This window comes from Mesoplodon bidens (genome assembly GCF_964165515.1).
Source record: "Mesoplodon bidens genome assembly, contig: HAP1_SCAFFOLD_96, whole genome shotgun sequence".
NCBI lineage: Eukaryota > Metazoa > Chordata > Mammalia > Artiodactyla > Ziphiidae > Mesoplodon > Mesoplodon bidens.
Window position 1 is genome coordinate 700,999 of NW_027671845.1, and position 1,123,471 is coordinate 1,824,469.

Genomic DNA, 1,123,471 nt, shown 5'->3' on the forward strand with positions numbered 1-1,123,471 from the left:
GATGCGATCAGCTGCTTTCCCATTGCATGGAATCTGAGAAAGATCAATGAAATGATTGGCTTCTGCCATCACCTTCACTCGGAAGTTTGTGCCATCATGTGGGCTCAGGCCATAACAGAATATCTCAAATTTATCAGGATTGTGCATGCCTGGAATAGACTGCATAAGATGAGAAGTAGGATGATTCCCAAAGTCAGAACTCACGTATCCTACACGCAGTCGACCATCACTGAGCTTCAGGTCTTTTGGATGTTCATACGGTGGTTTATGAAGGACACTTATATTAGCCAAGCAGAGGTTCCCATGCCTCTCAGCAATAGCCTTCCTGAAGCCATGAGAAAGAGGATAGAGCATACTATGATGAGGCTGCACAGAAGGCAACCTATTCCTCTCCAACTGGTCAGCCACAATGCTGACCAACTTCTTCATTCGCTCATCATAGTCTGTCCAATCACAGACAACCTGCAGGCAATGAGCCAAATTACAATAAGCGTCAGGAAAGTCAGGTTGAAGCTTCAGAACAGTGCGATAAGAAGCAATTGCTTCTGGAATATTCCCTGAATCGTGGTGAATGGAAGCCAGATTGCTGTGGGCATCCGCAAATGCAGGGCTGATCTGAACGGCACGAGTATAACACTGCAAGGCTCCCTGAACATCCTGCATCTCCCGTAGGGTGTTTCCCATATTGCAGTAGGCATCAGCAAAGGTAGGACTGATTCGAATAGCCTCCTTATAATGCATCAGAGCTTCGTGCAGTTTTCCCTGCTGCTTCAATACACTTGCTAAATTTGAATGGGCATCAGCAAAGTCTGGGCAGAGCTCTAATGCTTTACGATACAAGCGAACTGCCTCTTCACTGTTTCCCTGTTCTCCTTTGATATTGGCTAGGTTATTCAGAGAGTCTGCATGGGTGGGACACAGCCGGAGAGCTGTATGATAACAATCTTCTGCTTCAGCAACACTGCCCTTCTCTTTGAGTGCGTTTCCTAGGTTGCAGTAAGCATCAGGGAAATGTGGTTGCAATTCAATAGCTCGCCTGTAGGTGTCTATTGCCAGATCCATCAGGCCTTGCTCATAGTATACACAAGCCAGGTTGCCATGTACCACTGCATGATTTGGACTCAAGCTTAGGGCACAAAGGTAAGCTGCCACAGCTCTGTCAAAAATCCGTGCCTCATTGAAGACATTTCCTAAATTGATATAAGCATCCAGAAAATTGGGGTCAAGGGTGACAGCCTTTTCAAAGTGATGAATTGCAAGCCAAATCTCCCCTTGTGCATTGAAAACACAGCCAAGATTACTCCAAGCTACTGCAAAGTTCGGTTGCGTCTCAATTGCTTTCAAATAACATGCCTTGGCTTCTTCTAAGCCACCCAGGGCTTTGAGCAGGTTCCCCAGGTCACTGCGAACACAGTACAAATAAGGATTGTACTGAAGAGCAGAGACGTAAGCTTGTACTGCCCCTTCCATGTCGCCTGCTGCTACCAATGCGGCTGCCAGGTTAATATAACCATCGATGAAATCTGGTTTGAGACGCAATGCATGCCGGTAATGCTCAGTTGCTTCCTGCAACTGCCCTCTTTCCTTGTACACATTCCCCAAATTCGAATAGGCTTCTGCCAGAAGAGGGTTCTGTTTAATTGCCAGAGTACTAAAGTGGGCAGATCTGTCCAGCCTTCGACACTGGAAGTGTATAGATGAAAGTAATAAAAGTACACCAGTATTGCCTGGCTCTTGTCTCCAGAGCTGCATGCAGTGTCTCTCAGCTGTCTCAAAATCTCCTGCCTGATATTCTCGATGTGCCAACTCAGCTAACCCTTGGAAGGAAAGCATACATTTCGTTGGTTCTGTGCTGTCGGCCATGTTGCCCACGGAAGACGCCATCTGGAGCTTCTGGAGAGAGTGAAAAAAGGGGGTAATCGAGTCCCGCTGCCGCCACTACTGGCAAGAATGTTTCTAGAGGTAGCAAACACGAGCGCAGCAGCCGTACCACTGCTTTGGCAGGCTTAAGCGGCGGCAACGGTTACAGGCACCGAACCTTAGGAACTCTGGTTGGCCATCTACCTCTCATGCTCTTGAAATCTTAATTCTTAACCCTGCCCTCTTCCACCATTTTTCTGCTAATCAGGGAATAAAAATTACCTATCCATTTGCCTTACAAGAAATCAAAAGTCAGTAGTCCAAACACTTTTTAAAATATTGTTTTCTGTCCAGTTGGAAATGAGATACATGATTGACTTTTCTTCATCATTCATATAGTCAACGTGGAAAACATTAGGGCCATGAATTTCAATACAGTAAGATGAGAAAATTTTAAATTGGCCTTCCCAAACCACTAATAAGTAACCGATGTTGTATATGATGCTAAAATCTTAGAGACTGAGTTTGATATTTTAAAAGTTCTGAAAACATTAGCTAATTTCTCCTCATCAAATTTCTCATGACTCAAACCTGAGTGTTACTTTTTAAAAGATAAATTTATTTATTTTTATTTATTTATTTTTATTTTGGCTGCATTGGGTCTTCAGTGCTGCGTGCAGGCTTTCTCTAGTTGAGGTGAGCGGGGGCTACTCTTTGTTGTGGTGCCGGGGCTTCTCATCACAGTAGCTTCTATTGTTGTTCCACAACTCTATGGGTTCCTTTTTAGGTCCTACGAAGAACCCTAGAAATTAGTTCATGTAATTATAGGTTTTTGCAAAATTGTCAAAAGTGAGATATTTTAACTTCCATCTGGTAAGACCAGCGTCTATTTCTTTGCCAATTTTCCTTCTATCATAGTCCGCTATGTTGGATCATATTGGATTGGTCACAGGCTTTTTTGAAACCTGGCTAAGGAGATGTTTTAAGTGAGGCTATTATGTGATTTTCAGACACCACCATATGTAATTGACTATATAATATCCCATTACAGGAATAACTTCCAGTACTCTTACTGACTACTCTACTGACTTAACTAGCACAAGACACAGAAACTTAAGGACAAAAACCACCTTACAATATAGCCATGTCTTGCACTTCACAGCTCTCAAAGCATGTGCATTTGAAGAAGAAAAAAAGAACTGAAAAGTATAAAACCAGAAGTTATTCTGTGGAAAATTATTTCAATCATCAGGCATGTGAAAGATAAGTCAAAGATTCAGTTTTCTTCAATGCTTAGTCAAAACGGACATTTCCTTCTGTCAAGAATATACTCCAGGGCTTCCCTGGTGGTGCAGTGGTTGAGAGTCTGCCTGCCGATGCAGGGGACACGGGTTCGTGCCCCGGTCCGGGAAGATCCCAAATGCCGTGTAGCGGCTAGGCCCGTGAGCCATGGCCACTGATCCTGCATGTCCGGAGCCTGTGCCCCGCAACGGGGAGAGGCCACAACAGTGAGAGGCCAGCATACCGCAACACAAAAAACCAATAAACTCCAGGGGCTTCCCTGATGGCACAGTGGTTAGGAAGCCACCTGCCAATGCAGGGGACACGGGTTCGAGCCCTGGTCCGGGAAGATCCCACATGCCACGGAGCAACTAAGACCGTGTGCCACAACTATGGAGCCTGTGCTCTAGAGCCCGTGAGCCACAACTACTGAGCCTGCGAGCCACAACTACTGAAGCTTGCGTGCCTAGAGCCCGTGCTCTGCAACAAGAGAAGCCACTGCAATAAGAAGCCTGCACACCGCAACAAAGAGTATCCCCCAGTCGCTGCAACTAGAGAAAGCCTGCGCACAGCAACGAAGACACAACACAGTCAAAAATAAATAAATAAATAAATAAATAAAAGAATATAGCCCATCAATAATGTGTGTAATGGAATGGTGTGAATGAGTATTTTATCAGAATTCCTGTAATGCACAATCCTATAGCAGTACTGAAATCAGTAATGCATTTATAATAGTAAATAGTTATGAGGAAGTAATCCATAGAGGTTTTCTCAAAGTTAACAATGAAAATTAATGTGACATTATCAATAATAAATTGTGACGCTGAAATAAACTTTTCTAAACTATTAATAACTAAAAGCAAACTCTAATCAACCATGTTAAAAGAAATCTATGTCTATAAACTACAAAGTTTATTTCTGAAAATTTTATTTCTAAAACACATAAACTGTCATATGAGGAGGCAGTTAAAGAATATATAGCTACAAGAGTGGGGAAAAAGTTTTATAGAGACACATCTGGCAGTAGTGAATTTTCAAATGTCATTTTTCTAGATTTTGTGACACCTATAGTATTGATATTTGAAAGCATTTAAAAAATTGTAATTTGAAGATTTGCTACTTCCAGGTAGAGTAAAATATTTGGAAGCAAAACAACATTTCCACGGAGAAAAATTTTAAAAGCCAAATAAAATAGTCAGCATTCAATCAAAAAGTTCTAGACATACCAAGAGATAGAATCATTTGACTAAAATTCTAAGAAAGGAACAGATAATACAAAAATATTTATATAAGATATTGTGTATCTTTATCAGGAAAAGTCTTTATCAAGAAAAGACTTTAAAATCATCAGAATTAATATTATATTTTATTTATTTGTATATTTTATTTATATATTTATATAAAGGACTTAAAGATAAAGCCCTAGTTAAGGCAGTGACAAAAGCAGTAGCAGTGGGAGTGAAAAGAAATGGTTATATTCAAGGATATTTTGTCAGTAAAAGTCCAAGATCAAATGTCTGACTGCATACATGGGATGGATAGACGGAGTGGGAAAAATCAAAGTTAACTATAGAGGTTCTAGTGAAGATGGGGTTGCCATCACCCAACCCAAGGGGTTGCAATCATCCCCAAGGTCTAGGAGACTCAAAGGGAAGGTCATGGTCGAGGAAAAGTTAATTGCTGGGAAAATAAGACTCCCAGTCTCTCCATCTCCTTATACTAGTTTTTTTTTTTTAACATCTTTATTGGAGTATAATTGCTTTACAATGCTGTGTTAGTTTCTGCTTTATAACAAAGTAAATCAGTTATACATATACATATGTCCCAATATCTCTTCCCTCTTGGATCTCCCTCCCTCCCACCCTCCCTATCTCACCCCTCTAGGTGGTCACAAAGCACAGAGCTGATCTCCCTGTGCTATGCGGCTGCTTCCCACTAGTTATCTATTCCTTACACCAGTTTTGTTTTTCCACTCATATACGTAGCAGCATTTCATTCAAGGGGAAAGCCATTGATCTGACTGGTCAAATTAAACACCATAGTTCAAGGCACATTTACAGTGGTTAGTTCCTCCACAATTTAGAAAGTAACATTCACAATTTCCCTCTTCCTACACCGTGGAACACATTGGCCATTCCTCCAAAGTTTCCACTCCATAGAGTGGACCAGAGTTGACATTAGCCCAGAACTGAGAGCTTGGCATGAGATGGTGTCAACCCCTCCTAGAGCTCTGGCATAAGTTATGACCCAACCCAGCTCCACAGAGAGCTCTGCATGGAATCTTGTCTCAGCCATAATAATGTGATTCTGCTTTTCATTTGGTTTTCTTCTTTGCTTAACTTTCTCTGGCCACTCTGACAAACAAAATTTCAGGCATTCCTGGGCCACTCACTAACTTTATTCTGTCTAATGATATCCAGATTCCCAAGAAAATTACTAACAATAAAGGGGGAAATTTGGAACATGGTGAGTTTTAGGTGCCTGAAAATACAGGTAACTGAATCCAGTTAAGTAGCAAATTATTTGGGTATCAAATATGCCAGTAGAAGAGCAGACTAAGCTCAATTTAATGTACTCTTATTGGAGACACATGTAAATTCTGGGTCAACTTTGAAAAAGTTAAAAGCACATAGCTGAGATTAAAAGAAAGAAAGGAACACCTGCATGTTTCAGAAAGTAACAGAGAAATTAAATCCAGAGAAATAAGAGCAGACTGATGTGTATGGGTTCCGTTCCTTAGTATAGGCCTTATGTAAATAGGGGCTGGAGCTAGAAATCTAACATTACCTTGAGGCCAGGAATTTAGACTCAGGATGGAACAATATTGAGAAGTTAGTACAGATATCCTACAGAAATTTCATGAGGAACTGCTTAGTCCATTAAGAGGGCCAAGGGAGGTGGTGAGGAAGACTGATATCTCTTGAAAACCTTCAGGTACAGAAAACATCAACACCTCTGAAAAGTAGGCCTGTCCTTCCCAGAGTTGTGATGGCCAGGTTGTCACTAACCTGGAAGGCCCTGTAGGAATCAGAAACTGCAAGGAGAGTAATTCAAAGAAAAACAGATGCAGGATGGGTGTGGCAATAAATCCTAGGACCCTATCAGAAACAAAATTAAAACCACTCTAGAGGGAAATTTTAACAAACCAGAGCAGAGAGTATCCTAACCAGAATAGAATAATAATTCTGAAGAAGTTACTTTAGTTATTTACGTAATATTCAATGCATTTCCATGGCCAGGCCCTTTTGAAGAATTCGAAAACATATACAAACAATTCATTTACATCTTATATATCCCACCATCCAGAGCAAAATTCACTTAAGAACTGTACTGGTGGAAATTGGGCGGCACTATGGAGAAAATAAAACGGTGTTTGCCATCAAAAAACACGAAGGTAAGAAAGATAATGTCTAATTTTTTAATTATCCTGTGGTTTCTTGAAATCTTTTGGAAACCCAAAATAGAGAAACCTAGGAGGAAATGAAGATTTAAATATTTAGAGATTTATCAACTCATCTCTAAAAGCTTTATTAATCTCTTATTTTAATAACATTCCTGAGAGGTATAAATGTGTCCAGTGATAGGGTTGAATAAGCCTGAGAGAATTTCATTTGTTTACTATTCTTGGTCAGCTCTTAAGACCTTTCAGGAGCATCTTGATTTTCATGGCCTCATCCAACAAAAAGCAGGATATTTTACAGAAAGTCCTGGTCCACTTTTTGGCTTGCTTTTGTGTTTATGTTTTTGGTTTTTTCACATTGGGCGGTACATTAGGCTACTTATTGCATACTCCCTCATTCATGCATGCATTTATTCAAACAATATTTACTGAGTTGAGACATTTAATTAACACTCAATAAATGATGTTTACATGAATGAATGCGCTTTTTATCAAAGTAAGTGTAAGTACTGAGAAAAATTACAGAATGTATGATCCCAGCCCCACAAAAGCTTATAACTGTGTTGAGGATGCTGATGAAATAACTAATATATCATATTATCATAATATATCATATTGGACAGTTTCTAAGTTCAAAAATTAGTTTTTATAGATAATCAGAGCATAAGGAGGACAAAGAAGGGACAGTTCATTATGGGTTGAATCTATCAATAAATGTATATTTCAGATGAGATTTGAGATTGACCTTAAAGAAGAGGACTTAGATATATGAACAGAGAACAAAAAAGGCATGGTGATAGCATGTGCATAGATAGTGTGGCCGATATTTATGTTCTTCATTAAAGATAGTCAGAGATAACCCAAATGTAACTGTTTCCATGGGTCCATTCTCAGTATCCAAACAAAACGGCAAATCCTATCTTAGTAAAACTAATGAAAAACACAGTCTTTAACAAAGAGATTGTGAAGGAAAGGGAGAGAGAAAGGCTTGCATCCCACACCACACAACAAAACTTATTGAATTCTTTGTTTAATTTTCTCCCTCTGAAAATTTCCTCTCCCTCTCTCTGTACGTTTCTCTTCTCCCACATCTGGCCACACTCTACCAGCCATCTTTCCAGATCTTTCCAGAACTCTCCATCCTAGTTTCATTAGGCCACAATTTAAACATCTCACAGGTCTCCAGGATACCTCCCCATCACTTATTCCACAAAGACAAACAAAGGACACTTCTCAGGATCACGTTTCTTTGAAGGAAGAGGTCATGAGGAGTGATTATAAATAATATAAGGTGGAGAACAGTGACTTAAAATACCATTTTTCAGCTTAGAATGTGAATACAGGGAACTTTGGGAAACTAGGAAATCTAGAAAGGATTCATTGATAATTATTTATGTTCAATGAATAAAATAAAATGTAATAATACAGCTAAACTCTGACAGATTAACTTTTTCAGAAGTTGCTTTCACACACCTTCACTATTGGGATGATTGATAAACACACCTTTCCTTCTTTACTTTCTTCTTTCTTTGCAGATACTGGCACCAAACTTTCAAACAATAAGAACCTTCCCATAAGTCCCTTGCCAGGAAGATTAAGGTATAACAATCCAAACAAATTTTTGAAGAAGATAACTGGTTGAAAGCATAAGAAAAGAGCTGGGGGGCTTCCCTGGTGGCGCAGTGTTTGAGAGTCCGCCTGCCGATGCAGGGGACGCGGGTTCGGGCCCCGGTCCGGGAAGATCCCACATGCCGCGGAGCGGCTGGGCCCGTGAGCCATGGCCGCTCAGCCTGCGCGTCCGGAGCCTGTGCTCCGCAATGGGAGAGGCCACAACAGTGAGAGGCCCGCATACCGCAAAAAAAAAAAAAAAAAAAAAAGAAAAGAGCTGGGTTTCTCTTATTCAACAGTCACATAATGAGTAATGTGGGAATTGGTTTAAAAAGTCTCTCTGCATGAAGGGCTAAGGTTAAGATTAGAACTTCTGAGGCCAGAAGAGCAAAATGACTACAACAATCCACATATTTTCAAGAGCCGCCCTTTGGATGTGAGGGATTCATTTTTCCCACTACTTTTTCAGCAACCCAACTGGTGTCTTTATTAAACGACCTAAGAGAATACAATGTGGCCAAGAAGGCTTAGATTTCCTTAGCCCCAAGTCAGATATTCTCCAGTGATTGTCCACTCTAATTAAAAAGAGAGATTTACAAAAGGAAACTGGATACAACTGAGTGTACCTTAATTTCAACCCTTTACCTGAGTTATTTGTTTTGCTTTCAATTCTCCGCTGAACTGCCTACATTAATATATTTTTAAGAACATTTCCTTAAGTTGAAGTATTCATTCAGTATATTCATTTACTATAATTTAGAAAAGTCAAATGATCTAGGCAAATTCATTTCTATATTGCCACAGCAGTGTATTGTGAACTAAATGACACCTGGCAGTTCTTTACTCAGATACTAACTCAATTAGAAGGCAGAACAAGGATACCTACCCTTTCCCATAAGGAAAGGTCACTTAGCCTCTGTAGCTGTCTTAGGTCTCTCATCATCACAGTAACAAATTGAACACTAAAAACCATATGATCATCTCAAGAGATGCAGAAAAAGCTTTTGAAAAAAATTCAATATCCATTCATGGTAAAAACTCTCCAGAAAGTGGGCATAGAGGGAACATACCTCAACATAATAAAGGCCATATATGACAAGCCCATAGCTAACATACTCAATGGTGAAAAGCTGAAAGCATTTCCCCTAAGATCCAGAACAAGACAAGGATGCCCACTCTCACCACTTTTATTGAAGGTAGTTTTGGAAGTCCTAGCCACAGCAATCAGGCAAGAAAGTAAATAAATAAAAGGACTCCAAAATGGAAAGGAAAAAGTAAAACTGTCACTGTTTGCAGATGGCATGATACATAGAATATCTGAAAGACACCATCAAAAAATTATTAGAGCTCAAAAATGAACTTGGTAAATTTGCAGGATACAAAATTTATATATAGAAATCTATTGTATTTCTATACACTAACAGTGAACTATCAGAAGGAGAAATTAAGGAAACAATCCCATTTACAATCGCGTAAAAAAGAATAAAATACATAAGAATAAATCTGCCTAAGGAGGTAAAAGACCTGTACCCAGGGAACTATACGACACTGATACAAGAAATTAAAGATGACACAAACAGCTGGAAAGATATACCACGGTCACGGATTGGAAGAATTAATATTGTTAAAATGACCATCATACCCAAGGAAATCTACAGATTCAATGCAGTCTGTATCAACATATCAAGGGCATTTTCCACAGACCTAGAACAAATAATTTTAAACTTTGTATGGAAACACAAAAGATCCTGAATAGTTAAAACAGTCTTGAGAAAGAAGAACACAACTGGAGGAATCATGCTCCCTGGCTTCAGACTGTGCTACAAACCTACAGTAATCAAAACAGTGTGGTACTGGCACAAAACATCGATTACTGGAACAGAATACAGAGCCCAGAAAGAAACCCATGCACTTATGGTCAATGAGTCTATGAAAAAGGAGGCAAGAATATGCAATGGAGAAATGTCTGGGCTTCCTTAGGGATGGTTTCATCAATTAATTTGTTTTCTTAAATGGACCATACTTTTCCATGTCTTTGTATACCTTGTGATTTTTTTGGTTGAAAATTTGTCTTTCAAATATTATAATGTAGTATCTATGGAAATCAGATTCTCCCACTTTCCCAGGGTTTTCTGGGCTTTTGATTGTTGAAGGCTGTAGTAGTCTGTTTGTTTAGGGACCTTTCCAAACTATTTTTGCAATGACTGTTTTCCTTATTGTATGTACGCACTGAAGTCTCTGTTCCTTTAGTTCATGTTTAGCTAATGTTTTGACAGAGATTTCCTTGAATTCCTGCAACTAAAACAAACAAAAACAAATATACACAAGCACATCCACATGCACACTCAAAACCACACACCTCTGCCCATTGTGCAGATTGATGGATCACTCCTTCAACATTTAGCTGACCTGCATTGAGTTCAGGGCTCAACCCATGGTCAAAGCTTAGAGACTCCTCTGGTGTTTTCAGAACATGCATCTTATCCTGAGTATGCATGTGGCTTTCTGAATTTCTCTGGGCACATGTGTACTTTTTGTAGGTTCTAATTTCCCAAAGAATCTCCCCCAACTTTGGCTCCTGCATCTTCTGTGGTCTAGTGTATTTCAATACACAGTCTTCTGCCCCAGCCATCTGTGCTTTGTTAGTTCACCTTGCACTTTTTTTGAGCAATGACCGCTGCTTTTCCAGACTGTGTTCCAAGTTAGCTAAGACAGAGATAAGCATCTTGTGTCAGTCCTTCAGGTAGCTCCCAGACAGGTTAGAACAGATACACATGATAATCTGACAGTACGGTCTCTTCTGCTCCCTCCTGAAGCAGGATTGAGGGTCCCATACTAGGAATGGTCTGCTGCTACTTTCAGACTATCACTGCATTAAGACTCCACCACTTTAAGACCATCACTACACTAACAGTGGATGGGGCAAGGGCAGGTAAAAATGCCACAAAGCTTTCCTGCCATTTTCAAATTGCCTCTTCCCTGGTTCAGTATGTGTTTGGTTGCTATAAATCTTTGGCTGATTTCAGGACTAAGAGAAACTCAAAGAACCCCACAGCAAGAAACAGTACAATCAAACTCTCAGAAGCCAAAAGACACAGAAAGAATCTTTTCTCCCAAAGGAGAAAGAAAAAAGAAATTTGTTACAAAGCAGGGATCCTCAGAAAGATTAGAGCTAATTTCCTATATGAAACCACGGAAGCAAGAGGCCAGACATATTTAAAGTGCTGAAAGAAAAAAAATTGTCCACCAAGAATTCTATATTTGGCCAAACTGGTTTCAAAACTTAGGGAGAAATTAACGCATTCCCAGATGAACAAAGGCTGAGGGCGTTTATTTTACAGCTTCCTACCACTGCCCTAGGAGAAATGCTAAATTGAACCTTCAGGTTGAAATGAAAGGACACTAGACAGCAACTCGAAGCTGTAGAAAGAAATAGAAATCTCCAGTAAAGATAAATACATGGGCAAATACTAAAGCCAGTATTGTGTTATTGGCTTGTAACTCTACTTTTTATTTCTTACATGATTGAAAAAACAAATGCATAAAATAATCATAAATCCATGTTTTTGGGCTCACAAAGTATAAAGGTGTAATTTGTGACAACAATAATGTAAAGAGGAGGAATGGAACTGTAGAGGAACAGAGTTTCTGTGTGCTACTGAAGTTGGTTTCAATTGAAATTATATTGTTTTAACTTTAGAATGGTAAATGGAATCTTCTTGAGAACCACAAAGAAAATATCAATAGACTATATGCAAAAAGAAATGAAAAGGGAATCAAGAGTTCACCACAAGAAAATCGGCTAAGCACAGAAGTCAGTAATGGAGTAAATCAGGGGCAAAAAATGCATAAGACATACAGAAAACAAGCAGGAAACAGACAGAATTAAGTTCTTCCTCATCAGTAAGTTTTGAAAAAGTAAGTGGATTAAGCTCTCCAAGAAAAAGATAAACATTGGCAGAATGGACTTTAAAAACAACCATAATCCAAGTATATGCTGTCCACAAAAAACTCACTTGATTTCAAAAGACACAAGTTACTTGAAAGTTAAAGCATAGAATAAAATATCCCATGCAAATAGTAACAAAAAAGAAGGAAAGAGAGACAGAAAAAGAAAGGAAGGAAGGAAGGAAGGAAGGAAGGAAGATAGATCTGGGATGGCTATGTTACTATCACACAAAATAAACTTTAAATCAAAAACTATCACAAGAGGAAAAGGAGGCCACTATATGTTGATAACAAGTTCAATCTATCAAGAAGATATAACAACTATAAACATATATGTACCAAACAACCCCCAAATATGTGAAGCAAACATTGACAGAATTGAAGGAAGAAATAGATAGTTCTAAAATAATAGGTGGAGATCAATAGCTTGCTTTCAATAATGGAAAACACATCTAGACAGAAGATCAGTAGAGAGGTAGGGGGACTGAATAACACATTTAATCAACGAAACCTAACAGCCATATATAGATCACTCCACTCAACAACAGCAGAATACACATTTTTCTCAAGTACACATGGAACATTCTCCGGGAAAGACCATATGTTAGGCCACAATACAAGTACCAATACATTTTTTTTTTTTTTTTTTTTTTGTGCGGTACGCGGGCCTCTCACCGCTGTGGCCTCTCCCGTTGCAGAGCACAGGCTCCGGACGCGCAGGCTCCGGACGCGCAGGCTCAGCAGCCATGGCTCACGGGCCCAGCCGCTCCGCGGCATATGGAATCCTCCCGGACCGGGGCACGAACCCGCATCCCCTGCATCGGCAGGCGGACTCTCAACCACTGCACCACCAGGGCGGCCTCCAATACATTTTTAAGAAATTGAAATCATACAAAGTATCTTCTTTAGCCACAGTGAAATGAAGGTAGAAATCAATAACAGAACCATTGATAGCCATTTCCCATCATGCCTGCCACACATGATATAAAGCAATGAAGGGAAAAACATAATTTACCATTTAGAAAAGTGGGAAAGAGGACATACCATTGACACAGAGTGTGTGCTGTTTTCCGTTGTCAGGGATAGAAATAAATTAGCATCATTTATTCATTAGTGTGTTAATTTCTTGGTCAATCATTGGGCAGCCAGTGTTTCTGCCTGATGGGAAGATTTCCTATACTCAGTGTTGAGTGGAGCCAACCTTGAAAGGGACATTTTAAAGGATTATACTGTGATGGGCTTCGCAGCACCCTTCCTCCTATGCCAGTATTTAGGTTGGGGTATTTCCATGGAGTGTGTAAAATCGTAGGCCCCAGTTCACCAGAATTTAGTTTGACTCGTTTTGTTAATACATTCCCTCAGTACTTTGTCTTTTGTAACCTTTTGCATTTACTTCATTCTTTATTATCACTGCAAAACAACTTTGTTTCCTGTTCAGATGCCAAAAAGTGGATATCAATACTTCCTGAGTTTTACACATCACAGATCAGTTTTGGATATCAGGGACAGAGACAACAGCTATTTCCAATGACTCTGAGACATACTTTGAACATGTGATTAAAATGTTGAGTGTTGAAATGTGTGTCGAGCTCATTATAGTTGCTCTAAAAGGATCAAACTGCAAAGATTTAAAAATCTTTACCTTTGAATAGTTTTCCTGTGCTGTCCTTTTGTGTCAGACTGTTAATGTGCAGTCTGGCACCTTCAAATAATGTGGCTTTGTAACCAATTATTTACATGTTGTTTTATCCACAGAGAATGTTTTTTTAAAAATAAATTTATTATTTATTTTTGGCTGTGTTGGGTCTTTGTTGCTGCACACAGGCTGTCTCTAGTTGGGGTGAGCGGGGGCTACTCTTCGTTGTGGTGTGCGGGCTCCTCATTGCTGTGGCATCTCTTGTTGCGGAGCATGGGCTCTAGGCGCTGGGGCTTCAGTAGTTTTGGCACACGGGCTTCAGTAGTTGTGGCTCATGGGCCCTAGAGCACAGGCTCAGTAGTTGTGGCACACGGGCTTAGTTGCTCCGTGGCATGTGGGATCTTCCCGGACTAGGGCTCGAACCCATGTCCCCTGCACTGGCAGGCGGATTCCCAACCACTGTGCCACCAGGGAAGTCCCCACACAGAGAATCTTAAGGTCAAAACATACAACTCGATTAACTACACTTCCTCCTGTTCACATTTCCCTCATCTTTTCTTCATCTTCTGTCTATGTATCCTTGGCCCTGTTTATATTAAGTGCTTTTGCAGTTATATTTGATTGTCTGTATTCCGGTGAGTTACCACAATGCTTTATGAGACATGCTAGGATATAAATGCATTTAAGTAATATATATATATGTGTAGTTTGCTTGAGTGCAGTGTTTTTTGTTTTCTGTACTGAATTCATTAGCATGGGTCGGTATAAACTTTAGCATAGGTTGATATGTAATTTGTAAACTCATAAAGTCTTAAAGGTGAGGAAATAAGTCTTTTAAATTTAATTATTTATTGTAAAGAGCAGAATAGCATACATAAACAGGTGCCTAATGAAAACTTGTATTCTAATTTGGAACTCTCATGAACACCTATTTTTTTGTTCTTCTAAGGGTATGATAGTAGGCCATTTGATTATTTTTATTTTTATGGCTTTAACTTTAGAACAATGAAATATTCATACATTTTAAAAAGTATTTTTCTTTATTTCATGGGGGTGGGATACTGGAGAAGTGAAAGGTCAAACACCTATTGAGGAATCCATACTTGTCTATATAGTGTGTACTTTTATTTCAATAACTGATTTAAAATTCCTAAAAGGATGCTATAATAAGTTATTATGCCATTTTACAGACTGAATCAAGTGAATTTCAGGGAGGTATGAAACTTGCCTAAGGCCATCCAGCTGCCAAGTGGTAGAAGTGAGAATTAAATCCAGGTATACCTATCGCCAAAGTTTCTGCTCATCTCTTTACATCATCCACTTTTAATAGCCAATGTTTTTCTGCTTACAAATATGACTGAGGTTTCCAGACAGTCAACATTGCTTTTTAATAAGATAGAAAAGTTATTGTTGCTTCTCTAAAGACATATTCCTTTTCCATTAAGTGACTTTAGTTGTTCAGATAATACTTCCAGACAGTAGTCATCATACAGTTGGAGACTAAGAACAGAACTCAGGGATGTGTCTAGCAGTCAGTAAAGACCAACTGGGCTCACTGATGATACTTACGGTCATTTCCTCTAGACTAACATAATGTTATTAATAAGACCCTAATAATTCACAGTACTGCCCTTGCCTGATTGTTTGTTCTTCTCCCTCTATCACTCTCTCTTTCCCCATATTATTATTATTTTTGACAATTTTTGGTGAATTAAATTCAGGGATTAGTATTCAGGAGCGCTAGTCACAAAAGCAGAGAATCTTAGCTCACACCAAAGGAAGAAAATAGAGAAACAGTATAAATTATATGAATACACACATTTCACACATGTACCAACTATATGTTGCACTTCTCCAAAATCTATTCGGTATCTGCACATTTATTGTATGTTAGCAGTAAGACTAGAAATGAGCGTAATGCTCTGTTTACAAGATACAGAAAACAGACCCAAATATGAAAATTACTAGCAATGAGAATGGGGAAGAAAGACTACAACAAGGAATGTAGATGATATTTTTGTTTCTTAGCTGTGATGCCAAATATTGAACTTTCAACTTGAGACAAGGAGGCCATAAAAAGTTGTATTAGTTTCCTAGAGCTGCCATGACAAAGTACCAGAGACTGAGGAGGTTAAACAACAGAAATTTACTCACTCACTAAGTAAGTAAATTTACTTACTCAGTGTAGAGGCTAGAAATCTGAGATAAGGCGTCAACAGGATTGATTTCTTCTGAGGTATCTCTTCTTGGTTTGTAGATGCCATGTTTTCCTTTTGTCTTCACATGGTCTTCTCTCTGTGCATGTCTGTGTCCTAATATTTTCTTTTTATAAGGACACCAGTCATATTGAATTAGAGCCCACCCATTTGACCTCATTTGACCTCAGTTACCTATTTAAGGGCCTTATCTCCAAATACAGTCAGATTAGGAGGTATTGGTGGTTAAGACTTCCACATATTAACATGAGCAGGACACAGTTCAGGTGATAATAGAAGATAAGAGTAATTTAAGCAAGTAAGTAACTATTGTTTACAGTGAGTTGCTTAAGGATATGAATTTACACAAGACAAACAAGAAGAAATTACATAACACTGTGTGTTACACAAAGATATTAAATTAATCATCTTAACATCCTGTGAGATGGGCATTAAATTAGACTAAGCAAGAGTAAGCAACTTATCCAGAATTGTATAGTTGGTACTTTCCAGAATTTAAACCAGGTATTTTTCCAGTTCCATTCTACGTTATATATTCATTTCATTATTTGAAATGAATTTTGAGTCCTCATTTTGCTTAGTTTCTGAAGTTATATGGGGATAGAATGGAGTTGGATATTTTCAGTGACATTCACACATGGGGAAGGAAATTGAGTCCAGAAGCTTCAGCAATGTTTCTATGGAGAATGCTAACAACAGAACCAGAAACACCGTTATCCTTTTGGTTCAGTGATCTTTCCTAAAGCACTACAAGAATCAATTTTAAGAAGCCCAGTGTTTTCCAAACTTTCACCAATGGGCTCTGTAGGGTCCTCTAACAATATCTAAGAGACTAACTAGCTTCACATTCCAAGCCACTTAAGACAAGGAGTTCTGATTGTTCTCTGTGAGGAAATCAAGTGACAATCATAGCTGGTAATTTAGGGTAGTTTCTTCAGGGCCCAGGCAAAACCTAATACACAAGTAATAATCATTGTTAAGTGCATCTCTGACAAGGATTCATCAAGTAGCAAAGAGGTCTATAAATTGGGAGAAATTATGATCAAAGACAAACCTAGACCACAGTTATTTAATTAATGCTCAATTATTTATGAGTTTAACTTTGGTTAACCTCATTTTCCTTCTTCTAGACAATTTCCAATTCATCTCCACAAAGAGACCAGAATACTTACCTTCCAAAACAAGATTTATTGTGTTCCTTTAATTCAAAGCATACAGTGACTTCTACATTCACTCCACCAAGTTTTGCTAGGAGAGAAAAGGAGACATTATATTTTGTCTTGAATTACATATGCCACCATACTTGACTTAGCCCATCCTACTGGAAGCACTTTGACGCAGATTCTACAGTGTTGTCTTACATCCTCTACGGAATCAAGCCAAGGGAATCACACATAGTTACAGCTGGAAAAACGTTTGTTCTGGGTTGATACTTTTAGCCTTTACCACCAAGACTTTATCACCAAGATCTATCTTTACAGCCTCTAAACAGGAGACCTTCTTGCCTTCCATTTTCATATTGACAAGGAAGGTAAAGGGAAGAACTGAGAAGTACCCAAAGTCAGCTAGCAGCCAGCACAGATAAATCATCTGTGGAGATATTGTTTCTTTCAAAAGATATAAACATGAGAGGAAGTCCTAGTGTTTGAAACAATTGTGCATAATAAAATTCCATGAAAACCTAGAAATCCAGATGCAGATCAGTAACATATTGGCTAAATAAGCTGTTATGTTCATGCAATGGACAAGTGTACAGACATTAAGAAGAACGAGATACTCATTTCTATGAGAATCTCTTTTCACTGAACTCATCAGTGCTGCAAAAACAATGTTACATAATACTTTTTCTTTAACATTATATCAGGCATCCTCATCTTGTCCTGCATTTATTGCCAGTGTTACTAAAGTTTATCATTTACCTCTTTCTCTTTTAGACATATAATTTCTTCTTATTTTGGAAGCATTCATCAATCCCTATTTTACTCTTTCTTCTAAATTACAAATGAATATTGAACTTTAGAAACTATCTTTTGGGGGCTATTTCAAGTGATTGTATAGTTTGGCTCTCCTTGGACCTTGTTATATGGTAAATTATATTTTGTTATTTTATATATGCTATTTATTATATTTCGTATTATGTTTACTAATTACATTTATTATATTATAATTACATTATAATTAAGGTAGCATTTTGTTTTAGATAGACAAAACAACCAGTGGAATAGGAAGCATCTTAAAATTAAATGCAAGAGCATAAGGGAATTGAGATTAAAATAAAATTCACATTTTGGATCAGTAGCAAAAATTATTCAACAGAAGTGGGAAAATATGGCTATCATTACTAAATTCTAGATACAGCAACTAGTTAAAAGTTAAAAAAATAATGAAACTGTAAAAGTATCAGAAACCTGGGAGACATGAAATAAAGTATTCATGAGGAATACCTTTCTAAGATACAAAGAAAAAAGGATACATTTAATTATATAAGAATTAAAATTTGCCTCATGGCAAAATGCACTACAAAGGTCAGAAAACAAGCAAAAGAAATTGGGAAATATATTAAGAAATGGATATGCTTTCTTTACAACTTTTGAGAGAAGCACATGTTTCTTTTTCCTTTAACCTGTTATGGGGGTATTCATCTATAATGTAAGTGCATGGTTCCTTTCCTTTAACCTGTAATGTGAGATTTAATCCATATGGTAAGTGCATGGTTCCTTTCCTTTCATCTGTAATGTGAGTGTGAACATGTGGCACTGTTCCCAAGCACAGACTTTGGATGTTCCTGTACTGGTCCCATCACTGACCATCCACAAAAACTTATAAATGTTGCTTCACTTTCCTGGGGGTTAGAGTCTTAGCTACGAAATGGAAGCAAAATAGAACTTTCCCACAGGGATGATAGAAGGTTTAAAGGAGTAAATATGTAAGTGCCTTAGCACAGTGCCTAGTACAAGAGAGATCAATATAAGTACTTATCAATTTTTTAAAGAGACAGATGAAAGAAATAAAATGTGGTAATTTCAATCTATTGATATATATTCTTGACTTTAAACTACCTTTTCATTCATTGGATGACCTAACTTGCTCATGCTTTTTCTTACTCTAGTGAACTTGGGTAGCTAATATCATAGTTTAAAATTTTTGCTTTTATATTTACAAGGAAATTTGACCTGTAAATTTCTTTTTCCTTACAGTCCTAATCTATTTTCAGTATTAGGATTATATAGACTTCATAAGATGAATAAAGGAGCATTCTTCCGTCGCTTTCTCTAGAAGTTTTTCTTTGTTAATATTAACGTTACCTGTTTAATAGAAGTTCGATAGAATACACCTCCCAAATGATCTGGCTGGGTCTGGTATTTTCTTGGTGAAAGATTGTAAACTATTGACATAATTCCTTTACTGGTGAAAGAACTCCAGCTATAGATTTCCTCTTGTGTCAGTTTTGGTAAACTTTAGGAGCTAGGAAATTGTCCACTTTACAGAAATGTTCAAATTTACTGGCGTTTTATATATTCTCTGTTTGTACTCTCTGCTATAACATTGTCCTGATTCTTTCTGTATATTATTTACTTATGTTTTTGTTTTGCTTAATCAAAGTGTGTTTTTTAAATCTTTTCAAAGAATATTCCTTTGACTTACTAAATCACCTCAATTTTATACTTTTTTCTGTTTTATTAAGTTCTGCTCATGTATTTATTATCTATTTTTCTATGTTCTCAGGGTTTATTGTTTTACTCTTCTGATATCAATTAAAACACTTGATTATTAATTTTTAGAAATCTTTTTAGTTATAAATAGTTGAACTTTTTGAAGATTCCAGCTTAGTTGTAAGTATCTAAGGGTCAGCTCGTCCACATTGTTGCTAGCCTAAGGCTTAGTTCACCCTATCGCAATGTATATATTGACATTTTTTACCCTCGACTTTCTGTGTTTTGCTACTTCTCACTTTTCTTTGGAGAGAAGCCCTTTGAAATACCCTTAACTTATTTTACAGCCAATAAGTCGTTAAAATAATGTGTATTTTTTAAAGATAGATCTACTTATATAATTAGGCAGAAAATCTGATCTGCCATATTTTTAAAAACAGCATAAATTCACTCTTCTCCATGATTAATCTGCTGTATTACACGACCTTCGAGTTTTTAGCTTTATCAATGACATGTACTTGAAAAATGTTTTAAAGATCCTACCCAGTCTTTTAAAACATCCTTGTTCCTTGTTTCAGTTCTAGTTTTATGTATATTTTCTGCCTTGCACCTGATTATTCCAACATCTGATGGATGGCCTTGGGAATCTAATTCTGGTATTGATTGCTTTTTGCTGATTCTCTTCACTTCTAGCTGATTTCTTCATTATTGTGTAAATTTAGATCATGAGCTCATGTTTAGCTAAACTTTATCTGTGGGAATGCTATAGGCCTGTGTTGAAGGTCTACCTCTCCAGAAAGGGTTTAGTTTTGTGTTTGGAATACCACCGATTTGGGAGCATTTTAAGTTAATTTCTTAGCTTCTGTTTGCAAGAACGCACATAAATTGGCAACCCAAACACTGGGAACACAGATCTGGGGTTCAGAATTCTGAAGATTTCCTACCTGTTTCCTACCCAGAGCAGAGGCCAAGAGAATTTGGTCTTAGTCTCCCTTTGCCAGCAGATATTTTTTCTCCTGGCACACCCTTTCATTGAAGGTGAAGCTAGGGATAGATAGGTTTAGTTCTAACTTCCCATCTAGTAGGAATGGAGTCTTACCTCCTGCCTCTCATGTGGTCATGGTCATTTAAAAACAAGTTTCTATGTCAGGTGTGTCATTAAACTAAGGCATCCAGACAGAGGCCTATTTTTATGGCCTATGAGCTATGAATAATTTACACATTTTAACTGGTAACGTTTTAAACGGTTACCTAAGTACCTAAATAATATCCTCAATTTTGCCTCTTTGGTCTACAAAGCCTAAAATATTTGCCACTTGGCTCCATAAAAACAGGATTTCCAGCTTCTGTTCTAAGCTATCAAGATCTTCAATCCACTCCTAATATAGCTATAACTCTCACGCATGTACCACCCTTCTTCCATGGGTCCTGGAAATTTCTACTGCATACTTCAAAAATCAACCACGCACTTAAAAATAAGTTGTGTACATTTAACCTAGCATACCTAACCCTTTTCCTTTAGGAGAGTTTTTCAAGTAATCTTGCCCACCGTATTCTTTAGAGCTTCATTAATAATGGCAAAAAATTAAAACAACTTAACATTCAACAAATGGGAATTGTTCATAACAATTATAGAAGCACATACAGTAGAAAACTATACACTCTTATTGAAACAGTGAGACATAACTAGTTTTATTCTTAGAGAACTATGTTTATTTAGGTCCCTTTTGTTTAAATAAGTATATTTCTGTGTATGTATGTATATAGTCATGTATTTATATACACATACATTATTTGTATGATCTAGTTATATAAACATATGAAATACATACCTATACACATACCTTTGATTTATATTTGTATACATACACAGGAATATAATTATATATATTATATAGTTATACACATTGAACTGAAAACTGGTAGTATACATATATATAGTGTATAAATGTGTGTCTATGTGCATGTGTAGAAAAGCAGGTTGAGAGATATGGAAGCATGAGTTAGACAGGGTTCACGACTGTAAAAGTAGTTATGTGTAGGTAGTGAGGTTAAGGCCTATTTGATTGAAAATATTGCATATTTTTACATCAATTGTTATGATGAACAGATTCCTATGTAAATAAAATTATAAGTAGCTATACATACTTGAATGTGTAATGTATAATTAAAATATATATAGTTTCATAGATGTATTATATTTATATTACATAATATAATTGTCTTATACTAGTACATTATGTATTGTGTTATATAGAATATATTAACTATAGTGTATTATATCAGATAATAATAATTATATATTTATAATATATATATATAAATATATATATTTATAATTTATATATTATGATATAATTGTTTTATAATCAATATTACAGGATATATCATATTAATATTATGAACATATTAACCATATAAATACATTTCATTACTCATATATTTTGTATATAATATATGCTAGGCAAAAATATATATTAATATAATACATAATTGTTATACATTAATATAAATATTAGTATATTACATTTATATATCAATATAATATTTAATATTGGTATATTATAGTTAATATATACATAACTAATGCTCTGCTACAAGTAGAATAAGACCAGGAGTATGGCCAAAGCAAATTCTAAAAATATTAGATTACTTCTATTCATTTATATGTTATTTTCCTGGAATCTGCATCTGGCTATTAGAGAGGACACACAGCAAAATCAACACAAAGTGCCCAGGAGGACATTGGATCCTTTATTTATCGGAGCCTCAAAGGAAACACAGTGCTATCCAGTCCCCCATCAAAGAGCCAAGAGCAAACCTTGAAGCACCCAGTAAAAGCCCATTGAAACAAAAAAGCTTTCCCACTTAAACTGGAAAAAGTTAAGTTCCCAAGAGACCCCCTACATCAACCACCAAAGCTCATTTGGCAGTAAAAGCAATAACGTTCACCAAACAAGAAACCCAAAACAATAGTTGTTTTAGCACAAACACAAAAAAGCAGCTAATTAGTGTCTCTCCCGTTTGAAAGAAGGGGGTGGGAAGTGGGCAGAAGACCTGATAGGAAAGATAAAAAGCAAAGGAAAAGGAAAATAAAAGTTTCCAGTTTGACACTCAAGCTGTCTTCTGCATCCATTTTGTCAAGACCACCAAGTCAATGTGGAGGCTTTTTCCTCCTTCCCTTTTCTTTTCATGAGACTGATCACAACCAGCACTGCAGAGTCCATCGAATTAAGGAATGCTGTTGCCTACATGTGTGAATGAGCTGTGAGTAAAGTACTGAAGTAGAGGACACCTAAAGTGAAACGTCTTCATGAATGTCCATGTGGCTGAGCAGGAAGTTAACCTTTCATAGATGTGCTAAAGAAGAAGAGTTGGCTTTTATTTTATTGACTTTTCCCTGGACTCTGTTGAATGACTATCATCTACAAGTTCAGGCTACTTTTTGCTGAGGATTAATGCACTGGGAGAGCTGAGAGAAAACTGAACAGTAGAGCGGTCTTTTTCTTGACCAGTTCACCTTACTTTCCCAAACTCTAAGTCTTTCCCTAATTCTTTCTCCTTTTTAGTGTAGTAAAATGAACAGAACACAAAATTCACCATTTTGATCATTTTACAATTCAGTGGAATTTAGTACTGTCACAATGTTGTGCAACTATCACCGCTGTCCAGCTGCAAAACATTTTCATCCCCCCAAGAGGAAACCTACACCCATTTTAAGGACTCATTCCCTATTTCCCTCTGTTCCAAACCCCTGGCAACCACTAATGTATAATATTTGCCGTGTGTATGGATGTGCCACTGCTGGACATTTCGTAGAAATGGAACCATACCATATGTAGCGTTTCGTGCCTGATGATAAGTTGTGCAGTGGTAGGAAAAACTAAAATGCGATGTAGTGTATGATGTATGTTTTACTGAAGTGGCTTGGTCAGATTATAATGATTTATGATAGAAATCACGTAAAGCAAGCATCACAATTCTCCAGGAATGTTCTGAAGAATGCTGATGTTAATTATGAATATGTGAATCCCAAATCTTTCATTTGTATTGACCTTATCTCATTAATTCTTCTCCCAACACTGCCATAACTAGAGTTGAGTTCTAAAACTTACCTTCCTCTTTCCCCATAGAAATTGTCCCACAATTTCAAAAAGTTCTCAAAGGTGAAAAAGTGCACACGACGTTTATCACATTTGCAAATGCCGATGGAAATGCTAAGCTAACACTGTCCAAAATGCAATATTCTTCTGTGAGAGCACCCAACTTTAAACAAATACACATATTCTAAATACAGCTTAGATCTGTGACATGTTTTGGTCACTGAAGTATGAGCAGACATGATGGCCTTAAATGAGCAGAAGAGGCCTTAAATGGGCTTGTGCGGTTGGGCTCACCTATGTTTCAGTGAACTTTTAGAGAAGACAGGGCCTGGGAGCTGCGGCCTCACAGTTGGGCTCCAGACGAAGAGGTGTGTGACAGACCTCAAACTGACCCAAAACACGGAGCAAAACTAGCCATCTAGAGGTCTAAAAGAGAGCCACTGAAGCTAGCCCACAGGTCCAAGAAAAATAAATTCTTGTTTATGTAACTGAGTTTGGGGTGATTTGTTCCAAAGCATTATCACAGCAAGAGCTGACTAACACAACATCCTCCAAATCATTGTTATGTAAATGGATGCCACCATGCCTACATTTAAGGCAACTGTGTCCTCAAATTGTGAGAAATCTTGAACCCTTGGTGCCTCTCCAACACAATGTACATGGCTAAATTTCCACAAATAAGTTCACTAATATACCACAAAGATCTCCCTAAACTTGTATTAAATGTAATGCAAAGTTCTTTCTTTTCATTTTCTGCTTCTACATAGTTAAAATGCTGTTTATCAATGGAAAACGGTTCTTGCCGTTTGGCTTCTGTCGTTAGAGTCCTCTGAACTCTTTGGCTTTTCAGCTCCTAGGCTGTAACATTTCAATCAGCAAATGCCCCAAGGAGAAAAGCTGCACCAAATGTGAAGCTTGCGTCTGTGTTTCCCTTCTCTCCAGAACTTGGCCCACATGTCTTGGTGTCTCTCTAACACTCAGACACCAGCGAACAGAAGTTCTCCTACTCTATCCAGCTTCTCTAACATTTCTTTAGACGTCGCCTGATCTTATGTTATTATTCAACTATCATCTCAATTAACCCTAGGAAGAAAATCTACCATTTTTAGAGAAAACGGAACCCTGGTACACCGTTGGTAGGAATGTCAACTGGTGCAGCCACTGTGGACAACAGTATGGAGGGTTCTCAAAAACTAAAACTAGAACTACCATATGACCTCGCAACTCCACTCCTGGGTATAAATCCAAAAAGAACAAAAACATGTGTTTTCAAAAACATGTATTTGAAAAGATACATGCACCCCAATGTTCGGAGCATCAGTATTTACAATTACCAAGATATGGAAGCAACCTAAGTCTCATCAAGTGATGAATGGATAAAGAAGATGTGGTACATATAACCAATGGCATACTACTCAGCCTTAAAAAAGAAAGAAATGTTGCCATTTGCGGCAACATAGATGGACTTGGAGGGCATTGTGGTAAGTGAAATAAGTCAAACAAAAACAAACACTGTAGGATATCACCTATATATGGAATCTAAAAAATACAGCAATCTACCGAATATAACAAAAAAGAAGGGGAGTCACAGATATAGAGAACAAACTAATGGTTGCCAGTGCGGAGGGGGAGGAGGGGGCAATACGGGGTGGGGAAGTGAGAGATGTCAACTACTGGGTGTACGATAGGCTCAAAGATGTATTGTACAACACAGGGAATATAGCCAATATTTTGTAATAACTGTAAATGTAAAGTATCCTTTAAAAAGTATACAAAATTTTTTACAACAGAAATCATACTGAAAATTGGAAACAATTTAAATGTCCATCAACAGGAAAATGCACATATAAATTATTGCATTTCCCTACATGGGAATCCTACATAGTGAGGAAACTACATGAACTAGACAGATCTTTACGTGTCAGCATGGATGAACCTAGCAAAGATAACACTAAAAAAAGCAAGTAAGAAGAGAAAACATAGTAGAATACTATATGAGGTTTAAGAATACTTAAAAATGTAGCCTAAATAGAAAGACATCCATGCAGTGATGGAGACCAAGTTCAGAAGAGTGGTCACCCAGGGTCAGCTGGGGAGTGGCTGTGTTTGGGAAAGTGGTCACAGCAGGCTCTTCAACAGGAATGGTAATGTTGCACTTCACACGCTGGCTGGAGGACAGAGGAGTGTCTGCAATGTTATAATGTGAGCACGCTGCATGTGAAAGCCATTGCTGACCACATCTAGGGGATCTGATACGCGGGAGCTGGTAGTGGGTGGAGGCATCCAGAAGGTGGTGGTAGAAGAGGAACGTTGTATGCATAACGCCTAAGGCCTGACCAGAGGACGACCACTGTTCTAGAAACTGGACACAAATCCAACTTCTACGGCCAATGTTAAAAGACAAACTGAGGCATGTTTAAAAGAAGACTTTACGTGAGCAAAAATAGATTCAATTCAGGCACCGCCAAAGCGGAAGTGGTGAGGAGCACTCCAGCCACAGGAGCTGCAGAGATTTTTAGTTTCAAAGGGCAGAAGCAAAGCAAGGAAATGACTGACTTGCTATCGCTTTAAAGCCTAGTTGGTGGTTTCTGACTAGTTGTCCTCAGCGCTGTGCGTCACCCTGAGGCGCTGACAGGCTTAGATTTCGGTTGCTTTACGTAGGCGGCCGAATCACTAGAGCCACCGCAGGCTAACGGCCTCCTTGCAGGGTTCATTTACTAACACCAATTGTCTGAGTCCTTACTCTTACTCGGCCACTTCACTTCCTACGCCTCAGTTTCTCTTCTGTAAAGTGGATATTCAGTAGTAAATTCTCTGTGGAGTTGTCAGTACAAAACAAAGTGATTATTAGTAACCACGATCATGTCCTGAATGCATGGAACACGTCACCATTTGCCAAGTACCGTGTCAAGTTAGCAGAAACTACGGAAATTAAGAGCTCTCCGCATAAATTCACACACCCGTGCACCAGGTAAGGGACCACAGGCAGACGTTCACTCAGCCTTTCGTGTGTCCCTCACAGAATACACGCTCTCTCCTGGGCGGGGGGAGCACAGACACTTACGGGAGTTTACTTTTCAAATGCGTTGATACAACCAGGTCTCACTTTTGTTTGGATGAGTCAGCAAACGCTTTTTGGAAGCCCCAAAGTCTCCACACCTCCAACGTTTCGCGCTGCCTTAGTCTCAGAGCTCAAGCCCCTACTCTTCAGGCCGCGTCACCATGGGAGACAGGGCTGCATGCGGACGCGACGCACGGCGAGCGTGCTGACGTCCTCGAGCCCCGCCCCCACGGTCCCGCCCGCTGACTTATAAACGGCAGCCCCGCGGCGTGGAGGGCGTAGGTGCGTGCGCCAACACCAGGCCGTGCGGGGTCTCCGGAGCGCGGCATGGGGGGGTTGGCGTAGCTGGGGCCCGTGGCCCTATGTCTTCTGGCTGCGACGCCGGTCCTGCGCACGCTGCGGGGCCGCAGCCGCCGGGCGGTGGGCGCCCGAGGGGCCGGGAGGCGAGCCGGGGCCCCCAGGCGGGTGTGGGCATCATGTCCGCAGCCAGCGTCCCCGAGGCCGCGCTCGGGCCATGATCCCTTGGTGAAGCTGCGCCGGGACGGCGTGGCCGATATCTTTCCGCGCTCTGAGGACCTGTGCGCGCTGCAGGACTCGGTGCCTCTGCCCTCCGTGCGCGCTTCCCTACAGGAGGGCCTGCTGGACTTAAGGCCGACCGCCTCCGCGGGGTGCACTGGGCGCCGCTCCTGAGCACCCGCTGCCCCTGATCTGTATCCAGAGCTTCTTCCAGCCACGGCGTGTCGAGACAGGTTTGTACTTCCCGCTTCCAGGGCCCCTCGTGTGGGCGCTGAGAAGCGGGGTTTTAAATGGTGCAAGGTGGAGGGTGGGCACTAGAACCAGTGCCCAGTGACCGGGTGTGCGTGCACTAGACAGGGCGTGTGGCCTAGGACTCCTGCCGGCTCGGTGACCCCGGCCGAGTGCCTTAAGGCTTCAAGGTCTCAGTGTTCTCATCTGTAGCGTGGGCTTAACAGGACCCAGTCTCTCTGGCGGTTACAAGGATGCACTGTGTTAATGCTTCTAGACTCTACAAAGTAGAACACTTAGCACAGTTTGGAGCATCGTTAATTGTTGCACAGAGGTTACCTGGTCTGTTGAATGACTTTGCCTGGTACACACCAAAGCGATTAGGAAATGGATATATCCCAGCTTCATTTCCTTTCCATTAAAACAGGGCTCAGGAAAGAAAAAATCTGTTTTTCAGTAGTCGTATCATATAGTGGAAAGAGCACTGGTGTGAAGGCAGCCTAGGGTTTGAATTCCAGGGCTTATGCTGTCTGTGGCCTGGGCAGGTTTCTTTTGCACTACAATCCCCACACTTGTAAAATGACATTAATAACCACTCTTTCTGTGGGTTCTTAGAATGAATTAAGCAGGTTATGTGTGTAAAGTAGCCTGGCACTTGAATGAGTTGTCAGAACCAAGGGCTGCTGGAGAGGATGCTTCTGCCCTAGGTAATCTTCCCTTCTACTGGGCAGCAAGTAAACACAAGCACAGTAGTCAGTGCTCTGGAAGAAGTGAGTTCTGGTGCTATAGAGCACAGAATCTCTTTTTTCTTTAATTTTTATTTTATATTGGAGGTTAGTTGATGTACAATATTGTGTTAGTTTCAGGTGTACAGTAAAGTGATTCCGTTATACATGTATCCATTCCTTTTCAGATTCTTTTCCCGTACAGTTTGTTCCAGGCTATGGAGTAGAGTTCCCTGTGCTGTGCAGTAGGTCCTTGTTGATGATCTATTTGATATAGAGTCGTGTGTCTATGTTAATGCCAAAGTCCTAATGTATCCCCCCCCCACCTTTCCCCTTTGCAGAGCACAGAATCTTGGAAGGGAAAGTTCAGGGTAGGCTTCTTGGAGGAGGTGCCATCCTTTCTAAGGATATGTAGAAGCTACTGGGGTGGCAGGAGGGAGCAGTGTGTGTCAAAGTTTCAGAAATATAAGAAATATGGCAAAACTAAGGTATAGGACTGGAACTCAGGGTTTGGGAAAGAAATGAGAGTTGATACTGGAAACCTAGTGGGGCCCAACAGAACGGGGCCTTGTTTGTCCTGTCAGAAGTTTAGATGTTTATCCTGAAGGCTGTGGGAAACCCTAAAGAACAGTGAGATGGACTTCTGGTTTAGAGACTTACCCGGACCTCCATGTGCAAGGCACTTGATTGGGTGCAGGGTGAATTGTAATCTAAGGTTCCCACTTAAGTTATAAAAGGTTGGACTGGATTTTGCAGATCTGAGAGAGAATGGGTGGGGCCTGGTGACCAGTTAGAAAAGGGAGGGCAGCAAGCGTGGGTGACAGTTTACAGCTGCATCTTTTTGAGAGATACAGAGCACCGTAGGAAGGTATTGGGGGTGGGGAGAGGATTTTAGTTCATCTTCAGTGCTTTAGAGGGGCCTGGTAGACAGGTCTGGGCCCAAGGTTCAGATCTGGGCTTTTGGGGAGGAGAGGTGTTTGAAGGCGTGGGAGAGACTTAGGTTACCCACAAGAAGATCCAAAGAATCATAGGTCTGAGGGATTTTTTTTTTTTTTTTTTTTTTTTTTTTGCTGTACGCGGGCCTCTCACTGCTGTGGCCTCCCCCGTTGCGGAGCACAGGCTCCGGACACACACACAGGCTCCGCGGCCATGGCTCGCGGGCCCAGCCGCTCCGCGGCACGCGGGACCCTCCGGGACCGGGGCACGAACCCGTGTCCCCTGCATCGGCAGGCGGACTCTCAACCACTGCGCCACCAGGGAAGCCCGGTCTGAGAGATTTTTAAGTGGGTATATTTGAGGATGTTTATAAGCTGTGAGAAAGTAGCCAGCAGAGGAAGGGTGTAAAGATCTAGGACAGGAAATGATTGTTCATTTGATTTTGAAAAGCTGAATACTTATCGTGTGCCTGGCCCTTTTCTAGGATCTGGGGTTCACACCATCTGTTATCTCTTCTGCAAGGATAGTTCAACTCCTCCCCTGGTGAAGAGAAGTCAGATTATTCTTTGCGTCCCATTCAGGTATAAGAACTGTTCTGTACCTCTGAAGGGACTTTACTTAACCAGAGTAATAAGTTAGAAATCAAAAGAAATTAGAGCTGGAAGGGACCTTAAAGGCCACTGTACTTAATTTTGCCTGATATTTGACATTGAATGTAAGAAAAATTTATTGTAGAGCCCATTCTCTTCAGAGTTCCTTCACTGAACTTTCTTTATGTCTTGCATCCAGTGGGTCTATCTTGTAAATTTTGGCCTCCTCCTAAATTTGCTTCTTCATCCATATTACATTTTGCCCAGGCTATGGCAGAAACTCCTGGGTGGTTTCACGGCCCCTGGTCTCAGTTCCTCTAAGTTCATCTGCCTACTCGGGTTGAGTGATCTTCTAACATGACAAGATATGCCTAAAATAATGCTGCTAATGGCTTGCCCACACAGAGTTAGTGCATACTAGCCGCCCAGCGTGTGCTCTGCACAGAGGCCTGTAGTCTGAACTGTGCTTTGCCAAGCCTCCTGGGGCTCTTTGGCCTTGAGGAAGGGGAGCTTTTTGTGATCACTCCCTTTATCTAATTGGTCCTTCAGCAGCGGGGCGCCTTTTTCTAATCAGCGGAGGCACCCTTACTCAGCCAGTGGTAGCCCCAGGCCTCATCACCTGTGGGATACAAGCCATGCTCTCTCCCAGGCTTGCTTGGGCCAACATCTCTATTTTTATTTCTGTCTCTTCTCACACTTGGACCCCTGGTCTTTAGTCATCCCCACCTGCAGTATTTACAGTGCCCAGCAGGTGTCAGGCTTGAGTGTCTTTGCACAGGTGCTCCCTGTGCAGTTAATGCACCTCCTACTCCACCTCTGCATAGCCTCATCTTTCTAGACTGTACTTCAGGGTTATCATGAAGCCGTCACTTAGATATAACTTTTGGCCTCCATAGGCACTTCTGTGCTTAAAGGTTATAGTTCTTTATCTCATGTGATTGAAATTTTGAGTTTATAGATCTTCCTCCTTAATGAGGCTTTAAGGACAGGAGTCATTTCTAATCCTTAGCACAGAGCAGATGCTTTTCAAAGGTGATAAAATGTATGGTTTAAATGACTCATTTTACAATAATTTTGCTGTAGCTTCCGATAGAAATAAAGTTTCCAGATGTTGTGTTCCTGCAATAAGAAATAAAGATGTGACCTTCCAGCTGTGTAAAGCCCATCAATGCTGTGTAAGTGCATCGGATGCGCTAAGGAACGTGGAGCCAAGTGGGCTAGTTGTGAGAGAGAGAGACTTAACTATGTTAACAAAGGTAAGCCTTCATTGTGTCCTGCCAACATTTGATAGTTACTTTTGGGCAAACTAAAGCAATAAAATTTTAAACTGTTCCTCCCCATTAAAGGGATTGAATATTTGGCCACTTTGGTGCACCTGTGTCTTGTGAATTGTCCAGTTGGAGATGGAGGTTTAGAAAGTGAGTTTCAGTCTTGTTTAAGTCTCTTCCCATCAGACTGGTCTCGTGATTTCCTACACACCATGTTACTTCCTGTCTACCTTTCCTTGGTGTTGTTCATGCCTGGATTGTCTCCTGTACCTGCTCAAACCTTGGTCCATTCTCATTTGTACCATGGAAGTTTGTCATGCCGGATACTGTCAGAACTCATTTTACTTAAGTTTGTGTTAAGGTGCAAAGCACACGTTTTGTATATTATCTGTTTTTTGTGTTTGTGTATATTTTTATGGTTTCTCTTCAAGAAATATTATGAGTAGGGAAATAACAAGATGTAAAGAGCAAAAAAGTCATCATTCTCTTTTAAGTTGTTAGAACATCTACCTGCAATCATACTGCACTGTGGTATGTGTTAAAATAGGAAATTTATGTCATGTCCCGTAGGAGCAGGAAAGTCAGTGGTGTTAGTGAGGGTGTGTCATGGAAGTAATCACTAAGCAGGTGACTGCTGGTTGGGGTCCTGAAACATTAGTGTGCCTTCCCTGTGTCCAGTAGTGGTCTGGAGAGGTCAGGAAGCCTGCCTTTCAATTTGAGGGAACAGAGGGTTTGAGGTCCTCTCTGTTCTATTGCTCTAGTACACTGCATAGCAGCTCATAAAATACTGTGTTTATAGTTGATATTTAAATCGCTGATTGATCATCAAGATTGGGATGTATCATTGGAAATGAAAATAGGAAGAGTCTTATGCTTTTTAGGTTTTTCCTTTTTTCCCGATGTCTCAGAAGGCTCTTTGACGGGGGACTTTTTATTCTCCCATACAATTCCATGAATACTTATACCCTGGCACTTATTTTAATGTCATTTTCAATTTATAAATGTCTCTGAAACACATACTGTAAACTATTTGAGGGTAATGACCATGGCCATCGATGACACATCTTAAATGTGCATCGTGTTAATGTTTGAGTGTCAGGTGGTCTACCATCAGTGCTTCCTTCTTTCACCCAGTTTTCTTCCTCATTTCCTTCTCCAAATTTGTCTCATTTTTCTACTCTCCCTTTTGCTTCTCTATTCTTGCTTTCTCTTTCCCATTGCATGTGTCATTCTTCTTTTTCTTCTTCTTCTTCTCCTTCTGACTTCATTATTATGGCCAACCGAAACCTTTTCCAGGATTGTCTCTATCTTCCTTTCCTCTTCATTGCCATCCACAAACTCTTAGAGAATATTCTTGCTTGACTCCCTTACTTCCTAGCATACCCATGTACTTCCTGGTCACTTTAGAACATTGAAAAGGGTTGGAATTTTTAAAAATAGGTAATTATAATCAGTCTTCTTTCACCTCTGGCATAAGACTCTTCTTCCTCAATCTGACCATTCTTAAATCTAGAAGTACTCCAGCTCATTGGTCTCCCTTACCCCCATGTTTAGGCCAAAGAACTTGTGAAACCTTAGCCCTGTTTAATACTTGAATTTATCAAAACATAAGAGGGCTAATTCTGCCTAAGGGCACCAAAGAAGAATAAAGATGCCACAAATAAATGTTTAGTCCAGATTTATAATGGACCCTTAAGTGCCTAGTTGAGTGCTAACCGTTAACTCACTTGAACACCAGGGAGGTCATGACACAAACTAACATGTTAATTGTAAAGACACTTCACTTCACCATTCCTCAATGTAGCTGATAAACTGCATCCAGTTAGCTTAAATAACATGAATGATGAATTTCCCTGTGTATATAAATTGGGAGTTTCTAAAGTTTTCTTTTTCCCTTTGTACAACTACTGACTGGCACCTCGCTTGGTCAGTGCAATAGGAAATGATGACTAAGAAACACATTGTCTCAATATCAGTGGACATAATGTCCTAGTAGTCTATAAAAATCTCAAAATTCTTAATCTAAAAGGTAGGTCTGCCAATCTTATATCCTTTTCCTTTGTTAATATAAGTATCCAATCTATGAAGGTCTCAGTTTCCTTACTTAGAATATGAGGTGGATAGATTGGCTAATATCTAGGGACCTTTCCAATTTTAATATTCCCTAGTTATAAGGGCTGAGCCAAATACAATGGCTCCCTTAATCATTAACCTCGCTCATGATGAAAGTTATCAGCAAGTTCTACTTGTAAGAGATCAAACATTCATATCCATGTATATTGTAGCACATTGACTTTTACAGAACTCCAAGTAACACAACATAGTTACATTCATAGACTTAAGGTCACCGTGGTATACTTTACAATTTTTCTTTTCCCTAGGAAGGAAATGTAGATCCCTAGGAAGGGATTTCTTTCTCTGCCTTTCAGTAATGTAAGCCTTTTATTATCTCTTGGATCCTAAAAATGGGTAGGGTTTTGGCAGGTGGAGCTTAGGACAGACATTCCAGGTGACAGGGACAACAGGAGAAAGGGCAGAAGGAAGAATGGATTTTCAGAAAGAGTTGATATCTTACATGATGAGAGCAGCGTTTCACAATCTCTGTCCTGCAGAACACTGGTTTTAGATGATGTTAATGTAGTTACAAGACAGAAGCATTTGGGAAGAGCTGTACTCTACATCCCGACATGAAATTCAAGTTTCACTTTGTTTCATTACATACTCTGAAAAGTTTTGGAGGAAGGAATTGATTTATTTTTGTTTAATTCAGTCTTACTCACAGTTACTTGACAAACCTATATTCAGCTGATGGGACTGTATTTTGTGAAAGGCCAATCGGAGAAATGGTGAGATGGAGCTTAGGCTATTTCTCTGTTGGGACAGGCATGTGATTATTTTTCTTATAATTCTTTACTGTTTGTCCTAACAACTGTTACTTTGCAGGCGTCAGGTTTTTTTTGTTTTTTTTTTACATCTTTATTGGAGTATAATTGCTTTACAGTGTTGTGTTAGTTTCTGCTGTGTAACAAAGTGAATCAGCTATATGCATACATATATCCCCAGGATTCAGTTTTAAGCCCTCTGTTTTTATCTGAGTTATTGGGACTCTTAGAAAGCTCAACAATCCTGGAGTCTTCATCTGTGATGTAGTTTCCAGAAGCTCCTGGCACTTACCACTATTTCCTCTTGATTCTTTTCCTCCGACTTCAGACTTCTTACAATTACGAGCTGATGGTTTTCTCAGCCTCTAGTGTCAAAACCAGCTACCTCACTCATCTTCATTGTCTCAGTTACAAGGTGCAATATTTCCCGTGTTTATATGCGTCAAAATAGAAGTCAGGGATTGATACATAGCATATGCGTAATAAAAATTGTATTTCTTTTTTTCTTTGTTCAAAGGTATCCAAACACTGGCCAAGTTCTTAAATTGAAAGTAGAGTGATCTAACTTATTCAGCTCATCCAACCATCAAAGTTGAATATTTGTCTTTTTTCTTACACATATTTCTTGTATTCCAATTGTGACATTCTAGAGCACAGTGAGTACATTTATAACTTATTACTGCATTACTACCTTGGCTATTCCTTGATCAAAATTTACTTCATACAACTGACAGCCTAATTAACCTACTAGAGTCTTTTTTTTAATGTACGCATATATTAAAAAAACTCTAGTAGGTTAACTGCATTGCTAATAACTGAATTTTTACACCTCTATGCACCCATGTATCCAACACCAGATCAAGATATTATAAAATATTTCTAACACCCTACACGGTTCTCTGTTACTTCTTTCTGTTCCATACTCTCCCAGGGCAACACCTAAGCTGACCTCTATCACCATATATGACATACGTGGAAACACACAGTGTGTATTCTTTGGTATCTGGCCTCTGGTTACATATCATTATATCAGTAGTTTATTCTTTTATTGTGTTTTCCTGATTTTTTTAAACCTAGACATTCATACAGTGTCAAAGTACCACTGAGTTCTTCATATTATTATGCTGATCTCCATCTTCAGGGGCTTTCTACAGTCTTCCATGTGTCTTTGCACCTACTTTCTCTTCCGTCTAATTATGTTTCATTTAACCAACCTCAGCCAGCCTTCCCCCATATTCCCCAACACGTAGCACTCCTGTATTCAGCTTTTTTTTTTTTTGTCCCCTATTCCATAAGCCCTTTGTGCCATTCCTGACACTGTGCCTGTTCCCTGCCCGGAAGGCCTGTTCCCTACCCTCTATATACTTGTTCAAGACTCAGTTTAAATGCTACCTGTTCTGAGAAGTCTTCTCAGAAGAAGCCAGTACTTTTTGGAGTCCTTCTTTAATGAAATCCCATAGCAAGTGTAATCTGTCCTCCCTGATCTGGTAATTAATTATCCATTGTTCCTATCATATAGTGTTTGTTTTCCTTGTGTGCTGTTATTATTTATTGAAGCAGATTACAGTGACTTGAACCAGGAACTGGGTCATTTTCCTCTTCATTTTAGTGCAAGTTTCTGTGATAAACTCTTTTTCCCTCACTTCCCATTCACCCTCAGCAGTTGTTAAACATGAAGTACAAGTGAAACTTATTGGTTAACAGGTTTTTGTGGTCCTTGGTTCTGGTCCCTAGGTCTAAGCTGCACTTCTGTAGTGCTAATTTGACTGATTTCTTATTGTCACATAACTCAGGCATTAACTAAATCCTTACAAATTTAGCTACATATAAGATAGTATTAAAAAAACCCAGTGGATATCAAAAGTTTTGGCCTGGAGGAGAGTGTTGTATGAGTCCTAGTTTGGTGGGGCTCACACTTAATGATCGAGCCTTCCAATATTCCACTGTAAGTAAGAAAGAGGTATGCAAATATATGGTTAATATTTAGCAGTGTTGATAAAAAGAAGAGAGAAAGGGACGACAGATACTTTGAGGGCCTTTTGGAATTCATGAACAATTATGATTGGATGGGGAAAAAGAAGAACCGAGGGCTAACCTCCCACAAGTGAAGTCAGGAAAGAGAGAAGGGCTCATCTGGTATGCAGGTAGAGAGGTTTGACCTACAGAATCTTAGAAAACCTCAACAATCTGAGCAGCGTTTGCAAGAGGCAAACTAAAGGGCTAACAGAAGTCTGCAAAAGTCTCACACAAAGAACTCTGGCATGGTGTTCATCATCTAGCTAATCCTAACATGCAGACATTTATGAGAGTAAAGTCAGGTCTTTACCAGAGTGGGTTTCTTATTTGGGCAACTGGGTCAAATGAAGAAAGGCAGGTGTAGGCTGCCAGAGTAATAAATAAGGAGAGGAAAAACAAAAAGAATGAGACATATCATTCATCAGTGATTTCCCCCCAGTATTCTTAGCCTCCAGCTTATCTCCATCTTACTGCTAACACAGGAACTAGACCGAACAGTGAGGTAAAAGGTCTCTACAGAAACTGAGGTAATATAGAAAATAAAAAAATAAAACATAACATTGTCAATTTTCTTCCTAGGGGTAATTGAGATGGTAGTTCAATAATAACATAAGGTCAGGTGAAGTCTAAAGAAATTTTAGAAAAGCTGGATAGAGTAAGAAAACATCTGTTCGCTGCCATCTGAATGTTAGAGAGACACCAAGACGTGGGCCAAGTTGTGGAGAGAAGGGAAACACATACACAAGCTTGACATTTGGTGCAGCTTTTCTCCTTTGGGCCTTTGCTGATTCAAATCTTACAGCCTACGAACTGAAAAGCCAAGGAGTTCAAAAGACTCTAACCACAGAAGCCAATGGGCAACAGCTCAAGCTAAAGGCAACAACTAATGGATTGACAAGCTAAGTGTATCTTTAGTCTTACAGGGCTGCGGGAGCCATTACATTTAAAGCCTAACAAATACAAGGGTAGTTGGGAATAGGGAGAATCCAAACTTTCACATGGTAATCCCAAAGGGCAACACCCGTAGAGGAAGGACAAGACAGGAATAGACCAACCTTCACACAGACTGAAAAACGGCTTTGAATGAGCTCAAACGGAGAATGGACTAAGGTTACCAGTCCCTATAGTAACTGTCTGCCATGGGCCAAAGTAAATCTTTTCAAGAGAAAGATAACAACATCCAGAATGTGGAGGTATCTTTATAGTTTCCTAAAATAAGTTAAGCCCAATTTTAGTATAAAAAATAATTGGACATAACCAGGAAAAAGACTAAATGATCAAAAGTTCAAAAAAAGAAAGAAAGAAAAAAGACAACATAAATAGACATAGGAGGACAAGAGTTAGCAGGCCTTGGTTAAAAAAAAAGCAACAAAACTACTATGGTTAAACAAAGAAAATAGGCACATGGCAAATAAGCATATGAAAAGATGCTACACATTCCATGTCATCAGTGAATTTTGAATTAGAACGATAATGAGATACCACTACACACCTATTTAAATGGCTAAAATCCCCAAACTGAAATACCGAAGTTGGTGATGATGCAGAACAATTGGAATTCTCATTTGTGGCTAGCGGGATACTTGGCAGTTTCTGACAAAATAAATGTAGTTTTACCATACAGTGATCTAGTAATCCTGCTCTTTTGTATTTACCCATAGGAACTGAAAAGTTCTGAAAAGTTATGAAAGTAAGAGCCTTTACAGTGAGAAAATTCTATGATTCTATGGTTTTTCAACTCATTAATTTGTGTAGTTCATCCATTTTACTCATTGTATACACTTAAGTATATTGTTCCTTGAAATGGCCATTCAAAGTTGTTTCCTGTGCCACACACTATGAATGTTAGGGTTGGTCCTGTGTAAATCTTACCCCCATTGATTTAGTATTATCCCTAAACAAGCAACTTTCTTCCATAAGGAAACAAAAAAGAGGTTCAGAAATGTCCAAACTAAGTTTTTATAAAACTGTGTTATCAAATCTTATTTATCAAAAAACTTCAAACATAGCAGTATGAGTTCCCATATACCCTTTACTCAGCTTCCCCAAATGTTAACATTTTCTATTACTAGAGTATAATTATTGAAAGCAGAAAGTTTACATTGTCACAATGCTACTAATGATTTATAGACTCGTATTCAAATATTGCCTATTGTCTTGCGGTCCAGATTCAAATCTAGGATCCCTTATTGCATTTGCTTGTCATATCTCCCCATTCTTCTCTAATCTAGGATAGTTCCTCAGTCTTTTTTTGTCTGTTATGACCTTGAACTAATGGAAAATCTTAGCCAGTCATTTTGTAGAATTTTTCTCAAATAGGGTTTGTTTGATATTTTCTCATGGTTAGACTGAGGATATGTATTTCTTGACAAGAACACTTCAGGAGAGATATTATGCCATTTTCAGTACATATTAGAGGTACAAACAAATCTGTATGTCTCACTACTGGGGATGCTAACTTTGATGACTTAGTTATAATGATAGCTGCAAAATCACTGTTTTTCCCTTTGTAATTATTTGAGATTGTTCAAATATTCTGCTTCTTGTTTAATTTTCCCATACTAATTTTAGCATCCATCAATAATTTTTGACTCCACCCATTACTGTGGTGTTTGATGATTGTTCATTTTCTATCCCCATCATTCCCTCTACATTTATTAACTATAATTTGAGTATAAGAAAGAGCTGTTCTTCTCCTTCATTTATGTATTTATCTGGTTATTTGTTCATATATATACATACATCAGTGTGAACTTGTGGATAATTATTTTATTCTACGGGTTAAAATTTATTACTATCATTAATTGTTTTGTTTCTCAAAGTGTTCCATATTTGGTCACTGGTACTCCTTCCAGCTGTCTCCTATATTTTTCCTACATGGCCATACAATTGTTGGAGTAATATCTTACTTTCTGACACCACAAAGTGCTCCAGACCCATCTTTTACTTTCCTCTGTCTCAGCCTTGAATCAGTCATTTCTCCATGGAGTTCTTGTTCCTTGCATTAATAATGGTATTCAGAAACCAGAATCTTGGTATGAGGTGGATTTATCACTATCCAAGCTACCTCATTGTGTTTTCAGCAGAGAGAGCTAAAAATATATATACGAATACATAAAAATATACAAGTATCTCTATTTTCATATTATCTATCTGGGTGTGTGTGTATATACACACACGTGTGCACGCACACACATTATCATCTGTCTATCTACATATATATATAACTTCAAATTGATATATGAATTCAAATGGATACCTTGATTCCAATCCAACAGCACAGGGTTTATTCTAGCCTCCCTTACCCTTTCCTTATTTGTCACTCTTTAACAATTAGAAACCTGATTCTCATTATTTGCAGTCTATTCATTTGCTCAATTCTGGAATACACATAAAATATTTAAAAATCATTAACCTGTACACGTGTGAAAAATAAATTTACTAACAAGTTCAATATTTGTGTACATTTCTTTTTGTCTTTAGCTTTTCAGTATATATTGTGCATGGTTAATCACAGTATATTAAAATACTGTTTTCCAAAGTTACTTAGGTTAGCTCTTTCCCACCTCCTTCAGTGTGTTTTTTTTTCTTCTGCAGTGTGAGAAAATCTAGTACTTTGTGTTCAACTCAGACTACCAAACCAGAAGTTCTAGCAGAAAAGGTGATAATCCATATGTGCAATAAGATCCCCAGGTGATTCTTTTCATTGGAGAAATATGAGGAACACTGCTTGACGTCTCTACAACTAAGATGTCTAAAATGAAACTTCAATGATTCCTTCTTCCAAACTTTTCCATCCTGCAAATCTTTTCTTCCTCAGTGAATGGTGCCATGATTCACACAAAAAGTAACTCCATGCAAAAACCTGGGAATGATCCTCAGTTCCTTCCTTTTGTTCACTTTCTGCATAGACTGCATCATTAGGTCCTCTGGAATCTCATCTCTCTCTCTCTCATCACATATATAATGTTTCTCTTCATCTTCATTGCCACCGTCTTAGCCACTACCATTTCTCCTTTGCTCTACTTGAACAGCCTAGTATCTACACAACTATCTTTTCATTTAATTGCTTTCTCTTGCATCTAAGATAAAGTCAAAATCCTTAGCCTTATAGATTCTGGTCTTGCCTTTTCTTGTAAGTTGTATTTTCATACTTATAAGTACAGGCACACTCTCACACACACACACACGTATAGTTGGTATTGTTAGTTTAGGTTTTGTTTGCCCTCCCATCCTAGCATGAGAAAATTAAGAAACAAAGTCAAACCAAAAAAAACACTTTAAAAATAAATTTGAATAATATCCTTTCCCTCCAGAACATTTCTCTAAAGCAGTATTATCATTAATGGCAGTACAGACCAGAATTTTTTCCCTTAGACATAAAGGCATGGTGAAGAAGTCTCATTAAAAACTGGAATCTAAGCTTTCAATGTCAAATTCTGTCCCTAATTTTCTGCAGTAAGCCATAATGATTAAAGTATAGGAATCTGAATCAGAGGTCTGGTTTAGTATAATCTTTTTTGTAATAAGCTTTGTACCTTAGACAAGTCATTTATCTCTCCGTTCCTTAATTTCTTCATTTATAAACGGAGATGTTAAGAGTATTGATATTCAAGGCTAATGAAAAAAGAATGCATCTAAGTACTGTATCAAACACTTTAAAAAGTAACCAGTTCAGGTTCTCTGCCCATTTTTAAATTGGAATATCTGGGGTTTTTTGATATTAAATTGTATGATTTCTTTAGATAATTTGGATATTAACTCCTTATCAGATATATCATTTGAAAAAATCTTTCATTCAGTAAGTTACCTTTTCATTTTGTGATGGTTTTCTCCTCTCTGCAAAAGCTTTTCAGTTTGATATAATGACACTTGTTTAATTTTACTTCTGTTGGCCATGCCTGAGGAGATAGACCCCCAAAAAATATTGCTAAGATCGATGTCAATGTATTTTTCCTAGGGGTTTTATGGTTTCAGGTCTTAAATGTGAGTCTTTAATCCATTTTAAATTTATTTTTATATATGGTATAAGGAAATATTTCAGTTTCACTCTTTTGCAGGTAGTTGTCCAATTTTCCTAACACCATTTATTGTCTTTATTTCATTGTATGTTCTTGCCTCCTTTGTTGTAGATTAATTGATCACATAACTGTGGGTTCATTTCTGGGCTCTCTATTCCACTGACCTATGTGTCTGTTGTTATGCTAATACCATACTGTTTTGATTACTATAGCTTTGTAGTATAGTCTGAGATCAGTGCATGTCATACCACCAGGTTTGTTTTTCTTTCTCAATATAGCTTTGGTTATTGGAGGTTTTTTGTTTGTTTGGATGATTCTATACAAATTTTAGGATTATTCTAATTCTGTGAAAAATACCATTGGTATTTTGATAGGGGTTACATTGCTTTGGGAATACATACAAATGACCAAAAGACACATGAAAAGATGCTCAATATCACTAATCATCTGGGAAATGCAAATCAAAACCACAGTGAGATATCACCTTACACCTGTCAGAATGGCCATCATCCAAAAGGGAACCCTTGTGCACTGTTAGTGGGAATGTAAATTGGTGCAGCCACTATGGAAAACAGTACAGAGGTTCCCCCAAATGTTAAAAATAGAATTACCATATGATCCAACAATTCAACTTCTGAGTATCTATCCAAAGAAAACAAAGACACTAATAAGAAAGGATGTATGCACCCCTCTGTTCATTGGAGCATTACTTATACTAGCCAAGATATGGAAGAAACTAGTGTCCATAAATAGATGAATGGATAAAGAAGATGTGGTGTATATATACACACATATATAATGAAATATTACTTAGTCCTAAAAAAGAATGAAATATCTTCACTTGCAACAACATGGATTGACCTAGAGTACTAGGTGTGCTAAGTGAAATAAGTCAGACAGAGAAGAACAAATACTGTATGATTTCACTTATATGTGAAATCTAAAAAAGAAAACAAAAGAGAAACAAACTTGTAGATACAGAGAACAAACTGGTGATTACTAGAGGGGAAGGGGGATGGGGACTGAGAGAAATAGGTGAAGGGGATTAAGTGGTACAAATTTCCAGTTATAAAATAAATGTCTTGGGGATGCAATCTACTGCATAAGGAATATAGTCAATAATACTGTAATAATTTTGTATGGTGATATATGGTTACTAGACTTATCATGGTGACCAATTCAAATGTATTTAGATGTTGGATCAGTATGTTGAACACTTGAAACTAACATAATATTGTATGTCAACTCTACTTCAATAAAAAAGTGACCAGTTAACATTAATTGGTATTATAATTACATTTTCTCTTCATAAAGGCACATTTTATTGATTTTTTCATTATAAAGTATAAAAGTACCTTTTACTTTCAAGATGAGTTCTAAGATTACTTGTTAATGTTAATATGGTAATTTAAAATACGTCTAGATATAATTTAATTTTAATTGCCTAACACAAATATGTCTGATATTCACCATTATGAGTTCAAACCTTTTAGTAAAGATGTCAAATGAGTCACCAAAACATTTTTGTTTATTGCCTCTCATTGAACCCTAAATGCTAACAAGACTTTTTGTTGGAATGAGGGATCAAAGTTTTATACTCTTTAAGAACTAATGCCATAGCTGTTTTATTTTTATAAATAAAGCTCTTTCTGTTTACTTTGTAGTGTACAATTTTTGACTGGCCTGGAAAGAGAAAAATTATTCTTTGGGCTGACAAAAATGATAAAGAGGCTCATTGCTGATGAAGGGAAGAAGACAAAGAAGAATAGAGAAAGAAGGATTAGTTCCTCTTTCAAAAGGGAGTAAGATACTAGAGCTTTCTGCAGGGAAACTGAAGCACACCTTTCTTTCTGAGATTTGAAAGGAAGAGATGCCCTACATTTAAATATCTAGAGTATATCTTCCATTTAAAAATGAACCTAGCTATCTTTCTGTTTTTGTGCCACTACCATACTGTCTTGATTACTATAGCTTTGTAGTATAGTCTGAAGTCAGGGAGCCTGATTTCTCCAGCTCCGTTTTTCGTTCTCAAGATTGCTTTGGCTATTCGGGGTCTTTTGTGTTTCCATACAGATTGTGAAATTTTTTGTTCTAGTTCTGTGAAAAATGCCAGTGGTAGTTTGATAGGGATTGCATTGAATCTGTAGATTGCTTTGGGTAGTAGAGTCATTTTCACAATGTTGATTCTTCCAATCCAAGAACATGGTACATCTCTCCATCTATTTGTATCATCTTTAATTTCTTTCATCAGTGTCTTATAATTTTCTGCATACAGGTCTTTTGTCTCCTTAGGTAGGTTTATTCCTAGATATTTTATTCTTTTTGTTGCAATGGTAAATGGGAGTGTTTCCTTGATTTCACTTTCAGATTTTTCATCATTAGTATATAGGAATGCCAGAGATTTCTTTGCATTAATTTTGTATCCTGCAACTTTACCAAATTCATTGATTAACTCTAGTAGTTTTCTGGTAGCATCTTTAGGATTCTCTATGCATAGTATCATGTCATCTGCAAACAGTGACAGCTTTACTTCTTCTTTTCCAATTTGGATTCCTTTTATTTCCTTTTCTTCTCTGATTGCTGTGGCTATAACTTCCAAAACTATGTTGAATAAGAGTGGTGAGAGTGGGCAACCTTGTCTTGTTCCTGATCTTAGTGGAAATGATTTCAGTTTTTCACCATTGAGGACGATGCTGGCTGTGGGTTTGTCATATATGGCCTTTATTATGTTGAGGAAAGTTCCCTCCATGCCTACTTTCTGCAGGGTTTTTATCATAAATGGGTGTTGAATTTTGTCGAAAGCTTTCTCTGCATCTATTGAGATGATCATATGGTTTTTCTCCTTCAGTTTGTTAATATGGTGTATCACGTTGATTGATTTGCGTATATTGAAGAATCCTTGCATTCCTGGAATAAACCCCACTTGATCATGGTGTATGATCCTTTTAATGTGCTGTTGGATTCTGTTTGCTAGTATTTTGTTGAGGATTTTTGCATCTGTGTTCATCAGTGATATTGGCCTGTAGTTTTCTTTCTTTGTGACATCCTTGTCTGGTTTTGGTATCAAGGTGATGGTGGCCTCGTAGAATGAGTTTGGGAGTGTTCCTCCCTCTGCTATATTTTGGAAGAGTTTCAGAAGGATAGGTGTTAGCTCTTCTCTAAATGCTTGATAGAATTCGCCTGTGAAGCCATCTGGTCCCGGGCTTTTGTTTGTTGGAAGATTTTTTATCACAGTTTCAATTTCAGTGCTTGTGATTGGTCTGTTCATATTTTCTATTTCTTCCTGATTCAGTCTTGGCAGGTTGTGCATTTCTAAGAATTTGTCCATTTCTTCCAGGTTGTCCATTTTATTGGCATAGAGTTGCTTATAGTAATCTCTCCTGATCTTTTGTATTTCTGCAGTGTCAGTTGTTACTTCTCCTTTTTCATTTCTAATTCTATTGATTTGAGTCTTCTCCCTTTTTTTCTTGATGAGTCTGGCTAATGGTTTATCAATTTTGTTTATCTTCTCAAAGAACCAGCTTTTAGTTTTATTGATCTTTGCTATCGTTTCCTTCATTTCTTTTTCATTTATTTCTGATCTGATTTTTATGATTTCTTTCCTTCTGCTAACTTTGGGATGTTTTTGTTCTTCTTTCTCTAATTGCTTTAGGTGCAAGGTTAGGTTGTTTATTCGAGATGTTTCCTGTTTCTTAAGGTAGGATTGTATTGCTATAAACTTCCCTCTTAGAACTGCTTTTGCTGCATCCCATAAGTTTTGGGTCGTAGTGTCTCCATTGTCATTTGTTTCTAGGTATTTTTAAATTTCCTCTTTGATTTCTTCAGTGATCACTTCGTTATTGAGTAGTGTATTCTTTAGCCTCCATGTGTTTGTATTTTTTTACAGCTCTTTTCCTGTAATTGATGTCTAGTCTCATAGCATTGTGGTCGGAAAAGATACTTGATACAATTTCAATTCAAACAAAATTTTTTTTTAGCTAAGTAGTATTCCATTGTATATATATATATCACATCTTCCTTACCCATTCATCTCTTAATAAACACTTAGCTTGCTTCCATATGTTGTCAATTGTAAATAATGCTGCCATGAACATTAGGGTGCATATATCTTTTCAAATTAATGTTTTTTGGTTTTATTTTTTTCGATATATATCCAGGAATGAAAATGCTGTGTCATATGGTAGTTCTAATTTTTTTTACAAGTTTATTGGAGTACAGTTGATTCACAATGGCGTATTAGTTTCTGCTTTATAACAAAGCGAATCAGTTATACATATACACCTGTTCCCATATCCCCTCCCTCTTGTGTCTCCCTCCCTCCCACCCTGGACCCCTCTTTACTGCTTCCCAGCAGGTGCACTGTCCTCTCCCTGCTGGACTCTCCCTCTCCCTCCCATTCCTCTTCCACGGCCTGGTGGGAGAGTGGGGAGAGGGACAAGGAAACTTAGGGGAAGCAGCAACGTTTCAGCCTTATAAGAGTGAGATAATGGCTTCCGTGGTGGTGCAGTGGTTGAGAGTCCACCTGCCGATGCAGGGGACACGGGTTGGTACCCCGGTTCGGGAAGATCCCACATGCCGCGGAGTGGCTGGGCCCATGAGCCATGGCCGCTGAGCCTGCGCGTCCGGAGCCTGTGCTCCGCAACGGGAGAGGCCACAACCGTGAGAGGCCCGCGTACCCCCCCCAAAAAAAATAAATAAAGAGTGAGATAAGTATGTAAAAAAAGATCCCAGGTACATCGACTCAGTGGATTAAAAAGTTACGTTAAAACACGCAATTTGGCAAAGCTCTTTGGCTGAATGTTTACTGACACTGCGTTCAGAATTCTGTACTGGGGGAGTACATGTCCGCTCCCCTCAGGCACCTTTGAGTCCAAGAGCCATTCGGAGAAGCTAAAATCATAGAAAACTACAGGTGCTCACGCACCCTTCAAAGGGTGTCTACAAACACACACACACACACACACACACACACACACAAAGGGCACCTTTGGATGTCACAAAGTCCATGGATTATCCAAAGCCTGCCCCTTGATTCCAGTTAAGAAGTTCTAGTCTACTTATCAAAATCTTGAGAATGTGGTATCACTGTTGACCCAGAGATTTCACTACCTGAATAAAAATGTCACATGTACAAAATACTAAATGGAAAAAACTCCAGTTCAACACAGATTATTTTTCTGAATAAAAATGTCACATGCACAAAAAGACTAAATGGAAAAACTTCCAATTCCAGACAGGTTATTTTTCTATGAGGGTAGGAAGTATATGGTAGCCGAGATGCAGAGAAGAAAATAGCCAACTCAGGGTCATGCAGTGTCACTGGAAGCTTCTTCTGAACCTCCCAACTCGTACTTCCACTCCTCCCCTTGGGGTCTGAGTCTTGCTTTTTTTCTTGGGTTTCCCTGGTGGCACAGTGGTCAAGAATCCGCCTGCCGATGCAGGGGACACAGGTTCGAGCCCTGGTCCGGGAAGATCCCACATACCGCGGAGCACCTAACGCCCGTGCGCCACAACTACTGAGCCTGCAAGCCATAACTCCTCAGCCCGCGAGCCACAACTACTGAGCCCACGCGCCTAGGGCCCATGCTCTGCCGCAAAGAGAAGCCACCTCAATGAGAAGCCTGCACACTGCACCGAAGAGTAGCCCCCGCTCGCCGCGACTAGAGAAAGCCTGCGCCCAGCAACGAAGACCCAACGCAGCCGAAAATAAGTAAAACAAAAATCTTAAGGAAGGAAAACAAGAATTCTCATTGTTGTGCAACCATCCCGACCATCCATCTCCAGAATGTTTTCATCCTGTCCAAGTGAAACTCTGTCCCCATTAAACACTGACTCCCCACCCCCCTCCCAGCCCCTGACACCCACCACTCCACTTTCTGTCTCTATGAATTTGACCCATCTGGGGACCTCACAGAAGTGGAATCATGTAACATTTGTCCATTTGTATCTGACTTATCCACTTAGCTTAATGTCTTCGCGTGTCATCTGTGTGGTAGCCTGTGTCAAAATTTCCTTCCTAGACCCCAAAGCCAGTGTGGACAGTACACAGTGAGTGAGAAGGAAATAAAACCGTGGGTCTGAAGAAGTTCAGATGTTTGCCAAGTGCAGTGGGAAAGCAGTGAATGAGAGGTGTCCTGATCCAGTTTGCACTGAAAGAGGAACAATTGATTTTGGCTGCTGCATAAATGGATGGGGTGGGGATTCAGTAAGAGTGGAAGTCGGGAGACCCAGATAAGGTTAGGAATTTGGCGTGGCAGTCCAGGAAGACGATGTCTGAGAAGATGGAGAGAAGTAAACAGGTTCTCTATATTTGGAGGGAGAATCAGCAGGGCTCATCGGGGGATCAGATTGCGGGGAGGTAGCGGGGCGCTATTCTGTTTACTCTGTGTGCACGTGTGTGCTTATGCCTCTACTGCTGAGACTTAATTGTTTCTACAAAGAAACACTAACCTTTCCTCTTAAAAGTGGAATTGTTACATTTTCACTGTTCATACAAAGAAATGTCAATCTTTGAAAAATACATAAATGGTCTTTGTATCAATTAGAAACTTTCCTTCCTGTTTGTGGGTGAATAATATCTGTTGTGTGAATATACACACTACATTTTCTTGATCCATTCATCTGTCAGTGAACACTTGGTTTGTTTCCACAGTTTGGCTCTGAATCTTGCTTTTGAATTATTGTTTGGACTTTGATGAGAAGTATCTCTGTTGTTCAGGATGTGCCCAGAGGTTTATTCTGTCTTCTGATCACTTCCATATTTCTAATTAGCCCAAGCAATGCATACGTAGAGTCAAATCAGTTCATCCAAGGTGCAGGGACTGAGTGTCTCTTTGGTTTGCACTCGTGGACTTTCTGAGATGTTCTAGGTCTCAGAGGCCGTGCAAAGAGTGTCTGAGGTCCTCCAGAGCTGCCACAGCCTGGCTCTCCTCAGGGTCTGCACTGCTGGGAAAAGCACTGCTGCTTGAGGACCTGTGTCCCTCTGCTGTAGACGTTGCATTGTTAGGAGGCAAATGAATTCAGATTTGCGTTCATCATGCTTTCAACCATCACAGCTGATTGGGTCCTTGTATAACAAAACAGAAGTTCACTCTCCCTCTTGGCTAACAGGCTTTCAAATATTAGAAGGTTGGTATTCTGTCCCCATGAAAATTTCTCTTGTATACTGTGAAATACCCTGATTGCTTTATCTAGTCTTCAGATCTGGATTTGCATAATCCCACCCCACCGCACCTTGTCCAAATGTGCAACAGTCGGGTGGGACCCATCTTAAGATGTGTTGGTATGTTGTCCAAAAATGGCGTAAACAGCCCAGATTGAATGTGATGTTGTAAGTGAGCAGGACCTTGTGGGGCCTTCCTGGGACGGATTCTCCCCATGTCTTCTGCCTGCTTCTTGTCTTTAGAAAATTTTAGCCTCCTAGCCTTCCGTGAGTTGGAAACAAACAATTTAATCAGAGAAGGGAGAAAGTGCCAAAAGAAAGGAAAAGAGTCCCAAAAGACCCAATAATACTAGTGTAGCCGTTAAACAAAGTCAAGGACCTTTAGTTCCTCCTCAAGGGCTGTAGATACTGTTCTGAGCCACGTCCTTGGAGCTGTTTTGCAGAGACTGAAGCCCCCAGCAGGGGGGAGGAAGGTAACTGCATGCTGCCCACAAGCACGTAGACCCCAGAGCAGCTGGAACCAGCCGGTTGATGATGTTGACCTCAGATTACCTCACCACCAACCAATCGGAAGAATGTCCACAAGCTGACCACACACCCCTCAACCTCCTCTCCCTCACCCCACTCGTTTGTAATTCACTTTCAACATTTTTTAAATTTTATATTGGGAGTATAGTTGATTTACAGTGTTGTGTTAGTTTCCGGTGTACAGCAAAGTGATTCAGTTATATGGACACAGATATCTATTCTTTTTCAGATTGTTTTCCCATTTAGGTTATTACCGAATTTTGCTTTTTTTTCGTGGTGCTGTGTGGCTTGTAGGATCTCAGTTCCCTGACCAGGGATTGAACCCGGGCCACGGCCGTGAAAGACCAGAATCCTAACCTCTGGGCCACCAGGGAACTCCCTAGGTTAATACAGAATATTGAGTAGAGATCCCTGTGCTCTACAGGAGGTCCTTGTTGATTTCCTGTTTTATATATACTTGTGTGCATATGTTAGCCCCAACCTCCTGATCTATCCCTCTCCCCCACCTTTTCCCTTTGGTAAACATAAGTTTTTTTTCTATGTCTGTGAGTCTGTTTCCGTTTTGTTCAGAAGTTCATTCGTATCACTGTTTTAGATTCCACACAGGAGTGATAGCGTATGGTATTTGTCTTTGTCTGACGTCCTTCACTTAGTCTGATAATCTCTAGGTCCATCCATGTTGCTGCACATGGCATAATCTCATTCTTTTTTATGGCTGAGTAGTATTCCATCACACATATGTACCACATCTTCCCTATCCATTCCTCTGTCGATGGACATTTAAGTTGCTTCCATGTCTTGGCTATTGTAAATCGTACTGCTATACATATTGGGGTGCGTGTGTCTTCTTGAATTATGGTTTTCTCTGGGTATATGCCCAGGAGTGGGATTGCTGGGTCCTACGGTAGCTCTAGCTTCAGTGTTTTGAGGAACCTCCACACTGTTCTGCATAGCGGCAGCCCCAGTGTACATTCCCACCAACAGCCTCACCCCATCTGTAAACACCTTTCCCTGAAAGCCACGGGGGAGTGGGGGCCTTCTGAGCCCTAGATACCTGGACCCCTTGCTTGTTGCCCTGCCGTAAACGCGGCACTTTCCTTCACCGTGACCCGTGTCCGTAGATGGGCTTTAGTGCGTGCGGGCGAGTGGACCCAAGTGTGGTTCCGTAACAGCGTGTTTGGAGATCAGCAGAACTGTCGCCTCTCCTCCTCTCTCTTCCTCCTGCGGATGCAGTTTAATACAACAACGGCTGTAGCTCTAGTGCAGAAATACCAGTGGGGTGAAGCAGAAGGGCTTTGTCAATACAAGCCTCTGGGCATGAGAGTCCCGTGGAGAAAATATTCCAACACAGATGCCTGGACCCAGCCTCACAGATTCTAATTCCACAGCACTGAGCCAGGGCCTAATTTTAACCTTCTCAATGGACATGCTTCTGATGTGGAAATGACTGGGTGGGATGTGCCACCCAGGCTGGTGCAGTAGGGGGTCTTCAAGGCATCGTTGAATGCAATAAGCAGGAGGGAGGTGAACCGTGACCTGGATTTCAACCAGGCAGCCTCTGGCAGGGCTGTGGCCGGGCCATGGGTCCACAGCTGAGCAGACGTCTGTGTCAGCCTGCAGTCCTCCTGCCAACGGGTCCGTGACAAGCCGTCCAGCGGCCTGGTGCTGCTGCGGATGAGCAGCCCTGGGATCGGAGTTCAGCCCAGGCACCTACCTGCTACATACATAGTGCATGTGCTTGTGAGGAAACCGCCCTCTCCACCAGGAAGCCTGGAGCACATCCTCCCGTACAGCCCTCAGAGGGGACCAACCCTGCTGACACCTTGATCTCAGACTTGCAGCCTGCGTAAATGTCGGACAGTGCATTTGTGTTGCTTAAGCCCGCCAGTGTGTCGTATTTTGTGACGCAGCCCAAGTAAACTGCTACGACCTGTATTTTGAATAAGAAGGAATTCACATGAGACGGTCACTTTCCTGCTTCCCCTGCCTTTATTTTTTAATTTTTATTTGTAAAAAATTATTTATCTCTCTTAGGCTGCATCGTGTCTAATTGCAGCACGCGGGCTTAATTGCCCCGTGGCGTGTGGGATCTTAGCTCCCGGACCAGTGTTCCCAGGCTTTGAACCCACGTACCCTGTATTAGAAGGCGGATTCTTTACCACTGGAACACCAGGGAAGTCCCTCCCCTGCCTTTAAATTAAGACGTGTCGCTGAGCTTCAAAGAAGAGCCTGTCCTTTTCTGTTAGATTACAAACTTGAGTTTTCTTCTTAAACAGTGCGTTTCCTGGTTGTGGTAGATGTGTTAGTGTTGAAAAAAATGGTTGAGAGACTTTAAGAGGAAAATGATTTTACAAATCCTGAAGATGGGTGCCAGTTATCTTGATAAAATTGGTATGTTAAGAGACCCAAAATAAACAGGAGAAAACACAGGCAACTACTTAGGAAATGCAGGATGGGAAAGGCTTCTTCAAGTACAGTGTCCAAGCTGATGAAAAGTATGAAGTGAAAGTGAAAGATTTGAACACAAAATATCTTTTTAAGTGTCTGTATAACAGAATGTGAGAGTAAAAAGTTAAGTTAAAAAGAGAAAGAACAGGGATTGACAGATACACACTTTTATATGTAAAATAGATAAACAGTAAGGACCTACTGTATAGCCCAGGGAACTATGTTCAATATCTTGTAATAACCCATAATGGAAAAAAGAACCTGAAAAAGAATACATATATTCTTACATAAATACATGTAACTGAGTCACTTTGCTGTACACCTGAAATATTGTAAACGAAGTATACTTCAATAAAAATAGATAAGTGACAAAGTAGGGAAAATATCTGTATTTAATAGAAATGCAGATACAAAAAGAGAAAGCTTTATATTGTAAATCTCCATATATATGAAGAGATCTTAATGAAAGCAAACTAAAAGGTGGCCATTGCTGCTTCTGGTCAAGGTGAAATCGCAGGGTCCAGGTTTACCCTCCTAGCTTCAACAACTTTAAAAAGGGGGAAATGTATGAAATGACAGTTTTTCGCCTTTTGGAGAGAGGGGTGAGTCGTGAGAGACATCAGCTCACTGCTGGACATCCTGTTCATTGGGATGACTCTGTACTTCTTATTCCCTTTTTTAGAGCATTTCCTCAAGACAGCTTGTAATAGAAAGACTTCCAGAGAGTGTCCAGGGCAGGGGGCTGGGGAGCCCAGCATGTCTCTGGGCTGGAGGGATAGAGTGAGGTGTGGAGGTGGGCACAGCAGCTGGGGTTCACAGGCCACCCCAGTCTTCTGCTGAGACACGGTCAGTGCACGTGGGTGAGGTGAGAACTGGAGGCCTGGTGGCGTGCTCATGGGCGCACTGCCCTTCCAAGGCGCTTCCCAGCAAGGTACTCCGTGTAACTGATGTCCTTACGTGGTGAACTTGGAAAATGCGAGAAATGCGCCCTGGAGGTTTGCCAGGCTCAGGCTCAGAGGAGGTGTGGTCGCTGTCGTTCCCACACAAGCAGCATTTCATCGGTGAGAATTCAGGCAGAGGCCAGAGTCAGCAGCAGCAAGAACTGGAAAAGACCATTCGTGGCTCTAAGCAGCCACTTCCAAGAGCAGTTTTGGAGAAGCACACATTTTGTGCAGGATTCATTTAATGTGGCAGTTCAGCTGGGGAAATCAGGAATGGGTTAGGTGCTTATTCATTTGCATGAATCATCACTTCTTATTTCCGTTTTTAGAGGATTTCCTCAAGACGCTTGTAATAGAAATACTTCCTCTGTCCCTTTCGTAAGTATCTAAATCTTTTTAAAAGCTAAATCAGTCTCTTGCCAGCATTACAACCCAGGAATGTTTATGTTAAGGACCTGAGAGCTATCTTCTTTATCTCTCTGTCACCAGGGGAGTTTAGGCTAGGTGTTAGGCACTTTCCTCTGAGCTATAAGTACGTGCTTGTCCTAGAGATAGGAGAAGTTGTCTTTCTCCTTTGGATAAAGGGTATTAACTAGCATGGACAACCACCGAGATGACCAGGTGAATTTAGGATGTACTCTGAAAGAATGTATGCCATTTTTATGGTGGTGTCAAGTCTATTCCCATGAGGCAAGTTCCCGTTTATCTTGAGAACCTGTATGCAACAGATTTTATCTGCTGAGCTATAAAAAAAAAAAGGTGAGGTTGATTTCATTTGCACAAACATTAGTGGTTCACCTGTGGGTGCACAGCACAGTCTGGTTTAATGGTTATTCAACAGTAAAACCGTTTTCTTTCTCTCTACATTTGTGGAGAGGATTTTCTCGGTTGGCGAGAGATTTTTTATTTTTATTTTGTGTGTTCGTTAATTAATTAATTAATGAGACTGTGCTGCACAGCATGCGGGATCTTAGTTCCCCAACCAGGAGTCAAACACGTGCCCCCTGCAGTGGAAACTAGGAGTCTTCACCACTGGACCACCAGGGAAGTCCATGGAGATTTTATTTTTACCTTTTCCCCTAGCAGCTTTTAAGGAACAGTTGGCCAAGACACAGTATTTCACCCCCAGTGATAAATAGTGATAAATCATTACCCTTCTGATTCCATTTTTGAAAAATGATATTTTTACCTAACATAAACAGTATCCTCTTTAAGAGGTAAGAGCCCAGGTATCTGTTTTCTGTTTTCGGTTTGTGTGTACGTTCTGATTTTCGTACAGTTTTTAATGCGTTGGTTGTGTAATCTAAACAGCTACAGTTTCTATTTTCTTTTCCTTCCGTGGGCAATATTAGTTTGTGTCATGGCTGGGCATTTATTGTATTCTAGGATTTGAATGAAAGTTGTAGCGTTTCAGTTAAGCGAACATGATACCCTCCTTCCCCTCTCCTGGTGGTGGGGGAATCTCAGATGTAACCCGAAATGTCCCAGGGCCGGGAAAGGACCAGGGAGCCTGGAGACCATCACACAGCCCCCACTTGAGGCCACACCTTTCCTTGATCCCTAACAGGAGTGAAGACAAATGGGCAATGGAGTCCCTGGTCCAGGCGGCACACCCTCGCAGCACAGCAGCACTTGAGCGCCAGATGAGAAGGAGACATTTCATACGCTCACTATCTTGACGGCACGGAGACTTCTGGGAGGCTTCTGGAGTCCGGGTACTTGTCTCGTGCTCCTGGCGGGCTTTGGCAGGCGGACTTCGGGCGTCCGCCTGCGCAGGTGCGCCTCATGATTTGTGCGTGTTGGCGCACGCGCACCGTCGCCGCCCCGCCCTCGCTTCCTGTGCGTGCCCAGGTCGTCGCTGGCCGTCGTTCCCCCGTCTTGGCCTCTTGCGGGCGAGCATTTCGGGGGCCTGCGGGGCGGTACGCTGTCCGGGACGGCCGGCAGCCCGCGGGAGCGGGCTGTGTGGGCGAGGGTTCGCGTGGGCCGGGCGGAGGCTGGAACTGTGACCTCCGAGCTCGACCGCGGAGCCCGCGTTTGGGCCGGAGTGGCCGGGCGGCCGGCAGCGGTGCAGTGCCCGACCATGTGCAGCGCGGGGCCAAGCGAGGTCCCGGGAGGGACGTGGGCCCAGAGCCGGCTTCTCTGGCCCAGTGGTCTCGGGAGGCGGAGCGGAGGGACCCCGAGAGAGGAGCGCGCCCGAGGAGCAGCCCCCGGACCGGAGCCTCGGGAGCCCGGGGCCGGTGAGCGAGTCCCGACGGGGTAGGTGTTGCGTCTGCAGGCCTGTAGTTGGTTGTGGAGCCTGCGGCCCTTGAAGAGCAGGGCTTGGGGTAGTCCGCCCCGGGCCCCGCGGTAGAGCCACCTGGAGGGTTTGACCGCTTCCCGGAGGTGGAGGGGCCGGGCTGGAGGACAGGGCTGGCTGCTCCGGATGGGGCTCCCCTGGGACTTGTGAGCTCCGGGTGTCCTGGGGGAGCAGGGTCCACAGGCTCGGCCGGGACGTGCCGCGTCTTCCCCTCCGTCCAACCCCGATCCTCCTCCTCGTCCTCCCCCTCCTGTCGCCGTCTCGGCATCTCGCACGTGTGTCTCAAGGCGCGTCAGCACCTTGGTTGTCTAATGTAAGCGTCCGCCGCCCCCCTGGGTTGTGCCCTGTGGAGTCGCCCAGTGTAATCGGTGCAGGATGAGTCTGCAGGGCTTCTGTCCTGCTGCCTCGGGTGAGGAAGGAAGCGATGGGGCCTGAGAAGGGAGATGACTTGTCCTAGACCCTCACCGGGTGTGCACGTGGGGTCGCTCACAGGACTCCAAACTCCTAGGGCAGGTGTTCTGTCCACTTAAAGTCAGCTTTAATAAAAGATGTTTTCGAGCGTCGCACTTAAGTTTGTAAAGTTTGTACAAATCATTGCAAGACTGAAACGCACCTGAGTGTGTCCCTTTATTCTGGGTATCCTGTGGATGTTCTGACCTAAGTTGTTAACAGACTGAGAAGAGATAAACTATAAGCGTTTTTTAATTTCATATTTAATGACGGAGGTTTATTTTAATAGGATTCAATGTACACTCGGTACGGAAAAATAAAGTATCCCCTCAGGTACCAGAGTCACGTGGGAGTTACAGACCTGAGGGTGGTTGCTCCCTCCTTATTCTCACAGGCCCTTCTGAAGGTGACAGGACGGGTCTCCCACAGGTGTCTCTTGTGGAGCGCGGGGCGGGTGCTCGTGCACCCCGAGCCGCTTCAGTCGTAGCTTCACTGCCTGCGTTTTCCTTCTCGAGGTCCGCCTCCACTGTCACAGTCCTGCACGTTGTTCCAAGAGCAGCGGAAAATGAGTCAGCCTCTGGTGAGTTTTGCTGTTTACGTATTTACCTGCTGCTGTTCTTTTGTGATAACACCTTGGGAGGCGCATAGTTCAAAAGTTAAAATGGGAAAGTAGGAGTAGGTAAAAGATGTGGTTAGACAAAGTGTAGAGGAGCAGGTCAGCACCAAGTGTTTCTGGCAAGTTCTACGTGTAGATCCCAGGATCCTCTTAGAGCCACAGTACAAGCCTCGTGTTCTTGACATTTGTGGCAGAACACCATCCCTTGCTTGACTTATATGGTCCTGCCAAATCACTTTTGTTCTGGAGCGTTAAAAGGTTTCCCTGAGGATCCCGCTGTAGGCCGCGAGCCTTCCTGAGAGACAGCCCCTAACGTGTTGACGTTGGTGCCTTCCTTGTGCTTCCTGTAAGCCGAGAGCGTGCTGTCCAGGGAGCACTCAGTGCATATAAGTTGTCTGTTCAGTAGAACACCGTTGTCACATAGGTACATTGTTTTCAGTGCTCAGTCGAGGGATGCAATGAGGATCATCTGGAAGAACAGCCTTGTCACCCTTCCAGTAAATTGCGCTCTTTGTCTCTTACAATCTCAGAGGGTCGCGTTACACACCATGCAGTGAGGTCTCTGGCAAAGATTCTTGTTTCCCAGCTGAATTGTATCGTGCAGCCTGCGGTCTTGGTTCTGCCCCTCCACGGAACCTGATCCGGTTGAGGTGACCTGGCATCCAGCATACAAAGCAGTGGAGGTTTGCCAGTCGTCACCTCAGACCACTGTCGCCTTGCCATCCGCAGAGTCTGCTGTGTTGGTTTCTGTGACAGATCTCTCCTTGCTGTCTTCCTGACTGACTCTGTCTTCCGCCCTCTGTGTGTGTTGTCGTTTCACCCTTGGTCCATGACTCTCCACCCCGTCTGATCTCACCCTCTGGTGCTTTTCACCTCCAGCTCTGTCAGGTCTCCCACCTGGACCAGACAGATGCCTCTGTCCAGCCACTTGCCAGCATCTCTATGGAGTTTGTCCAAAGGGCACCTCGGATGACTAGATCCAGTAGATCCAGAAATGATTATTTACAGCTCCCCTGCCCCTTGCCTTGTCCTGTTGTCTCTGGCGGCTCATCGTTGCATCATCCAGCCTGTCACCTGCCCAGAAAAATGAGTTCATTCTAAAGTCCTTCTCCATCCTCTGTTACCACGTTGTAGTGTGAGGCTTGTTAATGTCGTATTCTGAATGGTTTTTATTCGTTCTCCTTCATCCCATACTTGCTACCATTAAAACAGCTTATCTGTTCATTTCTGTAGTTACAGAAACTTCTTTTCTGTGCCGCTACCTCTTTCCTCCAGCAGCTCAAGTGTATTCTCCACGCTGAGTATTTCTCCTAAAATATTAATCACAGCGTTTTGTCTGCATGTGGGAAGCACTTTAGAGGTTCCCTGGGTGACTGGACAAACGAGGTTGCCGTTCCGCGGAGCCATTAACCATCGAGCCCAGCACTGGGGGGAGGTCCTAACTCGCCGATGATGCGTTTGGATGGATCTGTGGGGTAAAATCCTGATCGGAGAGGCTTAGGAGAGAGGAGTGGGAGAACTGGGTTTGTTCTGGTCCCAACTTTTTCAAGACATTTTGCTGTGACGGGGAAAATAGCAACTGGACAGTAGCTGGGGTAGGAGCTGAGGTCCGGGGAGGATGTTTTGTTGTGTTGTGTTGTGTTGTGATGGGAGAAATAACAGTGGGAATGATCCAGTAGATGCGTGTGGGGGAGGGGAGAGCTGCTGCCCGTGCTCCTGGAGTGGGGAGGGGATGGCAGAGCTGGGTTGCAGGTGGGGAAGCCCTCCGATGGCTTCTGTGTTCTCGGGGAAGCAGCTCCTCAGCTGAGGGTGAGGGTGAGGTTGGGGGGTTGAGGGGAGAGCAGAGCTCTGGGGCCCAGCTCCATCGTGACCATCAGCACACACAGTGCATCCAGCTGGGAAGACTGTACTTGCCTTCCCTGCCTGAAAAGCCATCTCCTTTCTTAAATGTGGGAGTAATTACTCTTTGGGGAGCCTATGTAATTACACGGGTGCTGCTCAGCTCAAAGCGAATTGAGTGCCAGTTCTGGCCACGGACATTTTCTGCTCTGCTGATGGAAGGGTCCCCAGAGGAAGTGTCCTGCTTGCCTGGCTCTTGGCCTCGAGGACCCTTCACACCATCTAGTGTTGTGTGTTTTATGTTTGACATAAGCATCAAATGTCTTCAGTTTCTGCATGTGATCTTAAGAAGCAATTCTCTGCTTCCAGGAGCTTCTGTGCTCCTCGGGAAAGGCACTTCACAGATGTAATTACAGGAGAGGACGGGAATCCTGCCCGTCGATACATAGGGAACTCCAGAGTGCTGACAAAGCAGAGCCTGCTTTCATTTATTTATTTATTTATTCATTTATTCATTTAAATTTTTTATTTGTTTACTATTTAACTTATTCAGTTTCAGCTGCGTTGGGTCTCTGTTGCTGCGCGCGGGCTTTGTTCTCTAATTGCGGTGAGCGGGGGCTACTCTTCGTGGCAGTGTGCGGGCTTCTCATTGCGGTGGCTTCTCTTATTGTGGAGCACAGCTTCTAGGCATGCGGGCTTCAGTAGTTGCGGGTCGTGGGCTCAGTAGTTGTGGCACGCAGGCTCTAGAGTGCAGGCTCAGTAGTTGTGGTGCACGGGCTTAGTTGCTCCGCAGCATGTGGCATCTTCCCGGACCAGTGTTCGAACCCGTGTGCCCACCATTGGCAGGCGGATTGTTAACCAGTGTGCGACCAGGGAAGTCCCAGAGCCTGGTTTTAAATGCATTGTCAGAGCACGTGGCTCAGTGACTCGGGGAAGGGGGACGGCCCTCAAGTGCCCAGGACTTGGGTAGCTGCAGAGGTTGGCGAGGCTCTCAGAGCAGCGTGAGGTGGACTGGATGAGGCTCCTGAGGTGCTGGTAAGGACCTCCTTCCTTAGGATGTGGGCCTCCCGTCAGGAAGAGCGGGACGTGAAGGCAGGCAGACCCTGAGTTTGACTGAAGAGCCTCCCTTCTGTGCTGGTTTTGGTTTCTTCCTGTGGAGAAACTGAAACCTTGTAATTGGGACAGTGAGTCATCTGATCAAAAGATGTCATGTGTCTAGACTGTGGACGGCATGAAACGCGGGGTGGGGTGCGGTGGGTCAAGTCAGGGGGACTCTGGGCTCCAGCGCGATGCCCGACAGGAAGGGGCGAGGCCGCGGCGTGTTCCCGCTCATCCTAGGCCCCGGTAAGCAGTATGGACGTTCCCTCGGGGTTTTTCTGAATCGTGAATGAGGTTGAGAGTATTGTCACGTGCTTAGAAGCCGTTTCTTCTTTTTAATTGGTGGACAGTCTTTAGCGCAGCTTTAGGGTTACAGGAGACTCAGAATCGAGCAGACAGCGCTTTCCTATACCCGTCCCTCTGGGTTCCCCACCTTGGTAACTCTGGCCTGTGTGGCGCGTCATCTCAGTGATGGATCGGCATTGACACCTAATTCTCCCCTGGAGTCTGTAGTTTATATTAAGGCTCACTCTCTGTGTCCTACTGTTCAGGTTTGGACAGGTGTGATGACCTGCAGCCACCACTGCAGTGCCACCCAGAACCATTTCACTGCCCGAAACATCCCTGGGGGCCACCTGTTCACCCGCCCAGTGCCCCCAGGCCCCCGACAGCTGCTGGTCTTGTTACTGTCTGTGTATTTTTGCCCTTTCGAGAATGTCACGTAGTTGGAGTCCTTCATTCTGTGGTCTTTTCAGACTGGTGTCTTTATGTTTTTGTATGAAGGGCCTGTTCATGTCCACTGCCCGTCTTACTGCCCCAATGCTTTCCTGTGGTTTTTTTTTTTTTTTTCTGTGCGCGCGCCTCTCACTGTTGTCTCCTCTCCTGCTTCGGAGCTCAGGCTCCGGACGTGCAGGCTCAGCAGCCATGGCTCAAGGGCCCAGCCGATCCGCGGCATGTGGGATCCTCCCGGTCCGGGGCACGAACCTGTGTCCCCTGCATCGTTTGGCACTGGAAGGCTTCCAGAAGCCTCCCCCTTCCATTGCAGCTGAGGAAGCAGCTCCTCAGCTGAAGGTGTGGGTGAGGTTGGGGGTTTGAGAATAGGCAGTTGGAAGAACTCCTCAGTCTGGAAGACACGATGTGGGAGGGAATCTGAGTAGCTCATGTAACGTGTGTATAGATTATTCACTAAATCTTGAGTTAGCTCTTAAGATTGAGAAGCATCAGCATTAGGGAATAATAAGCGAGCTGTCCTCCACATCCTAAGACACGGTACCAACTGAGACTATAAATCTGCAGGTCCAGATTCATTCACAGATGGTAGGCTGATGGGAAGCTGTTAGCCAGAGTTAGGGGGTTAGGGAGCAAATCCCCAACTTAGATTCTGTAGAGGGTAACAACCTGCCTCTCTCATGCAGGGGGAGATGGAATTCTCAGCTCAATGCCTCAGGACTCCAGTCCATTTTCATGGCTGTTGTAATCTGTTTCTGAAGTGGTCTTTTCTACAACATTGAAAAAAGTGACTGCATTATCCTGAACATTTTTATCAAGTAACAAATCAGCTGATATAAATGCATAAAGTTGGCTGAAAGCAGGCCAGGATTTCAAAGCCCCTTCGGCATGTCTAGGTTGGGCACACGTCATGGAGCCTAAGAGTTTATTTAGATGGGTATCTTAAAAAGCTGCGACTAAAAGTGACCATGAAATCATCAAACTTTTAAGTTTGAAAAAGGCTCATTCTTTTTCATATGTAAAAAATCATTAACTGAGTCATTAAAAGAGCTTTTTAAAAAGCCTCCTGTCAAGAGAGTGACAGATACAGAACTTTAAACCCATGCCTCTGGGGCCAGTGCTCTTTCTGTCATAAAATGTTTCTCCCTAACATTTGATGAATCAAAACACACACACACACACACACAATGTTAAGACCCAGTGTTCACTCTTCAACTTGCTTTCAACCATATGGAAACTTTATGGATTGAGTCTTTCAGATATTATTTCAGAGCAGATAAGCCAAACGCTATTTCTCTCACCTGGCTCCAAGCACTGTTTAGTCTTCTCCAACTGGGTGTAATTATTCACTAGGGATCTCACCTATTGTTCCACACTCAAACTTGTGATGGCCATGCTGTGGACTCCATTGTCTTGAGAGGAAAGTTTACACACCAAAACATTTGGGTGGGTGAAAGGAACACAGGAGAGGAGACTAGAGGAAAGGTATCGGTAAATATGTAGTGAGTTGTTGCTCTTCTACCTTGATTATGCCTGAATGGCTATTTTTATTAACATGAGCTTGTGCTACATGCTTGATGCATGACACACGCAGACTCCCTTAACTTAGAACATAATTGTGGCACATGTATCTCCAGCTACAAATATAGATACCAAAGAGCCTAAGGAGCTCTGAGAGTCACATACCTTCATTTATGTTTTTTGACTTTTTCTTTTTTTGTGAGAATTGAATAGAAATAAAAGCTAAAAAGTATCCCTTATTCACCTAGCAATTTCTTCTCATCTTCCTTTTCTCAGGTAACATCTCTAGGAATCCTCCCATACCCAGGAAAAGATAGTTTCTCCTGCTCTTTACAATCAAAACCCCCTGGGCAACCCTTTCTCATACCTTTTATAGTAGGGTGTTGAATTGTGGATTTACTTGTCTGAATCTTCTTGAACCTGTGAGAAATTGAGTGCAGGGGCTGAATCTTCCAACAGTGTATCTTCCAGTGCCAAGCATGAAAGAGTCAACTAACATGTAGCTTTAAAAAAAAAGTATCTTGTACATATTGTAAGTGTTCAATACATTTGTACATCAAATACATGAAATAATCAAGGCTGAGAAATATGATAGGAAAAAATTAATATTAAGGAGGATTTATAAATGAGTAGAAAGGGGATTTTAGGGAAGAAATCATGATTTAAGATTATTGGTTTTTTTGAACCTGGTATATGTTGCGGATTGCTATAGAAGAAAAGGCAGTTCAGTACTTTGAAAATGTGTGAAGTCTATATTCATTAGTTCATCAGCTAAAATAAGGTGGTATGCCCATAGCTGCTCATCTTTCAAAAATTTTCATAAATGTCAACTTGTTGAAAATATTTTTGAAACTAATTTTTCTTTACCTTTTAAATTCTCTTGGAATTAAACATGGTGATTTACCACTAAGACCTTCAAGATGTATTAATTTATTTAGGCCACCATAATAAATTTGAGAGAGTCTTTGTACAGAGATGCATTTTAAAAAACACAGTTAATCACCCAAAAGTAATTTATAAAGGAATTCAAATTTTAACCATTACTCATAAAAAAAGGTGAAAAAAGGAATTAAATTCATAAAAAGTTGAACATTCTTAAATCTTCATCCCCCTACTCAATTTTCTTGTAGTTCACAGTGCTGCAGAATTCCTAATGCAGAAATCCTCAATTATATCCAGCACTTTTTGGCTTTTCCCTTTTCTTTACAAACCCTCCATTATTTTCTTTTTCTTTTTTTTAAATATCTTTTTTGGAGTATAATTGCTTTACAGTGGTGTGTTAGTTTCTGCTGTATAACAGAGTGAATCAGCTATATGTATACATATATCCCCATATCCCCTCCCTCTTGCGTCTCCCTCCCACCCTCCCTATCCCAGCCCTCCAGGCTGTCACCAAGCACCGAGCTGATCTCCCTGTGCTATGCGGCCGCTTCCCACTAGCTCTCTATTATTCTGTATTTGGTAGTGTATACATGTCCATGCTACTCTCTCACAGCGTCCCAGCCTAACCTTCCCCCTTCCTTGTGTCTTCAAGTCCATTCTCCACATCTGTGTGTTTATTCCTGTCCTGCTCCTTGGTTTATCGGAACCTTTCTCTTTTTTTTTAGATTCCATATATATGTGTTAGCATACAGTATTTGTTTTTCTCTTTCTGACTTCCTTCACTCTGTATGACAGACTCTAGGTCCATCCACCTCACTACAAATAACTCAGTTTCGTTTCTTTCTATGGCTGAGTAATATTCCATTGTATATATGTGCCACACCTTCTGTATCCATTCATCTGTTGATGGACATTTAGGTTGCTTCCATGTCCTGGCTATTGTAAATACAGCTGCAATGAACATTGTGGTCCATGACTCTTTTTGAATTATGGCTTTCTCAGTGTATATGCCCAGTAGTGAGATTGCTGGGTCGTATGGTAGTTCTCTTTTTTAGTTTTTTAAGGAACCTCCATACTGTTCTCCATAGTGGCTATACCAATTTACAGTCCCACCAACAGTGTAGGAGGGTTCCCTTTTCTCCACACCCTCTCCAGCATTTATTGTCTGTAGATTTTTTGATGATGGCCATTCTGACCGGTGTGAGGTGATACCTCATTGTAGCTTTGATTTGCATTTCTCTAATGATTAGTGATGCTGAGCATCGTTTCATGTGTTTGTTGGCAATCTGTATGTCTTCTTTGGAGAAATGTCTATTTAGGCCTTACGCCCATTTTTGGATTAGTTTGTTGTTTTTTTGATATTGAGCTGTGTGAGCTGCTTGCAAATTTTAGAGATTAATCCTTTGTTAGTTGCTTCATTTGCACATATTTTCTCCCATTCTGAGGGTTGTTTTTTCGTCTTGTTTATGGTTTCCATTGCTGTGCAAAAGCCCCATAGCAGTATTGTGAGTGTCACTGAAGCAGACTTGGGTCCACTTATCCACGTGCAATAAACCCAATCTACTGACACTGGGTTGTGGTGAAATAAAGTGCCGTGTTTTATTGTAAGGCACCATACAAAGAGTCCGGGACAGCTAGTACTCAAAAAGCCTCATTTTCCTGATGGGTTTCAGCAAAGTGTTTTTAAAGGCAAGGTGAGGGAGGGGAGTCCCAGGGTATGTGATCAGCTTGTGCACAGTTCTCTGTTTGGTTGATGGTGAGGTTTCAGGACAGTGTCACAGGGGTTAACGTCATCAATTCTTTGGCTCCAGTAGGCCTGGGGGCTATGTGCTCATGGTCATTAAGTAGTTAACCTTCCATTTGGTGGGAGTTTTAGCATCTGTAAAGCAGGTAATGTGCATCAAATACTGTTATCTATGTACTTCAGAGAGGAGCTAAAGTAGAGGATATGGGGGAGGGGTCTATCCTAGGAAGGCCCCATAGGGTCCTCCTCTGTTATATGAGCCCTGATGTTCTTTCCAAAATCCTCTTAAAGTTGAAGACAGAGAGATTGGGTTTCCATTTTTTTGCTACCAAAAGCATCCTAACTTATACACTTGGCATAAAAATACTCTACTAATTTGGTACCTGCTCAGAGGTCTTGCTCAGGGCTGTACACAACTCCAGCTTGTGTCATTCACATTGACATTATTATGAATGGTACCCACTGGAGTTGTGCAGTCCCCAACTTTCATAGTTGTAAAAGGCTGTGCTGCTTTGTATCTGCTCATCTTTCCAGCTCCCCTTCAGTTGTCTTACATATGTGAGCTACAGTTGAGTCAGTTCCAACTACTTTTGCTCTCCAGAGGAACCATGGTATTACTTGGGGTTTTTTTTTTTTTTTTTTTTGCTGTATGCGGGCCTCTCACTGTTGTGGCCTCTCCCGTTGCAGAGCACAGGCTCCGGACACGTAGGCTCAGCAGCCATGGCTCACAGGCCCAGCCGCTCCGCAGCATGTGGGATCTTCCTGGACCGGGGCACGAACCCGTGTCCCCTGCATCGGCAGGCGGACTCTCAATCACTGCGCCACCAGGGAAGCCCTACTTGGGGTTTTTCTGATCACTTTGTTCCCAATGCCAAATACAGATTCTTCACAGTTTGTTCATCTGACAGAGTCGTGTTTCGTCTTTGATGGTCTTCTCAGATATCACCTTTACTCTAAAACTTTTCTGGTCACATCATTTTCCTGCCATAGACCCTAGGCACTCATAGTAAATGACTTTATCAAATGTAAACATAGCACTTTGTGTACATTTCTATCAATGCATCTCATGATGGTTTTATGTTAGTCTTCTGTACTGACCTATGTGCTTTTTGAGCAAACAGATTTTTCAAATTGTGGCCTAGTAGAGGAAACCCTAGCACACAGCAGATGCTTAAAGGACTCTCTTTGTGGACTGTTTAATGTATTCATTAACACTCATAATTCACTGAATGAACCAAATCATTTAATATTTACAGTTTTCCACAGCAAGATCTTTTTCGACCCACCGCCTAGAGTAATGAAAATAAAAACAAAAATAAATAAATGGGACCTAATGAAACTTAGAAGCTTTTGCACAGCAAAGGAAACCATAAACAAAATGAAAAGACAACCCTCAGAATGGGAGAAAATATTTTCAAACAAAGCAACTGACAAGGGATTAATCTCCAAAATACAGAAACAGCTCATTCAGCTCAATATCAAAAAGACAAACAACCCAATCAAAAAATGGGTGGAAGACCTAAATAGACATTTCTCCAAAGAAGACATACAGGTGGCCAACAAACACATGAAAAGATGCTCAACATCACTAATCATTAGAGAAATGCAAATCAAAATGACAGTGAAGTATCACCTCATACCAGTCAGAATGGCCATCATCAAAAAATCTACAGACAATAAATGCTGGAGAGGGTGTGGAGAAAAGGGTACCCTCCAACACTGTTGGTGGAACTGTAAATTGGTACAGCCACTATGGAGAACAGTATGGAGATTCCTTAAAAAACTAAAGATAGAGCTACCATATGACCTAGCAATCCCACTCCTAGGCATATATCCAAAGAAAACCATAATTCGAAAGGATGAATGCACCCCAATGTTCACTGCAGCACTATTTATAATAGCCAGCACGTGGAAGGAACCTAAATGTCCATCAACAGAAGAATGGATAAAGAAGATGTGGTACATATATACAATGGAATATTCCTCAGCCATAAAAAGGAATGAAATAGTGCCATTTGCAGAGATGTGGTTGGAGCTAGAGATTGTCATACAGAGTGAAGTAAGTCAGACAGAGAAAGACAAATATTGTACAGTACCATTTATGTGTGGAATCTAGAAAAATGGTAGAGATGAACTTACTTGCAAAGCAGAAATAGAGTCACAGATGTAGAGAACAACCTTACGGTTACCAAGGGGGGAAGGGGTGGGTGGGATGAATTGGGAGATTGGGACTGACATATATCACTACTATGTATAAAATAGGTAACTAATGAGAACCTACTGTATATCACAGGGAACTCTACTCAGTGCTCTGTGGTGACCTAAATGGGAAGGAAATCTAAAAAAGAGCAGATATATGTATATGTATGACTGATTCACTTTGCTGTACAGCAAGAAACTAACACAACATTGTAAAAGAACTATACTCCAATAAAAATCAAATAAAAATTTTAGAGTTTTTAATCTCCCATTATCACATATATCCAGATGCAGCAATATTTACTTCTTCTATCAGTTGCCAATGTCAACTAAAAAAACCCAAACAATAGCAGCATAGTAAGGAGATACTTTACTCAAAAGGGTAAGTGTAAGGAGGGGCCTATTGCAATTGGGGGAGGAGAACTATTGCATTAGGGAGAATGCTGTGACCCTAAGATCTGCAAGCCTCTCAGTGGTTAATCAAAAGGGGTTTTTCTTCTCTTGAGAGGAAGTAACAAGGGTATTAAGGGTAGGGTGTGGGCAAATGGGATAAAAGAGTAGCTTGAGTGGATGGTAGATCAGAGAATATTTTACCCTGAGGTGAGCCTGTTCTTAGGAGAGATTATCTGTTGACTCAGTCTGACAGTGAGTCCGAGTTCTGGAGCCTGGAGGAAGGAGTGAAACTTTACAGTTTGATTAATAAGCAGTTTGTTCCAATTGATTAGTAGGAATAAACACTTCAGATGATAATTTATGAGACAAAAAAATGGCAATTTGGAATATCTTTGTCTGGCATTGCCATAGGTAAACAAGAGGCGGCATCTGTGGTGGTTCTTAGGAATAAGCTGTTTTCCACAACACAAAGGGCAGAGGGATATCTTAACTTTTGCTGTTTTCCAGGATTCGAGGGCTCAGGTAAAATTCCACATTGTCACTAATAATAGTTTGCAGTATCGAAGGACACAATTAGACTATATAAAACTTTATTTTCTCTTCCAGTGGTCATCACACAGCCAAGCAAATGTATCCACTTGTTAAATTTAATTACCTTTTATCTTAGAGAGTTCCCCCAAATTAAATAGGTCGGAAATTTTTATAAAGAATCAAATATTGCTTTCCTGTCTGAAAAGTGTGGACTGAGTATCAGAGACTTATCAGATTCCTTTCAAGCTAAAGTCACCTTCATTCACTTGATAAGACTGTAGAGGGCACAGTTGGACTGAAACAAAGCTTGAGTGAAAGAGTGTGAGAACTTCATTACACCCAGCTAATACCCACCTGTGTGCTGTCAGTGATTCATATCTGCCTTTCAGAGCAAAGGTCTTTTAAAAAGTCTTTTTGAAAGAGGGTTTTCTTATTTGTCACTTTACTTTCTTTTTAATTAATCCTGACAACATTTCATGTGAGAAAGTGTGTTTGAAGAGATAGAATTATAAATGAGTCCAGCATTATTGTTATAGTCCCTGGATTAAAATGTTACTGTAAGCTAAGGCAAGGAAGTCAAAGATAGTAGATTAAGAGAAAACTGCTGGGGAAATGAGCAAGCATTATTAAAAACAAGTGACAGGTTTGTATTACTCTATTGGAAGGAGCATATAGTAGTGGAAAGACTAAGGAATTAGTTGAGCTATCCGTAAGCTATTTGAAGCACAGCTTTTCCAAAGCTAAGTAAAGTTTTGTCTAATCATCAGCTAATTTGTGGTTTCAAAATCCTGTAGTGTTCTTGATGCAGTTACCACCAAAATGAAGCATGCCCTTCTTCCTAATGGTCTACTCCTCCCCTTCCTTGTACTATATGTGCAAAACAAATGACATATACGAACTCTTTATGTTCTCTTTTCACCCTGCTTTCATTCCACATTGCACCAAGATTTCATTTTCCACATCAGTAATGGCTTTATAATTTCCAAATTCAAAGGTTTTTCTTCTGTCTCATTTACCTTAAAATCTCAATTGCCTTTGATTTTTTGCTCCTCACAGATGACTCTTATCTTTTTGCTGTAATTGTGTTGACTATGTACTACCTGTTACTCTTTTCACATATTTAGCAAATCAGTTTGTTAGTTTGAGTGCTTCTTTTTGATTTTTCCCATTCCATTATTTTGGGAATTCACCATACTTCTGTATTTTGTGTGCTGGTTCTCCTCTATCAGACTATTGATTGAATTTTATGTTTCCAGCTAAAACCTGCCATTGGATTGGCTGTTACCTCAGTGGGAAATGGCTAGGGTATCCATGTAATGTACTCTCACTAAAGCCCCAACTTTGTATTGCTAATTGCCTTCTAAATATTCATAAATGGATGTCTTGCTATTCCTTGAAAGATAGCTATTCAAAATCATTTTTCTCTCCAAACCTAGTCCCTCTTTCTGATTTTCTCATTCTTCTATCTCTGCCATAGCCCTTAGATAGAAAAAAATTTGACTGTTTTTTGAACTAACACTCTGTAGGCTCCTTGCTATCCTCCTAGGCCAGGTCTTTGGGCCAAGGTAACTAGTGTCTGGATCCATTAGAAAGTCCAAGGGGGCAGAATTTTCTTTATGCTTTGTTCATTAATGTAGCCTAATCACAAAGGATGATAAGTAGCTCAATTAATATTCATTAATAAATGAATGAGCCCAAATACCCAAAGTTAGGTTCTCCTATTATTTATTTTACATTAATTACCAGATGAATATTTTTAATACCACTTTTGTATTGCTGCTTTTCTGATCAGAAACTTCATTGAGTCTATTTTGTCTCTTTTTTTCTGACTTTTAAGATTGTCCATTTTTCTATTCTAAGGAGGTCCTAAGAAAGTGAATTAATGTTGTGGGTAAGAGTGAACGTACTGGAGTTAAACAGCCTGAGTTTGATTATTGTTCTTTCATTTACTAACTGGGACAGGTATTTAATTTTTCTGTGCCTCGGTTTCTACGTCTTTAAAATTGAGATAATGATCACTGGATTGATGTTAGGATGAAATAAGTTAGTGTGTCTTAAGCACTCAAACAGTGCCTGGTATTTAATGAATGCTCAATATGCATTATTATTATTATTATTATTAACCTCTACATTTGAAAAGCGTCTGTACAGTCAGTGACATCCAGATGTTTAATAGAACATATCCCATCTTTCAAACAAAATTTTACATGTAATCCCAATAACTTTATGAAATACAAAATAAGTGTGGCTTTGATTATTTGTACCCTCCGCTCTTTCATAAACTCATAAATGTCCTTGACAAAATCCCCAAACTCCAAGAACTACAATTTAAAAACCCCTGGTCTCAGTAACTTTTTTTCTTTTTTTTTAATATTTATTTTTTTGGCTGCACTGGGTCTTAGTTGTGGCATGCAGACTTCTTAGTTGTGGCATGCGGAATCTTAGTTGCAGAATGTGGACTCTTAGTTGCAGCATGCATGCGGGATCTAGTTCCCTGACCAGGGATCAAACCCGGGCCCCCTGCATTGGGAGCACAGGGTCTTACCCACTGGACCACCAGAGAAGTCCCTGGTCTCAGCAACTTTTGATGTAAGTATTTACTGATTGACTAAGTCATGTTGAAAACCATTAGATTGTAGAAAGAGCAGGCATTTTAATAATATATCTATTATATTGCCTGTCTCAAGTGAGGGTATTGTAAGACAAGGAAGTTACATTTGAAAATATTATGTAACACAGACAATTTATGTCTATTTTAGTAAATTTAGATCAAAGGAATAAACTTTTTTTATAATAAATGAGGGGTAAGTTTGAATTACAAATCATACTTAAGGAATCAAAGTGTTGTGTTATTATAATTGTCATATATAGAATAAATTATTTGCCCTTTGAGCATTTGGAGATGACTTAAAACATTATTTGTTTCTGAACTAAACCTAAAAGATGTAAAAAGCATTTTCTAAATGATAATATTGATATTAACACTACTTATCCTTTTACTTTCAACTCTGTAAGCTTAGTAAAACTTCAGTCTTTATTGATATCCCCATATCTAAAAGATATTTATCTCTACTGCTTAACTGGAAATTTTTGAGAAAAAATTAATTGATGTTATTAAAAGAAAGGTGTCATCTAAAATTATACTGTCTTATTCTTAGAAAGAATTTGCTGAGTGATCCAATGAACATCTGACTAAGAGTCATGTACTCTTAAAGGGGTTGAGAACAGGTTCATGAGATATTTGAGTCCCTTCATTTTACAAATGAGAAAAATATGAGCCTGCTTAGCTAAGGAATTTACCAAAGATAGATGATTGCATATTAAATATTAAGAAGTATTAAAATCTCTGTTCTCAATCCAGTACTCTTTCCACCATTTGGAAAATTAATCATACAGTCTCAAACATCAAAATATTTTTTCCTGTATCCAAAAGAGAACAGAATGTCATGTTTTAGAATCCAGATGTCATATCAACTTAAAAAGCAACATAAAAAACAATTGTAAAGTAAAACTTTGGATTAAGCAGATGATGACTGCTTGATTGGTAGTGGCTTATACTGGAATATAAAGTAAATCAGTAAGCAGAAATACTGCAGTCATCTGTTTTTCTGAATGTCAATCAACAGAGAGCTGTTCTAAGAAGGATTGAGAAATAGCAAAAGGCTGGTCTTTCTCCAATCTGTGGTTGTCTTTATTGAACTCATTTTCTTTTTTCCTTGCCCTTTTTGGTGCCTCTTATCTCTGTTCTCTCCTTCTCCTACCAAAACTTCTTCTAGGAAACTTGTATCAAACTTGTACTGAAATGTAAATGGCTTACAAGCCTTAAGGTGCTGCCTCTCCCAGGGAAGTGTGAGGAGTGAGATTTAAGAGGGGCAAAGAGGGCCTCCCTGGTGGCGCGGTGGTTGAAAGTCCGCCTGCCGATGCAGGGGATACGGGTTCGTGCCCCGATCTGGGAGGATCCCATATGCCGCGGAGCGCCTGGGCCCGTGAGCCATGGCCGCTGGGCCTGCGCGTCCGGAGCCTGTGCTCCGCAACGGGAGAGGCCACAACAGTGAGAGGCCCGTATACCGCAAAAAAAAAAAAAAAAAAAAAAGAGGGGCAAAGAAAGGTAAAGTTATAGAATGTATATCTAAATATGAAATTTTAAGCATCAATGAGGAAGAGAGTAGCAGTTTTAAATTGTAGGAGGACACACTTCCCAGTGATTTTAAAACCATTGTTAATCTCCCCAAAGAAATAAAAACCAAACAGACAAACAAATATGCAACAAATATAACAGCCAAACACAAAAACAAAAATAAAAAACCCCAGATTAATGGGACTTGACTATGTTGAAACTGAGATTAATATGTGGAGTATTGATTTCTCTAATAAGTTGAGTCCCTCAGTCCATGAACATGGTATATCCCTTTATCTAGGTATTCTTTAATTTTTCTCAGTACTGCTTCATAATTTTGCATATAGAAGTCTTCGTATCTCTCATTAGATTTATTTTTATGTGTTTCACTTTTTAGATATTACCATCAAGAGCATCATTTTCTGAATATCCTATTTGCTGTTGGTCTGTACAAATACAATTGATTTTTAAAACTATTGACCTTGGATTCAGCAACCTTGTTAAATTATCTTATTCAAATGGCTTACCTGTAGAATTTGTTTCAAATACCATAAGGATTAAAAGATCAATTCTCTAAAACAATGTAATAAATCTAAGATTTCCTACAAACAGTAATGTTTTTAAAAATTCATACAGCAAAACTTGACAGGAAAAGAAGAATAAATATGTAAATCCACAATCATCGTGGGAGATTTTAACACAACTCCCTCAGTAGTAGGTAGAACAACCAGCCAAAAGTCCATGGAAGATTTTTAACACAAATATCAAACTTGATCAATTTGAAATATATAAAACGCTCTATGCAACAATGATGGAAATCACACTTTTCACAAGTATATATAGACTATATTACAAAATTACTTATATGGTTGTACATAAAGCAAGTCTCAACATATTTCAAAGACTGAAATACAATAAAATATGCTTTCTGACCATTGAGATGTTGAGTTAGAAATCAGTAACAAAAATTATTTTAAAATAGATCCAAATGTTCAGGAATTAAGCATTTTAATAATCCACAAAGAAGAAATCACAATTAGCATAAGAAAAGCAAAATTTTAGCTATACTCCCATGGTTTATTACATATGTGTGTACTCTAACACCATCACAGTTTCCCCCACAAGCATATGCACTAACAGAGTTTGTATCCTATCTATCTAGTTTCCTTTAGGGTCTGATAAGGCCAGTTGAAGATGCTTACTAAATGCTAATTGGGTGTATCGGCAGAACTCTTGGTTTTAAGCAACATGATATGACTTAGATAACTTTAAGAAAATGAATTTATTACAGTGATACAGAGTAGCTCACAGAATGGTTTGGAGAGTCAGAGAACCATGGGTCTAAACTATCAGCCAGGAGAAATGTCTAAACTTATTTCATGGTCTGATGTGGTGAAGGCGAGATTGCCGCTACTGCTGGATTACTTGATTACTCTGCAGATTGTAATGCTGAGCTCACAAACACAGAATTTAGATGCTGCTGGAAAGAGGGTATTGCTTCCACTAGGGTTCTTTTGTGTGACCAGTATAGACTCTACAATTACTGTTTTCCACTCACTCACTGGCAGCTTTTAATTGCAAATCTGGGGCATATGCATCCAACTGATAGAATTCCGTTTTTGTGCTAATGCCCTAGTTTCAAAGGAGGCTGAGAAAACAAGTACTTGAGATGTTTAGCTTCTATGGTGAAAGGTGGATTTGCCTCATAAAGGGGGAGATTCCTAAATCATAGGGAATGGACAAGGTTCATGCAATTTATCTATGACTTTCAGGCAGACATGGGTCTTGCCAAGACACTTTGGATAGTCTATTTACTGATCTGTAGGTTCTCTGAGCATGATGTCATTAAAATAGAGTATAAGTGTGATGTCAGAAGGTCAAGGTCTCTATGAACTAAGCTGTGATGTAGAATGAAAAAGTTGAGACAATACAGTGAAATTAATACTGCTGCCTTGTGATTTGCAAGCAAATTGTTCTGATGTTCTCAGCTTTTTAGAGTAAAGGAATAAAAGCATGTGCCTAATCAATAACTATTGATTACTTAGAAAGCAAAGCAGGTCCCTTAGAACCTTACTGATTTGTTCTAGTGAAGAGACCACATATAGAACAACGGCCTCAATTTGCTGTCTCTAGCTGATCAAATTTATAACAATCTTCTGTTTTACTCCTGAATACTCTGACTTCTACACTAGACAAATTGAAATTTTAAAAGGGAATATGATAGAAATCACCAACCCTGAATTTGTAAAATCTTCAGTAGTGAAACTAATCACTGTGATTCTCTTAGGGATTTAATCATGCTTTTGACATATTATTATAATAAATAGAGGAAGCTCTTGGGGCTTTTATTGAGCTCTTCCTAATAAAAATATTATTCCCTGAGACATGCAGCCAAGATGGTGATTCTGCTTGTGGCTGAGTGTACTACTTTAATGATATACTAAGAAACTAGTGAAATATTTATGGAATTTTGGGGCATCCTAGTAGTCCTACTGGGAGGCAGACTTAAGTCAAACTGCCATTTATCATTTCATCTTCATGTCTCCACCCTGACTAGTGGAGAATAGCGGTATCGAAGGTACCAAGAATCAATACAGGGAAGGGTAAAGAGGTTGGGATGGGAAAAATTGACTTCCATTTTCTAGGTAACTCTTCTTGGCTAAGTCATTACATGTCTCCAATCATGGCGAAAAAAATGTTACTATATATCGTAAAATTGACTTCTCTTTAGAAAGATGGCAAGTGAGGGTTGGAGAGTCCTTTCTTTATTGGAATCTACCATTATATCCTCATCCCACTACAAAGAAGTCCAGTTCTTTTTCAGTCAGTGCCCCATTCCAAGATGCCAATTAAACTCTCATAATAAAGCAGTCATCAGAATTAAATGTTTAGTGTTATTCTATCTCAACCTGTGGATGCAAGAAGTAAGACTTTTATCACATTCACAGAAAGTTAATGATATTTGGCATTATCTTGAGCTGGGAATTTAAGACTGGAATATTACATTCTTATTACATTGGTTTATCCTGTTGTCTTTATTTTTAATTTATTTTATTAATTTATGAAAAGAAATTTTATTGTGGTAAGAAACCAATATGTGATCTACTCTCACATTTTTAAGTGTATAATACAGCCCCTGGCAACTATCATTCTATTCTTTGTTTCTGCGAGTTTGACTATTTTAGATATCTCATGTAAGTGGAATCATGCAGTATTTGTTCTTCTGTGACTGGCATATTTCACTTAGCATAACATCTTCAGATATATCTATGTTACTGCACATGGCAGATTTTCCTTCTTTTTTAAGGCTGGACAATATTCTATTGTATGTATATATCACATTTTAAAAATGTATTCATCCATCAATGGATATTTACGTTTTGTCCATATCTTGGCTATCATGAATAATGCTACAGTGAGCATGGTAGTGCAGAAATATCTTTTAGATCTTGATTTCAAATCTTTAGACTATCTACAGAGAAGTGGCATTGCTGGGTCACGTGATAATTCTATTTTCAAGGTTTTTAAGACCCTCCATACTATTTCATAGCAACTGTACCATTTTACATTCTTACCAACAGTACCCAGTAGTTCCAATTTCTCCACATCCTTACCAATACTTTATTTATTTTTATAATAGCCATCCTAACAGGTTCAGGATGATACCTCATTGTGTGTTTTCTTTTGTTATTTTGGTCTGTGCTGTGTGGCATGTGGGATCTTAGTTCCCTGACCAGGGATTGAACCTGCACCCTCAGCAGTGAAAGCACAGAGTCTTAACCACTGGACCACCAGGGAATTCCCTCATTGTGGTTTTGATTTACATTTTCCTGATGGTTAGTGATGTTGAGCACCTTTTCATATATCTGTTGACCATTTATATATCTTCTTTGGAAAAATGTCTGTTCAAGCCCATCATTGCCCATTTTTAAATTGGGTTATTTGGGGGTTTTTTTGCTATTAAGTCATAGGAGTTTCTTATAAATTTTGAATATTAAGCCCTTATCTGATACAGGGTTTGCAAGTATTTTCTTCTCTTCCATAGGCTGCCTTTTCATTTTGTTGATTGTTTCCTTTGCTGTTCAGAAGGTTTTTAGTTTGATGTAGTTCTACTTGCCCATTTTTGCTTTGTTGCCTGTGCTTTTGGTGTCATATAGTTAGGACATCATTGCCAAAATTAGTGTCAAGGATCTTTTCCCCTATGTTTTCTTCTAGGAGTTTTACAGTTTCAGATCTTATGTTTAAGTCTTTAATCCATTTAGAGTTGATTTTTGTGTATGATACAAGAGTCCAGTTTCATTCTTTTGCATGTGGATATCCAATTTCACCAACACCATTTGTCAGTTCTGAGAAAGAACAAAGTTGGAGGCATAAGAGTTTCTGATTTCAAAAACTATATTACAAACCTACAGTACTCAAAACAGCATGGTACTGGCAAAAAGACAGACGAATGGAACAGAATAGAGAGACTAGAAATAAACATATGCATATACAGCCAACTGATCTTTGACAAAGGAGCAAAGAATACAATTGGGAAAGGATGCTCTCCCAGTGCCCTTAGAAGTAACCATGACACCCTACAGATTTGGAATATTCAGGGCCTCCATACTTTTTTAAAAGATAAATTTATTTATTTATTTTTGGCTCCATGGGGTCTTCGTTGCTGTGCACGGGCTTTCTCTAGTTGTGGTGAGTGAGGGCTACTCTTCATTGCAGTGTGCGGGCTTCTCATTGCGGTGGCTTCTCTTGTTGCAGAGCACAGGCTCTAGGCTCATAGGCTTCAGTAGTTGTGGCACACAGGCTCAGTAGTTGTGGCTCGTGGGCTTAGTTGCTTCCCGGACCAGGGCTCGAACCCGTGTGCCTTGCACTGTCAGGTGGATTCCTAACCACTGCACCACCAGGGAAGTCCCAGGACCTTCATCCTTTTACATGTGAGTTACTACTTGGTTTTCCCTAGTCAGGTCACTAGTAGGCTTTAAGTTCCAGGAGACTCTAAGGTTAATTTTTCTCAATTTGTTTCTTATTGCCAACTAGGGATTTACTGTCTTCAGTGTCAACCAGGCTAGATAACTGATGGCAGTTTCCCCTATATCCTCAATGATCTGTTGTCTCTGATCTCTCCTGGTATCAATTTTTATGTTAGAGCAATAGATGACTTACTCTGGGTTAATTAAGTAGAAAATAAACTACTAAAAAGATATTGGACAGTTTATGGAATCTCTAAATAAAAGATTCAAGAACCAGCATTGGTGTTTGGAAGTTTAAACTTATGCCTAGGAATCATGCTGTAGAATTGGTCCAGGGAACAACCTAGTGCAAGAGTCACTGGGCAGAGACACTTCAGCTAGAACTACAAAGATCAATGATAGGGGATGCTAAATACAGTAATATGAATCACTGATACATTTGTTCTGGATACTGAAAACTGTGTGTGCTTTCCACTTCCAGAATATATTCTAAGCAGTCTTTTCTTCTTGTCAGTAGCTTCTAGTCCAGTCTCCAGAATGGATATAACTGATTGTCAGAGCTAAGGTCATATGCTAGCCTATGGCTTTAAAGGTTACTCAGAGATTAAGTAGCTGGCATTTTCAATCTCAATAACGAGAGACAGATTCTTCCTCATAAGATGGGGATTTCCATAACTTATATATGGGTTCATACACTGGACAAAAACGAAGAGTAGAACTCTCCATTAGAGTTTATTCATGAATAAATACCACATAAGTCATAATTTTCTTTACAATAATATTTTGGAAACAAGAGTAAGGAAGTTTTATATATATATATATATATATATATATATACACACACACACACACATATATACACACACACACACATACACATATATGTATATATGGGTGTGTGTGTTTATAAATTCTGATTTTATATAAAGTAGGCCTTTGTTTTTTACTGTGACTGTTCTGAATGCAGAATGGGGATTCTTTTAGTTACAAAGAGGAAAATGAAAACTTTTTTCTGAACTAAACTACATGAAATGTGAACATGAAGATTAACATCGTCTCTGAGGCAGGTACCTCAAAATTATACTCCTTCTCAATCAATGTTATTGTCAGTTCTTAGCTTTATTAATTATTAAAGGAAAATATATATCCAAGACATTACTGCAAATAAATATTTTAGAATATGTCTGGCTTTTCCTGTACAGTGAAAACATTTTTATAATATGAAATGTAAGAACAGATATTTTTCCAACGTAAGTTCTCATTGCACATTCTCACATACTATAACCATATGTAATTACTGTTAAGTGAAAAGCCTGTATTAGATGAGTAAATTGTTAGAGCCAGTGGTAAGAAAATTATTATATATATATTTTTAGCACAGTATTTAAATTTTATATTTAAGAAACTTTTGAGGGACTTTTCATCTAGCTAGTAAGTGAGTTAATTAAAAACAGAGGAACGTTGTGAAGAGTGACACCATGGTGTTTTTAGAATCAGAGGGGTATGAATTCAAATTATTCAATGATAATTTTTGAGATCTTACCACAGCCAGGTACATGGCTTTTACATTTTCTCTAGGAATTTCATTTTCATCATCTAAACAATAGATATAAAACATTTAACTAATGAAGTTTTTGAGAGCAGAACAAATCTTCAAGGCAAGACACAAAAAGGTGAAAACCTTTCCAAGTAACTTGACTATGTTCCAGAGCAAAACTCAATAATATTTATAGAAATACAAAAATATTCATCACTACTACAAGGCAAAATTAATAAGTTATGGCATCCAACCAAAGATTACCAGGCATACAAAGGGTCAGGGAAAGATGAGCTATAATAAGAATAATCACTTGAGAGTGACCCAAAACTGGCACAGATGTTAGAATGAGAAGATAAGGAAGTCAAAATAGCTTTTATAATTGTACCACCCATGTTAAAAAAAGTTATGTCGAAATATAGAAGATATAAAAAAGAACCCAATTTAACTTCTAGAGATGAAAGCTACAGTTATTGAGATCAAAACAAAGCAAACAAATCATTTGATAGGTTTTGTGTGTTTGAAAGTTTGTTGTTTGAAAATTTGTTTCATTTGTTCTACCAGTCAGACCTGGTAGAAGAAACAGTGTTTCTGGGTAAGAGATGATAAAAATACCAGTCCTCCAGTTAGTTCACTGTCACTCTCAGAGAGCTTAAAAGAGAACTCAGTGTGGTCGAACAGTAGCCCAGAGAATAAGTTGGAGGGGGTTATTGCTGGAAGTGACAAAAGTAAGACATGGCTTCCACTTTGGGGTGTCTTCTGTTGTAAAAGAGGCAAGAATGAGGATGAACCATAAACTCTTCCCATGCTGAAGCCACAGAGTGAACCCATCCCATGTTATTAGAGGCCACTGATACCAGAGGCAGAAGACCAGGATCATAACTGCTAATGGGCAGCTAATTGTGCTTGTAGTCAGAGGAGGGTCTCCCTCTTTTCCCCTTTTTCTTTTTAATTCTAAACTCAGGGTTATAATTAAACAAAACAGGAATTTAGAGAAGAGCATGTGGGAAGCTTTTTGGCTATTTGGAGTTGTTGCTTTGAACAAATATCCCCCCAATAAAAATAATAACATAATAATAGTAGTACATGAAATGTCCATATATTTACTTAAATGAATTCTTTAAAATTAGATGTAGTTTTTGGTCTAGACTGCAAAAGCATTAAATTTCCCTTGTAGCAGTTACTGAAAAAAAATTAAACATTTAAATTTTTTTACTTCATCAAGATTGAATTTCTCAATCAAACCACATATGATTAACCTGGTTTTCCAATGTATCTTTTATAACAGACATATAATCTGATAATAAACATGGCATTGTTTTCTGAATTATTATTATTATTATTTTTTTTAAACATTTATTTCATCTGAAATTATTTAGAGCATGTTATAAAATTTAATTGAATTTCATTGTTGTCTCCAAATAGCCAGTTGCTCACACGTGTTGTAAAATGGTACATTTACTATACATTGACATAAAAACTAAATTAAGTTTGTCTCAGAACACTTTTTTTTTTCCTCATTCTCATATTTTTTTATTATTATTATTTTTTAATTAGTTTCTGCTTTATAACAAAGTGAATCAGTCATACATATACATCTGTTCCCACATCCCTTCCCTCATGCATCTCCCTCCCTCCCACCCTCCCCATCCCACCCCTCCAGGCGGTCACAAAGCACCGAGCTGATCTCCCTGTGCTCTGCGGCTGCTTCCCACTATCTATCTACCTTACGTTTGGTAGTGTATATATGTCCATGCCTCTCTTTTGCTTTGTCACAGCTTACCCTTCCCCCTCCCCATATCCTCAAGTCCATTCTCAAGTAGGTCTGTGTCTTTATTCCCGTTTTGCCCCTAGGTTCTTCATGACTTTTTTTTTTTAATTCCGTATATATGTGTTAGCATACGGTATTTGTCTTTCTCTTTCTGACTTACTTCACTCTGTATGACAGACTCTAGGTCTATCCACCTCATTACAAATAGCTCAGTTTCATTTCTTTTTATGGCTGAGTAATATTCCATTGTATATATGTGCCACATCTTCTTTATCCATTCATCCGATGATGGACACTTAGGTTGTTTCCAGCTCCGGGCTATTGTGAATAGAGCTGCAATGAACATTTTGGTACATGTCTCTTTTGGAATTATGGTTTGCTCAGGGTATATGCCTAGTAGTGGGATTGCTGGGTCATATGGTGGTTCTATTTTTAGTTTTTTAAGGAACATCCATACTGTTCTCCATAGTGGCTGTACCAATTCACATTCCCACCAGCAGTGCAAGAGTGTTCCCTTTTCTCCACACCCTCTCCAGCATTTATTGTTTCTAGATTTCTTGATGATGGCCATTCTGACTGGTGTGAGATGATAGCTCATTGTAGTTTTGATTTGCATTTCTCTAATGATCAATGATGTTGAGCATTCTTTCATGTGTTTGTTGGCAGTCTGTATATCTTCTTTGGAGAAATGCCTATTTAAGTCTTCTGCCCATTTTTGGATTGGGTTGTTTGTTTTTTTGCTATTGAGCTGCATGAGCTGTTTATAAATTTTGGAGATTAATCCTTTGTCAGTTGCTTCATTTGCAAATATTTTCTCCCATTCTGAGGGTTGTCTTTTGGTCTTGTTTATGGTTTCCTTTGCTGTGCAAAAGCTTTGAAGTTTCATTAGGTCCCATTTGTTTATCTTTGTTTTTATTTCCATTTCTCTAGGAGGTGGGTCCAAAAGGATCTTGCTGTGATTTATGTCATAGAGTGTTCTACCTATGTTTTCCTCTAAGAGTTTGATAGTTTCTGGCCTTACATTTAAGTCTTTAATCCATTTTGAGCTTATTTTTGTGTATGGTGTTAGGGAATGATCTAATCTCAAACTTTTACATGTCCCTGTCCAGTTTTCCCAGCACCACTTATTGAAGAGGCTGTCCTTTCTCCACTGTACATTCCTGCCTCCTTTATCAAAGATAAGTTGGCCATATGTGCGTGGGTTTATCTCTGGGCTTTCTATCCTGATCCACTGATCTATCTTTCTGTTTTTATGCCAGTACCACACTGTCTTGATTACTGTAGCTTTGTAGTATAGTCTGAAGTCAGGGAGCCTGATTCCTCCAGCTCCGTTTTTCGTTCTCAAGATTGCTTTGGCTATTCGGGGTCTTTTGCTTTTCCAAACAAATTTTGAAATTTTTTGTTCTAGTTCTGTGAAAAATGCCAGTGGTAGTTTGATAGGGATTGCATTGAATCTGTAGATTGCTTTGGGTAGTAGAGTCATTTTCACAATATTGATTCTTCCAATCCAGGAGCATGGTATATCTCTCCATCTATTTGTATCATCTTTAATTTCTTTCATCAGTGTCTTATAATTTTCGGCATACAGGTCTTTTGTCTCCTTAGGTAGGTTTATTCCTAGATATTTTATTCTTTTTGTTGCAGTGGTAAATGGGAGTGTTTTCTTGATTTCATTTTCAGATTTTTCATCATTAGTGTACAGGAATGCCAGAGATTTCTGTACATTAATTTTGTATCCTGCTACTTTACCAAATTCATTGATTAGCTCTAGTAGTTTTCTGGTAGCATCTTTAGGATTCTCTATGTATAGTATCATGTCATCTGCAAACAGTGACAGCTTTACTTCTTCTTTTCCAATTTGGATTCCTTTTATTTCCTTTTCTTCTCTGATTGCTGTGGCTAAAACTTCCAAAACTATGTTGAATAAGAGTGGTGAGAGTGGGCAGCCTTGTCTTGTTCCTGATCTTAGTGGAAATGGTTTCAGTTTTTCACCATTGAGGACAATGTTGGCTGTGGGTTTGTCATATATAGCCTTTAATATGTTGAGGAAAGTTCCCTCTATGCCTACTTTCTGCAGGGTTTTTATCATAAATGGGTGTTGAATTTTGTCGAAAGCTTTCTCTGCATCTATTGAGATGATCATATGGTTTTTCTCCTTCAACTTGTTAATATGATGTATCACATTGATTGATTTGCGTATATTGAAGAATCCTTGCATTCCTGGAATAAACCCCACTTGATCATGGTGTATGATCCTTTTAATGTGCTGTTGGATTCTGTTTGCTAGTATTTTGTTGAGGATTTTTGCATCTATGTTCATCAGTGATATTGGCCTGTAGTTTTCTTTCTTTGTGACATCCTTGCCTGGTTTTGGTATCAAGGTGATGGTGGCCTCGTAGAATGAGTTTGGGAGTGTTCCTTCCTCTGATATTGTTTGGAAGAGTTTGAGAAGGATGGGTGTTAGCTCTTCTCTAAATGTTTGATAGAATTCACCTGTGAAGCCATCTGGTCCTGGGCTTTTGTTTGATGGAAGATTTTTAATCACAGTTTCAATTTCAGTACTTGTGATTGGTCTATTCATATTTTCTATTTCTTCCTGAGTCAGTCTTGGCAGGTTGTGCATTTCTAAGAATTTGTCCATCTCTTCCAGGTTGTCCATTTTATGGGCATAGAGTTGCTTGTAGTAATCTCTCATGATCTTTTGTATTTCTGCAGTGTCAGTTGTTACTTCTCCTTTTTCATTTCTAATTCTATTGATTTGAGTCTTCTCCCTTCTTTTCTTGATGAGTCTGGCTAATGGTTTATCAATTTTGTTTATCTTCTCAAAGAACCAGCTTTTAGTTTTATTGATCTTTGCTATCGTTTCCTTCATTTCTTTTTCATTTATTTCTGATCTGATTTTTATGATTTCTTTCCTTCTGCTAACTTTGGGATGTTTTTGTTCTTCTTTCTCTAATTGCTTTAGGTGCAAGGTTAGGTTGTTTATTCGAGATGTTTCCTGTTTCTTAAGGTGGGATTGTATTGCTATAAACTTCCCTCTTAGAACTGCTTTTGCTGCATCCCATAGGTTTTGGGTCGTCGTGTCTCCATTGTCATTTGTTTCTAGGTATTTTTTAATTTCCTCTTTGATTTCTTCAGTGATCACTTCGTTATTAAGTAGTGTATTGTTTAGCCTCCATGTGTTTGTATTTTTTACAGCTCTTTTCCTGTAATTGATATCTAGTCTCATAGCATTGTGGTCAGAAAAGATACTTGATACAATTTCAATTTTCTTAAATTTACCAAGGCTTGATTTGTGACCCAAGATATGATCTATCCTGGAGAATGTTCCATGAGCACTTGAGAAAAATGTGTATTCTGTTGTTTTTGGATGGAATGTCCTATAAATATCAATTAAGTCCATCTTGTTTAATGTATCATTTAAAGCTTGTGTTTCCTTATTTATTTTCATTTTGGAAGATCTGTCCATTGGTGAAAGTGGGGTGTTAAAGTCCCCTACTATGATTGTGTTACTGTCGATTTCTCCTTTTATGGCTGTTAGTATTTGCCTTATGTATTGAGGTGCTCCTATGTTTGGTGCATAAATATTTACAATTGTTATATCTTCTTCTTGGATCAATCCCTTGATCATTATGTAGTGTCCTTCTTTGTCTCTTCTAGTAGTCCTTATTTTAAAGTCTATTTTGTCTGATATGAGAATTGCTACTCCAGCTTTCTTTTGGTTTCCATTTGCATGGAATATCTTTTTCCATCCCCTTACTTTCAGTCTGTATGTGTCTCTAGGTCTGAAGTGGGTCTCTTGTAGACAGCATATATATGGGTCTTGTTTTTGTATCCATTCAGCCAATCTGTGTCTTTTGGTGGGAGCATTTAGTCCATTTACATTTAAGGTAATTATCGATATGTATGTTCCTATTCCCATTTTCTTAATTGTTTTGGGTTCGTTATTGTAAGTCTTTTCCTTCTGTTGTGTTTCTTGCCTAGAGAAGTTCCTTTAGCATTTGTTGTAAAGCTGGTTTGGTGGTGCTGAACTCTCTCAGCTTTTGCTTGTCTGTAAACGTTTTAATTTCTCCATCAAATCTGAATGAGATCCTTGCTGGGTAGAGGAATCTTGGTTGCAGGTTTTTCTCCTTCATCACTTTAATTATGTCCTGCCACTCCCTTCTGGCTTGTAGAGTTTCTGCTGAGAGATCAGCTGTTATCCTGATGGGGATTCCCTTGTGTGTTATTTGTTGTTTTTGCCTTGCTGCTTTTAATATGATTTCTTTGTGTTTAATTTTTGACAGTTTGATTAATATGTGTCTTGGCATATTTCTCCTTGGATTTATTCTGTATGGGACTCTCTGTGCTTCCTGGACTTGATTAACTATTTCCTTTCCCATATTAGGGAAGTTTTCAACTATAATCTCTTCAAATATTTTCTCAGTCCCTTTCTTTTTCTCTTCTTCTTCTGGAACTCCTATAATTCGAATGTTGGTGCGTTTAATGTTGTCCCAGAGGTCTCTGAGACTGTCCTCTATTCTTTTCATTCTTTTTTCTTTATTTTGCTCCGCAGCAGTTATTTCCACTATTTTATCTTCCACCTCACTTATCCGTTCTTCTGCCTCAGTTATTCTGCTATTGATCCCATCTAGAGTATTTTTTTTTTTTTTTTTTTTTCTTTTTGCGGTATGCGGGCCTCTCACTGTTGTGGCCTCTCCCGTTGCGGAGCACAGGCTCCGGACGCGCAGGCCCAGTGGCCATGGCTCACGGGCCCAGCCGCTCCGCGGCATATGGGATCCTCCCAGACCGGGGCACGAACCCGTATCCCCTGCATCGGCAGGCGGACTCTCAACCACTGCGCCACCAGGGAGGCCCTAGAGTATTTTTTATTTCATGTATTGTGTTTTTAATCGATGCTTGATTCATCTTTAGTTCTTCTAGGTCCTTGTTAACTGTTTCTTGCATTTTGTCTATTCTATTTCCAAGATTTTGGATCTGGGAAATAGAATCTTGGATCATCTTTACCATCATTTTTCTGAATTCTTTTTCAGGTAGACTGCCTATTACCTCTTCATTTGTTAGGTCTGGTGGGTTTTTATCTTGTTCCTTCTCCTGCTGTGTGTTTTTCTGTCTTCTCATTTTGCTTATGTTACTGTGTTTGGGGTCTCCTTTTTGCAGGCTGCAGGTTCGTAGTTCCCGTTGTTTTTGGTGTCTGTCCCCAGTGGCTAAGGTTGGTTTAGTGGGTTGTGTAGGCTTCCTGGTGGAAGGTACTAGTGCCTGTGTTCTGGTGAATGAGGCTGGATCTTGTTTTTCTGGTGGGCAGGTCCACGTCTGGTGGTGTGTTTTGGGGTGTCTGCGGACTTTTTATGATTTTAGGCCACCTCTCTGCTAATGGGTGGCGTTGTGTTCCTGTCTTGCTAGTTGTTTGGCATAGGGTGTCCAGCACTGTAGCTTGCTGGTCGTTGAGTGAAGCTGGGTGCTGGTGTTGAGATGGAGATCTCTGGAAGCTTTTCGCCGTTTGATATTATGTGGAGCTGGGAGGTCTCTTGTGGACCAGTGTCCTGAAGTTGGCTCTCCCACCTCAGAGGCACAGCACTGACTCCTGGCTTCTCAATTTGGGATGATTTGTTGTCTATTCATGTATTCCACAGATGCAGGGTACATCAAGTTGATTGTGGAGCTTTAATCCGCTGCTTCTGAGGCTGCTGGGAGAGGTTTCCCTTTCTCTTCTTTGTTCTCACAGCTCCTGGGTCTCAGCTTTGGATTTGGCCCCGCCTCTGCGTGTAGGTCGCCGGAGGGCGTCTGTTCTTCGCTCAGACAGGACAGGGTTAAAGGAGCAGCCTCTTCGGGGACTCTGGCTCACTCAGGCCGGGCGGGAGGGAGGGGCACGGAGTGAGGGGCGAGCCTGCAGCGGCAGAGTTCAGCGTGACGTTGCACCAGCCCGAGGCGCGCCGTGCGTTCTCCCAGGGAAGCCGCCCCTGGATCCCGGGACCCCGGCAGTGGCGGGCTGCACAGGCTCCCGGAAGGGCGGTGTGGACAGTGACCTGCGCTCGCACACAGGCTTCTTGGCGGCGGCAGCAGCAGCCCCAGCGTCCCACGCCCGTCACTGGGCTCCGCGCTTTCAGTCGTGACTCGCGCCCGTCTGTGGAGCCCTTTCAAGCAGCGCTCTTAATCCCCTCTCCTCGCGCACCAGGAAACCAAGAGGGAAGAAAAAGTCTCTTGCCTCTTCGGCAGCTCCAGAGTTTTCCCGGACTCCCTGCCGGCTAGCTGTGGCACATTAGCCCCCTTCAGGCTGAGTTCTCGCCGCCAGCCCCAGTCCTCTCTCTGTGCTCTGACCGAAGCCCGAGCCTCAGCTTTCAGCGCCGCCCGCCCTGGTGGGCGAGCAGACAAGCCTCTCGGGCTGGTGAGTGCCGCTCGGCACCGATCCTCTGTGCGGGAATCTCTCTGCTTTGCCCTACCCAGGTATGTGGGGAGTTTCTTGCCTTTTGGGAGGTCTGGGGTCTTCTGCCAGCATTCAGTAGGTGTTCTGTAGGAGTTGTTCCACGTGTAGCTGCATTTCTGGTGTATCCGTGGGGAGGAAGGTGATCTCCACGTCTTACTCTTCCGCCATCTTACCCGGAAGTCCTCCTGAATTATTTTTAATGACATACATGATAGAACATGAGAGGATCTTGGCCCATTTAGCAACCCCCATACTTTTATTTTAATGGAACATATAGTTTAGGTAGAAAATATAGCCTAGTGGATTTAAAAAAAATTATCTTTGGAAATGAAAAATAATGGAACTGAAAGATTATGTAAATTAGAGACTATAAGGATTTGATTTATTTGAAGTACAGAGTCCTTAAATTGTGCTTCTGGTTAATAAACTGGCTTTAGACATTGGACAAAGGTCTGTAATTTCTTCTACTACAGTCTGGTATTTCAAGAGCTACCAAGAAAACACTGCTGAATGGCTTTAGGTCTCAGAAGTTAAGACACAAGAGAAGTCAGATATCACCACTATGGTGGTAAATTCCCTCTATGCAAAACAATTTTAAAAAATTCCACTTCTCTCATTAGAATACCACAGTGCAGAACTTGCGTGGTGGCGCAGTGGTTAAGAATCCGCCTGCCAAGGCAGGGGACATGGGTGCGAGCCCTGGTCCAGGAAGATCCCACATGCCCAGAGCAACTAAGCCAGTGTGCCATAACTACTGAGCCTTCATGGCACAACTACTGAAGCCCACGTGTCTAGAGCCCGTGCTCCACAACAAGCGAAGACACCGCAATGAAGAGTAACCCCCACTCGCCGCCACTAGAGAAAGCCCACGCGCAGCAATGAAGACCCAACGCAGCCAAAAATAAATAAAAATTAATTAATTAAAGAAGAAAAAAAGAATACCACAGTGCAATGTCATCATCTCCTCAAGAAAAAGTGCCATATAATTCTGTTCTCTGTCTTCAGTGTTATGCAGTAAGACAAGATTTGTTTTCTCCAAGTCCCCCTTCCCTTTTTTTGGTCATTTCCCCCTCCTAGAAGAGAGCCTTAGCTTAGATGAGAAAATAAAGTTTCTATTATCATAACACCAAATAAAGGCTATCAACATTTGCAAGGGAAATTTTGATTGTAGATGTTTAACTGAAAGATTAAAACGTATTTCCGTAGGACCTTCAAGGTACCTGACCTCTCCCACAGCGTATCTTGCTGAGAAGATGAAAGGAGCCTATTGACTGCTAATCAAGCCTTGCAGAGTAAGAAGAAAGCTGAAAAACCAAGGTCATGGTGAAGAGGAGAAAAGTTAGGGAGAACCTACAGAGATGCAGCTTTAAGCTGAAACCTGTATAGACTTTAAATGGAAAAGAGGAAAACACTATCCGTGCTCTCCACTGTTCTCTATGTGTTTTGTATCATAAAGTAGGCTTTTCTTCTAGTAACAGACCCACTTTCATGCTTTTCCAGATATTCAAGTCTACATAAATAAGGATTTATATACTTGTGGTCTTGTCTGAGATTACTGTACTGTGACATAACATATGGCTGTGCCTCCATCTAAGACTACCATAGAAATGAGCCAAGAAATACTCCACCGTTTATCTAAACTACCAGATTGTTGCTGAGGAAGGGGAGTGCTCACAGCTTTTGTAAATTGATGTAATGAATACTCTTTCAGCAGGGGAGTAACTTGAGAAAAGTAGTAATCTTGGCCTGGAAGCACTGGCGGAGAGAATGCATGGTTTAACATGAATGCCTAGGTTAATGCTTTCTTGTGAGTTTATTAGTTTCCCATAGGAAAATTTCACAAGCTGTTATCAGGCTATGAAGAGAGGGAAGAAGTCTGGGGAAGGTCATATGTGTGTCTGCATCATCCAAAATGGATGATAGAAGGGAAATTAGATTGTTTATGAAGATGGAGGAAAAGTCCCTGAATGATATGGCAATATTGATGGGGGCAATGCAGTTGATACAGTATTTGGCTCCAGCTACATTTGAAACAGGGCTTGAAACTAGTGAAATGACAGCCAGTAGGTACGTGAGAAGAAAAATGCATTATTTAGGAATTCATGATTCTCTGCCATTCTCAAATAATTCATTGAATAATTAATTGAGAGGATGGGTAAGGGAAATTGATTAAGCTTTAGAGAAACTGATATAAATTATTTAGTGGACAGTGTATGTTATGATTGATTTAAGAGATTTTCAAGGGTAATTTTGACTTTACTCCCTTAAACAATATTTTCCACTGATTTTAGCACCTAATCAAATATCAGAGTAATATTTGACTCCAATTTATGGACAGATTTGAATATACAAAATCTTAAGTAACCTAAGAATGGAAGGCAAGTTTAAAGAGAAGTTATAAGGTATGAATACAAATTTTTCCTCTCAATAAGCAGTGCAAAAGGAGAACTACAGCTGTAGAACCCTAGAGTTTGTAGAGCTTTTCAGTGTGATTGAGCCATCAGAGATCAATGTTTTATGGTACCATAGTAGGAAATCCTATATTATGATATCGTAGTATCGAAGTTAGTAATCTTATTCAATTGTGATGGTATTTTAAAAGACTAAGAAAATTAGGATGTGTGTGTGTTTGTACTAAAGGAAGTTGAAGAAGAAACTATTAATCATTAATTTACTGTATCCCAAATTCAGAATTCAGAAGTTGGCATGGTATAGATTCAGGAATTTTTTTGTCTGTGTTAGATTTAAGGAAGGAGTGAATATTATTTGATACCCATAGGAAGACTAAACCTAAAGAGAATATAAATACTTTTTTCTAGGGAGATTTTTTTTCCTTTGAAAAAATGCTTCAGGGTAACACTAGAGTCTAAACTCTTTGGGGACAGTGGCTATTGGTGAGAGTATTTGGAAGTGTAGGTATAGTTAAATAATAAACTTGATTCTTGGAGTTAAGGACTCTGAAAAAGCAAGAAAAGTTACTTCTCTAAGGGCAGGATCACCTTAAGGAAGTTAATTTGAAAATGTCATTTAACAGGTGTGAGTTTTGACACACTTCAGTGAATATGTGCACCATGTTGTTCATTGACAAGGGGAAAAAGAATTACTATGTCATTAACAAGACCACTTCTTACCAATCTGAAAGAACTAAAGGTATTTGGAGAGTTCAGATGGTATTATAATTGATTCATCCAAGATTACTCCTAGAGTGAAATAAGTGGATTGGCACTCAGCATCTATTTGATGTATAGTCATTTCCCTTTATTCGAGGTTTCATTTTCTACTGTTTCAGTTACCCACGGTCAACCGAAGTCCAAAAATATTAAATAGAAACTTCCAGAAATAAACAATTCATAAATTTCTGAGTAGCGTGATGAAATCTTGTATCATTCATCCACCCACCGGGGTATGGACCATCCCTTTGTCTGGTGTATCTCACCCCTTAGTCACTTAGTAGCCATCTTGGTTATAGAACTGACTCTCAGTATCACAGTGCTTGTGTCCAAGTCACCCTTATTTTACTTAATAATGGCCCCAAAGCAAAAGAGGAGTGATGCTGGCAATTTGGATATGCCAAAGAGAAGCTGTAAAGTAGTGTCTTTAGGTGAAAAGGTGAAAGTTCTTGGTTTAATAAGGAAAGAAAAAATCATTTGCTGAGGTTGCTAAGATCTATGGTAAGAATGAATCTTCTGTATGTGAAATTGTGAAGAAGGAAAAATAAATTCATGCTAGTTTTGCGGTCACACCTCAAATTGCAAAAGTTATGGCCACAGTGCATGATAAGTGCTTAGTTAAGATGGAAAAGGCATGAAATTTGTACAATAAGATATTTTGAGAGAGGAAGGGACCACATTCAGATAACTTTTATTATAGTATATTGCTATAATTTTTACATTTTATTATTAGTTATTGTTAACCTCTTACTGTGCCTATCTTATAAATTTTATCATAGGTATGTAAGTACAGGAAAAAAACACAGTATATGTAGGATTCGGTGCTATCTGCTGTTTCATGCAACCACTGGGGTCTTGGAATGTATACCCTGAGGATAAGGGGGCTACTGCATTTTCTAGTATACCTTCCTAAGGCAGAGGTTAGAAGTTAAGAAAAAAAAATCCCAAACCCTCTTTCAGCTTGGGATCTTTATGTAAAAGAAATTCCACAAACTCAGTGCATTTATGTGAGACTTGGAATTTGAAAATAAGGAAAGGCAGTTATCCTGGTGCTTTAGCTTTTGTGGCCAGCAAGCATCGCTGTGGAGACATAAGTATTCATCTGTAGCATCATTCCTGTGTACTTAACTCCCTAGGTAGTAAGCACAATAGCTGTTTCTCTTTGTGAGTTTAGATGGAAAATCTATAGACTCTATGTACATTTAATGAAAATTATGAAGCAGTAACAATTGTTACAATCACACGGGTCAAGAAATGGAACATTGGCAACAACCAAGAATCCCCTCCATGCCTTGCATCATCACAAAACCCTCCCATAGCACAAACAATAACCACTTACCTAACTTTTATGTTAACCCATTCATTGTTTTTCTTTGTAGATTGATTACTTATGTGCACATTCCTGTAATACTGTTGATAGATATTTGTGTTGTTTTCTATTTATGGCTGTCATGAACAATGCTGAACAAGATACATGTTTATATATGTATCCTAGTAGACAGGAGAACACGTTTCTCTAGGGAGTGAACTACTGGGTTACAGGGAAGTTTCAGGAATGAGATGCTGAGTCACAGAGAAAATATGTCCTTAAACCACAAGATAATGACAAGTGGTCAAATCAACTTACACTTCCAACAGTGGTGGTGACTCATATTTAAATTCCTTGACGTTAGTTGTTATCATTTATTTTAATATTTCCTATCTAATCTGTGTGTAGTGGTACCTCATTATGGTGTGAATTTTAGTTTTCATGATTACTATTGAAAATATAAATATTTTACAGTTTTAAATATAGTTATTGGCTTTTGGGATTTGCTGTTTTTTGAAGGGTCTATTGAATTTTTGGCCTACTTTTCTATTGGGTTATTTGCCTTTTTATTCTTGCTTTTAAGAGTTTATTTCATTTTTTAGTTGAAGTATAGTTGATTTACAATATTATATTACTTTCAGATGTAGAACATAGTGATTCAATATTTTTATAGATTATACTCCATTTAAAGTTATTATAAAATATTGGCCATATTTCCTGAACTGTAAATATATCTTTGTAGCTGATTTATTTTACACATTTTATACCTCTTTATCCCCTACCCCTATCTTGCCCCTTCCTCCTTCTCTTTCCCCACTGGTAACCACTAGTCTGTTCTCTGTAACTGTGAGTCGATTTCAGTTTTGTTATAGTCATTCATTTTATTTTTTAGATTCCACATATAAATGATAACATACAGTATTTGTCTTTCTCTGTCTGACTTATTTCACTAATCATAATACCCTCCATGTCCATCCATGTTGTTGCAAATGGCAGGATTTCTTTCTTTTTCATGGCTGAGTAATATTTCTCTCTGTGTGTGTGTGTGTGTGTGTGTGCGTGCGTGTGTGTGTATCATACCACATGTTATTTATTCATTTGGCTGTTAGCAGGCACTTAGGTTTCTTCCATATCTTGGCTATTGTAAATAATGTACATAATGCTGCTGTGAACATTGGGTGCATTCATCTTTTTGGATTAGTATTTTCGTTTTCTTTGGATATATACCCAGGAGTGGAATTGCTGGATCTTATGGTAGTTCTAATTTTAGTTTTTGAGAAACCTTCACACTGTTTTCCATAGTGGCTGCACCAATTCATATTCCTACCAACAGTGTACTAGGGTTCCCTTTTCTCCACATCCTTGCCAACATTTGTTGTTTGTAGTCTTTTTGATGATAGCCATTCTGACAGGTATGAAGTGATACCTCATTGTGGTTTTGATTTGTATTTCTTTGTTGATTAGTGATGTGCATCTTTTCATGTGCCTATTGGCCACCTCTATGTATTCTTTGGAAACATGTCTATTCAGGTCTTCTGCCCATTTTTAATTGTTTTTTTAATATTGAGTTTTATGCGATGTTCATGTATTTTAGATATTAACTTCTTATAGGTCATATCATTTGCAAATATTTTCTGCCCTTTAGTAGGTTGTCTTTTCATGTTGTCAGTGGTTTCCTTTTCAGTGCAAAAGCTTTAAAGTTTATTTAGGTCCCATTTGTTTATTTTTTCTTTGGTTTCCTTTGTCTTAGGAGACAGATCCAAAATAATATTGCTATTATTTATGTCAGAGTGTTTTGCCTATGTTTTCTTCAAGGAGTTTTATGGTTTCTGATCTTGTATTTAGGTCTTTAATCCATTTTGAATTTATTTTTGTATATGATGTGAGAAAGTGTTCTAATTTAATTGTTTCACAAGTAGCTGTCCAGTTTTCCCAGCACCACTTATTGAAGAGACCTTTTTCCTATTGAACATTCTTGCCTCCTTTGTCTTAGATTAATTGACCATAAGTGTATATAGGTTTATTTCTGGTCTCTCTATTCTGTTCCATATGTCTGTTTTGGTGTCAGTACCATACTGTTTTGTTTACTGTAGGTCTGTACTAGAGTCTGAAGTCAGGGCGTGAGATACCTCCAGCTTTATTCTTTTTAAGTTCTTTTCATATTTTGAATAGTAGTCTCTCTATTGGTTTTATATGTTGCAATGATCTTTTCAGGTCTGTGGCATGACCTCTCTTTTAACTATCTTTGTGTTTTCTTTTGTTGGAAAATATTTCTTAATTTAATGTGGGTAAATACATCAATCTTTTCCTTTAAAGCTTATACTTTTTTCCATCTTTCTACTTTGTGGCTTAAAGATAGCCTCCTATATTGTCTTTTAAAATATATTTGGTACCATTTCACATGTAGGTCATTAACCCATCTGGAAATAATTTTGTTTACAATATGATACAATTTTAATTATTTTTTCTTTATGGATACCCTAGTGCTCAGCATTTTTTAATCGAAAAGTTTGTTATGTCTTTGTTGAGGTGCTGTGATACCTCTGTTATACAGAGGTGCCATATGTATGTGTGTGTGTGTGTGTGTGTGTACATATATATACATATGATTTTGTTTTAACAATATATGTTTTGGTTTGTTTTTCTGTGTCTCTATTAAGTCTTCTTTTGGTTCATTTGTTTGTCTCTATATCAAAACTGCACCCTCTTTGTTACTAGAGCTTTATAAGAACACTAAATATTCAGTAGAACAAGTTTTCCCACATTTATATTATTCTTCAAGTGTGTGGTGGGCTTTTGTAATCCGTATAAATTTTTAAAGAAGTTTTTCAGGTCCAAAACAAAATCTTTGGCATTTTCACTTAGATTTTTCTTACCCTATAACTTAATTTTTAGAGACTTAACATCTTTTCACTATTAAGATATCCAACTTATAAACACAAAATATATCTCTATTCATTTCTGATTTCTTCAAGGTCTTTGAAAAACTATTATAATGTTGTCTGTAAAGGCTTTGTATATCTTATTGGATTTATTGCTACTTCAGCTTTTTGGTGCTATCTAAAAGGACTTCTTTCTTTTTACTATCACTTTCTGTTTGATGCTATTATATAAAAACACAATTTATTTTTATTGATTTTTATCTAGAAATCTTAAGAAGCTCTCTTACAAATCCTAGCAATTTCCTGTACATTATTTTGTATTTTCTCTGTACACAACAATATCATATCTAAATAGAACAAGTTGTGTGTTTTCTTTTCTAATCCTTAGACATTTTAGTTCTTTTTCTTGACTTTCTCCACTGGCTAAACTCTCAAGTACAATACTGAATAGAGTGGCGACAGGGGGCATCCTTGTCTTCTTCCTGATCTTTAAATCTTTAATCATCTCACCTGTATCTATAATGTTACTCTATGGTAGATAGCTAATTTTCATTTAAGAAAGTTTCTGTTTCTAGTTTGATAAGATTAGCTGCAGGTTTTTGTAAAATCATACATGACTGCTGAAATTATAAGAAACTTTGGATTTAATTTTTTGTATCTTTAATTTTATTAATTTTGTTATGTAAAATAATTTTGGTTATCTGTCATGAAATTAGCTTTTTATGTTGGACTCAGTTTGCTTATATTATATTTATCATCTGTTTTCCTGGGTAAGGTCACCTCTAATTATCCTTTCTTATACTGTCCTTTCCTGTCTTGAAATGAAGAAAATATTAAAAAGTAGTTGAATAGTGTTCCCTCTTTCTATTCTCAAAGAGTTTGTGTACTACTGGAATTCTTCCTTTCTTTAGAACACACTAGTGAAAAATCTTGGATTTCAGCTTTCTTCATGGTGAGAGTAGTGAGTGCTGATTCAGTGTCTGTAATGTATAAATGTATGTATAAATTTCTATTTCTGTTTGAATCTATTTTGATATTATATTTTTCTAGGGGACTGTGATTTTTATAAAATTTAAAATTTATTTGAAAACACTTTGTTCATTTTTTCCTTTGTAAAGTCTGTAACATGTATGTGATATATGACCCTTTTACCTTTCTGATATTGGCTTCTTGTCCTTTCTATCTTTTTTTTTCTTTTTTGGTCTTGAGAAGACTCTCAAGTAGATAGCCATTTTTATTAGTATTTTCAAAGAGCCAAATGTTAGCTTTTGAATTTGTATTGTTTATTTTCTATGTCATTAATTTCTGCTCTTGCATTTATTATTTACTTCTTCCACTTTCTTTGGGTATGTCTCTTGAAGATAGCACATAGTTACATGTAATTTTATACAATCTGACACGTATTTTCTTTTCATTGGGAGCAGCCAATCCATTTGCATTAAATGTAGTTACTAATTTGGTTTAAATCTTCCTTTTTTTCCTACTTGTCTAAATTCTTTCATATTTTTCTTCTGGAATCGTGAAATATTTATAGCAGTCTACTTTGACTCTATTAAGTTTGAAACTGTAAGCTCTATTTTATTATTTAATGACAATTTCTGTCAGAATTTACTAAATATTTATAAAAATATTTTTATTTTTATAAATATTTTTATAACAAACCTTTCTGGGAACCTGTAAATCAGTACTTGTAATCTGTGTCACACACACACACACACACACATATTTGAAAGGAAACTTATTAGAAATTAATTAAGTTTGCAACATAAGAATTAAATAGATTGTGCCATAGAAGAAGAGATAATAAAACAAGTAGGACAAACAGAAAACAAACTATAGAGGGTATCAATGATCTCCAATTTGTAGGAGGACTCACACTTCACACTATTTAAAACAATAGTAGTAGGACAGTAAAATGGCGTCACTCAATTGAAAACCATCTAAGCAGTTCCTCCAACAATTAAACATGAAATTACCATATGACCCAGCAATTCTACTCCTAGATGTATACCCAAGAGAAATGAAAACATATGTTCACACCAATTAAACAAGAATGTTTATAGCAACATTTTTCATAGTAGCAAACAAGTGGAAACAGCCAAAATGTCCATCAACTGATAAATGGATGAACAGAATTGGTATGTCCATACAATGAAATATTACTTCGCTATAAAAAGGAATGAAATACCGATGCATGCTATCACCTAGATGAACCTTCAAAATATTATGCTAAGTAAAAAAGTCAGTCACAAAAGACCTTATATTGTATGATTCTCTTTCTATGAAATGTCCAGAATAGTGAAATCTACAGAGACAGAAGATAGATTAGTGGTTGCTTAGAGCTTGTGGGAAGTAGGGTGGGAATATAGGGAGGTGATGCCTAAAGAATATTAGATTTGTTTTTTTAAGTGATAAAAATGTTCAAAATTGACTGTAATGATGGTTGCACTTATATGTGAATATACTCAAAATCACTGAAATATATAAATAGGTGAATGCTATGTTATGTGAATTATATGTCAGTAAAAAATGGGACCTAAATAGACAATAGAGAGGATCAGTAAACTTCAATTTTGTTTCTTTGAAAATATAAAGAATGGTATTTTTATATGTTCATAGAAGAGGAAGGCACAAACAAAACTATGAAAGAATAGGAGTTTTACTTATATATATTTGGAGTTTTACTAATTATAGGAATAAAGTAAAGAGTATTATGCCATTAATATGAAAATTTATAAAAACTTGAATTAAAAAATAAAATTAGCAAAATTGTCTTAAGAGGAAATAGAGAAACATAGTATACTAACAACTTTGACATGAATAGGATAGTCTGGTCAAATGTCTAGAAATCAGCAAACAAAAACACCAGGACCAGACATTTTAAAAGTGCTTTGCAAATCCTTCAGGGATCAAATTAACTTTTATCTTATATAAAATTTTTCAGAGAGTGAAACAAGAGGGTATACTCACTTTTTCAATGTACAATAGCCAAACCAAAATAAATAAATAAATAAAATATACAACACATCCATTTATAGAGATCAATAAAACTATTCCAAATAAAATATTAACACAAGATTAATTTATATGTACAGAAGCAAAAGCCAGTGGAAAATGTATTTGAAAACAAAAAAAGAGGTGGAAAATGTCTGCATACAAAATACAAGAAAATCTGTAATCTCTGAACTTGCTGGATACAAGACTGACGTACAAAAACCAATAAGAATTTAAAATATTAGCAACAACCAGTAAGAAAATGTACTATTAGTAAATACTATTCCATTAATACTTTTACTATTAAGTAAAAATATCATTCACAATAAAATAATAAATATCAGGTATTTGAGAATAAATATAATAACGTGAGTCAAATATTCATGGAGAAAATGATGCTTTCTTAAAGGACGTAAAAAATTAAATGGAACACTTTGTAATATTCTTTGAAAACATGAATCAATATCTTATAATTGACCATGCCACTAACTTGTGTATGCATTGCTATTACAATGAAAATTGCAATAGATATTTTCATAAGCCATGACAAGCTAAATCTAAAGTTTATATGGGAGAGAAGTGTATTAGGCAGAGTTCTCCAGAGAAACAGAAGCAGAGCCAATAGGAGATGTGTATGTGCAAAAAATCTGCAGGGCAGGGCAACAGGCTGGAGACCCAGGGAAGAGCTGATATTGCAGTGTGAGTCCAAAGGCAGTCTGCTGGCAGAATTCCCTCTTTTTGAGGGGACGTCAGTCTTTTTTCTATTAAGACATTCAACTGATTGGGTGAAATGTTAATCTCATCTAAAAAAATGCTTCACACAAATATCATGAATAATGTTTGACCAAATGTCTGGTTACCGTGTCTTAGCCAAGGTGACCATTACGTATAAGTAGGGAGTTGAAAGTAGCCAAAAAATTTTGAAGAAGATATGAAAACATTAAGAAACATGAAGAAAGGGCAACCTATGCTACCTGATATAAACATTTAAAGTCATATTAATTAAAACAGTGTGGTACTGGCACAGCAAAGGTATAGACAAACAAAATTGAACAGAATATAGGGCCCAGGAACACAGATAGATTAAAAAAGAGACTAATGTGGTAACATTACAGATTTGTGGAGAAAGGATGAACCTTTTAATAAATGGTGTTGAGATGATTGGAAATTCATATGGACAAAGGATTAGACCCCTATCTTAAAGAAATGAGAAAATAAATTCCAGTTCAAATCAAAAATTAAATATGAAAGAAAAAACATGAATACTTTAGGAGCAAAATATGGATATAGCTTTATGAAGTCAGGTTAGGGAAAGGTTTCTTAAACACAACATTTAAAGAATCACAAAGTATGAAGAAAAGCTGAACAGATTATATGACATTCATATTGAAACATTTCCACAGCAGTATAGACAAATGGACAAATAAAAACACAAAAGAATAAATCTGGGTGGCCACGAAACTTATAAAAGAAAGGTCAGCCTCTCTATCATTAAGGAAATTCTTATTTATCTACATTAGAAGCTAGGTGCATTGGAATCTTAATGTAGTGCTGTTTATAATAAGGTGGATGTTACCTAAATTCCCTTCTTAAAGGTAATTGATAAATAAATTACGGTTTGTTCTCAAAAGTAATATTATACAATAGGTAAATTGAATGAAATGTTTTTGTGTGTATTAACATGGGTGGATCATAATAACATAATGTGAATTTAAAAAATAAATTGCAGTTACAAAAAGAGTATGTAGGTTTACAAATATATGAACTGAAGGGATGGGTGTGTGTGTGTGTTTGTGTGTGTATGTGAGAGATAGAGCGAGAGACAGTGTGTACATGAGTTTTTGTGTGTGTTAAATAAGAATATATATGTAGTCAGATATGGCAACATGAACATAGAAGATTCACATACCTTTTGGATAGAGATCTCTCTAATGATTGGGGATGATCTGAAGCGAAATGCAGGAATCAGATCTTTGGAAATACCCGTCAGGCTCCACGTGAAGTTTTGAAAAATTTACCACTTTAAGTAAACATTTTCTTCTCTGAGTCTGTTAAGATTTATTGCAAGTTCGATCTAATGAGCTGTATAGTAGAATGAAGTTTTCAAAGTATGCTTGGTGAGGGATAGATTTCAGATCATTGATTGTTCCCCTAAAGACTAAGGCTATTTGGTGAGGAGGCTCCAAAACAAGGATTTTGTCGATATATAAATCTGTTTTCTTGAAGAGCTAATTATTTGTAGTTATGGCAGTATAATTTATTGAAGCTTTAATTTGTGTTTGTTTTCCCCAATAACTCTATGACCACCACTTCAAGATGGTAGTCAACCTTTGCTGTTAATTACTTCAGGGGAGATTTGTGTTAGGGTGAAAAGCTGGTGTTTCCTGGAATTGACCGATTTTCCTTTGTTCTTTGAAAAGCACAAATACTTTGAAAGAATAATGTTAGGTGAGAGAGAGAGAGAGGAAACAGAGGAGAGCCATTGAGACTCCAAAGGAAGAGGGATAGATGTCCCCGAGGCTGGAGAGAGGGACATATCTTCATGTAGCAGAAAACTTAAACATTCACTATGGCAATGTGAAAATAGGGCATGTCTCCAGAGGTACAGAAAGATTTCAGAAACAGTGGTTATGCACTTCATGCAAGTAATATGGGTTCAGGCACCAACTTTCCTGTTATTCCAGTTTATCAGTGAAGCAGTAGAGTCAGCAGATTTAAAGCCACCATGAAAGTTCAACAAGATGTATCTTTTGTTTAAGGCCCAAATACAGAGCCTCTACCACACTTTCTAGGGTTATTTTAAGCCTCTAGAATGTTCATGTGACCTAACAAAAGAAATGGATTCTTGAATGATGACAAATGGTAGTTTCTTCTTTGCCTGATGGGATGAGGGCTTACATTATTATTAAATTTGACATAAAAGAAGTGAATGAGCCTCTTCTTTTTTTTTTTTTAAGATGTTGGGGGTAGGAGTTTAGTAATTTATTTATTTATTTTTGCTGTGTTAGGTCTTCGTTTCTGTGCAAGGGCTTTCTCTAGTTGTGGCAAGCGGGGGCCACTCTTCATCGCGGTGCGCGGGCCTCTCACTATCGCGGCCTCTCGTTGCGGAGCACAGGCTCCAGATGCGCAGGCTCAGTAGATGTGGCTCACGGGCGTAGTTGCTCCGCGGCATGTGGGATCCTCCCAGACCAGGGCTCGAACCCGTGTCCCCTGCATTAGTAGGCAGATTCTCAACCACTGCACCACCAGGGAAGCCCGAGCCTCTTCTTGACCAAACACTTGAAATTCACTTTAATGAGAATACCAATATGGTGTTGTAGAATAACAAAATCTCATGCAAGAAGGGAGCCTAGTGATCACTCCATCCAGCCTACCATTTTGTAAATAAGGAACCTGAAATTGATCAAATGTGGACAACTTGCCCGAACTTAATATTCTGGTAATTAATCAAGCTGCGATTCAAACTCAGGTCTTTTGATTCCAGGTCTAGTTTATTTTTCCCATTACATTAGGCTTTGTTTAAATAGATACAATTTTAAAAGTACATGATACCTTTACTCACTGTGGGACAGTATTCCAACATGAAGGTTTTATTTCTATTTGCCTTTCCTTGAACCTAGGACAGTTGAGGAACACACACACACACACACACACACACACTCTTAAATCTTCATTGCTTGGACTATCAATCCATTGGTATTTTAGCGTTTCCTTCAGAGATATGATGCATCCTAAGAAGCTATATTTTCAAATAGCATATTTCAGATGAATTATCTAAATGTGTGGGGGTTAGTTCCTGAAAATCTATTTCTCAGTTAATTGCTAGTTAATGTTTTTCTATTTTTACCACCTTAATCTGCTGTCCCTTACCTGGACTCTTAAAAAGGGCCTTCTAAAGTTTCTTCTTGAATCCTTGTTTACTTGTCTATAGGAAACTCCCCATAGATAATCTTTTTTTTTTTTTTTTTGTGGTACACGGGCCTCTCACTGCTGTGGCCTCTCCCGTTGCGGAGCACAGGCTCCGGATGCGCAGGCTCAGCGGCCATGGCTCGCGGGCCCAGCCGCTCCGCGGCATGTGGGATCTTCCCGGACCGGGACACGAACCCGTGTCCCCTGCATCGGCAGGCGGACTCTCAACCACTGTGCCACCAGGGAAGCCCTCCCCCCATAGATAATCTTTAAAAATTAAATTAGATCATTTTTCTCCCATGTTTAAGCCTCCAAACCCAACTCTGCATTGCACTATCCTATTGTAATTGAATAAAATCAATATTTCTCACCATTGACTAAAAAGCTTACATGATATGGCATCTCCCAAATACTCCTTTGTTTGGTCTGCTATGACAAAAATACCATAGACGGTCTTTTTCTGTCTTATATCACTTATATATGGAATCTAAAAAAGCCAAAGTCATAAAAGCAAAGAGTAGAATGGTGGTTTCCAGGGGCTGGGGGTGGGGAAATTGGAAAAATGTTGGTCAAATGATATAAACTTGCAACTGGTATTGATAGATAAATAAGCCGTGGGGATTTAATGCACAACATAGTGATTACAGTCAACAATACTGTACTATAAACTTCAACGTTGCTAAGAGACTAGATCATAATTATTCTCACCACAAAAAAAGAAATGATAATTGTGTGACATGATAGAGGTGTTAGCTAATGGTACTGGTGGTAATCATACTGCAATATACAAATGTACCAAACCAACAAGTGTACACCTTGCACTTACATAATGTTACATTTCAACTATATCTCAATAAAAAATACTATAGGCTGGGTGGCTTAAACACAAATATTTGTTTCTTATAATTCTGAAGTAGTATTTCCCCCAAATACTACTTCACTATTGAGTTGTAAGATCATCTTACATATCCTGGATGCCAGTCTATGTTATGTATATATCTATATCTATATCTATATCTCATGAATATTTTCTCCAATCTGTGGCTTGCCCTTTCATTTTCTAATGGTGTCTTTAAAAGTGCAGAAATTTAAAATTTTAATGTAGTTATAATTTTTTTTATAATTATCCAAATGCTATTTTTAAAATTCAGAGGTAACATGGTTTTAATTATAAATTGAAAAGCAGATAGTATAGGTATGTGATTTTGTATCTCATGCAGAATTTGGCAGTCTGGTAGCTTGTGAATATTTTCTATTTGTACTATTATTGCATGTATGAATTTATTTACAATAAATATACTTATGTGATACATAGAGAATATTTAAATTGTCAGGATTTGCTATTTCCCCATAACCTTTCTCCTGTCAATACTCTGAAGACTTGAAATGTTTACTTTCTTAATTGGTACAAGGCCTTTGTTGAGGTGGGGGGTGGACGGGAGAGAGATATAAAGAATGTAAAGAATACAAATAATAGCCCAGGCTATTCTCTATGAGGAAGAATGAAAGAGGGCAAAGGGGTAAGAAGGATAGGGAACAATAAAGGAAGGGTGAGGACAGGAGAGAAGAGGTAAAAGGAAAGAGCAGTCACTATCAGGAATGGGATTTAGGAAAGGGAGTGTGTAACAAATCTTTCGGAATCCTAGCTGTGTGCTGCCTGCATCTTTAAAACAAATCAACATGATCTTCAGTGCTTTCTGGAGGTTGGTTTCTGTTTGTGTGCATTATCATACTTAGGCTGTGATATATTTGACATCCTAAATTTTCATGGAGTTTATTTCCCACTCTTTGACATCTATGTATCTTACTGACACAACTTGAGTACCTCCTACTTTTTCTCATGTCCAATCACCATAAACTCATCAATACAAGGGACTATCATAATGCTTTTGTGATATCCAGATGACTAATCTCCCTATGGACTATAATATTATAGACATCGGGAGACTTGGCATAGCACTCAAGTAAGACAAAGTTTGAGTGTACTTCTGTCTCTGTCAGATAGAAGTGAACTGCTCCGTTACCTTTGCTGTTTGATGTGGAGACAACTATTCGCCAGATCAATAGCTGTGTATCAGGAGTTAGAGATGTTTTGATTTGTTCCAGAAAAAAAAGGCCCATAAAATCCAGCAGCTTTGATTAGAATTAGTACCTCATTATCTTATGATAATCAACAATCATTGTCCATGACTTATTTGCCTTTTTTACAGGCCAAACAGATTATTTAAATGGGGCGGGTGATGGAGATTCCCATCTGCATGGTTATTTTAGTCTCTGCAAATTCCCCAGATATGTGCTATTGCTATTTTTTGGTATCGTTTTCATGTAGGGACAGTTCCAGGAGTTTCCACTTGGCCCTTCCTATGTATTTTTTTCCAGTTGTGGCAAAATATGCATGACATAAAAGTGACCATCTTAACCATGTGTAGGTGTACCATTTAGTGGCATTAAGTACATTCACGTTGTTGTGCAACCATCATTACCATTCATCTCCAGGACTTTTTTCATCTTCCCAAACTGAAACTCTGTACCCATTAAACAACACCTCTCCATTCATCACTGCACCCAGACCCTGGCAATCACCATTCTATTATCTGTCTATATAAATTTGACTACTCTAGTACCTCATATGACTGGAATCACAGTATTTGTGTTTTCGGTTCTGGCTTATTTCATTTAGCATAATGTCTTCAAAGTTCATCCGTATCGTAGTGTGTGTCAGAATTTTTTACCTTTTTAGGGTCATTAATATTCCATTGTATGTATATACTACATTTTGTTTATCCATTCCTCTGTTGATGGACATTTAGGTTGTTTCCATCTTTTGGCTATTGTGAATAATGCTGCTAAGAAGGTGAAATTACAAACATCTGTTCAAGTCCCTGCTTTTAATTCCTTTGGATATATACTCTGAAGTCGAATAGCTAGATCGTATGGTAGTTCTGTTTAATTTTTTGAGGAACTGCAATGTAGAAGGGTTCAGATTTCTACACATCCATGCGAATACTTGTTCTTTATTATTGTTTTTAATAATAGCTATCCTAATGGATGTCAGGCAGTAGCCGTTCTTAATAGCACTGACCTTGGTTGAGAGTTCTGTCATTTTCCAAGTATGTGTATTGCAAAAATACATTCAGATATGGGGAAATATAGTGTAGGTCACTGCACAAGATTTCTAGTGAGGTGAACTTGTGTCAAAATTCCAATTATCACATGGCTTCCATAAGCCCTATTATGACCTGAAGACCACAGTGATGTTTTGGAACCTCAGGTGTGTAAATTTATCTTAATAATCTCTGAAAAATTCTGAGTTTTCCACTTTTCTTTCTAAACATTCCCCCTGGAAAATTGTAAACCCCTTTGAGGTAGACCTGGAGGAAAAAAATAATCACACTCTATACTTTTGACAGTGTTGCAGCAAAGTTGCTGAAGCTGTTTAGCCACCTGATCTCTGGTTTAGGTCTGGGCGAGGCTGTAATTTTCATTCCTGGAAAATCAATGCAGGTTTCTGCTCATTGTGCTTGAATTTTATTTTCATTTATACAGTTCAAGCCTGCTCATCAATGTAATTCCCAGTGTAAATGTGATTAATCTGTTACTGCTGGAAGTCACTTTGGGTCAAAATACTGCCACTCTGCCCTGCTGACCTTTATGATAATTGCACTCACCTTGTTTCTCATGTTAAATGCTACCACTTAACCTCTGCTACTTTGTAACCCAATGTTCCTGTTAAAAAGCACGGGGGCCATTTCATTGGTGCTATCCCACATTGTCATCTTTAGCCCACAGAAGACAGATGCCACAGAGGTTTAAAAGGATGCTTGTATTTCTCTCATCAAAGAATGTCTTAATGTCTTGAAGAAGAATGTTATCGGTGACCTCTGAGGGGGCATAACTATGGGATAGTTGAGTGGGTTTTACATAATTAATCCACTCCAACATTCTCATTTTAAGTACATGGATTCCTTTGTCTACATTCTGTCAGATAAATTATGGCATCTTGCCCTCTTTGAATGTTGCTGACTATTGAATCTATGTTTCAGTCAGCCAAACAAGCCAACGATTAGAGCCAATTCCATCAGCTAGAGCTAATACTTTGAATCTCAGGTAACGTCTTTATAATAAATTCAACCCCTTGCAACTTTATATTCGATCTTTCTCAGTCTAACACTTATAAAATATATGCCAGGGCTTCCCTGGTGGCACAGTGGTTGAGAGTCCACCTGCCAATGCAGGGGACACGGGTTCGTGCCCCGGTCCAGGAGGATCCCACATGCCGCGGAGTGGCTGGGCCCGTGAGCCATGGCCACTGAGCCTGCGCGTCCGGAGCCTGTGCTCCACAACGGGAGAGGCCACAACAGTGAGAGGCCCGCGTACCGCAAAAAAAACAAACAAAAAACCCAAAAAAAACATATGCCACACACACATTCTACAGGTTTCTGCTGATACACATTAGCAGGATATAGCATTTCTTTTGATGTATATGCTAACTCCTACCAGGGTAGACATTATACTTGCCTACTGGGGCCTGGTAGAATCTGACTGTAGTTATTAGGATGCAATAAGTGCTGATTGGGTGGGTCTTGAGAAAAGTAGAAATTTCCTTGAAAACTAACCTATTTAGATGAGGTCTTTAGAGATATGTTAAGTAAGGGAAGGTTAGTTTCCTCAAATGGGGAGGAAGAAGGGTGGCTTCCTTTGGCAAGGAAACCACAGGAAGATTTGGGTTAAAAATTTTCATATGAATCTGAGTCTGCCTACCTGCACTTATCCTAAATACTCAATATATCCTTATCTTAATACCCAACTCTTCCTGATCAATGTCCTGATATTAATCTGTGAGGCTTAGCACAGATGTACGTTGAACTTGCATTTTAATTCTGCAACCCACACTTTTAGATTTGAAACTTGATCCTCAGCCATGTCTGCTGTGTGGCTCTAAGACATGAGAAAATTTTAAGGCCCTCAGTGTGGCTCTCTGTGTCTTCCCGTGCCTCGATCTGAGAGCTTAAACACCTAACACCTTTTAACATTAAGTGTAAACATTTTCATTTTGTAAGCTCTCTGGTGCTATAAGAAGCAGCTAATGGTCCCCATGGTGCTTGTAGGTATTACTGCTGTAATAGACAAAATCCGCTGCCGCTTGAGATGTAAAAGTATTGTCTTCAACTGGCAATATGTTCAAAGCAAATATTGCTGGTAATTTATTTATTGCTTCCACTACTCGGAAGAAGCACTTGTCTTTGCATTGGCAATGGAGTCACTATTACATTCAAGCTCAAAACCTTATTCCAGAGTCCCATCTTGAGCATCTTTTTCCTGGGATTACTCATGCAGGACAGGAAATCTGCTTCAGGAAGTTTAGAAAGTAGATTTTAATAAAAGGAGCTTGTTTCAAAAGTTATAAAAGCTGGAGTCAAATGAAATAGGAAGGCAACCTAGAGTTTGGAAAGACTGAATCCCCTAAGCAGAACTGGAATGAATGTAGAGACTGCTGGTGGGTGCTGGGAACATGGAGGGAGAAGCCCTTGAGCAGGAATTGGACGCATGAGGGAGACGAAGCCTCAGTTGTATGTACAACTCAAAGAAAGAGGGCATTCTGGGTTCTCCCCTATCCCCTTCCTCCAAACTCTCACCAGTCCTTCCTTTACTCAAAATTAATTGGAAGCTAGTTGTCAGTGAATCCTGGGAAACCGAGTTTTCAGGAGTCAGTCCTCTAAAATAAAAATCAGAGCTGGAAAAAGAGAAATAGTCTTTAAAAATTATTCACACAAATATGCCATCCCTTTACAATAACTTCTCACATTCCAGTTCACTTGTTCAAATACCCCACCACTATGATAGTACTTTGACGCAAGTCTGTTTACTCCCTTGCTTTCTCCTGATACTGCCTTTGTATCTCCCCTTACTCTCTTACATTCCGATGTCCATTATCTACTAGTGTGTTTGTCCCTACCCCTGTTCCAGTGTCTTTTAATTATGCTGGATCAACCCAAACCATTGCTTTCTCTTTTCTTGATCTCCAGCTTTCAGAGTCTTCCCAAGTAAAGTGTATAATAGTTTAGATTGTTTCCTTTATAAATCCATGATCACTAACCTAAAAGGTCCTTTAATATTGCCCTTTAATTCTGCTACATTAATCTGGACCCATCATTTCCCACTCTTTACACTTTGTTCTCTCTTTCTGCACTATTCTTTTTTTTTTTTAATCTTTATTGGAGTATAATTGCGTTACAATGTTGTGTTAGTTTCTGCTGTATAACAAAGTGATTCAGCTATTGCACTATTCTTAAATGGCATGTCCCCACCATTTGCTATAATATCAGGAGATAATCTCTTTTAATTCACAGAAAAGAAAAGAAAAAACATTAGGAGAACTTTCCTGTTAATTAACATAATAGAGTTACTACATCTGCTGCCATCTTTATCTCCTTTGGTAATTTAACAGAACAGAAGCTCTATTCCTACTAAACCCAATTCCCTTACTCCTGATTTGGATTGCATCACCTTGCACTCTCTAAGGATCCTTATTTTGTTCAATACCTTCTCTAATCTGGGTCTTTTCCACTATCTTTTTTAAACATTCTAAAATCTTCCAAATTGGGAAAAATAATAAAGAAGAGTAAAGCAAAAAAGAAAAGCAAAACCAAACTCACCTTTCTCCACCTGACTTCTGTTACTAATTACCACACTATCTCTTCTTCAAAGGCACAGTTTTTAAAATAATTCTTGAAAATGTTTTTCTATATCTTGGCAATTGTGAATAATGCTTCAATGAACATGAGAGTGCAATCTTTTTGAGATCCTGATTTCAGTTCTCTTATACATATATATACACACACACACACATATATATATACATATATATATACATATATCCATTCAGAAGTGGGATTGCTAAATCATATGATAGTTCTATTTTTAATTTTTCGAGAAGCCTCCATACTGTTTTCCATAGTGACTATATACCATTTTGTATTCCCACCAACAGTGTACAAGAGATCCAATTTCTCCATATTCTCCCCAGTACTTGTTACCTTTATATTTTTGAAACTAAGCATCCTAACAGGTGTGAGGTGATATCTCTTTGTGATTTTGATTTGCATTGCCCTGATGATTAGCGATGCTGAGTACCTTTTCATGTACATTTTGGCCGTTCATATGTGTTCTTTGGAAAATGTATATTCAAGTTCTTTGCCCATTTCTTGATGGAGTTATTTGGTTTATTTGCTACTTAGTTGTGGGAATTCCTTATAAATTTTGGATATTTACCCCTTACCAGATATATGATTTACAAATATTTTCTCCCATTCCATTGGTTACCTTTCCATTCTGTTGGTTGTTTCCTTTGCTGTGCAGGAGCTTTTTATTTTGATGTAGTTCTACTTGTCTATTTTTGCTTCTGTGGTCTGTGCTTTTGGTGTCATAGCCAATAAATCATTGCCAAGATCAGTGTCAAGAAGCTTTTCCCAAAATGTTCATCAACAGATGAATGGTTCAAAGCATGTAGTATATATTTACAATGGAATATTTTCAACTTTAAAAGAAGAAGGGGGTTCTACCATTGTGGCAACAGGGATGAACCTGGAGGACAATACGCTAAGTAAATAAGCCAGTCACAGAAGGACAAATACTGCATGATTCCATTTATATGAGGTATCTAAAATAATCAGACTCATGGAAGCAGAGAATAGAATGTTGGTTGCCAGGGGATGGGGAAAGGGAGAAATGGGGAGCTGTCGTTCAACAGGTATGAATTTTCAGTTATACAAGATGAATAAATTTGAGAAATCTGCTGTACAAATAGTGTCTATAGTTAACAATAGTGTTAAGCACTTAAAATTAGTTAAGAGGGTCAATTTCATGTGAAGTGTTCTTACCACACACAGAAAAAATGGGACACAAGGAAGCTTTTGGAGGGGACAGATATGTCTATTACCTTGATTGTGTTAATTGTCTCATGGGTTTATGCATATGTCCAAACTCATCAAATAGTATACATTAAGCATGTGCCATTTTTTGTGCATCAGTTATACCTCCATAAAGCTGTTTAAAAATGTTTATCTATATTTGATATCTTCATTTTATGACTTCCTTCTCATGCTTCAACCCACTCCCAATAGAATCCATCTTTTATTACTCCAATAAAAAGGTACTTCATAAACTATTTCCAAATCCATGGATGCGATGTGAAAATTTTATCTCCTAGTTACTTGACCTGTAAGTAGGATTTGCTTCTGTCTTTGAGACTTGATTTTCCTTGACCCAAAAACTCCTCTGGTTTTCTTCTCATCTCTGCGGCAGTTCATTCTCTATCTTCTTTGCAGGTACGTACCCTTCTCCTCAGACATTAAATGTTGAAATTCTTCAAAATTCAGTTTTAGGCCATTATGTCCTCTCACTCTGGAACTCATAATATGATTTCACAGAAACACACAGCTTCAGTTACCAACTCCATCAAGTTTGGACATTTGTGTACCTGAGACCTCTAATCTGAATTCTGTAAATCCAGTTGCCTAATTAACATCTAAATCTGTTCATTTAAAATATACATAAAGCTAAATACTCATGGTCTCCCTAAACTGCCGAATCTCTCCTCCTTCATTTTCATTTGTCTTAGTGTGTAGTGACACCATTCGCCCAGTTGTATAAACCAGGCACCTAACAATAATCCTTGAGTTCAACCTCTCGCATCAGCCACTATATCCTATCCATTATCAATCTTATCCATTTTACCTCCTAGATACTTCCTTAATCTATCTAATGTCCTCTATCTACTCATCGTTGTAAGTGGTAAATTAATGCATGAATATATATTTCCCTGATTGCTTTGCTTGGTACCTATAGTTTTTATGGCAGAAAAATTTATATTAAAAAAAAATCCGTTCATCTTCCGTGTATCTTCCCTTCTGTTCCTCCATCCTTCTGTCCCCATTTCAAGCAAGTATACAGGACTCCCTAGAAACCTCTTCCTCAGGAAATATGCCATTTCTAAGCCTCAAGGTGTGAAGGAGGAGATTACAAGGCAGTTGGAGGATTAAAAGCCAGTGAGTACAACAAGCACTGCCTGACACTACCTTGTTACTGGATAGAGCCTTGGAGCTGCACCAACTCATTAGAGGGATGTAGTTGAGAGAGATATAGGGAAGGCATGTAATAGGCATGAGGTATCTATCTCATCAAATATTTCAGCATCCCAAACATTATAGAGGAGCATTTATAAATGGGACATAAAGGTACAGGTGTCCCGGTCTCAGAAGACCAGAAGGACCTCCACAACACTTTCATGTTACAGGGTTTTTATACCACTTTGGTTGTATAAGGTACCTCTAATAATGGCTGAGTCTAAATTCTCTACTTGCTCAGTTATTTAAAGAATTAAATTCATTTAAATCAAGTAAAGAAACAGTAGGTTTATAGCAGCTCATAACTGCTTACTTTTAAAAAAAATTTATTTATTATTTTTGGCTCTGTGTTGGGTCTTCGTTGCTGCACGCGAGCTTTCTCTAGTTGCGGAGAGTGGGGGCTACTCTTTGTTGCAGTGTGCGGGCTTCTCATCACGGTGGCTTCTCGTTGCGGAGCATGGGCTCTAGGTGCGCGGGCTTCAGTAGTTGTGGCGCATGGGCTCTAGAGCGCAGGCTCAATAGTTGTGGCACACGGACTCTAGAGCGCAGGCTCAGTAGTTGCAGCACATGGGCTTAGTTGCTCCGCGGCATGTGGGATCTTCGGGAACCAGGGCTGGAACCCGTGTCCCCTGCATTGGCAGGTGGATTCTTAACCACTGCGCCACCAGGGAAGCCCCTTAACTGCTTACTTTATGTAGAAAAGCTGTCACCAATATATGGCAAGAAGTTTGCTTGTATAATTTACACTAACTGGTATAATACACCTTTTACAAGAAAACTGAACAAGAATGAACTAGGGAGCAAAACATTTTTATCCTTTGAGCCATTCTGTTTTTAAGGGTTCTTGTAAGCTCTGATGTTTTATCTCTGAGAGAAAGAAAAAAAATTTTTTTAATTGGAAATTTAGAGATTTTTTTTTAAAACTTAAAATGGAAGATCTTGGTAGTAATTGAGTGTATAGTATTGTGTCATATGTTTTATCATTCATTTTATAGAACTAATTGCCCATGTGTTCCTATAATAGGGGAGGAAAAAATAACGGTTTTAGTCCCAGTATAGATATTGCGTGATAAAAGGAGAATGATGACCATCTCCATTTCCAAAGGGAGAACAGGAATTCAAAACATGCTATGCCATAAATCGTTTAATTCAGCATTTTAAAATATTTTGAGCATTTTGAACTCAATGTTTTGTAACTTCTAAAAAAGTATAATGTATATACATAATTTCCACACATTTAAAATGACTTGTTAAATTGTTAAGACCTGACTTCTTTCTCAAAATTAAGGTATGCTAGTCGGACCTGAGAATAGCCTCCAGAGGGCGACCAAGTTTCATCCCTGCAAACAACTGCATCAAAATTTAACATTGCTTCCAACAAAGCAAGGACTTTCTAAAGTTAAAATTTGAAAAGCCAGTGATAATAGTTAATCCTTGAAAAAATACCATGACCCAAAGTCTGAATAGCTCTGCAAATATTGGTTGTTTCAGAAGGAGACCACCTCTAATTTGATGGTTTAGTAGAGCAAGGGCCTTTGAATCTAGACAAATCTCACAAAGCTACTAGATCAGCAAAACTTGTCATCAGTTCACGCATGCTCTGATTTTCCTGCTCACTGAAGTCTACCTCTTCTAAGCACCTTGTATTAGCAGGGTTTGGCTCTTGCATTTCCACAGACGTAAGGCCTTAAATTCAAGGGTCAGCTCTACAAATGGTTGATATATTACTTTGTAAATAGAGTTTCATCTATGGAATGGGATAAATATCTTCCTTATGTCTCATTGTTTTGTGAGTATTAAATTAGATAAATATATGAAAACACTTGACACAATGACTGGTAGGTAAGCTTACTTTCTGCCCATTTCTTTTGCCCTCCCTTTTTTTCTCCTTAAATTGAGAAAGATAGGATCTTATTATGTCATTCACTTCAATGTTTTAGTGCTATATCACTCTTCCATTACTTTTCCCCAAAGTATATTTTTTAAAATCTCACAGAAATAAAGTAGTGATTAGTTTAAATAATTGATATTTCTCAATCCCTAGACAGAAGTATATCTAATAAAAGTAGGTTTGTTAATCCTTGACTGATAATGACAAGAAAATAAAGAAGTATTTCTAATTGGGCAATCCATCCAATTGGCTCTCACCATGTACCAATGGATTATTTTTTTCTACTTATTTCATCTTTATTAAAGCTACAACACAGAGAACATTAGTTGAGTTTACTTTGTAACTGCCCTTTCTCATTATTCCTGACCTGTATCTAACTAGCAGACAGTTACCTTTGATTCTTTTGAGAAAGTTCCTAAAGCATTGCTTTTCTTTATAAAATAACCTTCCTGAAGATAATGCTAATTTTAACTACTGATCAAGATGGCCTTAATGTGTCCCTCAGTTTGGCTAAACTTCAGACAGGATTTTTCTTTACCATAGGCCCCTAACCTCCCTTTTCTGAAAACATTTACTTTAAGAAGCTTGAAATTATAAATTCTTTCTCTGCCCCTTTGAGATGTAAATTTTCTCCTAGTCACTTGATAATTTTCCAACCCAGAAATGTCTTTCTCAAGGACCTGGGAGTCAGCTCTTTGAAATATAACCTTCAAGAAAGGTATTGCCCCTAGTTCCCAGTCTCTGTGGGGAGTATAGGAGCCTAACTTTGATAAGAGCCAAAGCAAACAGAGATGGTCTAATTATATTGACCAACCTCTTCCCCAGCATCCTCTACTATTTTTCCTACAGCTCATCCTGGCATCTAAAAACTTCCATGCCTTTTGTTTCAGCAGAACGGAGTTCAGTCTCTCTCCCCTATTACAGAATCATCTTGAGTAAAGTACTCCTTGCCTGTTTAACCATCCGGTGCAATTTTTCTTTGACATCACTCCATCGCATACTCCAAACTGCCTACCACTTTCAGATTAATCTTATAAAACTTTGTGTATGTGCTGCTGAAGTGAGCACAATCTTTATAGAACTTTGAATCACTCCCTATTTCCTGTGGCATGAAGCCCACCATTCAAACTTCTCCACAGTCTTATACCTTCCAAACTCATTAGTGTTATCTCCCAATTCCTGAATTCTCTCCTCCAATAATATTAGTACATTTTCTTCCTAAACGTGGCTAACATTTCCCCATTTTGAGATTTCATGTGTCTTCTAATTTTTTTAATATTTGGAAATTTTATTAGACTGTATTTGCCCATAACAAATAAAATAGAAATTGTTTCAAGTCTTTGCAAATAAATTTAATACAGGGTATTAAGAACACCAGTGATGAAACTTCTGAGAAGTAAAGAAGGGCCACCTAGATAATGGAGTGATTAGTAGGAATAGGAATTTACTTGTACCCCTATGCTGGAAAGGCAAAGTTAAGGAGAGGGTTGTAAAGGCGTCCAGGGCCAGGTTAAATGATCATCAATGTCAGACCATACCAGTTCTGTCTCATTGGAGTTGGAGCCGTGGAAGTTACACAGTTGCTGCTGGAGAATCTTCACAAAGTAGAGGAAGAAAGGGAGAAATCTCATAGCTTATCCCTAAACTCCCATATACCATCAGTTGCTTCTCTTTGGCTGCGCCTGATCAGAAGTAAGCTGCCTGTATGAGTCTGCTATCATGTGATAGAAAACAGATTCAAGAAGGAACAATGACTAAATTCAAGAAAAAGCAGTCCCAAACTAGTATTTTTGCTTGAATGTTGTGCAACAGTCTGTTTTCTTTATTTTTTCTAACTTTATTGAGATGTAATTGACATATAGCATTGTGTAAGTTTAAGGTGTACAACCTGTTGGTATGTTACATGTTGTGAAATGATTACCACAGCGGAGCTAGTTAACACACCTCCGTTACCTCGCATAAATACTATTTTTTTTGGTGAGAACATTTAAGATCTCTCTTAGCAACTTTCAAGTATATAATACAGTTCTGTTAACTGCAATCACCATGCTGTAGATTAGATTCCCAGAAATTCATGTGCTAACTGGATATTTTACCCTTTGGTCAACATCTCCCCATTTCCCCCAACCCCAACCCCTAGCAACAACCATTCTATTGTCTGTTTCTCTGCGTTTGGCTGTTTTAGAGTCTACAATTTAGTTACATCATACAGTATTTATTTTTCTCTCTCTGACTTATTTCACTCATCATAATGCCCCAAGGATCCATAAATGTTGTTACAAGTGGCAGGATTTTCTTCTTTTTCATGGCTGAATAATATTCCATCTATGTACCTACCACATCTTCTATATCCATTTATCCATGTATGGACACTTTGGTTGTTTCCATCTCTCGGCAATTGTGAATAATGCTGCAATGAACGTGCGAGTGCAGATATCTCTTTGAAATAGTGATTTCATTTTCTTTGGACATATATATACCCAAAGCAGGATTGCTAATGTATGGTAGTTTTCTTTTTAATTTTTTGAGGAGACTCCATATTGTTTACCATAGCGGCTGTACCAATTTACATTCCCACCAACAGTGCACAAGGGTTTCCTTTTCTGCATCCTTGTCAACATTTGTTACCTCTTAGTCTCTTTGAGGTGATATCTCGTTGTAGTTTTGATTTGCATTTCCCTGGTGGTTAGTGATGTAGAGCATCTTTTCATGAACCTGTTGGTGATCTGGATGTCTTCATTGGAAAATTTTTTATTCAGTTCTTCTGCCCAAGTTTTAATTGAATTGTTTGAAAATCTATATCTATCTATATCTATATATAGATATAGATATAGATATAGCCATTGTATGAGTTCCTTATATATTTTGGATATTAACACCTTATCACGTACATGATTTGCAAATATTTTCTCCCATTCTGTAGCTTGCCCTTTCATTTTGTTGATTGTTTATTTTTCTGTGTAGAAGCTTTTTAGGTTGATGTTATATAACAAGTTGTATAACAAGTTGTATTTCTCTTGGTGATTTTAAGATTCCCTTGTTATCTTTAACGTTGACATTTTAATTTTAATATTTCTTGGTATGGATCTCTTTAGGTTGATCTGCTTTGGAGCTCTCTGGGCTTCCTGTATCTGGATGTCTGTTTCCTTCCCCAGGTTAGGAAAAGTTTTCAGATATTATTTCTACAAATGTTTTCTGCCCCCTTTTCTCTTCTCCTTCTGGAGTTCCTATAAGGTGAATTTTATTCCATTTGATGTGCCATAAATCCCTTAAGCTATATTCATTATTTTCATTCTTTTTTCTTCCTTATTCTCTGATTGGATGAGTTCCTCTGACCTGTCTTTGAGTTCACCTATTCTTTCTTGTGCTTCATCTACTGTATTTCTAAGTTCAGTTATTGCATTCTCCAGTTCCGTGACTTCTATTTGGAACTTTCTTATATCTTCTATTTCTTCATTGAAGTTCTCACTGTTTTCATCCATTTTCCTTCTGAGTTCAGTGAGCATTTTTATGACCATAACTTTGAACTCTTTATCAAGTAAATTGCTTATGTTCATTTCATTAAGATTTTTTTCCTGAGGTTTTATTTTGTTCTTTTTTTGGAGTATAGTCCTCCCTTTCTTCATTTTGCTTGACTCTCTGTGTTGGTTTCTATGCATTAAGTGAAATAGCCACATCTCCCAGTCTTGAAGAGCTGTGTGACAGATGAACCTTGTCATTTAACCCCGTCTACTCTTGGTTGCCTCTCAAACCTTTGTGATTGTCTAAGCAGTTTATTTTTAATAGACCTGGCACACCATCCCAGCAGTTGAGGGTGTGCCAAGACAAATGAGCAACCCAAAGTGGAGGATCTCAGGCAGCACCTAGATTCAGGTTGATAGGAAGCCAGAAAACTTGGTAACAGCTTTTAAAGAATGCAAATGTATTTAGTCTTGTGAGATTGCAAGTGGAAGCCCTGCTGCGCCCCAGAAGCAAGCAATCTGAAGGTGTTCCCTGGGGAGCAGTCACAAGAAAACAGTGCTTCAGATAAGTGTACAAGCTCCATTCTGGGAGATACCAGTGAACTGTAGTAAGGCAGAGTGAGGGTGGAGAGATGGCACCCCCAGCCTACCTTCCCCGAGAGCACATCCATAGCCTCTAGATGTGTGCTGAACCTGAAGCCTGCTCTTAAGTCTTGTCCCTACTAGCAAATAGGCCTTTTTCATGTAAAGGCTGGGGCTGTGTCTCAGTCTGATGTGTAGTGGTACATCCTGGGGGTGGTATCCTGCCAAGAACTGTCTCTCCAATTGTTACAGTCCCATGGGACCCAGAAAAGAAATCCCTCCTGGCCTCCAGAGCCAGGTGATCAAGGAGCATCCCCTGAGTGGAGGCCACAAAAATGGGATCTCCTGTCTTGGAGATTCTGGCTCTCTGGAGCACATCAGAAGGAAAGTGTGAAGATGATGCTTACTGGCTGAGTGAGGCGGTGGGAAGAGTGCAAAGATGACACCATTTGAATAAAGGGAAAGAGGGAAAAGAAAAAAAGAAAAGAAGAAAAAAAAATATATATATATATAGCAAGACAGAGGAAGAGCAGGGAAGAAGGAGCCAGCTGGCTGGAGCACAAAGGTGTCACCTGCAGGAAAGGAAAAAGGGGAAAAAAGATGGCACCTTTCAGTTTTATCAAGGCAGAGAGAGAGCAGGAAGATGGCACCCGCCAGCCTCTGTCCCTGGGGAGTATTCCAGCAGGCCCCTGTTCCTCAGATTAATGCTTTAAAATTGGGAAGTGAGTCCCTTTCACAAAAAGTCAGAGTGCTTTTCAAAGGGCTGCTTCTACACTTGGCCCTGGGACAGGTGAGTCTGTGCACAGGCCCTTTAAGAGCTGTTCCTCAGTTCACCACAGCCCTGTGGGTCTCATGGGATGTGGCTTGTTGGTCTTCAAAGTCAGATGTTTTGAGGGTGTATCTCTCAGGTGCCAGCCTTAAAATTTGGAGTGCCCAATGTGGGGTCCATACCCTTCACCTCTCAGGAAGAAGCTCCAGGTTTTGAGTTCCTTCCTAATTGTGTGTCTCCACACCAAGGATGGGGTTTATGGCAAAATTGTGTCTCAGCCTTTCCGACCTGTTTTGATGTGGTTTCCCTCTGGTTTTCCTGATGTGAAGGGGTTGCTCCACCATCTTTTAGTTTTCTTCAGAGGAAATTTTTCCATATGTAGCTGTAGCTTTGGTGTGTTTGTGGGAGGAGGTGGGTTCGGGATCTTCCTATGTTGCCATCTTGAACTGGAACCTATTTAATATGATTTAAATTTTGGTTTTCAGTCGTTCAGTTTGTTACTAGTATATGGAAATCTGATCAATGTTGTGTATTAATGTGTATGTATTGATTTTATATTCTGAGATCCTGCTAAAGCAAGCTATTATAATTTATTATGAGTCTACTTATACATTCCTTGGAATTTTCTATGTAGACAATTATGTCATCTGTAAAGAATGACAGTTATATTTCTTCTTTTCTAATATGTATGCCTCTTTTTTCCTTTTCTTGCTATACTACACTAACTAGAATCTAAAGTACTATGTTGAAAACTAAGATAAGAGTGGACATTCTAACCTTGTTTTCGAACTCGGAAAAGCATTCATTCTTTCACCATTTCATGTGATGTTAGAAGTAGGTTTTTTGATGTTCTTTATTAGGTTGAGGTAGTGACCTTCTAATCCTAGTTGTCTGAGCATTTTTAATATGAATGGGCGTTGAATCTCGTTAAGTGCCTGTTCTGTATTAATTGGTGTAACAGTACGTGTTTCGTCTTTAGACTCAATCTGGTAGATTACATTGATGATTTTTTACCATTGAACAAGGCTTGCATCCCTGGAATAAATTCCACTTGGTCATAGTCTGTTATTCATGTGGATTCTGATGGTAGGTATTCTTGTGGATTTCTTCTAGTAGGGTAAATTCTGGTTCCCCCAAAACGTCCGTGTTTAACCCCTCCTATGACAATATGTGAACGTTACCTTGTATGGAAAAATGGACTTTGCAGCTGTGACTAAGTAAAAAATCTTGAGATGAAGAGATTATCCTAAATTTTCTGGGTGGGCTATATATAAACACAAAGAGCTGTATAGGAGGGACACAGGAAGAGTCAGAGTTGGAGAGACCATGTGATGAGGGAAGCAGAGATTAAAGTGATGCACTTTGAAGATGGAAGAAGGGACTAATTCCAAGGAATGCAGGCAGCCTCTAGAAGACAGAAAGGGAGAGGAAACAGATTCTCCTGTAGGGCTTCAAAAGGAACAAGCCCTGAGACACCTTGCCTAATATCAGACTACTAAGCTGCAAAAACTTTCTTTCACAAAGGGTCAAGGAGGGCTGGGAGCACATATGTGCTGCCCACCTGGACAGAGGGGGACCTGTGAGGCTGACCTACAGATTCTGTGGAGGTGGAGAGACATGAGCCCCTTTCTTCTCCAAGCTCTTTGCAGGGTCCAGCAGAGAGTCATGCCACCTGTGGAAGCCTGCGGCCCCAGTTTTGCATGCTGGTGGTGTAGGGGTCATGTTCAGGGAATCTCTGTTGTCCTAACACCTGCCTGGGTCCTGGGGAAGGAATCAGAAGTCAGAAGCAGGAGAAGAGCCTTTGGCCAGCAGGGAAGGGGGGGTGAGGCCCAGGGCAGGTCCATAAAAGATCAGAGCATCTCAGTGCTTTAGGAGGAAGGGGCTTCAGAGGTGGGCCAGCACAGGCTGTGACAGAGGCTAAGCGGACTGGGAGGGGAGGCACTTCTGGGAGACAGCGGGGGTCTACTCCCTGCCCCTCATTGTTTGCTCGTCTCACTCTAATGAGGGGGTCATTTCCCCTGCTCTGATGATTCGAAGCCTCTGCCGACACCCACAGGACGGTGACTGAGGCCTCCACACTCCTCAGCATGGATCCCAGCTCCCACTCAGATCTGGGGCCACAGACACCTCTCCCACCCCCTGCCGCCCCTGTGAGCAAGCTGTTCTTGTGAAACGTGGTCATAGTTTGTTAGGAGGACCTGTTTCCTATGGGGATACAAACCAGTGTTGATACCAGTACACACACACGTCCAGCCATGGGTGCAAAGGGAAGGGACAGTAGCTCTGGGGTGTCTCTGCAGACCCGGAGGCCCCGGACGCCAGTCCCCACGGCCACAGCCACATGGGTCCTCCTCCCTCAGTTGAACGAGATGCTGCTGCACAGAGATCCCACAAGTTCCACAAAGGGGCCCGACTGTCCTTTCCCTTATACACACCTTTAACGGGTGCCCCATGAATCTCCCCACACCCATTCCCCTTGTTGCATCCTCATTGGGATGAAGAGGTAGCTGCCTCCACCACTCTCCACATTGCAATAATCCCAGTGGAACTAGAGGATGCTCCCGCTACGATGAGGCAGACAGTCCCGTCCCCATGGCCAAGACTTTTCGTCTCTGGTCAGGCCACCCACAGAGGAAACCCTGGATGAGCGGAGGGTCATCCCAGCGCCGTCGTCTGGCCACATGAGGAAAGCAGAGAGAAGCTCCATAATGACAAGGGCCGTCTCCAGGCTCCATCCTAGAAACTGGTGAGTGTCCAGAGGGCTGAAAGGCACAAGAGCAGCTCTGCCTCCCCAGAAGGTTCAGGGATGCAGAAGACGGTACAGATGCCCCAGAAGGGCCCTAGCCAAGCAGGCGTTAGAGAAGGGGCTGATGAGGGGGTCCCTGGGGAAAGTGAGAGCTGTGCGTTCCCAGGGGCAGCCTGAGGAGTCCTTGTCTATGTGGAGGAAAGGTGTGGCCACCTGTAGACCCAGAGCTCCTGTGACCTCCCTCATCCTTCCTTCCTCTCAGGATCGCTCTCTGTGGAGCAGCTCAACACCAACAAGATGACAGTGGCCTGAGAGCATTTCCCACGAAAACGATCTTGGTTCACAATTTACATACATCACTCCAAAGGTCCTCCTCCCACACCCACCTCCCCCACCTCCCTAACCCCCCCACAATCCCGCTCCCCCTCCCCACCCTGGTGGTCCTGCCCCGCTCCCTTCCCCCCACATCATCCAGGATCAGCACTGGGAGGAGGAGGAGGAGCCCCTAGGCTCCCCAGGGGGCTGCCCTGGGGCCTCGCCCTGGAGGGCCGGCCCAGCTGAACCCTACTGGCTGCAGTGCTTCTTCCTCCTCTTCCCACGCTTCTTTGTGTCAAACGGGTCACGCTTTCTCTTTCTCAGCTGTGAGGGGCGAGCCAGCCCCAGAGCCAAGGCTGGCCTCCCAGAGACGCCGAGGCCAGCCCCGGGGATGGGCAGCTTCTCAGCAGCGGTTGGGCGTCCACACAGAGCCCGCTTCCTCGACTTGGGAGCGGCTGGTGGAGCTGGGCTGAGGCCTCTTCTCTGAGAGGAGGGGGACTGGGGAGCACTCTGGGCCCCCCAACCTCCAGAGGAAGCCAGGGCTGAGACATGCGCAGGACTGAGGGACATCCCGAAAGGCACCAGTATATGCTGAGAGTCTATGATGAAGACGCTTTGGAGCACCTCCTCGTTCTCACTGGACCCGTCCCTGGGCACTCGGGCCTCCCGAAGAGGAGAGGCCTTTCTGAGAACAGACGCATCCCTGGATCTCAGTAGAGGGCCGGTGCGCCTTTGACCCTGGGGAGGGGAGAGCCGTACGGGCCGGAATATAGAGAACTCCTGACGTCCTCCAGAGGGAACAAAGACTTTGGGCCTGCACAGGGCAGTGTCTGTTTGCATGAGCCTATGAAGAGCCTGAGAATCAATCTCTGGTGGGCAGGCTTCATCACTGACCCCTAGATGGGGGTCTTGGTCGTGCCTCTGGGCACCTTGGCTGGCGTCGGACTCAGAAGGACTTGAGGCCATTCCGGGTGCACTGTGACTCGGGGCTGCCCGCACACCGTCGTCCTCTTTCAAGGCCAGGAGTCGTTTCTGCACCAGCTGGTAGGAGGGAGGAGGACAGTGACGGCTCCACACACACGTGTGAGAGGAGGAGCACTGGGCAGTGGGACAATGGCCCTGTGGGGGAGGAGGGGACGGGCGACCCCAGGACTCGAATCCAAATACAGACACTGTGGCAGTCCTGCCATCCTCCTGCAACTGATTCCCAGCTTTGTGACCTTCCCTCCCCTCCCGGCTCCCTATCCTCTCCTTCCTTTCACCCTGCACTGCACCCACCCCAGAACGGGCCCTTCCCCATGCCAGGTGTCCCAGGCAGGGGAGGGATGGACAGCGCTATGTGGCCCTCCTGTTCTGGGGACCTATCTCTCCCCTATTCACTGGGGTCCCTCCGTGCCCTGGTCTTCCTGGGTGTCCCTTGTGTCCCCTGTTCTACCGGGGATCCCTCCCTCCTCTGGCTCCCCTGGGTCATCTGGGTTCCCCTGTCCCCTGGATCACCTGGGGTCCCCCTCCCGTGGGGTCCCCTGGCTCCCTGAGTGTCCCTCTCCCTCCCCTGTCTCACTTCTTCGGGGGTGAGCCCTTCCTCCTGCTCCAGCTCCTTCTCTAGGGCCAAGAGATCCAGCTGTGGGTCTGGGGAAAGCAAATCTGCCAGGAATCCAGGGTGAATGACTGCCTCCACCTAGAACAGAAGAAGAGGCTGTGAGCATCCTTGGCCAGGAGTGGCCTGTGAGACAAGAAGGCCAGGAGGGAAAGTGAAAAGCAGAGACCCACCCCACTGTCCTCCACAAGGCGGGGATGGTCAGCGCGCGCGCGCACACACACACACACACACATGCAAACATGCACATACACAGTCACACACAAAAGAGCACATATACAGAGGCACAAACACAGACACAAAGGCATACACACAGATAGACACAAACATATACACACAAACATCTGCGTAAACCTCCCCTAACACCAGGCTCAGGAACAAGGAGCTGAGCTTAAGTCCCAACGGCCTGAGCAGAACCCAGATCTTGGGTGCTGAGAGTTCCATGCCCTGGCATCTTGCAGACCCCAGTCTCCAGGCCTAGCCTACTTTGGTGACAAAGTCCTCCTGGGAACACAGCTTGTCGATGTAGCTTAAGAGATCCGGGTCCGAGTAGGTGCTGTCCTCTTCCTGCTGCAGCTCATTTCCGTCCTCTCCCCGTTCTGCATCTGAGTCGCCTGTGGCTGAGTGGACGGGCCCCACCAGCGCCTCCATGATGTCCATATACTCCCTCACAGCCTCAGGTGGAATCTCCTCGGGTGCCTTGGGCTCCGGGGGTCGCTGGGACCCGTGTGGCTTCGGGCGGGAGGGCGGGGCCCTGGGGCCGGACATCCTGGGAGCACAGGCTGCGGCAGAGCAGGAGGAAGGGAAGGAAGGTGAGGGGCTCCCGGTCCACCTCCTGACCACCGAGCGCACGCTGGTGAGGGCACTGTTGGGGGACATTGATGTGGGTGTGGGGGGGTCAGGACCACCTGAAGCTTCATGCACAGTTGGAGGGGGGAGGTAAGGGGGCATCTAAGAGAGTCACATGTAAGGAAGTGGGGAACCTCCAATTTTCCAGGGGTGTCCCCATCAAGCCCACTTCTTAGGCAGACTTTGTGTGCAGCCCTTTGACAGGGAGGCGTGAGAGAAGTTACAAAATTGACCAAGTCAATAATACCCCGTAGTGACAAAGGGCATCTGAGACCCCACCCCCCACCCCCCGCCTCGGTGGCTATTTTGCTTGAAAGACCAATGCCCCTGTCTTGAAGGAAGATGATCCACATGGGAACAGTGGCCAACCCTGGGCCCCTGTTACCTGTGCGTTCAACTCCAGTGGGAACCTGGGTGGCTGGCTGAAGGCCCACTTTCGGGGCTGGGGGCCCCCGAGGATCCAGCTTCGGTGGGGCTGGAGGAGGCAGGCCCTACGCGCACTGCATCCACTGCAACTGCTGTACCTGCATCTCCTCCTCGGCCTCAAATTGCATGAACCTGGGGGGTGACGGAGGCACAGGCCACCCTGAGAAAATGGCCTGGGTTCTGGAGCCCAACAAAGGCAGCCAAGAATGAGGGATTGGGAGAGGATGTGCCTTGGGGCTGACAAGGCCCTGTGAGGTGCTGTCCACAGCAGAGAGCTGCTCCTGGAACTGATACAAGATCTGGGACCCTTCCTGCCTCACCAGCACTGGAGAGCATTCAACAGCATAGAGCCAGGTCGCTGCACTGAAACAGGTCAACGGGACACGTGGCTGACCCAGGGGGCACCCTCCTCATGCCCCCCATCCAGAGCCACATGAAGGGCTGACAGCCAGAGGCTGGAACAGGCATGTGTTCCCCACAGGGGTCCTTGCCCAAATCCAGGACCCTGGGTTGGGACTGAGAGTTCTGGAACGTAGACCTGGAGACAGGGCTCAGGAGAGGCTGGACGATGTGGATGCTGAGCTTAGAGGACAGGCCTTCCTTTCCTCTGAGAGGTGCTTGTTTGTTTGGTTTTGTTTCTTAAACCAAGGGGATTACCGTGGAGCAAACACTGGAAGGGCCAGAGACCCTTGGGCTGATGACAGCTGGCTTCCCCAGCCTCTTGAGGGCTGCCAGGGTACCCACTCAGGCCACTTTTCGTGAGGAGAGGGGGTCCCAAATCTATGTCAGTGGCCGCCAGCCAGCCACCACTAAGGAAGCAGCAGGCTGGCGGGTGGAGCTCTTTCCCCAGCCCAGCCCATATGGCCGGAGTTGGACCCCTACTGGACTCACAGCTTCACCCTGCCCCGTCCTGAGACCTTCATGTCAGGGCACGGGTAGGTCAAACTCAGGGGAGGGCAGAGCTCGTGGTGGAGGAAGGACAGAAGACCCAAACTGTTAAGGTGAGGGAGGGGTTTCTGGAGGACTGTAGGGCCTCTGGGCTGCGGGCCCCCTGTTCCGAGCGACAGCCCTTCTCCTTTGTCCTCTCTGATGAGCACCCCCACGGCCAGACCCTGCCCTCACCCACTCGCCTCACCCCCCACGCAGCCCCTGGGCCCAGGACGCTGACTCACTTTTGCGCCATCTCGTAGTAGATCATCCGGTCAGAGTTGCTAATGTGCTGCCATTCCTGCACGGCCCTGCACAGTCCCTCCTCCAGTGTCATGGTGGGCTTCAGGCGGGCCAGGGATCGAAGCGCTGGGCTGTAAGCACTCGGGGTCAGTCTCTGTGCCCAGCCCAGCCCCCACCTGCCTGACCCCACCCACCAATGTGGACCACACATCACTCAACACAGCATGACTGAGCAACAGGAGAGTGAGAGGCAGGTGTCTGGGAGAGCAGAGACAAGCCTTCCCGGCTACGGCTGTCACCGCCTCACACTCACTCGAGGATGACCATCCACTCCCAGGCTAGAGCTGGGACACTGTGCCTTGGGGAGCTCTTTTCCTCTTCAAGGCTGCCTTTTCATAATAAAAATCACCATCATCAATGAGGCGTGGCATGTGCCAGGCAATCTGCTCACACTTCATAGATTAGCCCAAGGAGTCTTCTGCACGGTCCTCTGAAGGTGAAGTGTGATTGTCCCCTTTTTACGAGGGACCGCAGGTTTAGGATGGAAATGCCTGCCAGGCTCACAACTCTAGTGGGAGAGAGCCCATGCCCTTAGGAGAGCTCTACCATCACCCTGTTCCTAGTGGAATTCTCCACATCAACAAAGTCGAGGCGTGCATGAAGCGCTCTCCTGGGCCCCGCGCTCCTCCCCCTTCTCCGAAGTGACCTCCCCCGGCCACGTACACTCAAGTGCTGTATGAAAGGAGACGTCAGCACAGGAGAGTGTGGCATCCACTCCTTGGCTCCTCAACTTACACCACGACCCTCTCTGACTGCAAGTCTTCAGGCCGTATTAGCAGGAGAATCATGGAAGAGCAAGCTGGCTAGACTTACAGGGGGGTGGGGTCAGTTGAGATAAGGCACATTTCAGTCATGATGTCATGGACTGGCAGGCTCGCCCGTATGACCGACAGTGTGCCTTCTCGTGGCGTGGACATCACCCTCACACCTCGCTTCCAGTATCCCTAGAAACCTAACCTGCGAGTCCATCCCCAGTTCCTCTTTATCTAAGAGCTCCGATAAGCTCATGACCCCCTGAGCGTTCATGACCCCCTGAGCGTTCACTCACATGAGAAAGCAGGAAAGAGCTTCTGCATCAGGACTCTGGGGAAGGTGTCTCCAGGCCAGTGGCTTGAGGCGCTGCCACCGTCGGAAGTTACTGTACACGCTCTGGTGGTTAGAGCAGTCCTCCTGCGAGGCATAGGGCTGGTTGGTGTCCAGGCTGCCCTCCCTGGAAGTGCCATGTGGCCATGGCCCAGAGTTCACTGGGCGAATGTTAGGGGCCATCTGGGCAGCTGGTGGTGGAGCTTGAGGAGGAAAGCCTGGGGTCCAGCCTCCCTTGCCAGCCTGAGTAACTCCAACAGCTGGAGCAGTCACAATGGTCTCCATCGCAGGGGTTGCTAAGAATATGGGTGCAGGACATGCAGCACTCCCGCTGAGGGCCCCTGGAGCGCTCCAGTTGAGGGGGCCCTGAGGAACAATAAAGGTCTGAGTCTGGGGGGCCTGCACTGGCCTCCCTTGTGACCTGACTTGGACAGTGAAGTTGCAAGCCCCAGGGGCACTGGGGCCACAGCCACCATTAGCCACCAAAGGCATCCTGGGGAAAGCTGGCAGCCGCAGGCTGCTGCCGGGAGGGAATGCGGGGGTGATGAGAGGTGGCAGGTGCTGCTCCCAGGGTGGCCAGTGCTGGGCGCCAGGAATGGGTGGAGGAAAGGACACTGCCGTGAAAGTAGACAAGGAGGCACCGGGGTTCATGGGGACATCCGTTGCCAGCACTGCAGATGCTGTTGAGGCAAAGGAAAGGAGTGAATGGAGGAGGAGAATGGGCAAGTGGGACTGAGGCTTTCTGCGGCATCAGAGTGTAAATCTCCACAGATGAGAGACTCTTGGACAAGGGAAACTGCAGCGTGCAAATGTCTTCAAGTGATTTTCATGCCCTGACCTCCAGTTGAGAATTATTCCACTGGTGACCCCACGCCCATCCACCAAGCTCCCTGACCCCTGCCTGCCGAGAAGAAATTGCCTCAGCAAGCACTCACTTGGAGAGCCTCCCTAAGGCACACCCTGGCACCTAAGCCTCACAGGCTGTCTCCCAAGACCTGGAGCTGTGTGGACATCCGCTCTGTGAGAAATGCCCCTCAGCCGGCGTACTAGCAGGTGGGGCCTTCTGCAAGGTAAGTTCTAGGCCCCCAAAGGCCCTTTGTGGACAGGCACTGTGTAAAATATTAGGGCCCCACCTCCTCCTCAGTCCTCCTTTTCCTGATGCTCAGTATAAATCCCCTCTTTCTTTCCTAGCCTCACAAAACAAAACAAAATGCTGGAAAATATCTCTAATGGAATCCTGATACAAACCCATGACACTGGCCCAGAAAGCACCTGCATCTCCGAACAACCCACAGCAGATACGTAATGTGGGCCAGGTCCTGCCACCCCTTCCCCAGTGCCCAGAGTCACTGTCATCAGTCAGGAGTTCTGTTCCTAGGGGCTTGGCGTGGTCTGAGAAGTAGGCGCGTATCCCTTAGATTCTGTCATTTCACAGCCAGTGATGGCTGCAGAGGATTAAACAAGGGCCAGGGAATTGTCATGTTACATTGGTCGTGGGAGTATAGACTGCCTGTGGTCCTTCCCCTTCCAGCTCCCAATAATGGAGAGACAATCTGAGATGCAGGCATAAGCCAGATGCCATGGCGATCAAGTTGTCTGAAACACATCCCTGTTCAGGAGAACAAGGTACACAGCACGGTGCACCTAACTCACCAGAACAGATGTCATAGGACGTTTAATAGTAACATAGAAGATCATCTTCCTGATCCTGGGCTACACTCCTTCCCCCTTTAAAAGAGGAAGCAGCCTTCATAGACATTCCACCCGAAACAACCCCACTCCACATCTGTTCCCTGTCCGTGAAGGAGTGACATGAAATAGGAACAAACTCTTCCTCTCAAGGCAGCCTGAGGGTCCACCATGAGATACTGGACAAGATGAAGTAGGTCTGAAGTACTGCCATTCCACAAAAGGAAGAACAATTAAGAGCAACTCAGGAACCTGAGCCCTCTCTTGGCTGAAGTTACACGTAACGGTTGCCCATCCCCTGTTGAATCCAAGGCAACAGTTACCTGAACTGACAAGTGAGCTCTGGGCTGGGAGGAGTGGACGAGGTGTGGGCTGCGGCAGTTAGAGTAACCCCCTGCCTAGCTCTCGGAGAGGACACTTCACTGCAGGTGTGGCCACACACAGCCCCATTGAATAGTTTTCTCACCAAGACCATCTCTCCCCACGGCCCCCTGAGATACAGTATGCTCCTGTTCAAATCCCTTTGCAAGATGTGGTGAGGCAAGCTTCAGGTGCCTCAGGAACACAATACAGCTCTAGGCTTTCCTCATGACCCTCCCTGTGTCACCACCAGGACATCACACACATCCTTACACACACGTTTCAAAGTGGCTTGTCTCCCTTCTAGAAAGAATCAGACTGTCTGCTGCCATCCTTTCTCCATAGCCAGGGCACTTCCTCTGGATCCACCTCCAACGACCCCTCCTCCCCAGGGCAGTCTCAGGTTTCTTCAGGCTCCCCAGTCTCCCCAGGTGAAATGTCCTTGTGCGTCCAGTGCTCTCTTCTCCCTCTACTTCAGTCCAACTAGGTGCCCACAGTTAAGTGTAACGTGTGAACCTGAAGGATGTGAGGATGGCAGGGTCTCTGAGAACACACCCCCAGCCTATAGGCTTACCTCCTATTGAAGCCATCCTGCAGGCTTGGGCACGAACTACTGCTGCCTGGTAGCCGCAATGAGAAAAGTCAAGACCAGGAGCCAGAGAGCGACCTGCTTCAGCAAACGCTCGGGATCCAAGTCAACGAGGGACACGTTTGAAAGTAAACCGGAAAATGCGGGCTGAACCGTTCTGCGGTGGGGGAGGGGCAGAGGGCACGTGGGTCGGGGTGGCGTGCGCTGGGGGGACATTCCACGAGGGCTCTGGCAGGTAGGCAAGAACCGGAAGTTCCTTCCACCTCCCACAGTGGCAACACAATTGGCGTGTGCCTCTTTAGGCAGTTTATAAACTGTTGTTTTGATTCACGGCACCGAGGTTGAGCATGACAGTCCCTTCCTTTCACGTCTTTATCCATCAACCTAGGTTTTTTTTGTTTGTTTGTTTGTTTGTTTTGCGGTACGCGGGCCTCTCACTGTTGTGGCCTCTCCCGTTGCGGAGCACAGGCTCCGGGCGCGCAGGCTCAGCGGCCATGGCTCACGGTCCCTGCTGCTCCGCGGCACGTGGGATCTTCCCAGACCGGGGCACGAACCCGTGTTCCCTGCATTGGCAGGAGGACTCTCAACCACTGCGCCACCAGGGAAGCCCTGGAGGTTTTATAATGAAGGAAAACTTAAATGATTTGCAACCAATAACTTCATACTAGAGGAATGGTGAGGCAAAATATTGTACCCAGGCACTCGAGAAAGGCAGGCTTCCTTGTTGCTTCCTCCCTTTGTTCAGTCATTCAACCAATTATTTACAAGATTCTCACTCATAATTCTGATACAGTATTTGAAGGACTCTTCTCAAGGCCACTGATACAAAAATTGCACTGTGCAAAAATTAGCCAGTCCCAATTCTGCAATCACCTTTGTAATACTTCAAAATCCTACACCCCACAGACAGAGATAATCAAATTAGCCCAAATGTAACTTGGGAAGACCAGTCACAGAAGGGAGTATCTAAAAGTCCTTTGGATCATGATCTCTGACTATTCCTGCACAGAAGGTGGGGGCGGGCATTGACTACTGAGAAAAAACATCTCTGGACATGCATCACAAGCCTCAGAAGACAGTTCATCTTCCACTCAATCACGAAACATTAAAGAAACGAAGAGATACCATGTTTGTGTCTTGTGGAGTTTTCAAGTCTGCACTTGGAGGCGCTTAGTGCTGTTACATGTGAGGGGTCTTCAGAGGCATCCTGTTGAGTGAGAAATGCTCTAATCTTGCATTTGACCAGAAGGCGGATCTGATGATTGCAGTTTCTTTGGGAAGTATTACAAAGTCAGGTCAGTAAGTTGATCCCGCTACTATTTTTGTTGTTGTTGTTGTTGTTTTATTGTCAACTGAAATTCTGCAAGATATTATAAAAAAGGAGGAAGGGAAAATAAAATTGTTCCCATACTACCTGTTGAAATTGGCCCAGATTGTCAACTCTTTCTCAAAATTATTTTTTAAAAAAACCCCAAAACCGTACAAAGGAAACACCTGTGAACACGGAGAAAAAATATTCTAGTAGAGTAAATGCGTTGGAAAAACTCTAGGAACGGAGTCAGGAGACAGTATCTTAAGAGTGTTTCCCAGGTCTGAAATTCTTTGCTAGCATTGTTCTTTAACGGAAACTTCAGGTGTGCTAGGAAAAAGGACCTACTGTTTTTTGAAAGGCATTAACAAGAACCAAGGAACGGCAGTCCAAAGGGCATGAAAGTACTTGCCCCAATTTGAGGCCACTGTGCTTACAGCGGAGCTCTCCAGAACTCTTTGTAGCTAAGTGCATGGGTTTCACGAGTGCAATATAAAACTCACGAGTGCACATTTCACAAGAGCTGGTTTTAAGAAGAGACCGTCACGAAGGTTCCCAGCGAGGAGCGTCGCCAGAGAAGTTCCGCAGCTTGCCCGACCCTCCATTTCTGTCCTCTCCTGCAGAGACCTCCTAGGCCCGCGCACCCCGCACCTGCACGCCCGCGCACGCCTGTGCACGCCCACTGGGGCGGGGCTCTCGGGCACGGCGGACCGCCGTCCTCCAACAGCTCCCGGCGTCTGCTGGGGCAGTTTGCTCCGGAAGACAGGAGCGCATGCGCGAGCGCGGAGGGTGGGGCCCCAATGGCTGTCCGGCGGGGGAGGGGCCTGTCATGGCGGCCTGTAGAGTCAATTCTAGGAATCCTGAGGTAAGGGGTACGGGGACTTTTCACCCCTCAGGTGTCACCGCTCTGCACTGTTGTTCACCCTGTGGGTTATTTGTGCCCTTGTCCATGTAAGGAGACTCCCCACAATGTGGATTCACGCCCCCATAGAGCTCGATTCCCTTGAGATGTTTACCCCAGGATTATCGGCACCACTGGGGAGCCGGCTGCATGAAGGGTTCAGTGATTGCGGGGCCTACAGTGGGGGCTAAATAGTGTGTGCGAGCTATTAAACAGGTGCCGTTCTAGTCTGCACGTTGTGAAGAGTACAAAAGCTAGAGGGAAAGTTCTTGCGAGTTGAAAACCCTCATCTGGTTCCGAAGGTGTAGCTCAGGTGATTGGAAAATGAGTGAAGATGGAAGGAACACACTCATCGTTTCACTAGTGTCTTCCTTCTTATCATAAAAACATCAGTCAACACTTAGGTTCAAACTGCATTCTTTTGTCGGTGATGCGAGCAACTTTGCTGAATGTGGTAATAAACATGTATTTGTAGTCTGGTGTCAAATCATGATTGATTTGCAAGCATAGATGGGGTCTGTACATACTTAATTGGTTGGTGGGAATCTGATAGGTAGTCAAATGTGTGGGTTGGTTTTGTCCGTGGGTATTTGTGTTTGAAGGGAGGTCATGCCTGTGTCTTTGTGAGAGTGTGTAAGAGTGAGTGTTGTATTTGGAGGGTGTTGAGATGTGACGCAGGCATACTCAAGGAGTTGGTGGTTAGGTGTTTGTAATTTGGTGTTTGGGGAATATGTTTACATGTGTTTTTTTCACCCCTGAATTTGGGGATTTGTGTGTGTGTAATGGTGGATTTGGAAGGATTATCTGCATATGCGTAAGGGCCATGTCAGGAAAAGTAGTGGTGTATATTACTTTGGGTGTCCAGTCTGTTAATTTTGTATATTTGGGGAATGTAGGCTGATCATTTGTGTATTCAGGGCATGTTGTATGGTTATGGGGTGTTTGTGGGTGTGCATTTTCAGGAGCTGTGTATGTATATTTGGATGTGTAGAGGGCAAGTCTGTGACTATTTTATGGGGCTGGTGGATGTTGAATGTGTAGGTATGTTGTGTTTGTATGATCCTGTATTCTGCAAGATGGCAGAGTTCATTCTGTGTGAGAGGTTGGGAATATGGGGTTATGTATACGCCAGTAGTGTGGTACTGTATGTGTATTTGGAACAAAGGGCATATAGGGTGACATTATTGCCTATTTGTAGTGTACTGGGTAATTGTGGTTCTATTTGGGACTTGTGGAGAGTTGTGTGTTAAATGAGTTTGTGTGTGTATTCAAGGGGCATGGCCACTTGGAGGAATATTTGCTGAGGCTGTGCATTTGTAATTTTCAGTAGGAGCCTCTTAGGCTTATGTATTTGGGGAAGTGAGTATATGTGTATCTGATAGAGAGGTGGGGTTCTATGTTTCTACAGGGAAGATGAACAATTGCATTTGTATGTATTAGAAATATGTGATACGGGTATTTGTTAGTACTTGCATATGTGTGAGCTGGCTCCTGATAGCTAGGGATAATTTGATATATGGAAGTTGTTTCATAAATGGTTTGCTGGAGATATTTCCATGTATCTTACTTGTGTATTCTAATCCGTGTGCGTGTCCATCATCAGGTGCATGCATTATCAGAGTTTGTTCATAAGGTATGGAGTTGTTAGGAGTATTCAAAGTGTATTTCTTTGGAGAACGCTAGGGTGTTTATACATGTGTTTGGTAGGAGTAAGAGGTGGTCTGTCTATATATTCAGGGTGAGGGTAGAAACATATATATATACACACACACACATATACAGTTTGTATGTTGGAGTAGTGGTGGGGAGCTTGTATTCTGGAGAGGTAGCATAATGTATAGTGTTTGGGAGGGGATCCATATGTTCAGGGGTTAGGAATATTTGCATGTGTGTGTCCATAGGTGTGTGAGAATTGTGTATGTATATTAGTAAGACTGCAGAGGTTGTCGGTGTTTTTCTGTTTTGAGTGTGTTTGAGCATTTGGGGTGTATACTCATGAGTAGTTTGTGGATGTGTGTATTTGTGATTTGTGGGTGTAGCAGGAGGCTTCGAGTCCTCTATGTGTCTATTTCAAAATGTAATGCCTGAAGAATTTAGTGGTGTTGCTTGTATGTGTGTTCTCAGTATTAGTGAGGTGGACTTATATGGACAGTTGACCCTTGAACAACATGGGTTTGAACCACACGGGTCCACTTATAGTGGATTTCTTTTTCAGTAACTACTACAGGACTACTACAGGATCCATGGATGCAGAGCCACTGCATGGAGGGTTGGCGCCCTAACCCCCAAGCTGTTCAAGGGTCAGCTGTATTTGATCAGTATAGATTATTTGTGTCTGTGTGTGTGTTTGAGTTCCTGGGGCTTCTGGGGTATGTATTCTGTGGGACGTGAGAGTTTAGTTTGTGTGTTTGGAAACCAGTAGGCTGTGTGGGTTCTGTGTGTGTGCAGGAGTCCTGCAGTCTATGTATTTTAGGGCCGTGGGATTGCATATGGGTCTTTTTTTGGGTTGCACATGAGACAGTTGTGTACTTGGTGACCCTGTGTGCTTAGGTACTCAGTGTGTACATCTGGATGGCATATTGGTTGCACATGTTTGTTTTCAGGCCCATGTTGTGTGTGTATATATAGTTGTGAGAGTGGAATGTGAATATTCAGGGTGAGTAAGGTTTCATCTGTAAAAATTTAGGTAGTAAGAGGTGGTCTGTTTGTGTATTTATTCAGGGTGAGGGTGTGTGTTCAGGAGATATATATATATATATATATATATATATATATATATATGTACAAACACAAATGTGTATGTGGTGTCCTTTTGGTTATATATCTGTGGTGGGAGTTGAGAGTTCTCCTTGGGGTGTAAGTGGATTCTGTGCACATATTCACAGGAAAAGTTATGGGATGTGCTGGAACTGGTTCATACTGTCTTGGGAGAGTCAATGGTGCATATCTCTTCCCAGCTGTGTGTTTAGTGATGTCAGGTGGGTAGCTTGAAATTGGTCCTGCTGGGAATATTTATACCATGTAGATACCATAAGTGAAGTCTTTCCCGCCTTTCTCGGAGAGCTTTTTATCAAGCACTTAGCAGCGTACCACTGATGTGCGTGTTTGGATTGTGTATGTGTGAAGCAAGAATATTTGGGCATCGGTGGGTACGTATGGGACCCTCATGTGAATTGTAAGTGGGGCATCTGGGGCTATGGGCCCTTGTATATGTGCATTGACCCTGGTAATTGTGAATCATTGCATTGCTCCTATCAGGTTGGTCTGTTCTTTAGGGCCAGAGAATCCCCATAAATGTTGTTGATTCCCAGTAGAAATCATGCAGATGGATACAGGCGTGTCTGTACCTTAGGCAGGTGGACACTTCTTCAGCATTTGTGTGGTCCTAGCATCTGGGTCCCTAGAAGGGGGCGCCTGGCGGACAGATGGCCATGCAGAGCAGAACCTTCACAGGTGTGTTGTTGGCATGACAGGCAGCAATCAGAAAGTCATGGGGCTTCCTGGATAGGAGATCAGATGACCAAGGGCTCTCCCAGGAAAACCCCCTGAGAATCAGTTGGACAGCTACAGGCGTTCCTGGCTCTTCTGTGGCACAGCGGACGTGCAAGGACACCCTCCACATGGGGTCCAGAGCCATGTGTCCCTGAGCCCAACTGCCCCAGGGTGGTGGGAACTGTTGCATATCAGGCTGGTCAACTGTATCACTAGGTCTCAACCAACCTGTCTCATGGAAACCTAAGTCCTCACGGATAGGCAGGACCTCTAGGGATCACTGAGCTGACAAGGACAGAGGTAGGGAGGCTTTGTCACTGAGGGAGAGTTGGGGACTGAGACCTGGAGAGCCTGGGGAGTCCCACTCTGAGGAGATGTGGCTCTGATGTTCCCAAACCCTTTAGACATGTTCTCTGTTCTTTTCTGAAGGCTCAAGATGCTTCTAGCAGTGAGAAGCTTATCTCAGTTTCATGTTTCTCTGATAGCATGAACTGACGGTTTTATTCACTCTTCCACATCGAGCTGCAAACCCATCAGAGGGAACCATGTGATCGTTGTAGCCACCAGCTGACCCCACAGCCACCTTGTGCCTGCCTTGGACCCACCCAAGCATTTCTGAGCCTTCTTTATGGTGAGTCTTGTGGCCTTTTCTCCCTCATTGTGACTCCTCCTGCCAATAAAACATGCTGTGAATGTTAACAAAAGGAAAGCTGCACTAGAATTGGAGTCTGGAAGGCCCGTAGAGGGAGCTCTCATGCCGTGCCACTCATCATCAATTACCCCAACAGGAAGAGGTCATTTACTGACCCCAAAGAGGAAGTGCAACCACTTTACTACCCCAGCTGGAGGAGGGAAGACTTCCTTCCTGGCCAGCAACAAGAAATAGAAAATAGAAATAGCTAATAGAAAATTCCGCAGTTTAGCCAATGAGACGCCGTTGTCACCTGAAGTTTTACTTTCCTCCAGTGAACTTTCATTTTTTCCCTTGATGATGACTTTCTTTCCTTGTCCCACCCTCCTTACTATACAAGTCTTCTGGGACTTCCCTGGTGGTCCAGCAGCCAAGACTCCACGCTTCCAATGCACGGGGCATGGGTTCGATCCCTGGTCGGGGAACTAAGATTTCCACATGCCATGTGGCATGGCCAAAAAAAAAGAAAGCCTTCCATGTTGTGTAACCCGTTGGAGTATCTCCCTTTCTATCAGATGAGATGCTGCCTGATTCATGAATCGTTTAATAAGGCCAATTTATTCAAAATTCAAAGTAAATCTTCCAATTTACTCCGTTAAATTTTGTTTTTTAATACATTGGGGGCATGCAGAGGTGGCCACTAACAGTTTAATATGTATCCCTCCAGAAATGTTCTGTATAAAAATATGTATGTGCACTTTTCTAAAATTCACTCTTATGATTGCTACTGCTAACAAGATGATTTTATGATTAAATGCTTATCTTTTTAAAAAGAAAAAGGTAAATATATTGGTGGCAGTGATGGGATCTGAAGCAAATTTCTGATAAGATTTGGGACAAGGAGGAACAGGTGTGGTGCCCACAACTCCTTTGAGTTCACTGTCTTTCTTGCCATTCCTGAAGGTTGTTGGTAAGCTCCTCTTGGTTTGAGCTCCATTCTCTTTGCGTTTGTGCTCCCAATCTAACTGGCTTTCCTTTACAGGGCAGGTCAGTTTGGCTGGTAGAGGATTCTCCTTGAGGCCAAACCCCTAGCCTTTCAGATGGAAATTCCCAGGACACAGTAACATCTCTTGGTTATTGCCAGTATATTTTTTGAGTGGTAAACCATAGCCCCTAATTTTGTTCCCTGGATTCCACACTGGGCACTGCTGACAGTGTAGTCTGCACTTGCCCATCTGTTTGGAATCAGCCCCCAGTTTCCATGCTTGGAGCTGTTGGTGGTGGCTATAGTTCTCCATTTTGTTTGGAATCAGTTTGCAGTCCCCCTTCCTTGGGATTTGCCGTTTGGATCTTTTTCCTCAGTCCAAGGATCCCTGGGAATCGGTGGTGGTGCATACCAGGCCTTCTTTTGTCCAGGACATAGTAACATCTCTTTGTTACTGCTGATATATTAAGGCACAGGTTTTTTGTGTGTTCTTTTGGGTTGACAAAGGCTAGCTAAGGAAATGAGATCCTTTATCGCCCAAGAGTTGAGAATGCCAGCTTCTGGCACACCTGCTTATTTTATATTTAAGAACTATGGTCCTGGAGGTTGTAGATATTTAGAAAGATGGAAAAATTATACTAATATTGATGTAGAATTACAGTGGTCATTGTGGGGCATGTTCCAGTGAGACAAGATTGTACATTTAAGGAAAACACTAGAGAGCAAGGGTTCACAGATTGCACAGGGAGAATGAGATGCCTGCTTTACTTGGTATGTAAAAGTTTACAGACAGTTTCAAGATTCCAAAATAGCTTCGTTTAGAGACTTAGAACAAAAAGCTAATGAAAAATTAAAGGGACAAAAGGTACCTGAGACAAAAGACCGTAGGACGGATGTGACTGCAGACGCACCTCCTACTGTCCCCCCCTTTCCGTTCTCACCCGAGGACTCTTGTGTTACTCATTTCCTGTCTGAAATACTTCTCTATTCCAAAACGAATATTTAACAATTGCCATTTAAAGTAAAACTACCTGAGGTTGCAGGTGAGCCCCCTCAGGTGTCCTTTACCCCTTGGTCAAAGACTGAACTGAGAGCTGTAGTCAAAGAATTCTCTAAACCTTGGAGGAACCCCCAACATTTTTTAAAGAACTTAGAGTCACTGTCAGGGCGTATGTCCCCAAACTGCTAGATCTTTATCCACTTGTACACATGTTGGTAGGACTGGGGGAAGCCCCAGAATGGATGTGGGAAGCAAAATGACATAATCCCTAGGATGATATTCAAGATCCTCAACCTAAAAAGGCTTGCAGAATAACAACTAACCTTTTATAAGCTATTCCTAAAATCTTCCCTGCTCACACTTGGTCTATTATTAATTGGCCTAATGATTGCTCTATTATTCACTCATACAAACAAAAGAGGGGTGAATCTGTGGAAGACTTTAGAGCCAGTTTGGAAGCTCTCTTTTTACAGCAGTTGGCGTTCCAAGGAATAAAAAGGCCACTCAGCCTGCTTTAACTGCCCTCTTTGTAAGTGGATTATCTTCTGAGATGAGTGGATTGATAAAAGGGCAGAAAAGAGGGTGGGAGGCTATAGGCCTGACTGAACTCGTGACTATAGCTGAGCATTTTGAAAGGACCTTGGAGCAAGACCACAAACAGAAATCCACCAAGCTCATAGCCTTACAGTTACAACAGCTCTAAGGCAAGGGACACAAAATGACACCTGGGCCTCCCCCATTACAACCTCCTAGGGGTCCATGATCAATTTGATGACCCAAAGTTGATGTTTCATTTGTAATCAGTGAGGACACTGGAAAAAGAGGTGTCCTCAAAGGTCCTATGCAAACTCTTCACAAATGCTCTGATATCTGTCTCAAAGGGAGGGCCCCCCGTGACCCTCTCCCCTAGTTGGCAGAACTCCAGAGGTTCTCTGGTAAACTATTAGCAGCAATGACCTTAAACAGCCCAGAGGAAAATATAATGAAAAACGGCCAAATTTTAGTTGATACTGGAGCTATGCTTTCTACTTGAAACCCCACTCTCATATTTTACTTTGAAATCTACATTAAACTCTAACCCTAACTGTAAACATAATTACCTAACCCTTTAACACCCTACCCCTAGCCCTAACCAGAGCTGTGCTTTCTACTCTAAATCCCACCCTCAAAGAACAACAGGTGCCTCTGAGTAAAGAGGATGTTTCCATAGTGGGAGTACCTAATACAGTTCAGAGAGAATTTTTATCTCAACCAAGATTCCTTTCTGCTATGCAGTATAGCCCCAGTTAATCTATTCAGTAGAGATCTCTTTTCTAACTTCAAAGGGCCAGTACATTTTGCCTCCAGTGGAGATCTCACCTTAAAATTTCCTGATCAACGTGAACCTGATCAGTTATGTTCCTTACAATCTGTCCTGGACCTAAAAGCGGAAGTTCAACAAAAGTTCCCTAATTGGATGGAGATGCCTGCAAATTTGGGGGCTACTTCTGACAGTGTTAACATCAGAAGAATAAAAAAATGCAAACCTACAAAGATTCAGATAGACGTAGCTAAACCTCTCCCTAGGTTTCCTCAACAGCTATTAAAGCCTGCGGTCATACAAGGTCCCATAGCTATTGTAGAAGACCTAATTGCCCAGGAGGTAATCATTCGTGTACTCGTCCCTGCAGCATGCCAATCTTGCCTGGTTGGAAACCTGGCAGGATGGCGATTTGTCCAGGACTTGGGAGCTGTTAATAAAAATAGTTTTTCCCTGTTTTCCTGTTGTTCCAAACCTAGCCACCCTTGTGTCACAAGCTTGAACTGACTTGAAATGGTTTACAGTTGGAGACCTTTGTTCACCTTTCTTCAGCATCCCGGAGACCCAACAGCCAATATCTACATGGCTTTACTTGGAACAATCAACAATATACCTGCACTTTTATGCCTCAAGGGTTCACTGGGACTCCTTCTTTTTTCCTCCCAAGTACTTCACCAAGATTTAAGTACCCTCTAGTTCCCTGAGAAATCAGCCTTTTTACCATATGGAGATAACCTCCTGCGGTACTCAGCTACTGTAAAGATTCCATAAGGCATTCATAAAAGATTCCATTTATTTGCTGCAACAGTTAGCTGAGAAAGAACAAAGGAAAAATTACAATTATCCGTAGACGCTGTTCATTACCTAGGACGTAATCTAAGCACTGAAGGAATTCAGCTATCTCCAGAGAGAATTAGGCTGATACAGGAACTTCCTAGACTCACAACTAAGTGCTAGCATTGTGGATTTCTAGGTTTAGCTGGTTATTGCAAGCTCTAGGTTCCAAATTTTTCTGTTACCTCTTCCACTCTGTGAACTTATTAAAGATTTAGTTCCTGAATCCTTTGCTTGGGAAGATAAACACAAGCAGGTTTTTATAAGGCTAAAACAAGCACTGCAAGAACTGCCTGCCTTAGGGTTACCCAAATGATCAGGTTCAGGTTGATCCGGAAACTTTTTTTTTTTTTTTTTTTTTGCGGTACGCGGGCCTCTCACTGTTGTGGCCTCTCCCGTTGCGGAGCACAGGCTCCGGACACGCAGGCTCAGCGGCCACGGCTCACGGGCCCAGCCGCTCTGCGGCATGTGGGATCTTCCCGGATCGGGGCATGAACCCGTGTCCCCTGCATCGGCAGGCAGACTCTCAACCACTGCGCCACCAGGGAAGCCCCAGGTCTGTGTCTTTATTCCTGTCTTATCTCTAGGTTCTTCATCACATTTTTTTTCTTAAATTCTATATATATGTGTTAGCATACGGTATTTGTCTTTCTCTTTCTGACTTACTTCACTCTGTATGACAGACTCTAGGTCCATCCACCTCACTACAAATAACTCAATTTCATTTCTTTTTATGGCTGAGTAATATTCCATTGTATATATGTGCCACATCTTCTTTTTCCATTCATCTGATGATAGACACTTAGCTTGTTTCCATCTCCGGGCTATTGTAAATAGAGCTGCAGTGAACATTTTGGTACATCACTCTTTTTGAATTATGGTTTTCTCAGGGTATATACCCAGTAATGGGATTGCTGGGTCATATGGTAGTTCTATTTGTAGTTTTTTAAGGAACCTCCATATTGTTCTCCATAGTGGCTGTACCAATTCACATTCCCACCAGCAGTGCAAGAGTGTTCCCTTTTCTCCACACCCTCTCCAGCATTTATTGTTTCTAGATTTCTTAATGATGGCCATTCTGACTGGTGTGAGATGATATCTCATTGTAGTTTTGAGTTGCATTTCTCTAATGATTAATGATGTTGAGCATTCTTTCATGTGTTTGTTGGCAGTCTGTATATCTTCTGTGGAGAAATGTCTATTTAGGTCTTCTGCCCATTTTTGGATTGGGTTGTTTGTTTTTTTGTTATTGAGCTGCATGAGCTGCTTATACATTTGGGAGATTAATCCTTTGTCCGTTGCTTCATTTGCAAATATTTTCTCCCATTCTGTGGGTTGTCTTTTGGTCTTGTTTATGGTTTCCTTTGCTGTGCAAAAGCTTTGAAGTTTCATTAGGTCCCATTTGTTTATTTTTGTTTTGATTTCCATTTCTCTAGGAGGTGGGTCAAAAAGGATCTTGCTGTGATTTATGTCATGGAGTGTTCTGCCTATGTTTTCCTCTAAGAGTTTGATAGTTTCTGGCCTTACATTTAGATCTTTAATCCATTTTGAGCTTACTATTATGTATGGTGTTAGGGAGGGATCGAATCTCATACTTTTACATGTCCCTGTCCAGTTTTCCCAGCACCACTTATTGAAGAGGCTGTCCTTTCTCCACTGTACATTCCTGCCTCCTTTATCAAAGATAAGGTGACCATATGTGTGTGGGTTTATCTCTGGGCTTTCTATCCTGTTCCATTGATCTATCTTTCTGTTTTTCTGCCAGTACCATACTGTCTTGATTACTGTAGCTTTGTAGTATAGTCTGAAGTCAGGGAGCCTGATTCCTCCAGCTCCGTTTTACGTTCTCAAGATTGCCTTGGCTATTCGGGGTCTTTTGTGTTTCCATACAAATTGTGATATTTGTTGCTCTAGTTCTGTGAAAAATGCCAGTGGTAGTTTGATAGGGATTGCATTGAATCTGTAGATTGCTTTGGGTAGTAGAGTCATTTTCACAATGTTGATTCTTGCCATCCAAGAACATGGTATATCTCTCCATCTATTTGTATCATCTTTAATTTCTTTCATCAGTGTCTTATAATTTTCTGCATACAGATCTTTTGTCTCCTCAGGTAGGTTTATTCCTAGAAATTTTATTCTTTTTGTTGCAGTGGTAAATGGGAGTGTTTTCTTGATTTCACTTTCAGATTTTTCATCATTAGTGTATAGGAATGCCAGAGATTTCTGTGCATTAATTTTGTATCCTGCTACTTTACCAAATTCATTGATTAGCTCTAGTAGTTTTCTGGTAGCATCTTTAGGATTCTCTATGTATAGTATCATGTCATCTGCAAACAGTAACAGCTTTACTTCTTCTTTTCCGATTTGGATTCCTTTTATTTCCTTTTCTTCTCTGATTACTGTGGCTAAAACTTTCAAAACTATGTTGAATTAGATTGGTGAGAGTGGGCAACCTTGTTTTGTTCCTGATCTTATTGGAAATGCTTTCAGTTTTTCACCATTGAGGACGATGTTGGCTGTGGGTTTGTCATATATGGCCTTTATTATGTTAAGGAAAGTTCCCTCTATGCCTACTTTCTGCAGGGTTTTTATCATAAATGGTTGTTGAATTTTGTTAAAAGCTTTCTCTGCATCTATTGAGATGATCATATGGTTTTTCTCCTTCCATTTGTTAATATGGTATATCACGTTGATTGATTTGCGTATATTGAAGAATGCTTGCATTCCTGGAATAAACCCCACTTGATCATGGTGTATGATCCTTTTAATGTGCTATTGGATTCTGTTTGCTAGTATTTTGTTGAGGATTTTTGCATCTATGTTCATCAGTGTTATTGGCCTGTAGTTTTCTTTCTTTGTGACATCCTTGTCTGGTTTTGGTGTCAGGGTGATGGTGGCCTTGTAGTATGAGTTTGGGAGTGTTCCTCCTTCTGCTATATTTTGGAAGAGTTTGAGAAGGATAGGTGTTAGCTCTTCTCTAAATGTTTGATAGAATTCACCTGTGAAGCCATCTGGTCCTGGGTTTTTGTTTGTTGGAAGATTTTTAATCACAGTTTCAATTTCAGTGCTTGTGATTGGTCTGTTCATATTTTCTATTTCTTCCTGATTCAGTCTTGGCAGGTTGTGCATTTCTAAGAATTTGTCCATTTCTTCCAGGTTGTCCATTTTATTGGCATAGAGTTGCTTGTAGTAATCTCTCCTGATCTTTTGTATTTCTGCAGTGTCAGTGGTTACTTTTCCTTTTTCATTTCTAATTCTATTGATTTGAGTCTTCTCCCTTTTTTTCTTGATGGGTCTGGCTAATGGTTTATCAATTTTGTTTATCTTCTCAAAGAACCAGCTTTTAGTTTTATTGATCTTTGCTATCGTTTCCTTCATTTCTTTTTCATTTATTTCTGATCTGATTTTTATGATTTCTTTCCTTCTGCTAACTTTGGGTTTTTTTTGTTGTTCTTCTTCTTCTTTCTCTAATTGCTTTAGGTGCAAGTTTAGGTTGTTTATTCGACATGTTTCCTGTTTCTTAAGGTAGGATTGTATTGCTATAAACTTCCCTCTTAGAACTGCTTTTGCTGCCTCTCCTAGGTTTTGGGTTGTGGTGTCTCCATTGTCATTTGTTTCTAGGTATTTTTTGATTTCCTCTTTGATTTCTTCAATGATCACTTCATTATTAAGTAGTGTATTGTTTAGCCTCCATGTGTTTGTATTTTTTTTTTTTTTTTTTTTTTTTTTTTTTTTTTTTTTTTGCTGTACGCGGGCCTCTCACTGCTGTGTCCTCTCCCGTTGCGGAGCACAGGCTCCGGACACACAGGCTCCGCGGCCATGGCTCGCGGGCCCAGCCACTCCGCGGCATGTGGGATCTTCCGGGATAGGGGCACGAACCCGTGTCCCCTGCATCGGCAGGCGGACTCTCAACCACTGCGCCACCAGGGAAGCCCTGTTTGTATTTTTTACAGATCTTTTCCTGTAATTGATATCTAGTCTCATAGCGTTGTGGTCAGAAAAGATACTTGATACAATTTCAATTTTCTTACATTTACCAAGGCTTGATTTGTGACCCAAGATATGATCTATCCTGGAGAATGTTCCATGAGCACTTGAGAAAAATGTGTATTCTGTTGTTTTTGGATGGAATGTCCTATAAATATCAATTAAGTCCATCTTGTTTAATGTATCATTTAAAGCTTGTGTTTCCTTATTTATTTTCATTTTGGATGATCTGTCCATTAGTGAAAGTGGGGTGTTAAAGTTCCCTACTATGAATGTGCTACTGTCGATTTCCCCTTTTATGGCTATTAGTATTTGCCTTATGTATTGAGGTGCTCCTATGTTGGGTGCCTAAATATTTACAATTGTTATATCTCCTTCTTGGATCGATCCCTTGATCATTAGGTAGTGTCCTTCTTTGTGTCTTCTAATAGTCTTTATTTTAAAGTCTATTTTGACTGATATGAGAACTGCTACTCCAGCTTTCTTTTGATTTCGATTTGCATGGAATATCTTTTTCCATCCCCTTACTTTCAGTCTGTATGTGTCTCTAGGTCTGAAGTGGGTCTCTTGTAGACATCATATATATGGGTCTTGTTTTTGTATCCATTCAGCCAATCTGTGTCTTTTGGTGGGAGCATTTAGTCCATTTACATTTAAGGTAATTATCGATATGTGTGTTCCTATTCCCATTTTCTTAATTGTTTTGGGTTCGTTATTGTAGTTCTTTTCCTTCTCTTGTGTTTCTTGCCTAGAGAAATTCCTTTAGCATTTGTTGTAAAGCTGGTTTGGTGGTGCTGAACCCTCTCAGCTTTTGCTTGTCTGTAAAGGTTTTAATTTCTCCATCAAATCTGAATGAGCTCCTTGCTGGGTAGAGTAATCTTGGTTGTAGGTTTTTCTCCTTCATCATTTTAAATATGTCCTGCCAGTCCCCTCTTGCTTGCAGAGTTTCTGCTGAAAGATCAGCTGTTAACGTTGTGGGGATTCCCTTGTGTGTTATTTGTTGTTTTTCCCTTGCTGCTTTTAATAGGTTTTCTTTGTATTTAATTTTTGACAGTTTGATTAATATGTGTCTTGACGTGTTTCTCCTTGGATTTTTCCTGTATGGGACGCTCTGTGCTTCCTGGACTTGATTAACTATTTCCTTTCCCATATTAGGGAAGTTTTCAACTATAATCTCTTCAAATATTTTCTCAGTCCCTTTCTTTTTCTCTTCTTCTTCTGGAACCCCTATAATTCGAATGTTGGTGCGTTTAGTGTTGTCCCAGGGGTCTCTGAGACTGTCCTCAGTTCTTTTCATTCTTTTTTCTTTCTTCTGCTCTGCAGTAGTTATTTCCACTATTTTATCTTCCAGGTCACTTATCCGTTCTTCTGCCTCAGTTATTCTGCTATTGATCCAATCTAGAGTATTTTTCATTTCACTTATTGTGTTGTTCAAAAAGAGGAAAAGAGGAGAAAATCATAAATCTTGCTCTCAAAGTCCACCTCATAAATCTTGCTCTCAAAGTCCACCTCCTCAAGTTGGGATGATTCCTTGTCTATTCATGTATTCCACAGATGCAGGATACAAGTTGATTGTGGAGCTTTAATCCGCTGCTTCTGAGGCTGCTGGGAGGGATTTTCCTTTCTCTTCTTTCTTCGCACAGCTCCCGGGGCTCAGCTTTGGATTTGGCCCCGCCTCTGCATGTAGGTCGCCGGAGGGCATCTGTTCTTCGCTCAGACAGGATGGGGTTAAAGGAACAGCTGCTTCGGGGACTCTGACTCACTCAGGCCTGGGGGAGGGAGGGGTACGGAGTGCGGGGCGAGCCTGCGGCGGCAGAGGCCGGCGTGATGTTGCACCAGCCCGAGGTGTGCCGTGCACTCTCCCGGGGAAGCTGTCCCTGGATCCCGGGACCCCGGCAGTGGCGGGCTGCACAGCCTCCCCGGAAAGGGAGTGTGGACAGTGACCTGCGCTCGCACACAGGCCTCTTGGCGGTGGCAGCAGCAGCCCCAGCATCCCACGCCCGCCTCTGGGGTCCGCGCTTTTAGCCGCGGCTCGCGCCCGTCTCTGGAGCTCCTTTAAGCAGCGCTCTTAATCCCCTCTCCTCGTGCACCAGGAAACAAAGAGGGAAGAAAAAGTCTCTTGCCTCTTCGGCAGGTCCAGACTTTTTCCCGGACTCCCTCCCGGCCAGCCGTGGTGCACTTACCCCTTCAGGCTGTGTTCAGGCTGCCAACCCCAGTCCTCTCCCTGTGCTCCCGACAGAAACCTGAAACCCGAGCCTCAGCTCACAGCCCCGCCCGCGCCGGTGGCCGAGCAGACAAGCCTCCGGCTGCTGAGTGCCGATCGGCACCCATCCTCTGTGCGGGAATCTCTCCGCTTTGCCCTCCGCACCCCTGTTGCTGTGCTCTCCTCCGCTACTCCCAAGCTTTCCCCCTCTGCCACCTGCAGTCTCTGCCCTTGAAGGGGCTTCCTAGTGTGTGGAAACCTTTCCTGCCTCACAGCTCCCTCCCACTGGTGCAGGTCCCGTCTCTATCCTTTTGTCTCTGTTTATTCTTTTTTCTTTTGCCCTACCCAGAGTGCATGGGGAGTTTCTTGCCTTTTGGGGGGTCTGAGGTCTTCTGCCAGCGTTCAGAATGTGGTCTGTAGGAGCTGTTCCACGTGTAGATGAATTTCTGGTGTATCTGTGGGGAGGAAGGTGATCTCCGTGTCTTACTCTTCCGCCATCTTCCCCCAGGCCCCTAAGGAGTTTTATTAGCAACTAATCAAGATGTTTTTTCACAAGGCTCCCGATTAGCTGTTGGTATACTAAGAGTGAATCAGAGTTAGCGTAGTTTCTGATTTCTTTACATTGTCTATGTGGATGATCATATTTTTACTGCTGGGGGTGGCGGTGGTGGGGAGTGAGGGAATGTTGCTTTCCTGCTCCTGATGTTTCAGTCCTGTCAAGAGAGCTCGTAGGGTCCTATCAGCGCTGCTTCTTTACTGACTCTGCCCCAGGGTGATCAAGTGACATATAGAAAGCTTGAAAAGAATTAAGTGAGCATGCTTGTCTTGACTAATTCTGTTCTCTCCCTTGAGAGTGTGAGTGTCTTCTGTTTCTCTCATTCTGTGTATCACTAGTTAGTAAATCTGCCCAATTCTGCGGTTCAGTTATGTGATCATTTCATTCAAACTGGATTCTCAAGCCAGGGTTATCAAGAGTAACAGGAATATTCGGCCCTCCATCTTTTCTCTTTTATCTTATTTCCTAATTTATTCCAAACCAAATGGAATTAAGGCATTGTACTTGCTGAAAGGTAATTAGAAGTTCCTGACACTTGGTGCATTACCTGGGAACACTGAGAAATAAAAAGAAAGGAGCAGACATTTTGGAGAGGAAAATGTCCATGTGGAAAATCTTTTGTTACTGCCAAGGAAGGTAGTCTACTGCCTTGGTCTTTAATGTATGGTGGGATGTTGAAACCTTTGACTGTTTGAAAATATTTAGGTTTGTGCAGTAAACTGCTGAAGCTTAGAAAACGTTTAATGCATGCTGTATAAATGTGCCGTGCTTGCTGGGAGACTAAAAAACTTGGAGGCTGAACACAATAGAAATTTACGATCTCACAGTTGTAGAGGCCAGAAGTGTGCTGTCAAGGTGTCATCAAGGCTGCTCTCCCTACTGATGCTCTAGGGAAGATTCTATCCCTTGCCTCTTTCAGCTTCTGGTGGTTGCCAGCTTCCTTGGCTTGAGGCCACGTCACTCAGTTTTGGTCTGTGTCTTCACATCACCCCCTTTCTGTGTCTGTATCTTCTCTTTTGTGTGTCTCAAATATCCCTCTGCCCTTCTTGTATATTAAGGACAATTGTCATTCTATTTAGGACCCATCCAGCTAATATAGGATGGAAATCCCATCTCAAGATCCTTAATGACGTTTGCAAAACCCTTTTTTTTTTCAAATGAGCTAACAGTCAAGGCTTAGGACATGGATATATCCTTTTGGGGGCCACCATCCAACCCACTACACCAGCCATAAGATACTTTGATTTTGGCTGATGGCTGCAGCTTATGGTGTGGGAGAGTGGCTGTTTCTTTCGAGCCACTTAAGTAAAGGTCTGATATAAAGAAAAGGGGCATTAGGGAGTTGCAGGTGACTGAGCAATACCTGGAGCGGAATGAATAAGGCACCTGGAGGGTCTTTAGTATACAGAGACCTTTACCTGGCACTTGACTTGAGAGTGTGCAGGAGTTTACAGGGCAGGAAAGTCTCAGGCAGCCGTCCACCTTGCCTTACTCTTCAGGTACAGTTTTTCCCAAGCAGGCTTGACTGAGACAAAGACTCAATTATAAGGAAAACATGTTTTATAGAACTTGTCGGCACTGACACATATGGTCTACCGTAGGCTCAAGTGACGCCCTTCACATGTGGACCCAAGCTGACACTGGATTTGTCAATTATATTGGAGAAAGAAATGTTGTCCTAAAGGCAGCCGCCTTTGGTCTATGTAGTTCCATAGCAGGAGGCAGTGAAAATGGCCATGGCGGCATAGGACTGTCAAATCTACGCCTCAGACCTGGAGGTGTAATGTCACTCGACAGAACCCATAAACAGTTCAGTACTGCAGTGTAAACAACAAGGTCATCAAAGAGGAAGGATAACGCAAGAGTCCATGTGTGACAGATGCTCAGGGCTGTGCACTGCACATGGCAAATTCATAGTGACAAATCAATGTCAAGCTAAAAGTTTCCTCCTGGTTCGAAGTTCGCAGGTCAGAAATTTCAGTTAAATGGCATAGACTAATGGACATTCTAGTGAGGCTAAAACCAAAGAGACTTTATCTTTCTCTCAAATGCCATTGAGTTTCCGCTATGTTCTTTGATCAAAGTCTTGACTGGATTCCGGGAACAAAAATGTGCCTAGTTTCACTCTTCTAAGAGTGGGGGATTGGCTTGCTTTTGAGATTGTTTTTAAATTTTGGGGATAGTGCTGTAAAATCAAATTGTATCTTAGTAACTCTTTAGACTCTTTAAAAGCATGGTTCATGAGAGGGTTGATAAACTGATAAAACAGCCAAGGCCCTGAGAGACCCACACCCGTGTCAGTGACAGAAGTCCAAACTACAGATACTGAAGGAGCCCTCAGTCCCATTCAGGCAATGAAAGCCCTGTCACTGAGAATGAACCAAATGTACATTTGGGAGTATTGTTTATGGACATTTAGGACTTTGGATTTTTAACCCACAGTAACAAGGAAACTTGATTTCAAAATTGGGATTTAATACTTTGGAACCTTAATTCATAAGAGCGTGTCATGTGTGCCCTTTTAATTTGTCTGTGAAGAATTTGATACTGGCAAAGGTGTACTTACAAATTTGCAACATTTCTATGATTTCTGAATTGTATTACTGGATGCTTTTATGTATTTAATCTTAGTTTGTCATTTGACCTCATCAAATGTCTATGGTTAGCTATGTTGTGGATGGCTGGTAGAACAAAAAGTTGTTTCTGATCATTGTATATGAGTAGCCTTGGAGTTCATTTGAATTAATGCAATTTCTCACCCATATCAGAGACTTCTGGGATGAAACTCTAAGGCATCCACCAGCAGTTCCTGGAGGCCACTCAAACGAGTAGCCCCATAAAAGTGTGAGCAGGGCTGTCCTGATAAAGGTCTATTCTTTCCTGAAGGGAGAGCCATATTCCATTAACTATAGGCTTAAAAGCATCGTTGAGTGGGTTAAGAGATTGAAAACACCAGGGGAGCATTAGTGACAGTTTCCCTTCTCATTCTTACGGGTACCAGCATGTGAAGGGAATTTGATTAGTGTAACTTTTAACCTCCCTGCTCTTATGTTCACTGACACTGGCTAGGTGAGGTGACCTACCTGACGGGCAAAGTTGGGAAGAATAACTGGCCATGCTTTGCTAAGCTCTTCTTTCCTTCCTCTTGGGAGTGAGTCTGGTGATAGAGAGACAGAAGTTCTCTGCTCCACTGTGGACATGCCCCTCTCACCTGGCTTTGCCTGGAACCAACTTGCTGCAACAAAGTGGGTAAGTCTGGATAACTCTAGAATTCAGTTGACAGACTCACTTGGCTATGTCATGAAGCCCCATTTTCCAACATGGGCTCTAACAGTAACAAGTGACATAATGTGTGGGCTCCAGTGCAAAATGAAAATATAGTGCCTCTTGTTCAAACTGCAAAGAAAAAGTCTTGTTGAAAGTATTTGCACTGGGGTGCATAGTGTCCTCCCCAAATTCATGTTCACCTGGAACCTGTGAATGTGCCCAAGTAAATTATTTTTTCAGATAGAATTGAGATAAGATGACATCATACTAGATTAGGATGAGTCCTAAATGGGTTCTGTGGGTTGTTCTCTCTTCTCTTTTTCATACATGTCATCTTTTTCAGCAGACTGTTTGGCTAATATTGGGAAGTAACACGAGTAAGAAAGGATATGATAAGATTCCTTGGACATTCTTGTTTCTTAAAAAACAACACTTTCTTTCTGTGTTAGAAGTAAGTTCAGATTCAAATGGAAAGCATGGCCTCCACATCTGTTAACACCTTCACTTAGTCTTGGATGTGACCAGTAGCACAGAATTCTGGTGGAACACAGCAAGACTCCAAATGGGTACCAAATAAGCATGTCATTGAAAGCACACCATAAGCAGGGTGAAAACTAGATGTGAATGGGGCAGCAGGAATGGTGGCAGACACACATATTGCACACGTCTCCTCTGCTCATGCGTATATTTTATTGTCCCATAAACTTTACTTACAGAACGTAAGTTCAAAGATAAAATCATTAAGAATATTAAGACAGCAATATCAGAGCATGAAACCAAGCAAGTGTGGGGCCCTTCTGAGCATGGTTCATCTGGGACTTGATAAACTGGTAAAAACAGCCAAGGCTGTGAGATACCCACACCATGTCAGTGACAGGAGCCCAAGCTACAGATATTGAAGGGGCCCTCAATACCACTCAGGCACTGAAAGCCCTGTCACTGAGAATGAACCAAAATATAAATTTAGGAGGATAATTTATGGAGACTTAGGACTGGATTTTTAACCCACAATAACAAGAAAACTTCATTTCAAAAGAAAGTGTGAGGTCTTCAAGTTTGCTTTCGTTATTGAGGGTCCTTTGTGGTTACATATCAATTTTGGAGTGGTTTCTTCTATTTCTGCAAAAACAGGGGATTTTGATAGGCATTGCATTAAATCTGTAGATAGCTTTGTGTAACATGGACATTTTAACAATAGTTCATGAACATGGGATGTCTTTCCATTTATTTATGTCTTCCTTAATTTCTCTCAATACTGCTGTAGTTTTCAGTGTACAAGTGTTTCATGTCTTTGGTTAAGCTTATTGCTAAGTATTTTATCCTTTTAGATGGTATTGTAAATGGAATTGTTCTCCTAATTTCTTTTTCAGATTGTTCATTGTTAATGTACAGAAATGCAAGTGATGTGTGTATGTTGATTTCATATTCTGCAAACAAACTTTGCTAAGTTTATTCTAATACATTTTTTGTTCTAATAATTTTTTGTGAAATATTTAGCACTTTCTACATCTTTTTCAATAGTTTCCCTTTCAGCCTAAATGTATCCTTAAATCTAGGGGCCATTTTGACCTCCATCTTAGGCTTTCATCTTATTTCTCAACTTATTCAGTCTTAGTTATTGAGTGTTCTCCTTATTGTTTGCCACTTTGGAGAATCCAACAAAATGTTCTACTCAAGGTGAGACGTCTTTTCTCTTCCGCCTCTGAACCTGAATATCACTTATTACTTACTTCATTCTCTTAGCACTTAGCATTCGAAGTTTCACGGGTGATCTTTCTTAAAGGAGGCCAATATGCTCACCGAATTCAAGACCTCTGGTGAGTTGTGTTAAGTGTATAGGAATCATATTAACTTGTTGGCTGTTAGCACCCCTGGAAACATTTCTAAAGTGGCCTTTGACATTGATATTCAGGTATATTGAGCACCACATTAAAGAGTTTAACAGAATAAGAGTAGGCTGGTCTTTCCTAAAGCAGAGTTTATTCAAGGGTGACCTTTTCGTAACCTGCATCAGGCTCATCCGCATTGAGTCATTGAGTGCCCTCAACCCCCCTAAACTGTAAACTTTTTTTTTTCTTTTTCTTTTTTGTGGTACGCGGGCCTCTCACTGTTGTGGCCTCTCCTGTTGCGGAGCACAGGCTCCAGATGCGCAGCAGAGATTCCAGACATGCAGGCTCAGCGGCCATGGCTCGCGGGCCCAGCCGCTCCGCGGCATGTGGGATCCTCCCGGACCAGGGCACAAACCCGTGTCCCCTGCATCAGCAGGCGGACTCTCAACCACTGTGCCACCAGGGAAGCCCCTGTAAACTTCTTATACACAAAAATTATGTTTTATAGCTCTTGTTCCCCTTCCCTATACCTAAACATACCTGGAATAGAAGGTGCCTCTACGAACAGGTGTTGCTTTAGTTTAAACTACATTAAGTACATGTATATGTTCATTTCCCTCTGGGAAAGGAGGCTACTTTCCACAGGATAAAAATATCAAGCCTTTAAACTTCCTTGAACCCATAGATATATAAATAGTTGCATAACTATCCTCCCTCTATACAACTCTAAGATGATCATATCAAAGTATGGTCATTAATTGTTTTTAATTGCAAACAGATAATAAGCAAAGTGTAAGGAATTTCTTCCACCAAAGTAAAGGCCAAAGTTCAAAAAGTCAAATTAATATGGGATTTGTTACTATTCTAAATAGCAAAGAACACTGACAAGAAATAGCACAGTGCTGGTTGCTATTATCATCTTTTCATTTTCCATTACTGTTGTTTATATTATCTTCATGGGATTTCACTGAAATTATCAAGGTTTTTTAATAGTCACTAAAAAACAAAATGCCTTGAAATGCCAATACAAAGAAAAATGAGTCAGAACATGAAAAAGTGTTTTAGACAAGTTGACGACATATATTCTTTGCTCATTTCTCTTTTTGAGACAACTTCCATCTTCTTCACACCCACATGTACAATACACTGAATAAAATACAACCCCATCACTCGATGGTGATAAGAAAAGGAAAGATAAGCCGGTTCCAGAAAATCCCTCTATTCCTAGTATCTTGTTGCATCTGGCAAAAAAGAGCATTTTGAAATCTTCTCTAAAGTTTTGTATTTTATTTTATAATAATTTACTTATTTATCTCAATGTAAATATTAAAAACGCATAAGAAATATGTTAACATTCGGCATTTGACTATTCTTATCTACTTCCTTAATGTTTCCTTTGCCTCCTATGATGATCTTTTGGGATAGACAGCACATACCACTCTCATACTCCCCAGACTCTACAGCCCCATACACATGCAAAATAGCTTGTGTGGGGATGTGTTAACATACACTTGGTTGAGGCAGGAAGGCTGTAGAGTACATCGTTTTTACACCTCAACATTTTAAGAGTTTTTGGAAAGTAACCCTAGTTTGAGTGCAAGTTCCATCGATTTATCAAATGCATTTCAGGTATATCTAGGTATGTCCAGTCATATGGTAAGGCTATATTACTGGGAGACTATTTACATGAGCAAGTGAAAAGAAATCAGTGAAAGAATATATTATAACCAAGAGTCAGATATAATAGGTCAATCAAATAGAATGTAGATCCCAGGAACATATCCACACATATAAGGACAATTGATTTTTCAACAGAGGTGCAAAGCCAATTTTGAGGAGAAAGGATAGTCTTCTTGACAAATGGTGCTGGAAGCATGTAGTACATGGATATAGTGCCTAGTTCACCATATGCAAAAGTATGACCTTTGATCCCTACTTCACACCATATAAAGAATTAACTAAATGTAGATCAAAACATAAATCTCTAAAACTTGGACACAATCTTTTTGACCTTGGGGTAAGCAAAGATTTCCTAGAGATGACACCAAAAACAAGATCCATAAAAGAAAAAAAGTAATAAATTGGGTTTCATCTTTGGAAGCCATTATTAATAAAAGAAAAGCCACAGGTTGGAAGAAAATATTTACAAATTATACACCTGAAAAGACTTGTGCCTCTAACACGTAGAGAACTCTCAAAACTCAGTAATTAGAAAAAAAATTTTAAATTAACAATATGGGTAAGAATATTTAAAAAGAGATCCTGCCAAGGAGGTGTACGGATGCAAATAAGCACATGACGTTGCTCAATGTAATCCATTATTAGCTCTATGGAAATGAACGCCCCAGGAGATACCACTACACACCTACTGAATGGCTAAAATTAGAAAAGTCCAACCACACCGAGTACTGGTGAGGCAGTGTAGGAACTGCGCGGCTTTTACATGCTAGTGGGAGGGCAAGAGTGCAGTCACTTCAGTCCGCAGTTTGGCCGTTTCTTCATAAGTTGAACGTACACCTACCGTATGACCCAGCCTTTCTGCACCCGGATATTTACGCAAGAAAAAGGAAAGCATATGTGCACACAAAGACTTGTACATGGATCATCATAGCATCTTTATTTCTAATAGACAGAATTGAAACAACCTCGAGCACCCATCAACAAGAGAATGAATAAATATACTGTGGTATACCCATACAGTGAAACACTATTCAGCAAAACAAAGTGATAAACTATTGACACCCACCAAAACATGAATTACTCTCCAAATAATTACATTGAGTGAAAGAAGCCAGATAAAAGAGTCCTCAGTGTGTGAATCCCTTTATCTAAATTTCTAGAAAAATGCAAACACGTCTCTAATGAAAGAAAGCATATGAGTGCTCACTTGGGGATGTGGAGGGCTGGAATGTGAGGGGAAAAAAGGGGCTTTATGAATGAGGCATAAACACTTGCAAGTGATGGATATGTTCCTTTTCTTGATTGTGTTGGCAGTTCCATGGGTATATGCATATTTCAGAATTTAAATTGTGTTTTTAAGTATGTGCAGTGTACTGTGTCCATTCTATTTAACAGAGCCATTAAAAAAAGACTAAGAACAGACGTTTGTCTCAACGAATAAATGTAACAAAGAACAGAAAAGTCAACTACAGTATGATCTCTGTCAGTTGAATTTTCCTGTAGTTTATTTCCTCAAAAAATATATCCCAGTTCTTAAAAGAGGTGGGACTCTTAATAAATGGTTAAAAAAACCCAGCAAAGCCATCAGCAGGGTGAGCTCCGGCTACTTTTCAATTGTGAGACACTAGGTGCACAGTGCAGACATGCTAGGGTGTTTGTTCTTCCTGCCCAATATCTTAGAGAGGATATGAAACACCCCCGTTAAATGCCTGCAAGTGATGCCCAGAGTGGAGTTTGGAGAATGATGGCTGTGATCTTTAATATGGTTGTGCCTTTGTAAAGAATCTCACTCAGAATTTCCAGGGTAATTTTGGAGTCCATTTTTTTTGTGTTTTTTGGATGATATATATGTAACTCACCTGAAGAATATACCCACGTAGACTTGAAGTTAGGGACCAGCTGGTGTAAATCTGTGTGGTTATCTCCTGACCTAACCTTTTAGCTTCTTTTTGCTCCTTGATTGTAGTTAAGCTTCATCTTGCCTCAGGGACTTTGTATTCGCTGTTCCCATGTTTTGGAAATATTATTTCCAGAAAAATTTTCCATAACTGATTCCTTTCTATTCTTTGGCACTCATCTCTTAAAAGATATTTTTTCCTTGATTGTCCTACTAGCCTAACTCAGTCCCAATTTAACAGATTACCTTACTTCTTTCACAGAATAATAATCAAACCAAATATTATCTTTGGTGTCTCTTTGTATTTAGATGAACTTCTTCCCAAAGAACTCAAGCCCCCCAGTGACAGAGGTTGTTACCTTTCTTATCCCTTATTCTGGGTCTTAGAACTGTGTCTGGCATGTAGTAATCACTCGAGGTCTGTTGACTGTGTAAAGAATATGTGAGTAGATGAACAGATTTGGAGTTATTTGAGGTCGCTCTTAAAGATGGCTCGTGTTGGTGATTAAATTAAAGTTGTAGGTTTTAGAGTTGGAAGTGATCTTGCTGAGTCTCACAGTTAGGGCAAAACTCTCCCTACTGTAGCATCCCTGACAGATGATCAAGTCTGAGCTTGAATAACTGTATATGAAAGACCCTAACCAGGGCACCCTCCTAGCTCTGCCAGGTCAGATAGAATTTTGGACTATTCTCTTTCTCTCTCTTGTAGACAGCCACTGTCATTTGGTAAGCCATAAGCCTTCCATTGCTTTGACTGTGGTTAGTGTGTTTGCTGGATTTCTAAAATATATTTTTAGTGTTTACTTGTTTAGATTGAAAAGATTGGGCTATATTTTTAAAAGTTGATCCCACCATTTTGGAAGGCCTTTTAAGTTGTGATATTGCATGCAAGAGCGCTAATGGAATTCTGGACTCCATATTTTCGTTTTTACCTTTTTTTTTTTCTCAGACTTTGAACTAACAATGGCTAAGAATGAGAGGCACTCAGACCCGAATATTTTTTCCCTTGTCAGGCACAGGGAATATGGGAAAGAATGAAATTGGGAAATTGTTTTGCTCCTCTTCCTTTCCTCCTTTTTGGTCAGTTACCTTAGTCATCCACCTCACTTTGTATTTCTAGCCTGGCTTCAGAAGACCTGAATTTGATGAACTACACACTGATGGAGTAGTAGATTGCTAGAAGGAATGGCGGCTTCACAGAATTATTTTCAAGAAGGATGGTCCAGCCAATTTCCTCACTTCCATTGTGAAAGGAGTTCCCTATTCCTAAGAAAATGGACCTATGTCCGACTGACACAGAAGATGGAGATTTATCCCAGTGCATGTATATATGTATATCTATTAAATTTATGTATATATATATAATGCCTAATGGAAACATCTCAGATGTTCTCTTTGGTATTTTTCTTTAATTTTACTTATAAAATTGTGACCATTTTTTAACTCAAAAGAGGAGAACCTTAAAAATTAATTAAGAAGACATCCTCAGTAGTCTAAGGTTCAGAGTGACTTGGCAGAGAAAATTGCTGAATGGTTAGATAATAGTGCTGGTATGCTTGGCTATTGTAACACTTTACATTTGAGTTTCTCTTCCTTGAAATTACAAGAACTATATGACTCAAGAGAAAGATTGATAATTAGGAATATTGTGCTTGCTTTATTTTATTTATTATTTTTGTTGTTGTTGCGGTACGCGGGCCTCTCACTGCTGCGGCCTCTCCCGTTGCGGAGCACAGGCTCCGGACGCGCGGGCCCAGCCGCTCCGCAGCATGTGGGATCCTCCCGGACCGGGGCACGAACCCGTGTCCCCTGCATCGGCAGCTGGACTCCCAACCACTGTGCCACCAGGGAAGCCCCTCTGCTTGCTTTTTATATAGCGTATTGAAGAACATTTTAATTATTTGGAGGTCATAGGAAGGAACCTTCATGATCTAAGTTTTGAACAAGTAGTGTTGCAACACAAAGCTATGACTTAAAAAGGAAATTTGAAATGACCTATTTCTTTTGGCATCTCAATCCAGATATCTGTCAGTAAAATGAGTCACTTTTCAGTCAAATGGGTGGTCAGCAATATAATTTTTTATTGGGAAGCTGAAAGACACCATTGCCAAGCAGAGCACCTGCAGTGTTCACATCTATATTTGAGCATCTTTCGTTTTACCAAGGGGTGCAAGTGAAGAGAAGGCAGGCAGAGAAATGCACTTGAATAAAGCTTTTCAAGATGGATAGAACAGAGAGCATTCCCAGAGGCGGGTCAAGTTCAACCCAAGAACAACTCTCTCAGTGCTTTCACAACTAGGTAAAATACAAGACCAGTAGTAACTCAGCTCTCAAATCAGTGGTGAAATCCAGCGGAAGGTTGTTAATATTGATATGGTTAACATACATCAAATAGGATTACTGAATTTTCTGAATCCAACTGAACTCCCAGGATTGTTTGGTTTCAAAGGCTGTTGGGCTCAAGACGCATTTGGTTTTAAATAATCCTTCCTAAAATGTTCAGCTTTCAGTCTAATATGATTGAAACCCAGCTTGAGTGTGTCTTATAATACACTGGACAGGAAAGACTATGGGCATTGAATTATTCAAAACATGGCAGGCGAAGGAGTGATATGTGGGGAGGATGTGATCATAGAAATGAGTGAGACTTGATATGTCTTGTTATCTCATTTGATTTACCTGTTAGAACTCTTCCAAATATTAGAGGAAAGAAATCAATATCAATTTTCACCTGTCACGTTCCACACTTCAATGATGAATGAATGTCAAATTTGACCACAGTTTTCTGTACCACCTGCTCTGAAATAATATTTCTGGGCCTTTATTAAAAATGTAAAATTGTCATTGAATTTCCAAATATGATTCTGCAGTGGCTAATTCAGCTTGTTTTATTAGTAAGCAAGTTCTGATGAGTAATACTAATTTAATAAGCCTGCATGTGAGGTTAAAGTGTCAACTGTTCCTGCCGAAGGTGATGAGATATGACTGTGACGTGGTGGTAGGACACTCACCTTCCTGAACGAACCCTGCGAGCACACAGTTCTTGGGAGAAACCAGTACAAATCTGATATCATTTTGCATGTCTCCTGTAGCAGTAGAATGCACACACATACAAACATGATCATGGGTGAAAAAACACACATGCGCACCTTAGAGGCTTACATTAATTTCTGAATATAGTTCTCCGGAAAGAAAAAGCTTCACTGATGATTTGTATTTTTATAGTTTATTGTTTTATCCATACTAAAACACTTCATGAAATCACTTCCTGTTTTGTTGTCCATGGAATCCTTTCCATTTTGAGATGCTAAATATAAATCGAAATAATGATTATAGTCCTTGGCCATGAAAGACTAAGTTACAGAGAACCCGGTGACTGGAGGTCAGAGCTGCCACAGAATTATTCTCTGCTCCAGAGACCATCAGAATATCACTGTGTACCCACTTAAGGATAGAATGCTGCTATTGAGAAACGAGCTCTCTTTTATTTCTACTAAAAGGAGAGAACAGTAGGGGACCTTGGCTGCGAGAGTGTATGAGACTTTCTCTGTTTTGTACAATAAGCCAAAAACAATACATGAAATAGCCACACGCCTTTTGTCTTTTGTACCCAGCTCCTTCCTGTATTGCTCCTGATCCATTACACTTAAATCAACAAGAGTTGCTTGAACATTTTGACAGTTATGTTCCCCATACCCTGAAGCATTTTTAAAGGGTTACTGAGATAAAGCTATTTCAAAAATACTCCCTCCAAATTTTTTCAGGGTGGCATCAATGAAAGTAACTTAGAGGAAGAAAACTTGAGTTCCTAGCCTACCACTCTAAGGCCAGGCAAGCATAAACCTTCATAGCAAAACCTAAGTTTGCTCCCAGTTGAGAATTTGGTTTCCACGGTCTTATATAAAAAGTATATGGAGACTTTAATTCCCTATAAGCCCTTTCCAAAGAGTGAATACAGTTCATCATTCGTAAGAGATGATGGAAGTTACAATTTTGTTGAATAGATGGAATATATATTACATATAATATACATATTTATTTTATATATATATATATATAATATATATAAAGTTACTATTCAGAGTCCTAAAACGTGGATTTTTCTTACTTACCAAGAATGAACAGTAACTTGATCTCTAAACAATAAAGCACCTGGTCATAACAGAATCATAACAAATATTTGATATCAGAATGAATTCACTGTTCAGGTGTAAAGAGGGAATAGCTTCAGTTTTCCTCTTTTGTGCACCCCATTATTGCATCCTGGACAGAGGGGATTTTCTTGATTTTAATCTAAAGGGGAAATGGTCACTTTTGTTGAGATGGAAATTGACCACCTCAGTAGGCAGAGGCACTGTTTTTATTTGGCTGAATTCATGTTTCTAGTGATAATTCAAGGTGTAATAGGGTTTTCTCAGCCACTCCAAAATCTGAAAATGATAAGCATCTCACCAGAGTTTCAGGATGGCCCATTACCTATTCTGTGGAAAGGATATTCAAAACACCATGCTTCATCAATGTCTTCTTTGACTTATTAATGAATGGACAACTACTGAGTTAAGACAGTGTCTTATCCTTGCTTCAAAAAAATAAAAACAAAAAACCCCCACAAACACAAAAAAACTGTTAACAATGAAAACTTTTTATGCCAGGCCTTAGTATGGCCTGACTTGGAAATTTAGTTTCAGAGGCTTTTGTGAATATACCAAGGAAAGAGGACCTAGGTGTATCTTATTCCCACAGGCCGCCAATAAATATTTGCTTAACGGACAAAATATGAATATATAGTGTAGGAGAGAACCTGACAGATGCTTCACATTATTGAGTGATAGCAATGCCCAAACTCATCTGTGATCAAACACTATGAAAGTATCCTCCTAATGATAAACTTATTAAAAATAAGAAGTGAAAATTCAATTATGCAGATACTTTCAGTGTCAGCTCTGATATGCAAAAAGCATGGAAGTTGTCACTGTATCTTGTCCTTACAGGATAATGCTGTACAAAATGAAAATCAGTGACTTTTCTCAGACGTGATTAATAAAACATGTAACTATGAAAGAATTTTCGAACGGTAATTATGTATGTGTATATATGTGTCTCTGAAAAATCTTTGTCAAAGAAAACTGAGGCTATCAGTATAAACTTCTTTAACTTCTATCTCTTCTTACCTTTATTTCCTCCCAAACTTACCAGTATCCATCCAGCTCGAAGGATACAAGTGATTTTTATATACTGTGCAAGGTTTTTTTCTTATTCATATGTCCGTGTTTCCCCAATTCTCTAAATTATTATCTACATCTTCAGGATCTCCTTTATTGGTTCCTTCATTTCAACATGTAAAATAGAAGTCCTTCTCATTCTAAAAAATTCTTTTTTGCTCATCATTTTCTCTTTTCATCCACACTCCTTGAGAGAAGCCTCTTCCCACTGTCCTCACTAGCCCCGCCTGGCCCCGACAGGCAGCCCTACACCCTCAGTTTATTGCCATCTGGCCTTTTGTCCACCACTTCCCTGCACTGCTCTCAGGTCACTGGGGACCTAACTGCCCAAATCCAATGGACACTCACAGTCTCTGAAGGACGACGCTGGCATCTCCTTCCTCCTTCTTGAATCTCTGTCACCTCTCTCCTTCCCAGAATTCTTTCTCTGCTTATCACTTAAACGTTGTCAGGACTCACAATTCTCTGAAATCTCATCCATTTTCATGATTTTAATGACTGCTGATATGTGCTGAGGACATTCAAATTTTTATCTTTCCATGTCTTCACGTGCATGTCCAGTTATCTACCAGTTTGTCTTCTGAATTCTACAGGTGCTTCAAAATTCTACATGTCCAGAACTAAAGTCTTTTCCCCACTTCAGTTCTTTATCCCCTATTTCCAAACTCAATGATACCACCACCCAACCTTAGTCACACAGATGGGGGTTCAGCCTCCGCCTCCTACTTCTTCCTTACTTCCCAAGGTCAAGTCTTGCTGGTAATTTCCTAAATACAATTAGAACTTATTTCCTCCCTTCATCTATACCTTATTTCAGACCCCTTTCTTCTTGCTATTACCTGGTCTAGAAGTTACGAAATTGCTCTTCGGTGGAACCAGTTGTTAGACATTCTATTAAAAAAGGACTCTAGGGTCAAATAGCTTTGAGGATGGCTGTGTACCATACGCCTGCTGTGACGATCCAGAATGAACATTAGCCTACAGCAGCCCCGAGAAGCTGTACAGTAAAGAAACCTGATTAACTCTACTTAAGCCAGGTTCTCCCTTCTGCCGGCCTATAAACCTTTCAGTAGGGATAGGAGAGGAGGTGGCAGCGTGAAAATCCCACTTGAAAATATAAAGCACTGCTCCTCAGAAGAGTGGGGCATAATTATCTCCAGGCTTCTTCAGATTCCTCATCCATACTGACGTCAGTGGTCTAAAATGCCACCTGAACTTGTCCTTTCCATTCTTAGCTATTTTCTGAGGAAACCAGCTCCACGCACATGGATGCTTAAGACCTGCTCTCCTCCTCCTCGCTGCCTCCTTTAGGGGCACTTGCCGCTGCCTGGGGACACTGCACTGATCCTCCAGAGCCTGTGCCTGTGGCTCTGTAACACACCCCTCGCACACTCACGGCTCTGGACTTCCGCTGTCCACTCTGCCTTGAGTATCCTTGCCTTTCACCAGCTGACTCACCAGTTTCTCACGAGTCCTTTAAGACTTAGCTTAGGGACTGCCTCTTTTGATGACTTTTCTTTGCCTCACGGCTCCCCCTCTTCTTCCACACTGACTAAACGCCCTGAATATGCCCGTCACAGCATGTCACGTTCAGGATGAGACATCTGCTGTGCGTCTTCCCCTCTGACTCCACTGCTAAAGGGCCAACACTACATCTTGCTCATTGTTTCACTCCTCTAACACTCAACCCATGACTAATGAACTAACTAGTACTGTAGTAGCCCTCTTAGTAACAATCAGGCAGGACCTTCTACAAGAAATCTGACACTCCAGCTTTTCTCTGATCTCACCTTTCACTCTGATTGAACTAAAGACTTATCTGTACATGTTTTACCAGGGAGACATAATTTAATCCAGAGATGTCATCACATACTCTTACATACTCTGCCATTTAAAAATTCTGCTCACGATGGGGGAAGGAGACAGGTGTGCTTTCTGACAGCCCCACTGTTTTTGCACTTCTAGTGGTCACTGGCTTCTCTCAGTGCCTTCCTTAAACCCTTCTTCTCTTAACAAGGAAACAGGATAACAAAGTAATTAAGAGCCTGGTTACAGCCTATGTGTGAACAGAAACATAACCAAGGACATAGAGAATAGACTGGCGGTTGCCAAGGAGGAGGGGGTGGGAGAGGGTTGGATTGGGAGTTTGGGATTAGCAGATGCAAACTGGTGTATATACAGGATGGATAAACAAAAAGGTCCTACGTGGGACTTCCCTGGTGGTGCAGTGGTTAAGAATACGCCTGCCAATGCAGGGGACATGGGTTCAAGCCCTGGTCCGGGAAGATCCCACATGCCAGAGAGCAACTAAGCCGGATGTCACAACTACTGAAGTCCAGGCACCTAGAGCCCGTGCTCTGCAACAAGAGAAGCCACCACAATGAGAAGCATGTGCACCTCAACTAGAGGAAGCCCGCGTGCAGCAACAAAGGCCAAACACAGCCAAAAATACATACATACATGCATTTATTTTTAAAAAGTGCATGTATTTAAAAAAAACCCAAAAAGTTCCTACTGTAGAGCACAGGGAACTATATTCTATATCCTGTGATAAACCGTAATGGAAAAGAATATGAAAAAGAATGTACATAAATGTGTAACTGAGTCACTTTCCTGTACAGCAGTAATTAACACAACACTGTAATTCAAGTGTATGTCAATAAAAAATAAAATTTAAAAAAATTGCCAGAAAAATAGTCACATAAGGGGAACTTCCCTGGTGGTCCAGTGGTTAAGACTTTGCCTTCCAATGGAGGGGGTGAGGGTTCAATCCCTGGTTGGGGAGCTAAGATCCCACATGCCTTGAGGCCAAAAAACCAAAATATAAAACAGAAGCAATACTGTAACAAATGCAATAAACACTTTAAAAATGGTTGACATCAGAAAAAATCTTTAAAGAAAAAATTCACATAAATCAGAAACAAATGAAAGATAATAAAGTCCATACATTAAAAAAAAAAAAGAGCATGGGTTCGGGTCACATTGCAACTTCCCACTTACTTATAGCTGTGTAATTCTGGGCAACTCACATAATGTCTCCTCAGACTGTTCATCTATAAAATGGGGATGGTAAGAGTTCCCTACCTCAGAGCGTTGCTGTAATCCATAAACACGGTTAAGTGCCTTGGTAAATGTTTGAGGCTCTCTGGTTATTATGAATTAAAATATGTCAATGGCTTCTGGCCGTGTGATTTATAATAGTTTGATGTTTAACCAAATGGTAAAACTATTCCATTTATTATTCCCATCTCTTTTTAACCCTTAGCCTGCTTTGTTGTTTATGTTTTCTGCCACCACAGAGTGCTAGTTCCAGGAGAGTAAAGGCTTTATTTTGTTCACTGCTGAAAGCAACAGCACCCAGAAAAGTACTGTACATATGAAGCCCTCAGTAAACACTAGCTGAATGAATGGTGCAAAGTGTTACAAGGAAAAGTACACCCAAACTTTCATTATAATAAAAAAGTATAGATAAAAAAATCTTTCTCTAATGGCTTCCAGTCAAGTAACTGAAAACACCATATGCTATAATAAAAACATAAGAAATTTATGAAAATTTGAAGGCAAAAACATAATTTTAAAAGATTTAGACCTATGTTAGGCGTGATAGAGTATGGATGCTTTCTTGAAATTCACAATCAGATCCAAGAGTATCACTTTCAGACTGTTCTAGTACACTGAGTTTACTTTTAGTTGTCTTTGATGAAACAGTCATTATTCTACTCTCTTTCTTAACAAAAATGTGTTTTTTCGAAGACTCACTTTTAATTGGTTTATTAACCAAAGAATTATTTTGCCCAATTCCTTTGCTTTTCTGCTTTACAGGTGAGTCAGAGCAGGAATGCAGGTCCTTCCCAGGTTGTTTCTTAGCAGAGTAGTTTTTGGTCTATTCACCTGCTTTGCTCATTTTCTCTGAAGAAGACCTGCTATTTCTAGATAATTCTTCTTCTTTTTTTTTTGACTTCCAGTTGCAGAAATGACGTCTGCTGAAGGAGAACATGTTCTAGCAATGAAATTTTCAAAAGACTCCTGCCGCTGCTCTGTGACTGGGACCCCCAGGTTGTCTTTGGAAGTTTCTAAGGCCTCCTGAGTAGACGCTGGGACACGGAAGGAGTCGAGAGGCAAAGGAATCCTAGCATCACCTGTAATTTTCGGAAAGTGGAGGGGAAGACAAAAGACAAGACAAAAATTCAGTGATGAACAAAGCCAACCATTAAAAAGTAGAGTTCAGGGCTTCCCTGGTAGCGCAGTGGTTGAGAGTCCGCCTGCCGATGCAGGGGACGCGGGTTCGTGCCCCGGTCCGGGAAGATCCCACATGCTTCGAAGCGGCTGGGCCCGTGGGCCATGGCCGCTGAGCCTGTGCGTCCGGAGCCTGTGCTCCGCAACGGGAGAGGCCACAGCAGTGAGAGGCCCACATACCGCAAAAAAAAAAAAAAAAAAAAAAAGTAGAGTTCAAAACTTCAATGTTACTCTGTAATCTTATTATTAACACAGTCAATTGATTAATCAGAAGATTTCAGAGCCAGTTTTTTTTGTAATTATATCTTGCCAAGTGATTCTCAGCTTAACCTAGCTATATCCAAGGCTATGTCCGCTACGTTTTCAGACTTTGGTGATTGGGGTGGTTATTACCCATTTCCTTTCCCTCACTAAAAATAAAACCCTATTCTGTAGGATAATTAATGTCTTTTCTATCCTCCAGGCACATGTAAACCGTATATAGTTTGTGACCAGACTGTGTTCTCAAGCTGTCAGTTCCCAAGACCACTCTGAGATGGGCTGATGGGGGCTCCAAGTGAGGCTGGAGGAAAAGCTGACAGGTTTTCCCCTCCCATTCCCATAACCAGGTGATTCACTCTAATATGTTACCTATTAGCTATGTCTGGACTACTTATTTTAGAAATTATATCAGTCCGTGTACCTTCATTAGTGTTCCTTCATTGTAAGCTGACTGCATACAAATAGAAACCTAGATAAAATATGAACAGAATAGACATTTATACAATTTAAAATCTGGAATATTTTCTCTAATGTCTTCTTGCTTCATTAAGGATAGTTTGCTTTAACTCATAAATTTTCTCAAGAACTTCCAGTCTCCTTATTTACAAAAGTACAGTATCATGAAATGGGCACACATTTACTAATCTCAGATTTGGAAAGGACTCCAGAGTCTTCTAGCTCCCGAGCATGTGAATTATTAGAGACTGATCATTATTGTTTTCTCCCTGACTTGGTCATTTCCTTTTTGCTAATCACTCTTAGAATCATTAAGTGCTGTTCTGTCCATTTACTTGGCTATTTTGCATTTGTTATGGGGCACCCTGTTTTGATTCTGATTTTCCTTCTTCAAGTGCCTTCTTTTCTTCTTTAGGTGGACTACTAACAGGAGAATTCATGGGGGGACAACCTAGTAAATGAAAATCTGACTGATCTATACCAGCCATTGTGGCCAACTGCCCAAGCCTAGACGAGAGGAGGAAAGGAGAAAAGACAAAGGTTATTATAATCACAGAAGAGCAGTTTAGATTTCCCCAGACCTACAATCATGAAATACTTCTAAAATCTTTTTTTTTTTTTTTTTTTTTTTTGCGGTACGCGGGCCTCTCACTCCTGTGGCCTCTCCCGTTGTGGAGCACAGGCTCTGGACGCGCAGGCTCAGCGGCCATGGCTCACGGGCCCAGCCGCTCCGCGCCATGCGGGATCCTCCCAGACCGGGGCACGAACCTGTAGCCCCTGCATCGGCAGGCGGACTCTCAACCGCTCCGCCACCAGGGAAGCCCTACTTCTAAAATCTTAAAAGCCAACATCCTACTCCAGACTACAAGCCTCTCTCTCCCCCAAATCCTCAGCCCTTTCCAGATTCATCCTCTAGGAGACATCCCACTGTCTCACTAGAAGCTTCAATATGTACCATGCACCCTGTCCACTTCCTGTCACACCTCCATTCCCACACTTGTTTACCACCTTTCCTTCAGTTTCCAAGAACGTGTTTGTTCCTTCCTTCCCAACACCAACACCAATTCATTCACTGACAAAACACCACTCCATCAACTATCAATCTCCAATTCCCTCTTTCAGCAAAATTGCTCCCGGTTGAGAACCACTGACCTATATCTCCCCTGAAGATTAATAATCATTTTTATGTCTAAGGCAAAGATAACTTTAATTCAAACTTATCAAACAAGCAAAAGAAGTGAAAGATAGGAAAATTCTTATGCATTCCCGAATATTTTCAATGAAAACTGCCTTTAATTTAGTCTTTACAAAACAACTATACCTACTAATTACTCTGTCTACAGGTTACTCTTTTATAATGGGCTCCCCACTCTACCAAAGCAGGCTTCCCTATTTGCATTTCTTAAAAAATTTAATTCCTCATTTTAAAACGTCAACTATATTACCTATAATTACACTAAATTTGGCTAAATATAGCCACGTAAGTGATGAAAATTGCTCCAGTTCCTCAGCAAACTACCATTAGAGTCGCAAAGAGAAGAAGGCCATGAAGAGAAATGAACTAACCCAGCATCTTTAAGGAGAACCAGGAAAGCATGGAACTTCTGAAAAGAATTCTCAGTGCTGCCCCAAACACCTTCATCATCCAGGATCATGCTTGTCAAGGAGTGGGCATGAAGGGCTTCAGACAAAGAGAAAGTTGTGTTTCTTAACTGGGCATTTTCATGTTCCAGCTATACAAGAAGACTGAAAACGTCTGACATGATTTTTTCTCATTGTCATCAAAAGTAGTCTTGCCTTGGGCTTCCCTGGTGGCGCAGTGGTTGCGAGTCCGCCTGCCGATGCAGGGGACATGGGTTCGTGCCCCAGTCCGGGAAGATCCCACATGCTGCGTAGCGGCTGGGCCCGTGAGCCATGGCCGCTGAGCCTGTGCGTCCAGAGCCTGTGCTCCGCAACGGGAGAGGCCACAACAGTGAGAGGCTCACATACCGCAAAAAAAAACCCAAAAAACAAAAAACAAACAAACAAAAAGTAGTCTTGCCTAGTTTCAAGGAACAAAACTAAAACACTCAAAATGTAATTAATTTATAATTAATGTAACCCTCTGCCAGTAAAGACAGAGACCATATCACATAATAACCAAAACCCACAGGCACCCAACAAAGTTTCCTATATAACACTTAGGTGGTATATAAATAAACCAAAGTTACTGTTTTATTAATGATCTTTCACAAAAGATCACATTTCTAACTGGTTCAATTCATAATGGAGCCTCATTCCACATTAGAAAATGACCTGCTTTAAGTTTCCCTTAAATTAGAAAGTGAATTATAGAATCTGATTTGAACAAAACATATTACAACTCTGCTGAATGTTAAGAATTAACTTTAGTGAGTAAAATATCTAATGCTTACGTTTAAAAGTCCTAAATCATACCCAACCCAATTTATTAAATGTACGATCACCAATATTTTCTTTGGCTTCTTCAACATATTCACCCCCGTGCACTCTTCCCCTTCCGCTCAGCATCTACGCACTTAAAACCCCCTGTAAGCTCAACTCTCGTATTTCTCAGAAAGGCCGTTAATGTTCATGATGCCCCTTTTGCCTTACATGAGCAGGTGCTCAACATTTATTGAATGAGTGTCTGCCAATCCAATGGATGCACTTTCAAAAAGTCCTCCCTACACTCACCCTGTGATAAATTATATTTAGATAGAACTTTTTAGATTATGCCCTGCTTTCATGCACATTACCTAATGTAATTCTCATAGTGTATATTTTTATCTTTCATTGCATTCTTAGAAGTTTTCCAATATCTTAAATTTATTTAAATGATTCACTTTCCTACTTCATTGCCAGGAGAGTCTCATCATGTCTTTTATGTTACTGTATATACAATACATGCACAGAAAGTGCCTTCTTGAATCAAAGAATCATGAACAGGAAATAAGCTAATGTCATATAAAAGCACACACACACACACACACACATACACACAACGCGCTTTTCACATCTTTAAAAACATGCTTTCTGGAATATAGATCATATGATCACTAAATACCAGTAAATGCAAAAGTCCATATGATACCACCAATTTGCAACATATTACAGTTTTAAAGCTTACAAAATATGTGTATATGGCTTAAAATCAAATCAAAATAAAACCAAAACACTCTCAAAAGCAGATGAAACGTGTTTACCTCACTGACTCGTCTATCAGCCTTCAGTCTTATTACTCTTTCCTCCTTTAACTGCTTTAGGCACTCCTCCAGGGTTTCCTAAACAAACAGAGTCAATATTATAACTAATTCATAGTATAATATCCAAAAGCCTTTCCAGCTATTGGTCTCATCAGGATTTATGGGCAGAGCCAGAAGTGAACTCAGAGTTTAGTCTGCTACTGGTCATATCATACCATGCCAGTGAAATGAATGATCAAAATCTATCCAATTTGCCAAGATTTATTTAAATTCCACTCTTTCCAACATAAATTTGTGGCAGCCCACCATAAAAGGCATATGCATATAACATAGTAAGTCAGAAATAAGAAGTTACGACCAAGAAAGAAAAATTCTATTTTTATTTGTGGGTCTCTTTATAGCAGGAAGTCCTATTAACGAACCTGCTTAGCATACCTGAATTGCATAATTGCAGATTCAAAAGCATGTTTTAAAAAAGTAATCACTTTTAAAGCAATTTACAGTCAAGCACTGTTCCTGGAGTTCCCTGGGTATTAAATAATCGAATCATCAAAACCCTAAGAGGGGGCTTCCCTACTGGCACAGTGGTTAAGAATCCGCCTGCCAGTGCAGGGGACACGGGTTCGAGCCCTAGTCCAGGAAGAACCCACATGCCGCAGAGCAACTAAGTCTGTGCATCATGACTACTGAGCCTACGCTCTAGAACCCACGTGCCACAACTACTGAAGCCTGCGCGCCTAGAGCCTGTGCTCCGCAATAAGAGAAGCCACCGCACCGCAACAAAGAGTAGCCCCCCGCTCGACGCAACTGGAGAAAGCTGGCGAGCAGCAACGAAAACCCAACGCAGCCAAAAATAAATTTATAAAACAACCCTACGAGGAAAGAACCATCACTAACTCCATGTTATTTTACAGATGAGGGAAACAGAGGCAGAGAAGTAGAGTAAGTAGAGCAGCACAGCCAAGGTCACACCACTAAGTAGCAGAGCCACACTGTGGACTCGGGAAGCTGGCTGCCATTCCTGCTCACGGAGGTGGTAGTCTTCCCTTCACCAAGGTCACTGAAATAAAATGAACACTGATAAACTATCTTAGGAGTTTTAGGAACTAAGACACTTCGGTCCTTGAAGTGGGGACACTGCTTGCAATAGGCAGAATTCTGACAGAGCCCCCAAGACTACCACTTACTGAAGTACACAAACCTTCCACTTATCCAATCAAACTCTAAGTGTAGGTGCTGTAGTGAAGGGATTTTGCACATGGAATTAAGGTTCAAAATCAGTTGATCTTTTAAGATAGGGAGATTATTTTAGGTGGATGTGGCCTACTCAGGCACCCCATAAAAAGGACCTGAACTCTTCCTGAATTGAAGTACAAAAGGCACAAGAGGGAGACTCTCCATTGCTGGCTCTGAAGAAGTCCAATGCTGCGGCAGGGAATGCAAGCGAGGCCTCTAGGAGTTGAAACTCTCCCCCGACTGACAGCCAGCAAGGAAATGGGGACCTCTGTCCTGCAACTGCAGAATCTGAATTATGCCAACAAGCCAGAAGAAGCCTGTAGGCATTCTTTCCCAGAGCCTCTGGACGCTAACACAGCCAGACTGACATCTTGATTTCAGCTCTGTGGCCCACACAAACTATGGTGAACATCCAACGTTTGGGGCTCAATATCTTACACTTAAATTTCACGTGCTTTAACACTCTCAGGAGGGAACCCACATGTTTCCGTGTGTATCTGAGCAGGAAGCCCAGTCACGCTGTGCCTGGACTTCTGACCTACAGAACTCTGAGCTAGTCAAACAGGTATTGTTTTCAGTCAGTAAGAGTGTAGTAAAAGAATATTCTACTCAACCTCCAGGTTCGTGAACAAAATAAATGATTGTCATTGTTTTAGGCCACTGTTTTGGGGTGGTTTCTTATGCAGTGATAAACAATCATAATACCTATACTTATGAAAACAGTAAGGTATATTTATACATGTTAACTGCTTTGAACAATCACTTAAAGAATGAGGAACTCTATTACCTGCCATCATTGGGAGAGGAGCTGGTATCACTGTCTGGACAGTAGCTTTTGGTACCTAACAACAATCCTACATCAGGAGTTTACCCTAAGGAAATCAAAGATGTGGGCAAAGATTTATCTACCAACATGATGTCATAAGATTGTTGATAACCAAACCCTAGAAGAAAGCTAAGAGCCTCCGAATTGGGACTGGTTTAAATAAAAACAGCTCATCGTCTGTAGGAATGCGCTATGAAGCCACTAAGAATGACAAGAGGTCTCAACCAGAGTTCATGAATGGGCTTCAGGAGTGCTACATTCAAAATATATCTGTGCGTTTTTCCTGGGAGATGATGCATAAGCTTAATCAAATTCTCTGATGTAGAAGAGTAGTTAGTGACATGGCAAAATATTTCGGATACTTTTTTAAGACAAAAGAGCAGATTAGGTGTGTGTACATGCAGAGGTGGCTTTTATTTCCTTCAAGAAGTTGTTCATTGTTTTCAAACATTTGCTCAATGAACATATATTTTTATATTCAGAACATGTTTAAAAAATTGAGAGTCTAAGAACTTCAAATTCTTTAATGTTTCATTACCAAAGCCAGTCAAGTTTTCAATGGGGAAAAAGGGAAAAAAATTGCAAAATTCCTCTACTTTTAATATAATGGTTTAATCAATCTTCTAAAACTGATTTCAAAGAAATTATAAACAAATAAACAAACAAACAAAAAACCCTCAGCACGGTCAGAGGAAGGTAGACTAAAATTCCTGACTGGTTCTAAATAGCACATCAAAGTGCAATTACATGCAACAGTTTCTCCCTCTAATGGAGGGAATTAGAACACAGTGTTCAATTTTTGTGAAAAAGTGTACCCTCCTCCTACAAAGTATTCAGAATTCATGTCCCTTACATGGACATATGGAACCAAAAAAGTTAGAAAGTAAAATTGCTTGATATTCTATTACTTAAGTAAGACTAATGATAAGGCTTTGGAATAATTTTCCTTCCTGCCATCTGCTCTCCATTCCACCCTTCTGTACACTGGCTAGGGTGATTTTTCTGGGACAAAGCTCCCATCATATTGGATATCAAATTTTATGTTCAACTTTTCTCCATTTAACATTGAAATCAATCATTTCTCCTATAATCAGGGGATTCATAACCTTGATTTTTTTGTGTGGGCTACAAAATATTCCACTGAGTGGGTTTACTGGTTAACCATTTTACACATTTAAATTCTTTCCAACTTTTCAGTATTATCAGACAAAATAACCGTTTTTATGCATGAAGGCTTTTTTCCATATTGAGAATAACATTCTTACAATAAATCCATAAAAATGAGTTTGAGATCAAAGCAAATGAACATTTTTAAGGCTCTGAGGTACCTATCTCCAGACTTCTTTCCAAAAGATTTCTGAGATTTTACACTGCCATCAGCGATGTATCACTTGGTATATAACCTCTACTGTAACTGTTGGCTTACTTCCTCACTTAGAGTGCAAGTTATTTGAAGATAGGGGGTGTATTTTATTAAGGTTTATCCCCAGCACCTGTGCCTAGCACAACGTAGACGGTCAATAAATAATTGCTTAATAAGGAGAATCCCTGCCACACACATACATATAAGATGTACGTGTGTGAAAGACAGACTGTGTGTTTTTCTCTAACTGGATAGATGAAAACTTGTCATCTTTAATGTGCAATTTTTTTGCTTATAATTAGTCATTAAATTTCTCTTTTAGATTATATTGTAAATATTCAGATTCTCTGAGGCAAATGGGCCTGGCACTACCCATTAGCTACATAACCTTGGACAAGTTGTATAACTCTAGGCCTCAACTTCCTCATCTATAAAATGGAGATAAGCTCCCATATTACAGAGCTCTTGTGAGAATTACATGAGTTAAAACACATATAAAATTAGAAGAGTGCTTGGTACATAGAATATGTGCAATTAATGCTGAATGAATGAACATGCGAATGCAAACAGTAGTGAAGGGCTTCAAATGAAACGGTCTCATCCCACTCCCACATCCAGCACTCAAGAAGCGACCGATTCTTTATGCAGTTTTTAATTGTAAAATACGATATGTGTACTGAGAAGTGCACAGAACAAAACTGTCAATGTGACAAAGAAAAAGAGAATACTTACATAAGCACTACTCGAAGCTGAAAGTATTGATACTTGTCAGCATCGCAAAAACCCCCCATATCCTTTTCTCATCACAAGCTCCTTCCCTCTTCCCGGTTAAACACCAACCTCACTTCTTGACAGTCATTTCCTTTAACCTGCATGCATCCCTAACAAAAGAGTTTAGTTGTGTCAACATCTAACTTTATGTACAGGATCATAGTATATGAAGTCTTTTCTATCTTATTTCTTTCTCTCAACATTGGTTTAAAAAATTCATCCACATTGCTGCCTGTAGCTCTAGTTCATTCAATTTTATTGCTGGATAGTTTTCCCACTGTACAAATACACATCATTTATTTAATTTTTGACTCTTAATGGACATTTGGTTTGTTTTCAGTTTGTGCTAATGCAAGTCATGGACAGGAATCCTGCTGTACCCATTATTCTGGTGCATTTACATAGGGCAGGGGTGAGGGCTGCTGACTACACCTCGTTCCATACTGTGCCAGTGTCACTGCCCTTGTGCAGGGTGACCACATACCCCAAGGCGCCTTGGGGTGTTCCAGTTTATACCTGTTGTCCTGTTGTCTAATGTTACAGCATTAGAGTGCCTCCTTTATATACCTTCAGTTGACGGAGAGGGCTAAATGCTTTCCAAAGTAGTTGTGTCGATTTATACTCCAGTATAAACAGGGTAGAAGATTCCCATAGTACTTCAGGTCTACAATACCTGATACTACCAGACTTTTTATTTATGTATTTGTCAATCTGATTGACATGTAGTTTCCTTGGTTTTGACTCACTTTTCACTTATTACTTCATGAAGTCGTACACTTTTCTGTGTTTACTGGCTGTATGGATTTCCTTTTTTACGAGGTTTACGTCAAATATTGTTATTTTTTATTATTTTATTATTATTATTTACTTTTGGCTGTATTGGGTCTTCGTTGCTGCGTGCAGGTTTTCTCTAGTTGCGGCGAGCGGGGGCTACTCTTCATTGCGGTGGCTTCTCTTGTTATGAAGCACAGGATCTAGGCGCGCAGGCTTCAGTAGTTGTGGCACATGGGCTCAGTAGTTGTGGCTCACGGGCTCTAGAGCACAGGCTCCGTAGTTGTGGTGCATGGGCTTCGCTGCTCCGTGGCATGTGGGATCTTCCCGGACCAGGGCTCGAACCCGTGTCCCTTGCCTTGGGAGGCAGTTTCTTAACCACTGCGCCATCAGGGAGGTCCAACTATTGTTATTTTGAATTCTTCTCCATTTCCAAGTAATACTCTTCCATGACTATTTTCTCACTAAATTGGAGGCATTATCTGTTCACTTTCTAACTTATGTCCACACTGCTCAGTAAAGTTATGTCATGAGGTATTCCACTGCTCATGATCTCTTTGACTTGTAGTGATATACTTAAAAACCTACATTGTTGATCAACTAGAAACTCTCTCAACGTCACGCTTTGTAAAATGAGGACATTCATACCATCTTCCCTTTTTTCTACCTCCTGTCTACCTTCCAAACCTAGCTGTTACGTTGTCAAAGTTGAAATTTATATTCTGTTCTATGTGCAGTTAAGTCTTCTGTTACTTGAGAGTCAGTACGGAGTAAGGTTTAAGAGAACAGGCAGAGAGCCTAAACTCAAAGCCTCGATCCAACCTTAAATTAGGTACAGCCTGGGCAAGTTCCTTCCCTGACTTAGCTTCCTGCTCTCAAAAGTGGGAATGATATTAGCACCAACCTCATAAGGCTATTCAGAGAATTAAATGAGTTAATATATGCAAAAACACTTAGAGCCTAATATATACTAAGTACATACTAGTACACAATACATTTCAGTACATACCAAGTTAATACTAATACATACTAAGTATAGTTTACTTTAGTTATTTGTGATTACATGCAAGTTGACAATAAAAGCTGCAAACCAAGACAGTATTGCCATTATTACAATGAAATTAATATTGCCCACTGCAGATGTACTGTGTCTCTGTGTATAGACTATACCTCGTTCCATACTGTGCCAGTGTCACTGCCCTTTTGCAGGGTGACCACATACCCCAAGCCACCTTGGGCTGTTCCAGTTTATACCTGTTGTCCTGATGTTACAGCATTAGAGTGCCTCCTTACACTGTTGAAGTGTAAGGAGTTTGGACAAGTTCTGGTTTGGACAACCAATTAGATAGGTGGTTATTACCCCTGTGTGTCACTGAAAAGGGGGACATCTATAGTGTCAAGTTAAAGTGGATTCTTCCCTTCCTCACCAATAGTAGGTTAAAAATCAACCATAGTTCAGTGTGCTTCAGCTTTATGTCCGTATAGCCTTTTCTCCTCTGGAGTTCAAGTTCCTTCTCCTCTTCCTCTCCCTCCTCCCTTCCAACAGTGCCTAACACCTAGTAAGTACAATATGCCTCAAGGTGTTTCTAAGCTCTCAATCACACAATCAATAGAAGCCTCTCCACTCTAGACTAGCTGCAATCTGCACTGAATCCCCTATTACCTTCCTTCTTGGTTTATTGCCTCATTTTGCTGGATTATGTCTATAAATAGCTTAAGGTGTAGCACAGGAGGTCAATTTTTCAAATTTCTTTCTGTACAAAATATCTTCTTCAGCCTCCACGTATGACTGATAGTTCGGCTGGATACAAACCCCTAGGGTGAAAATTATGTGCCTGAAAAACTTTGGAGGTATCTTTCTAATGCCTTCCAGGATCCACGGTGCTCATGACAAGTATGATAAAGTCAGATTTTAACCTTTTTTTTTAGGTGACCAGTATTTTTCTCTCTGGAATGGATGTATCCTCTCAGTATTTTATTCTATTTTAATTTAGTTTTTCGGTATTTGAAAGTTTCACAATGAAGGGTGCCTAGGTATGAGTCTATTCTTGCTCATCTTGCATAACTATTTTCAATCTGAGGCCTGATGTCTACTTTCAGCTGTGGGGAATTTTGTTGCCCTTTGACAGTTTCCCTCCATTGTTTTTCTGGGTCTGGACTTTCTAATAGTAACATGTGGGATCTCCCAGATGCAGCCTCTCTAACATATTTCTATCACATTTTCCATTGTGTCTTTCTTTTTTATATACTGAGAAATTTTTAAAATTCCTACTGAATTTATTTCAGCAACCATATTTGCATTTCCAGGAGACCTCTCTTGCTTTCTGACCATTCTCCTTTTCATTAATACCCTAGTCTTATTTTATAGTTGCTAGCTCTTTTTAAACCTCTCTCAGGATACTAATTAGGGTTTTTTCTTAAATTATTCTGTTCCCTAAATTGTCCCTGGTCCTACTAGGATATGTTTGCACTCTTTCCCCCTCTCTCATATTGTAAGCTTTACTCAACTAACAGGCAAATGACAGTTATTTTCTATTTAAGAATGAGCGCAGAAAGCTCCCTGAAGTCAACGATTGATTGGCTTCTTATGCAGGAAGAAGCGGGGAGTAACTGTAACAGGATCTCCCCCAAACACAATTTTCGAGGGTGTAAAAACTCACAGTAGCTGCCCCAGTTCTCACCAGTTTCACTGTTTTCAAAATGAAATCATCTCATTTCAGGAGGGTGAGGGCGGGGCTGGGAGTCCACTCCTCCAAACACATCCCTTCAATGAGCTCCCCTATTGGTCACACTTTTAACTAACTCCACCCTCTCTCCTACATGCGCACCTGAGCATGGGGCTACTTTTTCAGGTGGGGTCAGAATCCTCCTCAGTTGCACGTGGTCCCTGTGCATATTCTAGGTGATGCTTTTCCTCTGTTTTACTGCTTCAGTTTCACACTCTTCCACCTGTCTTCTGTCTTTCAAAACTATGTTGAAATCTCTTGTTTGTTGTGGGCATATATACTTAAACACTTTGATACCATCATTGTAGTGTCTTGTCAAAACAGAGAAGAGCTAAAAGGGTTCTCAGTGTATTCTGAATCTGCTATTCTGTGGTCCCAGTGTTTAAACTTCTTGGACTTCCCCAGTGTCTTTTACTGCTTTTACAAATACAATCTCGTGGTCTATTTGTGAAGGAAATGAATACACCACATCTAAAATAACAAGGAATGCGGGTTAGATGCTCTAGGGTCATGTCATACTCTGCCATTTACTAATAAACCACTTACGTTCTACAAATTGTAGGTGCTCATTTATAAAACGAAAGGGAGTAACTCCACTTGAACTATAGATTTCTCCTACTCTAACATTTCATAATTTTCTAAGTTCTTTTCTTAAAAGTTCTCTATATTATCATTAATTTTAATTAAAAAATAAAAATCTAACTTTCTCTTTTGAAAATCAAAGAGTAATTCCCATAGTCCTACAATAATGGGATAATCAGTTCTGAAACCTGTCAAGTGTCATGTTTCATATGAAGAGAAAGTCATATTAAATAATTTTTAAAAATTAAACATGGACTTTGTAGCACAAAGACAAGGTCCCCCACAAATGGTGTTCCTTTATTTACTAGAAATGTTCAGCTCTGCATTAAAGTTGAAATAAAATAAATATATTAATTTTGAGCTGCAAAAATTTCTTATAAAAATCAATTTTTCTTTTCTGCCCATACAAACAAAAGTATGGAATGACATTAGAGGTCAGGTTTATTTGGTAATAGAATGTAGCTTCTTGATATTTTTGATTTTAGGAAAGGAGAATATCAACATCAAAACGTTTTTCAACTTTACTTTTATTTAAAATGAGGCCATGGGCCTCCCTGGTGGCGCAGTGGTTGAGAGTCCGCCTGCCGATGCAGGGGATACGGGTTCGTGCCCCGGTCTGGGAGGATCCCATATGCCGCGGAGCGGCTGGGCCCGTGAGCCATGGCCGCTGGGCCTGCGCATCCGGAGCCTGTGCTCCGCAACGGGAGAGGCCACAACAGTGAGAGGCCCGCATACCGCAAAAAGAAAAAAAAAAAAATAAAATGAGGCCATATTTTCCTCTTATAAAAAGAGAGTTCAACTAGAACTGTCCATTTTCTCATCTGTAAAACAAGAGCACTGAATCAGCTGACTGTATTCATTCAGAACTCAATTTCCTTATCTTATGATCACTAAGCTTCTCCCTAAATCTAATATACTAAGTTTCTAAGGAAAGGAAAATATATTACTAACGACATGTTTTGATTTTAGTTTCTTAGAGTTCAAATGTCCGCCATTCACCTTGGTCTAAGCTTAAGGAACCATTCAAGGGGATACAATGCAGGTGGGAGGAGAAAACAGAACCCTCACACAAGCTGTGCTGTGTTGCAATCAGCCTTCCGTTTGAAAAATAATCTTCTCTATAGCTTTAAAGTGATAACTTTGTACCTGCAATGCTTCTTGTTTCAAATAGATTTTCTCTGGCTCCTCCTGAACACGTTCTGAGGAGTCGTCGACCTCTTCGATTTCTGAGGAGGAAGGACTCTCTACTGTCACAGTCACAGGAAATTCTGATGGACCTGAGTGTCACAGGAAGATAGGAAACCATAGAGTTGTTACACTAAAGTGCAAAGAAAGAAGACAAGATTGTATAAAAGACAACACAAGCCAGATACCAAATATCCAAATATTAGAGGACATTTAACAAAAGTGATCTGAGGTATCATTCTTTATAAATGTCTCTCACTGCTCTTTAGTGTAAAACAGGCAATGACTAAGTAAAAGTACAGTAACTTATTTTTGCTATGTTACTGTACAAACCTCTGTTGTACGTGGTTAGGATTAGTAATGGGAATTGCCCATATTATTTTATTACGTTTCTTTCACAGAAGCCAAGTGAAGATCCAAGGTAAACATTTTTTCTCAGATCAACTTTATACTGCAAATGAAAAATTTATTCTTCACCATCAGACAAAAACAGTCTGGAAGAAAATGTAGTTTTTCAGAGGAAAATACATCAGTAAAGGGACTGATGAATAATCCGGAAGTCAACATATCTAAGCTGTGAATAATAGACATTAGAATTTAAAAAAATAAATCACATACACATACACAACTAAAACTGACCCATCAAAAATTTCATCTTCTCACCACCCTTAAGCCAAAACTAGGGCAACAATTCTCCCAGCAAGCTTCACTGCCACTGCAATGTTGTTCAATAGGACATTTCCAAACATTTAAAAACTGACCTGGCCACAACCCCATAAAAGTCTACAGATCATAAAGAACTGTGCTGGGATTATATAACCACACAGAAGACAAGTCACTAGGACATCATTTTGACAACAAGCAGCAAACCCTGCAGCATAGGAAAACCCTAACAGGAGAACGAGGTGCACACCCCTCTCTCTGGGAATGCAAGGCCAGGACTGACACCCAAGATGCTCTTCTCTCAACCTCAGCAGTGGTGCCTTTCACAGAGCAACTATGCAGTCTCCCAAGACCACTGGGAAGGAGAATCTGATACTGACAGTATTCGCTTGCCACGAGGCCATAAGCGAGGGAATGTGTGTGGCCTTGGTGAGAGAGCAGAGGTTTGGGAGATGTTGCTTTATATTGGCTTTCAGATCAGGAATTTGTACATATAGCCCGCAAACAACGTTTCTTGAAAACATGTGAACATTCTTGAGTATGACAGCTCCATGTGAGGGGTCAGAAATGGCAGTCAAGTTCGTTTCACTGGGTAACAGCTGATTTGCGGGCTGGAAAACAGGATTCCTTGTTTACAGACATCACCACAAGGCTGCCCGTTGTGTGCCAAATCCACACAACTACACAGTTGCATTGGGAGAGCGACCAAACATGTTTTACATGGATTTATTTCAGAGAGGGAAATGCTTCTTGGAAGGCTCTGTCAGTTTAAAAAGCAAGAAGAATGACCATCCACCTTTCCCAATTCAAGCCCTATATATCATAAATATGATAGCTACACACCACCAACTGATTACGTACATCACGAGCTTTGATGAATGGAAAGCCCCTAAAAAGATAGCAACAAAACGAAGTTAGATCTTCATGTAAATACACCACCAGTTAAACTCAGTTAATACAACTATTTAGTAGTATGAACAGTATCCATACAGAATTGTGTATAAAAATAAATAAGCTCAAAACAAGGACCTGGAGGGCTCTGCTACGGAGAAAACAGAACAGAATTCAGCCTACTGGCTTGGTAATCACTCTCTGAACTGCTGAGAGGCCCCTTCAGCTCCTATGTTCAGGATGGTTGAGATTTCAGTCTCTCTTCTTTAAATGGTGATATTAATCGTTCTCTAATTTACCACCCTGTGTGAGGAGGATGGACCTGCGATTAAGTGTCTCAGGAAGAAGACAGGAAACCACAGAGCTGTGAAACTCAAGTGCAAACACTGGGGATTCAACACTATAGTTTATGCAACAGCAATTCACATTACCATTTGCAAAAAAGTAGTCGGTTGTCCAGTGGGGATTAGAAACATCCATTTAACATGAGCAACTGAACAGATATTTTACACAGGAACTACTTCAAGTACTATTTAAAATCAATTCTCTTTGTTTTCTTAAGCAATTGTTAATCCCCAATTTCCTGATTACTACCAAGTAAGTCACCTGAAGATCATCTAGAGCCATCTATTTCACTTAGCAAGCCTAAAGCTATAATTCAACCATTTTATTTACTGTTCTGTGACAAAAATTACTATGAACAGCTATCCCCTGGATAAGAAATCAGGTAATGCTGGTTTGACTCACTAAATCTGATTTACTGAGTTAATAAGCCAGTTGATTTAGAAGAGGTCTAATGCATATTTTTCATCCATTCTGCATTAAACAATTTCCCATGGCTAAAATGTCTTTTTTCCCATTCGTACGTATCCAAATTCCTACTTCTGTGCTGTAGGGCTTCGCTCAACTACACCTGCCTTTAATGACACTTTCCTCACATGCACAATTGGTGATCATTTTAGTCTCCTCAAGACTCCCATGGAGTTACCTCTGTTGTGACACTTGAGAAACAACTTGAAACTCCCAATTACTTTTAATTTTTCTTCCTTAGAGGGCTCATTAGGCAGAAGCCATGTGTGAGTTACCTGTTTTCCTCTACACAAAGCACCAGAGACCACCCACATAATACAAGTTCCAAAATAAAGAACTCTAAATGACTGAAAAAGACAGGGAATGCAAACAGGTTACCTGTTGCTTTTTGCACTTTCTGCAGGACACAATGGCCGGAAACCAGACACTCCAGGTGGTAGCGCTTCAGGAGGGTAACGTTCTTTACCAGCAGAGTGTTTCCTTCCATTACTTACAGGCTTCTTTGCGGCCAAGACTACGTTTGACAAAGCATGAAAACAAGGAATCAAGATGCACCAAAGGTCTACAGAGCAACTGTCACACGTGCACACGTCGAAAGGAATCAAAAAGGCACTTGACAATGATGCCAAGCCCATTAAAAAGAGGATCGGTTTTGTACAAAGGTTTTCCATAAGCCAGCATTTAAAAAAAATATAAGTTCTCTACAGTAACAAGTTATTTTAACTAAAACAAAAGTATTGAGATGTGCAGAAATGCAAAAATAAAGTTAAAAAAAAATCCCAAAGTATGATACATTTTATGTATCATGCAGAAACACTCAAGTTTCCTGAATCTTAGAACACCTTTGGCATTTCTGAATCTCAAGGACACAGAAACACAGATACACCCATGACTTCTGCCCAACAGAATCTTCAGAAGTAGACCAAAAGTTAAATTTAAGATGAATTTTTCTATGGAAAAACAATACAAGTTATAAGGCTGCAAGTTGCTGGGGGGTAGGTGAGTCAATTTTACCCTCCTATAAGCCTGTCAACCTTCACTGCTCCTTTGATTTCATATAGAAAACACAAAAAAACAAATGAAACCCACTGGATGAAAGAGTGAAATGTGGAGAATTACCCTATATTTCAGTAGTAAAAAGGCAAGTATCTTTATATGAAACATTTGGTTGCAAAAACTAGACCTACGTGTTAATATTTTACTTAGAACAAGCCATATATTAAAATTCACATTTAAATATTTAATTTGAATTTACTGAAAACAAACATCATAGGTTAAAATGGTTATATTTATCCTTCAAAGCTACTGTATTTTATGTTATTTTATTTATTTATTTTAATAGATCTTGATTGGAGTATAATTGCTTCACAATTCTGTGTTAGTTTCTGTTACATAACAAAGCGAATCAGCCATATGCATACACATGTCCCCATATCCCACCCTCTTGAGCCTCCCTCCCACCCTCCCTATCCCACCCCTCTAGGTCATCGCAAAGCACCAAGCTGATCTCCCTGTGCTATGCTGCTGCTTTCTACTATATTTTAGCAGCATTAGGATGCAGGGTAAAATGGAGTGTATTCGGTAATATAGGACAAATATTTCATAGAGTGTAGCTTATTGATAATCACCACACGATCCTCTGTGATTTACAAGCCTCTTAAAAATATATAGGAGGGCTTCCCTGGTGGCGCAGTGGTTGAGAGTCCACCTGCCGATGCAGGGGACACGGGTTCGTGCCCCGGTCCGGGAAGATCCCACATGCTGCGGAGCGACTGGGCCCGTGAGCCATGGCCGCTGAGCCTGTGCTCCGCAATGGAAGAGGCCACAAAAGTGAGAGGCCCGCATACCACACACGCACGCACACACACAATATATATATATATATATATATATATATATATATATATATATATATATATATATATATATATGTATGTATTAAAATTTTTTAAAATTACACTTTTCTTGTTAGGAGATTAAAAAATTTCTAATAAAAGTTCCCATCTTTTATTACGCATACATAAGTACAATATAAATGGGACACAATTCACACCATTATTTCACCCCTATACTCACCTGGATCTAGGTATATACCCAGATACTGATTTGGCTTACCTCTATGTCTCCAAATAACTGAGGCAAATACAAAAAAAAGCCCAAGAAATAAAATTACTCTTAAAAGAGCTCAATGAGCTTGTATACTTCAGTTACATTTCCACTTTGTTTAATCATGCTTACTAAAAAAAAATGTTTAACTGTTCTCATTCCATGATGCCCTATTATTCTGTACTAATTTTACAGAATTCCTAATATGTTTTACATATACATGTTTTATTTATATATCTTTCCATTTCTAATATCATAGCAAAAGTCAATGTAGCTATTTTAAGAATGCTTTACATAGGATATACATTTTTAATAATAATATCTAATTAGTGTGATATCACAAATCTTAACTTCTTTGAATGTACTATTTGATTATTAAAATATCACTCTCCTGAAATAACAATTGGCAGACGATCATAAGCTTTTTTTAGCTTCAGAAACACTCTTAACAACTTATTTAATACACTATTGTCCAAGCAAGTTGATTAATAGAAAATCAAAAACATACAATTTGAAGTAGAAAAAAAAAAGCTGTATTTATGAAGATGTTTACAATAGTTTATTTTAGGTTATTTCCAATTTTTCACCAATTTAAAAACTTGACCAACTCAATGAAACCTTGTGAATGCAATGTTAAAAAGTATAACTATGAATCACAGAATTGAAATTTAGTATGAAAAGATAAGAATGGCAAATTATATTGAAGCTATGTGGAACTATGTTTATAGACAGCAGGAAGAGAAAATTAAAATGTAAATATTGCTTGATAGGATAATGGGATTAGAGGTGGTCTCTTAAATTTTTCTTTTTTATGCTAATACAATACCTTTATAAAACCCAACAATCTTCAAACAACACATTTTTAAAAAATTGTGGTAAGCTACACAAAACAGAAAATTTATAATTTTAACCATTTTAAAGTGGACCGTTCAGTGATATGAAGTCAACAAATTTTTAAAACTTTCAGAGGGCACCTGAATAAAAGATGTGTTGTCCACTGGTGATTTTAATGTATCTGGTATATAACTAAAGTCACCACAAAACTCTTTCTGGGAAATTGGCAGATCATAAACATAAAAAATTTATTTTGCTTTTTATTAAACCTTATTGTTTTGCTGTTTCAAAATTCAAATTTACTCACAAGAAAGAGTCAGTTTCATATCAGATTTGGTTTCACAAATGCTGCTCCTGCTATTCATTCTTATTACCAAAAAAAAAGACTATTTGTGACTAACGATAATATGTTACAGAAAATAAAAAGTTAAAAGGTTTTCAATCTGCATATCTGGGAACCTAAATTAAAGCATCACACAACATTTTCAAAAACAGAAAAGCCATTTGATTTGACTAAAATCTTAGTTTTAAGATGGCAGAAAGTACCTTGATAATTTTAAGAAAGAAAGAAAACCAAGCCATTAAAGAGAAATTCTTCCGAGAGAACTGAAACATGTTATATACCTCTGACTTGGCACTCCTTCCATCTGGAGAACTTGTTTGGTAACTGTTTTCATCACAGAATGATCTAAAGTAAAATGAATTGAAATTAGAGTAATTATTTTCCAATGAGTGGCTATTTCCATTTAAAACCAAAAGCCAACTAATTATTGCTTTTCCCAGACATTTAAATATGAAATCTACATTATATAATTATACACTTATTTCCCCCTTTGTGTATTCTAATTTCTTCCTCAGAAACCTAAGATGCCATCTTGCAGACTGCCCACAGTGGCTACTATTTTGGCAGCAGCAAAGGTCAACTTGAAACATTTTGCATCTAAAGTGGCTTTGGATACCTTTGGATACAAAGTACAGTCTGAGCACCGTCCAGATGCTTAGATACCTAAAGAGCATCTAAGATATCAAACCAGGGCATCCAAGATAACAAACCAAGTCCTGATATTCCCTCAAAAGCTGCTCCTCCCATCAACCCCCTTCTTCTAAGAGATACTACCCAGTTGCACACATAATCATCAACGACTTGTCTCCTTGTTACTATTTCCTTCATACCTCACATCTATCTGCAGGTCTTGAGAGCTACACCCTCAAAACACAACCTGAATTCAACCACTTTTCACTTGCTGCAAACTTCCAACCTAACCTAGGCCATAAACATCTCTTATTTGGAGCACTGTGATAGTCTCCTAACTGGTCTCTCTGTTCCTCTTCTTTTTTTTTTTTTTTTTTGCGGTACGCGGGCCTCTCACAGTTGTGGCCTCTCCCCTTGCGGAGCACAGGCTCCGGACACGCAGGCTCAGCGGCCATGGCTCACGGGCCCAGTCGCTCCGCGGCATGTGGGATCTTTCCGGAACGGGGCACGAACCCGTGTCCCCTGCATCGGCAGGCGGATTCTCAACCACTGCACCACCAGGGAAACCCCCTGTTCCTCATCTTTATCCTCCCAAGTCCCTTCTCTATACCAGGTCACCTTATTCAGATACGATTTGGATCATGCCTTTTTCCAGTTCAAACCCCTCTACTCATTTAGAATAATCCACATCTTTACTCTGGCCTTCAAGACTTTACAAGAGCAGACCCCTGGCTAGCTCCTTGACCTCATGTCATACCACACTCTTCTTCACCCGGTACTCTGCCCAGATTGGCCTCCTTGCTTTTCCTTAAATACTCCACCCACCTACATGCCTACATACTCATTGCCTCCTTGTCCTGGAATGTGCTTACTCCACATCTTCCATGGCTTGCTCCTCTCTTCATTCAGGTCTCCGTTCAAATGCCACTTCTCCAGTGAAGCTGTCCCCTAACAAACCTATCCAATGGAGTCCTACCTGCTCTCCCTCACTCTCCTTACATTAAGATAGCTTTGCACTTCCTACTCTCTAAAGTTATATGACTTATCTGTTTACTCATTTCTATCTGATCTCCTTCACTAGAATGTAAGCTCCATGAGGGCAAGACTTTTGTCTGTCTGGTTCACTGCTTTATCCCTAGTCCCTAAACCCGTCTCTGGCACACAGAAGATGATTACAAAATTACTTGTGAATCTGACAAATGAATAAAGTACTCCTGGCAAGAATTCAGAGGCTGCACAGGAAAGAAATAATGCTCTTGGTGGAAGCAGGCTTAGTATCTAGGTTCACCTCTATTCAGAGTAGAGATAAGAAAAATTGACAAGTATAATTAACTTTAATTAGTATATTAGCTGCTAAAAACATAAGGGAAGTGCAACACTAGAAAAGTACAGTTGAAGCTTGAACAACATGGGTTTGAACCTCACGGGTCCACTGACACACGCATAGTTTTCAATACATATGTACTATCATCCTACATGATCCAAGGTTGGTTGAATCCACAGATGTGGAACCACTGACTATAAACTTATACCCAGATCTTCAACTGCATAGGGGTCGACACCCCTAAGCCCACGTTGTTCAAAGGCCAACTGTATATGATGAGGAAAGTTAAACACATTAAGTTTTAAAAAACTGTTAATATCTGAACAAATTCTTTTTGTTTTGCTATGTGTTTATCAATTTAAAAAAAGTGACCACGTACCAACAAGCAGATTTTTTCTTATATCCAGAACGAGCAGAGTTCTGTTGGTTTCAAGGGCCTTTAGTAAAGCCTTTGCTCCTTCACTGGTGAGGCCGCACTGCTGCAGGTCAAGTGCTTTCGATGAAAGAGAAGAGGTCACTTGCTAACTCTACAGATTTAACATATAGACAACTCTCATTTTCTCACGTGTGGAAGAGTCCTGCACAAGACAAGTCATGGCAGGTTTGTAATTTTGGCTATTTAAAAAAACAGAAACATATACGCACACACATAATGCATAATCCAATTTAAAAACCTCTTCTTGGATGTGCAATGATAACCCTGGCTTTAGTACCAATAAATCAGACTACATATTTTACAATTACAGAACTGAAGAATAACTGTATATAACCTATGAGCAAAAAGCATCACAAAATGAATCTCAGTTCATAATTAGCAAGGGCAGCAGGGGCATGTAAACCTCACAAGCAAAACCTGGTGGAGCTCAGAAATGCACTGCATTCTTTTGATCATGATCTTCAGCTCCAAATCACACTTGAAACTAGTTCAAAGGGGAAAACAAAATAGAAGAAATGTAATAACTGTTAGTTTTAGAGGAAAAAAAGACAAGTCTAAGAGGATACAAATAATAAAAACTTTCAACAATGTGTGAATAGAGAATACATACTAAAAACCTATCATGAAAGTATGATGGTCAAGAACCCTCGCAGTAAAAGGTCAGACAAAAACCAGAAAAACTGATCATGAATTCTAGTAGTTCTGGGGCTGAACAACCTACTCATTTAAACCAAAGGGATCATCACTAAAGCACAGGGATTAAAAAATATTACAGGAAAGGAAACTATCATGAGTCTTTTGTTTAAGTGTTGTGTGGACCATCACATTAAAATAACTGGAGTCTTTCAACACCCCCATGACACACAGAAATAGCAAGTCAGACATACGGATCTGACAGGATATGATACAACCCTTACAAACTCTCACTACAGAAGAATGGACACAGGGTATAATTAACCAAATAGCCAAATTAATACAAACAGCCAGTAAACCTCACCAGTCAATCAGATGAATACAAAATAAAACAAAATGTGGTTATTGTCCTATCAGATGAAGCCAAGATTCTGTAAGAAAAGCCTTTAAATAATGTCTATACACTTTGGATCCAACAACTCTCTTTCTAAGAATTTAACCAGAAGAAATAGTCAGAGATATAGGTAAGGATATATATCAGAGTACTATTTGTAACTGAAAAACTGGACAAAGCTTATATACAAGAATGGATAAGCTATGTGCACTGTGGCATATTCATATAATGGAATACTGAACAATCACAAAAAATGATGCAGGAGATGCAAATTTACTGACTTGCTAAAATGCTCATACTAAATTATTTGAAAAAAGTTATAAAATATGGAGTAATCCCACTTGCATAGAAAATGGAGAGGTACTCATTTTTGTAGTTTTACATTTTTTTACAAGTGCTACAGGCCAGTGTTTGTGAGAGGCAGGCTTCACATCTACTGTTGGGGTGGACTACAAATTGGCATAGCCTATCTGGTTGGTAATTTGGCCATGTGTATCAAATGTCTTAAAAATAGGTCACACTTAGTCATTCCACTTGTAGTACCTTATTCTACAGAAGTAATCCCGATGGACACAGAGATGTATATACAACGTATACACATTGTTTCTGACAGGGAAAAGCAAACGAACTGTCTAAATAGAATTGCAAAGAATTGATTAAACTATGGGACATCAATACGACACAATACTACATGATACATCATTAAGTGAAAAAAGCAGGCATATGAAATAGCAAGTATACTACAATTCTATTTTTGTAATCCCTAAGTGTACATATATATTTGTAGAAAAAAAAAGACTGAAAGTATATACGCCAAAATGAACAGTGATTATATCTGGGTATTAAAATTATAGGTTCTCTTGTTACTCTGTATTTTCTGTAAAGGATATATGCAACTCTTAGAGAAAGTTGAAAAGCAAAATAAAAGCTATCAGTAAAATGAGGCTTTAAAAAATCCTATCACAATAGTATCATGCCAAAAGCTAAGCATATTTTGTATTAAAAATTCAACATTTTCAATTTTAGAATTTCCCTCTAAGCCATAAATCCTCACTAAGAGATTCTGCCAAAGCACTTGCACCCAGGTCACCAATGAGCGGGTTGCAGTTCAGAGTGATGCGCCTCAAACCAGCCATGCAGTCAAGATCACGTCTCCTGGAATGAAGACTCTCAGCCCAGGTTTCTTCATGCCTTCTGGTAGTCGGATACTTCAAAGATTTAATGGGATGAAAGTAAGATGCTTGAATAAGGAAACAGCGTGTGCCTGAGTATGGCTTATTATGTCAGAGATTTACACACACACACAGATCAAGCATATATGCCAGGAGCATCAACCTGAGAAATTCAACAGTCACTTCTGGTTTACGAGTCCAGTGACCCAGATACTGCTCGGTCAGTGATTAGATTCTAGCCACTGCATTTCCTGTTTCTGAACACTTACGTAAAGTTGGACAACTCAATTACAGTCTATGAATTATTTTCCTTATCTTCTAAGTCAGGGAATTGGTTCTAAATTCTATCTTTGCTGAGGCCCTATATTTCATCATCCTGTCCTCCAATGGCCTCCAAACACCTGACTGGGCAAACCATAAGAAAACTTTTTAATATGCATCTTATTTATTAACAAATTATATACACAAAGTTCCATACATAGAATTTATGTACATGATAAACTACACAGATTTTTTAAAAATAATACAAAGGTAAAAATGTTCTAATATTTTCTTTTCCTAACTCCTAAGGCATTATTTTATTTTACTTATTTTTTTATAAAGATTTATTTATTTATTTGCTTGTTTGTTTGTTTGGCTGTGCCGGGTCTTTAGTTGCAGCATGCCGGATCTTTTAGTTGTGGCATGTGGGCTCTTAGTTATGGCAGGCACGTGGGATCTAGTTCCTTGAGCAGGGATCGAACCCAAGCCCCCTACATTGGGAGCACATAGTGTTAACTGCTGGACCGCCAGGGAAGTCTCAAGCATTATTTAAAAAACTATATTTACAAAATGTATCTCACATGCTACCTAGGGTGTGCACACAAGCTTTAGAGGCCTGGACTATGCAGAGCCAGTTTGATGTGCCTTGGGAAAATAATGGTTTGACATTTAAGCAAAAGTACTGTCTTGAAGACATTCAATTCTTTATATTCATAAAGTAAATTTTGGTAACAGGGAACACTGACTGTCAATGAAAAAAGTCTTATTACATTCCAGAAAAAGTAAAAGACTCAAACTGCCTTTGTTACTCTAAAAGGAAAATCATTAGTGTCATTTTTCTATTAACAATAACTTATTAAAGCTCCAAGCAGAAACACAGCAATCACTTACACAGCGCTTAGTATGTGCAAGGCACTATTTATACAAATAAGTGCATTTAAACCTCATAAGGAGGCATAGAGGTTAAGTGATTTGCCCATGGTCACTAGCTATCAAATGGGAGAAAGGGAATTTGAACCTAGTCCATTTGGCTTCCGCACCCAAGTTCCTGACTGTTTTCTACCTCAGGGGTCAATGCACTTGCCCTGTATAGGCTCAAAGAAGTTTTCAATTTTTAAAATCTAAATTTAAACATTTCCAGATTTGTGGGCTATACAGTTTCTGTTGCAACTACTCTGCCCCACTGGTGTAGGGTGAAAGGAGCCACAACTACCATGTAAACAACGGGTGCGACTATGTTCCAGAAAAACTTCCCTTACAAAGCCAGGCGACGGGCTGGATCTGGCCCACCAGCCAGAGTCTACCTATCCCTGATCTGCACCATCAAACTATTAAAAAGCCTTCATGTCAAATTATTAACTAACTTTAGGCCTAAATACAGTCATTATAACCACTGTAAAGTTGTTAAGGCATTATTTTAAAAACTGTATTTACAAATTGCTGATGTACTGACTTTTATTAGTTTAAAAACTACAACAGCTAATAAACAGTTGATTCATTTAAGTCTTGAAGACTAGAATGGCATAGTTTCTTCACAGTATTACAATAAATGTTTTCAGTAAAAAAACATACATAAAAGTATTATTAGGTATTATATATTAAATCTCTTATTTCTAAAATTAAGTGGATTATCTTTACTAAATGGTAGAATCCCAAACTGAAAACTGGTCATATTCTTTCAGCAAAATGAAAGCTGCGCTCACATGTATCAAAAGACAAAAATTAGGGCTTCCCTGGTGGCGCAGTGGTTGAGAGTCCGCCTGCCAATGCAGGGGACATGGGTTCGTGCCCCGGTTCGGGAAGATCCCACATGCCGCGGAGCGGCTAGGCCCGTGAGCCATGGCCGCTGAGCCTGCGCGTCCAGAGCCTGTGCTCCGCAATGGGAGAGGCCACAACAGTACCACACACACACAAAAAAAGACAAAAATTAACTGCCCTCTGTATCAATATATTAATGTGTTTCAATCACATATGTTTTCATGAAAGTTTAAACATAAAATCACCTTTAAGATCTAGGCCATGTGATCTGCTCCATGCCATGTCAGAATACACCCCGTGACGTTTACTTAACTTGTCTTAAGTGTGATAGAATTCTTTATACCTTGACAAATAACTAAAAGGAAACAAAAAAAAACCCCACACACAATAAGATGAAGAGCCTATACATTTGTCAATCTTGACTTATTTGCTTTTCTTGAGTCAGTTGGAGGTTTATAGCCACATTCTCAAAATCATTAACTACAATCTTCCCAAACAGGTAATTGATGAACAGATGCATTCTAAAACTTGTCAGTAACAAAGTGCTATTCCACTTTACAGCAACAGTTTAATTCTATTTAGATACTAAAACTGAATACACTGAATACTGCAAACTTTATTCCCAACCACTCAGCAAAGTACTACATACCTTTTCAGATATAGGAAAAAAAAGAAAAAAAAGAAAAAGCATACGATTCTTCCTATTTTCATTTCCAAAGATACATCCCAATCTTAATGATCAATCAGCGATTTAAACGTCAACTATAAACCCAGTATACTGCTGCTATGCAGTGTACTAGAGCAATAGAAGAGAGAGGACCTGAAACTCTCTGTTCCCTCAAATTCAAAGGCAGGCTTCCTGACCCCTCCAGACCACTACTGGACACAGGGAAGGCACACTAATGTTTCAGGACCCCAAACAACAGTCACCTGCTTTGTGATTACTTCCATGACACACCCTCACCAACACCAGAGTTTGCTGCTCCTACGGGACGTTACATGTATTTACTATTTTAACACATACCACAGTGCATCATAATTATGATTGCAGATAGATGTTCTAACAATTGAAAGAGAATGATGACTTTTTTGCTCTTTACATCTTGCTATTTCCCTTCCCATAATATTTCTTGAAGCGAAACCGTAAAATATAGACAAACACAAAAAACAGAAAATATACAAAAGGTGTGCTTTGCACCTTAACGCAAACTTAAGTAAAATTAGTTCTGACAGTATCCAGCATGACAAACTTCCATGGTACAAATGAGAATGGACCAAGGTTTGAGCAGGTACAGGAGACAATCCAGGCATGAACAACACCAAGGAAAGGTAGACAGGAAGTAACATGGTGTGTAGGAAATCACGAGACCAGTCTGATGGGAAGAGACTTAAACAAGACTGAAACTCACTTTCTAAACCTCCATCTCCAGTTGGACAATTCGCAGGACACAGGTGCACCAAAGTGGCCAATTTATTCAATCCCTTTAATATGGAGGAAGAGTTTAAAATTTTACTGGTTTAATTTGCCCCAAAAGCAACTCTCAACAGTTATGGCCTCTGTCGTCGGAGCTTTGTATGAAATTAAGTCAAAGTGTGGAGCTCCTTTGCCTTTTTTTTTTCTCCTTAAAAAAGAAAAGAAACAATTGTTCCGAGTAAAAACAAACATATTCCAAAGCATGTGTACATTGAAGAGTAAAGAAACTTTATTAACAACTTCATAAAAACTGACTTAAAAGTTTAAAAAGAAAAAAACATGTTTTGAAGTCCTTCCGACTGGAGTCGTGTCTCATAGTGTCCTTTCTTTACAGAAATAGTCGTATTAGGACACATATGCACAAGGATTAACACCATGAAACACTGTACACGGCGGGCCCCGGCGAGCTCACCAGGCGTCGTCTGAGTCCAGGTCTCTGGGGAGGATCCACTCCACGGATGAGCCCAGCAGAGTCTGAAGCTCGTTCGTGAACTCCACCACATCTAAGAGCTCCTTACTTTCCGGATTAAAGGACTCCAGGTCTTTGGGGCAAGAGAATAAGAGACTTGCTGACACTTGCCGGTAGAACTCGGCCTCCGCGATGGTGACAATTTCCACATTTGGAAAATTGCAGCGGAATATGCAGGAGGACATTTGCAGTTTCTTGAGCAGGTCTGAGAGCAACAGCCAGTTACGAGGCCTACACCAGAGAAAGGACAGTGGTTTGAGTTTCCGGCAAAATGAGAGGCGCTCCCAACTATGAACTACCCGTCTCCTGGCGGTGAAAGGGCCTGCTCCTTCCACTTTGATTACCCCACCCCCACCCCACTTCTCACTGTCCTTAGAAGATCTACTTCTTCTTTTTCTTTTTTAATTTTATTTATTTATTTATTTTTGGCTGCATTGGGCCTGTTGCTGTGCACGGGCTTTCTCTAGTTGTGGCTCGCGGGCTCTAGAGCGCAGGCTCATTAGCTGTGGCGCACGGTCTTAGTTGCTCCGTGGCATGTGGGATCTTCCCGGACCAGGGCTCGAACCTGTGTCCCCTGAACTGGCAGGCGGATTCTTAACCACTGTGCCACCAGGGAAGCCCGGAAGATCTACTTCTAGCGGGGGAACTCTGGACTCATGTGCATGTGTTAAGAGACCACCTAGGGCGGATCAGCCAACTTAGACAAAAGCAGGAGCAGCGCCCCTGAACCAGCCTCGTTGCAGGCCACCCCAGTGCTGCCTTGGCTCTGGCCACAACTCAGGTCACCCCTCTCCAAGTAAGTGCACCCCATTCTAGTCACTGGGGAAAACCAGTCTGTATGCCAACCCAAGAGAGATGGCAAACACCTCTTTGACCTCTCCACTCCTCTGGCCCTCACGGAGAGAGCATGAGAAACACTCGAGGTCACCTGGCTTTCCTTGCCTTTCCCACACCTCCAACCCGCCCCTCAATGCTGCCGGGAGTGAGGCTTTTTCGAGAAGGGAGGTGGTACAATCCTTTCTGATACCCTGCCACGCTTTATCATCTCTATCCCGAATACAATGTCACCACAAAGGCAGACACGGTCCCAGCCTCAGAGTCCAAGGAGGATGCTACTCCTTAAGCACCGGGGTCAACACACAGCAGAGCAAGGTCTCCTGATGTGTTCACTCCGAAGGGTTGGTCATGGGGCACAGTGGCCCGACTGTGGGGACAAGACTCGATCTAAGCAAATCTGAAGACACATAAGATCCCAGGTGCCACATACGGCTTTCTCTAATCTTATACGAGAAGAGGGTACACATCAGTATTGTCCCGTGGACCTCACGCGCCTTGGAAGGCCCCTATGGTAGCCGTTTGGGGAGGATCCCTTCCCCAAGAGTTTACTGACTGAAACTGTGCAATTGCAGTCGCTGACTCCCGTGTCCTTTGGGCTCTAGGGGTGTGTTCCAATGAGGGCAGTTGGCTGGGGAGCCCTCCCACCCCCCAAACTTTTCTGGAAAAGTTCCACTGCATTATGTGAGGTCGGTGGACACTTGGTGAGGAATTCACTCACCCCCCAACCCATCCACCCTCATCTGCTGAAGGGGATTTCTAACTCCTGCCACCCCACAGAGCAGCTGGGCTGGCTCTCGACCACACGCTGGCCACGCTCACCCCTGAGCGACGGACACCTGGACGTTATAACACGGCAAAACGGGGTCTTCGGAAAATTCAAACTCCAATAGGTTACCATAGGCCTCGTTGCTGTCATCCTGGTCCTCCGGTCCTGGGGGATTTGCTAAAACATCGTAACCACTTTCATCATCTGGTTCTAACCGGGGGGGCAAACAAGAGAGAGGTCAGTAAGCTGGAGCAAGATTCCAGCTGTTCTCCAAAAAGGACCCTGGAAAAATTCTTTCCCAAGCAAGTCCTGCTCACAGCACCACCACCACCCCTACCCCCACCCCCACAAGCCCAACTGAAACGAACAAGGCTGCTCACCACACACACAGCTGCCAGAGAACTCCAAAGAGCAACCAGGGCTACCGTCGTCAGGAGCCTGCAGGTTATTTCAACAGTCTGGAGAGAGAGGGGGAGAGAGAGAGAGAGAAACATGATAACGCCTGCTGGTAAGAGGCAAATGCTGCTGGAGTTCGGGAACATCTCACGCTGGGGCTGGTGTCACCTCCTGACAAGTCCCACTGCACACGCCTCCAGGTATCTGACTGAAACCTCCCCACGCGTCCACCCGCCTTCCTGAGGGACTGCCCGCCTCACCGCCCCAGCCTGCCAAACAAAAGCTAGCCTGGCTAGCTAAGAGTTTTCCAGCCCCCCACCTCGCAAAACTCAAAATATGTATCTCTTCTTTGACAGACTAACATTGGGCCGCTTTTCCCAGTAAAGGGTCACTTAGAGTAAATGGGGGGTGGGGGTAGGGGGAACCCAGGTGAAAGGCTGTGAAGTCACCGTCTAGATGCTTGAACAAGACCGTGTCTTGACCTCTGCCGTACCTGTTAAGAACTTCTCCAGAAGTTCGCTGTGGTTCACTTTCTTGATGGTTCTACCTGAGTACGTAGCCAGGGTAGGATCAGCACCGTAGGAGAGGAGCAAGCGGACAATTTCGAGATGATCATTCTTGACAGCATCGTGGAGAGGCCTAGGAGAGGTGCGGGGGATTACACCTGTGCACGCGACGCTTGCTTCTAAGGACACGGGGCAAAATCGAGCGTGTGCGGCCAAGCCTCGTAGGCGCGCTATTTCACCAAGGAGGTGAGTGTACGGTCGCTGCGACAAATTACTCTGTTATTTCAACACATAACCCTTTACGGGACAGGTGAAGGGACCATCTCAGGTCTAATTCTTCAATGCAAATCTCTCTTAATGCATGGCCCAAGGAAGAACTCAGGCCACGATAAAAACGTTTCCAATGAACTTAAATAGTGACAGACTGTATGAAGGTAACATACGGCGGGGTGGGGGGAAGAAGCCCATCATCACGGAAGCAGATACGACAAGCCATTGTTATACCATTACAAACAAAACCCAAAAAGTGCAGTTTGTCAAAGAAACTAGGGGCAAAGTGGAACCTCTCCTGAAACCAATTTGGAGATGAGTGATCAACCCTCTCGCCCAGAAGCAGTCGACAGGCAGGGCGAGTTCTCAGGAGGATACAGAGTCCTCCTGCCCGTGTCCGCTGGGGTCAGGAACACTGTCCGCAGTCCCATCCAGAAAGGATGCGATTTGGAAACCATGAACCACCAAATACCTTACGGTTTTGCTAATGTTATGACCGTCAGGAAAGCCCCAGTGCCCTGCCTCGTGGTGGCATCCCAGGTCCAACCAGGAAGATGCTTGGGCTGACTCACACCTGGGCCTCTGGCCAATAAACCGAGGTCAAGGACAGAGTGGGGGCCAGGCCCAGGGATGTGGGTGGACACGGCAGGTCCTATCAAGCCAGTTGCCACTGGACCTGTCTGTACTCCTGCAACTTTCAACTCACATATATGTTAAGGATTGAGATTCAACAGACGCTGGTGGAGAGTCCAGGGTCTTAAAAGAGAACACCCCTGATTATTCATGCAGGCTCAACATTTTCAGGGACTTCTGTCCATAAGAGTGTCACAGACTTTTAAAGTTCTATGTAAATTTGCCAGAAAGATCTGTCCGATTCCATTCTAGAGGACTCCACCATCAGTGTGCTTACATGGCACTCACTCTCCATCTTTCCTTCTGGGGTTCCCCGCACACCCTGAGAACCACTGCCTATGCCCCAGCAGGGCCAGGCCAAGAGCAAGACCACCACTGACCCGGTTCCATCCTGGGCACTGCAGTTGACATCGGCTCCATATTCAAGGAGGTGTCGTACGATGTTGAGCCAACCTCTTGCACAAGCCTCGTGCAGGGCACAGTAACCCGCGTTGTCGCGGTGGTTCACATCACAAATCTTGTTCTCCAGGCAGTACAAGACCGCTTCCTACGGGGAGAGGAGAGGAGAAGAGAGGAGATACCATCAGACAACCATACAGTGAACCTTGTAAGGGTGACCTCCCCATAGCTTGGCGGTGCCCACTTTCAAAGGCATACATCCTTGGGGCCAAAAGCCCACCATGGCGCGGGCAGGCGGCAGGCACCCTGGTGGTGGGCAAGAGTGCGTGAGAAGGGCTTGGAGATGCAGACAGTGTTGTCTAAGGCTCTGCTGCACCAGTGGCCTGGCCATGGGCAAGTTACCCTTGAACTTCTCCAAGCTTCCACAGGGCTGCTGAGAGGACGCATTCGGATAGCGATGAAAGCCCTCAGCCCAGGGGCCGACGTGACCAGTACAGAGGTGTCACGGCTGCGAACATCTTAGATGACACATTGCCAAGCACAGACCATTCTCACTTGATGGGTCTGTTCAGTCAGTGGCAGTGGACGATAACACAAGTTTAGATCAAAGTATGGATGACCAACACTTAAAGAGAGCTTAAATCAGCCGGAGAACATTCCCCAGCTTAGAGAAGCAGGGACACCCAGGTCAGCTACATCCTTGCGCCCCCTGTTAAGACCCCAAATAAGAACCTGGGCCTCAGATGCTCTTGTCTGTATGTTAAGTGGAGTTAAAGAGAAGCTCTCTCCATCCATCCTCGAGGAATGACACAAAATGCCTCCAATAACCCCACCCTCTATTTTGCCTCCCTCCACCCTCTCGAGTAAATATGAAAATTTTAGACTGATTCTGCCCCAAGTTAATGACAGGAACCTGATACACCACAGGCTGCAACCTCCACATTTCAAGAATCAAATAAAACGTTCACCCCCACCTCCGGAGATGCTCTGTGTCAACACTGTGCATTAGAATCACTGTTATTAACCTTATTTCTTTGGCTTGTTAAAATATTAATATGAACCACTCCCAGTAAGCAGAGCAGGAATTTATTCAATGTTTTATTACCTTAAGAAAGTTTTCAGACACATCGAAAGCATTTGCCACCAGAAAACACGTTATACTGTTTATACTGGGTAAGTCGTGCCCAGCAGAGAGCCGTCAGGTTCTGAGAGCTGGGAGTAGGCAGAACGTGCATGTGGCCCAACACATGGTCTGCTGGGTAAGGGGGGATGGGATGGGGTCAGAACAGGCCTCCTTGTGACATCTCTCAGGTAACTCATCTGTTAAACCTAAAACGGGGATCATTCTAGCCGCCCATAAGTGCGAGATGGGTTCTGTAAAACCTTTTATGCCCTTTGGAGGACACGCCAATCAAAGGTGACCACTCACTTGGGAGTGAACTAGAATGTTCCATTTGCTTACCACGTGAACCCAATGGGGCATGCTGGTAAACCTGGCCATCGGTGCCCTGTTACTTCAGGTCACTGCAGCAGCTCCCTTCCAAAACAAGAGGAGGAAGAGAAAAGGCACGCCCACGAATGCGTTTCTCCGTTTACATCCCAACCTGCCAGAAAGCCCACAATCCTCTGGGCTCCCAGGCCACCTGCCCCGAGCCCTGGTATCCAGGATACCGCATGAAGCTGCTGCTCTTTTAGCAGGCCCTTACTAGCCAGACTTGAGTGGACGGCTGCAAGCTAATGAGTTGTGTGCCCCAGCCAGGGAGAGGCCCTGTCACGTGGCTCTGGGATCAGGTCTGAACGCCACCAACTGCTGTGCACACATCAATTTACTCAACCCAGGGTTTATTTGCTGTGACAATCATGGCCTTCACCTGGAAACCTTCATCACTACTAGGGCAGATTCAAGGGTACCTAGAAATGAAAGGCCGTCCAAGCTGATGGGTAAGTCAACTCTCTTCTCCTGGAAGATGGCAGCAAAGGCAGCAGTAGCCCCACGGCCAGGTCAGACTTTTTGCCACGGGCTGTCCTAACTCAACCACGTTGATCCCACTATTTACACAGTGCTTCTCATTTCCCCAGATGAGGACGTCTTCTGTCACCCACAGTAACCCAGGAGCTACCAGGAAAGGAAGGTAGTACTATCCTCATTCAACACTTGGAAACTGAGGCCCAGAGATATTAAACCCCAAGTTCAATTAACATGAAGTACTAGACCTATAACTCAGGTCTTTGGTACCTGGTTAGCTGGGAAGATTCAAAAGGCCCAAGAGGGCCCCAGTTAGAGGGATGCAATCCAGCTGTGACGAGCACCCCACAGGCCTTCTCTGTTGGGGGTCAAGTGGGCTAACTACACTCTCCTAGCTAGGAGGGTGATGGCCTCTAAATGGATGGCAACCATCGCCACCAACACTTTCTCTAACTGAAAGGTGAAGAGGCGGGGCGAGTCTGTCGACGCAACACATTCCTTGGTCTATTTTCTCCGCTAGAAATAAACGGGAGTGTCTGAAGGGCAGCCCAGCCATTCCCGAGCAAAGTCAAACTGCTTTTGTCGGACAGCTCTCTGTTCAGCGGCTATAAGCCGAATGCCGTTACCCACAAAATGTAACCATAAAGGCCATAACCCCGACGTTATGAGTTAATTAAATGCCTCATTAACTTTTTAAAAAACATGACTTATTCAGTTCATAGAAAATTTAACCATCACCGCTAAAGGCACAAGCATGTGGTTGCACACTAGCGTTTTAGCCTAAGAAATAGAAGCCTTTTTCCCAGGAGGGAAAGGTTTGAGGTCTTTGGCCATGCAAGTGATCTATTTAACGCGGATCTGAAGCCAGAGTGTGTTTCTAAACTTCCAGAACCACATTATCATGACAGAAAGCTCAGACAGCCTTTATACTGCACATGGTATCTTTGGCTAAGCAGAAGAAAATAACCAAGAATGCTGAAGACAAAACTTCAGGAAAACCCTCCCAAACCACACCCTTATCTGCTTAAGCAAACTGTCCTTCAATTTGAAAAGGTTGAAGCTGCCACATCTCCCAACTGGGCCATCATCCCAACATTTAAAATTCTGCCCAGAGAAATCCCAGAAATTTCTGCCCAGAGAAATCAAAGTTGAAAGCGTTCATCTACTTGTCACAATGTTCAGCATCAACACTGGTGATCTGTGGAATCTACATATTGAAATTTACATTTGAAGAAAAAAACAAATCCGACCTTAAACATTCCCAAGGTTTCCTGTGCAATCAAAGGCCAGGTAGCCTAAAAAAGGATGGATCAAGTGCCCCTTGGTCCAGGCCTCAGAGCCACCAAACCAAAATGGAAACTATCTTAGAGGACCAACGAGGGTCTTTTGACGTCTCTGGTCCCAAAGGGAGGCTGCTGGAAATGATGCCAAGTTCACAGGTGGGGCTCGGAGCCCCGCCCTCCACGGTGGGTGCAGCAGCACCCTGCCCCCCCATCTCCAGCATTTGCTGGAAGCGGGAGTCTACTTTCTCAACCCTAACCCAAAAGTTGGGGTTAGGGGTCTCCCCCCCACCTCCAGCGTTTGCTGGAAGCAAGGAGACTATTTTCTCAACCACGGGGGGTCTAGCTTAACACTATGTGCAACATCTGCTCTGTCCTCCTAGGCGCCCGCTCTCAGCTCTTGGGAAACCAACTGGGTGCTCCTTGGACTTCACCTGCAAGTAACTGCGCTAATTACCAGAAAGTGCTCTCTAGCTAATGGAGAGGTCTCCAAGAGACGTGTAGATATAAACAACAGCACATTCAACCCACAACAACAACAAAAAACACCCCCAAACTAAGCATAGCCCTAGTGCTTCCAACTTCCCACCCACAGTCATGCCTTAGGGCCAAGGCAGGCACACTTCCAAGGGCTCACGGCACTATGGACCGGGGTGGGGGGACACGACGGGAGACGGGGGACAGGGGCACAGAGCTGGCTGAGGGTGTGGGCGCCAGGGCTCCGGGCCAGCCTGGGTCCTGCCACCCCAGTGCTCAGCCACACCTCCACGCTCAGCCTGCTGCACCGCGTTTTACTGTCACCATTCAACTCCCAGAGGGCTGATGCCAGCACAGAAAAATGCCTTTGCCCTGTGGGCTATTACATCACAATTGCTACTGACAAGTATGGTGGGGGAACTGCACAGGGCAGAGAGAGTCATCTCTCTCACAGAGGTTTTGAACTGTCAAAAGGGCAATTCCAGTGTGAGCCAGTCTTGCTGAGGAGCGTGGTGGGCTGTGGAGCACTGCTGGATTGCTACCTGTACGGGTATCAGCTAACCCCTCTGAGGCTCAGTTTCCTCATCCGAGAGTGGGCTAGTACGCGTTACTCCCAAGTGAAGGTGTTAACAGGGTGAAAGGAGTTACTACAGATCACACGGGCTTAGGCAGATATCAGCTATCTTTCTATGTTGCTCTAGCAATAGACGCCATCACTGTCATCAGCCGTGCTGGGTTGGGATACAGCAGTGTGGACAGGGAGTTTTGTGCAAGGCTCAACCCCTGCTCCCCGCCCATCAACCCTCGGCTCCCGTGCCCTCTCAGAAAGAGACTGCTCAGGTCTGCCCCACTTCCACCCCTACTCTGCACAGACACTTCCCACCCGCTACCCCACAGGGGCATCACTCTGCCCCAAACAGCACAAGTTAGTAGAGCTAATAACTACTCTCCTACTCTCCTTCTTGCTATTCAGAATCCAAAAGGGCTCATTAAAATTCCCCTGGTCGCCAAGCCCTGGGTTAGGTCAGATTTTATATCAGAGATAAGTGAGCCAGACTGGCCGAAGCAGCCTGCCTGCCTGAACGGGAACGGAACATCAGAGAGGCCTGCCTTTCTTTTCACACCACGACTGAACAAGCCACCAAAGAGCCCGCAGTGTGAGCGGGGCCAACGCAAACACCCTGCTGGAACACCCAGCCCAGCCCGCCACGTGGAGGGGGCTGGGCTCTGAGACACGCCCCCCATCCCCAGCCAGTGTGTCCCCCACCCAAGGAGCAGCAGCCAGCGGATCCTGATCCGGGGCACCCACAAGGATGCTCACCTTGTAGCCAAGCCGGGAGGCCTGCTGTAGGAGGGTCTCACCTGCGTTCATATTGACAATAAGTCTCCGCGCTTCCGGTGGCATCGGGCGGGACTGGGTGGTCTCTGGAGGGGAGCTTGACCATGTCAGCTGCGAGGCGTGGGAAGCTGGTAACAATTGCTGCAAACGGTCCAAGGGCTTCTGGTCCTGCTTGGCCGGCGAAAGATCATAGTCGGAACTGGGCTCAGGCCGCTTGCAAAATCTCCGGACGGTCACCTATCACGAAACCAGGCAGCGCACACACTTCAGGTTGTCCTTCCACCACCCGCCTGGTTCGCCTCCTCCCTGAGTTACAAACCTGAGTGGAGGAAAGCACTTTTCCTCCTCTCTGTATGGGGGAGGCGGGGCGCGAGGAAGGGGTTGCATTTTTACTCGCTGGAAACTTCACCGCCACCCAGGAGACAGGTCCCCTAGGAAGGGGCAGGGACGTTTTGGGGGGAGGGGTTCAGGAAAAGGAAAGCTTTGTCCCCAGAAGCAGAGAAGTAGGCAGGCGGGATGTGCCTGCACGGGCCCGGGGGGCGGGGGAGAGCCAGGGGCAAGAGGTACCTTGCCATCCGCATTGTCCACCTAGGAGTCCCCTGGCAGCGGCAAGCCCCGCCTGGGCTCCTGAGGGATCAAATGCTTGGTTTTGCACGGTCGCTTCCCGGATGGTTTCTCGCTGTTGTCGGTGTATTGCTGCGGCAGGGGCCAACGCTGCCGATCCATTTCTTCGTCCATGCACAGCACATCTGTCAGGGGGAGAAGCAGCGGGCGTTACACAGTTGTAGCCGGTGAGGAAAGAAAAGCCCATTGTTAGCACTGATCGTTGGAGCAGCTTCAGTTTTTAAAGATATACCAATTATGTTTTCAAAGCACTAATATTTTAATCATCCCACATTCAACCGGCAAATAGGCTAACCCACGAAACGCCAAATGGCAAGTCGCTTCAAAGGGCCGCAAGACAGGGCAGAAGCCAGCCCTTCGTGCGCTCCCGTCCCCACCCGTGGGGGGCCTGGGTGCTCGGGACAGGGCGACTGGGGACAGCCTGAGGCTGGAATGAGGGCACTGACAAGCGCCCGGGGTCACCCAAGACTTCCCTTCCTGCCCAGCCGCGGGCTGGGTGATGAGGAGCAGCCCAGGAAGTCGAGCTCCCGCCTCACTGTCCATTCCATAAGGAAGTGTGCAGGCTGAAAGGACCTCATGAAGAAAACTCCCCGCTCGCCACACGCTACTCTTGTCAACTTGGATGGCGCTCAGGTCCCCTCCAGGGCCGTTTCCCACAGAGGGCGGGTGATCCACCCTCCAGGAGCGCCCCCCGCCCCGTGCGTACCTTGTTCATTGTCACTGCATTTAAGGGACTCCTCCAACCAGCTGCTGTTGCTTTTGGCCTCTGCCCTTTTCCTGCCAGGTTTCTCTTCGGAGATGTTATTGCCCTGGGGGGTGACCGCAGGCTGAACCGCCTGGGTCACTTCCTTCCTGCCCTGCCGGCCAGGTTTGCTCTCTGCTCCCGCCGTCCTCTAAGGTGCAGCAAGCGGCGCTGCTTTCTCGGATGGAGCCCTGTTAATTCAATGCACACCTCAGGTTGGTCAGCTCACTATAATGTGGCTCTTCTAAGTGGTTAGAGGAACTGTTTGTCATTTCCCTCTCAGGCCAGTCAGCTAATGGAGAAATAACTACAAATTAATGAAGAAGCCCCCCAGGGCGGGGGGGGGGAACAAACTGTCTTACACATCACTAACAGGGGTGGGGGAGGGGAGGGGTGTGGTCACTGTGTTGGCTGGAACTTGTCACCAAGTCTCGGGAGGGGGCCTATTTGCCTTTGGCCACCTTTGGGCTCCAGCCCCGCCACCTGGCTTTGGGGGGGTGGGGGGTGGGATGTGGTTGGGGGGTGGGGAGGTGTGAGTGGCTCCCCCCAGGGATCCAGGGTGGGACTGGAACTTTCCACTGCTCCGCTCCAGGACTTCCGTAGGGTGCCCTGCGGGCCCGAAGCCAAACCGAGCTCACCTTTGGAGACCCGTCTCCGCTTGGCTTTCAGCAGAGAGTCCTCCGGGAGCACAGTGGTCTCAGTGTGGTTCCTATCGCCAGAGACCTTGCGCTTTCTGTTCAGCCGGAGGGTGGGGCTGCGTGACGCGTCCGGGGCCGCCTGGTCGGCGGGGGACTCTCTGGGGGGCTCCGTGTCCATGTCCTCAGGAAGATCACTGTCTTCTGGGGCTTCAAAGCGGTCAGGTTTGCTTCCATCAAAACACTCCCCTAGGGGAGGGGAGACAACCCGGAAAGGAGGGAACAAAGGTCACCAGGAGCAGGCAGGACCCCCACGCCCAAGGCAATCTGCTACCAACAGACCACCCCCCTTTGGAGACCAGGGGCCTCACACGCCGGAAGCACAAAACCCTCAGAAAGACGTCCCAAAGGAAGGACAGCTGAACACAACCAGCAAAGAAAGCAGAAAATGAGGCGCGTAGCCCACTCACAATCCATCCTTCAAGGGTCAAGGTGAGGCATCTACACCATCCGTCTATAGGCATGTGAGATCACTCCCTAACTGCTTAACTCTCCAAGGTGGCTTACTTTTAAAGGGGGGGTGAGTGACCTCACAGTAAGATCCAACCAATCAGGGCAGAGCTACAAGGGGGGGTGAGTGACCTCACAGTAAGATCCAACCAATCAGGGCAGAGCTACAAATGACTATGGAAACAGCTGCTAGTCAACAAAAAAGGCTGATGTCATCAAGAGACCAAATAGCCCCCAACTGCCATCTGCACAGACATAGCACCAATGTTCACTTGGGTCAGCAGGGGCGAGGGTGAAGAAAAAGGGTAGGGAAAGAATGGTGGGAGGCTGGGAAGCTGGGGAGACCAAGGCAAGAGGAGCCTGGCAAAGGGAAAGGAAAGGCTTCCTGGTGCACACACAAGGGTCAAGGGCAATTTCAAAGAACTCAACCAGATTGCTACAAGTCCTTCTGTCCTCTTTCCACACCCGTGGGGGGAAAAGCATTTCACTGCCATCGAGGGGCTGCTCCTATTTCCTGTCTAGGAAGAAGGCCCTCAGTGACACCAGTCACCCACCTGGCACGTCTCCACGCCTTCCTTCCCAGGCAACAAGCATCTAAGGACATTTCAAAGACAAGACTCCAACCCCCTTCATGGGGAGTGGGGGGTGGGGGGGTGGCGGGCAGGGCTGAACTGCTCACACCCCAGCTCCGCCTGTGTTGCTCCTGCCCCCCTGCTCAATCTAGCATCCACTTGGGGCTTTTCCTCCAATCACCCCAGCCTAACATCTCTCCTCACTTTTGCTCTAGCCAAAGAAACAGTTCAACTGCTTTGCTAGTCACATTGTTTCTAACACACAAATAATTCCATAATGATCACTGTGCTGTTAAAGAGTTCCCCGAAGATGACCCTGTGTCCATCACCGGCCGGGGGTGGGGGTGGGTGTATGAGTTTGGTATTTCGTTAACACCTGAGCTAAGCTCCCACAGCCCGTTTTTCTAGATGAAATCATGGACACACCCCTCACATGCTGCTCGCATTCCTCCTCCTCTCCCTAGACCACTTCAAGTATCACTCCCACCTCGGCCCAGCCGGCTGGTCCCCTGATCAGCCTCTCTTGGGGGGCATTCCCAGCATTTAATGGCAGCCAGTTGTGGGGATGAACCTCACCCTGGCCTGGGCTAGCCTGACCTGTGTTCTCAATGGTGGAACACACTTAGCTTTTCTCCAAGGGTATCCCAAGGTGGGAGAGATCCCCATCTACTCTTGCCGGAATGGTGGAATCACCACAACCGCGAGGGTCTCCTGTCGTGGCAGCAGGAGAAACCCCAAACTCCTGGCCTGTGCTTACAGGTGATGCAGCCCAGGCTACCGCAGGCCCGGTGAAGACGGCGTGCTGCAACTCTCACTCGGGCTGCTCTGTGACCCTCTTAAACAGTCGGGCAGGAATGGCGCCGCTTTACAACTTGGCCCCCTTCACTTGTAAAGTGGGAATGTTATTGCTAGCCTCCCTCCAGGGTGGGCTTCATAATCACGGGCCGGGCTTAGCACAGAGAAAGGCTGGAAAAATCCCTTTAACCAAAAGATGCCAAGACTTTCAGACCAGCCTGAATCTCAGGCCTGAAATGTAGGAAATTTTAAGAGGTGAGCCCTGCTGGTTACACCATTGGACTTCTCTGGTCCAATCAGCCTTCCCTAAAAGCTCCGTGGGAGGGGATCCATGGAGGAATGGAAGGGCTACCTTAAGAACCCCCATGTCCAATTTGAAAGTTTCTTTTCCCAAACTAGGTCCATCTACCCTTCCCCCAACCCCGGAGCCTTTTATGGCAAAGATCTCAATTCCCCTCAGCTAAGGCCCCCCAAGACCTTACGCTAGTGTGACCTTACCCAGGCCAGTAATAACCCTGAAGGACGCCCACCCCGACTGCCCAAGATACCCATGGCCACCAGCTATGGGGTAGAGGCTCCGTGTCACTTGGAGCTTCTCAAAGACTGTTCTAACCACGACCCACAGGAGGGTGACCCTTGAGGGCAAAGGAGGTGGGGAGATAAATAGATACACGGGGATCCTAACCATCAGGCTTTGCCATCATTGCTACTTTTGGCCCTTCTAAAAGTGGGAAGCCATGTGCCCTTGGTCACCCAGTCTAAGCAAGATGTGCACATGGTCCCTGCAGCATGGTCCTATGACTCACAGCACATATATCCCAAATTCATTATGGTTGTACCATAGCATCACCTCACAGAAGCATCACCACAGCAACATTTACAAGTCACTGTGGCAACAAAGCACCCTCACCACTGTTGAGCCATGCCCAGTGAGGCCTAAACAAGGTGAGGGTTCTGAGTCGCTGCAAGGCTCCCCAGGATTAAAATCCCCTTCTCTGTAGCTTAAGTATAATAGCACCTCCAGTCAGGGCTAACCTTGTTCAAAGTTACACCCGCTACAGAAGGAGTGCAGGGGATCTCTGTTCCAAAGTAGTTTACAAACATGCAGGTGCTCAGCTGGAAGAGTTCCCTGAGCAAAGAAGTTTCATGAAGCCCCTTGACTGAGGCTTCCTGCAGCTCCTGGCCAGGCACTGCCACTGAGCAGGTCCTAGGCCTGTCCCAGCCAAGTGCTTGGCAAGGGAGATGGTTACTCCAAGTTTGAGAAGGAAGGGACCAATGCCTCCTTGCCCCGCCCCATCTTCAAATGCCACTGAGGGTTCCTAGTGATGAACTTCCAAGTCTGAGGAACCTCCCAACTCATTTGGTGAACTTCCAAAATAAAAATTTCACTCAGCCACCCATGTGATCATAAAGAATAAATGAGTATCTCAGCCACTGTGTTTTCAAGTTAATTTCTTTTTTAAACAAGCCCCTAGCAACAAGATGCACCCGCACCAGGACAACCAGGGCCGCACAAACAGCACCCACCACCTTGGAAGCTCCTGGGCCCTCCATGGGTAGGGGCTGCCTCAGAAGGGGGAAGGCATCTTGAAGGCATCCTGGACCCTCTCTGGGACCCCTGCCCGCCCCAAATCCCCGCCCCAGCTCCCATGTGCTCACAGCTCGGCTCTCGGCCACACCGACACCCATGAGAAGGACCTGAGCCCATATCAGCTCAAGACATGATGGCCCAAGAACAAGAAGGCCCGTTCATATCCAGCTGAATGGAATGAACACCTGCTGGGCCTTGGACATGGAGGCCGCAGTAAGAACAGTGGCCCCTTCAGGTGACTCTCCAATAAAAGGAATCAGGGCTCCTCAGAGAAATGACTGATTCTAGGACTGGGGCAGGAAATACACAAAATGAGCCTGGAGCACCTTGTGGTACCAGAAAGTCAGGAAGTGTTAAACACACACACAAACATGCATGCTAAACACATATACACACAGATACACAGACACACACAAACTCACACACCCCAAAGGGAGTATGTCAAAGGAGCACAGGCGCCAAAAGCAAAAGCTCCCAATGGCCAAAGCTGGAACAATTCAAACAACAAAATAAAGTAGTATTGGATTATAACCCAAAGGATAAAATAGATATCCACGAGTCTATACTGATATAAATAAATATCAATAATTGAATAAATTAATATTTGGGGGGAAATAGACAACGCTGCGTGGAAGAATTCCAAATACTTTATGTACATACTCTGTCCTCAAGGAGGTGGATCATAACTCTCCACTCTTTGGGTCTGTGCTTCACATAGTGACTTCCTTCCAACAAGTGTAGTGTGGAAGGGGTGGAGGAGTGACTTTTCAGTGGAGAAATCTGAGACACGACCTCAGCCAGGTTATCAAGGTCAACATCAACAGTCAAATCATGTTGATAGCATGTACCCTTGATAAGATGTTATAAAAAAGGCACTTTATCTGGTTGTCCTCCCAATAAACCATAATCCCAGTCTTACCATGAGAAAAGCATTGGACAGTTTACATTAGTGAGGTATGCTACAAAACACTTGATCACTGCTCCTCAAAACCGTCAAAGTTGGGGCTTCCCTGGTGGCGCAGTGGTTGAGAGTCCACCTGCCAATGCAGGGGACACGGGTTCGAGCACTGGCCTGGGAAGATCCCACATGCCAGGGAGCAACTAAGCCCGTGAGCCACAACTACTGAGCCCATGTGCTGCAACTACGGAGGCCCAGGCGCCTACAGCCCGTGCTCCACAGCGAGAGAGGCCACTTCAATCAGAGGCCGGTGCACTGCAACGAAGAGTAACCCCCGCTCTCCGCAACTAGAGAAAGCCCGCGCGCAGCAACGAACACCCAACACAGCCAAAAATAAATAAATAAATAAATAAATAAATAAATAAATAAATAAAAAACTGTCAAGGTTATCAAAAACAAGAAAAGCCTGAGAAACTACCACAGCCCAGAGGAGCCTAAGGGGGCTTGATAACTAAATGTAATGTGGTGTCCTGGATGGAAGCCTGAAATGGAATTAAGGACACTAGGCAAAAGCCAAGGGAATCTGAATAAAGTACAGACTCTGGTTAATATTATTGTATTAATATTGGCTCATTAATTGTAAAAAAGGTACCACACTAGTGTACGGTGTCAATAATAGAGGAAATTGGGAATGAGATATATAAGAACTCTGTATTATCCCCTTAATTTTTCTGTATATCTAAAACCATTCTAAAATAGATATAGTCTATTAGATAAAAGAAAAAAGGTAATGATGATTTGATTGTGACATCAGAGTAGTGATACTTTGAGATATCTATAAAACTGCCTTAGGAAATTGTCTGTGATATCTGCTGGGGATATAGTCACAGGTACTCTTAATATTATTGTGGTTTGTTGTCTGCATTTAGATTTAAAGGACATGCTAAATACTAAATTGCAGTTAGAGGTTAGTGAAATTAAAGATGTAATATTCCCATCCAGATTCCACATACACTTTGATACATATTAAGAATCCCCTGCTCTTTGGTGAGGTCTAATTTTATGAAAGTGAAACACAGAGAGATGAATTAGGTTGTTCCAGCTTTTAAAAAGCCCGCATTCTAGGGTCAAGAATTCTTACTGAGCCTTGTTGAAACTGTTTGCTACACTACCTCCTAATTTTGGAACTGCTAAACAGAGAGTTGGGAAGGCTTCCTAGAGTAAAAGTACTGCCTTGGCCTTGTGCAATTATACTGTTTAGGTTGCTGGACAAATCCAAGGATAAAACTGGCCTGGACCTAGTGATGGGCAATTCCAAAAGCAAGCTGAATGTGAGAAGTTCACTCACAGAGAACCCTAGTGTCAAAGAGCCTCTCTACTTGGGAATGGCTCAACACTGGGAAAATAAACCCTGGTTCAGCTGTAAAGAGAGCACATCCTTGGCCTTTTTTCCCCCTTAAATCCGGAAACTGATGATCTGGTCAGCTTAGGAGAGGGACAGAGGGAAGGAGGGAGGGAGGAAGATGAAAGAGAGAGAGAGAAACCTGTTAATAGCTGGTGCCAATTTAAAGAGAGAAGGAAAGGGCTTATTATATACGTATATGCTAATATGATTCTTAAAGCCAATTCTGATCAATCCTTCGGGAAAGAAAGAGATGCAGCCATCTGTTAATGTGGCTTCAGCTTCTTTGTTTTCAAATGTTACAGCTGTCACCAGACCAGCCATTCCACTTGGGGCGAGGCCAGGGGGTTAGAGGGGGAACATCTGTCCACTAAGGACACCACTAAACAGCAACCAAATCTTGGGGCGACCCCTCTCTCTTTCCTCGAGTGCTTTCGCTAGCCGGTCCTACTTCCCCACTCCTTTGGGAGTTTCCTGTTTCATTACGTAGGCAAGAGGGCGAGAGGTCCCAGCTTTCCTAATTGTGAGTGGTTTGGCTGGGTGTGTACGTGCGAGTAACTGTGTGTGTGTAAGGGGGGAAGTGGAGCTCGCTACAAGGGGCTTAGAAAAACTAGTCGCCAATTTAAAATATTTTCGGAGTGTTTGAATGATATCTTAAGAGCTAATCCCACTCAAATTCAGCGAAATGAACAATACAGATAAGGAAGATGAAGAGGGTGGAAAACCCACACAGCGGAATGGAGCCGTCCATGCCGCGGGAGTGACAGGGGAGCGCTCAGAGGAAAGGCGCTCTGCAGGGAAAGTCACTCTGGCTCTTCTCTCTCGGTCCACCAGCCGGCGATGCTTCTTCTGTAAAAGCATTCCTAGAAAATAACCCTACAACCGGGAAGGGTAGCGATCGTTGAGCGCAGTTTCCAGGAGCCGGTGCCCGCAGCCGGGAGAGGCCCCTCTCCCCCCGCGGCTGGTGCGGAATGTGGCGATCCGGCCAGGGGCGGGGGATGACTTCCGGCGGCCGGAGCTCAGCGCCGGGAGCAGCTGCTGCAGCTGGCAGGTGGGGTGGGGGCCGGCCGAGTTGACCACACACAGACCCGGCGCGGCGGCACTGCGGCCCCGGGGCAGCCGGCGCCGGGGACATGCGCTGATTCGATCCCTCCGGAGAAGGTAAGCAGCCCGGCTATTATTAGCCTCGGCCACACTGCGCGGTGCTTTCTGCTTGGTTAGTAATGGGGTTTGTAATACAGAGGGAAGAAGGGGAATATCCCTGCCGCCTTCTGCAATGGGAAAAGGAGCAACAACTGAAATTGAAATGTTAATCAGCCAAGTGCTTGAGATTATTGGAGGAGCGGTGTTACTGGGCAAACAAAGAAGGCGGTCAGCCTCTGTAATCTTAAGATAATCAACCATTGCTGTGCTACACTCGCTTAGATATTGAAGAGGATTCCGAATGTAAAATAATTTGAGTTGCACTTTTACGTTGCTACCTTCAACCTTCGCTTGGTTAATTTGTGGTTTGCGAGCAGCAGGTTCTTGTCAGCAGCCTGGAGAAGTAATCGGAAATCTTCCTTCTCCTTTTGCGTTCCTCAGCCTCCTCCCTTTCCAGTTATCAGAATGGGTCTGCACATTTCAACGTCAAACATCCACTTCAATACTGAACCTTTAGAAAGAATCTCAAATTAGAGGAGAAATTTACCTCCTGGAGTTCAGCTTGGGTTGAGCAGCACTTGTCCCCACTTCTCCCTTCATTTACCATCTTCTCTTGTCAATCATTTCATTGATCCCCCCCCCCGGGGATGCTGTGCTCATTAACAAACCAGCTCTTGTTAGCTCCTGTCCACCACCTGTGTTCCGTGACTGATTTTTCAAGGACCCAGAAAGGGCATTGCCTTATACCACGTTTGGACTGTTATCTGTGTCCTTCCCCAAAATGCATGGCATGAAAAATCCTTTAAGCCCAGTACCAATATGGTTTCCGATAACTCCCTTCATTGTAGTCACTGCAGCTACCAGATGGGTTTCAAGGACAGCAGAATCTATTGGGGTGTGAGAAAGAGGGCTCTACCTACATATTTTGTGCATAAGAATAGGTGGAAGTAGAAATGCAAATGTCAGTCTATCCCGTTTTTCTTGAAGGTTTTTTAGTCCAGCTAGGTTGTGAGACACCTAGCTGGGTAGGGTATGGGGCAAGTCCTCCTGCAAAAGCAAGCAGTGTGTTTGTCCTAGGATTCCCCCAATAACCTCAAAAGAGTTTCCAGAGAGACTTTTCCCACAGGCAGTCAGAAAGCCAGGGGAGGTGGCCAAGGTAAACCTCAGGTTATTTGGGCATCCTCAAGTTAGTCTCCCCTTTTAGGGGTTCTGACCTAGGATTTCCCCACAAACGCTTTGCTCCTGAGCTCAAGTACGCATTCTTGTTGCTCACCTAGGGATGTACAATTGAATGATATTCTGTGAAATGGTGAAGATTGCTATGGTGGGGATTGCAAATGTGCCACTTCACCAACAGAGAACAGTTGTAATAAGCCAGACTGTGTGGTGTCTGTGTGCCAATATTCCATTTAAAAAGAGATTTGTTATCTTTAAATCTGAAATTAAAGAGACAGTTTGACTCAAAAGGCCATGGATTTTATTTTAAGAAATTAAAATAGGAGATCAATAAAAAAGAGGGCCAGGGTTTATAGCTAAACTTCTTACTTTTTTTTTTTTTTTTTTTTTGCGGTACACGGGCCTCTCACTGTTGTGGCCTCTCCCGTTGCGGAGCACAGGCTCCGGACGCACAGGCTCAGCGGCCATGGCTCACGGGCCCAGTCGCTCCGCGGCATGTGGGATTTCCCCGGACTGGGGCACGAACCCGTGTCCCCTGCATCGGCAGACGGACTCTCAACCACTGCGCCACCAGGGAAGCCCAGATCTTCATTTTTTTTAAGGTCAGTTATTGGAGTTTTATTACTTTCCTTTGGTGGTGTCATATTTGCCTAATTTTTGTGATCCTTGATTCCTTACATTGGTATCTGCATATGTGAATAATTGGGCTCTTCCTCCAGACTTTACTGGGTATTATATTCAGTAGTAGTAGTACATGGGGCTATGAATTAGTTTCCTGGCAGAGAATCAGAGCTTGTATAGGACCTGGCTCCGGACAGGACCCAGAGCCTGTATAGTTCATTGTTTGGGAACCCAAATCAGGCCAGAGTGTGCACTTAATTCCCTGGTCAGGTGAGGGCACTGGTTTTGCCCTGCAGATGGTGGAGGCTGTGTTGTCTGTTGAAGTGCCACTGTATCTAGGGCTGTTTAATGGGCGTACATCTTCCCATGTTCTCTGGTTAGGTTCCCCAGTTGGACATGCTGAAGGCTGTATTCAGTGATGAGTAGGGCTATGAATTAGATTTCCTGCCTGGGTGCAGCAGGAGAAGCAGCTCTAAAGCCAGTAAAGCTCTTTGTTGTCTTAACTCAAGCTGATCCATACTCCACGTTCTGTGGCTGAACAAGGCCACTGGCTTGGCTTTGCAGACTATCAGCTCTGCCTATACCCTTCTCTAGGTTTGAGCACTGCTGGGCCGCACAGTTTCTAGGAGTTGTCACCAATCCTTCTAGTCAGATGGGCCAGGAAGACACTCTCCACAGCAGATGGGATGGGACTAGTCCCAGTTCCTTTGCCTGGGTGGCATGAGGAGGGGCCGCCCCAGGCTACTCTTAATTTCTCAAACAGGCTCCCCAGTTGGGAGGAGCTGGGAGCTCCTCTCAGCCTTGGATATGAATTAATCTCCGTGCCTGTGCATGGTACCGGATCCCTCCACACTTGATACTGGCTCTGCTTTGTACCAGAGCCAGTGATGAGCTCTGGCTGCCTGCCTCTTGGCTGGAGCACGACTGGGCCAAATAGCTTCCAGGATTTATTGCCAGCCCTTTTGGTCAGATGGCCAGAAGACACTGTCCACAGTGGGTGGGCTGTGACTCTGCTCTTTCCCTGGGTATGGTCAAACCAGGTTCAAGGGCCAGATGCGTATCAGGTGGATCTGTACCCTGAGTTCCCTGGTTGTAGTGCCCCGCCAACCTGGCTCTGTAGATAAGCAAAGATGCCCGTTGTGATCCCTACTTGGGCACTGCAGGTATGAATTCCATCTGTCACAATCCATGTGCTGGCTGTTGCATGCCCCTTCCCCCTTCATCACAGTCCAACTTTTAGTGGTCAAACCCTGCAGATTCCCCTGCAATCCCAGTGGAGCAGATTAGAGCAGTGGCTCCCACAAAGCAACCCCAATGCTAGTGGTGGTGCTTGCTGTCCCCCGGTTCTCTTCTCCTACTGGAGGAACCAGAGGTTCACGGGAGACCTCACCCATGGTGCTCCACTGGCCTGGGGGAGGGGCTGTGTGGTCAACATGTAGCTCCTTCTCTCACCCTTCTAATGCAGTCTGTCTTGGTCTCTGTGGTGCACGGGGGTGCTTCAGCCTCACCTCCATGTTCTAGGATTCTCTCAAATAGTGTCCTGTTGCCAAATAATTGTTAGTTGTTCCTCCTGTGGGGGACGCGGAGCCAGGAATGACCTTGGTGATGTCACCCCACTCTGGGCTTACTTTGACAATATGTGTGTCCTTTATAGCCCAGACATTTCTGGTACTTGAAATGAGGTTCTCCTTTTATTGTTCTCCCTGCTTTAGGACCTAAAATGGGAGCTCTTCCTTAGCACTGGCACAAAGGCTGCTGAGATGACTAGGAAGCAAGTGCCAAGGAGGATAGTGAATCAAAGAACCTTGATTCATGGAAAAGGAATCCCAGAAGGAGCTCTAAACATTACACACTCCAAAGGATTTATTCAGGGTTTTCCAATCGAAATCATTTTTACAAAAAAGAAACAGTTCTCAGACTTCGAGTAGTATACTGCCAAGTATGTGGAAGAACATTGCCAGCAGTTGAGTGGTGTGGTCTGCTTTGAAATATATTCAGTTTTCTTAGGATGGACATATGTCTACTTCAAAGTTACTATTTCTTTCTAGTAATGCTGTCTACAGTAATATATTTGCTTTTGCCAAGTTAAGAAAACAATGACATCCCTCCCAGGTTCTAAAACAATTACCAGCATAAAAATACATTAAAATTTTTCGCTGATACTTAAGGAAACCAGTACTAGCTAGCATTCCTACTGATGCTAGTATTCAAAGAGAGGCGTGACAAAACCATTAATCTGGAAAACACCGGGTTGGAAAGATGGAGAGAAAGAACTCAAGAGGACTACTTAAGCTGTTGCTTTCTTTACATGTCCCCAAATATGATAATAACCATGTAAGCTCCTAAAATAAGTGCAATTTTATGCAAACTTCATAGTATGCCTAGTAGGAGGTAAATTTTTACTTTACTTTATAGTATATTTTTATTTTGGTAAAATGTCCCATAATGTAAAATTTACCATTTTAACCATTTTTAAGTGTATCATTTATTGGTATTAAGTACATTCACAATGTTGAGCAACCATTACCATTATCCATTTTAAGACCTTTCTTATTATCCCAAACAGAAACTGTACGCACTAAACAATAACCCCTTATTTCTCCCCTCCCCTTAGCCTCTGGTTAACTCTATTCTATTTTCTGGGTTTATAATTTGCCTATTCTAACTACCTCATATAAGTGGAATCATACAATAGTTGTCCTTTTGTGTCTGGCTTCTTTCACTTAACATAATGTTTTCAAAGTTTATGCATGTTATAGCACGTAGCAGCATTTCATTCCTTTTTAAAGCCATACAATGTATAGTGATTTTTAGTTGCAAAACACTTTTAGTACATTGTGTTTCTATTATATTAATGATATCTAGCATATATCACTACCATATTGCCTTTAGTAGATGCCCAGTAATGTGTACTATGAGTGAGCCATAATTTCATTCAGTCAAAACCCATTGATAAACATTTATTAAGTTCCAAACAGTTTTATGATTTCAAGAAATGTGGTAATGGACATAGAGGTTCATGTCTTTATGTACTGGAGCCTTTACTTTTGGTGGAAGAATTCTTGGAGTGGCATGGAATGGTATTTTGGGGTCAGAGATTATGCAGAAACATTTATAATTTGAATACATACATTGACTATAAAAACCATCAACTTCTTCAACAGATAATATTCCTGTATTTTATGTAACCATTTATGACTATGTTAAAAATGAATGCAAGTAATATAAGGGAATCCACTTAATGTGATTTGAGCAAGGAAACATTCTCACTTTTTTCATTTCTAGTTCATGGAAGAAAATTCCTATACACAAGTATTGAAATATTTTAAGTCTCTGGATCACACATTTCATCATTTCAAAAATATTACAGAGTACATCACGGATGTCAGTCAAGTCTTGTAACAACAGTGTAGAAAACTAGTAACATTTATAGCTAGTTTTTTTTTAAGCTTCAGCAATGGATCAATTCTCTCCAGCCTAATCTGTAATTTTAATTAGATTAATTTTTAAAATAAAACAGATTAATTTTTAATTTAAAAGTATTTTTAGTTCATATTTATGTACCTGCATTATGGTAAATCTTTTATTTGGTTGTATTTTTTCTTAGTTTCTCTTTAGAGTATCTTTTAAAATTTATTTTTAAACAGAATAATTAAAGCCCAAAGATGAGAATGTCTCACTTAAGCTAAACTAAAGAATGTTGGAATAGCTGAAGTATGAACACAATTGGCACAACTTTTCACTACCCTCCTTAGAAGAAGACTGTTTTGATTTGCATGGTCCAAGAAAGGAGAAACAGATAACTTGCTGGGGATTGCATCCTGCTTTACTTAAATTAGACATTAACAGGCTAAAAGGGCAAGGATGAAGCAACATGTTTCTAACATATTTTTGAAAAGCTACTTAAAGGTGAAGGGTGGCAAGCACACAGACAGACACACCCTAGACATTTCACTACAGTATTTTAAGGTATGCCTTTTCTTTGGTTGATAGGGATGGAGGGACCTATGAATGAACATTTCTCCTATTTACTTTTGTCTTTATTGCTGTCTCATCAAACCCTCATTAAAAAACAGACATAAAACAAATAAGCATTCTGACTTTTGCCGAATAAGCAACAACAAGCTCACATCTTAAACAATGGACTGCAATGGCTATGAGACTGAGGATCCTTGGTCACTGCAACAGTAGCAGCAACACAACCTGCTTTGTTCCTTCTGTTGTATACTGCAGGATCTGAGTATATATAGAGAAGTCAGTGATACCTTTAGTGCCATTTCTTACACTCCTCTCCATGATCTTTCACACTCAGGTTCTCTGGTCATCTCACTGTAGTGAAAAACCACCAGGATGCTAATACCCTCTATCCATTCACACAACTTAATGCTTCTGACACTTGCAGAAATAATGTTGAATCTGAATTGGTGGTACCCAATAAGAGTCACTAAGAATAATCCGTCAGACTCACCAAATCCAAATTCAGATTTAAAGGCCATCAAATTTTAAAGATAACGAAGATTTTAAGATTTCAATATTTGTTATATATGGTCATATGTAAAAATTTAGAAAAGTAAAATTACATGTATAGGTTTTTAATTATAAGCTATATTCACTGGAGAACTAATGCATTTTTAAAAGAATTCATTCTGAAAAGATTACATTACCACTTTTTTTAAACCACTACCCTCAAAAATAAATTGTGACAAATCATTGTTCACCCAAGTTTATGTCTCATCTCAAGGAAGTGAGTTGTTCTTGGGGAAATTGCTTTCATCTAATTTGTGCTTTTCTGCAGTGGATCAAGCTGAAATGAAATGGGGCTGATAGTCTTAACTATTATTACGCGCCCACATTTACCAAAATTACCTAGTGATCAGTACCGAAGAGTTTTATAATAAATAAATATGTATGTACTGAGAGTCTCCACTGATAAAAGTTAGTTGAGACATGGCTGGTGATCCCGTAGAAGAGATACCTAGCTTATATTTCTTACATCATCTCCCTAGGAGAAAGCAATCCAGGATTGCAAAGCAAGGCATGAGACAGTAGCATTTGGTGTCTTCTATAACTGTTTAGAGTTCTAGGGAGCTCATTGGTATTATATATTATGGTAAGCACTCAAATGTAAACTGTGACTTGAAAATAGTAAAATATCAAGACCGGAAAAATTCCTGCAACTTAAATGGTCAGTTTGGTATTTGGCTTTATTATAGGCATTTGCAAGATATTTATTAAACAACCAAATGAACCAATACCAGTTAATTTTGAAAACTGCCTTCCTAATACAGAAGAATTGGTATTCTACACAAGTTCCTTGTGACTATTTTTGTAGGTGTGGTGGGAATGAATTATGGATGGCACTACCCTTTCTCCTGTTTCTTGTCTGAGGTTTTGGTAAGGTGCAAGTTAGAGGTGATGGACCTTAAAGTTTGAGCAGTTCAAGACACGGAACCAGTAAGTCAGAAAGAGAAAGACAAATACCGTATGCTAACACATATATATGGAATCTAAGAAAAAAAAATGTCATGAAGAACTTAGGGGTAAGACGGGAATAAAGACACAGACCTACTAGAGAATGGCCTTGAGGATATGGAGAGGGAGAAGGGTAAGCTGTGACAAAGTGAGAGAGTGGCATGTACATATATACCAAACGTAAAATAGATAGCTAGTGGGAAGCAGCCGCATAGCACAGGGAGATCAGCTCAGTGCTTTGTGACCACCTAGAGGGGTGGGATAGGGAGGGTGGGAGGGAGGGAGATGCAAGAGGGAAGAGATATGGGAACATATGTATAACTGATTCATTTTGTTATAAAGCAGAAACTAACACACCATTGTAAAGCAATTGTATTCCAACAAAGATGAAAAAAAAAACAGTGAGTAGAATTCGAATAAGTACTAGTAGATATAAAAATAATAAAAAAGAAATTTTGGCAATAAAATAAATAAATAAATAAACACACTCAACCAAGCACAGTCCATTTTCCCAGGACAAGAAAACATATGACATTCTTCTTCTTTTTTTTGGTTTTTGTTTTGTTTTGTTTGCAGTACGCGGGCCTTTCACTGTTGTGGCCTCTCCCGTTGTGGAGCACAGGCTCCGGACTCGCAGGCCCAGCGGCCATGGCTCACGGGCCCAGCCGCTCCGTGGCACGTGGGATCCTCCCGTACCGGGGCACGAACCCATATCCCCTGCATTGGCAGGCGGACCCTCAACCACTGGCGCCACCAGGGAAGCCCCCCATTACTCTTCTTTTTTCAACCACAGTGGATTTGAACTTTTAGAAAATTGAAAATGCAAGATACAGATTTTATTTTTTTTAAGTAATTTATTTATTTATTTATTTCTGGTGGTGTTGGTTCTTCGTTGCTGTGCATGGGCTTTGTCTAGTTGTGGGGAGCGGGGGCTACTCTTCATTGCGGCGCGGGCTTCACATTGCGGTGGCTTCTCTTGTTGCAGAGCACGGGCTCTAGGGCACACCGGCTTCAGTAGTTGCGACGCACGGTCTCAGTAGTTGTGGCTTGCGGGCTCTAGAGCACAGGGTCAGTAGTTGTGGCGCATGGGCTTAGTTGCTTTGCGGCATGTGGGATCTTCCCAGACCAGGGTTCGAACCCATGTCTCCTGCATTGGCAGGTAGACTCTTAACCACTGCGCCACCAGGGAAGCCCAAGATACAGATTTTCATAAGAAAATATTAGTCAGCAGTTCTCTTATCTCTGTGTCTTTTTCTATCTCATTGATTGTGAAGAATACACTCATAGAGAAAGCAAAATCTACATCAATTGAAAATTTTTTCCACCTGCATGCATGTTATAGTGGATGTGTAACATCTTCACAGGGTTTGTGAAATCACTATTTCACCACAAAAATTAGATATGACCCTAAAATGATCTGACACTAATTAGTCCATTGAATAAGGGGAGGAGGATTGGCATCTTGGTCATTGTTTAGAAGAAAAAAAAAATCATTAACCTGTTAGGCAAAATACTTGTCTTTAAAATATCCCTTAATAAATATAATAGAAAATGAAATAAAATGGCAGTACAGTGTTATGAAAGGAACGCAATTGGGTTGATCTCAAAGTGAGTATAAAAATCAATGTTTTTTGTTTAGTTTGTTAATAATTTTATTCTTAGAGCTCTCAGGCAGCTAGCTTTTGGTCATTTTTAAGATCAATCAAAAAGTCTAAACATTATTTTTAAGGTATGCAGCTCACAAGGCCCTCCTCCCCTCCTTTCTCTCTTTCTTTTAATCTTTTAGTTTATTTTGGGGAGTTTTGGCTACCATTTATGTTCTAATCATGTTTTTCAGGAAGTGAATTTGAACTTTGAACCTCACCTAGTTTGAATCCTACCTCTATTGTTTTCTATCTCTATGACTTAGGGTAAGTTACTTAACCACTGTGAATTGTTTCTGGATATTTAAAACAGGAAAATCACAGGGTTGTTGCAAAGATTAAAGAAGATAACATAAAAGGGAACTTATTGCAGTGTTTGAGACATAGTAAGGGTTAGTAAACATTTCCAGTTTTTATCTTTCTAATTCTCGTGAGCAGTTTACAATGAGATCTCATTACCACAGATTTTCCCTAAAATTATGAACCTTTTCCTACCCCTCTCCATTTTAAAGCAAACCTTGAAATGACTGAACCTCATAGGAAGATGTCTCAATGCAGGTAATCCCAGTAGCAGGAGAGGTTGAAGCTACCACAATGCAAAGTTGTCAGGCTCTGACCTGGCAGTAGCTGTGGGAATTAGTCTTAGCTTCTATTTTTAACTCTGCCAGGAGTTGATTGGATGACCTGGGAAAACTCACGTGGCATCTTATTTTCTTTCTGAATTTCTTTCTGCATCTTATTTTCTTTCTGAATTGTACCATTTGTCTAATCACTCTTTTCACTGACTCATTATCAGAGATGATATCAAGGTTGTTGAATAAGGGTGTTGATTTCAGAAGTAATGTTATAGAAAATGGGAATTGTTCCCTTTCTTAAAAGCAATAGTTGACAATTTTATTTTTTTCTGATACAGTATTGAAGTTCCTGGGAGAGGGCAACTTTAATTTATAAAGATTTGTTAACATTCACTTCCTCTAACAAAAGCCGTTAAAGGTAATACTACTAATTATCTGCCTTGTACCCCAATCTTTTTTTTTAAATATGTAACTGTTGAAGTTTTTTAATGTTAATCAATATCATTAAGTTGTCCAAAAAGGAAAATTAATCTGTTACTCCATTGTACATCATATACAAAGGAATCTTCTTGGTATATATCTTTCTATTTGACTGAATCTCAATGAATTTAGAGAGTACATGTAAGAATTTTAATATTCAGAGTCTTATTCATAAAAGTGCACTACTGAGTAGATTCAATCACTAGCAACACCTTTAAACTGAAATCAAAAATAGAGCCTCAATTAACGTGAAAACTTTAGTACCAGAAACACCTGCCTATAAAAACTGCACTGTTAGTACACAGACGAGCTTTAGTATGATAACAATTTTGTTGGGCTTGAAAAGCACATAATTTTACATTTTTTTCTTATTTGACTTTTTATCATTATGTGGACCATTTAGGTCTAAGGAAACAAGTACAAAAACTGCCTAAAGCCTTCCATTTAATATGTAAGCCATAGTTGTCCACAAGAGAGAATTTTGTGGTGATCAACAACTCTAGCCAAATCGGCAATAATTTATTTCAGTTGGTAGAGTCTAATCATGTGTACCTAACTATGTTCTTTTAAGTAAAAAGTGTAAAACCTTTTTAGTAGTAAGTTTGTCCTGAATTTCCAAGTCAATATTTTTAATCCCTGTTTGAATACTGAATTCATTAGCTATTCACCAAAGGCTTGAGGCATAGATTTTGGGCATAGTCTGCTTCTAAGAAGAGATGTAGCAAACAGTCTAAATTCCTGTTTGAAATATACATGTGCATACACGTATACACATATATTATACAAAAATTTATAGACAGACATTCCCCGAATTACAATGGTTCGACTTAGCGAGTTTTCAACTTTACCATGGTGTGAAAGTGATACTCGTTTAGTAGAAACTATAGTTTGAATTTTTTCATTTTTTCAAAGTCTACTTTGAATTTAGAGTAGAAACTATACTTTTCCCAGACTACTGATATGCAGCATGATGTTCTCTTGTGATGCTGGGCAGCAGCAGCAAGCCACTCCTCCCACTCAGCGACTCGATCACAACTGACACACTTACAACCGTTCTGGTTTTCACCTTCAGTACAGTATTCAATAAAACAAATGAGATATTCAACAGATTATTATAAAATAGGCTTTGTGTTAGATGATTTTGCCCAACTTTAGGCTAATGTGAGTGTTCTGAGCCCATTTAAGGTAGACTAGGCTAAACTATGACGGTTGGTAGATTGGGTGTACTATAAGCATTTACAATTTATGATATTTTCAATTGATGATGGGTTTATCAGGATGCAATGCCATAGTAAGTTCAGGAAGATGTGTGTTTTATGTGTATTATATATATTAATTATATTATCCAATTATGTGTATAAATATATATATGCATGTATATATGTCTGCTTTCATGAACATTTGCCTTCTATTTCAAATATTTGATTATATTTTTTATTTTTTTATTTGGTTATATTTAAAATAAAGAGACAAGTTCTTGGAGAAGCATTTGAAGAATCTTTGTTTCCAGAGTCAAGTTTTGCAAAGAAAACTTATTTTTTCACTAGCTGTTTATTTTTCAATAGTTAAAAAAATATTTTAAAATTTCAAAGTGATTCTTTAATATATGAATACGAATATGTATTTACTTCAGGTGCTATATATGTTATTTATACATATGTGTATTTATATATATTTAAATGTTTTTAAACCTGATCTTACTGGGTTATGTCTACTATCCAATTATGTGAGAATAGTGATATTGTTGCCTTTCAGCTTGGAACATGCTTCTGTTTCATTTGATTATATTTTATCCATTAAGTGCTCTGGCCTTCCATTAGCTCTTTTGCTTTGAGGAATACATTTTATAGTGCATTAGAAATATTCTTCTATTTTTCATGCCATAATTTTCCAGTGTCTCACAAAATCGTAATTTGGAATGTTCTGACTTGAATAGTGTTTCAGAATAGAGACTTGCCCCTTTTGGAATCATCAGATCTGTTGGTTAGGTACAGTATTTCTTATTTTTTCTGTTGGGGAAAGGGAGGAAGGAAACTGCACTATGGAATGTTCCAGTTTTTTTTTTTTTTTTCTTACGCTTATACCAAAAAATGCACTCTTCTAGTAAAACTAGAAACATGAGAGTGGCAGTTACATAGTTCCAAATTAGGACAACCTAATATACTGTAATTTTTTCAAGTAAGAGAATAACCCAGGTAGTATACTATTAACTAGATTTTTAAAAATAGCCATTTGTTGATTAATAATTCTCTCCTTTTTCCATTCTTAGTTTCATAACATTTTTACACAAAGGTTTATATTAACAAATGCCATCAGTTGTATTGTTGGTTTCCTCCTGCTTTCTGATTAGTTCTATAATTTAAAAATGCTTAAAGTCCAGACTTCTCAACTAGAAAACGTAAGCACAGTAAAAGCAGTGTTTTTAAAATTAATTCTGGAATATATTTCTCTTGATGGTAAAGACATATAAGATTACAGATGTGTATGTTTGGATGCTTTATAAATAAAAGTAATGTGATTAATAATAATAATCATGTATTAATTTATACTACCGGAAATTCCCTCTAAATACTTTCTAGGACACAAACATTTATGACATTTCTATGTTGTTCTCATTTTATTATTTTAATGAAATATTATACAGGTAGTATTTCATAAAAACATTGCATCAATTGTAGTACAAGTTTAGGAATTTTAATTTGGTATGTAAATATACTAACTTCTGTTGAAATTGCTATAGCTTAGGGTCAAAATTAATTTGAAGGTTATTACTGTTATTATTCTGGTTTTTATTAGCTGCTGTCTCAAGTTAATTATAAAGACAAAAATATCCCTGGCTTCGAGTTTCTGCACTATTAATGACATACCGAGATGTCTCTTGGGTATCAGTAAATGATATATTTTAGAGCATAACTTACTAAATGACTTGCCAGTTGGCAGACCACCTTTGACAATAAAATATATTTGATAGTCTACCTTTGCAAATTCATTGTACCACACAGATGTGATCTTGGTAATTGACATATGACTATTAAGCTTCAATCATTCTCCATAATATTCCTATTACCAATTATTAACAGAATAAAGGGGAGATAACAATTCTATAGTATTTATTCAGATTTTTATTTAAAGTCAAGTATAATCTGTATTTCTATAGTGCTTTTTTAATCTAACACCTCACTTAAGTAGAAGGAAGTGTTCTAGAGGTTTGTTATTAGCTTTTAAATGAAGTAATCTTTAACTATCTTTTATTTAAAAATACTAAAAAAAAGTTTCATGGTCTTTAATTAAATATAAATATTGGAATTGTCTATGAAACTTTTGAAATGGTCAATCACATAAAAACATAGGGATATCCTTTAAAGCAGGGGTCCCCAACCCCCTGGCTGTGTTAGGAACTGGGCCGCACAGCAGGAGGTGGGCGGCGGGCGAGCGAGCGAAGTTTCATCTGCTGCTCCCCATGGCTCGCCATCGCTCCCATTACAGCTTGAACCAACTATCCTCCCCCGCCCACCCTGTTGGTGGAAAAATTGTCTTCCACGAAACCGGTCCCTAGCTCCAAAACAGTTGGGGATCACTGCTTTAAAGCATATGAATTTCTAATATATTTATTTAGGTTATATATGCTGAACTTTTTTTTACATAATAGCTCATAGGTAACCTTCACTATTAAGTATTTTATGATGCTTAGAATCGGAAACAATACAGAAACTAACAAATTAAAATTGTTTTTTGTAAAATGTCAAGTGAGAAGAGAAGAATGTTAAATAATAAATATAGCATATTCACAACTTGGTTTTGAATATCACACACATAGAGAAAAAAGACCCAAAGAAAATTTAAAAATTATTTATCAATGGTTAACTCAAGAAATAAGAGAGTCAGGGTGACCTTTACTTCCTCCCGTTCTCATTCTGTATTTCCAAATTCATTGCAATACATATGTATTACTTTTAGAACCGTTTAAGAAGAAATGTCCCAGTTTGGATAATTTTTTTTTAGCATCTAAACATTGCCGAGTATTGTTAAAATGTTCAGTTTTTATGTAGCTTTCTGGAAGATCTAGCTGGCCATAAAAAACTGAATATATTAGCGGAGGGGGAGTTTTCCCTCATCTTGAAATAATAATGATAAATAATATTTTTAAAGCATTAAATAATTTTCAAAGCACTTTGATGTACATTTTCTCCTCAGACCATCCTAACTCTCTAGAGTTGGTAGAAAAAGGATTATACTCATTTTGCCCAGGGTGGGGGTTGGAGGGTGGGAATTGAAATTCATGAAGTTTAGCAAATTGCCCATTTAAGCCGTACACAGTTATTAAGTGGCAGGGCCAGAATTCTAACCTGTTTCATGCCATGGCCAATCTAGTGCTTTCCTCTATGCTCTAGGAACTGGACATATTTAAGACGTAAGCACAGAAATGGAAATAGGTCTGAATCTTGCTCTAGTTGCAAATTTGCCTATAGACCTCACTGGAGCCTGAACCAGGAAAATCTATTTGAATTTCTTTCTTCAACCCAAAGAAATGGCCATGTTAAATAATTCCTAGGTTTAATTTAAAAAAATCTATACTGTCTGTTTTTTCACCATATTCCAGTTTGTGTATCTTGTGTCTATCAACTTCTCCAAAGAACCATGCTTCCTACCTAAAGGATTGCATTGCTTAATAAGCAAACATTGACAATTCTGATGCTAACCTGAATTAAATAATATACCAATCATTTATGAGATCCGCCTTAGTATTTTTACACTCCTGAAATATCATCTCTATAACCTGCTTTTTAAAATAGTCTGACACCTACCAAGTACTCTTTCACTTCCTACAAGAAATCAAGAAAAAGAAAGCATTTGTGTTTTTAATTTTAGTGAAGGGTTCTTGATTTAAGACTTAGTCATTTAGTGTCATTTGAATTTCAAGTGTGCCTCAAGTACTTGAGGTTCTCTCTGTATGACTTCTCCATAGTTTCCACATATATATCATCATTAATTTCATCTTTCACTTGGGATTAGCACAAGAAAAGTTTTATTTACTACTATTTCTTAGTTTTCTTCATTTCAAATATTCAGTGCCTTGTCAAAAATAATATTATAGTCTTATACTGTTCATTGATAACAGATAATAACAAGAAATTGTGATTCTGGTTTTCAGTTAAAAAAACAAAACGAGAAACTAAAGAAATAATTACTATAACAATGTTTTTCTCCATTTAGCTAATCAGATATTCACATCAGTGAGTGTTAGATTTTGAGACTATGAATCCCAATACTAAATGTTTTATATATTCAGAGAAGTGAAAAATAATAATTATTATGCTTCCTCTGTGCTAAATACTATTTAAAAACCAGTTGGAATCCCCCCTCACAACAATCCGAAGAGGTAGGTACTGTTTGCACCTATTTTACAGCCAGACAAACTGAGGCACAGAATGATTAAATTATTCATGGTCACACAGCTAGTAAGGCACAGATACAGTATTTAAAATCAAGTCTGTTTTTGTGAGAGTCCACATTCCCAAGCCCTGTAATGAAAGCGTGTGATCCCTACTCTTTGCTATATACCCATTTCCTTGCTTTGTGGAAAGAAAGGGAGTGAGGGAAGAGGAGGGAAAGGGAGGGAGGGAAAGAGGAAAAGCAGGCGGAATGGAGGGAGGCAGGAGAATTGTCAAAATTCTGCCAGCTTGTTGATACTGTGTGTTATTTCTTATAATAAGGTTGAAATTAAGGACTTGTAGAGATTTACATAGAATAAATAATTTTAAATTTCCTTAAGGGAAGTCTCTGGTAATATTATCAGATGGTGACAGCAAGTGAATTTCTGTTTAATTCTATTCCTAATTAAAATGCTACGGCAGGCTCGTATTTGGAACAAACACAGCTCTGGTAATTCTCATAGTAATAATTCTACATTTTCTTAAATTTGTTATCATTTTTTTCACCCTCAACACTCTCAGCTTATTTAATTTTAGTACCTACTCTTTTTCAAAAGTCCATAAATTTTAGTTAGGCTTAAATCATAGGAAACTTGAAGAAAGTTTAGAGCTTGTAACAGAAGGAAACCACCCCCTTCCCACCCCGAGCCCAGCTCTGTCCATTTCTATCAGAGCTACTCCACCAAGAATGGAGGAATTATTCTAATTGGTCAGATTTAGGACACATTCTATTACATAGGGTGACTGTGTTTGTTTAGAGGTACACAGCAACAGTTGCACATTTCTTCTTGTCCGTTGCCTGGTCCTGTGAAAGCAGGTAAGTGGAGTGAAGATCCTCAAAACCTAGACCTCAGTCTCTTGTTTCTGTTCCATTCCGTTCCACCAGGGTGAGCTTAATCCAGCAGAAGAGTGAGCTCTTCTGTGTTTCGCCGGATGGTTCCATGCAGATGAGTCAAGTTCCATTTTGAGCCTGGAAAATCTTGCATGCTCTCTCATCAACTTCTTCCTTTTCTGAGTGTGTCCTCAGAAAATGGTACCATGCCCCCAGTAAGCCTTTACCACAGCTCTGACTCAGGGTTATTAGGAAGTAATTCCAAATCTCAGACATGTTCTGTATTTTAATCAACAGATAATTTGTACTTATAGTTAACATTTTCTCTGGATTATTCACGTGTTCTTATGCAGTTGGAACCTATTTCTGTCTTCACGTGCTTAAAGCTAGGATGAGTATGGATTTTAATCAAGATAATTTAGAAATTTTATGAAGTGTTTCTTATGTGGCAGGCACTGTTCTAGGTACTGGTGATAGAGTGTTAAACAGAGTGGTTACAATCCACACTCTAAGCAAGGGTACTTAACATGAAAATTCCAATAGGAAAGATGTACAGAAATCATACGCAAAAAACAAGAGTCAGTTTAATATGCATGGTTGGCATCTTGGGGATACAAGAAATCTAACACAAGGAGTTTTACAAGACTGATGATATTATAGTCACTTCAGTTGAACTTTGTTTTATTTAAAACAAGCACCTTTTTTTCAAACCAAGTAAAAAAATGGACAGTAATTGTGCAACTTTATAGCTCCTTATTTAGTAAAGAGAGGGTGCTTTGACTTGTGATATGAGGCAATTTCAGTATTTTGATAAACTAACCTTCAGCATTTTAGAAATTAAGCTTTTTCATTGATGGAAATTCTAATATTTGCCCATCAGTTTTTATTTCATGCCTCCGAAATTAGATTAAATTTTCCAATTTTAAGTGGAAAACTGGCATATTATCTGTTGACACTACAGTTCCAAGTTTTATCCTAAGAAAAGGTGGGTGAGAGGAATCCCCAGCTCAAAATCCTATCCAATTTTGAATTCTGAAAGTCTTTTTTTTGATTGATTAGTAGATGTTGGTATCACATTATTTGCAATGACAAAGGACATTGTCAAGTTGTTATTAGCATTCATTGCAGCATCGGCTTCTGAGAATGTAGTAGTTTTTTTGTTTTCTGTGGTTTTTTTTGCGGTACGCGAGCCTCTCACTGTTGTGGCCCCTCCCGTTGCGGAGCACAGGCTCCGGACGCGCAGGCCCAGCGGCCATGGCTCACGGGCCCAACCACTCGGCGGCACGTGGGATCCTCCCGTACCGGGGCACGAACCCGCGTCCCCTGCATCGACAGGCGGACTCTCAACCACTGTGCCACCAGGGAAGCCCTGTAGTAGTGTCTTTTAAACCACGTTTTCTCCTCTTGATCCATGACTCCAACTCTAAAAATATCTTGACTCATTCCTACATCATACATTCAAGAAATAATTACTGGGGCTTCCCTGGTGGCGCAGTGGTTGAGAATCTGCCTGCTAATGCAGGGGACACGGGTTCGAGCCCTGGTCTGGGAAGACCCCACGTGCCACGGAGCAACTGGGTCCGTGAGCCACAGCTACTGAGCCTGCGCGTCTGGAGCCTGTGCTCCGCAACAAGAGAGGCCGTGATAGTGAGAGGCCCGCGCATCGCGATGAAGAGTGGCCCCCGCTTGCCACAATTAGAGAAAGCCCTCCCACAGAAACGAAGACCCAACACAGCAAAAATAAATAAATTAATTAATAAAAAAAAAAAAAGAAATAATTACTGATCGCATATACTATTCCACATACCAGGCTGGTCACTAGGGAGTCAAAATGACTAAGGCACAGGCTTGGCTGTCAAGGAGACCCCAATGTAGTGAACCTTTGCTTCTTTCTCTTCAAGTGGCATTGATCCTGTGTAATCAGAAGTCATAGGGAATTAAGTAGCATTCATATTGTAATTAAATGTAGATTGAGCCAGATGATTTTCCAAAATCAGGGTTAATCAGAGATAGGGCAAGAGTGTTCTTTGGGATTTTTCCTTGATGAGCATTGTTAACTATCCTTGAGATGCAATAATAGAAGTCAGTGAGTAATTTATCAATTTGGTTTCCTATGGGAACCAAGATGAAGGACGTTTTCTCCTTTAGTGATTGACTTTCTACAGAGATAGCAAAGGCACTTCAACTTTCCCAGACAAGCAATCACCAGTAAACAGCAGTGATGGTAGATGTGGGTTATTTACTACCATGGGGTTGAGAATATTAGTGAGCTGCATTTTGACCACTTGTCAAACATTTTGACATCTTGGAACAGAAAGTGTTATTTAAATATAAAAAGCATTTTCTGATGAATTGCTGTTAGTCATCCCTATGAGGAAATGACCTATTAAGTAATAGATGGGGAATAAGATTGATTTCTGCTAAAGAGTGCTTAAAGTAGCTACATGTTTCAATTTGTGGGGTTTTTTCAACCATTTGTGAGTTACCACAGTAAAAACCCCCTATAAAAAGCTCTCTGAATTTACTTTCCAGCATTCTTTCCTGGGCTTTCTCTCTCTTTCCCCCTCTCCCTCTCTCTCAGATCAGAAGGAGAGCAAGGGGTCTCAAGCTTTAGCGAGAGTCAGAAGGCTTGTCAAAACAATGATTTCCGTAGCCTCAGCTGGGAATTTGCATTTCTAACAAGTTTCTAGGAGAAACTTCTGCTGCTGTTAAATATTTGATGAACCACTGCTCAAGTAAAAGGAATGGGAATTTAGGAAGTAGAAAGATGGAGAGCTATGAAAAGCTGAAGTCAGCCTCTGATCTTCTTCACCAAGCTGCCCAAGCTATTGGGAAGATAATCACTACTGCCCCAGGGAAGCGTATTGAAAGTCACACCAATTAGAATGGGCATCATCAGAAAATCTACAAGCAACAAATGCTGGAGAGGGTGTGGAGAAAAGGGAATCCTCTTGCACTGTTGGTGGGAATGTAAATTGATACAACCACTATGGAGAACAATATGGAGGTTCCTTAAAAAACTAAAAATAGAACTACCATAGGACCCAGCAATCCCACTACTGCTGGCACATACCCAGAGAAAACCATAATTCAAAAAGACACATGCACCCCAATGTTCATTGCAGCACTATTTACAATAGCCAGGTCATGGAAGCAACCTAAATGCCCATTGACAGACGAATGGATAAAAAAGACGTAGTACATATATAAAATGGAATGAACTTGGGTCATTTGTAGAGATGTGGATGGACCTAGAGACTGTCATACAGAGTGAAGTAAGTCAGAAAGAGAAAAACAAATATCGTAAATTAACACATATATGTAGAATCTAGAAAAATGGTACAGATGAACCAGTTTGCAAGGCAGAAATAGAGACATAGATGTAGAGAAAAAACGTATGGACACCACGGGGGGAAAGCGGGGCAAGGGTGGTGGTGGTGGGATGAATTGGGAGATTGGGATTGACATGTATACACTAATATGTATCAAATAGATAACTAATAAGAACTTGCTGTATAAATAAATAAATTTAATTTAATTTAAAAAATAATAATTGGCCTTCCTCTGAGTAAGTGATTGGCCGAGGGCATCATGTAGAATACTCTTGACTGTCCTACTCTTAAGCCCAGGTTTGCTGTGAATGAGCCATTTAACTTCTCTTTACCCCAGTCTTTCTCAGATTCAAAATAGTAATGGTAATTTCCCTTCCCTCTTGTTAAAAAACAAGACAAAACAAAAACTATGCAAATCCTGATGGTGCTTTTCCTTTGTGGAAAGTTCTTTGGATTTATCCATCTATTACTCTGATGTAGTAAAGAAGAAATTTAGCAAAATTTCTCTCTGTCCATAAAGATTTTAGGCTTTTAAGCTTATTAACTCTTTAGCAAAAACTACCAAATGCCTATTCTCCACTGCCTGGGCCTAGACATTTCCTTGATTCTGTCTAAGAGGTGGGGAGCCACAAGGGAACAAGTACTTAAAGAGACTCTAAAAAGCCCTATCTTTTCTGCACCCGCTTCGCCACCACCAGCTCTCCAGTTTATCCACTGCTCTTCTCACTCTTGCCACACCAGGAACACCAGTCTCTTAGTTTGTACTTTCAACACTCAACGTTCTCCCATCCAAAGGCCCTTGCATTTACGATTTCATCTTCTGGAAATGTTCTAGAAAAGTAATCCATACACATATAAATAGAATATGATACTAGAGGTTATGATAATAGATAGGATATGACTACCTTCAAGTCTCTGGTCAAATGTCACCACATCAGTGAGACCTTGATCATCCTATAAAAAACAGCTGTTGTGCATCCCCATGCAGGTGCACACATTAACCTACACATGCTCCCTTCCATCTCTGATATCGTTTTCTCCATATGTTTGTTCCCGTCTGCCAAACAATATATCAATATTTTGGTATTGGTTTATTTTCGGTCTCTTCCCTAGGTAGAATGCAAATTCTGTGCAGGTAGAGTCATGATTTTTTTCACTGCAGAACCTACAACAATCATTGGCACATAAGAGTCACTCAGTAAATATTTCTAGAGTGAAAAAAAGAAAGGTGATATATCCTGACCTTAGATTATCCACTGCAAATTTTGGTATCTTTTGCATTACTTGCTCAAATGATCTTATACTCCAGTCATACGTACCTATTGGCAGTTCTTTAGGACCACCATTGCTCTGTATGCCCTCGTGTCTTTTTAAAAATTTTGTTTTATTTTTTAACATCTTTATTGGAGTATAATTGCTTTACAATGGTGTGTTAGTTTCTGCTTTATAACAAAGTGAATCAGCCATACATATACATATATCCCCATATCTCTTCCCTCTTGCGTCTCCCTCCCACCCTCCTTATCCCACTCCTCTAGGTGGTCACAGGACATATATACACTCACTACCAAATGTGAAATAGATAGCTAGTGGGAAGCAGCCGCATAGCACAGGGAGATCAGCTCTGTGGTTTGTGCCCTCTTGCTTTTTAAATCTTGCTGTAGCCTCTGCCTAGGCTGTTCATTTCTGAAACTTTTTTGTTGTCTTTCACACTTCTACATTTCCTTCAAAACACAAATCAGGTGTCCTGTTCTTCAAAAATATTTCGTGATAAACTTGTTCTTTCTCTGTGTCCTCCTTCCCACCCTGGCACCCTGTCCTGGCACTTATGTACTCATTATGTTATACTATTCTGTCCAGTTGAAACTCCTTCCAGCTTTACCAGAGACCACTTGAAAGCAGGGACTGCTTCTGACATCAAAAGCACAATGCGCCAATGCCTGGCATATGACAGCTACTCATAAATGATCAATAAATGAACAACAATCCACCTTATTCTTTTTCTTATCATAAGAAGCTACTCTTCCATGCTTTAAACTTCTAAAATTGCCCTGAGGGATATAATAGTAATGAGTGTTCCTGAAAATCAAGAGAATGGGCACTGATGATAAGTAGCTTGAAGGTCAGCCAAGTGAAAAGTGGAATAGCTCTCAAACAAGGAAGAGGAGTGAGGCATTCAAGCTCCTTTAGGAGTAGCAAGTAGCAGTGATGCTGGTGTTCACACTGCCATGAAGAAAACCACTGCCACGTGAAGCTCCTAACACGAGTAAATATGTAGTATCTCTGAGGTATGTGATAGTATGTGAGAGTAGATCATGACAGAACTCTTCAGCAACCTTGTTTCTGGATTTTACCTCCTCCAGCATCACTTGGTGTATGCTGAGGTAATGCTCAAATTTTACTAGGTAATTAGTCTAGGAATTATTCCTCTAGGGTAGAAAGATGCGATCTTACTCCAGTCGCGTTGCTATAACAAAATACCACCAACCGGGTAGATGATAACAACAGCAATTACTGCTCACAGTTCTGGAGGCTGGGAAGTCCAAGACTGAGGTGCTAGCTTGTTCGCCTTCTGGTGAGGACCTTCTTCCCGGTTCATAAGCTGACACCACCTCCCTGTGTCCTCACCTGGTAGAAAGGGCAGGGGATCTCTCTGGAGCCTCTTATAAGGCATTAATTTCATTCATGATGGTTCCACTGTTACGACTCAAGCACTTCCCAAAGGTCCACCTACTAATACTATCACATTGGGCATTAGGGTTTCAACATAGGAATTCAATGTATAAAACATTGAGACCATAGCAGATACTTGGGAGTCGAAGCTTGTTCTAAACTTTATAGCTGGGAAGACTCTGTGAAGCTAGTATGTGTGGCTGAGTCATGCATGTTTGAAGATGATAAAAGACCCATCCCAGCAGAAAAATCCTACACACAACTGAGAAACCACTGGGCATTGTGAATGAGTGTATGCCTTGGCAGAAAGATGTTACAGCTGTTCCTCCTCACATCTGTGAGTGAATTATGCATGATATTGCAAGAGGACTTTTTAAATATGAGCAATTTGGAGCAAAAATGACAGAAAAGAGAAGTGCAAAGAAACAAGGTGAGTGAGTATTGAAAGGCAGAAGTGGTATATCGGTAGGCCTGGAAATCAACTGTCAGTAATTTAAATTGATTAAATGTAGCATCGAAAATGTACAAGAAAAGGTTGAGGGGATCAAATTAACAGGCAAAAGAAACAATTTTCTCAACAGTAACATTTTTGCTGTATCAAAGTGAAAGCAATCCGTAAGAGATTGAGAAAATGAGTATATTTTCTCATTCCTTTGTCATGTGACAAATCATTCCTTTGTCACATGACTAGATCTAAGGTGAAAATTAGAACTTTATCTCAATATAAGGAGGCAGTCATTCTTAGGAAATAACATTTAAATTGAACAAGTAAAAGGAGATCAGAGGCATGAACCAAGAGATAAGAACTTGTCTCACTTATTCGTAAACCATGGGGCCCAACTGTCGAACAATAATCAGTATCGAGGCTGCAGAGAACAAAGTTTTATTTGGGGTCTTGATAATTGCAATCCTGGAGACACAGATTCAGGTAAAACCCAGAGATGCTCTGTGGAAGAGAAAGAGTCAGGAACTTATAAAGATAAAAGGTACAAGGTTGTTAAAGCTGTCTGTCAGGGATTATGATTGACTGTGACGCAGGAAAGGAAATATTTGTCCTTAAGGGATTCTCTGTCACAAGTTATTTTAGGGTAAGAGTCCGGTAAGTATCTTGAGTTTCTGGAACGTGGACAGATGCTCTGGATGCCTGTGTCAAAGCAATAGGTAGTCAAAGTTCAGATTCCATCTCGGCTGAGATGTGCCTAAGTCACACTTCCTCAGTGGCTTCCTCAGAGGCTCCATGTGAGAGAGCTCTCCCTACCAGTAATGACTCCATTTCTATTTTCCTTTCACACAACTTACCTTCACTCCTCAGATGTGTTGGGAACTGATAAGCATATTCTCACCATAGTACTTGTTGTCGCTCACTTGCATTAAAGTGGACCATAGCCAACATGAATAACTGATTATTGAGTTTTGTTGTATTTTTCTCAAATTCAGAGTTATTTATTTTAAAGCATCAGTAAGCAAACTATGGCCTAAAGGTGAAATCTATTCTTGAGCTAAGAATGGTTATTACATTTTGAAAAGGTTGTAAGAAAAGAACAAGAAAAAAGGAAAAAAAGAAAGAATATGTGTTACAGACCTATGTAGCTCATAAAGACAAAAATATTTATTACCTGGAGGGCTTAAATTTAAGGGGATAAAGTTGATATTCACATTCATTATATATATATGTGAATATAATAAATATATTATGAATAACAACTGAATATAATAAATGTATATAATGAATGCGAAGGTTTATATATACACAGTTAAGTATAAGAGAACAATTTTGTCTTACACATTGTAGGATTTCATGCCCTAAAGGGTGGATTTCTCGATAAGAGAAAGAGAAGATATATATTTACCAGTTCATAGTTTATTGAGGACAAGAAGGAAGAGGATTGAGGCAAGTTCACTTCATTTTTGCAATGACAACATTACAGAGGAAAATGAAGTAAAAAATGTGAAACAGAAGGCTGATTGTGGAAGATGCATGAAGGGAATGAATAAGGCAATGAAAGGGGATAAACTACTTTGAGAGCTCTGATGCCAGGAGGAAAGTGGCAAGTAGTCATGTATGTCCCTGCAGGTATTTGTAGGTTGTCTTCCACTCTGAGATTTCTCTGCTGCTGACCCTCCCCTAAACAAGTGTCAGAGAGGATTGGAGCTCTGTCTTCACAGCGCTTGCTGACTTTTCAAGAGAAACATTGTACAGATAGACCCACAGACATACTGAAATAGATATCCACAGCTCTGCTGGATGTGTAGTATTTAGCTTCTTCAGTCTGTGTGTGAAACACTTCTAACCTGTTTCCCCTACTCCAGTGCCCACAGGGCCACCAGTTTTCAACCTGTTTTCTCTGTCCTGTTAAACACACCTCTTTTTCTAGCAGCTGAATAGGAGGGAGGACCCCCGTTTCAGTTGTTATCTTCCTCAAAACTGTTCATTCTAAACGAATTCTCACATTTCCCTTCAGAATCTATCTACCATCTCCCTCTATGTCCAAACTCCTCCTGATAGACAAATTTATTGAGCGCTTAAATGTATACCAATTACCGTTTGTCAGTGGCATTTAACCCTCACAAATATTATCCACATTACACAGTTAAATACTGAGACTTAGAGAAAGTTAGAAACTTGCCAAAAGTTGCAAACTTAACAAGTGACATGTCTAGGATTCAGGCACAAAAGATTTGAGCCCAGAGGCCATGCTCTTAACCATGAAGTTAAACCCTCTAGGAAGAAGTTAACACCTGTTCAAGGGAAATGGAGGGTCCATACTAGCTCCCTTATTTATACCAGCCGCCAGAGGGGAAAGTTTAACAGAAAAGTGCTCCCATTTAATTTTTCTATTTCTTTAACCACTGAATTAAACAATAACACATCCTCCTTAAAGGTCATCTCTCTTTGATTCAAGCTTTCTGATTATTTCAGAAACTTCAGTGAATAGTTTATATCTTCATAATTTTTTTCTTTAATTTCAGAACTTTGTGAGAAGGATAATGCTATTTTCTTTTAAGAGATTAGATAATTTTGTAATTTTCTATGCTAAAAAGTATACTTACAGTATATATAAAATTCGATGTATTTAACGTGTACTTTTGTTAAAGCATTGTAAAATAACAACTGAATTGTACTCAAATAAATACATCGTTTTCCTCAACATTGACTTAATGTGCACTATAGTTCATATTTTTTTCTGATTAGTTCAGAATTATCAAATTAGAGAATTATCATTTTGAGACTGGTTTTTACTAACTCTAACTTCCATGTTCCTAATGAATAAACTAAGCTTTATTTATCCTTAATATTTTCTGACCTCTTCACTTCAATTGAAATCTGGATTGTTTCAAATGATTCCCCTACCATCTCCACCACAAATTTACCTTTCTCTTTCTCTAGTATAAGAAGAGCCAGACTGCTTCTTACATTTATGCCACTTTCTGATTATTATTCTATGATTTCTGCATTCCCCTAATTTTAGCTTACTGTTAGGAAGTAAAGTTGGCCCTCTCTCTATGCAAACCACTCCTGTATCCTCCAGAACCAGTGCCCACTTCTACTTTCCTGAACGAGGTCAACTACAGTTCACCAAGCTTACCATTTTTAAATTTTAATTAATTAAGTAAAATAAATTAATTTTATTGAAGTATAGTTGATTTACAGTGTGTTCGTTTTAGGTGTACAGCAAAGTGATTCAGTTATACATATACATATATCTATTCTTTGTCAGATTCTTTGCTCATATAGGTTCTCATAGACCAAGCTTACCAATTTTATAGTTTCATTGCCTGCCTGCATCTATGCCATGACCTCATTTCTCATTCACGTCTCAAAATTACACTTTCCGAACTCTACTGCAACAACGATCAGTGGTCTAATGAACTTGTATAAGATGACCAGAAGTTGACGTGTTGTAAGCATGACTCATATAAAAGTCCAACTGCTGTCTGTTCTGCAAGTGAATATATGTTTAATACTAAAAGTTTCACCATGGTAGTGTGAGTCTTTCCAAAATGTATTACATTCCTATTATATGCCAAGCACTGGCTTACTCTTTGATTTCATTTTTCCCCCAATTTTGTTTTCCAAACACAGAATGACAACTTGGTGAAAAAAACCCTGCGGCATATACCAAATACCAAGATGTGCATCCTCTGCCCATCCTCATTTCTGTATTCCCACTCATCCCATCGTAATTAGATTCTGCCACTTTTCTCCTGAGCCCTATAATAGTCTCATGTCTACTCACTTCCCATCTCTTCCCCGTCTTTTAATCTCAAATACAGTTCATACATACAGAACGTCACCTGAATGATGTTCATAACTGATGGCTGCTTGCTTTCTTAAGAATGCTTAAAAGATGCAGTGTTGGAAGAGAAAGCTGTCACCACCTGCTGACTTGTGCCCAAAGTCTCCGAGGCTGAAACTTCTGCTTTCATAAATGGGGAGGCCCAGCACAGAAGTGAAATGAAGAAGTGCCATAAAAGAACTTATGAGCCTTTTAAAGACTTCCCAGGAGATATACACACACACATACATGTACACAAGATGTTCAGTGTGATTTCAGAGAAATTCTCAGAGACCTCATATGTCTCGAACACTGGGTAAGACCTCTGCTTCCAGATGTTCTAAAATTTACTCTTGAATAATGCAACCCAGAGAGCGGTGTACTTGGACCAAATTACTTATATCCCTTATAGTATTATTTCTGGCAAATTACCGCATCTGCTTTTGGCTTGCATAACAGACAATTGCAAGAATTTCTTTTCTATCTATTGGTAGAGGTCCTCTTCCATGACATCCTTTATACAAAGACTATATAAATGCACATAATGTCTTACATATTATTTCATAGGTTTAAGAGATACTTGGTGTCCAATGTAGAATAACATGGACTATGGGCTAACAATGTTCTCTAAAGAATAAAGTAGTTCTTTGTAAACTAGACTGTTTATATATTTCATACACACTCTGTTTCCCAGTTATTCTCTCTTATCACTTAATAAATTCTTTTGATGTCTTTTCTATATCATTTGTACTAAAGTGAAACAAAGCGAGATGTTTTTGATTGCTCCATACCTGGACAAAAGTGTTAGAATGGAAGCCTAGAGGCTGCTATGGTGGTAGCAGTCATAATGAAAATGAGAGAACCCCTAAATGGATGTGGTTTTCCTGCTTCAATTACCTGGAGATTGTTTTCCAGTGCTGACACCAGGATGTTCTGAATTTTGCTTTAGTGAAAGGAATTAGTGTTTCCTCTACAGTTTTAATTATAATTTTGTTTCCTCTAAAATTGCTATGTAATTTCATTGACCATTGAGTTAATACAAAGTGAACTCCTTGGCCTGGCCCTCCAGGCACTCCAACTGTTCTAACCTATCCCTGCTGCTCCATCACCTCCCCTTCTCCTACACATGGGCCTGTGCTGCCATCAAACTGCACAAACCTCTCTTCTCTCAAGTGCTGGGGAGTTTTCTAATCTCTGTCACTTTTCATTCTGCTGATTATGTCAGGAATTGGATTTTCTTAGATGTGATGCATATTAAATCTACTTTACATGTATAACATGTTTATATAGTTAATAAATTTGACAAAAATTATTAAGTGATACCTAATGATGACTACGTTACAAAATCATATATATATATGCCTTTTCATATATATCCATGTCTTTCAACACTAACCTCACCCTCTACATTCTCATAATACTTAAAATATGCTTGCCTTATGTTTTCCAGGCCATTGCATGTGGTGCTCTCTTTGCCTGGAGTTCTCTCCTTCCTCCGTTCTTCTACTTGCCACCACTTCCCCATGTAATGACCCGATTTGGAGAAGACTTGTTTCTGCCCCTCTTATGGGTTCCCTTAGTACCCTATTCCAAGTTCTATTAATTCAGACTGCATTGTAACTCCCTGTTCATTGTCTTCATCATTGTGTCCCCAATGCGTATACAGCACCTAAGGTTTGGAAAGTACTCAAATAAATGAAAGTTGGTGACATTGAAATACATGTATAACTGGTTTAGAAGAGTTAAATGATCATTGTTATTGAAAGTCATAAAGATACTTACGCCTTTGACCCAGTAATCCAGGAGTCAAAAATTCACATGCTTTCAGGGTCAAGCAAGTAATCTAAATGTGCCATGTTGGCCTGGGGGGGAAGGCAAGAGGAATACAGGTTACTGTACTTGCCTCACCTAAACACATTCAGATTTACACTTTTATAAATACTGTCGATACAAGCCAAACAACCATAACCCCTGTCTCATTCAAAGAAACAATTCTATAGAGGAAAAAAATATTCATAATAATGTTATTTGTGAATCTATCTGTAATAAGGAAAAAATGAAGACAAATGGCTAGTAATAGGAATCTGATTAAATTAAATATAGATTGTATCCATTAAATATCATATATTCTTTAACATTAAAATAATCCCCCAGGGCTTCCCTGGTGGCGCAGTGGTTGAGAGTCCGTCTGCCGATGCAGGGGACACGGGTTCGTGCCCCGGTCCGGGAAGATCCCACATGCCATGGAGCGGCTGGGCCCGTGAGCCATGGCCGCTGAGCCTGCGCGTCCGGAGCCTGTGCTCCACAACGGGAGAGGCCACAACACGGAGAGGCCCGCGTACTGAAATAAATAAATAAATAAATAAATAAAATAATCCCACAATTGTAATATATGAAAAATGCTTTAGTTATTGCAAATAGTGAAGGAATAACACAAAACCCTGTGTTTGCTGTAATTGCAACCATGTAAAAATGTACATCCTTGTTTAAAAAAAAGGATTAATCAAAATGAAGATAACTATGTTAAGGTGCTCAAAATAGAAATGATTTTTGTAAAGTGCAGCATTTAATAATGCCGTCATTTTTCCAATCCCAGTCTCTGGAGAAAACTTTGGCAATATCTCTTGGAGACTTAGAAGATGATACCTAGCAAGCAGAACCAGGTTACTTTGGGTAAAAGCTGAAGAATATGAATTGTGGGCTGAGCTACAAATAACATTGTCATAGCAACCTCCAAAGATTTCATAGAAAAGGCATGACTTGGATTTCTCTTTTTTTTTTTTTTTAAGGAAAATGACTAACAAGATCCCTTTTGAAACAGTTCTGATACAGTGAGGGATAAGATACAATAAGTTTGATAAAGAGTTTTGTTGAGAACTTGGGATAAACTGGCATAACCTTGAGATCAGAAGTGAGACTCCCGGTGGGCGGTGCGACAGTCGCTGGAGGGCAGCGGAGGCGGGTTCGTGTTTCCCGGGCCGAACCGGGCTCTGGGGGGCGCGGGGCCTGGCCCGGGAGCGCGGCCCGTCCTGTCCTCGCCATGAGGGCGCAGTAGGCGCCAGTGTCCGGGAAGGTTTTCATTCAGCGAGACTACAGCAGTGGCACCCGCTGCCAGTTCCAGACCAAGTTCCCCGCGGAGCTGGAGAACCGGATTGATAGGCAACAATTTGAAGAAACAGTTCGAACTCTGAATAACCTTTATGCCGAAGCAGAGAAGCTCGGGGGCCAGTCCTATCTTGAAGGCTGCCTGGCTTGTCTCACAGCGTACACCATCTTCTTGTGCATGGAAACTCACTACGAGAAGGTTCTGAAGAAAGTCTCCAAATACATTCAAGAGCAGAATGAGAAGATCTATGCTCCCCAAGGCCTCCTCCTGACAGATCCCATCGAGAGAGGACTTCGAGTTATTGAAATTACTATTTATGAAGACAGAGGCATGAGCAGTGGAAGATAAACCGTAGGATTAAAGGCCCACCTCCAGCTGGGACCCTCATCTGTCCACCGGCTGACCGCAGAGTGTCCCCCACCTCCTCTCCAGAGCATCATTCCTTCGTATCTGCTGCCAGAGCCACGGTGCCATTCACTCCAAGGACTGACTTTGTAAAATTCCACACCTGGAGTGACCTCTAGTCGCTCAGCATCCACTTTGTGTCTCCAAATTGTGTAGGACTCTGTAATCTTTTGATTAGTTTTTGAGAACACGCAATGAAGCATTTCACTTTTTTTATTCAAAGCCATTAATAAAATATGCAGTTGGTCAGCCCAAAAAAAAAAAAAAAAAAAAAAAAAAAGAAGTGAGACTCCCTAGTGTAGCCTTAGCACATTATTTTGTGTGTGTGTATTGATTAGTTTTCAGTGACGTAACACTTATGTGATGCCAATCTGCCTTCCATGCAGATAATATTTACTTAATAATAAAATATTAAGAACAATATAATAATTCTATAATGATAATAATGGTTATTATAAGTAAAAAAGTTCAATTCTCCTTGTTAAGGGCCATTTAATATATTTCTCTGATTCTTTATAATGAAGGCTTGATTATCTGTTCTCAGGGTTCTTCTGTGATACTATATATAACCTCCTGGAAACAGGACTGTGGAAATACTGATAGTATCAACGGAAATCATTGTAACTTCTTCCTTGGAAAGGGCGTATTCCATCAGTCTCATTGCCTCATTTGTTAAGCTGAATCGCCATCCTCAGTGAGAGATCATTTCAGTGTCCAAACTTCCTGCAAGGATTTATGTATTAACCCCATTCTGTTTGAGTTTAGACCAGGGGTGTCCCTTAGGTTATTTTAGGAACCCAGGTTTCCTGTAGTTTGCAAAAGCTGGCCCAGCCCACTGGCAGAAAATCTGCTTCTGATAGCATAGTCCTGTGGTAACAACTTTGGTATCTTGCACAGATAAGCAGCCTTGATATAGGTCCATGTGGTTAAGGAGGAAGACATTGTCAGTAATTACTTTTACGGGGGATATTCTAGTTAGCAATTTTTTTCCAGTTCGAGGTAAACATGTAAGTCTGGGCTTATCATAAATAGCAATATATCCAAAGTATCATTCTCAGACTACACACAAATTTTTGACTCCAGCTTTCTGTGTAACGTTAGAGAAACAAACAAACAGAAAAGCATAGTCAGATCACCTGTTACCTCAAAATAAGGAGCTGGGTGGCAGCATCGGGAAGCATAATGAGTGAAGCCAGAATTAACGAGCAGCAGGGCGGAGGGAGAAACCCCTGCAGTTCCGGCCTGAGCATTGAAACTGGTACCGGATTGCCCTGACAAGTACGACCTGTTCGCTCAGTTCTTGAAACAATCAAATATGTACCGTAAATATCATGGTTCTGCTAACACCTTTTGTGTGTTTTCTGAAGCCACTGGTAGAACTAACCTTTCTAACCACCTGCTGAGAACAGAAGTCACGTTATAAGTCAAGTGGAACTTTGAGTTCTATTTCCATTTCTAAACATTTGACCACAAAATTAAACCTCAGATTCTTAAAGAAGAATTCAGTCTTCTGGGTAAGTGGGTTAAAAGGTGTTTGAGGAGATTACTGTCTCGTTAGCCATCCAACTAATCATCACTCATGCTGAAGTTTTGAATCAGGAAAAAAAAAGAGTTGAACCAATATTTGTTAAATTTTGCACACAAATAGCCCTAGGGAGCACAGAAGGGAAGAGTTTTTCCATTGAAAAAATGTATGACTTTTCTGAATAAATTAATATGTATCTTAATCATGTATGTTTCGAATGAGGTAAAGATTAATTTAACAGAATCATTCTGTAAGACCCCTACTGCTTTGAATCCTATGAAAACTTGTTGCTAATTTGAGGCTCTCAAATTTAAAGTCATAAGATAAGTTGAGCAATCAATAACCTTGAAATTTAGGAAAGTGACTGACATGGACTAGCCAGAACGTTTTTTACAGTAATTTGATATATAACTCTGCCCTAATCACTCTTAAAAATCAGCTAGACAGTAAAAAGTTCTCTACCTTCAAACCTCTTGATGAAGTTTTGCAGATTAATCTGAATGGGTTTAAAATTTGCTGAAAGGATGGAGAGCATCTAAATTTAGTTTTTCTGGATAGCCACATGCAAAAGAATGAGACTAGACCACTATCTTATACCATACATAGATATCAACTCAAAATGGATTAGAGACTCCAATGTAAGATCTGAAACAATAAAACTCCTAGAAGCAAACTTAGGCAGTATTCGCTTTGACTTTGGTTTTAGCAATATCTTTCTGCATATGCCTCCTCAGGCAAGGAGACAAAAGTGTAACTAAACAAATGGGACTATTATCGAACTAAAAAGCTTCTGTACAACAAAGGAAACATCAACAAAATGAAGACCTACCAAATGAGAGAAGATATTTGCAAATCATGTATCTAATATCCAAAATAGATAAAGAATTCATGCAACTCAACAACAAAAAAGCTAACAATCCAATTAAAAAATGAGCAGAGAAACTGAATAGATATTTTTCCAAAGAAGGTATATAGATGGCCAACAAGCATGTGAAAAATGTTCAACATCACTAATTATCAGGGAAATGTAAATCAAAACCACAGGGAGATATCACTTCACACCCATTGGAATGGCTATTATCAAAAAGACAAGAAATAAGTTCTGGAGAGGAAGTGAAGAAAAGGGAAGCCGTGTGCACTTTTGGTGGGAATGTAAATTAGTGCAGCCACTATGGTAAATCACATGGAGATTCCTCCAAAAATTAAGAATAGAACTATCATGTGATGTAGCTATTCCACTTGTGGGTGTTTATCCAAGGAATACAAAAACACTAATCTGAAAAGATATATGCACCCCTGTGTTCATCACAGCATTATTTAGAATAGACAAGATATGGAGACAACCTAAGTGTCCACTGATGGATGAATGGATAAAGAAGATACACACACACTTACAATGGAATAATAGCCCTAAAAAGATGAAATCTTGGCATTTGGGACAACATAGATGGACCATGTGGGTATTACGTTAAGTGAAATAAACCAGATGGAGAAAGACCAATACCATATGATTTAACTCATATGTGGCATATAAAAACAAGCAAAACAAAATGAATGAAGAAACCAAACTGAAACAAGTAGATACAGAGAACAGAGTAGTGGTTAGCAGAGGAGAAGGGGGTGGAGGGAGGGCAAGATGGGTAAAGGGGGTCAACAATATGATGACAGTTGACAACCTTTTGGTGGTGAGCACACTGTAGTTTATATAAATGTCAAAATATAATATTATACCCATGAACCTTATGTGTTATAAACCTATGAAAATATAAATAAATAAAAATTTAATAAATAAATTTACTTTCATTAACTTATGAAACAGCAACATACTTTGCCCAATTTACTTAGCTTCAGAATTTTCATTTGTACAGTTTGAACCAGAAGAAGTACCTTTATTGGTTTATTTTTTTTCTAAAATTCTAAGACTAAATTGTTATTACAATGTCTTCAAAAAATTATTAATAGAATGCTTTCATAATTATCTCACGTAAATATTTAGGTAAATAGCTATGTAATAGCTGAATTTTCTCAAACTGTTAAAATATTATTTCTAAAGGTATATTTCAGGTTAAGAAGGATTAAGCTGCAGAGATATAACGTTTAATGATATTTCTCAAGTGATAAGAACTTACTATCAGAAGCAGGTAATATATTAGTACCCTCATTATGAAGTTCAGATTCTCCAGCAGAAAATGCTCAGGGCATATGTGAGTGATGATAATTTTTTTTCTATGCCTATATTCCTATAGCATTTCTTATCATGATGTCATTGTGTAACTGCATTTAAAGTGGGCTCTTAGGGACTTCCCTGGTGGCGCAGTGGTTAAGAATCCGCCTGTCAATGCAGGGGACACAGGTTCGAGCCCTGGTCCGGGAGGATCCCACATGCCGTGGAGCAACTAAGCCCATGCGCCACAACTACTGATGCCCACGTGCCTAGAGCCCGTGCTCTGCAACAAGAGAAGGCACCGCAATGAGAAGCCCGCGCACCGCAACGAAGAGTAGCCCCCACTCCCCGCAACTAGAGAAAGTCCACGTGCAGCAACGAAGATCCAACACAGCCAAAAATAAATAAATTAAAAAAAAGATGATTCTTTAATAAATCAATCAATCAATAAATAAAGTGTGCTCTTAAGCATTTGCCAATTAAAGAAACTCAACATAAAGACCCAAAGACCCCATCTGAGTTTGCTAAGTGATGCAGTGTTAATAAAACTGTGGCTCATTGGAATCTAGTGTGTTACAGGATATTTTGCACACTTAGCTCTTCAACTGATTTGGTTTGGATTCTAGTCAAATTACTTGGTACCTTGGTTAAGTGGGCTTGTGAAAAATACTGATGTATACAACCAGTTCCTATGGAGCTAATAGCTATGTGTTTGCTAAGTATTTTGTGAGAAGAAAAGATCAGAGAGCAAAGAAAGCTGGATTTCCTTAAAAGCACTGAACTAACTGTAACATGTATGTAAAGACTGGGTAATTATTGGGCAGAAAGAGGCCTGCCAGTAAAAGCCAACTATATGCAGCTCCCTTCTTTTGCTGAAAATCTGTCCTAGTTTCATGTTAAATTATATATTAAAAGAATACTACATTTTTCTATAATGATGTTTTTATAATATAGAGGGTATGTTTCTGACCAAAGACTCTACATCCACAATATATGATAAAAGCAAAGGTATAATGATAAAATATCATACTCAACTCATTTAAGTAGTAAAGTATATTCTAAACCTCATAATGGACAAATATAGTCACTGTGAGGTGGTTCTATAAGTCTCTAATATATTTTAAAAAGGTATATATCATATTCAAACGAATTTCTACTATATCTTAAATTATAACTATATAAAATGAACACATTAACTTTAATGACCACTTATTTACACTAATATAAGTCTGTTCCCCAACAAGAAAGATGTACATATGTATATGGGTGTTTGTATGAGTTAGGTAACTGGCATCTTTTAAAAAACCTGTTCAAGAAAGTTTGAAGTAATGAATTTTCATGTAGCATGAGGAGGTAATCAAAATCATTCTCCCATATTTCCTTAATTCTAAGGTACCATATGTTGTATATGTCCTTAAGTTAGGGAAACTTTTTTTGGAAATAAAAAGCAAGTACACCAAATGTGCACATTAGAAGGAAAATTCTGGTTTTATAAATTTTATAATGAAAAAAGAAAATGGAATACATATTTTTATTTACCTTAGAATTAAATTTGAATTTAAGCTTAATTTCTACAGTAACCTTTAGAAATTTTTATTATGCACTCTTTCTTGATGATAATTTGTAATGTGCTATGATTGATTTAGAATTTCCAAATTTCCATCCATTTTTAGAATTCAAAATTTTGGCTAAAACCATCAATTATTTGAAATCCTCTCTCAATCTAGACTGTGCCTGAGGCCAGTACCTGAGCTGATCCTCTAGAGAGCTTCATGGAGAGTATAATAAGGGGAGCCCTTGTTGAGTAATTTATACTTGATTAACATCATCACGAATTGCTCCCAACTTTATTCATGATTCTGAACACTTGAGATAATTGAAATACCAAAAGAATGAGTATAAAGCTATTAGGACGAGTGGATACTTGAGCCTGCTCAGAGTCTCTTTGAGGCAGAGGCTCATTTTGTGCATAAGTGTAAAGAAATATATTTTTGGAAAAATAATTCTAGTTCCAGTTAGAAGATGGTGAACTCAGAGATTTCATTTATCACTGCTCAAAGTGTTTAGAGCCATTGAAAACATTTCCCCCTAGACATTGACATGATGGACTTATTTTAATCAGCAATTACAAAAGTTGACCAAGTGCCAGGCATCAGTGAGTAGATTATTGGGCAAAAATCCGTTTTTTCCCCTTGTACACAACCTGGATGCATCCTGTCCAAGGACAGACTTAAACAGGCAAGGGAAAGTTTATTGCAAACTATTGCAGTTGGAGAGAGAGATTGGACTAAACTCTGCTGAAACAAAAGGTGGGACAGTTTATCAATTCTGGAGTGAGCTAGTGGACTGGTACTGGAGGACATTAGGAGGAGACTGGTTAATGTGATTAGGCCATCTGTGTTTGCTAATCAGCACTTATTGAAGTTAGACTCTTGCCCTCCCACAGAGAATGCGGTACTATCTTTCTTGATGATTACATTTCGAAAAATGGCTCCCATGTCCGTGAGAAAGACATTCCTGGGTTGTAAATCTGGCAAGATTACTAGAAGAAGATTTACGTGTCAAAGGGGTGAAAAAAGAATTTGCATGTTTTTTAGAGTAAATGTTCTAAATAAGGGGAGGTCAAGGGCCTATAAGTCAGGAAGAAACCTGTCTAAAGTTTTATTAAGCTGAAAGGAATGTTAAGGCTGTCTTGGTCAATCTAAACCTTGAACACAGGTACAGATGTTTACCAACTCTAGAGAAAAGCCTACAAGTACGACCAGCTCCTTTACCTTTAATTTCCCATCCTCCCTAATCTGATTTAGGTATTTCACTTGTGTTGTCACAGGCTTACCAATATCACAGAATTTATCGGGTCAAATTGCAATTTTTTGTCTGTTTACTACTCTTGACACTAGACTGTAAGGTACCTGAGAACAGGGATCCTGTTTACATTTGTAACCATAGGACCTACTGTAATTCCCCTTACCTCAATTAATGCCTACTAAAATAAACTGAATTCTATAAAATTAACAGAAAAGTAACTGAGATAGGAAATAAGAATGTGGGAATTACAAAAAAATTAAGAGCCTTTAGTTTAGTAAAATGAAGATGGTAAGGGAATATGATCAGAAGCCATATATTCCTAGAAGGTATGAAATTTTCTAGTAAATCCTAGAAAACTAGAAGTTGGCCACAGCCAGTGGAGATAGGAAAGAGGGCTCACATTTAATGTACACTATATGGTAGACACTATGTTAGCATATCAAATTGAATCGTTTATCTGTGAAGAAAGCACTGCAAACCCTATTTTATAAGTAAGAAAACTGATTCCTGGAGTGGCCATATACCACCTACAGAACAGTGAACCAAGATTTAAACACTCACCTTTATGGCCCCAAGTCATAAAGCTATTAAACTTGGCTGCCTTAAACATAAATTATAATAGTTTAAGTTTAGGAGAGAAAAATGATCAATACTTTTAACTTTGCATATGAGATGATATCCCTAAGAAGGGATCACCCTCAAAATATAAATAGAATCAATAAGTATCAGATGTATCTTTAAATACTAGAGACAAGCAAGGTTGTAAAGAAAACTGGTGATGTTTGGGGGTACCTTCCAAAACTTTTGAAGGTGGTGTCACCACAAGGAGACTCTGTCTCTTGGTAGCACCATCAGCTCTGCTTCTGGATTGGATGGATATTGAGATGACTTTAGAAGTGCTCTTCTCTTAGAGTTAGGACATTCTCTGATTCTTTAGTAAAGAAATACCTTTGATTCTTTGCTTTATCACCAAAAACGATTGTTTAAAGGAACAACCTTTTTGTTTTTCCAGATACACACTGGGAATGCTATTTACCAACTCTCACTACATGCTAGAGGTTTGATGGTAGTCCCCTTATATATCCCAGTATACCGTACAGAAAATATTAAGGCTACTGGCATCAGTCCCATATGGTTAAATAAGCTATTTAAAGGAGGATATTCCTGAACTGGAGAGGGATGTCTGGGACAAGAGCAAGCAGGATGGAGAGGATTTAATCAACAATTTAGTTTTATCTGGAAGCCTGATAAAATTCAAATACCCATGTCTCGCTTACATGGGACTTATTTTTCAACATAATATGGCTTGACAATTTTTCTTAAGAATTTGGGATGAGGGCTTCCCTGGTGGCGCAGTGGTTGAGAGTCCGCCTGCCGATGCAGGGGACACGGGTTCGTGCCCCTATCCCGGAAGATCCCACATGCCGCGCAGCGGCTGGGCCCGCGAGCCATGGCCGCGGAGCCTGTGTGTCCGGAGCCTGTGCTCCGCAACGGGAGAGGCCACAGCAGTGAGAGGCCCGCGTACAGCAAAAAAAAAAAAAAAAAAAAAAAAAAAAAGAATTTGGGATGAGAAGGAAAAACATAATAATTTAATCTAGTCAATAAAAGGAATATTGATGTTCCTCTTATTTCTTTGAAATCCTTTGCTAAATTTGTTGACTTGTCACCTGACTGACTTTTACCCTTTTCTAGAAAAAAAGCATAACAGGAGGAAGTAAGAGCTAGTGCTTTTTAGTGTACTCTTGGCATTCTTCCAACTCTTCTGGAAAACATCATTCTATCACTTATATTCCTGTACAACTGTAAGTTGAAATGAAGAACCCTCTTACCCAGCCTCTTACACAAAAGTATCACGATATTCTTTAAAAGACCCTATCCAAACAGACACATTTTAAATAATTATTAGTTCACCATCATGACCCAACAAGACTGCAAGGTTGCTTAGCAACAGAATCAGGCACTCTTAACAGGAACATGCATGGGAACAATGGTGAAAAGTGATGGAGATCTTACAAAGGCAAATTCTTTGAATTAAATCTTTGTGAAACGACATCATAGGGAAAATGAGTTTTTTAACCTAAGAATTGTTTCCTGAGATTGATACATTATTTCACAGCTAAACATCAACCACTTTCCATAGGATGGATAGAACAATGGAACTTTTAGTCTTTACATAATTTAGGGCACTTACAAAACATTATTTATCAGTGTTAGCTTGAAAATGAATAATATTTCTGTGTCGTTCCATTATCTTTAAAACTGTATAGATATATAAAGAAAGGAAGTTACTTACAAAAATAAATACTGCAAATGTATTTGATTAACGATGTTCTATTTTTATGTCGTACATAAGTAGACTATAAAAATTGTATTCTTTTAAATTTGAACAAGATATAAGTGTATATATATATATATATATATATATATATATATATATATGTATACATACATACACACAAACATGCATTATCTATCTAATTCCCATTTCCAGTGGAAAAAAAAAGAAAAGAAAAGAAAAGAAAAAGCCTGCAAAGCATTGTCTCTTTGGGACTCCTAGATTGACTAATTTTTGGCTGAATGGGCTGATTTTATACAACAATACCTGTAAAGGCACTAACTTCCTTCTATTAGTAAATGGAAGAAAATCCAGTACATTTGGGCTCTGTTGATGCAATATGTAAACACCCAGCAAGTTCAAAGAGTAAGCTCAACATCCTGGCAGAAGACCTCAACTTTGAGCCTAGTCCCATCTCTGGCTTGGACAATTCACTTAACCACCATAGACCTCATATTCCTCATCTCTAAAAGGAGGCCTCCAAGATTATTTTCAGCTCTAAAATTCCTAAAGTTCATGTCCATCAACTCTTAAGTAGCATCATTCTTTTTTCTCACAGAAGAATTGTTTGTTTTACTGCATTGGTTATTTGACTACTGTCTTTATGTAAATACTAGAAGTAGCAGGCTTGTTCGCCAATACATTCAAGTATCAGGCAGAAGATTTTCAATACTGGGTTTTTGTTTGTTTCTTTCTTTCTTCATGGCTGATTGCATGTTGCAGAGGTGATTTTTAGTTTCTGGAAGTTAAAAACATGCAGGTGTAGATATAATATGCTGCAGCCATTTATATCACCAGCCATAATGTTTTAAAACAACTGGCTTTTTTGCATAGTCTTTAGAAGAGGGTTAGATGAGCACTTCTGTTTTCCTTTCCTTGAGAAGTTTTATAACAACACCGAAAGGTCATTTTTAAAATGTCAGACAAGATTAACAACAAAATCTTGGAAGACAGCCAGTCCACCAAGGAAACAAACCCAAAGGACTCTTTACAGATGCAGATTTTAAATAAGCAACAGAACCTGAGAGTGGGGTGAGGGCAGGGGAGAGAAATACTTTGTAGCAAAGAAATACATTCAAGAGATGCCTCATGGCCTTGAACTGTTGGAAAGGAGTAGCAGTAAACAAACCTGGCCCCCAGCAATTGCTAAAGGGCACATTCATTAGGAAGTTGGAAGCAAGAAGTCTAAGATCATGAGTCAGAGAAGCAGAATCATGAGCCACACCCACACTGGGTTCTATATGCTATTGTTAAAACCAAGAGAAGTTGATGTAAATATTTTAATTGCAAGGAATTTGAAAAAGTGGTTTTTAATCTCACTAGTTGATGCCAGGCCAGGTTTTTGATTATACAACTGAGGATGTAGCTCTATAGTCCTGACAGCTGAGTAGTAGAGAAGATGCAGTTTTCTTCCCACAAAAATACCACTTCTACTAACAATTCTAAAGGGAGAGAAAGCCTTTAACAGAGAACACATTAAAGGAGAGTCACAGTTATTTAAAACCAGAAACTTAAATATTGATGGAAGAAGCAAGTAGGTTTAGGAAGAGAGCAAGCTACAGAAATTGATAAAAGCTTTGCACTTTTAGTTGAAATTTTTAAAATTATAAACAAAAATGGAGAATTCTCTGCAATTTGTATTTTATCCAGTATTCAACTAAGTGGCCTATTAGTTTAGTAGGATGAAAAGTATCTTGCTGGCAAATGTGGAAACTAATACTGAAACAAAAATAGAAGGCAGAGACATATTTTTGTAGCAAAGGATTTCACCAGCTTTGTCAAGGTTGACACAAGAATCATATTATAGTTATACTTAATATAAATGTTAGATTATGTAATACATAAATGTATATTCAGTAGAAATAGTCCATAAATTGTACATAATGTACTACAGTAGTAAATGTTAGGTTCTTTTCAATGAATACTTTATAGTGTTTTTGCGATCTTTATAAAGAGCCTAGTTTTTAAATAAATACTATTTCAAATTTGGGGAATGAGAAGTTTAAAATAAGATGAACCAGATTTCTACAATCCATTTTCTGATGCTCAAAGTGGGCAGACTACAAAATGGAGCATGGCTGAGGCCATGTGGTAATCTGTGTGTTCCTTGCACTGTTTGAATTATATTATACATCCGTAATATGCAGGGGCACAAATCACTCATAGGTTCTGCTTTTTAGGCAAACTTTTACACACGAATAACAACTAATTAGAATAAACCTTAGCAAAACCGTGATGTTTGCTTGTTTCATCAAGCTCCACTTTCTGAGTTTCCCCTGTGAGTCTATTTATTGCTCTGTCTTCTCTATTCCCTGGTACCCTCTGCAGAACACTTATGCCCTCAAGTTCTCTTCCCTCTTGCACATCATCAAAACTTGCTTTTGGATCATTCAGGCTGAGGTAAAAATGACTACGATCTTAAAGCACAACCAGTATTTGAATTTTAATGGGAAAAAAAGATTTAAGCTAAAGGGATGAGATTCCGAGATAAAGGGATGAGAGTTGAGTGCCAACCATCAGTTAGTAGATGAGAAGACATTTTTAAGCATCAAAACTTTTCTGCATCTCTAGTCATAATACTAATTCTGCAAGCTATATAGTTGGAGAGATGCAATCATATGAAAGGCTCAAGATATCAGAAAATAGAAACCAAAACTATTTCCTCTTAGTTCATAAATAGGGTGTAGGTTTACTAAAGAGGACATTAAAATTACTCCCTGTTTCCTGAACCCAATCCAACCAGCAAGGGAAAGGAGTTGAATAATGTGGCATTTGAGTTGGTTAATGGCAGGGAGAATTCAGAGTGGAATTACAGATGTAAAATGGATATGAGGATGTTATTTGTGTGTATGTGTCCGTTGTGTATGTGTATAGAAGCCACCTCTGTCATCTAGGAAAAGACATTTAAATCTTCCAGGGTTATAAATTCACTGAGAAGAAACGATAAACTTCAGCATCATTTTGTTGCTCAATTGGGTCCTATTTGAGGGATGAATCAATAACAATGATTTCCTTGAATGGTCTCTCAAGGCTATTGTTTTTTTTTTTTTTTTTTTGTGGTACGTGGGCCTCTCACTGTTGTGGCCTCTCCCGTTGTGTAACACAGGCTCCGGACGCGCAGGCTCAGTGGCCATGGCTCACGGGCCTAGCCGCTCTGCGGCATGTGGGATCTTCCCGGACCGGGGCACGAACCCGTGTCCCCTGCATCGGCAGGCGGACTCTCAACCACTGCGCCACCAGGGAAGCCCAAGGCTATTGTTTTTTTATGGCCCTGGTATGCAAGGGGGTTGTTCTGAAAGGACACAAACAGGTAATTCTCTCTTTCAAGAATTTTGGTCGTAGTAGTTGAGCAAAAACTACAGTATGATAGAAAGCAGTTCGTTTTCTTTGTCTCATATACAGAGTTAAAATTAAAAAGTGAAAAGACCCTACGTTTTATCATTTTATATTCAACACTTATCTACATAAGTGTTAAAACAAATTGATCTTACTACCCATTATGATTATTAAGGTACCAAAAAAATTCACTTTGAAAACGATTCCTGAATATGGATACATTTTGTATTCAGAATCACATGGAAAAAGAAGCCTCTTAATTTACATGGGCCAGTGTCCCATAGTTATTGATCATTATTCATGGGAAATAAATTAATTTTCTAACATTCCATCATTTGCTATTTTTTTTTAACAAAAGAGGGATTTTATTGTTCAGCACAGGGAAATATAGCCATCATTTTATAATAATTAAATGTAGTATAATCTATAAAAATATTGAATCACTATGTTGTACACCTGAAACTAATATAATATCGTAAATCATTTATACATCAATAAAAAGAGGTATTTTAGTTTTCTTATCAGCTGTTCTGTTCTTTGTTAAGAAGTGAGGAAAAAAACACTTACTGATTCTAAGGAAGTCAGATCCTTGATTTGCCTGATGATTATGAATATGAAAAAAGTGTTCTCTACAGAACACTTCAAAAAACAGAACACTTCTCTTCAAAAAAAGGCCGGCTCTAACATATTCTACAAAGAAGAGTGTGCCAAGATATAGCAATCCTTTTTGATTCTTTTGAAGTTTAAACAAATAGTGTACTCCGCATGAATTTTATCTTTCAACTAAATCATTCTACTGTGGAATTTATGATGCTATAGTACTAGTTTGCGAAGAAAGTGTAGTAGGCTTCACATATCTCCATATCTTATATTGATGGCATTTAAATTCTAACACCAAACTGTTATTGTTTCATAAACTAGGAGAAAATTACGCTTATAACAAGCAGGAGAAGCTGGCAGAAACAATAGATTTTCCATTCTTTGCTTTCTATTGTTTGTAAGCCTAATTACCCTCGTTGACCAATTAATGACAACACATGATGAAATTTTCCTGACTGCTAATTAATTAGCTCTAATTTCACTAGCTTTGTTACTGCTAAGGCTTCCACTAATTCTATGTGTGAATGTCTTCTTACCCTACTCCTCCTACTTTCCTCTTTGAACTTCCTCATATGTAGAGAACCCATTTGATTGACTTAAGCGTCAGAAGATACTTATAATCAGAGAAAAAGCAAAAAAGAATGACTATAATGCCAATTAGTATAACTATTAATTAGAAATTATGTTTTGAGGATTTTCAGACAGAAGAGGAGTAGAAATGATAATAGTTTAGTTTTAGGAAAGCTGTGGTACACAAATAGAACCCCAAATCACACCACAGAGAATTTTGCAGGAATTTAATATATCTGATATACACTCAATTTGTGCCCATGAATGGTGAGCAACTAGAAGTAAAGGAGAATCACATAGTTACATTTCTGGACAAATCAGGTTATCAGAATGATGTAATAATGGCAGTTTACCTCAATCACTTCTTAGGCTTTCTTATTTACTATGCTAAATGTTAAATGAGATTTCTGAGTAAAAGCATTACAATGACTTCAGCATTGTGGGACATGAAACACAGTGAGAACTCAGAGCAAGGAAGGAAATAAGTCAGGTAAGAAGGAAAAAGAATTGAAAGAGCTGAAAGATGTATTACTTGGCTGTCAGGTGTTAGGAGAGTTTATTTGTGCTTTTTCTTAATCTTCATAATGCTCTTGTCAGAATGGTAGTAACATACCCATTTTTTTTTTTTAGATGAGCGACCTTTAACTGTAGGTTGCACTTGATTGTCTGCCAGGTTTTCAAGTCTGTGATGGGGACAGTAATGTCAGAAATTTCAATCCCAGTCAAATCAAGACCTGGTAGAAACACCATTATGGAAGTGCATAGTTTTGACCCAAATTTGACCACATTAAAATGTTGTTCTTTCTTCTCCAGGATGATAGTCTGTATTTCAAGAAGAATTCTAATTCTTGCCCCATAACAATTTCTCTGAGTTCTTTGTGCCAACTAAAGCCTTTGATTGATTTTCATATTAGCAAAGCCCTGGAATTATATGCAAAATGCTATGAATAGTTAGCAAATAGCAAAAGGATGCAGAGCCGTTATCAGATTCTCAAAACTCAATCAGATTATCTAAGAGTTTACATTAAATGAGGTAATGAATGCCCTTTCTGGATCCAAACATTATAATATTTTTAATCCTTACCGTGGTCCCTGAAATGTCTATTATCTCTAATTATCAGTAAGGGAACTGAGGCGTCGTAAAGTCTAAGTAAGTGAGAGGTCTGGAATTCAAATCCAAGTCAGTTTCAGTCTTGAACACCACTAATTCTATAGCCTACACTGCATTCTATACTCTCACTGTAGATAATCAATAAATGTTCATTTATTTCCTTTACCCCAGTTGGGGACAAAGAACATGGGTGTGTGAAAGAAAGTACAGGTTAGTTTTAATGTAAATGATATAATAATAATGCTAGTCAGCAGTTATAGAATATTCATATTGTGCTAGGAGTTGAGCATTAAGTACTTTACAGGCATTCTTTTATTTAAAATCTCATATATATAATACCTACCTTAGGAAGTAGGTAATATAAATGTGCCAAGGTGATTGAAATAACGTGGTCACGTACAGTCAATGAAACTGGGAAGGAGTTTTCTGGGCTGATGGTTGAATTTTGGCCAAGACATTAAGGGGAGAAGGGATGAGCACTGGTGGGGAGACTGAAAACTTATTCATCATAGGGAGAAAGCACTGGTGGAAGCATTGTGCTGCTTGCTTAAGAACTGTTACCCTCATAGCCCAAAAACTGAGGTTTTGCTGAAAGCTGAAGGCAGATTTCTTGCAGTGTGAAAAAGAACTTACTGATATCTCTTCATGTTTGAACATGACTGTTTTGCAGATTTGTTGAAATGACTCAAGTTCTCTTTCAGATCTGGACTAAATGTCTGTATCATAGCATTAGGGCCCATGAAGCAGCATTTGCAAGCCCATACTCACCTCCCCCCTTTTTAGTGTTTTGCCCTCTGGAAAAGCAAACAACAGCAACAACAATATCTTATTTCCTTTTATCTATAGTTATTTATTTATTTTATTTTTTTTTTTTGCGGTATGCGGGCCTCTCACTGTTGTGGCCTCTCCCGTTGCGGAGCACAGGCTCCGGATGCGCAGGCCCAGCGGCCATGGCTCACGGGCCCAGCCGCTCCGCGGCATATGGGATCCTCCCAGACCGGGGCACGAACCCGTATCCCCTGCATCGGCAGGCGGACTCTCAACCACTGCGCCACCAGGGAGGCCCATATAATTTTGTTTTTTCTACTCCTTTTCTTAAGAATTTCTGATTATTACCTCAATTTTCATTCCATAGTTTCAAATAAAGTCAGCAATTTTATCATCAGAGAAGATTAGACTTATTTGACAGTTCATAATTCCAAGTTATTTGGTATAAAAAGACCATATACACTTGTAGGTGCTTTCAAAATAATATTTCGAGAATTTTTTTTTTTGCTTAGTCTTTCCTAGTATGGAGATTCAGCAAACTACCTAAAATTGCTAGCCATTCTTTTTTCATTTTTCTCATTTTATTCATTTATCTTGCCCTTCACAGAAATGATAACAAATGAGTCTGCAGTTGCATCTGCCAATTTCTTAAATCCTCTATTATCCACATTATGAAATCATACTTATATGAATGCTTCCAGTATTTTCAGAGCTCTTTAGTTATTATACTTTAGCATTCTGTATGAAGTATCTTATGTAAGTGTAAAATTTAGACTCAACTTCTGGAAGCTTTTGATTTCTTAGTTCAAAAGTGAGAGATCCTTAGTTCAGCCATATGATTAACAATTACTTGTATAGTAAGAAGCTCCTAAATTATTGTTTTATGGATACCTGGCAGTTTTCTTGCCATTTCTCAGAGGTTCTCTATTAAACACATTCTCTCTCTCTCTCTCTCTCTCTCTCTCTCACACACACACACACACACACACACATTGTGATTAAAAGCACAGACTTTGGCATTATGAAGTCTAAGGTTCAATTTCCAGTTCTGTAGTTTCTGGGCCACTTCACTTTAGGCAAGTAGCCTAATGTCTCTGAACCTTGTTATTTTCATCTGTAAAATGGAGATTACAATTATATCATCAGAACATCCGTAATGATTTTAGAGTTTCAGAGTCAGGTACAAGCAGGCACTCAGTAAATGGCTAGTGCTTTTATTACTTTATTATTATTTAGGTCTTGGTTTTCCTTGAGTCTGTGAGTCCCCATAATGAAATGTAATTTCCAGTAGATTGAGTAATACCTATTTTCACCAAAAATTTTAACTGAGTTCATTACTTTCTGTGCAACCCAGATTAGTTTTCTGCCTTTTTTTCTGTGCCATCTGTAGGTGTTCAATAGATTTATTTAATAAATGTATGAATGCATGAACACGTAGATGAATTTTTAAATGCTTCTTTTTTTTTTTTTTTTTTTGCAGTACGCGGGCCTCTCACTGTTGTGGCCTTTCTTGTTGCAGAACACAGGCTCCGGACATGCAGGCTCAGCGGCCATGGCTCACGGGCCCAGCCGCTCTGCGGCATGTGGGATCTTCCCGGACCGGGGCACGAACCCGTGTCCCCTGCATCGGCAGGCGGACTCTCAACCACTGCGCCACCAGGGAAGCCCTAAATGCTTCTTTTTGAGAAGGTAGAACAAATGTGACACAGTAGAACAGATAAGAAAATAGTCCATGGAAAAAATGGCAAAGTCACATATGTGCCCAGGGCCAGCCTAAGGAGAATTGCTTTTTTTTTTTTTTTAAGGAAAAATGTGTTGAATAGCTTATTTTAATTATTTTTAAAAGTTAAGTACAGGGACTTCCCTGGCGGTCCAGTGGTTAAGACTTCACCTTCCAATGCAGGCGGTGTGGGTTCAATCCCTAGTCGGGGAGCTATGGTCCCACATGCCTCACAGCCAAGAAACCAAAACATAAAACAGAAGCAGTATTGTAACAAATTCAATAAAGATTTTAAAAAGTGGTCCACATCCAAAAAAAAAAAGTTAAGTACAAAAATTTGCTGATGATTTACATATTTAGCACCAATAAAATAATGTGAGATTAGCTGTACTAAAACAGAATGTTGAGCTACATTCACATTAAGTGACATTATATAGTCTAAATTTATGGAAAACTTCTGAAATGGCTGATAAAAAGTAAGATGGTGAGTGACCTTTGAGCAGAAAAAGACAGAAAGAGAAATGGCCTTTTCTACATTCTATTGTGCCTCTAAGTGAAATGCTTGGTAATCTAGCTACAAAGCTATATGTCATTTGGCTTTAGGCACCTACTGTGATTTACCTTGTGAGGATCAGATTTTGCCATGGAGAGGATTTGTAAAAGTATCACACATTCCAGTACCATTGGCAACCACAGCTACCAAAAACTCCAATTTAAATTGATGAACCTAATGTCAGATGATAGTATCATTTCCTTCTGGGTGTTTTGGGAAAAGATGGGTAGGAAATGTATAAAAGTGAATACTTTATTGACTGAAATAACAATTCATCATTTTGAAAACATAAAATACATTAAAGTTGTTATAGCATCATGCATTAATATTTCACTGTACTTTAGACATTACCTACAATCAATGTTTTCTGCCCTTGGAAACAGAATCTTGCTTGTGGTATGCATTAATCATATAAAAGATTAAACACTGAAAAGAAATTCAGCCTTTAAAGACAATTTGCTTTGATTTATTCAGTGGGTTCTTCCAAAAAGTTAATACAAGAATTATTGCTTGTTGAATTGGAGTTACAAATTCTTTCAGAGTTACTTAGTATTTTCTGTAATATCAGTATCAAGGAAGGTAAAGCAAATTTACATATTCATTAGGAAATACAGGCACATAATCATAAAACAAGAAAACACAGCGTTTTTATAGACTTTATTTTTAGAAGTGTTTTAATTTTACAGAAAAATTGAGAAGATAGTATAAAGTGTTTCCATATACACTATACCCATTTCCCTCTATGATGATCCACTTATATTAGTATGTTACATTGTTACAATCAATTAACAAATATTGATACATTATCATTTACTATAGTCCATACATTAGTCCAGTTCCTTGGTTTTTACCTAATGTCCTTTTTCTATTCCAGGATTTCATCCAAAACATCACATTACATTTAGTTGCCATGTTTCCTTAGGCTCCTCTTGGGTTTGATAGCTTCTCAGATTTTCCTTGGATGACCTTGACAATTTTGAGTAGTTAGGGTTTTGTAGGATGCCCACTACTAGAATTTGTTTGATGCATTTTTCATGATAATATTGGGATTATGTGTTTTGGGGAGGAAGACCACAGAGTAGAAGGGTTATTTTGTCAGATCACATCAAGTGTACAAAGTATGAATATGCATTATGAATGCTGAGGTCGACTTTGATCACCAGGCTGAGGTAGTGTTTTTCAGGTTTCTCCATCGTAAGATTACTGTTTTCCCTTTTTCATACTGTACTTTTTTGGAAGGAAGTCAATATGCTGAGCCCACAACTAAGGAATAGGGAGTTATGCTTAAGATGGAGTACTACATAAACTATTTGGAATTCCTTTGCACTGGAGATTTATCTATTCTCCTGCATTTATGTATCCAATTATTTATTTATATCAGAAGAACTCATGGATTTTTATTTTATACTTTGGGTTATAATCTAATTCTACTTTAGTTACTTTGTTCCTCAAATTGCCCTAGTCCTGACCCTTGTGAACTCTTTTCAGTTGGCTCTTGTGCCACTCTGAGGTATCCCCATCCTGTATTTTTTTTTGGAACTTCCTTACTTTCTGACACTATAAGATGGTCTTGTATATAAATCTTGTATATTTACTGCCCTAGTCCTAGAATCAGCTATTTCTTCAAAGATAACTAGGTCTTTTTAGTGGAGAACGGTATTAGACAGCAGGATCTGGGTGTGGGGTGTGCTAATTGTTGCTCGGATGTCATTGCTTCTAGATCTTCTCAGCTGACGGAGCAAAGAGATAATATGTGTGCACATTACCCATGTATACGCACATATCTATAAGTATCTCTCTACATAGCCATGTGTATTAAGGTAATATGAAGCAATATTAAGCTAAACATGAATGTATATTGATGTTTCCAACTTTAATCTGTTAACCACATAGATCATCTTAGCCTCATCTCTTGCTTATCTTTAAATTTCAACTCCAGCAAAACACTTGGCTTTTAGAAGTATGAAAATCAAATTGTAGCAACTTTGGGAAGCCACATCATCTAGTAGAATAATTCTTAAAGGGCAAGGTGTATATCATCAAATTTTAATTTACAGTCAGCAGTACTTTTTAACATCAAAAGGCCTCCAGACCTCTGCTTCCAAGAAGATGAAGTAGCCCATTTCTCCCAGGTTCTCCCACTTAAAACTAAAACCCTGAACATAACAACAAACAAACATAGGAAGACGCTGAAAGGTGGAAATGAGGAGGCAGACTTAACTAGGGACTTTGGGACTTGAGGAATAACATGGTGATGAGTCCCCTGTGTTTCCTGTTGCTTCCCATACATCCTGGAGAGGGTATTACAGGCACCCCCAATCAATAACCACCAACAGAACAACAGACAAAAAAGCTTCAGAAAAAAAACAAAACCCTGTCCCCCCTAGCCAAAGTATGAGGAAAGGGGTTGCTAAAGACAGAAGACCATTTGGGCAATAATATACACACTACTCGAGCCAAGTGCCAGTGGAATATACACACTACTCAAGCCAAGTGCCAGTGGAATATTGCACCCATCCCCTATGTCCTGTCGTTTCAGTTGGGCCAAGGTAGGATTTGATCTTCCACACCACCCCACTCCTGCCCTCCAGAAGAGCCAGCGCTGTGATTCCCCACCGGGGTTGTTTCAGTGTGGTCCAGTGGTGAGCTGAGCCTCCACCCCTTTCAATTAGCAAACAGACTTTAAAAGGTGGTGCCTGGGCTTCCCTGGTGGCGCAGTGGTTGAGAATCTGCCTGCCAATGCAGAGGACACAGGTTCGAGCCCTGGTCTGGGAAGATCCCACATGCCGCGGAGCAGCTGGGCCCGTGAGCCCCAGCTACTGAGCCTGCGCTCCGCAACAAGAGAGGCCGCAACAGTGAGAGGCCCGCGCACCACGATGAAGAGTGGCACCCGCTCGCCGCAACTAGAGAAAGCCCTTGCACAGAAAGGAAGACCCAACACAGCCAACTAAATAAATAAATTTACTTATTTAAAAAAAAAAAAAAAAAGTGGTGCCTGACAGGCTTGTTAACACTGGGCTGCCCTCACACAGTCATGGGGTCCAATGGTGGGACTTAGCGTCCATCTCTCCCTGACATCAATAAGAATAGGATGTTACAGGTTGGCGGGAGTAGGCACCCCACTAACCCCCAACACATGATGTCAGTGAGACCCAATGGGGTGCTGAATCCCCATAACCATCCTGAGGCAATAAGACAGAATGAGATGGCACAAGCAGGGCTAGTTGTCAGTTCTCTTCCTCTTACCCTGGTGTCAGTGGGGCCAGCAGGTAGCTGACCCTCTACCCACACCCGGCATCAACAAGAAGGAATGAAGTGGGAGGAAGGACAGCAAACACTTCACTTCTCCCCTCCCCTGTGTCAAGAAATCTACTGGGGAGATGAACTTCCACTCCTACTAAAAGGCAACACAATGATATTAATGTTCCCACTTTTGGGGGGAAGGTGTCAGAAGGGCCAATAGGATAGCTGAACTTCTACTTGATCTGTTTGCAGTGAGACAATGTAAGTGCCCACTTTTGCTGGGGTATTGTCAGTAGGGCCCAATGGAAATCTGTACATAACCCCCCAGTCCTCATACTATGCCTCAAATAGGATGACTTCCTTCTAAAAAGTAATAACAAAATTAAATGGATTACAGAGTCATATAATAGCTCACAATGTTTAGAATACAATGGAAAAATACTCATGACACCAAGAACCAGGAAATCACAGAATAAATGAGAAAAGACAATAAACATACACCAACACTGAGATAAAACATCTATTGAAATGATCAGACAAGGATTTTAAATAAGCTGTCACATAAATGCTTCAATTAGCAATTATGTGTTCCTTGACAGAAATGGGAAAAATAGAAAATGTAAACAAAGAACTAGAAGCTATAACAATAAAAACAAATGAGAACAGTAGAACTGAAAAATACAACAATCAAAAAACTTTGCTCAAGAATAGAGGGGAGGGCTTCCCTGGTGGCGCTGTGGTTGAGAGTCTCCCTGCGGATGCAGGGGACACGGGTTCGTGCCCCGGTCCGGGAAGATCCCACATGCCGCGGAGCGGCTGGGCCCGTGAGCCATGGCCGCTGAGCCTGCGTGTCCGGAGCCTGTGCTCCGCAATGGGAGAGGCCACAACAGTGAGAGGCCTGCGTACCGCAAAAAAAAAAAAAAGAATAGAGTGGAGATTACAAAGCATAGAATCATGAACTTAGAAGAGATCAATACAATGTACCAAATGTACAGAGAAAAATAGACTGAGGGGTAAAGATGGGAGAAAGAACAGGATCTCAAGAACCTGTAAACAGTAACAAAAGCACTAACATTCATGTCATCAAAGTTCCAGAATGAAAAAAGAGAGCAAGTAGGACTGACAAAGTATTCAAAGAAATCATGGCTAAAAAGTTCCCAAGTTTTTAGAAGACATAAACACAAATTCAAGAATCTGAACAAACCCAAAGAGGAAAAACGCAAAGATATCCTTGCCAAGACATGTCATCACTAAACTTCTGAAAAGTAGAGACAAAAAAAATCTCGAAAGTGGACAGGAAGAAACGATGCATTACTTATTGAGAAACACCAATTCCAATGACAGCATATTTCTTGTCTAAAACTCTGGAGTCAGAAGCATTGACATAACATTTTTCAAGTGCTAACAGAAAAGAACGCTCAGCCACAAATTCACACTTTCTATCTCCACTTTCTTGTTTGACTTACATTGATGGACAACTAACTCATCTTTCTATATCCGGGACTGCCGTCACCCTTCTCCAAAAATCTAGTCACAGTATTTCCAGAGTGATCTTTCTGAAAATGAAACCAAGTTTTCTTATAAAAATGCCTGATTGTGTTATGAAACTTGTCTCTCTTCTAAGTTACCAGTTAACTTTCTTGGAGTAAAATCTCACATCCCAACGCTCTTTGTCCTTTTGGGCTGCTGTAAGATTATGCTGCAGGCTGGGTGGCTCATAAACAACAGGCATTTTTTTGTCACAGTTCTGGAGGCTGCAAGTTCAAGAATAGGGTGCCAGTACGGTCAGATGAGGGCGCTCTTCTGCGTCACAGACTTCCCATGGTAACCTCACTCGGCAGACGAGCTTCGGGAGCTCTGTGGGGCCTCTGTCATAAGAGCACTAAGGCCTTTACCATTTCCCAGAGGCCCCACCTGCTACTACCGTCACCTCCGGAAAGTCAGGTTTCCACGTATACATCTGGAGGGGAACCCAAAGACTAGACCAGAGCACTTAGTATACACACGTGGACCATTCATGGTCTGGCGTCTACCACCCTCGCCATTGTCTTCTTTTCTTACACTCCAGTGAGCATTTCTTTTTTCTCTTTTTTTTTTTTTCTGTGGTATGCGGGCCTCTCCCTGTTGTGGCCTCTCCCGTTGCGGAGCCCAGGCTCCGGATGCGCAGGCTCAGCGGCCATGGCTCACGGGCCCAGCCGCTCCGCGGCATGTGGGATTTCCCCGGACTGGGGCACGAACCCGTGTCCCCAGCATCGGCAGGCAGACTCTCAACCACTGCGCCACCAGGGAAGCCCCAGTGACATTTCTTTTACTGATTATGAATGGAACTCCTTTCTGGACTGATCCTTAACCATTCATTTTCTGGCAAACATGAATTTATCTTCTCTTTTCCTCAAAAATTCACCCTTCCTTCATGTTACATATCCATTTCAATTGCCTTCTACAGGAAGCCCTACTGATATCCCCCATATACTACTGTCCACAGCATGAATTAAGGTCTTACCGTGTCTTCCTCTATTACTCGGTAATAATTTTTACAGTAACTATGGATTTTCTTATTTGAGTGTCACAATACATTGACTTCTAGGTGGCACGATAATGATTTTAGTAACAGTAACACGGGTGCCTAGTTTAACCCATGGCATACTTTAGGTGTTCAATAAATGCTTGTTGAATGAGTTAATGAATGAATGGATGGTCAGTTTGAAATCTTAATCATGTTACTTTTCAAAAATCTGTTAAAAAGATACCCACAGTTTTCCAGAAGTTTAGGGACTTAGGATCTTCAACTTGATTTAATAGAGGAAATTTTTACTCATACATCATGCTTAAATACCTCAAAGTAAAACCATTAACCCAGGATTTTAAGGTTACCCATTTGGACTTGCAAGCCAATAATTAATATCTCCTGCCCCGACTGTATTAGATGGTTTCAATGCTCCACTCATATCTCCCCAGCACTCATCATTCCAGTATATGCTGATAGACTCATGTTACCACCTGCAATTATCCACCTTAGGGCAGGCCAGAAATGTACAGGAGTTAATGTATCTGGGTGTAGCTTTCAACCAAGGACAGAGGGGACTGGAAGATAAGTACTTCAAGTTTCTCACCAATTCTTGGGATAACTCTGAGACATGTTCTATAGAGTTTCACAGAACTCCCCTGAAGTACTGGCAGCAGTTTCCTGCAGGAGTAATTTATTCAGTAATGCACCTCTGTTGGCTTCCTTCCATGCCTCCATTCTCAATTCCCACTCCACTTCTGAGTCTTCTGGAAGCACCTCCCAGATGAACAGTTTGCATTCAAATTATTGCCTCAGGTTCTGCTTCTAGGGGAATTCAATTTATAGCCTCCTAACAATCCAGTGCTCCTTACAGAGCCATCACTGGTACAAGTACCAAGGCATGGCACATTATGTATCACTCCTCCTAAATCCTAATATTTTTAAACAGATAGGACAGAGCACGACCTTGAAGAGAAAAATCGTTTATATGAGAATGGCCAATGGATAAAGGGAAAGAGAGACAGTGCCATTTGTTTTCCATTAATGATAGTGTGAAATTTATGGGCAGATGGTCTAACAGGTGTGACTATAATTTGAGGAGCCTGCTCCCTTGGTTACAGAAGACTGCTATTGTTATTATTATGGAAGCACAACCTCATGACTTTATTGCTTCACTTGATGTAGCCTTTTCCTTTACCCTTAAATCTTTCTACATCACTGAATTGCAGCCAATAGATTTATTTTCTCCCTATGGCTCCATCACAAAAAAAAGACACACAGGTGTGCACACACACACACACACACACAGAGTTTTGTGTATGCCAGTGCTAGAAAAGACAAGCTCATGGTGCATGTATGCAATGGGTATTGTACATTACAGGTCTCTGTGAAATAGTCTTCTGCAGGTTCCTATGTTTATTTTATGAATAATTAACTTTAATAAAGTTAATTTCCTGAAGATCTTGATGAAGACTGAAGAAAGGAAGTAAATTTTAAAGAAAAAGACTTAGAAACTTGCCCTTTTTGCCTTTTCTTTGTGTCTTAATGAACAAAGGATAACTGGGACTTTTTTGAAGTCTTTGCTTGAGTTGAAGACACAAAATGCAACCTGTACTCTTATCATAATATGTTCAGTTTATGAGTACACAAACTTATAAACTGTGAATTTCCCTAAAGTTATTATACCATTTAGAAGATGCTGGGACGTTTACTTAAAACCAAACAATTGAGGTCTATATGTCCAAATAATTTCCTTCTCTCTTTCTGTCTCCATTTCAGTTTCCTGAGTTTCTGGGAAGGCCTGGTTTCCCCAAAGGAACGATTTCTGGTAGAAGTCTGAAGGTCTGACCCAAGAAAAATAATCCAGTATAGCCAATGAATTGAGGACAAGAAGTTTTCCAATCAGGTAGAAACATTTAATCTCATACATTACAATCACCTTAAGTAAGGTGTGCTGATAGCTGGATATGATTTAACTTCTTGGAAAATGATGCATATATAACCTGCCCCACAAGGAAGCTGTTCTCAATTCCCTTAGTGGTTGTGGTGTTTATCAGAGAGTGCCTTGGGGGAAGATGAATACAATAACAGTATGATGCTTTTTTTTTTTCATTTTTAGCTCATTGTTGCCAAGTACCCTTGGTGACCTTGGTGCCTGTGGTTTAATCCCAGGAGGTTAGACATGTGGAACAGCACATTAACCCTTTTTAGTATTTTCTCCCAAGACAAATCATTTTTATAGGTTGTCTCCATGGTCTTCTAGTTGCTTATCAAACTTAAGCATCGGGCTTCCCTGGTGGCACAGTGGTTGAGAGTCCGCCTGCCGATGCAGGGGACACGGGTTCGTGCCCCTGTCTGGGAAGATCCCACATGCCGCGGAGCAGCTGGGACCTTGAGCCATGGCCGCTGAGCCTGCGCGTCCGGAGCCTGTGCTCCGCAACGGGAGAGGCCACAACAGTGAGAGGCCCGCGTACCGCAAAAAAAAAAACAAAACAAAACAAAAAACTTAAGCATCAAGTCTTCTAAGTGAGCAATAGCCCCTGTCAGTGTGAGGAAATCAGCTTTGTTCTTATTGGGGCACATCTTCTTGGTCTTGGCACAAAGTGAGTTCACATAGGGAGTTAGAAGGAGGAGAATGGGGCACGCGAAAGGGGAGTTCTGTGTTCTCATTTACCTATGCATGTTGAAACTCCACTAACAGGTTTATTTTCATTAGCAATTTGTGATAAAAACTTAGGGTAGGGCTTCCCTGGTGGCGCAGTGGTTGAGAGTCTGCCTGCCGATGCAGGGGACACGGGTTTGTGCCCCCGTCTGGAAAGATCCCACATACCACGGAGCGGCTGGGCCCATGAGCCATGGCCGCTGAGCCTGCGCGTCCAGAGCCTGTGCTCCGCAATGGGAGAGGCCACAACAGTGAGAGGCCCGCGTACCGCAAAAAACCCAAAACTTACGGTAAAGGGAATAATGAAGCTGTCTCACTATATGGCACAACAAAAGATAGTAGTGACATCAAAATCAGGGCCTATCCATCTCATTTGCAGTTATATACTCAGTGTTTAGCATAGCATTTGATCCCTCATCAGTATTCAATAAGAAGATGCGTGTTGAATGACTTAAGGATGAATTAATGAATGAAAAAAGTTAATATGGTAGAAAATGTGTTTTATCCTTGTATTTTCGTGTGTTGACTTCTGTATTTCAAGATCCAGCACTGTAACTGACACATAGAATATAAGCAGTAAAATTTGTTGAAAGAATGAATGAGTCCCCACAATTCTAAGAAGAATTTTAAGACCAACACAGACCCCATATCTGCCAAGGTCTATGACAGAAGTATCCAGAGAAGAAAGCCTGATCTCAGCTAGTGGTAGAGCTGACAGAATTTATCTAGTTTTAATAATTTACAGCTCATCCCATTACATCTAGGCATAGTACCTACGTGAGCCATACAATTAAATGTTGACTGAAAAAAAATGCACAACCTAGAAGTTGAGAATTATGTTTTATTTGGAGAACGTACTGAGGACAAGTCAGGAGACAGCCTCTCAGATAGCTCTGAGGGACTGTTCTGAAGAGGTAAGGGAGGGCTCAGGATATTTAGGGGTTTTTGCAAAAAAAAAAAAAAAACCTGGTAGTTGGAACGTCAACATCTAGCTCCCCCAAGGTAGACTGCAGTGTGTTACCCTTCCCTCGGCCTACCCTGGGGCACCCTGAAGGGCCTACGGGTCTGAGTGTGGCCCAGCAAGCCCAGGGGAGCCGGCGGGTCCTCAGAGTTCTTGTCCTGAAACTGGCGCTGACGCGACGGGGCCACGAGTCTCTAGACACTTACTGCCGTTAAACGAGTGCAGAACTGCGACTAAGGCCTCAGGGAACCTGCTTCACGCCTACCCTTCTGGATGGCAAATCAAGACCTTACGTTGAGGCTAGGACCCCTGTTGAGATTCCCCTTAGCTCTAGAGCAGGGCAGGAAGAGCTCCCACCCAGGACCTGGAAGCACCCTCTTTCTTTCGAGAAAACTCTTTTTTTTCTCAGAGCCATGCCTGCAGGGACTAGAAACATGGCAACAACAGTGTTTTTCAGGTTTTTTCCGGCTGCAAGAATGGAGCTTTCAAAATGGGAAAACCAGGCTTTTCGCTATAGACGCCATGTCTAGATTGACACGCAGCCTAAATACGTGTGTTTTCTAACAAGTAAAAGAGACACAAGCTACCCACTGTGCCCTAAACTGAATCAACTTTTTAAAGCAGGGTGTTCTGCGGCTAGCGAACTGCCTCAATGAAGGAATGCCTTCGGTCGGCCGAGGGGCCTGTGTATCTTCCAATATCCAGCAGTGTTACACGAAGAACTGTTGTTTAGTTGAAGTTGCAGTGCAAGCTGAATTTCCCCTTGAGGTATGGTGACTTCATGTATGAGGTCCGAGGAAGAATTGCCTTCCTCCCCTTTGAAGTCCCAAACCACTACACCCAACATGTTTGTCTTTAGTTGAAAGTGGTATTTAAGGTGAGGATTTCAGCCATTTGGGAGATTTACTGAGTTCTCCTGGGTCTCTTCCATGTATACATATTATTAAATTTTGTTTGATTTTCTCCTCTTAATCTTAATCTGTCTCATGTCAATTTAATTCCTAGACTAACCAGAAAAATCTAGAAGGGTACAGGAAACTTTCTTCCTGCCCAACAGGCATTATAATGCAGGGCACATTGCCTGCCTTTGAAAGCATCTGAACTTCTACACATTGAGAACCCTCTCCTTTCCATGCCCCTTTACCATAGGCATAAAGATTTCTGTGCACATCGAGGCTGAGAAGAACTCCTGAGTCCATCATTGTTTCTCCAGGCAGTCATGAAGACTGTCAGAGAGGAAGAACTTTTCCTCTGCCCTTCTGTAGGCAAATGCAGTAGGGGGTCCCCAAAGAAAAAGAATCAAATATAACTTTTTGACATAAGAGAAGCCATTTTAAGCCTAAATCATTTGTGATCTCAGCCTGGTCATGATGCTTGCTCTTGAACAGGTCTCAGTAATTAATGATCTTGTGAAATAAAATTGTCCCTTACCATCTGGTTCTATAAGAATGAAGTCACTAGCCACTGTAGTCTCTGACCTTGACAAAAAAGTAATCACTTGATCTAAAAGAGAACTGGAAATTTTTCTTTGAGCTAAATTTGAGGATTATAACCTGGGAAGAGCATCTCAGAAAACTCTGAAAACTGTTCTGCCCATTAGAAACCCAGGGAGGTATATAAGTTTTTTTTGAGACAGGGCTGTACATCAAATGACATTTTATTGAACGTTTACATAATTCAGATCTAAGTGCCATCCTGCTGGTCATGTAACCCCTTACAAGGTCAAGAAGAAATGTTATCTCTTAAGGAGGGAGTTGTCTTGTTGATGTTAGGAGAATGTTGCTCTTTATGGTTGAGCAAGTGTCCCTGCCTATGGGGGAGGTTTGGTCAATGTATAATGCAGATGCACAATGCACAGTGTGGGGAGAGAGGAGACCAAAGGGCAGAGAAGAATTTATGTTTAAATTTCTCTTGTCTTGCCATAAAATATAAATTTTGTTTCACAACCTTCAACACACCCTGAATGGAATTCAGGACAGAGATCAGGAATGAGGCAGTCTATGCTCTGGGAAAACCCAGCAGAACAGGCCTTCAGATAGTTAGATATTTTCAGAAGATTTTATGAGCCCAGTTTCTTTTATCTTCTCATATCTAGAAAAGCACTAAAATCATTAATGGAGACATCTGCTCCTTGTGACTAGCAGCCACCATTTCGTGACTAGCAGCAAATTTCTGCCAAAATGTGTCCCTGATTCCATGTGTCCCCCGTCACCAAAATCACATACATGCTGACCTTCCCCCTAACTCTTTCGAGCAGTTCCTCAGAGCTATCTGAGAGGCTGTTTCCTTGGCTATAGTCCTCATTTTGCCCCAAATAAAACTTAACTCACAACTCTCAGTTTGTGCTTTTTTTTTTTCAGTTGACAGTTTAAAACTTTCCCAATTTGGCTGTTCAAGGAGCCACCGTTTTGGGAAAATCCCTGGTGTTCTCCTTACTTGCTGCAAGTAATAAAGCCTTCCTTCTCCTGCCCTTTGGCTTGGTTGTGTCTTTTGGCTCAACAAAAGAAGTGTTTCAGGTAACACTTTTAGCTGGTCTAAGAATTAAATTGACGTGAGACTGATTAACAGGAGAAAATAAAACAAAAGTTTAATAATATGTATATCTAGGAGTCATTTTTGGCCTAAGCCATTTTGCAATGTAAGCCTGGCCAGGATGCTTGCCGTTGAAAGGGTCTCAGTAATTAATGATCTTAAGGGAACAAAATAATGCAGAATCAAAGGACTGTTTTCAGGTAAAAGAAGTAACAATAACAAAGATAATTGTAAAGACTTCCAGTTCTCTTTCAATGGTAAAGATTAGCCTGATCAACTGGGAACATAAGGAATGATGATATTGACCTTTTCTGACCCTCATGACTTCAGTCCACTAAAGCTTGGACTCTGTGGACCACCCAAACCCCTTCATGAATATGCATATACCCTTAGCTTAAAAATTCCCCAATTTTGCTGTTCAGGAAGACACTGCTTTGGGAAAGACCCCCGGTGTTCTCTTTACTTGCTGCAAGTAACAAATCCTTTCTTCTCCCAATCTTTGTTTTTGTTGTGCCTTTCAGCTTGACACCCACCAAGAGGCAAACCCAGGTTTTTGGGTAACATTAGCTCTTTGGCTGGCAATGAAAATGACATAAGGCAGATTAACAACAGAAAATTAAATTATTATGTGCACATGGGGAATTCACGTAAGTATGAAGAATTCCAAAGACAGCAAGACAAGGTGACATATATATTCTTGACTAAAGAGAAGTGAAACTGAGCAGGACCCTGTGGGGCTCCTGGGCACTAAAGTCTTTCTGTGTCCCCCATTTCTTGTTTGCAGGGACTAGGCTTCAGCCTCCACAACCTTCCCTGAATTCCAAAGGGTAGGGTCAAATAGTTGCTAATCAGGGAAGGGAGGGGCTGCAGAGACAAGGGAGGAACTGTCAAGAAACAATAGTGCAGCTTTGGGACAAGATCCTGGTTCTGCCTCAAGGGAAACATATACCAATAACTGAGCTCTTCTACAGAACTAAAACCCCCAACAAATGGAAGATGTTAACTACTTGATGAAGCATCCTTCATTCTAGAGAGAAGGTCACAGTTTGATAACCTTGAGAAGCATAGAAGCTCATCAGGAGACCACCTGAGGCCAGATTAAAGGATTGCAGGCCCTGAACACACCATAACCCTTATCAGCAACCCTGACCTTGAACCATTGCTATAAAACTCCTCACCAAATCCCCCCAGGTTGGGACACACAGTTTTGAGGGCATTAGCCTGCTATGTCCCCCTTTGCCTGGCAACACAATAAACCTATTCTTTTCTACTTCACCCAAACTCTGCCCCCGAATTCGATTCCATACCAGTGCACAGAGGCCAAATTTCAGCATCAGAAGGAGGTATGGGTCTGAAATTTCAAGGGGAAGTAAGGTAATTCACAGGAAGTTAAAAAGAGTTAATGTTTGGTAAACAAATGTTTGCTGATCCATCCAAAGACAATGAGCCACAGAGAGAATTTTTTTTTTTTGCGGTACGCGTGCTTCTCACTGTTGTGGCCTCTCCCCTTGCGGAGCACAGGCTCCGGACGCACAGGCCCAGCAGCCATGGCTCATGGGCCCAGCCGCTCCGCGGCACGTAGGATCTTCCCAGACCGGGGCACGAACCCGTGTCCCCGGCATCGGTAGGCGGGCTCTCAACCACTGCGCCACCAGGGAAGCCCCACAGAGAGGATTTTGATCAAATGGGCTTTTCAATGTTCCTCCTGTTCTACCACACCTAATATTATACTACATTTATCTCTAGTGATAGCTTCTTCCTGGGACAGGCCTCCTGTCTTAAATTATTTTAGGCAGTAAGGGGGAAGTTCAAAGGCTCTTCCTGAGTCTTTTGGGCCTGATTGTTTTCAGCTCAAAATAATCCACATGCCATAGTGGCACATCTTGTGGTGGCCTGCACTTAGACCCATTGGCTCCCACGTGCAAATGAGAACCACGCAATGACTCAGGGAGAGCCCTGAGCACATTATTCAGATAGACACCAACATGATGCAATTTTTCTTCAGTGTGTTCAGCGAGAGAAAGCAATACAAGAGGCACTGCCCTTTTACTTTGGGGGAGGTTGAAAGTCCCTTCTTGGAAAGGAAAAATAAGTACTTTTAGAGCATTTAGAAAACCTAAAACCTGTGAGTCAATTTTTTTAAGTGCAGAGTTAATTTTACCCAAATGTGTTTTCTTAAAAATTGCAACCAGTCAAGGTCAGTCTCTTCAAGGGGTGCACCAGTTGTGATATTTGCTGACTTTACACTGTTCTGAAATTGAGGATACCTTCCCTCTACTCAGTTAATGTTTATTTTTATTAACTTTTAAAACTGTTTTAAGTAGGAGAACTTTTACTGGAGCCTGAGGATTGATAATGTTAACCACTGTGACACTGCTCTGTTACCTCACATCAACCAAAGAATTGTGCAGGAGCTGATCACATACCCTGTGATTCCCCTCTCTCACCTGGTATTTAAAAATGCTTTCATGAAACCCATCAGGAAAGGGGATTCAGGTGTTTTGAGCACTAGCTGACCTGAACTCCCTGCCTGGCACCTGCAATAAACGCTGCACTTTCCTTCGCCATAACCTGGTGTCAGTAGATTTGCTTTACTGCACATGGGAGAGCAGACCCACGTTTTTTTCATCAGCATATTTATATATATTATTATATATTGTAGGCAATGGAGATATTTTACTTCTTTCCTATTGTGCTGTTGTATTTTTTAACTGAGTTAACCATGAAAGTCAATTTTTGTTGATAGAGGAGAAAAGGTACAAATTAATGAGCTATAGTTAAAAATTTAAAGCTTTTAAAATGCTTGTTATTTATAATGAGATTTATATAATAGAGAATTAGGAAATAATTCTGTATTTAAACGGTTCGACTGTGATTGTGGAACATGAAATTGGTAGTCCACAGGACATATACTAAATTTTCACCCTTAGTGATACTATATTTGTACTGTCCATGTCAAGCTAAAATGTTGTTTTTCAACAATCTTTAGCAAACATATCTTAGTTTTATTATTCAGAGGGAATATAGGAGCTCAATTTGATATAGGGAACTTGAATTTGAAGAATACACTAAGAATATCTTCTACATTACATTGGAGTAGTGAATTACTGGTAATTATTTAGGGAATTCTTTTGAAAAATATAGTCACCAGGGGCCAATAATTGAATTCTATTGAAATATAGGGATAGATATTAATAAGAATGGAAAATCATATTTTCATTTTGTATTGCCCATATCTTCATTTTATTTGTAGGTTTTGAAAGTTTGCAAGAGAAAGATATCAGAATTTATACTTCATTCAGCAGAATCCCTTGGACCAAATGATCACACACTCAGAATACATAAGTGGAGACATTACTGACTGTGGCCCAGGAGACAAGGACAAGACCTAGAAAAGACACAGTAAATAATGGAGGGAAAGAAAGATTGGAATAGACAGGCATTTCTCTTAATGAAAAATGTTAACAGTAGAATCCTTGAGGGAGAATCTTTGAAAACATTGGATTTCTATAACAATAAAAAATTGAGTCCCAAAGTACAATGAGAAATAACAATAATGAATAAATAGGATAAAGAAATTAACTGGCATACATTCCAGACAATTATCAGACTCCTGCAGAAACCAGGGCTTTCTGGCCTTTAATTCCCCTTGGGCAGAACTGCAGCGCCCCTGTCCCCAGCCCTCAGCCATCACCTCCAGGACTACAGAGGCAGAGTCCTGGCCCTCAAGTCAGGCTGCCTCACTGACTTGAATGCCCATGGAAAAGGGAACATTGATCCTGACCTGAGACACAGCCCTCAGATGTTTGTAAGCTGGAAAGTCTGCATCAGACTTCCTCCTTGCATCTCTCTAGGGTGAACTAGGGAAAACAAAATGTCCCAAAACCCTTTCCCACAGAAGAAGTCTGGGAAAAAACACATGACGATCTTGGCCTTGGTGCCAGGTGAGGCTGATATAACTAGAGCACACCTTCTCCTGGGTTTGGTACCAGAATCCAGGGCCCTGGTGGGAGGACCTGGGCTCTGCCTTGGGTTCCATGGACACAGACAAGCAAGTGTGATCTCAGCAACCTTCAAGGACCCAGATGTGAGAGAGGCAATGAAGACACGATGGCTGCTTCAGGGTGGCTTGGTGTCAGCCTAGAACAGCTGGACTTCATAAGGAATAACACACTGTGGAGGGAAATAATAAAGAATTTATAATAGGAACAGAAAATCGTTTTATTTGAGCCAAGCTGAGGGCTATAATCTGGGAGGCAGCCCCTCAAAAGGCTCTAAGGAACTTCTCCACTGAAGCATGGTAGTCTTATACTTTATCAGAACAAAGAACATACATCCAACATGACAGGGGTCTATTCCTTAAAGATTTCAAAAGAGACAGATTGAGGACATGTCTAGTGAGACAGTAGGGTCCTGGCACGTGGGAAAGGAGCCTCGTCTTCGAGAGGGTGTGAACATGGGCATCGTAAGAAGGGAGTCACTTATCCTTCTTTTTGAATCAGACATTTCTTTTCCTTAATGGTTAAAGCAGATGTGCTGTGTGTGCTGACAGGCTCTTTCAGTTCACACAAAGTTTAGACTGAACCATGTATAAGCCTAAATGATTTCCCCATACCTCATTACGTGAAAACTTTCTCCCTCAACACTATAATTTGGGGCTTGACTAATCTTGGCGATAAACCAGACACATAATACCCTCAGCTCTCTAGGCCTCTCCACCTGCAGATCCTGCTGCGTCCTCCCCCCAGGGCACAGCACCACGAGAGGGTGTCAGGTGAGGGGTTTGGGACTCAGAGAACTGACTCCCGAAAGTGTTTCTGTTTTCCAAGGTAAATAACAATACAGTTTGGATTCTAAAAATCATCCAAATAAGTGAAAAAAAAAATGCTAGACCAACAGTGAATCACAGCGTTTTTCATAAGATAAATGAATGTTATATAATGAAAGAGTAAATAGAGCCCAGAGGCTTTACTATGTAAAATTAAAATGGAGTTCAGTAGTGTTTAAAACACATCCAAAGGTCACATTTATGAGCTGCAAGTCCAGCTGTATTCCACAAGAATTTAGGCAAATGCATGAAAGATGAGTTATGAGTAAAGCACTATCCCCAAACGGTGGGTGTGGGGAAACTCATCCTAGCACTTTGTGCAGAACTAATACATGGCAACCATATCTGGTTTCAAAACTGATATTTTCTGCAACTAAAAAGGCAGAAATAAGCTAAATAAGCTACCTATCCCCCCTTTGTCCTTCAGTTATTAATTAAGACTCCTATTTCTTCCTCTCTTATCTATTTTTTAAATTCCAATTTCAAATGCCAAAATATTCAGCTATTATATATGATATTGTTCTCTTAATTTAGTCTCTACACAGCCTGAAATTTCTTTTTAATTTCCCTACTATATAATTAGTTTTATATTCATCAATTATGTGATATTTCCAGCAGGTACTGAGCTTTTATGCTCCAAATGTATGCCCTTCCATACTTTAATGCACATAAATATACTTTATACTTTTACATCAATTTAAAAGGTAATCTATTGAGTGCAAATTCTGTCTGCAGCATTTTGTTGGGGTCAGCAGTGGGGAGAGAAAATGTAGAAGAAGGAAAAGACATGGCTTATTGTTCTCAAAAGAAGTTACAGAGAAACCTCTGACTTCCTTATCAAAAGGAGGCCCATTTCTTTTTCAATGTCTTTTTTTTTTTTAATTTATTATTTATTTATTTATTTATTTATGGCTGCATTGGGTTTTCGTTGCTGCGCGTGGGCTTTCTCTAGTTGCGGCAAGCAGGGGATTCTCTTCGTTGCGGTGTGAGGGCTTCTCATTGTGGTGGCTCCTCTTGTTGCGCAGCACGGGCTCTAGGCTCATGGGCTTCAGTAGTTGCAACATGCGGGCTCAGTAGTTGTGGCTCGCGGACTTAGTTGCTCCACGACATGTGGGATCTTCCTGGACCAGGGCTTGAACCCGTGTCCCCTGCACTGGCAGGCGGATTCTTAACCACTGTGCCACCAGGGAAGCCCTCAATGTCTTTTCTATTGACTTCAAATCTATCGGGCTTTAAAATTATTTGTGTGTGTGTGCTCATATTCTGACTGTCTCTCACAGCAGATTGTGAGTTCTGTGAAAGTGAGGCAGGAGATAGATGGGCCCCAGGGTAAGCAGCAGGAGTTCATTCCCTCCAAAATATCAATAACAGGGCAATCGAGAAAGGAGGCTGTGCCCTGCCCAGATACGAGATAAAAGACTAGATGTTCCTCATTCTCATAGTCAAGGAGACCTTCCCAGCTACACATGTGCAGAAGGGTTCCTTGGAGGTCAAAAAGGGAGAGGGCACCACCCCATAGTAAGTGATGTCAACTACCCATAGGCCTATTCGCTAGAATCCATCTTGGCTAAGAGATGCACATGAACACGGGAGGACCCTGAGGTATACCAAATATGGACTCAGAACCAGGCAAAGCAAGATGATTGGTCAAAGGAAACCTGGAAGAAATTCCCCATAAAAGTGATTCAAACTACCATGCGAGCGCAACTCTCTCTCTGAGCCCGCCCATGTGTCTATCCACATGTATTCTTTGTCCTCCTAATAAGCACTTTACTTGTTTCACTACTTTCCATCTCTGTGGAAATTCATTTCTACACAGCAGACAGGCCAGGACCTTGTCACTGGCCACTAGTCCCTGGTGGTCTAGTGGCTAGGATTTAGTGCTTTCACTGCCCCGGCCTGACTTCAATCTCTGGCCAGGAACCAAAATCCTGCTTCAAGCAGCTGCAGGCTGAGGCCACCTGAGATGAAAACAGGGGCAATGTTTATCTTGTTTAAGATCATGTCTTGTTAAAAAACAAAATTCAACTGAGTAAATTTGAAAATCTGATTGGCCTTATTTGATGCTTTATGAATTGGGCAGCATCTCATCTAGTAAATAGAAGGGCACTTTGAGAAGTTATACAGAGTGGAAGGTTTTTATAGAAAGGAGGGTGGGCAAGAAAGTCATTAGCAAAAGAAAAAAAGGTTATTTGGGACCAGTACTATCTTCTCTTTGTAGGGAAGGAAGCCTTGAGTTTTATCTTGCAGATTGCCTCTTCTTCTTGGGTTGGGGGAGATGGAGAGGGCCCCTGTGATAGATTACCACATTGGTGCTGACCAGAAAATTCCAGATTTCAGAATTAAGATAACATTTCTGGTGAAGGTCGAAATTGCAAGTAGGTTAGGTATTAAATATATGCGTGGTATCGTGGGCTTCAGCACAAATGAAACCATTTTGTGTCAGTGGTTTTCCTCCTTAATAGTCCCTAATGCAGAACTAGCAGAAACCCAACAAAGATTTGTGAAAAAGTAAATGAGTGCCTAACTCAATTGGTCAACTGGTGTAAAGAATGTGGCATAAGAATAAAAAGATCTAGAGAGCAGATGAAAGAAGCTTGTTTATATTTTTAAAAGGAATGTCTTCTGTGTTTTCAAATTACTGCAAATCTAATCAGCAATGTTGATGTGACTATTAAAAATGATGCTTTTTGAAAGGTTAGAGAAAGGAAAAACAAGAAAAAAATAAGGATGTTTGGCATTCTGGATGTTGGCTAAATGGCAATTTAATCACTAAGAACATATTTTATTCTATTGTCATGATATATATGTAATATATGTAAACATATATTTATATGTCATACATAATATATATTTCCTTTTAATCACCCCTATTGGGGTACAATTTACATACAACTAATAGCACTCATGTTAAGTGTATAGCACAGTTAGATAAATTTTGACAAATATATACAGTTGTGTAATCACTACCACAATCATGATACAGAAAATTTCCATTACCCAGAAAGTTTCCTTAGGCTCCTTTGTGGTCAACCCTCACCTTCCTACAAAAGTGATATGATGATTTGCTTTCAGTGACTATAGTTTTCCCATTCTCAAATTTACATAAATAGAATCTAACAGTGTGTATTTGGTTCCTGTTTTCTTTCACTCAGCATGTTTTGAGATTCATCCATGTTATGTATATTAATATTTCATTCCCCTTTATTGCTGATGTGAATTACTCATTCACTTGATGATGAACATTTGAGCTGTTTACAGTTCGCAGCCTTAACCTTTATGAAACCATCGGAATTTCCATTAGAATTCTTTAATTTCTTACCCAATTCAACGGTATGATTTGAAAGTTATCAGAAACCTGCACTTGTCAGAAAGTCTTCAGTATGAATCTTCCTGAAGATGAAGCATTTTTGCAAAAGCATCTATGAATGATAAAAAGACTTAAAAAGACACAGTTAAAGAGCTGGTTACGGTGCCCACGGAGGGGCTTCCTCCTCGGAGACTTGGCCCCTCCTCTCGCCCCCACCCCCCACCCCGGCCGCGCTTGCCCAGCCCCGCTTCCCCCGGACAAGCTCACGCCGGGGCTCTGTGGACGTGTCACACTGTGTCGGCGGTGATGCCATCTCCCCTCGTCCCCGTCTGATCAGCTGTCCTCCTGCAGGAACCCTGGTTCTTGCCTCCGGGTTTGAGCCGACCCTGGTCAGACCGCCAGCCTCCGTTGTTTCTTCTTTTTTTCTTTTTGGCTGCACTGCACAGTATGTGGAACTTCCCCGACCGGGGATCGAACCCCTGTTCCCTGCACTGGAAGCGCGCAGTCTTAACCACTGGACCTGCAGGAGAGTCCCGGGGTCCATTGTTCCTAACTCGTAGGCCCATGGTTGGCCGCCCCTCTCGGGGCTGGACCCGCGAGTGCACCCCCCCTGTGCCCTGGAGGCCCCGCGTGGCCATGGGGCTGTGCCCCTCATTCGGCAGGAGCAGTGATGGTGGGAAACGCAAGCTTTGCAGAGAGGATTCCGGGCGCTGGTCCACTAAACTGTCCCTCAAGTCTCAGGCACTGGAACAGACAGACGCACAGCTCTGCCTTGCTGTCCGTTATCAGGAAAGGGCCAGGGGGTGACCCTGAGGGGCGCCGATGCGAGGCTGCCATCCCTTCATCCTGGTGACAGGTGGCCTCGGGTGGTCTCACTCTAAGGCCGGGGCTTTGCTTATGAGGGAGATGCAGGGATTCAGGTGACTCGTATGTTTCCTCCTCTTCCTCTGGAAAGGGGACTAGTGTTCAGGGTTGTCACTGCCCTGAAATATTAATAAGAGCAGGAGGAAAAAAGAAACACTTGAGTTGAGGAATGTCAGTCCTGTAACAGGAAACTGTCTTAACAATGACTGTGGGTGTAGCAGCCTTTGCCTTTTCCCCCTCTTTTTTTTTCTTTTTTTTGATTTTCAAATTAATTTCAGCCCTGCCAAAAGATAAACTATACCTTTCTAAATAGGATTTAGAGTTACTTTCACAAGACACAAGCAAATCATACCTTTGTGTCGTACCTTCCCCCAGGCTTCCCCAGGTTATTAAAGTAGCGTGCATTCATTGTGCACTTCTGGAAAATACAGAAAAGTATAAAGAGAAAATAAAAATTGCCTGCAATTATATCAGCCCAGATATGACCACTCTGAACATTTTGGTATAAAAGTGGCCACATTTTTTTTCTAGTTAAAGGAAATTAAGGGAAGTTATCAAGGAGCGATGTGCCCAGGGTGACAGGTAGAAACAGGCTGATCACAAAACAGCACGTACGATATGATCCCAGTTCTTCTGTTGCAGAAATATACGTGTTGACTCTCTCCCTGCTCACCTTCCCACTCAGCTCTCCCACCAGGCCGGGGACCACAGGCTCCTGTCCCCATCTGTTCCCTGCACAGAACCCTCCGAGCGGTCACTCTGGAAAGGAAGGATCCTGTCCTTTCCCTCCGGAAACCTTCCCACTGTGCTGGGGACGAGTTCTTAGCCTCAGGTCCCGCCCTTTCCCACGGTCGGCACCCTGGCCCCGCCGGCTATGTGACCTCTTCTCAGGCTTTCCAACTCCAGCCCCCCTTGCCTGGGTGATGCCCTCTCCTCTTTGGAGGCTTGTCTTAGTGTCATGGATTCAGAAAAGCCTTTTCTGATCCCTGGTCTAAACTGGAACCCCCTGTTTTTGTTCTTTCATTACAGTGGAAGTTCCCTCCGTGGCTTTTATCAGAATTTGTTTCTATGTGTGTAGTTGTGTATTTTGTTCAGTAACCATCTCTCCCTTCAGGTTTCAGACCTGTGAAGCAGTGGCTTTGTTCTGATCACCATCCTCTAGGCCCTAAAACTGTGCAAACCCTCAGAAGTGAAGGGATAAAGGTTTCATCATACACATTTTTGTTTGTAACATCTGTGTTATATTCCATTGTTCAAACAGATGTTCTGTAATTTATTGTAAATAACTGGTGTTAAAAGGTAAACCGAGGCATATTAAACATTTTAAGAGTTAAAAAAATAAATAAATAAAAAATAAAGAGCTGGTTAAAATGCAATTGACAAAAAAAAAATTTGTTTACTTCTGTAGCATACAAATTTGACATATTCAAATTTTAGAAATTTTATTTAATTTCATATAACATAAGAATATCTATGTTAATGATATTTAGTATAATCTAAATGTATAATCTAAGAAGGTTGGAGATACATTTATCTCTAATCAATTGACAGTGCCTCCCATAACATACCAAATAATCCTAATTAGTTTAATATCTCTCTTTGAGATGACTTAGGGGTCCTCTGAAACATCCCAAAGCTATCTAGAGGTCAAAATATCTTTAATTAGGATTCTATCCTTGAGAAGTTTATCCAAAATGTTAAAAAGTTTCAAGACACTTGGTCAAATAGGATTACAGATCACTGTGAAACAATGCTTATCCATTTAACCAAAGTTACAATGAAAGATTTTAAAAGCAAGTACAGAAAGTTATAACAGATTATTTAAAAGGTAAAGAAAATTTACCATCTGTAATCAAAAGCAAATCAATATTCCAAGAAAACTTTTTTCTCTTAACAGAGAGAGAAAAAAATTTTAAGTTTTTGTACCACTTTACTTTTAAGCTTAAAATTCATTTACTCAATTAAATTCATTCTAATCTTAGTGAGTCCTGACAACACATAGAATTTCTTTCTAAAGATTACTTTTTCCCCAGAAATCTACAACTTTCTATATTCATATTAACTTGCCCTTTATTTTATTTCCTGTTTAGAAATAACCAGCTTTAAGACAAAATTACTTCCTTTTTCTTTAACAAAATAAATTCCTATTCTTCATACCTTCTTTTAATGAAAACACACATCCTATTACCCTGTATACTAAAATGTTCTCATTATTTCTAGTGGCTTTAATTACATATTTAATTAGAATTCTCAAGTCTTAAAAACCTAAATTCCTAGTGAAAATTAAGAAGTAAGCAATTATGAGCTGTTCTTTACATTAGCATTCTGTAGATTGGCAAATTTACAAATAAATGCTATTTATAATTTCTAAAAATAAGTGCTTTCTTATGGAAAATGACTCAGTGTGACACCAAACATATTTATTAATAGTCTTGGGCTTCCCTGGTGGCGCAGTGGTTGAGAGTCCGCCTGCCGATGCAGGGGACACGGGTTCGTGCCCCGCTCCGGGAAGATCCCACATGCCGCGGAGCGGCTGGGCCCGTGGGCCATGGCCGCTGAGCCTGCGTGTCCGGAGCCTGTGCTCTGCAACGGGAGAGGCCACAGCAGTGAGAGGCCCGCATAACGCAAAAAAAAAAAAAAAATAGTCTTAAATATCTTTACTTTCTCTGTAAAAGGAAGCCAATGTTTAGTAATTAATATTTCAGTATATTATTTTATTTGGAAAAGACCTCGATATTCAATGAATTCTCATCATTTAGCTTAATTTAGTTAAACTCTAAAATTTCAAGTTACTAAAACGTCCAGAAAAGCTATTTTTAAGTAGACATTCCTAAAACATAATTATTCCCAGAGTTCACCTAAAAACTCTTGTCTCATTTACCTCTATTTTATTCACTTGTTCTCAAAAATTATGTTTAGATTACCCAAGAAAACTTTATGAGACATTAGACCAAGTCAGCCATTATCCCAAATTTAATATTGAATATTTTTCAGATCACATGAATCTGAAATTCATTCAAGTTAGTTTCTTTTACATTTCTGAGAATTTCTGTAAGTGCTTAATTTCCTTTAAGTCAATTAAATAGAGCTCATTTACAAACTAACTTTGATAATACCATCCAAAGGAAAAGAGATATATTTATAATGTACACATGGACATACATACATTCCAGACAAACAGAGATCTCACAGTTTTCCTGCCTGAGTTTAAAAAGTACTCTTCTCCCTTTTTTTCCCCCCTCAGTCTCAGGAATTGGCGATGGTATAGACAAGAGTGAGTGAGAGTACATTAGAGCCCAGGGTAGAATATTTACATTTCAAAGGCACAGGGAGAAAAATGTAAGTTCCTCCTAGTAAGATTTGTTTCCTTCTGGTCAAAATAGTGAAGAGATACTTTTAACAAGCCAGCTTTTTCATTCGCAAAAACAAGTTTTAGAATGTCAAAAAGTGCCCCTTCTGGGTCATTATTCTCCAGAGCCTAAAGAATACTGTGACCACATGATTTTAGAAAAATATCACCTTCTCCTTTTCATGGGTATGAGCCCATGAAACTAAGAGCTAAGAATTTCCGGATTCTGCAAAATACACCATAGGGAATATAAGATGAAACAGAGCTCTGATTACCCATTCTCAGTTGTTTATGGCTGGTAATCTTAAAATCTCAAACAAACAAACAAATGTAGTCTCTCAGGGTTTCAAACTCCTCAGCCCAAAAGGGAAAATCCCAAGAAATGGTTAGCCACTGACAGACCCAAATGGCTAAGAGAATGAATACCCTGGTATTATCACACACTAGTTCCACTACTTACTAGAGAAATCTCAGCCAGCAAAGCATGTGTCTTTTTCCCTTTGCCACAGAAATCAAAAGTGCCATGGGCCAATGATGCCTGGTCAGTGGCAAGTGTTCAGGGCCATCTCTGAGACAAAGGTGCTCAAGCAGCTGCTGAGTAGTATCCATGAGCTGCCACTGGTCAGGGGCCAGTGTGCTATGGTTGAGATGCCCACTAGGGATGGTGGCCCCTTCATGGTTGCCCAAATTATTGCCAAACCAAACACAGATTCACTCACCCAATGCAGAGCAAAGCCAATCTACCGATACCAGTTGTGGTGAAGGAAAGTACAGTGTTTATTTGCAGGATGCGAAGCAAGGATAACAAGCAGCTAATGCTCAAAAGACCCAAACTCCCTGAAGACTTTTGGGCAAGTGTTTCTAAAGACAACATTAGGAGTGAGGGTCTCAGGGTGAATTATCAGTTCATGGACATTCTTTTGATTAGTTGGTGGAGAGGTGACAGGATGATATTTTGGGAACCTTAATCATCAGCCTTCTTGTTCCAACCAGTCTGGGACCTACATGCTTGTGATCAGCATGTAGTCAAATCCTCCATCAGGTGGAGAGCCTTAGTGTCTACAAAAAACGCTCAAGTGTCGTGGTCCATACGTGGGTTGGAAAAGAATTTCCAGGCACAAGGCAGAATGTAAAGAAGATAGAATTTATTAGAGGAAAGTGTCTCTGCCAGAACAGCAGGCTGACTTCCTAGTAGTCTGGGGGAGTGGACCCCAAACATGTTCTATTGATCAGTTTTTATAGCCAGAAAACAAAGGAATGCTCCAAGGTGAAAATTTCGTTTACTAATTGGTCGAGGCACATATACTTTCCTTCTATAGGGTGGCAGTGGGACAGGGAAGATGCCTTTTCTTATTTGGGACAGGTCTCATCGCCCAGCTGGGCTCAGGAATTTCATAACCATCACAACATGGTGGGGAGGGCAATTAAGGGTCTGATAAAGGATGTAACGCTGACACTTTTTCAGAGAGGGTTGTCCTTTGTCCTTGAAGCACCATTGTCCTTGGAGCACCACATCAAGGATATGTGTCAGACTGTTATCTATATCCCTTGAGGAGAAAGGGATATAGACAACACTGTTTTTCAATCTATTGTTACTTTTCTTGCTTGACTGCTTTTCCTTTGTTTCTGAATTTTGTCAGTTCTGTAATCATTAACTGCTCTCTGGAAATCAAGGGAGGCCTAGGAGACTAAAGCTTTGCTCTACAAACAAGAAGCAGGGAACACTGGGAGTCTGTCACTGGGAAGGCCCCACAGGATCCTACTCAGTTTCACAATCATGAATAAAGTTGTTTCTATGAACGTTCATGTACAAATTTTGTGTGGACATATTTTTCTCATTTAAATTCCTAGGGGGTGAAATTAGGGGGTTGTATTAATGCCGAACTGTTTTCCAAAGTAGTACATCATTTCACGTTTTCTTCAGGAACGTATGAGACTTCTGGTTGTTCTCCATCCTTACTAACATTTGATGCTATCGATCTGTTTAATTTTAGTCATTCTAGTAGATGTGAAGTTATTTGCATTGTGGTTTTAATTTTTCTTTGATGACTGATAATGCTGAACATTTTAAAATGTTGCTTATTTACCATTCCTGTATCTTCTTTGGTTAAGTGTCTTATTAAATTTTTTGCCCAATTTAAATTAAATTGTTTGTCTACTCAGTAGTGTTTTAGTAAAAGCTGGAGAAGAAGCAAGTTTGGCTGGATTACAGAAAACAAGGGGGAGAGTGGTAGGAATGAGGCCAAGAGAGACATGGGAGAAGGGGAGAACAGATCAAAAAGGACTTTGAGGCCTTGGTGAGAACTTTGGATTTATTGTAATTAAATTGAATTCACTGGATGATTTTGAGTATAGAGTGGCACAATCAGGCTTAAATTTTAAGGGACCACTTTGGCAGCTCTGTGAACAGGCCAGAGGAATGGGAGTAAACACAGGATAGACCAGGAGGTTATTGCAGCAGTCAGAAAGAGAGCAACTGGTTAGTTGCAGTTCTGAATGACCTTCCCCCTCACTCTTGTTCCTGACATTCCAAACTGCATAATTTCAGATGTGGAAGACTGAGAAATTTCCTGGATTTTCTCAACAGAATAGTGACTTACTCAAGGCCTTTAAGTGGAACACACTCTACTGAGGGTTGAGAGAAAGCTGACAATAGTGGCTTGCTTAGCTTAACTCAGTGGTTATGGTTGTTCGTTGTGGTTGCAATATTATGGTTGTGTGACTCTTTGGTTAGTATTTACTTTCTCCATCTTGGAATATACGTTTGATGAGGATGGAAAAATTATCTCTGTTTTTAACTCACCACTGTAGCCTCAGTTTGAGCACAGTGCCTGCCAATTAGCATTTAGTCAATGGGTTTTTTTGTAGGGGAGTGAATGTGTGTATGTGTGAGGGAGAGAGAGAAGAGGGGCAGAAACAGAGAGGGGAAGAGACAGACATAGGGACAGGGGAACAAGTCCATATTGCAAAAGAACAGGACAATATTTTCTGTGAGTAGAATGCTCAGAGCTTGTGTACTGTGTTCTTTTCTACTTTCTTAGGTTAGATTTATCACTTCATAAATTTTCTTTATCTTATCCAAAATGAATCTACATTTTTTTTCCTTATAAGTATAAAGAAAAAGATTTTGGGGGGGGGAATTTTAATGTCTCACTACAATTCAAGTACCATACATGTCTCTTTCTATTATTTGTATATCTTGAAAATATACCAGCATTATTGTCTAACACAAAGGAGGCACTAAATAAAATTTTTTCTTTGAAACATTGGTACTATAAATTATAAGAGACAGGAGCCATGTTTTCACAGCTCTGTTTCTTGAGCACCCAGACCAATGGTATTGTGGAGATGGAATAACAATCACCATGAGCACAGGTCACTGCTGACAAAGGGACTTGCTTTCTCTCTAAACCATTTGACTTTGTTGGTGCCCAGGGCAGGATGCTCCAAAATACGCCTCAGTGGAATATTACTTTGAATTAAAGTTACTGAAGAAATGACTGATGCAAGAGAGACACACTGACCTTCCTATCTGTCTCCATGAAAGCAGGAAATTAGTATCTCATGTGAATGGTGCCCTCCCTGTACCAGGAGGTAGAAAGACATCATTAGCACCAGAGATAGGGAATGCAGGGTCAAGAAGGCTGTATAAACCTTGTGACTTCTTTAACTCAAGAAGGTTGGCAGGGACATTTCTTCCTCCTCAACAGCTGACAAGACAACCAGGAGGCTGGCTAAACCCTGCTTCCCACCACAAGACTGCTGCAGCTGAGAGATCCTAGGACACATGACAAAGGCCAGCAGAAGGTAAAATTTCTTATCTCCTCAACTTCCCAGGCCTGTAAGGTCTGGTGGGAGGGAAAGTGCTTAAGAGTCTCCTTTTCTCTATCTCTAAATTTAGATTAGCAGAAGAAAATACTTATGGAGCAAGATCCTCGTGACATAGAAAATCTGGTTTTTGGAAATGAGTAATCTCATCTCACTTTTTCTTAATCCTTTCCTCCCAGAGACAGTCACTGTTTTTCTTTGTCTCTGTCTCCTGAGTCATGTTTCATAAGAAGAAAGAACCATAGGGCAGAATACAGGCATAGGCCCTATAAGCCTGCTGTTTGAGACAGCCTCACAGACTGGTGAGTTACCAGCTCTCTCCAGTCCAGTGCCTATTAAGACAAACTTTGCTGTCAGTCCTCTATATAAAAACTGGATGAGATTTTTCCTTCTGTATTTTTCTGTGTCCTGAGAGTTTGGCTTTTTGTCCAGTGAGAATATTCTCTCTGGTCTCCACCATCTGGATGGTGTATTTACTGGGGTGCATCTGGTAACCAGTTGAATTGACTGGGGTTCTGAGACACAAAGTCATAAACAGCACACTCTAGTCTTGTTGTGCCAGCTGTCAGAGGAGGACCCAGTCCATAAGGGGCCTTTGTTGTTTCAACCTTCATTGCCTTGTTAGTGTTGGAAAAGTCCCATTCCAGCAGCATATGCCTGATGTCACAGATTAGTAGGTTTGGGATCAGAGGTGCCTCAAATTCCCAGGAGAGACCAGGGACACAGTTTGCATTATACCACCCTTACTGCCTGTGCAATGAAGGCCTTTGCTTTCTTAGATTATCCTTGGAAATGAATTTTCACATTATAGGGGCTATATCATCCGTGCCCTCTCCATCTGAAAGTATGCTTATTTCATCCATGGTAAGGATTTATTCTAAGCCTGAAAAGTTACCTCTGGGTCGTTCCATAAAAAGGCTTACTGATTTGAGTCACTATTTGAAATTAATGAAAGGTCTTACTCCTCAATGGCCAGATGATGGATCCTTTAAATTTGCTGTATTTAAAAGATTCCCTTTTTGAGAGCTCTCATCATAAACAGCTGTCATATTGGTATTTATGGAAGGATCAAATTGAAAGGAAAAATCATGTATAACAGCTAGCCTTAGGGAATCGTTATGAAGATGAAATAACAGAAATTAAAGATCCAACATGAATTCCCCTTTTTAAGAAAAATTTTAAAAATTGCCCCATCTCCTCAGCAATTCCTTAGGCCCTCCTACAAATAATTAGGAAAAGATCAGTTGGAAGCCAATATTCAAGAGCTAATAGAAACAATTATCTTTGTCTTCCAAATCTCTACAAAACCAGAAATGCAACTTAGGAACAAGTCAAGGCCCATTTATCTTCACCAACCCTGAAACCTATTCCTCTCAAATTCTTGTAGATATTATAAAAGTTGAGGATAATTGGAGCAAAATTGCCCTGTACTTAAGAAGAAAAAGTTTTTAAAATAATAATTACCCTGAAACTTATGATAATAGAAAAATACACTCCAAAACTCACAGAAGAAAATTTACACTTTTTTCTCTGTCCCTTAAAGTTATAAATCTTACCATGTCTTTGAAATGTAAACACAGCCACATTGCCTGAGACTGAGCCCAGATTATCTCAATTGTTAGAACCTGAAACTAAAATTTAAAGAAAAAAAAGGAAAGAGGTTTTTTTTTTAAACAAAAACCACCAGAAAAACCCTCTCTTGCTCAAACTCTAAATCACAGTCTCCTTAAAATTGTTGATCAAGGGCAAGTACACTTAAAGGGCAAGAAGACTTAAAAGTCTTCTCCATAAATAATAAAAGACTGTAGCTATCTGAGTGAGTAAACTTAATTTATTCCAACAAGCAATATAAAAAGTCTCAAAAATATAACAAAAACGAATACAAATATTTTTCAAATTCACATGATCTAGGATAATTTTTGGTAAGTAAAATCTAGTTCAGGTTTAATGGTTTAATTAATACAGACATATCTTAAGAGTTATCAGCATTAAGTATAATAGCTTTATGCTATGTAGTTTTACTAAAAGTCAAATAAGCTCATGTTATCTCTTTTACAAAATTTCTCAGAAAAAAGTAATAATAATAATAATTTAAGATGATGGCTAACACTACTTTAACATCTTATGAAATTGTCATGAGTAATCTGAGGGATTGTTAAGAACAAATTAATTAAATAGACATAAGATAAGAATTCTTTTAGGTAAACTTTTTTTAGCAATAATTGTTTTTGCTATGTCAACTTAAATAGTTTTCTAAATGTCTTTGATAAATTGTACCCTTAGAGTTTTGCTAAGTTAAATTAAATGAATTGAATGTCTAGATCATTTCCAACTAAGACAAAATACTGAAATATTAATTGCTGAACGAGTCTAAGTTTACCTACTTTTGACCTCTTATTACACACTAAATATGTTTGGTTCTATTAGTAGACATGTCTTGTGCTTCATTAAAAGCTTGTACTATGAAGTAGAATATGTTTCTAGAAATTATGAAATGTATTTATAAGTTTGCCAAGCCACAAAATACTTACACAGTTAATAATTTTTAACTTTATCTTTACAAAAAAATTAAAGCTTCAAAGGATTAAGAATTGTAAATAATAGATGTGGTTAAAGCTACTAGGAATTATAAGGAAATTAGAATATATTTGGGGGTAAGAAAAAGTGTACGGTATGGAGATGTTTTTGTTAATGTAAAAACTTTGTTAAGTGAGTTTTGTCCTAAAGCTGGTAACTTCTAAATGGGAAAGAGAACAAGGGACAAATCAAAATGGACAGAGAAAGTTGTAAGAGGTTTGTTAAAGAGGAATCTTTAGAAAGGAATTTTATGTGTAGTCAGGTCTAAGATTGGAATGAATTTAATAAAGTGATTGAGTTTTAATATCCAAAGTAAGCTGGTAGAAAATTAAAATTTGTTTTTTCTCTCTTTTTGCAAAATTTTCTTAATTATTGGTCTGCTCTTAATGAGAAATTGTAAACAAAGACTTTTTTTTACATTTAATGTAATCTGTCTGGCAAAACAAATATTGTACATTTTGTCTTTATGAGTCTTTGATAATTTTGAAGAAAAACTGAGTGCTTTCAATATTAAAAGAGCTAAGTCTTTTTACACTATTTAACTATCTGTATTTACATGTGAATCTTTGTCACTTTGATGAAATTGATAACTAAATATTAATTCACAGTGACATATGATCATATTTGACAAAGTGTTTTAAAACATTTTTATTTTTGAAAAAGTAGATTTTCCCCCAAGTCAAATTCTAAATGAAGTCTTATTGACCTGGAAATAACGTTCAGGTTTTCCAGAGGCCCCTTGGAACACCTTAAAAGATTTGTTTTATCTTATTAGAAAAGAGAGCTATGAAACTCATTAGGCTTATTTGGTATGTTACTTACATGGGAAGCATTGCTAAATAAATGATCATAAACCCTAGGTTATATCATAAGGGTGAATGTTATTAATATAAATGTTCTCGAAAGTATATGAAATTCCTAAAATTGGATATGTCCTAGTATAATGTTATCAGTCATAATTCTAGTTATTATCTTAAATGTTTTGTGTCACAGAGATAAATTTTCTTGTCAATTCCATTAGAATGAATCAAATTTTTAGTAATGGATATTTGTCTTTTATTACTTAGACAATGGTTTTACTCAGATGCTTTTACAAAAGCTTCCTGAAAATGTGTTTCATGTTCAGAGAAATTCATGGAAAAGGATCTAACAAGTATTCTAGAACACAAGTTTCTGATGAATTTCAAATCATTACACTGAACTGAGTAAGAATTTACAAAACCCTAATGGAGAAATTGGTGGTTTCATAAAACTTCTAACAAAAGATCAAACAAAACAAGAATTAATTACATGGGACTAAGTAAACTGAAGAAGATGGTTATAATATTTTATGATTTTAAAAATAAATTTATTTATTTTATTTATTTTTGGCTGCATTGGGTCTTTGTTGCTGTGTGTGGGCTTTCTCTAGTTGCAGCGAATGGCAGCTACTCTTTGTTGTGGTGCGTGGGCTTCTCATTGCAGTGGCTTCTCTTGTTGTAGAGCATGGGCTCTAGGTGCATGGGCTTCAGTAGTTGTGGCTCGTGGGCTTTAGTAGTTGTGGCTCAATGGCTCTAGAACGCAGGCTCAGTAGTTGTGGCGTGTGGGCTTAGTTGCTCTGCGGCATGTGGGATCTTCCTGGACCAGGGCTTGAACCCATGTCCCCTGCACTGGCAGGCAGATTCTTAAACACTGTGCCACCAGGAAAGCCCCATTTTATGATTTTTTTTTCGTGGTACGCGGGCCTCTCACTGTTGTGGCCTCTCCCGTTGCGGAGCACAGGCTCCGGACGCGCAGGCTCAGCGGCCATGGCTCACAGGCTCATATCAATCAGTGTGATACACCACATCAATGAATTCAGTAAAGTCACAGAATACAAAATTAATACACAGAAATCTCTTTCATTCCTATACACTAAAAACAAAAGATCAGAAAGAGAAATTATGGAAGGAATCCCATTTACCATCACATCAAAAAGAAAAAATACCTATGAATAAATCTATCTAAGGAGACAAAAGACCTGTACTCTGAAAACTCTAAGATGCTGATGAAAGAAATCGAAAGTGACACAAACAGATGGAGAGATATACCATGTGCTTGGATTGGAAGAATCAATACTGTCAAAATGACTATACTACTTAAGGCAATCTACAGATTCAATGCAATCCCTATTAAATGACCAGTGGAATTTTTATTTTAAGATTTTTTTCATGTGGACCATTTTTAAAGTCTTTATTGAATTTGTTACAATATTGCTTCTGTTTTATGTTTTTGTTTTTGTTATTTTGTTTTTTTTTTTTTTTTGGTTGCATTGCATGTGGGATCCCAACTCCCTGACCAGGGATCGAACCTGCATCCTCCTCATTGGAAGGTGAAGTCCCAACCACCGGACCGCCAGGGAAGCCCCCACCAATGGCATTTTTCACAGAACTGGAACAGAAAATTTTAAAATTTGTACAGAAACACAAACCCCCAAATAGCCAAAGCACACTATGAAAGCAAAAATGGAGTTGGAGGAATCAGGCTCACTGTCTTCAGACTATATTACAAAGCTACAGTAATCAGTATGGTACTTGCACAAAAACAGAAATATAGATCAATGGAACAGAATAGAAAACCCAGAAATAAACCCACACAACTATGGTCAATTAATCTATGACAAAGGAGGCAGGACTATACAATGGAGAAAAGACAGTCTCTTCAATAAGTGGTACTGGGAAAACTGGACAGCTACATGTAAAAAAATGAAATTAGAACAATTTTCTAACACCACAGACAAAAATAAACTCAAAATGCATTAAAGACCTAAATGTAAGACTGGATATTATAAAACTCTTAGAGGAAAATCCAGGCAGAACACTCTTTCACAGCAGCAATATCTTTTTGGATCCACCTCCTAGAGGAAAGAAAACAAAAACTAAAATAAACAAATGGGACCTAATAAAACTTAAAAGCTTTTGCACAGCAAAGGAAACCATAAACAAAACAAAAAGACAACCTACAGAATGGGAGAAAATATTTGCAAATGATGAGACTGACAATGGAATAATCTCCAAAGTATACAAATAGCTCATGCAGCTCAATATCAAAAAAGCAAACAACCCAATCAAAAAATGGACAGAAGATCTAAACAGACATTTCTCCAAAGAAGACATACTGATGGGCAAAAAGCACATGAAAATCTGCCACACATCGCTAATTATTAGAGAAATGCAAATCAAAACTACAATGAGGTATCACCTCACACCAGTCAGAGTAACCATCATCAAAACGTCTACAAACTGTAGACTACAAAAATGTTGGAGAGGGTGTGGAGAAAAGGAGTCCTCCTACACTGTTGGTGGGAATGTAAATTGGTTCAACCACTATGGAGAATATTATGGGATTCCTTAAAAAACTAAAAATAGAACTACCATATGATCCAGCAATCCTACTCTTAGGCATGTATCTGGAGAAAATTATACTTCCAAAAGATACATGCACCCCAGTGTTCAGTGCAGCACTATTCACAATAACCAGGATATGAAAGCAATTTAAATGTCCATTGACAGATGAATGGATAAAGAAGATGTGGTACATATATACAATGGAATATTACCCAGCCATAAAAATGAATGAAATAATGCCATTTGCAGTAACATGAATTGACATAGAGATTATCATACTAAGTGAAGTCATTCAGAGAAAGACAAATATCATATGATATCACTTATCTGTGGAATCTGAAAAAATGATACAAATGAACTTAATTACAAAAGAGAAACAGACTCACAGACTTAAAAAACAAACTTATGGTTACTAAAGGGAAAAGGTATGGGGAGGGATAAATTAGGAGTTTGGATTCACATATACACACTACTATATATAAAATAGATAATCAACAAGACCCTACTGTATAGCAAAGGGAACTCTACTCAATATTCTGTAGTAACCTATATGGCAAAAGAATCTGAAAAAGAATGGATATGTGTATATATATAACTGAATCATTTTGCTGTACACCTGAAACTAATTCAACATTAGTTGTAAATCAACTATACTTCAATATAAAATTAAAATTAAATTTAAAAAAAAAGAGATTAAAAAAAGAAGTGTCTTCCAATGCAAGGATCAGATCAAAGAACATGAATGGAATATTCCTACTGGGACGATTAGGAGGATAACACATCCTTGGTAGGTGCAGAGCCTGTTCACTTATCCTCTGACTTTCCTTGTTCCCTTTCTCTACTACATCCAATTAAGCAGATAAAAACTTTGAGAAAGCTGCCTCTTCCTTCACCAATGCCAAGCAGGACAAACTCAAAGAGCCATTTGTCTGTCTTCCTCTGATGTTGCTTCTTCATGTTTGAGCTATTGGGAGGAGAGAGAGGCAATAAATTCTCTTAATAAAAGCAAAAAATAAAAATAAGCCTATATGGTCAGTCACAATCCTTGCTATACTTATATAAATAAGACCAAGTTTATTGAATCTAGACTTATTTTGCAAACAAATTTGTCTTAATTTGGCTATCTTTGATAGAAATGAGGGTGATTTTAGAGAGAAAAATTATCTTTCGATAGAAACCAAAATACATATTGTGGATATTAGATTCTAGTGCTATTAATTTTCCTTGAAGTTTTGTTAATTACCTGAAAACTGGGCTGTATCCTGAATTTTTCTAGTTTCCTCCACTACCTGACTACAACTCTCCAAACTAATGTTTCCAAATTTTCTCCCACCCATTTGACTTGGAATAATTGAAACTAAAACTGCCTTTTTTTCTGAAGTCCTGCATACTGAAGGTAGACATCTTAATATAAACTTCAGAGAAATCTCCACAGCAGCTCATGTTTAGACAGTCTTCTTCGTTCCTGTTGCTATATGGACCACTCAGAAAGTTTACCTGAACATCTGATGGACATTCAAACTACAAAAGATGCTTTAACCCTGACATTTAGAGATCTTCTCAACTGTCTACCCTCAGAACTCAAAAACTGATATGAAATTTGCCTCAATTATTAACCATTGTTTTTTTGTCTCCATAGCAATGCCTCTTATTAAATACCTGATTGCTTGTACAGTAAGCTTAACTTCTACTTGGAAATACTGCTTTGGAAGAGAAAATTAAGGTAAAATGATCATATGGATGGACTCTAATCCAATATGACTTGTATCTTTATAAGGGGGGAATATTAGAACACAGACATGCACAGACTGAGGGGCAACCATGTGAGGACACAGCGAGAAGGTAGCCGTCAAAGGAGAGAGACCTCAAAGAAACTAAACTTGATACTTTGATCTTGGACTTCTAGCCTCTAGAACTATGAGAAAATATATTTTTGTTGTTTAAGCCACCTAGTAGCCAGTGTGGTCTTTTGTTATGGCAGCCCTAGCAAACAAATACAATCACTATTAGGGAAAAAAAAATCATGTGCTTTGTTATTCCAGTAGAATGATTTTAACACTGATTACTTCTTACCTTGAGATTATAAAAGACAGTGATAAACATTACTGTAGAGTATATATGAGTTGTGTCCTATGAAACAAAGGTAGTTAACAAACACCTCTCAGCTGTAGATGATGCCATGTGTTCATCTGATCAGCAAGAGGACATGAGTGGAAGGGAGAACCTTTTCTGCTTCAGACAAGCAACTTCCTGGGTTACCCTGAGTATGACAAAGAGGGCCATTGCTTGGGGACCAGGTCTCCAAGCAGTCACAACAGGCCTCAGGAACCCACAAGAAAACTGTGAAGGAAGAATATTACTAGCCAGGCCCATATGAATCTTTTCCTCCCATCACTGCTCTTTTGTGAAAAATTCTTCCAAATACACATTTTTGTCCCAAAATATCATGTTGGACGTTCGCTACTAGGAGCAAATTTTTCTAGCATCTCTGTTGGATGAATTTTCACACTTGCAAAATCACTCAGAAAAGAGTTCATCCTCCCAACACCTCCCCTGCACCAGTGTCCCCCTAAACAGCATCTGACCACAATATGAAGGAACTTACCTCCCAGGTAAACAGGTGCTTGAATGTGATTTAATTATCTCTGCATCCTCTCCCTGGTCTCCCTGTGAAATCCAGTCACCTCTTTGCATTAAAGCATTTCTGTGAGAAGCCCTGTAAGGTGCTGGCTATTCTCAATTCTGTCCTGCTGGTTTCTCTGAAGTGCCTAGAAGCTGTCCTCTCCACACACAAACTGTTCTGACAAACTTCATTTGAATGATTTGGATTTTAATTCTCAATTTGCTTCTGTTCCTAAGCCTTAAAGCTTTTTTTTTTTTTTTTTTTTTTTTTACCAATTCAGAAAAAAGCATCATTAAAAAAAAGACAAGGTTGGGCGTCCCTGGTGGCTCAGTGGTTGAGAGTCTGCCTGCCGATGCAGGGGACACGGGTTCGTGCCCTGGTCCGGGAAGATCCCACGTGCCGCGGAGCGGCTGGAGCCGTGAGCCATGACCGCTGAGCCTGCGTGTCCGGAGCCTGTGCTCTGCAACGGGAGAGGCCACAACAGTGAGAGGCCTGCGTACCGGAAAAAAAAAAAAAAAAAAAAAAAGACAAGGCTACTCGCAGATCTAACATGCTAAGCTTTAACTTAGTACGTTCTTAGGACTGATGTTTTCCAAGGAACAAACTTTCTTGTTTCCTGTGTACAAAAAGTGAGAAAAAATAAAAATAGTGGTATCTTCACAGTTGAGTTCTTAACATATTTTCTGATATATGTAAAAAGAGAAAAATTGGCAAAATGAGTACCAACATTTTTAAAAATAATAATTAAGCCTAAATCCCTGGATTTACCAATTTTATAAAATAAGAAAGTAACATTTTATAAAATACAATTTTATGAAATATGATTTTATAAAATTTGTTTAGCTAAGTAACAAATGATTTGCCCAAAAAACAGATTTAGCAGGTGGAGTCCAGGGGGCACATTCTACAAAATAAATTTATTGACACTGTAAAGGGTTACTAGCATAAAATTGTGGTGGGAATAAAAAGGGCAGTGACCTTCCTCCTGAAGTTTAGGAGTGATCCCTGAATTGAGAGATATCTGAGTTGAAGTGGTCACTGGAAACAAATGGTAGAGACAAATCACAGAGAGCAGACTGTATCAATTCCAGCTTCTGGACTCAGAGAAGGAAGGAAGAGCTTCAGATTTCATTGCAGAGAATGAGGCTGAGAAACTTTAAAATCAGATGCTTTTTCCCAGATCCAGGGGGCCAGCTAATGCACAAAAATGCTTAAAGCCACATAGGTATGTCACCTTTATTTCCTAGAGAAGATGTTAGCATTTTCTAAATCCTCATCTACCGTGCCTGGCATGCATTATTTTATAGCTTTCTGGAAGTTTCATCAGCACCACTGGTATATCTGTAGTACGATGTGTGTGTGGAGAGTACAGAATGCAGGTCCGGGCTGGGGGCAACGGACTCTTCTAGCTACCACAGTGAGTGGTGCCCCTGCAAACCTGAGTAAGGAAGACAACTTGCCTTTGGGTGGGTAGTGTTACAATCTGCATGTCTCGGGGCACAAATGTAAAGACCGACCCTGTTCTGGGAATGATGATGATTCTGACTGACCTCAAAGGGGTAATTATGAAACCCCTGGATCATCAGGATCTGGATGTTCCCTACTTTTTCCATGGTGTGATCATGACCGAAAGTGTGGCTGTAGATATCTGGGAACATTTCCAGAAATGTCCTCCTGTATGAGTTAATTATAAAGTAAATGTGTATAAAAGAGAAAATAATATTGAAACCTATCAAGGGGAGTAGATCTTAAGGGTTAATATTGTAGATGGACTACTTTGGAAAAAAATCTTTTTCCCTTGGAGTATTAAGAAGTCATCGCATAATTGCCATCTCTCCACATTTTGTTCTAGAGTGCCTGGTTTATTGATATCAGTGTGAGACCTGTTTTAAATAAAAATCTATTTGTAAAAAACCGGATCTGTAATATGTTCTAAATATCATTATAGTGTCTTTTAACTATAGATTAAAAATCACTTCATTTTCAACAAAATATTTTGATGTAAACATCAAATGTTTTGAAAACAAAGGGGATCTGTTTTTGTTGTTTTCTCTTTTATCTAATTTTTGTATCCATTTTGTCTGGGCATATTAAATGGTAAAAATATTGATAAGATTTGCACTAGGTGAATCTTCTTAAAAAGAAAATACTGAAGGCCACAGAGTCTGGGAATATTAATATCTTTTTAATAGATTGATCCCCCTTGATTTCTTATTCTGGAGTAAAGGTACAAGTTTTTCCATGAAAATTAGACACACAAATCATCTGACAGAATGTATGACAGATGGAAAATGATTGATGGGAATTTTGCTTTAACGCACATTGTTCGTTGTAATTTTGCCCAGCTTAATGAACTGTGAATTAATAATGAGGAGCAACACATTCAACGTATTATAGTAATAAAGTTCTTTTATGGACATTTTTCATGTTTCCAGACTTTCTTGGCCACGCTGAACAATTTTAACTCAAAGGATTAAGAAATAATCGCTTATTTCACTGTGTTAAAATAGTCAACTTTGAAAAGGATATTTTCCTGTATGACCTTTTTCCTAATTGATCCCGTTTGGTTCTGATCAGTAAACTTACCTGAGTAAGCTGCACCATTTAAACAAAGTGATCTGATAGAGCCTTAGGTGACGTACGTGACCACAGTCCATTGGTTTCTGCTTCAACGACGTAAGGGAGTAAAGGGAAAAACTAATACTGATACATTTTTTAATTAGGAGAATAGAAAAACTAAATTTCTTGTAGAAATAAGCCCAAAGAGTCCTCGTGCCAGCCCTGCTCCTCTTAAAACACCGCGACGCTGTAATACCAATGGAAAATCTGGGAGAGAACCAGCTGTCATTAAGATAGATTTTACCAAGGCAAGGACAATAGGTTGCTTATTAGCAGTGAGAAATCAGTAGTCTTTTAGAAGTGTGCCCTTTGGAACGTGTGAGCTATATAATAAATGAAAGCCTTTCATTATTCATTGTTATAAGCCAAATGTAGATTAAATGTACACTACCTTCAAGTCAGATATTAAGATATCCTTCCCTCAGTAATTTTGTGAGGTAACATGTATAATGTCAAGCATAGGCTAAGTCATATATTTTATAATCTTTCAAAACTTTTTAAAGCAATGTGTTAACCCTATAATGAATATAAAATGGATCCTAACTGCATGTCTTAGAAAATGTGCATTTCATAGAATTATTGAAGAATGAATCCTTAATAGCCCATCTTTTTTAATATGTTAGCTGAACGTTATGATTGTGTAATATCATTTTAGGGCATTACCACATTTTAAGAAATAAAATAATATTCAGAAGCATAATTTTGCCAGAATGTAAAATTTAAAACCAGAAATTTGACTTGTGAAAAATCCTCACATGATTATTGGCCTGTTAAAAACTAAAGCAAACCCCACAAACCTGATGCAAGGTATTATGTGCAAAATAACGTGCTAGCTACACAGCCCTCTGGGAAGTGAATGTGAGTCCGGATGCTTCTTTCTTGGTTTATTTCATTCCTAGAGTACCTTTGTTGCAGGTTTTTCTTATGTTTCCAAAGGAAACAAGTAAGCCATCTCAAGTTTAAGTTCTGTCCTCAATAAAGTAAAAAATGTGCCAGATACCATTTGACTGGATGATAACTAAACTGGACAAATATTTTCTCTCACTGGAGACTGACAGTGTTTTAGTTGTGCTTAAAATTTGTGATTCTCCTAAAAAAAGAGTACAAATGAAAACTTATGGTTACCAGGAGATAAGGGGGGAAGGATAAATTGGGAGATTGGGATTGACATATACACACGACTATATACAAAATAGGTAATAATAACCTACTGTATAGCACGGGGAACTCTACTCAATACTCTGTAATGGCCTCTATGGGAAAAGAATCTTTTAAAAAAGTGGACATATGTATATGTATAACTGGCTCCCTTTGCTGTACACCTGAAACTAACACAAATTTGTAACTCAACTATACTCCAATAAAAATCTTTTAAAATAAAAAAATAGAGTACTACATGCATTTCTAAGAAATAAACATTATTTTCTTCATTCTTCTAAAATAAATAAAAATAAAATAATGTAATATGTGATCTTCAAGCTAATGAACACCTAAGAATGAAATTTGAAAATCTACATTTGGAATGTATAATTCTTTTGTTCAGAGGCAGTGACATTCCAAAAGAACAAAACTTCTCAAACATTTCCCCATTTAGAGTAATGCTGACAGTGAGTGTCTGGTGGATCTCAGAGGGGCACAACTGATAATATATTTATCATGCTGCCAGTTTGCTAAGTGGTTTCATATTCACTAAGAAAGACTTGTCAATGGATACTGAAGAATAGATGTGAGGTCTCTGTGTGTTGTCTCTGGGTGAGATCTCTGTGTGAAGTCTCTGTATGAGGTCCCTTTGGAAGGTATCTCTGGGAAATCTGTTAAATCTGTGCTAGGTTTCTGTCTGAGGGTCTGTGAAGCAACATGAGGTCCCTGTGTGAGGTCTCAGTATGTGATCTCTGAGAAAGGTGTTTGCGTGAGAAGTCTCTCTTGAGAGGTGTGTCCGTGAAGTCTTTGTGTATTGTCTCTGGGTCTCTCCATTTCTTTTTTTCTTTTGGTCTCTCAATTTCTTGTCTTACTGTACCTTATGGAAGACGGAGCAGCAAGAGAAGGGCAAAGGGACTTGCTTCTTTCTGTTTTCTTGCTGTTCCATCAGCATCACCTGTCTGTGGCACTCTCCCAGCAGGAGCCAGGGGGGTCTAAGTCCAGCTTCCCCATATTCCCAGAACTCACTTCTGGGTGCCCCTGAGAGGACCCAGCAGCAGCCAGGCTCAGGTCCCAGCCCTGTCAACTCTTTCCTCTGGGTACCGACCCCTCCCACAAGCCCTGGCTCCACTCTCACTGCTCTGGCCGTTCTGGAGGCTGCCTTGGGAATCGGGGCCCAGAGGTAGGGCCTGGCTCCAGGGAGAAACCAGGGGTGTGAGCAGTCCTGTGCTCACTCTGCCCCCTCCACCCCAGGTCACAGCATTTCCACGTGTTGAGGGGCCTGACAGGGATGAGGGATGGGGTCCATTTCTGTTGTCATCTGGATCAGGGGCATCAGCTGGAACAGAAATCTCCACAATGAGAAAGACACCACCTGGAGCTGTGTCCACCATGCGCCCTGCACATGGCAGAAAACACCAAATCACTCTAGAGAAATTCTTCCTCATCTCCCTGCTTTTCCATATGGATGGGGGTCAGGAGACAAGAAAAGCTGTGCCAGAAGCAGATCAGTGGAACACTCCTGGATTGCACCCGGCCCCATCCACTTTGCACAGGTCACCTCCACACCACCACGAATCCTGTCTGATTGCTTCTTCACCTGCCAGGCTCTGGGGTGATCAAGGACTGGGAGACAGGCAAGGCTTACTACACAATCACAAGCCAGTCCCCACCTCTCCCCTGGAGCAGTCCTTGGGCCATGTGTTTATGTGAAGGTCACCAGACTAGGAGTCACATCCCAAGTTCCCTAGTCCTGGCTTTTACACCTATTGTTAAGTTATCCTTTCTAAAAGTCAAGAGGTGATGATGTGTAAGCTTATTAAATATAGTATTAAGAGATTCACCTTCCCTGATTTGCTTTACTTCTATAAGTTTGACCTTCTGTTTTGACCTAAAGGTGGTTTCTCTAGGTCTGTGATCTTAGAGTTGGAATAGGGTAGAGACCCTGGCGTGGGGCCATGGTGAGCTACTGGACCCTTAACTTTTCCTCCCCTTTAGGCCTTTAGATGGTGGTTGTATGTCAGGGGGCTGTTCTTTCAGAACTGCAATTTATGGGAATCTGGTACCACTTTGCCTCCTTCCTTGGATCCAATGATTTTTCTACACCTACATCCCACCCTAAATTCACAGTGTTTGACCATCAGATAGTTACTACCCACAGTCACACCCCTATTCCATTCATCCAAAACTCCTTCTCTGGGGTTAACATAGAGTGGAAGGTAGGTGACCCATGAACGCAGCCATTCATTTATATGGGACTGGACTCAACACAGCCCTCAGCAGCCTCCCTGATACTCCCCCCACCTACACACACAGAGCTGGAAATGCCATCCTTGTTGCTGCTCTAAAGTGTAGGAAAAACAGAGGTGGGGGAGGGTGATGCTGTACATTTTATTATGGCTAAGCTAAAAGGGGTTCATAGGGCATACCTCAATCCCAACCTTCATCAGAGAGAGAAGGAACTCTTAAGAGCAGATGCTGTATATTCCCTACCAAGAGATCCAGGGGCAAGATTTCTCCTGTTTCTGAACTCAGAGCCCATACTCTATTCCCCCCAAACTTCCATCCACTTGGCTCTGACACTTCCTGGAGCCTGAATTGGAATGTCCGGCCCTATCGTGTAAACCTATCCACTACAGTTGCATAAAGTTCAAAGTAGCATAGAAGGAGGAGAAAGACTGGTTGAACCAGATCCTTGGGTGTGGGTTTCATAGGTTTTTCCCGTCTCATTGTTAGAGTAATTTTGGTTTGTGTAATGACGGTATTATAAGGTGCAATGAAGGGACACAAGGAGCAAGCTTGTGATGCTACTGTCCACCTCCCTCCATGCCCCTCCCTTCTAGAAGACAAAGTGCACAAACAGACAGCAGCCATTACACTATGCTTTTATTAGAAAAAAATATATATATATATACATGTATTGGGGAACATTAAATATCTTGGATGTGCTAAGGAGAAAATCATTTTCTCTACAGGGACTGAATTTTTACTTGGAGACATGTCTTCCTACTAAAGGAAAGACTAAAGAAGGATTTTACTGTCGACCAGGCAAGACACCTCCCCAAAGATGACAATGCCTTGGACAGTGTTGATGGTGGGCTGGGGCACCTGGAATCCTTGGCCCATACTGGCAGGTACTAACTGGAAACAAACTCTTCTTGGGTGGCAAGGATGGGAGGCACCTTAGGCCCAGCTGCTCATCGTCGAACCTTACACTTTTCAAACTATGTTGGTGTCTGACTTCCCTTTCCCTGATAGAACAACTCTGGCCCTTGGAGGTGGCTTTATGACTGCAGGCTGTATAACCCATCATTCTCCGTTGCTCTGGGTAGGAGGTAAGCCTATGGCAGCAGAAACACCCACATACTGGGACTTGGAATTCCAGTTTGTGTTCATTTAACTTTGTGGCATGAAGTCCATGGTGAATTGCTCTTTTTTCTTCTGGGATCTGTCCAACAGCTGTCATGAGTGCCTGACCCTCAGCAGTCTCACTCTTCAAGATTGATCTGCTTTTGACTGATCCGTGGCTCTGGGCAGTGGCTGATATGGGCTTGAATTTTTGCAGAGCATCTCGACCATTGACTTTTTTATTGGGGAAAATCCACTTTAAAAATAGCCTCATCCTTTTTCTGAAGAGGCTTTCTGGAGGGCTATGTTTCTTCTCTGGCATGAGCTGGAGACATCTGCTCCCAATAGAGTCTGTTATTCCCCTGACCTGGGCAGGGTGGCTCATACTTCCAGCTTGAGAGGTCCCTAATTCTTTAAACCTTTCTTCATGCTCTCCTGGTTTATGCCTCCTACAGTCCTCTCTTTTGTAAGTAGGGGCAATCATCTTGCTCTGGCTCTTCCATGAGTCTTGGAGTTTTGAAGTTTTGGGCTCCTGCTGCCCTAGGTTGCTCCTTTGGGCTTCCATAAGGCCACTTGGCTCCTGGGAAGCTAACCTGTCTCTGGTGGGGACTCTCTGGGGATGGCACTGAGGCACCTGAGAAGCCAAGTTGTCTGCAGCAAGGAACATGTGTTTGGGAAAGTCCTGAATCTGGTTGTCTGACTGTACCTTTACTTTGGAGTTAAACTCACTAGCAACCCCCATGTTAAGGCATGGCTCACCAGGATGTTGGAAAACAGACATTCTAGGTAGTAGGAAACTTTTACTGGGCCCTGGCACCTCTAAACTCCTCATATGTACATTTGTGGTTTGGGATTTTGTCAACACTTTGGTTTCCAAGATAACACTAGACTGTGGTTGAAGAGCAGGAGACTCCTTGGCCTCCACAGCCTCCCTGGCCTCTTCACCTCTCAAAGATTGGGATCCTAAGTTCACCTCCATCACTGTTACCCTATGGCAGGGGTCTCCTGAGGCCTGACCACCACTCTCCTCTGTTGGCTCATTCCTGACCATTGCTGAACTTGGACCTGGCTCTAGGCTGTCCCTCTTGACCCATTCCACAGTCTCACTCTTCCAGGTTCTGCCCACAAGGCTGAGTGTGAGGGACTGAGAAGGTGGCCTGCCCTCCTGTCCAGTCAGAGAAGCCTTTGAGGGCCCATGGTAGTCAGCAGATGGAATCGCTCCCAGGGCACTCTGGATTTCCTTACACACAGTTGAGGGGACAAGGAGAGGCCTCTTCAGGGTAGGAACTGACTCTTCTGTTATCACCTTCTCTCCTGAATGAGCCTGAGGAGGTTTCTCCAGGAACTCAGCACACTTGACTGTTGAGTGGGACCCAGACACACAGGTGGCTGAAGGGGAAGAGGCAAACTGCAGAACGGTGGAGGGTTGGAGCTTTTTCAGCTTCAAGAGATTTATGGGCTTGAGGACCTTGAGGGGGAGGGTCCACCTGTGCTTTACCCAAAACCTTCTAATATGTGCTCCCAGCACCTCTCGAGTGTCTGGATCAAGGAAGGAAACCCTACAGGAGGTGTTCATGCAGGGTTCCCAACCCTTCAAGCAGTATCTTCCACAGGCTCCAGCAGGCACTGCTTTGCACGTCTCACCAGGAGGGTCTTGACATGAGAGCTGATGAAAGTTGCCCTTGCCAGGAAGCCTCCCCAGGCAGCTGTAGGAGAGCAGATGGGGCCAGGATGGCTGGACAGGACAGGCAGGGGTGGGCACCTGTAGCCCAAGAACCCTCCACTGCCCCCACACTGACTTCATAATGCTCCTGCTGTCCCTCACCCTAGGGCTTTAGCCACGCCCTCCCATGGCTCCCCCTCCCAGGGCTGGGGTCACATTATAGGCTCTGGGAGGAAGGACGACCCAAGAGAGAAGGGGAAAGATTCTTTACCTTTGCAGAAGTGAAACCAGGTTGTGAGTCCCCTCCAGTTCTTCCAGGCAATCTCTGCAAGCTGGAAATCAGGAGACTGGGTCATGGTGGTGAAGGCAGAGGCCTAAGAGTCTTTCAGGAGGCTGAATGCAATGGCCCTTTAAGGGAAATCTTTGGAGGATTAGACTCTGGAGCCCAAGTATCAGTGTCCAAGGCCACATGTCCCTGACAGTGATGGTAAGCCTCACTTGAAAAGGGTTTGTCCTTTGCAAAGTGCCTTCACGTTAATTAACCCCTGTAGCCCTTACAACTGCCGTGTAGGGGAGAAAGGTCAGTGGTCATCACACAGAGGAATCTGAGCAAAGTTAAACAACTTGTCCACAGTTGGACTTGAAGGTCCCACTTCCCAACCCAGGCACCAATGGTCCACCACAGTCCACACACCCCATTTCTAGGTCCTCATGGCTTCATTCTAAGCACAAATTTCTGGGAAGTATCTGGGCTCTGATCTCCTTCCAACGAGCCTTCCCAAGGCTCTGTTTCCTGAAGAATAAGCTCTGCCACTGGCATCCTCAGAGACCGTGAAGCTGGGCCCTCAGGATTAGGAGAGATGGAAGCTAACTCTCGGGGGCACGCAGGGCTGAATGGCAAAGGCTTACCTTTCAAAGATCCACTTTTCTTCCTACTCCTGCTCCTCCCCTTCAGCTCTACTTGATGCTGAGAGAGAAGAAAAAATGAGGGGCTAACACCCAACTCTCACTGTTCTCTATCTAGGCAAGCTGTGTTCATGAACAACATGACTTTCTACATTTAACTAAAACTCTGTGGGGTTTTTTCCCCTTTTACTTATTTTTAAAGTGGATAAAAATATTTTCAGTTTTTCTTCTTTGAAGAGTGCAAAGAAGGATTTTTTTTTTTTTTTTTTGCGGTACGCGGGCCTCTCACTGTTGTGGCCTCTCCCGTTGCGGAGCACAGGCTCTGGACGCACAGGCCCAGCGGCCATGGCTCATGGGCCCAGCCGCGCCGCGGCATGTGGGATCCTCCCGGACCGGGGCACGAACCCGCGTCCCCTGCATTGGCAGGCGGACTCTCAACCACTGCACCACCAGGGAAGCCCAAGAAGGATTTTTTAAGTTTTAATCACCATAGATTTCTTCTGTCACTGTTCCTCTGATCAAGAAACACACACATTCTCAGACCTAAATGCCCACGTGAGCTTTGTCAGATAGGATTCTGCTTCCCAAGGCCAGACCTCCACTCCAGCCTCCTCTCAGGCTCTCAGGGGCTCAGCATTGCCCTTAGATCAGCCCCAACACAGAGGAAGGTCTCACTTGAGACACCCGCTGTGGGAAGGTGGCTGGTGAACCAGGGCTCAGGGGTCAGGCTTCCTGCAGAGATTGAACTCTTAGTAATCCAGTCCTTAACCATTAGTCCCTGCATTGGGGACTTGCCCTGGAGCCCTCTACCATACCTGAACTCCTGGTCTACGATCTTAGGCTAGAAATCCTCATGCCCACTCTAACCCCTCTCTGGCCTGGCTTTTCCCTAGAAGGATGATGTTCTCTACTTTTCTGAGAGTTCCCATCTCAGGAGTCTCTCTAGGTGGTTTAGAAAAGTGGAAATAAGAATAAGAAAAAAAGAGATAATCTCTGCTGGGATTAAGCCAAAGGTTTCTTACCTTCCTGATGTTTCTATGTTTCCTAGGTGGTGCTAAGAATGGATTACTCTGGAAGCAGGGGAGTAACATTAGGAAGAGCCCCAGTCCACACAGGAACCCAAGGATGATATCAATCACCCAGGAAGTTGGGCTGGATCTCAGCCAGATAGCAACAGTGTTTTTCAAAGAAAAGAGATTCTCCATCTTCTGAACTGCATTGCTGCCCTCAGGCAACAGAGCACTGGGAGTTCGCTTGATGGCAGAACCCCAGGCCTTCATCACAGAGCTGTGGCCTTGTCACAAAGGGCTCCTGAGTGTGGGGGAGGGGCAATAAGAAAAAGAGGCTGAATCACTGCCCCTCCTTCCCATCCAGACCCACAGACACCTGCACCCTCCTGGGGCTTCCAGATCCCTCCTTCCAACCACTCTCATCCTGTCAGAGAGACCTTAGCCAATTTTCTGTTCATTCCATCTGGAACCTGGTTCCTTCATCCATTAGAGACCTTTACTTGAGGCCCGCCAACGTGATAACTCTTGAACATCTTAAGCTGACCCTGGAAGACTGGCTGTTTCACAGACATTTTTACTCAGGATTTCCTTTGTCCTCAGCTCCAACTTTCCCACATCATGTTTGTGTCTTGTGTAAACCCAGGGATAGAACTTGAATTTCTTTTACACTTATTTAGTTTTGTGAATTTTGAATAGTGTATGTTTTGCCTCATTTTCTATCAGAGGGAACTACACACAAAAATTAAAATAATTTATTTTTCAAAATTCGTAAGTATGAAAGAATGATAAATAGTTATGTAATAGGGAAGAACAAATCTGACTCCACATCAGATCTTTTTTACTTTAATCTTTATGCTTTGTTGCCTGAGCTAACTCTGTCCATCCCTGTGACCCAGGCTGGTTCTGCACTTTTTGTAAAACAATGTTGCCTAGAGCCTGAAATGTACAGGATAGCCTATTTCTAAGGCTCTGACTTTTAAGAGCCCATTCATGGAGATTAAAAGTTGCAGAACAGAGAAGAATAATTGTTTTGTTGGCGGTTTACAGGAACACGTGACCTGACCAGGATCTGACCCATCTGGCCAGCTGCTAGAACAAAGGATCCAACACCAAGATATTTGCAACAATTAGCCATGCCCCTCCCTCACCTTGCCTTTAAAAAGGCTTTGCTGAAAGCCTTCAGGGAGTTTGGGGTTTTTCCTGGGCATGAGCCACGTGTCTTCTTGCATGGCACTGTGTAAACCTTTCTCTGCTCCAAACTCTGATGTTTCAGTATTTAGCCTCACTGTGCATCAGGCACACAGACTTGCATCTGGTAACAGTTAAACCTTCAAATGATATTTTTGTAAGTTTGTAGTGTTTATAATTCTGGAGTTAGTAAATCTTTAAACTGCACAAAAACTTTTGGGACACACTGCAAACACGCACACACACACACGTACTCATTTTCCTTAACCAATCTAGTACTTTCAAATCCAATAATCCATAATTTTCTACTTAAAAAAAATCTTTCATATGTTGTCTCAACCCAACTTCTTAGTTTGCAACGATAAGACAGTCCCCACTCTCCAGATAAATTTTGAAATATGTGGTCTTAATCCATTAGGGCTGCTATAACAATATACCATAGACTGGGTAGATTAAAGACAACAGACATTTATTATCACAGTTCTGGAGGCTGGGAAGCCCAAGATCGAGTCACCAGTATGGCCACCTCGTAGTGAGAGCTCTCTTCTTGGTTCACAGCTGGAGCCTTCTCTCTGTATCCTCATATGATGGGAGGAGGCTAGAGATATCTCTGGAGTCTCTTTTATAAGGCACTAATCCCATTCATGAAAGCTCATAAGCACTTTTGCACGGCCCCGCCTCCTATCTTTAAGAGGTAGGATTTCAACATGTAAATTTTGAGAGAACATTAACATTCAGACATGTGCACTCATTCTATACCCGGAAGCTAGGAATGGGTTAGGGTGAGCCAAGGTCCTGACCCTAAAGGGCTGTAGGGTGAAGAGTAGGACTAGGGGTCAAACCCTTGGGGCTGAGCCAGGTCTTGAGCAGCCTCTTCAGATATCCCTAGTGTGTTATGTATGTATTCTCTTTTCTGAGTGTGCCTTGCCTTTCCTGCCCCATCCTCCCAGGCCCCTGAAGCTTCAAGTCCAGCCTGAACCATAGAGAAAGGGAGCTTTGAGTCTTACACAAAATTCCCTTATGACACCACTTCCTATCCCTTAGCAGTAACACAAGATTCACTGAAGGATTCACATGGTAAATATGTCTTAATGCCCCATGAGGGCTCTAAAATAATGTGTATTCTCTGCTTGTTGGTCATAATTTTATACAGTTTTAGTGGGAACGTGGGCATGTGAGTTTGTTTGGCTATATTGCCATGAATGTGCACTTTCACAAACATATCTCCTACATCTACTATTTTTCCTATGGTCTTTTCCTCCCATATGATATTCTCACCTTAATTCTTAACCTTTTATCAAAATTTAGACTTAGGTCTGTCACCATGTGGACATTCTTTGTAACAAAATAGCTTCAACCGAGGAGGTCAGTGGAAGGCCTGGACCAGCTATCTTGGTTCCATGATAGTAAGCAAAGGATCGCAAACTCCCATGTTAAGCTTAAGCAGAAAGCAAAGTTTATTTAAGCGTGGGTACACTCTCAGAGAGGGAGAGAGAAGGAGAGAGAAAGAGCAGGCTGTTTCTGAGAACAGGCTATTTCAGCGAAGTGAAGCAAGCCGAAAGCAAAGTATATCGAAGCAAAGGTACACTCTCGGGGTGGGGGGGGGATGGGTCTACTGTTTCTGCAAATTGAAAGCAGCATTCCTAGAAAGGCTTACGAGCGCTTTTAAGGAGCATTTTGCAGAGAGGTGGGGGTGAGTGACAAGGATCATTATTTGATTGACAGTCCTGAGCTATGGAACAAGTTTTCTGCTGCGCATGCTCTCATCCTTGAATCCCCAGGAAATGGTGGGGGGAGGGGCAAAACCACATGTAATTTATTGTAATTACGGTATAATGAGTTTGGATTTACTATAGGTTATACGCCTGTCTGGTCTGGGCGTGCACAGCCTGGAGAAGTCCCCTGGTGTTGCTGTGCCTCTCTTTATCAGGGTAAGCTGCCCACCACCCGGCCATAGTTTCTCCCGTTCTGGGTGGAGTCAAGGGAGGGTCCCCAGGCGGCTGCGTGTGACTCAATTTCTTCTTCGTGTCTTTCCCGCCACTGTCACCTCCTTGCTGCTAACGTCTGACTAACTACCTAACAGGTCTTCTTTGCATTCATATTTGCTCCCTAAATTGTCTCTATGACTTTATTTTCAATATGTTTTGTTTGATGGGGTTTTTTTTGAAATTTAAAAATCTTATGATAACATTTACCTTGATTTATTTAATTATTGTTCTACTGTAATTGATTTCTGCCATCTTATATTATGCTTTATTTTCTACATTTTCTTTATTGTTTCTTTTTTTCCCTTCTTTGGCATCTTCCATTTTACAGGTCAAGGGTACTTATGTTTGTTTGACATTTGGGAATTTTTAGTATTGTAATGGTTTTATATCTTGAATTATGTTAATTTTCTCCTCAATTTCTTACCCGTGGATGAAAAATGTTCCCTGCCATATGAGTAGACAAAGGATGTTGCAGTCATCAAGTCAGACGTCAAAGCAGGAACCCTCAACTGTGCACCTTGAGGGGATTCGGGATGGAGAAAAACAGGGTACTGGTTCTAGAGTTAAGGTGCATATCAAAGGACTGATTTCACGGAGCCCAGATTCTTTCATCTTCTCATACATAGAGAAGTGCTAAAGTCCTTAACTTGAGAGGTCTAGTTTTCTTTAATTAATAGTAACCTTTTGATGTTCTGACTACCTGGTTTTGGTTGACTCCTCCCTTAGGTCTTCTGAGCAGTTCCTCAGAGTGATCTGACAGGCTGTGTTCTGGGCTTAAGTCCTCAGAAAATCTGCCAAATAAAACATAATTCTCCTTTTGGGCTGTGCATAGTTTTCACTCAGCAGTCTTGGCAACCAATGAAGGGGCCCAGAACAGACTTTTCTTCTTTGCCTGAACTCTATGAGGATCCAGAGTCCTGGCACCAGCAGAGGCTTCTTGGGCCTGTCCGCTTTCTCAGAGAGTCCAGACGAATTTGGGTGAGTATCTCCTGGTTCTTGGATCTCCAGTTTTGGTTGATGATCCTAAGTTTTATTCAGTGGTGTTAAACTCTTCTCTTGAGTAGTAGGTTATCCTTGAAACTTGGTTTCAAGAAGAAGTACCTGGGTCATCCTCAGTGAAAGACACTGGGAAGATTTTTACTCAGTTTAAACACTGAGAGCTTAACCTCGGTAGAAAAACACTGGGAAGACTTTTGCTCAAGTGGGTTAGCTTCACTTAAAAGACACTGGGAAGATCTTGCTCAGTTTAGACACTGCGTGGTTTATCCTCAGTTGAAAGACTGGGGAGACTTTGCTCAGGTGAAAGACACTGAGTAAAAGTTGGACTGGGTAATTAGGTGGAAGACTAACCTGTCTTCCTTGAATTGGCTACTTTAATAGAGTTTGTCAAAATAAAAGTGATCTTCACAAATTGAACTCAGAATGGGGAACTTAGCTTTCAATACAAAAGGAAAAGGAACAACAACAGATTTCCAGCCTCCAACGGATATCCTGGCCAGGTTTATGTACATACAAAACTTACATTTACAAGTGCTTACTTTCTTGGGACTTAAAGAAAATCTTGCCCTAAAAATGACTAAGATAGGACTCTTTTATTGCATATGCAGTTAAGTTAGAAAAAGCTGGCTTGATAAAAACATCTTTTCAGAATTCTGACTTCAAAAAAACAAAAGGCTTTCTAGGGGAAACTTGCATTTCTCTTCCTGTGTCTTTGAAATATTAAGTGTTCTGATATTCTTCAGTGTGTGTGTGTGTGTGTGTGTGTGTGTGTGTGTTTTGAGAACTTGGTCACTACCATCCAAAAGTACTTATATGGTGTACATTTGCCAATTTCCTCACTTCCATTGTGAAAGGAGTTCCCTATTCCTAAGAAAATGGACCTATGTCTGACTGACACACAAGATGGAGATGTATCCCAGTGCATTTATATATGTATATCTATTAAATTTATGTATATATATATAATGCCTAATGGAAACATCTCAGATGTTCTATTTGGTATTTTTCTTTAATTTTACTTATAAAATTGTGACCATTTTTTAATTCAAAAGAGGAGAACCTTAAAAATTAATTAAGAAGACATCCTCAGTAGTCTAAGGTTCAGAGTGACTTGGCAGAGAAAATTGCTGAATGGTTAGATAATAGTGCTGGTATGCTTGGCTATTGTAACACTTTACATTTGAGTTTCTCTTCCTTGAAATTACAAGATCTATATGACTCAAGAGAAAGATTGATAATTAGGAATATTCTGCTTGCTTTATTTTATTTATTTTGTTGTTGTTGTTGTTGCGGTACGCGGGCCTCTCACTGCTGCGGCCTCTCCCGTTGCGGAGCACAGGCTCCGGACGCGCAGGCCCAGTGGCCATGGCCCACGGGCCCAGGCGCTCCGCGGCATGTGGGATCCTCCCGGACCGGGGCACGAACCCGTGTCCCCTGCATCGGCAGGAGGACTCCCAACCACTGTGCCACCAGGGAAGCCCCTCTGCTTGCTTTTTATATAGCCTATTGAAGAACATTTTAATTATTTGGAGGTCATAGGAAGGAACCTTCATGATCTAAGTTTTGAACAAGTAGTGTTGCAACACAAAGCTATGACTTAAAAAGGAAATTTGAAATGACCTATTTCTTTTGGCATCTCAATCCAGATATCTGTCAGTAAAATGAGTCACTTTTCAGTCAAATGGGTGGTCAGCAATATAATTTTTTTATTGGGAAGCTGAAAGACACCATTGCCAAGCAGAGCACCTGCAGTGTTCACATCTATATTTGAGCATCTTTCGTTTTCCCAAGGGGTGCAAGTGAAGAGAAGGCAGGCAGAGAAATGCACTTGAATAAAGCTTTTCAAGATGGATAGAACAGAGAGCATTCCCAGAGGCAGGTCAAGTCCAACCCAAGAACAACTCTCTCAGTGCTTTCACAACTAGGTAAAATACAAGACCAGTAGTAACTCAGCTCTCAAATCAGTGCTGAAATCCAGCGGAAGGTTGTTAATATTGATACGGTTAACATACATCAAATAGGATTACTGAATTTTCTGAATCCAACTGAACTCCCAGGATTGTTTGGTTTCAAAGGCTGTTGGGCTCAAGACGCATTTGGTTTTAAATAATCCTTCCTAAAATGTTCAGCTTTCAGTCTAATATGATTGAAACCCAGCTTGAGTGTGTCTTATAATACACTGGACAGGAAAGACTATGGGCATTGAATTATTCAAAACATGGCAGGCGAAGGAGTGATATGTGGGGAGGATGTGATCATAGAAATGAGTGAGACTTGATATGTCTTGTTATCTCATTTGATTTACCTGTTAGAACTCTTCCAAATATTAGAGGAAAGAAATCAATATCAATTTTCACCTGGCACGTTCCACACTTCAATGATGAATGAATGTCAAATTTGACCACAGTTTTCTGTACCACCTGCTCTGAAATAATATTTCTGGGCCTTTATTAAAAAGGTAAAATTTTCATTGAATTTCCAAATATGATTCTGCAGTGGCTAATTCAGCTTGTTTTATTAGTAAGCAAGTTCTGATGAGTAATACTAATTTAATAAGCCTGCATGTGAGGTTAAAGTGTCAACTGTTCCTGCCGAAGGTGATGAGATACGACTGTGATGTGGTGGTAGGACACTCACCTTCCTGAACGAACCCTGCGAGCACACAGTTCTTGGGAGAAACCAGTACAAATCTGATATCATTTTGCATGTCTCCTGTAGCAGTGGAATGCACACACATACAAACATGATCATGGGTGAAAAAACACACATGCGCACCTTAGAGGCTTACATTAATTTCTGAATATAGTTCTCCGGAAAGAAAAAGCTTCACTGATGATTTGTATTTTTATAGTTTATTGTTTTATCCATACTAAAACACTTCATGAAATCACTTCCTGTTTTGTTGTCCATGGAATCCTTTCCATTTTGAGATGCTAAATATAAATCGAAATAATGATTATAGTCCTTGGCCATGAAAAACTAAGTTACAGAGAACCCGGTGACTGGAGGTCAGAGCTGCCACGGAATTATTCTCTGCTCCAGAGACCATCAGAATATCACTGTGTACCCACTTAAGGATAGAATGCTGCTATTGAGAAACGAGCTCTCTTTTATTTCTACTAAAAGGAGAGAACAGTAGGGGACCTTGGCTGCGCGAGTGTATGACTTTCCCTGTTTTGTACAATAAGCCAAAAACAATACATGAAATAGCCTCACGCCTTTTGTCTTTTGTACCCAGCTCCTTCCTGTATTGCTCCTGATCCATTACACTTAAATCAACAAGAGTTGCTTGAACATTTTGACAGTTATGTTCCCCATACCCTGAAGCCTTTTTAAAGGGTTACTGAGATAAAGCTATTTCAAAAATACTCCCTCCAAATTTTTTCAGGGTGGCATCAATGAAAGTAACTTAGAGGAAAAAAACTTGAGTTCCTGGCCTACCCCTCTAAGGCCAGGCAAGCATAAACCTTCATAGCAAAACCTAAGTTTGCTCCCAGTTGAGAATTTGGTTTCCACGGTCTTATATAAAAAGTATATGGAGACTTTAATTCCCTATAAGCCCTTTCCAAAGAGTGAATACAGTTCATCATTCGTAAGAGATGATGGAAGTTACAATTTTGTTGAATAGATGGAATATATATTACATATAATATACATATTTATTTTTTATATATATATATATAATATATATAAAGTTACTATTCAGAGTCCTAAAACGTGGATTTTTCTTACTTACCAAGAATGAACAGTAACTTGATCTCTAAACAATAAAGCACCTGGTCATAACAGAATCATAACAAATATTTGATATCAGAATGAATTCACTGTTCAGGTGTAAAGAGGGAATAGCTTCAGTTTTCCTCTTTCGGGCACCCCATTATTGCATCCTGGACAGAGGGGATTTTCTTGATTTTAATCTAAAGGAGAAATGGTCACTTTTGTTGAGATGGAAATTGACCACCTCAGTAGGCAGAGGCACTGTTTTTATTTGGCTGAATTCATGTTTCTAGTGATAATTCAAGGTGTAATAGGGTTTTCTCAGCCACTCCAAAATCTGAAAATGATAAGCATCTCACCAGAGTTTCAGGATGGCCCATTACCTATTCTGTGGAAAGGATATTCAAAATACCATGCTTCATCAATGTCTTCTTTGACTTATTAATGAATGGACAACTACTGAGTTAAGACAGTGTCTTATTCTTGCTTCAAAAAAATAAAAACAAAAAACCCCCACAAACACAAAAAAACTGTTAACAACGAAAACTTATTATGCCAGGCCTTAGTATGGCCTGACTTGGAAATTTAGTTTCAGAGGCTTTTGTGAATATACCAAGGAAAGAGGACCTAGGTGTATCTTATTCCCACAGGCCGCCAATAAATATTTGCTTAACGGACAAAAAATGAATATATAGTATAGGAGAGAACCTGACAGATGCTTAACATTATTGAGTGATAGCAATGCCCAAACTCATCTGTGATCAAACACTATGAAAGTATCCTCCTAAGGATAAACTTATTACAAATAAGAAGTGAAAATTCAATTATGCAGATACTTTCAGTGTCCGCTCTGATATGCAAAAAGCATGGAAGTTGTCACTGTATCTTGTCCTTACAAGATAATGCTGTACAAAATGAAAATCAGTGACTTTTCTCAGACGTGATTAATAAAACATGTAACTATGAAAGAATTTTCAAACGGTAATTATGTATGTGTATATATGTGTCTCTGAAAAATCTTTGTCAAAGAAAACTGAGGCTATCAGTATAAACTTCTTTAACTTCTATCTCTTCTTACCTTTATTTCCTCCCAAACTTACCAGTATCCATCCAGCTCGAAGGATACAAGTGATTTTTATATACTGTGCAAGGTTTTTTTCTTATTCATATGTCCGTGTTTCCCCAATTCTCTAAATTATTATCTACATCTTCAGGATCTCCTTTATTGGTTCCTTCATTTCAACATATAAAATAGAAGTCCTTCTCATTCTAAAAAAATTCTTTTTTGCTAATTATTTTCTCTTTTCATCCACACTCCTTGAGAGCAGCCTATTCCCACTGTCCTCACTAGCCCCGCCTGGCCCCGACAGGCAGCCCTACGCCCTCAGTTTGCCATCTGGCTTTTTGTCCACCACTTCCCTGCACTGCTCTCAGGTCACTGGGGACCTAACTGCCCAAATCCAATGGACACTCACATTCTCTGAAGGACGACGCTGGCATCTCCTTCCTCCTTCTTGAAACTCTTATCACCTCTCTCCTTCCCAGAATTCTTTCTCTGCTTATCACTTAAACGTTGTCAGGACTCACAATTCTCTGAAATCTCATCCATTTTCATGATTTTAATGACTGCTGATATGTGCTGAGGACATTCAAATTTTTATCTTTCCATGTCTTCACGTGCATGTCCAGTTATCTACCAGTTTGTCTTCTGAATTCTACAGGTGCTTCAAAATTCTACATGTCCAGAACTAAAGTCTTTTCCCCACTTCAGTTCTTTATCCCCTATTTCCAAACTCAATGATACCACCACCCAACCTTAGTCACACAGATGGGGGTTCAGCCTCCGCCTCCTACTTCTTCCTTACTTCCCAAGGTCAAGTCTTGCTGGTAATTTCCTAAATACAATTAGAACTTATTTCCTCCCTTCATTTATACCTTACTTCAGACCCCTTTCTTCTTGCTATTACCTGGTGTAGAAGTTACGAAATTGCTCTTCGGTGGAACCAGTTGTTAGACATTCTATTCGAAAAGGACTCTAGGGTCAAATAGCTTTGAGGATGGCTGTGTACCATACGCCTGCTGTGACGATCCAGAATGAACATTAGCCTACAGCAGCCCCGAGAAGCTGTACAGTAAAGAAACCTGATTAACTTTACTTAAGCCAGGTTCTCCCTTCTGCCGGCCTATAAACCTTTCAGTAGGGATAGGAGAGGAGGTGGCAGCGTGAAAATCCCACTTGAAAATATAAAGCACTGCTCCTCAGAAGAGTGGGGCATAATTATCTCCAGGCTTCTTCAGATTCCTCATCCATACTGACGTCAGTGGTCTAAAATGCCACCCGAACTTGTCCTTTCCATTCTTAGCTATTTTCTGAGGAAACCAGCTCCACGCACATGGATGCTTAAGACCTGCTCTCCTCCTCCTCGCTGCCTCCTTTAGGGGCACTTGCCGCTGCCTGGGGACACTGCACTGATCCTCCAGAGCCTGTGCCTGTGGCTCTGTAACACACCCCTCGGACACTCAAGGCTCTGGACTTCCGCTGTCCACTCTGCCTTGAGTATCCTTGCCTTTCACCGGCTGACTCACCAGTTTCTCACGAGTCCTTTAAGACTTAGCTTAGGGACTGCCTCTTTTGATGACTTTTCTTTGCCTCACGGCTCCCCCTCTTCTTCCACAAACACTGACTAAACGCCCTGAATATGCCCGTCACAGCAGGTCACGTGCAGGATGAGACATCTGCTGTGCGTCTTCCCCTCTCACTCCACTGCTAGAGGGCCAACACTACATCTTGCTCATTGTTTCACTCCTCTAACACTCAACCCATGGCTAATGAACTAACTAGTACTGTAGTAGCCCTCTTAGTAACAATCAGGCAGGACCTTCTACAAGAAATCTGACACTCCAGCTTTTCTCTGATCTCACCTTTCACTCTGATTGAACTAAAGACTTACGTGTACATGTTTTACCAGGGAGACATAATTTAATCCAGAGATGTGTCATCACATACTCTCACATACTCTGCCATTTAAAAATTCTGCTCACGATGGGGAAAGGAGACAGGTGTGCTTTCTGACAGCCCCACTGTTTTTGCACTTATACTGGTCACTGGCTTCTCTCTCAGTGCCTTCCTTAAACCCTTCTTAACAAGGGAACAGGATAACAAAGTAATTAAGAGACTGGTTACAGCCTATGTGTGAACAGAAACATAAACAGGGACATAGAGAATAGACTGGCGGTTGCCAAGGAGGAGGCGGTGGGAGAGGGTTGGATTGGGAGTTTGGGATTAGCAGATGCAAACTGGTGTATATACAGGATGGATAAACAAAAAGGTCCTACATGGGACTTCCCTGGTGGCGCAGTGGTTAAGAATACGCCTGCCAATGCAGGGGACATGGGTTCAAGCCCTGGTCCGGGAAGATCCCACATGCCAGAGAGCAACTAAGCCGGATGTCACAACTACTGAAGTCCAGGCACCTAGAGCCCGTGCTCTGCAACAAGAGAAGCCACCACAATGAGAAGCATGTGCACCTCAACTAGAGGAAGCCCGCGTGCAGCAACAAAGGCCAAACACAGCCAAAAATAAATACATACATGCATTTATTTTTAAAAAGTGCATGTATTTAAAAAAACCCAAAAAGTTCCTACTGTAGAGCACAGGGAACTATATTCTATATCCTGTGATAAACCGTAATGGAAAAGAATATGAAAAAGAATGTACATAAATGTGTAACTGAGTCACTTTCCTGTACAGCAGTAATTAACACAACACTGTAATTCAAGTGTATGTCAATAAAAAATAAAATTTAAAAAAATTGCCAGAAAAATAGTCACATAAGGGGAACTTCCCTGGTGGTCCAGTGGTTAAGACTTTGCCTTCCAAAGGAGGGGGTGAGGGTTCAATCCCTGGTCGGGGAGCTAAGATCCCACATGCCTTGAGGCCAAAAAACCAAAATATAAAACAGAAGCAATACTGTAACAAATGCAATAAACACTTTAAAAATGGTTGACAGCAGAAAAAATCTTTAAAGAAAAAATTCACATAAATCAGAAACAAATGAAAGATAATAAAGTCCATACATTAAAAAAAAAAAAAAGAGCATGGGTTCGGGTCACATTGCAACTTCCCACTTACTTATAGCTGTGTAATTCTGGGCAACTCACATAATGTCTCCTCAGACTGTTCATCTATAAAATGGGGATGGTAAGATTTCCCTACCTCAGAGCGTTGCTGTAATCCATAAACACGGTTAAGTGCCTTGGTAAATGTTTGAGGCTCTCTGGTTATTATGAATTAAAATATGTCAATGGCTTCTGGCCGTGTGATTTATATAATAGTTTGATGTTTAACCAAATGGTAAAACTATTCCATTTATTATTCCCATCTCTTTTTAACCCTTAGCCTGCTTTGTTGTTTATGTTCTCTCCCACCACAGAGTGCTAGTTCCAGGAGAGTAAAGGCTTTATTTTGTTCACTGCTGAAAGCAACAGCACCCAGAAAAGTACTGTACATAAGAAGCCCTCAGTAAACACTAGCTGAATGAATGGTGCAAAGTGTTACAAGGAAAAGTACACCCAAACTTTCATTATAATAAAAAAGTATAGATAAAAAAATCTTTCTCTAATGGCTTCCAGTCAAGTAACTGAAAACACCATATGCTATAATAAAAACATAAGTAATTTATGAAAATTTGGAGGCAAAAACATAATTTTAAAAGATTTAGACCTATGTTAGGCGTGATAGAGTATGGATGCTTTCTTGAAATTCACAATCAGATCCAAGAGTATCACTTTCAGACTGTTCTAGTAGACTGAGTTTACTTTTAGTTGTCTTTGATGACACAGTCATTATTCTACTCTCTTTCTTAACAGAAATGTGTTTTTTCGAAGACTCACTTTTAATTGGTTTATTAACCAAAGAATTATTTTGCCCAATTCCTTTGCTTTTCTGCTTTACAGGTGAGTCAGAGCAGGAATGCAGGTCCTTCCCAGGTTGTTTCTTAGCAGAGTAGTTTTTGGTCTATTCACCTGCTTTGCTCATTTTCTCTGAAGAAGACCTGCTATTTCTAGATAATTCTTCTTCTTTTCTTTGACTTCCAGTTCCAGAAATGACGTCTGCTGAAGGAGAACATGTTCTAGCAATGAAATTTTCAAAAGACTCCTGCCGCTGCTCTGTGACTGGGACCCCCAGGTTGTCTTTGGAAGTTTCTAAGGCCTCCTGAGTAGACGCTGGGACACGGAAGGAGTCGAGAGGCAAAGGAATCCTAGCATCACCTGTAATTTTCGGAAAGTGGAGGGGAAGACAAAAGACAAGACAAAAATTCAGTGATGAACAAAGCCAACCATTAAAAAGTAGAGTTCAAAACTTCGATGTTACTCTGTAATCTTATTATTAACACAGTCAATTGATGAATCAGAAGATTTCAGAGCCAGTTTTTTTTGTAATTATATCTTGCCAAGTGATTCTCAGCTTAACCTAGCTATATCCAAGGCTATGTCCGCTACGTTTTCAGACTTTGGTGATTGGGGTAGTTATTACCCATTTCCTTTCCCTCACTAAAAATAAAACCCTATTCTGTAGGATAATTAATGTCTTTTCTATCCTCCAGGCACATGTAAACCGTATATAGTTTGTGACCAGACTGTGTTCTCAAGCTGTCAGTTCCCAAGACCACTCTGAGATGGGCTGATGGGGGCTCCAAGTAAGGCTGGAGGAAAAGCTGACAGGTTTTCCCCTCCCATTCCCATAACCAGGTGAGTCACTCTAATATGTTACCTATTAGCTATGTCTGGATTACTTATTTTAAAAATTATATCAGTATGTGTACCTTCATTAGTGTTCCTTCATTGTAAGCTGACTGCATACAAATAGAAACCTAGATAAAATATGAACAGAATAGACATTTATAGAATTTAAAATCTGGAATATTTTCTCTAATGTCTTCTTTCTTCATTAAGGACAGTTTGCTTTAACTCATAAATTTTCTCAAGAACTTCCAGTCTCCTTATTTACAAAAGTACAGTATCATGAAATGGGCACACATTTACTAATCTCAGATTTGGAAAGGACTCCAGAGTCTTCTAGCTCCCGAGCATGTGAATTATTAGAGACTGATCATTATTGTTTTCTCCCTGACTTGGTCATTTCCTTTTTGCTAATCACTCTTAGAATCATTAAGTGCTGTTCTGTCCATTTACTTGGCTATTTTGCATTTGTTATGGGGCACCCTGTTTTGATTCTGATTTTCCTTCTTCAAGTGCCTTCTTTTCTTCTTTAGGTGGACTACTAACAGTAGAATTCATCTGGGGACGACCTAGTAAATGAAAATCTGACTGATCTATACCAGCCATTGTGGCCAACTGCCCAAGCCTAGACGAGAGGAGGAAAGGAGAAAAGACAAAGGTTATTATAATCACAGAAGAGCAGTTTAGATTTCCCCAGACTTACAATCATGAAATACTTCTAAAATCTTTTTTTTTTTTTTTTGCGGTACACGGGCCTTTCACTCCTGTGGCCTCTCCCATTGCGGAGCACAGGCTCCGGACGCGCAGGCTCAGCGGCCATGGCTCACGGGCACAGCCGCTCCGCGCCATGCGGGATCCTCCCAGACCTGGGCACGAACCCGTAGCCCCTGCATCGGCAGGCGGACTCTCAACCACCCCGCCACCAGGGAAGCCCTACTTCTAAAATCTTAAAAGCTAACATCCTACTCCAGACTACAAGCCTCTATCTCCCCCAAATCCTCAGCCCTTTCCAGATTCATCCTCTAGGAGACATCCCACTGTCTCACTAGAAGCTTCAATATGTTCCATGCACCCTGTCCACTGCCTGTCACACCTCCATTCCTACACTTCTTTACCACCTTTCCTCCAGTTTCCAAGAATGTGTTTGTTCCTTCCTTCCCAACACCAACACCAATTCATTCACTGACAAAACACCACTCCATCAACTATCAATCTCCACTTCCCTCTTTCAGCAAAATTGCTCCCGGTTGAGAACCACTGACCTTTATCTCCCCTGCAGATTAATAATCATTTTTATGTCTAAGGCAAAGATAACTTTAATTCAAACTTATCAAACAAGCAAAAGAAGTGAAAGATAGGAAAATTCTTATGCATTCCCGACTATTTTCAATGAAAACTGCCTTTAATTTAGTCTTTACAAAACAACTATACCTACTAATTACTCTGTCTACAGGTTACTCTTTTATACTGGGCTCCCCACTCTACCAAAGCAGGCTTCCCTATATGCATTTCTTAAAAAATTTAATTCCTCATTTTAAAATGTCAACTATATTACCTATAATTACACTAAATTTGGCTAAATATAGCCACGTAAGTGATGAAAATTGCTCCAGTTCCTCAGCAAACTACCATTAGAGTCGCAAAGAGAAGAATGCCATGAAGAGAAATGAACTAACCCAGCATCTTTAAGGAGAACCAGGAAAGCATGGAACTTCTGAAAAGAATTCTCAGTGCTGCCCCAAACACCTTCATCATCCAGGATCATGCTTGTCAATGAGTGGGCATGAAGGGCTTCAGACAAAGAGAAAGTTGTGTTTCTTAACTGGGCATTTTCATGTTCCAGCTATACAAGAAGACTGAAAACGTCTGACATGATTTTTTCTCATTGTCATCAAAAGTAGTCTTGCCTTGGGCTTCCCTGGTGGCGCAGTGGTTGCGAGTCCGCCTGCCGATGCAGGGGACACGGGTTCGTGCCCCACTCTGGGAAGATCCCACATGCTGCGTAGCGGCTGGGCCCGTGAGCCATGGCCGCTGAGCCTGTGTGTCTGGAGCCTGCGCTCCGCAACGGGAGAGGCCACAACAGTGAGATGCTAACATACCGCAAAAAACCCCCCCCAAAACAAAAAACAAACAAAAAGTAGTCTTGCCTAGTTTCAAGGTACAAAACTAAAACACTCAAAATGGAATTAATTTATAATTAATGTAACCCTCCGCCAGTAAAGACAGAGACCATATTACATAATAACCAAAACCCACAGGCACCCAACAAAGTTTCCTATATAACACTTAGGTGGTATATAAATAAACCAAAGTTACCGTTTTATTAATGATCTTTCACAAAAGATCACATTTCTAACTGGTTCAATTCATAATGGAGCCTCATTCCACATTAGAAAATGACCTGCTTTAAGTTTCCCTTAAATTAGAAAGTGAATTATAGAATCTGATTTGAACAAAACATATTTCAACTCTGCTGAATGTTAAGAATTAACTTTAGTGAATAAAATATCTAATGCTTACGTTTAAAAGTCCTAAATCATACCCAACCCAATTTATTAAATGTACGATCACCAATATTTTCTTTGGCTTCTTGAACATATTCACCCCCGTGCACTCTTCCCCTTCCGCTCAGCATCTACGCACTTAAAACCCCCTGTAAGCTCAACTCTCGTATTTCTCAGAAAGGCCGTTAATGTTCATGATGCCCCTTTTGCCTTACATGAGCAGGTGCTCAACATTTATTGAATGAGTGTCTGCCAATCCAATGGATGCACTTTCAAAAATTCCTCCCTACACTCACCCTGTGATAAATTATATTTAGATAGAACTTTTTAGATTATGCCCTGCTTTCATGCACATTACCTTATGTAATTCTCATAGTATATATTTTTATCTTTCATTGCATTCTTAGAAGTTTTCCAATATCTTAAATTTATTTAAATGATTCACTTTCCTAATTCATTGCCAGGAGAGTCTCATCATGTCTTTTATGTTACTGTATATACAATACATGCACAGAAAGTGCCTTCTTGCATCAAAGAATCATGAACAGGAAATAAGCTAATGTCATATAAAAGCACACACACACACACACATACACAAAACCAGATTTTCACATCTTTAAAAACATGCTTTCTGGAATATAGATCATATGATCACTAAATACCAGTAAACGCAAAAGTCCATATGATACCACCAATTTGCAACATATTACAGTTTTAAAGCTTACAAAATATGTGTATATGGCTTAAAATCAAATCAAAATAAAACCAAAACACTCTCAAAAGCAGATGAAACGTGTTTACCTCACTGACTCGTCTATCAGCCTTCAGTCTTATTACTCTTTCCTCCTTTAACTGCTTTAGGCACTCCTCCAGGGTTTCCTAAGCAAACAGAGTCAATATTATAACTAATTCATAGTATAATAACCAAAAGCCTTTCCAGCTATTGGTCTCATCAGGATTTATGGGCAGAGCCAGAAGTGAACTCAGATTTTAGTCTGCTACTGGTCATATCATACCATGCCAGTGAAATGAATGATCAAAATCTATCAAATTTGCAAAGATTTATTTAAATTCCACTCTTTCCAACATAAATTTGTGGCAGGCCACCATAAAAGGCATATGCATATAACATAGTAAGTCAGAAATAAGAAGTTACGACCAAGAAAGAAAAATTCTATTTTTATTTGTGGGTCTCTTTATAGCAGGAAGTCCTATTAACGAACCTGCTTAGCATACCTGAATTGCATAATTGCAGATTCAAAAGCATGTTTTAAAAAAGTAATCACTGGGGCTTTCCTGGTGGCACAGTGGTTCGGAATCTGCCTGCCAATGCAGGGGACACGGGTTCGAGCCCTGGTCTGGGAGGATCCCACATGCCACGGAGCAACTAAGCCCGTGTGCCACAACTACTGAGCCTGCGTGTGTGGAACCTGTGCTCCACAACAAGAGAGGCCGCGATAGTGAGAGGCCCGCGCACCGTGATGAAGAGTGGCCCCCGCTTGCTGCAACTAGAGAAAGCCCTAGTACAGAAACGAAGACCCAACACAGCCATAAATAAATAAATAAATAAATAAATAAATAAAAATAAATTGCCCCCCCCAAAAAAACTTTAAAAAAATAATAAAATAAAAAATAATAAAAAAGTAATCACTTTTAAAGCAATTTACAGTCAAGCACTGTTCCTGGAGTTCCCTGGGTATTAAATAATCGAATCATCAAAACCCTAAGAGGGGGCTTCCCTACTGGCACAGTGGTTAAGAATCCGCTTGCCAGTGCAGGGGACACGGGTTCGAGCCCTAGTCCAGGAAGAACCCACATGCCTCAGAACAACTAAGCCTGTGCGTCACGACTACTGAGCCTACGCTCTAGAACCCACGTGCCACAACTACTGAGCCCGCGTGCCACAACTACTGAAGCCTGCGCGCCTAGAGCCCGTGCTCTGCAAAAAGAGAAACCACCGCAATGAGAAGCCCGCACACCACTACGAAGTGTAGCCGCCGCTCGACGTAAGCAGAGAAAGCCCGTGAGCAATATCAAACACCCAGCGCAGCCAAAAATAGATAAATAAAATAAATTTATTAAAAAAATCGTACGAGGAAAGAACGATCACTAACTCCATGTTATTTTACAGATGAGGGAAACAGAGGCAGAGAAGTAGAGTAAGTAGAGCAGCACAGCCAAGGTCACACCACTAAGTAGCAGAGCCACACTGTGGACTCAGGAAGCTGGCTGCCATTCCTGCTCACGGAAGTGGTAGTCTTCCCTTCACCAAGGTCACTGAAATAAAATGAACACTGATAAACTATCTTAGGAGTTTTAGGAACTAAGACACTTCGGTCCTTGAAGTGGGGACACTGCTTGCAATAGGCAGAATTCTGACAGAGCCCCCAAGATGACCACTTACTGAAGTACACAAACCTTCTACTTATCCAATCAAACTCTAAATGTAGGTGCTGTAGTGAAGGGATTTTGCACATGGAATTAAGGTTCAAAATCAGTTGATCTTTTAAGATAGGGAGATTATTTTAGGTGGATGTGGCCTACTCAGGCACCCCATGAAAAGGACCTGAACTCTTCCTGAATTGAAGTACAAAAGGGACAAAAGGGAGACTCTCCATTGCTGGCTCTGAAGAAGTCCAATGCTGCGGCAGAGAAGGCAAGCGAGAGGCCTCTAGGAGCTGAAACTCTCCCCCGACTGACAGCCAGCAAGGAAATGGGGACCTCTGTCCTGCAACTGCAGAATCTGAATTATGCCAACAAGCCGGAAGAAGCCTGTAGGCATTCTTTCCCAGAGCCTCTGGACGCTAACACAGCCAGACTGACATCTTGATTTCAGCTCTGTGGCCCACACAAACTATGGTGAACATCCAATGTTTGGGGCTCAATATCTTACACTTAAATTTCACGTGCTTTAACACTCTCAGGAGGGAACCCACATGTTCCCGTGTATATCTGAGCAGGAAGCCCAGTCACGCTGTGCCTGGACTTCTGACCTACAGAACTCTGAGCTAGTCAAACAGGTATTGTTTTCAGTCAGTAAGAGTGTAGTAAAAGAATTAATATTCTACTCAACCTCCAGGTTCGTGAACAAAATAAATGATTGTCATTGTTTTAGGCCACTGTTTTGGGCTGGTTTCTTATGCAGTGATAAACAATCATAATACCTATACTTATGAAAACAGTAAGGTATATTTATACATGTTAACTGCTTTGAACAAAAAGAGTGAGGAACTCTATTACCTGCCATCATTGGGAGAGGAGCTGGTATCACTTTCTGGAGAGTAGCTTTTGGTACCTAACAACAATCCTACATCAGGAGTTTACCCTAAGGAAATCAAAGATGTGGGCAAAGATTTATCTACCAACATGATGTCATAAGATTGGTTATAACCAAACCCTAGAAGAAAGCTAAGAGCCTCTGAATTGGGACTGGTTTAAATAAAAACAGCTCATCGTCTGAAGGAATGCGTTATGAAGCCACTAAGAATGACAAGAGGTCTCAACCAGAGTTCATGAATGGGCTTCAGGAGTGCTACATTCAAAATATATCTGTGCGTTTTTCCTGGGAGATGATGCATAAGCTTAATCAAATTCTCTGATGTAGAAGAGTAGTTAGTGACATGGCAAAATATTTCGGATACTTTTTTAAGACAAAAGAGCAGATTAGGTGTGTGTACATGCAGAGGTGGCTTTTATTTCCTTCAAGAAGTTGTTCATTGTTTTCAAACATTTGCTCAATGAACATATATTTTTATATTCAGAACATGTTTAAAAAATTGAGAGTCTAAGAACTTCAAATTCTTTAATGTTTCATTACCAAACCCAGTCAAGTTTTCAATGAGGAAAAAGGGAAAAAAATTGCAAAATTCCTCTACTTTTAATATAATGGTTTAATCAATCTTCTAAAACTGATTTCAAAGAAATTCTAAACAAATAAACAAACAAACAAAAAACCCTCAGCACGGTCAGAGGAGGGTAGACTAAAATTCCTGACTGGTTCTAGATAGCACATCAAAGTGCAATTACATGCAACAGTTTCTCCCTCTAATGGAGGGAATTAGAACACAGTGTTCAATTTTTGTGAAAAAGTGTACCCTCCTCCTACAAAGTATTCAGAATTCATGTCCCTTACATGGAAATATGGAACCAAAAAAGTTAGAAAGTAAAATTGCTTGATATTCTATTACTTAAATAAGACTAATGATAAGGCTTTGGAATAATTTTCCTTCCTGCCATCTGCTCTCCATTCCACCCTTCTGTACACCGGCTAGGGTGATTTTTCTGGGACAAAGCTCCCATCATATTGGATATCAAATTTTATGTTCAACTTTTCTCCATTTAACATTGAAATCAATCATTTCTCCTATAATCAGGGGATTCATAACCTTGATTTTTTTGTGTGGGCTACAAAATATTCCACTGAGTGGGTTTACTGGTTAACCATTTTACACATTTAAATTCTTTCCAACTTTTCAATATTATCAGACAAAATAACCGTTTTTATGCATGAAGGCTTTTTTCCATATTGAGAATAACATTCTTACAATAAATCCATAAAAATGAGTTTGAGATCAAAGCAAATGAACATTTTTAAGGCTCTGAGGTACCTATCTCCAGACTTCTTTCCAAACGATTTCTGAGATTTTACACTGCCATCAGCGATGTATCACTTGGTATATAACCTCTACTATAACTGTTGGCTTACTTCCTCACTGAGAGTGCAAGTTATTTGAAGATAGGGGGTGTATTTTATTAAGGTTTATCCCCAGCACCTGTGCCTAGCACAACGTAGACGGTCAATAAATAATTGCTTAATAAGGAGAATCCCTGCCACACACATACATATAAGATGTACGTGTGTGAAAGACAGACTGTGTGTTTTTCTCTAACTGGATAGATGAAAACTTGTCATCTTCTTTAATGTGCAATTTTTTTGCTTATAATTAGTCATTAAATTTCTCTTTTAGATTATATTGTAAATATTCAGATTCTCTGAGGCAAATGGGCCTGGCACTACCCATTAGCTACATAACCTTGGACAAGTTGTATAACTCTAGGCCTCAACTTCCTCATCTATAAAATGGAGATAAGCTCCCATATTACAGAGCTCTTGTGAGAATTACATGAGTTAAAACACATATAAAATTAGAAGAGTGCTTGGTACATAGAATATGTGCAATTAATGCTGAATGAATGAACATGCGAATGCAAACAGTAGTGAAGGGCTTCAAATGAAACGGTCTCATCCCACTCCCACATCCAGCACTCAAGAATCGACCGATTCTTTACGCAGTTTTTAATTGTAAAATACGATATGTGTACTGAGAAGTGCACAGAACAAAACTGTCAATGTGACAAATAAAAAGAGAATACTTACATAAGCACTACTCGAAGCTGAAAGTATTGATACTTGTCAGCATCGCAAAAACCCCCCATATCCTTTTCTCATCACAAGCTCCTTCCCTCTTCCCGGTTAAACACCAACCTCACTTCTTGACAGTCATTTCCTTTAACCTGCATGCATCCCTAACAAAAGAGTTTAGTTGTGTCAACATCTAACTTTATGTACAGGATCATAGTATATGAAGTCTTTTCTATCTTATTTCTTTCTCTCAACATTGGTTTAAAAAATTCATCCACATTGCTGCCTGTAGCTCTAGTTCATTCAATTTTATTGCTGGAGAGTTTTCCCACTGTACAAATACACATCATTTATTTAATTTTTGACTCTTAATGGACATTTGGTTTGTTTTCAGTTTGTGCTAATGCAAATCATGGACAGGAATCCTGCTGTACCCATTATTCTGGTGCATTTACATAGGGCAGGGGTGAGGGCTGCTGACTACACCTCGTTCCATACTGTGCCAGTGTCACTGCCCTTGTGCAGGGTGACCACATACCCCAAGGCGCCTTGGGGTGTTCCAGTTTATACCTGTTGTCCTGATGTTACAGCATTAGAGTGCCTCTTTTATATACCTTCAGTTGACGGAGAGGGCTAAATGCTTTCCAAAGTAGTTGTGTCGATTTATACTCCAGTATAAACAGGGTAGAAGATTCCCATAGTACTTCAGGTCTACAATACCTGATACTACCAGACTTTTTATTTATGTATTTGTCAATCTGATTGACATGTAGTTTCCTTGGTTTTGACTCACTTTTCACTTGTTACTTAATGAAGTCGTACACTTTTCTGTGTTTACTGGCTGTATGGATTTCCTTTTTTATGAGGTTTACGTCAACTATTGTTATTTTTTATTATTTTATTATTATTATTTACTTTTGGCTGTATTGGGTCTTCGTTGCTGCGTGCAGTGCAGGTTTTCTCTAGTTGCGGCGAGCGGGGGCTACTCTTCATTGCGGTGGCTTCTCTTGTTATGAAGCACAGGATCTAGGCGCGCAGGCTTCAGTAGTTGTGGCACATGGGCTCAGTAGTTGTGGTTCACGGGCTCTAGAGCACAGGCTCCGTAGTTCTGGTGCACGGGCTTCGCTGCTCCGTGGCATGTGGGATCTTCCCGGACCAGGGCTCAAACCCGTGTCCCCTGCCTTGGCAGGCAGTTTCTTAACCACTGCACCATCAGGGAGGTCCAACTATTGTTATTTTGAATTCTTCTCCATTTCCAAGTAATACTCTTCCATGACTATTTTCTCACTAAATTGGAGGCATTATCTGTTCACTTTCTAACTTACTAATAAGCGTTTACTTCCTCTACACTCTTTCCTATGTCCACACTGCTCAGTAAAGTTATGTCATCATGAGTTATTCCACTGCTCATGATCTCTTTCACTTGTAGTGATATACTTAAAAACCTACATTGTTGATCAACTAGAAACTCTCTCAACGTCACGCTTTGTAAAATGAGGACATTCATAGCATCTTCCCTTTTTTCTACCTTCTGTCTACCTTCCAAACCTAGCTGTTATGTTGTCAAAGTTGAAATTTATATTCTGTTCTATGTGCAGTTAAGTCTTCTGTTATTTGAGAGTCAGTACGGAGTAAGGTTTAAGAGAACAGGCAGAGAGCCTAAACTCAAAGCCTCGATCCAACCTTAAATTAGGTACAGCCTGGGCAAGTTCCTTCCCTGTCTTAGCTTCCTGTTCTCAAAAGTGGGAATGATATTAGCACCAACCTCATAAGGCTATTCAGAGGATTAAATGAGTTAATATATGCAAAAACACTTAGAGCCTAATATATACTAAGTACATACTAGTACACAATACATTTCAGTACATACCAAGTTAATACTAATACATACTAAGTATAGTTTACTTTAGTTATTTGTGATTACATGCACGTTGACAATAAAAGCTGCAAACCAAGACAGTATTGCCATTATTACAATGAAATTAATATTGCCCACTGCAGATGTACTGTGTCTCTGTGTATAGACTACACCTCGTTCCATACTGTGCCAGTGTCACTGCCCTTGTGCAGGGTGACCACATACCCCAAGCCGCCTTTGGCTGTTCCAGTTTATACCTGTTGTCCTGATGTTACAGCATTAGAGCGCCTCCTTACACTATTGAAGTGTAAGGAGTTTGGACAAGTTCTGGTTTGGACAACAAATTAGATACGTGGTCATTACCCCTGTGTGTCACTGAAAAGGGGGACATCTATAGTGTCAAGTTGAAGTGGATTCTTCCCTTCCTCACCAATACTAGGTTAAAAATCAACCATAGTTCAGTGTGCTTCAGGTTTATGTCCGTATAGCCTTTTCTCCTCTGGAGTTCAAGTTCCTTCTCCTCTTCCTCTCCCTCCTCCCTTCCAACAGTGCCTAACACCTAGTAAGTACAATATGCCTCAAGGTGTTTCTAAGCTCTCAATCACACAATCAATAGAAGCCTCTCCACTCTAGACTAGCTGCAATCTGCACTGAATCCCCTATTACCTTCCTTCTTGGTTTATTGCCTCATTTTGCTGGATTATGTCTATAAATAGCTTAAGGTGTAGCACAGGAGGTCAATTTTTCAAATTTCTTTGGGTACAAAATATCTTCTTCAGCTTCCACGTATGACTGATAGTTTGGCTGGATACAAACCCCTAGGGTGAAAATTATGTGCCTGAAAAACTTTGGAGGTATCTTTCTAATGCCTTCCAGGATCCATGGTGCTCATGACAAGTATGATAAAGTCAGATTTTAACCTTTTTTTTTAGGTGACCAGTATTTTTCTCTCTGGAATGGATGTATCCTCTCAGTATTTTATTCTATTTTAATTTATTTTTTCAGTATTTGAAAGTTTCACAATGAAGGGTGCCTAGGTATGAGTCTATTCTTGCTCATCTTGCGTAACTATTTTCAATCTGAGGCCTGATGTCTACTTTCAGCTGTGGGGAATTTTGTTGCCCTTTGACAGCTTCCCTCCATTGTTTTTCTGGGTCTGGAGTTTCTAATAGTAACATGTGGGATCTCCCAGATGCAGCCTCTCTAACATATTTCTATCACATTTTCCATTGTGTCTTTCTTTCTTATATACTGAGAAATTTTTTAAATTCCTACTGAATTTATTTCAGCACCCATATTTTCATTTCCAGGAGAACTCTCTTGCTTTCTGACCATTCTCCTTTTCATTAATACCCTTGTCTTATTTTATAGTTGCTAGCTCTTTCTAAACCTCTCTCAGGATACTAATTAGGGTTTTTTCTTAAATTATTCTGTTCCCTAAATTGTCCCTGGTCCTACTAGGATATGTTTGCACTCTTTCCCCCTCTCTCATGTTGTAAGCTTTACTCAACAGGCAAATGACACTTATTTTCTATTTAAGAATGAGCGCAGGAAGCTCCCTGAAGTCAACGATTGATTGGCTTCTTATGAAGGAAGAAGCGGGCAGTAACTGTAACAGGATCTCCCCCAAACACAGTTTTCTAGGGTGTAAAAACTCATACTAGCTGCCCCAGTTCTCGCCAGTTTCACTATTTTCAAAATGAAATCATCTCATTTCAGGAGGGTGAGGGCGGGGCTGGGAGTCCACTCCTCCAAACACAACCCTTCAATGAGCTCCCCTATCTCAGTCACACTTTTAACTAACTCCACCCTCTCTCCTACATGCGCACCTGAGCATGGGGCTACTTTTTCAGGTGGGGTCAGAATCCTCCTCAGTTGCACGTGGTCCCTGTGCATATTCTAGGTGATGCTTTTCCTCTGTTCTACTGCTTCAGTTTCATACTCTTCCACCTGTCTTCTGTCTTTCAAAACTATGTTGAAATCTCTTGATTGTTGTGGGCATATATACTTAAACACTTTGATACCATCACTGTAGTGTCTTGTCAAAACAGAGAAGAGGACTTCCCTGGTGGCGCAGTGGTTGGGAGTCCGCCTGCCGATGCAGGGGACACGGGTTTGTGTCCCGGTCTGGGAGGATCCCACATGCCGCGGAGCGGCTGGGCCCATGAGCCATGGCCGTTGAGCCTGCGCGTCCGGAGCCTGTGCTCCTCGACGGGAGAGGCCACAACAGTGAGAGGCCCACATACCGCAAAAAAAAAAAACACAACAAAACAGAGAAGAGCTAAAAGATCTCAGTGCATTCTGAATCTGCTATTCTGTGGTCCCAGTGTTTAAACTTCTTGGACTTCCCCAGTGTCTATTACTGCTTTTACAAATACAATCTTGTGGTCTATTCGTGAAGGAAATGAATACACCACATCTAAAATAACAAGGAATGCAGGTTGGATGCTCTAGGGTCTTGTCATACTCTGCCATTTACTAATAAACCACTTACGTTCTACAAATTGTAGGTGCTCATTTATAAAACGAAAGGGAGTAACTCTACAGGAACTATAGATTTCTCCTACTCTAACATTTCATAATTTTCTAAGTTCTTTTCTTAAAATTTCTCTATATTATCATTAATTTTAATTAAAAAATAAAAATCTAACTTTCTCTTTTGAAAATCAAAGAGTAATTCCCGTAGTCGTACAATAATGGGATAAATAGTTCTGAAACCTGTCAAGTGTCATGTTTCATATGAAGAGAAAATCATACTAAATAATTTTAAAAAATTAAACATGGACTTTGTAGCACAAAAACAAGGTCCCCCACAAATGGTGTTCCTTTATTTACTAGAAATGTTCAGCTCTGCATTAAAGTTGAAATAAAATAAATATATTAATTTTGAGGTGTAAAAATTTCTTATAAAAATCAATTTTTCTTTTCTGTCCATACAAACAAAAGTAAGGAATGACATTAGAGGTCAGGATGATTTGGTAATAGAATGTAGCTTCTTGATATTTTTGATTTTAGGAAAGGAGACTATCAACATCAAAACTTTTTTCAACTTTACTTTTATTTAAAATGAGGCCATATTTTCCTCTTATAAAAAGAGAGTTCAACTAGAACTGTCCATTTTCTCATCTGTAAAACAAGAGCACTGAATCAGCTGACTGTATTCATTCAGAACTCAATTTCCTTATCTTATGATCACTAAGGTTCTCCCTAAATCTAATATACTAAGGTTCTAAGGAAAGGAAAATATATTACTAACAACATGTTTTGATTTTAATTTCTTAGAGTTCAAATGTCCACCATTCACCTTGGTCTAAGCTTAAGGAATCATTCAAGGGGATACAATGCAGATGGCATGAGAAAACAGAACCCTCACACAAGCTGTGCTGTGTTGCAATCAGCCTTCCGTTTGAAAAATAATCTTCTCTATAGCTTTAAAGTGATAACTTTGTACCTGCAATACTTCTTGTTTCAAATGGATTTTCTCTGGCTCCTCCTGAACACGTTCTGAGGAATCATCGACCTCTTCGATTTCTGAGGAGGAAGGACTCCCTACTGTCACCGTCACAGGAAATTCTGATGGACCTGAGTGTCACAGGAAGATAGGAAACCATAGAGTTGTTAAACTAAAGTGCAAAGAAAGAAGACAAGATTGCATAAAAGACAACACAAGCCAGATACCAAATATCCAAATATTAGAGGACATTTAACAAAAGTGATCTGAGGTATCATTATTTATAAATGTCTCTCACTGCTCTTTAGTGTAAAACAGGCAATGACTAAGTAAAAGTACAGTAACTTATTTTTGCTATGTTACTGTACAGACCTCTGTTGTACGTGGTTAGGATTAGTAATGGGAATTGCCCATATTATTTTATTACGTTTCTTTCACAGAAGCCAAGTGAAGATCCAAGGTAAACATTTTTTCTCAAATCAATTTTATACTGCAAATGAAAAATTTATTCTTCACCATCAGACAAAAACAGTCTGGAAGAAAATGTAGTTTTTCAGAGGAAAATACATCAGTAAAGGGACTGATGAATAATCAGGAAGTCAACATATCTAAGCTGTGAATAATAGACATTAGAATTAAAAAAAATAAATCACATACACATACACAACTAAAACTGACCCATCAAAAATTTCATCTTCTCACCACCCTTAAGCCAAAACTAGGGCAACAATTCTCCCAGCAAGCTTCACTGCCACTGCAATGTTGTTCAATAGGACATTTCCAAACATTTAAAAACTGACCTGGCCACAACCCCATAAAAGTTTACAGATCATAAAGAAGTGTGCTGGGATTATATAACCACGAAGAAGACAAGTCACTAGGACATCATTTTGACAACAAGCAGCAAACCCTGCAGCATAGGAAAACCCTAACAGGAGAACGAGGTGCACACCCCTCTCTCTGGGAATGCAAGGCCAGGACTGACACCCAAGATGCTCTTCTCTCAACCTCAGCAGTGGTGCCTTTCACAGAGCCACTATGCAGTCTCCCAAGACCACTGGGAAGGAGAATCTGATACTGACAGTATTCGCTTGCCACGAGGCCATAAGCGAGGGAATGTGTGTGGCCTTGGTGAGAGAGCAGAGGTTTGGGAGATATTGCTGTATATTGGCTTTCAGATCAGGAATCTGTACATATAGCCCGCAAACAACGTTTCTTGAAAACATGTGAACATTCTTGAGTATGACAGCTCCATGTGAGGGGTCAGAAATGGCAGTCAAGTTCGTCTCACTGGGTAACAGCTGATTTGCGGACTGGAAAACAGGATTCCTTGTTTACAGACATCACCACAAGGCTGCCCGTTGTGTGCCAAATCCACACAACTACACAGTTGCATTGGGAGAGCGACCAAACATGTTTTACATGGATTTATTTCAGAGAGGGAAATGCTTCTTGGAAGGCTCTGTCAGTTTAAAAAGCAAGAATGACCATCCACCTTTCCGAATTCAAGCCCTATATATCATAAATATGATAGCTACACACCACCAACTGATTACATACATCACGAGCTTTGATGAATGGAAAGCCCCTAAAAAGATAACAACAAAACGAAGTTAGATCTTCATGTAAATACATCACCAGTTAAACCCAGTTAATACAACTATTTAGTAGTATGAACAGTATCCATATAGAATTGTGTATAAAAATAAATAAGCTCAAAACAAGGACCTGGAGGGCTCTGCTACGGAGAAAACAGAACAGAATTCAGCCTACTGGCTTGGTAATCACTCTCTGAACTGCTGAGAGGCCCCTTCAGCTCCTGTGTTCAGGATGGTTGAGATTTCAGTCTCTCTTCTTTAAATGGTGATATTAATCGTTCTCTAATTTACCACCCTGTGTGACGAGGATGGACCTGCGATTAAGTGTCTCAGCAAGAAGATAGGAAACCACAGAGCTGTGAAACTCAAGTGCAAACACTGGGGATTCAACACTATAGTTTATACAACAGCAATTCACATTACCATTTGCAAAAAAGTAGTCGGTTGTCCAGTGGGGATTAGAAACATCCATTTAACATGAGCAACTGAACAGATATTTTACACAGTAACTACTTCAAGCACTATTTAAAATCAATTCTCTTTGTTTTCTTAAGCAATTGTTAATCCCCAATTTCCTGATTACTACCAAGTAAGTCACCTGAAGATCATCTAGAGCCATCTATTTCACTTAGCAAGCCTAAAGCTATAATTCAACCATTTTACTGTTCTGTGACAAAAATTACTATGAACAGCTATCCCCTGGATAAGAAATAAGGTAATGCTAGTTTGACTCACTAAATCTGATTTACTGAGTTAATAAGCCAGTTGATTTAGAAGAGGTCTAATGCATATTTTCCATCCATTCTGCATTAAACTATTTCCCATGCCTAAAATGTCTTTTTTCCCATTCGTACGTATCCAAATTCCTACTTCTGTGCTGTAGGGCTTCGCTCAACTACACCTGCCTTTAATGAAACTTTTCTCACATGCACAATTGGTGATCATTTTAGTCTCCTCAAGACTCCCACGGAGTTACCTCTGTTGTGACACTTGAGAAACAACTTGAAACTCCCAATTACTTTTAATTTTTCTTCCTTAGAGCGCTCATTAGGCAGAAGCCATGTGTGAGTTACCTTTTTTCCTCTACACAAAGCACCAGAGACCACCCACATAATACAAGTTCCAAAATAAAGAATTCTAAATGACTGAAAAAGACAGGGAATGCAAACAGGTTACCTGTTGCTTTTTGCACTTTCTGCAGGACACAATGGCCGGAAACCAGACACTCCAGGTGGTAGCGCTTCAGGAGGGTAACATTCTTGACCAGCAGAGTGTTTCCTTCCATTACTTACAGGCTTCTTTGCGGCCAAGACTACATTTGACAAAGCATGAAAACAAGGAATCAAGATGCACCAAAGGTCTACAGAGCAACTGTCACACGTGCACACGTCGAAAGGAATCAAAAAGGCACTTGACAATGATGCCAAGCCCATTAAAAAGAGGATCGGTTTTGTACAAAGGTTTTACAAAACCCAGCATTTTAAAAAAATATAAGTTCTCTACAGTAACAAGTTATTTTAACTAAAACAAAAGTATTGAGATGTGCAGAAATGCAAAAATAAAGTTTAAAAAAAATCCCAAAGTATGATACATTTTATGTATCATGCAGAAACACTCAAGTTTCCTGAATCTTAGAACACCTTTGGCATTTCTGAATCTCAAGGACACAGAAACACAGATACACCCATGACTTCTGCCCAACAGAATCTTCAGAAGTAGACCAAAAGTTAAATTTAAGATGAATTTTTCTATGGAAAAACAATACAAGTTATAAGGCTGCAAGTTGCTGGGGGGTAGGTGAGTCAATTTTACCCTCCTATAAGCCTGTCAACCTTCACTGCTCCTTTGATTTCATATAGAAAACACACAAAAAAACAAATGAAACCCACTGGATGAAAGAGTGAAATGTGGAGACTTACCCTATATTTCAGTAGTAAAGAGGCAAGTATCTTTATAGGAAACATTTGGTTGCAAAAACTAGACCTACGTGTTAATATTTTACTTAGAACAAGCCATATATTAAAATTCACATTTAAATATTTAATTTGAATTTACTGAAAACAAACATCATAGGTTAAAATGGTTATATTTATCCTTCAAAGCTACTGTATTTTATGTTATTTTATTTATTTATTTTAATAGATCTTGATTGGAGTATAATTGCTTCACAATTCTGTGTTAGTTTCTGTTACACAACAAAGCGAATCAGCCATATGCATACCCATTTCCCCATATCCCACCCTCTTGAGCCTCCCTCCCACCCTCCCTATCCCACCCCTCTAGGTCATCGCAAAGCACCAAGCTGATCTCCCTGTCCTATGCTGCTGCTTTCTACTATATTTTAGCAGCATTAGGATGCAGGGTAAAATGGACTGTATGCGGTAATACAGGACAAATATTTCATAGAGTGTAGCTTATTGATAATCACCACAGGATCCTGTGTGATTTACATGCCTCTTAAAAATATATAGGAGGGCTTCCGTGGTGGCGCAGTGGTTGAGAGTCCACCTGCCTATGCAGGGGACACAGGTTCGTGCCCCGGTCCGGGAAGATCCCACATGCCGTGGAGCAACTGGGCCCGTGAGCCATGGCCGCTGAGCCTGCGCGTCCGGAGCCTGTGCTCCGCAACGGGAGAGGCCACAACAGTGAGAGGCCCGCGTACCACACACACACACACACACACACACACACACACACAAATATATATATATATATGTATTAAAATTTTTTTAAATTACACTTTTCTTGTTAGGAGATTAAAAAATTTCTAATAAAAGTTCCCATCTTTTATTAGGCATACATAAGTACAATATAAATGTGACACAATTCACACCATTATTTCACCCCTATACTCACCTGGATCTAGGTATATACCCAGATACTGATTTGGCTTACCTCTATGTCTCCAAATAACTGAGGCAAATACAAAAAAAAGCCCAGGAAATAAAATTACTCTTAAAAGAGCTCAATGAGCTTGTATACTTCAGTTACATTTCCACTTTGTTTAATCATGCTAACTAAAAAAAAATGTTTAACTGTTCTCATTCCATGATGCCCTATTATTCTGTACTAATTTTACAGAATTCCTAATATGTTTTACATATACATGTTTTATTTATATATCTATCCATTTCTAATATCATAGCAAAAGTCAATGTAGCTATTTTAAGAATGCTTTACATATGATATAAATTTTTAATAATAATATTAGTGTGATATCACAAATCTTAACTTCTTTGAATGTACTATTTGATTATTAAAATATCACTCTCTTGAAATAACAATGGGCAGACGATCATAAGCTTTTTTTGACTTCATAAACACTCTTAACAACTTATTTAATACACTATTGTCCAAGCAAGTTGATGAATAGAGAATCAAAAACATACAACTTTAATTAGAAAAAAAAAGCTGTATTTATGAAGATGTTTACAATAGTTTGAGGTTATTTCCAATTTTTCACCAATTTCAAAACTTGACCAACTCAATGAAACCTTGTGAATGCAATGTTAGAAAGTATAACTATGAATCACAGAATTTAAATTTAGTATGAAAAGAATGGCAAATTATATTGAAGCTATGTGGAATTATGTGTATAGACAGCAGGAAGAGAAAATTAAAAAAAAAAAAAATAAAACCCAAAAATCTTCAAACAACACATTTTTTTAAATTTGTGGTAAACGACACAAAACAGAAAATTTATAATTTTAACCATTTTAAAGTGGACCGTTCAGTGATATGAAGTCAACAAAGTTTTAAAACTTTCAGAGGGCACCTGAATAAAAGATGTGTTGTCCACTGGTGATTTTAATGTATCTGGTATATAACTAAAGTCACCACAAAACTCTTTCTGGGAAATTGGCAGATCATAAACATAAACAATATGCTTTTTATTAAACCTTATTGTTTTGCTGTTTCAAAATTCAAATTTACTCACAAAAAAGAGTCAGTTTCATTAGATTTGGTTTCACAAATGCTGCTCCTGCTATTCATTCTTATCACCAAAAAAAAAAGACTATTTGTGACTAACGATAATATGTTACAGAAAATAAAAAGTTAAAAGGTTTTCAATCTGCATATCTGGGAACCTAAATTAAAGCATCACACAACATTTTCAAAAACAGAAAAGCCATTTGATTTGACTCAAATCTTAGTTTTAAGATGGCAGAAAGTACCTTGATAATTTTCTTTTAAGAAAGAAAGAAGGGCCTCCCTGGTGGCGCAGTGGTTGAGAGTCCGCCTGCCGATGCAGGGGATGCGGGTTCGTGCCCCGGTCTGGGAGGATCCCATATGCCGCAGAGCGGCTGGGCCCGTGGGCCATGGCCGCTGGGCCTGTGCGTCCGGAGCCTGTGCTCCGCAACGGGAGAGGCCACAACAGTGAGAGGCCCGCGTACCGCAAAAAAAAAAAAAAAAAGAAAGAAAGAAAACCAAGCCATTAAAGAGAAATTCTTCCGAGAGAACTGAAACATGTTATATACCTCTGACTTGGCATTCCTTCCATCTGGAGAACTTGTTTGGTAACTGTTTTCATCACAGAATGACCTAAAGTAAAATGAATTGAAATTAGAGTAATTATTTTCCAATGAGTGGCTCTTTCCATTTAAAACCAAAAGGCAACTAATTATTGCTTTTCCCATACATTTAAATATGAAATCTACATTATATAATTATACACTTATTTCCCCCTTTGTGTATTCTAATTTCTTCCTCAGAAACCTAAGATGCCATCTTGCAGACTGCCCACAGTGGCTACTATTTTGGCAGCAGCAAAGGTCAACTTGAAACATTTTGCATCTAAAGTGGCTTTGGATACCTTTGGATACAAAGTACAGTCTGAGCACCATCCAGACGCTTAGATACCTAAAGAGCATCTAAGATATCAAACCAGGGCATCTAAGATAACAAACCAAGTCCTGATATTCCCTCAAAAGCTGCTCCTCCCATCAGCCCCCTTCTTCTAAGGGATACTACCCAGTTGCACACATAATCATCAACGACTTGTCTCCGTGTTACTATTTCCTTCATACCTCACATCTATCTGCAGGTCTTGATAGCTACACCCTCAAAACACAACCTGAATTCAACCACTTTTCACTTGCTGCAAACTTCCAACCTAACCTAGGCCATAAACATCTCTTATTTGGAGCACTGTGATAGTCTCCTAACTGGTCTCCCTGTTCCTCTTCTTTTTTCTTTTTTTTTTTTTTTTTGCGGTACACGGGCCTCTCACTGTTGTGGCCTCTCCCGTTGCGGAGCACAGGCTCCGGACGCGCAGGCTCAGCGGCCATGGCTCACGGGCCCAGTCGCTCCGCGGCATGTGGGATCTTCCCGGACCGGGGCACGAACCCGCGTCCCCTGCATCGGCAGGCGGATTCTCAACCACTGCGCCACCAGGGAAGACCCCTGTTCCTCTTCTTTATCCTCCCAAGTCCCTTCTCTATACCAGGTCACCTTATTCAGATACGATTTGGATCATGCCTTTTTCCAGTTCAAACCCCTCTACTCATTTAGAATAATCCACAGCTTTACTCTGGCCTTCAAGACTTTACAAGAGCAGACCCCTGGCTAGCTCCTTGACCTCATGTCCTACCACACTCTTCTTCACTCGGTACTCTGCCCAGATTGGCCTCCTTGCTTTTCCTTAAATACTCCACCCACCTACATGCCTACATACTCATTGCCTCCTTGTCCTGGAATGTGCTTACTCCACATCTTCCATGGCTTGCTCCTCTCTTCATTCAGGTCTCCGTTCAAATGCCACTTCTCCAGTGAAGCTGTCCCCTAACAAACCTATCCAATGGAGTCCTACCTGCTCTCCCTCACTCTCCTTACATTAAGATACTTTTGCACTTCCTACTCTCTAAAGTTATATGACTTATCTGTTTACTCATTTCTATCTGATCTCCTTCACTAGAATGTAAGCTCCGTGAGGGCAAGACTTTTGTCTGTCTGGTTCACTGCTTTATCCCTAGTCCGTAAACCCGTATCTGGCACACAGAAGATGATTACAAAATTACTTGTGAATCTGACAAATGAATAAAGTACTCCTGGCAAGAATTCAGAGGTTGCAAAGGAAAGAAAGAATGGTCTTGGTGGAAGCAGCCTTAGTATCTAGGTTCACCTCTATTCAGAGTAGAGATAAGAAAAATTGACAAGTATAATTCACTTTAATTAGTACAGTAGCTGCTAAAAACATAAGGGAAGTGCAACACTAGAAAAGTACATTTGAAGCTTGAACAACATGGGTTTGAACCTCACGGGTCCACTGACACACGCATAGTTTTCAATAAATAGGTACTATCGTCCTACATGATCCAAGGTTGGTTGAATCCACAGATGTGGAACCACTGACTATAAACTTATACCCAGATCTTCAACTGCGTAGGGGTCGACACCCCTAAACCCACGTTGTTCAAGGGCCAACTGGATATGATGAGGAAAGTTAAACACATTAAGTTTTAAAAAACTGTCAATACCTGAACAAATTCTTTTTGTTTTGCTATGTGTTTATCAATTTAAAAAAAGTGACCACATACCAACAAGCAGATTTTTTCTTATATCCAGAATGAGCAGAGTTCTGTTGGTTTCAAGGGCCTTTAGTAGAGCCTTTGCTCCTTCACTGGTGAGGCCGCACTGCTGCAGGTCAAGTGCTTTCGATGAAAGACAAAAGGTCACTTGCTAACTCTACAGATTTAACATATAGACAACTCTCATTTTCTCACGTGTGGAAGAGTCCTGCACAAGACAAGTCATGGCAGGTTTGTAATTTTGGGTATGGAAAAAAACAGAGACATATACGCACACACATAATGCATAATCCAATTTAAAAACCTCTTCTTGGATGTGCAATGATAACCCTGGCTTTAGTACCAATAGATCAGACAACAGATTTTACAATTACAGAACTGAAGAATAACTGTATATAACCTATGAGCAAAAAGCATCACAAAATGAATCTCAGTTCATAATTAGCAAGGGCGGCAGGGGCATGTAAACCTCACAAGCAAAACCTGGTGGAGCTCAGAAATGCACTGCATTCTTTTGATCATGATCTTCAGCTCCAAATCACACTTGAAACTAGTTCAAAGGGGAAAACAAAATAGAAGAAATGTAATAACTATTAGTTTTAGAGGAAAAAAGACAAGTCTAAGAGGATACAAATAATAAAAACTTTCAACAATGTGTGAATAGAGAATACATACTAAAAACCTATCATGAAAGTATGATGGTCAAGAACCCTCGCAGTAAAAGGTCAGACAAAAACCAGAAAAACTGATCATGAATTCTAGTAGTTCTGGGGCTGAACAACCTACTCATTTAAACCAAAGGGATCATCACTAAAGCGCAGGGATTAAAAAATATTACATGAAAGGAAACTATCATGAGTCTTTTGTTTAAGTGTTGTGTGGACCATCACATTAAAATAACTGGAGTCTTTCAACACCCCCATGACACACAGAAATAGCAAGTCAGACATACGGATCTGACAGGATATGATACAACCCTTACAAACTCTCACTACAGAAGAATGGACACAGGGTATAATTAACCAAATAGCCAAATTAATACAAACAGCCAGTAAACCTCACCAGTCAATCAAATGAATACAAAATAAAACAAAATGTGGTTATTCTCCTATCAGATGAAGCCAAGATTCTGTAAGAAAAGCCTTTAAATAATGTCTATACCCTTTGGATCCAAAAACTCTCTTTCTAAGAATTTAACCAGAAGAAATAGTCAGAGATATAGGTAAGGATATATATCAGAGTACTATTTGTAACTGAAAAACTGGACAAAGCTTATATACAAGAATGGATAAGCTATGTGCACTGTGGCATATTCATATAATGGAATACTGAACAATCAGAAAAAATGATGTAGGAGATACAAATTTACTGATTTGCTAAAATGCTCATACTAAATTAATTGAAAAAAGTTATAAAATTTGGAGTAATCCCACTTGCATAGAAAATGGACAGGTACTCATTTTTGTAGTTTTACATTTTTTTACAAGTGCTACAGGCCAGTGTTTGTGAGAGGCAGGCTTCCCATCTACTGTTGGGGTGGACTACAAATTGGCATAGCCTTTCTGGGTGGTAATTTGGCCATGTGTATCAAATGTCTTAAAAATAGGTCACACTTAGTCATTCCACTTGTAGTACCTTATTCTACAGAAGTAATCCCGATGCACACAGAGATGTATATACAACGTATTCACATTGTTTCTGACAGGGAAAAGCAAACTGTCTAAATAGAACTGCAAAGAATTGATTAAACTATGGGACATCAATACGACGCAATACTACATAATACATCATTAAGTGAAAAAAGCAGGAATGTGAAATAGCAAGTATACTACAATTCTATTTTTGGAATCCCTAAGTGTACATATATATTTGTAGGAAAAAAAAGACTGAAAGTATATACGCCAAAATGAACAGTGATTATATCTGGGTATTAAAATTATAGGTTCTCTTGTTACTCTGTATTTTCTGTAAAGGATATATGCAACTCTTAGAGAAAGTTGAAAAGCAAAATAAAAGCTATCAGTAAAATGAGGCTTTAAAAAATCCTATCACAATAGTATGCCAAAAGCTAAGCATATTTCATATTAAAAATTCAATATTTTCAATTTTAGAATTTCCCTCTAAGCCATAAATCCTCACTAAGAGATTCTGCCAAAGCACTTGCACCCAGGTCACCAATGAGCGTGTTGCAGTTCAGAGTGATGCGCCTCAAACCAGCCATGCAGTCAAGATCACGTCTCCTGGAATGAAGACTCTCAGCCCAGGTTTCTTCATGCCTTCTGGTAGTCGGATACTTCAAAGATTTAATGGGATGAAATTAAGATGCTTGAATAAGGAAACAGGGTGTGCCTGAGTATGGCTTATTATGTCAGAGATTTACACACACACGCAGATCAAGCATATATGCCAGGAGCATCAACCTGAGAAATTCAACAGTCACTTCTGGTTTACGAGTCCAGTGACCCAGATTCTGCTTGGTCAGTGATTAGATTCTAGCCACTGCATTTCCTGTTTCTGAACACTTATGCAAAGTTGGACAACTCAATTACAGTCTATGAATTATTTTCCTTATCTTCTAAGTCAGGGAATTGGTTCTAAATTCTATCTTTGCTGAGGCCCTATATTTCATCATCCTGTCCTCCAATGGCCTCCAAACACCTGACTGGGCAAACCATAAGAAAACTTTTTAATATGCATCTTATTTATTAACAAATTATATACACAAAGTTCCATACATAGAATTTATGTACATGATAAACTACACAGATTTTTAAAAATAATACAAAGGTAAAAATGTTCTAATATTTTCTTTTCCTAACTCCTAAGGCATTATTTTATTTTACTTATTTTTTATAAAGATTTATTTATTTATTTGTTTGTTTGGCTGTGCCGGTCTTTAGTTGCAGCATGCCGGATCTTTTAGTTGTGGCATGTGGGCTCTTAGTTATGGCAGGAACGTGGGATCTAGTTCCTTGAGCAGGGATCGAACCCAAGCCCCCTACATTGGGAGCACATAGTGTTAACTGCTGGACCGCCAGGGAAGTCTCAAGCATTATTTAAAAAACTATATTTACAAAATGTACCTCACATGCTACCTAGGGTGTGCACACAAGCTTTAGAGGCCTGGACTATGCAGAGCCAGTTTGATGTGCCTTGGGAAAATAATGGTTTGACATTTAAGCAAAAGTACTGTCTTGAAGACATTCAATTCTTTATATTCATAAAGTAAATTTTGGTAACAGGGAACACTGACTGTCAATGAAAAAAGTCTTATTACATTCCTGAAAAAGTAAAAGACTCAAAGTGCCTTTGTTACTCTAAAAGGAAAATCATTAGTGTCATTTTTCTATTAACAATAACTTATTAAAGCTCCAAGCAGAAACAACAGCAATCACTTACACAGCGCTTAGTATGTGCCAGGCACTATTTATACAAATAAGTGCATTTAAACCTCATAAGGAGGCATAGAGGTTAAGTGATTTGCCCATGGTCACTAGCTATGAAATGGGAGAAAGGGGATTTGAACCTAGGCCATTTGGCTTCCGCACCCAAGTTCCTGACTGTTTTCTACCTCAGGGGTCAATGGACTTGCCCTGTATAGGCTCAAAGAATTTTTCAATTTTTAAAATCTAAATTTAAACATTTCCAGATTTGTGGGCTGTACAGTTACTGTTGCAACTACTCTGCCCCACTGGTGTAGGGTGAAAGGAGCCATAACTACCATGTAAACAACAGGTGCGACTATGTTCCAGAAAAACTTCCTTTACAAAGCCAGGCGACGGGGCTGGATCTGGCCCACCAGCCAGAGTTTACCTATCCCTTATCTGCACCATCAAACTATTAAAAAGCCTTCATGTCAAATTATTAACTAACTTTAGGCCTAAATACAGTCATTATAACCACTGTAAAGTTGTTAAGGCATTATTTTAAAAACTGTATTTACAAATTGCTGATGTACTGACTTTTATTAGTTTAAAAACTACAACAGCTAATAAACACTTGATTCATTTAAGTCTTGAAGACTAGAATGGCATAGTTTCTTCAGAGTATTACAATAAAAGTTTTCAGTAAAAAAACATTCATAGAAGTATTATTAGGTATTATATATTAAATCTATTTCTAAAATTAAGTGGACTATCTTTACTAAATGGTAGAATCCCAAACTGAAAACTGGTCACATTCTTTCAGCAAAATGAAAGTTGCGCTCACATGTATCAAAAGACAAAAATTAGGGCTTCCCTGGTGGCGCAGTGGTTGAGAGTCCGCCTGCCAATGCAGGGGACATGGGTTCGTGCCCCGGTCCGGGAAGATCCCACATGCCACGGAGCGGCTAGGCCCGTGAGCCATGGCCGCTGAGCCTGTGCGTCCAGAGCCTGTGCTCCGCAATGGGAGAGGCCACAACAGTACCACACACACACAAAAAAAAGACAAAAATTAACTGCCCTCTGTATCAATATATTAATGTGTTTCAATCACATATGTTTTCATGAAAGTTTAAACATAAAATCACCTTTAAGATCTAGGCCATGGGATCGGCTCCATGCCATGACAGAATACACCCCGTGAAGTTTACTTAACTTGTCTTAAGTGTGATAGAATTCTTTATACCTTGACAATTAACTAAAAGGAAAAAAAAAACCCACACACACAATAAGATGAAGAGCCTATACATTTGTCAATCTTGACTTATTTGCTTTTCTTGAGTCAGTTGGAAGTTTATAGCCACATTCTCAAAATCATTAACTACAATCTTCCCAAACAGGTAATTGACGAACAGATGCATTCTAAAACTTGTCAGTAACAAAGTGCTATTCCAGTTTACAGCAACAGTTTAATTCTATTTAGATACTAAAACTGAATACACTGAATACTGCAAACTTTATTGCCAACCACTCAGCAAAGTACTACATACCTTTTCAGATATAGGAAAAAAAATAAAATAAAAAGCATACGACTCTTCCTATTTTCATTTCCACAGATACATCCCAATCTTAATGATCAATCAGCGATTTAAACGTCAACTATAAACCCAGTATACTGCTGCTATGCAGTGTACTAGAGCAATAGAAGAGAGAGGACCTCAAACCCTCTGGTTCCCTCAAAGTCAAAGGCAGGCTTCCTGACCCCTCCAGACCACTACTGGACACAGGGAAGGCACACTAATGTTTCAGGACCCCAACCAACAGTCACCTGCTTTGTGATTACTTCCATGACACACCCTCACCAACATCACTGAGTTTGCTGCTCCTACGGGACGTTACATGTATTTCCTATTTTAACACATACCACAGTGCATCATAATTATGATTTCAGATAGATGTTCTAACAATTGAAAGAGAATGATGACTTTTTTGCTCTTTACATCTTGCTATTTCCCTTCCCATAATATTTCTTGAAGCGAAACCATAAAATATACACAAACACAAAAAACAGAAAATATACAAAACGTGTGCTTTGCACCTTAACGCAAACTTAAGTAAAATTAGTTCTGACAGTATCCGGCATGACAAACTTCCATGGTACAAATGAGAATGGACCAAGGTTTGAGCAGGTACAGGAGACAATCCAGGCATGAACAACACCAAGGAAAGGTAGACAGGAAGTAACATGGTGTGTAGGAAATCACGACACCAGTCTGATGGGAAGAGACTTAAACAAGACTGAAACTCACTTTCTAAACCTCCATCTCCAATTGGACAATTCGCAGGACACAGGTGCACCAAAGTGGCCAATTTATTCAATCCCTTTAATATGGAGAAAGAGTTTAAAATTTTACTGGTTTGATTTGCCCCAAAAGCAACTCTCAACAGTTATGGCCTCTGTCGTCGGAGCTTTGTATGAAATTAAGTCAAAGTGTGGAGCTCCTTTGCCTTTTTTTTTTCTCCTTAAAAAAGAAAAGAAACAATTGTTCCGAGTAAAAACAAACATATTCCAAAGCATGTGTACACTGAAAAGTAAAGAAACTTTATTAACAACTTCATAAAAACTGACTTAAAATTTTAAAAAGAAAAAAACATGTTTTGAAGTCCTTCTGACTGGAGTCGTGTCTCATAGTGTCCTTTCTTTACAGAAATAGTCGTATTAGGACACATATGCACAAGGATTAACACCATGAAACACTGTACACGGCGGGCCCCGGCGAGCTCACCAGTCGTCGTCTGAGTCCAGGTCTCTGGGGAGGATCCACTCCACGGATGAGCCCAGGAGAGTCTGAAGCTCGTTCGTGAACTCCACCAGATCTAAGAGCTCCTTACTTTCCGGATTAAAGGACTCCAGGTCTTTGGGGCAACAGAATAAGAGACTTGCTGACACTTGCCGGCAGAACTCGGCCTCTGCGATGGTGACAATTTCCACATTTGGGAAATTGCAGCGGAATATGCAGGAGGACATTTGCAGTTTCTTGAGCAGGTCTGAGAGCAACAGCCAGTTACGACGCCTACACCAGAGAAAGGACAGTGGTTTGAGTTTCCGGCAAAATTAGAGGCGCTCCCAACTATGAACTACCCGTCTCCTGGCGGTGAAAGGGCCTGCTACTTCCACTTTGATTACCCCACCCCCACCCCAGTTCTCACTGTCCTCAGAAGATCTACTTCTTCTTCTTTTTTTCTTTAATTTTATTTATTTATTTATTTTTGGCTGCGTTAGGCCTGTTGTTGCGCACGGGCTTTCTCTAGTTGTGGCTCACGGGCTCTAGAGTGCAGGCTCAGTAGCTGTGGCGCACGGGCTTAGTTGCTCCGTGGCATGTGGGATCTTCCCGGACCAGGGCTCGAACCTGTGTCCCCTGAAATGGCAGGCGGATTCTTAACCACTGTGCCACCAGGGAAGCTCGGAAGATCTACTTCTAGCGGGGGAACTCTGGACTCATGTGCATGTGTTAAGAGACCACCTAGGGCGGATCAGCCAACTTAGACAAAAGCAGGAGCAGCGCCCCTGAACGAGCCTCGTTGCAGGCCACCCCAGTGCTGCCTTGGCTCTGGCCACAACTCAGGTCACCCCTCTCCAAGTAAGTGCACCCCGTTCTAGTCACTGGGGAAAACCAGTCTGTATGCCAACCCAAGGGAGATGGCAAACACCTCTTTGACCTCTCCTCTCCTCCGGCCCTCATGGAGAGAGCATGAGAAACACTCGAGGTCACCCGGCTTTCCTTGCCTCTCCCACACCTCCAACCCGCCCCTCAATGCTGCCGGGAGTGAGGCTCTTTCGAGAAGGGAGGTGGTACAATCCTTCCTGATACCCTGCCACGCTTTATCATCTCTATCCCGAATAGAATGTCACCACAAAGGCAGACACGTTCCCAGCCTCAGAGTCCAAGGAGGATGCTACTCCTTAAGCACCGGGGTCAACACACAGCAGAGCAAGGTCTCCTGATGTGTTCACTCCAAAGGGTTGGTCATGGGGCACAGTGGCCCGACTGTGGGGACAAGACTCGATCTAAGCAAATCTGAAGACACATAAGATCCCAGGTGCCACATACGGCTTTCTCTAATCTTATACGAGAAGACGGTACACATCAGTATCGTCCCGTGGACCTCACGCGCCTTGGACGGCCCCTATGGTAGCCGTTTGGGGTGGATCCCTTCCCCAAGAGTCAGAACAGGCCTCCTTGTGACATCTCTCAGGTAACTCATCTGTTAAACCTAAAACGGGGGTCATTCTAGCCGCCCATAAGTGCGAGATGGGTTCTGTAAAACCTTTTATGCCCTTTGGAGGACACGCCAATCAAAGGGGACCACTCACTTGGGAGCAAACTAGAATGTTCCATTTGCTTACCACGTGAACCTAATGGGGCATGCTGGTAAACCTGGCCATCGGTGCCCTGTTACTTCAGGTCACTGCAGCAGCTCCCTTCCAAAACAAGAGGAGGAAGAGAAAAGGCACGCCCACGAATGCGTTTCTCCGTTTACATCCCAACCTGCCAGAAAGCCCACAATCCTCTGGGCTCCCAGGCCACCTGCCCCGAGCCCTGGTATCCAGGATACCGCATGAAGCTGCTGCTCTTTTAGCAGGCCCTCACTAGCCAGACTTGAGTGGACGGCTGCAAGCTAATGAGTTGTGTGCCCCAGCCAGGGAGAGGCCCTGTCACGTGGCTCTGGGATCAGGTCTGAACGCCACCAACTGCTGTGCACACATCAATTTACTCAACCCAGGGTTTATTTGCTGTGACAATCATGGCCTTCACCTGGAAACCTTCATCACTACTAGGGCAGATTCAAGGGTACCTAGAAATGAAAGGCCGTCCAAGCTGATGGGTAAGTCAACTCTCTTCTCCTGGAAGATGGCAGCAAAGGCAGCAGTAGCCCCACGGCCAGGTCAGACTTTTTGCCACGGGCTGTCCTAACTCAACCACGTTGATCCCACTATTTACACAGTGCTTCTCATTTCCCCAGAAGAGGACGTCTTCTGTCACCCACAGGAACCCAGGAGATAGCAGGAAAGGAAGGTAGTACTATCCTCATTCAACACTTGGAAACTGAGGCCCAGAGATATTAAACCCCAAGTTCAACATGAAGTACTAGACCTATAACTCAGGTCTTTGGTACCTGGTCAGCTGGGAAGATTCAAAAGGCCCCAGAGGGCCCCAGTTAGAGGGATGCAATCCAGCTGTGACGAGCATCCCACAGGCCTTCTCTGTTGGGGGTCAAGTGGGCTAACTACACTCTCCTAGCTAGGAGGGTGATGGCCTCTAAATGGATGGCAACCATCGCCACCAACACTTTTTCTAACTGAAAGGTGTAGAGGCGGGGCGAGTCTGTCGACGCAACACATTCCTTGGTTTATTTTCTCCGCTAGAAATAAACGGGAGTGTCTGAAGGGCAGCCCAGCCATTCCCAAGCAAAGTCAAACTGCTTTTGTCGGACAGCTCTCTGTTCAGCGGCTATAAACCGAATGCCATTACCCGCAAAATGTAACCATAAAGGCCATAAGCCCGACGTTGTGAGTTAATTAAATGCCTCATTAACTTTTTAAAAAACATGACTTATTCAATTCATAGAAAATTTAACCATCACCGCTAAAGGCACAAGCATGTGGTTGCACACTGGCGTTTCAGCCTAAGAAATAGAAGCCTTTTTCCCAGGAGGGAAAGGTTTGAGGTCTTTGGCCACGCAAGTGATCTATTTAACGCGGATCTGAAGCCAGAGTGTGTTTCTAAACTTCCAGAACCACATTATCATGACATAAAGCTCAGACAGCCTTTATACTGCACATGGTATCTTTGGCTAAGCAGAAGAAAATAACCAAGAATGCTGAAGACAAAACTTCAGGAAAACCCTCCCAAACCACACCCTTATCTGCTTAAGCAAACTGTCCTTCAATGTGAAAAGGTTGAAGCTGCCACATCTCCCAACTGGGCCATCATCCCAACATTTAAAATTCTGCCCAGAGAAATCCCAGAAAGTTGGATTCAAAGTTGAAAGCGTTCGTCTACTTGTCACAATGTTCAGCATCAACACTGGTGATCTGTGGAATCTACATATTGAAATTTACATTTGAAGAAAAAAACAAATCCCACCGTAAACATTCCCAAGGCTTCCTGTGCAATCAAAGGCCAGGTAGCCTAAAAAAGGATGGATCAAGTGCCCCTTGGTCCAGGCCTCAGAGCCACCAAACCAAAATGGAAACTGTCTTAGAGGACCAACGAGGGTCTTTTGACGTCTCTGGTCCCAAAGGGAGGCTGCTGGAAATGATGCCAAGTTCACAGGTGGGGCTCGGAGCCCCGCCCTCCACGGCGGGTGCAGCAGCACCCCGCCCCTCCATCTCTAGCATTTGCTGGAAGCGGGAGTCTACTTTCTCAACCCTAACCCAAAAGTTGGGGTTAGGGGTCTCCCCCGCACCTCCAGCGTTTGCTGGAAGCAAGGAGACTATCTTCTCAACCACGGGGGGTCTAGCTCCACACTATGTGCAACAACTGCTCTGTCCTCCTAGGCGCCCGCTCTCAGCTCTTGGGAAACCAACTGGGTGCTCCTTGGACTTCACCTGCAAGTAACTGCGCTAACTACCACAAAGTGCTCTCTAGCTAATGGAGAGGTCTCCAAGAGACGTGCAGATATAAACAACAGCACATTCAACCCACAACAACAACAAAAAAACACCCCAAACTAAGCATAGCCCTAGTGCTTCCAACTACCCACCCACAGGCATGCCTTAGGGCCAAGGCAGGCACACTTCCAAGGGCTCACGGCACTATGGACCGGGGTGGGGGGACACGACGGGAGACGGGGGACAGGGGCACAGAGCTGGCTGAGGGTGTGGGCGCCAGGGCTCCGGGCCAGCCTGGGTCCTGCCACCCCAGTGCTCAGCCACACCTCCACGCTCAGCCTGCTGCACCGCGTTTTACTGTCACCATTCAACTCCCAGAGGGCTGATGCCAGCACAGAAAAATGCCTTTGCCCTGTGGGCTATTACATCACAATTGCTACTGACAAGTATGGTGGGGGAACTGCACAGGGCAGAGAGAGTCATCTGTCTCACAGAGGTTTTGAACTGTCAAAAGGGCAATTCCAGTGTGAGCCAGTCTTGCTGAGGAGCGTGGTGGGCTGTGGAGCACTGCTGGATTGCTACCTGTACGGGTATCAGCTAACCCCTCTGAGGCTCAGTTTCCTCATCCGAGAGTGGGCTAGTACGCGTTACTCCCAAGTGAAGATGTTAACAGGGTGAAAGGAGTTACTACAGATCACACGGGCTTAGGCAGATATCAGCTATCTTTCTATGTTGCTCTAGCAATAGAGGCCATCACTGTCATCAGCCGTGCTGGGTTGGGATACAGCAGTGTGGACAGGGAGTTTTGTGCAAGGCTCAACCCCTGCTCCCCGCCCATCAGCCTTCGGCTCCCGTGCCCTCTCAGAAAGAGACTGCTCAGGTCTGCCCCACTCCCACCCCTACTCTGCACAGACACTTCCCACCCGCTGCCCCACAGGGGCATCACTCTGCCCCAAACAGCACAAGTTAGTAGAGCTGATAACTACTCTCCTTCTTGCTATTCAGAATCCAAAAGGGCTCATTAAAATTCCCCTGGTCGCCAAGCCCTGGGTTAGGTCAGATTTTATATCAGAGATAAGTGAGCCAGACTGGCCGAAGCAGCCTACCTGCCTGAACGGGAACGGAACATCAGAGAGGCCTGCCTTTCTTTTCACACCACGACTGAACAAGCCACCAAAGAGCCCGCAGTGTGAGCGGGAGCCAACGCAAACACCCTGCTGGAACACCCAGCCCAGCCCGCCACGTGGAGGGGGCTGGGCTCTGAGACCCGCCCCCCATCCCCAGCCAGTGTGTCCCCCACCCAAGGAGCAGCAGCCGGCGGATCCTGATCCGGGGCACCCACAAGGATGCTCACCTCATAGTCAAGCCGGGAGGCCTGCTGTAGGAGGGTCTCGCCCGCATTCTTATTGACAATAAGTCTCCGCGCTTCCGGTGGCATCGGGCGGGACTGGGTGGTCTCTGGAGGGGAGCTTGACCATGTCAGCTGCGAGGCCTGGGAAGCTGGTAACAATTGCTGCAAACAGTCCAAGGGCTTCTGGTCCTGCTTGGCCGGCGAAGGGTCATAGTCGGAACTGGGCTCAGGCCGCTTTCAAAATCTCCGGACTGTCACCTATCACGAAACCAGGCAGCGCACACATTTCAGGCTGTCCTTCCTCCACCCGGCTGGTTCGCCTCCTCCCTGAGTTACAAAGCTGAGTGGAGGAAAGCACTTTTCCTCCTCTCTGTCTGGGGGAGGCGGGGCGCGAGGAAGGGGTTGCATTTTTACTCGCTGGAAACTTCACCGCCACCCAGGAGACACGTCCCCTAGGAAGGGGCAGGGACGTTTTGGGGGGAGGGGTTCAGGAAAAGGAAAGCTTTGTCCCCAGAAGCAGAGAAGTAGGCAGGCGGGATGTGCCTGCATGGGCCCGGGGGGCGGGGGAGAGCCAGGGGCAAGAGGTACCTTGCCATCCGCATTGTCCACCTAGGAGTCCCCTGGCAGCGGCAAGCCCCGCCTGGGCTCCTGAGGGATCAAATGCTTGGTTTTGCACGGTCGCTTCCCGGATGGTTTCTCGCTGTTGTCGGTGTATTGCTGCGGCAGGGGCGAAGGCTGCCGATCCATTTCTTCGTCCATGCACAGCACATCTGTCAGGGGAGAAGAAGCGGGCGTTACACAGTTGTAGCCGGTGAGGAAACAAAAGCCCATTGTTAGCACTGATCGTTGGAGCAGCTTCAGTTTTTAAAGATATACCAATTATGTTTTCAAAGCACTAATATTTTAATCATCCCACATTCAACCGGCAAATAGGCTAACCCACGAAACGCCAAATGGCAAGTCGCTTCAAAGGGCCGCAAGAGAGGGCAGAAGCCAGCCCTTCGTGCGCTCCCGGCCCCACCCGTGGGGGGCCTGGGTGCTCGGGACAGGGCGACTGGGGACAGCCTGAGGCTGGAATGAGGGCACTGACAAGCGCCCGGGGTCACTCAAGACTTCCCTTCCTGCCCAGCCGCGGGCTGGGTGACGAGGAGCAGCCCAGGAAATCGAGCTCCCGCCTCACTGTCCATTCCATAAGGAAGTGTGCAGGCTGAAAGGACCTCAGGAAGAAAACTCCCCGCTCGCCACACGCTACTCTTGTCAACTTGGATGGCCCTCAGGTCCCCTCCAGGGCCGTTTCCCACAGAGGGCGGGTGATCCAACCTCCAGGAGCGCCCCCCGCCCCGTGCGTACCTTGTTCATTGTCACTGCATTTAAGGGACTCCTCCAACCAGCTGCTGTTGCTTTTGGCCTCTGCCCTTTTCCTGCCAGGTTTCTCTTCGGAGATGCTATTGCCCTGGGGGGTGACCGCAGGCTGAACCGCCTGGGTCACTTCCTTCCTGCCCTGCCGGCCAGGTTTGCTCTCTGCTCCCGACGTTCTCTAAGGTGCAGCAAGCGGCGCTGCTTTCTGGGATGGAGCCCTGTTAATTCAATGCACACCTCAGGTTGGTCAGCTCACTATAATGTGGCTCTTCTAAGTGGTTAGAGGAACTGTTTGTCATTTCCCTCTCAGGCCAGTCAGCTAATGGAGAAATAACTACAAATTAAAGAAGAAGCCCCCCAGGGCGAGGCGGGGGGGCGAACAAACTGTCTTACACATCACTAACAGGGGTGGGGAGGGGAGGGGTGTGGTCACTGTGTTGGCTGGAACTTGTCACCAAGTCTCGGGAGGGGGCCTATTTGCCTTTGGCCACCTTTGGGCTCCAGCCCCGGCACCTCGCTTTGGGGGGGTGGGGGGTGGGAAGGTGTGAGTGGCTCCCCCCAGGGCTCCAGGGTGGGACTGGAACTTTCCACTGCTCCGCTCCAGGACTTCCGAAGGGTGCCCTGCGGGCCTGAAGCGACATCGAGCTCACCTTTGCAGACCCGTTTCCGCTTGGCTTTCAGCAGAGTCCTCGGGGAGCACAGTGGTCTCAGTGTGGTTCCTATTGCCAGACACCTTGCGCTTTCTGTTCAGCCGGAGGGTGGGGCTGCGTGACGCGTCCGGGGCTGCCTGGTCGGCGGGGGACTCTCTGGGGGGCTCCGTGTCCATGTCCTCAGGAAGATCACTGTCTTCTGGGGCTTCGAAGGGGTCAGGTTTGCTTCCATCATAACACTCCCCTAGGGGAGGGGAGACAACCCGGAAAGAGGGAACAAAGGTCACCAGGAGCAGGCAGGACCCCCATGCCCAAGGCAATCTGCTACCAACAGACCACCCCCCTTTGGAGACCAGGGGCCTCACACGCTGGAAGCACAAAACCCTCAGAAAGACGTCCCAAAGGAAGGACAGCTGAACACAACCAGCAAAGAAAGCAGAAAATGAGGCGCGTAGCCCACTCACAATCCATCCTTCAAGGGTCAAGGTGAGGCATCTACACCATCCCTCTATAGGCATGTGAGATCACTCCCTAACTGCTTAACTCTCCAAGGTGGCTTACTTTTAAAGGGGGGGTGAGTGACCTCACAGTAAGATCCAACCAATCAGGGCAGAGCTACAAATGACTATGGAAACAGCTGCTAGTCAACAAAAAAGGCTGATGTCATCAAGAGACCAAATAGCCCCCAACTGCCATGTACACAGACATAGCACCAATGTTCACTTGGGTCAGCAGGGGCGAGGGTGAAGAAAAAGGGTACGGAAAGAATGGTGGGAGGCTGGGAAGCTGGGGAGACCAAGGCAAGAGGAGCCTGGCAAAGGGAAAGGAAAGGCTTCCTGGTGCACACACAAGGGTCAAGGGCAATTTCAAAGAACTCAACCAGATTTCTACAACTCCGTCTGTCCTCCTTCCACACCCGTGGGGGGAAAAGCATTTCACTGCCATCGAGCGGCTGCTCCTAGTTCCTGTCTAGGAAGAAGGCCTTCAGTGACACCAGTCACCCACCTGGCACGTCTCCACGCCTTCCTTCCCAGGCAACAAGCATCTAAGGACATTTCAAAGACAAGACTCCAACCCCCTTCGTGGGGGTGGGGTGGGGGGTTGCGGCGGGCAGGGCTGAACTGCTCACACCTCAGCTCCGCCTGTGTTGCTCCTGCCCCCTCTGCTCAATCTAGCATCCACTTGGGGCTTTTCCTCCAATCACCCCAGCCTAACATCACTCCTCACTTTTGCTCTAGCCAAAGAAACAGTTCAACTGCTTTGCTAGTCACATTGTTTCTAACACACAAATAATTCCATAATGATCACTGTGCTGTTAAAGAGTTCCCCGAAGATGACCCTGTGTCCATCACCGGCCGGGGGTGGGGGTGGGCGTATGAGTTTCGTATTTTGTTAACACCTGAGCTAAGCTCCCACAGCCCGTTTTTCTAGATGAAATCATGGACACACCCCTCACATGCTGCTCGCATTCCTCCTCCTCTCCCTAGACCACTTCAAGTATCACTCCCACTTCTGCCCAGCCGGCTGGTCCCCTGATCAGCCTCTCTTGGGGGCATTCCCAGCATTTAATGGCAGCCAGTTGTGGGGATGAACCTCACCCTGGCCTGGGCTAGCCTGACCTGTGTTCTCAATGGTGGAACACACTTAGCTTTTCTCCAAGGGTATCCCAAGGTGGGAGAGATCCCCATCTACTCTTGCCGGAATGGTGGAATCACCCCAACCGCGAGGGTCTCCTACCATGGCAGCAGGAGAAACCCCAAACTCATGGCCTGTGCTTACGGGTGATGCAGCCCAGGCTACCGCAGGCCCGGTGAAGACGGCGTGCTGCAACTCTCACTCGGGCTGCTCTGTGACCCTCTTAAACACTCGGGCAGGAATGGCGCCGCTTTACAACTCGGCCCCCTTCACTTGTAAAGTGGGAATGTTACTGCTAGCCTCCCTCCAGGGTGGGCTTCATAATCACGGGCCGGGCTCAGCACAGAGAAAGGCTGGAAAAATCCCTTTAACCAAAAGATGCCAAGACTTTCAGACCAGCAAGAATCTCAGGCCCGAAATGTAGGAAATTTTAAGAGGTGAGCCCTGCTGGTTACACCGTTGGACTTCTCTGGTCCAATCTGGTCCAATCAGCCTTCCCTAAAAGCTCCGTGGGAGGGGATCCATGGAGGAATGGAAGGGCTACCTTAAGAACCCCCATGTCCAATTTGAAAGTTTCTTTTTCCAAACTAGGTCCATCTACCCTTCCCCCAACCCCGGAGCCTTTTAGGGCAAAGATCTCAATTCCCCTCAGCTAAGGCCCCCCAAGACCTTACGCTAGTGTGACCTTACCCAGGCCAGTAATAACCCTGAAGGACACCCACCCCGACTGCCCAAGATGCCCATGGCCACCAGCCATAGGGTAGAGGCTCCGTGTCACTTAGAGCTTCTCAAAGACTGTTCTAACCATGACCCACAGGAGGATTACCCTTGAGGGCAAAGGAGATGGGGAGATAAATAGATACACGGGGATCCTAACCATCAGGCTTTGCCATCATTGCTACTTTTGGCCCTTCTAAAAGTGGGAAGCCACGTGCCCTTGGTCACCCAGTCTAAGCAAGATGTGAACGTGGTCCCTGCAGCATGGTCCTATGACTCACAGCACATATATCCCAAATTCATTATGATTGTACCATAGCATCACCTCACAGAAGCATCACCACAGCAACATTTACAAGTCACTGTGGCAGCAAAGCACCCTCACCACTGTTGAGCCATGCCCAGTGAGGCCTAAACAAGGTGAGAGGGTTCTGACCTGCTGGAAGGCTCCCCAGGATTAAAATCCCCTTCTCTGTAGCTTAACTATAATAGCACCTCCAGTCAGGGCTAACCTTGTTCAAAGTTACACCCGCTACACAAGGAGTGCAGGGGATCTCTGTTCCAAAGTAGTTTACAAACGTGCAAGTGCTCAGCTGGAAGAGAAGTTCCCTGAGCAAAGAAGTTTCATGAAGCCCCTCGACTGAGGCTTCCTCCAGCTCCTGGCCAGGCACTGCCACTGAGCAAGTCCTAGGCCTGTCCCAGCCAAGTGCTTGGCAAGGGAGATGGTTACTCCAAGTTTGAGAAGGAAGGGACCAGTGCCTCCTTGCCCCGCCCCATCTTCAAATGCCACTGAGGGTTCCTAGTGATGAACTTCCAAGTCTGAGGAACCTCCCAACTCATTTGGTGAACTTCCAAAATAAAAATTTCACTCAGCCACCCATGTGATCATAAAGAATAAATGAGTATCTCGGCCACTGTGTTTTCAAGTTAATTCCTTTTTTTAAACAAGCCCCTAGCAACAAGATGCACCCGCACCAGGACAACCAGGGCCACGCAAACAGCACCCACCACCTTGGAAGCTCCTGGGCCCTCCATGGGTAGGGGCTGCCTCAGAAGGGGGAAGGCATCTTGAAGGCATCCTGGACCCTCTCTGTGACCCCTGCCCGCCCCAAATCCCCGCCCCAGCTCCCATGTGCTCACAGCTCGGCTCTCGGCCACACCTACACCCATGAGAAGGACCTGAGCCCATATCAGCTCAAGACATGATGGCCCAAGAACAAGAAGGCCCATTCATATCCAGCTGAATGGAGTGAACACCTGCTGGGCCTTGGACGTGGAGGCCGCAGTAAGAACAGTGGCCCCTTCAGGTGACCTTTCCTGACCCGCTATTTACAAACCCCACGTCTCTACAAGATAGAGGGTGGGTGGGGAACCCACCTCCGTTGCCCCAACCTTTGAAACGGAGCCCCTCACCTTCCCCAACCCTTCTCCTGCCCTCCCATGGTGGCCATTCATGGCTCACTGGGCCATGTCCCGGGTGCTCCAGGAAGAGACCCGTCGGTCGGTCTGAGATTGAAGGCAGGCGGTGGGGGGAGGGGGCTTTCGGAATCATCTGGGGCTCAGGCCCTGCTCCCCATCAGCCACACCGAGTTCTCGTCTCCACGCTCAGCAGGAAAGACTGGGAAGGACGCACACAAACGTCTCTGGGAAGAAGGGCGGGTGAGGCCACTGAGACGTGAAGGGCAGCGGCCACCCTGGGTTTGGCCACGTTGCTGGAGAAAAGGGCGAGAAGACTCGAGGCCGGTTAACTGCCCGCTCCCTTCCTCCAGCCTCCCTCACCGTCCACCCAGAAGAGGCAGATCCCATCCTCAGAAAAGTGCAGCCCCGTGAACTTGGCCTTGCCCACTTTTATCACATCTCTCGGAGAAACTTCCCCAGGAGCTGAGTTATGAGGCCACTCAGGAGGGTAAGGGCTGCGTGTCAGCTGTGAGCACAGGCAAGGAGGGAGGCCTTCTTACTGCTTCACTCCAGGGTGGCCTGGACCCTCCGTTTTTCATTCCAATCCCGAGGGGGAGGAGCTCGGAATCGTCTACTCCAGGCACATCAAGAGCCCCATCCCTCGGGTAAGGCCACCACTGACTAGCCCCAGAAATCCCCTTCTACGGGAGCCACGTGGGACAGACCAGTCCCAGTGTGGCTTACCCAGAACCGTGGCCACAGGCCTTTGTCTGACCCCAAAGATGAGCTGGGGGAGGGCAGTGCTCCAAGCAGCAGAGAGAAGCACACGCTGCTGCTGACCACAATTCTCCCGAACTGCATCAGGCACCCACGACCTAAGCGTGCGGGCGAACGCCGACCCTACGACCGGGTCCAAGGGCCTGGGCCTCCCAAACGTGCCCACCACCCCCGACTGTCCCGTCTCAGGAGGATTTCATGCCCACCCTGTCCTCGACGTTCACCGAGGTGCCCTCACTCACCATCACCGGTGAGGTTTCTGGGGTCCGGAGCAGGCTGCAGGCCGCAGGCCACAAGCACGCACACGGAAGAAAGCGGGAGAAAGACCTCCACTTGCTGCCAACGCATCTCATTCGCCCAGGAAGTCTCGAGGGCCAAGCCCGAAGTCAACCCCAGTGGGGGAGCAGCCGATGGGACCGCAGAGTGTGACTCGAGGCCAACACGAGCTTTCTCTCCAGTTCGGCCTCCAGAACAGAACACACCCGTCTGGTGGGAAGAACGGCCTCGCTGATCCCACGGCCTGGGAGCGTGGTGTCAGCTCCTCATGACTGCAAACGAGCCTCCACAGAACACAATGATGCTCATCTCTCTGGGGCCTTCATCAGCCCTCATCGCACTTGAACGAAACCTCTGCCTTTGGAGGGAGAGTCCGAGTACTCTCCACTCCCTCCCACAGGAGACTGTCACTCTGGAGGGTCTGGCTCTGGCTGCAAGTGCCATTCCACTGCTACCAAAAACCCGTGTCCGTACCTGCTACACAACAGAACACATACCTGCTACGCCGGAGGTCCTGCACTGCCATTCCTCTGCTCTACTGTATCAGACTATTACTAACTACAGGACTAGCATTGCTCCGGAAAAAGGAGACGCGTGCCAGGGAACAACATTTCATAGGTGCTTCACTCCTGGATGCCGCAACGCTCAAAAGGACAACAAGCCTTGCAATCCACAGCTGGGAAGGGTGGCCAGAGCAGCCCGTTCTCCGAACAGCCAGCACCCAGACGCTGGGCCGTCGGAAGCGTACTGTTTCCTCTCACCTCCCTCGGCACTGGGAGCGGAAGCGCCCCGTTCCCACCGACGTGGTACCACACGCGAGCCGCCTGGGTTCACTTACATCTCTCACTGTCGTTCTGGTTGGCAATGGCCTCCTCCGGGGCGACCGACTTTGGCTTTTTGTCCTGACTTCCTTTCAGCCTTTCCCAGTCAGCGGGGCTGAATTTGCGCACCTCGGAGTCTTTGGTCGTGGGGTGGCCACCTTCTCGCTCTTTCATCTCCAACTCTGAGAAGCGCATCACTGCACGCTACAAAGAGAACGGAGATGGAAAAAAGACACACCTTACCACCAAAGCTATTTCACTGCCCTTACCTTAAAGGAAGGTATCTTCAAAGAAAAGTTTGCCCAAAACCAACCACAATTTATGATACAACTGAGATATTTTAAAATTGAACGATAAAAATGTAAGAGTGTCTATGTGTAACTAGTCACACACTCTTTATTCGTAAAGCCATACGTATGTAGAGATATATGTGGTGTGTATATATAGCCATACATACACTGTGGCATACAGACAGACATTCTCTTTCGAAGGTAAATAAAACAAAACAAAAACACAACACAAAGAAAGCGAAACAAAAACACAACAGAAAAGAAAACAAATGCACAGTGAATAAAGACGACCATGGCCCACAAACTTCCCTTTGTATATTTGGAAATGAAATTTAACTCAAAAGGTTTATGGAAGATTCTAGTAATAAAAATTTGAAGAACTGACCTCACAGTAAGCAGCGGGTAGACATAAAATACTGTCCTCTTGTAATCCTTCCATCTATGTAATTAAAATGGGCACTCAATGGATCATTTAGATAACTTCATCCATTTTTATAAGCATAAACCAATTTTTTTCTTAACATTGCAAAACAATTTGGCTTTATTTGTCTTCTAATTAAAAGTAAAATATCTTAAGGAAATTCCTATACAACATCTATCATTCACTAGCAAGTTAAATACATACTCTATCCCTTTAAGCAAGGTTTGTGTTTTTGTTTTGTTTGTTTGTTTGTTTTTTGGGTGGAAAAAAAATTGCACGAATCTCACAGACATGCGGCCGCTACACACCTCCACCAAGTATCACGTAAGGCATTCTAAGCAGCGCTTTTAGGTATATTTGTTAACGTACAGTAACGGCAGAGAAATCAAAGCGACTGATAGGTAAATGTCATGCAGTCTTTTAGACATCCTTCGCAATAATTGAAACTTCCGTTATCAGCATTCGAGTGGAGTTCGCTTAAAATCTACAGAATAACTTAAAGTATCCACTTACGTCCCCTTACTGGACACATTTCAAACATTTAAATTATCCTAAGCTTCATTAACCAAATCAGCCCGGTGTCCTGCCCTATCATACCCCCGGCCCCCTCCTCTTCACACATTAAAAAAACCTGACAACTGGTCAAGCTCCTGAAATTCGGGTGTGTGGGGGGGCTCACCTGCAATGCCCGCTGCTCCCGGCCGAGCTGACTGGAGTCTGCGTACAGTCCGGTAGCGACACACTTGAACCGGTCACCCACGTAACCAGCGGAGTTTGCGATTCTCTTTGCCAGCTTAGATGGCTTCGGGTTCAGAACTTTGCCATCGGTTGATCCTGCCTCGTCAGCTCCCTCTTTGGTGTCGGTGGGGGTGACGTCCACACTCGGTGGGGCACTGCCCACGCAAAATGGTTTGGGATCCTCTTGGGTTTTCCCGAAAGTGACCGCAGAGCTGTCGCTCGCCAGGGTCGGCTCCAGGAATGGAGTCGAGACCGGCGTCGCCAGGTTCTCCTTGTTGGTTACCGCTGGAACATTCTCCTTGCTTAAGCCGGAAACTGGCTGGCCCGGAGCCTGTTTGAAAGTATAGGCTTCGTGGAAGTCACTGATGCGTCCCAACTCCTCTCTCAGGGCAATGAAATCCCGGTGTGGCTGTAGGGCCACATTTTACTTTTTTATTTTTAATATACGTTCACATGTTTCCAGAAAGGATCCAAGGTGGCCCATAACGTAAGGACACACAATATTAGCTTTAAAAAAACATGAAAAAAAAAAAAAGGGAAATCATGATCCTGGAAATGGGTTGCATCCTTTTAAGGGGTGAGAATAACAGAATGAGTGAGCCAAAGATTTGGGAAAGGATCTCACATTTCCAAATGTCCAAATCTTAAAATTGCACCAAGTGGGAATGTAGCTATGGCAGTATTAACCTGAGAGAGCTCTATGATCGCTGTCTTTACTCATCACTTGGTTGCAAGGTTATAAACGACAGGGTAAGTGAAGGAGGGCAAGTAGACAGATAAGAGTCATTTCCTGATTCTCAAAAGAAGGGGCATCACCTAGGGAAGGGCACTCCAAAATCCTACAGGAATCATCTGGATATACTAAATTTCCTAGGTGGCAAAAGTATCTCATTTGACCCTAGCAGCCAGATGGAACTTAGAAAAGCAGTGAAAAGCTACTCAACTGAATGCAAGTCATATGACTAGGAGCACGTCAGTGAAAAGTTCAAGGGAAGATGCTGTGGAAGAGCAGTTCACCTTGTGGTTGAACGTCCTCAGAACGTGCAATGGGAGGTGCAGCACCTGCTCTGTCTCACAGGGACCCTCCAATCTCTAAACTCATCTTTCCTGGGAAGCTGAATTCAAAGAGTCAATTTAAAAAAAAGATAGGGCTTCCCTGGTGGCGCAGTGGTTGAGAGTCCGCCTGCCGATGCAGGGGACACGGGTTCGTGCCCCGGTCCGGGAAGATCCCACATGCCGCGGAGCGGCTGGGCCCGTGAGCCATGGCCACCGAGCCTGCGCGTCCGGAGCCTGTGCTCCGCAATGGGAGAGGCCACAACAGTGAGAGGCCCGCGTACCACAATAAATAAACAAATTAATTAATTAATTTAAAAAAGATAAAAGTCTCTAGTAGAGAAATTGTATCAGAGCCTAGTATTAAGAGCTGTAGAGCCACAAGTTTCCCACGATACGGCCTTAGCAGAGGCTGTTAAAGCAGTGACAGAAAATTTGTACCGAGGGAAATAGCAGAAGAGTTTGCCTACAACTCACGAAAAGGATCCCTGCACTTGGCCTGAAGGAAATCAGCAAAATTTGTAACAGCTTGTGTATTTGTATGCGGGATTGAGAATGAATTTCATTTTTTAATTTCTCTGAATTATCACGTAAGATTCAGAAGATGCTCTCTCTGCCTAGAAGCCACCCCACTGGGATAACTATGCCTACGGAGTGCCTTTGCCTATGACTCCTACTTGCTAACCGACTGGCAGCCTGGCCCCAGGGCCTGGTCGCTGCTCCCAGTGCAATGGTGGATATGGTGTCAACGGTTGCAAAATCAAAGCCCCGTACATCCTCTCCATGCCTCGGTCCCACCCCCCAACCCACTCACCACTGATGTTCAGGAAGGGGAAGGTGTCCTGGATGGGAACGTGGTGCTGTGACTGGTCCAGCTCACCTTCCTCATCTTCTTCATCCACACCATTATCTTTCTCATCCCAAGGAGCAGATCCAGTGGATCCTACCCGAGAAACACACACACACACACACACACACACAAAGGTCAAAAGTGAGGCGCTCACGTTGCACTGTCATCCCTGCAGCTGACCCACTGTTCAAGCTAGGCACTGCCAGCACAGAGGTTCCTTGGGTTCAGTGTGCACCCTCAATGCCAAAGAGTGGGAACCAAGGGTGTTCACCCCACTCCCAGCTCCTCCTACGGAGCCCCAGTGCAAGCTCTCATCCCCTCCCCTATCCAGGAGCTGCAGACCCTACTCCCCTCTCCTAGAAATCTTTTAATTCCTACTCTAAACCCCTTTCTACACATTCGCATCCCTTCTAAGGACCCAAGGAGCACGGCATCTCTCCTTTATAAGCTTACTGTGAAGACAGACCCTTCCCTCATGGCAGAGCCTCACTAGATTCACTGGAGGTCAAGTCTAAATTATCTGGCTCTTAGTCGGAACTGGCTAAACATTGAGTAAATATAGGGATCAGGTGGTATTCTCCTAGGAAAAATACCATACAAATTAAATGATCACTTACCCATCATTTATAAAGAGAACTTAATAGCCTTCATAATGTCATGGCAATTGATTCTTAGAACAGCCTTTGAAATACGCAGGAAAGATGAGAACCCAGATTTTATAGTGGAAGAAGCTGAGGCTCAAAACGTTGAATGACTTGATTCAATGTCCCGCAAGTAGTGAAATGGAAAGACCGAGGTTTATAACTCAGACCTTCTAAGTTTTAAGCCCTCCGTCTTCTAAACTACCTGGCCTCTCTTCTCAGTGTTGAGTCCCAAGAGAAGTTATTTTTTATAGAACTCAATACCCCCTCTTCTTTCTAATGCTTTACTGTTCCACTGGGTGGGCAGGAAGACTGTGCTGAGTTTATATCTTTTGTTCTCTGGGTTCTTTCTAGGGACAGCATTTCTTGCTTTGTTTACCAGTCTTCAACTTTGTAAGCGAGGCGACTTTCAAGTCGACTATCGCTTTAAGGGTCCAGCCGGGAACCTGGCACACTGTCCACCTTCTCCCCAGCAGCTGGGGCCTCACCTGGGTTAATGATAGAGCCCTGGGGCTGGGGGATGTCACACACTTGATATATCTTCACTGGGTTCATGGGCACCTCCTTGGTGCCGTTGTACATCAGGTTGAATTCCCTGCTCTTGTTGAGCGCACAGTGGAGCTGGGCCTTCCATTTAGCTGGGTCGGGGTCGTCCACCCCTTCCTGGTACTTCCCCTGTCTCCACAGCCCAGGCCTGAGGGATAGGAAACTGCAGTGAGTGCCTGCTTGTTGCCCAGAAACACTGGAAAGTGTGCCCCTCCTCCCTCGTACAGACACAGATACACACAGCCCTGCCTGACCGCCCCATCACCCCAACTCCAATTTACAGAGACTGCAGCAGAAAACACCACGCTGGGGACCAGGCAAGGCAGGGCCTGAGACAAATTCAGCCAAATGCAAATACAGTATTTTAAAAAGAGGAGCCTCATTTCAAGTGCTTGTGCCAGCATCATCTGTCAAGACTACAATGGCCTTAATGAAGGGTTGAAAATAAAGAAAAATCTGGAACACGTATACACCAAAATACTAATGGCAACTTTTGGATAGCAAGATTTCAGGTAATTTTGTTTTGTTTTGCTTGCCTTATTTGTTTTTCACATGAATTGCTTATATAATAAGAAGAGAAAGGGAGGTGGCGTATGATATGAAGAATTTAGGCTTGCAGTTCCCTCTCCCTTCAGTCTTTAACCTGATGCACAAATAACTGTTGAAACCAAGTACCTTTAGGAGTAGCAGCCCATAGGAGGGCAGGAAGCACGCTCTGGGGGTTCAGCTGGCCTCAGTGCGAGGCTGAGGGCCTCAAGTCCTAATAAACTCACACCACCTGCCTTTCCCACATTGGGAATATTTTGCTGGGAACACCAGTGGCTGGTGGCCTGGGCCAAAACCAGTGTGGCCCCGCCTCTCTGGTTTTCAATTTCCAGGTCTAACAGGCATTTATGTGTCTGTTCACGGGATATCAGCCCTCCCCCACTGTTAACGTATCTCAGATGTCTACACTTTCTTCAGGGCTGTGACGTATGTGCTGGTGCAGAAAAGGGGGATGTCTTTTGCAGAGGACTCAAGATCAAGAGAACGAGATGGACCGGCCAGACTGCTCCCACTCGATGTCAGGAAGATAAGGTGGCCGTGTAGTTAGAATTCTGCAGGGAAACATAGTCTATAGAGTCTATGGGTTTGCGGATCCACAACTTTTATTTTTTCAGTAATGCCAACCAAGCTCATAAGAGACTGGCATATAATCCAGAATGCCAGTCTACTCATTTTCAATGGGGGATAAAGCTGGTCAGTGACCAGCATGGTTAAGTCCAATAACCTGGACATAACCATGTATGATCTCAACCAGTAACTCCTGTGTCTGGTTTCTAATGACGATTCCAAGAACATAAGACCCACTCAACATTTAAATCCAAATTTTCAGATGACTCCAAAGCTAAATGGAAATGATTTGATATTGAACTCTAACTCTGCATTATCTAGACTATCTCTTACCCAGTTGGGTAACCCAGAAGCGACAGTAAGAGGCTCCTGCTTTCCCAAAAATCACAGGGTGTGAAAATGAAAAGCACTGGAAAGGCAAGACCCCCAGTGAATTTGCAAAGCTGCTCTTGTGTCTTTGTCTTTTTGACCTTGAAGCCAGGAGAAATTCTAAAAATACAAATGTATTCATTTTTAAAACTTGACTTTACTGACTATTGTTCAGATCCCCAAGCCTACAAAAATAATTTTATTTTTTTAAAAATGCTCCCTGCCCCAAAGGAGTTTACAATCCCTTAAAGGAGACAGATGAGTCCACAGATCAGAAATACAGATACTATGTGAACACCAGTAAAACTGCCTAATCCATAAAGAGTCGGGGGGTAGGTATGGTTGGCCAAGTTTATCAGAATTTATGATTCTAGGGCTGAATCTTGAACATGGGTAGAAGTTAACCAGGTGAGAAGCGTGGGTCACGATACTCTAAGCAGAAGAAGCTTTATGGGCAAAGGCAGAGGCTGAAAAGCACAGTGCTTAGGGGACCTACAAGCAGTTCAGCTTGCGTGGAGGCAGCATGAGATGCAAGTCTGGGCTTGTAAGTAGGAACCATGCCAAGGAGTTTGGACCTGATTCTTAGAACACCGAGAACCACTGAGAGATTTAAGCAGGTTGTGATGGGATCAGATTTAAGCTTTAGAAAGAACCCTCTAGCTGCAGGACTGAAAAGGGTTTGAAGGGAGGCAAGGCATGAAGATAACACATAGTCTCTATATAATCCATATAATAGTGTCACTAGGGTCTGAACTAAGGAGGTGGCGGTAGGGATAGAGGATACAGGTAACGAAGGAGCCGTTAAAGACGCTGACTTGACAGAGCTTGATGATGAACTGAGTCCTTGAAGAAGGTGAGAGAGAAATCAAGGATGATTCCCTGGTTTAGGGTTTGGGAGACTGGGTGGGGGGTGATGCTGGCCACTGAGATAGGAGCAGGTTTAGAAAGATGATTTCCCTTTGGAAATGTCGGAGTTCAAATGCCTGTGGAAGGCCTAGGGGAGAAGGCCCAGCATGCCCAGGGCAGTTTTTTATCCCCACTCACCTCTCACATCACCTGAGGGACTCTCCCTGCCTGCCTCCAGCCTGGACGAAGGTCCACCAGATTACGGACATCTCTGCCCTGTGGGCAAGGACCAATTTCGTTTCATTTCTGTATCCCTGCTCAGGCTTTAGCACACAGTAGGTCAATGTGTATTTGTTGAATTGCCTCAAATTTACAGAAATACACTTCTTGGGGAATGAATAAGTTGCTATTACAGATGGAAGACCAGAAAAACAGCTATGAGCAGAAGGCCAAGGAGACACTGCAGAAAGTGCTGGAGGAGAAAATGGGTTGCAGAACAGCAACTGCAGAGCAAACAGGTGTGGGGATGCTCCATAATCCTTGGGGCTGGGAACCCTGGGACAGTCTGGGTGGCAAGGGAGCCAGCTGCACAACTCCCCGGAACCCCCAAGGCACCACCCTCTCCTCTGATCTCCCTCAGCAGTCCCTGGCCCTGGCCGAGCACAAGTGTGAAGAGTGGAAGAGCCAGTACGAGAGCCACCCCCAGCATGCAACTGTCCCCTACCCTGCCAGCCCAGTAATCATGAACGCCGTCTTCCTTCTCTTTTTTACAATGTGGTACATATGGATTTTTTTTGAATGAGATTCAACCAGCTTTTAAACCTTTCTTCTTTCTAACAATATCAGTACTCTCTGACTCTCCAAATGCGCCTTTTCAAGTTGATTTAATTTATGGAAACATCACCCTTCATACTTTCCCTTTCTTTTTTAAACCTCCCCATGGTAGTGTAATGTAGTAGAAGGAGATTTGGCCTGGGAGTTTGGACACCAGGGTTCTAGCGGCAGTAACCTACAGTTACACACGTTATATTATTAAAGAAAAAAGTAACTTACAGAAATGTATGAGGCCATTATGCACATACACACAAATATATATTCACTCATATATCCATAAAAAAGTAGTCTGGAACGTTCTATAAAATGTTAAAGGTGTTCATCCCACGGTGGAGGAGATATACGTTAACTATATTACCCTCTTAAATTTTTACAGTAAATATATATTACTTTTATAATTTAAAAAGCCAAACTTTTCATTTTTAAAAACCTAAAACATGAAAGAAAACTGGAAAACCAACAAAATTAAAACAATCCCTAAGTCTGAGGCAACGATTTTTTTATCCGAGTACAAGTGATGAATGAAAATACTAAGAATGGTGTGTGACACCTTAAAGTATATACACATCATTTATTTTTGACTCTTAATGGACATTTGGTTTGTTTTCAGTTTGTGCTAATGCAAATCATGGACAGGAATCCTGCTGTACCCGTTATTCTGGTGCATTTACACAGGGCGGGGGTGAGGGCTGCTGGCTCACAGGCTATTTATATACCTTCAGTTGATGGAGAGGGCTAAATGCTTTCCAAAGTAGTTGTGTCGATTTACACTCCAGTATAAACAGGGTAGAGGATTCCCATAGTACTTCAGGTCTACAATACCTGATACTACCAGACTTTATTTATGTATTTGTCAATCTGATTGGCATGTAGTTTCCTTGGTTTTGACTCACTTTTCTCTTATTACTTAATGAAGTCGTACACTTTTCTGTGTTTACTGGCTGTTTGGATTTCCTTTTTTATGAGGTTTACGTCAACTATTGTTATTTTTTATTATTATTTTTTATTATTTATTTATTTATTTTTGGATGTGCTGGGTCTCCGCTACTGCGTACAGGCTTTCTCTAGTTGCGGCAAGCGGGGGCTACTCTTTTTTTTTTTTTTTTTTTTTTTTTAAGTTTATTTATTTATTTTTTTAATTAGTTTCTGCTTTATAACAAAGTGAATCAGTCATACATATACATCTGTTCCCACATCCCTTCCCTCATGCATCTCCCTCCCTCCCACCCTCCCCATCCCACCCCTCCAGGCGGTCACAAAGCACCGAGCTGATCTCCCTGTGCTCTGCGGCTGCTTCCCACTATCTATCTACCTTACGTTTGGTAGTGTATACACGTCCATGCCTCTCTTTCGCCTTGTCACAGCCCACCCTTCCCCCTCCCCATATCCTGGGGGCTACTCTTCATTGCGGTGGCTTCTCTTGCTATGGAGTACAGGATCTAGGCGCGCGGGCTTCAGTAGTTGTGGCACGTGGGCTCAGTAGTTGTGGTTCGCAGGCTCCGTAGTTGTGGCGCACGGCCTTTGCTGTTCCGCGGCATGTGGGATCTTCCCAGACCAGGGCTCGAAACCATGTCCCCTTCCTTGGCAGGCAGTTTCTTAACCACTGCGCCACCAGGGAGGTCCAACTATTGTCATTTTGAATTCTTCTCCATTTCCAAGTAATACTCTCACATGACTATTTTCTCACTAAATTGGAGGCATTATCTGTTCACTTTCTGAATTACTAACAAGTAACGGTTTAGTTCCTCTACATTCTTTCCTATGTCCACACTGCTCAGTAAAGTTATGTCATCATGAGTTATTCCACTGCTCACGATCTCTTTGACATGTAGTGATATACTTAAAAATCTACATTGTTTGGCTTCCCTGGTGGCGCAGTGGTTGAGAGTTCGCCTGCCAATGAAGGGGACACGGGTTCGTGCCCCGGTCTGGGAAGATCCCACATGCCGCGGAGCGGCTGGGCCCGTGAGCCATGGCCGCTGAGCTTGCGCGTCCGGAGCCTGTGCTTCGCAACGGGAGAGGGCAAAACAGTGAGAGGCCCGCGTACAGCACAAAAAACAAAACAAAACAAAAAAAAACCCTATATTGTTGATCAACTAGAAACTCTCTCAACGTCACACTTTGTAAAATAAGGACATTCATACCATCTTCCCTTTTTTCAACCTCCTGTCTACCATCCAAACCTAGCTCTTACATTGTCAAAGTTGAAATTTATATTCTATTCTATGTGCAGTTAATTCTTCTGTTAGTTGAGAGTCAGTACGGAATAAGGTTTAAGAGAACAGGCAGAGAGCCTGAACTCAAAGCCTCGATCCAACCTTAAATTAGGTACAACCTAGGCAAGTTCCTTCCCTGTCTTAGCTTCCTGTTCTCAAAAGTGGGAATGATATTAGCACCAACCTCATAAGGCTATTCAGAGGATTAAATGAGTTAATATATGCAAAAACACTTAGAGCCTAATATATACTAAGTACATACTAGTACACAAAACATTTCAGTACATACCAAGTTAATACTAATACATACTAAGTATAGTTTACTTTAGTTGTTTGTGATTACATGCACGTTGACAATAAAAGCTGCAAACCAAGACAGTATTGCCAGTATTACAATGAAATTAATATTGCCCACTGCAGATGTACTGTGTCTCTGTGTATAGACTACACCTCGTTCCATACTGTGCCAGTGTCACTGCCCTTGTGCAGGGTGACCACATACCCCAAGCCGCCTTGGGCTGTTCCAGTTTATACCTGTTGTCCTGATGTTACAGCATTAGAGTGCCTCCTTACACTATTGAAGTGTAAGGAGTTTGGACAAGTTCCGGTTTGGACAACCAATTAGATAGGTGGTCATTACCCCTGTGTGTCACTGAAAAGGGGGACATCTATAGTGTCAAGTTGAAGTGGATTCTTCCCTTCCTCACCAATAGTAGGTTAAAAATCAACCATAGTTCAGTGTGCTTCAGTTTTATGTCCGTATAGCCTTTTCTCCTCTGGAGTTCAAGTTCCTTCTCCTCTTCCTCTCCCTCCTCCCTTCCAACAGTGCCTAACACCTAGTAAGTACAATATGCCTCAAGGTGTTTCTAAGCTCTCAATCACACAATCAATAGAAGCCTCTCCACTCTAGACTAGCTGCAATCTGCACTGAATCCCCTATTACCTTCCTTCTTGGTTTATTGCCTCATTTTGCTGGATTATGTCTATAAATAGCTTAAGGTGTAGCATAGGAGGTCAATTTTTCAAATTTCTTTGGGTACAAAATATCTTCTTCAGCCTCCACGTATGACTGATAGTTTGGCTGGATACAAACCCCTAGGGTGAAAATTATGTGCCTGAAAAACTTTGGAGGTATCTTTCTAATGCCTTCCAGGATCCATGGTGCTCATGACAAGTATGATAAAGTCAGATTGTAACCTTTTTTTTTAGGTGACCAGTATTTTTCTCTCTGGAATGGATGTATCCTCTCAGTATTTTATTCTATTTTAATTTATTTTTTCGGTATTTGAAAGTTTCACAATGAAGGGTGCCTAGGTATGAGTCTATTCTTGCTCATCTTGCATAACTATTTTCAATCTGAGGCCTGATGTCTACTTTCAGCTGTGGGGAATTTTGTTGCCCTTTGACAGCTTCCCTCCATTGTTTTTCTGGGTCTGGACTTTCTAATAGTAACATGTGGGATCTCCCAGATGCAGCCTCTCTAACATATTTCTATCACATTTTCCATTGGGTCTTTCTTTTTTATATACTGAGAAATTTTTTAAATTCCTACTGAATTTATTTCAGCACCCATATTTTCATTTCCAGGAGAACTCTCTTGCTTTCTGACCATTCTCCTTTTCATTAATACCCTAGTCTTCTTTTATAGTTGCTAGCTCTTTTTAAACCTCTCTCAGGATACTAATTAGGGTTTTTTCTTAAATTATTCTGTTCCCTAAATTGTCCCTGGTCCTACTAGGATATGCTTTCACTCTTTTTCCCCCTCTCTCATGTTGTAAGCTTTACTCAACTAACAGGAAAATGACAGTTATTTTCTATTTAAGAATGAGCGCAGAAAGCTCCCTGAAGTCAACGATTGATTGGCTTCTTATGCAGGAAGAAGCGGGCAGTAACTGTAATAGGACCTCCCCCAAACACAATTTTCTAGGGTGTAAAACCTCACACTAGCTGCCCCAGTTCTCGCCAGTTTCACTGTTTTCAAAATGAAATCATCTCATTTCAGGAGCATGAGGGCGGGTCTGGGAGTCCACTCCTCCAAACACAACCCTTCAATGAGCTCCCCTATTTCAGTCACACTTTTAACTAACTCCACCCTCTCTCCTACATGCGCACCTGAGCATGGGGCTACTTTTTCAGGTGGGGTCAGAATCCTCCTCAGTTGCACGTGGTCCCTGTGCATATTCTAGATGATGCTTTTCCTCTGTTCTACTGCTTCAGTTTCACACTCTTCCACCTGTCTTCTGTCTTTCAAAACTATGTTGAAATCTCTTGATTGTTGCAGGCATATATACTTAAACACTTTGATACCATCATTGTAGTGTCTTGTCGAAACAGAGATGAGCTAAAAGGGTTCTCAGTGCATTCTGAATCTGCTATTCTGTGGTCCCAGTGTTTAAACTTCTTGGACTTCCCCAGTGTCTATTACTGCTTTTACAAATACAATCTCGTGGTCTATTCGTGAAGGAAATGAATACACCACAACTAAATTGACAAAGAATGCGGGTTAGATGCTCTAGGGTCTTGTCATACTCTGCCATTTACTAATACACCACTTACGTTCTACAAATTGTAGGTGCTCATTTATAAAACGAAAGGGAGTAACTCTACATGAACTATAGATTTCTCCTACTCTAACATTTCATAATTTTCTAAGTTCTTTTCTTAAAAGTTCTCTATATTATCATTAATTTTAATTAAAAAATAAAAATCTAACTCTTTTGAAAATCAAAGAGTAATTCCCGTACTCCTACAATAATGGGATAATTAGTTCTGAAACCTGTCAAGTGTCATGTTTCATATGAAGAGAAAATCATATTAAATAATTTAAAAAAATTAAACATGGACTTTGTAGCACAAAGACAAGGTCCCCCACAAATGGTGTTCCTTTATTTACTAGAAATGTTCAGCTCTGCATTAAAGTTGAAATAAAATAAATATATTAATTTTGAGGTGCAAAAATTTCTTATGAAAATCAATTTTTCTTTTCTGTCCATACAAACAAAAGTATGGAATGACATTAGAGGTCAGGATGATTTGGTAATAGAATGTAGCTTCTTGATATTTTTGATTTTAGGAAAGGAGACTATCAACATCGAAACGTTTTTCAACTTTACTTTTATTTAAAATGAGGCCATATTTTCCTCTTATAAAAAGAGAGTTCAACTAGAACTGTCCATTTTCTCATCTGTAAAACAAGAGCACTGAATCAGCTGACTGTATTCATTCAGAACTCAATTTCCTTATCTTATGATCACTAAGTTTCTCCCTAAATCTAATATACTAAGGTTCTAAGGAAAGGAAAATATATTACTAACGACATGTTTTGATTTTAGTTTCTTAGAGTTCAAATGTCCACCATTCACCTTGGTCTAAGCTTAAGGAACCATTCAAGGGGATACAATGCAGGTGGGAGGAGAAAACAGAACCCTCACACAAGCTGTGCTGTGTTGCAATCAGCCTTCCGTTTGAAAAATAATCTTCTCTATAGCTTTAAAGTGATAACTTTGTACCTGCAATGCTTCTTGTTTCAAATGGATTTTCTCTGGCTCCTCCTGAACACGTTCTGAGGAGTCGTCGACCTCTTAGATTTCTGAGGAGGAAGGACTCTCTACTGTCACCGTCACAGGAAATTCTGATGGACCTGAGTGTCACAAGAAGAAGATAGGAAACCACAGAGTTGTTACACTAAAGTGCAAAGAAAGAAGACAAGATTGTATAAAAGACAACACAAGCCAGATACCAAATATCCAAATATTAGAGGACATTTAACAAAAGTGATCTGAGGTATCATTATTTATAAATGTCTCTCACTGCTCTTTAGTGTAAAACAGGCAATGACTAAGTAAAAGTACAGTAACTTATTTTTGCTATGTTACTGTACAGACCTCTGTTGTACGTGGTTAGGATTAGTAATGGGAATTGCCCATATTATTTTACTAAGTTTCTTTCACAGAAGCCAAGTGAAGATCCAAGGTAAACATTTTTTCTCAGATCAACTTTATACTGCAAATGAAAAATTTATTCTTCACCATCAGACAAAAACAGTCTGGAAGAAAATGTAGATTTTCAGAGGAAAATACATCAGTAAAGGGACTGATGAATAATCAGGAAGTCAACATATCTAAGCTGTGAATAATAGACATTAGAATTTAAAAAAATAAATCACATACACATACACAACTAAAACTGACCCATCAAAAATTTCATCTTCTCACCACCCTTAAGCCAAAACTAGGGCAACAATTCTCCCAGCAAGCTTCACTGCCACTGCAATGTTGTTCAATAGGACATTTCCAAACATTTAAAAACTGACCTGGCCACAACCCCATAAAAGTCTACAGATCATAAAGAACTGTGCTGGGATTATATAACCACGCAGAAGACAAGTCACTAGGACATCATTTTGACAACAAGCAGCAAACCCTGCAGCATAGGAAAACCCTAACAGGAGAACGAGGTGCACACCCCTCTCTCTGGGAATGCAAGGCCAGGACTGACACCCAAGATGCTCTTCTCTCAACCTCAGCAGTGGTGCCTTTCACAGAGCAACTATGCAGTCTCCCAAGACCACTGGGAAGGAGAATCTGATACTGACAGTATTCGCTTGCCACGAGGCCATAAGCGAGGGAATGTGTGTGGCCTTGGTGAGAGAGCAGAGGTTTGGGAGATGTTGCTTTATATTGGCTTTCAGATCAGGAATTTGTACATATAGCCCGCAAACAACGTTTCTTGAAAACATGTGAACATTCTTGAGTATGACAGCTCCATGTGAGGGGTCAGAAATGGCAGTCAAGTTCGTCTCACTGGGTAACAGCTGATTTGCGGACTGGAAAACAGGATTCCTTGTTTACAGACATCACCACAAGGCTGCCCGTTGTGTGCCAAATCCACACAACTACACAGTTGCATTGGGAGAGCGACCAAACATGTTTTACATGGATTTATTTCAGAGAGGGAAATGCTTCTTGGAAGGCTCTGTCAGTTTAAAAAGCAAGAAGAATGACCATCCACCTTTCCCAATTCAAGCCCTATATATCATAAATATGATAGCTACACACCACCAACTGATTACGTACATCACCAGCTTTGATGAATGGAAAGCCCCTAAAAAGATAGCAACAAAACGAAGTTAGATCTTCATGTAAATACATCACCAGTTAAACTCAGTTAATACAACTATGTAGTAGTATGAACAGTATCCATACAGAATTGTGTATAAAAATAAATAAGCTCAAAACAAGGACCTGGAGGGCTCTGCTATGGAGAAAACACAACAGAATTCAGCCTACTGGCTTGGTAATCACTCTCTGAACTGCTGAGAGGCCCCTTCAGCTCCTATGTTCAGGATGGTTGAGATTTCAGTTTCTCTTCTTTAAATGCTGATATTAATCGTTCTCTAATTTACCCCCCTGTGTGAGGAGGATGGACCTGCGATTAAGTGTCTCAGGAAGAAGACAGGAAACCACAGAGCTGTGAAACTCAAGTGCAAACACTGGAGATTCAACACTAGTTTATGCAACAGCAATTCACATTACCATTTGCAAAAAAGTAGTCGGTTGTCCAGTGGGGATTAGAAACATCCATTTAACATGAGCAACTGAACAGATATTTTACACAGGAACTACTTCAAGTACTATTTAAAATCAATTCTCTTTGTTTTCTTAAGCAATTGTTAATCCCCAATTTCCTGATTACTACCAAGTAAGTCACCTGAAGATCATCTAGAGCCATCTATTTCACTTAGCAAGCCTAAAGCTATAATTCAACCATTATATTTACTGTTCTGTGACAAAAATTACTATGAACAGCTATCCCCTGGATAAGAAATCAGGTAATGCTAGTTTGACTCACTAAATCTGATTTACTGAGTTAATAAGCCAGTTGATTTAGAAGAGGTCTAATGCATATTTTTCATCCATTCTGCATTAAACTATTTCCCATGCCTAAAATGTCTTTTTTCCCATTCGTACGTATCCAAATTCTTACTTCTGTGCTGTAGGGCTTCGCTCAACTACACCTGCCTTTAATCAAACTTTCCTCACATGCACAATTGGTGATCATTTTAGTCTCCTCAAGACTCCCACGGAGTTACCTCTGTTGTGACACTTGAGAAACAACTTGAAACTCCCAATTACTTTTAATTTTTCTTCCTTAGAGGGCTCATTAGGCAGAAGCCATGTGTGAGTTACCTTTTTTCCTCTACACAAAATACCAGAGACCACCCACATAATACAAGTTCCAAAATAAAGAACTCTAAATGACTGAAAAAGACAGGGAATGCAAACAGGTTACCTGTTGCTTTTTGCACTTTCTGCAGGACACAATGGCCGGAAACCAGACACTCCAGGTGGTAGCGCTTCAGGAGGGTAACATTCTTTACCAGCAGGGTGTTTCCTTCCTTTACTTACAGGCTTCTTTGCGGCCAAGACTACATTTGACAAAGCATGAAAACAAGGAATCAAGATGCACCAAAGGTCTACACAGCAACTGTCACATGTGCACACGTCGAAAGGAATCAAAAAGGCACTTGACAATGATGCCAAGCCCATTAAAAAGAGGATCGGTTTTGTACAAAGGTTTTCCATAAGCCAGCATTTTAAAAAAATATAAGTTCTCTACAGTAACAAGTTATTTTAACTAAAACAAAAGTATTGAGATGTGCAGAAATGCAAAAATAAAGTTTAAAAAAATCCCAAAGTATGATACATTTTATGTATCATGCAGAAACACTCAAGTTTCCTGAATCTTAGAACACCTTTGGCATTTCTGAATCTCAAGGACACAGAAACACAGATACACCCATGACTTCTGCCCAACAGAATCTTCAGAAGTAGACCAAAAGTTAAATTTAAGATGAATTTTTCTATGGAAAAACAATACAAGTTATAAGGCTGCAAGTTGCTGGGGGGTAGGTGAGTCAATTTTACCCTCCTATAAGCCTGTCAACCTTCACTGCTCCTTTGATTTCATATAGAAAACACACAAAAAAACAAATGAAACCCACTGGATGAAAGAGTGAAATGTGGAGACTTACCCTATATTTCAGTAGTAAGAGGCAAGTATCTTTATATGAAACATTTGGTTGCAAAAACTAGACCTACGTGTTAATATTTTACTTAGAACAAGCCATATATTAAAATTCACATTTAAATATTTAATTTGAATTTACTGAAAACAAACATCATAGGTTAAAATGGTTATATTTATCCTTCAAAGCTACTGTATTTTATGTTATTTTATTTATTTATTTTAATAGATCTTGATTGGAGTATAATTGCTTCACAATTCTGTGTTAGTTTCTGTTACACAACAAAGCGAATCAGCCATATGCATACCCATTTCCCCATATCCCACCGTCTTGAGCCTCCCTCCCACCCTCCCTATCCCACCCCTCTAGGTCATCGCAAAGCACCAAGCTGATCTCCCTGTGCTATGCTGCTGCTTTCTACTATATTTTAGCAGCATTAGGATGCAGGGTAAAATGGAGTGTATGCGGTAATATAGGACAAATATTTCATAGAGTGTAGCTTATTGATAATCACCACACGATCCTGTGTGATTTACATGCCTCTTAAAAATATATAGGAGGGCTTCCGTGGTGGCGCAGTGGTTGAGAGTCCACCTGCCTATGCAGGGGACACAGGTTCGTGCCCCGGTCCGGGAAGATCCCACATGCCGTGAAGCAACTGGGCCCGTGAGCCATGGCCGCTGAGCCTGCGCGTCCGGAGCCTGTGCTCCGCAACGGGAGAGGCCACAACAGTGAGAGGCCCGCGTACCACACACACACACACACACACACACACACACAAATATATATATATATATGTATTAAAAATTTTTTTAATTACACTTTTCTTGTTAGGAGATTAAAAAATTTCTAATAAAAGTTCCCATCTTTTATTAGGCATACATAAGTACAATATAAATGTGACACAATTCACACCATTATTTCACCCCTATACTCACCTGGATCTAGGTATATACCCAGATACTGATTTGGCTTACCTCTATGTCTCCAAATAACTGAGGCAAATACAAAAAAAAGCCCAAGAAATAAAATTACTCTTAAAAGAGCTCAATGAGCTTGTATACTTCAGTTACATTTCCACTTTGTTTAATCATGCTTACTAAAAAAAAATGTTTAACTGTTCTCATTCCATGATGCCCTATTATTCTGTACTAATTTTACAGAATTCCTAATATGTTTTACATATACATGTTTTATTTATATATCTATCCATTTCTAATATCATAGCAAAAGTCAATGTAGCTATTTTAAGAATGCTTTACATAGGATATACATTTTTAATAATAATATCTAATTAGTGTGATATCACAAATCTTAACTTCTTTGAATGTACTATTTGATTATTAAAATATCACTCTCTTGAAATAACAATTGGCAGACGATCATAAGCTTTTTTTAGCCTCATAAACACTCTTAACAACTTATTTAATACACTATTGTCCAAGCAAGTTGATTAATAGAAAATCAAAAACATACAATTTGAAGTAGAAAAAAAAAAGCTGTATTTATGAAGATGTTTACAACAGTTTATTTTAGGTTATTTCCAATTTTTCACCAATTTAAAAACTTGACCAACTCAATGAAACCTTGTGAATGCAATGTTAAAAAGTATAACTATGAATCACAGAATTGAAATTTAGTATGAAAAGATAAGAATGGCAAATTATATTGAAGCTATGTGGAACTATGTTTATAGACAGCAGGAAGAGAAAATTAAAATGTAAATATTGCTTGATAGGATAATGGGATTAGAGGTGGTCTCTTAAATTTTTCTTTTTTATGCTAATACAATACCTTTATAAAACCCAAAAATCTTCAAACAACACATTTTTAAAAAATTGTGGTAAGCTACACAAAACAGAAAATTTATAATTTTAACCATTTTAAAGTGGACCGTTCAGTGATATGAAGTCAACAAATTTTTAAAACTTTCAGAGGGCACCTGAATAAAAGATGTGTTGTCCACTGGTGATTTTAATGTATCTGGTATATAACTAAAGTCACCACAAAACTCTTTCTGGGAAATTGGAAGATCATAAACATAAAAAATTTATTTTGCTTTTTATTAAACCTTATTGTTTTGCTGTTTCACAATTCAAATTTACTCACAAGAAAGAGTCAGTTTCATATTAGATTTGGTTTCACAAATGCTGCTCCTGCTATTCATTCTTATCACCAAAAAAAAAGACTATTTGTGACTAACGATAATATGTTACAGAAAATAAAAAGTTAAAAGGTTTTCAATCTGCATATCTGGGAACCTAAATTAAAGCATCACACAACATTTTCAAAAACAGAAAAACCATTTGATTTGACTAAAATCTTAGTTTTAAGATGGCAGAAAGTACCTTGATAATTTTAAGAAAGAAAGAAAACCAAGCCATTAAAGAGAAATTCTTCCGAGAGAACTGAAACATGTTATATACCTCTGACTTGGCACTCCTTCCATCTGGAGAACTTTTTTGGTAACTGTTTTCATCACAGAATGATCTAAAGTAAAATGAATTGAAATTAGAGTAATTATTTTCCAATGAGTGGCTCTTTCCATTTAAAACCAAAAGGCAACTAATTATTGCTTTCCCATACATTTAAATATGAAATCTACATTATATAATTATACACTTATTTCCCCCTTTGTGTATTCTAATTTCTTCCTCAGAAACCTAAGATGCCATCTTGCAGACTGCCCACAGTGGCTACTATTTTGGCAGCAGCAAAGGTCAACTTGAAACATTTTGCATCTAAAGTGGCTTTGGATACCTTTGGATACAAAGTACAGTCTGAGCACCGTCCAGACGCTTAGATACCTAAAGAGCATCTAAGATATCAAACCAGGGCATCCAAGATAACAAACCAAGTCCTGATATTCCCTCAAAAGCTGCTCCTCCCATCAGCCCCCTTCTTCTAAGAGATACTACCCAGTTGCACACATAATCATCAACGACTTGTCTCCTTGTTACTATTTCCTTCATACCTCACATCTATCTGCAGGTCTTGAGAGCTACACCCTCAAAACGCAACCTGAATTCAACCACTTTTCACTTGCTGCAAACTTCCAACCTAACCTAGGCCATAAACATCTCTTATTTGGAGCACTGTGATAGTCTCCTAACTGGTCTCCCTGTTCCTCTTCTTTTTTTTTTTTTTTTTGCGGTACACGGGCCTCTCACAGTTGTGGCCTCTCCCCTTGCGGAGCACAGGCTCCGGACGCGCAGGCTCAGCGGCCATGGCTCACGGGCCCAGGCGCTCCGCGGCACGTGGGATCTTTCCGGACCGGGGCACGAACCCGCGTCCCCTGCATCGGCAGGCGGATTCTCAACCACTGCACCACCAGGGAAACCCCCTGTTCCTCATCTTTATCCTCCCAAGTCCCTTCTCTATACCAGGTCACCTTATTCAGATACGATTTGGATCATGCCTTTTTCCAGTTCAAACCCCTCTACTCATTTAGAATAATCCACATCTTTACTCTGGCCTTCAAGACTTTACAAGAGCAGACCCCTGGCTAGCTCCTTGACCTCATGTCCTACCACACTCTTCTTCACTCGGTACTCTGCCCAGATTGGCCTCCTTGCTTTTCCTTAAATACTCCACCCACCTACATGCCTACATACTCATTGCCTCCTTGTCCTGGAATGTGCTTACTCCACATCTTCCATGGCTTGCTCCTCTCTTCATTCAGGTCTCCGTTCAAATCCCACTTCTCCAGTGAAGCTGTCCCCTAACAAACCTATCCAATGGAGTCCTACCTGCTCTCCCTCACTCTCCTTACATTAAGATAGTTTTGCACTTCCTACTCTCTAAAGTTATATGACTTATCTGTTTACTCATTTCTATCTGATCTCCTTCACTAGAATGTAAGCTCCATGAGGGCAAGACTTTTGTCTGTCTGGTTCACTGCTTTATCCCTAGTCCCTAAACCCGTCTCTGGCACACAGAAGATGATTACAAAATTACTTGTGAATCTGACAAATGAATAAAGTACTCCTGGCAAGAATTCAGAGGCTGCACAGGAAAGAAATAATGCTCTTGGTGGAAGCAGGCTTAGTATCTAGGTTCACCTCTATTCAGAGTAGAGATAAGAAAAATTGACAAGTATAATTAACTTTAATTAGTATATTAGCTGCTAAAAACATAAGGGAAGTGCAACACTAGAAAAGTACAGTTGAAGCTTGAACAACATGGGTTTGAACCTCGCGGGTCCACTGACACACGCATAGTTTTCAATACATAGGTACTATCATCCTACATGATCCAAGGGTGGTTGAATCCACAGATGTGGAACCACTGACTATAAACTTATACCCAGATCTTCAACAGCGTAGGGGTCGACACCCCTAAGCCCACGTTGTTCAAAGGCCAACTGTATATGATGAGGAAAGTTAAACACATTAAGTTTTAAAAAACTGTTAATATCTGAACAAATTCTTTTTGTTTTGCTATGTGTTTATCAATTTAAAAAAAGTGACCACGTACCAACAAGCAGATTTTTTCTTATATCCAGAACGAGCAGAGTTCTGTTGGTTTCAAGGGCCTTTAGTAAAGCCTTTGCTCCTTCACTGCTGAGGCCGCACTGCTGCAGGTCAAGTGCTTTCGATGAAAGAGAAGAGGTCACTTGCTAACTCTACAGATTTAACATATAGACAACTCTCATTTTCTCACGTGTGGAAGAGTCCTGCACAAGACAAGTCATGGCAAGTTTGTAATTTTGGCTATTTAAAAAAACAGAAACATATACACACACACATAATGCATAATCCAATTTAAAAACCTCTTCTTGGATGTGCAATGATAACCCTGGCTTTAGTACCAATAAATCAGACTACATATTTTACAATTATAGAACTGAAGAATAACTGTATATAACCTATGAGCAAAAAGCATCACAAAATGAATCTCAGTTCATAATTAGCAAGGGCAGCAGGGGCATGTAAACCTCACAAGCAAAACCTGGTGGAGCTCAGAAATGCACTGCATTCTTTTGATCATGATCTTCAGCTCCAAATCACACTTGAAACTAGTTCAAAGGGGAAAACAAAATAGAAGAAATGTAATAACTGTTAGTTTTAGAGGAAAAAAAGACAAGTCTAAGAGGATACAAATAATAAAAACTTTCAACAATGTGTGAATAGAGAATACATACTAAAAACCTATCATGAAAGTATGATGGTCAAGAACCCTCGCAGTAAAAGGTCAGACAAAAACCAGAAAAACTGATCATGAATTCTAGTAGTTCTGGGGCTGAACAACCTACTCATTTAAACCAAAGGGATCATCACTAAAGCACAGGGATTAAAAACTATTACATGAAAGGAAACTATCATGAGTCTTTTGTTTAAGTGTTGTGTGGACCATCACATTAAAATAACTGGAGTCTTTCAACACCCCCATGACACACAGAAATAGCAAGTCAGACATACGGATCTGACAGGATATGATACAACCCTTACAAACTCTCACTACAGAAGAATGGACACAGGGTATAATTAACCAAATAGCCAAAGTAATACAAACAGCCAGTAAACCTCACCAGTCAATCAAATGAATACAAAATAAAACAAAATGTGGTTATTCCCCTATCAGATGAAGCCAAGATTCTGTAAGAAAAGCCTTTAAATAATGTCTATACACTTTGGATCCAACAACTCTCTTTCTAAGAATTTAACCAAAAGAAATAGTCAGAGATATAGGTAAGGATATATATCAGAGTACTATTTGTAACTGAAAAACTGGACAAAGCTTATATACAAGAATGGATAAGCTATGTGCACTGTGGCATATTCATATAATGGAATACTGAACAATCACAAAAAATGATGTAGGAGATGCAAATTTACTGACTTGCTAAAATGCTCATACTAAATTAATTGAAAAAAGTTATAAAATTTGGAGTAATCCCACTTGCATAGAAAATGGAGAGGTACTCATTTTTGTAGTTTCACATTTTTTTACAAGTGCTACAGGCCAGTGTTTGTGAGAGGCAGGCTTCACATCTACTGTTGGGGTGGACTACAAATTGGCATAGCCTTTCTGGGTGGTAATTTGGCCATGTGTATCAAATGTCTTAAAAATAGGTCACACTTAGTCATTCCACTTGTAGTACCTTATTCTACAGAAGTAATCCCGATGCACACAGAGACGTATATACAACGTATTCACATTGTTTCTGACAGGGAAAAGCAAACTGTCTAAATAGAATTGCAAAGAATTGATTAAACTATGGGACATCAATACGACGCAATACTACATGATACATCATTAAGTGAAAAAAGCAGGCATATGAAATAGCAAGTATACTACAATTCTATTTTTGTAATCCCTAAGTGTACATACATATTTGTAGAAGAAAAAAAGACTGAAAGTATATACGCCAAAATGAACAGTGATTATATCTGGGTATTAAAATTATAGTTTCTCTTGTTACTCTGTATTTTCTGTAAAGGATATATGCAACTCTTAGAGAAAGTTGAAAAGCAAAGTAAAAGCTATCAGTAAAATGAGGCTTTAAAACATCCTATCACAATAGTATCATGCCAAAAGCTAAGCATATTTCATATTAAAAATTCAATATTTTCAATTTTAGAATTTCCCTCTAAGCCATAAATCCTCACTAAGAGATTCTGCCAAAGCACTTGCACCCAGGTCACCAATGAGCGTGTTGCAGTTCAGAGTGATGCGCCTCAAACCAGCCATGCAGTCAAGATCACGTCTCCTGGAATGAAGACTCTCAGCCCAGGTTTCTTCATGCCTTCTGGTAGTCGGATACTTCAAAGATTTAATGGGATGAAATTAAGATGCTTGAATAAGGAAACAGGGTGTGCCAGAGTATGGCTTATTATGTCAGAGAGTTACACACACACACAGATCAAGCATATATGCCAGGAGCATCAACCTGAGAAATTCAACAGTCACTTCTGGTTTACGAGTCCAGTGACCCAGATTCTGCTCGGTTCTAGCCACTGGATTTCCTGTTTCTGAACACTTATGTAAAGTTGGACAACTCAAGTACAGTCTATGAATTATTTTCCTTATCTTCTAAGTCAGGGAATTGGTTCTAAATTCTATCTTTGCTGAGGCCCTATATTTCATCATCCTGTCCTCCAATGGCCTCCAAACACCTGACTGGGCAAACCATAAGAAAACTTTTTAATATGCATCTTATTTATTAACACATTATATACACAAAGTTCCATACATATAATTTATGTACATGATAAACTACACAGGTTTCTTAAAATAATACAGAGGTAAAAATGTTCTAATATTTTCTTTTCCTACCTCCTAAGGCATTATTTTACTTATTTTTTTATAAAGATTTATTTATTTATTTGCTTGTTTGTTTGTTTGGCTGTGCCGGGTCTTTAGTTGCAGCATGCCGGATCTTTTAGTTGTGGCATGTGGGCTCTTAGTTATGGCAGGCACGTGGGATCTAGTTCCTTGAGCAGGGATCGAACCCAAGCCCCCTACATTGGGAGCACATAGTGTTAACTGCTGGACCGCCAGGGAAGTCTCAAGCATTATTTAAAAAACTATATTTACAAAATGTATCTCACATGCTACCTAGGGTGTGCACACAAGCTTTAGAGGCCTGGACTATGCAGAGCCAGTTTGATGTGCCTTGGGAAAATAATGGTTTGACATTTAAGCAAAAGTACTGTCTTGAAGACATTCAATTCTTTATATTCATAAAGTAAATTTTGGTAACAGAGAACACTGACTGTCAATGAAAAAAGTCTTATTACATTCCTGAAAAAGTAAAAGACTCAAAGTGCCTTTGTTACTCTAAAAGGAAAATCATTAGTGTCATTTTTCTATTAACAATAACTTATTAAAACTCCAAGCAGAAACAACAGCAATCACTTACACAGTGCTTAGTATGTGCCAGGCACTATTTATACAAATAAGTGCATTTAAACCTCGTAATGAGGCATAGAGGTTAAGTGATTTGCCCATGGTCACTAGCTATGAAATGGGAGAAAGGGAATTTGAACCTAGGCCATTTGGCTTCCGCACCCAAGTTCCTGACTGTTTTCTACCTCAGGGGTCAATGGACTCGCCCTGTATAGGCTCAAAGAATTATTCAATTTTTAAAATGTAAATTTAAACATTTCCAGATTTGTGGGCTATACAGTTTCTGTTGCAACTACTCTGCCCCACTGGTGTAGGGTGAAAGGAGCCACAACTACCACGTAAACAATGGGTGCGACTATGTTCCAGAAAAACTTCCTTTACAAAGCCAGGCGACGGGCTGGATCTGGCCCACCAGCCAGAGTTTACCTATCCCTTATCTGCACCATCAAACTATTAAAAAGCCTTCATGTCAAATTATTAACTAACTTTAGGCCTAAATACAGTCATTATAACCACTGTAAAGTTGTTAAGGCATTATTTCAAAAACTGTATTTACAAATTGCTGATGTACTGACTTTTATTAGTTTAAAAACTACAACAGCTAATAAACACTTGATTCATTTAAGTCTTAAAGACTAGAATGGCATAGTTTCTTCACAGTATTACAATAAATGTTTTCAGTAAAAAAAATACATAAAAGTATTATTAGGTATTATATATTAAATCTCTTATTTCTAAAATTAAGTGGACTATCTTTCCTAAATGGTAGAATCCCAAACTGAAAACTGGTCATATTCTTTCAGCAAACTGAAAGCTGCGCTCACATGTATCAAAAGACAAAAATTAGGGCTTCCCTGGTGGCGCAGTGGTTGAGAGTCTGCCTGCCAATGCAGGGGACATGGGTTCGTGCCTCGGTCCGGGAAGATACCACATGCTGTGGAACGGCTAGGCCCGTGAGCCATGGCCGCTGAGCCTGCGCGTCCAGAGCCTGTGCTCCGCAACGGGAGAGGCCACAACAGTACCACACACACACAAAAAAAAGACAAAAATTAACTGCCCTCTGTATCAATATATTAATGTGTTTCAAGCACATATGTTTTCATGAAAGTTTAAACATAAAATCACCTTTAAGATCTAGGCCATGTGATCTGCTCCATGCCATGTCAGAATACACCCCGTGAAGTTTACTTGTCTTAAGTGTGATAGAATTCTTTATACCTTGACAAATAACTAAAAGGAAAAAAAAAACCCACACACACAATAAGATGAAGAGCCTATACATTTGTCAATCTTGACTTATTTGCTTTTCTTGAGTCAGTTGGAGGTTTATAGCCACATTCTCAAAATCATTAACTACAATCTTCCCAAACAGGTAATTGACGAACAGATGCATTCTAAAACTTGTCAGTAACAAAGTGCTATTCCACTTTACAGCAACAGTTTAATTTTACTTAGATACTAAAACTGAATACACTGAATACTGCAAACTTGATTCCCAACCACTCAGCAAAGTACTACATACCTTTTCAGATATAGAAAAAAAAAGAAAAAGCATACGATTCTTCCTATTTTCATTTCCAAAGATACATCCCAATCTTAATGATCAATCAGCGATTTAAACGTCAACTATAAACCCAGTATACTGCTGCTATGCAGTGTACTAGAGCAATAGAAGAGAGAGGACCTCAAACCCTCTGTTCCCTCAAATTCAAAGGCAGGCTTCCTGACCCCTCCAGACCACTACTGGACACAGGGAAGGCACACTAATGTTTCAGGACCCCAACCAACAGTCACCTGCTTTGTGATTACTTCCATGACACACCCTCACCAACACCACTGAGTTTGCTGCTCCTATGGGACGTTACATGTATTTACTAATTTAACACATACCACAGTGCATCATAATTATGATTTCAGATAGATGTTCTAACAATTGAAAGAGAATGATGACTTTTTTGCTCTTTACATCTTGCTATTTCCCTTCCCATAATATTTCTTGAAGCAAAACCATAAAATATACACAAACACAAAAAACAGAAAATATACAAAACGTGAGCTTTGCACCTTAATGCAAACTTAAGTAAAATTAGTTCTGAGAGTATCCAGCATGACAAACTTCCATGGTAAAAATGAGAATGGACCAAGGTTTGAGCAGGTACAGGAGACAATCCAGGCATGAACAACACCAAGGAAAGGTAGACAGGAAGTAACATGGTGTGTAGGAAATCACGACACCAGTCTGATGGGAAGAGACTTAAACAAGACTGAAACTCACTTTCTAAACCTCCATCTCCAATTGGACAATTCGCAGGACACAGGTGCACCAAAGTGGCCAATTTATTCAATCCCTTTAATATGGAGGAGGAGTTTAAAATTTTACTGGTTTAATTTGCCCCAAAAGCAACTCTCAACAGTTATGGCCTCTGTCATCGGAGCTTTGTATGAAATTAAGTCAAAGTGTGGAGCTCCTTTGCCTTTTTTTTTTCTCCTTAAAAAAGAAAAGAAACAATTGTTCCGAGTAAAAACAAACATATTCCAAAGCATGTGTACACTGAAAAGTAAAGAAACTTTATTAACAACTTCATAAAAACTGACTTAAAATTTTAAAAAGAAAAAAACATGTTTTGAAGTCCTTCCGACTGGAGTTGTGTCTCATCGTGTCCTTTCTTTACAGAAATAGTCGTATTGTGACACATATGCACAAGGATTAACACCATGACACACTGTACATGGTGGGCCCCGGCGAGCTCACCAGGCGTCGTCTGAGTCCAGGTCTCTGGGGAGGATCCACTCCACAGATGAGCCCAGCAGAGTCTGAAGCTCGTTCGTGAACTCCACCAGATCTAAGAGCTCCTTACTTTCCGGATTAAAGGACTCCAGGTCTTTGGGGCAACAGAATAAGAGACTTGCTGACACTTGCCGGCAGAACTCAGCCTCCGCGATGGTGACAATTTCCACATTTGGGAAATTGCAGCGGAATATGCAGGAGGACATTTGCAGTTTCTTGAGCAGGTCTGAGAGCAACAGCCAGTTACGAGGCCTACACCAGAGAAAGGACAGTGGTTTGAGTTTCCGGCAAAATTAGAGGCGCTCCCAACTATGAACTACCCGTCTCCTGGCGGTGAAAGGGCCTGCTACTTCCACTTTGATTACCCCACCCCCAACCCACTTCTCACTGTCCTTAGAAGATCTACTTCTTCTTTTTCTTTTTTAATTTTATTTATTTATTTATTTTTGGCTGCGTTGGGCCTGTTGCTGCGCACGGGCTTTCTCTAGTTGTGGCTCACGGGCTCTAGAGCGCAGGCTCAGTAGCTATGGCGCACGGGCTTAGTTGCTCCGTGGCATGTGGGATATTCCCGGACCAGGGCTCGAACCTGTGTCCCCTGAACTGGCAGGCGGATTCTTTTTTTTTTTTTTTTTTTTTTTTTTTGCGGTAGGCGGGCCTCTCACTGTTGTGGCCTCTCCCCCTGCAGAGCACAGGCTCCGGACGCGCAGGCTCAGCAGCCATGGCTCACGGGCCCAGCCGCTCCGCGGCATGTGGGATCCTCCCAGACCGGGGCACGAACCCGTGTCCCCTGCACCGGCAGGCGGACTCCCAACCACTGCGCCACCAGGGAAGCCCGGCAGGCGGATTCTTAACCACTGTGCCACCAGGGAAGCCCGGAAGATCTACTTCTAGCGGGGGAACTCTGGACTCATGTGCATGTGTTAAGAGACCACCTAGGGCGGATCAGCCAACTTAGACAAAAGCAGGAGCAGCGCCCCTGAATGAGCCTCGTTGCAGGCCACCCCAGTGCTGCCTTGGCTCTGGCCACAACTCAGGTCACCCCTCTCCAAGTAAGTGCGCCCCGTTCTACTCACTGGGGAAAACCAGTCTGTATTCCAACCCAAGGGAGATGGCAAACACCTCTTTGACCTCTCCTCTCCTCCGGCCCTCACGGAGAGAGCATGAGAAACACTCGAGGTCACCTGGCTTTCCTTTCCTTTCCCACACCTCCAACCCGCCCCTCAATGCTGCCGGGAGTGAGGCTTTTTCGAGAAGGGAGGAGGTACAATCCTTCCTGATACCCTGCCACGCTTTATCATCTCTATCCCGAATACAATGTCACCACAAAGGCAGACACGTTCCCAGCCTCAGAGTCCAAGGAGGATGCTACTCCTTAAGCACCGGGGTCAACACACAGCAGAGCAAGATGTCCTGATGGGTTCACTCCGAAGGGTTGGTCATTGGGCACAGTGGCCCGACCGTGGGGACAAGACTCGATCTAAGCAAATCTGAAGACACATAAGATCCCAGGTGCCACATACGGCTTTCTCTAATCTTATACGAGAAGACGGTACACATCAGTATCGTCCCGTGGACCTCACGCGCCTTGGACGGCCCCTATGGTAGCCGTTTGGGGTGGATCCCTTCCCCAAGAGTTTACTGACTGAAACTGTGCAATTGCAGTCGCTGACTCCCGTGTCCTTTGGGCTCTAGGGGTGTGTTCCAATGAGGGCAGTTGGCTGGGGAGCCCTCCCACCCCACAAACTTTTCTGGAAAAGTTCCACTGCATTATGTGAGGTCGGTGGACACTTGGTGAGGGATTCACTCACCCCCCAACCCAGCCACCCTCATCTGCTGAAGGGGATTTCTAACTCCTGCCACCCCACAGAATAGCTGGGCTGGCTCTAGACCACATGCTGGCCACGCTCACCCCTGAGCGACGGACACCTGGACGTTATAACACGACAAAACGGGGTCTTCGGAAAATTCAAACTCCAATAGGTCACCATAGGCCTCGTTGCTGTCATCCTGGTCCTCCGGTCGTGGGGGATTTGCTAAAACATCGTAACCACTTTCATCATCTGGTTCTAACCGGGGGGGGGCGGCAAACAAGAGAGAGGTCAGTAAGCTGGAGCAAGATTCCAGCTGTTCGCCAAAAAGGACCCTGGAAAAATTCTTTCCCAAGCCAAGTCCTGCTCACAGCATCACCCCCACCCCCACCCTCACAAGCCCAGCTGAAACGAACAAGGCTGCTCACCACACACACAGCTGCCAGAGAACTCCGAAGAGCAACCGGGGCTACCGTCGTCAGGAGTCTGCAGGTTATTTAAACAGTCTGCAGAGAGAGGGGGAGAGAGAGAGAGAGAAAAAGAAACAAGATAACACCTGCTGGTAAGAGGCAAATGCTGCTGGAGTTCGGGAACATCTCACGCTGGGGCTGGTGTCACCTCCTGACAAGTCCCACTGCACACGCCTCCAGGTATCTGACTGAAACCTCCCCACGCGTCCACCCGCCTTCCTGAGGGACTGCCCGGCTCACCGCCCCAGCCTGCCAAACAAAAGCTAACCTGGCTAGCTAAGAGTTTTCCAGCCCCCCACCTCGCAAAACTAAAAGTACGTATCTCTTCTTTGACAGACTAACGTTGGGCCGCTTTTCCCAGTAAAGGGTCACTTAGAGTAAACGGGGGGTGGGGGTAGGGGGAACCCAGGTGAAAGGCTGTGAAGTCACCGTCTAGATGCTTGAACAAGACCGCGTCTTGACCTCTGCCGTACCTGTTAGAACTTCTCCAGAAGTTCGCTGTGGTTCACTTTCTTGATGGTTCTACCTGAGTACGTAGCCAGGGTAGGATCAGCACCGTAGGAGAGGAGCAAGCGGACAATTTCGAGATGATCATTCTTGACAGCATCGTGGAGAGGCCTAGGAGAGGTGCGGGGGATTACACCTATGCACGCGATGCTTGCTTCTAAGGACACGGGGCAATATCGAGCGTGTGCGGCCAAGCCTCGTAGGCGCGCTATTTCACCGAGGAGGTGAGTGTACGGTCGCTGCGACAAATTACTCTGTTATTTCAACACATAACCCTTTACGGGACAGGTGAAGGGACCATCTCAGGCCTCATTCTTCAATGCAAATCTCTCTTAATGCATGGCCCAAGGAGGAACTCAGGCCTAGATGAAAACGTTTCCAATGAACTTAAATAGTGACAGACTGTAAGAAGGTAACGTACGGCGGGGTGGGGGGAAGAACCCCAGCATCACGGAAGCAGATACGACAAGCCATTGTTATACCATTACAAACAAAACCCAAAAAGTGCAGTTTGTAAAAGAAACTAGGGGCAAAGTGGAACCTCTCCTGAAACCAACTTGGAGATGAGTGATCAACCCTCTCGCCCAGAAGCAGTCGACAGGCAGGGCGAGTTCTCAGGAGGATACAGAGTCCTCCTGCCCGTATCCGCTGGGGTCAGGAACACTGACCGCAGTCCCATCCAGAAAGGATGCTATTTGAAAACCATGAGCCACCAAATACCTTACGGTTTTGCTAATGTTATGACCGTCAGGAAAGCCCCAGTGCCCTGCCTCATGGTGGCATCCCAGGTACAACCGGGAAGATGATTGGGCTGACTCAGACCTGGGCCTCTGGCCAATAAACCGAGGTCAAGGACAGAGTGGGGGCCAGGCCCGGGGATGTGGGTGGACACGGCAGGTCCTATCAAGCCAGTTGCCACTGGACCTGTCTGTACTCCTGCAACTTTCAACTCACATATATGTTCAAGATTGAGATTCAACAGACGCTGGTGAAGAGTCCAGGGTCTTAAAAGAGAACACCCCTGATGATTCATGCAGGCTCAACATTTTCAGGGACTTCTGTCCATAAGAGCGTCACAGACTTTTAAAGTTCTATGTAAATTTGCCAGAAAGATCTGTCCGATTCCATTCTAGAGGACTCCGCCATCAGTGTGCTTACATGGCACTCACTCTCCATCTTTCCTTCTGGGGTTCCCCGCACACCCTGAGAACCACTGGCTATGCCCCAAAAGGGCCAGGCCAAGAGCAAGACCGCCACTGACCCGGTTCCATCCTGGGCACTGCAGTTGACATCGGCGCCATATTCAAGGAGGTGTCGTACGATGTTGAGCCAACCTCTTGCACAAGCCTCGTGCAGGGCACAGTAACCCGCGTTGTTGCAGTGGTTCACATCACAAATCTTGTTCTCCAGGCAGTACAAGACCACTTCCTACGGGGAGAGGAGAGGAGAGGAGAGGAAATACCATCAGACCACCATACAGTGAACCTTGTAAGGGTGACCTCCCCATAGCTTGGCGGTGCCCACTTTCAAAGGCATACATCCTTGGGGCCAAAAGCCCACCATGGCGCGGGGAGGCGGCAGGCATCCTGGTGGGGCATGAGAGTGTGTGAGAAGGGCTTGGAGATGCAGACAGTGTTGTCTAAGGCTCTGCTGCACCAGTGGCCTGGCCATGGGCAAGTTACCCTTGAACTTCTCCAAGCTTCCACAGGGCTGTTGAGAGGACGCATTCGGATAGCGATGGAAGCCCTCAGCCCAGGGGCCGACGTGACCAGTACAGAGGTGTCACGGCTGCTAACATCTTAGATGACACATTGCCAAGCACAGACCATTCTCACTTGATGGGTCTGTTCAGTCAGTGGCAGTGGACGATAACACAAGTTTAGATAAAAGTATGGATGACCAACACTTAAAGAGAGCTTAAATCAGCCGGAGAACATTCCCCAGCTTAGAAAAGCAGGGACACCCAGGTCAGCTACATCCTCGCGCCCCCTGTTAAGACCCCAAATCAGAACCTAGGACTCAGATGCTCTTGTCTGTATGTTAAGTAGACTTAAAGAGAAGCTCTCTCCCTCCATCCTCGAGGAATGACACAAAATGCCTCCAATAACCCCACCCTCAATTTTGCCTCACTCCACCCTCTCGGGGCAGAATCAGTCAAAAAATTTCATATTTACTCAAGTTAATGACAGGAACCTGATAAACCACAGGCTGCAACCTCCACATTTCAAGAATCAAATAAAACGTTCACCGCCCCCCCACCCCCACCCCCGGAGATGTTCTGTGTCAACACTGTGCATTAGAATCACTGTTATTAACCTTCTTTCTTTGGCTTGTTAAAATATTAATATGAACCACTCCCAGTAAGCAGAGCAGGAATTTATTCAATGTTTTATTACCTTAAGAAAGTTTTCAGACACATGGAAAGCATTTGCCAACAGAAAACACGTTATACTGTTTATACTGGGTAAGTCGTGCCCAGCAGAGAGCCGGCAGGTTCTGAGAGCTGGGAGTAGGCAGAACGTGCATGTGGCCCAGCACATGGTCTGCTGGGTAAGGGGGGATGAGATGGGGTCAGAACAGGCCTCCTTGTGACATCTCTCAGGTAACTCATCTGTTAAACCCAAAAAGGGGGTCATTCTAGCCGCCCATAAGTACGAGATGGGTTCTGTAAAACCTTTTATGCCCTTTGGAGGACACACCAATCAAAGGGGACCACTCACTTGGGAGTGAACTAGAATGTTCCATTTGCTTACCACATGAACCTAATGGGGCATGCTGGTAAACCTGGCCATCGGTGCCCTGTTACTTCAGGTCACTGCAGCAGCTCCCTTCCAAAACAAGAGGAGGAAGAGAAAACGCATGCCAACGAATGCATTTCTCCGTTTACATCCCAACCTGCCAGAAAGCCCACAATCCTCTGGGCTCCCAGGCCACCTGCCCCGAGCCCTGGTATCCAGGATACCGCATGAAGCTGCTGCTCTTTTAGCAGGCCTTCACTAGCCAGACTTGAGTGGACGGCTGCAAGCTAATGAGTTGTGTGCCCCAGCCAGGGAGAGGCCCTGTCACGTGGCTCTGGGATCAGGTCTGAACGCCACCAACTGCTGTGCACACATCAATTTACTCAACCCAGGGTTTATTTGCTGTGACAATCATGGCCTTCACCTGGAAACCTTCATCACTACTAGGGCAGATTCAAGGGTACCTAGAAATGAAAGGCCGTCCAAGCTGATGGGTAAGTCAACTCTCTTCTCCTGGAAGATGGCAGCAGAGGCAGCAGTAGCCCCACGACCAGGTCAGACTTTTTGCCACGGGCTGTCCTAACTCAACCACGTTGATCCCACTATTTACACAGTGCTTCTCATTTCCCCAGATGAGGACGTCTTCTGTCACCCACAGGAACCCAGGAGCTACCAGGAAAGGAAGGTAGTACCATCCTCATTCAACACTTGGAAACTGAGGCCCAGAGATATTAAACCCCAAGTTCAATTAACATGAAGTACTAGACCTATAACTCAGGTCTTTGGTACCTGGTCAGCTGGGAAGATTCAAAAGGCCCCAGAGGGCCCCAGTTAGAGGGATGCAATCCAGCTGTGACGAGCATCCCACAGGCCTCCTCTGCTGGGGGTCAAGTGGGCTAACTACACTCTCCTAGCTAGGAGGGTGATGGCCTCTAAATGGATGGCAACCATCGCCACCAACACTTTCTCTAACTGAAAGGTGAAGAGGCGGGGCGAGTCTGTCGACGCAACACATTCCTTGGTTTATTTTCTCCGCTAGAAATAAACGGGAGTGTCTGAAGGGCAGCCCAGCCATTCCGGAGCATAGTCAAACTGCTTTTGTCGGACAGCTCTCTGTTCAGTGGCTATAAGCCGAATGCCATTACCCGCAAAATGTAACCATAAAGGCCATAAGCCCGACGTTGTTAATTAATTAAATGCCTCATTAACTTTTTAAAAAACATGACTTATTCAATTCATAGAAAATTTAACCATCACCGCTAAAGGCACAAGCATGTGGTTGCACATGGGCGTTTTAGCCTAAGAAATAGAAGCCTTTTTCCCAGGAGGGAAAGGTTTGAGGTCTTTGGCCACGCAAGTGATCTATTTAACGCGGATCTGAAGCCAGAGTGTGTTTCTAAACTTCCAGAACCAGATTATCATGACATAAAGATCAGACAGCCTTTATACTGCACATGGTATCTTTGGCTAAGCAGAAGAAAATAACCAAGAATGCTGAAGACAAAACTTCAGGAAAACCCTCCCAAACCACACGCTTATCTGCTTAAGCAAACTGTCCTTCAATTTGAAAAGGTTGAAGCTGCCACATCTCCCAACTGGGCCTTCATCCCAACATTTAAAATTCTGCCCAGAGAAATCCCAGAAATTTCTGCCCAGAGAAATCAAAGTTGAAAGCATTCATCTACTTGTCACAATGTTCAGCATCAACACTGGTGATCTGTGGAATCTACATATTGAAATTTACATTTGAAGAAAAAAACAAATCCGACCCTAAACATTCCCAAGGCTTCCTGTGCAATCAAAGGCCAGGTAGCCTAAAAAAGGATGGATCAAGTGCCCCTTGGTCCAGGCCTCAGAGCCACCAAACCAAAATGGAAACTGTCTTAGAGGACCAACGAGGGTCTTTTGACGTCTCTGGTCCCAAAGGGAGGCTGCTGGAAATGATGCCAAGTTCACAGGTGGGGCTCGGAGCCCCGCCCTCCACGGCGGGTGCAGCAGCACCCCGCCCCTCCATCTCTAGCATTTGCTGGAAGTGGGAGTCTACTTTCTCAACCCTAACCCAAAAGTTGGGGTTAGGGGTCTCCCCCCCACCTCCAGCGTTTGCTGGAAGCAAGGAGACTATCTTCTCAACCACGGGGGGTCTAGCTCCACACTATGTGCAACATCTGCTCTGTCCTCCTAGGAGCCCGCTCTCAGCTCTTGGGAAACCAACTGGGTGCTCCTTGGACTTCACCTGCAAGTAACTGCGCTAACTACCACAAAGTGCTCTCTAGCTAATGGAGAGGTCTCCAAGAGACGTGCAGATATAAACAACAGCACATTCAACCCACAACAACAACAAAAAAACACCCCAAACTAAGCATAGCCCTAGTGCTTCCAACTACCCACCCACAGTCATGCCTTAGGGCCAAGGCAGGCACACTTCCAAGGGCTCACGGCACTATGGACCGGGGTGGGGGGACACGACGGGAGACGGGGGACAGGGACACAGAGCTGGCTGAGGGTGTGGGCGCCAGGGCTCCGGGCCAGCCTGGGTCCTGCCACCCCAGTGCTCAGCCACACCTCCACGCTCAGCCTGCTGCACCGCGTTTTACTGTCACCATTCAACTCCCAGAAGGCTGATGCCAGCACAGAAAAATGCCTTTGCCCTGTGGGCTATTACATCACAATTGCTACTGACAAGTATGGTGGGGGAACTGCACAGGGCAGAGAGAGTCATCTGTCTCACAGAGGTTTTGAACTGTCAAAAGGGCAATTCCAGTGTGAGCCAGTCTTGCTGAGGAGCGTGGTGGGCTGTGGAGCACTGCTGGATTGCTACCTGTACGGGTATCAGCTAACCCCTCTGAGGCTCAGTTTCCTCATCCGAGAGTGGGCTAGTACGCGTTACTCCCAAGTGAACATGTTAAAAGGGTGAAAGGAGTTACTACAGATCACACGGGCTTAGGCAGATATCAGCTATCTTTCTATGTTGCTCTAGCAATAGAGGCCATCACTGTCATCAGCCGTGCTGGGTTGGGATACAGCAGTGTGGACAGGGAGTTTTGTGCAAGGCTCAACCCCTGCTCCCCGCCCATCAGCCTTCGGCTCCCGTGCCCTCTCAGAAAGAGACTGCTCAGGTCTGCCCCACTCCCACCCCTACTCTGCACAGACACTTCCCACCCGCTACCCCACAGGGGCATCACTCTGCCCCAAACAGCACAAGTTAGTAGAGCTAATAACTACTCTCCTTCTTGCTATTCAGAATCCAAAAGGGCTCATTAAAATTCCCCTGGTCGCCAAGCCCTGGGTTAGGTCAGATTTTATATCAGAGATAAGTGAGCCAGACTGGCCGAAGCAGCCTACCTGCCTGAACGGGAACGGAACATCAGAGAGGCCTGCCTTTCTTTTCACACCACGACTGAACAAGCCACCAAAGAGCCCGCAGTGTGAGCGGGAGCCAACGCAAACACCCTGCTGGAACACCCAGCCCAGCCCGCCACGTGGAGGGGGCTGGGCTCTGAGACCCGCCCCCCATCCCCAGCCAGTGTGTCCCCCACCCAAGGAGCAGCAGCCGGCGGATCCTGATCCGGGGCACCCACAAGGATGCTCACCTCGTAGCCAAGCCGGGAGGCCTGCTGTAGGAGGGTCTCGCCCGCGTTCTTATTGACAATAAGTCTCCGCGCTTCCGGTGGCATCGGGCGGGACTGGGTGGTCTCTGGAGGGGAGCTTGAGCATGTCAGCTGCGAGGCGTGGGAAGCTGGTAACAATTGCTGCAAACGGTCCAAGGGCTTCTGGTCCTGCTTGGCCGGCGAAAGATCATAGTCGGAACTGGGCTCAGGCCGCTTTCAAAATCTCCGGACGGTCACCTATCACAAAACCAGGCAGTGCACACATTTCACGCTGTCCTTCCACCCCCCACCTGGTTCGCCTCCTCCCTGAGTTACAAAGCTGAGTGGAGGAAAGCACTTTTCCTCCTCTCTGTCTGGGGGAGGCGGGGCGCGAGGAAGGGGTTGCATTTTTACTCGCTGGAAACTTCACCGCCACCCAGGAGACACGTCCCCTAGGAAGGGGCAGGGACGTTTTGGGGGGAGGGGTTCAGGAAAAGGAAAGCTTTGTCCCCAGAAGCAGAGAAGTAGGCAGGCGGGATGTGCCTGCATGGGCCCGGGGGGCGGGGGAGAGCCAGGGGCAAGAGGTACCTTGCCATCCGCATTGTCCACCTAGGAGTCCCCTGGCAGCGGCAAGCCCCGCCTGGGCTCCTGAGGGATCAAATGCTTGGTTTTGCACGGTCGCTTCCCGGATGGTTTCTCGCTGTTGTCGGTGTATTGCTGCGGCAGGGGCGAAGGCTGCCGATCCATTTCTTCGTCCATGCACAGCACATCTGTCAGGGGAGAAGAAGCGGGCGTTACACAGTTGTAGCCGGTGAGGAAACAAAAGCCCATTGTTAGCACTGATCGTTGGAGCAGCTTCAGTTTTTAAAGATATACCAATTATGTTTTCAAAGCACTAATATTTTAATCATCCCACATTCAACCGGCAAATAGGCTAACCCACGAAACGCCAAATGGCAAGTCGCTTCAAAGGGCCGCAAGAGAGGGCAGAAGCCAGCCCTTCGTGCGCTCCCGGCCCCACCCGTGGGGGGCCTGGGTGCTCGGGACAGGGCGACTGGGGACAGCCTGAGGCTGGAATGAGGGCACTGACAAGCGCCCGGGGTCACTCAAGACTTCCCTTCCTGCCCAGCCGCGGGCTGGGTGACGAGGAGCAGCCCAGGAAATCGAGCTCCCGCCTCACTGTCCATTCCATAAGGAAGTGTGCAGGCTGAAAGGACCTCAGGAAGAAAACTCCCCGCTCGCCACACGCTACTCTTGTCAACTTGGATGGCCCTCAGGTCCCCTCCAGGGCCGTTTCCCACAGAGGGCGGGTGATCCAACCTCCAGGAGCGCCCCCCGCCCCGTGCGTACCTTGTTCATTGTCACTGCATTTAAGGGACTCCTCCAACCAGCTGCTGTTGCTTTTGGCCTCTGCCCTTTTCCTGCCAGGTTTCTCTTCGGAGATGCTATTGCCCTGGGGGGTGACCGCAGGCTGAACCGCCTGGGTCACTTCCTTCCTGCCCTGCCGGCCAGGTTTGCTCTCTGCTCCCGACGTTCTCTAAGGTGCAGCAAGCGGCGCTGCTTTCTGGGATGGAGCCCTGTTAATTCAATGCACACCTCAGGTTGGTCAGCTCACTATAATGTGGCTCTTCTAAGTGGTTAGAGGAACTGTTTGTCATTTCCCTCTCAGGCCAGTCAGCTAATGGAGAAATAACTACAAATTAAAGAAGAAGCCCCCCAGGGCGAGGCGGGGGGGCGAACAAACTGTCTTACACATCACTAACAGGGGTGGGGGAGGGGAGGGGTGTGGTCACTGTGTTGGCTGGAACTTGTCACCAAGTCTCGGGAGGGGGCCTATTTGCCTTTGGCCACCTTTGGGCTCCAGCCCCGGCACCTCGCTTTGGGGGGGTGGGGGGTGGGAAGGTGTGAGTGGCTCCCCCCAGGGCTCCAGGGTGGGACTGGAACTTTCCACTGCTCCGCTCCAGGACTTCCGAAGGGTGCCCTGCGGGCCTGAAGCGACATCGAGCTCACCTTTGCAGACCCGTTTCCGCTTGGCTTTCAGCAGAGTCCTCGGGGAGCACAGTGGTCTCAGTGTGGTTCCTATTGCCAGACACCTTGCGCTTTCTGTTCAGCCGGAGGGTGGGGCTGCGTGACGCGTCCGGGGCTGCCTGGTCGGCGGGGGACTCTCTGGGGGGCTCCGTGTCCATGTCCTCAGGAAGATCACTGTCTTCTGGGGCTTCGAAGGGGTCAGGTTTGCTTCCATCATAACACTCCCCTAGGGGAGGGGAGACAACCCGGAAAGAGGGAACAAAGGTCACCAGGAGCAGGCAGGACCCCCATGCCCAAGGCAATCTGCTACCAACAGACCACCCCCCTTTGGAGACCAGGGGCCTCACACGCTGGAAGCACAAAACCCTCAGAAAGACGTCCCAAAGGAAGGACAGCTGAACACAACCAGCAAAGAAAGCAGAAAATGAGGCGCGTAGCCCACTCACAATCCATCCTTCAAGGGTCAAGGTGAGGCATCTACACCATCCCTCTATAGGCATGTGAGATCACTCCCTAACTGCTTAACTCTCCAAGGTGGCTTACTTTTAAAGGGGGGGTGAGTGACCTCACAGTAAGATCCAACCAATCAGGGCAGAGCTACAAATGACTATGGAAACAGCTGCTAGTCAACAAAAAAGGCTGATGTCATCAAGAGACCAAATAGCCCCCAACTGCCATGTACACAGACATAGCACCAATGTTCACTTGGGTCAGCAGGGGCGAGGGTGAAGAAAAAGGGTACGGAAAGAATGGTGGGAGGCTGGGAAGCTGGGGAGACCAAGGCAAGAGGAGCCTGGCAAAGGGAAAGGAAAGGCTTCCTGGTGCACACACAAGGGTCAAGGGCAATTTCAAAGAACTCAACCAGATTGCTACAAGTCCGTCTGTCCTCCTTCCACACCCGTGGGGGGAAAAGCATTTCACTGCCATCGAGCGGCTGCTCCTAGTTCCTGTCTAGGAAGAAGGCCTTCAGTGACACCAGTCACCCACCTGGCACGTCTCCACGCCTTCCTTCCCAGGCAACAAGCATCTAAGGACATTTCAAAGACAAGACTCCAACCCCCTTCGTGGGGGTGGGGTGGGGGGTTGCGGCGGGCAGGGCTGAACTGCTCACACCTCAGCTCCGCCTGTGTTGCTCCTGCCCCCTCTGCTCAATCTAGCATCCACTTGGGGCTTTTCCTCCAATCACCCCAGCCTAACATCACTCCTCACTTTTGCTCTAGCCAAAGAAACAGTTCAACTGCTTTGCTAGTCACATTGTTTCTAACACACAAATAATTCCATAATGATCACTGTGCTGTTAAAGAGTTCCCCGAAGATGACCCTGTGTCCATCACCGGCCGGGGGCGTGGGTGGGTGTATGAGTTTGGTATTTTGTTAACACCTGAGCTAAGCTCCCACAGCCCGTTTTTCTAGATGAAATCATGGACACACCCCTCACATGCTGCTCACATTCCTCCTCCTCTCCCTAGACCACTTCAAGTATCACTCCCACTTCGGCCCAGCCGGCTGGTCCCCTGATCAGCCTCTCTTGGGGGGCATTCCCAGCATTTAATGGCAGCCAGTTGTGGGGATGAACCTCACCCTGGCCTGGGCTAGCCTGACCTGTGTTCTCAATGGTGGAACACACTTAGCTTTTCTGCAAGGGTATCCCAAGGTGGGAGAGATCCCCATCTACTCTTGCCGGAATGGTGGAATCACCCCAACCGCGAGGGTCTCCTGTCATGGCAGCAGGAGAAACCCCAAACTCCTGGCCTGTGCTTACGGGTGATGCAGCCCAGGCTACCGCAGGCCCGGTGAAGACGGCGTGCTGCAACTCTCACTCGGGCTGCTCTGTGACCCTCTTAAACACTCGGGCAGGAATGGCGCCGCTTTACAATTCGGCCCCCTTCACTTGTAAAGTGGGAATGTTACTGCTAGCCTCCCTCCAGGGTGGGCTTCATAATCACGGGCCAGGCTAAGCATAGAGAAAGGCTGGAAAAATCCCTTTAAGCAAAGGATGCCAAGACTTTCAGACCAGCCTGAATCTTAGGCCTGAAATGTAGGAAATTTTAAGAGGTGAGCCCTGCTGGTTACACCATTGGACTTCTCTGGTCCAATCTGCTCCAATCAGCCTTCCCTAAAAGCTCCGTGGGAGGGGATCCATGGAGGAACGGAAGGGCTACCTTAAGAACCTCCATGTCCAATTTGAAAGTTTCTTTTTCCAAACTAGGTCCATCCACCCTTCCCCCAACCCCGGAGCCTTTTAGGGCAAAGATCTCAATTCCCCTCAGCTAAGGCCCCCCAAGACCTTACGCTAGTGTGACCTTACCCAGGCCAGTAATAACCCTGAAGGACACCCACCCCGACTGCCCAAGATGCCCATGGCCACCAGCTATGGGGTAGAGGCTCCGTGTCACTTGGAGCTTCTCAAAGACTGTTCTAACCACGACCCACAGGAGGATGACCCTTGAGGGCAAAGGAGATGGGGAGATAAATAGATACACGGGGATCCTAACCATCAGGCTTTGCCATCATTGCTACTTTTGGCCCTTCTGAAAGTGGGAAGCCATATGCCCTTGGTCACCCAGTCTAAGCAAGATGTGCACGTGGTCCCTGCAGCATGGTCCTATGACTCACAGCACATATATCCCAAATTCATTATGGCTGTACCATAGCATCACCTCACAGAAGCATCACCTTACAGAAGCATCACCACAGCAACATTTACAAGTCACTGTGGCAGCAAAGCACCCTCACCACTGTTGAGCCATGCCCAGTGAGGCCTAAACAAGGTGAGAGGGTTCTGACCTGCTGGAAGGCTCCCCAGGATTAAAATCCCCTTCTCTGTAGCTTAACTATAATAGCACCTCCAGTCAGGGCTAACCTTGTTCAAAGTTACACCCGCTACACAAGGAGTGCAGGGGATCTCTGTTCCAAAGTAGTTTACAAACGTGCAAGTGCTCAGCTGGAAGAGAAGTTCCCTGAGCAAAGAAGTTTCATGAAGCCCCTCGACTGAGGCTTCCTCCAGCTCCTGGCCAGGCACTGCCACTGAGCAGGTCCTAGGCCTGTCCCAGCCAAGTGGCTGGCAAGGGAGATGGTTACTCCAAGTTTGAGAAGGAAGGGACCAATGCCTCCTTGCCCCGCCCCATCTTCAAATGCCGCTGAGGGTACCTAGTGATGAACTTCCAAGTCTGAGGAACCTCCAAACTCATTTGGTGAACTTCCAAAATAAAAATTTCACTCAGCCACCCATGTGATCATAAAGAATAAATGAGTATCTCGGCCACTGTGTTTTCAAGTTAATTTCTTTTTTAAACAAGCCCCTAGCAACAAGATGCACCCGCACCAGGACAACCAGGGCTGCGCAAACAGCACCCACACCTTAGAAGCTCTTGGGCCCTCCATGGGTAGGGGCTGCCTCAGAAGGGGGAAGGCATCTTGAAGGCGTCCTGGACCCTCTCTGGGACCCCTGCCCGCCCCAAATCCCCGCCCCAGCTCCCATGTGCTCACAGCTCGGCTCTCGGCCACACCGACACCCATGAGAAGGACCTGAGCCCATATCAGCTCAAGACATGATGGCCGAAGAACAAGAAGGCCCATTTATATCCAGCTGAATGGAATGAACACCTGCTGTGCCTTGGATGTGGAGGCCGTGGTAAGAACAGTGGCCCCTTCAGGTCACCTTTCCTGACCAGCTATTTACAAACCCCACGTCTCTACAAGACAGGGTGGGTGGGGAACCCACCTCCATTGCCCCAACCTTACAAACGGAGCCCCTCACCTTCCCCAACCCTTCTCCTGCCCTCCCATGGTGGCCATTCATGGCTCACTGGGCCATGTCCCGGGTGCTCCAGGAAGAGACCCGTCGGTCGGTCTGATATTGGAGGCAGGCGGTGGGGGGAGGGGGCTTTCGGAATCATCTGGGGCTCAGGCCCTGCTCCCCATCAGCCACACCGAGTTCTCGTCTCCACGCTCAGCAGGAAAGACTGGGAAGGACGCACACAAACGTCTCTGGGAAGAAGGGCGGGTGAGGCCACTGAGACGTGAAGGGCAGCGGCCACCCTGGGTTTGGCCACGTTGCTGGAGAAAAGGGTGAGAAGACTCGAGGCCGGTTAACTGTCCGCTCCCTTCCTCCAGCCTCCCTCACCGTCCACCCACAACAGGCAGATCCCCTCCTCAGAAAAGTGCAGCCCCGTGAACTTGGCCTTGCCCACTTTTACCACATCTCTCTGAGAAACTTCCCCAAGAGCTGAGTTATGAGGCCACTCGGGAGGGTAAGGGCTGCGTGTCAGCTGTGAGCACAGGCAAGGAGGGAGGCCTTCTTGCTGCTTCACTCCAGGGTGGCCTGGACCCTCCGTTTTTCATTCCAATCCCGAGGGGGAGGAGCTCGGAATCGTCTACTCCAGGCACATCAAGAGCCCCATCCCTCGGGTAAGGCCGCCACTGACTAGCCCCAGAAATCCCCTTCTACAGGAGCCACGTAGGACACACCGCTCCCGCTGTGGCTTACCCAGAACCGTGGCCACAGGCCTTTGTCTGACCCCAAAGATGAGCTGGGGGAGGGCAGTGCTCCAAGCAGCAGAGAGAAGCACACGCTGCTGCTGACCACAATTTGCCCGAACTGCATCAGGCACCCACGACCTAAGCGTGCGGGCGAACGCCGACCCTACGACTGGGTCCAAGGGCCTGGGCCTCCCAAACGTACCCACCACCCCCGACTGTCCCGTCTCAGGAGGATTGCACGCCCACCCTGTCCTCGACGTTCACCGAGGTGCCCTCACTCACCATCACCGGTGAGGTTTCTGGGGTCCGGAACAGGCTGCAGGCCACAGGCCACAAGCACGCACACTGAAGAAAGTGGGAGAAAGACCTCCACTTGCTGCCAACGCATCTCATTAGCCCAGGAAGTCTCGAGGGCAAAGCCCGAAGTCAACCCCAGTGGGGGAGCAGCTGAGGGGACCGCAGAGTGTGACTCGAGGCCAACACTAGCTTTCTCTCCAGTTCGGCCTGCAGAACAGAACACACCCGTCTGGTGGGAAGAACGGCCTCGTTGGTCCCACGGCCTGGGAGCGTGGTGTCAGCTCCTCATGGCTGCAAACGAGCCTCCACAGAACACAATGATGCTCATCTCTCTGGGGCCTTCATCAGCCCTCATCGCACTTGAACGAAACCTCTGCCTTTGGAGGGAGAGTCCGAGTACTCTCCACTCCCTCCCACAGGAGACTGTCACTCTGGAGGGTCTGGCTCTGGCTGCAAGTGTCATTCCACTGCTACCAAAAACCCGTGTCCGTACCTGCTACACAACAGAACACATACCTGCTACGCCGGAGGTCCTGCACTGCCATTCCTCTGCTCTACTGTATCAGACTATTACTAACTACAGGACTAGCATTGCTCCGGAAAAAGGAGACGCGTGCCAGGAAACAGCATTTCATAGGTGCTTCACTCCTGGATGCCGCAACGCTCCAAAGGACAACCAGCCTTGCAATCCACAGCTGGGAAGGGTGGCCAGAGCAGCCCGTTCTCCGAACAGCCAGCACCCAGACGCTGGGCCGTCGGAAGCGTATTGTTTCCTCTCACCTCCCTCGGCACTGGGAGAGGAACCGCCCCGTTCCCACCGACGTGGTACCACACGCGAGCCGCCTGGGTTCACTTACATCTCTCACTGTTGTTCTGGTCGGCAATGGCCTCCTCCGGGGCGACCGACTTTGGCTTTTTGTGCTGACTTCCTTTCAGCCTTTCCCAGTCAGCGGGGCTGAATTTGCGCACCTCGGAGTCTTTGGTCGTGGGGTGGCCACCTTCTCGCTCTTTCATCTCCAACTCTGAGAAGCGCATCACTGCACGCTACAAAGAGAACGGAGATGGAAAAAAGACACACCTTACCACCAAAGCTATTTCACTGCCCTTACCTTAAAGGAAAGTATCTTCAAAGAAAAGTTTGCCCAAAACCAACCACAATTTATGATACAACTGAGATATTTTAAAATTGAACGATAAAAACGTAAGAGTGTCTATGTGTAACTAGTCACACACTCTTTCTTCGTAAAGCCATATGTATGTAGAGATATATGTGGTGTGTATGTAAAGCCATACATACACTGTGGCATACAGACAGACATTCTCTTTCGAAGGTAAATAAAACAAAACAAAAACACAACGCAAAGAAAGCGAAACAAAAACACAACAGAAAAGAAAACAAATGCACAGTGAATAAAGACGACCATGGCCCACAAACTTCCCTTTGTATATTTGGAAATGAAATTTAACTCAAAAGGTTTATGGAAGATTCTACTAATAAAAATTTGAAGAACTGACCTCACAGTAAGCAGCGGGTAGACATAAAATACTGTCCTCTTGTAATCCTTCCATCTATGTAATTAAAATGGGCACTCAATGGATCATTTAGATAACTTCAGCCATTTTTATAAGCATAAACCAATTTTTTTCTTAACATTGCAAAACAATTTGTCTTTGTGTTTTAATTAAAAGTAAAATATCTTAAGGAAATTCCTATACAACATCTATCATTCACTAGCAAGTTAAATACATACTCTATCCCTTTAAGCAAGGTTTGTGTTTTTGTTTTGTTTGTTTGTTTGTTTTTTGGGTGGAAAAAAAAATTGCACGAATCTCACAGACATGCGGCCGCTACACACCTCCACCAAGTATCACGTAAGGCATTCTAAGCAGCGCTTTTAGGTATATTTGTTAACGTACAGTAACGGCAGAGAAATCAAAGCGACTGATAGGTAAATGTCATGCAGTCTTTTAGACATCCTTCGCAATAATTGAAACTTCCGTTATCAGCATTCGAGTGGAGTTCGCTTAAAATCTACAGAATAACTTCAAGTATCCACTTACGTCCCCTTACTGGACACATTTCAAACATTTAAATTATCCTAAGCTTCATTAACCAAATCAGCCCAGTGTCCTGCCCTATCATACCCCCGGCCCCCTCCTCTTCACACATTAAAAAAACCTGACAACTGGTCAGGCTCCTGAAATTCGGGTGGGGGGGGCTCACCTGCAATGCCCGCTCCTCCTGGCTGAGCTGACGGGAGTCTGCGTACAGTCCGGTAGCGACACACTTGAACCTGTCACCCACGTAACCAGCGGAGTTGGCGATTCTCTTTGCCAGCTTAGATGGCTTCGGTTTCAGAACTTTGCCATCGGTTGATCCTGCCTCGTCAGCTCCGTCTTTGGTGTAGGTGGGGGTGATGTCCACACTCGGTGGGGCACTGCCCACGCAAAATGGTTTGGGATCCTCTTGGGTTTTCCCGAACGTGACCGCAGAGCCGTCGCTCCCCAGGGTCGGCTCCAGGAATGGAGTCGAGACCGGCGTCGCCAGGTTCTCCTTGTTGGTTACCGCTGGAACATTCTCCTTGCTTAAGCCGGAAACTGGCTGGCCCGGAGCCTGTTTGAAAGTATACGCTTCGTGGAAGTCACTGATGCCCCCAACTCCTCTCTCAGGGCAATGAAATCCCGGTGTGGCTGTAGGGCCATATTTTACTTTTTTATTTTTAATATACGTTCACATGTTTCCATAAAGGATCCAAGGTGGCCCATAACGTAAGGACACACAATATTAGCTTTAAAAAAACATGAAAAAAAAAAAAAAAGGGAAATCATGATCCTGGAAATGGGTTGCATCCTTTTAAGGGGTGAGAATAACAGAATGAGTGAGCCAAAGATTTGGGAAAGGATCTCACATTTCCAAATGTCCAAATCTTAAAATTGCACCAAGTGGGAATGTAGCTATGGCAGTATTAACCTGAGAGAGCTCTATGATCGCTGTCTTTACTCATCACTTGGTTGCAAGGTTATAAACGACAGGGTAAGTGAAGGAGGGCAAGTAGACAGATAAGAGTCATTTCCTGATTCTCAAAAGAAGGGGCATCACCTAGGGAAGGGCACTCCAAAATCCTACAGGAATCCTCTTCATATACTAAATTTTCTAGGTGGCAAAAGTATCTCCTTTGACCCTAGCAGCCAGATGGAACTTAGAAAAGTAGTGAAAAGCTACTCAACTGAATGCAAGTCATATGACTAGGAGCATGTCAGTGAAAAGTTCAAGGGAAGATGCTGTGGAAGAGCAGTTCACCTTGTGGTTGAGCATCCTCAGAACGTGCAATGGGAGGTGCAGCACCTGCTCTGTCTCACAGGGACCCTCCAACCTCTAAACGCATCTTTCCTGGGAAGCTGAATTCAAAAAGTCAATTTTAAAAAAAGAAAGGGCTTCCCTGGTGGCGCAGTGGTTGAGAGTCCGCCTGCCGATGCAGGGGACACGGGTTCGTGCCCCGGCCCGGGAAGATCCCACATGCCGCGGAGCGGCTGGGCCCGTGAGCCATAGCCACCGAGCCTGCGCGTCCGGAGCCTGTGCTCCGCAATGGGAGAGGCCACAACAGTGAGAGGCCCGCGTACCACAAAAAATAAAAAAATAAATAAATAAATTTAAAAAAGATAAAAGTCTCTAGTAGAGAAATTGTATCAGAGCCTAGTATTAAGAGCTGTAGAGCCACAAGTTTCCCATGATACGGCCTTAGCAGAGGCTGTTAAGGCAGTGACAGAAAATTTGTACCGAGGGAAATAGCAGAAGAGTTTGCCTACAATTCACGAAAAGGATCCCTGCACTTGGCCTGAAGGAAATCAGCAAAATTTGTAACAGCTTGTGTATTTGTATGCGGGATGGAGAACGAGTTTAATTTTTTAATTTCTCTGAATTATCACGTAAGATTCAGAAGATGCTCTCTCTGCCTAGAAGCCACCCCACTGGGATAACTATGCCTACGGAGTGGCTTTGCCTATGACTCCTACTTGCTAACAGACTGGCAGCCTGGCCCCAGGGCCTGGTCGCTGCTCCCAGTGCAAAGGTGGATATGGTGTCAACGGTTGCAAAATCAAAGCCCCTTACATCCTCTCCATGCCTCGGTCCCACCCCCCACCCCACTCACCATTGATGTTCAGGAAGGGGAAGGTGTCCTGGATGGGAACGTGGTGCTGTGACTGGTCCAGCTCACCTTCCTCATCTTCTTCATCCACACCATTATCTTTCTCATCCCAAGGAGCAGATCCAGTGGATCCTACCCGAGAAACACACACACACACACACACAAAGGTCAAAAGTGAGGCGCTCACGTTGCACTGTCATCCCTGCAGCCCACTCCCAGCTCCTCCTACGGAGCCCCAGTGCAAGCTCTCATCCCCTCCCCTATCCAGGAGCTGCAGAGCGTACTCCCTTCTCCTAGAAACCTTTTAATTCCTACTCTAAACCCCTTTCTACACATTCGAATCCCTTCTAAGGACCCAAGGAGCACAGCTTCTCTCCTTTGTAAGCTTACTGTGAAGACAGACCCTTCCCTCATGGCAGAGCCTCACTAGATTCACTGGAGGTCAAGTCTAAATTATCTGGCTCTTAGTCGGAACTGGCTCAACATTGAGTAAATATAGGGATCAGGTGGTATTCTCCTAGGAAAAATACCATACAAATTAAATGATCACTTACCCATCATTTATAAAGAGAACTTAATAGCCTTCATAATGTCATGGCAATTGATTCTTAGAACAGCCTTTGAAATACGCAGGAAAGATGAGAACCCAGATTTTATAGTGGAAGAAGCTGAGGCTCAAAACGTTGAATGACTTGATTCAATGTCCCACAAGTAGTGAAATGGAAAGACCGAGGTTTATAACTTAGACCTTCTAAGTTTTAAGCCCTCCTTCTTCTAAACTACCTGGCCTCTCTTCTCGGTGTTGAGTCCCAAGAGAAGTTATTTTTTATAGAACTCAATAGCCCCTCTTCTTTCTAATGCTTTACTGTTCCACTGGGTGGGCAGGAAGACTGTGCTGAGTTTATATCTTTTGTTCTCTGGGTTCTTTCTAGGGACAGCATTTCTTGCTTTATTTACCAGTCTTCAACTTTGTAAGCGAGGCGACTTTCAAGTCGACTATCGCTTTTAGGGTCCAGCCCGGAACCTGGCACACTGTCCACCTTCTCCCCAGCAGCTGGGGCCTCACCTGGGTTAATGATAGAGCCCTGGGGCTGGGGGATGTCACACACTTGATATATCTTCACTGGGTTCATGGGCACCTCCTTGGTGCCGTCGTACATCAGGTTGAATTCCCTGCTCTTGTTGAGCGCACAGCGGAGCTGGGCCTTCCATTTAGCTGGGTCGGGGTCGTCCACCCCTTCCTGGTACTTCCCCTGTCTCCACAGCCCAGGCCTGAGGGATAGGAAACTGCAGTGAGTGCCTGCTTGTTGCCCAGAAACACTGGAAAGTGTGCCCCTCCTCCCTCGTACAGACACAGATACACACAGCCCTGCCTGACCGCCCCATCACCCCAACTCCAATTTACAGAGACTGCAGCAGAAAACACCATGTTGGGGACCAGGCAAGGCAGGGCCTGAGAGAAACTAAGCCAAATGCAAATACAGTATTTTAAAAAGAGGAGCCTCATCTCAAGTGCTTGTGCCAGCATCATTTGTCAAGACTACAATGGCCTTAATGAAGGGTTGAAAATAAAGAAAAATCTGGAACACGTATACACCAAAATACTAATGGTAACTTTTGGATAGCAAGACTTCAGGTAATTTTGTTTTGTTTTGCTTGCCTTATTTGTTTTTCACATGAATTGCTTATATAATAAGAAGAGAAAGGGAGGTGGCGTATGATATGAAGAATTTAGGCTTGCTGTTCCCTCTCCCTTCAGTCTTTAACCTGATGCACAAATAACTGTTGAAACCAAGTACCTTTAGGAGTAGCAGCCCATAGGAGGGCAGGAAGCACGCTCTGGGGGTTCAGCTGGCCTCAGTGCGAGGCTGAGGGCCTCAAGTCCTAATAAACTCACACCACCTGCCTTTCCCTGCTTCCTCAAACTCCCACATTGGGAACATTTTGCTGGGAACACCAGTGGCTGGTGGCCTGGGCCAAAACCAGTGTGGCCCCGCCTCTCTGGTTTTCAATTTCCAGGTCTAACAGGCATTTATGTGTCTGTTCACGGGATATCAGCCCTCCCCCACTGTTAACCTATCTCAGATGTCTACACTTTCTTCAGGGCTGTGACGTATGTGCTGGTGCAGAAAAGGGGGATGTCTTTTGCAGAGGACTCAAGATCAAGAGAACGAGATGGACCGGCCAGACTGCTCCCACTTGATGTTAGGAAGATAAGGTCGCCATGTAGTTAGAATTCTGCAGCGGAACATAGCCTATAGAGTCTATGGGTTTGTGGATCCACAACTTTTATTTTTTCAGTAATGCCAACCAAGCTCGTAAGAGACTGACATATAATCCAGAATGCCAGTCTACTCGTTTTCAAAGGGGGATAAAGCTGGTCAGTGACCAGCATGGTTAAGTCCAATAACCTGGACATAACCATGTATGATCTCAACCAGTAACTCCTGTGTCTGGTTTCTAATGACAATTCCAAGAACATAAGACCCACTCAACATTTAAATCCAAATTTTCAGATGACTCCAAAGCTAAATGGAAATGATTTGATATTGAACTCTAAATCTGCATTATCTAGACTATCTCTTACCCAGTTGGGTAACCCAGAAGCGACAGTAAAAGGCTCCTGCTTTCCCAAAAATCACAGGGCGTAAAAATGAAAAGCACTGGAAAGGCAAGACTCCCAGTGAATTTGCAAAGCTGCTCTTGTGTCTTTTTCTTTTTGACCTTGAAGCCAGGAGAAATTCTAAAAATACAAATGTATTAATTTTTAAAACTTGACTTTACTGAATATTGTTCAGATCCCCAAGCCTACAAAAATAATTTTATTTTTTTAAAAATGCTCCCTCTTCAGACTATACTACAAAGCTACAGTAATCAAGACAGTGTGGTACTGGCACAAAAACAGAAAGATAGATCAATGGAACAGGATAGAAAGCCCAGAGGTAAACGCACGCACATATGCTCAACTTATTTTTGATAAAGGAGGCAGGAATGTACAGTGGAGAAAGGAAAGCCTCTTCAATAAGTGGTGCTGGGAAAACTGGACAGGGACATGTAGAAGTATGAGATTAGATCATTCCCTAACACCATACACAAAAATAAGCTCAAAATGGATTAAAGACCTAAATATAAGGCCAGAAACTATCAAACTCTTAGAGGAAAACATAGGCAGAACACTCTATGACATAAATCCGAGCAAGATCCTTTTGGACCCACCTCCTAGAGAAATGGAAATAAAAACAAAGATAAACAAAAGGGACCTAATGAAACTTAAAAGCTTTTGCACAGCAAAGGAAACCATAAACAAGACCAAAAGACAACCCTCAGAATGGGAGAAAATATTTGCAAATGAAGCAACTGACAAAGGATTAATCTCCAAAATTATAAACAGCTCATGCAGCTCAATAGCAAAAAAACAAACAACCCAATCCAAAAATGGGCTGAAGACTTAAATAGGCATTTCTCCAAAGAAGATATACAGACTGCCAACAAACACATGAAAGAATGCTCAACATCATTAATCATTAGAGAAATGCAAATCAAAACTACAATGAGATATCATCTCACACCAGTCAGAATGGCCATCATCAAGAAATCTAGAAACAATAAATGCTGGAGAGGGTGTGGAAAAAAGGGAACACTCTTGCACTGCTGGTGGGAATGTGAATTGGTACAGCCACTATGGAGAACAGTATGGAGGTTCCTTAAAAAACTACAAATAGAACTACCATATGACCCAGCAATCCCACTACTAGGCATATACCCTGAGAAAACCATAATTCAAAAAGAGACATGTACCAAAATGTTCATTGCAGCTCTATTCACAATAGCCCGCAGATGGAAACAACCTAAGTGTCCATCATCGGATGAATGGATAAAGAAGATGTGGCACATATATACAAATGTATTAATTTTTAAAACTTGACTTTACTGACTATTGTTCAGATCCCCAAGCCTACAAAAATAATTTTATTTTTTTAAAAATGCTCCCTCTTCAGACTATACTACAAAGCTACAGTAATCAAGACAGTGTGGTACTGGCACAAAAACAGAAAGATAGATCAATGGAACAGGATAGAAAGCCCAGAGATAAACCCACGCACATATGCTCAACTTATCTTTGATAAAGGAGGCAGGAATGTACAGTGGAGAAAGGAAAGCCTCTTCAATAAGTGGTGCTGGGAAAACTGGACAGGGACATGTAGAAGTATGAGACTAGATCATTCCCTAATACAATACACAAAAATAAGCTCAAAATGGATTAAAGACCTAAATATAAGGCCAGAAACTATCAAACTCTTAGAGGAAAACATAGGCAGAACACTCTATGACATAAATCACAGCAAGATCCTTTAGGACCCACCTCCTAGAGAAATGGAAATAAAAACAAAGATAAAGAAATGGGACCTAATGAAACTTCAAAGCTTTTGCACAGCAAAGGAAACCATAAACAAGACCAAAAGACAACCCTCAGAATGGGAGAAAATATTTGCAAATGAAGCAACGGACAAAGGATTAATCTCCAAAATTTATAAACAGCTCATGCAGCTCAATAGCAAAAAAACAAACAACCCAATCCAAAAATGGGCAGAAGACTTAAATAGGCATTTCTCCAAAGAAGATATACAGACTGCCAACGAACACATGAAAGAATGCTCAACATCATTAATCATTAGAGAAATGCAAATCAAAACTACAATGAGATATCATCTCACACCAGTCAGAATGGCCATCATCAAGAAATCTAGAAACAATAAATGCTGGAGAGGGTGTGGAGAAAAGGGAACACTCTTGCACTGCTGGTGGGAATGTGAATTGGTACAGCCACTATGGAGAACAGTATGGAGGTTCCTTAAAAAACTACAAATAGAACTACCATATGACCCAGCAATCCCACTACTAGGCATATACCCTGAGAAAACCATAATTCAAAAAGAGACATGTACCAAAATGTTCATTGCAGCTCTATTCACAATAGCCCGGAGATGGAAATAACCTAAGTGTCCATCATCGGATGAATGGATAAAGAAGATGTGGCACATATATACAACAGAATATTACTCAGCCATAAAAAGAAACGAAACTGAGCTATTTGTAATGAGGTGGATAGACCTAGAGTCTGTCATACAGTGTGAAGTAAGTCAGAAAGAGAAAGACAAATACCGTATGCTAACACATATATATGGAATTTTAAAAAAATGTCATGAAGAACCTAGGGGTAAAATGGGAATAAAGACAAAAACCTACTTGAGAATGGACTTGAGGATATGGGGAGGGGGAAGGGTAAGCTGTGACAAAGCGAAAGAGAGGCATGGACATATATACACTACCAAACGTAAGGTAGATAGATAGTGGGAAGCAGCCGCAGAGCACAGGGAGATCAGCTCGGTGCTTTGTGACCGCCTGGAGGGGTGGGATGGGGAGGGTGGGAGGGAGGGAGATGCATGAGGGAAGGGATGTGGGAACAGATGTATATGTATAACTGATTCACTTTGTTATAAAGCAGAAACTAATAAAAAATAAATAAATAAATAAAATACAAAAAATACAAAAATAAAAATGCTCCCTGCCTCAAAGGAGTTTACAATCCCTTAAAGGAGACAGATGAGTCCACAGATCAGAAATACAGATACTATGTGAACACCAGTAAAACTGCCTAATCCATAAAGAGTCGGGGGGTAGGTATGGTTGGCCAAGTTTATCAGAATTTATGATTCTAGGGCTGAATCTTGAACATGGGTAGAAGTTAACCAGGTGAGAAGCATGGGTCACGATACTCTAAGCAGAAGAAGCTTTATGGGCAAAGGCAGAGGCTGAAAAGCACAGTGCTTAGGGGACCTACAAGCAGTTCAGCTTGCGTGGAGGCAGCATGAGATGAAAGTCTGGGCTTGTAAGTAGGAACCATGCCAAGGAGTTTGGACCTGATTCTTAGAACACTGAGAACCACTGAGAGATTTAAGCAGGTTGTGATGGGATCAGATTTAAGTTTTAGAAAGAACCCTCTAGCTGCAGGACTGAAAAGGGTTTGGAGGGAGGCAAGGCATGAAGATAACACATAGTCTCTATATAATCCATATAATAGTGTCACTAGGGTCTGAACTAAGGAGGTGGCGGTAGGGATAGAGGATACAGGTAACGAAGGAGCCGTTAAAGACGCTGACTTGACAGAGCTTGATGAGGAACTGAGTCCTTGAAGAAGGTGAGAGAGAAATCAAGGATGATTCCCTGGTTTAGGGTTTGGGAGACTGGGTGGGGGGTGATGCTGGCCACTGAGATAGGAGCAGGTTTAGAAAGATGATTTCCCTTTGGAAATGTCGGAGTTCAAATGCCTGTGGAAGGCCTAGGGGAGGAGGCCCAGCATGCCCAGGGCAGTGTTTTATCCCCACTCACCTCTCACATCACCTGAGGGACTCTCCCTGCCTGCCTCCAGCCTGGACGAAGGTCCACCAGATTACTGACATCTCTGCCCTGTGGGCAAGGACCAATTTCTTTTCATTTCTGTATCCCTGCTCAGGCTTTAGCACACAGTTGGTCAATGTGTATTTGTTGAATTGCCTCAAATTTACAGAAATACACTTCTTGGGGAATGAATAAGTTGCTATTACAGATGCAAGACCAGAAAAACAGCCATGAGCAGAAGGCCAAGGAGACACTGCAGAAAGTGCTGGAGGAGAAAATGGGTTGCAGAACAGCAACTGCAGAGCAAACAGGTGTGGGGATGCTCCATAATCCTTGGGGCTGGGAACCCTGGGGCAGTCTGGGTGGCAAGGGAGCCAGCTGCACAACTCCCTGGAACCCCCAAGGCACCACCCTCTCCTCTGATCTCCCTCAGCGGTCCCTGGTCCTGGCCGAGCACAAGTGTGAAGAGTGGAAGAGCCAGTACGAGAGTCACCCCAGCATGCAACTGTCCCCTACCCTGCCAGCCCAGTAATCATGAATGCCGTCTTCCTTCTCTTTTTTACAATGTGGTACATATGGATTTTTTTTTGAATGAGATTTAACCAGCTTTTAAACCTTTCTTCTTTCTAACAATATCAGTACTCTCTGACTCTCCAAATGCGCCTTTTCAAGTTGATTTAATTTATGGAAAAATCACCCTTCATACTTTCCCTTTCTTTTTTAAACCTCCCCATGGTAGTGTAATGTAGTAGAAGGAGATTTGGCCTGGGAGTTTGGACACCAGGGTTCTAGCTGCAGTAACCCACAGTTACACACGTTATATTATTAAAGAAAAAAGTAACTTACAGAAATGTATGAGGCCATTATGCACATACACAGAAACATATATTCACTCATATATCCATAAAAAAGTAGTCTGGAAGGTTCTATAAAATGTTAAAGGTGTTCATCCCACGGTGGAGGAGATATATGTTAACTATATTACCGTCTTAAATTTTTACAGTAAATATATATTACTATTATAATTTAAAAAGCCAAACTTTTCATTTTTAAAAACCTAAAACATGAAAGAAAACTGGAAAACCAACAAAATTAAAACAATCCCTAAGTCTGAGGCAACGATTTTTTTATCCGAGTCCAAGTGATGAATGAAAATACTAAGAATGGTGTGTGACACCTCAAAGTATAGAAAAAAATACAGTAAGGCAAGTAGGCATTAAGATAATAGAATATAAAAAGTTACCCAGATATATTCAGACAATGGACTACTATTCCAGTAATAAAAAGAAATGAATTACTAATATGAGCTACACGGATGAGTCACAACAACATGAGGAGCCAAAGAAGCCACGTGCAAAAGGGTACTTGTTGTATGCTTCCATTCATATGAATTTCTAGAATAGGAAACACTAATACATAGTGAAAGAAAGCATGTCAGTGGTTGCCTGATGCCAGGCCTGGGAAACTGACTGTAAAAGGACAAGAAGGAACTTTTTGCAGGTATTGGAAGTGTTCTGTATCTTGACTTTGGCGACGACAATATAGATATACACATTTGTCAAGACTTATCAAATTACATGCTTAAAACGGGTACACCTCGTTGAATGTTAATTCATACTTCAATAAAGTTGATTTTAAAGTTAAATTAAAAAGTCACCTATGGGGACTTCCCTGGTGGCACAGTGGTTAAGAATTCGCCTGCTAATGCAGGGGACGTGGTTTCAAGCCCTAGTCTGGGAAGATCCCACATGCCGCCGAGCAACTAAGCCCGTGCGCCACAACTACAGAGCCTGTGCTCTAGAGCCCGTGAGCCACAACTACTGAGCCCGTGTGCCACAACTACCGAAGCCCACGTGCCTAGAGCCCATGCTCCACAACAAGAGAAGCCACCACAGTGAGAAGCCGGCGCACTGCAACAAAGACACAATGCAGCCAAAAATAAATAAATTAATAATAATTTTTAAAAAAATAGTCACCTAGACGTCTGAGTGAGACAGAGTTCCTTTAAGCTTTCAGTCCCAGCTCTTCTCTGAAGCCTCCCCTCATTCACCCTGGCAGCATGTGACCACTTTGCATCTCTTTAACACCTTATATTTATCGGTTCCATTCAGATTGGATGCTTGAAAAGTTTTGTATATTTTATGTCTATCTTCCATTCAACTTGGTTCCTCTAAGGCAGGAACAATCATCTCTTTCATAAATTGAGACCATTACAAAAACAGAATTATGTTCCCTTTCCTCTCAATCAGGGGAATTTGAAGTAGGATTGATGAAATCCTGGAAATCATAAGCAAAAATGTCATTTCTGCATTTTTATGGCCACAGGGTCCTGTTTTCATCAGATTCTTGAAGATATCACAGAGCCCAACAATGTTAAGAATCTCTGCTTTGAATCCATGTGCTTTCACCCAGCTCTGTGGTACAAGGCACCCTGCCCCTGGGGCAATCTGTCTGTGGTCCCTGCAAAGATGATAAACCCACATCAGAGACACTCACTCTTCTGCATGTCAGTGGACTCCACTGCCAGCTCTTCCTCCACAATGACGTCACTCTCGCCATCTTCAAGATTCATTTCTGTCTCATCTAGAACACTGTCTTCTTCCTCTTCCTCCTCCTCATCTTCCTTGGAGACATCCTTTAATGTGGCAAGTAGTCTGTTGTAACCAGAAACTTGTTCTGGTTCACTCTATGCTTCACTTTCAGAACTTGAAGTATCTATAAACTCTCCGACTAAAAGGAAAATGGGGATTTTAAAAACAAAAATTATACTGTTCTTGTTGCTACCCCACGACTATCATCAGGCCCACAGTGGAACCAAGTTCAGACTTTTCTAGATAAAAACTAGCTTTTCTGCAAATATCCAGTCCTATCTATTCAACCAGACCGAGCACCAAATTTGTTTCAAACAGCTAATCTAGCTATGATTCTAGAAGCGCTTCCTCTTCTTTGAACTGCTCATGTTCCACATGGGAAGACAGCAAACTAAACCCATGGAGCTTTAGGTTATAAGGTGATCTAACCTATGTGTCAGACATTTGGCACCTTTAAAGGAGCAACAGGAAAACTTACAACAAAAAAGTGTACTTTATTTCTGAGTCTGTGGTAATGAAATAAGACCTTTGATGATTTTGCACTCTACTTTATGTTAAGCAAACATGACATTCCATCTTAGGATTCACCAAGAGCCCTCTGGTAAGCCTCCTTAACAGGTTCTAACAGGCTAATCTCTCAGGACAGTTCCATACTCTATACTATATTAGTTATCACAATGGCATTTTAACAGACATCTGCACTTTAAACTCAGCAATATTACTAAAGTATAGCTTACAACTAAAATCAAAGAGAGTGGAAATGTAGCCAAACTTTACTACCATATATAATCTTAAAAGTAACAGTCCAGAATCTACTATCATAAAGAAGGATAAAGCATTACCAGTTGACAGGTCTGTGGTTTTGCTTCCTTTCTGGAAACCCTGAGAAGAAACAGGCAATGTTAAACTTTAACTACTAGTATGTAGCAATTAGGAAAAGTCTAATGATACAACTTTAAATGAACATGGCAGACTATACCGTTATAACTACATTATATCTATTGTCAAGTAAAAACTCCATATGCATTTGGACAGGTTTTGGAAGGATATGCCAAATAGATAATAAGAGACGAATGAAAAAGTCTAACAAGACCACATGACAAATACTACAGTCACACAGTAACAGGCTCTCATCCAAAAGACGGGAAATTTTGGCAAATAAAAGCCCTCAGGGTTCACCTTTTCTAGCAAATTTCTTAAGTAGACTATCCCTCTAACTGTTGATAAAGCAGCCCAAAGGGGTGGGATGAGCACTAAGATCATAACTGAGAGTCTGGACACTTAGAGAGGAACCCACAAGTACCCAAACATTAGTTTCCTCATGGTCATTGAATAGATAGGTGATGTCGAGGGTCCCAAGCAATTCTTTTTTTATTTTTTTTAACTTATTTATTTATTTTTGCCTGCTATGGGTCTTTGTTGCTGCGCCCGGGCTTTCTCTAGTTGCGGCGAGAGGTGGCTTCTCTTGTTGCGGAGCAGGGGCTCTAGGCTCGTGGGCATCAGTAGTTGCACCACCCTGGCTCAGTAGTTGTGGCTCGCGGGCTCTAGAGTGCAGGCTCAATAGTTGTGGCGCACGGGCTTACTTGCACCGCGGCATGTGGGATCTTCCCGGACCAGGGCTCGAACCCCTGTCCCCTCCCTTGGCAGGCGGATTCTTAACCACTGCGCCACCAGGGAAGCCCCCAAGCAATTCTTTAAAAACATAGAAAACGAACACAAGCTTATAAAATCTCTGCCCAGTCGCCACACAGGAGACGTGCCGTCTAGCATAAAACTACAGGCTCAACAAAGGGTAGGAAGACCGGCGAAGAACCCCACCTCAGGCGGGAAGCCGCCAGGATCCCCGGGCGAGCTAGGCCGGCGCCGGGGCAGCGTGGCACGCGGCGGGAGCTGCCCTGTCACTACCCCCGGGGCACCGGCGGACCAAACGCGGGGACACGCGGGCTCCCACCGGGAAAGGACGCCGGCAGCGCCGGTCCCAGCCTCGCCTCTCCATACCTGTCATAGAAGGGATGCTCCTCGCCGAAATCCCTTAGATGCTTCTTCTGCTTTTTAGTTAGGGAGTTGAGCAGCTGGCTCTGGCTCCGGCTCCGGCTCCGGCTCCCGCGTTTGCCCATGGGGAAGACGTCAAGTCAGCCAACCTCCAAGAATCGCGTTTTTCACCTGGAAGTCGTCTCCTCAACCCACTCACGCGGGATTGCCAACGGCGCTTTACGGCGGAAGCAGGGTGCCATAAAGCAGACCCGCTTTACGTCGCGCTTGTACGACAGGCGTGGCTGTGAGAATCAGCCTGCATAAACGTGTAGTAACTGAGATGGTTGAATGCAGTGCCTTTCTATTATGCCATAATACAAATACCAACTAACATTTAAGGCTGCCGGTGCATCTCAATTCATCCTCACAACAGTAAACAAATAGGCCTTGTTAATAAGCCTGATATTGGAGATAAGAAAGCTGATGCTTACAAAAGCTTACACACACACTAGCAAGAGAGGAGATGGAAACCTAATTCTCTCTGATGCGACCACAGGCTTTTCCCACTAGGATCTGCCACGTGCGTGTGCTATGTGAAGAATGAGGACGCAAGGCTGAGATTCCCGCCCTTACCCTACCCCCTCATTTTCTGAAAGTATTGCAAGGGCCCTTGGTAACACATCTGTTCTGGCATTTTTCATGTTATAAAAGCAAAAACACATCCAGAGAGGTAAAGTGACTTTCCTAAATCACCCGGAGAGTCGATGTTAGAGAAAGCAGTAAAACTCAATAAAGTGTCTCAAAACTGAATTGGGGCAAATTGGGATGGAAAACTTTTAAAGGGTAAGTAACTTTTCTATATCTGGGTCGTGGTGGTGGTTACACCTGGTATACAATTACCAAAATTAATCAAACTGTACCTTTGAAATTGGTACATTTTAATGCAAGTAAATAATAATCTCAATAAACAAAGAGGTAAAAACAGCGCAACTGGACTTAATACTCTAGAGACAGGCAGAGTGTGCAGGGATACTTAAAAACCACAGGATAGGGCTTCCCTGATGGCGCAGTGGTTGAGAGTCCGCCTGCCGAGGCAGGGGACGCGAGTTCGTGCCCCAGGTCGGGAAGGTCCCCCGTGCCGCGGAGCGGCTAAGCTCGTGAGCCATGGCCGCGGAGCCTGTGCGTCCGGAGCCTGTGCTCCGCAACGGGAGAGGCCACAACAGTGAGAGGCCCGCGTACCGAAAAAACAAAACAAAAACCAAACGATAAACACAGAGACACTTTTTTTCTAATAGTAACTTACAATGTCAATCATAAACCACAGAATTCACCTGAATATTTAAGGTAAAATAGGAGCCATCAAAGATAGTGTTCACTGCCTCTGCTATTAGAGGAGTGTCTGTGAGAGAATTGGAGCTTTGTCCAATACCATGTCACACCTATAGAAGTCGCACTACAACTATTAAAATCCTAGTTTTGTCGTCCTGGGGACCATCTACTCCTAATTAGATTCTGGGAGCTTAGGGTGGCATACAGAGGCAAGGGGAGGGAGTATCAAGAAAATGTGCAAACAGCAGGTAGTGCCAGCAGATGGCCCAGCCAAGGAACCCAGAAACAAACAGACATGTGTCTTCTGTCTCATTTCAAGATAAAAAGTACAGTCACTTACGTAAACAAAAGGCTGCTTGCAAATGTCATCATACATACTAAGGCACTAACCACAGTATAACCTGGCTATGACAATAAAGTCATACAATGTTTTTTCTCCTCCCACCCTATTCCAAGTGCCCCAGCTTCCCTCCCCAGAGGAAACCAGTTTCTTGGTGTTCTTCCAGAGATCTGCTATAAAAAGCTATACTCTTGAGCACTTGATGTGACTCTTTACTCTCTCCTGCTTTCCATGTCATTGTAGTCCTATGGACAGCTCTAGACTGTTCCCAGGTTCAGACACAACTGTGCCCTAGCTTCACCCAAGTGCTCTCATCATTGGCTCACTGAGCCCGCTTCTGAAAATATTTATATTAGCCTTTGACAACATAAAAGGGGATGCTTTGTGAAATTTTAACCTGAGAGTTCGGAATTGAAACATATTTTTCATGCCTCCAGTGAAAGTTCTCTTAGTAAAACCCACACAAAGAAGATGCATGTGCCAACTAGTGAAGGCCCTGGGAAAATTGTAATAAAGGCAAAATTTGTTCTTCCCTTTCTTCTTCTCACGCTCAGCCCTTCCTTTTCCCTCCTGCAGGGTTTTCTTTGCCCTTTTGCCCTCAGGGACTCAGTATTTTCTGGGGTAAAAACAATCCAGGAAATAATCTTTTATACTAGTTTGTAAAGAGAGGCTGATGAATTAATGTTACTTGGGTACTTTCAATTCGGGGAGACTCCCTAGGATAACGATCTCAAGGGGTGGGAGGGGGGTGGCTGTCCCTTAAGACAAGATGGTCCGAATATTCAGAAAAGTGTTAGTTTTTCTTTATTAAAAACTTTTTCTTTGGAAAATTTCAAGTATATACAAAAGTAGACAAAACAGTATAATACACTCCCATGTTCCCATCCCTCGGCTTCAATGCAAGGTATGCCCACCCACTACCCCTACCTCCCGCCCCTGTATTATTTTTGAAGCAAATCCCAGACATTGTATTATTTTATCTGTAAATATTTATTTCTAAATATCTAAAAGATAAGGGTTCTTTCTTTAACATAGCTACAATGGCACTATTTCACCTAAAAAAAGATGATAACAATTATTTAATATCATCATGTAACCAGTCAGTATTCAGATTTCTGATTGTCTCATAAATGTCGTCTTTTTTTTTTTTTTACACTGTTAGTTGAACATGTTCTGCTGTTCTCTGTGTCTCTCGCGAATACATTGTGGGATTTAGAACTTTGATCAGATTTCATTATAGCTGATATTTTAGACTTCCATCAGGAGGCGTATACCGTCTGGTTGTCTTTCATTTTGTGATGTTACCAGTCATTGGTAGTCAATGTCTAAATTCGTTAATTCATTAGAGGTCACATTCTAATTCTATCATGAGGTGATATTCTAATTCTATCATTTCTTCTTCACTTACTTGCTGGACTATTTCTATGAAAGCAAGCTTTTCCTTCCCCTAAATTTTGCTTACCCAGTGGTACTGTTTGTATAGGAAAAGCAGAAGAAATGCTTGATTCTCTCCCTTCATTTACTAATTTTCAACACAAGGAGTCAATTCACTGGATCTTCTAATGTTGACCAATCAAGTTTTTTTTAAAATTTTTAGTATCATTATGAACTCATGGAATTATACAAATTGATGTGTTTTAATCCCTTGCAAGTATTATGGTGTACATGATTTGAAAGAGCTTATTTGACATATAGTGATGTATTTGAAAAGACAAACTATGTCCTAATACAAACCACAGAAAGGAAACAGGAGTCTATCTGAGATTCTCAACAGAGCAGGAATGGGAAGGTGGGGAAGGAGCACAATTTGAGGATACAGATCAGATGCTGGGGAAGTTTGAGTTTTGAAATTTATGTGATAATATAAGTGGTAACAAGGGCACATGTGTTCAAGATATGTTGACAGGGAGCCATAAATAATCCAAAGGTATGACTCTCTAATTATGAAAGCTCTGACACCTCAGCTACTGATTTGGGAAGATTCTGGGGAAGGTGTGTGTGCACCCACACATCTGTCTCCTCCTAGATGCCTCAAATCAGACAGTCTCCTCCACCACGTGTATGCATACATGACTGTGTACACCCCAAAGCCATCCCGCCTCTTCCTGAGAGGGCTGGCAGAAATCAGTCTCTCGCTACCTGTATAATGAAATGAGCTTGTTTATTCATTAAAAAAAATGTACTAAACACCACGTGCCAGGTGCTGTGCTAGTAGCTGAGGCTGGGGGAAGAATAAGATCCATTCCAGCCTCTGCAAGGAGCTCTCAGCCCATCCAGGTATGGATACGTATGCAGACTCTTACGATACACTGTGATGAATGCTAAACTGATAGATGCTGGGTGCTAAGGAAGCAGCTCAGTCAGAGTTTTGGTGCTGATGGGGGTTGGGGGCCAGGGGGGAGGGTCATCTGCTGCCTTTGAGCGTTTGTCAGCCTGTCACGCTCATTGAACATCGGTATTGAACTTGAGACTAATCTAGATTCTAGATTTTAGGCTGTATGAGTTGTTTCAGCTGACTTCATGAACAGCATGTGTGTGTGTTCAAGACAGGGTATGAGGGATATAGGGCAACAGGAAATTAGAGAGCTGGGTAGTCATCGGATTCCACAGCGTTTATTGTGTAAGGAGCAATGAGCTTTCTAGGTGGAGCATGTTTTAGATAACGAGATTATGTCTGAAAAGAGAAAAGCTTTGTAATGCATTTCAATGCACTCTACATAACTTGAAAATGTAAAACACTATTATATATAGTGCCTATTCATATTATATATAGTGCCTATTCATTCACTTTCTATTCATCTGTACCCAGAAGAACTATCCATTGTGAAACCCAGAGACTGGCATAGAGTGACCTGTAATAATTATGTTTCCTCAAGCTTATCAGAGGTTGTTTTATATTAGGCCTAGCCTAAAACTGAAATATTTTATCAGATTATATTCACCTGGGGCTTCCCTGGTGGCGCAGTGGTTGAGAGTCCGCCTGCCGATGCAGGGGACACGGGTTTGTGCCCCGGGCCAGGAAGATCCCACATGCCGCGGAGCGGCTGGGCCTGTGAGCCATGGCCGCTGAGCCTGCACATCCGGAGCCTGTACTCCGCAACGGGAGAGGCCACAACAGTGAGAGGTCCGCGTACCGCAAAAAAAAAAAAAAAAAAAAAAAAAAGAAAAAGATTATATTCACCTGACTGAGAACAAGGCTAAAATGCTACACTAGAGGGGATAAAGTTTTACCTCCCTCTCTCTAGTGGAATGTTGGTGTAACTACATTCTGTTTTTCACATTTTTCTGGCAGAGGCTTAGCAGGCAAACCTTCATTCATTTATCAAACATTTTCTAAACAGTTACCATGTTCCTGTCATAATGTTAGGCATTAATGATTTAAAAAGCTCAGACCTCAGGCTTTCCCCTTGAAAGACCTCATAGTCTAGTTGGGGGAGACAAAGCAATGAACAAATAATTATGTTGTCATGGGCTAGATTAGAAGGGTGTCTACAAAGGGTTTTAGGAACCCAGAAGATAAAGAAGCTCCTCTTTCTGTGGAGGAGAGAGGAAAGGTCATGGGGAGTTGCACAGAGGATGCACTGAGTCAGGGTTTCCTGGGAAAGAAGGTTCCAGGGAGAGGGAATAGCATGAGCAAGGTGGAAAGATGTGTTTGGAGAACTGTCTGTGGACCCTGTTGCTGAGGTGGGTGGGTGGGAGTAGAGAGGTTGGAGAGACGGACAGGTGAGGATTCAGCCCACTAAAGGCCTTGCATGCCTTGCTGGGGCATTGAGGCCCAATCCCATGTAAGGTGAGGAACCCTTAAAGGATTTCAAGCAAGGGGGTTATGTGAACCGATTTGGACTTCAGCGAAATCACGGTGATGTCTGTATGGGTGACAAGGACATTAAATCTTCCTTTCCGACGCCTTCCTGGAGCAGCCGATTCGCTACTGATGCTGCCCACCTCCAAAAGACTTTGGAGACTTTTTCATGTTTTGTTTGTTTGTTTGTTTTCGGTACGCGGGCCTCTCACTGTTGTGGCCTCTCCCGTTGCGGAGCCCAGGCTCCGGACGCACAGGCTCAGCGGCCATGGCTCACGAGCTCAGCCGCTCCGCGGCACGGGGGACCTTCCCGACCTGGGGCACGAACCCGCGTCCCCTGCCTCGGCAGGCGGACTCTCAACCACTGCGCCATCAGGGAAGCCCTATCCTGTGGTTTTTAAGTATCCCTGCACACTCTGCCTGTCTCTAGAGTATTAAGTCCAGTTGCGCTGTTTTTACCTCTTTGTTTATTGAGATTATTATTTACTTGCATTAAAATGTACCAATTTCAAAGGTACAGTTTGATTAATTTTGGTAATTGTATACCAGGTGTAACCACCACCACGACCCAGATATAGAAAAGTTACTTACCCTTTAAAAGTTTTCCATCCCAATTTGCCCCAATTCAGTTTTGAGACACTTTATTGAGTTTTACTGCTTTCTCTAACATCGACTCTCCGGGTGATTTAGGAAAGTCACTTTACCTCTCTGGATGTGTTTTTGCTTTTATAACATGAAAAATGCCAGAACAGATGTGTTACCAAGGGCCCTTGCAATACTTTCAGAAAATGAGGGGGTAGGGTAAGGGCGGGAATCTCAGCCTTGCGTCCTCATTCTTCACATAGCACACGCACGTGGCAGATCCTAGTGGGAAAAGCCTGTGGTCGCATCAGAGAGAATTAGGTTTCCATCTCCTCTCTTGCTAGTGTGTGTGTAAGCTTTTGTAAGCATCAGCTTTCTCATCTCCAATATCAGGCTTATTAACAAGGCCTATTTGTTTACTGTTGTGAGGATGAATTGAGATGCACCGGCAGCCTTAAATGTTAGTTGGTATTTGTATTATGGCATAATAGAAAGGCACTGCATTCAACCATCTCAGTTACTACACGTTTATGCAGGCTGATTCTCACAGCCACGCCTGTCGTACAAGCGCGACGTAAAGCGGGTCTGCTTTATGGCACCCTGCTTCCGCCGTAAAGCGCCGTTGGCAATCCCGCGTGAGTGGGTTGAGGAGACGACTTCCAGGTGAAAAACGCGATTCTTGGAGGTTGGCTGACTTGACGTCTTCCCCATGGGCAAACGCGGGAGCCGGAGCCGGAGCCGGAGCCAGAGCCAGCTGCCCAACTCCCTAACTAAAAGGCAGAAGAAGCATCTAAGGGATTTCGGCGAGGAGCATCCCTTCTATGACAGGTATGGAGAGGCGAGGCTGGGACCGGCGCTGCCGGCGTCCTTTCCCGGTGGGAGCCCGCGTGTCCCCGCGTTTGGTCCGCCGGTGCCCCGGGGGTAGTGACAGGGCAGCTCCCGCCGCGTGCCACGCTGCCCCGGCGCCGGCCTAGCTCGCCCGGGGATCCTGGCGGCTTCCCGCCTGAGGTGGGGTTCTTCGCCGGTCTTCCTACCCTTTGTTGAGCCTGTAGTTTTATGCTAGACGGCACGCCTCCTGTGTGGCGACTGGGCAGAGATTTTATAAGCTTGTGTTCGTTTTCTATGTTTTTAAAGAATTGCTTGGGGGCTTCCCTGGTGGTGCAGTGGTTAAGAATCCGCCTGCCAACGGAGGGGACAAGGGTTCGAGCCCTGGTTCGGGGAGATCCCACATGCCGCGGTGCAAGTAAGCCCGTGCGCCACAACTATTGAGCCTGCACTCCAGAGCCCGCGAGCCACAACTACTGAGCCAGGGTGGTGCAACTACTGATGCCCACGAGCCTAGAGCCCCTGCTCCGCAACAAGAGAAGCCACCTGTCGCCGCAACTAGAGAAAGCCCGGGCGCAGCAACGAAGACCCATAGCAGGCAAAAATAAATAAATAAGTTAAAAAAAATAAAAAAAGAATTGCTTGGGACCCTCGACATCGCCTATCTATTCAATGACCATGAGGAAACTAATGTTTGGGTAGTTGTGGGTTCCTCTCTAAGTGTCCAGACTCTCAGTTATGATCTTAGTGCTCATCCCCCCCCCTTTGGGCTGCTTTATCAACAATTAGAGGGATAGTCTACTTAAGAAATTTGCTAGAAAAGGTGAACCCCGAGGGCTTTTATTTGCCAAAATTTCCCGTCTTTTGGATGAGAGCCTGTTACTGTGTGACTGTAGTATTTGTCATGTGGTCTTGTTAGACTTTTTCATTCGTCTCTTATTATCTATTTGGCATATCCTTCCAAGACCTGTCCAAATGCATATGGAGTTTTTACTTGACAATAGATATAATGTATTTATAACGGTATAGTCTGCCATGTTCATTTAAAGTTGTATCATTAGACTTTTCCTAATTGCTACCTACCAGTAGTTAAAGTTTAACATTGCCTGTTTCTTCTCAGGGTTTCCAGAAAGGAAGCAAAACCACAGACTTGTCAACTGGTAATGCTTTATACCTTCTTTATGATAGTAGATTCTGGACTGTTACTTTTAAGATTATATATGGTACTAAAGTTTGGCTACATTTCCACTCTCTTTGATTTTAGATGTAAGCTATACTTTAGTAATATTGCTTAGTTTTAAGTGCAGATGTCTGTTAAAATGCCATTGTGATAACTAATATAGTATAGAGTATGAAACTGTCCTGAGAGATTAGCCTGTTAGAACCTGTTAAGGAGGCTTACCAGAGGGCTCTTGGTGAATCCTAAGAGGGAATGTCATGTTTGCTTAACATAAAGTAGAGTGCAAAATCATCAAAGGTCTTATTTCATTACCACAGACTCAGAAATAAAGTACACTTTTTTGTTGTAAGTTTTCCTGTTGCTCCTTTAAAGGTGCCAAATGTCTGACACATAGGTTAGATCACCTTATAACCTAAAGCTCCATGTGTTTAGTTTGCTGTCTTCCCATGTGGAACATGAGCAGTTCAAAGAAGAGGAAGCGCTTCTAGAATCATAGCTAGATTAGCTGTTTGAAACAAATTTGGTGCTCGGTCTGGTTGAATAGATAGGACTGCATATTTGCAGAAAAGCTAGTTTTTATCTAGAAAAGTCTGAACTTGGTTCCACTGTGGACCTGATGATAGTCGTGGGGTAGCAACAAGAACAGTATAATTTTTGTTTTTAAAATCCCCATTTTCCTTTTAGTCAGAGAGTTTATAGATACTTCAAGTTCTGAAAGTGAAGCATAGAGTGAACCAGAACAAGTTTCTGGTTACAACAGACTACTTGCCACATTAAAGGATGTCTCCAAGGAAGATGAGGAGGAGGAAGAGGAAGAAGACAGTGTTCTAGATGAGACAGAAATGAATCTTGAAGATGGCGAGAGTGACGTCATTGTGGAGGAAGAGCTGGCAGTGGAGTCCACTGACATGCAGAAGAGTGAGTGTCTCTGATGTGGGTTTATCATCTTTGCAGGGACCACAGACAGATTGCCCCAGGGGCAGGGTGCCTTGTACCACAGAGCTGGGTGAAAGCACATGGATTCAAAGCAGAGATTCTTAACATTGTTGGGCTCTGTGATATCTTCAAGAATCTGATGAAAACACAGGACCCTGTGGCCATAAAAATGCAGAAATGACATTTTTGCTTATGATTTCCAGGATTTCATCAATCCTACTTCAAATTCCCCTGATTGAGAGGAAAGGGAACATAATTCTGTTTTTGTAATGGTCTCAATTTATGAAAGAGATGATTGTTCCTGCCTTAGAGGAACCAAGTTGAATGGAAGATAGACATAAAATATACAAAACTTTTCAAGCATCAAATCTGAATGGAACCGATAAATATAAGGTGTTAAAGAGATGCAAAGTGGTCACATGCTGCCAGGGTAGATTAGGGGAGGCTTCAGAGAAGAGCTGGGACTGAAAGCTTAAAGGAACTCTGTCTCACTCAGACGTCTAGGTGACTATTTTTTAAAAAATTATTATTAATTAATTTATTTTTGGCTGCATTGTGTCTTTGTTGCAGTGCGCCGGCTTCTCACTGTGGTGGCTTCTCTTGTTGTGGAGCATGGGCTCTAGGCACGTGGGCTTCGGTAGTTGTGGCACACGGGCTCAGTAGTTGTGGCTCACGGGCTCTAGAGCACAGGCTCTGTAGTTGTGGCGCACGGGCATAGTTGCTCGGCGGCATGTGGGATCTTCCCAGACTAGGGCTTGAAACCACGTCCCCTGCATTAGCAGGCGAATTCTTAACCACTGTGCCACCAGGGAAGTCCCCATAGGTGACTTTTTAATTTAACTTTAAAATCAACTTTATTGAAGTATGAATTACATTCAACGAGGTGTACCCGTTTTAAGCATGTAATTTGATAAGTCTTGACAAATGTGTATATCTCTATTGTCGTCGCCAAAGTCAAGATACACTTCCAATACCTGCAAAAAGTTCCTTCTTGTCCTTTTGCCGTCAGTTTCCCAGGCCTGGCATCAGGCAACCACTGACATGCTTTCTTTCACTATGTATTAGTGTTTCCTATTCTAGAAATTCATATGAATGGAAGCATACAACAAGTACCCTTTTGCACGTGGCTTCTTTGGCTCCTCATGTTGTTGTGACTCATCCGTGTAGCTCATATTAGTAATTCATTTCTTTTTATTACTGGAATAGTAGTCCATTGTCTGAATATATCTGGGTAACTTTTTATGTTCCATTATCTTAATGCCTACTTGCCTTACTGTATTTTTTTCTATACTTTAAGGTGTCACACACCATTCTTAGTATTTTAATTCATCACTTGTACTCGGATAAAGAAATCGTTGCCTCAGACTTAGGGATTGTTTTAATTTTGTTGGTTTTCCAGTTTTCTTTCATGTTTTAGGTTTTTAAAAATGAAAAGTTTGGCTTTTTAAATTATAAAAGTAATATATATTTACTGTAAAAATTTAAGAGGGTAATATAGTTAACGTATATCTCCTCCACCGTGGGATGAACACCTTTAACATTTTATAGAACCTTCCAGACTACTTTTTTATGGATATATGAGTGAATATATATTTGTGTGTATGTGCATAATGGCCTCATACATTTCTGTAAGTTACTTTTTTCTTTAATAATATAACGTGTGTAACTGTGGGTTACTGCCGCTAGAACCCTGGTGTCCTAACTCCCAGGCCAAATCTCCTTCTACTACATTACACTACCATGGGGAGGTTTAAAAAAGAAAGGGAAAGTATGAAGGGTGATGTTTCCATAAATTAAATCAACTTGAAAAGGCGCATTTGGAGAGTCAGAGAGTACTGATATTGTTAGAAAGAAGAAAGGTTTAAAAGCTGGTTGAATCTCATTCAAAAAAAATCCATATGTACCACATTGTAAAAAAGAGAAGGAAGACGGCGTTCATGATTACTGGGCTGGCAGGGTAGGGGACAGTTGCATGCTGGGGCTGGCTCTCGTACTGGCTCTTCCACTCTTCACACTTGTGCTCGGCCAGGGCCGGGGACCGCTGAGGGAGATCAGAGGAGAGGGTGGTGCCTTGGGGGTTCCAGGGAGTTGTGCAGCTGGCTCCCTTCCTTGCCACCCAGACTGCCCCAGGGTTCCCAGCCCCAAGGATTATGGAGCATCCCCACACCTGTTTGCTCTGCAGTTGCTGTTCTGCAACCCATTTTCTCCTCCAGCACTTTCTGCAGTGTCTCCTTGGCCTTCTGCTCATAGCTGTTTTTCTGGTCTTCCATCTGTAATAGCAACTTATTCATTCCCCAAGAACTGTATTTCTGTAAATTTGAGGCAATTCAACAAATACACATTGACCTACTGTGTGCTAAAGCCTGAGCAGGGATACAGAAATGAAAAGAAATTGGTCCTTGCCCACAGGGCAGAGATGTCAGTAATCTGGTGGACCTTCGTCCAAGCTGGAGGCAGGCAGGGAGAGTCCCTCAGGTGATGTGAGAGGTGAGTGGGGATAAAAAACTGCCCTGGGCATGCTGGGCCTCCTCCCCTAGGCCTTCCACAGGCATTTGAACTCCGACATTTCCAAAGGGAAATCATCTTTCTAAACCTGCTCCTATCTCAGTGGCCAGCATCACCGCCCACCCAGTCTCCCAAACCCTAAACCAGGGAATCATCCTTGATTTCTCTCTCACCTTCTTCAAGGAATCAGTTCCTCATCAAGCTCTGTCAAGTCAGCGTCTTTAACGGCTCCTTCGTTACCTGTATCCTCTATCCCTACCGCCACCTCCTTAGTTCAGACCCTAGTGACACTATTATATGGATTATATAGAGACTATGTATTATCTTCATGCCTTGCCTCCCTTCAAACCCTTTTCAGTCCTGCAGCTAGAGGGTTCTTTCTAAAGCTTAAATCTGATCCCATCAAAACCTGCTTAAATCTCTCAGTGGTTCTCAGTGTTCTAAGAATCAGGTCCAAACTCCTTGGCATGGTTCCTACTTACAAGCCCAGACTTGCATCTCATGCTGCCTCCACGCAAGCTGAACTGCTTGTAGGTCCCCTAAGCACTGTGCTTTTCAGCCTCTGCCTTTGCCCATAAAGCTTCTTCTGCTTAGAGTATCGTGACCCACGCTTCTCACCTGGTTAACTTCTACCCATGTTCAAGATTCAGCCCTAGAATCATAAATTCTGATAAACTTGGCCAACCATACCTACCCCCCGACTCTTTATGGATTAGGCAGTTTTACTGGTGTTCACATAGTATCTGTATTTCTGATCTGTGGACTCATCTGTCTCCTTTAAGGGATTGTAAACTCCTTTGGGGCAGGGAGCATTTTTAAAAAAATAAAATTATTTTTGTAGGCTTGGGGATCTGAACAATAGTCAGTAAAGTCAAGTTTTAAAAATGAATACATTTGTATTTTTAGAATTTCTCCTGGCTTCAAGGTCAAAAAGACAAAGACACAAGAGCAGCTTTGCAAATTCCCTGGGGGTCTTGCCTTTCCAGTGCTTTTCATTTTCACACCCTGTGATTTTTGGGAAAGCAGGAGCCTTTTACTATCACTTCTGGGTTACCCAACTGGGTAAGAGATAGTCTAGATAATGCAGATTTAGAGTTCAATATCAAATCATTTCCATTTAGCTTTGGAGTCATCTGAAAATTTGGATTTAAATGTTGAGTGGGTCTTATGTTCTTGGAATTGTCATTAGAAACCAGACACAGGAGTTACTGGTTGAGATCATACATGGTTATGTCCAGGTTATTGGACTTAACCATGCTGGTCACTGACCAGCTTTATCCCCCTTTGAAAACGAGTAGACTGGCATTCTGGATTATATGTCAGTCTCTTATGAGCTTGGTTGGCATTACTGAAAAAATAAAAGTTGTGGATCCGCAAACCCATAGACTGTATAGGCTATGTTCCGCTGCAGAATTCTAACTACACGGCCACCTTATCTTCCTAACATCAAGTGGGAGCAGTCTGGCCGGTCCATCTCGTTCTCTTGATCTTGAGTCCTCTGCAAAAGACATCCCCCTTTTCTGCACCAGCACATACGTCACAGCCCTGAAGAAAGAGTAGACATCTGAGATAGGTTAACAGTGGGGGAGGGCTGATATCCCGTGAACAGACACATAAATGCCTGTTAGACCTGGAAATTGAAAACCAGAGAGGCGGGGCCACACTGGTTTTGGCCCAGGCCACCAGCCACTGGTGTTCCCAGCAAAATATTCCCAATGTGGGAGTTTGAGGAAGCAGGGAAAGGCAGGTGGTGTGAGTTTATTAGGACTTGAGGCCCTCAGCCTCGCACTGAGGCCAGCTGAACCCCCAGAGCGTGCTTCCTGCCCTCCTATGGGCTGCTACTCCTAAAGGTACTTGGTTTCAACAGTTATTTGTGCATCAGGTTAAAGACTGAAGGGAGAGGGAACAGCAAGCCTAAATTCTTCATATCATACGCCACCTCCCTTTCTCTTCTTATTATATAAGCAATTCATGTGAAAAACAAATAAGGCAAGCAAAACAAAACAAAATTACCTGAAATCCTGCTATCCAAAAGTTGCCATTAGTATTTTGGTGTATACGTGTTCCAGATTTTTCTTTATTTTCAACCCTTCATTAAGGCCATTGTAGTCTTGACAGATGATGCTGGCACAAGCACTTGAAATGAGGCTCCTCTTTTTAAAATACTGTATTTGCATTTGGCTGAATTTGTCTCAGGCCCTGCCTTGCCTGGTCCCCAGCGTGGTGTTTTCTGCTGCAGTCTCTGTAAATTGGAGTTGGGGTGATGGGGCGGTCAGGCAGGGCTGTGTGTATCTGTGTCTGTATGAGGGAGGAGGGGCACACTTTCCAGTGTTTCTGGGCAACAAGCAGGCACTCACTGCAGTTTCCTATCCCTCAGGCCTGGGCTGTGGAGACAGGGGAAGTACCAGGAAGGGGTGGACGACCCCGACCCAGCTAAATGGAAGGCCCAGCTCCACTGTGCGCTCAACAAGAGCAGGGAATTCAACCTGATGTACGACGGCACCAAGGAGGTGCCCATGAACCCAGTGAAGATATATCAAGTGTGTGACATCCCCCAGCCCCAGGGCTCTATCATTAACCCAGGTGAGGCCCCAGCTGCTGGGGAGAAGGTGGACAGTGTGCCAGGTTCCGGGCTGGACCCTTAAAGCGATAGTCGACTTGAAAGTCGCCTCGCTTACAAAGTTGAAGACTGGTAAATAAAGCAAGAAATGCTGTCCCTAGAAAGAACCCAGAGAACAAAAGATATAAACTCAGCACAGTCTTCCTGCCCACCCAGTGGAACAGTAAAGCATTAGAAAGAAGAGGGGGTATTGAGTTCTATAAAAAATAACTTCTCTTGGGACTCAACACTGAGAAGAGAGGCCAGGTAGTTTAGAAGAAGGAGGGCTTAAAACTTAGAAGGTCTGAGTTATAAACCTCGGTCTTTCTATTTCACTACTTGTGGGACATTGAATCAAGTCATTCAACATTTTGAGCCTCAGCTTCTTCCACTATAAAATCTGGGTTCTCATCTTTCCTGCGTATTTCAAAGGCTGTTGTAAGAATCAATTGCCATGACATTATGAAGGCTATTAAGTTCTCTTTATAAATGATGGGTAAGTGATCATTTAATTTGTATGGTATTTTTCCTAGGAGAATACCACCTGATCCCTATATTTACTCAATGTTGAGCCAGTTCCGACTAAGAGCCAGATAATTTAGACTTGACCTCCAGTGAATCTAGTGAGGCTCTGCCATGAGGGAAGGGTCTGTCTTCACAGTAAGCTTATAGAGGAGAGAAGCTGTGCTCCTTGGGTCCTTAGAAGGGATGCGAATGTGTAGAAAGGGGTTTAGAGTAGGAATTAAAAGGTTTCTAGGAGAAGGGAGTAGGGTCTGCAGGTCCTGGATAGGGGAGGGGATGAGAGCTTGCACTGGGGCTCCGTAGGAGGAGCTGGGAGTGGGCTGCAGGGATGACAGTGCAACGTGAGCGCCTCACTTTTGACCTTTGTGTGTGTGTGTGTGTGTTTCTCGGGTAGGATCCACTGGATCTGCTCCTTGGGATGAGAAAGATAATGGTGTGGATGAAGAAGATGAGGAAGGTGAGCTGAACCAGTCACAGCACCACGTTCCCATCCAGGACACCTTCCCCTTCCTGAACATCAATGGTGAGTGGGGTGGGGGGTGGGACCGAGGCATGGAGAGGATGTAAGGGGCTTTGATTTTGCAACCGTTGACACCATATCCACCATTGCACTGGGAGCAGCGACCAGGCCCTGGGGCCAGGCTGCCAGTCTGTTAGCAAGTAGGAGTCATAGGCAAAGGCACTCCGTAGGCATAGTTATCCCAGTGGGGTGGCTTCTCGGCAGAGAGAGCATCTTCTGAATCTTACGTGATAATTCAGAGAAATTAAAAAATGAAATTCATTCTCAATCCCGCATACAAATACACAAGCTGTTACAAATTTTGCTGATTTCCTTCAGGCCAAGTGCAGGGATCCTTTTCGTGAATTGTAGGCAAACTCTTCTGCTATTTCCCTCGGTACAAATTTTCTGTCACTGCCTTAACAGCCTCTGCTAAGGCCGTATCGTGGGAAACTTGTGGCTCTACAGCTCTTAATACTAGGCTCTGATACAATTTCTCTACTAGAGACTTTTATCTTTTTTAAATTAATTAATTAATTTGTTTATTTATTGTGGTACGCGGGCCTCTCACTGTTGTGGCCTCTCCCATTGCGGAGCACAGGCTCCGGACGCGCAGGCTCGGTGGCCATGGCTCACGGGCCCAGCCGCTCCGCGGCATGTGGGATCTTCCCGGACCGGGGCACGAACCCGTGTCCCCTGCATCGGCAGGCGGACTCTCAACCACTGCGCCACCAGGGAAGCCCTATCTTTTTTTTAAATTGACTCTTTGAATTCAGCTTCCCAGGAAAGATGAGTTTAGAGATTGGAGGGTCCCTGTGAGACAGAGCAGGTGCTGCACCTCCCATTGCACGTTCTGAGGACGCTCAACCACAAGGTGAACTGCTCTTCCACAGCATCTTCCCTTGAACTTTTCACTGATGTGCTCCTAGTCATATGACTTGCATTCAGTTGAGTAGCTTTTCACTGCTTTTCTAAGTTCCATCTGGCTGCTAGGGTCAAATGAGATACTTTTGCCACCTAGGAAATTTAGTATATCCAGATGATTCCTGTAGGATTTTGGAGTGCCCTTCCCTAGGTGATGCCCCTTCTTTTGAGAATCAGGAAATGACTCTTATCTGTCTACTTGCCCTCCTTCACTTACCCTGTCGTTTATAACCTTGCAACCAAGTGATGAGTAAAGACAGCGATCATAGAGCTCTCTCAGGTTAATACTGCCACAGCTACATTCCCACTTGGTGCAATTTTAAGATTTGGACATTTGGAAATGTGAGATCCTTTCCCAAATCTTTGGCTCACTCATTCTGTTATTCTCACCCCTTAAAAGGATGCAACCCATTTCCAGGATCATGATTTCCCTTTTTTTTTTTTTCATGTTTTTTTAAAGCTAATATTGTGTGTCCTTACGTTATGGGCCACCTTGGATCCTTTCTGTAAACATGTGAACGTATATTAAAAATAAAAAAGTAAAATGTGGCCCTACAGCCACACCGGGATTTCATTGCCCTGAGAGAGGAGTTGGGACGCATCAGTGACTTCCACGAAGCCTATACTTTCAAACAGGCTCCGGGCCAGCCAGTTTCCGGCTTCAGCAAGGAGAATGTTCCAGTGGTAACCAACAAGGAGAACCTAGCGACGCCGGTCTCGACTCCATTCCTGGAGCCGACCCTGGCGAGCGACGGCTCTGCGGTCACTTTCGGGAAAACCCAAGAGGATCCCAAACCATTTTGCGTGGGCAGTGCCCCACCGAGTGTGGACGTCACCCCCACCGACACCAAAGACGGAGCTGACGAGGCAGGATCAACCGATGGCAAAGTTCTGAACCCGAAGCCATCTAAGCTGGCAAAGAGAATCGCAAACTCCGCTGGTTACGTGGGTGACCGGTTCAAGTGTGTCGCTACCGGACTGTACGCAGACTCCAGTCAGCTCGGCCGGGAGCAGCGGGCATTGCAGGTGAGCCCCCCCACACACCCGAATTTCAGGAGCTTGACCAGTTGTCAGGTTTTTTTAATGTGTGAAGAGGAGGGGGCCGGGGGTATGATAGGGCAGGACACTGGGCTGATTTGGTTAATGAAGCTTAGGATAATTTAAATGTTTGAAATGTGTCCAGTAAGGGGACGTAAGTGGATACTTTAAGTTATTCTGTAGATTTTAAGCGAACTCCACTCGAATACTGATAATGGAAGTTTCAATTATTGCGAAGGATGTCTAAAAGACTGCATGACATTTACCTATCAGTTGCTTTGATTTCTCTGCCGTTACTGTACGTTAACAAATATACCTAAAAGCGCTGCTTAGAATGCCTTACGTGATACTTGGTGGAGGTGTGTAGCGGCCGCATGTCTGTGAGATTCGTGCAATTTTTTTTCCACCCAAAAAACAAACAAACAAACAAAACAAAAACACAAACCTTGCTTAAAGGGATAGAGTATGTATTTAACTTGCTAGTGAATGATAGATGTTGTATAGGAATTTCCTTAAGATATTTTACTTTTAATTAGAAGACAAATAAAGCCAAATTGTTTTGCAGTGTTAAGAAAAAAATTGGTTTATGCTTATAAAAATGGATGAAGTTATCTAAATGATCCATTGAGTGCCCATTTTAATTACATAGATGGAAGGATTACAAGAGGACAGTATTTTATGTCTACCCGCTGCTTACTGTGAGGTCAGTTCTTCAAATTTTTATTACTAGAATCTTCCATAAACCTTTTGAGTTAAATTTCATTTCCAAATATACAAAGGGAAGTTTGTGGGCCATGGTCGTCTTTATTCACTGTGCATTTGTTTTCTTTTCTGTTGTGTTTTTGTTTCGCTTTCTTTGTGTTGTGTTTTTGTTTTGTTTTATTTACCTTCGAAAGAGAATGTCTGTCTGTATGCCACAGTGTATGTATGGCTATATATACACACCACATATATCTCTACATACGTATGGCTTTACGAATAAAGAGTGTGTGACTAGTTACACATAGACACTCTTACATTTTTATCGTTCAATTTTAAAATATCTCAGTTGTATCATAAATTGTGGTTGGTTTTGGGCAAACTTTTCTTTGAAGATACCTTCCTTTAAGGTAAGGGCAGTGAAATAGCTTTGGTGGTAAGGTGTGTCTTTTTTCCATCTCCGTTCTCTTTGTAGCGTGCAGTGATGCGCTTCTCAGAGTTGGAGATGAAAGAGCGAGAAGGTGGCCACCCCACGACCAAAGACTCCGAGGTGCGCAAATTCAGCCCCGCTGACTGGGAAAGGCTGAAAGGAAGTCAGGACAAAAAGCCAAAGTCGGTCGCCCCGGAGGAGGCCATTGCCAACCAGAACGACAGTGAGAGATGTAAGTGAACCCAGGCGGCTCGCGTGTGGTACCACGTCGGTGGGAACGGGGCGCTTCCGCTCCCAGTGCCGAGGGAGGTGAGAGGAAACAGTACGCTTCCGACGGCCCAGCGTCTGGGTGCTGGCTGTTCGGAGAACGGGCTGCTCTGGCCACCCTTCCCAGCTGTGGATTGCAAGGCTGGTTGTCCTTTGGAGCGTTGCGGCATCCAGGAGTGAAGCACCTATGAAATGTTGTTCCCTGGCACGCGTCTCCTTTTTCCGGAGCAATGCTAGTCCTGTAGTTAGTAATAGTCTGATACAGTAGAGCAGAGGAATGGCAGTGCAGGACCTCCGGCGTAGCAGGTATGTGTTCTGTTGTGTAGCAGGTACGGACACGGGTTTTTGGTAGCAGTGGAATGGCACTTGCAGCCAGAGCCAGACCCTCCAGAGTGACAGTCTCGTGTGGGAGGGAGTGGAGAGTACTCGGACTCTCCCTCCAGAGGCAGAGGTTTCGTTCACGTGCGATGAGGGCTGATGAAGGCCCCAGAGAGATGAGCATCATTGTGTTCTGTGGAGGCTCGTTTGCAGTCATGAGGAGCTGACACCACGCTCCGAGGCCGTGGGATCAACGAGGCCGTTCTTCCCACCAGACGGGTGTGTTCTGTTCTGGAGGCCGAACTGGAGAGAAAGCTCGTGTTGGCCTCGAGTCACACTCTGCGGTCCCATCGGCTGCTCCCCCACTGGGGTTGACTTCGGGCTTGGCCCTCGAGACTTCCTGGGCGAATGAGATGCGTTGGCAGCAAGTGGAGGTCTTTCTCCCGCTTTCTTCAGTGTGCGTGCTTGTGGCCTGCGGCCTGCAGCCTGCTCCGGACCCCAGAAACCTCACCGGTGATGGTGAGTGAGGGCACCTCGGTGAACGTCGAGGACAGGGTGGGCATGAAATCCTCCTGAGACGGGACAGTCGGGGGTGGTGGGCACGTTTGGGAGGCCCAGGCCCTTGGACCCGGTCGTAGGGTCGGCGTTCGCCCGCACGCTTAGGTCGTGGGTGCCTGATGCAGTTCGGGAGAATTGTGGTCAGCAGCAGCGTGTGCTTCTCTCTGCTGCTTGGAGCACTGCCCTCCCCCAGCTCATCTTTGGGGTCAGACAAAGGCCTGTGGCCACGGTTCTGGGTAAGCCACACTGGGACTGGTCTGTCCCACGTGGCTCCCGTAGAAGGGGATTTCTGGGGCTAGTCAGTGGTGGCCTTACCCGAGGGATGGGGCTCTTGATGTGCCTGGAGTAGACGATTCCGAGCTCCTCCCCCTCGGGATTGGAATGAAAAACAGAGGGTCCAGGCCACCCTGGAGTGAAGCAGTAAGAAGGCCTCCCTCCTTGCCTGTGCTCACAGCTGACACGCAGCCCTTACCCTCCTGAGTGGCCTCATAACTCAGCTCCTGGGGAAGTTTCTCCGAGAGATGTGATAAAAGTGGGCAAGGCCAAGTTCACGGGGCTGCACTTTTCTGAGGATGGGATCTGCCTCTTCTGGGTGGACGGTGAGGGAGGCTGGAGGAAGGGAGCGGGCAGTTAACCGGCCTCGAGTCTTCTCGCCCTTTTCTCCAGCAACGTGGCCAAACCCAGGGTGGCCGCTGCCCTTCACGTCTCAGTGGCCTCACCCGCCCTTCTTCCCAGAGACGTTTGTGTGCGTCCTTCCCAGTCTTTCCTGCTGAGCGTGGAGACGAGAACTCGGTGTGGCTGATGGGGAGCAGGGCCTGAGCCCCAGATGATTCCGAAAGCCCCCTCCCCCCACCGCCTGCCTTCAATCTCAGACCGACCGACGGGTCTCTTCCTGGAGCACCCGGGACATGGCCCAGTGAGCCATGAATGGCCACCATGGGAGGGCAGGAGAAGGGTTGGGGAAGGTGAGGGGCTCCGTTTGAAAGGTTGGGGCAACGGAGGTGGGTTCCCCACCCACCCTCTATCTTGTAGAGACGTGGGGTTTGTAAATAGCTGGTCAGGAAAGGTCACCTGAAGGGGCCACTGTTCTTACTGCGGCCTCCACGTCCAAGGCCCAGCAGGTGTTCACTCCATTCAGCTGGATATGAATGGGCCTTCTTGTTCTTGGGCCATCATGTCTTGAGCTGATATGGGCTCAGGTCCTTCTCATGGGTGTAGGTGTGGCCGAGAGCCGAGCTGTGAGCACATGGGAGCTGGGGCGGGGATTTGGGGCGGGCAGGGGTCCCAGAGAGGGTCCAGGATGCCTTCAAGATGCCTTCCCCCTTCTGAGGCAGCCCCTACCCATGGAGGGCCCAGGAGCTTCCAAGGTGGTGGGTGCTGTTTGCGTGGCCCTGGTTGTCCTGGTGCGGGTGCATCTTGTTGCTAGGGGCTTGTTTAAAAAAAGGAATTAACTTGAAAACACAGTGGCCGAGATACTCATTTATTCTTTATGATCACATGGGTGGCTGAGTGAAATTTTTATTTTGGAAGTTCACCAAATGAGTTTGGAGGTTCCTCAGACTTGGAAGTTCATCACTAGGAACCCTCAGTGGCATTTGAAGATGGGGCGGGGCAAGGAGGCACTGGTCCCTTCCTTCTCAAACTTGGAGTAACCATCTCCCTTGCCAACCACTTGGCTGGGACAGGCCTAGGACTTGCTCAGTGGCAGTGCCTGGCCAGGAGCTGGAGGAAGCCTCAGTTGAGGGGCTTCATGAAACTTCTTTGCTCAGGGAACTTCTCTTCCAGCTGAGCACTTGCACGTTTGTAAACTACTTTGGAACAGAGATCCCCTGCACTCCTTGTGTAGCGGGTGTAACTTTGAACAAGGTTAGCCCTGACTGGAGGTGCTATTATAGTTAAGCTACAGAGAAGGGGATTTTAATCCTGGGGAGCCTTCCAGCAGGTCAGAACCCTCTCACCTTGTTTAGGCCTCACTGGGCATGGCTCAACAGTGGTGAGGGTGCTTTGCTGCCACAGTGACTTGTAAATGTTGCTGTGGTGATGCTTCTGTGAGGTGATGCTATGGTACAATCATAATGAATTTGGGATATATGTGCTGTGAGTCATAGGACCATGCTGCAGGGACCACGTTCACATCTTGCTTAGACTGGGTGACCAAGGGCACGTGGCTTCCCACTTTTAGAAGGGCCAAAAGTAGCAATGATGGCAAAGCCTGATGGTTAGGATCCCCGTGTATCTATTTATCTCCCCATCTCCTTTGCCCTCAAGGGTAATCCTCCTGTGGGTCATGGTTAGAACAGTCTTTGAGAAGCTCTAAGTGACACGGAGCCTCTACCCTATGGCTGGTGGCCATGGGCATCTTGGGCAGTCGGGGTGGGTGTCCTTCAGGGTTATTACTGGCCTGGGTAAGGTCACACTAGCGTAAGGTCTTGGGGGGCCTTAGCTGAGGGGAATTGAGGTCTTTGCCCTAAAAGGCTCCGGGGTTGGGGGAAGGGTAGATGGACCTAGTTTGGAAAAAGAAACTTTCAAATTGGACATGGGGGTTCTTAAGGTAGCCCTTCCATTCCTCCATGGATCCCCTCCCACGGAGCTTTTAGGGAAGGCTGATTGGACCAGATTGGACCAGAGAAGTCCAATGGTGTAACCAGCAGGGCTCACCTCTTAAAATTTCCTACATTTCAGGCCTGAGATTCAGGCTGGTCTGAAAGTCTTGGCATCTTTTGGTTAAAGGGATTTTTCCAGCCTTTCTCTGTGCTGAGCCCGGCCCGTGATTATGAAGCCCACCCTGGAGGGAGGCTAGCAGTAACATTCCCACTTTACAAGTGAAGGGGGCCGAGTTGTAAAGCGGCGCCATTCCTGCCCGAGTGTTTAAGAGGGTCACAGAGCAGCCCGAGTGAGAGTTGCAGCACGCCGTCTTCACCGGGCCTGCGGTAGCCTGGGCTGCATCACCCGTAAGCACAGGCCAGGAGTTTGGGGTTTCTCCTGCTGCCATGGCAGGAGACCCTCGCGGTTGGGGTGATTCCACCATTCCGGCAAGAGTAGATGGGGATCTCTCCCACCTTGGGATACCCTTGGAGAAAAGCTAAGTGTGTTCCACCATTGAGAACACAGGTCAGGCTAGCCCAGGCCAGGGTGAGGTTCATCCCCACAACTGGCTGCCATTAAATGCTGGGAATGCCCCCAAGAGAGGCTGATCAGGGGACCAGCCGGCTGGGCAGAAGTGGGAGTGATACTTGAAGTGGTCTAGGGAGAGGAGGAGGAATGCGAGCAGCATGTGAGGGGTGTGTCCATGATTTCATCTAGAAAAACGGGCTGTGGGAGCTTAGCTCAGGTGTTAACAAAATACGAAACTCATACGCCCACCCCCACCCCCGGCCGGTGATGGACACAGGGGCATCTTCGGGGAACTCTTTAACAGCACAGTGATCATTATGGAATTATTTGTGTGTTAGAAACAATGTGACTAGCAAAGCAGTTGAACTGTTTCTTTGGCTAGAGCAAAAGTGAGGAGTGATGTTAGGCTGGGGTGATTGGAGGAAAAGCCCCAAGTGGATGCTAGATTGAGCAGAGGGGGCAGGAGCAACACAGGCGGAGCTGAGGTGTGAGCAGTTCAGCCCTGCCCGCCGCACCCCCCCACCCCACCCCCACGAAGGGGGTTGGAGTCTTGTCTTTGAAATGTCCTTAGATGCTTGTTGCCTGGGAAGGAAGGCGTGGAGACGTGCCAGGTGGGTGACTGGTGTCACTGAAGGCCTTCTTCCTAGACAGGAACTAGGAGCAGCCGCTCGATGGCAGTGAAATGCTTTTCCCCCCACGGGTGTGGAAGGAGGACAGACGGACTTGTAGCAATCTGGTTGAGTTCTTTGAAATTGCCCTTGACCCTTGTGTGTGCACCAGGAAGCCTTTCCTTTCCCTTTGCCAGGCTCCTCTTGCCTTGGTCTCCCCAGCTTCCCAGCCTCCCACCATTCTTTCCGTACCCTTTTTCTTCACCCTCGCCCCTGCTGACCCAAGTGAACATTGGTGCTATGTCTGTGTACATGGCAGTTGGGGGCTATTTGGTCTCTTGATGACATCAGCCTTTTTTGTTGACTAGCAGCTGTTTCCATAGTCATTTGTAGCTCTGCCCTGATTGGTTGGATCTTACTGTGAGGTCACTCACCCCCCCTTTAAAAGTAAGCCACCTTGGAGAGTTAAGCAGTTAGGGAGTGATCTCACATGCCTATAGAGGGATGGTGTAGATGCCTCACCTTGACCCTTGAAGGATGGATTGTGAGTGGGCTACGCGCCTCATTTTCTGCTTTCTTTGCTGGTTGTGTTCAGCTGTCCTTCCTTTGGGACGTCTTTCTGAGGGTTTTGTGCTTCCGGCGTGTGAGGCCCCTGGTCTCCAAAGGGGGGTGGTCTGTTGGTAGCAGATTGCCTTGGGCATGGGGGTCCTGCCTGCTCCTGGTGACCTTTGTTCCCTCTTTCCGGGTTGTCTCCCCTCCCCTAGGGGAGTGTTATGATGGAAGCAAACCTGACCCCTTCGAAGCCCCAGAAGACAGTGATCTTCCTGAGGACATGGACACGGAGCCCCCCAGAGAGTCCCCCGCCGACCAGGCGGCCCCGGACGCGTCACGCAGCTCCACCCTCCGGCTGAACAGAAAGCGCAAGGTGTCTGGCAATAGGAACCACACTGAGACCACTGTGCTCCCCGAGGACTCTGCTGAAAGCCAAGCGGAAACGGGTCTGCAAAGGTGAGCTCGATGTCGCTTCAGGCCCGCAGGGCACCCTTCGGAAGTCCTGGAGCGGAGCAGTGGAAAGTTCCAGTCCCACCCTGGAGCCCTGGGGGGAGCCACTCACACCTTCCCACCCCCCACCCCCCCAAAGCCAGTTGCCGGGGCTGGAGCCCAAAGGTGGCCAAAGGCAAATAGGCCCCCTCCCGAGACTTGGTGACAAGTTCCAGCCAACACAGTGACCACACCCCTCCCCTCCCCCACCCCTGTTAGTGATGTGTAAGACAGTTTGTTCGCCCCCCCGCCTCGCCCTGGGGGGCTTCTTCTTTAATTTGTAGTTATTTCTCCATTAGCTGACTGGCCTGAGAGGGAAATGACAAACAGTTCCTCTAACCACTTAGAAGAGCCACATTATAGTGAGCTGACCAACCTGAGGTGTGCATTGAATTAACAGGGCTCCATCCCAGAAAGCAGCGCCGCTTGCTGCACCTTAGAGAACGTCGGGAGCAGAGAGCAAACCTGGCCGGCAGGGCAGGAAGGAAGTGACCCAGGCGGTTCAGCCTGCGGTCACCCCCCAGGGCAATAGCATCTCCGAAGAGAAACCTGGCAGGAAAAGGGCAGAGGCCAAAAGCAACAGCAGCTGGTTGGAGGAGTCCCTTAAATGCAGTGACAATGAACAAGGTACGCACGGGGCAGGGGGCGCTCCTGGAGGTTGGATCACCCGCCCTCTGTGGGAAACGGCCCTGGAGGGGACCTGAGGGCCATCCAAGTTGACAAGAGTAGCGTGTGGCGAGCGGGGAGTTTTCTTCCTGAGGTCCTTTCAGCCTGCACACTTCCTTATGGAATGGACAGTGAGGCGGGAGCTCGATTTCCTGGGCTGCTCCTCGTCACCCAGCCCGCGGCTGGGCAGGAAGGGAAGTCTTGGGTGACCCCGGGCGCTTGTCAGTGCCCTCATTCCAGCCTCAGGCTGTCCCCAGTCGCCCTGTCCCGAGCACCCAGGCCCCCCACGGGTGGGGCCGGGAGCGCACGAAGGGCTGGCTTCTGCCCTCTCTTGCGGCCCTTTGAAGCGACTTGCCATTTGGCGTTTCGTGGGTTAGCCTATTTGCCGGTTGAATGTGGGATGATTAAAATATTAGTGCTTTGAAAACATAATTGGTATATCTTTAAAAACTGAAGCTGCTCCAACGATCAGTGCTAACAATGGGCTTTTCTTTCCTCACCGGCTACAACTGTGTAACGCCCGCTTCTTCTCCCCTGACAGATGTGCTGTGCATGGACGAAGAAATGGATCGGCAGCCTTCGCCCCTGCCGCAGCAATACACCGACAACAGCGAGAAACCATCCGGGAAGCGACCGTGCAAAACCAAGCATTTGATCCCTCAGGAGCCCAGGCGGGGCTTGCCGCTGCCAGGGGACTCCTAGGTGGACAATGCGGATGGCAAGGTACCTCTTGCCCCTGGCTCTCCCCCGCCCCCCGGGCCCATGCAGGCACATCCCGCCTGCCTAGTTCTCTGCTTCTGGGGACAAAGCTTTCCTTTTCCTGAACCCCTCCCCCCAAAACGTCCCTGCCCCTTCCTAGGGGACTTGTCTCCTGGGTGGCGGTGAAGTTTCCAGCGAGTAAAAATGCAACCCCTTCCTCGCGCCCCGCCTCCCCCAGACAGAGAGGAGGAAAAGTGCTTTCCTCCACTCAGCTTTGTAACTCAGGGAGGAGGCGAACAAGCCGGGTGGAGGAAGGACAGCCTGAAATGTGTGCGCTGCCTGGTTTCGTGATAGGTGACCGTCCGGAGATTTTGAAAGCGGCCTGAGCCCAGTTCCGACTATGATCCTTCGCCGGCCAAGCAGGACCAGAAGCCCTTGGACTGTTTGCAGCAATTGTTACCAGCTTCCCAGGCCTCGCAGCTGACATGGTCAAGCTCCCCTCCAGAGACCACCCAGTCCCGCCCGATGCCACCGGAAGCGCGGAGACTTATTGTCAATAAGAATGCGGGCGAGACCCTCCTACAGCAGGCCTCCCGGCTTGACTATGAGGTGAGCATCCTTGTGGGTGCCCCGGATCAGGATCCGCCGGCTGCTGCTCCTTGGGTGGGGGACACACTGGCTGGGGATGTGGGGCGGGTCTCAGAGCCCAGCCCCCTCCACGTGGCGGGCTGGGCTGGGTGTTCCAGCAGGGTGTTTGCGTTGGCTCCCGCTCACACTGCGGGCTCTTTGGTGGCTTGTTCAGTCGTGGTGTGAAAAGAAAGGCAGGCCTCTCTGATGTTCCGTTCCCGTTCAGGCAGGTAGGCTGCTTCGGCCAGTCTGGCTCACTTATCTCTGATATAAAATCTGACCTAACCCAGGGCTTGGCGACCAGGGGAATTTTAATGAGCCCTTTTGGATTCTGAATAGCAAGAAGGAGAGTAGTTATTAGCTCTACTAACTTGTGCTGTTTGGGGCAGAGTGATGCCCCTGTGGGGTAGCGGGTGGGAAGTGTCTGTGCAGAGTAGGGGTGGGAGTGGGGCAGACCTGAGCAGTCTCTTTCTGAGAGGGCACGGGAGCCGAGGGCTGATGGGCGGGGAGCAGGGGTTGAGCCTTGCACAAAACTCCCTGTCCACACTGCTGTATCCCAACCCAGCACGGCTGATGACAGTGATGGCCTCTATTGCTAGAGCAACATAGAAAGATAGCTGATATCTGCCTAAGCCCGTGTGATCTGTAGTAACTCCTTTCACCCTTTTAACATGTTCACTTGGGAGTAACGCGTACTAGCCCACTCTCGGATGAGGAAACTGAGCCTCAGAGGGGTTAGCTGATACCCGTACAGGTAGCAATCCAGCAGTGCTCCACAGCCCACCACGCTCCTCAGCAAGACTGGCTCACACTGGAATTGCCCTTTTGACAGTTCAAAACCTCTGTGAGACAGATGACTCTCTCTGCCCTGTGCAGTTCCCCCACCATACTTGTCAGTAGCAATTGTGATGTAATAGCCCACAGGGCAAAGGCATTTTTCTGTGCTGGCATCAGCCCTCTGGGAGTTGAATGGTGACAGTAAAACGCGGTGCAGCAGGCTGAGCGTGGAGGTGTGGCTGAGCACTGGGGTGGCAGGACCCAGGCTGGCCCGGAGCCCTGGCGCCCACACCCTCAGCCAGCTCTGTGCCCCTGTCCCCCGTCTCCCGTCGTGTCCCCCCACCCCGGTCCATAGTGCCGTGAGCCCTTGGAAGTGTGCCTGCCTTGGCCCTAAGGCATGCCTGTGGGTGGGTAGTTGGAAGCACTAGGGCTATGCTTAGTTTGGGGTGTTTTTTTGTTGTTGTTGTGGGTTGAATGTGCTGTTGTTTATATCTGCACGTCTCTTGGAGACCTCTCCATCAGCTAGAGAGCACTTTGTGGTAGTTAGCGCAGTTACTTGCAGGTGAAGTCCAAGGACCACCCAGTTGGTTTCCCAAGAGCTGAGAGCGGGCGCCTAGGAGGACAGAGCAGTTGTTGCACATAGTGTGGAGCTAGACCCCCCGTGGTTGAGAAGATAGTCTCCTTGCTTCCAGCAAACGCTGGAGGTGCGGGGGAGACCCCTAACCCCAACTTTTGGGTTAGGGTTGAGAAAGTAGACTCCCGCTTCCAGCAAATGCTGGAGATGGGGGGGCGGGGTGCTGCTGCACCCGCCGTGGAGGGCGGGGCTCCGAGCCCCACCTGTGAACTTGGCATCATTTCCAGCAGCCTCCCTTTGGGACCAGAGACGTCAAAAGACCCTCGTTGGTCCTCTAAGACAGTTTCCATTTTGGTTTGGTGGCTCTGAGGCCTGGACCAAGGGGCACTTGATCCATCCTTTTTTAGGCTACCTGGCCTTTGATTGCACAGGAAGCCTTGGGAATGTTTACGGTGGGATTTGTTTTTTTCTTCAAATGTAAATTTCAATATGTAGATTCCACACATCACCAGTGTTGATGCTGAACATTGTGACAAGTAGATGAACGCTTTCAACTTTGAATCCAACTTTCTGGGATTTCTCTGGGCAGAATTTTAAATGTTGGGATGATGGCCCAGTTGGGAGATGTGGCAGCTTCAACCTTTTCAAATTGAAGGACAGTTTGCTTAAGCAGATAAGGGTGTGGTTTGGGAGGGTTTTCCTGAAGTTTTGTCTTCAGCATTCTTGGTTATTTTCTTCTGCTTAGCCAAAGATACCATGTGCAGTATAAAGGCTGTCTGATCTTTATGTCATGATAATCTGGTTCTGGAAGTTTAGAAACACACTCTGGCTTCAGATCCGCGTTAAATAGATCACTTGTGTGGCCAAAGACCTCAAACCTTTCCCTCCTGGGAAAAAGGCTTCTATTTCTTAGGCTAAAACGCCAGTGTGCAACCACATGCTTGTGCCTTTAGCGGTGATGGTTAAATTTTCTATGAATTGAATGTCATGTTTTTTAAAAAGTTAATGAGGCATTTAATTAACTCACAACGTCGGGCTTATGACCTTTATGGTTACATTTTCCGGGTAATGGCATTCGGCTTATAGCTGCTGAACAGAGAGCTGTCCGACAAAAGCAGTTTGACTTTGCTCGGGAATGGCTGGGCTGCCCTTCAGACACTCCCGTTTATTTCTATCGGAGAAAATAGACCAAGGAATTTGTTGCGTCGACAGACTCGCCCCGCTTCTTCACCTTTCAGTTAGAGAAAGTGTTGGTGGCGATGGTTGCCATCCATTTAGAGGCCATCACCCTCCTAGCTAGGAGAGTGTAGTTAGCCCATTTGACCCCCAACAGAGAAGGCCTGTGGGATGCTCGTCACAGCTGGATTGCATCCCTCTAACTGGGGCCCTCTTGGGCCTTTTGAATCTTCCCAGCTGACCAGGTACCAAAGACCTGAGTTATAGGTCTAGTACTTCATGTTGAACTTGGGGTTTAATATCTCTGGGCCTCAGTTTCCAAGTGTTGAATGAGGATAGTACTACCTTCCTTTCCTGCTATCTCCTGGGTTCCTGTGGGTGACAGAAGATGTCCTCATCTGGGGAAATGAGAAGCACTGTGTAAATAGTGGGATCAACGTGGTTGAGTTAGGACAGCCCGTGGCAAAAAGTCTGACCTGGCCGTGGGGCTACTGCTGCCTTTGCTGCCATCTTCCAGGAGAAGAGAGTTGACTTACCCATCAGCTTGGACGGCCTTTCATTTCTAGGTACCCTTGAATCTGCCCTAGTAGTGATGAAGGTTTCCAGGTGAAGGCCATGATTGTCACAGCAAATAAACCCTGCGTTGAGTAAATTGATGTGTGCACAGCAGTTGGTGGCGTTCAGACCTGATCCCAGAGCCACGTGACAGGGCCTCTCCCTGGCTGGGGCACACAACTCATTAGCTTGCAGCCGTCCACTCAAGTCTGGCTAGTGAGGGCCTGCTAAAAGAGCAGCAGCTTCATGCGGTATCCTGGATACCAGGGCTCGGGGCAGGTGGCCTGGGAGCCCAGAGGATTGTGGGCTTTCTGGCAGGTTGGGATGTAAACGGAGAAACGCATTCGTGGGCGTGCCTTTTCTCTTCCTCCTCTTGTTTTGGAAGGGAGCTGCTGCAGTGACCTGAAGTAACAGGGCACCGATGGCCAGGTTTACCAGCATGCCCCATTAGGTTCACGTGGTAAGCAAATGGAACATTCTAGTTTGCTCCCAAGTGAGTGGTCACCTTTGATTGGCGTGTCCTCCAAAGGGCATAAAAGGTTTTACAGAACCCATCTCGCACTTATGGGCGGCTAGAATGACCCCCGTTTTAGGTTTAACAGATGAGTTACCTGAGAGATGTCACAGGGAGGCCTGTTCTGACCCCATCCCATCCCCCCTTACCCAGCAGACCATGTGTTGGGCCACATGCACGTTCTGCCTACTCCCAGCTCTCAGAACCTGACAGCTCTCTGCTGGGCACGACTTACCCAGTATAAACAGTATAACGTGTTTTCTGGTGGCAAATGCTTTCGATGTGTCTGAAAACTTTCTTAAGGTAATAAAACATTGAATAAGTTCCTGCTCTGCTTACTGGGAGTGGTTCATATTAATATTTTAACAAGCCAAAGAAATAAGGTTAATAACACTGATTCTAATGCACAGTGTTGACACAGAACATCTCCGGGGGCGGGGGTGAACATTTTATTTGATTCTTGAAATGTGGAGGTTGCAGCCTGTGGTGTATCAGGTTTCTGTCATTAACTTGGGGCAGAATCAGTCTAAAATTTTCATATTTACTCGAGAGGGTGGAGTGAGGCAAAATAGAGGGTGGGGTTATTGGAGGCATTTTGTGTCATTCCTCGAGAATGGAGGGAGAGAGCTTCTCTTTAACTCTACTTAACATACAGACAAGAGCATCTGAGGCCCAGGTTCTGATTTGGGGTCTTAACAGGGGGCGCGAGGATGTAGCTGACCTGGGTGTCCCTGCTTCTCTAAGCTGGGGAATGTTCTCTGGCTGATTGAAGCTCTCTTTAAGTGTTGGTCATCCATACTTTTATCTAAACTTGTGTTATCGTCCACTGCCACTGACTGAACAGACCCATCAAGTGAGAATGGTCTGTGCTTGGCAATGTGTCATCTAAGATGTTAGCAGCCGTGACACCTCTGTACTGGTCACGTCGGCCCCTGGGCTGAGGGCTTTCATCGCTATCCGAATGCGTCCTCTCAGCCGCCCTGTGGAAGCTTGGAGAAGTTCAAGGGTAACTTGCCCATGGCCAGGCCACTGGTGCAGCAGAGCCTTAGACAACACTGTCTGCATCTCCAAGCCCTTCTCACACACTCTCATGCCCCACCAGGATGCCTGCCACCTCCCCGCGCCATGGTGGGCTTTTGGCCCCAAGGATGTATGCCTTTGAAAGTGGGCACGGCCAAGCTATGGGGATGTCACCCTTACAAGTTTCACTGTATGGTTGTCTGATGGTATCTCCTCTCCTCTCCTCTCCTCTCCCCGTAGGAAGTGGTCTTGTACTGCCTGGAGAACAAGATTTGTGATGTGAACCACCGCGACAACACGGGTTACTGTGCCCTGCACGAGGCTTGTGCAAGAGGTTGGCTCAACATCGTACGACACCTCCTTGAATATGGTGCCGATGTCAACTGCAGTGCCCAGGATGGAACCGGGTCAGTGGCGGTCTTGCTCTTGGCGTGGCCCTGCTGGGGCATAGGCAGTGGTTCTCAGGGTGTGCGGGGAACCCCAGAAGGAAAGATGGAGAGTGAGTGCCATGTAAGCACACTGGTGGCGGAGTCCTCTAGAATGGAATCGGACAGATCTTTCTGGCAAATTTACATAGAACTTTAAAACTCTGTGACACTCTTATGGACAGAAGTCCCTGAAAATGTTGAGCCTGCATGAATAATCAGGGGTGTTCTCTTTTAAGACCCTGGACTCTCCACCAGCGTCTGTTGAATCTCAATCTTGAACATATATGTGAGTTGAAAGTTGCAGGAGTACAGACAGGTCCAGTGGCAACTGGCTTGATAGGACCTGCCGTGTCCACCCACATCCCCGGGCCTGACCCCCACTCTGTCCTTGACCTCGGTTTATTGGCCAGAGGCCCAGGTGTGAGTCAGCCCAAGCATCTTCCTGGTTGGACCTGGGATGCCACCACGAGGCAGGGCACTGGGGCTTTCCTGACAGTCATAAAATGAGCAAAACCGTAAGGTATTTGGTGGTTCATGGTTTCCAAATAGCATCCTTTCTGGATGGGACTGCGGACAGTGTTCCTGACCCCAGTGGACACGGACAGGAGTACTCTGTATCCTCCTGAGAACTCGCCCTGCCTGTCGACTGCTTCTGGGCGAGAGGGTTGATCACTCATCTCCAAATTGGTTTCAGGAGAGGTTCCACTTTGCCCCTAGTTTCTTTTACAAACTGCACTTTTTGGGTTTTGTTTGTAATGGTATAACAATGGCTTGTCGTATCTGCTTCCGTGATGCTGGGGTTCTTCCCCCCACCCCGCCGTATGTTACCTTCATATAGTCTGTCACTATTTAAGTTCATTGGAAACGTTTTCATCGTGGCCTGAGTTCCTCCTTGGGCCATGCATTAAGAGAGATTTGCATTGAAGAATGAGGCCTGAGATGGTCCCTTCACCTGTCCCGTAAAGGGTTATGTGTTGAAATAACAGAGTAATTTGTCGCAGCGACCGTACACTCACCTCCTCGGTGAAATAGCGCGCCTATGAGGCTTGGCCGCACACGCTCGATTTTGCCCCGTGTCCTTAGAAGCAAGCGTCGCGTGCACAGGTGTAATCCTCCGCACCTCTCCTAGGCCTCTCCACGGTGCTGTCAAGAATGATCATCTCGAAATTGTCCGCTTGCTCCTCTCCTACGGTGCTGATGCTACCCTGGCTACGTACTCAGGTAGAACCATCAAGAAAGTGAACCACAGCGAACTTCTGGAGAAGTTCTTAACAGGTACGGCAGAGGTCAAGACACGGTCTTGTTCAAGCATCTAGACGGTGACTTCACAGCCTTTCACCTGGGTTCCCCCTACCCCCACCCCCCGTTTACTCTAAGTGACCCTTTACTGGGAAAAGCAGCCCAACGTTAGTCTGTCAAAGAAGAGATACATACTTTGAGTTTTGCAAGGTGGGGGGCTGGAAAACTCTTAGCTAGCCAGGCTAGCTTTTGTTTGGCAGGCTGGGGCGGTGAGGCGGGCAGTCCCTCAGGAAGGCGGGTGGACGCGTGGGGAGGTTTCAGTCAGATACCTGGAGGCGTGTGCAGTGGGACTTGTCAGGAGGTGACACCAGCCCCAGCGTGAGATGTTCCCGAACTCCAGCAGCATTTGCCTCTTACCAGCAGGTGTTATCTTGTTTCTTTTTCTCTCTCTCTCTCTCCCCCTCTCTCTGCAGACTGTTTAAATAACCTGCAGACTCCTGACGACGGTAGCCCCGGTTGCTCTTCGGAGTTCTCTGGCAGCTGTGTGTGTGGTGAGCAGCCTTGTTCGTTTCAGCTGGGCTTGTGGGGGTGGGGGTGGGGGTGATGCTGTGAGCAGGACTTGGCTTGGGAAAGAATTTTTCCAGGGTCCTTTTTGGCGAACAGCTGGAATCTTGCTCCAGCTTACTGACCTCTCTCTTGTTTGCCGCCCCCCCCCGGTTAGAACCAGATGATGAAAGTGGTTACGATGTTTTAGCAAATCCCCCACGACCGGAGGACCAGGATGACAGCAACGAGGCCTATGGTGACCTATTGGAGTTTGAATTTTCCGAAGACCCCGTTTTGTCGTGTTATAACATCCAGGTGTCCGTCGCTCAGGGGTGAGCGTGGCCAGCATGTGGTCGAGAGCCAGCCCAGCTGTTCTGTGGGGTGGCAGGAGTTAGAAATCCCCTTCAGCAGATGAGGGTGGCTGGGTTGGGGGGTGAGTGAATCCCTCACCAAGTGTCCACCGACCTCACATAATGCAGTGGAACTTTTCCAGAAAAGTTTGTGGGGTGGGAGGGCTCCCCAGCCAACTGCCCTCATTGGAACACACCCCTAGAGCCCAAAGGACACGGGAGTCAGCGACTGCAGTTGCACAGTTTCAGTCAGTAAACTCTTGGGGAAGGGATCCACCCCAAACGGCTACCATAGGGGCCGTCCAAGGCGCGTGAGGTCCACGGGACGATACTGATGTGTACCGTCTTCTCGTATAAGATTAGAGAAAGCCGTATGTGGCACCTGGGATCTTATGTGTCTTCAGATTTGCTTAGATCGAGTCTTGTCCCCACAGTCGGGCCACTGTGCCCCATGACCAACCCTTTGGAGTGAACACATCAGGAGACCTTGCTCTGCTGTGTGTTGACCCTGGTGCTTAAGGAGTAGCATCCTCCTTGGACTCTGAGGCTGGGAACGTGTCTGCCTTTGTGGTGACATTCTATTCGGGATAGAGATGATAAAGCATGGCAGGGTATCAGGAAGGATTGTACCACCTCCCTTCTCGAAAGAGCCTCACTCCCGGCAGCATTGAGGGGCGGGTTGGAGGTGTGGGAGAGGCAAGGAAAGCCAGGTGACCTCGAGTGTTTCTCATGCTCTCTCCATGAGGGCCGGAGGAGAGGAGAGGTCAAAGAGGTGTTTGCCATCTCCCTTGGGTTGGCATACAGACTGGTTTTCCCCAGTGACTAGAACGGGGTGCACTTACTTGGAGAGGGGTGACCTGAGTTGTGGCCAGAGCCAAGGCAGCACTGGGGTGGCCTGCAACGAGGCTCGTTCAGGGGCGCTGCTCCTGCTTTTGTCTAAGTTGGCTGGTCTGCCCTAGGTGGTCTCTTAACACATGCACATGAGTCCAGAGTTCCCCCGCTAGAAGTAGATCTTCCGGGCTTCCCTGGTGGCACAGTGGTTAAGAATCCGCCTGCCAGTTCAGGGGACACAGGTTCGAGCCCTGGTCCGGGAAGATCCCACATGCCACGGAGCAACTAAGCCCGTGCGCCACAGCTACTGAGCCTGCACTCTAGAGCCCGTGAGCCACAACTAGAGAAAGCCCGTGCGCAACAACAGGCCTAACGCAGCCAAAAATAAATAAATAAATAAAATTAAAGAAAAAAAGAAGAAGTAGATCTTCTGAGGACAGTGAGAAGTGGGGTGGGGGTGGGGTAATCAAAGTGGAAGTAGCAGGCCCTTTCACCGCCAGGAGACGGGTCGTTCATAGTTGGGAGCGCCTCTAATTTTGCCGGAAACTCAAACCACTGTCCTTTCTCTGGTGTAGGCGTCGTAACTGGCTGTTGCTCTCAGACCTGCTCAAGAAACTGCAAATGTCCTCCTGCATATTCCGCTGCAATTTCCCAAATGTGGAAATTGTCACCATCGCAGAGGCCGAGTTCTGCCGGCAAGTGTCAGCAAGTCTCTTATTCTGTTGCCCCAAAGACCTGGAGTCCTTTAATCCGGAAAGTAAGGAGCTCTTAGATCTGGTGGAGTTCACGAACGAGCTTCAGACTCTCCTGGGCTCATCCGTGGAGTGGATCCTCCCCAGAGACCTGGACTCAGACGACGACTGGTGAGCTCGCCGGGGCCCGCCGTGTACAGTGTTTCATGGTGTTAATCCTTGTGCATATGTGTCCTAATACGACTATTTCTGTAAAGAAAGGACACTATGAGACACGACTCCAGTCAGAAGGACTTCAAAACATGTTTTTTTCTTTTTAAAATTTTAAGTCAGTTTTTATGAAGTTGTTAATAAAGTTTCTTTACTTTTCAGTGTACACATGCTTTGGAATATGTTTGTTTTTACTCGGAACAATTGTTTCTTTTCTTTTTTAAGGAGAAAAAAAAAAGGCAAAGGAGCTCCACACTTTGACTTAATTTCATACAAAGCTCCGACGACAGAGGCCATAACTGTTGAGAGTTGCTTTTGGGGCAAATCAAACCAGTAAAATTTTAAACTCTTTCTCCATATTAAAGGGATTGAATAAATTGGCCACTTTGGTGCACCTGTGTCCTGCGAATTGTCCAATTGGAGATGGAGGTTTAGAAAGTGAGTTTCAGTCTTGTTTCAGTCTCTTCCCATCAGACTGGTCTCGTGATTTCCTACACACCATGTTACTTCCTGTCTACCTTTCCTTGGTGTTGTTCATGCCTGGATTGTCTCCTGTACCTGCTCAAACCTTGGTCCATTCTCATTTGTACCATGGAAGTTTGTCATGCTGGATACTGTCAGAACTAATTTTACTTAAGTTTGTGTTAAGGTGCAAAGCACACGTTTTGTATATTTTCTGTTTTTTGTGTTTGTCTATATTTTATGGTTTCGCTTCAAGAAATATTATGGGAAGGGAAATAGCAAGATGTAAAGAGCAAAAAAGTCATCATTCTCTTTCAATTGTTAGAACATCTATCTGAAATCATAATTATGATGCACTGTGGTATGTGTTAAAATAGGAAATACATGTAACGTCCCGTAGGAGCAGCAAACTCAGTGGTGTTGGTGAGGGTGTGTCATGGAAGTAATCACAAAGCAGGTGACTGTTGGTTGGGGTCCTGAAACATTAGTGTGCCTTCCCTGTGTCCAGTAGTGGTCTGGAGGGGTCAGGAAGCCTGCCTTTGACTTTGAGGGAACCAGAGGGTTTGAGGTCCTCTCTCTTCTATTGCTCTAGTACACTGCATAGCAGCAGTATACTGGGTTTATAGTTGACGTTTAAATCGCTGATTGATCATTAAGATTGGGATGTATCTTTGGAAATGAAAATAGGAAGAGTCGTATGCTTTTTATTTTATTTTTTTTCCTATATCTGAAAAGGTATGTAGTACTTTGCTGAGTGGTTGGCAATAAAGTTTGCAGTATTCAGTGTATTCAGTTTTAGTATCTAAGTAGAATTAAACTGTTGCTGTAAACTGGAATAGCACTTTGTTACTGACAAGTTTTAGAATGCATCTGTTCGTCAATTACCTGTTTGGGAAGATTGTAGTTAATGATTTTGAGAATGTGGCTATAAACTTCCAACTGACTCAAGAAAAGCAAATAAGTCAAGATTGACAAATGTATAGGCTCTTCATCTTATTGTGTGTGTGGGTTTTTTTTTTCCTTTTAGTTATTTGTCAAGGTATAAAGAATTCTATCACACTTAAGACAAGTTAAGTAAACTTCACGGGGTGTATTCTGTCATGGCATGGAGCCGATCCCATGGCCTAGATCTTAAAGGTGATTTTATGTTTAAACTTTCATGAAAACATATGTGATTGAAACACATTAATATATTGATACAGAGGGCAGTTAATTTTTGTCTTTTTTTTGTGTGTGTGTGGTACTGTTGTGGCCTCTCCCATTGCGGAGCACAGGCTCTGGACGCACAGGCTCAGCGGCCATGGCTCACGGGCCTAGCCGCTCCGCGGCATGTGGGATCTTCCCGGACCGGGGCACGAACCCATGTCCCCTGCATTGGCAGGCGGACTCTCAACCACTGCGCCACCAGGGAAGCCCTAATTTTTGTCTTTTGATACATGTGAGCGCAGCTTTCATTTTGCTGAAAGAATGTGACCAGTTTTCAGTTTGGGATTCTACCATTTAGTAAAGATAGTCCACTTAATTTTAGAAATAGATTTAATATATAATACCTAATAATACTTCTATGAATGTTTTTTTACTGAAAACTTTTATTGTAATACTCTGAAGAAACTATGCCATTCTAGTCTTCAAGACTTAAATGAATCAAGTGTTTATTAGCTGTTGTAGTTTTTAAACTAATAAAAGTCAGTACATCAGCAATTTGTAAATACAGTTTTTAAAATAATGCCTTAACAACTTTACAGTGGTTATAATGACTGTATTTAGGCCTAAAGTTAGTTAATAATTTGACATGAAGGCTTTTTAATAGTTTGATGGTGCAGATCAGGGATAGGTAAACTCTGGCTGGTGGGCCAGATCCAGCCCGTCGCCTGGCTTTGTAAAGGAAGTTTTTCTGGAACATAGTCGCACCTGTTGTTTACATGGTAGTTATGGCTCCTTTCACCCTACACCAGTGGGGCAGAGTAGTTGCAACAGTAACTGTACAGCCCACAAATCTGGAAATGTTTAAATTTAGATTTTAAAAATTGAAAAATTCTTTGAGCCTATACAGGGCAAGTCCATTGACCCCTGAGGTAGAAAACAGTCAGGAACTTGGGTGCGGAAGCCAAATGGCCTAGGTTCAAATTCCTTTTCTCCCATTTCATAGCTAGTGACCATGGGCAAATCACTTAACCTCTATGCCTCCTTATGAGGTTTAAATGCACTTATTTGTATAAATAGTGCCTGGCACATACTAAGCGCTGTGTAAGTGATTGCTGTTGTTTCTGCTTGGAGCTTTAATAAGTTATTGTTAATAGAAAAATGACACTAATGATTTTCCTTTTAGAGTAACAAAGGCACTTTGAGTCTTTTACTTTTTCAGGAATGTAATAAGACTTTTTTCATTGACAGTCAGTGTTCCCTGTTACCAAAATTTACTTTATGAATATAAAGAATTGAATGTCTTCAAGACAGTACTTTTGCTTAAATGTCAAACCATTATTTTCCCAAGGCACATCAAACTGGCTCTGCATAGTCCAGGCCTCTAAAGCTTGTGTGCACACCCTAGGTAGCATGTGAGGTACATTTTGTAAATATAGTTTTTTAAATAATGCTTGAGACTTCCCTGGCGGTCCAGCAGTTAACACTATGTGCTCCCAATGTAGGGGGCTTGGGTTCGATCCCTGCTCAAGGAACTAGATCCCACGTTCCTGCCATAACTAAGAGCCCACATGCCACAACTAAAAGATCCGGCATGCTGCAACTAAAGACCGGCACAGCCAAACAAACAAATAAATAAATAAATCTTTATAAAAAATAAGTAAAATAAAATAATGCCTTAGGAGTTAGGAAAAGAAAATATTAGAACATTTTTACCTTTGTATTATTTTTAAAAATCTGTGTAGTTTATCATGTACATAAATTCTATGTATGGAACTTTGTGTATATAATTTGTTAATAAATAAGATGCATATTAAAAAGTTTTCTTATGGTTTGCCCAGTCAGGTGTTTGGAGGCCATTGGAGGACAGGATGATGAAATATAGGGCCTCAGCAAAGATAGAATTTAGAACCAATTCCCTGACTTAGAAGATAAGGAAAATAATTCATAGACTGTAATTGAGTTGTCCAACTTTGCATAAGTGTTCAGAAACAGGAAATGCAGTGGCTAGAATCTAATCACTGACCAAGCAGAATCTGGGTCACTGGACTCGTAAACCAGAAGTGACTGTTGAATTTCTCAGGTTGATGCTCCTGGCATATATGCTTGATCTGTGTGTGTGTGTAAATCTCTGACATAATAAGCCATACTCAGGCACACCCTGTTTCCTTATTCAAGCATCTTAATTTCATCCCATTAAATCTTTGAAGTATCCGACTACCAGAAGGCATGAAGAAACCTGGGCTGAGAGTCTTCATTCCAGGAGACGTGATCTTGACTGCATGGCTGGTTTGAGGCGCATCACTCTGAACTGCAACACGCTCATTGGTGACCTGGGTGGAAGTGCTTTGGCAGAATCTCTTAGTGAGGATTTATGGCTTAGAGGGGAATTCTAAAATTGAAAATATTGAATTTTTAATATGAAATATGCTTAGCTTTTGGCATACTATTGTGATAGGATTTTTTAAAGCCTCATTTTACTGATAGCTTTTATTTTGCTTTTCAACTTTCTCTCAGAGTTGCATATATCCTTTACAGAAAATACAGAGTAACAAGAGAACCTATAATTTTAATACCCAGATATAATCACTGTTCATTTTGGCGTATATACTTTCAGTCTTTTTTTTCCTACAAATATATATGTACACTTAGGGATTCCAAAAATAGAATTGTAGTATACTTGCTATTTCACATTCCTGCTTTTTTCACTTAATGATGTATTATGTAGTATTGCGTCGTATTGATGTCCCATAGTTTAATCAATTCTTTGCAGTTCTATTTAGACAGTTTGCTTTTCCCTGTCAGAAACAATGTGAATACGTTGTATATACATCTCTGTGTGCATCGGGATTACTTCTGTAGAATAAGGTACTACAAGTGGAATGACTAAGTGTGACCTATTTTTAAGACATTTGATACACATGGCCAAATTACCACCCAGAAAGGCTATGCCAATTTGTAGTCCACCCCAACAGTAGATGGGAAGCCTGCCTCTCACAAACACTGGCCTGTAGCACTTGTAAAAAAATGTAAAACTACAAAAATGAGTACCTGTCCATTTTCTATGCAAGTGGGATTACTCCAAATTTTATAACTTTTTTCAATTAATTTAGTATGAGCATTTTAGCAAATCAGTAAATTTGTATCTCCTACATCATTTTTTCTGATTGTTCAGTATTCCATTATATGAATATGCCACAGTGCACATAGCTTATCCATTCTTGTATATAAGCTTTGTCCAGTTTTTCAGTTACAAATAGTACTCTGATATATATCCTTACCTATATCTCTGACTATTTCTTCTGGTTAAATTCTTAGAAAGAGAGTTTTTGGATCCAAAGGGTATAGACATTATTTAAAGGCTTTTCTTACAGAATCTTGGCTTCATCTGATAGGAGAATAACCACATTTTGTTTTATTTTGTATTCATCTGATTGACTGGTGAGGTTTACTGGCTGTTTGTATTAATTTGGCTATTTGGTTAATTATACCCTGTGTCCATTCTTAGTGTAGTGAGAGTTTGTAAGGGTTGTATCATATCCTGTCAGATCCGTATGTCTGACTTGCTATTTCTGTGTGTCATGGGGGTGTTGAAAGACTCCAGTTATTTTAATGTGATGGTCCACACAACACTTAAACAAAAGACTCATGATAGTTTCCTTTCATGTAATATTTTTTAATCCCTGCGCTTTAGTGATGATCCCTTTGGTTTAAATGAGTAGGTTGTTCAGCCCCAGAACTACTAGAATTCATGATCAGTTTTTCTCGTTTTTGTCTGACCTTTTACTGCGAGGGTTCTTGACCATCATACTTTCATGATAGGTTTTTAGTATGTATTCTCTATTCACACATTGTTGAAAGTTTTTATTATTTGTATCCTCTTAGACTTGTCTTTTTTCCTCTAAAACTAACAGTTATTACATTTCTTCTATTTTGTTTTCCCCTTTGAACTAGTTTCAAGTGTGATTTGGAGCTGAAGATCATGATCAAAAGAATGCAGTGCATTTCTGAGCTTCACCAGGTTTTGCTTGTGAGGTTTACATGCCCCTGCCGCCCTTGCTAATTATGAACTGAGATTCATTTTGTGATGCTTTTTGCTCATAGGTTATATACAGTTATTCTTCAGTTCTGTAATTGTAAAATCTGTTGTCTGATCTATTGGTACTAAAGCCAGGGTTATCATTGCACATCCAAGAAGAGGTTTTTAAATTGGATTATGCATTATGTGTGTGCGTATAAGTCTCTGTTTTTTTCCATACCCAAAATTACAAACCTGCCATGACTTGTCTTGTGCAGGACTCTTCCACACGTGAGAAAATGAGAGTTGTCTATATGTTAAATCTGTAGAGTTAGCAAGTGACCTTTTGTCTTTCATCGAAAGCACTTGACCTGCAGCAGTGCGGCCTCACCAGTGAAGGAGCAAAGGCTCTACTAAAGGCCCTTGAAACCAACAGAACTCTGCTCATTCTGGATATAAGAAAAAATCTGCTGGTTGGTATGTGGTCACTTTTTTAAAATTGATAAACACATAGCAAAACAAAAAGAATTTGTTCAGGTATTGACAGTTTTTTAAAACTTAATGTGTTTAACTTTCCTCATCATATCCAGTTGGCCCTTGAACAACGTGGGTTTAGGGGTGTAGACCCCTACGCAGTTGAAGATCTGGGTATAAGTTTATAGTCAGTGGTTCCACATCTGTGGATTCAACCAACCTTGGATCATGTAGGACGATAGTACCTATTTATTGAAAACTATGCGTGTGTCAGTGGACCCGTGAGGTTCAAACCCATGTTGTTCAAGCTTCAACTGTACTTTTCTAGTGTTGCACTTCCCTTATGTTTTTAGCAGCTACTGTACTAATTAAAGTGAATTATACTTGTCAATTTTTCTTATCTCTACTCTGAATAGAGGTGAACCTAGATACTAAGGCTGCTTCCACCAAGACCATTCTTTCTTTCCTTTGCAACCTCTGAATTCTTGCCAGGAGTACTTTATTCATTTGTCAGCTTCACAAGTAATTTTGTAATCATCTTCTGTGTGCCAGATACGGGTTTAGGGACTAGGGATAAAGCAGTGAACCAGACAGACAAAAGTCTTGCCCTCATGGAGCTTACATTCTAGTGAAGGAGATCAGATAGAAATGAGTAAACAGATAAGTCATATAACTTTAGAGAGTAGGAAGTGCAAAAGTATCTTAATGTAAGGAGAGTGAGGGAGAGCAGGTAGGACTCCATTGGATAGGTTTGTTAGGGGACAGCTTCACTGGAGAAGTGGCATTTGAACGGAGACCTGAATGAAGAGAGGAGCAAGCCATGGAAGATGTGGAGTAAGCACATTCCAGGACAAGGAGGCAATGAGTATGTAGGCATGTAGGTGGGTGGAGTATTTAAGGAAAAGCAAGGAGGCCAATCTGGGCAGAGTACCGAGTGAAGAAGAGTGTGGTAGGACATGAGGTCAAGGAGCTAGCCAGGGGTCTGCTCTTGTAAAGTCTTGAAGGCCAGAGTAAAGATGTGGATTATTCTAAATGAGTAGAGGGGTTTGAACTGGAAAAAGGCATGATCCAAATCGTATCTGAATAAGGTGACCTGGTATAGAGAAGGGACTTGGGAGGATAAAGAAGAGGAACAGGGGTCTTCCCTGGTGGCGCAGTGGTTGAGAATCCGCCTGCCGATGCAGGGGACGCGGGTTCGTGCCCCGGTCCGGGAAGATCCCACATGCCACGGAGCGACTGGGCCCGTGAGCCTTGGCCGCTGAGCCTGCGCGTCCGGAGCCTGTGCTCCGCAACGGGAGAGGCCACAACAGTGAGAGGCCCGTGTACCGCAAAAAAAAAAGAAAAAAGAAAAAAGAAGAGGAACAGGGAGACCAGTTAGGAGACTATCACAGTGCTCCAAATAAGAGATGTTTATGGCCTAGGTTAGGTTGGAAGTTTGCAGCAAGTGAAAAGTGGTTGAATTCAGGTTGTGTTTTGAGGGTGTAGCTATCAAGACCTGCAGATAGATGTGAGGTATGAAGGAAATAGTAACACGGAGACAAGTCGTTGATGATTATGTGTGCAACTGGGTAGTATCCCTTAGAAGAAGGGGGCTGATGGGAGGAGCAGCTTTTGAGGGAATATCAGGACTTGGTTTGTTATCTTGGATGCCCTGGTTTGATATCTTAGATGCTCTTTAGGTATCTAAGCGTCTGGATGGTGCTCAGACTGTACTTTGTATCCAAAGGTATCCAAAGCCACTTTAGATGCAAAATGTTTCAAGTTGACCTTTGCTGCTGCCAAAATAGTAGCCACTGTGGGCAGTCTGCAAGATGGCATCTTAGGTTTCTGAGGAAGAAATTAGAATACTACAAAGGGGGAAATAAGTGTATAATTATATAATGTAGATTTCATATTTAAATGTATGGGAAAAGCAATAATTAGTTGCCTTTTGGTTTTAAATGGAAATAGCCACTCATTGGAAAATAATTACTCTAATTTCAATTCATTTTACTTTAGGTCATTCTGTGATGAAAACAGTTACCAAACAAGTTCTCCAGATGGAAGGAATGCCAAGTCAGAGGTATATAACATGTTTCAGTTCTCTCGGAAGAATTTCTCTTTAATGGCTTGGTTTTCTTTCTTTCTTTTTTTTTTTTTTTTTTTTTGCGGTACGCGGGCCTCTCACTATTGTGGCCTCTCCCGTTGCGGAGCACAGGCTCCGGACGCACAGGCCCAGCGGCCATGGCCCACGGGCCCAGCCGCTCCGCGGCATATGGGATCCTCCCAGACCGGGGCACGAACCCGCATCCCCTGTATCGGCAGGCGGACTCTCAACCACTGCGCCACCAGGGAGGCCCTTCTTTCTTTCTTAAAAGAAAATTATCAAGGTACTTTCTGCCATCTTAAAACTAAGATTTGAGTCAAATCAAATGGCTTTTCTGTTTTTGAAAATGTTGTGTGATGCTTTAATTTAGGTTCCCAGATATGCAGATTGAAAACCTTTTAACTTTTTATTTTCTGTAACATATTATCGTTAGTCACAAATAGTCTTTTTTTTTTGGTGATAAGAATGAATAGCAGGAGCAGCATTTGTGAAACCAAATCTAATGAAACTGACTCTTTTTTGTGAGTAAATTTGAATTTTGAAACAGCAAAACATAAGGTTTAATAAAAAGCATATTGTTTATGTTTATGATCTGCCAATTTCCCAGAAAGAGTTTTGTGGTGACTTTAGTTATATACCAGATACATTAAAATCACCAGTGGACAACACATCTTTTATTCAGGTGCCCTCTGAAAGTTTTAAAACTTTGTTGACTTCATATCACTGAACGGTCCACTTTAAAATGGTTAAAATTATAAATTTTCTGTTTTGTGTCGTTTACCACATATTTAAAAAAATGTGTTGTTTGAAGATTTTTGGGTTTTATTTTTATTTTTTTTAATTTTCTCTTCCTGCTGTCTATACACATAATTCCACATAGCTTCAATATAATTTGCCATTCTTTTCATACTAAATTTAAATTCTGTGATTCATAGTTATACTTTCTAACATTGCATTCACAAGGTTTCATTGAGTTGGTCAAGTTTTGAAATTGGTGAAAAATTGGAAATAACCTCAAACTATTGTAAACATCTTCATAAATACAGCTTTTTTTTTCTAATTAAAGTTGTATGTTTTTGATTCTCTATTCATCAACTTGCTTGGACAATAGTGTATTAAATAAGTTGTTAAGAGTGTTTATGAAGTCAAAAAAAGCTTATGATCGTCTGCCCATTGTTATTTCAAGAGAGTGATATTTTAATAATCAAATAGTACATTCAAAGAAGTTAAGATTTGTGATATCACACTAATATTATTATTAAAAATTTATATCATATGTAAAGCATTCTTAAAATAGCTACATTGACTTTTGCTATGATATTAGAAATGGATAGATATATAAATAAAACATGTATATGTAAAACATATTAGGAATTCTGTAAAATTAGTACAGAATAATAGGGCATCATGGAATGAGAACAGTTAAACATTTTTTTTTAGTTAGCATGATTAAACAAAGTGGAAATGTAACTGAAGTATACAAGCTCATTGAGCTCTTTTAAGAGTAATTTTATTTCCTGGGCTTTTTTTTGTATTTGCCTCAGTTATTTGGAGACATAGAGGTAAGCCAAATCAGTATCTGGGTATATACCTAGATCCAGGTGAGTATAGGGGTGAAATAATGGTGTGAATTGTGTCACATTTATATTGTACTTATGTATGCCTAATAAAAGATGGGAACTTTTATTAGAAATTTTTTAATCTCCTAACAAGAAAAGTGTAATTTAAAAAAATTTTAATACATATATATATATATATATTTGTGTGTGTGTGTGTGTGTGTGTGTGTGTGTGTGTGGTACGCGGGCCTCTCACTGTTGTGGCCTCTCCCGTTGCGGAGCACAGGCTCCGGACGCGCAGGCTCAGCGGCCATGGCTCACGGGCCCAGTTGCTCCACGGCATGTGGGATCTTCCCGGACCGGGGCACGAACCTGTGTCCCCTGCATAGGCAGGTGGACTCTCAACCACTGCGCCACCACGGAAGCCCTCCTATATATTTTTAAGAGGCATGTAAATCACACAGGATCGTGTGGTGATTATCAATAAGCTACACTCTATGAAATATTTGTCCTGTATTACCGCATACACTCCATTTTACCCTGCATCCTAATGCTGCTAAAATATAGTAGAAAGCAGCAGCATAGGACAGGGAGATCAGCTTGGTGCTTTGCGATGACCTAGAGGGGTGGGATAGGGAGGGTGGGAGGGAGGCTCAAGAGGGTGGGATATGGGGAAATGGGTATGCATATGGCTGATTCGCTTTGTTGTGTAACAGAAACTAACACAGAATTGTGAAGCAATTATACTCCAATCAAGATCTATTAAAATAAATAAATAAAATAACATAAAATACAGTAGCTTTGAAGGATAAATATAACCATTTTAACCTATGATGTTTGTTTTCAGTAAATTCAAATTAAATATTTAAATGTGAATTTTAATATATGGCTTGTTCTAAGTAAAATATTAACACGTAGGTCTAGTTTTTGCAACCAAATGTTTCCTATAAAGATACTTGCCTCTTTACTACTGAAATATAGGGTAAGTCTCCACATTTCACTCTTTCATCCAGTGGGTTTCATTTGTTTTTTTGTGTGTTTTCTATATGAAATCAAAGGAGCAGTGAAGGTTGACAGGCTTATAGGAGGGTAAAATTGACTCACCTACCCCCCAGCAACTTGCAGCCTTATAACTTGTATTGTTTTTACATAGAAAAATTCATCTTAAATTTAACTTTTGGTCTACTTCTGAAGATTCTGTTTGGCAGAAGTCATGGGTGTATCTGTGTTTCTGTGTTCTTGAGATTCAGAAATGCCAAAGGTGTTCTAAGATTCAGGAAACTTGAGTGTTTCTGCATGATACATAAAATGTATCATACTTTGGGATTTTTTTTAAACTTTATTTTTGCATTTCTGCACATCTCAATACTTTTGTTTTAGTTAAAATAACTTGTTACTGTAGAGAACTTATATTTTTTTAAAATGCTGGGTTTTGTAAAACCTTTGTACAAAACCGATCCTCTTTTTAATGGGCTTGGCATCATTGTCAAGTGCCTTTTTGATTCCTTTCGACGTGTGCACGTGTGACAGTTGCTCTGTAGACCTTTGGTGCATCTTGATTCCTTGTTTTCATGCTTTGTCAAACGTAGTCTTGGCCGCAAAGAAGCCTGTAAGTAATGGAAGGAAACACTCTGCTGGTCAAGAATGTTACCCTCCTGAAGCGCTACCACCTGGAGTGTCTGGTTTCCGGCCATTGTGTCCTGCAGAAAGTGCAAAAAGCAACAGGTAACCTGTTTGCATTCCCTGTCTTTTTCAGTCATTTAGAATTCTTTATTTTGGAACTTGTATTATGTGGGTGGTCTCTGGTGCTTTGTGTAGAGGAAAAAAGGTAACTCACACATGGCTTCTGCCTAATGAGCGCTCTAAGGAAGAAAAATTAAAAGTAATTGGGAGTTTCAAGTTGTTTCTCAAGTGTCACAACAGAGGTAACTCCGTGGGAGTCTTGAGGAGACTAAAATGATCACCAATTGTGCATGTGAGAAAAGTTTCATTAAAGGCAGGTGTAGTTGAGCGAAGCCCTACAGCACAGAAGTAGGAATTTGGATACGTACGAATGGGAAAAAAGACATTTTAGGCATGGGAAATAGTTTAATGCAGAATGGATGGAAAATATGCATTAGACCTCTTCTAAATCAACTGGCTTATTAACTCAGTAAATCAGATTTAGTGAGTCAAACTAGCATTACCTTATTTCTTATCCAGGGGATAGCTGTTCATAGTAATTTTTGTCACAGAACAGTAAAATGGTTGAATTATAGCTTTAGGCTTGCTAAGTGAAATAGATGGCTCTAGATGATCTTCAGGTGACTTACTTGGTAGTAATCAGGAAATTGGGGATTAACAATTGCTTAAGAAAACAAAGAGAATTGATTTTAAATAGTACTTGAAGTAGTTACTGTGTAAAATATCTGTTCAGTTGCTCATGTTAAATGGATGTTTCTAATCCCCACTGGACAACCGACTACTTTTTTGCAAATGGTAATGTGAATTGCTGTTGTATAAACTATAGTGTTGAATCCCCAGTGTTTGCACTTGAGTTTCACAGCTCTGTGGTTTCCTATCTTCTTGCTGAGACACTTAATCGCAGGTCCATCCTTGTCACACAGGGTGGTAAATTAGAGAACGATTAATATCACCATTTAAAGAAGAGAGACTGAAATCTCAACCATCCTGAACACAGGAGCTGAAGGGGCCTCTCAGCAGTTCAGAGAGTTATTACCAAGCCAGTAGGCTGAATTCTGTTCTGTTTTCTCCGTAGCAGAGCCCTCCAGGTCCTTGTTTTGAGCTTATTTATTTTTATACACAATTCTATATGGATACTGTTCATACTACTAAATAGTTGTATTAACTGGGTTTAACTGGTGATGTATTTACATGAAGATCTAACTTCGTTTTGTTGCTATCTTTTTAGGGGCTTTCCATTCATCAAAGCTCGTGATGTATGTAATCAGTTGGTGGTGTGTAGCTATCATATTTATGATATATAGGGCTTGAATTCGGAAAGGTGGATGGTCATTCTTCTTGCTTTTTAAACTGACAGAGCCTTACAAGAAGCATTTCCCTCTCTGAAATAAATCCATGTAAAACATGTTTGGTCGCTCTCCCAATGCAACTGTGTAGTTGTGTGGATTTGGCACACAACGGGCAGCCTTGTGGTGATGTCTGTAAACAAGGAATCTTGTTTTCCAGTCTGCAAATCAGCTGTTACCCAGTGAGACGAACTTGACTGCCATTTCTGACCCCTCACATGGAGCTGTCATACTCAAGAATGTTCACATGTTTTCAAGAAACGTTGTTTGCGGGCTATATGTACAAATTCCTGATCTGAAAGCCAATATAAAGCAACATCTCCCAAACCTCTGCTCTCTCACCAAGGCCGCACAAAATCTCTCGCATATGGCCTCATGGCAAGCTAATACTATCAGTATCAGATTCTCCTTCCCAGTGGTCTTGGGAGACTGCATAGTTGCTCTGTGAAAGGCACCACTGCTGAGGTTGAGAGAAGAGCATTTTGGGTGTCTGTCCTGGCCTTGCATTCCCAGAGAGAGGGGTGTGCACCTCGTTCTCCTGTTAGGGTTTTCCTATGCTGCAGGGTTTGCTGCTTGTTGTCAAAATGATGTCCTAGTGACTTGTCTTCTGCGTGGTTATATAATCCCAGCACAGTTCTTTATGATCTGTAGACTTTTATGGGGTTGTGGCCAGGTCAGTTTTTAAATGTTTGGAAATGTCCTATTGAACAACATTGCAGTGGCAGTGAAGCTTGCTGGGAGAATTGTTGCCCTAGTTTTGGCTTAAGGGTGGTGAGAAGATGAAATTTTTGATGGGTCAGTTTTAGTTGTGTATGTGTATGTGATTTATTTTTTTAAATTCTAATGTCTGTTATTCACAGCTTAGATATGTTGACTTCCTGATTATTCATCAGTCCCTTTACTGATGTATTTTCCTCTGAAAAACTACATTTTCTTCCAGACTGTTTTTGTCTGATGGTGAAGAATAAATTTTTCATTGGCAGTATAAAGTTGATCTGAGAAAAAATGTTTACCTTGGATCTTCACTTGGCTTCTGTGAAAGAAACTTAGTAAAATAATATGGGCAATTCCCATTACTAATCCTAACCACGTACAACAGAGGTCTGTACAGTAACATAGCAAAAATAAGTTACTGTACTTTTACTTAGTCATTGCCTGTTTTACACTAAAGAGCAGTGAGAGACATTTATAAATAATGATACCTCAGATCACTTTTGTTAAATGTCCTCTAATATTTGGATATTTGGTATCTGGCTTGTGTTGTCTTTTATACAATCTTGTCTTCTTTCTTTGCACTTTAGTGTAACAACTCTGTGGTTTCCTATCTTCTTCTTGTGACACTCAGGTCCATCAGAATTTCCTGTGACTGTGACAGTAGGGAGTCCTTCCTCCTCAGAAATCGAAGAGGTCGATGATTCCTCAGAACGTGTTCAGGAAGAGCCAGAGAAAATCCGTTTGAAACAAGAAGCATTGCAGGTACAAAGTTATCACTTTAAAGCTATAGAGAAGATTATTTTTCAAACGGAAGGCTGATTGCAACACAGCACAGCTTGTGTGAGGGTTCTGTTGTCTCCTCCCACCTGCATTGTATCCCCTTGAATGGTTCCTTAAGCTTAGACCAAGGTGAATGGTGGACATTTGAACTCTAAGAAACTAAAATCAAAACATGTCGTTAGTAATATATTTTCCTTTCCTTAGAACCTTAGTATATTAGATTTAGGGAGAACCTTAGTGATCATAAGATAAGGAAATTGAGTTCTGAATGAATACAGTCAGCTGATTCAGTGCTCTTGTTTTACAGATGAGAAAATGGACAGTTCTAGTTGAACTCTCTTTTTATAAGAGGAAAATATGGCCTCATTTTAAATAAAAGTAAAGTTGAAAAACGTTTCGATGTTGATATTCTCCTTTCCTAAAATCAAAAATATCAAGAAGCTACATTCTATTACCAAATAAACCTGACCTCTAATGTCATTCCATACTTTTGTTTGTATGGACAGAAAAGAAAAATTGATTTTCATAAGAAATTTTTGCACCTCAAAATTAATATATTTATTTTATTTCAACTTTAATGCAGAGCTGAACATTTCTAGTAAATAAAGGAACACCATTTGGGGGGGACCTTGTCTTTGTGCTACAAAGTCCATGTTTAATTTTTTAAAATTATTTAATATGATTTTCTCTTCATATGAAACATGACACTTGACAGGTTTCAGAACTAATTATCCCGTTATTGTAGGACTATGGGAATTACTCTTTGATTTTCAAAAGAGTTAGGTTTTTATTTTTTAATTAAAATTAATGATAATATAGAGAAATTTTAAGAAAAGAACTTAGAAAATTATGAAACGTTAGAGTATGAGAAATCTATAGTTCATGTAGAGTTACTCCCTTTCGTTTTATAAATGAGCACCTACAATTTGTAGAACGTAAGTGGTTTATTAGTAAATGGCAGAGTATGACAAGACCCTAGAGCATCTAACCCGCATTCCTTGTCTTTTAGTTGTGGTGTATTCATTTCCTTCACGAATAGCCCACGAGATTGTATTTGTAAAAGCAGTAATAGACACTGGGGAAGTCCAAGAAGTTTAAACACTGGGACCACGGAATAGCAGATTCAGAATGCACTGAGAACCCTTTTAGCTCTTCTCTGTTTTGACAAGACACTACAATGATGGTATCAAAGTGTTTAAGTATATATGCCCACAAAAATCAAGAGATTTCAACATAGTTTTGAAAGACAGAAGACAAGTGGAAGAGTGTGAAACTGAAGCAGTAGAACAGAGGAAAAGCATCACCTAGAATATGCACAGGGACCACGTGCAACTGAGGAGGATTCTGACCCCACCTGCAGAAGTAGCTCCGCGCTTTGATGCGCATGTAGGAGAGAGTGTGGAGTTAGTTAAAAGTGTGACTGAAATAGGGGAGCTCATTGAAGGGTTGTGTTTGGAGGAGTGGACTCCCAGCCCCGCCGTCACCCTCCTGAAATGAGATGATTTCATTTTGAAAACAGTGAAACTGGCGAGAACTGGGGCAGCTAGTGTGAGTTTTTACACCCTAGAAAATTGTGTTTGGGGGAGATCCTATTACTGTTACTGCCCGCTCCTTCCTGCATAAGAAGCCAATCAATCGTTGACTTCAGGGAGCTTCCTGCGCTCATTCTTAAATAGAAAATAAGTGTCATTTGCCTGTTAGTTGAGTAAAGCTTACAACATGAGAGAGGGGGAAAAAGAGTGAAAGCATATCCTAGTAGGACCAGGGACAATTTAGGGAACAGAATAATTTAAGAAAAAACCCTAATTAGTATCCTGAGAGAGGTTTAAAAAGAGCTAGCAACTATAAAAGAAGACTAGGGTATTAATGAAAAGGAGAATGGTCAGAAAGCAACAGAGGTCTCCTGGAAATGAAAATATGGGTGCTGAAATAAATTCAGTAGGAATTTAAAAAATTTCTCAATATATAAAAAAGCAAGACACAATGGAAAATGTGATAGAAATATGTTAGAGAGGCTGCATCTGGGAGATCCCACATGTTACTATTAGAAACTCCAGGCCCAGAAAAAAAATAGAGGGAAGCTGTCAAAGGGCAACAAAATTCCCCACAGCTGAAAGTAGACATCAGGCCTCAGATTGAAAATAGTTACGCAAGATGAGCAAGAATAGACTCATACCTAGGCACCCTTCATTGTGAAACTTTCAAATACTGAAAAAATAAATTAAAATAGAATAAAATACTGAGAGGATACATCCATTCCAGAGAGAAAAATACTGGTCACCTAAAAAAAAAGGTTACAATCTGACTTTATCATACTTGTCATGAGCACCATGGATCCTGGAAGGCATTAGAAAGATACCTCCAAAGTTTTTCAGGCACATAATTTTCACCCTAGGGGTTTGTATCCAGCCGAACTATCAGTCATACGTGGAGGCTGAAGAAGATATTTTGTACAGAAAGAAATTTGAAAAATTGACCTCCTGTGCTACACCTTAAGCTATTTATAGACATAATCCAGCAAAATGAGGCAATAAACCAAGAAGGAAGGTAATAGGGGATTCAGTGCAGATTGCAGCTAGTCTAGAGTGGAGAGGCTTCTATTGATTGTGTGATTGAGAGCTTAGAAACACCTTGAGGCATATTGTACTTACTAGGTGTTAGGCACTGTTGGAAGGGAGGAGGGAGAGGAAGAGGAGAAGGAACTTGAACTCCAGAGGAGAAAAGGCTATACGGACATAAACCTGAAGCACACTGAACTATGGTTGATTTTTAACCTAGTATTGGTGAGGAAGGGAAGAATCCACTCCAACTTGACACTATAGATGTCCCCCTTTTCAGTGACACACAGGGGTAATGACCACGTATCTAATTTGTTGTCCAAACCAGAACTTGTCCAAACTCCTTACACTTCAATAGTGTAAGGAGGCGCTCTAATGCTGTAACATCAGGACAACAGGTATAAACTGGAACAGCCAAAGGCGGCTTGGGGTATGTGGTCACCCTGCACAAGGGCAGTGACACTGGCACAGTATGGAACGAGGTGTAGTCTATACACAGAGACACAGTACATCTGCAGTGGGCAATATTAATTTCATTGTAATAATGGCAATACTGTCTTGGTTTGCAGCTTTTATTGTCAACGTGCATGTAATCACAAATAACTAAAGTAAACTATACTTAGTATGTATTAGTATTAACTTGGTATGTACTGAAATGTATTGTGTACTAGTATGTACTTAGTATATATTAGGCTCTAAGTGTTTTTGCATATATTAACTCATTTAATCCTCTGAATAGCCTTATGAGGTTGGTGCTAATATCATTCCCACTTTTGAGAACAGGAAGCTAAGTCAGGGAAGGAACTTGCCCAGGCTGTACCTAATTTAAGGTTGGATCGAGGCTTTGAGTTCAGGCTCTCCGCCTGTTCTCTTAAACCTTACTCTGTACTGACTCTCAAATAACAGAAGACTTAACTGCACATAGAATATAAATTTCAACTTTGACAACGTAAAAGCTAGGTTTGGAAGATAGACAGGAGGTAGAAAAAAGGGAAGATGGTATGAATGTCCTCATTTTACAAAGCGTGACGTTGAGAGAGTTTCTGGTTGATCAACAATGTAGGTTTTTAAGTATATGACTACAAGTCAGAGATCATGAGCAGTGGAATAACTCATGATGACATAACTTAGCAGTGTGGACATAGGAAAGAGTGTAAAGGAACTAAACCCTTACTTATTAGTAAGTTAGAAAGTGAACAGATAATGCCTCCAATTTAGTGAGAAAATAGTCATGGAAGAGTATTACTTGGAAATGGAGAAGAATTCAAAATAACAATAGTTGGACTTCCCTGGTGGCACAGTGGTTAAGAAACTGCCTGCCAAGGCAGGGGACATGGGTTCGAGCCCTGGTCCGGAAAGATCCCACATGCCACGGAGCAGCGAAGCCCGTGCTCCACAACTATGGACCTGGCGCTCTAGAGCCTGTGAACCACAACTACTGAGCGCACGTGCCACAAGTACTGAAGCCCGTGCGCCTAGATCCTGTGCTCCCTAACAAGAGAAGCAACCTCAATGAAGAGTAGCCCCCGCTCGCCGCAACTAGAGAAAGCCTGCATGCAACAACGAAGACTCAACACAGCCACAAATAAGTAAATAATAAAATAATAAAAATAATAATAAAAATAACAATAGTTGATGTAAACCTCATAAAAAAGGAAATCCATACAGCCAGTAAACACAGAAAAGTGTACGACTTCATTAAGTAATAAGTGAAAAGTGAGTCAAAACCAAGGAAACTACATGTCAATCAGATTGACAAATACATAAATAAAAAGTCTGGTAGTATCAGGTATTGTAGACCTGAAGTACTATGGGAATCTTCTACCCTGTTTATACTGGAGTATAAATCGACACAACTACTTTGGAAAGCATTTAGCCCTCTCCATCACCTGAAGGTATATAAATAGCCTGTGAGCCAGCAGCCCTCACCCCCGCCCTGTGTAAATGCACCAGAATAACGGGTACAGCAGGATTCCTGTCCATGATTTGCATTAGCACAAACTGAAAACAAACCAAATGTCCATTAAGAGTCAAAAATTAAAGATGATACAAATAGATGGAGAGATATACCATGTTCTTGGATTAGAAGAATCAACACTGTGAAAATGACTCTACTACCCAAAGCTATCTACAGATTCAGTGCAATCCCTATCCACCTACCACTGGCATTTTTCACAGAACTAGAACAAAAAATTTCACAATTTGTATGGAAACACAAAAGACCCCGAATAGCCGAATCAATCTTGAGAACGAAAAATGGAGCTGGAGGAATCAGGCTCCCTGACTTCAGACTATACTACAAAGCTACAGTAATCAAGACACTATTGTACTGGCACAAAAACAGAAAGATAGATCAATGGAACAGAATAGAAAGCCCAGAGATAAACCAACACACATACGGTCACCTTATCTTTGATAAAGGGGGCAGGAATGTATAGTGGAGAAAGGACAGTCTCTTCAATAAGTGGTGCTGGGAGAACTGGACAGGTACATGCATGTAAAAGTATGAGATTAGATCACTCCCTAACACCATACACAAAAATAAGCTCAAAATGGATTAAAGACCTAAATGTAAGGCCAGAAACTATCGAACTCTTAGAGGAAAACATAGGCAGAACACTCTATGACATAAATCACAGCAAGATCCTTTTAGACCCACCTCCTAGAGAAATGGAAATCAAAACGAAAATAAACAAATGGGACCTAATGAAACTTCAAAGCTTTTGCACAGCAAAGGAAACCATAAATAAGACCAAAAGACAACCCTCAGAATGGGAGAAAATATTTGCAAATGAAGCAACTGACAGAGGATTAATCTACAAAATTTACAAGCAGCTCATGGAGCTCAATACCAAAAAAACAAACAACCCAATCCAAAAATGAGCAGAAGACCTAAATAGACATTTCTCCACAGAAGATATACAGACTGCCAACAAACACATGAAAGAATGCTCCACAACTTTAATCATTAGAGAAATGCAAATCAAAACTACAATGAGATATCATCTGACACCAGTCAGAATGGCCATCATCAAAAAATCTAGAAACAATAAATGCTGGAGAGGGTGTGGAGAAAAGGGAACACTCTTGCACTGCTGGTGGGAATGTGAATTGGTACAGCCACTATGGAGAGCAGTATGGAGGTTCCTTAAAAAACTACAAATAGAACTACCATATGACCCAGCAATCCCACTATTGGGCATGTACCATAAACCATAATTCAAAATCCATAAATTCAAAAAGAGTCATGTACCAAAATGTTCATTGCAGCTCTATTTACAATAGCCAGGAGATGGAAACAACCTAAGTTTCCATCATCAGATGAATGGATAAAGAAGGTGTGACACATATATACAATGGAATATTACTCAGCCATAAAAAGAAACGAAATTGAATTATTTGTAGTGAGGCGGATGGACCTAGAGTCTGTCATGCAGAGTGAAGTAAGTCAGAAAGAGAAAGACAAATACCGTATGCTAACACATATATATGGAATCTAAGAAAAAAAATGTCATGAAGAACCTAGGGGTAAGACAGGAATAAAGACACAGACGACCTAGAGAATGGACTTGAGGATATGGGGAGGGGGAAGGGTAAGCTGTGACAAGGTGAGAGAGTGGCATGGACATGTATACATTACCAAACGTAAAATAGATAGCTAGTGGGAAGCAGCTGCGTAGCACAGGGAGATCAGCTTGGTGCTTTGGGACCACCTAGAGGGGTGGGATAGGGAGGGTGGGAGGGAGGGAGACACAAGAGGGAAGAGATATGGGAACATATGTATATGTATAACTGATTCACTTTGTTATAAAGCAGAAACTAACACCAAATTGTAAAGCAATTATACTCCAATAAAGATGTAAAAATAAAAAGTGTAGGCTGTTTTTATTATTGGATGCAAGCTAGTGATGCTGTAAAAGCTTTCAGCAAGTATGTGTTTCTTTCTTATATAAAGCACTGCCATTAAGGCTGCCCTAATATTTTTTAGATTACATTTACCTATAGATTACTTACAGGTTCAAATCTACAGTGGAAATAACTTTTTTTTTTTTTTACTAGTTTTGGAATGATGTTTTTAAACCAGTTCCTTAGAAGACTCCTATGTGACCCACACTGGTAAAATATACCTTCAGGTGCCTCCTCTGTCTGTAGGCAACAGCAGTGTAAAATATGTAAACAAATGAGTGTCCTTGTTTGCTAAAATTTAATCTGTTGATCATGTTGTATTATTGCTCTTCCCCAAATTCTCTCTCTCCATCAGGTAACATTCCTTATTATTAGGAAGAGGAAGTTCCTTAACATGTTATTTCGACAGCATAATTTACCCAGATGATGGTCATTATGATGATGCTTCATTTGTTTTTGATTTATTTTACTTTTTTTGATGATGCTTTAGATTCATTTAGAGTCCACCATTCAGAGAGGAATAGCTGGCCTACATTATTTCTCATACTTATTAAAAATTGCTGCATTCCCATTTGTGAGTTTGTTGAACGACTGGGTAGCATACCTCTTTATAAAGCTAAAATGGAGAGTAATAAATGAAAACACTCCCTAGCTATACTATTAATTTAATTGTTTATTAAAATAACCTCATATTGGACTTGTATTTTCCTCTTAGAAAATTGGCAAAGTGCTAATATATTTAGTTTAACTGGACCAAGTACATGTCTTATTTAGCTTTGATTCCCCAGCACAAACTCATTTATTAAGAATAAATGCTTGGGACTTCCCTGGTGGTGCTGTGGTTAAGAATCCACCTGCCAGTGCAGGGACACGGGTTTGAGCCCTGGTCTGGAAAGATCCCACATGCCGCAAAGCTGCTAAGCCTGGGCGCCACACTACTGAGCCTGCGCTCTAGAGCCCGTGAGTCACAATTACTGAAGTTCACACACCTTAGAGCCCGTGCACCGCAACTACTGAGCCCACATGCTGCAACTAATGAAGCCCATGCCCTCTAGGGCCCATGTGCTGCAACTACTGAAGCCCACATGCATAGAGCCCCTGCTCTGCAACGAGAAGCCACCACAATGAGAAGCCTGCACAGTGCAACGAAGAGTAGCCCCTGCTCGCCACCACTAGAGAAAGCCCATGCGCAACAATGAAGACCCAACGCAGCCAATAAATAAATAAAATAAAATAAAATAGAATAAACAGTCGAGAATATTGGACTTTATTTTAAAAAAAAGAGTAAATGCCTGTTGAATCGAATTAATCAGCCAAACAGTAGACAAATGAAAGTTGTGGTTAATAAGATGGGCCAGACTGAAATAGTATTCTTGTTGAGAAGCTTGCTTTAATCACCTTCTTATTTTCCAGCCTTATATAATCGTGTATTAATGTGATAGAATATTTCTCATATTGAGAAAATAATAGTTTTGTATTACGCTGAATCTGCCTGGGAATAAAATAGACACCTTATCAAATTCAGTGGAGGTGTCATGAGAATTGATACCTAAGGGTTGTTGTGGGAACACATTTAAATTTTAAAAATATACAAGATTTTTGATATTGCCTCATGCCCACTATATTGTTTGGGAATAATGCAGTTTCAATTTATAGAATTGCAGCATGTATTTTAGGGCTGTAGAGAAACTTGATAAGTCCTGCATTGAACCTAAAGAGGAATGCATTGCCATAAGGTGCTCATTCAAAAATCAAATAATGATGTGAATAATGTTGATCATCTCTACTGGAGGAAAAACATGCTACACATTAAACACATTACTTATTATATATTTATTTAACAATCTTGGACTTCATTAATACAATGTTTTGTAGTATGTATGCCTTATTTCTTTTCTTATAGTTAAATGTCTGAATTCTGAGAAATTTCAGCATGCTTTGGTGAGAGGAACAGTCATCTTATTTTCAAAAAGATGCAGGCACAGACTGTTTTTGACCAAAAGGTGTATTACTGACCAAAATTCAGCCATCTAGTCTGGAAAATAAATGAAGAATTCTGCTGCTGGTGAGATGAATACATAGGTAGAGGGAGGTGAAGAATATAAACTACTTAGCAGCCTTAAACTTTCTCTTGACTTTGATATAAGTGCTGGAGAAACATCAATGTTATCATTCCCAGAGACCATTCATTTAGAAATGTAAATTAGAACAGATGGAAAAATACAGTGTTGGGAGTTACCTATCAGGCAACAAAATGGATGTGTGTGATACCTACCCACTGTCATGGTGAGGGCCCTGCATTACACTTACTGTCTAAAGCTTACTGTGCTGAAACCTTCACAGCAAAGGTTCCCGTTCCTCATAATGACCTCTAAGTGAAAGTGAATGAGGTTTAGCTACCAGGTATGTGCTTCTGGAACAACACACGAAGGGCCCTATTTTTTTTTTTTTACTTTATTTTTATATTATTTTATTTTTTGGCTGCGTTGGGACTTTGTTGCTGCATGCGGGCTTTCTCCAGTTGCGGCAAGTGGGGGCTATTCTTCATTGTGGTGCATGGGCTTTTCATTTTGCTGGCTTCTCTTGTTGCGGAGCATGGGCTCTAGGTGCACAGGCTTCAGTAGTTGTGGCTTGTGGGCTCTAGAGCACAGGCTCAGTAGTGTGGCACATGGGCTTAGTTGCTCTGCGGCATGTGGGATCTTCCCAGACCAAGGATCAAACCCATGTCCCCTGCGTTGGCAGATGGATTCTTAACCGCTGCGCCACCAGAGAAGCCCACAGTGGGACCTTTTAACGTTGTTTCCAAAGCTATTTTCTTTGGAATACTGTTCTGTGAGATTTGGTAGAAAAAGAATCCCATGATCAGAATGTTTGGGAAACACTGAATATTTTATCCCCACGTTATACATTCAAAATGTATATTTTTTACATCAGAGATAAAATTCCTAGAATAAACAAAAACTGAAAAAACAAAACAAAAAATCCTGCTAATTCGATTAATACAAGTTTTCCACTGAACACTTGTGAATGTTTTTGAGGCACTGGCTGATACTGAACACAGTCTTGGGAAGGTTGATCTAAGGAATTAAAATTCTGTAAATTATGAGGAAAACACTTTTAGGTGAGAAGAGATGCATATGGTAGCAGGCTTCAGTATTCTGTATTTCCATTCGGGAAATTGTTCTTATTTGATCCCTTCCACCCTTGATCCTTTTTCCTTTCAGTGGACTCTGTAGTAGGGATAAAGGGAAAAATGTCATTTACTACCTTAGAAGAGCTATTTACTCTAGTGTAAATACAGTGGAGGCTGGTAAAAGTGTGTTGATAATAGGACATATTAGCTTAGGTTCTCTTGGTAGCAAATAACAAAAACTAAATCAAAGTTGGATATGTGAAACCCAAGGGCAGAAATACAGCCAGGCTCAGGAAAGGTCTAGGAAGCAGCTATATCATTTCCAGTAATGTGATCGCCGAACTGCTTTTCAACAAAGGGCGTCTTCCTAATGAACTTCAAAATGAGCTCTGCTGCTTGTTGGAGTTAAAAAAAAAAAAAATATATATATATATATATATATATATGTTTATACATATATATATGTATACACACACACACACACAAGCATGCATATATACATATGATACAAAGAAAGAAAACATATATAAGTGGATGTTTTGTTATTACAACATGCATGCCAGGCATTGGTGACCATGGGAGGTCACCTCCGTGTTTCTGAGCAAGACAGCCTAACACTCATTTTTCCATTATCACTGTTGCCCAGAGTGAACTTGTCAAAGAGATACTCCACCATTCAGACTTCCAAACCCCTCCACCCCCCATCTTGCTACTCATACTTAACCATTAGTATTTGCATAATTAATGCACATAAACATGTCAGGTGAAACTGAAGACACCCTTTATTTTAATTCCTGCCCAATCCCATTCCCTTCACTTGTTCCCCAGAGGCAACTGCAATCATGATTTTCAGGCTATGGTTCTATACTTTCACTATGCACATGCACCCACATTCACCAGGTACCCCTACCTCACCCCACGCCACCCCAGTCTACCCCCATATACCTACATTATTTATAAGGGGAAGACTGATTTTGTGTTTTCCAGGGCCCCATGGAACACCTTCTCCCTCCCACTATGGAGATCCTGAGCTGCATCTGGTTGGGGTATGGCTGTGTTCAGAAACTCCTGGATACCTGTTTTAAAACTTAAAAAATGAGAGATTTGCCCACATGAATCAACCAGAGACCTTTATTTATTTATGAACCAATAACTTTATTGGAAGAAATGGAAAAACTGGAAGAAAAAAACTTAAGTGATAAAGTCCAGGAAAAGAGAGTCCTGCCCTTGTTGCCAAAAAAAAAAACAGAACCAAAACTTAAGTGAACTTCTTCTGCAAGGGCACTCTTGCCGTCTGCATGGCAGGCATGGTGACCAGGGCTCTGGTCACCCCGTGGCTCTGGGGAAGTCCAGTCCAGGCTCAGTTCTTCTTGTCGCTGTCGCCCAGGGTGAGCTTGTCAAAGAGTTACCCTGCCAGCTCGACGTCTGGGGCCCCCATCATGCTCAGGGTGGTGACATGACCCTCCAGCTGTCTGATGAGCGCCACCTACTGGCTGAGGTAGTGAGTTGCCAGGAAGTGGAGCAGGTGGGGGTCGCACTTGTCGGTGGCCAGCTGGTGCAGTGGAGCAGGCTCCGGGTCGACCACTTGCTTCTCCAGGAACAAGGCGCACTTCATGGCCTTGAGGCCGCTGTTGCACTCGTCACTGACTGGCTTCCTGATGTCTTGGAAGTTGAGGCGGCCCCCCGCGCTGGTTCTGCAGGCGCTTCAGGCCCTGGGCCCACAGTGGCGCAGGAAGAACCGGCTGAAGTGCTTCAAGGCCACGTCGTCGCGGTGGAGGTAAAAGGCCGCGGCCAGGCCCACGAAAGAGGCGTGGAGCTCCAGGGTGAAATGACTGTTGACGGCGGCCTCGCAGTCGGCGTGGTAGCTCTGGCGCACCTGCGAGGGCGGCGCGGGCAGCATGGTGGGTGTGAAGGCCAAGGTGAAGGCGAAGCCGCGGGGCCTGCGGTACCTGTCTCGGAGTCCCTTTCACGTGATTTAGCAATTTCCTTCGTCTTGGGTAAGTGCAGACTTCTCTTTTGTTTGTCAGAAAACAAAAGGCTTAGGTGTATTCTTAGAGAAAGAGCTTAACTGTGTGGATGTATTTATCCCCTCCAGCCTCATTTGTCCTTTCACTGCCACTCAGCAAGCATTTTTTGTAACGCCTCAATTATGTTGTATGGAATGAGCCACAGTGGTAGGAAATACCATTGATCTCAAATTATCTTTCATTCATTCATTCAGTAAATATTTATTGATTACTTAATATGGCCCAGGCACTGGTATGGGATTTGGGCATATATTAGTAACAGAGAGACAAAGTCTGTTCCCATGAGGTTTGTATTCTAGTGGAGAAGCAGACCAAAACAAAACAAAACAAAAAACTACTGTTTTTCTCCCTTTCTTGTCTCCAGTAAATACGTATAAGATATTACACATGTATATGATATTAAAAAGTCAATATTTTCTTAGAAGTTAAGGATGTTATAGTGGAAGACATAAGACCAATCTAGGTATTTATAATTAATTAATTCAACAGCCATTTCTAGACAGTATTCCAAATATGTGTAATAATATTTTGTGTTTGACTCTGGAGATACACAGAAGAATCAGACATGGTCTCTGTTCTCAAGGTACAAGAAAGAGTGATGGACTGTTTTAAGTGCTCTCAATGGTTTTAAAGTTTTTGGATAAAATAGCTGTTTTCACTTACAGTTTTATTACCATGACTTTGACTAATGTACTTTTTTGGGGGGTCCCTTTATTTCTCTTTGAAAGCTCATGCTGTGCTATAATCATTGTTTATGAAGGAAGCAAAGGATCAAATATCAACTGTCACTTTGTACACTTATCTAAGCAATTTTAGAGGCATTTAATTGTTGAGTCTGTAAAGAAATAGAATAATAACAATGTCTATTTGATAAGTTGATGTTAATGATAGGATCATACATTAGAGATGGAAAAGAACTACATGATCAGTTTCTCAGTGAAATAAAATTGTATTCTATGTTTGCTTAACACCAGTGTTTAGTCTTAATATAATTGCAATCTTTCAAAAATTTCCTTGGAATAGTCCATTGTAGGCTTCACTGGAAGAATCTATTTAAATAGAAGAAATCTTGATTTTGTAGGACATTTTCTCCTTATGTCCCAAGATCATTTAATAATTAATTTATCTGGACAACTTTACTCTTCAAATATTAAAATAATACTATTGAATGGTTCTATGTATACTAAGGGGTGATAATGGTGTTTCTCAGATTTTTTATCCCTCATCATTACTCCCTAGGTTAGAAGATAATGTTAAAATACATGTTATAACTAAGAGAAACCTAAGGTTTAAAATCTAACTTTTTTAAGGGAAATCAATAAACTAGCATGAACTGGAACCTCAAATTTCCATGAAGGAAATATACATATATCTAAACAAAAACATTGCATCCAGTTTTTCTTTAATGAGGAATGTAAAGCTAAATACAAACACAGAATGAAAAAACTTCAGAGCAGATGATGTTTTTAGAAAAATTTTAAATTTTATTTTTTAAATGTATTTATTTTATTTTTAAATTTTTGGCTGCATTGGGTCTTTGTTGGATGTGGGCTTTCTCTAGTTGCAACGAGTGGGGGCTACTCTTTGTTGCAGTGCATGGGCGTCTCATTGCGATGGCCTCTCTTGTTACGGAGCATGGGCTCTAGGTGCTTGGGCTTCAGTAGTTGTGACATGCCGGCTCAGTAGTTGTGGCACATGGGCTTAGCTGCTCCGTGTCATGTGGGATCTTCCCGGACCAGGGCTCAAACGGATGTTCCCTGCATTGGCAGGTGGTTTCTTAAGCACTGTGCCACCAGGGAAGCCCCCGAAATTAAAAAAATTTGATAATCAAATTTTATAGTTTATAACTTGGTCTGTGCTAAGATAATGTCTTTTAAAATATCACTATAGGACTATAAGATGAAGGTTTCTTTGAAATGTTTGTGGTTAGTGTTGGTATTATGTTAGGATTCTCCAGAAAAACAGAACCAATAGAAGATATATTTGTATATTATATAAAATAAGGAATTAGCTCACGTGATTATGGAGGCTGACAAGTCTCAAAATCTGCAGTTGCCGTACTTGAGACCAGGAGAGTCCATGGTGTAGGTCCAGTCCAAAGGCCAGGAGGCTCAAGACCCAGGAAATTCAAGTTGAAGGCAGGAAAAAACAATGTCCCTGCTCCAAGGCAGTCAGGCAAGAGGAGTTCCTGCTTACTCAGAGGAAGGTCAGCATTTTTATTTTATTCAGGCCTTCAAATGATTGTATGAGGCTCATCGACTTTAAGGAAAGCAATCTGCTTTACTTAGTCTACTATTTCAAATGTTAACCTCATGGAAAAACACCCTTTCAGGCACAAACGATAACATTTGACTAAATATCTGGGTACCCCCTTTGAAGTTGACATATAAAAATTAGCTATCACAGTATTACTCATGATAAATGCAGAGTCAACAAATAAAAATTCTCATGCTATAATCTGCAAAAACTGTTTTGACTTTCAGTTCCCTTCATTAATTTACAAATGTTACAGAACTAATAGTTACACAACTGATATTAGACAATAAGTTCTGACTCCGTGTCAATGATTAGCTCTCATTCATTCATTCAGCATATTTCTATTGAGCACCTATTATATGACAGGTATTTTATAGGTACTAACATAAAAACTTGTTCTATAAGCTCCTCATATTTGTATTTCTTTTGTAGCTAAGTGCTAGTAAATGTTACATATAATTCCTTCTTTGAAAATTAATAGATGAAGTAGGATCAATGGTATAATCTTAAGGAAGTAGACCATAAGTAGCAGCAGTTGGTGGCTTATCTCACTCTCTGTGTTTTGTGTGTGTGTGTGTGTGTGTATACATATGTATAAATCAATCATTTAATGAGAGGTAGTGAAAAGTGATACATCAATATTCTGTATCTCTGGGCTGTTCACTCTGCATTACCTCATTATTACAGATACTGGATTAGATTTGATTATTATTACCCATATTTTACAGATAAAGAAATTGTGAATTAAAGTATGTAACATGATCAAACACAGAGCTTATAAATAGCAGAGAGTGACACTCTGAATTGGATTCCTCTCTAGGTAGTTTGGGAAGTTTGGCTGGGCCATGAGCTCCATTAGAACAAAGACTGTTCAACTTGTGATGCTAAATTTCACATAGTAGGGGCTCAAAAATATAAATTAAAATATTGAGTGGCCTATTAAAAGTTTTAGTCTCATTATTTCTCCAAATTAAAAAAATGAGTGGGAGTAGATGTTGAATATATATTTAAACTCTATTTCCTTTAGAAGGAAAAAAAATCAAAGACACCCAATGGTGATAAATTACTATTATAATTTTAGTTTAATATGCATAAACATAAAACCAGGCATAGAAATTGGTATGCTTTTATAACTGTAAACCAGACAATTTGTAAATATATGCAAATACAACTATAAAACTATTAAAATTAAGAAGTTCCAATTATGCACCCGATTATGCTTTTTGTCTTAAACACAGTCCCTTGTCACTGAGAACACACTAGTTGACGAGATGCAGGTTCCCTTTCGAGTGCGCCGTGTCTGTGTCCCGACATCCGTGAAAGATCTCAGTGCTCTACCGCCCTTCTGTACTGAAGACATGACATACTTTAGCTCATATGATGATTCATAATGTACTTTTGCTTTCAGGTAGTGGAAGTCATCATTCAAATAGTGTCTGTCCATGTTCTTTTTTATTAGTTTGTGAAAAGTAATTCTGATGCAGTTTGTTGATTTCATGAAATACCATTAAAAGCCTCAGTAACTTCAATAACTGAAGAGGCTGTTCAAACTGGGAATTGAGGGGGAAGAGAACTACGGACAGAATTTTAAGGGATAACACTCTTCCCTTTGAGTTTCATTCTATTAAACTATTTTTCACCTCCCAGTCATCACTTTAAAAGGAAATTTTAGTGTTTGCAGCTGGTAAAATGTGACTATAAGGGTGGACATGCGACAGTTGTCCTTTTTACACTAGAACATGCCAGCCTAGCAGCAGTCACACTCAGTGTGATTCAAAACACACACGCAGGCATGGACAGTGAGTTTGTGCTGCTGCATTGAGCTATAGACAGATCCAGATAATTTTGAAAATGCTTCCAGGAATTTTTCATTTGGATGTAAACACAAGAACAGATCCATGGAATTCACAAATACAGGTAGAGAACACTGAGTTAGAATGGCATGGACACACCATATGTCTAGTCAATAACTATCTAGGACCTAATATATTCCAGCTTTGTGCTAAATGCTGAATGATTGCAACAGGCGTTGACTTTAATCTCATGGGCCCTAGAGTCGGTTTCAGTTCACTATGTTCACTGACAGAATGTATATGTGATGGATGTAAAATTAGATGCTAATGAGTTGATAATAGAATATGTATATATATATTGAAATATTCATATATATTCAATAATATTTTGTTTGAAATCTTTACTACTATTGTCACAGATACAGAAATTGCTACAGACGTTCTCATACCTTTTCCTACATAGCAATTAGGTTTAGGGAAAATAATTTTGGTGGAATGGTGTTAGTCAACCTACAAATCCAGAATGTCTTGGTTGAAGGTGTAGATACTTTGTTTCACTAAAATCAAGTGTAAGTTTTTCCAAACAAGTTAGGAAAAAAATGCAAAATCCTTATAAAATGTTCCTTATGATTCCATACCTTACTATACTGTTAACCCAATGTGTTAATAAGCTTGTATTTAATGTAATCATTATTCTTCATAATTTGACATGAGTAATATGCTCTCACATTTTAATTTTCTAATTTTTTTTTTTTTTTGCGGGATGCGGGCCTCTCACTGTTGTGGCCTCTCCCGCTGCGGAGCAGAGGCTCCGGATGCACAGGCCCAGCAGCCATGGCTCACGGGCCCAACCGCTCTGCGGCATGCGGGATCCTCCCGGACTGGGGCACGAACCCGTGTCCCCCGCAACGGCAGGCGGACTCTCAACCACTGCGCCACGAGGGAAGCCCTAATTTTCTAAACTTTTTAACCATATTCTCAATGACTTATTTGCTGATTTCCTTTTTTATAAAAATATGATACCTCAACCAACCACTGTTAAACTCAGCAAAAAGCACAGTTTCCAAAGTAAATGTTTTGTAAAGTGTTTCCTGTGTATTACTCACATTTATTACTTTTCCTCTGACCTTTTTATATTTCAGTTCATACATGAAAAATAAACAATGTCCTTTTGACTTATTTTCTTGAAGTCTTTTGCCATTTTCCAAATATATCTGAGTAGTTAAGGTCAGTTAAACCTATTTAAAGTTTCAAATTTCTAGGAAATATCTGATATTTAGTAACTTTCTGCCCAAATGATTTTAAATCTCATTTATTATAAAGTGAATTAAAAGATTGGCATACGTTCTTTAAATAGAAAGATTATCAACCTGCTTTTTCTAATGTAGATGGTGCTCTTAAGTTCTGATTTCATACATGACAAACAACCCAGGATTAAAGGCTCATTAATAATCTGCCAAATACTGTCAGCTGTATGACTCAATGCTCCATTAGTAATGTAATCCCTTGATTTTCTTCTGCCAGAAAAGTGATTCTTTGAAACCATTGGCAGTAATATGAATTTATACATTGTGTGTGTGTGTGTGTGTGTGTGTGTATCTCTTGGAAGAGAGACTGAACGCCAAGACAAAACCTTGCATTCCTTTACAGGACGTGCAATGCAGATCTATTGTGGAGTAACTGCTGGATCTGGGAAGGAAGGTGAGGCTAAAGGCAGCCCATTAGAAAGGGAAGAGGCTGTTGGAACTGAGAGTTGAGGGGAAGAGAACTACTGACAATTTTAAGGGATAACACTCTTGCCTTTGAGTGTCTGTGTGGTAGAGTCCATGGCCTAGAGTAGAAGGGGGAAGCTGTACTAGAGCAGCTTCTGGTGGCGGGAATATTATTTTCTTATACATGCAGCTATTGAAACATTGCTTAACATTCCTCAGATCTTAACTGTCAAGGACAAAAAACAGTAATGATAACTGGAAATGTCAGTTCCACATCCACAATAATCTATTTACAATTGCTTCCCTCTTTCACGAGTTCTCTATCAATTATCCACGCTTTTATTCCCCCCCCCAAATCATCACTTTTTCCTTAATCACATGTATTCCTCAGTTATGCTGTAGAGAACTGCAATTTTCCCTTCGTGGCCCTTCTCCCTTAATCCTTTTTTTTATTTTCCACATTAACAATCCCTAATTTTTAGAAAAAAGACAATAGTATATAAATGAATCAAGGTGCAGAATTCCTCAGATTATAAAAATCAATTCCTGGAGCGTTATTGATTGGTAACTATATTGATCACATCAATGTAAGTATTTTAATCAGTCTGTCTACAGAGATTGCAGCTACAAGATAAAAAAACATAATCAGTTTATTCAGTTGTTACAAATGTAGGAGGGGGAAATGGAAATAGGATTAACAAGATTTTATGCAGAACCAAGAGTCCACTTCCTTTTCTTTCCAGAGACACTATTCTATAAACCATGGTATTGCTTCTCCTAGCCAGACTATGAAGCATGTTTGGTTAGATTACATTTTGAATTATACCAGTTCCTTGGAGTAAATGTCTCTATGGGACACTTGGGTTTATAAAACTCTGTTTCATAGCTGGATGATGTAGAGCATCCCTCAGACTATCTTGTTGCAAAAGAATGCTGTTGGGTCAAATGAACAAGAGAAAACAGGTAATAATATAATATTAGAACTCTCTACAAAATAACATCTCAATTCACATTTTGCGCTACGTTCAGTGACATCTTAGAAAACCATTCTGTGTGTATGTATGTATGGAGTGCACAGATTTGTACGTACATATTGGGCTTTGGTCACTAATGTTAATGTTCGCTAAAATTTGTACCTTAATGTGGATTGTAGTATGAATATATATGTAGTAAATTATTATAAAGAGATATGATTATTAATATAAAATAGTATTCTGTATTTTATAATTAGGGTTAGAGTGGTATAATTTAAAAATAATAATAATATTGAATATTTTTGCCTATCCTTCCAATACTGGACGTTAGTTAGGTAAAGTAGACATTAGTGGAAACATGCATCTTAGCTGATTGTGTATGTATATACTCTGTCAATTTTTAATTCTTTAAAAAATACAAATGTTGTATTAGAAGCCATGGAGTGTTAGAAGTCAGCGGTAGTGAAAAACTGAGGTTATTGATTATTTTGTGTTTTCATATCCACAATATGAAGTGATTTTGGAAGTTTTTTGCTAGCTACTAGAAAATAAGCTAAGATTTATGTTAGCTCTTTGAATGCATCTACCGAAGTTCCATCACTAGGAAAGTGAGGTCACCCTTCTTTGATTAAATCATCAAACATAACATAGTACCATTTACATGTCCTCAAAGTTTTATTACAACACAATTAATAGCCAAGATTTTAGCTATTTACAAGGTCTTCTAACTATATACCAGATAGTTTGATGTGTACATGGCATGAACTACCTTATAAAATAGAGCTGCCTCTTTTTATTTTCTAAATATTATAATCTATCTATATTAGTGAACTGGAGCTGTGGATCAGATGATAAGCTATGCATAACTGTGTGCACTGAGTGATTGGAATGCCACTTGTTATCTTTTTTCTGGAAATGTCTATATAAGAAAATAAAAGGTACTTTATAGAAATATGAAAAACAGAGCAGCCTGATACTGTTCATTCTTACCCTTTTTGGGAATTTGAATAAGTAATTTATTCTCCCTTAACCTCAAGTTCTCTATTTAAAAAAGTGACCTTGGACTAGATCCTGTTGCAGATACTGTGGTCAAATGATTTTATGCCCAGGGATTTCAGCCGTTGGCTGTGAATCAAAATCAGTTGAGGAAATTCTGATTCAGCAAGTTCGGGGTTGAACTCTGGCATATGTACAGTTGACCCTTGAACAACTTTGGGGTTAAGGGTGTGGACCCTCACACAGTCGAAAATTCAAGTATGACTTTACAATCGGCCTTCCGTATCTATGGTTGAACATCTTCATATTCAGTCAACCCCAGACTGAGTAGTACTGTAGATTAAGTGAACCCACCCGGTTCAAGTCCGTGTGGTTCAAGGATCAACTGTACTTTTAAGAAGTGCCACAAGTGATTCTGATACTCAGCCAGGATATGGAATATTGATTCTATGCTATTTGATGCAAAGAACAAAATGGGAATCTCTCAGTCTATGTATTGATTATAACTTATCTAAATATCATACCTTACTAAGAAAAAATATCATTGGGTGTAGCAATGGTAAAATAGCTGCAGTGTATTTCATTATAAGAGAAGATGGTTACAGTGTTACTGGTAGAAAAATGATCAGAATAGTGTATTAGTTAGGGTTCTCCAGAGAAACAGACCTAATAGGATATTTATATTATATTGGATTGGATTGGATATATAATAGGTTATTGTATTTTATATAATAGGGTAAACTATCGTATTGCGGTTGACCCTTGGACAATATGGGTTTGAACTGTGTGGGTCCACTTATACACGGATGTTTTTCAGTAAATACTGCAGTGCTACACGATTCGTGGTTGGTTGAATCTGCAGACGCAGAACCGGATTATGCAGTTTTTAACTGCACTCTAACCCCCATGTTGTCCAAGGATCAAATGTATATATGTGGGGAGGGGAGATTTCTTTTAAGGAATTGTCTATTGGCTTTGGTTTATGTGATTTTGGGGCTTGGCAAGTCAGAAATCTGCAGGGTAGGTCAGCAGGTTGGAAATTAAGGTAAACGTTCATGTTGCAGTCTTGAGTCCCAAAGCTAGAAACTCAGACAGAATTTCTCTATTGCTGTCTGGAGGCATAGTTCTTTATTCATGGGAGGACTTCAGTCTTCATTCTGAAGGCCTTCAACTGATTGGATGACGTCCAGCACACTATGGAGGAATCATCTGCTTTTCTCAAAGTCTCCTGATTTACAAGTTAATCACATGTAAAATACACCTTCACAGCAGCTTCTAGACCAAAGAACCAGGCACCATAGACTAAGTTTACATGTAAAATTAACCATCATAAATGGTAAACATGAGTGAGGGCTAGCTGATGCAGGCAGAAGAATGCCGAAGTGGGTTCATTCAGAGGGAATGTGATTGGGTATCAGAGGAGGGCTGGCATATGCTGTGTGGGTGGAGGAGGCAGCAAGGTTGTGGACTACTTGAATCTGTTGGGGCTCAAAACTGGTGCCCTGAGCCAGCATGAATTCTACCACAGTAAATGTGGTAGGCAACTGAGGGTGGGCAGAGACACACAGGATGTCATACTTGAGACCAATTAGGCTTCATTTAACCAGTGAGTTTCATCACGTTGATTTTCATAGTTTATTCTCATTCCCTTGTTCATCTGTTCATTATAGAACACTCCAGTCAGAGCCTTTCAACTTGCTTGAGCATTTGTTTATTAGCTTAGTGGTGTTGGTTTTGGTTGTCAGTACAGCACTATTCATTTTTGGAGTAGTATCACTTCATACTAAGGCAGTTGTTGCCTATTGATTGAACAGGCCCGTTGTAATTTCTCTGCACTCCATAGCAATATCACTTTTCTTCAACCCAGGAAGGGTTGATTGAATAAGCAAGTTGCTTCCACTTTTAGTCTTTGAGCTGCCACTTGGATACTTACCATACTTTGAATCCACTTGCCAAACTATCATGACCCTGTTATCCTGTGTGCCCACCAGTTATATACATATTATCTTTCCTTACTATCTTGCATATGCTGAATTTTGACTTTCTTCAAATTTGGTTACCTTGGATAATACCATTACTACTTTGGTTTTTAAAGCCTTTAAAAGTCTTTTGGGACTGTAAAAGGCACAGGGCTCTAGAAATGGAATCCTCAGATTTTGGTGTGCATAAGATTCACCTATAGCTATATGAAATGCAGGTGCTTGGCTCCATTTCTAGAAAATTCTGATACAATTTATATGGAGAGAGGGGGTTTTGCAAATCTGCATTTTACAGGAGCTACAGTTTCTACTATGCTTAATAGCTATTCTGTGTTGATTCATCATAATGCAACGCAACTATGCACTTAAACAAAAACTAAACCTTTTTTTGAGAATATTAGATTCATCAAACAGTTGCAGAGATAGTACAGAGAGTTCTCATATACTCTTCACTCATCTTACTCTAATGTTACTATTTTACGTAGTACATATGTTAAAACTAAAAAGACAGCGGTGCATTACTTTTAGCTAAACTCCAGACTTTATTCAGATTTATCGATTTTTTTTTACAATTATGTCTTTTTTCTGTTCTCGGACCTAATCAAGTATATCACATTGAATTTAGTTATCATCTCTCTTCTATGGTCTCTGACAGGTTCCCAGCCTTTCCTTGTTTCCCATGACCTTTATAATTTTGAGAAGTACTGGCCAGCCTTTTGTAGAATGGCCCTGAATTTGGCTTTGTTTGCTGTTTTTCTCATGATTAGACAGACCAGGGTTTTGGGGGTTTTGGGGAAGATTACCATAGAGGTGAAATGTCTTTCTCATCACCTTGTGTCAGTAATGACTTACTGGTGATGTTAACCTTGGTCACTTGGTTAAGGTGAGGTCTGCCAGATTTCTTCACTGTGAAGTTACTATTGTTCCCTTTCCATAATCTATTTTTTGGAATCCAGCCAGTACTCCTAAGAGGGAGTTTAAGCCCCATCTCCTGGAGGGAAGAGTATTTACATATGTTATTTGAAATTCTTTGTAAGAAAGATTTGTACCTTTTTCCCCATTTATCTATGTATTCAGTTATTTCTATCAGTATGGACTCATGAATATTTATTTTATATTTCTCTATAACTTTAAAGTTTAATTAATTTTATGACTCAAATTGTTCCAGCTTAGGCCATCAGGTGCTCCTTCAGTTGGGTTCTTGTGTCCCTTTGATCTGCCTCTATCCTTTTGATTTTTGAGTGCTGCCTTATTTCCTGGCCCTACATAATGCTCCAGGCTCATCTTGTGTTTTCATTGCCCCAGGCCTAGAATTAGTCATTTCTCCAAGGATGTCTGGTTTTTGTTATTTTGGAGAACCATGTTTAGAAACTAAGGCCTGGATGCTAGATGTGTTTGTTGCTACTTGGTGTCATTGTTTCTAGTCTGTCCGCAGAGTTATGGAATATATGCATGTATATTAACCAATGTATACACATATCTATAATCCTTTCTATAGGTGTCTATCTCTATACCTATTAAACTAAACGTGAGTTCATACTAATGTCTGACTCTAATCCAGTATCACATGGTTCATTCTAGCTTTTGCCTCTTGCTTATTTGTAACTTCTTTTACTAACAGTGAGAAACCTGACTCAAATTATTTACCATTTATTTACTTATTTGTTCTACACTAGTGTAAATGTGTTTTCATATTTCTTAACTGTATTCCTGTGAGAAACAAACTTACCAACTAAAATGGTGTTTATGTACAGTTATTTTTGCACCTAGTCTTAGATTTACCAATCAGAACATCATTTTCCAAAGTCACTTATGTCAGTTCCTTTTTCTCCACCCCCTTCAGTGCCGTTTTATCATATATTGGGAATACAGTTAAATTTATTTGTCACAGTATGCATTACATCCAGGATACTCTGATTAAAAATTGCATACATTAAAGTTCACCCTTTGATGTACTATTCTACGTGTTTTGACAGATGCGTAGTCATGTATCTTATGCCTAGTACCATACAGTACAGTTTCATCAACCTAAAATATTCTCTGTGAGTGGCCTTTGTAGTCATTCACTCCCAACCTCTGACAAATGCTGATTTGTCTTCCATCCCTATAATTTGTCTTTTCCAGAATGTTGAATAAACGGCATCATACAATATGTAGACTTTTGAATTTGGCATCTTTGACTTAGCAACATGCATTTAGGATTCATCCATGTTGTTCTGTGAATCTATAGTTTCTTCCCTTTTATCCCCTGAAGTATCCATCATCTCGAATACCAAGTTTGTTTATCCATTCACCTGTTGAAGGATAATATGATATGATTATTTCCCGTTTGGGACAATTATAAAAAAAGCTGCTATAACCATTTGGGTATAGGCCTTTGTGTGAATATAGGTTTTCAATTAGCTGGGGAATATGATTGCCTGATCCTATTGTAAAACTATGCTTAGCTCTGTAGGAAACTGTCAAACTGTCTTCCCAAATAACTGTATCATTTTATATTCTCACTAGCAATGAATGTATGTTCTTGTTGCACTTCAACAGCATTTGGTATTGTCAGTTATCGGATTTTAGCTCTTCTAATAGGTGTGTAGTTATATCTCATTGTGGTTTTATTTGTATCTCCCTAATGACATATGATGTTGAGCATCTTTTCATATGCTTATTTGCCATCTGTATATCTTCTTTGGTAAAAATATGTGTATATGTATTTTTCTTTCTTTTGTTCTTATAGATTGTGTGTGTGTGTGTGTGTATACACACATATATAAAGTTAGGTTGCTTGTTTTCTCATTGTTGAGTTTTAAGAGTTCTTTATATATCCTAGATATGAGTCCTTTATACAATATATTCTTTTGGAAAGTAAAAAAAATGAAATGGATACAAGGTACAAATAAAAGTTTTAATCAACAGTCATATGAAAAATTTTGAAGCTGCCCAGTTGAACTTTAGGATATTTTAGAGAAGTGAATACTCATTAGCTTGCTAGTTACAGTATTATTAAAGGGAATGGTTGAAACATTGGCTCTTATATAAGTTCCTCAGAATTTTTCTAAGTAAGGAAGCTAAAATTATACCCTTATGAAAATTCTCTTACTATATAAATAAACATGAAATCTACTAAATGTCTTGAGACTTTAAAGCATATTCCTATAAATAAATGAAAATATTTGTGAGATATAAGAAGATCTCTATGACTTTTGCTTCCCCTTTATGCGTTGAATATAGTTTACTTCTGTTTTCTAATTATAATTATACTGTATGAAATAGCAATATTATACTTATTATACAATACAATTATACAATATTATTATACAATACAATTATACAATATTATGCTTATTCTGAGACAGATAACATGCAAAACCATGTTACATAAATTATATTGATTTACAAATAACCCATTTGTTTGATTTCATACGAAATTTAGAAAGAATCTATATTGTGTCCAGTTTACAGAGGAAGAGCCAGAGGCAAAAGAGGCATTTATCATTCCTCATTCACAAGGAGAAACTAAGGCATACTTGTTAGTTAGGTAGAAAACATCATTCAGCTACATCTAACAAAGGAAATGATAAATATTCCCTTGACAAGTTAATAAACATGTTTAGAACAATTAATTCTGTCATGAAAAATACTGTGATAAAAGAATAATCCAAGATGAATCAAATCTTTAGAAAACAGCTTTTTCATGGGCATTGTTGTAAGCACCATAAAAGAGATAAAAATCTAACTGTTATTATTCATGGAAAAATCAAGGATTGCAATTGGATCTATAGAGTAACAAATATAAATCTGTGATGTTAATCACCTACTGCTTAAGAGGTAAATGTCTCAGTTTCCAAAGTCTTATGTATTTATTTATTTATTTTCTTTATTTTTAAAAATGTATTTATTTATTAATTTATTTTTGGCTATGTCGGGTCTTTGTTGCTGCATGCGGGTTTTCTCTAGTTGCAGCCATAATGTATTTATTTTTATTTCTTTGGAGATTTATTTTCTTCTTACAGATCATATGGTATCACCACTGTTTAAAATTCTCATATTATTCTTTCATTTAAAAATTATTTTGCGGGCTTCCCTGGTGGCGCAGTGGTTGAGAGTCCGCCTGCCGATGCAGGGGACACGGGTTCGTGCCCCGGTCTGGGAAGATCCCACATGCCGCGGAGCGGCTGGGCCCGTGAGCCATGGCCGCTGAGCCTGCGCAGCCGGAGCCTGTGCTCCGCAACGGGAGACGCCACAACAGTGAGAGGCCCATGTACAGCAAAAAAAAAAAAAAAAAAAAAAAAATTATTTTGCTAAAGTACTTAAAATTTTTATACAATATTAAAGGTTACTTTCCATTTACGGTTATTACAAAATGTTGGCTATATTCCCCGTATTGTACAATATATCCTTGAGCCTGTCTTACACCCAAGAGTTTGTACCTCCCACTCCCCCACCCCTATATTCCCCTTTCCCCTCATGTCTGGTAACCACTAGTTTGTTTTCTATATATGTGGGTCTGCTTGTTTCGTGTTATGTTAATTAGTTTGCTGTATTTTTAGATGATACATATAAGCAATATCATACAGTATTTATCTTTCTGTCTGATTTATTTCACTTAGCATAATGCCCTCCAAGTCCATCCGTGTTGCTGGAAATGGCAAAATGTCATTCTTTTTTATGGCTGAGTAGTATTCCATTATATATATATTTGTATATATATATATTGTGTATATATATATATATATATATATATATATATATATATATATATATCACATCTTCTTCATCCATTTATCTGTTGATGGACACTTAGGTTGCTTCCATACCTTGGCATTGTAAATAACACTGCTTTGAATATTGGGATGCATGTATCTTTTTGAATTAGTGTTTGTTTGTTTGTTTGGTATATACCCAGGAGTGGAATTGCTGGGTCACATGGTATCTCTGCCATTCGTTTTTTGAGAAAACTCCACTGTGTTTTCCACACCGATTTACTTTCTCAACAACAGTGTACAAGGGTTCTCTTTTCTGCACATCCTCACCAACATTTGTTATTTGTTGACTTTTTGATGATAGCCATTCTGACAGGTGTGGAGTGATATCTCACTGTGTTTTTTATTGGATGGGCCAAAAGGTTCGTTCAGTTTTTTCTGTAAGATGGCTCTAGTAGCACTTAGTTGTCTTTAACTTTCTTCAAAACAATTTTGTTAGATTGTATGTGACAGCTGTCATATCAGCATGCATATAAAGAAAGACTTATCAAAATTGGTAAATTTTTGTGTAGCCATTTTAATATTGAAGATGGAAGAAAAAAGCAACATTTTTGGCATATTATGCTTTATTATTTCAAGAAAGGTAAAAACGCAACTGAAATGCACAAAAAGATTTGTGCAATGTATGGAGAAGGTGCAGTGACTGATTGAACATGTCAGAAGTGGTTTGCGAAGTTTCGTGCTGGAGATTTCTCGCTGGATGATGCTCCATGGTCAGGTAGATCAGTTGAAGTTGATAGCAATCAAATCGAAACAGTAATTGAGAACAATCAACATTATACCACGTGGGAGATAGCCAACATACTCAAAATATCCAAATCAAGCACTGAAAATCATTTGCACCAACTTGGTTATGTGACTCACTTTGATGTTTGGGTTCCATATAAGTTAAGTGCAAAAAATCTTCTTGACCATATTTCCACCTGCGATTCTCTACTGAAACGTAATGAAAACGTTGCATTTTCAAAACACATTGTGATGGGTGATGAAAAGTGGATACTGTACAACAATGTGGAATGGAAGAGATCATGGGACAAGCGAAATGAACCACCACCAGCCACACCAAAGGCTGGTCTTCATCCAAAGAAGGTGATGTTGTGTATATGGTGGGATTGGAAGGGAGTCCTCTATTATGAGCTCCTTCCAGAAAACCAAAGGATTAAGTCCAACAAGTAGCGCTCCCAATTAGACCAACTGAAAGTGGCAGTCAACAAAAGCATCCAGAATTAGTCAACAGAAAATGCATTAATCTTCCACCAGGATAACACAAGACCACATGTTTCTTTGATGACCAGGCAAAAACTGTTACAGCTTGGCTGGGAAGTTGTGATTCATCTGCCCTATTCACCAGACATTGCACCTTTGGATTTCCGTTTATTTTGGTCTTTACAAAGTTCTCTTAATGGAAAAAATTTCAATTCCCTGGAAGACTGTAAAAGGCACCTGGAACAGTTCTTTGCTCAAAAAGATAAAATGTTATGGGAAGATGGAATCATGAATTTGCCTGAAAAATGGCAGAAGGTAGTGGAACAAATGGGTGAATATGTTGTTCAATAAAGTTCTTGGTGAAAATGAAAGATGTGTCTTTTATTTTTCCTTAATAACTGAAGGCACTTTTTGGCCCACCCAATATTTGCATTTCCCTGATGATTACTGATGTTAGGCATCTTTTTATATGCCTATTGGCTATGTGCATTTCTTCTTTGGAAAAATGTCTATTCAGTTCTGCCCATTTTTTAATTGGGTTGTTTGTTTTTGATGTTGAGTTTTATAAGCTGTTTATACATGTTGGATATGAATCCTATATTGGTCATATCATTTGCAAATATTTTCTCCCATTCAGTAGGTTGTCTTTTCATTTTGTTGATGGTTTCCTCTGCTGTGCAAAAGCTTTTAAGTTTAATTAGGTCCCAGTTGTTTATTTTTGCTTATATTTTCTTTACTTTAGGAGAGGAATCCGAAAAATAGAGCAGAAATAAATGAAATACAGTCAAAAAAAATCAATGAAACTAAAAGCTGGTTCTTTGAAAAGATAAACAAAATTGATAAATCTTTAGCCAGACTCATCAAGAAAAAAAGAGAGAGGGCCCAAATCAATAAAATCAAAAATGAAAAAGAACTTACAACGGACACCACAGAAATACAAAGGATCCTAAGAGACTCCTATGAGCAACTCTATGCGAATAAAATGGACAACCTAGAAAAAAATGTACAAATTCTTAGAAAGGTACAATCTCTGAAGACTGAACCTGGAAGAAATAGAAAATATGAACAGACTGATTACCAGTACTGAAATTGAATCAGTTATTTAAAAACTTCCAACAAACAAAAGTCTAGGACCAGATGGCTTCACAGGTGAATTCTACCAAACATTTAGAGAAGAGTTAACACTGATCCTTCTGAAACTAATCCAAAAAATTGCAGAGGAAGTACCACTTCCGAACTCATTCTTTGAGGCCACCGTCACCCTGATACCCAAACCAGACAAAGATACTACAAAAAATGAAAATTACCAGCCAATATCACTGATGAACATAGATGCAAAAAGTCTCAACAAAATACTAGCAAACTGAATCCAACAATACATTAAAAGGATGATACACCATGATCAAGTGGGATTTATCTCAGGGATGCCAGGATTTTTCAGTATCCCAAATCAGTCTGACACACCACATTAACAGAGTGAACAATAAAAGCCATATGATCATCTCAATTGATGCAGAAAAAGCTTTTGATAAAATTCAACATCATTTATGATAAAAACTCTCCAGAAAGTGGGTATAGAGGGAACCCACCTCAACATAATAAGGGCCATATATGATAAGCCCACAGATAACATCATACTCAACAGTGAAAAGCTGAAAGCATTCCCTCTAAGATGGGAAACAAGACAAGGATGCCCATGCTTGCCACTTTCATTCAACATAGTTTTGGAAGTCCTAGCCATGGTAATCAGAGAAGAAAAAAAAAAAAGGAATCCAAATTGGAAAGGAAGAAGTAAAAACTGTCACTGTTTGCAGATGACATGATACTATACATAGGAAATCCTAAAGGTGTCACCAGAAAACCACTAGAGCTCATCAGTGAACTTGGTAAAGTTGCAGGGTACAAAATTAATATGCAGAAATCTGTTGCATTTCTATATGCTAACAATGAAATGTCAGAAAGGGAAATTATGGAAACAATTCCATTTACCATTGCGTCAAGGAGAATAAAATACCTAGGAATAAACCTACCTGAAGAGGCAAAGACCTGTACTCCAAAAACTATAAGACATTGATGAAAGGAATTGAAGATGACAGAAACAGATGGAAAGATATATCGTGTTCTTGGACTGGAAGAATCAATATTGTTAAAATGACCATACTACCCAAGGCAATCTGCAGATTCAGTGCAATCCCTATGAAATTACAAATGGCATTTTTCACAGAACTAGAGCAAATAATTTTAAAATTTGTATGGAAACACCAAAGATCCTGAATAGCCAAAACAATTTTGAGAAAGAAGAACAGAGCTGGAAGAGTCATGCTTCCTGTTTTCACACTATACTACAAAGCTACAGTAATCAAAACAGTATGGTACTGGCACAGAAACAGACACATAGATCAATGGAACAGGGTAGAGAACCCAGAAATAAACCCACATACTCACAGTCAATTAATCTGTGACAAAGGAGGCAAGAATATATAGTGGAGAAAAGACAGTCTCTTCAATAAGAGGTGCTGAAAAACTGGATAGCTACATGTACAAGAATGAAATTAGAATGTTCTCTAACACCATGTACAAAACTAAGCTCAAAATGGATTAAAGACCTTAGTTTAAGAGTGGACACTATACAACTTCCTAGAGGAAACCATAGGCAGAACACTCTGACATAAATTGAAGCAATAGTTTTTTGTAATAATACTTTTAATAGAATTTTAAAAATATGAACATGTGGTGGGAAAATTTTCTTCGCATTTGCATTTTTTTTCTTTTTTCACAGAATTGGTCATCTGACTGGGTATAAACTATTGGTATAAAATAGTTTTTATCAGGCATTATTCTGTTGACGTCTAGTATCCAGCAGTTCTGGTAAAGGGTTAGATGTACATCTGATTCCTTAGTAGGTCCCTTGTTTTTCTGCTCTGACATCTTTTTAGAAAGCCTTATACTTAAGTTTCTGAAATTTCATCAGCGTATGTTTAGCTATGAATCTTTTTTTAACACTTTGAACTCTGTACATTACTCTGTGGACCTATTTCAGTCTGAAAACTCAGATATTTGTTCAGCTAAGGGATGTCTCTGATGATTTCTTCTCTGTTTCTTATGTTAACTGATTTTAGAACTTCTGCTAGTTTTGTGTTGGACTTAATCACCATATTTCTTAATTATCCCTCATATATTTAATCACTGGAACTTTTATTTAACATTCTGTAGTATTTCCTCAATTTTATTTCCCTTTTGTCTGATTCATTGCATTATTCAGTTCATATACTGAAGATTTAAATTCCAGAAATAGTATTTTAGTTATTTATTTATAATATATAAATGTAATATTGTGTTAATTTTTATAACTTGCTTATTCTGAATTGTAAACACAGATAATATTCTCTTACCTGGTGTATTTCCAAAGGATGTTCCACTTGATATTTGAGAGTTTAATAGGTATTACTTGAAAAACAAATCTTTTCTAAAGTCAAATGAGTTTAGGAAACACTGCGCTTAACAAATATTAAATTTATTTCTTGAATCCGTTATTGTAAATGGCATTTAATGAACTCATGGGCATTGGGAAACTCTTAAGAAGTGATTTTATAGGGCGAATTTTTCAGATTTATTTTACTAAAATATTTATAAATTAAAGAACATATTAAGGCACAGGGCAGTTTAAGAAATGGAACCATGTCACTTTAGAATATACAGCATTGGAAATACATTTTTTACAATCAAATTTTGTTAAATTTAGTCTGGTATAGTATTAGAAATTTCTAATATCTTTGTATTAAATAAATAAATTAAGAAGTACTTTATGAAGATAGGAGCAAGGGAATATCATTTTTTCCTCCATGCCCATTTCATTTCCTCCTCCAGGATTTTGAAACTAATTTATCACATCTTTATTTTGGTGACAGGTTAAAGTTTGGTTGTCTTTTTCTAGATGATAGTAATTATATTAAATGAAGGGAATTAAAGTACTACAGGAAGGCTTGACTAAGTTTACTTTAGCTTTCCTCCTTATCACTATTAGGAAAACAGTATTCAATCAAGATCTGTCGGTTTGGAGACTAACTGTTGACAGGGTCTAAAAAAACACTGTGTTAAAATTATTTCTGGTATAAAATTTATTATAATCAGATCAACAGTGGGCAACAGAAATAGCTTTTTAAAAGTAAAACCAATCAGTCAACATATGTATTGACTGCCTATATATTTGTAATAAGAAGAGCTGTATTGTATATTGACTGTTTTGCTGCCAAATTACAGGAAAAACCACAGTTGTTTACAGCAGTGACTTTTTTACCCAGCAGGATGGACAAAACATTCTCAGAAATGTTATAAATATTTTCAATGTAGTCAATTTTGTGGTTGCAACTGTATTTATTTTGATTGATTTAACTCATGGTTAAGTGTTTGCAAGGCCCTTTGTATGTAAGTCTGTGGTGCATTATTGTGCATTATTGAACTAGAGTTCATTAGGTAATGGAGTTTTATGAACTTTATTAACTTTTTCATTTTCTTACCCAGGAGTAAATAAATAAGGTTCTTGCTCTAAATAATAATTTCATGAACTATTGGTAAGATGACTTTAATTTTAAAAAGGCTAGCAAAAATAAATGAATGAAAAGCTTGTTGCTGTGTTCTGTCATCATCATCTTGCAGAACACAAATTTCATATTCACATTAAAAAGACATATTGCTCAAGTTGATCATTAACTAGGAAAATGAGCCATAGGGTGTACATTATGCTAAAGAACAGTGAAGTGAGAAAAATTCCCAAGACATTTGCCTCTTGAAAACAGCCTATAAGTAAAACCTTTTAAGCACCATGCTGTCATTTGATAAACTGTTATACTGAAAAGGTAAAAGTCAATACCCAAATTTGAGATGTCACCACACACATATACTGTGTGACTTCACTTGTCTGTAAATTGAAGTCCTCTTTTTAATTTTAGTTATAATAGTCAATATTCTGGTAGTTAGCAGAAAGTTAACAATAATAGCTTAATGATAAAATAGCAGCCCTGGGAATTGAGATAATTCATGATCTATATATATTCTCAGTGTACTGCTCCTTCATTTAAGATATATAGGTACAAAATGAATGCAATAAGCAGTCTTTATTTCTTTTGCAGGTATGAAAGACTTGGGCTTCTGTGTCAAAAAGTCCTCAGTTGAAAGCTTGTTCCAAGCTATGTGAACTTGCATATAGTGATTTACTCATCAGAAGAATGGGGCTAATAATACCATATATTATAAGTATTAAGTTAGATGATTCATTTAAAATGATGCTAATGTTACACTTAGCTCATTGGCTTCAATTAATATGTGGTAGCAATTATTTTTAAAAGACTGACCTTGATAAAGTAGTCTATTCATTATGAAAAAACTCAAGTTCATTTTTAAACTTTAGGTTCTTCTGTTGTGAGTTTGGAAGGCTAACATAATACCTTTCCCCCCTTTTTTCTTTTTTTTCCTTTTCCAGCTAGTCACTGAAATCTCATTTATATTTTTTCTTGTAGAAGTGTTAGTAGGTAGCACATTTCCAGCATGTGAATAGCTTTTGGAATCAATAAATCCTGAAGATTAGTTTGAGACAGAGGAAGTAAACTTCAAAAAGTAGCTTATCAAGGGCTACATTTATATGGCCTTTAGACATTTCTTATATTATTGTCCTGAATTTTTATTTAATTTCAAGAGTAACTGTCTTGTCTCTCTAAAAACAGCAGAAAAGGAACCTTAGATATTGTCTGTGTTTCCATTACAGATTTTTCTCTCCCAGAGGCTCAATAATAATGGTGTAATAAGTAGTAGATCTTATGGAGTTTTTTAGTCCACTGAATACAGATCCACTAAATATTGGTACTGATGCACTGTACTCTGAAAATTTTGAAGGTTCATCATGCTAAATTTGCTTTTTAAAAAAATTGGAGGAAAGATTGCAAACATACAATATATAGTAGATTTCAGTGGTTTTTATTTTTTATTTATTTTTTAAAATAAATTTATTTATTTATTTTATTTGTGGCCACATTGGGTCTTTGTTGCTGCGCGTAGGCTTTCTCTAATTGTGGCAAGCAGGGGCTACTCTTTGTTGTGTTGTGTGGGCTTCTTATTGTGGTGGTTTCTCTTGTTGCAGAGCTTGGACTCTAGGCTTGCAGGTTTCAGTAGCTGTGGTGCATGGGCTCAGTAGTTGTGGCTCACGGGCTCTAGAGCGCAGGCTCAGTACTTGTGGTGCACAGGCTTAGTTTCTCTGCGGTATGTGGGATGTTCCTGGACCAGGGCTCGAAACCGTGTCCCCTGTATTGGCAGGCAGTTCCTTTTTTTTTTAATTTTTGAATTTTATTTTATTTTTTTATGCAGCAGGTTCTTATTAGTCATCAATTTTATACACATCAGTGTATATATGTCAACCCCAATCGCTGAATTTATCACACCCCCACCCCCACCCCCCTGCAGCTTCCCCCCTTGGTGTCCATACGTTGTTCTCTACATCTGTGTCTCAACTTCTGCCCTGCAACCTGGTTCATCTGTACCATTTTTCTAGGTTCCACATACGCGTGTATGACAGTCTCTAGGTCCATCCACGTCTCAACAAATGACCCAATTTCGTTCCTTTTTATGGCTGAGTAATATTCCATTGTATATATTACCATGTCTTCTTTATTCATTTGTATGTTGATGGCCATTTAGGTTGCTTCCATGACCTGGCTGTTGTAAATAGTGTTGCAGTGAACATTGGGCTGCATGTGTCTTTATGAATTATGGTTTTCTCTGGGTATATGCCCAGTAGTGGGATTGCTGGATCCTATGGTAATTTTATTTTTAGTTTTTTAAGGAACCTCCATACTGTTCTCCATAGTGGCTGTATCCATTTACATTCCCACCAACAGTGCAAGAGGGTTTCCTTTTCTCCACACCCTCTCCAGCATTTGTTGTTTGTAGATTTTCTTATGATGTCCATTCTAACTGGTGTGAGGTGATACCTCATTGTAGTTTTGATTTGCATTTCTCTAATAATTAGTGATGTTGAGCAGCTTTTCAGGTGCTTCTTGGCCATCTGTATGTCTTCTTTGGAGAAATGTCTATTTAGGTCTTCTGCCCATTTTTGGATTGGGTTGTTTGTTTCCTTAATATTGAGCTGCATGAGCTGTTTGTATATTTTGGAGATTAATCCTTTGTCCGTTGATCTGTTTGCAAATATTTTCTCCCATTCTGAGGGTTGTCTTTCATCTCGTTTATGGTTTCCTTTGCTGTGCAAAAGCTTTGAGGTTTCATTAGGTCCCATTTGTTTATTTTTGGTTTTATTTCCATTACTCTAGGAGGTGGATCAAAAAAGATCTTGCTGTGATATCTATCAAAGAGTGTTCCTCCTAGGTTTTCCTCTAAGAGTTTAATAGTGTCCAGTCTTACATTTAGGTCACTAATCCATTATGAGATTATTTTTGTGTACGGTGTTAGGGAGTGTTTGAATTTCATTCTTTTACATGTAGCTGTCCAATTTTCCCAGCACCACTTATTGAAGAGACTGTCTTTTCTCCATTGTATCTCCTTGCCTCCTTTGTCATAGATTATTTGACTATAGATTAGTGGGTTTATCTCTGGGCTTTCTATCTTGTTCCATTGATCTATGTTTCTGTTTTTGTGCCAGTACCTTATTGTCTTGATTACTGTAGCTTTGTCATATAGTCTGAAGTCAGGGAGTCTGATTCCTCCATCTCTGTTTTCTTTTCCCTCAAGACTGCTTTGGCTATTCGGGGTCTTTTGTGTCTCCATACAAGTATTAAGATATTTTGTTCTAGTTCCATAAAAAATGCCATTGGTAATTTGATAGGGATTGCATTGAATCTGTAGATTGCTTTGGGTAGTAGAGTCATTTTCACAATATTGATATTTCCAACCCAGGAACATGGTATATGTCTCCATCTGTTGGTATCATCTTTAATTTCTTTCATTAGTGTCTTACAGTTTTCTGCATACAGGTCTTTTGTCTCCCTAGGTAGGTTTATTTCTAGGTGTTTTATTCTTTTGTTGTAGTGATAAATGGGAGTGTTTCCTTAATTTCTCTTTCAGATTTTTCATCATTAGTGTATAGGAATGCAAGAGATTTCTGTGCATTAATTTTGTATCTGCTACTTACCAAATTCATTGATTAGCTCTAGTACTTTTCTGTTGGCATCTTTAGGATTCTCTATGTATATATATCATGTCATCTGCAAACAGTAACAGTTTTACTTCTTCTTTTTCTTTTTTTTTTTTTTTTTTTTTTTTTTTCTTTTTGCGGTATGCGGGCCTCTCACTGCTGTGGCCTCTCCCATTGCGGAGCACAGGCTCCGGATGCGCAGGCCCAGTGGCCATGGCTCACGGGCCCAGCCGCTCCGCGGCACATGGGATCCTCCCAGACCGGGGCACGAACCCGTATCCCCTGCATCGGCAGGCGGACTCTCAACCACTGCGCCACCAGGGAGGCCCTACTTCTTCTTTTTCAATTTGTATTCCTTTTATTTCTTTTTCTTCTCTGATTGCCATGGCTAGGACTTCCAAAACTATGTTGAATAATAGTGGTGAGAGTGGACCTCCTTTTCTTGTTCCTGATCTTAGAGGAAATTCTTTTCAGTTTTTCACCATTGAGAATGATGTTTGCTGTGTGTTTGTCATATATGGCCTTTATTATGTTGAGGTAGGTTCCCTCTATGCCCCCTTTCTGGAGAGTTTTTATCATAAATGGGTGTTGAATTTTGTCAAAAGCTTTTTCTGCATCTATTGAGATGATCGTATGGTTTTTCTTCTTCAATTTGTTAATATGGTGTATCACATTGATTGATTTGCGTATATTGAGGAAACCTTTCATCCCTGGAATAAATCCCACTTGATCGTGGTGTATGATCCTTTTAATGTGTTGTTGGATTATGTTTACTAGTATTTTTCTGAGTATTTTTGCACCTATGTTCATCAGTGATATTGGTCTGTAATTTTCCTTTTTTTGTAGTATGTTTGTCTGGTTTTGGTACCAGGGTGATGGTGGCCTCATAGAATGAGTTTGGGAATGTTCCTTCCTCTGCAATTTTTTGGAGGACTTTGAGAAGGATGGGTGTTAGCTCTTCTGTAAATGTTTGATAGAATTCACATGTGAAGCCATCTGGTCCTGGACTTTTGCTTGTTGGAAGATTTTTAATCACAGTTTCAATTTCATTACTTGTGATTGGTCTGTTCATATTTTCTATTTCTTCCTGGTTCAGTCTTGGAAGGTTATACCTTTCTAAGAATTTGTCCATTTCTTCTAGGTTGTCCATTTTATTGGCATAGAGTTGCTTGTAGTAGTCTCAGGCTGCGTTGTATTTCTGCAGTGTCTGTTGTTACTTCTCCTTTTTCATTTCTAATTTTATTGATTTGAGTCCTCTCCCTCTTTTTCTTGATGAGTCTGGCTACTGGTTTATCAATTTTGTTTATCTTCTCAAAGAACTAGCTTTTAGTTTTATTGATCTTTGCTATTGTTTTCTTTGTTTCTATTTGATTTATTTCTGCACTGATCTTTATGATTTCTTTCCTTCTGCTAACTTTGGGGGTTTTTTATTCTTCTTTCTCTAATTGCTTTAGGTGCTAGGTCAGGTTGTTTACTCGAGATGTTTCCTGTTTCTTAAGGTGGGATTGTATTGCTATAAACTTTCCCCTTAGAACTGCTTTTGCTGCATCCCATAGGTTTTGGGTCGTTGTGTCTCCACTGTCATTTGTTTCTAGGTATTTTTAAATTTCCTCTTTGATTTCTGCAGTGATCACTTCGTTATTGAGTAGTGTATTGTTTAGCCTCCATGTGTTTGTATTTTTTACAGATCTTTTCCTGTAATTGATGTCTAGTCTCATAGCATTGTGGTCGGAAAAGATGCTTGATACAATTTCAATTTTCTTAAATTTACCAGGGCTTGACTTGTGACCCAAGATATGATCTATCCTGGAGAATGTTCCATGAGCACTTGAGAAAAATGTGTATTCTGTTGTTTTTGGATGGAATGTCCTATAAATATCAATTAAGTCCATCTTGTTTAATGTATCATTTAAAGCTTGTGTTTCCTTATTTATTTTCATTTTGGATGATCTGTCCATTGGTGAAAGTGGGGTGTTAAAGTCCCCTACTATGAATGTGCTACTGTCGATTTCCCCTTTTATGGCTGTTAGTGTTTGCCTTATGTATTGAGGTGCTCCTATGTTGGGTGCATAAATATTTACAATTGTTATATCTTCTTCTTGGATCGATCCCTTGATCATTAGGTAGTGTCCTTCTTTGTGTCTTCTAATAGTCTTTATTTTAAAGTCTATTTTGTCTGATATGAGACTTGCTACTCCAGCTTTCTTTTGATTTCCATTTGCATGGAATATCTTTTTCCATGCCTTTACTTTCAATCTGTATGTGTCTCTAGGTCTGAAGTGGGTCTCTTGTAGACAGCATATATATGGGTCTTGTTTTTGTATCCATTCAGCCAATCTGTGTCTTTTGGTGGAAGCATTTAGTCCATTTACATTTAAGGTAATTATTGATATGTATGTTCCTATTCCCATTTCCTTAATTGTTTTGGCTTCGTTATTGTAGGTCTTTTCCTTCTGTTGTGTTTCTTGCCTAGAGAAGTTCCTTTAGCATTTGTTGTAAAGCTGGTTTGGTGGTGCTGAACTCTCTCAGCTTTTGCTTGTCTGTAAAGGTTTTAATTTCTCCATCAAATCTGATTGAGATCCTTGCTGGGTAGAGTAATCTTGGTTGCAGGTTTGTCTCCTTCATCACTTTAATTATGTCCTGCCACTCCCTTCTGGCTTGTAGAGTTTCTGCTGAGAGATCAGCTGTTAACCTGATGGGGATTCCCTTGTGTGTTATTTGTTGTTTTTCCCTTGCTGCTTTTAATATGATTTCTTTGTGTTTAATTTTTGACAGTTTGATCAATATGTGTCTTGGCTATTTCTCCTTGGATTTATTCTGTATGGGACTCTGTGCCTCCTGGACTTGATTAACTATCTCCTTTCCCATATTAGGGAAGTTTTCAACTATAATCTCTTCAAATATTTTCTCAGTCCCTTTCTTTTTCTCTTCTTCTTCTGGAACCCCTATAATTCGAATGTTGGTGCGTTTAATGTTGTCCCAGAGGTCTCTGAGACTGTCCTCTGTTCTTTTCATTCTTTTTTCTTTATTTTGCTCTGCATCAGTTATTTCCACTATTTTATCTTCCACCTCACTTATCCGTTCTTCTGCCTCAGTTATTCTGCTATTGATCCCATCTAGAGTATTTTTCATTTCATTTATTGTGTTTTTAATCGATGCTTGATTCATCTTTAGTTCTTCTAGGTCCTTGTTAACTGTTTCTTTCATTTTGTCTATTCTATTTCCAAGATTTTGGATCTTGGAAATAGAATCTTGGATCATCTTTACTATCATTATTCTGAATTCTTTTTCAGGTAGACTGCCTATTACCTCTTCATTTGTTAGGTCTGGTAGGTTTTTATCTTGCTCCTTCTCCTGCTGTGTGTTTTTCTGCCTTCTCATTTTGCTTATGTTACTGTGTTTGGGGTCTCCTTTTTGCAGGCTGCAGATTCGTAGTTCCCGTTGTTTTTGGTGTCTGTCCCCATTGGCTAAGGTTGTTTCAGTAGGTTGTGTAGACTTCCTGGTGGGGGGGACTAGTGCCTGTGTTCTGGTGGTTGAGGCTCGATCTTGTCTTTCTGGTGGACAGGTCCCCGTCTGGTGGTGTGTTTTGGGGTGCCTGTGGCCTTATTATGTTTTTAGGCAGCCTCTCTGCTAATGGGTGGGGTTGTGTTCCTGTCTTGCTAGTTGCTTGGCATAGGGTGACCAGCACTGTAGCTTGCTGGTCGTTGACTGAAGCTGGGTGCTGGTGTTGAGATGGAGATCTCTGGGAGATTTTCGCCGCTTGATATTATGTGGAGCTGGGAGGTCTCTTGTGGACCCGTGTCCTGAAGTTGGCTCTCCCACTTCAGAGGCACAGCACCGACTCCTGGCTGCAGCACCAAGAGCTTTTCATAATGTAGAGAACATATCATGGGAAGCACATAGACAGTTGTTAAGCTTCTCCACTGTATGATAAAATTCTTGAATTATTACATTATAAACCGGTCCGGGGAGGAAGGCGTCATCCGGGAGCGCGTAAGGGCTGCGCGGCGCAGGCGGCGGGCAGGGCCGAGCGGTGGCGGCGGCGCTGTCCTAGGAGAGGTACTGGAGCCGGGGGACGCCGAGGCGGCGACAGCGGCGGCGGGGGCGCGGGGCCCTCTCTTTGTGTCTTAATGAACAAGGATAACTGGGACTTTTTTGAAGTCTTTGCTTGAGTTGAAGACACAAAATGCAACCTGTACTCTTATAATATGTTCAGTTTATCAGTACACAAACTTATAAACCGTGAATTTCCCTAAAGTTATTATACCATTTAGAAGATGTTTGCTGGGACGTTTACTTAAAACCAAACAATTGAGGTCTATAGGTCCAAATAATTTCCTTCTCTCTTGCTGTCTCCATTTCAGTTTCCTGAGTTTCTGGGAAGGCCTGGTTTCCCCAAAGGAACGATTTCTGGTAGAAGTCTGAAGGTCTGACCCAAGAAAAAAATCCAGTATAGCCAATGAATTGAGGACAAGAAGGTTTCCAGTCAGGAACATTTAATCTCATACATTACAATCACCTTAAGTAAGGTGTGCTGATAGCTGGATATGATTTAACTTCTTGGAAAAAGATGCATATATAACCTGCCCCACAAGGAAGCTGTTCTCAATTCCCTTAGTGGTTGTGGTGTTTATCAGAGAGTGCCTTGGGGGAAGATGAGTACAATAACAGTATGATGCTTTTCTTTTCATTTTTAGCTCATTGTTGCCACGTACACTTGGTGATCTTGGTGCCTGTGGTTTAATCCCAGGAGGTTAGACATGTGGAACAGCACATTAACCCTTTTTAGTATTTTCTCCCAAGACAAATCATTTTTATAGGTTGTCTCCATGGTCTTCTAGTTGCTTATCAAAATTAAGCATCAAGTCTTCTAAGTGAGCAATAGCCCCAGTCAGTGTGAGGAAATCAGCTTGGTTCTTATTGGGGCACAAATTCTTGGTCTTGGCACAAAGTGAGTTCACATAGGGAGTTAGAAGGAGAAGAATGGGACATGCGAAAGGGGAGTTCTCTGTTCTCATTTACCTATGCATGTTGAAACTCCACTAACAGTTTTATTTTCATTAGCAATTTGTGATAAAAACTTAGGGTAAAGGGAATAATGAAGCTGTCCCATTATATGGCAGGACAAAAGATAGCAGTGACATCAAAATCAGGGCCTATACATCTCATTTGCAGTTATATACTCAGTGTTTAGCATAGCATTTGACCCCTCATCAGTATTCAATAAGAAGATGCGTGTTGAATGACTTAGGGATGAATTAATGAATGAAAAAAGTTAATATGGTAGAAAATGTGTTTTATCCTTGTATTTTCGTGTGTTGACTTCTGTATTTCAAGACCCAGCGCTGTAACTGACACATAGAATATAAGCAGTAAAATTTGCTGAAAGAATGAATGAGTCCCCAGAATTCTAAGAAGAATTTTAAGACCAACACCGACCCCATATCTGCCAAGGTCTATGACAGAAGTATCCAGAGAAGAAAGCCTGATCTCAGCTAGTGGTAGAGCTGACAGAATTTATCTAGTTTTAATAATTTACAGCTCATCCCATTACATCTAGGCATAGTACCTACGTGAGCCATACAATTAAATGTTGACTGAAAAAAAATGCACAATCTAAAAGTTGAGAATTATGTTTTATTTGGAGGACATACTGAGGACTTAAATCAGGAGACAGCCTCTCAGATAGCTCTGAGCGACTGTTCTGAAGAGGTAAGGGAGGGCACAGGATATTTAGGGGTTCTTGCAAAAAAAAAAAAACCCAGGTAGTTGGAACATCAAAAGATTACTGTTAATTAAAGAAACTAGACATCTTAAGTTAATAAATTTAGTACTTTTCTATATATGGTGAGATGCAAGAATCTGGTCTCATGGAAATCATTCCCTTGATATGCACTTTAATTATCTAGGGCCAGTATCCTGTTTTCTCCATCCTGAATCCCCTCAGGGTGCAGCACTGGGGTTGGCTTCAGTGGCTGATGGCTTGATGGCTATAACATCCTTTGTTACTGATACCGCAGGCTACATTCTTTGTCCACGTAAATGACTTGAATATGGATAGTAAATCTGTGGATTTGCAAAACGTAATTCTTGGAGCATTTTTAGAAGGACAAAGTTAAGGGCAATTTCAGAATCACTAGCAGCTAAAATTGCTATTTATACTTTTCCACCGGTAGGTAGTAATCTGCTGTTGCTATCTTCAGTATTCCCAAGGGATAACAAAAGCCATTTAATTCAAGAAAGAAATGTAAACTTTAGCACAATGCAACTTCCACAAAACCAAACACACAAACACACACCCAACTCTCGCAGATATGAATAATCTGAAATAGAATCCTAGAACTAATTGCAAAAAAAAGAGCAAATGTACTCATATTAGATTTTATTCTTTTATTAATGTTTGATATATATATATATGTATTTATTAATAAAATTCAGAGTTGCTATATGGAGAAATAGCTTTGTACGAATATTGTCTTTGTAGTGTTTATCAATAATGTATGAGATTGCCTCCTATGCTCCTTTTCCTTTATTCTCTTGCAGGCAGTAAATGTAGTTATCAGTTGTTCTTAAAATTTCTAGGCAGCCAAAGGACTAGTATCACTTAAATAAAGAAGGCAAATTGTCCCAAAGTAGGAAGAATTTCCCTTCATTATGGAACATAAAGTCCTCATATGAAGGGGGAAGAATTTCATAGCTGAAAGCTTTCAACTACAGAAGATTTATGAGTAACTATGTATGTTGTTTCAAAGTGGACTCTCTATAATTAATGTCTAGGGGTTATCTTTGGTATATAATGGATTTTGATTTTTTAAATATTATTAGATAATATACAGAAGAATATATTTAATTGTATGTAAGTTATGAGAAATAATAAAAAACTCCTGCAAACACACCACCAAAACTAAGAAGTAGAATCAAAACTGCTGAGTCTTCTCTCTGTTCTCTACCCTGATCCCACCTTCCTGCTTTCACCAAAGAAATCACTCTGACCTTAGCTTTATGTTCAACATCCACATAATTTTTATCTGATTTTGCTTATTATTGAGATTTATAAAATTGATATCATACTTTAGTCTTCTGTGCTTGCTTTTTTTACTCAACATTATGTTTCTAAGGTTCATCCACTTTACTTTAACTAGTGTTCATTCATTTGTACTACTGTATAATATTTTATTGTATAAATACAAGAAAATGTGTTTATTATTCTATTAATGATATTTGGGTTGTTTGGGGCCTATTATGGACAATACTTCCATGAACATTTATTTTAATGTTTCCTGGTACACATGTGCAAGATTTAGCATAAGTAAAAGAGTAGACATACTAAGAGTAGAATTGCTGAGTTGTAGGGAATTCAAATATTCAACTTTAAAAATTCATGTCAAAATGTTTGCCAAAGTTATGGCATCAATTTTCAGCCCTTTTGCTCTATAGCTTCACCAGTTAGAATGGCCATTCTAGTCTTTTGTTCCTTGTATTAGTCTGCTCAGGTTGTCCTAGCAAAATACCTCAGATTCAGTGGCTTAAAAAACAAGAGATTTATCTTCTCACAGTTCTGGAGGCTGGAAGTCCAGGCTCAAGATGTTGGCAGTTTTGGGTCCTCCTGAGGCCTCTTTCCTTGACTTGCAGATGACCACTGCTTTCTTGCTATGTCCTCACATGGCCTTTTCTCTGTGTGTATACATCCCTCTTATCTCTTTCTCTTCTTACAAGGACACCAGTCATATCAGTTAGGGCCCCACCATTATGACCTCATTTAACCATAATTATGTTTTTAAAGTCCCTGTCTCCAAACAGCCACATTGGGAGATGGGGCATCAACATACGAATTTTAGGGAACACAATTCAGTCCATAACAATTTTAATTTGTATTTCCCTAATTACTGATAGGCTGAGAATCCTTTCATCTGTTTAATAGTTGCCTATGTTTCCTATTCTGTGAAGTCCAGAGAATATCTTTTGTCCATTTTTCTACTGTTTATCTTTTTCTTACTTATTTGTATTGTTTTTTAAATACAAGCAAATAATCTTTGGTCAGCTATATATGACACAAATAAGTTATTTCATACCTTCTAACTTTTTTAATGTTGTCTTTTGATAAATAGCGGCTCTCAATTTTAATGAAATCAAATTTATCTTTTAGCTTAGTGTCTTTTTGTTCTACTTAAAATGTCCTTCCCTAGTTTAATGCTACCCAGATATAGTATATTTTCTTCTGAAAGTTCTAGTGTATCTTTGTTTTATATTCAAGCCATTAATGCACTTACAATCGACTTGTCTGTATTATCCAATTTCTTTGTTTTCTTATGAATAATTAAGTTTTCCAGGACCATTTTGGAATGAATGGATTTTTTAGGTGTGTCTGAGCTGTTCTTGACCATTCACATAAATTTCAGAATTGGCAATCCCGTAAAACCTCTATTAAGTATTTTTATTGTAATTGTATTGACTATATAAATTAAGTTGGGGGAAACTTACACCATTATGATGAGTCTTTTCTATCCATAAACAAGATGTACCTCTCCATTTATTTAAGACTTCTTTAATATCTTTCAATAAGGTTTTATTTTCTCCATAAATGTCTTGCACATTTTTATTTAGATTTATTCCTAGGTAGTTTTTTTTTCCATTTTAAATAATTTTTAAGCTCTCTCTTTGTTCCTGGATTATAGAAATCCAATAGATTTTTGCATCTTGAGCTTATATCTAGCCATCTTGCTAATATTGTTTTTTAGTAAGAGAGGATTTTCTTAGCAAAGAGGAATAAATGTAAAATTAAATAAAAAGGTTATGGGTCAGCTCTGGTCAATAGAACTTTCCATGATAATGGAAATGTTCTTAGTGCTGTCAAAAACGACAGCCATTACTCACATGTGTTTTTAAACTTTTAAATGTAAGTTCAATAAAATTAAAATTTCAGTTCCTAAGTCAAACTTGCCCACATTTCAAGTATTTAATAGCCACTTGTGACTAGTGGACACTATACTGGACATTGTATCTCTAGACTATTAGACTGTGAAGCCATGGCGTCCCGGGATTTTATCTTTGTCAATGGCATAGTGAGATCTTTCATGTGACAGTTATTCTGTTATTAAAAAGAGAAGTTACTTAACCTAGTCATCCCTAACTTTTTGAAATAATCCAACATAGCTTTCACCATCCATGAATTTCTTGAATCATATTTATGTTTCTAAACTATTTCTTATGTCATGTGTTCACTTTGTAGCAAGTTCATTGTCCTAAAATGGCACATACCAAAGTATCAAGAGGTTCCCTTATTCCTGATAAGCTGTGATTGGATGAAGAAGACCTTGTTACCCTGCCTATCTGATTTTTATTATAATCAGATGTTAATCTGTATCAGTCTCCATATTCAAAATTCACCTTCAAAATTATATGTTATTCCCATGATGGTTGTCTTTATTTCATTTAGCTAGTATCATGACCTTATAAATGCAGTTTTGGTCATTTTCTACTAAAACCTCATATTTATCTGTGTGGAAATACATCTCCTACTTGTTTGCCCTCTTATAAACTCTTCCTGTAATTTAATCCTCATGAGCTTTATTTCCCCGAATTTTAATTACTTAATATTTTGTAAAACATTTAAGAGATCACTGGTATGCTCTTTTTTTCAGTCATCTATACTTTTAAACAGTGTGTTGCAATAAGAAATAGTACTGGTAATCAGAAGACCAGAGTCCTAGTTTTACCCATAAAAATGAACTATATGTGCATTTAAATAAGTTTTATATAAGGTTATATAAGGTTTATTCTGATTCTAAAATTGTTATGATTATTTAGAAAATTATGTTTGAAATATGACATTATTCAAAACCAATAGAGGTTTGAAATCTATTAAAAATCTACAAAGAATTCAACTATTTCACCTTTTTCCCTGATTTGATATTAAACTGTAATCCTTCATCTTTCACTTAACAGCATGCTGTAGCTGCTGTTGACACAAAGACAAAATATAATGTCTAAATATTGTGTACTTGTTTTTAAATGAATACTTTTGTTTAAAATTGTCTTTTACATAGATTCTTGATTCCCTTTTCACAACTTTTCCATTCCCCATGCTACTGCAATCAATCACTCATGATAGAAAATTATTCTCTTTTCTGTTTGCTAAAGCTCTTTTTAAAATACCAAGTTTCAAATGATCATCAATTCAAGAAACTTTGGGAAATGAACCTCATAATTTCCAGAATGAATATTTTGTTTCACTGGCTACCAGGACACCATCCTCTCCTAGATTTCTCCCCTCTCACTCACCATTCCTTGGCAGCCTCCCTTGGTGATGCCTCCCATCCCTCAACGTCTGTTAGAATGCCCTAAGGCTCATTCCTGGCCCCCTTCACTCTCCATCTACCTTAACTACTCATGAGTTTTAATCTAGTCCCATTACTTTAATGGGAAGATGACTTATGACTCCCCAGTTCATACTTCTAGCCCTAAGCACTCACCTAACCTCCAGACTCCTAATTCCAATTTCCCACTAAATATCTCCAATCTATGCATAATAGACATTTCAAACTTAGCAAATAAAACTAAATAGTTTGCTTTGATCCATCCATTGCACTCCAGTTTTTCCTGGCTCCATAACTCATCCAGTTGCTCAGGCCAAAAATGTTAGATTCATCCTTAAACTCTCACTTTCCCACAATTCCTATGTCCAGTCCATCAGAAATTCTTGCCAGTCTAACTTGAAAATACCTCCTGAATCCACCTACCTCTCACCTTACTCTTGCCGTCTTTTCTTACTCCAAGCCATCATTGCTTGCCTCATCTAATGCAATAGGCAGCCTCTTCCACAACCTCCTTGCTTCCTCCCCTCTTGCCCCAATCCTTATAGTCTCTAACCAATACAATAGCCAGAATAATCACAAAAAAACCATGAATCATATTACATTATTTCCCAAAACCTGTTCCCATCACTTTAGAATAAAAATTAAACTTTTTACCTGTCCCACATGCTTTATTCAGTATTTCTTCTGCCCTACTCTCCAAGCTCGTTTACTACTACTATTCTCTCACACACACATCCAGATTTTCTTTCTGCAGTGGCTTTCCCAACATCAGGGCCTTTGCACTTGCTATTCCCTAAAACCTGGAAGATTTTAAAAATCTGTAAGATTCCTCCAAGCAAGATCTTAGAAGGTATTTACCTTTCATTTTGGAGAGACATTTGGTAGAAGACATTTTTGCAGAAGATTGATACATTTTACTTTGGCGGCTATTCACACATCTGGCAATTTCCAAGTTGGTTAAATAACAAATGTGAATTGATGAAACTAAAATAAAAGAACTGTAGTTGGTGAGACCTATGTGTTTTAAACCGTGAACTTTGAGGAATTGTAGACATGCAAACTACACCATGGTTTCAGTGTTAATGTGTGAGAATTAGCTAAGGTATTTTCCAAATACTCATTACTCTCTAAAGAGCTTCTGAGCAGGAAATCAGAACAGGGCCTGTGGACCTGAATTTTATCTAGTACCACAGTTGATTCTGTTGCAGATGGTTTTCAGTCAGCCCTTTGAGAGACACCAAGCTGGGGTATTTGCCCAGATATGATTACCAATGGTCATGCAAGTCACCAATGAGATACAATCGAGAATCAACAAATGACTGAAAAGAGTGACAAAAGAAGAAGAGGATCCAGTAAGGACCAGTAGAGACGCTATCCCAAGCACTCGTGGCGAGGAGTTTTACAAATCCATTCATATAAATGGATGATAGTTAACAGCCAAATGGCACTGCATACTTTTTTAAGTTGCTGAGTATTAAAGTGTATGGCTAAGCATCATAAGTTTTGTTAAATTATATTTTGGTTGCTATAAAATTAGGTGTACATTGTGTGTCATAGATGTAGGGATACAGATGTGTAAATATATGTCGTTGTTTCAGTTCTTCAGCTGATACTTCATAATGTCTTTGCAACTTCTAAATGAAGGACCTCTTCAAATATTGTTTAGAAAGAAAAGATGCCTGTTCATCCCTGTCCACCTCCCTTTCTTCATCCCCTTCCTTGTCCCTTCCCTTCTTTTTTTTTATATCTTTATTGGAGTATAACTGCTTTATAGTGTTGTGATCCCTTCCCTTCTTGAACAAATTAGTCCATTAAGTGAGGTAAAATAACCCTTTGTCAGCATGGGGGAGGTGGGCATTCAAGGAACCACATGACTTGGCATTGGGTCTCAGAGTCTGAGAAAGGGGAGAGGATGTCTGCATAAGGGAGCCTGGAGTTGACTGCTGAAATCTGATTCGTGTGAAAGGGCATCCACATGAGGAAGTGGCCTTGGCAACCACTCTGTACAGATTGTCATAACCCGTGCCAGGTGGAGAAAATGTGTGGATGGGAAAGTGGCAGCTACAAGAATTTACTTAAATACAGGAAGATTGATCAAATAATTAAGGATATTAAGAATATGGTAATCAGTGTTATTTTAATATCTGTGGAGGGAGTTAAAATATGAAAAGGGCAAAAACTAGAATGAAAGGGTGTTGAAAGGGAATGGAGGATGTTAATGTGAACATATGATTTTCAATATAGAGACATTATAGAAATAAACATAGACTATATGTATGCATATGTTTATGAATGTGTTTGTGAATATGTGTAAATGGTTATGAATATGTGTTTTCATATGTGTGTATGTATATATGTACATAAATCCCCTAGCTCTGCCTATTGAGAGTACCTGGGACCACTGCTTCCCAAGAGCAATGAATACACCTAGTGTCCAGATCTTGGTTTCTAAATACAGCTCTCCAACTGAAGGAACTAAAGGTCTTTGGAGAAATGGCTGATTCTAGAACCACTACAGGGAAAATATAAGATGACCCTAGAACATACTATTGTTTCAAGAAGTAAGGGATCAGCCATAAAAAGAAACGAAATTGAGTTATTTGTAGTGAGGTGGATGGACCTAGAGTCTGTCATACAGAGTGAAGTAAGAAAGAGAAAGACAAATACCGTATGCTAACACATATATATGGAATCTAAAAAAAAAATGTCATGAAGAACCTAGGGGTAAGACAGGAATAAAGGCACAGACCTACTAGAGAATGGACTTGAGGATATGGGGAGGGGGAAGGATAAGCTGTGACAAAGTGAGAGAGCGGCATGGACATATATACGCTACCGAACGTAAAATAGATAGCTAGTGGGAAGCAGCCGCATAGCACAGGGAGATCAGCTCGGTGCTTTGTGACCACCTAGAGGGTTGGGTTAAGGAGGGTGGGAGGGAGGGAGACGCAAGAGGGAGGGGATATGGGGATGTATGTATATGTATAGCTGATTCACTTTGTTATAAAGCAGAAACTAACACAACATTGTAAAGCAATTATACTCCAATAAAGATGTTAAAAAAAAGAAGAAGAAGGGAGATATCAAAGAATAATTGGGAAACATCAAAGGATATAGAAGCTGGGCCTCCCTGGTGGCGCAGTGGTTGAGAGTCCGCCTGCCGATGCAGGGGATACGGGTTCGTGCCCCGGTCCGGGAGGATCCCATATGCCGCGGAGCGGCTGGGCCCGTGAGCCATGGCCGCTGAGCCTGCGCATCCGGAGCCTGTGCTCCGCAACGGGAGAGGCCACAACAGTGAGAGGCCCGCATACCGCAAAAAAAAAAAAAAAAAAAGAAAAAAAAAAAGGATATAGAAGCCAAACTGAAGGGGTTTCCACTGGACAAATCTTGAACAATCTAAGCCTCAAAATAAATAATGGTAGAAACGTATTATAGTCAATTGAATAAAATAGGAGTCTATGAGTTCATACTGATTTAAATAATTAAATTGAATAAATTATGTTTGATGAGGAACAGGATATTTACATAATTACAAAGTGCCTTACCACAAAAATTATTAATAATGAAGGAGAAAAAAATAACTTTACAATGGAGAAGACTGGGTGATATACACCTTAATCAAATGAGTAAAATAATATTCCAGTAAGGTTACAAGTTAAAAGTTTGCCAAAATTGTTTGATAGGAAGCAGTGAGAAGAACAGAGCTTCACCACTGTGTTATTCCTGCCAACTACACATATCCTGAATAATCATGAGACAAATACAAACAGCTAAATCCTACAAAATAGCTGATCCATATTCTTTAAAATTTTCTAGTTTATGAAATTCAAGGGAAGCCTGAGAAAATTTTCCAGATTAAAAAACTAAAGGGCTTCCCTGGTGGTGCAGTGGTTGAGAGTCCGCCTGCCGATGCAGGGGACACGGGTTCGTGCCCTGGTCTGGGAAGATCCCACATGCCGCGGAGTGGCTGGGCCCTTGAGCCATGGCCGCTGGGCCTGCGCGTCTGGAGCCTGTGCTCCGCAACGGGAGAGGCCACAACAGTGAGAGGCCCACGTACCACAAAGAAAAAATAAATAAATAAATAAATAAAAAACTAAAGAGACAGGACAACTAAATGCAACATGCGACACTGGGCTGATCCTTTCATTATGAAGGACATGATTGGGATAATTGACAAAACTTGAAAGGGGTCTGAGGATTAGTAGCTCTGTAGTCATGTGTCAGTGTTAATTTCCTGATTTTCATGATTATAGTTGGATATATGTTTGTAGGAAATACTAGAGGATTTGGGGGAGACATTGCATTGTGTTGGCAACTACTCTCAAATGGTTTGGGAAATAAATTATTTTTATTGTCATTTCAACCTTTCTTTAATTTTCGAGATTGTTAAAAGAAGTCAAACAAAGGAGAAGACCCCTGAGTCAGGTAACCCTCCTTTTCCTGGCGACTCCCATAGTTAAAAGCTCAGTTTACAATGGTGGTCAGTTTTGCAGTCTATTTGTGCTAATTTCTGTTACTAACAACATAGCATCCTATTTTCTATTTGAGGTTTTTGGATTTTTCCTAATTATGCTTTTGCTTTTTATTCTATCAAATGTCTATGAATTTGATAAAGTCCTCGGTATTAACACAAAATCAGTAAGATTCATAAAAATAAAAATAAGTTCTTGGAGAAATTTATAAATTTCTACCTGCATTCAAATTGGAGTAAGTTGGCAAGAAATTTATAAGGGGAAAATACTATAAGGAGCACTCCCATTCAGAAACTCAAAATGGTTGCACGTGTTTATCCTGTAAGAGGTCTGTGATGAAACAGCAGGATGAAGGCTGTATGTCCAAACTTAAATGCAATCTTTTAAATCACCTTTCATGTCAGGCCATGTAAGAACTGGGCAATTCAAGAAGTAAATTAGAACAATTCTTATTTTCAATAATTTCTTAGGTCAACACTTAGAATAATGAAAAACTTATCTTTAACTCCAAGAAATCTGGACAGTTATTAAAGCAAATGTGTTGTCCTACTGGCCTACACCTGGTTATAAACAGCAGTACGACTTCAGAAAACCCTGGACACTGAGTGGACTTTCTAAATATAGCTTTTTCTTTCTATAAAGGTGTTTTACAAGAATGCTATCTTTTGTGAAAATGTGGCCTTTATAAAGGGTACACTAAGGTCTGTGACTTTTAGACCTAGAAAAGATTTGAAATATTTTCTTAGCCTGGGAATCCACATTTTAGAGGCATAGAAAGAGAAACCCAATGAAATTAAATATTTTGCCCACCATCAAATGGCAAACAAGCAGTAACGACAGCACTCAAGCCTCTGTCTTCTAAATCCATTGAATGCAGCATAAATAGATTGCAATAACTGCTGATTTTCATTGTCCTCAACACTACATTTCTTCTGTGCCTTATCCCTTTTCTTTTAAGAGGGATGACAACATTATCTGCAAACTTTATCTATAACTATTTTTTTTTAATTTTGCTGTTTAGTAACTCATTTTTGAAAAATTCTGTTTCTATGTTGAAAATGTGTAAGGACATTTACCTTCTTTCTTGAAACACCTTTGCCTGCATTTATCACATTTTATTTTGAACTATTGTGTAGCAATAAGTACAAAAGCGCGTCTAGTAGAAGAGATAATGTCAGAGACAACAAGGTGTGTGTATGGGGGGGGGGTCGGGGTTAGAGTTGACATACCTTAAGGGAGATGAGGAGAGAGGGAAGAGAATAGAAATTTTATTTATTGGAAAAAATATGATGGCAAGTTAGAGAATTTTGGCTAAACTTAATACAATATAGCTTTCCTTAACTTAAATTCCGGGTTAACTTCCACTGTTTACATTGCCACAGACTAGGGAATAAACAAAGCAAAAAGATTTTTGGTACCACCATTTTGTGTTAATTTCATAAAGATTTCTACAAGACTTTTTAAAAATAAATTGAAAAACGAAAGTCTTGTCTTTAGCTTATTTTCCGTGTGCTTGCACTTTAATAAGTTGATAAATGATATTTAAACTCAATAGTTATGATTAATTCTGTCCCACAATTTTTAAAAGCACTGGGGATTGTGTGCGCGTGCATGCGCGCACCTTTACAACCAGTAAAACAAAGTTCTTGATCAAAAAATTATTATCACTTAGACTATTGAATAAAATCAGATATGATAGAGGGGCGAGCTGTTGATAGGTTTAAAAGTCACCCTAGGTGATTAATTCATGCAGCAGTGTTGCACGTTTCTCTTTAGATGAAGCACTTAGAAGTATAACCAAGCTTGGCTCTAATTTCATATCTGAGACCTGTTTTATTTAGAGTTCTTTGGCAAGTGCTTGCTCTGTGTTTTTATAGTCTTTGGTTGTGCTATAAAAATGTCAAAATTATGAATTAACAGATATGCAAAAGTGAAATCCTAGAAGATAGGATAAACATGAAGTCCTCTAATTATCACTCAAATAAGTTTGGTTGACACAGAACTGGGAATCAGATAAAGACATTAATAATTCATAATGCTGAAGTTAAAATCTTCTAGTTACAGTACAAAAGAAATCCTAATTTGTACCACAAGGTAATGAATTCAGTACTTTTCATTTGTTAAATATTTGCTTATTACCCTGCACCGTGCATATAACACTGTTGCCAAATTTGGAGGGCAAACAGGAAAAACAGACACTCTCTACCCTCAAGTTGTTTATACTGCAGTCAGTGAAATTTCTCTACTTTGAGATCTTTTAATTCCTCAGTTCATTGTAACATCTTCTTCAGATGAATTGTTTTTTGTTTGTTAAAACCAATGTTTAGCACTTTAAATAGTTTCTTCAATGTTCCTGATGGTGAAATAGAGTCATCATGCTAATTTCCAATACTAATTATAGAGTTGATAGGAGAAATGCTCAAGATTGATAGTAAAGTGATTTCGATAATCTACAAAATGTCTTGAGGTTTCCCAGATAACTTGTCTCCCAGACAAAAATGCACTTATTATTGATATTCCAAGCTTATAAAAATGTTTGTACTTTAATCATATAGCGATTTTACAACATCTTTTCATTCACATTTTAAGATATTTTGTTCAGTAGATTATCTCATTTTGAAACTATTGATTTATATATACATACTATGTAAATATTAGTATATATTTCTCAATGACTAGATTAGTGCTTTCTTAACTACTTAAATTTGTTTAATTCATATTGTTGTTCTTCAGCATTTCTTTTACTCACTGGAGCCTATCCCACTGACTTCAAAAAGCCTGAAAACTCTGAAAATCCCATTTAAAGTAACTGTATGGAAAATCGTTAAAATAACATATAATGGTAGAGAAGAAGTGTATTTAACATTGTGCTGAGATTATTCCATTAATAAAGAGATTAATCAATAATTCTAACATTCAGACATATAATAAAAATGAAAAACAATCATAATACTGAGCAATGACATTTTCAATAAAGGGAGATATTGAATATTGTATAGGAAACGAGAATCTGCAAAGCAGATAAGTTGGCAATGATTATACATATATTTAAAATACGTTGAAACAGTCATAGACAGTTTTTCTTTTTGGATGGAAAGAGGCATATTGAAGTGTTCAAGCACTACTTCAATTGGAATAGATATTTAGACACTATACAGAAAACACATGATTGCAGAAGAGCAGATATTAGCAGGTGTGTGAATGTGTATGTCTTTAATTAATGCATTTTCTTTTATTCAAAAAGGAGGAGAATGCCAAATTTACTTTAAAGGTGGCATTGTGATATGTTAAAGTTCCATTCTTAGACTTTTGCTGCTGTTACTGTTCCTTTAGTATTCACCAAAGAGTACCGTCCTGTCATTTATCCAAGTTAGAAATCTAGAAGCAATCCTGGGATTCTCATTATAGGGTCCCCTACCTTCATGCTCCCCCCTCAAGAAGTAACAAATTCTTGGCTCTCCTATATAGGAAAGCTCTCTCCAATGTACGCCTGCTCTGTAACTCTCCGGGTCTCGGCGCGCGGCTGGGAGAGCCGCCCCCGCCGCCCCGCATCCCCTCGGCTCAAGATCAACGGGCCGCCCGCGCCGCCGCCGCCGCCCAAGTCGGTCTCTCACTCGCCCAGGGCGCGCGCCCGGGCGGGGTGTGCGCAGCCAACTCGGTCCAAGCGGGGGAGGGGAGGACATGGGGCGAGGGGGACGCCACCCAAGTGGTCTGGGGTTCGGACCCAGCTAGGCGAAACGCGCCGGGAATCGATGACGGCTGGGGAAACTCGGGCAAACCTTTCTTGGGGAGTCACCCCTCCGACACCCCACCGCCCAGGCGCTGCAACGGAGGGTGAGCGGAGGCTGGGGGAGCTCAAACTTGCGAGAGCTGGAGGAGGCGTCGGGCAGGCGGCTGTCGCCCGAGCGCTGCGCCTGCGGGGGGAGGGGAGGCGGCTGCTGGGAGGGAGGGGGAGGAGGAAGAGGAGGGAACCAGGGAGGGGGCACGCGTTGGGATCGCGGCGCGCGGCGTCAGACGGAGCCTGGGCTCCCAGCGGCGAGGTGAGGCGGAGCTACGCTCCTTGCTGAACGCGAACCGAGCTCGGCGGCAGCGGGGAAGACGCGCCGGAGCCCAGGCCGCGACCGAGAGCGGGAGCGAGGCGGCAGCGGCGGCGGAGGGGGAGCCCGCAAGCTGCCGGGCGGGGAGCCCAAGCCGCGCTGTCGCCGCGCAGGGAAGACTTGGCCAACACACTCACACACACACGTTCACACACCCAGCCCGAGCTGGCGCTCGCGGCTAATCGTCAACATGGCGCTGGGGCTCCTGCCCGAGCGCGCGGCTGTCGCCACCTGCCCGGAAGCTTTGAGCCCGCCCCGCCCGGCCCCGCCCCCGCCCCCACCCGGCCCAGAGCCCACCCCTCGGCGGGGCCGACCGCAGCAGACAGCGAGAGAGGCGAGCGGGTTGCGGGCAGCGGGGGACGGCAAACTTTGCTGTTCGCCGCGCTTCCCCGGCCCGGCCCCTTCTCCCATCGCGAACGTCGCCACCCCACTTTCCTCCAACCCCGCACACCTCTCCCCACCCACCCCACCTCCTGTCGCTCCTCCTCGCCGCCTCGACTCTGCTCCGGGGAAAACTTCAAAGCGCCGGATCGCAGGCTCCCTGCTTACTCCCCGGCTGGGGATTTCAGGTCAGTGCCCGGAACACCTTTCCCCGCGGAGGCCGCGCGGGCTGGCGGCCGTGCGTGCGGCGGGCTGCAGTCGGCCCCCTCCCTCGGGGCCCAGACTAGCGGCGGGTGGCTCTTCTGACTCTCGCGTACCCCTCGAAGCTTGTGCCTCGCGCTTCACTTTGGCTGCTTTGCTCGCTTTCGTTTTTATTTCCTAGCTGTAAGTTATTAAAAATGCAGCCAACCTAAGCGGCCCGGCGTGGGCTTCGGGGAGGGAGGGGCGCGGCGGGGGCGGACTGCCGCCCCCCTGGGGGCTGGGAGGAGAGCAGGGAGTTCGCGGAGTGGAAGTTTGCAGGCAGTGTGTGCCTGTGTGCGCGGGAGCGCGGTCGTCGCTGAGTGCCGCGAGTCGGGCGTGGGGGGCGGGGGGGTGAGCTGGGCTGGAAGTTGGGAAGCTCGGCTCGTCGTTAGCTCGCTAGCAGGAAAGGGAGGGCGGCGGGTTCCCGTCTGCTTTCTTTTTCGACTCGGGAAAGAACTGTAAAAACCCCCAGCCGCCGCTGCCTCGTCTCGCCTCTCCGGGGGCAGCTCGTTCTTGCTCGTGGAACGACGGCGTGTGCGTGCGCGAGGGTGTGTGTGGCGGGCGCCCCGAGCCGAGCTCGACCTGGCCGCCGCTGCCGCGCGACTCGTGAGGGGAGTCCCGGTTTTTTGTTGTTTTGGCTTTCTTTGGCTTGCTCCAAAGCGTGAATCACGTGGATTAAAAAAAAAAATACTAGGAAATGGAGCAGAGCGAGGGGTTCCGACTCTGCCCGCCCGCCAGCCAGCCAGTCAGGTCAGACGCTTTGTTTTGTAAATGTTCTTTTAAAATTGTAATCTGCCACCCTGGTCCACCCCCACCTTCCCCGCGACGTCGTGGGGTTGGTTTTATTTTTTATTTTTTTTATTTTTTTTATTTTTTTTTTTTGCTGTACGCGGGCCTCTCACTGCTGTGGCCTCTCCCGTTGCGGAGCACAGGCTCCGGACACACAGGCTCCGCGGCCATGGCTCACGGGCCCAGCCGCTCCGCGGCATGTGGGATCTTCCGGGATAGGGGCACGAACCCGTGTCCCCTGCATCGGCAGGCGGACTCTCAACCACTGCGCCACCAGGGAAGCCCGTGGGGTTGGTTTTAAGTTGTGAGACCCCAGGGGTGGGGGTAGATCGTGCGGGGGCGGGGCGGCGGCGGGCGGGGGGGCGAGACCTGGGTCCTCCTCTGGGTAGCGTGGAGTCTGGTGGAAAGCCCTGTAGGTCGTGTGCGAGTCTGCGGCCGGAGGAAGTTGGTCCCACTCGGAGGGCGTGCGGCGCAGAGGCTGAGGGCGAAGAGGAACTTGCGCACCCGGGCGCGATCCTCGGCCGAGGCGGGGAGGGCGAGGCGCCGCTGCGCCTTGGGGCCCGCGCTCGGAGCAGGCGGGCGGCTGCGCTGCAGAGCCTCCGCCAACTAGGGGGCTCGGGGCGGCGGCGACGTGCTCCTGCTGTTTACCAAGCAAGCCCCGGGGCGCCGTGTGCGGAGTAGGGCGGCTCGAGGCACGCGTGGTCCCGGCGGGCTTCGCGCCGCCTGCACTCTCGAGTGGGCACGTCCCCGGGTCCCTGAGACGGCTGAGCCTGGCCTCGTGTAGGCCGAAGCCGGGGCGAGGCTTAATTTGCAGTTAATGAATCTTTTCCAGAAGTCCGCGATCTCCAGCTAGAGGCTGTGAGTGCCCGCGCGCGAGGGCGCGCGCCGCCGCCGTCTAAAGGGTTGGTGGGTTGCGGGGATGGAAGAGCGAAGGAGGGGGGAGGGTTATGTGTATTTAAAAACAAACCTTAAAAGAAGAAACCAGCGCGCTTCAAATAGGTATTCGTACAGCCTCTTGTGTCTAGAGTAGACAGCTCAGGGTTTTAGCTGCTTTTTTGTTTGTTTGTTTTTTTCTTTTTTTGAGAGAAGGCCAGAGGAGGGGTAGTGGTATTTGCTTCTAGGGGTAGTCTCTGGAGAAAAATCCGTAAAATGACTTAGGAATAAAAACGAGGAGGAAATGGCCCACCCCAGAAGGTGGTGGGTGGTGAACGCAGACAGACTTGGGTATTTGTAGCCATGTGACACTTGCTGTGGCACTGGAAACGGACACCGCGGGCCGAAATTAATCCTTAGGAGGTGTTGGATTCGGTTTGGCCAACAGAATTGCTTGTGTGGAAGGCATTTTAATTGTCGGCCTCTGAGACTCCTGTACGTGGACACTTGGAAAACACATTTGCTTCTCGACCCTTCCCACTCCACCCCCGACCCGTTATCTGGTCTGGGCTTTGCAGTGTCGGTTCCCGTGTTTATTATGGGCATGATTTCACCGCGAGGAGGAAGCGGGGAGATGGCGGTGATTAATATGCCGTCCAGGTTTAATCCGAGGCTGGCCTTTAGTGTGCGGGTTTACGCCGTCACTCACCGGGATTGCCTGGGGTAGTGGGGGGGGGGCGCGGGGCTCGGGCGCCAGGCGCTCCGCGGGCAGGTCGGGGTTGGGGCTCGGACGGCCCCAGCGCTGTGCTTTGAGGCACTGTCACCAGTAGGTGACTGAGAGTTAATTAGGAAGTGTTCTCCGGATCAATGGGCCGCACAGCTTATTAGCGATTCTCTCCAGCCCTTTGCAGGGCCGGCCGGGCCTGTGCCTCCCACACAGGCCGGGACCCCGCGGCCCGGGCTGCGGAGAGCGCCTCTGGGAAGTGGGGAGGGATGGGCGGCGAGGGGCGACCGGGAGGTGAGTGTAACTTGGCCGGGCGGCGCGTTGCGTGCGGCGCCTCGAGGCCCGCGCAGCCCGCTCTTTCTTCCTGCTCTCGGTCGCCTCGACTGTGTCTTTAACTCGCTCCCGCTCGCGTCGCTGCCTGGCTGCTCCTCCCCGCCTCCCTTGCCTATCTCTTGTTCTCTAAGCACGACGCCTGTGCTCCCCGCCCAGTTTGGGATTAGACAAGATAAAAATCGGACTGCCCAGCGCGCAGAGCTGTGACTGTGCCCCGGCAGCCGGGCTGGCGGGAGCGCTGTGGGCCGGGGCCGGGGCGGACCCGCTGTGCGCTCGGGGCAGCCCGAGCCCGTAGAGTCCCACCCCGACCCTGCAGGCGCGGTCACGCTCCAGCGTTCTGTCTGTCTGGGGGCGGGCCGCGGAGGCGGCGGCAGACTCCCGTGAGCGAGCGAGCCTTTGGGCCCAGCGACCAGGGTGGAGGCAAGGCTGCGAGGGTTTCTCTTAACCCTTTAAAGAAGATAGGGAGAGTGGGGGTGGGGAGTGTAGTAGAAATTCCTGGAGGCAAAGTAGCCCCCTGGGGAGAGGAGGCGGGAGTCTGGGCTTAGGGTTTTCCTTTCTCTTCTGTGTATGCAATCTCACATCCTGGTACATTGGGCTGGATTCTTCGAGGAACCAAACGCAGCTGCTAGGTGATCTAATTTGACCCGATACTTCTCAATGGGGAAGGTGTGAACACACACAGTGGGCACCCTCACTTAAGGAAGTGAGTTGGGGAGATGCAGAGGTTAGACCTTACCGTTCCCAGCGGCCCAGTATGTGAAGGTCTGCTCAGAGCTTTAGTCAGTGGGGCCTCTGACCGAGAGTGTTGCCTACCAAAGACCCAAGCCTGAAATGCCTGTCCACTGCGTACAGGTATGCGTCGGAGAGAGCAAAGGGGTCCTTGAGTTGTCTATGTAAATAAAAACACTTTTAACCATGAACTTGTGGAGAGTTCAAATAAGATATGTGCAGGGAGGCAGCCTCCAAACAGGAGTTGGACAGCGATGTGTACAAGATCGATCATTTGTATACACATCCATGGGGTCAACATTGAATGGGTCTAAAAATTTAATACAACTCTGCAGGCATTGGTCTCGTTCTTTCCCTGAGGTAGACCCCTGAGGTAGGTGGGTTACCCTATAGAGAAATGAATCATTAGTCACATTCCTCTCTCCTTCCCCCTCCTCTTCCTTTTAGGGTTTGTAGTCTTAGGGGATCCTCTAGTTACATTAAACTGCAACCCCATATTGGTCTGGGAACGAGCCCCATTATAGGCAAAGCAAGAATGTAAGTCGTGGGGAGGTGTACGTGTTAGACAGGAATGCACAGATTAAGATGTGCGCCTGAATGACATGTGCTGAGACAAATCAAGACACTTGGGCTCTGGTGCCCACATGGAACAAGAGATAGAGAAGAGAGAAAGAACTGGCCGCGAGGAATGTAAACATGGGTATGCAAATACTGAGACCTAGAGCGAGATCCTAGGAGAAAATCCCAGACTTTGTTGAGCTGGCAACTGGAGCAGAATTTCTGTAAGTTCGTTCGAGAGACAAAAGCCCATTTAAAGGTGTGAAGAGGGTCACCTGGAAACACAAAAAGCATTCACATGCATACATCCATGCTTAGATACACAGGCTGAACGACAAAAACTCCTCAGTGCCTGATGAAGATTTTCCTGCCCGGTGAGACAGAGCAGGGCACGGAAGTGTGGGCCACACAACCACATTCGCACACTCATTCACTGGGAAATACTGTGTCTTCGGCTAGAGGGAAACTGAGGGCGACGGTGCCTAGCTAAGGGTGGATGGCCCTTGGTTACTAAGATTGCTTCTGGTTATAGTTTCTTCCCATCTGGAGTGGGGAAGAGAGTATGTCTTGAGCAGGTAGGAGGATTTCTGAAAGATTTTTGAGTTCTGGACCCTGAGAGGATGGATGGTGGAGGAAAAAGGAGTAGCTTTGCATTCTGGGTCGGAAGCAAGGGATGTTGCGCTCCTCTAAGCCCTGTTTGCTAAGGTGGCGCAGGGCCTAGTGAACTGAGAGAGACTGAACCGAAAGAAGTACGAAGCTCGGCCTCTGGGCGGAATCAAGGGGAGGTATGCTTACTTTCCCTTTTTTTTTTCCCCCTTGAGGAGACCGTGCGGGGACGGCCAGCGTAGAGAGGATTAGCAGGCGCCTCTGTGACCCCAGACGCGCGCGTAAACTCGGCTTGGGTTTGGTTTGCGCGTGGCGTCGGTTTGCCGCGGTCCTTCTTTGTCTGAGCCCAGCCGGGAATTCCAGCTTTTATTGGGAAGACAGCACTCGGGTGGAGCCCGCGCTGGGTTGGGCACGACAGCCGGGGCTGGGCAGGAGGCTCGCCGGCCTCCGAGCCGCCCGAACCCCAGGACGGTCCTCGGGAGTGCCCAGCGGCCCCGGCAATGCCACCTCGGTGGTTTCCTCGAGGGCGGCGGGCCCGGCAGACCCAGCCCGGCGGGGCGTGGGGCCTCACGGGTCCACTTGGGCCGCCGTACCGCCCCTCTCCCCGCTGGCCCCACCGCTCCCCCGCCAGCCCCACCGCTCCCCCGCCAGCCCGAGGCCGAAAGGAGCTCTGAAGGCCCTCTGTTAAGCTCCAGGGTCACACCCGTACCCTGGGGGCCGCGCAGGGGCGGGAGGACCTTCTCCTGGCTGGAGGCCTCCAGCCCTCGGCTCACACGGTTCGGGCCTGGAGGGGCCTCGCCCAGGCAGGGGAGGGGAGGCCTATCCCGACCGGGCTGCCTCGCCCGAGTGAACGGCTGGCAGGATTCCGTCTGTTTGCAAGGCTGGCTGCGCTGCCGGGGCCTGGATGGTGGCGCTGGCTTGAGAAGCAGCCGGGGCAGGAGTGGAAGGTCTTCTCAGGCCACCCCCGTGGCAGCCAAGCCGCCTGTGCCCCGAGCACTTGGCCGGGGACGTCTCCCAACCTCCAGCCCGGCCCGTCGGCTTTCGCTGGTTGCCCGCCATGTGTTCCTCCGGAAGGGATAGCTGACTTTCTGTTGGATGGGAATTAACCAATGAGCTTCCCCCCACCCCCGCAACGTTTCTGTAGCAGGCCCCCTTTCCCAGCGCAGGCTCATTTCCGCCGGCCCCTATTCGAGGGTGTTGGAATTGGGTGGGGGCGTCCCCGCACTTTGTTATTTCTTAGAACCATGTCTCCCCGGCCAGCCATCGCCCCTCAGCACCCATGGGCTCCGGCGCCCCGTGATTAGACTAGCGGGGAAGTCCGCTAGGAGAAGATCCTGACAGCATTAAATAGAATTTGATCTAAAAGACAGTTTCCAGTATAATCTCGTTATGCATCACAGACTCCCGGTGTTATTTTGTGGAAGGCGGACAATGATCAATTTACATTGACCCGGGGCCGGGCGAGCTTTTAGATGGTAATTGCCATATTGATTTGCATGCAAAAAGGAGACCTGCTAAAGTTAAAGACCGGAAGCTAAATGAAACTAAATTTATTGTCTAGGTGCAAACCAGAGGAACTACTGGGGGGAAGAGGGTGAGTGAAGTCAGGGTGCCAGGGGCAGAGCAGGTGAGAGGCCCAAGAGCTCCGGGAGGTCACAGATTTGGGAGCGATCTTTGCCCTGGTGATTTCAAAACGTGAGGAGCGGGCTTGTTTAGGGTATGGGGACCCAGCAGGGAAAAGTTATAAACAGGCACTATTGCATTGAAGGCACTGGGATCTTTTAATGCTAATAGTAACTGCGAGGGGGGAGGAGAGGTTTATAGGGTTATAGGGGTCTTCCTGCACCATTTCCGGCACCCCCCATTTCTTTTGTTCTACCCGAGCGCTTATAACCGTGCCAAGGGCACCCAAATTCTTGCATCTGAAGAGTTACATTTTTTTTTAAAGACAGGCCTTAAACTTTCCCCGCCCCCCTCCCCCCCCCCCGCGAGTAGGGGGCGGTTCTGCATGCCGCTGCGGGCAGACCTAGACGTTTGGAGGCTGCGGGAGTTCCTCCCCGGACGCAGCAGCAGCAGCCCCAGACTCGGCCGGACGCCGATCGCTTTGGGAAGCGGCTCGTTCCAGGTGGCCCAAGTGGCGGGGGCGGGGGAGGGTCTGCCGGGGCCAGGGACTCACGGTGCCGGGGGTGGGGGGATCACCTCCCTGGAGGTTGGAAGGGCCTGCACGGAGGGTGTGGAGGAGGGAAGGCGGGGGCTGGAAATCCTGTCCCAATCGGCGGTGATCGCCAAGGCCGGAAAGTTTAAAAAAGAGAGAAAGCCACTGGCTGCAAGCCAGGGGCTGCCGGGCCGCCGGGGCGTGTTTGGCTGACTAGAGGGGTGAGGACCCGGCCCCGCCATCGCCTCGGTCCCTCCCGCTGCGGAGGCCCTGGCTTGCCCCAGGCGCTCCTGGAGCCATTTCACGCATCCGGAGCCTCGGCCACTGGAGGAGCCACCCGCCCGGGGCCGGGAAGCCGCAGGGGCGGCTGAGTGTCCGGCGCTCCTGCCCGTTCCCCTTCCCACCGAGCTGAGCTGGAGACGGCCCTGGGTCGTGGAGCCTGTGGCGTCTGTGGCATCGGGTGTGGATGGTTCCCGGAGCTTCTGAAAGCCCGGGGCAGACCAGGAAATTGAAGATGGGGTGGGGAGGGGATGTTGAGCGCTGACCCTGCGCTGCTGGGATGAGAAGTTGGGGAGAGGAGAGAGAACCCCAACCTCCGGCTTGTCTCGGGACTTGGCTTTTTGTGGGGACCCCCAGGAGTCCAGGAGGGTCCAGCATCTTGCAAGCCGCTTCCCCCTCAGTTGCCTCCCCAGCCCACTTTGGTCCCTGGGTTTTTCATTAAAGTCCTAGGAAAGGTAGATGTAGGCAGTCTTTCCAAAGGGCTTTTGCTCTGTCTAGATAATTTGATTGATTGCTTTATGTGGCAAAACTAGTGTGGCAAGCCTTCTTGTAGTTCCAGGTGTCAGCACTTTTTCCAGAGACCTAAGAGTAGCACCCACCTCCCACTGCCTGTTCTGGGCTCCTGGAGGAGGGGAAAGTGGAGCCTTGTTGGGAATCCCTGGCCTCACAGCAGGGTGTTCCAGTGTAGGGAGATGGGTAGGATGTTGGCAGAAATTTCGAAAGACTTCACATGGACCAAGAGATTTCTGGGTGTAGGAGAAACTAGGATGCGGGCTCCTTGTGGACCGAATTTCATAGGTGTTAAGTGCTATCCTTTTACTCTGTATTGGAGTACAAGGGCTAAGGAAGCCTTCCGAACTTCTTGGGGATTCTGGATGGCACAATTTGACCGATAATTGGCTCCTCTCCGCAACTCCAGGACTGAGTTTGACCGTGGCCCATTTTTACTAGCTGTGTGACCTTGGGGACAGGTTATTTATGGCCTCTGAGCCTCAGTAAGTTTCTTATTTGTCAGACTGGGTATAATTTTCCACCTTTAGGATCAAAGAATACTTGGCACATAGTAGGCCCGGAGGATTAGTAATTGCTTTGAATGACTGGTCAGATTCCTATAGGTTGCTTCTCCGTTCCCTGCTGCCCCTGAGATGCCCGCCGCCCTCCCCCCGCAAGACCTGCGTAGGCCAGTGTCTGGGGACCAACCTGCAGGTTAAGCTCCCCTCCAAGGGTATTCCTGAGGCTATTCCTCCAGGTCTGCCTCCGTGGGTTCCTCCTTCTTTCCCTTTGTTACAGTTCTTTGCATTCTGGGCTTTAAAGGAATCCATATGAAAAGGCTGGGATTTTTTTTTCTCCCCCTAAGTGGGATCATTTATATGGTTAGGAATTGATTCCAGAACCGGTATCTAGGTGCTCTTTGGCAAGTCCTCCCGTCATTCTTTCGGGGGGAGGGAACAGCAGCGGCTGGAGGGGAGAGACCTGGTGGGAAGAGGTGAAAGGGTCTGGCCCGCTGCTGAGGCCAGAGGTGCTGTGGTTTGTCTGATAGGGATTAAGTCCGGATGTTATGAGGTCTCAGTGTGGTTTTCAATAAAAGTCTGTCAGGGATTGCTTCTTTTCTATGGATATGTATTTTAAAAACTTTACTAGCATGAGAAGAAAACCAGACCTGTATGGATCCAGGCCGGTAGTAAGCTACTGTGATCAGGTTTCCTACTAGACTCCCAGAGGGGAAGTCAGCGTTTGATTGAAGCTACACTTGGTTCTTGACTCTCTGGGGATGCCTGCTCTGAAACAGGAGCCCTCCCTTTCTCTCCTCCCCCCCACCCCCCTTTTCCCTTCTTCCCCTAAAAGCCTTTGTGCTGAAAGAGCTTCAGTAGGCATGAGTCCCTGGTACCTCTCTAAAGAATGCCTTCCAGTCTTTGCTGACATTGTTTTGTGAACAGTGGGTTTTACCAGGCCAGCAGTTTTCCCCCGATCTTAGCTCACTATTTTAGAGGTTCGAGTATGCCCAGGATGCGCCCAACTGCAGTGCTTTCCAGTGTGTGTAGCCAGGGCCTTGCCTGTAATCTGAAAGACACCTTAACCTTTGCCCTAGGTGCCCCCCCGCGGGTGGGGGTGGTGAAGGTGGGGAGAGCAAGGACAGGGGATCTTGTTGAGGGTCTGTTTGTTTTCTCCAGCCACAGAGGCAGAGGGGTGGAGTGGGGCGAGGCCGAGAGTACGTTCCAGCCTTGGGTCTGATTTAAAACTTGGTTTAATTGGAGAAACTCTTAGGCATTTAACAGTTCTGTACAAATGCAAACTTGACATAGCTCTAGGCCTACGTCAATTAGGAAAGAATAAATGAAGTACAGAGATGTCCAAACTATGTAATTCCTAGAGTTGTCTGCCCTCCCGTAAACACATGACAAGTGCCAAGGCATTTCCAGTCAAAACACCCATGGAACCAGCAGCCTCCATCCTTTGTATTTATTATTTTATTAACAGCATTTTACAGAGCATTTAACAAGCACAGCCTGCCTGCTTTCCACCACAGCTCTCAGCAGACTGAGGGGTGGAAAACAGATGGGGGTGGCGAGGAGTGGTCTCTAGAAGAGACTTCTAAGCTGGAGACATCTCTTCAGATGGGCAAGGAAAAGGAACATTTGGGGTTCCTTTCTCCTGGCCCCAAAGAGAAGACAAAAGTAATGCTTTGGAGGAAGAAATCCCCTCTCCCTTCTCCGGAGGAAAGTTGTGCAGATGTGGTCTGTCTAGTCTCCACTTGGATTCCAGAAGGTGTGAAGCAGGGTCTGCTTTCCCAATACTCTGCCCATCAGTTATTGGTGCTTTTCAAAGAATAAGTATTTGTCTGCTATCATTATTCTATATCCTGGTGGAAAGTTTATAAGGAAAACTAATGCCTTTCTTAAGTCATAAAATGAGCCTTGTATGATTATTTAATTAAAATCTATTTAAGGACCGATTAGGCGTGTAATTTGCGCTAATAATGACGATGATGGAAATGTTCGACTTAACCAAAAATCATAAAAGGAGACATTTTGATCAGTGGGGCGACCAGGAAGGATTCAGGGAGTTGGACGGTTTTCCGAAACACGAGGCTTTGGGCTGCAGAAAGTGCCAAGCTGCCTAGCCTCTGGGACCACGGTAGAGAGGGCTGCAGGACCCCAGGCTTGGCCGGGGCAGGCCGACCCACGCTTTGCTGAGCAGAGAAACCGACCCTGGGAGTCTGAACAACCTTTATTCCCAGCTGAGGAAATGGGGGAGGGGGCCTGAGAGGAAGAAACTCTGGGAGAGAGCTGATGAACCCCACAGAACTCTGCGCGAAATGGCTGTGTTCTCTTGCTTTAACAATCAGCAGCGACACACGCATTGCTGTCTAGGCTAGCCTTGGCTGGAGCCTGGAAGGGTGGGGGGAGGGGGGGTCTCTTGTTCTGGAGAAACCTGCCAGCTGCTGGGCTTGGTGCGAAGGCAGACACAATGCTGCTGTTGGTTTGATCTCTAACTGGATTGTTAGTCTGGCTTTAACTGTGTGGTAAGGGGGGAATGTGAAGGCTGTTTACAGCGAGTGCAAATAATGTGACAGCTGTTGGTGCAGGAGCAGCGCTGTGCCTCCTCGGCGCTCACACAATGCGTGCACTGTGCAGGCCCACGGAGAGCTGCAGAGGTGGCCGCCCCTTGCTGGCCCGGGAGCCCTCGGATGCGCTGCGAGAGAGCCCTCCGGCGGCGGCACCCGCACCCCGCGACACGCATCTTTCTGGCTCCTGGGATCGTGGTGGACGTGCGCGCTGGTTGGTGTGTTGTGGATTAGGGAACTTGTTAGGCAGAGGTGGCAGGAGAAGGCCTGCGGGGTCATGAGTGTCAACTGTCTGGAGGGGTTTGGCCGGGATCTGTTGACCTGGGGCCTCAGTGGCTTGTGACCGGGTTGTTAAGATTTGGGAAAGTAACTTTCCACCCTAAAGCAAGCCTGTTGGAAAGAATGTATTAACTGAAGGCTTTCTGGAAATTGCAGAGGCTCTGAAGGCCGTTGTTCTTCCTCTGAAATGGCCCTGTTATTCAGACAAGTTCAAGAGACAGGCGGCCGCTGTGTTCTATGCCCTCGGCCCCGTTTCCTGGATTGGAAACACAAGTGTGTAGGTTCAGGACCCGAAGGGGGGTGAATGGGGGTGGGGAGGGGTGCAAGTCGGCTTTTGATCACCCGCCTCCCTTTGCCTTCCCGGTTTTTAAGAGCGCACTTGCCTTTCAGCTGCAGGACCAGCGGTGCTGTCTTGAGGTCTGCCCACAGCGCCACCCACTCTGTGACTTAATCAACGAGATGCCCACAGCCCGGCCTTCTCTGAGTTCCTGGTCCTCTGCCAGGCACTGCGGGGAGGCGCCAGGGTGGGAGGGAGAACAGTTGGTGGGTGGCAGCAATACCCCGCTGGGCCGGTCCAAGCTGGCAGGCTCAGGATGGTCCTCAGGATGGTCCAGAAGATGGGCCTGCCCCTGGGCTGTCCTGGGGCAAGCTGGGGGTAAGCACCACTCCCCCCAACCTCAAGGTTGAAGGCTTCCGCAACCCTGGCCCCCGGGCTTTGGAGGATCATTTAGAGCTGACTTAATTCTATATCCTGCCCTTCTGTGTGATTTCGGCCCCTGAGTGTACAGCTTGCAGGATATCTGCAAATTACGGGTCCACCTCCGCTCCCCCCTGCCCCCACATCTACTCTCTGAGTTATAATGTGGACTTCTACATCTAGTTGGGTTCCCTAGTGGGGAGCTGGGAGATGCTTCTGGAATGATACATGAACTTCGGTGCCAGTTCTATAAATTGGTCTCTTTTTAGGACGTGTGCCATTTTCTGTAGGAATGTTGCTTGCAAAACGAGTTTCGCCTTGGAGGAAAGGCGGAAAGATAAACAAGCCTGCAACGCCAAAGCGCTGGCAGTCTTTCCCTCCTTCCAGCTCTCTTAAAGCAGCCGGGCTGCATTTCCAGGATTAGACTTGTGCTTGTGAAGAGGGACTCTGGTTGGCTTTTTTTTCCCCCGAAGCAAATGCAAATTAGAGAAAAATAATTTTCTTTCAACGATATGCAACGTATGAGTCACTTGTTATCGTGCTCCGAGGCAGGCAGGTCTCATTGGCGCGTCTGCCAGCTCGCTCACATCTGCTGGGCGCTGTTTGGGGCATTTTAACCTTGGTGGTGTCGTGTCTGGTCCCACGGGTCAAGGAGGAGTAATTAAGCTCTGAACAGCTAGAAAAATTCACGGGCCCCCACGTCTACCGCAGTTTTCCCACAGCTTTGTTTGGGGTGTTCCGGGTTCCAAGATGAACAGACGTGGGGTTCCTATTGTTCCTCGTAAAGAAAGTGGGAGCCCCTGTCCTCCTCTGACCCTCATCCCCAGCCTTCCCAGGACTCCCAGGCTGCACACAATCAGCAGGGAAGCCGGGTGCAGGTCACAGGACCCTGTGTTTTATGCATCTTTTTTTTTTTTTTTTTTTTTTTTTTTTGCAGTATGCGGGCCTCTCACCATTGTGGCCTCCCCCGTTGTGAAGCACAGGCACCGGACGCGCAGGCTCAGCGGCCATGGCTCACAGGCCCAGCTGCTCCGCGGCATGTGGGATCTTCCCGGACCGGGGCACGAACCCGCGTCCGCTGCATCGGCAGGCGGACTCCCAACCACTGCGCCACCAGGGAAGCCCCTATGCATCTTTTATTCGTAAAAAGTTCCTTTGTGCTTCCTGTGTGTACTAATGATAGCTGTCGTTAATAGCTTTCTGGTCTAGCTTGTTCCTTGTGGGGGGAGGAGTTTGCAGTGAGTTCACTATTTCTACAAAGCCCTGATGGAGGCTGCAGTGCAGTGACACCCCGTCTAGAGTCGTGGTCTATGGATCGTTTATTCTGGATCTGCCTCCAGGTTGTGTAGACTCCAAGTGGGAACCCAGCCTGTAGGGACCAGACCCGAGGGGGTGTGGAGGGTGGGTGGGCGGGGAGGAGAGGAGTCAGGTTGATTGATTGCTTTCAACCGAGGTTTCCTGTCCTGGGCTGCTGCCTCCTGTTGAGGGACACCAGCTTCCAAATGGGGCCCCCTCTTGCATACACGCGTGGTTGTGTGTGGCACAACCGTGAAAGAAAGTGAAAGGAACAAAAAGCCGAGGCCTGGCGTCGGGAGGGGGGGTTGGCGGGGGGAAGGGGAAGTGTCTGAGGTTGGTCCAAGAGCTGACGGGGGGCCACGGCTCTGTTTTTGGGAAAGGGGGTGTGTGGCGGGCAGCCCCGGTTTGGCAGCGGCTCTCCCGGTCGATCCTTGCTGGTGCCCCCCTCCCCAAGCCCCCGAGCCCCCTTTTACAGTTGGCTACACCTGGCTTGCATCTTTGAATCGGGGAAGGTGGGGGAGGCTTCCACGGAGAGAACACTCCAGACTGGCCGAAGGGAGCGCAGGACGATGGGCCGGAGCGGTCTCCAGTCAGTGCCCACTCCCCTGGGGCGCGCCGCCGCACATCCTGGGTTCTCCGTGCGCCCACCCAAAGTTGCTTTTTGTCAGAGATTCAGCGGCAGGCGCCTGGGAAGGGGGAGCCCAGAGGAGCGCGCGGGCGGGGTGAGCTGGGGTCGGGGGCTGGCCGAGAGAGCCGGGGGTCCTGGAAGGTCGGGCGGGGGGTGCGTGTGGGGGGGCGGCCCCGCGCGGGGACCTGGCGTAGGAGGGGCGCGGAGCCTGCGGCAGCGCGGGTGTGTGTGGTGGGAGAGAAAATCCCTTTGCTGCCGACCGATCCGTGCTCGGGGCTGAGGCGGGGGAGGGGGCGCCGCTGCCGCTGCGGGCCAAGTTCACTCCCGACTGACCCGAGTGGCTCGCGGCGCTATCCTGGCGCCCTGGGAGGAGGCAGGGAAGGTTCTGGTTGCTCAAAAGGTCAGGGCCAGCCGCGTGAGTTTCCCGTCCCCCACCCCGTCACACCCGCACTCCTGCTCCGCAGCTCTGTTACTAATGCAAAACTTGGGTCGTGAGTGGGGACGCCTCTGGAGGCGGCGACAGCCATGACTTGGAGTGTGCCAAGAGACAGCGCCTGGGCAGGCTGGATCACACCTTCCACTCCTCACTCCCCCCCAGCACCCATGCCCGGCTGCAGGACCCGTCGGGCGACCTCCTTCAGCCACACCCCAGGACGCCTGCGACCCTCGCCCCGACCTGGGGGCATCCTTGGGGTTCCCTTCTCCCCACTGCTACACATACTGGGGAAAACATCCCAGGAGGACTTGCCCCAACGCTGCACACCCTGGACCGCTTTTTCTCATCTCCCACCTCCTCGCGGCCCCCAGTGCTAAAATAGGAACTTCTTCTTCCCTCCCTTCCTTGACACCAGTAGAGAAGTGTCTGTGTGTGACTCAGTCTGCGCTTGGAGCAGTCCCAGGAAGGGCTCCCGCGCCATGAGCTTTGGGCTTCCATGAAAGCCACACACTCTGCAGAAGGTCACCCCTCCCTGGCCCCCTCTGTGTCCCTGCCTCAGCCTTCCCTCTGCCGCAAGGAAACTATGTAGCCATTCTGGGGTTGGTTTGTTATGTAGAATGTTTAGTGGAGTCAGATGCTGTTTAATGGGTCAGATGTGGCCTGCACCAGCTATTGCCAGGCAGAACTCGAGTCCATAGTGCAGTTTAATCCTCTGGAAAACACGGTGCCAAATATTTACAGATGAGGGGGCCAGAGTTGAAGAGGTCCGGCCACCTGCCCAGAGACACGCCGTGGATGAGAGTGGGAGCTGGGAGGCTGTGGTGACTGCGCGCGCGCGCGCGTGTCCTCCACAGAGAACCAGCCATGCCGGTGCAGCGAGAGACACCCCTTCCCCGAAGAGGTCCCCAGCCTACGGAGGACCGTGGTACATGGCATGCTGGCTGGGAGCCCTGCCGTCTGCCCGGCCTTCTGAGCCGGAAGCTCCCCAAAACCCGTCCAGGTCTTCTTGGTCACTAACTGGATAAATGCCTGATGCGGCATGGGGTGCCTAGAGAGTGAGGCCCTAGGAAGGGGCACCGTTCGTATTGGAGTGGAGTTGGGATGGTTTGGTGGCACTGCTTCCCATTCCGTCGCTGTCACTTGACAAGCGTGCTGTGCAGACTTGAACCAATCCATCAGCGCCTCAAGGGCGGAGGCAGTGGAAAGTGGCCCGGTGCCAGGAGGAGCTGGGGTGGAGAGAAAGGAGAGGTGGCAGGAGTGGCCTGGTGCTGCCTTCCTCCCTGCGCTCACGCCAGCCTCTCACGGCCACTGCTCCTTCCTTTGCAGCCTGTTTGTTGCCTGCCAAGGGAAGTCGCCTTTAAAGAAAAAAAACAAAACAAACGTTCTCTCCTTCTCCTCATTCCATAATGGTGTCTTCATGGCAGGAATCGGCAGAACGGTGGTGGGTGCAGCTGGGGACCCGTGTGCCCCCTCGTGTCTTTTCACAGAGGGCCAAAGTGCCCTCGCTCAGGGATGCCGAGGTTGGGGGGACAGCTCCTAATCTTGGTCCCTCTGACCTCTTTCTGCCAATCAGGCTCTTCTCCCCAGCGTCCAGGCCAAGCTCGGATGCTAATCATAACTCTTGGCTCCCGGACCAGATGACTGCCCAAGTCTGTCGAGGGAGACTCAAGCTCTCCTGTGCTTGCCCCTAGGGCCAGACCGAAAGCCGGAGACCACGCGGCAAGTCTGCGTTTTGCAAGCCGGGTCTCTCGCAGAACTGGGTGTTCAGCGGGCAGCCACCACAATTCCTGGTCTGTTCTTCAGAAACCAGACGCTCTTCCGTCTCCCCGGCTGACCCCTTCTCTTGGCCACCTTCCCTCTTCATCCCTGTCCCACATCCTTGCCCCCTTCTCTCCACTGCTGGAAAAAAGGGTTAAAACCCAGAGCCAGGGTGTAGCTTAGCAGCTCCCACTGGAAACAGGTTGGTGCTTGTAAAGTGCTTTTCATGACTGGCTTCACACATCTTGGCACTTCCAGAAGCATCACCCACCTGTGGAAGAAAAGGGGGGGGTCGTTGAGAAATAAGGGCAGATGAGCCTCTTATATACAGCAGCAAAGCGCCTGCTGTGTCTGTCATCTAAATCACGTCATTTGCCCCCTGCAGCATGACCCACAGCCAAGGGTCAGGGAAGTCACTTTTGAAGAACTTTTCCTTGGAGGTTAAAAAAAAAAGAAGAAGAAGAAAGTAAGAAAGACCCCCAACTATTTCAATAGCCGCTTCTAGAAGAGGAATGGGGTGAGCGTGGCGGTGTCTCTGACCCTATCTCTGTGTCCCTTGCGCCCACGATCCCCTTAGTTAGTTTAGTTCTACATCCCAGAGAGATGGGGGGTGGGCCCGTTCTTCAGTGATGGTGGGGTGTACGCAGTATGGCCTTTGCCCAGGATGAGGGTGTTCCTGCCCAGGATTTGGGCTGTCACTCTGGAGAAGGGCCTCACGCCAGGCAGGGCCCCCGGCTCCTTGGCCCTTTCCACTCAGGTCCATCTTTGGCCCGGAACCGGAAGAGAGTTAAAAGTCTTTAGCTCGTTGCAATGAAATTATGGCTGGCAGTGGCGCCGCTGTTTGTTCAACAGACCTCCACTTTTAAACAGTTCACAAAAAGTTCATGGGGCAGCTAAAGTTTATAAGTGTGTGGGTGTGGGTGTGGGTGTGTGTGTGTGGGTGTAGTCAGCAGGATCCAGTACTGAGCCTTGCCCCTCCTCCTCTTGTTTCTTCACGGCCAGCCCCCCGCCCCGCCCCGCCTCCACTCCCGTGACACCGGACCACGCTCGGGGCCTCAACGGACCACGCTCGGGGCCTCAACCCTCCATCTGACCCTGTGCACGTAAGAACACTTCATCCTGCCACTGGGTGTTATTTATCTGTGCGGTGTTAATATTGAAAACCCCACCAGTCAAGACCTGGAAGGGCGGGGAGAGGCTTTGAAAGCACCCCATGGTCCCAGGTGTCTCTAAAGTGCATTCCCCTCTCATGCTAAGTCCAGGCCGCCCTTTCTAAAGAAAAGCCCTTTCAAGGGAAGGGGGCTGCTGGCCCTTTTTGAGGGGAGGGGAGAGGGTTCAGTAGGATGATTGTGGCAGGGGCCTTTCTGTTTCCTCAGTCAGGTGCTCAGAGGTCCTTGTCCCAAGGTGACAACTGAAGGAGACATGTAAGAGGCAGCTTGTGTAAGTTTTGAAGACTGGAGCACCAGAAGAAGATTGGGGCTTCGAGGGCACACACGCTTCGTCCCTCATCCTTTTCTTAAGGGTTTGATGGAGTGACCCTTTGGCTTCTGGTATAATGTCCAAATTTCATCATGACACCCAGCCAGGGGGTGGCATGGTGTGGTCCTCCCGCTGCAGCCACGGCCAGGACACTTGCACCGAGGAATGTTGCTCCTCCACCTTTTAGATGAGGCTTCCCTGGACATCTTCCTTTTGGTCTTCCTTTTGTAGAAGGGGCTGCAGGGGTTAGGGAGGGGACACTTTGTTGAACGTGCCTTCTGGTCGGCCCTGCACTAGTGGTGGCCTGCCCCCAACTTGATTTGTATGTTCGAAACATGGAAGAACAGCCCGTGAGCCCCCCACAGAACCTTCCTTGATGCCCAAGTCCATCTGAGTCCACCTTTTCGGGGCACTGTGGCCAGCCACTGGAAATGCCCCAGTCTGTCTAAAGAAAGGGACGCTTCCTAAAGAAATAGCTTCTCTAGAATCCCACCAGGCCGGACACAACTGGGAGATCCCTGCCTCTCCTCCAGCTTCATCGTTGAGCTCTAACTACGCGCCGTGTGTCTGCGGCGTGGGGCTCTTGATGAACAGATGGTGTTCTCTTCTGTATAGGGGCCGATGGGGGATGCTGGTGGACAAAAGCCTGTGTTAGGACAAAGAAATGCAGAGGGATAGCCTGGCTGGCTTTGGGATTCAGGTCTCCCAGGTGCTCCCCGACCCCACCCCTAGTCACTCTCGGAAAAAGAGTCCCCAGTCCTTGGTGGCTCCCACCCAACAGCCCTGGCAGTCAGCTCCGTGTGCTAAAGTGTAAAAGCAAGCATTTGCGTATTTTTTCCTGCTAACAAAGGAAATGTGTCGACTTGGGGAACATTTGGGCTTTCGGGAGCTGTGTGGGTGGGTGTGTGAGGGAGGAGAAAGAAAAGTTGCCCCCATGAGCTGCACACCAGTGATTTCACACTCAGGTTTGGGTCCTGTGTAAAGAGGCCGTGGCTGGGGGGGGGGCCTCCCCCGCCACCCTGCCCCGGGACAAGGGAGTCTGAGCAGGGGAATTGCCTAGGGCCATCGGTCCCAGGCATTAAAGGCTCCCCTACTTATTAACCCAGCATTTAACAGCAGGATATGGAGCTGAAGCGCAGTCAAAAGAAACGGCTCAACCTCCAAAGAGCAATTAAAATCCTGCACGAGGATAAATCACGCACCGTGATAATCCTGTGAATAAAATGCAGCTTGTCCTGACCCTTCACTCATGCAGCAAACTAGAATGTGGTGTGGGTGGGGCTGGTGGGCCGGGAAGTTAAGGAGGGGGCGGGGCTCTCCCCTGTGCCTCAGCAGCCTCCCCCCTCCTCCCGCTAGACGGAAAACGGGTGGCTTCTGCTTGCTCCCCGTGGGCCGGAATCTTGCAGCCCCAGCCCCAGCCCCAGCCCGGCAGCCTGGGCTGCTCCGATTTCTGCACTCGCTCCTGATTGCTGGTCCCCAGCGAGCAGGCGTCATTGAATTACTCAGCCCCCTCCCTCTGCAGCTCCCAGGCCAAACCACCCAGGTTTGGGGCTTAATCTAATCTAGGGCTCGGGTGGGGTGGCTCGCCAGCGCACTGACTCTTTTTACCCCTCCATCTGTAAGTCACACGCACCGCAGCCGTGGAAGTGAGTCGTAGTTTGGGCCACCACACCGGACTGTTGTGCCTTTTAGCCCACACCCCACCCCTGTCCCCAATCCTTTCAGCCACAAGAAGAGTCAATGTGGGGCTCCCTGGAATCTAGCACCGTCCACTTTCGATCCAAGTGTGTTCTCCAAAAGGCTGGGAAAGGGGAAGGGAGAAGGGAGAAGGGCAGGTTAAGGGTGTCATGTGCTGTACCTTGAATGGTGTGGCCTGTGGCTCTTGAACTCTCTGAATCCCCAGCGCCTCCTGCCAGGGAAGTTCCACCTCCCTCCTTGAACCTCTGGCTCAGGTGTGTTCCTTTGCTTCTGGCCATCTGTAGAACGTGGAGCAGGGTCTGCCTTCCCAAGTGCATTCTGTATGAAGTGCCTAGAAGGAGGGTTTCTCTTGTTCCCTCTTTGGCTCCTTTTTTATTCAACCTCCTGGGCTTCTTTTTGTTTTAAACAGACTAGACGCTTGAAGAAAAGCTGCCATCCAAGAAGACGACATGCTTTCAGCACACACCCCCCCCGCCCCATATGGGAATGTTCACAGCTGGATGAACAGCGAGAGGGTCTGCATGTGTGGGATCAGCGACAACAGGTAAATGCGCGTGTCCGGCTGAGGCCTGGGGAGAGCGTGGGTCCTTCCTCAGGGCTCCTGAGCAGAGCCCCCCCTTCATGTCCTCACAGCCAGAGTGGGCCCTAAGGGGGTAGGGGGGAGATCTCCTGCCTAGCTGGTGGCCCTTGATTTACAGTTTTAACAGGCAACCTGGCTCAGCGAAGCATTGCCGCCCTTTAAGAGGTTAGCCCCTAAAGCGGCCTTTCAGTGCACTTTCGTCCTTAATTTATTATTTCATATTTACGAAGGAGAATTAATCCCAGTCTATATGCTGCTTTAACTCTAAATGTCAGGAGTGTGGGCCCAGGTGGATCGGCCTTCGATGTGCTTTTAAAACAAATAGTTTGCTCAGTAATAAATGGGACGATAGCCACCCTTCACACCATTGAAGCCCAGGGTTTCTCTGCGTCCTCCGCCACCTGTTAAGCGAGGCCACTGGCTCCTGGTTTCAGTCACCCGGCAGCTCTGTTATGCTTCCTCATCAGTAATTTTGGAGTGCGGGGTAGAGGCAGCTAAGCAGTAGATAATTGAAGCTGCTCTTCCGGGTAATGATGAAACTTCTCTCTGCCGCTTGTCAGTGATTTTATCCTGGGGATTTGGAAGTTGGCACCAAGCACTTTCTTTATCGATGCTCTCTGATAACAAGTTCCAGGGGCAGCCGCAAGCAGCCTGGCACAGATGTGCGGCTTCCCCTGGAGCAGCTGACATTTGTATGATATTAGTGTGTTATCCCCCATCATTTTGATAGAGGCAGTCAAATATGGCTTCATTATCACCATGGAAACCAGTTTCATAGGACATGGTACCTAACTTTGTTTGGGGAAAAGTTTTGAAAGCCTGTCCTCACGGGTAACACAGAAGTGATTGATGTAGCCAGCTCGCAGACTCCAGCCTTGAGGTCCCCACTTTGGCTTTGGACATTGTATTACTTCATTCCTGTCCTCAGGTAGAGCTTATAAGGGTCTGCTAGGACAGCAGAGCCCGGACTGTCCTGCCCGGCCTCTCTGGAGGAAGAATTGTGAGGGTGACGTGGTTGTGCAGACTTCCTGCCTTACCCACCTCGAGGACGTAGCATCTGTGATTTCACATCCCTGTTGCCCTGCCTTTCCTTTGTTTTTCCCAGTCCCGTTGAATCACCATTCGGGGACAACTTTCAATATGGGCCATTGGGGAGGATTTTTTTTTTTTTAAGGGCAGTTGGAAAAACGGAGTTATTAGAAACTGGTCTATTCTGGGGCAATCTATGAAAGATGGATTAAGTGAGGAATGCTTTCATGAAGTTGGTGTGTCCTTCTAAATAGGAAAATTCCTGTAAACGAAGGTGACACTTCAAAGGCCGTACTGGAACTAAGGGAAGACAACCCCTTGAATCACAACGTGGTAAGAGATTAATGGCTTCTGTTGATGTGCTGAGTATCAGTGATCTGTAATCAATCGTGCATTCATTTGCCTACCATTAAAGGGCCTTTTGGGGGCGGGGCGGGGTGTTTCAGGGCAGGGCTGAGTAGAAAGCCTAGGCCGCAGGACGAAGCCTCACCCAATTTCTTCCTGGCTCGCTTTCTTGGCTGTGCTCGCCATTTACGTCCTCGTCCCCTGGTGACTGGTGGGATACGTGCCGCCTTTTCTTCGATAAGCTACGTGCCACATCAGTGCTCCCAGCTGGATAAATGTGTAGCCTCCAAGTAGACCCTTAGGGTTTCCCTTCCCAGTAAAATATGAAACAGAGCTGTCTTCAGATACCAGGGAGAGGAAGTCAAAAGACACAACTACAGTTTGACCCATGGCCTCTTTATTGATTTAGAAATGAGACAGCTCAAGTCCTTCATTCCTTACTGTCCCCCTGAAGATTGGTTTTTGTTATGTTAAAGAATGCCTCCCCGCTCCATCCGGGGAAAACGCAGTGCACATCGCCCCGCCCTAACCTGACTGGGGCCTGGGGAGGGTGAGTCCGAGTTCTGTACCCCATGAGGGTGGTTCTGAGAGCAGTGGAGTTGGTATCACCTCAGTTGCAGCAAAGAATTTCTGCTGAGAAGGTGGATCTTCCAGAGTTAATAGATGACTGATTAATGCAGGGGCCTCAAGTCTAAGGGGACCAACGTTTTCCGTGCTTTGAGGACACTAGTTGGACAACGGTGAGGCGGCAGGCAGAGGAGGGTTCTGGATAAGCGGGGGCCAAAGACCTTGTGAATCCTTTAGTTTTTAACCGTTTCGGCTCAGATGTTGAGGCTGATGTCCGATTGAGCTAGTCCGCGGTTTCTCTTTGGGATGGGCTGCTTTGAAGGCATGTCCTCGGTAATACCCATATTCTTCTTCTGCGAAGGTGGACGCGACCACGGCCCATCGGATCGATGGCCTGGCAGCGCTGAGCATGGACCGCACGCACCGGCCTGATCCGGGAAGGGCTGCGTGTCCCCGGAAACATCGTCTATTCTAGCTCGTGTGGACTGGGCTCAGAGAAAGGGCGGGAGGCTGCCACAACCATAGGTGGTCTGGGGTTTTCTTCCGAAAGAAACCCAGAGATGCAGTTCAAACCGAATACACCCGAGATGGTGGAGGCCTCCGCTGTCTCCGGAAAGCCCCCAAATGGCTTCAGTGCTATATACAAAACGCCACCCGGAATACAAAAAAGTGCTGTCCCCACGGCAGAAACACTGGGCTTGGACAGACCTGCCAGCGACAAACAGAGCCCGCTCAACATCAATGGTGCTAGTTACCTGCGGCTGCCCTGGGTCAATCCCTACATGGAGGGGGCCACGCCAGCCATCTACCCTTTTCTCGACTCGCCAAAGAAGTATTCCCTGAACACGTACAAGGCCTTGCTACCTCAGCAGTCCTACGGCGTGGCCCAGCCGCTGTATTCTCTGGTCTGTACCAATGGGGAGCGATTTCTCTACCTGCCGCCACCTCACCACATCAGTCCCCACATCCCATCATCCCTGGCCTCGCCCATGAGACTCTCGACGCCTTCGGCCTCACCAGCCATCCCGCCTCTGGTCCACTGCGCAGACAAAAGCCTGCCCTGGAAGATGGGCGTCAGTCCTGGGAACCCGGTCGATTCCCACTCGTATCCCCACATCCAGAACAGTAAGCAGCCGAGGGTGCCCTCTGCCAAGGCGGTCACCAGCGGCCTGCCGGGGGACACGGCTCTCCTGTTGCCCCCCTCGCCTCGGCCTTCACCCCGCGTCCACCTTCCCTCCCAGCCCGCTGCGGACACCTACTCCGCGTTCCATAAGCACTGTGCCAGGATGTCCACCTCGCCCTCGGTCACCCTGTCGAAGCCATACATGACGGTCAGCAGCGAGTTCCCCGCGGCCAGGCTCTGCAGCAGCAAGTATCCAAAGGCTCCAGAAGGAGCCGAAAGCACCCAGCCAGCTCCCGGGCACACCCGGAAAACAGCAGGTGAAGACAGAAAAGGTGGCAGCTCACCTCCTCTCTTGGAGAAGCAGACGGTTACCAAAGGCGTCACCGATAAGCCACTAGACTTGTCCTCTAAAGTGGTGGATGTAGATGCTTCCAAAGCTGACCACGTGAAAAAGATGGCTCCCACCGTCCTGGTTCACAGCAGAGCTGGAAGCGGCCTAGTGCTCTCCGGAAGTGAGATTCCGAAAGAAACTCTTGTCTCCTCCAGGAAATGGCTGTGCTATCTATAGATCTGAGATCATTAGCACGGCTCCCTCGTCCTGGGTGGTGCCCGGGCCAAGTCCTAACGAAGAGAACAATGGCAAAGGCCTGCCGCTGAAAAACAAGGCCTTGGACTGGGCCATCCCGCAGCAGCGCAGTTCTTCGTGTCCCCGCATGGGTGCCGCCGACGCCGTGGTCACTAACGTTTCGGGGTCGGTCTCGAGCGCCGGCCGCCCAGCCTCTGCGTCGCCGGCCCCAAATGCCACCGCCGAGGGCAGCGAGACCAGCAGGAGCTCCGTGGATACCACGCCATCCGTCATCCAGCACGTGGGCCAGCCCTCGACCACACCTGCCAAGCACAGCGGCGGCACCGGCAGCAAGGGCGCCAAAGCCAGCAACCCAGAGCCGAGCTTCAAAGCGAATCCCTCGACCACACCTGCCAAGCACAGCGGCGGCACCGGCAGCAAGGGCGCCAAAGCCAGCAACCCAGAGCCGAGCTTCAAAGCGAATGAGAATGGCCTCCCGCCGAGCTCAGTATTTCTGTCACCAAACGAGGCGTTCAGGTCCCCACCAATCCCCTACCCCAGGAGTTACCTGCCTTACCCAGCGCCCAAGGGCATTGCCATAAGTCCCCTCTCCTTACACGGCAAAGGCCCTGTCTACCCTCACCCGGTGTTGCCCAATGGCAGTCTCTTTCCTGGGCACCTCGCCCCAAAGCCGGGACTGCCCTACGGGCTACCCACGGGCGGGCCGGAGTTTGTGACCTACCAGGACGCGCTGGGGTTGGGCATGGTGCATCCCATGTTGATACCTCATACGCCCATCGAGATCACTAAAGAGGAGAAGCCGGAGAGGAGGTACCGGTCCCACGAGAGGACCCGCTACGAGGACCCAAGCCTCTGGAACCGGTTTTCTGAGATACTGGAAGCCGGCAGCACCAAGTTACATCCAGAAGTCCCCGCGGACAAGAACCTAAAGCCCAGCACCAGCTGAAATCAAGGGAAGACCGTTGTCAAGAGTGACAAGCTTGTCTATGTAGACCTCCTCCGGGAAGAGCCAGATGCTAAAACCGACGCTAACGTGTCCAAACCCGGCTTCACAGCTGAGAGCGTCAGCCAGAGTGCCGAGCCCACCAAACCCCCACCTGACCCGGCTCTACAGCCACACCGGGATTTCATTGCCCTGAGAGAGGAGTTGGGACGCATCAGTGACTTCCACGAAGCCTATACTTTCAAACAGGCTCCGGGCCAGCCAGTCTCCGGCTTAAGCAAGGAGAATGTTCCAGCGGTAACCAACAAGGAGAACCTGGCGACGCCGGTCTCGACTCCATTCCTGGAGCCGACCCTGGGGAGCGACGGCTCTGCGGTCACGTTCGGGAAAACCCAAGAGGATCCCAAACCATTTTGCGTGGGCAGTGCCCCACCGAGTGTGGACGTCACCCCCACCTACACCAAAGACGGAGCTGACGAGGCAGGATCAACCGATGGCAAAGTTCTGAACCCGAAGCCATCTAAGCTGGCAAAGAGAATCGCCAACTCCGCTGGTTACGTGGGTGACCGGTTCAAGTGTGTCGCTACCGGACTGTACGCAGACTCCAGTCAGCTCGGCCGGGAGCAGCGGGCATTGCAGGTGAGCCCCCCCCACCCGAATTTCAGGAGCCTGACCAGTTGTCAGGTTTTTTTAATGTGTGAAGAGGAGGGGGCCGGGGGTATGATAGGGCAGGACACCGGGCTGATTTGGTTAATGAAGCTTAGGGTAATTTAAATGTTTGAAATGTGTCCAGTAAGGGGACGTAAGTGGATACTTTAAGTTATTCTGTAGATTTTAAGCGAACTCCACTCGAATGCTGATAACGGAAGTTTTAATTATTGCGAAGGATGTCTAAAAGACTGCATGACATTTACCTATCAATCGCTTTGATTTCTCTGCCGTTACTGTACGTTAACAAATATACCTAAAAGCGCTGCTTAGAGTGCCTTACGTGATACTTGGTGGAGGTGTGTAGCGGCCGCATGTCTGTGAGATTCGTGCAATTTTTTTTCCACCCAAAAAACAAACAAACAAACAAAACAAAAACACAAACCTTGCTTAAAGGGATAGAGTATGTATTTAACTTGCTAGTGAATGATAGATGTTGTATAGGACTTTCCTTAAGATATTTTACTTTTAATTAAAAGACAAATAAAGCCAAATTGTTTTGCAATGTTAAGAAAAAAATTGGTTTATGCTTATAAAAATGGATGAAGTTATCTAAATGATCCATTGAGTGCCCATTTTAATTACATAGGTGGAAGGATTACAAGAGGACAGTATTTTATGTCTACCCGCTGCTTACTGTGAGGTCAGTTCTTCAAATTTTTATTACTGGAATCTTCCATAAACCTTTTGAGTTAAATTTCATTTCCAAATATACAAAGGGAAGTTTGTGGGCCATGGTCGTCTTTATTCACTGTGCATTTGTTTTCTTTTCTGTTGTGTTTTTGTTTCGCTTTCTTTGCGTCGTGTTTTTGTTTTGTTTTATTTACCTTCGAAAGAGAATGTCTGTCTGTATGCCACAGTGTATGTATGGCTATATATACACACCACATATATCTCTACATACGTATGGCTTTAGGAATAAAGAGTGTGTGACTAGTTACACATAGACACTCTTACGTTTTTATCGTTCAATTTTAAAATATCTCAGTTGTATCATAAATTGTGGTTGGTTTTGGGCAAACTTTTCTTTGAAGATACCTTCCTTTAAGGTAAGGGCAGTGAAATAGCTTTGGTGGTAAGGTGTGTCTTTTTTCCATCTCCGTTCTCTTTGTAGCGTGCAGTGATGCGCTTCTCAGAGTTGGAGATGAAAGAGCGAGAAGGTGGCCACCCCACGACCAAAGACTCCGAGGTGCGCAAATTCAGCCCCGCTGACTGGGAAAGGCTGAAAGGAAGTCAGGACAAAAAGCCAAAGTCGGTCGCCCCGGAGGAGGCCATTGCCGACCAGAACGACAGTGAGAGATGTAAGTGAACCCAGGCGGCTCGCGTGTGGTACCACGTCGGTGGGAACGGGGCAGTTCTGCTCCCAGTGCCGAGGGAGGTGAGAGGAAACCATACGCTTCCGACGGCCCAGCGTCTGGGTGCTGGCTGTTCGGAGAACGGGCTGCTCTGGCCACCCTTCCCAGCTGTGGATTGCAAGGCTGGTTGTCCTTTGGAGCGTTGCGGCATCCAGGAGTGAAGCACCTATGAAATGTTGTTTCCTGGCACGCGTCTCCTTTTTCCGGAGCAATGCTAGTCCTGTAGTTAGTAATAGTCTGATACAGTAGAGCAGAGGAATGGCAGTGCAGGACCTCCGGCGTAGCAGGTATGTGTTCTGTTTCGTAGCAGGTACGGACACGGGTTTTTGGTAGCAGTGGAATGACACTTGCAGCCAGAGCCAGACCCTCCAGAGTGACAGTCTCCTATGGGAGGGGGTGGAGAGTACTCGGATTCTCCCTCCAGAGGCAGAGGTTTCGTTCACGTGCGATGAGGGCTGATGAAGGCCCCAGAGAGATGAGCATCATTGTGTTCTGTGGAGGCTCGTTTGCAGTCATGAGGAGCTGACACCACGCTCCAAGGGCGTGGGATCAACGAGGGTGTCTTCCCACCAGACGGGTGTGTTCTGTTCTGGAGGCCGAACTGGAGAGAAAGCTCGTGTTGCCTCAAGTCACACTCTGCGGTCCCATCGGCTGCTCCCCCACTGGGGTTGACTTCGGGCTTGGCCCTCGAGACTTCCTGGGCGAATGAGATGCGTTGGCAGCAAGTGGAGGTCTTTCTCCCGCTTTCTTCAGTGTGCGTGCTTGTGGCCTGTGGCCTGCAGCCTGCTCCGGACCCCAGAAACCTCACCGGTGATGGTGAGTGAGGGCACCTCGGTGAACGTCGAGGACACGGTGGGCGTGCAATCCTCCTGAGACGGGACAGTCGGGGGTGGTAGGCACGTTTGGGAGGCCCAGGCCCTTGGACCCAGTCATAGGGTCGGCGTTCGCCCGCACGCTTAGGTCGTGGGTGCCTGATGCAGTTCGGGAAAATTGTGGTCAGCCGCAGCGTGTGCTTCTCTCTGCTGCTTGGAGCACTGCCCTCCCCCAGCTCATCTTTGGGGTCAGACAAAGGCCTGTGGCCAGGGTTCTGGGTAAGCCACACTGGGACCGGTGTGTCCCACGTGGCTCCCGTAGAAGGGGATTTCTGGGGCTAGTCAGTGGCGGCCTTACCCGAGGGATGGGGCTCTCGATGTGCCTGGAGTAGACGATTCCGAGCTCCTCCCCCTCGGGATTGGAATGAAAAACGGAGGGTCCAGGCCACCCTGGAGTGAAGCAGCAAGAAGGCCTCCCTCCTTGCCTGTGCTCACAGCTGACACGCAGCCCTTACCCTCCCGAGTGGCCTCATAACTCAGCTCTTGGGGAAGTTTCTCAGAGAGATGTGGTAAAAGTGGGCAAGGCCAAGTTCACGGGGATGCACTTTTCTGAGGATGGGATCTGCCTGTTGTGGGTGGACGGTGAGGGAGGCTGGAGGAAGGGAGCGGGCAGTTAACCGGCCTCGAGTCTTCTCGCCCTTTTCTCCAGCAACGTGGCCAAACCCAGGGTGGCCGCTGCCCTTCACGTCTCAGTGGCCTCACCCGCCCTTCTTCCCAGAGACGTTTGTGTGCGTCCTTCCCAGTCTTTCCTGCTGAGCGTGGAGACGAGAACTCGGTGTGGCTGATGGGGAGCAGGGCTTGAGCCCCAGATGATTCCGAAAGTCCCCTCCCCCCACCGCCTGCCTCCAGTCTCAGACCGACCGACGGGTCTCTTCCTGGAGCACCCGGGACATGGCCCAGTGAGCCATGAATGGCCACCATGGGAGGGCAGGAGAAGGGTTGGGGAAGGTGAGGGGCTCCGTTTCAAAGGTTGGGGCAACGGAGGTGGGTTCCCCACCCACCCTCTGTCTTGTAGAAACGTGGGGTTTGTAAATAGCTGGTCAGGAAAGGTCACCTGAAGGGGCCACTGTTCTTACTGCGGCCTCCACGTCCAAGGCCCAGCAGGTGTTCACTCCATTCAGCTGGATATGAATGGGCCTTCTTGTTCTTGGGCCATCATGTCTTGAGCTGATATGGGCTCAGGTCCTTCTCATGGGTGTAGGTGTGGCCGAGAGCCGAGCTGTGAGCACATGGGAGCTGGGGCGGGGATTTGGGGCGGGCAGGGGTCCCAGAGAGGGTCCAGGATGCCTTCAAGATGCCTTCCCCCTTCTGAGGCAGCCCCTACCCATGGAGGGCCCAGGAGCTTCCAAGGTGGTGGGTGCTGTTTGCGTGGCCCTGGTTGTCCTGGTGCGGGTGCATCTTGTTGCTAGGGGCTTGTTTAAAAAAAGGAATTAACTTGAAAACACAGTGGCCGAGATACTCATTTATTCTTTATGATCACATGGGTGGCTGAGTGAAATTTTTATTTTGGAAGTTCACCAGAGTTTGGAGGTTCCTCAGACTTGGAAGTTCATCACTAGGAACCCTCAGTGGCATTTGAAGATGGGGCGGGGCAAGGTGGCACTGGTCCCTTCCTTCTCAAACTTGGAGTAACCATCTCCCTTGCCAAGCACTTGGCTGGGACAGGCCTAGGACCTGCTCAGTGGCAGTGCCTGGCCAGGAGCTGGAGGAAGCCTCAGTCGAGGGGCTTCATGAAACTTCTTTGCTCAGGGAACTTCTCTTCCAGCTGAGCACTTGCACGTTTGTAAACTACTTTGGAACAGAGATCCCCTGCACTCCTTGTGTAGCAGGTGTAACTTTGAACAAGGTTAGCCCTGACTGGAGGTGCTATTATAGTTAAGCTACAGAGAAGGGGATTTTAATCCTGGGGAGCCTTCCAGCAAGTCAGAACCCTCTCACCTTGTTTAGGCCTCACTGGGCATGGCTCAACAGTGGTGAGGGTGCTTTGCTGCCACAGTGACTTGTAAATGTTGCTGTGGTGATGCTTCTGTGAGGTGATGCTATGGTACAATCATAATGAATTTGGGATATATGTGCTGTGAGTCATAGGACCATGCTGCAGGGACCACGTTCACATCTTGCTTAGACTGGGTGACCAAGGGCACATGGCTTCCCACTTTTAGAAGGGCCAAAAGTAGCAATGATGGCAAAGCCTGATGGTTAGGATCCCCGTGTATCTATTTATCTCCCCATCTCCTTTGCCCTCAAGGGTCATCCTCCTGTGGGTCGTGGTTAGAACAGTCTTTGAGAAGCTCCAAGTGACACGGAGCCTCTACCCCATAGCTGGTGGCCATGGGCATCTTGGGCAGTCGGGGTGGGTGTCCTTCAGGGTTATTACTGGCCTGGGTAAGGTCACACTAGCGTAAGGTCTTGGGGGGCCTTAGCTGAGGGGAATTGAGATCTTTGCCCTAAAAGGCTCTGGGGTTGGGGGAAGGGTGGATGGACCTAGTTTGGAAAAAGAAACTTTCAAATTGGACATGGGGGTTCTTAAGGTAGCCCTTCCATTCCTCCATGGATCCCCTCCCACGGAGCTTTTAGGGAAGGCTGATTGGACCAGAGAAGTCCAATGGTGTAACCAGCAGGGCTCACCTCTTAAAATTTCCTACATTTCAGGCCTGAGATTCAGGCTGGTCTGAAAGTCTTGGCATCTTTTGGTTAAAGGGATTTTTCCAGCCTTTCTCTGTGCTGAGCCCGGCCCGTGATTATGAAGCCCACCCTGGAGGGAGGCTAGCAATAACATTCCCACTTTACAAGTGAAGGGGGCCGAGTTGTAAAGCGGCGCCATTCCTGCCCGAGTGTTTAAGAGGGTCACAGAGCAGCCCGAGTGAGAGTTGCAGCACGCCGTCTTCACCGGGCCTGCGGTAGCCTGGGCTGCATCACCCGTAAGCACAGGCCAGGAGTTTGGGGTTTCTCCTGCTGCCATGACAGGAGACCCTCGCGGTTGGGGTGATTCCACCATTCCGGCAAGACTAGATGGGGATCTCTCCCACCTTGGGATACCCTTGGAGAAAAGCTAAGTGTGTTCCACCATTGAGAACACAGGTCAGGCTAGCCCAGGCCAGGGTGAGGTTCATCCCCACAACTGGCTGCCATTAAATGCTGGGAATGCCCCCCAAGAGAGGCTGATCAGGGGACCAGCCGGCTGGGCAGAAGTGGGAGTGATACTTGAAGTGGTCTAGGGAGAGGAGGAGGAATGCGAGCAGCATGTGAGGGGTGTGTCCATGATTTCATCTAGAAAAACGGGCTGTGGGAGCTTAGCTCAGGTGTTAACGAAATACCAAACTCATACACCCACCCCCACCCCCGGCCGGTGATGGACACAGGGTCATCTTCGGGGAACTCTTTAACAGCACAGTGATCATTATGGAATTATTTGTGTGTTAGAAACAATGTGACTAGCAAAGCAGTTGAACTGTTTCTTTGGCTAGAGCAAAAGTGAGGAGTGATGTTAGGCTGGGGTGATTGGAGGAAAAGCCCCAAGTGGATGCTAGATTGAGCAGAGGGGGCAGGAGCAACACAGGCGGAGCTGAGGTGTGAGCAGTTCAGCCCTGCCCGCCGCCCCCCCACCCGCCCCCCCATGAAGGGTTTGGAGTCTTGTCTTTGAAATGTCCTTAGATGCTTGTTGCCTGGGAAGGAAGGCGTGGAGACGTGCCAGGTGGGTGACTGGTGTCACTGAGGGCCTTCTTCCTAGACAGGAACTAGGAGCAGCCCCTCGATGGCAGTGAAATGCTTTTCCCCCCACGGGTGTGGAAGGAGGACAGACGGACTTGTAGCAATCTGGTTGAGTTCTTTGAAATTGCCCTTGACCCTTGTGTGTGCACCAGGAAGCCTTTCCTTTCCCTTTGCCAGGCTCCTCTTGCCTTGGTCTCCCCAGCTTCCCAGCCTCCCACCATTCTTTCCCTACCCTTTTTCTTCACCCTCGCCCCTGCTGACCCAAGTGAACATTGGTGCTATGTCTGTGTAGATGGCAGTTGGGGGCTATTTGGTCTGTTGATGACATCAGCCTTTTTTGTTTACTAGCAGCTGTTTCCATAGTCATTTGTAGTTCCGCCCTGATTGGTTGGATAGTCATTTGTAGCTCCGCCCTGATTGGTTGGATCTTACTGTGAGGTCACTCACCCCCCCTTTAAAAGTAAGCCACCTTGGAGAGTTAAGCAGTTAGGGAGTTATCTCACATGCCTATAGAGAGAGAGTGTAGATGCCTCACCTTGACCCTTGAAGGATGGATTGTGAGTGGGCTACACGCCTCATCTTCTGCTTTCTTTGCTGGCTGTGTTCAGCTGTCCTTCCTTTGGGACGTCTTTCTGAGGGTTTTGTGCTTCCAGCGTGTGAGGCCCCTGGTCTCCAAAGGGGGGTGGTCTGTTGGTAGCAGATTGCCTTGGGCATGGGGGTCCTGCCTGCTCCTGGTGACCTTTGTTCCCTCCTTTCCGGGTTGTCTCCCCTCCCCTAGGGGAGTGTTATGATGGAAGCAAACCTGACCCCTTCGAAGCCCCAGAAGACAGTGATCTGCCTGAGGACATGGACACGGAGCCCCCCAGAGAGTCCCTCACCGACCAGACGGCCCCGGACGCGTCACGCAGCCCCACCCTCAGGCTGAACAGAAAGCGCAAGGTCTCTGGCAATAGGAAGCACACTGAGACCACTGTGCTCCCGGAGAACTCTCTGCTGAAAGCCAAGCCGAGACGGGTCTCCAAAGGTGAGCTCGGTTTCGCTTCGGCCCGCAGGGCACCCTACGGAAGTCCTGGAGCGGAGCAGTGGAAAGTTCCAGTCCCACCCTGGATCCCTGGGGGGAGCCACTCACACCTCCCTACCCCCCACCCCCCCAAAGCCAGGTGGCGGGGCTGGAGCCCAAAGGTGGCCAAAGGCAAATAGGCCCCCTCCCGAGACTTGGTGACAAGTTCCAGCCAACACAGTGACCACACCCCTCCCCTCCCCCACTCCTGTTAGTGATGTGTAAGACAGTTTGTTCCCCGCACCACCACCCCCGCCCCGGGGGGCTTCTTCATTAATTTGTAGTTATTTCTCCATTAGCTGACTGGCCTGAGAGGGAAATGACAAACAGTTCCTCTAACCGCTTAGAAGAGCCACATTACAGTGAGCTGACCAACCTGAGGTGTGCATTGAATTAACAGGGCTCCATCCCAGAAAGCAGCGCCGCTTGCTGCACCTTAGAGAACGGCAGAAGCAGCAGGTGTCGGCAGCAGAGAGCAAACCTGGCCGGCAGGGCAGGAAGGAAGTGACCCAGGCGGTCCAGCCTGCGGTCACCCCCCAGGGCAATAGCATCTCCGAAGAGAAACCTGGCAGGAAAAGGGCAGAGGCCCAAAGCAACAGAAGCTGGTTGGAGGAGTCCCTTAAATGCAGTGACAATGAACAAGGTACGCACGGGGCGGGGGGCGCTCCTGGAGGGTGGATCACCCGCCCTCTGTGGGAAACGGCCCTGGAGGGGACCTGAGGGCCATCCAAGTTGACAAGAGTAGCGTGTGGCGAGCGGGGAGTTTTCTTCATGAGGTCCTTTCAGCCTGCACACTTCTTATGGAATGGACAGTGAGGTGGGAGCTCGACTTCCTGGGCTGCTCCTCATCACCCAGCCCGCGGCTGGGCAGGAAGGGAAGTCTTGGGTGACCCCGGGCGCTTGTCAGTGCCCTCATTCCAGCCTCAGGCTGTCTGTCCCCAGTCGCCCTGTCCCGAGCACCCAGGCCCCCCATGGGTGGGGACGGGAGCGCAAAAAGGGCTGGCTTCTGCCCTCTCTTGCGGCCCTTTGAAGCGACTTGCCATTTGGCGTTTCGTGGGTTAGCCCATTTGCCGGTTGAATGTGGGATAATTAAAATATTAGTGCTTTGAAAACATAATTGGTATATCTTTAAAAACTGAAGCTGCTCCAACGATCAGTGCTAACAATGGGCTTTTCTTTCCTCACCGGCTACAACTGTGTAACGCCCGCTGCTTCTCCCCCTGACAGATGTGCTGTGCATGGACGAAGAAATGGATTGGCAGCCTTCGCCCCTGCCGCAGAAATACACCGACAACAGCGAGAAACCATCCGCGAAGCGACCGTGCAAAACCAAGCATTTGATCCCTCAGGAGCCCAGGCGGGGCTTGCCGCTGCCAGGGGACTCCTAGGTGGACAATGCGGATGGCAAGGTACCTCTTGCCCCTGGCTCTCCCCCGCCCCCCGGGCCTCTGCAGGCACATCCCGCCTGCCTACTTCTCTGCTTCTGGGGACAAAGCTTTCCTTTTCCTGAACCCCTCCCCCCAAAACGTCCCTACCCCTTCCTAGGGGACGTGTCTCCTGGGTGGCGGTGAAGTTTCCAGCGAGTAAAATTGCAGCCCCTTCCTCGCGCCCCACCTCCCTCAGACAGAGAGGAGGAAAAGTGCTTTCCTCCACTCAGGAGCGGCCTGAGCCCAGTTCCGACTATGATCTTTCACCGGCCAAGCAGGACCAGAAGCCCTTGGACCGTTTGCAGCAATTGTTACCATCTTCCCAGGCCTCGTAGCTGACATGCTCAAGCTCCCCTCCAGAGACCACCCAGTCCCGCCCGATGCCACCAGAAGCGCGGAGACTTATTGTCAATAAGAACGCAGACGACACCCTCCTACAGCAGGCCTCCCGGCTTGGCTACGAGGTGAGCATCCTTGTGGGTGCCCCGGATCAGGATCCACCGGCTGCTGCTCCTTGGGTGGGGGACACACTGGCTGGGGATGGGGGGCGGGTCTCAGAGCCCAGCCCCCTCCACGTGGCGGGCTGGGCTGGGTGTTCCAGCAGGGTGTTTGCGTTGGCTCCCGCTCACACTGCGGGCTCTTTGGTGGCTTGTTCAGTCGTGGTGTGAAAAGAAAGGCAGGCCTCTCTGATGTTCCGTTCCCGTTCAGGCAGGCAGGCTGCTTTGGCCAGTCTGGCTCACTTATCTCTGATATAAAATCTGACCTAACCCAGGGCTTGGCGACCAGGGGAATTTTAATGAGCCCTTTTGGATTCTGAATAGCAAGAAGGAGAGTAGTTATTAGCTCTACTAACTTGTGCTGTTTGGGGCAGAGTGATGCCCCTGTGGGGCAGCGGGTGGGAAGTGTCTGTGCAGAGTAGGGGTGGGAGTGGGGCAGACCTGAGCAGTCTCTTTCTGAGAGGGCACGGGAGCCGAGGGTTGATGGGCGGGGAGCAGGGGTTGAGCCTTGCACAAAACTCCCTGTCCACACTGCTGTATCCCAACCCAGCACGGCTGATGACAGTGATGGCCTCTATTGCTAGAGCAACATAGAAAGATAACTGATATCTGCCTAAGCCCGTGTGATCTGTAGTAACTCCTTTCACCCTTTTAACATCTTCACTTGGGAGTAACGAGTACTAGCCCACTCTCGGATGAGGAAACTGAGCCTCAGAGGGGTTAGCTGATACCCGTACAGGTAGCAATCCAGCAGTGCTCCACAGCCCACCACGCTCCTCAGCAAGACTGGCTCACACTGGAATTGCCCTTTTGACAGTTCAAAACCTCTGTGAGACAGATGACTCTCCATGCCCTGTGCAGTTCCCCCACCATACTTGTCAGTAGCAATTGTGATGTAATAGCCCACAGGGCAAAGGCATTTTTCTGTGCTGGCATCAGCCCTCTGGGAGTTGAATGGTGACAGTAAAACGCGGTGCAGCAGGCTGAGCGTGGAGGTGTGGCTGAGCACTGGGGTGGCAGGACCCAGGCTGGCCCGGAGCCCTGGCGCCCACACCCTCAGCCAGCTCTGTGCCCCTGTCCCCCGTCTCCCGTCGTGTCCCCCCACCCCGGTCCATAGTGCCGTGAGCCCTTGGAAGTGTGCCTGCCTTGGCCCTAAGGCATGACTGTGGGTGGGAAGTTGGAAGCACTAGGGCTATGCTTAGTTTGGGATGTTTTTTTGTTGTTGTTGTGGGTTGAATGTGCTGTTGTTTATATCTACACGTCTCTTGGAGACCTCTCCATTAGCTAGAGAGCACTTTCTGGTAGTTAGCGCAGTTACTTGCAGGTGAAGTCCAAGGAGCACCCAGTTGGTTTCCCAAGAGCTGAGAGCGGGCGCCTAGGAGGACAGAGCAGATGTTGCACATAGTGTTGAGCTAGACCCCCCCCCGTGGTTGAGAAGATAGTCTCCTTGCTTCCAGCAAACGCTGGAGGTCGGGGGGAGACCCCTAACCCCAACTTTTGGGTTAGGGTTGAGAAAGTAGACTCCCGCTTCCAGCAAATGCTGGAGATGGGGGGGGCAGGGTGCTGCTGCACCCGCCGTGGAGGGCGGGGCTCCGAGCCCCACCTGTGAACTTGGCATCATTTCCAGCAGCCTCCCTTTGGGACCAGAGAGGTCAAAAGACCCTCGTTGGTCCTCTAAGACAGTTTCCATTTTGGTTTGGTGGCTCTGAGGCCTGGACCAAGGGGCACTTGATCCATCCTTTTTTAGGCTACCTGGCCTTTGATTGCACAGGAAGCCTTGGGAATGTTTAGGGTCGGATTTGTTTTTTTCTTCAAATGTAAATTTCAATATGTAGATTCCACAGATCACCAGTGTTGATGCTGAACATTGTGACAAGTAGATGAACGCTTTCAACTTTGAATCCAAGTTTCTGGGATTTCTCTAGGCAGAATTTTAAATGTTGGGATGATGGCCCAGTTGGGAGATGTGGCAGCTTCAACCTTTTCAAATTGAAGGACAGTTTGCTTAAGCAGATAAGGGTGTGGTTTGGGAGGGTTTTCCTGAAGTTTTGTCTTCAGCATTCTTGGTTATTTTCTTCTGCTTAGCCAAAGATACCATGTGCAGTATAAAGGCTGTCTGAGCTTTATGTCATGATAATGTGGTTCTGGAAGTTTAGAAACACACTCTGGCTTCAGATCCGCGTTAAATAGATCACTTGTGTGGCCAAAGACCTCAAACCTTTCCCTCCTGGGAAAAAGGCTTCTATTTCTTAGGCTGAAACGCCAGTGTGCAACCACATGCTTGTGCCTTTAGCGGTGATGGTTAAATTTTCTATGAACTGATTAAGTCATGTTTTTCAAAAAGTTAATGAGGCATTTAATTAACAACGTTGGGCTTATGGCCTATATGGTTACATTTTGCGGGTAGTGGCATTCGGCTTATAGCCGCTGAACAGAGAGCTGTCCAACAAAAGCAGTTTGACTTTGCTTGGGAATGGCTGGGCTGCCCTTCAGACACTCCCGTTTATTTCTAGCGGAGAAAATAAACCAAGGAATGTGTTGCGTCGACAGACTCGCCCCGCCTCTTCACCTTTCAGTTAGAGAAAGTGTTGGTGGCGATGGTTGCCATCCATTTAGAGGCCATCACCCTCCTAGTTAGGATAGTGTAGTTAGCCCACTTGACCCCCAACAGAGAAGGCCTGTGGGATGCTCGTCACAGCTGGATTGCATCCCTCTAACTGGGGCCCTCTTGGGCCCTTTGAATCTTCCCAGCTGACCAGGTACCAAAGACCTGAGTTATAGGTCTAGTACTTCATGTTAATTGAACTTGGGGTTTAATATCTCTGGGCCTCAGTTTCCAAGTGTTGAATGAGGATGGTACTACCTTCCTTTCCTGGTAGCTCCTGGGTTCCTGTGGGTGACAGAAGACGTCCTCATCTGGGGAAATGAGAAGCACTGTGTAAATAGTGGGATCAACGTGGTTGAGTTAGGACAGCCCGTGGCAAAAAGTCTGACCTGGCCGTGGGGCTACTGCTGCCTCTGCTGCCATCTTCCGGGAGAAGAGAGTTGACTTACCCACCAGCTTGGACGGCCTTTCATTTCTAGGTACCCTTGAATCTGCCCTAGTAGTGATGAAGGTTTCCAGGTGAAGGCCATGATTGTCACAGCAAATAAACCCTGGGTTGAGTAAATTGATGTGTGCACAGCAGTTGGTGGCGTTCAGACCTGATCCCAGAGCCACGTGACAGGGCCTCTCCGTGGCTGGGGCACACAACTCATTAGCTTGCAGCCGTCCACTCAAGTCTGGCTAGTGAGGGCCTGCTAAAAGAGCAGCAGCTTCATGCGGTATCCTGGATACCAGGGCTCGGGGCAGGTGGCCTGGGAGCCCAGAGGATTGTGGGCTTTCTGGCAGGTTGGGATGTAAACGGAGAAACGCATTCGTGGGCGTGCCTTTTCTCTTCCTCCTCTTGTTTTGGAAGGGAGCTGCTGCAGTGACCTGAAGTAACAGGGCCCCGATGGCCAGGTTTACCAGCATGCCCCATTGGGTTCACGTGGTAAGCAAATGGAACATTCTAGTTTGCTCCCAAGTGAGTGGTCACCTTTGATTGGCGTGTCCTCCAAAGGGCATAAAAGGTTTTACAGAACCCATCTCGCACTTATGAGCAGCTAGAATGACCCCCGTTTTAGGTTTAACAGATAAGTTACCTGAGAGATGTCACAAGGAGGCCTGTTCTGACCCCATCCCATCCCCCCTTACCCAGCAGACCATGTGTTGGGCCACATGCACGTTCTGCCTACTCCCAGCTCTCAGAACCTGACGGCTCTCTGCTGGGCACGACTTACCCAGTATTAACAGTATAACGTGTTTTCTGGTGGCAAATGCTTTCGATGTGTCTGAAAACTTTCTTAAGGTAATAAAACATTGAATAAGTTCCTGCTCTGCTTACTGGGAGTGGTTCATATTAATATTTTAACAAGCCAAAGAAATAAGGTTAATAACAGTGATTCTAATGCACAGTGTTGACACAGAACATCTCCGGGGGCGGGGGTGAACGTTTTATTTGATTCTTGAAATGTGGAGGTTGCAGCCTGTGGTGTATCAGGTTCCTGTCATTAACTTGGGGCAGAATCAGTCTAAAATTTTCATATTTACTTGAGAGGGTGGAGTGAGGCAAAATAGAGGGTGGGGTTATTGGAGGCATTTTGTGTCATTCCTCGAGGATGGAGGGAGAGAGCTTCTCTTTAACTCTACTTAACGTACAGACAAGAGCATCTGAGGCCCAGGTTCTGATTTGGGTTCTTAACAAGGGTTGCGAGGATGTAGGTGACCTGGGTGTCCCTGCTTCTCTAAGCTGGGGAATGTTCTCTGGCTGATTTAAGCTCTCTTTAAGTGTTGGTCATCCATACTTTGATCTAAACTTGTGTTATCGTCCACTGCCACTGACTGAACAGACCCATCAAGTGAGAATGGTCTGTGCTTGGCAATGTGTCATCTAAGATGTTAGCAGCCGTGACACCTCTGTACTGGTCACGTCGGCCCCTGGGCTGAGGGCTTCCATCGCTATCCGAATGCGTCCTCTCAGCAGCCCTGTGGAAGCTTGGAGAAGTTCAAGGGTAACTTGCCCATGGCCAGGCCACTGGTGCAGCAGAGCCTTAGACAACACTGTCTGCATCTCCAAGCCCTTCTCACGCACTCTCACCCCCCACCAGGATGCCTGCCGCCTGCCCGCGCCATGGTGGGCTTTTGGCCCCAAGGATGTATGCCTTTGAAAGTGGGCACTGGCAAGCTATGGGGAGGTCACCCTTACAAGGTTCACTGTATGGTGGTCTGATGGTATCTCCTCTCCTCTCCTCTCCTCTCCCCGTAGGAAGTGGTCTTGTACTGCCTGGAGAACAAGATTTGTGATGTGAACCACCGCGACAACGCGGGTTACTGTGCCCTGCACAAGGCTTGTGCAAGAGGTTGGCTCAACATCGTACGACACCTCCTTGAATATGGCGCCGATGTCAACTGCAGTGCCCAGGATGGAACCGGGTCAGTGGCGGTCTTGCTCTTGGCCTGGCCCTGCTGGGGCATAGGCAGTGGTTCTCAGGGTGTGCGGGGAACCCCAGAAGGAAAGATGGAGAGTGAGTGCCATGTAAGCACAGTGGTGGCGGAGTCCTCTAGAATGGAATCGGACAGATCTTTCTGGCAAATTTACATAGAACTTTAAAACTCTGTGACGCTCTTATGGACAGAAGTCCCTGAAAATGTTGAGCCTGCATGAATAATCAGGGGTGTTCTCTTTTAAGACCCTGGACTCTTCACCAGCGTCTGTTGAATCTCACTCTTGAACATATATGTGAGTTGAAAGTTGCAGGAGTACAGACAGGTCCAGTGGCAACTGGCTTGATAGGACCTGCCGTGTCCACCCACATCCCCGGGCCTGGCCCCCACTCTGTCCTTGACCTCGGTTTATTGGCCAGAGGCCATGTCTGAGTCAGCCCAAGCATCTTCCTGGTTGTACCTGGGATGCCACCACGAGGCAGGGCACTGGGGCTTTCCTGACGGTCATAAAATGAGCAAAACCGTAAGGTATTTGGTGGTTCATGGTTTCCAAATCGCATCCTTTCTGGATGGGACTGCGGACAGTGTTCCTGACCCCAGCGGACACGGGCAGGAGGACTCTGTATCCTCCTGAGAACTCGCCCTGCCTGTCGACTGCTTCTGGGCGAGAGGGTTGATCACTCATCTCCAAATTGGTTTCAGGAGAGGTTCCACTTTGCCCCTAGTTTCTTTTACCAACTGCACTTTTTGGGTTTTGTTTGTAATGGTGTAACAATGGCTTCTTGTATCTGCTTCCGTGGTGCTGGGGTTCTTCCCCCCACCCCGCCGTATGTTACCTTCTTACAGTCTGTCACTATTTAAGTTCATTGGAAACATTTTCATCGTGGCCTGAGTTCCTCCTTGGGCCATGCATTAAGAGAGATTTGCATTGAAGAATTAGGCCTGAGATGGTCCCTTCACCTGTCCCGTAAAGGGTTATGTGTTGAAATAACAGAGTAATTTGTCGCAGCGACCGTACACTCACCTCCTCGGTGAAATAGCGCGCCTACGAGGCTTGGCCGCACACGCTCGATTTTGCCCCGTGTCCTTAGAAGCAAGCGTCGCGTGCACAGGTGTAATCCCCCGCACCTCTCCTAGGCCTCTCCACGATGCTGTCAAGAATGATCATCTCGAAATTGTCCGCTTGCTCTTCTCCTACGGTGCTGATGCTACCCTGGCTACGTACTCAGGTAGAACCATCAAGAAAGTGAACCACAGCGAACTTCTGGAGAAGTTCTTAACAGGTACGGCAGAGGTCAAGACACGGTCTTGTTCAAGCATCTAGACGGTGACTTCACAGCCTTTCACCTGGGTTCCCCCTACCCCCACCCCCCGTTTACTCTAAGTGACCCTTTACTGGGAAAAGCGGCCCAACGTTAGTCTGTCAAAGAAGAGATACGTACTTTGAGTTTTGCGAGGTGGGGGGCTGGAAAACTCTTAGCTAGCCAGGCTAGCTTTTGTTTGGCAGGCTGGGGCGGTGAGGCGGGCAGTCCCTCAGGAAGGCGGGTGGACGCGTGGGGAGGTTTCAGTCAGATACCTGGAGGCGTGTGCAGTGGGACTTGTCAGGAGGTGACACCAGCCCCAGCGTGAGATGTTCCCGAACTCCAGCAGCATTTGCCTCTTACCAGCAGGCGTTATCTTGTTTCTCTCTCTCTCTCTTCCCCCCCCACCACCTCTGCAGACTGTTTAAATAACCTGCAGGCTCCTGACGACGGTAACCCCGGTTGCTCTTCGGAGTTCTCTGGCAGCTCTGTGTGTGCTGAACAGCCTTGTTCGTTTCAGTTGGGCTTCTGGGGGTGGTGGTGGTGCTGTGAGCAGGACTTGGCTTGGGAAAGAATTTTTCCAGAGTCCTTTTTGGCGAACAGCTGGAATCTTGCTCCAGCTTACTGACCTCTCTCTTGTTTGCCCCCCCGGTTAGAACCAGATGATGAAAGTGGTTATGATGTTTTAGCAAATCCCCCAGGACCGGAGGACCAGGATGACAGCAACGAGGCCTATGGTGACCTATTGGAATCTGAATTTTCCGAAGACCCCCTTTTGCCGTGTTATAACGTCCAGGTGTCCGTCGCTCAGGGGTGAGCGTGGCCAGCATGTGGTCAAGAGCCAGCCCAGCTGCTCTGTGGGGTGGCAGGAGTTAGAAATCCCCTTCAGTAGATGAGGTTGGCTGGGTTGGGGGGTGAGTGAATTCCTCACCAAGTGTCCACCGACCTCACATAATGCAGTGGAACGTTTCCAGAAAAGTTTGGGGGTGGGAGGGCTCCCCAGCCAACTGCCCTCATTGGAACACACCCCTAGAGCCCAAAGGACACGGGAGTCAGCGACTGCAATTGCACAGTTTCAGTCAGTAAACTCTTGGGGAAGGGATCCTCCCCAAACGGCTACCATAGGGGCCTTCCAAGGCGCGTGAGGTCCACGGGACGATACTGATGTGTACCCGCTTCTCGTATAAGATTAGAGAAAGCCGTATGTGGCACCTGGGATCTTATGTGTCTTCAGATTTGCATAGATCGAGTCTTGTCCCCACGGTCGGGCCACTGTGCCCCATGACCAACCCTTTGGAGTGAACACATCAGGAGACCTTGCTCTGCTGTGTGTTGACCCCGGTGCTTAAGGAGTAGCATCCTCCTTGGACTCTGAGGCTGGGAACGTGTCTGCCCTTGTGGTGACATTCTATTCGGGATAGAGATGATAAAGCGTGGCAGGGTATCAGGAAGGATTGTACCACCTCCCTTCTCGAAAAAGCCTCACTCCCGGCAGCATTGAGAGGCAGGTTGGAGGTGTGGGAAAGGCAAGGAAAGCCAGGTGACCTCGAGTGTTTCTCATGCTCTCTCCGTGAGGGCCGGAGGAGAGGAGAGGTCAAAGAGGTGTTTGCCATCTCCCTTGGGTTGGCATACAGACTGGTTTTCCCCAGTGACTAGAACGGGGTGCACTTACTTGGAGAGGGGTGACCTGAGTTGTGGCCAGAGCCAAGGCAGCACTGGGGTGGCCTGCAATGAGGCTCGTTCAGGGGCGCTGCTCCTGCTTTTGTCTAAGTTGGCTGGTCTGCCCTAGGTGGTCTCTTAACACATGCACATGAGTCCAGAGTTCCCCCGCTAGAAGTAGATCTTCCGGGCTTCCCTGGTGGCACAATGGTTAAGAATCTGCCTGTCAGTTCAGCGGACACAGGTTCGAGCCCTGGTCTTGGAAGATCCCACATGCCACGGAGCAACTAAGCCTGTGCGCCACAGCTACTGAGCCTGCACTCTAGATCCCGCGAGCCACAACTAGAGAAAGCCCGTGCGCAGCAACAGGCCCAATGCAGCCAAAAATAAATAAATAAATAAAATTAAAAAAGAAAAAGAAGAAGTAGACCTTCTAAGGACAGTGAGAAGTGGGGTGGGGGTGGGGTAATCAAAGTGGAAGTAGCAGGCCCTTTCCCCGCCAGGAGACGGGTAGTTCATAGTTGGGAGCGCCTCTAATTTTGCCGGAAACTCAAACCACTGTCCTTTCTCTGGTGTAGGCCTCGTAACTGGCTGTTGCTCTCAGACCTGCTCAAGAAACTGCAAATGTCCTCCTGCATATTCCGCTGCAATTTTCCAAATGTGGAAATCGTCACCATCGCGGAGGCCGAGTTCTGCCGGCAAGTGTCAGCAAGTCTCTTATTCTCTTGCCCCAAAGACCTGGAGTCCTGTAATCCAGAAAGTAAGGAGCTCTTAGATCTGGTGGAGTTCACGAACGAGCTTCAGACTCTGCTGGGCTCATCCGTGGAGTGGATCCTCCCCAGAGACCTGGACTCAGACGACAACTGGTGAGCTCGCCAGGGCCCGCCGTGTACAGTGTGTCATGGTGTTAATCCTTGTGCATATGTGTCATAATACGACTATTTCTGTAAAGAAAGGACACTATGAGACACGACTCCAGTCGGAAGGACTTCATGTTTTTTTCGTTTTAAAATTTTAAGTCAGTTTTTATGAAGTTGTTAATAAAGTTTCTTTACTTTTCAATGTACACATGCTTTGGAATATGTCTGTTTTTACTCGGAACAATTGTTTCTTTTCTTTTTTAAGGAGAAAAAAAAAAGGCAAAGGAGCTCCACACTTTGACTTAATTTCATACAAAGCTCCGACGACAGAGGCCATAACTGTTGAGAGTTGCTTTTGGGGCAAATTAAACCAGTAAAATTTTAAACTCTTCCTCCATATTAAAGGGATTGAATAAATTGGCCACTTTGGTGTACCTGTGTCCTGCGAATTGTCCAGTTGGAGATGGAGGTTTAGAAAGTGAGTTTCAGTCTTGTTTAAGTCTCTTCCCATCAGACTGGTGTCGTGATTTCCTACACACCATGTTACTTCCTGTCTACCTTTCCTTGGTGTTGTTCATGCCTGGATTATCTCCTGTACCTGCTCAAACCTTGGTCCATTCTCATTTGTACCATGGAAGTTTGTCATGCCGGATACTGTCAGAACTAATTTTACTTAAGTTTGCGTTAAGGTGCAAAGCACACGTTTTGTATATTTTCTGTTTTTTGTGTTTGTGTATATTTTATGGTTTCGCTTCAAGAAATTTTATGGGAAGGGAAATAGCAAGATGTAAAGAGCAAAAAAGTCATCATTCTCTTTCAATTGTTAGAACATCTATCTGCAATCATAATTATGATGCACTGTGGTATGTGTTAAAATAGTAAATACATGTAACGTCCCGTAGGAGCAGCAAACTCAGTGGTGTTGGTGAGGGTGTGTCATGGAAGTAATCACAAAGCAGGTGACTGTTGGTTGGGGTCCTGCAACATTAGTGTGCCTTCCCTGTGTCCAGTAGTGGTCTGGAGGGGTCAGGAAGCCTGCCTTTGAATTTGAGGGAACAGAGGGTTTGAGGTCCTCTCTCTTCTATTGCTCTAGTACACTGCACAGCAGCAGTATACTGGGTTTATAGTTGACGTTTAAATCGCTGATTGATCATTAAGATTGGGATGTATCTTTGGAAATGAAAATAGGAAGGATCGTATGCTTTTTCTTTTTTTTCCTATATCTGAAAAGGTATGTAGTACTTTGCTGAGTGGTTGGGAATCAAGTTTGCAGTATTCAGTGTATTCAGTTTTAGTATCTAAGTAGAATTAAACTGTTGCTGTAAACTGGAATAGCACTTTGTTACTGACAAGTTTTAGAATGCATCTGTTCGTCAATTACCTGTTTGGGAAGATTGTAGTTAATGATTTTGAGAATGTGGCTATAAACTTCCAACTGACTCAAGAAAAGCAAATAAGTCAAGATTGACAAATGTATAGGCTCTTCATCTTATTGTGTGTGTGGGTTTTTTTTTTTTCCTTTTAGTTATTTGTCAAGGTATAAAGAATTCTATCACACTTAAGACAAGTTAAGTAAACTTCACGGGGTGTATTCTGTCATGGCATGGAGCAGATCCCATGGCCTAGATCTTAAAGGTGATTTTATGTTTAAACTTTCATGAAAACATATGTGATTGAAACACATTAATATATTGATACAGAGGGCAGTTAATTTTTGTCTTTTTTTTGTGTGTGTGTGGTACTGTTGTGGCCTCTCCCATTGCGGAGCACAGGCTCTGGACGCACAGGCTCAGCGGCCATGGCTCACGGGCCTAGCCGCTCCGCGGCATGTGGGATCTTCCCGGACCGGGGCACGAACCCATGTCCCCTGCATTGGCAGGCGGACTCTCAACCACTGCGCCACCAGGGAAGCCCTAATTTTTGTCTTTTGATACATGTGAGCGCAGCTTTCATTTTGCTGAAAGAATGTGACCAGTTTTCAGTTTGGGATTCTACCATTTAGTAAAGATAGTCCACTTAATTTTAGAAATAGATTTAATATATAATACCTAATAATACTTTTATGAATGTTTTTTTACTGAAAACTTTTATTGTAATACTCTGAAGAAACTATGCCATTCTAGTCTTCAAGACTTAAATGAATCAAGTGTTTATTAGCTGTTGTAGTTTTTAAACTAATAAAAGTCACTACATCAGCAATTTGTAAATACAGTTTTTAAAATAATGCCTTAACAACTTTACAGTGGTTATAATGACTGTATTTAGGCCTAAAGTTAGTTAATAATTTGACATGAAGGCTTTTTAATAGTTTGATGGTGCAGATCAGGGATAGGTAAACTCTGGCTGGTGGGCCAGATCCAGCCCGTCGCCTGGCTTTGTAAAGGAAGTTTTTCTGGAACATAGTCGCACCCGTTGTTTACATGGTAGTTATGGCTCCTTTCACCCTACACCAGTGGGGCAGAGTAGTTGCAACAGTAACTGTACAGCCCACAAATCTGGAAATGTTTAAATTTAGATTTTAAAAATTGAAAAATTCTTTGAGCCTATACAGGGCAAGTCCATTGACCCCTGAGGTAGAAAACAGTCAGGAACTTGGGTGCGGAAGCCAAATGGCCTAGGTTCAAATCCCCTTTCTCCCATTTCATAGCTAGTGACCATGGGCAAATCACTTAACCTCTATGCCTCCTTATGAGGTTTAAATGCACTTATTTGTATAAATAGTGCCTGGCACATACTAAGCGCTGTGTAAGTGATTGCTGTTGTTTCTGCTTGGAGTTTTAATAAGTTATTGTTAATAGAAAAATGACACTAATGATTTTCCTTTTAGAGTAACAAAGGCACTTTGAGTCTTTTACTTTTTCAGAAATGTAATAAGACTTTTTTCATTGACAGTCAGTGTTCCCTGTTACCAAAATTTACTTTATGAATATAAAGAATTGAATGTCTTCAGGACAGTACTTTTGCTTAAATGTCAAACCATTATTTTCCCAAGGTACATCAAACTGGCTCTGCATAGCCCAGGCCTCTAAAGCTTGTGTGCACACCCTAGGTAGCATGTGAGATACATTTTGTAAATATAGTTTTTTAAATAATGCTTGAGACTTCCCTGGCGGTCCAGCAGTTAACACTATGTGCTCCCAATGTAGGGGGCTTGGGTTCGATCCCTGCTCAAGGAACTAGATCCCAAGTGCCTGCCATAACTAAGAGCCCACATGCCACAACTAAAAGATCCGGCATGCTGCAATTAAAGACCGGCACAGCCAAACAAACAAACAAACAAACAAATAAATAAATAAATCTTTATAAAAAATAAGTAAAATAAAATAATGCCTTAGGAGTTAGGAAAAGAAAATATTAGAACATTTTTACCTTTGTATTATTTTTAAAAATCTGTGTAGTTTATCATGTACATAAATTATAGGTATGGAACTTTGTGTATATAATTTGTTAATAAATAAGATGCATATTAAAAAGTTTTCTTATGGTTTGCCCAGTCAGGTGTTTGGAGGCCATTGGAGGACAGGATGATGAAATATAGGGCCTCAGCAAAGATAGAATTTAGAACCAATTCCCTGACTTAGAAGATAAGGAAAATAATTCATAGACTGTAATTGAGTTGTCCAACTTTGCATAAGTGTTCAGAAACAGGAAATGCAGTGGCTAGAATCTAATCACTGACCAAGCAGAATCTGGGTCACTGGACTCGTAAACCAGAAGTGACTGTTGAATTTCTCAGGTTGATGCTCCTGGCATATATGCTTGATCTGTGTGTGTGTGTAAATCTCTGACAGAATAAGCCATACTCAGGCACACCTTGTTTCCTTATTCAAGCATCTTAATTTCATCCCATTAAATCTTTGAAGTATCCGACTACCAGAAGGCATGAAGAAACCTGGGCTGAGAGTCTTCATTCCAGGAGACGTGATCTTGACTGCATGGCTGGTTTGAGGCACATCACTCTGAACTGCAACACGCTCATTGGTGACCTGGGTGCAAGTGCTTTGGCAGAATCTCTTAGTGAGGATTTATGGCTTAGAGGGAAATTCTAAAATTGAAAATATTGAATTTTTAATATGAAATATGCTTAGCTTTTGGCATGATACTATTGTGATAGGATTTTTTAAAGCCTCATTTTACTGATAGCTTTTATTTTGCTTTTCAACTTTCTCTCAGAGTTGCATATATCCTTTACAGAAAATACAGAGTAACAAGAGAACAATTACGTATAATTTTAATACCCAGATATAATCACTGTTCATTTTGGTGTATATACTTTCAGTCTTTTTTTTTTCTACAAATATATATGTACACTTAGGGATTACAAAAATAGAATTGTAGTATACTTGCTATTTCATATGCCTGCTTTTTTCACTTAATGATGTATCATGTAGTATGGCGTCGTATTGATGTCCCATAGTTTAATCAATTCTTTGCAATTCTATTTAGACAGTTTGCTTTTCCCTGTCAGAAACAATGTGAATACGTTGTATATACATCTCTGTGTGCATCAGGATTACTTCTGTAGAATAAGGTACTACAAGTGGAATGACTGAGTGTGACCTATTTTTAAGACATTTGATACACATGGCCAAATTACCACCCAGAAAGGCTATGCCAATTTATAGTCCACCACAACAGTAGATGGGAAGCCTGCCTCTCACAAACACTGGCCTGTAGCACTTGTAAAAAAATGTAAAACTACAAAAATGAGTACCTCTCCATTTTCTATGCAAGTGGGATTACTCCAAATTTTATAACTTTTTTCAATTAATTCAGTATGAGCATTTTAGCAAGTCAGTAAATTTGCATCTCCTACATCATTTTTTGTGATTGTTCAGTATTCCATTATATGAATATGCCACAGTGCACATAGCTTATCCATTCTTGTATATAAGCTTTGTCCAGTTTTTCAGTTACAAATAGTACTCTGATATATATCCTTACCTATATCTCTGACTATTTCTTTTGGTTAAATTCTTAGAAAGAGAGTTGTTGGATCCAAAGTGTATAGACATTATTTAAAGGCTTTTCTTACAGAATCTTGGCTTCATCTGATAGGAGAATAACCACATTTTGTTTTATTTTGTATTCATCTGATTGACTGGTGAGGTTTACTGGCTGTTTGTATTAATTTGGCTATTTGGTTAATTATACCCTGTGTCCATTCTTCTGTAGTGAGAGTTTGTAAGGGTTGTATCATATCCTGTCAGATCCGTATGTCTGACTTGCTATTTCTGTGCGTCATGGGGGTGTTGAAAGACTCCAGTTATTTTAATGTGATGGTCCACACAACACTTAAACAAAAGACTCATGATAGTTTCCTTTCATGTAATATTTTTTAATCCCTGCGCTTTAGTGATGATCCCTTTGGTTTAAATGAGTAGGTTGTTCAGCCCCAGAACTACTAGAATTCATGATCAGTTTTTCTGGTTTTTGTCTGACCTTTTACTGCGAGGGTTCTTGACCATCATACTTTCATGATAGGTTTTTAGTATGTATTCTCTATTCACACATTGTTGAAAGTTTTTATTATTTGTATCCTCTTAGACTTGTCTTTTTTTTCCTCTAAAACTAACAGTTATTACATTTCTTCTATTTTGTTTTCCCCTTTGAACTAGTTTCAAGTGTGATTTGGAGCTGAAGATCATGATCAAAAGAATGCAGTGCATGGGCTTCCCTGGTGGCGCAGTGGTTGAGAGCCTGCCTGCCAATGCAGGGGACACGGGTTCGTGCCCCGGACAGGGAGGATCCCACATGCCGCGGAGCGGCTCGGCCCGCGAGCCATGGCCTCTGAGCCTGCGTGTCCGGAGCCTGTGCTCCGCAACGGGAGAGGCCACAGCTGTGAGAGGCCCACGTACCACAAAAAAAAAAAAAGAATGCAGTGCATTTCTGAGCTCCACCAGGTTTTGCTTGTGAGGTTTACATGCCCCTGCCGCCCTTGCTAATTATGAACTGAGATTCATTTTGTGATGCTTTTTGCTCATAGGTTATATACAGTTATTCTTCAGTTCTGTAATTGTAAAATATGTTGTCTGATTTATTGGTACTAAAGCCAGGGTTATCATTGCACATCCAAGAAGAGGTTTTTAAATTGGATTATGCATTATGTGTGTGCGTATATGTCTCTGTTTTTTTCCATACCCAAAATTACAAACCTGCCATGACTTGTCTTGTGCAGGACTCTTCCACACGTGAGAAAATGAGAGTTGTCTATATGTTAAATCTGTAGAGTTAGCAAGTGACCTTTTGTCTTTCATCAAAAGTACTTGACCTGCAGCAGTGCGGCCTCACCAGTGAAGGAGCAAAGGCTTTACTAAAGGCCCTTGAAACCAACAGAACTCTGCTCGTTCTGGATATAATAAAAAATCTGCTGGTTGGTATGTGGTCACTTTTTTAAAATTGATAAACACATAGCAAAACAAAAAGAATTTGTTCAGGTATTGACAGTTTTTTAAAACTTAATGTGTTTAACTTTCCTCATCATATCCAGTTGGCCCTTGAACAACGTGGGGTTAGGGGTGTCGACCCCTACGCAGTTGAAGATCTGGGTATAAGTTTATAGTCAGTGGTTCCACATCTGTGGATTCAACCAGCCTTGGATCATGTAGGACGATAGTACCTATGTACTGAAAACTATGCGTGTGTCAGTGGACCCGCGAGGTTCAAACCCATGTTGTTCAAGCTTCAACTGTACTTTTCTAGTGTTGCACTTCCCTTATGTTTTTAGCAGCTACTGTACTAATTAAAGTGAATTATACTTGTCAATTTTTCTTATCTCTACTCTGAATAGAGGTGAACCTAGATACTAAGCCTGCTTCCACCAAGAGCATTCTTTCTTTCCTGTGCAACCTCTGAATTCTTGCCAGGAGTACTTTATTCATTTGTCAGATTCACAAGTAAGTTTGTAATCATCTTCTGTGTGCCAGAGATGGGTTTAGGGACCACGGATAAAGCAGTGAACCAGACAGACAAAAGTCTTGCCCTCATGGAGCTTACATTCTAGTGAAGGAGATCAGATAGAAATGAGTAAACAGATAAGTCATATAATTTTAAAGGGTAGGAAGTGCAAAAATATCTTAATGTAAGGAGAGTGAGGGAGAGCAGGTAGGACTCCATTGGATAGGTTTGTTAGGGGACAGCTTCACTGGAGAAGTGGCATTTGAACGGAGACCTGAATGAAGAGAGGAGCAAGCCATGGAAGATGTGGAGTAAGCACATTCCAGGACAAGGAGGCAATGAGTATGTAGGCATGTAGGTGGGTGGAGTATTTAAGGAAAAGCAAGGAGGCCAATCTGGGCAGAGTACTGAGTGAAGAAGAATGTGGTAGGACATGAGGTCAAGGAGCTAGCCAGGGGTCTGCTCTTGTAAAGTCTTGAAGGCCAGAGTAAAGATGTGGATTATTCTAAATGAGTAGAGGGGTTTGAACTGGAAAAAGGCATGATCCAAATCGTATCTGAATAAGGTGACCTGGTATAGAGAAGGGACTTGGGAGGATAAAGAAGAGGTACAGGGGTCTTCCCTGGTGGCGCACTGATTGAGAATCCACCTGCCAATGCAGCGCACGCGGGTTCGTGCCCCGGTCCGGGAAGATCCCACATGCCGCGGAGCGACTGGGCCCGTGAGCCATGGCCGCTGAGCCTGCACGTCTGGAGCCTGTGCTCTGCAACGGGAGAGGCCACAACTGTGAGAGGCCCGTGTACCGCAAAATAAATAAATAAATAAATAAAGAGGAATAGGGAGACCAGTTAGGAGACTATCACAGTGCTCCAAATAAGAGATGTTTATGGCCTAGGTTAGGTTGGAAGTTTGCAGCAAGTGAAAAGTGGTTGAATTCAGGTTGTGTTTTGAGGGTGTAGCTCTCAAGACCTGCAGATAGATGTGAGGTATGAAGGAAATAGTAACAAGGAGACAAGTCGTTGATGATTATGTGTGCAACTGGGTAGTATCACTTAGAAGAAGGGGGCTGATGGGAGGAGCAGCTTTTGAGGGAATATCAGGACTTGGTTTGTTATCTTGGATGCCCTGGTTTGATATCTTAGATGCTCTTTAGGTATCTAAGCGTCTGGACGGTGCTCAGACTGTACTTTGTATCCAAAGGTATCCAAAGCCACTTCAGATGCAAAATGTTTCAAGTTGACCTTTGCTGCTGCCAAAATAGTAGCCACTGTGGGCAGTCTGCAAGATGGCATCTTAGGTTTCTGAGGAAGAAATTAGAATACACAAAGGGGGAAATAAGTGTATAATTATATAATGTAGATTTCATATTTAAATGTATGGGAAAAGCAATAATTAGTTGGCTTTTGGTTTTAAATGGAAATAGCCACTCATTGGAAAATAATTACTCTAATTTCAATTCATTTTACTTTAGATCATTCTGTGATGAAAACAGTTACCAAACAAGTTCTCCAGATGGAAGGAGTGCCAAGTCAGAGGTATATAACATGTTTCAGTTCTCTCGGAAGAATTCCTCTTTAATGGCTTGGTTTTCTTTCTTTCTTAAAAGAAAATTATCAAGGTACTTTCTGCCATCTTAAAACTAAGATTTGAGTCAAATCAAATGGCTTTTCTGTTTTTGAAAATGTTGTGTGATGCTTTAATTTAGGTTCCCAGATATGCAGATTGAAAACCTTTTAACTTCTTATTTTCTGTAACATATTATCGTTAGTCACAATAGTCTTTTTTTTTTGGAGATAAGAATGAATAGCAGGAGCAGCATTTGTGAAACCAAATCTAATATGAAACTGACTCTTTCTTGTGAGTAAATTTGAATTTTGAAACAGCAAAACAATAAGGTTTAATAAAAAGCAAAATAAATTGTTTATGTTTATGATCTGCCAATTTCCCACAAAGAGTTTTGTGGTGACTTTAGTTATATACCAGATACATTAAAATCACCAGTGGACAACACATCTTTTATTCAGGTGCCCTCTGAAAGTTTTAAAACTTTGTTGACTTCATATCACTGAACGGTCCACTTTAAAATGGTTAAAATTATAAATTTTCTGTTTTGTGTCGTTTACCACAATTTTTAAAAAATGTGTTGTTTGAAGATTTTGGGGGTTTATAAAGGTATTGTATTAGCATAAAAAAGAAAAATTTAAGAGACCACCTCTAATCCCATTATCCTATCAAGCAATATTTACATTTTAATTTTCTCTTCCTGCTGTCTATAAACATAGTTCCACATAGCTTCATTATAATTTGCCATTCTTATCTTTTCATACTAAATTTCAATTCTGTAATTCATAGTTATACTTTTTAACATTGCATTCACAAGGTTTCATTGAGTTGGTCAAGTTTTTAAATTGGTGAAAAATTGTAAATAACCTAAAATAAACTATTGTAAACATCTTCATAAATACAGCTTTTTTTTTTCTACTTAAAGTTGTATGTTTTTGATTCTCTATTCATCAACTTGCTTGGACAACAGTGTATTAAATAAGTTGTTAAGAGTGTTTATGAAGTCAAAAAAAAGCTTATGATCGTCTGCCAATTGTTATTTCAAGAGAGTGATATTTTAATAATCAAATAGTACATTCAAAGAAGTTAAGATTTGTGATATCACACTAATTAGATATTATTATTAAAAATTTATATCATATGTAAAGCATTCTTAAAATAGCTACCTTGACTTTTGCTATGATATTAGAAATGGAAATCTATATAAATAAAACATGTATATGTAAAACATATTAGGAATTCTGTAAAACTAGTACAGAATAATAGGGCATCATGGAATGAGAACAGTTAAACATTTTTTTTTAGTTAGCATGATTAAACAAAGTGGAAATGTAACTGAAGTATACAAACTAATTGAGCTCTTTTAAGAGTAATTTTATTTCTTGGGCTTTTTTTTGTGTTTGCCTCAGTTATTTGGAGACATAGAAGTAAGCCAAATCAGTATCTGGGTATATACCTAGATCCAGGTGAGTATAGGGGTGAAATAATGGTGTGAATTGTGTCACATTTATATTGTACTTATGTATGCCTAATAAAAGATGGGAACTTTTATTAGAAATTTTTTAATCTCCTAACAAGAAAAGTGTAATTAAAAAAATTTTAATACAAATGTATTTGCATTAGTTTCTGAAAGTAAAGGAAGGGTATACACATACATACCATATGCATACAAACATTTTTTTTGATGGCAATTAAGTTAAAACACAATAAAATAGCACAAAATGAACTGAGCTCCTATATATTTTTAAGAGGCATGTAAATCACACAGGATCGTGTGTTGATTATCAATAAGCTACACTCTATGAAATATTTGTCCTATATTACCGCATACACTCCATTTTACCCTGCATCCTAATGCTGCTAAAATATAGTAGAAAGCAGCAGCATAGCACAGGGAGATCAGCTTGGTGCTTTGCGATGACCTAGAGGGGTGGGATAGGGAGGGTGGGACGGAGGCTCAAGAGGTTGGGATATGGGGACATGTGTATGCATATGGCTGATTCGCTTTGTTGTGTAACAGAAACTAACACAGAATTGTGAAGCAATTATACTCCAATCAAGATCTATTAAAATAAATAAATAAAATAACATAAAATACAGTAGCTTTGAAGGATAAATATAACCATTTTAACCTATGATGTTTGTTTTCAGTAAATTCAAATTAAATATTTAAATGTGAATTTTAATATATGGCTTGTTCTAAGTAAAATATTAACACGTAGGTCTAGTTTTTGCAACCAAATGCCTCTTTACTACTGAAATATAGGGTAAGTCTCCACATTTCACTCTTTCATCCAGTGGGTTTCATTTGTTTTTTTGTGTGTTTTCTATATGAAATCAAAGGAGCAGTGAAGGTTGACAGGCTTATAGGAGGGTAAAATTGACTCACCTACCCCCCAGCAACTTGCAGCCTTATAACTTGTATTGTTTTTACATAGAAAAATTCATCTTAAATTTAACTTTTGGTCTACTTCTGAAGATTCTGTTTGGCAGAAGTCATGGGTGTATCTGTGTTTCTGTGTCCTTGAGATTCAGAAATGCCAAAGGTGTTCTACGATTCAGGAAACTTGAGTGTTTCTACATGATACATAAAATGTATCATACTTTGGGATTTTTTTAAAACTTTTATTTTTGCATTTCTGCACATCTCAATACTTTTGTTTTAGTTAAAATAACTTGTTACTGTAGAGAACTTATATTTTTTTAAAATGCTGGCTTATGTAAAACCTTTGTACAAAACCGATCCTCTTTTTAATGGGCTTGGCATCATTGTCAAGTGCCTTTTTGATTCCTTTCGACGTGTGCACGTGTGACATTTGCTCTGTAGACCTTTGGTGCATCTTGATTCCTTCTTTTCATGCTTTGTCAAACGTAGTCTTGGCCACAAAGAAGCCTGTAAGTAATGGAAGGAAACACTCTGCTGGTCAAGAATGTTACCCTCCTGAAGCGCTACCACCTGGAGTGTCTGGTTTCCGGCCATTGTGTCCTGCAGAAAGTGCAAAAAGCAACAGGTAACCTGTTTGCATTCCCTGTCTTTTTCAGTCATTTAGAGTTCTTTATTTTGGAACTTGTATTATGTGGGTGGTCTCTGGTGCTTTGTGTAGGGAAAAAAGGTAACTCACACATGGCTTCTGCCTAATGAGCCTTCTAAGGAAGAAAAATTAAAAGTAATTGGGAGTTTCAAGTTGTTTCTCAAGTGTCACAACAGAGGTAACTCCGTGGGAGTCTTGAGGAGACTAAAATGATCACCAATTGTGCATGTGAGAAAAGTTTCATTAAAGGCAGATGTAGTTGAGCGAAGCCCTACAGCACAGAAGTAGGAATTTGGATACGTACGAATGGGAAAAAAGACATTTTAGGCATGGGAAATAGTTTAATGCAGAATGGATGAAAAATATGCATTAGACCTCTTCTAAATCAACTGGCTTATTAACTCAGTAAATCAGATTTAGTGAGTCAAACTAGCATTACCTTATTTCTTATCCAGGGGATAGCTGTTCATAGTAATTTTTGTCACAGAACAGTAAAATGGTTGAATTATAGCTTTAGGCTTGCTAAGTGAAATAGATGGCTCTAGATGATCTTCAGGTGACTTACTTGGTAGTAATCAGGAAATTGGGGATTAACAATTGCTTAAGAAAACAAAGAGAATTGATTTTAAATAGTACTTGAAGTAGTTACTGTGTAAAATATCTGTTCAGTTGCTCATGTTAAATGGATGTTTCTAATCCCCACTGGACAACCGACTACTTTTTTGCAAATGGTAATGTGAATTGCTGTTGCATAAACTATAGTGTTGAATCCCCAGTGTTTGCACTTGAGTTTCACAGCTCTGTGGTTTCCTGTCTTCTTCCTGAGACACTTAATTGCAGGTCCATCCTCGTCACACAGGGTGGTAAATTAGAGAACGATTAATATCACCATTTAAAGAAGAGAGGCTGAAATCTCAACCGTCCTGAACATAGGAGCTGAAGGGGCCTCTCAGCAGTTCAGAGAGTTATTAGCAAGCCAGTAGGCTGAATTCTGTTGTGTTTTCTCCGTAGCAGAGCCCTCCAGGTCCTTGTTTTGAGCTTATTTATTTTTATACACAATTCTGTATGGATACTGTTCATACTACTAAATAGTTGTATTAACTGGGTTTAACTGGTGATGTATTTACATGAAGATCTAACTTCGTTTTGTTGCTATCTTTTTAGGGGCTTTCCATTCATCAAAGCTCGTGATGTATGTAATCAGTTGGTGGTGTGTAGCTATCATATTTATGATATATAGGGCTTGAATTGGGAAAGGTGGATGGTCATTCTTCTTGCTTTTTAAACTGACAGAGCCTTACAAGAAGCATTTCCCTCTCTGAAATAAATCCATGTAAAACATGTTTGGTCGCTCTCCCAATGCAACTGTGTAGTTGTGTGGATTTGGCACATAACGGGCAGCCTTGTGGTGATGTCTGTAAACAAGGAATCCTGTTTTCCAGTCCGCAAATCAGCTGTTACCCAGTGAAACGAACTTGACTGCCATTTCTGACCCCTCACATGGAGCTGTCATACTCAAGAATGTTCACATGTTTTCAAGAAACGTTGTTTGCGGGCTATATGTACAAATTCCTGATCTGAAAGCCAATATAAAGCAACATCTCCCAAACCTCTGCTCTCTCACCAAGGCCACACACATTCCCTCGCTTATGGCCTCGTGGCAAGCGAATACTGTCAGTATCAGATTCTCCTTCCCAGTGGTCTTGGGAGACTGCATAGTGGCTCTGTGAAAGGGACCACTGCTGAGGTTGAGAGAAGAGCATCTTGGGTGTCAGTCCTGGCCTTGCATTCCCAGAGAGAGGGGTGTGCACCACGTTCTCTTGTTAGGGTTTTCCTATGCTGCAGGGTTTGCTGCTTGTTGTCAAAATGATGTCCTAGTGACTTGTCTTCTTCGTGGTTATATAATCCCAGCACACTTCTTTATGATCTGTAAACTTTTATGGGGTTGTGGCCAGGTCAGTTTTTAAATGTTTGGAAATGTCCTATTGAACAACATTGCAGTGGCAGTGAAGCTTGCTGGGAGAATTGTTGCCCTAGTTTTGGCTTAAGGGTGGTGAGAAGATGAAATTTTTGATGGGTCAGTTTTAGTTGTGTATGTGTATGTGATTTATTTTTTTTAATTCTAATGTCTATTATTCACAGCTTAGATATGTTGACTTCCTGATTATTCATCAGTCCCTTTACTGATGTATTTTCCTCTGAAAAACTACATTTTCTTCCAGACTGTTTTTGTCTGATGGTGAAGAATAAATTTTTCATTTGCAGTATAAAATTGATTTGAGAAAAAATGTTTACCTTGGATCTTCACTTGGCTTCTGTGAAAGAAACTTAATAAAATAATATGGGCAATTCCCATTACTAATCCTAACCACGTACAACAGAGGTCTGTACAGTAACATAGCAAAAATAAGTTCCTGTACTTTTACTTAGTCATTGCCTGTTTTACACTAAAGAGCAGTGAGAGACATTTATAAAGAATGATACCTCAGATCACTTTTGTTAAATGTCCTCTAATATTTGGATATTTGGTATCTGGCTTGTGTTGTCTTTTATGCAATCTTGTCTTCTTTCTTTGCACTTTAGTTTAACAACTCTATGGTTTCCTATCTTCCTGTGACACTCAGGTCCATCAGAATTTCCTGTGACGGTGACAGTAGGGAGTCCTTCCTCCTCAGAAATCGAAGAGGTCGATGATTCCTCAGAACGTGTTCAGGAGGAGCCAGAGAAAATCCATTTGAAACAAGAAGTATTGCAGGTACAAAGTTATCACTTTAAAGCTATAGAGAAGATTATTTTTCAAACGGAAGGCTGATTGCAACACAGCACAGCTTGTGTGAGGGTTCTGTTTTCTCATGCCATCTGCATTGTATCCCCTTGAATGATTCCTTAAGCTTAGACCAAGGTGAATGGTGGACATTTGAACTCTAAGAAATTAAAATCAAAACATGTTGTTAGTAATATATTTTCCTTTCCTTAGAACCTTAGTATATTAGATTTAGGGAGAACCTTAGTGATCATAAGATAAGGAAATTGAGTTCTGAATGAATACAGTCAGCTGATTCAGTGCTCTTGTTTTACAGATGAGAAAATGGACAGTTCTAGTTGAACTCTCTTTTTATAAGAGGAAAATATGGCCTCATTTTAAATAAAAGTAAAGTTGAAAAAAGTTTTGATGTTGATAGTCTCCTTTCCTAAAATCAAAAATATCAAGAAGCTACATTCTATTACCAAATCATCCTGACCTCTAATGTCATTCCTTACTTTTGTTTGTATGGACAGAAAAGAAAAATTGATTTTTATAAGAAATTTTTACACCTCAAAATTAATATATTTATTTTATTTCAACTTTAATGCAGAGCTGAACATTTCTAGTAAATAAAGGAACACCATTTGTGGGGGACCTTGTTTTTGTGCTACAAAGTCCATGTTTAATTTTTTAAAATTATTTAGTATGATTTTCTCTTCATATGAAACATGACACTTGACAGGTTTCAGAACTATTTATCCCATTATTGTACGACTACGGGAATTACTCTTTGATTTTCAAAAGAGAAAGTTAGATTTTTATTTTTTAATTAAAATTAATGATAATATAGAGAAATTTTAAGAAAAGAACTTAGAAAATTATGAAATGTTAGAGTAGGAGAAATCTATAGTTCCTGTAGAGTTACTCCCTTTCGTTTTATAAATGAGCACCTACAATTTGTAGAACGTAAGTGGTTTATTAGTAAATGGCAGAGTATGACAAGACCCTAGAGCATCCAACCTGCATTCCTTGTTATTTTAGATGTGGTGTATTCATTTCCTTCACGAATAGACCACAAGATTGTATTTGTAAAAGCAGTAATAGACACTGGGGAAGTCCAAGAAGTTTAAACACTGGGACCACAGAATAGCAGATTCAGAATGCACTGAGATCTTTTAGCTCTTCTCTGTTTTGTTGTTTTTTTTTTTTTTGCGGTATGTGGGCCTCTCACTGTTGTGGCCTCTCCCGTCGAGGAGCACAGGCTCCGGACGCGCAGGCTCAACGGCCATGGCTCATGGGCCCAGCCGCTCCGCGGCATGTGGGATCCTCCCAGACCGGGACACAAACCCGTGTCCCCTGCATCGGCAGGCGGACTCCCAACCACTGCGCCACCAGGGAAGTCCTCTTCTCTGTTTTGACAAGACACTACAGTGATGGTATCAAAGTGTTTAAGTATATATGCCCACAACAATCAAGAGATTTCAACATAGTTTTGAAAGACAGAAGACAGGTGGAAGAGTGTGAAACTGAAGCAGTAGAACAGAGGAAAAGCATCACCTAGAATATGCACAGGGACCACGTGCAACTGAGGAGGATTCTGACCCCACCTGAAAAAGTAGCCCCATGCTCAGGTGCGCATGTAGGAGAGAGGGTGGAGTTAGTTAAAAGTGTGACTGAGATAGGGGAGCTCATTGAAGGGTTGTGTTTGGAGGAGTGGACTCCCAGCCCCGCCCTCACCCTCCTGAAATGAGATGATTTCATTTTGAAAACAGTGAAACTGGCGAGAACTGGGGCAGCCAGTATGAGTTTTTACACCCTAGAAAACTGTGTTTGGGGGAGATCCTGTTACAGTTACTGCCCGCTTCTTCCTTCATAAGAAGCCAATCAATCGTTGACTTCAGGGAGCTTCCTGCGCTCATTCTTAAATAGAAAATAAGTGTCATTTGCCTGTTGAGTAAAGCTTACAATATGAGAGAGGGGGAAAGAGTGCAAACATATCCTAGTAGGACCAGGGACAATTTAGGGAACAGAATAATTTAAGAAAAAACCCTAATTAGTATCCTGAGAGAGGTTTAGAAAGAGCTAGCAACTATAAAATAAGACAAGGGTATTAATGAAAAGGAGAATGGTCAGAAAGCAAGAGAGTTCTCCTGGAAATGAAAATATGGGTGCTGAAATAAATTCAGTAGGAATTTAAAAAATTTCTCAGTATATAAGAAAGAAAGACACAATGGAAAATGTGATAGAAATATGTTAGAGAGGCTGCATCTGGGAGATCCCACATGTTACTATTAGAAACTCCAGACCCAGAAAAACAATGGAGGGAAGCTGTCAAAGGGCAACAAAATTCCCCACAGCTGAAAGTAGACATCAGGCCTCAGATTGAAAATAGTTACGCAAGATGAGCAAGAATAGACTCATACCTAGGCACCCTTCATTGTGAAACTTTCAAATACTGAAAAAATAAATTAAAATAGAATAAAATACTGAGAGGATACATCCATTCCAGAGAGAAAAATACTGGTCACCTAAAAAAAAAGGTTAAAATCTGACTTTATCATACTTGTCATGAGCACCATGGATCCTGGAAGGCACTAGAAAGATACCTCCAAAGTTTTTCAGGCACATAATTTTCACCCTAGGGGTTTGTATCCAGCCAAACTATCAGTCATACGTGGAAGCTGAAGAAGATATTTTGTACCCAAAGAAATTTGAAAAATTGACCTCCTGTGCTACACCTTAAGCTATTTATAGACATAATCCAGCAAAATGAGGCAATAAACCAAGAAGGAAGGTAATAGGGGATTCAGTGCAGATTGCAGCTAGTCTAGAGTGGAGAGGCTTCTATTGATTGTGTGATTGAGAGCTTAGAAACACCTTGAGGCATATTGTACTTACTAGGTGTTAGGCACTGTTGGAAGGGAGGAGGGAGAGGAAGAGGAGAAGGAACTTGAACTCCAGAGGAGAAAAGGCTATACGGACATAAAGCTGAAGCACACTGAACTATGGTTGATTTTTAACCTACTATTGGTGAGGAAGGGAAGAATCCACTTCAACTTGACACTATAGATGTCCCCCTTTTCAGTGACACACAGGGGTAATGACCACGTATCTAATTTGTTGTCCAAACCAGAACTTGTCCAAACTCCTTACACTTCAATAGTGTAAGGAGGCGCTCTAATGCTGTAACATCAGGACAACAGGTATAAACTGGAACAGCCAAAGGCGGCTTGGGGTATGTGGTCACCCTGCACAAGGGCAGTGACACTGGCACAGTATGGAACGAGGTGTAGTCTATACACAGTACATCTGCAGTGGGCAATATTAATTTCATTGTAATAATGGCAATACTGTCTTGGTTTGCAGCTTTTATTGTCAACGTGCATGTAATCACAAATAACTAAAGTAAACTATACTTAGTATGTATTAGTATTAACTTGGTATGTACTGAAATGTATTGTGTACTAGTATGTACTTAGTATATATTAGGCTCTAAGTGTTTTTGCATATATTAACTCATTTAATCCTCTGAATAGCCTTATGAGGTTGGTGCTAATATCATTCCCACTTTTGAGAACAGGAAGCTAAGACAGGGAAGGAACTTGCCCAGGCTGTACCTAATTTAAGGTTGGATCGAGGCTTTGAGTTTAGGCTCTCTGCCTGTTCTCTTAAACCTTACTCCGTACTGACTCTCAAATAACAGAAGACTTAACTGCACATAGAACAGAATATAAATTTCAACTTTGACAACATAACAGCTAGGTTTGGAAGGTAGACAGAAGGTAGAAAAAAGGGAAGATGCTATGAATGTCCTCATTTTACAAAGCGTGACGTTGAGAGAGTTTCTAGTTGATCAACAATGTAGGTTTTTAAGTATATCACTACAAGTGAAAGAGATCATGAGCAGTGGAATAACTCATGATGACATAACTTTACTGAGCAGTGTGGACGTAGGAAAGAGTGTAGAGGAACTAAACGCTTATTAGTAAGTTAGAAAGTGAACAGATAATGCCTCCAATTTAGTGAGAAAATAGTCATGGAAGAGTATTACTTGGAAATGGAGAAGAATTCAAAATAACAATAGTTGGACCTCCCTGATGGTGCAGTGGTTAAGAAACTGCCTGCCAAGGCAGGGGACACGGGTTCGAGCCCTGGTCCGGGAAGATCCCACAAGCCACGGAGCAGCGAAGCCCGTGCACCAGAACTACGGAGCCTGTGCTCTAGAGCCCGTGAACCACAACTACTGAGCCCATGTGCCACAACTACTGAAGCCTGCGCGCCTAGATCCTGTGCTTCATAACAGGAGAAGCCACCGCAATGAAGAGTAGCCCCCGCTCGCCGCAACTAGAGAAAACCTGCACTGCACGCAGCAACGAAGACCCAATACAGCCAAAAGTAAATAATAATAATAAAATAATAAAAAATAACAATAGTTGACGTAAACCTCATAAAAAAGGAAATCCATACAGCCAGTAAACACAGAAAAGTGTACGACTTCATTAAGTAACAAGTGAAAAGTGAGTCAAAACCAAGGAAACTACATGTCAATCAGATTGACAAATACATAAATAAAAAGTCTGGTAGTATCAGGTATTGTAGACCTGAAGTACTATGGGAATCTTCTACCCTGTTTATACTGGAGTATAAATCGACACAACTACTTTGGAAAGCATTTAGCCCTCTCCATCACCTGAAGGTATATAAATAGCCTGTGAGCCAGCAGCCCTCACCCCCGCCCTGTGTAAATGCACCAGAATAACGGGTACAGCAGGATTCCTGTCCATGATTTGCATTAGCACAAACTGAAAGCAAACCAAATGTCCATTAAGAGTCAAAAATTAAATAAATGATGTGTATTTGTACAGTGGGAAAACTCTCCAGCAATAAAATTGAATGAACTAGAGCTACAGGCAGCAATGTGGATGAATTTTTTAAACCAATGTTGAGAGAAAGAAATAAGATAGAAAAGACTTCATATACTATGATCCTGTACATAAAGTTAGATGTTGACACAACTAAACACTTTTGTTAGGGATGCATGCAGGTTAAAGGAAATGACTGTCAAGAAGTGAGGTTGGTGTTTAACCGGGAAGAAGGAAGGAGCTTGTGATGAGAAAAGGATATGGGGGGTTTTTGCGATGCTGACAGATTCTAGTAGTGCTTATGTAAGTATTCTCTTTTTATTTGTCACATTGACAGTTTTGTTCTGTGCACTTCTCAGTACACATATCGTATTTTACAATTAAAAACTGCGTAAAGAATCGGTCGATTCTTGAGTGCTGGATGTGGGAGTGGGATGAGACCGTTTCATTTTAAGTCCTTCACTACTGTTTGCATTCGCATGTTCATTCATTCAGCATTAATTGCACATATTCTATGTACCAAGCACTCTTCTAATTTTATATGTGTTTTAACTCATGTAATTCTCACAAGAGCTCTGTAATATGGGAGCTTATCTCCATTTTATAGATGAGGAAGTTGAGGCCTAGAGTTATACAACTTGTCCAAGGTTATGTAGCTAATGGGTAGTGCCAGGCCCATTTGCCTCAGAGAATCTGAATATTTACAATATAATCTAAAAGAGAAATTTAATTACTAATTATAAGCAAAAAAATTGCACATTAAAGAAGATGACAAGTTTTCATCTATCCAGTTAGAGAAAAACACACAGTCTGTCTTTCACACACGTACATCTTATATGTATGTGTGTGGCAGGGATTCTCCTTATTAAGCAATTATTTATTGACCGTCTACGTTGTGCTAGGCACAGGTGCTGGGGATAAACCTTAATAAAATACACCCCCTATCTTCAAATAACTTGCACTCTCAGTGAGGAAGTAAGCCAACAGTTATAGTAGAGGTTATATACCAAGTGATACATCGCTGATGGCAGTGTAAAATCTCAGAAATCGTTTGGAAAGAAGTCTGGAGATAGGTACCTCAGAGCCTTAAAAATGTTCATTTGCTTTGATCTCAAACTCATTTTTATGGATTTATTGTAAGAATGTTATTCTCAATATGGAAAAAAGCCTTCATGCATAAAAACGGTTATTTTGTCTGATAATATTGAAAAGTTGGAAAGAATTTAAATCTGTAAAATGGTTAACCAGTAAACCCACTCAGTGGAATATTTTGTAGCCCACACAAAAAAATCAAGGTTATGAATCCCCTGATTATAGGAGAAATGACTGATTTCAATGTTAAATGGAGAAAAGTTGAACATAAAATTTGATATCCAATATGATGGGAGCTTTGTCCCAGAAAAATCACCCTAGCCGGTGTACAGAAGGGTGGAATGGAGAGCAGATGGCAGGAAGGAAAATTATTCCAAAGCCTTATCATTAGTCTTATTTAAGTAATAGAATATCAAGCAATTTTACTTTCTAACTTTTTTGGTTCCATATTTCCATGTAAGGGACATGAATTCTGAATACTTTGTAGGAGGAGGGTACACTTTTTCACAAAAATTGAACACTGTGTTCTAATTCCCTCCATTAGAGGGAGAAACTGTTGCATGTAATTGCACTTTGATGTGCTATCTAGAACCAGTCAGGAATTTTAGTCTACCTTCCTCTGACCGTGCTGAGGGTTTTTTGTTTTTTTGTTTATTTGTTTAGAATTTCTTTGAAATCAGTTTTAGAAGATTGATTAAACCATTATATTAAAAGTAGAGGAATTTTGCAATTTTTTTTCCCTTTTTCCTCATTGAAAACTTGACTGGGTTTGGTAATGAAACATTAAAGAATTTGAAGTTCTTAGACTCTCAATTTTTTAAACATGTTCTGAATATAAAAATATATGTTCATTGAGCAAATGTTTGAAAACAATGAACAACTTCTTGAAGGAAATAAAAGCCACCTCTGCATGTACACACACCTAATCTGCTCTTTTGTCTTAAAAAAGTATCCGAAATATTTTGCCATGTCACTAACTACTCTTCTACATCAGAGAATTTGATTAAGCTTATGCATCATCTCCCAGGAAAAACGCACAGATATATTTTGAATGTAGCACTCCTGAAGCCCATTCATGAACTCTGGTTGAGACCTCTTGTCATTCTTAGTGGCTTCATAGAGCATTCCTTCAGACGATGAGCTGTTTTTATTTAAACCAGTCCCAATTCGGAGGCTCTTAGCTTTCTTCTAGGGTTTGGTTATCAACAATCTTATGACATCATGTTGGTAGATAAATCTTTGCCCACATCTTTGATTTCCTTAGGGTAAACTCCTGATGTAGGATTGTTGTTAGGTACCAAAAGCTACTCTCCAGAAAGTGATACCAGCTCCTCTCCCAATGATGGCAGGTAATAGAGTTCCTCATTCTTTAAGTGATTGTTCAAAGCAGTTAACATGTATAAATATACCTTACTGTTTTCATAAGTATAGGTATTATGATTGTTTATCACTGCATAAGAAACCACCCCAAAACAGTGGCCTAAAACAATGACAATCATTTATTTTGTTCACGAACCTGGAGGTTGAGTAGAATATTAATTCTTTTACTACACTCTTACTGACTGAAAACAATACCTGTTTGACTAGCTCAGAGTTCTGTAGGTCAGAAGTCCAGGCACAGCGTGACTGGGCTTCCTGCTCAGATATACACGGGAACATGTGGGTTCCCTCCTGAGAGTGTTAAAGCACGTGAAATTTAAGTGTAAGATATTGAGCCCCAAACATTGGATGTTCACCATAGTTTGTGTGGGCCACAGAGCTGAAATCAAGATGTCAGTCTGGCTGTGTTAGCGTCCAGAGGCTCTGGGAAAGAATGCCTACAGGCTTCTTCCGGCTTGTTGGCATAATTCAGATTCTGCAGTTGCAGGACAGAGGTCCCCATTTCCTTGCTGGCTGTCAGTCGGGGGAGAGTTTCAGCTCCTAGAGGCCTCTCGCTTGCCTTCTCTGCCGCAGCATTGGACTTCTTCAGAGCCAGCAATGGAGAGTCTCCCTTTTGTCCCTTTTGTACTTCAATTCAGGAAGAGTTCAGGTCCTTTTCATGGGGTGCCTGAGTAGGCCACATCCACCTAAAATAATCTCTCTATCTTAAAAGATCAACTGATTTTGAACCTTAATTCCATGTGCAAAATCCCTTCACTACAGCACCTACATTTAGAGTTTGATTGGATAAGTGGAAGGTTTGTGTACTTCAGTAAGTGGTCATCTTGGGGGCTCTGTCAGAATTCTGCCTATTGCAAGCAGTGTCCCCACTTCAAGGACCGAAGTGTCTTAGTTCCTAAAACTCCTAAGATAGTTTATCAGTGTTCATTTTATTTCAGTGACCTTGGTGAAGGGAAGACTACCACCTCCGTGAGCAGGAATGGCAGCCAGCTTCCTGAGTCCACAGTGTGGCTCTGCTACTTAGTGGTGTGACCTTGGCTGTGCTGCTCTACTTACTCTACTTCTCTGCCTCTGTTTCCCTCATCTGTAAAATAACATGGAGTTAGTGATCGTTCTTTCCTCGTACGATTTTTTTAATAAATTTATTTTATTTATCTATTTTTGGCTGCGCTGGGTGTTTGATATTGCTCACGGGCTTTCTCTGCTTGCGTCGAGCGGCGGCTACACTTCGTAGTGGTGTGCGGGCTTCTCATTGCGGTGGTTTCTCTTTTTGCAGAGCACGGGCTCTAGGCGCGCAGGCTTCAGTAGTTGTGGCACGCGGGCTCAGTAGTTGTGGCACGTGGGTTCTAGAGCGTAGGCTCAGTAGTCGTGACGCACAGGCTTAGTTGTTCTGAGGCATGTGGGTTCTTCCTGGACTAGGGCTCGAACCCGTGTCCCCTGCACTGGCAAGCGGATTCTTAACCACTGTGCCAGTAGGGAAGCCCCCTCTTAGGGTTTTGATGATTCGATTATTTAATACCCAGGGAACTCCAGGAACAGTGCTTGACTGTAAATTGCTTTAAAAGTGATTACTTTTTTATTATTTTTTATTTTATTATTTTTTTAAAGTTTTTTTGGGGGGGCAATTTATTTTTATTTATTTATTTATTTATTTATTTATTTATGGCTGTGTTGGGTCTTCGTTTCTGTACTAGGGCTTTCTCTAGTTGCAGCAAGCGGGGGCCACTCTTCATCACGGTGCGCGGGCCTCTCACTATCGCGGCCTCTCTTGTTGTGGAGCACAGGTTCCAGACACGCAGGCTCAGTAGTTGTGGCACACGGGCTTAGTTGCTCCGTGGCATGTGGGATCCTCCCAGACCAGGGCTCGAACCCGTGTCCCCTGCATTGGCAGGCAGATTCCGAACCACTGTGCCACCAGGAAAGCCCCAGTGATTAATTTTTTAAAACATGCTTTTGAATCTGCAATTATGCAATTCAGGTATGCTAAGCAGGTTCGTTAATAGGACTTCCTGCTATAAAGAGACCCACAAATAAAAATAGAATTTTTCTTTCTTGGTCGTAACTTCTTATTTCTGACTTACTATGTTATATGCATATGCCTTTTATGGTGGCCTGCCACAAATTTATGTTGGAAAGAGTGGAATTTAAATAAATCTTTGCAAATTTGATAGATTTTGATCATTCATTTCACTGGCATGGTATGATATGACCAGTAGCAGACTAAAATCTGAGTTCACTTCTGGCTCTGCCCATAAATCCTGATGAGACCAATAGCTGGAAAGGCTTTTGGTTATTATACTATGAATTAGTTATAATATTGACTCTGTTTGCTTAGGAAACCCTGGAGGAGTGCCTAAAGCAGTTAAAGGAGGAAAGAGTAATAAGACTGAAGGCTGATAGACGAGTCAGTGAGGTAAACACGTTTCATCTGCTTTTGAGAGTGTTTTGGTTTTATTTTGATTTGATTTTAAGCCATATACACATATTTTGTAAGCTTTAAAACTGTAATATGTTGCAAATTGGTGGTATCATATGGACTTTTGCGTTTACTGGTATTTAGTGATCATATGATCTATATTCCAGAAAGCATGTTTTTAAAGATGTGAAAATCTGGTTTTGTGTATGTGTGTGTGTGTGTGTGCTTTTATATGACATTAGCTTATTTCCTGTTCATGATTCTTTGATGCAAGAAGGCACTTTCTGTGCATGTATTGTATATACAGTAACATAAAAGACATGATGAGACTCTCCTGGCAATGAATTAGGAAAGTGAATCATTTAAATAAATTTAAGATATTGGAAAACTTCTAAGAATGCAATGAAAGATAAAAATATATACTATGAGAATTACATTAGGTAATGTGCATGAAAGCAGGGCATAATCTAAAAAGTTCTATCTAAATATAATTTATCACAGGGTGAGTGTAGGGAGGAATTTTTGAAAGTGCATCCATTGGATTGGCAGACACTCATTCAATAAATGTTGAGCACCTGCTCATGTAAGGCAAAAGGGGCATCATGAACATTAACGGCCTTTCTGAGAAATACGAGAGTTGAGCTTACAGGGGGTTTTAAGTGCGTAGATGCTGAGCGGAAGGGGAAGAGTGCACGGGGGTGAATATGTTCAAGAAGCCAAAGAAAATATTGGTGATCGTACATTTAATAAATTGGGTTGGGTATGATTTAGGACTTTTAAACGTAAGCATTAGATATTTTATTCACTAAAGTTAATTCTTAACATTCAGCAGAGTTGAAATATGTTTTGTTCAAATCAGATTCTATAATTCACTTTCTAATTTAAGGGAAACTTAAAGCAGGTCATTTTCTAATGTGGAATAAGGCTCCATTATGAATTGAACCAGTTAGAAATGTGATCTTTTGTGAAAGATCATTAATAAAACGGTAACTTTGGTTTATTTATATACCACCTAAGTGTTATATAGGAAACTTTGTTGGGTGCCTGTGGGTTTTGGTTATTATGTGATATGGTCTCTGTCTTTACTGGCGGAGGGTTACATTAATTATAAATTAATTCCATTTTGAGTGTTTTAGTTTTGTACCTTGAAACTAGGCAAGACTACTTTTTGTTTGTTTTTTGTTTTTTGGGGGTTTTTTTGCGGTATGTTAGCATCTCACTGTTGTGGCCTCTCCCGTTGCGGAGCGCAGGCTCCAGACACACAGGCTCAGCGGCCATGGCTCACGGGCCCAGCCGCTACGCAGCATGTGGGATCTTCCCAGAGTGGGGCACGAACCCGTGTCCCCTGCATCGGCAGGCGGACTCGCAACCACTGCGCCACCAGGGAAGCCCAAGGCAAGACTACTTTTGATGACAATGAGAAAAAATCATGTCAGACGTTTTCAGTCTTCTTGTATAGCTGGAACATGAAAATGCCCAGTTAAGAAACACAACTTTCTCTTTGTCTGAAGCCCTTCATGCCCACTCATTGACAAGCATGATCCTGGATGATGAAGGTGTTTGGGGCAGCACTGAGAATTCTTTTCAGAAGTTCCATGCTTTCCTGGTTCTCCTTAAAGATGCTGGGTTAGTTCATTTCTCTTCATGGCATTCTTCTCTTTGCGACTCTAATGGTAGTTTGCTGAGGAACTGGAGCAATTTTCATCACTTACGTGGCTATATTTAGCCAAATTTAGTGTAATTATAGGTTGACATAAATATAGTTGACATTTTAAAATGAGGAATTAAATTTTTTAAGAAATGCATATAGGGAAGCCTGCTTTGGTAGAGTGGGGAGCCCATTATAAAAGAGTAACCTGTAGACAGAGTAATTAGTAGGTATAGTTGTTTTGTAAAGACTAAATTAAAGGCAGTTTTCATTGAAAATAGTCGGGAATGCATAATTATTTTCCTATCTTTCACTTCTTTTGCTTGTTTGATAAGTTTGAATTAAAGTTATCTTTGCCTTAGACATAAAAATGATTATTAATCTGCAGGGGAGATAAAGGTCAGTGGTTCTCAACCGGGAGCAATTTTGCTGAAAGAGGGAAGTGGAGATTGATAGTTGATGGAGTGGTGTTTTGTCAGTGAATGAATTGGTGTTGGTGTTGGGAAGGAAGGAACAAACACATTCTTGGAAACTGGAGGAAAGGTGGTAAAGAAGTGTAGGAATGGAGGTGTGACAGGCAGTGGACAGGGTGCATGGAACATATTGAAGCTTCTAGTGAGACAGTGGGATGTCTCCTAGAGGATGAATCTGGAAAGGGCTGAGGATTTGGGGGAGATAGAGGCTTGTAGTCTGGAGTAGGATGTTAGCTTTTAAGATTTTACAAGTAGGGCTTCCCTGGTGGCGGGGTGGTTGAGAGTCCGCCTGCCGATGCAGGGGCTACGGGTTCGTGCCCAGGTCTGGGAGGATCCCGCATGGCGCGGAGCGGCTGGGCCCGTGAGCCATGGCCGCTGAGCCTGCGCGTCCGGAGCCTGTGCTCCGCAATGGGAGAGGCCACAGGAGTGAAAGGCCCGTGTACCGCAAAAAAAAAAAAAAAAAGATTTTAGAAGTATTTCATGATTGTAAGTCTGGGGAAATCTAAACTGCTCTTCTGTGATTATAATAACCTTTGTCTTTTCTCCTTTCCTCCTCTCGTCTAGGCTTGGGCAGTTGGCCACAATGGCTGGTATAGATCAGTCAGATTTTCATTTACTAGGTCGTCCCCAGATGAATTATACTGTTAGTAGTCCACCTAAAGAAGAAAAGAAGGCACTTGAAGAAGGAAAATCAGAATCAAAACAGGGTGCCCCATAACAAATGCAAAATAGCCAAGTAAATGGACAGAATAGCACTTAATGATTCTAAGAGTGATTAGCAAAAAGGAAATGACCAAGTCAGGGAGAAAACAATAACGATCAGTCTCTAATAATTCACATGCTCGGGAGCTAGAAGACTCTGGAGTCCTTTCCAAATCTGAGATTAGTAAATGTGGGCCCATTTCATGATACTGTACTTTTGTAAATAAGGAGACTGGAAGTTCTTGAGAAAATTTATGAGTTAAAGCAAACTATCCTTAATGAAGAAAGAAGACATTAGAGAAAATATTCCAGATTTTAAATTGTATAAATGTCTGTTCTATTCATATTTTATCTAGGTTTCTATTTGTATGCAGTCAGCTTACAATGAAGGAACACTAATGAAGGTACACATACTGATACAATTTTTAAAATAAGTAGTCCAGACATAGCTAATAGGTAACATATTAGAGTGAATCACCTGGTTATGGGAATGGGAGGGGAACACCTGTCAGCTTTTCCTCTAGCCTCACTTGGAGCCCCCATCAGCCCATCTCAGAGCGGTCTTGGGAACTGACAGCTTGAGAACACAGTCTGGTCACAAACTATATACGGTTTACATGTGCCTGGAGGATAGAAAAGACATTAATTATCCTACAGAATAGGGTTTCATTTTTAGTGAGGGAAAGGAAATGGGTAATAACTACCCCAATCACCAAAGTCTGAAAACGTAGCGGACATAGCCTTGGATATAGCTAGGTTAAGCTGAGAATCACTTGGCAAGATATAATTACAAAAAAAACTGGCTCTGAAATCTTCTGATTAATCAATTGACTGTGTTAATAATAAGATTACAGAGTAACATTGAAGTTTTGAACTCTACTTTTTAATGGTTGGCTTTGTTCATCACTGAATTTTTGTCTTGTCTTTTGTCTTCCCCTCCACTTTCCGAAAATTACAGGTGATGCTAGGATTCCTTTGCCTCTCGACTCCTTCCGTGTCCCAGCGTCTACTCAGGAGGCCTTAGAAACTTCCAAAGACAACCTGGGGGTCCCAGTCACAGAGCAGCGGCAGGAGTCTTTTGAAGATTTCATTGCTAGAACATATTCTCCTTCAGCAGACGTCATTTCTGGAACTGGAAGTCAAAGAAAAGAAGAGGAATTATCTAGAAATAGCAGGTCTTCTTCAGAGAAAATGAGCAAAGCAGGTGAATAGACCAAAAAATACTCTGCTAAGAAACAACCTGGGAAGGACCTGCATTCCTGCTCTGACTCACCTGTAAAGCAGAAAAGCAAAGGAATTGGGCAAAATAATTCTTTGGTTAATAAACCAATTAAAAGTGAGTCTTCGAGAAAACACATTTCTGTTAAGAAAGAGAGTAGAATAGTGACTGTGTCATCAAAGACAACTAAAAGTAAACTCAGTGTACTAGAACAGTCTGAAAGTGATACTCTTGGATCTGATTGTGAATTTCAAGAAAGCATCCATACTCTATCACACCTAACGTAGGTCTAAATCTTTTAAAATTATGTTTTTGCCTTCAAATTTTCATAAATTACTTATGTTTTTATTATAGCATATGGTGTTTTCAGTTACTTGACTGGAAGCCATTAGAGAAAGATTTTTTTATCTTTACTTTTTTATTATAATGAAAGTTTGGGTGTACTTTTCCTTGTAACACTTTGCACCATTCATTCAGCTAGTGTTTACTGAGGGCTTCATATGTACAGTACTTTTCTGGGTGCTGTTGCTTTCAGCAGTGAACAAAATAAAGCCTTTACTCTCCTGGAACTAGCACTCTGTGGTGGCAGAAAACATAAACAACAAAGCAGGCTAAGGGTTAAAAAGAGATGGGAATAATAAATGGAATAGTTTTACCATTTGGTTAAACATCAAACTATTATAAATCACACGGCCAGAAGCCATTGACATATTTTAATTCATAATAACCAGAGAGCCTCAAACATTTACCAAGGCACTTAACCGTGTTTATGGATTACAGCAACGCTCTGAGGTAGGGAACTCTTACCATCCCCATTTTATAGATGAACAGTCTGAGGAGACATTATGTGAGTTGCCCAGAATTACACAGCTATAAGTAAGTGGGAAGTTGCAATGTGACCCGAACCCATGCTCTTTTTTTTTTTTTTAATGTATGGACTTTATTATCTTTCATTTGTTTCTGATTTATGTGAATTTTTTCTTTAAAGATTTTTTATGCTGTCAACCATTTTTAAAGTGTTTATTGCATTTGTTACAGTATTGCTTCTGTTTTATATTTTGGTTTTTTGGCCTCAAGGCATGTGGGATCTTAGCTCCCCGACCAGGGATTGAACCCTCACCCCCTCCATTGGAAGGCAAAGTCTTAACCACTGGACCACCAGGGAAGTTCCCCTTATGTGACTATTTTTCTGGCAATTTTTTTAAATTTTATTTTTTATTGACATACACTTGAATTACAGTGTTGTGTTAATTACTGCTGTACAGGAAAGTGACTCAGTTACACATTTATGTACATTCTTTTTCATATTCTTTTCCATTACGGTTTATCACAGGATATAGAATATAGTTCCCTGTGCTCTGCAGTAGGAACTTTTTGGGTTTTTTTTAAATACATGCACTTTTTAAAAATAAATGCATGTATGTATTTATTTTTGGCTGTGTTTGGCCTTTGTTGCTGCACTCGGGCTTCCTCTAGTTGAGGTGCACATGCTTCTCATTGTGGTGGCTTCTCTTGTTGCAGAGCACGGGCTCTAGGTGCCTGGACTTCAGTAGTTGTGACATCCGGCTTAGTTGCTCTCTGGCATGTGGGATCTTCCCGGACCAGGGCTTGAACCCATGTCCCCTGCATTGGCAGGCATATTCTTAACCACTGCGCCACCAGGGAAGTCCCATGTAGGACCTTTATGTTTATCCATCCTGTATATACACCAGTTTGCATCTGCTAATCCCAAACTCCCAATCCAACCCTCTCCCACCCCCTCCTCCTTGGCAACCGCTAGTCTATTCTCTATGTCCCTGTTTATGTTTCTGTTCACACATAGGCTGTAACCAGGCTCTTAATTACTTTGTTATCCTGTTCCCTTGTTAAGAAGGGTTTAAGGAAGGCACAGAGAGAAGCCAGTGACCACTAGAAGTGCAAAAACAGTGGGGCTGTCAGAAAGCACACCTGTCTCCTTCCCCCATTGTGAGCAGAATTTTTAAACGGCAGAGTATGTAAGAGTATGTGATGACACATCTCTGGATTAAATTATGTCTCCCTGGTAAAACATGTACAGATAAGTCTTTAGTTCAATCAGAGTGAAAGGTGAGATCAGAGAAAAGCTGGAGTGTCAGATTTCTTGTAGAAGGTCCTGCCTGATTGATACTAAGAGGGCTACTACAGTACTAGTTAGTTCATTAGTCATGGGTTGAGTGTTAGAGGAGTGAAACAATGAGCAAGATGTAGTGTTGGCCCTTTAGCAGTGGAGTCAGAGGGGAAGACGCACAGCAGATGTCTCATCCTGCACGTGACCTGCTGTGACGGGCATATTCAGGGCGTTTAGTCAGTGTTTGTGGAAGAAGAGGGGGAGCCGTGAGGCAAAGAAAAGTCATCAAAAGGGGCAGTCCCTAAGCTAAGTCTTAAAGGACTCGTGAGAAACTGGTGAGTCAGCCGGTGAAAGGCAAGGATACTCAAGGCAGAGTGGACAGCGGAAGTCCAGAGCCGTGAGTGTGCGAGGGGTGTGTTACAGAGCCACAGGCACAGGCTCTGGAGGATCAGTGCAGTGTCCCCAGGCAGCGGCAAGTGCCCCTAAAGGAGGCAGCGAGGAGGAGGAGAGCATGTCTTAACCAACCATGTGCGTGGAGCTGGTTTCCTCAGAAAATAGCTAAGAATGGAAAGGACAAGTTCGGGTGGCATTTTAGACCACTGACGTCAGTATGGATGAGGAATCTGAAGAAGCCTGGAGATAATTATGCCCCACTCTTCTGAGGAGCAGTGCTTTATATTTTCAAGTGGGATTTTCACGCTGCCACCTCCTCTCCTGTCCCTACTGAAAGGTTTATAGGCCGGCAGAAGGGAGAACCTGGCTTAAGTAAAGTTAATCAGGTTCCTTTACTGTACAGCTTCTCGGGGCTGCTGTAGGCTAATGTTCATTCTGGATCGTCACAGCAGGCGTATGGTACACAGCCATCCTCAAAGCTATTTGACCCTAGAGTCCTTTTTTAATAGAATGTCTAACAACTGGTTCCACCGAAGAGCAATTTCGTAACTTCTAGACCAGGTAATAGCAAGAAGAAAGGGGTCTGAAATAAGGTATAAATGAAGGGAGGAAATAAGTTCTAATTGTATTTAGGAAATTACCAGCAAGACTTGACCTTGGGAAGTAAGGAAGAAGTAGGAGGCGGAGGCTGAACCCCCATCTGTGTGACTAAGGTTGGGTGGTGGTATCGTTGAGTTTGGAAATAGGGGATAAAGAACTGAAGTGGGGAAAAGACTTTCGCTCTGGACATGTAGAATTTTGAAGCACCTGTAGAATTCAGAAGACAAACTGGTAGATAACTGGACATGCACGTGAAGACATGGAAAGATAAAAATTTGAATGTCCTCAGCACATATCAGCAGTCATTAAAATCATGAAAATGGATGAGATGTCAGAGAATTGTGAGTCCTGACAACGTTTAAGTGATAAGCAGAGAAAGAATTCTGGGAAGGAGAGAGGTGATAGAGATTCAAGAAGGAGGAAGGAGATGCCAGCGTCGTCCTTCGGAGACTGTGAGTGTCCATTGGATTCGGGCAGTTAGGTCCCCAGTGACCTTAGAGCAGTGCAGGGAAGTGGTGGACAGAAAGCCAGATGGCAATAAACTGAGGGTGTAGGGCTGCCTGTCGGGGCCAGGCGGGGCTAGTGAGGACAGCGGGAAGAGGCTGCTCTCAAGGAGTTTGGATGAAAAGAGAAAATAATTAGCAAAAAAGAATTTTTTAGAATGAGAAGGACTTCTATTTTACATGTTGAAATGAAGGAACCAATAAAGGAGATCCTGAAGATGTAGATAATAATTTAGAGAATTGGGGAAACACGGACATATGAATAAGAAAAACACCTTGCACAGTATATAAAAATCACTTGTATCCTTCGAGCTGGATGGATACTGGTAAGTTTGGGAGGAAATAAAGGTAAGAAGAGATAGAAGTTAAAGAAGTTTATACTGATAGCCTCAGTGTTCTTTGACACAGATTTTTCAGAGACACATATATACACATACATAATTACTGTTTGAAAATTCTTTCATAGTTACATGTTTTATTAATCATGTCTGAGAAAAGTCACTGATTTTCATTTTGTACAGCATTATCTTGTAAGGACAACATACAGTGACAACTTCCATGCTTTTTGCATATCAGAGCTGACACTGAAAGTATCTGCATAATTGAATTTTCACTTCTTATTTGTAATAAGTTTATCCTTAGGAGGATACTTTCATAGTGTTTGATCACAGATGAGTTTGGGCATTGCTATCACTCAATAATGTTAAGCATCTGTCAGGTTCTCTCCTACACTATATATTCATATTTTGTCCGTTAAGCAAATATTTATTGGCGGCCTGTGGGAATAAGATACACCTAGGTCCTCTTTCCTTGGTATATTCACAAAAGCCTCTGAAACTAAATTTCCAAGTCAGGCCATACTAAGGCCTGGCATAATAAGTTTTCATTGTTAACAGTTTTTTTGTGTTTGTGGGGGTTTTTTGTTTTTATTTTTTTGAAGCAAGGATAAGACACTGTCTTAACTCAGTAGTTGTCCATTCATTAACAAGTCAAAGAAGACATTGATGAAGCATGGTATTTTGAATATCCTTTCCACAGAATAGGTAATGGGCCATCCTGAAACTCTGGTGAGATGCTTATCATTTTCAGATTTTGGAGTGGCTGAGAAAACCCTATTACACCTTGAATTATCACTAGAAACATGAATTCAGCCAAATAAAAACAGTGCCTCTGCCTACTGAGGTGGTCAATTTCCATCTCAACAAAAGTGACCATTTCTCCTTTAGATTAAAATCAAGAAAATCCCCTCTGTCCAGGATGCAATAATGGGGTGCACGAAAGAGGAAAACTGAAGCTATTCCCTCTTTACACCTGAACAGTGAATTCATTCTGATATCAAATATTTGTTATGATTCTGTTATGACCAGGTGCTTTATTGTTTAGAGATCAAGTTACTGTTCATTCTTGGTAAGTAAGAAAAATCCACGTTTTAGGACTCTGAATAGTAACTTTATATATATTATATATATATATATTAAAAATAAATATGTATATTATATGTAATATATATTCCACCTATTCAACAAAATTGTAACTTTCATCATCTCTTACGAATGATGAACTGTATTCACTCTTTGGAAAGGGCTTATAGGGAATTAAAGTCTCCATATACTTTTTATATAAGACCGTGGAAACCAAATTCTCAACTGAGAGCAAACTTAGGTTTTGCTATGAAGGTTTATGCTTGCCTGGCCTTAGAGTGGTAGGCCAGGAACTCAAGTTTTTTTCCTCTAAGTTACTTTCATTGATGCCACCCTGAAAAAATTTGGAGGGAGTATTTTTGAAATAGCTTTATCTCAGTAACCCTTTAAAAAGGCTTCAGGGTATGGGGAACATAACTGTCAAAATGTTCAAGCAACTCTTGTTGATTTAAGTGTAATGGATCAGGAGCAATACAGGAAGGAGCTGGGTACAAAAGACAAAAGGCTTGAGGCTATTTCAGGTATTGTTTTTGGCTTATTGTACAAAACAGAGAAAGTCTCATACACTCGCGCAGCCAAGGTCCCCTACTGTTCTCTCCTTTTAGTAGAAATAAAAGAGAGCTCGTTTCTCAATAGCAGCATTCTATCCTTAAGTGGGTACACAGTGATATTCTGATGGTCTCTGGAGCAGAGAATAATTCCGTGGCAGCTCTGACCTCCAGTCACCGGGTTCTCTGTAACTTAGTCTTTCATGGCCAAGGACTATAATCATTATTTCGATTTATATTTAGCATCTCAAAATGGAAAGGATTCCATGGACAACAAAACAGGAAGTGATTTCATGAAGTGTTTTAGTATGGATAAAACAATAAACTATAAAAATACAAATCATCAGTAAAGCTTTTTCTTTCCGGAGAACTATATTCAGAAATTAATGTAAGCCTCTAAGGTGCGCATGTGTGTTTTTTCACCCATGATCATGTTTGTATGTGTGCGCATTCCACTGCTACAGGAGACATGCAAAATGATATCAGATTTGCTACTATATGCAGTACTGGTTTCTCCCAAGAACTGTGTGCTCGCAGGGTTCGTTCAGGAAGGTGAGTGTCCTACCACCTCATCACAGTCATATCTCATCACCTTCGGCAGGAATAGTTGACACTTTAACCTCACATGCAGGCTTATTAAATTAGTATTACTCATCAGAACTTGCTTACTAATAAAACAAGCTGAATTAGCCACTGCAGAATCATATTTGGAAATTCAATGAAAATTTTACATTTTTAATAAAGGCCCAGAAATATTATTTCAGAGCAGGTGGTACAGAAAACTGTGGTCAAATTTGACATTCATTCATCATTGAAGTGTGGAACGTGACAGGTGAAAATTGATATTGATTTCTTTCCTCTAATATTTGGAAGAGTTCTAACAGGTAAATCAAATGGGATAACAAGACATATCAAGTCTCACTCATTTCTATGATCACATCCTCCCCACATATCACTCCTTCGCCTGCCATGTTTTGAATAATTCAATGCCCATAGTCTTTCCAGTCCAGTGTATTATAAGACACACTCAAGCTGGGTTTCAATCATATTAGACTGAAAGCTGAACATTTTAGGAAGGATTATTTAAAACCAAATGCGTCTTGAGCCCAATAGCCTATGAAACCAAACAATCCTGGGAGTTCAGTTGGATTCAGAAAATTCAGTAATCCTATTTGATGTATGTTAACCGTATCAATATTAACAACCTTCCACTGGATTTCAGCACTGATTTGAGAGCTGAGTTACTACTGGTCTTGTATTTTACCTAGTTGTGAAAGCACTGAGAGAGTTGTTCTTGGGTTGGACTTGACCTGCCTCTGGGAGTGCTCTCTGTTCTATCCATCTTGAAAAACTTTATTCAAGTGCCATTTCTCTGCCTGCCTTCTCTTCACTTGCACCCCTTGGGAAAACGAAAGATGCTCAAATATAGATGTGAACACTGCAGGTGCTCTGCTTGGCAATGGTGTCTTTCAGCTTCCCAATAAAAAATTATATTGCTGACCACCCATTTGACTGAAAAGTGACTCATTTTACTGACAGATATCTGGATTGAGATGCCAAAAGAAATAGGTCATTTCAAATTTCCTTTTTAAGTCATAGCTTTGTGTTGCAACACTACTTGTTCAAAACTTAGATCATGAAGGTTCCTTCCTATGACCTCCAAATAATTAAAATGTTCTTCAATACGCTATATAAAAAGCAAGCAGAGGGGCTTCCCTGGTGGCACAGTGGTTGGGAGTCTGCCTGCCGATGCAGGGGAGACGGGTTCGTGCCCAGGAGGATCCCACATGCCGCGGAGCGGCTGGGCCCGTGAGCCATGGCCGCTGGGCCTGCGCGTCCGGAGCCTGTGCTCCGCAACGGGAGAGGCCGCAGCAGTGAGAGGCCCGCGTACCGCAACAACGACAACAACAAAATAAATAAAATAAAGCAAGCAGAATATTCCTAATTATCAATCTTTCTCTTGAGTCATATAGTTCTTGTAATTTCAAGGAAGAGAAACTCAAATGTAAAGTGTTACAATAGCCAAGCATACCAGCACTATTATCTAACCATTCAGCAATTTTCTCTGCCAAGTCACTCTGAACCTTAGACTACTGAGGATGTCTTCTTAATTAATTTTTAAGGTTCTCCTCTTTTGAATTAAAAAATGGTCACAATTTTATAAGTAAAATTAAAGAAAAATACCAAAGAGAACATCTGAGATGTTTCCATTAGGCATTATATATATATACATAAATTTAATAGATATACATATATACATGCACTGGGATAAATCTCCATCTTCTGTGTCAGTCGGACATAGGTCCATTTTCTTAGGAATAGGGAACTCCTTTCACAGTGGAAGTGAGGAAATTGGCTGGACCATCCTTCTTGAAAATAATTCTGTGAAGCCGCCATTCCTTGTAGCAATCTACTACTCCATCAGTGTGTAGTTCATCAAATTCAGGTCTTCTGAAGCCAGGCTAGAAATACAAAGTGAGGTGGACGACTAAGGTAACTGACCAAAAAGGAGGAAAGGAAGAGGAGCAAAACAATTTCCCAATTTCATTCTTTCCCATATTCTCTGTGCTTGACAAGGGAAAAAATATTCGGGTCTGAGTGCCTCTCATTCTTAGCCATTGTTAGTTCAAAGTCTGAGAAAAAAAAAAAAGGTAAAAACGAAAATATGGAGTCCAGAATTCCCTTAGCTCTCTTGCATGCAATATCTCAACTTAAAAGGCCTTCCAAAATGGAGGGATCAACTTTTAAAAATATAGCCCAATCTTTTCAATCTAAACAAGTAAACACTAAAAATATATTTTAGAAATCCAGCAAACACACTAACCACAGTCAAAGCAAAGGAAGGCTTATGGCTTACCAAATGACAGTGGCTGTCTACAAGAGAGAGAAAGAGAATAGTCCAAAATTCTATCTGACCTGGCAGAGCTAGGAGGGTGCCCTGGTTAGGGTCTTTCATATACAGTTATTCAAGCTCAGACTTGATCATCTGTCAGGGATGCTACAGTAGGGAGAGATTTGCCATAACTGTGAGACTCAGCAAGATCACTTCCAACTCTAAAACCTACAACTTTAATCACCAACACCAGCCATCATTAAGAGCGACCTCAAATAACTCCAAATCTCTTCATCTACTCACATATTCTTTACACAGTCAACAGACCTCGAGTGATTACTACATGCCAGACACAGTTCTAAGACCCAGAATAAGGGATAAGAAAGGTAACAACCTCTGTCACTGGGGGGCTTGAGTTCTTTGGGAAGAAGTTCATCTAAATACAAAGAGACACCAAAGATAATATTTGGTTTGATTATTATTCTGTGAAAGAAGTAAGGTAATCTGTTAAATTGGGACTGAGTTAGGCTAGTAGGACAATCAAGGAAAAAATATCTTTAAGAGATGAGTGCCAAAGAATAGAAAGGAATCAGTTATGGAAAATTTTTCTGGAAATAATATTTCCAAAACATGGGAACAGCGAATACAAAGTCCCTGAGGCAAGATGAAGCTTAACTACAATCAAGGAGCAAAAAGAAGCTAAAAGGTTAGGTCAGGAGATAACCACACAGATTTACACCAGCTGGTCCCTAACTTCAAGTCTACGTGGGTATATTCTTCAGGTGAGTTACATATATATCATCCAAAAAACACAAAAAAAATGGACTCCAAAATTACCCTGGAAATTCTGAGTGAGATTCTTTACAAAGGCACAACCATATTAAAGATCACAGCCATCATTCTCCAAACTCCACTCTGGGCATCACTTGCAGGCATTTAACGGGGGTGTTTCATATCCTCTCTAAAATATTGGGCAGGAAGAACAAACACCCTAGCATGTCTGCACTGTGCACCTAGTGTCTCACAATTGAAAAGTAGCCGGAGCTCACCCTGCTGATGGCTTTGCTGGGTTTTTTTAACCATTTATTAAGAGTCCCATCTCTTTTAAGAACTGGGATATATTTTTTGAGGAAATAAACTACAGGAAAATTCAACTGACAGAGATCATACTGTAGTTGACTTTTCTGTTCTTTGTTACATTTATTCGTTGAGACAAACGTCTGTTCTTAGTCTTTTTTTAATGGCTCTGTTAAATAGAATGGACACAGTACACTGCACATACTTAAAAACACAATTTAAATTCTGAAATATGCATATACCCATGGAACTGCCAACACAATCAAGAAAAGGAACATATCCATCACTTGCAAGTGTTTATGCCTCATTCATAAAGCCCCTTTTTTCCCCTCACATTCCAGCCCTCCACATCCCCAAGTGAGCACTCATATGCTTTCTTTCATTAGAGACGTGTTTGCATTTTTCTACAAATTTAGATAAAGGGATTCACACACTGAGGACTCTTTTATCTGGCTTCTTTCACTCAATGTAATTATTTGGAGAGTAATTCATGTTTTGGTGGGTGTCAATAGTTTATCACTTTGTTTTGCTGAATAGTGTTTCACTGTATGGGTATACCACAGTGTATTTATTCATTCTCTTGTTGATGGGTGCTCGAGGTTGTTTCAATTCTGTCTATTAGAAATAAAGATGCTATGATGATCCATGTACAAGTCTTTGTGTGCACATATGCTTTCATTTTTCTTGCGTAAATATCCGGGTGCAGAAAGGCTGGGTCATACGGTAGGTGTACGTTCAACTTATGAAGAAACGGCCGAACTGCGGACTGGAGTGACTGCACTCTTGCCCTCCCACTAGCATGTAAAAGCCGCGCAGTTCCTACACTGCCTCACCAGTACTTGGTGTGGTTGGACTTTTCTAAGTTTAGCCATTCAGTAGGTGTGTAGTGGTATCTCCTGGGGCGTTCATTTCCATAGAGCTAATAATGGATTACATTGAGCAACGTCATGTGCTTATTTGCGTCCGTACACCTCCTTGGCAGGATCTCTTTTTAAATATTCTTACCCATATTGTTAATTTAAAAATTTTTTTCTAATTACTGAGTTTTGAGAGTTCTCTACGTGTTAGAGGCACAAGTCTTTTCAGGTGTATAATTTGTAAATATTTTCTTCCAACCTGTGGCTTTTCTTTTATTAATAATGGCTTCCAAAGATGAAACCCAATTTATTACTTTTTTTCTTTTATGGATCTTGTTTTTGGTGTCATCTCTAGGAAATCTTTGCTTAACCCAAGGTCAAAAAGATTGTGTCCAAGTTTTAGAGATTTATGTTTTGATCTACATTTAGTTAATTCTTTATATGGTGTGAAGTAGGGATCAAAGGTCATACTTTTGCATATGGTGAACTAGGCACTATATCCATGTACTACATGCTTCCAGCACCATTTGTCAAGAAGACTATCCTTTCTCCTCAAAATTGGCTTTGCACCTCTGTTGAAAAATCAATTGTCCTTATATGTGTGGATATGTTCCTGGGATCTACATTCTATTTGATTGACCTATTATATCTGACTCTTGGTTATAATATATTCTTTCACTGATTTCTTTTCACTTGCTCATGTAAATAGTCTCCCAGTGATATAGCCTTACCATATGACTGGACATACCTAGATATACCTGAAATGAATTTGATAAATCGATGGAACTTGCACTCAAACTAGGGTTACTTTCCAAAAACTCTTAAAATGTTGAGGTGTAAAAACGATGTACTCTACAGCCTTCCTGCCTCAACCAAGTGTATGTTAACACATCCCCACACAAGCTATTTTGCATGTGTATGGGGCTGTAGAGTCTGGGGAGTATGAGAGTGGTATGTGCTGTCTATCCCAAAAGATCATCATAGGAGGCAAAGGAAACATTAAGGAAGTAGATAAGAATAGTCAAATGCCGAATGTTAACATATTTCTCATGCGTTTTTAATATTTACATTGAGATAAATAAGTAAATTATTATAAAATAAAATACAAAACTTTAGAGAATATTTCAAAATGCTCTTTTTTGCCAGATGCAACAAGATACTAGGAATAGAGGGATTTTCTGGAACCGGCTTATCTTTCCTTTTCTTATCACCATCGAGTGATGGGTTGTATTTTATTCAGTGTATTGTACATGTGGGTGTGAAGAAGATGGAAGTTGTCTCAAAAAGAGAAATGAGCAAAGAATATATGTCGTCAACTTGTCTAAAACACTTTTTCATGTTCTGACTCATTTTTCTTTGTATTGGCATTTCAAGGCATTTTGTTTTTTAGTGACTATTAAAAAACCTTGATAATTTCAGTGAAATCCCATGAAGATAATATAAACAACAGTCATGGAAAATGAAAAGATGATAATAGCAACCAGCACTGTGCTATTTCTTGTCAGTGTTCTTTACTATTTAGAATAGTAACAAATCCCATATTAATTTGACTTTTGGAACTTTGGCCTTTACTTTGGTGGAAGAAATTCCTTACACTTTGCTTATTATCTGTTTGCAATTAAAAACAATTAATGACCATACTTTGATATGATCATCTTAGAGTTGTATAGAGGGAGGACAGTTATGCAACTATTTATATATCTATGGGTTCAAGGAAGTTTAAAGGCTTGATATTTGAATCCTGTGGAAAGTAGCCTCCTTTCCCAGAGGGAAATGAACATATACATGTACTTAATGTAGTTTAAACTAAAGCAACACCTGTTCGTAGAGGCACCTTCTATTCCAGGTATGTTTAGGTATAGGGAAGGGGAACAAGAGCTATAAAACATAATTCTTGTGTAGAAGAAGTTTACAGGGGCTTCCCTGGTGGCACAGTGGTTGAGAGTCCGCCTGCTGATGCAGGGGACACGGGTTTGTGCCCCGGTCCGGGAGGATCCCACATGCCGCGGAGCGGCTGGGCCCGCGAGCCATGGCCGCTGAGCCTGCATGTCTGGAACCTGTGCTGCGCGTCTGGAGCCTGTGCTCCGCAACAGGAGAGGCCACAACAGTGAGAGGCCCGCGTACCACAAAAAAGAAAAAGAAAAAAAAAAGTTTACAGTTTAGGGGGGTTGAGGGCACTCAATGACTCAATGCGGATGAGCCTGATGCAGGTTACGAAAAGGTCACCCTTGAATAAACTCTGCTTTAGGAAAGACCAGCCTACTCTTATTCTGTTAAACTCTTTAATGTGGTGCTCAATATACCTGAATATCAATGTCAAAGGCCACTTTAGAAATGTTTCCAGGGGTGCTAACAGCCAACAAGTTAATATGATTCCTATACACTTGACACAACTCACCAGAGGTCTTGAATTCGGTGAGCATATTGGCCTCCTTTAAGAAAGATCACCCGTTAAACTTCGAATGCTAAGTGCTAAGAGAATGAAGTAAGTAATAAGTGATATTCAGGTTCAGAGGCGGAAGAGAAAAGACGTCTCACCTTGAGTAGAACATTTTGTTGGATTCTCCAAAGTGGCAAACAATAAGGAGAACACTCAATAACTAAGACTGAATAAGTTGAGAAATAAGATGAAAGCCTAAGATGGAGGTCAAAATGTCCCCTAGATTTAAGGATACATTTAGGCTGAAAGGGAAACGATTGAAAAAGATGTAGAAAGTGCTAAATATTTCACAAAAAATTATTAGAACAAAAAATGTATTAGAATAAACTTAGCAAAGTTTGTTTGCAGAATATGAAATCAACATACACACATCACTTGCATTTCTGTACATTAACAATGAACAATCTGAAAAAGAAATTAGGAGAACAATTCCATTTACAATACCATCTAAAAGGATAAAATACTTAGCAATAAGCTTAACCAAAGACATGAAACACTTGTACACTGAAAACTACAGCAGTATTGAGAGAAATTAAGGAAGACATAAATAAATGGAAAGACATCCCATGTTCATGAACTATTGTTAAAATGTCCATGTTACACAAAGCTATCTACAGATTTAATGCAATGCCTATCAAATCCCCTGTTTTTGCAGAAATAGAAGAAACCACTCCAAAATTGATATGTAACCACAAAGGACCCTCAATAACGAAAGCAAACTTGAAGACCTCACACTTTCTTTTGAAATGAAGTTTTCTTGTTATTGTGGGTTAAAAATCCAGTCCTAAGTGTCCATAAATTATCCTCCTAAATTTATATTTTGGTTCATTCTCAGTGACAGGGCTTTCAGTGCCTGAGTGGTATTGAGGGCCCCTTCAATATCTGTAGCTTGGGCTCCTGTCACTGACATGGTGTGGGTATCTCACAGCCTTGGCTGTTTTTACCAGTTTATCAAGTCCCAGATGAACCATGCTCAGAAGGGCCCCACACTTGCTTGGTTTCATGCTCTGATATTGCTGTCTTAATATTCTTAATGATTTTATCTTTGAACTTACGTTCTGTAAGTAAAGTTTATGGGACAATAAAATATACGCATGAGCAGAGGAGACGTGTGCAATATGTGTGTCTGCCACCATTCCTGCTGCCCCATTCACATCTAGTTTTCACCCTGCTTATGGTGTGCTTTCCATGACATGCTTATTTGGTACCCATTTGGAGTCTTGCTGTGTTCCACCAGAATTCTGTGCTACTGGTCACATCCAAGACTAAGTGAAGGTGTTAACAGATGTGGAGGCCATGCTTTCCATTTGAATCTGAACTTACTTCTAACACAGAAAGAAAGTGTTGTTTTTTAAGAAACAAGAATGTCCAAGGAATCTTATCATATCCTTTCTTACTCGTGTTACTTCCCAATATTAGCCAAACAGTCTGCTGAAAAAGATGACATGTATGAAAAAGAGAAGAGAGAACAACCCACAGGACCCATTTAGAACTCATCCTAATCTAGTATGATGTCATCTTATCTCAATTCTATCTGAAAGAAGAATTTACTTGGGCACATTCACAGGTTCCAGGTGAACATGAATTTGGGGAGGACACTATGCACCCCAGTGCAAATACTTTCAACAAGACTTTTTCTTTGCAGTTTGAACAAGAGGCACTATATTTTCATTTTGCACTGGAGCCCACACATTATGTCACTTGTTACCGTTAGAGCCCATGTTGGAAAATGGGGCTTCATGACATAGCCAAGTGAGTCTGTCAACTGAATTCTAGAGTTATGCAGACTTACCCACTTTGTTGCAGCAAGTTGGTTCCAGGCAAAGCCAGGTGAGAGGGGCATGTCCACAGTGGAGCAGAGAACTTCTGTCTCTCTATCACCAGACTCACTCCCAAGATGAAGGAAAGAAGAGCTTAGCAAAGCATGGCCAGTTATTCTTCCCAACTTTGCCCGTCAGGTAGGTCACCTCACCTAGCCAGTGTCAGTGAACATAAGAGCAGGGAGGTTAAAAGTTACACTAATCAAATTCCCTTCACATGCTGGTACCCGTAAGAATGAGAAGGGAAACTGTCACTAATGCTCCCCTGGTGTTTTCAATCTCTTAACCCACTCAACGATGCTTTTAAGCCTATAATTAATGGAATATGGCTCTCCCTTTAGGAAAGAATAGACCTTTATCAGGACAGCCCTGCTCACACTTTTATGGGGCTACTCGTTTGAGTGGCCTCCAGGAACTGCTGGTGGATGCCTTAGAGTTTCATCCCAGAAGTCTCTGATATGGGTGAGAAATTGCATTAATTCAAATGAACTCCAAGGCTACTCATATCCAATGATCAGAAACAACTTTTTGTTCTACCAGCCATCCACAACATAGCTAACCATAGACGTTTGATGAGGTCAAATGACAAACTAAGATTAAATACATAAAAGCATCCAGTAATACAATTCAGAAATCATAGAAATGTTGCAAATTTGTAAGTACACCTTTGCCAGTATCAAATTCTTCACAGACAAATTAAAAGGGCACACATGACACGCTCTTATGAATTAAGGTTCCAAAGTATTAAATCCCAATTTTGAAATCAAGTTTCCTTGTTACTGTGGGTTAAAAATCCAAAGTCCTAAATGTCCATAAACAATCCTCCCAAATGTACATTTGGTTCATTCTCAGTGACAGGGCTTTCATTGCCTGAATGGGACTGAGGGCTCCTTCAGTATCTGTAGCTTGGACTTCTGTCACTGACACGGGTGTGGGTCTCTCAGGGCCTTGGCTGTTTTATCAGTTTATCAACCCTCTCATGAACCATGCTTTTAAAGAGTCTAAAGAGTTACTAAGATACAATTTGATTTTACAGCACTATCCCCAAAATTTAAAAACAATCTCAAAAGCAAGCCAATCTCCCACTCTTAGAAGAGTGAAACTAGGCACATTTTTGTTCCCGGAATCCAGTAAAGACTTTGATCAAAGAACATAGCGGAAACTCAATGGCATTTGAGAGAAAGATAAAGTCTCTTTGGTTTTAGCCTCACTAGAATGTCCATTAGTCTATGCCATTTAACTGAAATTTCTGACCTGCGAACTTCGAACCAGGAGGAAACTTTTAGCTTGACATTGATTTGTCACTATGAATTTGCCATGTGCAGTGCACAGCCCTGAGCATCTGTCACACATGGACTCTTGCGTTATCCTTCCTCTTTGATGACCTTGTTGTTTACACTGCAGTACTGAACTGTTTATGGGTTCTGTCAAGTGACATTACACCTCCAGGTCTGAGGCGTAGATTTGACAGTCCTATGCCGCCATGGCCATTTTCACTGCCTCCTGCTATGGAACTACATAGACCAAAGGCGGCTGCCTTTAGGACAACATTTCTTTCTCCAATATAATTGACAAATCCAGTGTCAGCTTGGGTCCACATGTGAAGGGCGTCACTTGAGCCTACGGTAGACCATATGTGTCAGTGCCGACAAGTTCTATAAAACATGTTTTCCTTATAATTGAGTCTTTGTCTCAGTCAAGCCTGCTGGGGAAAAACTGTACCTGAAGAGTAAGGCAAGGTGGACGGCTGCCTGAGACTTTCCTGCCCTGTAAACTCCTGCACACTCTCAAGTCAAGTGCCAGGTAAAGGTCTCTGTATACTAAAGACCCTCCAGGTGCCTTATTCATTCCGCTCCAGGTATTGCTCAGTCACCTGCAACTCCCTAATGCCCCTTTTCTTTATATCAGACCTTTACTTAAGTGGCTCGAAAGAAACAGCCACTCTCCCACACCATAAGCTGCAGCCATCAGCCAAAATCAAAGTATCTTATGGCTGCTGTAGTGGGTTGGATGGTGGCCCCCAAAAGGATATATCCATGTCCTAAGCCTTGACTGTTACCTCATTTGAAAAAAAAAGGTTTTTGCAAACGTCATTAAGGATCTTGAGATGGGATTTCCATCCTATATTAGCTGGATGGGTCCTAAATAGAATGACAATTGTCCTTAATATACAAGAAGGGCAGAGGGATATTTGAGACACACAAAAGAGAAGATACAGACACAGAAAGGGGGTGATGTGAAGACACAGACCAAAACTGAGTGACGTGGCCTCAAGCCAAGGAAGCTGGCAACCACCAGAAGCTGAAAGAGGCAAGGGATAGAATCTCCCCTAGAGCATCAGTAGGGAGAGCAGCCTTGCTGACACCTTGACAGCACACTTCTGGCCTCTACAACTGTGAGATCGTAAATTTCTATTGTGTTCAGCCTCCAAGTTTATTAGTCTCCCAGCAAGCACGGCACATTTATACAGCATGCATTAAACGTTTTCTAAGCTTCAGCAGTTTACTGCACAAACCTAAATATTTTCAAACAGTCAAAGGTTTCAACATCCCACCATACATTAAAGACCAAGGCAGTAGACTACCTTCCTTGGCAGTAACAAAAGATTTTCCACATGGACATTTTCCTCTCCAAAATGTCTGCTCCTTTCTTTTTATTTCTCAGTGTTCCCAGGTAATGCACCAAGTGTCAGGAACTTCTAATTACCTTTCAGCAAGTACAATGCCTTAATTCCATTTGGTTTGGAATAAATTAGGAAATAAGATAAAAGAGAAAAGATGGAGGGCCGAATATTCCTGTTACTCTTGATAACCCTGGCTTGAGAATCCAGTTTGAATGAAATGATCACATAACTGAACCGCAGAATTGGGCAGATTTACTAACTAGTGATACACAGAATGAGAGAAACAGAAGACACTCACACTCTCAAGGGAGAGAACAGAATTAGTCAAGGCAAGCATGCTCACTTAATTCTTTTCAAGCTTTCTATATAAGTCACTTGATCACCCTGGGGCAGAGTCAGTAATGAAGCAGCGCTGATAGGACCCTACGAGCTCTCTTGACAGGACTGAAACATCAGGAGCAGGAAAGGAACATTCCCTCACTCCCCACCACCGACACCACCAGCAGTAAAAATATGATCATCCACATTGACAATGTAAAAGAAATCAGAAACTACGCTAACTCTGATTCACTCTTAGTATACCAACAGCTAATCGGGAGCCTTGTGAAAAAACATCTTGATTAGTTGCTAATAAATCTCCTTAGGGGCCTGGGGGAAGACGGCGGAAGAGTAAGACGCGGAGATCACCTTCCTCCCCACAGATACACCAGAAATTCATCTACACGTGGAACAACTCCTACAGAACACGTACTGAACGCTGGCAGAAGACCTGACCACCCAAAAGGCAAGAAACTCCCCATGCACTCTGGGTAGGGCAAAAGAAAAAAGAATAAACAGAGACAAAAGGATAGGGATGGGACCTGCACCAGTGGGGGGGAGCTGTGAGGCAGGAAAGGTTTCCACACACTAGGAAGCCCCTTCAAGGGCAGAGACTGCAGGTGGCAGAGGGGGAAAGCTTGGGAGTAGCGGGGGAGAGCACAGCAACAGGGGTGTGGAGGGCAAAGCGGAGACATTCCCGCACAGAGGATGGGTGCCGACCGGCACTCACCAGCCCGGGAGGCTTGTCTGCTCGGCCACCGGCGCGGGCGGGGCTGTGAGCTGAGGCTCGGGTTTCAGGTTTCTGTCGGGAGCACAGGGAGAGGACTGGGGTTGGCGGCCTGAACACAGCCTGAAGGGATTAGTGCACCACGGCTGGCCGGGAGGGAGTCCGGGAAAAAGTCTGGACCTGCCGAAGAGGCAAGAGACTTTTTCTTCCCTCTTTGTTTCCTGGTGCGCGAGGAGAGGGGATTAAGAGTGCTGCTTAAAGGAGCTGCAGAGACGGGCACGAGCCGCGGCTAAAAGCGCGGACCCCAGAGGCGGGCGTGGGATGCTGGGGCTGCTGCTGCCGCCGCCAAGAGGCCTGTGTGCAAGCGCAGGTCACTGTCCATGCCCCCTTTCCGGGGAGCCTGTGCAGCCCGCCACTGCCGGGGTCCCGGGATCCAGGGACGGCTTCCCCGGGAGAGTGCATGGCACACCTCGGGCTGGTGCAACATCACGCCGGCCTCTGCCGCCGCAGGCTCGCCCCGCACTCCATACCCCTCCCTCCCCCAGGCCTGAGTGAGTCAGAGTCCCCGAAGCAGCTGTTCCTTTAACCCCATGCTGTCTGAGCGAAGAACAGACGCCCTCCGGCGACCTACGTGCAGAGGCGGGGCCAAATCCAAAGCTGAGCCCCGGGAGCTGTGCGAACAAAGAAGAGAAAGGAAAATCCCTCCCAGCAGCCTCAGAAGCAGCGGATTAAAGCTCCACAATCAACTTGTACCCTGCACCTGTGGAATACATGAATAGACAAGGAATCATCCCAACTTGAGGAGGTGGACTTTGAGAGCAAGATTTATGATTTTCTCCTCTTTTCCTCTTTTTGAACAACACAATAAGTGAAATTAAAAATATTCTAGATTGGATCAATAGCAGAATAACTGAGGCAGAAGAACGGATAAGTGACCTGGAAGATAAAATAGTGGAAATAACTACTGCAGAGCAGAATAAAGAAAAAAGAATGAAAAGATCTGAGGACAGTCTCAGAGACCCCTGGGACAACATTAAATGCACCAACATTCGAATTATAGGGGTTCCAGAAGAAGAAGAGAAAAAGGAAGGGACTGAGAAAATATTTGAAGAGATTATAGTTGAAAACTTCCCTAATATGGGAAAGGAAATAGTTAATCAAGTCCAGGAAGCACAGAGCGTCCCATACAGGAAAAATCCAAGGAGAAACACGTCAAGACATATATTAATCAAACTGTCAAAAATTAAATACAAAGAAAACCTATTAAAAGCAGCAAGGGAAAAACAACAAATAACACACAAGGGAATCCCCATAACGTTAACAGCTGATCTTTCAGCAGAAACTCTGCAAGCAAGAGGGGACTGGCAGGACATATTTAAAATGATGAAGGAGAAAAACCAACAATGAAGATTACTCTACCCAGCAAGGAGCTCATTCAGATTTGATGGAGAAATTAAAAGGTTTACAGACAAGCAAAAGCTGAAAGGGTTCAGCACCACCAAACCAACTTTAAAACAAATGCTAAAGGAATTTCTCTAGGCAAGAAACACAAGAGAAGGAAAAGAACTACAATAACGAACCCAAAACAATTAAGAAAATGGGAATAGGAACACACGTATCGATAATTACCTTAAACGTAAATGGACTAAATGCTCCCACCAAAAGACACAGATTGGCTGAATGGATACAAAAACAAGACCCATATATATGATGTCTACAAGAGACCCACTTCAGACCTAGAGACACATACAGACTGAAAGTAAGGGGATGGAAAAAGATATTCCATGCAAATCGAAATCAAAAGAAAGCTGGAGTAGCAGTTCTCATATCAGTCAAAATAGACTTTAAAATAAAGACTATTAGAAGACACAAAGAAGGACACTACCTAATGATCAAGGGATTGATCCAAGAAGAAGATATAACAATTGTAAATATTTAGGCACCCAACATAGGAGCACCTCAATACATAAGGCAAATACTAACAGCCATAAAAGGGGAAATCGACAGTAACACACTCATAGTAGGGGACTTTAACACCCCACTTTCACCAATGGACAGATCATCCAAAATGAAAATAAATAAGGAAACACAAGCTTTAAATGATGCATTAAACAAGATGGACTTAACTGATATTTATAGGACATTCCATCCAAAAACAACAGAAGACACATTTTTCTCAAGTGCTCATGGAACATTCTCCAGGATAGATCATATCTTGGGTCACAAATGAAGCCTTGGTAAATTTAAGAAAATTGAAATTGTATCAAGTATCTTTTCTGACCACAACGCTATGAGACTAGATATCAATTACAGGAAAAGATCTGTAAAAAATACAAACACATGGAGGCTAAACAATACACTACTTAATAACAAAGTGATCACTGAAGAAATCAAAGAGGAAATCAAAAAATACCTAGAAACAAATGACAATGGAGACACCACAACCCAAAACCTAGGAGAGGCAGCAAAAGCAGTTCTAAGAGGGAAGTTTATAGCAATACAATCCTACCTTAAGAAACAGGAAACATGTCGAATAAACAACCTAAACTTGCACCTAAAGCAATTAGAGAAAGAAGAAGAACAACAACAAAAAACCCCCAAAGTTAGCAGAAGGAAAGAAATCATAAAAATCAGATCAGAAATAAATGAAAAAGAAATGAAGGAAACGATAGCAAAGATCAATAAAACTAAAAGCTGGTTCATTGAGAAGATAAACAAAATTGATATACCATTAGCCAGACTCATCAAGAAAAAAAGGGAGAAGACTCAAATCAATAGAATTAGAAATGAAAAAGAAAAAGTAACCACTGACACTGCAGAAATACAAAAGATAAGGAGAGATTACTGCAAGCAACTCTATGCCAATAAAAAGGACAACCTGTAAGAAATGGACACATTCTTAGAAATGCACAACCTGCCAAGACTGAATCAGGAAGAAATAGAAAATATGAACAGACCAATCACAAGCACTAGAATTGAAACTGTGATTAAAAATCTTCCAACAAACAAAAACCCAGGACCAGATGGCTTCACAGGTGAATTCTATCAAACATTTAGAGAAGAGCTAACACCTATCCTTCTCAAACTCTTCCAAAATATAGCAGAAGGAGGAACACTCCCAAACTCATTCTACAAGGCCACCATCACCCTGATACCAAAACCAGACAAGGATGTCACAAAGTAAGAAAACTACAGGCCACTAACACTGATGAACATAGATGCAAAAATCCTCAACAAAATACTAGCAAACAGAATCCAACAGCACATTAAAAGGATCATACACCATGATCAAGTGGGATTTACTCCAGGAATGCAAGCATTCTTCAATATACGCAAATCAATCAACGTGATACACCATATTAACAAATTGAAGGAGAAAAACCATATGATCATCTCAATAGATGCAGAGAAAGCTTTCGACAAAATTCAACACCCATTTATGATAAAAACCCTGCAGAAAGTAGGCATAGAGGGAACTTTCCTCAACATAATAAAGGCCATATATGACAAACCCACAGCCAGCATCGTCCTCAATGGTGAAAAACTGAAACCATTTCCACTAAGATCAGGAACAAGACAAGGTTGCCCACTCTCACCACTCTTATTCAACGTAGTTTTGGAAGTTTTAGCCACAGCAATCAGAGAAGAAAAGGAAATAAAAGGAATCCAAATCGGAAAAGAAGAAGTAAAGCTGTCACTGTTTGCAGATGACATGATACTATACATAGAGAATCCTGAAGATGCTACCAGAAAACTACTAGAGCTAATCAATGAATTTGGTAAAGTAGCAGGTTACAAAATTAATGCACAGAAATCTCTGGCATTCCTATACACTAATGATGAAAAATCTGAAAGTGAAATCAAGAAAACACTCCCATTTACCACTGCAACAAAAAGAATAAAATTTCTAGGAATAAACCTACCTAAGGAGACAAAAGACCTGTATGCAGAAAATTATAAGACACTGATGAAAGAAATTAAAGATGATACAAATAGATGGAGAGATGTACCATGTTCTTGGATTGGAAGAATCAACATTGTGAAAATGACTCTACTACCCAAAGCAATCTACAGATTCAATGCAATCCCTATCAAACTACCACTGGCATTTTTCACAGAACTAGCGCAACAAATATCACAATTTGTATGGAAACACAAAAGACCCCGAATAGCCAAAGCAATCTTGAGAACGTAAAACGGAGCTGGAGGAATCAGGCTCCCTGACTTTAGACTATACTACAAAGCTACAGTAATCAAGACAGTATGGTACTGGCACAAAAACAGAAATATAGATCAATGGAACAGGATAGAAAGCCCAGAGATAAACCTATGCACATATGGTCACCTTATCTTTGATAAAGGAGGCAGGAATGTACAGTGGAGAAAGGACAGCCTCTTCAATAAGTGGTGCTGGGAAAACTGGACAGGGACATGTAAAAGTATGAGATTCGATCACTCCCTAACACCATACACAATAATAAGCTCAAAATGGATTAAAGATCTAAATGTAAGGCCAGAAACTATCAAACTCTTAGAGGAAAACATAGGCAGAACACTCCATGACATAAATCACAGCAAGATCCTTTTTGACCCACCTCCTAGAGAAATGGAAATCAAAACAAAAATAAACAAATGGGACCTAATGAAACTTCAAAGCTTTTGCACAGCAAAGGAAACCATAAACAAGACCAAAAGACAACCCACAGAATGGGAGAAAATATTTGCAAATGGAGCAACGGACAAAGGATTAATCTCCAAAATGTATAAGCAGCTCATGCAGCTCAATAACAAAAAAACAAACAACCCAATCCAAAAATGGGCAGAAGACCTAAATAGACATTTCTCCAAAGAAGATATATAGACTGCCAACAAACACATGAAAGAATGCTCAACATCATTAATCATTAGAGAAATGCAACTCAAAACTACAATGAGATATCATCTCACACAAGTCAGAATGGCCATCATCAAGAAATCTAGAAACAATAAATGCTGGAGAGGGTGTGGAGAAAAGGGAACACTCTTGCACTGCTGGTGGGAATGTGAATTGGTACAGCCACTATGGAGAACAGTAGGGAGGTTCCTTAAAAAACTACAAATAGAACTACCATATGACCCAGCAATCCCACTACTGGGTATATACCCTGAGAAAACCATAATTCAAAAAGAGTGATGTACCAAAATGTTCATTGCAGCTCTATTTACAATAGCCCGGAGATGGAAACAACCTAAGTGTCCATCATCAGATGAATGGATAAAGAAGATGTGGCACATATATACAAAGGAATATTACTCATCCATAAAAAGAAATGAAATTGAGTTATTTGTAGTGAGGTGGATGGACCTAGAGTCTGTCATACAGAGTGAAGTAAGTCAGAAAGAGAAAGACAAATACCGTATGCTAACACATACATATGGAATTTAAGAAAAAAAATGTGATGAAGAACCTAGGGGTAAGACAGGAGTAAAGACACAGACCTACTCGAGAATGGAGTTGAGGATATGGGGAAGGCGAGGGAAAGCTGTGACAAAGCGAGAAAGTGGCATGGACATACATACACTACCAAATGGTAAAATAGGTAGCTAGTGGGAAGCAGCCACGTGGCACAGAGAGATCAGCTCGGTGCTCTGTGACCACCTAGAGGGGTGGGATAGGGAGGGTGGGAGGGAGGGAGACGCAAGAGGGAAGAGATATGGGAACATATGTATATGTATGACTGATTCGCTTTGTTATAAATCAGAAACTAACACACCATTGTAAAGCAATTATATTCCAATAAAGATGTAAAAATAAAAAATATAAATGGTTTAAAACAGCACGTAAATATCTATGTATTGCTAGAAAAGAGATAATTTAATGATGAGATTTCTTTATTAGTCATAGTTTATACTGTTAGAAGAATGAGACTGTCAACTGAATTCTGCTCCCCCAAAATTCATATATTCAAGCTCTAAGAAAGTGATGGTATTTGGAGATGGGGCCTTTGGCAGGTAATTAGATTAAATGATGTCATGAGGATTAGGCTCTATTAGTGCCCCTATAAGAAGAAACCAGAGAATTTTTTCTGTCTCTCTCCAACATGTGAGGACACAGTGAAAAGACAGTTGTCTGCAAGCCAGCAAGAGAGCCCTCACCAGGCACTGAATTGGCCAGCACCGTGATCTTAGACTTCCAAGCCTCTAGAACTGTGAGTTGTTAAAGTCACTAAGCCTATAGTATTATGTTATGGCAGCTTGAGCTATAAGAGTACTAAATGGAAGAGACATGGAGGAACCCTAAACGCATATTGCTAAATGAAAGATGCCAAACTGAAATGGATACATGCTGTATGATTTCAGCTATAGGACATCCTGGAAAACGGAGGGCACTTAAGCTATTCTGTATGACACTGTAATGGTCAATGCTTGTCATACATTCATCAAAACCCATAGGATATACAACAGAGTAAACTGTAATGTAAACTATGGATATTAGTTAATAATAATGTATGAACATTGGCTCATCAATTGTAAAAAAATGCCCCACACTAATGCAAGACGTTAATAATAGGGGAAAGTGTGGTTTGGGGAATGGATGTGAGGGGAGGGGGTGTATGGGAACTCAATACTCTGCTCAAAAATTCTCTTTAAACTTAAAACTACTGTAAATATAGTCTACCAATTTATTTAAACAAAATAAATCTAAGTTGCCTCATCATATTGTGAGGTTATTAACCATCTTATAGTTTTTCTATATTCTATTTCTATTTCTAAAGACCTACTTCTTTAATGTTCATTTCTATTTTCTTTTATCCTTGTAAAAAATATATCAAATGTTTTGTATTATTTCACCTCCCAGCCTATTATCTTTTTAGTTATATGTCTTTCACAAACATTCATTAGAAACTACATTAGATATCCTTGACTTATTACACTCTATGCCCATTATTATTTTCACCACCTCCCTCGTAATGCTTGAACCTTGGCTATGACCCATTGTCACCTCTGGACAAACAGTTTCTGCTCTATTTTCTGTCTTCTGTCCTTCTGGGCCACTTCTATCTACCATCATTACCCAAAGAACTGACTTTACAGATTCTATATGCCAGTGTGTAAGACTTGCAGTGTTTTAAGAAGTATCCCAACTTCATGATGGTGATTTGGGGTCATTACTAAAGCACTCGGGATCATACATATTCTTTTAAGGTAGTTTTACAGGACAACGCACATTGGTATTTTTCTCCTATTAACAGAGTAGGAAGTTGTGGGTTGATGTGCAGTTATTTCGATTAAGAAAGCAAGATATGAACACTGCTTCTTTGCTGGGGTACTTGGCACTGCTCTTTCTCGTGCTGGGACATATTTTGCGCCTTTACAGCCTTGCATCTAGGCGTACTGATCAGACTAATGTTTGGCTTTATTGGATACGTTGACCAGTCTGATTGATATTCTGGTACATACAGGGTACTTGGTCATGGTTGCTCACCTCTGAACCTCAGCTTCATCACCTGCAAAGTTCAACTAATAGCATATCCGCTTTGTGGGGTTTTTAGGGATTTGGCAAGCGTCATAGTGCCTGGTACATGCTAGAGACTCAGGTGATGCAGTAATTATTCAAATGTGCATTTTCAGTGGATCCTTCCCACCTGGACAGGGTGACTTAACAGCCTTGGGAGAGTAAGAGCAGGACAAACAGCAAGGGCAGCATGGGCCAAGGGAAGGAGGTGAGAACTGACATGCAGGGAACCCTCTTGCTGGTATCACCAGAGGGCCCATAGTGAGCCAGGATGTGGGGAGAGACTGGCCGCTCAGTAAGACCAGGCCAAGAAAGGCCGTGTGAGGGGGCTTAGCTTTTACCTTGTGGTAGAGGCCATCCAAAGGAGAAAGTGGAAGATGGGTAGGTATAGACTTCTCCCTTAGGAATTGTCCTCAGGGTCTGTTTATCTCCTGGCAGGGTGCGTTCAACGAGTTGGCCGCTCCAGCACATTCTAGAGAGGACTGGCCAGGTCTGACCTTCTGGAGATACAGCCCTGACCTCCTGGCCACCTCACTGAGGAGAGGGCTCATGGGGGAATCAGCTTCACTCTGCATCTGTCCACCAGTCCTGCACCCTGGACTCCAGGACCACTCACTTGCAAGAGGCACATCCAGCTGCCAGAGGAAGTGACATTTCCTGACTCATCTGGCTAAGAATGAGCAGAGTATCGCTGACCACTCCAGGGGAGTAGATGCCACAGAAGATCAGGATGCGGACAAGCCATAGAAGATCAGAAGGAACAAAGGTCAGTCCACGTGGGAGTTCACATGGGTGCCTCACAGTCCCCAACAGGCCCTCGAGTTTCCCTTCCAGCCCAACACACACTCCACCTGCCCACAGTCACCTGTGCCACCATCACAGAGCCCCACAGAGCTCCAAACATCCTCAAACACACAAACTCCCTACTTATGAGCAAATGCCTGACTGTGTGCCCAGAACCCTCCTGCTCCAATATACATGCACTACAAACCCCAATAAAACCACAGCCACAGTCTTGAATACAAAATCACACCCCCAACGGCCCCTGATAATCAAACACCTAAATCCTCATACCCCACAAAAATCCACCCAACCCCATATAACCCCTCAATGCAAACACACAAACCCTTCAACAATAGCCAAATATATTCAAACCAAACTCACAGACTTCTTAATATAAGACACAACCCCCCAAATCCAAGTAGAACACATACAGTCCGCACACAGCTGTCAACATCCATGTATGTACAATGCCTCAGAAGCTGAGACAAACACAAAATACCATCAGAGAGACACAATGTTTCCAACCTTCTCCTAAATACTCCCCCCAGAACACATCATGACCTCACACCCCCAATACAAACATACACCCATCTCCCTCTTGAGATACTATAAACAGCCTCTGACACATCCCCTGATTATACACACACAGCTAGCAGCCCCAATTTACACTGACAACCCCAATCTCTGCAAATTCCTCCACATCAAAAATACACTCCCTGAACTCTTACCCTACAGGATGAGCATGTGTATAACCCCTGCACTCGGAATACACACGGATCCAACACACAGAGCATTAAAATGCACACCCCTACCTCTTCTCAAATGCCTGCACACATAGCCTCAAAACCCAGAAGCAGCCCACCACCCAGCCACACCATGCTACACCAACCGTACACTCACAAAGGCACTCATGCCCCTCATCTCTCCCCAGATCACACATACACAGTCTCTACACAGCTTTACTATTACCCCAAACCATCCTATGCCCTAAACATACATCCAAGAGTTCCCCACACAGCCCTAACCGATGATAGAGGCAGCTGTACCAGGGGCATCACGGTACCCTGAACGGGCAAATGCCGCTGAGGTAAGTGCCTCCTATGTTGCTGCATTTCTTGCTGCTGTTGCAAGTCATCCCTTGACCCCACCCAGGCTGACTGGGACACCCTAAACAGGAAGTGGCAGCGTATGAGTCAGGAAGAGGAAACTCCATTCCAGGTGTTCCCTGTCACCATCCATTGCACCAAAACATCAGATGACCAGCATGAACAAGAAACAGAGACATGTAACTATACCATGGTTGAAAGGCAATTTTTTCTAGAAAACATTTGTCCAAGGGAAGGGGGAGAAGGGTGCTCCCCCTAATTGTAGAGCCACGCTGTTACGATTCAAAGAAACGTCAGATACAGTCCAACAGGCGTGGGACTGCATCCATGTTGTAGCTGGATACGAAAAAGATAAGTTTTCGGAAGCCCCAAATCTCGCTTGCCAGTAAAGGCACATGGGCCCCGCTGCCCCATTGGCCAGGAACCCAGCAGAGGACCCTTAAGGGATATAGGGACTTCTGGGACCCTTACTGAGCTCCACCAAGGGGTGGTGCCATCACACAGCTCCATCCTTCATGAGATGACTAACAGACCTCCCTGTATTGGCAGCTCTGGAGATCGGGGGTCCCTAATGATGTCAACTTGAGACCGCCCGAGCACAAGTTAGAAATTTTTGCTCAGGCGCTGCAGACTCTTCAGGAGACTGGAGTGATGGGTAGCCGTCACCTCTCCGAATCCTGTACCCTGACCTCTGCCAACGCCTCTGCCTTAGGGACCTGGCAGATCCCTGGAGCGTGGCCCTCCTCTGGGACACTTGCCCATATACTTCTCTAATTTTCCTTGGGACACACATAAACAAATTTTCTTATGGCTCTCATTGACAACGGGAGCTCAAATTACAGTGCCTCCTGGGAACCCCTCCAATTATAAGCAAGGGCCACACTTTAGATTACAAGGCATAGTAGTCAGGGGAGTAGAAAGCATTCAACTTCCATTGAATGTCACTATTGAAACAATCTTTATTAAAAATCTTTTAGTGGTGGTAGCCCCTTTGGCCCTACCCTTTCCCGTTACAGCTATGGATGCCTTGATGTACTGCAACGCCATTTGGAACAAACCCAAATTCCTGGCCTTCCTGGTGGAAGCTGAAACTGGGAGCCCATAAGACTGACACCTAAGACAGTAAATATCCCCCAATAACATGTATGACAGGGGGCTGTGGGATTGCAGCCCATAATTCAGAATTTATGAAAAGAAGAAGTCATTAAACACACCATTTCTCCTTTTCAATTTCCCCATTTGGCTGCTATTAAAGCCTGCTATTAATGAGTGGTGACTTATAATCAACTACTGAAATATAAGTGCTGCTCCCCACTATTAAGGCTCCCATTTCCAACATTGTCCAGTTCATTAAGGATATCCAAAGGGCTCCAGGGAATTACTTTGCTGTGACAATCTAGCTGTTATGTTCTATTCAGTACCAGTTATTAAGGAGTCCCAGCTGCAGTCTACTTTTACTTCAGAAGGCACCCAGTATGTTTTAACCTGTCTGCCTACTGGCTATCTTAACAGCCCAGCTATTGCCCACAGTCTTTGCTGGCAAGACCTGGGGTCCCCTTGCACCGTCTGGCACTATACTGAGGTTCTAATCCAGAGCCCCTCAGGAGACTGGTGCACAAGGCCCTAACATGGTTGGTGACCCATCTATAACATACAGGTGGGCTATTTATTGCCCCACATAAAATTCAAGGGCTGTCCACAACTATTAAATTTCTGGGCATTAACTGATCCTCTAAAAGCCAGGAAATTCCTTTTGCAGCTAAACCTCAGCTGTTAACTATTCAGCCCCCCAACACACTATAGCAAGCCCAACACATCTTACTTAGGTCTCTCCACACTTTGGAGGCAATGAATACCACACTTGTCCATCATTCTTAGACCCATTTATGCAGCCACGTACAAACCCTCCATAGTTTACTGGCCAAGAGCTAAACAATAAGCTTTATAGCAGGCACAAAGCTCAATTAGTCAAGCCCTCCCACTGGTTCCCCCTGGCTGCTCCTTCTGGGCTGAGAATGGACTATGTGTCCCGGACCCTTTGGACTAACACAGTTCCTCCTAGCTGCCTGTGGGCTTCTGCACCAGATGGCTGCTCTCTACACCACTACACCCCCTCAGAACCGATTTGGGAACTGGTTCCTTGGTTTTGGTCTTGGTTTTGTGTGCACTGATGCCAGAATTTGTTTGCATCTTTTGCGTTTGGGTGTACAAAATGGGAAATACTCCATCAACCCTGAAGGAGAGCCCTTTGGGGCCTATAGTAGATAAATGGGTGTAACATAGCCCTGAGCCTATGACTAAGAAAGACATGTATACTATTGTAATAGGGTGTGGACCCAAAATATAGGATCACAAGGGCGGTAGCCCCTAAATGGCTCACTCAATTTTTATAGGATCTCGCAGTTAGAAGTGTTTTGCAAAACAGCAAGCTGCACCGGCAGTTGTTCCACCTGCCCACCCTCCCCCCATGCCGCCATCATATTCACCACCTCCTGTTTCCCCTACCCACGGGGATCAAATAGAAGTTTCTGTGTTAACCCCCAGAGGACAGGAGCCTGATTTAGTATCACCATCTAAGACGCCACAAGCCACCCAATTTGGACTGGGAGCCACATCCACAGCAGGGCAAGTTCCCTTGTGCGGACATCCTATAAGAGGCCAGGGGACTCCCTTGGCCTTGAGGCGTCCGATTCTAATTTCCCCACAGGAGCCCCAGGGAACTTTGACAGTGGGGAACGAGTTGATTGACTCTCCAATAGATACCACTCCCCAAACCCTCCCTGTTTATCTTAAGAGGCTTGTAAATATTAAACAAAGGGGAAACAAAGTCATCCTAGGAAAAACTTGCCTGTATCTTTGAGATGCAAATGTCCTTTCTGGTCTTCTCAGGAACTCTCATCTCTGCCATCTTTCTAAAATGCACCTTTTTGAAAGAGGGTAAAGTAATTTAGAAACTGACTTATCAAGGATAAATCAAAAACCTAAGTGTCTTTTCTGTAAAAATTCAGCCATCTAGACAAGTGAGTTGGATTTGTTCCATCTGCCAGAAACCTAATTTGAATCCAACCTCTTTTTCTAAACTGATGGGCTTCACATGGCTGTACCTGACTCAGTGCTGAAATTCTGAAATGACAACCATGACGTCTCTGTATGTTTGTGTCCTTGTATGTGTCTTTGTCTTTGGATAACATTGCTGAGGTTGATTTGTGGATGAGCTCTATTTAACTGGCTTAAAGAAAAGTAAGCACTTACACACCAAACTATTCTAAATACAAGAGAAACTGAGCTAAATGAGCTTCAGGTTCATGTGAACTGGGAAATAGTCAGTATTAATTAAGACCTGGTATTAACGTTCGTTTGTTGATCTAATTAATAGAGACATGCTGTTAGAGTCATCAACATTAAGTATAATACTTTTATTGTGCCTACGTTTAATATAAGCTAAATAAAATCTTGTTATATCTGTTGCAAATTTGTCAGCAAGGAAATAACTTGATGTGAAGAAACTTTTAAGGAAAGAAAATGCAAATGAGGTAAGAGCTTTAGGTGAACTTTTTAAAATACTTATCTTTTAGGAAGGTCTATCTAAAATTAATCTCTCCAGATATTTGAACACTTGAAAGTCAGAATTGTGCTAAAGTAAGTGACAGAAGGTTTATGGAAAGTGGACCCTGAAAAAAAGAGTTCTGTACGTGGTCAGGACTAAGTTTAAAATAAGTTTAATTGAGTAAATACGTTTTAAAAGTAAGCTGGTGCACAACTTGAATTTCGCTTTTCTCTCTGTTAAGAAGACAAGGTTTCTTAAGATTTCGGACTGCCTTTGATACCAGATTTTAAGTTTTTCTACCTTTTAAGAGATCTGTTCTGTACTTGCCTTTGAAATCTTTTATTGTTACTTTGGCTAAGTGAATAACTATTGTTTCACAGTGACATGGGATCCTATCTGTTTTAAACCCTTTTCTTATTTTTTTGACAAAACTTCCCAAATCAAATTATAATGAAGTTCCTTTGACCTCTAGCTAACTTTGGGGTGCTTCAAAGGGCCCCTGAAACACCCCAAAGAGAGATATTAACTAATTAGGTTGAATGACACAGGAAGTGTTGTCAAATAAGCAATAAATCTTCTTAGGTTCTATTGTATGCCAAATGACACAGGTATTCTACAGATTATATGGAGTTCCTAAAATCTGGTATGTCCTGGTAAAATGTTACCAGTCAGAATTCTCTTTATTGTCTGAAAGTGTTGCATGTCACCGCAGTAACCACGTTACTTTCTCAATTGCACTGTAATCAGATTGAAACGTGCCTTCTTAAGTCTTTCACCATTGTACACAGTCATGGTTTCACTCTGATGCCTTTGCAAAAATGCTTCCTCTTCAAGAAGATTTATAGAAAGGACCTTTGCATAAATACAAGTTTCTGATTTTCAAACCATAAAGGTGAACTGGGTAAGAACTTGAAGAATTCTAATGGGAAACCTGATGGCTTCATAAAGCTGTTAACAAAAACGATTAGTTGCACATGCCTGGGTAAAAGGGTTATACTTATGGTTATAATTTTGGTTATAATTATGGTTATAATTTTTATGGTTTCTATCTGAAAAATGACTGTTTTAACTCTGTGTTTTCCAGGTGTAAGCAAAACGCTCCCCTTAAACTCATTATGATTTACAGTCATTTGTTAAATTATACCCTTATAAGCAGAATTGAAACATTTATCTTTTTCTCTCTACCTGGGTGATCCTGCCAGTAGCATATGCTTGTCCCAAAGATTAAGCCATGCACGTCTAAGTACGCACTGCTGGTACACTGAAACAGCGGATGGCTCACTAAATCAGTTATGGTACCTCTGGTCGCTCGCTATTGCAATTGGATTACAAGTAGTTATACTGATCATTGTTCTTTGTTTCCAGATTGTTTGCTCTTTGTGTCTCCCTGCTGTACTGTGTCTTTGTTAACATTACTAGCTGCATTACTTATATCCTGTCTACTTTATAAGACTGGCGTCTCTTACAGTACCCAGTATGGAACCAGGCCTCCAACAATACTTCAATGGCTAAACATCTTGAGAAAATAGACCACATTTATAACATGAAATAATTGTAATAGTGTGATTCTAGGTACAGGAGGAAGCAACAAGGGAAAATGTCTCCTGGATCATAATTAGATAGAGGATCCAGAAGATCTTTAATTAGCAATAGGGCCTAATCCAAAAACTAGCACCTGGAGTGGCATATCAAGAATTCTCCCCTGACCTGGGATGAGCCTCCCAGCGCCGTGGGACAAAATTTGATCCTGAAACGTCTTCCAAATATGGGTCAAAATCCTGACCAAGAGGAGAGGATCTGAGAAATGGAATATTTCCTGACACATTAGTGACTGCAGCCCCCCAACGTGAGCCGGTGAGCCCTGACAAAACTCAGGATATGAGAATATAGGATACAGGCCCCGGATAGCTGAGGCACATATCAAATGACTGACTTCAGTGAGCCCAGACTCTGGCATCTTCCCGTCCATAGAAAAGTGCTGAATTCCTTAACTTGAGATGCTGCCTCCCAGGCTTGAAGCCCTCAAAATTCCCATCAAAGAGGTCGTAACTCTCAACTTTTAGGCTGAGAATATTTTTTTAAGGCTACAGGTGTAAAGGACACACTTTCCAGAGAGGAACAAAAAAACCAAAAACCCAGCGTTTGGAACACCGGCACCAATGGTGGACACTCCCGGAAAGATCCATCTGATGAAGCAATTAGAAGGGCCGTCACCCCCTTTTATCCACAAGACTGTGGAATGGACATTGACAGTAGGGAATTGTAACAGGGAAGAGCCAAATCGGACTCCACATGGGATCTGTTCCTTTTACTTTAACCTTTGCCTTCTGCTGCTTTTGTTCACTACAAGGATACTGTCTGTACCTGTACATAATGGCCTGCCTCGGGGAACCCTGTCCCTCTGTCTGAATGTTAAACCAAAGTGCCTTTGTTCAGGGAAACATATGGACTCCTTCCACCTGTGGATGGCTACAATTAAGAAGAAATCAACACATCTCCTCCCCGAGGCTGGCCATTCCAGGGGCTATTCGCACAACTTCTGGCCTTCTTACTTTACCTCCTCATCTCCTCCGCATCTCTGTATTATAAAAGAAACTGGCACCCAAACCCCGATAAGATGGTTATTTTGAGACTTTACTCTGCCATCTTCTCGGTCTGCTGGCTTTCTGAATAAAGTCATATTCCTTGCCTCAACACCTCATCTCCGATTTATGGCCTGTCGTGCGGCAAGCAGAGCAACCTTGGACTTGGTAACATGTTTACTCAGGACACGGTGTCACAAAACGGGACACTGTTTTCTGTTTGTTTTGTTTTTGTTTTGGGCCGCGCCATGTGGCTTGTGGGATCTTAGTTCCTCGACCAGAGATCCAACCCGCGCTCCCTGCAGTGGAAGCTCGGAGTCCTAACCAATGGACTACCAGGGAATTCCCATGGGACACTGTTACCTGGCAGTCACGACCCTCACCTTTGTGAGGCAGAGGTAGTAGTGTAGCAGGACTGAGAACGGTGTGACGTTTAAAGATTAGGTGGTGAAAGCAGGATTTCACAGGAAGTTAATCCAGTGATACTTGCGGAGAAATGTTGTCAATTCAGCGTTAAGAAGACTGTGGACAAGGTGTGGAGTTTGCAAATAAACTTCATTTTCTAGAGTCAAATCTGCCAAGGCTTCCACTAAATTTGCAGTTGTGGCTATAACCTTAAGACACCTGAGACAGGCAAAAGCAACTGAATCAAGTTGTATGCTGTAACAGGCAATAGGCCTGTGTTTACTACCATGCTCACACAGTTCTGCGCGGCCTGATTATGCCTTTCATGCACAAATAAAGTAAAAGGTTTTGAATAACCTAAAGTTAATCTATTAAGTAGAGATCTCTTTTCGAACTTAAAAGGGCTAATATACTTTGCCTCCAGTGGAGATCTCACCTTAAAGTATCCGGATCGGGCTTCCCTGGTGGCGCAGTGGTTGACAGTTCACCTGCCGATGCAGGGGACACGGGTTCGTGCCCCGATCCGGGAAGATCCCACATGCCGCAGAGCGGCTGGGCCCGTGAGCCATGGCCGCTGAGCTTGCGTGTCCGGAGCCTGTGCTCCGCAACGGGAGAGGCCACAACAGTGAGAGGCCCGCGTACCGCAAAAAAAAAAAAAAAAAGTTTCCGGATCAACCTGAACCTGATCATTTGGGTAACCCTAAGGCAGGCAGTTCTTGCAGTGCTTGTTTTAGCCTTATAAAAACCTGCTTATGTTTATCTTCCCAAGCAAAGGATTCAGGAACTAAATCTTTAATAAGTTCATAGAGTGGAAGAGGTAACAGAAAAATTTGGAACCTAGAGCTTGCAATAACCAGCTAAACCTAGAAATCCACAATGCTAGCACTTAGTTGTGAGTCTAGGAAGTTCCTGTATCAGCCTAATTCTCTCTGGAGATAGCTGAATTCCTTCAGTGCTTAGATTACGTCCTAGGTAATGAACAGCGTCTACGGATAATTGTAATTTTTCCTTTGTTCTTTCTCAGCTAACTGTTGCAGCAAATAAATGGAATCTTTTATGAATGCCTTATGGAACCTTTACAGTAGCTGAGTACAGCAGGAGGTTATCTCCATATGGTAAAAAGGCTGATTTCTCAGGGAACTAGAGGGTACTTAAATCTTGGTGAAGTACTTGGGAGGAAAAAAGAAGGAGTCCCAGTGAACCCTTGAGGCATAAAAGTGCAGGTATATTGTTGATTGTTCCAAGTAAAGCCATGTAGATATTGGCTGTTGGGTCTCCGGGATGCTGAAGAAAGGTGAACAAAGGTCTCCAACTGTAAACCATTTCAAGTCAGTTCAAGCTTGTGACACAAGGGTGGCTAGGTTTGGAACAACAGGAAAACAGGGAAAAACTATTTTTATTAACAGCTCCCAAGTCCTGGACAAATCGCCATCCTGCCAGGTTTCCAACCAGGCAAGATTGGCATGCTGCAGGGACGAGTACACGAATGATTACCTCCTGGGCAATTAGGTCTTCTACAATAGCTATGGGACCTTGTATGACCGCAGGCTTTAATAGCTCTTGAGGAAACCTAGGGAGAGGTTTAGCTACATCTATCTGAATCTTTATAGGTTTGCATTTTTTTATTCTTCTCATGTTAACACTGTCAGAAGTAGCCCCCAAATTTGCAGGCATCCTGTCAGAAGTAGCCCCCAAATTTGCAGGCATCTCCATCCAATTAGGGAACTTTTGTTGAACTTCCGCTTTTAGGTCGAGGATAGATTGTAAGGAACATAACTGATCAGGTTCACGTTGATCAGGAAATTTTAAGGTGAGATCTTCACTGGAGGCAAAATGTACTGGCCCTTTGAAGTTAGAAAAGAGATCTCTACTGAATAGATTAACTGGGGCTATACTGCATAGCAGAAAGGAATCTTGGTTGAGATAAAAATTCTCTCTGAACTGTATTAGGTACTCCCACTATGGAAACATCCTCTTTACTCAGAGGGACCTGTTGTTCTTTGAGGGTGGGATTTAGAGTAGAAAGCACAGCTCTGGTTAGGGCTAGGGGTAGGGTGTTAAAGGGTTAGGTAATTATGTTTACAGTTAGGGTTAGAGTTTAATGTAGATTTCAAAGTAAAATATGAGAGTGGGGTTTCAAGTAGAAAGCATAGCTCCAGTATCAACTAAAATTTGGCCGTTTTTCATTATATTTTCCTCTGGGCTGTTTAAGGTCATTGCTGCTAATAGTTTACCAGAGAACCTCTGGAGTTCTGCCAACTAGGGGAGAGGGTCATGGGGGGCCCTCCCTTTGAGACAGATACAAGAGCATTTGTGAAGAGTTTGCATAGGACTTTTGAGGACACCTCTTTTTCCAGTGTCCTCACTGATTACAAATGAAACATCAACTTTGGGTCATCAAATTGATCATGGACCCCTAGGAGGTTGTAATGGGGGAGGCCCAGGTGTCATTTTGTGTCCCTTGCCTTAGAGCTGTTGTAACTGTAAGGCTATGAGCTTGGTGGATTTCTGTTTGTGATCTTGCTCCAAGGTCCTTTCAAAATGCTCAGCTATAGTCATGAGTTCAGTCAGGCCTATAGCCTCCCACCCTCTTTTCTGCCCTTTTATCAATCCACTAATCTCAGAAGATAATCCACTTACAAAGAGGACAGTTAAAGCAGGCTGAGTGGCCTTTTTATTCCTTGGAACACCAACTGCTGTAAAAAGAGAGCTTCCAAACTGGTTCCAAAGTCTTCCACAGATTCACCCCTCTTTTGTTTGTACGAGTGAATAATACATCAATCATTATTAGGCCAATTAATAACAGACCAAGTGTGAGCAGGGAAGATTTTAGGAATAGCTTATAAAAGGTTAGTTGTTATTCTGCAAGCCTTTTTAGGTTGAGGATCTTGAATACCATCCTAGGGATTATGTCATTTTGCTTCCCACATCCATTCTGGGGCTTCCCCCAGTCCTACCAACATGTGTACAAGTGGATAAAGATCTAGCAGTTTGGGGACATACGCCCTGACAGTGACTCTAAGTTCTTTAAAAAATGTTGGGGGTTCCTCCAAGGTTTAGAGAATTCTTTGACTACAGCTCTCAGTTCAGTCTTTGACCAAGGGGTAAAGGACACCTGAGGGGGCTCACCTGCAACCTCAGGTAGTTTTACTTTAAATGGCAATTGTTAAATATTCTCTTTGGAATAGAGAAGTACTTCAGACAGGAAATGAGTAACACAAGAGTCCTCGGGTGACAACGGAAAGGGGGGGACAGTAGGAGGTACGTCTGCAGTCACATCCGTCCTACGGTCTTTTGTCTCAGGTACCTTTTGTCTCTTTAATTTTTCATTAGCTTTTTGTTCTAAGTCTCTAAACGAAGCTCTTTTGGAATCTTGAAACCGTCTGTAAACTTTTACATACCAAGTAAAGCAGGCATCTCATTCTCCCTGTGCAATCTGTGAACCCTTGCTCTCTAGTGTTTTCCTTAAATGTACAATCTTGTCTAACTGGAACATGCCCCACAATGACCACTGTAATTCTAGATCAATATTAGTATAATTTTTCCATCTTTCTAAATATCTACAACCTCCAGGACCATAGTTCTTAAATATAAAATAAGCAGGTGTGCCAGAAGCTGGCATTCTCAACTCTTGGGCGATAAAGGATCTCATTTCCTTAGCTAGCCTTTGTCAACCCAAAAGAACACACAAAAAACCTGCGCCTTAATATATCAGCAGTAACAAAGAGATGTTACTATGTCCTGGACAAAAGAAGGCCTGGTATGCACCACCACCGATTCCCAGGGATCCTTGGACTGAGGAAAAAGATCCAAACGGCAAATCCCAAGGAAGGGGGACTGCAAACTGATTCCAAACAAAATGGAGAACTATAGCCACCACCAACAGCTCCGAGCATGGAAACTGGGGGCTGATTCCAAACAGATGGGCAAGTGCAGACTACACTGTCAGCAGTGCCCAGTGTGGAATCCAGGGAACAATATTAGGGGCTATGGTTTACCACTCAAAAATATACTGGCAATAACCAAGAGATGTTACTGTGTCCTGGGAATTTCCATCTGAAAGGCTAGGGGTTTGGCCTCAAGGAGAATCCTCTACCAGCCAAACTGACCTGCCCTGTAAAGGAAAGCCAATTAGATTGGGAGCACAAACGCAAAGAGAATGGAGCTCAAACCAAGAGGAGCTTACCAACAACCTTCAGGAATGGCAAGAAAGACAGTGAACTCAAAGGAGTTGTGGGCACCACACCTGTTTCTCCTTGTCCCAAATGTTATCAGAAATTTGCTTCAGATCCCATCACTGCCACCAATATATTTACCTTTTTCTTTTAAAAAAGATAAGCATTTAATCATAAAATCATCTTGTTAGCAGTAGCAATCATAAGAGTGGATTTTAGAAAAGTGCACATACATATTTTTATACAGAACATTTCTGGAGGGATACATACTAAACTGTTAGTGGCCACCTCTGCATGCCCCCAATGTATTAAAAAACAAAATTTAACGGAGTAAATTGGAAGATTTACTTTGAATTTTGAATAAATTGGCCTTATTAAACGATTCATGAATCAGGCAGCATCTCATCTGATAGAAAGGGAGATACTCCAACGGGTTACACAACATGGAAGGCTTTCTTTTTTTTTGGCCATGCCACATGGCATGTGGAAATCTTAGTTCCCCGACCAGGGATCGAACCCAGGCCCCGTGCATTGGCAGGGTGGAGTCTTGGCTGCTGGACCACCAGGGAAGTCCCAGAAGACTTGTATAGTAAGGAGGGTGGGACAAGGAAAGAAAGTCATCATCAAGGGAAAAAATGAAAGTTCACTGGAGGAAAGTAAAACTTCAGGTGACAACGGCGTCTCATTGGCTAAACTGTGGAATTTTCTATTAGCTATTTCTATTTTCTATTTCTTGTTGCTGGCCAGGAAGGAAGTCTTCCCTCCTCCAGCTGGGGTAGTAAAGTGGTTGCACGTCCTCTTTGGGGTCAGTAAATGACCTCTTCCTGTTGGGGTAATTGATGATGAGTGGCACGGCATGAGAGCTCCCTCTACAGGCCTTCCAGACTCCAATTCTAGTGCAGGTTTCCTTTTGTTAACATTCACAGCATGTTTTATTGGCAGGAGGAGTCACAATGAGGGAGAAAAGGCCACAAGACTCACCATAAAGAAGGCTCAGAAATGCTTGGGTGGGTCCAAGGCAGGCACAAGGTGGCTGTGGGGTCAGCTGGTGGCTACAACGATCACATGGTTCCCTCTGATGGGTTTGCAGCTCGATGTGGAAGAGTGAATAAAAGGGTCAGTTCATGCTATCAGAGAAACATGAAACTGAGATCAGCTTCCCACTGCTAGAAGCATCTTGAGCCTTCAGAAAAGAACAGAGAACATGTCTAAAGGGTTTGGGAACATCAGAGCCACATCTCCTCAGAGTGGGACTCCCCAGGCTCTCCAGGTCTCAGTCCCCAACTCTCCCTCAGTGACAAAGCCTCCCTACCTCTGTCCTTGTCAGCTCAGTGATCCCTAGAGGTCCTGCCTATCCGTGAGGACTTAGGTTTCCATGAGACAGGTTGGTTGAGACCTAGTGATACAGTTGACCAGCCTGATATGCAACAGTTCCCACCACCCTGGGGCAGTTGGGCTCAGGGACACATGGCTCTGGACCCCATGTGGAGGGTGTCCTTGCACGTCCGCTGTGCCACAGAAGAGCCAGGAACGCCTGTAGCTGTCCAACTGATTCTCAGGGGGTTTTCCTGGGAGAGCCCTTGGTCATCTGACCTCCTATCCAGGAAGCCCCATGACTTTCTGATTGCTGCCTGTCATGCCAACAACACACCTGTGAAGGTTCTGCTCTGCATGGCCATCTGTCCGCCAGGCGCCCCCTTCTAGGGACCCAGATGCTAGGACCACACAAATGCTGAAGGAGTGTCCACCTGCCTAAGGTACAGACACCCCTGTATCCATCTGCATGATTTCTACTGGGAATCAACAACATTTGTGGGGATTCTCTGGCCCTAAAGAACAGACCAACCTGATAGGAGCAATGCAATGATTCACAATTACCAGGGTCAATGCACATATACAAGGGCCCATAGCCCCAGATGCCCCACTCACAATTCACGAGGGTCCCATACGTACCCACCGATGCCCAAATATTCTTGCTTCATACATACACAATCCAAACACGCACATCAGTGGTACGCTGCTAAGTGCTTGATAAAAAGCTCTCCGAGAAAGGCGGGAAAGACTTCACTTATGGTATCTACATGGTATAAATATTCCCAGCAGGACCAATTTCAAGCTACCCACCTGACATCACTAAACACACAGCTGGGAAGAGATATGCACCATTGACTCTCCCAAGACAGTATGAACCAGTTCCAGCACATCCCATAACTTTTCCTGTGAATATGTGCACAGAATCCACTTACACCCCAAGGAGAACTCTCAACTCCCACCACAGATATATAACCAAAAGGACACCACATACACATTTGTGTTTGTACATATATATATATATATATATCTCCTGAACACACACCCTCACCCTGAATAAATACACAAACAGACCACCTCTTACTACCTAAATTTTTACAGATGAAACCTTACTCACCCTGAATATTCACATTCCACTCTCACAACTATATATACACACACAACATGGGCCTGAAAACAAACATGTGCAACCAATATGCCATCCAGATGTACACACTGAGTACCTAAGCACACAGGGTCACCAAGTACACAACTGTCTCATGTGCAACCCAAAAAAAGACCCATATGCAACCCCACAGCCCTAAAATACATAGACTGCAGGACTCCTGCACACACACATAACCTACACAGCCTACTGGTTTCCAAACACACAAACTAAACTCTCACGTCCCACAGAATACATACCCCAGAAGCCCCAGGAACTCAAAAACACACACAGACACAAATAATCTATACTTATCAAATACAGCTGACCCTTGAACAGCTTGGGGGTTAGGGCGCCAACCCTCCATGCAGTGGCTCTGCATCCATGGATCCTGTAGTAGTCCTGTAGTAGTTACTGAAAAAGAAATCCACTATAAGTGGACCCGTGTGGTTCAAACCCATGTTGTTCAAGGGTCAACTGTACATATAAGTCCACCTCACTAATACTGAGAACACACATACAAGCAACACCACTAAATTCTTCAGGCATTACATTTTGAAATAGACACATAGAGGACTCGAAGCCTCCTGCTACACTCACAAATCACAAATACACACATCCACAAACTACTCATGAGTATACACCCCAAATGCTCAGACACACTCAAAACAGAAAAACACCGACAACCTCTGCAGTCTTACTAATATACATACACAATTCTCACACACCTATGGACACACACATGCAAATATTCCTAACCCCTGAACATATGGATCCCCTCCCAAACACTATACATTATGCTACCTCTCCAGAATACAAGCTCCCCACCACTACTCCAACATACAAACTGTATATGTGTGTGTGTGTGTGTATATACATTTCTACCCTCACCCTGAATATATAGACAGACCACCTCTTACTCCTACCAAACACATGTATAGACACCCTAGCGTTCTCCAAAGAAATACAGTTTGAATACTCCTAACAACTCCATACCTTATGAACAAACTCTGATAATGCATGCACCTGATGATGGACACACACACGGATTAGAATACACAAGTAAGATACATGGAAATATCTCCAGCAAACCATTTATGAAACAACTTCCATATATCAAATTATCCCTAGCTATCAGGAGCCAGCTCACACATATGCAAGTACTAACAAATACCCATATCACATATTTCTAATACATACAAATGCAATTGTCCATCTTCCCTGTAGAAACATAGAACCCCACCTCTCTATCAGATACACATATACTCACTTCCCAAAATACATAAGCCTAAGAGGCTCCTACTGAAAATTACAAATGCACAGCCTCAGCAAATATTCCTCCAAGTGGCCATGCCCCTTGAATACACACACAAACTCATTTAACACACAACTCTCCACAAGTCCCAAATAGAACCACGATTACCCAGTACACTACAAATAGACAATAATGTCACCCTATACGCCCTTTGTTCCAAATACACATACAGTACCACACTACTGGCGTATACATAACCCCATATTCCCAACCTCTCACACAGAATGAACTCTGCCATCTTGCAGAATACAGGATCATACAAACACAACATACCTACACATTCAACATCCACCAGCCCCATAAAATAGTCACAGACTTGCCCTCTACACATCCAAATATACATACACAGCTCCTGAAAATGCACACCCACAAACACCCCATAACCATACAACATGCCCTGAATACACAAATGATCAGCCTACATTCCCCAAATATACAAAATTAACAGACTGGACACCCAAAGTAATATACACCACTACTTTTCCTGACATGGCCCTTACGCATATGCAGATAATCCTTCCAAATCCACCATTACACACACACAAATCCCCAAATTCAGGGGTGAAAAAAACACATGTAAACATATTCCCCAAACACCAAATTACAAACACCTAACCACCAACTCCTTGAGTATGCCTGCGTCACATCTCAACACCCTCCAAATACAACACTCACTCTTACACACTCTCACAAAAACACAGGCATGACCTCCCTTCAAACACAAATATCCACGGACAAAACCAACCCACACATTTGACTACCTATCAGATTCCCACCAACCAATTAAGTATGTACAGACCCCATCTATGCTTGTAAATCAATCATGATTTGACACCAGACTACAAATACATGTTTATTACCACATTCAGCAAAGTTGCTCGCATCACCGACAAAAGAATGCAGTTTGAACCTAAGTGTTGACTGATGTTTTTATGATAAGAAGGAAGACACTAGTGAAACGATGAGTGTGTTCCTTCCATCTTCACTCATTTTCCAATCACCTGAGCTACACCTTCGGAACCAGATGAGGGTTTTCAACTCGCAAGAACTTCCCTCTAGCTTTTGTACTCTTCACAACGTGCAGACTAGAACGGCACCTGTTTAATAGCTCGCACACACTATTTAGCCCCCACTGTAGGCCCCGCAATCACTGAACCCTTCATGCAGCCGGCTCCCCAGTGGTGCCGATAATCCTGGGGTAAACATCTCAAGGGAATCGAGCTCTATGGGGGCGTGAATCCACATTGTGGGGAGTCTCCTTACATGGACAAGGGCACAAATAACCCACAGGGTGAACAACAGTGCAGAGCGGTGACACCTGAGGGGTGAAAAGTCCCCGTACCCCTTACCTCAGGATTCCTAGAATTGCCTCTACAGGCCGCCATGGCAGGCCCCTCCCCCGCCGGACAGCCATTGGGGCCCCACCCTCCGCGCTCGCGCATGCGCTCCTGTCTTCCGGAGCAAACTGCCCCAGCAGACGCCGGGATCTGTTGGAGGACGGCGGTCCGCGTGCCCGAGAGACCCGCCCCAGTGGGCGTGCACAGGCATGCGCGGGCGTGCAGGCGCGGGGTGCGCGGGCCTAGGAGGTTTCTGCAGGAGAGGACAGAAATGGAGGGTCGGGCAAGCTGCGGAACTTCTCTGGCGACGCTCCTCGCTGGGAACCTCTTAAAGACGGTCTCTTCTTAAAACCAGCTCTTGTGAAATGTGCACTCGTGAGTTTTATATTGCACTCGTGAAACCCATGCACTTAGCTACAAAGAGTTCTGGAGAGCTCCGCTGTAAGCACAGTAGCCTCAAATTGGGGCAAGTACTTTCATGCCCTTTGGACTGCCGTTCCTTGGTTCTTGTTAATGCCTTTCAAAAAACAGTAGGTCCTTTTTCCTAGCACACCTGAAGTTTCCGTTAAAGAACAATGCTAGCAAAGAATTTCAGACCTGGGAAACACTCTTAAGATACTGTCTCCTGACTCCGTTCCTAGAGTTTTTCCAACGCATTTACTCTACTAGAATATTTTTTCTCCGTGTTCACAGGTGTTTCCTTTGTACGGTTTTGGGGTTTTTTTAAAAATAATTTTGAGAAAGAGTTGACAATCTGGGCCAATTTCAACAGGTAGTATGGGAACAATTTTATTTTCCCTCCCTCCTTTTTTATAATATCTTGCAGAATTTCAGTTGACAATAAAACAACAACAACAAAAATAGTAGCGGGATCAACTTACTGACCTGACTTTGTAATACTTCCCAAAGAAACTTCAATCATCAGATCCGCTTTCTGGTCAAATGCAAGATTAGAGCATTTCTCACTCAACAGGATGCCTCTGAAGACCCCTCACATGTAACAGCACTAAGCGCCTCCAAGTGCAGACTTGAAAACTCCACAAGACACAAACATGGTATCTCTTCGTTTCTTTAATGTTTCGTGATTGAGTGGAAGATGAACTGTCTTCTGAGGCTTGTGATGCATGTCCAGAGATGTTTTTTCTCAGTAGTCAATGCCCGCCCCCACCTTCTGTGCAGGAATAGTCAGAGATCATGATCCAAAGGACTTTTAGATACTCCCTTCTGTGACTGGTCTTCCCAAGTTACATTTGGGCTAATTTGATTATCTCTGTCTGTGGGGTGTAGGATTTTGAAGTATTACAAAAGTGATTGCAGTATTGGGACTGGCTAATTTTTGCACAGTGCAATTTTTGTATCAGTGGCCTTGAGAAGAGTCCTTCAAATACTGTATCAGAATTATGAGTGAGAATCTTGTAAATAATTGGTTGAATGACTGAACAAAGGGAGGAAGCAACAAGGAAGCCTGCCTTTCTCGAGTGCCTGGGTACAATATTTTGCCTCACCATTCCTCTAGTATGAAGTTATTGGTTGCAAATCATATAAGTTTTCCTTCATTATAAAAGCTCCAGGGCTTCCCTGGTGGCGCAGTGGTTGAGAGTCCGCCTGCCGATGCAGGGGACACGGGTTCGTGCCCCGGTCTGGGAAGATCCCCCATGCCGCGGAGCAGCTGGGACCGTGAGCCATGGCCGCTGAGCCTGCGCGCCCGGAGCCTGTGCTCCGCAACGGGAGAGGCCACAACAGTGAGAGGCCCGCGTACCGCAAAAACAAACAAACAAACAAAAAAAACCACCCAAAAACCTAGGTTGCTGGATAAAGACGTGAAAGGAAGGGACTGTCATGCTCAACCTCGGTGCCGTGAATCAAAACAACAGTTTATAAACTGCCTAAAGAGGCACACGCCAATTGTGTTGCCACTGTGGGAGGTGGAAGGAACTTCCGGTTCTTGCCTACCTGCCAGAGCCCTCGTGGAATGTCCCCCCAGCGCACGCCACCCCACCCCGACCCACGTGCCCTCTGCCCCTCCCCCACCGCAGAACGGTTCAGCCCGCATTTTCCTGTTTACTTTCAAACGTGTCCCTCGTTGACTTGGATCCCGAGCGTTTGCTGAAGCAGGTCGCTCTCTGGCTCCTGGTCTTGACTTTTCTCATTGAGGCTACCAGGCAGCAGTAGTCCGTGCCCAAGCCTGCAGGATGGCTTCAATAGGAGGTAAGCCTATAGGCTGGGGGTGTGTTCTCAGAGACCCTGGCATCCTCACATCCTTCAGGTTCACATGTTACACTTAACTGTGGGCACCTAGTTGGACTGAAGTAGAGGGAGAAGAGAGCACTGGACGCACAAGGACATTTCACCTGGGGAGACTGGGGAGCCTGAAGAAACCTGAGACTGCCCTGGGGAGGAGGGGTCGTTGGAGGTGGATCCAGAGGAATTGCCCTGGCTATGGAGAAAGGATGGCAGCAGACAGTCTGATTCTTTCTAGAAGGGAGACCAGCCACTTTGAAACGTGTGTGTAAGGATGTGTGTGATGTCCTGGTGGTGACACAGGGAGGGTCATGAGGAAAGCCTAGAGCTGTATTGTGTTCCTCAGGCACCTGAAGCTTGCCTCACCATATCTTTCAAAGGGGTTTGAACAGGAGCATACTGTATCTCAGGGGGCCGTGGGGAGAGATGGTCTTGGTGAGAAAACTATTCAATGGGGCTGTGTGTGGCCACACCTGCAGTGAAGTGTCCTCTCCGAGAGCTAGGCAGGGGGTTACTCTAACTGCCGCAGCCCACACCTCGTCCACTCCTCCCAGCCCAGAGCTCACTTGTCAGTTCAGGTAACTGTTGCCTTGGATTCAACAGGGGATGGGCAACCATTACGAGTAACTTCAGCCAAGAGAGGGCTCAGGTTCCTGAGTTGCTCTGAATTGTTCTTCCTTTTGTGGAATGGCAGTACTTCAGACCTACTTCATCTTGTCCAGTATCTCATGGTGGACCCTCAGGCTGCCTTGAGAGGAAGAGTTTGTTCCTATCTCAGGTCACTCCTTCATGGACAGGGAACAGATGTGGAGTGGGGTTGTTTCGGGTGGAATGTCTATGAAGCCTGCTTCCTCTTTTAAAGGGGGAAGGAGTGTAGCCCAGGATCAGGAAGATGATCTTCTGTGTTACTATTAAACGTCCTATGACATCTGTTCTGGTGAGTTAGGTGCACCGTGGTGTGTACCTTGTTCTCCTGAACAGGGATGTGTTTCAGACAACTTGATCGCCATGGCATCTGGCTTATGCCTGCATCTCAGATTGTCTCTCCGTTATTGGGAGCTGGAAGGGGAAGGACCACAGGCAGTCTATACTCCCACGACCAATGTAACATGACAATTCCCTGGCCCTTGTTTAATCCTCTGCAGCCATCACTGGCTGTGAAATGACAGAATCTAAGGGACACGCGCCTACTTCTCAGACCACCCCAAGCCCCTAGGAACAGAACTCCTGACTGATGACAGTGACTCTGGGCACTGGGGAAGGGGTGGCAGGACCTGGCCCATGTTACGTATCTGCTGTGGGTTGTTCGGAGATGCAGGTGCTTTCTGGGCCAGTGTCATGGGTTTGTATCAGGATTCCATTAGAGATATTTTCCAGCATTTTGTTTTGTTTTGTGAGGCTAGGAAAGAAAGAGGGGATTTATACTGAGCATCAGGAAAAGGAGGACTGAGGAGGAGGTGGGGCCCTAATATTTTACACAGTGCCTGTCCACAAAGGGCCTTTGGGGGCCTAGAACTTACCTTGCAGAAGGCCCCTACCTGCTAGTACGCCGGCTGAGGGGCATTTCTCACAGAGCAGATGTCCACACAGCTCCAGGTCTTGGGAGACAGCCTGTGAGGCTTAGGTGCCAGGGTGTGCCTTAGGGAGGCTCTCCAAGTGAGTGCTTGCTGAGGCAATTTCTTCTCGGCAGGCAGGGGTCAGGGAGCTTGGTGGATGGGCGTGGGGTCACCAGTGGAATAATTCTCAACTGGAGGTCAGGGCATGAAAATCACTTGAAGACATTTGCACGCTGCAGTTTCCCTTGTCCAAGAGTCTCTCATCTGTGGAAATTTACACTCTGATGCCGCAGAAAGCCTCAGTCCCACTTGCCCATTCTCCTCCTCCATTCACTCCTTTCCTTTGCCTCAACAGCATCTGCAGTGCTGGGAACGGATGTCACCATGAACCCCGGTGCCTCCTTGTCTACTTTCACGGCAGTGTCCTTTCCTCCACCCATTCCTGGCGCCCAGCACTGGCCACCCTGGGAGCAGCACCTGCCACCTCTCATCACCCCCGCATTCCCTCCTGGCAGCAGCCTGCGGCTGCCAGCTTTCCCCAGGATGCCTTTGGTGGCTAATGGTGGCTGTGGCCCCAGTGCCCCTGGGGCTTGCAACTTCACTGTACAAGTCAGGTCACAAGGGAGGCCAGTGCAGGCCCCCCCAGCTCAGACCTTTATCGTTCCTCAGGGCCCCCTCAACTGGAGCGCTCCAGGGGCCCTCAGCGGGAGTGCTGCATGTCCTGCACCCATATTCTTAGCAACCCCTGCGATGGAGACCACTGTGACTGCTCCAGCTGTTGGAGTTACTCAGGCTGGCAAGGGAGGCTGGACCCCAGGCTTTCCTCCTCAAGCTCCACCACCAGCTGCCCAGATGGCCCCTAACATTCGCCCAGTGAACTCTGGGCCATGGCCACGTGGCACTTCCAGGGAGGGCAGCCTGGACACCAACCAGCCCTATGCCTCGCAGGAGGACTGCTCTAACCACCAGAGCGTGTACAGTAACTTCCGACGGTGGCAGCGCCTCAAGCCACTGGCCCGGAGACACCTTCCCCAGAGTCCTGATGCAGAAGCTCTTTCCTGCTTTCTCATGTGAGTGAACGCTCAGGGGGTCATGAGCTTATCGGAGCTCTTAGATAAAGAGGAACTGGGGATGGACTCGCAGGTTAGGTTTCTAGGGATACTGGAAGCGAGGTGTGAGGGCGATGTCCACACCAGGAGAAGGCACACTGTCAGTCATACGGGCGAGCCTGCCAGTCCACGACATCATGACTGAAATGTGCCTTATCTCAACTGACCCCACCCCCCTGTGCGTCTAGCCAGCTTGCTCTTCCATGATTCTCCTGGTAATACGGCCTGAAGACTTGCAGTCAGAGAGGGTCGTGGTGTAAGTTGAGGAGCCAAGGAGTGGATGCCACACTCTCCTGTGCTGACGTCTCCTTTCATACAGCACTTGAGTGTACGTGGCCGGGGGAGGTCACTTCGGAGAAGGGGGAGGAGCGCGGGGCCCAGGAGAGCGCTTCATGCACGCCTCGACTTTGTTGATGTGGAGAATTCCACTAGGAACAGGGTGATGGTAGAGCTCTCCTAAGGGCATGGGCTCTCTCCCACTAGAGTTGTGAGCCTGGCAGGCATTTCCATCCTAAACCTGCGGTCCCTCGTAAAAAGGGGACAATCACACTTCACCTTCAGAGGACCGTGCAGAAGACTCCTTGGGCTAATCTATGAAGTGTGAGCAGATTGCCTGGCACATGCCACGCCTCATTGATGATGGTGATTTTTATTATGAAAAGGCAGCCTTGAAGAGGAAAAGAGCTCCCCAAGGCACAGTGTCCCAGCTCTAGCCTGGGAGTGGATGGTCATCCTCGAGTGAGTGTGAGGCGGTGACAGCCGTAGCCGGGAAGCCTTGTCTCTGCTCTCCCAGACACCTGCCTCTCACCCTCCTGTTGCTCAGTCATGCTGTGTTGAGTGATGTGTGGTCCACATTGGTGGGTGGGGTCAGGCAGGTGGGGGCTGGGCTGGGCACAGAGACTGACCCCGAGTGCTTACAGCCCAGCGCTTCGATCCCTGGCCCGCCTGAAGCCCACCATGACACTGGAGGAGGGACTGTGCAGGGCCGTGCAGGAATGGCAGCACATTAGCAACTCTGACCGGATGATCTACTACGAGATGGCGCAAAAGTGAGTCAGCGTCCTGGGCCCAGGGGCTGCGTGGGGGGTGAGGCGAGTGGGTGAGGGCAGGGTCTGGCCGTGGGGGTGCTCATCAGAGAGGACAAAGGAGAAGGGCTGTCGCTCGGAACGGGGGGCCCACAGCCCAGAGGCCCTACAGTCCTCCAGAAACCCCTCCCTCACCTTGACAGTTTGGTTCTTCTGTCCTTCCTCCACCACGAGCTCTGCCCTCCCGAGTTTGACCTACCCGTGCCCTCACATGAAGGTCTCAGGACGGGGCAGGGTGAAGCTGTGAGTCCAGTAGGGGTCCAACTCCAGCCATATGGGCTGGGCTGGGGAAAGAGCTCCACCCGCCAGCCTGCTGCTTCCTTAGTGGTGGCTGGCTGGCGGCCACTGACATAGATTTGGGACCCCCTCTCCTCACGAAAAGTGGCCTGAGTGGGTACCCTGGCATCCCTCAAGAGGCTGGGGAAGCCAGCTGTCATCAGCCCAAGGGTCTCTGGCCCTTCCAGTGTTTGCTCCACGGTAATCCCCTCGGTTTAAGAAACAAAACCAAACAAACAAGCACCTCTCAGAGGAAAGGAAGGCCTGTCCTCTAAGCTCAGCATCCACATCGTCCAGCCTCTCCTGAGCCCTGTCTCCAGGTCTACGTTCCAGAACTCTCAGTCCCAACCCAGGGTCCTGGATTTGGGCAAGGACCCCTGTGGGGAACACATGCCTGTTCCAGCCTCTGGCTGTCAGCCCTTCATGTGGCTCTGGATGGGGGGCATGAGGAGGGTGCCCCCTGGGTCAGACACGTGTCCCGTTGACCTGGTTCAGTGCAGCGACCTGGCTCTATGCTGTTGAATGCTCTCCAGTGCTGGTGAGGCAGGAAGGGTCCCAGATCTTGTATCAGTTCCAGGAGCAGCTCTCTGCTGTGGACAGCACCTCACAGGGCCTTGACAGCCCCAAGGCACATCCTCTCCCAATCCCTCATTCTTGGCTGCCTTTGTTGGGCTCCAGAACCCAGGCCATTTTCTCAGGGTGGCCTGTGCCTCCGTCACCCCCCAGGTTCATGCAATTTGAGGCAGAGGAGGAGATGCAGGTTCAGCAGTTGTAGTGGATGCAGTGCGCGCAGGGCCTGCCTCCTCCAGCCCCACCGAAGCTGGATCCTCGGGGGCCCCCAGTCCCGAAAGTGGGCCTTCAGCCAGCCACCCAGGTTCCCACTGGAGTTGAACGCACAGGTAACAGGGGCCCAGGGTTGGCCACTGTTCCCATGTGGATCATCTTCCTTCAAGACAGGGGCATTGGTCTTTCAAGCAAAACAGCCACCGAGGCGGTGGGTGGGGGGTGGGGTCTCAGATGCCCTTTGTCACTACGGGGTATTATTGACTTGGTCAATTTTGTAACTTCTCTCACGCCTCCCTGTCAAAGGACTGCACACAAAGTCTGCCTAAGAAGTGGGCTTGATGGGGACACCCCTGGAAAATTGGAGGTTCCCCACTTCCTTACATGTGACTCTCTTAGATGCCCCCTTACCTCCCCCCTCCAACTGTGCATGAAGCTTCAGGTGGTCCTGACCCCCCCACACCCACATCAATGTCCCCCAACAGTGCCCTCACCAGCGTGCGCTCGGTGGTCAGGAGGTGGACCGGGAGCCCCTCACCTTCCTTCCCTTCCTCCTGCTCTGCCGCAGCCTGTGCTCCCAGGATGTCCGGCCCCAGGGCCCAGCCCTCCCGCCCGAAGCCACACAGGTCTCAGCGACCCCCGGAGCCCAAGGCACCCGAGGACATTCCACCTGAGGCTGTGAGGGAGTATATGGACATCATGGAGGCGCTGGTGGGGCCCGTCCACTCAGCCACAGGCGACTCAGATGCAGAATGGGGAGAGGACGGAAATGAGCTGCAGCAGGAAGAGGACGGCACCTACTCGGACCCGGATCTCTTAAGCTACATCGACAAGCTGTGTTCCCAGGAGGACTTTGTCACCAAAGTAGGCTAGGCCTGGAGACTGGGGTCTGCAAGATGCCAGGGCATGGAACTCTCAGCACCCAAGATCTCGGTTCTGCTCAGGCCGTTGGGACTTAAGCTCAGCTCCTTGCTCCTGAGCCTGGTGTTAGGGGAGGTTTACGCAGATGTTTGTGTGTATATGTTTGTGTCTATCTGTGTGTATGCCTTTGTGTCTGTGTTTGTGCCTCTGTATATGTGCTCTTTTGTGTGTGACTGTGTATGTGCATGTTTGCGTGTGTGTGTGTGTGTGTGTGTGTGTGTGCGTGCGCGCGCTGACCATCCCCGCCTTGTGGAGGACAGTGGGGTGGATCTCTGCTTTTCACTTTCCCTCCTGGCCTTCTTGTCTCACAGACCACTCCTGGCCAAGGATGCTCACAGCCTCTTCTTTCTGTTCTAGGTGGAGGCAGTCATTCACCCTGGATTCCTGGCAGATTTGCTTTCTCCAGACCCACAGCTGGATCTCTTGGCCCTAGAGAAGGAGCTGGAGCAGGAGGAAGGGCTCACCCCCGAAGAAGTGAGACAGGGGAGGGAGAGGGACACTCAGGGAGCCAGGGGACCCCACGGGAGGGGGACCCCAGGTGATCCAGGGGACAGGGGAACCCAGATGACCCAGGGGAGCCAGAGGAGGGAGGGATCCCCGGTAGAACAGGGGACACAAGGGACACCCAGGAAGACCAGGGCACGGAGGGACCCCAGTGAATAGGGGAGAGATAGGGCCCCAGAACAGGAGGGCCACATAGCGCTGTCCATCCCTCCCCTGCCTGGGACACCTGGCATGGGGAAGGGCCCGTTCTGGGGTGGGTGCAGTGCAGGGTGAAAGGAAGGAGAGGATAGGGAGCCAGGAGGGGAGGGAAGGTCACAAAGCTGGGAATCAGTTGCAGGAGGATGGCAGGACTGCCACAGTGTCTGTATTTGGATTCGAGTCCTGGGGTCGCCCGTCCCCTCCTCCCCCACAGGGCCATTGTCCCACTGCCCAGTGCTCCTCCTCTCACACGTGTGTGTGCAGCCGTCACTGTCCTCCTCCCTCCTACCAGCTGGTGCAGAAACGACTCCTGGCCTTGAAAGAGGACGACGGTGTGCGGGCAGCCCCGAGTCACAGTGCACCCGGAATGGCCTCAAGTCCTTCTGAGTCCGAGGCCGGCCAAGGTGCCCAGAGGCACGACCAAGAACCCCATCTAGGGGTCAGTGATGAAGCCTGCCCACCAGAGATTGATTCTCAGGCTCTTCATAGGCTCATGCAAACAGACACTGCCCTGTGCAGGCCCAAAGTCTTTGTTCCCTCTGGAGGACATCAGGAGTTCTCTATATTCCGGCCCGTACGGCTCTCCCCTCCCCAGGCTCAAAGGCGCACCGGCCCTCTACTGAGATCCAGGGATGCGTCTGTTCTCAGAAAGGCCTCTCCTCTTCGGGAGGCCCGAGTGCCCAGGGACGGGTCCAGTGAGAACGAGGAGGTGCTCCAAAGCGTCTTCATCGTAGACTCTCAGCATATACTGGTGCCTTTCGGGATGTCCCTCAGTCCTGCGCATGTCTCAGCCCTGGCTTCCTCTGGAGGTTGGGGGGCCCAGAGTGCTCCCCAGTCCCCCTCCTCTCAGAGAAGAGGCCTCAGCCCAGCTCCACCAGCCGCTCCCAAGTCGAGGAAGCGGGCTCTGTGTGGACGCCCAGCCGCTGCTGAGAAGCTGCCCATCCCCGGGGCTGGCCTCGGCGTCTCTGGGAGGCCAGCCTTGGCTCTGGGGCTGGCTCGCCCCTCACAGCTGAGAAAGAGAAAGCGTGACCCGTTTGACACAAAGAAGCGTGGGAAGAGGAGGAAGAAGCACTGCAGCCAGTAGGGAACAGCTGGGTTGGCCCTCCAGGGCGAGGCCCCAGGGCAGCCCCCTGGGGAGCCTAGGGGCTCCTCCTCCTCCTCCCAGTGCTGATCCTGGATGATGTGGGAGGAAGGGAGGGGGGCAGGACCACCAGGGTGGGGAGGGGGAGCGGGATTGTGGGGGGTTAGGGAGGTGGGGGAGGTGGGTGTGGCCAGGTGTGGGTGGGAGCAGGACCTTTGGAGTGATGTATGTAAATTGTGAACAAAGATCGTTTTCGTGGGAAATGCTCTCAGGCCACTGTCATCTTGTTGGTGTTGAGCTGCTCCACAGAGAGCGATCCTGAGAGGAAGGAAGGATGAGGGAGGTCACAGGAGCTCTGGGTCTACAGGTGGCCACACCTTTCCTCCACATAGACAAGGACTCCTCAGGCTGCCCCTGGGAACGCACAGCTCTCACTTTCCCCAGGGACCCTCTCATCAGCCCCTTCTCTAACGCCTGCTTGGCTAGGGCCCTTCTGGGGCATCTGTACCGTCTTCTGCATCCCTGAACCTTCTGGGGAGGCAGAGCTGCTCTTGTGCCTTTCAGCCCTCTGGACACTCACCAGTTTCTAGGATGGAGCCTGGAGACGGCCCTTGTCATTATGGAGCTTCTCTCTGCTTTCGTGAAGTGGCCAGACGACGGCGCTGGGATGACCCTCCGCTCATCCAGGGTTTCCTGTGTGGGTGGCCTGACCAGAGACGAAAAGTCTTGGCCATGGGGACGGGACTGTCTGCCTCATCGTAGCGGGAGCATCCTCTAGTCCCACTGGGATTATTGCAATGTGGAGAGTGGTGGAGGCAGCTACCTCTTCATCCCAATGAGGATGCAACAAGGGGAATGGGTGTGGGGAGATTCATGGGGCCCCCGTTAAAGGTGTGTATAAGGGAAAGGACAGTCGGGCCCCTTTGTGGAACTTGTGGGATTTCTGTGCAGCAGCATCTCGTTCAACTGAGGGAGGAGGACCCATGTGGCTGTGGCCGTGGGGACTGGCGTCCGGGGCCTCCGGGTCTGCAAAGACACCCCAGAGCTACTGTCCCTTCCCTTTGCACCCATGGCTGGACGTGTGTGTGCACTGGTATCAACACTGGTTTGTATCCCCATAGGAAACAGGTCCTCCTAACAAACTATGACCACGTTTCACAAGAACAGCTTGCTCACAGGGGCGGCAGGGGGTGGGAGAGGTGTCTGTGGCCCCAGATCTGAGTGGGAGCTGGGATCCATGCTGAGGAGTGTGGAGGCCTCAGTCACCGTCCTGTGGGTGTCGGCAGAGGCTTCGAATCATCAGAGCAGGGGAAATGACCCCCTCATTAGAGTGAGATGAGCAAACAATGAGGGGCAGGGGGTAGACCCCTGCTGTCTCCCAGAAGTGCCTCCCCTCCCAGTCCGCTTAGCCTCTGTCACAGCCTGTGCTGGCCCACCTCTGAAGCCCCTTCCTCCTAAAGCACTGAGATGCTCTGATCTTTTATGGACCTGCCCTGGGCCTCACCCCCCCTTCCCTGCTGGCCAAAGGCTCTTCTCCTGCTTCTGACTTCTGATTCCTTCCCCAGGACCCAGGCAGGTGTTAGGACAACAGAGATTCCCTGAACATGACCCCTACACCACCAGCATGCAAAACTGGGGCCGCAGGCTTCCACAGGTGGCATGACTCTCTGCTGGACCCTGCAAAGAGCTTGGAGAAGAAAGGGGCTCATGTCTCTCCACCTCCACAGAATCTGTAGGTCAGCCTCACAGGTCCCCCTCTGTCCAGGTGGGCAGCACATATGTGCTCCCAGCCCTCCTTGACCCTTTGTGAAAGAAAGTTTTTGCAGCTTAGTAGTCTGATATTAGGCAAGGTGTCTCAGGGCTTGTTCCTTTTGAAGCCCTACAGGAGAATCTGTTTCCTCTCCCTTTCTGTCTTCTAGAGGCTGCCTGCATTCCTTGGAATTAGTCCCTTCTTCCATCTTCAAAGTGCATCACTTTAATCTCTGCTTCCCTCATCACATGGTCTCTCCAACTCTGACTCTTCCTGTGTCCCTCCTATACAGCTCTTTGTGTTTATATATAGCCCACCCAGAAAATTTAGGATAATCTCTTCATCTCAAGATTTTTTACTTAGTCACAGCTGCAAAGTCCATTTTTCCATACAAGGTAACGTTCACATATTGTCATAGGAGGGGTTAAACACAGACGTTTTGGGGGAACCAGAATTTACCCTACTAGAAGAAATCCACAAGAATACCTACCATCAGAATCCACATGAATAACAGACTATGACCAAGTGGCGTTTATTCCAGGGATGCAAGCCTTGTTCAATGGTAACCACTCACCAGTGTAATCTACCAGATTGAGTCTAAAGAGGAAACACGTACTGTTACACCAGTTAACACAGAACAGACACTGAACGAGATTCAACGCCCCTTCATATTAAAAGTGCTCAGGAAACTAGGAATAGAAGGGCACTACCTCAACCTAATAAAGAGCCTCTACAGAAAACCTACTTCTAACATCACATGAAATGGTGAAAGAATGAATGCTTTTCCCTGAGTTCAAAAACTAGGTTAGAAGGTCCACTCTTATCTTAGTTTTCAACTTAGTACTTTAGATTCTAGTTACTGTAGTACAGCAAGAAAAGGAAAAAAGAGGCATACATATTAGAAAAGAAGAAATATAACTGTCATTCTTTACAGATGACATAATTCTCTACATAGAAAATTCCAAGGAAGGTATAAGTAGACTCATAATAAATTATAATAGCTTGCTTTAGCAGGATCTCAGAATATAAAATCAATACATACACATTAATACACAACATTGATCAGATTTCCATATACTAGTAACAAACTGAACGACTGAAAACCAAAATTTAAAACATATTAAATAGGTTCCAGTTCAAGATGGCAACATAGGAAGATCCTGAACCCACCTCCTCCCACAAACACACCAAAGCTACAGCTACATATGGAAAAATTTCCTCTGAAGAAAACTAAAAGATGGTGGAGCAACCCCTTCACATCAGGCAAACCAGAGGGAAACCACATCAAAACAGGTCGGAAAGGCTGAGACACAATTTTGCCATAAACCCCATCCTTGGTGTGGAGACACACAATTAGGAAGGAACTCAAAACCTGGAGCTTCTTCCTGAGAGGTGAAGGGTATGGATCCCACATTGGGCACTCCAAATTTTAAGGCTGGCACCTGAGAGATAGACCCTCAAAACATCTGACTTTGAAGACCAACAAGCCACATCCCATGAGACCCACAGGGCTGTGGTGAACTCAGGAACAGCTCTTAAAGGGCCTGTGCACAGACTCACCTGTCCCAGGGCCAAGTGTAGAAGCAGCCCTTTGAAAAGCACTCTGACTTTTTGGGAAAGAGACTCACTTCCCAATTTTAAAGCATTAATCTGAGGAACAGGGGCCTGCTGGAATACTCCCCAGGGACAGAGGCTGGCGGGTGCCATCTTCCTGCTCTCTCTTTGCCTTGATAAAACTGAAAGGTGCCATCCTTTTTCCCCTTTTTCCTTTCCTGCAGGTGACAGCTTTGTGCTCCAGCCAGCTGGCTCCTTCTTCCCTGCTCTTCCACTGTCTTGCTATATATATATATTTTTTTTCTTCTTTTCTTTTTTTTCTTTTCCCTCTTTCCCTTTATTCAAATGGTGTCATCTTTGCACTCTTCCCACCGCCTCACTCAGCCAGTAAGCATCATCTTCACACTTTCCTTCTGATGTGCTCCAGAGAGCCAGAATCTCCAAGACAGGAGATCCCATTTTTGTGGCCTCCACTCAGGGGATGCTCCTTGATCACCTGGCTCTGGAGGCCAGGAGGGATTTCTTTTCTGGGTCCAATGGGACTGTAACAATTGGAGAGACAGTTCTTGGCAGGATACCACCCCCAGGATGTACCACTACACATCAGACTGAGACACAGCCCCAGCCTTTACAAGAAAAAGGCCTATGTGCTAGTAGGGACAAGACTTAAGAGCAGGCTTCAGGTTCAGCACACATCTAGAGGCTATGGATGTGCTCTCGGGGAAGGTAGGCTGGGGGTGCCATCTCTCCACCCTCACTCTGCCTTACTACAGTTCACTGGTATCTCCCAGAATGGAGCTTGTACACTTATCTGAAGCACTGTTTTCTTGTGACTGCTCCCCAGGGAACACCTTCAGATTGCTTGCTTCTGGGGCGCAGCAGGGCTTCCACTTGCAATCTCACAAGACTAAATACATTTGCATTCTTTAAAAGCTGTTACCAAGTTTTCTGGCTTCCTATCAACCTGAATCTAGGTGCTGCCTGAGATCCTCCACTTTGGGTTGCTCATTTGTCTTGGCACACCCTCAACTGCTGGGATGGTGTGCCAGGTCTATTAAAAATAAACTGCTTAGACAATCACAAAGGTTTGAGAGGCAACCAAGAGTAGACGGGGTTAAATGACAAGGTTCATCTGTCACACAGCTCTTCAAGACTGGGAGATGTGGCTATTTCACTTAATGCATAGAAACCAACACAGAGAGTCAAGCAAAATGAAGAAAGGGAGGACTATACTCCAAAAAAAGAACAAAATAAAACCTCAGGAAAAAAATCTTAATGAAATGAACATAAGTAATTTACTTGATAAAGAGTTCAAAGTTATGGTCATAAAAATGCTCACTGAACTCAGAAGGAAAATGGATGAAAACAGTGAGAACTTCAACGAAGAAATAGAAGATATAAGAAAGTTCCAAATAGAAGTCACGGAACTGGAGAATGCAATAACTGAACTTAGAAATACAGTAGATGAAGCACAAGAAAGAATAGGTGAACTCAAAGACAGGTCAGAGGAACTCATCCAATCAGAGAATAAGGAAGAAAAAAGAATGAAAATAATGAATATAGCTTAAGGGATTTATGGCACATCAAATGGAATAAAATTCACCTTATAGGAACTCCAGAAGGAGAAGAGAAAAGGGGGCAGAAAACATTTGTAGAAATAATATCTGAAAACTTTTCCTAACCTGGGGAAAGAAACAGACATCCAGATACAGGAAGCCCAGAGAGCTCCAAAGCAGATCAACCTAAAGAGATCCATACCAAGAAATATTAAAATTAAAATGTCAATGTTAAAGATAACAAGGGAATCTTAAAATCACCAAGAGAAATACAACTTGTTATATAACTTGTTATATACAACTTGTTATACAACTTGTTATATAACATCAACCTAAAAAGCTTCTACACAGAAAAATAAACAACAAAATGAAAGGGCAAGCTACAGAATGGGAGAAAATATTTGCAAATCATGTACGTGATAAGGTGTTAATATCCAAAATATATAAGGAACTCATACAATGGCTATATCTGTATCTATATATAGATATATAGATATAGATAGATATAGATTTTCAAACAATTCAATTAAAACTTGGGCAGAAGAACTGAATAAAAAATTTTCCAATGAAGACATCCAGATCACCAACAGGTTCATGAAAAGATGCTCTACATCACTAATCACCAGGGAAATGCAAATCAAAACTACAACGAGATATCACCTCAAAGAGACTAAGAGGTAACAAATGTTGACAAGGATGCAGAAAAGGAAACCCTTGTGCACTGTTGGTGGGAATGTAAATTGGTACAGCCGCTATGGTAAACAATATGGAGTCTCCTCAAAAAATTAAAAAGAAAACTACCATACATTAGCAATCCTGCTTTGGGTATATATATGTCCAAAGAAAATGAAATCACTATTTCAAAGAGATATCTGCACTCGCACGTTCATTGCAGCATTATTCACAATTGCCGAGAGATGGAAACAACCAAAGTGTCCATACATGGATAAATGGATATAGAAGATATGGTAGGTACATAGATGGAATATTATTCAGCCATGAAAAAGAAGAAAATCCTGCCACTTGCAACAACATTTATGGATCCTTGGGGCATTATGATGAGTGAAATAAGTCAGAGAGAGAAAAATAAATACTGTATGATGTAACTAAATTGTAGACTCTAAAACAGCCAAACCCAGAGAAACAGACAATAGAATGGTTGTTGCTAGGGGTTGGGGTTGGGGGAAATGGGGAGATGTTGACCAAAGGGTAAAATATCCAGTTAGCACATGAATTTCTGGGAATCTAATCTACAGCATGGTGATTGCAGTTAACAGAACTGTATTATATACTTGAAAGTTGCTAAGAGACATCTTAAATGTTCTCACCAAAAAAAATGGTATTTATGCGAGGTAACGGAGGTGTGTTAACTAGCTCCGCTGTGGTAATCATTTCACAACATGTAACATACCAACAGGTTGTACACCTTAAACTTACACAATGCTATATGTCAATTACATCTCAATAAAGTTAGAAAAAATACAGAAAACAGACTGTTGCATAACATTCAAGCAAAAATACTAGTTTGGGACTGCTTTTTCTTGAATTTAGTCATTGTTCCTTCTTGAATCTGTTTTCTATCACATGATAGCAGACTCATACAGGCAGCTTACTTCTGATCAGGCGCAGCCAAAAAGAAGCAACTGATGGTATATGGAAGTTTAGGGATAAGCTATGAGATTTCTCCCTTTCTTCCTCTACTTTGTGAAGATTCTCCAGCAGCAACTGTGTAACTTCCACGGCTCCAACTCCAATGAGACAGAACTGCTATGGTCTGACATTGATGATCATTTAACCTGGCCCTGGACGCCTTTACAACCTTCTCCTTAACTTTGCCTTTCCAGCATAGGGGTACAAGTAAATTCCTATTCCTACTAATCACTCCATTATCTAGGTGGCCCTTCTTTACTTCTCAGAAGTTTCATCACTGGTGTTCTTAATACCCTGTATTAAATTTATTTGCAAAGACTTGAAACAATTTCTATTTTATTTGTTATGGGCAAATACAGTATAATAAAATTTCCAAATATTAAAAAAATTAGAAGACACATGAAATCTCAAAATGGGGAAATGTTAGCCACGTGTAGGAAGAAAATGTACTAATATTATTGGAGGAGAGAATTCAGGAATTGGAAGATAACACTAATGAGTTTGGAAGGTATAAGACTGTGGAGAAGTTTGAATGGTGGGCTTCATGCCACAGGAAATAGGGAGTGATTCAAAGTTCTATAAAGATTGTGCTCACTTCAGCAGCACATATACAAAGTTTTATAAGATTAATCTGAAAGTGGTAGGCAGTTTGGAGTATGTGATGGAGTGATGTCAAAGAAAAATTGCACCAGATGGTTAAACAGGCAAGGAGTACTTTACTCAAGATGATTCTGTAATAGGGGAGAGACACTGAACTCCGTTCTGCTGAAACAAAAGGCATGGAAGTTTTTAGATGCCAGGATGAGCTGTAGGAAAAATAGTAGAGGATGCTGGGGAAGAGGTTGGTCAATATAATTAGACCATCTCTGTTTGCTTTGGCTCTTATCAAAGTTAGGCTCCTATACTCCCCACAGAGACTGGGAACTAGGGGCAATACCTTTCTTGAAGGTTGTATTTCAAAGAGCTGACTCCCAGGTCCTTGAGAAAGACATTTCTGGGTTGGAAAATTATCAAGTGACTAGGAGAAAATTTACATCTCAAAGGGGCAGAGAAAGAATTTATAATTTCAAGCTTCTTAAAGTAAATGTTTTCAGAAAAGGGAGGTTAGGGGCCTATGGTAAAGAAAAATCCTGTCTGAAGTTTAGCCAAACTGAGGGACACATTAAGGCCATCTTGATCAGTAGTTAAAATTAGCATTACCTTCAGGAAGGTTATTTTATAAAGAAAAGCAATGCTTTAGGAACTTTCTCAGAAGAATCAAAAGTAACTGTCTGCTAGTTAGATACAGGTCAGGAATAATGAGAAAGGGCAGTTACAAAGTAAACTCAACTAATGTTCTCTGTGTTGTAGCTTTAATAAAGATGAAATAAGTAGAAAAAAAATAATCCATTGGTACACGGTGAGAGCCAATTGGATGGACTGCCCAATTAGAAATACTTCTTTATTTTCTAGTCATTATCAGTCAAGGATTAACAAACCTACTTTTATTAGATATACTTCTGTCTAGGGATTGAGAAATATCAATTATTTAAACTTAATCACTACTTTATTTCTGTGAGATTTTTAAAAATATACTTTGGGGAAAAGTAATGGAAGAGTGATATAGCACTAAAACATTGAAGTGAATGACATAATAAGATCCTATCTTTCTCAATTTAAGGAGAAAAAAAGGGAGGGCAAAAGAAATGGGCAGAAAGTAAGTTTACCAACCAGTCATTGTGTCAAGTGTTTTCATATATTTATCTAATTTAATACTCACAAAACAATGAGACATAAGGAAGATATTTATCCCATTCCATAGATGAAACTCTATTTACAAAGTAATATATCAACCATTTGTAGAGCTGACCCTTGAATTTAAGGCCTTACGTCTGTGGAAAGGCAAGAGCCAAACCCTGCTAATACAAGGTGCTTAGAAGAGGTAGACTTCAGTGAGCAGGAAAATCAGAGCATGTGTGAACTGATGACAAGTTTTGCTGATCTAGCAGCTTTGTGAGATTTGTCTAGATTCAAAGGCCCTTGCTCTACTAAACCATCAAATTAGAGGTGGTCTCCTTCTGAAACAACCAATATTTGCAGAGCTATTCAGACTTTGGGTCATGGTATTTTTTCAAGGATTAACTATTATCACTGGCTTTTCAAATTTTAACTTTAGAAAGTCCTTGCTTTTGTTGGAAGCAATGTTAAATTTTGATGCAGTTGTTTGCAGGGATGAAACTTGGTCGCCCTCTGGAGGCTATTCTCAGGTCCGACTAGCATACCTTAATTTTGAGAAAGAAGTCAGGTCTTAACAATTTAACAAGTCATTTTAAATGTGTGGAAATTATGTATATACATTATACTTTTTTAGAAGTTACAAAACATTGAGTTCAAAATGCTCAAAATATTTTAAAATGCTGAATTAAACGATTTATGGCATAGCATGTTTTGAATTCCTGTTCTCCCTTTGGAAATGGAGATGGTCATCATTCTCCTTTTATCATGCAATATCTATACTGGGACTAAAACCGTTATTTTTTCCTCCCCTATTATAGGAACACATGGGCAATTAGTTCTATAAAATGAATAATAAAACATATGACACAATACTATATACTCAATTACTACCAAGATCTTCCATTTTAAGTTTTAAAAAAAAATCTCTAAATTTCCAATTAAAAAATTTTTTTTTCTTTCTCTCAGAGACAAAACATCAGAGCTTACAAGAACCCTTAAAAACAGAATGGCTCAAAGGATAAAAATGTTTTGCTCCCTAGTTCATTCTTGTTCAGTTTTCTTGTAGAAGGTGTATTATACCAGTTAGTGTAAATTATACAAGCAAAGTTCTTGCCATATATTGGTGGCAGCTTTTCTACATAAAGTAAGCAGTTAAGGGGCTTCCCTGGTGGCGCAGTGGTTAAGAATCCACCTGCCAATGCAGGGGACACCGGTTCCAGCCCTGGTTCCCGAAGATCCCACATGCCGCGGAGCAACTAAGCCCATGTGCTGCTACTGAGCCTGCGCTCTAGAGTCCGTGTGCCACAACTATTGAGCCTGCGCTCTAGAGCCCATGCGCCACAACTACTGAAGCCCGCACACCTAGAGCCCATGCTCCGCAACGAGAAGCCACCGTGATGAGAAGCCCGCACACTGCAACAAAGAGTAGCCCCCACTCTCCGCAACTAGAGAAAGCTCGCGTGCAGCAACGAAGACCCAACACAGAGCCAAAAATAATAAATAAATAAATTTTTTTAAAAAAAGTAAGCAGTTATGAGCTGCTATAAACCTACTGTTTCTTTACTTGATTTAAATGAATTTAATTCTTTAAATAACTGAGCAAGTAGAGAATTTAAACTCAAGCCATTATTAGAGGTACCTTATACAACCAAAGTGGTATAAAAACCCTGTAACATGAAAGTGTTGTGGAGGTCCTTCTGGTCTTCTGCGACCGGGACACCTGTACCTTTATGTCCCATTTATAAATGCTCCTCTATAATGTTTGGGATGCTGAAATATTTGATGAGATAGATACCTCATGCCTATTACATGCCTTCCCTATATCTCTCTCAACTACATCCCTCTAATGAGTTGGTGCAGCTCCAAGGCTCTATCCAGTAACAAGGTAGTGTCAGGCAGTGCTTGTTGTACTCACTGGCTTTTAATCCTCCAACTGCCTTGTAATCTCCTCCTTCACACCTTGAGGCTTAGAAATGGCATATTTCCTGAGGAAGAGGTTTCTAGGGAGTCCTGTATACTTGCTTGAAATGGGGACAGGAGGATGGAGGAACAGAAGGGAAGATATACGGAAGATGAACGGATTTTTTTTAATATAAATTTTTCTGCCATAAAAACTATAGGTACCAAGCAAAGCAATCAGGGAAATATATATTCATGCATTAATTTACCACTTACAACGATGAGTAGATAGAGGACATTAGATAGATTAAGGAAGTATCTAGGAGGTAAAATGGATAAGATTGATAATGGATAGGATATAGTGGCTGATGCGAGAGGTTGAACTCAAGGATTATTGTTAGGTGCCTGGTTTATACAACTGGGTGAATGGTGTCACTACACACTAAGACAAATGAAAATGAAGGAGGAGAGATTCGGCAGTTTAGGGAGACCATGAGTATTTAGCTTTATGTATATTTTAAATGAACAGATTTAGATGTTAATTAGGCAACTGGATTTACAGAATTCAGATTAGAGGTCTCAGGTACACAAATGTCCAAACTTGATGGAGTTGGTAACTGAAGCTGTGTGTTTCTGTGAAATCATATTATGAGTTCCAGAGTGAGAGGACATAATGGCCTAAAACTGAATTTTGAAGAATTTCAACATTTAATGTCTGAGGAGAAGGATACGTACCTGCAAAGAAGACAGAGAATGAACTGCCGCAGAGATGAGAAGAAAACCAGAGGAGTTTTTGGGTCAAGGAAAATCAAGTCTCAAAGACAGAAGCAAATCCTACTTACAGGTCAAGTAACTAGGAGATAAAATTTTCACATCGCATCCATGGATTTGGAAATAACTTATGAAGTACCTTTTTATTGGAGTAATAAAAGATGGATTCTATTGGGAGTGGGTTGAAGCATGAGAAGGAAGTCATAAAGTGAAGGTATCAAATATAGATAAACATTTTTAAACAGCTTTATGGAGGTATAACTGATGCACAAAAAATGGCACATGCTTAATGTATACTATTTGATGAGTTTGGACATATGCATAAACCCATGAGACAATTAACACAATCAAGGTAATAGACATATCTGTCCCTTCCAAAAGCTTCCTTGTGTCCCATTTTTTCTGTGTGTGGTAAGAACACTTAACATGAAATTGACCCTCTTAACTAATTTTAAGTGCTTAACACTATTGTTAACTATAGACACTATTTGTACAGCAGATTTCTCAAATTTATTCATCTTGTATAACTGAAAATTCATACCTGTTGAACAACAGCTCCCCATTTCTCCCTTTCCCCAGCCCCTGGCAACCAACATTCTATTCTCTGCTTCCATGAGTCTGATTATTTTAGATACCTCATATAAATGGAATTATGCAGTATTTGTCCTTCTGTGACTGGCTTATTTACTTAGCGTATTGTCCTCCAGGTTCATCCCTGTTGCCACAATGGTAGAACCCCCTTCTTCTTTTAAAGTTGAAAATATTCCATTGTAAATATATACTACATGCTTTGAACCATTCATCTGTTGATGAACATTTTGGGAAAAGCTTCTTGACACTGATCTTGGCAATGATTTATTGGCTATGACACCAAAAGCACAGACCACAGAAGCAAAAATAGACAAGTAGAACTACATCAAAATAAAAAGCTCCTGCACAGCAAAGGAAACAACCAACAGAATGGAAAGGTAACCAATGGAATGGGAGAAAATATTTGCAAATCATATATCTGGTAAGGGGTAAATATCCAAAATTTATAAGGAATTCCCACAACTAAGTAGCAAATAAACCAAATAACTCCATCAAGAAATGGGCAAAGAACTTGAATATACATTTTCCAAAGAACACATATGAACGGCCAAAATGTATATGAAAAGGTACTCAGCATCTAATCATCAGGGCAATGCAAATCAAAATCACAAAGAGATATCACCTCACACCTGTTAGGATGCTTAGTTTCAAAAATATAAAGGTAACAAGTACTGGGGAGAATATGGAGAAATTGGATCTCTTGTACACTGTTGGTGGGAATACAAAATGGTATATAGTCACTATGGAAAACAGTATGGAGGCTTCTCGAAAAATTAAAAATAGAACTATCATATGATTTAGCAATCCCACTTCTGAATGGATATATGTATATATATATGTATATATATATGTGTGTGTGTGTGTATATATATGTATAAGAGAACTGAAATCAGGATCTCAAAAAGATTGCACTCTCATGTTCATTGAAGCATTATTCACAATTGCCAAGATACAGAAAAACATTTTCAAGAATTATCTTAAAAACTGTGCCTTTGAAGAAGAGATAGTGTGGTAATTAGTAACAGAAGTCAGGTGGAGAAAGGTGAGTTTGCTTTTGCTTTTCTTTTTTGCTTTACTCTTCTTTATTATTTTTCCCAATTTGGAAGATTTTAGAATGTTTAAAAAAGATAGTGGAGGGCTTCCCTGGTGGCGCAGTGGTTGAGAGTCTGCCTGCCGATGCAGGGGACACGGGTTCGTGCCCCGGTCTGGGAAGATCCCACATGCCGCGGAGCAGCTGGGCCCGTGAGCCATGGCTGTTGAGCCTGTGCGTCCGGAGCCTGTGCTCCGCAACGGGAGAGGCCACAACAGTGAGAGGCCCATGTAACGCAAAAAAAAAAAAAAAAAGATAGTGGAAAACATCCAGATTAGAGAAGGTATTGAACAAAATAAGGATCCTTAGAGAGTGCAAGGTGATGCAATCCAAATCAGGAGTAAGGGAATTGGGTTTAGTAGGAATAGAGCTTCTGTTCTGTTAAATTACCAAAGGAGATAAAGATGGTAGCAGATGTAGTAACTCTATTATGTTAATTAACAGGAAAGTTCTAATGTTTTTTCTTTTCTTTTCTGTGAATTAAGAGATTATCTCCTGATATTATAGCAAATGGTGGGGACATGCCATTTAAGAATAGTGCAATAGCTGAATCACTTTGTTATACAGCAGAAACTAACACAACATTGTCACGCAATCATACTCCAATAGAGATTAAAAAAAAAAAAGAATAGTGCAGAAAGAGAGAACAAAGTGTAAAGAGTGGGAAATGATGGGTCCAGATTAATGTAGCAGAATTAAAGGGCAATATTAAAGGACCTTTTAGGTTAGTGATCATGAATTTATAAAGGAAACAATCTAAACTATTATACACTTTACTTGGGAAGACTTTGAAAGCTGGAGATCAAGAAAACAGAAAGCAATGGTTTGGGTTGATCCAGCATAATTAAAAGACACTGGAACAGGGCTAGGGACAAACACACTAGTAGATAATGGACATTGGAATGTAAGAGAGTAAGGGGAGATACAAAGGTAGTATCAGGAGAAAGCAAGGGAGTAAACAGACTTGCGTCAAAGTACTATCATAGTGGTGGGGTATTTGAACAAGTGAACTGGAATGTGAGAAGTTACTGTAAAGGGATGGCATATTTGTGTGAATAATTTTTAAAGACTATTTCTCTTTTTCCAGCTCTGATTTTTATTTTAGAGGACTGACTCCTGAAAACTCGGTTTCCCAGGATTCACTGACAACTAGCTTCCAATTAATTTTGAGTAAAGGAAGGACTGGTGAGAGTTTGGAGGAAGGGGATAGGGGAGAACCCAGAATGCCCTCTTTCTTTGAGTTGTACATACAACTGAGGCTTCGTCTCCCTCATGCGTCCAATTCCTGCTCAAGGGCTTCTCCCTCCATGTTCCCAGCACCCACCAGCAGTCTCTACATTCATTCCAGTTCTGCTTAGGGGATTCAGTCTTTCCAAACTCTAGGTTGCCTTCCTATTTCATTTGACTCCAGCTTTTATAACTTTTGAAACAAGCTCCTTTTATTAAAATCTACTTTCTAAACTTCCTGAAGCAGATTTCCTGTCCTGCATGAGTAATCCCAGGAAAAAGATGCTCAAGATGGGACTCTGGAATAAGGTTTTGAGCTTGAATGTAGTAGTGACTCCATTGCCAATGCAAAGACAAGTGCTTCTTCCGAGTAGTGGAAGCAATAAATAAATTACCAGCAATATTTGCTTTGAACATATTGCCAGTTGAAGACAATACTTTTACATCTCAAGCAGCAGCTGATTTTGTCTATTACAGCAGTAATACCTACAAGCACCATGGGGACCATTAGCTGCTTCTTATAGCACCAGAGAGCTTACAAAATGAAAATGTTTACACTTAATGTTAAAAGGTGTTAGGTGTTTAAACTCTCAGATCGAGGCATGGGAAGACACAGAGAGCCACACTGAGGGCCTTAAAATTTTCTCATGTCTTAGAGCCACACAGCAGACATGGCTGAGGATCAAGTTTCAAATCTAAAAGTGTGGGTTGCAGAATTAAAATGCAAGTTCAACGTACATCTGTGCTAAGCCTCACAGATTAATATCAGGACACTGATCAGGAAGAGTTGGGTATTAAGATAAGGATATATTGAGTATTTAGGATAAGTGCAGGTAGGCAGACTCAGATTCATATGAAAATTTTTAACCCAAATCTTCCTGTGGTTTCCTCGCCAAAGGAAGCCACCCTCCTTCCTCCCCATTTGAGGAAACTAACCTTCCCTTACTTACTTAACATATCTCTAAAGACCTCATCTAAATAGGTTAGTTTTCAAGGAAATTTCTACTTTTCTCAAGACCCACCCACATCAGCACTTATTGCATCCTAATAACTACAGTCAGATTCTACCAGGCCCCAGTAGGCAAGTATAATGTCCACCCTGGTAGGAGTTAGCATATACATCAAAAGAAATGCTATATCCTGCTAACGTGTATCAGCAGAAACCTGTAGAATGTGTGTGTGGCATATTTTTTGGGGGGGTTTTTTGTTTGTTTTTTTGCGGTACGCTGGCCTCTCACTGTTGTGGCCTCTCCCGTTGTGGAGCACAGGCTCCGGACGCGCAGGCTCAGTGGCCATGGCTCACGGGCCCAGCCGCTCCGCAGCATGTGGGATCCTCCTGGACCGGGGCACGAACCCGTGTCCCCTGCATTGGCAGGTGGACTCTCAACCACTGTGCCACCAGGGAAGCCCTGGCATATATTTTATAAGTGTTAGACTGAGAAAGATCGAATATAAAGTTGCAAGGGGTTGAATTTATTATAAAGACGTTACCTGAGATTCAAAGTATTAGCTCTAGCTGATGGAATTGGCTCTAATCGTTGGCTTGTTTGGCTGACTGAAACATAGATTCAATAGTCAGCAACATTCAAAGAGGGCAAGATGCCATAATTTATCTGACAGAATGTAGACAAAGGAATCCATGTACATAAAATGAGAATGTTGGAGTGGATTAATTATGTAAAACCCACTCAACTATCCCATAGTTATGCCCCCACAGAGGTCACCGATAACATTCTTCTTCAAGACATTAAGACATTCTTTGATGAGAGAAATACAAGCATCCTTTTAAACCTCTGTGGCATCTGTCTTCTGTGGGCTAAAGATGACAATGCGGGATAGCACCAATGAAATGGCCCCCGTGCTTTTTAACAGGAACATTGGGTTACAAAGTAGCAGAGGTTAAGTGGTAGCATTTAATATGAGAAACAAGGTGAGTGCAATTATCATAAAGGTCAGCAGAGCAGAGTGGCAGTATTTTGACCCAAAGTGACTTCCAGCAGTAACAGATTAATCACATTTACACTGGGAATTACATTGATGAGCAGGCTTGAACTGTATAAATGAAAATAAAATTCAAGCACAAATGAGCAGAAACCTGCATTGATTTTCCAGGAATGAAAATTACAGCCTCGCCCAGACCTAAACCAGAGATCAGGTGGCTACAACAGCTTCAGGAACTTTGCTGCAACACTGTCAAAAGTATAGAGTGTGATTATTTTTTTCCTCCAGGTCTACCTCAAAGGGGTTTACAATTTTCCAGGGGGAATGTTTAGAAAGAAAAGTGGAAAACTCAGAATTTTTCAGAGATTATTAAGATAAATTTATACACCTGAGGTTCCAAAACATCACTGTGGTCTTCAGGTCATAATAGGGCTTATGGAAGCCATGTGATAATTGGAATTTTGACACAAGTTCACCTCACTAGAAATCCTGTGCAGTGACCTACACTATATTTCCCCATATCTGAATGTATTTTTGGAGTACACATACTTGGAAAATGACAGAACTCTCAACCAAGGTCAGTGCTATTAAGAACGGCTACTGCCTGACATCCATTAGGATAGCTATTATTAATAACAATAATAAAGAACAAGTATTCGCATGGATGTGTAGAAATCTGAACCCTTCTACATTGCAGTTCCTTAAAAAATTAAACAGAACTACCATACGATCTAGCTATTCTACTTCAGAGTATATATCCAAAGGAATTAAAAGCAGGGACTTGAACAGATGTTTGTAATTTCACGTTCTTAGCAGCATTATTCACAATAGCCAAAAGATGGAAACAACCTAAATGTCCATCAACAGAGGAATGGATAAACAAAATGTAGTATATACATACAATGGAATATTAATGACCCTTCAAAGGTAAAAAATTCTGACACACACTACGATACGGATGAACTTTGAAGACATTATGCTAAATGAAATAAGCCAGAACCGAAAACACAAATACTGTGATTCCAGTCATATGAGGTACTACAGCAGTCAAATTTATATAGACAGATAATAGAATGGTGATTGCCAGGGTCTGGGTGCAGTGATGAATGGAGAGGTGTTGTTTCATGGGTACAGAGTTTCAGTTTGGGAAGATGAAAAAAGTCCTGGAGATGAATGGTAATGATGGTTGCACAACAACGTGAATGTACTTAATGCCACTAAATGGTACACCTAAACATGGTTAAGATGGTCACTTTTATGTCATGCATATTTTGCCACAACTGGAAAAAAATACATAGGAAGGGCCAAGTGGAAGCTCCTGGAACTGTCCCTACATGAAAACGATACCAAAAAATAGCAATAGCACATATCTGGGGAATTTGCAGAGACTAAAATAACCATGCAGATGGGAATCTCCATCACCTGCCCCATTTAAATAACCTGTTTGGCCTGTAAAAAAGGCAAATAAGTCATGGACAATGATTGTTGATTATCATAAGATAATGAGGTACTAATTCTAATCAAAGCTGCTGGATTTTATGGGCCTTTTTTTCCTGGAACAAATCAAAACATCTCTAACTCCTGATACACAGCTACTGATCTGGCGAATAGTTGTCTCCACATCAAACAGCAAAGGTAACGGAGCAGTTCACTTCTATCTGACAGAGACAGAAGTACACTCAAACTTTGTCTTACTTGAGTGCTATGCCAAGTCTCCTGATGTCTATAATATTATAGTCCATAGGGAGATTAGTCATCTGGATATCACAAAAGCATTATGATAGTCCCTTGTATTGATGAGTTTATGGTGATTGGACATGAGAAAAAGTAGGGAGTACTCAAGTTGTGTCAGTAAGATACATAGATGTCAAAGAGTGGGAAATAAACTCCATGAAAATTTAGGATGTCAAATATATCACAGCCTAAGTATGATAAGCACACAAACAGAAACCAACCTCCAGAAAGCACTGAAGGTCATGTTGATTTGTTTTAAAGATGCAGGCAGCACACAGCTAGGATTCCGAAAGATTTGTTACACACTCCCTTTCCTAAATCCCATTCCTGATAGTGACTGCTCTTTCCTTTTACCTCTTCTCTCCTGTCCTCACCCTTCCTTTATTGTTCCCTATCCTTCTTACCCCTCTGCCCTCTTTCATTCTTCCTCATAGAGAATAGCCTGGGCTATTATTTGTATTCTTTACATTCTTTATATCTCTCTCCCGTCCACCCCCCACCTCAACAAAGGCCTTGTACCAATTAAGAAAGTAAACATTTCAAGTCTTCAGAGTATTGACAGGAGAAAGGTTATGGGGAAATAGCAAATCCTGACAATTTAAATATTCTCTATGTATCACATAAGTATATTTATTGTAAATAAATTCATACATGCAATAATAGTACAAAGAGAAAATATTCACAAGCTACCAGACTGCCAAATTCTGCATGAGATACAAAATCACATACCTATACTACCTGCTTTTCAATTTATAATTAAAACCATGTTACCTCAGAATTTTAAAAATAGCATTTTGATAATTATAAAAAAATTATAACTACATTAAAATTTTAAATTTCTGCACTTTTAAAGACACCATTAGAAAATGAAAGGGCAAGCCACAGATTGGAGAAAATATTCATGAGATATAGATATAGATATAGATATATACATAACATAGACTGGCATCCAGGATATGTAAGATGATCTTACAACTCAATAGTGAAGTAGTATTTGGGGGAAATACTACTTCAGAATTATAAGAAACAAATATTTGTGTTTAAGCCACCCAGCCTATAGTATTTTTTATTGAGATATAGTTGAAATATAACATTATGTAAGTGCAAGGTGTACACTTGTTGGTTTGGTACATTTGTATATTGCAGTATGATTACCACCAGTACCATTAGCTAACACCTCTATCATGTCACACAATTATCATTCCTTTTTTTGTGGTGAGAATAATTATGATCTAGTCTCTTAGAAACTTTGAAGTTTATAGTACAGTATTGTTGACTGTAATCACTATGTTGTGCATTAAATCTCCAGGGCTTATTTATCCATCAATACCAGTTGAAAGTTTATATCATTTGACCAACATTTTTCCAATTTCCCCACCCCCAGCCCCTGGAAACCACCATTCTACTCTTTGCTTTTATGACTTTGGCTTTTTTAGATTCCATATATAAGTGATATAAGACAGAAAAAGACAGTCTATGGTATTTTTGTCATAGCAGACCAAACAAAGGAGTATTTGGGAGATGCCATATCATGTAAGCTTTTTAGTCAATGGTGAGAAATATTGATTTTATTCAATTACAATAGGATAGTGCAATGCAGAGTTGGGTTTGGAGGCTTAAACATGGGAGAAAAATGATCTAATTTAATTTTTAAAGATTATCTATGGGGGGAGGGCTTCCCTGGTGGCACAGTGGTTGAGAGTCCGCCTGCTGATGCAGGGGACACGGGTTCGTGTCCCGGTCTGGGAAGATCCCACATGCCGCGGAGTGGCTGGGCCCGCGAGCCATGGCCGGTGAGCCTGTGCGTCCGGAGCCTGTGCTCCGCAACGGGAGAGGCCACAGCAGTGAGAGGCCCATGTACCACAAAAAAAAAAAAAAAAAAGATTATCTATGGGGAGTTTCCTATAGACAAGTAAACAAGGATTCAAGAAGAAACTTTAGAAGGCCCTTTTTAAGAGTCCAGGTAAGGGACAGCAGATTAAGGTGGTAAAAATAGAAAAACATTAACTAGCAATTAACTGAGAAATAGATTTTCAGGAACTAACCCCCACACATTTAGATAATTCATCTGAAATATGCTATTTGAAAATATAGCTTCTTAGGATGCATCATATCTCTGAAGGAAACGCTAAAATACCAATGGATTGATAGTCCAAGCAATGAAGATTTACTGAGTGTGTGTGTGTGTGTGTGTGTGTGTGTGTGTGTGTGTGTTCCTCAACTGTCCTAGGTTCAAGGAAAGGCAAATAGAAATAAAACCTTCATGTTGGAATACTGTCCCACAGTGAGTAAAGGTATCATGTACTTTTAAAATTGTATCTATTTAAACAAAGCCTAATGTAATGGGAAAAATAAACTAGACCTGGAATCAAAAGACCTGAGTTTGAATCGCAGCTTGATTAATTACCAGAATATTAAGTTCGGGCAAGTTGTCCACATTTGATCAATTTCAGGTTCCTTATTTACAAAATGGTAGGCTGGATGGAGTGATCACTAGGCTCCCTTCTTGCATGAGATTTTGTTATTCTACAACACCATATTGGTATTCTCATTAAAGTGAATTTCAAGTGTTTGGTCAAGAAGAGGCTCCGGCTTCCCTGGTGGTGCAGTGGTTGAGAATATGCCTACTAATGCAGGGGACACGGGTTCGAGCCCTGGTCTGGGAGGATCCCACATGCCGCGGAGCAACTAGGCCCGTGAGCCACAACTACTGAGCCTGCGCATCTGGAGCTTGTGCTCCGCAACGAGAGGCCGCGATAGTGAGAGGCCCACACACCGCGATGAAGAGTGGCCCCCGCTTGCCACAACTAGAGAAAGCCCTTGCACAGAAACGAAGACCTAACACAGCAAAAATAAATAAATAAATTACTAAACTCCTACCCCCAACATCTTAAAAAAAAAAAAAAGAAGAGGCTCATTCACTTCTTTTATTTCAAATTTAATAATAATGTAAGCCCTCATCCCATCAGGCAAAGAAGAAACTCTACCATTTCTCATCATTCAAGAATCCATTTCTTTCGTTAGGTCACATGAACATTCTAGAGGCTTAAAATAACTCTAGAAAGTGTGGGAGAGGCTCTGTATTTGGGCCTTAAACAAAAGATACATCCTGTTGAACTTTCATGGTGGCTTTAAATCTGCTGACTCTACTGCTTCACTGATAAACTGGAATAACAGGAAAGTTGGTGCCTGAACCCATATTACTTGCATGAAGTGCATAACCCCTGTTTCTAAAATCTTTCTGTATCTCTGGAGACATGCTCTATTTTCACATTGCCATAGTGAATGTTTAAGTTTTCTGCTACATGAAGATATGTCCCTCTCTCCAGCCTCGGGGACATCTATCCCTCTTCCTTTGGAGTCTCAATGGCTCTCCTCTGTTTCCTCTCTCTCTCTCTCACCTAACATTATTCTTTCAAAGTATTTGTGCTTTTCAAAGAACAAAGGAAAATCGGTCAATTCCAGGAAACACCAGCTTTTCACCCTAACACAAATCTCCCCTGAAGTAATTAACAGCAAAGGTTGACTACCATCTTGAAGTGGTGGTCATAGAGTTATTGGGGAAAACAAACACAAGTTAAAGCTTCAATAAATTATACTGCCATAACTACAAATAATTAGCTCTTCAAGAAAACAGATTTATATATCGACAAAATCCTTGTTTTGGAGCCTCCTCACCAAATAGCCTTAGTCTTTAGGGGAACAATCAATGATTTGAAATCTATCCCCCACCAAGCATACTTTGAAAAGTTCATTCTACTATACAGCTCATTAGATCGAACTTGCAATAAATCTTAACAGACTCAGAGAAGAAAATGTTTACTTAAAGTGGTAAATTTTTCAAAACTTCACGTGGAGCCTGACGGGTATTTCCAAAGATCTGATTCCTGCATTTTGCTTCAGATCATCCCCAATCATTAGAGAGATCTCTATCCAAAAGGTATGTGAATCTTCTATGTTCATGTTGCCATATCTGACTACATATATATTCTTATTTAACACACACAAAAACTCATGTACACACTGTCTCTCGCTCTCTCTCACATACACACACAAACACACACACACCCATCCCTTCAGTTCATATATTTGTAAACCTACATACTTTTTGTAACTGCAATTTATTTTTTAAATTCACATTATGTTATTATGATCCACCCATGTTAATACACACAAAAACATTTCATTCAATTTACCTATTGTATAATATTACTTCTGAGAACAAACCATAATTTATTTATCAATTACCTTTAAGAAGGGAATTTAGGTAACATCCACCTTATTATAAACAGCACTACATTAAGATTCCAATGCACACAGCTTCTAATGTAGATAAATAAGAATTTCCTTAATGATAGAGAGGCTGACCTTTCTTTTATAAGTTTCGTGGCCACCCAGATTTATTCTTTTGTGTTTTTATTTGTCCATTTGTCTATACTGCTGTGGAAATGTTTCAATATGAACATCATATAATCTGTTCAGCTTTTCTTCATACTTTGTGATTCTTTAAATGTTGTGTTTAAGAAACCTTTCCCTAACCTGATTTCATAAAGCTATATCCATATTTTGCTCTTAAAGTATTCATGTTTTTTCTTTCACATTTAATTTTTGATTTGAACTGGAATTTATTTTCTCATTTCTTTAAGATAGGGGTCTAATCCTTTGTCCATATGAATTTCCAATCATCTCAACACCATTTATTAAAAGGTTCATCCTTTCTCCACAAATCTGTAATGTTACCACATTAGTCTTTTTTTTAATCTATCTATGTTCCTGGGCCCTATATTCTGTTCAATTTTGTTTGTCTATACCTTTGCTGTGCCAGTACCACACTGTTGTAATTAATATGACTTTAAATGTTTATATCAGGTAGCACAGGTTGCCCTTTCTTCATGTTTCTTAATGTTTTCATATCTTCTTCAGAATTTTTTGGCTGCTTTCAACTCCCTACTTATACGTAATGGTCACCTTGGCTAAGACACGGTAACCAGACATTTGGTCAAACATGATTCATGATACTTGTGTGAAGAATTTTTTTAGATGAGATTAACATTTCACCCAATCAGTTGAAAGTCTTAATAGAAAAAAGACTGACGTCCCCTCAAAAAGAGGGAATTCTGCCAGCAGACTGCCTTTGGACTCACACTGCAATATCAGCTCTTCCCTGGGTCTCCAGCCTGTTGCCCTGCCCTGCAGATGTTTTGCACATACACATCTCCTATTGGCTCTGCTTCTGGTTCTCTGGAGAACTCTGCCTAATACACTTCTCTCCCATATAAACTTTAGATTTAGCTTGTCACGGCTTATGAAAATATCTATTGCAATTTTCATTGTGATAGCAATGCATACACAAGTTAGTGGCATGGTCAATTATAAAATATTGATTCATTTTTACAAAGAATATTATAAAGTGTTCCATTTAATTTTTTACATCCTTTAAGAAAGCATCATTTCCTCCATGAATATTTGACTCACGTTATTATATTTATTCTCAAATACCTGATATTTATTATTTTATTGTGAATGATATTTTTACTTAATAGTAAAAGTATTAATGGAATAGTATTTACTAATAGTAGTACATTTTCTTACTGGTTGTTGCTAATATTTTAAATTCTTATTGGTTTTTGTACGTCAGTCTTGTATCCAGCAAGTTCAGAGATTACAGATTTTCTTGTATTTTGTATGCAGACATTTTCCACCTCTTTTTTTGTTTTCAAATATATTTTCCACTGGCTTTTGCTTCTGTACATATAAATTAATCTTGTGTTAATATTTTATTTGGAATAGTTTTATTGATCTCTATAAATGGATGTGTTGTATATTTTATTTATTTATTTATTTTGGTTTGGCTATTGTATATTGAAAAAGTGAGTATACCCTCTTGTTTCACTCTCTAAAAAATTTTATATAAGATAAAAGTTAATTTGATCCCTGAAGGATTTGCAAAAGCACTTTTAAAATGTCTGGTCCTGGTGTTTTTGTTTGCTGATTTCTAGACATTTGACCAGACTAGCCTATTCATGTAAAAGTTGTTAGTATACTATGTGTCTCTATTTCCTCTTAAGACAATTTTGCTAATTTTATTTTTTAATTCAAGTTTTTATAAATTTTCATATTAATGGCATGATACTCTTTACTTTATTCCTATAATTAGTAAAACTCCAAATATATGTAAGTAAAACCCCTATTCTTTCATAGTTTTGTTTGTGCCTTCCTCTTCTATGAACATAAAAAAATACCATTCTTTATATTTTCAAAGAAACAAAATTGAAGTTTACTGATCCTCTCTATTGTCAATTTAGATCCCATTTTTTACTGACATATAATTCACATACCATAGAATTCACCTATTTATATATTTCAGTGATTTTGAGTATATTCACATATAAGTGCAACCATCATTACAGTCAATTTTGAACATTTTTATCACTTCAAAAAACAAATCTAATATTCTTTAGGCATCACCTCCCTATATTCCCACCCTACTTCCCACAAGCTCTAAGCAACCACTAATCTATCTTCTGTCCCTGTAGATTTCACTATTCTGGACATTTCATAGAAAGAGAATCATACAATATAAGGTCTTTTGTGACTGACTTTTTTACTTAGCGTAATATTTTGAAGGTTCATCTAGGTGATAGCATGCATCAGTATTTCATTCCTTTTTATAGCGAAGTAATATTTCATTGTATGGACATACCAATTCTGTTCATCCATTTATCAGTTGATGGACATTTTCGCTGTTTCCACTTGTTTGCTACTATGAAAAATGTTGCTATAAACATTCTTGTTTAATTGGTGTGAACATATGTTTTCATTTCTCTTGGATATACATCTAGGAGCAGAATTGCTGGGTCATATGGTAATTTCATGTTTAATTGTTGGAGGAACTGCTTAGATGGTTTTCAATTGAGTGACGCCATTTTACTGTCCTACCACTATTGTTTTAAATAGTGTGAAGTGTGAGTCCTCCTACAAGTTGGAGATTATTGATACCCTCTATAGTTTGTTTTCTGTTTGTCCTACTTGTTTTATTAATTATCTCTTCTTCTATGGCACAATCTATTTAATTCTTATGTTGCAAACTTAATTTCTAATAAGTTTCCTTTCAAATATGTGTGTGTGTGTGTGTGTGTGTGTGTGTGTGACACAGATTACAAGTACTGATTTACAGTTTCCCAGCAAGGTTTGTTATAAAAATATTTATAAAAATAAAAATATTTTTATAAATATTAAGTAAATTCTGACAGAAATTGTCATTAAATAATAAAATAGAGCTTACAGTTTCAAACTTAATAGAGTAAAAGTAGACTGCTATAAATATTTCACGATTCCAGAAGAAAAATATGAAAGAATTTAGACAAGTAGGAAAAAAAGGAAGATTTAAACCAAATTAGTAACTACATTTAATGCAAATGGATTGGCTGCTCCAAATGAAAAGAAAATAAGTGTCAGATTGTATAAAATTACATGTAACTATGTGCTATCTTCAAGAGACATACCCAAAGAAAGTGGAAGAAGTAAATAATAAATGCAAGAGCAGAAATTAATGACATAGAAAATAAACAATACAAATTCAAAAGCTAACATTTGGCTCTTTGAAAATACTAATAAAAATGGCTATCTACTTGAGAGTCTTCTCAAGACCAAAAAAGAAAAAAAATGATAGAAAGGACAAGAAGCCAATATCAGAAAGGTAAAAGGGTCATATATCACATACATGTTACAGACTTTACAAAGGAAAAAATGAACAAAGTGTTTTCAAATAAATTTTAAATTTTATAAAAATCACAGTCCTCTAGAAAAATATAATATCAAAATAGATTCAAACAGAAATAGAAATTTATACATACATTTATACATCACAGACACTGAATCAGCACTCACTACTCTCACCATGAAGAAAGCTGAAATCCAAGATTTTTCACTAGTGTGTTCTAAAGAAAGGAGGAATTCCAGTAGTACACAAACTCTTTGAGAATAGAAAGAGGGAACACTATTCAACTACTTTTTAATATTTTCTTCATTTCAAGACAGGAAAGGACAGTATAAGAAAGGATAATTAGAGGTGACCTTACCCAGGAAAACAGATGATAAATATAATATAAGCAAACTGAGTCCAACATAAAAAGCTAATTTCATGACAGACAACCAAAATTATTTTACATAACAAAATTAATTAATAAAATTAAACATACAAAAAATTAAATCCAAAGTTTCTTATAATTTCAGCAGTCATGTATGATTTTACAAAAACCCGCAGCTAATCTTATCAAACTAGAAACAGAAACTTTCTTAAATGAAAATTAGCTATCTACCATAGAGTAACATTATAGATACAGGTGAGATGATTAAAGATTTAAAGATCAGGAAGAAGACAAGGATGCCCCCTGTCACCACTCTATTCAGTATTGTACTTGAGAGTTTAGCCAGTGGAGAAAGTCAAGAAAAAGAACTAAAATGTCTAAGGATTAGAAAAGAAAACACACAACTTGTTCTATTTATATATGATATTGTTGTGTACAGAGAAAATACAAAATAATGTACAGGAAATTGCTAGGATTTGTAAGAGAGCTTCTTAAGATTTCTAGATAAAAATCAATAAAAATAAATTGTGTTTTTATATAATAGCATCAAACAGAAAGTGATAGTAAAAAGAAAGAAATCCTTTTAGATAGCACCAAAAAGCTGAAGTAGCAATAAATCCAATAAGATATACAAAGCCTTTATAGACAACATTATAATAGTTTTTCAAAGACCTTGAAGAAATCAGAAATGAAGAGATATATTTTGTGTTTATAAGTTGGATATCTTAATAGTGAAAAGATGTTAAGTCTCTAAAAATTAAGTTATAGGGTAAGAAAAATCTAAGTGAAAATGCCAAAGATTTTGTTTTGGACCTGAAAAACTTCTTTAAAAATTTATACGGATTACAAAAGCCCACCACACACTTGAAGAATAATATAAATGTGGGAAAACTTGTTCTACTGAATATTTAGTGTTCTTATAAAGCTCTAGTAACAAAGAGGGTGCAGCTTTGATATAGAGACAAACAAATGAACCAAAAGAAGACTTAATAGAGACACAGAAAAACAAACCAAAACATATATTGTTAAAACAAAATCATATGTATATATATGTACACACACACACACACATACATATGGCACCTCTGTATAACAGAGGTATCACAGCACCTCAACAAAGACATAACAAACTTTTCGATTAAAAAATGCTGAGCACTAGGGTATCCATAAAGAAAAAATAATTAAAATTGTATCATATTGTAAACAAAATTATTTCCAGATGGATTAATGACCTACATGTGAAATGGTACCAAATATATTTTAAAAGACAATATAGGAGGCTATCTTTAAGCCACAAAGTAGAAAGATGGAAAAAAGTATAAGCTTTAAAGGAAAAGATTGATGTATTTACCCACATTAAATTAAGAAATATTTTCCAACAAAAGAAAACACAAAGATAGTTAAAAGAGAGGTCATGCCACAGACCTGAAAAGATCATTGCAACATATAAAACCAATAGAGAGACTACTATTCAAAATATGAAAAGAACTTAAAAAGAATAAAGCTGGAGGTATCTCACGCCCTGACTTCAGACTCTAGTACAGACCTACAGTAAACAAAACAGTATGGTACTGACACCAAAACAGACATATGGAACAGAATAGAGAGACCAGAAATAAACCTATATACACTTATGGTCAATTAATCTAAGACAAAGGAGGCAAGAATGTTCAATAGGAAAAAGGTCTCTTCAATAAGTGGTGCTGGGAAAACTGGACAGCTACTTGTGAAACAATTAAATTAGAACACTTTCTCACATCATATACAAAAATAAATTCAAAATGGATTAAAGACCTAAATACAAGATCAGAAACCATAAAACTCCTTGAAGAAAACATAGGCAAAACACTCTGACATAAATAATAGCAATATTATTTTGGATCTGTCTCCTAAGACAAAGGAAACCAAAGAAAAAATAAACAAATGGGACCTAAATAAACTTTAAAGCTTTTGCACTGAAAAGGAAACCACTGACAACATGAAAAGACAACCTACTAAAGGGCAGAAAATATTTGCAAATGATATGACCTATAAGAGGTTAATATCTAAAATACATGAACATCGCATAAAACTCAATATTAAAAAAACAATTAAAAATGGGCAGAAGACCTGAATAGACATGTTTCCAAAGAATACATACAGGTGGCCAATAGGCACATGAAAAGATGCACATCACTAATCAACAAAGAAATACAAATCAAAACCACAATGAGGTATCACTTCATACCTGTCAGAATGGCTATCATCAAAAAGACTACAAACAACAAATGTTGGCAAGGATGTGGAGAAAAGGGAACCCTAGTACACTGTTGGTAGGAATATGAATTGGTGCAGCCACTATGGAAAACAGTGTGAAGGTTTCTCAAAAACTAAAATCAGAACTACCACAAGATCCAGCAATTCCACTCCTGGGTATATATCCAAAGAAAACGAAAATACTAATCCAAAAAGATGAATGCACCCAATGTTCACAGCAGCATTATGTACATTATTTACAATAGCCAAGATATGGAAGAAACCTAAGTGCCTGCTAACAGCCAAATGAATAAATAACATGTGGTATGATACACACACACGCACGCACACACACACACAGAGAAATATTACTCAGCCATGAAAAAGAAAGAAATCCTGCCATTTGCAACAACATGGATGGACATGGAGGGTATTATGATTAGTGAAATAAGTCAGACAGAAAGACAAATACTGTATGTTATCATTTATATGTGGAATCTAAAAAATAAAATGAATGAATATAACAAAACTGAAATAGACTCACAGCTATAGAGAACAGACTAGTGGTTACCAGTGGGGAAAGAGAAGGAGGAAGGGGCAAGATAGGGGTAGGGGATAAAGAGGTATAAAATGTGTAAAATAAATTAGCTACAAAGATATATTTACAGTTCAGGAAATATGGCCAATATTTTATAATAACTTTAAATGGAGTATATAATCTATAAAAATATTGAATCACTATGTTCTACATCTGAAAGTAATATAATATTGTAAATCAACTATACTTCAACTAAAAAATGAAATAAACTCTTAAAAGCAAGAATAAAAAGGCAAATAACCCAATAGAAAAGTAGGCCAAAAATTCAACAGACCCTTCAATAAACAGCAAATCCCAAAAGCCAATAACTATATTTAAAACTGTAAAATATTTATATTTTCAATAGTAATCATGAAAACTAAAATTCACACCATAATGAGGTACCACTACACACAGATTAGGTAGGAAATATTAAAATAAGTGATAACAACTAATGTCAAGGAATTTAAATATGAGTCACCACCACTGTTGGAAGTGTAAGTTGATTTGACCACTTGTCATTATCTTGTGGTTTAAGGACATATTTTCTCTGTGACTCAGCATCTCATTCCTGAAACTTCCCTGTAACCCAGTAGTTCACTCCCGAGAGAAACGTGTTCTCCTGTCTACTAGGATACATATATAAACATGTATCTTGTTCAGCATTGTTCATGACAGCCATAAATAGAAAACAACACAAATATCTATCAACAGTATTACAGGAATGTGCACATAAGTAATAAATCTACAAAGAAAAACAATGAATGGGTTAACATAAAAGTTAGGTAAGTGGTTATTGTTTGTGCTATGGGAGGGTTTTGTGATGATGCAAGGCATGGAGGGGATTCTTGGTTGTTGCCGATGTTCCATTTCTTGACCCGTGTGATTGTAACAATTGTTACTGCTTCATAATTTTCATTAAATGTACATAGAGTCTATAGATTTTCCATCTAAACTCACAAAGAGAAACAGCTATTGTGCTTACTACCTAGGGAGTTAAGTACACAGGAATGATGCTACAGATGAATACTTATGTCTCCACAGCGATGCTTGCTGGCCACAAAAGCTAAAGCACCAGGATAACTGCCTTTCCTTATTTTCAAATTCCAAGTCTCACATAAATGCACTGAGTTTGTGGAATTTCTTTTACATAAAGATCCCAAGCTGAAAGAGGGTTTGGGATTTTTTTTTCTTAACTTCTAACCTCTGCCTTAGGAAGGTATACTAGAAAATGCAGTAGCCCCCTTATCCTCAGGGTATACATTCCAAGACCCCAGTGGTTGCATGAAACAGCAGATAGCACCGAATCCTATATATACTGTGTTTTTTTCCTGTACTTACATACCTATGATAAAATTTATAAGATAGGCACAGTAAGAGGTTAACAATAACTAATAATAAAATGTAAAAATTATAGCAATATACTATAATAAAAGTTATGTGAATGTGGTCCCTTCCTCTCTCAAAATATCTTATTGTACAAATTTCATGCCTTTTCCATCTTAACTAAGCACTTACCATGCACTGTGGCCATAACTTTTGCAATTTGAGGTGTGACCGCAAAACTAGCATGAATTTATTTTTCCTTCTTCACAATTTCACATACAGAAGATTCATTCTTACCATAGATCTTAGCAACCTCAGCAAATGATTTTTTCTTTCCTTATTAAACCAAGAACTTTCACCTTTTCACCTAAAGACACTACTTTACAGCTTCTCTTTGGCATATCCAAATTGCCAGCATCACTCCTCTTTTGCTTTGGGGCCATTATTAAGTAAAATAAGGGTGACTTGGACACAAGCACTGTGATACTGAGAGTCAGTTCTATAACCAAGATGGCTACTAAGTGACTAAGGGGTGAGATACGCCAGACAAAGGGATGGTCCATATCCTGGTGGGTGGATGGATGATACAAGATTTCATCACGCTACTCAGAAATTTATGAATTGTTTATTTCTGGAAGTTTCTACTTAATATTTTTGGACTTCGGTTGACCGTGGGTAACTGAAACAGTAGAAAATGAAACCTTGAATAAAGGGAAATGACTATAGATCAAATAGATGCTGAATGCCAATCCACTTATTTCACTCTAGGAGTAATCTTGGATGAATCAATTATAATACCATCTGAACTCTCCAAATATCCTTAGTTCTTTCAGATTGGTAAGAAGTGGTCTTGTTAATGAATAGTAATTCTTTTTCCCCTTGTCAATAAACAACATGGTGCACATATTCACTGAAGTGTGTCAAAACTCACACCTGTTAAATGACATTTTCAAATTAACTTCCTTAAGGTGATCTTGCCCTTAGAGAAGTAACTTTTCTTGCTTTTTCAGAGTCCTTAACGCCAAGAATCAAGTTTATTATTTAACTAGACCTACACTTCCAAATACTCTCACCAATAGCCACTGTCCCCAAAGAGTTTAGACTCTAGTGTTACCCTGAAGCATTTTTTCAAAGGAAAAAAAATCTCCCTAGAAAAAAGTATTTATATTCTCTTTAGGTTTAATCTTCCTATGGGTATCAAATAATATTCACTCCTTCCTTAAATCTAACACAGACAAAAAAAATTCCTGAATCTATACCATGCCAACTTCTGAATTCTGAATTTGGGATATAGTAAATTAATGATTAATAGTTTCTTCTTCAACTTCCTTTAGTACAAACGCACACACATCCTAATTTTCTTAGTCTTTTAAAATACCATCACAATTGAATAAGATTACTAACTTCGATACTACGATATCATAATATAGGATTTCCTACTATGGTACCATAAAACATTGATCTCTGATAGCTCAATCACACAGAAAAGCTCTACAAACTCTAGGGTTCTACAGCTGTAGTTCTCCTTTTGCACTGCTTATTGAGAGGAAAAATTTGTATTCATACCTTATAACTTCTCTTTAAACTTGCCTTCCATTCTTAGGTTACTTAAGATTTTGTATATTCAAATCTGTCCATAAATTGGAGTCAAATATTACTCTGATATTTGATTAGGTGCTAAAATCAGTGGAAAATATTCTTTAAGGGAGTAAAGTCAAAATTACCCTTGAAAATCTCTTAAATCAATCATAACATACACTGTTCACTAAATAATTTATATCAGTTTCTCTAAAGCTTAATCAATTTCCCTTACCCATCCTCTCAATTAATTATTCAATGAATTATTTGAGAATGGCAGAGAATCATGAATTCCTAAATAATGCATTCTTCTTCTCACGTACCTACTGGCTGTCTTTTCACTACTTTCAAGCCCTCTTTCAAATGTAGCTGGAGCCAAATACTCTATCAACTGCATTGCCCCCATCAATATTGCCATATCATTCAGGGACTTTTCCTCCGTCTTCATAAACAATCTAATTTCCCTTCTATCATCCATTTTGGATGATGCAGACACACATATGACCTTCCCCAGACTTCTTCCCTCTCTTCATAGCCTGATAACAGCTTGTGAAATTTTCCTATGGGAAACTAATAAACTCACAAGAAAGCATTAACCTAGGCATTCATGTTAAACCATGCATTCTCTCCGCCAGTGCTTCCAGGCCAAGATTACTACTTTTCTCAAGTTACTCCCCTGCTGAAAGAGTATTCATTACATCAATTTACAAAAGCTGTGAGCACTCCCCTTCCTCAGCAACAATCTGGTAGTTTAGATAAACGGTGGAGTATTTCTTGGCTCATTTCTATGGTAGTCTTAGATGGAGGCACAGCCATATGTTATGTCACAGTACAGTAATCTCAGACAAGACCACAAGTATATAAATCCTTATTTATGTAGACTTGAATGTCTGGAAGAGCATGAAAGTGGGTCTGTTACTAGAAGAAAAGCCTACTTTATGATACAAAACACATAGAGAACAGTGGATACCACGGATAGTGTTTTCCTCTTTTCCATTTAAAGTCTATACAGGTTTCAGCTTAAAGCTGCATCTCTGTAGGTTCTCCCTAACTTTTCTCCTCTTCACCATGACCTTGGTTTTTTCAGCTTTCTTCTTACTCTGCAAGGCTTGATTAGCAGTCAATAGGCTCCTTTCATCTTCTCAGCAAGATACGCTGTGGGAGAGGTCAGGTACCTTGAAGGTCCTACGGAAATATGTTTTAATCTTTCAGTTAAACATCTACAACCAAAATTTCCCTTGCAAATGTTGATAGCCTTTATTTGGTGTTATGATAATAGAAACTTTCTTTTCTCATCTAAGCTAAGGCTCTCTTCTAGGAGGGGGAAATGACCAAAAAAAGGGAGGGGGGACTTGGAGAAAACAAATCTTGTCTTACTGCATAACACTGAAGACAGAGAACAGAATTATATGGCACTTTTTCTTGAGGAGATGATGACATTGCACTGTGGTATTCTTTTTTTCTTCTTTAATTAATTAATTTTTATTTATTTTTGGCTGCGTTGGGTCTTCATTGCTGCGCGTGGGCTTTCTCTAGTGGCGGCGAGTGGGGGTTACTCTTCATTGCCGTGTCTTCGCTTGTTGTGGAGCACGGGCTCTAGACACGTGGGCTTCAGTAGTTGTGCCATGCAGGCTCAGTAGTTATGGCACACTGGCTTAGTTGCTCTGGGCATGTGGGATCTTCCTGGACCAGGGCTCGCACCCATGTCCCCTGCCTTGGCAGGCGGATTCTTAACCACTGCGCCACCACGCAAGTTCTGCACTGTGGTATTCTAATGAGAGAAGTGGAATTTTTTTAAATTGTTTTGCATAGAGGGAATTTACCACCATAGTGGTGATATCTGACTTCTCTTGTGTCTTAACTTCTGAGACCTAAAGCCATTCAGCAGTGTTTTCTTGGTAGCTCTTGAAATACCAGACTGTAGTAGAAGAAATTACAGACCTTTGTCCAATGTCTAAAGCCAGTTTATTAACCAGAAGCACAATTTAAGGACTCTGTACTTCAAATAAATCAAATCCTTATAGTCTCTAATTTATACATAATCTTTCAGTTCCATTATTTTTCATTTCCAAAGATAATTTTTTTTAAATCCACTAGGCTATATTTTCTACCTAAACTATATGTTCCATTAAAATAAAAGTATGGGGGTTGCTAAATGGGCCAAGATCCTCTCATGTTCTATCATGTATGTCATTAAAAATAATTTAGAAAGCAATGCCATGTTTATTATCAGATTATGTATCTGTTATAAAAGATACATTGGAAAACCAGGTTAATCATATGTGGTTTGATTGAGAAATTCAATCTTGATGAAGTAAAAAAATTTAAATGTTTAATTTTTTTTCAGTAACTGCTACAAGGGAAATTTAATGCTTTTGCAGTCTAGACCAAAAACTACATCTAATTTTAAAGAATTCATTTAAGTCAATATATGGACATTTCATGTACTACTATTATTATGTTATTATTTTTATTGGGGGGATATTTGTTCAAAGCAACAACTCCAAATAGCCAAAAAGCTTCCCACATGCTCTTCTCTAAATTCCTGTTTTGTTTAATTATAACCCTGAGTTTAGAATTAAAAAGAAAAAGGGGAAAAGAGGGAGACCCTCCTCTGACTACAAGCACAATTAGCTGCCCATTAGCAGTTATGATCCTGGTCTTCTGCCTCTGATATCAGTGGCCTCTAATAACATGGGATGGGTTCACTCTGTGGCTTCAGCATGGGAAGAGTTTATGGTTCATCCTCATTCTTGCCTCTTTTACAACAGAAGACACCCCAAAGTAAGACATGTCTTACTTTTGTCACTTCCAGCAATAACCCCCTCCAACTTATTCTCTGGGCTACTGTTCGACCACACTGAGTTCTCTTTTAAGCTCTCTGAGAGTGACAGTGAACTAACTGCAGGACTGGTATTTTTATCATCTCTTACCCAGAAACACTGTTTCTTCTACCAGGTCTAACTGGTAGAACAAATGAAACAAATTTTCAAACAACAAAGTTTCAAACACACAAAACCTATCAAATGATTTGTTTGCTTTGTTTTGATCTCAATAACTGTAGCTTTCATCTCTAGAAGTTAAATTGGGTTCTTTTTTATATCTTCTATATTTCGACATAACTTTTTTTAACATGGGTGGTACAATTATAAAAGCTATTTTGACTTCCTTATCTTCTCATTCTAACATCTGTGCCAGTTTTGGGTCACTCTCAAGTGATTATTCTTATTATAGTTCATCTTTCCCTGACCCTTTGTATGCCTGGTAATCTTTGGTTGGATGCCATAACTTATTAATTTTGCCTTGTAGTAGTGATGAATATTTTTGTATTTCTATAAATATTATTGAGTTTTGCTCTGGAACATAGTCAAGTTACTTGGAAAGGTTTTCACCTTTTTGTGTCTTGCCTTGAAGATTTGTTCTGCTCTCAAAAACTTCATTAGTTAAATGTTTTATATCTATTGTTTAGATGATGAAAATGAAATTCCTAGAGAAAATGTAAAAGCCATGTACCTGGCTGTGGTAGGATCTCAAAAATTATCATTGAATAATTGGAATTCATACCCCTCTGATTCTAAAAACACCATGGTGTCACTCTTCACAACGTTCCTCTGTTTTTTTTTTTTTTTTTTCTTTTTGCGGTATGCGGGCCTCTCACTGTTGTGGCCTCTCCCGTTGCGGAGCACAGGCTCCGGATGCGCAGGCCCAGCGGCCACGGCTCACGGGCCCAGCCGCTCCGCGGCATATGGGATCCTCCCAGACCGGGGCACGAACCCGTATCCCCTGCATCGGCAGGCGGACTCCCAACCACTGCGCCACCAGGGAGGCCCAGTTCCTCTGTTTTTAATTAACTCACTTACTAGCTAGGTGAAAAGTCCCTCAAAAGTTTCTTAAATATAAAATTTAAATACTGTGCTAAAAATATATATAATAATTTTCTTACCACTGGCTCTAACAATTTACTCATCTAATTCAGGCTTTTCACTTAACAGTAATTACATATGGTTATAATATGTGAGAATGTGCAACGAGAACTTACGTTGGAAAAATATCTGTTCTTACATTTCATATTATAAAAATGTTTTCACTGGGCTTCCCTGGTGGCGCAAGTGGTTGAAAGTCTGCCTGCCGATGCAGGGGACACGGGTTCGTGCCCCGGTCTGGGAAGATCCCGCATGCCGCGGAGCGGCTGGGCCCGTGAGCCATGGCCGCTGAGCCTGCGCGTCCGGAGCCTGTGTTCCGCAACGGGAGAGGCCACAAGAGTGAGAGGCCCGCGTACCAGAAAAAAAAAAAAAAAAAAAATGTTTTCACTGTACAGGAAAAGCCAGACATATTCTAAAATATTTATTTGCAGTAATGTCTTGGATATATATTTTCCTTTAATAATTAATAAAACTAAGAACTGACAATAACATTGATTGAGAAGGAGTATAATTTTGAGGTTCCTGCCTCAGAGATGATGTTAATCTTCATGTTCACATTTCATGTAGTTTAGTTCAGAAAAAAGTTTTCATTTTCCTCTTTGTAACTAAAAGAATCCCCATTCTGCATTCAGAACAGTCACAGTAAAAAACAAAGGCCTACTTTATATAAAGTCAGAATTTATAAACACACACACCCATATATACATATATGTGTGTGTGTGTGTGTGTATATATATGTGTGTGTGTATATATATATATATATATATATATATATAAAACTTCCTTATTCTTGTTTCCAAAATATTATTGTAAAGAAAATTATGACTTATGTGGTATTTATTCATGAATAAACCCTAATGGAGAGTTCTACTCTTCGTTTTTGTCCAGTGTATGAACCCATATATAAGTTATGGAAATCCCCATCTTATGAGGAAGAATCTGTCTCTCGTTATTGAGATTGAAAATGCCAGCTACTTAATCTCTGAGTAACCTTTAAAGCCATAGGCTAGCATATGACCTTAGCTCTGACAATCAGTTATATCCATTCTGGAGACTGGACTAGAAGCTACTGACAAGAAGAAAAGACTGCTTAGAATATATTCTGGAAGTGGAAAGCACACACAGTTTTCAGTATCCAGAACAAATGTATCAGTGATTCATATTACTGTATTTAGCATCCCCTATCATTGATCTTTGTAGTTCTAGCTGAAGTGTCTCTGCCCAGTGACTCTTGCACTAGGTTGTTCCCTGGACCAATTCTACAGCATGATTCCTAGGCATAAGTTTAAACTTCCAAACACCAATGCTGGTTGTTGAATCTTTTATTTAGAGATTCCATAAACTGTCCAATATCTTTTTAGTAGTTTATTTTCTACTTAATTAACCCAGAGTAAGTCATCTATTGCTCTAACATAAAAATTGATACCAGGAGAGATCAGAGACAACAGATCATTGAGGATATAGGGGAAACTGCCATCAGTTATCTAGCCTGGTTGGCACTGAAGACAGTAAATCCCTAGTTGGCAATAAGAAACAAATTGAGAAAAATTAACCTTCGAGTCTCCTGGAACTTAAAGCCTACTAGTGACCTGACTAGGGAAAACCAAGTAGTAACTCACATGTAAAAGGATGAAGGTCCTGGGACTTCCCTGGTGGTGCAGTGGTTAGGAATCCACCTGACAGTGCAAGGCACACGGGTTCGAGCCCTGGTCCGGGAAGCAACTAAGCCCACGAGCCACAACTACTGAGCCTGTGTGCCACAACTACTGAAGCCTATGAGCCTAGAGCCTGTGCTCTGCAACGAGAAGCCACCACAATGAGAAGCCCGCACACTGCAATGAAGAGTAGCCCTCACTCGCCACAACTAGAGAAAGCCCGTGCACAGCAACGAAGACCCCATGGAGCCAAAAATAAATAAATAAATTTATCTTTTAAAAAAGTATGGAGGCCCTGAATATTCCAAATCTGTAGGGTGTCATGGTTACTTCTAAGGGCACTGGGAGAGCATCCTTTCCCAACTGTATTCTTTGCTCCTTTGTCAAAGATCAGTTGGCTGTATATGCATATGTTTATTTCTAGTCTCTCTATTCTGTTCCATTCGTCTGTCTTTTTGCCAGTACCATGCTGTTTTGAGTACTGTAGGTTTGTAATATATATATATATATATATATTTTTTTTTTTTTTTTTTTTTTTTGCGGTATGCAGGCCTCTCGCTGTTGTGGCCTCTCCCGTTGCGGAGCACAGGCTCCAGACACGCAGGCTCAGCGGCCATGGCTCACGGGCCCAGCCGCTCTGCGGCATGTGGGATCTTCCTGGACCGGGGCACGAACCCGTGTCCCCGGCATCGGCAGGCGGACTCTCAACCACTGCGCCACCAGGGAAGCCCTGTAATATATTTTTTGAAATCAGAAACTCTTATGCCTCCAACTTTGTTCTTTCTCAGAACTGACAAATGGTGTTGGTGAAATTGGATATCCACATGCAAAAGAATGAAACTGGACTCTTGTATCATACACAAAAATCAACTCTAAATGGATTAAAGACTTAAACATAAGATCTGAAACTGTAAAACTCCTAGAAGAAAACATAGGGGAAAAGATCCTTGACACTAATTTTAGCAATGATGTCCTATCTATATGACACCAAAAGCACAGGCAACAAAGCAAAAATGGGCAAGTAGAACTACATCAAACTAAAAACCCTCTGAACAGCAAAGGAAATAATCAACAAAATGAAAAGGCAGCCTATGGAAGAGAAGAAAATACTTGCAAACCCTGTATCAGATAAGGGCTTAATATTCAAAATTTATAAGAAACTCCTATGACTTAATAGCAAAAAAAACCCCCAAATAACCCAATTTAAAAATGGGCAATGGGCTTGAACAGACATTTTTCCAAAGAAGATATATAAATGGTCAACAGATATATGAAAAGGTGCTCAACATCACTAACCATCAGGAAAATGTAAATCAAAACCACAATGAGGGAATTCCCTGGTGGTCCAGTGGTTAAGACTCTGTGCTTTCACTGCTGAGGGTGCAGGTTCAATCCCTGGTCAGGGAACTAAGATCCCACATGCCGCACAGCACAGACCAAAACAACCCCCAAAAAACAACAAAAGAAAACACACAATGAGGTATCATCCTGAACCTGTTAGGATGGCTATTATAAAAATAAATAAAGTATTGGTAAGGATGTGGAGAAATTGGAACTACTGGGTACTGTTGGTAAGAATGTAAAATGGTACAGTTGCTATGAAATAGTATGGAGGGTCTTGAAAACCTTAAAAATAGAATTATCACGTGACCCAGCAACGCCACTTCTCTGTAGATAGTCTAAAGATTTGAAATCAAGATCTAAAAGATATTTCTGCACTACCATGCTCACTGTAGCATTATTCATGATAGCCAAGATATGGACAAAACGTAAATATCCATTGATGGATGAATACATTTTTAAAATGTGATATATACATACAATAGAATATTGTCCAGCCTTAAAAAAGAAGGAAAATCTGCCACGTGCAGTAACATAGATATATCTGAAGATGTTATGCTAAGTGAAATATGCCAGTCACAGAAGAACAAATACTGCATGATTCCACTTATATGAGATATCTAAAATAGTCAAACTCGTAGAAACAAAGAATAGAATGACACGGGTTCGAGCCCCGGTCTGGGATGTATTATACACTTAAAAATGTGAGAGTAGATCACATATTGTTTTCTTACCACAATAAAATTTCTTTTCATACATTAATAAAATAAATTAAAAATAAAGACAACAGGATAAACCAATGTAATAAGAATGTAATATTCCAGTCTTAAATTCCCAGCTCAAGATATTGCCAAAATATCATTAACTTTCTGTGAATGTGATAAAAGTCTTACTTCTTGCATCCACAGGTTGAGATAGAATAACACTAAACATTTAATTCTGATGACTGCTTTATTATGAGAGTTTAATTGGCATCTTGGAATGGGGCATTGACTGAAAAAGAACTGGACTTCTTTGTAGTGGGATGAGGATATAATGGTAGATTCCAATAAAGAAAGGACTCTCCAACCCTCACTTGCCATCTTTCTAAAGAGAAGTCAATTTTACGATATATAGTAACATTTCTTTCGCCATGATTGGAGACATGTAATGACTTAGCCAAGAAGAGTTACCTAGAAAATGGAAGTCAATTTTTCCCATCCCAACCTCTTTACCCTTCCCTGTATTGATTCTTGGTACCTTCGATACCACTATTCTCCACTAGTCAGGGTGGAGACATGAAGATGAAATGATAAATGGCAGTTTGACTTAAGTCTGCCTCCCAGTAGGACTAGTAGGATGCCCCAAAATTCCATAAATATTTCACTAGGTTCTTAGTATATCATTAAAGTAGTACACTCAGCCACAAGCAGAATCACCATCTTGGCTGCATGTCTCAGGGAATAATATTTTTATTAGGAAGAGCTCAATAAAAGCCCCAAGAGCTTCCTCTATTTATTATAATAATATGTCAAAAGCATGATTAAATCCCTAAGAGAATCACAGTGATTAGTTTCACTACTGAAGATTTTACAAATTCAGGGTTGGTGATTTCTATCATATTCCCTTTTAAAATTTCAATTTGTCTAGTGTAGAAGTCAGAGTATTCAGGAGTAAAACAGAAGATTGTTATAAATTTGATCAGCTAGAGACAGCAAATTGAGGCCGTTGTTCTATATGTGGTCTCTTCACTAGAACAAATCAGTAAGGTTCTAAGGGACCTGCTTTGCTTTCTAAGTAATCAACAGTTATTGATTAGGCACATGCTTTTATTCCTTTACTCTAAAAAGCTGAGAACATCAGAACAATTTGCTTGCAAATCACAAGGCAGCAGTATTAATTTCACTGTATTGTCTCAACTTTTTCATTCTACACCACAGCTTAGTTCATAGAGACCTTGACCTTCTGACATCACACTTATCCTCTATTTTAATGACATCATGCTCAGAGAACCTACAGATCAGTAAATAGACTATCCAAAGTGTCTTGGCAAGACCCATGTCTGCCTGAAAGTCATAGATAAATTGCATGAACCTTGTCCATTCCCTATGATTTAGGAATCTCCCCCTTTATGAGGCAAATCCACCTTTCACCATAGAAGCTAAACATCTCAAGTACTTGTTTTCTCAGCCTCCTTTGAAACTAGGGCATTAGCACAAAAACGGAATTCTATCAGTTGGATGCATATGCCCCAGATTTGCAATTAAAAGCTGCCAGTGAGTGAGTGGAAAACAGTAATTGTAGAGTCTATACTGGTCACACAAAAGAACCCTAGTGGAAGCAATACCCTCTTTCCAGCAGCATCTAAATTCTGTGTTTGTGAGCTCAGCATTACAATCTGCAGAGTAATCAAGTAATCCAGCAGTAGCGGCAATCTCGTCTTCACCACATCAGACCATGAAATAAGTTTAGACATTTCTCCTGGCTGATCGTTTAGACCCACGGTTCTCTGACTCTCCAAACCATTCTGTGAGCTACTCTGTATCACTGTAATAAATTCATTTTCTTAAAGTTATCTAAGTCATATCATGTTGCTTAAAACCAAGAGTTCTGCCGATACACCCAATTAGCATTTAGTAAGCATCTTCAACTGGCCTTATCAGACCCTAAAGGAAACTAGATAGATAGGATACAAACTCTGTTAGTGCATATGCTTGTGGGGGAAACTGTGATGGTGTTAGAGTACACACATATGTAATAAACCATGGGAGTATAGCTAAAATTTTGCTTTTCTTATGCTAATTGTGATTTCTTCTTTGTGGATTATTAAAGTAAAATGCTTAATTCCTGAACATTTGGATCTATTTTAAAATAATTTTTGTTACTGATTTCTAACTCAACATCTCAATGGTCAGAAAGCATATTTTATTGTATTTCAGTCTTTGAAATATGCTGAGACTTGCTTTATGTACAACCATATAAGTAATTTTGTAACATAGTCTATATATACTTGTGAAAAGTGTGATTTCCATCATTGTTGCATAGAGCGTTTTATATATTTCAAATTGATCAAGTTTGATATTTGTGTTAAAAATCTTCCATGGACTTTTGGCTGGTTGTTCTACCTACTACTGAGGGAGTTGTGTTAAAATCTCCCACGATGATTGTGGATTTACATATTTATTCTTCTTTTCCTGTCAAGTTTTGCTATATGAATTTTTAAAAACATTACTGTTTGTATGAAATCTTAGATTTATTACATTGTTTTAGAGAATTGATCTTTTAATCCTTATGGTATTAGAAACAAATTCTACAGGTAAGCCATTTGAATAAGATAATTTAACAAGGTTGCTGAATCCAAGGTCAATATTTTTAAAAATCAATTGTATTTGTACAGACCAACAGCAAATAGGATATTCAGAAAACGATGCTCTTGATGGTAATATCTAAAAAGTGAAACACATAAAAATAAATCTAATGAGAGATACGAAGACTTCTATATGCAAAATTATGAAGCAGTACTGAGAAAAATTAAAGAATACCTAGATAAAGGGATATACCATGTTCATGGACTGAGGGACTCAACTTATTAGAGAAATCAATACTCCACATATTAATCTCAGTTTCAACATAGTCAAGTCCCATTAATTTGGGGTTTTTTATTTTTGTTTTTGTGTTTGGCTGTTATATTTGTTGCATATTTGTTTGTCTGTTTGGTTTTTATTTCTTTGGGGAGATTAACAATGGTTTTAAAATCACTGGGAAGTGTGTCCTCCTACAATTTAAAACTGCTACTCTCTTCCTCATTGATGCTTAAAATTTCATATTTAGATATACATTCTATAACTTTACCTTTCTTTGCCCCTCTTAAATCTCACTCCTCACACTTCCCTGGGAGAGGCAGCACCTTTTTTATTTTTATTTTTTTGTGGTACGCGGACCTCTCACTGTTGTGGCCTCTCCCGTTGTGGAGCACAGGCTCCGGACATGCAGCCTCAGCGGCCATGGCTCACGGGACCAGCCGCTCCGCGGCATGTGGGATCTTCCCGGATCGGGGCACGAACCCACGTCCCCTGCATCGGCAGGCGGACTCCCAACCACTGCGCCACCAGGGAAGGAGGCAGCACCTTAAGGCTTGTAAGCCATTTACATTTCAGTACAAGTTTGATACAAGTTTCCTAGAAGAAGTTTTGGTAGGAGAAGGAGAGAACAGAGATAAGAGGCACCAAAAAGGGCAAGGAAAAAAGAAAATGAGTTCAATAAAGACAACCACAGATTGGAGAAAGACCAGCCTTTTGCTATTTCTCAATCCTTCTTAGAACAGCTCTGTTGATTGACATTCAGAAAAACAGATGACTGCACTATTTCTGCTTACTGATTTACTTTATATTCCAGTATAAGCCACTACCAATCAAGCAGTCATCATCTGCTTAATCCAAAGTTTTACTTTACAATTGTTTTTTATGTTGCTTTTTAAGTTGATATGACATCTGGATTCTAAAACATGACATTCTGTTCTCTTTTGGATACAGGAAAAAATATTTTGATGTTTGAGACTCTATGATTAATTTTCCAAATGGTGGAAAGAGTACTGGATTGAGAACAGAGATTTTAATACTTCTTAATATTTAATATGCAATCATCTATCTTTGGTAAATTCCTTAGCTAAGCAGGCTCATATTTTTCTCATTTGTAAAATGAAGGGACTCATATCTCATGAACCTGTTCTCAACCCCTTTAAGAGTACATGACTCTTAGTCAGATGTTCATTGGATCACTCAGCAAATTCTTTCTAAGAATAAGACAGTATAATTTTAGATGACACCTTTCTTTTAATAACATCAATTAATTTTTTCTCAAAAATTTCCAGTTAAGCAGTAGAGATAAATATCTTTTAGATATGGGGATATCAATAAAGACTGAAGTTTTACTAAGCTTACAGAGTTGAAAGTAGAAGGATAAGTATTGTTAATATCAATATTATCATTTAGAAAATGTTTTTTACATCTTTTAGGTTTAGTTCAGAAACAAATAATGTTTTAAGTCATCTCCAAATGCTCAAAGGGCAAATAATTTATTCTCTATATGACAATTATAATAACACAACACTTTGATTCCTTAAGTATGATTTGTAATTCAAACTTACCCCTCATTTATTATAAAAAAAGTTTATTCCTTTGATCTAAATTTACTAAAATAGACATGAATTGTCTGTGTTACATAATATTTTCAAATGTAACTTCCTTGTCTTACAATACCCTCACTTGAGACAGGCAATATAATAGATGTATTATTAAAATGCCTGCTCTTTCTACAATCTAATGGTTTTCAACATGACTTAGTCAATCAGTAAATACTTACATCAAAAGTTGCTGAGACCAGGGACTTCTCTGGTGGTCCAGTGGGTAAGACCCTGTGCTCCCAATGCAGGGGGCCCGGGTTTGATCCCTGGTCAGGGAACTAGATCCCGCATGCATGCTGCAACTAAGAGTCCACATTCTGCAACTAAGATTCCGCATGCCACAACTAAGAAGTCTGCATGCCACAACTAAGACCCAGTGCAGCCAAAAAAATAAATATTAAAAAAAAAGAAAAAAGTTACTGAGACCAGGGGTTTTTAAATTGTAGTTCTTGGAGTTTGGGGATTTTGTCAAGGACATTTATGAGTTTATGAAAGAGCGGAGGGTACAAATAATCAAAGCCACACTTATTTTGTATTTCATAAAGTTATTGGGATTACATGTAAAATTTTGTTTGAAAGATGGGATATGTTCTATTAAACATCTGGATGTCACTGACTGTACAGACGCTTTTCAAATGTAGAGGTTAATAATAATAATAATAATAATAATGCATACTGAACATTCATTAAATACCAGGCACTGTTTGAGTGCTTAAGACACACTAACTTATTTCATCCTAACATCAATCCAGTGATCATTATCTCAATTTTAAAGACGTAGAAACCAAGGCACAGAAAAATTAAATACCTGTCCCAGTTAGTAAATGAAAGAACAATAATCAAACTCAGGCTGTTTAACTCCAGTACGTTCACTCTTACCCACAACATTAATTCACTTTCTTAGGACCTCCTTAGAACAGAAAAATGGACAATCTTAAAAGTCAGAAAAAAAGAGACAAAATAGACTAAATGAAGTTTCTGATCAGAAAAGCAGCAATACAAAAGTGGTATTAAAAATATTCATCTGGGGCTTCCCTGGTGGCGCAGTGGTTGAGAGTCCGCCTGCCGATGCAGGGGACACGGGTTCGTGCCCCGGTCCGGGAAGATCCCACATGCCGCGGAGCGGCTGGGCCCGTGAGCCATGGCCGCTGAGCCTGTGCGTCCGGAGCCTGTGCTCCGCAAGGGGAGAGGCCACAACAGTGAGAGGCCCGCGTAACAAAAAAAAAAAAAAAAAAAAAAAAAATATATATATATATATATATATTCATCTGGTAATTAATGTAAAATAAATAATAGGAGAACCTAACTTTGGGTATTTGGGCTCATTCATTTATTAATGAATATTAATTGAGCTAGTTATCATCCTTTGTGATTAGGCTACATTAATGAACAAAGCACAAAGAAAATTCTGCCCCCTTGGACTTTCTAATGGATCCAGAGACTAGTTACCTTGGCCCAAAGACCTGGCCTAGGAGGATAGCAAGGAGCCTACAGAGTGTTAGTTGAAAAAACAGTCAAATTTTTTTCTATCTAAAGGCTATGGCAGAGATAGAAGAATGAGAAAATCAGAAAGAGGGACTAGGTTTGGAGAGAAAAATGATTTTGAATAGCTATCTTTCAAGGAACAGCAAGACATCCATTTATGAATATTTAGAAGGCAATTAGCAATACAAAGTTGGGGCTTTAGTGAGAGTACATTACATGGATACCCTAGCCATTTCCCACTGAGGTAATAGCCAATCCAATGGCAGGTTTTAGCTGGAAACATAAAATTCAATCAATAGTCTGATAGAGGAGAACCAGCACACAAAATACAGAAGTATGGTGAATTCCCAAAATAATGGAATGGGAAAAATCAAAAAGAAGCACTCAAACTAAGAAACTGATTGGCTAAATATGTGAAAAGAGTAACAGGTAGTACATAGTCAACACAATTACAGCAAAAAGATAAGAGTCATCTGTGAGGAGCAAAAAATCAAAGGCAATTGAGATTTTAAGGTAAATGAGACAGAAGAAAAACCTTTGAATTTGGAAATTATAAAGCCATTACTGATGTGGAAAATGAAATCTTGGTGCAATGTGGAATGAAAGCAGGGTGAATAGAGAACATAAAGAGTTCGTATATGTCATTTGTTTTGCACATATAGTACAAGGAAGGGGAGGAGTAGACCATTAGGAAGAAGGGCATGCTTCATTTTGGTGGTAACTACATCAAGAACACTACAGGATTCTGAAACCACAAATTAGCTGATGACTAGAGAAAACTTTACTTAGCTTTGGAAAAGCTGTGCTTCAAATAGCTTACGGAGAGCCCAACTAATTCCTTAGTCTTTCCACTACTATATGCTCCTTCCAATAGAGTAATACAAACCTGTCACTTGTTTTTAATAATGCTTGCTCATTTCCCCAGCAGTTTTCTCTTAATCTACTATCTTTGACTTCCTTGCCTTAGCTTACAGTAACATTTTAATACAGGGACTATAACAATAATGCTGGACTCATTTATAATTCTATCTCTTCAAACACACTTTCTCACATGAAATGTTGTCAGGATTAATTAAAAAGAAAGTAAAGTGACAAATAAGAAAACCCTCTTTCAAAAAGACTTTTTAAAAGACCTTTGCTCTGAAAGGCAGATATGAATCACTGACAGCACACAGGTGGGTATTAGCTGGGTGTAATGAAGTTCTCACACTCTTTCACTCAAGCTTTGTTTCAGTCCAACTGTGCCCTCTACAGTCTTATCAAGTGAATGAAGGTGACTTTAGCTTGAAAGGAATCTGATAAGTCTCTGATACTCAGTCCACACTTTTCAGACAGGAAAGCAATATTTGATTCTTTATAAAAATTTCCGACCTATTTAATTTGGGGGAACTCTCTAAGATAAAAGGTAATTAAATTTAACAAGTGGATACATTTGCTTGGCTGTGTGATGACCACTGGAAAAGAAAATAAAGTTTTATATAGTCTAATTGTGTCCTTCGATACTGAAAACTATTATTAGTGACAATGTGGAATTTTACCTGAGCCCTCGAATCCTGGAAAACAGCAAAAGTTAAGATATCCCTCTGCCCTTTGTGTTGTGGAAAACAGCTTATTCCTAAGAACCACCACAGATGCCTCCTCTTGTTTACCTATGGCAATGCCAGACAAAGATATTCCAAATTGCCATTTTTTTTGTCTCATAAATTATCATCTGAAGTGTTTATTCCTACTAATCAATTGGAACAAACTGCTTATTAATCAAACTGTAAAGTTTCACTCCTTCCTCCAGGCTCCAGAACTCGGACTCACTGTCAGACTGAGTCAACAGATAATCTCTCCTAAGAACAGGCTCACCTCAGGGTAAAATATTCTCGGATCTACCATCCACTCAAGCTACTCTTTTATCCCATTTGCCCACACCCTACCCTTAATACCCTTGTTACTTCCTCTCAAGAGAAGAAAAACCCCTTTTGATTAACCACTGAGAGGCTTGCAGATCTTAGGGTCACAGCATTCTCCCTAATGCGATAGTTCTCCTCCCCCAATTGCAATAGGCCCCTCCTCGCACTTACCCTTTTGAGTAAAGTTTCTCCTTACTACGCTGCTATTGTTTGGGTTTTTTTAGTTGACATTGGCAACTGATAGAAGAAGTAAATATTGCTGCATCTGGATATTTGTGGTAATGGGAGATTGAAAACTCTAAAATTTTTATTTGATTTTTATTGGAGTATAGTTCTTTTACAATGTTGTGTTAGTTTCTTGCTGTACAGCAAAGTGAATCAGTCATACATATACATATATCTGCTCTTTTTTAGATTTCCTTCCCATTTAGGTCACCACAGAGCACTGAGTAGAGTTCCCTGTGATATACAGTAGGTTCTCATTAGTTACCTATTTTATACATAGTAGTGATATATGTCAGTCCCAATCTCCCAATTCATCCCACCCACCCCTTCCCCCCTTGGTAACCGTAAGGTTGTTCTCTACATCTGTGACTCTATTTCTGCTTTGCAAGTAAGTTCATCTCTACCATTTTTCTAGATTCCACACATAAATGGTACTGTACAATATTTGTCTTTCTCTGTCTGACTTACTTCACTCTGTATGACAATCTCTAGCTCCAACCACATCTCTGCAAATGGCACTATTTCATTCCTTTTTATGGCTGAGGAATATTCCATTGTATATATGTACCACATCTTCTTTATCCATTCTTCTGTTGATGGACATTTAGGTTCCTTCCACGTGCTGGCTATTATAAATAGTGCTGCAGTGAACATTGGGGTGCATTCATCCTTTCGAATTATGGTTTTCTTTGGATATATGCCTAGGAGTGGGATTGCTAGGTCATATGGTAGCTCTATCTTTAGTTTTTTAAGGAATCTCCATACTGTTCTCCATAGTGGCTGTACCAATTTACAGTTCCACCAACAGTGTTGGAGGGTACCCTTTTCTCCACACCCTCTCCAGCATTTATTGTCTGTAGATTTTTTGATGATGGCCATTCTGACTGGTATGAGGTGATACTTCACTGTCATTTTGATTTGCATTTCTCTAATGATTAGTGATGTTGAGCATCTTTTCATGTGTTTCTTGGCCACCTGTATGTCTTCTTTGGAGAAATGTCTATTTAGGTCTTCCACCCATTTTTTGATTGGGTTGTTTGTCTTTTTGATATTGAGCTGAATGAGCTGTTTGTGTATTTTGGAGATTAATCCCTTGTCAGTTGCTTTGTTTGAAAATATTTTCTCCCATTCTGAGGGTTGTCTTTTCAGTTTGTTTATGGTTTCCTTTGCTGTGCAAAAGCTTCTAAGTTTCATTAGGTCCCATTTATTTATTTTTGTTTTTATTTTCATTACTCTAGGCGGTGGGTCGAAAAAGATCTTGCTGTGGAAAACTGTAAATATTAAATGATTTGGTTCATTCAGTGAATTATGAGTGTTAATGAATACATTAAACAGTCCACAAAGAGAGAGTCCTTTAAGCATCTGCTGTGTGCTAGGGTTTCCTCTACTAGGCCACAATTAGAAAAATCTGTTTGCTCAAAAAGCACATAGGTCAGTACAGAAGACTAACATAAAAAACCATCATGAGATGCATTGATAGAAATGTACACAAAGTGCTATGTTTACATTTGATAAAGTCATTTACTATGAGTGCCTAGGGTCTATGGCAGGAAAATGATGTGACCAGAAAAGTTTTAGAGTAAAGGTGGTATCTGAGAAGACCATCAAAGAATAAACACGACTCTGTCAGATGAACAAACTGTGAAGAATCTGTATTTGGCACTGGGAACAAAGTGATCACAAAAACCCCAAGTAATATCATGGTTCCTCTGGAGAGCAAAAGTAGTTGGAACTGACTCAACTGTAGCTCACATATGTAAGACAACTGAAGGGGAGCTGGAAAGATGAGCAGATACAAAGCAGCACAGCCTTTTACAACTATGAAAGTTGGGGACTGCACAACTCCAGTGGGTACCATTCATAATAATGTCAATGTGAATGACACAAGCTGGAGTTGTGTACAGCCCTGAGCAAGATCTCTGAGCAGGTACCAAATTAGTAGAGTATTTTTATGCCAAGTGTATAAGTTAGGATGCTTTTGGTAGCAAAAAAATGGAAACCCAATCTCTCTGTCTTCAACTTCAAGAGGATTTTGGAAAGAACATCAGGGCTCATATAACAGAGAAGGACCCTATGGGGCCTTCCTAGGATAGACCCCTCCCCCATATCCTCTACTTTAGCTCCTCTCTGAAGTACATAGATAACAGTATTTGATGCACATTTCCTGCTTTACAGATGCTAAAACTCCCACCAAATGGAAGGTTAACTACTTAATGACCATGAGCACATAGCCCCCAGGCCTACTGGAGCCAAAGAATTGATGACGTTAACCCCTGTGACACTGTCCTGAAACCTCACCATCAACCAAACAGAGAACTGTGCACAAGCTGATCACATACCCTGGGACTCCCCTCCCTCACCTTGCCTTTAAAAACACTTTGCTGAAACCCATCAGGAAAATGAGGCTTTTTGAGTACTAGCTGTCCGGACTCTTTGTATGGTGCCTTACAATAAAACACGGCACTTTATTTCACCACAACCCAGTGTCAGTAGATTGGGTTTATTGCACGTGGATAAGTGGACCCAAGTCTGCTTCAGTGACACTCACAATACTGCTATGGGGCTTTTGCACAGCAATGGAAACCATAAACAAGACGAAAAAACAACCCTCAGAATGGGAGAAAATATGTGCAAATGAAGCAACTGACAAAGGATTAATCTCTAAAATTTGCAAGCAGCTCACACAGCTCAATATCAAAAAAACAAACAAACTAATCCAAAAATGGGCGTAAGGCCTAAATAGACATTTCTCCAAAGAAGACATACAGATTGCCAACAAACACATGAAACGATGCTCAGCATCACTAATCATTAGAGAAATGCAAATCAAAGCTACAATGAGGTATCACCTCACACCGGTCAGAATGGCCATCATCAAAAAATCTACAGACAATAAATGCTGGAGAGGGTGTGGAGAAAAGGGAACCCTCCTACACTGTTGGTGGGACTGTAAATTGGTATAGCCACTATGGAGAACAGTATGGAGGTTCCTTAAAAAACTAAAAAAGAGAACTACCATACGACCCAGCAATCTCACTACTGGGCATATACACTGAGAAAGCCATAATTCAAAAAGAGTCATGGACCACAATGTTCATTGCAGCTGTATTTACAATAGCCACGACATGGAAGCAACCTAAATGTCCATCAACAGATGAATGGATAAAGAAGGTGTGGCACATATATACAATGGAATATAACTCAGCCATAGAAAGAAACGAACTTGAGTTATTTGTAGTGAGGTGGATGGACCTAGAGTCTGACATACAGAGCGAAGGAAGTCAGAAAGAGAAAAACAAATACTGTATGCTAACACATATATATGGAATCTAAAAAAAAAAGAGAAAGGTTCCGATAAACCAAGGAGCAGGACAGGAATAAACACACAGATGTGGAGAATGGACTTGAGGACACAAGGAAGGGGGAAGGTTAGGCTGGGACGCTGTGAGAGAGTAGCATGGACATAGATACACTACCAAACACAGAATAATAGAGAGCTAGTGGGAAGCGGCCACATAGCACAGGGAGATCAGCTCGGTGCTTGGTGACAGCCTGGAGGGCTGGGATAGGGAGGGTGGGAGGGAGACGCAAGAGGGAGGGGATATGGGGATGTATACATATAGCTGATTCACTCTGTTATACAGCAGAAACTAACACACCATTGTAAAGCAATTATACTCCAAAAAAGATATTTAAAAAAAAGAAAAAGAAAATAATGGAGGGTTTGTAAAGAAAAGGGAAAAGCCAAAAAGTGCTGGATATAATTGAGGATTTCTGCATTAGGAATTCTGCAGCACTGTGAACTACAAGAAAATTGAGTAGGGGGATGAAGATTTAGGAATGTTCAACTTTTTATGAATTTAATTCCTTTTTTCACCTTTTTTTATGAGTAATGGTTAAAATTTGAATTCCTTTATAAATTACTTTTGGGTGATTAACTGTGTTTTTTAAAATGCATCTCTGTACAAAGACTCTCTCAAATTTATTATGGTGGCCTAAATAAATTAATACATCTTGAAGGTCTTAGTGGTAAATCACCATGTTTAATTCCAAGAGAATTTAAAAGGTAAAGAAAAATTAGTTTCAAAAATATTTTCAACAAGTTGACATTTATGAAAATTTTTGAAAGATGAGCAGCTATGGGCATACCACCTTATTTTAGCTGATGAACTAATGAATATAGACTTCAAACATTTTCAAAGTATTGTACTGCCTTTTCTTCTATAGCAATCCGCAACATATACCAGGTTAAAAAAAACCAATAATCTTAAATCATGATTTCTTCCCTAAAATCCCCTTTCTACTCATTTATAAATCCTCCTTAATATTAATTTTTTCCTATCATATTTCTCAGCCTTGATTATTTCATGTATTTGATGTACAAATGTATTGAACACTTACAATATGTACAAGATACTTTTTTTTTAAAGCTACATGTTAGTTGACTCTTTTGTGCTTGGCACTGGAAGATACACCGTTGGAAGATTCAGCCCCTGCACTCAATTTTCTCACAGGTTAAAGAAGATTCAGACAAGTAAATCCACAATTCAACACTCTACTATAAAAGGTATGAGAAAGGGTTGCCCAGGGGGTTTTGATTGTAAAGAGCAGGAGAAACTATCTTTTCCTGGGTATGGGAGGATTCCTAGAGATGTTACCTGAGAAAAGGAAGATGAGAAGAAATTGCTAGGTGAATAAGGGATACTTTTTAGCTTTTATTTCTATTCAATTCTCACAAAAGAAGAAAAAGTCAAAAAAATAAATGAAGGTATGTGACTCTCAGAGCTCCTTAGGCTCTTTGGTATCTATATTTGTAGCTGGAGATACATGTGCCACAATTATGTTCTAAGTTAAGGGAGTCTGCGTGTGTCATGCATCAAGCACGTAGCACAAGCTCATGTTAATAAAAATAGCCATTCAGGCATAATCAAGGTAGAAGAGCAACAACTCACTACATATTTACCGATACCTTTCCTCTAGTCTCCTCTCCTGTGTTCCTTTCACCCACCCAAATGTTTTGGTGTGTAAACTTTCCTCTCAAGACAATGGAGTCCACAGCATGGCCATCACAAGTTTGAGTGTTGAACAATAGGTGAGATCCCTAGTGAATAATTACACCCAGTTGGAGAAGACTAAACAGTGCTTGGAGCCAGGTGAGAGAAATAGCGTTTGGCTTATCTGCTCTGAAATAATATCTGAAAGACTCAATCCATAAAGTTTCCATATGGTTGAAAGCAAGTTGAAGAGTGAACACTGGGTCTTAACATTGTGTGTGTGTGTGTGTATGTGTGTGTGTGTGTGTGTATGTTTTGATTCATCAAATGTTAGGGAGAAACATTTTATGACAGAAAGAGCACTGGCCCCAGAGGCATGGGTTTAAAGTTCTGTATCTGTCACTCTCTTGACAGGAGGCTTTTTAAAAAGCTCTTGTAATGACTCACTTAATGTTTTTTTACATATGAAAAAGAATGAGCCTTTTTCAAACTTAAAAGTTTGATGATTTCATGGTCACTTTTAGTCGCAGCTTTTTAAGATTCCCCATCTAAATAAACTCTTAGGCTCCATGACGTGTGCCCAACCTAGACATGCCGAAGGGGCTTTGAAATCCTGGCCTGCTTTCAGCCAACTTTATGCATTTATATCAGCTGATTTGTTACTTGATAAAAATGTTCAGGATAATGCAGTCACTTTTTTCAATGTTGTAGAAAAGACCACTTCAGAAACAGATTACAACAGCCATGATAATGGACCGGAGTCCTGAGGCATGGAGCTGAGAATTCCATCTCCCCCTGCATGAGAGAGGCAGGTTGTTACCCTCTACAGAATCTAAGTTGGGGATTTGCTCCCTAACCCCCTAACTCTGGCTAACAGCTTCCCAGCAGCCTACCATCTGTGAATGAATCTGGACCTGCAGATTTATAGTCTCAGTTGGTACCGTGTCTTAGGATGTGGAGGACAGCTCGCTTATTATTCCCTAATGCTGCTGCTTCTCAATCTTAAGAGCTAACTCAAGATTTAGTGAATAATCTATACACACGTTACATGAGCTACTCAGATTCCCTCCCACATCGTGTCTTCCAGACTGAGGAGTTCTTCCAACTGCCTATTCTCAAACCCCCAACCTCACCCACACCTTCAGCTGAGGAGCTGCTTCCTCAGCTGCAATGGAAGGGGGAGGCTTCTGGAAGCCTTCCAGTGCCAAACGATGCAGGGGACACGGGTTCGTGCCCCGGACCGGGAGGATCCCACATGCCGCGGATCGGCTGGGCCCTTGAGCCATGGCTGCTGAGCCTGCACGTCCGGAGCCTGAGCTCCGAAGCAGGAGAGGAGACAACAGTGAGAGGGGCGCGCACAGAAAAAAAAAAAAAAAAAAAAAACCACAGGAAAGCATTGGGGCAGTAAGACGGGCAGTGGACATGAACAGGCCCTTCATACAAAAACAGAAAGACACCAGTCTGAAAAGACCACAGAATGAAGGACTCCAACTACGTGACATTCTCGAAAGGGCAAAAATACACAGACAGTAACAAGACCAGCAGCTGTCGGGGGCTTGGGGGCACTGGTAGGATGTTCTGGTAGGGCACTGGTAGGGAAGGTGGCCCCCAGGGATGTTTCGGGCAGTGAAATGGTTCTGGGTGGCACTGCAGTGGTGGCTGCAGGTCATCACACCTGTCCAAACCTGAACAGTAGGACACAGAGAGTGAGCCTTGATATAAACTACAGACTCCAGGGGAGAATTAGGTGTCAATGCCGATCCATCACTGAGATGACGCGCCACACAGGCCAGAGACGTTACCAAGGGAGGGAACCCAGAGGGACGGGTATAGGAAAGCGCTGTCTGCTCGATTCTGATTCTCCTATAACCCTAAAGCTGCGCTAAAGACTGTCCACCAATTAAAAAGAAGAAACGGCTTCTAAGCACGTGACAATACTCTCAACCTCATTCATGATTCAGAAAAACCCCAAGGGAACGTCCATACTGCTTACCGGGGCCTAGGATGAGTGGGAACACGCCGCGGCCTCGCCCCTTCCTGTCGGGCACCACGCTGGAGCCCAGAGTCCCCCTGACTTGACCCACTGCACCCCACCCCGCGTTTCATGCCGTCCACAGTCTCTACACATGACATCTTTTGATCAGATGACTCACTGTCCCAATTACAAGGTTTCAGTTTCTGCACAGGAAGAAACCAAAACCAGCACAGAGGGGAGGCTCTTCAGTCAAACTCAGGGTATGCCTGCCTTCACGTCCCACTCTTCCTGACGGGAGGCCCACATCCTAAGGAAGGAGGTCCTTACCAGCACCTCAGGAGCCTCATCCAGTCCACCTCACGCTGCTCTGAGAGCCTCGCCAACCTCTGCAGCTACCCAAGTCCTGGGCACTTGAGGGCCGTCCCCCTTCCCCGAGTCACTGAGCCACGTGCTCTGACAATGCATTTAAAACCAGGCTCTCGGACTTCCCTGGTCGCACACTGGTTAACAATCCGCCTGCCAATGGTGGGCACACGGGTTCGAACACTGGTCCGGGAAGATGCCACATGCTGCGGAGCAACTAAGCCCGTGCACCACAACTACTGAGCCTGCGCTCTAGAGCCTGCGTGCCACAACTACTGAGCCCACGACCCGCAACTACTGAGGCCCGCATGCCTAGAAGCTGTGCTCCACAATAAGAGAAGCCACCGCAATGAGAAGCCCGCGCACTGCCACGAAGAGTAGCCCCGGCTCGCCGCAACTAGAGAACAAAGCCCGCGCGCAACAACAGAGACCCAACGCAGCCGAAACTGAATAAGTTAAATAGTAAACAAATAAAAAATTAAAATGAATGAATAAATAAATAAATAAAAGCAGGCTCTCCTTTGTCAGCACTCTGGAGTTCCCTATGTATCGACGGGCAGGATTCCCGAGCTCTCCTGTAATTATGTCTGTGAAGTGCCTTTCCCGAGGAGCACAGAAGCTCCTGGAAGCAGAGAATTGCTTCTTAAGATCACATGCAGAAACTGAAGACATTTGATGCTTATGTCAAAGATAAAAGACACAACACTAGATGGTGTGAAGGGTCCTCGAGGCCAAGAGCCAGGCAAGCAGGACACTTCCTCTGGGGACCCTTCCATCAGCAGAGAAGAAAATGTCCGTGGCCAGAACTGGCACTCAATTCGCTTTGAGCTGAGCAGCACCCGTGTAATTACACAGGCTCCCCAAAGAGTAATTACTCCCACATTTAAGAAAGGAGATGGCTTTTCAGGCAGGGAAGGCAAGTACAGTCTTCCCAGCTGGATGCACTGTGTGTGCTGATGGTCACGATGGAGCTGGGCCCCAGAGCTCTGCTCTCCCCTCAAACCCCCAACCTCACCCTCACCCTCAGCTGAGGAGCTGCTTCCCTGAGAACACAGAAGCCATCGGAGGGCTTCCCCACCTGCAACCCTGCTCAGCCATCCCCTCCCCACTCCAGGACCACGGGTAGCAGCTCTCCCCTCCCCCACACGCATCTACTGGATCATTCCCACTGTTATTTCTCCCATCACAACACAACACAACACAACACAACATCCTCCCCGGACCTCAGCTCCTACCCCAGCTACTGTCCAGTTTCTATTTTCCCCGTCACAGCAAAATGTCTTGAAAAAGTTGGGACCAGAACAAACCCAGTTCTCCCACTCCTCTCTCCTAAGCCTCTCCGATCAGGATTTTACCCCACAGATCCATCCAAACGCATCATCGGCGAGTTAGGACCTCCCCCCAGTGCTGGGCTCGATGGTTATTGGCTCCGCGGAACGGCAACCTCGTTTGTCCAGTCACCCAGGGAACCTCTAAAGTGCTTCCCACATGCAGACAAAACGCTGTGATTAATATTTTAGGAGAAATACTCAGCGTGGAGAATACACTTGAGCTGCTGGAGGAAAGAGGTAGCGGCACAGAAAAGAAGTTTCTGTAACTACAGAAATGAACAGATAAGCTGTTTTAATGGTAGCAAGTATGGGATGAAGGAGAACGAATAAAAACCATTCAGAAGACGACATTAACAAGCCTCACACTACAACGTGGTAACAGAGGATGGAGAAGGACTTTAGAATGAACTCATTTTTCTGGGCAGGCGACAGGCTGGATGATGCAACGATGAGCCGCCAGAGACAACAGGACAAGGCAAGGGGCAGGGGAGCTGTAAATAATCATTTCTGGATCTACTGGATCTAGTCATCCGAGGTGCCCTTTGGACAAACTCCATAGAGATGCTGGCAAGTGGCTGGACAGAGGCATCTGTCTGGTCCAGGGGGGAGAACTGACAGAGCTGGAGGTGAAAAGCACCAGAGGGTGAGATCAGACGGGGTGGAGAGTCATGGACCAAGGGTGAAACGACAACACACACAGAGGGCGGAAGACAGAGTCAGTCAGGAAGACAGCAAGGAGAGATCTGTCACAGAAACCAACAGAGCAGACTCTGCAGATGGCAAGGCGACAGTGGTCTGAGGTGACGACTGGCAAATCTCCACTGCTTTGTATGCTGGATGCCAGGTCACCTCAACCGGATCAGGTTCCGTGGAGGGGCAGAACCAAGACCGCAGGCTGCACGACACAATTCAGCTGGGAAACAAGAATCTTTGCCAGAGACCTCACTGCATGGTGTGTAGCGCGACCCTCTGAGATTCTAAGAGACAAAGAGCGCAATTTACTGGAAGGGTGACAAGGCTGTTCTTCCAGATGATCCTCATTGCATCCCTCGACTGAGCACTGAAAACAATGTACCTATGTGACAACGGTGTTCTACTGAACAGACAACTTATATGCACTGAGTGCTCCCTGGACAGCACGCTCTCGGCTTACAGGAAGCACAAGGAAGGCACCAACGTCAACACGTTAGGGGCTGTCTCTCAGGAAGGCTCGCGGCCTACAGCGGGATCCTCAGGGAAACCTTTTAACGCTCGAGAACAAAAGTGATTTGGCAGGACCATATAAGTCAAGCAAGGGATGGTGTTCTGCCACAAATGTCAAGAACACGAGGCTTGTACTGTGGCTCTAACAGGATCCTGGGATCTACACGTAGAACTTGCCAGAAACACTTGGTGCTGACCTGCTCCTCTACACTTTGTCTAACCACATCTTTTACCGACTCCTACTTTCCCATTTTAACTTTTGAACTATTCGCCTCCCAAGGTGTTATCACAAAAGAACAGCAGCAGGTAAATACGTAAACAGCAAAACTCACCAGAGGCTGACTCATTTTCCGCTGCTCTTGGAACAACGTGCAGGACTGTGACAGTGGAGGCGGACCTGGAGAAGGAAAACGCAGGCAGTGAAGCTACGACTGAAGCGGCTCGGGGTGCACGAGCACCCGCCCCGCGCTCCACAAGAGACACCTGTGGGAGACCCGTCCTTTCACCTTCAGAAGGGCCTGTGAGAATAAGGAGGGAGCAACCACCCTCAGGTCTGTAACTCCCACGTGACTCTGGTACCTGAGGGGATACTTTATTTTTCCGTAGCGAGTGTACATTGAATCCTATTAAAATAAACCTCTGTCATTAAATATGAAATTAAAAAACGCTTATAGTTTATCTCTTCTCAGTCTGTTAACAACTTAGGTCAGAACATCCACAGGATACCCAGAATAAAGGGACACACTCAGGTGCGTTTCAGTCTTGCAATGATTTGTACAAACTTTACAAACTTAAGTGCGACGCTCGAAAACATCTTTTATTAAAGCTGACTTTAAGTGGACAGAACACCTGCCCTAGGAGTTTGGAGTCCTGTGAGCGACCCCACGTGCACACCCGGTGAGGGTCTAGGACAAGTCATCTCCCTTCTCAGGCCCCATCGCTTCCTTCCTCACCCGAGGCAGCAGGACAAAAGCCCTGCAGACTCATCCTGCACCGATTACACTGGGCGACTCCACAGGGCACAACCCAGGGGGGCGGCGGACGCTTACATTACACAACCAAGGTGCTGACGCGCCTTGAGACACACGTGCGAGATGCCGAGACGGCGACAGGAGGGGGAGGACGAGGAGGAGGGGGAGGACGAGGAGGAGGTGGAGGATCGGGGTTGGACGGAGGGGAGGACGCGGCACGTCCCGGCCGAGCCTGTGGACCCTGCTCCCCCAGGACACCCGGAGCTCACAAGTCCCAGGGGAGCCCCATCTGGAGCAGCCAGCCCTGTCCTCCAGCCCGGCCCCTCCACCTCCGGGAAGCGGTCAAACCCTCCAGGTGGCTCTACCGCGGGGCCCGGGGCGGGCTACCCCAAGCCCTGCTCTTCAAGGGCCGCAGGCTCCACAACCAACTACAGGCCTGCAGACGCAACACCTACCCCGTCGGGACTCGCTCACCGGCCCCGGGCTCCCGAGGCTCCGGTCCGGGGGCTGCTCCTTGGGCGCGCTCCTCTCTCGGGGTCCCTCCGCTCCGCCTCCCGAGACCACTGGGCCAGAGGAGCCGGCTCTGGGCCCACGTCCCTCCCGGGACCTCGCTTGGCCCCGCGCTGCACATGGTCGGGCACTGCACCGCTGCCGGCCGCCCGGCCACTCCGGCCCAAACGCGGGCTCCGCAGCTCGAGCTCGGAGGTCACAGTTCCAGCCTCCGCACGGCCCACGCGAACCCTCGCCCGCACAGCCCGCTCCCGCGGGCTGCCGGCCGGCCCGGACAGCGTACCGCCCCGCAGGCCCCGAAATGCTCGCCCGCAAGAGGCCAAGACGGGGGAACGACGGCCAGCGACGACCTGGGCACGCACAGGAAGCGGGGGCGGGGCGGCGACGGTGCGCGTGCGCCAACACGCACAAATCATGAGGCGCACCTGCGCAGGCGGACGCCCGAAGTCCGCCTGCCAAAGCCCGCCAGGAGCACGGGACAAGTACCCGGACTCCAGAAGCCTCCCAGAAGTCTCCGTACCGTCAAGATAGTGAGCGTATGAAATGTCTCCTTCTCATCTGGCGCTCAAGTGCTGCTGTGCTGCGAGGGTGTGCCGCCTGGACCAGGGACTCCATTACCCATTTGTCTTCACTCCTGTTAGGGATCAAGGAAAGGTGTGGCCTCAAGTGGGGGCTGTGTGATGGTCTCCAGGCTCCCTGGTCCTTTCCCGGCCCTGGGACATTTCGGGTTACATCTGAGATTCCCCCACCACCAGGAGAGGGGAAGGAGGGTATCATGTTCGCTTAACTGAAACGCTACAACTTTCATTCAAATCCTAGAATACAATAAATGCCCAGCCATGACACAAACTAATATTGCCCACGGAAGGAAAAGAAAATAGAAAGTGTAGCTGTTTAGATTACACAACCAACGCATTAAAAACTGTACGAAAATCAGAACGTACACACAAACCGAAAACAGAAAACAGATACCTGGGATCTTACCTCTTATACAGGATACTGTTTATGTTAGGTAAAAATATCATTTTTCAAAAATGGAATCAGAAGGGTAATGATTTATCACTATTTATCACTGGGGGTGAAATAATATAACTGTGTTCTTGGCCAACTGTTCCTTAAAAGCTGCTAGGGGAAAAGGTAAAAATAAAATCTCCAGGGACTTCCCTGGTGGTCCAGTGGTGAAGACTCCTAGTTTCCACTGCAGGGGGCACGTGTTTGACTCCTGGTTGGGGAACTAAGATCCCGCATGCTGTGCAGCACAGTCTCATTAATTAATTAATTAACGAACACACAAAATAAAAATAAAAAATCTCTCGCCAACCGAGAAAATCCTCTCCACAAATGTAGAGAGAAAGAAAACGGTTTTACTGTTGAATAACCATTAAACCAGACTGTGCTGTGCACCCACAGGTGAACCACTAATGTTTGTGCAAATGAAATCAACCTCACCTTTTTTTTTTATAGCTCAGCAGATAAAATCTGTTGCATACAGGTTCTCAAGATAAACGGGAACTTGCCTCATGGGAATAGACTTGACACCACCATAAAAATGGCATACATTCTTTCAGAGTACATCCTAAATTCACCTGGTCATCTCGGTGGTTGTCCATGCTAGTTAATACCCTTTATCCAAAGGAGAAAGACAACTTCTCCTATCTCTAGGACAAGCACGTACTTATAGCTCAGAGGAAAGTGCCTAACACCTAGCCTAAACTCCCCTGGTGACAGAGAGATAAAGAAGATAGCTCTCAGGTCCTTAACATAAACATTCCTGGGTTGTAACGCTGGCAAGAGACTGATTTAGCTTTTAAAAAGATTTAGATACTTACAAAAGGGACAGAGGAAGTATTTCTATTACAAGCGTCTTGAGGAAATCCTCTAAAAACGGAAATAAGAAGTGATGATTCATGCAAATGAATAAGCACCTAACCCATTCCTGATTTCCCCAGCTGAACTGCCACATTAAATGAATCCTGCACAAAATGTGTGCTTCTCCAAAACTGCTCTTGGAAGTGGCTGCTTAGAGCCACGAATGGTCTTTTCCAGTTCTTGCTGCTGCTGACTGTGGCCTCTGCCTGAATTCTCACCGATGAAATGCTGCTTGTGTGGGAATGACAGCGACCACACCTCCTCTGAGCCTGAGCCTGGCAAACCTCCAGGGCGCATTTCTCGCATTTTCCAAGTTCACCACATAAGGACATCAGCTACACGGAGTACCTTGCTGGGAAGCGCCTTGGAAGGGCAGTGCGCCCATGAGCACGCCACCAGGCCTCCAGTTCTCACCTCACCCACGTGCACTGACCGTGTCTCAGCAGAAGACTGGGGTGGCCTGTGAACCCCAGCTGCTGTGCCCACCTCATCACCCCACTCTATCCCTCCAGCCCAGAGACATGCTGGGCTCCCCAGCCCCCTGCCCTGGACACTCTCTGGAAGTCTTTCTATTACAAGCTGTCTTCAGGAAATGCTCTAAAAAAGGGAATAATAAGTACGGAGTCATCCCAATGAACAGGATGTCCAGCAGTGAGCTGATGTCTCTCACGACTCACCCCTCTCTCCAAAAGGCGAAAAACTGTCATTTCATACATTTCCCCCTTTTTAAAGTTGTTGAAGCTAGGAGGGTAAACCTGGACCCTGCGATTTCACCTTGACCAGAAGCAGCAATGGCCACCTTTTAGTCTGCTTTCATTAAGATCTCTTCATATATATGGAGATTTACAATATAAAGCTTTCTCTTTTTGTATCTGCATTTCTATTAAATACAGATATTTTCCCTACTTTGTCACTTATCTATTTTTATTGAAGTATACTTCGTTTGCAATATTTCAGGTGTACAGCAAAGTGACTCAGTTACATGTATTTATGTAAGAATATATGTATTCTTTTTCAGGTTCTTTTTTCCATTATGGGTTATTACAAGATATTGAACATAGTTCCCTGGGCTATACAGTAGGTTCTTACTGTTTATCTATTTTACATATAAAAGTGTGTATCTGTCAATCCCTGTTCTTTATCTTTTTAACTTAATTTTTTACTCTCACATTCTGTTATACAGACACTTAAAAAGATATTTTGTGTTCAAATCTTTCACTTTCACTTCATACTTTTCATCAGCTTGGACACTGTACTTGAAGAAGCCTTTCCCATCCTGCATTTCCTAAGTAGTTGCCTGTGTTTTCTCCTGTTTATTTTGGGTCTCTTAACATACCAATTTTATCAAGATAACTGGCACCCATCTTAGGATTTGTAAAATCATTTTCCTCTTAAAGTCTCTCAACCATTTTTTTCAACACTAACACATCTACCACAACCAGGAAACGCACTGTTTAAGAAGAAAACTCAAGTTTGTAATCTAACAGAAAAGGACAGGCACTTCTTTGAAGCTCAGCGACACGTCTTAATTTAAAGGCAGGGGAGGGACTTCCCTGGTGTTCCAGTGGTAAAGAATCCGCCTTCTAATACAGGGTACGTGGGTTCAAAGCCTGGGAACACTGGTCCGGGAGCTAAGATCCCACACGCCACGGGGCAATTAAGCCCGCGTGCTGCAATTAGACACGATGCAGCCTAAGAGAGATAAATAATTTTTTACAAATAAAAATAAAAAAATAAAGGCAGGGGAAGCAGGAAAGTGACCGCCTCATGTGAATTCCTTCTTATTCAAAATACAGGTCGTAGCAGTTTACTTGGGCTGCGTCACAAAATACGACACACTGGCGGGCTTAAGCAACACAAATGCACTGTCCGACATTTACGCAGGCTGCAAGTCTGAGATCAAGGTGTCAGCAGGGTTGGTCCCCTCTGAGGGCTGTACGGGAGGATGTGCTCCAGGCTTCCTGGTGGAGAGGGCGGTTTCCTCACAAGCACATGCACTATGTATGTAGCAGGTAGGTGCCGGTGCCTGGGCTGAACTCCGATCCCAGGGCTGCTCATCCGCAGCAGCACCAGGCCGCTGGAGGGCTTGTCACGGACCCGTTGGCAGGAGGACTGCAGGCTGACACAGACGTCTGCTCAGCTGTGGACCCATGGCCCGGCCACAGCCCTGCCAGAGGCTGCCTGGTTGAAATCCAGGTCACGGTTCACCTCCCTCCTGCTTATTGCATTCAACGATGCCTTGAAGACCCCCTACTGCACCAGCCTGGGTGGCACATCCCACCCAGTCATTTCCACATCAGAAGCATGTCCATTGAGAAGGTTAAAATTAGGCCCTGGCTCAGTGCTGTGGAATTAGAATCTGTGAGGCTGGGTCCAGGCATCTGTGTTGGAATATTTTCTCCACGGGACTCTCATGCCCAAAGGACTGTATTGACAAAGCCCTTCTGCTTCACCCCACTGGTATTTCTGCACTAGAGCTACAGCCGTTGTTATATTAAACTGCATCCGCAGGAGGAAGAGAGAGGAGGAGAGGCGACAGTTCTGCTGATCTCCAAACACGCTGTTACGGAACCACACTTGGGTCCACTCGCCCGCACGCACTAAAGCCCATCGACGGACACGGGTCACGGTGAAGGAAAGTGCCGCGTTTATGGCAGGGCAACAAGCAAGGGGTCCAGGTATCTAGGGCTCAAAAGGCCCCCACTCCCCCGTGGCTTTCAGGGAAAGGTGTTTAGAGATGGGGTGAGGCTGTTGGTGGGAATGTACACTGGTGCTGCCGCTATGCAGAACAGTGTGGAGGCTCCTCAAAACACTAAAGCTAGAGCTACCGTAGGACCCAGCAATCCCACTCCTGGGCATATACCCAGAGGAAACCATAATTCAAGAAGACACACGCACCCCAATATGTATAGCAGTACGATTTACAATAGCCAAGACATGGAAGCAACTTAAATGTCCATCGACAGAGGAATGGACAGGGAAGATGTGGTACATATGTGTGATGGAATACTACTCAGCCATAAAAAAGAATGAGATTATGCCATGTGCAGCAACATGGATGGACCTAGAGATTATCAGACTAAGTGAAGGATGTCAGACAAAGACAAATACCATACGCTACCACTCCTGTGTGGAATCTAAAACAGTGATACGGATGAACTTCTAAACAAAACGGAAACAGACTCACAGACATAGAAAAAAAACTTATGTTTACCAAAGGGAAAAGGTGGGGGAGAGGGATAGATCAGGAGGTTGGGGCTAACATATGCACACAACTATATATAAAACAGGAAATCAACAAGGACCTCCTGTAGAGCACAGGGATCTCTACTCAATATTCTGTAGTAACCTAGGGAGTTCCCTGGTGGCCCAGAGGTTAGGATTCTGGTCTTTCACGGCCGTGGCCCAGGTTCAATCCCTGGTCAGGGAACTGAGATCCTACAAGCCACACAGCACCACGAAAAAAAAGCAAAATTCAGTAATAACCTAAATGGGAAAACAATCTGAAAAAGAATAGATATCTGTGTCCATATAACTGAATCACTTTGCTGTACACCGGAAACTAACACAACACTGTAAATCAACTATACTCCCAATATAAAATTTAAAAAATGTTTAAAGTGAATTGCAAACGAGTGGGGTGAGGGAGAGGAGGTTGAGGGGTGTGTGGTCAGCTTGTGGACATTCTTCCGATTGGTTGGTGGTGAGGTAATCTGAGGTCAACATCATCAACCGGCTGGTTCCAGCTGGTCTGGGGTCTACGTGCTTGTGGGCAGCATGCAGTTACCTTCCTCCCCCCTGCTGGGGGCTTCAGTCTCTGCAAAACAGCTCCAAGGACGTGGCTCAGAACAGTATCTACAGCCCTTGAGGAGGAACTAAAGGTCCTTGACTTTGTTTAATGGCTACACTAGTATTTTTTGGTCTTTGGGGACTCTTTTCCTTTCTTTTCGCACTTTCTCCCTTCTCTGATTAAATTGTTTGTTTCCAACTCACGGAAAGTTAGGAGGCTAAAATTTTCTAAAGACAAGAAGCAGGCAGAAGACATGGGGAGAATCCATCCCAGGAAGGCCCCACAAGGTCCTGCTCACTTACAACATCACATTCAATCTGGGCTGCTTACGCCATTTTGGGACAACATACCAACACATCTTAAGATGGGTCCCACCCAACTGTTGCACATTTGGACAAGGTGCGGTGGGGTGGGATTATGCAAATCCAGATCTGAAGACTAGATAAAGCAATCAGGGTATTTCACAGTATACAAGAGAAATTTTCATGGGGACAGAATACCAACCTTCTAATATTTGAAAGCCTGTTAGCCAAGAGGGAGAGTGAACTTCTGTTTTGTTATACAAGGACCCAATCAGCTGTGATGGTTGAAAGCATGATGAACGCAAATCTGAATTCATTTGCCTCCTAACAATGCAACGTCTACAGCAGAGGGACACAGGTCCTCAAGCAGCAGTGCTTTTCCCAGCAGTGCAGACCCTGAGGAGAGCCAGGCTGTGGCAGCTCTGGAGGACCTCAGACACTCTTTGCATGGCCTCTGAGACCTAGAACATCTCAGAAAGTCCAAGAGTGCAAACCAAAGAGACACTCAGTCCCTGCACCTTGGATGAGCTGATTTGACTCTACGTATGCATTGCTTGGGCTAATTAGAAATATGGAAGTGATCAGAAGACAGAATAAACCTCTGGGCACATCCTGAACAACAGAGATACTTCTCATCAAAGTCCAAACAATAATTCAAAAGCAAGATTCAGAGCCAAAATGTGGAAACAAACCAAGTGTTCACTGACAGATGAATGGATCAAGAAAATGTAGTGTGTATATACACAACAGATATTATTCACCCACAAACAGGAAGGAAAGTTTCTAATTCATACAAAGACCATTTATGTATTTTTCAAAGATTGACATTTCTTTGTATGAACAGTGAAAATTTAACAATTCCACTTTTAAGAGGAAAGGTTAGTGTTTCTTTGTAGAAACAATTAAGTCTCAGCAGTAGAGGCATAAGCACACACGTGCACACAGAGTAAACAGAATAGCGCCCCGCTACCTCCCCGCAATCTGATCCTCCGATGAGCCCTGCTGATTCTCCCTCCAAATATAGAGAACCTGTTTACTTCTCTCCATCTTCTCAGACATCGTCTTCCTGGACTACCACGCCAAATTCCTAACCTTATCTGGGTCTCCCGACTTCCACTCTTACTGAATCCCCACCCCATCCATTTATGCAGCAGCCAAAATCAATTGTTCCTCTTTCAGTGCAAACTGGATCAGGACACCTCTCATTCACTGCTTTCCCACTGCACTTGGCAAACATCTGAACTTCTTCAGACCCACGGTTTTATTTCCTTCTCACTCACTGTGTACTGTCCACACTGGCTTTGGGGTCTAGGAAGGAAATTTTGACACAGGCTACCACACAGATGACACGCGAAGACATTAAGCTAAGTGGATAAGTCAGATACAAATGGACAAATGTTACATGATTCCACTTCTGTGAGGTCCCCAGATGGGTCAAATTCATAGAGACAGAAAGTGGAGTGGTGGGTGTCAGGGGCTGGGAGGGGGGTGGGGAGTCAGTGTTTAATGGGGACAGAGTTTCACTTGGACAGGATGAAAACATTCTGGAGATGGATGGTCGGGATGGTTGCACAACAATGAGAATTCTTGTTTTCCTTCCTTAAGATTTTTGTTTTACTTATTTTCGGCTGCGTTGGGTCTTCGTTGCTGGGCGCAGGCTTTCTCTAGTCGCGGCGAGCGGGGGCTACTCTTCGGTGCGGTGTGCAGGCTTCTCATTGAGGTGGCTTCTCTTTGCGGCAGAGCATGGGCCCTAGGCGCGTGGGCTCAGTAGTTGTGGCTCGCGGGCTGAGGAGTTATGGCTTGCAGGCTCAGTAGTTGTGGCGCACGGGCGTTAGGTGCTCCGCGGTATGTGGGATCTTCCCGGACCAGGGCTCGAACCTGTGTCCCCTGCATCGGCAGGCGGATTCTTGACCACTGTGCCACCAGGGAAACCCAAGAAAAAAAGCAAGACTCAGACCCCAAGGGGAGGAGTGGAAGTACGAGTTGGGAGGTTCAGAAGAAGCTTCCAGTGACACTGCATGACCCTGAGTTGGCTATTTTCTTCTCTGCATCTCGGCTACCATATACTTCCTACCCTCATAGAAAAATAACCTGTCTGGAATTGGAAATTTTTCCATTTAGTCTTTTTGTGCATGTGACATTTTTATTCAGAAAAATAATCTGTGTTGAACTGGAGTTTTTTCCATTTAGTATTTTGTACATGTGACATTTTTATTCAGGTAGTGAAATCTCTGGGTCAACAGTGATACCACATTCTCAAGATTTTGATAAGTAGACTAGAACTTCTTAACTGGAATCAAGGGGCAGGCTTTGGATAATCCATGGACTTTGTGACATCCAAAGGTGCCCTTTGTGTGTGTGTGTGTGTGTGTGTGTGTGTGTGTGTGTTTGTAGACACCCTTTGAAGGGTGCGTGAGCACCTGTAGTTTTCTATGATTTTAGCTTCTCCAAATGGCTCTTGGACTCAAAGGTGCCTGAGGGGAGCGGACGTGTACTCCCCCAGTACAGAATTCTGAACGCAGTGTCAGTAAACATTCAGCCAAAGAGCTTTGCCAAATTGCGTGTTTTAACGTAACTTTTTAATCCACTGAGTCGATGTACCTGGGATCTTTTTTTACATACTTATCTCACTCTTTATTTATTTTTTTTTGGGGGGGTACGCGGGCCTCTCACGGTTGTGGCCTCTCCCGTTGCGGAGCACAGGCTCCGGACGCACAGGCTCAGCGGCCATGGCTCATGGGCCCAGCCACTCCGCGGCATGTGGGATCTTCCCGAACCGGGGTACCAACCCGTGTCCCCTGCATCGGCAGGTGGACTCTCAACCACTGCACCACCATGGAAGCCATTATCTCACTCTTATAAGGCAGAAACGTTGCTGCTTCCCCTAAGTTTCCTTGTCCCTCTCCCCACTCTCCCACCAGGCCGTGGAAGAGGAATGGGAGGGAGAGGGAGAGTCCAGCAGGGAGAGGACAGTGCACCTGCTGGGAAGCAGTAAAGAGGGGTCCAGGGTGGGAGGGAGGGAGACACAAGAGGGAGGGGATATGGGAACAGGTGTATATGTATAACTGATTCGCTTTGTTATAAAGCAGAAACTAATACGCCATTGTGAATCAACTGTACTCCAATAAACTTGTAAAAAAAATTAGAACTACCATATGACACAGCATTTTCATTCCTGGATATATATCGAAAAAAATAAAACCAAAAAACATTAATTTGAAAAGATATATGCACCCTAATGTTCATGGCAGCATTATTTACAATTGACAACATATGGAAGCAAGCTAAGTGTTTATTAAGAGATGAATGGGTAAGGAAGATGTGATATATATATATACAATGGAATACTACTTAGCTAAAAAAAAATTTTGTTTGAATTGAAATTGTATCAAGTATCTTTTCCGACCACAATGCTATGAGACTAGACATCAATTACAGGAAAAGAGCTGTAAAAAAATACAAACACATGGAGGCTAAAGAATACACTACTCAATAACGAAGTGATCACTGAAGAAATCAAAGAGGAAATTTAAAAATACCTAGAAACAAATGACAATGGAGACACGACGACCCAAAACCTATGGGATGCAGCAAAAGCAGTTCTAAGAGGGAAGTTTATAGCAATACAATCCCACCTTAAGAAACAGGAAACATCTCGAATAAACAACCTAACCTTGCACCTAAAGCAATTACAGAAAGAAGAACAAAAACATCCCAAAGTTAGCAGAAGGAAAGAAATCATAAAAATCAGATCAGAAATAAATGAAAAAGAAATGAAGGAAACGATAGCAAAGATCAATAAAACTAAAAGCTGGTTCTTTGAGAAGATAAACAAAATTGATAAACCATTAGCCAGACTCATCAAGAAAAAAAGGAAGAAGACTCAAATCAATAGAATTAGAAATGAAAAAGGAGAAGTAACAACTGACACTGCAGAAATACAAAAGATCAGGAGAGATTACTATAAGCAACTCTATGCCAATAAAATGGACAACCTGGAAGAAATGGACAAATTCTTAGAAATGCACAACCTGCCAAGACTGAATCAGGAAGAAATAGAAAATATGAACAGACCAATCACAAGCACTGAAATTGAAACTGTGATAAAAAATCTTCCAACAAACAAAAGCCCGGGACCAGATGGCTTCACAGGCGAATTCTATCAAGCATTTAGAGAAGAGCTAACACCTGTCCTTCTGAAACTCTTCCAAAATATAGCAGAGGGAGGAACACTCCCAAACTCATTCTACGAGGCCACCATCACCTTGATACCAAAACCAGACAAGGATGTCACAAAGAAAGAAAACTACAGGCCAATAACACTGATGAACATAGATGCAAAAATCCTCAACAAAATACTAGCAAACAGAATCCAACAGCACATTAAAAGGATCTTACACCATGATCAAGTGGGGTTTATTCCAGGAATGCAAGGATTCTTCAATATACGCAAATCAATCAACGTGATACACCATATTAACAAATTGAAGGAGAAAAACCATATGATCATCTTAATAGATGCAGAGAAAGCTTTCGACAAAATTCAACACCCATTTATGATAAAAACCCTGCAGAAAGTAGGCATAGAGGGAACTTTCCTCAACATCATAAAGGCCATATATGACAAACCCACAGCCAGCATCGTCCTCAATGGTGAAAAACTGAAACCATTTCCACTAAGATCAGGAACAAGACAAGGTTGCCCACTCTCACCACTCTTATTCAACATAGTTTTGGAAGTTATAGCCACAGCAATCACAGAAGAAAAGGAAATAAAAGGAATCCAAATTGGAAAAGAAGAAGTAAAGCTGCCACTGTTTGCAGATGACATGATACTATGCATAGAGAATCTTAAAGATGCTACCAGAAAACTACTAGAGTTAATCAATGAATTTGGTAAAGTTGCAGGATACAAAATTAATGCACAGAAATCTCTGGCATTCCTATATACTAATGATGAAAAATCTGAAAGTGAAATCAAGGAAACACTCCCATTTACCATTGCAACAAAAAGAATAAAATATCTAGGAATAAACCTACCTAAGGAGACAAAAGACCTGTATGCAGAAAATTATAAGACACTGATGAAAGAAATTAAAGATGATACAAATAGATGGAGAGATGTACCATGTTCTTGGATTGGAAGAATCAACATTGTGAAAATGACTCTACTACCCAAAGCAATCTACAGATTCAATGCAATCCCTATCAAACTACCACTGGCATTTTTCACAGAACTAGAACAAAAAATTTCACAATTTGTATGGAAACACAAAAGACCCCGAATAGCCAAAGCAATCTTGAGAACGAAAAATGGAGCTGGAGGAATCAGGCTCCCTGACTTCAGACTATACTACAAAGCTACAGTAATCAAGACAGTATGGTACTGGCACAAAAACAGAAAGATAGCTAGGTTCATTTTTAAATGGAAGATATACTCTAGATATTTAAATGTAGGGCATCTCTTCCTTTCAAATCTCAGAAAGAAAGGTGTGCTTCAGTTTCCCTGCAGAAAGCTCTAGTACCTTACTCCCTTTTGAAAGAGGAACTAATCCTTCTTTCTCTATTCTTCTTTGTCTTCTTCCCTTCATCAGCAATGAGCCTCTTTATCATTTTTGTCAGCCCAAAGAATAATTTTTCTCTTTCCAGGCCAGTCAAAAATTGTACACTACAAAGTAAACAGAAAGAGCTTTATTTATAAAAATAAAACAGCTATGGCATTAGTTCTTAAAGAGTATAAAACTTTGATCCCTCATTCCAACAAAAAGTCTTGTTAGCATTTAGGGTTCAATGAGAGGCAATAAACAAAAATGTTTTGGTGACTCATTTGACATCTTTACTAAAAGGTTTGAACTCATAATGGTGAATATCAGACATATTTGTGTTAGGCAATTAAAATTAAATTATATCTAGATGTATTTTAAATTACCATATTAACATTAACAAGTAATCTTAGAACTCATCTTGAAAGTAAAAGGTACTTTTATACTTTATAATGAAAAAATCAATAAAATGTGCCTTTATGAAGAGAAAATGTAATTATAATACCAATTAATGTTAACTGGTCACTTTTTTATTGAAGTAGAGTTGACATACAATATTATGTTAGTTTCAAGTGTTCAACATAGTGATCCAACATCTAAATACATTTGAATTGGTCACCATGATAAGTCTAGTAACCATATATCACCATACAAAATTATTACAGTATTATTGACTATATTCCTTATGCAGTAGATTGCATCCCCAAGACATTTATTTTATAACTGGAAATTTGTACCACTTAATCCCCTTCACCTATTTCTCTCAGTCCCCATCCCCCTTCCCCTCTAGTAATCACCAGTTTGTTCTCTGTATCTACAAGTTTGTTTCTCTTTTGTTTTCTTTGTTTTCTTTTTTAGATTTCACATATAAGTGAAATCATACAGTATTTGTTCTTCTCTGTCTGACTTATTTCACTTAGCACGCCTAGTACTCTAGGTCAATCCATGTTGTTGCAAGTGAAGATATTTCATTCTTTTTTAGGACTAAGTAATATTTCATTATATATGTGTGTATATATACACCACATCTTCTTTATCCATTCATCTATTTATGGACACTAGTTTCTTCCATATCTTGGCTAGTATAAGTAATGCTCCAATGAACAGAGGGGTGCATACATCCTTTCTTATTAGTGTCTTTGTTTTCTTTGGATAGATACTCAGAAGTTGAATTGTTGGATCATATGGTAATTCTATTTTTAACATTTAGGGGAACCTCTGTACTGTTTTCCATAGTGGCTGCACCAATTTACATTCCCACTAACAGTGCACAAGGGTTCCCTTTTGGATGACGGCCATTCTGACAGGTGTAAGGTGATATCTCACTGTGGTTTTGATTTGCATTTCCCAGATGATTAGTGATATTGAGCATCTTTTCATGTGTCTTTTGGTCATTTGTATGTATTCCCAAAGCAATGTAACCCCTATCAAAATACCAATGGTATTTTTCACAGAATTAGAACAAATAATCCTAAAATTTGTATAGAATCATCCAAACAAACAAAAAACCTCCAATAACCAAAGCTATATTGAGAAAGAAAAACAAACCTGGTGGTATGACATGCACTGATCTCAGACTATACTACAAAGCTATAGTAATCAAAACAGTATGGTATTAGCATAACAACAGACACATAGGTCAGTGGAATAGAGAGCCCAGAAATGAACCCACAGTTATGTGATCAATTAATCTACAACAAAGGAGGCAAGAACATACAATGAAATAAAGACAATAAATGGTGTTAGGAAAATTGGACAACTACCTGCAAAAGAGTGAAACTGAATTATTTCCTTATACCATATATAAAAATAAATTTAAAATGGATTAAAGACTCACATTTAAGACCTGAAACCATAAAACCCCTAGGAAAAATACATTGACATCGATCTTAGCAATATTTTTGGGGGGTCTATCTCCTCAGGCATGGCCAACAGAAGTAAAATTAAACAAGTGTCATTATATCAAACTGAAAAGCTTTTGCAGAGAGGAGAAAACCATCACAAAATGAAAAGGTAACTTACTGAATGAAAGATTTTTTCAAATGATATATCTGATAAGGAGTTAATATCCAAATTATCTAAAGAAATCATACAATTTAATATCAAAAAACCCCAGATATTCCAATTTAAAAATGGGCAGAGAACCTGAACTGGTTACTTTTTAAAGTGTTTGATACAGTACTTAGATGCATTCTTTTTTCATTAGCCTTGAATAGCAATACTCTTAACATCTCCGTTTATAAATGAAGAAATTAAGGAATGGAGAGATAAATGACTTGTCTAAGGTACAAAGCTTATTACAAAAAAGATTATACTAAACCAGACCTCTGATTCAGATTCCTATACTTTAATCATTAGGGCTTACTGCAGAAGATTAGAGACAGAATTTGACATTGAAAGCTTAGATTCCAGTTTTTAATGAGACTTCTTCACCATGCCTTTATGTCTAAGGGAAAAAATTCTGGTCTGTACTGCCATTAATGATAATACTGCTTTAGAGAAATGTTCTGGAGGGAAAGGATATTATTCAAATTTATTTTTAAAGTGTTTTTTTTTGGTTTGACTTTGTTTCTTAATTTTCTCATGCTAGGATGGGAGGGCAAACAAAACCTAAACTAACAATACCAACTATACGTGTGTGTGTGTGTGAGAGTGTGCCTGTATTTATAAGTATGAAAATACAACTTACAAGAAAAGGCAAGACCAGAATCTATAAGGCTAAGGATTTTGACTTTATCTTAGATGCAAGAGAAAGCAATTAAATGAAAAGAGAGTTGTGTAGATACTAGGCTGTTCAAGTAGAGCAAAGGAGAAATGGTAGTGGCTAAGACGGTGGCAATGAAGATGAAGAGAAACATTATATATGTGATGAGAGAGAGAGAGATGAGATTCCAGAGGACCTAATGATGCAGTCTATGCAGAAAGTGAACAAAAGGAAGGAACTGAGGATCATTCCCAGGTTTTTGCATGGAGTTACTTTTTGTGTGAATCATGGCACCATTCACTGAGGAAGAAAAGATTTGCAGGATGGAAAAGTTTGGAAGAAGGAATCATTGAAGTTTCATTTTAGACATCTTAGTTGTAGAGACGTCAAGCAGTGTTCCTCATATTTCTCCAATGAAAAGAATCACCTGGGGATCTCATTGCACATATGGATTATCACCTTTTCTGCTAGAACTTCTGGTTTGGTAGTCTGAGTTGAACACAAAGTACTAGATTTTCTCACACTGCAGAAGAAAAAAAACACACTGAAGGAGGTGGGAAAGAGCTAACCTAAGTAACTTTGGAAAACAGTATTTTAATATACTGTGATTAACCATGCACAATATATACTGAAAAGCTAAAGACAAAAAGAAATGTACACAAATATTGAACTTGTTAGTAAATTTATTTTTCACACGTGTACAGGTTAATGATTTTTAAATATTTTATGTGTATTCCAGAATTGAGCAAATGAATAGACTGCAAATAATGAGAATCAGGTTTCTAATTGTTAAAGAGTGACAAATAAGGAAAGGGTAAGGGAGGCTAGAATAAACCCTGTGCTGTTGGATTGGAATCAAGGTATCAATTTGAATTCATGTATCAATTTGAAGTTATATATATATGTAGATAGACAGATGATAATGTGTGTGCGTGCACACGTGTGTGTATATACACACACACCCAGATAGATAATATGAAAATAGAGATACTTGTATATTTTTATGTATTCGTATATATATTTTTAGCTCCCTCTGCTGAAAACACAATGAGGTAGCTTGGATAGTGATAAATCCACCTCATACCAAGATTCTGGTTTCTGAATACCATTATTAATGCAAGGAACAAGAACTCCATGGAGAAATGACTGATTCAAGGCTGAGACAGAGGAAAGTAAAAGATGGGTCTGGAGCACTTTGTGGTGTCAGAAAGTAAGATATTACTCCAACAATTGTATGGCCATGTAGGAAAAATATAGGAGACAGCTGGAAGGAGTACCAGTGACCAAATATGGAACACTTTGAGAAACAAAACTATTAATGATAGTAATAAATTTTAACCCGTAGAATAAAATAATTATCCACAAGTTCACACTGATGTATGTATATATATGAACAAATAACCAGATAAATACATAAATGAAGGAGAAGAACAGCTCTTTCTTATACTCAAATTATAGTTAATAAATGTAGAGGGAATGATGGGGATAGAAAATGAACAATCATCAAACACCACAGTAATGGGTGGAGTCAAAAATTATTGATGGATGCTAAAATTACTATGGGAAAATTAAACAAGAAGCAGAATATTTGAACAATCTCAAATAATTACAAAGGGAAAAATAGTGATTTTGCAGCTATCATTATAACTAAGTCATCAAAGTTAGCATCCCCAGTAGTGAGACATACAGATTTGTTTGTACCTCTAATATGTACTGAAAATGGCATAATATCTCTCCTGAAGTGTTCTTGTCAAGAAATACATATCCTCAGTCTAACCATGAGAAAATATCAAACAAACCCTATTTGAGAAAAATTCTACAAAATGACTGGCTAAGATTTTCCATTAGTTCAAGGTCATAACAGACAAAAAAAGACTGAGGAACTATCCTAGATTAGAGAAGAATGGGGAGATATGACAAGCAAATGCAATAAGGGATCCTAGATTTGAATCTGGACCGCAAGACAATAGGCAATATTTGAATACGAGTCTATAAATCATTAGTAGCATTGTGACAATGTAAACTTTCTGCTTTCAATAATTATACTCTAGTAATAGAAAATGTTAACATTTGGGGAAGCTGAGTAAAGGGTATATGGGAACTCATACTGCTATGTTTGAAGTTTTTTGATAAATAAGATTTGATAACACAGTTTTATAAAAACTTAGTTTGGACATTTCTGAACCTCTTTTTTGTTTCCTTATGGAAGAAAGTTGTTTGTTTAGGGATAATACTAAATCAATGGGGGTAAGATTTACACAGGACCAACCCTAACATTCATAGTGTGTGGCACAGGAAACAACTTTGAATGGCCATTTCAAGGAACAATATACTTAAGTGTATACAATGAGTAAAATGGATGAACTACACAAATTAATGAGTGGAAAAACCATAGAATCATAGAATTTTCTCACTGTAAAGGCTCTTACTTTCATAACTTTTCAGTTCCTATGGGTAAATACCAAAGAGCAGGATTACTAGATCACTGTATGGTAAAAGTACGTTTATTTTGTCAGAAACTGCCAAGTATCCCGCTAGCCACAAATGAGAATTCCAATTGTTCTGCATCATCACCAACTTCGGTATTTCAGTTTGGGGATTTTAGCCATTTAAATAGGTGTGTAGTGGTATCTCATTATCGTTCTAATTCAAAATTCACTGATGACATGGAATGTGTAGCATCTTTTCATATGCTTATTTGCCATGTGCCTATTTTCTTTGTTTAACCATAGTAGTTTTTTTTTTTTTTAACCAAGGCCTGCTAACTCTTGTCCTCCTATGTCTATTTATGTTGTCTTTTTTCTTTCTTTCTTTTTTTGAACTTTTGATCATTTAGTCTTTTTCCTGGTTATGTCCAATTATTTTTTATACTAAAATTGGGCTTAACTTATTTTAGGAAACTATAAAGATACCTCCACATTCTGGATGTTGTTATCTTTCTCTTGAAAAGATTTACTTTGGCCCATGGCAGACAGTTACTATAGGGACTGGTAACCTTAGTCCATTCTCCGTTTGAGCTCATTCAAAGCCGTTTTTCAGTCTGTGTGAAGGTTGGTCTATTCCTGTCTTGTCCTTCCTCTACGGGTGTTGCCCTTTGGGATTACCATGTGAAAGTTTGGATTCTCCCTATTCCCAACTACCCTTGTATTTGTTAGGCTTTAAATGTAATGGCTCCCGCAGCCCTGTGAGACTAAAGATACACTTAGCTTGTCATTCCATTAGTTGTTGCCTTTAGCTTGAGCTGTTGCCCATTGGCTTCTGTGGTTAGAGTCTTTTGAACTCCTTGGCTTTTCAGTTCGTAGGCTGTAAGATTTGAATCAGCAAATGCCCAAAGGAGAAAAGCTGCACCAAATGTCAAGCTTGTGTATGTGTTTCCCTTCTCTCCACAACTTGGCCCACGTCTTGGTGTCTCTCTAACATTCAGATGGCAGTGAACAGATGTTTTCTTACTTTATCCAGCTTTTCTAAAATTTCTTTAGACTTCACCTCATCTTATGTTATTATTGAACTACCATCTCAATTACCCCTAGGAAGAAAATTGACAATTTTATGTTTTATTTTTTTATTTTCTATATTACCTCAGTTTCTGTAGAGACCTTTTACCTCACTGTTCGGTCTAGTTCCTGTGTTAGCAGTAAGATGGAGATAAGCTGGAGGCTAAGAATACTGGGGGGAAATCACTGATGAATCATATGTCTCATTCTTTTTGTTTTTCCTCTCCTTATTTATTACTCTGGCAGCCTACACTTGCCTTTCTTCATTTGACCCAGTTGCCCAAATAAGAAACCCACTCTGGTAAAGACCTGACTTTACTCTCATAAATGTCTGCATGTTAGGATTAGCTAGATGATGAACACCATGCCAGAGTTCTTTGTGTGAGACTTTTGCAGACTTCTGTTAGCCCTTTAGTTTGCCTCTTGCAAACGCTGCTCAGATTGTTGAGGTTTTCTAAGATTCTGTAGGTCAAACCTCTCTACCTGCATACCAGATGAGCCCTTCTCTCTTTCCTGACTTCACTTGTGGGAGGTTAGCCCTCGGTTCTTCTTTTTCCCCATCCAATCATAATTGTTCATGAATTCCAAAAGGCCCTCAAAGTATCTGTCGTCCCTTTCTCTCTTCTTTTTATCAACACTGCTAAATATTAACCATATATTTGCATACCTCTTTCTTACTTACAGTGGAATATTGGAAGGCTCGATCATTAAGTGTGAGCCCCACCAAACTAGGACTCATACAACACTCTCCTCCAGGCAAAACTTTTGATATCCACTGGGTTTTTTTAATACTATCTTATATGTAGCTAAATTTGTAAGGATTTAGTTAATGCCTGAGTTATGTGACAATAAGAAATCAGTCAAATTAGCACTACAGAAGTGCAGCTTAGACCTAGGGACCAGAACCAAGGACCACAAAAACCTGTTAACCAATAAGTTTCACTTGTACTTCATGTTTAACAACTGCTGAGGGTGAATGGGAAGTGAGGGAAAAAGAGTTTATCACAGAAACTTGCACTAAAATGAAGAGGAAAATGATCCAGTTCCTGGTTCAAGTCACTGTAATCTGCTTCAATAAATAATAACAGCACACAAGGAAAACAAACACTATATGATAGGAACAATGGATAATTAATTACCAGATCAGGGAGGACAGATTACACTTGCTATGGGATTTCATTAAAGAAGGATTCCAAAAAGTACTGGCTTCTTCTGAGAAGACTTCTCAGAACAGGTAGCATTTAAACTGAGTCTTGAACAAGTATATAGAGGGTAGGGAACAGGCCTTCCGGGCAGGGAACAGGCACAGTGTCAGGAATGGCACAAAGGGCTTATGGAATAGGGGACAAAAAAAAAAAAAGCTGAACACAGGAGTGCTACGTGTTGGGGAATATGGGGGAAGGCTGGCTGAGGTTGGTTAAATGAAACATAATTAGATGGAAGAGAAAGTAGGTGCAAAGACACATGGAAGACTGTAGAAAGCCCCTGAAGATGGAGGTCAGCATAATAATATGAAGAACTCAGTGGTACTTTGACACTGTATGAATGTCTAGGTTTAAAAAAATCAGGAAAACACAATAAAAGAATAAACTACTGATATAATGATATGTAACCAGAGGCCAGATACCAAAGAATACACACTGTGTGTTTCCACGTATGTTATATATGGTGATAGAGGTCAGCTTAGGTGTTGCCCTGGGAGAGTATGGAACAGAAAGAAGTAACAGAGAACCGTGTAGGGTGTTAGAAATATTTTATAATATCATGATCTGGTGTTGGATACATGGGTGCATAGAGGTGTAAAAATTCAGTTATTAGCAATGCAGTTAACCTACTAGAGTTTTTTTAATATATGCGTACATTAAAAAAAGACTCTAGTAGGTTAATTAGGCTGTCAGTTGTATGAAGTAAATTTTGATCAAGGAATAGCCAAGGTAGTAATGCAGTAATAAGTTATAAATGTACTCACTGTGCTCTAGAATGTCACAATTGGAATACAAGAAATATGTGTAAGAAAAAAGACAAATATTCAACTTTGATGGTTGGATGAGCTGAATAAGTTAGATCACTCTACTTTCAATTTAAGAACTTGGCCAGTGTTTGGATACCTTTGAACAAAGAAAAAAAAGAAATACAATTTTTATTATGCATATGCTATGTATCAATCCCTGACTTCTATTTTGACGCATATAAACATGGGAAATATTGCACCTTGTAACTGAGACAATGAAGATGAGTGAGGTAGCTAGTTTTGACACTAGAGCCTGAGAAAACCATCAGCTCATAATTGTAAGAAGTCTGAAGTCGGAGGAAAAGAATCAAGAGGAAATAGTGGTAAGTGCCAGGAGCTTCTGGAAACTACATCACAGATGAAGACTCCAGGATTGTTAAGCTTTCTAAGAGTCCCAATAACTCAGATAAAAACAGAGGGCTTAAAACTGAATCCTGGGGATATATGTATGCATATAGCTGATTCACTTTGTTACACAGCAGAAACTAACACAACACTGTAAAGCAATTATACTCCAATAAAGATGTAAAAAAAAAAAAACAAAAAAACTGACGCCTGCAAAGTAACAGTTGTTAGGACAAACAGTAAAGAATTATAAGAAAAATAATCACATGCCTGTCCCAACAGAGAAATATCCTAAGCTCCATCTCACCATTTCTCCGATTGGCCTTTCACAAAATACAGTCCCATCAGCTGAATATAGGTTTGTCAAGTAACTGTGAGTAAGACTGAATTAAACAAAAATAAATCAATTCCTTCCTCCAAAACTTTTCAGAGTATGTAATGAAACAAAGTGAAACTTGAATTTCATGTCGGGATGTAGAGTACAGTTCTTCCCAAATGCTTCTGTCCTGTAACTACATTAACATCATCTAAAACCAGTGTTCTGCAGGACAGAGATTGTGAAACGCTGCTCTCATCATGTAAGATATCAACTCTTTCTGAAAATCCATTCTTCCTTCTGCCCTTTCTCCTGTTGTCCCTGTCACCTGGAATGTCTGTCCTAAGCTCCACCTGCCAAAACCCTACCCATTTTTAGGATCCAAGAGATAATAAAAGGCTTACATTACTGAAAGGCAGAGAAAGAAATCCCTTCCTAGGGATCTACATTTCCTTCCTAGGGAAAAGAAAAATTGTAAAGTATACCACGGTGACCTTAAGTCTATGAATGTAACTATGTTGTGTTACTTGGAGTTCTGTAAAAGTCAATGTGCTACAATATACATGGATATGAATGTTTGATCTCTTACAAGTAGAACTTGCTGATAACTTTCATCATGAGCGAGGTTAATGATTAAGGGAGCCATTGTATTTGGCTCAGCCCTTATAACTAGGGAATATTAAAATTGGAAAGGTCCCCAGATATTAGCAAATCTATCCACCTCATATTCTAAGTAAGGAAACTGAGACCTTCATAGATTGGATACTTATATTAACAAAGGAAAAGGGTATAAGATTGGCAGACCTACCTTTTAGATTAAGAATTTTGAGATTTTTATAGACTACTAGGACATTATGTCCACTGATATTGAGACAATGTGTTTCTTAGTCATCATTTCCTATTGCACTGACCAAGCGAGGTGGCAGTCAGTAGTTGTACAAAGGGAAAAAGAAAACTTTAGAAACTCCCAATTTATATACACAGGGAAATTCATCATTCATGTTATTTAAGCTAACTGGATGCAGTTTATCAGCTACATTGAGGAATGGTGAAGTGAAGTGTCTTTACAATTAACATGTTAGTTTGTGTCATGACCTCCCTGGTGTTCAAGTGAGTTAACGGTTAGCACTCAACTAGGCACTTAAGAGCCCATTATAAATCTGGACTAAACATTTATTTGTGGCATCTTTATTCTTCTTTGGTGCCCTTAGGCAGAATTAGCCCTCTTATGTTTTGATAAATTCAAGTATTAAACAGGGCTAAGGTTTCACAAGTTCTTTGGCCTAAACATGGGGGTAAGGGAGACCAATGAGCTGGAGTACTTCTAGATTGAAGAATGGTCAGATTGAGGAAGAAGAGTCTTATGCCAGAGGTGAAAGAAGACTGATTATAATTACCTATTTTTAAAAATTCCAACCCTTTTCAATGTTCTAAAGTGATCAGGAAGTACATGGGTATGCTAGGAAGTAAGGGAGTCAAGCAAGAATATTCTCTAAGAGTTTGTGGATGGCAATGAAGAGGAAAGGAAGATAGAGACAATCCTGGAAAAGGTTTTGGTTGGCCATAATAATGAAGTCAGAAGGAGAAGAAGAAGAAGAAAAAGAAGAATGACACATGCAATGGGAAAGAGAAAGCAAGAATAGAGAAGCAAAAGGGAGAGTAGAAAAATGAGACAAATTTGGAGAAGGAAATGAGGAAGAAAACTGGGTGAAAGAAGGAAGCACTGATGGTAGACCACCTGACACTCAAACATTAACACGATGCACATTTAAGATGTGTCATCAATGGCCATGGTCATTACCCTCAAATAGTTTACAGTATGTGTTTCAGAGACATTTATAAATTGAAAATGACATTAAAATAAGTGCCAGGGTATAAGTATTCATGGAATTGTATGGGAGAATAAAAAGTCCCCCGTCAAAGAGCCTTCTGAGACATCGGGAAAAAAGGAAAAACCTAAAAAGCATAAGACTCTTCCTATTTTCATTTCCAATGATACATCCCAATCTTGATGATCAATCAGCGATTTAAATATCAACTATAAACACAGTATTTTATGAGCTGCTATGCAGTGTACTAGAGCAATAGAACAGAGAGGACCTCAAACCCTCTGTTCCCTCAAATTGAAAGGCACGCTTCCTGACCTCTCCAGACCACTACTGGACACAGGGAACACACACTAATGTTTCAGGACCCCAACCAGCAGTCACCTGCTTAGTGATTACTTCCATGACACACCCTCACTAACACCACTGACTTTCCTGCTCCTACGGGACATGACATATATTTCCTATTTTAACACATACCACAGTGCATTATGATTGCAGGTAGATGTTCTAACAACTTAAAAGAGAATGATGACTTTTTTGCTCTTTACATCTTGCTATTTCCCTTCCCATAATATTTCTTGAAGCGAAACCGTAAAATATAGACAAACACAAAAAACAGAAAATATACAAAAGGTGTGCTTTGCACCTTAACGCAAACTTAAGTAAAATTAGTTCTGACAGTATCCGGCATGACAAACTTCCATGGTACAAATGAGAATGGACCAAGGTTTGAGCAGGTACAGGAGACAATCCAGGCATGAACAACACCAAGGAAAGGTAGACAGGAAGTAACATGGTGTGTAGGAAATCACGAGACCAGTCTGATGGGAAGAGACTGAAACAAGACTGAAACTCACTTTCTAAACCTCCATCTCCAATTGGACAATTCACAAGACACAGGTGCACCAAAGTGGCCAAATAGTCAATCCCTTTAATGGGGAGGAACAGTTTAAAATTTTACTGCTTTAGTTTGCCCAAAAGTAACTATCAAATGTTGGCAGGACACAATGAAGGCTTACCTTTGTTAACATAGTTAAGTCTCTCTCTCTCACAACTAGCCCACTTGGCTCCACGTTCCTTAGCGCACCCGATGCACTTACACAGCATTGATGGGCTTTACACAGCTGGAAGGTCACATCTTTATTTCTTATTGCAGGAACACAACATCTGGAAACTTTATTTCTATCGGAAGCTACAGCAAAATTATTGTAAAATGAGTCATTTAAACCATACATTTTATCACCGTTAAAAAGCATCTGCTCTGTGCTAAGGATTAGAAATGACTCCTGTCCTTAAAGCCTCATTAAGGAGGAAGATCTATAAACTCAAACTTTCAATCACATGAGATAAAGAACTATAACCTTTAAGCACAGAAGTGCCTATGGAGGCCAAAAGTTATATCTAAGTGACGGCTTCATGATAACCCTGAAGTACAGTCTAGAAAGATGAGGCTATGCAGAGTTGGAGTAGGAGGTGCATTAACTGCACAGGGAGCACCTGTGCAAAGACACTCAAGCCTGACACCTGCTGGGCACTGTAAATACTGCAGGTGGGGATGACTAAAGACCAGGGGTCCAAGTGTGAGAAGAGACAGAAATAAAAATAGAGATGTTGGCCCAAGCAAGCCTGGGAGAGAGCATGGCTTGTATCCCACAGGTGATGAGGCCTGGGGCTACCACTGGCTGAGTAAGGGTGCCTCCGCTGATTAGAAAAAGGCGCCCCGCTGCTGAAGGACCAATTAGATAAAGGGAGTGATCACAAAAAGCTCCCCTTCCTCAAGGCCAAAGAGCCCCAGGAGGCTTGGCAAAGCACAGTTCAGACTACAGGCCTCTGTGCAGAGCGGCTAGTATGCACTAACTCTGTGTGGGCAAGCCATTAGCAGCATTATTTTAGGCATATCTTGTCATGTTAGAAGATCACTCAACCCGAGTAGGCAGATGAACTTAGAGGAACTGAGACCAGGGGCCGTGAAACCACCCAGCAGTTTCTGCCATAGCCTGGGCAAAATGTAATATGGATGAAGAAGCAAATTTAGGAGGAGGCCAAAATTTACAAGATAGACCCACTGGATGCAAGACATAAAGAAAGTTCAGTGAAGGAACTCTGAAGAGAATGGGCTCTACAATAAACTTTTCTTACATTCAATGTCAAATATCAGGCAAAATTAAGTACAGTGGCCTTTAAGGTCCCTTCCAGCTCTAATTTCTTTTGATTTCTAACTTATTACTCTGGTTAAGTAAAGTCCCTTCAGAGGTACAGAACAGTTCTTATACCTGAATGGGACGCAAAGAATAATCTGACTTCTCTTCACCAGGGGAGGAGTTGAACTATCCTTGCAGAAGAGATAACAGATGGTGTGAACCCCAGATCCTAGAAAAGGGCCAGGCACACGATAAGTATTCAGCTTTTCAAAATCAAATGAACAATCATTTCCTGTCCTAGATCTTTACACCCTTCCTCTGCTGGCTACTTTCTCACAGCTTATAAACATCCTCAAATATACCCACTTAAAAATCTCTCAGACCTATGATTCTTTGGATCTTCTTGTGGATAACCTAAGTCTCTCCCATGCCTTCAAACACCTCTCCTCCCCAAAAGCCCAGATCTGAACCTTGGGCCCAGACCTGTCTACCAGGCCCCTCTAAAGCACTGAAGATGAACTAAAATCCTCTCCCCACCCCCAATACCTTCCTACGGTGCTCTGTATCTCTCAAAAAGATGCAGCTGTAAACTGTCACCCACGCTTGCTGCCCTCCCTTTTCTAACTGGTCACCAGGCCCCACCCATTCTCTCTCAGATCTGCAAAATCCAGTCCAACCTTTTATAACTTAAGTGGGAACCTTAGATTACAATTCACCCTGCACCCAATCAAGTGCCTTGCACATGGAGGTCCGGGTAAGTCTCTAAACCAGAAGTCCATCTCACTGTTCTTTAGGGTTTCCCACAGCCTTCAGGATAAACATCTAAACTTCTGACAGGACAAACAAGGCCCCGTTCTGTTGGGCCCCACTAGGTTTCCAGTATCAACTCTCATTTCTTTCCCAAGCCCTGAGTTCCAGTCCTATACCTTAGTTTTGCCATATTTTCTTATATTTCTCAAACTTTGACACACCCTGCTCCCTCCTGCCACCCCAGGAGCTTCTACATATCCTTAGAAAGGATGGCACCTCCTCCAAGAAGCCTACCCTGAACTTTCCCTTCCAAGATTCTGTGCTCTGCAAAGGGGAAAGGTGGGGGGGGATACATTAGGACTTTGGCATTAACATAGACACACGACTCTATATCAAATAGATCATCAACAAGGACCTACTGCACAGCACAGGGAACTCTACTCCATAGCCTGGAACAAACTGTACGGGAAAAGAATCTGAAAAGGAATGGATACATGTATAACGGAATCACTTTACTGTACACCTGAAACTAACACAATATTGTACATCAACTATCCTCCAATATAAAATAAAAATTAAATTAAAGAAAAAAGAGATTCTGTGCTCTATAGCACCAGAACTCACTTCTTCCAGAGCACTGACTACTGTGCTTGTGTTTACTTGCTGCCCAGTAGAAGGGAAGATTACCTAGGGCAGAAGCATCCTCTCCAGCAGCCCTTGGTTCTGACAACTCATTCAAGTGCCAGGATACTTTGCACACATAACCTGCTTAATTCATTCTAAGAACCCACAGAAAGAGTGGTTATTAATGTCATTTTACAAGTGTGGGGATTGTAGTGCAAAAGAAACCTGCCCAGGCCACAGACAGCATAAGCCCTGGAATTCAAACCCTAGGCTGCCTTCACACCAGTGCTCTTTCCACTATATGATACGACTACTGAAAAACAGATTTTTTCTTTCCTGAGCCCTGTTTTAATGGAAAGGAAATGAAGCTGGGATATATCCATTTCCTAATCGCTTTGGTGTGTACCAGGCAAAGTCATTCAACAGACCAGGTAACATCTGTGCAACAATTAACGATGCTCCAAACTGTGCTAAGTGTTCTACTTTGTAGAGTCTAGAAGCATTAACACAGTGCATCCTTGTAACCGCCACAGAGACTGGGTCCTGTTAAGCCCACGCTACAGATGAGAACACTGAGACCTTGAAGCCTTAAGGCACTCGGCCGGGGTCACCGAGCCGGCAGGAGTCCTAGGCCACACGCCCTGTCTAGTGCACGCACACCCGGTCACTGGGCACTGGTTCTAGTGCCCACCCTCCACCTTGCACCATTTAAAACCCCGCTTCTCAGTGCCCACACGAGGGGCCCTGGAAGCGGGAAGTACAAACCTGTCTCGACACGCCGTGGCTGGAAGAAGCTCTGGATACAGATCAGGGGCAGCGGGTGCTCAGGAGCGGCGCCCAGTGCACCCCGCGGAGGCGGTCGGCCTTAAGTCCAGCAGGCCCTCCTGTAGGGAAGCGCGCACGGAGGGCAGAGGCACCGAGTCCTGCAGCGCGCACAGGTCCTCAGAGCGCGGAAAGATATCGGCCACGCCGTCCCGGCGCAGCTTCACCAAGGGATCATGGCCCGAGCGCGGCCTCGGGGACGCTGGCTGCGGACATGATGCCCACACCCGCCTGGGGGCCCCGGCTCGCCTCCCGGCCCCTCGGGCGCCCACCGCCCGGCGGCTGCGGCCCCGCAGCGTGCGCAGGACCGGCGTCGCAGCCAGAAGACATAGGGCCACGGGCCCCAGCTACGCCAACCCCCCCATGCCGCGCTCCGGAGACCCCGCACGGCCTGGTGTTGGCGCACGCACCTACGCTCTCCACGCCGCGGGGCTGCCGTTTATAAGTCAGCGGGCGGGACCGTGGGGGCGGGGCTCGAGGACGTCAGTACGCTCGCCGTGCGTCACGTCCGCATGCAGCCCTGTCTCCCATGGTGACGCGGCCTGAAGAGTAGGGGCTTGAGCTCTGAGACTAAGGCAGCGCGAAACGTTGGAGGTGTGGAGACTTTGGGGCTTCCAAAAAGCGTTTGCTGACTCATCCAAACAAAAGTGAGACCTGGTTGTATCAACGCATTTGAAAAGTAAACTCCCGTAAGTGTCTGTGCTCCCCCCGCCCAGGAGAGAGCGTGTATTCCGTGAGGGACACACGAAAGGCTGAGTGAACGTCTGCCTGTGGTCCCTTACCTGGTGCACGGGTGTGTGAATTTATGCGGAGAGCTCTTAATTTCCGTAGTTTCTGCTAACTTGACACGGTAGTTGGCAAATGGTGACGTGTTCCATGCATTCAGGACATGATCGTGGTTACTAATAATCACTTTGTTTTGTACTGACAACTCCACAGAGAATTTACTACTGAATATCCACTTTACAGAAGAGAAATTGAGGCGTAGGAAGTGAAGTGGCCGAGTAAGAGTAAGGACTCAGACAATTGGTGTTAGTAAATGAACCCTGCAAGGAGGCCGTTAGCCTGCGGTGGCTCTAGTGATGCGGCCGCCTACGTAAAGCAACCGAAATCTAAGCCTGTCAACGCCTCAGGGTGACGCACAGCGCTGAGGACAACTAGTCAGAAACCACCAACTAGGCTTTAAAGCGATAGCAAGTCAGTCATTTCCTTGCTTTGCTTCTGCCCTTTGAAACTAAAAATCTCTGCAGCTCCTGTGGCTGGAGTGCTCCTCACCACTTCCGCTTTGGCGGTGCCTGAATTGAATCTATTTTTGCTCACGTAAAGTCTTCTTTTAAACATGCCTCAGTTTGTCTTTTAACATTGGCCGTAGAAGTTGGATTTGTGTCCAGTTTCTAGAACAGTGGTCGTCCTCTGGTCAGGTCTTAGGCGTTATGCATACAACGTTCCTCTTCTACCACCACCTTCTGGATGCCTCCACCCACTACCAGCTCCCGCGTATCAGATCCCCTAGATGTGGTCAGCAATGGCTTTCACATGCAGCGTGCTCACATTATAACATCGCAGACACTCCTCCGTCCTCCAGCCAGCGTGTGAAGTGCAACATTACCATTCCTGTTGAAGAGCCTGCTGTGACCACTTTCCCAAACACAGCCACTCCCCAGCTGACCCTGGGTGACCACTCTTCTGAACTTGGTCTCCATCACTGCATGGATGTCTTTCTATTTAGGCTACATTTTTAAGTATTCTTAAACCTCATATAGTATTCTACTATGTTTTCTCTTCTTACTTGCTTTTTTTAGTGTTATCTTTGCTAGGTTCATCCATGCTGACACGTAAAGATCTGTCTAGTTCATGTAGTTTCCTCACTATGTAGGATTCCCATGTAGGGAAATGCAATAATTTATATGTGCATTTTCCTGTTGATGGACATTTAAATTGTTTCCAATTTTCAGTATGATTTCTGTTGTAAAAAATTTTGTATACTTTTTAAAGGATACTTTACATTTACAGTTATTACAAAATATTGGCTATATTCCCTGTGTTGTACAATACATGTTTGAGCCTATCGTACACCCAGTAGTTGACATCTCTCACTTCCCCACCCCGTATTGCCCCCTCCTCCCCCTCCGCACTGGCAACCATTAGTTTGTTCTCTATATCTGTGACTCCCCTTCTTTTTTGTTATATTCGGTAGATTGCTGTATTTTTTAGATTCCATATATAGGTGATATCCTACAGTGTTTGTTTTTGTTTGACTTATTTCACTTACCACAATGCCCTCCAAGTCCATCTATGTTGCTGCAAATGGCAACATTTCTTTCTTTTTTAAGGCTGAGTAGTATGCCATTGGTTATATGTACCACATCTTCTTTATCCATTCATCACTTGATGACACTTAGGTTGCTTCCATATCTTGGTAATTGTAAATACTGATGCTCCGAACATTGGGGTGCATGTATCTTTTCAAATACATGTTTTTGAAAACACATGTTTTTGTTCTTTTTGGATTTATACCCAGGAGTGGAGTTGCGAGGTCATATGGTAGTTCTATTTTTAGTTTTTGAGAACCCTCCATACTGTTGTCCACAGTGGCTGCACCAGTTGACATTCCTACCAACGGTGTACCAGGGTTCCGTTTTCTCTAAAAATTGTACATTTGCTTCCTAGGGTTAATTGAGATGATAGTTGAATAATAACAGAAGATCAGGCGACGTCTAAAGAAATGTTAGAGAAGCTGGATAGAGTAGGAGAACTTCTGTTCGCTGGCGTCTGAGTGTTAGAGAGACACCAAGACATGTGGGCCAAGTTCTGGAGAGAAGGGAAACACAGACGCAAGCTTCACATTTGGTGCAGCCTTTCTCCTTGGGGCATTTGCTGATTGAAATGTTACAGCCTAGGAGCTGAAAAGCCAAAGAGTTCAAAGGACTCTAATGACAGAAGCCAAACGGCAAGAACCGTTTTCCATTGATAAACAGCATTTTAACTATGTAGAAGCAGAAAATGAAAAGAAAGAACTTTGCATTACATTTAATACAAGTTTAGGGAGATCTTTGTGGTATATTAGTGAACTTATTTGTGGAAATTTAGCCATGTACATTGTGTTGGAGAGGCACCAAGGGTTCAAGATTTCTCACAATTTGAGGACACAGTTGCCTTAAATGTAGGCATGGTGGCATCCATTTACATAACAATGATTTGGAGGATGTTGTGTTAGTCAGCTCTTGCTGTGATAATGCTTTGGAACAAATCACCCCAAACTCAGTTACATAAACAAGAATTTATTTTTCTTGGACCTATGGGCTAGCTGCAGTGGCTCTCTTTTAGACCTCTAGATGGCTAGTTTTGCTCCGTGTTTTGGGTCAGTTTGAGGTCTGTCACACGCCTCTTCGTCTGGAGCCCAACTGTGAGGCCGCAGCTCCCAGGCCCTGTCTTCTCTAAAAGTTCACTGAAACATAGGTGAGCCCAACCGCACAAGCCCATTTAAGGCCTCTTCTGCTCATTTAAGGCCATCATGTCTGCTCATACTTCAGTGACCAAAACATGTCACAGATCTAAGCTGTATTTAGAATATGTGTATTTGTTTAAAGTTGGGTGCTCTCACAGAAGAATATTGCATTTTGGACAGTGTTAGCTTAGCATTTCCATCGGCATTTGCAAACGTGATAAACGTCGTGTGCACTTTTTCACCTTTGAGAACTTTTTGAAATTGTGGGACAATTTCTATGGGGAAAGAGGAAGGTAAGTTTTAGAACTCAACTCTAGTTATGGCAGTGTTGGGAGAAGAATTAATGAGATAAGGTCAATACAAATGAAAGATTTGGGATTCACATATTCATAATTAACATCAGCATTCTTCAGAACATTCCTGGAGAATTGTGATGCTTGCTTTACGTGATTTCTATCATAAATCATTATAATCTGACCAAGCCACTTCAGTAAAACATACATCATACAGTACATCGCATTTTAGTTTTTCCTACCACTGCACAACTTATCATCAGGCACGAAAGGCTACATATGGTATGGTTCCATTTATACGAAATGCCCAGCAGTGGCACATCCATACACACGGCAAATATTATACATTAGTGGTTGCCAGGGGTTTGGAACAGAGGGAAATAGGGAATGAGTCCTTAAAATGGGTGTAGGTTTCCTCTTGGGGGGATGAAAATGTTTTGCAGCTGGACAGCGGTGATAGTTGCACAACATTGTGACAGTACTAAATTCCACTGAATTGTAAAATGATCAAAATGGTGAATTTTGTGTTCTGTTCATTTTACTACACTAAAAAGGAGAAAGAATTAGGGAAAGACTTAGAGTTTGGGAAAGTAAGGTGAACTGGTCAAGAAAAAGACAGCTCTACTGTTCAGTTTTCTCTCAGCTCTCCCAGTGCATTAATCCTCAGCAAAAAGTAGCCTGAACTTGTAGATGATAGTCATTCAACAGAGTCCAGGGAAAAGTAAATAAAATAAAAGCCAACTCTTCTTCTTTAGCACATCTATGAAAGGTTAACTTCCTGCTCAGCCACATGGACATTCATGAAGACGTTTCACTTTAGGTGTCCTCTACTTCAGTACTTTACTCACAGCGCATTCACACATGTAGGCAACAGCATTCCTTAATTTGATGGACTCTGCAGTGCTGGTTGTGATCAGTCTCATGAAAAGAAAAGGGAAGGAGGAAAAAGCCTCCACATTGACTTGGTGGTCTTGACGAAATGGATGCAGAAGACAGCTTGAGTGTCAAACTGGAAACTTCTATTTTCCTTTTCCTTTGCTTTTTATCTTTCCTATCAGGTCTTCTGCCCACTTCCCACCCCCTTCTTTCAAACGGGAGAGACACTAATTAGCTGCTTTTTTGTGTTTGTGCTAAAACAACTATTGTTTTGGGTTTCTTGTTGTTCGGTGAACGTTATTGCTTTTACTGCCAAATGAGCTTTGGTGGTTGATGTAGGGCGTCTCTTGGGAACTTAACTTTTTCCAGTTTAAGTGGAAAAGCTTTTTTGTTTGAATGGGCTTTTACTAGGTGCTTCAAGGTTTGCTCTTGGCTCTTTGATGGGGGACTGGATAGCACTGTGTTTCCTTTGAGGCTCCGATAAACAAAGGATCCAATGTCCTCCTGGGCACTTTGTGTTGATTTTGCTGTGTGTCCTCTCTAATAGCCAGATGCAGATTCCAGGAAAATGACATATAAATGAATAGAAGTAATCTAATATTTTTAGAATTTGCTTTGGCCATACTCCTGGTCTTATTCTACTTGTAGCAGAGCATTAGTTATGTATATATTAACTATAATATACCAATATTAAATATTATATTGATATATAAATGTAATATACTAATATTTATATTAATGTATAACAATTATGTATTATATTAATATATATTTTTGCCTAGCATATATTATATACAAAATATATGAGTAATGAAATGTATTTATATGGTTAATATGTTCATAATATTAATATGATATATCCTGTAATATTGATTATAAAACAATTATATCATAATATATAAATTATAAATATATATATGTATATATATATTATAAATATATAATTATTATTATCTGATATAATACACTATAGTTAATATATTCTATATAACACAATACATAATGTATTAGTATAAGACAATTATATTATGTAATATAAATATAATACATCTATGAAACTATATATATTTTAATTATACATTACACATACAAGTATGTATAGCTATTTATAATTTTATTTACATAGGAATCTGTTCATCATAACAATTGATGTAAAAATATGCAATATTTTCAATCAAATAGGCCTTAACCTCACTACCTACACATAACTACTTTTACAATCGTGAACCCTGTCTAACTCATGCTTCCATATCTCTCAACCTGCTTTTCTACACATGCACATAGACACACATTTATACACTATATATATGTATACTACCAGTTTTCAGTTCAATGTGTATAACTATATAATATATATAATTATATTCCTGTGTATGTATACAAATATAAATCAAAGGTATGTGTATAGGTATGTATTTCATATGTTTATATAACTAGATCATACAAATAATGTATGTGTATATAAATACATGACTATATACATACATACACAGAAATATACTTATTTAAACAAAAGGGGCCTAAATAAACATAGTTCTCTAAGAATAAAACTAGTTATGTCTCACTGTTTCAATAAGAGTGTATAGTTTTCTACTGTATGTGCTTCTATAATTGTTATGAACAATTCCCATTTGTTGAATGTTAAGTTGTTTTAATTTTTTGCCATTATTAATGAAGCTCTAAAGAATACGGTGGGCAAGATTACTTGAAAAACTCTCCTAAAGGAAAAGGGTTAGGTATGCTAGGTTAAATGTACACAACTTATTTTTGAGTGCGTGGTTGATTTTTGAAGTATGCAGTAGAAATTTCCAGCACCCATGAAAGAAGGGTGGTACATGCATGAGAGTTATAGCTATATTAGGAGTGGATCGAAGATCTTGATAGCTTAGAACAGAAGCTGGAAATCCTGTTTTTATGGAGCCAAGTGGCAAATATTTTAGGCTTTGTAGACCAAAGAGGCAAAATTGAGGATATTATTTAGGTACTTAGGTAACCATTTAAAACGTTACCAGTTAAAATGTGTAAATTATTCATAGCTCATAGGCCATAAAAATAGGCCTCTGTCTGGATGCCTTAGTTTAATGACACACCTGACATAGAAACTTGTTTTTAAATGACCATGACCACATGAGAGGCAGGAGGTAAGACTCCATTCCTACTAGATGGGAAATTAGAACTAAACCTATCTATCCCTAGCTTCACCTTCAATGAAAGGGTGTGCCAGGAGAAAAAATATCTGCTGGCAAAGGGAGACTAAGACCAAATTCTCTTGGCCTCTGCTCTGGGTAGGAAACAGGTAGGAAATCTTCAGAATTCTGAACCCCAGATCTGTGTTCCCAGTGTTTGGGTTGCCAATTTATGTGCGGTCTTGCAAACAGAAGCTAAGAAATTAACTTAAAATGCTCCCAAATCCGTGGTATTCCAAACACAAAACTAAACCCTTTCTGGAGAGGTAGACCTTCAACACAGGCCTATAGCATTCCCACAGATAAAGTTTAGCTAAACATGAGCTCATGATCTAAATTTACACAATAATGAAGAAATCAGCTAGAAGTGAAGAGAATCAGCAAAAAGCAATCAATACCAGAATTAGATTCCCAAGGCCATCCATCAGATGTTGGACTAATCAGGTGCAAGGCAGAAAATATACATAAAACTAGAACTGAAACAAGGAACAAGGATGTTTTAAAAGACTGGGTAGGATCTTTAAAACATTTTTCAAGTACATGTCATTGATAAAGCTAAAAACTCGAAGGTCGTGTAATACAGCAGATTAATCATGGAGAAGAGTGAATTTATGCTGTTTTTAAAAATATGGCAGATCAGATTTTCTGCCTAATTATATAAGTAGATCTATCTTTAAAAAATACACATTATTTTAAAGACTTATTGGCTGTAAAATAAGTTAAGGGTATTTCAAAGGGCTTCTCTCCAAAGAAAAGTGAGAAGTAGCAAAACACAGAAAGTCAAGGGTAAAAAATGTCAATATATACATTGCGATAGGGTGAACTAAGCCTTAGGCTAGCAACAATGTGGACGAGCTGACCCTTAGATACTTACAACTAAGCTGGAATCTTCAAAAAGTTCAACTATTTATAACTAAAAAGATTTCTAAAAATTAATAATCAAGTGTTTTAATTGATATCAGAAGAGTAAAACAATAAACCCGGAGAACATAGAAAAATAGATAATAAATACATGAGCAGAACTTAATAAAACAGAAAAAAGTATAAAATTGAGGTGATTTAGTAAGTCAAAGGAATATTCTTTGAAAAGATTTAAAAAACACACTTTGATTAAGCAAAACAAAAACATAAGTAAATAATATACAGAAAGAATCAGGACAATGTTATAGCAGAGAGTACAAACAGAGAATATATAAAATGCCAGTAAATTTGAACATTTCTGTAAAGTGGACAATTTCCTAGCTCCTAAAGTTTACCAAAACTGACACAAGAGGAAATCTATAGCTGGAGTTCTTTCACCAGTAAAGGAATTATGTCAATAGTTTACAATCTTTCACCAAGAAAATACCAGACCCAGCCAGATCATTTGGGAGGTGTATTCTATCGAACTTCTATTAAACAGGTAACGTTAATATTAACAAAGAAAAACTTCTAGAGAAAGCGACGGAAGAATGCTCCTTTATTCATCTTATGAAGTCTATATAATCCTAATACTGAAAATAGATTAGGACTGTAAGGAAAAAGAAATGTACAGGTCAAATTTCCTTGTAAATATAAAAGCAAAAATTTTAAACTATGATATTAGCTACCCAAGTTCACTAGAGTAAGAAAAAGCATGAGCAAGTTAGGTCATCCAATGAATGAAAAGGTAGTTTAAAGTCAAGAATATATATCAATAGATTGAAATTACCACATTTTATTTCTTTCATCTGTCTCTTTAAAAAATTGATAAGTACTTATATTGATCTCTCTTGTACTAGGCACTGTGCTAAGGCACTTACATATTTACTCCTTTAAACCTTCTATCATCCCTGTGGGAAAGTTCTATTTTGCTTCCATTTCGTAGCTAAGACTCTAACCCCCAGGAAAGTGAAGCAACATTTGTAAGTTTTTGTGGATGGTCAGTGATGGGACCAGTACAGGAACATCCAAAGTCTGTGCTTGGGAACAGTGCCACATGTTCACACTCACATTACAGATGAAAGGAAAGGAACCATGCACTTACCATATGGATTAAATCTCACATTACAGGTTAAAGGAAAGGAACCATGCACTTACATTATAGATGAATACCCCCATAACAGGTTAAAGGAAAAAGAAACATGTGCTTCTCTCAAAAGTTGTAAACAAAGCATATCCATTTCTTAATATATTTCCCAATTTCTTTTGCTTGTTTTCTGACCTTTGTAGTGCATTTTGCCATGAGGCAAATTTTAATTCTTATATAATTAAATGTATCCTTTTTTCTTTGTATCTTAGAAAGGTATTCCTCATGAATACTTTATTTCATGTCTCCCAGGTTTCTGATACTTTTTACAGTTTCATTATTTTTTTAACTTTTAACTAGTTGCTGTATCTAGAATTTAGTAATGATAGCCATATTTTCCCACTTCTGTTGAATAATTTTTGCTACTGATCCAAAATGTGAATTTTATTTTAATCTCAATTCCCTTATGCTCTTGCATTTAATTTTAAGATGCTTCCTATTCCACTGGTTGTTTTGTCTATCTAAAACAAAATGCTACCTTAATTATAATGTAATTATAATATAATAAATGTAATTAGTAAACATAATATGAAATATAATAAATAGCATATATAAAATAAAAAAATATAATTTACCATATAACAAGGTCCAAGGAGAGCCAAACTATACAATCACTTGAAATAGCCCCCAAAAGATAGTTTCTAAAGTTCAATATTCATTTGTAATTTAGAAGAAAGAGTAAAATAGGGATTGATGAATGCTTCCAAAATAAGAAGAAATTATATGTCTAAAAGAGAAAGAGGTAAATGATAAACTTTAGTAACACTGGCAATAAATGCAGGACAAGATGAGGATGCCTGATATAATGTTAAAGAAAAAGTATTATGTAACATTGTTTTTGCAGCACTGATGAGTTCAGTGAAAAGAGAATCTCATAGAAATGAGTATCTCGTTCTTCTTAATGTCTGTACACTTGTCCATTGCATGAACATAACAGCTTATTTAGCCAATATGTTACTGATCTGCATCTGGATTTCTAGGTTTTCATGGAATTTTATTATGCACAATTGTTTCAAACACTAGGACTTCCTCTCATGTTTATATCTTTTGAAAGAAACAATATCCCCACAGATGATTTATCTGTGCTGGCTGCTAGCTGACTTTGGGTACTTCTCAGTTCTTCCCTTTACCTTCCTTGTCAATATGAAAATGGAAGGCAAGAAGGTCTCCTGTTTAGAGACTGTAAAGATAGATCTTGGTGATAAAGTCTTGGTGGTAAAGGCCAAAAGTATCAACCCAGAACAAACGTTTTTCCAGCTGTAACTATGTGTGATTCCCTTGGCTTGATTCCGTAGAGGATGTAAGACAACACTGTAGAATCTGCGTCAAAGTGCTTCCAGTAGGATGGGCTAAGTCAAGTATGGTGGCATATGTAATTCAAGACAAAATATAATGTCTCCTTTTCTCTCCTAGCAAAACTTGGTGGAGTGAATGTAGAAGTCACTGTATGCTTTGAATTAAAGGAACACAATAAATCTTGTTTTGGAAGGTAAGTATTCTGGTCTCTTTGTGGAGATGAATTGGAAATTGTCTAGAAGAAGGAAAATGAGGTTAACCAAAGTTAAACTCATAAATAATTGAGCATTAATTAAATAACTGTGGTCTATGTTTGTCTTTGATCATAATTTCTCCCAATTTATAGACCTCTTTGCTACTTGATGAATCCTTGTCAGAGATGCACTTAACAATGATTATTACTTGTGTATTAGGTTTTGCCTGGGCCCTGAAGAAACTACCCTAAATTACCAGCTATGATTGTCACTTGATTTCCTCACAGAGAACAATCAGAACTCCTTGTCTTAAGTGGCTTGGAATGTGAAACTAGTTAGTCTCTTAGATATTGTTAGAGGACCCTACAGAGCCCATTGGTGAAAGTTTGGAAAACACTGGGCTTCTTAAAATTGATTCTTGTAGTGCTTTAGGAAAGATCACTGAACCAAAAGGATAACGGTGTTTCTGGTTCTGTTGTTAGCATTCTCCATAGAAACATTGCTGAAGCTTCTGGACTCAATTTCCTTCCCCATGTGTGAATGTCACTGAAAATATCCAACTCCATTCTATCCCCATATAACTTCAGAAACTAAGCAAAATGAGGACTCAAAATTCATTTCAAATAATGAAATGAATATATAACGTAGAATGGAACTGGAAAAATACCTGGTTTAAATTCTGGAAAGTACCAACTATACAATTCTGGATAAGTTGCTTACTCTTGCTTAGTCTAATTTAATGCCCATCTCACAGGATGTTATGATGATTAATTTAATATCTTTGTATAACACACAGTGTTATGTAATTTCTTCTTGTTTGTCTTGTGTAAATTCATATCCTTAAGCAACTCACTGTAAACAATAGTTACTTACTTGCTTAAATTACTCTTATCTTCTATTATCACCTGAACTGTGTCCTGCTCAAGTTAATATGTGGAAGTCTTAACCCCCAATACCTCGTAATCTGACTGTATTTGGAGATAAGGCCCTTAAATAGGTAACTGAGGTCAAATGAGGTCAAATGGGTGGGCTCTAATTCAATATGACTGGTGTCCTTATAAAAAGAAAATATTAGGACACAGACATGCACAGAGAGAAGACCATGTGAAGACAAAAGGAAAACATGGCCCCTACAAACCAAGAAGAGATACCTCAGAAGAAATCAATCCTGTTGACGCCTTATCTCAGATTTCTAGCCTCTACACCCGTGAGTGAGTAAATTTCTGTTGTTTAACCTCCTCAGTCTCTGGTACTTTGTCATGGCAGCTCTAGGAAACTAATACAACTTTTTATGGCCTCCTTGTCTCAAGTTGAAAGTTCAATATTTGGCATCACAGCTAAGAAACAAAAATATCATCTACATTCCTTGTTGTAGTCTTTCTTCCCCATTCTCATTGCTAGTAATTTTCATATTTGGGTCTGTTTTCTGTATCTTGTAAACAGAGCATTACGCTCATTTCTAGTCTTACTGCTAACATACAATAAATGTGCAGATACCGAATAGATTTTGGAGAAGTGCAACATATAGTTGGTACATGTGTGAAATGTGTGTATTCATATAATTTATACTGTTTCTCTATTTTCTTCCTTTGGTGTGAGCTAAGATTCTCTGCTTTTGTGACTAGCGCTCCTGAATACTAATCCCTGAATTTAATTCACCAAAAATTGTCAAAAATAATAATAATATGGGGAAAGAGAGAGTGATAGAGGGAGAAGAACAAACAATCAGGCAAGGGCAGTACTGTGAATTATTAGGGTCTTATTAATAACATTATGTTAGTCTAGAGGAAATGACCGTAAGTATCATCAGTGAGCCCAGTTGGTCTTTACTGACTGCTAGACACATCCCTGAGTTCTGTTCTTAGTCTCCAACTGTATGATGACTACTGTCTGGAAGTATTATCTGAACAACTAAAGTCACTTAATGGAAAAGGAATATGTCTTTAGAGAAGCAACAATAACTTTTCTATCTTATTAAAAAGCAATGTTGACTGTCTGGAAACCTCAGTCATATTTGTAAGCAGAAAAGCATTGGCTATTAAAAGTGGATGATGTAAAGAGATGAGCAGAAACTTTGGCGATAGGTATACCTGGATTTAATTCTCACTTCTACCACTTGGCAGCTGGATGGCCTTAGGCAAGTTTCATACCTCCCTGAAATTCACTTGATTCAGTCTGTAAAATGGCATAATAACTTATTATAGCATCCTTTTAGGAATTTTAAATCAGTTATTGAAATAAAAGTACACACTATATAGACAAGTATGGATTCCTCAATAGGTGTTTGACCTTTCACTTCTCCAGTATCCCACCCCCATGAAATAAAGAAAAATACTGTTTAAAATGTATGAATATTTCATTGTTCTAAAGTTAAAGCCATAAAAATAAAAATAATCAAATGGCCTACTATCATACCATTAGAAGAACAAAAAAATAGGTGTTCATGAGAGTTCCAAATTAGAATACAAGTTTTCATTAGGCACCTGTTTATGTATGCTATTCTGCTCTTTACAATAAATAATTAAATTTAAAAGACTTATTTCCTCACCTTTAAGACTTTATGAGTTTACAAATTACATATCGACCTATGCTAAAGTTTATACCGACCCATGCTAATGAATTCAGTACAGAAAACAAAAAACACTGCACTCAAGCAAACTACACATATATATATATTACTTAAATGCATTTATATCCTAGCGTGTCTCATAAAGCATTGTGGTAACTCACCGGAATACAGACAATCAAATATAACTGCAAAAGCACTTAATATAAACAGGGCCAAGGATACATAGACAGAAGATGAAGAAAAGATGAGGGAAATGTGAACAGGAGGAAGTGTAGTTAATCGAGTTGTATGTTTTGACCTTAAGATTCTCTGTGTGGGGACTTCCCTGGTGGCACAGTGGTTGGGAATCCGCCTGCCAGTGCAGGGGACATGGGTTCGAGCCCTAGTCCGGGAAGATCCCACATGCCACGGAGCAACTAAGCCCGTGTGCCACAACTACTGAGCCTGTGCTCTAGGGCCCATGAGCCACAACTACTGAAGCCCATGTGCCAAAACTACTGAAGCCCCAGCGCCTAGAGCCCATGCTCCACAACAAGAGATGCCACAGCAATGAGGAGCCCGCACACCACAACGAAGAGTAGCCCCCGCTCACCCCAACTAGAGACAGCCTGTGTGCAGCAACAAAGACCCAACACAGCCAAAAATAAATAATAAATTTATTTTTAAAAAAAGATTCTCTGTGGATAAAACAACATGTAAATAATTGGTTACAAAGCCACATTATTTGAAGGTGCCAGACTGCACATTAACAGTCTGACACAAAAGGACAGCACAGGAAAACTATTCAAAGGTAAAGATTTTTAAATCTTTGCAGTTTGATCCTTTTAGAGCAACTATAATGAGCTCGACACACATTTCAACACTCAACATTTTAATCACATGTTCAAAGTATGTCTCAGAGTCATTGGAAATAGCTGTTGTCTCTGTCCCTGATATCCAAAACTGATCTGTGATGTGTAAAACTCAGGAAGTATTGATATCCACTTTTTGGCATCTGAACAGGAAACAAAGTTGTTTTGCAGTGATAATAAAGAATGAAGTAAATGCAAAAGGTTACAAAAGACAAAGTACTGAGGGAATGTATTAACAAAACGAGTCAAACTAAATTCTGGTGAACTGGGGCCTACGATTTTACACACTCCATGGAAATACCCCAACCTAAATACTGGCATAGGAGGAAGGGTACTGCGAAGCCCATCACAGTATAATCCTTTAAAATGTCCCTTTCAAGGTTGGCTCCACTCAACACTGAGTATAGGAAATCTTCCCATCAGGCAGAAACACTGGCTGCCCAATGATTGACCAAGAAATTAACACACTAATGAATAAATGATGCTAATTTATTTCTATCCCTGACAACGGAAAACAGCACACACTCTGTGTCAATGGTATGTCCTCTTTCCCACTTTTCTAAATGGTAAATTATGTTTTTCCCTTCATTGCTTTATATCATGTGTGGCAGGCATGATGGGAAATGGCTATCAATGGTTCTGTTATTGATTTCTACCTTCATTTCACTGTGGCTAAAGAAGATACTTTGTATGATTTCAATTTCTTAAAAATGTATTGGTACTTGTATTGTGGCCTAACATATGGTCTTTCCCGGAGAATGTTCCATGTGTACTTGAGAAAAATGTGTATTCTGCTGTTGTTGAGTGGAGTGATCTATATATGGCTGTTAGGTTTAGTTGATTAAATGTGTTATTCAGTCCCCCTACCTCTCTACTGATCTTCTGTCTAGATGTGTTTTCCATTATTGAAAGCAAGGTATTGATCTCCACCTATTATTTTAGAACTATCTATTTCTTCCTTCAATTCTGTCAATGTTTGCTTCACATATTTGGGGGTTGTTTGGTACATATATGTTTATAGTTGTTATATCTTCTTGATAGATTGAACTTGTTATCAACATATAGTGGCCTCCTTTTCCTCTTGTGATAGTTTTTGATTTAAAGTTTATTTTGTGTGATAGTAACATAGCCATCCCAGATCTATCTTCCTTCCTTCCTTCCTTCCTTCCTTCCTTTCTTTTTCTGTCTCTCTTTCCTTCTTTTTTGTTACTATTTGCATGGGATATTTTATTCTATGCTTTAACTTTCAAGTAACTTGTGTCTTTTGAAATCAAGTGAGTTTTTTGTGGACAGCATATACTTGGATTATGGTTGTTTTTAAAGTCCATTCTGCCAATGTTTATCTTTTTATTGGAGAGCTTAATCCACTTACTTTTTCAAAACTTACTGATGAGGAAGAACTTAATTCTGTCTGTTTCCTGCTTGTTTTCTGTATGTCTTATGCATTTTTTGCCCCTGATTTACTCCATTACTGACTTCTGTGCTTACCCGATTTTCTTGTGGTGAACTCTTGATTCCCTTTTCATTTCTTTTTGCATATAGTCTATTGATATTTTCTTTGTGGTTCTCAAGAAGATTCCATTTACCATTCTAAAGTTAAAACAATATAATTTCAATTGAAACCAACTTCAGTAGCACACAGAAACTCTGTTCCTCTACAGTTTCATTCCTCCTCTTTACATTATTGTTGTCACAAATTACACCTTTATACTTTGTGAGCCCAAAAACATGGATTTATGATTATTTTATGCATTTGTTTTTTCAATCATGTAAGAAATAAAAAGTAGAGTTACAAGCCAATAACACAATACTGGCTTTAGTATTTGCCCATGTATTTATCTTTACTGGAGATTTCTATTTCTTTCTACAGCTTCGAGTGGCTGTCTAGTGTCCTTTCATTTCAACCTGAAGGTTCAATTTAGCATTTCTCCTAGGGCAGTGGTAGGAAGCTGTAAAATAAATGCCCTCAGCCTTTGTTCATCTGGGAATGCGTTAATTTCTCCCTAAGTTTTGAAACCAGTTTGGCCAAATATAGAATTCTTGGTGGACAATTTTTTTTCTTTCAGCACTTTAAATATGTCTGGCCTCTTGCTTCCGTGGTTTCATATAGGAAATTAGCTCTAATCTTTCTGAGGATCCCTGCTTTGTAACAAATTTCTTTTTTCTTTCTCCTTTGGGAGAAAAGATTCTTTCTGTGTCTTTTGGCTTCTGAGAGTTTGATCGTACTGTTTCTTGCTGTGGGGTTCTTTGAGTTTCTCTTAGTCCTGAAATCAGCCAAAGATTTATAGCAACCAAACACATACTGAACCAGGGAAGAGGCAATTTGAAAATGGCAGGAAAGCTTTGTGGCATTTTTACTTGCCCTTGCCCCATCCACTGTTAGTGTAGTGATGGTCTTAAAGTGGTGGAGTCTTAATGCAGTGATAGTCTGAAAGTAGCAGCAGACCATTCCTAGTATGGGACCCTCAATCCTGCTTCAGGAGGGAGCAGAAGAGACCGTACTGTCAGATTATCATGTGTATCTGTTCTAACCTGTCTGGGAGCTACCTGAAGGACTGACACAAGATGCTTATCTCTGTCTTAGCTAACTTGGAACACAGTCTGGAAAAGCAGCGGTCATTGCTCAAAAAAAGTGCAAGGTGAACTAACAAAGCACAGATGGCTGGGGCAGAAGACTGTGCATTGAAATACACTAGACCACAGAAGATGCAGGAGCCAAAGTTGGGGGAGATTCTTTGGGAAATTAGAACCTACAAAAAGTACACATGTGCCCAGAGAAATTCAGAAAGCCACATGCATACTCAAGATAAGATGCATGTTCTGAAAACACCAGAGGAGTCTCTAAGCTTTGACCATGGGTTGAGCCCTGAACTCAATGCAGGTCAGCTAAATGTTGAAGGAGTGATCCATCAATCTGCACAATGGACAGAGGTGTGTGGTTTTGAGTGTGCATGTGGATGTGCTTGTGTATATTTGTTTTTGTTTGTTTTAGTTGCAGGAATTCAAGGAAATCTCTGTCAAAACATTAGCTAAACATGAACTAAAGGAACAGAGACTTCAGTGCGTACATACAATAAGGAAAACAGTCATTGCAAAAATAGTTTGGAAAGGTCCCTAAACAAACAGACTACTACAGCCTTCAACAATCAAAAGCCCAGAAAACCCTGGGAAAGTGGGAGAATCTGATTTCCATAGATACTACATTATAATATTTGAAAGACAAATTTTCAACCAAAAAAATCACAAGGTATACAAAGACATGGAAAAGTATGGTCCATTTAAGAAAACAAATTAATTGATGAAACCATCCCTAAGGAAGCCCAGACATTTCTCCATTGCATATTCTTGCCTCCTTTTTCATAGACTCATTGACCATAAGTGCATGGGTTTCTTTCTGGGCTCTGTATTCTGTTCCAGTAATCGATGTTTTGTGCCAGTACCACACTGTTTTGATTACTGTAGGTTTGTAGCACAGTCTGAAGCCAGGGAGCATGATTCCTCCAGTTGCGTTCTTCTTTCTCAAGACTGTTTTAACTATTCAGGATCTTTTGTGTTTCCATACAAAGTTTAAAATTATTTGTTCTAGGTCTGTGGAAAATGCCCTTGATATGTTGATACAGACTGCATTGAATCCGTAGATTTCCTTGGGTATGATGGTCATTTTAACAATATTAATTCTTCCAATCCGTGACCATGGTATATCTTTCCAGCTGTTTGTGTCATCTTTAATTTCTTGTATCAGTGTCGTATAGTTCCCTGGGTACAGGTCTTTTACCTCCTTAGGCAGATTTATTCTTATGTATTTTATTCTTTTTTACGTGATTGTAAATGGGATTGTTTCCTTAATTTCTCTTTCTGATAGTTCACTGTTAGTGTATAGAAATACAATAGATTTCTATATATAAATTTTGTATCCTGCAAATTTACCAAGTTCATTTTTGAGCTCTAATAATTTTTTGATGGTGTCTTTCAGATATTCTATGTATCATGCCATCTGCAAACAGTGACAGTTTTACTTTTTCCTTTCCATTTTGGAGTCCTTTTATTTATTTACTTTCTTGCCTGATTGCTGTGGCTAGGACTTCCAAAACTACCTTCAATAAAAGTGGTGAGAGTGGGCATCCTTGTCTTGTTCTGGATCTTAGGGGAAATGCTTTCAGCTTTTCACCATTGAGTATGTTAGCTATGGGCTTGTCATATATGGCCTTTATTATGTTGAGGTATGTTCCCTCTATGCCCACTTTCTGGAGAGTTTTTACCATGAATGGATATTGAATTATTTTCAAAAGCTTTTTCTGCATCTCTTGAGATGATCATATGGTTTTTAGTGTTCAATTTGTTACTGTGATGATGAGAGACCTAAGACAGCTACAGAGGCTAAGTGACCTTTCCTTATGGGAAAGGGTAGGTATCCTTGTTCTGCCTTCTAATTGAGTTAGTATCTGAGTAAAGAACTGCCAGGTGTCATTTAGTTCACAATACACTGCTGTGGCAATATAGAAATGAATTTGCCTAGATCATTTGACTTTTCTAAATTATAGTAAATGAATATACTGAATGAATACTTCAACTTAAGGAAATGTTCTTAAAAATATATTAATGTAGGCAGTTCAGCGGAGAATTGAAAGCAAAACAAATAACTCAGGTAAAGGGTTGAAATTAAGGTACACTCAGTTGTATCCAGTTTCCTTTTGTAAATCTCTCTTTTTAATTAGAGTGGACAATCACTGGAGAATATCTGACTTGGGGCTAAGGAAATCTAAGCCTTCTTGGCCACATTGTATTCTCTTAGGTCGTTTAATAAAGACACCAGTTGGGTTGCTGAAAAAGTAGTGGGAAAAATGAATCCCTCACATCCAAAGGGCGGCTCTTGAAAATATGTGGATTGTTGTAGTCATTTTGCTCTTCTGGCCTCAGAAGTTCTAATCTTAACCTTAGCCCTTCATGCAGAGAGACTTTTTAAACCAATTCCCACATTACTCATTATGTGACTGTTGAATAAGAGAAACCCAGCTCTTTTCTTTTTTTTTTTTTTTTTTTTTGCGGTATGCGGGCCTCTCACTGTTGTGGCCTCTCCCATTGCGGAGCACAGGCTCCGGACGCGCAGGCTGAGCGGCCATGGCTCACGGGCCCAGCCGCTCTGCGGCATGTGGGATCTTCCCGGACCGGGGCCCGAACCCGCGTCCCCTGCATCGGCAGGCGGACTCTCAAACACTGCGCCACCAGGGAAGCCCCCCAGCTCTTTTCTTATGCTTTCAACCAGTTATCTTCTTCAAAAATTTGTTTGGATTGTTATACCTTAATCTTCCCGGCAAGGGACTTATGGGAAGGTTCTTATTGTTTGAAAGTTTGGTGCCAGTATCTGCAAAGAAAGAAGAAAGTAAAGAAGGAAAGGTGTGTTTATCAATCATCCCAATAGTGAAGGTGTGTGAAAGCAACTTTTGAAAAAGTTAATCTGTCAGAGTTTAGCTGTATTATTACATTTTATTTTATTCATTGAACATAAATAATTATCAATGAATCCTTTCTAGATTTTCTAGTTTCCCAAAGTTCCCTGTATTCACATTCTAAGCTGAAAAATGGTATTTTAAGTCACTGTTCTCCACCTTATATTATTTATAATCACTCCTCATGACCTCTTCCTTCAAAGAAATGTGATCCTGAGAAGTGTCCTTTGTTTGTCTTTGTGGAATAAGTGATGGGGAGGTATCCTGGAGACCTGTGAGATGTTTAAATTGTGGCCTAATGAAACTAGGATGGAGAGTTCTGGAAAGATCTGGAAAGATGGCTGGTAGAGTGTGGCCAGATGTGGGAGAAGAGAGACGTACAGAGAGAGGGAGAGGAAATTTTCAGAGGGAGAAAATTAAACAAAGAATTCAATAAGTTTTGTTGTGTGGTGTGGGATGCAAGCCTTTCTCTCTCCCTTTCCTTCACAATCTCTTTGTTAAAGACTGTGTTTTTCATTAGTTTTACTAAGATAGGATTTGCCGTTTTGTTTGGATACTGAGAATGGACCCATGGAAACAGTTACATTTGGGTTATCTCTGACTATCTTTAATGAAGAACATAAATATCGGCCACACTATCTATGCACATGCTATCACCATGCCTTTTTTGTTCTCTGTTCATATATCTAAGTCCTCTTCTTTAAGGTCAATCTCAAATCTCATCTGAAATATACATTTATTGATAGATTCAACCCATAATGAACTGTCCCTTCTTTGTCCTCCTTATGCTCTGATTATCTATAAAAACTAATTTTTGAACTTAGAAACTGTCCAATATGATATATTATGATAATATGATATATTAGTTATTTCATCAGCATCCTCAACACAGTTATAAGCTTTTGTGGGGCTGGGATCATACATTCTGTAATTTTTCTCAGTACTTACACTTACTTTGATAAAAAGCGCATTCATTCATCTAAACATCATTTATTGAGTGTTAATTAAATGTCTCAACTCAGTAAATATTGTTTGAATAAATGCATGCATGAATGAGGGAGTATGCAATAAGTAGCCTAATGTACCGCCCAATGTGAAAAAACCAAAAACATAAACACAAAAGCAAGCCAAAAAGTGGACCAGGACTTTCTGTAAAATATCCTGCTTTTTGTTGGATGAGGCCATGAAAATCAAGATGCTCCTGAAAGGTCTTAAGAGCTGACCAAGAATAGTAAACAAATGAAATTCTCTCAGGCTTATTCAACCCTATCACTGGACACATTTATACCTCTCAGGAATGTTATTAAAATAAGAGATTAATAAAGCTTTTAGAGATGAGTTGATAAATCTCTAAATATTTAAATCTTCATTTCCTCCTAGGTTTCTCTATTTTGGGTTTCCAAAAGATTTCAAGAAACCACAGGATAATTAAAAAATTAGACATTATCTTTCTTACCTTCATGTTTTTTGATGGCAAACACCGTTTTATTTTCTCCATAGTGCCGCCCAATTTCCACCAGTACAGTTCTTAAGTGAATTTTGCTCTGGATGGTGGGATATATAAGATGTAAATGAATTGTTTGTATATGTTTTCGAATTCTTCAAAAGGGCCTGGCCATGGAAATGCATTGAATATTACGTAAATAACTAGAGTAACTTCTTCAGAATTATTATTCTATTCTGGTTAGGATACTCTCTGCTCTGGTTTGTTAAAATTTCCCTCTAGAGTGGTTTTAATTTTGTTTCTGATAGGGTCCTAGGATTTATTGCCACACCCATCCTGCATCTGTTTTTCTTTGAATTACTCTCCTTGCAGTTTCTGATTCCTACAGGGCCTTACAGGTTAGTGACAACCTGGCCATCACAACTCTGGGAAGGACAGGCCTACTTTTCAGAGGTGTTGATGTTTTCTGTACCTGAAGGTTTTCAAGAGATATCAGTCTTCCTCACCATCTCCCTTGGCCCTCTTAATGGACTAAGCAGTTCCTCATGAAATTTCTGTAGGATATCTGTACTAACTTCTCAATATTGTTCCATCCTGAGTCTAAATTCCTGGCCTCAAGGTAATGTTAGATTTCTAGCTCCAGCCCCTATTTACATAAGGCCTATACTAAGGAACGGAACCCATACACATCAGTCTGCTCTTATTTCTCTGGATTTAATTTCTCTGTTACTTTCTGAAACATGCAGGTATTCCTTTCTTTCTTTTAATCTCAGCTATGTGCTTTTAACTTTTTCAAAATTGACCCAGAATTTACATGTGTCTCCAATAAGAGTACATTAAATTGAGCTTAGTCTGCTCTTCTACTGGCATATTTGATACCCAAATAATTTGCTACTTAACTGGATTCAGTTACCTGTATTTTCAGGCACCTAAAACTCACCATGTTCCAAATTTCCCCCTTTATTGTTAGTAATTTTCTTGGGAATCTGGATATCATTAGACAGAATAAAGTTAGTGAGTGGCCCAGGAATGCCTGAAATTTTGTTTGTCAGAGTGGCCAGAGAAAGTTAAGCAAAGAAGAAAACCAAATGAAAAGCAGAATCACATTATTATGGCTGAGACAAGATTCCATGCAGAGCTCTCTGTGGAGCTGGGTTGGGTCATAACTTATGCCAGAGCTCTAGGAGGGGTTGACACCATCTCATGCCAAGCTCTCAGTTCTGGGCTAATGTCAACTCTGGTCCACTCTATGGAGTGGAAACTTTGGAGGAATGGCCAATGTGTTCCACGGTGTAGGAAGAGGGAAATTGTGAATGTTACTTTCTAAATTGTGGAGGAACTAACCACTGTAAATGTGCCTTGAACTATGGTGTTTAATTTGACCAGTCAGATCAATGGCTTTCCCCTTGAATGAAATGCTGCTAAGTATATGAGTGGAAAAACAAAACTGGTGTAAGGAATAGATAACTAGTGGGAAGCAGCCGCATAGCACAGGGAGATCAGCTCTGTGCTTTGTGACCACCTAGAGGGGTGAGATAGGGAGGGTGGGAGGGAGGGAGATCCAAGAGGGAAGAGATATTGGGACATATGTATATGTATAACTGATTTACTTTGTTATAAAGCAGAAACTAACACACCATTGTAAAGCAATTATACTCCAATAAAGATGTTAAAAAAAAAACTAGTATAAGGAGATGGAGAGACTGGGAGTCTTATTTTCCCAGCAATTAACTTTTCCTCGACCATGACCTTCCCTTTGAGTCTCCTAGACCTTGGGGATGATTGCAACCCCTTGGGTTGGGTGATGGCAACCCCATCTTCACTAGAACCTCTATAGTTAACTTTGATTTTTCCCACTCCGTCTATCCATCCCATGTATGCAGTCAGACATTTGATCTTGGACTTTTACTGACAAAATATCCTTGAATATAACCATTTCTTTTCACTCCCACTGCTACTGCTTTTGTCACTGCCTTAACTAGGGCTTTATCTTTAAGTCCTTTATATAAATATATAAATAAAATATACAAATAAATAAAATATAATATTAATTCTGATGATTTTAAAGTCTTTTCTTGATAAAGACTTTTCCTGATAAAGATACACAATATCTTATATAAATATTTTTGTATTATCTGTTCCTTTCTTAGAATTTTAGTCAAATGATTCTATCTCTTGGTATGTCTAGAACTTTTTGATTGAATGCTGACTATTTTATTTGGCTTTTAAAATTTTTCTCCGTGGAAATGTTGTTTTGCTTTACTCTACCTGGAAGTAGCAAATCTTCAAATTACAATTTTTTAAATGCTTTCAAATATCAATACTATAGGTGTCACAAAATCTAGAAAAATGACATTTGAAAATTCACTACTGCCAGATGTGTCTCTATAAAACTTTTTCCCCACTCTTGTAGCTATATATTCTTTAACTTCCTCCTCATATGACAGTTTATGTGTTTTAGAAATAAAATTTTCAGAAATAAACTTTGTAGTTTATAGACATAGATTTCTTTTAATGGTTGATTAGAGTTTGCTTTTAGTTATTAATAGTTTAGAAAAGTTTATTTCAGCGTCACAATTTATTATTGATAATGTCACATTAATTTTCATTGTTAACTTTGAGAAAACCTCTATGGATTACTTCCTCATAACTATTTACTATTATAAATGCATTACTGATTTCACTACTGCTATAGGATTGTGCATTACAGGAATTCTGATAAAATACTCATTCACACCATTCCATTACACACATTATTGATGGGCTATATTCTTTTATTTATTTATTTATTTATTTATTTTTGACTGTGTTGTGTCTTCGTTGCTGTGCGCAGGCTTTCTCTAGTTGCAGCGACTGGGGGATACTCTTTGTTGCGGTGTGCAGTCTTCTTATTGCAGTGGCTTCTCTTGTTGCAGAGCACGGGCTCTAGGCACGCAAGCTTCAGTAGTTGTGGCTCGCAGGCTCAGTAGTTGTGGCTCACGGGCTCTAGAGCACAGGCTCCATAGTTGTGGCACATGGTCTTAGTTGCTCCGCGGCATGTGGGATCTTCCCGGACCAGGGCTCGAACCCGTGTCCCCTGCATTGGCAGGTGGCTTCCTAACCACTGTGCCATCAGGGAAGCCCCTGGAGTTTATTGTTTTTTTGTTTTTTTGTGTTTGCGGTATGCTGGCCTCTCACTGTTGTGGCCTCTCCCCGTTGCGGGGCACAGTCTCCGGACATGCAGGATCAGTGGCCATGGCTCACGGGCCTAGCCGCTACACGGCATTTGGGATCTTCCCGGACCGGGGCACGAACCCGTGTCCCCTGCATCGGCAGGCAGACTCTCAACCACTGCACCACCAGGGAAGCCCTGGAGTATATTCTTGACAGAAGGAAATGTCCGTTTTGACTAAGCATTGAAGAAAACTGAATCTTTGACTTATCTTTCACATGCCTGATGATTGAAATAATTTTCCACAGAATAACTTCTGGTTTTATACTTTTCAGTTCTTTTTTTCTTCTTCAAATGCACATGCTTTGAGAGCTGTGAAGTGCAAGACATGGCTATATTGTAAGGTGGTTTTTGTCCTTACATTTCTGTGTCTTGTGCTAGTTAAGTCAGTAGAGTAGTCAGTAAGAGTACTGGAAGTTATTCCTGTAATGGGATATTATATAGTCAATTACATATGGTGGTGTCTGAAAATCACATAATAGCCTCACTTAAAACATCTCCTTAGCCAGGTTTCAAAAAAGCCTGTGACCAATCCAATATGATCCAACATAGCGGACTATGATAGAAGGAAAATTGGCAAAGAAATAGACGCTGGTCTTACCTGATGGAAGTTAAAATATCTCACTTTTGACAATTTTGCAAAAACCTATAATTACATGAACTAATTTCTAGGGTTCTTCGTAGGACCTAAAAAGGAACCCATAGAGTTGTGGAACAACAACAGAAGCTACTGTGATGAGAAGCCCCGGCACCACAACAAAGAGTAGCCCCCGCTCACCTCAACTAGAGAAAGCCTGCACGCAGCACTGAAGACCCAATGCAGCCAAAATAAAAATAAATAAATAAAAATAAATAAATTTATCTTTTAAAAAGTAACACTCAGGTTTGAGTCATGAGAAATTTGATGAGGAGAAATTAGCTAATGTTTTCAGAACTTTTAAAATATCAAACTCAGTCTCTAAGATTTTAGCATCATATACAACATCGGTTACTTATTAGTGGTTTGGGAAGGCCAATTTAAAATTTTCTCATCTTACTGTATTGAAATTCATGGCCCTAATGTTTTCCACGTTGACTATATGAATGATGAAGAAAAGTCAATCATGTATCTCATTTCCAACTGGACAGAAAACAATATTTTAAAAAGTGTTTGGACTACTGACTTTTGATTTCTTGTAAGGCAAATGGATAGGTCATTTTTATTCCCTGATTAGCAGAAAAATGGTGGAAGAGGGCAGGGTTAAGAATTAAGATTTCAAGAGCATGAGAGGTAGATGGCCAACCAGAGTTCCTAAGGTTCGGTGCCTGTAACCGTTGCCGCCGCTTAAGCAGCAGTACGGCTGCTGCGCTCGTGTTTGCTACCTCTAGAAACATTCTTGCCAGTAGTGGCGGCAGCGGGACTCAATTACCCCCTTTTTTCACTCTCTCCAGAAGCTCCAGATGGCGTCTTCCGTGGGCAACGTGGCCGACAGCACAGAACCAACGAAATGTATGCTTTCCTTCCAAGGGTTAGCTGAGTTGGCACATCGAGAATATCAGGCAGGAGATTTTGAGACAGCTGAGAGACACTGCATGCAGCTCTGGAGACAAGAGCCAGGCAATACTGGTGTACTTTTATTACTTTCATCTCTACACTTCCAGTGTCGAAGGCTGGACAGATCTGCCCACTTTAGTACTCTGGCAATTAAACAGAACCCTCTTCTGGCAGAAGCCTATTCGAATTTGGGGAATGTGTACAAGGAAAGAGGGCAGTTGCAGGAAGCAACTGAGCATTACCGGCATGCATTGCGTCTCAAACCAGATTTCATCGATGGTTATATTAACCTGGCAGCCGCATTGGTAGCAGCAGGCGACATGGAAGGGGCAGTACAAGCTTACGTCTCTGCTCTTCAGTACAATCCTTATTTGTACTGTGTTCGCAGTGACCTGGGGAACCTGCTCAAAGCCCTGGGTGGCTTAGAAGAAGCCAAGGCATGTTATTTGAAAGCAATTGAGACGCAACCGAACTTTGCAGTAGCTTGGAGTAATCTTGGCTGTGTTTTCAATGCACAAGGGGAGATTTGGCTTGCAATTCATCACTTTGAAAAGGCTGTCACCCTTGACCCCAATTTTCTGGATGCTTATATCAATTTAGGAAATGTCTTCAATGAGGCACGGATTTTTGACAGAGCTGTGGCAGCTTACCTTTGTGCCCTAAGCTTGAGTCCAAATCATGCAGTGGTACATGGCAACCTGGCTTGTGTATACTATGAGCAAGGCCTGATGGATCTGGCAATAGACACCTACAGGCGAGCTATTGAATTGCAACCACATTTCCCTGATGCTTACTGCAACCTAGGAAACGCTCTCAAAGAGAAGGGCAGTGTTGCTGAAGCAGAAGATTGTTATCATACAGCTCTCCGGCTGTGTCCCACCCATGCAGACTCTCTGAATAACCTAGCCAATATCAAAGGAGAACAGGGAAACAGTGAAGAGGCAGTTCGCTTGTATCGTAAAGCATTAGAGCTCTGCCCAGACTTTGCTGATGCCCATTCAAATTTAGCAAGTGTATTGAAGCAGCAGGGAAAAGTGCACGAAGCTCTGATGCATTATAAGGAGGCTATTCGAATCAGTCCTACCTTTGCTGATGCCTACTGCAATATGGGAAACACCCTACGGGAGATGCAGGATGTTCAGGGAGCCTTGCAGTGTTATACTCGTGCCGTTCAGATCAGCCCTGCATTTGCGGATGCCCACAGCAATCTGGCTTCCATTCACCACGATTCAGGGAATATTCCAGAAGCAATTGCTTCTTATCGCACTGTTCTGAAGCTTCAACCTGACTTTCCTGACGCTTATTGTAATTTGGCTCATTGCCTGCAGGTTGTCTGTGATTGGACAGACTATGATGAGCGAATGAAGAAGTTGGTCAGCATTGTGGCTGACCAGTTGGAGAGGAATAGGTTGCCTTCTGTGCAGCCTCATCATAGTATGCTCTATCCTCTTTCTCATGGCTTCAGGAAGGCTATTGCTGAGAGGCATGGGAACCTCTGCTTGGCTAATATAAGTGTCCTTCATAAACCACCGTATGAACATCCAAAAGACTTGAAGCTCAGTGATGGTCGACTGCGTGTAGGATACGTGAGTTCTGACTTTGGGAATCATCCTACTTCTCATCTTATGCAGTCTATTCCAGGCATGCACAATCCTGATAAATTTGAGATATTCTGTTATGGCCTGAGCCCACATGATGGCACAAACTTCCGAGCGAAGGTGATGGCAGAAGCCAATCATTTCATTGATCTTTCTCAGATTCCATGCAATGGGAAAGCAGCTGATCGCATCCATCAAGATGGTATACACATCCTCGTAAATCTGAATGGTTATACCAGGGGTGCTCGAAATGAACTCTTTGCTCTCAGGCCAGCTCCTATTCAGGCAATGTGGCTGGGGTACCCTGGGACTAGTGGCACGCTTTTCATGGATTATATCATCACTGATCAGGAAACTTCACCTGCTGAAGTTGCTGAGCAGTATTCTGAGAAACTGGCTTATATGCCCCATACTTTCTTTATTGGTGATCATGCTAATATGTTTCCTCACCTGAAGAAAAAAGCCGTCATCGATTTTAAGTCCAATGGGCACATTTATGACAATCGGATTGTGCTGAATGGCATCGACCTCCAAGCATTTCTTGATAGTCTATCAGATGTGCAAATAGTCAAGATGAAATGTCCTGATGGAGAAGACAACGCAGACAGCAGTAATACAACTCTTAATATGCCTGTCATTCCTATGAATACTGTTGCAGAAGCAGTTATTGAAATGATTAACAGAGGACAAATTCAGATTACAATTAATGGATTCAGTATTAGCAATGGACTGGCAACTACCCTGATCAACAATAAGGCTGCCACTGGAGAGGAGGTTCCCCGTACCATTATTGTAACCACACGTTCTCAGTACGGGTTACCAGAAGATGCCATTGTGTACTGTAACTTTAATCAGTTATACAAACTTGACCCATCTACTTTGCAGATGTGGGCAAATATTCTGAAGCGTGTTCCCAATAGTGTACTGTGGCTGTTGCGTTTTCCAGCAGCAGGAGAAGCTAATATTCAACAGTACGCACAAAATATGGGCCTTCCCCCGAACCGTATCATTTTTTCCCCTGTTGCTCCTAAAGAGGAACATGTTCGGAGAGGCCAGCTGGCTGATGTCTGCTTGGACACTCCACTCTGTAATGGACACACCACAGGGATGGACGTCCTTTGGGCAGGGACCCCCATGGTGACTCTGCCAGGAGAGACTCTTGCTTCCCGAGTTGCAGCTTCCCAGCTCACTTGTTTAGGCTGTCTTGAGCTGATTGCTAAAAATAGACAAGAATATGAAGAGATAGCTGTGAAACTGGGAACTGATGTAGAATACCTGAAGAAAATTCGTGGCAAAGTCTGGAAGCAGAGAACATCTAGCCCTCTGTTCAACACCAGACAATACACGATGGAACTAGAGCGGCTCTATCTACAGATGTGGGAGCATTATGCAGCTGGCAACAAACCTGATGACATGATTAAGCCTGTTGAAGTCACTGAGTCGGCCTAAATAATGACTGTGTGCCCAGGAGAATTACCCCTGTAGCTGAGCCTCAACCTTCTGGGGGAAGGGGAACTACTTTTTCAATATCATGTTGCAGATGGGTGACACACAATGATAAGAAATAGCACAGCCAGACTTGCTTCCTGCATGATCATGACAGGGAGAGACACAAGAGATGGGAAACTGCTGTTCCACAAGGAGATTCCATCGAATTTTGCTGCAGCCAGGTGTCTGGAAGGTCTGGAAGGTAAGTCTGGAAGGTCTGATCTCCCTTGGTCTTCCAGGGGTTGGATGGTTAGTGTGGAAGGGAGATAGAGATTGCCCAGCCATTTTGTGATTATCATGGATGGATTGAGTCTTCTGAATTAATTTTTTTCTTTCTATTTTGGGTATTGGAGCTTTTAAAAATGTTTGGTTTCAGGTATTTTTATTCATGTGAAGTGTATATGATTCTCTTGAGATAAGGTGTTAAGCTGAAATATTCCTTGTTTTAGTTTCTGAACTCTACAGATAAATGGGGACTTTGCTGGTGTAGTCTTTTTCTAGGTTTTATAAACCATTTGAGCCTGTATCAGTCATTTTAGTGTCTGACATAACGTTTGGAACTCTCAGTGCTTTGTTGGTTTGTAGATGATGGCTTCAATCCTTTTTCTGGTCCGTTTCCTTCTTCCCTTCCCCCCACTTTAAAAATTCTCCTGTAACTTGGCTAACAAAAAACCAAGTCTGATTCAAAACCTCCCAGAGTGTTTCTCTTAAACACATCATCTGGTGCCAAATGAAGACTCTTAGGAGTGCTTATTAATTATGAAGGGCACAGTTGTGGTACTGTCACGGATGATAATAATAATGGATTTTTGGCCTAGAGTTTTGTCCTATTTCACCAGTGTTTTACTGTTGACTGCCCCTCTATGCTGCTTCCAAAAGTGATAGTGTGTGATAAGATGTTTACTTTCATTTCTAAAGTTTGTTTTTTTTTAGGTGAGTCCTGTTCTTCCTTTTTCTTTCAGCAGAAATGAAATTCCAGGTAAGTATAAGTATTCAAATATTTGATCAGTAATTCACAGTTATCTCCAGTACATTAAATAACTTTCATCAAAAAACATGTTATAGGTAAAAAGTTCTGAAGGACCAGCTATGTATATGATAATTATGTTTCAGGCCTTCTAGGGTATTATATATAATAACTTGTCTTCTGGTCGTGGTCTTGAAGTCTTTATGGATTCAGCCTCAGTAGTAGCGAACTGCACTGCTACTTGGTTTGGAGTACAAATTAGACTTTAACCCTCCTGGAGGTTGAGTTTTTGGTATTGAAAACCATAGGAATGAAATTATTGTATTTCAACAAAGGATCGAGGGCTTGAGGCTTAAACAAGCCAACATATGTGTGGGAAGCAGTCAGCCTTGAGAGCACCTTCGGACATGCCAGGCATGCCGCTGCTGCTCGAAGGGACTGTCCCTACTTGTTCCCCTCCTTGTTCCATTCCATGGGAGATAAATCACCAGGGCCCAGAAATCAGAAAGAAAGTAAAATGAGACAAGCAAAGCTGTCTCCTCCCTGCACATGCAGGTTATTTTGGATGATTCTGGGCTTATGGGTTTTCTCCCAGGGAAGTTAACCTTGAGCCGAGACAGTCATTAGATAATGTAAACCACCGTCTGGCAACCTTCCCTTTTCTAGTCTATATAATCTGCACCTGTAGCATAATAAAACTTACCTTGCAACCATCAGTTGTCTTGGTCCTTCTGACCCCATTCGTCGGTGCTACTTCAGTTCCTTACCCCGTCCCTTCTGACCCTGGGTGGTGAAATCCTCTTTCTCCGGCTGGTCCATGGCAAGTGGTGCCCGAACAGGGACCTGAAGCATGAAGGCAATTAAAAGGAAAAGAAAGTGCAGGTAAGAGAACCCTTATGCAAAATATGTGTGGCCACGAGTAAAAGTGAAACTAATAGAGGCATAAGGCAACAGTCAGAAGTAAAATAAGATGGGGCAAAAGGGCTCAAAGGAGCGTGAATTATTTGCTCAGGTTTTACTTTCGATGCTTATAGCTCGGGGTAATAAAGTTTCTACCTCACAGTTGACTGAATTTTTGCAGCATATCCATGATGTATCTCCCTGGTTTCCTGATGGCGGCTCTGTGACAGAAATCTGGCAGAAAGTTGGAGAAGATTTAAAAAATTATTATGAGTCTCGAGGGCCTACTCATACTGCTGTTGTTACATTTAGTTTGTGGAATCTGATAAAAATATGTTTAGGTTCTTCTCATGATAGTGTTGATTTGAATGTAAAGTCAGAAAAACATAAGCCTCTGACAGAAGACAAGACTGTATTATCAGCTACTGTGTCGCCACTTCCTAAACCGAAAGAGCTAATTAATTTAAATATTTCAGATGAAGAGGAACATTTTGACTTAACCGATGAGGCTATTAAACATAAAAGAGAGAGAAAAAAAAACATAAAAGAGAGAATCATCCTGAGGATGATTTTCTAATGGCTATGACAGATAAGTCAGTGAAAAAGCTGCAAATTAGTAAGGACTGTCTTCCTCAAAAATCTACATCTGTAAAAATGCTCAGTCTCTTGCAACGTGCTGTATAAGCAGCAATAAAACGAGGAGAAGATCCTATTTTCTGTTGTCCTGTCATAGAAAGACCTGATCCTAATCATCCTCAACAGGCTATTAGGGAGCATCAGGCTCTTCCTTTTAAAGTTTTGAAAGATTTAAAATCTGCTTGTGCTCAATATGGGCCCACTGCTCCTTTTACTACTGCTATGGTTGACACTATTTCAGGAGAAGCTCTTTCCCCCGCTGATTGGAAGTCTATTGCACGAGCTTGTTTAAATGGTGGAGATTATTTAATATGGAAGTTTGATTTTTATGAATGGGCTGCTGAACAAGCAGAAAAGAATGCTACCCATGATATTCCAGTGGATTATCATATGCTGATTGGGGAAGGACCATATATTTCTTTACAACATCAACTAACTTATACCTTTGTTGCTTATCCTCAAATAAATCATTTGGCATTACAAGCCTGGAGGAAATTACCTTCTACACACAAAACTGAGGATCTTTCAAAAATGAGACAGGGACCTGATGAACCATATGCTGATTTTGTAGATAGATTGTTACAGGCGGTGGGGAGACTCATTGTGGATGGACTCACTGGTACAATTGTAGTTAAGCAACTTGCTTTTGAAAACGCTAATAATGCAGGTCAGGCTGCGATTCGACCTTGGAGAAAACGGGGAACACTGGAGGATTATATTCGCCTTTGTGCAGACATTGGGCCTGCTTATATACAGGGTGCTGCTATGGCTGCAGCATTAACTAAAGTGGGGTTTAAAAACAATCAAAAAAGAACAAAGACTAGTTTTCAATGCGGAAAGGCAGGTCATTTTGCTGGAGAATGTGGATCTTTTCATTGTAACCCTGCTCCTTCCTTCCCTACTCAAAAACCTCCAGATGGTCCGAAAATCCCTGGTTTATGCCCTAAATGCAACAGGGGAAAACGTTGGGCACGAGATTGTCGCTCAGTGGCCCACAGGGATGGGACACCACTGTTGCGAAACTCCTCCCGGGGCCTTCCCCGGCCCCAACAAATAATAGGGGCAACGTCTGCGTATCCTCCTCAAACTATCAATCAGACATTAACCAAAAACAAAAACATACAATATCTTCGCTCTCCAGAGCAACAGCAGGAAGCACAGGACTGGACCTCAGTACCTCCGCTCGATATGTATTAGCTCCTGCAATGGGTCCTCAGGCCCTCTCTATGGGCATCTATGGACCTTTACCCAAGGGTTTGATTGGACTGTTACTGGGAAGAAGTAGTGTCGCCATGAAAGGTTTAACTATTATGCCAGGACTCATAGACTCTGAGTACGAAGGAGAAATAAAAATCATGGCACAAACTATTAAAAATATAATAACGATTTCTCCTGGTGATAAAATTCCACAGTTGCTACTTTTGCCCTTTGTACCTCATGGACAAATTTTACAACATCAAAAGAGAGAAACAAAGGCTTTTGGATCATCTAGTGCTGCCTACTGGATTCAGAAGATAGGGAAAGAACGTCCAGAAATGAAATGAACCATGAATGGAAAGGTTTTTTCAGGTTTTTTAGACACTGGAGCTGATGTCTCTGTTATGACGCAGATGCACTGGCCTAAACATTGGCCCGTTAGTCCTATTATTACAGAACTTCAAGGAACAGGACAGAGTTCTCCTATGCAAAGTAGTCAGTTATTATTATGGCAAGATAGTGAGGGCCATTCAGGATACTTCCAGCCTTATGTTTTGCCTGGGCTGCCTTTAAACCTCTTGGGCCAAGATATATGAAAAGAAATGGGAGTATTACTTTATAGTCCAAATTCTCACGTCTCTAATATGGTGTTGGATCAAGGATTTCTTCCCACAAAAGGGCTGGGAACAAATCAAAAAGGAACTGTCTATCCTATTGATGTGAAAATAAAAAGTGATAGACAAGGTTTGGGTTTTTCTTAGGGGCCTTGGATTCTCCTCCACTCACTGCTGGTCTAATTACTTGGCTGAGTGATGACCCTGTATGGGTGGACCAATGGCCCCTCACAAAGGAGAAATTAGAAGCTGCAGAACAATTAGTACTGGAACAATTCGGGCATTTAGAAATTTCCAATAGTCCTTGGAATACTCCTATTTTTATTATCAAGAAAAAGTCTGGAAAATAGAGGTTATTACAGGGTCTAAGAGCTGTTAATAAAACTATGCTAATAATGGGAGCTCTTCAACTAGGCCTACCCTCTCCAACAGCCATACCACACAGTTATCATCTTTTAGTTATAGATTTAAAGATTGTTTTTTCACTATTCCTTTGTTTCCTGAAGATAGAAAACATTTTGCTTTTAGCTTGCCTTCCTTAAATTTTAAGGAACCCATGAGGAGATGTCAATGGAAAGTATTGCCTCAGGGCATGGCAAATAGTCCTACATTATGCCAAATATATGTGGCTCAGGCCTTAACTCCTGTGAGAAAAAGGTTTCCAACGTTATATCTCATACATTATATGGATGATATACTTTTAGCCACTGACAATATTTCTTGATTAGAGACTGCTTCTCAATTTTTACAACAATCCTTACAATCATTTGGCTTGGTCATTGCCTCAGAAAAAATTCAAAGACAATCTCCATTTTTCTATTTGGGAAAATATATTGATAACTCTACCATTAGGCCTCAAAAACTGCAAATTCGAGTTGATAATTTAAAAACATGAAATGATTTTCAAAAATTACTTGGAGATATTAATTGGCTAAGGCCTTCCTTAGAACTTCCTACTGCTCAGTTAGAGCCTTTACTTGATATTCTTAAAGGTGACTCAGATCCTTCTACTTCACGCTCTATGACTCCAGAGGATTCCAAGCTTACCAAATAGTTAATAGAGCTATCCGCTCTGCACAGTTAACTCGAATACATACTCACCTGCCCATGTCTTTAGTTGTTTGTCCAACACCTCATGTGCCTACTGCCATCTTATGGCAAACTGTTGGAATTATTGAATGGATTCATATGAAAGCTCCATCCTCTAAAGTTATTAACCCTTATTATGAACTTATTATTAAGTTAATAATGCAAGGTAGAACTAGATGCTTACAACTTATAGGTATAGAACCTTCTCAAATTATTATCCCTTATTCAGTTAGTCAACAAAATTGGCTTTTTCAACATAGTAATGAATGGGGTCTTGTTCTTGCAGGATTTTCAGGTACCTTGGAATGCCATTAGCCTGCTGATAAATTGATCCAATTCAGCAAACTTAACTCTTATATCTTTCCTTCTATAATTAGGCAACAGCCTATTCCTCATGTACCTTTGGTTTTTACAGACAGTTCTTCTTCAGGAGTGGCTACTGTAATCATTGACGACGGAACAAAACTCATTAAACAAACTTCCTTGACTTCAGCTCAACGTGTTGAACTGTATGCTGTCATTACGGCTTTTAAACATTTGCCTTCTATATCTTTTAATTTGTTTTCTGATAGTAAATATCTTATTAGCTTATTATTTCTTCTGGAGACTGCGACCAGAGGATATACTAATGACCCTGAATTATCATCGTCTTTTCGTTTGCTTCAACAGCTTATTCGTTCCCACGATGGTCCTGTTGCAGCTCTGCATATCCGTGCTCATTCTAACTTGTCTGGTCCATTGTCTAAAATGAATGGGACTGCAGATGTTTTAACTCGATCTAAACGTGATCTTTATCCTGTGCATTTTCCTCCCAAAAATAAAGTTAAAGTTACTCTTCCTCCTCAATCTCTTTTCCCTAAAGCAGGACATATCCCAATTTACCGTCCTCCTCCTTTCCGTTCGTCATGCTGTCAAGAATGGCTAAGGTATTGCATTCATTATCTTCATACTGTTGATACTCATGGTCCATGTCCTGGACACCCTCATATTATGGTAAGTTATGATCAAACTGCTTCACAAGCAGCACAACAATCGCATGCTTTACACCATCAGTCGGCAGCTACATTACGCAAACAATTTTCCCTTCCTCGTGAAGGTGCCCTGACAAATTGTTAAGCAATGCCCACAGTGCTTACCTCACCTTCCTGTTCCACATTATGGTGTTAATCCTTGTGGATTATTACCTAGTCATTTATGGCAAATGGATGTTACTCATATCCCGTCTTTTGGGAAATTACAGTTTGTTCATGTCACTATTGATACTTATTCTGGTTTCCTCTGTGCTACAGCACAGACCCGAGAAGCTACTAAACATGTCATCACTCACTTATTACACTGTTTTGCTTTCATGAACCTTCCCAAAATTATTAAAACAGACAATGGGCGCACTTACACTAGTGTTGCTTTGCAACATTTTGTAATTCATTACAAATTACCAATATTACAGGCATTCCACGTAACCCTCAAGGACAAGGTATTATACAACGTGCAAATAGATCTTTAAAGCTAACTATTGAAAAAATAAAAATGGGGGAATTATATAGAACAACACTACATAACCTTATAAATCATGCTCTGTTTATTTTAAATTTTCTCACTGTTGACAGGGGAAAGGTTGGTGGCTGAGCCAAGATTGGCCTTTCAGTCTCTGGAGGTCCTCGGGAAAGATCCGCTAACCAGCACTTGGCGTGGTCCTGATCCTGTGTTGATTTGGGGACGTGGTCACGTGTGTATATTTCCCAGATCAGCTCCTGGACCTCTCTGGCTTCCTGAGCGCTTGCTTAGTCAAGCAAATAGATGGCTCGCCACAGCTCACAACTAGTTCAGAAGATGAAGAAGCTCTGCATCTCTCCCGAAAATTTGACAGTGTTGATTCAGCAAAAGAAGAAGAAGAGGAGACCACTTGCCAGGACGACTCAAAGGAGTGATGTTCCAACTTGGGGACAAATTAAACAATTGGTTTCACGAGCTCTAGAGTTAGTGAAACAACAGAATAATCCTGTTACACCTGTGACTTTATTTTTGGCTATGTTGGCAACCATTTCATGTGTTCCCTCTGTTAATGCAGCAACTTACTGGGCCTATGTACCTGATCCTCCACTATTAAAACCCATATCTTGGTCTGAAGCAGAGTTTCCTGTATTTTACAATGATACTGTTTATGGGCCTCTTATTGGGAATATAAAACAAATCAATATGTCTGTAAATTATACTAACTGGTTTAGTACCTATCCTGTCTGTCTTAGCCCATTGAATCTGGAAACTGGATGTGTAAAGGCTATTAGTTATGAGCATACAGATGTTTATGAGGGAACGGATGAATCAATTAGTTTGTCAGGCTCTCCAGGCATCCTTCGTTTTACAGGAACCAACATTACTCTTACATGCCCGGCTACCAGCCGACGAGAGGATCTTAAGGATACCATCATTTGCTATAAAAATGGGCAACCTGGGCCTCCCTGGTGGCGCAGTGGTTGAGAGTCCGCCTGCCGATGCAGGGGATACGGGTTCGTGCCCCGGTCTGGGAGGATCCCATATGCCGCGGAGCGGCTGGGCCCGTGAGCCATGGCCGCTGGGCCTGCGCGTCCGGAGCCTGTGCTCCGCAACGGGAGAGGCCACAACAGTGAGAGGCCCGCATACCGCAAAAAGAAAAAAAAAAAAAAAAAAAAAAAAATGGGCAACCTGTTAATATTAGAGGTCAAATCTCATACGCCTCACCACTTAGGGATTCCACTATTACTATAGCCAAGGTTACAGGTGAAGATTCAGGAAATTATTTGTGTATGAAGCGTTTACTTGGAGGACAAGGGATACTTATGGCTGGACATATGGTTACTATTCTTAAGAGAAAATCAAAAAATCAATTTCCTCCTTTTATGACCATTAACTTTCCTGGATCCAATTTTGAATGTTGCAATGCATCTTGGAATAATAACCAAATATGGTGTACTATAGATTATACCAAGGGGTAAATTCTTATCTCTTGTATTCCCGTCATAGATAGGTTTATCGCATTTCAAAAGAACTGGGGTATATGGAAACTAGCTCTAACTTATTCCAATACACCTGTTATAACTTGTGTTGCTCCTCCATATACACTTTTGATTGGTTCTATTAGCATTGGTAATTCTTCCAAAGGAGGATATAATATTAGCTGTGTTCATTGTATTTTTACAGTTGTATGTTCCCTTCTGCAGGAACACAATCTGTGCTTATACTAAAGTAACCCATATATGTTATGGTGCCTGTACATCTGAGAGAACCTTGGTAGGAAGATACTGGAGTACAGGCATGGGTGGAACTCTCTAAAGCCTTGCAGAGAAGGAGACGCTTTATTGGGTGGCTAATAGTAAGTTTACTTGCCTTGGCTGCTCTGTCTGCTACCGCGGCTACTGCCTGTCTTGCTCTTTCACAGAGTATTAATCATGCTCACTTTGCTAATCAATTATCTCAAAATACCAGTCTTGCTTTATCTTTACAAAGTCACATAGATTTACAGATGAATAACAAGTTAGATGAATTTAAAAACACAATTTGGGGGATTGGAGATCAGATGGCAGCATTAAAATTGAGGATGCGTTTAGCTTGTCATGAAAAGTATACATGGATTTGTGTTACTCCTTACAAGTACAATGACTGTATTTGGGAATGGGAAAAAGTAAAAATGCATCTGCTGAGTGTTTGGTCAGATAATAATATTAGTCTTGACCTTAAGAAATTAAATGCTGAAATTCAGGATATGCAAAATGCACATCTTGATGATATTTGGCAAGAAGATGTAATTAAAACTTTACTGGACCATTTAAAGTGGTTAAACCCTCAGTCGTGGATTACTGGAGGGTTGTCAGGATTTATTACCCTGGCCATAATTTGCCTATTTTTGATAATAATCTTCTCATGTCTGTTTCGTATCCTCATGCAACAATATACTACTCTCGGCACTACGCTTCATGGAATTATTTTGCAGCAAAAATTAAAAAATAAAAAAGGGGGAACTGAGGGAAACAGTCAGCCTTGAGATCAGGCTATGGACATGCCAGGCATGCCGCCGCTGCTCGAAGGGACTGTCCCTACTTGTTCCCTTCCTTGTTCCATTCCATGGGAGATAAATCACCAGGGCCCAGAAATCAGAAAGAATGTAAAATGAGACAAGCAAAGCTGTCTCCCCCTTGCACATGCAGGTTATTTTGGATGATTCTGGGCTTATGGGTTTTCTCCCAGGGAAGTTAACCTTGAGCCAAGACAGTCTATAGATAATGTAAACCACCATCTGGCAACCTTCCATTTCTAGTCTATATAATCTGCAACCGTAGCATAATAAAACTTGCCTTGCAACCATCAGTTGTCTTGGTCCTTCTGACCCCATTCGTCGGTGCTACTTCAGTTCCTTACCCCGTCCCTTCTGACCCTGGGCGGTGAAATCCTCTTTCTCCGGCTGGTCCGCGGCACATATGAATATATGTTTTTGTCTTGCTGTACTGCACATATGCTGTCTAGTAACAGATATTTTGTCTGCTAGTAGTGTTGTAGATTATGTCTTTCCAAAGCGCTGAGGCAGTTCACCTATTCTGTAGTTGCAGCTGATGCCTGAATGTATCCTAGCTGACAAATTATTGATTAATAAGAACTTGAATTTTTTTTTTTTTAATAAATTTATTATTTATTTATTTATTTATTTATGGCTGTGTTGGGTCTTCGTTTCTGTGCGAGGGCTTTCTCTAGTTGCGGCGAGCGGGGGCCACTCTTCATCGCGGTGCGCAGGCCTCTCACTGTCGCGGCCTCTCCTGTTGCGGAGCGCATGCTCCAGATGCGCAGGCTCAGTAGTTGTGGCGCACGGGCTTAGTTGCTCCGCGGCATGTGGGATCTTCCCAGACCAGGGCTCGAACCCGTGTCCCCTGCATTGGCAGGCAGATTCTTAACCACTGCGCCACCAGGGAAGCCCCAGAACTTGAATTTCTAAAGATTAGTACTGTTAACCAAAATCTGAGCAAGGAGTCTCAAATGTAATTCTTAGCCAGAATTACATGTTAATGAACCATTTAACAGTGTAAATCGAGGAACATCAGTGTAAGGATTTCTTTTCATTTATTTTTTACCTGTTTGAAATATCAGTTAAAGGTTGGCAGCTTGGTTGCAGACGAACGGTCGTTTGAAGTTCACCAAACTACTTAATGTGGAATAGGATAACAGACTTCCAACGCCCTCAAGGCTGTGACCTTGCAGCCATTTTACACAGCACATCATCATCCTATAGGGATGAACCTTTCCCTGGCCCGAAAAGTAGCCGCTCTGTTGAAGCTTTGCTTATTGGAACAGGCTTTTGTTTCCAGGTTACATGTCTGTGGAAGACTTAATTCTGAATAGAAATATAGATATTACTGGAAACTAATTGTTTTTCTATTATACTCTGCTTTATCAAAAAAGTAAAACATTTAAATTGTGCTACAAAAATTCCGATGTTGTCTTGCAATCTTTAAACAATAAATGAATGATTTGCCCTTAAAAAAAAGAATTAAGCAGTTAAGCTGTTGGTCCCACATCAGACAAATCATCCTTATACCTCCTGTCAATATTGTTAACAGAGACTGTTACTTTATGAATCCTTATGATCCCGTGATTCTTTCTTTCACGTTTCAGGGCACAGCAGGTGAGAGAGTGGATTTGTTAAACTGGGTGGGTTTATCCTTCTTTTATGCGTTCATTCAATTTTATGTTCATTTACTTACTATACACATATGGCAATAGAAGCTGCTAAAGCAATCATTGCTATTCTGCAAAACAACAAGGCACAGAAGCAGATGTCTTATTTCCGAGATTTCTCCCCCCAGGATTATTGTGATTAAAGATACCTTCCCGCAGTTTCCTGGAGAGGACAAGGGGCTACTCGCTGGAGGTTTTTTAATGACTTGGAGAAAGGCTCAAATATGCCCCCATTATGGTAATCCACCCCAGGGGCAAACCACACAAGAATATTATGAATTTATTTTATTTTTCTATCCTTGCAAAGGTAATACTCAGCTCATTAGAATATGAAAACTATACTGTCAAATTTCAGAATTACATGGATGAAGAAAATCACCAAAGTGGCATCATATCATGTGTGTTATAGTTGTATTGACTATATTAACTATGTTGTGTTAACAATGTATTGTATAACTATATATTGAAAAGGCAAAATGCTGTACCTTATTTCAGAGAAAATAATTATGTTGGCAAACCCCAAACTGTACATTGTAGACGGGTCCTAGGAAAAGAAGATTTAATTCATAGTGGACAAGAGGTTAGCTTCTGTTTTCAGCCATGTGCTATTTCAAGAATTAAACATCATGAATAATACAGGATATAAGAGGAATAGTCTAAAGACGGAAAAGCACATTTTGATTAGGAAAGAGAATTTAAGGCTTAAGTCTTTATTTTTTTTTAAGGAAAACTGCCTTATTACTATGAGATAAGAAAATTGTTTCCTTCTTTTCTTCCTTGCTTTCTTCTTCTTCTTCTTTTCTTTAACCTTTTTTACTTTGGATATTTGGATATTTGACCTCTAAGCTGAGATGACTGGAAATGCCTCCTCTGGGCACTAAATGCTGACACCTCCTGATAAGAGGGAAGCTGCAAAGTAGAAGAATTGACGGTCAGTATGTTGATGTTGGTCTCAAGCACACTGATGTACATTTGTGTATTGGGGAAGGGGAGTGAAGCTTGAGAGTGGGCCAGTGGGGAGGGGTAAATATTTTGTGATGCTGTCTACCTATGGGCTTATAAAGTTTACAGCTGCCTTAGGAGGACAAGCACTACCATTCGCATGAAAAGTAGGGCAGACGTCAGTTGCAAAAGCTTCTAGCCATACACATAGGGAAATACATAAATGATACACCTTATTGCATTCACCCATTCACCCTCCCCTGTTCACGCTAATTGGAAATTTCTATCCATTTCAGAGAAGTAACACAACTATCAATCATTTTCCCTGGCACGAATCTTCCAGGAGGAAGAAAATGGAACACGCCTAGCAGCAGAGCTCACGCACTAGCCCATGTGTCTTAGATTTAATATCTGATCACTAGCTGGATTGAAGCCAAGAGGTGGTTCACAAAGTTGCTGCATATTAGAATCACCTGGGGAACTCTGAGACCTCCCCGTGCCCAGGCTCCTCCCTAGACCTACTGAATCAAAATCTCTGGGGCTGGGACCCAGACACCAAAGTTTCTCTTAAAAGCTCTTTAGGGAAAGGGATATGGGAACAGATGTATATGTATAACTGATTCAGTTTGTTATAAAGCAGAAACTAATTAAAAAAATATTTAATACTAAAAAAAAAAAAGAGCTCTTTAGGTAATTCATACGAGCAGCAAAGCTTGAGAACCAGCCCAATAACGGGAACAAACGTATTTCACACAGATAAAGTGGGGCAATTCATATGTTAAAAGAACATGAATATATATATATATATTTCTTTTTTTCTCTTTATTCTGTTTGTGTTTCAAATAGGCTTTTTTTTTCCTTCTGCAAAAAGCGTTATTGTTTCCATTTGGTCCAAGGCTTGGGAGAGTGCTCCAGGGCGGTTACAAAGCTGCCTAGTGGCTGCAGAGCTGGGCTTCGGGCAGAAGCTCTGACGCCAGAGGGGCTCCTCAGAGGCCGCTGGACTTCAGAGACTCCTGTTTGTGCTCGAGCGTGAGCCTTTCGAAAAGATACTCGCCCAGCACAGCCTGCGGACCAGCCAGCCTGCGGAGGTTGGTCAGGTGGTTGCCCATCTTCTTGATGAGTTTCAGCTGCTCCTCCAGGAAGTGGCTCTCCACGAAAAGATACTCGCCCAGCACAGCCTGCAGACCAGCCAGCCTGCGGAGGTTGGTCAGGTGGTTGCCCATCTTCTTGATGAGTTTCAGCTGCTCCTCCAGGAAGCGGCTCTCCAGGAAGTCACAGAGGTGAGAGTCTGCGTGGGCAGGACCCAGGGCGCGCAGATCCGATAGTGCCTGGTTCAGGTTCTTCTCCCTAAGAATGGCGGCTTGCACAGTGTCCTGGGTTTTACCCCACTCATCTTGAGAAGGCTTCCACGCATCCTGGAAGAGGGCGCGGCCGCAGCACTTGTTTTGCATTTTCAAGAGTCGCTGGGCGCCCTCACACTTCTCTTCAGCCAGTTGGCGAAAAATGTGGCCCCCATTGTCCAGAGTCCCACTGTTGCTGTGGAAATAGAAGCTTAGAGAGAGGTAAGTGTCCACAGATGCATGTTGAACAGGCGGTGGATGGCGGCCTCCACCTCGATGGAATAATTCTGACGAACCTGGGAACTCGTGGTTGATCAGTGATAAGGAGCTAAGCTCCAAAAACGGTGTTGGCCTGTCCTGGAGGCTGAGGATAGCTGAGTGGCTGATTCCAAAGGTTGCGACAGGAAGAAATGTTGGAGTGTGGTCGGGGGCTGGAGCAAGGAGCGTCCCTGGGTCTGTTCATTCCAAACACTGTTGAAGCCAAAGACAGATCTGCAGGACTGCCGAGTGCACTGCCTCAAATAGGCTTTGATATAAATGAACAAGAAGTCCAAGCAAGGACAAAACTTACCCTTCCCCCCACCAAAATAGCTGGTGATACTAGAATCTAGATCTGGGAAGGGCTTCTTCCATTACTCTAACATTCCAAGCCACTAGAGCAGTGGTTCTCAAAGTATGGTCACCTTGTAACCAAGCAGTACCCTATGGGGCCTTCCTAGGACAGACCCATCCTCCATAGCCTCTGCTGTAGTTCCTCTCTGAAGTCCTCAGATAATAGTATCTCAGGCATATTTCTTGAGTTTTCAGATGCTAAAAACCACCACCCAATGGAAGAAGTTAACTCTTCGATGATCATGAGCACACAGCCCCCAGACCTTCTGGCACCTAAGGATGGATAATGTTACCTGCCCTGTGGCCTCAACATCAGCCAGTCAGATGATTGTGCACGAGCTGATCACATTCCCTGGGACGTCCCTCCCTCACGTGGCCTTTAAAAATGCTTTGCTGAAATCCTTTGGAGATTTCAGGGTTTTTGGAACACGGGCCACCCCTCTCCTTGCTCAATCCTGCAATAAACCTTTCTCTGCCCCAGACTCCAACCTTTCGGTTTGTTTGGCCTCACTGTGCTTCAGACACACGAACGTGCATTCGGTAACAACCTGAGCAGCTTTACCAGCGTCCCCTGATAATGTGTCAGATATTCAAGTTTTAGGGCCCTGTCCCAGCCCTATGGAATGAGCAACTCTAGTGGGGCTCAGTGATCTCTGTTATAACTGGCCCTCCAGATGATTTTTTTTTCTTTTTTTTTTTTGCAGTACGCGGGCCTCTCACCGTTGTGTCCTCTCCCGCTGCGGAGCACAGGCTCCGGACGCGCAGGCCCAGCCGCTCCGCGGCATATGGGATCCTCCCAGACCGGGGCACGAACCCGTATCCCCTGCATCGGCAGGCGGACTCCCAACCACTGCGCCACCAGGGAGGCCCCAGATGATTTTTATTCACCTTAAAGTTTGAAAATATCTGCATTGTCAGCTGCCAAAGCGTCCACCAGCAGGTGAAGGGGAGAGACGCCTGGAAAAGATAGGGAGTAGCCAAGGCAAGTAGAGCAGCATTTGCCGTGGTAGTAATGGAGAATGCCTTTTCTCCACTGGTTGGCACAGACAAGTATCTGGGGGCAGTGGCAGGGTTATTTAGGATGCTTTACATTTCAATGTAGAGTGACCTCTGTCCTGGTTTGCCAGGGACTTCCCCTGTGTGAGCGCTTAAAATCTCATCCTGGCAAACCCCTTAGCCCTGGATTTGAAGAACTTAGGAAATCACATGAAATTTAGGGGAAACATGATCTAGGTTTTGGGCAAGTCACAAGTGCTAATTAAAGCTAAGCAAGTATGGACAACATCTAGCCTTCTTTACCCCTTTGCAGGAAGGTAAATCTGATTGGGTGAAAGAACTTATTGTTAAGAAATCTTTGTAGAAACATCCCCTTCTGCTTAGTCCGCTGGTTCTCACTTCTGGCTAGACAATGGCATCGTCTGAGGAGATTTAAAATGATTTTATTGGTTTAGGATGACCAACTGTTGGTGTGAGGGTTTTTAAAAAGTGCTTCAGATGATTCTAATGTGCAGCCAAATTTAGGTGCCACTGCTTAAGCTTTTGAACCGCTGCTACATATTTTCACCTCATCTTCCTATGAGACTATCCAACTGTAGTTGGTTTGTTTTTTTTTTCTTTTTCTTTTTTTAACTGTCTTATTATAAGATTTACTGTCTAAAATAAGATTGAATGTACAGAAAATCCTGCTAGTCCATCTGGTATAGCTGGATCCTTAGAATAATATCGTTAAGATATATACCATTTAAGTGTTGTGATTGGCCTTTTAAAAATGAACATATGCATTGAATTATTACCATCTGTTTTGAAGCTGTCATGTTGGGTAGCTATACCTCTAATCTGCTGCCATTGCTAAATATCTGGACACCTCTTATTAGGAATTGCTTTTAAACATCTTTCGGGGTTAAAACCAAGATTGCTGTATTATTTGTACTGGGACCACAAAAACCTCACAAAGATCCCCCGCTGTACTTTCTACCCCCATGTCTAACCCTTGGCAACTTCTAATCTGTTCTCCATCTCCACAGTTTTGTTATTTTAAGAATAATATGTAAATATCATCATGAATTACTTCATCTTCGGAGATTGGCTTTTTAAAATTTTTCCCTCGGCATCATTCCCTTGAAGTTCATTTCAATTTTTGCATATATTAATAATTTGTTCCTTTTTGTTGCTCGGTAGTATTCTATCATAAGATTTTATCACAATTTGTTTCAACATTCATCCATTGAAAGACATTTGGGTAGTGGCCAGTTTTGGGCTGTTATAAATAAAACTGCTATGAACATTTATGTGTAAGTTGCTGTGGGAACTTAATGAAGTTTTTGTTTCTTTTGGATAAATGCTCAAGAGTACAATTACTGTGTTGTAGGGTGAATCTACTTTTAGGATTAAAAGAGACTGTCAAGCTGTTTCTCAGAGTGGCTAAACCATTTTATTTTCCCACCAGTGATGTGAGATCCTTTTTCTATGTACTCACCAGCATTTGATGTTGTCACTATACTTTAATTTTCGTTATTCTCTGATATCTCATTATGGTCTGAATTTGCATTTCCCTAATGGCTAATGATGTTGAGCATCTTTTCATGTGCTTCTTTGCCATGTGTATATTCTCTTCCATGAAATGTCTGTTCCTGTCTTCTGCCTATTTTCTAGTTGGGTTTTTTTAAGTTGTTTGGAGAGTTCTTTGTATATTATAGATACAAGTCATTTGTCTCATGTGGGATTTTCAAATATGTTTTCCCACTGTGTAATCTGAGTTTTCATCCACTTAAAATGATCTTCTATGAAGCATTTTTAACTCATTTTGATGAGATCCAATTTATCAATGTTTGCTTTTATTGATCATACTTTCCGTGTCAAGTCTAAGAATTATTCACGTAGTTCTAGATGCCAAAGATTTTCTCCTATTTTTTTTCTCAAAGTGTCCTGCTTTTACATTGAAGATTATGATCCATTTTGATTTAATTTTTGTGTAAGGTGTGGAGGTTTAGGTTAAGGTTCATTTTTTGTTTGTTTGTTTTTGTCGAGGGATGTCCAACTGTTTCAGTACCATTTTTTGAAAAGTCTATTCTTCCTTGATAGCTTTCACACTGCTGTCAAGAACAAGTTAAATGTATTTATGTCAGTCTATTTCTGGGTTCTCTATTCCATTCCATTGATCTGTGTATCTAACCTCCATCATTACTGCAAAATCTTGAAATTGGGTAGATGAATTCCTCCCATTTTAATCTTCCTTTACAAATTGTTTTAGCTATTCTTCAGCCTCTTCTTACTATATAAATCTTAGAATAAGCTTGTCTATATACACAAAAACCTTGAGGGCATTTTAAGAGTAACTCTGTTAAGCCTCTTAACTTGGGGAGAATTGACATCTTTATTATGTTGTGTTTTCTAATCCATGAACAAGGTATGTCTCACTATTTGTTTGGGACTTTTACATTTTTCTTCATCAGCATTTTGTAATTTTCAGTATAGAGGACCTATAAATGTCTTATTGGGCTTATATTTAAGTATTTATTTAGGTCAGTTGTAAATGGCATCACATATTTTTATTTAAGCTTCTACACATTTGTTATTAATATATAATTTGATAAAACTGTGTTGATTTGTACTCTAAAACATTTACAAACTAATATTATTTCTCAAGCTTTTTGTGGATTCCTTGGTATTTTCTCCATTTAGATTATCATCTCCTCTTCAGATACCGTTTTACTTTTCCTTATTTAATATAATAGTATATATTACTGTTCAACATTCAGTAGGATATATTCCTTCCTATTCAACGTAGTAGGAATAGTCCTTTTATCTTTTAAATAAATGTTTTAAAAATTTAACTTTTAAATTTATGTATTTATTTATTTTTGCTTTACTTTCTTACTAGAACCTCCATTAATATATTTAATAAAAGTGGTGAGAGCAGATATCGGTGCCTTGTTTCTGATCTTACAGAGAAAGCATTCAGTCTTTCACAGTTAAATATAATGTCGGTATAGGTTGTTTGTAGACCCTCTTGATGAGTTTCAGTATGTTCCTTTTCTATTCCTAGTTTGCTTGGGGGTTTTTTTCTTCTTTTTAAAAAATTTTTAACTTTATTATTATTTTTTACAACTTTATTGGAGTATAATTTCTTCACAATGGTGTGTTAGTTTCTGTTTTATAACAAAGTGAATCAGTTATACATATACATATGTTCCCATATCTCTTCCCTCTTGCGTCTCCTTCCCATCCTCCCTATCCCACCCCTCCAGGCGGTCACAAAGCACTGAGCTGATCTCCCTGTGCTATGCGGCTGCTTCCCACTAGCTATCTACCTTACGTTTGGTAGTGTATATATGTCCATGCTGCTCTTTCACTTTGTCACAGCTTACCCTTCCGCCTCCCCATATATTCAAGTCCATTCTCTAGTAGGTCTGTGTCTTTATTCCTGTCTTACCCCTATGTTCTTCATGACATTTTTTTTTTCTTAAATTCCATATATATGTGTCAGCATACAGTATTTGTCTTTCTCTTTCTGACTTACTTCACTCTGTATGACAGGCTCTGGGTCCATCCACCTCATTACAAATAGCTCAATTTCGTTTCTTTTTATGGCTGAGTAATATTCCATTGTATATATGTGCCACATCTTCTTTACCCATTCATCCGATGATGGACACTTAGGTTGTTTCCATCTCCGGGCTATTGTAAATAGGGCTGCTATGAACATTTTGGTACATGTCTCTTTTTGAATTATGGTTTTCTCAGGGTATATGCCCAGTAGTGGGATTGCTGGGTCATATGGTAGTTCTATTTGTAGTTTTTTAACGAACCTCCATACCGTTCTCCATAGTGGCTGTACCAATTCACATTCCCACCAGCAGTGCAAGAGTGTTCCCTTTTTTCCACACCCTCTCCAGCATTTATTGTTTCTAGATTTTTTGATGATGGCCATTCTGACTGGTGTGAGATGATATCTCATTGTAGTTTTGATTTGCATTTCTCTACTGAGTAAAGATGTTGAGCATCCTTTCATGTGTTTGTTGGCAGTCTGTATATCTTCTGTGGAGAAATGTCTATTTAGGTCTTCTGCCCATTTTTGGATTGGGTTGTTTGTTTATTTGTTATTGAGCTGCATGAGCTGCTTATAAATTTTGGAGATTAATCCTTTGTCAGTTGCTTCATTAGCAAATATTTTCTCCCATTCTGAGGGTTGTCTTTTGGTCTTGTTTATGGTTTCCTTTGCTGTGCAAAAGCTTTTAAGTTTCATTAGGTCCCATGTGTTTATTTTTGTTTTGATTTCCATTTCTCTAGGAGGAGGGTCAAAAAGGATCTTGCTGTGATTTATGTCATAGAGTGTTCTGCCTATGTTTTCCTCTAAGAGTTTGATAGTTTCTGGCCTTACATTTAGGTCTTTAACCCATTTTGAGCTTATTTTTGTGTATGGTGTTAGGGAGTGATCGAATCTCATACTTTTACATGTCCCTATCCAGTTTTCCCAGCACCACTTATTGAAGAGACTGTCCTTTCTCCACTGTACATTCCTGCCTCCTTTATCAAAGATAAGTTGAGCATATGTGCGTGGGTTTATCTCTGGGCTTTCTATCCTGTTCCATTGATCTATCTTTCTGTTTTTGTGCCAGTACCATGCTGTCTTGATTACTGTAGCTTTGTAGTATAGTCTGAAGTCAGGGAGCCTGATTCCTCCAGCTCCATTTTTCGTCCTCAAGATTGCTTTGGCTATTCGGGGTCTTTTGTGTTTCCATACAAATTGTGAAATTTTTTGTTCTAGTTCTGTGAAAAATGCCAGTGGTAGTTTGATAGGGATTGCATTGAATCTGTAGATTGCTTTGGGTAGTAGAGTCATTTTCACAATGTTGATTCTTCCAATCCAAGAACATGGTACATCTCTCCATCTATTTGTATCATCTTTAATTTCTTTCATCAGTGTCTTATAATTTTCTGCATACAGGTCTTTTGTCTCCTTAGGTAGGTTTATTCCTAGATATTTTATTCTTTTTGTTGCAATGGTAAATGGGAGTGTTTCCTTGATTTCACTTTCAGATTTTTCATCATTAGTATATGGGGATGCCAGAGATTTCTTTGCATTAATTTTGTATCCTGCAACTTTACCAAATTCATTGATTAGCTCTAGTAGTTTTCTGGTAGCATCTTTAGGATTCTCTATGTATAGTATCATGTCATCTGCAAACAGTGACAGCTTTACTTCTTCTTTTCTGATTTGGATTCCTTTTATTTCCTTTTCTTCTCTGATTGCTGTGGCTATAACTTCCAAAACTATGTTGAATAAGAGTGGTGAGAGTGGGCAACCTTGTCTTGTTCCTGATCTTAGTGGAAATGGTTTCAGTTTTTCACCATTGAGGACGATGCTGGCTGTGGGTTTGTCATATATGGCCTTTATTATGTTGAGGAAAGTTCCCTCTATGCCTACTTTCTGCAGGGTTTTTATCATAAATGGGTGTTGAATTTTGTCGAAAGCTTTCTCTGCATCTATTGAGATGATCATATGGTTTTTCTCCTTCAATTTGTTAATATGGTGTATCACGTTGATTGATTTGCGTATATTGAAGAATCCTTGCATTCCTGGAATAAACCCCACTTGATCATGGTGTATGATCCTTTTAATGTGCTGTTGGATTCTGTTTGCTAGTATTTTGTTGAGGATTTTTGCATCTATGTTCATCAGTGATATTGGCCTGTAGTTTTCTTTCTTTGTGACATCCTTGTCTGGTTTTGGTATCAAGGTGATGGTGGCCTCGTAGAATGAGTTTGGGAGTGTTCCTCCCTCTGCTATATTTTGGAAGAGTTTCAGAAGGATAGGTGTTAGCTCTTCTCTAAATGCTTGATAGAATTCGCCTGTGAAGCCATCTGGTCCTGGGCTTTTGTTTGTTGGAAGATTTTTTATCACAGTTTCAATTTCAGTGCTTGTGATTGGTCTGTTCATATTTTCTATTTCTTCCTGATTCAGTCTTTGCAGGTTGTGCATTTCTAAGAATCTGTCCATTTCTTCCAGGTTGTCCATTTTATTGGCATAGAGTTGCTTGTAGTAATCTCTCATGATCTTTTGTATTTCTGCAGTGTCAGTTGTTACTTCTCCTTTTTCATTTCTAATTCTATTGATTTGAGTCTTCTCCCTTTTTTTCTTGATGAGTCTGGCTAATGGTTTATCAATTTTGTTTATCTTCTCAAAGAACCAGCTTTTAGTTTTATTGATCTTTGCTATCATTTCCTTCATTTCTTTTTCATTTATTTCTGATCTGATTTTTATGATTTCTTTCCTTCTGTTAACTTTGGGATGTTTTTGTTCTTCTTTCTCTAATTGCTTGAGGTGCAAGATTAGGTTATTTATTCGAGATGTTTCCTGTTTCTTAAGGTGGGATTGTATTGCTATAAACTTCCCTCTTAGAACTGCTTTTGCTGCATCCCATAGGTTTTGGGTCGTCGTGTCTCCATTGTCATTTGTTTCTAGGTATTTTTTAATTTCCTCTTTGATTTCTTCAGTGATCACTTCGTTATTGAGTAGTGTATTCTTTAGCCTCCATGTGTTTGTATTTTTTTACAGCTCTTTTCCTGTAATTGATGTCTAGTCTCATAGCATTGTGGTCGGAAAAGATACTTGATACAATTTCAATTCAAACAAAATTTTTTTTTAGCTAAGTAGTATTCCATTGTATATATATATATATCACATCTTCCTTACCCATTCATCTCTTAATAAACACTTAGCTTGCTTCCATATGTTGTCAATTGTAAATAATGCTGCCATGAACATTAGGGTGCATATATCTTTTCAAATTAATGTTTTTTGGTTTTATTTTTTTCGATATATATCCAGGAATGAAAATGCTATGTCATATGGTAGTTCTAATTTTTTTTACAAGTTTATTGGAGTACAGTTGATTCACAATGGCGTATTAGTTTCTGCTTTATAACAAAGCGAATCAGTTATACATATACACCTGTTCCCATATCCCCTCCCTCTTGTGTCTCCCTCCCTCCCACCCTGGACCCCTCTTTACTGCTTCCCAGCAGGTACACTGTCCTCTCCCTGCTGGACTCTCCCTCTCCCTCCCATTCCTCTTCCACGGCCTGGTGGGAGATTGGGGAGAGGGACAAGGAAACTTAGGGGAAGCAGCAACGTTTCAGCCTTATAAGAGTGAGATAATGGCTTCCGTGGTGGTGCAGTGGTTGAGAGTCCACCTGCCGATGCAGGGGACACGGGTTGGTACCCCAGTTCGGGAAGATCCCACATGCCGCGGAGTGGCTGGGCCCATGAGCCATGGCCGCTGAGCCTGCGCGTCCAGAGCCTGTGCTCCGCAACGGGAGAGGCCACAACCGTGAGAGGCCCGCGTACCGCCCCCCCAAAAAATAAGTAAAGAGTGAGATAAGTATGTAAAAAAAGATCCCAGGTACATCGACTCAGTGGATTAAAAAGTTACGTTAAAACACGCAATTTGGCAAAGCTCTTGGGCTGAATGTTTACTGACACTGCGTTCAGAATTCTGTACTGGGGGAGTACACGTCCGCTCCCCTCAGGCACCTTTGAGTCCAAGAGCCATTTGGAGAAGCTAAAATCATAGAAAACTACAGGTGCTCACGCACCCTTCAAAGGGTGTCTACAAACACACACACACACACACACACACACACACACAAAAAGGGTACCTTTGGATGTCACAAAGTCCGTGGATTGTCCAAAGCCTGCCCCTTGATTCCAGTTAAGAAGTTCTAGTCTACTTATCAAAATCTTGAGAATGTGGTATCACTGTTGACCCAGAGATTTCACTACCTGAATAAAAATGTCACATGTACAAAATACTAAATGGAAAAAACTCCAGTTCAACACAGATTATTTTTCTGAATAAAAATGTCACATGCACAAAAAGACTAAATGGAAAAATTTCCAATTCCAGACAGGTTATTTTTCTATGAGGGTAGGAAGTATATGGTAGCCGAGATGCAGAGAAGAAAATAGCCAACTCAGGGTCATGCAGTGTCACTGGAAGCTTCTTCTGAACCTCCCAACTCGTACTTCCACTCCTCCCCTTGGGGTCTGAGTCTTGCTTTTTTTCTTGGGTTTCCCTGGTGGCACAGTGGTCAAGAATCCGCCTGCCGATGCAGGGGACACAGGTTCGAGCCCTGGTCCGGGAAGATCCCACATACCGCGGAGCACCTAACGCCCGTGCGCCACAACTACTGAGCCTGCAAGCCATAACTCCTCAGCCCACGAGCCACAACTACTGAGCCCACGCGCCTAGGGCCCATGCTCTGCCGCAAAGAGAAGCCACCTCAATGAGAAGCCTGCACACCGCACCGAAGAGTAGCCCCCGCTCGCCGCGACTAGAGAAAGCCTGCGCCCAGCAACGAAGACCCAACGCAGCCAAAAATAAGTAAAACAGAAATCTTAAGGAAGGAAAACAAGAATTCTCATTGTTGTGCAACCATCCCGACCATCCATCTCCAGAATGTTTTCATCCTGTCCAAGTGAAACTCTGTCCCCATTAAACACTGACTCCCCACCCCCCTCCCAGCCCCTGACACCCACCACTCCACTTTCTGTCTCTATGAATTTGACCCATCTGGGGACCTCACAGAAGTGGAATCATGTAACATTTGTCCATTTGTATCTGACTTATCCACTTAGCTTAATGTCTTCGCATGTCATCTGTGTGGTAGCCTGTGTCAAAATTTCCTTCCTAGACCCCAAAGCCAGTGTGGACAGTACACAGTGAGTGAGAAGGAAATAAAACCGTGGGTCTGAAGAAGTTCAGATGTTTGCCAAGTGCAGTGGGAAAGCAGTGAATGAGAGGTGTCCTGATCCAGTTTGCACTGAAAGAGGAACAATTGATTTTGGCTGCTGCATAAATGGATGGGGTGGGGATTCAGTAAGAGTGGAAGTCAGGAGACCCAGATAAGGTTAGGAATTTGGCGTGGTAGTCCAGGAAGACGATGTCTGAGAAGATGGAGAGAAGTAAACAGGTTCTCTATATTTGGAGGGAGAATCAGCAGGGCTCATCGGGGGATCAGATTGCGGGGAGGTAGCGGGGCGCTATTCTGTTTACTCTGTGTGCACGTGTGTGCTTATGCCTCTACTGCTGAGACTTAATTGTTTCTACAAAGAAACACTAAGCTTTCCTCTTAAAAGTGGAATTGTTAAATTTTCACTGTTCATACAAAGAAATATCAATCTTTGAAAAATACATAAATGGTCTTTGTATCAATTAGAAACTTTCCTTCCTGTTTGTGGGTGAATAATATCTGTTGTGTGAATATACACACTACATTTTCTTGATCCATTCATCTGTCAGTGAACACTTGGTTTGTTTCCACATTTTGGCTCTGAATCTTGCTTTTGAATTATTGTTTGGACTTTGATGAGAAGTATCTCTGTTGTTCAGGATGTGCCCAGAGGTTTATTCTGTCTTCTGATCACTTCCATATTTCTAATTAGCCCAAGCAATGCATACGTAGAGTCAAATCAGTTCATCCAAGGTGCAGGGACTGAGTGTCTCTTTGGTTTGCACTCGTGGACTTTCTGAGATGTTCTAGGTCTCAGAGGCCGTGCAAAGAGTGTCTGAGGTCCTCCAGAGCTGCCACAGCCTGGCTCTCCTCAGGGTCTGCACTGCTGGGAAAAGCACTGCTGCTTGAGGACCTGTGTCCCTCTGCTGTAGACGTTGCATTGTTAGGAGGCAAATGAATTCAGATTTGCGTTCATCATGCTTTCAACCATCACAGCTGATTGGGTCCTTGTATAACAAAACAGAAGTTCACTCTCCCTCTTGGCTAACAGGCTTTCAAATATTAGAAGGTTGGTATTCTGTCCCCATGAAAATTTCTCTTGTATACTGTGAAATACCCTGATTGCTTTATCTAGTCTTCAGATCTGGATTTGCATAATCCCACCCCACCGCACCTTGTCCAAATGTGCTACAGTCGGGTGGGACCCATCTTAAGATGTGTTGGTATGTTGTCCAAAAATGGCGTAAACAGCCCAGATTGAATGTGATGTTGTAAGTGAGCAGGACCTTGTGGGGCCTTCCTGGGACGGATTCTCCCCATGTCTTCTGCCTGCTTCTTGTCTTTAGAAAATTTTAGCCTCCTAGCCTTCCGTGAGTTGGAAACAAGCAATTTAATCAGAGAAGGGAGAAAGTGCCAAAAGAAAGGAAAAGAGTCCCAAAAGACCAAATAATACTAGTGTAGCCGTTAAACAAAGTCAAGGACCTTTAGTTCCTCCTCAAGGGCTGTAGATACTGTTCTGAGCCACGTCCTTGGAGCTGTTTTGCAGAGACTGAAGCCCCCAGCAGGGGGGAGGAAGGTAACTGCATGCTGCCCACAAGCACGTAGACCCCAGACCAGCTGGAACCAGCCGGTTGATGATGTTGACCTCAGATTACCTCACCACCAACCAATCGGAAGAATGTCCACAAGCTGACCACACACCCCTCAACCTCCTCTCCCTCACCCCACTCGTTTGTAATTCACTTTAAACATTTTTTAAATTTTATATTGGGAGTATAGTTGATTTACAGTGTTGTGTTAGTTTCCGGTGTACAGCAAAGTGATTCAGTTATATGGACACAGATATCTATTCTTTTTCAGATTGTTTTCCCATTTAGGTTATTACCGAATTTTGCTTTTTTTTCGTGGTGCTGTGTGGCTTGTAGGATCTCAGTTCCCTGACCAGGGATTGAACCCGGGCCACGGCCGTGAAAGACCAGAATCCTAACCTCTGGGCCACCAGGGAACTCCCTAGGTTACTACAGAATATTGAGTAGAGATCCCTGTGCTCTACAGGAGGTCCTTGTTGATTTCCTGTTTTATATATAGTTGTGTGCATATGTTAGCCCCAACCTCCTGATCTATCCCTCTCCCCCACCTTTTCCCTTTGGTAAACATAAGTTTTTTTTCTATGTCTGTGAGTCTGTTTCCGTTCTGTTCAGAAGTTCATTCGTATCACTGTTTTAGATTCCACACAGGAGTGGTAGCGTATGGTGTTTGTCTTTGTCTGACATCCTTCACTTAGTCTGATAATCTCTAGGTCCATCCATGTTGCTGCACATGGCATAATCTCATTCTTTTTTATGGCTGAGTAGTATTCCATCACACATATGTACCACATCTTCCCTATCCATTCCTCTGTCGATGGACATTTAAGTTGCTTCCATGTCTTGGCTATTGTAAATCGTACTGCTATACATATTGGGGTGCGTGTGTCTTCTTGAATTATGGTTTTCTCTGGGTATATGCCCAGGAGTGGGATTGCTGGGTCCTACGGTAGCTCTAGCTTTAGTGTTTTGAGGAACCTCCACACTGTTCTGCATAGCGGCAGCACCAGTGTACATTCCCACCAACAGCCTCACCCCATCTGTCAACACCTTTCCCTGAAAGCCACGGGGGAGTGGGGGCCTTCTGAGCCCTAGATACCTGGACCCCTTGCTTGTTGCCCCGCCATAAACGCGGCACTTTCCTTCACCGTGACCCGTGTCCGTAGACGGGCTTTAGTGCGTGCGGGCGAGTGGACCCAAGTGTGGTTCCGTAACAGCGTGTTTGGAGATCAGCAGAACTGTCGCCTCTCCTCCTCTCTCTTCCTCCTGCGGATGCAGTTTAATACAACAACGGCTGTAGCTCTAGTGCAGAAATACCAGTGGGGTGAAGCAGAAGGGCTTTGTCAATACAGTCCTTTGGGCATGAGAGTCCCGTGGAGAAAATATTCCAACACAGATGCCTGGACCCAGCCTCACAGATTCTAATTCCACAGCACTGAGCCAGGGCCTAATTTTAACCTTCTCAATGGACATGCTTCTGATGTGGAAATGACTGGGTGGAATGTGCCACCCAGGCTGGTGCAGTAGGGGGTCTTCAAGGCATCGTTGAATGCAATAAGCAGGAGGGAGGTGAACCGTGACCTGGATTTCAACCAGGCAGCCTCTGGCAGGGCTGTGGCCGGGCCATGGGTCCACAGCTGAGCAGACGTCTGTGTCAGCCTGCAGTCCTCCTGCCAACGGGTCCGTGACAAGCCCTCCAGCGGCCTGGTGCAGCTGCGGATGAGCAGCCCTGGGATCGGAGTTCAGCCCAGGCACCTACCTGCTACATACATAGTGCATGTGCTTGTGAGGAAACCGCCCTCTCCACCAGGAAGCCTGGAGCACATCCTCCCGTACAGCCCTCAGAGGGGACCAACCCTGCTGACACCTTGATCTCAGACTTGCAGCCTGCGTAAATGTCGGACAGTGCATTTGTGTTGCTTAAGCCCGCCAGTGTGTCGTATTTTGTGACGCAGCCCAAGTAAACTGCTACGACCTGTATTTTGAATAAGAAGGAATTCACATGAGACGGTCACTTTCCTGCTTCCCCTGCCTTTATTTTTTTATTTTTATTTGTAAAAAATTATTTATCTCTCTTAGGCTGCATCGTGTCTAATTGCAGCACGCGGGCTTAATTGCCCCGTGGCGTGTGGGATCTTAGCTCCCGGACCAGTGTTCCCAGGCTTTGAACCCACGTACCCTGTATTAGAAGGCGGATTCTTTACCACTGGAACACCAGGGAAGTCCCTCCCCTGCCTTTAAATTAAGACGTGTCGCTGAGCTTCAAAGAAGAGTCTGTCCTTTTCTGTTAGATTACAAACTTGAGTTTTCTTCTTAAACAGTGCGTTTCCTGGTTGTGGTAGATGTGTTAGTGTTGAAAAAAATGGTTGAGAGACTTTAAGAGGAAAATGATTTTACAAATCCTGAAGATGGGTGCCAGTTATCTTGATAAAATTGGTATGTTAAGAGACCCAAAATAAACAGGAGAAAACACAGGCAACTACTTAGGAAATGCAGGATGGGAAAGGCTTCTTCAAGTACAGTGTCCAAGCTGATGAAAAGTATGAAGTGAAAGTGAAAGATTTGAACACAAAATATCTTTTTAAGTGTCTGTATAACAGAATGTGAGAGTAAAAAATTAAGTTAAAAAGATAAAGAACAGGGATTAACAGATACACACTTTTATATGTAAAATAGATAAACAGTAAGGACCTACTGTATAGCCCAGGGAACTATGTTCAATATCTTGTAATAACCCATAATGGAAAAAAGAACCTGAAAAAGAATACATATATTCTTACATAAATACATGTAACTGATTCACTTTGCTGTACACCTGAAATATTGCAAACGAAGTATACTTCAATAAAAATAGATAAGTGACAAAGTAGGGAAAATATCTGTATTTAATAGAAATGCAGATACAAAAAGAGAAAGCTTTATATTGTAAATCTCCATATATATGAAGAGATCTTAATGAAAGCAAACTAAAAGGTGGCCATTGCTGCTTCTGGTCAAGGTGAAATCGCAGGGTCCAGGTTTACCCTCCTAGCTTCAACAACTTTAAAAAGGGGGAAATGTATGAAATGACAGTTTTTCGCCTTTTGGAGAGAGGGGTGAGTCGTGAGAGACATCAGCTCACTGCTGGACATCCTGTTCATTGGGATGACTCCGTACTTATTATTCCCTTTTTTAGAGCATTTCCTGAAGACAGCTTGTAATAGAAAGACTTCCAGAGAGTGTCCAGGGCAGGGGGCTGGGGAGCCCAGCATGTCTCTGGGCTGGAGGGATAGAGTGGGGTGATGAGGTGGGCACAGCAGCTGGGGTTCACAGGCCACCCCAGTCTTCTGCTGAGACACGGTCAGTGCACGTGGGTGAGGTGAGAACTGGAGGCCTGGTGGCGTGCTCATGGGCGCACTGCCCTTCCAAGGCGCTTCCCAGCAAGGTACTCCGTGTAGCTGATGTCCTTATGTGGTGAACTTGGAAAATGCGAGAAATGCGCCCTGGAGGTTTGCCAGGCTCAGGCTCAGAGGAGGTGTGGTCGCTGTCATTCCCACACAAGCAGCATTTCATCGGTGAGAATTCAGGCAGAGGCCACAGTCAGCAGCAGCAAGAACTGGAAAAGACCATTCGTGGCTCTAAGCAGCCACTTCCAAGAGCAGTTTTGGAGAAGCACACATTTTGTGCAGGATTCATTTAATGTGGCAGTTCAGCTGGGGAAATCAGGAATGGGTTAGGTGCTTATTCATTTGCATGAATCATCACTTCTTATTTCCGTTTTTAGAGGATTTCCTCAAGACGCTTGTAATAGAAATACTTCCTCTGTCCCTTTCGTAAGTATCTAAATCTTTTTAAAAGCTAAATCAGTCTCTTGCCAGCATTACAACCCAGGAATGTTTATGTTAAGGACCTGAGAGCTATCTTCTTTATCTCACTGTCACCAGGGGAGTTTAGGCTAGGTGTTAGGCACTTTCCTCTGAGCTATAAGTACGTGCTTGTCCTAGAGATAGGAGAAGTTGTCTTTCTCCTTTGGATAAAGGGTATTAACTAGCATGGACAACCACCGAGATGACCAGGTGAATTTAGGATGTACTCTGAAAGAATGTATGCCATTTTTATGGTGGTGTCAAGTCTATTCCCATGAGGCAAGTTCCCGTTTATTTTGAGAACCTGTATGCAACAGATTTTATCTGCTGAGCTATAAAAAAAAAAGGTGAGGTTGATTTCATTTGCACAAACATTAGTGGTTCACCTGTGGGTGCACAGCACAGTCTGGTTTAATGGTTATTCAACAGTAAAACCGTTTTCTTTATCTCTACATTTGTGGAGAGGATTTTCTCGGTTGGCGAGAGATTTTTTATTTTTATTTTGTGTGTTCGTTAATTAATTAATTAATGAGACTGTGCTGCACAGCATGCGGGATCTTAGTTCCCCAACCAGGAGTCAAACACGTGCCCCCTGCAGTGGAAACTAGGAGTCTTCACCACTGGACCACCAGGGAAGTCCCTGGAGATTTTATTTTTACCTTTTCCCCTAGCAGCTTTTAAGGAACAGTTGGCCAAGAACACAGTTATATTATTTCACCCCCAGTGATAAATAGTGATAAATCATTACCCTTCTGATTCCATTTTTGAAAAATGATATTTTTACCTAACATAAACAGTATCCTGTATAAGAGGTCAGATCCCAGGTATCTGTTTTCTGTTTTCAGTTTGTGTGTACGTTCTGATTTTCGTACAGTTTTTAATGCGTTGGTTGTGTAATCTAAACAGCTACAGTTTCTATTTTCTTTTCCTTCCGTGGGCAATATTAGTTTGTGTCATGGCTGGGCATTTATTGTATTCTAGGATTTGAATGAAAGTTGTAGCGTTTCAGTTAAGCGAACATGATACCCTCCTTCCCCTCTCCTGGTGGTGGGGGAATCTCAGATGTAACCCGAAATGTCCCAGGGCCGGGAAAGGACCAAGGACCCTGGAGACCATCACACAGCCCCCACTTGAGGCCACACCTTTCCTTGATCCCTAACAGGAGTGAAGACAAATGGGCAATGGAGTCCCTGGTCCAGGCGGCACACCCTCGCAGCACAGCAGCACTTGAGCGCCAGATGAGAAGGAGACATTTCATACGTTCACTATCTTGACGGCACGGAGACTTCTGGGAGGCTTCTGGAGTCCGGGTACTTGTCCCGTGCTCCTGGCGGGCTTTGGCAGGCGGACTTCGGGCGTCCGCCTGCGCAGGTGCGCCTCATGATTTGTGCGTGTTGGCGCCCGCGCACCGTCGCCGCCCCGCCCTCGCTTCCTGTGCGGGCACAGGTTGTCGCTGGCCGTCGTTCCCCCGTCTTGGCCTCTTGCGGGCGAGCGTTTCGGGGGCCTGCGGGGCGGTACGCTGTCCGGGCCGGCCGGCAGCCCGCGGGAGCGGGCTGTGCGGGCGAGGGTTCGCGTGGGCCGGGCGGAGGCTGGAACTGTGACCTCCGAGCTCGAGCCGCGGAGCCCGCGTTTGGGCCGGAGTGGCCGGGCGGCCGGCAGCGGTGCAGTGCCCGACCATGTGCAGCGCGGGGCCAAGCGAGGTCCCGGGAGGGACGTGGGCCCAGAGCCGGCTTCTCTGGCCCAGTGGTCTCGGGAGGCGGAGCGGAGGGACCCCGAGAGAGGAGCGCGCCCGAGGAGCAGCCCCCGGACCGGAGCCTCGGGAGCCCGGGGCCGGTGAGCGAGTCCCGACCGGGTAGGTGTTGCGTCTGCAGGCCTGTAGTTGGTTGTGGAGCCTGCGGCCCTTGAAGAGCAGGGCTTGGGGTAGTCCGCCCCGGTCGCCGCGGTAGAGCCACCTGGAGGGTTTGACCGCTTCCCGGAGGTGGAGGGGCCGGGCTGGAGGACAGGGCTGGCTGCTCCGGATGGGGCTCCCCTGGGACTTGTGAGCTCTGGGTGTCCTGGGGGAGCAGGGTCCACAGGCTCGGCCGGGACGTGCCGCGTCCTCCCCTCCGTCCAACCCCGATCCTCCTCCTCGTCCTCCCCCTCCTGTCGCCGTCTCGGCATCTCGCACGTGTGTCTCAAGGCGCGTCAGCACCTTGGTTGTGTAATGTAAGCGTCCGCCGCCCCCCTGGGTTGTGCCCTGTGGAGTCGCCCAGTGTAATCGGTGCAGGATGAGTCTGCAGGGCTTCTGTCCTGCTGCCTCGGGTGAGGAAGGAAGCAATGGGGCCTGAGAAAGGAGATGACTTGTCCTAGACCCTCACCGGGTGTGCACGTGGGGTCGCTCACAGGACTCCAAACTCCTAGGGCAGGTGTTCTGTCCACTTAAAGTCAGCTTTAATAAAAGATGTTTTCGAGCGTCGCACTTAAGTTTGTAAAGTTTGTACAAATCATTGCAAGACTGAAACGCACCTGAGTGTGTCCCTTTATTCTGGGTATCCTGTGGATGTTCTGACCTAAGTTGTTAACAGACTGAGAAGAGATAAACTATAAGCGTTTTTTAATTTCATATTTAATGACGGAGGTTTATTTTAATAGGATTCAATGTACACTCGCTATGGAAAAATAAAGTATCCCCTCAGGTACCAGAGTCACGTGGGAGTTACAGACCTGAGGGTGGTTGCTCCCTCCTTATTCTCACAGGCCCTTCTGAAGGTGAAAGGACGGGTCTCCCACAGGTGTCTCTTGTGGAGCGCGGGGCGGGTGCTCGTGCACCCCGAGCCGCTTCAGTCGTAGCTTCACTGCCTGCGTTTTCCTTCTCCAGGTCCGCCTCCACTGTCACAGTCCTGCACGTTGTTCCAAGAGCAGCGGAAAATGAGTCAGCCTCTGGTGAGTTTTGCTGTTTACGTATTTACCTGCTGCTGTTCTTTTGTGATAACACCTTGGGAGGCGAATAGTTCAAAAGTTAAAATGGGAAAGTAGGAGTCGGTAAAAGATGTGGTTAGACAAAGTGTAGAGGAGCAGGTCAGCACCAAGTGTTTCTGGCAAGTTCTACGTGTAGATCCCAGGATCCTCTTAGAGCCACAGTACAAGCCTCGTGTTCTTGACATTTGTGGCAAAACACCATCCCTTGCTTGACTTATATGGTCCTGCCAAATCACTTTTGTTCTCGAGCGTTAAAAGGTTTCCCTGAGGATCCCGCTGTAGGCCGCGAGCCTTCCTGAGAGAGACAGCCCCTAACGTGTTGACATTGGTGCCTTCCTTGTGCTTCCTGTAAGCCGAGAGCGTGCTGTCCAGGGAGCACTTAGTGCATATAAGTTGTCTGTTCAGTAGAACACCGTTGTCACATAGGTACATTGTTTTCAGTGCTCAGTCGAGGGATGCAATGAGGATCATCTGGAAGAACAGCCTTGTCACCCTTCCAGTAAATTGCGCTCTTTGTCTCTTACAATCTCAGAGGGTCGCGCTACACACCATGCAGTGAGGTCTCTGGCAAAGATTCTTGTTTCCCAGCTGAATTGTATCGTGCAGCCTGCGGTCTTGGTTCTGCCCCTCCACGGAACCTGATCCGGTTGAGGTGACCTGGCATCCAGCATACAAAGCAGTGGAGGTTTGCCAGTCGTCACCTCAGACCACTGTCGCCTTGCCACCTGCAGAGTCTGCGCTGTTGGTTTCTGTGACAGATCTCTCCTTGCTGTCTTCCTGACTGACTCTGTCTTCCGCCCTCTGTGTGTGTTGTCGTTTCACCCTTGGTCCATGACTCTCCACCCCGTCTGATCTCACCCTCTGGTGCTTTTCACCTCCAGCTCTGTCAGTTCTCCCACCTGGACCAGACAGATGCCTCTGTCCAGCCACTTGCCAGCATCTCTATGGAGTTTGTCCAAAGGGCACCTCGGGTGACTAGATCCAGTAGATCCAGAAATGATTATTTACAGCTCCCCTGCCCCTTGCCTTGTCCTGTTGTCTCTGGCGGCTCATCGTTGCATCATCCAGCCTGTCACCTGCCCAGAAAAATGAGTTCATTCTAAAGTCCTTCTCCATCCTCTGTTACCACGTTGTAGTGTGAGGCTTGTTAATGTCGTATTCTGGATGGTTTTTATTCGTTCTCCTTCATCCCATACTTGCTACCATTAAAACAGCTTATCTGTTCATTCCTGTAGTTACAGAAACTTCTTTTCTGTGCCGCTACCTCTTTCCTCCAGCAGCTCAAGTGTATTCTCCACGCTGAGTATTTCTCCTAAAATATTAATCACAGCGTTTTGTCTGCATGTGGGAAGCACTTTAGAGGTTCCCTGGGTGACTGGACAAACGAGGTTGCCGTTCCGCGGAGCCAATAACCATCGAGCCCAGCACTGGGGGGAGGTCCTAACTCGCCGATGATGCGTTTGGATGGATCTGTGGGGTAAAATCCTGATCGGAGAGGCTTAGGAGAGAGGAGTGGGAGAACTGGGTTTGTTCTGGTCCCAACTTTTTCAAGACATTTTGCTGTGACGGGGAAAATAGCAACTGGACAGTAGCTGGGGTAGGAGCTGAGGTCCGGGGAGGATGTTGTGTTGTGTTGTGTTGTGTTGTGTTGTGATGGGAGAAATAACAGTGGGAATGATCCAGTAGATGCGTGTGGGGGAGGGGAGAGCTGCTACCCGTGGTCCTGGAGTGGGGAGGGGATGGCTGAGCAGGGTTGCAGGTGGGGAAGCCCTCCGATGGCTTCTGTGTTCTCAGGGAAGCAGCTCCTCAGCTGAGGGTGAGGGTGAGGTTGGGGGTTTGAGGGGAGAGCAGAGCTCTGGGGCCCAGCTCCATCGTGACCATCAGCACACACAGTGCATCCAGCTGGGAAGACTGTACTTGCCTTCCCTGCCTGAAAAGCCATCTCCTTTCTTAAATGTGGGAGTAATTACTCTTTGGGGAGCCTATGTAATTACACGGGTGCTGCTCAGCTCAAAGCGAATTGAGTGCCAGTTCTGGCCACGGACATTTTCTTCTCTGCTGATGGAAGGGTCCCCAGAGGAAGTGTCCTGCTTGCCTGGCTCTTGGCCTCGAGGACCCTTCACACCATCTAGTGTTGTGTCTTTTATCTTTGACATAAGCATCAAATGTCTTCAGTTTCTGCATGTGATCTTAAGAAGCAATTCTCTGCTTCCAGGAGCTTCTGTGCTCCTCGGGAAAGGCACTTCACAGACGTAATTACAGGAGAGGACGGGAATCCTGCCCGTCGATACATAGGGAACTCCAGAGTGCTGACAAAGCAGAGCCTGCTTTTATTTATTTATTTATTTATTCATTTATTCATTTAAGTTTTTTATTTGTTTACTATTTAACTTATTCAGTTTCAGCTGCGTTGGGTCTCTGTTGCTGCGCGCGGGCTTTGTTCTCTAGTTGTGGCGAGCGGGGGCTACTCTTCGTGGCAGTGCGCGGGCTTCTCATTGCGGTGGCTTCTCTTATTGTGGAGCACAGCTTCTAGGCATGCGGGCCTCAGTAGTTGCGGGTCGTGGGCTCAGTAGTTGTGGCACGCAGGCTCTAGAGCTCAGGCTCAGTAGTTGTGGTGCACGGGCTTAGTTGCTCCGCAGCATGTGGCATCTTCCCGGACCAGTGTTCGAACCCGTGTGCCCACCATTGGCAGGCGGATTGTTAACCAGTGTGCGACCAGGGAAGTCCGAGAGCCTGGTTTTAAATGCATTGTCAGAGCACGTGGCTCAGTGACTCGGGGAAGGGGGACGGCCCTCAAGTGCCCAGGACTTGGGTAGCTGCAGAGGTTGCGAGGCTCTCAGAGCAGCGTGAGGTGGACTGGATGAGGCTCCTGAGGTGCTGGTAAGGACCTCCTTCCTTAGGATGTGGGCCTCCCGTCAGGAAGAGTGGGACGTGAAGGCAGGCAGACCCTGAGTTTGACTGAAGAGCCTCCCCTCTGTGCTGGTTTTGGTTTCTTCCTGTGCAGAAACTGAAACCTTGTAATTGGGACAGTGAGTCATCTGATCAAAAGATGTCATGTGTAGAGACTGTGGACGGCATGAAACGCGGGGTGGGGTGCGGTGGGTCAAGTCAGGGGGACTCTGGGCTCCAGCGCGATGCCCGACAGGAAGGGGCGAGGCCGCGGCGTGTTCCCGCTCATCCTAGGCCCCGGTAAGCAGTATGGACGTTCCCTTGGGGTTTTTCTGAACCGTGAATGAGGTTGAGAGTATTTTCACATGCTTAGAAGCCGTTTCTTCTTTTTAATTGGTGGACAGTCTCTAGAGCAGCTTTAGGGTTATAGGAGACTCAGAATCGAGCAGACAGCGCTTTCCTATACCCGTCCCTCTGGGTTCCCTCCCTTGGTAACGTCTCTGGCCTGTGTGGCGCGTCATCTCAGTGATGGATCGGCATTGACACCTAATTCTCCCCTGGAGTCTGTAGTTTATATTAAGGCTCACTCTCTGTGTCCTACTGTTCAGGTTTGGACAGGTGTGATGACCTGCAGCCACCACTGCAGTGCCACCCAGAACCATTTCACTGCCCGAAACATCCCTGGGGGCCACCTTCCCTACCAGTGCCCTACCAGAACATCCTACCAGTGCCCCCAAGCCCCCGACAGCTGCTGGTCTTGTTACTGTCTGTGTATTTTTGCCCTTTCGAGAATGTCACATAGTTGGAGTCCTTCATTTTGTGGTCTTTTCAGACTGGTGTCTTTCTGTTTTTGTATGAAGGGCCTGTTCATGTCCACTGCCCATCTTACTGCCCCAATGCTTTCCTGTGTGTTTTTTTTTTTTTTTTTTCTGTGTGCGCGCCTCTCACTGTTGTCTCCTCTCCTGCTTCGGAGCTCAGGCTCCGGACGTGCAGGCTCAGCAGCCATGGCTCAAGGGCCCAGCCGATCCGCGGCATGTGGGATCCTCCCGGTCCGGGGCACGAACCCATGTCCCCTGCATCGTTTGGCACTGGAAGGCTTCCAGAAGCCTCCCCCTTCCATTGCAGCTGAGGAAGCAGCTCCTCAGCTGAAGGTGTGGGTGAGGTTGGGGGTTTGAGAATAGGCAGTTGGAAGAACTCCTCAGTCTGGAAGACACGATGTGGGAGGGAGTCTGAGTAGCTCATGTAACGTGTGTATAGATTATTCACTAAATCTTGAGTTAGCTCTTAAGATTGAGAAGAAGCAGCATTAGGGAATAATAAGCGAGCTGTCCTCCACATCCTAAGACACGGTACCAACTGAGACTATAAATCTGCAGGTCCAGATTCATTCACAGATGGTAGGCTGATGGGAAGCTGTTAGCCAGAGTTAGGGGGTTAGGGAGCAAATCCCCAACTTAGATTCTGTAGAGGGTAACAACCTGCCTCTCTCATGCAGGGGGAGATGGAATTCTCAGCTCCATGCCTCAGGACTCCGGTCCATTATCATGGCTGTTGTAATCTGTTTCTGAAGTGGTCTTTTCTACAACATTGAAAAAAGTGACTGCATTATCCTGAACATTTTTATCAAGTAACAAATCAGCTGATATAAATGCATAAAGTTGGCTGAAAGCAGGCCAGGATTTCAAAGCCCCTTCGGCATGTCTAGGTTGGGCACACGTCATGGAGCCTAAGAGTTTATTTAGATGGGGAATCTTAAAAAGCTGCGACTAAAAGTGACCATGAAATCATCAAACTTTTAAGTTTGAAAAAGGCTCATTCTTTTTCATATGTAAAAAAACATTAAGTGAGTCATTACAAGAGCTTTTTAAAAAGCCTCCTGTCAAGAGAGTGACAGATACAGAACTTTAAACCCATGCCTCTGGGGCCAGTGCTCTTTCTGTCATAAAATGTTTCTCCCTAACATTTGATGAATCAAAACATACACACACACACACACACATACACACACACACACACACAATGTTAAGACCCAGTGTTCACTCTTCAACTTGCTTTCAACCATATGGAAACTTTATGGATTGAGTCTTTCAGATATTATTTCAGAGCAGATAAGCCAAACGCTATTTCTCTCACCTGGCTCCAAGCACTGTTTAGTCTTCTCCAACTGGGTGTAATTATTCACTAGGGATCTCACCTATTGTTCAACACTCAAACTTGTGATGGCCATGCTGTGGACTCCATTGTCTTGAGAGGAAAGTTTACACACCAAAACATTTGGGTGGGTGAAAGGAACACAGGAGAGGAGACTAGAGGAAAGGTATCGGTAAATATGTAGTGAGTTGTTGCTCTTCTACCTTGATTATGCCTGAATGGCTATTTTTATTAACATGAGCTTGTGCTACGTGCTTGATGCATGACACACGCAGACTCCCTTAACTTAGAACATAATTGTGGCACATGTATCTCCAGCTACAAATATAGATACCAAAGAGCCTAAGGAGCTCTGAGAGTCACATACCTTCATTTATTTTTTTTGACTTTTTCTTTTTTTGTGAGAATTGAATAGAAATAAAAGCTAAAAAGTATCCCTTATTCACCTAGCAATTTCTTCTCATCTTCCTTTTCTCAGGTAACATCTCTAGGAATCCTCCCATACCCAGGAAAAGATAGTTTCTCCTGCTCTTTACAATCAAAACCCCCTGGGCAACCCTTTCTCATACCTTTTATAGTAGGGTGTTGAATTGTGGATTTACTTGTCTGAATCTTCTTGAACCTGTGAGAAATTGAGTGCAGGGGCTGAATCTTCCAACAGTGTATCTTCCAGTGCCAAGCACGAAAGAGTCAACTAACATGTAGCTTTAAAAAAAAAGTACCTTGTACATATTGTAAGTGTTCAATACATTTGTACATCAAATACGTGAAATAATCAAGGCTGAGAAATATGATAGGAAAAAATTAATATTAAGGAGGATTTATAAATGAGTAGAAAGGGGATTTTAGGGAAGAAATCATGATTTAAGATTATTGGTTTTTTTGAACCTGGTATATGTTGCGGATTGCTATAGAAGAAAAGGCAGTTCAGTACTTTGAAAATGTGTGAAGTCTATATTCATTAGTTCATCAGCTAAAATAAGGTGGTATGCCCATAGCTGCTCATCTTTCAAAAATTTTCATAAATGTCAACTTGTTGAAAATATTTTTGAAACTAATTTTTCTTTACCTTTTAAATTCTCTTGGAATTAAACATGGTGATTTACCACTAAGACCTTCAAGATGTATTAATTTATTTAGGCCACCATAATAAATTTGAGAGAGTCTTTGTACAGAGATGCATTTTAAAAAACACAGTTAATCACCCAAAAGTAATTTATAAAGGAATTCAAATTTTAACCATTACTCATAAAAAAAGGTGAAAAAAGGAATTAAATTCATAAAAAGTTGAACATTCTTAAATCTTCATCCCCCTACTCAATTTTCTTGTAGTTCACAGTGCTGCAGAATTCCTAATGCAGAAATCCTCAATTATATCCAGCACTTTTTGGCTTTTCCCTTTTCTTTACAAACCCTCCATTATTTTCTTTTTCTTTTTTTTAAATATCTGTTTTGGAGTATAATTGCTTTACAATGGTGTGTTAGTTTCTGCTGTATAACAGAGTGAATCAGCTATATGTATACATATATCCCCATATCCCCTCCCTCTTGCGTCTCCCTCCCACCCTCCCTATCCCAGCCCTCCAGGCGGTCACAAAACACCGAGCTGATCTCCCTGTGCTATGCGGCCGCTTCCCACTAGCTCTCTATTACTCTGTATTTGGTAGTGTATATATGTCCATGCTACTCTCTCACAGCGTCCCAGCCTAACCTTCCCCCTTCCTTGTGTCCTCAAGTCCATTCTCCACATCTGTGTGTTTATTCCTGTCCTGCTCCTTGGTTTATCGGAACCTTTCTTTTTTTTTTTAGATTCCATATATATGTGTTAGCATACAGTATTTGTTTTTCTCTTTCTGACTTCCTTCACTCTGTATGACAGACTCTAGGTCCATCCACCTCACTACAAATAACTTAATTTCGTTTCTTTCTATGGCTGAGTAATATTCCATTGTATATATGTGCCACACCTTCTTTATCCATTCATCTGTTGATGGACACTTAGGTTGCTTCCATGTCGTGGCTATTGTAAATACAGCTGCAATGAACATTGTGGTCCATGACTCTTTTTGAATTATGGCTTTCTCAGTGTATATGCCCAGTAGTGAGATTGCTGGGTCGTATGGTAGTTCTCTTTTTTAGTTTTTTAAGGAACCTCCATACTGTTCTCCATAGTGGCTATACCAATTTACAGTCCCACCAACAGTGTAGGAGGGTTCCCTTTTCTCCACACCCTCTCCAGCGTTTATTGTCTGTAGATTTTTTGATGATGGCCATTCTGACCGGTGTGAGGTGATACCTCATTGTAGCTTTGATTTGCATTTCTCTAATGATTAGTGATGCTGAGCATCGTTTCATGTGTTTGTTGGCAATCTGTATGTCTTCTTTGGAGAAATGTCTATTTAGGCCTTACGCCCATTTTTGGATTAGTTTGTTTGTTTTTTTGATATTGAGCTGTGTGAGCTGCTTGCAAATTTTAGAGATTAATCCTTTGTTAGTTGCTTCATTTGCACATATTTTCTCCCATTCTGAGGGTTGTTTTTTCGTCTTGTTTATGGTTTCCATTGCTGTGCAAAAGCCCCATAGCAGTATTGTGAGTGTCACTGAAGCAGACTTGGGTCCACTTATCCACGTGCAATAAACCCAATCTACTGACACTGGGTTGTGGTGAAATAAAGTGCCGTGTTTTATTGTAAGGCACCATACAAAGAGTCTGGACAGCTACTACTCAAAAAGCCTCATTTTCCTGATGGGTTTCAGCAAAGTGTTTTTAAAGGCAAGGTGAGGGAGGGGAGTCCCAGGGTATGTGATCAGCTTGTGCACAGTTCTCTGTTTGGTTGATGGTGAGGTTTCAGGACAGTGTCACAGGGGTTAACGTCATCAATTCTTTGGCTCCAGTAGGCCTGGGGGCTATGTGCTCATGGTCATTAAGTAGTTAACCTTCCATTTGGTGGGAGTTTTAGCATCTGTAAAGCAGGAAATGTGCATCAAATACTGTTATCTATGTACTTCAGAGAGGAGCTAAAGTAGAGGATATGGGGGAGGGGTCTATCCTAGGAAGGCCCCATAGGGTCCTCCTCTGTTATATGAGCCCTGATGTTCTTTCCAAAATCCTCTTAAAGTTGAAGACAGACAGATTGGGTTTCCATTTTTTTGCTACCAAAAGCATCCTAACTTATACACTTGGCATAAAAATACTCTACTAATTTGGTACCTGCTCAGAGGTCTTGCTCAGGGCTGTACACAACTCCAGCTTGTGTCATTCACATTGACATTATTATGAATGGTACCCACTGGAGTTGTGCAGTCCCCAACTTTCATAGTTGTAAAAGGCTGTGCTGCTTTGTATCTGCTCATCTTTCCAGCTCCCCTTCAGTTGTCTTACATATGTGAGCTACAGTTGAGTCAGTTCCAACTACTTTTGCTCTCCAGAGGAACCATGGTATTACTTGGGGTTTTTGTGATCACTTTGTTCCCAATGCCAAATACAGATTCTTCACAGTTTGTTCATCTGACAGAGTCGTGTTTATTCTTTGATGGTCTTCTCAGATATCACCTTTACTCTAAAACTTTTCTGGTCACATCATTTTCCTGCCATAGACCCTAGGCACTCATAGTAAATGACTTTATCAAATGTAAACATAGCACTTTGTGTACATTTCTATCAATGCATCTCATGATGTTTTTTTTTTTTTTTTTTTGCTGTACGCGGGCCTTTCACTGCTGTGGCCTCTCCCGTTGCGGAGCACAGGCTCCGGACACACAGGCTCTGCGGCCATGGCTCGCGGGCCCAGCCGCTCCGCGGCATGTGGGATCTTCCGGGATAGGGGCACGAACCCGTGTCCCCTGCATCGGCAGGCGGACTCTCAACCACTGCGCCACCAGGGAAGCCCCTCATGATGTTTTTTTATGTTAGTCTTCTGTACTGACCTATGTGCTTTTTGAGCAAACAGATTTTTCTAATTGTGGCCTAGTAGAGGAAACCCTAGCACACAGCAGATGCTTAAAGGACTCTCTCTTTGTGGACTGTTTAATGTATTCATTAACACTCATAATTCACTGAATGAACCAAATCATTTAATATTTACAGTTTTCCACAGCAAGATCTTTTTCGACCCACCGCCTAGAGTAATGAAAATAAAAACAAAAATAAATAAATGGGACCTAATGAAACTTAGAAGCTTTTGCACAGCAAAGGAAACCATAAACAAACTGAAAAGACAACCCTCAGAATGGGAGAAAATATTTTCAAACAAAGCAACTGACAAGGGATTAATCTCCAAAATACACAAACAGCTCATTCAGCTCAATATCAAAAAGACAAACAACCCAAACAAAAAATGGGTGGAAGACCTAAATAGACATTTCTCCAAAGAAGACATACAGGTGGCCAAGAAACACATGAAAAGATGCTCAACATCACTAATCATTAGAGAAATGCAAATCAAAATGACAGTGAAGTATCACCTCATACCAGTCAGAATGGCCATCATCAAAAAATCTACAGACAATAAATGCTGGAGAGGGTGTGGAGAAAAGGGTACCCTCCAACACTGTTGGTGGAACTGTAAATTGGTACAGCCACTATGGAGAACAGTATGGAGATTCCTTAAAAAACTAAAGATAGAGCTACCATATGACCTAGCAATCCCACTCCTAGGCATATATCCAAAGAAAACCATAATTCGAAAGGATGAATGCACCCCAATGTTCACTGCAGCACTATTTATAATAGCCAGCACGTGGAAGGAACCTAAATGTCCATCAACAGAAGAATGGATAAAGAAGATGTGGTACATATATACAATGGAATATTCCTCAGCCATAAAAAGGAATGAAATAGTGCCATTTGCAGAGATGTGGTTGGAGCTAGAGATTGTCATACAGAGTGAAGTAAGTCAGACAGAGAAAGACAAATATTGTACAGTACCATTTATGTGTGGAATCTAGAAAAATGGTAGAGATGAACTTACTTGCAAAGCAGAAATAGAGTCACAGATGTAGAGAACAACCTTACGGTTACCAAGGGGGGAAGGGGTGGGTGGGATGAATTGGGAGATTGGGACTGACATATATCACTACTATGTATAAAATAGGTAACTAATGAGAACCTACTGTATATCACAGGGAACTCTACTCAGTGCTCTGTGGTGACCTAAATGGGAAGGAAATCTAAAAAAGAGCAGATATATGTATATGTATGACTGATTCACTTTGCTGTACAGCAAGAAACTAACACAACATTGTAAAAGAACTATACTCCAATAAAAATCAAATAAAAATTTTAGAGTTTTCAATCCCCCATTACCACATATATCCAGCTGCAGCAATATTTACTTCTTCTATCAGTTGCCAATGTCAACTAAAAAAACCCAAACAATAGCAGCACAGTAAGGAGAAACTTTACTCAAAAGGGTAAGTGCGAGGAGGGGCCTATTGCAATTGGGGGAGGAGAACTATCGCATTAGGGAGAATGCTGTGACCCTAAGATCTGCAAGCCTCTCAGTGGTTAATCAAAAGGGGTTTTTCTTCTCTTGAGAGGAAGTAACAAGGGTATTAAGGGTAGGGTGTGGGCAAATGGGATAAAAGAGTAGCTTGAGTGGATGGTAGATCAGAGAATATTTTACCCTGAGGTCAGCCTGTTCTTAGGAGAGATTATCTGTTGACTCAGTCTGACAGTGAGTCCGAGTTCTGGAGCCTGGAGGAAGGAGTGAAACTTTACAGTTTGATTAATAAGCAGTTTGTTCCAATTGATTAGTAGGAATAAACACTTCAGATGATAATTTATGAGACAAAAAAATGGCAATTTGGAATATCTTTGTCTGGCATTGCCATAGGTAAACAAGAGGAGGCATCTGTGGTGGTTCTTAGGAATAAGCTGTTTTCCACAACACAAAGGGCAGAGGGATGTCTTAACTTTTGCTGTTTTCCAGGATTCGAGGGCTCAGGTAAAATTCCACATTGTCACTAATAATAGTTTTCAGTATCGAAGGACACAATTAGACTATATAAAACTTTATTTTCTTTTCCAGTGGTCATCACACAGCCAAGCAAATGTATCCACTTGTTAAATTTAATTACCTTTTATCTTAGAGAGTTCCCCCAAATTAAATAGGTCGGAAATTTTTATAAAGAATCAAATATTGCTTTCCTGTCTGAAAAGTGTGGACTGAGTATCAGAGACTTATCAGACTCCTTTCCAGCTAAAGTCACCTTCGTTCACTTGATAAGACTGTAGAGGGCACAGTTGGACTGAAACAAAGCTTGAGTGAAAGAGTGTGAGAACTTCATTACACCCAGCTAATACCCACCTGTGTGCTGTCAGTGATTCACATCTGCCTTTCAGAGCAAAGGTCTTTTAAAAAATCTTTTTGAAAGAGGGTTTTCTTATTTGTCACTTTACTTTCTTTTTAATTAATCCTAACAACACTTCATGTGAGAAAGTGTGTTTGAAGAGATAGAATTATAAATGAGTCCAGCATTATTGTTATAGTCCCTGTATTAAAATGTTACTGTAAGCTAAGGCAAGGAAGTCAAAGATAGTAGATTAAGAGAAAACTGCTGGGGAAATGAGCAAGCATTATTAAAAACAAGTGACAGGTTTGTATTACTCTATTGGAAGGAGCATATAGTAGTGGAAAGACTAAGGAATTAGTTGGGCTATCCGTAAGCTATTTGAAGCACAGCTTTTCCAAAGCTAAGTAAAGTTTTCTCTAATCATCAGCTAATTTGTGGTTTCAAAATCCTGTAGTGTTCTTGATGCAGTTACCACCAAAATGAAGCATGCCCTTCTTCCTAATGGTCTACTCCTCCCCTTCCTTGTACTATATGTGCAAAACAAATGACATATACGAACTCTTTATGTTCTCTATTCACCCTGCTTTCATTCCACATTGCACCAAGATTTCATTTTCCACATCAGTAATGGCTTTATAATTTCCAAATTCAAAGGTTTTTCTTCTGTCTCATTTACATTAAAATCTCAATTGCCTTTGATTTTTTGCTCCTCACAGATGACTCATCTTTTTGCTGTAATTGTGTTGACTATGTACTACCTGTTACTCTTTTCACATATTTAGCAAATCAGTTTGTTACTTTGAGTGCTTCTTTTTGATTTTTCCCATTCCATTATTTTGGGAATTCACCATACTTCTGTATTTTGTGTGCTGGTTCTCCTCTATCAGACTATTGATTGAATTTTATGTTTCCAGCTAAAACCTGCCATTGGATTGGCTATTACCTCAGTGGGAAATGGCTAGGGTATCCATGTAATGTACTCTCACTAAAGCCCCAACTTTGTATTGCTAATTGCCTTCTAAATATTCATAAATGGATGTCTTGCTGTTCCTTGAAAGATAGCTATTCAAAATCATTTTTCTCTCCAAACCTAGTCCCTCTTTCTGATTTTCTCATTCTTCTATCTCTGCCATAGCCTTTAGATAGAAAAAAATTTGACTGTTTTTTCAACTAACACTCTGTAGGCTCCTTGCTATCCTCCTAGGCCAGGTCTTTGGGCCAAGGTAACTAGTCTCTGGATCCATTAGAAAGTCCAAGGGGGCAGAATTTTCTTTATGCTTTGTTCATTAATGTAGCCTAATCACAAAGGATGATAACTAGCTCAATTAATATTCATTAATAAATGAATGAGCCCAAATACCCAAAGTTAGGTTCTCCTATTATTTATTTTACATTAATTACCAGATGAATATTTTTAATACCACTTTTGTATTGCTGCTTTTCTGATCAGAAACTTCATTGAGTCTATTTTGTCTCTTTTTTTCTGACTTTTAAGATTGTCCATTTTTCTGTTCTAAGGAGGTCCTAAGAAAGTGAATTAATGTTGTGGGTAAGAGTGAACGTACTGGAGTTAAACAGCCTGAGTTTGATTATTGTTCTTTCATTTACTAACTGGGACAGGTATTTAATTTTTCTGTGCCTTGGTTTCTACGTCTTTAAAATTGAGATAATGATCACTGGATTGATGTTAGGATGAAATAAGTTAGTGTGTCTTAAGCACTCAAACAGTGCCTGGTATTTAATGAATGCTCAATATGCATTATTATTATTATTATTATTATTATAAACCTCTACATTTGAAAAGCGTCTGTACAGTCAGTGACATCCAGATGTTTAATAGAACATATCCCATCTTTCAAACAAAATTTTACATGTAATCCCAATAACTTTATGAAATACAAAATAAGTGTGGCTTTGATTATTTGTACCCTCCGCTCTTTCATAAACTCATAAATGTCCTTGACAAAATCCCCAAACTCCAAGAACTACAATTTAAAAACCCCTGGTCTCAGTAACTTTTTTTCTTTTTTTTTAATATTTATTTTTTTGGCTGCACTGGGTCTTAGTTGTGGCATGCAGACTTCTTAGTTGTGGCATGCGGAATCTTAGTTGCAGAATGTGGACTCTTAGTTGCAGCATGCATGCGGGATCTAGTTCCCTGACCAGGGATCAAACCCGGGCCCCCTGCATTGGGAGCACAGGGTCTTACCCCCTGGACCACCAGAGAAGTCCCTGGTCTCAGCAACTTTTGATGTAAGTATTTACTGATTGACTAAGTCATGTTGAAAACCATTAGATTGTAGAAAGAGCAGGCATTTTAATAATACATCTATTATATTGCCTGTCTCAAGTGAGGGTATTGTAAGACAAGGAAGTTACATTTGAAAATATTATGTAACACAGACAATTTATATCTATTTTAGTAAATTTAGCTCAAAGGAATAAACTTTTTTTTATAATAAATGAGGGGTAAGTTTGAATTACAAATCATACTTAAGGAATCAAAGTGTTGTGTTATTATAATTGTCATATATAGAATAAATTATTTGCCCTTTGAGCATTTGGAGATGACTTAAAACATTATTTGTTTCTGAACTAAACCTAAAAGATGTAAAAAACATTTTCTAAATGATAATATTGATATTAACAATACTTATCCTTCTACTTTCAACTCTGTAAGCTTAGTAAAACTTCAGTCTTTATTGATATCCCCATATCTAAAAGATATTTATCTCTACTGCTGAACTGGAAATTTTTGAGAAAAAATTAATTGATGTTATTAAAAGAAAGGTGTCATCTAAAATTATACTGTCTTATTTTTAGAAAGAATTTGCTGAGTGATCCAATGAACATCTGACTAAGAGTCATGTACTCTTAAAGGGGTTGAGAACAGGTTCATGAGATATTTGAGTCCCTTCATTTTACAAATGAGAAAAATATGAGCCTGCTTAGCTAAGGAATTTACCAAAGATAGATGATTGCATATTAAATATTAAGAAGTATTAAAATCTCTGTTCTCAATCCAGTACTCTTTCCACCATTTGGAAAATTAATCATAGAGTCTCAAACATCAAAATATTTTTTCCTGTATCCAAAAGAGAACAGAATGTCATGTTTTAGAATCCAGATGTCATATCAACTTAAAAAGCAACATAAAAAACAATTGTAAAGTAAAACTTTGGATTAAGCAGATGATGACTGCTTGATTGGTAGTGGCTTATACTGGAATATAAAGTAAATCAGTAAGCAGAAATAGTGCAGTCATCTGTTTTTCTGAATGTCAATCAACAGAGCTGTTCTAAGAAGGATTGAGAAATAGCAAAAGGCTGGTCTTTCTCCAATCTGTGGTTGTCTTTATTGAACTCATTTTCTTTTTTCCTTGCCCTTTTTGGTGCCTCTTATCTCTGTTCTCTCCTTCTCCTACCAAAACTTCTTCTAGGAAACTTGTATCAAACTTGTACTGAAATGTAAATGGCTTACAAGCCTTAAGGTGCTGCCTCTCCCAGGGAAGTGTGAGGAGTGAGATTTAAGAGGAGCAAAGAAAGGTAAAGTTATAGACTGTATATCTAAATATGAAATTTTAAGCATCAATGAGGAAGAGAGTAGCAGTTTTAAATTGTAGGAGGACACACTTCCCAGTGATTTTAAAACCATTGTTAATCTCCCCAAAGAAATAAAAACCAAACAGACAAACAAATATGCAACAAATATAACAGCCAAACACAAAAACAAAAATAAAAAACCCCAAATTAATGGGACTTGACTATGTTGAAACTGAGATTAATATGTGGAGTATTGATTTCTCTAATAAGTTGAGTCCCTCAGTCCATGAACATGGTATATCCCTTTATCTAGGTATTCTTTAATTTTTCTCAGTACTGCTTCATAATTTTGCATATAGAAGTCTTCGTATCTCTCATTAGATTTATTTTTATGTGTTTCACTTTTTAGATATTACCATCAAGAGCATCGTTTTCTGAATATCCTATTTGCTGTTGGTCTGTACAAATACAATTGATTTTTAACAATATTGACCTTGGATTCAGCAACCTTGTTAAATTATCTTATTCAAATGGCTTACCTGTAGAATTTGTTTCAAATACCATAAGGATTAAAAGATCAATTCTCTAAAACAATGTAATAAATCTAAGATTTCCTACAAACGGTAATGTTTTTAAAAATTCATACAGCAAAACTTGACAGGAAAAGAAGAATAAATATGTAAATCCACAATCATCGTGGGAGATTTTAACACAACTCCCTCAGTAGTAGGTAGAACAACCAGCCAAAAGTCCATGGAAGATTTTTAACACAAATATCAAACTTGATCAATTTGAAATATATAAAACGCTCTATGCAACAATGATGGAAATCACACTTTTCACAAGTATATATAGACTATATTACAAAATTACTTATATGGTTGTACATAAAGCAAGTCTCAACATATTTCAAAGACTGAAATACAATAAAATATGCTTTCTGACCATTGAGATGTTGAGTTAGAAATCAGTAACAAAAATTATTTTAAAATAGATCCAAATGTTCAGGAATTAAGCATTTTACTTTAATAATCCACAAAGAAGAAATCACAATTAGCATAAGAAAAGCAAAATTTTAGCTATACTCCCATGGTTTATTACATATGTGTGTACTCTAACACCATCACAGTTTCCCCCACAAGCATATGCACTAACAGAGTTTGTATCCTATCTATCTAGTTTCCTTTAGGGTCTGATAAGGCCAGTTGAAGATGCTTACTAAATGCTAATTGGGTGTATCGGCAGAACTCTTGGTTTTAAGCAACATGATATGACTTAGATAACTTTAAGAAAATGAATTTATTACAGTGATACAGAGTAGCTCACAGAATGGTTTGGAGAGTCAGAGAACCGTGGGTCTAAACGATCAGCCAGGAGAAATGTCTAAACTTATTTCATGGTCTGATGTGGTGAAGACGAGATTGCCGCTACTGCTGGATTACTTGATTACTCTGCAGATTGTAATGCTGAGCTCACAAACACAGAATTTAGATGCTGCTGGAAAGAGGGTATTGCTTCCACTAGGGTTCTTTTGTGTGACCAGTATAGACTCTACAATTACTGTTTTCCACTCACTCACTGGCAGCTTTTAATTGCAAATCTGGGGCATATGCATCCAACTGATAGAATTCCGTTTTTGTGCTAATGCCCTAGTTTCAAAGGAGGCTGAGAAAACAAGTACTTGAGATGTTTAGCTTCTATGGTGAAAGGTGGATTTGCCTCATAAAGGGGGAGATTCCTAAATCATAGGGAATGGACAAGGTTCATGCAATTTATCTATGACTTTCAGGCAGACATGGGTCTTGCCAAGACACTTTGGATAGTCTATTTACTGATCTGTAGGTTCTCTGAGCATGATGTCATTAAAATAGAGGATAAGTGTGATGTCAGAAGGTCAAGGTCTCTATGAACTAAGCTGTGGTGTAGAATGAAAAAGTTGAGACAATACAGTGAAATTAATACTGCTGCCTTGTGATTTGCAAGCAAATTGTTCTGATGTTCTCAGCTTTTTAGAGTAAAGGAATAAAAGCATGTGCCTAATCAATAACTGTTGATTACTTAGAAAGCAAAGCAGGTCCCTTAGAACCTTACTGATTTGTTCTAGTGAAGAGACCACATACAGAACAGTGGCCTCAATTTGCTGTCTCTAGCTGATCAAATTTATAACAATCTTCTGTTTTACTCCTGAATACTCTGACTTCTACACTAGACAAATTGAAATTTTAAAAGGGAATATGATAGAAATCACCAACCCTGAATTTGTAAAATCTTCAGTAGTGAAACTAATCACTGTGATTCTCTTAGGGATTTAATCATGCTTTTGACATATTATTATAATAAATAGAGGAAGCTCTTGGGGCTTTTATTGAGCTCTTCCTAATAAAAATATTATTCCCTGAGACATGCAGCCAAGATGGTGATTCTGCTTGTGGCTGAGTGTACTACTTTAATGATATACTAAGAAACTAATGAAATATTTATGGAATTTTGGGGCATCCTAGTAGTCCTACTGGGAGGCAGACTTAAGTCAAACTGCCATTTATCATTTCATCTTCATGTCTCCACCCTGACTAGTGGAGAATAGTGGTATCGAAGGTACCAAGAATCAATACAGGGAAGGGTAAAGAGGTTGGGATGGGAAAAATTGACTTCCATTTTCTAGGTAACTCGTCTTGGCTAAGTCATTACATGTCTCCAATCATGGCGAAAGAAATGTTACTATATATCGTAAAATTGACTTCTCTTTAGAAAGATGGCAAGTGAGGGTTGGAGAGTCCTTTCTTTATTGGAATCTACCATTATATCCTCATCCCACTACAAAGAAGTCCAGTTCTTTTTCAGTCAATGCCCCATTCCAAGATGCCAATTAAACTCTCATAATAAAGCAGTCATCAGAATTAAATGTTTAGTGTTATTCTATCTCAACCTGTGGATGCAAGAAGTAAGACTTTTATCACATTCACAGAAAGTTAATGATATTTTGGCAATATCTTGAGCTGGGAATTTAAGACTGGAATATTACATTCTTATTACATTGGTTTATCCTGTTGTCTTTATTTTTAATTTATTTTATTAATGTATGAAAAGAAATTTTATTGTGGTAAGAAAACAATATGTGATCTACTCTCACATTTTTAAGTGTATAATACATCCAGACCGGGGCTCGAAACCGTGTCATTCTATTCTTTGTTTCTGCGAGTTTGACTATTTTAGATATCTCATATAAGTGGAATCATGCAGTATTTGTTCTTCTGTGACTGGCATATTTCACTTAGCATAACATCTTCAGATATATCTATGTTACTGCACATGGCAGATTTTCCTTCTTTTTTAAGGCTGGACAATATTCTATTGTATGTATATATCACATTTTAAAAATGTATTCATCCATCAATGGATATTTACGTTTTGTCCATATCTTGGCTATCATGAATAATGCTACAGTGAGCATGGTAGTGCAGAAATATCGTTTAGATCTTGATTTCAAATCTTTAGACTATCTACAGAGAAGTGGCGTTGCTGGGTCACGTGATAATTCTATTTTTAAGGTTTTCAAGACCCTCCATACTATTTCATAGCAACTGTACCATTTTACATTCTTACCAACAGTACCCAGTAGTTCCAATTTCTCCACATCCTTACCAATACTTTACTTTATTTATTTTTATAATAGCCATCCTAACAGGTTCAGGATGATACCTCATTGTGTGTTTTCTTTTGTTGTTTTTTGGGGGTTGTTTTGGTCTGTGCTGTGCGGCATGTGGGATCTTAGTTCCCTGACCAGGGATTGAACCTGCACCCTCAGCAGTGAAAGCACAGAGTCTTAACCACTGGACCACCAGGGAATTCCCTCATTGTGGTTTTGATTTACATTTTCCTGATGGTTAGTGATGTCGAGCACCTTTTCATATATCTGTTGACCATTTATATATCTTCTTTGGAAAAATGTCTGTTCAAGCCCATTGCCCATTTTTAAATTGGGTTATTTGGGGGGTTTTTTTGCTATTAAGTCATAGGAGTTTCTTATAAATTTTGAATATTAAGCCCTTATCTGATACAGGGTTTGCAAGTATTTTCTTCTCTTCCATAGGCTGCCTTTTCATTTTGTTGATTATTTCCTTTGCTGTTCAGAGGGTTTTTAGTTTGATGTAGTTCTACTTGCCCATTTTTGCTTTGTTGCCTGTGCTTTTGGTGTCATATAGATAGGACATCATTGCCAAAATTAGTGTCAAGGATCTTTTCCCCTATGTTTTCTTCTAGGAGTTTTACAGTTTCAGATCTTATGTTTAAGTCTTTAATCCATTTAGAGTTGATTTTTGTGTATGATACAAGAGTCCAGTTTCATTCTTTTGCATGTGGATATCCAATTTCACCAACACCATTTGTCAGTTCTGAGAAAGAACAAAGTTGGAGGCATAAGAGTTTCTGATTTCAAAAAATATATTACAAACCTACAGTACTCAAAACAGCATGGTACTGGCAAAAAGACAGACGAATGGAACAGAATAGAGAGACTAGAAATAAACATATGCATATACAGCCAACTGATCTTTGACAAAGGAGCAAAGAATACAATTGGGAAAGGATGCTCTCCCAGTGCCCTTAGAAGTAACCATGACACCCTACAGATTTGGAATATTCAGGGCCTCCATACTTTTTTAAAAGATAAATTTATTTATTTATTTTTGGCTCCATGGGGTCTTCGTTGCTGTGCACGGGCTTTCTCTAGTTGTGGTGAGTGAGGGCTACTCTTCATTGCAGTGTGCGGGCTTCTCATTGCGGTGGCTTCTCTTGTTGCAGAGCACAGGCTCTAGGCTCATAGGCTTCAGTAGTTGTGGCACACAGGCTCAGTAGTTGTGGCTCGTGGGCTTAGTTGCTTCCCGGACCAGGGCTCGAACCCGTGTGCCTTGCACTGTCAGGTGGATTCCTAACCACTGCACCACCAGGGAAGTCCCAGGACCTTCATCCTTTTACATGTGAGTTACTACTTGGTTTTCCCTAGTCAGGTCACTAGTAGGCTTTAAGTTCCAGGAGACTCGAAGGTTAATTTTTCTCAATTTGTTTCTTATTGCCAACTAGGGATTTACTGTCTTCAGTGCCAACCAGGCTAGATAACTGATGGCAGTTTCCCCTATATCCTCAATGATCTGTTGTCTCTGATCTCTCCTGGTATCAATTTTTATGTTAGAGCAATAGATGACTTACTCTGGGTTAATTAAGTAGAAAATAAACTACTAAAAAGATATTGGACAGTTTATGGAATCTCTAAATAAAAGATTCAAGAACCAGCATTGGTGTTTGGAAGTTTAAACTTATGCCTAGGAATCATGCTGTAGAATTGGTCCAGGGAACAACCTAGTGCAAGAGTCACTGGGCAGAGACACTTCAGCTAGAACTACAAATATCAATGATAGGGGATGCTAAATACAGTAATATGAATCACTGATACATTTGTTCTGGATACTGAAAACTGTGTGTGCTTTCCACTTCCAGAATATATTCTAAGCAGTCTTTTCTTCTTGTCAGTAGCTTCTAGTCCAGTCTCCAGAATGGATATAACTGATTGTCAGAGCTAAGGTCATATGCTAGCCTATGGCTTTAAAGGTTACTCAGAGATTAAGTAGCTGGCATTTTCAATCTCAATAACGAGAGACAGATTCTTCCTCATAAGATGGGGATTTCCATAACTTATATATGGGTTCATACACTGGACAAAAACGAAGAGTAGAACTCTCCATTAGGGTTTATTCATGAATAAATACAACATAAGTCATAATTTTCTTTACAATAATATTTTGGAAACAAGAATAAGGAAGTTTTATATATATATATATATATATACACACACACATATACACACACACACACACACATACACATATATGTATATATGGGTGTGTGTGTTTATAAATTCTGACTTTATATAAAGTAGGCCTTTGTTTTTTACTGTGACTGTTCTGAATGCAGAATGGGGATTCTTTTAGTTACAAAGAGGAAAATGAAAACTTTTTTCTGAACTAAACTACATGAAATGTGAACATGAAGATTAACATCATCTCTGAGGCAGGAACCTCAAAATTATACTCCTTCTCAATCAATGTTATTGTCAGTTCTTAGTTTTATTAATTATTAAAGGAAAATATATATCCAAGACATTACTGCAAATAAATATTTTAGAATATGTCTGGCTTTTCCTGTACAGTGAAAACATTTTTTTTTTTTTTTTCCTGGTACGCGGGCCTCTCACTCTTGTGGCCTCTCCCGTTGTGGAACACAGGCTCCGGACGCGCAGGCTCAGCGGCCATGGCTCACGGGCCCAGCCGCTCCGCGGCATGCGGGATCTTCCCAGACCGGGGCACGAACCCGTGTCCCCTGCATCGGCAGGCAGACTTTCAACCACTTGCGCCACCAGGGAAGCCCAGTGAAAACATTTTTATAATATGAAATGTAAGAACAGATATTTTTCCAACGTAAGTTCTCGTTGCACATTCTCACATATTATAACCATATGTAATTACTGTTAAGTGAAAAGCCTGAATTAGATGAGTAAATTGTTAGAGCCAGTGGTAAGAAAATTATTATATATATTTTTAGCACAGTATTTAAATTTTATATTTAAGAAACTTTTGAGGGACTTTTCACCTAGCTAGTAAGTGAGTTAATTAAAAACAGAGGAACGTTGTGAAGAGTGACACCATGGTGTTTTTAGAATCAGAGGGGTATGAATTCCAATTATTCAATGATAATTTTTGAGATCCTACCACAGCCAGGTACATGGCTTTTACATTTTCTCTAGGAATTTCATTTTCATCATCTAAACAATAGATATAAAACATTTAACTAATGAAGTTTTTGAGAGCAGAGCAAATCTTCAAGGCAAGACACAAAAAGGTGAAAACCTTTCCAAGTAACTTGACTATGTTCCAGAGCAAAACTCAATTATATTTATAGAAATACAAAAATATTCATCACTACTACAAGGCAAAATTAATAAGTTATGGCATCCAACCAAAGATTACCAGGCATACAAAGGGTCAGGGAAAGATGAACTATAATAAGAATAATCACTTGAGAGTGACCCAAAACTGGCACAGATGTTAGAATGAGAAGATAAGGAAGTCAAAATAGCTTTTATAATTGTACCACCCATGTTAAAAAAAGTTATGTCGAAATATAGAAGATATAAAAAAGAACCCAATTTAACTTCTAGAGATGAAAGCTACAGTTATTGAGATCAAAACAAAGCAAACAAATCATTTGATAGGTTTTGTGTGTTTGAAACTTTGTTGTTTGAAAATTTGTTTCATTTGTTCTACCAGTTAGACCTGGTAGAAGAAACAGTGTTTCTGGGTAAGAGATGATAAAAATACCAGTCCTGCAGTTAGTTCACTGTCACTCTCAGAGAGCTTAAAAGAGAACTCAGTGTGGTCGAACAGTAGCCCAGAGAATAAGTTGGAGGGGGTTATTGCTGGAAGTGACAAAAGTAAGACACGGCTTCCACTTTGGGGTGTCTTCTGTTGTAAAAGAGGCAAGAATGAGGATGAACCATAAACTCTTCCCATGCTGAAGCCACAGAGTGAACCCATCCCATGTTATTAGAGGCCACTGATAGCAGAGGCAGAAGACCAGGATCATAACTGCTAATGGGCAGCTAATTGTGCTTGTAGTCAGAGGAGGGTCTCCCTCTTTTCCCCTTTTTCTTTTTAATTCTAAACTCAGGGTTATAATTAAACAAAACAGGAATTTAGAGAAGAGCATGTGGGAAGCTTTTTGGCTATTTGGAGTTGTTGCTTTGAACAAATATCCCCCCAATAAAAATAATAACATAATAATAGTAGTACATGAAATGTCCATATATTGACTTAAATGAATTCTTTAAAATTAGATGTAGTTTTTGGTCTAGACTGCAAAAGCATTAAATTTCCCTTGTAGCAGTTACTGAAAAAAAATTAAACATTTAAATTTCTTTACTTCATCAAGATTGAATTTCTCAATCAAACCACATATGATTAACCTGGTTTTCCAATGTATCTTTTATAACAGACACATAATCTGATAATAAACATGGCATTGCTTTCTGAATTATTTTTAATGACATACATGATAGAACATGAGAGGATCTTGGCCCATTTAGCAACCCCCATACTTTTATTTTAATGGAACATATAGTTTAGGTAGAAAATATAGCCTAGTGGATTTAAAAAAAATTATCTTTGGAAATGAAAAATAATGGAACTGAAAGATTATGTATAAATTAGAGACTATAAGGATTTGATTTATTTGAAGTACAGAGTCCTTAAATTGTGCTTCTGGTTAATAAACTGGCTTTAGACATTGGACAAAGGTCTGTAATTTCTTCTACTACAGTCTGGTATTTCAAGAGCTACCAAGAAAACACTGCTGAATGGCTTTAGGTCTCAGAAGTTAAGACACAAGAGAAGTCAGATATCACCACTATGGTGGTAAATTCCCTCTATGCAAAACAATTTTAAAAAATTCCACTTCTCTCATTAGAATACCACAGTGCAGAACTTGCGTGGTGGCGCAGTGGTTAAGAATCCGCCTGCCAAGGCAGGGGACATGGGTGCGAGCCCTGGTCCAGGAAGATCCCACATGCCCAGAGCAACTAAGCCAGTGTGCCATAACTACTGAGCCTGCATGGCACAACTACTGAAGCCCACGTGTCTAGAGCCCGTGCTCCACAACAAGCGAAGACACCGCAATGAAGAGTAACCCCCACTCGCTGCCACTAGAGAAAGCCCACGCGCAGCAATGAAGACCCAATGCAGCCAAAAATAAATAAAAATTAATTAATTAAAGAAGAAAAAAAGAATACCACAGTGCAATGTCATCATCTCCTCCAGAAAAAGTGCCATATAATTCTGTTCTCTGTCTTCAGTGTTATGCAGTAAGACAAGATTTGTTTTCTCCAAGTCCCCCCTCCCTTTTTTTGGTCATTTCCCCCTCCTAGAAGAGAGCCTTAGCTTAGATGAGAAAAGAAAGTTTCTATTATCATAACACCAAATAAAGGCTATCAACATTTGCAAGGGAAATTTTGATTGTAGATGTTTAACTGAAAGATTAAAACATATTTCCGTAGGACCTTCAAGGTACCTGACCTCTCCCACAGCGTATCTTGCTGAGAAGATGAAAGGAGCCTATTGACTGCTAATCAAGCCTTGCAGAGTAAGAAGAAAGCTGAAAAAACCAAGGTCGTGGTGAAGAGGAGAAAAGTTAGGGAGAACCTACAGAGATGCAGCTTTAAGCTGAAACCGGTATAGACTTTAAATGGAAAAGAGGAAAACACTATCCGTGGTATCCACTGTTCTCTATGTGTTTTGTATCATAAAGTAGGCTTTTCTTCTAGTAACAGACCCACTTTCATGCTCTTCCAGATATTCAAGTCTACATAAATAAGGATTTATATACTTGTGGTCTTGTCTGAGATTACTGTACTGTGACATAACATATGGCTGTGCCTCCATCTAAGACTACCATAGAAATGAGCCAAGAAATACTCCACCGTTTATCTAAACTACCAGATTGTTGCTGAGGAAGGGGAGTGCTCACAGCTTTTGTAAATTGATGTAATGAATACTCTTTCAGCAGGGGAGTAACTTGAGAAAAGTAGTAATCTTGGCCTGGAAGCACTGGCGGAGAGAATGCATGGTTTAACATGAATGCCTAGGTTAATGCTTTCTTGTGAGTTTATTAGTTTCCCATAGGAAAATTTCACAAGCTGTTATCAGGCTATGAAGAGAGGGAAGAAGTCTGGGGAAGGTCATATGTGTGTCTGCATCATCCAAAATGGATGATAGAAGGGAAATTAGATTGTTTATGAAGACAGAGGAAAAGTCCCTGAATGATATGGCAATATTGATGGGGGCAATGCAGTTGATAGAGTATTTGGCTCCAGCTACATTTGAAAGAGGGCTTGAAACTAGTGAAAAGACAGCCAGTAGGTACGTGAGAAGAAGAATGCATTATTTAGGAATTCATGATTCTCTGCCATTCTCAAATAATTCATTGAATAATTAATTGAGAGGATGGGTAAGGGAAATTGATTAAGCTTTAGAGAAACTGATATAAATTATTTAGTGAACAGTGTATGTTATGATTGATTTAAGAGATTTTCAAGGGTAATTTTGACTTTACTCCCTTAAACAATATTTTCCACTGACTTTAGCACCTAATCAAATATCAGAGTAATATTTGACTCCAATTTATGGACAGATTTGAATATACAAAATCTTAAGTAACCTAAGAATGGAAGGCAAGTTTAAAGAGAAGTTATAAGGTATGAATACAAATTTTTCCTCTCAATAAGCAGTGCAAAAGGGAACTACAGCTGTAGAACCCTAGAGTTTGTAGAGCTTTTCTGTGTGATTGAGCTATCAGAGATCAATGTTTTATGGTACCATAGTAGGAAATCCTATATTATGATATCGTAGTATCGAAGTTAGTAATCTTATTCAATTGTGATGGTATTTTAAAAGACTAAGAAAATTAGGATGTGTGTGTGTTTGTACTAAAGGAAGTTGAAGAAGAAACTATTAATCATTAATTTACTATATCCCAAATTCAGAATTCAGAAGTTGGCATGGTATAGATTCAGGAATTTTTTTTGTCTGTGTTAGATTTAAGGAAGGAGTGAATATTATTTGATACCCATAGGAAGATTAAACCTAAAGAGAATATAAATACTTTTTTCTAGGGAGATTTTTTTTCCTTTGAAAAAATGCTTCAGGGTAACACTAGAGTCTAAACTCTTTGGGGACAGTGGCTATTGGTGAGAGTATTTGGAAGTGTAGGTATAGTTAAATAATAAACTTGATTCTTGGCGTTAAGGACTCTGAAAAAGCAAGAAAAGTTACTTCTCTAAGGGCAAGATCACCTTAAGGAAGTTAATTTGAAAATGTCATTTAACAGGTGTGAGTTTTGACACACTTCAGTGAATATGTGCACCATGTTGTTTATTGACAAGGGGAAAAAGAATTACTATTCATTAACAAGACCACTTCTTACCAATCTGAAAGAACTAAGGATATTTGGAGAGTTCAGATGGTATTATAATTGATTCATCCAAGATTACTCCTAGAGTGAAATAAGTGGATTGGCATTCAGCATCTATTTGATCTATAGTCATTTCCCTTTATTCAAGGTTTCATTTTCTACTGTTTCAGTTACCCACGGTCAACCGAAGTCCAAAAATATTAAATAGAAACTTCCAGAAATAAACAATTCATAAATTTCTGAGTAGCGTGATGAAATCTTGTATCATCCATCCACCCACCAGGATATGGACCATCCCTTTGTCTGGCGTATCTCACCCCTTAGTCACTTAGTAGCCATCTTGGTTATAGAACTGACTCTCAGTATCACAGTGCTTGTGTCCAAGTCACCCTTATTTTACTTAATAATGGCCCCAAAGCAAAAGAGGAGTGATGCTGGCAATTTGGATATGCCAAAGAGAAGCTGTAAAGTACTTTCTTTAGGTGAAAAGGTGAAAGTTCTTGGTTTAATAAGGAAAGAAAAAATCATTTGCTGAGGTTGCTAAGATCTATGGTAAGAATGAATCTTCTGTATGTGAAATTGTGAAGAAGGAAAAATAAATTCATGCTAGTTTTGCAGTCACACCTCAAATTGCAAAAGTTATGGCCAGTGCATGATAAGTGCTTAGTTAAGATGGAAAAGGCATGAAATTTGTACAATGAGATATTTTGAGAGAGGAAGGGACACATTCACATAACTTTTATTATAGTATATTGCTATAATTTTTACATTTTATTATTATTGTTAACCTCTTACTGTGCCTATCTTATAAATTTTATCATAGGTGTGTAAGTATAGGAAAAAAACACAGTATATATAGGATTCGGTGCTATCTGCTGTTTCATGCAACCACTGGAGTCTTGGAATGTATAACCTAAGGATAAGGGGGCTACTGCATTTTCTAGTATACCTTCCTAAGGCAGAGGTTAGAAGTTAAGAAAAAAAAATCCCAAACCCTCTTTCAGCTTGGGATCTTTATGTAAAAGAAATTCCACAAACTCAGTGCATTTATGTGAGACTTGGAATTTGAAAATAAGGAAAGGCAGTTATCCTGGTGCTCTAGCTTTTGTGGCCGGCAAGCATCGCTGTGGAGACATAAGTATTCATCTGTAGCATCATTCCTGTGTACTTAACTCCCTAGGTAGTAAGCACAATAGCTGTTTCTCTTTGTGAGTTTAGATGGAAAATCTATAGACTCTATGTACATTTAATGAAAATTATGAAGCAGTAACAATTGTTACAATCACACGGGTCAAGAAATGGAACATCGGCAACAACCAAGAATCCCCTCCATGCCTTGCATCATCACAAAACCCTCCCATAGCACAAACAATAACCACTTACCTAACTTTTATGTTAACCCATTCATTGTTTTTCTTTGTAGATTTATTACTTATGTGCACATTCCTGTAATACTGTTGATAGATATTTGTGTTGTTTTCTATTTATGGCTGTCATGAACAATGCTGAACAAGATACATGTTTATATATGTATCCTAGTACACAGGAGAACACATTTCTCTCGGGAGTGAACTACTGGGTTACAGGGAAGTTTCAGGAATGAGATGCTGAGTCACAGAGAAAATATGTCCTTAAACCACAAGATAATGACAAGTGGTCAAATCAACTTACACTTCCAACAGTGGTGGTGACTCATATTTAAATTCCTTGACATTAGTTGTTATCACTTATTTTAATATTTCCTACCTAATCTGTGTGTAGTGGTACCTCATTATGGTGTGAATTTTAGTTTTCATGATTACTATTGAAAATATAAATATTTTACAGTTTTAAATATAGTTATTGGCTTTTGGGATTTGCTGTTTTTTGAAGGGTCTGTTGAATTTTTGGCCTACTTTTCTATTGGGTTATTTGCCTTTTTATTCTTGCTTTTAAGAGTTTATTTCATTTTTTAGTTGAAGTATAGTTGATTTACAATATTATATTACTTTCAGATGTAGAACATAGTGATTCAATATTTTTATAGATTATATACTCCATTTAAAGTTATTATAAAATATTGGCCATATTTCCTGAACTGTAAATATATCTTTGTAGCTAATTTATTTTACACATTTCATACCTCTTTATCCCCTACCCCTATCTTGCCCCTTCCTCCTTCTCTTTCCCCACTGGTAACCACTAGTCTGTTCTCTATAACTGTGAGTCTATTTCAGTTTTGTTATATTCATTCATTTTATTTTTTAGATTCCACATATAAATGATAACATACAGTATTTGTCTTTCTCTGTCTGACTTATTTCACTAATCATAATACCCTCCATGTCCATCCATGTTGTTGCAAATGGCAGGATTTCTTTCTTTTTCATGGCTGAGTAATATTTCTCTGTGTGTGTGTGTGCGTGCATGTGTGTGTATCATAGCACATGTTATTTATTCATTTGGCTGTTAGCAGGCACTTAGGTTTCTTCCATATCTTGGCTATTGTAAATAATGTACATAATGCTGCTGTGAACATTGGGTGCATTCATCTTTTTGGATTAGTATTTTCGTTTTCTTTGGATATATACCCAGGAGTGGAATTGCTGGATCTTGTGGTAGTTCTGATTTTAGTTTTTGAGAAACCTTCACACTGTTTTCCATAGTGGCTGCACCAATTCATATTCCTACCAACAGTGTACTAGGGTTCCCTTTTCTCCACATCCTTGCCAACATTTGTTGTTTGTAGTCTTTTTGATGATAGCCATTCTGACAGGTATGAAGTGATACCTCATTGTGGTTTTGATTTGTATTTCTTTGTTGATTAGTGATGTGCATCTTTTCATGTGCCTATTGGCCACCTGTATGTATTCTTTGGAAACATGTCTATTCAGGTCTTCTGCCCATTTTTAATTGTTTTTTTAATATTGAGTTTTATGCGATGTTCATGTATTTTAGATATTAACCTCTTATAGGTCATATCATTTGCAAATATTTTCTGCCCTTTAGTAGGTTGTCTTTTCATGTTGTCAGTGGTTTCCTTTTCAGTGCAAAAGCTTTAAAGTTTATTTAGGTCCCATTTGTTTATTTTTTCTTTGGTTTCCTTTGTCTTAGGAGACAGATCCAAAATAATATTGCTATTATTTATGTCAGAGTGTTTTGCCTATGTTTTCTTCAAGGAGTTTTATGGTTTCTGATCTTGTATTTAGGTCTTTAATCCATTTTGAATTTATTTTTGTATATGATGTGAGAAAGTGTTCTAATTTAATTGTTTCACAAGTAGCTGTCCAGTTTTCCCAGCACCACTTATTGAAGAGACCTTTTTCCTATTGAACATTCTTGCCTCCTTTGTCTTAGATTAATTGACCATAAGTGTATATAGGTTTATTTCTGGTCTCTCTATTCTGTTCCATATGTCTGTTTTGGTGTCAGTACCATACTGTTTTGTTTACTGTAGGTCTGTACTAGAGTCTGAAGTCAGGGCGTGAGATACCTCCAGCTTTATTCTTTTTAAGTTCTTTTCATATTTTGAATAGTAGTCTCTCTATTGGTTTTATATGTTGCAATGATCTTTTCAGGTCTGTGGCATGACCTCTCTTTTAACTATCTTTGTGTTTTCTTTTGTTGGAAAATATTTCTTAATTTAATGTGGGTAAATACATCAATCTTTTCCTTTAAAGCTTATACTTTTTTCCATCTTTCTACTTTGTGGCTTAAAGATAGCCTCCTATATTGTCTTTTAAAATATATTTGGTACCATTTCACATGTAGGTCATTAATCCATCTGGAAATAATTTTGTTTACAATATGATACAATTTTAATTATTTTTTCTTTATGGATACCCTAGTGCTCAGCATTTTTTAATCGAAAAGTTTGTTATGTCTTTGTTGAGGTGCTGTGATACCTCTGTTATACAGAGGTGCCATATGTATGTGTGTGTGTGTGTGTGTGTGTATATATACATATGATTTTGTTTTAACAATATATGTTTTGGTTTGTTTTTCTGTGTCTCTATTAAGTCTTCTTTTGGTTCATTTGTTTGTCTCTATATCAAAACTGCACCCTCTTTGTTACTAGAGCTTTATAAGAACACTAAATATTCAGTAGAACAAGTTTTCCCACATTTATATTATTCTTCAAGTGTGTGGTGGGCTTTTGTAATCCGTATAAATTTTTAAAGAAGTTTTTCAGGTCCAAAACAAAATCTTTGGCATTTTCACTTAGATTTTTCTTACCCTATAACTTAATTTTTAGAGACTTAACATCTTTTCACTATTAAGATATCCAACTTATAAACACAAAATATATCTCTATTCATTTCTGATTTCTTCAAGGTCTTTGAAAAACTATTATAATGTTGTCTGTAAAGGCTTTGTATATCTTATTGGATTTATTGCTACTTCAGCTTTTTGGTGCTATCTAAAAGGATTTCTTTCTTTTTACTATCACTTTCTGTTTGATGCTATTATATAAAAACACAATTTATTTTTATTGATTTTTATCTAGAAATCTTAAGAAGCTCTCTTACAAATCCTAGCAATTTCCTGTACATTATTTTGTATTTTCTCTGTACACAACAATATCATATATAAATAGAACAAGTTGTGTGTTTTCTTTTCTAATCCTTAGACATTTTAGTTCTTTTTCTTGACTTTCTCCACTGGCTAAACTCTCAAGTACAATACTGAACAGAGTGGTGACAGGGGGCATCCTTGTCTTCTTCCTGATCTTTAAATCTTTAATCATCTCACCTGTATCTATAATGTTACTCTATGGTAGATAGCTAATTTTCATTTAAGAAAGTTTCTGTTTCTAGTTTGATAAGATTAGCTGCAGGTTTTTGTAAAATCATACATGACTGCTGAAATTATAAGAAACTTTGGATTTAATTTTTTGTATCTTTAATTTTATTAATTTTGTTATGTAAAATAATTTTGGTTATCTGTCATGAAATTAGCTTTTTATGTTGGACTCAGTTTGCTTATATTATATTTATCATCTGTTTTCCTGGGTAAGGTCACCTCTAATTATCCTTTCTTATACTGTCCTTTCCTGTCTTGAAATGAAGAAAATATTAAAAAGTAGTTGAATAGTGTTCCCTCTTTCTATTCTCAAAGAGTTTGTGTACTACTGGAATTCTTCCTTTCTTTAGAACACACTAGTGAAAAATCTTGGATTTCAGCTTTCTTCATGGTGAGAGTAGTGAGTGCTGATTCAGTGTCTGTAATGTATAAATGTATGTATAAATTTCTATTTCTGTTTGAATCTATTTTGATATTATATTTTTCTAGGGGACTGTGATTTTTATAAAATTTAAAATTTATTTGAAAACACTTTGTTCATTTTTTCCTTTGTAAAGTCTGTAACATGTATGTGATATATGACCCTTTTACCTTTCTGATATTGGCTTCTTGTCCTTTCTATCTTTTTTTTTCTTTTTTGGTCTTGAGAAGACTCTCAAGTAGATAGCCATTTTTATTAGTATTTTCAAAGAGCCAAATGTTAGCTTTTGAATTTGTATTGTTTATTTTCTATGTCATTAATTTCTGCTCTTGCATTTATTATTTACTTCTTCCACTTTCTTTGGGTATGTCTCTTGAAGATAGCACATAGTTACATGTAATTTTATACAATCTGACACGTATTTTCTTTTCATTTGGAGCAGCCAATCCATTTGCATTAAATGTAGTTACTAATTTGGTTTAAATCTTCCTTTTTTTCCTACTTGTCTAAATTCTTTCATATTTTTCTTCTGGAATCGTGAAATATTTATAGCAGTCTACTTTGACTCTATTAAGTTTGAAACTGTAAGCTCTATTTTATTATTTAATGACAATTTCTGTCAGAATTTACTAAATATTTATAAAAATATTTTTATTTTTATAAATATTTTTATAACAAACCTTGCTGGGAACCTGTAAATCAGTACTTGTAATCTGTGTCACACACACACACACACACACACACACATATTTGAAAGGAAACTTATTAGAAATTAAGTTTGCAACATAAGAATTAAATAGATTGTGCCATAGAAGAAGAGATAATTAATAAAACAAGTAGGACAAACAGAAAACAAACTATAGAGGGTATCAATAATCTCCAACTTGTAGGAGGACTCACACTTCACACTATTTAAAACAATAGTGGTAGGACAGTAAAATGGCGTCACTCAATTGAAAACCATCTAAGCAGTTCCTCCAACAATTAAACATGAAATTACCATATGACCCAGCAATTCTGCTCCTAGATGTATACCCAAGAGAAATGAAAACATATGTTCACACCAATTAAACAAGAATGTTTATAGCAACATTTTTCATAGTAGCAAACAAGTGGAAACAGCGAAAATGTCCATCAACTGATAAATGGATGAACAGAATTGGTATGTCCATACAATGAAATATTACTTCGCTATAAAAAGGAATGAAATACTGATGCATGCTATCACCTAGATGAACCTTCAAAATATTACACTAAGTAAAAAAGTCAGTCACAAAAGACCTTATATTGTATGATTCTCTTTCTATGAAATGTCCAGAATAGTGAAATCTACAGGGACAGAAGATAGATTACTGGTTGCTTAGAGCTTGTGGGAAGTAGGGTGGGAATATAGGGAGGTGATGCCTAAAGAATATTAGATTTGTTTTTTTAAGTGATAAAAATGTTCAAAATTGACTGTAATGATGGTTGCACTTATATGTGAATATACTCAAAATCACTGAAATATATAAATAGGTGAATTCTATGGTATGTGAATTATATGTCAGTAAAAAATGGGATCTAAATTGACAATAGAGAGGATCAGTAAACTTCAATTTTGTTTCTTTGAAAATATAAAGAATGGTATTTTTTTATGTTCATAGAAGAGGAAGGCACAAACAAAACTATGAAAGAATAGGGGTTTTACTTACATATATTTGGAGTTTTACTAATTATAGGAATAAAGTAAAGAGTATCATGCCATTAATATGAAAATTTATAACAACTTGAATTAAAAAATAAAATTAGCAAAATTGTCTTAAGAGGAAATAGAGACACATAGTATACTAACAACTTTTACATGAATAGGATAGTCTGGTCAAATGTCTAGAAATCAGCAAACAAAAACACCAGGACCAGACATTTTAAAAGTGCTTTTGCAAATCCTTCAGGGATCAAATTAACTTTTATCTTATATAAAATTTTTTAGAGAGTGAAACAAGAGGGTATACTCACTTTTTCAATATACAATAGCCAAACCAAAATAAATAAATAAATAAAATATACAACACATCCATTTATAGAGATCAATAAAACTATTCCAAATAAAATATTAACACAAGATTAATTTATATGTACAGAAGCACAAGCCAGTGGAAAATATATTTGAAAACAAAAAAAGAGGTGGAAAATGTCTGCATACAAAATACAAGAAAATCTGTAATCTCTGAACTTGCTGGATACAAGACTGACGTACAAAAACCAATAAGAATTTAAAATATTAGCAACAACCAGTAAGAAAATGTACTACTATTAGTAAATACTATTCCATTAATACTTTTACTATTAAGTAAAAATATCATTCACAATAAAATAATAAATATCAGGTATTTGAGAATAAATATAATAACGTGAGTCAAATATTCATGGAGAAAATGATGCTTTCTTAAAGGATGTAAAAAATTAAATGGAACACTTTATAATATTCTTTGTAAAAATGAATCAATATTTTATAATTGACCATGCCACTAACTTGTGTATGCATTGCTATCACAATGAAAATTGCAATAGATATTTTCATAAGCCGTGACAAGCTAAATCTAAAGTTTATATGGGAGAGAAGTGTATTAGGCAGAGTTCTCCAGAGAAACAGAAGCAGAGCCAATAGGAGATGTGTATGTGCAAAAAATCTGCAGGGCAGGGCAACAGGCTGGAGACCCAGGGAAGAGCTGATATTGCAGTGTGAGTCCAAAGGCAGTCTGCTGGCAGAATTCCCTCTTTTTGAGGGGACGTCAGTCTTTTTTCTATTAAGACTTTCAACTGATTGGGTGAAATGTTAATCTCATCTAAAAAAATGCTTCACACAAGTATCATGAATCATGTTTGACCAAATGTCTGGTTACCGTGTCTTAGCCAAGGTGACCATTACGTATAAGTAGGGAGTTGAAAGCAGCCAAAAAATTCTGAAGAAGATATGAAAACATTAAGAAACATGAAGAAAGGGCAACCTATGCTGCCTGATATAAACATTGAAAGTCATATTAATTAAAACAGTGTGGTACTGGCACAGCAAAGGTATAGACAAACAAAATTGAACAGAATATAGGGCCCAGGAACATAGATAGATTAAAAAAAAGACTAATGTGGTAACATTACAGATTTGTGGAGAAAGGATGAACCTTTTAATAAATGGTGTTGAGATGATTGGAAATTCATATGGACAAAGGATTAGACCCCTATCTTAAAGAAATGAGAAAATAAATTCCAGTTCAAATCAAAAATTAAATATGAAAGAAAAAACATGAATACTTTAAGAGCAAAATATGGATATAGCTTTATGAAATCAGGTTAGGGAAAGGTTTCTTAAACACAACATTTAAAGGATCACAAAGTATGAAGAAAAGCTGAACAGATTATATGACGTTCATATTGAAACATTTCCACAGCAGTATAGACAAATGGACAAATAAAAACACAAAAGAATAAATCTGGGTGGCCACGAAACTTATAAAAGAAAGGTCAGCCTCTCTATCATTAAGGAAATTCTTATTTATCTACATTAGAAGCTATGTGCATTGGAATCTTAATGTAGTGCTGTTTATAATAAGGTGGATGTTACCTAAATTCCCTTCTTAAAGGTAATTGATAAATAAATTATGGTTTGTTCTCAGAAGTAATATTATACAATAGGTAAATTGAATGAAATGTTTTTGTGTGTATTAACATGGGTGGATCATAATAACATAATGTGAATTTAAAAAATAAATTGCAGTTACAAAAAGTATGTAGGTTTACAAATATATGAACTGAAGGGATGGGTGTGTGTGTGTTTGTGTGTGTATGTGAGAGAGAGCGAGAGACAGTGTGTACATGAGTTTTTGTGTGTGTTAAATAAGAATATATATGTAGTCAGATATGGCAACATGAACATAGAAGATTCACATACCTTTTGGATAGAGATCTCTCTAATGATTGGGGATGATCTGAAGCGAAATGCAGGAATCAGATCTTTGGAAATACCCGTCAGGCTCCACGTGAAGTTTTGAAAAATTTACCACTTTAAGTAAACATTTTCTTCTCTGAGTCTGTTAAGATTTATTGCAAGTTCGATCTAATGAGCTGTATAGTAGAATGAACTTTTCAAAGTATGCTTGGTGGGGGATAGATTTCAAATCATTGATTGTTCCCCTAAAGACTAAGGCTATTTGGTGAGGAGGCTCCAAAACAAGGATTTTGTCGATATATAAATCTGTTTTCTTGAAGAGCTAATTATTTGTAGTTATGGCAGTATAATTTATTGAAGCTTTAACTTGTGTTTGTTTTCCCCAATAACTCTATGACCACCACTTCAAGATGGTAGTCAACATTTGCTGTTAATTACTTCAGGGGAGATTTGTGTTAGGGTGAAAAGCTGGTGTTTCCTGGAATTGACCGATTTTCCTTTGTTCTTTGAAAAGCACAAATACTTTGAAAGAATAATGTTAGGTGAGAGAGAGAGAGAGAGAGGAAACAGAGGAGAGCCATTGAGACTCCAAAGGAAGAGGGATAGATGTCCCCGAGGCTGGAGAGAGGGACATATCTTCATGTAGCAGAAAACTTAAACATTCACTATGGCAATGTGAAAATAGAGCATGTCTCCAGAGATACAGAAAGATTTTAGAAACAGGGGTTATGCACTTCATGCAAGTAATATGGGTTCAGGCACCAACTTTCCTGTTATTCCAGTTTATCAGTGAAGCAGTAGAGTCAGCAGATTTAAAGCCACCATGAAAGTTCAACAAGATATATCTTTTGTTTAAGGCCCAAATACAGAGCCTCTCCCACACTTTCTAGAGTTATTTTAAGCCTCTAGAATGTTCATGTGACCTAACGAAAGAAATGGATTCTTGAATGATGAGAAATGGTAGAGTTTCTTCTTTGCCTGATGGGATGAGGGCTTACATTATTATTAAATTTTAAATAAAAGAAGTGAATGAGCCTCTTCTTTTTTTTTTTTTTTAAGATGTTGGGGGTAGGAGTTTAGTAATTTATTTATTTATTTTTGCTGTGTTAGGTCTTCGTTTCTGTGCAAGGGCTTTCTCTAGTTGTGGCAAGCGGGGGCCACTCTTCATCGCGGTGTGCGGGCCTCTCACTATCGCGGCCTCTCGTTGCGGAGCACAGGCTCCAGATGCGCAGGCTCAGTAGTTGTGGCTCACGTGCCTAGTTGCTCCGCGGCATGTGGGATCCTCCCAGACCAGGGCTCGAACCCGTGTCCCCTGCATTAGTAGGCAGATTCTCAACCACTGCACCACCAGGGAAGCCGGAGCCTCTTCTTGACCAAACACTTGAAATTCACTTTAATGAGAATACCAATATGGTGTTGTAGAATAACAAAATCTCATGCAAGAAGGGAGCCTAGTGATCACTCCATCCAGCCTACCATTTTGTAAATAAGGAACCTGAAATTGATCAAATGTGGACAACTTGCCCGAACTTAATATTCTGGTAATTAATCAAGCTGCGATTCAAACTCAGGTCTTTTGATTCCAGGTCTAGTTTATTTTTCCCATTATATTAGGCTTTGTTTAAATAGATACAATTTTAAAAGTACATGATACCTTTACTCACTGTGGGACAGTATTCCAACATGAAGGTTTTATTTCTATTTGCCTTTCCTTGAACCTAGGACAGTTGAGGAACACACACACACACACACACACACACACACACACACACTCAGTAAATCTTCATTGCTTGGACTATCAATCCATTGGTATTTTAGCGTTTCCTTCAGAGATATGATGCATCCTAAGAAGCTATATTTTCAAATAGCATATTTCAGATGAATTATCTAAATGTGTGGGGGTTAGTTCCTGAAAATCTATTTCTCAGTTAATTGCTAGTTAATGTTTTTCTATTTTTACCACCTTAATCTGCTGTCCCTTACCTGGACTCTTAAAAAGGGCCTTCTAAAGTTTCTTCTTGAATCCTTGTTTACTTGTCTATAGGAAACTCCCCATAGATAATCTTTTTTTTTTTTTTTTTTTTTTTTGTGGTACATGGGCCTCTCACTGCTGTGGCCTCTCCCGTTGCGGAGCACAGGCTCCGGACGCACAGGCTCACCGGCCATGGCTCGCGGGCCCAGCCACTCCGCGGCATGTGGGATCTTCCCGGACCGGGACACGAACCCGTGTCCCCTGCATCAGCAGGCGGACTCTCAACCACTGTGCCACCAGGGAAGCCCTCCCCCCATAGATAATCTTTAAAAATTAAATTAGATCATTTTTCTCCCATGTTTAAGCCTCCAAACCCAACTCTGCATTGCACCATCCTATTGTAATTGAATAAAATCAATATTTCTCACCATTGACTAAAAAACTTACATGATATGGCATCTCCCAAATACTCCTTTGTTTGGTCTGCTATGACAAAAATACCATAGACTGTCTTTTTCTGTCTTATATCACTTATATATGGAATCTAAAAAAGCCAAAGTCATAAAAGCAAAGAGTAGAATGGTGGTTTCCAGGGGCTGGGGGTGGGGAAATTGGAAAAATGTTGGTCAAATGATATAAACTTTCAACTGGTATTGATGGATAAATAAGCCCTGGAGATTTAATGCACAACATAGTGATTACAGTCAACAATACTGTACTATAAACTTCAACGTTGCTAAGAGACTAGATCATAATTATTCTCACCACAAAAAAAGAAATGATAATTGTGTGACATGATAGAGGTGTTAGCTAATGGTACTGGTGGTAATCATACTGCAATATACAAATGTACCAAACCAACAAGTGTACACCTTGCACTTACATAATGTTATATTTCAACTATATCTCAATAAAAAATACTATAGGCTGGGTGGCTTAAACACAAATATTTGTTTCTTATAATTCTGAAGTAGTATTTCCCCCAAATACTACTTCACTATGGAGTTGTAAGATCATCTTACATATCCTGGATGCCAGTCTATGTTATGTATATATCTATATCTATATCTATATCTCATGAATATTTTCTCCAATCTGTGGCTTGCCCTTTCATTTTCTAATGGTGTCTTTAAAAGTGCAGAAATTTAAAATTTTAATGTAGTTATAATTTTTTTATAATTATCAAAATGCTATTTTTAAAATTCTGAGGTAACATGGTTTTAATTATAAATTGAAAAGCAGGTAGTATAGGTATGTGATTTTGTATCTCATGCAGAATTTGGCAGTCTGGTAGCTTGTGAATATTTTCTATTTGTACTATTATTGCATGTATGAATTTATTTACAATAAATATACTTATGTGATACATAGAGAATATTTAAATTGTCAGGATTTGCTATTTCCCCATAACCTTTCTCCTGTCAATACTCTGAAGACTTGAAATGTTTACTTTCTTAATTGGTACAAGGCCTTTGTTGAGGTGGGGGGTGGACGGGAGAGAGATATAAAGAATGTAAAGAATGCAAATAATAGCCCAGGCTATTCTCTATGAGGAAGAATGAAAGAGGGCAGAGGGGTAAGAAGGATAGGGAACAATAAAGGAAGGGTGAGGACAGGAGAGAAGAGGTAAAAGGAAAGAGCAGTCACTATCAGGAATGGGATTTAGGAAAGGGAGTGTGTAACAAATCTTTCGGAATCCTAGCTGTGTGCTGCCTGCATCTTTAAAACAAATCAACATGACCTTCAGTGCTTTCTGGAGGTTGGTTTCTGTTTGTCTGCTTATCATACTTAGGCTGTGATATATTTGACATCCTAAATTTTCATGGAGTTTATTTCCCACTCTTTGACATCTATGTATCTTACTGACACAACTTGAGTACTCCCTACTTTTTCTCATGTCCAATCACCATAAACTCATCAATACAAGGGACTATCATAATGCTTTTGTGATATCCAGATGACTAATCTCCCTATGGACTATAATATTATAGACATCAGGAGACTTGGCATAGCACTCAAGTAAGACAAAGTTTGAGTGTACTTCTGTCTCTGTCAGATAGAAGTGAACTGCTCCGTTACCTTTGCTGTTTGATGTGGAGACAACTATTCGCCAGATCAATAGCTGTGTATCAGGAGTTAGAGATGTTTTGATTTGTTCCAGGAAAAAAAGGCCCATAAAATCCAGCAGCTTTGATTAGAATTAGTACCTCATTATCTTATGATAATCAACAATCATTGTCCATGACTTATTTGCCTTTTTTACAGGCCAAACAGGTTATTTAAATGGGGCAGGTGATGGAGATTCCCATCTGCATGGTTATTTTAGTCTCTGCAAATTCCCCAGATATGTGCTATTGCTATTTTTTGGTATTGTTTTCATGTAGGGACAGTTCCAGGAGCTTCCACTTGGCCCTTCCTATGTATTTTTTTCCAGTTGTGGCAAAATATGCATGACATAAAAGTGACCATCTTAACCATGTGTAGGTGTACCATTTAGTGGCATTAAGTACATTCACGTTGTTGTGCAACCATCATTACCATTCATCTCCAGGACTTTTTTCATCTTCCCAAACTGAAACTCTGTACCCATTAAACAACACCTCTCCATTCATCACTGCACCCAGACCCTGGCAATCACCATTCTATTATCTGTCTATATAAATTTGACTGCTGTAGTACCTCATATGACTGGAATCACAGTATTTGTGTTTTCGGTTCTGGCTTATTTCATTTAGCATAATGTCTTCAAAGTTCATCCGTATCGTAGTGTGTGTCAGAATTTTTTACCTTTGAAGGGTCATTAATATTCCATTGTATGTATATACTACATTTTGTTTATCCATTCCTCTGTTGATGGACATTTAGGTTGTTTCCAGCTTTTGGCTATTGTGAATAATGCTGCTAAGAAGGTGAAATTACAAACATCTGTTCAAGTCCCTGCTTTTAATTCCTTTGGATATATACTCTGAAGTAGAATAGCTAGATCGTATGGTAGTTCTGTTTAATTTTTTGAGGAACTGCAATGTAGAAGGGTTCAGATTTCTACACATCCATGCGAATACTTGTTCTTTATTATTGTTATTAATAATAGCTATCCTAATGGATGTCAGGCAGTAGCCGTTCTTAATAGCACTGACCTTGGTTGAGAGTTCTGTCATTTTCCAAGTATGTGTACTCCAAAAATACATTCAGATATGGGGAAATATAGTGTAGGTCACTGCACAAGATTTCTAGTGAGGTGAACTTGTGTCAAAATTCCAATTATCACATGGCTTCCATAAGCCCTATTATGACCTGAAGACCACAGTGATGTTTTGGAACCTCAGGTGTATAAATTTATCTTAATAATCTCTGAAAAATTCTGAGTTTTCCACTTTTCTTTCTAAACATTCCCCCTGGAAAATTGTAAACCCCTTTGAGGTAGACCTGGAGGAAAAAAATAATCACACTCTATACTTTTGACAGTGTTGCAGCAAAGTTGCTGAAGCTGTTGTAGCCACCTGATCTCTGGTTTAGGTCTGGGCGAGGCTGTAATTTTCATTCCTGGAAAATCAATGCAGGTTTCTGCTCATTTGTGCTTGAATTTTATTTTCATTTATACAGTTCAAGCCTGCTCATCAATGTAATTCCCAGTGTAAATGTGATTAATCTGTTACTGCTGGAAGTCACTTTGGGTCAAAATACTGCCACTCTGCCCTGCTGACCTTTATGATAATTGCACTCACCTTGTTTCTCATATTAAATGCTACCACTTAACCTCTGCTACTTTGTAACCCAATGTTCCTGTTAAAAAGCACGGGGGCCATTTCATTGGTGCTATCCCGCATTGTCATCTTTAGCCCACAGAAGACAGATGCCACAGAGGTTTAAAAGGATGCTTGTATTTCTCTCATCAAAGAATGTCTTAATGTCTTGAAGAAGAATGTTATCGGTGACCTCTGTGGGGGCATAACTATGGGATAGTTGAGTGGGTTTTACATAATTAATCCACTCCAACATTCTCATTTTATGTACATGGATTCCTTTGTCTACATTCTGTCAGATAAATTATGGCATCTTGCCCTCTTTGAATGTTGCTGACTATTGAATCTATGTTTCAGTCAGCCAAACAAGCCAACGATTAGAGCCATTTCCATCAGCTAGAGCTAATACTTTGAATCTCAGGTAACGTCTTTATAATAAATTCAACCCCTTGCAACTTTATATTCGATCTTTCTCAGTCTAACACTTATAAAATATATGCCAGGGCTTCCCTGGTGGCACAGTGGTTGAGAGTCCACCTGCCAATGCAGGGGACACGGGTTCGTGCCCTGGTCCAGGAGGATCCCACATGCCGCGGAGCGGCTGGGCCCGTGAGCCATGGCCACTGAGCCTGCGCGTCCGGAGCCTGTGCTCCACAACGGGAGAGGCCACAACAGTGAGAGGCCCGCGTACCGCAAAAAAACAAACAAAAAACCCCCCCAAAAAATATGCCACACACACATTCTACAGGTTTCTGCTGATACACGTTAGCAGGATATAGCATTTCTTTTGATGTATATGCTAACTCCTACCAGGGTGGACATTATACTTGCCTACTGGGGCCTGGTAGAATCTGACTGTAGTTATTAGGATGCAATAAGTGCTGATGTGGGTGGGTCTTGAGAAAAGTAGAAATTTCCTTGAAAACTAACCTATTTAGATGAGGTCTTTAGAGATATGTTAAGTAAGTAAGGGAAGGTTAGTTTCCTCAAATGGGGAGGAAGGAGGGTGGCTTCCTTTGGCGAGGAAACCACAGGAAGATTTGGGTTAAAAATTTTCATATGAATCTGAGTCTGCCTACCTGCACTTATCCTAAATACTCAATATATCCTTATCTTAATACCCAACTCTTCCTGATCAATGTCCTGATATTAATCTGTGAGGCTTAGCACAGATGTACGTTGAACTTGCATTTTAATTCTGCAACCCACACTTTTAGATTTGAAACTTGATCCTCAGCCATGTCTGCTGTGTGGCTCTAAGACATGAGAAAATTTTAAGGCCCTCAGTGTGGCTCTCTGTGTCTTCCCATGCCTCGATCTGAGAGCTTAAACACCTAACACCTTTTAACATTAAGTGTAAACATTTTCATTTTGTAAGCTCTCTGGTGCTATAAGAAGCAGCTAATGGTCCCCATGGTGCTTGTAGGTATTACTGCTGTAATAGACAAAATCCGCTGCCGCTTGAGATGTAAAAGTATTGTCTTCAACTGGCAATATGTTCAAAGCAAATATTGCTGGTAATTTATTTATTGCTTCCACTACTCGGAAGAAGCACTTGTCTTTGCATTGGCAATGGAGTCACTACTACATTCAAGCTCAAAACCTTATTCCAGAGTCCCATCTTGAGCATCTTTTTCCTGGGATTACTCATGCGGGACAGGAAATCTGCTTCAGGAAGTTTAGAAAGTAGATTTTAATAAAAGGAGCTTGTTTCAAAAGTTATAAAAGCTGGAGTCAAATGAAATAGGAAGGCAACCTAGAGTTTGGAAAGACTGAATCCCCTAAGCAGAACTGGAATGAATGTAGAGACTGCTGGTGGGTGCTGGGAACATGGAGGGAGAAGCCCTTGAGCAGGAATTGGACGCATGAGGGAGACGAAGCCTCAGTTGTATGTACAACTCAAAGAAAGAGGGCATTCTGGGTTCTCCCCTATCCCCTTCCTCCAAACTCTCACCAGTCCTTCCTTTACTCAAAATTAATTGGAAGCTAGTTGTCAGTGAATCCTGGGAAACCGAGTTTTCAGGAGTCAGTCCTCTAAAATAAAAATCAGAGCTGGAAAAAGAGAAATAGTCTTTAAAAATTATTCACACAAATATGCCATCCCTTTACAGTAACTTCTCACATTCCAGTTCACTTGTTCAAATACCCCACCACTATGATAGTACTTTGACGCAAGTCTGTTTACTCCCTTGCTTTCTCCTGATACTGCCTTTGTATCTCCCCTTACTCTCTTACATTCCAATGTCCATTATCTACTAGTGTGTTTGTCCCTAGCCCTGTTCCAGTGTCTTTTAATTATGCTGGATCAACCCAAACCATTGCTTTCTGTTTTCTTGATCTCCAGCTTTCAAAGTCTTCCCAAGTAAAGTGTATAATAGTTTAGATTGTTTCCTTTATAAATTCATGATAACTAACCTAAAAGGTCCTTTAATATTGCCCTTTAATTCTGCTACATTAATCTGGACCCATCATTTCCCACTCTTTACACTTTGTTCTCTCTTTCTGCACTATTCTTTTTTTTTTTTTAATCTCTATTGGAGTATGATTGCGTGACAATGTTGTGTTAGTTTCTGCTGTATAACAAAGTGATTCAGCTATTGCACTATTCTTAAATGGCATGTCCCCACCATTTGCTATAATATCAGGAGATAATCTCTTAATTCACAGAAAAGAAAAGAAAAAACATTAGAACTTTCCTGTTAATTAACATAATAGAGTTACTACATCTGCTACCATCTTTATCTCCTTTGGTAATTTAACAGAACAGAAGCTCTATTCCTACTAAACCCAATTCCCTTACTCCTGATTTGGATTGCATCACCTTGCACTCTCTAAGGATCCTTATTTTGTTCAATACCTTCTCTAATCTGGATCTTTTCCACTATCTTTTTTTTTTTTTTTTTTGCGTTACATGGGCCTCTCACTGTTGTGGCCTCTCCCGTTGCGGAGCACAGGCTCCGGACACACAGGCTCAACAGCCATGGCTCACGGGCCCAGCTGCTCCGCGGCATGTGGGATCTTCCCAGACCGGGGCACGAACCCGTGTCCCCTGCATCGGCAGGCAGACTCTCAACCACTGCGCCACCAGGGAAGCCCTCCACTATCTTTTTTAAACATTCTAAAATCTTCCAAATTGGGAAAAATAATAAAGAAGAGTAAAGCAAAAAAGAAAAGCAAAAGCAAACTCACCTTTCTCCACCTGACTTCTGTTACTAATTACCACACTATCTCTTCTTCAAAGGCACAGTTTTTAAGATAATTCTTGAAAATGTTTTTCTGTATCTTGGCAATTGTGAATAATGCTTCAATGAACATGAGAGTGCAATCTTTTTGAGATCCTGATTTCAGTTCTCTTATACATATATATACACACACACACACATATATATATACATATATATATACATATATCCATTCAGAAGTGGGATTGCTAAATCATATGATAGTTCTATTTTTAATTTTTCGAGAAGCCTCCATACTGTTTTCCATAGTGACTATATACCATTTTGTATTCCCACCAACAGTGTACAAGAGATCCAATTTCTCCATATTCTCCCCAGTACTTGTTACCTTTATATTTTTGAAACTAAGCATCCTAACAGGTGTGAGGTGATATCTCTTTGTGATTTTGATTTGCATTGCCCTGATGATTAGCGATGCTGAGTACCTTTTCATGTACATTTTGGCCGTTCATATGTGTTCTTTGGAAAATGTATATTCAAGTTCTTTGCCCATTTCTTGATGGAGTTATTTGGTTTATTTGCTACTTAGTTGTGGGAATTCCTTATAAATTTTGGATATTTACCCCTTACCAGATATATGATTTGCACATATTTTCTCCCATTCCATTGGTTACCTTTCCATTCTGTTGGTTGTTTCCTTTGCTGTGCAGGAGCTTTTTATTTTGATGTAGTTCTACTTGTCTATTTTTGCTTCTGTGGTCTGTGCTTTTGGTGTCATAGCCAATAAATCATTGCCAAGATCAGTGTCAAGAAGCTTTTCCCAAAGTGTTCATCAACAGATGAATGGTTCAAAGCATGTAGTATATATTTACAATGGAACATTTTCAACTTTAAAAGAAGAAGGGGGTTCTACCATTGTGGCAACAGGGATGAACCTGGAGGACAATACGCTAAGTAAATAAGCCAGTCACAGAAGGACAAATACTGCATAATTCCATTTATATGAGGTATCTAAAATAATCAGACTCATGGAAGCAGAGAATAGAATGTTGGTTGCCAGGGGCTGGGGAAAGGGAGAAATGGGGAGCTGTTGTTCAACAGGTATGAATTTTCAGTTATACAAGATGAATAAATTCGAGAAATCTGCTGTACAAATAGTGTCTATAGTTAACAATAGTGTTAAGCACTTAAAATTAGTTAAGAGGGTCAATTTCATGTTAAGTGTTCTTACCACACACAGAAAAAATGGGACACAAGGAAGCTTTTGGAGGGGACAGATATGTCTATTACCTTGATTGTGTTAATTGTCTCATGGGTTTATGCATATGTCCAAACTCATCAAATAGTATACATTAAGCATGTGCCATTTTTTGTGCATCAGTTATACCTCCATAAAGCTGTTTAAAAATGTTTATCTATATTTGATACCTTCACTTTATGACTTCCTTCTCATGCTTCAACCCACTCCCAATAGAATCCATCTTTTATTACTCCAATAAAAAGGTACTTCATAAGTTATTTCCAAATCCATGGATGCGATGTGAAAATTTTATCTCCTAGTTACTTGACCTGTAAGTAGGATTTGCTTCTGTCTTTGAGACTTGATTTTCCTTGACCCAAAAACTCCTCTGGTTTTCTTCTCATCTCTGCGGCAGTTCATTCTCTATCTTCTTTGCAGGTACGTATCCTTCTCCTCAGACATTAAATGTTGAAATTCTTCAAAATTCAGTTTTAGGCCATTATGTCCTCTCACTCTGGAACTCATAATATGATTTCACAGAAACACACAGCTTCAGTTACCAACTCCATCAAGTTTGGACATTTGTGTACCTGAGACCTCTAATCTGAATTCTGTAAATCCAGTTGCCTAATTAACATCTAAATCTGTTCATTTAAAATATACATAAAGCTAAATACTCATGGTCTCCCTAAACTGCCGAATCTCTCCTCCTTCATTTTCATTTGTCTTAGTGTGTAGTGACACCATTCACCCAGTTGTATAAACCAGGCACCTAACAATAATCCTTGAGTTCAACCTCTCGCATCAGCCACTGTATCCTATCCATTATCAATCTTATCCATTTTACCTCCTAGATACTTCCTTAATCTATCTAATGTCCTCTATCTACTCATCGTTGTAAGTGGTAAATTAATGCATGAATATATATTTCCCTGATTGCTTTGCTTGGTACCTATAGTTTTTATGGCAGAAAAATTTATATTAAAAAAAATCCGTTCATCTTCCGTATATCTTCCCTTCTGTTCCTCCATCCTCCTGTCCCCATTTCAAGCAAGTATACAGGACTCCCTAGAAACCTCTTCCTCAGGAAATATGCCATTTCTAAGCCTCAAGGTGTGAAGGAGGAGATTACAAGGCAGTTGGAGGATTAAAAGCCAGTGAGTACAACAAGCACTGCCTGACACTACCTTGTTACTGGATAGAGCCTTGGAGCTGCACCAACTCATTAGAGGGATGTAGTTGAGAGAGATATAGGGAAGGCATGTAATAGGCATGAGGTATCTATCTCATCAAATATTTCAGCATCCCAAACATTATAGAGGAGCATTTATAAATGGGACATAAAGGTACAGGTGTCCCGGTCTCAGAAGACCAGAAGGACCTCCACAACACTTTCATGTTACAGGGTTTTTATACCACTTTGGTTGTATAAGGTACCTCTAATAATGGCTGAGTCTAAATTCTCTACTTGCTCAGTTATTTAAAGAATTAAATTCATTTAAATCAAGTAAAGAAACAGTAGGTTTATAGCAGATCATAACTGCTTACTTTTTAAAAAAAATTTTATTTATTATTTTTGGCTCTGTGTTGGGTCTTCGTTGCTGCACGCGAGCTTTCTCTAGTTGCGGAGAGTGGGGGCTACTCTTTGTTGCAGTGTGCGGGCTTCTCATCACGGTGGCTTCTCGTTGCGGAGCATGGGCTCTAGGTGCACGGGCTTCAGTAGTTGTGGCACATGGGCTCTAGAGCGCAGGCTCAATAGTTGTGGCACACGGACTCTAGAGCACAGGCTCAGTAGTTGCAGCACATGGGCTTAGTTGCTCCGCGGCATGTGGGATCTTCGGGAACCAGGGCTGGAACCCGTGTCCCCTGCAGTGGCAGGTGGATTCTTAACCACTGCGCCACCAGGGAAGCCCCTTAACTGCTTACTTTATGTAGAAAAGCTGTCACCAATATATGGCAAGAAGTTTGCTTGTATAATTTACACTAACTGGTATAATACACCTTCTACAAGAAAACTGAACAAGAATGAACTAGGGAGCAAAACATTTTTATCCTTTGAGCCATTCTGTTTTTAAGGGTTCTTGTAAGCTCTGATGTTTTGTCTCTGAGAGAAAGAAAAAATTTTTTAATTGGAAATTTAGAGATTTTTTTTTAAAACTTAAAATGGAAGATCTTGGTAGTAATTGAGTGTATAGTATTGTGTCATATGTTTTATTATTCATTTTATAGAACTAATTGCCCATGTGTTCCTATAATAGGGGAGGAAAAAATAACGGTTTTAGTCCCAGTATAGATATTGCGTGATAAAAGGAGAATGATGACCATCTCCATTTCCAAAGGGAGAACAGGAATTCAAAACATGCTATGCCATAAATCGTTTAATTCAGCATTTTAAAATATTTTGAGCATTTTGAACTCAATGTTTTGTAACTTCTAAAAAAGTATAATGTATATACATAATTTCCACACATTTAAAATGACTTGTTAAATTGTTAAGACCTGACTTCTTTCTCAAAATTAAGGTATGCTAGTCGGACCTGAGAATAGCCTCCAGAGGGCGACCAAGTTTCATCCCTGCAAACAACTGCATCAAAATGTAACATTGCTTCCAACAAAAGCAAGGACTTTCTAAAGTTAAAATTTGAAAAGCCAGTGATAATAGTTAATCCTTGAAAAAATACCATGACCCAAAGTCTGAATAGCTCTGCAAATATTGGTTGTTTAAGAAGGAGACCACCTCTAATTTGATGGTTTAGTAGAGCAAGGGCCTTTGAATCTAGACAAATCTCACAAAGCTGCTAGATCAGCAAAACTTGTCATCAGTTCACGCATGCTCTGATTTTCCTGCTCACTGAAGTCTACCTCTTCTAAGCACCTTGTATTAGCAGGGTTTGGCTCTTGCATTTCCACAGACGTAAGGCCTTAAATTCAAGGGTCAGCTCTACAAATGGTTGATATATTACTTTGTAAATAGAGTTTCATCTATGGAATGGGATAAATGTCTTCCTTATGTCTCATTGTTTTGTGAGTATTAAATTAGATAAATATATGAAAACACTTGACACAATGACTGGTAGGTAAACTTACTTTCTGCCCATTTCTTTTGCCCTCCCTTTTTTTCTCCTTAAATTGAGAAAGATAGGATCTTATTATGTCATTCACGTCAATGTTTTAGTGCTATATCACTCTTCCATTACTTCTCCCCAAAGTATATTTTTAAAAATCTCACAGAAAAAAGTAGTGATTAAGTTTAAATAATTGATATTTCTCAATCCCTAGACAGAAGTATATCTAATAAAAGTAGGTTTGTTAATCCTTGACTGATAATGACTAGAAAATAAAGAAGTATTTCTAATTGGGCAATCCATCCAACTGGCTCTCACCGTGTACCAGTGGATTATTTTTTTTCTACTTATTTCATCTTTATTAAAGCTACAACACAGAGAACATTAGTTGAGTTTACCTTGTAACTGCCCTTTCTCATTATTCCTGACCTGTATCTAACTAGCAGACAGTTACTTTTGATTCTTCTGAGAAAGTTTCTAAGGCATTGCTTTTCTTTATAAAATAACCTTCCTGAAGGTAATGCTAATTTTAACTACTGATCAAGATGGCCTTAATGTTTCCCTCAGTTTGGCTAAACTTCAGACAGGATTTTTCTTTACCATAGGCCTCTAACCTCCCTTTTCTGAAAACATTTACTTTAAGAAACTTGAAATTGTAAATTCTTTCTCTGCCCCTTTGAGATGTAAATTTTCTCCTAGTCACTTGATAATTTTCCAACCCAGAAATGTCTTTCTCAAGGACCTGGGAGTCAGCTCTTTGAAATATAACCTTCAAGAAAGGTATTGCCCCTAGTTCCCAGTCTCTGTGGGGAGTATAGGAGCCTAACTTTAATAAGAGCCAAAGCAAACAGAGATGGTCTAATTATATTGACCAACCTCTTCCCCAGCATCCTCTACTATTTTTCCTACAGCTCATCCTGGCATCTAAAAACTTCCATGCCTTTTGTTCCAGTAGAACGGAGTTCAGCCTCTCTCCCCTATTACAGAATCATCTTGAGTAAAGTACTCCTTGCCTGTTTAACCATCTGGTGCAATTTTTCTTTGACATCACTCCATCACATACTCCAAACTGCCTACCACTTTCAGATTAATCTTATAAAACTTTGTATATGTGCTGCTGAAGTGAGCACAATCTTTATAGAACTTTGAATCACTTCCTATTTCCTGTGGCATGAAGCCCACCATTCAAACTTCTCCACAGTTTTCTACCTTCCAAACGCATTAGTGTTATCTTCCAATTCCTGAATTCTCTCCTCTAATAATATTAGTACATTTTCTTCCTGAACATGGCTAACATTTCCCCATTTTGAGATTTCATGTCTCTTCTAATTTTTTTAATATTTCTAAATTCTATTATACTGTATTTGCCGATAACAAATAAAATAGAAATTGTTTCAAGTCTTTGCAAATAAATTTAATACAGGGTATTAAGAACACCAGTGATGAAACTTCTGAGAAGGGCCACCTAGATAATGGAGTGATTAGTAGGAACAGGAATTTACTTGTACCCCTATGCTGGAAAGGCAAAGTTAAGGAGAGGGTTGTAAAGGAGTCCAGGGCCAGGTTAAATGATCATCAATGTCAGACCATACCAGTTCTGTCTCATTGGAGTTGGAGCCGTGGAAGTTACACATTTGCTGCTGGAGAATCTTCACAAAGTAGAGGAAGAAAGGGAGAAATCGCGTAGCTTATCCCTAAACTCCCATATACCCTCAGTTGCTTCTTTTTGGCTGCACCTGATCAGAAGTAAGCTGCCTCTATGAGTCTGCTATCATGTGATACAAAACAGATTCAAGAAGGCACAATGATTAAATTCAAGAAAAAGCAGTCCCAAACTAGTATTTTTGCTTGAATGTTGGGCAACAGTCTGTTTTCTGTATTTTTTCTAACTTTATTGAGATGTAATTGACATATAGCATTGTGTAAGTTTAAGGTGTACAACCTGTTGGTATGTTACATGTTGTGAAATGATTACCACAGCGGAGCTAGTTAACACAACTCCGTTACCTCGCATAAATACCTTTTTTTTTTTTTGGTGAGAACATTTAAGATCTACTCTCTTAGCAACTTTAAAGTATATAATACAGTTCTGTTAACTGCAATCACCATGCTGTAGATTAGACTCCCAGAAATTCATCTGCTAACTGGATATTTTACCCTTTGGTCAACATCTCCCCATTTCCCCCAACCCCAACCCCTGGCAACAACCATTCTATTCTCTTGTTTCTCTGGGTTTGGCTGTTTTAGAGTCTACAATTTAGTTATATCATACAGTATTTATTTTTCTCTCTCTGACTTATTTCACTCATCATAATGCCCCAAGGATCCATAAATGTTGTTGCAAGTGGCAGGATTTTCTTCTTTTTCATGGCTGAATAATATTCCATCTATGTACATACCACATCTTCTATATCCATTTATCCATGTATGGACACTTTGGTTGTTTCCATTTCTTGGCAATTGTGAATAATGCTGCAATGAACGTGCGAGTGCAGATATCTCTTTGAAATAGTGATTTCATTTTCTTTGGATATATATATATACCCAAAGCAGGATTGCTAATGTATGGTAGTTTTCTTTTTAATTTTTTGAGGAGACTCCATATTGTTTACCATAGCGGCTGTACCAATTTACATTCCCACCAACAGTGCACAAGGGTTTCCTTTTCTGCATCCTTGTCAACATTTGTTACCTCTTAGTCTCTTTGAGGTGATATCTCGTTGTAGTTTTGATTTGCATTTCCCTGGTGATTAGTGATGTAGAGCATCTTTTCATGAACCTGTTGGTGATCTGGATGTCTTCATTGGAAAATTTTTTATTCAGTTCTTCTGCCCAAGTTTTAATTGAACTGTTTGAAAATCTATATCTATCTATATCTATATATCTATATATAGATATATATATATAGCCATTGTATGAGTTCCTTATATATTTTGGATATTAACACCTTATCACGTACATGATTTGCAAATATTTTCTCCCATTCTGTAGCTTGCCCTTTCATTTTGTTGATTGTTTATTTTTCTGTGTAGAAGCTTTTTAGGTTGATGTAGTTATATAACAAGTTGTATAACAAGTTGTATATAACAAGTTATATAACAAGTTGTATTTCTCTTGGTGATTTTAAGATTCCCTTGTTATCTTTAATGTTGACATTTTAATTTTAATATTTCTTGGTATGGATCTCTTTAGGTTGATCTGCTTTGGAGCTCTCTGGGCTTCCTGTATCTGGATGTCTGTTTCTTTCCCCAGGTTAGGAAAAGTTTTCAGATATTATTTCTACAAATGTTTTCTGCCCCCTTTTCTCTTCTCCTTCTGGAGTTCCTATAAGGTGAATGTTATTCCATTTGATGTGCCATAAATCCCTTAAGCTATATTCATTTTTTACGTTCTTTTTTCTTCCTTATTCTCTGATTGGATGAGTTCCTCTGACCTGTCTTTGAGTTCACCTATTCTTTCTTTTGCTTCATCTACTGTATTTCTAAGTTCAGTTATTGCATTCTCCAGTTCTGTGACTTCTATTTGGAACTTTCTTATATCTTCTATTTCTTCGTTGAAGTTCTCACTGTTTTCATCCATTTTCCTTCTGAGTTCAGTGAGCATTTTTATGACCATAACTTTGAACTCTTTATCAAGTAAATTACTTATGTTCATTTCATTAAGATTTTTTCCTGAGGTTTTATTTTGTTCTTTTTTTGGAGTATAGTCCTCCCTTTCTTCATTTTGCTTGACTCTCTGTGTTGGTTTCTATGCATTAAGTGAAATAGCCACATCTCCCAGTCTTGAAGAGCTGTGTGACAGATGAACCTTGTCATTTAACCCCGTCTACTCTTGGTTGCCTCTCAAACCTTTGTGATTGTCTAAGCAGTTTATTTTTAATAGACCTGGCACACCATCCCAGCAGTTGAGGGTGTGCCAAGACAAATGAGCAACCCAAAGTGGAGGATCTCAGGCAGCACCTAGATTCAGGTTGATAGGAAGCCAGAAAACTTGGTAACAGCTTTTAAAGAATGCAGATATATTTAGTCTTGTGAGATTGCAAGTGTAAGCCCTGCTGCGCCCCAGAAGCAAGCAATCTGAAGGTGTTCCCTGGGGAGCAGTCACAAGAAAACAGTGCTTCAGATAAGTGTACAAGCTCCATTCTGGGAGATACCAGTGAACTGTAGTAAGGCAGAGTGAGAGTGGAGAGATGGCACCCCCAGCCTACCTTCCCCGAGAGCACATCCGTAGCCTCTAGATGTGTGCTGAACCTGAAGCCTGCTCTTAAGTCTTGTCCCTACTAGCAAATAGGCCTTTTTCATGTAAAGGCTGGGGCTGTGTCTCAGTCTGATGTGTGGTGGTACATCCTGGGGGTGGTATCCTGCCAAGAACTGTCTCTCCAATTGTTACAGTCCCATGGGACCCAGAAAAGAAATCCCTCCTGGCCTCCAGAGCCAGGTGGTCAAGGAGCATCCCCTGAGTGGAGGCCACAAAAATGGGATCTCCTGTCTTGGAGATTCTGGCTCTCTGGAGCACATCAGAAGGAAAGTGTGAAGATGATGCTTACTGGCTGAGTGAGGCGGTGGGAAGAGTGCAAAGATGACACCATTTGAATAAAAGGAAATAGGGAAAAGAAAAAAAGAAAAAGAAGAAGAAAAAAATATATATATAGCAAGACAGAGGAAGAGCAGGGAAGAAGGAGCCAGCTGGCTGGAGCACAACGTTGTCACCTGCAGGAAAGGAAAAAGGGGAAAAAAGATGGCACCTTTCAGTTTTATCAAGGCAGAGAGAGAGCAGGAAGATGGCACCCGCCAGCCTCTGTCCCTGGGGAGTATTCCAGCAGGCCCCTGTTCCTCAGATTAATGCTTTAAAATTGGGAAGTGAGTCCCTTTCACAAAAAGTCAGAGTGCTTTTCAAAGGGCTGCTTCTACACTTGGCCCTGGGACAGGTGAGTCTGTGCACAGGCCCTTTAAGAGCTGTTCCTCAGTTCACCACAGCCCTGTGGGTCTCATGGGATGTGCCTTGTTGGTCTTCAAAGTCAGATGTTTTGAGGGTGTATCTCTCAGGTGCCAGCCTTAAAATTTGGAGTGCCCAATGTGGGGTCCATACCGTTCACCTCTCAGGAAGAAGCTCCAGGTTTTGAGTTCCTTCCTAATTGTGTGTCTCCACACCAAGGATGGGGTTTATGGCAAAATTGTGTCTCAGCCTTTCCTACCTGTTTTGATGTGGTTTCCCTCTGGTTTTCCTGATGTGAAGGGGTTGCTCCACCATCTTTTAGTTTTCTTCAGAGGAAATTTTTCCATATGTAGCTGTAGATTTGGTGTGTTTGTGGGAGGAGGTGGGTTCAGGATCTTCCTGTGTTGCCATCTTGAACTGGAACCTATTTAATATGTTTTAAATTTTGGTTTTCAATCGTTCAGTTTGTTACTAGTATATGGAAATATGATCAATGTTGTGTATTAATGTGTATGTATTGATTTTATATTCTGAGATCCTGCTAAAGCAAGTTATTATAATTTATTATGAATCTACTTATACATTCCTTGGAATTTTCTATGTAGACAATTATGTCATCTGTAAAGAATGACAGTTATATTTCTTCTTTTCTAATATGTATGCCTCTTTTTTCCTTTTCTTGCTATACTACACTAACTAGAATCTAAAGTACTAAGTTGAAAACTAAGATAAGAGTGGACATTCTAACCTTGTTTTTGAACTCGGAAAAGCATTCATTCTTTCACCATTTCATGTGATGTTAGAAGTAGGTTTTTTGATGTTCTTTATTAGGTTGAGGTAGTGACCTTCTAATCCTAGTTGTCTGAGCATTTTTAATATGAATGGGCGTTGAATCTCGTTAAGTGCCTGTTCTGTATTAATTGGTGTAACAGTACGTGTTTCGTCTTTAGACTCAATCTGGTAGATTACATTGATGATTTTTTACCATTGAACAAGGCTTGCATCCCTGGAATAAATTCCACTTGGTCATAGTCTGTTATTCATGTGGATTCTGATGGTAGGTATTCTTGTGGATTTCTTCTAGTAGGGTAAATTCTGGTTCCCCCAAAACGTCCGTGTTTAACCCCTCCTATGACAATATGTGAACGTTACCTTGTATGGAAAAATGGACTTTGCAGCTGTGACTAAGTAAAAAATCTTGAGATGAAGAGATTATCCTAAATTTTCTGGGTGGGCTATATATAAACACAAAGAGCTGTATAGGAGGGACACAGGAAGAGTCAGAGTTGGAGAGACCATGTGATGAGGGAAGCAGAGATTAAAGTGATGCACTTTGAAGATGGAAGAAGGGACTAATTCCAAGGAATGCAGGCAGCCTCTAGAAGACAGAAAGGGAGAGGAAACAGATTCTCCTGTAGGGCTTCAAAAGGAACAAGCCCTGAGACACCTTGCCTAATATCAGACTACTAAGCTGCAAAAACTTTCTTTCACAAAGGGTCAAGGAGGGCTGGGAGCACACATGTGCTGCCCACCTGGACAGAGGGGGACCTGTGAGGCTGACCTACAGATTCTGTGGAGGTGGAGAGACATGAGCCCCTTTCTTCTCCAAGCTCTTTGCAGGGTCCAGCAGAGAGTCATGCCACCTGTGGAAGCCTGCGGCCCCAGTTTTGCATGCTGGTGGTGTAGGGGTCATGTTCAGGGAATCTCTGTTGTCCTAACACTTGCCTGGGTCCTGGGGAAGGAATCAGAAGTCAGAAGCAGGAGAAGAGCCTTTGGCCAGCAGGGAAGGGGGGGTGAGGCCCAGGGCAGGTCCATAAAAGATCAGAGCATCTCAGTGCTTTAGGAGGAAGGGGCTTCAGAGGTGGGCCAGCACAGGCTGTGACAGAGGCTAAGCGGACTGGGAGGGGAGGCACTTCTGGGAGACAGCGGGGGTCTACTCCCTGCCCCTCATTGTTTGCTCATCTCACTCTAATGAGGGGGTCATTTCCCCTGCTCTGATGATTCGAAGCCTCTGCCGACACCCACAGGACGGTGACTGAGGCCTCCATACTCCTCAGCATGGATCCCAGCTCCCACTCAGATCTGGGGCCACAGACACCTCTCCCACCCCCTGCCGCCCCTGTGAGCAAGCTGTTCTTGTGAAACGTGGTCATAGTTTGTTAGGAGGACCTATTTCCTATGGGGATACAAACCAGTGTTGATACCAGTACACACACACGTCCAGCCATGGGTGCAAAGGGAAGGGACAGTAGCTCTGGGGTGTCTTTGCAGACCCGGAGGCCCCGGACGCCAGTCCCCACGGCCACAGCCACATGGGTCCTCCTCCCTCAGTTGAACGAGATGCTGCTGCACAGAAATCCCACAAGTTCCACAAAGGGGCCCGACTGTCCTTTCCCTTATACACACCTTTAACGGGGGCCCCATGAATCTCCCCACACCCATTCCCCTTGTTGCATCCTCATTGGGATGAAGAGGTAGCTGCCTCCACCACTCTCCACATTGCAATAATCCCAGTGGAACTAGAGGATGCTCCCGCTACGATGAGGCAGACAGTCCCGTCCCCATGGCCAAGACTTTTCGTCTCTGGTCAGGCCACCCACACAGGAAACCCTGGATGAGCGGAGGGTCAGCCCAGCGCCGTCGTCTGGCCACATGAGGAAAGCAGAGAGAAGCTCCATAATGACAAGGGCTGTCTCCAGGCTCCATCCTAGAAACTGGTGAGTGTCCAGAGGACTGAAAGGCACAAGAGCAGCTCTGCCTCCCCAGAAGGTTCAGGGATGCAGAAGACGGTACAGATGCCCCAGAAGGCCCCTAGCCGAGCAGGCGTTAGAAAAGGGGCTGATGAGGGGGTCCCTGGGGAAAGTGAGAGCTGTGCGTTCCCAGGGGCAGCCTGAGGAGTCCTTGTCTATGTGGAGGAAAGGTGTGGCCACCTGTAGACCCAGAGCTCCTGTGACCTCCCTCATCCTTCCTTCCTCTCAGGATCGCTCTCTGTGGAGCAGCTCAACACCAACAAGATGACAGTGGCCTGAGAGCATTTCCCACGAAAACGATCTTTGTTCACAATTTACATACATCACTCCAAAGGTCCTGCTCCCACCCACACCTGGCCACACCCACCTCCCCCACCTCCCTAACCCCCCACAATCCCGCTCCCCCTCCCCACCCTGGTGGTCCTGCCCCGCTCCCTTCCCCCCACATCATCCAGGATCAGCACTGGGAGGAGGAGGAGGAGCCCCTAGGCTCCCCAGGGGGCTGCCCTGGGGCCTCGCCCTGGAGGGCCGGCCCAGCTGAACCCTACTGGCTGCAGTGCTTCTTCCTCCTCTTCCCACGCTTCTTTGTGTCAAACGGGTCACGCTTTCTCTTTCTCAGCTGTGAGGGGCGAGCCAGCCCCAGAGCCAAGGCTGGCCTCCCAGAGACGCCGAGGCCAGCCCCGGGGATGGGCAGCTTCTCAGCAGCGGCTGGGTGTCCACACAGAGCCCGCTTCCTCGACTTGGGAGCGGCTGGTGGAGCTGGGCTGAGGCCTCTTCTCTGAGAGGAGGGGGACTGGGGAGCACTCTGGGCCCCCCAACCTCCAGAGGAAGCCAGGGCTGAGACATGCGCAGGACTGAGGGACATCCCGAAAGGCACCAGTATATGCTGAGAGTCTATGATGAAGACGCTTTGGAGCACCTCCTCGTTCTCACTGGACCCGTCCCTGGGCACTCGGGCCTCCCGAAGAGGAGAGGCCTTTCTGAGAACAGACGCATCCCTGGATCTCAGTAGAGGGCCGGTGCGCCTTTGACCCTGGGGAGGGGAGAGCCGTACGGGCCGGAATATAGAGAACTCCTGACGTCCTCCAGAGGGAACAAAGACTTCGGGCCTGCACAGGGCAGTGTCTGTTTGCATGAGCCTATGAAGAGCCTGAGAATCAATCTCTGGTGGGCAGGCTTCATCACTGACCCCTAGATGGGGGTCTTGGTCGTGCCTCTGGGCACCTTGGCCGGCGTCGGACTCAGAAGGACTTGAGGCCATTCCGGGTGCACTGTGACTCGGGGCTGCCCGCACACCGTCGTCCTCTTTCAAGGCCAGGAGTCGTTTCTGCACCAGCTGATAGGAGGGAGGAGGACAGTGACGGCTCCACACACACGTGTGAGAGGAGGAGCACTGGGCAGTGGGACAATGGCCCTGGGGGGGAGGAGGGGATGGGCGACCCCAGGACTCGAATCCAAATACAGACACTGTGGCAGTCCGGCCATTCTCCTGCAACTGATTCCCAGCTTTGTGACCTTCCCTCCCCTCCCGGCTCCCTATCCTCTCCTTCCTTTCACCCTGCACTGCACCCACCCCAGAACGGGCCCTTCCCCATGCCAGGTGTCCCAGGCAGGGGAGGGATGGACAGCGCTATGTGGCCCTCCTGTTCTGGGGCCCTACCTCTCCCCTGTTCACTGGGGTCCCTCTGTGCCCTGGTCTTCCTGAGTGTCCCTTGTGTCCCCTGTTCTACCGGGGATCCCTCCCTCCTCTGGCTCCCCTGGGTCATCTGGGTTCCCCTGTCCCCTGGATCACCTGGGGTCCCCCTCCCGTGGGGTCCCCTGGCTCCCTGAGTGTCCCTCTCCCTCCCCTGTCTCACTTCTTCGGGGGTGAGCCCTTCCTCCTGCTCCAGCTCCTTCTCTAGGGCCAAGAGATCCAGCTGTGGGTCTGGGGAAAGCAAATCTGCCAGGAATCCAGGGTGAATGACTGCCTCCACCTAGAACAGAAAGAAGAGGCTGTGAGCATCCTCGGCCAGGAGTGGCCTGTGAGACAAGAAGGCCAGGAGGGAAAGTGAAAAGCAGAGACCCACCCCACTCTCCTCCACAAGGCGGGGATGGTCAGCGCGCACACACACACACACATACACACACGCAAACATGCACATACACAGTCACACACAAAAGAGCACATATACAGAGGCACAAACACAGACACAAAGGCATACACACAGATAGACACAAACATATACACACAAACATCTGCGTAAACCTCCCCTAACACCAGGCTCAGGAACAAGGAGCTGAGCTTAAGTCCCAACGGCCTGAGCAGAACCCAGATCTTGGGTGCTGAGAGTTCCATGCCCTGGCATCTTGCAGACCCCAGTCTCCAGGCCTAGCCTACTTTGGTGACAAAGTCCTCCTGGGAACACAGCTTGTCGATATAGCTTAAGAGATCCGGGTCCGAGTAGGTGCCGTCCTCTTCCTGCTGCAGCTCATTTCCGTCCTCTCCCCATTCTGCATCTGAGTCGCCTGTGGCTGAGTGGACGGGCCCCACCAGCGCCTCCATGATGTCCATATACTCCCTCACAGCCTCAGGTGGAATGTCCTCGGGTGCCTTGGGCTCCGGGGGTCGCTGGGACCCGTGTGGCTTCGGGCGGGAGGGCTGGGCCCTGGGGCCGGACATCCTGGGAGCACAGGCTGCGGCAGAGCAGGAGGAAGGGAAGGAAGGTGAGGGGCTCCCGGTCCACCTCCTGACCACCGAGCGCACGCTGGTGAGGGCACTGTTGGGGGACATTGATGTGGGTGTGTGGGGGTCAGGACCACATGGAGCTTCATGCACAGTTGGAGGGGGGAGGTAAGGGGGCATCTAAGAGAGTCACATATAAGGAAGTGGGGAACCTCCAATTTTCCAGGGGTGTCCCCATCAAGCCCACTTCTTAGGCAGACTTTGTGTGCAGTCCTTTGACAGGGAGGCGTGAGAGAAGTTACAAGATTGACCAAGTCAATACCCCGTAGTAACAAAGGGCATCTGAGACCCCACCCCCCACCCCCCGCCTCGGTGGCTGTTTTGCTTGAAAGACCAATGCCCCTGTCTTGAAGGAAAATGATCCACATGGGAAGAGTGGCCAACCCTGGGCCCCTGTTACCTGTGCGTTCAACTCCAGTGGGAACCTGGGTGGCCGGCTGAAGGCCCACTTTCGGGGCTGGGGGCCCCCGAGGATCCAGCTTCGGTGGGGCTGGAGGAGGCAGGCCCTGCGCGCACTGCATCCACCGCAACTGCTGGATCTGCATCTCCTCCTCTGCCTCAAATTGCATGAACCTGGGGTGTGACGGAGGCACAGGCCATCCTGAGAAAATGGCCTGGGTTCTGGAGCCCAACAAAGGCAGCCAAGAATGAGGGATTGGGAGAGGATGTGCCTTGGGGCTGTCAAGGCCCTGTGAGGTGCTGTCCACAGCAGAGAGCTGCTCCTGGAACTGATACAAGATCTGGGACCCTTCCTGCCTCACCAGCACTGGAGAGCATTCAACAGCATAGAGCCAGGTCGCTGCATTGAACCAGGTCAACGGGACACGTGGCTGACCCAGGGGGCACCCTCCCCATGCCCCCCATCCAGAGCCACATGAAGGGCTGACAGCCAGAGGCTGGAACAGGCATGTGTTCCCCACAGGGGTCCTTGCCCAAATCCAGGACCCTGGGTTGGGACTGAGAGTTCTGGAACGTAGACCTGGAGACAGGGCTCAGGAGAGGCTGGACGATGTGGATGCTGAGCTTAGAGGACAGGCCTTCCTTTCCTCTGAGAGGTGCTTGTTTGTTTGGTTTTGTTTCTTAAGCCAAGGGGATTACCGTGGAGCAAACACTGGAAGGGCCAGAGACCCTTGGGCTGATGACAGCTGGCTTCCCCAGCCTCTTGAGGGATGCCAGGGTACCCACTCAGGCCAGTTTTCGTGAGGAGAGGGGGTCCCAAATCTATGTCAGTGGCCGCCAGCCAGCCACCACTAAGGAAGCAGCAGGCTGGCGGGTGGAGCTCTTTCCCCAGCCCAGCCCATATGGCCGGAGTTGGACCCCTACTGGACTCACAGCTTCACCCTGCCCCGTCCTGAGACCTTCATGTGAGGGCAAGGGTAGGTCAAACTCAGGGGAGGGCAGAGCTCGTGGTGGAGGAAGGACAGAAGACCCAAACTGTCAAGGTGAGGGAGGGGTTTCTGGAGGACTGTAGGGCCTCTGGGCTGCGGGCCCCCTGTTCCGAGCGACAGCCCTTCTCCTTTGTCCTCTCTGATGAGCACCCCCACGGCCAGACCCTGCCCTCACCCACTCGCCTCACCCTCCACGCAGCCCCTGGGCCCAGGACGCTGACTCACTTTTGCGCCATCTCGTAGTAGATCATCCGGTCAGAGTTGCTAATGTGCTGCCATTCCTGCACGGCCCTGCACAGTCCCTCCTCCAGTGTCATGGTGGGCTTCAGGCGGGCCAGGGATCGAAGCGCTGGGCTGTAAGCACTCGGGGTCAGTCTCTGTGCCCAGCCCAGCCCCCACCTGCCTGACCCCACCCACCAATGTGGACCACACATCACTCAACACAGCATGACTGAGCAACAGGAGAGTGAGAGGCAGGTGTCTGGGAGAGCAGAGACAAGGCTTCCCGGCTACGGCTGTCACCGCCTCACACTCACTCGAGGATGACCATCCACTCCCAGGCTAGAGCTGGGACACTGTGCCCTGGGGAGCTCTTTTCCTCTTCAAGGCTGCCTTTTCATAATAAAAATCACCATCATCAATGAGGCGTGGCATGTGCCAGGCAATCTGCTCACACTTCATAGATTAGCCCAAGGAGTCTTCTGCACGGTCCTCTGAAGGTGAAGTGTGATTGTCCCCTTTTTACGAGGGACCGCAGGTTTAGGATGGAAATGCCTGCCAGGCTCACAACTCTAGTGGGAGAGAGCCCATGCCCTTAGGAGAGCTCTACCATCACCCTGTTCCTAGTGGAATTCTCCACATCAACAAAGTCGAGGCGTGCATGAAGCGCTCTCCTGGGCCCCGCGCTCCTCCCCCTTCTCCGAAGTGACCTCCCCCGGCCACGTACACTCAAGTGCTGTATGAAAGGAGACGTCAGCACAGGAGAGTGTGGCATCCACTCCTTGGCTCCTCAACTTACACCACCACCCTCTCTGACTGCAAGTCTTCAGGCCGTATTACCAGGAGAATCATGGAAGAGCAAGCTGGCTAGACTCACAGGGGGGTGGGGTCAGTTGAGATAAGGCACATTTCAGTCATGATGTCATGGACTGGCAGGCTCGCCCGTATGACTGACAGTGTGCCTTCTCCTGGCGTGGACATCGCCCTCACACCTCGCTTCCAGTATCCCTAGAAACCTAACCTGCGAGTCCATCCCCAGTTCCTCTTTATCTAAGAGCTCCGATAAGCTCATGACCCCCTGAGCGTTCACTCACATGAGAAAGCAGGAAAGAGCTTCTGCATCAGGACTCTGGGGAAGGTGTCTCCGGGCCAGTGGCTTGAGGCGCTGCCACCGTCGGAAGTTACTGTACACGCTCTGGTGGTTAGAGCAGTCCTCCTGCGAGGCATAGGGCTGGTTGGTGTCCAGGCTGCCCTCCCTGGAAGTGCCATGTGGCCATGGCCCAGAGTTCACTGGGCGAATGTTAGGGGCCATCTGGGCAGCTGGTGGTGGAGCTTGAGGAGGAAAGCCTGGGGTCCAGCCTCGCTTGCCAGCCTGAGTAACTCCAACAGCTGGAGCAGTCACAATGGTCTCCATCGCAGGGGTTGCTAAGAATATGGGTGCAGGACATGCAGCACTCCCGCTGAGGGCCCCTGGAGCGCTCCAGTTGAGGGGGCCCTGAGGAACGATAAAGGTCTGAGTCTGGGGGGCCTGCACTGGCCTCCCTTGTGACCTGACTTGTACAGTGAAGTTGCAAGCCCCAGGGGCACTGGGGCCACAGCCACCATTAGCCACCAAAGGCATCCTGGGGAAAGCTGGCAGCCGCAGGCTGCTGCCAGGAGGGAATGCGGGGGTGATGAGAGGTGGCAGGTGCTGCTCCCAGGGTGGCCAGTGCTGGGCGCCAGGAATGGGTGGAGGAAAGGACACTGCCGTGAAAGTAGACAAGGAGGCACCGGGGTTCATGGTGACATCCGTTCCCAGCACTGCAGATGCTGTTGAGGCAAAGGAAAGGAGTGAATGGAGGAGGAGAATGGGCAAGTGGGACTGAGGCTTTCTGCGGCATCAGAGTGTAAATCTCCACAGATGAGAGACTCTTGGACAAGGGAAACTGCAGCGTGCAAATGTCTTCAAGTGATTTTCATGCCCTGACCTCCAGTTGAGAATTATTCCACTGGTGACCCCACGCCCATCCACCAAGCTCCCTGACCCCTGCCTGCCGAGAAGAAATTGCCTCAGCAAGCACTCACTTGGAGAGCCTCCCTAAGGCACACCCTGGCACCTAAGCCTCACAGGCTGTCTCCCAAGACCTGGAGCTGTGTGGACATCCGCTCTGTGAGAAATGCCCCTCAGCCGGCGTACTAGCAGGTGGGGCCTTCTGCAAGGTAAGTTCTAGGCCCCCAAAGGCCCTTTGTGGACAGGCACTGTGTAAAATATTAGGGCCCCACCTCCTCCTCAGTCCTCCTTTTCCTGATGCTCAGTATAAATCCCCTCTTTCTTTCCTAGCCTCACAAAACAAAACAAAATGCTGGAAAATATCTCTAATGGAATCCTGATACAAACCCATGACACTGGCCCAGAAAGCACCTGCATCTCCGAACAACCCACAGCAGATACGTAACATGGGCCAGGTCCTGCCACCCCTTCCCCAGTGCCCAGAGTTACTGTCATCAGTCAGGAGTTCTGTTCCTAGGGGCTTGGGGTGGTCTGAGAAGTAGGCACGTGTCCCTTAGATTCGGTCATTTCACAGCCAGTGATGGCTGCAGAGGATTAAACAAGGGCCAGGGAATTGTCATGTTACATTGGTCGTGGGAGTATAGACTGCCTGTGGTCCTTCCCCTTCCAGCTCCCAATAACGGAGAGACAATCTGAGATGCAGGCATAAGCCAGATGCCATGGCGATCAAGTTGTCTGAAACACATCCCTGTTCAGGAGAACAAGGTACACACCACGGTGCACCTAACTCACCAGAACAGATGTCATAGGATGTTTAATAGTAACACAGAAGATCATCTTCCTGATCCTGGGCTACACTCCTTCCCCCTTTAAAAGAGGAAGCAGGCTTCATAGACATTCCACCCGAAACAACCCCACTCCACATCTGTTCCCTGTCCATGAAGGAGTGACCTGAAATAGGAACAAACTCTTCCTCTCAAGGCAGCCTGAGGGTCCACCATGAGATACTGGACAAGATGAAGTAGGTCTGAAGTACTGCCATTCCACAAAAGGAAGAACAATTCAGAGCAACTCAGGAACCTGAGCCCTCTCTTGGCTGAAGTTACTCGTAATGGTTGCCCATCCCCTGTTGAATCCAAGGCAACAGTTACCTGAACTGACAAGTGAGCTCTGGGCTGGGAGGAGTGGACGAGGTGTGGGCTGCGGCAGTTAGAGTAACCCCCTGCCTAGCTCTCGGAGAGGACACTTCACTGCAGGTGTGGCCACACACAGCCCCATTGAATAGTTTTCTCACCAAGACCATCTCTCCCCACAGCCCCCTGAGATACAGTATGCTCCTGTTCAAATCCCTTTGAAAGATATGGTGAGGCAAGCTTCAGGTGCCTCAGGAACACAATACAGCTCTAGGCTTTCCTCATGACCCTCCCTGTGTCACCACCAGGACATCACACATCCTTACACACACGTTTCAAAGTGGCTTGTCTCCCTTCTAGAAAGAATCAGACTGTCTGCTGCCATCCTTTCTCCATAGCCAGGGCAATTCCTCTGGATCCACCTCCAACGACCCCTCCTCCCCAGGGCAGTCTCAGGTTTCTTCAGGCTCCCCAGTCTCCCCAGGTGAAATGTCCTTGTGCGTCCAGTGCTCTCTTCTCCCTCTACTTCAGTCCAACTGTGTGCCCACAGTTAAGTGTAACGTGTGAACCTGAAGGATGTGAGGATGGCAGGGTCTCTGAGAACACACCCCCAGCCTATAGGCTTACCTCCTATTGAAGCCATCCTGCAGGCTTGGGCACGGACTACTGCTGCCTGGTAGCCTCAATGAGAAAAGTCAAGACCAGGAGCCAGAGAGCGACCTGCTTCAGCAAACGCTCGGGATCCAAGTCAACGAGGGACACGTTTGAAAGTAAACCGGAAAATGCTGAACCGTTCTGCGGTGGGGGAGGGGCAGAGGGCACGTGGGTCGGGGTGGGGTGGCGTGCGCTGGGGGGACATTCCACGAGGGCTCTGGCAGGTAGGCAAGAACCGGAAGTTCCTTCCACCTCCCACAGTGGCAACACAATTGGCGTGTGCCTCTTTAGGCAGTTTATAAACTGTTGTTTTGATTCACGGCACCGAGGTTGAGCATGACAGTCCCTTCCTTTCACGTCTTTATCCATCAACCTAGGTGTTTTGTTTTTGTTTTTGTTTTTGTTTTGCGGTACTTGGGCCTCTCACTGTTGTGGTCTCTCCCGTTGCGGAGCACAGGCTCCGGGCGTGCAGGCTCAGCGGCCATGGCTCACGGTCCCAGCTGCTCCGCGGCATGGGGGATCTTCCCAGACCGGGGCACAAACCCGTGTCCCCTGCATCGGCAGGCGGACTCTCAACCACTGCGCCGCCAGGGAAGCCCTGGAGCTTTTATAATGAAGGAAAACTTGTATGATTTGCAACCAATAACTTCATACTAGAGGAATGGTGAGGCAAAATATTGTACCCAGGCACTCGAGAAAGGCAGGCTTCCTTGTTGCTTCCTCCCTTTGTTCATTCATTCAACCAATTATTTACAAGATTCTCACTCATAATTCTGATACAGTATTTGAAGGACTCTTCTCAAGGCCACTGATACAAAAATTGCACTGTGCAAAAATTAGCCAGTCCCAATACTGCAATCACTTTTGTAATACTTCAAAATCCTACACCCCACAGACAGAGATAATCAAATTAGCCCAAATGTAACTTGGGAAGACCAGTCACAGAAGGGAGTATCTAAAAGTCCTTTGGATCATGATCTCTGACTATTCCTGCACAGAAGGTGGGGGCGGGCATTGACTACTGAGAAAAAACATCTCTGGACATGCATCACAAGCCTCAGAAGACAGTTCATCTTCCACTCAATCACGAAACATTAAAGAAACGAAGAGATACCATGTTTGTGTCTTGTGGAGTTTTCAAGTCTGCACTTGGAGGCGCTTAGTGCTGTTACATGTGAGGGGTCTTCAGAGGCATCCTGTTGAGTGAGAAATGCTCTAATCTTGCATTTGACCAGAAAGCGGATCTGATGATTGAAGTTTCTTTGGGAAGTATTACAAAGTCAGGTCAGTAAGTTGATCCCGCTACTATTTTTGTTGTTGTTGTTTTATTGTCAACTGAAATTCTGCAAGATATTATAAAAAAGGAGGGAGGGAAAATAAAATTGTTCCCATACTACCTGTTGAAATTGGCCCAGATTGTCAACTCTTTCTCAAAATTATTTTTAAAAAACCCCCAAAACCGTACAAAGGAAACACCTGTGAACACGGAGAAAAAATATTCTAGTAGAGTAAATGCGTTGGAAAAACTCTAGGAACGGAGTCAGGAGACAGTATCTTAAGAGTGTTTCCCAGGTCTGAAATTCTTTGCTAGCATTGTTCTTTAACGGAAACTTCAGGTGTGCTAGGAAAAAGGACCTACTGTTTTTTGAAAGGCATTAACAAGAACCAAGGAACGGCAGTCCAAAGGGCATGAAAGTACTTGCCCCAATTTGAGGCTACTGTGCTTACAGCGGAGCTCTCCAGAACTCTTTGTAGCTAAGTGCATGGGTTTCACGAGTGCAATATAAAACTCACGAGTGCACATTTCCCAAGAGCTGGTTTTAAGAAGAGACCGTCACGAAGGTTCCCAGCGAGGAGCGTCGCCAGAGAAGTTCCGCAGCTTGCCCGACCCTCCATTTCTGCCCTCTCCTGCAGAGACCTCCTAGGCCCGCGCACCCCGCGCCTGCACGCCCGCGAATGCCTGTGCACGCCCACTGGGGCGGGTCTCTCGGGCACGGCGGACCGCCGTCCTCCAACAGCTCCCGGCGTCTGCTGGGGCAGTTTGCTCCGGAAGACAGGAGCGCATGCGGGAGCGCGGAGGGTGGGGCCCCAATGGCTGTCCGGCGGGGGAGGGGCCTGTCATGGCGGCCTGTAGAGTCTATTCTAGGAATCGTGAGGTAAGGGGTACGGGGACTTTTCACCCCTCAGGTGTCACCGCTCTGCACTGTTGTTCACCCTGTGGGTTATTTGTGCCCTTGTCCATGTAAGGAGACTCCCCACAATGTGGATTCACGCCCCCATAGAGCTCGATTCCCTTGAGATGTTTACCCCAGGATTATCGGCACCACTGGGGAGCCGGCTGCATGAAGGGTTCAGTGATTGCGGGGCCTACAGTGGGGGCTAAATAGTGTGTGCGAGCTATTAAACAGGTGCCGTTCTAGTCTGCGCGTTGTGAAGAGTACAAAAGCTAGAGGGAAGTTCTTGCGAGTTGAAAACCCTCATCTGGTTCCGAAGGTGTAGCTCAGGTGATTGGAAAATGAGTGAAGATGGAAGGAACACACTCATCGTTTCACTAGTGTCTTCCTTCTTATCATAAAAACATCAGTCAACACTTAGGTTCAAACTGCATTCTTTTGTCAGTGATGCGAGCAACTTTGCTGAATGTGGTAATAAACATGTATTTGTAGTCTGGTGTCAAATCATGATTGATTTGCAAGCATAGATGGGGTCTGTACATACTTAATTGGTTGGTGGGAATCTGATAGGTAGTCAAATGTGTGGGTTGGTTTTGTCCGTGGATATTTATGTTTGAAGGGAGGTCATGCCTGTGTTTTTGTGAGAGTGTGTAAGAGTGAGCGTTGTATTTGGAGGGTGTTGAGATGTGACGCAGGCATACTCAAGGAGTTGGTGGTTAGGTGTTTGTAATTTGGTGTTTGGGGAATATGTTTACATGTGTTTTTTTCACCCCTGAATTTGGGGATTTGTGTGTGTGTAATGGTGGATTTGGAAGGATTATCTGCATATGCGTAAGGGCCATGTCAGGAAAAGTAGTGGTGTATATTACTTTGGGTGTCCAGTCTGTTAATTTTGTATATTTGGGGAATGTAGGCTGATCATTTGTGTATTCAGGGCATGTTGTATGGTTATGGGGTGTTTGTGGGTGTGCATTTTCAGGAGCTGTGTATGTATATTTGGATGTGTAGAGGGCAAGTCTGTGACTATTTTATGGGGCTGGTGGATGTTGAATGTGTAGGTATGTTGTGTTTGTATGATCCTGTATTCTGCAAGATGGCAGAGTTCATTCTGTGTGAGAGGTTGGGAATATGGGGTTATGTATACGCCAGTAGAGTGGTACTGTATGTGTATTTGGAACAAAGGGCGTATAGGGTGACATTATTGTCTATTTGTAGTGTACTGGGTAATCGTGGTTCTATTTGGGACTTGTGGAGAGTTGTGTGTTAAATGAGTTTGTGTGTGTATTCAAGGGGCATGGCCACTTGGAGGAATATTTGCTGAGGCTGTGCATTTGTAATTTTCAGTAGGAGCCTCTTAGGCTTATGTATTTTGGGAAGTGAGTATATGTGTATCTGATAGAGAGGTGGGGTTCTATGTTTCTACAGGGAAGATGGACAATTGCATTTGTATGTATTAGAAATATGTGATACGGGTATTTGTTAGTACTTGCATATGTGTGAGCTGGCTCCTGATAGCTAGGGATAATTTGATATATGGAAGTTGTTTCATAAATGGTTTGCTGGAGATATTTCCATGTATCTTACTTGTGTATTCTAATCCGTGTGCGTGTCCATCATCAGGTGCATGCATTATCAGAGTTTGTTCATAAGGTATGGAGTTGTTAGGAGTATTCAAAGTGTATTTCTTCGGAGAACGCTAGGGTGTTTATACATGTGTTTGGTAGGAGTAAGAGGTGGTCTGTCTATATATTCAGGGTGAGGGTAGAAATGTATATACACACACACACACACATATACAGTTTGTATGTTGGAGTAGTGGTGGGGAGCTTGTATTCTGGAGAGGTAGCATAATGTATAGTGTTTGGGAGGGGATCCATATGTTCAGGGGTTAGGAATATTTGCATGTGTGTGTCCATAGGTGTGTGAGAATTGTGTATGTATATTAGTAAGACTGCAGAGGTTGTCGGTGTTTTTCTGTTTTGAGTGTGTCTGAGCATTTGGGGTGTATACTCATGAGTAGTTTGTGGATGTGTGTATTTGTGATTTGTGAGTGTAGCAGGAGGCTTCGAGTCCTCTATGTGTCTATTTCAAAATGTAATGCCTGAAGAATTTAGTGGTGTTGCTTGTATGTGTGTTCTCAGTATTAGTGAGGTGGACTTATATGGACAGTTGACCCTTGAACAACATGGGTTTGAGGCACACGGGTCCACTTATAGTGGATTTCTTTTTCAGTAACTACTACAGGACTACTACAGGATCCGTGGATGCAGAGCCACTGCATGGAGGGTTGGCGCCCTAACCCCCAAGCTGTTCAAGGGTCAGCTGTCTTTGATAAGTATAGATTATTTGTGTCTGTGTGTGTTTGAGTTCCTGGGGCTCCTGGGGTATGTATTCTGTGGGACGTGAGAGTTTAGTTTGTGTGTTTGGAAACCAGTAGGCTGTGTGGGTTCTGTGTGTGTGCAGGAGTCCTGCAGTCTATGTATTTTAGGGCCGTGGGATTGCATATGGGTCTTTTTTTGGGTTGCACATGAGGCAGTTGTGTACTTGGTGACCCTGTGTGCTTAGGTACTCAGTGTGTACATCTGGATGGCATATTGGTTGCACATGTTTGTTTTCAGGCCCATGTTGTGTGTGTATATATAGTTGTGAGAGTGGAATGTGAATATTCAGGGTGAGTAACGTTTCATCTGTAAAAATTTAGGTAGTAAGAGGTGGTCTGTTTGTGTATTTATTCAGGGTGAGGGTGTGTGTTCAGGAGATATATATATATATATCTATGTACAAACACAAATGTGTATGTGGTGTCCTTTTGGTTATATATCTGTGGTGGGAGTTGAGAGTTCTCCTTGGGGTGTAAGTGGATTCTGTGCACATATTCACAGGAAAAGTTATGGGATGTGCTGGAACTGGTTCATACTGTCTTGGGAGAGTCAATGGTGCATATCTCTTCCCAGCTGTGTGTTTAGTGATGTCAGGTGGGTAGCTTGAAATTGGTCCTGCTGGGAATATTTATACCATGTAGATACCATAAGGGAAGTCTTTCCCGCCTTCCTCGGAGAGCTTTTTATCAAGCACTTAGCAGCGTACCACTGATGTGCGTGTTTGGATTGTGTATGTATGAAGCAAGAATATTTGGGCATCGGTGGGTACGTATGGGACCCTCATGTGAATTGTGAGTGGGGCATCTGGGGCTATGGGCCCTTGTATATGTGCATTGACCCTGGTAATTGTGAATCATTGCATTGCTCCTATCAGGTTGGTCTGTTCTTTAGGGCCAGAGAATCCCCACAAATGTTGTTGATTCCCAGTAGAAATCATGCATGGATACAGGGGTGTCTGTACCTTAGGCAGGTGGACACTCCTTCAGCATTTGTGTGGTCCTAGCATCTGGGTCCCTAGAAGGGGGCGCCTGGCGGACAGATGGCCATGCAGAGCAGAACCTTCACAGGTGTGTTGTTGGCATGACAGGCAGCAATCAGAAAGTCATGGGGCTTCCTGGATAGGAGGTCAGATGACCAAGGGCTCTCCCAGGAAAACCCCCTGAGAATCAGTTGGACAGCTACAGGCGTTCCTGGCTCTTCTGTGGCACAGCGGACGTGCAAGGACACCCTCCACATGGGGTCCAGAGCCATGTGTCCCTGAGCCCAACTGCCCCAGGGTGGTGGGAACTGTTGCATATCAGGCTGGTCAACTGTATCACTAGGTCTCAACCAACCTGTCTCATGGAAACCTAAGTCCTCACGGATAGGCAGGACCTCTAGGGATCACTGAGCTGACAAGGACAGAGGTAGGGAGGCTTTGTCACTGAGGGAGAGTTGGGGACTGAGACCTGGAGAGCCTGGGGAGTCCCACTCTGAGGAGATGTGGCTCTGATGTTCCCAAACCCTTTAGACATGTTCTCTGTTCTTTTCTGAAGGCTCAAGATGCTTCTAGCAGTGGGAAGCTTATCTCAGTTTCATGTTTCTCTGATAGGATGAACTGACCCTTTTATTCACTCTTCCACATCGAGCTGCAAACCCATCAGAGGGAACCATGTGATCGTTGTAGCCACCAGCTGACCCCACAGCCACCTTGTGCCTGCCTTGGACCCACCCAAGCATTTCTGAGCCTTCTTTATGGTGAGTCTTGTGGCCTTTTCTCCCTCATTGTGACTCCTCCTGCCAATAAAACATGCTGTGAATGTTAACAAAAGGAAACCTGCACTAGAATTGGAGTCTGGAAGGCCCGTAGAGGGAGCTCTCATGCCGTGCCACTCATCATCAATTACCCCAACAGGAAGAGGTCATTTACTGACCCCAAAGAGGAAGTGCAACCACTTTACTACCCCAGCTGGAGGAGGGAAGACTTCCTTCCTGGCCAGCAACAAGAAATAGAAAATAGAAATAGCTAATAGAAAATTCCACAGTTTAGCCAATGAGACGCCGTTGTCATCTGAAGTTTTACTTTCCTCCAGTGAACTTTCATTTTTTCCCTTGATGATGACTTTCTTTCCTTGTCCCACCCTCCTTACTATACAAGTCTTCTGGGATTTCCCTGGTGGTCCAGCAGCCAAGACTCCGCGCTTCCAATGCACGGGGCATGGGTTCGATCCCTGGTCGGGGAACTAAGATTTCCACATGCCATGTGGCATGGCCAAAAAAAAAGAAAGCCTTCCATGTTGTGTAACCCGTTGGAGTATCTCCCTTTCTATCAGATGAGATGCTGCCTGATTCATGAATCGTTTAATAAGGCCAATTTATTCAAAATTCAAAGTAAATCTTCCAATTTACTCCGTTAAATTTTGTTTTTTAATACATTGGGGGCATGCAGAGGTGGCCACTAACAGTTTAGTATGTATCCTTCCAGAAATGTTCTGTATAAAAATATGTATGTGCACTTTTCTAAAATCCACTCTTATGATTGCTACTGCTAACAAGATGATTTTATGATTAAATGCTTATCTTTTTAAAAAGAAAAAGGTAAATATATTGGTGGCAGTGATGGGATCTGAAGCAAATTTCTGATAACATTTGGGACAAGGAGGAACAGGTGTGGTGCCCACAACTCCTTTGAGTTCACTGTCTTTCTTGCCATTCCTGAAGGTTGTTGGTAAGCTCCTCTTGGTTTGAGCTCCATTCTCTTTGTGTTTGTGCTCCCAATCTAATTGGCTTTCCTTTACAGGGCAGGTCAGTTTGGCTGGTAGAGGATTCTCCTTGAGGCCAAACCCCTAGCCTTTCAGATGGAAATTCCCAGGACACAGTAACATCTCTTGGTTATTGCCAGTATATTTTTGAGTGGTCAACCATAGCCCCTAATATTGTTCCCTGGATTCCACACTGGGCACTGCTGACAGTGTAGTCTGCACTTGCCCATCTGTTTGGAATCAGCCCCCAGTTTCCATGCTTGGAGCTGTTGGTGGTGGCTATAGTTCTCCATTTTGTTTGGAATCAGTTTGCAGTCCCCCTTCCTTGGGATTTGCCGTTTGGATCTTTTTCCTCAGTCCAAGGATCCCTGGGAATCGGTGGTGGTGCATACCAGGCCTTCTTTTGTCCAGGACATAGTAACATCTCTTTGTTACTGCTGATATATTAAGGCGCAGGTTTTTTGTGTGTTCTTTTGGGTTGACAAAGGCTAGCTAAGGAAATGAGATCCTTTATCGCCCAAGAGTTGAGAATGCCAGCTTCTGGCACACCTGCTTATTTTATATTTAAGAACTATGGTCCTGGAGGTTATAGATATTTAGAAAGATGGAAAAATTATACTAATATTGATGTAGAATTACAGTGGTCATTGTGGGGCATGTTCCAGTTAGACAAGATTGTACATTTAAGGAAACCACTAGAGAGCAAGGGTTCACAGATTGCACAGGGAGAATGAGATGCCTGCTTTACTTGGTATGTAAAAGTTTACAGACGGTTTCAAGATTCCAAAATAGCTTCGTTTAGAGACTTAGAACAAAAAGCTAATGAAAAATTAAAGAGACAAAAGGTACCTGAGACAAAAGACCGCAGGACGGATGTGACTGCAGACGCACCTCCTACTGTCCCCCCCTTTCCGTTGTCACCCGAGGACTCTTGTTTCACTCATTTCCTGTCTGAAATACTTCTCTATTCCAAAAAGAATATTTAACAATTGCCATTTAAAGTAAAACTACCTGAGGTTGCAGGTGAGCCCCCTCAGGTGTCCTTTACCCCTTGGTCAAAGACTGAACTGAGAGCTGTAGTCAAAGAATTCTCTAAACCTTGGAGGAACCCCCAACATTTTTTAAAGAACTTAGAGTCACTGTCAGGGCGTATGTCCCCAAACTGCTAGATCTTTATCCACTTGTACACATGTTGGTAGGACTGGGGGAAGCCCCAGAATGGATGTGGGAAGCAAAATGACATAATCCCTAGGATGGTATTCAAGATCCTCAACCTAAAAAGGCTTGCAGAATAACAACTAACCTTTTATAAGCTATTCCTAAAATCTTCCCTGCTCACACTTGGTCTATTATTAATTGGCCTAATGATTGCTCTATTATTCACTCATACAAACAAAAGAGGGGTGAATCTGTGGAAGACTTTACAGCCAGTTTGGAGGCTCTCTTTTTACAGCAGTTGGTGTTCCAAGGAATTAAAAGGCCACTCAGCCTGCTTTAACTGCCCTCTTTGTAAGTGGATTATCTTCTGAGATGAGTGGATTGATAAAAGGGCAGAAAAGAGGGTGGGAGGCTATAGGCCTGACTGAACTCGTGACTATAGCTGAGCATTTTGAAAGGACCTTGGAGCAAGACCACAAACAGAAATCCACCAAGCTCATAGCCTTACAGTTACAACAGCTCTAAGGCAAGGGACACAAAATGACACCTGGGCCTCCCCCATTACAACCTCCTAGGGGTCCATGATCAATTTGATGACCCAAAGTTGATGTTTCATTTGTAATCAGTGAGGACACTGGAAAAAGAGGTGTCCTCAAAAGTCCTATGCAAACTCTTCACAAATGCTCTGATATCTGTCTCAAAGGGAGGGCCCCCCATGACCCTCTCCCCTAGTTGGCAGAACTCCAGAGGTTCTCTGGTAAACTATTAGCAGCAATGACCTTAAACAGCCCAGAGGAAAATATAATGAAAAACGGCCAAATTTTAGTTGATACTGGACCTATGCTTTCTACTTGAAACCCCACTCTCATATTTTACTTTGAAATCTACATTAAACTCTAACCCTAACTGTAAACATAATTACCTAACCCTTTAACACCCTACCCCTAGCCCTAACCAGAGCTGTGCTTTCTACTCTAAATCCCACCCTCAAAGAACAACAGGTGCCTCTGAGTAAAGAGGATGTTTCCATAGTGGGAGTACCTAATACAGTTCAGAGAGAATTTTTATCTCAACCAAGATTCCTTTCTGCTATGCAGTATAGCCCCAGTTAATCTATTCAGTAGAGATCTCTTTTCTAACTTCAAAGGGCCAGTACATTTTGCCTCCAGTGGAGATCTCACCTTAAAATTTCCTGATCAACGTGAACCTGATCAGTTATGTTCCTTACAATCTGTCCTGGACCTAAAAGCGGAAGTTCAACAAAAGTTCCCTAATTGGATGGAGATGCCTGCAAATTTGGGGGCTACTTCTGACAGTGTTAACATGAGAAGAATAAAAAAATGCAAACCTATAAAGATTCAGATAGATGTAGCTAAACCTCTCCCTAGGTTTCCTCAAGAGCTATTAAAGCCTGCGGTCATACAAGGTCCCATAGCTATTGTAGAAGACCTAATTGCCCAGGAGGTAATCATTCGTGTACTCGTCCCTGCAGCATGCCAATCTTGCCTGGTTGGAAACCTGGCAGGATGGCGATTTGTCCAGGACTTGGGAGCTGTTAATAAAAATAGTTTTCCCCTGTTTTCCTGTTGTTCCAAACCTAGCCACCCTTGTGTCACAAGCTTGAACTGAGTTGAAATGGTTTACAGTTGGAGACCTTTGTTCACCTTTCTTCAGCATCCCGGAGACCCAACAGCCAATATCTACATGCCTTTACTTGGAACAATCAACAATATACCTGCACTTTTATGCCTCAAGGGTTCACTGGGACTCCTTCTTTTTTCCTCCCAAGTACTTCACCAAGATTTAAGTACCCTCTAGTTCCCTGAGAAATCAGCCTTTTTACCATATGGAGATAACCTCGTGCTGTACTCAGCTACTGTAAAGGTTCCATAAGGCATTCATAAAAGATTCCATTTATTTGCTGCAACAGTTAGCTGAGAAAGAACAAAGGAAAAATTACAATTATCCGTAGACGCTGTTCATTACCTAGGACGTAATCTAAGCACTGAAGAAGGAATTCAGCTATCTCCAGAGAGAATTAGGCTGATACAGGAACTTCCTAGACTCACAACTAAGTGCTAGCATTGTGGATTTCTAGGTTTAGCTGGTTATTGCAAGCTCTAGGTTCCAAATTTTTCTGTTACCTCTTCCACTCTGTGAACTTCTTAAAGATTTAGTTCCTGAATCCTTTGCCTGGGAAGATAAACACAAGCAGGTTTTTATAAGGCTAAAACAAGCACTGCAAGAGCTGCCTGCCTTAGGGTTACCCAAATGATCAGGTTCAGGTTGATCCGTAAACTTTTTTTTTTTTTTTTTTTTTTTTTGCGGTACGCGGGCCTCTCACTGTTGTGGCCTCTCCCGTTGCGGAGCACAGGCTCTGGACACGCAGGCTCAGCGGCCATGGCTCACGGGCCCAGCCGCTCTGCGGCATGTGGGATCTTCCCGGACCGGGGCACGAACCCGTGTCCCCTGCATCGGCAGGTGAACTGTCAACCACTGCGCCACCAGGGAAGCCCGATCCGGATACTTTAAGGTGAGATCTCCACTGGAGGCAAAGTATATTAGCCCTTTTAAGTTCGAAAAGAGATCTCTACTTAATAGATTAACTTTAGGTTATTCAAAACCTTTTACTTTATTTGTGCATGAAAGGCATAATCAGGCCGCGCAGAACTCTGTGAGCATGGTAGTAAACACAGGCCTATTGCCTGTTATAGCATACAACTTGATTCAGTTGCTTTTGCCTGTCTCAGGTGTCTTAAGGTTATAGCCACAACTGCAAATTTAGTGGAAGCCTTGGCAGATTTGACTCTAGGAAATGAAGTTTATTTGCAAACTCCACACCTTGTCCTCAGTCTTCTTAACGCTGAATTGACAACATTTCTCCGCAAGTATCACTGGATTAACTTCCTGTGAAATCCTGCTTTCACCACCTAATCTTTAAACGTCACACCGTTCTCAGTCCTGCTACACTACTACCTCTGCCTCACAAAGGTGAGGGCCGTGACTGCCAGGTAACAGTGTCCCATGGGAATTCCCTGGTAGTCCATTGGTTAGGACTCCGAGCTTCCACTGCAGGGAGCGCGGGTTGGATCTCTGGTCGAGGAACTAAGATCCCACGAGCCACATGGCGCGGCCCAAAACAAAAACAAAACAAACAGAAAACAGTGTCCCGTTTTGTGACACCGTGTCCTGAGTAAAGATGTTACCAAGTCCAAGCTTGCTCTGCTTGCCGCACGACAGGCCATAAATCGGAGATGAGGTGTTGAGGCAAGGAATATGACTTTATTCAGAAAGCCAGCAGACCGAGAAGATGGCAGAGTAAAGTCTCAAAATAACCATCTTATCGGGGTTTGGGTGCCAGTTTCTTTTATAATACAGAGATGGGGAGGAGATGAGGAGGTAAAGTAAGAAGGCCAGAAGTTTTGCGAATAGCCCCTGGAATGGCCAGCCTCGGGGAGGAGATGTGTTAATTTCTTCTTAATTGTAGCCATCCACAGGTGGAAGGAGTCCATATGTTTCCCTGAACAAAGGCACTTTGGTTTAACATTCAGACAGAGGGACAGGGTTCCCCGAGGCAGGCCATTATGTACAGGTACAGACAGTATCCTTTTAGTGAACAAAAGCAGCAGAAGGCAACGGTTAAAGTAAAAGGAACAGATCCCATGTGTAGTCTGATTTGGCTCTTCCCTGTTACAATTCCCTACTGTCAATGTCCATTCCACAGTCTTGTGGATAAAAGGGGGTGACGGCCCTTCCAATTGCTTCATCAGATGGATCTTTCCGGGAGTGTCCACCATTGGTGCCGGTGTTCCAAACGTTGGGTTTTTGGTTTTTTTGTTCCTCTCTAGAAAGTGTGTTCTTTACACCTGTAGCCTTAAAAAAATATTCTCAGCCTAAAAGTTGAGAGTTACGACCTCTTTGATGGGAATTTTGAGGGCTTCAAGCCTGGGAGGCAGCATCTCAAGTTAAGGAATTCAGCACTTTTCTATGGATGGGAAGATGCAAGAGTCTGGGCTCACTGAAATCAGTCATTTGATATGTGCCTCAGCTCTCCGGGGCCTGTATCCTATATTCTCATATCCTGAGTTTCGTCAGGGCTCACCGGCTCACGTTGGGGGGCTGCAGTCGCTAATGACTGATGTGTCAGGAAATATTCCATTTCTCAGATCCTCTCCTCTTGGTCAGGATTTTGACCAATATTTGGGAGACATTTCAGGATCAAATTTTGTCCCATGGCGCTGGGAGGCTCATCCCAGGCCAGGGGAGAATTCTTGATATGCCACTCCAGGTGCTAGTTTTTGGATTAGGCCCTATTGATAATTAAAGATCTTCTGGATCCTCTATCTAATTATGATCCAGGAGACATTTTCCCTTGTTGCTTCCTCCTGTACCTAGAATCACACTATTACAATTATTTCATGTTATAAATGTGGTCTATTTCCTCAAGATGTTTAGCCATTGAAGTATTGTTGGAGGCCTGGTTCCATACTGGGTACTGTAAGAGACACCAATCTTATAAAGTAGACAGGATATAAGTAATGCAGCTAGTAACGTTAACAAAGACACAGTACAGCAGGGAGACACAAAGAGCAAACAATCTGGAAACAAAGAACAATGATCAGTATAACTACTTGTAATCCAATTGCAATAGCGAGCGACCAGAGGTACCATAACTGATTTAGTGAGCCATCCGCTGTTTCAGTGTACCAGCAGTGCGTACTTAGACGTGCATGGCTTAATCTTTGAGACAAGCGTATGCTACTGGCAGGATCACCCAGGTAGAGAGAAAAAGATAAATGTTTCAATTCTGCTTACAAGGGTATAATTTAACAAATGACTGTAAATCATAATGAGTTTAAGGGGAGCGTTTTGCTTACACCTGGAAAACACAGATTGAAAACAGTCATTTTTCAGATAGAAACCATAAAAATTATAACCATAATTATAACCAAAATTATAACCCTTTTACCCAGGCATGTGCAACTAATCGTTTTTGTTAACAGCTTTATGAAGCCATCAGGTTTCCCATTAGAATTCTTCAAGTTCTTACCCAGTTCACCTTTATGGTTTGAAAATCAGAAACTTGTATTTATCCAAAGGTCGTTTCTATAAATCTTCTTGAAGAGGAAGCATTTTTGCAAAGGCATCAGAGTGAAACCATGACTGTGTACAATGGTGAAAGACTTAAGAAGGCACGTTTCAATCTGATTACAGTGCAATTGAGAAAGTAATGTGGTTACTGCGGTGACATGCAACACTTTCAGATAATAAAGAGAATTCTGACTGGTAACATTTTACCAGGACATACCAAATTTTAGGAACTCCATATAATCTGTAGAATACCTGTGTCATTTGGCATACAATAGAACCTAAGAAGATTTATTGCTTATTTGACAACACTTCCCATGTCATTCAACCTAATTAGTTAATATCTCACTTGGGGTGTTTCAGGGGCCCTTTGAAGCACCCCAAAGTTAGCTAGAGGTCAAAGGAACTTCATTATAATTTGAGTTGGGAAGTTTTGTCAAAAAAATAAGAAAAGGGTTTAAAACAGATAGGATGCCATGTCACTGTGAAACAATAGTTATTCACTTAGCCAAAGTAACAATAAAAGATTTCAAAGGCAAGTACAGAACAGATCTCTTAAAAGGTAGAAAAACTTAAAATCTGGTATCAAAGGCAGTCCGAAATCTTAAGAAACCTTGTCTTCTTAACAGAGAGAAAAGCGAAATTCAAGTTGTGCACCAGCTTATTTTTAAAATGTATTTACCCAATTAAACTTATTTTAAACTTAGTCCTGACCACGTACAGAACTCTTTTTTTCAGGGTCCACTTTCCATAAACCTTCTGTCACTTACTTTAGCACAATTCTGACTTTCAAGTGGTCAAATATCTGGAGAGATTAATTTTAGATAGACCTTCCTAAAAGATAAGTATTTTAAAAAGTTCACCTAAAGCTCTTACCTCATTTGCCTTTTCTTTCCTTAAAAGTTTCTTCACATCAAGTTATTTCCTTGCTGACAAATTTGCAACAGATATAACAAGATTTTATTTAGCTTATATTAAACGTAGGCACAATAAAAGTATTATACTTAATGTTGATGACTCTAACAGCATGTCTATATTAATTAGATCAACAAACGAACGTTAATACCAGGTCTTAATTAATACTGACTATTTCCCAGTTCACATGAACCTGAAGCTCATTTAGCTCAGTTTCTCTTGTATTTAGAATAGTTTGGTGTGTAAGTGCTTACTTTTCTTTAAGCCAATTAAATAGAGCTCATCCACAAATCAACCTCAGCAATGTTATCCAAAGACAAAGACACATACAAGGACACAAACATACAGAGACGTCATGGTTGTCATTTCAGAATTTCAGCACTGAGTCAGGTACAGCCATGTGAAGCCCATCAGTTTAGAAAAAGAGGTTGGATTCAAATTAGGTTTCTGGCAGATGGAACAAATCCAACTCACTTGTCTAGATGGCTGAATTTTTACAGAAAAGACACTTAGGTTTTTTATTTATCCTTGATAAGTCAGTTTCTAAATTACTTTACCCTCTTTCAAAAAGGTGCATTTTAGAAAGATGGCAGAGATGAGAGTTCCTGAGAAGACCAGAAAGGACATTTGCATCTCAAAGATACAGGCAAGTTTTTCCTAGGATGACTTTGTTTCCCCTTTGTTTAATATTTACAAGCCTCTTAAGATAAACAGGGAGGGTTTGGGGAGTGGTATCTATTGGAGAGTCAATCAACTCGTTCCCCACTGTCAAAGTTCCCCGGGGCTCCTGTGGGGAAATTAGAATCGGACGCCTCAAGTCCAAGGGAGTCCCCCTGGCCTCTTATAGGATGTCCGCACAAGGGAACTTGCCCTGCTGTGGATGTGGCTCCCAGTCCAAATTGGGTGGCTTGTGGAGTCTTAGATGGTGATACTAAATCAGGCTCCTGTCCTCTGGGGGTTAACACAGAAACTTCTATTTGATCCCCGTGGGTAGGGGAAACAGGAGGTGGTGAATATGATGGCGGCATGGGGGGAGGGTGGGCAGGTGGAACAACTGCCGGTGCAGCTTGCTGTTTTGCAAAACACTTCTAACTGCGAGATCCTATAAAAATTGAGTGAGCCATTTAGGGGCTACCGCCCTTGTGATCCTATATTTTGGGTCCACACCCTATTACAATAGTATACATGTCTTTCTTAGTCATAGGCTCAGGGCTATGTTACACCCATTTATCTACTATAGGCCCCACCCAAAGGGCTCTCCTTCAGGGTTGATGGAGTATTTCCCATTTTGTACACCCAAACGCAAAAGACGCAAACAAATTCTGGCATCAGTGCACACAAAACCAAGACCAAAACCAAGGAACCAGTTCCCAAATCGGTTCTGAGGGGGTGTAGTGGTGTAGAGAGCAGCCGTCTGGTGCAGAAGCCCACAGGCAGCTAGGAGGAGCTGTGTTAGTCCAAAGGGTCCGGGACACATAGTCCATTCTCAGCCCAGAAGGAGCAGCCAGGGGGAACCAGTGGGAGGGCTTGACTAATTGAGCTTTGTGCCTGCTATAAAGCTTATTGTTTAGCTCTTGGCCAGTAAACTATGGAGGGTTTGTACGTGGCTGCATAAATGGGTCTAAGAATGATGGACAAGTGTGGTATTCGTTGCCTCCAAAGTGTGGAGACCTAAGTAAGATGTGTTGGGCTTGCTATAGTGTGTTGGGGGGCTGAATAGTTAACAGCTGAGGTTTAGCTGCAAAAGGAATTTCCTGGCTTTTAGAGGATCAGTTAATGCCCAGAAATTTAATAGTTGTGGACAGCCCTTGAATTTTATGTGGGGCAATAAATAGCCCACCTGTATGTTATAGATGGGTCACCAACCATGTTAGGGCCTTGTGCACCAGTCTCCTGAGGGGCTGTGGATTAGAACATCCGTATAGTGCCAGACGGTGCAAGGGGACCCCAGGTCTTGCCAGCAAAGACTGTGGGCAATAGCTGGGCTGTTAAGATAGCCAGTAGGCAGACAGGTTAAAACATACTGGGTGCTTTCTGAAGTAAAAGTAGACTGCAGCTGGGACTCCTTAATAACTGGTACTGAATAGAACATAACAGCTAGATTGTCACAGCAAAGTAATTCCCTGGAGCCCTTTGGATATCCTTAATGAACTGGACAGTGTTGGAAATGGGAGCCTTAATAGTGGGGATCAGCATTTGTATTTCAATAGTTGATTATAAGTCACCACTCATTAATAGCAGGCTTTAATAGCAGCCAAATGGGGAAATTGAAAAGGAGAAATGGTGTGTTTAATGACTTCTTCTTTTCATAAATTCTGAATTATGGGCTGCAATCCCACAGCCCCCTGTCATACATGTTATTGGGGGATATTTACTGTCTTAGGTGGCAGTCTTATGGGCTCCCAGTTTCAGCTTCCACCAGGAAGGCCAGGAATTTGGGTTTGTTCCAAATGGCGTTGCAGTACATCAAGGCATCCATAGCTGTAACGGGAAAGGGTAGGGCCAAAGGGGCTACCACCCCTAAAAGATTTTTAATAAAGATTGTTTCAATAGCGACATTCAATGGAAGTTGAATGCTTTCTACTCCCCTGACTACTATGCCTTGTAATCTAAAGTGTGGCCCTTGCTTATAATTGGAGGGGTTCCCAGGAGGCACTGTAATTTGAGCTCCCGTGGTCAATGAGAGCCATAAGAAGATTTGTTTATGTGTGTCCCAAGGAAAATTAGAGAAGTATATGGGCAAATGTCCCAGAGGAGGGCCACGCTCCAGGGATCTGCCAGGTCCCTAAGGCAGAGGCGTTGGCAGAGGTCAGGGTAGAGGATTCGGAGAGGTGACGGCTACCCATCACTCCAGTCTCCGGAAGAGTCTGCAGCGCCTGAGCAAAAATTTCTAACTTGTGCTTGGGCGGTCTCAAGTTGACATCATTAGGGACCCCCGATCTCCAGAGCTGCCAATACAGGGAGGTCTGTAGTCATCTCATGAAGGATGGAGCTGTGTGATGGCACCACCCCTTGGTGGAGCTCAGTAAGGGTCCCAGAAGTCCCTATATCCCTTAAGGGTCCTCTGCTGGGTTCCTGGCCAATGGGGCAGCGGGGCCCATGTGCCTTTACTGGCAAGCGAAATTAGGGGCTTCCGAAAACTTTTCTTTTTCGTATCCAGATACAACATGGATGCAGTCCCACGCCTGTTGGACTGTATCTGCCGTTTCTTTGAATCGTAACAGCGTGGCTCTACAATTAGGGGGAGCACCCTTCTCCCCCTTCCCTTGGACAAATGTTTTCTAGAAAAATTTGCCTTTCAACCATGGTATAGTTACATGTCTCTGTTTCTTGTTCATGCTGGTCATCTGATGTTTTGGTGCAATGGATGGTGACAGGGAACACCTGGAATGGAGTTTCCTCTTCCTGACTCATACGCTGCCACTTCCTGTTTAGGGTGTCCCAGTCAGCCTGGGTGGGGTCAAGGGATGACTTGCAACAGCAGCAAGAAATGCAGCAACATAGGAGGCACTTACCTCAGCGGCATTTGCCCGTTCAGGGTACCGTGATGCCCCTGGTACAGCTGCCTCTATCATCGGTTAGGGCTGTGTGGGGAACTCTTGGATGTATGTTTCGGGCATAGGATGGTTTGGGGTAATAGTAAAGCTGTGTAGAGACTGTGTATGTGTGATCTGGGGAGAGATGAGGGGCACGAGTGCCTTTGTGAGTGTACGGTTGGTGTAGCATGGTGTGGCTGGGTGGTGGGCTGCTTCTGGGTGTTTTGAGGCTATGTGTGCAGGCATTTGAGAAGAGGTAGGGGTGTGCATTTTAATGCTCTGTGTGTTGGATCCGTGTGTATTCAGAGTGCAGGGGTTATACACATGCTCATCCTGTAGGGTAAGAGTCCAGGGAGTGTATTTTTGATGTGGAGGAATTTGCAGAGATTGGGGTTGTCAGTGTAAACTGGGGCCGCCAGCTGTGTGTGTATAATCAGGGGGTGTGACAGGCGGTTTATAGTGTCTCAAGAGGGAAATGGGTGTGTGTTTGTATTGGGGGTGTGAGGTCATGATGTGTTTTGGGGGGAGTATTTAGGAGAAGGTTGGAAACATTGTGTCTCTCTGATGGTATTTTGTGTTTGTCTCAGCTTCTGAGGCATTGTACATACGTGGATGTTGACAGCTGTGTGCGGACTGTATGTGTTCTACTTGGATTTGGGGGGTTGTGTCTTCTATTAAGAAGTCTGTGAGTTTGGTTTGAATATATTTGGCTATTGTTGAAGGGTTTGTGTGTTTGCATTGAGGGGTTATATGGGGTTGGGTGGATTTTTGTGGGGTATGAGGATTTAGGTGTTTGATTATCAGGGGCCGTTGGGGGTGTGTTTTTGTATTCAAGACTGTGGCTGTGGTTTTATTGGGGTTTGTAGTGCATGTATATTGGAGCAGGAGGGTTCTGGGCACACAGTCAGGCATTTGCTTATAAGTAGGGAGTTTGTGTGTTTGAGGATGTTTGGAGCTCTGTGGGGCTCTGTGATGGTGGCACAGGTGACTGTGGGCAGGTGGAGTGTGTGTTGGGCTGGAAGGGAAACTCGAGGGCCTGTTGGGGACTGTGAGGCACCCATGTGAACTCCCACGTGGACTGACCTTTGTTCCTTCTGATCTTCTGTGGCTTGTCCGCATCCTGATCTTCTGTGGCATCTACTCCCCTGGAATGGTCAGCGATCCTCTGCTCATTCTTAGCCAGATGAGTCAGGAAATGTCACTTCCTCTGGCAGCTGGATGTGCCTCTTGCAAGTGAGTGGTCCTGGAGTCCAGGGTGCAGGACTGGTGGACAGATGCAGAGTGAAGCTGATTCCCCCATGAGCCCTCTCCTCAGTGAGGTGGCCAGGAGGTCAGGGCTGTATCTCCAGAAGGTCAGACCTGGCCAGTCCTCTCTAGAATGTGCTGGAGCGGCCAACTCGTTGAACGCACCCTGCCAGGAGATAAACAGACCCTGAGGACAATTCCTAAGGGAGAAGTCTATACCTACCCATCTTCCACTTTCTCCTTTGGATGGCCTCTACCACAAGGTAAAAGCTAAGCCCCCTCACACGGCCTTTCTTGGCCTGGTCTTACTGAGCGGCCAGTCTCTCCCCACATCCTGGCTCACTATGGGCCCTCTGGTGATACCAGCAAGAGGGCTCCCTGCATGTCAGTTTTCACCTCCTTCCCTTGGCCCATGCTGCCCTTGCTGTTTGTCCTGCTCTTACTCTCCCAAGGCTGTTAAGTCACCCTGTCCAGGTGGGAAGGATCCACTGAAAATGCACATTTGAGTAATTACTGCATCACCTGAGTCTCTAGCATGTACCAGGCACTATGACGCTTGCCAAATCCCTAAAAACCCCACAAAGCGGATATGCTATTAGTTGAACTTTGCAGGTGATGAAGCTGAGGTTCAGAGGTGAGCAACCATGACCAAGTACCCTGTATGTACCAGAATATCAATCAGACTGGTCAACGTATCCAATAAAGCCAAACATTAGTCTGATCAGTACGCCTAGATGCAAGGCTGTAAAGGCGCAAAATATGTCCCAGCACGAGAAAGAGCAGTGCCAAGTACCCCAGCAAAGAAGCAGTGTTCATATCTTGCTTTCTTAATCGAAATAACTGCACATCAACCCACAACTTCCTACTCTGTTAATAGGAGAAAAATACCAATGTGCGTTGTCCTGTAAAACTACCTTAAAAGAATATGTATGATCCCGAGTGCTTTAGTAATGACCCCAAATCACCATCATGAAGTTGGGATACTTCTTAAAGCACTGCAAGTCTTACACACTGGCATATAGAATCTGTAAAGTCAGTTCTTTGGGTAATGATGGTAGATAGAAGTGGCCCAGAAGGACAGAAGACAGAAAATAGAGCAGAAACTGTTTGTCCAGAGGTGACAATGGGTCATAGCCAAGGTTCAAGCATTACGAGGGAGGTGGTGAAAATAATAATGGGCATAGAGTGTAATAAGTCAAGGATATCTAATGTAGTTTCTAATGAATGTTTGTGAAAGACATATAACTAAAAAGATAATAGGCTGGGAGGTGAAATAATACAAAACATTTGATATATTTTTTACAAGGATAAAAGAAAATAGAAATGAACATTAAAGAAGTAGGTCTTTAGAAATAGAAATAGAATATAGAAAAACTATAAGATGGTTAATAACCTCACAATATGATGAGGCAACTTAGATTTATTTTGTTTAAATAAATTGGTAGACTATATTTACAGTAGTTTTAAGTTTAAAGAGAATTTTTGAGCAGAGTATTGAGTTCCCATACACCCCCTCCCCTCACATCCATTCCCCAAACCACACTTTCCCCTATTATTAACGTCTTGCATTAGTGTGGGGCATTTTTTTACAATTGATGAGCCAATGTTCATACATTATTATTAACTAATATCCATAGTTTACATTACAGTTTACTCTGTTGTATATCCTATGGGTTTTGATGAATGTATGACAAGCATTGACCATTACAGTGTCATACAGAATAGCTTAAGTGCCCTCCGTTTTCCAGGATGTCCTATAGCTGAAATCATACAGCATGTATCCATTTCAGTTTGGCATCTTTCATTTAGCAATATGCGTTTAGGGTTCCTCCATGTCTCTTCCATTTAGTACTCTTATAGCTCAAGCTGCCATAACATAATACTATAGGCTTAGTGACTTTAACAACTCACAGTTCTAGAGGCTTGGAAGTCTAAGATCACGGTGCTGGCCAATTCAGTGCCTGGTGAGGGCTCTCTTGCTGGCTTGCAGACAACTGTCTTTTCACTGTGTCCTCACATGTTGGAGAGAGACAGAAAAAATTCTCTGGTTTCTTCTTATAGGGGCACTAATAGAGCCTAATCCTCATGACATCATTTAATCTAATTACCTGCCAAAGGCCCCATCTCCAAATACCATCACTTTCTTAGAGCTTGAATATATGAATTTTGGGGGAGCAGAATTCAGTTGACAGTCTCATTCTTCTAACAGTATAAACTATGACTAATAAAGAAAGCTCATCATTAAATTATCTCTTTTCTAGCAATACATAGATATTTACGTGCTGTTTTTTTTTTTTTTTTTTTTTTTTTTTTTTTTTTCTTTTTGCGGTATGTGGGCCTCTCACTGCTGTGGCCTCTCCCGTTGCGGAGCACAGGCTCCGGACGCGCAGGCCCAGCGGCCATGGCTCACGGGCCCAGCCGCTCCGCGGCATGTGGGATCCTCCCAGACCGGGGCACGAACCCGCGTCCCCTGCATCGGCAGGCGGACTCTCAACCACTGCGCCACCAGGGAGGCCCTACGTGCTGTTTTAAACCATTTATATTTTTTATTTTTACATCTTTATTGGAATATAATTGCTTTACAATAGTGTGTTAGTTTCTGATTTATAACAAAGCGAATCAGTCATACATATACATATGTTCCCATATCTCTTCCCTCTTGCGTCTCCCTCCCTCCCACCCTCCCTATCCCACCCCTCTAGGTGGTCACAGAGCACCGAGCTGATCTCTCTGTGCCACGTGGCTGCTTCCCACTAGCTACCTATTTTACCATTTGGTAGTGTATGTATGTCCATGCCACTTTCTCGCTTTGTCACAGCTTCCCCTCGCCTTCCCCATATCCTCAACTCCATTCTCGAGTAGGTCTGTGTCTTTACTCCTGTCTTACCCCTAGGTTCTTCATCACATTTTTTTTCTTAAATTCCATATGTATGTGTTAGCATACGGTATTTGTCTTTCTCTTTCTGACTTACTTCACTCTGTATGACAGACTCTAGGTCCATCCACCTCACTACAAATAACTCAATTTCATTTCTTTTTATGGATGAGTAATATTCCTTTGTATATATGTGCCACATCTTCTTTATCCATTCATCTGATGATGGACACTTAGGTTGTTTCCATCTCCGGGCTATTGTAAATAGAGCTGCAATGAACATTTTGGTACATCACTCTTTTTGAATTATGGTTTTCTCAGGGTATATACCCAGTAGTGGGATTGCTGGGTCATATGGTAGTTCTATTTGTAGTTTTTTAAGGAACCTCCCTACTGTTCTCCATAGTGGCTGTACCAATTCACATTCCCACCAGCAGTGCAAGAGTGTTCCCTTTTCTCCACACCCTCTCCAGCATTTATTGTTTCTAGATTTTTTGATGATGGCCATTCTGACTGGTGTCAGATGATATCTCATTGTAGTTTTGATTTGCATTTCTCTAATGATTAAAGATGTGGAGCATTCTTTCATGTGTTTGTTGGCAGTCTATATATCTTCTTTGGAGAAATGTCTATTTAGGTCTTCTGCCCATTTTTGGATTGGGTTGTTTGTTTTTTTGTTATTGAGCTGCATGAGCTGCTTATACATTTTGGAGATTAATCCTTTGTCCGTTGCTCCATTTGCAAATATTTTCTCCCATTCTGTGGGTTGTCTTTTGGTCTTGTTTATGGTTTCCTTTGCTGTGCAAAAGCTTTGAAGTTTCATTAGGTCCCATTTGTTTATTTTTGTTTTGATTTCCATTTCTCTAGGAGGTGGGTCAAAAAGGATCTTGCTGTGATTTATGTCATGGAGTGTTCTGCCTATGTTTTCCTCTAAGAGTTTGATAGTTTCTGGCCTTACATTTAGATCTTTAATCCATTTTGAGCTTATTATTGTGTATGGTGTTAGGGAGTGATCGAATCTCATACTTTTACATGTCCCTGTCCAGTTTTCCCAGCACCACTTATTGAAGAGGCTGTCCTTTCTCCACTGTACATTCCTGCCTCCTTTATCAAAGATAAGGTGACCATATGTGCATAGGTTTATCTCTGGGCTTTCTATCCTGTTCCATTGATCTATATTTCTGTTTTTGTGCCAGTACCATACTGTCTTGATTACTGTAGCTTTGTAGTATAGTCTAAAGTCAGGGAGCCTGATTCCTCCAGCTCCGTTTTACGTTCTCAAGATTGCTTTGGCTATTCGGGGTCTTTTGTGTTTCCATACAAATTGTGATATTTGTTGCGCTAGTTCTGTGAAAAATGCCAGTGGTAGTTTGATAGGGATTGCATTGAATCTGTAGATTGCTTTGGGTAGTAGAGTCATTTTCACAATGTTGATTCTTCCAATCCAAGAACATGGTACATCTCTCCATCTATTTGTATCATCTTTAATTTCTTTCATCAGTGTCTTATAATTTTCTGCATACAGGTCTTTTGTCTCCTTAGGTAGGTTTATTCCTAGAAATTTTATTCTTTTTGTTGCAGTGATAAATGGGAGTGTTTTCTTGATTTCACTTTCAGATTTTTCATCATTAGTGTATAGGAATGCCAGAGATTTCTGTGCATTAATTTTGTAACCTGCTACTTTACCAAATTCATTGATTAGCTCTAGTAGTTTTCTGGTAGCATCTTCAGGATTCTCTATGTATAGTATCATGTCATCTGCAAACAGTGACAGCTTTACTTCTTCTTTTCCGATTTGGATTCCTTTTATTTCCTTTTCTTCTCTGATTGCTGTGGCTAAAACTTCCAAAACTACGTTGAATAAGAGTGGTGAGAGTGGGCAACCTTGTCTTGTTCCTGATCTTAGTGGAAATGGTTTCAGTTTTTCACCATTGAGGACGATGCTGGCTGTGGGTTTGTCATATATGGCCTTTATTATGTTGAGGAAAGTTCCCTCTATGCCCACTTTCTGCAGGGTTTTTATCATAAATGGGTGTTGAATTTTGTCGAAAGCTTTCTCTGCATCTATTGAGATGATCATATGGTTTTTCTCCTTCAATTTGTTAATATGGTGTATCACGTTGATTGATTTGCGTATATTGAAGAATGCTTGCATTCCTGGAGTAAATCCCACTTGATCATGGTGTATGATCCTTTTAATGTGCTGTTGGATTCTGTTTGCTAGTATTTTGTTGAGGATTTTTGCATCTATGTTCATCAGTGTTAGTGGCCTGTAGTTTTCTTACTTTGTGACATCCTTGTCTGGTTTTGGTATCAGGGTGATGGTGGCCTTGTAGAATGAGTTTGGGAGTGTTCCTCCTTCTGCTATATTTTGGAAGAGTTTGAGAAGGATAGGTGTTAGCTCTTCTCTAAATGTTTGATAGAATTCACCTGTGAAGCCATCTGGTCCTGGGTTTTTGTTTGTTGGAAGATTTTTAATCACAGTTTCAATTCTAGTGCTTGTGATTGGTCTGTTCATATTTTCTATTTCTTCCTGATTCAGTCTTGGCAGGTTGTGCATTTCTAAGAATGTGTCCATTTCTTACAGGTTGTCCTTTTTATTGGCATAGAGTTGCTTGCAGTAATCTCTCCTTATCTTTTGTATTTCTGCAGTGTCAGTGGTTACTTTTTCTTTTTCATTTCTAATTCTATTGATTTGAGTCTTCTCCCTTTTTTTCTTGATGAGTCTGGCTAATGGTATATCAATTTTGTTTATCTTCTCAATGAACCAGCTTTTAGTTTTATTGATCTTTGCTATCGTTTCCTTCATTTCTTTTTCATTTATTTCTGATCTGATTTTTATGATTTCTTTCCTTCTGCTAACTTTGGGGGTTTTTTGTTGTTGTTCTTCTTCTTTCTCTAATTGCTTTAGGTGCAAGTTTAGGTTGTTTATTCGACATGTTTCCTGTTTCTTAAGGTAGGATTGTATTGCTATAAACTTCCCTCTTAGAACTGCTTTTGCTGCCTCTCCTAGGTTTTGGGTTGTGGTGTCTCCATTGTCATTTGTTTCTAGGTATTTTTTGATTTCCTCTTTGATTTCTTCAGTGATCACTTTGTTATTAAGTAGTGTATTGTTTAGCCTCCATGTGTTTGTATTTTTTACAGATCTTTTCCTGTAATTGATATCTAGTCTCATAGCGTTGTGGTCAGAAAAGATACTTGATACAATTTCAATTTTCTTAAATTTACCAAGGCTTCATTTGTGACCCAAGATATGATCTATCCTGGAGAATGTTCCATGAGCACTTGAGAAAAATGTGTCTTCTGTTGTTTTTGGATGGAATGTCCTATAAATATCAGTTAAGTCCATCTTGTTTAATGCATCATTTAAAGCTTGTGTTTCCTTATTTATTTTCATTTTGGATGATCTGTCCATTGGTGAAAGTGGGGTGTTAAAGTCCCCTACTATGAGTGTGTTACTGTCGATTTCCCCTTTTATGGCTGTTAGTATTTGCCTTATGTATTGAGGTGCTCCTATGTTGGGTGCCTAAATATTTACAATTGTTATATCTTCTTCTTGGATCAATCCCTTGATCATTAGGTAGTGTCCTTCTTTGTGTCTTCTAATAGTCTTTATTTTAAAGTCTATTTTGACTGATATGAGAACTGCTACTCCAGCTTTCTTTTGGTTTCCATTTGCATGGAATATCTTTTTCCATCCCCTTACTTTCAGTCTGTATGTGTCTCTAGGTCTGAAGTGGGTCTCTTGTAGACATCATATATATGGGTCTTGTTTTTGTATCCATTCAGCCAATCTGTGTCTTTTGGTGGGAGCATTTAGTCCATTTACGTTTAAGGTAATTATCGATACGTGTGTTCCTATTCCCATTTTCTTAATTGTTTTGGGTTCGTTATTGTAGTTCTTTTCCTTCTCTTGTGTTTCTTGCCTAGAGAAATTCCTTTAGCATTTGTTTTAAAGTTGGTTTGGTGGTGCTGAACCCTTTCAGCTTTTGCTTGTCTGTAAACCTTTTAATTTCTCCATCAAATCTGAATGAGCTCCTTGCTGGGTAGAGTAATCTTCATTGTTGGTTTTTCTCCTTCATCATTTTAAATATGTCCTGCCAGTCCCCTCTTGCTTGCAGAGTTTCTGCTGAAAGATCAGCTGTTAACGTTATGGGGATTCCCTTGTGTGTTATTTGTTGTTTTTCCCTTGCTGCTTTTAATAGGTTTTCTTTGTATTTAATTTTTGACAGTTTGATTAATATATGTCTTGACGTGTTTCTCCTTGGATTTTTCCTGTATGGGACGCTCTGTGCTTCCTGGACTTGATTAACTATTTCCTTTCCCATATTAGGGAAGTTTTCAACTATAATCTCTTCAAATATTTTCTCAGTCCCTTCCTTTTTCTCTTCTTCTTCTGGAACCCCTATAATTCGAATGTTGGTGCATTTAATGTTGTCCCAGGGGTCTCTGAGACTGTCCTCAGATCTTTTCATTCTTTTTTCTTTATTCTGCTCTGCAGTAGTTATTTCCACTATTTTATCTTCCAGGTCACTTATCCGTTCTTCTGCCTCAGTTATTCTGCTATTGATCCAATCTAGAATATTTTTAATTTCACTTATTGTGTTGTTCAAAAAGAGGAAAAGAGGAGAAAATCATAAATCTTGCTCTCAAAGTCCACCTCCTCAAGTTGGGATGATTCCTTGTCTATTCATGTATTCCACAGGTGCAGGGTACAAGTTGATTGTGGAGCTTTAATCCGCTGCTTCTGAGGCTGCTGGGAGGGATTTTCCTTTCTCTTCTTTGTTCGCACAGCTCCCGGGGCTCAGCTTTGGATTTGGCCCCGCCTCTGCACGTAGGTCGCCGGAGGGCGTCTGTTCTTCGCTCAGACAGCATGGGGTTAAAGGAACAGCTGCTTCGGGGACTCTGACTCACTCAGGCCTGGGGGAGGGAGGGGTATGGAGTGCGGGGCGAGCCTGCGGCGGCAGAGGCCGGCGTGATGTTGCACCAGCCCGAGGTGTGCCATGCACTCTCCCGGGGAAGCCGTCCCTGGATCCCGGGACCCCGGCAGTGGCGGGCTGCACAGGCTCCCCGGAAAGGGGGCATGGACAGTGACCTGCGCTTGCACACAGGCCTCTTGGCGGCGGCAGCAGCAGCCCCAGCATCCCACGCCCGCCTCTGGGGTCCGCGCTTTTAGCCGCGGCTCGTGCCCGTCTCTGCAGCTCCTTTAAGCAGCACTCTTAATCCCCTCTCCTCGCGCACCAGGAAACAAAGAGGGAAGAAAAAGTCTCTTGCCTCTTCGGCAGGTCCAGACTTTTTCCCGGACTCCCTCCCGGCCAGCCGTGGTGCACTAATCCCTTCAGGCTGTGTTCAGGCCGCCAACCCCAGTCCTCTCCCTGTGCTCCCGACAGAAACCTGAAACCCGAGCCTCAGCTCACAGCCCCGCCCGCGCCGGTGGCCGAGCAGACAAGCCTCCCGGGCTGGTGAGTGCCGGTCGGCACCCATCCTCTGTGCGGGAATCTCTCCGCTTTGCCCTCCGCACCCCTGTTGCTGTGCTCTCCTCCGCTACTCCCAAGCTTTCCCCCTCCGCCACCCGCAGTCTCTGCCCTCGAAGGGGCTCCTAGTGTGTGGAAACCTTTCCTGCCTCACAGCTCCCTCCCACTGGTGCAGGTCCCATCCCTATCCTTTTGTCTCTGTTTATTCTTTTTTCTTTTGCCCTACCCAGAGTGCATGGGGAGTTTCTTGCCTTTTGGGTGGTCAGGTCTTCTGCCAGCGTTCAGTACGTGTTCTGTAGGAATTGTTCCACGTGTAGATGAATTTCTGGTGTATCTGTGGGGAGGAAGGTGATCTCCGCATCTTACTCTTCCGCCGTCTTCCCCCAGGCCCCTAAGGAGATTTATTAGCAACTAATCAAGATGTTTTTTCACAAGGCTCCCGATTAGCTGTTGGTATACTAAGAGTGAATCAGAGTTAGCGTAGTTTCTGATTTCTTTTACATTGTCAATGTGGATGATCATATTTTTACTGCTGGTGGTGTCGGTGGTGGGGAGTGAGGGAATGTTCCTTTCCTGCTCCTGATGTTTCCGTCCTGTCAAGAGAGCTCGTAGGGTCCTATCAGCACTGCTTCTTTACTGACTCTGCCCCAGGGTGATCAAGTGACTTATATAGAAAGCTTGAAAAGAATTAAGCGTGCATGCTTGCCTTGACTAATTCTGTTCTCTCCCTTGAGAGTGTGAGTGAGTGTCTTCTGTTTCTCTCATTCTGTGTATTACTAGTTAGTAAATCTGCCCAATTCTGCGGTTCAGTTATGTGATCATTTCATTCAAACTGGATTCTCAAGCCAGGGTTATCAACAGTAACAGGAATATTCGGCCCTCCATCTTTTCTCTTTTATCTTATTTCCTAATTTATTCCAAACCAAATGGAATTAAGGCATTGTACTTGCTGAAAGGTAATTAGAAGTCCCTGACACTTGGTGCATTACCTGGGAACACTGAGAAATAAAAAGAAAGGAGCAGACATTTTGGAGAGGAAAACGTCCATGTGGAAAATCTTTTGTTACTGCCAAGGAAGGTAGTCTACTGCCTTGGTCTTTAATGTATAGTGGGATGTTGAGACCTTTGACTGTTTGAAAATATTTAGGTTTGTGCAGTAAACTACTGAAGCTTAGAAAACGTTTAATGCATGCTGTATAAATGTGCCGTGCTTGCTGGGAGACTAATAAACTTGGAGGCTGAACACAATAGAAATTTACGATCTCACAGTTGTAGAGGCCAGAAGTGTGTTGTCAAGGTGTCAGCAAGGCTGCTCTCCCTACTGATGCTCTACGGGAGATTCTATCCCTTGCCTCTTTCAGCTTCTGGTGGTTGCCAGCTTCCTTGGCTTGAGGCCACGTCACTCAGTTTTGGTCTGTCTCTTCACATCACCCCCTTTCTGTGTCTGTATCTTCTCTTTTGTGTGTCTCAAATATCCCTCTGCCCTTCTTGTATATTAAGGACAATTGTCATTCTATTTAGGACCCATCCAGCTAATATAGGATGGAAATCCCATCTCAAGATCTTTAATGATATTTGCAAAACCTTTTTTTTTCAAATGAGGTAACAGTCAAGGATTAGGACATGGATATATCCTTTTGGGGGCCACCATCCAACCCACTACACCAGCCATAAGATACTTGGATTTTGGCTGATGGCTGCAGCTTATGGTGTGGGTGAGTGGCTGTTTCTTTCGAGCCACTTAAGTAAAGGTCTGATATAAAGAAAAGGGGCATTAGGGAGTTGCAGCTGACTGAGCAATACCTGGAGCGGAATGAATAAGGCACCTGGAGGGTCTTTAGTATACAGAGACCTTTACCTGGCACTTGACTTGAGAGTGTGCAGGAGTTTACAGGGCAGGAAAGTCTCAGGCAGCCGTCCACCTTGCCTTACTCTTCAGGTACAGTTTTTCCCAAGCAGGCTTGACTGAGACAAAGACTCAATTATAAGGAAAACATGTTTTATAGAACTTGTCGGCATTGACACATATGGTCTACCGTAGGCTCAAGTGACGCCCTTTACATGTGGACCCAAGCTGACACTGGATTTGTCAATTATATTGGAGAAAGAAATGTTGTCCTAAAGGCAGCCGCCTTTGGTCTATGTAGTTCCATAGCAGGAGGCAGTGAAAATGGCCATGGCGGCATAGGACTGTCAAATCTATGCCTCAGACCTGGAGGTGTAATGTCACTCGACAGAACCCATAAACAGTTCAGTACTGCAGTGTAAACAGCAAGGTCATCAAAGAGGAAGGATAACTCAAGAGTCCATATGACAGATGCTCAGGGCTGTGCACTGCACATGGCAAATTCATAGTGACAAATCAATGTCAAGCTAAAAGTTTCCTCCTGGTTCGAAGTTCGCAGGTGAGAAATTTCAGTTAAATGGCATAGACTAATGGACATTCTAGTGAGGCTAAAACCAAAGAGACTTTCTTTTCTCTCAAATGCCATTGAGTTTCTGCTATGTTCTTTGGTCAAAGTCTTTACTGGATTCCGGGAACAAAAATGTGCCTAGTTTCACTCTTCTAAGAGTGGGGGATTGGCTTGCTTTTGAGATTGTTTTTAAATGTTGGGGATAGTGCTGTAAAATCAAATTGTATCTTAGTAACTCTTTAGACTCTTTAAAAGCATGGTTCATGAGAGGTTTGATAAACTGATAAAACAGCCAAGGCCCTGAGAGACCCACACCCGTGTCAGTGACAGAAGTCCAAGCTACAGATACTGAAGGAGCCTTCAGTCCCATTCAGGCAATGAAAGCCCTGTCACTGAGAATGAACCAAATGTACATTTGGGAGGATTGTTTATGGACATTTAGGACTTTGGATTTTTAACCCACAGTAACAAGGAAACTTGATTTCAAAATTGGGATTTAATACTTTGGAACCTTAATTCATAAGAGCGTGTCATGTGTGCCCTTTTAATTTGTCTGTGAAGAATTTGATACTGGCAAAGGTGTACTTACAAATTTGCAACATTTCTATGATTTCTGAATTGTATTACTGGATGCTTTTATGTATTTAATCTTAGTTTGTCATTTGACCTCATCAAACATCTATGGTTAGCTATGTTGTGGATGGCTGGTAGAACAAAAAGTTGTTTCTGATCATTGGATATGAGTAGCCTTGGAGTTCATTTGAATTAATGCAATTTCTCACCCATATCAGAGACTTCTGGGATGAAACTCTAAGGCATCCACCAGCAGTTCCTGGAGGCCACTCAAACGAGTAGCCCCATAAAAGTGTGAGCAGGACTGTCCTGATAAAGGTCTATTCTTTTTCCTGAAGGGAGAGCCATATTCCATTAATTATAGGCTTAAAAGCATCGTTGAGTGGGTTAAGAGATTGAAAACACCAGGGGAGCATTAGTGACAGTTTCCCTTCTCATACCTACGGGTACCAGCATGTGAAGGGAATTTGATTAGTGTAACTTTTAACCTCCCTGCTCTTATGTTCACTGACACTGGCTAGGTGAGGTGACCTACCTGACGGGCAGAGTTGGGAAGAATAACTGGCCATGCTTTGCTAAGCTCTTCTTTCCTTCATCTTGGGAGTGAGTCTGGTGATAGAGAGACAGAAGTTCTCTGCTCCACTGTGGACATGCCCCTCTCACCTGGGTTTGCCTGGAACCAACTTGCTGCAACAAAGTGGGTAAGTCTGGATAATTCTAGAATTCAGTTGACAGACTCACTTGGCTATGTCATGAAGTCCCATTTTCCAACATGGGCTCTAACAGTAACAAGTGACATAATGTGTGGGCTCCAGTGCAAAATGAAAATATAGTGCCTCTTGTTCAAACTGCAAAGAAAAAGTCTTGTTGAAAGTATTTGCACTGGGGTGCATAGTGTCCTCCCCAAATTCATGTTCACCTAGAACCTGTGAATGTGCCCAAGTAAATTCTTCTTTCAGATAGAATCGAGATAAGATGACATCATACTAGATTAGGATGAGCCCTAAATGGGTTCTGTGGGTTGTTCTCTCTTCTCTTTTTCATACATGTCATCTTTTTCAGCAGACTGTTTGGCTAATATTGGGAAGTAACACGAGTAAGAAAGGATATGATAAGATTCCTTGGACATTCTTATTTCTTAAAAAACAACGCTTTCTTTCTGTGTTAGAAGTAAGTTCAGATTCAAATGGAAAGCATGGCCTCCGCATCTGTTAACACCTTCACTTAGTCTTGGATGTGACCAGTAGCACAGAATTCTGGTGGAACACAGTAAGACTCCAAATGGGTACCAAATAAGCATGTCATGGAAAGCACACCATAAGCAGGGTGAAAACTAGATGTGAGTGGGGCAGCAGGAATGGTGGCATACACACATATTGCACACGTCTCCTCTGCTCATGCGTATATTTTATTGTCCCATAAACTTTACTTACAGAACGTAAGTTCAAAGATAAAATCATTAAGAATATTAAGACAGCAATATCAGAGCATGAAACCAAGCAAGTGTGGGGCCCTTCTGAGCATGGTTCATTTGGGACTTGATAAACTGGTAAAACAGCCAAGGCTGTGAGATACCCACACCATGTCAGTGACAGGAGTCCAAGCTACAGATATTGAAGGGGCCCTCAATACCACTCAGGCACTGAAAGCCTTGTCACTGAGAATGAACCAAAATATAAATTTAGGAGGATAATTTATGGACACTTAGGACTTTGGATTTTTAACCCACAATAACAAGAAAACTTCATTTCAAAAGAAAGTGTGAGGTCTTCAAGTTTGCTTTCGTTATTGAGGGTCCTTTGTGGTTACATATCAACTTTGGAGTGGTTTCTTCTATTTCTGCAAAAATAGGGGATTTTGATAGGCATTGCATTAAATCTGTAGATAGCTTTGTGTAACATGGACATTTTAACAATAGTTCATGAACATGGGATGTCTTTCCATTTATTTATGTCTTCCTTAATTTCTCTCAATACTGCTGTAGTTTTCAGTGTACAAGTGTTTCATGTCTTTGGTTAAGCTTATTGCTAAGTATTTTATCCTTTTAAATGGTATTGTAAATGGAATTGTTCTCCTAATTTCTTTTTCAGATTGTTCATTGTTAATGTACAGAAATGCAAGTGATGTGTGTATATTGATTTCATATTCTGCAAGCAAACTTTGCTAAGTTTATTCTAATACATTTTTTGTTCTAATAATTTTTTTGTGAAATATTTAGCACTTTCTACATCTTTTTCAATAGTTTCCCTTTCAGCCTAAATGTATCCTTAAATCTAGGGGACATTTTGACCTCCATCTTAGGCTTTCATCTTATTTCTCAACTTATTCAGTCTTAGTTATTGAGTGTTCTCCTTATTGTTTGCCACTTTGGAGAATCCAACAAAATGTTCTACTCAAGGTGAGACGTCTTTTCTCTTGCTCCTCTGAACCTGAATATCACTTACTACTTACTTCATTATCTTAGCACTTAGCATTCGAAGTTTAACGGGTGATCTTTCTTAAAGGAGGCCAATATGCTCACCGAATTCAAGACCTCTGGTGAGTTGTGTCAAGTGTATAGGAATCATATTAACTTGTTGGCTGTTAGCACCCCTGGAAACATTTCTAAAGTGGCCTTTGACATTGATATTCAGGTATATTGAGCACCACATTAAAGAGTTTAACAGAATAAGAGTAGGCTGGTCTTCCCTAAAGCAGAGTTTATTCAAGGGTGACCTTTTAGTAACCTGCATCAGGCTCATCCGCATTGAGTCATTGAGTGCCCTCAACCCCCGTAAACTGTAAACTTTTTTTTCCTTTTTTTTTTGTGTGGTACGCGGGCCTCTCACTGTTGTGGCCTCTCCTGTTGCACAGCACAGGCTCCAGACACGCAGCACAGGCTCCAAACATGCAAGCTCAGCGGCCATGGCTCGCGGGCCCAGCCGCTCCGCGGCATGTGGGATCCTCCCGGACCGGGGCACAAACCCGTGTCCCCTGCATCAGCAGGCGGACTCTCAACCACTGTGCCACCAGCGAAGCCCCTGTAACCTTCTTATACACAAGAATTATGTTTTATAGCTCTTGTTCCCCTTCCCTATACCTAAACATACCTGGAATAGAAGGTGCCTCTACGAACAGGTGTTGCTTTAGTTTAAACTACATTAAGTACATGTATATGTTCATTTCCCTCTGGGAAAGGAGGCTACTTTCCACAGGATTCAAATATCAAGCCTTTAAACTTCCTTGAACCCATAGATATATAAATAGTTGCATAACTATCCTCCCTCTATACAACTCTAAGATGATCATATCAAAGTATGGTCATTAATTGTTTTTAATTGCAAACAGATAATAAGCAAAGTGTAAGGAATTTCTTCCACCAAAGTAAAGGCCAAAGTTCAAAAAGTCAAATTAATATGGGATTTGTTACTATTCTAAATAGTAAAGAACACTGACAAGCAATAGCACAGTGCTGGTTGCTATTATCATTTTTTCATTTTCCATGACTGTTGTTTATATTATCTTCATGGGATTTCACTGAAATTATCAAGGTTTTTTAATAGTCACTAAAAAACAAAATGCCTTGAAATGCCAATACAAAGAAAAATGAGTCAGAACATGAAAAAGTGTTTTAGACAAGTTGACGACATATATTCTTTGCTCATTTCTCTTTTTGAGACAACTTCCATCTTCTTCACACCCACATGTACAATACACTGAATAAAATACAACCCCATCACTCGATGGTGATAAGAAAAGGAAAGATAAGCCGGTTCCAGAAAATCCCTCTATTCCTAGTATCTTGTTGCATCTGGCAAAAAAGAGCATTTTGAAATATTCTCTAAAGTTTTGTATTTTATTTTATAATAATTTACTTATTTATCTCAATGTAAATATTAAAAACGCATGAGAAATATGTTAACATTCGGCATTTGACTATTCTTATCTACTTCCTTAATGTTTCCTTTGCCTCCTATGATGATCTTTTGGGATAGACAGCACATACCACTCTCATACTCCCCAGACTCTACAGCCCCATACACATGCAAAATAGCTTGTGTGGGGATGTGTTAACATACACTTGGTTGAGGCAGGAAGGCTGTAGAGTACATCGTTTTTACACCTCAACATTTTAAGAGTTTTTGGAAAGTAACCCTAGTTTGAGTGCAAGTTCCATCGATTTATCAAATGCATTTCAGGTATACCTAGGTATGTCCAGTCAAATGGTAAGGCTATATCACTGGGAGACTATTTACATGAGCAAGTGAAAAGAAATCAGTGAAAGAATATATTATAACCAAGAGTCAGATATAATAGGTCAATCAAATAGGATGTAGATCCCAGGAACATAACCACACATATAAGGACAATTGATTTTTCAACAGAGGTGCAAAGCCAATTTTGAGGAGAAAGGATAGTCTTCTTGACAAATGGTGCTGGAAGCATGTAGTACATGGATATAGTGCCTAGGTAGCCATATGCAAAAGTATGACCTTTGATCCCTACTTCACACCATATAAAGAATTACCTAAATGTAGATCAAAACATAAATCTCTAAAACTTGGACACAATCTTTTTGACCTTGGGTTAAGCAAAGATTTCCTAGAGACGACACCAAAAACAAGATCCATAAAAGAAAAAAAAGTAATAAATTGGGTTTCATCTTTGGAAGCCGTTATTAATAAAAGAAAAGCCACAGGTTGGAAGAAAATATTTAAAAATTATACACCTGAAAAGACTTGTGCCTCTAACACGTAGAGAACTCTCAAAACTCAGTAATTAGAAAAACATTTTTAAATTAACAATATGGGTAAGAATATTTAAAAAGAGATCCTGCCAAGGAGGTGTACGGATGCAAATAAGCACATGACGTTGCTCAATGTAATCCATTATTAGCTCTATGGAAATGAACGCCCCAGGGGATACCACTACACACCTACTGAATGGCTAAACTTAGAAAAGTCCAACCACACCAAGTACTGGTGAGGCAGTGTAGGAACTGCGCGGCTTTTACATGCTAGTGGGAGGGCAAGAGTGCAGTCACTTCAGTCCGCAGTTTGGCTGTTTCTTCATAAGTTGAACGTACACCTACCGTATGACCCAGCCTTTCTGCACCCGGATATTTACGCAAGAAAAATGAAAGCATATGTGCACACAAAGACTTGTACATGGATCATCATAGCATCTTTATTTCTAATAGACAGAATTGAAACAACCTCGAGCACCCATCAACAAGAGGATGAATAAATATACTGTGGTATACCCATACAGTGAAACACTATTCAGCAAAACAAAGTGATAAACTATTGACACCCACCAAAATATGAATTACTCTCCAAATAATTACATTGAGTGAAAGAAGCCAGATAAAAGAGTCCTCAGTGTGTGAATCCCTTTATCTAAATTTCTAGAAAAATGCAAACGTCTCTAATGAAAGAAAGCATATCAGTGCTCACTTGGGGATGTGGAGGGCTGGAATGTGAGGGGAAAAAAGGGGCTTTATGAATGAGGCATAAACACTTGCAAGTGATGGATATGTTCCTTTTCTTGATTGTGTTGGCAGTTCCATGGGTATATGCATATTTCAGAATTTAAATTGTGTTTTTAAGTATGTGCAGTGTACTGTGTCCGTTCTATTTAAGAGAGCCATTAAAAAAAGACTAAGAACAGACGTTTGTCTCAACGAATAAATGTAACAAAGAACAGAAAAGTCAACTACAGTATGATCTCTGTCAGTTGAATTTTCCTGTAGTTTATTTCCTCAAAAAATATATCCCAGTTCTTAAAAGAGATGGGACTCTTAATAAGTGGTTAAAAAAACCCAGCAAAGCCATCAGCAGGGTGAGCTCCGGCTACTTTTCAATTGTGAGACACTAGGTGCACAGTGCAGACATGCTAGGGTGTTTGTTCTTCCTGCCCAATATTTTAGAGAGGAGATGAAACACCCCCGTTAAATGCCTGCAAGTGATGCCCAGAGTGGAGTTTGGAGAATGATGGCTGTGATCTTTAATATGGTTGTGCCTTTGTAAAGAATCTCACTCAGAATTTCCAGGGTAATTTTGGAGTCCATTTTTTTTGTGTGTTTTGGATGATATATATGTAACTCACCTGAAGAATATACCCACGTAGACTTGAAGTTAGGGACCAGCTGGTGTAAATCTGTGTGGTTATCTCCTGACCTAACCTTTTAGCTTCTTTTTGCTCCTTGATTGTAGTTAAGCTTCATCTTGCCTCAGGGACTTTGTATTCGCTGTTCCCATGTTTTGGAAATATTATTTCTAGAAAAATTTACCATAAGTGATTCCTTTCTATTCTTTGGCACTCATCTCTTAAAGATATTTTTTCCTTGATTGTCCTACTAGCCTAATTCAGTCCCAATTTAACAGATTACCTTACTTCTTTCACAGAATAATAATCAAACCAAATATTATCTTTGGTGTCTCTTTGTATTTAGATGAACTTCTTCCCAAAGAACTCAAGCCCCCCAGTGACAGAGGTTGCTACCTTTCTTATCCCTTATTCTGGGTCTTAGAACTGTGTCTGGCATGTAGTAATCACTCGAGGTCTGTTGACTGTGTAAAGAATATGTGAGTAGATGAACAGATTTGGAGTTATTTGAGGTCGCTCTTAATGATGGCTGGTGTTGGTGATTAAATTAAAGTTGTAGGTTTTAGAGTTGGAAGTGATCTTGCTGAGTCTCACAGTTATGGCAAATCTCTCCCTACTGTAGCATCCCTGACAGATGATCAAGTCTGAGCTTGAATAACTGTATATGAAAGACCCTAACCAGGGCACCCTCCTAGCTCTGCCAGGTCAGATAGAATTTTGGACTATTCTCTTTCTCTCTCTTGTAGACAGCCACTGTCATTTGGTAAGCCATAAGCCTTCCTTTGCTTTGACTGTGGTTAGTGTGTTTGCTGGATTTCTAAAATATATTTTTAGTGTTTACTTGTTTAGATTGAAAAGATTGGGCTATATTTTTAAAAGTTGATCCCTCCATTTTGGAAGGCCTTTTAAGTTGAGATATTGCATGCAAGAGAGCTAAGGGAATTCTGGACTCCATATTTTCGTTTTTACCTTTTTTTTTTTTCTCAGACTTTGAACTAACAATGGCTAAGAATGAGAGGCACTCAGACCCGAATATTTTTTCCCTTGTCAAGCACAGAGAATATGGGAAAGAATGAAATTGGGAAATTGTTTTGCTCCTCTTCCTTTCCTCCTTTTTGGTCAGTTACCTTAGTCGTCCACCTCACTTTGTATTTCTAGCCTGGCTTCAGAAGACCTGAATTTGATGAACTACACACTGATGGAGTAGTAGATTGCTAGAAGGAATGGCGGCTTCACAGAATTATTTTCAAGAAGGATGGTCCAGCCAATTTCCTCACTTCCACTGTGAAAGGAGTTCCCTATTCCTAAGAAAATGGACCTACGTCCGACTGACACAGAAGATGGAGATTTATCCCAGTGCATGTATATATGTATATCTATTAAATTTATGTATATATATATAATGCCTAATGGAAACATCTCAGATGTTCTCTTTGGTATTTTTCTTTAATTTTACTTATAAAATTGTGACCATTTTTTAATTCAAAAGAGGAGAACCTTAAAAATTAATTAAGAAGACATCCTCAGTAGTCTAAGGTTCAGAGTGACTTGGCAGAGAAAATTGCTGAATGGTTAGATAATAGTGCTGGTATGCTTGGCTATTGTAACACTTTACATTTGAGTTTCTCTTCCTTGAAATTACAAGAACTATATGACTCAAGAGAAAGATTGATAATTAGGAATATTCTGCTTGCTTTATTTTATTTATTTTGTTGTTGTCGTTGTTGTGGTACGCGGGCCTCTCACTGCTGCGGCCTCTCCCGTTGCAGAGCACAGGCTCCGGACGCGCAGGCCCAGCGGCCATGGCTCACGGGCCCAGCCGCTCCGCGGCATGTGGGATCCTCCTGGGCACGAACCCGTCTCCCCTGCATCGGCAGGCAGACTCCCAACCACTGTGCCACCAGGGAAGCCCCTCTGCTTGCTTTTTATATAGCGTATTGAAGAACATTTTAATTATTTGGAGGTCATAGGAAGGAACCTTCATGATCTAAGTTTTGAACAAGTAGTGTTGCAACACAAAGCTATGACTTAAAAAGGAAATTTGAAATGACCTATTTCTTTTGGCATCTCAATCCAGATATCTGTCAGTAAAATGAGTCACTTTTCAGTCAAATGGGTGGTCAGCAATATAATTTTTTATTGGGAAGCTGAAAGACACCATTGCCAAGCAGAGCACCTGCAGTGTTCACATCTATATTTGAGCATCTTTCGTTTTCCCAAGGGGTGCAAGTGAAGAGAAGGCAGGCAGAGAAATGGCACTTGAATAAAGTTTTTCAAGATGGATATAACAGAGAGCATTCCCAGAGGCAGGTCAAGTCCAACCCAAGAACAACTCTCTCAGTGCTTTCACAACTAGGTAAAATACAAGACCAGTAGTAACTCAGCTCTCAAATCAGTGCTGAAATCCAGTGGAAGGTTGTTAATATTGATACGGTTAACATACATCAAATAGGATTACTGAATTTTCTGAATCCAACTGAACTCCCAGGATTGTTTGGTTTCATAGGCTGTTGGGCTCAAGACGCATTTGGTTTTAAATAATCCTTCCTAAAATGTTCAGCTTTCAGTCTAATATGATTGAAACCCAGCTTGAGTGTGTCTTATAATACACTGGACTGGAAAGACTATGGGCATTGAATTATTCAAAACATGGCAGGCGAAGGAGTGATATGTGGGGAGGATGTGATCATAGAAATGAGTGAGACTTGATATGTCTTGTTATCTCATTTGATTTACCTGTTAGAACTCTTCCAAATATTAGAGGAAAGAAATCAATATCAATTTTCACCTGTCACGTTCCACACTTCAATGATGAATGAATGTCAAATTTGACCACAGTTTTCTGTACCACCTGCTCTGAAATAATATTTCTGGGCCTTTATTAAAAAGGTAAAATTTTCATTGAATTTCCAAATATGATTCTGCAGTGGCTAATTCAGCTTGTTTTATTAGTAAGCAAGTTCTGATGAGTAATACTAATTTAATAAGCCTGCATGTGAGGTTAAAGTGTCAACTATTCCTGCCGAAGGTGATGAGATATGACTGTGATGAGGTGGTAGGACACTCACCTTCCTGAACGAACCCTGCGAGCACACAGTTCTTGGGAGAAACCAGTACTGCATATAGTAGCAAATCTGATATCATTTTGCATGTCTCCTGTAGCAGTGGAATGCGCACACATACAAACATGATCATGGGTGAAAAAACACACATGCGCACCTTAGAGGCTTACATTAATTTCTGAATATAGTTCTCCGGAAAGAAAAAGCTTTACTGATGATTTGTATTTTTATAGTTTATTGTTTTATCCATACTAAAACACTTCATGAAATCACTTCCTGTTTTGTTGTCCATGGAATCCTTTCCATTTTGAGATGCTAAATATAAATCGAAATAATGATTATAGTCCTTGGCCATGAAAGACTAAGTTACAGAGAACCCGGTGACTGGAGGTCAGAGCTGCCACGGAATTATTCTCTGCTCCAGAGACCATCAGAATATCACTGTGTACCCACTTAAGGATAGAATGCTGCTATTGAGAAACGAGCTCTCTTTTATTTCTACTAAAAGGAGAGAACAGTAGGGGACCTTGGCTGCGCGAGTGTATGAGACTTTCTCTGTTTTGTACAATAAGCCAAAAACAATACATGAAATAGCCTCACGCCTTTTGTCTTTTGTACCCAGCTCCTTCCTGTATTGCTCCTGATCCATTACACTTAAATCAACAAGAGTTGCTTGAACATTTTGACAGTTATGTTCCCCATACCCTGAAAGGGTTACTGAGATAAAACTATTTCAAAAATACTCCCCCCAAATTTTTTCAGGGTGGCATCAATGAAAGTAACTTAGAGGAAAACAACTTACCACTCTAAGGCCAGGCAAGCATAAACCTTCATAGCAAAACCTAAGTTTGCTCTCAGTTGAGAATTTGGTTTCCACAGTCTTATATAAAAAGTATATGGAGGGCCTCCCTGGTGGCGCAGTGGTTGAGAGTCCGCCTGCCGATGCAGGGGATACGGGTTCGTGCCCCGGTCTGGGAGGATCCCATATGCCGCGGAGCGGCTGGGCCCGTGAGCCATGGCCGCTGGGCCTGCACATCCGGAGCCTGTGCTCCGCAACGGGAGAGGCCACAACAGTGAGAGGCCCGCATACCGCAAAAAGAAAAAAAAAAAAAAAAAAAAAAAAAAGTATATGGAGACTTTAATTCCCTATAAGCCCTTTCCAAAGAGTGAATACAGTTCATCATTCGTAAGAGATGATGAAAGTTACAATTTTGTTGAATAGGTGGAATATATATTACATATAATATACATATTTATTTTTAATATATATATATATAATATATATAAAGTTACTATTCAGAGTCCTAAAACGTGGATTTTTCTTACTTACCAAGAATGAACAGTAACTTGATCTCTAAACAATAAAGCACCTGGTCATAACAGAATCATAACAAATATTTGATATCAGAATGAATTCACTGTTCAGGTGTAAAGAGGGAATAGCTTCAGTTTTCCTCTTTCGGGCACCCCATTATTGCATCCTGGACAGAGGGGATTTTCTTGATTTTAATCTAAAGGAGAAATGGTCACTTTTGTTGAGATGGAAATTGACCACCTCAGTAGGCAGAGGCACTGTTTTTATTTGGCTGAATTCATGTTTCTAGTGATAATTCAAGGTGTAATAGGGTTTTCTCAGCCACTCCAAAATCTGAAAATGATAAGCATCTCACCAGAGTTTCAGGATGGCCCATTACCTATTCTGTGGAAAGGATATTCAAAATACCATGCTTCATCAATGTCTTCTTTGACTTGTTAATGAATGGACAACTACTGAGTTAAGACAGTGTCTTATCCTTGCTTCAAAAAAATAAAAACAAAAAACCCCCACAAACACAAAAAAACTGTTAACAATGAAAACTTATTATGCCAGGCCTTAGTATGGCCTGACTTGGAAATTTAGTTTCAGAGGCTTTTGTGAATATACCAAGGAAAGAGGACCTAGGTGTATCTTATTCCCACAGGCCGCCAATAAATATTTGCTTAACGGACAAAATATGAATATATAGTGTAGGAGAGAACCTGACAGATGCTTCACATTATTGAGTGATAGCAATGCCCAAACTCATCTGTGATCAAACACTATGAAAGTATCCTCCTAAGGATGAACTTATTACAAATAAGAAGTGAAAATTCAGTTATGCAGATACTTTCAGTGTCAGCTCTGATATGCAAAAAGCATGGAAGTTGTCACTGTATCTTGTCCTTACAAGATAATGCTGTACAAAATGAAAATCAGTGACTTTTCTCTGACGTGATTAATAAAACATGTAACTATGAAAGAATTTTCAAACGGTAATTATGTATGTGTATATATGTGTCTCTGAAAAATCTTTGTCAAAGAAAACTGAGGCTATCAGTATAAACTTCTTTAACTTCTATCTCTTCTTACCTTTATTTCCTCCCAAACTTACCAGTATCCATCCAGCTCGAAGGATACAAGTGATTTTTATATACTGTGCAAGGTGTTTTTTTCTTATTCATATGTCCGTGTTTCCCCAATTCTCTAAATTATTATCTACATCTTCAGGATCTCCTTTATTGGTTCCTTCATTTCAACATATAAAATAGAAGTCCTTCTCATTCTAAAAAATTGTTTTTTGCTAATTATTTTCTCTTTTCATCCAAACTCCTTGAGAGCAGCCTCTTCCCACTGTCCTCACTAGCCCCGCCTGGCCCCGACAGGCAGCCCTACACCCTCAGTTTATTGCCATCTGGCTTTTTGTCCACCACTTCCCTGCACTGCTCTAAGGTCACTGGGGACCTAACTGCCCAAATCCAATGGACACTCACATTCTCTGAAGGATGACGCTGGCATCTCCTTCCTCCTTCTTGAAACTCTATCACCCCTCTCCTTCCCAGAATTCTTTCTCTGCTTATCACTTAAACGTTGTCAGGACTCACAATTCTCTGAAATCTCATCCATTTTCATGATTTTAATGACTGCTGATATGTGCTGAGGACATTCAAATTTTTATCTTTCCATGTCTTCACGTGCATGTCCAGTTATCTACCAGTTTGTCTTCTGAATTCTACAGGTGCTTTCAAATTCTACATGTCCAGAACTAAAGTCTTTTCCCCACTTCAGTTCTTTATCCCCTATTTCCAAACTCAGTGATACCACCACCCAACCTTAGTCACACAGATGGGGGTTCAGCCTCCGCCTCCTACTTCTTCCTTACTTCCCAAGGTCAAGTCTTGCTGGTAATTTCCTAAATACAATTAGAACTTATTTCCTCCCTTCATCTATACCTTATTTCAGACCCCTTTCTTCTTGCTATTACCTGGTCTAGAAGTTACGAAATTGCTGTTCGGTGGAACCAGTTGTTAGACATTCTATTAAAAAAGGACTCTAGGGTCAAATAGTTTTGAGGATGGCTGTGTACCATACGCCTGCTGTGACGATCCAGAATGAACATTAGCCTACAGCAGCCCCGAGAAGCTGTACAGTAAAGGAACCTGATTAACTCTACTTAAGGCAGGTTCTCCCTTCTGCCGGCCTATAAACCTTTCAGTAGGGACAGGAGAGGAGGTGGCAGCGTGAAAATCCCACTTGAAAATATAAAGCACTGCTCCTCAGAAGAGTGGGGCATAATTATCTCCAGGCTTCTTCAGATTCCTCATCCATACTGACGTCAGTGGTCTAAAATGCCACCCGAACTTGTCCTTTCCATTCTTAGCTATTTTCTGAGGAAACCAGCTCCACGCACATGGATGCTTAAGACCTGCTCTCCTCCTCCTCGCTGCCTCCTTTAGGGGCACTTGCCGCTGCCTGGGGACACTGCACTGATCCTCCAGAGCCTGTGCCTGTGGCTCTGTAACACACCCCTCGCACACTCACGGCTCTGGACTTCCGCTGTCCACTCTGCCTTGAGTATCCTTGCCTTTCACCGGCTGACTCACCAGTTTCTCACGAGTCCTTTAAGACTTAGCTTAGGGACTGCCTCTTTTGATGACTTTTCTTTGCCTCACGGCTCCCCCTCTTCTTCCACAAACACTGACTAAACGCCCTGAATATGCCCGTCACAGCATGTCACGTTCAGGATGAGACATCTGCTGTGCGTCTTCCCCTCTGACTCCACTGCTAAAGGGCCAACGCTACATCTTGCTCATTGTTTCACTCCTCTAACACTGAACCCATGACTAATGAACTAACTAGTACTGTAGTAGCCCTCTTAGTAACAATCAGGCAGGACCTTCTACAAGAAATCTGACACTCCAGCTTTTCTCTGATCTCACCTTTCACTCTGATTGAACTAAAGACTTATCTGTACATGTTTTACCAGGGAGACATAATTTAATCCAGAGATGTCATCACATACTCTTACATACTCTGCCATTTAAAAATTCTGCTCACGATGGGGGAAGGAGACAGGTGTGCTTTCTGACAGCCCCACTGTTTTTGCACTTCTAGTGGTCACTGGCTTCTCTCAGTGCCTTCCTTAAACCCTTCTTCTCTTAACAAGGAAACAGGATAACAAAGTAATTAAGAGCCTGGTTACAGCCTATGTGTGAACAGAAACATAACCAAGGACATAGAGAATAGACTGGCGGTTGCCAAGGAGGAGGGGGTGGGAGAGGGTTGGATTGGGAGTTTGCGATTAGCAGATGCAAACTGGTGTATATACAGGATGGATAAACAAAAAGGTCCTACGTGGGACTTCCCTGGTGGCGCAGTGGTTAAGAATACGCCTGCCAATGCAGGGGACATGGGTTCAAGCCCTGGTCCAGGAAGATCCCACATGCCAGAGAGCAACTAAGCCGGATGTCACAACTCCTGAAGTCCAGGCACCTAGAGCCTGTGCTCTGCAACAAGAGAAGCCACCACAATGAGAAGCATGTGCACCTCAACTAGAGGAAGCCTGCGTGCAGCAACAAAGGCCAAACACAGCCAAAAATACATACATACATACATACATTTATTTTTAAAAAGTGCATGTATTTAAAAAAAAACCAAAAAGGTCCTACTGTAGAGCACAGGGAACTATATCCTATATCCTGTGATAAACCGTAATGGAAAAGAATATGAAAAAGAATGTACATAAATGTGTAACTGGGTCACTTTCCTGTACAGCAGTAATTAACACAACACTGTAATTCAAGTGTATGTCAATAAAAAATAAAATTTAAAAAAATTGCTAGAAAAATAGTCACATAAGGGGAACTTCCCTGGTGGTCCAGTGGTTAAGACTTTGCCTTCCAAAGGAGGGGGTGAGGGTTCAATCCCTGGTCGGGGAGCTAAGATCCCACATGCCTTGAGGCCAAAAAACCAAAATATAAAACAGAAGCAATACTGTAACAAATGCAATAAACACTTTAAAAATGGTTGACATCAGAAAAAAATCTTTAAAGAAAAAATTCACATAAATCAGAAACAAATGAAAGATAATAAAGTCCATACATTAAAAAAAAAAAAAGAGCATGGGTTCGGGTCACATTGCAACTTCCCACTTACTTATAGCTGTGTAATTCTGGGCAACTCACATAATGTCTCCTCAGACTGTTCATCTATAAAATGGGGATGGTAAGAGTTCCCTACCTCAGAGCGTTGCTGTAATCCATAAACACGGTTAAGTGCCTTGGTAAATGTTTGAGGCTCTCTGGTTATTATGAATTAAAATATGTCAATGGCTTCTGGCCGTGTGATTTATAATAGTTTGATGTTTAACCAAATGGTAAAACTATTCCATTTATTATTCCCATCTCTTTTTAACCCTTAGCCTGCTTTGTTGTTTATGTTTTCTGCCACCACAGAGTGCTAGTTCCAGGAGAGTAAAGGCTTTATTTTGTTCACTGCTGAAAGCAACAGCACCCAGAAAAGTACTGTACATATGAAGCCCTCAGTAAACACTAGCTGAATGAATGGTGCAAAGTGTTACAAGGAAAAGTACACCCAAACTTTCATTATAATAAAAAAGTATAGATAAAAAAATCTTTCTCTAATGGCTTCCAGTCAAGTAACTGAAAACACCATATGCTATAATAAAAACATAAGTAATTTATGAAAATTTGAAGGCAAAAACATAATTTTAAAAGATTTAGACCTATGTTAGGCGTGATAGAGTATGGATGCTTTCTTGAAATTCACAATCAGATCCAAGAGTATCACTTTCAGACTGTTCTAGTACACTGAGTTTACTTTTAGTTGTCTTTGATGAAACAGTCATTATTCTACTCTCTTTCTTAACAAAAATGTGTTTTTTCGAAGACTCACTTTTAATTGGTTTATTAACCAAAGAATTATTTTGCCCAATTCCTTTGCTTTTCTGCTTTACAGGTGAGTCAGAGCAGGAATGCAGGTCCTTCCCAGGTTGTTTCTTAGCAGAGTAGTTTTTGGTCTATTCACCTGCTTTGCTCATTTTCTCTGAAGAAGACCTGCTATTTCTAGATAATTCTTCTTCTTTTTTTTGACTTCCAGTTCCAGAAATGACGTCTGCTGAAGGACAACATGTTCTAGCAATGAAATTTTCAAAGGACTCCTGCCGCTGCTCTGTGACTGGGACCCCCAGGTTGTCTTTGGAAGTTTCTAAGGCCTCCTGAGTAGACGCTGGGACACGGAAGGAGTCGAGAGGCAAAGGAATCCTAGCATCACCTGTAATTTTCGGAAAGTGGAGGGGAAGACAAAAGACAAGACAAAAATTCAGTGATGAACAAAGCCAACCATTAAAAAGTAGAGTTCAAAACTTCAATGTTACTCTGTAATCTTATTATTAACACAGTCAATTGATTAATCAGAAGATTTCAGAGCCAGTTTTTTTTGTAATTATATCTTGCCAAGTGATTCTCAGCTTAACCTAGCTATATCCAAGGCTATGTCCGCTACGTTTTCAGACTTTGGTGATTGGGGTAGTTATTACCCATTTCCTTTCCCTCACTAAAAATAAAACCCTATCCTGTAGGATAATTAATGTCTTTTCTATCCTCCAGGCACATGTAAACCGTATATAGTTTGTGACCAGACTGTGTTCTCAAGCTGTCAGTTCCCAAGACCACTCTGAGATGGGCTGATGGGGGCTCCAAGTAAGGCTGGAGGAAAAGCTGACAGGTTTTCCCCTCCCATTCCCATAACCAGGTGATTCACTCTAATATGTTACCTATTAGCTATGTCTGGATTACTTATTTTAAAAATTATATCAGTATGTGTACCTTCATTAGTGTTCCTTCATTGTAAGCTGACTGCATACAAATAGAAACCTAGATAAAATATGAACAGAACAGACATTTATACAATTTAAAATCTGGAATATTTTCTCTAATGTCTTCTTTCTTCATTAAGGATAGTTTGCTTTAACTCATAAATTTTCTCAAGAACTTCCAGTCTCCTTATTTACAAAAGTACAGTATCATGAAATGGGCCCACATTTACTAATCTCAGATTTCGAAAGGATTCCAGAGTCTTCTAGCTCCCGGGCATGTGAACTATTAGAGACTGATCATTATTGTTTTCTCGCTGACTTGGTCATTTCCTTTTTGCTAATCACTCTTAGAATCATTAAGTGCTGTTCTGTCCATTTACTTGGCTATTTTGCATTTGTTATGGGGCACCCTGTTTTGATTCTGATTTTCCTTCTTCAAGTGCCTTCTTTTCTTCTTTAGGTGGACTACTAACAGGAGAATTCATCTGGGGACGACCTAGTAAATGAAAATCTGACTGATCTATACCAGCCATTGTGGCCAACTGCCCAAGCCTAGACGAGAGGAGGAAAGGAGAAAAGACAAAGGTTATTATAATCACAGAAGAGCAGTTTAGATTTCCCCAGACTTACAATCATGAAATACTTCTAAAATCTTTTTTTTTTTTTTTTTTTTTTTTGCGGTACACGGGCCTCTCACTCCTGTGGCCTCTCCCATTGCGGAGCACAGGCTCCGGACGCGCAGGCTCAGCGGCTATGGTCACGGGCCCAGCCGCTCCACGCCATGCGGGATCCTCCCAGACCTGGGCACAAACCATAGCCCCTGCATCGGCAGGCGGACTCTCAACCACCCCGCCACCAGGGAAGCCCTACTTCTAAAATCTTAAAAGCTAACATCCTACTCCAGACTACAAGCCTCTCTCTCCCCCAAATCCTCAGCCATTTCCAGATGCATCCTCTAGGAGACATCCCACTGTCTCACTAGAAGCTTCAATATGTTCCATGCACCCTGTCCACTGCCTGTCACACCTCCATTCCTACACTTCTTTACCACCTTTCCTCCAGTTTCCAAGAATGTGTTTGTTCCTTCCTTCCCAACACCAACACCAATTCATTCACTGACAAAACACCACTCCATCAACTATCAATCTCCACTTCCCTCTTTCAGCAAAATTGCTCCCGGTTGAGAACCACTGACCTATATCTCCCCTGCAGATTAATAATCATTTTTATGTCTAAGGCAAAGATAACTTTAATTCAAACTTATCAAACAAGCAAAAGAAGTGAAAGATAGGAAAATTCTTATGCATTCCCGACTATTTTCAATGAAAACTGCCTTTAATTTAGTCTTTACAGAACAACTATACCTACTAATTACTCTGTCTACAGGTTACTCTTTTATAATGGGCTCCCCACTCTACCAAAGCAGGCTTCCCTATTTGCATTTCTTAAAAAATTTAATTCCTCATTTTAAAATGTCAACTATATTACCTATAATTACACTAAATTTGGCTAAATATAGCCACGTAAGTGATGAAAATTGCTCCAGTTCCTCAGCAAACTACCATTAGAGTCGCAAAGAGAAGAATGCCATGAAGAGAAATGAACTAACCCAGCATCTTTAAGGAGAACCAGGAAAGCATGGAACTTCTGAAAAGAATTCTCAGTGCTGCCCCAAACACCTTCATCATCCAGGATCATGCTTGTCAATGAGTGGGCATGAAGGGCTTCAGACAAAGAGAAAGTTGTGTTTCTTAACTGGGCATTTTCATGTTCCAGCTGTACAAGAAGACTGAAAACGTCTGACATGATTTTTTCTCATTGTCATCAAAAGTAGTCTTGCCTTGGGCTTCCCTGGTGGCGCAGTGGTTGCGAGTCCGCCTGCCGATGCAGGGGACACGGGTTCGTGCCCCACTCTGGGAAGATCCCACATGCTGCGTAGCGGCTGGGCCCGTGAGCCATGGCCGCTGAGCCTGTGCGTCCGGAGTCTGTGCTCCGCAACGGGAGAGGCCACAACAGTAAGAGGCTCACATACCGCAAAAAAAACCCCAAAAAACAACAAACAAAGAAAAAGTAGTCTTGCCTAGTTTCAAGGAACAAAACTAAAACACTCAAAATGTAATTATTTTATAATTAATGTAACCCTCCGCCAGTAAAGACAGAGACCATATCACATAATAACCAAAGCCCACAGGCACCCAACAAAGTTTCCTATATAACACTTAGGTGGTATATAAATAAACCCAAGTTACCGTTTTATTAATGATCTTTCACAAAAGATCACATTTCTAACTGGTTCAATTCATAATGGAGCCTCATTCCACATTAGAAAATGACCTGCTTTAAGTTTCCCTTAAATTAGAAAGTGAATTATAGAATCTGATTTGAACAAAACATATTACAACTCTGATGAATGTTAAGAATTAACTTTAGTGAGTAAAATATCTAATGCTTACGTTTAAAAGTCCTAAATCATACCCAACCCAATTTATTAAATGTACGATCACCAATATTTTCTTTGGCTTCTTGAACATATTCACCCCCGTGCACTCTTCCCCTTCCGCTCAGCATCTACGCACTTAAAACCCCCTGTAAGCTCAACTCTCGTATTTCTCAGAAAGGCCGTTAATGTTCATGATGCCCCTTTTGCCTTACATGAGCAGGTACTCAACATTTATTGAATGAGTGTCTGCCAATCCACTGGATGTACTTTTAAAAATTCCTCCCTACACTCACCCTGTGATAAATTATATTTAGATAGAACTTTTTAGATTATGCCCTGCTTTCATGCACATTACCTAATGTAATTCTCATAGTATATATTTTTATCTTTCATTGCATTCTTAGAAGTTTTCCAATATCTTAAATTTATTTAAATGATTCACTTTCCTAATTCATTGCCAGGAGAGTCTCATCATGTCTTTTATGTTACTGTATATACAATACATGCACAGAAAGTGCCTTCTTGAATCAAAGAATCATGAACAGGAAATAAGCTAATGTCATATAAAAGCACACACACACACACACATACACAAAACCAGATTTTCACATCTTTAAAAACATGCTTTCTGGAATATAGATCATATGATCACTAAATACCAGTAAATGCAAAAGTCCATATGATACCACCGATTTGCAACATATTACAGTTGTAAAGCTTACAAAATATGTGTATATGGCTTAAAATCAAATCAAAATAAAACCAAAACACTCTCAAAAGCAGATGAAACGTGTTTACCTCACTGACTCGTCTATCAGCCTTCAGTCTTATTACTCTTTCCTCCTTTAACTGCTTTAGGCACTCCTCCAGGGTTTCCTAAACAAACAGAGTCAATATTATAAGTAATTCATAGTATAATATCCAAAAGCCTTTCCAGCTATTGGTCTCATCAGGATTTAGGGGCAGAGCCAGAAGTGAACTCAGATTTTAGTCTGCTACTGGTCATATTATACCATGCCAGTGAAATGAATGATCAAAATCTATCCAATTTGCAAAGATTTATTTAAATTCCACTCTTTCCAACATAAATTTGTGGCAGGCCACCATAAAAGGCATATGCATATAACATAGTAAGTCAGAAATAAGAAGTTACGACCAAGAAAGAAAAATTCTATTTTTATTTGTGGGTCTCTTTATAGCAGGAAGTCCTATTAACGAACCTGCTTAGCATACCTGAATTGCATAATTGCAGATTCAAAAGCATGTTTTAAAAAAGTAATCACTTTTAAAGCAATTTACAGTCAAGCACTGTTCCTGGAGTTCCCTGGGTATTAAATAATCGAATCATCAAAACCCTAAGAGGGGGCTTCCCTACTGGCACAGTGGTTAAGAATCCGCCTGCCAGTGCAGGGGACACGGGTTCGAGCCCTAGTCCAGGAAGAACCCACATGCCGCAGAGCAACTAAGCCTGTGCGTCACGACTACCGAGCCTACACTCTAGAACCCACGTGCCACAACTCCTGAAGCCTGCGCGCCTAGAGCCTGTGCTCCGCAATAAGAGAAGCCACCGCACCGCAACGAAGAGTAGCCCCCCGCTCGACGCAACTGGAGAAAGCTGGCGAGCAGCAACGAAGACCCAACGCGGCCAAAAATAAATTTATAAAACAAAAAACCCTACGAGGAAAGAACGATCACTAACTCCATGTTATTTTACAGATGAGGGAAACAGAGGCAGAGAAGTAGAGTAAGTAGAACAGCACAGCCAAGGTCACACCACTAAGTAGCAGAGCCACACTGTGGACTCAGGAAGCTGGCTGCCATTCCTGCTCACGGCGGTGGTAGTCTTCCCTTCACCAAGGTCACTGAAATAAAATGAACACTGATAAACTATCTTAGGAGTTTTAGGAACTAAGACACTTCGGTCCTTGAAGTGGGGACACTGCTTGCAATAGGCAGAATTCTGACAGAGCCTCCAAGATGACCACTTACTGAAGTACACAAACCTTCCACTTATCCAATCAAACTCTAAATGTAGGTGCTGTAGTGAAGGGATTTTGCACATGGAATTAAGGTTCAAAATCAGTTGATCTTTTAAGATAGGGAGATTACTTTAGGTGGATGTGGCCTACTCAGGCACCCCACGAAAAGGACCTGAACTCTTCCTGAATTGAAGTACAAAATGGACAAGAGGGAGACTCTCCATTGCTGGCTCTGAAGAAGTCCAATGCTGCGGCAGAGAAGGCAAGCGAGAGGCCTCTAGGAGCTGAAACTCTCCCCCGACTGACAGCCAGCAAGGAAATGGGGACCTCTGTCCTGCAACTCCAGAATCTGAATTATGCCAACAAGCCGGAAGAAGCCTGTAGGCATTCTTTCCCAGAGCCTCTGGACGCTAACACAGCCAGACTGACATCTTGATTTCAGCTCTGTGGCCCACACAAACTATGGTGAACATCCAACGTTTGGGGCTCAATATCTTACACTTAAATTTCACGTGCTTTAACACTCTCAGGAGGGAACCCACATGTTCCCGTGTGTATCTGAGCAGGAAGCCCAGTCACGCTGTGCCTGGACTTCTGACCTACAGAACTCTGAGCTAGTCAAATAGGTATTGTTTTCAGTCAGTAAGAGTGTAGTAAAAGAATTAATATTCTACTCAACCTCCAGGTTTGTGAACAAAATAAATGATTGTCATTGTTTTAGGCCACTGTTTTGGGGTGGTTTCTTATGCAGTGATAAACAATCATAATACCTATACTTATGAAAACAGTAAGGTATATTTATACATGTTAACTGCTTTGAACAATCACTTAAAGAATGAGGAACTCTATTACCTGCCATCATTGGGAGAGGAGCTGGTATCACTTTCTGGAGAGTAGCTTTTGGTACCTAACAACAATCCTACATCAGGAGTTTACCCTAAGGAAATCAAAGATGTGGGCAAAGATTTATCTACCAACATGATGTCATAAGATTGTTGATAACCAAACCCTAGAAGAAAGCTAAGAGCCTCCGAATTGGGACTGGTTTAAATAAAAACAGCTCATCGTCTGAAGGAATGCTCTATGAAGCCACTAAGAATGACAAGAGGTCTCAACCAGAGTTAATGAATGGGCTTCAGGAGTGCTACATTCAAACTATATCTGTGCGTTTTTCCTGGGAGATGATGCATAAGCTTAATCAAATTCTCTGATGTAGAAGAGTAGTTAGTGACATGGCAAAATATTTCTGATACTTTTTTAAGACAAAAGAACAGATTAGGTGTGTGTACATGCAGAGGTGGCTTTTATTTCCTTCAAGAAGTTATTCATTGTTTTCAAACATTTGCTCAATGAACATATATTTTTATATTCAGAACATGTTTAAAAAATTGACAGTCTAAGAACTTCAAATTCTTTAATGTTTCATTACTAAAGCCAGTCAAGTTTTCAATGGGGAAAAAGGGGAAAAAATTGCAAAATTCCTCTACTTTTAATATAATGGTTTAGTCAATCTTCTAAAACTGATTTCAAAGAAATTCTAAACAAATAAACAAAAAAACAAAAAACCCTCAGCACGGTCACAGGAAAGTAGACTAAAATTCCTGACTGGTTCTAAATAGCACATCAAAGTGCAATTACATGCAACAGTTTCTCCCTCTAATGGAGGGAATTAGAACACAGTGTTCAATTTTTGTGAAAAAGTGTACCCTCCTCCTACAAAATATTCAGAATTCATGTCCCTTACATGGAAATATGGAACCAAAAAAGTTAGAAAGTAAAATTGCTTGATATTCTATTACTTAAGTAAGACTAATGATAAGGCTTTGGAATAATTTTCCTTCCTTCCATCTGCTCTCCATTCCACCCTTCTGTACACCAGCTAGGGTGATTTTTCTGGGGCAAAGCTCCCATCATATTGGATATCAAATTTTATGTTCAACTTTTCTCCATTTAACATTGAAATCAATCATTTCTCATATAATCAGGGGATTCATAACCTTGATTTTTTTGTGCGGGCTACAAAATATTCCACTGAGTGGGTTTACTGGTTAACCATTTTACAGATTTAAATTCTTTCCAACTTTTCAGTATTATCAGACAAAATAACCGTTTTTATGCATGAAGGCTTTTTTCCATATTGAGAATAACATTCTTACAATAAATCCATAAAAATGAGTTTGAGATCAAAGCAAATGAACATTTTTAAGGCTCTGAGGTACCTATCTCCAGACTTCTTTCCAAACGATTTCTGAGATTTTACACTGCCATCAGCGATGTATCACTTGGTATATAACCTCTACTATAACTGTTGGCTTACTTCCTCACTTAGAGTGCAAGTTATTTGAAGATAGGGGGTGTATTTTATTAAGTGTTTATCCCCAGCACCTGTGCCTAGCACAACGTAGACGGTCAATAAATAATTGCTTAATAAGGAGAATCCCTGCCACACACGTACATATAAGATGTACGTGTGTGAAAGACAGACTGTGTGTTTTTCTCTAACTGGATAGATGAAAACTTGTCATCTTCTTTAATGTGCAATTTTTTTGCTTATAATTAGTCATTAAATTTCTCTTTTAGATTATATTGTAAATATTCAGATTCTCTGAGGCAAATGGGCCTGGCACTACCCATTAGCTACATAACCTTGGACAAGTTCTATAACTCTAGGCCTCAACTTCCTCATCTATAAAATGGAGATAAGCTCCCATATTACAGAGCTCTTGTGAGAATTACATGAGTTAAAACACATATAAAATTAGAAGAGTGCTTGGTACATAGAATATGTGCAATTAATGCTGAATGAATGAACATGCGAATGCAAACAGTAGTGAAGGGCTTCAAATGAAACGGTCTCATCCCACTCCCACATCCAGCACTCAAGAAGCGACCGATTCTTTATGCAGTTTTTAATTGTAAACTACGATATGTGTACTGAGAAGTGCACAGAACAAAACTGTCAATGTGACAAAGAAAAAGAGAATACTTACATAAGCACTACTCGAAGCTGAAAGTATTGATGTCAGCATCGCAAAAACCCCCCATATCCTTTTCTCATCACAAGCTCCTTCCCTCTTCCCGGTTAAACACCAACCTCACTTCTTGACAGTCATTTCCTTTAACCTGCATGCATCCCTAACAAAAGAGTTTAGTTGTGTCAACATCTAACTTTATGTACAGGATCATAGTATATGAAGTCTTTTCTATCTTATTTCTTTCTCTCAACGTTGGTTTAAAAAATTCATCCACATTGCTGCCTGTAGCTCTAGTTCATTCAATTTTATTGCTGGATAGTTTTCCCACTGTACAAATACACATCATTTATTTAATTTTTGACTCTTAATGGACATTTGGTTTGTTTTCAGTTTGTGCTAATGCAAATCATGGACAGGAATCCTGCTGTACCCGTTATTCTGGTGCATTTACACAGGGCGGGGGTGAGGGCTGCTGGCTCACAGGCTATTTATATACCTTCAGTTGATGGAGAGTGCTAAATGCTTTCCAAAGTAGTTGTGTCGATTTATACTCCAGTATAAACAGGGTAGAAGATTCCCATAGTACTTCAGGTCTACAATACCTGATACTACCAGACTTTTTATTTATGTATTTGTCAATCTGATTGACATGTACTTTCCTTGGTTTTGACTCACTTTTCACTTATTACTTCATGAAGTCGTACACTTTTCTGTGTTTACTGGCTGTATGGATTTCCTTTTTTATGAGGTTTACATCAAATATTGTTATTTTTTATTATTTTATTATTATTATTTACTTTTGGCTGTATTGGGTCTTCGTTGCTGCGTGCAGGTTTTCTCTAGTTGCGGCGAGTGGGGGCTACTCTTCATTGCGGTGGCTTCTCTTGTTATGAAGCACAGGATCTAGGCGCGCAGGCTTCAGTAGTTGTGGCATGTGGGCTCAGTAGTTGTGGCTCACGGGCTCTAGAGCACAGGCTCCGTAGTTGTGGTGCATGGGCTTCGCTGCTCCGTGGCATGTGGGATCTTCCCGGACCAGGGCTCGAACCCGTGTCCCCTGCCTTGGCAGGCAGTTTCTTAACCACTGCGCCATCAGGGAGGTCCAACTATTGTTATTTTGAATTCTTCTCCATGTCCAAGTAATACTCTTACATGACTATTTTCTCACTAAATTGGAGGCGTTATCAGTTCACTTTCTAACTTACTAATAAGTAAGGGTTTAGTTCCTCTACACTCTTTCCTATGTCCACACTGCTCAGTAAAGTTATGTCATCATGAGTTATTCCACTGCTCATGATCTCTTTGACTTGTAGTCATATACTTAAAAACCTACATTGTTGATCAACTAGAAGCTCTCTCAATGTCACGCTTTGTAAAATGAGGACATTCTTACCATCTTCCCTTTTTTCTACCTCCTGTCTACCTTCCAAACCCAGCTGTTACGTTGTCAAAGTTGAAATTTATATTCTGTTCTATGTGCAGTTAAGTCTTCTGTTACTTGAGAGTCAGTACGGAGTAAGGTTTAAGAGAACAGGCAGAGAGCCTAAACTCAAAGCCTCGATCCAACCTTAAATTAGGTACAGCCTGGGCAAGTTCCTTCCCTGACTTAGCTTCCTGCTCTCAAAAGTGGGAATGATATTAGCACCAACCTCATAAGGCTATTCAGAGGATTAAATGAGTTAATATATGCAAAAACACTTAGAGCCTAATATATGCTAAGTACATACTAGTACACAATACATTTCAGTACATACCAAGTTAATACTAATACATACTAAGTATAGTTTACTTTAGTTATTTGTGATTACATGCAAGTTGGCAATAAAAGCTGCAAACCAAGACAGTATTGCCATTATTACAATGAAATTAATATTGCCCACTGCAGATGTACTGTGTCTCTGTGTATAGACTATACCTCGTTCCATACTGTGCCAGTGTCACTGCCCTTGTGCAGGGTGACCACATACCCCAAGCCGCCTTGGGCTGTTCCAGTTTATACCTGTTGTCCTGATGTTACAGCATTAGAATGCCTCCTTACACTATTGAAGTGTAAGGAGTTTGGACAAGTTCCGGTTTGGACAACAAATTAGATAGGTGGTCATTACCCCTGTGTGTCACTGAAAAGGGGGACATCTATAGTGTCAAGTTGAAGTGGATTCTTCCCTTCCTCACCAATAGTAGGTTAAAAATCAACCATAGTTCAGTGTGCTTCAGCTTTATGTCCGTATAGCCTTTTCTCCTCTGGAGTTCAAGTTCCTTCTCCTCTTCCTCTCCCTCCTCCCTTCCAACAGTGCCTAACACCTAGTAAGTACGATATGCCTCAAGGTGTTTCTAAGCTCTCAATCACACAATCAATAGAAGCCTCTCCACTATAGACTAGCTGCAATCTGCACTGAATCCCCTATTACCTTCCTTCTTGGTTTATTGCCTCATTTTGCTGGATTATGTCTATAAATAGCTTAAGGTGTAGCACAGGAGGTCAATTTTTCAAATTTCTTTGGGTACAAAATATCTTCTTCAGCCTCCACTTATGACTGATAGTTTGGCTGGATACAAACCCCTAGGGTGAAAATTATGTGCCTGAAAAACTTTGGAGGTATCTTTCTAATGCCTTCCAGGATCCATGGTGCTCATGACAAGTATGATAAAGTCAGATTTTAACCTTTTTTTTTAGGTGACCAGTATTTTTCTCTCTGGAATGGATGTATCCTCTCAGTATTTTATTCTATTTTAATTTATTTTTTCAGTATTTGAAAGTTTCACAATGAAGGGTGCCTCGGTATGAGTCTATTCTTACTCATCTTGCATAACTATTTTCAATCTGAGGCCTGATGTCTACTTTCAGCTGTGGGGAATTTTGTTGCCCTTTGACAGCTTCCCTCCATTTTTTTTCTGGGTCTGGACTTTCTAATAGTAACATGTGGGATCTCCCAGATGCAGCCTCTCTAACATATTTCTATCACATTTTCCATTGTGTCTTTCTTTTTTATATACTGAGAAATTTTTTAAATTCCTACTGAATTTATTTCAGCAACCATATTTTCATTTCCAGGAGACCTCTCTTGCTTTCTGACCATTCTCCTTTTCATTAATACCCTAGTCTTATTTTATAGTTGCTAGCTCTTTTTAAACCTCTCTCAGGATGCTAATTAGGGTTTTTTCTTAAATTATTCTGTGCCCTAAATTGTCCCTGGTCCTACTAGGATATGTTTGCACTCTTTCCCCCTCTCTCATGTTGTAAGCTTTACTCAACTAACAGGCAAATGACACTTATTTTCTATTTAAGAATGAGCGCAGAAAGCTCCCTGAAGTCAACGATTGATTGGCTTCTTATGCAGGAAGAAGCGGGGAGTAACTGTAACAGGATCTCCCCCAAAAACAGTTTTCTAGGGTGTAAAAACTCACAGTAGCTGCCCCAGTTCTCGCCAGTTTCACTGTCTTCAAAATGAAATCATCTCATTTCAGGAGGGTTAGGGCGGGGCAGGGAGTCCACTCCTCCAAACACATCCCTTCAATGAGCTCCCCTATTGGTCACACTTTTAACTAACTCCACCCTCTCTCCTATATGCGCACCTGAGCATGGGGCTACTTTTTCAGGTGGGGTCAGAATCCTCCTCAGTTGCACGTGGTCCCTGTGCATATTCTAGGTGATGCTTTTCCTCTGTTCTACTGCTTCAGTTTCACACTTTTCCACCTGTCTTCTTTCAAAACTATGTTGAAATCTCTTGATAGTTGTGTGCATATATACTTAAACACTTTGATACCATCATTGTAGTGTCTTGTCAAAACAGAGAAGAGCTAAAAGGGTTCTCAGTGCATTCTGAATCGGCTATTCTGTGGTCCCAGTGTTTAAACTTCTTGGACTTCCCCACTGTCTATTACTGCTTTTACAAATACAATCTCATGGTCTATTCGTGAAGGAAATGAATACACCACATCTAAAATAACAAGGAATGCGGGTTAGATGCTCTAGGGTCTAGTCATACTCTGCCATTTACTAATAAACCACTTACGTTCTACAAATTGTAGGTGCGCATTTATAAAACGAAAGGGAGTAACTCTACATGAACTATAGATTTCTCCTACTCTAACATTTCATAATTTTCTAAGTTATTTTCTTAAAATTTCTCTATATTATCATTAATTTTAATTAAAAAATAAAAATCTAACTTTCTCTTTTGAAAATCAAAGAGTAGTTCCCGTAGTACTACAATAATGGGATAATTAGTTCTGAAACCTGTCAAGTGTCATGTCTCATACGAAGAGAAAATCATATTAAATAATTTTAAAAAATTAAACATGGACTTTGTAGCACAAAGACAAGGTCCCCCCCAAATGGTGTTCCTTTATTTACTAGAAATGTTCAGCTCTGCATTAAAGTTGAAATAAAATAAATATATTAATTTTGAGGTGCAAAAATTTCTTATAAAAATCAATTTTTCTTTTCTGTCCATACAAACAAAAGTATGGAATGACATTAGAGGTCAGGTTTATTTGGTAATAGAATGTAGCTTCTTGATATTTTTGATTTTAGGAAAGGAGAATATCAACATCAAAACTTTTTTCAACTTTACTTTTATTTAAAATGAGGCCATATTTTCCTCTTATAAAAAGAGAGTTCAACTAGAACCGTCTATTTTCTCATCTGTAAAACAAGAGCACTGAATCAGCTGACTGTATTCATTCAGAACTCAATTTCCTTATCTTATGATCACTAAGCTTCTCCCTAAATCTAAAATACTAAGCTTCTAAGCAAAGGAAAATATATTACTAACGACATGTTTTGATTTTAGTTTCTTAGAGTTCAAATGTCCACCATTCACCTTGGTCTAAGCTTAAGGAACCATTCAAGGGGATACAACGCAGATGGGAGGAGAAAACAGAACCCTCACACAAGCTGTGCTGTGTTGCAATCAGCCTTGCGTTTGAAAAATAATCTTCACTATAGCTTTAAAGTGATAACTTTGTACCTGCAATGCTTCTTGTTTCAAACGGATTTTCTCTGGCTCCTCCTGAACACGTTCTGAGGAATCATCGACCTCTTCGATTTCTGAGTTGGAAGGACTCTCTACTGTCACAGTCACAGGAAATTCTGATGGACCTGAGTGTCACAAGAAGAAGATAGGAAACCACAGAGTTGTTACACTAAAGTGCAAAGAAAGAAGACAAGATTGTATAAAAGACAACACAAGCCAGATACCAAATATCCAAATATTAGAGGACATTTAACAAAAGTGATCTGAGGTATCATTATTTATAAATGTCTCTCACTGCTCTTTAGTGTAAAACAGGCAATGACTAAGTAAAAGTACAGGAACTTATTTTTGCTATGTTACTGTACAGACCTCTGTTGTACGTGGTTAGGATTAGTAATGGGAATTGCCCATATTATTTTATTACGTTTCTTTCACAGAAGCCAAGTGAAGATCCAAGGTAAACATTTTTTCTCAGATCAACTTTATACTGCAAATGAAAAATTTATTCTTCACCATCAGACAAAAACAGTCTGGAAGAAAATGTAGTTTTTCAGAGGAAAATACATCAGTAAAGGGACTGATGAATAATCAGGAAGTCAACATATCTAAGCTGTGAATAATAGACATTAGAATTTAAAAAAATAAATCACATACACATACACAACTAAAACTGACCCATCAAAAATTTCATCTTCTCACCACCCTTAAGCCAAAACTAGGGCAACAATTCTCCCAGCAAGCTTCACTGCCACTGCAATGTTGTTCAATAGGACATTTCCAAACATTTAAAAACTGACCTGGCCACAACCCCATAAAAGTCTACAGATCATAAAGAACTGTGCTGGGATTATAAACCACGCAGAAGACAAGTCACTAGGACATCATTTTGACAACAAGCAGCAAACCCTGCAGCATAGGAAAACCCTAACAGGAGAACGAGGTGCATACCCCTCTCTCTGGGAATGCAAGGCCAGGACTGACACCCAAGATGCTCTTCTCTCAACCTCAGCAGTGGTGCCTTTCACAGAGCAACTATGCAGTCTCCCAAGACCACTGGGAAGGAGAGTCTGATACTGACAGTATTAGCTTGCCACGAGGCCATAAGCGAGGGAATGTGTGTGGTCTTGGTGAGAGAGCAGAGGTTTGGGAGATGTTGCTTTATATTGGCTTTCAGATCAGGAATTTGTACATATAGCCCGCAAACAACGTTTCTTGAAAACGTGAACATTCTTGAGTATGACAGCTCCATGTGAGGGGTCAGAAATGGCAGTCAAGTTCGTTTCACTGGGTAACAGCTGATTTGCGGACTGGAAAACAGGCTTCCTTGTTTACAGACATAACCACAAGGCTGCCAGGTGTGTGCTAAATCCACACAAATACACAGTTGCATTGGGAGAGCGACCAAACATGTTTTACATGGATTTATTTCAGAGAGGGAAATGCTTCATGTAAGGCTCTGTCAGTTTAAAAAGCAAGAAGAATGACCATCCACCTTTCCCAATTCAAGCCCTATATATCATAAATATGATAGCTACACACCACCAACTGATTACATACATCACGAGCTTTGATGAATGGAAAGCCCCTAAAAAGATAGCAACAAAACGAAGTTAGATCTTCATGTAAATACATCACCAGTTAAACCCAGTTAATACAACTATTTAGTAGTATGAACAGTATCCATACAGAATTGTGTATAAAAATAAATAAGCTCAAAACAAGGACCTGGAGGGCTCTGCTACGGAGAAAACAGAACAGAATTCAGCCTACTGGCTTGGTAATCACTCTCTGAACTGCTGAGAGGCCCCTTCAGCTCCTATGTTCAGGATGGTTGAGATTTCAGTCTCTCTTCTTTAAATGGTGATATTAATCGTTCTCTAATTTACCACCCTGTGTGACGAGGATGGACCTGCGATTAAGTGTCTCAGGAAGAAGACAGGAAACCACAGAGCTGTGAAACTCAAGTGCAAACACTGGGGATTCAACACTATAGTTTATGCAACAGCAATTCACATTACCATTTGCAAAAAAGTAGTCGGTTGTCCAGTGGGGATTAGAAACAGCCATTTAACATGAGCAACTGAACAGATATTTTACACAGTAACTACTTCAAGTACTATTTAAAATCAATTCTCTTTGTTTTCTTAAGCAATTGTTAATCCCCAATTTCCTGATTACTACCAAGTAAGTCACCTGAAGATCATCTAGAGCCATCTATTTCACTTAGCAAGCCTAAAGCTATAATTCAGCCATTTTATTTACTGTTCTGTGACAAAAATTACTATGAACAGCTATCCCCTGGATAAGAAATCAGCTAATGCTAGTTTGACTCACTAAATCTGATTTACTGAGTTAATAAGCCAGTTGATTTAGAATAGGTCTAATGCACATTTTTCATCCATTCTGCATTAAACTATTTCCCATGCCTAAAATGTCTTTTTTTCCCATTCATACGTATCCAAATTCCTACTTCTGTGCTGTAGGGCTTCGCTCAACTACACCTGCCTTTAATCAAACTTCTCTCACATGCACAATTGGTGATCATTTTAGTCTCCTCAAGACTCCCACGGAGTTACCTCTGTTGTGACACTTGAGAAACAACTTGAAACTCCCAATTACTTTTAATTTTTCTTCCTTAGAGGGCTCATTAGGCAGAAGCCATGTGTGAGTTACCTTTTTTCCTCTACACAAAGCACCAGAGACCACCCACATAATACAAGTTCCAAAATAAAGAACTCTAAATGACTGAAAAAGACAGGGAATGCAAACAGGTTACCTGTTGCTTTTTGCACTTTCTGCAGGACACAATGGCCGGAAACCAGACACTCCAGGTGGTAGCGCTTCAGGAGGGTAACATTCTTTACCAGCAGAGTATTTCCTTCCATTACTTACAGGCTTCTTTGCGGCCAAGACTACGTTTGACAAAGCATGAAAAGAAGGAATCAAGATGCACCAAAGGTCTACAGAGCAAATGTCACACGTGCACACGTCGAAAGGAATCAAAAAGGCACTTGACAACGATGCCAAGCCCATTAAAAAGAGGATCGGTTTTGTACAAAGGTTTTCCATAAGCCAGCATTTTTAAAAAACATAAGTTCTCTACAGTAACAAGTTATTTTAACTAAAACAAAAGTATTGAGATGTGCAGAAATGCAAAAATAAAAGTTTAAAAAAAATCCCAAAGTATGATACATTTTATGTATCATGCAGAAACACTCAAGTTTCCTGAATCTTAGAACACCTTTGGCATTTCTGAATCTCAAGGACACAGAAACACAGATACACCCATGACTTCTGCCAAACAGAATCTTCAGAAGTAGACCAAAAGTTAAATTTAAGATGAATTTTTCTATGTAAAAACAATACAAGTTATAAGGCTGCAAGTTGCTGGGGGGTAGGTGAGTCAATTTTACCCTCCTATAAGCCTGTCAACCTTCACTGCTCCTTTGATTTCATATAGAAAACACACAAAAAAACAAATGAAACCCACTGGATGAAAGAGTGAAATGTGGAGACTTACCCTATATTTCAGTAGTAAAGAGGCAAGTATCTTTATAGGAAACATTTGGTTGCAAAAACTAGACCTACGTGTTAATATTTTACTTAGAACAAGCCATATATTAAAATTCACATTTAAATATTTAATTTGAATTTACTGAAAACAAACATCATAGGTTAAAATGGTTATATTTATCCTTCAAAGCTACTATATTTTATGTTATTTTATTTATTTATTTTAATAGATCTTGATTGGAGTATAATTGCTTCACAATTCTGTGTTAGTTTCTGTTACACAACAAAGCGAATCAGCCATATGCATACACATGTCCCCATATCCCACCCTCTTGAGCCTCCCTCCCACCCTCCCTATCCCACCCCTCTAGGTCATCGCAAAGCACCAAGCTGATCTCCCTGTGCTATGCTGCTGCTTTCTACTATATTTTAGCAGCATTAGGATGCAGGGTAAAATGGAGTGTATTCGGTAATATAGGACAAATATTTCATAGAGTGTAGCTTATTGATAATCACCACACGATCCTCTGTGATTTACATGCCTCTTAAAAATATATAGGAGGGCTTCCCTGGTGGCGCAGTGGTTGAGAGTCCACCTGCCGATGCAGGGGACACGGGTTCGTGCCCCGGTCCAGGAAGATCCCACATGCTGCGGAGAAACTGGGCCCGTGAGCCATGGCCGCTGAGCCTGTGCTCCGCAACGGGAGAGGCCACAAAAGTGAGAGGCCCGCGTACCACACACGCACACACACACACAATATATATATATATATATATATATATATATATATATATATATATATATATATATATATATATATATATGTATTAAAATTTTTTAAAATTACACTTTTCTTGTTAGGAGATTAAAAAATTTCTAATAAAAGTTCCCATCTCGGGCTTCCCTGGTGGCGCGGTGGTTGGGGGTCCGCCTGCCGATGCGGGGGACGCGGGTTCGTGCCCCGGTCTGGGAAGATCCCACATGCCGCGGAGCGGCTGGGCGTGTGAGCCATGGCCGCTGAGCCTGCGCGTCCGGAGCCTGTGCTCCGCAGCGGGAGAGGCCGCAGCAGTGGGAGGCCCGCGTACCGCAAAAAAAAAAAAAAAAAAAAAAAAAAAAAAAAGTTCCCATCTTTTATTAGGCATACATAAGTACAATATAAATGTGACACAATTCACACCATTATTTCACCCCTATACTCCCCTGGATCTAGGTATATACCCAGATACTGATTTGGCTTACCTCTATGTCTCCAAATAACTGAGGCAAATACAAAAAAAAAAGCCCAAGAAATAAAATTACTCTTAAAAGAGCTCAATGAGCTTGTATACTGCAGTTACATTTCCACTTTGTTTAATCATGCTAGCTAAAAAAAAATGTTTAACTGTTCTCATTCCATGATGCCCTATTATTCTGTACTGATTTTACAGAATTCCAAATATGTTGTACATATACATGTTTTATTTATATATCCTTCCATTTCTAATATCATAGCAAAAGTCAATGTAGCTATTTTAAGAATGCTTTACATAGGATATAAATTTTTAATAATAATATCTAATTAGTGTGATATCACAAATCTTAACTTCTTTGAATGTACTATTTGATTATTAAAATATCACTCTCTTTAGCGGAGGGGGTAGCGGAGGCGCGCGGGAGAATCCATGTCCTTCTTAGAACCGTTTCCTCTAAATACTTTTAAACCAACAGCTCTTGGCGAAAGTCTTCATCCCTTTAAGGCTAAGTTCTCGCGAGACGACAAGACGCCGGATAGCTTAATCGCACGTTGTGCCTGCGCGCGCTGGGGCAGCTCGCACTTCCGCCCGAGGCGTGTTGCGACTCACAGCAGCTGCCGGTCTCGCGTGGTGACGCAGCTGTTTTTTCTCGGCTAGGTCTGCTGTAACGGACGGAGGCCGCCTGAGCTGCGGAGTTGCAGAATCTGGCGTTCGGAGCTGCGGTTCTTGGCGAGATTTCGCGTTGCCCGTCCTCAGCCGTTTCACCGATAATCAGCGGATCGCTTTGCCAAGTGCCGGGAAGAACAAAGGAATTCGGAAGGAGACTCTCGGCTCCCGGCCGCCTTTCTCTGAGTGGCTTCGTTTCCCGCTCGCGCCTGTCCGGAGAAACTGGACTTATAACCGTCACTGGATTGTAAGTACCCGAGGCGAAGAGAGCTCACTACGCCCCGCTTTTTGCGTATCTTTGTTCCGGGAGAGTTTGTGGATTGGGAGTATCTGCTGAGCCTTACTTTCTGTGCCGAAAATCATTCCGTAGGAGCCGCCATTTGCTTTCCCTGCGTTGTCCTGCAGCGGCAGGACAACCTCTATCTAGAGGTTGGAACTTGGCATTGCAGCTAACAGATTTAAATGGACCTGAGTAAGGCAATGCGTCATTAACGACTGGTATTGTCACAGCATATTTAGAAAGACTTGGAACTTAATTCCGAATAGACGCTTAGTTGCTCTTCTACCTAGAACTCTTTGTAATTAAAGACGTCAATTTATAAAGAACTGGTCTTTCTGTTGAAATAGCTGAAATTTTTTAGTGCAACCAGTGGTTATTAGAGAAAAACTGAGTCACAAAGAAGTAAAGATGAGTAAGAGCAAAGATGATGCTCCTCACGAAGTAGAGAGCCAGTTTATCTTACGCCTACCTCCGGAGTATGCCTCTACTGTGAGGCGGGCGATACAGTCTGGTCATGTCAACCTGAAGGACAGACTGACAATTGAGTTACACCCTGATGGGCGTCATGGAATTGTCAGAGTGGACCAGGTCCCATTGGCGTCAAAATTGGTAGATCTGCCATGTGTTATGGAAAGTTTGAAAACCATTGATAAAAAAACCTTTTACAAGACAGCTGATATCTCTCAGATGCTTGTCTGTACAGCTGATGGTGATCTCTATCCTCCTGTTGAGGAACCAGTTGCCACTGCTGATCCCAAAGCAAGCAAGAAAAAGGATAAGGACAAAGAGAAAAAGTTTATATGGAACCATGGAATTACTCTGCCTCTAAAAAATGTCAGAAAGAGAAGGTTCCGTAAGACAGCAAAGAAGAAATATATTGAGTCTCCAGATGTGGAAAAAGAAGTAAAGCGGTTGCTGAGCACAGATGCTGAAGCTGTCAGTACCCGTTGGGAAATAATTGCTGAAGATGAAACAAAAGAAGCAGAAAGTCAAGGCCTTGATATCTCTTCCCCAGGAATGTCTGGCCACAGGCAGGGCCATGACTCATTAGAACATGATGAGCTTCGGGAGATATTCAATGACCTCAGCAGCAGCAGTGAAGATGAAGATGAGACACAGCATCAAGATGAAGAAGATATAAACATCATTGACACTGAGGAAGATCTGGAAAGGCAGCTACAGCACAAGCTAAATGAGTCAGATGAACACCACCAAGAAAACGAGGGAACTAATCAGCTGGTTATGGGAATTCAGAAACAGATTGATAACATGAAAGGCAAGCTCCAAGAGACCCAGGACAGGGCAAAGCGACAGGAGGATCTCATCATGAAAGTGGAGAACCTGGCTCTCAAGAACAGATTTCAGGCTGTGCTGGATGAACTGAAACAAAAGGAAGACCGAGAAAAGGAGCAGCTCAGCTCTTTGCAAGAAGAGCTAGAATCACTCCTAGAGAAGTGAGGAGAGTTTTGATACTTAATTTCATTCCTGACAGTGGTCAGCCTTGAAAGAAAAACTTTGTTTTCATCACCTGGACTAGATAGTAAAACTTTGCAGTAGTTCCCAGTTTCCTCCACTGCCTTCTATTGGATTTGTTTTATAATTGTGAATTTCTATCTCATTTGTTTTTTGGAACCACTTCGGTGGGTGTTTGTCCTGTAGTAAGTAGGAATGTATAGACAGATAAATGTAGGGAAGTTGTAGGATTAGTGGAGTGAACAGTTCAGTTTGGTAATTAATCACAGCTTCACTGCAGGACTTTGCTGCTGTTTCTCCGTTTACCAGAAGCTGCCATTGCTACTCTGTGATGCCATCTGAGATAAATTAGTAGATTCTAGTTTGGTGGCAGTGAAGTTTGTTTACATACGTTTTCCCATGCTGTAGCTATTTCCCAGTTATTCAAAGCAGTTTTCCACATTTTGCATTGCAAATCATTTCATAAAGTTGTTTTAACAATAAATAAAAGCAAGTAATTTTCACCTTAAAAAAAATAAAATAAAATATCACTCTTGAAATAACAATTGGCAGACGATCATAAGCTTTTTTTTGACTTCATAAACACTCTTAACAACTTATTTAATACACTATTGTCCAAGCAAGTTGATTAATAGAGAATCAAAAACATACAACTTGAAGTAGAAAAAAAAAAGCTGTATTTATGAAGATGTTTACAATAGTTTATTTGAGGTTATTTCCAATTTTTCACCAATTTAAAAAATTGACCTACTCAATGAAACCTTGTGAATGCAATGTTAAAAAGTATAACTATGAATCACAGAATTTAAATTTAGTATGAAAAGATAAGAATGGCAAATTATATTGAAGCTATGTGGAATTATGTTTATAGACAGCAGGAAGAGAAAATTAAAATGTAAATATTGCTTGATAGGATAATGGGATTAGAGGTGGTCTTTTAAATTTTTCATTTTTATGCTAATACCTTTATAAAACCCAAAAATCTTCAAACAACACATTTTTTAAAAATTGTGGTAAACGACACAAAACAGAAAATTTATAATTTTAACCATTTTAAAGTGGACCGTTCATTGATATGAAGTCAACAAATTTTTAAAACTTTCAGAGGGCACCTGAATAAAAGATGTGTTGTCCACTGGTGATTTTAATGTATCTGGTATATAACTAAAGTCACCACAAAACCCTTTCTGGGAAATTGGCAGATCATAAACATAAAAAATTTATTTTGCTTTTTATTAAACCTTATTGTTTTGCTGTTTCAATATTCAAATTTACTCACAAGAAAGAGTCAGTTTCATATTAGATTTGGTTTCACAAATGCTGCTCTTGCTATTCATTCTTATCACCAAAAAAAAAAAGACTATTTGTGACTAACGATAATATGTTACAGAAAATAAAAAGTTAAAAGGTTTTCAATCTGCATATCTGGGAACCTAAATTAAAGCATCACACAACATTTTCAAAAACAGAAAAGCCATTTGATTTGACTAAAATCTTAGTTTTAAGATGGCAGAAAGTACCTTGATAATTTTCTTTTAAGAAAGAAAGAAAACCAAGCCATTAAAGAGAAATTCTTCCAAGAGAACTGAAACATGCTATATACCTCTGACTTGGCACTCCTTCCATCTGGAGAACTTGTTTGGTAACTTTTCATCACAGAATGATCTAAAGTAAAATGAATTGAAATTAGACTAATTATTTTCCAATGAGTGGCTATTTCCATTTAAAACCAAAAGCCAACTAATTATTGCTTTTCCCAGACATTTAAATATGAAATCTACATTATATAATTATACACTTATTTCCCCCTTTGTGTATTCTAATTTCTTCCTCAGAAACCTAAGATGCCATCTTGCAGACTGCCCACAGTGGCTACTATTTTGGCAGCAGCAAAGGTCAACTTGAAACATTTTGCATCTGAAGTGGCTTTGGATACCTTTGGATACAAAGTACAGTCTGAGCACCGTCCAGACGCTTAGATACCTAAAGAGCATCTAAGATATCAAACCAGGACATCCAAGATAACAAACCAAGTCCTGATATTCCCTCAAAAGCTGCTCCTCCCATCAGCTCCCTTCTTCTAAGTGATACTACCCAGTTGCACACATAATCATCAACGACTTGTCTCCTTGTTACTATTTCCTTCATACCTCACATCTATCTGCAGGTCTTGAGAGCTACACCCTCAAAACACAACCTGAATTCAACCACTTTTCATTTGCTGCAAACTTCCAACCTAACCTAGGCCATAAACATCTCTTATTTGGAGCACTGTGATAGTCTCCTAACTGGTCTCCCTGTTCCTCTTCTTTTTTTTTTTTTTTTTTTGCTGTACACGGGCCTCTCACTGTTGTGGCCTCTCTCGTTGCGGAGCACAGGCTCCGGACGCGCAGGCTCAGCGGCCATGGCTCATGGGCCCAGTCGCTCCGCGGCATGTGGGATCTTCCCGGACCGGGGCACGAACCCGCGTCCCCTGCATCGGCAGGCGGATTCTCAACCACTGCGGCACCAGGGAAGCCCCCTGTTCCTCTTCTTTATCCTCCCAAGTCCCTTCTCTATACCAGGTCACCTTATTCAGATACGATTTGGATCATGCCTTTTTCCAGTTCAAACCCCTCTACTCATTTAGAATAATCCACATCTTTACTCTGGCCTTCAAGACTTTACAAGAGCAGACCCCTGGCTAGCTCCTTGACCTCATGTCATACCACACTCTTCTTCACTCAGTACTCTGCCCAGATTGGCCTCCTTGCTTTTCCTTAAATACTCCACCCACCTACATGCCTACATACTCATTGCCTCCTTGTCCTGGAATGTGCTTACTCCACATCTTCCATGGCTTGCTCCTCTCTTCATTCAGGTCTCCGTTCAAATGCCACTTCTCCAGTGAAGCTGTCCCCTAACAAACCTATCCAATGGAGTCCTACCTGCTCTCCCTCACTCTCCTTACATTAAGATAGTTTTGCACTTCCTACTCTCTAAAATTATATGACTTATCTGTTTACTCATTTCTATCTGATGTCCTTCACTAGAATGTAAGTTCCATGAGGGCAAGACTTTTGTCTGTCTGGTTCACTGCTTTATCCCTAGTCCCTAAACCCGTATCTGGCACACAGAAGATGATTACAAAATTACTTGTGAATCTGACAAATGAATAAAGTACTCCTGGCAAGAATTCAGAGGCTGCACAGGAAAGAAAGAATGCTCTTGGTGGAAGCAGGCTTAGTATCTAGGTTCACCTCTATTCAGAGTAGAGATAAGAAAAATTGACAAGTATAATTCACTTTAGTTAGTACAGTAGCTTCTAAAAACATAAGGGAAGTGCAACACTAGAAAAGTACAGTTGAAGCTTGAACAACATGGGTTTGAACCTCGCGGGTCCACTGACACACGCATAGTTTTCAATACATATGTACTATCGTCCTACATGATCCAAGGTTGGTTGAATCCACAGATGTGGAACCACTGACTATAAACTTATACCCAGATCTTGAACTGTGTAGGGGTCGACACCCCTAACCCCACGTTGTTCACGGGCCAACTGGATATGATGAGGAAAGTTAAACACATTAAGTTTTAAAAAACTGTCAATACCTGAACAAATTGTTTTTGTTTTGCTATGTGTTCATCAATTTAAAAAAAGTGACCACATACCAACAAGCAGATTTTTTCTTATATCCAGAACGAGCAGAGTTCTGTTGGTTTCAGGGGCCTTTAGTAAAGCCTTTGCTCCTTCACTGGTGAGGCCGCACTGCTGCAGGTCAAGTGCTTTCGATGAAAGACAAAAGGTCACTTGCTAACTCTACAGATTTAACATATAGACAACTCTCATTTTCTCACGTGTGGAAGAGTCCTGCACAAGACAAGTCATGGCAGGTTTGTAATTTTGGGTATGGAAAAAAACAGAAACATATACGCACACACATAATGCATAATCCAATTTAAAAACCTCTTCTTGGATGTGCAGTGATAACCCTGGCTTTAGTACCAATAAATCATACAACGTATTTTACAATTACAGAACTGAAAAATAACTGTATATAACCTATGAGCAAAAAGCATCACAAAATGAATCTCAGTTCATAATTAGCAAGGGCGGCAGGGGCATGTAAACCTCACAAGCAAAACCTGGTGGAGCTCAGAAATGCACTGCATTCTTTTGATCATGATCTTCAGCTCCAAATCACACTTGAAACTAGTTCAAAGGGGAAAACAAAATAGAAGAAATGTAATAACTGTTAGTTTTAGAGGAAAAAAAGACAAATCTAAGAGGATACAAATAATAAAAACTTTCAACAATGTGTGAATAGAGAATACATACTAAAAACCTATCATGAAAGTAGGATGGTCAAGAACCCTCGCAGTAAAAGGTCAGACAAAACCCAGAAAAACTGATCATGAAATCTAGTAGTTCTGGGGCTGAACAACCTACTCATTTAAACCAAAGGGATCATCACTAAAGCACAGGTATTAAAAAATATTACATGAAAGGAAACTATCATGAGTCTTATGTTTAAGTGTTGTGTGGACCATCACATTAAAATAACTGGAGTCTCTCAACACCCCCATGACGCACAGAAATAGCAAGTCAGACATACGGATCTGACAGGATATGATACAACCCTTACAAACTCTCACTACAGAAGAATGGACACAGGGTATAATTAACCAAATAGCCAAATTAATACAAACAGCCAGTAAACCTCACCAGTCAATCAAATGAATACAAAATAAAACAAAATGTGGTTATTGTCCTATCAGATGAAGCCAAGATTCTGTAAGAAAGCCTTTAAATAATGTCTATACCCTTTGGATCCAACAACTCTCTTTCTAAGAATTTAACCAAAAGAAATAGTCAGAGATATAGGTAAGGATATATATCAGAGTACTCTTTGTAACTGAAAAACTGGGCAAAGCTTATATACAAGAATGGATAAGCTATGTGCACTGTGGCATATTCATATAATGGAATACTGAACAATCACAAAAAATGATGTAGGAGATGCAAATTTACTGACTTGCTAAAATGCTCATACTAAATTAATTGAAAAAAGTTATAAAATTTGGAGTAATCCCACTTGCATAGAAAATGGACAGGTACTCATTTTTGTAGTTTCACATTTTTTTACAAGTGCTACAGGCCAGTGTTTGTGAGAGGCAGGCTTCACATCTACTGTTGGGGTGGACTACAAATTGGCATAGCCTTTCTGGGTGGTAATTTGGCCATGTGTATCAAATGTCTTAAAAATAGGTCACACTTAGTCATTCCACTTGTAGTACCTTATTCTACAGAAGTAATCCTGATGCACACAGAGATGTATATACAACGTATTCACATTGTTTCTGACAGGGAAAAGCAAACTGTCTAAATAGAATTGCAAAGAATTGATTAAACTATGGGACATCAATACGACGCAATACTACATGATACATCTTTAAGTGAAAAAAGCAGGAATGTGAAATAGCAAGTATACTACAATTCTATTTTTGGAATCCCTAAGTGTACATATATATTTGTAGAAGAAAAAAAGACTGAAAGTATATACGCCAAAATGAACAGTGATTATATCTGGGTATTAAAATTATAGGTTCTCTTGTAACTCTGTATTTTCTGTAAAGGATATATGCAACTCTTAGAGAAAATTGAAAAGCAAAATAAAAGCTATCAGTAAAATGAGGCTTTAAAACATCCTATCACAATAGTATCATGCCAAAAGCTAAGCATATTTCATATTAAAAATTCAATATTTTCAATTTTAGAATTTCCCTCTAAGCCATAAATCCTCACTAAGAGATTCTGCCAAAGCACTTGCACCCAGGTCACCAATGAGCGGGTTGCAGTTCAGACTGATGCGCCTCAAACCAGCCATGCAGTCAAGATCACGTCTCCTGGAATGAAGACTCTCAGCCCAGGTTTCTTCATGCCTTCTGGTAGTCGGATACTTCAAAGATTTAATGGGATGAAATTAAGATGCTTGAATAAGGAAACAGGGTGTGCCTGAGTATGGCTTATTCTGTCAGAGAGTTACACACACACACAGATCAAGCATATATGCCAGGAGCATCAACCTGAGAAATTCAACAGTCACTTCTGGTTTACGAGTCCAGTGACCCAGATTCTGCTCGGTCAGTGATTGGATTCTAGCCACTGCATTTCCTGTTTCTGAACACTTATGCAAAGTTGGACAACTCAATTACAGTCTATGAATTATTTTCCTTATCTTCTAAGTCAGGGAATTGGTTCTAAATTCTATCTTTGCTGAGGCCCTATATTTCATCATCCTGTCCTCCAATGGCCTCCAAACACCTGACTGGGCAAACCATAAAAAAACTTTCTAATATGCATCTTATTTATTAACACATTATATACACAAAGTTCCATACATATAATTTATGTACATGATAAACTACACAGATTTTTAAAAATAATACAAAGGTAAAAATGTTCTAATATTTTCTTTTCCTAACTCCTAAGGCATTATTTTATTTTACTTATTTTTTTATAAAGATTTATTTATTTATTTGCTTGTTTGTTTGTTTGGCTGTGCCGGGTCTTTAGTTGCAGCATGCCGGATCTTTTAGTTGTGGCATGTGGGCTCTTAGTTATGGCAGGCATGTGGGATCTAGTTCCTTGAGCAGGGATCGAACCCAAGCCCCCTACATTGGGAGCACATAGTGTTAACTGCTGGACCGCCAGGGAAGTCTCAAGCATTATTTTAAAAACTATATTTACAAAATGTATCTCACATGCTACTTAGGGTGTGCACACAAGCTTTAGAGGCCTGGACTATGCAGAGCCAGTTTGATGTGCCTTGGGAAAATAATGGTTTGACATTTAAGCAAAAGTACTGTCTTGAAGATATTCAATTCTTTATATTCATAAAGTAAATTTTGGTAACAGGGAACACTGACTGTCAATGAAAAAAGTCTTATTACATTCCTGAAAATGTAAAAGACTCAAAGTGCCTTTGTTACTCTATAAGGAAAATCATTAGTGTCATTTTTCTATTAACAATAACTTATTAAAGCTCCAAGCAGAAACAACAGCAATCACTTACACAGCACTTAGTATGTGCCAGGCACTATTTATACAAATAAGTGCATTTAAACCTCATAATGAGGCATAGAGGTTAAGTGATTTGCCCATGGTCACTAGCTATGAAATGGGAGAAAGGGGATTTGAACCTAGGCCATTTGGCTTCCGCACCCAAGTTCCTGACTGTTTTCTACCTCAGGGGTCAATGGACTTGCCCTGTATAAGCTCAAAGAAGTTTTCAATTTTTAAAATCTAAATTTAAACATTTCCAGATTTGTGGGCTATACAGTTTCTGTTGCAACTACTCGGCCCCACTGGTGTAGGGTGAAAGGAGCCATAACTACCACGTAAACAATGGGTGCGACTATGTTCCAGAAAAACTTCCTTTACAAAGCCAGGCGACGGGCTGGATCTGGCCCACCAGCCAGAGTTTACCTATCCCTGATCTGCACCATCAAACTATTAAAAAGCCTTCATGTCAAATTATTAACTAACTTTAGGCCTAAATACAGTCATTATAACCACTGTAAAGTTGTTAAGGCATTATTTCAAAAACTGTATTTACAAATTGCTGATGTACTGACTTTTATTAGTTTAAAAACTACAACAGCTAATAAACACTTGATTCATTTAAGTCTTGAAGACTAGAATGGCATAGTTTCTTCACAGTATTACAATAAATGTTTTCAGTAAAAAAATACATAAAAGTATTATTAGGTATTATATATTAAATCTCTTATTTCTAAAATTAAGTGGACTATCTTTCCTAAATGGTAGAATCCCAAACTGAAAACTCGTCATATTCTTTCAGCAAAATGAAAGCTGTGCTCACATGTATCAAAAGGCAAAAATTAGGGCTTCCCTGGTGGCGCATTGGTTGAGAGTCCACCTGCCAATGCAGGGGACATGGGTTCGTGCCCCGGTCCGGGAAGATCCCACATGCCACGGAGCGGCTAGGTCCGTGAGCCATGGCCGCTGAGCCTGCGCGTCCAGAGCCTGTGCTCCGCAACGGGAGAGGCCACAACAGTACCACACACACAAAAAAAAAAAGACAAAAATTAACTGCCCTCTGTATCAATATATTAATGTGTTTCAATCACATATGTTTCATGAAAGTTTAAACATAAAATCACCTTTAAGATCTAGGCCATGTGATCTGCTCCATGCCATGTCAGAATACACCCCGTGACGTTTACTTAACTTGTCTTAAGTGTGATAGAATTCTTTATACCTTGACAAATAACTAAAAGGAAAAAAAAAACCCACACACACAAAAGATGAAGAGCCTATACATTTGTCAATCTTGACTTATTTGCTTTTCTTGAGTCAGTTGGAGGTTTATAGCCACATTCTCAAAATCATTAACTACAATCTTCCCAAACAGGTAATTGACGAACAGATGCATTCTAAAACTTGTCAGTAACAAAGTGCTATTCCACTTTACAGCAACAGTTTAATTCTATTTAGATACTAAAACTGAATACACTGAATACTGCAAACTTTATTCCCAACCACTCAGCAAAGTACTACATACCTTTTCAGATATAGGAAAAAAAAGAAAAAAAAGAAAAAGCATACGATTCTTCCTATGTTCATTTCCAAAGATACATCCCAATCTTAATGATCAATCAGCGATTTAAACGTCAACTGTAAACCCAGTATACTGCTGCTATGCAGTGTACTAGAGCAATAGAAGAGAGAGGACCTCAAACCCTCTGTTCCCTCAAATTCAAAGGCAGGCTTCCTGACCCCTCCAGACCACTACTGGACACAGGGAAGGCACACTAATGTTTCAGGACCCCAACCAACAGTCACCTGCTTTGTGATTACTTCCATGACACACCCTCACCAACACCAGAGTTTGCTGCTCCTACGGGACGTTACATGTATTTCCTATTTTAACACATACCACAGTGCATCATAATTATGATTTCAGATAGATGTTCTAACAATTGAAAGAGAATGATGACTTTTTTGCTCTTTACATCTTGCTATTTCCCTTCCCATAATATTTCTTGAAGCGAAACCATAAAATATAGACAAACACAAAAAACAGAAAATATACACAACGTGTGCTTTGCACCTTAACACAAACTTAAGTAAAATTAGTTCTGACAGTATCCGGCATGACAAACTTCCATGGTACAAATGAGAATGGACCAAGGTTTGAGCAGGTACAGGAGACAATCCAGGCATGAACAACACCAAGGAAAGGTAGACAGGAAGTAACATGGTGTGTAGGAAATCACGAGACCAGTCTGATGGGAAGAGACTTAAACAAGACTGAAACTCACTTTCTAAACCTCCATCTCCAATTGGACAATTCGCAGGACACAGGTGCACCAAAGTGGCCAATTTATTCAATCCCTTTAATATGGAGGAAGAGTTTAAAATTTTACTGGTTTAATTTGCCCCAAAAGCAACTCTCAACAGTTATGGCTTCTGTCGTCGGAGCTTTGTATGAAATTAAGTCAAAGTGTGGAGCTCCTTTGCCTTTTTTTTTTTTCTCCTTAAAAAAGAAAAGAAACAATTGTTCCGAGTAAAAACAAACATATTCCGAAGCATGTGTACATTGAAAAGTAAAGAAACTTTATTAACAACTTCATAAAAACTGACTTAAAAGTTTAAAAAGAAAAAAACATGTTTCGAAGTCCTTCCGACTGGAGTCGTGTCTCATAGTGTCCTTTCTTTACAGAAATAGTCGTATTATGACACATATGCACAAGGATTAACACCATGACACACTGTACACGGCGGGCCCCGGCGAGCTCACCAGGCGTCATCTGAGTCCAAGTCTCTGGGGAGGATCCACTCCACGGATGAGCCCAGCAGAGTCTGAAGCTCGTTCGTGAACTCCACCACATCTAAGAGCTCCTTACTTTCCGGATTAAAGGACTCCAGGTCTTTGGGGCAACAGAATAAGAGACTTGCTGACACTTGCCGGTAGAACTCGGCCTCCGCGATGGTGACAATTTCCACATTTGGAAAATTGCAGCGGAATATGCAGGAGGACATTTGCAGTTTCTTGAGCAGGTCTGAGAGCAACAGCCAGTTACGAGGCCTACACCAGAGAAAGGACAGTGGTTTGAGTTTCCGGCAAAATGAGAGGCGCTCCCAACTATGAACTACCCATCTCCTGGCGGGGAAAGGGCCTGCTCCTTCCACTTTGATTACCCCACCCCCACCCCACTTCTCACTGTCCTTAGAAGATCTACTTCTTCTTTTTCTTTTTTAATTTTATTTATTTATTTATTTTTGGCTGCATTGGGCCTGTTGCTGTGCACGGGCTTTCTCTAGTTGTGGCTCGCGGGCTCTAGAGCGCAGGCTCAGTAGCTGTGGCGCACGGTCTTAGTTGCTCCGTGGCATGTGGGATCTTCCCGGACCAGGGCTCGAACCTGTGTCCCCTGAACTGGCAGGCGGATTCTTAACCACTGTGCCACCAGGGAAGCCCGGAAGATCTACTTCTAGCGGGGGAACTCTGGACTCATGTGCATGTGTTAAGAGACCACCTAGGGCGGATCAGCCAACTTAGACAAAAGCAGGAGCAGTGCCCCTGAACCAGCCTCGTTGCAGGCCACCCCAGTGCTGCCTTGGCTCTGGCCACAACTCAGGTCACCCCTCTCCAAGTAAGTGCACCCCGTTCTAGTCACTGGGGAAAACCAGCCTATGCCAACCCAAGGGAGATGGCAAACACCTCTTTGACCTCTCCTCTCCTCCGGCCCTCACGGAGAGAGCATGAGAAACACTCGAGGTCACCTGGCTTTCCTTGCCTTTCCCACACCTCCAACCCGCCCCTCAATGCTGCCGGGAGTGAGGCTTTTTCGAGAAGGGAGGTGGTACAATCCTTTCTGATACCCTGCCACGCTTTATGATCTCTATCCCGAATACAATGTCACCACAAAGGCAGACACGGTCCCAGCCTCAGAGTCCAAGGAGGATGCTACTCCTTAAGCACCGGGGTCAACACACAGCAGAGCAAGGTCTCCTGATGTGTTCACTCCGAAGGGTTGGTCATGGGGCACAGTGGCCCGACTGTGGGGACAAGACTCGATCTAAGCAAATCTGAAGACACATAAGATCCCAGGTGCCACATACGGCTTTCTCTAATCTTATACGAGAAGAGGGTACACATCAGTATTGTCCCGTGGACCTCACGTGCCTTGGAAGGCCCCTATGGTAGCCGTTTGGGGAGGATCCCTTCCCCAAGAGTTTAGTGACTGAAACTGTGCAATTGCAGTCGCTGACTCCCGTGTCCTTTGGGCTCTAGGGGTGTGTTCCAATGAGGGCAGTTGGCTGGGGAGCCCTCCCACCCCCCAAACTTTTCTGGAAAAGTTCCACTGCATTATGTGAGGTCGGTGGACACTTGGTGAGGAATTCACTCACCCCCCAACCCAGCCACCCTCATCTGCTGAAGGGGATTTCTAACTCCTGCCACCCCACAGAGCAGCTGGGCTGGCTCTCGAACACACGCTGGCCACGCTCACCCCTGAGCGACGGACACCTGGACGTTATAACACGGCAAAACGGGGTCTTCGGAAAATTCAAACTCCAATAGGTTACCATAGGCCTCGTTGCTGTCATCCTGGTCCTCCGGTCCTGCGGGATTTGCTAAAACATCGTAACCACTTTCATCATCTGGTTCTAACCGGGGGGGCAAACAAGAGAGAGGTCAGTAAGCTGGAGCAAGATTCCAGCTGTTCTCCAAAAAGGACCCTGGAAAAATTCTTTCCCAAGCAAGCCCTGCTCACAGCACCACCCCCACCCCTACCCCCACCCCCACAAGCCCAACTGAAACGAACAAGGCTGCTCACCACACACAGAGCTGCCAGAGAACTCCGAAGAGCAACCGGGGTTACCGTCGTCAGGAGCCTGCAGGTTATTTCAACAGTGTGGAGAGAGAGGGGGAGAGAGAGAGAGAGAAACAAGATAACGCCTGCTGGTAAGAGGCAAATGCTGCTGGAGTTCGGGAACATCTCACGCTGGGGCTGGTGTCACCTCCTGACAAGTCCCACTGCACACGCCTCCAGGTATCTGACTGAAACCTCCCCACGCGTCCACCCGCCTTCCTGAGGGACTACCCGCCTCACCACCCCAGCCTGCCAAACAAAAGCTAGCCTGTCTAGCTAAGAGTTTTCCAGCCCCCCACCTCGCAAAACTCAAAGTATGTATCTCTTCTTTGACAGACTAACATTGGGCCGCTTTTCCCAGTAAAGGGTCACTTAGAGTAAATGGGGGGTGGGGGTAGGGGGAACCCAGGTGAAAGGCTGTGAAGTCACCGTCTAGATGCTTGAACAAGACCGTGTCTTGACCTCTGCCGTACCTGTTAAGAACTTCTCCAGAAGTTCGCTGTGGTTCACTTTCTTGATGGTTCTACCTGAGTACGTAGCCAGGGTAGGATCAGCACCGTAGGAGAGGAGCAAGCGGACAATTTCGAGATGATCATTCTTGACAGCATCGTGGAGAGGCCTAGGAGAGGTGCGGGGGATTACACCCGTGCACGCGACGCTTGCTTCTAAGGACACGGGGCAAAATCGAGCGTGTACAGCCAAGCCTCGTAGGCGCGCTATTTCACCAAGGAGGTGAGTGTACGGTCGCTGCGACAAATTACTCTGTTATTTCAACACATAACCCTTTACGGGACAGGTGAAGGGACCATCTCAGGCCTAATTCTTCAATGCAAATCTCTCTTAATGCATGGCCCAAGGAAGAACTCAGGCCACGATGAAAACGTTTCCAATGAACTTAAATAGTGACAGACTGTAAGAAGGTAACATACGGCGGGGTGGGGGGAAGAACCCCAGCACCACGGAAGCAGATACGACAAGCCATTGTTATACCATTACAAACAAAACCCAAAAAGTGCAGTTGGTAAAAGAAACTAGGGGCAAAGTGGAACCTCTCCTGAAACCAACTTGGAGATGAGTGATCAACCCTCTCGCCCAGAAGCAGTCGACAGGCAGGACGAGTTCTCAGGAGGATACAGAGTCCTCCTGCCCGTGTCCGCTGGGGTCAGGAACACTGTCCGCAGTCCCATCCAGAAAGGATGCGATTTGGAAACCAAGAACCACCAAATACCTTACGGTTTTGCTCATTTTATGACTGTCAGGAAAGCCCCAGTGCCCTGCCTCGTGGTGGCATCCCAGGTACAACCAGGAAGATGTTTGGGCTGACTCAGACCTGGGCCTCTGGCCAATAAACCGAGGTCAAGGACAGAGTGGGGGCCAGGCCCGGGGATGTGGGTGGACACGGCAGGTCCTATCAAGCCAGTTGCCACTGGACCTGTCTGTACTCCTGCAACTTTCAACTCACATATATGTTCACGATTGTGATTCAACAGATGCTGGTGGAGAGTCCAGGGTCTTAAAAGAGAACACCCCTGATTATTCATGCAGGCTCAACATTTTCAGGGACTTCTGTCCATAAGAGTGTCACAGAGTTTTAAAGTTCTGTGTAAATTTGCCAGAAAGATCTGTCCGATTCCATTCTAGAGGACTCCGCCACCAGTGTGCTTACATGGCACTCACTCTCCATCTTTCCTTCTGGGGTTCCCCGCACACCCTGAGAACCACTGCCTATGCCCCAGCAGGGCCAGGCCAAGAGCACGACCGCCACTGACCCGGTTCCATCCTGGGCACTGCAGTTGACATCGGCGCCATATTCAAGGAGGTGTCGTACGATGTTGAGCCAACCTCTTGCACAAGCCTCGTGCAGGGACAGTAACCCGCGTTGTCGCGGTGGTTCACATCACAAATCTTGTTCTCCAGGCAGTACAAGACCGCTTCCTATGGGGAGAGGAGAGGAGAGGAGAGGAGATACCATCAGACAACCATACAGTGAACCTTGTAAGGGTGACCTCCCCATAGCTTGGCGGTGCCCACTTTCAAAGGCATACATCCTTGGGGCCAAAAGCCCACCATGGCGCGGGCAGGCGGCAGGCATCCTGGTGGTGGGCGAGAGTGCGTGAGAAGGGCTTGGAGATGCAGACAGTGTTGTCTAAGGCTCTGCTGCACCAGTGGCCTGGCCATGGGCAAGTTACCCTTGAACTTCTCCAAGCTTCCACAGGGCTGCTGAGAGGACGCATTCGGATAGCGATGAAAGCCCTCAGCCCAGGGGCCGACGTGACCAGTACAGAGGTGTCACGGCTGCTAACATCTTAGATGACACATTGCCAAGCACAGACCATTCTCACTTGATGGGTCTGTTCAGTCGGTGGCAGTGGACGATAACACAAGTTTAGATAAAAGTATGGATGACCAACACTTAAAGAGAGCTTAAATCAGCCGGAGAACATTCCCCAGCTTAGAGAAGCAGGGACACCCAGGTCAGCTACATCCTTGCGCCCCCTGTTAAGACCCCAAATAAGAACCTGGGCCTCAGATGCTCTTGTCTGTATGTTAAGTGGAGTTAAAGAGAAGCTCTCTCCCTCCATCCTCGAGGAATGACACAAAATGCCTCCAATAACCCCACCCTCTATTTTGCCTCACTCCACCCTCTCGAGTAAATATGAAAATTTTAGACTGATTCTGCCCCAAGTTAATGACAGGAACCTGATACACCACAGGCTGCAACCTCCACATTTCAAGAATCAAATAAAACGTTCACCCCCACCTCCGGAGATGTTCTGTGTCAACACTGTGCATTAGAATCACTGTTATTAACCTTATTTCTTTGGCTTGTTAAAATATTAATATGAACCACTCCCAGTAAGCAGAGCAGGAACTTATTCAATGTTTTATTACCTTAAGAAAGTTTTCAGACACATCGAAAGCATTTGCCACCAGAAAACACGTTATACTGTTTATACTGGGTAAGTCGTGCCCAGCAGAGAGCCGTCAGGTTCTGAGAGCTGGGAGTAGGCAGAACGTGCATGTGGCCCAACACATGGTCTGCTGGGTAAGGGGGGATGGGATGGGGTCAGAACAGGCCTCCTTGTGACATCTCTCAGGTAACTCATCTGTTAAACCTAAAACGGGGATCATTCTAGCCGCCCATAAGTGCGAGATGGGTTCTGTAAAACCTTTTATGCCCTTTGGAGGACACGCCAATCAAAGGTGACCACTCACTTGGGAGCGAACTAGAATGTTCCATTTGCTTACCACGTGAACCCAATGGGGCTTGCTGGTAAACCTGGCCATCGGTGCCCTGTTACTTCAGGTCACTGCAGCAGCTCCCTTCCAAAACAAGAGGAGGAAGAGAAAAGGCACGCCCACGAATGCGTTTCTCTGTTTACATCCCAACCTGCCAGAAAGCCCACAATCCTCTGGGCTCCCAGGCCACCTGCCCCGAGCCCTGGTATCCAGGATACCGCATGAAGCTGCTGCTCTTTTAGCAGGCCCTCACTAGCCAGACTTGAGTGGACGGCTGCAAGCTAATGAGTTGTGTGCCCCAGCCAGGGAGAGGCCCTGTCACGTGGCTCTGGGATCAGGTCTGAACGCCACCAACTGCTGTGCACACATCAATTTACTCAACCCAGGGTTTATTTGCTGTGACAATCATGGCCTTCACCTGGAAACCTTCATCACTACTAGGGCAGATTCAAGGGTACCTAGAAATGAAAGGCCGTCCAAGCTGATGGGTAAGTCAACTCTCTTCTCCTGGAAGATGGCAGCAAAGGCAGCAGTAGCCCCACGGCCAGGTCAGACTTTTTGCCACGGGCTATCCTAACTCAACCACGTTGATCCCACTATTTACACAGTGCTTTTCATTTCCCCAGATGAGGACGTCTTCTGTCACCCACAGTAACCCAGGAGCTACCAGGAAAGGAAGGTAGTACTATCCTCATTCAACACTTGGAAACTGAGGCCCAGAGATATTAAACCCCAAGTTCAATTAACATGAAGTACTAGACCTATAACTCAGGTCTTTGGTACCTGGTTAGCTGGGAAGATTCAAAAGGCCCAAGAGGGCCCCAGTTAGAGGGATGCAATCCAGCTGTGACGAGCATCCCACAGGCCTTCTCTGTTGGGGGTCAAGTGGGCTAACTACACTCTCCTAGCTAGGAGGGTGATGGCCTCTAAATGGATGGCAACCATCGCCACCAACACTTTCTCTAACTGAAAGGTGAAGAGGCGGGGCGAGTCTGTCGAGGCAACACATTCCTTGGTCTATTTTCTCCGCTAGAAATAAACGGGAGTGTCTGAAGGGCAGCCCAGCCATTCCCAAGCAAAGTCAAACTGCTTTTGTCGGACAGCTCTCTGTTCAGCGGCTATAAGCCGAATGCCATTACCCGCAAAATGTAACCATAAAGGCCATAAGCCCGACGTTGTTAGTTAATTAAATGCCTCATTAACTTTTTTTTTTTTTTTTTTTTTTGCTGTACGCGGGCCTCTCACTGCTGTGGCCTCTCCCGTTGCGGAGCACAGGCTCCGGACACACAGTCTCCACGGCCATGGCTCGCGGGCCCAGCCGCTGCGCGGCATGTGGGATCTTCCGGAATAGGGGCACGAACCCGTGTCCCCTGCATCGGCAGGCGGACTCTCAACCACTGCGCCACCAGGGAAGCCCCCTCATTAACTTTTTAAAAAACATGACTTATTCAGTTCATAGAAAATTTAACCATCACCGCTAAAGGCACAAGCATGTGGTTGCACACTAGCGTTTTAGCCTAAGAAATAGAAGCCTTTTTCCCAGGACGGAAAGGTTTGAGGTCTTTGGCCACGCAAGTGATCTATTTAACGCGGATCTGAAGCCAGAGTGTGTTTCTAAACTTCCAGAACCACATTATCATGACATAAAGCTCAGACAGCCTTTATACTGCACATGGTATCTTTGGCTAAGCAGAAGAAAATAACCAAGAATGCTGAAGACAAAACTTCAGGAAAACCCTCCCAAACCACACCCTTATCTGCTTAAGCAAACTGTCCTTCAATTTGAAAAGGTTGAAGCTGCCACATCTCCCAACTGGGCCATCATCCCAACATTTAAAATTCTGCCCAGAGAAATCCCAGAAATTTCTGCCCAGAGAAATCAAAGTTGAAAGCATTCATCTACTTGTCACAATGTTCAGCATCAACACTGGTGATCTGTGGAATCTACATATTGAAATTTACATTTGAAGAAAAAAACAAATCCGACCTTAAACATTCCCAAGGCTTCCTGTGCAATCAAAGGCCAGGTAGCCTAAAAAAGGATGGATCAAGTGCCCCTTGGTCCAGGCCTCAGAGCCACCAAACCAAAATGGAAACTGTCTTAGAGGACCAACGAGGGTCTTTTGACGTCTCTGGTCCCAAAGGGAGACTGCTGGAAATGATGCCAAGTTCACAGGTGGGGCTCGGAGCCCCGCCCTCCACGGCGGGTGCAGCAGCACCCCGCCCCCCCATCTCCAGCATTTGCTGGAAGCGGGAGTCTACTTTCTCAACCCTAACCCAAAAGTTGGGGTTAGGAGTCTCCCCCCCAACTCCAGCGTTTGCTGGAAGCAAGGAGACTATTTTCTCAACCACGGGGGTCTCTAGCTCAACACTATGTGCAACATCTGCTCTGTCCTCCTAGGCGCCCGCTCTCAGCTCTTGGGAAACCAACTGGGTGCTCCTTGGACTTCACCTGCAAGTAACTGCGCTAATTACCAGAAAGTGCTCTCTAGCTAATGGAGAGGTCTCCAAGAGACGTGTAGATATAAACAACAGCACATTCAACCCACAACAACAACAAAAAACACCCCCAAACTAAGCATAGCCCTAGTGCTTCCAACTTCCCACCCACAGTCATGCCTTAGGGCCAAGGCAGGCACACTTCCAAGGGCTCACGGCACTATGGACCGGGGTGGGGGGACACGACGGGAGACGGGGGACAGGGGCACAGACCTGGCTGAGGGTGTGGGCGCCAGGGCTCCGGGCCAGCCTGGGTCCTGCCACCCCAGTGCTCAGCCACACCTCCACGCTCAGCCTGCTGCACCGCGTTTTACTGTCACCATTCAACTCCCAGAGGGCTGATGCCAGCACAGAAAAATGCCTTTGCCCTGTGGGCTATTACATCACAATTGCTACTGACAAGTATGGTGGGGGAACTGCACAGGGCAGAGAGAGTCATCTGTCTCACAGAGGTTTTGAACTGTCAAAAGGGCAATTCCAGTGTGAGCCAGTCTTGCTGAGGAGCGTGGTGGGCTGTGGAGCACTGCTGGATTGCTACCTGTACGGGTATCAGCTAACCCCTCTGAGGCTCAGTTTCCTCATCCAAGAGTGGGCTAGTACGCGTTACTCCCAAGTGAAGATGTTAACAGGGTGAAAGGAGTTACTACAGATCACACGGGCTTAGGCAGATATCAGCTATCTTTCTATGTTGCTCTAGCAATAGAGGCCATCACTGTCATCAGCCGTGCTGGGTTGGGATACAGCAGTGTGGACAGGGAGTTTTGTGCAAGGCTCAACCCCTGCTCCCCGCCCATCAGCCCTCGGCTCCCGTGCCCTCTCAGAAAGAGACTGCTCAGGTCTGCCCCACTCCCACCCCTACTCTGCACAGACACTTCCCACCCGCTACCCCACAGGGGCATCACTCTGCCCCAAACAGCACAAGTTAGTAGAGCTAATAACTACTCTCCTACTCTCCTTCTTGCTATTCAGAATCCAAAAGGGCTCATTAAAATTCCCCTGGTCGCCAAGCCCTGGGTTAGGTCAGATTTTATATCAGAGATAAGTGAGCCAGACTGGCCGAAGCAGCCTACCTGCCTGAATGGGAACGGAACATCAGAGAGGCCTGCCTTTCTTTTCACACCACGACTGAACAAGCCACCAAAGAGCCCGCAGTGTGAGCGGGGCCAACGCAAACACCCTGCTGGAACACTCAGCCCAGCCCGCCACGTGGAGGGGGCTGGGCTCTGAGACCCGCCCCCCATCCCCAGCCAGTGTGTCCCCCACCCAAGGAGCAGCAGCCGGCGGATCCTGATCCGGGGCACCCACAAGGATGCTCACCTCGTAGCCAAGCCGGGAGGCCTGCTGTAGGAGGGTCTCACCCGCGTTCATATTGACAATAAGTCTCCGCGCTTCCGGTGGCATCGGGCGGGACTGGGTGGTCTCTGGAGGGGAGCTTGACCATGTCAGCTGCGAGGCCTGGGAAGCTGGTAACAATTGCTGCAAACGGTCCAAGGGCTTCTGGTCCTGCTTGGCCGGCGAAAGATCATAGTCAGAACTGGGCTCAGGCCGCTTTCAAAATCTCCGGACGGTCACCTATGACGAAACCAGGCAGCGCACACATTTCAGGCTGTCCTTCCTCCACCCGGCTGGTTCGCCTCCTCCCTGAGTTACAAACCTGAGTGGAGGAAAGCACTTTTCCTCCTCTCTGTCTGGGGGAGGCGGGGCGCGAGGAAGGGGTTGCATTTTTACTAGCTGGAAACTTCACCACCACCCAGGAGACACGTCCCCTAGGAAGGGGCAGGGACGTTTTGGGGGGAGGGGTTCAGGAAAAGGAAAGCTTTGTCCCCAGAAGCAGAGAAGCAGGCAGGAGGGATGTGCCTGCACGGGCCCGGGGGGCGGGGGAGAGCCAGGGGCAAGAGGTACCTTGCCATCCGCATTGTCCACCTAGGAGTCCCCTGGCAGCGGCAAGCCCCGCCTGGGCTCCTGAGGGATCAAAGGCTTGGTTTTGCACGGTCGCTTCCCGGATGGTTTCTCGCTGTTGTCGGTGTATTTCTGCGGCAGGGGCGAAGGCTGCCGATCCATTTCTTCGTCCATGCACAGCACATCTGTCAGGGGGAGAAGCAGCGGGCGTTACACAGTTGTAGCTGGTAAGGAAAGAAAAGCCCATTGTTAGCACTGATCGTTGGAGCAGCTTCAGTTTTTAAAGATATACCAATTATGTTTTCAAAGCACTAATATTTTAATCATCCCACATTCAACCAGCAAATAGGCTAACCCACGAAACGCCAAATGGCAAGTCGCTTCAAAGGGCCGCAAGAGAGGGCAGAAGCCAGCCCTTCGTGCGCTCCCGTCCCCACCCGTGGGGGGCCTGGGTGCTCGGGACAGGGCGACTGGGGACAGCCTGAGGCTGGAATGAGGGCACTGACAAGCGCCCGGGGTCACCCAAGACTTCCCTTCCTGCCCAGCCGCGGGCTGGGTGATGAGGAGCAGCCCAGGAAGTCGAGCTCCCGCCTCACTGTCCATTCCATAAGGAAGTGTGCAGGCTGAAAGGACCTCATGAAGAAAACTCCCCGCTTGCCACACGCTACTCTTGTCAACTTGGATGGCGCTCAGGTCCCCTCCAGGGCCGTTTCCCACAGAGGGCGGGTGATCCACCCTCCAGGAGCGCCCCCCGCCCCGTGCGTACCTTGTTCATTGTCACTGCATTTAAGGGACTCCTCCAACCAGCTGCTGTTGCTTTTGGCCTCTGCCCTTTTCCTGCCAGGTTTCTCTTCGGAGATGCTATTGCCCTGGGGGGTGACCGCAGGCTGAACCGCCTGGGTCACTTCCTTCCTGCCCTGCCGGCCAGGTTTGCTCTCTGCTCCCGCCGTCCTCTAAGGTGCAGCAAGCGGCGCTGCTTTCTGGGATGGAGCCCTGTTAATTCAATGCACACCTCAGGATGGTCAGCTCACTATAATGTGGCTCTTCTAAGTGGTGAGAGGAACTGTTTGTCATTTCCCTCTCAGGCCAGTCAGCTAATGGAGAAATAACTACAAATTAATGAAGAAGCCCCCCAGGGCGGGGGGGGGGAACAAACTGTCTTACACATCACTAACAGGGGTGGGGGAGGGGAGGGGTGTGGTCACTGTGTTGGCTGGAACTTGTCACCAAGTCTCGGGAGGGGGCCTATTTGCCTTTGGCCACCTTTGGGCTCCAGCCCCGCCACCTGGCTTTGGGGGGGTGGGGGTGGGATGGGGTTGGGGGGTGGGGAGGTGTGAGTGGCTCCCCCCAGGGATCCAGGGTGGGACTGGAACTTTCCACTGCTCCGCTCCAGGACTTCCGTAGGGTGCCCTGCAGGCCCGAAGCCAAACCGAGCTCACCTTTGGAGACCCGTCTCCGCTTGGCTTTCAGCAGAGAGTCCTCCGGGAGCACAGTGGTCTCAGTGTGGTTCCTATCGCCAGAGACCTTGCGCTTTCTGTTCAGCCGGAGGGTGGGGCTGCGTGACGCGTCCGGGGCCGCCTGGTCGGCGGGGGACTCTCTGGGGGGCTCCGTGTCCATGTCCTCAGGAAGATCACTGTCTTCTGGGGCTTCAAAGCGGTCAGGTTTGCTTCCATCAAAACACTCCCCTAGGGGAGGGGAGACAACCCGGAAAGGAGGGAACAAAGGTCACCAGGAGCAGGCAGGACCCCCACGCCCAAGGCAATCTGCTACCAACAGACCACCCCCCTTTGGAGACCAGGGGCCTCACACGCCGGAAGCACAAAACCCTCAGAAAGACGTCCCAAAGGAAGGACAGCTGAACACAACCAGCAAAGAAAGCAGAAAATGAGGCGCGTAGCCCACTCACAATCCATCCTTCAAGGGTCAAGGTGAGGCATCTACACCATCCGTCTATAGGCATGTGAGATCACTCCCTAACTGCTTAACTCTCCAAGGTGGCTTACTTTTAAAGGGGGGGTGAGTGACCTCACAGTAAGATCCAACCAATCAGGGCAGAGCTACAACGGGGGGTGAGTGACCTCACAGTAAGATCCAACCAATCAGGGCAGAGCTACAAATGACTATGGAAACAGCTGCTAGTCAACAAAAAAGGCTGATGTCATCAAGAGACCAAATAGCCCCTAACTGCCATCTACACAGACATAGCACCAATGTTCACTTGGGTCAGCAGGGGCGAGGGTGAAGAAAAAGGGTAGGGAAAGAATGGTGGGAGGCTGGGAAGCTGGGGAGACCAAGGCAAGAGGAGCCTGGCAAAGGGAAAGGAAAGGCTTCCTGGTGCACACACAAGGGTCAAGGGCAATTTCAAAGAACTCAACCAGATTGCTACAAGTCCGTCTGTCCTCTTTCCACACCCGTGGGGGGAAAAGCATTTCACTGCCATCGAGGGGCTGCTCCTATTTCCTGTCTAGGAAGAAGGCCCTCAGTGACACCAGTCACCCACCTGGCACGTCTCCACGCCTTCCTTCCCAGGCAACAAGCATCTAAGGACATTTCAAAGACAAGACTCCAACCCCCTTCATGGGGGGTGGGGGGTGGGGGGTGGGGGGGTGGCGGGCAGGGCTGAACTGCTCACACCCCAGCTCCGCCTGTGTTGCTCCTGCCCCCCTGCTCAATCTAGCATCCACTTGGGGCTTTTCCTCCAATCACCCCAGCCTAACAACACTCCTCACTTTTGCTCTAGCCAAAGAAACAGTTCAACTGCTTTGCTAGTCACATTGTTTCTAACACACAAATAATTCCATAATGATCACTGTGCTGTTAAAGAGTTCCCCGAAGATGACCCTGTGTCCATCACCGGCCGGGGGTGGGGGTGGGTGTATGAGTTTGGTATTTCATTAACACCTGAGCTAAGCTCCCACAGCCCATTTTTCTAGATGAAATCATGGACACACCCCTCACATGCTGCTCACATTCCTCCTCCTCTCCCTAGACCACTTCAAGTATCACTCCCACTTCTGCCCAGCCGGCTGGTCCCCTGATCAGCCTGTCTTGGGGGGCATTCCCAGCATTTAATGGCAGCCAGTTGTGGGGATGAACCTCACCCTGGCCTGGGCTAGCCTGACCTGTGTTCTCAATGGTGGAACACACTTAGCTTTTCTCCAAGGGTATCCCAAGGTGGGAGAGATCCCCATCTACTCTTGCCGGAATGGTGGAATCACCCCAACCGCGAGGGTCTCCTGTCATGGCAGCAGGAGAAACCCCAAACTCCTGGCCTGTGCTTACAGGTGATGCAGCCCAGGCTACCGCAGGCCCGGTGAAGACGGCGTGCTGCAACTCTCACTCGGGCTGCTCTGTGACCCTCTTAAACACTCGGGCAGGAATGGCGCCGCTTTACAACTCGGCCCCCTTCACTTGTAAAGTGGGAATGTTATTGCTAGCCTCCCTCCAGGGTGGGCTTCATAATCACGGGCCGGGCTCAGCACAGAGAAAGGCTGGAAAAATCCTTTTAACCAAAAGATGCCAAGACTTTCAGACCAGCCTGAATCTCAGGCCTGAAATGTAGGAAATTTTAAGAGGTGAGCCCTGCTGGTTACACCATTGGACTTCTCTGGTCCAATCAGCCTTCCCTAAAAGCTCCGTGGGAGGGGATCCATGGAGGAATGGAAGGGCTACCTTAAGAACCCCCATGTCCAATTTGAAAGTTTCTTTTCCCAAACTAGGTCCATCCACCCTTCCCCCAACCCCGGAGCCTTTTAGGGCAAAGATCTCAATTCCCCTCAGCTAAGGCCCCCCAAGACCTTACGCTAGTGTGACCTTACCCAGGCCAGTAATAACCCTGAAGGACGCCCACCCCGACTGCCCAAGATACCCATGGCCACCAGCTATGGGGTAGAGGCTCCGTGTCACTTGGAGTTTCTCAAAGACTGTTCTAACCACGACCCACAGGAGGGTGACCCTTGAGGGCAAAGGAGATGGGGAGATAAATAGATACACGGGGATCCTAACCATCAGGCTTTGCCATCATTGCTACTTTTGGCCCTTCTAAAAGTGGGAAGCCATGTGCCCTTGGTCACCCAGTCTAAGCAAGATGTGCACGTGGTCCCTGCAGCATGGTCCTATGACTCACAGCACATATATCCCAAATTCATTATGGTTGTACCAATAGCATCACCTCACAGAAGCATCACCACAGCAACATTTACAAGTCACTGTGGCAACAAAGCACCCTCACCACTGTTGAGCCATGCCCAGTGAGGCCTAAACAAGGTGAGGGTTCTGAGTCGCTGCAAGGCTCCCCAGGATTAAAATCCCCTTCTCTGTAGCTTAAGTATAATAGCACCTCCAGTCAGGGCTAACCTTGTTCAAAGTTACACCCGCTACACAAGGAGTGCAGGGGATCTCTGTTCCAAAGTAGTTTACAAACATGCAGGTGCTCAGCTGGAAGAGTTCCCTGAGCAAAGAAGTTTCATGAAGCCCCTTGACTGAGGCTTCCTCCAGCTCCTGGCCAGGCACTGCCACTGAGCAGGTCCTAGGCCTGTCCCAGCCAAGTGGTTGGCAAGGGAGATGGTTACTCCAAGTTTGAGAAGGAAGGGACCAATGCCTCCTTGCCCCGCCCCATCTTCAAATGCCACTGAGGGTTCCTAGTGATGAACTTCCAAGTCTGAGGAACCTCCAAACTCATTTGGTGAACTTCCAAAATAAAAATTTCACTCAGCCACCCATGTGATCATAAAGAATAAATGAGTATCTCAGCCACTGTGTTTTCAAGTTAATTTCTTTTTTAAACAAGCCCCTAGCAACAAGATGCACCCGCACCAGGACAACCAGGGCCGCGCAAACAGCACCCACCACCTTGGAAGCTCCTGGGCCCTCCATGGGTAGGGGCTGCCTCAGAGGGGGGAAGGCATCTTGAAGGCATCCTGGACCCTCTCTGTGACCCCTGCCCGCCCCAAATCCCCGCCCCAGCTCCCATGTGCTCACAGCTCGGCTCTCGGCCACACCGACACCCATGAGAAGGACCTGAGCCCATATCAGCTCAAGACATGATGGCCCAAGAACAAGAAGGCCCGTTCATATCCAGCTGAATGGAATGAACACCTGCTGGGCCTTGGACGTGGAGGCCGCAGTAAGAACAGTGGCCCCTTCAGGTGACTCTCCAATAAAAGGAATCAGGGCTCCTCAGAGAAATGACTGATTCTAGGACTGGGGCAGGAAATACACAAAATGAGCCTGGAGCACCTTGTGGTACCAGAAAGTCAGGAAGTGTTAAACACACACACAAACATGCATGCTAAACACATATACACACAGATACACAGACACACACAAACTCACACACCCCAAAGGGAGTATGTCAAAGGAGCACAGGCGCCAAAAGCAAAAGCTCCCAATCGCCAAAGCTGGAACAATTCAAACAACAAAATAAAGTAGTATTGGATTATAACCCAAAGGATAAAATAGGTATCCACGAGTCTATACTGATATAAATAAATATCAATAATTGAATAAATTAATATTTGGGGGGAAATAGACAACGCTGCGTGGAAGAATTCCAAATACTTTATGTACATACTCTGTCCTCAAGGAGGTGGATCATAACTCTCCACTCTTTGGGTTTGTGCTTCACATAGTGACTTCCTTCCAACAAGTGTAGTGTGGAAGGGGTGGAGGAGTGACTTTTCAGTGGAGAAATCTGAGACACGACCTCAGCCAGGTTATCAAGGTCAACATCAACAGTCAAATCATGTTGATAGCATGTACCCTTGATAAGATGTTATAAAAAAGGCACTTTATCTGGTTGTCCTCCCAATAAACCATAATCCCAGTCTTACCATGAGAAAAGCATTGGACAGTTTACATTAGTGAGGTATGCTACAAAACACTTGATCACTGCTCCTCAAAACCGTCAAGGTTGGGGCTTCCCTGGTGGCGCAGTGGTTGAGAGTCCACCTGCCAATGCAGGGGACACGGGTTCGAGCACTGGCCTGGGAAGATCCCACATGCCAGGGAGCAACTAAGCCCGTGAGCCACAACTACTGAGCCCATGTGCTGCAACTACGGAGGCCCAGGCGCCTACAGCCCGTGCTCCACAGCGAGAGAGGCCACTTCAATCAGAGGCCGGTGCACTGCAACGAAGAGTAACCCCCGCTCTCCGCAACTAGAGAAAGCCCGCGCGCAGCAACGAACACCCAACACAGCCAAAAATAAATAAATAAATAAATAAATAAATAAATAAATAAATAAATAAAAAAACTGTCAAGGTTATCAAAAACAAGAAAAGCCTGAGAAACTACCACAGCCCAGAGGAGCCTAAGGGGGCTTGATAAATAAATGTAATGTGGTGTCCTGGATGGAAGCCTGAAATGGAATTAAGGACACTAGGCAAAAGCCAAGGGAATCTGAATAAAGTACAGACTCTGGTTAATATTATTGTATTAATATTGGCTCATTAATTGTAAAAAAGGTACCACACTAGTGTACGGTGTCAATAATAGAGGAAATTGGGAATGAGATATATAAGAACTCTGTATTATCCCCTTAATTTTTCTGTATATCTAAAACCATTCTAAAATAGATATAGTCTATTAGATAAAAGAAAAAAGGTAATGATGATTTGATTGTGACATCAGAGTAGTGATACTTTGAGATATCTATAAAACTGCCTTAGGAAATTGTCTGTGATATCTGCTGGGGATATAGTCACAGGTACTCCTAATATTATTGTGGTTTGTTGTCTGCATTTAGATTTAAAGGACATGCTAAATACTAAATTGCAGTTAGAGGTTAGTGAAATTAAAGATGTAATATTCCCATCCAGATTCCACATACACTTTGATACATATTAAGAATCCCCTGCTCTTTGGTGAGGTCTAATTTTATGAAAGTGAAACACAGAGAGATGAATTAGGTTGTTCCAGCTTTTAAAAAGCCCGCATTCTAGGGTCAAGAATTCTTACTGAGCCTTGTTGAAACTGTTTGCTACACTACCTCCTAATTTTGGAACTGCTAAACAGAGAGTTGGGAAGGCTTCCTAGAGTAAAAGTACTGCCTTGGCCTTGTGCAATTATACTGTTTAGGTTGCTGGACAAATCCAAGGATAAAACTGGCCTGGACCTAGTGATGGGCAATTCCAAAAGCAAGCTGAATGTGAGAAGTTCACTCACAGAGAACCCTAGTGTCAAAGAGCCTCTCTACTTGGGAATGGCTCAACACTGGGAAAATAAACCCTGGTTCAGCTGTAAAGAGAGCACATCCTTGGCCTTTTTTCCCCCTTAAATCCGGAAACTGATGATCTGGTCAGCTTAGGAGAGGGACGGAGGGAAGGAGGGAGGGAGGAAGATGAGAGAGAGAGAGAAACCTGTTAAGAGCTGGTGCCAATTTAAAGAGAGAAGGAAAGGGCTTATTATATACGTATATGCTAATATGATTCTTAAAGCCAATTCTGATCAATCCTTCGGGAAAGAAAGAGATGCAGCCATCTGTTAATGTGGCTTCAGCTTCTTTGTTTTCAAATGTTACAGCTGTCACCAGACCAGCCATTCCACTTGGGGCGAGGCCAGGGGGTTAGAGGGGGAACATCTGTCCACTAAGGACACCACTAAACAGCAACCAAATCTTGGGGCGACCCCTCTCTCTTTCCTCGAGTGCTTTCGCTAGCCGGTCCTACTTCCCCACTCCTTTGGGAGTTTCCTGTTTCATTACGTAGGCAAGAGGGCGAGAGGTCCCAGCTTTCCTAATTGTGAGTGGTTCGGCTGGGTGTGTACGTGCGAGTAACTGTGTGTGTGTGTGTGTGGGGAAGTGGAGCTCGCTACAAGGGGCTTAGAAAAACTAGTCGCCAATTTAAAATATTTTCGGAGTGTTTGAATGATATCTTAAGAGCTAATCCCACTCTCAAATTCAGCGAAATGAACAATACAGATAAGGAAGATGAAGAGGGTGGAAAACCCACACAGCGGAATGGAGCCGTCCATGCCGCGGGAGTGACAGGGGAGCGCTCAGAGGAAAGGCGCTCTGCAGGGAAAGTCACTCTGGCTCTTCTCTCTCGGTCCACCAGCCGGCGACGCTTCTTCTGTAAAAGCATTCCTAGAAAATAACCCTACAACCGGGAAGGGTAGCGATCGTTGAGCGCAGTTCCCAGGAGCCGGTGCCCACAGCCGGGAGAGGCCCCTCTCCCCCCGCGGCTGGCGCGGAATGTGGCGATCCGGCCAGGGGCGGGGGATGACTTCCGGCGGCCGGAGCTCAGCGTCGGGAGCAGCTGCTGCAGCTGGCAGGTGGGGTGGGGGTCGGCCGAGCTGACCACACACAGACCCGGCGCGGCGGCACTGCGGCCCCGGGGCAGCCGGCGCCGGGGACATGCGCTGATTCGATCCCTCCGGAGAAGGTAAGCAGCCCGGCTATTATTAGCCTCGGCCACACTGCGCGGTGCTTTCTGCTTGGTTAGTAATGGGGTTTGTAATACAGAGGGAAGAAGGGGAATATCCCTGCCGCCTTCTGCAATGGGAAAAGGAGCAACAACTGAAATTGAAATGTTAATCAGCCAAGTGCTTGAGATTATTGGAGGAGCGGTGTTACTGGGCAAACAAAGAAGGCGGTCAGCCTCTGTAATCTTAAGATAATCAACCATTGCTGTGCTACACTCGCTTAGATATTGAAGAGGATTCCGAATGTAAAATAATTTGAGTTGCACTTTTACGTTGCTACCTTCAACCTTCGCTTGGTTAATTTGTGGTTTGCGAGCAGCAGGTTCTTGTCAGCAGCCTGGAGAAGTAATCGGAAATCTTCCTTCTCCTTTTGCGTTCCTCAGCCTCCTCCCTTTCCAGTTATCAGAATGGGTCTGCACATTTCAACGTCAAACATCCACTTCAATACTGAACCTTTAGAAAGAATCTCAAATTAGAGGAGAAATTTACCTCCTGGAGTTCAGCTTGGGTTGAGCAGCACTTGTCCCCACTTCTCCCTTCATTTACCATCTTCTCTTGTCAATCATTTCATTGATCCCCCCCCCCATCCCCGGGGATGCTGTGCTCATTAACAAACCAGCTCTTGTTAGCTCCTGTCCACCACCTGTGTTCCGTGACTGATTTTTCAAGGACCCAGAAAGGGCATTGCCTTATACCACGTTTGGACTGTTATCTGTGTCCTTCCCCAAAATGCATGGCATGAAAAATCCTTTAAGCCCAGTACCAATATGGTTTCCGATAACTCCCTTCATTGTAGTCACTGCAGCTACCAGATGGGTTTCAAGGACAGCAGAATCTATTGGGGTGTGAGAAAGAGGGCTCTACCTACATATTTTGTGCATAAGAATAGGTGGAAGTAGAAATGCAAATGTCAGTCTATCCCGTTTTTCTTGAAGATTTTTTAGTCCAGCTAGGTTGTGAGACACCTAGCTGGGTAGGGTATGGGGCAAGTCCTCCTGCAAAAGCAAGCAGTGTGTTTGTCCTAGGATTCCCCCAATAACCTCAAAAGAGTTTCCAGAGAGACTTTTCCCACAGGCAGTCAGAAAGCCAGGGGAGGTGGCCAAGGTAAACCTCAGGTTATTTGGGCATCCTCAAGTTAGTCTCCCCTTTTAGGGGTTCTGACCTAGGATTTCCCCACAAACGCTTTGCTCCTGAGCTCAAGTACCCATTCTTGTTGCTCACCTAGGGATGTACAATTGAATGATATTCTGTGAAATGGTGAAGATTGCTATGGTGGGGATTGCAAATGTGCCACTTCACCAACAGAGAACAGTTGTAATAAGCCAGACTGTGTGGTGTCTGTGTGCCAATATTCCATTTAAAAAGAGATTTGTTATCTTTAAATCTGAAATTAAAGAGACAGTTTGACTCAAAAGGCCATGGATTTTATTTTAAGAAATTAAAATAGGAGATCAATAAAAAAGAGGGCCAGGGTTTATAGCTAAACTTATTACTTTTTTTTTTTTTTTTTTTTTTGCGGTACACGGGCCTCTCACTGTTGTGGCCTCTCCCGTTGCGGAGCACAGGCTCCGGACGCGCAGGCTCAGCGGCCATGGCTCACGGGCCCAGTCGCTCCGCGGCATGTGGGATTTCCCCGGACTGGGGACACGAACCCGTGTCCCCTGCATCGGCAGACGGACTCTCAACCACTGCGCCACCAGGGAAGCCCCTTACCTTCTTTTTTAAATATTGCTTTAGAACAAGATACTGGTTCTGAAAAATCATGTTACTTCTATTATATATCGTTATTGTTTTTCTGATTACAAATTCTCTATTTATAAATACACTTTGGAAAGACTTGAGTTGGTTTCTTTGTCTCTATCTTCAGTATATGAGGCAGAAGGAGTGGAGGCAGGTGGGCAAATCCCACTCCAAATGGCCCACTCAGAGAACTGTTCCCCAGACCATGCAAAGCTCTGGACCGAAATTGTTTTGGCTGGTTGTTATTATTATCTTTAAATGTGGTTTGGGTTTGAAATATTAAATTTTCAATATTCTAAAATTTTGACTCAGGCACACCAAGTAAAAGAGAGAACAAAGAACAAGAATAACAAAACTATTTTCCACCTTTCTTACCTAATTGTAAAATATTTAATTATATGAATAATTATTCTGAATAATAAGTGAAAAACATATTAAAATAATAATTCATTTTTAAGAAAGTAGCCCAAGGTTTATGAAATACAGGTTAGTGCAATTGATCTTAAGTACAGTAAAAATTTCTGTAATTTTAAAAGGTGTTTTTATGTTGAGTATTAGTACATGAAAATATGCTAATGATGGTTAGAAATTGAAATGTCTGTTACTTGGTTTCTGAAGAAACTGAATTTTTGGCAAGAAATGGGTCAGGATTAGGGGACTGGAGCCGCCAAAGCCGGCATCATACCTGCCAGTGATTTTATAGGTGAGATGAATGCATTAAGTTATGGATTAGGGTTGGAGAAGCCTTCTGGGGAAGAAAGAAAACAAGATAGAAAATAGAATTTGTTATTTTAGTGCAACTAAGATAATTAAATTTAAGTTATTTCTGAGTTTGGACTTTGTTATATTTCAACAATTTCTGAGGAAAGTTTCTAAATTCAAAGCCCTAGGTAGAAATAGTTGTATGATTTCCTATCCGAAACTGATTTATGACTCTATTTCCTTTGTTAAAAACGTTTCCCAGAGAAAGGCAAAATTAATTGCCCGGTGTTAAGGAGGAGGAGTAATACCAAATAGAAGGATGTACGCTATTAGTTGCTAAATGAACTGTGGGAACTTTTTTGTAGATTTGACAAGATAGAATTGAAATCAATCTGTTGCTTTCCAATCACGTAAAAAAAAAAACTTAGTCTGGTGGGTGGTCGGTGTTATCAGTAATTTAAGACTTGAGTACCGATTTAGGATTCAAAGTTGCCTCTCCTTACAAAAGGCATTTTCTGGTGCTGCATTACTGCCATTAGCTACAATTGAAAGAGACTTATCCTGAGATTTTGAAAAACAGAAAAAGAAATAGTAGAATTAATAAGGCTTTGCCTCCACTGAGAATGGGTAGAAAAAGTGCTATTTTGAAAGTTATCAATGGCCTCTTAATTGCCAGATTTCTGCGCTGTTTCAACCTGCTCTTTATGTCTTTATTTTTAAGTTCTCTTCTAAGTTCTTTTTTAAAAATTTTACTGCTTAGTGTTTTATTCACTAAAATAGCATTTTTAATTGAAGTAGAGTTGATGTGTAATATTATATAAGTTACAGGTGTAAAATATAGTGACTCACAATGTTTAAAGGTTATACTCCATTTATAGTTATTATAAAATATTGGCTATATTTTCTGTGCTATGCAATATATCCTTATAGCTCATTTTATAATAATAGTTTGTACCTCCTAATCTCCTATCCCTATATTGTTCTTTTTTTTAAATTAAATACTTGTGTTCAAAAGTATTATTAATAAGTAATATATAAAGAGATATCTCTTTATCTAGTTTCTCAGTAATCCCCTTAAATTACCTCATGACCAGCCTAGAACAAGTGCTGTTTATTTCTAGTTTGTGCCTCATGATATCACGACTATATGTCTTCATTTGTTCCTTTCACTCACCCTGCTACACGTTGAAACCTTGCTCACAGCATACACTGCCTCTTCCATGAACCCTTCCCCATACCCACCTTCCTTCTCATTTCAGATGTGTTTCTCCCTTGTCTAAATTCCTATGGCACTTTCTATTTTGGTCTATCCTTTAGTTTGAACATGATTTGCTGTTGTAAAATAACCCTAGAGAGCAGAGTCTTTGACTAACAACTTTATATTACCTGCAACTCATAATACAGTGCCTAGCTATGTATATGCAAAGTAGATGTTCAGCAGTTTGATGTTAGTGAAGAAATTAGCTATTATTTTCCAGGGGTGTATATCCACCTACTCTGATATCCAAGTTAGGCTCTAAATAATGTGTGCAAGTACGTTTTAGTTTAAAATCCCTATATAATAATATAGTGAAAGTACATTCAAACAGTTATATTCAACAAAAGTTATTGTGAGCTTACATGCCCTTAAGTGGATATTGGCTCATCCGTATCAAAAAGCATAGTAAGCATTACAAAAGAAAACTTCAAAGAAGACATTGTACCAGCTTTCAGTATGCTTTCATTCTACTGAAAACAAGTAAGCAGGGGAAGATGTCTTGCATAAGTAAGTACTAGTCTTAAAGCGCTCTGCTAGGTACTTTCATCTATGGTGTATAATTTCATCCTTCTACTATGCTAATTTTACGCTGAGACTCAGAGATCTTACCTAAATGGCAGAGATTCTTTCCACATTCACATGCTGTTCTTTGAAGTGTTAACGAGTGAAGGAAAACTATAAAACATAATCAGAGTAGTTTAAAATGGTTTTGTGATCAGGCTTTCCAGTGCTTTTTAAACTTTTGGGTCTTAACATCCCCTTTAATAATTCAATAAAGGCTATGCATCCACTCCCCAAGTACATACACAACACACACACACAGAATTTTGCCTGTAATTGCAGGTGTTTGCGGACCTAATACAGCCCTCCTTTGCAAATGCTTTAAGGACATCTACGCTGGGCTCAGTTTTTCTTTTTGCTTGTTCTATGCTTAATATTTATTTTTGCACCTATTAAAATTAAACAAATTGTTATCTGTTATAGTTGAGGTATAAACCTAAGCAGCTTCGTACTTTACAACTTTTCTTTTTGCATTTTTGTATTCTGTCCTTCTCTCTCACACAAACACACACATTTATATAAATGAGATCAAATAATACTTTTCTGTGAAGAGAATGCTTAGAATTTATCCTTAACAATTTTTCTATATATCACACGTCAGTGTTAGCTATAGTCATCATGTTGTACATTATGTCCATAGTATGTATTTATCTTACAATTGGAAGCTTGTACCTTTGACCGTCTTCCTCCAATTTCCCCTCCCCTGACCCTCTGTCTCCTGTAACCACAGGTCTGATCTCTTTTTCTATGATTGTTTTCTTTTTTTCTAGATTCCACACATAAGTGAGATCATATAGTGTTTGCCTTTCTTTCTCTGACTTATTTAACTTAGCATAAAGCCTTCAAGGTCCATTTCTGTTGTCTCAACTGGTAGCATTTCTTTGTTTTCTTACAGATGAATAATATTTCAGTGTGTGTGTGTGTGTATACCTATAATATGTATATACCTACAAATATATAAAACAACCTCTTTACCCATTTGTCCATCAATGGGCACTTAGATTGTTTCCATGTCTTGGCTATTATAAATAATGCTGCTATGAACATGGGGGTGCAGATATCTTTTTGAGTTAGTGTTTTCATTTTCTTTGGATATATTCCTAGAAGTGGAGTTGCTAGATATATGTAGTTCTAGTGTTAATTTTTGAGGATCCTCCATACTGTTTTCCATACTGGCTTTACCAATTTACAATCCCACCAACAGCACAAGAGTTCCCTTTTCTCCACATCCTCATGAGCATTTGTTATCTTTTGACATTTTTGAGGATGACTGTTCTAACAGGTGTGAAGTAATATCTCAATGTGGTTTTTTTTTTTTTTTTTTTTTTTTGCGGTACGCGGGCCTCTCACTGCTGTGGCCTCTCCCGTTGCGGAGCACAGGCTCCGGATGCGCAGGCTCAGCGGCCATGGCTCACGGGCCCAGCCGCTCCGCGGCACGCGGGATCCTCCCAGAGCGGGGCACGAACCCGTGTCCCCTGCATCGGCAGGCGGACTCCCAACCACTGCGCCACCAGGGAAGCCCTCAATGTGGTTTTAATGTGCATTTCCCTAATGACTAGTGGTATTGAGCATCTTTTCATGTACCTGTTGGCTTTTCGTGTGTCTTCTTTGGAGGAATGTCTATTCGGGTCCTTTGCTCATTTTTTTAATTGGGTAATTTTTTTTTTTTTTTGCTATTGATTTGTATGAATTTTAAATTTATTTTGGATATTAACCATTATCAGATATATGGTTTACAAATATGTTTTTCCCATTCTATAGGTTGTCTTTTCAATCAGTTTGTTGATTTGTTTTTGTTTTTGTTTTTGTTTGCTGTGCAGAAGCTTTTTAGTTTGATGTAGTTCCATTTGTTTATTTTTTATTTTATCGTTTGTGTTTTCAGTGTCATATCCAAAAAGTCATTACCAAACCCATGTAATGAGCTTTATTCCTATGTTTTCTTCTGGCAGTTGCATAGTTTCAGGTCTTACATTTGAGTCTTTAATCCAATTCAAGTTAGTTTTGTGAGTGGTATAAGATATTGGTCCAATTTCATTCTTTTACATGTGAATATCCAATTATCACAGGGTTCCCTTGTATGTAACTTCTCTCTTTTCTCTTGCTGGTCTTAAAATTCTTTCTTTGTTTTTGACTTTTGATGATTTAATTGCAATGTGTCTCAGAGTAGCCCTATTTGAGTTCAACCTGTTTGGGCTTGTTTGGGCTTCATGGATATGGATGTCCATTTCTCATCCTAGGTTTGGGAAGGTTTCATCCATTATTGCTTTAAATATACTTTTTTTCCCTTTCTCTCTCTCTTTTCTTTTTCTGGAATTCCCATAACATGAACACTGTTTACTTTATTGTGTCCCATAATTTCCATAGGCTTTCTTCACTCTTTTTATTCTTTTCCTTTTTGTTCCTTTCACTGGGTAATTTCTAAAGTTCTATCCTCCAGTTTGCTGATTCTTTCTTCTGCATGGTCGAATCTACCTTTGAAACTTTCTATTGACTTCTTCAGTTCAGTTATTGTATTTTTAAAATCTAGTGCTCCTGTTTTTTTGATGTTGCTATTTCCTTGTCAAACTTCTTGTCTTGTTCATGCATTGTTTTCCTAATTTCACTTAGCTGTCTGTGCTTTCTTGTAGTTCACTAAACTTCCTTAGGAGTATTATTCTGAATTCTTTGCCAGTTCATAGATATTCTTTTTTTTTTTTTTTTTTGCAGTGTGTGGGCCTCTCACTGTTGTGGCCTCTCCCGTTGCGGAGCACAGGCTCCGGACGTGCAGGCTCAGCGGCCATGGCTCATGGGCCCAGCCCGCTCTGCGTCATGTGGGATCCTCCCGGATCGGGGTACGAACCCGCGTCCCCTGCATCGGCAGGCGGACTCTCAACCACTGCGCCACCAGGGAAGCCCAGATCTTCATTTTTTTAAGGTCAGTTATTGGAGTTTTATTACTTTCCTTTGGTGGTGTCATATTTGCCTAATTTTTGTGATCCTTGATTCCTTACATTGGTATCTGCATATGTGAATAATTGGGCTCTTCCTCCAGACTTTACTGGGTATTATATTCAGTAGTAGTAGTACATGGGGCTATGAATTAGTTTCCTGGCAGAGAATCAGAGCTTGTATAGGACCTGGCTCTGGACAGGACCCAGAGCCTGTATAGTTCATTGTTTGGGAACCCAAATCAGGCCAGAGTGTGCACTTAATTCCCTGGTCAGGTGAGGGCACTGGTTTTGCCCTGCAGATGGTGGAGGCTGTGTTGTCTGTTCAAGTGCCACTGTATCTAGGGCTGTTTAATGGGCTGTACATCTTCCCATGTTCTCTGGTTAGGTTCCCCAGTTGGACATGCTGAAGGCTGTATTCAGTGATGAGTAGGGCTATGAATTAGATTTCCTGCCTGGGTGCAGCAGGAGAAGCAGCTCTAAAGCCAGTAAAGCTCTTTGTTGTCTTAACTCAAGCTGATCCATACTCCACGTTCTGTGGCTGAACAAGGCCACTGGCTTGGCTTTGCAGACTATCAGCTCTGCCTATACCCTTCTCTAGGTTTGAGCACTGCTGGGCCGCACAGTTTCTAGGAGTTGTCACCAATCCTTCTGGTCAGATGGGCCAGGAAGACACTCTCCACAGCAGATGGGATGGGACTAGTCCCAGTTCCTTTGCCTGGGTGGGTTGAGGAGGGACCACTCCAGGCGACTCTTAATTTCTCAAACAGGCTCCCCAGTTGGGAGGAGCTGGGAGCTCCTCTCAGCCTTGGATATGAATTAATCTCCCTGCCTGTGCATGGTACAGGATCCCTCCACACTTGATACTGGCTCTGCTTTGTACCAGAGCCAGTGATGAGCTCTGGCTGCCTGCCTCTTGGCTGGAGCACGACTGGGCCAAATAGCTTCCAGGATTTATTGCCAGCCCTTTTGGTCAGATGGCCAGAAGACACTGTCCACAGTGGGTGGGCTGTGACTCTGCTCTTTCCCTGGGTATGGTCAAACCAGGTTCAAGGGCCAGATGCGTATCAGGTGGATCTGTACCCTGAGTTCCCTGGTTGTAGTGCCCCGCCAACCTGGCTCTGTAGATAAGCAAAGATGCCCGTTGTGATCCCTACTTGGGCACTGCAGGTATGAATTCCATCTGTCACAATCCATGTGCTGGCTGTTGCATGCCCCTTCCCCCTTCATCACAGTCCAACTTTTAGTGGTCAAACCCTGCAGATTCCCCTGCAATCCCAGTGGAGCAGATTAGAGCAGTGGCTCCCACAAAGCAACCCCAATGCTAGTGGTGGTGCTTGCTGTCCCCCGGTTCTCTTCTCCTACTGGAGGAACCAGAGGTTCACGGGAGACCTCACCCATGGTGCTCCACTGGCCTGGGGGAGGGGCAGTGTGGTCAACATGTAGCTCCTTCTCTCACCCTTCTAATGCAGTCTGTCTTGGTCTCTGTGGTGCACGGGGGTGCTTCAGCCTCACCTCCATGTTCTAGGATTCTCTCAAATAGTGTCCTGTTGCCAAATAATTGTTAGTTGTTCCTCCTGTGGGGGACGCGGAGCCAGGAATGACCTTGGTGATGTCACCCCACTCTGGGCTTACTTTGACAATATGTGTGTCCTTTATAGCCCAGACATTTCTGGTACTTGAAATGAGGTTCTCCTTTTATTGTTCTCCCTGCTTTAGGACCTAAAATGGGAGCTCCTTAGCACTGGCACAAAGGCTGCTGAGATGACTAGGAAGCAAGTGCCAAGGAGGATAGTGAATCAAAGAACCTTGATTCATGGAAAAGGAATCCCAGAAGGAGCTCTAAACATTACACACTCCAAAGGATTTATTCAGGGTTTTCCAATCGAAATCATTTTTACAAAAAAGAAACAGTTCTCAGACTTCGAGTAGTATACTGCCAAGTATGTGGAAGAACATTGCCAGCAGTTGAGTGGTGTGGTCTGCTTTGAAATATATTCAGTTTTCTTAGGATGGACATATGTCTACTTCAAAGTTACTATTTCTTTCTAGTAATGCTGTCTACAGTAATATATTTGCTTTTGCCAAGTTAAGAAAACAATGACATCCCTCCCAGGTTCTAAAACAATTACCAGCATAAAAATACATTAAAATTTTTCGCTGATACTTAAGGAAACCAGTACTAGCTAGCATTCCTACTGATGCTAGTATTCAAAGAGAGGCGTGACAAAACCATTAATCTGGAAAACACCGGGTTGGAAAGATGGAGAGAAAGAACTCAAGAGGACTACTTAAGCTGTTGCTTTCTTTACATGTCCCCAAATATGATAATAACCATATAAGCTCCTAAAATAAGTGCAATTTTATGCAAACTTCATAGTATGCCTAGTAGGAGGTAAATTTTTACTTTACTTTATGGTATATTTTTATTTTGGTAAAATGTCCCATAATGTAAAATTTACCATTTTAACCATTTTTAAGTGTATCATTTATTGGTATTAAGTACATTCACAATGTTGAGCAACCATTACCATTATCCATTTTAAGACCTTTCTTATTATCCCAAACAGAAACTGTACGCACTAAACAATAACCCCTTATTTCTCCCCTCCCCTTAGCCTCTGGTTAACTCTATTCTATCTTCTGGGTTTATAATTTGCCTATTCTAACTACCTCATATAAGTGGAATCATACAATAGTTGTCCTTTTGTGTCTGGCTTCTTTCACTTAACATAATGTTTTCAAAGTTTATGCATGTTATAGCACGTAGCAGCATTTCATTCCTTTTTAAAGCCATACAATGTATAGTGATTTTTAGTTGCAAAACACTTTTAGTACATTGTGTTTCTATTATATTAATGATATCTAGCATATATCACTACCATATTGCCTTTAGTAGATGCCCAGTAATGTGTACTATGAGTGAGCCATAATTTCATTCAGTCAAAACCCATTGATAAACATTTATTAAGTTCCAAACAGTTTTATGATTTCAAGAAATGTGGTAATGGACATAGAGGTTCATGTCTTTATGTACTGGAGCCTTTACTTTTGATGGAAGAATTCTTGGAGTGGCATGGAATGGTATTTTGGGGTCAGAGATTATGCAGAAACATTTATAATTTGAATACATACATTGACTATAAAAACCATCAACTTCTTCAACAGATAATATTCCTGTATTTTATGTAACCATTTATGACTATGTTAAAAATGAATGCAAGTAATATAAGGGAATCCACTTAATGTGATTTGAGCAAGGAAACATTCTCACTTTTTTCATTTCTAGTTCATGGAAGAAAATTCCTATACACAAGTATTGAAATATTTCAAGTCTCTGGATCACGCATTTCATCATTTCAAAAATATTACAGAGTACATCACGGATGTCAGTCAAGTCTTGTAACAACAGTGTAGAAAACTAGTAACATTTATAGCTAGTTTTTTTTTAAGCTTCAGCAATGGATCAATTCTCTCCAGCCTAATCTGTAACTTTAATTAGATTAATTTTTAAAATAAAAAAGATTCATTTTTAATTTAAAAGTATTTTTAGTTCATATTTATGTACCTGCATTATGGTAAATCTTTTATTTGGTTGTATTTTTTCTTAGTTTCTCTTTAGAGTATCTTTTAAAATTTATTTTTAAACAGAATAATTAAAGCCCAAAGATGAGAATGTCTCACTTAAGCTAAACTAAAGAATGTTGGAATAGCTGAAGTATGAACACAATTGGCACAACTTTTCACTACCCTCCTTAGAAGAAGACTGTTTTGATTTGCATGGTCCAAGAAAGGAGAAACAGATAACTTGCTGGGGATTGCATCCTGCTTTACTTAAATTAGACATTAACAGGCTAAAAAGGCAAGGATGAAGCAACATGTTTATAACATATTTTTGAAAAGCTACTTAAAGGTGAAGGGGGCTTCCCTGGTGGCGCAGTGGTTGAGAGTCCGCCTGCTGCTGCAGGGGACACGGGTTCGTGCCCCGGTCCGGGAAGATCCCACATGCCACGGAGCGGCTGGGCCTGTGAGCCATGGCTGCTGAGCCTGCGCGTCCGGAGCCTGTGCTCCGCAACGGGAGAGGCCACAACACTGAGAGGCCTGTGTACCGCAAAAAATAAAAAAAGGTGGGGAGGGGGCTTTTTTAAGGATATAGGGGTGAGTGCCTCATAAAAACTGGGAGCTGAAAGAGAGCCTGGCCTCGAAATAGAACTGGTAAGCCATCAGATCTCAGGCATCATCTCTTTTACACACACACAAGCATGCGCACATGCACACACAGGCCGTATCTCCTCTCTGTGTCTCTGTGTGGCTCCCCTGATCTCTGCTCTCTCCAGTCATGTGACAGGAAGGAATGACCTCATGGTCCCCCAGTTCAAAGGACCAGCCCAGGAAGCAAGTAGCATCTTAGAACCCATAACCCAAATCCTGGGAGTGACCATCTTAAAAGCCCAGCCCGTGCCAAGTGCCCGATCAGCTATGACCAGGGACAGAGTCATACACATGGCTGCCTGGATCCAGGAGTAGTGCTCAGAAAAGGGTGAGACAGACCCCCTAGAGTATGCTGCATTTTACCCTCCTAAGACATCAGAGACATAAGGCATTCAGTTCAGTAACAGCTTTTCGAGAGAAAGTCCATCCCAATGAAATTGCCTATCATCAGAAACTGCTGGTTCAAAAAAAGATGCAAATGTCAGAAGAAAACGTTATCTGTGTATCTGGAAGAGTGTACACCAAAATGTGAATAAGGTTACCTGTGGGTAGTGTGATAATGGTGGATCATTTTACCTTCGTTTTGCTCACGTCTATGTGTGTATATAAATACTTTTTACAACAAAGATTTTTTTTTGAGTAAAAAAAAATGCCATTTGAGAAATATTTGGGGATCTCCCTACAATTATAGAGTTTGGGCATTTGTTGCTCTTGCTTGTTGTAGGTTGGAGCCAGAAAAGGCACCCCAAAGATGGACCAAGGAAGGGAGATGCTGAAGAGAGAAATGTCCAGCAAATCCAGCCAGAGCCTTCTGTTTTCTAAACCTGGTGGAAGGAACTAGAAACGTCGTCCTGCTGGGCCTCGCGTGATCCTCCGTGAGTCAGTGTAACTCTTCTGCGTCAAACTACTAAGATGCTTTTTTAGGACATTAAAGGTTGCTACCCTAGTGTGTTGCTTCCTAGACTGGTATTTTGCACAATACTGTGTTTTGGAGTGTGTGAGGAGAGGGGTTCTTTTCACAGATATTATGAATGTAAACATACGCAGGCATATGAAGAATAAGTTTGAAATTCAGACTCCTAGGCCTGGTAGATGCAATTATGTGTTTGGGTAGTGACAAACCCAAATGTCACACCTCCAAGGAGCTCTGAGAAGCCCGCAGTTGAGAAAACCCAGGGCGTGTACTGGGGCCACAGGACAGAATGGTAACCTCAGGGCTGTTGGGGCCATGGTATAGTGCATTTATATCTGAATTGATTATAATAAATGTGAACAGCAACCAGTTTTATCGCTTCCATAACAGTGAGTCATGTTTATATGGCGCTCTGCGGTGTTCAAAACACTTCTCGTCTAATCCTCTCTCAAGCCCTGGGAGGTAAATAGCATTATGTTCCCCATTTTACAAATGAGGAAGCTGAGGCCCAGAGAGGTTAAATGGCCCGTCTAAAGTCACACAGCTAGTAAATTCAAGAACTGGGTCTGGAACCCAGGTTTCTAACTCCATCTCACGCTGCCCATTCTGCCGCAACAAGACAGCCCAGTAGGTCAAGTCCCAGGCCATCAGGACAGACCAAGTACCCAGTCATCAAAGAACACACACTGCCCAGGTGGACACACCCCTTTCCCGTGGTGTTTGAAGAGACCCTCATTTTTGCCTTCTCTCCAGCCATCTGTTCTCTCCCTGCCTTTCTTGTACGGCCAGAGACCACCAAATAAAACAGGAGGAAGAGACAGAAGCCATGAATATCATTTATTTTTTATTTTTAAAAAGGCACAATAAAAGTATTTTGATATTTTAAAACCAAATGCATTCTTTATACTGATTAAAACTAGAAGGAAATGGGAAAAATGATTTGCACGATCTTCCACTAAAGGTACTTCTTATACAGTGAGAAGGGTGAGCATCACCTGACCTTAAAAATAATCTTGAAAATCCCAGCAGTTTTCCATAAAGAACATGTTAATTATACTGTACCATATCCCACAAATCCAAAACAGCAATCTCCAGCACCAGAAAAGATCACTTGGTCAGGCAGTAGTTAAGTAGCTGGCTCATGTTTGGAAGCCAAATTGTGTGGGAAAAAAACTACTTTGGTTGAATACAAATATTTGAATTTGCATAAGTTAAATGTAATGCCTATGTGACTCCACTGTATTTGAGGTCTTTCAAAGGACGTGTTAATCTTTACCGTATCAACATTGCAACCCACAATGGCAATGTCCTTTCTTCACTCCTTGAACTAGATGGTTCTTTAGGTGTCTCCTCAGCCACACACCCCTTTCTCTGAGAATGCACATTCCCCAACCAGGTTTACCCTACCTACTGCTGCTCTCTTGGCCACACCTGACTGGCTGATCAGTAGATAGTCTACCCAAGCCAGACCAATCAGGTTTCTCTTCTAACCCAAGCTGGGCCAATCAGCACCTGTGCCCTTGATATTTGGAAGTGGGACACGGAGTTACCACACAGGTCATTAATGGCCCGGAGCTGAAAGTCTTGATGCAGTTCCCAGCTGGGGTGGCCATTTCTCCCACTGTGTTTGGAGAAACAAAGCCAGTCTTAGAAAGAGATGGCCAGGATAGATAAGCAACAGGTAGAGACAAGAAACCAAGACCCAGGGAATTCCCTGGCAGTCCACCATGCCCTTTCACTGCCAAGGGCCCGGACTCAATCCCTGGTCAGTTAGCTAGGATCGCATAAGCCACACTGTGTGGCAAAAAAAAAAAAGAAGAAGAATCCAAGACGACCCCCAGAGAGACAGTGCAGCAGACACTACAAGCCCCTTAGTCATTGCCTCCCTCTACTGTATAAGCAGCCCGCGAAATGCCCTCATTTCCCAGCCTCCCTTGCAGCTAGACCTGGCTGTGTTGTTCAGTTCTGGCCAGTGACATGCAGGTGAAGGCCCTGGGCAGGGCTTCCCTTCTGGAATTAAAGGCAAGGCTTTGCTAGGAGAAAGTTTTTCTCTTTGTCCCTTTGCATTGTCTCCTTTTCCTCTCCTGGAGCTCGGTCTTGGAGCTGGAACAGCCATGTTGGGGATCACCAGGTAACAAGCAAGAGACCAAAGCCAACCTCAAAGGACAATGGAGTGGAATGACATGAAAAGCCTGGGTGGGAGCCTAGTGGCATCACTGTGCTCTGCACTGTACCTCAACTGCCTACCTCTGTACATCCTGTTGTATAAATAAATCAATCCTCTCAGTTTCAGCCACTGTAGTCAGATGTACCTGTTTGTGCTGTGGAGCCAACGACTCAAAAGTTAGTGACTTAAAATGGCAACTATTAGTTCTCATGATTCCAGGCGTCAAGCTGGCCACTTGTACTGGTCTGGTTGGTTTGGCTGGGGCTAGTTTAGGGTGGCTTCGTGTACATGCCTGCCTGGTCATTGCCAGGCAAGCTGGGTTAGGACAGTGGTTCTCAACTGGGGGCGATTTTGCCACCCAGGGGGCATTTGGCAATGTCTGGACACACTTTGGTTGTTAAACTGGGGTGGGGGTGATCCTATCCTCTAGGGGTAGAGGCCAGGGATGCTGCTAAACATCCTGCAGTGCACAGAACAGCTGCCCACAACCAAGACTTATTTGATCCAATATGTCAATAGTACCGAGAATGAGAAACCCTGGTCTAGAAAGGCCTCAGCTGGGACGTCTGATTCTGCCTGGTGTGGTCCCTCATCACCCAGCAAGCCAGACCAGGCCACGTGTGGTGGGTACAGGTTTCCAAGAGCAACAGGAGAGAGAAAGCCCCAAAGCACACTTTTCAAGTCTCCACCTGCCATGTGTTTGCCAACATCTCATCAGACAAAGCAAGCCACATGGCTAGAGTTCATTTGGGAGGGGCTCCAAATTTTTACCATCTACCCACATCCAGGTTTCTGTTATTTAAAGCTGAAGGCAGCGCGCGCGCAGAGCGTTAACGGGCGGGGGCGGGGGTGTGGAGTTGGGAGGACAACTGGGCCTCCTGGTAGCCTCCCTGAGTTCAACCAATCCAGTGAGGAGAAGCCGTGGGCGGGGCGAGCTCCGCTGCCAGAGCGGCGTGAAAAATTTCCCAAGGCAGAGCGAAAACCTTTCCTGAGCGACTGAGCATGCCCGCTGGTGAAAGGTCCAGCCCAACTTTCACCACATCCCAGACACCAGAGGGACTTTTCTGAAACCCAGAGAATTGACCATGTCCTCAAACAGCTTAAAAATCTTCCATGGCTCCCCCATGCCTCCTCAGGAAAAGAAGATCACACTTCAGTGGGTTTTTTATGCTTCATCCTCAACCAATTTCTTCAGCCACGTCTCCCACTACTTTTGCAAGAACTCTTTTGCTCCACGGATGTTGAAAACTTGCAGCTTCTCATACATACCATGTTCTCTGTGCACACAGGTTCACCAACCTGCGATTCTCTGCCCAGGCCCTCTCTACTAGGATAATTGCATCTGGGCTTTCTAGGTCTATGAAAACAGTCATGCTTCATCCCTCTGGCATAGTTCTTGTTTTTTGCTTTTTTGTTTTTTTTGCATCTTTGTTGGAGTGTAGTTGCTTTACAATGGTGTGTCGGTTTCTGCTTTGTGGCAGGGTGAATCAGTTATGCATGTGCATGTGTTCCCATGTCTCTTCCCTCTTGCGTCTCCCTCCCACCCACCCTCCCTGTCCCACCTCTCTAGGTGGTCGCGGGGCGCCGAGCTGATCTCCCTGTGCTGTGCGGCTGCTTCCCACTAGCTATCTATTTTATGTTTGCTGGTGTATATGTGTCCATGGCATAGCTCTTCGTATTCTGTGTTGTGAATATACTCTATGTGCTCACATGTCTTATCTTCACTAGAATGTGAGCTACTTGAGGGCAGGGGTCTTGGCATATTTTATACCTGTATGGAACTCTAAGACCTAGCTGGGTGCCTGGCACAGGATAGATACTCAATAATTGCTTATTGAAAAAATGAATGGATTATGAGCTCCATGAAGGAAAAAAAAAAAAAAAAACCTGAAGGCATTCCAACTGATGCAGAAAGTTGCCCTGATTCCTGATGACTTTCTGGTTCCTAGTTTCTTTTCTTGGAAAGGCCCATTCCAATGCCTGCCCTTGGGTTCCACTAGGACGTTTTGTATCACTCAAGATTCTCTGGTTGCAACCAACAGAAATCTCCTGTGGCTAACTTAAACAGAAAAGGAGTTTACTGAAAGGAAATGCGGAAGGTTAGAGAATCAAAGGGCAAGCAAAGCTGAGGAGTCTGAACAGGCAGGAGCCATCTTTTCTTCCCCGTAGATGTCCCCTTTTTTGCTTCAGCCGGTTTGAGTTTCTGTTATTTGCAACCAAAATGGCATTTACTAAGACGCTCTGCACAGCCCCAACTGGTAGCTCTGAGAAGCTACCAGCGACCTTTCTTTCCCCTGACGTTGTACCAAGGGACAGCAAGGTACCTGCATTCCCCCCCCGCCGAACTCCCAATCTTCTGATCCCCCAAGAAGCTAAGCCAAACAACTTCCTTCCACCCTTGCCAATGGGGGCCCATTTGGATTCGTGACTTTGCAGATAAGGTGCCCTTCTCCAGCAACTTGGCAGAGCCAGCAGTGCCTGCTGTTGTGGAAACTGGGGTCATGAAGTGTCTACGGAAGAAAACAGCTTCCCCTGGATCCGTGTTGCAAAGTGTGTTCCTGGTAAGTGGAGTGGTTTCCAATTTTTTAGGGTCTTAGGAATGAAAGCAATACACTAACGATGAGAGGAAACCCAAAATCTGCTAATGTATTTATTTTTTATTATTATTATTATTTTTAAAGTTATGGCTGCATTGGGTCTTTGTTGCTGCTCCCGGGCTTTCTCTAGTTGTGGCGAGCAGGGGCTACTCTTTGTTGCGTTGCGTGGGCTTCTCATTCCATGGCCTTCTCTTGTTGCGGAGCACAGGCTCTAGGCATGGAGGCTTCAGTAGTTGTGGGTCGCAGGCTCAAGGACGCAGGCTCAGTAGTTGTGGCGCACGGGCTTAGTTACTCCGCGGCATGTAGGATCTTCCTGGACCAGGGCTCGAGCCAGTGTCCCCTGAATTGGCAGGCGGATTCTTAACCACTGCACCACCAGGGAAGCCCCTCATTTACTCTTAATGCTTCCCCCTGTTGAGGACAAACAGGAGAAAAAAGAAAGGGCAGGGCTTCCTTGGTGGCGCAGTGGTTGAGAGTCCACCTGCCAGTGCAGGGGACACGGGTTCATGCTCCGGTCCGGGAGGATCCCACATGCCACCGAGCGGCTGGGCCCGTGAGCCATGGCTGCAGAGCCTGTGCGTCCAGAGCCTGTGCTCCGCAGCGGTAGAGGCCGCAACAGTGAGAGACCCACGTACCGAAAAGAAAAGAAAAAAAAAAAGGGCAATAGCAAGGTTCCAAATGAGCTGAGAAATGACCTTCTAAAAGGGCTCTCAATCTGGCCTCTGGTAGATGTCTGTCGGGGTTTCAGCCCAGCCTAGACCCTCCTCAGGAGAGAAGACGTTTAGGGCTTACAGTGGGCTGACTGGTGGCCCCAAAGATCTCAGGCTCTAATCCCTGGGACCTGAGAATGTTACCTTACAAGGTAAAGTTTTGCGGATATAAGGATTTTGAGTTGAGACTATCCTCGCCCTAAGTGCCATCTGTAAGTGTACTTATAAGTGAGAGACAGGAGGAGATTATATACAAAGAAGAGGCGGAGGCAGTGACCACAGAGGCAGGACTAGAGTGCTGCACCTACAAGTCAAGGGATGCCAGCAGCTTCTGTGGTTAGAGTCTTTTGAACTCCTTGGCTTTTCAGCTCCTAGGCTGTAAGATTTGAATCCGCAAATGCCCCAAGGAGAAAAGCTGCACCAAATGTCAAGCTTGCGTCTGTGTTTCCCTTCTCTCCAGAACTTGGCCCACATGTCTTGGTGTCTCTCTAACATTCAGATGCCAGCGAACAGATGTTTTCTTACTTTATCCAGGTTTTCTAAAATTTCTTTAGACTTCACCTGATCTTATGTTATTATTGAACTACCATCTCAATTACCCCTAGGAAGAAAATTTCCAATTTTTAGAGAAAATGGAACCCCGGTACAGTGTTGGTAGGAATGTAAACTGGCACAGCCACTGTGGAAAACAGTATGGAGGGTTCTCAGAAAACTAAAAATAGAACTACCATATGACCTCGAAACTCAACTCCTGGGTATAAATCCGAAAAAAACAAAAACACGTGTTTTCAAAAACATGTATTTGAAAAGATATATGCACCCCAATGTTCAGAGCGTCATTATTTACAATTACCCAGATATGGAAGCAACCTAAGTGTCATCAAGAGATGAATGGATAGGGGCTTCCCTGGTGGCGCAGTGGTTGAGAGTCCGCCTGCCGATGCAGGGGACACAGGTTAGTGCCCCGGTCCAGGAAGATCCCACATGCCACGGAGCGGCTCTGCCCGTGAGCCATGGCCGCTGAGCCTGCGCATCCGGAGCCTGTGCTCCGCAATGGGAGAGGCCACAACTGTGAGAGACCCACGTACCGCAAAAAAAAAAAACACAAAAAAAACCCAAAACAAAACAAAAAAAACACCCCGTGGGTAGTCAGAGGAGAGGACCGTCACAGCTCATCCCCCTGTGCCGTGTGCCAGGCATGATCTGAGCACTTGTACACGTGTTAACTTATTAAAATACTTCTAACAATCCTATCAGGTTGGGACTACCATCACCCCGCGTACAGACGGAACAAAAGGAAACAGAATATGGTGTCCTCCTTGTGTTCACAAAGCCCGTTAACTGGCAGAGGCAGGACTTGAAGGCCACAGTCCGGCTCCCGAGTCCATGCCATGCTTTACAGCCTCCAACTTCTCACATTCATTCCTAGAGCCACCTGGGAAGGAGGAACCAGGCAACTAAAGACTGGGTTTGAATCAGACTCCACGTCTGACCAGCCACATGATCCCGAGCAGGGGGCCTCGCCTCTCTGAGTCTCAACCTGGCTCCCTTGCAAAATGGGCACATTAATGGGAACGTCAGCCTTCAGCAACGCTATGACGAGTATCAGTGTAGCATATGTGAACGGGCTTTGTAAACTCTGGAGTGTTCTGTGAGGTAAAAACTACCCTCTATTCTCATTAGAGGGAATTCATTTCATAACCTGCTCCCGGCTCTTGAACTTGGCTGTGCATCCAGTCAGTGCTGGATGATCTGGAACCAACAGCTGGTCTATTTATGGCTGAAAACCCACAGGTCATAGGAAGACAGCAGCACCGGAGCCCCTGGGTGGCCACAAAGATAAGGTCCGTGTCTCGAGGACCAATGACATGGTGGTCACTGAAGGAACAGGCCCCCTCCTGCCCCTTCCACAAGTGACAACTGAAAACCTTGGTTTCCCCAACACCCTGATCCAAGATCAACCCGACTCTTTGCCCAACGTTGGAGAAGTACCGGCGTGTCCTGCAGGCCTGGCTGGCCCCCTCTGACTGTGTGTTGCCTCCTTCCACAGATCAGTGCCCTACAGCAAGGCTACAACTAGGTGCTGTGCCAGACCCTGTCTGAGAGAAACTTAGAAATCACCTCCCTGAAGCACGAGGCCGAGAACTTAGGGAGGGACGCCGCCATCACGTCAGGTGAGGCCCTTCTGCATTCAGGCCCCAGAGCTTCTGCCCTCCCCCTGCAGACACCACCAGTCAACCAGCACACCTGTGCCCTTGACCTGGGTGCAGCCTCAGGGATCACCCGTGTCGGTGCATTAGAGTTCTCCCTCAGTGGAGGTTTCTTGCCACCCAGTTCCGAGGGCAGGGCCAGGTAAATATTTGAGAGAATGGTATCTCTTGGCTACAAGGTCTCCTGAGCACTGGCCCCACCAGGGAGAACACAGGTCGCCTTGTGGCTTGGGTGGTTCCACAAAGCAGCCTGAGTGCAAACTAGAGCGTGGACAAAATGGGGTCACTCCTTTAAGGCACCCATTGTCTCACTCATTTCAGCCGAGTGCACTTGGGCCCAAGGGAAACCATTTTCTAATTTGATCAGAGGTGGTTCCCTGATAAAGGGCTTGGGTTGGGAGAGGGGCAGCCAACGCACAGCTGTGACTGAGCTTTGATTCCCTGGATTCCTTCATTGCTTCAACATGTTTCTTGAGCTCCTACTAGGTGTCAGGCCCCGTTCCAGGCTCCGGGGAGGGAGAGCCAAGCAAGACAGTCAGATTCCTGTACTCACAGATTCGGGAGGGGGTGACAGACAATAAAAGTAAACGGATGAATAAACAAGCCCACTTCAGAGAGCAGTGGTGCTGTGGAGAAAATAAACTGTGTGTCGTGGTGGCCAGCGCTTCAAGGGGGGAGGCCAAGGGGGACCAGCTTAGTGAGTGTGCAACCATGGAACTCAGGTGGGACTTGAACCCGTGGGCTGGGACTCAAACCCAGTCAGAACCCACTATCTTTTAATCGAGATCACTCATCTGGCCTCGGGACTTAATAAAGCTCAGGTTCTTTATGTCTCATCGCAGAAAGAATCCAGTGAGAGACAAAGTAAGAAGTGGATTTCTTTAGAGAGAAACACACTCCACAGACAGAGTGTGGGCCATCTCAGAAGGCTAGAGACCCCCAAATATGGGGCGGTTAGTTTTTATGGGCTGGGTAATTTTATAGGCTAATGAGTGGTAGGATTGGGACAACTCTAATATTTGGGGGAAGGGGCAGGGATTTCCAGGAATTGGGCCACCACCCACCTTTTTTTTTTCTTTTTCTGTACGCGGGCCTCTCGCTGTTGTGGCCTCTCCTGTTGCGGAGCACAGGCTCTGGACGCGCAGGCTCCGCGGCCATGGCTCACGGGCCCAGCCGCTCCGCGGCATGTGGGATCTTCCCGGACCGGGGCACGAACCCGTGTCCCCTGCATCGGCAGGAGGACTCTCAACCACCGTGCCAGCAGGGAAGCCCCACCACCCACTTTTTGACCTTTATGGTCAGCCTTGGAACTGTCCTGGTGCTGGTGGGTGTGTCATTTCGCTCATGTATTACAATGAGCCTGTAATGAAGCTCCAGTTCCCCTGGAAGTCGAATCTTATGCCCCCTTGGACCTAGCCGATTCTAACCAGTTCATGTTGTATCCTCCACGGCTATGTCCTTCTTTTAGAGAGCACCTGTTTCAGGTGGGCAAGGACAAGCCAAGGGGAAGAGAGGCTGCATGGAGTGAACAGGGGATTGTGGGGCTGGGCAGGGTCAGGGGGTCTGCGTTTTTATTCCAAGGGTGTGGGGAATCCAGTGGAGGTTTTTAAGCAGGAACTGACATGCCTAGAGACCTGAAGAGGATGGGACCACTCACAGACGAGGGGAGGGAAAGAAGCAGGTGACAGGGAGGAGGCAGTGAGCCTCGGAGGGGCACATCACTCTGAAAGCAGCCAGCGCGTAGCAGGAAACATGCCCACAGCTGTAGAAGGCAGGCATAGCATTGAGTCGCATGTGAATCCCCATCTCTGTATGAATCTGTGCTTTTCTTCTGCCTCACTCTGCAACTTAATCACACCCAGCCCCACCCCCTGCTACCCCCAGGTCTTTGCTTATGCTCCTCCCTCACTTGGGATGTCCTCAGATATTTTCTGAGCACCTCCCCCAGGCTAGGTGCTGTTCTGGGCACCAGGAATGGAAGGATGAACTCGCTGGTCCTCACCTTCCTCCCGTATGTCGGCCAGTGAAACCTCATCCAAGCATCGAGCCTGTCTCAGATCCCTCCTTCTCCAATCAGGGAGTCGGACAGACCTGGGTTGGGATAACTCTTGAGATGGGCTGGACCCACTCAAAGTGTGGCAAGCCCCAGAGGGATTTCCAAGTAACTGAACTGTGTCCTGGAGGCAAAGCTCATTTTTAAACTGAAATTCTGGAGCATTTTGTGCTTTATTTCATAGACATTCTTGATTGATACCTACCACTAAAACTAGGCCTGATGTTCTTTCAAGAAAAGAACTGTAGGAGATAACCCAATACCACTGCATTTATGCACCCTTCTTCCCACTTTTATTCAAAATGATACTACAATGCAAGAGGGAAGAGATATGGGGAGATATGTATATGCATAACTGATTCACTTGGTTATAAAGCAGAAACTAACACACCATTGTAAAGCAATTATACTCCAATAAAGATGTTTAAAAAATGATGCTACAGTAATGGAGTAGTTATCTATTGCTGCATAACAAGTTACCCCAAAATGTAATGGATAAAACCCCAACCAATATTTATTATCTGCCCCAGTATCTGTAGTTCAGGAATTTGAGCGGGGGGTGACTTAGTTCTCATGAGTTGCAGTCAAGATGTCGGCAGGGGCCTAAGTCATGTCATCTAAAGCCTCGGGGGGAGCCGGAGGATCCCCCTTCAGAATGGCTGCTCATGTGGCTATTGGCTGGAGGCCTTAGTCCCTCAGCACACATGCTTCTCTCTAGGGCTGCTTGAGTGTCCTCACGACACAGCAGTTGGCTTCCCCCAGAGTGAGTGATTCAAGAGGGAGCAAAGAGTTGGCCACAGTGTCTTTTATGACTCAGCCTGAGAGGAAACAGTCCGTCATTTCCACAGTATCATATTGGTTACCCATGGCAGCCCTATTCAGGGTGGGAGGGGCTACACAGGGCATGAATTCTAGGCGGCAGGGATCATTGGGGCCATTTTGGAAGCTGGCTGCCGAGAAAAATAATAGGCGCCATGGAACAAACATAATTTAGCCACTTTGTGTTCTTGGGACATACCGTCTCATTTGACCCTTACAATAACTCTGTGTGGGACAGACAGTGGGAGGTGAAATAGCTTGTCCAAGACCACCAAGCTAATAAGTGGTAGAGAGGGGTCCAAACTCAGAGGACTGTGAAAACCAACCACCCCATCAATAGCGTCCAGCAGTGCCCTCTGCCACACGCCCGTCTCCTGGCCTCTGGAGAAGAATTCCTGGACCTTCCGTGTGCTGGGCCTCTGTTCCCCAGGCCCATGGTGTGGCCTCTCCTCCCAGCTTTGCCTGGCCTGTGCCCACAAGGGGCCCCCAAAGGTTTCTCCTCTCGCTGGTGCTGACTGCCCCTCATTCTCACTGAAGCCTCAAACCCTGTTCCGTGGACTTTGCTCTCATTCCCATTCCTGCTCTGGGACCCTTGGAAAAAGCCTCCCCAGTTCTAAGCGGGCACCGGTGGTGGCCCAGGATTGGAAGGTCTTGTCCGAACATTGGCTGACAGCCATGGTGTTGCCAATAATCCTTCCTGCCTCTTTGACCTCCATGAGTCTTTTGTTTTGGTTTGTTTGGTTCTTTTACAGAGATGGTGTCATCTTTGCAAAGAGACGTGTTAGTAAAGGATGGTCATGTTCAACAATGAAAACAGGAGGTGAATCAACTGAAAAGTGAGAACAAAGAAAAGGATCACCAGCTCGAAGCCCTCAGCTCCAGAGTGAGTGTCGGGTCATCAGCAAATTGTAGCTGCGAAAAGCAGACACAGTGGAGTCACATGACACACGGTGGTGAGATGAGGCCAGTGCCCAAGGACAAAGGGAGGGTAGTTGCTGGGCAGGTGGCCAACTTCTCTGAAGCCTTTCAAAGGACAGCATGTATGTGGCTCAGAATAAGCGTAATAGATTTTCAAATCCAGCAAACATTTTCCTACCCCTATTATAAATGAGTTTGTTTATTCCCAGCAACAAACACACCTATGAGCATATACTGCCATTGCAAAGTTTAATATTAAGCAGAATACGATCTCTCTGTGAGCACGGATGACCACACGGCTGCATCATGGTAACAGCACCACTGGTTCTCATAATTGTCTTCAAAGCAGAATGTTTGAAGATCCAGATGCAAACATGCAGACTCTCATTTCTTCCTTAGACTTTAGTGTGTAGAATATCTCTATGGAAGATGAACGTGGTAGGCAAGCAAAGAGGTTTTTACATGTAACTTTGACTATTTGCAAATCTTGCCTTCAATGCTAACTTTAGAATCCTGACTCTATCGGATAAGATTTCTCAGTATTTGCATGATGTGCCTGTTTCTGTGAGTCAAGGTAAAACCTCAAAGATTTCATCTCAGGTGGCAACTCAGAGATTCCCAGAGGGTACCCGATAGCTAGGTCTGCATGGGGGTGGGGTGAGAACAGATCTTGAGCTTCCAAGGAAAAGGCACAGTAAGTAATACCTGGTACGTAGTACCATACCCAGTTTGGAGCTGGTGAAAGGCACTGCATGAGCTTTGGGATCAGACAGACCAGAGCTTTCTTTTATTGTAACTTATTTGGCCTCCATTTCCCGATCTGTGAAATGGGGATGACAAAATCATTTTCCGAGAAGTGGGAGGCTGGTTTTACTTGTGCTCTTCTGCCTCTGCCCAAGGTCGGCTGCCTGGCCAAGCCCTCTGCATTCATTTCTCCCAAGCAGAGTGTCTTCCCAGGCATGTGCTATAGCTGTTTAATGTGGGGTGTGTGTGTGTGTGTGTGTGTGTGTGTGTGTGCTGGGGACGTGAAGGGGATGCAGAGCTGGTGCTATGTAGAAGGAATCTGCAAAGACAGCACCTGCTTGGCTCTTCTACCTCCTGAAGTGCATTTGGATGATTTATGTCCCCGTTTCCCCTTCCTCGTTGACAGCGGAATGAGATCCCTTCTCCTCTAGACTGTGCTGGCCAACAGCAGAAGGGCTCGTCACCACCAAGGGTACTGCTCTTGTGAACATTTGAGATGCCTTTTTTTAAATGACATACATCATGTGTGTTAATTTTAGAAAAATAAGTAGATGACATTGAGAAGAAAAAATAAAAAGAGAGGAGAGGAAATGCTACCTTGAGAAATCAGTGTTAATATTTTCATGTATGTTCTTCTAGTCTTGTTTCTATATATTGCCTAGAAATCAATCAAGCAATCATTTTATAGTGAATTTATACTATGCACATTTAAAAAAATTTTAAATACGTATTATTTTCCCATTCTAATAAATCAACACTCTTATCATTCGTCTTAAAAGCTACATACTTTCTCCTGGATGTACCCAGTGTTATAAAGTGGTCTGCTGTGCTAAACAACACTTGGGTTGTTTCCTCTTTTTTTTTTTCTTCCACTGTTACTGACAATTCTGGGAAGAGCATCCTTGAAACTACAGATTTACTTATTTCTCCAGTCATTGTCCTTAAGGTACATTCCTAAAGTGGGAATTGCTGGGTCAGAAGAAGGCACATCCATCCTTATGCACTTAATGCCTGTTGCCAAGCCGCCCTCGGGCAAGACAGCTCCGTTTTCCCCTCCACACCAGTCGGGGCAGTTGTGTCTTTGAGATGCAACCTGCACAAAAGCCCTAAAATGGACCTGAGCTCACTGGCCCAGCCCCCTGCACCCTCACCGGTCACAGCGTGAAAACATCCCAATTCCTGCACCCTAAGTACCCAGACTCTACAAAGCTGGATTTCCCCTGCAGTGAAGCTTGCTGGCTTTTGAAGAGGAATTTAGACGCTCTATTCCTCAGAACTCATGAGAGGGGTGAACTGGGAATGACTGCAGGATCCCGTGCTCCCATCACACAAATGGTCTCGCCTCTCAGAATTCAGAGGTGTGATTGGGTTATACAGCAGGAAACACTCCTGGGCGTGAACACAGGTACTTGGGACCCCCAGCCAAGCCCCCGTGGCCTTGTCCATTTTATGCACAGTGCTCAGTGCTGAAAGAAGAGTTACAGAAGGAAGATGCCCAGAAGGAGAACTGGGAAGCCCAAGAGAAAGAGTTAAAACTCTGCAAAACCGTGCGTTGAACCTCCTGACCCCTACGTGTCCACTGAAAGCCTAGATTATGGCCTTGAGGGTTTTGGACGGGTTCCTTGGCCCATTAGCTAGCACAAGCTCTGGGGCTTTCTGGGTGTTTGTCTGTTAATGTAGTCTCCTAATTCTTTGATTTGCTAGCCTCAAAGAGATGGGTGAAAAGACCATGGAAAACACACTCTCCCCAGATTTTCTGGGCAGTTGGCTCAAGGCCCCTCATCAGGTTTCCCCTGGGGAAAGGGACGGGAAGTGGCCACCATATGATGCTAGAAATTCACCGTGGTCCCTACCCCTGGACTTGTGATGCCCAGACTTTCATGATCCACTGTCACAAGTTTTATCACAGCCCTGAGCACTGTTATTAACACAACTCTTCTTGAAGTATTTTTGCTTAAATACATTCAATTTTACAACAATTCATAAAAACAAAATAAAAAGCAAATGTATCACTGGCCTTGTATGGAAGGTGAACATAAAAATCAATACAGTGAAAAGATGACCACTCAATGTAAATGTTCACCCCCTGTACAGGCTTGAACCCTCGTGCACATCACCAGGCATACGTTTTCCATCCGTTGGGAAGGACGGTGCCTGGGACGGGGGGAGGAGACGTGTGTTCTTCTCTCTGTCAGGAGCACACTTCTCTGCCTCAAATGAGAAAAAAGAAAAATGTCATTGTTCTTTGCTTCCAAACTGTGCCCATTGTGTCTTCCAAACAGCCCTTATTTAGATTGAACTCAAAAATATACCCCAAGGAAAGAGATTCTAATGAGTGGATAGGTATCTTGTACTGTTTAATCCAGGATCCATGCTGATCTTCAAAAGAAACTCAAATTTTCCCTCACCCAGCCCTTTCATTGCATCCGTTGAAAGAAAGTCTACTTTGCCTCAAAGATGTGGAATTGTCCCCCAAGGGAAGGAATGAAGCGAATCCCAGACTCGGTTTCTGCCTTAATGAACCAGATGAAATGAGTTCTGAAGTTGACTTCCCTGTTGTTGGAACTCTTTCAGCAAATCCATGACATGGAAAAAGAAATGAGGAAGCTCAGGGTGGAGCTGAAAAGGAGCAGTACCGAGCAGAGCCTGATCTCTGACGCTGCGGGAAAAGAGCAAGGTATGGCAGGGACAGGTCGGCCTGGGAACCACTCTGGGGCAAGCACTCCACCTGCATCATCTCTGTTCATCCTCACAATGACCCCATGCGGTCTATACTGGTATTCACCCCACTTTACAGTCGGGAAAACTGAGGCTCACAGAGGTGAAGGAAGTTATCCAAGTTCACTTGCATAAAGTAGTTGTGGCAGAACTTGAATCCAGGTCTGCCTGACTCCAAAGCTCCTGTGTGTAACCACTACCCTAGACTGCCTTCAAATCTTAATTGTGAAATTATCTAAGAAAGAATTGATCCATTAAATCAAGTTTGCCAATGATGTTGTTCCAACTTAAATTCTCATATTGATTTTTTTTTGTCTTTTTGTTCCATCATTGAGAATGTTTTTAAAAATCTCAACATGTTTGTAATTTGTGTTTCTTCTTTTAATATGAACGATGTTTGCTTTATATGTTTTGAGGCTGTGTTACTAGGTGCATATAAATTTAGAATCCTAACACTTCCTGTAGAGCAAAACTTTAGATCATCATGAAATGTCCCTTTTCATCTCTAGTAGTGTTTCTCCCTTAACGTCTCCTTTGTCATTTAGCTTCATCACTGGCTTTCTGTTGGTTAGAGTTTTCATACCATATCTTTTTCATATGTTCTCTGTCAATTTTTGTCTTAAGGTTTAGACATATGCCTTCAAATAGCGTATCATTTTTACAAAATCCAGTTTGACAATCTTTGACTTTTAGTCCATTTATATTATGTAATTACTCGTGAACTGGGGTTTAAATCTACCTTCTTGCTCAATACCAGTTGTCCCATCTGTGCTATGTTCCTTTTTCTCTCCTTTCTTGCCTCCTTCTGAGTGGATGGTTTTCTCTTATTCCACTTTCCCCCTCTATTAGCTTGGAAATATTTCACTTTTTTACTATTCTTTTAGTAATAGTAAGACAATAGCATTCATCCTTGACTCACCAAAATCACACATTAATTAAGTTTTTCACTCTTCTACTATTCTCTTAGTAGTCATCCTGAAGACTACAACATGCATTCTTTTTTTTTTTTTGCGGTACGTGGGCCTCTCACTGTTGTGGCCTCTCCCGTTGTGGAGCACAGGCTCCGGACGCACAGGCTCAGTGGCCATGGCCCACGGGCCCAGCCGTTCCGCGGCATGTGGGATCCTCCCAGACCGGAACACGAACCCGTGTCCCCTGCATCGGCAGGCGGACTCTCAACCACTGCGCCACCAGGGAAGCCCTGCATTCTTAACTTACCAGAGGCAATAGTAGTTGATAATTATGCCCTTCTCCTTGACAGTGCAATGAGTTTCAAACACCTTAACTTCACTTACCCCCTCCAGATTTATAAGCCATTGCTGTCATTTTCTAAACTCCTCTTGATAGTTAATACCCCACAAGACATTAGTAGTGTTTTGCTATAGTCAGTATTATATCCACACATTACCCTTACTGTTGCTTGTCTTTTCTGCATCTCTGATCACCCACCTGGGTTCATTTTTCTTGTGTCTGAAGAATACCCTTTAATGTTTTCCCTCATGGTGGCTCTGCTGATGACAAATTCTCAAATGTGCCTGTGTGTCTGTCTGGAGATGTATATTTAACCTCCATTCTTAAAACACATTTGACTGCGTATTGAATTCTACAATGGCAATTCTTTTCTTTCAGCACATTAGATACAGCTTTAGATATGTCACTATTGTCTTGTGGCTCCTATTATTTCTATTTAGAAGTCATCTGTAAGCCTAACTGTTGTACCTTTGCATAATCTGTCTTTTTCTCCAGTTGCTTTTAAGATTGTCTTTTCCCTTGATTTCCAGCAGTTTTATTATGGTTTATCTAGGTGTGGATTCAGTTTTATTTACCTCGTTCAGAGTTCGTAGGGGCTTCTTGAATCCCTAGCTTGGTGTTTTGCCTTAGTTCAGGCGCTTGGGCTCTGTACCACACAGGCAGTGGGGAGCTCCTAAGGCTTCTGAACAAGTGACTGATGCAATGACATTTGTGGACAGTAATCAGGGTGAAAATGATCGTTACAATTTCTTACGTACTAGGCATTCCCTTGAACATTTCATCTCTTCATCTTCACAACAGCACTGTGATCTAGAAATCATCCTCTCCATTTTACAGATGAGAAAGTCAAGGCTACTAGTTACTAGTAAAGTAACTAGCCCAATGGCACAGTCGGTTTTGTCTGACTCCAGGTTCGTCTGACTTCAGTGACGCTGGCGTAGCAAACAGCCACATGCTACTGTTTACACTGAAATTAATGAAAATTAACTAAAAGTTTTAGTTCAGTTCCTCCGTCACACCAGCCCCATTTCGAGTGCTCGATCTCCAGATGTGGCTGATGGCTGCCATATTAGACAACACAGCCTCGCTCAGAGTACCTGTACCGCTGCAGAAATTTCTGTTGAACAGAGCTGCCTTACAGCTGGGTAACTCTCAGAGTACCGTTAAGATTGCACTGGAAGAATCTAAACTCGAGGCGAGGAGGCCAGTTGTCACGGTCCAGCTTGCATGTTAGAGGGACTGGAGGACAGGCGTGAGACCACCGAGTGTGAGGGAGGGAGCAGGGCGGCCGCTGAAGGTGCCTCTGAGGCTTGGGGACGGGAACGGGGGCTGTTCATGCAGAACACAGATAAGGGCAGAGTCCAAGGCTGGACTTGGCTTTTGCAGCACATGAAAAAGGCTGCTGACATAGAAGTCCGAGCATGTTTAGACCTGGGAGAAAACTAAGGCCCAGAGAGCTTAGATGACTTTTCCAAGGTAACGGAGCTGGGTAGAGGCTCTTCCACTGGACCACACTACTCAGAAGAAAGCTCTTAAGGGCTTTTCTGGGTCTTTTATTACATCCCTGTGATCCCCCTCTTCAGATCCCTAAAAAAACAGCCTGTGAATTTGTTTCAGCACAAAAACTTTCCATTTATTTATGAGAGTTTGCCTCATTTCCTGTTAGTGCCAGGGCCCAGGGATCAGCAGGTGCATCCAAGAATTGAGCAGCTGCAAGGCCTACACTGGCCAGCCAAGGGTAGCGTGGAGCACACCCAAGCTTACCGTGCGTTGCCTGTTACCCAAGCAAGGGGGGAAAAGTAGGCAACCTTCTCCACTTTAAATACCTTCCTTGGCAGGCTGCAGTTCTTAATAGACATTGCTTTAGCAAGCCTCCAGAGAGGTTACCACCAGTGAGTGTGCTCAAAGTGGTAACGACAAACAGTTATGATAATAAACCCAATCATAACATTTCCAAGTACCCATCACGAGTTATTAGAACGAGACTGTACGGCGGACATTGCCGTCCACCTTTCCTAGGTTACAACAGTACTTAACACACTCACAGAGCCCTTAAGCACTATTCCAAACATTGAATCCCCACAATAACTCTATGCAGTGATACTAGTATCATCATCCCCATTTGACAGATGAGGACACTGAGTCACGGAGCAGTGAAATAACTTTCCGAGTGTCGTACGGCTTGTTTGGGACCGAGCTGGGATGGGAGTGTGCGGTAGAACATAGTTGAGCCCCGGGTGCAGAGCTCGGCCCTTTCCCGTAGGGGGCAACTCCCTGTGAGTTTGCCTCCACCCTGTGCATGCCTGTGACCCCTGCTGCTGGGCTGCAGCTGTCCCTACCCCTCAGGGACTCCCCCACTGCCATTAGCAGCCCCCCCAGAAGAGTTTCCCCAGAGGGCATGATGATCACATTAGCAGCAAGCCCACGCTTTCATCATCCTTTCAGGTGGAAGAGAAGCTTCGGGAGGATTCCAGAAGGAAATTGCTTCAGCTGCAAGAAATGAGGAACAGAGAAAACCTCATTAAAGCCAATTTGGAAAGGGCAGTAGGTCAGGTAGGCGTGCAGCAGAGCCCCTTCACGGGCCCGTGCTCTCCACGGAATCCCGCACCCAAGCGGCCGGCAGGGATGAATGAAGAGGAAGACGGCCTGGCTTAGTTCACCCGCTTATCTCAGGGGCAGGGCTTTGTGCGGCTTCCACGTCCCCGTGGATTTCACTAAAGAGGCTTTTCCTTCTGGGAAGCTGCCCACTCCAGTGTTTGCTGTTGCCTGAGACCCTGACCAAGCAGCCAGTCCCAGCTCATGGCCCACGCCAGTGAACCAGCTGTGCGGTTCCCTCTTGGGAAGGGTTTGAGCTCTTGACCCCGGTGGTGTTTCTAGCACTTTCTCCTTCACATTTTTTGTCCTGACATTTACAGCGATCTTTCTTCCTCTGGGACCCCAAACAGATGCTACAGTCAGTGTCCCCAGGGAAATGCCACATTTCTGTTTGTTTGTTTGTTTGGTTGGTTGTTTTGTTTGGCCGAACCGCGTGGCTTGCCGGATTTTAGTTCCACGACCAGGCATGGAACCCGTGCCCCCTGCAGTGGCTGCGTGGAGTCTTAACCACTGGAGCGCCAGGGAAGTCCTGTCACTTTTCTTAATAAAGTAAAGCCCAGAATACCACAGCTTATGCCAGGTGGAGGTGGGCAGGGTGGGGAGTGGGCCATTTCCCAGGACTCTGACCCAAGATGGCCCAGTGGCCCTTCCTCTGACACGTGGCACAGACATGAGGGCCAGAACATGCAAACGAGCCTTCACCAAAGGCTAAGGGAGAGCAAACGAGAACCCAAGATGGGGCACTGGCCCTCCAGAACACAGCCCACCGAGGGCAGCCCATCTTGGACCCCCTCCACAAGGCATCCTCTCCTGGCAGCCACGGCTCCAGGGGGACCAAGAACGTTTTGCGTGTATGTGTTTGTGCTTTTCTTTTTCTGGGAGAGTGAGTCCACCTCGTCACTCATTGGATGCTCAGAAGGATCTGTAAACCACCAAAAAAGGTTAAGAACCACGATCCTTAAAGGAGCCCTCCGTCCCACCCAGCTCAGCTCCCAAAGCCCTTGCATTTGGTAGCATCCAAGCCTGAACCATCAGTGTGACCAGAATTTGTCCCACGCACTGAACTTCAGAGGCAACCACAAGTTAAATGACGATGCTGACCCTCAGGCAGGTTTGAAAGCCTCTTCAACCAACTTCCACACCATCACCCCCGGTGTCCTTTCTCCTGCAGGGTGCCGACCCCTTAGCAAGGCAGAGAGCCCGCCAGCCTGGGCTTCCCTCCATGCACCTGGGCTACCCCTCACCTTGCTGGCACTCTGCACCCACGGCGCACACCCGCCTTGAGGGCATGATCTGCGCCACTTGCCGAGCACCTGGTCATGGCTCTGGCCAGGGGTCATCCAGGAAGACCCTCAGAGACACTGAGATTCCTCCAGGTCTAGACTCGAGAGAGAAAGGACGAACAAGGCTTCTCTGCGCTGTCTGGGCCTTCCTGCTTCACCCCCTTGTCTCCACAGCCCGCTCCCGGCCTGAGGTCCTGCCCTTCCCCAGGCCAGTGACCACAGGACTCAGCCCACCGTCCAGCAGGACCTGTCCCTCCCCACCCCCACCCCCCACCCAGCAGTCCTGTAGGGCGCCTCTGGTGATAACGCGGGCCATTGCCCACAGGGCCCTCTACATAACCTCTTCCTCGGGCGAGCTAGGACCCTCCCTTGGCCATGAAACCAGCAGACGACCCAGAGTCCCTCCAATCACCCAGCTGGCTTCCAGCAGGATGACTGCAGAGGTGTCCTTAGGAGAGTCACAATTCCTCTACTTGGCTTCCCAGAGCTCCCTGGTGTGCAGCAGACTCCTGTGTCTTAGGACCTGTTCACGTTCTCATTGATTGTGTGGCCCTTGTGGTCCTTCAGGGCTCTGTTTTAGAGCCTTTCATGACCACATTTTGCCAGTGAGCCAAAAACCCAGGCCAAGGGCCATCACGTTGGGAAATTTCCAGAGAATCTTGGGCTTCTTTGCCGTTCAAGTCTCATGAGCCTGGGGCATCTTGAACTCGTCATTCTAGAAGCCCTGATTTAATTTAACTGCGTTGTTTCATCATCCGTAATATGAAGACACCAGCATCAGGGAGGCACTCAGTAAAAACTGGCTGAACTGAAGGAGAGGACTTTGAACATCTGACTTGACAGGTGTTTCTGTTCTAAGCATTCGATGAATGTTTATTGAGTGCCTGCTGTGTGCCAGGCACTGCACCAGGCTCCGGGGACCTGGAGAGGAATACAGGAGACATCGTCTTCAGGACACAAGGTCTAAGGCACAAAACGGCAGCAGGCAGCTCCTCCTTCTCTCCCCAGGCGCCCTTGCTGATGACACGAGTTACCTGGGCTGACAGCCTCAATGTTTATCTCACATCCTGGTTCCAACGTAGCAATTACGGAAGAGCACTCCTAGCCCTGGACTTCCCACTGGATAATTGGCAGCAAGTGGCTCTTCCGAGAGCCCGAGACGTGTGTGTGCTGACCGTGTGCGTCGGCTAGGTTAAGCGGGCACACCTGAAAAGTCATTAAAACCTGCTGTCCCCCTCTCTTGTGTGGGCACTGCCCCTTCCGGTGAGAGGTGAAGGTGTTAATTACCCATAATGACCACTAAAGGCGTGCAGAGCCTTCTCACCGATTTCTCCCAGACCCAGCGATGGAGGCGCCTCCCCCAGCCTTGCAGCTGCAGCTGTGCCACTCACCTCATCCCCTTCCCTTTCTTTGTGCTGCAGCTGGAGCTTTTCAGAGGTCAGGTCCTCAAGGCCACTTGCGGACGCGTGAAACCGTTCCAGGACAAACCCGTCTCCAATCAGCAGGCTCGTCTCTCTTCCCCACTTTCTCCTTCAGGGACCCGGGGCTCCAGACACTGGGAGCATATGTTCCTGTTTTTTGTTGGTGGCACATAATTTTCACACTGTTGCTACTCCATAAAGATTTGTTTTGATTTTCTGGGAATTCCTGGCTTTTCAAGTAAAAGCCAGTTAAACTCCCTTGTAGTGTTTCTGTGAAAATCAAATTAAACCACCCAGGACTGTGTCTGGTTGGCAGACCTGCACGGTGAACCTCCGTTAGCCCCGCGAGGAAAGGGGCGGCCTCAGCATGGACGGTGCGTCCTCGCTCGCTCGTTCCTCCTGAAGTGGCAGATGGCAGTGAGGGTGGGCCTCTGGCTGTAACGATGCCTTATTATCCTTCCGTTTATCCTCTCCAACCCTGGGTGTCAGCGCACGGGTCACAAGATCACACCACGGGCTGCTCTCAGACGACCTCCTTTTTAGGAGCCCACAGCATCAGGCTCAGCGTGATGAATCCCTCCCAGAATGCAGAAGAATCTAGAACACACTCGTGGCCACATGACAGGCCTTTGGCTCTTAAAAAACCATCTCTGATCCTGGGAAACATGCCCCGGTGACAGAGCCAATATCCACCCTCCAGAGCCATCCCCAAAACACGCCAGGACCTCCCTCCTCTGAGCTTAAGCTGAAGCCCTCCAGGTCCCCTCCCCCCAGAGCCACCCTGCATTTTAATTAATTAATTTATTTATTTTTGCTGGGTTGGGTCTTCGTTTCTGTGCGAGGGCTTTCTCCAGTTGCGGCGAGCAGGGGCCACCCTTCATCGCGGTGTGCGGGCCTCTCACTATCGCGGCCTCTCTCGTTGCGGAGCACAGGCTCCAGACGCGCAGGCTCAGTAGTTGTGGCTCACAGGCCTAGGCGCTCCGCGGCATGTGGGATCCTCCCAGACCAGGGCTCGAACCCGTGTTCCCTGCATTAGCAGGCAGACTCTCAACCACTGCGCCACCAGGGAAGCCCATAGCCAATATTTTATAATAGCTATAAATGGAATATAACCTCTAAAAATTGTGAATCACTATGTTGTACACCTGAAACATACAATATTTTACATTGACTATATCTCAATTAAAAAATAAAAAAGCTGTGACCTAAAAAAAAAAAATCTGATTGGTGAAGGATTACTGTGTGGTCCCACTGGAAGACAGGAAACATGTAAGGAGGACCTTAAAAGTCAGCTCCCCTCTCCTCCTGCCTGGTTTCTCAGCTTCTTTTGATAAGGGAAAGAAGGGACTTTTTACATTGATCTTTGCAAGCTCAGTTGATTGTGTCTATGTCTGCAAGATTTTGTTGCAAATAAAAGGATTCCCTGCATACATAGAAAATCGCTCTTTCTCAGCTATCCAAGATATGCAGTATTTTTATGTGAAAAAAAAGAAAGTTGTAATACAATATGCACAGTGTTCTCCCTTTTTTTTTCTTTTTTTTAATTCAAATGCCAATATCCGACCACAGGTGAAATCTGGAGGAAAAGATATAAAAGTGTTGAGAGTATTATCCCAGCATGATGAGACTGCATGAGCCATGACTTTCACTCAGTCATTCAACAACAATTTATTGCAGCCCTACTGTGTGCCGGCCACTGAGGATACAGCGGGGGGACACTTTCCACTTTATGGGTTTCTGCCCTGTTTGGATTTGTGTAACAGGCATGTGTAACTTTTGTATCCAGAACTATAATCAAGAATTGCTTCTTCTCCCAAAGAAGAAAATCCCTCTTTCCAACAGCCCAAGTCCGCATCACCCATCTCTGCCATCTCGGGATCCGCCCAGCGCCCCTCTCCTCACGCACCCTTCACATCAGCCAGCCCAGCCCTTCACTCTCCAGCCTCTAGTCTCTCTGAAAAGAGAATGACAGACCTAGGTCTGAATTCTGATCCTACTGCTTACCAGCTCCATAGCTTAACCTTGCTGGGTGTCTGTGTCTCACCTATAAATGCAAACACATTTCCTTGCTGGGCTGTTTGTAATGATCAGAAAATATCACGTGGTAAACTTCTGGCATGGTGCCTGGCACACGGCAAGTGGTTAATACTGAATAGCTATTATTATAATATTATTATTCTCACTCTTCCAAGCTGGAAATTCTCAACAAGTGGCATTGTCAGAGGTCAAGGGCCCAGGCACGAGCCGGTTCAGCTCCCCTCCTGTCTCTCTCCACACCCATCTTTCCTCCTTTCCCTCCATCTTCCCTCACTACGTTCTCTTTCCAAATGCAGCTCTTCCCTCCCTGAGTCTCCCCTTCTCTCTCCCTCCCAGACGACCTTGTGCACAAGCTCCTGAATCACGACCTCCTTCTTCAACGTCTACAGCCTCCCACTCCATCTTTCTCCTTCATCATCAAACATGCACTTCAAGCTGGTGTATCTTCACTGGGACCACTTCTTCTTCAGCTCCTTTTCTACTGCTTGTACTCCTGTCCCACTAAGACCTTGAAGTGCATTACACCCTGTGTGCTCACCACCAACTTCCCACATTGTCTTTGCCTCTTTGGCAACTGACGTGGCCCCCCTGCACTGAAGCCCCAGCTTGCTCTCCCCGCCATGTTCTCTCTGGCCTACCCAACCCTCTCGGTTTGCTTTCTTGAAACCCTCTCATCTTTGATAATTACAGCTTGGGTGGGTGATGCTCCTGGCAGCCAGTAGGTGGAGGCCAGGGATGCTGCTAAACGTCCTACGGTGCCCAGGACGGCTCCCACAACGAGGACTGTCCAGCCCAACACGTCGAGATGCTGCAGTTGAGAAATGCTGCTGGCTCCTTCGTCTCTAATACATCCCGGTTATTTTTCTGAAAAAAAAAGTCACCCTTCATTAAGCCAGCTCACTGCTCCATCAGAAGCTGAAATAGCAGTGACTCAGACCCTGGAGTCACACCACTGTGATCCCAAGCCCTGGCTCAGCCATTTGCCAGCTGTGTGGCGTCCAGCAGCCACAGGTCTCAGAGCCCGACCGCCTCGTGTGTAAAAGGAGGCGATGGCGGGACAGTACAGTGGGGTGATGCGTTGATTGCTTGGCAGAGGGCCGGGCACACAGGTCACACTCGTGACATTTCAGTGATGTTTAAATCAAGTTTATACTCTTTAGGCTACTGTTCTAGGCTGGCCACAAACTGAGCTCAGCTTTCCATCCCGACTCTTCCCTCTACTCCTCCCCTCCCCCATCATCTGCTCTAACCCAATTAAGCTCTTCCAGAACATGCACTGCATTTCCCCACCTCTCATCCTACCTCCTGCCTTCACCCCCCATATTAGTTTCCTATGGCTGTTCTAACAAATTACCACAAACTTAGGGGCTTAACACCACTCATATTTATTCTTTTACAGTTCTGGAGGCCAAAGGTCCAAAATCAGTTTCGCTAAGGTAAAGGCAAGGGGCTGGTTCCTTCTGGAGGCTCTAGGAAAGAATCCGTTTCCTTGCCTTTTCTAGTCTCTAGACTGGAAAAGGCGAGGAAATAAAAATTCCCCGCTTTCCTTGGCTCACGGCAGAGGAGCACCTTCAACTCTCTGCTTCTGTCACAACACCGTCTCTGTCTGTAGTCAGACTCCCTGTGTCTGCTTCTTGTAAGAACCCATGCGCCTATGTTGGGTCCCCCCAGCTAATCCAGGATAAGCCCGCATCTCAAGATCCTTACCCTCATCACATCTGCAAAGGTCCTTCTGCCCTGTCAGGTAATGTTCATAGGCTCTACGGATTAGGAGCCAGACATCTTTGGGGGGGAGGCATCATTCACCCAACCACCTCTTCCATTCTGACACGCCATCCCCTCAAACTCTGCATACCCACGCGTGCCCACGCCCAGTGGGGCCTCAGCGAGGAGTGATCACACCAGGTGAATGATGGCGCCTCCCCTGGGACTCTTTCATAGACGGATGGTGTGCAAGGACCAACCTTGGGGAACTTCCCAGGATAAATACCCTGTTTAGAGGGAATAGGGCTTTCAAGAAACCAAGCTTGCTGCTGGGTGGAGCCCTGGGCTAGGACACAGAAGCCTGGGTTCAAGTCCATCCTCACACCTGTGGCTGAAGGTTCCCCCTCAGTGCCCCCGCCCTGGGAGGCTGCAGCCTCATATGAGCTGTGTGGCCTTGGACAAGTCATTTCACCTCTCTGGGCCTCGATGCCTCACCTGCCAACGGAGGATGGTGAGCTAATTAGTACTGGCCTGTGGTAAGGGTCCAGTAAATAGCAGCTGTGACTTTTACATGCAGTAACTTCTTCCTGAGCCTTTCTTGAGTGTAAATTATTTCTTTTATAGATCACAAGGACCACATGGATGGATCATTTCTAGACTTAAAGACCCTCGGGATGGAAAAAAATGTTCGGAAAATATTGGATGTAAAACCTGACTTGCCAACTTTTTCAAGAGTAGAGATCGGAACGGTAACCAAAGAAACTTTGTCTCTGCATTGACTGACACGTGGGGAGGGTGGGCATGAGGACAGACACGAGCCGTGTGCCCTGGCACCACTGTATACATCATTGGTTCGAGGCCAGGTCCTCCCTGATGGGCTGGCACCTGTATGGACTGGTCGGTGCCTGGCCGTAATAGTGATCCAATGTTTGAATAGAAAGGCGGCTTCCCATCATGTACAGCATGATATAGCATTGCACTGATGCTGGCCAGGTCAATCTCTGGGCCCTCCTTTTCACATCACATGTTATATTCTGCAGAAAATATCCAACAAGCTAATGTACAACATTATGTCATGAGCTTGCCTAACACTTGCTTTTTGCTATAAACTGAAAAACATGAACACATAAAGGGCAGCAGAAGGGAGCCATGATGATTAAGAAGACACAAGTTCTAGAATCAGAGACCTGTGTCCTAATCCCAGCTCTGCAAGCTCTGTGACCTTGGGCAGCCTCCTAACCTTTCTGGGACTTCAATTTCCCAGCTGTAAAATGATGATGGAAAAATTAAAGGAGATCATCATGTAAAGTGATTATCCCAGTGCCTAGCTCATAGCGAGCACTTTAATAGATGATAGTTATTATTGTCAAACAGTATTTAAAGAGTATTATCCAAGAAAACCTTCCTTTCTTAGGGAGCATAGTTTGTGTTTTCCAGGATTTTCAGAAGTAATTTGATTGTTAGGTTGAAGGTGCCGTGTATCCTAAATGGATGTTTGATCAGGTGTTTGACTGACACATGACAATGGACAGCTCAGGCCAGCGTGGCTTGCTGCGGCAGCTAGTCTAAACCAGCTTTTGGAAAACATAATAAAGCCATCCTATCTGTACCAGCATTTTCTCCTACAATTTTTCTAGACATTTGCTCACACGTCTAGAGATGTGAGTCTTCAGAAACGTGTTGGTCTTCCTGGTAAAATCGAATCTTCCTTCTCTGAGGTTGGGAGTAGAGGGATTGTCTCCAGGTGGGGAGCTCAGCTGGATCTCACGTCCTGATGGTCCTGCTTCCAAGATTGACGTTCCCCTTGGCAACAAGCCCTCATCCCACCACTGACACCACAGAGCAGGAAACCTCCGAACTCTGAATCCTCCAAGGTTGGCAGTAATTAAACGAAAGAGCAGGAGGAAGAATAGCTGACATCTGTGAACTGCTTAATGTGTGCCAGGCGTTGAGCTCCATGCCGGCTCCATGCCTTATGTCATTTAACCATCGTAGCAGCCTTGTGTCATAGTTACTATTTTTGTCCCCATTTAACAGATAAGAAAAATTAAGGCTTCAGGAGGTCAAGTACCTCACCCAAGGTCACAGAATAATGATTGAAGACACACCAGGGGTGTGTCCCTGGTGGTCTGTCTGCGAGCCTGCAGAGACCGTGTGGGTACTGTGTGCTTGGATCCTGTAGCCCAGGCTCTTCCTTAGTGACCCTCCCCTCAGGAAAAGAGGGGGCGTCTGGAGCGGTACAGAGGATGCAACTCAGGGTAGCTGAAGACACTGAGCAGCATCTCAGGTTCTTTTTGCAGCAGATCTGCCCAGTTTATTGTCATCTTCCGATACCCTCTTTTATTCTCATCTCCATAGATACATAGACAAATATGTCCACTCTTATCTATCACAGTCACTTTGGGGGACATTATAGTTTTTTAGTTGTTTTGTTTTTAATCTCAGAGGTTTTCAGGGTAGTGCCAACAAATGCTAGGGCTAAGAGGTGCTCATGGCAAGCATTAAAAGCCAATTTAGTTTTTAAGGAGGCTTATTATGGTTATTTGTAGTCGTTCAGATCGGGTAACCTATTCAGACTGGTGGCCATTCCATGCAGTCATTTGGGCTTCCAGCAGCCAGCTGGCTGGTTGGGGTCTTAGGGAGATGCAGCTACAAACACTATCTGCATTGTCTCTGGAAAGGGTCTGAAGTGATGCCCACCCACCAGGTTTCAGAGCTAGGAGAAGGTTGGGCCAAATTTTGTGAGGGTATGGTTTCTGCTGCACAGAAATGAGATTCCTTTAATAAAAAGGAGGGAGGCTATTTTCCACTTAACCTTCATTCGTTCATTCAACAAACATGCCCACTATGCACCACTCGGTGCCAGGTGCCATGCTGGGCACAAGGAGGGAGATAGTGAGCAAAAGCCACATGGTCCCCATTTTTCTGGAGCTTGTCTTCTCAACATCAGCGGTACTGATTTTTTGAGCCAGGTAACTCTTTGTTTGGGAGACTGCCCTATGCATCGTGGGGTGTTTAGCAGCATCCTTGTCCTCTACCCACTAGACGCCAGCAGCAATTATGACACCCACAAATGTGTCCAGGTATTGCTAAATGTCCTGGAGGGGGTAGGGTGGCCAGAGTCACCCCCGGTTAAGAACCACTGGCCTAAAGTGAAGACAGACGAGACGGTGGCCAAAGAACGGCACAAGTGATGCATCATTTCAAAGCCAGTCATGCTCTGAAGGGGTAGGAACACAGTCATAAAGAAAGCAGTTCACAGAGTCAGACTGGATTTAAAACCAACTCTCTTGGCATGGACATATATACACACACACACTACCAAAGGTAAAATAGATAGCTAGTGGGAAGCAGCTGCATCGCACAGGGAGAGCAGGTCGGTGCTCTGTGTCTACCTAGAGGGGTGGGATAGGGAGGGTGGGAGAGAGACGCAAGAGGCAGGGGATATGGGGATATATGGATACGTATAGCTGATTCACTTTTTGATACAGCAGAAACTAACACAGCATTGTAAAGCAATTATACTCCAATAAAGATGTTAAAAAATTAACTCTCTCAAATTATTCTTTAGTATCTTTCCGGTTCTTCCATTATTCTTTGGGTTATTCTTCTGGATGTAGAAAATCATAATGGAATGCCAAGAGAGTTTTTCTTCTTTTTTTTATTTCAGCCTCAAAATGGCCTTTCCAGCCCAGGGTCCATCATGGTCTCTGAGAAGTTAAGGAAAATGGATGTGGCTGACGCTTTAGATCTTAGTGAAAAGCTGGTAGGTATACCCAGCATCAGTCCCCTCCTGTCCAAACGTGCGTGCCCTGCAGATAGTTTAAACATGAACTCCACATACATGTTTAGTTGTTACAGTAGCTCCACGAGACCCATCTCCTATCCCAGCATGGGCTGGAAATTGCAGAGCCCAATTCCTTGGAAGACTGGGTAGTAAGAATGAATGTTTATGTCTGTTGTCATTCCCCCTCCCCACTTCCCCCCAATTCTCAAAAAGGCATAGTGTAAATGGATGCGGGGGAAAATGAAAGTCGAACTAAAAACCCCAAATGCACTCATTTGCAAAGCATGTGTTTCTTCTCTGCAACTGCAGAAAATGAATGAAACACAATTAGACGTTTGCCTCCTCAAAGTGGCCTCCAGCGGTCTTGGGCCAGGCCTCTTACCTGCGAAATGCTTTCTCGTAGTACATGGACATGAGCAAAACCCTCGGGACTTTGATGAACATCAAAGGTATGTCAGGTCACGTGTCCATGAAACACCTCTCCCCAAAAGAGAGGGAGAGAGTCTACCAGCTTCGACAAACAGACCTGTACCTGGTGTTTGATAAGATCACCCTACTCAAGAACCAGCTGCAGAGAAAAGAAGAGCTTTTGCGACGATACGAGAAGGACATTGAACAGCTCATGTGTGGCCCATGTCTCCGGCAAAAGGCCCAGGCCTCCATTCTCCAGGCTAAACCTCGGTGCAGCTGCAGACCCGTAGGGACCAGGACAAGAGGACAGAGGCCTGGGTGTGGAGGGGGGCAGGCGGGATGGTGACTCAGGGCCTGATGGACCCAAGTCTCTGGGCAAGAAAGCAGCAGTTAAAGTACCCTACTGTTAAGGAATAAGGTGCACCTTTTATAAATGTGTCTGATGTTTCACCATGTGTGTGCTTTTCGTAATTCCATCCTATTTTCAGTGGTATCCGTTCCCCCACCCTCTCTGGGAAATTGGGAGGGGCTGGTAGCATAACCATTGCCCCCTTCGTGCTGCACGTCCACAGCCAATGGGCTATTTATTCTGCCCTCTAGTCCCCACATCTTCAGCCTTCCCCCCACTTGTAAGGAAACCACGAAGCCAGGCATATATGGAAGTGTTCTGAGGATCTCCCAGGTCAGGAGCATTGGTGGTGAGTGAGAAAGCTGAGGAGAAAAGAGACTTTGTCTCTCCTGTGTGCTCAGGCAGAGCAAAGTGTCGGTTCAGATGTACCAGTCACAGGTGGCAAAGCTGAAGGACGACATCTCCAAAGAGGCCGAAGAAAAGGCGCTGCTGAAGGAGGCCCTGGCGCACATGGAAGAGCGGCTGCACCAGGAGAAGAGGGTCACCAGGGCGATCAGGCAGCAGAAGGTGAGAGGTCCCTGCTCGGAGCAGAGCCTCTGAGGCTGCCCCTCAGCTCCCTTTAGAAACAGCCAACTGAGGCCCCAGTGGGATTCAGGCAGCAAAGAATGCATTCACTCATTTCAAAGGAAGGTGGCAGAATAGCTTTAGCATTAGGCAGACTTAGGTTTAGACTCTTGTTCTGCCATTTACTGTGTGACTTCAGGCAGCTTTTATTTTTTTAACATCTTTATTGGAGTATAATTGCTTTACACTGTTGTGTTCATTTCTGCTGTGTAACAAAGTGAATCAGCTATATGCATACGTATATCCTCAGATCCCTCCCTCTTGTGTCTCCCTCCCACCCTCCTTATCCCACCCCCCTAGGTGGTCGCAAAGCAATGAGCTGATCTCCCTGTGCTATGCAGCTGCTTCCCACTAGCTATCTGTTTTACATTCGGTAGTGTATATATGTCCATGCCACTCTCTCACTTCGTCCCAGCTTACCCTTCCCCCTCCCCATGTCCTCAAGTCCATTCTCTACATCTGTGTCTTTATACCTGGCTGCCCCTAGGTTCATCTGAACATTCTTTTTTTTTTTTTTTTTTAGATTCCATATATATGTGTCAGCTTAGCCTCTCTGAGACTCATAGTCTAGCTTGCCTCTATTTTTTTAAACTTTCTTTTTTTTAAGTTAATTTTTATTTTATATTGGAGTATAGTTGATTTACAGTGTTGTGTTAGTTTCAGGTGTACAGCAAAGTGATTCAGTTATACATACACATATATCTATTCTTTTTCATATTCTTTTCCCATATAAGTTATTACAGAATATTGAGTAGAGTTCCCTGTGCTATACAGTAGGTCCTTGTTGATTATATATTTTATATATAATAGTGTGTATATGTTAATCCCAAACTCTTAATTTATCCCTCCCCACCACATTTCCACTTTGGTAACCATAAGTTTGTTTTCAAAGTCTTTGAGTCTGTTTCTGTTTTATAAATAAGCACATTTGTATCATTTTTTTTAGATTCCACATATAAGTGATATCATATGATACTTGTCTTTGTCTGACTTACTTCACATAGTATGATAGTCTCTAGGTCCATCCATGTTGCTGCAAATGGCATTACTTCATTCTTTTTTACGGCTGAGTAGTATTCCACTGTATATTTGTACCACATCTTCTTTATCCACTCCTCCATCGACATTTAGGCTTCTTCCATGTCCTGGCTGTTGTGAACAGTGCTTTCTGAGACTCATAGTCTAGCTCGTCTGTATTTTTTTAACTTTTGATAATTCGTGTATTTTATCTTGTTCTTTCTATCCAGATAACTATTTCTTCTACCAGTTTTATTGAGACATAATTGACACACAGCACTGTACTAAGCTTAAGGGTGTCCAGCATCATGATCTGACTTCCCTGCCTCTTGCAATGATGACCACAATCAGTTGAGTGAACAGCCCAAGTGTTTTGAAAGGCGGCGATTCTGATTTTCATTGCTCTGCCAGGTGCCAGGGATACACCGAGGAATAAGCTCTCTGAGAATAAAGATCTGGGTTTGCTCTTCTGAGTAGCCAGAATAGTACTCCAGTCTTTCTGACTTGAGGCTGTGTATTTGTATACGCATGCTTGTGTGTATGTGTGTCCATGTGAGTATGTGTTGTGTGTTGGCATGTGTGTGTATTTGTATGTGTGTGTTTGTTGCCTGCATGAGCTCTAAGGAGGCCAAGGTGATAGAAGGGTGCCCTTCTCCTCAACCAGCAGGTGATGGTCAGATAGTTCCTTGCAGAAGCCTGCCCTCCATCCTGCAAACCTTCCAGGCAATAGGTTTCCAGACAGCAGGCTCTCTGGCTTAGAGCCCCAGAAATGAAAAGTGGCTGTCCTGCTCTGAGGGAGCCTGGATGTGGTGTTTCCAGTGCTCACTGCTCTGAATTAAACATTACAGGCCTTAATCTGTGTGTGACATGGGGTTGCCTCAGGCAGAGGATAGTTTCCTTTCACACCAAGCAATGCCTGGGAGAGCTGGGCCAGTGACAGAGTTGTGACTTTCCCTTTGATGTGCCCTCTGGAGAGCTCACCCCTCCCCAGGGTGCCCACCCCCGCCCCCAGGGCTTGGCAGACTAGGTCCCAAAGCAGAGACACCAGACCACAGAATGGGACAGAGAAGGGCCCCCCAAAAAGCCATTGTCATGTACTGAAAACCTGAGGATTTACATAATGAGGTTTCACATGCATTATTCCTGGGCTGCCTCATTCACACACAACGCAAGGGACATGCCAGCCTGTTTGGCGCTGGACATCCCTCAGCCGAGAAGGGTCTGAAATGGCCAAGCTGAACCTTTGTCAGGGTCCCCAGAAGAGCTACAACTAGTAGCTTTCAAATTCGTGGAATTCACAACTGGGGGAAAGGCTTACCAAGGGACAGGCACCTGCTCCACACCGCACATGCTTCATCTCTCCCATCAACCCGCAAGGGATGCTGGCAAGTGTCAGCCCCTTAGAGAGAGGGGAAAGCTGACTTGACAGAGGGTACCGTTCCCTGGCTACTAAGTGGCAGAAACAGGATTCCCTCCCCACCTGCTGCCCTCCCCCGCCCATGTTCACTTTTCCACACCCCCTCCTTCTGTGTCTCTCTTACCAGGGTGGCCCCCTTGGATACATCGCACCATTGCTCCTGGGGGTTTCACTCCAGGACTCAGGTTTGCATTTCAGGCTTGTTGTTAATATGTTGTCAGAAATCCCTGTTTGTCGGGAAGAAAACAATAATCCATTTGAAAGTTTTGCTGGATCCTAAAGGGCACTTGTATACATCTGTCTTGGCATCCGTTCCTTCCAGGGAGTATATCTTCGTTGTCTTTAAGCAGAAATGAACAGAAAGCAGAATTCCTCTTTTCTAAGTTTTACACTTAGTATTTTCACAAGGAGCCTTAGTTTTTTAGCCTCCTGTATAAAACTTTGAAACTCTTCACCCGTTCACAGAGGTGGCACGGTTGAAGCACTGAGATGAAATTACACATCTTAAGCTTCAGAATTGCCCCCCCAAAAAAAATGGAGTTTGTAGTTTTAATGTTTGACCATCTCTTCACCAAGCAGACCTTTCAAGAATCAAAAGTCCTATTTCCACACTAATATCTCTGGCTGTGAAAATGAGACTTGGTATAAGATGCTGGGCCTTCACAGCGAACTGGGCCTGTGGCTCTGTCCATGTGGCAGAGGGACGGGAACCGCGGCCCAGGCCGTGCTCACTCGAATCCACTTCCCACATCACTCGAGAAGCCGGCAGTGTCTCTCAGAGTTCAGAGGCCAGATTTGGAGTCAAACAAATAGGGGTCAAGCCCCACCACTGCCCTGAATGACCCTGAGTAAGTGGCTTGACCTCTGTATCGCAGGTTCCTCAACAAAAGCAACCAAAACTGTTAGCAAGGGGCCTACTGCGTGGGGCAGCGGGAGGGTTAAATGGCAAAATGCCTGCAGTGCCTGGCACATCACAAGCCCCGTTTCTAAGGGTGAAGAATAGGCAGCTCATGGATGGGTGGGGATTCCTCTATTTCTTTCAGGGAGCTTCCTGCCAGCTGACGCCTTCCCCGGTCCTCCCAAAGCCGCCAGCTCTTATGGGACGTGCTCTTCTCTTTGGTGAATACGACTAGGCCACCGCCAAGAAAGGACCCAGATACCTTTTGTGAATGGGCTAAGGCTGGGATTTTCAAGAGGAAATTTTTAAATGCACAGAAGTTGCCACTTGGGAAGCACGCAAGCCCTTTCTTAGGGCTTGAAGTGTAAGAAAGGCTGAAGGGCACCCGCTGCTTCTGGCAGGAGAAGCCGCTCAGCTCTCCTGCCAATCAAATCTCCAGCCAATCAAGTCCTGGCTAGGGGGCGTGACCACCGCTTTGTCTTGTGGTCTCAGCCAGGAAAACCCCCTAAGCTTCCCTCTGCTTAATTAGCTCAGATCCCTCTTCTTTAAGATGAGAATAAAAATGGCACCTAGCTCGTAGCCTTCCCAATGGGAGCTTGTATACAAAACCCTTAGTACATAGGACCACAAAGCATACATGCTCTCCTACCATCGTCATTATCCTCACTATTCTCTTTAACTCACTATCTTCCAAGATTTCCTTGGGCCCAGGTATTCTTAAGATTCTGGCTTCTTCCGTGCCACTTGTGTGTTTTGTTTGTTTGTTTGTTTGTTTTTGCGGTACGCAGGCCTCTCACTGTTGTGGCCTCTCCCGTTGCGGAGCACATGCTCCGGACGCGCAGGCTCAGCGGCCATGGCTCACGGGCCAAGCTGCTCCGCGGCATGTGGCATCTTCCTGGACCGGGGCACGAACCCGCATCCCCTGCATCGGCAGGCGGACTCTCAAACACTGCGCCACCAGGGAAGCCCGAACTGTATATTTTTAAATGGTTAAGATGGTAAATGTTATGTATATTTTACCATAATTAAAAATTAAAAATGTGAATTATTGGGGGAAAAAAAGCCGTTGGGAACTTTGTAATGGATGGCTCAGTCTGTTAGCACTGGACCTACCATTCAATCTCAATATCGTTAAAAACAGGATGACCAGACATTATGTGCTCACTGTGTGATGCAGGATGGATCACACAGTACCGCCTACGAAGGCGTCTGGACAACAAAAAGACTTTGATCTCCTCAGACCTCTAGATCTAACTATTTGTTTACAGGAAACATGGGGAAAAGAGGAACAAGTTAACTGAAACCAAGAAGAAGTGATCAGCCAAATCCAGGATGTGAATGTTCTCCAGGACAAAAGACCCAGTTTCTCCAACAAATCAGTGGCTGGGGGATAAAAAAGGTCAGGGGCGGGTGTTGCTGTTACAGAATTAAAGACATTTCAGAGACATAACAACCAAGTGTAATGTGTGGACATTGTCTGGATCCTGATTCTAACAAACCAACAGTAAAAAAGATATCTCTGAGAGAATCAAGGAAATGTGAGCATGGACTGAATATTAGATGATATTCAGGAATGATTATAAGTATTTTTAGCTGTGATCATGTCAAGGCGGGGATAATGTAAAGGAACAAAAAGTCCTTTCAGTTAGGATGTCTTTATGGGTGAAATGACACAACTTGTTTTAAATTAACCTAGAAAAAAACTCAAAAAGGAAGAAAAAAGAATGAGAGAACACTGGGAAAATGTTGAAGCTGGATGATGAATACATGGAGTTAATCGCAGGCTTTTCTAGTTTTGTGTGTGTTTCCAAAATCCCAGAATAAAAAACAATTTTTATGTAGGCAATCTCAAAGGAACATACAGACACACACACAAACAGAGTGAGCTACAGCCAAAGCATAAGCAAATGAGGAAGCCATTTGCCTTTAGTAAGTGCAGGAAAAGGGAGATTAAGCCTTGGGCCTTGAAAAATGAGCTAACCAAGTCTAAGATGCCTATATTAAGCTGGCACCCTCAAAGATGCTCCACACCCTGGCAAAAGGAGGGCTTAAAAACTTTTTTTTTCTGGACTTTCAGAAAGGGGAGCCTATGAAAACCTGTAGTTTTCAATGTGGCTCTGGAGGGGAAAACTAATAATGGCCACAATACTGATGATGATGATGATCACCCTGAAGGTTTGTAACCACGTGGGTCTGGGGCTCAAGTTTATACTCCATGTATTCAGTGGGAAAACTCCCAAGATGAGGAAATAAATGTCAGTGTTCAGAGGTTATTAGCATCCCTGGCATCCAGCTGAAACAAACAAAAAAGACTTCGGAGAGCAAAGCAGCCAGGAATCAGACCCCTCAGGATTCCCACAGATTAAGTTCAATCAAGAATGAGATCACAGTCAAATTACTAAACATCCAAGCAATAAGTCAGTATGAGCCAGAGTAAGCAGACACAACAAACAAGACATTGAGACACCACCCCTCTGCCACTCCCACCCAAAGACTTCAGATGTTGGAATTATCAGATAACAGATTCTAAAATCACTATGTATTCAATATTTTTTTTAAAGAAGGCTTTTAAAATGAGCAAGGAATGAGACTATCAAAAATGGCCAGGCATTTGTCCTCAGGAATTTGTGGGAGCACAGGAGAGCTATTTGACCCCTGTACATTTGGCTCTTCCATTCTGGTGGGAAAAACAGATTTCTTTACAGAATCAAATTATGCTGGCAATAAAAATTCAAGTGCTTCCAGGAGCCAGAGAGGAAATATGAGCAGTGCATTGGGCAGGCAGAACATAGGCTGTATCTAAAGAGGGAGCCTCTTCTCAGCCCCAGCAGATTGTTGATCTATATACAAGAAGAGAGTCCAGGTATTGCCAGATATTCCCATTTTCCCAAAAAAAGGCATAAATCCAGATGTCAATGAGCTGTACATGTTGGCTACTGTGGTAGACATCTGGTTTTTGTCACCTAATAGCAATTGACCTCTCTTCTAAAATATTATGGGGTTATGATCCCCCTTTGGGGACAACACCTTTCTCCTAGTCTCAGTCCAGTTTCTCAGAGATGGTGTTGATTCCACCTCTGGCTGCAGGGCTGGGCATGTGGCTCAAGCTCAGCCAATCAGAGCAGTCTCCTGGGCCACAATAATTGGCTCAGGAATGGGCTTGTGACCCACCCAGAGAAAATGAGAGACAGTGAGGCCATCGAGGGAAGCTTAGGAAAAAGACTCTTATCCTTCCCTATGGAATTCAAAGCTGAGAAGATGTAAGGGCTGGAGCTTCGGCCGCCTTTTTGTGACCATTATAGAGAGATTCTGTCTAAGGTTGGATCCACATGGTTCAAAGAATCCCTGAGAGCTGGAGAGAGGCCAAGGCCTCATGAAATCATCTGAGCCTGAACCCAGAGGTTCCCTCTAGACTTTTCATTTTTGGTAACCAGTGAATTTGCATTCATGCTGAAGACAATTTGAATAGGTTTCTCTGTCACTCCACAGAAAGAGGCCTCTCCCTTCAGCAACTAATTAAAAGTCTTAACACACTGGGAAAACCAGACAAACATATCTGAGGGCTGACCATGGACCTTCAGTCTGCGGTCTCAGCACCTGGCCACCCCTCTCCTTCTGTACTCCTTTCCCTAACTTCTCTGATGACTCATCTTCTAGCCTCCATTCCCACTGCTCCTTCCTTGGACAATCCTCTTCTCTCCCTGCTCTGCCTCCGGAAATCCTACTGTTCCCTCAAAACTCAAGTCAAATGGTTCCTTTTTTCTTAGCGCTTTCCTGACAACCCCACCCTAAGCCCTACCCGAGGCAGAAGAAGATACCTCTTGCTCCATCCCCAGGCCCCTCTGATCCCCCCGATGAACACTCAGCCCTTCTGCTGAGGATCCTAATTACGCAGCCACGTTCCTGTCTCCCCTGCTTCTTGACCGTGATCCAAATTCAGACGCAGATTAGAAGGGATGATATTTGAGGCTTAAGTTTCAAAAAACAATCAGTTCTTAGGAGAAGTCAGAAAACATGGTGAAAGATGAGGATTTGGGTCAGGGATTCGAAAGAAAAGAACAGTTGTTCCGCGGAAAAGAGAGGGTCTATGTGGAGTGCAGTGAGGAAGGAGGAAACACTGGACATATTTAGACCAAATGAAATGATTCAGAGGAAACCTGAGAAGAAATGTCTAGAGAGGCATGAGGTTGATCTGACTGGAAAGGAATATAAAAAATGTGTGACAGGAATGAACCAAAACAACAACAACAAAATGCCCAAAATAGGTGCACTGTTCACATGAGAAAAGAATGCAGACAACAGGAAGACGCTGAGCAACCTCCAGAAAACAAGAGAGAAGGTGACAAAGGATGAGGTCATCTCAAACCAGATAAACTGGGAGGCTTTCTATTCATTGAAAGGGGTTTTTCAAAAGCTAAGGCTCATGTTGGCTTGCCCCTGATGGAAACTCAGGGCACCGAGGCCTTCTGGAATTTTCTGTTCAACAGACAGACACAGGGAGGGTCCCAGGAGGCCAGGCAGTGGCTAGATGTACCAAAAGAACTACCATGGGTCAAAGGTCAAAACAAGCAAGGTGTCAGTTTATGAGCCACCCCAGGCAAGCACTGTCTCGCTTTTTACTTCTAAGGACCATGGGACCTTTGTCCACAATTCCCATGCCTCCAACCCTGGGACCAGTTCTTTCTTCATGTGATAAAATACCTAAGTCGGACAGTAGCCAATCATAGCGGCCTTTAACCTTTGTTGGGGACATACCTGGTTGAGGCTCTGAGCCCTCTTCCCAGAAAAATGCACACAGCCTCAGACACAACAAAGTTTCCTTCCCGTTTAAGCAGTTTATACCCTCCCTGGGGCCCATCTCTTGAACAATATTTCCTAAACTCATTCACTTAATCAAAAAAACATTTATTGAGTGCCAGCTACCTGGTACCTGCCAGGTACTGCTGCCGGGTACTGCTCCGGACACCAAGGATACAGGGATCCTCGCCTCATGGAGTGGACCTTCCAGTTTGTACTTGAGCCCTCAAATGATCAGAATGTCTGGCGAAGCGGCCCGGGAATTCAGTGATTCTGACATGGGGCTAGAATTAGGACCTGTCGTCCCAAAGAGCCCCAGCTCAAACACCGCTTCTGTAAAGAGAGAGGGGAGGAGTGTATTGAAAGCATGTGCTCTAACTGGGAAGCTCATAGCCTGCTGAGGGAGTGTAGGGGGTATCTGCACTTTGGAAAAATGTTTGGCAGTATCTCATAAAGCCGGACGTATGTGTGACCCAGAAATTCTACTCCTAGATATATACCCAAGAGATATGTGCACATGTGCAGACCAAAAGGCATACACAACGGCCCCCAATTATCCCTGGTGTTCACACCTCTGTGTCCCCTCCCCTTGAGAGTAGGCAGGACTGTACCTTATTTCTAATCAGTAGATGCTGCAAAGGTGATGGGCATGTCATTTCTGTGATTATGTTACAGAAGATTGTAACTTCCATCTTGCCTGGAGACCCTCTCTATGGACTGTCACTGGCTTTGATGAAGCAAGCCACCTTATGGAGAGGCCCACATGGCAAGAAACAGTGCAGGATCTCTGGCTAACAGCCAGCAAGGCGGTGAGGCCCTCAGACTAACTAACAACCCTCAGGGAACTGTATCCTGCCAACCACCACATGAACTGGAAAGAGGATCCTTCCCCAGCTGAGCCTCAGATGAGACCCCAGCCCTGGCCACCTCCCTCATTGCAGCCTGGGAGAGACCCTGAGCAGAGAACCCAGCTAAGCAGAGCCCAGATTCGTGACCCACAGAAATTGTGACATAAGTGTGTGTTTTTTGGATCCGTTAAGTTTGCCATAATTTGTTCTGCAGGAATAGATAACAGAGTGTAATGCAATGTAGCAGTGAGAATGAATGAACCACAGCTACATCAGACAACGTGGTCGAACCTCACATACTTGAGTGAAAGAAACCAGGCAGCAAATGGAATCTGTAAGATTCCATTTCCATGAAGCTCAAAACCAAGCAGAATTAATCTATGATTGGAAGTCAGACAAGTGGGAGGGGGTAACAAGAATGAGCACAGGGAGTCTTCTCGGAGGGGAGGGGGTGGGTGGTGATGTTCTGCTTCTTGTTCTGGGTTCTGATTAGGGTGGGTGCATACACTTTGTGAAAATTCTTCAAGTGTACACTTATCAGTTGTGCTCTTTTCGAGATGTATATTATGTTTTGAAAACAAAACTTTACAAAAAAGAAAATATGCTGGAGTCCAACAGCTAGGGTTCGAATCTTGGACCTATCACTTACAAGATTTGTAACTGGGCAAGTTACTTGACTTTTCTGAGCCCGCTTCTGTGAAATGGGTTGGGCCAAGAATTAAATAAAACAGTGCATGGCATAGCGGCTGGTACCTAACAAGCCTCAGTAAATATTAGCTAGTTTGGTTAACCTCATTCATAGTGGTTCATTGTTAATCCCCCCAAAAAAAGTAGTGGAGGTTGATTTGCCTGGATGCCTGCAAGTTGAATATATGGAGTTCTCTTGCACGTGCCACGCCACAGAGACCAGCTGGATTCTCAGAATCCCTCTAGCAGCGATCAGGGGAGCTCAGCCTGCCTCTGACACCCACACCCAGAAATGTCCCTGGGCAACAAGCAAGATGATATGCGAGTGTTCAGAGGTCAACTTTGTCTGGGTTGGGACTGAGACGATGCAAATCAAAGCTCTCCCCAGGATGGCTGTGATCGGGTTGAGATGGTGCTGTCCTCCCACATCATCAAGAAAACAACAAAAACAACCAAACAGACAGACAGCAACGCGGACATTCACAGAAGGAGTCTGTGGTACCGGGCACAGTTTACTACTTCACACATATTAACCCATGTGGTCTTTACAGTCAATGTTGCTATTACCTCCATTTTACAGGTGAGAGAAGTGAGGTACAGACAGAATAAAACAAACAAACAAACGAAACCAGGCCGATCAGAGGTGGGATCAGCAGCCTTCATCTGCAGCTTTCAAACAGAACATACAGACTGACCTCCCTGGCAAAGCTTTTTTTCTGTTTTTTTGTTTGTTTTTTTTAGAGAGAGTGGTTTTTTGGTTTTGTTTTAATTTTTTTAATTAATTAATTTATTTATTTTTGGCTGTGTTGGGTCTTCGTTTCTGTGCGAGGGCTTTCTCCAGGTGTGGCAAGCGGGGGTCACTCTTCATCGCGGTGCACAGGCCTCTCACTATCGCGGCCTCTCTTGTTGCAGAGCACAAGCTCCAGACGCGCAGGCTCAGTAGCTGTGGCTCACGGGACTAGTTGCTCCGCAGCATGTGGGATCCTCCCAGACAAGGGCTCGAACCCACGTCCCCTGCATTGGCAGGCAGATTCTCAACTACTGTGCCACCAGGGAAGCCCCCTGGCAGAGCTCTGATTTGCAAGACATGAACATCCCAACCAGCCTTGTCTCTATCTGAGAAAACACCTGGGTGACTTCTCATTTTCTGACAGGGGAAGGGGGTGAGCACGGCCGCAGAAGGCCTCAGTGACCAGCTGTGATTTTGTGGTTTGAATTTATTTTTGTGAACCTGTGTGTGTGTGTGTGTGTGTGTGTGTATAAAAACCTGCATTTCCTTAGCCCATAGCGTCAGGTTATGAATGGACTGTGGAGCCTCCAATGGCCCTTTGCTCTCCCATCTGTCACCTACTCAACAGCTTAGCTACTTCCTGATCCTCGAACGCTCTCTCTCTCTTTTACTCCCCCTTTCTTCTTTTCCAGCTCTTGCCCTGGCTCTCTCTTACCCTTTAAAGGCTGGGCAAGCTCCCTACCTCTTCCAGGCAGGAGGCCAGCATTCATTTCTTGTTGGAATGCAGGGGACAACAAGCAGATCTGGGGAGGGGGCACAGTGGATGGGCTCTCCCGGTCAAGGAGAGCCCAGGGAAGGTAACTGCGGCCCAATGAGATTTTATGGGGCAGAGGTCCTGCAGGAAAGAAGCCCAGTGGGTGGCAGGAGAGGTCCCTGGCAAGCCCCAGCTACCCCCTCCTGGCCTCAGCTCCCTCCCCCTCTTGCTGCAGGCACTGCCCAAACTTCAGGACAGCCGGAAGCCCAGATTGTTCAGGGCTGAGGGAAAGCAGGTGGTGAGCATGGGTGTCTCGTGGTTGTGACACCTGTCACGTGTGGTCCCCGGGGAAAATACCGTCCCATCACAGTCATCTAGATTCAAATCCTGTTCTGGCTGTGTCACCTTGGTCACACACCTCCATGGCTCTTGAGCCCTATTTTCCTGTTCCAGTGGGAGTGACGTGATAGAAATAACACCCGTCACGACACTTTTGGGCGCTTCTCTGCAGAGCTCCGAGGTCCAGGTGTTTCACACACACCTACTGCCCCAGGTTATGCTGAGGATTAAATGAGATGATCCACAGGAAGGACTGGGACAGTGCCCTGCGGGTGGAAAGCCCGGAGTTGACATCACACGCTCCAGTATTAGGAGGACAGCTGGGAATGACAAAGCTGGGACCTGGACCCAGGCCTTTCAGACACCAGCATCCTGATGTTGATGGAGACACAGTACAGCCTTGGTAGCCACCCAGAGCTCAAGAAGATTGATTGATTACAGGCATCACCAAGGAGCCCGTATAAGCTAGAAACCTCTTTTTTTTTTTGGCCATGCCTTGTGGCTTGCGGGATCTTAATTTCCCCACCAGGGATTGAACCCGGGCCATGGCAGTGAAAGCACCAAGTCCGAACAAGTGGACCGCCAGGGAATTCCCCAGGTGCAGTATTTTGAACACCCCATCATCGCAAAGTACAACTCTCACTCAGCCCAGGACATGCTATGATAAAGCCATGAGTTATTGGGGTATTTTAGTTTCTGTTTTTGAAATTTAAGTGGATGACATGGAACTGGGTTTTTAGACTTTCACACACCCTTTGAGATGACTGTGGCATCCTGTGGGGAGTGGCAGGATCCAATCAAGATTTGGCAATTTCTGCTCCAGTGAGCCTGAATGTCAGCTTTGTTCTCCGTTTAGTATTTCCTCATCGAGAGATGGACTAATGGCAACATATGCTCTCCCAAGCCTATCAGGGGACCATGGGCGGCTCCGGCTCCAGGCTGGCCTGGATGGGCTCCGTAGGGTCTGACTGGCAGTGAGCAGGGTTGCGTTCTGTGCTCATGTTGATGACACTGAAGACAAGCATGGAGATGGGCATGGGGCTGGGGAGGGCAAAGGCTACAGAAGCCTAGGTCCTGGGGTAAGGACAGTTCAGCTCAGCAGCTCAAGAGTAGGAGGCAAGGCTGTGGGCGGGTGGCAAGGGCTGCCCCTGTTCATTCACTCATTCGTTCATTCAGGCACTGTTCTAGGTACTGGTGATACAGCAGTGAACAAAAGAGAAAAAAATCCCTGCCCTCATGGAGCTTAAGTTGGGGGCAGGGGGGAGTTGGGAGTGGGGAGACTGACAACAAATAAGAGAAGGAAACTAAATAAATAGCATGTTAGAGGAGTGGTAAGATGAAGGGAAGAGCAATAGAGTGAGGTGTTTGTTTTGTTATTCATGTTTTTGGGGGGGTGTTTTTTGTTTTGTTTTGTTTTTTTGGGTGGCATCATGGGGCTTGCAGGATCGACCAGGGATCGAACCGGGCAGTGAAAGCACTGAGTCCTAAACACTGGATCGCCAGGGAATTCCAAGACCCTTTTAAATAGGGTGATACTTGAGTAAAAATCTGAAGGAGCTGAAGGAGATCCCTGGGGGAAGTGCCTGGTAGGGAGAAGAAACAGTAACTGCAAAGGCCCTGAGGCAGAAATGTGCCTGGAGAGTTGAGCCTGACCCTCTCTGTTCCTCTGAAGTTACCACTCAGGGCCCCGGCCTCTGTGGTCACTCCTCATACATTCCTAAGGTCTTTCTGGTCGAATGGAACTAACCCAGGCAGAACCTTCCAGGCTGACTGAGGGCCTCGAAGAGATTTCTAGGGAAAAGTTCTGGGAGGGCTCTGCGATTCAACTGCAGGGTTGAATAAGTCCTGAGGTTTTGCCAAGCTTTTAACAAATGCACAAGGAATTTGCAAGAATGCAATAAATTCATTCCTGGACCATGCTCCAGAGCTGCTTAATCAGAATCTCTGAGGTCTGTGCCAGGGAATGTGCATTTCCAAGAGCCTCTAGGCATGTGGGAGCATCTTTACCATATATTCCATCCCATATCAATTTCCATGATTTTTCTCTCTTATATCTTCTTCTAATTGATTAGAGTGGAGTCTGCCATCTTTCATCTTTCTCAGATGAATATTTTGAGTTTGTCTTGGGGCACCTTGTCTGTCATTTCCTGCCAGGGAAATGAGGCATTCTGTAGGTAGTCAGCAGGGCTGTTCTGCTCCCAGACAGAAGGGGCTGATCTGAAAAAGGTGACATGGGGTGAGGGGAGATAGTTGGCATTTGCATGTCTTCTCTACACGCTCCATCCCCCCAGCCCCGTGCCCATGGGGAGTGCGGGGGGGTTTCTTAAGGATCTGATCCAGGTCAACACTGGGGCCACCGTCTGACCTTGTAGGGACTCAGGTGATGTTTGTAGAAGTAAGGAACACATGAATGAATAAACGCGAGTTTTGACAGGGAAGGACAGGAACAGTAAGGTTGGGGGCTTGTAAATACCCTTTCCTTAGCACGTGGGAGAATCTTTCATTCTTTCAGAAGTGTTCCTTCCACCCCACCCATCTCCCATCTCCACCCCCACCCCCAGAAGTGATGGTCCCCCCAGCTTACTCTGTTTTCTCCTCCACAACAGAGAGAACTAGAGATTCCGGTGGGACGGGGTGTACTAATCTCCAAGCTTCTCGTGGTTCAGCTCCATTACCCTCCCACGCCTGACCACCCCCTCCTCAACGCACCAAGCCTGGAGCTAAGATCACTAGGAAGGATTCTCGAGTCTGCTCCTTCCCGGCTGTAAGACTTGCAGCTACTTCTGTGAACACTGAGCCTGTTTCCCCATCCTGGAAACGGGGCTGGGGACCTCTAGGGGGGAGGTCGGGGAGGGCTCGCAGCGCTGCAGCGGGCTGTAATTGGCCGGGTGCTGCCAGCGCACCTCCCCCTCATCTTCGGGCGCCGCGCACGCCACGCCCCTCCCCAGCTCGGCCGTCAGAATGGCGTTGCCGTGGCGACGTTTGTAAAAAGGCCGGGCGGGCGCGCGGGCTGCGGGCCTTCGCCTGGAGACTCCGCAGGAGGGCGGCAGAGCGGAGATCAGGGCTCTCGGCGGAGGACGAGGCGTGGGCTTCTTCCTCTGGCCAGGTGAGAGCGGCGCGCGAGGAGGCGGCGGGAGGAAACCTGGGCCGGAGGAGGCCAGCCCTGCGAGGTCAAGGGCGTTGGGGTAGGCAGGGGACCTGGCGCCAGCCGAGTCCGAACTCTCTGATCCAGGCTCGGGTCGCCAGGAGCACCCCAGAAAAGGTGCCCCAACACCAGCCGTTCCTTCCTAAGTGCAGCCCCTACCTCGCCCCCCAAGGGAGGCGGCACGGGAGCTTTAAGCCTCTCCTGGGCACCAGCTCTTGGATGTCCTGTGGGTATAGCTGGGATTAAGAGAGGAACCCCTGTTTCCCCTGATTTATGGACAACACCCACCCAATGGTCAGAGACACACACACACACACACACACCCCTTACCTGAACTCCCCTTCTTTAAGGAACTTTAAGGTCACTGTATACCTCAAAAGTAAGTTTGCTCCTATAGCCCAATTCTGAGCCATCCAAAGTGGTCGGGGGAACGCAGATGACTGAAGCCCTTTTGCTCTTTCCTGTGGCTGGTGCTCCATGGCACTGAGTAAGAACGAATTCACAGAGCTCCACACATTCAAATTACTTTGACAGTGTTTTCACGCAAGGAAGTGATGCACAGGGCAAAATGAAGGTGGAGAAATATTGTCCAATCCAAAAGCTAAAGAGATAGAATTTAGGTTTTCCAAGGAGTCATCTAAGCTAGATACTGACAGGAAAAATGAAAGGTAGTTACTATCAAAGCTTCCTAGCCAGCTGGCTGTACTGACTTGCTTAGAGGTGCCCTCTGTATTTTCATTCACTCAGCAAGTGTTTCCCAAGCACCTACTATGTGTCAGGTTCTGCCCCCCCCTGCCGCCCCCTACCCTGGAGAAGGGGTAATGCACAGAACTGGCAGGAACTGCAAAGGGTCTGACATTTGACCCTGTTTGAAAGTTAGTAAGTTAGCCTGCCCAGCTTATAGTTCCTGGCAGAAGACAAGAGACTCCTGGGCCAGAAACAAAGAACTTGATTACTCACAGCACAGCCGACATAACAGGCAGCAGAGCTGCATATGCACATTGGTTCCTGTTGCCCTGAAAGTCCCTTGGGGTGGTGCAGAGCAGCCAGTGTGGATGCTGTGTGCACAGTGGGTCTGTGTCCCAGGTAAGGAACTCCAAACTCAGGAAACTGCAATCTTTGAAAGGGGCTGCTAGCAAACCTGCCCAACTTTTGCCCCAGAAGGAGCCGTTATCTTTATTAGAAACATTACCTCTATCCTCCCAGGCTGTTTGCCATACAAGCATCCTCAGAAAGTGAGTGCAGGACAAAATCTTTCAATGCCTTTGCTCTGAAGATGGGTACAAACACAACATACCCATGAAGAATTGCTTCTTAACAAAATGAACACAGTCCTGGTTTTCCAGGAACATATATGTTAGTGAAAGACAAACCAACAGCAAGCATAACTAAAGAAAGGAACAAGAACATGTCAGAGAATGATAAGTACAAGGAAGGAAACACAGCAGGGGAAAACTAGCAGGGGAATAACATGACTGAGGGTGCCTTTAGCCAGAGTGGTCAGGTGGTTGCCCCGAGGGGGGACGTCTGAGCAGAGAGAAGACCCCAGCCTTGGGGACGTCTGGGGTGAGAGCTAAAAAACAAATATGTGCATGATCCAAGTTTAAGTTTTAGATTAGTGGCATTTCCTGTGGTTTTCCTGCAGAAGAGACATTTCTTGGAAGTTTCCATTTTAGCTTAATTAGACTTGAATGTGTTGCGTGCTAACATGGTCCTCTGCAATTGAAGATTAATAACTGAAGGCAGCAGAGCATGGTTCTTTGGGAAGAGGAAATGTCTTTTCCCCTGTATACATGACAGCGAACTTAATCAAATGTATTTCTCATTATCTGAAAGCATCAATATTTGTGGGACATCCACAGGCCTCAAAGTTTACAAATATAAACTATGCTGCTTATTTTTATTTCTCTTACCCCCAGGTAGGGTCTCGTCTTCCTTTCAGAGGATAGAATGCTGGTTTCAAGGACTTTCTTTTATTACATGTGCCAAGTGTCAGCAGACAGTGCAATTCCCCCACCCCTACTCTGCCCCACCAGCAGCAATGGAGGTTTGTACACTGGTTACATGCAAAGGCTCAGAGTTGTCACACACTTACTATTGTGTGACCTCAACTTCTCTGAGTCTCAGTTTCCTCATTTGTAAAGCGGGACAATACTGACATCTGCCTCGCAGGGTGGTTCTGAGGATGAAAAGAGGCCATGTGTGTAAAAGGACAGCCCAGTGCCTGGCACTTAGTAGGGATTCAGTGATGGAATGATGATGGAGATGTTGATGGAAAGCAGAGCCAGACCGGAGACCCTCTACGGTCAGACCTAGAGATTTTTGTTTTTATCCACAGTTTAAGAACTTCACACTTCAGTGACCTTTCAGTTGAAGAGAGACTTTGGGGACTTTCCTGGTGACTCAGCAGTTAAGAATCCGCCTGCCAATGCAGGGGACACGGGTTCGAGCCCTGGTCCAGGAAGATCCCACATGCCTCGGAGCAACTAAGACAGTGCACCACAACTACTGAGCCTGCACTCTAGAGCCAGCGAGCCACAACTAGGGCCCTAGTGCCGCAACTACTGAGCCCACGTGCTTCAACTACTGAAGCCTGCACACCTAGAGCCCATGCTCCACAACAGGAGAAGCCACCACAATGAGAAGCCTGCGCACTGTGAGGAAGAGTAGCCTCCGCTCGCCACAACTAGAGGAAGCCCGCATGCAGCAATGAAGACCCAACAGAGCCAAAGAAAAAAAAAAAAAGGAAAAAAAAGAAAAGAGGCTATCTTTGACATGGCACTGAGATGGATCAGAATTCAAATATCATGTGAATTATCATCAACATCTTGGAACCAGCTGAAGTCACTGAAATTTTTATGTTTTAAAAAACATGTATATATGGGCTTCCCTGGTGGCACAGTGGTTGAGAGTCTGCCTGCCGATGCAGGGGACACGGGTTCGTGCCCCGGTCTTGGAGGATCCCACATGCTGCGGAGCAGCTGGGCCCGTGAGCCATGGCCTCTGAGCCTGTGCGTCCGGAGCCTGTGCTCCGCAACGGGAGAGGCCACAACAGTGAGAGGCCCGCGTAACGCAAAAAAAAAAAAATTAAAAATAAATAAATAAATAAATAAATAAATAAATAAATAAATAATAAAAAACATGTATAGGGCTTCCCTAGTGGCGCAGTGGTTGAGAATCTGCCTGCTAATACAGGGCACATGGGTTCGAGCCCTGGTCTGGGAAGATCCCACGTTCCGCGGAGCAACTAGGCCCGCGAGCCACAACTACTGAGCTTGTGCATCTGGAGCCTGTGCTCCACAACAAGAGAGGCCACGATAGTGAGAGGCCCACGCACCGCGATGAAGAGTGGCCCCCGCTTGCCACAACTAGGGAAAGCCCTCGCGCAGAAACGAAGACCCAACACAGCCAAAAATTAATAAATAAATTTTAAAACCATGTATAGGATTTACTTTGAAATGCATTAAAATATAAAATGTATAGATGGGTAGATATGTGAAAAAGCAAATAGAGCAAAATGTTGATTGTAGAATCTGGGTGGTGGTTCTATAGAAGTTCACCATCCACTTCTTTCAACTTTTCTGTGTGTTTGACATTTTCATAATAAAATGCCAGGAAAAGATGCGTACAGAGTCTTGACCGTACAGCCAAGCTATAATCTTGATATTTTGTCTTTGGAAATCATTTTTTTTTCAACCGAAATATATGAAGGAATGCGGTGACTTAAAAAGAAAGTATCTTCTAATGCCCATTTCCTCGATGACTGACTCTTCCACACTTTGTAAGAAGCTCTGTAGAAGTTGGGGTTTCTTGAGTCAAAGTTCAGAAGCCCAAGATTAATAACAGTCACAATCACAGTAGGACAAATGGGTGTTTAGTGTAGCAATCACCATTCTAGATGCTTCACATTTAATCCTCAAAAAACTCTTTGGGATACAGAGTATTATTAGCCCCATTTTACAGATGAGGAAACAGAGGCATAGAGAGAGAATAAGTAAATCACCCAGAGTCACAGAGCTAGTAAGTGGTGGGTTAGTAACACTGAGTACTTGATTCTGTCAGATAACTAACCCCAAACTAAGCTTAATGGGAGGTGGAGAGCGGTTATCAGTGGAATTCAGATTTGTTTGTTGGTTTTTTTTTTTTTGCTATTGCTTGTTTGTGCTCTGAATTACACAAAGGATGTCCTCTTGTGATCAGAAGCAAGCTCATCTATGCCGGATATCACTGTTAAAAGGACAGTCTTAAAAATGTGTGGAATTATCATTGTGATCATTTCTCCTGTGGACATTATGGTGTATTCCATTCATTCTAAATATGACATTGAATAATTAGAGGACTGTATTTTTCTAACAAAATTGTTTTCTGAAAACATTTTATAGGGAAAGCAGAGAATATGAAAGCCTATCTAAAGAGTGCAGAAGGCTATTTTGTCCTGAATAAAAGCACTACGATTGGAAGGCATGAAAATTCAGACCTTGTTTTAGAGGTAAGACCTCTTCCTAGCCAGTCCCCGACCCTCCCTACACCTCACACCACCAAAAGTCCTTACTGTTCTGTGGACTCCAGTCTCTTGTAAAGCACAGCCTCTGGCTAACAGTCCCAGCCTTCCTCGGTGTGCCACCAATAACCAATCCCGGCATGTGCTGGGTCTCCCTGGCACATGTGGTAAGAATGAGCACAGTGCAAAGTGCGATGGGCCCTGTGTCCTTTGCTGACTGTGTGTGCAGTGTCCCACCCTGATGGCGCGGTTTGGAAGGTGGGCATAGAGCTGATGCTTGACCTTCACCTGCTCCGCGTCTGGCAGCCACGGCCACCTGAAGGGCCCAGCTTGAGCAATGGCCTCTCGCCCTTTCCAGAGCTTCTGGAGACTATGGGCCCCTCAGAGCCCTCCCCCGCCCCCGTACCTCCAAGTAGTAAATCAGGGTAAGCCCTGGGCGTGGCCTCAGCGCTCTCTCACTTCATTTCATTCCATTCTCTGAATTAGCTGTGGCTTGGTCCACAGTCCCAGCTCATTGACAGCCAAGGAAGTTGGAAGAAATTGTAAGTAAGGAATTATAAAAACAGTGGCTTTGAGCCTTTTAAAATTTTGAAAGGGATTAAAATATTAAAGCAGAAAGAGAAATGCAATGGAATCCCTTTAGGACTGTGAAAGGCAGACCACTCTCAGACTTCACTCAACAGAGTTTTTTAAACTTTATTTTGAAATAATTATAGATGCACAAATGGTAGAGAGAATGGCACGAAGCATGTGTGGAGTCCTGTGCCATTTTACCACGTGTGGATTTGGGTGTGACCATCAGGATATAGGAGTATTCCATCATCAGAGATGTCCCTTGTGATGCTCCTTTTATAGTCACAATTCCTCCTCCCACCATCGTCCCCACACTCCGAAAACCACTAATCTGTTCTCCGTCTCTATAATTTTCATCATTTATCTATGACCTTTGCGATTGATTTTTTTTTTTTTTTTAGTCATTGTAATGCCCTTGACGTCCATTTAGGTTATTAGCTTGTTCTTTTATTGCTGAGTAATAGTCCAGGGTATGGACGTATCACCTATGTTTAAACATTCACTTTTTGAAGGACATTTTGTTTCCATTTGGGGCTATTACAAATAAATGTACTATAAACATTTGTGTACAGGTTTTTGTGTGAACATAAGTTTTTATTTCTCTGTGATAAATGCTCAGGAGTATGATTGCATGGATTAACATATGTGTTTATATATATTCGGTTTGTAAAGAAACTGCCAGACTTATCCAGCATGGCTGTACCATTTTTCATTTCCATCAGCAATGTATGAGACACATCCTCACCAGCAATTAGCATAAACACTGTTTTTCATTTTAGCTGTTTTAGTAAGTGTGTAGTGGTATCTCATCATAGTCTTAACTTGCATTTCCCAAATCGATAGTGATGTTAAATGTCTTTTCATGTATGTGTTTGCCTTCTGCATATCCTCTTCAGTGAAATATCTCTTCATATCTTTTAAGTGTCTCTAATGGAATTGTTTAGTTTTTTACCATTGAGTTTTGAGAATTCTTTATGTAGTTTAGATATGAGTCCCTTGTCAGATAGATGGTTTGCAAATATTTTCTCCCATCCGTAGCTTGTCTTCTCATTCTCTTAGCAGAGTATTTCACAGAGCAAAAGCTTTAACTCTTGATGAAGTCCAGGTAGTTATTTTTTCTTTTATAGATCATGCTTTTAGTGTCATGTCTAAGAACATGCCACAACGTCCCTGACCCTGAGGATTTTCTCTTATGTTTTCTTCTAAGTGTTTTATAGTTTTATGTTTAAATCTATGAACCATTTTGGGTTCACTGTCGTTTATGATGTGAGATTTAGGTCAAAGTTCATTTTTCTTGCATGTGGATATTTAGTTGTTCCAGAACCATTTGTTGAGAAGACTATCCTTTCTCCATTGAATTGCTTTTGCAAGTTTGTCAAAAATAATCTGGCCATACTTTCTATGGGGGCTACTTCTTAGTTCCCTATTATGTTTCATGGATCTATTTGTCATAATGGATCTACCATTATGACATAGCCTTGATTACTGTCGCTATGTAAGTCTTAAATCAGGTAGAGTGATTCCTCCCACTTTTCTTTAAAACAATTTTTTAACCTATTCTAGTTCCTTTGCCTTTCCATTTACCTTTCAGTGTAAGCCTGTCTGTATATACAAAATATCATGCTGTAATTTTGATTGGAATTGTGTTTAATCCTATATAACAATGTGAGAATAATTGATATACTCCTACATTGTCTTCCAATTCATGATCATGGTATATTTCTCCATTTATTCAGTGTCTCTCATGAGTGTTTTGTAGTTTTCAGCATACGAGTCCTGAACATGTTTTGTTAGATTTACACTTAAGTATATCTCTCTTTTTTTTTTGAGTGATTGTAAATGGTATTATATTTTTAATTTTGGTGTCCACATGTTCATTGACAGTATATAGAAATACAGTTGATTTTTGTATGCTTCTTGGTATCTTGCAACCTTAACTGCACTTTCTTATATAAGGGCTTTTGTAGATTTCTTGGGATTTTATACATAAACAATCATGTCATCTGCAAATAAGAACAATTTTATTTCTTCTTTCAGAAAAGGAGATCTGAATGCCTTGAATCTTCTTTTCCTTGCTTTATTTCCCTGGTTAAGACTTCCAGGACTCTGCTGAACAAGAGCAGTGTATAAATCCTTATATTCGCTTGTTCCTGACCTTAGGGGAAAAAAGTCAGTCTTTCACCGTTAAGTACGAGGTTAGCTGTAGGGTATTTATACATGTTCTTACCAAGTGAGAAATTTCCCCCTTTATTCCTAGTTTTCTGAGAATGTTTATTGTAAACGCAACAGATTTAAAGATAACTCCATGAACCTCCCCGTGAGATTCTCCTCCATGATATGGTCTCCCTTCAAGGACAAAGAACATCTGTTCAGTGTGCAAAGTGGGAGGAAAAAGAAGAAGAAGAAGAACTGTAGTTTCTTCTTTATCCTAACAAGGCATAGATTTGGGGTCGTTTTATTTCCTGTCTGGCTAAAGTAGAGACAGAGATCTCTGTTTTGAACCTGACTATGATATTAGAAAACTGTAGTAATTTTTAAAAGCACAGGCTTTGGAGATAGACAGAGCTGGGTTTGAATCTCATTAGGCTACTTTGTGGCTGAGTGACTTCAACCAAATTACTTAATCACTCTGAGGTCCTTTTCCCTGTCTGTAAACCTCTTACCTCACAGGGTTATTCTGAGGATTAAGTGAGAAATGCATATAAAGAGCCTGGCATGTGGTGCTCAGTGAATGACACAATGATCATTATTATGGTCTCCTAAAACAGAGACTGAGAAGAATCTTCAGAGGTGCACAGGGTTGAGATGAGGATCCACTGACATTAATAAGCCATTTGGAAAAGGGAACTAATGAGGACAGTTATTAACTAGACAGAAATTGAGTTGCATTCATTGTATATAAATAATTGACTGCTTACTGCTCCTCGGACTTAGCTTAAGAAATACGTCACTAGGCTTCCCTGGTGGCGAAGTGGTTGAGAGTCCGCCTGCCGATACAAGGGACACGGGTTCGTGCCCCGGTCTGGGAATATCCCACATGCCGTGGAGCGGCTGGGCCCGTGAGCCATGGCCGCTGAGCCAGCGTGTCCGGAGCCTGAGCTCCGCAACGGAAGAGGCCACAACAGTGAGAGGCCTGTGTACTGCAAAAAAAAAAAAAAAAAAAAATGTCAGGGATTTATATTACTAAAAATCATCCTTGCAATTACCCAGAGGTTACATCTAGCAAATAAAAAGGATTGTTTGTTTTATTTGCCTGGATCAATCCTAAAGAATAGGCAGTCATGCTTCTAAAGATTTCTACTCATCAGCAAGGCTGACATGTTGTTTTGACTATTGGTATCGTAGTATTTCGACATCATTTACTCTTTCCGATAATGGAAGGTAGTTACATGCTTCTTGTTTTTAAAAATTGGGAGAAAGGAAAATATAAGGAAGAAAATAAAAGTCACTTGTAATCATTTGGCTCAGGGAAAAATCAATATTGATATTTGCTGGGTTTTACCCTCCAGACTTTTTTCTATATCCTGTAAGGAGTTTGGTTCCCTAAGGTAGTAGGAAGCCTGTTTATAGCCAGGCTAGTGAGAACTGTTTATAGTCAACAGTGATAACTGTTGCTATCACTCATTCATTGCACAGTATTTACCCAGAGCCTCAGCACCGAGCCAAGTCTAGGGGTACAGTGATGGCAGAACTGGACATGGTCCCTGCCATCAGGAAGCTGCCAGGAGAGAGAGAAATAAGTCAAATGATCCCACAAAGGTGTGACTAATTCCATTCCAACATTGGGGCTGTAAAGGAAAGGAATATGGAAGACAAGGAGGACTTAACTAGACAATAGGAGAAGGGAATGGCATGTGCAAGGGCCCTGGGGTGGAAGAGCATATTGTGAACCCAAGGGACTGAGAGAAAACCAGGGCGTCCAGAAGTCAGAGTGGGAAGGAGGAGGGCTAAGGGACAAGTCGGCCTACTTCATGTCACCATAAGGGTTTTGATCTTTATCTGAAAAGCAGTGGGAAGAAGGCTTGAAGGATTGTAAACAAGGGGGAGACCTGCCAGTGAACATCCTGGCTGCTGTGTGCAGACGAGCCATCAGGAGCTCTAGTCACAATCTCCCCTCTCCCATTTTACACGGCTCAAAAGCCTCCGCCTTGCTCATTTCACAGCTAAACCTTGCAAGTTATAATTTATATGATTTGATGTGCCTTGTTATGTGTAATCTTTAGAGTTGGATGTGGCTGTTATTTAAACTCTGCTGAGAAAGGGACTCAGTTCTTCCAGAATGAAGAAACACCAAAGCCAGTGGTTGTTGGATTTTCCGCATGTTTAAGAGTGGTTGTTCAACATGAACTCCTAGGCATTCTGACCCAGTGGGTTTGGGGTAAGGCCCAGGAATCTTCACATTTATATGCTCCCCAGGTTCAGGTGGGGGGAATGGAGTCGCCTGGAGTTGGTTCCAGGACCACACTTTGAGAACCCCACCATCAGTGCTCCCTCCCACTCCCTTCTTGATCAGCAGAGCTCCTGCCTGTGTGTGTGTGTGTGTGTGTGTGTGTTTGTGTATTCTTTCAGTAAATTTTGTTTTGAGGAAAAGAGAAGCGAAGGGTAAACAATGAAGGGCTGACTGACCCTACCCCCTCCCCAGGGGCTCCCCCAGTCCCACCCTGGGGAAGTCCCAGGATCCCTAGAAGACTGAGCTCTAGGACAGCCCAAGTCAGTGCAGGGCTGCAGCTAGGAGGGTGGAGATGGAAGAGAAAAAGAAAGAACAGACATGACAGGGGGATGAAATGCTGGTGTCCACCCCTCACCCTCGGTGGTCAGTGTCCTGCCAGGCATCTCCTTTCTCATGGGTTTAGCCATCTCTCCAGCCTGTGTCAGCCCTTCTTGCGTGGGATCTGAGGGTCGTGAAGCCAGACTGATCTCATACACACACCCCAGATCCCATCCAGCCAGATGACTCTCGTCCCTTTTCCTGGCCCCTGCCAGTTCTGGGCTGCCTCTCAGGAAAGAACCAGAGCCTACACCATAATCTTGTTTATTATTATTAAACAAAGCTGCTGGGATTCTCCTATTATTTGCGTAATTTCACGGACATGCAGGTATGTCTGCTCTGTCAAAGGACACACACAGCTGTAGCTCTGATGGGCATGGCCAAATTTCCCACCAGAGGTTTCCGGATGTGGTGTCCTGCCAGCAGTGGACGCCCGTCTCCCACTCCCTCCCCAGCCTAGGGTGCTGACCCCCCATTGGATCTTCACTGATCTATGGGGTGAAGTATGGTACCTGTGTCATTTTAATTCACATTTCTCTTATTCTAAGCGAACACCTGCATTTTGAGACAGAAGGTGACAGGTGGACTCTCTGTGGGGAAATCCACGGAATGAAACAGGCCTGGGAGGGTGCACTTGCTGGCTCCCCATCTGCATCACGCTTGTCCTCCTGCCTGGGTCATGCTCCCATCCTCCCCCCTCACCCCCACCTCACCCCTGGCTTCTCCCCAAGTGCTCCTTGCTCTGGCGGTTCACCTGTTTGGTCTCACCAGTCCTCAGGGAATGTTTTGTCCCCTGTTTGTGAACTGACGGCTGATTTCATTGGTCAGTACCCACCACAGCAATTGATGGGACTAGTTTCTCACCAGCAGATGGAGGGCTTCCAAGAGGAAAAAGTTCAGAGGAAGGGGCTAGATCGTGATTTCATTTTTCTCATTTTTTTTTATTGTGGTAAGATATGCATAACATAAAATTTACCATCTTAACCACTTTTATTAAGTGTGCAGTTCAGTGGCATTAAATATATTCACACTGTTGTGCAGCCATCACCCCCATCCATCTCCAGAACTCTTTGAATCTTGCAGAACTGAAACTGCACCCATGAAACAACAACTCCCCTTGTCCCCCCATCCCAGCCCCAGCAACCACCGTTCTGCTTTCTGTCTCTATGACCTTGGCTACTCTGGGTATCTCATATAAGTAGAATCATAACAGTATTTGTCTTTTCATGACTGGCTTCTTTCACTGAGTATAATATCCTTTCACTGAGTATAATGTCCATGTTCATCCATGCTGTAGCATGTGTCCGAATTTCCTTCCTTTTTTAAGGCTGAATAATATTCCATTGTGTGGATTCACCACATTTTGTTTATTCATTCATCTACTGATGGACACTTGGGTTGTTTCCACCTTTTGGCTGTTGCAAACAATGCTATGAACATGGGTGTATAAATATCTCGTCAAGGCCCTGCTTTCAGTTCTTTGGGATATATACCCAAAAGTAGACTTGCTGGATCATATGATAATTTTATTTTTAATTGTTTGAGGAACTGCCATGCTGTTTTCCATAGTGGCTGCACCAAGTTACATTCTCACAACAGGGCACAAGGGTTCCACTTTCCCTGCGTCCTCACCAACACTTGTTATTTCCCTTTTTTTTTTATACTAGCCATTCTGATGGATGTGAGATGAAAGAAAGATCATAATCTTTTGAATAGCATACATAATACAAACAGCTACAGCATACATTTATGGACTACTTACTGTATCTCACATGGCTTTATACATCATCTATGTATGTTCTGCATATATATTTATAGAATTATATCCACAAAACAAATCCTGTGCGGGTGAGAACTACTATTATCATTATTATCCTCATTTGATGACATGGACATGGGACTCAGAAAGGTTAAGGAACTGGCCCAAATCACACAGCTAGACGGGGGAGGTGGGGCTGAGTTTCAGACTGAGCTGACTCAAGCTTCTAAAAACAGAAGCTTCACTTTTTGAGTGTAAATTTAGCTTTGGGAACATCTAATATCTAAATTGGAAATTCTCAGTTAACTGAGATAACAAGATAATTGAGTAAGCTAGGGAAATTCCACCCTGTGGAATCGAGAATGGGGGTTGTCAGTGAAATGTGAGATCAATGTTCTCCTGATCCTCATTCATGCAACAGACTGAGGTGTTGCCATCTAGCGGGGGATTTGGGTAAAGAGGAAACGTTGACCTGGTGCTTTCCCAGGAAGAGGAGCATTGGGGCTGTTAAGTGGGGGCCCAGCAAGAAACACCACTTATCTCTCCAATCCAGCCAGAGTAAGTTCTCTGCTTCTAAGGACTGGTGGAGTTCAATTAGTCCCACCTGGATAACCTAGGATAGTCTCCCACTTTTTAAAAAATTTTTAAAAAGTTTTTGGCTGGGTTTGGTCTTCGTTGCTGAGCACAGGCTTTCTCTAGTTGCAGCGAGCGAGGGTTACTCTTTGTTACGGTGCATGGGCTTCTCATTGCAGTGGCTTCTCTTGTTGTGGAGCACGGGCTCTAGGCACGCGGATTCAGTAGTTGTGGCACATGGGCTCAGAAGTTGTGGCTCGTGGGCTCTGGAGCGCAGGCTCGGTAGTTGTGGCACACGGGCTTCATTGCTCCATGGCATGTGGGATCTTCCCGGACCAGGGCTCGAACCCGTGTCTCTTGCATTGGCAGGCGGATTCTTAACCACTGCAACACCAGGGAAGTCCTTAGTCTCCCTCTTTTAAGAGCACTGATTAGTAACCTTGACATCGGCACAGTCCCTTTGGCCACGTCATGGAGCATATTCCCAGGTTCTGAGGATCAGGGCATGGGCATCTTTGGGAGACCATTCTGCCCACCACATTAATACTACAACCTGACTGGACTGTTGCTCTGGGACTGGTCTGAGAGCTTTCTGGAAGAATCAGTAGGATCAATGCCACAGGCCATGGAGAAAGATGGCTGGATGAGCTGGCAGGTGATAATCCCGTTACCAAGAGGGCAGGAAGCAGGACTGGTTGAGTGAGCACCTCAACATCCCAGAAGCAGCCAGGCAGTTTGGGGCCTGGAGATGAACCAGGGATTGGAAATACACACCTGCGAATCGAGGGGGTGGCACAGTGGCCCCAGCCCATGGACAGAGTGCAGAGGAAACGGACATCTGAGGGGAGAGGAGCCCGGCGTGGAGACCTGGAAGCAGTCAGAGAGGTGAGGGAGCCAGAGAGCTGCTGCCAGGCTGAGGGTATTCATCACAGAGACAGCTTGCTTTGTGCCAGGTACTGTTCTGGGCACTTTCGAGTGTATTAACTCATTTCATCCTTAGGAGGTTAGTGTTGCTTGCCCCCACTTTACAGATGAGGGCGTTGAGGCACAGATAGGCTGAGTATCCTGCCTGAGGTCACAGAGGGAGGCTGGGGCACTGGGCACCACGCTCGGGCAGTCTGATTTCAGGACCAGCCTCTCCTGAGGCCTTGCCGGTCCACAGGGCTCTCCCGGGGAGACCGGGGAGGAAGGATCCAGCTGACGGGGAAGCAGAGAAGCTTCTTCTTTCCTTCCAATCCCAGACCCGTCGTCTCACCAGCGCCTGGCCATTTCCTCATATCCTTATTCTTTTGAAAACCCCATTTTTTTTTTTTTTACTATTTCTGCACTACATCCCTTTCTGGAGGCAGTGGGGGGATGGGGCTGGGAATGGGATAGCCTAGAACCAAAAGGTTAAAAGAAATAGATAAAACACACACACACACACACACACACACAAACACACACACACAAGTTAATTTCAAAAATGTTATCCCACTCCTTTGAACATGTCACCAAGCAGTACCTTTTGTCAATCCTACGAAGCCCAGCTTATCAAACTCATTTTTGCTGCTCAGGGAGCAACCAAAGAGAAGCAAAGAACCATGCCCCAGGCTGCACAGCTGGAAGGTAGCAGAGGTGGGACTTGAACTCAAGGCTTTCTAACTCCAGAGCCCATCCTCTTGCTCATAATAGAGAACATTTCCCATTTGCCCTATGTTCTCTTCTAAGTGCTTTAGTATGTATGATATCATTTATACGTCACCAGTAGCTTATAAGACTGTCCTTTTGTTACCTTACAGATGAGGAAGCTGAGGTATCACTTGCCCAAGGTCACCCTGCTAGGAAGTAGGAGAGCTGGACTCGAGCCCAGTCTAATAACCACCACGTTGCCCTGCTCCCCCAACCCCTGAACCACCAGGCCACGTGCCTCTCTCTGACAACTGTGTCACATGTCACAGGGAGGCCGAGAGCCCGAGGGCCCCCGAGGGCAATGGCAGTGGGTTGAGGACCCAGCGGGAGAGGAACCTCTTGAAGCCATTTGACAATAAAGGAAAGGAAGGGGGAAGGGGCGGTGTTTCCAGGCCGAGGGGGTGGTGAGCACGTTCACAGGTTAGACGGAAGTTACACTGTCAAGGTGAGGATGCAGAAGAGGAGATGGTTGAGGAGAGGGACCAGACCAGGGTGGGATGAAGGCAGGACCACCCGGAGGCCCTTGGCAGCTAAGAGAAGCCTTGAAGGTCCCACCTAAGAGCTTCTCCAAGCCTGGGAAGTCCAGGTCCTGGCAGGGAGCTGAAGGCACATTCACAGGGGTGTGGAGTGATGGAGGGGAGTTTCCTGAAGGGACTCCACAGGGAGTGGGCAGGGCTCAGAGAAACCACAAAGGATAGTGCAGGGCCCAGAGCTAGTATGAGTGAGGACTGTTCCCACCCCCAGAGCTGAGGGGTGAGGGGCAGGGGCATTTCCTGGGACCCGGAGACCCCGAGGGCTGGGTAGAGTCCTCTGAGGGAAGCTGTGTGGCCCCAGAGAATGGAAGCCAGGGGAGTAAGTACCCCAAGCTCTCTCCTCCCTGCTCTGATCTCTAACCACCCCCATTGGCCAAACCCAACCAGAAACCAGACACAAGGAGCCCATCAGCCCATGGATGTAGCCGCATAGGTGGGCCTGCTGGGCAGAGGGCACCATGTAAAGGGATGGAGGAGGGTTGGGAGAAGCAGACGGAGGATGCAGGCAGGTGCAGGAGGTGAAGACCTAGGAGGCTGTTGTCAAAGTAGAATGAAAAGCCTGAGAGCAGGGACCTGCTGGCTGTGGGGCCCAAAGGGCACTGGGCCAGCCTCAGGACAGAAGTGTGAGGGTGGCAGGAGGGTTTGGGGGCCGGGATGGACTTGAAGGAGCTGGTGAGCTTGAGCAGGGCCCAGGCTAGGTGAGCATAGGGCATTACCCCTAGGGAGCAAACAGGGAGCAAAGGCTACGTGACTCAAGGAGAGGATGAGACAGAGGATAAGGAAGGCCGGGAGTGGGAGGTTATGGTCTGAGATGGGGCTTCCCAGTGCCAGGTGATGCAAGGTTGAAACCTAGCTCCAAAGGACGGTTCCAGGTACACGTCGAACCTCAGCGACAATGTCAGTGAACCTCAGGGCAATGTCATAACTAAGTCAGCTTCCCGAGGAGGCTTCCTTAAAGCACAGGGGTCATCAGAGCAGATGGTCATTGTTAATAGAAGTTTAAACGTCTCAATATTTTATGGACTCACTATATACTTTTTAAAGACATTTTCAATGCAGGAGCCTTAAAAAATGCACTTGTTTTGTATATTAGGTCCTGCCTGTCTCCTCTCTCATTATTAAATCACTCTCTACTCTGAAAATCACAGGGTACAAATCAAAGGTACAAGTTTTGGAATTAGACTTGGGTTCAAACCCTGACATTGCCCTGGGCCAGCATCCTGATGTTGAGTGAGTCCCTTCATCTTAGCCATTTTTTAAATCGTGGTAAAATACCTATAAAGTTTACCGTCTTAACCACTTTTAAGTGTACAGATCAGTAGTTGTAAGTTATTCACATTGTTGTGCAACCAGCCTCAGAATTTTTCATCTTGCAAAACTGAAACTGTACCCATTAAACAACAATTCCCCATTTCCCCTTCCCCAGCTCCTGGCAACCCCCGTTCTATTTTGTTTCTATGAGCTTGACTACTTTATGTACCTCACATAGTGGAATCATACAAAATTTGCTTTTTTGTGACACTTATTTCACATAATGTCCTCACGGTTCATCCGTGTTGTAGCATGTGTCAGAATTTCCTTCCTCCTACACTGAATAATATTCCACTGTATGGATGGACCACATTTTGCTTATCTAATCATCAGTCAGTGGGCACTTGGGTGGCTTCCACCTTTTGGCAATTGTGAATAATGCTACTGTAAACATGAGTGTACAAATAACTCTTTAAGTTCCTGCTTTCAATTCTTTGGGGTATATACCCAGAAGTGGACTTGCTGGATCATATGATAATTTTATTCTAAATTGTTTGAGAAGCCGCTCTACTGTTTTCCATATCAGCTGCACCATTTTACATTCTCAGCGGTGCATAAGTGTTCCCCTACTCTACATCCTTGCCAACACTTGTTATTTTCTGTTGCTGTTTGTTTGTTTTTGATAGTAGCCATCCTAATGGGTATGAGGTGGTATCTCACTGTGGTTTTGATTTGAATTTCCCTAATGACTAGTAATGTTGAGCATCTTTTTATATGCTTGTTGGACATTTATATATCTTCTTTGGAGAAATGTCTATTCCAGTTCTTTGCCCATATTTGATCAGGTTATTTGGGGGTTCTTTTTTGTTGTTGTTGTTGAGTTATAGTTCTCTATATATTCTTCATATTAACCCTTTTTCAGATTTGTGTTTTGCAACTATTTTCTCACATTCTCTAGATGGCCTTTCACCCTGTTTATTGTGTCCTTTGATTCACTGAAGTTTTAATTTTTGATATAGTTGAATTTATCTATTTTTACCTTTGCTGCCTATGCTTTTGGTATCATATCCAATAATGCATTGCCAAATCCAATGTCATAAAGCTTTCCTCCTGTGTTTTCCTCTAAAAGTTTTATAATTTTAGACTCTGTTTAAGTCTTTGATCCACTTTGAGTTAATTTTTATACATGGTGTAAGGTAAGAGTTCAACTTAATTCTTTTGCAGTCTTTCCCAGCATCATTTGTTGAAAATACTGTTCTTTCCCCATTGAATAATCTTGGCACCCTTGTCAAAAATCATTGGACCATATATGCAAACTTTTATTTCTGTGCTCTCTATTCTATTCTATTGGCCTATGTGCCTGACCTTATGTCAGTATCACACTGTTTTGATTACTGTACCTTTGTATGCAGTAAGTTTTGAAATCAGGAAGTGTGAGACCTCCAGCTTTGCTTTTCTTTCTCAAGAGTATTTTGGCTATTTGGGGTCCACTGAGATTCCATATGAATTTTAGGATGGATTTTTCTATTTCTGCAAAAACTGCTGTTGGGATTTTGAATCTGTAGATCCTGCTGTGTAGTAATGACATCTTAACAATATTAAGTCTTCCAACCCATGAATACAGGGTGTCTTTCCATTTATTTGTGTCTTTCATTTCTTTCAGCAGCACTTTGTAGTTTTCAGTGTACACATCTTTTACCACCTTGGTTAAATTTATCCCAAAATATGTTATTCATTTTCATGCTATTGTAAATGAAATTATTTTCTTAACTTCCTTTTCAGATTGTTCATTGTGAGCATATAGAAACACAACTGATGTTTGTGTGTTGATTTTGTGTCCTACGATTTTGCTAGTGAATGGTATTTTTTAGTTCTAAGAGGGTTGTGGTTTTTCATGGACTCTTTAGGATTTTGTACATGTAAGATCATGTTGCCTGTGAACAGAGATAATTTGACTTCTTCCTTTCGAATTTGGATGTCTTTATTTCTTTTTCTTGCCTAATTGCTCTGGCTATGACTTCCAGTACTTTGTTGAATAGAAGTGGCAAAAGCAGGTATCCTTATCTTCTTCTTGATCTTAGAGGAAAAGCTTTCAGTCTTTCACCTTTGAGTATGATGCTACCTGTGGGCCTTTCATATTTGACCTTTATTATGTTGAGGTAATTTCCCTCTATTCCCTGTTTGTTGAGTGCTTTTATCATGAAAGAGTGTTGCATTTTGTCAAATGCTTTTTGTACGTCCATCGAGATGATCATTTTTTTCCTTCTTTCTGTTAATGTGATGTATTACGTGGATTAATTTTCATATGTTGAACCATCAGGTCTGCATTCCAAGAACAAATCCCACTTGGTCATAGTGTATGATCCTTTTAACGTGCTGTTGCATTCGGTTTCCTCCTGTTTGGTTGAGGACTGTGGCGTCAGTGTTCACAAGAGATACTGGTCTGTGGTTGTCCTGTCGTGTCCTTGTCTGGGTTTGGGATCAAGGTGATGCTGTCCTCTCACTTCAGCCTTTGAGTCTCAGCTTCTTCCTCTCTAAGGTGGAGATAACACTAGAGTCCCTGTTTAGGGCCCTCATGCAGATTAAATGATAAAAATGCACACAAAATGCTTCAGCAGGGCCCAGTTCACAGGAAGCCCTCAAAATATGTTAGAGGAGGATAAGGATAATAACAAAAATAATAATAAATAAATAACAGTTCATCTCATAGTGGGACAGCTCAGTAGGCTGGGGCTTACAGACTCAGTCTGTATTAGCAGCAGGGCGTCTGTCCAGGAGCAGCATTTAGCAATTTTCCAAGTAAAGGGAGCGAGTGATATTATAGGCCAAACTAGGAAGCTGTCTCCTGGCCTAACATGTGGTAGAGGCTCACCCAACTTTGTGGAGTCATTGAAAACTTCCTGCTTGCTTTGATGTCTTAATAATGGCCTGACAGTTTTTGAGGAACTGAACGCAGTGAAGCCTGGCAAGAGACAAACAAAATGTCACAGACAGAATTTCTCTCATTCCTGGGTTATCAAAGGTTCAAAGGACACAAAGATCAATGGCAATGGTGATGAAGGTGATGTGGGTGACATTTTCCAAAGAACTAATGTGTTTTCATTTTTTTAATACTTTATTTTTTTGAACAGTTTTAGGTTTACAGGAATTTTAGCAGAGAATACAGAGAGTTCCCATATATCCACCCCTCCAATACACACAGTTTCCCCTATTATTAACCTCATGCATTAGTGCGGTACATTCGTTACAACTGATGAACCAATATTGATATGCTATTATTCACTAAGTCCATAGTTTACATTAGGGTTCACTCTTTGCGTTGTACGTTCTTTCGTTTTGACAAATGTATAGTGACAAGTATCCACCATTACAGTATCATAAAAAATATTTTCACTGCCCTGAAATCCCCTGTGCCCCTCGTCTTCATCCCGAGCCCCAGAGCCCCTGTGCCCCTGGCAAGCACTGATCTTTTACTCTCCTTATAGTTTTACTTTTTCCAGAATTTCATACAGTTGGAATCATACGGTATGTAACCTTTTCAGACTAGGTTCTTTCACTAAGCAATATGCATTTAAGATTCCTCCATGTCTTTTTTGTTATTTGATAACTCATTTATTTTTATCACTAGTATTTCATTGTATGGATGTACCACAATTTGTCTATCCATTTACCTTTTAAAGGACATCTTGGTTGCTTCCAGTTTTGGGCAGTTATGAATAAAGATGCTGTAAGCATGTATCCAAAATAAATGAGTCTTCATGGATATAGAGAACAGACTGTGGTTGCCAAGGGGGAGGGGGTTGAGGGAGAGATGGAGTGGGGGGTTGAGGTTAGCAGATGTAAGCTGTTACATCCAGGATGGAGAAACAACAAGGTCCTACTGTATAGCACAGGGAACTATATTCAATATCCTGTGATAAACCATAATGGAAAAGAATATTTTAAAAAGAATGTATATATATGTATAACTGAATCACTTTGCTGTAGAGCAAAAATTAATACAACATTGTAAATCAACTACATTTCAATAAAATAAATTAATAAACAATATAAATAAGTCTTAAAAATCAACAATAAGAAACCAAACAACCCAACTTAAAAATGGGCAAAAGAGCTCAACAGACACCTCACCAAAGAAAATCTACAGATGTCAAATAAGCATATGAAAAGATGTTAAACATCATATATCATTAAGGAATTTCAAATAAACATGAAATATCTTTTCATTTATTTAGACTACTTTGATTTCTTTCATCAATATTTTGTAGTTTTCTTCATATACCTCTTCATATAGCTAAGTATTTTGTTAGATTTATTCCTAAGTACTTCATTTTTTTTTTTTTGGTGCTAAAGTAAATGGTGTTGTGTTTTTAATTTCATATTCCACTTGTTCATTGTTGGTATATAGGAAAGCAATTGACTTTTGTATATTAATCTTGTATTCTGCAACCTGGGTACAATTGCTCATTAGTTCCAGGAGGGCTTTCTGTCGGTTCTTTGGGATTTTCTGCATAGACAATCATGCCATCTGCAAAATGGGCAAAAGATCTGAACAAACACCTCACCAAAGAAGATTTCTTTTTCCTTCCCAATCTATCTTTTATTCTCTTTTCTTGCCTTGTTGCATTAGCTAGGACATACAGTACAATGTTGAAAATGAGTGGTGAAACGGGACATCTTCACCTTATTCCTGGTCTTAATTGGAAAGTTTCTAGGTTCTCACCATTAAATATGACGTTAGCTTTAGGGTTTTTATAGATGTACTTTATCAGGTTGAGGAAGTTCCCCTCCATCCCTAATTTGCCAAGAGTTGTTGTGGTGGTTTGGTGGTTTGTCAGTTTATCATGGATGGTGTTTAATTTTGTCAAATGCTCTTTTTGCATCTACTGTTATGATAATGCGATTTCTCTTCTCTACGCTGTTGATGTGATGGATTACATTAATTGATTTCCAAATGTTGAACCAGCCTTGCATACCTGGAATAAATCCCACTTGACTGTGGTGTAGAAGTCTTTTTATACATCACTGGATTCAATTTGCTAATATTTTGTTGAGGATTTTGCATCTATGTTCATGGGAGGTATTGGTCTGCAATTTTCCTGTTTTGTAATATCATTATCTGGTTTTGCTATTAGAATAAGCTTGGCCTCACAGAATGAGGTGGGAAGTGTTCTCTCTTCTTCTATTTTCTGGAAGAGATTATTTAGAACTGATATCATTCTTTCCTTAATGTTTGATAGAATTGACCAGTGAACCCATCCAGGCCTGGTGCTTTCCATTTTGGAAGGTTATTCATTATTGATTCAAATTCTTTACTAGATATGAGTCTATTCAGAGTATTTATTTCTCCTTGTGTGAGTTTCAGTAGATCGTGTCTTTCAAGGAAATGGTTCACTTCATTAAGTTATAAAATCTGTGGGCATAGAATTATTCATAATATTCCTTTATTATCCCTTCAGTGTCCATGAGATCAGTAGTGATGCCATCGCTTTCATTTCTGATTTGAGTAATTTGTATCTTCTCTCTTTTTTTCTTGGTTATCCTGCTAGAGGTTTGTCAATTTTATTGATCTTTACAAAAAAAAAAAAAAAAACCAAACAGCTCTTTATTTTGCTGACTTTTCTCTATTGTTTTCCTGCTTTTTATTTCATTCATTGCTTCTTTTCTTGTGCTTGTGGTAGGCTTATATTGCTCTTCTTTCTCTAGTTTCATAAGGTGGAAGCTTAGATCTTTTCAAATGTATGCCTTCAATGCCATAAACTTCCCTCCAAGCACTGCTTTCACTGCATCTTGCAAATTTTCATAGGTTGTATTTTCATTTTCATTTAGCTCAAGATAAATTTTTATTTCCCATGAGACTCCCTCCTTGACCCATCTGTTATTTAGAGGTGTGTTGTTTAATCTCCAAATATTTGGGGATTTTCCAGCTGTCTTTCTGGTATTGGTTTCTAGCCTAATTCCATTGTGTTCTGAAAACGTACTTTGCATAATTTCTATTCTTTTACATTTGTTGAGGTATATTTTGTGGCCTGGAATGTGGTCTGCTTCATGAATGTTCCATGGGAGCTTGAGAAGGATGTGTGTTTTGTTGCTGTGGGATGAAGCTGTGTGGTTGCCAGTTAGATCCAGATGATGGTAGTGCTGTTCAGTTCAACTTCATTCTTCCTAATTTTCTGCCTGGTGGGTCTGCCCATCACTGACAGAGGGCTGTTGAGGTCTCCAGCTACCATGATGGATTCATCTGCTTCTCCTTGCAGTCCTATCAGTTTTTGCCTTCCATACTTTGATGCTCTATTGTTGGGTACATACAATGAAGGACTGTTATGTCTGCTTGGAGAATCGACCCCTTTATCACTATGTATCGCCTCTCTTTATCCCTGATAACTTTCCTTCCTCTGAAGTTGGCTCTGCCTGAAATTAATAGAGCTACTCCTGCTTTCTTCTTGTGTTTCAGTATTTTAAGTGCCAAAGTGTTTGGTAGGAATTTGAAAAGTGGGTAAAGGCACAGTCATTTGAATCAGGCAAACCTGGGAACAAGCCAAGCGAGTCAAAGTGGCTGACTGTGGGCACACTTAATCGTTCTATGCCTCAGTTTCCTCATCTAAGAAATGAGTAACTATCGGACCTACTGTACAGCACAGGGAACTATATTCAATATCTTGCAGTAACCTGTGATGGAAAAGAATCTGAAAAAGAATAGATATTATATATATGTATAACTGAATCACTTTGCTGTACACCTGAAACTAACACAACATTGTAAATCAACTAGACTTCAATAAAAAATTAAATTTTTTTTGAAATGAGGAAGTATCCCTTTGAATTATTGTGAAGATCAACAGGGTAATGCAGTAAAGCACTTAGCAAATTTCCTGGCATTTGTGTAATTACACATAATGTGTCATTAATATATTCTACTAATATATGCAGTTATATTATTATCTATTCATATACTATAAGCTATTATTAATATAAGCTATTGGTTATAATTATATTGTGGGACATTAGTATAGATTTCTAAGTCCAAGTACTCTCTATGAAAGTTGGGTGAGGCACTCTGAGAAGAGTGACTTAGAAAATATTTGCAAAGTCTCAGGCTGGAGTGGATGGCTCATAGGCAGTGTCCTGAGAAGACAGAGGACTTCGCACGTGCCCTGCAGCCCATAGTCCAGGGCGCCGGGGCCAGGGGGGGATGTGATATTTCCTCCTTGGTGCCGAGTTTTGCTCATTCTTCTTATGAAAGTGGTTACACAGGAGGTTTCTGAGGCCACTGACAAATCACTGTCTGGGGTCTCTCTCTTTTGAGGGAAATGTGGTCACACCAGGGCCCCTATTGAAAAATAGATCATCTTTGGTTAGATAAATTCTGATTAGCTTTTAAGAAGCAACAGTAAGAATTAAGCACATGGGAAAAACCTTCATTGTACACCAAGGCTTTTAAAAGGTAGTTATAAAACTATGTTTTGTGGTGTGAGCTCAATTGTGTTTAAACTTTTTAAAAAGATTGTAAGCATAGAGAAAAGACTGGAAGGATGTGAACCACCGTCTTCTCGGTGCCTGCCTCTGGGGGACGGGAGTCTAAGTGATTTTAATGTCTTCTTTGTGTTTTTCTCTAGTTCTCATTTTCTGCATTATTACAAAAAACATGTTATTTTAAAAATGAATAGAACAAACAACAATTATTACAAGACCTCCCCTTAACTTTAACACTTGCAGTAAATGGACAGTTGTCACTTGCCAACTGACCTTTCTGGTTTGTGTTGGGCCATTTCTGCTGTCTTGCCACTCGGGACAACCAAAAGGATCCTTGCATGGGATCAGAGAACTATCAAGTGGCCAATTCCTGGCCAATTCCCCCCGAATTCCCTCTTGCCTCTGTGTTGCCTGACGCCCTACCCCAAAACTGGGCATCTATTCTGGGTCTGCTGTCAGGGTCTGGTGACCCTCCACTCACTAGCTGTGTGGCCTTAGGCAAGTCACTTAACCTCTCTGACCCTCAGCATCCTCCTCTTAAAATGAGGATTGCAGTGACTGTCCAGCCAGATGAAGTGGTTAGCACATTGGGGCCCCCAGTGTCAGTGGCACTAGTTATTCCTTGTTATTCCTGTTATTGCTGGCTCTGACTGTCCCCCTTCTGCATTTCAGTCTGCAGACGTCGACAACCATCACGCACTCATTGAATATAATGAGGCCGAAAGCAGCTTTGTTCTCCACGACTTCAATTCCTGCAACGGCACGTTCGTCAATGAGTGCCACATTCAGAACGTGGCTGTGAAGCTCCTACCCGGAGACATCCTGAGGTTTGGGTCCAGAGGGCTGACCTACGAACTGGTCATCGAAAACCCAGCCTCGGTGAGTCCAGGCCCCTGCGGGGGTGGGGTGGGGTGGGGTGGGGTGGGGTGCAGAGGTGCCGTGTTGTGTCACCTTCCGTGCAGCCTAGGGCTCGGGTACGGCCACAGGTGGAGTTCGTCTGGAGCGCGTCACTCTTCCTTTCGCGATTCTGCGAAGTTCAACCCCATCGCGTGGGTGCCCGGGGAGAGCGAGTCCTCGCGCCCTCTTCTGGGCATTTCGTGGAATTACATGCAAGGGTTGCCTAGCGACCAGCCTGGAGCGAGAGCGTTTTCCTGAAAAGAGAAGCTTGGCGAGGGGAGGTGGAAAGCAAATGTGTGCTTTTGAAGATGCAGAGATGGATGCTTCCTTTTTAGGCAGATCAGTGCTCTGCAACTTCCTAGCTTTGTGACCTCGGCCAGGCTTCTCTGTATGCCTGGGTCTGGGTCTTCTCAGCGGTGCAGGGCGTTGAGAGAGTATCTATGTATAAAAAGTCAAAGTCTCTGGCCAGAGTAGACGCTCAAGGCCTGCCAGCTGTTATCACACCGGATCAGAAATGTTCCCGGGATCAGGACCTAAAGTATGGCCCCAGGTTAAGCGGAACGTAACCCAAAATTCGCCCAGCAAAGCTCAGTGACAAGAAGTATCTGGTTCAGTAGGGAGGCAGGATGGGGGCTGGTTAGCAACACAGTCCTGGGTCAGAACCCCAGCTCTGCCACTGGCCTACTCGGTGCGCTCTTGCACAAACCATTGGACCCCTCGGAACCTCGGTTTCCTCATCTACAAAATGGGGCCAACGACAGCAATGACCTTGCAGGCTTATCTCGAGGGCTAAATGAGATGGTTATCATTGTAAAGCTCCCAGAATAATGCCCATTCGTGGTGAGCACACAATGAATACCTGTCGTGTGTGTCCCAGAGAGACGGCGTGTTAACCTCACTCCCCAGCACCAAGAACCCTGCATGGACTGAGACCTCCGAGGCTTAAAGTCCTTTCTAGGACGAGGCTGGGTATAAATAAATAAAGTTTAGAGAATCTAGACAGAATCCTGGGGTGTGGGTCCACTAGGCAGCCTTAAATACTCACTCAGAGAAGATGAGCACCGTCCCTCAGGCTGCAGGGCCCGTGACACCGCATCCACCACGTTTGGCTTTGAAAACCTGGGACAGTTTTCTCCTGCTGCTTCTCAGCCCCCTTTTCCTCCTTGGACCAACATTAAAGTGTGCTCACTTGTGGGATGCACTGGGATCCACTGGCCGCCCTGAGGAGGGGCTCCTGACCCAGAAGGTGTTGACCTGATCAGGGGTTCTCAACATGGGTTCTAAGGATCCCCCTCGTCAGAAGCACGTGGGGAGCAGACCAACAGTGCAGATCTGGGCTTCACCCCAGGCCTGAGGACTCATACTTAGGATTCCCAGATGAAATACAGGACACCCAGTTAAATCTGAATTTCAGATAAGCAACAAATAATTGTTATGTACAGGTGTGGCCCAACTATTGCAAGGAACCACTTATGCTAAAAAAATTATTTGGTGTTTATCTGAAATTCAGATTTAACGGACACCCTATAGTTTATTATATATTGATTTATTCATTTCTTTATTTATGCGAAATCTGGCAACCATACACATCCTCCCTGGGAGTAGGGCCTGGGAATATGCATTCTCACAAGCTCCCTGATGATTCTGATGCACCGCCAATAGGAGGGAAACCGAAATTTAGAATCATTTGTATGGAACACTTACAGAATTTTTTAGGGATCAAAGAAAAGGGGATTTCACACTCCCAAGCCTGAAAATCCAAGTTCATGAAGTTTGATTCAATGTGCCCCAACATGTCTGATTCCAAGAATTTTTCAGGAATGTTCAGTCAAATTACAGGTTCCCAGGCCCCCTCACTGGGAAATTCTGACGTTGTGGCTTGCCTGTGGGGAGAAGAAGAGGGGGAGCAGCAAACAATATCTGCATTTTTTTCTTCTTTTTTCCTACAAAGATATTTATTGAACTATTATTTATAGGGGCATAAAATTTGAAACCTAAATTTCCATCCAAAGGGGGCATTGTTTAATAAATTATATTGTTTAATATATTCTAAGGAGTTTAATATATTATAAGGAGTTCGTTATATATGGAATACTCTTCTGCCTTTTTAAAACACAGCTTTATTAAGATATAATTGACATGCAATAAACAGCACATGTTTAAAGTCTGTAAGTGGATGGGCTTTGACATATGGGTACACCTGTGAAGCCATAGCCACAATCAAGACAGTGAACAGCTCCTTCATCCTCCAAAGTTTCCTCTGGATCACAGCATGTGTTTGTTTGCTTGCTTGCTCTTAACAGCTTCACTGAAGTACAATTTACATAACAGAAACTTCACCCATTTGAAGTGTCCAATTCAATCAATTTGAATATATTGATGGAGTTGTGCAGCCATCACCACAACCTGCTCTCAGAACATTTTCCTCCATTTCTATCACCCCAAACCTCGGAGAAACCTTGGAGGAATTTCATTTTTGGGTTTGTTTTTAACTTTTAATTTTCAAAATTATGGTAAAATACACATAAAATTTACCATCTTAACCATGTTTCAGTGTACAGTTCACAGTGGCATTAAATCTATTCACACTGTTGTGCAGCCATCACCCCCATCCATCTTCAGAACTTTGTTCATCTTCCCAAACTGAAACTCTATGCCCATCACATCAAACCCCCTGCTTCCTTCCTCCCCTCCCACCATGCTTTCTGTGTCTGTGAATTGGACTATTCTAGGTTCCTCATATAAATGGTATCTTACATTGTTTGTCCTTTTGTGACCATCTTATTTCACTTAGTATGATATCCTCATGGTTCATTCCAGTTGAATATTTCATTGTATGGATTCACCACATTTTGTTTACCTGTTCATCCATCCATGGCCACTTGGGTTGCTTCCACCTTTTGGCCATTTTGAGTAAGTTTGTTATGCACACGGGTGTACAACTATGGAATGGGGACTTTATTTTACAAGGTGCTTCTTATATAATTGTGGGAAAAAGTGATGACGACCTCTAACCTTGAGTAGATAAGATGGAAGAAGATGCTTTGTAAGAAGAGAAACCAGGAGAGCAGCAGGAGGAATCACTGACGTGAACAGCACTGTGCTAAGCAATTCACCTGCTCTCCCTTATTTCACGCTCATAGCAACCTATGAGATGGGTTCTCCCATGATCCCCATTTGACAGACAAGGAATCCGAAACTCAGAGAGGTTAAGTAATTTCCCCAGGGCCACACAGCTAGTCAGTGCAAATTAAACACTATCCCCACTTGCGGAAAAAGGAGGGGAGAAAACCATTTAGTCTGATGCTAGCTGGAGCAGTAGCCTTGACTGGTTTTCACACCGAGGAAAGCATACTCTCACGGTCTCTCGAATATACACGGATTTTTTCAATTCTTATTCCTACACGCACTTGCACCTTGCTTCATTCCTCGGTTGACTGCAGGCAGCTGCACAAGTGTTCCCCTGGCCTGTGCCCAGGGCACTTTGCAGGACTCTCCACAGCCCCATCTTCTCAAAAGCGCTCTCTGCCGGGGTGTCCCCAGCTTGAGAAGCTTCCATCCATGATGCTCATATTCATGGAGGGGTCCTTTGCAGCGTCCGTGTGAGGGCGGCCTGTGGACTGACTGACACCTTCCTACAAATTCCACTTCCTGATGACCCCAACCTGCTGGCTATTTAAAAGAAGAGAAAGGAAGAGGGGAAATGGGAGAGGTATTGAAGAGCATCTCTCATCAAATATTTTGAAGCCCAGTTTTTCTAAAAAATTCGTGGCCCTCTTGCTTCCGGCCTATTCTTGTTTCCAATTGACTTTGGGGTCCCTGGTGAGGGCGCTGTGTTTCCTCCTTGGATGGAGTTTCCACGGAGGACTGCCGTGATATCATACAGATTCAGTATGATGAGAACTGTTCTTCTCCCGACAAAGAGTTCCCAAATGAAAGCATTTATTTCAGGCTTTGTGGTGACCCTAACCAGTAGAGGAGGGTGTGACGGCATTTTATTGGGGGAGGCGGGGGAGGTGCGGGCAGTTAGGAATCCAGATGTGTTTGCAGATGTCTCAGTGGTTAGAGCACGTGCCCTGAGGTCAGGCTGACTCCAGCGCCGTCCCAGCCCTGCTCTTGACCGGCTTTTATACTGGACGTGCCCAAATCATCTACCTCTCAGGGCCTCGGTCCCCACTCCTGTAACAATAGTTCCTACCACCTTGAGTGACTGTGGAATTAAGTGGGCAAAGTGTGTAAATTGCTTAGTCCAGCGTCTGGCACCTAATAAGCACATGATAACCCTCAGCTTTAGAGTCAAGCAAACCAGCATGGAGCAGCCAAGATGCCTCCTTTGTAAGTGTCCTTTTGGACAGGGAAACCTCCCAAAACCTGCCCCCGCTAGCAGATAAATACATTTGCAGATAAATTACCCTTAGAATAACATACAAGATGGAAAAATATAAAGAAAAACTTTTGTTTGACAAAGTGCATTGGCAGCCAGGTTGTGCCTAGGACCATTCTTTTTTTTTTTTTTTTTGTGGTCACGGGCCTCTCACTGTTGTGGCCTCTCCCATTGCAGAGCACAGGCTCTGCACGTGCAGGCTCAGCGGCCATGGCGCACAAGTCCAGCTGCTCCGCGGCATGTGGGATCATCTGGGACTGGGGCACAAACCCGTGTCCCCTGCATCGGCAGGTGGACTCTCAACCACTGCGCCACCAGGGAAGCCCCCAGGACCATACTGTGTAAATTATAGCTCTCTCATCAAAGTATAACCTAGGGCTGCCATGTTGCACAACTCCAGGGTCACCATTCACAACGTAGTCCATGTGGATGGCGCCCACTGAAGTTGTGCAGTACATAACCCGCAGGGCCATCTGCAATGCCCTGAAGCAACCGTTGATTAATCCCATAGAGTCTTGGCACCAGGCGTGGGAAATTGAAGTCCCAGAGTCAGGTGTGCCGCCGTGTTGTGGGTTTTGTTGGTTGTTGCCTTTACTCGTGCTTTCTGAGCTCTGGGAAAGGAGGTGTGGAAACAAGCTGTGCTAGTCACAGTGGCGCTGTTCTTACAAGGCAGCTGAGTAAGGAAACCCACGTCACCCGTATGTATCAATCATGTCTTTCTCTGTTCTGAAATACGGCAAAACTGATGGAAATGGCCAGAATGAAAAAGGAAGCCAGGCGCCACAAATGACGTGCCGAGTTGTTCCATGAGGGGGTTGACAGCTCCTTGGCGGCAGCCCCCATCCCCATGACAGCCTGTGTCTGGCCTTCCCTGTAGCCTGCTCTGCCCTGTTCCCAGTCCAGCCAGGCTCTCCCACTTGGCTCCTGGATACTGTCTTCTGTCCCTGCAATGTCCTGACGTTCTGTCTTGTGAGAAGAGCGCCATCTGTCGGCCAATATTCCTTGCTGCTTTAATGGGGAAGCTCTGCAGAACACAATCCAGAAAGCAAGGGCTTTGGAGTTGGATGGACCCAAGTTGAAATGCCAGCTGCAACTAGCTTTACCTTTCTGAGCTTCAATTTCCAATGTCTGCCAAGGAGCTACTCATTAATCCCAGGTCCCCTTTCCCCCTTCAGTTGTTTTTATAGAGGTCCCTGAGACCACCCCTATCATGGCATAAACTGAGGCTCAGAGAGTTTCAGCGACTTCCCCAAGGTTAGGCATCAGTCCTATAGATCCAGAGCCAGGATTAAAAGCCAGCTCTCCTGAGTCTTTTGGAGGCTTTTCCTACTAGCACGAAGCATCGTGGGGCCGTGAGAGCCCAGGCAGGTCCTTCACTGCCCAGCGGTTAAGGAAGGTCTTGCAATTCGCAGTCCAACCTGTAATTTCACACGCTGACAGGGGATGATTCATTATGTGGGTAAAAACGAAAGCCACTGATAATAGAAGAAAATGCATTTTCAGTTACCTGGCTTCCTTGCTTGTTTGGCTCCACTAACTTATTTTTAGGCTGCACTAACGCCAGATCTTACTTCCTCAACCGGGGATCAAACCTGCACCACCTGCATTGGAAGCGTGGAGTCTTAACCACTGGACGGCCAGGGAAGTCCTTGGCTCCACTAACTGTTTTTTCTTTAATTATTTTATTTATTTTGTTTATTTATTTTTGGCTGCGTTGGGTCTTCGTTGATGCACGCAGGCTTTCTCTAGTTGCGGCGAGCGGGGGCTACCCTTCGTTGCAGTGCGCGGGTTTCTCATTGCGGTCGCTTCTCTTGTTGCGGAGCATGGGCTCTAGGTGCGTGGGCTTCAGTAGTTGTGTCACGCGGGCTCAGTAGTTGTGGCTCGCGGGCTCTAGAGCACAGGCTCAGTAGTTGTGGCCCATGGGCTTAGTTGCTCCGCGGCATGTGGGATCTTCCTGGACCAGGGCTCGAATCCCTGTCCCCTGCATTGGCAGGCGGATTCTTAACCACTGCACCCCCAGGGAAGTCCACCCACTAACTCTCTACCAGGGATATTGCTGCCGTTCCTGGACAAATTCAGTTGCGCCCTTTCTTCTCCTTTTTTGACGATGGTGATCACACCTGGTGGCTAATGTTTTATGCTCATTTATTATGGACCAGGACGTGTTCACAGCATTTCAGGTGCACTATCTCACCCACTTCTCACAGACTAAGAAATGGCTGTTGGTATCCCTGTGTCTTACAGACAAGGCACAGAAATGACACACTTGTCAGGGTCCCAGAGACGGAGCAGAGCCGGGAGCCGGACCAGAGTCTGTGTGACGCCGGATCCCAAGGTCTTAACCTGAGGTCGGCACGTTATGGCCCAGGGCCAAGTGCGGTCCATCGCCTGTTTCTGTAAAGTTTCCTGGGAACACAGCCATCCCATTCATTTCAGTATTGCCTGTGTTGTCGGCTACAATGGCAGAGTAAGCTGGGCAGATCCTATGGCCCACAGGGCTGGAAATGCTTACTGTCTGGCTCTACAGAAAACGTTGACCAGCCTCTGCCTGTAACACTATGCAGTCCTGCCTCTTTCATTTGACTTGGTTTCTAAAAGAAGAACTTAAAATAGAGGGGGGAGCTGGGGAGAAAGAACTCACTCAGATTGAGCCTTACTGTGTGCCAGGAAATGTGCTGGTTAATTGCTTAAGTTTACTGAGGAATAAGAAAAAACAGACAAGCTGGAAAACTAAATTTTGAACAGGCTTTTCAATACCTCTTTAAAAAAGAGCTGGAAATATGTGGTTCTAAATATACATACACATATATATGCATTTGCAAATATAGTAATAATATAATTACATTGACATGGATCTGATAAATGTACTAGACATTAACATATTATATATACAACAGATGCATATTATAAATTTTACCTGTTTCTTCAACTGGAAAGTTTTCTTTTAAAACTGTGGACTGTTGGGAATTCCCTGGTGGTCCAGTGGTTAGGACTCAGTGCTCTCAGTGCTCTCACTGCTGAGGGCCTGGGTTCAATTCCCGGTCAGGTAACTAAGATCCCACAAGTGCACGGCGAGGCCAAAAAACGAAATAAATGAAACTATGGAATGTCTTCCCTGAGTCACTTTTGAAGCAGAAATTTGGGGTTTGTAGTCTGAAGCCTGCTGTAGCTAGAGAACTATTTATCTATCAAAGTTTCTCTAAGCAGCGTTTTACTACTTGTCTTATGACTGATTCCTTGATCTTAAATCATTCTTCTCTGGAGATGCTGCTTTACTTTTATAAGTTGAAAGGTAAACTTGGTGCATGATGACAGTCTGGTGGGTTTTATTTGAGCATGTCATAACCTTTAAAACAACTTTCACTCTGAGTACATAGTGATGCTTATGCTAAAGTCTCAGTAAGCATACTGTCCAGGAAATTTGATTGTTTGCAAGTGTCAGAAAACCAACTAAAACTAGCCTAAGCAAAAAAAAAAAAAAAAAAAAAGCTCATGGAACTGAAAAGGCCAAAAGCTGCAGCTTAGGCCCAGCTGGATCCAGGCGCCCAAATCATGGTCAGGAATCCGACTCTTTCTTCCCTGTTAGCTTCCCAATCTCAGACAGACTCTTGCCTCACCTGTAGGAAAGTGGCCACCAGCAGCCCCAGCACCCTACAAAGTAGCAGTTCCAGGGAAAGAGCCAGCATCTTCATTGACAGTGGCTTGGATCACGTGGCTTCCCCTGAACCAATCACTGAGGCCAGGGGCAAGGAATGCTCTGATTGGCCAGGCCTGGGTTATGGTCTCACCCCTGGGGTGGAAGGGTCAGAATTCTATGGACTCAGGATTGTCAGGGAAAGGGTGTCTTCCCTGCAAAAAAATTAAGGTGCCCATCCAGAAGATGGAAGAAATGGATGCGGGGGAGGCAAAAACAAAGAAGATGTCCCTGACATTAGGAAGCATTCCTATTGCCTAAGTGGAGCCTTGCTAATGGGATTTGCCACTAGGGATCTGGGAGGAGGAAAATGACAAATAATCCACTTTTCCATTGGAAAAGTCCCAGGCCAGTCTCCAAGGAAGCAGAGTTGCTCATTTCTCTCCTGTGGTGAACTGGTGTGATGAGAAGCTCAGAGTCTGGGCCTTAGTTGTCCATCCCCAAGAAGGGTGGTGTTTCCACGTTCCTGGGACCTCTGAATAGGGCCCGTTGTTGAGGAGGATGTGGCTTTACTGTACCGGGAGTTGAGAAGCCGGCAACTGAGTGAATGACCAGAGAGTATGGTGCCCTTCAGAACAAAGCCTCTTTCTGGTCAAGCTTTGTCATCTCCTACCTGACCTTGTAGGATTTCCTCTACCCTGTGCTCTTACAGGTCCCGTGGGGACTTACTTATGTGATGAGAACTCCTGAGGCTGGGTGTTTTATATCAAAGGCGATTTCCCGAGACCAGTGAAGTGGAGGGCACAGGGCAGCAGACAGCCTCAGGCTCGGCCGCTGCAGCAGAAACTCACACAAAAGGACCCCTGAGGCTGTGTTGTCACCAGATGTCTACAGGCGATGCAGATGACATCGGGGGAGGTGGAGACGGGAGCACGGGCTGAACCCTTAGCATCCTGCTGAGACAGAACCCAGACTCGGTCAGGAACCAGGCTGCGTCCTGCTTCCTCTGGCAGACCACACCCTTTGTTACCAAATCAGAACCACGTTGCTCCTTCTCTGAACTTAGTTGATGATCATTCATTCATTCATTCATTCCGTCTCTCTATCTGGCAAGACCGAATTGAAGCAGGCCAAGTCTAGGGGTAGCAAAAGCTATTTGCAAAAATCCGGCTGTTTTCTCATTAGATTCTATTTCCCATTTTATGGACTGACCAGGAAGCTGATTAGAACTTGAAAGGAAAGGAAAAACCGTAAGATTGAAGATTTACAAGAAAATGGGAAAATTAGATGGGCCAGATCTCCTTGAACACAGCTGGGAAAAACCCAAACGAATGGCTTTTCTGAACAGCTCAAAGGGACTTAATTCAAGTTCCAAAACCTAAAAATGATGTATAACTTGGCAGTTCTGTGTTCTAAATGTATAACCCTGATTTCTCACACTGAAGCCCCGTACATGATTTACCTTTTTCTTGGGGACATAGAATTATTACCCGTCTCTGAGTTACGGTGACACCCCGGTAGCTGTTGAGATAAAGGCCATTTGTCCTGGCACCAAGTAGCACCCTCTCCTGGCTTCTGAGATCTACTGGCCATGTTTTCTAGTCTCCATTCTGTCTTTCCAGTTCCATGGCTCCTCCATGCTGCGGTCAGTGTCCCTGCTCGCCACCATCACCCCTACCCCCCAGGCCCTTCCAGACCATGGGAATTAAGCTCCACATCTATGTATGTTAAATTCTTCTGTAAGGAAGCCGGTCTCTTCTCCCTCCTTTATGTATTTACTCACTAATGTATCTATGTCAGTATGGATCCATGTATACTGATTTTACACTTTGAATTATAATCCAATACTCATTAACTTGTTCATCGCTCAAATTCTTCCAGCCTTGGCCACTGGGAGCTCTTTCAGATTGCTTGCTGTGTCCTTGAGCATCTCCCCACCTTTTCGTTTTGGGCACTTGCTTACTCTCTGCTGTTACAAGATGCACCAGGCTTAGCATGTGTTTTCCCCATCCCAGCCCCAGAATCAAAGTGCTTTTTATTTACACTCCATTTGCCAACTGTTCAGCTCAGTCAGCGAACACCTACCATGAGTAGCAGGCACTCTGCTGGGTGCCAGCACAGCCAGCAATTGGCTGGTAAATATTTAATGACCAGCTCTCTGGGAAAAGTAAAGTACATGGATGCATAGCATAAGGTTTACTGATATAAAGAATGTGTAGCACAGTCTTTCCATGTAACAAGATATACAGTACTCTTTCTTGTAAATTCTATATAGCCAGCTGAGTCTCACAGAATGCTTTCATTGACTTTAGGTGAACTCTTGTATCCATAGCCAATTTCTCATTGCAGTTGACGAATGAGAGAGTTCCCAACCTGAGCACTGGTGGGTATTTTTGGATTTTTGGATTTATGAATAATACAAGTGAAAAAAGAAAGACGTTAGAACTTCACATGTTCATCAGTGACATGAGTGACTTTGTTGCTGCATCAGATAATAATTTTTAAATACTCGAAGAACGTTTCCCCAATTTTTTGCTCTATTCATAACATAACGGCTAAGACACAACATGCTTTTGTATAATCTGCATTGTTAACATTTTCTCCATTACCGTCTTAAGTCTAGGCAATCAACAAAACAAACAAACAAACAAAATCAAGCTCTACATGAACCACCATTATTAAACCTATTTATAAAACTTTTTAAAAACCAAGCCCTCATTTATAACGTTTCCTGATTTCTATGGTGTAATACGCCCTCCACGGTCAATTTCCAGCTCCCAATGACACATCCCTGAATACAGAGAAGGAAAGAGAGGTGTGGTAACGCATTACTATGTAACATTTCCAACAGAAACATATAGTAGAGTGAAATAACCTCAAGAGCATAGGTAATAATAAAATAGAGTAAAATAATTAGGAAGGGGTGACTTTTAAGTTTGTATACCAATTGTTTCTGATATAATTTAATTGTAAATTTATGTAAGTTAATTCTTATTAATGGCTGTGTTTCTCAACCAGTTGGCAAAATTCCTGGACATTTAACAATCAGTTCTCGTGGGCGGGTACCAGCTGGCCCCAGCACTCCTCTGGTACAGCAGTGAACATACCACAGGTCTTCCCGGATGGAGTCTGGGGTCCTCTGAGCTGCTTCCAGGGCGTGGCATGTACCAGAAAGAATAACACTTCCATAAGACAGTTGTCAGTGTTCCTAGAAAATCCCATTTCTAAGTAGCCCATGCGATGTCTTGTGTTTTTTCACACCATCTAATGTTCATTTCCTTTTTTTAACTTGGAAAATATCCTATCATTCACTAACCAATCGTCTAAGATCCGTTTGTGAGTATGGAAAACAGGTAATAAATCATGACTTCGAGTAACCTAGAAGTCCTAAGAGCACAGGTATTGGAGTCAAATTGTGTCACCACTTCCTGGCCGTGAGACGTTGGGCAAGTCATTTAACCTCTCTGAGCTTCAGTTTCTTAATCCACACAATGAGGGGTAAAATGCCTCCTGCAAGATTATTCTGGAGATCAGATGAGACCACATGCATTAAGTGCCCAGCACAGTCTGTGGCACATCTGTGGCTTCTCTACACAGTGGCTTATAGTCGTTGTATTGTCCACAATTACTTACAAATGGCAGAGCACATAACAAGCTCTCCAAGGGCAAGGTCTAAGTTTCCACCTTCTCTGCAGGCTCCAGGGCTTCCTGGCAGAATTCATGTGTACTGTAGGCACTCGATGTGCAAACTACTTCGAAGTTTTTTTAGGGTGTCCCATTCAACTTACACTCTTTTCAGGGTTAGAAGCAGATATTGGGGAAATAACACAAAGAACAAATAGATAATCTGAAACAAAATGGATAGTGATTTCTTGAGTAAATCATTGACCTGTGTTTATTAAAGCTAATATAAATTCAGCCGTGGATGTGGTCATGGTTAATCCAGGTGGTTGACAACCTGCTTTTTTTTTTTTTTTCGGTACACGGGCCTCTCACTGTTGTGGCCTCTCCTGTTGCGGAGCACAGGCTCCAGACACGCAGGTTCAGCGGCCATGTCTCACGGGCCTAGCCGCTCTGTGGCATGTGGGATCTTCCCGGACCAGGGCACGAACCCGTGTTCCCTACATCGGCAGGCGGACTCTCAACCACTGCACCACCAGGGAAGCCCCAACCTGCTATTTTAAAGGTAGTATGGAAAAGAAATCAGGAGTATCACATATGCTACCTCAAAAACAAAACTAAAAACCCAACCATGGCAACATACCATATGGTCAGAGAACAGACACAAAGAAAGAGAAAAGGCATTAGCGTGTATTTTTGAACTAAAGTTTCTAAAAACAGACTTGAAGACTTCCCTGGTGACACAGTGGATAAGAATCCACCTGCCAGTGCAGGGGACACAGGTTCGAGCCCTGGTCTGGGAAGATCCCATATGTCGTGGAGGAACTAAGCCCATGCGCCACAACTACTGAGCCTGCGCTCTAGAGCCCACGTGCCACAACTGCTGAGCCCATGTGCCCCAGCTACTGCAGCCCATGCGCCTAGAGCCCACACTCCGAAACAAGAGAAGCCACCACAAGGAGAAGCCTGCACACCACAACAAGAGTAGCCCCCCGCTCGCGGCAACTAAAGAAAGCCTGCACGTAGCAACGAAAACCCAACACAGACAAAAATAAATAGAATTAAATCTAAAATAAATAAATAATAAAAACAAACTTGTTGATAACTGACCTTGACCCCATGCTTCCTGTACAGCCCAGAGCTAGCTTTTAATGTGAGTCTTCTTCTTATGTTTGCTTTTCTCCCTGCCTGTATCGTTGTAGTTGCCAGCAGCAATTTCTGAGAAAACCTTGACCTTCCCTTTGATAAAGCAAGCCGGGAAACTAGAGAAAACCAACTTTAACCATCCAACTAAAGCTACCCTCAACCAACATGCTTCAGAGAAAAAAAAAAAAACTTTATTTTTAAATTTTTAAACCCGAAGAGCTTGGAGTCTCTGCTGCGTTTATACATCTTTGGCTCCTTCCCACTAGGGGCCCTATCGTTCGGGCTCTGTGTGTTGCAAGCAACAGAAACCAGCTCTAGCCAGCCTCAGAGATGGAGCACTTCAGGGTAGCACTCCAGCCAGTGCTCAAAACCAGCTTCCTTATTTTCCCCACCATGTTCACAGCAGCATAGTTATAATAGCCATGAGGTAGAAACCACCCAAGTGCCCATGACGCTTAATGGATAAAAAAAATACACTCTAAACTGTATGGTGGAATATTATTTAGCCTTAAAAATGAAGGAAGGGCTTCCCTGGTGGCGCAGTGGTTGAGAGTCCGCCTGCCGATGCAGGGGACACGGGTTCATGCCCCAGTCCGGGAGGATCCCGCATGCCGCGGAGCGGCCGGGCCCGTGAGCCATGGCCGCTGAGCCTGCGCGTCCGGAGCCTGTGCTCCACAACGAGAGAGGCCACAGCAGTGAGAGGCCCGCCTACCACACACACACAAAAATAATAAAATAAAAGAAGGAAATTCTGACATGTTACAACATGGATGAACCTTGAGGGCACTATGCTAAGTGAAATACGCCAGTCACAAAAAGACAGGTACCATGTGATTTCACTTATTTGAGGTACTTGGTACTTAGAGTAGTCCAATTCATAGAGACAGAATGTTGGTCACCACGGGCTGGGTGGCGGAGGGAATGGGGAGTTGTTGTCTAATGGTTAATAGAGTTTACGTTTTGCAAGACGAAAAAGTTCTGGAGATCCATCTCACAGAAATGTGACTATACATAACACCACTGAACTGTATACTTTAAAATGGCTAAGATGATAAATTTTATGTTGCAGGTTATTTACCACAATTTGAAAAATAAATAAAACGCTTCTCTCTCTCCATGTCTGGGCTCCACTCCCTCATGCTGGCTGCATTCTGAAGTCCCACCAGGTCACTCCAGATCCTGGTGTCCAGCCAAGTCTTCTTGGGTCTCCTTGGCTCTGATTGCATCACTTGCCCCACCACTGAACCAATCAGTATGTCCAGGGAGTGTGATTGGTTGATTGCTTAGCCCCACCCACAGCAATGGGCCGACAGATTGGGAGGGAGATTCTTGGAATTTCCAGAAGAGCCAGGTGGGTTGCAGCCTGTCCACTACGGCAGTGAACCACTTGAGGCATGAGATATGAGCACTCCCTTTAGCACCCTGGCAGTTAGTGGGCAGTGAGGCACATCTACCTGAGCATCCCAGCACAAAAGGGAATTCCTCCACACTACCCGTGGTCTCTCGATTTGTTTTCTATCAGGCGGGGGTAAAACATATTCAAATTTCCCCCTTCCCACCTTCAGCCCTTTCATTCGATAAATCTTTATTAAATCGATGAGGAAAGGTTGTAGGAATGATTGAGGCAAGACAGCCCCAGAGGAGAGGACGGGAAGGGATAGGATGGATGGAGAATTGAGTGCAAGGCAGAAGCAGGACACCTCAGCTTCTGAAAGGAGAGAAAGGAAGAAAGCTTAGGTGGAGACTGAGGTGCCCACAGTGGAGAGAAATTCGAATCTTCACATAAGGTAACAGAGTTCTGGAACACTGCCAAGTCCGTTCCTGAAACAGGTTTCAACGGGGCCAGTGTCATCATAAATGCTGGGCCAGGTGTTGCCAGGCAATTGGAGTTTGATTTTCCCAAACAGTGTTCTCCCTGACTCCAAAAAAGTCTTCAGGGGAATTCACCAGATTCTTGACTTGGCTGGGAAAGACTGTAGCTAAAAGACTGGTTTGGGAACCTGAGTGAGTGGAGAACCTTCCTCTTGAATACAATCCAGCTGGAGCTATAGGAAGTTCTGTCTGCCAGTGCTCCTATTTCGGAAGCATTCTGTCCTGTTTCTCATTCTGTGTCTGCAGTCTGCAGAAAGAGAAACGTGACCGCCACAGGCGGCAAACCTTTGAACTTAGCTTCTTCCTTGAAAAGTGTGTTTTTTTCTGCCAAGCGACTGGGGGTGGGGTTGGGGCAGAGAAGGGAGAAAGAGACAGAGAGGGAAAGAGCTTTCCAGAACCCCAGTCCCACCACCCTCTCCACCACCACCTGAGCTTGGTGAAGTCCTTAACCTCTCCAAGCCTCATTTGTAAGCTAGGAATAAGGAGAGCTCCTCCCCTTCAGGGCTATCACGAGAAATCGGTGAGTAATTACAATAAATGGTAGCATTCACGATGTCACGGTTTAACCACTAGGCACAGGGAGGGATGGCCACAACAGCATTAACCAAGAAAAAGCCAGGTGTCAGCACCTCTCAGCATTTGCTTCTCCCGGTGTAGATGGATTTTGATGTGCTCTCTAATGAAAGTAGATACAGACATCTTCCGCCGGGTCATATGAAAAAAGGTTCCCTCGATAGATATTTATGGAGCGTCTGCCAAGAATCAGATGTGGCAGATGTTGAGGGTCACAGGCTAATGAGCCAGCTGGGTTTCGAGCCAGTTGGGGTGCCTGCCACCCCAGAGCTCTCGGCTTCGGGGAAGAGGTGGAATGGGAGTGCCAGGGAGACACACAGTGTGGATGTGTGTGTCCTGGAGAGCTGGGCTTGAATCTCGGAGATGTGTTCATTCATTCTTTCAACCAATATTTAAGGACCTACTGTGTATGTGCCAAGGGTTTATTCTAGGAGCTGAGGATACGGTGCTGAGCAAGGTAGACAAAAAGCTGTCAGCCTCTCAGAGCTCAGAGGTGGCGTTGTACCAGCTCAGACGCTCACTGCCAAATCTGTGGTCCTGGGAAAGTCACTAGGTCTTGCTCAGCCTCGGGCTCATCACAGAGCATCAGGGGTATTAAATGAGGTAATGCATGTGAATCTCTTGAGTGGGTGCCTGGCACGAAGGCTGCACCCAATAAATGGTGGTGCGATAGTGTGCAAGGTGACCCATGGTGGGGACCGCCATCCCAAATTTGGGGAGAGTGTGGGAGGGATTCTTGGGAGAAGTGACTTATACGCCGAAATCTAGGGCAGCAATTATGTCGCCGGGACAGAAAGGTGAAGACCACCCCAGCTGCTCGTAACCTCCCCTGACCCTCTTGTCTGCCCCTGCAGGTCTCCTTCCCATGGGTGAGGGGCCCAGCACCTTGGCCAAGGCCACAGCCACCTTGGGCCACCCAGGAACTGAACCAGTCACCCTCACCAACACAGACCCCCTTCTACCCGGGCATCTGGACAGCGCCAGTGCAGAGGAGCTGGTTGCAGGGGTCCCCCGAGCCCCCCATGGTCCCACCAGCCTCCCACAGGCAGCCCGTGAGTGCCAGCGAGAAGATGTTCTCCTTCAAGGTGGACAGAGCCGCCCACAGCGTTCCCATCATCAGGCAAGGTACTCATGGGCGCTTCCTTGGCGGCTTAGGGGAGGGGCTTTTGCTAGGAGGATGGGTCTCAGTTTCTGCTTTCCCCTTTTTTTTAAAATTTTTATTGAGGTGCAGTTGATTTACAGTGTTGTGTTAGTTTCAGGTATGCAGCACACTGAATCTGTTCAACATATACATGTATCCACTCTTTTTTAGCTTCTTTTCCCATATAGACCATTACAGAGTATTGAGGAGAGTTCCCTGTGCTATCCAGTAGGTCCTTCTTAGTTATCTCCTTTATGTATAGTATTGTGTATGTCAATCCCTCTCTTCCAATTTATCCCTCCCCCCTCTTATTCCCGGTAACCATAAGTTTATTTTCTACATCTGTAACTCTATCTCTGTTTTGTAGATAAGTTCATTTGTACCTTTTTTTTAGATTCCACATATAAGCAATATGGTATGATATTTGTCTTTCTCTGGCTTTTGCTTATGTTCTCTGGTTCTGAAGTAGAACATAATCAAATGTGAAAAAATTGGGATAAGCAGAAAGTTAGAAAACAGTAAAAGATAAGCTGTCACCCTTATCACCAGAATTCTCCCTGTTGACTTTTTGGTACAAACTCCTCCAAGACTGTGCTCTGCCCATCTGCACACGTCAGTACCTCTGTGGTGAGTGTGTGTGTGTGTTTGTACATATATATGAATATATATGAATTTGTATCAGAATCTAAATTTATATACTTCAACTCAGATGTACAGACATATTGGTAACTGAAATCCCTCTTGCCTTAGGAGGTTTTTAAATATTTTATTACCATTTTACAGGTAAGAGGAGACTGAGGCTTATGGAGAAAATTATTTCTCCGGAGGTTATGTATTCAATCTAATCTAAAATAACGCTTTTCGGTCAAATTTAAGGCTGGTTATCTCAGTGACTGTCACTCACAGCCTGGTCACTTTGGGGACACACAGCCATCCGGGTTTCCTTCTCCCCCCTCCCCCCCAGAAGGCCTCATGGCACTTGGGGAGGAGACTTCCTGTCTGTCACCATCCTCTTGGCCTTGCCAGGCTTACTGGCAGAGTAGCTGGGTCGACTTAGTCCCTGGCATGATTCCCAGGTTTCTTCTGTGGCCACTGGTGTGAAGGTTCCATTCTCTGTTTTCTGTGTCCCAGCCCCAGACCCCTCTGAGTCCCCAGGTCTCTCGATGCCTCCACACCCTTCCCTGGTCTCACTCAGGACCACTCACCTAGTCACTTCCCTCAGCCATTCAAATAATAGTTATTATTCTGAAATAAACAGACTAAGGAGCAAATGAAAGGTATCTCTGCAGTTTACATCATCATCATCATCATCTAAGGAACGCTCATGTACCAACCGCCCAAGTTAAGAAATTACTCAGCCATTTACCCCCAGCATTTTTTTTTAATTTAATTTTATTTATTTCTTTATTTATGGCTGTGTTGGGTCTTCACTTCTGTGCGAGGGCTTTCTCCAGCTGCGGCGAGCAGGGGCCACTCTTCATCGCGGTGCGCGGGCCTCTAACCATCGCGGCCTCTCTTGTTGCGGAGCACAAGTTCCAGCCGCGCAGGCTCAGTAGTTGTGGCTCACGGGTCCAGCTGCTCCGTGGCATGTGGGATCTTCCCAGACCAGGGTTCGAACCTGTGTCCCCTGCATTGGCAGGCAGACTCTCAAACACTGCGCCACCAGGGAAGCCCCCCCCCCAGCATTTTAATGTGAAAACTTTCAAGCATACAGCAAAGCAAAAAGAATTTTATAGAGACAGCTCTCCTCCTAATTCTACCGCTAACACTTTGCTGTACTCTTTATTACATTTCTGTCTACCCATCCTTCTTGTCCTGCATTAATCCATCTTATTTTTTGGATGCATTTCAAAATAAATAGCACACATCTGTAGTCCTCCCCCTAAATGTTTTAGCACATATACCATTAACTAGAACTCAACATTTTTTGTCTCCTTCATGTAAAATGAACACAGAATGTGTATTAGTTATCATGATTGCATAACGAATTCTCCCCAAACGTAGCAGCCTAAAGCAAAATCAAACATGTGTTATCATCTATACGGTTTCTGTGGGGTCAGGAATTTGGCAGCAGCTTAGCAGGACGGCTGTGGCTCAGGGTCCCTCGTAAGGCTGCAGTCATCTGAAGGCTTGACCTGGGCCAGAGGATCCACTTCGAACACGGCTGCTCACATGGGTGTCAGCAGGAGGCCCCGGTTCCTCACCACATGGGCCTCCCCAGAGAGTGGCTCAAGCGTTCTCATGACACGGCAGCTGCTCCTCCTGAGCAAGTGATCCTGGAGGACAAGATGGAAATGGCAACATCTCTTGTGACTAAGCCTCAGAAGTCATGCTCTGTCATTGTTGCAATATCCTGATGGTTACCCAGGGCGTCACCCTCCAGTGTGGGAGAAGACTACACACGGGCCTGAAGACCAGGAGGCGGGGATTATCAGCAGTCATCTTGGAGGCCGGCTACCACAGCCTGCCCTCGGGTCCTCAATGAATCACACTCCTCCTCCTCTCTCCCGAGGCCCCCCAAAATCTCACCCCAGTAACAGCATCGGCTCAAATTCCAGAATCTCGTCTAAATCAAGTCCAGGTACAGATGGGGCTCATGGGTGTAGTACGTTACGTTCAGCTCATCAAGTACTACTTCCAGAAATCTGAAGACCTCTGAACAAAGGGTCTGTCCCTCACACACCCAGCACATATTGGTGGGACAGACATAGCATCACTGCTACATACACTCCTCTTGTTCCAAAAGAAGAAAAACAGGAAACACACAGGAGTCCCTGGCCCAAAGCAGTTCTGAAGTCCAGCTGGGAAAATATCGGCAGTTCCTTGACTGGGCTTCAGTCCAACTCTTGCCCAGAAATGACTTTCCAGGGCTCTTGGCTCTGCCCCTGGTCCGTGAGTTCTGCCTTCTGAGTCGTCCTCCCTTTCCTATGAAAGGTGTCCCCTGGATGTGGCTGCATAGTTTTATAGCCTGCTTCCTGCCTGTAGAAGCTTGGGGGTCCAGACGCTTCTTTGACTTTTGTGGGTCTCTGTCAGTGTGAGTTGGCAGTGCTTCTTATTGGGGTTCATCCTATCAGGCAAAAACCACGCCCACAGACTTTTTTGTCACAAGCCCTTCCACCATGGGCTTCTGCAAAGACTGACAAAGGACAGAAGCTTCTTAGAAGCCCAGTTCTTTGACCGAAGGGTTCTCTTGGACACTGCCCTGGATCTGTATTCTTAACAAAGGATTTTACAACCACACCCTTAGCTTCTTCTCTGGACTGTGTTTTCTTGAGAGTGCCCTTGATTTGATTTTTGCCCAGAACCTGTTTCTTATATTTCATTTGCCACCTGGAGAGGCAGGGAATTTTCAAGCCCAGAGCACTGCCCTGATTTAACAGCCCTTCCTTTAACTGTCTCTCCCCCTCACATTTCACTATAAGTAGCAAGAAGTAACCAGGCAGCACCTTCCAAGACTCTGTCTGGGACTCTCTTTAGCTTGACCACTCAGCCTCATCACAAACATCTTCTACCTTCCTCATGACCACAGGCAACGTGTTAGGAAACCTTCTGCCACCACCTGACAAGGATCTCTTAACCCCAGTAACATTTTCCTCACTTTTCTGAAACCCTTCCCTCACTGCCTCCTCAAAGGCCATCGGGCTTCTACTAAGACTATTCAGGCTTTCTCAAAGACTCTTGGCCAAAGTCCTCCAGCTTCTGGCCACTGTTCCATCACAAACCACTCCACATTTTAGGGTTTTTGTTAAATTTTCCACCACTCCTGGTGCCCAAACCTGTATTTGCTACTTATTGTTGCATAACAAATTACTGCAGGATGTAATGGCCTAAAACAAAAGTAAACATTTATTATCTCCTAGTTTCTCTGAGTCAGGAAGTTGGGAATGGCTTCGCTGGGGGATTCTTGCTCAGGCTTGTCCATGAGGTGGCAGTAATGGTGGTGGCTGGGCTGTGGTCCTCTGGGGGCTTGTCTGGGGCTGGAGGAACCAACTCTAGGATGGTTCACTCACATGGCTTTTGGTAAGAGGCCTAAGTTCTTCACTAAGTGCACCTCTCCATACGTTGCTTGAGCATCCTCAAGCTGCCAGCTCCTCCAGACAAGTGGTCCTAGAGAGTGAGGCAGAAGCTGCAATGTCTTTTAGGATCTAACCTCAGGAATCAAACTGTGTCATTTCTGCAATATCCTTGGTTACATAGAGAAGCTTTGTTACGGACTGAATTGCATTCCCCCAAAATGCATATGCTGAGGCCTCAATCCCAATATTGCAGAATGTGACCATATTTGGAGATAGTGTATTGAAATAGATGAGTAAGTTAAAATGAGATGATTGGGTGGGCCCTAGTCCAAGGGCTGGTGTCCTTGTAAGAAGAGAGAGAGAGACGCCAGGGATGCACGTGCACAGAGAAAAGGGCATGTGAGGACACAGCAGGAAGGTGGCCGTCTGCAAGCCAAGGAGAGAGGCCTAACCCTGGCCACACCTTGATCTTGGACTTCCAGCCTCCAGAACTGTGAGAAAATGAATTTCTTTTGTTAAGACCTCCTGTGGTGTTTTGTTATGGCAGCCCCAGCTAACTAATATAAAGTCCATCCAGTATTGGAGAGGATGATGCAAGGGTCTGAATACCAGGAGACAAGAATCAGTGGGGCCATCTTGGAGACTGGCTACCACACCCTGAAAGGTGTTAGACCTTGAATGTGCTCACTGAGTTGTGCCAGTCGTGCACAACTATGTAACCCAAATTCCTATCAAGATATAGAACATTACCATCACCCCAGAAAGTTCCCTCATGTCCCTCCCCAGTCAATTCCCAGCCCCAGGCCCCAGAGGCACCCACTCTTCTGAATTATTTTCCCGCCATGGATTAGATATTCCTGTTCTAGAATCTCAAGTACACAGAACCATGTAGTACATGTTCCTTTGTGGAAGGCTTTTTTCACTCAGCATAGTATTTCTGAGATTCATTCATTTTGTTGTATGCATCATGTTCTGTCTTATGAACATATATACAGGGTTTTGGGGGGTTTTTTTTTAATGTGTCCTTTGGACACATGGCACATGGGCTGTTTCTTTTCTTTTTTTCACTCTGCCATTTAAATTTTTCCACTGTAATCACCGGTTTCTCCAGTGCCATGCTGAACTTGGGGCTTCTCTGAAGGACTTGGATTCCCCCTGGAGAAATGAAGGATGAGTCGTATGGCTTAGAGTCCCTCACATCTACCTGGGCTCTATCTCCTCAGCCTCTCAGCCAGGTCTCATGTTTCCAAACGTTTGCCCTCGTTCCCCTGACACTCTTGCCATCCTCAGAAAAGGACTTTCATCTTCCCGTGTCATGGGGAGTTCCTTTCTGTCTGGGCCTCTCTACTCCACGCTTTAGAGAAAACTCTGTGCTCCAGTCCTCCATGCTGTCTCTTGACAGAAAACACCTCTTTTTAAGGGTTCCGAGAAAGCTCTTTCCTCTCTTAGCAAAGCTGGGCTCTTCCAATTAAATTGGTTTACTGTTAGACTGTCACCTTGCTTTAGACTTGAAAAATTCTATTTGAAAACCCAAAGCCAAGGATTTATTTACTGCAGATCAGGTCAGGGTTTCTCAATCTTGGCACAGTGACAGGTGGGTCGCATAACTCCTTGTTGAAGGATCTGTCCTGTCCACTGTCGAATGTTTAGCAGCATCCCTGACTCCTACCCACCAGAGATACCAGTAGCAACACCACCACCACCAACCGCCCTAACTGTGGTACTCAAAAATGTCTCCAGACATTGTCAAAAATCAAAACATCATTTTGCCTGGGGGAAAAATCACCCTGTTCTAGTTAATACTCATCCTTCCTTTACCACAAGGCAATAAAACATCAGCTCCAAGGCCAAATCTTAATGGCAAGAGCTCATGGGAGGTGGGGAAGAATACTGAGAAAAGAAAATATGTGGAGTGACTTATTAAAATAGCATCTTGATTCATATATATATATATATATATTTTTCCCAATAATGGGATCATATGAACCTAACATAGGTTAGGTTTTTTTTTCTTTTTTTGGCCGTGCCGTTCAGCTTGCAGGATCTTTGTTCCCCAGCCAGGGATGGAACCTGTGCCCCCTGCAGTGGAAGCACAGAATCCTAATCACTGGACTGCCAAGGAATTCCCTACCTGATTTTTAAAATTCAATAATATGTCATAAACATCTTCCCACTTCAATACATTGACTACATAGTGGTTAAAAGCATAGGCTCTGAATCCAACAAACTTAGGTTCACCCCTTGACTCTACCACTTACCAGCTGTGTGTCCTTGAGCAGGTGACTTGACGTCTCTGTGCCTCATATCTCTCACGTATAAAATGGAGATGGGAATAATAATGCCTATCTCACTGGGTTGTTATGAAGACGAAATCGTATCCTGCCTGTAAGTGCTGAGCACAGCGCCTGGTGCATAGCGAACATTCAGTAAATATTAAAATATTTAATATTTTAATATTTAAATTTTAAATTTTACAATCTTAATAATTTATATATTTAAAAATTTTAATATTTAAATTTTAAATATTAAAATTTAAAAATTAAGTTATTACCTAACCATGATTGTTATTTAACTTTTATTTACAACTTACAATGTCTTAAAGACACAGTTAAGGTGCACACATACTGCCCCTCCTGCAGACTGGTGATTATTGGAGCTCACCAGGACAGCTGGGGGTTGTTAAAATATTAAAGTAACTCCCCTGGCTTTTGGCCAACAGCTCATGCCCAAAAATTCTTAAAGTGCCTGCGTCCCCATATCCGCCGTCCCACCGCCCCAGCCCTCCCGACTCTCCCTGGGGCTTCTCCCCACTGGGACCTCCGAAGGATCCAGCATCTAGAGTTAAGCCGATTTGGTCATACATGGCCCTTAGGTTCTTTTTGATAAATAACAGTAGCCGGTAAAGAAGTTTGGGGCAGGTGAGGGGTAACTGCTCCCGCACCTCCCTGCCTGGGTGTAAGGAAAGCAAGTCTCAGAGCAAATTCTAGCCCCACAAAGACTTTGAGTAAACACACCTTCCCCAGTAAAGGGACCCCATCGATCAGCCTGTTCTGTAAGTTTGATGAAGTCCCCCCTCCGGCCATCATCTTGCAGGGAAGCGTCCCTCAAGACAGCCACGACAGGGTCGCAGAGGCAGCCGGAGTCACCCCTAGAGATGGCATCAGACGCCAGAACTCTAAGCTGAGACTGGACAGGGGCCCAGTTAGGGTCAGACCCCGAGGCCCTCCCTGGGGACACAGGCCAGTCAGTACCTTCCTCCAGTGAGAGCCGATTTCTTGAGGAATATGAAAACAGATGAAATCTTCCTCCTGAAAACTCAGTTTCCAAATTGAGATGCGCAATCAGTGTAAAATAAACCCCAGATTTCAAAGGCTTCATGCCTCGAAGGAAAAGAATATAAAATATCTCCATATTTTTTGTCGATTACATGTTGAAATGATGCTTTTTAATGTATTGGGTTAAATAAAATTGATCATTAAAAAATTCCTCTCTTCTTTTTACCTTTTTCACGTGACTACTAGAAAATTGAAAATTGCGTTCTGTAGCTCCCATTATTTCTCTATCAGGCACTGCTGCTGTAGTCAGTTAGGACTTTGCTGCTCAGGATCCAAGAGAGTCAGATGGGGGCAGTGAGCTTCAAATAAAAGTTTTCTAATCATGGACCTAGTTGGGGAGGTGGAGGGAGAGAAAATGGGCAGCTGCTGAAGTTCCAGGCCCTTCTGTTCCTCGCGCCCCAGGGAACACTGTGGCCAGGGCTGCTCATTCAACACGCAAGGCTGTGCATTCTCTGGGCACCACAGGCCATCAGCTATGTCCACTAGAGGTTCTGGGGTCCACAAAGAGGTTTGAGACCTGGCTGGGGGGCAGGAATCTTTGACTCTAAAATGCATAAATAAAAAAGGCAGAAGCAAAATGAATAAATGATGAATGTCCACAAACATGACAGTGAGTGCTTCATTCATCATTAATGTTAATACTCATTAAAGTTTCATCACTACTGAAAACAATTTGTTCAGCTTCTCACTTCACAGGAAGATAAGAATGTGCAGTGACTGTCCAGAAACCATAGTCACTTGGAAATTTAAAATACGCTGCTTGGGCCCAAGTGATCTCACACGTAGAATTATAGAAATCTTTACAAACGTTTCTACACCAATAAAAAGAAATGTATTCAGTGTTGATGTGAGTGAATTGCGAGATGTCTGATGTGATACAGAGTGGGGTCCCCAAACACAATGCCATACGCCCTGAAAGTCATATAAAAAGGCCTTGTAATACTGGGGTAAATAAGAAAAAATATAGGAAAGCTTAAATGGCCATCAAGTGGATCCTAGTTAAACACATTTGGCACACTTGTACAATGGACCCCAATGCTACCCTGGAAAAGAACCAAGTACAGCCTCAAATACTGACATGGGAAGATGTTTTTGATATTGTTAGCTGAAAAGTAAGCTGGATAAGAATCTCTATCATGTAAATGCATTTTTGTTTCTTGAAAAGATATGGCTGCAATAAAACAAACAGAGCTAATGTTTAGGGCTAAATGCTCTACTTGAGGGGTCAGCAAACTTCTCCTGTAAAGAGCCAGAGAGTAAATACTGTAGTACTTGTGGGTCACATGGTCTCTGCTGCAACTACTCAGCTCTGCCTTTGTAGCTGGGAAGCAGCCATAAATAATATGTAAATGAATCACTGTAGCTGTGTTGCAATAAAACTTTATTTACAAACATAGGCAGAAGGCCAGATTTGGCCGCAGGGCCATAGTTTGCCAAGCCCTGCTCTATATCATTATTCTATTTAATCTCCAGATAGCCCTTTATAACAGAGACTATCAGGGATCCTGAATTATGTATGTGGAAACGAAGGCTTAGAGAGAGCAAATGACTTGCCCAAGGTCCTCAGCTCTTATGCAGCATAGAAAAAAGTCTGGAAAGAGACACACCACAGTGCATCAGTGCAGTTAACGCTGGGGAAGAGAAATGAGGCAGCTCTTACCCTTTCCAGTCCTCCTGTAATGCTTTCAGTGCATAAGTCTCATGAATGTGAAGGTTAATCTGAAAATATTTTTTAAGACTTTGGGGAAACTCACTGTCTCCTCTGCCTTCTCTGTTGACCTTGTGTGTTAGTGTGGACCAACGCGGCGGAACTGTCGGAACAATCAGTGGCCGAGGAAAGTCCTGGGACAGGGCCCTACAGAGAAATTTTTGTGGACCAGGACCTGTCCCAGCACGATAAGGTGAGGGGTCTTGGGGAAGCACAGAGCTACAGCAGCAAGAGGGACCATGGAGAGATTGCCACTGCCTCTTGTTCTCTGTGTCTCAAGGACTGTCCCTTTTTCCTACTTCCAAGAAACCACCTCTTCCTCCCAAGACATTCAGCCAGGTTTGGCCACTGCTCACTTTATCCCAAATAACATCTACAACTACAAGGTACTGAGCACCTACTCTGTGCTGGGCCATGTCCTGTACACTTGACATTTATTAGCTCGTTAATCTTCACCATCTTCAAAAAAGATTGCATCACCCTCACTTTGCAGATGAGGAAACTGAATCTCAGAGAGGTTCAGTAATGTGTTCAAGGCTGCCCAGTGCAAGGAACAGTGTTAGGATTCAAAGCGAGGTCTGGTTAGCTTCTCAGCGGGTACTTCTAACTCCCACACAGTAATCACTTGGTCAACCTTCAGTGATGGAACAGTGATGCAAAAACACGTTCCTTGCAGGAGGACGTGAGCCCTGAAGTCAGGGAGGCGTGGGCCGAGAGACTCATTAAAGAACCAGAGAGGTTTAAAGCAGGGATGCGAGCAGAACAGGTGGATTCAAGCCATCCTGGGAAGGGCCCAGGTCAATTTCTCCCCACTTAGACACAACTCGAAAGTTACTCTAAAAGAAGGAGTCTATAATATCTCGCTTTCCTTCAGGGCCAGGGCCTGCTCCTGCAGCAATTCTCAGAGTTTGTGAGGAGCAGACCTACCTGGGGTTCTTGTCAGACACGGAAATCCAAACCTTCAGGAGGCAGGGGGTTCCAACCCAGGCATCCTGGGACCAGACTCTGCAAAATGTTGCAGAAAGGCGAGAAGCCACACTCAGATTCTGTATTTATCGCTGTGTAACAAGCCATCCCAAAACTTAGCGGCTTCCAACAGCAATTCATTATTCCCCAGAATCTATGGGTTGACCTGGAAGGTTCCTTTGCTCGTGTCCCCTGGCCTCACTCATGCGGCCTCAGTAAGCCGCTGGCTTGGCCAGGCTGGTGGTCGGTCTCCATTGGCCTCCTTCCCACATCTAGGGCCTCAGCCAGGACGCCTGGACTGGTGCGCCCCTTTGTGCATGTGGCTTTTCATCACAGCACGGTGGTCTCGGGGTTCCCAGGGGGCCAGAGCAGAAGCTGCACAGCCTGTAAGAACTTGCCTGGAGATCATGCAGCATCACTTCCACTCCATTCCGTTGGTTAAAGCTAGTCACGGGGCCAGCCCAGACTAGAGGGTGGGGAAATAGACTGGATGGCAAAACTGCAAAGTATTTGTAGCCATTTCTCAACCTGCCTCAATTTTAACTTGGAAATATAGTGCAACCACTATAATTTTTTCTATTTATAGAAAATTTTTATAAGCCATTTATCATTTTTTCTATTTATAATAGAAATAATTCTTTCTCTTGATAAGTCGTTTATACCCTGACTTGCCAGGACTCCTTCAAGTGACAATAAACAAATTAGCTTGAGGGGGAGCATTGATTAGCTCATCTTATTGGAAAATTTAAAGGGCCACTAGCTTCAGGTATGGCTAGATCCAGGAGCTTGAATAATGTCATCAGAACACCTCCCCACTACCAACTTCTCCCCTCTGTTTCCCTCAGTGTCTGGCTTTCTTCATAAGGCTGGCTTTGTGTGTTAGAAAAGACAAACTCAGGCAAACATGCCTACATGATCCAAAAGAAGGCAAGATCCTCTCCCTCTGTAATCGATGTGTGAAATCTCTGATTGACCAGCTTGGGCCACATGCACATGGGGAGGTGGGACAGGAAGGAGCAGGGCACATGACTGACAGTCCTACCCAGACCAAATGGAAGGAGGAACACTCCCTCCAAGAAGGGCAAGGGGACCCTCAGCAGGAAAGCAGAACCCACAGCTGTCCACTGCCCTCTGCAAACTTCTTATATTCCAGCACTGGCACGGGGCCTGGCACTTAGTTGCTGCCCGATGAATGTTTGTTGCATGAAAAATGAATAAGCACCTGGCTGATCATAACAGGGTGAAACAGGGGAAACTGCCCAGGAGTAGGGAATATGTCTGATGCTCTCTCTTGAAGTTTTGCCACCAACTTTCACAAGGACCCAAAGGAAGGCCCCTGGCAGCAGCTGGCTGTGTCAGACAGGCTTTCTCATGAGCGAGACCCTGTCCTTCCCCAGGTCACGGAGCTAGCAGGTCGTGAGGCTGACTGCACGGCTCTCCTGGGAATGAGCTGGCCCAGAAATTGCCCGTTTACCTCCTCCCGTGACTGCTTTGGAAAAGGCCTCTGGGGAATTTCTTCTTCTTCTTCTTCTTCAGTTTTTCTGACATTTTATTGATAACGTCTGGTGAGAAGTTTGGGGGAATTTTTTTTTCCTTTTTTGGAAAACCTAACCAATTCTTTGGCTGCAGAGCTTTATCACTGGAGAGATGGAGGACAGGGTTAATTATACCTGTGGGTACAGTCTACCAGCAATTTTGTTTTTCCAGCCAAAAGTTTACATGAGCCCATGCAAATAAATCAGTATTCCTGTCTCATTTACTTTCCAGATTGAGTTACCTGGAAAAAATTCATACATGAATAGCCAAAAGAGGCAGGAAATATTAGAAGAGAGGAAAGGGAAAACAAATAGTTCAGAATGTTTTAAGTTAAAACAAATAACCCTCATTATAGGCAGAATGTGGTCAAACAGAATGTTGTTTTCCTAACTACCTTTTTAGGTCCCCAGTGTGCTAGGCTGAATATTATAAATGAAAACACTCTAAGTAAACTTTCTAGCAACAAAAGTTCCCAAGTGGGATGGTTGTTCTTAATATGAAAGTCTAATTCTCGGGGAAAGGAAAGTTTCCGTACCTGTGAGGTATAGACATCCATTACAGGGGTCTATATACAATTACCTCATTTTAACCCAATTCTTGTCTCTATGAGATTTTCCAAGTGACAGAGATAGCCTTGAAAGTCTGCTTTTTCCCTCCCTGCCTGCCCTCACCTTCCCAAAGAATGATACCATATTTTTCCTGTCTTTCTTTAAATGGGCTCAGCCTTACACCCAGACCCACACCTAGTAAATTTCCCATCTGGCCTCCACCCAGGATGAAATAATTCTGCTGCTGGGAAAAGAAGTCAGCCGTCTCTCCGATTTTGAACTTGAATCTAAATACAAAGACACGGTGATAGCAAGCCTGCAGAACCAAGTGGCCAACCTGAGGCAGAAGCTGTTGGAAACAGCCGCCTCCAGGCAGAAGGAGAGGGTGAGCCCACCCAAGTTTCAGGTTCTGCATGAAGAGGACGATGCCCAACAGAGAGAGATCCAGAGCTTGAAAAACCAGGTAGGGCTCAGAGACAAGTGGGTCGGGGCCTTGCGGTCACAACACAGGGTGACAGCTCTCAGGTAGAGCCTGGGGGGAGCCAACCGGGTAGTTAGAAATGGGCAGTGAGCACAGCATGGTGAGGAGTACAGGGAGTGCAGGGTTGGCAAGTTTCTAGCCTTGTAAGAACAATATTAGATTTCATTAAGTGCCTACCATGTTCAGGCCCCGGTGCAGGTGCTTTTGGTGCATTAGCTTATTTATTTATTTATTTATTTATTTATTTATTTTATTTATTTAATTTATTTATTTATGGCTGCATTGGGTCTTCGTTGCTGTGCACGGGCTTTCTCTAGTTGCAGTGAGCAGGGTCTACTCTTCACTGTGGTGCATGGGCTTCTCATTGCAGTGGCTTCTCTTGCTGCAGACCATGGGCTCTAGGCACGTGGGCTTCAGTAGTTGCAGCATGAGGGCTTCAGTAGCTGTGGCTCGCGGACTCTAGAGTGCAGGCTCAGTAGTTGTGGCCCACGGGCATAGTTTCTCCACAGCATGTGGGATCTTCCTGGACCAGGGCTCGAACTCCTGTCCCCTGCATTGGCAGGGGGATTCTTAACCACTGCACCATGAGGGAAGTCCCCTCATTAGCTAGTTAAACCTCAGTCTTCTGACACTTGCCATTCTACAGATGAGGAGACTGAGGCACGCTCAGAGATGCCCAGGAGCTTGTTACAGCTTGCACAGCAAGTGAGAGGCAGTGATGTGACTTGGGCTCAGCTCTGCCACCTTGTACACCTCATGCTTTCACACCCGCTTTGCATTTCCACCCAACTCCTGTCGCTTCAGTGACCACTTCTCACACCCACCCGGACCCAGCCAGAAAGAGCTGGAGGTGGGGAGGAGGAACCCCACAGTGTTCCAAACACTGAGGCCTTTATCACACCCTGAAGGCAGCTGCTGGTTCATTTATAGGGAATGTCACCAAAAAATCTCCACCCAGAATGTCTGGATTTACCAGTCAACTTCCTTCCTCCTGAAACTAAATCCAAAAGAAAAAAAAATTTTTTTTTAAGTTTTAAAGAACTACTTTAAAATTGGCCACTGATCTTGTACATAAATTATATCTCAACAAAGTTGATAAAAAAGCAATTGGTCATTGATGAATTTTGGCCTCAGTGCATAATTCTGCTTAAAACCGTAGTCAGGTTTGGTTCAACATGACGGAGTAGAAGGACATGCTCTCACTCCCTCTTTCGAGAACACTGGAATCACAACTAACTGCTGAACAATCTTCGACAGGAAGACACTGGAACTCACCAAAAAAGATACCCCACATGCAAAGACAAAGGAGAAGGCGCACTGAGACAGTAGGAGGGGCACAATCCCAATAAAATCAAATCCCATCACTGCTGAGTGGGTGACTCACAAACTGGAGAACGCTTATACCACAGAAGTCCACCCACTGGAGTGAAGGTTCTGAGCCCCTCGTCGGGCTTCCCAACCTGGGGGTCCAGCAATGGGAGGAGGAATTCCTAGAGACTCAGACTTTGAAGGCTAGTGGGATTTGATTGCAGGACTTTGGCAGGACTGGGGGAAAGAGAGATTCCACTCTTGGAGGGCACACACAAAGTAGTGTGTGCATTGGGACCCAGGGGAAGGAGCAGTGACCCCCATAGGAGACTGAACCAGATCTACCTGCTAGTGTTGGTGGGTCTCCTGCAGAGGCAGGGGACAGCTGTGGCTCACCAAGGGACAAGGACACTGGCAGCAGAAGTTCTGGGAAGTATTCCTTGGCATGAGCCCTCCCAGAGTCTGCCATTAGCTCCACCAAAGAGCCTGGGTAGGCTCCAGTGTTGGGTCACTTCAGGCCAAACAACTAACAGGGAGGGAACCCAGACCCACCCATCAGCAGACAAGCAGATTAAAGTTTTACTGAGCTCTGCCTACCAATGCCACAGCCAGCTCTACCCACCACCAGTCCCTCCCATCAGGAAACTTCCACAAGCCTCTTAGATAGCCTCATCCACCAGAGGGCAGAGAGCAGCAGCAAGAAGAACTACAAGCGTGCAGCCTGTGGAACAAAAACCGTATTCACAGAAAGACAGACAAGATGAAAAGGCAGAGGGCTATGTAGCAGATGAAGGAACAAGATAAAACCCCAGAAAAACAACTAAATGTAATGGAGATAGGCAACCTTCCAGAAAAAGAATTCAGAATAATGATAGTGAAGATGATCCTGGACCTCAGAAAAAGAATGGAGGCAAAGATCGAGAAGATGCAAGAAACGTTTAACAGAGATCTAGAAGAATTCAAGAACAAACAAACAGAGATGGACAATACAATAACAACAACAACAAAAAAACAACACACTAGAAGGAATCAATAGAATAACTGAGGCAAAAGAACGGATAAGTGACCTGGAAGACAGAATGGTGGAATTCACTGCTGCGGAACAGAATAAAGAAAAAAGAATGAAAAGAAATGAAGACAGCTTAAGAGAACTCTGGGACAACATTAAACACAACAACGTTCACATTATACGGGTCCCAGAAGGAGAAGAGAGAGAGAAAGGACCCGAGAAGATATTGAAGAGATTATAGTCAAAAACTTCCCTAATATCAGGAAGGAAATAGCCACCCAAGTCCAGGAAGCAGAGAGAGTCCCATACAGGAGAAACCCAAGGAGAAACACACCGAGACACATAGTAATCAACTTGGCAAGAATTAAAGAAAAATTATTGACAGCAGCAAGGGAAAAATGACAAATAACATACAAGGGAACTCCCAGAAGGTTAACAGCTGATTTCTCAGCAGAAAGTCTACAAGCCAGAAGGGAGTGGCATGATATACTTAAAGTGATGAAAGGGAAGAACCTACAACCAAGATTACTCTACCCAGCAAGGTTCTCATTGAGATTCAATGGAGAAATCAAAAGCTTGACAGACAAGCAAAAGCAAAGAGAATTCAGCACCACCAAAGCAGCTCTACAACAAATGTTAAAGGAACTTCTCTAAGTGGGAAACACAAGAGAAGAAAAGGACCTACAAAAACAAACCCAAAACAATTAAGAAAATGGTCATAGGAACACACATATCGATAATTACCTTAAACGCGAATGGATTAAGTGCTCCAACCAAAAGACACAGGGTTGCTGAATGGATACGAAAACAAGACCCATCTATATGCTGTCTACAGGAGACCCACTTCAGACCTAGGGACACATACAGACTGAAAGTGAGGGGATGGAAAAAGATATTCCATGCAAATGGAAATCAAAGGAAAGCTGGAGTAGCAATACTCATATCAGGTAAAATACACTTTAAAATAAAGAATGTTACAAGAGACAAGGAAGGACACTACGTAATGATCAAGGGATCAATCCAAGAAGAAGATATAACAATTATAAATATATATGCACCCAGCATAGGAGCACCTCAATACATAAGGCAATCGCTAACAGCTCTAAAAGAGGAAATCAACAGTAACACAATAATAGTGGGGGACTTGAACACCTCACTTACACCAATGGAGAGATCATCCAAAGAGAAAATTAATAAGGAAACACAAGCTTTAAATGACACAATAGACCAGATAGATTTAATTGATATTTGTAGGACATTCCATCCAAAAACAGCAGATTGCACTTTCTTCTCAAGTGCGCACGGAACATTTTCCAGGATAGATCACATCTTGGGTCACAAATCAAGCCTCAGGAAATTTAAGAAAATTAAAATCATATCAAGCATCTTTTCTGACCACAATGCTATGAGATTAGAAATGAATTACAGGGAAAAACCTGTAAAAAACACAAACACATGGAGGCTAAACAGTACGTTACTAAATAACCAAGAGATCACTGAAGAAATCAAAGAGGAAATCAAAAAATACCTAGAGACAAATGACAATGAAAACACGACGATCCAAAACCTATGGGATGCAGCAAAAGCATCCCATAGTTCTAAGAGGGAAGTTTATAGCTATACAAGCCCACCTCAAGAAACAAGAAAAATCTCAAATAAACAATCTAACGTTACACCTAAAGGAACTAGAGAAAGAAGAACAAAGAAAACCCAAAGTTAGCAGAAGGAAAGAAATCATAAAGACCAGAGTAGAAATAAATGAAATAGAAACAAAGAAAACAATAGCAAAGATCAATAAAACTAAAAGCTGGTTCTTTGAGAAGTTAAACAAAATTGATAAACCATTATCCAGACTCATCAAGAAAAAGAGGGAGAGGACTCAAATCAATAAAATTAGAAAGGAAAAAGAAGTTACAACAGACACTGCAGAAATACAAAGCATCCTAAGAGACAACTACAAACAACACTATGCCAATAAAATGGACAACCTGGAAGACATGAACAAATTCTTAGAAAGTTATAACCTTTCAAGACTGAAGCAGAAAGAAATAGAAAATATGAACAGACCAATCACAACTAATGAAGTTGAAACTATGATTAAAAATCTTCCAACAAACAGAAGTCCAGGACCAGAAGGCTTCACAGGTGAATTCTATCAAACATTTAGAGACGAGCTAACACCCATCCTTCTCAAACTCTTCCAAAAAATTGCAGAGGAAGGAACACTCCCAAACTCATTCTCTGAGGCCACCATCACCCTGATACCAAAACCAGACAAAGACACTACAAAAACAGAAAATTACAGACCAATATCACTGATGAATATAGATGCAAAACTCCTCGACAAAATACTAGCAAACAGAATCCAGCAACACATGAAAAGGATCATACACCATGATCAAGTGGGATTTACCCCAGAGAGGCAAGGATTCTTCAATATATGCAAATCAATCAATGTGATACATCATATTAACAAATTGAAAAAGAAAAACCATATGATCATCTCAATGGATGCAGAAAAAGCTTTTGACAAAATTCAACTCTGATTTATGATAAAAACTCTCCAGAAAGTGGGCATAGAGGGAACCTACTTCACCATAGTAAAGGCCATATATGACAAAGCCACAGAAAACATCATTCTCAATGGTGAAAAACTGAAAGCATTTCCTCTAAGATCAGGAACAAGACAAGGATGTCCACTCTCACTACTATTCTTCAACATAGTTTTGGAAGTCCTAGCCACAGCAATCAGTGAAGAAAAAGCAATAAAAGGAATCCAAATTGAAAAAGAAGAAGTAAAACTGTCACTGTTTGCAGATGACAGGATACTCTACAGAGAGAATCCTAAAGATGCCACGAGAAAACTACTAGAGCTAATCAATGAACTTGGTAAAGTTGCAGGACACAAAATGAATGCACAGAAATCTCTTGCATTCCTATACACTAATGATGAAAAATCTGAAAGAGAAATTAAGGAAACACTCCCATGTACCACTGCAACAAAATAATAAAATACCTAGGAATAAACCTACCTAGGGAGACAAAGACCTGTATGCAGAAAACTGTAAGACACTGATGAAAGAAATTAAAGATGATAGCAACAGATGAAGAGATATACCATGTTCTTGGATTGGAAGAATCAATATTGTGAAAATGACTCTACTACCCAAAGCAATCTACAGATTCAATGCAATCCCTATCAAATTACCAATGGCATTTTTTAGAGAACTAGAACCGAAAAGCTTAAAATTTGTGTGGAGACACAAAAGACCCCGAATAGCCAAAGCAGTCTTGAGGGAAAAAAATGGAGCTGGAGGAATCAGACTCCCTAACTTCAGCCTATACTACAAAGCCACAGTAATCAAGACAATATGGTACTGGCACAAAAACAGAAATATAGGTCAATGGAACAGGATAGAAAGCCCAGAGATAAACCCACGCACCTATGCTCAACTTACCTATGACAAAGGAGGCAAAGATATACCATGGAGAAAAGACAGTCTCTTCAATAAGTGGTGCTGGGAAAACTGGACAGCTACATGTAAAAGAATGAAATTAGAACACTCCCTAACGCCATACACAAAAATAATCTCAAAATGGATTAGAGACCTAAATGTAAGACCAGACACTCTAAAATTCTTAGAGGAAAACATAGGAAGAACACTCTTTGACATAAATCACAGCTAGATATTTTTTGATCCACTTCCTAGAGTAATGGAAATAAATACAAAAATAAACAAATGGGACCTAATGAAACTTCAAAGCTTTTGCACAGCAAAGGAAACCATAAACAAGATGAAAAGACAACCCTCAGAATGGGGGAAAATATTTGCAAAGAAACAACTGACAAATGATTAATTTCCAAAATATATAAAGAGCTCATGCAGCTCAATATTAAAAAACAAACAACCCAATCCAAAAATGGGCAGAAAACCTAAATAGACATTTCTCCAAAGAAGATATACCACTAGCCAAGAAGCACATGAAAAGCTGCTCAACATCATTAATTATTAGAGAAATGCAAATCAAAACTACAATGAGGTATCAGCTCACACCAGTTAGAATGGGCATCATCAGAAAATCTACAAACAACAAATGCTGGAGAAGGTGTGGAGAAAAGGGGACCCTCTTGCACTGTTGGTGGGAATATAAATTGATACAGCCACTATGGAGAACAGTATGGAGGTTCCTTAAAAAACTAAAAATAGAATTACCATAGGACCCAGCAATCCCACTACTGGGCATATACCCAGAGAAAACCATAATTCAAAAAGCCACATGCACCCCAATGTTCATTGCAGTACTATTTACAATAGCCAGATCATGGAAGCAACCTAAATGCCCATCGACGGACGAATGGTTAAAGAGGAAGTGGTACATATATACAATGGAATATTACTCAGCCATGAAAAGGAACAAAATTGGGTCATTTGTAGAGACGTGGATGCATCTAGAGACTGCCATACAGAGTGAAGTAAGTCAGAAAGAGAAGAACAAATATCCTATATTAACGCATATATGTGGAACCTAGAAAAATGGTAAAGATGAACCAGTTTGCAGAGCAGAAATGGAGACACACATGTAGAGAACAAACGTATGGACACCAAGGGGGGAAAGCGGCAGGGGGTGGGGGTGGTGGTATGATGAATTGAGAGATTGGGATTTACATGTATACACTGATGTGTATAAAATGGGTGACTAATAAGAAAAATATAAATAAATAAATAAACATTTTTAAAAAAGAGATAGAAAAAAAAAAACCGTAGTCAGTGCTTGGGGGCCTTTGTTCTCTTGTGCTCTGTTTACTGTCTTTCCCTCTGTAACCGATTCTAGGTACACAGTTTCAGTCCTAGAAATGGTGCTCTAGAAAGGGCACAGATTGTGTATGGTGAACCTAGGAGATTCTAGCAGGATACTGTAGGCTCCATGAAGGCAAAGGTTGGGCCCAGTAACCTTCTAGAACTCTGTTAGGACTGTGGCTGTTTGTTTGTTCTTTATTCATCCATCCATCCCTCCGTCCATTAATCCAAAGAAATATTTTGGGGGGCCTATTCCGTGCCATGCCCTCTTCCAGGCTCTGAGAATTCAGCAGAGAACAAGACAGACATGATCCTTCCCCCTGTTATGCTCTAGTGAGGGAGACAGAATAAACAAGTCAACAAATACATGCTCTAATATTTAAAGGAACTAATGACTCTCCTTCAAACCTGGTTTTGAAAAAACAATGAAAGTAACAGGTCCTGTAGGGATTATTAGTGCAAACAGCTACCTTGACATGTAGCTGACACATTAATGAGCACCTTTTTCTTGAACTGAACCCAATTTTGCTGAAATACTCCTTTCAGTTATTCTCCCATTTCAGAGCTTTCCTGAGAAAATGACATGTCTTTTTCAGGTACATGGATGAGGCTGAATTATTCCCACATACCTTTTTTTTTTTTTTGGCCGTACCACGCGGCTTGCAGGATCTTAGTTCCCTGACCAGAGATCAAACCCAGGCCTCCAGCAGTGGAAGCACAGAGTCCTAACCACTGGACTGCCAGGGAATTCCCCACATACCTTTTTTTAAATAATTGAAATATATTTGACATAGAACATTATATAATTTCCACGTATCTTTGAATATCAGCCGGTCCCAATTTGAGTATTATTTAAAGTGGCTGCCGATATCTGGGGGAAAAATGTTTTTTTACAAAGATATTATCTAGAAATAATTACACTGATGCATCATGCTGTTGCCGCCCCTACCCCTGGAGCTTCACTTATAACTGAAGAAGAATATTTTATAGCAAGGCATATATGAACCAGAGGCTCCATCGGTTTGAACTCAAATCGAGTTTCATCCACTGACATTTTAGTTTCTTAACTATTCTACTGCCTGCAGGGCATTCCACCAGAAGTGTAAGCCACATGGCAGGTTGATTTATGGTTCTGATTACTTTATGTGTTTTCCCTGGTCCCCGAAGGTGTGTGCATAATGATTTGCTCTCGCAGATCTTCGATCTGCTACAATATCACTAGAAAATTCTTACCTCCATGTGCTCTTATACACCTGTGGTAATTAGAAGCCAAATTATCATCCTGAAACAATCACTCCTCCTAGCACTCTTAACTTTCTTATGATTCAGTGCCCATTTTGTTACACAGCTTAACAGACATTAAACATCTTGGAATTTATGCCATTACAAACAATATGGATATTTACTTTGATAGTAAAAGTATCAAAGAGGTTTGAAGACTCGTTGGAGTTTTCCAGCAATCCGAAATCCTAAAACTCTGACACTCAGATTGAAATATTTTCAATCTGTCAAAACCACTGGAGTCTTAGAGGGGAACGTATGTTTTCCCTTCTGGAAGTTTGTCTCTGTGTGTTCTATCTCTGGTATCATGCAAATAAAAGCATCAAGCTGAGAAGAGCTTACAAACACTTTCAGTGTTCCAAGGACCTTTTATGGAAAAGTTGTAGTTCCCCCCAACAGAGAAAAGTAAGATGTGAAAGAATTGTTTCACTCAAAGTTTCCAAAGCACAAACATGCAAAAGTATAGCCTTGGGGAGAGTGGGGGTCAGAGTGGCCTGTGTCCCTGCAACTTCTATCATAGACCCCCCCCAATAATGTCTCAGGTGCCCCAGGGAAAAGGTAAGTGTAACTGCCCCAAATGTCCTAGACTCTGAACCATGATGGTGCATGAAACGAGTCAGAAAACTTGTGAGACCTTGACACTTCTGTTAATTCTACCAGAGTAATAATGACAAGATTTCCAAGGACACAAACCAAGACCAAAGGCTGTGCGCGCCATCTGGTGGCCATATCAGCACGCCCGAACTCCATTACCTGGGCATGCCCACCACCTCCCCCCAATCTGTTTTTTTTTTTTTTTTTTTTTTTTTAGTGTGATGCCTGCAACCTGGTCTGATGGTAAACAGGGAAATTCCTGTATTTCTTCTTTTGGAGGGATTATTTTTATTTAAGATAGTGAGTCTCTATTTACTCTTATAACAGTTATATTTAATTTAATGCACGTTTTTAAGTTTAAAAAGGGAGCTGCTTCTACGAAAAATGCTAAGAAATTATAGTGGGACTAGCCAAGAGACATGGGAAAAATGGTGAAAGTGGTATATGAATGACTGAAGTTTAGGAACTCTCTTCGGGTGGGGTTGCCAGATAAAGTAAGGACACCCAGTTAAATTTGAATTTTAGAATTTCGTTTTAGTGTGTGTCCCAAATATTGCATGGGACACATTTGCACTGAAATATTATTCATTATCTGAAATCCTAATTTAAGTGAACATCCATTTTTCCTCCCCTAAATCTGGCAAACTTACCTTAGGAGAACAATGAAATTGCACCCATAACTTCCCTGGTGGCACAGTGGTTAGGAATCCGCCTGCCAGTGCAGGGGACACGGGCTCGAGCCCTGGTCTGGGAAGATCCCACATGCCGCGGAACATCTAAGCCCGTGTGCCACAACTATTGAGCCGTCGTGCCACAACTACTGAAGTCCGTGCGCCTAGAGCCCATGCTCTGCAACAGGAGAAGGCGCTGCAATAAACCTGTGCACCGCAACAAAGACCCAACACAGCCAAAAATAAATAAATAAAATAAATAAATTTATTTTAAAGAAAAGAAAAGAAATTGCACCCTTCTCCTTGTCACTTCCATTTTGATCTATCAAAACAAGCTAGTGGGGCTTCCCTGTAGCGCAGTGGTTGAGAGTCCACCTGCCAATGCAGGGGACGCAGGTTCGTGCCCCAGTCCAGGAAGATCCCCCATGCCGTGGAGCGGCTGGGCCCGTGGGCCATGGCCACTGAGCCTGCATGTCCGGAGCCTGTGCTCTGCAACGGGAGAGGCCACAACAGTGAGAGGCCCGCGTACAGCAAAAAAAATAAAAATAATACTAAAACAAAACAAGCTAGCTCTTGTCATGTCTACGGATTGTGTGGCATTTATGCCCCAATAAACGTGTCCCTGTGTTAGTACTGAGGCCTCACATCTGAAAAATCACAGGGCAAAGGCCCACAGTGCACCTTGAGGTGGGAAAGTCCTGGCCACTCAGAACAAGCAGTCTGGCCACATCAGACCGAGAGGGAGGGGGTTCCAGGCCCAGCTCTCTTTCCTGGCCTCTCGGGTACCTGCTCTGTGGAGGCCGAGGCCTGGCAGCTACTTTCGGGCCCTTACCAACGTTGCCTTTGATGGAGAGCCTTCCACACCCCACGTGTAGACCTAGACCCCTGGAGGGGGGCCCGCCCTTGAGGGGGCTCTGAGCCATGGACTTAGAGGGTGCTCACAGCAGCCATAGATAGAGCCGACCTGTGGTCCTCCCACCCACGATTCCTGTATTTCCTCTTTTTTTTCTTTTTTTTTTTTTGTGGTACACATGCCTCTCACTGTTGTGGCCTCTCCCAGTGCAGAGCACAGGCTCCAGACGCACAGGCTCAGCGGCCATGGCCCACAGACACAGCTGCTCCGCGGCATGTGGGATCTTCCCGGACTGGGGCACGAACCCGCGTCACCTGCATCGGAAGGCGGACTCTCAACAACTGCACCACCAGGGAAGCCCCTGTATTTCCTCTTAATAACAACCACACTGGCGTTTAAGTGAGCCTGGCAAGGCTTACAAATGCACACATAAAGATTACCAACTACCTTCCCCAGAGACGGACGAGGGAAGCTGAAGCTAAAACACCCCGTGAGGGCTTCCCTGGTGGCGCAGTGGTTGAGAGTCCGCATGCCGATGCAGGGGACACAGGTTCGTGCCCCGGTCCGGGAAGATCCCACATGCCGCGGAGCGGCTGGGCCCGTGAGCCATGGCCGCTGAGCCTGCGCGTCCGGAGCCTGTGCTCCGCAATGGGAGAGGCCACAACTGTGAGAGGCCCGCGTACCGCAAAAAAAAAAAACACAAAAATCCCCCGAAACAAAACAAAAAAAACACCCCGTGGGTAGTCAGAGGAGAGGACCGTCACAGCTCATCCCCCTGTGCCGTGTGCCAGGCATGATCTGAGCACTTGTACACATGTTAACTTATTAAAATACTTCTCACAATCCTATCAGGTTGGGACTACCATCACCCCGCATACAGACTGAACAAAAGGAAACAGAATATGGTGTCCTCCTTGTGTTCACAAAGCCCGTTAACTGGCAGAGACAGGACTTGAAGGCCACAGTCCGGCTCCCGAGTCCATGCCATGCTTTACAGCCTCCAACTTCTCACGCTCATTCCTAGAGCCACCTGGGAAGGAGGAACCAGGCAACTAAAGACTGGGTTTGAATCAGACACCACGTCTGACCAGCCACATAATCCCGAGCAGGGGGCCTCGCCTCTTTGAGTCTCAACCTGGCTCCGTTGCAAAATGGGCACATTAATGGGAACGTCAGCCTTCAGCAACGCTGTGACGAGTATCAGTGTAGCATGTGTGAACGGGCTTTGTAAACTCTGGAGTGTTCTGTGAGGTATAAACTACCCTCTATTCTCATTAGAGGGAATTCATTTCATAACCTGCTCCCGGCTCTTGAACTTGGCTGTGCATCCAGTCAGTGCTGGATGATCTGGAACCAACAGCTGGTCTATTTATGGCTGAAAACCCACAGGTCATAGGAAGACAGCAGCACCGGAGCCCCTGGGTGGCCACAAAGATAAGGTTCGTGTCTCGAGGACCGATGACATGGTGGTCACTGAAGGAACAGGCCCCTCCTGCCCCTTCCACTAGTGACAACTGAAAACCTTGGTTTCCCCAACACCCCGATCCAATGTCAACCCGACTCTTTGCCCAACGTTGGAGAAGTACCGGCGTGTCCTGCAGGCCTGGCTGGCCCCCTCTGACTGTGTGTTGCCTCCTTCCACAGATCAGTGCCCTACAGCAAGGCTACAACCAGGTGCTGTGCCAGACCCTGTCTGAGAGAAAATTAGAAATCACCTCCCTGAAGCACGAGGTTGAGAACTTAAGGAGGGACGCCGCCATCACGTCAGGTGAGGCCCTTCTGCATTCAGGCCCCAGAGCTTCTGCCCTCCCCCTGCAGACATCACCAGTCAACCAGCACACCTGTGCCCTTGACCTGGGTGCAGCCTCAGGGATCACCCGTGTCGGTGCATTAGAGTTCTCCCTCAGTGGAGGTTTCTTGCCACCCAGTTCCGAGGGCAGGGCCAGGTAAATATTTGAGAGAATGGTATCTCTTGGCTACAAGGTCTCCTGAGCACTGGCCCCACCAGGGAGAACACAGGTCGCCTTGTGGCTTGGGTGGTTCCACAAAGCAGCCTGAGTGCAAACTAGAGCGTGGACAAAATGGGGTCACTCCTTTAAGGCACCCATTGTCTCACACATTTCAGCCGAGTGCACTTGGGCCCAAGGGAAACCATTTTCTAATTTGATCAGAGGTGGTTCCCTGATAAAGGGCTTGGGTTGGGAGAGGGGCAGCCAACGCACAGCTGTGACTGAGCTTTGATTCCCTGGATTCCTTCATTGCTTCAACATGTTTCTTGAGCTCCTACTAGGTGTCAGGCCCCGTTCCAGGCTCCGGGGAGGGAGAGCCAAGCAAGACAGTCAGATTCCTGTACTCACAGATTTGGGAGGGGGTGACAGACAATAAAAGTAAACGGATGAATAAACAAGCCCACTTCAGAGAGCAGTGGTGCTGTGGAGAAAATAAACTGTGTGTCGTGGTGGCCAGCGCTTCAAGCGGGGAGGCCAAGGGGGACCAGCTTAGTGGGTGTGCAACCATGGAACTCAGGTGGGACTTGAACCCGTGGGCTGGGACTCGAACCCAGTCAGAACCCACTATCTTTTAATCGAGATCACGCATGTGGTCTCGGGACTTACTAAAGCTCAGGTTCATTATGTCTCATCGCAGAAAGAATTCAGTGAAAGGCAAAGTAAGAAGTGGATTTCTTTAGAGAGAAACACACTCCACAGACAGAGTGTGGGCCATCTCAGAAGGCTAGAGGCCCCCAAATATGGGGCGGTTAGTTTTTATGGGCTGGGTAATTTTATAGGCTAATGAGTGGGAGGATTGGGACAACTCTAATATTTTGGGGAAGGGGCGGGGATTTCCAGGCATTGGGCCACCACCCACTTTTTTTTTTTCTTTTTCTGTACGCGGGCCTCTCGCTGTTGTGGCCTCTCCCGTTGCGGAGCACAGGCTCTGGACGCGCAGGCTCAACGGCCATTGCTCACGGGCCCAGCTGTTCCGCAGCATGTGGGATCTTCCCGGACCAGGGCACGAACCCATGTCCCCTGGATCGGCAGGCAGACTCTCAACCACCGCGCCACCAGGGAAGCCCCACCACCCACTTTTTGACCTTTATGGTCAGCCTCGGAAGAGTCCTGGTGCTGGTGCGTGTGTCATTTTGCTCATGTATTACAATGAGTCTGTAATGAGGCTCCAGTTCCCCTGGAAGTCGAATCATACACCCCCTTGGACCTAGCCGATTCTAACCAGTTTATGCTGCATCCTCCACGGCTATGTCCTTCTTTTAGAGAGGACCTGTTTCAGGTGGGCAAGGACAAGCCAAGGGCAAGCGAGGCTGCGTGGAGTGAACAGGGGATTGTGAGGCTGGGCAGGGTCGGGGGGTCTGGGTTTTTATTCCAAGGGTGTTGGGAATCCAGTGGAGTTTTTTAAGCAGAAACTGACATGTCTAGAGACCTGAAGAGGAGGGACCACTCACAGACGAGGGGAGGGAGAGAAGCAGGTGACAGGGAGGAGGCAGTGAGCCTCGGAGGGGCACATCACTCTGAAAGCAGCCAGCGCATAGCAGGAAACATGCCCACAGCTGTAGAAGGCAGGCATAGCATTGAGTCGCACGTGAATCCCCATCTCTGTATGAATCTGTGCTTTTCTTCTGCCTCACTCTGCAACTTAATCACACCCAGCCCCACCCCCTGCTACCCCCTGGTCTCTGCTTATGCTCCTCCCTCACTTGGGATGTCCTCAGATATTTTCTGAGCACCTCCCCCAGGCTAGGTGCTGTTCTGGGCACCAGGAATGGAAGGATGAACTCGCTGGTCCTCACCTTCCTCCCGTATGTCGCCCAGTGAAACCTCATCCAAGCATCAAGCCTGTCTCAGATCCCACCTTCTCCGATCAGGGAGTCGGACAGACCTGGGTTGGGATAACGCTTGAGATGGGCTGGACCCACTCAAAGTGTGGCAAGCCCCAGAGGGATTTCCAAGTAACTGAACTGTGTCCTGGAGGCAGAGCTCATTTTTAAAATGAAATTCTGGAGCATTTTGTGCTTTATTTCATAGACATTCTTGATTGATACCTACCACTAAAACTAGGCCTGATGTTCTTTCAAGAAAACAACTGTAGGAGATAACCCAATACCACTGCATTTATGCACCCTTCTTCCCACTTTTATTCAAAATGATACTACAATGCAAGAGGGAAGAGATATGGGGATATATGTATATGCATAACTGATTCACTTGGTTATAAAGCAGAAACTAACATACCATTGTAAAGCAATTATACTCCAATAAAGATGTTTAAAAAAATGGTGCTACTGGGCTTCCCTGGTGGCGCAGTGGTTGAGAGTCCGCCTGCTGATGCAGGGGACACGGGTTCGTGCCCCGGTCTGGGAGGATCCCACATGCCGCGGAGCGGCTGGGCCCGTGAGCCATGGCCGCTGAGCCTGTGCGTCCGGAGCCTGTACTCCGCAGCGGGAGAGGCCACAACAGTGAGAGGCCCGCATACCGCAAAAAAAAAAAAAAAAAAAAAAAAAAAAAAAAAAAAAAAAAATGGTGCTACAGTAATGGAGTAGTTATCTATTGCTGCATAACAAGTTACCCCAAAATGTAATGGATAAAACCCCAACCAATATTTATTATCTGCCCCAGTTTCTGTAGTTCAGGAATTTGAGCGGGGGGTGACTTAGTTCTCATGAGTTGCAGTCAAGATGTCAGCTGGGGCATCAGTCATGTCATCTAAAGCCTCGGGGGGAGCCGGAGGATCCCCCTTCAGAATGGCTGCTCATGTGGCTATTGGCTGGAGGCCTTAGTCCCTCAGCACACATGCTTCTCTCTAGGGCTGCTTGAGTGTCCTCATGACACAGCAGTTGGCTTCCCCCGGAGTGAGTGATTCGAGAGAGAGCAAAGAGGAGGCCACAGTGTATTTTATGACCCAGCCTGGGAGGAAACATTCCATCATTTCCACAGTATCATATTGGTTACCCATGGCAGCCCTATTCAGGGTGGGAGGGGCTACACAGGGCATGAATTCTAGGTGGTAGGGATCATTGGGGCCATTTTGGAAGCTGGCTGCCGAGAAAAATAATAGGCGCCCTGTAACAAACATAATTTAGCCACTTTGAGTTCTTGGGACATACCGCATCATTTGACCCTTACAATAACTCTGTGTGGGACAGACAGTGGGAGGTGAAATAACTTGTCCAAGACCACCAAGCTAATAAGTGGTAGAGAGGGGTCCAAACTCAGAGGAGTGTGAAAACCACCACCCCATCAATAGCGTCCAGCAGTGCCCTCTGCCACACGCCCGTCTCCTGGCCTCTGGAGAAGAATTCCTGGACCTTCCCTGTGCTGGGCCTTTGTTCCCCAGGCCCATGGTGTGGCCTCTCCTCCCAGGTTTGCCTGGCCTGTGCCCACAAGGGGCCCCCAAAGGCTTCTCCTCTCGCTGGTGCTGACTGCCCCTCATTCTCACTGAAGCCTCAAACCCTGTTCCGTGGACTTTGCTCTCATTCCCATTCCTGCTCTGGGACCCTTGGAAAAAGCCTCCCCAGTTCTAGGAGGGCACCGGTGGTGGGCCAGACTTGGAAGGTCTTGTCCAAACGTTGGCTGACAGCCATGGTGTTGCCAATAATCCTTCCTGCCTCTTTCACCTCCATGAGTCTTTTGTTTTGGTTTGGTTTGGTTCTTTTACAGAGATGGTGTCATCTTTGCAAAGAGACGTGTTAGTAAAGGATGGTCAAGTTCAACAACTAAAACAGGAGGTGAATCAACTGAAAAGTGAGAACAAAGAAAAGGATCACCAGCTCGAAGCCCTCAGCTCCAGAGTGAGTGTCGGGTCATCAGCAAATTGTAGCTGCAAAAAGCAGACACAGTGGAGTCACATGACACACGGTGGTGAGATGAGGCCAGTGCCCAAGGACACAGGGAGGGTAGCTGCTGGGCAGGTGGCCAACCTCTCTGAAGCCTTTCAAAGGACAGTGTGTATGTGGCTCAGAATAAGCAATATATATTTTCAAATCCAGCAAACATTTTCTAACCCCTATTATAAATGAGTTTGTTTAATCCCAGCAACAAACACACCTATGAGCATATACTGCCAGTACAAAGTTTAACATTAAACAGAATACGATCTCTCTGTGAGCAAGGATGACCACACGGCTGCATCATGGTCCCAGCACCACTGGTTCTCATAATTGTCTTCAAAGCAGAATATCTGAAGATCCAGATGCAAACACGCAGACTCTCATTTTTTCCTTAGACTTTAGTGTGTAGAATGTCTCTATGGAAGATGAACGTGGTAGGCAAGCAAAGAGTTTTTTACATGTAACTGACTATTTGCAACTCTTGCCTTCAATGCTAACTTTAGAATCCTGCCTCTATAGGATACGATTTCTCAGTATTTGTATGATGTGCCTGTTTCTGTGAATCAAGGTAAAACCTCAAAGCTTTCATCTCAGGTGGCAACTCAGAGATTCCCAGAGGCTACCCGATAGCTAGGTCTGCATGGGGGTGGGGTGAGAACAGATCTTGAGGTTCCAAGGAAAAGGCACAATAAGTAATACCTGGTACGTAGTACCATATCCAGTTTGGAGCTGGTGAAAGGCACTGCATGAGCTTTGGGATCAGACAGACCAGGGTCCCATCCCAGAGCTTTCTTTTATTGTAACTTATTTGGCCTCCATTTCCCCATCTGTGAAATGGGGATGACAAAATCGTTTTCCGAGAAGTGGGAGGCTGGTTTTAGTTGTGCTGTTCTGCCTCTGCCCTGGGTTGGCTGCCTGGCCAAGCCCTCTGCATTCGTTTCTCCCAAGCAGAGTGTCTTCCCAGGCATGTGCTATAGCTGTTTTATGTGGGGTGTGTGTGTGTGTGTGTGTTTTGGGGACGGGAAGGGGATGCAGAGGTGGTGCTAAGTAGAAGGAATCTGCAAAGACAGCACCTGCTTGGCTCTTCTACCTCCTGAAATGCATTTGGATGATTTATGTCCCCGTTTCCCCTTCCTCGTTGACCTCGGAATGAGGTCCCTTCTCGTCTAGACTGTGCTGGCCAATAGAAGAAGGGCTCGTCACCACCAAGGGTTCTGCTCTTGTGAACATTTGATATGCCTTTTTTTTTAATGACATACATCATGTGTGTTAATTTTAGAAAAATAAGTAGATGACATTGAGAAGAAAAAATAAAAAGAGAGGAGAGGAAATGCAACCTTGAGAAATCAGTGTTAATATTTTCATGTATGTTCTTCCAGTCTTATTTCTATATATTGCCTAGAAATCAATCAATCAATCATTTTATAGTGAATTTATACTATGCACATTTTTAAAAATTTTAAATACTTACTATTTTCCCATGCTAATAAATCAATGCTCTTATCATTCGTCTTAAAAGCTACATACTTTCTCCTGGATGTACCCAGTGTTATAAAGTGGTCTGCTGTTCTAAACAACACTTGGGTTGTTTCCTCTTTTTTTTTTTTTCTTCCACTGTTACGGACAATTCTGTGAAGAGCATCCTTGAAACTACAGATTTACTTATTTCTCCAGTCATTGTCCTTAAGGTACATTCCTAAAGTGGGAATTGCTGGGTCAAAAGAAGGCACATCCATTCTGATGCCGTTAATTCCTGTTGCCGAGCCGCCTTCGGGCAAGACAGCTCCGTTTACCCCTCCACACCAGTCGGCGCAGTTGTGTCTTTGAGACTCAACCTGCACAAAAGCCGTAAGATGGACCCGAGCTCACTGGCTCGGGCCCCTCCACCCTCACCGGTCACAGCGTGAAAACATCCCAATTCCTGCACCCTAAGTACCCAGACTCTGCAAAGCTGGATTTCCCCTGCAGTGAAGTTTGCTAACTTTGAAGAGGAATTTGGATGCTCTATTCCTCAGAACTCATGAGAGGGGTGAACTGGGAATGACTGCAGGATCCCGTGCTCCCATCACACAAATGGTCTTACCTCTCAGAATTCAGAGGTGTGATTGGGTTATACAGCAGGAAACACTCCTGGGCGTGAACACAGGTACTTGGGACCCCCAGCCAAGCCCCTGTGGCCTTGTCCTTTTTCTCCACAGTGCTCAGTGCTGAAAGAAGAGTTACAGAAGGAAGATGCCCAGAAGGAGAAGTGGGAAGCCCAAGAGAAAGAGTTAAAACTCTGCAAAACCGTGCGTTGAACCTCCTGACCCCTAGGTGTCCACTGAAAGCCTAGATTGTGACCTTGAGTGTTTTGGAGGGGTTCCTTGGCTCATTAGCTAGCACAAGCTCTGGGGCTTTCTGGGTGTTTGTCTGTTAATGTAGTCTCCTAATTCTTTGATTTGCTAGCCTCAAAGAGATGGGTGAAAAGTCCATGGAAAACACACTCTCCCCAGATTTTCTGGGCAGTTGGCTCAAGGCCCCTCATCAGGTTTCCCCTGGGGAAAGGGACGGGAGGTGGCCACCGTATGCTGCTAGAAATTCAACGTGGTCCCTACCCCTGGACTTTGATGCCCAGACTTTCATGATCCACTGTCACAAGTTTTATCACGGCCCTGATCACTGTTATTAACACAACTCTTCTTGAATTATTTTTGCTTAAATACATTCAATTTTACAACAATTCATAAAAACAAAATAAAAAGCAAATGTATCACTGGCCTTCTATGGAAGGTGAACATAAAAATCAATACAGTGAAAAGATGACAACTCAATATAAATGTTCACCCCCTGTACCGGCCCGAACCCTCGTGCACATCACCAGGCATACGTTTTCCATCCGTTGGGAAGGACGGTGCCTGGGACGGGGAAAGGAGACGTGTGTTCTTCTCTCTGTCAGGAGCACACTTCTCTGCCTCAAATGAGATAAAAGAAAAATGTCATTGTTCTTTGCTTCCAAACTGTGCCCATTGTGTCTTCCAAACAGCCCTTATTTAGATTGAACTCAAAAATATACCCCAAGGAAAGAGACTCTAATGAGTGGATAGGTATCTTATACTGTTTAATCCAGGATCCATGCTGATCTTCAAAAGAAACTCAAATTTTCCCTCACCCAGCCCTTTCTCTGCATCCGTTGAAAGAAAGTCTACTTTGCCTCAAAGATGTGGAATTGTCCCCCAAGGGAAGGAATGAAGCGAATCCCGGACTAGGTTTCTGCCTTAATGAACCGGATGAAATGAGTTCTGAAGTTGACTTCCCTGTTGTTGGAACTCTTTCAGCAAATCCATGACATGGAAAAAGAAATGAGGAAGCTGAGGGTGGAGCTGAAAAGGAGCAGTACCGAGCAGAGCCTGATCTCTATGACGCTGCAGGAAAAGAGCAAGGTATGGCAGGGACAGGTCGGCCTGGGAACCACTCTGGGGCCAGCACTCCACCTGCATCATCTCTGTTCATCCTCACAATGACCCCATGCGGTCTATACTGGTATTAACCCCACTTTACAGTCGGGAAAACTGAGGCTCATAGAGGTGGAGGAAGTTATCCAAGTTCACTTGCATAAAGTAGTTGTGGCAGAACTTGAATCCAGGTCTGCCTGACTCCAAAGCTCCTGTGAGTAACCACTACCCTAGACTGCCTTCAAATCTTAATTGTGAAATTATCTAAGAAAGAATTGATCCATTAAATCAAGTTTGCCAATGATGTTTTTCCAACTTAAATTCTCATATTGATTTTTTTTTGTCTTTTTGTTCCATCATTGAGAATGTTTTTAAAAATCTCAACATGTTTGTCATTTGTGTGTTTCTTCTTTTAATATGAACGATGTTTGCTTTATATGTTTTGAGGCTGTGTTACTAGGTGCATATAAATTTAGAATCCTAACACTTCCTGTAGAGCAAAACTTTAGATCATCATGAAATGTCCCTTTTCATCTCTAGTAGTGTTTCTCCCTTAACGTCTCCTTTGTCATTTAGCTTCCTCACTGGCTTTCTGTTGGTTAGAGTTTTCATACCATATCTTTTTCATATGTTCTCTGTCAATTTTTGTCTTAAGGTTTAGACATATGCCTTCAAATAGCGTATCATTTTTACAAAATCCAGTTTGACAATCTTTGACTTTTAGTCCATTTATATTATGTAATTACTCGTGTACTGGGGTTTAAATCTACCTTCTTGCTCAATACCAGTTGTACCATCTGTGCTATGTTCCTTTTTCTCTCCTTTCTTGCCTCCTTCTGAGTGGATGGTTTTCTCTTATTCCACTTTCGCCCTCTATTAGCTTGGAAATATTTCACTTTTTTACTATTCTTTTAGTAATAGTAAGACAATAGCATTCATCCTTGACTCACCAAAATCACACATTAATTAAGTTTTTCACTCTTCTACTATTCTCTTAGTAGTCATCCTGAAGACTACAATATGCATTCTTTTTTTTTTTTTTTTTTTTTTTGCGGTACGTGGGCCTCTCACTGTTGTGGCCTCTCCCGTTGTGGAGCACAGGCTCCGGACGCACAGGCTCAGTGGCCATGGCCCACGGGCCCAGCCGTTCCGTGGCATGTGGGATCCTCCCAGACCGGAACACGAACCCATGTCCCCTGCATCGGCAGGCGGACTCTCAACCACTGCGCCACCAGGGAAGCCCTGCATTCTTAACTTACCAAGAGGCAATAGTAGTTGATAATTATGCCCTTCTCCTTGACAGTGCAATGAGTTTCAAACACCTTAACCTCACTTACCCCCTCCAGATTTATAAGCCATTGCTGTCATTTTCTAAACTCCTCTTGATAGTTAATACCCCCAAGACATTAGTAGTGTTTTGCTATAGTCAGTATCATATCCACACATTACCCTTACTGTTGCTTGTCTTTTCTGCATCTCTGATCACCCACCTGGGTTCATTTTTCTTGTGTCTGAAGAATACCCTTTAATGTTTTCCCTCATGGTGGCTCTGCTGATGACAAATTCTCAAATGTGCCTGTTTGTCTGTCTGGAGATGTATATTTAACCTCCATTCTTAAAACACATTTGACTGCGTATTGAATTCTACAATGGCAATTCTTTTCTTTCAGCACATTAGATACAGCATTAGATATGTCACTATTGTCTTGTGGCTCCTATTATTTCTATTTAGAAGTCATCTGTAAGCCTAACTGTTGTACCTTTGCATAATCTGTCTTTTTCTCCAGTTGCTTTTAAGATTGTCTTTTCCCTTGATTTCCAGCAGTTTTATTATGGTTTATCTAGGGGTGGATTCAGTTTTATTTACCTCGTTCAGAGTTCGTAGGGTCTTCTTGAATCCCTAGCTTGGTGTTTTGCCTTAGTTCAGGCACTTGGGCTCTGTACCACACAGGCAGTGGGGAGCTCCTAAGGCTTCTGAACAAGTGACTGATGCAATGACATTTGTGGACAGTAATCAGGGTGAAAATGATTGTTACAATTTCTCACGTACTAGGCGTTCCCTTGAACATTTCATCTCTTCATCTTCACAACAGCGCTGTGATCTAGAAATCATCCTCTCCATTTTACAGATGAGAAAGTCAAGGCTACTAGTTACTAGTAAAGTAACTAGCCCAATGGCACAGTCAGTTTTGTCTGACTCCAGGTTCGTCTGACTTCAGTGACGCTGGCGTAGCAAACAGCCACATGCTACTGTTTACACTGAAATTAATGAAAATTAACTAAAATTTTTAGTTCAGTTCCTCCGTCACACCAGCCCCATTTCGAGTGCTCGATCCCCAGATGTGGCTGGTGGCTGCCGTATTAGACAACACAGCCTCGCTCAGAGTACCTGTACCGCTGGAGAAATTTCTGTTGGACAGAGCTGCCTTACAGCTGGGTAACTCTCAGAGTACCGTTAAGATTGCACTGGAAGAATCTAAACTCGAGGCGAGGAGGCCAGTTGTCACAGTCCAGCTTGCATGTGAGAGGGACTGGAGGACAGGCGTGAGACCACCAAGTGTGAGGGAGGGAGCAGGGCGGCCGCTGAAGGTGACTCTGAGGCTTGGGGACGGGAACGGGGGCTGTTCATGCAGAACACAGATAAGGGCAGAGTCCAAGGCTGGACTTGGCTTTTGCAGCACATGAAAAAGGCTGCTGACATAGAAGTCCGAGCATGTTTAGACCTGGGAGAAAACTAAGGCCCAGAGAGCTTAGATGACTTTTCCAAGGTAACGGAGCTGGGTAGAGGCTCTTCCACTGGACCACACTACTCAGAAGAAAGCTCTTAAGGGCTTTTCTGGGTCTTTTATTACATCCCTGTGATCCCCCTCTTCAGATCCCTAAAAAAACAGCCTGTGAATTTGTTTCAGCACAAAAACTTTCCATTTATTTATGAGAGTTTGCCTCATTTCCTGTTAGTGCCAGGGCCCAGGGCTCAGCAGGTGCATCCAAGAATTGAGCAGCTGCAAGGCCTACACTGGCCAGCCAAGGGTAGCGTGGAGCACGCCCAAGCTTACCGTGCGTTGACTGTTACCCAAGCAAGGGGGGAAAAGTAGGCAAGCTTCTCCACTTTAAATACCTTCCTTGGCAGGCTGCAGTTCTTAATAGACATTGCTTTAGCAAGCCTCCAGAGAGGTTACCACCAGTGAGTGTGCTCAAAGTGGTAACGACAAACAGTTATGATAATAAACCCAATCATAACATTTCCAAGTACCCATCACGAGTTATTAGAACGAGACTGTACGGCGGACATTCCTGTCCACCTTTCCTAGGTTACAACAGTACTTAACACACTCACAGAGCCCTTAAGCACTATTCCAAACATTGAATGCCCACAATAACTCTATGCAGTGATACTAGTATCATCATCCCCATTTGACAGATGAGGACACTGAGTCACGGAGCAGTGAAATAACTTTCCGAGTGTCGTACGGCTTGTTTGGGACCGAGCTGGGATGGGAGTGTGCGGTAGAACATAGTTGAGTCCCGGGTGCAGAGCTCGGCCCTTTCCCGTAGGGGGCAACTCCCTGTGAGTTTGCCTCCACCCTGTGCATGCCTGTGACCCCTGCTGCTGGGCTGCAGCTGTCCCTACCCCTCAGGGACTCCCCCACTGCCATTAGCAGCCCCCCCAGAAGAGTTTCCCCAGAGGGCATGATGATCACATTAGCAGCAAGCCCACGCTTTCATCATCCTTTCAGGTGGAAGAGAAGCTTCGGGAGGATTCCAGAAGGAAATTGCTTCAGCTGCAAGAAATGAGGAACAGAGAAAACCTCATTAAAGCCAATTTGGAAAGGGCAGTAGGTCAGGTAGGCGTGCTGCAGAGCCCCTTCACGGGCCCGTGCTCTCCACGGAATCCCGCACCCAAGCGGCCGGCAGGGATGAATGAGGAGGAAGACGGCCTGGCTTAGTTCACCCGCTTATCTCAGGGGCATGGCTTTGTGCGGCTTCGGCATCCCCGTGGATTTCACTAAAGAGGCTTTTCCTTCTGGGAAGCTGCCCACTCCAGTGTTTGCTGTTGCCTGAGACCCTGACCAAGCAGCCAGTCCCAGCTCAAGGCCCACCCCAGGGAACCAGCTGTGCGGTTCCCTCTTGGGAAGGGTTTGAGCTCTTGACCCCGGTGGTGTTTCTAGCACTTTCTCCTTCACATTTTTTGTCCTGACATTTACAGCGATCTTTCTTCCTCTGGGACCCCAAACAGATGCTACAGTCAGTGTCCCCAGGGAAATGCCACATTTCTGTTTGTTGGTTTGTTTGTTTGTTTGTTTTGTTTGGCTGAACCGCGTGGCCTGCAGGATTTTAGTTCCCCAACCAGGGATGGAACCCGTGCCCCCTGCAGTGGCTGCGTGGAATCTTAACCACTGGAGCGCCAGGGAAGTCCTGCCACTTTTCTTAATAAAGTAAAACCCAGAATACCACAGCTTATGCCAGGTGGAGGTGGGCAGGGTGGGGAGAGGGCCATTTCCCAGGACTCTGACCCACGATGGCCCAGTGGCCCTTCCTCTGACACGTGGCACAGACATGAGGGCCAGAACATGCAAACGAGCCTTCACCAAAGGCTAAGGGAGAGCAAAGGAGAACCCAAGACGGGGCACTGGCCCTCCAGAACACAGCCCACCGAGGGCAGCCCATCTTGGACCCCCTCCACGAGGCATCCTCTCCTGGCAGCCACGGCTCCAGGGGGACCAAGAACGTTTTGCATGTATGTGTTTGTGCTTTTCTTTTTCTGGGAGAGTGAGTCCACCTCGTCACTCATTGGGTGCTCAGAAGGATCTGTAAACCACCAAAAAAGGTTAAGAACCACAATCCTCAAAGGAGCCCTCCGTCCCACCTAGCCCAGTTCCCAAAGCCCTTGCGTTTGGTAGCATCCAAGCCTGAACCATCAGTGTGACCAGAATTTGTCCCACGCGCTAAACTTCAGAGGCACCCACAAGTTAAAGGACGATGCTGACCCTCAGGTAGGTTTTAAAGCCTCTTCAACCAACTTCCACACCATCACCCCCGGTGTCCTTTCTCCTGCAGGGTGCCGACCCCTTAGCAAGGCAGAGAGCCCGCCAGCCTGGGCTTCCCTCCGTGCACCTGGGCTACCCCTCACCTTGCTGGCACTCTGCACTCACGGCGCACACCCGCCTTGAGGGCATGATCTGCGCCACTTGCCGAGCGCCTGGTCATGGCTCTGGTCAGGGGTCATCCAGGAAGACCCTCAAAGACACTGAGATTCCTCCAGGTCTAGACTCGAGAGAGAAAGGATGAACGAGGCTTCTCTGCGCTGCCTGGGCCTTCCTGCTTCACCCCCTTGTCTCCACAGCCCACTCCCGGCCTAAAGTCCTGCCCTTCCCCAGGCCAGTGACCACAGGACTCAGCCCATCGTCCAGCAGGACCTGTCCCTCCCCACCCCCACCCCCCACCAAGCAGTCCTGTAGGGCGCCTCTGGTGATAACACGGGCCATTGCCCACAGGGCCCTCTCTACATAACCTCTTCCTCAGGCGAGCTAGGACCCTCCCTTGGCCATGAAACCAGCAGACGACCCAGAGTCCCTCCAATCACCCGGCTGGCTTCTGGCAGGATGACTGCAGAGGTGTCCTTAGGAGAGTCACAATTCCTCTACTTGGCTTCCCAGAGCTCCCTGGTGTGCAGCAGACTCCTGTGTCTTAGGACCTGTTGACATTCTCATTGATTCCGTGGCCCTTGTGGTCCTTCAGGGCTCTGTTTTAGAGCCTTTCATGACCACATTTTGCCAGTGAGCCAAAAACCCAGGCCAAGGGCCATCACGTTGGGAAATTTCCAGAGAATCTTGGGCTTCTTTGCCGTTCAAGTCTCATGAGCCTGGGGCATCTTGAACTCGTCATTCTAGAAGCCCTGATTTAATTTAACTGCATTGTTTCATCATCCATAATATGAAGACACCAGCATCAGGGAGGCACTCAGTAAAAACTGGCTGAACTGAAGGAGAGGACTTTGAACATCTGACTTGACAGGTGTTTCTGTTCTAAGCATTCGATGAACGTTTATTGAGTGCCTGCTGTGTGCCAGGCACTGCACCAGGCTCCGGGGACCTGGAGAGGAATACAGGAGACGTCGTCTTCAGGACACAAGGTCTAAGGCACAAAACGGCAGCAGGCAGCTCCACCTTCTCTCCCCAGGAGCCCTTGCTGATGACACGAGTTACCCGGGCTGGCAGCCTCAATGTTTATCTCACAGCCTGGTGCCAACGTAGCAATTACGGAAGAGCACTCCTGGCCCTGGACTTCCCACTGGATAATTGGCAGCAAGTGGCTCTTCCGAGAGCCCGAGACGTGTGTGTGCTGACCGTGTGCGTCGGCTAGGTTAAGCGGGCACACCTGAAAAGTCATTAAAACCTGCTGTCCCCCTCTGTTGTGTGGGCACTGCCCCTTCCGGTGAGAGGTGAAGGTGTTAATTACCCATAATGACCACTAAAGGCGTGCAGAGCCTTCTCACCGATTTCTCCCAGACCCAGCGATGGAGGTGCCTCCCCTAGCCTTGCAGCTGCAGCTGCGCCACTCACCTCATCCCCTTCCCTTTCTTTGTGCTGCAGCTGGAGCTTTTCAGAGGTCAGGTCCTCAAGGCCACTTGCGGACGCATGAAACCATTCCAGGACAAACCTGTCTCCAATCAGACGGCTCGTCTCTCTTCCCCACTTTCTCCTTCAGGGACCCGGGGCTCCAGACACTGGGAGCATATGTTCCTGTTTTTTGTTGGTGGCACATATTTTTCACACTGTTGCTACACCATGAAATTTGTTTTGAGTTTCTGGGATTTCCTGGCTTTTAAAGTAAAAGCCAGTTAAACTCCCTTGCAGTGTTTCTGTGAAAATCAAATTAAACCACCCAGGACTGTGTCTGGTCGGCAGACCCGCACGGTGAACCTCCGTTAGCCCCGCGAGGAAAGGGGCGGCCTCAGCATGGACGGTGCGTCCTCGCTCGCTCGTTCCTCCTGAAGTGGCAGATGGCAGTGAGGGTGGGCCTCTGGCTGTAACGATGCCTTATTATCCTTCCGTTTATCCTCTCCAATCCTGGGTGTCAGCGTGCGGGTCACAAGATCACACCACGGGCTTCTCTCGGACGACCTCCTTTTTAGGAGCCCACAGCATCAGGCTCAGCGTGATGAATCCCTCCCAGAATGCAGAAGAATCTAGAACACACTTGTGGCCACATGACAGGCCTTTGGCTCTTAAAAAACCATCTCTGATCCTGGGAAACATGCCCCGGTGACAGAGCCAATATCCACCCTCCAGAGCCATCCCCAAAACACGCCAGGACCTCCCTCCTCTGAGCTTAAGCTGAAGCCCTCCAGGTCCCCTCCCCCCAGAGCCACCCTGCATTTTAATTAATTAATTTATTTATTTTTGCTGGGTTGGGTCTTCGTTTCTGTGCGAGGGCTTTCTCCAGTTGCGGCGAGCAGGGGCCACCCTTCATCGCGGTGCGCGGGCCTCACTATCGCGGCCTCTCTTGTTGCGGAGCACAGGCTCCAGACGCGCAGGCTCAGTAGTTGTGGCTCACAGGCCCAGTTGCTCCGCGGCATGTGGGATCTTCCCCGACCAGGGCTTGAACCCGCATCCCCTGCATCGGCAGGCAGACTCCCAACCACCGTGCCACCAGGGAAGCCCCACCCTGCATTTTAAATCTTTTTTTTTTTCTTTTTCTCACCAGTTACTAGAGAAGAGCAGCAGGGTCACAGAGGACAATATCAACGTTTGGCAGAAAAAGCAGACCCTGCAGAAGGAGACCCAGCTCAGCAGCTGCAAAGAGGAGGAAATCGCCCAGAACATCAAGAAGCTGAAGACATCCTTAGACCGTTGCCAGGTGCCCCCTTCTCCATTCCTCAAATGTCCCCTGTGTCTCATTTTTGTGCTCCTTGTTCAGGAAATTGTCCAGCTCTGCTTTTAGTCCACCTTTTCTCTTGTTGGAGAAATCTGTTTGAGATCAGAAAACAAAGGACCTCCAGAAATGCCTCCCAGGTGAACTTGGTGTGGCCAAGGAGAAGCTGCCCGACACACTCCAAGTAGTGCCTTTGGGAGGCCCCAGACCCCGGGGGAAAAAAAAACAGCCCCGTGTTATTTCCAGAGAAACCAAAGAAACATTCTGCTCTTTATTTGCAGTTTTCTTTTCTGTCCCAGCAGTGGAAGGCTGCTCTTACCCTTATTGGACCAGAGGGTCTGGCAGAGCCCCCACTTCATGGCTCCCATGCAGGGATCCAGCTTATCACATCAGGCAGCTGCTTCTGCTTTCTCTGGAAATATGCAGCTGCTATCTGGGGAGTCTGGGCAAATGTTGGCTTGTCAGCACTCTTTCAAATCAGGAAACCGCACTTTATGACCAGCTTGTGTGTTGATCTCAGCAGGAATTCTGTAACCAAATTTGCTTCCCCTTTCAGCCAAATCGTCCTTGGCAATTTGGCTTTGGAATTGCCTATACCTAAACAAAGGGTCTCTTTGACCATCCAGAGTCCCAATTAGAGTGCACGTGAAATAAAAGCTGCCTCCTTCCTTCCGCCCCCCCAAAAAGGGAAGTAGAACTGGGCCGTCACAGGGCGGCCAACATACGGCCCTGCCTGCTTCACGGGCCCGTCAAGAACACTGCTCTGTGCGGGTCACAGCCATCAGGTGGTATTTCTGGCGATGGTGCCCGGGCTCCTCACGACCTCATCTCTTTCCAGGCATGCATGACAATGTCTTGCTGTAGCAATGACCTGAAGAAGGAGGTCGACCTCCTGCAGCACCTGCAGGTCAGCCCACCTGTCTCAGGGCTCCAGAAGGTGGCGCTGGACATCTTGCGCCTGTCACTGTCCTGGCTGGAGGAAACGGAGCATCTCCTCCACGAGGTGGGGATCCAGTTCTGCAGCTCCGACAAAGGTGATTGAAACTCTTTTCTCACATAGTTACATGACTGAACTATTGCGTTGAATCTGATCACGATGGGACATCTGTTGAGGGAGGCTTCTTAGGTATGTGGCCAAGTGTTCCCTTCTCCAGACTTCACTTTGCTTCACCACTTGAGAAGCAGTGTTCCTGGAAACAAGTACACAAGTGCGACGTGATTACTGGAGAAAAAGGAGACGTGACAGAGTCAACAGGAAAAATCGAAATTATGCTCAATCTTCTCTCTCAGAAGTAACCCTGTATATACATAGAGAGAGCAGAGACGTTTTTCAGAGCAGTTTTATGTTCATGGCGAAATTGAGAGGATGATACAGAGATTTCCCAGGTACCCCCTGTCCCCACTCATACACAGCCTCCCCCATGTATCAGCATCAGCACCAGAGAGGTACAGTTGTCAGGACTGATGAACCTACATTGACACATCCGAATCACCCAAAGTCCATGGTTTATATTAGGGTTCACTCTTTTTCATTTTAATTTTATTGGAGTGTAGTTGATTTACAGTGCTGTGTAGGGGTCACTCTTGCTGTTGTACATCCTATGGGTTTGGGCTTGGACAAATGTGTGATGACATGTATCCACCATTATAATATCATACAGAATCGTTTCACTGCCCTGGCCTTTCTCGCCTTCTGAGATGGCCCACGCTCTGTCTGTGGAGTGTGTTTCTCTCTAAATAAGTCCACGTCTTACCTATCACTTTGTCTCTCACTGAATTCTTTCTGCGATAAGACATCAACAACCTGAGCTTCATTAAGTCCTGAGACCAGCAGGTCCACCAATAATGAGGCCCACCCCGGGGAGGACCCAGAGGCCCTGTAAATCACGATGCTCCACCGGGAAGATGGTCCAGTCCTGAAGGTGCCTTTGATCCCAAATCTACTGCCCTAAGCAGAAGCCAGGGAGCATGGTGGGGGATGTGGTTCAGATCAGGCCATCTCTGAGCAGATTGGTGGATTCTGTGCACAAAGCCCTGGTATTAGGTCAACTCGATTTATGAGTTTCACTTCTCAGGTCACTCTGTAACTACACAGTAACAGAAAGGACAGAGAATTCATTAAAAGCCACCTGTGGAGTCCATAGAGGGGAAGTGGGGTGGGTGAAGTTACAGATCAGGGACGTGGTAATAAAGCAAAATGATGATAACCCATAAACCCAAATATCTAGAAACTGATATTCTAGAAATTGAGGAAAGTAAAGCTACAAGTTTAACAAAATAAAAAGAAGCAAAGGAGAAGCCAACTTCAAAGCCAGCCTATGCAATTCCTCCAGGGCAGCGCACATTTGTCTGATTGAACCCTGGCCCTGCTGTTCTTCAGTGCCCTCCTATTAGTGCCTTAAGTAATCAACATCTCCAGTAATCCCTCTGCAGTGTTCAGGAATTCAACTCGTCATGGGGAAACCTGTGGTTTGAGGACTTACGTTTTTAAGATAACGTCTTTTCTTTTCAAAACTGGACATTTTTATTCCAAATAAAAGAACCTATCCCCCCCCAAAAAAAAAAGAATAGTTTCACTGCCCTGAAAATCCTCTGTGCTCCCTCCCAGCCCCCGCGCAGCCCCTGGCAACCACAGATCTTTTTACCATCGCCCTAGTTTTTGCCTTTTCCAGGATATCATGTAGTTGGAATCATACAACTTTTCAGATTAGTTTCTTTTATTTAGTAATATGCATTTTCGTTTCCTCCAAGTCTTTGCATGGCTTGATAGCTCTTTTTTTCTTTTTAAGTGCCCAATAATATTCCATTTTCCATTCACCTACTGAAGGACATCCTGGTGGCTTCCAAGTTTTGGCAGTTATGAATAAAGCTGCCATAAACGTCCACGTGCAGAGTTTTGTGTGGACATGTTTTCAACTCCTTTGAGTAAATACCAAGGGCGCGGTTGCTGAATCATGTGGTTAGAGTACATTTAGGTGTTTTTTTTAATTTTAATTTATTTTATTTTATTTATTTTTGGCTGCGTTGGGTCTTCATTGCTGCGCACGGGCTTTCTCTAGTTGCCGCAAGCGGGGGCTACTCTTCCTTGTGGTGCACGGGCTTCTCATTGCAGTGGCTTCTCTTGTTGCGTTGCATGGTCTCTAGGTGCGCAGGCTTCAGTAGTTTGGCACGCAGGCTCAGTAGTTGGGGCTCACAGGCTCTAGAGCACAGGCTCAGTAGTTGTGTCACACAGGCTTAGTTGCTCTGCGGCATGCGGGATCTTCCCAGACCAGGGCTTGAACCTGTGTCCCTTGCATTGGCAGGCGGATTCTTAACCACTACGCCACCAGGGAAGTCCGTAGAGTACGTTTAGTTTTTAAGAAAACCACAAAACTCTTTTCCAAAGTGGCTGTTTTGCGTTCTCGCCAACAATGAATGAGAGTTCCTGTTGCTTCACATCCTCGCTAGCGTTTGGTATCGTCACTACTATCATATTTTGTGTGGAACTTCCAGGGCATTTTCCCATGGAAAGAGCTGTGTGATTCTAGGCAAGTTACTTCCCCTCTCTGTGCCTGTTTCTTTACCTGTAAAATGGGGATAATAGGGAATACTCACCCCGTAGGATTTTTGTGAGGATTAAAATGCATTGATATATGTAAAGTATTCAGAATAGTACCTGGCATAAAATAGGCACTACCTATCCACGTGTATTGATTTTTTAACTTTACAAAAGAATAATGTCATATTATACCCAATTTCCTTTAGTTTCATTCCTAACAGTACATCTGGAGCATCCTTCAATGTCAATACACACAGATCTACATCATCGCTGTCACTGATGGCAAGGAACCCCATTCTGAAGGATATACCATAATTTATTTAGCCAGTCCTCTATCATGGGCATTTAAGTTGCTTCCAGTTTTTCACACTTAATAGATGAGTCTGACATAAATATTATTCACACATACCTGTTCATCTTATCTTTATCATCCTAGATGTGGAAGGATATGAACCACTTTCATTCAACAAAGATTTATCGCAGGCCTCCTAGATACCAGGCACAGTGCAGGATGGAAATATAATGGGGTCAGAAACAGGTAGAATCCAGGTTATGGGGTATATGGATGTTGGCTGTAAAATTCCTCCCTGTTCGCTGTACATTTGAAATCTTTCATTATAAAATATTGGGGAACTAACAGGCACTCTCCCTGCGCTTGTAGATCTTAGGGTCTCAGGGAGGAATAGGGTGGGGCATTAACTGAAAAATCGCTCACATGTAAAACTTTAATCATGACAGTTGCTTTGAAGGAGAAGTGCAGGGCTCTGACCTGGTCAGGGACGGCAGGGCACCTGCAGGATGCATAGGAGTTATTTGCCAAAGAGGGGAGGGGAGGGCATTCTGGGTGGAGGGAGCAGCGTGGTGGGATCGAAGGAAGCATGGAGAACTCAAGGGGCTTAAAGAAATGGAGGCGGAGGGCAGGGACTGGTGAAGGAGGTCCACAGGGGCTGTATCATGGTGTGGCCAGGGGCTTGCAGAGCCCTGGTAAGAAGCTCTGCTTTAACCTGAGAGCAGAGAGAAGCCCACGAAAGGTTTTAAGGAAGAAACTGATGGAACAGGCTTGCATTTGGAGACAGTCATCTTGGCCACGAGTGGAAAATGTACAGGAAGGTGGCCAGCACAGAACCCCGGGAGAGCAGTTAGGAGGCTGTCACAAGACACGATGGTGGCCCTCACTGTGGCAATGGAGGGGACGGAGCAAGAGAGAAGATTCCAGGGGCATTTAAGAGATGAATCACCAGGCCTCAGTGATGGAGTTAGATATGGCTAGAAGGGAAGTGATGGAGAGAAAGGGGGCTACAGATCTCCAGGTTTCTGGCTTGTGTTAAAAGTACAGATGTGGTTCCTTCACTAAAATCCAGAGTAAGGAATGCCACAGGAGGACCGGGTTTGAGAGGGAAGATGAGTGTGAGGTGCCTGTAGACATCCAAAGTGAGGTGCCAAGGACGCAGCTGTCACCCTGGTTATCCAACCATATCAGTGATGTGGCCCCGGAACCCAGAAGAACATGTGCCACATAGCGGGTGCTTAGTCAGATGGGATGGATGGACGGGTGGATGGATGGATGGTGATTAAAGCCATACGTGTGAATGGTATCACTAAGAAGAAAGTATTGAATGAGAAGGGAGAGCCCAGGGCCACACCTGGGAAACTCCAACATTTATCGTTGATCCTTCTTGCCAAAGTGCTCTCCAGGGAGGCTGCACAAACTTGACATTCTTGCAATAATGAATGAGAATAGAGGAGTGATTTTCAACTCCGGTGATTAAACAACCCCAGCCAGGATATGTCTAAGGTAATCCAGAAGGTGGTGCGAATTTCTTTTAAATGTGTTTAAAAAGAAAGGCAAGGCTTCCCTGGTGGCACAGTGGTTGGGAGTCTGCCTGCTAATGCAGGGGACACGGGTTTGAGCCCTGGTCTGGGAGGATCCCACATGCCGCGGAGCAGCTAGGCCCGTGAGCCACAACTACTGAGCCTGCGCGTCTGGAGCCTGTGCTCCACAACAAGAGACGCTGCGATAGTGAGAGGCCCGCGCACCGCGATGAAGAGTGGCCCCTGCTTGCTGCAACTAGCTGAAGCCCTCTCACAGAAACGAAGACCCAAGACAGCCAAAAAAATAAATAAATAAACAAATGTGGGGTTTAAGAAAAAAAAAAGTATTAAAAAAAAAAAGGCAAAATCAAGATTAACTTTTCTGTAAGTGCCTGCCCCTCACAGAGAGCATAGAGAAGAGGGGCGTTGCATTTCTCCTGGCAACCCAGACCCTCCCCAACCACTGTATTACTGTTGTTGTAATCATGGCAGAGTCTGAGTGTGCGTGAAACCAAGAGAGATGTGGCCCACAGTTCTAGCTGTTCTTCAAAATCAGAACTAAAACAAGGAAAGGTCATGATCTCTATCCTAGTAATAGCGGGGCCAAGCAATGTGTGCACTGTCCCCTCCCCAGGCTTTAGGAGTCACTGAAGCCTCTGTCTCTAAATCTAGTCTTACATTACCGTAAAGAAACATGGGTTGCAAAATTAAGCCATCAGGGGCTTCCCTGGTGGCGCAGTGGTTGAGAGTCCGCCTGCTGATGCAGGGGACACGGGTTCGTGCCCCGGTCCGGGAAGATCCCACATGCCGCGGAGCGGCTGGGCCCGTGAGCCATGGTTGCTGAGCCTGCGCGTCCGGAGCCTGTGCTCCACAACAGGAGAGGCCACAACAGTGAGAGGCCCACGTACCGCTAAAAAAAAAAAAAAAAAAAGAAGAAGCTGGCTCAAAAACTTTTTGTGTGTTAGACCACCATGATAAGTGATTCAAGGTACTTCCCATTACTGAGGCCAGCAGGGGATCCCCCAGTCACTCATCACCATACACAAGCAGTCCTAAGAGCCTTGTGTGTTCACAGTTCCTAAGAGGAGGGTAGGAACCATGGTTTGTTTAATTCCTCCTCGGTACTTGTCACTGTGTTAGTTGTTTTACATGTACTGTGTACTTTCATCTTCCAACAGCCCAATGAGCCAGGTACTATTGTCGTCTTTATTTTGCAAGTAAGGAAACTGAGTATCAATAACATTAAGGAACTTGCTCAAAGTCACACAGCGGGTACATGGTAGGGTCAGGACTCAAACTGAGGTCGTTGTGACCCTAGCACTTGTGCTTTTTCTGTGACCCCACATGCCCTCTGAAGATCCAGAGGGGTACCAGGTACATGCCCAGTTCCTAGAGGACAGGTTCTGTCGTTAACTTGAACAGAGACAAACCTGAGAGTTTCATTCCCTGGAGTGAAGGGTGTCTGATGCGCACCGCGGGCCTCGCCCCAGCAAAGCCCCATTTGCATTAGAGCGAATAATTCTGAGTTCAGGCTTTGGAGACCAGCTGCTAAGGTGTGACTCTCAAGTGTGCGCTTACTCATTGTGTGAGCAAGTCTCGACTTCTGTGTGCCTCTGTTTACTTGGTTATAAAATGGGGTTAAGATCTCACCAGGTAGTTGTGAGGATTAAACGACTTGGTACCCAAATCATGGGGTCACACATAAGCCTTAGTAAATGGTAGCTGCCATCCGCATCAGCCTTGAATACTTGTTGATTGAATGTGAACTAAATGTGGATGGCAAGCAGATGGGTATGCGCACAGGCAGGGCAGCTTGATTTACTCACGCCGAGGTGCCTTTACCTGTGACCCCTGCCGCATCTCTATTTGACAGCTAGTCAGATTTTCTTAGCCGTGAGCACTCAGTTCTCTTCCCAGGCCTTCTTCCTCAGCTCTTGACAATGGGCTGCATTTCCTAGCTGCCGAGTGGTAAAGCTGGGACTCCATCCAGGTCCCTGTGACCTCAAAGCCCCTGCTCTGAACCACCATACTACCTGCCTTTTAAAATATTGTCCTAAGGGATAAAACACACGTAACGAGCTAGCTCTGTAAAATCCTGGAATAAATCCCTCAGGGAAATCCAGGTTGAGTAACTATTGTTGGATCATGTCATGAGCAGCCCAGGAGATTGGGGTCACTACTAAAGATCTGATTGGTTAAGATATCACCTAACACCTGTCAGAATGGCCGTCACCAAAAAGAACACAAATAACAACTGTTGGCGAGGATATGGAGAAAAGGGAACCCTTGTACACTGTTGGTGGAAATGTAAATTGGTGTGGCCACTACGGAAAACAGTTTGAAGGTTTCTCAAAACACTAAAAATAGAACTATCATATGATCCAGCAATTCCACTCCTGGGTATTTATTCCCCTAAAATGAAAACCACTAATTCAAAAAGATACATGCACCCCAATGTTCATAGCAGCATTATATACGATAGCCAAGACATAAAAGCAACCTAAGTGCCCATCAACAGATGAGTGGATAAAGAAGATGCAGTAGGGAATTCCCTGGCGGTCCAGTGGATAGGAGTTGACGCTTTCACTGCTACGGCCCAGGTTCAGTCCCTGGTTGGGGAACTAAGATCCCACAAGCTGCATGGTGTGGCCACCCCCCAAAAATAGATGTGATATATCAATATCTATATCTATATCTATATCTATATATGCAGTGGAATACTACACAGCCATAAAAAAGAATGCAATTTTGCCATTTGCAGCAACATGGATGGACTTGGAGGGTACTATGCTTAGTGAAATAAGTCAGACAGAGAAAGACAAATACTGTATGATATGACTTTTATGTGGAATCTAAAAAATAAAACTACTGAATATAAGAAAAAAAGAAATAGACTCACAGATATAGAAAACAAACTAGTGGTTACCAGTGGGGAGCGGGAAAGGGGGAGGGACAAGTTAGAGGTAGGGAAATAAGAGGAACAAACTACCGTGCTCACTTCAGCAGCACATATACTAAAATTGGAACAATACAGAGAAGATTAACATGGCCCCTGTGCAAGGATGACACGGAAATTCATGAAGCGTTCCATCCTTTTGTGACCAGAATGGGAAGGAAATTCAAAAAAGAGGGGATATATGAATACATAGAGCTGATTCACATTGCTGTACAGTTGAAACTAACACAACATCGTAAAGCAGCTATACTCCAATTTTAAAAAAAGAGGTACAAACTACTATGTATAAAATAAATAAGCTACAATGATATATTTTACAGCACAGGGAATATAGCCAATATATTTTTTTTAAATTCACTTTTTCCTAATTTTTTTTCTTTTTTTTTAAACCCCACATTTGTTTATTTATTTATTTTTTTGGCTGTCTTGGGTCTTCGTTTCTGTGCGAGGGCTTTCTCTATTTGTGGCAAGCGGGGGCCACTCCTCATTGTGGTGCACTGGCCTCTCACTATCGCGGCCTCTCTCGTTGTGGAGCACAGGCTCCAGACGCGCAGGCTCAGTAGTTGTGGCTCACAGGCCTAGTCGCTCCGCGGCATTTGGGATCCTCCCAGACCAGGGCCCGAACCCATGTCCCCTGCATTAACAGGCAGACTCTCAACCACTGCGCCACCAGGGAAGCCCATAGCCAATATTTTATAATAACTATAAATGGAATATAACCTCTAAAAATTGTGAATCACTATGTTGTACACCTGAAACATACAATATTTTACATTGACTATATCTCAATTAAAAAATTAAAAAGCTGTGACCTAAAAAAAAAAAATCTGATTGGTGAAGGATTACTGTGTGGTCCCACTGGAAGACAGGAAACATGTAAGGAGGACCTTAAAAGTCAGCTCCCCTCTCCTCCTGCCTGGTTTCTCAGCTTCTTTTGATAAGGGAAAGAAAGGACTTTTTACATTGATCTTTGCAAGCTCAGTTGATTGTGTCTATGTCTGCAAGATTTTGTTGCAAATAAAAGGATTCCCTGCATACATAGAAAATCGCTCTTTCTCAGATATCCAAGATACGCAGTATTTTTATGTGAAAAAAAAGAAAGTTGTAATACAATATGCACAGTGTTCTCCCCTTTTTTTTCTTTTTTTTTTTTCAAATGCCAATATCCGACCACAGGAGAAATCTGGAGGAAAAGACATAAAAGTGTTGAGAGTATTATCCCAGCATGATGAGACTGCATGAGCCATGACTTTCACTCAGTCGTTCAACAACTATTTATTGCAGCCCTACTGTGTGCCGGCCACTGAGGATACAGCGGGGGGACACTTTCCACTTTATGGGTTTCTGCCCTGTTTGGATTTGTGTAACAGGCATGTGTAACTTTTGTATCCAGAACTATAATCAAGAATTGCTTCTTCTCCCAAAGAAGAAAATCCCTCTTTCCAACAGCCCAAGTCCGCATCACCCATCTCTGCCATCTCGGGATCCGCCCAGCGCCCCTCTCCTCACGCACCCTTCACATCAGCCAGCCCAGCCCTTCACTCTCCAGCCTCTAGTCTCTCTGAAAAGAGAATGAGAGACCTAGGTCTGAATTCTGATCCTACTGCTTACCAGCTCCATAGCTTAACCTTGCTGGGCGTCTGTGTCTCACCTATAAATGCAAACACATTTCCTTGCTGGGCTGTTTGTAATGATCAGAAAATATCACGTGGTAAACTTCTGGCATGGTGCCTGGCACACGGCAAGTGGTTAATACTGAATAGCTATTATTATAATATTATTATTCTCACTCTTCCAAGCTGGAAATTCTCAACAAGTGGCAATGTCAGAGGTCAAGGGCCCAGGCACGAGCCTATTCAGCTCCCCTCCTGTCTCTCTCCGCACCCACCTTTCCTCCTTTCCCTCCATCTTCCCTCACTACATTCTCTTTCCAAATGCAGCTCTTCCCTCCCTGAGTCTCCCCTTCTCTCTCCCTCCCAGACGACCTTGTGCACAAGCTCCTGAATCACGACCTCCTTCTTCAGCGTCTACAGCCTCCCACTCCATCTTTCTCCTTCATCATCAAACATGCACTTCAAGCTGGTGTATCTTCACTGGGACCACTTCTTCTTCAGCTCCTTTTCTACTGCTTGTACTCCTGTCCCACTAAGACCTTGAAGTGCATTACACCCTGTGTGCTCACCACCAACTTCCCACATTGTCTTTGCCTCTTTGGCAACTGACGTGGCCCCCCTGCACTGAAGCCCCAGCTTCCTCCCCCCACCATGTTCTCCCTGGCCTACCCAACCCTCTCGGTTTGCTTTCTTGAAACCCTCTCATCTTTGATAATTACAGCTTGGGTGGGTGATGCTCCTGGCAGCCAGTAGGTGGAGGCCAGGGATGCTGCTAAACGTCCTACGGTGCCCAGGACGGCTCCCACAACGAGGACTGTCCAGCCCAACACGTCGAGATGCTGCAGTTGAGAAATGCTGCTGGCTCCTTCGTCTCTAATACATCCCGGTTATTTTTCTGAAAAAAAAAATCACCCTTCATTAAGCCAGCTCACTGCTCCATCAGAAGCTGAAATAGCAGTGACTCAGACCCTGGAGTCACACCACTGTGATCCCAAGCCCTGGCTCAGCCATTTGCCAGCTGTGTGGCGTCCAGCAGCCACAGGTCTCAGAGCCCGACCGCCTCGTGTGTAAAAGGAGGCGATGGCGGGACAGTACAGTGGGGTGATGCGTTGATTGCTTGGCAGAGGGCCGGGCACACAGGTCACACTCGTGACATTTCAGTGATGTTTAAATCAAGTTTATACTCTTTAGGCTACTGTTCTAGGCTGGCCACAAACTGAGCTCAGCTTTCCATCCCGACTCTTCCCTCTACTCCTCCCCTCCCCCATCATCTGCTCTAACCCAATTAAGCTCTTCCAGAACATGCACTGCATTTCCCCACCTCTCATCCTACCTCCTGCCTTCACCCCCCATATTAGTTTCCTATGGCTGTTCTAACAAATTACCACAAACTTAGGGGCTTAACACCACTCATATTTATTCTTTTACAGTTCTGGAGGCCAAAGGTCCAAAATCAGTTTCGCTAAGGTAAAGGCAAGGGGCTGGTTCCTTCTGGAGGCTCTAGGAAAGAATCCGTTTCCTTGCCTTTTCTAGTCTCTAGACTGGAAAAGGCGAGGAAATAAAAATTCCCCGCTTTCCTTGGCTCACGGCAGAGGAGCACCTTCAACTCTCTGCTTCTGTCACAACACCGTCTCTGTCTGTAGTCAGACTCCCTGTGTCTGCTTCTTGTAAGAACCCATGCGCCTATGTTGGGTCCCCCCAGCTAATCCAGGATAAGCCCGCATCTCAAGATCCTTACCCTCATCACATCTGCAAAGGTCCTTCTGCCCTGTCAGGTAATGTTCATAGGCTCTACGGATTAGGACCCAGACATCTTTGGGGGGGAGGCATCATTCACCCAACCACCTCTTCCATTCTGACACGCCATCCCCTCCAACTCTGCATACCCACGCGTGCCCACGCCCAGTGGGGCCTCAGCCAAGCAGTGATCACACCAGGTGAATGATGGCGCCTCCCCTGGGACTCTTTCATAGACGGATGCTGTGCAAGGACCAACCTTGGGGTACTTCCCAGGATAAATACCCTGTTTAGAGAGAATAGGGCTTTCAAGAAACCAAGCTTGCTGCTGGGTGGAGCCCTGGGCTAGGACACAGAAGCCTGCGTTCAAGTCCATCCTCACACCTGTGGCTGAAGGTTCCCCCTCAGTGCCCCCGCCCTGGGAGGCTGCAGCCTCATATGAGCTGTGTGGCCTTGGACAAGTCATTTCACCTCTCTGGGCCTCGATGCCTCACCTGCCAAGGGAGGATGGTGAGCTAATTAGTACTGGCCTGTGGTAAGTGTCCAGTAAATACCAGCTGTGACTTTTACATGCAGTAACTTCTTCCTGAGCCTTTCTTTTGAGTGTAAATTATTTCTTTTATAGATCACAAGGACCACATGGATGGATCATTTCTAGACTTAAAGACCCTCGGGATGGAAAAAAATGTTCGGAAAATATTGGAGGTAAAACCTGACTTGCCAACTTTTTCAAGAGTAGAGATCGGAATGGTAACCAAAGAAACTTTGTCTCTGCATTGACTGACACGTGGGGAGGGTGGGCGTGAGGACAGACACTAGCCGTGTGCCCTGGCACCACTGTATACATCATTGGTTCGAGGCCAGGTCCTCCCTGATGGGCTGGCACCTGTATGGACTGGTCGGTACCTGGCCGTAACAGCGATCCAATGTTTGAATAGAAAGGCGGCTTCCCATCATGTACAGCATGATATAGCATTGCACTGATGCTGGCCAGGTCAATCTCTGGGCCCTCCTTTTCACATCACATGTTGTATTCTGCAGAAAATATCCAACAAGCTAATGTACAACAGTATGTCATGAGCTAGCCTAACATTTGCTTTTTGCTATAAACTGAAAAACATGAACACATAAAGGGCAGCAGAAGGGAGCCATGATGATTAAGAAGACACAAGTTCTAGAATCAGAGACCTGTGTCCTAATCCCAGCTCTGCAAGCTCTGTGACCTTGGGCAGCCTCCTAACCTTTCTGGGACTTCAATTTCACAGCTGTAAAATGATGATGGAAAAATTAAAGGAGATCATTATGTAAAGTGCTTATCCCAGTGCCTAGCTCATAGCGAGCACTTTAATAGATGATAGTTATTATTGTCAAACAGTATTTAAAGAGTATTATCCAAGAAAACCTTCCTTTCTTAGGGAGCATAGTTTGTGTTTTCCAGGATTTTCAGAGGTAATTTGATTGCTAGGTTGAAGGTGCCCTGTATCCTAAATGGATGTTTGACCGGGTGTTTGACTGACACATGACAATGGACAGCTCAGGCCAGCGTGGCTTGCTGCAGCAGCTGGTCTAAACCAGCTTTTGGAAAACATAATAAAGCCATCCTCTCTGTACCAGCATTTTCTCCTACAATTTTTCTAGACATTTGCTCACACGTCTAGAGATGTGAGTCTTCAGAAACTTGTTGGTCTTCCTGATAAAATCGAACCTTCCTTCTCTGAGGTTGGGAGTAGAGGGACCGTCTCCAGGTGGGGAGCTCAGCTGGATCTCACGTCCTGATGGTCCTGCTTCCAAGACCTTCTCCTTGGCAACAAGCCCTCATCCCACCACTGACACCACAGAGCAGGAAACCTCCTAACTCTCAATCCTCCAAGGTTGGCAGTAATTAAATGAAAGAGCAGGAGGAAGAATAGCTGACATCTGTGAACTGCTTACTGTGTGCCAGGCGTCGAGCTCAGCCGGCTCCATGCCTTATGTCATTTAACCATCGTAGCAGCCTTGTGTCATAGTTACTATTATTGTCCCCATTTAACAGATAAGAAAAATTAAGGCTTCAGGAGGTCAAGTACCTCACCCAAGGTCACAGAATAATGATTGAAGACACACCAGGGGTGTGTCCCTGGTGGTCTGTCTGCGAGCCTGCAGAGACCGGGTGGGGACTGTGTGCTTGGATCCTGTAGCCCAGGCTCTTCCTTAGTGACCCTCCCCTCAGGAAAAGAGGGGGCGTCTGGAGCGGTACAGAGGATGCAGCTCAGGGTAGCTGAAGACACTGAGCAGCATCTCAGGTTCTTTTTGCAGCAGATCTGCCCGGTTTATTGTCATCTTCAGATACCCTCTTTTATTCTCATCTCCATAGATACATAGACAAATATGTCCACTCTTATCTATCACAGTCACTTTGGGGGCCATTATAGTTTTTTAGTTGTTTTGTTTTTAATCTCAGAGGTTTTCAGGGTAGTGCCAACAAATGCTAGGGCTAAGAGGTGCTCATGGCAAGCATTAAAAGCCAATTTATTTTTTAAGGAGGCTTATTATGGTTATTTGTAGTCATTCAGATCGGGTAACCTATTCAGACTGGTGGCCATTCCATGCAGTCATTTGGGCTTCCAGCAGCCAGCTGGCTGGTTGGGGTCTTAGGGAGATGCAGCTGCAAACACTATCTGCATTGTCTCTGGAAAGGGTCTGAAGGGATGCCCACCCACTAGGTTCCAGAGCTAGGAGAAGGTTGGGCCAAATTTTGTGAGGGTATGGTTTCTGCTGCACAGAAATGAGATTCCTTTAATAAAAAGGAGGGAGGCTATTTTCCACTTAACCTTCATTCGTTCATTCAACAAACATGCCCACTATGCACCACTCGGTGCCAGGTGCCATGCTGGGCACAAGGAGGGAGATAGTGAGCAAAAGCCACATGGTCCCCATTTTTCTGGAGCTTGTCTTCTCAACATCAGCGGTACTGATTTTTTGAGCCAGGTAACTCTTTGTTTGGGAGACTGCCCTATGCATCGTGGGGTGTTTAGCAGCATCCTTGTCCTCTACCCACTAGACGCCAGCAGCAATTATGACACCCACAAATGTGTCCAGGCATTGCTAAATGTCCTGGAGTGGGTAAGGTGGACAGAGTCACCCCCAGTTGAGAACCACTGGCCTAAAGGGAAGACAGACGAGACGGTGGCCAAAGAACGGCACAAGTGATGCATCATTTCAAAGGCAGTCGTGCTCTGAAGGGGTAGGAACACAGTCATAAAGAAAGCAGTTCACAGAGTCAGACTGGATTTAAAACCAACTCTCTTGGCATGGACATATATACACACACACGCTACCAAAGGTAAAATAGATAGCTAGTGGGAAGCAGCTGCATCGCACAGGGAGAGCAGGTTGGTGCTGTGTGTCTACCTAGAGGGGTGGGATAGGGAGGGTGGGAGGGAGATGCAAGAGTCAGGGGATATGGGGATATATGGATACGTATAGCTGATTCACTTTTTGATACAGCAGACACTAACACACCATTGTAAAGCAATTATACTCCAATAAAGATGTTAAAAAAATTAACTCTCTCAAATTATTCTTTAGTATCTTTCCAGTTCTTCCATTATTCTTTGGGTTATTCTTCTGGATGTAGAAAATCATAACGGAATGCCAAGAGAGTTTTTCTTCTTTTTTTTATTTCAGCCTCAAAATGGCCTTTCCAGCCCAGGGTCCATCATGGTCTCTGAGAAGTTAAGGAAAATGGATATGGCTGACGCTTTAGATCTTAGTGAAAAGCTGGTAGGTATACCCAGCATCAGTCCCCTCCTGTCCAAACGTGCGTGCCCTGCAGATAGTTTAAACATCAACTCCACATACATGTTTAGTTGTTACAGTAGCTCCACGAGACCCACCTCCTATCCCAGCATGGGCTAGAAATTGCAGAGCCCAATTCCTTGGAAGACTGGGTAGTAAGAATGAATGTTTATGTCTGTTGTCATTCCCCCTCCCCACTTCCCCCCAATTCTCAAAAAGGCATAGTGTAAATGGATGCGGGGGAAAATGAAAGTCGTACTAAAAGCCCCAAATGCACTCATTTGCAAAGCATGTGTTTCTTCTCTGCAACTGCAGAAAATGAATGAAACAGAATTAGACGTTTGCCTCCTCAAAGTGGCCTCCAGCGGTCTTGGGCCAGGCCTCTTACCTGAGAAATGCTTTCTCGTAGTACATGGACATGAGCAAAACCCTCGGGACTTTGATGAACATCAAAGGTATGTCAGGTCACGTGTCCATGAAACACCTCTCCCGAAAAGAGAGGGAGAGAGTCTACCAGCTTCGACTAACAGACCTGTACCTGGTGTTTGATAAGATCACCCTACTCAAGAACCAGCTGCAGAGAAAAGAAGAGCTTTTGAGACGATACGAGAAGGACATTGAACAGCTCATGTGTGGCCCATGTCTCCGGCAAAAGGCCCAGGCCTCCATTCTCCAGGCTAAACCTCGGTGCAGCTGCAGACCCGTAGGGACCAGGACAAGAGGACAGAGGCCTGGGTGTGGAGGGGGGCAGGCGGGATGGTGACTCAGGGCCTGATGGACCCAAGTCTCTGGGCAAGAAAGCAGCAGTTAAAGTACCCTACTGTTAAGGAATAAGGTGCACCTTTTATAAATGTGTCTGATGTTTCACCATGTGTGTGCTTTTCGTAATTCCATCCTATTTTCAGTGGTATCCGTTCCCCCACCCTCTCTGGGAAATTGGGAGGGGCTGGTAGCATAACCGTTGCCCCCTTCATGGTGCACGTCCACAGCCAATGGGCTATTTATTCTGCCCTCTAGTCCCCACATCTTCAGCCTTCCCTCCACTTGTAAGGAAACCGCGAAGCCAGGCATATATGGAAGTGTTCTGAGGATCTCCCAGGTCAGGAGCATTGGTGGTGAGTGAGAAAGCTGAGGAGAAAAGAGACTTTGTCTCTCCTGTGTGCTCAGGCAGAGCAAAGTGTCGGTTCAGATGTACCAGTCACAGGTGGCAAAGCTGAAGGACATCTCCAGAGAGGCCGAAGAAAAGGCGCTGCTGAAGGAGGCCCTGGCGCACATGGAAGAGTGGCTGCACCAGGAGAAGAGGGTCACCAGGGCGATCAGGCAGCAGAAGGTGAGAGGTCCCTGCTCGGAGCAGAGCCTCTGAGGCTGCCCCTCAGCTCCCTTTAGAAACAGCCAACTGAGGCCCCAGTGGGATCCAGGCAGCAAAGAATGCATTCACTCATTGCAAAGGAAGGTGGCAGAATAGCTTTAGCTTTAGGCAGACTTAGGTTTAGACTCTTGTTCTGCCATTTACTGTGTGACTTCAGGCAGCTTTTTGTTTTTAACATCTTTATTGGAGTATAATTGCTTTACAGTGTTGTGTTCATTTCTGCTGTGTAACAATGTGAATCAGCTATATGCATACGTATATCCTCCGATCCCTCCCTCTTGCGTCTCCCTCCCACCCTCCTTATCCCACCCCTCTAGGTGGTCGCAAAGCACTGAGCTGATCTCCCTGTGCTATGCAGCTGCTTCCCACTAGCTATCTATTTTATGTTTCGTAGTGTATATATGTCCATGCCACTCTCTCACTTCGTCCCAGCTTACCCTTCCCCCTCCCCATGTCCTCAAGTCCATTCTCTACATCTGTGTCTTTATTCCTGGCTGCCCCTAGGTTCATCAGAACATTCTTTTTTTTTTTTTTTTTTAGATTCCATATATATGTGTTAGCTTAACCTCTCTGAGACTCATAGTCTAGCTTGCCTCTATTTTTTTTAACTTTCTTTTTTTTAATTTAATTTTTATTTTATATTGGAGTATAGTTGATTTACAGAGTTGTGTTAGTTTCACATGTACAGCAAAGTGATTCAGTTATACATGTACATATATCTATTCTTTTTCAGATTCTTTTCCCATAATAGTTATTTCAGAATATTGAGTAGAGTTCCCTGTGTTATACAGTAGGTCCTTCTTGATTACATGTTTTATATATAATTGTGTGTATATGTTAAACCCAAAATCCTAATTTATCCTTCCCCACCACATTTCCACTTTGGTAACCATAAGTTTGTTTTCAAAGTCTGTGAGTCTCTTTCTGTTTTGTAAATAAGCTCATTTGTATCATTTTTTTTAGATTCCACATATAAGTGATATCATATGATATTTGTCTTTGTCTGACCTACTTCACATACTGTGATAGTCTCTAGGTCCATCCATGTTGCTGCAAATGGCATTACTTCACTCTTTTTTATGGCTGAGTAGTATTCCACTGTATATTTGTACCACATCTTCTTTATCCACTCCTCCATCGACATTTAGGCTGCTTCCATTTCCTGGCTGTTGTGAACAGTGCTTTCTGAGACTCATAGTCTAGCTCATCTGTATTTTTTAACTTTTGATAATTTGTGTATTTTATCTTGTTTTTTCTATCCAGATAACTATTTTTTCTACCAGTTTTATTGAGACATAATTGACACACAGCACTGTACTGAGCTTAAGGGTGTCCAGCATCATGATCTGACTTCCCTGCCTCCTGAAATGATGACCACAATCAGTTGAGTGAACAGCCCGAGTGTTTTTAAAGGCGGCGCTTCTGATTTTCATTGTTCTGCCAGGTGCCAGGGATACACCGAGGAATAAGCTTTCTGAGAATAAAGATTTGGGTTTGCTCTTCTGAGTAGCCAGAATAGTACTCCAGTCTTTCTGACTTGGGGCTGTGTATTTGTACACGCATGCTTGCGTGTATCTGTGTACATGTGAGTATGTGCTGTGTGTTTGCATGTGTGTGTATTTGCATGTGTGTGTTTGTTTCCTGCATGAGCTCTAAGGAGGCCAAGGTGATAGAAGGGTGCCCTTCTCCTTAACCAGGAGGTGATGGTCAGATAGTTCCTTGCAGAAGCCTGCCCTCCATCCTGCGAACCTTCCAGGCAACAGGTTTCCAGACAGCAGGCTCTCTGACTTAGAGCCCCAGAAATGAAAAGTGGCTGTCCTGCTCTGAGGGAGCCTGGATGCGGTGTTTCCAGTGCTCACTGCTGTGAATTAAACATCACAGGCCTTAGTCTGCATGTGTCATGGGGCTGCCTCAGGCAGAGGACAGTTTCCTTTCACACCAAGCAATGCCAGGGAGAGGTGGGCCAGTGACAGAGTTGTGACTTTCCCTTTGATCTGCCCTCTGGAGAGCTCACCCCTCCCCGAAATGCCCCCCCCGCCCACAGGGCTTGGCAGACTAGGCCCCAAAGCAGAGACACCAGACCACAGAATGGGAGAGAGAAGGGCCCAAAAAAAGCCATTGTCATGTACTGAAAACCTGAGGATTTACATAATCAGGCTTCACATGCATTATTCATGGGCTGCCTCATTCATACACAATGCAAGGGACGTGCCAGCCTGTTTGTCAGGAAGAAAACAATAATACATTTTAAAGTTTTGCTGGATCCTAAAGGGCACTTGTATACATCTGTCTTGGCATCCATTCCTTCAAGGGAGTATATCTTCGTTGTCTTTAAGCAGAAATGAACAGAAAGCAGAATTCCTCTTTTCTAAGTTTTACACTTAGTATTTTCACAAGGAGCCTTAGTTCTTTAGCCTCCTGTATAAAACTTTGAAACTCTTCACCCGTTCACAGAGGTGGCAAGGTTGAAGCACTGAGATGAAATTACACATCTTAAGCTTCAGAATTGCCCCCCCCAAAAAAATGGAGTTTGTAGTTTTAATGTTTGATCATCTCTTCACCAAGCAGATCTTTCAAGAATCAAAAGTCCTATTTCCACACTAATATCTTTGGCTGTGAAAATGAGACTTGGTATAAGATGCTGGGCCTTCACAGCGAACTGGGCCTGTGGCTCTGTCCATGTGGCAGAGGGACGGGAAACGCGGCCCAGGCCGTGCTCACTCGAATCCACTTCCCACATCACTCGAGAAGCCGGCAGTGTCTCTCAGAGTTCAGAGGCCAGATTTGGAGTCAAACAAATAGGGGTCAATCCCCACCGCTGCCCCGAATGACCCTGAGTAAGTGGCTTGACCTCTGTATCGCAGGTTCCTCAACAAAAGCAACCAAAACTCTTAGCAAGGGGCCTACTCCATGGGGCAGTGGGAGGGTTAAATGGCAAAATGCCTACAGTGCCTGGCATATCACAAGCCCTGTTTCTAAGGGGGAAGAATAGGCAGCTCATGGATGGGTGGGGATTCCTCTATTTTTTTCAGGGAGCTTCCTGCCAGCTGACGCCTTCCCCGGTCCTCCCAAAGCCGCCAGCTCTTATGGGACGCGCTCTTCTCTTTGGTGAATACGACTAGGGCCACGGCCAAGAAAGGACCCAGATACCTTTTGTGAAAGGGCTAAGGCTGGGATTTTCAAGAGGAAATTTTTAAATGCACAGAAGTTGCCACTTGGGAAGCACGCAAGCCCTTTCTTAGGGCTTGAAGTGTAAGAAAGGCTGAAGGGCACCAGCTGCTTCTGGCAGGAGAAGCCGCTCAGCTCTCCTGCCAATCAGATCTCCAACCAATCAAGTCCTGGCTAGGGGGCGTGACCACCGCTTTGCCTTGTGGTCTCAGCCAGGAAAACCCCCTAACCTTCCCTCTGCTTAATTAGCTCAGATCCCTCTTCTTTAAGATGAGAATAAAAATGGCACCTAGCTCGTAGCCTTCCCAATGGGAGCTTGTATACAAAACCCTTAGCACATAGGACCACAAAGCATACATGCTCTCCTACCATCGTCATTATGCTCACTATTCTCTTTAACTCACTATCTTCCAAGATTTCCTTGGGCCCAGGTATTCTCAAGATTCTGGCTTCCTCCGTGCCACTTGTGTGTTTTGTTTGTTTGTTACTTTGTTTGTTTTTGCGGTACGCAGGCCTCTCACTGTTGTGGCCTCTCCCGTTGCGGAGCACAGGCTCCGGACGCGCAGTCTCAGCGGCCATGGCTCACGGGCCCAGCCGCTCGGCGGCATGTGGGATCCTCCTGGACCGGGACACGAACACGTGTCCCCTGCATCGACAAGTCGACTCTCAACCACTGCGCCACCAGGGAAGCCCCACAATTGGTAGATGTTGTGTAGGAGGGGCGTGGGATTGGAGGGGCTTCGGGTGGTGCTCTTCCGCCCACAATGATGAAGTAGAACCATGTGGCCAGGCCTATGCAGCATACGGATAGAAGAAGGCTAAAGAAAAAGACCCTCCCGCACCCCCTTCATCACATCCCAGTGAGTTCAGTAAAGTTCAGGAAAAGCAGGTGCACAGGGGCCAGGCTCTGCCCTCAGTGCCCAGCTGCCCACTGATGGAACTTAATCCAGGAAGGAATTTTGCAGCAATGTTCAAACTGGGGTTCCCTGGAGCCTTTGGGTGCCATGGAAGGGTGTGACTCTCAAAGCACACACACCTTTCTCCCGCCAGAGAAGCTCTCCGTTATCTTATACCCCAAGTTCCTCATGGGATTTTGCTTGGATAAACGGTTCTGCAAACAAAACGGGGGGGGGGGGATGGGGTGGGAGAGAAGAAGGCTGTTGGTTTAAAACTAAGCCCTGCTCTGTAATATCTGGGAATTTGGATAGTGATTGTCTCAACGGAGTTTGTGATAAATACCGAGTGGCCGCAGGCTGGAGGCCTTCTCCACGGAAAACGCCTGGAGGGCAATTGTCAGTTCAATACGGGCCCATCAGCCTTCACGGACAGTCCTCTGAGGGTAGAGTTAGCATCCTTCTGGGAGAAGGGAAGAGGCTCGTAAGCACCTATGCCCTGTCCCAAAAGACAGCCTTATTTCCTCCCTGAGTTGTGTGACTACCCGGTAGGGTTGCCAGATTGAGGGGAAAACAAACAAACCAAAAACACGATGCCCAGTTAAATTTTAATTTCAGATAAACAACAAAAGCTATTCGGTATAAATGTCCTAAATATTACACGGGGCATATTCACACTCACAAATTTGTTGGCTTCATTCTGAAATTCAGATTTAACTGGGCATCCTGTATTTTATTTGGCAACCCCTCCAACATTTACTGAGCACCAACTAGACACCAAGCAGGGAGGTTCTGAAGCGGGTGTCGCAAGATGGCAGCCCACAGATATATTCCATTTGGCTCATGGGAGTTTTTTTAAAGTTACATTTCAAAATAGGGCAGTTTCCTGGAATACTCTGGATTTCCAGCTTCTCTGGGAAACTTGGAAGATCTGGCGACCCTAGGCCCACAGACCCACAAGCCACCATCACAAGCCTCCATCTTCCAGGCCCCTTAGAAAGGCGCTGGGCTCGTGTGTTTGCTGCTGTCCACCACCACCCCAGCTCACTTCACCCACTTCTTTTACTTTCCTGGCCGCTGTAGGAATCAGGTTGGCGACCCCAGTGGATGCTCAGGGCTCTAGGAGAACGTCTCCTTCCTGACACCACTGCACATTCACCTGCGGAGTGTCAGTCTGCAAGGGAGACCCCAGTTCCCTCTCACTTTTGTGTCTCCAGTGCCTAGGGGGTGCTCTTTCTTTGATGAGCTGCCCCTGAGGTGCAGGGTCTTGAGCAGATCAGGGTCAGCAATAGTCATCAAACCCCAGGGGAGCGGCAAGCTCCAGGTTTTCAGTGATGCTGGCTTCCCAACAGGCCCCTGTAGTCCCTGCCAGGGAGGTTAGCCACTGGGGCTTTCAACATTTCCACTGGGTGGAAAGCCACTGGACATCTACAGCCTCTTCCACTGATCTAGGAGGCTCTGCTTCCAGCTAAAGCAGATCTGTCCTCCAAGAAGAATACAGTATCCTTCGTAGCCTTCTTGGTTGACCACCTCCTTCTCTGCTGGAATCTGGAACAGAGATTCCCTAAAAGGTGCAGCAGGACAGTGTAGCGTTACCCCAAAGCCACACCCCCTTCTGCAGACCTCTATCCTCACCTCCTCACCTAGGAAGGCTCAACATTCCATCCAAATGGGTAGCATCTGAAAGTTGAGAAAAATCCATTTTTCTCTGATGCAAAAGGCAAAGAAGAACATAAGCTAAATGTTGTCAATATTCTTTCTGTGTTAAAGAGACGAATGTTTGGAGAGCTGATGAAGAACTCAAAGATGCAGAACTCACATTTCCAGGTGAGCCAGAAGAGAGAAGAGAGAAAACCCTAGAACGTCAGCAGGAAGCCCAGTGGACAGTTATCCCACATCTATTATGTACTGAGCCTTTGGCATGTGCCGGGCACAGAGCCAAACACCCGACGTGCAGTATCTCCTTTAAGCTTCACAACAACCCTATGGGGTGGGTGTTGTTATTATACCCAATTTACATATGAGGTGTCTGAGGCTCAGAGACTTTCTTTGTCCAGAGCCACACAGCTCAGTAGGAGAGCTGGGAATCAGTGCAGATCTGACACCCAGGGGAGTGCTAGCTTTTCCTCCTTTAGGTTATAAACCTCCAGGTAATAAACCTGATACATTTCCAGTGGAATTTGTCTTAAATTTCAAGGAAGCATCCTCTAGAATTCTCTTCAAAGTCGAGAATTAAGACTATGAAATCTTGAACATGTTGAAACATTGCCATTGACAAATCAGCCCTGGAACTGGAATTAAGCCAGTCCACGTTCCCACTTTGCAGACAGTAGAGGCGAGCTCTCAGGAAGCTAGAAAGCCAAACACATTTTGGTTGAATATGAGAGAGGAGACATTCAAGTTTGATAAAAGGCCACAGTCATGCTGAGGCAACCAAATTATCATGGGAAGAAACGAAGATATTCTAGGTGAGGGATATATTTGAAAAATAGAAGCTTCTCAACCAGCATCCTTGTGCTAAGACCAGAAGGTGGTTACTCCCCAGAGCAGGATGTTAAGAGGATAGAGAGCATCCTGAGGGCCCCACTTGATCTGAGACGTTTGCCACCCTGCAAAGTGGAAACGACTGGAAGTTTGTTACTTATTCACTCACATATATGACTGAGCTGGGAGGAGGCAGAAACTGCCCTACATCTAGGTTTTGTCTGAGGACCACCTGCGGATGTGAAATGGCAGAGGAGATATTGGGATGGGCCCCGGATGTTGTGGGAACATTGTGCTTCTCTGAGATGTGAGACGCCCTGGAACTTCACGCTGCCTCTGGCTTTAACAGAAGCGGGGCAGATGGTGCTTCGGCTAAGAGCAAAGAGCCAGCTTCCCATTCTCCCTGCCCTCCAGCCTGAGCTTAGAAGTTTGGTGTCTAGGATCTCCTCAGTACAGAAAGGTTTCCTCCAGGTTCCTTGCCAAGTGTAACTTGGGCGACTCCTTCCCCAAGAGTGGGCCTTGGGCTTCCCTGGTGGCGCAGTGTTTGAGAGTCCGCCTGCCGATGCAGGGGACACGGGTTCATGCCCCGGTCTGGGAAGATCCCACATGCCGCGGAGCGGCTGGGCCTGTGAGCCATGGCCGCTGAGCCTGCGTGTCCGGAGCCTGTGCTCCGCAACGGGAGAGGCCACAACACTGAGAGGCCTGTGTACCGCAAAAAACAAAAAAAGGTGGGGAGGGGGCTTTTTTAAGGATATAGGGGTGAGTGCCTCATAAAAACTGGGAGCTGAAAGAGAGCCTGGCCTCGAAATAGAACTGGTAAGCCATCAGATCTCAGGCATCATCTCTTTTACACACACACAAGCATGCGCACATGCACACACAGGCCGTATCTCCTCTCTGTGTCTCTGTGTGGCTCCCCTGATCTCTGCTCTCTCCAGCCATGTGACAGGAAGGAATGACCTCATGGTCCCCCAGTTCAAAGGACCAGCCCAGGAAGCAAGTAGCACCTTAGAACCCATAACCCAAATCCTGGGAGTGACCATCTTAAAAGCCCAGCCCGTGCCAAGTGCCCGATCAGCTATGACCAGGGACAGAGTCACACACATGGCTGCCTGGATCCAGGAGTAGTGCTCAGAAAAGGGTTAGACAGACCCCCTAGAGTATGCTGCATTTTACCCTCCTAAGACATCAGAGACATAAGGCATTCAGTTCAGTAACAGCTTTTCGAGAGAAAGTCCATCCCAATGAAATTGCCTATCATCAGAAACTGCTGGTTCAAAAAAAGATGCAAATGTCAGAAGAAAACGTTATCTGTGTATCTGGAAGAGTGTACACCAAAATGTGAATAAGGTTACCTGTGGGTAGTGTGATAATGGTGGATCATTTTACCTTCGTTTTGCTCACGTCTATGTGTGTATATAAATACTTTTTACAACAAAGATTTTATTTTCAGTAAAAAAAAATGCCATTTGAGAAATATTTGGGGATCTCCCTACAATTATAGAGTTTGGGCATTTGTTGCTCTTGCTTGTTGTAGGTTGGAGCCAGAAAAGGCACCCCAAAGATGGACCAAGGAAGGGAGATGCTGAAGAGAGAAATGTCCAGCAAATCCAGCCAGAGCCTTCTGTTTACTAAACCTGGTGGAAGGAACTAGAAACGTCGTCCCGCTGGGCCTCGCGTGATCCTCCGTGAGTCAGTGTAACTCTTCTGCGTCAAACTACTAAGATGCTTTTTTAGGACATTAAAGGTTGCTACCCTAGTGTGTTGCTTCCTAGACTGGTATTTTGCACAATACTGTATTTTGGAGTGTGTGAGGAGAGGGGTTCTTTTCACAGATATTATGAATGTAAACATACGCAGGCATATGAAGAATAAGTTTGAAATTCAGACTCCTAGGCCTGGTAGATGCAATTATGTGTTTGGGTAGTGACAAACCCAAATGTCACACCTCCAAGGAGCTCTGAGAAGCCCGCAGTTGAGAAAACCCAGGGCGTGTACTGGGGCCACAGGACAGAATGGTAACCTCAGGGCTGTTGGGGCCATGGTATAGTGCATTTATATCTGAATTGATTATAATAAATGTGAACAGCAACCAGTTTTATCGCTTCCATAACAGTGAGTCATGTTTATATGGCGCTCTGCGGTGTTCAAAACACTTCTCGTCTAATCCTCTCTCAAGCCCTGGGAGGTAAATAGCATTATGTTCCCCATTTTACAAATGAGGAAGCTGAGGCCGAGAGAGGTTAAATGGCCCGTCTAAAGTCACACAGCTAGTAAATTCAAGAATTGGGTCTGGAACCCAGGTTTCTAACGTCATCTCACGCTGCCCATTCTGCCACACCAAGACAGCCCAGTAGGTCAAGTCCCAGGCCATCAGGACAGACCAAGTACCCAGTCATCAAAGAACACACACTGCCCAGGTGGACACACCCCTTTCCCGTGGTGTTTGAAGAGACCCTCATTTTTGCCTTCTCTCCAGCCATCTGTTCTCTCCCTGCCTTTCTTGTGTGGCCAGAGACCACCAAAAAAAAAAAAAAAAAACCCAGGAGGAAGAGCCAGAAGCCATGAATATCATTTATTTTTATTTTTAAAAAGCCACAATAAAAGTATTTTGATATTTTAAAACCAAATGCATTCTTTATACTGATTAAAACTAGAAGGAAATGGGAAAAATGATTTGCATGATCTTCCTCTAAAGGTGCTTCTTACACAGTGAGAAGGGTGAGCATCACCTGACCTTAAAAATAATCTTGAAAATCCCAGCAGTTTTCCATAAAGAACATATTACTTATACTGTACCATATCCCCCAAATCCAAAACAGCCATCTCCAGCACCAGAAAAGATCACTTGGTCAGGCAGTAGTTAAGTAGCTGGCTCATGTTTGGAAGCCAAATTGTGTGGGAAAAAAACTACTTTGGTTGAATACAAATATTTGAATTTGCATAAGTTAAATGTAATGCCTATGTGACTCCACTGTTTTTGAGGTCTTTCAAAGGACGTGTTAATCTTTACCGTATCAACATTGCAACCCACAATGGCAATGTCCTTTCTTCACTCCTTGAACTAGATGGTTCTTTAGGTGTCTCCTCAGCCACACACCCCTTTCTCTGAGAATGCACATTCCCCAACCAGGTTTACCCTACCTACTGCTGCTCTCTTGGCCACACCTGACTGGCTGATCAGTAGATAGTCTACCCAAGCCAGACCAATCAGGTTTCTCTTATAACCCAAGCTGGGCCAATCAGCACCTGTGCCCCTGATATTTGGAAGTGGGACACGGAGTTACCACACAGGTCATTAAGGGTCCGGAGCTGAAAGTCTTGATGCAGTTCCCAGCTGGGGTGGCCATTTCTCCTACTGTGTTTGGAGAAACAAAGCCAGTCTTAGAAAGAGATGGCCAGGATAGATAAGCAACAGGTAGAGACAAGAAACCAAGACCCAGGGAATTCCCTGGCAGTCCACCCTGCCCTTTCACTGCCAAGGGCCCGGACTCAATCCCTGGTCAGTTAGCTAGGATCGCATAAGCCACACTGTGTGGCAAAAAAAAAAAAAGTAGAAGAAACCAAGACGACCCCCAGAGAGACAGTGCAGCAGACACTACAAGCCCCTTAGTCATTGCCTCCCTCTACTGTATAAGCAGCACGCGAAATGCCCTCATTTCCCAGCCTCCCTTGCAGCTAGACCTGGCTGTGTTGTTCAGTTCTGGCCAGTGACATGCAGGTGAAGGCCCTGGGCAGGGCTTCCCTTCTGGAATTAAAGACAAGGCTTTGCTAGGAGAAAGTTTTTCTCTTTGTCCCTTTGCATTGTCTCCTTTTCCTCTCCTGGAGCTCGGACTTGGAGCTGGAACAGCCATGTTGGGGATCACCAGGTAACAAGCAAGAGACCAAAGCCAACCTCAAAGGACAATGGAGTGGAAAGACATGAAAAGCCTGGTTGGGAGCCTAGTGGCATCACTGTGCTCTGCACTGTACCTGAACTGCCTACCTCTGTACATCCTGTTGTATAAATAAATCAATCCTCTCAGTTTCAGCCACTGTAGTCAGATGTACCTGTTTGTGCTGTGGAGCCAACCACTCAAAAGTTAGTGACTTAAAATGGCAACTATTAGTTCTCATGATTCCAGGCATCAAGCTGGCCCCTTGTACTGGTCTGGTTGGTTTGGCTGGGGCTAGTTTAGGGTGGCTTCGTGTACATGCCTGCCTGGTCATTGCCAGGCAAGCTGGGTTAGGACAGTGGTTCTCAACTGGTGACGATTTTGCCACCCAGGGGGCATTTGGCAATGTCTGGACACACTTTGGTTGTTAAACTGGGGTGGGGGTGATCCTGTCCTCTAGGGGTAGAGCCCAGGGATGCTGCTAAACATCCTGCAGTGCACAGAACAGCTGCCCACAACCAAGACTTATTTGATCCAATATGTCAATAGTACCGAGAATGAGAAACCCTGGTCTAGAAAGGCCTCAGCTGGGACGTCTGATTCTGCCTGGTGTGGTCCCTCATCACCCAGCAAGCCAGACGAGGCCACGTGTGGTGGGTACAGGTTTCCAAGAGCAACAGGAGAGAGAAAGCCCCAAAGCACACTTTTCAAGTCTCTACCTGCCATGTGTTTGCCAACATCTCATCAGACAAAGCAAGCCACATGGCTAGAGTTCATTTGGGAGGGGCTCCAAATTTTTACCATCTACCCACATCCAGGTTTCTGTTATTTTAAGCTGAAGGCAGCGCGCGCCCAGAGCGTTAACGGGCGGGGGCGGGGGTGTGGAGTTGGGAGGTCAACTGGGCCTCCTGGTAGCCTCCCTGAGTTCAACCAATCCAGTGAGGAGAAGCCGTGGGCGGGGCGAGCTCCGCTGCCAGAGTGGCGTGAAGAATTTCCCAAGGCAGAGCGAAAACCTTTCCTGAGCCACTGAGCATGCCCGCTGGTGAAAGGTCCAGCCCAACTTTCACCACATCCCAGACTCCAGAGAGACTTTTCTGAAACCCAGAGAATTGACCATGTCCTCAAACAGCTTAAAAATCTTCCATGGCTCCCCCATGCCTCCTCAGGAAAAGAAGATCACACTTCAGTGGATTTTTTATGCTTCATCCTCAACCAATTTCTTCAGCCACGTCTCCCACTACTTTTGCAAGAACTCTTTTGCTCCACGGATGTTGCAAACTTGCAGCTTCTCATACATACCATGTTCTCTGTGCACACAGGTTCACCTACCTGCGATTCTCTGCCCAGGCCCTCTCTACCAGGATAATTGCATCTGGGCTTTCTAGGTCTATGAAGACAGTCATGCTTCATCCCTCTGGCATAGTTCTTGTTTTTTTTTTTTTTTTTTTGCATCTTTGTTGGAGTGTAGTTGCTCTACAATGGTGTGTTGGTTTCTGCACTGTGGCAGGGTGAATCAGTTATGCATGTGCATGTGTTCCCATGTCTCTTCCCTCTTGCGTCTCCCTCCCTCCCGCCCTCCCTGTCCCACCCCTCTAGGTGGTCGCGGGGCGCCGAGCTGATCTCCCTGTGCTGTGCGGCTGCTTCCCACTAGCTATCTATTTTATGTTTGCTGGTGTATATGTGTCCATGGCATAGCTCTTCGTATTCTGTGTTGTGAATATACTCTATGTGCTCACATGTCTTACCTTCACTAGAATGTGAGCTACTTGAGGGCAGGGGTCTTGGCATATTTTACACCTGTATGGAACTCTAAGACCTAGCAGGGTGCCTGGCACAGGATAGATACTCAATAATTGCTTATTGAAAAAATGAATGGATTATGAGCTCCATGAAGGAAAAAAAAAAAAGCTGTAGGCATTCCAACTGATGCAGAAAGTTGCCCTGATTCCTGATGACATTCTGGTTCCTGGTTTCTTTCCTTGGAAAGGCCCATTCCAATGCCTGCCCTTGGGTTCCACTAGGACGTTTTGTATCACTCAAGATTCTCTGGTTGCAACCAACAGAAATCTCCTGTGGCTAACTTAAACAGAAAAGGAGTTTACTGAAAGGAAATGCGGAAGGTTAGAGACTCAAAGGGCAAGCAAAGCTGAGGAGTCTGAACAGGCAGGAGCCATCTTTTCTTCCCCGTAGATGTCCCCTTTTTTGCTTCAGCCAGTTTGAGTTTCTGTTATTTGCAACCAAAATGGCATTTACTAAGACGCTCTGCACAGCCCCAACTGGTAGCTCTGAGAAGCTACCAGCGACCTTTCGTTCCCCTGACGTTGTACCAAGGGACAGCAAGGTACCTGCATTCCCCCCCCCAGAACTCCCAATCTTCTGATCCCCCAAGAAGCTAAGCCAAACAACTTCCTTCCACCCTTGCCAATGGGGGCCCATTTGGATTCGTGACTTTGCAGATAAGGTGCCCTTCTCCAGCAACTTGGCAGAGCCAGCAGTGCCTGCTGTTGTGGAAACTGGGGTCATGAAGTGTCTACGGAAGAAAACAGCTTCCCCTGGATCCGTGTTGCAAAGTGTGTTCCTGGTAAGTGGAGTGGTTTCCAATTTTTTAGGATCTTAGGAATGAAAGCAATATACTAACGATGAGAGGAAACCCAAAATCTGCTAATGCATTTATTTTTTTATTTTTATTATTATTTTTTAAATTTATGGCTGCTTTGGGTCTTCGTTGCTGCGCCCGGGCTTTCTCTAGTTGTTGTGAGCAGGGGCTACTCTTTGTTGCGTTGCGCAGGCTTCTCATTCCATGGCCTTCTCTTGTTGCGGAGCACAGGCTCTAGGCATGGAGGCTTCAGTAGTTGTGGCTCGCAGGCTCAAGAACGCAGGCTCAGTAGTTGTGGGGCACGGGCTTAGTTGCTCCGCGGCATGTGGGATCTTCCTGGACCAGGGCTCGAGCCTGTGTCCCCTGCATTGGCAGGTGGATTCTTAACCACTGCACCACCAGGGAAGCCCCTCATTTACTCTTAATGCTTCCCCCTGTTGAGGACAAACAAGAGAAAAAAGAAAGGGCAGGGCTTCCTTGGTGGCGCAGTGGTTGAGAGTCCGCCTGCCAGTGCAGGGGACACGGGTTCGTGCTCCGGTCCGGGGGATCCCACATGCCACCGAGCGGCTGGGCCCGTGAGCCATGGCTGCTGAGCCTGTGCGTCCAGAGCCTGTGCTCCGCAGCGGTAAAGGCCGCAACAGTGAGACACCCACGTACCGAAAAGAAAAGAAAAAAAAAAAAAGGGCAATAGCAAGGTTCCAAATGAGCTGAGAAATGACCTTCTAAAAGGGCTCTCAATCTGGCCTCTGGTAGATGTCTGTCGGGGTTTCTGCCCAGCCTAGACCTTCCTCAGGAGAGAAGACGTTTAGGGCTTACAGTGGGCTGACTGGTGGCCCCAAAGATCTCAGGCTCTAATCCCTGGGACCTGAGAATGTTACCTTACAAGGTAAAGTTTTGCGGATATAAGGATTTTGAGTTGAGACTATCCTCGCCCTAAGTGCCATCTGTAAGTGTACTTATAAGTGAGAGACAGGAGGAGATTATATCCAAAGAAGAGGCGGAGGCAGTGACCACAGAGGCAGGACTAGAGTGCTGCACCTACAAGTCAAGGGATGCCAGCAGCTTCTGTGGTTAGAGTCTTTTGAACTCCTTGGCTTTTCAGCTCCTAGGCTGTAAGATTTGAATCCGCAAATGCCCCAAGGAGAAAAGCTGCACCAAATGTCAAGCTTGCGTCTGTGTTTCCCTTCTCTCCAGAACTTGGCCCACATGTCTTGGTGTCTCTCTAACATTCAGATGCCAGCGAACAGATGTTTTCTTACTTTATCCAGGTTTTCTAAAATTTCTTTAGACTTCACCTGATCTTATGTTATTATTGAACTACCATCTCAATTACCCCTAGGAAGAAAATTGACAATTTTTAGAGAAAATGGAACCCTGGTACAGTGTTGGTAGGAATGTAAACTGGCACAGCCACTGTGGAAAACAGTATGGAGGGTTCTCAGAAAACTAAAAATAGAACTACCATATGACCTCGAAACTCAACTCCTGGGTATAAATCCGAAAAAAACAAAAACACGTGTTTTCAAAAACATGTATTTGAAAAGATACATGCACCCCAATGTTCAGAGCATCATTATTTGCAATTACCAAGATATGGAAGCAACCTAAGTGTCATCAAGAGATGAATGGATAGGGGCTTCCCTGGTGGCGCAGTGGTTGACAGTCCGCCTGCCGATGCAGGGGACACGGGTTCGGGCCCCGGTCTGGGAAGATCCCACATGCCGCAGAGCGGCTCTGCCCGTGAGCCATGGCCACTGAGCCTGCGCGTCCGAAGCCTGTGCTCCGCAACGGGAGAGGCCACAACTGTGAGAGGCCCGCGTACCGCAAAAAAAACACACAAAAACCCCAAAACAAAACTAAAAAACACCCCGTGGGTAGTCAGAGGAGTGGACCGTCACAGCTCATCCCCCTGTGCCGTGTGCCAGGCATGATCTGAGCACTTGTACACATGCTAACTTATTAAAATACTTCTAACAATCCTATCAGGTTGGGACTACCATCACCCCGCGTGCAGACTGAACAAAAGGAAACAGAATATGGTATCCTCCTTGTGTTCACAAAGCCCATTAACTGGCAGAGGCAGGACTTGAAGGCCACAGTCCGGCTCCCGAGTCCATGCCGTGCTTTACAGCCTCCAACTTCTCAAACTCATTCCTAAAGCCACCTGGGAAGGAGGAACCAGGCAACTAAAGACTGGGTTTGAATCAGACTCCACGTCTGACCAGCCACGTGATCCCGAGCAGGGGGCCTCGCCTCTCTGAGTCTCAACCTGGCTCCCTTACAAAATGGGCACATTAATGGGAATGTCAGCCTTCAGCAACGCTGTGACGAGTATCAGTGTAGCATGTGTGAACGGGCTTTGTAAACTCTGGAGTGTTCTGTGAGGTATAAACTACCCTCTATTCTCATTAGAGGGAATTCATTTCATAACCTGCTCCCGGCTCTTGAACTTGGCTGTGCATCCAGTCAGTGCTGGATGATCTGGAACCAACAGCTGGTCTATTTATGGCTGAAAACCCACAGGTCATAGGAAGACAGCAGCACCCGAGCCCCTGGGTGGCCACAAAGATAAGGTCCGTGTCTCGAGGACCGATAACATGGTGGTCACTGAAGGAACAGGCCCCCTCCTGCCCCTTCCACTAGTGACAACTGAAAACCTTGATTTCCCCAACACCCCGATCCAAGATCAACCCGACTCTGCCCAATGTTGGAGAAGTACTGGTGTGTCCTGCAGGCCTGGCTGGCCCCCTCTGACTGTGTGTTGCCTCTTTCCACAGATCAGTGCCCTACAGCAAGGCTACAACCAGGTGCTGTGCCAGACCCTGTCTGAGAGAAACTTAGAAATCACCTCCCTGAAGCACGAGGCCGAGAACTTAAGGAGGGAGGCCGCCATCACGTCAGGTGAGGCCCTTCTGCATTCAGGCCCCAGAGCTTCTGCCCTCCCCCTGCAGACATCACCAGTCAACCAGCACACCTGTGCCCTTGACCTGGGTGCAGCCTCAGGGATCACCCGTGTCGGTGCATTAGAGTTCTCCCTCAGTGGAGGTTTCTTGCCGCCCAGTTCCGAGGGCAGGGCCTGGTAAATATTTGAGAGAATGGTATCTCTTGGCTACAAGGTCTCCTGAGCACTGGCCCCACCAGGGAGAACACAGGTCGCCTTGTGGCTTGGGTGGTTCCACAAAGCAGCCTGAGTGCAAACTAGAGCGTGGACAAAATGGGGTCACTCCTTTAAGGCACCCATTGTCTCACACATTTCAGCCGAGTGCACTTGGGCCCAAAGGAAACCATTTTCTAATTTTATCAGAGGTGGTTGCCTGATAAAGGGCTTGGGTTGGGAGAGGGGCAGCCAACGCACAGCTGTAGCTGAGCTTTGATTCCCTGGATTCCTTCATTGCTTCCACATGTTTCTTGAGCTCCTACTAGGTGTCAGGCCCCGTTCCAGGCTCCGGGGAGGGAGAGCCAAGCAAGACAGTCAGATTCCTGTACTCACAGATTCGGGAGGGGGTGACAGACAATAAAAGTAAACGGATGAATAAACAAGCCCACTTCAGAGAGCAGTGGTGCTGTGGAGAAAATAAACTGTGTGTCGTGGTGGCCAGCGCTTCAAGGGGGAAGGCCAAGGGGGACCAGCTTAGTGGGTGTGCAACCATGGAACTCAGGTGGGACTTGAACCCGTGGGCTGGGACTCGAACCCAGTCAGAACCCACTATCTTTTAATCGAGATCACGCATGTGGTCTCGGGACTTAATAAAGCTCAGGTTCTTTATGTCTCATGCAGAAAGAATTCAGTGAGAGACAAAGTAAGAAGTGGATTTCTTTAGAGAGAAACACACTCCACAGACAGAGTGTGGGCCATCTCATAAGGCTAGAGGCCCCTAAATATGGGGTGGTTAGTTTTTATGGGGTGGGTAATTTTATTGGCTAATGAGTGGGAGGATTGGGACAACTCTAATATTTTGGGGAAGGGGCGGGGATTTCCAGGATTTGGGCCACAACCCACTTTTTTTTTTTTTCCTGTACACAGGCCTCTCGCTGCTGTGGCCTCTCCCGTTGCGGAGCCCTGGCTCCGGACGCACAGGCTCAGTGGCCATGGCTCACGGGCCCAGCCGTTCCGCGGCATGTGGGATCTTCCCGGATAGGGGCACGAACCCGTGTCCCCTGCATCGGCAGGCGGACTCTCAACCACCGCGCCACTAGGGAAGCCCCACCACCCACTTTTTGACATTTATGGTCAGCCTCGGAACTGTCCTGGTACTGGTGGGTGTGTCATTTCGCTCATGTATTACAATGAGTCTGTAATGAGGCTCCAGTCCCCCTGGAAGTCGAATCTTACGCCCCCTTGGACCTAGCTGATTCTAACCAGTTTATGTTGTATCCTCCACGGCTATGTCCTTCTTTTAGAGAGGACCTGTTTCACGTGGGCAAGGACAAGCCAAGGGCAAGAGAGGCTGCGTGGAGTGAACAGGGGATTGTGGGGCTGGGCAGGGTCGGGGGGTCTGGGTTTTTATTCCAAGGGTGTTGGGAATCCAGTGGAGGTTTTTAAGCAGAAACTGACATGCCTAGAGACCTGAAGAGGATGGGACCACTCACAGACGAGGGGAGGGAGAGAAGCAGGTGACAGGGAGGAGGCAGTGAGCCTCGGAGGGGCACATCACTCTGAAAGCAGCCGGCGCGTAACAGGAAACATGCCCACAGCTGTAGAAGCCAGACATAGCATTGAGTCGCACGTGAATCCCCATCTCTCTATGAATCTGTGCTTTTCTTCTGCCTCACTCTGCAACTTAATCACACCCAGCCCCACCCCCTGCTGCCCCCAGGTCTCTGCTTATGCTCCTCCCTCACTTGGGATGTCCTCAGATATTTTCTGAGCACCTCCCCCAGGCTAGGTGCTGTTCTGGGCACCAGGAACGTAAGGATGAACTCGCTGGTCCTCACCTTCCTCCCGTATGTCGGCCAGTGAAACCTCATCCAAGCATCAAGCCTGTCTCAGATCCCACCTTCTCTGATCAGGGAGTCGGACAGTCCTGGGTTGGGATAACGCTTGAGATGGGCTGGAGCCACTCAAAGTGTGGCAAGCCCCAGAGGGATTTCCAAGTAACTGAACTGTGTCCTGGAGGCAAAGCTCATTTTTAAAATGAAATTCTGGAGCATTTTGTGCTTTATTTCATAGACATTCTTGATTGATACCTACCACTAAAACTGGGCCTGATGTTCTTTCAAGAAAAGAACCGTAGGAGATAACCCAATACCACTGCATTTATGCACCCTTCTTCCCACTTTTATTCAAAATGATACTACAATGCAAGAGGGAAGAGATATGGGGAGATATGTATATGCATAACTGATTCACTTGGTTATAAAGCAGAAACTAACACACCATTGTAAAGCAATTATACTCCAATAAAGATGTTAAAAAAATGATGCTACAGTAATGGAGTAGTTATCTATTGCTGCATAACAAGTTACCCCAAAATGTAATGGATAAAACCCCAACCAATATTTATTATCTGCCCCAGTTTCTGTAGTTCAGGAATTTGAGCGGGGGGTGACTTAGTTCTCATGAGTTGCAGTCAAGATGTTGGCTGGGGCATCAGTCATGTCATCTAAAGCCTCGGGGGGAGCCGGAGGATCCCCCTTCCGAATGGCTGCTCATGTGGCTATTGGCTGGAGGCCTTATTCCCTCAGCCCACATGCTTCTCTCTAGGGCTGCTTGAGTGTCCTCACAACACAGCAGTTGGCTTCCCCCAGAGTGAGTGATTCAAGAGGGAGCAAAGAGGAGGCCACAGTGTCTTTTATGACTCAGCCTGAGAGGAAACAGTCCGTCATTTCCACAGTATCATATTGGTTACCCATGGCAGCCCTATTCAGGGTGGGAGGGGCTACACAGGGCATGAATTCTAGGCGGCAGGGATCATTGGGGCCATTTTGGAAGCTGGCTGCCGAGAAAAATAATAGGCGCCATGGAACAAACATAATTTAGCCACTTCTTGTTCTTGGGACATACCGTCTCATTTGACCCTTACAATAAATCTGTGTGGGACAGACAGTGGGAGGTGAAATAGCTTGTCCAAGACCATGAAGCTAATAAGTGGTAGAGAGGGGTCCAAACTCAGAGGACTGTGAAACCAACCACCCCATCAATAGCGTCCAGCAGTGCCCTCTGCAACACGCCCGTCTCCTGGCCTCTGGAGAAGAATTCCTAGACCTTCCCTGTGCTGGGACTTTGTTCCCCAGGCCCATGGTGTGGCCTCTCCTCCCAGCTTTGCCTGGCCTGTGCCCACAAGGGGCCCCCACAGGTTTCTCCTCTCGCTGGTGCTGACTGCCCCTCATTCTCACTGAAGCCTCAAACCCTGTTCTGTGGACTTTGCTCTCATTCCCATTCCTGCTCTGGGACCCTTGGAAAAAGCCTCCCCAGTTCTAGGCGGGCACCGGTGGTGGCCCAGGCTTGGAAGGTCTTGTCCGAACGTTGGCTGACAGCCATGGTGTTGCCAATAATCCTTCCTGCCTCTTTCACCTCCATGAGTCTTTTGGTTTGGCTTGGTTTGGTTCTTTTACAGAGATGGTGTCATCTTTGCAAAGAGACGTGTTAGTAAAGGATGGTCAAGTTCAACAACTAAAACAGGAGGTGAATCAACTGAAAAGTGAGAACAAAGAAAAGGATCACCAGCTCGAAGCCCTCAGCTCCAGAGTGAGTGTCGGGTCATCAGCAAATTGTAGCTGCAAAAAGCAGACATAGTGGAGTCACATGACACACGGTGGTGAGATGAGGCCAGTGCCCAAGGACACAGGGAGGGTAGCTGCTGGGCAGGTGGCCAACTTCTCTGAAGCCTTTCAAAGGACAGTGTGTATGTGGCTCAGAAGAAGCATAATATATTTTCAAATCCAGCAAACATTTTCTAACCCCTATTATAAATGAGTTTGTTTAATCCCAGCAACAAACACACCTATGAGCATATACTGCCATTGCAAAGTTTAATATTAAGCAGAATACGATCTCTCTGTGAGCAAGGATGACCACACGGCTGCATCGTGGTCCCAGCACCACTGGTTCTCATAATTGTCTTCAAAGCAGAACGTTTGAAGATCCAGATGCAAACACGCAGACTCTCATTTCTTCCTTAGACTTTAGTGTGTAGAATGCCTCTATGGAAGATGAACGTGGTAGGCAAGCAAAGAGCTTTTTACATGTAACTTTGACTATTTGCAAATCTTGCCTTCAATGCTAACTTTAGAATCCTGACTCTATAGGATAAGATTTCTCAGTATTTGCATGATGTGCCTGTTTCTGTGAGTCAAGGTAAAACCTCAAAGCTTTCATCTCAGGTGGCAACTCAGAGATTCCCAGAGGCTACCCGATAGCTGGGTCTGCATGGGGGTGGGGTGAGAACAGATCTTGAGGTTCCAAGGAAAAGGCACAGTAGGTAATACCTGGTACGTAGTACCATACCCAGTTTGGAGCTGGTGAAAGGCACTGCATGAGCTTTGGGATCAGACAGACCAGGGTCCAATCCCAGAGCTTTCTCTTATTGTAAATTATTTGGCCTCCATTTCCCCATCTGTGAAATGGGGATGACAAAATCGTTTTCTGAGAAGTGGGAGGCTGGTTTTAGTTGTGCTCTTCTGCCTCTGCCCTGGGTTGGCTGCCTGGCCAAGCCCTCTGCATTCGTTTCTCCCAAGCAGAGTGTCTTCCCAGGCATGTGCTATAGCTGTTTAATGTGGGGTGTGTGTGTGTGTGTGTGTGTGTGTGTGTGTGTGTGTTGGGTACGGGAAGGGGATGCAGAGGTGGTGCTAAGTAGAAGGAATCTGCAAAGACAGCACCTGCTTGGCTCTTCTACCTCCTGAAGTGCATTTGGATGATTTATGTCCCCGTTTCCCCTTCCTTGTTGACCTCGGAATGAGGTCCCTTCTCCTCTAGACTGTGCTGGGCAGTAGCACAAGGGCTCGTCACCACCAAGGGTACTACTCTTGTGAACATTTGAGATGCCTTTTTTTTTTAATGACATACATCATGAGTGTTAATTTTAGAAAAATAAGTAGATGACATTGAGAAGAAAAAATAAAAAGAGAGGAGAGGAAATGCTACCTTGAGAAATCAGTGTTAATATTTTCATGTATGTTCTTCCAGTCTTATTTCTATATATTGCCTAGAAATCAATCAATCAATCATTTTATAGTGAATTTATTCTATGCACCTTTTTAAAATTTTTAAATACTTACTATTTTCCCGTGCTAATAAATCAATGCTCTTATCATTCGTCTTAAAAGCTACATACTTTCTCCTGGATGTACCCAGTGTTATAAAGTGGTCTGCTGTTCTAAACAACACTTGGGTTGTTTCCTCATTTTATTTTTATTCCACAGTTACTGACAATTCTGGGAAGAGCATCCTTGAAACTACAGATTTACTTATTTCTCCAGTCATTGTCCTTAAGGTACATTCCTAAAGTGGGAATTGCTGGGTCAAAAGAAGGCACATCCATCCTTATGCACTTAATGCCTGTTGCCGAGACGCCCTCGGGCAAGACAGCTCCGTTTACCCCTCCACACCAGTCGGGGCAGTTGTGTCTTTGAGACTCAACCTGCACAAAAGCCCTAAGATGGACCCCAGCTCTCTGGCTCGGCCCCCTGCACCCTCACCGGTCACAGCGTGAAAACATCCCAATTCCTTCACCCTAAGTACCCAGACTCTACAAAGCTGGATTTCCCCTGCAGTGAAGTTTGCTGGCTTTTGAAGAGGAATTTAGGCGCTCTATTCCTCAGAACTCATGAGAGGGTGAACTGGGAATGACTGCAGGATTCCGTGCTCCCATCACACAAATGGTCTCGCCTCTCAGAATTCAGAGGTGTGATTGGGTTATACAGCAGGAAACACTCCTGGGCATGAACACAGGTACTTGGGACCCCCAGCCAAGCCCCCGTGGCCTTGTCAATTTTATGCACAGTGCTCAGTGCTGAAAGAAGAGTTACAGAAGGAAGATGCCCAGAAGGAGAACTGGGAAGCCCAAGAGAAAGAGTTAAAACTCTGCAAAACCGTGCGTTGAACCTCCTGACCCCTAGGTGTCCACTGAAAGCCTAGATTATGGCCTTGAGGGTTTTGGACGGGTTCCATGGCCCATTAGCTAGCACAAGCTCTGGGGCTTTCTGGGTGTTTGTCTGTTAATGTAGTCTCCTAATGCTTTGATTTGCTAGCCTCAAAGAGATGGGTGAAAAGACCATGGAAAACACACTCTCCCCAGATTTTCTGGGCAGTTGGCTCAAGGTCCCTCATCAGGTTTCCCCTGGGGAAAGGGACGGGAGGTGGCCACCATATGCTGCTAGAAATTCACCATGGTCCCTACCCCTGGACTTGTGATGCCCAGACTTTCATGATCCACTGTCACAAGTTTTATCACAGCCCTGAGCACTGTTATTAACACAACTCTTCTTGAAGTATTTTTGCTTAAATACATTCAATTTTACAACAGTTCATAAAAACAAAATAAAAAGCAAATGTATCACTGGCCTTCTATGGAAGGTGAACATAAAAATCAATACAGTGAAAAGATGACCACTCAATGTAAATGTTCACCCCCTGTACAGGCCCGAACCCTCGTGCACATCACCAGGCATACGTTTTCCATCCGTTGGGAAGGACGGTGCCTGGGACGGGGGCAGGAGACGTGTGTTCTTCTCTCTGTCAGGAGCACACTTCTCTGCCTCAAATGAGATAAAAATGTCATTGTTCTTTTCTTCCAAACTG

General features: G+C 42.8%; 12 protein-coding genes, 5 long non-coding RNA genes and 3 pseudogenes across 29 annotated transcripts in view; 12 read left to right on the top strand and 8 right to left on the bottom strand.

Moving 5' to 3' along the window:
• LOC308610921 (UDP-N-acetylglucosamine--peptide N-acetylglucosaminyltransferase 110 kDa subunit-like) overlaps positions 1 to 1,989 on the bottom strand; it is a gene marked incomplete at its 3' end in the record, with an annotated part of 3,246 nt that extends 1,257 nt beyond the window's left edge. The window contains exon 1 of the mRNA XM_081259903.1: positions 1 to 1,989. This exon is cut by the window's left edge and continues 1,257 nt beyond it. Coding sequence (XP_081116029.1) covers positions 1 to 1,884 — 1,884 coding nt within the window. The 5' untranslated portion in view covers positions 1,885 to 1,989.
• Positions 1,990 to 30,804: 28,815 nt separating this feature from the next.
• On the top strand, positions 30,805 to 589,277 carry LOC308610914 (centrosomal protein of 78 kDa-like; annotated as a pseudogene). The gene is made up of 14 exons: positions 30,805 to 31,020; positions 449,547 to 449,619; positions 450,671 to 450,780; positions 452,997 to 453,171; positions 455,168 to 455,281; positions 457,277 to 457,340; positions 460,379 to 460,647; positions 461,834 to 461,883; positions 463,297 to 463,427; positions 584,824 to 584,901; positions 586,364 to 586,530; positions 587,590 to 587,761; positions 588,084 to 588,131; positions 588,670 to 589,277. The product of its transcript is annotated as a centrosomal protein of 78 kDa-like (transcript).
• Positions 54,056 to 118,313, top strand: LOC308610931 (uncharacterized protein). 2 transcript variants are annotated; one of them, XR_014014700.1, is made up of 4 exons: positions 54,056 to 54,286; positions 55,292 to 55,356; positions 117,857 to 117,982; positions 118,245 to 118,313. XR_014014700.1 is itself a non-coding variant. In XM_081259913.1 (3 exons), exons 1-3 carry the CDS (start codon positions 54,111 to 54,113, stop codon positions 117,919 to 117,921), a joined length of 306 nt encoding a protein of 101 aa, XP_081116039.1. In that variant the 5' UTR covers positions 54,056 to 54,110; the 3' UTR covers positions 117,922 to 118,221. The 2 variants fall into 2 exon arrangements, 1 of the variants encoding a protein (XP_081116039.1); XM_081259913.1 differs by lacking the exon at positions 118,245 to 118,313 and having other exon boundaries at positions 117,857 to 118,221.
• Positions 121,235 to 124,552, bottom strand: LOC308610904 (NUT family member 2G-like; the record flags this gene model as incomplete). Its single annotated transcript, XM_081259894.1, has 3 exons — positions 123,448 to 124,552; positions 122,342 to 122,470; positions 121,235 to 121,301 (listed from the first exon to the last, which is right to left on the bottom strand). The coding sequence occupies exons 1-3, from the start codon at positions 124,131 to 124,133 to the stop codon at positions 121,235 to 121,237; spliced, it is 882 nt and encodes a 293-aa protein (XP_081116020.1). The 5' UTR covers positions 124,134 to 124,552.
• On the bottom strand, positions 190,060 to 191,761 carry LOC308610936. Its single transcript, XR_014014713.1, has 4 exons — positions 191,520 to 191,761; positions 191,011 to 191,088; positions 190,684 to 190,840; positions 190,060 to 190,231 (listed from the first exon to the last, which is right to left on the bottom strand). It is a non-coding gene; the product is annotated as an uncharacterized lncRNA (long non-coding RNA).
• Positions 206,659 to 301,759, top strand: LOC308610932. 8 transcript variants are annotated; one of them, XR_014014701.1, is made up of 6 exons: positions 206,659 to 206,826; positions 261,851 to 261,977; positions 282,288 to 282,384; positions 283,185 to 283,269; positions 289,987 to 290,070; positions 291,251 to 293,335. It is a non-coding gene; the product is annotated as an uncharacterized lncRNA (long non-coding RNA). The 8 variants fall into 8 exon arrangements; XR_014014702.1 differs by lacking the exon at positions 283,185 to 283,269 and having other exon boundaries at positions 206,660 to 206,826; positions 282,254 to 282,384; positions 291,251 to 293,334; XR_014014703.1 differs by lacking the exon at positions 283,185 to 283,269 and having other exon boundaries at positions 206,660 to 206,826; positions 282,257 to 282,384; positions 291,251 to 293,334.
• Positions 232,981 to 235,038, top strand: LOC308610934. The gene is made up of 2 exons (XR_014014711.1): positions 232,981 to 233,637; positions 234,772 to 235,038. It is a non-coding gene; the product is annotated as an uncharacterized lncRNA (long non-coding RNA).
• Positions 235,169 to 237,014, top strand: LOC308610905 (golgin subfamily A member 7-like; the record flags this gene model as incomplete). Its single annotated transcript, XM_081259895.1, has 2 exons — positions 235,169 to 235,195; positions 236,377 to 237,014. The coding sequence occupies 2 exons, from the start codon at positions 235,169 to 235,171 to the stop codon at positions 236,773 to 236,775; spliced, it is 426 nt and encodes a 141-aa protein (XP_081116021.1). The 3' UTR covers positions 236,776 to 237,014.
• LOC308610922 (spermatogenesis-associated protein 31A6-like) lies at positions 297,596 to 305,398 on the bottom strand. 2 transcript variants are annotated; one of them, XM_081259905.1, is made up of 4 exons: positions 305,254 to 305,398; positions 300,647 to 300,704; positions 300,009 to 300,069; positions 297,596 to 299,780 (listed from the first exon to the last, which is right to left on the bottom strand). In XM_081259905.1, exons 1-4 carry the CDS (start codon positions 305,278 to 305,280, stop codon positions 297,761 to 297,763), a joined length of 2,166 nt encoding a protein of 721 aa, XP_081116031.1. In that variant the 5' UTR covers positions 305,281 to 305,398; the 3' UTR covers positions 297,596 to 297,760. The 2 variants fall into 2 exon arrangements, with proteins under 2 accessions (XP_081116031.1, XP_081116030.1); XM_081259904.1 differs by lacking the exon at positions 305,254 to 305,398 and adding an exon at positions 301,666 to 302,154.
• On the bottom strand, positions 323,075 to 334,632 carry LOC308610930 (uncharacterized protein). The gene is made up of 4 exons (XM_081259912.1): positions 334,539 to 334,632; positions 331,237 to 331,372; positions 328,463 to 328,593; positions 323,075 to 323,317 (listed from the first exon to the last, which is right to left on the bottom strand). Exons 2-4 carry the CDS (start codon positions 331,343 to 331,345, stop codon positions 323,240 to 323,242), a joined length of 318 nt encoding a protein of 105 aa, XP_081116038.1. The 5' UTR covers positions 331,346 to 331,372; positions 334,539 to 334,632; the 3' UTR covers positions 323,075 to 323,239.
• LOC308610907 (BCL-6 corepressor-like) lies at positions 383,093 to 400,084 on the bottom strand (annotated as a pseudogene). Its single transcript, XR_014017860.1, has 9 exons — positions 399,907 to 400,084; positions 394,263 to 394,496; positions 392,246 to 392,500; positions 387,179 to 387,345; positions 385,893 to 386,028; positions 385,729 to 385,747; positions 385,369 to 385,446; positions 385,042 to 385,198; positions 383,093 to 383,384 (listed from the first exon to the last, which is right to left on the bottom strand). The product of XR_014017860.1 is annotated as a BCL-6 corepressor-like (transcript).
• LOC308610908 (BCL-6 corepressor-like) lies at positions 430,748 to 449,619 on the top strand (the record flags this gene model as incomplete). Its single annotated transcript, XM_081259896.1, is given in 9 exon segments — positions 430,748 to 431,230; positions 431,892 to 431,939; positions 440,003 to 440,014; positions 440,018 to 440,251; positions 445,126 to 445,443; positions 446,465 to 446,588; positions 447,026 to 447,103; positions 447,274 to 447,430; positions 448,855 to 449,619. Coding segments are annotated over 9 exon segments (1,746 nt in total), but the record flags the coding sequence as incomplete, so codon positions are not given.
• LOC308610899 (ferritin heavy chain-like) lies at positions 474,047 to 475,427 on the bottom strand (annotated as a pseudogene). Its single transcript has one exon. The product of its transcript is annotated as a ferritin heavy chain-like (transcript).
• On the top strand, positions 517,640 to 561,043 carry LOC308610909 (BCL-6 corepressor-like). Its single transcript, XM_081259897.1, is given in 20 exon segments — positions 517,640 to 518,333; positions 534,476 to 534,607; positions 535,037 to 535,193; positions 535,467 to 535,640; positions 537,677 to 537,811; positions 539,131 to 539,209; positions 540,150 to 540,209; positions 540,211 to 541,443; positions 541,445 to 542,440; positions 542,444 to 543,079; positions 543,738 to 543,791; positions 544,263 to 544,449; positions 545,257 to 545,319; positions 549,865 to 550,110; positions 550,547 to 550,789; positions 551,374 to 551,516; positions 551,770 to 551,785; positions 558,326 to 558,379; positions 559,054 to 559,210; positions 560,635 to 561,043. Coding segments are annotated over 16 exon segments (4,554 nt in total). The 5' UTR covers positions 517,640 to 518,333; positions 534,476 to 534,607; positions 535,037 to 535,193; positions 535,467 to 535,640; positions 537,677 to 537,716; the 3' UTR covers positions 560,927 to 561,043.
• Positions 589,278 to 636,481: 47,204 nt separating the features above from the next.
• LOC308610915 (NUT family member 2G-like) lies at positions 636,482 to 642,238 on the top strand. The gene is given in 7 exon segments (XM_081259900.1): positions 636,482 to 637,259; positions 638,219 to 638,347; positions 639,386 to 639,431; positions 639,435 to 639,962; positions 640,037 to 640,306; positions 640,721 to 640,837; positions 641,358 to 642,238. Coding segments are annotated over 7 exon segments (2,568 nt in total). The 5' UTR covers positions 636,482 to 636,573; the 3' UTR covers positions 642,150 to 642,238.
• A 110,028-nt stretch (positions 642,239 to 752,266) lies between these two features.
• LOC308610902 (UDP-N-acetylglucosamine--peptide N-acetylglucosaminyltransferase 110 kDa subunit-like) lies at positions 752,267 to 755,481 on the top strand. Its single transcript, XM_081259892.1, has one exon. The coding sequence runs from the start codon at positions 752,312 to 752,314 to the stop codon at positions 755,450 to 755,452; it is 3,141 nt and encodes a 1,046-aa protein (XP_081116018.1). The 5' UTR covers positions 752,267 to 752,311; the 3' UTR covers positions 755,453 to 755,481.
• A 32,028-nt stretch (positions 755,482 to 787,509) lies between these two features.
• Positions 787,510 to 965,900, top strand: LOC308610935. Its single transcript, XR_014014712.1, has 3 exons — positions 787,510 to 787,576; positions 857,766 to 857,911; positions 965,786 to 965,900. It is a non-coding gene; the product is annotated as an uncharacterized lncRNA (long non-coding RNA).
• LOC308610910 (NUT family member 2G-like) lies at positions 843,984 to 850,041 on the bottom strand. Its single transcript, XM_081259898.1, has 3 exons — positions 848,942 to 850,041; positions 845,370 to 845,477; positions 843,984 to 844,849 (listed from the first exon to the last, which is right to left on the bottom strand). Exons 1-3 carry the CDS (start codon positions 849,620 to 849,622, stop codon positions 844,058 to 844,060), a joined length of 1,581 nt encoding a protein of 526 aa, XP_081116024.1. The 5' UTR covers positions 849,623 to 850,041; the 3' UTR covers positions 843,984 to 844,057.
• Positions 916,772 to 918,532, top strand: LOC308610901 (transcription initiation factor TFIID subunit 7-like). Its single transcript, XM_081259891.1, has one exon. It carries the CDS (start codon positions 916,943 to 916,945, stop codon positions 917,990 to 917,992), a length of 1,050 nt encoding a protein of 349 aa, XP_081116017.1. The 5' UTR covers positions 916,772 to 916,942; the 3' UTR covers positions 917,993 to 918,532.
• LOC308610918 lies at positions 945,775 to 957,051 on the top strand. Its single transcript, XR_014014697.1, has 3 exons — positions 945,775 to 945,908; positions 952,916 to 953,123; positions 956,748 to 957,051. It is a non-coding gene; the product is annotated as an uncharacterized lncRNA (long non-coding RNA).
• Positions 965,901 to 1,123,471: the final 157,571 nt, after the last annotated feature.

Bases quoted from the DNA above. Each gene is read 5' to 3' on its own strand.
- LOC308610930 (XM_081259912.1), bottom strand. From the start codon at position 331,345: ATGGAAGGAAACACTCTGCTGGTCAAGAATGTTACCCTCCTGAAGCGC. The intron at 328,594-331,236 runs GTAACCTGTTTG...TGTGACACTCAG, and splicing joins GAAAGTGCAAAAAGCAACAG to GTCCATCAGAATTTCCTGTG. The intron at 323,318-328,462 runs GTACAAAGTTAT...CTCTTTTGTTAG, and splicing joins TGAAACAAGAAGTATTGCAG to GGATGCATGCAGGTTAAAGG.
- LOC308610910 (XM_081259898.1), bottom strand. From the start codon at position 849,622: ATGAACCCCGGTGCCTCCTTGTCTACTTTCACGGCAGTGTCCTTTCCT. The intron at 845,478-848,941 runs CTCATGTGAGTG...TAGGTGGAGGCA, and splicing joins CAGAAGCTCTTTCCTGCTTT to GTCATTCACCCTGGATTCCT. The intron at 844,850-845,369 runs GTGAGACAGGGG...CCCTCCTATCAG, and splicing joins AAGGGCTCACCCCCGAAGAA to CTGGTGCAGAAACGACTCCT.
- LOC308610931 (XM_081259913.1), top strand. From the start codon at position 54,111: ATGTGCAGCGCGGGGCCAAGCGAGGTCCCGGGAGGGACGTGGGCCCAG. The intron at 54,287-55,291 runs GTAGGTGTTGCG...TTCCTTCTCGAG, and splicing joins GGTGAGCGAGTCCCGACGGG to GTCCGCCTCCACTGTCACAG. The intron at 55,357-117,856 runs GTGAGTTTTGCT...GTCTCTGGTCAG, and splicing joins GGAAAATGAGTCAGCCTCTG to GCCACCCACAGAGGAAACCC.
- LOC308610922 (XM_081259904.1), bottom strand. From the start codon at position 301,923: ATGAAGGCCTGGGGTTCTGCCATCAAGCGAACTCCCAGTGCTCTGTTG. The intron at 300,705-301,665 runs GTAAGAAACCTT...CTTCTCTCTCAG, and splicing joins AACATAGAAACATCAGGAAG to CATCAAGTAGAGCTGAAGGG. The intron at 299,781-300,008 runs GTAAAGAATCTT...GCTCTCCTACAG, and splicing joins CTGGTTTCACTTCTGCAAAG to CTGCCTGGGGAGGCTTCCTG.
- LOC308610901 (XM_081259891.1), top strand. From the start codon at position 916,943: ATGAGTAAGAGCAAAGATGATGCTCCTCACGAAGTAGAGAGCCAGTTT.
- LOC308610902 (XM_081259892.1), top strand. From the start codon at position 752,312: ATGGCGTCTTCCGTGGGCAACGTGGCCGACAGCACAGAACCAACGAAA.